Genomic DNA, 1,153,433 nt, shown 5'->3' with positions numbered 1-1,153,433 from the left:
TGTACTTGTAAGTGGGAGCTAAATGATAAGAATACATGAATACATAAAGGGAAACACCATACACTGGGGCTTACCAGAGGGTGGAGTGTGGGAGAAGGGAGAGGACCAGGAAAAATTACTAATGGGTACTAGGATTTATACCTGAGTGGGCCGGGCGTGGTGGCTCAAGCCTGTAATCCCAGCACTTTGGGAGGCCGAGATGGGCGGATCACAAGGTCAGGAGATCCAGACCATCCCGGCTAACACGGTGAAACCCCGTCTCTACTAAAAAACACAAAAAACTAGCCGGGCGAGGTGGCGGGCGCCTGTAGTCCCAGCTACTCGGGAGGCTGAGGCAGGAGAATGGCTTGAACCCAGGAGGCAGAGCTTGCAGTGAGCTGAGATCTGGCCACTGCACTCCAGCCTGGGCGACAGAGCGAGACTCTGTCTCAAAAAAAAATACCTGAGTGATGAAATAATCTGTACAACAAACCCCCATGACACAAGTTTACCTACGTAACAAATCTGTACTTGTAATAAAAGTTTAAAAATTCTGAACTTAAAATAAAAGTTAAAAAATTCTCTGCTCTAATGTCTTGCATTATAAAACTGCATAAAAATAAAAAGATTCATGGGAAGAGTGAGATTGGGGAAGACCATTCAAAACTATAACTAGAGCACTCAAAAACACAGTAACAGTCCAAATACAAATACTAACAGAGTTAACTTTCCACAAGCAAATGTGTTTAGACCACAGTCAATCCTCAGTGGCTTTACACCTTGGTTCCTGTGGATGCTTTGATTATCAATTTCATCAAAATTAAAATACAACCCAGGATGTAGTCTTCTTCCTAAATCCATTGATTTAATACCAGGAAAATGCCCTCGCAGATCCTCTAGAAGCTGAACATTGGGAAAGCACCATTGTTCTTAAAGCCTTCAAGCTAGCCATTACATGTGCACTTTGTCTTCTGTTTTAGGATCTTCTTTAATTATGGGAAAACATGCTCTGATGACATCAAAGCAACCATGTATTAGAGAAAATTGTGAATGAACTAATACGACATCCACATTACACAGACGTTACACCCATCATACACGAGGTGATTCACGTCAATGAAACATGTGGTGGTGGAAGAAATTACGCTACTTCCCTCCTTCTCTCCATGCCATCTTTGGCTTGGAGTAAGATGGATACTTCAGAGCATCTAGAAACTCATCGATTTACCTATCTGGAGCCCTGCTTACTACAGGGAGCATCCTTGGCAACTGAGGTGCAGTGATCTTAGGCAGAAATCCAAAGAAGCCATGAAAGTTGCGGAAAGACTCTTGTTAGAGCCTCTAGCTCTTAAATACTCTTTTACTCTTTAAAGAGTTTTGTCTTAGAAATGTAATTATATTTTCAGAAACTTTTCATTGTCATATATTCATATTGATAGTCTTTCACTTATTCATTTTTTCATTAAATATATATTAAGTGCCTGTTGTGTTGAGGATACAGGACATGAATACATATTAATAATTTTTTTTCTAGGCTCTCTCCCTAAATTTTGAAATCATTTAAATTAAATGCTTATCTCTCTCTATCTTCCTGGTCTAAATCAAGGTTTGGAATAGAACAAGTCCCCATAAATCCTGTTGAATGGATAAAACTATACCTTACTTACTCAGCAGTTAAAAGTACATGCTGTGAATCCAGAAAGAGCCAAGTTAGAACCCCTACTCTTCCACACAGCTATAACCTCAGATGTTTTAGTTCACTAGCCCTAGTTTCTTTACATGTGAAATGGGAGCAGTAATAACTATTGTAACCATCAAATGAAATAATGTGTTAAACATCAGCTCCATGAATGGAACAATTCATGTGCTTAATAAATGTTATAGTTATTTTCATTTATTATTTTTTAAGACGGAGTCTCACTTGGTTGCCCAGTGGCATGATCCCGGCTTACTGCAACCTCTGCTTCCTGGGTTCAAGTGATTCTCCTGCCTGAGCCTCCCAAGTAGCTGGGGCTACAGATGCCCACCACCACACCCGGCTCATTTTTGTATTTTTAGTAGAGGTGGGGTTTCACCATATTGGCCGGGCTGGTCTCGAACTCCTGACCTCAGGTGATCTACCTGACTCGGCCTCCCAAAGTGCTGGCATTACAGACGTGAGCCACCATGCCCAGCCTGTTATTATTATAATTAGTTTATTAGTAAGTCATACATCTTGATTTCAACTTATATATACATAGATTTAAATGACTCTAGACGTGATCTCAGTAAGCTTTTTCCAGATGAGGGACACTGAGCGATATAGGTTGCTTTGCTCAAGGTGGATTTAATAAAGTCAGTTTAATAAGTGACAGCACCATGACTAAATGAGTGATATAAACCCTAGTCTTTCTGTTGCTCTCAGTCCTTTTCTGATTCTGTTATTACCTCTCACTTACATCCAGTGTTTGTAGAAAAGAAACAGGAGCTACACTTACTCTGCTCTCTCATGTGTGTTACTGGTATTACCTTGGAGCCTTGCAGTACCTCCTGAAAAAGATACGCCAAATATTAACTCCCTGAAGTAGTAAGGGTTTTTTTGATTGCAAGTAATGGAAAGCTCAACATAAACTAGATTAAACACTAGAGGAGATTGTTAACTCATGCGATAAGAAAGACTGAAATAATGCAGACTTCAGTGTGGGCTAATCCAATAAACCGGTATTAACAGTGTTGTTTGTTTATATGTCTCAGCTCTACTCCTCAGTGTTAGCTGCACTCCAGGGCTGGTCCTCATCATGGCCACAGAATCATGATGTGCAGCAACCTTAAGTCCAATGGAAAGCGAGTCCCATCTCACAATAATCAAACATCGTGAACTTTGTGATGACTGAGTCACCTCCAAACCAAGGTAGCCAAGGAACTGCCATGTGCCAACTGGCTTACAGCTATGATATTCTTAATCACTGTGAAAAGCAAAATGGAATTAACATGATTGGCCTGGACCAATCAGGACCTACTCTATCCCTGCGCATGGAGAAAATGCCATTCAATGCAGATGGCTGTTGCGCAGTGGGCAAGAGGTAGAAGGAAGAGCTGATGGACTACACCCCAGTTTACCAATGAGAAAAAAGAGACTCAGAAGACTAAAAGGAAGCTGGGCATGTCAGAGCTGAATTTAAAATATGGGTTTGCCTAATGCTCATGTCAGTGTGTTTTTTCTGCTATCTGCTCACTTCTGTGAGATGTGAGTCAATTTATTATTGATTCAATCTTTGCTCTCCAGAGGGATGGGGAGTGGGTGCCAGAGCAGAGCAGGGATGCTTTGATAAAAGGCATGCTTTACCCATTGCCTCACTACTTGCTTTGTACCTCCTCTGTGTTATTGTCTGCAAAGAATTAGAATGATTTTTGGGGGGACTCTAGATGTCAGAGGGCTCCTAGGTCACTAGGCAGATCACATAGGAGCAGATCAACTAGAAGGAAGGTCAACGCTGTCTAGCAGTTACCCTTCCATTTGCCCTGCCCTAAAGCCCATCCCACCATGACAGCCAAGAGATACTAATCCCACTGAATTGTTAAATGGCTCCAATTTGCTTAACATTTACTTCTCTTTCCACCCAGGTGGAAAGAATGACAGCACTACTAGGACTCCACGCTTTTGAAAGTTTGTCCCAAACAGCAAATGGACCACATGACTAGCAGGAGAGTGAGCACCAATTCGGAGATAACTTTTCCTTTTAAACTCGAGAAAGTGCTGTAGGAGGCAGGTCCATTTTGAATAAAAAGAGCTGTGTTCATATCCTGACTGTTATATAAGACTTTCTTGTCCTAAATTCTTCTCCACTGGCATGCTCATTGAGCCTATAGCCAAACTTTTTTAAAAAACCTTTGATTCCACACCACCCTCAAGTGATTTTACTATTCTCTCCTCACCCAAATTCTCAAAAATGCTGCCTACATTTTTTTATTTCCTCAACTACCTTAATCCTTGAATATTGTCATAATACAATTCATATATCATACATCATCTATTTAAACTAGGCAATTCAATGGCTTTTAATATGCACACAGCTTCAGGACATTTCCTCACCCCAGAAAGAACCCCATAACCCTTAGCCATCATTGTCAATCCCTTCATTAACTTTTCTTAAAACTCTTTTTATTGAGAAATATGTCACAGGTACAAAGAAGTGATTTAACATACATGCAAAGTTTGAAGAATAAAAATAAATGAAAATAAATATCAGTTGAATAAAGAATTGATGAAAAAAAGACAATTGAGAAAAAAAAAAACTATAATGAAAATAAAGCTTCATGTACTCACTCCCCAGACTGAAAAGTTGAATGTTGCTAATGCTTTTCTCCTAAGGAACCAAACATCCTGAATTTTAAAAAATCAATTTGTTTGCTTTTCTTGATAATTTTACAAGAAATGCATGGGTTCTTAAACTATGTTACAGTTTTGCCTGTTTTTGAAAGTTGAATAAATGACATCAACCTGAGCATATTCTTCAGCAACTTTTTCTTCCCCCTCAACACAATGGTTTAGATCTCTCCATGTTGGTTCTTGTAGCTGTAGTTATTTTCACTGCTTCTTTACTTATGTTGTATGAGTGAAGGACAATTTATTTATCCATTTTATAGTAGACAAGCATTTGAGCTATTATGTTTGCAATTTTAAAAAACAATGCTGAAATGAGCATTCTCTACATGCCTCTTAGTAGTCGTAAATACGCACTTAGGTAGAGCATCATCCTAGCTGTAGAGTGCTGAGGAGCGGAGTGCACACATGTTCGGCTCTACTAAGTAGTGCCCAGTTGTTTATCAAAGCAGTTCCAATTTTCTCTCCCTCTGTAACTGTAATAAGAATTCCCATTATTTTCTGTTTTTTGGTTTTTATTTGAAAGTTCTGGGATACATGTGCTGAATATGCAGGTTTTTTAGTAGGTATACATGTGCCACGGTGGTTTGCTACACCAATCGACTTGTCATCTAGGTTTTAAGTCCCGCATGCATTATGTATTTGTCCTAATGCTCTCCCTCCCCTTTCCCCCTACTGATAGGCCCCAGTGTGTGATGTTCCCCTCCTCTGTGTCCATGTGTCCTCAATGTTCAGCTCCCACTTATGAGACCATGTGGTGTTTGATTTTCTGATTTTCTGTTCCTTAGTTTGCTGAGGATTCCAGCTTCTTCCATGTCCCTGCAAAGGACATGAACTCATTCTTTGTTATGGCTGTATAGTATTCCATGGTGTATATGTGCCCCATTTTCTTTATCCAGTCTATCATTGATGGGCATTTGGGTTGGTTCCAAGTCTTTGCTATTGTAAACAGTGCTGTAATAAACATACATGTGCATGTGTCTTTATAGAATTATTTATAATCTTTGGGTAGTAATTGGATTGCTGGGTCAAAAAGTATTTCTGGTTCTACGTCCTTGAGGAACACCAACACTGTCTTCCACAATGGTTGAACTAATTTACATTCCCATCAACAGCATAAAAGCGTTCCTATTTCTCCACATCCTCATCAGCATCTTTTCACATCTTTGTTATTGTAAATTTTTTCCGTTTAAAATATTTATTTTGCCTTTTGCTGCTTATTAAAGAACTTTTTGTCATAGGTTTATTGGTCAGTCATATTCTCTGTTCTGCTAAGAGCCTGATTTTGTCTTTTGCCCCCTTTCTATATTGTGGTTTGCCTTTTTGTATTGTTTCACAGGCATTCACTATACACACTTTAGATGTATCGTTTTTTCCATACAGATCACCAGTTCCTAAAATCTACTGGACAATAGGCCATTGTTTCCTTCACTCTGAAACATTAGCTCCATTATATCATGATTCCAGGTAGGTGAGGGTTTGTTCATTAGCACTTTATTATGTTCTCTTGAAGTATTTGTCTCTTTTGCACCAATAACACAGATTACTAATTACTACAGTTTTATAATGAGCCTTGATATTTGGCAGGATGAGTTCCTCTGCCTGATCCTCTGTCTTTGGGGCTATCTTTACCATTAGTTGGCTCTTGATTCTCCCTCATAATTATTAGAATCAGTTTATCAAATTCTACAAAAAAAAATCTTGAGATACTACTGGGATTTTGGTGAGTTTAGAGATAAATTTGGAAAAAACTGACACATTTATGGCATTGAGTTTTCCTGCCCTTTGGCAGATTATCTCTTTCCTAGTATATGAATACTCTTTAATGCCTTAATAGAATGTTTTATACTTTTCAGCATAAAATTCTTGGACAATTTCTCTTAGGTGTATTTTAATTACTTTAATGCTGTGTGAATGTTATTTGTTAGGCATTTTTTACTAGATTGTTGCTAATGTTTAGGCATGAAATTGGCTCATATATTGATCTTTTATCTGGTAAATTTGCTAAACTCTCTTATGCCTTATAATAATTTGATGTAGAATTTTTGACAATTTTTATGTAGAAAAAATCTAATCTTTAAATAATGGCACTTTGATTCTTGATTTTCATGCATTTATCTTTTATTTATCTTATTTTATTTTGCTGACCACAGTTTCCAATAAAATGTTAAAAGTAACTGGTGATAGCTCTCTGGTCTTTTTCTGATTGTAAAGGGAATTCAATAAATATTTTATGATCGAGTATGATGCTTGCTGTGGGACTTCTGTGTATAGATGGAATATATTTTCAATTTCAAGTCTGATTAAAGTTTTAATTTTATCATGAATGTGTGAAATTTTGAAAAATTCATTTTTGCTTATATTGAGGTGATCATTTATTAATAATTTTCCTTTGGCTTGAAATGTAGTGGCTATATTTCTAATTTTGAACCAACCAGGCATCCTTGGAAGAAACTCAATTTGATCATGTTATATTATTTCATTGTTTGCTAGATTTGGACTGTGCATGTGTGTGTCTCTGTGTGTGTGTGTGTTTGCGTGCAGGAGTAAGGCTGCTCTGAAATCTTCTGTTATAATAAAATCATGGTATAGTTTGGGTGTCCAGGTTATGAAAGGCTTAAAAATGAGTTGGGAAAACTTTAATAGTTTTATTTTACTTTTAAAATAAATTTTAAGTTTACATACAGTAATATTTCTTTTGATGCTCATTTTGCATTACTTTTCCATTTCAGCCATATGAAGAGTTGCTTAACAGAATCTCAGCTAATGACTAATGATGTTGAGTATCTTTCCATATGCCATCTGTATATCTTCTTTGGTGATGTGTCTGTTTCAATCTTTTGTTCATTTTTTTTTCAAATTGGGTTGGTTTTTCTAGTTGAGTTTTAAAAGTTCTTTCTTTACATATTCTTGATACAAATCCTTTATCAGATATTTGATTTACAAATATTTTCTTATCATTGCAGGTACTGGTCATTCTTCAAAGTTTTACTTCCTTCCCCAAGTGGCCTTAATTACCCTTCTGATTCTTCAGCTAGTTGATTAAGGTGGGGAGTGGGGTTCAGAGTTTTTAGTTGTAATTATTGGAGTAGATGAGCTACAGGAAACTAATTCCATCTTAGCGTGCACCAAGAGTCAGCCATTTCTTATTCTTTAAAAGTTTGAATACTCAGTCTCTTTATATTTTGTAAAATTCACAGGCAAGACCATATGAGCAACCATGGGTAGATTTTAAGAATTAATTTTTTTTAACGGCCATAAAACTACAGTTGACCCTAAAACAACACAAGGGTAAGGGAACTGACCCTCACACAGTTGATTATCCACACATAATTTTAATATCCCCAATAACTTAACAACTAATAGTCTACTGTTCACTGGAAGCCTTGCCAATAAAATAAACAGCCAACACGTATTTTGTATGTTATATGTATTTTATACTGCATTCTTACAATAAAGCTAAAGAAAATATAATTTAAAATCATAAAGAAAATACATTTCTTATACATTAATTGGAAGTTGATAATCATCAAGGTCTTCATCCTCATTGCCTTCACACTGAGTAGACTGAGGAGGAGGAGGAAGAGAAAGAATTAGTCTTCCTGTCTCAGGAGTGACAGAGATGGGAAAAATACCACATATAAGTGGATATATCTAGCTCAATCCCACGCTGTTTCAGGGTCAACTATTCAGCTTTTCTCTCTCTCCTTCAGTTGGTTTGGTAATATACAGTTTTCTGGGAATGTGTGACCACTTAGGTTTTAAAGTTTATTAGTAGAAAGTTATAATATTCTTTTAATTATTGTTTTATATTTAGTTATGGCTTTTTCTTATAATATTATTTATTTTTGCCTCCCCTTCTTGTGGGGAAAGAGGTAGGACAACCTTGCCAGAGGTTGGCAATTACGTTATTGTTTACAGAGAACAATGCTACCTTCTTTATTGTACATTTGCATTCTAGTTCATGTCTTTCTGCACTATTATTAGTTTTCTTCTTTCTACTTTCTTTGGGTTTTGCACTTACCCTATTTGTAACTACTTTAGTTGGATACTTCTTTCCTTTATTTGCATCCAGCCTGAACTGTAAGCAGTAAAAGTTAAGTTTTCTCTCTATTCTATTATGCTATGTTAGTTTTATCCCACAAATACAGGTTTGTTGTTAGAAATTTTCAGAATAGACTCCTATATTTCTAAGAGCTTGTGGAAAACTACTACCCTTGGGGAAAATTAGCCCTTTTCCTTGAGGCATCTCTAGCTCCCCATCCATTGTACAAGCCCTGCGTGACCACCACATGCCCTATTGGCTTCTGTTTCCCCCAGGAGAGTCTGTGTGTACCATCCCTGACTCTCTGCCTGCCTCCAGAATGGCAGACTCTCAGGGAATAAATGTCTGGCAACTGTCAGCTCACCTAGAAAACGCTCTTCTATCTCTGGAGTTTTAATTCATCTGTTCCTTTTTGCTTTCACAGGTTTCACAGGTCTTTAAAAATGTGATTTTTCAATTCATCAACATTTTTTTCTAGTCGATACAATGGGACTGTTAGCCTGCTATGATCTCCTACATACTACTTAGAAGTAAAAGTCCTCTTCGGAAGTTTTTAAACTATTTCCTAACTGCTCATCACTCATAAATTTCTATCTCAAGTTCTGAGCTCTCCCATGAGGTTTGAATGGATATATTCAACTGCCCTGAGATTCATCCACCTGAATGTCCTAGTTACAGTTCTAACTCAGAACATCCAAAATTGAACCCTCCATGTCCTTCCTCCCATACCAGCTCAGTCCTCTTGTGTTTCTGCCTAAGTTGATGGCATCACCATCTCTCCAGTCATCCAACCTACAACATTCTCCATACGACATAGTTCTAATGTTAATTGTTCTTTGCTTATATTATATCTGTAACCACCATGCTTGTTTAATGGATAAAAACTGGCTTAAGATGAACCCACCAGAATTCTTCCCTGAGAGAATTTTATTCCTAAATCAGGAATAAGAGTCTTTTCCATCCAGAAAGATATGTGCCTGCAGTTATTCGAGACCATGGTTCCAGTCTCATGGATAAAGCAGAGCTGGAAGGGCGACACTAACGTAGAGTAGCAGATGTGAGAGTGTAAGAATGAGACAAGGCAAGAGAGAGAAGATCCTATTAACATTTACGGCCATTGTTCTAGTCATCCATGTTCTCCCCTAGGCTCAGAAATTTTTGTAGTCTTGGCTAGTGCAAGTCAAGTTTCTGTTGTATAACACCAATAGATCTCTGAACTAAGAAGTGAATGAGCAAATATCTGGTTTAGAGCAGGGCATAAAGCTATTAAAGAATAGAAAGAATAATATCTCTAGAAGCTCATTATTGAGGGCAGAAAAATATGACACAAACTAAAAATGATTATCATGTAAATGTTACTCCTTGGTAAGTACTGCATATGTTAGAGAGGGGAGACAGGTGCACTTCTGGATGGGGTCATCTGTGAAGGCTTCACAGAGGACAGAAAGCAACATCATCACAGGAGGCAGGAATGCAGGTAGACAGTAATGATAGCCAATGTCAGCTGAACACTCATTTTGTACCTGCCACTGTTCTTAGTGCCTTCGGTGTATGAACCACTTAAACCCTTAAAATAACCTTATGAGGTAAGTACTAATATTCTCTCCATTATACAGATAAGAAACTGAGGTGCAAAGAGATTAAGTAGTGGCCAAGATGCTACAGGAAATAGGCACCAGGGCCTAGAGAAAAGCACAGACAGGCTGGCTTTTCTCCTAGCCCCCAATGGCCAATCAGGCACTGCAGCTGAAGAACTTCATGCAAAGGTGTGATCACGGTGCAACTTCATGGTAACAAACATTTCCATTTGTTGGGAGTCAAGGTTCCTGAGGAAAAGAAGTCAAAGGTAAACTGAAAAACCAGCTTGTAGGGGTCATATCCTAAACACTCTTCAATGACACATGAGTCTGAGCCGATTCTCCTTTCCCTGGGGTCAGTTTAAGTAAATCATCATAGAGCCAGACATGATAGAGCAAGACAATGCAGACATCAGTCTTCAGAGTCACTGTGCACAACTGTTGAAGTTGTGTACTGCACATGGACACCTGGCTTCAGGGACCCGTGGGACCAAAATCAAGCCCATGCACCTTTGCAAACTGGAGGTTTTGCACAGGTGGTATCCACCTGGAGGCTGAACCTTTTTATGATTTGTGTAAAATACTGTCTTAATTAGCAGCAGCCTATCCCTCTCTCTGCAAGGTTGTTTGCTGTTAAGAAACTGGAAGGCCTTTTGCAGAGACTTTATTGAGGTCATCCCCAGTGCCAGGCCAAAATTGGATGTTTAAATGCTTCTACTGTTCTCATTCTTACACTATTTAGTGCAGCAGTTAGAATATCCCCATTACATCATTACTGCTCATCAGAGAAAGGCAAATCAAAACCACAATGAGATACCATCTCACACCAGTTAGAATGGCGATCATTAAAAAAAATCAGGAAACAATAGGTGCTGGAGAGGATGTGGAGAAACAGGAACACTTTTACACTGTTGGTGGGACTGTAAACTAGTTTAACCATTGTGGAAGACAGTGTGGCAATTCCTCAAGGATCTAGAACTAGAAATACCATTTGACCCAGCCATCCCATTACTGGGTATATACCCAAAGGATTATAAATCATGCTGCTATAAAGACACATGCACGCGTATGTTTATTACGGCACTATTCACAATAGCAAAGACTTGGAACCAACCCAAATGTCCATCAATGATAGACTGGATTAAGAAAATGTGGCAGATGTACACCATGGAATACTATGCAGCCACAAAAAAGAATGAGTTCGTGCCCTTTGTAGGGACATGGATGAAGCTGGAAACCATCATTCTCAGCAAACTATCGCAAGAACAGAAAATCAAACACCGCATGTTCTCACTCATAGGTGGGAACTGAACAATGAGATCACTGACACAGGAAGGGAAACATCACACACTGGGGCCTGTTGTGGGGTGGGGGGAGGGGGGAGGGATAGCATTAGGAGATACACCTGATGTAAATGATGAATTAATGGGTGCAGCACACCAACGTGGCACATGTACACATACGTAACAAAACTGCACGCTGTGTACATGTACCCTAGAACTTAAAGTATAATAATAAAAATAATAATAATAATAATTAAGGCAAGAATGTTGCTCATTCAAGGTAGCAGGGCCAACGTTCAAATCCAGCTCTGACTCCAAACAGCAGGAATGTCTCAGCCCTCCCTCTCAACCTCTTCAAACCCAAAATGACGCAAAGTTTCCACCTTTCAGCATCACGTTATTAACCACAGCAGCGATTCCTGATAAACCACATCCAGGACCAAAGACCCAACTAGGCTACAACCTCCCAGCAGCCAAACAGGGTGTGAGAAAGTCGGCCTCCAGATTGGCAAAAACAATGCAGACCGAGTTGACTGCCATTTGCTTTGAATCCCACCAGGAGATAAAGCACAGAAGACAGATGAGCAGTGTTCCTGGCAGCAGAGGAAGAGTGAAAATGAAATCTATTCTAAGCTGCCAACTCGCACCTCTCCCTCAGTTTAACAAGTGTATTATTGTCGAATTTGCAGCTACGGACATGCCAGTTATGGTTCAATACCCTTTCCATTTTAGCCCCATTTCAGTCAGGCAGAATTCGCAGGGAAGGATTTTAAAAGAAAAAAGAGAGAAAGAATGAATGAATGAAAGAAAGAAAAGAAAAAGACACTCTTTAGCCATTGTTTTCCAAAGTGAATCTTAAGTTACCGTAACTCAGAGCAGTCTTCGCGGACGTGTCTTCGGTCACAGAGCTCCCCAGAGGTTTTTCTTAGGCCGGTGAAGGGGACATGTCACCCCATTCACTCCCTTGACTTTAACTGGCATATTTTTCAAATAGATTTTTTTCCTGCAATTGTTTAACATTTACAAACACGAAACGCCAAACAGGATAGAAGGTCATTACTGAGGAAAGGAAAATAGAAAATGATTTTGGATTAAGAAACTTGCTCACTGACGAGATGCTACTTTGAGACCTGCAGAATGGAGTCAGGAAAGCACGAGATTTATTATAAGGAATGAGAAAAGGAAGGGCCCCCTATCGCTCCTCCATATGCTAAGACATTTATATATGTTAACTCATTTAAATATCACAGCCATTGGATTGGATAACTACCACTTTTATCATTTCTACTTTACAGGGGGAAACTGAGTCACTGATAGGTTAAATTACCCAAAGTAAAAAATATATATATTTATATATGGGATGATATATATATTTATACATGACATTATATATTTTTGTGTTTTTTATCAATTATAAATTATAAAATATATATTTATATGACTATATATAAATATAAATTTATATATGACATTATGTATTTATATATGACATATTTATATATGACATTACATATAAAATATTTATATATGACATATATTTATGACATTATATATAAATATATATTATATGACATATATTTATATATGACAAATATATTTATATACATTATATATATTTTGGCATTATATATAAATATATGTGACATTATATATAAATATGACATATATTTATATATGACTATATATAAATATAATGTATATATGTCTATATATTTATGCATGACATTATATATATTTATATATGACATTATATATATTTTTATATATGACATTTTATATATATATATATGTCTCTGGTTGAACTCAAGCAGTTTGGAACAAGAGTATGTGCTCTTAACCACAATACTCTACAGCCCCTTGGTGCTGACTCCACTTCAAGGTGACTAGTTGGAAGGGATATTCATGAAGACAGTGACTGCACTGAATGGAGGCACAGCCTAACGAAGCTGCAAGCAATGTGTTACGCGCATACACAGGAAACAACTGGATGAGGTGGGAAATTAGGGACCACTTCACAGAACAGGTAGATTTGGGAAAGACCTTGAGAAATAGGTAGGATATGAAAGGTTAAAAATAAAAAGAAAAACCTTCTAGATGGTTCCTCTCTCTTGCAGTCAGGTGTGCAGCTTCCTGTTGTACTCCCAGCTTGGCGGTTCACTGCGATTTCAACTCAAAAAACTGAACTCATCGTAACTTTCCTTTCTCTGAAAACCTGCATCTCCATACTCTGCCTTAGGTGGTGGCTCCTCCCATTCACCCAACCACTCAACTTGGAAGTTAACCACTCAACTTAAAAGTTAACCACTCAACTTAGAAGTTAACCTTGATGACTTCTATTCACTCCAGTAATATCTAATTCTAATATCTATTCACCCCCTCAATATCTAATCAATCTAATAACTTCTTTCACCTCCTCAATATCTAATCAATCCTTCCCCTCGCAACCTTATCATGAAAAGAAATGCAATTTAAGTAGAAGGCCTGGCCTAAGGGACACACAGGAGAGTCTCTATGGATGCCTTCATGGGAAATATTCCAAAGTCCATCTGTAGAGTGCCTGTAGGAACAATCCAAGAACTTGATTTCTTAGACTTGTCAATCACTAGCTGCTCCTGGGCCTCATATTCCTCCTCTGGAAAATGACAGACAGAAGAAACAAGAAAGATTAGAAATGAATGGACTAAATTATTTCTAAGTCCTTTTTTAGTTCAAAATTCTTTCTTTGCTTTCCATTCTGTCATTTCCAGGCTTAAGAACCTGCAATAGATCACTTTTTGTGGCTGCATCAAGTTGTAATTAGCCCTCTTCCCATCCTTCATCATTTTTGAAGCCAGACAGTTTTGATGTACTTGGGAATTCTGTTCATCAGAGGGTAGGAGTCCCCAGGAAATTGCCTCACTGTTGTCTTTTGGGTCTCCGTTCTAGTTACCACGTTTAGCCCATCAGTTCCTTTATCCTAAAGGACAGGCCTAAATGACCTGGACAAAGCTTCCTTTTCTATGAATCATGCTCTGGTTGCTGCCTGGGTCCCTTGGGAGTGATGGCTTCTCCCAAGCAGAGGCATCCACGGACTTATCAGCCAGACCCATTAAAAAGAAAACAGAAAAATCCAGATGAGAGAGAGAAGTCCAAGACAGAACAAGGCAACAAGCCCCACAAAACTCCTAAATTTGCAAGAAGAAATCCCCCAAAGAAAAAGCATCCAGGTGCAATAAGAAGATAATTTTTTCCCTACCAAAATTATGCAAAAACACATACAACCCATGCAAACACACACATGCACATATGCCAACACACATGCACACACACAACCCAAGGTCACAGCTCAAGACTGTGTCTTTAAGAGAGAACCCCCCTTCAGAATCAAATGAGGCAGGGGAAACCTTGAATTCCTCTTAGAAGACAAATGTGTCCCTCTCACATAGTCTGCCAGATAAACAGTAGGTGCACAATCAATATCTGTCAAATGAAGAATGAATACATTAACATTGTAAAGTTCTTCTCAACAATATTTTTAATAACAAAATCCAATTCAAGTCACAATAAATATTTGACCAAATACAGATTTTTTTCTCAGTAACCACTTAGCCTTTGAGTATCTATTTTTGTGTTTTAGAAATTTGTCTAATTAAAACAAACTTATATTATTATATTTATTTTAATGATAAGGAAACTGAGGTTCAGATAGTCTAGGTACTGTTTTCTGAGTAACAGAGCTGTGAGTGAAACCAGGATTGAAACCACTTCTAAGCTGGCACCTGTCCACCTCCCTGTGCACTGATAGGGAGAAATACGAGCAAACTTCAGGATAAATAGGTTCAAGTTTTATTTTCTGCCTGCCCTCGAACTTGTTGAAAAATGTAGAACTTTACTTTCCTCTTTGCCTGGTCAATATATGTCTCTTAGAAGCTGTGTCAAGAAGGATATCATGTTTCTTTAAAGAGTATTCCTTTTCCATTTCTAGAAGTGATGACTTTACTGCAAGGCTAATACTTCATTACTATGGATTTTTTAACTTAATTAAAATTAATGAGTCTTTCAGCTGTACTCCACCCTCCTAAGAACTTTTCTTCAGATGCTGGAAGTACCATCAGGTATATTTGGTTATTGTCTTTCAATTCAGAAGGAAAAATAGGGACAAAACAGCTTTTATTTCCAGGAGTGCAGAGTTGGAAGGTAGAGAGAATAGAAAAGGATATTTTCGTTTTTTTCCTTTCCTATTACTGTCACTCAGTCTATTCCCTTTGTGGTTTAACTGTGAGTTTTCTAGCCCTGTTGGTTCTTATGGAGCCCACCAGTCTTTCTAAGAAATCTTTGACAAAAACACAAATCCTTTAGGTCAGACTCTTAGAGATGTCAACATTAGCTGGCTTATCTAGACATTAGCTAAACTGAATGTCAAATGAGGCTAAATCCTGAACAGAAAAAAAACAGAAGAGGGTGTGTTTAGTCACTGAAAAGGCTTTGCTCTTCCGAATGACAGATCCATACACTTACAGTTTTAAGAGCTTTTGTTAATTAGAGATAATTTGTTATTTAGAGATAATTTCTATAATGATGTGCAAATTTCTATAAATTGTCAAGAAAAAATTAGTAAAATTACTGCTTAGATTGTGGCAGTGTTAGGAAGTAATTTTGATGTAGGTTCACACACAGTTGCCCATATGCAAATACACACACACACACACACACACACACACACCCTCCCCTCTCCACCCTGTTCACTGCAGAATTGCTAGAGAAGTTTTATCCCTATAACCTAGTGTTTCCTCAAGTATGAATTGGTATCTCCTAGTGTGATTTCCTGTGTCTTACTGATGCCCATGTCACTCTTCCTTTGGGTGCAGGGGTAGTACATGCTCTGATAGTAGCTCTGAGAAGAGAAACTGGGTGTGCATGGTTCAGCCTCTTCCAGTTCTACTATCTCTTTGGGACTAGCCTGCTCTCAACCATATGCTAAGTTTATCTGTAAAGTCTCCCATTCCGCTGGGGAGCCCATTCCCACCCCTGCCTGTGTGTAGGTGGATAACTGTCTCATTCTGACATTCAGTATCAGGAAGCCCATGGTTGCAACTCATCCAGCCCACATTTCCTGATCTAGCTTTAACAGCCATAGTAGCTTGCTGTCCATTCACTGGAGAGCACTGCATTCCTTCTTCTCTCTCAGCTGGTTCAGAACACAGGCATGGCAGAGAAGGGAATTGTGTATTTACCCCAACAATCCTCAACAATGACAACTCCTTCCGTCTTCTAACCTCTGGGCAGACACCGACTAAAGGAAGAAAGCACACAGAGGATCTCTTGATGGAACGCAGAAGACATCCCTAGATGTCTGCTATCAAATACATCTTCCTTTTAATCTTGGCAGTGGAAAGGGAATCTGACTTCCTTTCTGGACTTAACCATGAAACCAGCACCATCACATCACCCCTAAACAGAAACTAAGACCCTTCCACACACCCCTTGCCACCACAACCATCCTCTCCTGACCCATTTCTACAGATTAGACACCTCTTTGGACTTCACTTCCCTCACTCATGCAGTGGGGATAATAGGTAACAGAATTATCCACCTCATAAGGTTACCAGAAGGATTAAATGAAACAACGGACGGAAAGGTAGCTGACAGTGGCACAGTCTCAGTAAAATGTACCTAGAATTGTTATTTTTGTGTTTTTGTTTTCATTTCATGTTGCCTTTTTGTTGTCATAATAAGGATGACAATGAGGTCCAATGAGGTTATGATCCTTACAGAAACATTCATTTCACAGTTTGGCATCTGTTTGCTTTGACGTCTTGCCCATCTTTCATCTGGCTGTTAGTGTAATGCTGAATTAGTGTCAGCAGACAGGTCTCTTTTATATGTGCGTGTTGTTAGAATCCTGATCATATTTTCAAAGTGATCCTTTAATCAAGAGAGACAGGACCTCTGTGTGCCAAGAGTTCTCGCTCAGTTCTGCGCTGATTGGTAAAGGTGTTAACGGCACCAGCCTATAATTAATTATATAGCCCTCAAAGGTCAGCATTTCCATTATCTCCAGCTCCATCACTAATGTGTCTAAAGTGAGGAAAGAAAGGCACAAGGGAAGGGCCTAATGTGCCCTTCAAGGCAGTTACACTCCTTGGAGGCCAGTGGGAGCCTGTGTGTGGTAAGAGCAAATCAGGACAGCAGGCGGCAGGTGATTTTAAGAGAATGACAGTTCAGAATGGAAGGCTGTTGCCCTTGAAGTCAGAAATTCTGGTTCAAGTCACCTATCTGCCACTAACTTACTGGATGAACCCTGAAAACAGAAGAGAACCAGCATTTTTCTGCCAGATCCCTAAGTGCATGATTTCATTTCACCCTTTCAACATCACCATGAGGGAGATGTTATTCTCCTCCAATTCACAAGGAGTGAAAATTAATCTCAGGCTAGTCAACTAACTTACTCAAGGGCACACAGCTGGTGCATTGCAAATATAGGATTTAAACCCTGGAAACTGACTTATTTCACTACCTCCTGCTGTTTCTAAAATATTATCCTAATCTCCAAGATAAGGGGCTGCCTCCACATTACAATCTGCTCATATCCTACTTATCAACCAAGGAGAAGTTCAATGCTACCTTCTCCATGTTGCTGCCTCTGTTCCTCCCAGCTAGAGGTGACATCTCTTTACCCTTTATATGCCAGAGTTTGTAGCAAGTTATGAGTAGAAGAGTCTTATCATTCTGCTCTGCCTCAAATACACTAGCTTTGTTGAAAGCATTTTCTTTCTGCCTAAAATGGATGTAAATTACTAGGTCTTACACTGGGAACAAGCACCTTCTTTTCCAGGAGCTTCTCCTTCACTTCCCACTAGAGTGTTCTAATTGGTACTTCCAGCTTCTTGCAAATCATATCTCGCTGATTATATCAACTTCAAGCCAGTCAATCATGATACCACATCTTTCATCCTTTCTTCCCTCCCAGTTGATTAGTCTAGTATGAAACAAACAAAAGAGAGAATATGGAAGTGGAAGCAACAAGATGCAAAATGTAGTAGTAAAATTACTGCTTAGATTATGGCAGTATTAGGAATTAATTTTGATGCAGGTACACACTCATATGCAGTAGCCCATATGTAAATACACACACACACACACACACACACACACACACACACCCCTCTTCTCTCTCCACCCTGTTCACTTCAGAATTGCTAGAGAAGAAGTTTTATCCCTATAACCTAGTGCTTCCTCGAGTATGAATTGGTATCTCCTAGCGTGATTCCCTGTGTCTTGCAGATGTCCACGTCCCTCTTCCTCTGGGTGGCTGAGTCCCATCCACTTGGGAGAATGCAGTGCACATTGGATGGGCTGAAGCAGAGACAAGAGACCAAGGCTAGGCTGGGCACGGTGGCTCACGCCTGTAATCCCAGCATTTTGGGAGGCTGAAGTGGGCGGATCATAAGGTCAGGAGATTGAGACCATCCCAGTGAACACGGTGAAACCCCGTCTCTACTAAAAATTGCAAAACAATTATCTGGGCATGATGGCAGGCGCCTGTAGTCCCAGCTACTTGGAAGGCTGAGGCAGGAGAATGGCGTGAACCTGGGAGGCAGAGCTTGCAGTGAGCCAAGATCGCGCCATTGCACTCCAGCCTGGGCGACAGAGCAAGACTCTGTCTCAAAAAAAAAAAAAAAAAAAAAGAGACCAAGTGGAATCCTGGTGGTACTCAGTTTAGCTGCACCTCTACAATGCTTGCCATTTTGTAGTTCAATGGATAACACAGTACCTTTGCAACAAATTCTTCTTTTTGCCTTGCTAAGTTTAGTTACTGGAACTAAAATCCCCTGATACAATTGCAGTATCTATCCTTCTGGTGGTGTATGTATGTATGTATATATGTATAAATGTGTGCTTGCATATGTATGTATACAAATACATATGAGTGTGTATTACGTACACACATATGTAAATAAAACAGATGATCCCTGACTCAGGATGGTTCAACTTAACATTATTTGACCTTACTATGATACGACAGTGATACACATTCAGTATTCATACACTTTTTTTTCACTTTTAGTACTCGATAGATTACATTACATATTCAACACTTTATTATAAAATAGGCTTTGTATTAGACGATTTTGCCCAACTATAGGCTAATTTAAGTGTTCTAAACACATTTAAGGTATGTTGTTCAGTAAGGTATATTAAATGCATTTTCAGCTTAAGAAATGTTCAACTTAATGATGTGTTTATCAGTGCTTAACCCCATTGTAAATCCAGGAGCATCTGAGTAAATTCTCATTATTCACAGATTCCATACTTCAACATTTGCCTACTTGCTAATATTTATGGATAACCCAAAATAACCAATACTCAAAACACTTTCACAGTCACTTGCAGGTATGTGCAGAGAAGTGAAAAAATGAGCCATCTGAAGTGCACATTCCTAGCTGAGGTTGAACAAGGCAATGCTCTGACTTCTTGATTCAGCTCATACTGTAAACCAGTGTCCATTGGTGGTCTATTTATGACCATGTTTTTCATACTCTTGTACTTTTGTTGCTGATTTCATCATTCAAATGACCCCCAGGAAGAGTACCGAAATGCTCTCTCCTGTCTCTACGTACAAGAAGGCTGTGACGTACCTTACGGAGAAAATAGGCTTAATTAGGTAAGCTTCATTTAGACATGAGTTTTGACGCTATTGGCAATGAGTTCAGTGTTAATAAATAAACAGTATGTGTTAAACAAGGGGTCTCGAAACAGAAATACACACAAAATACAAAGTTATCTATAGATTGGTCAATGAAAATATTGTGACCACGGACTTGTGGGAACCTAACTCTGTATTTCTGTTCAAAGCATTGGTTCGGTATTTGCTAATTCAGTGTTCACAATGACTTTATAGAACATAATGACTGTAAATAATGAGAATTAATTATGTGTATATATACTATATATATTGTGTGTGTATATATGTGTATATATAGAGAGAAGATAAGTCCTGAGAATGAGAACCAATTGTGTTCTCATTATTATACAGCCACATGTATACAGTTGATCATATTATTTATGATAGTGACCTTCTATCTATATATACCTACACATATTTGTAAATATATACAAAGACAGCCAGGGGCAGTGGCTAACATCTGTAATCCCAGCATTTTGGGAGGCCAAGGCAGGCGGATCACAAGGTCAGGAGATCAAGACCATCCTGGCCAACATGGCGAAACCCCATCTCTACTAAAAATACAAAACTTAGCTGGGCATGGTGGCATGTGCCTGTAACCCCAGCTACTTGGGAGGCTGAGGCAGGAGAATCACTTGAACCAGGGAGTTGGAGGTTGCAGTGAGCTGAGACTGCACCACTGCACTCCAGCCTGGTGACAGAGTGAGACTTCATCTCATATATATATATACACACACACACACACATACATACATACATATATAATATACATACACACAAAGACAACTACTGTGAATATGTGTATACATACACATATATACATATTCACAAACATAAACATATATGTGTGTAAATGTGTGTGTGTGTATAGGGTGAGGAGATTTACTGTAAATATTTTCCAACAATCATTTGGAAGTGAGTACTTTGGATTCACTTGGATGTGAATTTCTTACACATTCTTGACCTCTTTCCTTACAACCCCTGCTTTCCTCTGAATGTGAGAAAATAAATGTCTGCTGAGTGAAAGATGTTGATTATGTGACCTGCCTGATCAGATGCTGATTATCAAGCATTCACTGTCTGTCAGTGTATAACTTAATATCACAGCCTATCTGCACAGTGACTGTGAGAAGCAGTAACCATCCTGCTAGGAAGCAAAGCAGCTATCCCGGCACTGCCCGTCGTTAGGGGCACTCAGATTGAACATGTGTAGACTCCAGTCTCTACACCAAATCCTAGACCTGGAGATTAACTTCAAGAGAAAGATGTGATATAGAGAACAGGGATCTGGGCCAAACACCTGAGCTCAGTTCTTGGCTGCACACTCATTAACTGTGGGCCTTGCTTGTCACTTAATATTCACATGCTCCATGAAAAGTTCCCTTTGCCACAAGAAGGCACTGTAGACTCATCCTTGTCCAGAAACTCGGTTTGAGCTGTCCCTGCAGTCACGTAGGCGTTGGGCTGATGTTGGAGAGCCCTACACCCTCAGTCCCTCCCCTGTTATCTACTCATACAATACTTAAGGTGAGAAGGTTCTGCATAAGGCCACACAGCACAGCTACACACAATGGTTTAGAGAGTACTTGAGCCTACAGCTGGGTACCCAAGCCAGCAGAAATAATTAGCCAGAGACAAAACTGAAGATGCTAGCAGGGATGAAAGGAAGTAGAGTAATTAAAAGCCCCTATGAGGATTCTGTAATAAGGGGAAAGGTGAATGATAGCATGGTGGGCAAAAGCTATCCAGAGGCTACTTTCAAATTAGGAGAACAGACAGCCAACTCCCTGGGGAATCTTGAATAATCTGGGGAACCAGGCCTGCGTGGCTGGGTCTCCTGCTCATGAATGGAAGCTGCTGACTAGTCACATTCATTTAAAAAAAGAGAATAATGGCTTATCTGTAGGTCTAAACACTTTCTGGTTGGCAAAACACTCTCTTCATATTGTCTTTCATTTGATTCTCCCAAACACCCTAAGAGGAGGTGGTTGGAATTATACCGGAAAGAAAATCAAGGCACAAAAGTTAGGTGAATTGCACAAAGTCACATTGATGGTGAAAGGGAAAGCTAGGGTTAGGACCCAGGTCATCTGATGCTAAACCCAGACATTTTCCCACCCACTGTCACTGTCCCCAGGAGACCTGAGAACACTAAGCCCTGTTGGAAGCATCTTGTAAGCTCCTTCATTGGAGACTAGCAATGATAAGCTTCATTACCCTACAAAGAGCAAAGAAACCGGATATCTGTCAAGAAACAGGTATCAAGCTTGACTTAAAAATCTTCTCATGGGACAGCGGAAAATGCTTTTAAATGTTTCCCAGATGATTTTGTTGTGTGCCAGGGTTGAGAATCACTGGACTAGAGTAGCGCTTCTCATTGGCATGCATCAGAATTACCTGGAGGGCTTGACTAAAAGACAGCTTGTGGCCAGGTGCAGTGGCTCACGCGTGTAATCCCAGCACTTCGGGAGGCTGAGGCAGGTAGATCATCTGAGGTCAGGAGTTCGAGACCAGCCTGGGCAACATGCTAAAACCCCATTTATACTAAAAATAAAAAAAATAGCCAGGTGTGGTGGCGTGTGCTTGTCATCCCAGCTACTCGGGAGGTGGAGGCAGGAGAGTAACTTGAACCCAGGAGGTGGAGGCTGCAGTGAGCCATAATCGTGCCACTGCACTACAGCCTGGTTGGCAGAGTGAGACTCTATCTCAAAAAAAATTAATCATAAAAAATAATAATAAAAGACAGCTTGCTAGACACTACTCCCTGAGTTTTTGATTGAGTAGGTCTGGGGTGGGGCCCCATAATGATTAATAAGATGCTGCTGGTCCAGGAGCCACACTTGAGAACCACTGAACTGGAGCATGCAGGGCTCAGTCCTCGCCTTGCTGTTTTTTTTTTTTTTTTTTTTTGAGACGGAGTCTGGCTCTGTCGCCCAGGCTGGAGTGCAATGGCCGGATCTCGTCTCACTGCAAGCTCCGCCTCCCGAGTTCACGCCATTCTCCTGCCTCAGCCTCCCGAGTAGCTGGGACTACAGGCACCCGCCACCTTGCCCGGCTAGTTTTTTTATGTATTTTTTAGTAGAGACGGGGTTTCACCGTGTTAGCCAGGATGGTCTCGATCTCCTGACCTCGTGATCCGCCCGTCTCGGTCTCCCAAAGTGCTGGGATTACAGACTTGAGCCACCGCGCCCGGCCGCCTTGCTGTCTTCTTAAGACCTACTGGCTTGCAGAGAGCATTTCTTCCTAGTCAGCTCCCATATCAGTGGCACACTCTGTGGAACAGGTTTTGACTCCTCTGTAGCGAAGTGTGCGACTTTTTTAAGGGAACCCCAGAAAGAGCTTAGGTCAGAACCATATTTCCCAACCCAGCTGTGCTTAAAATAAAGCTAATATTTCTGACTCCTGATACAATTTTTCAATAGATTCTGTACTCAAAAGAGGAAGACAGGGTATTATTCTTCTGCACAACACCACTGAAGAAGAAGTGTGTACTAGGAAGCCATCCTTCTCTGATCTGAGTCCTAAGCAGAGATATTTGGGGCAGAGCAGACCTGACCTGAAGCCCCAAGCACAGCCACCTCAGCCAGTATGTGCACATGTGAGTGAGAAATGCATGTTTGTTACTAAATGATACTGCATTTTGGGGTGGATGGTTATGCGGCATTAATATATAATCACTGACTAATAAGAGAGGGATAATAGAAACCCAGAATGAGAGTAAAAGGAAACACATGAGTAGAAAAATTCCTAATAGAAATTATGAGTGTATTAGTCAGGTTCTCCAGAAAAACAAACATTAGGGGGTATATTTTATAGATCTATGTCTATATTATCAACAGATTTCTTATAAGGAATTCGCTCACACAATTATGGAGGCTCACAAGTTTCAAGATTTGCAGTCAGCAAGTGGAAGAACCAGGAGAACCAATGGTGTAGTTCTAGTTCACAGGTCATCACGATTGAGACCCGGGAAGAGACAATGTTTGAGGTGGAGGCAGAAAATAGGAGGGAAAAAAAAAAAAAAAACTGTTTTAGTTTGAAGGCCATCAGGTAGGAGGAATTTCCTCTAACTCGAGGGAGAATCAGTCTTTTTGTGCTATTTAGGCCTTCAACTGGCTGGACGAGGCCCACGCACATTGAAGAGCACAATCCACTTCACTCACTCTCATAGAAATGTTAATCTCAGCCTAACAGACCTTCATAGGCACCCAGAATAATGTTTGTTCAAATATCTGGGCACCCCATGGCCAAGTCAACATATAAATTAACCATCACAATAAGCAAGAATGCTCACAAATAAATAAGACCAGATATTGAACAAGTTCATAGACTATCAAACAGCATAGGAAAAAAAAAAAAAGACCTCAACCAGATATACGTAGTGAGCTTGAAGCACTTAAAAGACAAGAAAAAAAATAAAAATACAGAGAGAAATAGCAGGTCAAGTGCAAATAGATAAAAATTGGGCTTTAAAATTGGTGTCATGGTCAGCCTCCAACCCCTGTCTGGGTCAAATCCAGCTGAACCAATTACCAGCAACATCTCATTAGGCAAATCACTGAACTTGGTCCTCAGTTTCCTTTTTTATAAGAAAACAGCTAATGATAACTATAACACTAACATTTACGAGAGTATTTATGAGGAGTAAATGAATACTGAGTTCCTAGAATAATACTTGCACAAAGGAAGTGATAGGCAAGTGTTCACTGCTATTATTTATACCAGGCTTTTAACATTTGCACTAGATGCTAGCAGACAATGACAAAACACTGTTAAGTATTGTAGGGTGAAAATATCGAACTTATAGTTTACATTCCACTAAACTATAATTTAAAATTCATATAAAATATATTCTTGGATGTTGAAGACCTCACAAGGTTTACCTTTAAAAGGCCCTTCATGAAAATATTCATGGAAGAAAAAATACAGTAAGAAAGGAGCCAGAGAAACATGGGACTAATGGTAAGTAACTCAGAACAAGTCAATTTTGTTTAAATTAGTGACCAAAAAGATTTTTTTTAAAAAAAAGAAAAGCATATCTGTAGCATCTGTAGCAGCACAGAGGTAAAATTATTGATGAAATCAATACCACTGGGGTGCATGGCTGGGTGGTCATGAGAGAGATTAGGGTGCAAAACAGGGTCACAGAATAGTAAGACTTTTCCTTTTTCAGAGGGAAGACATCGGTATTCATTTAAGGACAACAATTATCTGTTGGATTCCTGATATGCAGCATGCATTATTCTAGACAGTAGAGCTATATAAGTGAACCAGGCAAAGATCTCTGCTCTTGTGGAACTTACATTCTAGAATGTGTGGTACAGGGGGAGAAGATGGGAGGCAAATAAATAACAGTAAACATGTCAGTAACTCTTTGGCATTTAAAAAAGTTAAATAAACTTTCAGGTTTGGCTCCAAAATGTAAAGATCCTGGAAGCTGTCACTCCTGTCCTTACAACAACAATAAAAATGCTAGACAAATTAAAAAAAAGTGATCACTTTTCTCAGATCCATTAGAGAACTGAATTTATAAGGCAAAACATCACCCCGAAGAGACTGACAAAATCCAGAGAGTCACAGCCAAGATCTACTTCCCTGGAGCAGAAGTTACTGAAGCCAGGAAGTGGTAGGACACTTAAATGGTCACTTTGATGAATTGCTGGGGGCTGAGTGTGGACTAGCCCCAGAACGAGAAACTCCTGGGTCCCCTAGTCTTAGGGAGACTCCAGGCTAAGAGGGACCTGACATAATCATGGATTTTGCCTCCAGGAGTCTCTTCTCCTGATAAAAATCCAAGAAAGATTGCCTGCTGGCACTAGCAGGGGAAGGAAAAAGTAATCCTCCTGAAATACCTCCCAGCCTTCTTCATAAGATTTTCTCCAGAGGAAAAGATCTTGCCAGAGCTTTATCTCTGAGTCCCAGGGGGAAAGGGCATTCCTGCCACTTCAGCCCCCTCTCTCCTTCATGTCTCTCATAAGCGGGGAAGCTATACAAGAAAAACACTTGGAAAGGGCAGAAGCCATAGACACAGGCCCACTGAAGAACTGAGAGCTAATTGGAAAATTATAGAACATCCCTCCTCACCCCTAAAAGAATACAACACACAGGATCTGAGAAGTATTTAGGGAAGCCCAAAGTCAAAAGGAAAGACAAAAACAGTATCATTAGAGGAATCTGAAGCCTTTCACACCTATAGCAAAATAGTATTTTTAAAAGCCTAACTCCTATCCAGATTTAAATAAATCCTCACACAAGAGACCTGTTTACCCCTCTCTTATCTGATACAGTGTCAAAGATGATGGTATGCAGACTTAACATGATATAACGAAAATGGCATTTTACCTCTTTGCTCTTCCTGTCAAAACTCATGGCCGGGCGCGGTGGCTCAAGCCTGTAATCCCAGCACTTTGGGAGGCCGAGACGGGCGGATCACGAGGTCAGGAGATCGAAACCATCCTGGCTAATATGGTGAAACCCTGTCTCTACTTAAAAATACAAAAAACTAGCCGGGCGACGAGGCGGGCGCCTGTAGTCCCAGCTACTCGGGAGGCTGAGGCAGGAGAATGGCGTGAACCCGGGAGGCGGAGCTTGCAGTGAGCTGAGATCCGGCCACTGCACTCCAGCCTGGGTGGCAGAGCAAGACTCCGTCTCAAAAAAAAAAAAAAAAAAAAACTCATAACCCCCAGTCTAATCATAAGAAATACATCAGACAAATCTCAATTAAGAAACACTACTCAAAATACCTGATCAGTACATCTCAAAACTTCTTTAAGGATCATCAAAACAAGGGAAGTACGAGAAACTGTCACAGCCAAAAAGAGACCAAAGAGACATGACCACTAAATGTAATGTGATATTCAGGTGAAACCTCGGAACAGAAAAAAGGCATTTGGTAAACACGAAGGAAATCTGAGTCAAGCATGGACCTTAGTTAATAATCATATTGCAGCATTAGGTCATTACGTGTGATAAATGTAGCATACAATGTAAGAGGTTAACGATAAGGGAAATTGGCATGGAGTATATAGGAATTCCTCTTACTATCCTCAGAATACTTTTCTAAATCTAAAAAGATTCGAATATTAGAACTTTATTTTTAAAAACAACAACAACTAAGCTGTTAGGACATAATTCAGTTCATAACCTTGCATCAGCTCCTGAGTCAGCTTTCTTATTAGTATTTTGCTTCTTAGAAAAATGCAGCTGGAGATTCACACATAGAAAGGTACTGAGAATGAGATAGCACTCTTCTGACATCACCAGCTGTACAAGTCAAAATGGCATTACTGTATGTCACCATGCCATGCTCACAATATGGATGCACATAAGCTTTCTAAAATAAATGTCTTAAATTATACACTAAAATAATTCAGGTCTTACCCAATTAACTTTTCAATAGCTCTCTCAACATATTTCTAGTAAACAGGGCTAGAAAATACTCTTCATTTTTAAAATGCTAAATTAATGAAAAAAGAAAAAGAAGAGCAGAATAAGTGTATAAGGACTGGGGATTTGGGAAGATAGATCTAGAAATGATGAGGGGAATGGGCAGGTAAGAATGGTAGATAAGGTGATCAGAATAGGCCTCATTTGAGGGGATGAGATTTGAGCAAAAACATAAAGGAAATAAGAGTTAGCCATGACAATATCTAGAGAAAAAGCACTCCAGGCAGAGGAAATAGTCAATGCAAAAATCTTAATTTGAAAATATGTTGGTGGAAACTTACTGGAACAAGAGCAAGGAGGCCAGCATAGCTATGGCAAAGTCAGGGAGAGAGAGTAGAAGATAATGTCAGATCATCCATGGTCTTATAGACCACAGCAAGAACTCGGATTTTTTCTTTGAGTAAAATGGGAGCTTTTGCAGGGACTTGTACAGAAGGATGACATGATCTAACCTCATAATTTAAAAGACACTGGTTGCTATGATAAACATACCATCATAGGAGGGATCTATCAGAAAGCTCTTCATTAACTGGGGATAGGTGATATCAGTGGAAGCCCTGAAAAGTGGCAAGATTCTGGATCTATTGTAAAGGTAGAGTCAGCACTATTTCCTAATGAATTGGATGGTGATTATCAGAGGAAGGGGGAATTAAGAATAACTCCAAGGCTTCTAGCCTGAGTAATTGGAAGGATAGGAATTGCCACAAATTGAAAGAGAGAAGGTTGCAGGTGGCTCAGTTTTGCAGAAAGAGAATAAGATCTTAAGAAAAATCAATGAATTAGAGCTCTAGAGAGGGTAAGCTGAAAATGTAAGAGAAAGGACAGAATGGGATGCATGAAATTGAAATAATAGGGACTTTGTAATTATTATTGACAAGATATGGACATATAAGCAGAAAAATGACTTAAAAATAAATATATCTGCCTTAATAGGAAACATTTAAAAGTTGAAACTAGAGACGATAAACATGAACAATGAAAACACTAAGGTAGCAATGCTAATATTCAAGGCAAATAAAAACACAGGGAAAAGAATACATTGTAAAATATATAATCATGATATATATTCACCAAAGATAGAGACTCAAAGTGTTTAAAAGCATCAATTCACAGAAGCATAGGCAGAAATAGATAAATCAAAATTTTCATTTGGATATTTTAATTCATATAAACAGTCACAGAAAATAACATTTAGAAGAAATTTTGAATAACACTATTGCTAAGCTTGAACTAGTATATGTGTACACTCAACACAAAGACATTAGCTATTGTCTCTGAGCATCATGGAACATTTGCAAAATCAACAATGTATTAGACCACATACCCTAAGTCATACCAAAAATCACATTTTATTCACTATATTGTCCTTAGCTTAATGTATTATAAATTAACAATAAAATATAATGTATTAATTTCTTATATCTAGAAAATAAATTCCAAGTAATTCATATGTTAACATAAAATCATGGGGAAAATTATAAAATATTTAGAGTTGATTGACACTGAAAGCACTACAGGTCAATACCGTGGTTCTTCACCACTGTGCAATACTTACAGGGTACATTACAACTTTAAATGCAGTCATTATACAACAAGAGAATTTAAAAAGTAGTGGAATTAACTTTCAAATGGAGGAGCTAGAGAAATAGCAAATAGTAAAACTGAATAAACAAGGCGGAGTGAAACAATTAATTTAGTGGCAAAGGTCAATGAAAAGGAGCAGTGTTAACCAAAAACTCAATAGGGATCGTTTTCAAGACAAAAGGAGTTTGTTTATTTAATGACAGACCTTTTACAATATTGATTACACACACACAGAAATAATTAATAATGTTTAATTTAAATGTCATATTGTATTAGTCCATTTTCACACTGCTATAAAGATACTACTCAAGACTTGGTAATTTATAACGAAAAGAGGTTTAATTGACTCACAGCTCCAAATGGTTGGGGAGACCTCAGAAAACTTACAATCATGGTGAAAGGAGAAGAAAACACATCCTTCTTCACAAGGAGACAGAAGTATGAGAAGTGAAAAGGAAAGAGCCCCTTATAAAACCATCAGATCTCATGAGAACTATCACAAGAAGAGCATGGGGGACGACCGCCATGATCCAATGACCTCCCACCAGGTCTCTCCCTAGACATGTGGGGATTATAGGGATTACAAATCAAGATGAGATTTGGGTGGAGAAACAAAACCAAACCATATTACATACTTAATAACAATAATCTATGTGAAGGTGTGAAACAGGATATACAATATAATGCTCATCTCTCTTACTACATGGAATTAAAACAAACAATTTCCTATTGACTTTTCTATTTGGAGATACACAGAATATAAATATAAATATCATCTTTGAAAAACTAAAAGTTGTGAATATGATTCAACTTATGATGATGAAAGAGGAAAGACTGTCAAAATAGCAAATGGAGACAATGCAAACAAAATATTACGATGACATTAACAGAGAGCATAAATCAACCATATAAATTGATACAATAAATATGAATATGCTAAATACAGAATAAAATCTCCGATATGGGCTAAATAATTCTAAATCATTGCTACATACAAGAGATAACAAAAGTGAATTAACAAAATTATTTTTTGTTTCAGTATGAAGCTGGACCCTTACCTCACATCAAAATAAAAATTAATTCCAAATGAATCAAAGACCTTAAGTGAAAGAGCTAAATATATACAACTCTTAGAAAAAACACAGCCATACATTTTTATGACCTTTAGTTAGGCAATGGTTTCTTACATCTCACACCAAAAACACAAGCGAGCCGGGCGCGGTGGCTCACGCCTGTAATCCCAGCACTTTGGGAGGCCAAGGCAGACGGATCACGAGGTCAGGAGATCGAGACCATGGTGAAACCCCATCTCTACTAAAAATTAACCAGGCGCAGTGGCGGGCGCCTGTACTCCCAGCTACTCCTGAGGCTGAGGCAGGAGAATGGCTTGAACCTGGGAGGCGGAGCCTGCAGTGAGCTGAGATCGCGCCACTGCACTCCAGCCTGGGCGACAGAGCAAGATTCCACCTCAAAAAAAAAAAAAAAAAAAAAAAAATACACAAGCGAGAAAAGAAAAAAATACATGGGACTTTATCAGAATGGAAAACTGTCGATCATCATCAAGAAAGTGAACCAAAATAGGCAAAGAGAGAAAGAGATGGCAAAATAAAACCATCCAGTGATTGGCCCCCCTGCATAAACTTCAACTTGAAGAAATGTCCACATACAAAAATACTTTTACAAGAGCTAAAGAAACTAGGTGAGAGATCATAGTACCTGGTTATAGCACAATAATAAGAAAAGACACATTCAAGAGAGTAGGATAGACAGTTTTACATTACCTGTGTCACCCTGACGGGTTACTTCCACCCATCAACACTGTTTGGCAGGTGGACATACAGAGATAACTGAGACTATTAAGAAGTTAAAGGAGGTAAAAATAGTGTGTGGCACCCATTGACCCTACAATCCTCTGGTATGGCCACTCAGAAAGTCTGATGGAACCTGGTAGATGATGGTGGATTATCAAGAACTAAATAAAGCAACACCCCTTTTAAATGCAGCTGTACCATCTATCATGGATTTGATGGACTGCTTGACAATGAAATTGGGACAGTACCACTCTGTGGTGGACTTGGCCAGTGCATTCTTTTCTATTGACATTGCTCCAGAGAGCCAGGAACAGTTTGCCTTCACATGGGAAGGATAACAATGGACTTTCACAGTGTAGCCACAGGGCTATGTGCATAGCCCCACCATATGTCATCATCTCGTTGCCACAGATTTAGCCATATGGACATGTTCAAAGGGGGTCTACCTATTCCATCATATTGCTATTACGTCAATTCACTTCCTGGGTAGGAATTTAAGATGAAATCTGGGTTAACTACCCAGCATTGCATGCCTGGCTCAGATATGTCATTAAAAAAGAAAATTCTAAGTTTCACACATATATCCTGAACACTTAAAAAATTATTTTATTGTGGTAAGAACATGTAACATGAGCTCTACCCTCTTCACAAATGTTTAGGTATATAATAAAGTGTTGTTAACTGTAGGTACATGTTGTATAGGGGATCTCTAGAACGTATTCATTTTGCTTTACTCAAATTTTATGACAGCGTTGAGCAAAGAAAATGTGGTCTATATATGCAACAGACTACTAGTTAGTTTTTAAAAATGAAACAAATTCACCATGTTGTCCAAGCTGGTTTCAAATTCCTGACCTCAAGTATCTGCCCATCACAGCCTCCCAAACTGCTGGGATTACAGGCATGAGTCACTGTGCCTGGTGAAACCCCGTCCCCACATCTGTACTAAAAATAGAAAAATTAGCCAGGCATGGTGGCACGTACCTATAGTCCCAGCTACTCAGGACCCTGAGTCAGGAGAATGGCTTGAACCCAGGAGGCAGAGGTTGCAGTGAGCCGAGATGGCACCACTGCACTCCAGCCGGGGCAACTGAGTGAAACTCTGTCTTAAAGATAATAATAATTCTGCAATATGCAACAACATGAATGAACCTAAGGGACATTACACTAACTGAAACAAGCCAGTCACAAAATGACAAATATTGCGTGGTTCCACTTATATGAGGCGTCTAAAATCGTCAAATTCTTAGAATCAAAAGGTGGAATGGTGGTTACCAGAGACTGAGCAGAGGAGGAAATGGGGAGCAGATACCAGTCATCTGAATCTAAAGATTTAGAGATTACACAAGACTCAGGCACACATGGAACTCAGCTGTCTTGCAGTTTAAACAGTAAATATTGTTTTATTCCTGAGTGACTCTAAAGTTAGACAAAAATGCTTTCTTCTGGCCAGGCACAGTGGCTCACGCCTGTAATCCCAACACTTCAGGAGGCCAAAGTGGGTGGATCACCTGAGGTCAGGAGTTCAAGACCAGCCTGGCCAACATGGTAAAACCCTGTCTCTACTGAAAATACAAAAAATTAGATGGGCATAGTGGCAGGTGCCTGTAAATCCCAGCTAGCTGAGAGGCTGAGGCAGGAGATTCGCTTCAACCTGGGAGGCATTCGTTGCAGTGAGCTATGATCACGCCATTGCACTACAGCCTGGGCAACAAGATTGAAACTCTGTCTCAAAACAACAACAAAAAGCTTTTTTCTTTCTCACGAATTATTTGCCACCGCCTCAGATACTTAGGAAAAGCTTTGCTGTCGAATGAGCTATAGTGTGCTACATGCTGGACCCACCACAGTGCTGGCCATCTATGCTTTCCAAAGCTTTCCTTGTTGCTGCACACCAGTGGCTGTCAGGCTTCGGAATGCATTGAAATCTCCAGCAGGGTTTGTTAAAACCCAGACTGCTGGCCCTACTTTGGGAGACTCCTGAGTCAGTAGATCAAGCGTGGTGTTCAAGATTTGCATTTCTAACAGGTTCTGCTGGCTGATGCTGCTGGTCTGGGCACATGGAGTCCTACTGTGGTAGACCTTGCACATGCTGAAGTTACAAAGCCTTTGATAGCCAGAGTGACTGCACAGAAGTTGACTGAAGCCACTATGGTGTTATCCTTTATGAGGTCTGTGTGGCCCATCTGCCTTTCTGTATGTGCCAGTGTACACTTGATCTTAGCCAAAAGGCCAAGAAGCGATGGGCCAGTGTAAGTGGTGTTGCATCTATAGAAACAAATTTGCCTGTGGATAAAGCTGCCATAAGCTTAATTCACCAGCCAACATCAAATACCATGTGCTGTAGGGCTTAAAGGCCGGGTCTTAGAAGTTAGAGGCTGGCCCATTACCAGCCTTTAAAAACTGCAAGGTCAAAATGCCCTACTCATATGGTAAAGTTTAATGCCCGAGGTTACATGTTCTGCTTTTTCCAAAAGACTCCAGAAAAGGGTATGTGTTTTAAACTCAGTCTAACAATTCTTTCCTGTGTTGTTGAGAGTTGCTCAATTCTTATATGTGGTATACTAACTACATTTTGATTCATTTATATCTATACCTTTCCTATATATCTTTTCCTAGCTTTTTGAGCCATCCTGTAGATTAATTATGTTTTTACGTGTATTCTACTTTTTTCTTCTAAGAATTCAGAAATTATATACTATCTTTTCTTTTAGTGGTTACCAGAGAAGTTTTAACATACTTATTTACAACAATGTCAGAGGTTAATCAGTATCACTATCCTCCTTCTGAACAATGCATTATAACCCGGTATTCTACTAATGTTTATTTGATCACCAGTCAAAGTTTTAGTGCAACCCTATTTTAAAGTTTACAATTTAAACATTATTTTTGTTTAACCAGTGTTTGTTAGATTTACACATACGCTGTGGGATGTTTTACTTCTTCCTGAAATTAATCCTTTCAATTCAGCCTTTAAAAACTTTTGGCCAGGCCTCGTGGCTCACGCGTGTAATCCCAGCACTTTGGGAGGCCGAGACGGGTGGATCATGAGGTCAGGAGATTGAGACCATCCTGGCTAACCTAACCTGGTGAAACCCTGTCTCTACTAAAAAATACAAAAAACTAGCCGGGCGAGGTGGAGGGCGCCTGTAGTCCCAGCTACTGGGGAGGCTGAGGCAGGAGAATGGCGTAAACCCGGGAGGCGGAGCTTGCAGTGAGCTGAGATCCGGCCACTGCACTGCAGCCTGGGCGACAGAGCGAGACTCCGTCTCAAAAAAAAAAAAAAAAAAAAAAAAACTTTTAACAACAGTCTATGGGTAAAAAAAATTATGTTTTTCACTAAAAATGTCTTAATTTTGCCACAGCATTTAAGAGATTTTTTTTACTGCGTAAGGATCCTTAGTTGTCAGTAATCTTATGTCAGAAATTTGAAAATGTTATTCTACAGTCTTTCTTCAGGCTTCCATTTTTACTGAGAGGGGCAGCTGCTGCTCTGGTTGTTCTCTGTGTAATTTATTTTTTCTATCAGCTTTTAAAATCTTTTCCTTGGCCGGGCGTGGTGGCTCAAGCCTGTAATCCTAGCACTTTGGGAGGCCGAGACGGGCGGATCACGAGGTCAGGAGATCGAGACCATCCTCACTAACACGGTGAAACCCCGTCTCTACTAAAAACTACAAAAAACTAGCCGGGCGAGGTGGCGGCGCCTGTAGTCCCAGCTACTCGGGAGGCTGAGGCAGGAGAATGGCGTGAACCCGGGAGGCGGAGCTTGCAGTGAGCTGAGATCCGGCCACAGCACTCCAGCCTGGGTGACAGCGCGAGACTCCGTCTCAAAAAAAAAAAAAAAAAAAAAAAAAATCTTTTCCTTGTCCCTTATTGCACAGTTTGAAATAGATAAATTCAGGTGTAAATCTCATTTTACTTATCCTGTTCATGTTTCATTGGGCTTTCTGAATCTGAGCATTAGAAAATTATATTTATTAAGAAAATTTTCAGCCATTCCAATATTGTGTCTTCCCCTTTATCTTTATTAGTGTTCTGTGGAACTCTGATTAGACACATATTAGATTTCTCATTTCATCCTCCATTCCCATGACTTCTTTCCACGTTTTTGTCTATTTGTCACTCTGTGCTACATTCTACATACTTTTGCATTATTTCTTCAGTTCTATCTTTCAATTTACTAGTCCTCTATTTAGATGTGTTAATCTTCTCTTTATCTAAAGGTTTCTACTTTTGGTTATTGTAATACTTTTTTCTAGAAGCTCTTTTTGGTTCTTTTTAAAATCCACTTGGTTTGTTGAAATAGACATTTTCTTGTATTATAATTTCAGTAACTTCTGAACATGTAATAAACACACTTGTGTATATGGTATACATACACTTGTATATAGTATATATGCTATATATACACGTGTATGTATACTATATATATTACATGTTCAGAAAAATGTAATGGTATGTGTGTATACTATATATAGTGTATATATACTACATATTACATGTTCCGAAAAACAATGGTATGTAATGGTGGGTGTATATATATTACATATATGTATGGTCTGTGTATATATACACACACATATATATCACATATAGTCTGTATATATATCTACACACCTTACATATGTGTATATATAACATATGTGTATACATATACACCATATGCACATATATACACATATAGGCACATATGTTACATATGTGCATATAGTATGTATACATATACACACCATATGTGTTATATATACACACCATATAAATGTAATATATAGTACATATGTAATATACATAACATATATGTATACACTATACACAAATTTCTCTTCCCATTTTTACAATTTCTCTGATAGAATATTTGTTCTTACTGTAGATCTCAGCATACAATTTTTTTTCATTCTTTATTAAGTAGAAAACTTTTACCTTTCCACTTGATCGGAGTACTTTATGACTTTTCTTTGGCATATCCGAATTGCTAACATCACTAAACTCTGGGGCTCTGGGGCAGTGATTAAGTGAAATAAGAGTTACTTGAGCACAAGCACTATGACACCTGACAGTAGATCTGATAACTAAGATAACTACTAAGTGACTCACTCATGTAGCATAATACAGTGTGGGTGCACTGGACAAAGGGATACTTGTCCCAGGAACAGAGTGAGACCTCAAGAGATTTCATAATTGTATTGGTTCATTTAGTGTTGCTATCAAGGGATATCTGAGGCTGGGCAATTTATCTAAAAACAAACAAACGAACAAAAAAACGAGGTTTATTTGGCTCATGGTTCTGCAGGCTGTACAAGAAGCATGGAGTCAGCATCTGCCTCTCTTGAGGGCTCAGACTGCTTCCAGTCACCGCAGAAGGTAAAATGGAGCTGGTGTGTGCAGAGATCACATGGTGAGAGAGGAAGCAAGAGCAAGCGGAGGGTACCAGGGTCTTTCAAACAACCAGCTTATGGGGACTAAGCGACTTAAGAAAGTCACGCCTGAGGAAGGCCATTAATCTATTGATGAGGAATCCACTCCCATTAGCCAAACACCTCCCACTAGGCCCTGCCTCCTAACACTTCCACACTGGGGATTAAATTTTAACATAAGATTTGGAGCGGACAAACATACAAACTACAGCAATTGTGCTACTTAGAATGGCACATAATTTAAAATGTGAATTACTGCTTTCTGGAATCTTCCATTTAATATTTTCAGACCATGGTTGACCACAGGTAACGGAAACTGCAGGGGGTGGAAAAAACTGTGGATAAGGAGGGGACGAGTGATTGATTCCAATTTCTGAGTGAATGGTAAAGGTAATTAAAACTCATGTAAGTGTCAACTTGAAGTTAAACATTTCCTGGGTGAACGCTTTGTCTTTTGCTTTTTATTTTTCCAGATGAGCATGCACCAAGTCTAAGAGAAACAAGACTCCATATTTGTATATCTCCGAGAGTGTGTGGGTGTGCTGTGTGTATGTGATTTTAATTCACCAATGGCAGTATTGCCCTCAGAAGGGATCATCTTTATGCAAGGCCCTCCCGTCTGCACGTGTTTCCGGTTTATTCCTCTGATTGTATCTTATCCCCAACACACATGAAACCCTTTAAAATTCCCTCTGTAGTCCATGGGGGGGATGACATAAGTTCAAAGAGCAAATGGAATAATAAGGCTCACTTACCTCTCTCTGTTTGCTTAATTTTGTTTTTGGCCTTCTGAAATTTGTATTACTTCCTAGTCATTCATTTAAAGAGTCAAGTCCCATATTTTATCCAGCATTTTATGTATTGTTCTGAGAAATTCTCTCTGGATATCTAGTTTTGTCACATTCCCATTATTAAAAGTCTAGAAATCACTTCCAGAGTTTAATTAATAACATTAAACATTATTCATAATTGAAAAATATCATTTCGTTTTTACTTGATGTTGATTTTGGCTATTTTAGTTAAGTTTATAAATTAAATGCTTAATCTAATTAGATTTTTGTATTTAATAATGAAAGATTTTAAGAGATTTTAGATAAAAGGTAACCTTTCTTCAATGGTTTTGATAAATATTGTTCTCATTTTTGCTATTTTCAAAATAGCATGTAATTATATATTTTATTTCTTCTCTGTGAACCAATCCTTATTTAATAGAATGTTAACTTCCAAGTGGTTATCTCACATTGTTTTGATTACACATTGTGATTAATTTCTAGCTTTAATGCTGTGTTGCCAGAGAATATGGCCTCTACAATTTCTACCATATAATTAAAATCTGTAAACATTACATTAGTGCTAACAAAGGTGTATTTCTGTTTGATGTTGGTATAACTGAATATATACTTTTATTAATTTTATACTATTTAAATGATTAAATCTTTGTTCTCTTTTTCACTTCCTATTTTGTCGAAGGCTGAGAAAATTATGCCGAAGTCTTTCACAAAAATAGTTTATAAATTTCTCATTTAGTATCTAAAAGAGTTTCTTCATATTTTGGTCTTATTTTTAACCTTTTATGATGTATGATTTTTAAAACTTAACTCTGGTATTAACGTTTTCTGAATTTAAATTGACCTTTTTGAAATGATTTTTGTCTTGAATTCTACTTTCTCTGATATTATTATGATTCCTAAAACATGTTTGTTTAAATTTGCTCAACTCTTGCTTTTTCTAATTTCAGGAGAGGGGGAGGTTATAATATACATACTACATAATTTACCTATTTGTTTATTTACAGCCTGGGTCTTACTGTCACCCAGGCTGGAGTGCAGAGGCACCCTTATAGTTCACTGCTGACTTCACAAATGAGCCAGTGGCCAACTAACCAATTCTGTAACTTCCAGGTAGTTAACCACAAGGTCAGGCCTTGATAAACTGCCCAGCTATTGGTGCAGATTACCACAGGGGTCTCCTCCTTGGCGATCATTATCCACACTGCCCTGAGTTTAGCCCACTGACTACTTTGTCCACACCCAGTATCAAACCATATGGTATACATACCAGGCTGAACTGTGACGGCAGTCTAGGCAGCAGTAGGACCCCAGCTGAGCCCATCCATATACCATCCCCATTGGGAATGGGGGATATCCCTCTTTAAATGGTGATGGATGGCTCAGGGTTTAGGGGTGCCTCAGGCTAAGGTGGATGTCTGTGCTGTCCCAGTTTGGGCATTACCCATGAACGTATCCATCCTGCTACTGGGTAAGTCATTCACACAATGATGACAGCCCATCCCATCACACTCCCACAACCCTGAAGGGTGGCATATGCAGCTGCCAATTGCTTCTCTATCAGTAAATACCAGAGCTCCAGCTCCCTCCCGAAGTTGGGACCAAAACCCTACTGGTGTTCTAAAGTGCTCTGTGCATTGCCATAGGCTGCAGCCAAAACCATCTGTGGTCATATGCACACTGAGTTCAAAGGGGCACCCAGGGTCAATCACTTACAAGCCCTGCACTCGCTGTATGACCCACCTGGTTGCCAAAAAAGCCATCTCAGCCTCATTGTTCCAATCCTAAGTAGTTTTTTTGTCAACCAATACAACAGTTGTATCATCTGAGCCAGATGAGGCACAAATGCCCACCAATATCCCAAGAGGCCTATAAAGGTCTGTAGCTGCCTCATCATTGTGAGCTGGCGATATGCCTGAAATTTATCAAGGATGGTCTCGGGTATGGCCTTCATCTTACCCAACCGGATAACTCCCAAGAATTTAGCAGACACTCCAGGCCCTTGGACCTTGGATTCATTGATGGCCCAACTGGATGCTGCCAAATGTTGTCACAAGAGGGTTGCCACTGCTTCTAAATATGCAGGACAATCAGAGGTTAATGTAATATGCATGTATCACTGCAGTATGAACCAATTCAAAGGTTCAAGGCAACTTTCTGTGTTTTTTGCAATGTTGCCGATCATACAAGTAGTTTTCCTTAGAATGATTTCTTGAGCCCATTTTACAGTTCTGAACCAGAGTGACGCCATTTTGTATATCACATTTCACTTATTCATTTAGAACTTTAACATTTAAAAATATTTACATTCAAATGCAGTCTGTTGTATGTAGAACTTATTTCCTGATATTTTTATATGGAAAGAAAAAAAGGCTCTTTGAGAAGATTAATAAAATGGACACCTCTAACATGTTGAATCAGGAAAATAATTTTAATGAGGAAAGAAGTTCTCTTCTAGATGAGGAAAGAAAAATTTAATGAGGAAAGAAGTTCTCCTCTTGATGAGGAGAAAATAAAATATTAAAAGGTATAAACAGCTGTGTGCATTTACACTTCAGAATCTCGGGAAAATGGAAAGTGTCTAGAGAAATAGATACTTGAAAAGTTCACTCAAGAATAGGTAGAAAACCTGAATAGAGAAGCTACTGTGAAAAACTCTGAAAAATTTATCAAAGAATTACTTTACAGAAACTCCTATGCCGGGTAGTTTTGGGATTCCATTTTCAAACTTTCAAGAGAACTAAAATCTTCATGCTATCAAAATGGTTTCTAGGCATAGAATAATACGAACGCGGCCGGGCGCGGTGGCTCAAGCCTGTAATCCCAGCACTTTGGGAGGCCGAGATGGGCGGATCACGAGGTCAGGAGATCGAGACCATCCTGGCTAACACTGTGAAACCGCGTCTCTACTAAAAAAATACAAAAAACTAGCCGGGCGAGGTGGCGGGCGCCTGTAGTCCCAGCTACTCGGGAGGCTGAGGCAGGAGAATGGCGGTAAACCCGGGAGGCGGAGCTTGCAGTGAGCTGAGATCCGGCCAGTGCACTCCAGCCCGGGCGACAGAGCGAGACTCCGTCTCAAAAAAAAAAAGAATAATACGAACGCATTCTTTATGTTGTAAATCCAACATAATCCTGATTCTGAAATGTGAAAAGAGGGAAGAGAAATCTGTAGTAAAATTTGAAAGAGACACAAAAATCGTTGATTTTATATTACCAGACCAAATTCAGCAACAAAATCAAAAGAATTATTTACAATGGCCAAGTAGGACTTATCCAAGAAATGCAAGGATCACTTATAAAGAGATCTATTAATGCAACATTTTACATATATATATATATATATATATATATGGAGAAAGAGAGAGACAGAGAGAGGAGATGGAGTTTTGCTCTGTCACCCAGGCTGGAGTGCAGTGGCACAATCTCAACTCACAGCAGCCTCTGCCTCCAGGGTTCAAGGAATTCTCCTGCCTCAGCCTCCTGAGTAGATGGGATTACAGGTGCATGCCACCACACCCTGGCTAACCCATCTCTAACCTTCCCCACCTACCCAGCCCTGGCCACCATCTCCTGGACCACTGCAGTCCTTTCCAGGGATTTTCTGGTTTTACATCCTTCCCATCCTTTCTCCACCCAGCAGCCCATGTGCCCCTCATAACACACAACTCTCTGTATTATTCCCATTTACCTTCCTTCCTGACCATTCAGTGCACTCACAATTAATCCCAAAATGCAACACCTGTGCTACCTCATTCCTCTCTGCCTCTCCACTCCCTGTTTCCTCTCTACAACTCTGCTACTCCAGCTACATTGCCTTCCATCAGTTTCTCAAATGCAAGAAGCTTGGAAAGAAAACAAAAATACCTGATGAAAGAACTAGCTAAGACAAAAAAAAAATGACAGATTTGATCACCTAAAACTTTAAACCCTCTCTACATAAAAATCATCATTAAGATAATGAAAGATGAACTGGAGGGAAAGATCTGCAACAAACAACTAGAGAAGGATTCAGAAACATTTAACAAGATTCTCCAAATTAGCAAGATATGAACCAAGATTCCAACTGGAGTCTGGGTTGGAATATGCACAGGCAATTCAACAAATAAATGGTTAAGACAGAAGAATGTGTGAAAGATTTTTATCTTTAGTCAAAGAAATGAAAGGTTGCACTATATGATAGCATTTTTTAACCTATTATTTTAGTAAATATGTATTTTTCCTTGACCTAATGTTGTTTTGAGTTTTAACTTTTCGAGGTGGAGTCTCACATACAGTGAAGTATGCAAATGTTCAGCTTTTACATTTTTGTAAAAGTACTTTTTTATGTTTTACATAGATTTTACATTCATGGAGTCACACTCAGATCAAGGTACAGAACATCTGAAGCCTCCCAGAAGCTTCCATTGTCCTCCTAGGATATTAACTTCTTAGTTAATATTCTCCTCACAAGAAGTAACCATTATTCTGATTTCTGTCTCCATAGATTCATCCTTCCTGTTCTTGAAGCTGATAAAAAAGAAATTGTACAGAATGTACCTTTTCTGTATCTGTCTCCTTTGGCTCAACATACCTTGTGGCGGCTATCATCAGTAGTGGTTTTGCTGTTTTCTTTTAAAAACTGCTGTGTGGTGCGCCTCATTGTAGGAAACACTATAATGGATCTCTTTATTCCCTCGTTGATGGACATTAGGGTTGTTTCCAGGATGGGTCTAGTATGAATAGTTCTGCCATGAACTATTTTTGTATATACACTTTGGTGGGCATACATATTTATTTCTCTTAGATATAAACCTTGGAGTAGATTTCCTGGGTTATAGATTAGACAGGGATTTAGCTTTACTAGATACTGTTGAATAGTTTTTTCAGTTATTACACCAAGAACTGATGTTCCAGCCTATCAAAATGAAGTCTGATAGAGAAAAATAGAATGCTCCTTTCTTCCTTCCTTTCATTTCTCCTCATCTCCTCTCTTCTGCCGCTTAATCTGCCCTCTCCACCTTTTCCCATTCTGATCCCTTTCCCTCCTCCTCCCACACCATTTTAGACCACTTAAAGCTGGAAGATGCTTCTGGCCTAAGCAAGCCCATAAACTAGATTCTGAACTCCTTGCATCAGCAACTTCCTAATTAGAGGCACAATTTGTGGTTAAGGAGAGTGTCCACAAGCCTAATGTGCCTCACAGAGATGCACTTCTGCTGGTAATTACCTCCAGCTTCCAGTTAACAGAAGGACAAGAACATCTGTAACAAGAGTGATGAGAAAGCCCTTGCACAGGGCCATCTGGGTCTGAAACAGAAAGCAGGGAGCCAGAATCTATGTTTGTTTAGTGGGCCATCCTTTACTCTCTGACAGGAGGAAGAGTGTGCAGCTCCTTGGCAACTCCTGTCACCTGTCTGTTGTCCAAAGGAGATGACTGCGTTTCTACTTCTAGAGCTAGGCAGGTCTCTATCCAGTGTTCATTATTTAAAAAGGAGAAAATGCAGTGTGAAGCATCGATTCCTAAACATAAACACTGAGGCATGCTGCTGCAAAGTTAGTTACCTCCCAATAATTAAAGAAACAAAGTGTCCAAATGATTGCCTTTTCCAATAGAAATAAGATTCAAGTTGTATTAGTCTGTTCCCACACTGCTATGAAGCACTACCTGAAACTGGGTAATCTGTGAAGAAATGAGGTTTAATTGACTCAGTTCTGCAGGCTATAGGGAACGAATGACTGGGGAGGCCTCAGGAGACTTACAATCATGGCAGAAGGCAAAGGGGAAATGTGGAGTGGAGACCTCACATAGAGTTCCCACTGGGGCACTGCTTAGTGGAGCTGTGAGGCAAAGTAGCACATCCTGCATGGTGGGAGCAGAAGGAAGAGAGAGAGGAAGGGAAGTTGCTACACACTTTTAAACAACTATATCTCATGGGAACTCACTATCATGAGAACAGCAAGGGGGAAATCTGCCCCCATGATCCAATCACCTCTCACCAGGTCCCTCTACTAACAATGGGGATTACAATTCAACATGAGATTTCGGTGGGAACACAGAGACAAACCATATTATTTCATCCCTGGCCCCTCCCAAATCTCACGTCCTTCTCACATTTCAAAACACAATCATGCCTTATTCCAGCATTAATTCAAAAGTCCAAAGTCTCATCTGAGACAAGGCAAATCCCTTCCACCTATGAGCCTGAACAATCAAAACAAGCTAGTTACGTCCAAGAATCAATGGGGGTACAGGCATTGGGTAAATGCCCCCATTCTAAAAGGGAGAACTTGGCTAAATAAACAGCCTACAGGCACCATGCAAGTCCGAAACCCACAGGGCAGTCATTAAATCTTAAAGCTCCAAAATAATCTCCCTGACTCCATTTCTCACATCCAGGTCACATTGGTGAATGGGATGGGCTCCCAAGGCATTGGGCAGCTCCACGCCTGTGGCTCTGCAGGGTACAACACATCCTGTAGTAGCCACAGCTGCTTTCACAGGCAGGCACTGAGTGCCTATGGCTTTTCCAGGTGCATGGTGCAAGCTGTTGGTGGATATACAATTCTGAGGTCTAGAAAATGGTGGCCCTCTTCTCACAGCTCTACTAAACAGTGCCCCAGCGGGGACTCTATATGAGGGCTCCAACCCTATATTTCCCCTCTGCACTGCCCTACTGGAGGTTCTCCATGAGGGCTCTGCCCCTGCAACAGACTTCTGCTGGACACCCAGGTACTTTCATACATTCTTTGAAATCTAGGCAGAGGCTTCCGAGCCTCAACTCTAGACTTCTGCACACCCACATGGCCAACACCACATGGAAGCCACCAAAGCGTGGGGCCTGCACCCCCTGAAACAATGGCCTGAGCTGTACATTGGCCCCTTTTAGCCACAGCTGGAACTAAAGTGGCTGGGACACAGGGCGCTATGTCCCAAGGCTGCAAAGAGCAGTAGGTCCCTGGTCCTGGCCCATGAAACCGTTTTTTCCCTCCTAAGACTCCAGGCCTGTGATGGGAGGGGCTGCCATGAAGGTCTTGGAAATGCCCTGGAGGTATATTCCCTGTTATCTTAGCTATTAACATTCAGCTCTTCTTACGCAGATTTTTGCAGCCTTGAATTTCTCCCCAGAAAATAGGTTTTTCTTTTCTGCTGAATGGGCAGGCTGCAAATTTTCCAAACTTTTGTGTTCTGCTTCCCTTTTAAATATAAATTCTAGTTTTCTGTCATTTCTTTGTTTATGCAAGTGAGTGTAGGCTTTTAGAAGCAGCCAGGCCACATCTTGAATGCTTGCTGCTTAGAAGTTTCTTGTGCCAGATACCCTAAATCATCTCTCTCAAGTTGAAAGTTCCACAAATCCCTAGGGCAGGGATAAAATGCTGCCAGTCTCTTTGCTAAAGCAGAGCATGAGTAACTTTTGCTCCAGTTCCCTGTAAGTTCCTCATCTCCATCTGAGACCTCCTAAGCCTGAACTTCACTGTCCATATCACTATCAGCATTTTGGTCACAACCATTCAACAACTCTCTAGGAAGTTCCAAATTTTCCCTCATCTTCCTATCTTCTTTTGATTCCTCCAAACTGTTCCAACGTCCGCCCATTACCCAGTTCCAAAGTCGCTTCCACAGTTCAGGTTACTTTATAGCACTGCCCCACTTCTCTGATACCAATTTTCCGTATTAGATCGTTCTCACACCACTATACAGAACTACCTGAGACTGAGTAATTTACAAGGAAAAAGGTTTAATTGACTCACAGCTCTACAGGCAGTACAGGAAGTGTGGCAGGGAGGCCTCAGGAAACTGGTAATTATGGCAGAAGGCAAAGGAGAAGCCAGCACATCTTACCATGGCACAGCAGGAGAGAGCAGAAGGGAAGTGCTACACACTTTGAAACAAACAGATCTCATAAGAACTCACTATCACAATAACAGCAAGGGGAAAATCTTCCCCCATAATACAATCACCTCCCACCAGGTACCTCCCCCAGCACTGGGGATTACAACTCAACATGAGATTGGAAGGGCGGGGGGACACAGAGCCAAACCATATCACAAGTCTTATCTTACAATAATATTATACTCACTTACAATTAAATAGCCACATATTTAAATCTCTCTTCAGCACCCATGCTGTGCCAGGAAATGGGGATTGAGGACCAAAGTTAAAGTGGACCCTGGTGTTGTTCAGTATTAATCAAATGATCACTCAACTATTTGCTTAGTAACTGTGTTGGGCAGGAGTGCAGATAGGAGGAAGAAGTGAGAATTAAGAAGACACGGATGTGCCCTCCCAAAATATGCTGAATTGGTGTCTTGGTTATTCCAAGCTGAAAACATTGGAGAAATGATAGTTTCAGAAAAGGAGAGCTGATCTGTCCTTTTCTACATGTAGCAAGCCATAAATATTACTCTGGGAGGGACACTTTGCCCATACCAGGGTGAGAAAATAGCCCTCATTACCAGAAGACTGGAAGTTCAGGCTGCAATGGGCCGGAATCAACTTCCTCCTAAGTAACAGTTATTTTCCACTAGTTTTACACCCCTTTATGTCTCCTAGTGGCTCCCCTAGAACTTACTGCTCCTAGCCAGATCCTCTTTGTCCTGTCATTTCTACACAAATTTGTTATTCTTTGTCTAAAATGTATAAAAGCATCTTTCTTGGCCATTTTGCTGAACTTCAATCTCTTACGCAGTGCCCCACATACATGTAAATATAATAAACTTGTATACCTTTCTCTGTTAATCTGTCTGGTGTCAACTTGGTTCCTAGACCCAGCTAAAGAGCCAACATAAGAACTAAGGAGGGTTGGAGGTGATCTCTTCTTCCCCTACAAAGTGCAGGATGAGGGAGTGATGTGGTGGGGAAGGCTATTCGATGGATCAGATAGCCTAGGATGAGGCTGCTTTGGATTGGATGAGAAAGGGGAAGAATTACAATAGGGCACCAGAAATCATGAATCTACCTGGAAGCTCCCACTCAAACATTGTAGGTATGTGAAAGTTTTTTCTGGTTTCATTTGTTGGATTAAAAAAAAGAGACAGAAACAGAGTCTAGCAGCAAGTTTTTTTGTGTGTGTTTTTGGGTTTTTTTGGCATATTATGTGTCATGCACTCCTCTAAAACTAAAGGCATTTTTCTCATTTAACCTTCACACTCATTTTTGATGTAATTTTATATTCCCCATTGTACAGACATGGAAACTGAGGCAAAAACAGTTAAGTAAACTCCACAAGGTCACCCCACTAGTGAGAGAGAACCCAAGGATGCAAAGGATTCCTGTGTTTTGTGGAAGCAGCGGCCATCATTTGTCTTGGACCTTACCTCTGGCAGCAAATCTACTATTAGCCCAGGGAGTTCCTGTCAGGCCTCTGAGCCCAAGCCAAGCCATCGCATCCCCTGTGACTTGCACATATACGCCCAGATGGCCTGAAGTAACTGAAGAATCACAAAAGTGGGAATGCCCTGCCTCGCCTTAACTGATGACATTCCACCACAAAAGAAGTGAAAATGGCCAGTCCTTGCCTTCAGTGATGACATTACCTTGTGAAAGTCCTTTTCCTGGCTCATTCTGGCTCAAAAAGCTCCCCCACTGAGCACCTGCCCGCCACAGAACAACCCCCCTTTGACTATAGTTTTCCTTTACCTACCCAAATCCTGTAAAACGGCCCCACCCTTATCTCCCTTCACTGACTCTCTTTTCAGACTCAGCCTGCCTGCACCCAGGTGATTAAAAAGCTTTATTGCTCACACAAAGCCTGTTTGGTGGCCTCTTCACACGGACGCACATGACATTTTGGTGCCGTGACTCGGATTGGGGGACCTCCCTTGAGAGATCAGTCCCCTGTCCTCCTGCTCTTTGCTCCATGAGAAAGATCCACCTACGACCTCTGGTCCTCAGACCAAGCAGCCCAAGGAATATCTCACCAATTTTAAACTGGGTAAGCGGCCCCTTTTTACTCTCTTCTCCAACCTCTCTCACTATCCCTCAACGTCTTTCTCCTTTCAATCTTGGCGCCATCCTTCAATCTCTCCCTTCTCTTAATTTCAATTCCTTTCATTTTCTGGTAGAGATAAAGGAGACACATTTTATTCGTGGACCCAAAACTCCAGCGCCAGTCACAGACTTGGGAAGGCAGCCTTCCCTTGGTGTTTAATCATTGCAGGGACACCTCTCTGATTACTCATCCACATTTCAGAGGTGTCCGACTACGCTGCAGGGACGCCTGCCTTGGTCCTTCACCCTTAGAGGCAAGTTCCGCTTTTCTGGGGGAGGGGCAAGCACCCCAATCCCTTCTCTCCTTGTCTCTACCCCTTTCTCTGGTTTTCTGGGGAAGGGGCAAGAACCCCAACCCCTTCTCTCCTTGTCTCTACCCCTTTCTCTGGTTTTCTGGGGAAGGGGCAAGAACCCCAACCCCTTCTCTCCCTGCCTCTACCCCTTCTCTGCTTTTCTGGAGGGCAAGAACCTCCCAACCCCTTATTTCCACGCCCCGACGTCTTATCTTTGCGCCCCAACCCCTTATTTCTGTGCCCTTGACCCCTTTCCTGCTTTTCTGAAGGGCAAGAACCACCGAACTTCTCTCCGTGTCTCTACTCTCTCTTTTCTCTGGGCTTGCCTCCTTCACTATGGGCAACCTTCCACCCTTCATTCCTCCTCCTCCTCCCTTAGCCTCTGTTCTCAAGAACTTAAAACCTCTTCAACTCACACCTGACCTAAAACCTAAATGCCTTATTTTCTTCTACAATGCTGCTTGACCCCAATACAAACTCTACAGTAGTTCCAAATAGCCAGAAAACGGCACTTTTGATTTTTCCATCCTACAAGATCTAAATAATTCTTGTCGTAAAATGGGTCAACAGTCTGAGGTGCCTGACGTCCAGGCATTCTTTTACACATTGGTCCCTCCCTAGTCTCTGTTCCCAATGCAACTCATCCCAAATCTTCCTTCTTTCCCTCCCGCCTGTCCCCTCAGGCCCAACCCCAAGCATCACTGAGTCTTTCTAATCCTCCTTTTCTACAGACCCATCTGACCTCTGCCCTCCTTGCCAGGCCAAGCTAGGTCCCAATTTTCCTCAGCTTCTGCTCCCCTACCCTGTAATCCTTTTATTGCCTCCCCTCCTCACACCCGGGCTGGCTTACAGTTTTGTTCCTCGACTAGCCCTCCCCCACCTGCCCAGCAATTTCTTCTTAAAAAAGTGGCTAGAGCTAAAGGCACAGTCAAGGTTAATGCTCCTTTTTCTTTATCTGACCTCTCCCACATCAGTTACGTTTAGGCTCTTTTTCATCAAATATGAAAAACCCAGCCCAGTTCATGGCCCGTTTAGCAGCAACCCTGAGATGCTTTTCAGCCCTAGACCCTGAAAAGTCAGAAGGCCGACTTATTCTTAATATGCATTTTATTTTATTACCCAATGTGCTCCTGACATTAAAAACCCCAAAAATTAAATTCCGGCCCTCAAACCCCACAACGGGACTTAATGAACCTCGCCTTCAAGGTGTACAATAATAGAGTAGAGGCAGCCAAGTAGCAACTTATTTCTGAGTTTCAATTCCTTGGCTCCACTGTGAGACAAACCCCAGCTACATCTCCAGCACACGACTCCAAAGGCCTAAACTGCAGCTGCCAGGGGATCCTCCAGAACCTCCTCCCCCAGGAGCTTGCTACAAGTGCCAGAAATCTGGCCACTGGGCCAAGGAATGCCCGCAGCTTGGGATTCCTCCTAAGCCGTGTCCCATCTGTGCGGGACCCCACTGGAAATCGGACTGTTCAACTCGCCCGGCAGCCACTCCCAGAGCCCCTGGAGCTCTGGCCCAAGGCGCTCTGACTGACTCCTTTCCAGACCTTCTCGGCTTAGCGGCTGAAGATCGACGCTGCCGCATCTCCTCAGAAGCCTCCTGGACCATCACAGACACTTTGGGTAACTCTTACAATGGAGGGTAAGTCCGTCCCCTTCTTAATCAATAAGGAGGCTACCCACTCCACATTACCTTATTTTCAAGGGCCTGTTTCCCTTGCCTCCATATCTGTTGTGGGTATTGATGGCCAGGCTGCTAAACCTCTTAAAACTCCCCAACTCTGGTGCCAACTTGGATAACATTCTTTTATGCACTCCTTTTTAGTTATCCCCACCTGCCCAGTTCCCTTATTAGGCCAAGACATTTTAACTAAATTATCTGCTTCCCTGACTATTTCTGGACTACAGCCACATCTCATTGCCGCCCTTCTCCCCAACCCAAAGCCTCCTTTGCATCTTCTTCTCATATCCCGTCACCTTAACCCACAAGTATGGGAAATCTCTACTCCTTCCCTGGCAACCAATCACATGCCCATTACTATCCCATTAAAACCTAATCACCTTTACCCGCTCAATGCCAATATCCCATCCCACAGCACGCTTTAAAAGGATTAAAGCCACCGGGCGCGGTGGCTCACGCCTGTAATCCCAGCATTTTGGGAGGCGGATCACGAGGTCAGGAGATCGAGACCATCCTGGCTAACATGGTGAAACCCCGTCTCTACTAAAAATACAAAAAAAATTAGCCGGGTGTGGTGGCAGTACCTGTAGTCCCAGCTACTCGGGAGGCTGAGGCAGGAGAATAGCGTGAACCCAGGAGGCGGAGCTTGCAGTGAGCAGAGATCGCGCCACTGCACTCCAGCCTGGGTAGCAGAGCGAGACTCCTCTCACAAAAAAAAAAAAAAAAAAGGATTAAAGCCTATTATCACTCGCCTGCTACAGCATGGGCTTTTAAAACCTATAAACTCTCCTTACAAGTCCCCCATTTTACCTGTCCAAAAACCGGACAAGTCTTAGAGATTAGTTCAGGATCTCCGCCTTATCAACCAAATTGTTTTGCTTCTCCACCCTGTGGTGCCCAACCCGTACACTCTTTTGTCCTCAATACCTTCCTCCACGACTCACTATTCCGTTCTTGATCTTAAAGATGCTTTTTTCACTATTCCCCTGCACCCCTCGTCCCAGCCTCTCTTTGCTTTCACCTGGACTGACCCTGACACCCATCAGTCCCAGCAGCTTACTTGGGCTGTGCTGCCACAAGGTTTCAGGGACAGCCCTCATTACTTCAGCCAAGCTCTTTCTCATGATTTACTTTCTTTCCACTCCTCTGCTTCTCACTGTATTCAATATATTACGACCTTCTTCTTTGTAGCCCCTCCTTTGAATCTTCTCAACAAGACACACTTCTGCTCCTTCAGCATTTATTCTCCAAAGGCTATCGGGTATCCCCCTCCAAAGCTCAAATTTCTTTACCATTCATCACCTATCTCGGCATAATTCTTCATAAAAACACACACGCTCTCCCTGCCGATCATGTCCAATTGATCTCTCAAACCCCAACCCCTTCTACAAAACAACTCCTTTCCTTCCTGGGCATGGCTGGATAGTTTCACCTTTGGATACCTGGTTTTGCCATCCTAACAAAACCGTTATATAAACTCACAAAAGGAAACCTAGCTCACCCCATAGATCCTAAATCTTTTCCCCACTCCTCTGAAGACAGCTTTAGAGACTGCCCCCACCCTAGCTCTCCCTGACTCATCCCAGCCCTTTTCATTACACATAGCCGAAGTGCAGGGCTGGGCAGTCGGAATTCTTACACAAGGACCGGGATCGCATCCTGTAGCTTTTTTGTCCAAAAAACTTGACCTTACTGTTTTAGGCTGGCCATCATGTCTCCGTGTAGCAGATGCTGCCACCCTAAGACTTTTAGAGGCCCTCAAAATCACAAACTATGCTCAACTCACTCTCTCTACAGCTCTCATAATTTCCACAATCTATTTTCTTCCTCACACCTGACGCATATACTTTCTGCTCCCCGGCTCCTTCAGCTATACTCACTCTTTGCTGAGTCTCCCACAATTACCATCGTTCCTAGCCCAGACTTCAATCCGGTCCCCCACATTATTCCGGATAACACCCGACCCTCATGACTGCATCTCTCTGATCCACCTGACGTTCACCCCATTTCCCCACATTTCCTTCTTCCCTGTTTCTCACTCTGATCACACTTGGTTTATTGATGGCAGTTCCACCAGGCCTAATCGCCACTCACCAGCAAAGGCAGGACATGCAATAGTATCTTCCACATCTGTTATTGAGGCTACTGTTCTGCCCCTCTCCACTACCTCTCAGCAAGCCGAACTAGTTGCCTTAACTCGGGCCCTCACTCTTGCAAAAGGACTACACGTCAATATTTATACTGACTCTAAATATGCCTTCCATATTCTGCACCACCATGCAGTCATATGGGCTGAAAGAGTTTTCCACACTACACAAAGGTCTTCCATCATTAATGCCTCTTTAATAAAAACTCTGCTCAAGGCTGCTTTACTTCCAAAGGAAGCTGGAGTTATTCACTGCAAGGGGCATCAAAAGGCGTCAGATCCCATTGCTCTAGGCAACGCTTATGCTGATAAGGTGGCTAGACAAGCAGGTAGCTCTCCAACTTCTATCCCTCATGGCCAGTTTTTCTCCTTCACGTCGGTCATTCCCACCTGCTCCCCCACTGAAACTTCCATCTATCAATCTCTTCCCACACAAGGCAAATGGTTCTTAGACCAAGGAAAATATCTCCTTCCAGCCTCACAGGCCCATTCTATTCTGTCATTTCATAACCTCTTCCATGTAGGTTAGGCAGACACTTTCACTGGATGGGTAGAGGCCTTTCCCATAGGGTCTGAGAAGGCCACCGCAGTCATTTCTTCCCTTCCATCAGACATAAGTCCTCGGTTTGGCCTTCCCACCTCTATACAGTCTGATAACGGACCAGCCTTTACTAGTCACATCGCCCAAGCAGTTTCTCAGGCTCTTGGTATTCAGTGGAACCTTCCTATCCCTTACCATCCTCAACCTTCAGGAAAGGTAGAACGGACTAATGGTCTTTTAAAGACACACCTCACCAAGCTCAGCCTCCAACTTAAAAAGGATTGGACAGTACTTTTACCTCTTACCCTTCTCAGAATTAGAGCCTGTCCTCGAGATGCTACAGGGTACAGTCCATTTGAACTTTTATATGGATGCACTTTCTTACTCGGCTCCAAACTCATCCCAGACACCAACCCTCTAGGCGACTATCTTCCAGTCCCCCAGCAGGCCAGACAGGAAATTTGCCAGGCTGCTAATCTTCTCTTGCCTACTCCAGATTCCCGGCCATATGAAGACACCCTAGCTGGACGATCAGTTCTTGTTAAGAATCTGACCCCTCAAACTCGACAACCTCGATGGACCGGACCCTACTTAGTCATCTATGGTATCCCGACTGCTATCCGCCTGCAGGATCCTCCCCATTGAGTTCACTGTTCCAGAATAAAGCTGTGTCCACCGGACAGCCAGCTTAATCCCTTCTCTTCCTCCTGGAAGTCACAAGTACTCTCCACTACTTCTCTTAAACTCACTCGTAATTCTGAAGAACAGTAATAACCCTTATGAGCCTAATACATCCCTTCATTCTATTAGGTCTGTTTGTCCTTACCCTACTTTTTGTAACAGGGCTTTATGAAGTCACCTCCACCATTGGACAGAGCCCCAAAAACTAGTCATCCCTGCTATCTTCTGTCTAGTCATACTCCTATTCGCTGTTCTCAACTACTTATAAATGCCCTACTCTTGTTTACACTGCCGGTTTACACTGTTTCTTCAAGCCATCACAGCTGGTATCTCTTGGTACTATCCCCAAACCACCACTCTTAACTCCCTCTTAGAGTGGATAGATGATCTTTGCTGGCAGGGCACCCTCCAATACTTCCACCCTGATGAAGTTCTATTCTTTACTTTTATACTCACTCTTATTCTCATTGCCATTCTTATGCCACCCTCTACCTCTCCCCAGCTATCTCCACCACACTATCAACCTTACCCATTCTCTCCTAGCCGCTTCTAATCCCTCCTTAGCAAACAACTGCTGGCTTTGCATTTCCCTTTCTTCCTATGCCTAAACAGCTGTCCCCACCTTACAGACAGACTGGGCAACATCTCCTGTCTCCTTACACCTCCAAACTTCCTTTAACAGCCCTCACCTTTATCCTCCTGAAGAACTCATTTACTTTCTAGACAGGTCCAGCAAGACTTCCCCAGACATTTCACATCAGCAAGCTGCCGCCCTCCTCCACACTTATTTAAAAAACCTTTCTCCTTATATTAACTCTACTCCTCACATATTTGGACCTCTCACAACACAAACTACCATTCCTGTGGCCTCTCTTTTATGGATCTCTCAGCAAAGACCCACTGGAATTCCCCTAGGTTATCTTTCACCTTTTTTCCATGTTCCTTTACTCTTCATCTCCAAAGCCCAACTACACACATCACTGAAACAATTGGAGCCTTCCAGCTCCATATTACAGACAAGCCCTCTATCAACACTGACAAACTTAAAAACATTAGCAGTAATTATTGCCTAGGAAGACACTTAACCTGTATTTCACTCCATCCTTGGCTACCTTCCCCTTGCTGTTCAGACTCTCCTCCCAGGCCCTCTTCTTGTTTACTTATACCCAGCCCCGAAAATAATAGTGAAAGGTTGCTTGTAGATACTCAACATGAAAATCGAACCTCCCCCTCTATGCAGTTGCCTCAGAAGCCCAGAAACAGCACGAGGAAGTATGTATGGTAACATGTCAGGGGAAGGCTTTGTATTCAGCACAATGTCACCCAAGGAAAACATCAGTGTAGCAAGCATAACTTTACTGCACAAAACTCAGGTTGAAAAATGTTCACGATATTTCCTTTTTCTGAATCAATTTGCAATCTGGCTTCTAGGACCATGAGTGGGTAGATCATTCCTCTCCCTAAGGCCACTGGGGAGCTCAGAGAGAGAATCAGTACAGAAAATGTTGCAAGTAGCTCTGTTCTTTCTTCCCTGCAGGCCTGCTCTTCCCAGCTCCTTGTATAGCAGCGTGGGCCTCTCTCCCCAGCCCTAAATAAAGCTCACCTTCACCAAGAACAAAGGCCCATTCATTCTCTCCCGAGACAAGTGAAATTCATTTCTCCATTTGCTGGGTGGCAGAAGTAAAATAATACACCATTTGGTTTTTTACTGATGAGAATCAAATTAGTCTGTGTGTCTGTGTGTGTGTGTGGTGTGTGTGTGTGTGAGAGAGCGAACAAAACACTAGAAGAGAATACTCTAAATGTAAATACCAATCACTGCTATATGTTAGGATTTGGGATTTTTCTTTCCTTCTTTACACTTTTTTCTATTTTCTTTTCTTTTTTAAATTGACTTGTATTGCTGCCATAATCAGAAAGGAAACAAAAGTTGTTTCTCTCTCTCTCTCCCCGCCCCCCCAGCCACCCCTCTTGATTTTACTCAGGCCTATATAATTGCATGATGCCTTTACTGAATACAACCTCCTGGAATTCCCCTGTACTATAAGCTGAATTTTTCTTTCCTTCTGTCTAATTGCTACTATGGGCTACTATTATTATCACCAGCTTTCCTCCTGTCTCTCCAGAAAAACAGGAGCTCACAAAATGAACCCTTTCATTTTACATTCTGCGAATAGGTCTATGGCTAATGACTCTGACCCACACCTGGAGTCCAGAATTAAAAGGGAATTTCTTGGGGCCACACGAGTCTCAATTAGGCCAAAAGGAAGGAGAGTGGCCATTGGGACAGACATATCTTCGATGACCCCGTGCTAGCTCTGCAATTTCATCTGTTTTGACAAGAGTAATTTAGTTCTAATTACCGACAATAATTATTTCTCAGCCCACAGTGGGAAGCTGTCGGGCTTGTAGCTGTGGTGGATTCCAAGGGGCTCTATGTTGGCTGTGTTTTTGTTTGAAACAATTTGAACCCTGGGCTCTCTTTTCAAAATGGCTAAGCCTGGAGATGAAGGGGAGAAGGGGAGGAGGAATTCCAGGCAGGAGAAAAGTAGCCAAGGGAAACCAGGCTGACAGAGCCTCAGGGCCGGGAGACCCAGTTCTGCCTCTAACTTGCTGTGCAAATGTGGACCTCTTTAAGCCTCTGTTTTCTCATCTGTAACATGGCGATAACACAGGCTTGTCGTGAAGAACAGAAGAGAAAATTCCAGAATAGAGGGCCTTTTTGAGCTTTGACCTCTGAGCACTCTTTCTAGCTTCCCTGGGTCACTCCACTTCCACTCCCTTCTAAGACCTTCCTCCTCCCGGATTATGGGTGCAAGTGCCTCAGCAGGCAGCCCTCGCCTGGCCCAGGTGGCCCCCAGGCAGTCAGCGTGCACAGCTCCCGGCTCCTGAGCTCTGTGAGACAGAATATGTGAGTGAGCATTCTGTTACCAGAGCCAGTGGAAGACCACACCTACCAAGGGGAGGCCACACAAGGAAACCGAAATATCAAGTTTTCTTACATTAAAAAAAATGTTAATTCACAATCATAATTGTGTCTATTTGTGGAGTACAATGTAATGCTTTGATCTAGTTACACATTATAGACAGACTCAATCAACCTAATTAACATATCCATTGCCTCACCAATTATTTGTGGTGTGAACATTAAACGTCTACTTAGCACTATTATTATTAACTGTGGTCACCTTGCCATGCAATAAATCACGAAAAGTTACTCCTCCAGTCTAACTGAAGCTTTGTGCCTTTTCATGAACATCTTCCCTTTCTCCATCTTTCCCCCTACCCAACCTCTGGTTACCATCTGTCTACTCTCTGTTTCTATGAGATTGACTGTTGTTTTTTTTTTAACTTAGGACTCAAACTATATTCATTCAGCGCAGGAAAACTGACCACCTCATGCTCGTTGGAAGGTCTTTTTTTACAAAGCATGAGTACAAATTAATCATCATGTCACAGATGCACTATTTTAGACATGATCTTCTAAAACATTAGATCCACAGGATGGGGGTAGGGGAGTAGCTACAAGGCTGCTTGGGTATTCACATGATGAAATCCTAACTAATTCCCTTCTGGTTCTCACAATCTCTGAGCATCATGTGGAAACCATAAGCCTCTTGACAGGCAGAGGAGGGTATTTAGGATTTGGAAGTATAGTTCAATAAACCTGACACCAGAGGGCATTGACACTTGAAGAGACTAAGTAGAGGTGACACGCTCCTGTCCTCTGTTCATGAGTTTTTTCATGCCTTACAAAAACCTGTGAGGTAGGATTATTATCCACATTTTACAGATGAGAAAACTGAGGCTTGGAGAGAGAACGTAACCTCTACAACATTGCTCATCAGAGAGCAGTACAGTCAACGTTTGCAGGAGAGCTTGAGAACTTTAAAGGCAGGCCCACCCACCACCAGGCACAGCTCTAAGCTGGCTCGGAAGTGGCAGCTGTGGGCTCGGAAGTGGCAGCTGTGGGCTCGGAAGCAGCAGCTGCGGGCTCGGAAGCAGCAGCTGCCGCCACAGTTTCCTGGTCCTTGGATAGCAACTTAGCCGTTTTGTTGCTGGAGACAATAGTTTCCAGGGTTGGAGCTTTTTGATTTCCTGCCTTCTTGGTTGTGGCAGAGGAAGCAGCTGCAGGGGCAAGTTGGTTCTGCAGTGTTGTTCTGGGGTGTTCTGAGCCACAAGTTGATGGTCTTTCTTCTAACCTTCCCAAAGGTTTTGAAAGACCCCAATGCTCTGTTTAAACATACTTCTTGTTAAAAACATCTAAAGCTGTTTCTGTTAACTGCAACTGATTCCTGATTGGTCAACTCCCAACTTCACCTCCCATATACATTCTTCTCTTTCTTAGGAAGATGAGGAAAGGAAATACTCAAAGTGACTAAGCACAAAGCAGAACTCTTTCCTGGGGTTTATTTTCATTTCTTTTTCCCACCGAGTTCCATTTTCTCACCATGGGATAGCTGTGACTTGGATGAGTTCGGGGCTGTTGATTTTACCTCTTCCTTCTTCTGATTTGCTGCAGGATTGCTCACGGCACACATTTATTTAAGGAGCAGGAAGAAGCTTTCTTAGGTACTTTCTAATTATAAATTAGCATCGAGGAAGTCCTTGCACATTTACTAAGGGCTTAGCAAAAATATTTCATTAGCTATTCCTCCTGCTACCATTATGGGCTCTGGATAGGACCTCAGAACTCATCTGGGGAGAGGCTACAAACATGTAAGACCTGAGTAAGAAGCACATTCTAGAATCCAGAGATAGTTTTGGCCCCATCTTCATTTCCGCCCTGCTGAAGGCAGCACGATTCCCTGGAGCCCTCAGGCCTAAGTGAAGCATTTCATATTTCCTTCTTAGTACTATGTAACCATGGACATTTAAGTATTCAATGCCATTGTTTCCTCGACTATGAAACTAGAAATAAAATAGTTCCTGCTTTCTCAAATTGTTATAGGAATGTAATGAAATGATGTGTATACTTCACTCAGAACAGGTTCAGGCAAAAGTAAGTTCTATATAAACACTTGCTGTTACTATTATTCATTTTATCAGGTGGATATTATTTCTGTTTTACATTTTAAGAATCTAAGGCTCAGAGAAGTGAAGTAACTTTCCTAGTTTCTGCTGTCACTTCCTCTCTGGCCTGACAAAATACCAGTTCTATTTTCTGGTCCAGCTTAAATTCACCCTTCTCTGTGATGGTCATGCATGCGCGTGCGCGCACACACACACACACACACACACACACACTCTCTCTCTCTCCAGGTTAGCTATATTTGTAATACTTCCCTTCACTCTATTTTATGTAACTTGTAAGACTCAACACATTCTGCCATATACTTTTAACAAGGGTACCAATATCTACTTCTTTAAAAATTTCAAGAGTTTAAAAGAGAGCCTTTAAGCCAGTGTTGAATGCCCCAGAGGCTACTAACACAGTGCTTTCCATATTAATTAGAATATTCATAATGTGATATGGATTTGTGGTTTATACAACCTTCACCTTGAGTCCCATCAAGTTCCTACCATCTCCCTATGAATTACACATTATTCTCCACAACTTACAATAAAGAAACAGAAGGCAAGGGAGGGCACATCACATAGTCTATGAGACACAGAGCTAGGGTTTGAACCCAAGCCTGGTGCCAGAGCTCACGGCTCTTTAATACACTGCTGTACCTTCAGTAAGAAGCCTCAACACGGAGTGGAGTGGGATGGGATGGGATGGGGTGGAGAGGCATGGAGAGGGCTGGAGTGGCATAAAACAGATTAGAAAGAACACAGTGAGGAGAGGGAAGGAGAGAACAGCGTGTGTCGGGAGAACAGCACGCATTATCAGAGGAAAAAAGTAGGAAAAACAGTACAACTTGACCTCTGGATCACATTCTTACAATAAAGCCACTTGTCCGTTCCTTTTCTTCAAGGCAGTTCTGAGTATGAAAATGAGGGAAAAAAAGCCAAGAACGTTGAAGAAAAAACAGTGCTCCTTAGAAACACAAAGGATTGTTCATCCTGTCCCAGTGATGAGGGAATGACAAGGCTGGGTGCTCTCCCTTTCAGAATGTCCTGACCTAGCAATGCTGACATCCAGACCATTGAGAGCGAGCAGGTATTTCCTTTTCTTTCACCAAATGCAAAATTTATTTCTCCTTCTCTCTACCAAGCTGATAAATGACAGAACAGAAGAGGACTAGATCTACCAGGCTCAGGTCCAGCTGAAAGGGACTGGTTCCAGAGGCGAGCTTGGGCCAAGTTTCTGACAGGTCATTAATCCCAATGGGGTGGCAGGCACGGGGGACCACGCAAAAATCCGGGCCATAGTTAAGGTCAGCAGCTGGGTGCCCAGAAAGGTAGCGAGGACCCACTTCACAAGAATAGGTTTTATGTCAGGATTCCATTTTTTAATGAATTTTGTGCAGGAAAAATAAAATGGGTACCCTTTCCACAGACAAAATACTGTGTCACAGCTAAGAACCAAGATACAAAGAAACGTCTTGGTCACATCAACTCTTCAAAGGCCCAGACACAATTCTAGGAGCAAAATCTCTTGGATGCCAAGTCACTGAAACTCCTCACTGGCAGTTGCACAATCATTAGGACTGACCAGGCTGCTCTGCCGGGTGGAAGTCAAGAGGTTCCATCTACAGGTACTCTGGGCCCTCTCCCCCTGACCCGATGTGATTTCAAAGCAAGTTAAGGTCCCAGCTAAAATGATGGAAAGTATGTGTATTTTGAGTTAGAGTCTTAGAATTCCAGCCTAAAGTATGGACCCACCGCCTATTCAAATGTTCCAGACTCTCAGCATTTAAAAAACAATGATTAAACATGTGGTGTGATCAGGGACCAAGGCCACTCATTAATTCACTATTTTTCATTTATCAAACATGACAAATAAAAGATTGCTTCTGCTTTGAAGGCGCTCACACAAAACAGACATGTAAATAAATTATGTACTTTGAGTAAAGTGCCACGCCAGAGGCAAGAACATGTTACTTCGAGTTTACTGTGAAAACTCAGAGGAGGAGCATCTTAATCAGAAGACTTTGGAGACAGCAGGCTTCCAGGAAGAAATGAGGCTTAGCTCAAATATTATAAGATGAGTCCACTGGATAATTAAAAGGGAGAACATCTCGGAAAATAGTTTACTCAGTATGTATTTGTGGAGATCATATGAGGTGCCACTCTGCTAAGGACCAGGATACGGCAGTAAACAAACATGGTCCCTGCTTTCATGGAAATTGCACCTACGTACCTCACACCATAGACACTATATAAACTCTCAGTTGGTATCTCTGATAGGAAGAGAAATTTGAGAGAGATTTATCTTATAGAAGCTTGTTGCAAGATGGTCAAAATGAATGAGGGTCAAAGAAATGCCAGAATTGAGCTGGGTATGTATACAATTAATGGCTGGGAGCCAAAGTCCTAGAGAACAGGATGGTGTGATAGGTAGTAGGTCAATGTTCCAAGAAGATGGTAATATGCAATAGCCACATTGCTGAGTCTTTTGGTAGGTACCAAAGCTTCATAACCTAGTGAGAGAAGGCAATGTAGGTATAACGGAAGGTGAATCGCCAGGTATTCACTTGGAGCAGAAGAAAGATGTTAAGGAGGTGGACCATTATCTCACTTAAGCAACCAAGAGGCAGGGAGGTAGAGAAAGGGTGACCCTTCAACTAGAGAAGCCACCGGGTGTCTTATATCAAGTACAGAGGAATAGCAGGTGCCAGGAAGTGGGAGGGAATGACAGGCCCAGCCATTGGTAAGCCCCTATGAGCCACTCCATGGAGTCCTGAAGACAAGGATAGTGGGATCTGGGAAGGCTGGAATCCTGAGGAGGACTCCATGGTAGGAACTGAGCCAGGATAACAGTTTCGGTGTGGCTCCGGAAATGTCATGCCATCCTGACTCAAAGGCTACCACTTCTTAGCAGGCCCTCTCTTTAAGATCATAACACTAGATCTCAGAATGAGATCTCTTGAAAAATGAAATAGGCAAGAAAAGAAAGTAAGACTCACCACCCAGGAAGATGCAGCTGTTGGAGGCCAGAGCTCTCCTCTTATAATGAAGGCAGGCTGGCTGCCTTTGCTAGCTGCACTCAGCTGTCCTGGAATGCCTGTTGGTGACATCACCCGTCACCTCAGCCGAAGATGCACAGCAATGCACGGCAATACACGGCAATGCACGGCAATGCACGGTTGATCATCTGGGAAACAAAAGGGCTCCAGATATTTCTACTAGATACCAGCATCTGCCTTTCAAATGGAGTAAAGACATAGAAGCAAAACCAGTGACCAGTGTTGGGGGTAGCAAGGAAAACTGTCACATACTTGGAGAGATACATGGATAAAAGGCAAATGCCCCCTCCTTCATCCAACAGCCCTTTCTCCTCTCAGTCTTCATACTCCCCCTCCCACTTTTTTTTTTTTTTTTTTTTTTTTGAGATGGGGTCTCACTCTGTCACCAGGCTGGAGTGCAGTGACGTGATCTCAGCTCATGGCAACCTCCGCCTCCCAGGTTCAAGCAATTCTCCTGCCTCAGCCTCCCGAGTAGCTGGGACTACAGGCATATGCCACCATGCCCAGCTAATTTTTGTATTTTTAGTAGAGACAAGATTTCACTATGTTGGCCAGGATGGTCTTGATCTCTTGACCTCGTGATCTGCCCACCTCGACCTCCCAAAGTGCCAGGATCAGAGGTGTGAGTCACCACACCCGGCTCCCCACTCCTATTTCTAAACATCTTACCTCTTCCTACCACCCACGAAGGTTCTTTATCTTACCAGTCTTCACCACCAACTGCTTATATAGTGTTACGTTAGGAGGCCCCCAAAATAAACCAAGAACTTCTCACCACCATCTGCCAGGCCTTTCCCAGGGGGTGCAGGCAGAGGCCAGCATATGTTACAGGAAAGGGGTCCCGATCCAGAACCCAAAGGGACAGTTCCTGAATCTCGTGCAAGAAAGAATTCAAGCCAAGTCCATAAAGTGAAAACAGGTTTATTAGGAAAGTGAAGGAATAAAAAAATGGCTACTCCATAGAGCAGCCCTGAGGGTGGCTGGTTGCCCATTTTTATGGTTATTTCTGGAGTGTATGCTAAACAAGGAGTGGATTATTCATGCCTCCCCTTTTCAGACCATACAGGATAACTTCCCGACGCTGTCATGGCATTTGTAAACTGTCATGGCACTGACAGGAGTATAGCAGTGAGGACGGCCAGAGGTCACTCTCATTGCCATCTTGGTTTCAATGGGTTAGAGTCAGCTTCTTTACTGCAACCTGTTCTATCAGCAAGGTCTTTATTACCTGTATCTTGTGCCAACCTCGTATCACATTCTGTGACTTAAAATGCCTTAACTGTCTGGGAATGCAACCCAGTAGGTCTCAGCCTTATTTTACCTGGTTCCTATTCAAGATGGATTTGCTCTGGTTCACACACCTCTGACATAAAGGAGTCTGGGAGAGAAAGTTGGGAGCTTCACACTCTAGTGTCAGCTTAGTATTTCTTGAAGGCACAGGGTGTTTTTTTTTTGTTTTGTTTTGTTTTTGAGACGGAGCCTCACTCTGTCGCCAAGGCTGGAGTGCAATGGCACAATCTTGGCTCACTGCAAGCTCCGCCTCCCGGGTTCACGCCATTCTCCTGCCTCAGCCTCCCGAGTAGCTGGGACTACTGGCGCCTGCCACCATACCCGGCTAATTTTTTCTATTTTTTAGTAGAGACGGGGTTTCACCGTGTTAGCCAGGATGGTCGCAATTTCCTGACCTCATGATCCGCTTGCCTTGGCCTCCCAAAGTGCTGGGATAAGCGTGAGCGACCGCGCCCAGTGGGTTTTTTTTTTTTTCTCTTGTTTTTTTGTGGTGGTGGTGGTGGTTGTTTACAGGGTCACTCTCAAGATATCCTGAAGGCACAGTTTAGCTAGGAGGGAAAATAATGAAGAACAAACTCAAAGGCATGATGAAAGGGAGAAAGAAGCAAGGGAATGACATTTAGCCACGTCTTATAAGTGAGGAGAACTGGGGGCTCAGAGAGGTTAAATTACTCAGTAAATGTTACACAGCACACGAGTGCAAACAAGTTATGAATCAGGTCAAATTTGAATTCTCAGTCCACCTTAAAAATTACATCATGCCTACAATAATAATCTGTTAACATGTGTTGACTATTTACCATGTGCCAAACCCTCCTCTAAGTATATTTTACATAAATAACTCACCTAATCCTCACCAAAAAGATGCAAAATGTATTAGTATTCTATGAGGTAGATACTCATATTATCTGCATTTTACATATGAAAAAACTGAGATCACACAGCTAATGAGTGATAACACCAGGGGATTTATACCTAGATGGCCCAGCTCCAGAACTCATGTTCTTAATTCTGTCTCATGCTGACTTTCTAATTCTTGCTCATGATCAATAATCACTTTGCTAAGCCCTTGATGGAGAAATATGCACAGGACAATGCCCTGAAAATCAAAGGCAAAGTAACCTTGATTTCATGAACTGAGACTTGGGTTGAAACTTCCAATGCAGAGATCTCTGGCAAGATGAGCAGGGCAATGTCTTTTTCCCTAAGATAAGCTTAAACACTTCTAACCCAGACAAGACTCAAGAGGTCTGTTCTATTTTAACACTAAAGCTGTATTTCAGATCTTAACAGCCTGAAGTAAGGTCAGCTCCCTCTCATAGAATGGGCTGAGTCCTTACTCTACATTCTGGACCGTAGGGAGGAAGAACTGATAGCTTGCAGAGGGATTGAAACGTGGCCAGTGAGTTTTGACCCAGCTGAAAAAACATCAGCGAAGAAGGCCAACATCAGTTGTTTGAGGATCCCATCCCAGAATTACTTAAATTGTGTCATGGGCAACTCTGCTGGGACAACTAAGACTAAGAAGACTCCGAAGTCAGTGTCCCGGAACTTTAATTCCAAGCTAGTATGAGAGAAAACCTTGCAGTTGAGTGTCCTGAAGTTTCAACTTTGTCTCTGTGAATCTCCCCTTATTGCAGTCATACATGAGGTCAAAGTGGCTTCAGATGTAGGAACCAGAGAGCTGAGGGGAAGACACTAAAGATAATTAATGGCAAATGTGTTTAACTTCAAATGGGGACATCTTAGAGAAACCTTACGGTAAATGAGGAAGTAAAGAGGTGAAGTTATTAGCCAATCCCCCACTGACTGGGGGTGATGTATTCCTTACTCCACTGCTATTGGGACACTCTGATGGCAATCTCTTATTCCTCCACTTTAACCATTGCATTTGATGCAAAAACATTTGTATTAGGGCCTCTGGGGCAATGAGATGTCCTATTCTTCTTCTCAGTGACCACAGTACAGCAACACTTAGGCTCAAGGTCTGTCTGCGCCTTTCTGCTCTGTGCAACACTGAACATGTTCCTTACCCTCTCTGAGCTCCAGGTTCCCATCTGTAAAGCTAAGAATGATAAAAGTGATGGTACCTAATTGAGTAGGTGATTATGAGGATTAAATGAAAGAGGTGGTGTAAAATGTTCAGCATCTCATGGTTTCTAATGTATTATTCTTTTGAAGCTGGGAAAGCGCTATTGAGACAACTCTCAATTCACATCCATTCAGATATTTTAATCACCCCCCGATCTGCCTGTTTAGCCCATGAGGAAGCTTCAATCCTCTCCCTACTAATGGCTGTCAGTCAAGCAGCCCCCTTACATTGCAGACTTTACCACAGTAGCCAGTGGGGCACATAGGGTGGACAGGAGCATGTGGCCCAGTGGAAAAGACAGACATGGGGTGACTGGCAGGCAATCCAGAGGAGAGGGAGTCAGAGCTGAAGATTCTGGGGGAGAGTACAGGCTGCAATGCTCATACTGTCCCAGCAAATTTCAAGTTCTGAGACTCTTGTTCCTAGAGAGTTTTCAAAAAGAAAAAGGAGAGAGACAGAAACAAAAAGAGAGAGAAGTATGATTTTGCTGACTTCAAAAGCACTGACCTTTCAATCTGTTCTTCCAAAGAGAAAATGGTTTGTGTTTCAGTCTCACTGGAGTCAACGATCCTGAATACGTTTCTTGAAACAGACTCTCATAAATCTATACATGCATAAGTTAAAAAGATAATGAAGCACTCTGATTCTGGGATCCAACAGTCTTCAACAATTAAAACACCTAAAATGCATTCATCTTAAGCTCTTCTCTTTTGGGACCCAAAGACCTTTTCTTCCATTCTCACTCATCCTCATTATAATTCAGTCAAAATAATACTCAGTGAGCATATTTTTTTGTCCAGACCTAAGAAAGCCCTGTAGAGAATACAAAATAAATAAAAGAATGAGGCCCCTACTCTCAAAGAACTTAGACCAGAAACAAGGCAAATTCAATTATTTAGCCTACCCATATTGTCAGGTGCTACAGATATAACTGTGACCTAGATAGACGCATTCCTTTACTATATGGAGTTTACAACCCAAAAAGCTATTGAAAAGAGGTAGTGAGCAAACTTAAAGCTAAACTCTAGGCCCCAGATAAGTGGTAAGGACAGAAAAGAGGCCAGTAGTTTTCACTCATTTGAGTGCCTTCTGTGAACTAACAATATGAATGCTACTTTGCATGCATTTTGCATTATTTAATTCTACAAGGAAGGGATAGATTTTGTGTGACTTTGTGAGGGAATTAACTGGCTGACCGAAGGTCACATAGACAGCTGGTGACAGAACTGGGATTGGAACCCAGGTCTGACCCTAAGGGTGTGTAATTTCAGCTACTGTAGAAGTGCTATAGTACAAAGACATGCTGAAGATGCTGGATCCAAGGCCTAAGGAATGGATTGCCACTCAAATCTGTGGTGCCTACTAAAGCCAATTCCTCATTTGATTCTGAGGTTCACAGAAACAGACATGAATTATCACAGATTGAGCACATATACTGTTCTTCCTCGCCCTGAGGACAAAGCCTTATGCTTTAGAGAATCCCTTTTCCTCACTCTCTATTGAGGTGGAAGATTTCCCTATTTGTTTCTGGGAAGAGCTGGTTATTAGTTTCCTATGGCTGATACAACAAAGTAGTGCAAACTTGGTGACTGAACATGGCAGAAATGTGTTATCTGCAACTTCTGGAAATCAAAAGTCCCTCTGAAGGCTCTGGAGGCGGATTTTTTTTTCCTGTCTCTTCCAACGTATTGTGGGTCCTGGAATTTCCTGGCTTGTGGTAACATGACTCCAACCCATTTGTCTTGATGCAGCCTTCTTCTCCCTATCTCTGAGTTCTCTCCTCTTATAACGATACCAGTCACCAGATGTATGGGCCTACCCTAAACCCAGGATGATTCTCACTTTAATTAAATATATCTGCAAACAAAGACCCTAGTTCCAAGAAAGGTCGTATTTTTAGATTCTGGATGGATATGAATTTGGGGAAGCTACCATTCAACCAACTATGAAACCCCACTATCTTTTTGTTTTGTATAAAAAGAGTGATGTTGGTCAACTCTCAATTGTCTTTTCTAAGCATCATATTAGTTATGATGATGTGAGGTTCATAGGAACAAAGTGGAACGGGAGCTGAGATGTATTGCTTTTATTCTTAACTTCATCATTTACCAACTGTGTGACCTCGGATAATGTATTTCACATTTCTCAGGTAAGAAAATGGAGGCTTAGGCTTAGGCCAGGCACAATGGCTCATGCTTGTAATCCCAGCACTTTGGGAGGCCAAGGAGGGTGGATCACCTGAGGTCAGGAGAGTTTGAGATCAGGCTGACCAACATGATGAAATTCCATCTCTACTAAAAATACAAAAATTAGCTGGGCACCATGGCAGGCACCTGTAATCTCAGCTACCAGGGAGGTTGAGACAAGAGAATCACTTGAACCCAGGAGGTGAAGGTTGCAGTGAGCTGAGATCACCTCATTGCACTCCAGCCTGGGCAACAGAGCAAGACTCCAAGGGAGGGAGGGAGGAGAAGGGAGGGAGGGAGAGAGAGGGGAGGGAGGGGAGGAGAGGGAGGGAGAGAGAGAGGGGGGAGGAGAGGGGGAGGGAGGGAGAGGGAGGGAGAGAGGGAGGGAGGGGAGGAGAGGGAGGGAGGGAGGGAGAGAGGAGGGAGGGAGGGAGAGGGAGGGAGGGAGAGAGGGAGGGAGGGAGGGGAGGGAGGGAGAGAGAGAGGGAGGAGGAGAGAGAGGGGGGAGGGATGAGAGAGGGGAGAGAGGGGGGGAGAGAAGAGAAGAGAGGAGGGAGAAGAGAGAGGAGGGAGACAGAGAGAGAGAGAGAGAGGGAGCGAGGGGAGGAGGAGAGAGAGGAAGAGAGAGAGAGAGGGAGAGGGAGGGAGAGGGAGAGGGAGGGAGAGGGAGAGAGAGGAGAGGGAGGGCGAGGGAGAGAGGGGAGGGAGAGGGGAGAGAGGGAAGAGAGAGAGAGGGAGGAGAGAGGGAGAGGGAGAGAGAGGGCGAGAGAGGGAGAGGGAGAGAGGGAGAGGGAGAGGGAGAGAGAGAGAGGGGGAAGAGGGAGAGAGGGGAGGGAGAGGGCGAGGGAGGGAGAGGGGGGGAGGGGTGGGAGAGAGGGGGGGGAGGGAGGAGAGGGAGAGAGGGGGGAGGGAGGGAGGGAGAGAGGAGGGGGGAGGGAGAGGGGAGAGGCGGAGAGGGAGGGGGAGGGAGGGAGAGGGCGAGAGAGGGGGGGAGGGAGGGGAGAGGCGAGGAGAGGGGGGAGGGAGGGGGAGAGGGCGAGAGAGGGGGAGGGAGGGGAGAGGAGCGAGGAGAGGGGGGAGGGAGGGAGGGGGGAGAGAGAGGGGGGAGGGAGGGGAGAGGGCGAGAGAGGGGGAGGGAGGGAGAGGGCGAGAGAGAGAGAGGGGGGGAGGGAGGGAGAGGGCGGAGAGAGGGGGGGAGGGGGGAGAGGGCGAGAGAGGGGGGGAGGGAGGAGAGGGCGAGAGAGGGGGGAGGGAGGGAGAGGGGCGAGAAGAGAGAGGGGGGAGGGAGGGAGAGGGAGAGAGAGGGGGAGAGGGAGAGAGAGAGAGGGAGAGAGAGGGAGAGAGGGAGAGAGGGGGGAGGAGGGAGAGAGGGGGGGAGGGAGGGAGGGGGAGGGAGGGAGAGAGAGAGAGGGAGAGAGGGAGGAGGGAGGGAGGGGGAGAGAGGGAGAGAGGGGGGAGGAGGGAGAGAGGGAGAGAGAAGAGGGGGGAGGGAGGGGAGAGAGGGAGAGAGAGGGGGGAGGGGGAGGGAGGGAGAGAGGGAGGAGAGAGGAGGGAGGGGGGGAGGGAGGGAGAGAGAGAGGGGGGGAAGGGGGGAGGAGGAGAGAGAGGGGGGAGGGAGGGAGAGAGGAGGGAGGGGAGAGGAGGGAGGGAGGGGGAGGGAGGGAGAGAGGGAGAGAGAGGGGGGAGGGAGGGGGGGAGGGAGGGAGAGAGGGAGGAGAGAGAGGGGGAGGAGGGAGGGGGGAGAGGGAGAGAGAGGGGGAGGGAGAGAGGGGAGAGGAGGAGGGGGAGGGAGGGAGGGAGAGAGGGAGAGAGAGGGGGGAGGGAGGGGAGGGAGGAGAGAGAGGGAGAGAGGGGGAGAGGGAGAGAGAGGGGAGAGGGAGAGAGAGGGAGGAGGGAGAAAGGGGGGAGAGGGAGGGAGAGAGGGGAGAGGAGGGAGAGAGAGAGAGGGGAGAGGGAGGGGAGAGGGAGGGGAGAGAGGGAGGGGGAGGAGGGAGGGAGAGAGAGGGGAGAGGGAGGGGGAGAGGGAGGGGAGGGAGGGGAAGAGGGAGGGAGAGAGGGAGAGAGGGAGGGGAGGGGGGAGAGGGAGAGAGAGGGAGGGAGAGGGAGGGAGGGGAGGAGAGGGAGAGGGAGGGAGGGGGAGGGAGGGAGGAGAGAGAGGGAGAGGGAGGGAGGGGAGGGAGGGAGGGAGAGGGAGAGAGAGAGGGAGGGAGGAGAGAGAGGGAGGGGAGAGAGAGGGAGGGAGGGAGGAGAGAGGGAGGGAGAGAGAGGGAGGGAGAGAGCGGGAGGAAGAGAGGGAGGAGAGAGGAGATGGGAGAGGAGAGTGAGGGAGGGAGGGAGAGAGAGGGAGAGAGAGGGAGGGAGAGGGAGGGGAGGGAGGAGGGAGGAGGGAGAGAGAGAGGGAGGAGGGAGAAGAGAGAGAGAGGGAGGGAGGAGAGGAGGGAGGAGGAGGGAGAGAGAGAGGAGGGAGGGGGAGACGAGAGGGAGGGAGGGAGAGAGGGAGAGGGAGGGACTTTCTTTTCTAGTCTGTGAAAGGTAGCAGGATCTGGACTCAGGCCGGAATCTCCATCGTAGAATTAGGATGAGCATCTGGCTGGAACAGAGTTTATCCTAAATCCCTTAGGAAATTGAGTTTGATGGATGGGGTGCAGAAAAGCAAGTGTCATGGAGTACACAGGAATGGTGGATTGGATAAATCAACATGAGCATTGTGGAGGGTGAGCTCAGAGCCAAATCTGCAAGGGAATCTCAGTATGAATGGCCAGTTCCTCAGGCTCTGCAAAGGCAGATGTCTTTAAGATGCAGCATAACCTCTTTCAAATGTATGGCTTCCTCTTTCTCCATACAACCAACCCAACACAGAACAACTTCTCAAAGATATTTTATTGTTCTTTTAATAAACCTAAGCTCTCTCTCTTTTCTTTCCCACTACAGAAATGCATTGGCCAAACATAAAGAAATCCCTAACTACAAATTCAAACACTGGATATTAAAAGTCAACTGTTAAAATTTAAAAAGTAAAATAAAAAGAACACTTCTTATATAGCACATTCCTGTGAAAAGTACTTGTATTTCCCATTATTGAAGCAACGGTATTTTATTCAGCCAAACATAAGAAATTTGAAGTCGTTGTAGACTACCCAGAGCAAGTTTGCAGACAGATTTTCTTTCAGAGATTAACGCATGTTTGAGCAAAATGCTTAGCATTTTATCATACATAGGAGATCCCTTCAGAACTGGGGACTGGGGCTTTGTCAGGTGATGGAAAAGGCCTTTATTACTGCATTTAATGCCTTGTGTTATACTTAGTTTTGTTCATTCCAAGCACTGGGTTTGAAGTCTAACAGACATGATATTCGGGGATTCATCATAAGGTTTTGGTCTCTGAAATCCAACGAATATTCAGATCGAGCCATGCTGGCTTCTTCCCAAGAGATACTCACAAGGGACAATGACAAATGGGAAAACTCAGCAAAATGTTATTAGTTGAGCTTGTGCCCAAAAACCACATGAAGAGCTCTCTGGTAAATTCAACAGAAAAGAAAGCAGAATTCACCTGAAGCCTTGGAAAGAGGGATCCACTCCAATTCCGTAGACCAAAACCCCAGTTACCACCAGATGGCTGTTCTGCTCATGACTGAAAGGATGACAACATTTAAGCTTGAATAAGAGAGACAGAGAAGGACAGAAAGAAAAGGAAAAGAGGGAGAGGGAGGGAGAGGGAGGGGGAGGGAGAGAGAGAAATTGTCATTACCTTAGTGCTCACCTTATAGATATAGTCATCTTTACCTCTGGTATACCAAGCAGAATCAGATTTCCAGAATTTACCTATCAAATGAAGAACATCTGAGTGAAGAGGAAAAGGAACGCAAAGGAGGGAGAGTTGAACCCTGTGAGTGCACCTTACACCCTAGAAACCTACAGTGGTGCTCACAGAAGCCCTCTATTTGTGTGGCCTCAGGAAAGTCATTGGTCCTATCTGCCTTGACCTTCCTCAGATAATTGACATAGTAAATAAAAGGAATAAAATAAAGCCTCTAAAGCAATGCCTAGACTCAAAAAATCTGGCGCCTTTCCTAGCTCAGATCAAAATAAGGGAAAGTCTGAGCCTAATATAAAGGTCAGGTGGCCCCAGCTGCAGAAAGAACAATGGAAAAGCTGAGAAGGGATTCAGGATTAGGATGATGACACAGAGTCAAACTGGAATAAGAACCAGAATTCCTGGACCAGAAGAAACAAGAGCCTGGCTCACTATGAGACTGGAGTACAGGTCATGATGAGATCCTCAGGCAGGTTATATATCCAAGGATTTTTTTTTTCCTTTCTGATTAAGAAGCTGGTTAGTTTCAGAGCCTGAGGCAAGCCAGGCCTGCTCTGGGGACTAAATGGCCTGTGCTGCAGGAGATCATTGAAACATGAGGCAGGGAGCCAGGCAGGTCATTATTTTTTCCAGGTGCCAACCTACAAAGGGAGTGGAATCTGGCAACTGCCAACACTTTTGACAACTGTCATTTGATTTAATTGTTCTGAGGCAGCATGGCTCAGCAGTAAATACACTTAGGAGGCTCACAGAGAACTCAGATATTCTGGTGGCCACTGTGGCATGAACAACTGAATAACTCTATCAAAAGGAGGGCAGGCCAGGGGAGGGAGAGAGAGACAGCTGTGAGAAGAACTGAGCCGCCCTATTGTTCTACTAGGAAAAACGTCCAGGACTCAGAACTCAGCAGTTCCTCTTCTGGGCCCTGATTCCTAATCTAGAGGTTTATGCAAAGTCGCTTTTTGTGGAGGTCTCTGGTCTACTGGGGATGATGGGGTAGTTGAGCTTTTGTAGGTTTTCCAAGACTAGGGTATAGAAGGGATTTTTTTTTTTTTTTAAACCAGAGGTGTTGAATGAAGGTTCAAAGCTACAAAATCAGAGTATGGAAAGTAAAGATAATTACTTATATTTATTAAACAATTACAATGTCCACAGCACTATGTTAAATGCTTCTGTGGATTATCTCATTTCCTCCACTAATCAACCCTAATGTCTTAGTCTGTTTTGTGCTGCTATCACATAATACTGGAGACTTGGCAATTTATAAAAAACAGAAATGTATTCTCTCACTGTTCTGGAGGCTAGGAAATCCAAGATCAAGCCAGTGGTATCTGGTGTAGGCCTCCTTATTGTATCCTCACATGCCGAAGGTTGAAGAGCAAGAGAGTGAACCCACTCCCTCCCTTTTTATAGTGGCATTAACCTATTCATGGGGGCTCAGCCCTCATGACCTAAACACCTCCCCAAAATCCTCAAAAACCAATGCTATTGAACCAATTTCCAACACAGTAATACTGGGGGACACATTCAGACTGTAACACGTATAGATTCAAAACAATTGTAATACCAATTGTTTAGATGATGAAACTGAGGCTTCCATATGTTAAATAACCCCCCCACCACCACCCGAGAACACACACAGCTGGTAAGCAGCCCCTCAGGAACCCACGCTAATGCCCACACTTCAAACTGCACTCCCATGTTGCCAGGAATCTGAAGTTTGATGAAAACATACTTAGTGGCTGCTAGGATGCATTTGGCTGCAAGTAAGAGATTGCTTGATTGATAGCTTAAAGTGTAATAGTTACTGTTTACTAAATGAAGTCACACCCCATAGATACAAGGTCCCTGTCCAAAGTCTCTGAAGGTTGCTTGACCTCTTTATCGTTACTGAAAGAAACGGCCACATTGTAAGTATGGCATTCTCACTTAACAGCTCCCATCCCATTTCTCTGTTCCCCTTTACAGCAAGACTCCTTAAAATAATTTCCCATACCCTTTGTCTCTCCTTCATCTCCTGCCATTCTTCCTGGAACCCAATCCAACAGGGCCATTTTCTGCACCACCCCACTGAAACGCTTCTTTGAAAGTCACCAGTGACCTCCACACTGCCTAATTCAACAGTCAATTCTCAGCCCTTACTCTTACTCAACCCATCAACAGCACCTCATACACAGGATGACCCATCCTTTGAGAAACACCTTCTGACTTTGCTTCTAGGACTCCACTCACTCTTGGTTCCCCCTGCTTTCACTCCATCTCTGTCCTGTCTTCTGGTTTCTCCTCGCCTGTCAACCTCCAAATTTTATGTGCCTCAAGGCTCAGGATTTAGGCGTCATTTTACTGTATTTGCTACACAATCCCTAGGTAATATTATCCAGCAGAGCTTTAAACACCATTTACAAACTTATCAAAAGGTATTTCTCCAGCATTAAATTTCAAACCTGAATATAAAACTGACTTTTTGACATCTACACTTAGATATCTCCAAAGTTCACATGTCCCAAACTGAACTAAGTTTCACTCCCTTTACCAAGCCTAATTTGTCCTCAGTCTGACTCTTCTCATTAAACAGCAGCTCCGTTTTTCTAGTTGCTCAGGTATGAAACATTGGAATCATCCTTTTTCTTTACCTTTATCAGCCTACATTCAAACCATCAGAAAATCCTGTTGCATCTTTGAGATAAATCTAGTATCAGGACACTTCTTAGTATCTCTCATCCTAACCCTTTAAGATGGTCTAAGCCCCTATCATCTCTTACATGAGCTATCAAAATAGCATCTTATTGTTCTCTGTATTTCCACCTTTGCTCTACTCTATTACATGCTCTGAAGAGCAATCAGAGTCATTTTTTAAAAATGCAAATCGCTCCTAACTCTAAATGTTCTGATAGCCCCCTTACTCATTCAGCTTGCTTGCAAAATCCAAGAAGCCTGTTCTCTGGCCTCCCATTACCTCTTTGATCTTAATTCCTCTCTCTCTCACCCAAGCTCGGTGTAACTGTGGGTTCTGACCTACTTAGAATGTTATACAGTCAATTTAGATAGTAATGACCAGGACATTTTAATGAAATAGAATAAAATATAAGAGACACTATCACAGTGCATTATACATGGTAAAGGTGGGTTCTTTTGTGAAACTTTGAATTCTGTGTATGTGAGGGCCTGTGTGTGTGTACTGGGTTAGAATATAAACTTTCTCACTGTGGGTCATGGTCCAAAAGTTTGGCACTAGCTCACCCTGCTCCAGTCACTCAGATACCTTTTTAATTTCTCCAGCATGCCAATCATTCTACCGCCTGAAGGACTTTGCCCTTATTACTCTCTCGCCTGGAATTTTCTTACACAAGATATCTGCTCCCTCACTTCTTTTCACTCTTTACTCAAGATTAACCTGATTAAAGAGATCTTTTCTAGTCACACTGTATAAAACAGCACCCCGTCGCTATTTCCCCACTCTGCTTAACTTTTCTTCATATTGCTTTCTCACCACTACAGGTTAATTTTTAAAACTAGATTATCATCTACCTTCCTCCATTATAAGTTCCATTAGGGTAGGGATTTTGTTCTGTTTACTACGTTTCTAGAGATCCTATTTTAGTTTCTGGCACACAGTGGGAACTCAATAAGTATTTTTCAAATACACTAATTAACACAACCCAAACAAGGAGGAGGGCAGCCGCAGAAATAATTCTCTACCCACCATGTGTTGTCTTTTAACAGGGTAGTCTCCAGCAACTTTCCTCTTTCATCTCCTTGTTCAGAAATTGATCATATGACTACCCCCAAAGCAGTATCAGTCAAAGAGGAATTCAATTTCCACTTTTGACTTAGAATCATGACTCATTCTGAGGAGCTGGTGGTGGAGCTTCCTACCTGGTGCCTGCACAAAATTGGATTCTATTAGTCAAGAAGGGCTTGGAGTGCAGGAGGGATGGATAGTCTAGGTAATTAGTAAGGTATGTCACAAAGACCTCGAAACTTTCAGGCCTGCTCAGCAGTGAGGTATAAGACCTATGCCCTCAGAGGCATGCAGTATGGAGGAAGAAGACTCTTAAGAAGGCCCAAAGGAATCGTCCAAACCCACAGAGTCCATAAGTGGTGAAACTGTAATTCAAACTTGGGTTGTTTTGGCCCAATCTCTACTCTTCTAAGCTCTGAACCTCAATTACTTTGTGCCTGTGAATTTCAACTTCCTGAATGTGTAAAAGGGAATGTCATTAGCTACTCAGGAAAATGAGATAACTTCATAGCAGAAAGGACTAAGACAATTTATAAATCTTAGAACTATTCTGGTTGTGATTTATTGAACACAGAATTTTGTCAGGCAGGGCTTTCTCATTCTTTGAAGGGAGAAACTGACCCCCTCAACATATGAGCCATTTGTCTTTCTTGAAAAATCTGTGATGTAAAAATACAAAATTCCTGCAATTGGAGTCTAGGCATTTTCGTTTGAATCCTAACTCTAGCTCGATGGCTTTGGGTAAATCACTTAAACCTTCTGAACCTAAGTGTTTTTGTCTGAAAATGGTTATATTTGTACTTTTCTCATGAGATTGCTGCAATTACTAAGAAACATATGTATGTATATAGTATGTTGTAAAACAGGTGAGCAACAGTTTTAACAGTGCAATTAATCTTCAATGCCCACAATATCCTATCATATTTTAATTTTTGGAGGAAAGAAGGGGCTAATTAACTTCCAGTTTCTCTTAACCATGTTATATTCTCTGCAATGAGGAGTCAAATCTCACCAAATGCTCTTCTTTCTAGAGATGAGAATAAGACGTTTCTCCAGGAGGATTGATCTCTCTCATTAGGAGGGGTAGGAGAAGCCTCATTCAAAACGCTGAGTGTACTTCAAAGTAGGGAAGGAAGAAGCTAGGGCGGAAACATGAGCTGAAAGCTCCCAGCTTCCCTAAATAAGCTGAATTCCTCGCCCAGCAGTCACGAATCCATATTGGGCCCTGTGTGTGGGCATCAGGTTGGAGGCCTCCTTATCTGCCTTCCCCAGCTTCTGGCACAGAGTCAGGACGGGCCCCAACTCCATTTTAAACAGCAGGGAGAGTTTAGTTGCTCCATCTCGGGGGATATCAACAAATTCACATCCAAAAATGTTTAGTGAACATTTTTGTGTGAGGCATTCTTCTAAGGTCTGGGGATAAAACCATGAAAAAGAGACAAAATCTCTGTTTTGATGAAGCTTATGTGGCAATACATTTCAGAACAATTAAACTAATAAAGCAGCTTCAGCTAGATGTGAGTGCTGTGAGGAAAATGAAATAGGGTAATGTGAGAGGGTGGCAGGGCAGGACGACAGAACTCTATCAAATAAGGCAGTTCTGGGAAAACGTTTCTAAGGCACGTTTGAACAGAGACAGGAAAAATTACGGGGTAGGTCTTATTCCTGCCCTGAATACAGGCCGTCCTCATTATACACAGTAGTGCAGGGCCACGAAAGTGACCACACACGCTGAAGAAAGCAATCTTAACCCTAGAAAACAATACGATTTCATGACCTTTAAAAATGTTTGTCAAAGCAGTTCTCTGTCATTCATAAATGTAAAGAGACATAAAATAAAACTAATACAATAGTCCAATTTCCCTCCTACATCTATCCTTTCTGTATGACAGAATTGTTTCTGTCCCATTCACATTAGATTTGCTGAAGACAATGGAACATGAGCAGAAGTGAAGATGTAACTTCTGAGCCCAGTTTCAAGAACGAGCCCTGGGTTTGCCTTGTCTTTATTTTCTGTCCTAATTAGGGGCTGCTCCATATGCTGGTAAAGGATACTGTAGACCACCACCCAGTGCTCTTGAAAGGTGAATGAGAAATATACCTTTATCATCCTAGGTGATGAAATTAGTGCATATCAAAAACACCCGGAGGACTTGGTAAAGCAGAGATTGATGGACCCCATCCTTAGAGTTTCTCATCAGTAGGTCTGGGGTGGAGTCCAAGACCCTGCATTTCTGACAAGTTCCCAGGTGACACTGTTGCTGCTGTAAGAATCGCTGTTCTAAGCTATGAAAATCTGGGGATACAGTTGTTAGTGCAGTGTAACTTAGCCTACGCTGACTGGTACAGAGGGAAATAAAGCAGATATGCACAGATTTTTTGTTTTTTTAAGAGTAATTCAGGCAGAAGGTACTTCAGGGTTTTGGAATCAGATTCAAGTTAAAATCCAACTACTTACTGTGAACCAGGCAGAACGCCAAGATACATGACGCTGAATGAGAATTCCTGCTCTCAGGAAGCTTATACCTTTTAGAATATTTATTCAAGTTAAAAAATGACATCTTAACTACTTCTGTTGCCCAAGAGAGTGGCACTTTTGATTCTGCTAAATGACTTTCTATTGAATCAAGATGAGTTAATTTCATTATTATTTCTTCCAGAGATTTCAAATTTGGTTAAAGATATTCTGGTTACACCTGATCTATTATTGCAGAAAACATTAACCGAAGATTCTATTGGATGGACATCAACAGCTTCCAATGTGTAATGAGTAGCAAGAAAAAAATAGCCTTCAGTAGAATAGGGAGGAATGCTTCAAAGAAAAGTAACATATGAGCTAGGGAGATTGTCCTGATGTCTTTCCAGATTCTGGTTCCAATTCTATCCTAAGGCCCAGCTGTTTTCTTCTTCTTGGGTGGCTTACATGAGATACTTATGTATTTTTATAATGAAATCTCCCAATCCCTGTATCTTTTTTTGCTTTAGCAGACCCCAGTGGATATTTATAACTTACATCCAAAGAATCGTAAGAATGAAATTTTAAAACAAATAAATGCAATACACTGTGAGAAGTGCAGAGAAACTGGTCTATTGAATGCACTGTGAATGACTGATGAACTGATCATGCTAACAACTCAAGCACATTGTCCTTATGCTCTCAGATTGCAAGGTAGATGTAATTACATACTTTGGCAGCACGTAAATATATAATAACTACTAAGATATTATTTTCAACTGACCAGACACTGCTTTTAGACAGGATATCCTACAGGGGATTGTAGGAGGTAGAGTATTCTGTTTGTACCCAGAGCCAATGAGAGGGAAGACCTGAAAGGAAGAGGATTTATGTTAAGGCTTTACTAGGTTTTAATCATTGTCTAGCCCAATGCTAACCCTAGACCTCAGAGGAGCCCCCTGCGTGGTTGCAGAAACCAACTTCAGCCCTGCTTCCTGCACCAAAGCACTCAAATTCCCATCTTTTTTTTTTTTTTTTTTTTTGAGACGGAGTCTCGCTCTGTCACCCAGCTGGAGTGCAGTGGCCAGATCTCAGCTCACTGCAAGCTCCGCCTCCCGGGTTTACGCCATTCTCCTGCCTCAGCCTCCAGAGTAGCTGGGACTACAGGCGCCCACCACCTCGCCCGGCTAGTTTTTTGTATTTTTTAGTAGAGACGGGGTTTCACCATGTTAGCCAGGATGGTCTCGATCTCCTGACCTCATGATCCGCCCGTCTCGGCCTCCCAAAGTGCTGGGATTACAGGCTTGAGCCACCGCGCCCGGCCCAAATTCCCATCTTGATCACTGATGTGTGACACTACCTGCTGATGGAAATGTTTTTTTTTTTTTTTCTTGAGATGGAGTCTTACTCTGTCACCCAGACTGCAGTGCAGTGGCATGATCTTGGCTCACTGCAACCTCTGCCTCCCGGGTTCAAGCACTTCTCCTGCCTCAGCCTCCCGAGAACCTGGGCCTACAGGCACCTGGCACCATGTCCGGCTAATTTTTATATTTTTAGTAGAGATGGGGGTTTCACCATGTTGGCCAGGCTGGTCTTGAACTCCTGACCTCATGATCTGCCTGCCCCAGCCTCCCAAAGTGCCGGGATTACAGGCATGAGCCACTGCGCCCAGCCTGTTCTCATTTTCTAAATGAGATCTGTTCAGTGCACACACTACATGGGGGATGATGAGGCATAACTGCCTCTTGAGGTGCATTCATTCCTTCATTTATTCATCCATCCATCCAATCATGCATTTATTCTTTTAAAATGTAATTAGCAGCCATGTATCATGAGTCAGACCTCATGCTATAGATATACAAATGCAATAGATATAAACAAAAGTAAAATATTATTTCTACCTTCCAAGAATCTGCAGTCTTACCTAGTAGATAAGAGCATTGACTTTGAAGTTTCTTCATCTTTAAAATGACTTACTATAAATTGGTTTAAATATTCACGGAGATATCGCATGTATTCCGGTAAGTGTTCCGATAGTATGTATTCTTCTATCCCTTTACTCTTAACTTATCTGTGTCTTTATATAAGGGATTTATTACAAAAAACAGTCAGGTCTTGCTTTTTCATCTAATCTGACCATCTCTGGAGTGTTATAGCATTTTGATATAATGTAATTATCAATGTGGTTGGGATTTAAACCACCATATTGAATATTTTTTCCTCTTTTACTACCTTCTTTTGAATTAAGTGTACTTTAGTATTTCATTTTGTTTCCAATATTGGCTTAATCCCTGTACTTTTGTTTTTATTTTTAGCTGTGGCTCTCAAGTTTACAATATACAACTTTAATCACAGTCTTCCTTCAAACAACATTATACCACTTCATGAACAGCATAAGAATTATATATCATTGCAATTTCTTTTCCCTCTTCCCATCCCTTGTCCTCTTATTGTTTTACAATTTTCTTCTAATGTGATAAACCCCATAATATGTTGTAAACATCTTTGCTTGAAATGGTCAATTAATTTTTAAAGTGATTACAAATGAGGAAAACAAGTATTTCACATTTATTCCAATAGTTACCACTTCTGGTAGTAGTTATTCCTTTTTATAGATTGCAAATCCTATCTGATATCATTTTTCTTATGCCTAAAGAGCCTAAAGTTTCTTGTAATGCAGCTTTTTGTAAATTGTCCCAGCTTGTACTTTTCCAGTTTTCTTTTTGTCCTAATTTTTGAAAAATATTTTCACTGTAGAAACCACATTTTCTATTCAATCCCTTAAGTACATCACCTCAATGTCTTCTAGTCTGCATACACTTTGAGAAAAAGTCTGCTGGGATTGTTAAATTTGTTCCCCTGTATGTGATGTGCCCCTCCCTCAGCTGCTTTTGTCTTTATCTTCAGATCAATGTTTTCAGATATTTAACTCTGATGTGTATTTATATGATTTTCTTCAAATTTCTCTACTCGCTACCCACAATTCACTGAGTTTTTTGATTCTGTATCATTCTCATCAAATAAGAAAAATTTTTAACCATTACTCCGTCAAATGTTTTTCTGGTTTCCCTCCTTCTGAAATTCTACACATACATCATTTAGATTGTTTTACATTGCCTCACAGAAGATTTTCTTGCAGATGTTATAAAAGATTTGAGTTCCTCAAGCTTGGAGTTCCTGAACCGTGACCTCTCCACGCTGCCCCTGTGCAACTGTAGAGGCAGGGGTAGCTAATGCAGCCCTGCAGCTCAGGCTGCCCACCGCACTGGGAGCAATCGAGTTGCTTTGTCTCTGATTCAGAAGGCTCATGTCACCTGCCAGGATCTGGGAAACTATAGTAGTAAGGTGACATCTCAGATACTTCACTATTCTAAACAGTGGACACCACATCATCCTTTACACCACACAGCATAGGCCAGTCGTGATAATTCTATCCCCCTTTGACAGATCCACTAAGGTATGAACATTAGCTCTGATTCTAACCAATGGTATATGAGAGGAAGCTAGCATTGTGGTGCTTCTGGAGAACACTTTGTTTTCTAAGATAGAGAAGAAAGAGGAGGAAGAGAAGGGAGGAAGAGGAGGGAGGCAGGGGGCAGAGGCAGGAGCAGGAGGTGGAGAAGAAAACGGCAGCACAGGCTCTAACCCTGTTTTTCTCCTGAGTGGCTATTTTTAATCCGTCCAAAAATCAGTCAAAAGATCCTGAAAATAGAAGAGCAGAAACATGGAAAGAACCTGGGTCCTAGATCATATGGTTGACTTAATGAATCAACTAACCCTGGATGCTTCCTATATGTGAACTTTTCTTTGCCTGAAATGAATTTTCCTATTGTTTTTACCAGTTTGAGTCAGAGTCTCTGTTACTTTAAGCCAGTATCATCCTGCAGAAACAGATAGAGACAGAGACAGAGAGACATAGAAACCATGAGAGAAACAGTAAAAAAGAAGAGAGAGAGAGAGAGGAAAGAGGAGAGAGAAGAAAGAAAGATTTATTCAGAAGATCAATCCTGAGAGCCTAATATAGACCAGAAACCTCATCCACACTCAAAGGCAGTAAAGACTAACCACACAGAGGAGACACCTCTTGAGATGGAGGATTGGGGACAAGGAGAAAATTGGTCAATCAAAAAACAGTAGTTTTGGGGAGATATTTTGTTTGGAGACAGGGGCTTGCTCTGTCACCCAGGCTAAAGCTCAGTGGCACAATCACTGCTCACTACAGCCTCGATCTCCTGGGCTCAAGTGATCCTCCTACCTCAGTCTCCAGTGTAGCTAGGACCACAAGCATGCACCACCATGCCCAGATAAAAGTTTATTTTTTATGTTTTGTAGAGACAAATTCTCACTATGTTGCCCAGGTTGGTCTTGAACCCTTGGAAGCTGGAATACCTTACCCCACATCTGCAGGCTCTTAGAGTCTTTCTGCTTGCAGTTATACAGTCCAACCGTTAATTTTACTGTTGTTGTTGTTAGTGTAACAAAAGAGCCTGAGGGAGAGATAAAAGGTGAGAGAATATTGGTCCGACGTCCCAATGTCAAATAGAGCATGTTCTCAGTTCCAGTCTTCTAGGAGATCCATGGAGGCTGCTGATGAAGATCTCTGGAGAGCACAAAGAGGGGACCAGCAGCACCTATGGCCTTCCTCTCCATTTACCGTCTTCTCAGCCTTCTACCACCACTCACTCATCACCCCATCCCAATTTTAGTCCCCATTCTCCCAGGGCTGGCTTTGGATGTAACTATCTCTGTGATGTTTCAGGGAATATAGGTTAGACCTTCTGATTCTCAGTTATTGTGGACATCACAGTGCTTGGCATGTACAGAACTCTCTATTGGATGGATGGATGGATGGATGGATGGATGGACGGATGGATGGATGGATGGACGGACAGACGGATGGATAGATGGGTGGATGGTAGAATAATAATTAAATTTCTGAGTTTCAGAATCAGGCAGAATTGGTTTAGAAACCAAGTTCCATTACTTACTACCTCAGTAATCATGGGCAGATGATAAAGTTTTTCCACAATATGGTTTTCTCATTGGAAAAATACTACTTAAATCATGGAGTAGAATATTCAGTAAATATTAGCTTTTCAGATGTCATTATAGGAGCTAGCTTACTGGATATTGAAGAACCTTCCTTCAAGATTATTTTGATAATGATGAACAAGATGAGGTAGATGTTCAGGTAGGGAAAGAGAAGGAAAAGTATAAAAGATCATATAAAATTCAAGAATGAATTAAATGACTCTTGGCATCTGAAGACCAACGCTAAGATAAGTAGATTAAGCAACCAGCTACAGGGATCTCAATGTACATCCAAAAGTAATTTAGAGAGAAGGAAAAGGGAGAGGTATATACTCCACTTTCTCCTTCTGTAAACTGGAGAAAGTGAGTTTGGAAGTGGTTTCAGTTTTCATTGCTGATGTCCTAACTTGGAAAGCCATTGGAAAGTAGTTAACTTGAAAGGCTCTGATTGAAAATTTTCTGTAATTTCTCTCCCCATGGGCATTAACAGATAGGAATCACTGCCTTTAAGAGTCAGTGTCCAGGCCGGGAGCAGTGACTCAAGCCTGTAATCCCAGCACTTTGGGAGGCCAAGGCAGGCAGACCACGAGGTCAAGAGTTTGAGACCAGCCTGGCCAGTAAGGTGAAACCCTGTCTCTATAAGAATACAAAAATTAGCTGAGCTGAGCCTCTAATCCTAGCGACTCGGGAGGCTGAGGCAGAAGAATCACTTGAACCCAGGAGGCAGAGGTTGCAGTAAGCCAAAATCGCACCACTGCACTCCGGCCTGGGTGACAGAGCAAGGCTCCGTTTTGGAAAAAGAAAAGAAAAAATAAATAAATAAATAAATAAATAAGTCAGTGTCCATACAGGAAAGTCAGGAGCCACATTAGGTATTTCAAAAAGAAAAGAAGTACAAAGAACTAGTTTTCAACATGTTGCCAAGGCCTGAATACAAAAAGAAGAAGGTATGATAACATGATAACACAGAGGTGATTAACTGCAGGGAATAGCGACCACCCCAGGGCTGGAGGAACATGGGATGAGAGATGGCATTAGCAGAGCTCAGGAGTGTACCTGCTACAGCAGGGCTGGGATGCCACCCAGTCAGAGCTGAAACTGCCCAGGAGAGATGGCCCTGGTCAGGGCTAGAGCCACGTAGGAGGATGCAACCGGAAGAACTGAAGAGGGGCCGCCCTGCTGAGGCTATGGTCACCAAAAAGAGAGCAGCTGTGGCTAAAGCTCAGATTATATAAAAGGATGCAGCCCTTTCTGAAGACACAGCCAAAAGCAAGAAAATTGAGCAAATTTGAGACTTTCCTCCCCCTGACAGTGTGTCCTTGCTGGCAAAAGCAAACAAGAAGCCAGATGGTAGGAGAGTTCAGGAAGTATAATTCACACCGGTTCCCAGCTTTGACATTACAGGAAAAGGTACAGGAAGATCACCTCTACTGGAGAAAGGAGAAGAAACTGTGAGGGAGGAGATGATTACACGGATGATGGCGATGACAGTGATGATGACTACTACAATAAAAATAACAACAACGCCAGCAAAGAGCATTTACGACCAGGCACTGTTCTCTAAGCACTTTACATGTATTGGGAGAGAGACAGAAGAAAAAGGAGAGGAAACCAGGGGCAGAGTGAAGGAGGAAGAAACCCCAGTGCCATGAGATTTAGCATTTCATCCCTGAGAAATTTCATTTTGTCCTTCCTCTCAATCACATCCCTCCTCTGTGCAAAGGAGGAAACATTAACATTTATTGGATGACAGCTAGGGGCTAGGCACTGTGCTGAGAAATTTTACTACATTACCTTATTCAATTTTCACAAGAATCCTATGTTTAAAAGGCAAATGGGCTAGAGAGGTTAAATAACTTGCTCACAACCTATGAATACCTCACAGACAGTAAAATTTAGTTCTGATTCTATCTGTCTGAAGCTCATGTTGCTAAAAGTTAAGTGGAAATAGTAAAAGCTGTTCTCAGACACCCAACCAATGCTCATCCCTACTCTTTCTCAGAATACTGCTTGGATCTACCACGAGGCTCTGTGGCCCTGGTGCCGCCTTTTAACTAGGAATGTATGGAGTGAGCTGGAAGCCTCCAGCCTGGAGCAAGCCACTCTGCCCTAAATGGGATGTGCTTTGGGAAAGGGGTTTTGAAGTTGATAATGAAAGTCATTCTTCCCCTAATGGAGCTGAAATAGCAGATCTTGAAAGCCTGTCAAGCAAAGGATAGTTTGAAAGAAAAAGAAAAAAAGACAGAAAAATTAAAAAGTGCTACCATAATCCACTCCCTAAAGAGAGAAATATAATTCAAGAGACAGTAAGCTATCTAAACTGAATAGTAGGAAGAGACCCATAAACTTTCTCACAAGGAGCTGTGACTGTGAAGGCTCCCTCGTGTACAGGTGCCTCTGCTGGGAGAGTAGCAACCTGAACTGTAGTCGGTCAAGTACATGTCAATGTGAACAGGTTCAGTATCCTTTACTGGGGAGACCATCTTGATTTGATAATGGAAGGAGACAGAAGCATTCAGGCCCTAGTGCTCAAAGCAGGAAGGAAAAGAGACCACTGTATTAGTTTTCTATCACTGCAGAACAAATTAGACACACTTAGTGGCTTAGAACAACCCACTTATTATCCCACGGTTTCTGTGCATCAGGAGTCTAGGCATGGCTTAGGGTCCTCTGATCAGAGTCTCAAAAGGTGGGTATCAAGTTGTCGGTCAGAGCTGGGTTCTTGTACGAGGTCCCTTTTCAACCTCATGTGGTTGTCAGACACCACTCAATTCCTTGTAGTTGCAGGATTTGTGGACTTGCTTCTTCAAAGCCAGCCACAGAGAAAGAACAGCAGGGAAGATTGAGAAAGAAAGTCTCAAGTGAGTACATCAGCAGAACATGCCCTTATGCGACATAATGTATCACAGGAGTGATGTCCATTCACCTTTGATATACTTATTGGTTAGAAGCAAGTGATAAGTCCCATTGACAGAGAAGGAGGGGGAATCCTAGAAGGGCATGAACCCCAAAAGCCCCAGAAGCAGGAGTCAGAGTCTGTCTGCCACAATCACTGACGCTGCAGACCAGAGTAGTGATAAGATGCTGATAAGAACCTCCCTGGCTTTCTTACCTTCTCTCTCTCTCCATCTTACCCGACACACCCACTCTTTTCTCACCTTGTACTCCCACCAACCCCATAGACCATGCAGCAGCCTCTGATCTTTCCACATTTCCCAGGGATCCATTTGCCAGGAAACAACACCAGAAGACTTGGCTGATCAGGGTTTTCCTGAGAAGGCCGGGAGAAGGAAAGAAGGCCTTTGGAGGGCTGTGTGTGCATCAGCAGATACATTTCTAGGGCCTCTGCCCCAGGGCCTAGTGTGGGAATGGAGAGGAACAGATTAGCAGGTGATGAGAAGAGGCATGGCTATGTTTAAACCTTCTCGCCTATCTAATCTCTTATTGACTGAGAAACATCACAGGGAGGTGTCTGGTAGGAATTAACACTAATTCCTTCCTAACTCTTCAGTGTCTTGGCTCGCCCACTGCCTTCTCTGCTGGATGCTCCACGTGGGGTATGTCAGTGAGAAAGGATCCTGGGTAATTGATTAAGAGACTAACACCCCCCTTTGGAAATACATTATCCCTGATCCCACCAACGCTTCCTTAAATAAAACACAGTAAAAGTGAGATCTGGGGCATCCCACGTGAATTAAGAAAGAAAAATGAAAGTGGAGGCAAACACAGAAACAGCATGGGTTTTATTTAAAGAGAAAAGGAGAAGAGATCAAAGAAAAGAAAAATGAAAGAAAAGGAGAGAAGAGAAGAGAAAAGGACTAATCTTTCTCTTAAAGCTTAATTCTGCTGCTAACTGGATCAGACGAGGCCCCCAGGAACCCGTTCATTCACAGTGCATAGTTAGGCTTGCTAAAGGGTAGGAGTCAAGGTAGTGAGGCTGCAACAGGAGCCACATGGTCAGGGACAGGGTCCTGCTGATAACAAAGGTCCTGGCTCTTGTCTCCCAGGTCCAGAGTGCCCAGTACACAGCCTGATACAGAGGAGATATTCTGGAAATGCTTGTCAAAGGCATCGGTATTTTGTTTTTTACGCCAATCTTAAGTCATTCTCCTCCAAGGCTATGGTTACCCCATTTTTATGCACATATAATCTATTCATCCATTTATCAGATATTTATTAAGTGCTACCTACTCAATGTCAGTCACTGTGATGATAAATAGTGCTGTAATAGTGAATCAGCTGACATGGTTACTTTCCTAATGAGCCCCTGCTGTTGGGCAGAAATCCATACAACCTCAATGGTGGTATAAGCAATAAGTTTTAAGTTAGAACCCATAGAAGAGGCGCTGAATCCCAATTTTATGGGATATAGAAAACATTTTGGAACAAGTTACATCTAAGACCTAGTTGTTGAAAACAGGCAAGATGGCTTGGTACAGGTGTATTTCATTTAAAGGGAAGAGCACAGTCAAAGGCCCAGATGTCAGAGCAGCACAGTAGATGAACATTATTTACAATGATGAGAGCAGGGACAAGTGCAAGCTTCCAAGTACAGGAAGGTGATATCGTTTGGCTGTGTCCCCACCTAAATCTCATCTTGAATTGTCGTTCCTATAATCCCCATGTGTCATGGGAGGGACTTGGTGGGAGGTAACTGAATCGTGGGGGCAGTTACCTCTATGCTGCTCTTGTGATAGTATGTGAGTTCTCACGAGATCTGATGGTTTTATAAGGGCATTTCCCCCTTTTGCTGGGCACTTCCTCCTACTGCCACCAGGTGAAGAAGAATGTGTTTACTTCCCTTTCTACCGTGATTGAAAGTTGCCTGAGGCCTCCCCAGCCCTGTGGAACCGTGAGTCAATTAAAACTCTTTCCTTTATAAATTACCCAGTCTCAGGTATGTCTTTATTAGCAGTGTGAGAACAGTAATACAGAAGGACAGGGGTCCTGAGACACAAGCCTAGAGGAATGAGCAGGGTTCGTCTATGTTTGGTAGTTTCTTTTGAGAGAAATGGAGAACCTCCAGAGGACTTTAAGCAGAAAGAACTACGTGATCAGACTTGTGTTTAAAAAGCTTTACCCCTGGCACGTAGAATAAGTTAAAGGAGATAAAACTGAAGGTAGTCAAACTAGTTAGGAGGCTAAGACAACAGTCCAAGATCAGAGATAAAGGTGACCTGAATATAGGTAGAAGTGGAGAAGATGGGGAGAAATGAAGAGATTTGGTGGAGGGAGGGGATGGAACTGCTAGGATTGAATGGCTAATTAGACTCAAGGGAAGTGTCAGGAATGACTTTCCTCCTGGTATTGGTCTTGTGTAACCGGATGGAGAGTGGTGCCATTTACTGGAGGGAAGACAGATGACAGACTCAAACAGAGATGAGCTCAGTTATCTATGGAACTTCCAAGTGGAGACACCCAGTAGGTTTCAGGAGGGAAGCCTGGACTAGAGACCAATATTTGGGTAGCATCAGCATGGGGTGGTAACGAAGGCCACAGCCCAAGTGAGTCTGGGCCAGGAGACATGGATCCTGCAGCCATGCCCCCACCTCTCTGCTCAGGCATCCTCCCCGGGTCAGACAGCCCACACCAGAAGTGTAGATACGGCCGAGCTCCATTAAAACGAATCTTGCAGCAGTGTTTTGGTTGGGGGACTTCCTTACCATCAGGTTTGGGCAACAGAAAAGCTTTCTGCTGTTTCTACTGTGATTCCTAGAGCCAGAAATGTGTATTTGGAAAGTTGGCTATTTTTATACTGCCTATATTTGCTGCAATTATTTCCTTTCAGTTTCCTTTACTGTTTAGTAAAAATCTTTCCGAAAATATCAGCCTGTCTCAGTTGTGTGAAAGGCACAGAAGTAAAGAAAATTTAGTCAAGCTTGGAGCCAACTATTTAAAAGGTAGCTGTGGCTTTAGGAGGCTTGGCTTGGTGTCACAGGAGGAACAAGCTGGAAAGAGACCCACAAGGAAAGTAAAACCCTGGAAAACAGCATTGGGGGTCACCTGCGCAGCTACTCCTTGCCACCTGAAGAGAATCTTCCAATCTGGTTCTCTGCTATGACTTATAATGGAGTGTTGTGGAAAGATAAAAGACACTGATGTCAGAAATGAATGTGAACCCTAACACTACCACTTAGCAAACTGAGAAACGTTGGGCAAATTAACTATTCTGAGCCTCCATTTTCTCACAGATAAAATAACAATAATAACGAACCTTGTAGTGCTTTTTGAATAACGCCTGCAAAACTCAAGGCTTAGAGCCAAGCGCTCAGTATATGGTGCCTATTGCTATTATCATCCTCTGGGTGGCCATAAGTAATGAAAACGGCCAAGGACTAGAATTCAGAAATCAAAAATGGTCCTGAAGGAACAGAATCAAGTGGACCAAATGGCAAACATAATATAAGTTAGCAACTGGTCAAAGCCGGGCAATGAGTTCAAAGCCAAGAGGTCTGCAGGAAGCAGAAGGACAGAACAAAGTACCTAAGCACCCGCAACCTTTAAAAGATGGCAGCCTGAGACCACGTCCTGCTCTAGCTTCTTGCATTTCTCTTGCTGGAACAGAGGTCTACTCCTGGGCTTGGTTTGCCTGTGATCTGAGGCTGGGTCCAGCAGCCAGAGAGAGCAGGTGGCTGGAACATTATGGTTTTTCTGGTATGCTGAGGTACTCTGTCAAATCATTCATGCAGAGTCCTTACTGCTTGTCAGTGGCTCTGAGTATAGCCCATAAGCTCTATCTTTCCTATCCACTCTTTCCCTAAGAAATTGAGCAGGATAAAACCTCAACTGCATTTCCACCTAAGCACCTTCCAAAGACTGGGTGAGTGACTACAGAGAGAGCAACTCATGGCCTCCAGCCCATTTCCTCCCCCTTGCCAGTTGTCTCTCTGTTCCTCTTCTCACCTGCCTCCAGTGGGGGTGGATGGATTATAGTCATTTCCTAGGAATTACAGCTGGAGAGATGACAAAATTGCTAGGGAGCAGGTATATCCGGCATGGATTCACTCTTTTTTTTGGGGGGGGGGGTAGATATTTACAACACTGGAGTTGAAAGAAATCATGAAAATCACAAAATCCAGGGGCTGCAAATTCAAATGTAGTCGCCTCAATTCCTCACTCCTTTGTCCTTGGGTCAGAAAAGTACCCTTCCTAAGAGGCCAGCACGTGGTGCTCTCCTGGGGGCACAGGTCTTAAGCTGTCAAAAGAGAAGGAGCTTCAAAGACTTTTATTCAGGGGAGGGGGATGGAAAGTCATGCCCCTGCTCCTGAATGTGAACCCGGGAAGCAAGTGGCCCCAGGAGCTGTCAGCATCTAGATCATTAACATAAGAATTCAGCCTACCATCAAAGGAAATCACAAAGGAGGGTAGAACCAAGAGAGCTAGGGGCAAAGCACAGGGGTGAGGGGAGGTGGGGAGGTGGGGAGGTGGGGGGAGGAGGAGAGGTGGGGGAGGTGGGGAGGTGGGGGGAGGAGAAGAGGTGGGGAGGTGGGGGGGATGGGCAGGGTAGACTGGAGTTGAAGCCACAGATCTATTGTGAGCCCCTAAATGAAGGAAATTCTGAAACCTGCAGTGCTTTGGGAGTTCCTAGCTGGTGTGCCAGTAAGCCAGTGTTGAGTCAGATTTTCCAGTCCTTGAAATGTCAGAGCTTCTTCCTGAATTGCTGAGGAATCTCTACCCTACTGTTCTCCTCCCACTTTTGATCAACACGTGCCCAGTCAAGGAAGCCCTTCTTGCTTTACTCCTTTCTTCACTCTATTTGGATTGCCGGCTGCCCTTTGTCTTTGGGAAAATTACTTAACCTTTTAGGGTTTCGGGTTTTTTTTTATCAGTGAGGTGGGACAGTAATAGGCCCACCTCATATAATATACTTAGCCCAGCACATAAGTGCTCAATGGACATTGGTGGGAGTGGTTCATTGTAAGTAGTAGTAGCAGTAGTAGTAGCAGTAGTAGTAGCAGTAGTAGTAGTAGTATTGGTGTTGATATTAGTGATGCTTAATTTTATGTGGTAACTTGACTGGCCACAGGGTGCCTCGATTAAACACCATTTCTGGGGGTGTCTGTAAAGGCCTCACTACATAAAATTGGCATTTGAATCAGGCATTTGGGCTCAGAAAAGCAGACGGCCCTCCCCAGAGTGGGTGGGCATCACCCAATCCATTGAGCGCCTGGATAGAACAAAAAGGTAGAGGAAGGAGGAATTTGCCTCCCTTTTTTTTTCTGCCTCATTGCTTGAGCTGGGACATGTCATCTCATCTTCTCCAGCAATCATGCTGGAATTTACACTGTCATTTCTTCTGGTTCTCAGGCCTTCAGACCCAGAATGAATTATACCATTGACTTTCCTGGGACTCCAGCATACAGAGAGCAAGCAGACTACAGACTGGGGGACTTCTCAGCACCCACAAACATGTAACACAATTTGTCTCTATATATATGTGTGTGTATGTGTGGGTGCCTCAGCACAGAAGTAGAATATACTTATTTCATCCCTTTTCATTGAATATATACATATATATTATATATGTATATATACACGTATTACATATACGTATATATACACGTTATATATACATATATACACAAGTACATTTTATATACATTTATATATACATATATAACCATCTCTCTACATATACCTACATATATGTATGTTATATTCAATGGAAAAGGATGAAATATATACATATATATTCTATATGTATTCTCTCTCTCTCTCTCTATATATATATATAGGTTCTGTTTCTTTGAGGAACCCTAATACAGTATTATTATCCAACCTTAATCCTGAGAAAGTTCTTCCAAATCTGCCATGCACCCTCCCTGTACTTCCCATCCAATACAGGTCCATTATCTTCCCTGCTCTACAGTCTGGGGTAAGTTACTGGGGTTAAGATCAGCTAACTTCATATCTGTTCTTGCACAGGGAAAAGCACAAGGTTTAAGAAGGCCTGGAAGAGGAGACCTAGCCAGTTGCCAATTAAGAAGAGTAATGGTGTGACCTGGGTGACAGCCAGATCAAGTTGTCTCATCAGAGCAGCTGACAGAGAAAACAGCTGAACAGACTAATCCAAAGCATAGCCCTTAATTGTTACACTGCTAGCCAACCCAGGCATACCCAAGTCAATTAATAAGCCTAAAGATAAGGAGCAGGGTAAAAATTTGGGTGCAAATTGGAAGACAACTGGAGCAGGGCAGGAGGAAGAATAGATTCCATAGTGATGGTTATTCTGCCATGCGATTGTTGTTGAACTGAACTGCTTTCTCTACACACTATTGTTACCAAAGGAAATAACACGTTCTGAGTTTACCTTATTGCTCTTTGTTTATGTGGGTCACAGGAATGGGGGTGAGGGGACTGGTTTAAAGGATCAGGACCAGGGTGAACAAAAACTACTGAGGCTTCAGTGTCAGTCATTCCAAAACCCACATGGATTGTGTGATTCTGTAAATCCTAAACTAATCAGGGGCAACCATCTCTGACATTTATTTTGTGCAACTGTCCATCTCAAATGCCATCCTGCATTCTGTATATGACAGTCACCAGCCTGCCTGATACCTCGTTGATCAACTTTTCCCCATGCTACTAAGCCATGCCAGGTGGACAGAACAATTCTCCAGGGAAACCAAGAGCTATCACTTCCTTTTCCTACCTAATACATTTTGTCCCTGATAATCCATTTGTCATATCTGACTTTCTCCTTCCTCTGGCAGCAACCAGAGCCCCTCTCATTACACGACTGCCAGCCTTGCTTCAGCCTGAACTGCTGCAGAATTAACTTGTCATGTCCGCTCCACCATGGGAACCTGTGGGGAGTCCGAGCCTCAAACAGCTGAAACACCGGAGGGAAAGAAGATTTCCTGCCTGCGTCATTTCCATCTACAGCACCATGGTGCACTCATTAAGGCGTGGGTTGGCTACGGACAGATACATGCACTGAGAGGATGGAACCTGCTTTTGAACTTAAAACCATAAAGACACGTGTTTGTAAGACATTTTGCACCTTTCAAAAACATTCTCAGATGTGAACAGGCCATAAGGAGATGATTATTTCTCTTTTCACAGAGTTAGTTGCCATGTCGCAGAGAAATCTCTGAACTCTAAATCAGGAACATCAGTTTAAGTAATGTCTCTGCTACTAACCAATTTATGAATCTATGCAAAGTCACTTAACTTGTCCAATCTGCAGTTTTTTCAGCTCCAAAATGAAGGCAATAAAACCAATGTTAAAGCACTTGATTAAATGAAGATCATTTTTAAATGTTTTATAAATTTTGAAGTACTATACACATCGATCCATTACAATGATTATACTATGAAACCGTAGCTCAAGCTGCAATGAAGAAGCATCAGAGAAGGCAGTAAGGGCAGTGGGTGCCCAGGAGTTCTGGTCTCTATACCTTTTTCTCACTCTGTGGCTTGGGGCGAGTTATTTTTTTTTTTTTTTTTTTTTTGAGACGGAGTCTCGCTCTGTCACCCAGGCTGGAGTGCAGTGACCGGATCTTGGCTCACTGCAAGCCCCGCCTCCCGGGTTTACGCCATTCTCCTGCCTCAGCCTCCCGAGTAGCTGGGACTACAGGCACTCGCCACCTCGCCCGGCTAGTTTTTTGTATTTTTTTTTAGTAGAGACGGGGTTTCACCGTGTTAGCCAGGATGGTCTCGATCTCCTGACCTCGTGATCCGCCCGTCTCGGCCTCCCAAAGTGCTGGGATTACAGGCTTGAGCCACCGCGCCCGGCCTGGGGTGAGTTATTTAACTTTCTTGTGGATCCATTATTTCATTTGTAAAATGGAAAATAATAAAAACTATTTTGAGATTAATTTTGAGGATTACATTAGATAGTGCAGGTAAAGTATTCTAGCACACAGGCTAGAATACCATAAACCTTCAACAAAGAGTTGGCATCATCATCAGTATTAACTTCTGGTTAACTAAACATCTGGACCAGAATCCATGATTTCTGGTTTAGTGCTGCAGAAGTTTCTGCTAATTTGATGAACTTGACCTCAAACCACAGAATGTTAGAACTAGGAGCACACAATACCATAGTTACCTTTCTGTTACTACAGACAAGAGATCTGGAGCTTACATAAGAAAGCCAATTGTTCAAGGTCATAGATGGAATAGGAAAAGAGCTCAGATTTCAACCCAGTTCTGGGCTCTCAGTCCAGTATGCGTTCTACCATCCCACAGAGACAGAGACTCACAGATCTTAGAACCGCAAAGACTGTGAGAGACCGTCTAGCTCATTCCATCGCTCATGGTGGAAGGAAGTCACGATGCAGAGAAAGAAAATGGCATGGCATGGTTACACAGGGGCTGGAAGTCATTTCAGTGTACATATCTTAACACACCATATTGTACACCATGAATATACACAATTTTTATATGCCAATTATGCTTTAAGCTGGAAGAAAAAGAATGGAGAAAAAAATATGATACACTTTGTCCATCTGATTCCAGAGCTTAAGCACATGTTTACTCAGTTTCTATTTTTCTCACTGGTGGAAACTCAGGCTTAGAGAGGCAAGTGATTTTCCCATGGTTTAACAGTGACGGAGAGAAGAGCTGGCAGGACTGCCCAGTCCTCCCACTCCAAGTTCTCAGCAATTTCCATCAGCTAGTATTTCTCTTATGCAACCTTCATGTGTATACTTTCTGGCCAAGTCTTCCTCGGCTTTAACATTCTGGGATTCCCATATGAAGGTGTCTGGAACATTGGGACCAGGTCATGGTGGACAGGGATGATGCTATTCTGCCTAAATCAGAAGTAAGAGAAGATGGGAATAGGATTTGGCAAGTGTCAGGCAACTAGATTGTCAAGGAAATGAAAACTACTTCCTTTAAAACTGGTGTAAGGGACTAGCTATGCTTGGCTTGAAGAGTAGAGTACTAGCTTCGTGTAGCAAGTCATGAAACTTCACAAATTATCTGAAAAATGCCAGGTAGAACAGGAAATAGATTAACAAACATGTCATTTTAATTCTGGAGTCAGAGAGCCCTGGTTTTGAATTCTGACTTGACTTTTTTATAACTATGAAAGCTTCCTCAACTGAGTTGGTCTCATGGGCCTCAGATTACCTGTATCTGCCGCAGATAATTCAGTGTGAATAATGTGACCTTGTCCACCTGACTCCAGAGCCTGTGTGACTGCTCTGAGGATTAAAACGAGCTAAATCCCAATCCAACATTTCCACCTCAATGTTCAAAAACCTTACAAGGCCCTAAAGAGTCAATTTCTGAAGTAGGAGGTAGGATTACAAAGAATGTTCAAGCTTTTTCCAGCCCTAAATTGTGTGAATAATATGTGCCACTGCACTAGACTCAGATACAGACATCATTTCTGTCATGTCTGTAACATTTAAGGGGGAATTTATGCCATTTAATGTGTACCAGCATCTGTAAATGATACAGGTGCATTTAATTATGTGGGTTCTCCATAGAATTACTTTGCCCAAGAAGGTTGTCAGCAGTACTTTTCATAGAACAACTCTACGGTTCCTTTGAGACTTCCTGGTATGCAGAGATAAAAAAGAAAAGACTAATTTCATTATTTTTCAAAAGGGGAAAAAAAAAAAAGCCTCTTAGTAGAAGATCCCCCAGTATTTACCACCTGGTACTCCAATCTAAAACAGGCTCCATTCAGGCTGGGAGCAGTGGCTCATGCCTTTAATCCCAGCACTTTGAGAAGCTGAGGTGGGCAGATCGCCTGAGGTCAGGAGTTCAATACCAGTCTGGCCAACATGATGAGACCTCCACTTCTACTAAAAATACAAAAATTAGCTGGGTGTGGGGATGCATACCTGTAGTCTCAACTAGTTCAAGGCTGAGGCAAAAGAGTTGCTTGCAGCCAAGAGGCGGAGGTTGCAGTGAGCCGAGATGATGCCACTGCAGTCCAGCCTGGGTAACAGAGTGAGACTGTCTCAAAACTTAAAAAACTTAAAAAAAAACAAAGAGGCCCCATTCCTTTCTTGAATTCCCCATTCCTTTGCTTCTGTTTTCTTCTCTGGAATGGCCTATTCAGATTGATGTTTGGGTTAGTTGAACTTCACGATTAGTTTTCAATTTATTCTTTCTTCCTTGATCTGACCTACCCCTGTGCCAAGCTCAGGTTTTCCCAAAGCTTGCTGCTGCTGCTGCTGCTGCTGCTACTACTACTACTACTACTACAACCACCACCACTCATTCATAGAGAAGTTGCAACTCATTGAGATGGAAATAAAAAATGATGTATTTTTTCAGGACCTCTCCCCAAACTCTTATACATATATTTTACTGAAATTTTATGGAAATACATATATACAGAAGCATTCACAAATTACAATAAATTCCACAAAGCAAAAAACATTTGTAACTACGGCACAGGTCAAAAAATAGAGCATTACCAGAAAAACAAGAGCTCCTTTTGAGCTCTCTCATGGTCACTATTTCCTCCTCTTCTCCAAAGCTAACTGTTATTTTTACTTCTAACATCAGAAACTATTTCTATATTTTATGAGCATTACAAGAATGGAGTTATACAGTATGCATTATTTTGTGTCAAACATTGTTTACTCAACATTATCTAATACCCACTCAAATTATGAACAGCAGTATTTTGCTCATTTTCATGGCTTAATAGTACTCTATCTTTATGCATATGCCATAGAGATCAAACCACTCTTCTACTGGACATTTAGGTTTCCAGTTTGCAGCTATTATAAATAATGCTGCTATAAAACGTCTCCACATTTAATTTGGTGCATATATGTATACTTTTCTCTAGGGGTGGCATTGCTGGGTCATAGTATCTGCATACATTCTGATTTAGGAGTTATCGCTAAATAGTTCGCCAAATTAGTTGTACTAATTTACACTCCCACCAGCCATGTTTGAGAATACCGATTTCTCCAGTTTCATGCTAAAATTTAGTATTGTCAGTCTCTGAGTCATTCTGGTGGCTGTGTAGGGTTATCTTATTTATCTCATTTTATTTAATTTACATTTTCCTAATGAATAAGGAGACCAAGCACATTTTCATATGCTTATTGGAATAGTTGAATGTCTTACTTTCTGAGGTCTTTTGAAGTCTGTTTATTGAAGTACGACACACAGAAGCATTTGTTTTTTCTATTAATTTTTCTAAAAACTGACAGGAATATACATATATAACATATACATACACTTTTTTGGTTTTTTGAGACGAAGTTTCATTCTTGTTGCCCAGACCGGAGTGCAATGGCAAAATCTCGGCTCACTGCAACTTCCGCCTCCTGGTTTGAGCAAGTCTCCTGTCTCAGCCTCTCAAGTAGCTGGGATTACAGGTGCCTGCCACCATGCCCAGCTAATTTTTTGTACTTTTGGTAAAGTCAAGGTTTCACCACGTTGGCCAGGCTGGTCTCAAACTCCTGACCTCAGGTGATCCACCCACCTTGATCTCCCAAAGTGCTGGGATTACAGGTGTGAGCCACTGCATCCAACCTACATGTATTTGGGGAAAAAAAAAATATATATATATATATATACACACACACATGTATATATTTTCTGAATTTGAATTTTCATGTATACAACATACGTATAACAAATATCTTCATCCACATAATTGTGTCTTTCAATGAACAGAAATTTCTCAATTTAACGTAATCCAATCTAGCAAAATATTGGTGCATTTTGTGTCCTAAGTCTTTGCCTATCTTTCACATTTAAATCTAAAATCTCATCATTGATTTTTGTGAACAGTGTGGCATATGTGTCATTAACTTTTTAAAATTTATAAATTCAGTAGACTCAGAACCAATTATTAAACCACTTTTCTCACTATGTTGTAGGCCAGCTTTATCAACACCACACAGTGGTGCTTTAAAATCCCGTCATGATGTTAACACTAACCCTAACTCCTCTGACTCCCTAATCCTTCTCCTTCCTGTTACATCACTGCCTAGAGCTTTACCTCTTTCACTTTGTCCTGCCAAAATTTAATCTCCCCAGTTCCACTCCTCTCAACTGCCCAAAACCATCTCCTCCCATCACCTCACTCCTGTAGCTTATGTTGGAGGAATAGGAGAAAACAATTTTCAAAGAATTCAGTTGGGTTACAATAACAAAATACAGTCGTCTCCCCTCATCAGCAGAAAATATGTTCCAAGAATGCCAGTGGATACCTGAAACCTTAGACACTACAGAACTATATATATACTATATATTTTCCTATACATATATACTTAGGATTGGGTTAAATTTATAAATTAGGCATGATACTCTGTTTTGTGGCTATCAAGTAAAATAACAGTTACTTGAATTCAAGCACCGCAATACTGTGACAGTCAATCTGGTAATGGATTTGGCTGCAAAGTGGCTAACTCAGGTAGCATATACAGCATGGATCTACCAAACGAATGGGACGATCCACATTCCAGGGTGGACAGAGTGGGATAGTGCAAGATTTCATTATGCTGCTCAAAACAGCACATAGTCTAAAACTTATGAATTGTTTATTTCTAGGTTTTCCCTTTTAAACTTTTCAGATCCCAGTTGACTGAGGATAACTGAAACCATGGAACACAAAACCTGAAATAAGGGGTGACCACTGTACCATGAGGCATGGCTTAAACAACAAAAATTTATTCTCTCATAGTTCTGAAGTCTGGGAGGTCCAAGAGCAAGCTGCCACCTGATTTGGTTTCTGGTGAAGAATATATATGTTATATATGTATATTCCTTGTAGATGGCTGCCTTTGCCTTGTATTCTCCCATGGTAGAGAGAGAGAGTGAGCTTTCTGGTGTCTCTTCTTACAAAGATACTAATCCTACTGTATCACCCCCCAATTATGATTTTTTTTTTTTTTTTTTGAGACAGTCTCCCTTTGCCGCATAGGCTGGAGTGCAGTGGCCGGATCTCAGCTCACTGCAAGCTCCGCCTCCCGGGTTCACGCCATTCTCCTGCCTCAGCCTCCCGAGTAGCTGGGACTACAGGCGCCTGCCACCTCCCCTGGCTAATTTTTTGTATTTTTTTAGTAGAGACGGGGTTTCACCGTGTTATTAGCCAGGATGGTCTCGATCTCCTGACCTCATGATCCGCCCGTCTCGGCCTCCCAAAGTGCTGGGATTACAGGCTTGAGCCACCGCACCCGGCCCTATAATTTCAATTAACCTTAATTACCTCCTTATAGACCCTATTTTCAAGCACAGTCACATTGGCAGTTAGGGATTTAACATACGAATTTAGAAAGAAGACACAGTTTAGTCCATAATATTCTGCCCCAACCCCCTCAAATTCATGTCCTCATCACATGCAAAATACATTCCTTCCATTCCAACTGCCACAAAGATCTTAACTCATTCCAGCATCAACTCTGAAGTCCAAGGTCCAAAGTCTCATCTAAATATCAACTAAACCAGATATAAATGACACTTAAGGTACGATTAATCCTGGGACAAAATTCTATAGTTTTGAAACTGTGAAACCAGACAAGTGATGTCTTCTGAAGTACAATAGGGGGAAAATTGTTAAGATAAACATACCCATTAAAAAAAAAAAGAAATAGGAAAGAAGGAAGGGGTGATGGGTCCCTGATGTGGTTTAGCTGTGACCTCACCCAAATCTCATCGTGAATTCCTATGTGTTGTGGGAGGGATGCAGTGGGATCTAACTGAATCATGGGGCAAGTCTTTCCCATTCTGTTCTTTTGATAATAAGTCTCATGAGATCTGGTGGTTTTAAAAAGAGGAGTTCCCCTGCAAAAAATCTCGTTCTCTTTGCCTGTGGCCATCCGTGTAAGACAAGACTTGCTCTCTCTTGCCTTCTGCCATGATTGTGAGGCTCCCCCAGCTACCTGGAACTCCAAGTCCAATTAAACCACTTTTTGTAAATTGCCCAGTCTCCAGAATATTTATCAGCAGGGCAAAAATGGACTAATACAGTACATTGTTACCAGTAGAGTGCGGCATTGCTGAAAACATACCCAAAAATGTGGAAGCAAGTAACAGACAGAGGTTGGAACAGTTTGGAGGGCTCAGAAGACGAGAGGAAAATGTGGAAAAGTTTGGAACTTCCTAGGGAGACTTGTTGAATGTCTTTGACAAAAATGCTGATAGTGATATGAACAATAAGGTCCAGGATGAAGTGGTCTCAGATGGAGATGAGGAACCTGTTGGGAACTGGAGCAAAGGTGACTCTTGTTATGTTTTACTAAAGAGACTGGCAACATTTTGCCCCTGCCCTAGAGATTTGTGGAACTTTAAACTTGAGAGAGATGATTTAGCATATCTGGTGGAAGAAATTTCTAAGCAGCAAAGTATTCAAGAGGTGACTTGGGTGCTGTTAAAAGCATTCAGTTTCATAAGGAAAACAGAGGATAAAAGTTTGGGAAATTTGCAGCCTGACAATGCAATAGAAAAGAAAAATCCCATTTTCTGAGTGGAAATTAAAGCCAGTTGTAGAAATTTGCATAAGTCACAAGAAGCCAAATGTTAATCCCCAAGACAATGAGGAAAATGTCTCCAGGGCATGTCAGAGGTCTTCATGACGGCTCTTCCCATCACAGGCCCAAAGACCTAGCAGGAAAAAGTGGTTTCATGGGCCCAGCCCAGGGTCCCACCACTGCGTGCACCCTAGGGACTTGCTGCCCTGTATCTCAGCTGCTCCAGCTGTGGCTGCAAGGGGCCACTGTAGTGCTCAGGCCATGACTTCAGAGGATGCAAGCCTCAAGCCATGGCAACTTCTATGTGGTGTTGAGCCTGTGAGTGCACAGAAGTCAAGAACTGAGGTTTGGGAACCTCTCCCTAGATTTCAGAAGATGTACGGAAACACCTCAATGTCCAGGCAAAAGTTTGCTCCAGGGACGGGGCTCTCATGGAGAACCTTTGCTAGGGCAGTGCAGAAGGGAAACATGGGGTCAGAGACCCCACACAGAGCCTCTACTGGGGCACTGCCTACTGCAGCTGTGAGAAGAATGCCACCGTCCTCCAGACCCCAGAATGGTGGATCCAGCAACAGCTTGCATCATGCACCTGGAAAAGTTTGCAGACACTCTACACCAGCCAGTAAAAGCAACTGGGAGGAAGGCTGTACCCTGCAAGGCCACAAGGGCAGAGCTACCCAAGATCGTGGGAACCTACTTCTTGCATCAGCATGACCTGGAAGTGAGACATGGAGTCAAAGGAGATCATTCTGGAGCTTTAAGATTTGACTGCCTCACTGGATTTTGGGCTTGCATGGGGCCTGTATCCCCTTTGTTTTGTTTTAGCCAATTCCTCTCTTTTGGAATGGCCGTATTTACCCAATGCCTATACTCCCACTGTATCTGGGAACTAACTAACCTGGTTTTGATTTTACAGGCTCATAGGTGGAAGAGACTTACCTTGTCTCAGATGAGACTTTGGACTATGGACTTTTGAGTTAATGCTGAAATGAGTTAAGACTTTGGGGGACTGCTTGGAAGGCATGATTAGTTTTGAAATGTGAGGTTTGGCAGAGGCCAAGGATGGAATGATATGAATTGGCTGTGTCCCCAACCAAATCTCATTTTGAATTTCCATGTGTCGTGGGAAAGGCCTGGTGGGAGGTAATTGAATCATAGGGCAAGTCTTCCCCATGCTGTTCTCATGATAGTAAGTGTCATGAGATCCGATGATTTCGAAAACAGGAGTTCCCCTGCAAAAGCTCTCTTTGCCTGCTGCCATCCATGTAAGATGTGATTTGTTCTTCCTTGCTTTCTGCCATGATTGTGGAACATCCCCAGCCATGTAAATCCAATTAAATCTCTTTTGTAAATTGCCCAGTCTCAGGTATGTCTTTATCAGCAATATGAAAATGGGTTAATACAGTCCCAAATGAATCCATAAACCTAGCAAGGCAAATTCCATTACATATTAAACCTCATGAATAATCCTCGGTTGGCTTGATGTCCCACCTTCCAAATTCACTGGAATGGCAGCATCACCCTCCTGGTTCTGCTGGGCAGCCCTTGTCCTTCAGCTGGGCACAGCAATCCCCCAAACTTTGTCTTGGCAAGATTTGGCTCTCAGAAGTCACCATCCATATGGGTTTCTTCAAGGGTTTCCCTCCCAAAACCTGAGGAGGAAACATCCTTGTCTCCTGGGCCTGTGTGGGAGTGGCAGCTCTGAAGACTTCTCAATCTCTTTCAGAGTGATTTTCCCTTTTCTTGAATAATAGTGTATGTTTGCAGTCAGATACCTCTACTATGGTTTAATCTTGTAGATTCCAGGAAGTCCAACAGCCTTCCTTCACTCCATTCCACTTTCTCTGCCTGTTCTACTTCAAACCGGCAGCATCTGCTGGTATCATCCCATCTCTATTCCTGACTTCTGAGATGACTGATTAGGTCTACAAAGTCATATTCATGATCTCCATATCAAATGGTTGTTTAGTCTTATATTTAGTGTTCTCTACAGAACAAGCTTTCTTGTTTTTTTTTTCCCAACATGGATACTCTGAGAATTTTTCAAGTCTTCAAGTTCTGGTTTGGTTTTGCTTAACACTTTCCTATTTAATCCATCCCTCTTCTTTCACAATTTATATGCATTCAGGGGAAACCAAGCCTCTCCCCTTCAACACCTAGCTTAGGAATCTCCTCAGACTGAGTCCTATAGAAATGAATCCCATGCTGTTGCCCAAAAGTTCCACCTTCTGCAAAACACTAGAACACATTTCAGTCAAGTTCTTTGCCATTTCAAAAGGGTTATTTTTTTTTTTTCCATTTACAATAACAAATTCCTTATTGCCCCGAGACCTCACTGGTATCTCCTTAACATCCACACTTTTATAGTATGCACCTCAGAACTCTTCGAGCCCATACGTCTTACTGAGTTCCAAAGCCACTTTCACATTTTTTAGGCATTTATTACAGCAGCACCACAGTTCTTAATACCAAAATACATATTAGACTGCTTGGGCTGCTATAACAAAATATTATAGATTGTATAGATTGGGTAGCCTAAATAACAGAAGATTCCAGCTGATTTAATTTTCTTTCAGAGCTCTCTTCCTGGCTCGTAGATAGCCATCTTCTTGCTATGTCCTCACATGGTGGGGAGGACAAGTTCTCCAGTATCTCTTCCTATAAGGACACTAAATCCTCTTAGCATTAGGGCCCCACCCTTATGACCTCATTTAACTTAGTTACCTCCTTGTAGGCCTATCTCACACTAGCAGCTAGAGCTTCAACACATGAATTTCGGGAACACAATTCAGTTCACAGCATCTGTTAATACAAGTCTTACCATTTTACTCTGTTTTATCAAGATTGTCTTGGTGATTCTTGGTCTCTTCAATTATATAAATTTTAGAATCAAACTTTTTGATTTTCACAAAAATATTCTAGTAGTATTATTATAATTAACCTGTAGATCAGATTGAAGAGAAGGGATATATCAAAAATATTTAGTCTTCCAATTTATAAATGTGGTAGATCCTTCCATTTATGTTTGGTACTTTTTATGGGGATAAATCTAACAAGCTTTATACTTGTTAGATTTATCACTTTATATTGATATATTGATGTTATTGGAAATGTTAAGATTTTTATTTTCTATTTATTTTATCAATTTGAGTTTTGTATATTGACTTTGTATTTTGATTGTATATCAATCTTCTAAATTTATTAAATAATAATTTATATCTTTGTTCTTTGGATTATTTATATATACAATTATGTTAGTTGGTTTTTGTTTTTTTCTATCAATGACATTTTAAATTTAAATATGTTAAATTTTTTCACTATGTATGCAGACATGTCTGGTTCTTTTCATTTTGTGAATTTGTTTATATATTTTGATGTTACATTGATACATATTCACAATTGCTGTATCCTATAGGTGTATTAACCTTTTATTATAAAATATGTATCTCAAATAATTTTCTATTATAAAGTCAACGTTCTCTTAATATAGCTTTGATAGATTGTTTCCACTCCTCTAAATACTTTAAGGAATATTTCTTAAATGCAGTTGTGAAAAAAAAAAGAAAAAAAATGCAGTTGTGGCACTTAATTTTAAAATTCTAGCCTTTAATTGGAATATTTAATCCATTTACATTTAATGTAACTATTAAATATAAGCCCAAATTTGAGGTTATAACTAAAATCTTACTATTTTTTTCCCTCTATTTTCTTTTTCTCTGATCTCTTGACTTTGGATTTAAAAAAAAATATTCATGTCTCCTCCTACTAGCTTGCCTTTTTTTTTTTTTTTTTGCTATTCTTTTAATGGTCACAAAAGACATGAAAATTTTATCATTGACTTATCAGAATCTAATAAAAATTATTTTTTATGCCACTTCCCAGACAATGCAAAGGTAGAAGTATTTTATATCTATTTAACTCACTTGCAATTCTGTATTACTGTCACATATTCTACATAGAGCTTAAGTCCTAAGAAGCATTATTCTTTTATATTTTATTGATCTATATATTTAAATCTTAATTTTTTAATTTACGCACATATTTACTTTTTCTGTTGCTTTTCGTTTCTTCTTTAATTCTGTGCTATTCTGAGAATATTTTATCCTATATGAAGATCTTTGGTATTTCATTTAACATGGGTAAGACGGTAATAAATTCAATTTTTGTTTAATTGAAAATGTCTATTTCACTTTCATTTTCGCTCTGAGTAGAATTTTAAGTTGTCAGTTATTTTAACACTTTGAAATTTGTCTCCTGAACTCTGTCATTTTTATTGAGACACAAGTTTTCTCACTGATGCTCTTTTGAATGTAATGTGTCTCTTTGCTCTGGCTACCTTAAAAGTTTTCTATTTGTATTCGGTTTTCAACTGACTTACTATAACATGCTACATGTGTTTTCTTTATATTTATCAATCTAGAGATCTGTTAAACATCTATAATCTGTGACTAAGTTTGTCATTCAGTCATTCATCAGTTGAGAGGAATTCTCAGCTAATATCTCTTCAAATATTGTTTCTGCTTTATTCTTTATTCACCTCTATTCTGTGATTTCCCTTATACATGTTAGTCTTTTTCACTCCAGTATTATATATTTTGCATTTTTTTCTGTATACCCTGTTAATTTTTCTCTTCATGCTCATGTCTGGATTTTTTTCAAATACATCATCATTACTGTCTTTCTTTGCTCCCATCTAATCTACAGTTAAACCAAGTAATCGAATTCTAAACTTTAGTTAACTGCATTTGTGTATTCCAAAATTTTAATTTGTTATTTGTCTGGTTCCCAGGTCTAGTACAAAAATTTCCAATTTATCTAAATCTTTAAGCATGTTAATATTCTTAAAGTCCATTTTTAATAACTTTAGTATCTATATCTCCTGTGCATATCTTTTCATTATTGGCTTTTCTCTTTTTTGTCTTCTAGTACACTTTGTAATATTTTATCAAATGTTATTTTCCAATTTTTAATGGGGGCTCTGAAAAATGTTTTTTTTCTAAAGAGAGGATGTTATTTTATTTATAATTGGCAATAAGGATCATCTCTGTTCTTATTTTATAAAGGATTTTGTAAAGGCTAGTCTATTTTCAGTTTTCTTTCTAGTAGAAGGCAGCTCTTCAGTTTTTTTTTAAGTCTCACTCTGTCATCTAGGCTGGAGTGCTGTGACACAATCTCGGCTCACTGCACCTCTGCCTCCTGGGTTCAAGCGATTCTCCTGCCTCAGCCTCCTGAGTAGCTGGGATTACAGGCGCACACCACCACACCTGGCTAACTTTTTTGTATTTTTAGTAGAGACTGGGTTTCACCATGTTGACCAGGACGGTTTTCATCTCCTGACGTCATGATCCACCTGCCTCAGTGTCCCAAAGTGCTGGGATTAGAGACATAAGCCACTACACCAGGCCAGGATTCTTAATTAAAATTTGTCTGGTTTCCAGTTCTATGATGAAAATTATCCATTCATCTAAGTTTTTGAGCATGTTAATATTTTTAAAGTCCATTTTTAATAACTGTAGTCTCCTTTTTAAATTAAAAATCCTGAAGGGCTGCCTACTACTAGTATGGTTTCTCCTTGATGAGCCCTGAAGTCTCATTACTTTCCCCCTCCATGCCTGTGAGATGGGTGGAAGCTTTGCCTGTCTATGCAGTCTTTTAACCACCACTTTTTGCTCAGCCTCTCAAGTCCCTCTTTTGAATCAGCAAATGTGTTACAGAGAAAAGTAGCACCCAAAGTCCGGTTGACTTCTCTCTGGAACCTTGACCCCTCAAAGTCTTAGCTGTCTTGATAACTCTCCAGTTCCTTCAGATTGATTTAGTTTTGTCTAGTTTTTCTTGTTCTTGAAGGGAGTGTTCATCTGAACAAGCTAATTCACCTTTGCCAAAATTAGAAATTCCAACTGTATCACAGGAAGTCCCCTTTCCCCTTAATAGTGTATTTCTTAATGGCACATTGGCACCAACCCACCACTCTTTCACCATTTTAATGTCTAATGCTTTTTGTCTCATTCAAAGTACTTCCCTGTTTCAGAGCAGCCTAAGCTACTAGTGGGGTGGTGGGGAGAAATGCTCTATTTACCTTGCTTCTTCCCCGAGTGTCCTCTGGTGTTAAGCTGACAGGAGAAAACAAGGAGACAGAAGTGTAATTACATGAAGGCACATACCATAGTGAGTTGGCAGGTCTTTTTCTGTCAATAGCCTCTGCTCCTTGACATTGATGGGCTTAAGGATTCTTTGTGTACCAGGCATCAAAATGCTGACTCTTTCATGAAAAACACTTGGCTAATCATGAGCCTTGTGGGTCTCCAAACCCTAAATACATACACCATTTGAAGAATGAAAGACCTAGTTCAAGTTTGTGCTTTCCACCTTCCCAATCCCTAATACCGCTGATATACTACATAAACTTTTTGTTTTTGTTTTTTGAGACAGAGTCTTGCTCTGTCACCCAGGTTGGAGTGCAGTGGTGTGATCTCAGCTCACTGCAACCTCCACCTCCCAGGTTTAAGCACTTCTCCTGCCTCAGCCTCCCCAGTAGCTGGGACTACAGGCTAGATTCCCTTCATCTAGACCTCAGTTTTATTCAGTATGAATTTAGCAAAACAACTCAAGTCCAGTTGGCTTCTGGGGTTTTTTTTCAATCCATAGGAAACTTATATACCTTATCCATGCCAAACAGAATATGGAACTGCCTTGTTGGAGGAGAGAATAAGGCTTATTTTATTCAGTTCTGCCATCTTTCTTTCTCTTAATTCCAACATTAAACATTCTACAGATCCAGCAGCAGCATAAAATTTCTAGGAGAGTTGTACAAGACCCCAGTGCAGAGGACAGAGGTGTCAGTATGGGTATAGCGAAACAAGAGTAATTATCTCTAGACATTCCCCTTTGTTCCTCTGGTTTGAGTGGAGAAGTAAAGGAATGAGCAATGGGAAAAAGCCTCTCTTCAAAAGCAGTTTTCTCCCCAGAGCAGCTTGTCTCATTTGCAGCCCTCATCTAATATTGAATGTCTGAGGACTCTAGTGGGTGAGAGCTACCAACAGTGCCTAACTGGTGCCTTGCAGTTAGCCCTCTGAGATGGGGGCTGACACCAACTGACAGCAGTTTTGTAAACTCACAATATGTGATACTTATCTTCTTTATTCAATTTTGAACTTTAGCCAAAATTCTAGAAGAACAGGAAAAACCCTGCTTGATACCCTTAGGATAATAACAATTGTTATTAATAACACATAGGAAAATACAATACATATTATATTAAGCATCCTTCAAATACTTTTGCAAGTTCATCCCCTCTACCTTATTTTAATCTTTATAACCACCCTATGAGGAAGATACATAGTCGTCCTCCCTTATCCACAGTTTCACTTTCCATGGTTTGTTACCTCTGGTTAACCATACTCCAAAAATATTAAACGAAAAATCCAAGAAATAAACAATTCTTAAGTTTCAAATTGCATGCTGTTTTGGTAGTGTAATAAAATCATAAGCCATCCTGCTTGAGCCATGAATTATCCCAGTTTACAGCATATCCGTGTTATATACACTACTTGAATTAGCCACTTAGTAGCCATTTCAGTTACCAGATTGACTAATGGGATATCACAGTGTTTGTACTTATGTAACCCTTATTTTACTTAATAATGGATACAAAATGCAAATGTGTTTAATATATAATTTAAACTTTATCATGGATATATATACACAAGAAAAAAACATAGTAAATATAGGGCTCTAGACTATCCACCTTCAGTCATCCACTGGGAGTCATGGAACCTATTCCCTGCTGATAAGGCTATCCCCAAGTTACCGGTAAGGAAACAACAGGATAAGGAAATTATCCCCAAGATCACACAATCTGTAAAAAGTAGGCTGTGTTCAAATGCAGTCACCCAAGATCTTCAACTCAATGCAGGACGTTTCCACAGTCTGAAAGGAGTAACAACCTCTCACGCCCAACGAGGTCACCAGCAAGTTGACCAGAGCAGGTGGGGAACGCAAGTGCAATGAACAAATACATCCAGCTCCTCCGAGGACAGTTCCCCTTCCCTCTAACTCCTTATGTTCACAGAGGTCAGAAATTCGTAACGAAAGTTGAAAAACTACTTTTCAAACACCTTGAACTCAACTGATAATCATGAATTGTCTGAGGTTCTGTCACACAATTGCAGGAGCACATTCTTCCCTTCTTTTTGAAAACATTTCTTTAAAAAATCCTGCTATCCATGGATGTTTCAAGTCCACCTACTGCAGGTTTCATTTGCATTTCAAAAAGGCAAGGAACCAAATATCCTGTCATCTCCTGAGCAGAGAGATAAGAAAATCCTGTTTCTCTCAGGGAAGCAGACTGTGACCTCAACAGTCCCCTCCCCATGAGGGGCAGAGAATGTTGCCTAGAGACAGCCAGAGGCTGGAGCTGGGGACAGAGCCTGTGGGAAGTCTTAATATAGGCTTGTCCTTGAAATTCATTCATGACTCTGCTGAGACTCTTGGGAAAGTGTCTCTTTACAAATGTGGGGTTTTGTTTTGTTTTTCAAATTTTGGAAAAGTCACCTCTGGTTTTAAAACAATTACTTTCTGCTCCAAACAGATTAGTCACTTCCCAAGAACCATGCTTCTGTCTTTCTTCTCCTGTCAGTCACCTGGACTCAAATCCCAAAGGATGCTTCTCAGGAGAGGCACATAACAGAGAAGTCACATTTTTCCCCTAAGGACAAAAGATGTTACAGCTCCATTTTTGTGAAAGTATCTACAAAATCTTAAATTGCAATGTGCGTATTCTTTGACTGTTTTTCTACTCTTTTAAGAAATATATGAAATGATCTTCATTGCAAATACTGTTTATAATAGCAAAAAGCTATGATCAACCAAATAATGCAATTATTAAATCCTCTATGATATACCTAATATATGTAATAAAATATTGTGTAGTCATTAAAGACAATGATATGCACTAATACAGAAAATGCTCCATGATATAATTTTGGAGGGAAAACAAGATACATAATAGTATGTAGGTCTTTCAGTTATGGTACAATGTTGAATTGAGATAATGCAACCGTTCCACCTACATTTCTACTATACTCCAGTAAAAGCCATTAAAATTTCGGGTAAACTATAACCCCCCCTTCCCTCATGCCCTCACAGAAATTAATAGCTAACTTAAAAAGAAAGAGATAAATAATCAGGTACCAAACATGAAGAAATTAAAGACAGTGAGTTAGACTTCATGCTGTATGAAGGCAGCCTGACAAGGAATCAGATTCAGATATATGTCATGACAGCTGGGCACTGGAATCTTCATGTGCATGCAGGGATTTAAGCTGGGACTGAGAACTACACATCTTGAAGAGCTAACCCTCAGACAAACAGGAACTTAAAAATGGTGCCAACGAAAATAAGAAAATGAATCTTATTTCTGCTTTGATGCTGGAGTGGAAAAAGAAAATTTCCTATGAGAACATGAAATCCCAAATCTGAGCTACATGTAAATATGAAACCTTAATATATGCCTTTCCAATGGTATAAGGATCTTCAGTTCAAGACACTCATCTGCAATTGGCCCTATGCTTGTAAATATTTTTGGAGGTCACAGAAGAAACTAATGTAGACCCATACTCAGGAGAAACTTCTATAACACAGGTGTCACTGGACTATCCAAAAAAAAAAAAAAATCCCCAAAGATGATGAGCTCACAAAAAAATAACTACAAACCTCTTCAGGTAATAATCCACCATGGAGGTGATTCAGAAGACACAACCAAGAGCTTTAGCACCTACAAGAACTTGAGTTAAGAGAACAATCTGTATGAGATCCTAAAACAGTTATGCTTAAAATGACTAGAGAGATAAAAGTATAGAAACCACATGAAAAGACAGAGCTCTATGAGAGAAAAATAAAATGTTTAAAAGTATAAAATAAGAGTTTCAGAAATTAGGACTCTAGTAATTAAGAATTTTAAGTAGCCTTCAGTTTAAATATAGTCCATCTCTATTCCTAAACTTTACCATAGTAATAGTAATGTCAGAGGCATTCGAACCAGAGCAACTCCATCTTGAATAGGGGCTGGGTAAAATGAGGCTGAGACCTACTGGGCTGCATTCCCAGGAAGGTTAGGCATTCTAAGTCACAAGATGAGATAGAAGGTCGGCACAAGACACAGGTCATAAAGACCTTGCTGATAAAACAGACTGTGGTAAAGAAGCCAGCTAAAACTAAGATGGTGACCAACATGACCTCTGGTCATCCTCACTGCTCATTATGTGCTCATTATAATGCATTAGCATGCTAAAAGACACTCCCACAGCACCATGACAGTTTACAAATGCCATGGCCACATCAGGAAGTTACCCTGTTTGGTCGGTCTAAAAAGGGGAGAAACCCTTAATTCCAGGAATTGCCCACCTCTGTTCCAGAAAACTTATGAATAACCCACCCTGTGTTTAGCAAATAATCAAGCAATAACTATAAGTATCCTCAGTCCAGCAGCTCATGCTGCTGCTCTACTTATGGAGCACCCATTCTTTATTCCTTTATTTTCTTTACAAACCTGCTGTCACTTTACTCTGTGGATTCACCTAGAATTCTTTCTTGTGCAAGATCTAAGAACCCTTTCTTGGGGTCTGGATTGAGATCACTTCCCAGTATCAGTAAAATATAAAAATGTATATACTCAGAAGGTAAAAAAAAAAAAAAAAAAAAAAAAAACAAGAGAAAAGATAACTTCAGAGGAAAAAATGAGAGCACAATTTTTCAAAATAGAATCAACTTAACTAAAGAAAAGCTGAGACCCAAGATCCTGTAGAAAAGAAAGCCAAATAGAAACAAAAAACAAACCAAAAACACCACTATGTATTTGCAGAACCCCAGGAGAGCTTTAAAAATTGAGGTCTCTGATACCTGGGAAGGTGGGTGGGAACAAAACCAGAATTCCTTGAAACTCTACTTAAAAAGCATTTGACCCCCAAATTCCTCATTAACTTTACACAGCCAAATGACTCCCTCTCCTCCATTTAAGCAGGAGAATGTACTACCTATAAAATTGAACTAGAGTGATTCTACCGTGTTTCACAGAGCACAGCAAAAGACAGAGTAACACAAGTGTTGAAAGAGGGAAGGTTAAAATATAGATAGATTGGAAGGAAGGAAGGAAGGATGGATGGATGGATGGATGGATGGATGAATGGATGGATGGATTGATGGATAGACATAGATAATAATCATGATAAGGTACCCCACCTGGCTCCCAAATGGTATTAGGAAATCAGAGAATTCCTGTCTGGAGAAAGAATTGTCAAACCTAAGAGACCTACAAATACTGACATTTTAAAGCAGTTCGCTGAATTGTATGGTTCCCTATACAAACACTGTTTGGCAAAGCTCGTCAGTCAACAAGTATCACCCAGGAGAGATGGCTCAATATTAATCAATATTAATTACTTCACACCATTCATGTGGTAACAGGGAGCCAAGAATAATGAATCAAATGGACACTGAAGACCTGCACAGAACAAAATCTGCAATTCAGAACTAATTGGATGAGTTTAACAGCAGACATAACATGAGTACACTCAAAGGCAAATCAATAGGAAATACCGAAATCAAACCACAAAGAGATTAAAAAATAATGCAAAACACAAAGCAGAGCATAAAAGAGCTGAGATGTGGTCAAAACGCCTCATGGAGCTGAAGTACCAAAAGGAAAAGAGAGCATCAGGTAGAAGAAATATTGTATGGAATACTTTCTTAAAGCTTTCCGAATCTGATAAAAGACATCAATACACATAGTAAAGAAAAACAAAAAAAACTCAAAATTAATGTCATAGCCCAACTAAACACTAATGTTGAAGAGAAAATCTTTAAAAATCCAACCGCCGCACCCCCCACCCCGCCCCCAAAAATAAATTGCCTTTAGAGAAACAAAAATGAGAAACATAACTCACTTAACAGATACTATGTGTCTTAATCAATTTTCTATTGCTTATATCTGACCTGGGTACTTTTTAGAGAACAGGAATTTATTTCTTATAGTTATGGAGCCTGATAAGTCCAAGATCAAGGGACTACATCTGGTGAGAGCCTTCTTGCAGAAGGAGATTCTCCACAGAGTCCCAGGGCAATGCAGAGTATCACATGGTTGGGGACTGAGCATGCTAACATGCTATCTCAGGTCTGCCTCCCGCTTCTTATAAAACCGTCAGCTCACCTCTCATATAACTCATTTATCCATGAAAAGATCAATCTATGCATGAGGGCAGAGTCCACATGTTCGACTCCTTCCTAACTCATTTTATGAAGCCAGTATCATCCTGATACCAACACTGGAAAGAGACACAACAACAGCAACAAAAACCTTCAGGCCAATATTCACTGATGAACACTGATGCAAAAATCCTCAATAAAATACTGGTAAACTGAATCCAGCAGCACATCAAAAAGCTTATCCACCACAGTTGAGTCAGCTTCATCCCGGGGATGCAAGGTTGGTTCAACATACACAAATCAATAAACATAATACATCACATAAACAGAACCAAAGACAAAACACACATGATTATCTCAATCGATGCAGAGAAGGCCTTTGGTAAAATTCAACATCCCTTCCTGTTAAAAACTCGCAATAGACTAGGTATTGATGGAGCATATCTCAAAATATTAAGAGCTATTTATAACAAATCCACAGCCAATATCATACTGATTGGGGAAAAGGTGGAAGCATTCCCTTTGAAAACCGGTACAAGACAAGGATGCCGTCTCTCACCACTCCTATTCAACATAGCATTGGAAGTTCTGGCCAGGGCAATCAGGCAAGAGAAGGAAATAAAAGGTGTTCAAATAGGAAGAGAGGAAGTCAAGCTGTCTTTGTTTGCAGACGACATGATTTTATATTTAGAACACCCCATCATCTCAGTCCCAAAACTTCTTGAACTGATAAGCAACTTCAGTAAAGTCTCAGGATACAAAATCAACGTGCAAAAATCACAAGGATTCCTTCACACTAACAATAGGCGAGCAGAGTGAGTGTGTGTAAATTGACAAGGTAATTCTAAAATGTATATAAAAGTAGAAAGAACCTAAAGTAGTTAAAAACATCTTGAACAAAATTGAAGCACTCTATCATATTCCTGTAATACCTATAAAGTTACAGTAAACATGAGGGTGTGATATTGGTTCAACAATAGACAAATAGAACAATGGAAGGCAACAGTGATTCAGAAATAGACTTGTATACAATGTATTTGATTTATTGCCTGAGCAACTCAGTGGCAGAAGAATGGTATTTTTTAAAAGTGTTTTTTAATTTTTTTACGTTTTGTTTTTAACTGACGAACAATAATTGTATATATGAAGTACAATGTGACATTAGGATGTATGTATACATTGTATAATGATTAAATCAGGCCAATTAACCTATACATCACCTCACACATTTAACATTTCTTTATGGTGTAAATATTTAGAATCTCTTTTAGTGATTTTGAAATACATATTATTATTGAGTGGTGTTTTCAGTACATGATTCTGAAGCATGTGATTTACTCATATGAAAAAATAATGCTATCTTGGCTTCTGTCTCACATCAAAGATTAACTTGAGATGGAACACATACCTAAAACAAAAAAATATAAAGTTTCTGGAAGAGAACATAGGATAATATCTTTATAAACTTGGGGAATAAAAAAAAATTCTTAAGTAGGACACAAAAAAACTATAAACAAGAAAGATAATTTGCATTTCATTAAAATTAAGAACTACTATTTATCAAAAGGCATAAGAAGAAAGTGAATAGGGAAGTCTCACACTAGATGAAATTCTCCATGCACGTGTTTGACAGGAATTCACATCCAGAAAACATTTTTTCAAACTCCAACCACCCAATTTTAAGAAAGTAGAGCACTTCAAAAAAGAGGATATCCAATATATCTGCCAATGGCCAATCAGCACATGTAAAGTTGCTCAGAGTTGGGAAGTGCAAATTAAAATCAGAAAAGAATACTACCATATAATCACCAGAATAGCTAAAACTAACAAGACAATGCCAAATTTTGGCAAGGATGTGGAGCTACTGGGTCATAAGAGTCCAAGCAACTCCACTTCTAGGTGTGTATATGTGTTAGGCTGTTTTTGCATCTCTAAAGAAATACCTGAGACTGGGTAATTTAGAAAGAACAGAGGTTTAACTGGCTCACGTTCTGCAGGCTGTACAGAAAGCATGGTGCTGGCATCTGCTCAGCTTTTAGGGAGGCCTCAGGGAGCTCTTGCTCATGGCAAAAGGGAAAGTGAGAACAGGCCCTTCACATGGCAAAAGCAGGACCAAGAGAGAGGGAGGTGCCACACACTTTTAAACAGCCGGATTTCATGAGAACTCATTATTGTGAGGCTAGCACCAAGAGGAGGATGGTGCTAAACCATTCATGACAAATACACCCCCATGATCCAGTCACCTCCTACCAAATCTCACCTCCAAAGCTGGGAATTACAATTCAACATCAGATTTGGGCAGGGACAAATATATATATCAGTATACACAAGAAATGAATGCACACATCCAATGAAAGACGGGATTCTCATGGTAATTTATTCATAACAGCCAAGTCTTAGAAATGACTCCAGTGTCCAACAGAAAAAGAAGAAATGTGTGTATGTCATACAGAAGACAGCACAGAAATAAAGAATGAACTACCAAAACATACAACACAAATGAATCTCACAGATGTTAGGCTGAATGACAGAAGGCATTCGTTTTCATCTTCTGCTTGGACCCTGATTGATACAAGTACATACTACATGAGGGAAGTTCAAAAATAGACAAATTAACCTATGGTGATAGAAGTCAGAACAGAAATTACCTTTGGGGTTGTGACATTGACTAGAAAAGGATAGGAGGGAGTCTTTTGAGGTGCTGGTGGTATTCTACATGTTGGTCAGCTACACAGTTGTACACATATATAAACATTCATTGACCTCTTCACTGTATCCAAGTTAGACTTCAGTAAAAAAGAGAGAAGTTTGAACTGCCCTTTCAAATCTATTTTCCTATTATCTTTTCCTTGTCAAATCATATTTTAATGTTATAGTATATTAGTCTGTTTTCACAATGCTGATAAAGACATACCTGAGACTGGGCAACTTACAAAAGAAAGAGGTTTAATTGGACTTAACAGTTCCACATAGCCGCGGAGGCCTCAGAATCATGGCAGAAGGCAAGGAGGAGCAAGTCACATCTTACGTGGATGGCGGCAAACGAAATAGAGTTGTACAGGGCAACTCTCATTTTTAAAACCATCATATCTTGTGAGACCCACTCACTATCACGAGAACAGCAAATACCCACCCCCCATAATTCAATCGTCTACCACCAGGTCCCTCCCACAGCACGTGGGAATTATGGAAGCCACAGATGAGAGTTGGGTGGGAATATGGAGCCAAACCGTATCATATAGATATTATTTCCTGATCTATTAGAAGTATTACATTTTTCACATTTATTATTTATTAATTTGGACCATTCATTATGTTTATGATTTTTTGTCACAGACGGTTAAATTTTATACATACAAATGTGCCTATATTTTCTTTTATAGCTTCTAAGAAGTAACTACATATACATGAAAGATTTAGGTATATAAAAATTAGTGAACAAAAATCTTACAAATGTCCAGGAAACTACACACATAGCCTGGCACCTTGCGACCTTGCTAACCATAGCTAACCAAAAGCTATAACAGAAAAGATAATATAATAGGAAAATGGCTTTGAAAGGGCAGTTTAAACTTCCCTCTATAAAAATAAAAGCATGAGTACATAAGGATGTGATTACTAGGGTGTTTATTTCAGTATCATTTTAAGTGGCAATGAACTGGAAATAACGTTAATATCCATCAATAAAGAAATGGCTGAGTAAACTGTGAAGCATTTGGAAGCATCACAGTAAACTGTGAACCATGGAATATTATGCAGCCTATTATAGAAAATAAATTAGAGCTATCCGAGGATTTGGAAGGATTTCCAAAAAGGCATCACTGAGTGAGAAAAGCAAGATGGTTGAAAGGTTGTATATTTTGACTCCATTTGTATAAGTCAAACAACAGCAACAAACTTTTTATATGTACATGTACATAAATGTCTATATATGATCATATGGATACTAAGAGAAATCTGGAAAAATTCAACCTAGATTACTAATATAAGAATACAGTAAGAGCTAGCAGAGAAAAAGACATTACGTGTTTAGGGGAAAAAAGACAAGTCTAAGAAAAAGGAGGTTTAGGGCTGGGCATGGTGGCTCACACCTGTAATCCCAGCACTTTGGGAAGTCAACGAAGGCAGATCACTGTAAGTCAGGAGTTTGAGACCAGCCTGGCCAACATGGTGAAACCCTGTCTCTTCTAAAAGTACAAAAATTAGCCAGGCATGGTGGCAGGCACCTGTGATCCCAGCTACTCGGGAGGCTGAGGTAGGAGAACTGTTTGAACCCTGGAGGCGGAGGTTGCAGTGAGCTGAGATCGTGCCACTACATGTGTAAAATCATGCATGTATAAGTTTTTTAAAGTATTTTGACATAAAAGGAGAAATATTTAAAAATTAGTAAACTGAAGTTAAGCAAAGAATTTACAGTAAAAACCTTAGAGGCCAGGCATGGTGGCTCATGCCTGTAATCCCAGCACTTTGGGAGGCCGAGGTGGGCGGATCACAAGGTCAGGAGATCAAGACCATCCTGGCTAACAATGTGAAACCCTGTCTCTACTAAAAATATGAAAAATTAGCTGGGTGTGGTGGCGGCTGCCTGTAGTCCCAGCTACTCGGGAGGCTGAGGCAGGAGAATGGCGTGAACCCAAGAGGTGGAGCTTGCAGTGAGCCGAGATGGTACCGCTGCACTCCAGCCTGGGCAACAGAGTGTGACTCCGTCTCAAAAAAAAAAAAAAAGAACCTTAGAAAGGATGAAACAATAGATAAAACATGAGAGATTAAATAGGAAAAAGGGCTTGGCGCGGTGGCTCATGCCTGTAATCCTAGCACTTTGAGAGGCCAAGGAGTGTGGATCATGAGGTCAGGTGTTCGAGGCCAACCTGATCAACGTGATGAAACTCCATCTCTACTAAAACCACAAAGATTAGCCAGGCATGGTGGCAGGTGCCTGTAATCCCAGCTACTCAGGAGGTTGAGGCAGGAGAATTGCTTAAACCCAGGAGGCAAAGCTTGCAGTGAGCCAAGATTGTTCCACTGCACTCCAGCCTGGGTGACAGAGTAAGACTGTCTCAAAAAAAAGAAAGAAAGAAAGAAAGAAATAGGAAAGAGAAATGATAAAGATGAGTAATAAAATCAAAAGCTAACTATTTTAAAAGACTGTGCTCTGTCTTTAATAAATTCAACAAACCTCTGGGAAGACTGATCAAGAAGAAAGGAAGAGTGACTGCACACACCAGGACAAAGAAACAAAGACACATCTGCCATATGATGTAACAGATTGCCCTAGGAATCTAAGCTTGGAAGAAGAATTAAACATCACTTGCTGCAACAATTTACATAGTCACTGAATTCCTGCTCTTCTTAAGAGTATCTATAATCAGATGTGTACCTACATAACTACTGCAACACCACAGTGGTCTTGCAGTCAGAAGATCTGGATTAAAGCAGACATCTGCCACAGCAGGACAAGGAAAGACAAAATCAACTCTCCTAACAGTTATTGAAGGTTCAATCCCTGCCAAGTCTTATACTAAAAGCTTTAGATGCATACTCATTTAATCCTCACAACAACCCTATAAAGAACTATCATCATTACCATTTTACCCATTTTTGCAGATGAGGAAATTTCAACACGAAGTTAAATTGTTTGTTGAGGGTCATGTGGCTAATAAGTGAAAGAGCTGGAATCATCCCAGGTCCTCTAGACCTTGGTTTCCCATTTATAGAAGGCGGCTCTGTATCAGAGAGAAGGATCTCAAAACAAAGACATAAGGAAGCTGAACATAAGTTGAAGACTATAAAGGGTAGATAAATATTACTTACAGCATAATAGCTAAGAATGTGATTTTCAGAGTCAAGCAGACCTGGGTTCAAGTCAGTCTTTGCAATTAAAAAGTATCCTTGAGAAAGTGATTCTCTCAACCTAAGTTTAAGGTTGCCAGAGTTAGCAAAATACAAATACAGGAAGATAAGTTAAATTTGAATTTCAGATAAATAATGAATAATTTTTAGTGTAAGTATGTTCCATATAATATCTGGAACGTAATTATACTAAAAAAAAATTGTTCCTCAGCAATTTAAATTTAACTGGGCAGCTTCTATTTTTATCTAGCAACCCCTACCTTAGTTTTCTCATCTGAAAAGATAAAAAATAAATAACTGGTAACAAACATATCAGTGTTACCAGTCTTCTACTTGTCTTTAAATATCTATTCTTGTCTACTCCCTTAGTAACAGAACACTAATTTCTAGCTGGGCTTGAAGCTACCCAACTAAATGATTGCATTTCCTAGCCTCCCTTGCAGAAAGAAACGGCCATGTGACAAGTTCTGCCCAAAGATGTGATGGAGAACACAGAGTACAGAGAGATTTCCAGGAACTTGCCTTGAAAATAAGAGAATACATCCAGTTTTTGACTTCTTTTCCTTACATGGATGTAATGGCTGAAATTCTAACAAATTCTGTTCTAGACCATAAAGATTTGCTGCATGCCTCTAGGGTTGGCAGACACAAGAGCTGAAAAGAGTAGGCAGTAATGACCATTGGCTATGGGTAACTATTCTAACAAGGTAACTTGGCTGCATGTTAGAATTTTCTGCGCACTGTTGAAAACTCCCCATGCCCCAAACAATTAAATGAAAACTTCTGTGGACATCTGTACTTTTTACCTTTTTAAATTGTTTAATTGATATATTATAACTGTACATATTTATGTGGTACAATTTGATGTTTTGAGACATCTATTTTAGATAATGATCTAGTCAAGATAGTTGGTGTATCCATCGCCCAACGCATTTATTGCTTTGTGGTAAGAACATTCAAAAGCCTCTCTTCTAGCTATTTTGTAATACAGAATATTTTATGGTTAAACATTTAAAGCTTCCTAGGGTCACACTGTATGGCAAAGGAGAAAACAACTGCTTTAAGTTCTCTTCACTGATTTCCAAATAATACCCTATGAATGACAAGAACTGCTATGGCCATCCAATGGACATTACAATAGGGTAAGTTTCAATTGAGGTCCAGGAATCAGATTGGTTTTTTTTTTTTTTTTTTTTTTGAGACAGAGTCTCGCTCTGTCACCCAGGCTGGAGTGCAGTGGCCGGATCTCAGCTCACTGCAAGCTCCGCCTCCCGGGTTCACGCCATTCTCCTGCCTCAGCCTCCTGAGTAGCTGGGACTACAGGCACCCACCACCGCGCCCAGCTAATTTTTTGTATTTTTAGTAGAGACGGGGTTTCACTGTGGTCTCGATCTCCTGACCTTGTGATCCGCCCGCCTCTGCCTCCCAAAGTGCTGGGATTACAAGCGTGAGCCACCGCGCCCGGCCCAGATTGTTTTTTAAACCAAGCACTCCAGGTGGTGCTTATCTTCAGTCAGGTTTAGGAACCGCTGTGTCTAAGTCAATGAGCATCAGAATCAGAATCACTTGGAGAGCTCATTTTTAAAAAATCAGTTTCATTGAGAGAGTATACATGTCATAGAATTCACCAATTTCAAGTGTATACTTAAAATTCAATGACTTTTATTAAGTATACCCAGTGGCACCATAAATCATTTTTATTTTTTGTAGCAATGGGCTCTCATTATGCTGCCCAGGTTGGTCTCAAACTCCTGGGCTCAAATGCTCCTCCCACCTCAGCCTCTCAAAGGGCTGGGATTACAGGCGCAAGCCTTTGTACTCGCCCTATAAATCAGTTTCAGAATATTTTCATCCCCCAGTAAGATCCTTCACGCCCATTTACAGTGAATTCTAATTCTCATTCCCACCCCAGCCCCGGGCAACCACTAAAAACCATGTTCTGTCTTTATAAATTTGCCTTTTCTGGACATTGCATACAAACGCAATCATAACATGTGGTCTGGTGCCTGGTTTCTTTCACTTAGTGTAATGTTTCTGAAGTTCATTCATGACATAACATATGCCAGGAGTCTGTTCTTAATTTGCTAAGTGCTATTTGATACTAGTACTCAGCAAAAGTTTGCTGAAACCCAGACCCAGTCCTGGACTCCACCCACTTAGAGATTCTTTTTCAGTAGAATTTGCATTTCTAACAAGCTCTCAGCTGGTGCTGATCTATAGACTACACCTTGAGCTGCACTGGTCCAGAAAATGCAAACCACAGCTGACACATTTAACACATCAGTCTACTAATTACAATTTCCCAACGAGTGACAGATCATCATCATGAAGTTCATATGAGTTCATCCTAAAGAGACTTATTGCCAGATGCTTTTATTTTTACTTTGTCATCTGCTGACAAAGGTGTCACTACACACATCTCTGCCAAAAGTTCAAAAGTCATTTAAAAATTTAAAGGAAAATAAGGTCATCAACATTCAGGATCATTACATTTGCCCAACAACTGCAAAGAAAGTGCTTTACTTCATTAATAATTAGTAAAGTAAAGATAATTTGAAAGGACAAAAATTAAAATTATGCTAATATAGCAAATTGTCAATCATATACTTAAATATCAAATACTCACTGTTGACGAGAACGCAGTAAAATGCTCCCATTTACAGCTGGTAGATTAATTGGTAAAAACTATCTTAGAGGATAACATCACAATATTGTCCATATCAAGGTCTAAAATGCTCGATGCCCCTTTCTCAAAGTCACAGAACTTGTGGTTGTAGCAGTGATAGTTGAACTCAGTGTTACTCCAACATCTGAGTTATTAACCACTACACAACACTTCCTCTTAAAGGAGTTCACAGTCTACTTAGAGAAGAGGACAGTTAAACTTTGTCTTTTTTTTAAAGCAGGAAGGGCATGATAAAAATACAGTATGAATGGCTGGGCACAGTGGCTCATGCCTGTAATCCCAGCATGCTGGGAGTCCAAGGCAGGAGGATCACCTGAAGTCAGGAGTTCAAGACCAGCCTGGCCAACATAGTGAAACCCCATTTCTACTAAAAATACAAAAATTAGCCAGTAGTGGTGGTGCACACCTGTAATCCCAGCTACTCGGGAGGCTCAGGTGGGAGAATTGCTTGAACCTGGGAGGTGAAGGTTACAGTAAGCCAAGATTGTGCCACTGTACTCCAGTCTGAGTGACAGAGTGAGACTCCATCTCAAAAATAAAATAAAAAATATAGTATAAATGGAACATATTAGAAAATTTTATACTTGAAAATGTACACTTGATTCCAATGGCTTTATGTTACCTTTCTGATAAGGTGGTTAATAGATCACAGATATTCAGGGTTGTATTAGGGAGTTTTCACTCCCATTTCTAATGGGTAGATCTTCTGGACTGGCTGGACTCAGTGACTCTCAGCTAGGCTTGCTTGTGTGTGTGTGTGTTCTGTTATAAGGTTGTTGAGCACTGGTAGGTTGGCTGGACGGTAGCTAGTGTCAGCTGCCCTCATTCACACGTCTGGAGTTTGCTGGCTAGGAGCAATAGGAGTCCCACATGTCTGTCACTATCCAGCAGGCCAGCTCAGGCTTCTTCACATGGCGGGCTAGCCCAGGCTTATTCAAACGGTGGCAGGTTTCAAGAGAAGCAAGAAAAGGCAAACCCCAGTGTGCAAGTCTTTTGAAGAAGAATCTGTGGCCACCTTTGTAATCTACCACAGTCCACCCTCTGCAAAATTTACTTTCTACTTGCATGCAAAATATGCTTCTCTGGTCTCCAGACTCTCCAAAATATCATCCAATTATAGCATCAGGATTAAGCTCTAGGATTCTATTTTTAAAAATTTCTCCTAATAATTAAAAATGCACATACATATACAACACTGAAGCAGTGCTGTTTTTCATGTAGAAAAGCCAACTGAAACGTAAATGCTCAACACAGTAGAAAAGGGCTACACATACTTTAATATTTTCAATATGTTACAGAGGCCAAGAGCCCTGACATTTGGTAAAAGTGATGAGTTCAAATCCCAGTTCTGCCAACTGCAGGCTGCACACCTCTTAATCTTTAAGAGATTAAGGAAATCAGTTAATCGCTATCTGCCTCAGTTTCCTTATTTGTAAAATGGAAATAACACAACCTATCTCACAACATGGTGATTCCTAAAAATATTAACGTAGAATTACCACATGGTTCAGCACACTTCTGAAAGCAAGAACTCGAACAGATATTTGTGCACCCATCTTCACAGCAGCACTATTCACGATAGCCAAAAGGTCGAAGTAACCCAAGTGTCCAAGGATAAACAAAATACGGTTTATTTATACAATGCAGTATTATTCAGCCTTGAAAAGTGAGGAAATTCCACACATTACAACATGGATGAGCCCTGAGGACATTATGCTAAGTAAAATAAGCCACTGACAAACATTGTATAATTTCATTTCATGAGGCACCAAGAGAGCCAAATTCATAGAGACAGAGAGTAGATTGGCGGTTTCCAGGGGCTGGTGGGACAGGGAATGGGGACTTTTTTTTAATGGCCATAGAGTTGCAGTTCAAGATGAAGAACTTCTGGAGATGTACGGTGACTGTTGCACAACACTGTAACTGTACTTAATGCCATTGTTTGTACACTCATAAAAGAGTTAAATGGTAAATTTTGTTATGCATATTTTACCACAATAAAAAATGGAAAACATAACTGCCTCAGTTTCTGTAAGAAATAAATGAGTTAATATATGCAAGCCATTAAAATAGTAACTGGCACACAGTAAGCATGTGAGTGATACGTGACAAATAAGATGCAATATACTTTCAAAGAATATTAACATGTAAAAATACAAGAGAAAGTTAAATAGAAATGCAGAATACATTTTCAAATCATGCAGTGTCCGTAAAAATCTAATTTTGCTTCGAAAATATATTTATTTATTTATTTTTTAGATGGAGTTTCACTCTTGTCGCCTAGGCTGGAGTACAATGGTACGATCTCAGCTCACTGCAACCTCCGCCTCCCGGGTTCTAGTGATTCTCCTTCCTCAGCCTCCCAAGTAGCTGGGATTACAGGCATGAGTCACCACACTTGGAAATTTTTGTATTTTTAGTAGAGATGGGGTTTCACCATGTTGGCCAGGCTGGCCTCGAACTCCTGACCTCAAGTGATCCATCGAGCTCGCCCTCCCAAAGTGCTGGGATTACAGGTGTGAGCCACCGTGCCTGGCCTGCTTCAAGTATTTTTAAGATCTGTGTATATCTACACATAGGAAAGAGAGGATGCAATCAAGTGCAACAGAATGTTATCCTGGTTAGTTTTGGGTGATGAGATTATAAGTGATGTTTGTCTTGATATATTTCTGATGTTTTCTCCTTTGAGCAAGAATGCATGTTATTTTTATAAGCACCACCCCAATCTTTCAGGATTTCAGGAAAATACTTTCAGGAGTTTAAGGGAGCTTTCCTGGCCCAATATCCTGTTTATACGTCCTCAATAACTCGAAATGTCTTTTTCCACATGCCCTCTCCAGGTACTGTCTGTATTCCCTCAGAAACTTCACTCATATGCCCAAAACAGATCAGGGGTCCCTCTAATAAAGGCGGTCTTCAGAACATTCATTTCACGTCCTGCACTCAGAGGAATTCTGAGAGGCATCAGAGACAAGGAGACTAGAACTTCAAGGAGACTTTCTTGCCTGACTTTCTTGCCATAGATGCTGTGAACTTTTCACAGCTCGTGCTTTTATCTCTGCCTAGAGTTTTTCTCCCTGTTCCACCTTTGTCAAAATACTTTCCATTTTTCAAGGCCCAAGTGGATTTCCTATCTTTGTGCAGCCTTTCCCAATTCTCCAGGCCGAGAGGAGCTCCCCATCCTGAGTTGCCAAGGCAGTTGGCAACCACCCAATCAGTTCTCTTGATGTATCTTCCTACACAACTCAAACTATGAGCTTCCTGAGAGAAGGGATGGTACTCACTCAGGTTTGCAGCAGGGATTAATACATATTAGATATAAAAAGTATTTTGCTTCGTTCTACCTTGGCTATAACATATACCTAATGGTATCCACAAACTCTTAAGTCAGAGACTATTCTTGTCAAGGTTTGCATGGCTAAGAGAATGCAAAGATCCAGTAAATCATCTGACGTGGCAGGGGTCAGACAACAATAAAATGTCTTATTCCAAAAGTGCCACAATTATCCCAAAGAATCATGATAATAAGAATGAGTCTGCCTGAATCCATCTTAGCAATGTTAAAGCTCGAACACTGTCCTGGTCAAGCTTTAATTCATACTGCAAGAAATGGAAATTTTTCAACAGTATTCACCTGAATAATTGAACGGTTTGTTGCTTGGGAGAGGAACAATTGAGTAGTGAATTTCATTGTTTGGAAGAGGACTGATTGAATGTTCTGTAGCTTGAGAGGGGAACAATGGAGCATGAAACAATTTGGAAGAGAAATAATTCAGCATTCCATTGTTATAGGAGAGGAACAATTTAATATCCCATTCCTTAAGACAGGAACATTTAAGGACAGACTTCCACCAACTCAGGACACTACCTAAGAGTTAGTTTTCAAGCCATTTATTTATTTGGAACAGAAAATACATTTACCTAAAGGAATCATGTTTGTAATTATTTGTGGGATCCAGAGTAGCACCTACATCACCTCCAAAATCTATTAAGTTTCCATTGTATTTGAAAGTACAGTGCCAGTTTCAATTTCATTTATATTACACCACCAATTCTAACATTGTACCAATAAACAAGTATATTCCCAAATCTAGCTCTGGCTACCAAGAGGTTGCTGTACTGCCTTCCCTGCAAACACGTGTCCTCTTTCTCCACTGTCCCTCTTGGAAGTGCCTCCCTGGTGGACAGATTAGATACTTCAGTCAAGTCACCGTAACTCTCAAATATTCTGCATAAAGTAAAATTGACTGATGTGTATTGGCATAACAGAAAGGAACTCTCCAGGCCAGTCATTCCTCAGGTTGTCCTGAATGGAGCATTGACTCAAATGTTTTGTATCCAAAAGTCAGTGAGAAATTTAAGGTTAAATCTCAATGTTCTATCACTTTATCTTGTCTCCCAAGAGTACCATCTGCTCAGCCAATGGAACAAGATTTCAAAGCTCTCATTCTCTTCAAGGTTTTTGCCACCATTTAGGAACTGAGATAAATTTCTGAAAGTGACAATGTCTTTTGGATAGATTTCAAATAAACCCTTCCACTCTCTTCTATTTTAATGTCTGTGGTAGATTGTTTGCAAAACTGGCCACCATAGTTTCCCTCCCCTTAATCACACCCTTGCATAGAGCCCCCTACCCCACTGACTCTGAACTTGCCCATACAGCTTAGCTGATGGGACAGCAGAAAAGACAATGCAAACAGACTTAAAAATTGCTTATGTATTGGCGCTTGCTCTATTTTTTTGTTTTTTTCAACTTTTGTTTTAGAATCAGAGGATACACATGCAGATTTGTTACAAAGGGATATTGCATGATGCTGAGGTTTGGAATATGAATGAATCCATCACTCAGGTAGTAAGCATAGTACCCAGTATTTTTTTTTTTAACCTTTACTTCTCTTCTTCCCCCTTCTCTTGTATTCCCGTGTCTATTGTTTCCATTTTTATGACCATGTGTACTCCCACATATGAGAACATCCAGTATTTTGTTTTCGGTTTCTGCATTTGTTTGCTTGGGATAATGGTTTCCAGCTGCATCCATGTTGCTGCTAAGGACATAATTTTTTTCTTTTTTAATGGCTACCTAGTATTCCACAGTATATTTATAGCACATTGTCTTTATACAATCCACCATTGATGGGCACCTGAGTGATTCCATGGTTTTGCTATTTTGCATAACACTGCAATGAACATATGGGTGCATATGTCCTTTTTGGTAGAACAAGTTGTTTTCCTTTGGGTACACACCCAGTAGTGGGACTGCTGAGTCAAATGGTAGTTAACTCTCAGCTCTTTGAGAATCTCCAAACTGCTCTCCCAGAGTGGGTGAACGAATTTACATTTCCACCAACAGTGTTTAAGTGTTCTCTTTCCTCCACATCCTAGCCAACATCTGTTATTCTTTTTTTTTTTTTTTTTTTTTAACAGAAGCCAGTCTAACTGGTGTGAGATTGTATCTCTTTGTGGTTTTGATTTGCATTTCTCTGATGATTAGTGATATAGTTTGGATGTGTGTCTCTTCCAAATCTCATGTTGAAATGTGATCTCCGATGCTGGAGGTAGGGCCTAGCAGGAGGTGTTTGGGTCATGAGGCCAGATCCCTCATGAATGACTTGGTGCTGTCCTCTTGGTTATGAATGAGTTCTCACTCTCAGTTCATGTGAAATCTGCTTATTTAAAAAGAGACTGGCACCTCTTCCCTCCTTCTCTTACTCTCTTGTCATGTGATACACCCACCCCTTCTGCCTTCTGTCATGATTGTAAGCTTCCTGAGTCCCTCATCAGAAGCCATGCAGATACTGGTGCTAAGCCTGTACAGCCTGCAGAACTGTGAACCAAAATAAACATCTTTTCTTTATAAATTGCCGTCTCCTTTACATTCATGCAAAATTGACTAACACAATTAATGATGGTGGCCACTTGTGTGTCTTCTTTTGAAAAGTGTCTGATCATGTCCTTTGCCCATTTTTTAATGGGGTTATTTTTTGCTTGTTAAGTTGTTTAAGTTACTTATAGACTCTGGAGACTCTGGATGTTAGAATCTATCAGATGCATAGCTTGCAAATATCTTCTCCCATTCTGTAGGGTGTGTTTACTGTGTTGATAGATTTTGTTTTTGGTTTTCACTGTATAGAAGCTCTTTTCAGGTCTCACTTGTCAATTTTAGTTTTTGTTGCAATTGCTTTTGAGGAGTTAGTCATAAATTTCCCAAGGCCAACGTCCAGGACGGTTTTTATGGTTTTCTTCTAGGATTCTTATAGTTCCAGGTCTTACATTTAAATCTTTAACCCATCTGGAGTTAATTTTTGTATATGGTACAAGACAGAAGTCCAGTTTCATTTTTCTGCATATAGTTTGCCAGCTATCCTAGCACTGTTTATTGAATAGGGAGTCCTTTCTCATTGCTTATTTTTGTTGACTTTGTCAAAGATAAGATGGTTGTATGCATGTGGCTTTATTTCTAGATTCTCTATTCTGTTCCACTGGTCTATGTGTCTGTTTTTGTACCAGTACCATGCTGTTTTGGTTACTGTACCCTTGTAGTATAGTTTGGAGTCAGACAATGTGATGCCTATAGTTTTGTTCTTTTTGCTTAGGATTGCTTTGGCTATCCAGGCTCTTGTTTGGTTCCATATGAATTTTCAATAGTTTTTTTTTTCTAATTCTGTGAAAAATGGCATTGGTAGTCTGACCAGCATAGCACTGAATCTGTACATTTCTTTGTGCATTATGGCCATTTTAATAATGTTGATTCTTCCAATCCATGAGCACAAGATTTTTTCCATTTATTTATGTCATCTCTGATTTCTTTCAGAAGTGGTTTTGCAATTCTAATAGAGATAGTTCACCTCTTGATTAGCAGTATTCCTAAGTATTTTACTCTTTTTGTGACTATTGTAAATATGATTCTGTTCTTGATTTGGCTCTTAACTTAAATTATTGGTGTATATAAATGCTACTAATTTTTATATATTACTTTTGTATTCTGTAACATTGCTGAAGTTGTTTATCAGCTCTAGGTGCCTTTTGGTGACATCTTTGGGGTTTTCTAAGTACAGAATCATATCATCAGTGAAGAGAGATAGCTCAACTTCTTATTTTCCTATTTGGATGCCTTTTATTTCCTTCTCTTGCTTGATTGCCCTGGCTAGGACTTCCCATGTCTATTCTCAAAACTCTGCTATCATGTGAGGAAGCCTGGTCTAGCTTGCTGGATTAGAGACACAGTTGCCCCAACTGACAGTCTGCCAACTGCCAGGTGTATGAGTGAGGTCATGACTATTCAGTCACTGGTTGGTCTGCCAGATGACAGCAGATTCACGTGCAAGCCCAGCAGAGGTCAGCCAAGCTGACTCAAACCAGAGGAACAAGCTGATCACAGAAATGAGGAGCAGAACGAATGTCAGTATATTTTGGAGTAGATCATTACACAGCAAAATCTAACTGGTACAGAAACTGCTACCTAAAATTGGGGTGCTACCACAACTGAAATCTAAAACGTGTGCATTGTCTTTGGGACCAACTGATGGAGCCTTGAAAAGAGGCAAGGAAAATGTTAGTGAAGACTAGACAAATGGTGAGCAAGCTGTTAGCAGAAATGGGAAAGTAGCGAGAAAACAGCAATGGAAATATGAAAATGTATTGACATGTGATATATAGGATGGAACAATTAGCAATGCTGCCATCTTCAGAAACTGGGGTGATAGCAAAGGTCTTTACACTTTTAGACATTGGCAAAATTATTTCCATGTATAATAAGGAAAGTTGATTGGCTTATTTAGGTGTCTATGATTAGATACAGGAAAAGAAAGAGTAGGTGAATAAAGAATCGTTCAGTTGTAAGTGGAATTTAGAAGAAATAGAGGAGTCAGGATTTGGTAGATGGTAACATAAGTCTGTTGTTCAATCCCAGGTTTTGAGCCAGTAAAAGATTCTCAAAGCAAGCAATGACCACCAGGAAAAGAAATCAAGGATGTGACTTTAAGACACTTTGTGAAGGCCTCTGAAAGATTTAATGAGCTGCCTATTAGACATTGTCGGCTAGAGAAAAGGGTATATAAGAACTTTAGGGTAATTTTCCCAGAGTAGAGACAGGCTTACATGGAGTAGAGTAGACTTATAATGGGATACATAAACCCACAAAGTGTTAAGGGACATGTACCAATAAAACACCATTAGTTTTAACTGGATGAGAGTGATACGTGCCTTTATATAGGCACAAATGGTCAAAAAAAGCGAGTCAACTATCAACATGTGTCATTTCCAACAAAAAAAGAAAGGATGGGCTGGATGCAGTGGCTCACGCCTGTAATCTCAGCACTTTGGGAGGCCGAGGTGACGTCAGCAGTTTGAGACTAGCCTGGCCAACATAGCAAAACACTGTCTCTACTTAAAAAATACAAAAATTAGCCAAGTGTGGTAGTGCGTGCCTGTGGTCCCAACTAATTGGGAGGCTGAGGCATGAGAATCGCTTGAACCAAGGAGGCAGAGGTTGCAGTGAGCTGAGATCATACCACTACACTCCAGCCTGGGCAAGAGTGAGATTCTGTCTCCAAAAAAAAAAAAGTCTCAAGAGGTTGAATCAAAAATCAAGATAATAGATCACTGAAACTAACAGACTTGGAGTCTCTCTCAAAGAATTAAACTGGGTCTTGATCAAGAAAAATTTCTTATCTTCAGAGTACAAGACAGAGCAATATTTGTCTGGCGAGATTTAGAATTGCTATGGGCCACGACTGCTATGAGTCTCCCATTATTTTCATTTTTATGGTTGTCCTTTCCTGTCTTACTATAGAGTATGTTGGGTGTATGGGGTTCAGATATTTCTTTTAGTTTAAGGTCTCCAGATTACTGACACTCACATTCAAAGAACCATACCTAAGAAGCCTCATCTATATCTGGATGTGATGTAGATCAGGAGGTCCTAGATAATCTTGAAATTAATACATAATAGATGTACATACTTTACAAATACATGTGATATTTTCATATATTCATATAATGGGTAAATATTAAATAAAGGTAATTGGGATCTCCATCATCTTGAATATTTATCTTTCCTTATGCTAGGAACATTCAAATTATTCTATTTTGAAATATACAATAGATCATTGTTAACTATAGTCATCCTACTGCTCCTATTGAACACTAGGTCTTAATTAATCTATCTAACTGCATATTTTTACCCACTGATCAATCTCTCTTCATTCCCTCATCCACTTCTACCTTTTCCAGGCTCTGGTAATCCCCAATCTACTATCTTCAACACACCCACTTTTTCAGCTCGCATGTAAGAATGAGAACACACAGTATTTATTTCTCGGTCTTTGGCTTATTTCACTTAACATAATGACCTCCAGTATGTTGTTGCAAATGACAGGATTTCATTCTGTTTTGTGGCTAAACAATATTCCACTTTGTATATATACCATATTTTTCTTTCTCCATTCATCCATTGAGGGGCACTTAGGTTGAGTTCGTATTTTGGTTATTGTGAATAGTGCTTCAATAAACACGGGAGGCTGGGCGCAGTGGCTCAACCCTGTAATCCCAGCACTTTGGGAGGCCGAGATGGGCGGATTACGAGGTCAGGAGATTGAGACCATCCTGGCTAACACGGTGAAACCCCGTCTCTACTAAAAAATACAAAAAACTAGGCGGGCGAGGTGGCGGGCGCCTGTAGTCCCAGCTACTCAGGAGGCTGAGGCAGGAGAATGGCGTAAACCCGGAAGGCGGAGCTTGCAGTGAGCTGAGATCCCGCCACTGCACTCCGGCCTGGGCGACAGAGCGAGACTCCGTCTCAAAAAAAAAAAAAAAAAAAAAAAAAAAAAAAACACGGGAGTACAGCTATCCCTTTAATACACTGATTTCCTTTCTTTTGGATATAAATCCAGTAGTGGAATTGTTGGATCTTATGGTGGTTCTATTTTTAGGTTTCTAAGGAACCTAGATAGAGTTTTCTGCAGTGGCTATGCTAATTTACATTCTCACCAACAGTGCACAAGAGTTCTCTTTCTCCACATTTTTGCCAGCATCCATTATCCCTTTTTCATAAAAGCCATTTTCACTGGGGTGAGATGGTATCTCATTGTAGCTTTGGTTTACATTTCCCTGATGAGTGATGTTCAACATTTTTTTCATATACCTATTCGCCATTTGTATGTCTTCTTTTGAGAAATGTCTATTCAGGTATCTCACCCATGTTTTAACCAGATGCTTTGCTTTTCATTATTTAGTTGTTTGAGCTTCTTATATATTCTGGTTATTAATCCCTTGTCGGATGGGTAATTTGCAAATATTTTCTCTCATTCTCTGGGTTGTCCCTTCACTTTATTGTTTTCTTTGCTGTACAGAAGATTTTTAGCTTGGTGTAGTCTGATTTAACTTTCTGCTGTCATGTGCCAGGGGTACATGTGCAGTGTTGTTACATAAATCGCGTGTTGCTACAGCTTGATGTACAAATGACCTCTTCACCCAGGTAGTGAGCATAGCCTTCTAATCCAACATACCCCTCTGCCCCTGCCCCTCAAGTAGTCCCCAGTGTCTACTGTCACCATCTTTGTATCCATTCTTTTTCCATGTTTAGCTTCCACTTATAAGTGAGAACATGCAGTATTTAATTTTCTGTTCCTATGTTAGTTCACTTAGGAACAGCTACTATTAAAAAGTTAAAAAACAGATGCTGGCAAGATTGTAAAGAAAAGAACACTAATACACTGCCGGTGGGAATGTAAATTAATTCAGCCACTGTGCATAGAAGTTTGGCAATTTCTCAAAGGACTTAAAATAGAACTACCATTTGACCAGCAATCCCACTACTGGATATCTATCCAAAAGAAAATAAATCATTCTACCAGAAAGACACATTCACTTGTGTGTTCATTGCAGCACTCTTCACAACAGCAAAGACACAGAATCAACCTAGGTGCCCATCAGTGGTTAACTGGATAAAGTAACTCTGGTACATACACATCATGGAATACTATGCAGCCTTAAAAAATAATGAAATCATGTTCTTTGCAGCAACATGGATACAGAGCCAGAGGCCATTATCCTAAGGGTTCTTTCTACTCTTTGCTTAAACTAATTCCTAAATGTCTCATATTCTTTGTAGCTATTATAAACAGGATTTCTTGACCTCTTTTCCAGATTGCTCACTGTTGGTGTATATAAATGCTGATTTTTGTGTGTTGGGTTTTTTTTTACTGCGCAACTTTACTGAATTTGTTTGTCAGTTCTAAGTTATTTGTAGAGTCTTAACAGTTTTCTTAATATAAGATCATGTCATCTGCAAACAGGGATAGTTTGACTTTTTTTTCTAGTTTGGATGACCTTTATTTCTTTCTCTTATGTGATTTATTGCTCTGACCAGGATTTTCAGCATTGTGCTCAATAAGAGTAGTAAAAGTGGGCATCCTTATCTTGTTTTAGATCTTAACGTTTTCCCTGGTCAGTACAATGTTAGCTGCGGATTTGTCAGATATTGCCTTTATTATTTTGAAGTATGCTCCTTTTATACTCAGTTTGATGAGGTTTTAATCCTAAAGGACTGTTGAATTTTATCAAATGTTTTGTCACCATCTATTCAAATGATCACATGGTTATTTTTCTTGGTTCTGTTAATGTATTTTGTTATGTTGAATCATCCTTGCATCCCTGGGGTGAATTCCACTTGATCATGATGAATGATCTTTTTAATGTGTCGTTGGTTTGCTAGACTTAATGATTTTTTCTTCATTTATGTTTTACAGTGATATTGGCCTGTAGTTTTGTTGTTGTTGTTGTGTTCTTGTCTGGTTTTAGTATCATAGCGATGCTGACCTCACAGAATGAGTTTGGAAGTATTCCATTCTCTTCAGTTGTTTTGAAGAGATTGAGTAGAATTGGAATCCACCAGGTCATGCACTTTTGATGGGAGACATTTTGCTACAGCTTTGACTATTGGCTTCTTGAGGTTTTCTATTTCTTCATAGTTTAGCCTTTTTGGGTTTTATGTGTCCAGGAATTTATCCAATATGTGGGCATATAGTTGTTTATAATAGTCTCTAATAATTCTTTGTATTTCTGTGGTCTCAGTTATATCTGAGACCTTTTTAGGTACGATTTTTATATTTGGTTCTTATCTTAGTCTAGCCAAAGGTTTGCCAATTTATCTTTAAAAAATACTTCATTTCATTGATCTTCTGTATTTTTTAGTCTCAATTTTATTTCTTCTCTGATCTTTATTCTTCCTTTCCTATTACTAACTTTGTTTTTGCTTTGTTTTTCTAGTTCTTTGACATGCAGTATTAGATTTGAAGTCTTTCCCATTTTTTGATGTAGGCATTTATTGCTACAAACCTCCCTCCTAGCACTGCCTGTGCTTCATCCCATAGATTTTGGTATACTGTATTTTCGTGTTTTCAAAATGTTTTAATTTTATTATTAATTTCTTCACTGACCCAATGGTTGTTTGGAAACAGGTTAATTTTCATGTGTTTGTGTAGTTTCCAAGGTTGTTTTTTGATATTGATTTCTGGTTTTATTACATTGTGCTCAGAAATTATATTTTATATAACATAATTATATATATTATATAATATTTTATATAATTTCGATCTTTTTGAGTTTGTTGAGACTTGTTTTATGGTCTAAGAAATGGTCTATTCTGGAGAATGTTCCATGTGGTGATGAAAATGTATATTCTGCAGCAGTTGGGTGAAATGTTCTGCAAATGTCAGGTCTATTGGTCTAGTGTGTAGTTCAACTCCAATGTCTCTTTGTCTATTTTCTGTCTGGACGATCTATCCATTACTGAGACTGGGATGTTGAAGTCTCCTACTATCATTGTATTGCCATCTATCTTTCCCTTTAGATCTATTAGTGTTTGCTTTATATTTTTAACTGCTCTAGTGTTGGGTGCATCCTAGACTTTAATCTTGATGCTATAATTGGATAATATTTTGGAGGGTTTGTAGATGGGACAAGCATGTGGGTGAAACGTAAACAATTTTACAAAGGGAAAACTGTGGCAGATCACAAAGGTGGCCACAGATTCTTCTTCAAAAGACTTGTACACCGGGGTTTGCCCTTTCTCGCTTTTGAAACCTGCCACCATTTGAATAAGCCTGGGCTAGCCCGCCATGTGAAGAAGTCTGAGCTGGCCTGCTGGATGATGGCAGACACGTGGCACAGTCACCTTTATTGCTCCTAGCCAGTAAACTACCAGATATATGAAGCCAGCTGGCACTAGCCACCCTCCAGCCAACCTACCAATCCCCAACAACCCTACAACTGAATGCAAACACATGAGCAAGCCCAGCTGAGATTCACCAAGTCCAGCTAGTTCATATCCACCCAACAGAAATGGGAGCAAAACTCCCCACTACAACTCTAAATATCTATGATCTACTATTAACCATCTTGTCAGAAAGGTTAACAATCCACTGAAATCAATTATACATTTTCTAATATAAAAACTTTAACACTGGTTAGGAACATGCTCCATTAATACTATATTTTTATGATTCCCCTCATCCATGAAAAAAAATGCTTGCTTCTTTGTCTACCCTGCAGAAAAAGTCTGTCCTCTTCTCTAACTAGGCTGTAAACTCCATTAAGAGAAAATGTGTTTAGTGGTTGATAGCTCAGACTTTGGAATAAGACTATCTGGGTTCAAGTATCAACGCCACAAGTTCTATAACTTGGAGTAATTTACTTACCTCACTGTGCTTAGTTTCCTCAGCACTGAAACAGGTTTAACGGTCATCACCTCTAGGACTGTGGAGGATTACATGAATCAATACATGTCATCTGCTTACATTGGTGTCTGGCATATTTTAAGAGAGAGTGATATATGTTTCCACTATTTGATATCCAAGACGAGTCTTAACCATTGCTCAGCACTCCTCACTGTGCTATGAGTGGTAACATATCTATAAATAAGTAATCAATAAAAGAGTTTGAGAATTCTAGGGCATTAATTAGACCATGAAGCATTGAAGCAGATGTAATATATTCATAAAGTTACCAGTATAAGGTATTTATGTAATACTTTTGAGGATCCAGAAGTATGCTCAGTCATTATCTTAACCAGTCCTGCCATCTGCCCTGCAAAGTTTTAAGCCTAAAATGGGTAGATATTTTTTCCAGCATTGGTGCTTTGCTTTGATACCAGAATCTAATTCTCTGTGCAGGGGGGAAAAAAAAAAACAGGAAAACAAATGCCCAAGGCTGACAAGAACACCCCCCTAATGTTTACATCCCATTTTCCTGATAGAATCTGCCCTGTGGTCTGTGGCTCTGCTTTTCACAAGACTTTTATCAAATCCCCAATCACTGGACAATCACGCAGTGCAAAATCTTTAAGGCAGAGCCACAGTGGTGTTGTTATGGAAAACTTGGGAGTAAGTTCTCTACAAGCCAGTGCAAGTAAAATTTTCCTAATGAAAGAGGAAGAAATAACGAATTAGCAATTCCATGAAGAAAAGGAAGCTGCCTCAATGGAAAAAGTCATCTTCATCTCCTCAGATGTGAAGTTTGTCAACCTCAAGTTAGGTATGGATCCCAGTAGGGATGAGTAACATTGGAAAGTCAGGCATATGCATATAAATACCCATATTGATTTCATTGTTTCCTCTTGCAACCAAGTATTTATAAAACGTGATTCTTGACTCTGCATCAGAATCTCCATGGAGTCAGCTAAAAATTCTTATGCTGAGCCTCAATGCAGCCCTACCAAGTCAGTGTCCCTAACGTGGAGAGGGCCTGGGAAGTACCTCTCAACAATCTCCCCAGATACACCTTGTGCACACTGATATGCAAGGTCAGGTGCTGGCTTGTGCTAGAATGGCAAGGAGCACCATTAAGATACTTAAGTGAGGAGACAGAGTGCCCCAAGTGTCCATTCTAACAACGACTTGCTGTGTTTCAGATGAGGGAGCTGGAAGAGGGAAAAGAGTGAGACAGAGAAACTATGAGAGTCAGGGAGACAGACTGTCTATCTAGAACAGTGTTTTATATCAAGACCTAACACACCACATACTCAAACACATGCACTTACCTGAAATAAAAGTTTCAGGAAAGAATACTGAAACTACCTGACACAATTTGAGTATCTTCTATCCTTTCTATATTTTAAGAATCCTAGTAACATTCCAGTAAATTGTTTTTTCTACCCACTAATGGATTTCAGAAAGCACTGGTGCAGAGAAATCAAGGGTAACGGTGGAAATAAAGACAGACAAGAATTATAAAAGCTTGAGCTTTTCCTACCACAAGAGCCAGTGATAGTTATGAATCAGAAAGAGGATTTAATGATATCTTTGCTCCCCCTGCCTCAGCACTGACTGCTCTGTCCCTTTCATGAAATGGAAGTCAAGAATCCCCCAAGATAACTAAAAATCTTGGAGAAAACGAATTAAGAACAGGAATAGTAGGTAGACACAAAACACACTAACCTAGGAAAAAATAGTAAAATAAAGATAATTGTAGCTATTTGCAGGGATTCTTTGGTTTATACCAGTGTTGCTCTTCATACGGAGAAAAAACTACGCTTAGGTCAACACGAATCTGCCAAGAGGACAAAGGAAGTTGTGTACCCATAGCCAAAATATCTAGCCTTCCCCAACATTCATTCAACAAATGTTTATTTAGTACCTAGTAGAGTTTGAGATACTGCAGTGGACAAAAGATACAAAATTCCCTGCCCTGCTGGAGCTCATATTCCAGTGGGATGAGATAGTTACCTTTTAATGAGTAAAACATACATGTTAGATGCTGGTCAGTGTTAAGGAAACAAGGAGGAAAGTGAGGTGAGGGTGTTAGGCGAGGGCCCACAATTTTAGATAGGGGTGGCCAGAGGTCTCACTTAAAAATGGCTGTAGTGGGTAAACTCCATCCCCCAAAAAGACCCTGTTCTAGACCTAAGCCTAGGTAGCTGTGAATGTGACCTTATTTGGAAATAGTCTTTACAGTTGTAATCAAATTAAGATGATTAATTGGCCCCAAATTCAATGGCTGGTGTTTTTTCGTTTGTTTGGTTTTGGTTTTTCTTTTTCGATGGATTGTCACTCTGTCACCCAGGCTGGAGTGCAGTGGCACTACCTCAGCCCACTGCAACCTCTGCCTCTCAGGTTCAAGTGATTTTCCTGCCTCAGCCTCCCACATAGTTCAGATTACAGGAGCCTACCACCACGCCCGGCTAATTTTTGTATTTTTAGTAGAGACAGGGTTTCACCATGCTGGCCAGGTTGGTCTCAAACTCCTGACCTCACATGATCCACCCACCTCAGCCTCCCAAAGTGCTGGGATTACAGTCATGAGCCACAAAGTATAATTTTATTAAGGCATACTTCAGGCACACGGCGTCAGCAGATATGTTGGCATGAGCCATCACACCCGGCTGGAGTGATGCAGCTGCAGGCAGAGGAATGTCAAGGACTGCCAACAAACCAGATGCTGGAAGAGGCAAAAAAGGATCCTCCCCTAAAGGCTTCCAAGATAGACTGGTCCTCACAACTTAAGGTTTCTAAGCTCTGGAACTGTGAAGGAACACATTTCAGCCAGGCGAGGTGGCGGGCGCCTGTAGTCCCAGCTACTCAGGAGGCTGAGGCAGGAGAATGGCGTAAACCCAGGAGGTGGAGCTTGCAGTGAGTGAGCTGAGATCCGGCCACTGCATTCCAGCCTGGGCGACAGAGCAAGACTCTGTCTCAAAAAAAACAAAACAAAACACATTTCTATTGCTTTAGGCCACTCAGTTTGTTGTACTCTGTTACGGAAGCTCTGGGAAACAAATACAGTGACATTTGAGATTATTTCCAAAGGAAGTAACGGTGGCCCATGTGCCTATCTGGAGGGAAGCACATCTCAGGACAGGGGACAGCCAGTGCAAAGGCTCTGAAATGGGAGGGTGCCTGGCCTGTCCAATGATGAGAATGAGGCCAGTGGGGCTAAACCAGAGTGAGCAAGGAATAGCAGAAGATGAGTTCAGAGAATGAATGGGGACAAATGAAGTCAGGCCTTGGGGTTTTGTAAAAAGTTTGATTTTTATTTTGAGTGAAAAGGGAAACAATTGCAGAGGTTTGGATAAAAGAGTGATTTGATCAAAAATAAAAATATTGTTTGGGCTTAAAAATATCATTATGAATACAGATTTAAATATAGTTTGCAGTTCTTCTCTTTTTGCCAATAAATGCCTCATGAAGGTGACTTCCATGTCTTCTTCACACATTCCCATAGTTATAATGGCTTCTGGGTTTCAGGAAGATGATTTCAGGTATATCTTCTTGTCTTTCCCAGATCTAGAATTAGATATTTCTCTAGAGATTCCTAGTTACTTTTATTGGGAAAGGTATTTAAAGACCACAATACGATCACTAGGGGAGTTCACTGTTGTAGGGTTGGTCACTGCATCTAGGCTATATCAGTGGTTTGGGCTGGAACACAGGTTTTGTTTTGTTGTCATTATTGGTTTAAATGAAGAAATATATTATGAGTTGCTTAATGAGTTCCAAATCAAATTCGGAATTATGGAATTTTCACTTAATCTCTTCAATCTGACACTTTTATATCCTTTACACTAATAATTCTGGTTCTCAGTAAGTACTTATAATGTACACAAAAAAGTATCAGAATAATCAACAAGATATCAACACTACATCAACACTGGCTACTGCAGATGCTTAAATTTATTTTATTTTTATCTACAGAGTACATCCCACTAGAGATGCAGTCAAATTACTGTGTTTTGAAATCACTTGAAATAATTCTGTTTGGTTAGACCATAATCCCAGCACACACAGTTTAGCATATTTCTTTCACTTTGACTTCAATTTTTACAAATAGCTATTTTGTAAATTTGATTTTGCTTTGTGATGATGTAAAACATCTTCCTGTTTCCAGAGTTGAATCTACAAAGCGAGGTATCTTCACAGGTATTTCGCTTCTTCCCCATCCCCCTTGTTTCTTCACTGACCTTACAGATACGTAATACATTTTCTATTTGTGCTTTGGTTTATCTTCCCATCATAAATATAAGTATACATATATAATTTATTTCTTCACCCACTTTCTTAAGTCATGCATCTTTTTCTCCACTGTTTAATTTACTTGTTTTAATCCAGAATATAATCTAAAGATCACTCCATAGCTGTTTATAAGCATATTCCTTGTTACAGCTGTGAATGTATCAAAGTTTATTTAACTAGTGCCCTATTGATCTACATATACGTTTTTGCACTCTTTCATGCATCTCTTTGCCCAAGAGTATTTTTAGAGTCTCCTTTAAATTTTATGTAAATGTTGGATCTATAGACGACAGGAATCTCTAAAGACCAGTTTGGAGGCAACAGATGGAGAGAAATACACTTGGTTTATGTCTTATTTCAACTTAACAAGTGTTACTGATCCCATGCTACATCGAAAGCACTGTGCTAGGTATCACGGGGGACGCCAAGATAAAGAACACCATCCTGCCCTAAAGAGCCCCAGGTGGGTCAAAAAACAATAGACAATTAATTGTGTAATAAAGGGCAGAACGAGATCAGTGTTATAAAAGAATTACAAATAAGAAAATACCTGTAATGACTTACAGCTGGGAAGAATCAGATATGATTTAATAACAAAAGACCAATCCTTTTAAAAATTACCAAAAAAATGGATCTAACATATGTAGAGAAGGATGAGCATTCCAGGAAGAATCAAGTGCACAAAGGAGAGGTCTGCTCAAGGGATTTGCAAGCTCAGAAGTCAAGGGAGGCATTGAGAGGTGACATAAGGATAGAAACAATGTTAAGAACAGAGGCTTGGGAATTAAACACTGGAGTCCACGCCCTGAACCTATCACTTACGCTGTGACCTTCAGCAAGTTCACACAACACGTGTTTATATGTGCTACCCTAGATCAGACATTGGAGCTATCCCCCGTGCAGCTGAGACCTAAAATAGAACTCTGCAGTGTCTGACATTGTTGATAACCTCCTTTTTGAAACTCTCCACCTTGGACTTCTCAGTCAATCTCTCCAGTTCCAAAGATACCCTTCCTATTTTCTTCTCCTCTCACTGGCTGCCTTTCTCCTAAGGCCATAGGGAGACACAACCTCTGCAGAGGAAACCCAGCCTTTCTTCTCAGCACAGAATTCTTCTACCCCAGGTTCCCACCTCCTCTGCTAGCGAACGTGTTGACTTCTATAGTAACCACCTCTGCTATGCACACATCTCTTCCCCCAGACACCTCAAGATAACTTTCCCAAGCTTTGGATGCTGTTTTGCACCTGCAGCATCTCAGCCATCCTATAGATTACGTAAGTCAGAGAAGTCCCCCCCCATGCTTGTCTTTTCTCACTCCAGCACAACTTACTCTTTGTTGCCATGTCAAATGACTTCATGCATTGTGATGTAAAGCTATGCACCCTCTTTCCTCAGTAACAATCACAACAGCTGACATATTCAGTACATATTTAATGAGGATCTATTTTGTGCCAGGCAATGTTCTGGGCACTGAGAATAAAGAGTAAACAAAACAGCCCAGGTGAGGCTGTTATAAATCATGCAAAATAAGCCAGGAATTCCGCTAAATATTTTATATGGATCAGATAGTTGAAACTGTTTCAACAACCTTCTTCACAGATAATTATTTTTGTTAAGCTTATGTAGTAAAATAGGTAAATAAAATGCACGTTAAGTCAATCAACTAACTGGATAACTGAGTCTGTATCCTTCTTGTCCTCTGACTAGTTGTCTAATTTTAGGCAAGTTTGTTATAACTGCTTTCTGACTCACTTTCCATATCTGGAAAACAGGGATTATAGTAACCACCTTATAGTGTTTCGTGAGAAATAAATGAGCTCTTACCTGGAAAGGAAAGTAGAACAGTACCTGGCACATTCAATAAATGTTACTAAGTATGACTGCATATTTCCACTCTTAGCATATGATATAACATTCATCTGTTTAAGCATTTGGCCCATTAGATAGTGAGATTCTAAGGATCTGGATTTTAGTTTTCTCATCTTAAAATTCTCATGTGGAAAACAGGGTTAATTGTACTTACTTTGCAGCTGAGTTACAGGATTAGAGAGAGTGTTTATATAAAGCACTTAGTATAGTTCCTTAGAGTAGGTACTCAATAAATTTTCTACTCTTATTACCATCATCACTATTAGTCTTCTCTAGTGATTAGCACATTTCTAGCAATGAAAAGATTGTCCAAGGAACATTTTTGTGGATCAAATAGAAATAAATGGAATAGAACTGCCTCAGAAGCACCCCCGTTGTCCTTGGGACCTGAAGGATTACTATCACCTCCCTCTGTTTCCTGAGTGGCAGGTCATCACTTGCTTTGGTTAACACTGAGCGGCGAGGGCTCAACCCTGCTAACTACTTAAAAGCTAATATTAGGTTTGCAAAAACTGCTTTTTAATGATCTTTAACGGCCCTCCAGAAAATCTCATTAGCAGGCACCGAATCACTTGGGGCTGTGCAGAGGAAGGTTGGCACACACGGTCAGAGGTCATCAGCTTCTATTTGGCTCTGATCGAAGGCAGAGCACGTACCATCTATGAGCCACACAGAGGCCCCTCCACTAGCTGTCTGAGAGCCCATCTCTTCCCCCACCTTGTCCATCTTGTCTGGAGCCTCAGGCCTTCAGACAAGAGAACTGCAGTCCCCTGCCAGCTAATCTAACAGATGCCAGTCTCTTCCTGCACAGCCAGATCCTCCCTGGTTTTAACAGCCAGGCATCACTCCTCTGCTCAAACACCCACCATGGCTCCCTATTGCCTCTTCACAAACTCTGAGCTTTTAACCAGGAGCCACTTTACACCTCTCTCACTTGCTCCTCGTGACTCCCCTACACTAACTATCCAAATCAAGGGAGTCAGGTTGCTCTGTCCCAGACCAAAAGTTTGTACTGTTTCTTCCTGCTTCCGATCTTTTTGCACATATAGTTTCCACTATTTGGATCACCACTACTCACTGCACAGCTGTCCCTGTGGCAATGTAGGGGAGGAGAAACAGTTCAGGACATGGATGCTATAGAAATGAATTCTTGTCCTACCTTTACCCCTAAACAACTCAGAGCAGATAAATCACTCTTGCCCCCTATTTCTCCTCGTTGTTCAACACACTGCAGTGATATTTCTAAACCTTGGTGATACTGACATTTACAGTCAGATCATTATTTCTTATTGGGGTGACAGCGTGTATTAGTCTGTTCTTGCATTGCTATAAATAAACACCTGAGACTGGGTAATTTATAAGAAAACAGGTTTAATTGGCTCACAGTTCTGCAGGCTGTACAGGAAGCATGGCACCAGCACCTGCTTCTGGGGAGGCCTCAGGAAGCTTTTTCTCAGAGCAGAAGGCAAAGCAGGGGCAGGTACTTCACATGGTGAAAGCAGGAGCAAGACAGCGGGGGAGGAGGTGCCACACACTTTTAAATGACCAGATCTCATGAGAACTCACTACCACAAAGACAGCAGCAAGCTTATGACCTTATGATCCAAACACTTCCCACCAGGCCCCACCTCCAGCATGGGGATTACAATTTAACATGAGATTTGGGCAGGGATAAATATCCAAACTCTATCAAGGTGCTACCCTGTTCATTGTAGGGTGTTGAGGTGATGCACTTAATTTACCATCACATACCCAAAGTAGTGCTTCTATTGTCTCCATTTTAGAGAGGAGGAAAGTGAGTCACAGAAAAGTTAGATCACTTGCCCAAAGTCACAATGCCAGAATTCACTTCCAAGAAGCTATGTCCGGATTCCCTCTTCTGAATCCATAATGCCTCTTAGAATAAGCAGGTACTTTGAAATAAGAAAGACTGATCTTTACATTCCAGCTTTAGCACCTATGAGCTCCAGAGTTTTGGACAAGCTGCAGCTCTGATTTCTTTAGTCAGTAAAATGGAGATAATACCTATGTTGTAAGACTGAAGTTTAAAAATAACATATAGGCCGGGCGCGGTGGCTCAAGCCTGTAATCCCAGCACTTTGGGAGGCCGAGACGGGCGAATCACGAAGTCAGGAGATCGAGACCATCCTGGCTAACACGGCGAAACCCCATCTCTACTAAAAATACAAAAAACTAGCCGGGCGAGGTGGCGGGCGCCTGTAGTCTCAGCTACTCCGGAGGCTGAGGCAGGAGAATGGCGTAAACCCGGGAGGCGGAGCTTGCAGTGAGCTGAGATCCGGCCACTGCACTCCAGCCCGGGCGACAGAGCAAGACTCTGTCTCAAAAAAAAAAATAATAATAACATATAAAGCTCCTAGAATGGAGTCAATCCACAGAAGACGCTTAATGTAAAGGACTGGTGGTGATGGTGATTGAGATTAAAAAAAAAAAAAAGTGGTGGTAGCAGGAGGGAAGAAACCATAAAATCCTTAAAAAAAAAAAAAAAAATAGGCCAGCCCATGACTTTTTTCTTTATATTTATTTCCACAGTTTGGACAGTGCCTTGCATAGAGGAGATACTGTATCTGCCTTTTCAGGATCCTATATTATGGCTTGGCAAACTACATCTCACAGACCAAGCTGGCCCACCATTTATTTTTTGTTAATAAAGCTTTAATGGAACACAGCCATGTCCGTTCATTTATACATTATCTACAGCTGTTTTTGCACCACAGTGGCGGAGCCAAGTAGTTGTGACGCAGACTTATGGCCAACAAAGCCAAAACGATTGGCTACTGAGTCCTTGACAAAAAAGGTGTGTCTCCCTTTAAAGTATAATTTGGATGGAAACATACCAAATGTCAAAATCTCCAATATCCCTTCCTGCATCAAAACCATTCTGTGATTTTTCTGAGTTCCCATCTCCAAGCTTACATCTTCCATATTACCTTCTATAATTGACCTCACCCAGCTCAAGCTTTGCTGATTATTCTCTCTCATTGCCTCCCTCACACCCCAGATGCAGGCACTGCACTATTAATTTGCACCATCTCTCGTGTTGTCAATTTGAAGGTGTTCCACAATGGCTTTCAGCAGTTGCTTCTGCAGACAAACCCCCCCAGTGCTTGCTCTACGCTGGGGCCAAGGGCTGCCCCCTGACGCTTGCTGACAGCTCAGCTGCTAGCCTCCAGATCACAGAAATGATGCCAACCTCACAATCACAGAGAACAAGAGAGAAGACACAGGTGGGCCCACACTGGGCTCAACCTTTTGCTTCTTGATTTTCCCCTGTCCTTCCTCACGGTTCCAGACCTGACTGGTCAGTACTACCATGCCTCTCAAAAGCTGTCCCTCTTCACCAGATCTGATAGGACAAAGTTATCTTTCAAGAATAATTCAGAAACTGTAGAGGGAAATAAAACAATTTTTAAAAAATAAAACAGTTGAGTCAAACTTTTGCTTCCTAGGGACTTTTATTTTATTTATATATTTATTTTGGAGACAGGGTCTCACTCTGTCACCCAGGCTGGACTGCAGTGGCACGAACTTGGCTCACTGCAACCTCGGCCTCCCAGGCTCAAGCGATCCTACTTCACCCTCCTGAGTAACTGGGACTATAGGCGCACACCACCACTCCGGGCTAATTTTTTGTATTTTTGGTAGAGATGGGTTTCGCCATGTTTCCCAGGCTGGTTTCGAACTCCTGAGCTCAAGCAGCTCCCCCACCTCCGCCTCCCAAAGTGTTGAGATTACAGGCATGAGCCGCCGTGCCCAGCTTAACTTCTAAATTAGCATTCGACTCAGAAATTCCGGTACGCCAAGCATTCACAAAGTAACTGTATTAGTCTATTTTCATGCTGCTGATACAGACATACCAGAGACTGGGCAATTTATAAAAGAAAGAGGTTTAACTGGACTTACAGTTCTACGTGGCTGGGGAACCCTCCTAATCATGGCGGCAGGCAAAGCGAGCTTGCAGAGGAAACCGCCACCTTATAAAGCCATCAGATCTCGTGAGACTTATTCACTATCACGAGAACAGCATGAGAGAGACCTGCCCCCTGATTCAATTATCTCCCACCAGATCCCTCCCACAACACGTGGGAATTATGGGCGTATCCTTCAAGATGAGATTTGGGTGAGGATATAGCCAAACCATATCAGTAACTGATAGTTACAGATACGAGTTAAACAAACCTAGGTCAGGACCACTTGCCCAGCTGTGTGACATTGAGGCATCCTAAGTGCTTCTCTCTTCATTAGAAAAGAAAATTCTTCCCAGAAACATCCTGAAACTTCTTCTCTAGCCCTACTGGCCTGTGCAGATTTATATATTCTTGTCATATCTGCAAGAGGAGTCTGAGAAAGCAGGCAGTTCTGTTCAGTTTCTGTTGTGAAAGGTGGTCTCTCCCAGAAAAGAGTGAGAGGAATGGAAACTGAGCAGGAGCCATCAGTGCTTGCAGTAGGGAGTTACCACCATTTGAAAATATGTGGCCGAACGCAGGTACTCATGCCTGTCATCTCAGCACTTTGGGAGGCCAAGTTGGGTGGATCATCTGAGGTCAGGAGTTCGAGACCAGCCTGGCCAACATGGTGAAACCCCGCCTCTACTAAAAATACAAAAATTAGCTAGGCAGGGTGGCGGGCACCTGTAATCTCAGCTACTCAGGAGGCCAAGGCAGGAGAATCACTTGAACCCAGGAGGCAGAGATTGCAGTGAGCTGAGATCGCGCCATTGCACTCCAGCCTGGGCAACAAGAGTGAAACTCTGTCTAAAAAAAAAGAAAGTAATAAAACATCTTCTTTCTATATACAACAATGTATATTACTGTTTGCAAATGTCAGCTACCCAGAGGGCCCGCCCTTTGAGCCCCCTTTCATTTTTCGCTCTGAAAAGGACAAGGGTCTCTTCTTTCTAACGGGTACTCTCTTATCCTTCAAAAGGCTTGAACTTTCTAACAGATTCCTCAGGTCACCTCCCCATTGAGTGATGAGAGTAGCACATGCTGGAAATGGGTTAGGAAGATAAGGAAGGAGGAAGGTACCTGAATACTCACAGTTCCTATGTATCAGGCATTCTGTAATTAACTTTCCCTGTAAGATTTTATTTCATTCTCATTTCAACTCTATGAGGTAGACATAATCATCACCAGTCATCCTCCACTAGAATGAGGCAGGTGTGATGCCCAATGCTATACATTTAAGAAACCACTCTTTCTCAGGGTTTTGCCTATGGTGTCCCTGCACTGATATAACCTAGAGAGTTAGTGCCTCCTTAAATTTTGCTCGCTAGGCTTCTCACTGACCTGAAACTCATCTGGCTGTGATCATCACCCTCGTATAGTGAGAGGATCAGAGAGGTCGTAGCTTATCCGGAATTATATTTCTGAAAACAGATAGAGCTGTGATCGAAACCCAGTTTGCCTGACTCTAGAGAACTTGCCCTTCAACACTAGGTGATGCTGTTTTGAGTATGAGTGAGGCAGGTACCATGGAAACAGGGAGAGGGTATCACATGGAATGTGTTCAAAGAGCTGGGACCAACTGCTGGGCAACATATCTCAGGAAACAGGACTTCACCCCATTGAATACTCATCCATCATGAGCCACATGTTGACCACAGCTGGTAGAAGGCAGGTGCCTTACCTCCCTCGTTCCCTGTCAGCCCCACCCATGCTCCATCTCCTTTTGTTCCATTCTTTTTGGGCAGCATTTGCTGTTCCCCCTGGTAGAATACACCTGCCAGTCTCCCTTCACACTCCTGAATCCTGCTTTCAGATAATTAATTGAAAGTCTAAAATAGATCTTTACCCAACACCTCCCTGGTGTCCCTCGGTAAGAGCTCCTCTACCAACTGGATACCTTGTTGTTTGACACATCTTAGTTTAGATTTTCTGCATGATAGGTATTGAGGAAACTGATGTAGAGGCCAAGGGAAAACTTCCCCTTCACTCTCTGGAAGTTCACTGAAAATCACTGACAAAAGGCAGACTGATAGGAGAAAAAGCATGCATATTTATTTGATCATCGTTTTACATAACATGGGAGCCTTCAGAATGAAGACCCAAAGATACAGGGGAAACTTTCCATTTTGTGCTTAGGTTCAACAAAGTATGGACAGCCATGCAGAAATATGACTGGACAAAAGGCATATGATCGAATGCTAATAGACGGAGTGGAGAAATCCAGCGAGGGTTGTCTAGATTCTTAGATTCTCTGTGCAGTAGTTCTCCCTTCTGGGTATGGGGTAGGGCCCTCTGGAATTAGGGTCTTATGACCTACAACCAAACAAGATAAGCCATATAATTTCTTTACGGCCAATTTTTACACAGAAAGGTAGAGGGAAGTTATAATACTATTTTTAGGTTTTATGGCTGGCTTTGAGGAAAAAGTTCTGGTTTCTATGTCCTGCCTTGGGGAAGAGAGATTCTAGTTTCTATGGGTAGTCTCAGGGAAGAATGAGGGGTCAGAGGCAGGAGGGTGGGAGAAAGTCATAGAAAAATATTTGCTTCTGAGGCTTTCATTGTGTGGCACTGTTTTTGAGCCCTACCACTGAGTAGCAGAGTTCTTTATCACATTCAGGTGAATTTCACAGGATAGTTTATCTAGTTGTGCCTGTGTTCTAGTAAATCTTAAGCATACTGAGTATAGATAGAAATTCATCTGTCTCCTAGAAAAGAGGAAAAAGTTCAAATTGTGTTTAATAAGAGTACTTGCCAATCAAATATTAAATAGAGATGAGGCACTGTGCTGGTCTCCACCAAGGACACAAGGATATAAGTCCTGAGCTATTCAGGCTCTGCCCTTCCTCTAATCTAATTTGTGGTCAATTAATTTCTACTGATATATCTATTCTACCACAAACGTGGAGACCAATTTGTTTCTTTTTTCTTTGAGACTAAGTCTCTCTTTTATCGCCCAGGCTGGAGTACAATGGCACAATCTCAGCTCACTGCAACATTCTGATCTCAGCTCACTGCAACCTCTGCCTCCAAGGTTCAAGCAATTCTCCTGCCTCAGCCTCCTGGGTAGCTGGGATTACAGGTGCCTGCCACCACACCCAGCTAATTTTTGTATTTTTAGTAGTCTCCATGTTGGCCAGGCTGGTCTTGAACTCCTGACCTCAGGCAATCCACCTACCTCAGCCTCCCAAAGTGCTGGGATTATAGGCTTGAGTCACTGTGCCAGGCTAAGACCAGTTTTTACTACCCTCCAAATCTATCCAGGCCCTGACTTCAGCTTTTATTCCCCTAGACTTGCAGGTGTATTCTACCAAGGGAGGACACCAAATGCCACCCAAGATGAATGGAACAGAAGGGGATGGAACCATGGATGAGGCTGACAGGTAACCAAGGAGGTAAGGCAGCTGCCTTCTACCGGCTGAGGTTGACATGTGGCTCTTGATAGACGAGCACTCAATGCAGTGAAGTCTTGTTTCTTGAAGTGTGTTGTCCACCAGTTGGTCTCAGCTCTTTGAACAAATTCCATATGATACTCTCACTCTGTTTTTATGGTACCTACCTCAATCAGACTCAAAGCAGTTGCACCCAATATTTAAGGGCAAGTTCTCTGGAGTCAGGCAAACTGGGTTTCAATCACAGCTCTGTCGGTTTTCAGAAATATAATTTTGGATAAACTACGACCTCTCTGATCCTCTCACTATACAAGGGTGATGATCACGGTCAGATGAGGCTGAGACCAGTGAGGAGCCTAGTCAGTGAAATGTAATGGGGTACTAACTCTCTAGGTTACATCAGTGCAGGGATGCCACGGGCACAACCCTGAGAAACAGTGCTTCCTTAAATTTAGCCCTAGGCGTCACACTTGGCTCATTATATGAAGTAGAATTTTGCCTTATCATTCAACAATCAAGCCTCTACCTATGTCTCAAATGTAGGAAGGAGATCTCTGTCTTACCCCACCAAATCTCACACATCTCCTGACTTAATCCCTCTCCTATCCCTGGATAGACCTCATGGTGTAATGGAAAGAACCTCGACCTGGAGGGAGCGAGGTCCACCTGGGAAAGCCTGAGCTGAAACAGAAAGTCTCTTGGTCTAAATACACGCTGTTGATACTAGTTAATGCTCAGATCACACAAATCATATGCCAAGGACTATTCTAAGTGCTTTATGTGGATTGACTCATTGAATCCTCACAGAAACTCTAAGAGGCAGGCATGGTGATTATGCCTGTCTGATCAATGAAGAGATGTAAGGCACACAGAGGTTAAATTACTTGTCCAAGATGTTACAACTAGAGAGTTGTGGAACCAGGACAGACTGGAAGGCCAGCTTGAGAGACTGCCCTCATAATGATGATGCTTCACTGTGACTCAGATAGAAATGTTAAAGGTAATGACAACAAAAATAAAAATGGAGATGTATTTTATTACAATAAAAGATAATTCCAAGGTGCCACAAAGAGTGAATTTAAAGACAAAGAGGTGGCTGGACACGGTGGCTTATGCCTGTAATCCCAGCACTTTGGGATGCCGAGGTGGGCAGATCATGAGGTCAAGAGATCAAGACCAACCTGACTAGCATGGTGAAACCCCATCTCTACCAAAACTACAAAAATTAGCTGGGCGTGGCAGCATGCACCTATAGTCCCAGCTGCTTGGGAGGCCGAGGCAGGAGAATCACTTGAATCCAGGAGGCAGAGGTTGCAGTGAGACGAGATCACACCAGTGCACTCCAGCCTGGCAACAGAGACTCTGTCTCAAAAAAAAAAAAAAAAAAAAAAAAAGATGAGGTGATCGGGCATTGAGATAAATATCCAAATTGGTATTAGAACAAAAATTGGACCTTAGGGGCTGGGACCAGTGTTTTGATACCCACCCAGCAGCAGGAACTGAGACCTCAGGCCTGCTTAAGGCAGAACCCTGGAACTGCTCTCACTCCATAAAGTGCATAGCCCGACTTGCTGTTTTGTCCATGAGACAGGGGTTAGAAAAACAGCCCATGGCTTTTATTTCCAGATGAAATAGATGACCAAAGAAATCTTTCTGGCACAGAATTCATTAAAATTCTGAATCAAATATAAAAACTAAGGAAATCACCAGAGGTTTGAAAGGATGGAAAATATAGTTCAGAAGGAGAATTAGTACTTTTTCTAAGACTATCTACCAATTTCTGGTGACCTGCAACTTAGGATTTAACAAACTATGCACCCAAAAGAATAGTAGACAAAACTTAGGACTTTCTCAGAGGGGATGTTGAATTAGGAACCCATAAGTTAAAACAAGATTGTCATAAGTGATTTAGGAAAAATAAAATAAAACCATAAATCTGCTTTTCAGAAAGCAGGGTTGGAATGTTTGCTTTTTTCTGGATAAAGTAGATTAAGGCCTCCCAAAGAATTTCTACCCACAAGCCCATCTGCACATAAGTTTGGGTCCAGAATTCACATGTGACTATAATCCAAAAAAATATTCCAAACCAAAAATGTAGTTGAAAGTAGTCCAGTGTTTTAGTAGTGCAGAGTATAAGTAAAATCCTCTTTTGAGGAATGTACTTTAACTCAGGTCTGTGAGGAATAACATTCCATGAAATATGTAATCACAGTAACAAATTACATAATGTATAGAAGCAAGCCACCATGATTAAGATGAAAAAACAAGAATAACAACAAAACCCAGATTGCAGAACTGACTCATAAAGACGATCAGTGTTGGAATTAACATAGACAAGAAAAAAAAATTAGGATATATAACATATTTAAAGAAATAAGCATTAAAAGTATGAAAAAAGGTATCCTCTTTCTCCCTAAAAGAAACTATCAAAATCGGTCAGAAAAAAATGGAAAAAAAAAATCAAATGGAACTTTTGGAAATAATAAGTGAATAAATGAGAATTACAAACTATGAACAAATTAGAGGGCATGTTATATAGAGATGATGACAATCTTGGTGAACTGGAAGATAGGTTTAATTAATTACCAAGATAGCAGTCAAGAAAGACAGAAAACAACAAATGTGAAAAAGAAGTCAGGAGTCATAAAGTGTAGAGCAAGATGGTCTAACGATAATTAATTGGTGTCCAAAAGGAGATAATGGAAAGACTAGAGAAAAGGAGGTCATATTTTAAAAGGTCATTATCTGAAAAATTTTCAAAATCACTGAAAGGTATTACTTGGTAGGTGCAGAATATAACAAATCCCAGAAAACAAAAATTCGTATTACTGTCAAAAGGCCTATAGACTGACAGCTGACTTCTCATCCCCAAAAATGGAGAAAAGGAGACAATGGACTAGTAAGTACTAAAAAAACACTGTCAATCTAGAATATAGGTATTCAAAGAAGCCATCTTTCAAGGACAAGGGTTAAATAAATATATTTTTAAAGGAAAACAAAAAATAATAGTATTTAGTGCCAAGAAACCTTCAAAGTTTGTACTTCAAAAAGAAGAAAAACAAGCTTCAAAAGAGGCATCAGATTAAAGGAAAGATAGCAAGGGAAGAAAAGTAAATATGGATGAATATAAATAATCTTAGAATGTGGAAAGGAATAAAATTATGCCTTATTTGTGATGTTAAACAAGAACTAAAATAAACATCATTTGTATCATTTGAAGGCAAGCAGCATAAAACATTCTATAGTTCTTTAATTGTGCAAGAAGATAAACTTTAGATTTGTTTAAAGTAAATATACATGTGAAAACTTCCAGGATAACTACTAGAAGAAGAGAAAGTAATACCTTTAATATTGGTCTCAAGAAAAATAGAATATGATAAATCTCAATTCACAGATGGCACAAAAGAAGATAAATTATAGAGATGCAGAACTTTCAAACAAAAATAAAACATATTACCTTTACTGTCTTCTACTACTTGGAGAAAGAACAAGGAAACTTGTTGACCACCTGAGCTAGAGGAAGAGAAAGTCATCACTGAATAATTCGTGCTCCAATCCTGTGCCATGAAGCATGGAATCCAAATTAACACTGTCCATGTTGTTCAGGAACTCCAAACTAGAAAGAATTTGAAGAAGTTGGTCCAGACAGGTAAATCCAATAAGTCCTCCATACAGGCAAATGCTAAACTACTCAATAGAACGTCTCCATAAATCAGGACATACACAATAGAATTTACAAAGGAAAATAAGTGCCACTACAGATGGGCTTGTAGTAAAAAATTACGAACTTCAAAATGAATAAATGTCAGTGAATGCTGTCAGACATAGCAAATGTTAGAGTCACACCCTCAGAACCATGAATAATAATAATACAAATTAACAGCACTCTTTTGTAGACATGGTAACTCAGTGTCAGGGAAATTTATCTGTCTTTCTAGCCGTCAGTATGTTACATTTTACCTAATATTCTGACATGTTTGGAGCCAAGGATAGATTGGGGTGGGCTTTCAAGTTAAGTATGTTTAAAATATTCAAAGAGATGAAGGAAGAAAGAGGGTCAGTAATTTAATAGCAGAGTAAAAAAAAAAAAAAACCAGCAGATTTGAGGAAGAACCAAATACAAATTGTGGCAATGAAGCATATAGTAATAGAACAAATAGATAGGCCAAATGGTAAATTTCTAACTGAATTTCAGTTATACCACCTATTAACTATTCTTGGGTTAAGTTTATTTCTCTGAGCCTTAGTTTCCACATTTATAAAATGGTCTCGTAATATGTAGCTCATAAGGTTATTGTAGAATTTAAATGAATATACAACGACTGGTATATAATTTATCTTAACCTTATTCCTTTTTCATACTTCTACCTAGTGTTTTGTCTTGTTTAATAATTAATACTTGGATTTTCCACTACTAGACTGTAAGTTCTTTACAAACAAGGTCTAGTACAAAGGTTGCATATAGAAGGTTCTGGATAAATACAATTTTGTATGATAAAAATATTATGAAACATACAGAGTATAAGGAAAGTAAAATATATTTTAAAATAAAAATAAGAGAAAATCAATGTGGAAAATGAAATAAATCTAGGAGAAATGTCAGTATCCAAATACACTAACAAATTCTGAACAATTGCCCCAAATTTGGATTTACGGTTCCTGGAATTCAGCCATACCTACTGAGGTAGATCCAGAGTCAACAAGCTTTTTCTGTCAAAGACCGGAGACTAAATATTTTAGGCTTTGCAGGTAATACAGTCTCTATTGCAACTACTCAGTTCTGCCATTATAGTGCCAAGGCAGACACAGACAATATGTAAATAAATAAGCATGGTTGTGTTCCAATAAAACTTTATTCATAAAAACAGGCTACAGACTGGATTCAGCCCACAGAATTTAGTTTGTCAAATTCTAAGATAGGCTACCTTTTCTCTAAGCTCTTTTGCATGTAGTCCCCACTTGTATTAGTTCTTATTACACGATATGGATATTATAAATATACAGCTGCCTCCACAATTAGACCACGAATTTCTCCAGATTAGGAACATGAATGATTCACTTTTGCAACCTTAGTAGTAGTAAGCAAAGGCTTGGCATAGAATAGGAAATTTATAAATATTTGTTGTGGAAATGGATGCTTGAGGGGAAAGTCTAATTGAATCTGTACTGGTCTTAGTGACTTACTTGACAAATAGAATTTGGCAGAAATGACATTGGGAAGTTCTGAAACTAGGACATATGAAATGTTATAGCTTCTGCTTGGGTTTCTTGAAATACTCTTTGGAAACCCTGAGCAGCTATGTAAGAAGTCAGACTGCTCTGTGGAGAGGCCCTAAGACTACATGGAAGAGGAGAGTGCCTGACTACATCAAGCCTTCCAGCCATCTCCATCAAGGCACCAGGCATGTGAACAAGCCATCTTGTACCCTGCAGCCCAGACCAGCTACCAGGCAAATACCATGAGTGACTCAAGTTGATGGGGGATGGAGCAGAAGAATCATCCAGCTGAGCCCTGTCTGAATCCCTGACCAATGAAATCATGAGATACCATAAAATGGTAGTTATTCTAGGCTACCACATCTTGGGGTACTTAGTTATACAGAATCAGATTACTGGAACATTTGGAAACATAAGCACACCATTGAGGTAAGCTCCATTCATGTTCTGAGTACCACTGTCTAAGGGCATTCTTTCTTCAGGCAGTCCTCAGGGTTCTCCTGCCCTGCCTTATCTCTTTCTCAGAGGACTTCTGGCTGCTCTTCACCTTTGAAATTTGGCCTTCAGGACCTACACTAATCCCTACTGCTTCCCAAAGGCTTTGTGGACTCTCCCCAGGCCATGGTCAGCACTTTATTCTCTGCATACCAATAGCATGTATTTCCTGAAAATACTTTGAATCCTTTGAAAATTCTGACATGACTCTTGCCTAAAATTGTGTTTAAATCTTACCTGGGCTTTTACATTTTTACGTTCCTGTATTTGCAGGAGATTGGGCTGTATGACCTCTGAGCTCTCTTCCAGCTCAGCGATTCCAGGATTACATCTAAGATTTGTGAGCACTTACTCTAGTCAGATCTGAACTTCTTCTCTTTGGGGATTTTTCAGGGATAAGGCCTGGGACAATCATCTTTTTAAGAGTCTCACTCTGTCACCCAGGCTGGAGTGCAGTGGCATGATCTCAGCTCACTGCAACCTCTGCCTCCTGAGTTCAAGTGATTCTCATGCCCCAGCCTCCCAATAGCTGAGACTATAGGCATGCACCATCACGCATAGATAATTTTTGTATTTTTAGCAGGGACAGTTTTTCATCATGTTGGCCAGGCTGGTCTCAAATTTCTGGCCTCAACTGATCCACCCACCTTGGCTTCCCAAAGTGCTGGGATTACACTGCGCCTGGCTTGTTCTTCCTTTATATGGGATGAGCATGAAAGTGGCCTTGCAGAAAGAAATATACATCTTGGACTCTGAAACCAAGCAGACAAAGCCTAGGTATTTAGAGGTGCTCTGAGGATCACAAGGGAAGATCACTTGGGGATCTCCAGCACCTGGAGACCTTGGGAAGTGGAGGTCGTGCATAGCCTCTCCTATCAGACAGGGGCCCTCGGGCCCAGCTCACAGGTTGCTAGGCAACCTGGAGAGAGCTCAGCAGGCTCACTGGGTCATTCTTGTCTGCACAGGGACAAGAAGGATGCACCCCCTCTCCCTCTCTTGTCCACCAAACCTTGGTCTCTTCTATTTTGCCCTATAGTCTAAAACAATCCTAAACCCACACCTTTGTGTTGTCAGGCCCCATCCCCCACCAACTTTGCCCAGTGGAGAACAAATATGCTCTGTGCCTCATCTGTGCTGTCAAGAATTTCTTTTTCTCACACTCTGCATCCTTGAGCAGTCCTTCATGAAACCACAGCAGATGTTTCTCAGTCCTTTCATTTTCCTTTTTCAGAGGAATTGTAATCGGCTGCGCTTTAATTAGGATCTCCCCGAGGATACGTCGGCTTTCTTCCACACCCGGGAGTTTGCAGATTCCCTCTTAGTGCACCAGGCTGATTAGATTTCTTAATTCCCTAAAATATGCTGTCTTGAAGCCTAATACCCTTGTAGGGATGAGGTCTGTTTCTCTCCCTCTCCTCTTGTTACAGTGCTAAATCCAGGCAGTGGTCACCCTCACGGCACTTGCTCCTTCCCTGGCTTCGGACCCCTTTTGTGGATGGGTAAGTGGTCTCTTAAAAGCAACCTCTCTTTGCATGAACAGCCTCATGGAAGCTGAAAAGTGCCCTCTGCACAGATTTTAAAAGTCCTCTCCTGGGCAATAGGTTGGCACCAGTCTCCTGAGTCGGATCTAAATTGGAGTAGGTGCCTAGCATAAGCCTTGTTCAGGTTTAGTTGTAGCTTCTCATTTATTCACAGTCAATTATTGCATGAATTTTGATTGTGTTCCTAAAATGTGCCATGGTGATATAATGGCTAACATGGTTCCTAATTTCATGGAAATTATAGAGATCCATAAGTGAAAAGATAATTGAATCCCATGTGATGCTGTGAAAGGTGCTTTGCACAAAGCATGACTCCTTGGCAGGCGTTTAAGTCTTTGAGGTATAGAGAAAGATTTCTGGGAAAAGCAACATCTAAATTGAGACTTGAATAGTAAGTGGGAGTTTTCGGAAGACTGAGAATGGGATGAGAAGGTATGGTAGAAGAGAGGAGACCATTCTAGGCAAAGGGAAGACCCTAAGGTGAGAGACAGTGAGGCTTGTCCTGGGACATGCAAACAACTCTTGGTTGCTGGAGTGTAATGCAATGGGCAGGGAACTAGGAGAAGAGGGAGCGGAATGAGGAGTGTTGAGAAATGAAGATGGAAAGGTAAGCAGGGGCCAGAGCATGCAGGAACTTGTGAGTCTCGTGAAGTCACTTGTGCTGCATCAGGTAGAGGTGAGTACCCTCCCTTATTTCTTTAATAGTGTGGAGATTAGCACCTGGCACATCCCAGGAATTGGGAGAGCTGCTGAGTACTCACACTATAGTTAAGGCTGGTCCCGGCAGCAGGTGCCACTGAAACCTAAAACACACACCATCTCTGCTCTTTGAAGCCTGCAAACCTTCTGACAAAGAAGCAGCCTTGAAAAGACAAAATGGGTCCAGCAGAGAATTAGACAGAAAATATTTACAGCCTCGGTGAACCAAGAGCTACCCGGGTGTTCTGGGCTGTTGAAGAAAATGGAGTGACAGGATAGAAGCTGCTTTCAACTTCCTGCTGTCAGTATCACCACCACTACTTCCAAGCATGGTCCAATATCCACCCCAAGTGGATGCTATTGTTTGTTTTTGTTTTTGTTTTTGTTTTTTGTGTTTTGTGTCTTTTGAGATGGAGTCTCGCCCTGTCGCCCAGGCTGGAGTGCAAGGGCACAATCTTGGCTCACTGAAACTTCCGCCTCCTGGGTTCACACGATTCTCAGCCTTCCAAGTAGCTGGGATTACAGGCACCCGCCACCACGCCCAGCTAATTTTTGTAATTTTAGTAGAGACAGGGTTTCACCATGTTGGCCAGGCTGGTCTTGAACTCCTGACCTCATGATCCACCCACGTCGGCCTCCCAAAGTGCTGGGATTACAGGCGTGAGCCACCGCGCCCGGCCAGATGCTATTATTAATATGTGCCACAGATATATGGGTTGCCTTTTTTATTTTGTGAAGTTTTAAAAATCTACAGTTTGTCTCAAAATCTTTTTTTGGGCTATAAAACAGAAGAATGGAAGAAGGAGGCAGAAAGGGCAGTCGTGTTTGTTATTTTTTGTGTGTCCATATTCGGGGTAAAGCAGAGAATCAAGCTCTCCATTCCTCTCTAGGAGGACCCAAGGGTAGGAAAAAAGAAAGTTTTTGCATATCAGAAATCAGAACAGGCCTGGAGTTAGGGAAAAAATTAGGAAAGACACAGACTGAAGCAAAGGAAGACATCAGAAGTTGAGGTTGGCCAAAGGACAAAACTACAAAATGCCAATTACAGATTGAATCAAATCATCAGCTACTGAATATTACAACATTCACCATGGAGAGTAACAATAATATACATTTATCAGACATTCACTATGTGCCAGGCACAACATTTTATGGAAGATGAACAGGTAGATAGACAAACATATATGAGCACATAGCTATGTAAGTAGGTAGATAGGTAGCAGTATTCTCTGTCTCCCTATTCCTTCTGGTAAGAAGATAAAAGCTAATGACTTGAAAAGCATAACTGTGCATTCAATATTCATAGAAAGGGTCTATGGGTGGTAGGAAAGAGACACAGGACAGGTATGCTTGTCAATCAAAAGATTACGGTAGTGTGGTAAACTAGCCTTATAAGCCTGGATGAGGATTATTGGTGCAGTATTAACCCTCACAGGAATAGATACCTGGTTGTGTTTTACTGCTCCAGGTGGTTGAAGAAAACTGGGATAAAAAGTCAAGGCAGTGGCCAGGTGCAGTGGCTCAAGCCTGTTATCCTAGCACTTGGGGAAGCCAAGGTGGGCAGATCACCATGGGTCAGGAGTTCGAGACCAGCCCTGGCCAACACGGTGAAACCCCATCTCTACTAAAAATACAAAAAAATTAGCCAGACATTGTGGTGGGCGCCTGTAGTCCCAGTTATTCAGGAGGCTGAGGTAGGAGAATCACTTGAACCTAGGAAGCAGAGGTTGCAGTGAGCCAAGATTGCACCACTGCACTCCAGCCTGGGCAACAGAGCGAGACTCCATCTCAAAAAAAAAAAAAAAAAAATCAAGAAGGAACCCAAGGCAAATGGTTCTCAAATCTTCCCCCCATGCCACTTCGCCTTTGCAGTTTTCCATCTCCCCCAGCCAGCAACAGAAGCAGATGCAGGAATCCTGAGATACAAAAGGAGGCTGAAACTCAATAATTGCTAGGGAATAATGATAGTCTAAGAAAGAAGGAGAAAAGGAGGGAAGGGGGCTCGGTGAGAAAGATGGGAATCTGCTCCACATTCTTCCCTGGCTGGGAGACTGTCTGCAAGGGCACCTGGAGGCTGGCAGCTGGTACTATGAGCTGCTATAAAAGCCCTGTTATCCAGTATGATTAGAAACAGCTAGTTGAAAAGATGGTTAGAGAAATCTTTTAAAAATGAATATACATACCCTAAAGCTTTGGTTTCAACCTAAAACATATGATTGCATATTTGTTTGCCTTTTGCCATAGGGCCCACACCGTTCTTGGAGCTGGAGCCTGCAAATTGGATATCCCTATCTTCTTTTATGAACCTCCTTTACATTTCAATTCTAGTTTAAAATCTTTTAAAATGGGATGAGGATGTCAAGAAACACATGAAACAATCTGAGTGAACAATCACTTCCCATTTTACCATTGTTTTCCAACCGCTTAGTATTACCTCACATATATCTGATGGCACAGCATTTTTAAATAACAGCTTTTTCAAGCTTCTCTAACTAATTTCACTTAGTTTTTTTGGAGACACTGCTCTATTTCCTCATACATGCACATTTTATCAACTTACATAATATCTAATTAGGTTAAAATAACAAGAGTAGCAGGATATCAAATAGGACTTTCACTGTTAACCCAGAATTAGCTACTCAAACTCAAAGCAAATGGCAGAGTGGCCTCTAGTTGCCCACATTCTAAAGGAAAATGAGTATCAGGAGGCCACACACACCCCTTCAGGGTATCAAGGGGAGGCTAAAACCCCCAAATCTTCTTTCTATATAAGCAGATGAATGACTGGAGGAAGAGATGGAATTCCAGGACATCAGCAGGACAAGGTCATGTGTGTGGGTCTGTTTATTGGGAGCAGAAGGGTCACTCCTCATTTCACGACATAAAAGGAAGACTCTTACGAATGCCCAGGAGAGACTAGGGCACATGCAATGATGATAGTCTAGCATTTTGTTGGGTTGGAGGATGGTTGGACATTGGACTATCTGATCTGCCCCTGCTCCATGCCTATTTGAGCAGAGGGAGAACAACATCTGGAGACATGCCAGGGCAAAGAGGAGGAACCAGCAGGAAAAGCTGCAATCCCACAGTTGAGGATGAGGAGCCTCTATGGGTTTGTGGACACTGAAGAATGCAGCCAGGAGCTTTTGACCAGAGCTGGTTACTGGTGAGGGGACGTCCTTAGCAAAAGTCTACAAGCTGGAATACGGGCCATGAGCTGAGGGATGCCTATACCCATGGAAGTGCCTACCACACAATGGGCATCTCTGGGAATCAGTGATGGACACTTGGCCTGTAGCCTGATTCATTTCTCCCCTTTTCCAGCTTGTACCCCTAGAGTTAGAAAGAACAGATGTTGTAATCATCATGAAGAGGAAAGGAAGTACTTTCAGAAACTGTCTGTAAAGCACATATAAATATATAGATACCTAACAGTAAAAAGAATGATAGCAAATCTTTCTATGGCACCTAATAGGCACTATTCTAAACACTTTACCTATGCTAATTCATTTCTAAATATTGTTTATATTGACATTTAGGAATATATAAGAACATACCTAGACACATGTATGCCTTTTAGCCTGTAGAAATGAAACTTATTTATCCAAAGTGGGCACATGAAGCAGTGTTAGTTGCTGACTCAGCAGCCTCCTCCACCATTCGTTTTTTCTAACAGAACTCAATTTTATTCTGAGTAGCCACATGCCCATCCCCAAGTGATGAATCATGACTGTACTTCTCTTTGCCATATGACCCTGCTTTTTTGAAATAGGTGAAAACTTTTCAGAAAGGTTTTGCTTTCCTGATTTAAGGGACAGATTGCTGGAGCTCTTCCTTCCTCCTTCTTTCTCCTTGGACACAGATGTGGCATCTGGAGCTGCAGCAACCATTTTGCATTTATTAGGTAATAAATATGAATAGGCAAAGCAAGCCTGCTAAGGCTAGTGGAACAGAAAGATTAAAAGACGCATAGTCTTCGACTGTATTACACAGCAGCTGAACCAACAGCACACTTCTAAATGGGGAGGGCTGAAAGTGGGCGTTGGTTAATCCTGAGTTACGTTTCATGTTATTCACAAATGAAAACATTCATAATTAACAGTATTCATCCCCAAATAGACATATACCTAAATTACAATATAAAATAGATTTAATAGATTTTAAAGCCCCTCTATTTTGTTTAGTTTTATATTTAATTGTATTATATCAGTGATCCAATGTAAGTGGATAGAACTGTGTCAATTGTATATTAAAAAACAAGGCCTTTTCAGAATAGTTGAAATGAATTCTTAAGAGTAATATATCAGTAGTACTGTAACTGTGAACACTAACTTCTATATAATTAGTCAGTCTGAAATGAAAAGGGATTGAGAGATTTGAAAATGTGGTTCCGATTGAAAATATATGTGTGTGTGTGTGTGTATTCTGATTTCATATGTATATATGAAATTACAGGGCTTTACCACAGCAAGTGGAATTATATCTCATTTCTCTAAGCACCTCTGTTCTAACTATAAGAAGATGAGATTTTAAATGACACAGTTTTAATTATTGCAGCTCTGTGAAACACTTTGAAATTAGGAAGTATAATGCCTCTAGCTTAGTTTTTCTCTCTCAAGATTGTTTCGACTATGTGAGATCTTTTGTCACTCCCTATGAACTTTAGAATTGTTTTTTCTATTTATGTAAAATATGCCATTGGCATTTTTTATAAGTATTGCATTGAATCTGTAGATTGCTTTGGGTAGTATGGACATTTTAATAATATTAAGTCTTCCAATCCATTAACCCAGAATATCTTAATATCTTTCCATTCATTTATGTCCTCTTTAATTTCTTTTTTTTTTTTTTTTGAGACGGAGTCTCGCTCTGTCGCGCAGGCTGGAGCGCAGTGGTGCGATCTCCACTCACTGCAAGCTCCGCCTCCCGGGTTCACGCCATTCTCCTGCCTCAGCCTCCCATGTAGCTGGGACTACAGGCGCCCGCCACCGCGCCCAGCTAATTTTTGTATTTTTAGTAGAGACGGGGTTTCACCGTGTTAGCCAGGATGGTCTCGATCTCCTGACCTCGTGATCCGCCTGCCTCGGCCTCCCAAAGTGCTGGGATTACAGGCTTGAGCCACCGCGCCCGGCCGTCTTCTTTACTTTCTTTCATCAGTGTTCTATTGTTTTCATTGTATAAACCTTTCACTTCTTTGGTTAAGTTTATTCCTAAGTATTTTATTCTTTTTGATGCTCTCATAAATGGAATTATTTTCTTAATTTCCTTTTCAGGTAGTTTATTGTTAGTGTATAGAAATAACAGCTGATTTTTTTATGTTGATTCAGTGTCCTGCAATTTTACTGAATTTTTTTATTAGTTCTGTTTTGTTTATGTGTATGTGTGAAGTCTTTAGGGCTTTCTAATTATAAGATCATGTCATCTGTAAACAGAAAATTGTACTTCTCCTTTTCCAATTTAGATACTTTTATTTCTATTTCTTGCCTAATTGCTCTGACTAGGACTCCCAGTTCTATGTTGAACAGAAATGACTAGAGCCATCATCCTTGCCTTCTTCCCTATCCTACAGGGGAAGTTTTCAGCTTTTCACCATTGAGTATGATGTTAGCCGTGGGCTTTTCACATACAGCCTTCAAATTGGTGAGTTAAAATCCTTCTTAGTCCTAGTTTGTTGAGAGACTTTTTATCATGAAACATTGTTGAATTCAGCCAAATGATTTTTCTGTATCCATTAAGATGATCATATGATTTCTTTCCTTCATTCTGTTAATGTGCTATATTGTTGTATCCCATTAATTAATTTTTGTGTGTTAGACAATTCATACATTTCAAGGATAAACTCAACTTGGTTATGGTGTGTGATCATAAAACTACTTGGGAAGCTGAGGTGGGAGGATCACTTGAGCCTAGAAGGTGGAGGGAGGATCACTTGAGCCTAGGAGGTGGAGGGAGGATCACTTGAGCCTAGAAGGTGGAGGGAGGATCACTTGATCCTAGGAGGTGGAGGCTGCAGTGAGTCGTAATTGCACCACTGCACTCCAGCCTCAGCAACAGAGCAAGACCTGTCTAAAAGAGAGGAAAAAAAAAAAAAAAAAACAGAAAAAGAGAGAGAGAGAGAGAGGACCAATAGAACAGAATAGAAAGCCCAGGAATAAACCCATGTGTATACGGTTAACTGATCTTTGACAAATGTGCTAAGAATACACAATGGGGAAAGAAAAGATAGTCTCTTCAACAAATGCTGTCGAAAAAACCCTGCTTTTTTCTTACTCCACACACAGGAATCAACTTAAAATGAATTAAAGACTTAAAGATAAGACCCAAAAGTTCAAAACTCCTGGAAGAAAACATAGAGGAAAAGCTTTATGACATTGGTCTTGGCAGTGATTTCTTAAATATGATACCAAAAGCACTGGCAACAAAAGCACAAGTTAACAAGTGGTACTTCATCAAACTAAAAAGCTTCTACACAGGAAAGCAAACGATAGAGTGAAAGGCAACCTAAGGAATGGAAGAAAATATTCACAATGCAAACCATATATCTGCTAAGAAGTTCATTTCCAAAATATGTAAGGAACTGCTATAAATCAATAACAAAAACAAACAAATAACCCAATTAAAAATGAGCAAAGAGGCTGGGCGCAGTGGCTCACGCCTGCAATCTTAGCACTTTGGGAGGCCAAGGTGGGTGGGTCACCTGAGGTCAGGAGTTTGAGACCAGCCTGGCCAACATGGAGAAACCCCATCTCTACTAAAAGTACAAAAAATTAGCCAGGCATGGTGCCGAGTACCTGTAATCCCAGCTACTCAGAAGGCTGAGGCAGGAGAATCACTTGAACCCAGGAGGTGGAGGCTGTAGTGAGCCGAGATTGAGCCACTGCACTCCAGCCTGGGTGACAAGGTGAGACTTCATCTCAAAAACAAACAAACAAACAAACAAAAAAGAGCAAAGAACTTCCATAGACATTTGTCTAATGACATACAGATGGCCAACGGGTATATGAAAAGATGTTTGTCATCACTAACCATCAAGGAAATACAAATCAAAACCATGTAAGATATCAACTTACACTTGTTACAATGGCCATTTTCAAAAAAACAAACAAACAAACAAAAGGTAAAAGGTAGCAAGTATTGGCAAAGACATGGAGAAATGAGACTTTTGTATGTTGTTAGTGGGAATGCAAAATGTTTCAGCTGCTATGGAAAAGCGTATGGAGGTTTCTCAAAAAATTAAAAATAGAATACCATATTCCAGCAATTCCATTTCAAGGTATTTATCGAAAAGAATTAAATCAGATTCTCAAAGAGATATTTGCACTCTCATATTCATTGCAGCATTATTTGCAATAGCCAAGATATGGAAACAACCTAAATGCTCATTGATGGAAAAAGGATGGATAAAGAAAATGTAATGTGTGTGTGTGTGTGTGTGTGTGTGTGTGTGTTTACATATACATATAATGGAATTTTGTTCAGCCTTGAAAAAGAAGAAACCCTGCAATATTCATCAATGTGGATGAACCTGGAAGACATTATGCTGAGTAAAATAAGCCAGTTACAGAAAAACAAATATTACATGATTCCACTTATATGAAATATCCAAAATACTCACATTTATAGTACCATAAAGTAGAATTTTGGTTGCCAGAGTCTAGAAGAAAAAGGAAATAGGCAATTGCTATTCAACAGATACAGTGTCAGTTTTGCAAGATGACTATGTTCTAGAGATCTGCTGTACAACATCATGCCTGCAGGTAACGATATGATCTTATCCACTTAAAAATTTGTTAAAAGGCTAGATTTCATGTTAAATGTCCTTACCACAATAATAAAAAGAGTGAAACAGAAGAAGTGTGCATAGTAGATGGGTTTCCTTAAAGCAAGAGAGAGAGAGAAAGGGAAAGATTTAGAATTGAAAAAGAATACATGATTTAAAAAAATAAAAAGATTCCTTCAATACTAGTTAGGAATAAATAGTAAGAAGAGAAGTCAAACTGCATATTGGTCTTCATTAACTTTTGCTACGTCAGCCTTCGGATCAAGCTGTACAGGGTGGCTGATGTTAATTCACATTGTGCTTTATCAAGCACCCTGTGTGTTTGTCTCCATTTTGGTGAAGATTTGCATCTGGCCCCAGGCTGGAAGGTACTCTCAGTAAATGTTAACCACTTGGCCCTAATGCACCTGAATGGACTATTCTTGATACAAATTAATCTGCTCTGAGGAATGATTCATAGAACCTTCAAATTTTGAAAAGCAGAAGCCAGAAAAGTATCTTGATCAAATCTCTTTTGATTGCAAATAATGGAACCCAACTCAAGCCAGCCTTTAAAAAGGGGTCAAGGAGTGGCTGTTTGTGGTTCATTCAAAGGAAAAGCTTTGTATTTAGTTTTAAGCAAGGCTAGATCCAGTGGGTCAGACAATGTTAACAGGATATGTTTCTATTCCTCAACTCTGGTCTTTATTGCATTTGCTTAATTATCAGCCATTTCCTCGCCACACTGGTAGAAACAGCAGGGCCAGAGTGCAGAAGTTCCTGCAAGCTCCATGCTTACATGATCCAAGCTTCTAGACAAATGGAAAGAGAACTTCTCTGTTCCAGAAGTCATACAGAAGTTCCATAACTGTATCTCACTGATTTTCAGTTTGGGTTACAGGCCCTTCCTGAACCAACTGTAGTAAAAGAGAGATCATATTATCAATGACTGAGCTGGGATTAGGTATCTCTCCCTGGGGCTAGGAGTTATATCCCTGGGGCTATGACACAATGACTGAGTGGGCTGGGAGTGCTTTCCTGAAATATTGGACACTGTAATAAAGAGAAGGGGAATGGGTTCATTGTAGGAAAACTCAGATGTCTTATACAGATAAGGGAAGTTATTGAACCACCATTAACTGAGTGTGTACTATGAGGCTGAAGAAGCTATGAGCTATGAGTCTTTTAATCTACACCATACTTGCAGAGGTAGATGTAATTATCCCTATTTTACAATAGAAGAAACTGAGATGTGGAATTTTTAGGAAACGTTTTCCAGTGTCACGAAACTAGTAAGTCAAATTGCAGAGACTCTAACACACACGTTTCATCCTACAGTGCCTGCTCTCCAGTGTTTTGCCTTCCATTGCCCCATATATAAACCAACCAATGAGTCAAGCAAGTTCCTGTTCCATCTGAGGTGGGATAAGCCTAGTTCTTATCTTCTGTTCTGCTTGGGGGTCAGTAGGTTATTTCAAAGACGAGCTGAGAATTAAACAGTACCTTGAAGTGGGAACAGAGTTAGTAAATTGAGAAGAAAAGATACAAACAATATTGTGAATATCGAATATTCTAAATCTGTTAAAAATGTACCAAAGGAAAAAAGACTGGAATCACAAATCCAAAAAGGATGAGAATAAGGGTTTCAGGGAGTTAAGATTTGAGGGATTATTTTCTACTTTAGATTTTCCTGATCTTTCCAAATATTCTACCATGAGAATGATTTATTTTTAATCAGAGAAAAATCTACTAAAAACAATCTTGCAAGTATAGGGTGAGGAAAGGTAAAATAACCTCTATGATATTTGAATCGGGTTGATAAGCTGGAAAAAGCTGTAAAAATCTTGTCAGGTTTCTGTGAATAAAATTTTTTAAAAAAGGAAGCATTGGAGTTAATAGCAAATTCTCTGCATGAACAAAAGTTAATATTTTCATGCCCTCCAGCACTCAGGGGCCAGCAACACACAGTGCGTGTACGTATATTAAATACCTGGACACGGGTACAAATAGCAAGGTTGAAAAACTCGCTGACTCAGGTTGGTGGAGATGAAGCAAGGACAAACTCGGAGAATTCCTCCTGGAAGATTTGGAACTTCTAGGATTGTAGGCAGAAGAAAAGGTGAGCAATGGATCTAAGAGAAAGAAAGGAAATAGGTTCTTCCCCTGGGGTACAGGGCCCTGAACAATTCTCAGTGGGGGAGGGATCCTAGTTCTCACCTACATTAGTCTATGTTCTCTAGAGAAGCAAGATGGATGGATCGATAGATAGATAGATAGATAGATAGATAGATAGATAGATAATAGATAGATGATAGATAGATAAAAAACAGATAGATAGATAGATAGATAGATAGATAGATAGACAGACAGACAGATAGATATTGTCTCTCAAAAACATCAAACTCCAATTGAGAGATATTCTGTAAACAACTGCCCTGTAAGAGAGGGAGAGGGAGAGGGGGAGAGAGAGAGAGAGGAAGAGAGAGAGAGAGAGAGAGAGAGAGAGAGAGATATTTAGGTATAGTTCTAAGGTCTAAGAGCTGGAGAGCTTGTAGATTTACATGTAGATTCCAGTCCAAGTCTGAAGGTCTGAAAACCAGGAGAAGCACCAAGAGTAGATCAATGTTCTAGCCAAGCAGTCAGGCAGAGAGAGAAAGACAAAGGCTCCTTCCTTCCATCCTCCTTTATGTTCTATTCATCCTTTGTCATCCTTTATTTTCTATTCAGGCCCTCAGTGGATTAGATAATACCCACCCACATTGGGGAGATCCATTCCCTTTATTCAGTCTAACGATTTGAATGCTAATTTCTTCTGGAAACATCCTCACAGACACACTCATAAATAGCATGTAACCAGATATCCGAGCATCCCGTGATGCAATCAAGTTGAAACATACAGTTATCCTACTCCCTGAAACCTCTTTTCTCCATGAAATCGAAGAATATAACCTTCATCACAATCAGAGCCCCTTGGATTTCTATCACACGTCACAGTTTACAAGCCACTTTCTCATTTACTATCTCATTTGATTCCTCCCATCTCTTCATTGGGCTAGCATAGCAAGAGGAGCAAATCTCTTAAAAGTTTGGTTGTGACTGTCTCACATCAGAAGATAAAGAAAACAGAAAGCTTCAAGCTGTTTTATGTTCATGTTCTGAACTGAAAGTGTGTTTTAAGGAAGTCAAAGTGATCTTGGAATTTCTAGCAATGGCTAAATACCAAACTGTGCCTTTCTGCTATTGGTGCTTGTTGTACTAAGAAAAAAAAAAAAATGAACTTGAGTCATTAGGAAAGAAGCCTCCCTCCACTAATAAATAAACCAGTGATCATATGCTGCCCAACAGACAAACTGGGAAGGATACAGCATCATTTTTGTGATATTCCTGCTGAAAAAAAATCATAACCTCATGAATCTAGTCATCAGGCAAACTCAAATTGAAACATACGCCATTATAAGCAACTGGCCTATATTCTTCAATAATAATTCATGAATGATAAAGAGTGAATAACTATTTCAGATTAAAAGACACTAAAAAGATAGCAATTTAATGTGCCACATGATTCTAGGTGGAATTCTAGACCAGAAATTGCTTTGGCTATAAATAATACTTACATTGGCTGTAAATGTAAGTATTATTTACATTTGTATAATAATATACTTACATTATTAGGATAACTGGTGAAATTTGAATAAGGTCTGTAGGTTAGATAAGTATCATTAAATCAATGTTAACTTTCTGATTTTGGTCATTGTACTCTGATTATATAAGATAATATCTTTGTTTTAAGGAGATACTTAAGTATTTGGGGTAAAGGGACCTCACGCGTGTAACCTGATCTCAAATAATTCAGAAATAAATACATAGATAGATACAAACATACTTACAGAGTAATGGATATAGAACAGCAAAGCTAACGGGTAAAGAGACAAAGAGACAAAGCTAATGAGTACAGATACATAGATATAGATATTGAATGATAAAGAATATTCATAATTGGGGAACTGTGAATACAATAGTAGGAGAATTCTTTTTACTATTTTCTTGCAATTTTATGTAAGTTTTAAAGTATGTCTTTTTAAGTTTAAAAAGAAGGGAAAACAAAACAAACAAGCCCTCATTTCTGTGAGGGCAAATTTGGGATGGATGGTAGGTAAAAAGCAAGTCACCTTCTCATTCTGATTAAAGATGCAGGAAGAAGACAGGTGGTTGAATGTGGTCACAGGTGGCACTGATGAGGTGTACATTCTGCTTGTTTGCTTGACTTGACTCTGTTCTTTTCCCCTCACAAAAACCACTGTCTGAGAGCACTCACTATGGTCACATGAGTCCATGAGATTATTGGACCCCAGAAACAAGGATTGGAGATGAAGAGGAATGAGCTATATATGACTTTAATAATGGACATCAGTCTTAAGAGTATGATTGTTAAAAGCACTTATTTCAACTTGTTCATGCGGATGGGTTGCTAAGGATGGTAACAAACTGCTTTTGTAACTGAAACAATGGAACTTGCCAGGGAGCTGGCAGTAATGTCTAACACTTGAGCTATAGCAAAATGGCCTGACAGAGCCTAAATGATCCTGTCTTCAGCCTAAACAAAATGGATAGACCACAGAAACCCTGGCCTCCTACAAGAGGCCAGTGTGATGCACAGACTAGGACAACATCTGAGGAAACTGGTACATGGAGACTTGTTGAATGACTTGTGCAACTTATTCATCCAGGCACTGGTGGCTTATGCCTGTAATCCCAGCACTTTGGGAGGCCAAGGTGGGTGGATCACCTGAGGTCAGGAGTTCGGGACCAGCCTGGCCAACATGGTGAAACCCCATCTTTACTAAAAAACACAAAAAGTAGCTGGGTGTGGTGGCGGGTGCCCGTAATCCCAGCTACTCGGGAGGCTGAGGCAGGAGAACTGCTTGAATCTGAGAGGCAGAGATTGCAGTGAACTGAGATTGTGCCATTGCACTCCAGTCTGGGCGACAGGAGCAAAACTCCATCAGAAAGAAAAGAAAAGAGAAGAGAAGGAAAGGAAAGGAAAGGAGAAAAGGAAAGGAAAGGAAGAGAGAAAGAGAAAGAAAGAAAGAGAGAGAGAGAGAAAGAGGAAAAGAAGGAAAAAAGAAAAGGAAGAAAGAAAGGAAGGAGAGGAAGAAAGAAAGGAGGGAGGAAGGGAGGAAAGGAGGAAAGGAGGAAATGAAGGAAGGAAGAAAGGAAGGAAGGAAGAAAGAAAGAAAGGAAATAGAATGAGCTGCAATGTGAAGGAAGGAAGAAAGGAAGAAAGAAAGGGAATAGAATGAGCTGCAATGCAATACACTACAATGCAACGTGATGTAATGGAATTATACAACAGGACAGACACTGTCAAGTAGATAATAGAGCATAGGTGACAACGCTTAACATTCATGGCATGAAACAACCTTGCACCTGGATAGTGTTCTCCATACTCAAAACTGTACGTGATTTAGTTCCAGGCTCTTCTTCCATAATTTCTTCTCAGCTGAGAAGAGAAATTTATAATACAAATATTTGACTTTCCAGTCAGAAAGATCTAGATTTTTTCTATCCTGGTTTTACCCTTTGCCAGTTGGACAACTTTGGGAAATTCATTCATGTCTTTAAATTCCAAACCCCTCAATGAGGAAAATATGCTTGGGTCACAGAGCTTTAAAGAGAAAATCTGAGACATATAGTAAACATCAAAGTGCCCAGAAGAGATGTTGGCACACAGAGGTACAAAATACTTTTTATTCTGACTGTCTATCTTTACTTCCTCAGCATTTGTTGACCACACACACTGTATCCCAGAGGGACCAGAGAGTTGGGCCCTCTGGAAGGGCCCTCATTTCACCTTTAATTACTGCCTAACCAACCACATGTGGCTTGAGTCTGGGATCATGAAAGGATGGGGCTTCTTCTGGAACCTTATCCTCTTACACACCAAGTAAACATTTTGGAAATATTTTTATCCAAATGGATGACACACACAGTAGTGAATATAATGGAAAATATCCCAGTATGAACCTCTTCCTTTCTTAACTAGGCCACAAAAATGAGGCACCCTTATTCATCATGGGAAGTGATGCTTCATTGCATTTGACAATTTTTGATTTTATATTTATTCTTTTTTATAGTGTCCATCTCCCCTTTAGACTGTGGTTGCCATGGGGCAGGAATGATATCTCATTCATCAATTCCATAGTGCCTACCACAGTGTTTCCAGTGCATGGTAAATGCTAAATAAATGTGTGAATGAATGAATGAATGAATATCATTTTCTAGGTTTGGGAAGGCTTCTCAGAAGTCACTTGGAGCCCTCTGTGTCTATTGTCTGGATGACATCCATAGAAATTACACCTGTCCCTTCGATTCTAAAATATTATCCATGAAAAATTTCTAATCTTGCCCAGCCTCAGTTCCCTAGGACTAATCATGGAAGGACTTGCCTCCAACTTCCTAGAGTGCAGCCAAGTTGGAAGACATTGTCTGTGTCCTGATTCTCAAAAGAGGAAGATGAGGCTCCATTGGATTGGATTGGACCAGGAATTATGTGCTGGGGTGAGGCTGTCACCTCCAGATAGCCTTTTACCTGTGCACTAAAGTGACCAACTATGAGAGGACCTTGGAAGCCAGAGGAGACCTGAACAGGAAGAGTGACATATCAAAATCCACCTGGAGAAGAGAGTAACATGAGTTCCTACATCCTGACCAAGACAGCTCCGGGAAGGTGAACTTGTGGGTTCTAGAGTCAGATAGACTGGGGTCTGAATCCCAGATCCACCAAGCGAGTGCTCTGGGACCTCAGAAACACTCCATAAATCATGTGTGCCTCAGTTTCCTTCTCCTTCAAATGGAATGGGACAATATAGTACACAGGATTAACATAAATGAAGTAATACGGTAAATAAATTAGAACAGAACCAGATTCATAATAAGCATTTAATCTTTGCTCTTTTTATGGCTATCCAGGGCAAAGAACAAGCCTGTGTCAACGAAAGACCAAATGAGAAACCCTCAAGGAGGAGATGTGGGAGTTGCCTTCATTGGATAGAGTGCTGCAGAACAGGATGCTCTGAGAGGCCAGCACCACACCCTCTTGACCATGCTGTAGCCACATAAATGTTCCAGAAGCATCTGAGAAAACCACTGCAAAATACACAGAGCACAGCTGACTTGGGTAAATGCATTTTGTCCGCTCTGCCTACAACAGGATTTGCTCCAACCTGCCATATCACAGGCTCCTGAAAAGACCAACTTGAACTCACAGCACCATTTAAATTAAATTAAATTATCAGGACGTGATTAAGCCTTGGAGAAGACTAATTATCCACCTTCTTAGGAGTCGGTCTCTTCTCCCCACTCACTCAGGTTCCTTACCCCCCACTAAGCCTCTGAAAGAATCTAACATCATAAACAAGGATCTCATTAGCAACTTGAAAATTCAGGCTGCAGATCTTTTGTGAAGATTTGGTCACAGATGCTGCTTTAACCTCTAAGGATTATTCTTCAGCATCCAGAGTGACTCCAGTTGCTCTCCTGGGGAATGTTCTCTCATTTGAGTAACTCATCTGTTCACTCATTGGCATAACTGCTGCCAGTTCCAAGGACCTGCTGAGGAGCGGTCCCAGATTAGGCGTCTGGCAGGGCTACAAAGAACGCGTTTCAGTGTTGGACTTCCCATTCCATTTGCATCTTCAGGGGAAGCTAATGTCCCACTGAAGGTTCTCTCAGTTAGGGTGACAGGGAGATGCAGTTCTTCCAATGCTGTTCTCAAGTGGAGAGGGAGACCACAGAGCTCCGGCTCGCTTGCCAGCCTATGGAGCCATTTTTTTCTTTGGTGGTGGATGCTCTCGGTGTGGCCTCTAGTGTTCCTTTCATGTTTCTTTCCTCTCTCCATTCCCACCATTCTCCCCTCGGGTGGGTCCAGATCGCCTCTTACCTGGACCGCAGTCTGTCTCCTCTCTGCTAACCAGGGTGTCTTCACTTCTCTGCAGCTTTCACATGGCAGCCAGATTAATGTTCCTCGGTGCAGCTTTGATCACACCACTGTGCCCAAACTCTTTCATGGCCCGCGACTACCCAGTGATCGAAGTCCAAGGTCCTCACTCTGGCATTCAAGAGCCTCTCTATTGTGGATCCCAAACATCACATGCCCCAACTCCATCACGCATCTGCTTTACCCCCACCTACCTCAACCTCAGTTCTAGTCCTTTAAGCTGCAGGCAGCAGCTCATTGAGAAGGTCCTGAAATCAATAAAGTATGTGACGAAAGCATTTTAAAATGAAATTTATAGCAAAAGAACAAATATGTATATGGCTTTCTATATAGTAGGCTGCATTCCAAATACTTTGCATAGACTCACATACTTCTCACACTGTCCCTAGGGAAATAAGCTGTCTTGCCATCCCTGTTTTACAGGTAAGGACATGGACCCAGGGAGGTTAAATAAGTTGCCCAAGGTGATTAATTCTGGATTGAACCCAGACAGCCTTGTATCAGAAGCCACACTCTGCTATACTCCCCATGGTGTACTATATGGAATAAAACTATATTCTAGATTCTGTAAAACCGTATGGAACAGAATAGAAAATTTAAGGCATTCTGTATATACAATGGTAAATGTTTCACGAAGATCTATTGGAGATAAATATAAATGTGTACACACACAACTACAGTAGAAAATGTATATTGTACTGAGTACACAAGGTCAAATGTTTGTCTTACTGTGGCTTGTGGTCAAAATCATGTGAAACCTGCTGTTCTGGCTAAAACCAAGGACTTGCCAATGATCTCTCATGCTTCTTTGCCTCTACATCTTCACCCACACTGATCCCAGCACTGGAAATATCTTTCCCCATTGTTTCTCACCTGTATCTCTGGTCCAAACATGTCTTGTCCATGCAGTCTTTCTTAATTCTTCTCTTTATTCTGTCTTCTAAATTAAAAGTTTCTTGAGGGCTTAGGTACATAAATTTCACAATCAATTCTTGCTTCCTGACAAAGAAGGAAACATCTTCCAGGAGGCTTTTACTCCCAGCCTACTTTCAACCCCCCACTGGTGTGATGGTTTTCTGATATTCACCTTCTTTCTGTGATAGTTTGAGACAATGGTTCTCAACATGTCGTCCCCAGACTAGCAATGTCAGCATCGCCTGGGACTTGTTAGAGATGCGTATTCTCAGGCCCCATCCCAGACCTACTAAATCGGATATCTGAGGGTCAACAACAGCAGTATGTGCTACAATAAGCCTTCCAAGTGATTCTGATCACTTGGTTCAAGAACCACTGGCTTAAGAAAAAGCCATTCTTATTTAATATGAGATAAGGGTTTGTTTCATGACTCTGGGCCAGTTGGCTGCGTTGTATTGCTTATGAGGACAAGGTCAGGGGATCAACTTTGTGTATCCAAGTCAATGACATTTCACACCACACATTGAATCCCCTAACCCTAGCTTTTGTGCAACTGCAAGCTATTTCGTCCCAAAAGAACTATGGATGTCTCAGTGCCAAAGCTAACTCACTTAAATTACTACTGCTGTTGCATTAATGGAGCCAGGCTCACAGCCATGAGCCATCAAGCACCCTGCAGGGGGCAGTAAAAGCAGAACCAGGAATGGACACAGGCATTGTTAGAAGTCAAGAGAACATGGACTTTCTAAATACCAAAGCATTTTAGAAGGTATGGCTAAAACAGATTGCAAATGATGATGAAAGGCAGTAAAAATCCAAGTGGGGTTAGGGTGGGAAATTTCAAATTTCATAGGAAATTCAAGGGCACAGAAGTAACAAACCAGAATGACCTAGGAGCTAGCACTTGATAGATTCAGAAGCATTTCCACGGACAGACATTTTATACTTGAAGAAACTCGAATCTATATTCCAAGAAGAAACACGATCACACAATGAGGAAATAGCAGAACTAGAATACAAACCAAGTTTTGCTGCCCAGGAGTCTCTTCTAAAAGTCTGCCTGCCTTGCTGTGGGCACTCCCCTCTCTGCTGTTTCTCTTTTACACTCCTGCCACACTGGCCCCAGTGCTGCCACGTCCACTCCCAGGGCTCTGCACTTACTCTTCCTTGTCTTTTAAGTATTTTTTCACTAGATGTCCCTGCAGCTGCACCCTCCTCATCCTTTAGGCCTCAACCCAAATGTTACTTACTCAGAGAGGTCTTCCCTGACCACCCAGCCCACACTTTTGTACCTGTACTAGTTTCCTGGGGCTGCTGAAACAAATGACTGCAAAGTTGGTGACTTAAAACAACACAAGTTGGCCGGGCATGGTGGTTCACGCCTGTAATCCCAGCACTTTGGGAAGTCCAGGCGGGCAGATCATGAGGTCAGGAGATCGAGACCATCCTGGCCAACATGGTGAAACCTAATCTGAACTAAAATACAAAAAAATTAGCCAGGTATGGTGGTGTGTGCCTGTAGTCCCAGCTCCTCAGGAGGCTGAGGCAGGAGAATCGCTTGAACCCAGGAGGTGGAGATTGAAGTGAGCTGAGATCACACCACTGCATTCCAGCCTGGGCAACAGAGCAAGACTCCTCTGTCTCAAAACCAAACCAAACCAAAACAAACAAACAAACAAAAAACATAACTTTATTCACTCACAGTTCTGGAGGCCAAAAATCCAAACTCAAGGTGTCGGTAGGGTCATGTCTCTCTGAAGGCACTAGGAGAAAATTGGCCCCATGCCCCCTCCTAGGTTCTGCCAGCCATTCATGGCATTTCTTGACTTGTGGCTGCATGACTTCCAGTGGCATTGTCCTCTCTGTGTCTGTCTCAAATTTCCCTCATAAGAACACCAAAATGGGATTAGGGCACACCCTAACACCATATGGCCTCATCTTAACTTCATTACATCTGCAAAGACCTTATTTCCAAGTAAATTCACATTCATACGCACTGGGCATTAGAACTTTGACACATCCTTTTTGGGGGAGGCGGGGAACAACTCAACCCACACACAGCCACAGACATTTGACATTTCCTACAATACCCTATTCTAACATCTCCATACTGCTTCTCAGTACGCGACATTATCCTATTTATTTATAAGTGTATGTGCTCATTGCCTACCCAACCCTCCCCCAACTAGAAAGAAAGCTTCTTATAGCCGTGCACCTCTCTGTCTTGTTCACAGTTGGATCTCCAGCACGTAGAAGGGGGCCTGGCACAAAGCACTGTTTTACAAAGATTTACTAACTGCCTGAACTGCCTCTGCCACTGGGGTCTTTCATTACATGGACCTATCTCACCAACCACAGGGATGAGTACGTGACCTAGGCTGACCTATCAGAACCACTTTAAGAACAGACCCTGTGAGAGAGGGAACCATGATGTTTCCTCTGAAATCATTGCTGTGAGGATGATGTCATAGTGTTGCCAGATAAAATACAGAATGTCCAGTACACTTTTAGCATAAATAAAGATCCCATGCGATATTTAGGATAGTGCAAATACTACTTGGGGCCTCCTTCTTCTGAAAAAGGTATTCGTTGTTTATCTGAAATTCAGCTTAACAGAGCCTTCTTTACTTTTATTTACTAAATCTGAAAACTCTATGATGTCAGTCTCAAACTGCCAGAACCTTGTTGTCCACACAAGGAAGGAACAAAACCTCCCTGAGAATGAAGGCTTTGTAGAAGAAAGCAGAGTCAAAGACTAATTCCTGGTCATATTTCCTAAGCCCCTGCATCCAGCCATGCTTAAATGCTTCCTTTACCTCTGAGGCTTCTCAGTAATCTGTGTCAATAAATCCCTCATCCCTCTTATTTTTTCCTTTCCTAAGCTTTTTGAAACTAAGTTTTTGCTACTTGCAAATGAAGTTCTGGTGAATGTAAATCACCTTCCAATCAGTGCCAGTTCTTGCCTTCATGATCTCCTAAAATCCATAATCCCTTAGTTTCCCTCCTAGTTTTTCCACTGCTTTCCCCAATTATGCCCATTCCACTCTTAGTTAAGAGTAGTCTGATGTAGTCCTTTGTATTCAGGCCAGAAAGGTCCATCTCAGCTGTCTGCTTCCAATCTGTATCATCAAGTCCATGAAGATGCAGAGGAAAGCCCCAACAAAACACAAACCTTCTCTCTTGCTGATGCTGACCACCCTGTAAAGCATAAATGCAACATCTTATTATGCTAAGAGGTCCCCTGTTGATTAGGTGTGAAGAATAAAAGCAACAAAAAAAGGGGAGAAAAAGGCAGGAAACCCTGTCCTCCTATAGCCAAAATGTTTCTCCTGAGCCTCCAAAGAAACCGGGCCCATTGCAGGTCTGGGTGCTGCGGGTTTCTTGAGCAGCAGAATCCCAACCTTTCATTCCCTTCTCCAGCTTTACTGCAGAGTCTTAAGGGCAGACCCAGTTGGTCATACAAAAGTGACAGCAAAAGAGAAGGTCTACAGAGCTGAGATAGCACCCCAGATGGCATCGCCTGCAGACGACTTGTGCAGTATTCCTGCTGTAACACATATCCCTTTGGTCCTACATAATAAATCTCCTCTTGTTGATAGGACAGACAGCTAGGATTGCTACTTTTACTTTTGGCAGATCCTGATTTTATAAAGATCAGCCCTTCCATTCCAAGCAGAAGAGAAGGAACAGGCCAAGTGCTAAGGTGCCAATCCCTTAGCATGTAGGCAGCAGAAAAGAGAGAAAACTCATATCATCGCCAAGAGATCTGTCAAATGGTCACAGGCAGGAACATGGACCTCCATCTAAATTAAACACTCAGTCTTCTAAGCCCAGTAGTTGCCAAGTATACACTTTGTAAATCAAGACAGCATTTATTTATCCAGAAAATATTTTTCAGGATCAGGCAATATGCAAACACTGTGCTAGGCACTTGGGAAAAAAATAATGAGAAAATGTAAATGTGGTTTGCTGTGGTTTGAGGGCTTATGGCCCCTCAAAAATTTATGTTGAAAAAAAAATTTTTTTTTTGAGGTGGAGTTTCGCTCTTGTTGCCCAGGCTTGAGTGCAATGGCGCAATCTTGGCTCGCTGCAACCTCTGCCTCCCAGGTTCAAGCAATTCTCCTACCTCAGCCTCCCAAGTAGCTGGGATTACAGGCACGCGCCACCACACCCATCTAATTTTTGTATTTTTAGTAGAGACGGGGTTTCACCATGCTGGCCAGAATGGTCTCAATCTCTTGACCTGGTGATCCGCCCACCTCTGCTTCCCAAAGTACTGGGATTACAAGCGTAAGCCACTGCACCTGGCCTATGTTGAAACTTAATTCACAATACAATAGTATTAAGAGGTGAGGCCTTTAATAAGCGAATAGGCCATGAGCACGTCACACTCATGGATTGATTAGTCACCTTATGAAAAGGCTAGAGACAACTAGTTAGACCCTTTTGCCCTCCTGCTCTTCTGCCATGGAAGGACATGGTGTTCATCCTCTTCAGAGGACACAGCCACAGGAGTTATCTTGGGAGCAGAGACCAGGTTCTCTCCAGGCACCAAACCTTATGGCACCTTGACGTTAGACTTCCCAGCCACCAGAACTGAAAGAAATGAGTTTCTGTCATTCATAAACTATCCAGTCTCCAGTACTTTGTTACTGCAACAGGAATGGAATAGACACTGTCCCTCATTCTTGCAACTTCTCTAGTTGGAAAAATAGGCATCAGTCACATAAATACTTGAGTAAATGAAGACGTTATTGCGGTAACAGAGAGAAACATAAAATATGAGAAAAATTAGAAAGATTCAACAGACTTCATTCAATGTTCAACAGATATTTGTTGCACCTCTGCTGGGTGCCAGACATTGGTGTGGGTGCTGGGGTGACAATCTTACTTTATTCAACAAAAGTTTGGATTGATTTATTAACTGGATTTATCCACCTGATGGAGAAGATCATTTCACTCTCAGCTTGTGCAATGAATGTTCCTCCCATCGAGTTGCTGGCTTTCTGGTTACCTTCAGCCCAGAATGTATGCCTGCCATACCTATTAGTCTAAGCTCACAGAAATCAAGGGTCTGCAATCAGTCACTGGGCTCTTGGGAAAGCAGGGCACAGGCAAATGAGAACTTAAATCAGAATGGAGCAGGCTGTTATTTTGTTTTTGGACTCCATCTGTGATACTGGTAGAATTTAGAGAATTACAGAGTAGAATTGATGTAGTATCCAACTTGTTAGCATTCAGGAGCTCTACACTTTGCTGATGATTCATGAGGTGGGAAGTTGGGGGTTTTAACTGCTTTATATTAGCATTTGCATCTTAAAAAATATTCCTAGATTCTATGGCTTCTCTCCAAGTCTGATGGTCCTGTGAGACTTTGACTTCAGACTCACCAACTACAGTCAGCTGAGGAAAACCCTGGGGTTATTTCTTTGCCATGAAAGTGCCCTTGCTCTGCCTACAGAGCATTCTGGCTGTTTGCCCAGACACAAAATTCTCAAAAACGTGTAAACTTAGAAAGTATTCTCCAGCTGCTCTGGACTTCAGCATCTCAGATTTTAGTTAAGAGTCTTTCAACTGCAGGTGAAACAATCCACTTTAAATTAGCTTAAAGGAAAAATGTAAAGGGGGAAGGGAAGGGGTTTATTAGGAGTATACAAGTACATCTCACAGAATCCATGGGTGCAGAGCCCAGAAGAGTCCCCTGAGGGTCTGGAAACGGAAATTGGAAAAGCCCACAATAAATAAGATAACCACAACTAGATCTCCCCTGTGTCCCCAACAACTCTCATCTCAGCTGAACTCTGCAGCATCTGGTTCATTCTTTTCTCTCTGAAAAAACACGTCTCTTTGCTCTGTGTGCAAGATGGAAGATAGCTACTCTACAGTTCCTGCATTTCCATCCTTTCACCTTCAAGCCACATCAGAGACCAACTAGCTGCCATTTTCCTCTAAAATTCTAAAGTTCTGCCACTTAGTCATTTAACCACAATGTATGAGGTGCCTACGATGTGCCAGACTCTGTCCTAAGACAGTAGATATAACCACTCGTTGAATTGGCCCCTCAAAAACCTCAACACATCAATGTTATTAGGGTCTTATGATTAGGTCCAAGACATAATATCTTTCCACACCTATGTACTAAATAAGTTGAGAGACTAGAACAAGAATATCAGGCCAAAATACAATGTTTATTATTAATAAAGACTAGGTTGGAAGATGTGAGTTCTATTCATAGACAGGTGAGACCTCTAAGAGTTCTAATCATAGACAGGTGAGCCCTCTAATTCTGAAAACCGGAATTTAAGCAATGTACCCTCTTAGACACCTATCCCAGCAGGGGAAATTTTTCAAGCCCTATGCAGACGTAAGACTCACTGCCTCAAGCAGCTACTTAGAACTCATTTACCCCTAAGGGCAGTTTACGTTCAAGGAGAAACAGAAAGAGCTGAGTTGAGCATGGTAACTTCACTTTTTCTAGTTACCAAATACAGAAATCACTTCACCTTTCCTAGGGCAAAGGGCCTAAAGAGGCAGAGAGAGGCCAGAAGTGGTAAAACTAACTGAGCTGCTTCCACATGGAAGAAAACATTTAAGAATGGCAAAAGCATTTTCCATCCCCAAACAACCATATTTAATATTCCTTTGCTTTTATCACTTAATCTTCTTAAATCTGTCATTCAAAAGTCTGATTTCTTTTTCTTTCTTTAATTGAGTGGACATGTTTTTCTGCTGATATTTTCGAAGGTTTGATTTTTGGGTTGTTATTATTCTAGTGGTTGTCTTTATAACTATTATTACTTCAATACTTATTCCTCTATTCTCTAGTCCGTGCCTGGCAATTCCCTACCACATGCCCTTCCTGTTCCTTACCACCCTATTTTAGTGGATTATTATATGTTTAAATATCACATCTGTGACATGGTATCTTTTAACCTCTGGCTGTGACGGATTAGAATGCCAGCATGTATTACAATATCTTTTACCATTTTTCTTCCCTCTTCTCCTTTCAGCTTTTCTTAATAAAATCATTTCTACACTGGGAGAGTTTATAAGGTTTTGTTCTGCAATCATGATCTTCAAATTTACTTTAGTCTTGGTCCTACTGTTACATGGAATTTCACATTCACCGTAAGTCCTATTTCCATACTTCCAACTTTCATTCTGAAGTTCATCCTCTAGTGGATTCTCAGGAAATACATTCTCTAAGTTACTGCATGCTCAAGAATATCAATCTTCTGCCCTTATACACAAGCAACAGTTCTGCTGTGTTTTTTAAAAAGTTTCATTTTTTTCTTACAGATTTTATAAGCACTGCTTCACTGCTCTCCAAATCTGAATTGCCATGGAGAAGACTGAGAACTTTAAGTGACTTGATACTTTCCTTGGTGGCCTAAAGTATTGATTCTCACCTTTGAAGTCTAGTAAACCTAACCAATACATGTCTCAAGGTTTATCATTGTAGCCCAATGTCTCCAGGGTATGTCTGTCTCTTCATATATAAATATGTGTAATATATATGCATATATATTATATATTAATATATATTATGATATATGTATTTACATATAAAATTATTTTTCTGATTTATTTTAAAGATATATTTTATCACCATGTTAAAACAAACTCCAAAAGCAAAATAGAAATGTCCGTTACAAGTATGTTGTATCTTCTTTATTCACCTTCCATTGCGATCATTTTTTTTCTAATCCATTTTAACCCTCTGTCCTTGAGCATTTTACTTAAATCACTTTTCTTAATCCTCTCCTCTAGGTCACTTATTTGTTTTCAGCCATGCATAGTCTTTATTTATGTGTCTCTTCCAATAGGAAACCTTCATTTTTGTGAGAGTTTTATTTTTATTCCTTTTCTGAGTCCTGCCAGTACATACGTAAACTTTCGTTTTGTTTTATTTTACTTTATTTTCTAAGAACTATTGTATAACCATTTTATACTTGATTTTATGAAGGCAATTGTTTCATTGGGGTGTTTTTTAAAACCTAGTAATAAAATATCTTTTAAAGTTTACTACTTTTACGATAGAATCATAAAGCCATCGAACTTTGCTTGATCTTGAAAAGATCAACCGTTCAACCACTGCCCCCTCAACACACACTCACTTACATACAAAGAAAGCATTTCCAACCTCACCACCACAAACTTCCTTGGAAATCCACATCATCCCTATATTCCTATTTATGTCAGACACCACCAGAATTCTAAGATTCTTTGCATATAATTACTTATCATTTGGGCTCTCACTTCCATGTGGCAAAATATGTTCCTTAATCTAACCACTCACCTATCTTCTTTTCTGGAAAATGTCCTCTGGAACTCATAGTCCATTATCAACAAAATCTCTTATATTCTCAACATCTCTGAATTATCCCTTCATCTTCCTCCCCTAAGTGAAACCTGGCTGCACCTAAGGACAGTTTATCTTCTATAAAACTTTCCAAAGGTGGCTGATCTTCCCCATATTCCCCTATATCATTGAACCTGAAGGTGTGATGTTTGCCCCTTTTGTTTATTGTTGCTTTTTTTACACAATTTACACCCCTTCCCTCTAAAAAAAAAAAAAAGAAAGAAAAAGAAAAACACCTTGGATTTGAAGATTATACTATAAGATTATATCACTCACTACCTCTCCTTTTTGTAGTCATCTATATACAAACCTGGGCCAATCCCCTTCATCCTTCAATGATTTTAGCCTCAAGGCCATTGCAACGCCCTCCAGTAGTATTCTGAGTGATTTCAATATTCTTATTTTTTCTTTTCTTTTTAAGACAGAGTCTTGCTTTCTTGCTCAGGCTGAAGTACAGTGGCATGATCTTGGCTTACTGCAACCTCCACCTCCCAGGTTCAAGTGATTCTCCTATCTCAGCCTCCAGAGTAGCTGGGATTACAGGCATGTGCCAATACAACTAGCTAATTTTTGTACTTTTAGTAGAGATGGGGTTTCACCATGTTATCTAGGCTGATCTCGAATTCCTTACCTCAGGCAATCCACCCACCTCAGCCTCCCAAAGTGCTTGGATTACAGGCACAAACCACCACGCCCAGCCATGATTTCAATATTCTTATGTGTGATCTTCCCAGTACCATGGTCTCCAAGGTTCTCTGTCTCTCCTATTTCAGTAATTTAATTCTCCCCTTAACATAGTTCCTCATTCTTATAATCACAGGTAGATCTTATCATCAATATTAATTGCACCCACCCCATCTTCTTGAACCCAGTTTCAGGTATCTTTAGTCTTACTTTCTTTGAGCTTTCCTGCTCATTCATTCTATCATCTCAACATCACTAATTATTTAATTTAGTGAGGACTTTCAATGTGCTGATTCAACCACCATTTGACTCCCACTTCACACACACACACACACACACACACACACACACAGACGCTGACTGGGTTCACCTTAAGCCTATCACTCCTAAATTCACATCAGCCCTTTAGAAGCACTCAGTAATCATAACTTTCCTTAGCTCTTTCATTCTCCTGCCCTCCTAGACAATAATTTTGCCTTTTCTTATTTCTACCCTAATCTCCCACAACTCTTTCATTACCTTACTCTCAGTTTATAATGATGTTTTCCATTTCTTTGAAAAAATAAAAGCAATGAGAACTCCAACATACTCCTTCCACCACATACATGAAACTATCAGATTCATTCCCATATACTGTGTTTCCTTCTGTTGCCAAAGATGAACTGCACATGTTCCCATCAAAAGCCAAATCCTTCTCCTGTGCAATGGACCCCATCTTGTCTCACCTCCACAAGAAAATATCTCTTGGCTGGGCACCTTGGCTCACTCCTGTAATCCCAGCACTTTGGGGGGCCAAGGCATGCAGATCACTTGAGGTCAAGAGTTCAAGACCAGCTTGACCAACATGGTAAAACCCCATCTCTACTAAAAATACAAAACTTAGCTGGGTATGGTGGCGCGTGCCTGTAGTCCCAGCTACCTGGGAGCTGAAACAGGAGAATCACTTAAACCTGGGAGGCAGAGGTTGCAGTGAACCTTAATAGCACCATTGCACTCCAGCTTGGGCAACAAGAGTGAAACTCCATCTTAAAAAATAAAAATTAAAAAAAAAAGAAAATAGTTTTCATATTTGACTCCCCTTATTCCTACATTATCAAAATCTCTCCTATAGACAATTACCATCAGCACACTAACCTGCTTATGCACCTCAGCCACATCTTCCTGCAGCCACTACCCTGTTACTCTGTTCCCCTTTGTAGCAAAACTCATGGTCACCAATCTTGGTTAGGCTCAGCTAACTAGTTCTGCTGCTGCACTTAACTGGGCTCACTCATGTGTCTAAGGTCTGCTGCTGGTCTGTTCAGCAGCTCTGCTTTTTGAGACTGCGAAACTCACAGGGCACTCCTTCACCTCTCATTCTCTTTTGACCTCATCCAACTGGTTTCCATCTCCACCAGTTTTCCACGTCCAAGTAAATGTCATTTCATCCTTCAACTTGCTCAGTCAAAAAAAAAACAAAAAGGGGGTGGGGGCTATGTTTTGTCCACCTTGCCTCACCTGCAGACTGTCTTCTGAATTTATGATTCGTCTATGTGAATTTTTTTATTCAGCCCTGTCTTCTCTTTCAGGCCAAACTGGGCCACCAAAGCTCCTGACATCGACCACACAACCATTTCCATTGCTCCATGTAAGGGCTTGCTGGGTTTGCCCTCTGGGTGTGCCGGGTATTTAGAGAAATGTGTTTGGTAATATTCTCCTGATATCTGCAACTATGAGCATCTTTTCCCTTTGCTCCCTCATCTTATTGATCTTCACTGCATGTGGCAGCTATCCTCTACATATTGTGGTTTAGGGTTATGGATGTCCCTTGGTTTCATCAGAAGTGGAGAGCTCCTTTCATTCCAGGTGGTCTTTGTTGCTGTGAGGGTGACCTCCAAAAGGAGAAAGAGGAAATACTCTCTATATTCACTGTTTTAAAACTAGAAATTACAAGAAATATGATTAGTAATTTACTTTTAAGACGACAAGTCTGACCACAGTATGTAGCAAGAGGTGGGATATATTAGTTAATCAGGGTTCTCCAGACAAACAGAACCAATAGAACAAATGAAAGAGGGGAGAGGGAGATGTTAAAGTATTGGCTCATGCGATTACAGAGGCTGAAAAGCTCCACAATCTGCCCTCTGCAAGCAGGAGACCCACCACTGATGCAGTTCAAAGGCCTGAGAGCTGGAGAACCAGTGGCATAGATTTCAATCCAGTGCTGAAGGCCTAAGAACTAGGAGTGCTGAGAGCAGGAGAAGATTGATGTTGCAACTCAAGCAGTGAAGCAGATGAGAATTCAGTCTTCCTCCACCTTTTAAAAAATCCATTCATCATTTGAGACCAGCCTGGCCAACATGGTGAAACCCCATCTCTACTAAAAATGAAAATTAGCTGGGCATGGTGTGAGATGGCTGTAATCCCAGCTACTCGGGAGGCTGAGGCAGGAGAATCGCTTGAATCTCGGAGGTGGAGGTTGCAATGAGCCAAGATCACGCCATTGCACTCCAGCCTGGGCAACAGAGTGAGACTCTGTCACACGCACACATACATACAAAAATGTATTCAGGCCCCCAGTGGATTGTTTCATGCCCACGCACATTGTGGAGGGTAATCTTTACTCAGCTCACCAATTCATATGTTAATCTATCCATAAACTCCCTCACAGAAATAATGTTTCATCAACCATCTAAGCATTTCTTGGCCCAGTTAAATTGACAAATAAAATTAGCCATCACTAATTTTGGGAAAGCCATCTGGTAATAGCAGAAAATCTAAAGGAAGCTATTGGAAGTAGACCCTGAAGAAGTCAGAGGAGAATTGAGCCAAATGGGAGCCTTCGATTCCTTTAGAGATGTGGCCACTCCAATGTACCAGTAAGGGCTCAAATGTAGGTGATAAAAAAAATAAAGCAGTTTAAATTAAAAAAAGAAAAAAGGCTGGGGGGGTGCATATGTGAGACAGGAAACCAGGAGCTTATGAAATCATTAGAAGGGCTGAAGAAATAAGTTCTAGGTAAGAAATGATTTGGAATGTCTCTAGAAGAGCATCCCAGAATTGACCTGCCAAGAGAATCTCTGCAACAGAGGGGCTGTTAGGGAAACAGAAAGCCAGTGTTCTAACTACTGCTTCCAGGATCTCATCATGTGAGCCATAATCTAGGCATCTCAGGCCCAGTGCCAAACTTATGGGGTCCAGGAACAATTCTCCTTAAGGGAAGTTTGGGGTTCAGGATGCTGCCATCAGAATGTTAACCTCCAGAGCCAGAGTAAGTCCAGATCCTGGCAAAATAAACACTTGATTTATTTCCTCTGCCTCCTTCCACTTACATTAGTTGTGAACCCAAGTCTCACATGTATCTGGCTGGAATAACCTTACATCAAAAATTATACCTTCAACTGAGGAAGCAGTATTTAGATGCCCAGTCTTTAGATGCCAAAGCTTGACAGTTTTGTCAAGTACAGAAAAGCACGTAAGAAAAAATTTGGAGCAGATGATGAACAAAACTACCCAAAATGCTCAGCTTTGGTCAAATTTTCTTCTCCTCCCTGCTGAGCTCACTTTATCAATCCTTTAGCTGCTATAAACAGCAATTTCCTCAATCCTCTTTCCCTAACCCACAGTCCTCTCCCACAAATATCTTTGTTACTCTGTATTACATGTTGTCATGTTTGCTTATTCTGATAGCCATAGGTATTTACCTATATACTTACGGTATATACTTACTATATATAAGTATATACTTACGGTATATACTTACTATATATAAGTATATACTTACGGTATATATATACCGTAGGTATATAACCCCCATTTTGTGAATGAGGATACTGAGGTCCAAAAAAGTGAAATGCGTTGTCCAAGGTCACCCGGCCAGTCAATGATGGAATTGAGACTTCACCTCATGATCTGACTCTAAATCTCGTTTTCTTTCTTCTACCTGTTAAGTCATTGAACGTCTATGACTATGTCTCCTTCTAAATTGAGAAGGAAACCCAAAACCAATCTCTCCTGGGCAAGCAAAACAAATGGGTTTCTTAATCACTCTTTCTTTCCGGGGCCTCTTTAGGCTGAACTCCTCACTGCCCATACCCAGATGGTTAATGTTGCTGCCAGCCAGGCTGAGGGCTACATGTAACATTACTCTCTTCTTAAGGGTCTGCCATCTTACATTGTATTTTGCCTGTGTGGACCATCAATCAAGTTTTCTCTGACTAGTAAAAGTTATTGATGATCACTTGCTCCTGAATGTCTAAAAAGAACCTTCTGGTCTTTCCAAGTCACAGGCCTTATTCAGTCAGTAAGCAGTGATTAGAGCCTTTCCTGGTCCCAACCTTTCCTGATAACCGTAACTTTCTTCTATGAACCTCGTCAAGTTAAACTTCTCATTATTCCTGAACATACCCCTGGTTTCATGCCTTTGCTGATACTAGTCTCTCCGCCTGGATTTTTCTTTTCCTTTTCAATGGCTAGGAATCTAGTTCTTAATCCGTCTTGCAAGATTTTTAATCCCTTGCTTTTCCACAATATTTCCTTTGAACTCTATAACAATTAGAAGTGAATTCTTCTACTTTTGAATGATTTTGACTTTTCTATCTATATCTCTTTTACAATACCCCTGACTTCCTACTTGTTATTAAATAAACATGATGTAAGTTGAATCGCCAGCCATAAATATTTTATCTCCCTGTGGTAATTAATATTATATAACCACAGTTTTGGCATAGCCAGAAGCACTCTGATTTGGGCTTGAATAGGTGACTTGCTTTGGCCAATAGGATTGTTAGAGAATGTATGATAAGAAGAGGCTTGAAGTGCACTTGCATAGTTGGGCCTGACCTTTTGCATTTCTGCCCTTTGCCAGGAGAATGTCCTGAGGATAGATGTTGGTCCAAGGAGGATGAGAGGCACATGAGTATATCTGCATTCCAAACTGTAGCATAGAACCAAGCCTAGCCTCATCTAGATCAGCCAAACCCCACCCAATTCAACATATATGTGAGCAAAATATGCAGCAGTAACGGACTAAAATACCCATCAGAGCAATTTTATCTCTTTTACTAGATTGTGCATTCCAAGAAGGCAAGCTTTCTATCTTATTCTTTCTAGAGCTTTGTAACAACATCTAAACATCATAGGAAGCTTACTATCTGTCATGTGAAAAAACTGAGGCCAGCAAGGTTTAATAAGTTATCTCAGGAAAATGCAAATCAAAACCACAATAGGATCACCTCACACCTGTTAGGATGACCATTATTAAAAAAATAAAAGAAAGATAACGACATTTGGCAAGGGTGTGGAAAAAAGGGAACTCCTGTATACTGTTGGTGGAAATGTAGATTGGTGCAGCTATGACAAAAAAACAATATAGAGGTTCCTAAAGACATATCATGTGACCCATCAATCCTCCTTCTGGGTATAAAGCCCACAGAAATGAAATCGCCATCTTGTCAAGATGTCTGCACTCTAATGTTCATTGCAGCATTATTCACAATAGCAAGATATGGAAACCACCTAAGTGTTAACAGATGAATGAATAAAGAAAATGTGGTGTATGCACACACACACACACACACACACACACACACACACAATGGAATATTTTTCAGCCTTTAAAAAGAAGGAAATTCTGCCACTTGCAACAATATGAATGAAACAATTATGCCTAGTAAAACAAGCTAGATAGAAAGAAAAATGTCACGATTTCAACTACTTGTGGAATCTTACCAAAAAAAAAAAAACAGGAAATACACAGAAACAGAGCAGAGGTCAAGCATGGTGGCTCATGCCTGTAATTCCAACACTTTGGGAATCAGATGTAGGAGGATCACTTAAAGCTAGTAGTTCAAGACTAGCCTGGGCAACACAGTGAGACTTCATCTCTACAGAAGAAGAAGAAGAAGAGGAAGAAGGAGAAGGAGGAGGAGGAGGAGGAGGAAGAGGAGGAGAGGCAGAAGGAGAGGGAGAGGGAGGGGGAAGAAGAGGGGCAGGGGAGGGGAAGGAGAGGGGAGGCGGAGGAAGGAGCAGGAGGAGGAGGAGGAAGAAGGGGGAGTGGGAGGGGGAGGAGGAGAAGGAAGGAGGGAAGGAAGGAAGAAGGAGGGAAAGAAGGAAGGAAGGGAAGGGAATGCAAGGGAAGGAGGGAAGGAGGAAAGGAAGGGTAGAAAAGTGGTTGCAGAGGCAGGGGAGATTGGGGATACCTATGTAAAAGAGTGAAAAGTAGCAGTCACATAGGATGAATAAGTCTAGAGATCTAATGAGGACTATAGTTAATTAATATTGTATTCTACACTGGACATTTGTGAAGAGAGTAGATTTTAGGTACTCTTAGAAAAAAGAAAGTAACTATGTGAGATTATTTACATCTTAATTTACTCCACTGCAGTAATCACTTCACTATGTACGTATAGGTGTGTAAGTATGTGTGTGTGTGTGTCATTTTGTACAGCTTAAATATATACAATAAAAAATTACAGTGGTTATCAAAACTGCAATTGTTGAAAATTTTTATCATGTCATTAATAAAATAGTAAATTAAAAATAAAGCATGCTGTTTGTAAACAATAAATTCTCATTGTTTTTAAAATTTGGCTTTATAATTTGTCTGTTAAATTTAATAACTGAATCACAATTAGAATTAATGTAAAAATTTAATATTTTTCCCAGATGCAAGCTCTTGCACTGTAATTTCGGCATATCAAGTTAAACTTAATTTTTAAATTTCAAGGCATGCAAATAAAAACATGAGGAATCTGGGGAGAAAATTATTTTAGAACAAAAAATAAGTAAATGAAGAAATAAACTGTAAAAAATAAGTTATCTAAAGTTACAAAATGAAGTAGTAACAGAGATGGGGTTCAAATTCAGGCAGCCTGACTCTAGAGGCTTGATGCAATATGTCTATCTAAATAAAGGATGTTCAAGAAAATATTTGAGGATGGGAAGGAGAAAGGGACAGATAAAGGTAGAGAAATACAATAATTTTTGTTGTATTTTAAAAGAATATTTCTATATTTGCTACTGAGATTTTTAAAGCATAACTGTCATTATAATTTAAGCCCTTAAAGATGATGCTTATCGTTAGACTGTCCAGGAATGTTTTTTTTTTTCTGTACAACCACCTGACCATCCTTTTCTTTTTTCTTTTGACGGAGTCTCACTCTGTGGCCAGGCTGGAGTGCAATGGCACGATCTTGGCTCACTGCAACCTCTGCCTCCCAGGTTCAAGCGATTCTTCTTCCTCAGCCTCCCAAGTAGCTGGGATTACAGGCACCTGCCACCACTCCTGGCTAATGCACCTGACTATCTTTCAGGGAGCACTTTGACCCATATGTCTTGGAGAGATAAACTCCTGGTAAGACCCTCCCACTGCAGAGCTTCTCTATATAGAGCAAGTCTCCTTCCTCCTACAATAGTATAGCCAAGGGCAGGGCTTGTGACACAAGCTGACCAACTGGCTGCTCTCTCCAGGACTCAGGTGAGTGATGGAAAGAGGAGATGCAATCAATCATCACAGAAATAGTGTGCATGCCAGACTCATTCCTTGGGTACCATGGTTGGGGCTCCTGCTGTGAGGTCCCCAGAGCTCCCCCAGCTCCTCCCAATTTCCCTGCCCAGTCCCCCAGCCTCCTTTAGATCTGTGGGTTATCTACATTCTTCCAGTAAATATCCTTTCACTTAAGAAATCCAGCTTTGGTTTCTGTTGCTTGCAACCCACAACCCTGATTGGTTTCATTTCTTATTCCCAAAACAATCTCTATAGTTTACAAAACTGGATGCTCCATTGGCCTGAACTCAAGAAAAGGCCATGAGAAAGGCGAAATGACCTAGGTTTTAAAATAAGCAAGTTCATGAGGCAAGCTTGCTTGTGAGCTGCTCTTTTGCCATTGTGGTCAGCATGACATCAGCTCTGGGCCCAATAGCCCAGGGTCTGAAAACATCCCATGAATACATGAGACGACAATCAACATGATCTATTTAACATCATCTGTCGCCGATCACAAAATGCTAAAACTAGACAGCATCTTAAAGAACATCTAGTCCACCTCCCTTGTTGAACAAATGAAAATAAATGAGGACATGTCCAGCATTGAAAACTAAGCAGCAGAGCTGAGACTATCTTGTGGGCCTCTTGATTCTCAGCCAGGTCCCTTTTTGCCCCACCACCTGCTGTGCATCTGCCCAAGTGTTTTGCTCTTGAATGTTTTGTTCAAATACTGAGTAAGTAGTGTTGTGACTAAGAGCACAGTTTGCGGGGACAGACCACTGGGCTCATATCTCAGCGAAGCCACTTACCTACTCTCTGGGAGAATCACTTGCCTGTCTGTACCTCAGTTTACTAATCTGTCAAATGGGAATAATGAATATATGTGCCCCATAAGATTGCTATGAGTAACAAGTACCATAAATAGCTGAGTACTGCACATGTAGCAAGTACCCAATGAATATTAGAGATATTTATGATTACTCCTAAAATAATTGATCTGGAATATTAAGTATTCTTTATTTTAGCGAAGAGAAAATAAAGTGCAAAGATAAAGGGACCTGACCAAGGTCAAAATGTTCCCACAAACCCTGACTAAAGATTGTGTCCCCCGCCCGCTACAAAGTCATAGGTTGAAATCTAATACCGATTGTGATAGTATTTGGAGGTGGGGTCTTTGGGAAGTGAAAACAACTTTGGTATGTGATCAGGTCATGAGGATGGAGCCTTCACAAATGCGGTTAATGCTGTTACAGAAGAGACCCCATAGAGCTCCCTTGTCCCTTCTACCATGTGAGGACACAGTAAAAAGATAGCCATCTGTGAACCAAGAAGTGGACCATCACTAGACACTGAATCTGCTGGTGACTTGATTTCTTAGCCTCCAGACTTCTCAGCCTCTAGAACTGTGAGAAAGAACTGTTTGTTGTTCAAGCTGCTTAGTCTGTGGTTTTTCTTATAGCAGCCCAAATGGACTAAGATACCACACATGTCCCATCCAAGCCTAGAACGCTTTCAGAAGCAATTGACAGAAAATCTCAGTCTAACAAAACAATTATTGACTTCTGTAACTGAAAAGGATGCTTGCTGATTTGAGTCAGGTTGGGGCCAATTCCTTACACAATTAACTCTCTGTCTCTGTCTCTGTCTTTCTCTCTCCTTCTACCCCTTTCGCATCTCTTGGCCTTATTTCCCATGGAGCTGGCTTCACCCTTAAATCCTTCACTCATGGAAATTTTTGCATTCCCAGGCTTACATTATCTTTATAGATAATGAACCCTGTGGGAAGAAAAAAGAGCTATGTTTTTTTCATTTATTCCTGAAAAGTTCTGGAATTCATGCCAATTGGGCTAACTAAAGTGAGGTGTTCAAGCATGAACAAGTCATGCTGACCAGGGGCACTTCAGTGATTGGCCAAGCCTGACTCATGTGCTCATTGCTGGATCTGTGTAGGATGGGGTCACTCCCACTTACATCACATAGACAGGGGGTAGGAAATGGAGCCAATGCCAGAGGAAGAGAGGATGGGAGATGTGTACTGGCAAATGCAGCCAGCGTTGGAAGCCTTACCTTTTGAATCTTCTCCATTTTGGAAAGACCCCAAAGATACCCTGCTTACCATCAATTCTCTTCCCCTTTCGCTTTCTCCATTCTATTCCTCAGTCTGCTTACATTGCCTCCTTAGGACTTAAAAACTCTTAACTCCCCTGTAGATTCCTACGGGATCTCTAGTCCCAAATACGAGCTCCAGTCACTGAGTACAACACCCTGCACCAAATACAAATGTGGTAACCAATAAGCACAGCTATTCTTGAAGCAGGTCTGGAGGCTTAGCAAAGAAGATAACTTACTTTTCTTTAGCACCTCAGGTCCCTCCTGGGTCAGAGACTGCTGGCTCCAGCACTGGCCTCACACCCCAGCAGCTGGGATCCTCTAAAGATCAAACAGTGGGGACTCAGATGTTCTAAGAGCCAGCACAGCTTTGAACACTGCAGGGGAAGTCAGAGTCATGCTCTCCTACTGAGAATAGCATTTTTAGAGCAAGCACTGTTACTTGCTTATTCAGAAGGCTTGGGGCCATGGGAAGGGGCACATGCTTTGGAGATGCAGAGTCTAATAACAGGTCTGCTGGTCTGTAGTCAGGTGACCTTAGGGAGGGCGCCTAGCCTCTAAGAAGTCCCAGTATTCTAGTCTGTAAAATAGGAGCATGATACCTACCTTCCGGGGGTAATGGTGATGTAAGCATTAAATGACAAAAATGAATGTGTTGCCCTCTAGAGGTTACTCAACATGATTTGGTCGCTACCCCCGTTCCTCCCCACCCCACTTTCCCCAACACACATACCATTTCTGCTCTTTAGGGGTGAGTCAGGATCTAGGAAAAATATCTCCACCCCCTCAAAAGGAGAGGTGCCAAGCTGGTGAATTAGATTCCAAGGCACAATTGGACTACGCATTCTAAGGTATAGATGCACCAGGTCTCTGCTCCTCTTTATCTCTTTAGGGTAAGGGCTGGGGCTGCCTCTGAATTCAAGGCTCTCAATCCAGTTCTCTCCCTCCTAATGTCTACTGGTCCAGGTTAAGAAAGACTAAGGGGTGGCAGCTCCAGGCGTTGTAGCTGATGGTTTTCTTCTGTTTCTCAACTTTATATTCTCCAGCGCTGGAGAGAAGCCTCGTCTCATTGCAGTGGCATGTTCTGATGCTCTGGTCTGAGCTTAAGAGACATAGCATTTTGATGCTCCAGTTTTGGTTGCTGAGCTGTCTTTACAGAAAGAAATAGAAACTTTTGCTTCAAGGGTTGGCCCTTGGGCCAAATAGGGCCCAACATGGGTTTTTGGAAATAAAGTTTCATTGGAACACTGTCATACACATTCATTTACATATTGTCTGCTATGGATGCTTCTGTGCTCCAGTGGCAGAGTCAAGTTCAATATTTGCAGGAGACCATGCAGCCTGCAAGACCACAAATATGTATTATCTTTTCCTTTACTGAAAAATTTTGCAGGCCCTGACTTACATAGCCCAGCCCACTCTACTAGACTTCAACATCAGGATTTAGGATCAAGCCCCGTGAACTAATAAACATCACTTTTCTATCTTCCTTTGGTCATATCCATCTCCTTAAAAGATTATGTAATTGGTGGCCGGGCACGGTGGCTCAAGCCTGTAATCCCAGCACTTTGGGAGGCCGAGACGGGCGGATCATGAGGTCAGGAGATCGAGACCATCCTGGCTAATACGGTGAAACCCTGTCTCTACTTAAAAAAATACCAAAAACTAGCCGGGCGACGAGGCGGGCGCCTGTAGTCCCAGCTACTCGGGAGGCTGAGGCAGGAGAATGGCGTAAACCCGGGAGGCGGAGCTTGCAGTGAGCTGAGATCCGGCCACTGCACTCCAGCCTGGGTGGCAGAGCAAGACTCCGTCTCAAAAAAAAAAAAAAAAAAAAAGATTATGTAATTGGTCTTAGAAAGTAATTTGGACATGTCTAGGTCTCCAGGCCATAGGGTCTAAATTTATCATCACTTTCAACAACATTAAAATGCTTACTACTTCATGCATTTTCACGTAAATTGACTGTTGTTATTATTTTAATCATTCGCAGATTCATGGTAATGGGAGTAAGGGGCCTTCTAGCATGAATGTAGCCCATTGTACTGTCTGCAGAGTCTCATGTAGCTGAGTTCAGTAACAGTTCTTCTGCTTGCTAGCTATGTGACGTTGGGCAAAAACTTAGCCTTTCTTGGCCTCAGTGTTCTCTTCCATAAAGTAGAGATGAATAGAAATGGACTTCCAAGTTATTATAAGGATATGTGATATGAGATTACAGATGCCATGCAATTAGCACAGTGCTTGGCATATTACAGATACTAATTATAAGTCATTTACCCTTTACTCTAATTACCCTTCTGGTAATATGATGACACCTATCTTTTTTTTTTTTTGAGACGGAATCTCGCTCTGTAGCCCAGGCTGGAGTGCAGTGGTGTGATCTCAGCTCACTGTAACCTCCGCCTCCTGGGTCCCGGTTCAAACAATTCTCCTCCCTCAGCCTCCGGAGTAGCTGGGATCACAGGCATACACCACCATGCCCAGCTAAGTTTTGTATTTTTAGTAGAGATGGAGTTTCACCATGTTGGCCAGGCTGGTCTTGAACTCCTGACCTCAAGATCTGCCTACCTCGGCCTCCCAATTATATGATTGAATCTTCAGCCCAGTTCCATGAAATGGTCACTGCTAAATATATGTCCTGCCCAGAGCCCAGAGCCGCCACTCTCACAATGTGTTTGTCAATGTCCTGTCTACTCAGCGCTGTGCTCTCTCATACCAGCCAATAGGATTTTCAGAGAGGCAATTTTTATATCTCCATGATGACATTCATCACATTCAGCTTTGTGGTTAGGGGGAAAGAGTACTAGACTTGCAGCCATGCAGTCTTGACTCTGCTAAGTACTGGCTGTGTGACTTTGAGCATCTCACTTCCTCTCTGCCTATTTTCTTTAGTGAGATGGGGATATGCAATATATCATTGCATCAATCTATCATTCATTTGAAAGCCCACAATTTCTAGCATAGAAAAGACATCCGATTCATCAAATGATTAAGTAGATTGATGGGGATTCTCTTATAAAACATATTTTAATTTATTTTACTTACAGGGCGAGGAATTTTTCTAATTCATTTCTGCATGCTTATATCTAGTAGCTATCCAGTAAATATTTTCTAGAAAATAAATAATAGAAAAGTCATATATTTCTTCTCTCTATTCGTTCTCTTCATTCTCTCTTCCTTGTACATGCATTGGTCATCTAAACTCCATGCTCCTGGTCTACGCAACTTATTTCATACACTAAGAAAGTACGTAATATATACTGCATAATAAAGAGGCAGTACCATGTAGTTGTTATGATTATGGGCCCTGCACTAAGACTATGTGGGTTTAAATTCCAGAACCACTGCTAATTAACCGTGTGACCCTGGACTGGTTAATAAACATCTTTGAGATTCAGTCTCTTCACCTATAAAGTAAGAATAATAGGAACTATCTCATAGAGCTTTTGTGAGAAGTATATAAAGCACTTAGAACAGTGTCTGTGTATAACATAATGTTATAAGTTAAATTGTATCTCCCCCCAAAATTATATGAACCTAACCCCTTGTATCTTTGAATATGACTTTATTTGGAAATAAGGTCTTAGCAGATGTATTCAAATTAAAAGGAAGTCACTAGGGTAGGCCCTAATCTAATATGACTGATGCCCTTATAAGTAAGGGAACTTTGGGCATATATACATATATATGGAAGACGATGTGAAGACACGGAACACCGTGTGAGCAGATTGGGAGGGAGAGATTGGAGTGATGCATCTGCAATGAACCAAGGAGTACCATGGATTGTTGTCAAACACCAGAAGCCAAGGAACGAGGAAAGAGCCTTTCTCAGAGCCTCCAGAAAGAGGGCATGGTCCTGCTGACCCCTTCATTCAGATTTCCAGCTTCCAGAATCATGAGACAATAAATTTCTGTTGTGTTAAGCCACGCAATTGTGGTACTTTGTTATAGCAACCTTAGGAAACTAAGACAATTACCTATCGTTACTATCGTGTGATTTAAATGCTCATTGAATACAAGAATAAATCCATGCACTTCTTATGGAAGGACACCCTCTTTCAGTTTCCAGTATTTTGGGGGAACCAATAATATAAAGAGAATTCAGAGAGTTAACCGGTTTGCAGAATCTCAGAAGATTTTATTGGAACCTTTCTTCTCATGACATCATGGAAACAAAGCCATGAATATCTCCAGCCTGATTCACTAGGTGAATTTTAACTGAGGCTTACGCAAGTCACAAAAACTTCTGCTCTTTCTCTGACACTTTAGAGTCCTCCTACAGTTTCACCCCCAACACCCCTCACCATAATAAGCTGTATCCCATGACAAGCAACAAGCACATCATACAGAGAGATAAGAAGAGCCAGCCAGGCTGTGCAGCCTCTGTCCTATTTCTGAAGTGCTTGTCATCAGAGGTCACATTCTACCTGGTTTACTCTCTGCATTTGGTTCTCTTTCCCAGGAGCTCTGAAAGGGTTCCACTTGGAATCAGACTTCAGTCAAAATCTTTTCATCAAGTATGTGACCTAGAAACCTCCTTCTCATCTTAGGGTATTTTTCCATCATACTTCTCCTTGTGGTCATACCAGCAGGAAGGTGTGTGTCTTCTTGGACTGATGCACACCCATAGTGCACACACTCAGCTGCTTCCCTTTGCATCTCCTCCTCCCTAACCGAACAGTAGCTGTGTTCAGGGACCCACCCCTCCTCTACAAGACATGGGCAATGGGAAACCCAGCTCTCTGAGTTCAGAAATTGATCCTAATTGGTCTAAGTGTGGTCTGAGTTCCCTGGCCAGGAGTTGGTTCAGAAATGGGCACTACCCAATTCAGGCATATAAAACAGGAGAAGAATTCTGCAGGTGGGCTAGTGAAAAAAAAAAAATTCACTTCCAATCAAAGATGGGGAATACGGGTGGAGGGGGGCATAAAAAGAGCACATGAATGAGCAAAGAGGGGGAGTAGTCTCATTTCTCTAGACACCACTGGATCTGGATATGACACCTCCAGCCTAAAGATGAAGGCAACCCTGGGGATGGCAGGGAGATTGAGAAGGAGCCTGGATTCTTGATGAAAATGCTGACCAGTAAATCAACCAATTTTAGAGTCTGATGTGTTTGGTGATATTTTCTACTATATGAGCTAATAAATCTTCTGTATTATTTAAGTCAGTTTGAATCAGGGTCTGTTACTAGCAAAATAAAAGCACATCAATACATAAAATACAATTTTAAAATAAAGCTACAATATAAAAATAAAGCTTGTTATCGCACCTTTTCCCTTACCAAGAACATCTTCCTATGTGTCAGTAGATAATTTTATACATTTAATTTTATAGGCACATAAAAATATTTTGAAAGTGTATCATAATTTACTTAACTTTTCACATATTTTGAGTAATTCAATTATTTCCATTTTCCCTATTATAACTAACATTGATGTCAACAACTATAAACAATTCTAGATGGTTCCCGAAGATAGATTAGAGAAATAGAATTACGTATTTGAAAAAAATCATTTTTGAAGATTCTTGATGTTGCCAAATTGCTTTCTAGAAAAACTAAATCAATTTATACCCCTATCAGCAGATTATGAGAGAACCTATCTCACCACAATGTAAGTCATAGGCAATTTAAGATAAAAGAATAGTATTCTCATCTTCATTGAAATGTCTCGATTACTAGTGATGCTATGTCTCTTTTTGTTTCACTGGTTACATATATTTTTCTTCGACGAATTGCCCATTCATGGTTCTACTAATTTTTAAATTGAGGTTTTCTTTATATTTCCTGGCAGAGTTGTAGGATTCTAGGACTGAGACTTGCCTAACATATGCAATAAACTTTAAATTTATAATTTATTTTAATCATCAAAATAATTTAGTTTGGTAGGTCTGATTAAGCTCATCTTACAGAAGAGAAGATGAGGCTCAGAGGTTAAGTAACCTTGTGGTAGCCCATCTAAGTGTGTTTCAGGTTCCAGTACAGGTGCAAACACAAATACCAATTTGACATTTGACACTTGGAGTGACTTAGCTATCCTCTAACCTCTGCTCTTCTTCCTGCATGTGAGCCTTTATATCTGAAGTATCATCTGCTTCTCTGTGCAAAAGAGATACTGACAATTCATTTTAGAAAAATATAAGGATATAATTTTTCCTCTAGATAGGTTTCCTATTTATTTCATAACGTATATAACCTCAACTCCCTAAGAGTGCCCTATTTACCACCATCGGAATGCCCTCTGATGTGGCAACTGTAGCAGTAAATCCAGATGTTCCTAGTGTATGAAATCCAGCCAATAACTGACTGTACCACCTGCTCCTTGCTTGTGAGCAATTGCGGGGATAATTGCATCCCAAGCTTGAATTGTCAGACAATACAAGCAGTGGTGGGACACTTTGAGCTCCCATTTTGGTAGAAATTATACGGATAATCCAAAGGAAGAAATCAGTGGGGTTTCTAAAGGTTGGGAACTGTAGAACAGAAGTTTTGAAACTTCATGTAAGAACCACCAGGGAAATTTTTTTAAACCTCAGTCTCAGACTGAACCCAGTACCAACTAAATTAGACTCTCCAGGGGTGGGATCCAGGCATCAGTATTTTCAAAAACTCCCCAGGTGATTCCAATGTGCAACCAAGTTTGAGCACTAGCGCTATAGAAACACATCTCTAATTTCCTACCTTGAAAAGAAACCCCTTATACTTGAGCTCCTGGAAGGCTCCAGGAGAGAGGCAGAAGAAAGGAAGTGTTCTGGGAGAGCCTTGTAAGTTGTTAAGACCACGCTGGGGCTATATTCTCATGGCATGCCTCAGTTTGAGGACGTCTTTTCACTGAAGATGTCTCTGCACTGCCAAGTTTATTGCAGAATTATTCACAATAGCCAAGATATGAAAACAAACTGTCTACACAGAAATGAAGAAAGAAATTGTGGTGCATATATATATGTGTGTGTGTGTGTGTGTGTGTGTGTATATACATATAACAAAATATTATTTGGCCTTATAGAAGAAGGAAATTCTGCCATTTGCAACAAGATGGTATAAGGTAAATGCCCCTGATAGCAATAACTTAAGCATACCCTTAGAATGACCCTGTATGGCAGACGCACCTGAATGTGTATTTTGAGCTAGGGAATCCGGAGGGGCCAACCGGGAGATTCATTCCTTGTCCTGAGCAAGATGTAAGTCCTCATCCCATCCTGTAGAACATGGGGTGTACAGGGGATTGAGGCCCTAAGTTTTGAGTTAAGTGAAAGTTGCCAAGTGGAGGTTGTTAAGAGAAGGCTGTTAAGTGAAAACACTCTGTAATCTGCATGCTGTTGGCAAGTGGTTGCAGGTTTCCTGCACAGCCCGCCACCACTGGGTCCTGCGGCTTTCTTTTCCTGCCCACCACCAAGGGCCTATGGGAAGTCGGCTATGTTGTCCAGCCCACCACTACCGGACTGTAGGAAAGTTGATAAGTGGTCCTGTCTGCTGCCACTGGACTGTACGTAAGGCAGATACGTTGTCCAGCCCACCACCACTGGAACATAGATAAGGGGATTATGTTATCCAACCTGCTGCCACTGAACCATAGGAAGGCAGACACGTTGCCCAGCCCACTGCCACTGGACTGTAGGAAGGCCAATGTGTTGTCCAGTCTGTTGCCACTGGACTGTATGTAAGGCAGATAAGTCGTCCAGCCTGCCATCACTGGACGATAGGTAAGGTGATTTTTGTTGTCAAGCCCACTGCCACTGGACTGTAGGAGGGCAAATATGTTGTCCAGCCTGCCACCGCTGGACTCTCTCCTGCAGGAGGAGTAAGCACCTGATGAAACCCCATGTCTAGTTTGCTATAATAGCTCTGGGTCTCCTCTTTGACCGCTTGAACCTGGCTCCTTCCCTGTGGAGGCTCACAGGAGTTTTGCACAACGCATGGATGAAACTGCAGATTATGCAAAGTGAAATAAGCCAGACACAGAAAGACAAATACTGCATGATCTCACTTTTATGTGGAATCTTAAAAAAAAAAAAAAAGTCAAACTCATAAAGTATGGAGTAGAATGGTGGTTACCAGGGTGGGGGATAATGAAAAGGGGAAAAGGAGAGATATTGGTCTAAGGGTAGAAATCTTCAGTTATGAGAGAAATAAGTTCTACAGATTTAATGTACAGCATGGAATCTATAGATACTTTTTTTATACTTGAAATTGGCTAAAAGAATAGATCTTAAGTGTTGTCACTGGCACAGAAACAAATAGTAACTACAAGAGTTGATGGATATGCTAATTTGTTTGATTGGGGCAATCATTTCACAATGTACACATATATCAAAACATCACTATGTGCTCCATAAATATATGCAATTTTTATTTATCAATCTTACCTCAATAAAGCTGGAGGGAACTAAAAGAAAAATAAAGGCATATGCAGTTTTTTTTTAACATGAAATATTTATAAATTGAGTTTTTTTTTTTAATACTTTATGTTCTAGGGTACATGTGCACAACCTGCAGGTTTGTTACATATGTATACATGTGCCATGTTAGTGTGCTGCACCCGTTAACTCGTCATTTACATTAGGTGTATCTCCTAATGCTATCCCTCCCCCCTCCCCCAACCCCACAACAGGCCCCAGTGGTGATGTTCCCCACCCTGTGTCCAAGTGATCTCATTGTTCAATTCCCACCCATGAGTGAGAACATGCGGTGTTTGGTTTTCTGTTCTTGCAATACAGACACATGAAAAAATGCTCATCATCACTAGCCATCAGAGAAATGTAAATCAAAACCACAATGAGATACCATCTCACACCAGTTAGAATGAAAATCATTAAAAAGTCAGGAAACAACAGGTGCTGGAAAGGATGTGGAGAAATAGGAACACTTTTACACTGTTGGTGGGACTGTAAACTAGTTCAAGCATATGCAGTTTTTTAAACAAAGTAAGAGACATCCTCTTTCTTAGGTGACAACTGTTGAGATTTTCCCATCAAGCCTTTGGGCAAACTCGTGCATTGGAAAAGTCAGCGCATCATCTCAAGAGAAGGTTATGGGTCAAACGTCGAAGTAGGTTCTTGGCTTCTGGCCAAGCATAGTTAGGATATGAGGCTTATTTTCTTTTTTTAGAAATCTGTCTTGGGACCATGAAATGGAAACCAAGCCTGAAGGTGAGGAGGGCCCAGGGTCCCTCCTCCATGAGCTTGAGGATGCTATGAGCACTCCCCAAACTCAGTGCTTGTGTCCAGGCCTTCTGAGGGATACAGTATCCCCGGAGTTGTGTAAAACCATGGGAGAGTGTGCCCTCCCGCCACCAAACCAACCAAAGAGAAAAGAGCAAACACACTGAAGTAGCTACCACCTGCCTCCAAACATGGTGAACTCCCATTCATTCTTGCCCCTCTTGGCTCCTATCCTCCTCCACAGTGGCCTTTCTCCTGCTACTAGCCATTTATGCACAAATGTGCTTCAACATTACTGTTGTCCCAGAAAAATCTTTCTCCCATGTGATCACAAATCAAACTATTACTTTATCTTCCAGTAAACTCTTTATCTATGGTCATGTGATTCCTACTCTCTTTTTCTTATTACTGAATACAGCTAGGCTCCAAAAGCTCTCTGGTGCAGAGCAGGTACCACAGTTCCCAATTCACACGTGGAAGAGTTCAGAGGCATGCATGGGGTCCCAAAGCTACTCAGTGGATGAGCTGAGACATATTGAGATACAGCTGTGGCCAGAAAACTAGACAGTAGCTCAAAGACATGCAGAAAGCAGATAGATGTTCAGAGATTCAAAGAAAGAGAAAGGCATGGAGATTCTGAGGGATGCAGAGACCGACACTGGAGAGAAAGATTAAGCGTAAAGACTAGAAGGGCCTTTATTCAGAGTAAAGAACCTGGAGGCAGGTCTGAGCATCAAAACCCACTGATAGCAAGCTGTTGGGTCATCTCCACCTCTCAGTTTCCCCCTGTGCAACTGCTGGGACTAGATCAAGGATGACAGATAAGTTTCATTTTGCACGCCAATTCCAATCAGTCAGTAGTCACTTAAGCACTGTATTGACAGGATCTGAGGCTACACCTGGGCTTATAAAGAAAGACTATAGTGATGGATCAGCAATGTCTGCCATTGATGTGGGCGAGGAGAATTACAACACAAATGCCAGGTGTTCTCTGTCTCTGGAGGAGATTGCCTCTAAATTCAAATTTCAGCTCTAACATTCAATGATTCCATGCCACCATGACAAACATGCAAGATCTTTTCACTAGACCAAGTTTTTCTCTAAAATTGTGGCTATTACCTGTCATCGCTGGGTATGAGGAAAAAATATATGATACAAGGAATCTTTAAAGAGGGAATATGTGTGGTTTTTCTTCTTTTCTCCCAGAGCTTCTAGAAATATGAACATTTTAGAGAGCTAGAGGCTGTTTTTTGCATCCCTTGGAGAGATGGAAGAAGGAAGACAGCTGGAAAAATTTAGGACAGTTGTAAATTATTTAGGACCCTTTGCTTTACTTGTAGTTTCCAAAAGAACACAGGCACCAAGCTTTCAGCTGCATGCACCCTGCTCACTCAATAAGAAATATGGAAGCTTAGGCTGTGAAAATGAAATAACCACAGCGTGCGCTTGGAAACATCTGAAAGCTGGAGTTTCATGATTTGTGTTTTACAGTACAGGTAATGTGTCCTCCAGGAGCTGAAATCTGTGAAGGAAGAGGGGTGGTTGGCAAGGAGTTCAGACTCATGGTGTTCAGAGGATGATGGTCTTTGGAAACAGAATTCTCTAGCCTGGAGTTTGGTACAAGGTTGCCTCTAGGGCTCTCACTCTCCTACAGTTTATAGCAGAGGCAACTCTATAATGAGATGCTCTGGGCTGAAATATCTCGATTCTAAATATTTCAGAAATCTGCTCATTTCCTTCTGCCTCTTTCTGTTCTGGATGAGGTCCTCATCATTTTTCACCTAGCTTCCTCATAAGGTTTCTTATCTCCTTTCTTTCTCTCTTCTCTGACTTTCTGTCCTATCAGCATCACGGCAGTCAGAGTGATCTTTTCAAAATGTACACCTGAGTGTTGCTCCTGCTTAAAACTTCTCAAGGACTCCTTCTACCTCCAGATAAAATCCGAGGTGCTGAAAACATCCTGAGAGATCTGACCCCTACCTATGACTTTAGACCCCCACTTACTATGCTGCTAACACCAGCCCAGTTGAGCTTCCTACACACTGTGCTCTTTCTTGTCTTCATTCCTTTCCTCCTGTTGCTTCTCCTGAAATGGCTGATCCATGGCTCTCTGCCTAGCTAACTCTTTAGCTCTCCATTTTGCTGCCTTTTGCACACTTCTGCAGTTCCATATATACCTTATTTTGCCATAATCATGGATTTATCTCTCTACTCTTCCAGATAGGAGCTCCTTGGGGATGGGATCCACGTTCTAGTCATCTCTAATTTCTGCCATATGATTATGTGCCAGGAATCCTCCAAATCTTTGTTGAATAAAATGAGTGGATAAATGAATGAATACAAAGAAAGTGCCTACCTCATACTAGCTTCTTCTTCTTTAGCAAATTTACCCAGAGGAAGTTCTAGTGTATCTCTAAAGGATTAAAACAAAGTCAACTTGAAATTGAAAATGGGTTATACTGATAGCCTACCTATTCCTTCTCTAATCTTCCCATTTTGGGTTATTAGAAGATTTAAGATGTTAGCACTCATTAATAACGATGATTTTAGTGGGAGAGAGAGGAAAAAATCTGGAAGCAGAAGTATAGTTTGATTCACCACTAGACGATAATTTTTAAATGCCTGCCTATCACATTTATTTATTATTATTTAAATTGCCTGCATATCTAAATTTATTTTAAGTTATGGGATCTCAGTCTCTGTCCAGATTTTTTCATTTTGTTATTCCTTGAATGTTGTTTAATTACTCTGTGTCTGGATCTCTACTAAAAAATACAAAAAAACTAGCCGGGCTAGGTGGCGGCGCCTGTAGTCCCAGCTACCTGGGAGGCTGAGACAGGAGAATGGCGTGAACCCGGGAGGCGGAGCTTGCAGTGAGCTGAGATCCGGCCACTACACTCCAGTCTGGGCGACAGAGCAAGACTCCATCTCAAAAAAAAAAAAAAAAAAAAAAATTACTCTGTGTCTGGGGGACAGATGAGAGAGAGATTCCCTTGTGTCCCTTTTTGCAAAGGAAATATTGATATTTCATTTTGTAAAAGAAATTATATGATTATACAAAGACAATAAATGGATTTATCCAGTTTCAAATGCTACTGGAAAAAAAAATTGTTTCTGCATGATTCTTGACATTTTCCTGTCCAGAAGAAATTCTCACTTAGTCTAATTAGGCTTTCTCTTCTTTACTGGGTCTCTATCACTCAGTTTCCATCCGGGTGATACATTAGACAGGGTTTTCTAATTACCTGTTTTGTAGCCTCCTTATCTGCAAGAGGCCGATGAATGCTTGCCCAAGCCGGGTTGCTGATCTCCACTGACCAGTGACTTAAACCTCCAATCTGTTTGTTCTTTCTCTTACCATTAGGGAATAAAGCACCCACACCATACATTGCAAAGAATATCACCAAATATAGGCTGCTTTAAAAATCAACATTTTGGAAGTGAAGAGGTAGGGCTTCATTTTTGAACTTTCTCTTCTCAAAGCCTCTTTGGCACAAGATTTCTCAATCAGGTCATCCCAGGCCACCAGCAGCTCTTCATGCTCCACCGTATAGAACCACTGGCTGACAGCTACTAACTGCTACTCTCTTGAACACATGAGCAGCTCACAGAAATTTTCAACAACTAGAATAAGTGCACAATTTATCGTCCAAATTAGGGCACTTTTGGAAGTTGAAGTTGGCACTATTACAATTACAGCAGGAAACCAAGTATGAAGTAGGACTGTCCCAATCAATAACCCTATCAATAACTGACCTAACCAATTTTATATTCCTCTTGTTAACCCCTGTTCATGTTGCTCAAGTCCAGTTGGTAGGCTTTGTGGTCACATCCCATGAAACATGACCCAGTTCTTGCTATGACTCTCACTATTTGCTTCTACAGCATCCCAGATCCTCTAATCACGGAGGTCTTCATCACACATTCAGTGTTTTGTGCTCTCTCCTAGACTAAATGTTAGATGATGGCAGAAAGTGGGTCTGTCTTATGTCCCTAGAACTTAGCACAGTTCCTAGAATACAGTAGGCCTTTAATAAATACTTGTTTTGCTCTTGAGCAGAAAATACCTACCCTGTAACAAGGCTTACTCTTGGCTCAATGAAGACCTCTAGATCATGGTGATAAAGTGGATGACAATGTACCCATTCATTCATTAATTTATTTTTCCAATCATTTAAATAAAGATTTATTGAGCACCTATTATACACCAGTCACTATATCGTCATGTGTGTGTAAACTAAGGGGTATTTGGTGTCTGTAACCTTGTTTTACATTCTCTTCTAAAGTGAATCAGCTGATATCCTGTGTATCTCCCGCCTTTCCATTTCTAAGTTTTCATTTTCCCTTTGCTGTTTTTGCTGCCCAAAACACTATGCCTATTTTCTAGTTATAAAGGTTATGTATATATTTTAACTGGGTCAGCGGATTTTGATCCTGATACACCACAATGGGATAATATGATAGACTAAACCTAGACAGTCACAATTAATACCTAAACAGACTTAATTTAATTTCCCTTCTCCAATAAACCCAATTTACCTTAGTGGAGGTATGACACGTTTGATTAGACACAGCGATGCTGAGAGCAGCCAGCCTTACAGAGAAAGGGTTGTGTGTGCAGAGCGATAAGAGATCAAAGCTGAGTAGATTCCTCGGCTGTGTGCTTTGTTTTAATTCTGCAGAACCTCCAGTTCAGTTGTCCCTTGGTTGCTCTTTAATTGGAGAGATAATTACGCTGGGAGGGTGTGGGGAAGAGGAGCCAGGGTCAATCCTTTCTTAGCATTGGAATTACAGAGAGAGAAGAGACTAGTTCAAGGAAATAATCTTCCTAATGCTTGAATGCTAAACTGCAAGTCAGAGTGGTCAGAATTCAGTTCCCATGGAGTCCTGCTGCGGAGAAAAGGATGGTGCTTCAAAGAGCCATTTTTCTCAGGAGCGTTTAGACACTGAGCATTGCTAATGCAATTTCAATTTGTAATTGTACTATGCAAATTATTTTTTTAATTGAGCAAGTGTTGATTAGGTACCTATTTAATACATGGGGCACAGAGGGTTTGACCACGGTTTGGACCTACTCTGGATATTGAGAGAAGAAAAATTAATAAGACACACCAGTGATTTGACTCGTTCTCAAAAATTTAGGAGGACGGGAGGGTCATAGCTAGATTTCATCTCTCCAGTCATCATTGGCGAATTTCTTCCAAAAACCTTTAGATATTTGAGAACTCATTCTCTGTGAGGGTATTTTCATCCACCTACCTCTCATTCCTTTAGTATTTATCCCATGACATGATCAAGACAGCTGACTCTGCATTTTAATTTCTTGCTTCTGCCCTGAGCTATGCAAACTTAGGCAAGCTACTGAACCTCTCTGAGCCTCAGTTACCTGCTCCGGAGGAATGAGGATAATGACTTGCCAAAAGCAGATCAAATGACACAAGTAACAAAAAGTACTACTTCATATGTACTTAACAGAACATAGTGTCTTTCTTTTCCAGGCCTTGCTACAATGGTAACTGCCAGGCCCTCTCGTACTGCCCATGGAAATATTTCAGACAATTTCCAAATTAAGCAAGGAAGCCTCACCATCAGGGGTCTGAAAATGATAGCAGGAAAAAGAAAGAAAGAAAAAAAAACCACCTCTTAATTGTGACTTTGTTAAACAGCACTGAATTTTAATTAAGCAACATGACGGGAGACACCATGCATTTCCGAGCAATTATGGAGTACCACAGGGGGTGCTGTAAAATCCCAGCCTGAAGACTGAGTGGCTTTAGAAGTTTACCAATTCCCGCTGAAACACAGAGCCCGAGATGTCTTGTTGCCAACGGGGAGTGTTATTTGTCAATGAAAATAAGAGAGAACCCTGGCAGCAAGACCAAGAGGGTCATCAGAAGGAAAAGTCGGATTCTTTTCTCTGAACAGTATGATCCAGAGCTTTTTCCATCTGGTGCTGAGAAAAAGCTCCTGATCCTGATGGATGGGTTTTAATATCTTGTCTGCAGTCAGCTCCACCCATGTCAACACCAAGACCAGTAGCAAAAACAGAGCAGGACGCATGCAAGCAGGGACGGAACAGCTGGAAAGCTAAGGCTGTCAGTGGCATAGTCAGTTTGCTAGCCTGTTCCAAAAGTGACTCCTCCCGCACTCTGTTTCTTGCTATACCTACTTATAACTGCCTGTTTGCTTGAAAATTCCAAAGGCTGGCCTGGCACAGTGGCTCATGCCTATAATCCCAGCACTTTGGGAGGCTGAGGTGGGCAGATCACCGGAGGTCAGGAGTTCGAGACCAGTCTGGCCAACATGGTGAAACCCTGTCTCTACTAAAAACACAGAAAATTAGCTGGGTGTGGTGGCGGGTGCCTGTAATCCCAGATACTTGCGAGGCTGAGGCAGGAGAATCCCTTAAACCTGGCAGCCAGAGGTTGCAGTGAGCTGAGATCGCGCCATTGCACTCCAGCCTGGGCAACGAAAGCAAAAGTCTGTTTCAAAAATAAATAAATAAATAAAAGAAAGGAAAATTCCAAAGACCAATCTTAAAACGATCCAGGCATGAAGCAGAGATGGCAGTTAATCCATAACCCAACCCCTGCCAAGGTGATATCAACCAAGCCTCTGGATGGTCCATTACTCAAGGGAGACATCAGGCTGAGCATGATGGCTCATGCCTGTAATCCCAGCATTTTGGGAGGCTGAGGTGGATGAATCACTTTAGGTTAGGAGTTTGATACCAGCCTGGTCAACATGGAGAAACCCTGTCTTTGCTAAAAATACAAAAATAAGTGGGGCATGGTGGCAGGCACCTGTAATCCCAGCTACTCAGGAGGCTGAGGCAGGAGAATCGCTTGAACTTGGGAGGCAGAGGTTGCAGTGAGCTGAGATTACGCCCCTGCACTCCAGCCAGGGCCACAGAGCAAGACTCCGTTTAAAAAAAAAAAAAAGCCCTCAGAAAATGACAGGCAGACAAGCAAACCTACACCCCATGCCACTCCTGCTGAGAGTTTTCATGCCACCTTTCCCCTTAACACCTCTATAGCCAGCCTGAGAATTTGAGACTTGAGTCTGGCCATCTCCCAGCCTGCTAACACTTGAATAGTCCAAACTGCTTTCCTTTCATGAAACCCCGTTTCCTATGTGTCTGGCCGTTCGAGTAGAGAGCACCCAATCTGAGTTCAGTTACAAGGCTTTCTGGGAGCCTAGGAGAGTAAATCAGTAGAGGATATGGATGGAGCAGATGAACAGGCAAACCCAGAATGAGTCCAGAATCTGGCAATGGAGGCAAAGTTAGGGACCAGGCATAAGTTTGCGAGTGGGAATGCAGGTGGTATTTCACTGTCCATTCATCTCCTCAGAGCGATGCCTGCCTATGTGCCACACACTGTGCCTGCCTATGTGCCACACACTGTGCATTTTATATAAATAAAATGAAGTGAGGCTCATTATACCCATTTAACAGAAATAGAAACTGAGGCTCAGAGAAAGGAAGTGTATCAATTTGTGAATTTCTCCAAAGTTATACAGCTAGTAACTGAGGAGTAAGGATTTCCACCCAAGCATTTGATTCAAAACCCTCAACCATGATAATTGTTATTATGAAATATAATCCATGCCTTTAGCAAAATTCAAAATTCAGAGGAGACTGTTTCAAAAGGAAGGCAAGCTGAGGTCAGAGTGTACACAAAGAGTGAGGATGAAGTTGCCACTTTGACCAGGATCCAAAAAGTATGGCTAAATTTTTAAAGTTTGGTTAAATAGCCTATGTAAGGCTAAAGATGAGTGTTGTCTGAATAGGAGGAGTTAGGATCAGGCAAGGACATCAACCAGCCAGGAGAAGTTTCACATTTTGTGTACTCTTTGCCTCACCCTGGGAGTGCTGTATTCTCCCTGATGAGAAGGAGCCTAACCTCAGGTTTTTTGTTTTGTTTTGTTTTGTTTTTGAGATGGAGTCACGCTCCATCACCCAGGCTGGAGTGCAGTGGCACGATCTCGGCTCACTGCAAACTCCGCCTTCTGGGTTCACGCCATTCTCCTGCCTTAGCCTCCCTAGTAGCTGGGACTACAGGCGCCCGCCACTGCGCCCAGCTAATTTTTTGTATTTTTAGTAGAGATGGGGTTTCACTGTGTTAGCCAGGATGGTCTCGATCTCTTGACCTCGTGATCCACCCTCCTCGGCCTCCCAAAGTGCTGGGATTACAGGCATGAGCCACTATGCTCAGTCCCAGTGTTCTTTAAAGGTTTAATCTGCACGCCCTTTGGAGAAGACAGGTGTTCTCCAGTTGCATGAGGCATTCCCTCTCCCTATCATCCTGTATCTCATCACTTTAAGTATTCATTTTCCATCTTGGTTCCTGGAAACATCTAAGTTAGTAAGTCCAGTTTAAGGTACCCCCACCTCCATGAAGATGCCCATGATCACCCACTCAGAACCTGGCTGGCCTCTGCGTGCCCCCAGCTCTTAATACCTCATTCTGTCCCAGGGTTCATCCCACGGCCCTCAAGCTTGTATGTTTGTCTTCCATATTAGACTGTGAGGGTGCAGGACAAGCTCCTAACCTAGTCTATGTCTCCAGAACTCAGCATAATTTGTGGAACACAGAAGTGGCTCACTAAACGTCTGGTCCATGGATAAGTATCTGGGCCTTGGAGAATTTCCCTGCCCAAGTGCAAAATTGTGAGACCCAGAGACAGGACGATGTTGGAGATGGCAACTCATTGGCTATTCTCGTAGAAATCTATGTAGCCAGTGCTATTTTCAGCCCTTCAAGACTAAGAGTTTGGACCTCACACAATTGCCCTCTTGCTGTAAATATGCCACTGATTACAGCAGAGAGCCTATCATTTAGCAATGGGCACTCATGGCTAGAGCCATTGACAATGGCGGACAAGCTGGTGGGAGCCAACCTGGAACTTTCTCTATTCCCAGTTTCTTCTCGCAGACTGTGTATGAGTCCACTAGAGGGGCCAGAACAAAATACCGCAGACTGGACGGCTAAAGCAACAAAAATTGAGTTTCTAACAAATCTGGAAGTCAGACATTTGAGCCCCAGGTATTAGCAAGTTTGGTTTCTTTGGAGGCCTCTCTGGAAGGTTTTTGTGTTTTCCCTTCCCAAGGCTACCTTCTTTGAGACATCAGTTATGTTGTACTAGGGCTCAATTTAAAGACCTCACTTTAACTTAATTATCTCTTTAAAGAACTTATCTTCAAACATAGTCACATTCTGAGGTACTGGAAATTAAGACCTGAACATATGAATTCTAAGGGTACAAAACTGAGCCCCTAACAGAATGGATATTGTTGCTGGCATTCAGCTTGCTTAAGTCCAGGAGGAAGATCTAGTTATATCACTTGTGTGCACACACATGCCATTCCACGGCCATCAGAAAATCATCTAAATTAGATTAACATAGAAGCTGTCTATAGATTAAGTCATCTATATTAGATTAATATAGAAACTGTATATAGACTAAATCACCTAAATTAGATTAGTATAGAAAGTGTGGGCAAGGCATGATGGCTCACACCTGTAATCCCAGCACTTTGGGAGGCCGAGTTGGGCGGATCACTTGAGGTCAGGAGTTCTAGACCAGCTTGGAAAATATGGTGAAATTCCATCTCCACGAAAAATACAAAAATTAGTTGGGCGTGGCAGCACATGCCTGTAATCCCAGCTACGCAGGAGTCTGAGGCAAGAGAATTGCTTGAGCCCAGGAGGCAGAGGTTGCAGTGAGATGAGACTGGGCCACTGCACTCCATCTTCTGCAATAGAGTGAGACTCTGTCTCCAAAATCAAAACAAAACAAAAAAATTAGGCTGGGTGCAGTGGCTCTTGCCTATAATCCCAGCACTTTCAGAGGCCAAGGTGGGCAGATCACTTGAGGTCAGGAATTCGAGACCAGCCTGGCCAGCATGGTAAAACTCTGTCTCCACTAAAAATACAAAAAATTAGCCAGACATGGTGGCACGGGCCTGTAATCCCAGTTACTTGGGAGGCTGAGGCAGAAGAATTGCTTGAATCCAGGAGGTGGAGGTTATAGTGAGCCAAGACTGTACCACTACACTTCAGCCTGAGTGACAGAGTGAGACTCTGTGTCAAAAAAAAAAAAAAGGAAGGAGAGAGAGAGAGAGAGAGAGAAAGAGAGAAAGTGAAAGAGAGAGAAAGAAAGAAGAAAGAAAGAAAGAAGAAAGAAAGAAAGAAAAAGAAAGAAAGAGAAAGAAAGAAAGAAAGAAAGAAAGAAAGAAAGAAAGAAAAAAGAAAGAAAGAAAAAAGAAAGAAAGAGGAAGTTACACATGGTAGTAAGTGATACAGGTAGGAAGATGTAGTGAAAAGTAACCTTGGGCCAGGAGCAGTGGCTCACATCTATAATCCCTGCACTTTGGGAGGCTGAGGTGGATCATCTGAGGTCAGGAGTTCAAGATCAGACTGACCAACATGGAGAAACTCCATCTCTACTAAAAACACAAAAATTAGATGGGCATAGTGGTGCATTCCCATAATCCTAGCTACTCAGGAGGCTGAAGCAGGAGAATCGCTTGAACTCGGGAGGTGGAGGTTGCGGTGAACCGAGATCATGCCATTGCACTCTAGCCTGGGCAACAGAGTAAGACTGCATCTCAAAAAAAAAAAAAAAAAAAGAAAAGAAAAGAAAAGAAAATATTTTAAAACATGTAACCTTGGAGGACTAACCAGAACACTTGAGATTTAGCCTGTATGGGATATGTAGTAGGATGGTGAGGGAGAGCCACCAAAGACATAAAGTCCAATTCAAAAATAGCAGAAAAAGGGATCTTGTTGACCCGTGTCACAGAAAAGAAAAACAGGGGTCAATTGAGCTTCAGATATGCCTGGATCCAAGTTCTTGGGTGGCATCATTAGAAATGTTTCTTTTCATCTGTTGGCTCTGCTTTTCTTGGTGTTGACTTCATTCTCAGATGGGTTCTCTTCCATCGATTGCCCCTAGAAACCCCAGGCTTAAATATCACTGAGTTCAATCCAGCCAAGAAGAGAACACCTTCCTCCTCATAGGCCCAGAAGTCGTGAGATTACCTCTGATGCATATTTTGGGTTACACAGTTACACTTGGAGCTGGAGGTTAAGTCCACTCACCTTGAACTTCATGGATAACCTCTAGGCTTTGTCTTTTGTTTTCTTTGTTCTGTCTACAATTCTTCCTTAGATGATTTCATCTAGTCCCACAGCTTTAAATAGCATTGACATCTGGAAGACTCTCAATATATACCCGTAGCTCTGACCTGTCTCCTGAACTCCAGACTTGTGTACGGAACTGTCTCCTACACAAATTTGTGCTTACATGTCTATTATTCATCTCAAGTTTTAATTTTTTAATGAAATATTTGGTTTGCAGCCCCTCTCTTCTCTGAGCCTTCCCCATTTCATTAAATGGCAGCACTATCCACCCAGTTGCTCAACGCAAAATCTGAGAGATCATCTTGATGTTTTTCTGCCTCTACATTCCAAGTGCAATCCACCAGCAAGTTCTTTTAGCTCCTCCTTCAAAATGCCTCTTACATCTCACTTTGCAGTATCCTCCCAACTGAACTCCTGGCAAAAAAAAAAAAAACTCCTCTTTGACTTCCTATACTTTTTTCTCCACATAGTAGCTTGAGTAATCTTTAAAAAATATAAATCTCCCTCCTACCCAAAACCCTCCAATGGCATACATGCCATTCAGGATAAGATCTAAATTCCAGCTGGGCACAGTGGCTTATGCCTATAATCCCAGCAATTTGGGACGCTGAGGTGGATGGATCACTTGAGGTCAGGAGTTCAATACCAGCCCAGCCGACACATAGAAACCCAGTCTCTATTAAAAATACTAAAAATTAGCCAGGTGTGGTAGTGCATGCCTGTAATCCTAACTACTTGGGAGGCTGAGGCATGAGAATCGCTTGAACCTGGGAGGCAGATGTTGCAGTGAGCCGAGATTGAGATCAAATCACTGCACTCCAGCCTGGGCAACACAGGTAGACTCTGTCCCAAGAGGTAAATAAATAAATAAATAAGATCTAAATTCCTTTCTGAGACCCACAAGGTCCTACATGATACAGATTCCACTTTTATCTCTCTGCTCTCATCTTATTCCACTCACCGTTCCTCATTCTTGCTCAGCCAGACTGATCATCTTGCAATTTCTTGAAAATGCCAAGCTTGCTGCCACCACAGGGATTCACATTTGCTTTGCTCATCCCTGGAACTATCCCTTAGTTTGTTCAGTTTTCCAAATCAGTGAATTTCCTCAATGAAAATTCCCCGACACATATTCCTTTTCTCCAGTCTTCCCCAGTCAAAGTCTACATTTTACCTACTTTAATGTTCTTGATAACATTGGTCACTTCTCTAAATTATGTATTTGTTTATTTCCTGTCTTCCCCACCATCGTGTAGACTCCATGGGGGCAGGGATCTTGTCTGTCTGGCTCATACTGTATCCCTAATACTGATGATAGTACCAAGCATATCACAGGGCCTCAGCAAACATTTGTTGAAGGAAAGACTGAGGATGGGTAGTTATCTTTTGAAAAAAGAAATTATGGTGATTGTATTGGAAGAAGGAGAAATGAATGTTAGGCAGATACTGGCCACACTATATCCCTACATAAAAATATCTAATAATCAGGTCAACCCATTTCCTGAGAATTCCCCATAACTAAGAGGTACCATATATAATAACACCCATAAAAGTTCAGGTTTTTCCTCACTGATCCAAAATACTAGGTTTATTCAATAACTTCAGTTCAGGAAAAGCTATTGAGGTAGATTGAGGCTAAGGCTTGGGGTTATACAGACTCTTGGCTAAGAATTTCAAAAGTGAACTAGGAGTTTGTGAAGAAGAAAATGGGAGACACCAGGGGTGAAGCTGCCTGCACCACCCTCCATCGTGCGTTTCGTGTTAGCATCAGAACATTCTGATTGAACATTTTGATTTTTTCTTTTCTACACAAGCAGAGTGATAGGATGGGTATTTAAGACAGGAAAGAGTCTATCATTCTGAATGGGGCTGATTTAATTTCATATATAAAAGTTGGGCTACTTAGAATACATGAACTAGATCATTCTCTTCCTATAAATACAACAGAGCAGCCTAACCTATTTTCAGATTATGTGACACGCTTTTTTTCCTCCTGAAGCTTGCATTGAGTCTGACTTTAAGAACAGGTGATCAACAGTGTGGCCTCATTTGCAATGATGAAAGGCATTTTTTTTTTTTTTGCCTGTTTTCCTTACTCCCTTTCAATCAATTGCCTTGAAATTTTAGAGATAGTTTCATTGATTCCCAGATCTCTCCATCCACCCTTCTATCAATACTGAGTTCAAAGTTACTGGAAGTACTATTTGTCTTATTGATGTAATTCCTCCTACTTTTACTGGAGTAGTTTTAATCAATTTTCTTAATAATACTACTGGAATCTTTCCACACCCTTCCCCTCCCTCAATTCCCAACTATACTTCAAATTTAACTCCCCTTAAAATAATTCACTCTTTCTCAGAACATTCTGAAAACCTGCACTCTCAAGAATGAACTGTCTCTTGATTATCTCTGAGCTGAGAGTATTCAACGTTCAATGAGTATTTTTTTTTTAACTGCATGGTGTATTTAAGAAGGTACGAGCTTAAGGAGTCTTTATTTCCAGTGTTTACACGTTCTTTTCATTGCATTGGTCCTAAAATCCAATCTCACTTTATTTACCTTTCCAGTATGAGCAACTATTATTTTTATATATTTTAAATCCCTTTCTCTATCATAAGCTTTTTGACAGTGGATATTGTGTTTTAGCCACCTTTGAATCTCCCACAGCACTTATCAAAGAGCCTGGTACATACAAGGCATGTGATGATTGTTTGGAGAATGCATTAGTATGTGAATTAAGGCTTCCGCGGAGGCACATGTGTTATTCTCCGACAGATTTTCTAGGATTATTCAAGTGAACTAACTCCACTGGACTAGGCTTCTAAAGAGACTGGGTTTTCTTCATCTCTGTATCCCCAGGGATGAACCAACATAGCTCATGACCAGAATACCAAGGGTTTGTTAAATGAGAGCATAATAACAATACTTGTTTCAGTGAACAATTTTTAACTTTTTTTTTTTTTAATTGCAACGGAGTCTGGCTCTGTCGCTCAGGCTGGAGTGCAGTGGTGCAATCTTGGCTCACTGCAAGCTCCACCTACCGAGTTCGTGCCATTCTCCTGCCTCAGCCTCCTGAATTTTTAACTTTTATTTTTAGTTCAGGTATACAAGTGCAGGTTCATTATGTAGGTAAACTTACATCATGGGGGTTTGTTGTACAGATTATTTTATCACCCAACTATTAAACGTAGTACCCATTAGTTAGTTTCCCCAATCCTCTCCCTCTTCCCAGCCTTTGCCCCAGTGTGTGTTGTTCCTTTCTATGTGGGACGTTAGACTCTGCTGGGAAGGTAAGCTTGATGAAGAGCACTATAGCAGATTGCATGGCATCCCTCTTCCCAGCAAAATAAGTCCAAGTCCGAATCCATAGAACCTTTCAATGTTACTTTATTTCAAAAAAAGGGTCTTTGCAGATGTAATTACATTAAAGATTTTGCAATGAAATCATCCTGGATTATCCAGCGGGTCCTAAATCCAATGACAGTGTCCTTAAAAGAGATAGCAGAAAAGATGGAGAGAAGAGGAGAAAGTGCTCTGAACATGGAGGCAGAGATTAGAGTGATGTGGCCACTAGCAAAGGAATGCTGGAAGCCATGAGAAACAGAAGAGAGAATGATGGGTTCCCTGCCTGGAAACTCCAAAAGAAGCCCAGCACTTCTAGCCTCTGGAACTGTAAGTGAACACATTTCTGTTGCCGTAAGTTTCCAGTATGTGGTAATTTGTTTCACCAGCCTCAGGAAACTGATAAAGGCATGTATAAAGAGGTTTTTCATTGCACTGAATGTTCTCACCTTTTAATAGCGTCATTTTTACAGATGAGGAAAGGGAACTGTATTAGTCCCATAGCTATTCAGCAACAGATCTAAGTTTCAAAACAAGTTCAGCAGGTCTTCCTTTGCGCCGACCCCAGCTGAGGCTCAGGGCTACGGACTCAAATTAAGAACAAACCTAGGTGCTCATCAACCAATGAGTGGATAAAGAAAATGTGGTATATATACACCATGGAATACTACTCAGCCATAAAAAGGAACAAAATAAAATCTTTTACAGCTACTTGGATGGAGTCAGAGGCCATTATTCTAAGTGAAGTAACTCAGGAATGAAAAACCAAATTTTGTATGTTCTCATTTATAAGTGGGAGCTGAGCTACAAGGATGCAAAGGCATAAGAATGATATCGTGGATTTTGGGACTCAAGGGGGAAGAATGGGAGTGGGGTGAGGGATAAAAGACTACCTGTTGGGTACAGTGTACACTGCTCGGGTGATGGGTGCATGAAAATCTCAGAAACTACCACTAATTAATTTATCCATGTAACCAAAAAACACCTGCACCCCAAAAACTGTTGAAACAAAAATAAAGCATTTTTTTAAAGACACAAGATCTATCTTTGATGAGCTTTCAAAGAATGCATTGTCTTAGGCCAAAATGTCAATGATTTCATCCTCACTTCACTTTCCAACCTAGATATCCTGCATATTAGCAAACCATCTAGCTTGTCTGTTAAGGATCCTGGATCCACAGAAGGAAAGAAAGAAGGAGAAAGCCACACTGCAAGACAGGGGTAATAAGGAAGTGGTTCTGAGATCGTGGACACTGGCTTACCTGCTTTGCAGATGGATGAGGCATCAACACACACCATCTCCAACAACTGGCCAAAGCCCTCCACAGAAGATAAGATAAAGACAAAGAGCCCAGTTATGCAGAAAGGAAACATTATTTATTTATTTATTTATTTATTTATTTATTTATTTTTTGAGACAGGGTCTCGTTCTGTTGCCCAGACTGGAGTACAGTGGCATGATCTTGGCTCACTGCAACCTCTACCTCCCAGCTTCAAGCTATTCTCCTGACTCGGCCTCCTGAGTAGCTGGGATGACAGGCATATATCACCACGCTCGGCTAATTTTTGTATTTTTAGCAGAGAAGGGGTATTCACCATGTTGGTCAGGCTGATCCTGAACTCCTGGCCTCAAGTGATCCACTCATCTCAGCCTCCCAAAGTGCTGGGACTACAGGTGAGCCACTGTGCCTGGCCAGAAAGGAGCCATCTTCTTGTTGAACAGCCCTGGATTGTAAAGAAGGCAGACTCCATTGAGATCTGCCTCCCTCTGACTTTCACCAGTGAACCCATTTTGCCCTCTGGAGTGATAGATAATTTTTTTTTTAACTCTCTGACTTCCCTAGGGAGTGCTTCAGACATTTTAAAACCACGATTACATCCTACCTATGTATACTCTTTTTCAAGTTAAATCTATCATGTATGCACTGCTTTATAGATTATAAAACACTTTCAATATATATTAATATGCTTAACCCTTCCCACAGTCAAATGAGATGAGAATATTTTCTCACTTTGTAGGAGAGGAAAGAGTTGCATGAAGGTTAGGTGGTTTTCTAGGACAGAGTTTAAATTCAAAGCCAAGAATTTGGAATGCATTTCTACCCCACCTGAAGGAAGCACATGAAAAATTAGGGGCAGAGACACTTTGTATCAGGAACTGGTAGTTCCCAAGAATCCATTCTCCCCCCCTTCTTCTATAACACTAAACCCTCCAAATTTTAGCTAGGCACATGGCCACCCAAAATAAAAACATTTTCTGGCCTCCTTGGCAACCTAGTATAGTGTGTGACTAAGTTTTAGCAAAGAGACATAAGAAAGTAGTGTCTGATTTCTAGAATAAATCCATTCATTAAAAAAAGTGCCCTTCTCTCTGTCTTTCCTTTTCCTGGTTGGAATGCTGATGGGTTGGCAGGACCTGAGCAGCCATCATGGAGGCCGTTATTCTAAGTGAAGTAACTCAGGAATGGAAAAACCAAATATTGTATGTTCTCACTTATAAGTGGGAGTTGCTATGAGGATGCAAAGGCATAAGAATGATATCACGGATTTGGGGGACTGGATGGGGAAAGATGGGAGTGGGGTGAGGGATAAAAGACTACCTATTGGGTAGATAGGGTACAGTGTACACTGCTTGGGTAATAGGTCAACACTGTTTTGAAATGGTGGATTAACTAGCTAGACAGGAACGGGTCCCCAGTGATCATACAACTGCCTTGTCCTCCTTGGATTAAATACATTTACATGAGGAAGAAATAAACTTTTATCTATTATCTTTAATTTAATATTATGTCTCAGGGTATCTGTCATTTTCAGCCAAATTTGATTTTAACTGATATTGTTTCTAAACATACAAGGAGACCAAACAGTTCAAAATCTTCAGTTTGAAAGGTGCAGGTGGTTTGCCAGAGTCTCATAAATTGCCAAAAATTGCTTTCACTGCTTGAAAACTGTAAAAATGAGGGGATGTTAAAATCAGAACTCTACTATGCTACGGAATAGTTATGAAAAGTTGAGATTGTGTTATTACAGAATTTCTTACATGAATGCTGCAACATTCTATTTAAGTTTTTCAAAGGTCGAATCATTGCTTATTATAGAGGTTGGTGAGATAATTGGGCTTTGTGTAGTCAGTTTATTTGGTAACAGCTTTATTGAGATATAAATCACATACCATTCAATTCACCCATTTAAAGTGCACAATTCAATGGTTTTCAGTATTGCCACTGAGTTGTGCAACTATCACCATAATCAATTTTATAATTGTTTTAACCCCAAAAAGAAACCCCACGTCACTCCCCACTTTTTCCATCCCCCTCAGCCTGAAGCAATCACTAATTTACTTTCTATCTCCATGGATTTGCATATTCTGGACATTTAATATAAATGGAGTCATACCACGTGAACTTTTGTGGCTGACTTCTTTCACTTAACATAATAATTTCAAGGTTTATGTATGCTATAGCTTGTATCACTCCTTCCTTTTATGACCTAATAATACTTCATTGTATGAAGACACCACATTTTATTTATCCAACCATCAGTTGATGGACATGTGGGTTGGTTCCAATTTAAGGGCATGATAAGTAACTTTCTGTTATGAAGATTCATATATTATTTCATCTTTGAAGATGTGTATTAATATTACAAAGTTCTTATTTATAGTAAACCACAGTTTAGCACTAAGTTACAACTATTGGTTTAATGTCATTTTTTGATAATTATTTTAGGGAACAAAATATATTCTTATTAGTAAACTGGAGTTGCAGTCAGAGTGCCCCGGGGAAAATAGCAACATATATGTAGGGTCAAAGAATAAAAACAGCAACAAAGATACTAATAACAATAATAATAGCAGCAACCCATTACTGAGATTCTTTTTTTTTTTTTTTTTTTTGAGACGGAGTCTCGCTCTGTCGCCCAGGCTGGAGTCCAGTGGCCGGATCTCAGCTCACTGCAAGCTCCGCCTCCTGGGTTTATGCCATTCTCCTGCCTCAGCCTCCCGAGTAGCTGGGACTACAGGCGCCCAACACCTCGCCCGGCTAGTTTTTTGTATTTTTTAATAGAGACGGGGTTTCACCATGTTAGCCAGGATGGTCTCGAACTGAGATTCTTCTATGTGTTTATCACTTTCTATTCATTCAGTTGATGGACCTTAATTTATTTAATGATTCTCCCATTGCTGGCAGATTTTGTTTGTTTCCATTTTTCTTACGTGAAGATAAATATTTCAACAACCATATTCATACAAGGTTTTTCTTTCTTTCTTCCAGAAATACTTTCTCAGGATTAATTTCCCTTTTTTTTTAAAAAAAAAAAAAAAAAAAAAAAAAAGGTGGGGGAGAAAGAAAAGGGTAAACCCTCTTACGAGCCTTGATGCTAAACTACCATATTGATTTCTTTTTTTTTTGAGATGGAGTCTCACTCTGTTGCCCAGGTTGGGGTGCAGTGGTGCAATCTTGGCTCACTGCAACCTCCGCCTCCTGGGTTCAAGCAATTCTCCTGACTCAGCCTCCAGAGTAGCTGGGACTACAGGTGCGCACCACCATGCCCAGCTAAATTTTGTATTTTTAATAGAGGCAGGGTTTCACCATATTGGTCAGGCTGGTTTTGAACTCCTGACCTCAGGTGATCTGCCTGCCTCAGCCTCCCAAAGTGCTGGGATTACAGGCGTAAAACACCAAGCCAGCCAGTCCTGCCATATTGATTTCTGAAAGCATTTAGAAATGTTAATTTCAACACACTTCACCAGCAGTGGGTGCTAACTTTTAAAATGTTTACAAATACTGTCAGTGAAAAACACAAACCCTTCAATAATGTCCTAATTTGCATATCTTTGTTTAGTAGTGAGATTAAACCTTTTTTATTGTTTTGTTGAAAACTAAAGCTGGCCCGGGCGCGGTGGCTCAACCTGTAATCCCAGCACTTTGGGAGGCCGAGACGGGCGGATCACGAGGTCATGAGATCGAGACCATCCTGGCGAACAGGTGAAACCCCGTCTCTACTAAAAAAAATACAAAACTGCCGGCGATGTGGCTGGCGCCTGTGGTCCCAGCTACTCGGTGCTGGGTTTAAGTGAGAATGGCGTGAACCCGGGAGCGGAGCTTGCAGTGAGCTGAGATCCGTCACTGCACTCCAGCCTGGCGACAGAGCGAGACTCCGCCTCAAAAAAAAAAAAAAAAAAAAAAAAGAAAACTAAAGCTGGATTACCTAATAGAGTCTCTTTAAAAAATGAATTAATTGAATACAAACTGAAACTCAATAGCCTCATGAACAACTGACCAAGGGTGATAACATGCTTGATTTCAAGATGATTACCTGGAACAAGAGCAAGCCTCAGTGGAATTTCCCAGAAATGGCTGCAAAGCTCAATTCCATTGAATGTTTCATCTTCATTAATGATTTGGGAGGAAAGAGTAAACAGCGCTGAAATTAATTTCACAGATGGCTCTCAACTGAGAGGATTGTAAAAAGCAATGAATAATGAGAATTACACAGGGAACAGAAAGGTGAGAACTAGCAATATATAAAAGCCAATCTACCCTGGAAAACAAGGTTGCTGGGGCAGGGAAACAGAGGCTTACATTCAGAGAGGTACCACACTTCCACGCCCAACAGACACTCATTTAGCATCTGCTAGGACCTTTCATTCCCCACTCACAACATACCATCTCATGCACCTGACCACTCACAAATGCTGTTACATTTGCCTTCATAGCTTGCTCCCTTTTACGTATTCAAATGACTCCTTCTGAAGCCCAGTTCAGACAGAATTTACCTCCTGTAGGTACCTTCCTTGATCTCCAAGTCAAACCCTCCCTGCACCCCCTTCTCCACTGACTTTCTCTGCACTTCAGCAGCAGCCTGTGCCTAAGCCATTTTAGCACTTCTAAAACCACATTTTGCAGTCCTGGAAAGGCAGCTACTGACATACGGTAGTTTTTAAATCCCTTCTCATAAAAAAAAAAAAAAATATGGAGCAACTAAGATAGCAAAGCCAAAATTCCACAGACAATATCTGCAGCAAAACCAGTTGACAAGATGTCCACACAAACACCAAAATAAGACCCAGAGATGACAAACCACTGCTATTCCTGCTGCATGGCATCGGCACCTGTGTGTAAGGTAGAAGGAAGCAACAGAGTAGCTGAGAGACTGGGACCAGAACTACTCCCAATTCATTATATATTCATTAATAAATACAGTATATCAACTTGACAATAGCAATTGCTATGTGTTTCAGTCCGTTTTTATGCTGCTGATAAAGACATACTTGAGACTGGGAAGAAAAGGAGGTTTAATTTGACTTACAGTTCCATGTGGCTGGGGAGGTCTCATAATCATGGCAGAGGACGAAAGGCACCTCTTACATTGTGGCAGCAAGAGAGAATGAAGAAGGAGCAAAAGCAGAAATCCCCGATAAACTCATCAGATCTCATGAGACTTATCCACTATCATGAGAATATCATGAGAAAGACTGGATACCATGATTCAATTACCTCCCCTTGGGTCCCTCCCACAACACATGGGAATTCTGGGAGATACAATTCAAGTTGAGATTTGGTGGGGACACAGCCAAACCATATCACTATAGAAGAGTTGTTCCTTCCTCTATAATATGCAAGTGAATACAAGAGGGCTCACACAAGATCCAAAGGGGATGAACTGGTGTGCTTTATGAATGCCCAAAACTAAGTGGTCAACATGTGATAAATACCCTTTCAACATCAAGTCTCACACTGAGGAGACATACTAGGAACAGAGTTGAAGCTGAGCAGGACAGAAACAACAGAGGCAAAAGGCAAAGAAGTCCAGACTAAAGTAGAAGAAAAAGGAGCCAGGAGATCTGAGAATTAGTTAAGTCCTTGACTTTCTAACATTTTACAAAAACAGCATAAAAGAGAACTCTAAAGCTCTAATGCTATAAAATCTATCCTGACCTACCTCTTCCTCCAAAAATTGCAGAAAAATAACTTTCATATAAAAATGAGCATCAGAAAATGTTATGCTTAATTTTCATGCATAATTATAAAAACAGTGAACTAAGAGCAAAATAATGTCCTTACATATTATGAAAGCAAGACAAAAATTTTTGGAAGGAACAGATGAAACTATTTATAACCTAATATTTCAAAATAAATGAAAATGAATTAGAAGCAATAATGGAAGATATTTAACATATAACACCACATATCAGAATAAAACACACTAAAATGTAGAATTATAAAACTCAGGAAAAATTAGAAACAACAAAAAAGCTCAGAAATTGCTGGGCACAGTGGCTCATGCCTGTAATCCCAGCACTTTGTGAGGCCGAGGCAGGCAGATCACAAGGTCAGGAGTTCAAGACCAGCCTGGCCAACATGGTGAAACCCCATCTCTACTAAAAATACAAAAATTAGCTGGGCATGGTGGCGGGCCCCTGTAATCCCATCTACTCAGGAGGCTGAGGCAAGAGAGTCATTTGAACCTGGGAGGCAGATGTTGCGGTGAGTTAAGAGTGCACCACTGTACTCCAGCCTGGGCAACAGGGTGAGGCTACATCTCAGAAAAAAAAAAAAAAACCAACCCCAAAATGAAGACTAAAATAGAAGAAACTGAACAGAACAGTAAACAATAGATAGTACTTTTTTTTTTTTGAGACAGAGTCTTGCTTTGTCACCCAGGCTGGGGTGCAGTGGCATGATCCCAGCTCACTACAACCTTCACCTCCCGGGTTCAAGCAATTCTCATGCCTCAGCTTCCTGAGAAGCTGGGACTACAAGTGAGTACCACCATGCCCAACTAGGCTAACTTTTGTATTTTGGGTAGAAACAGGGTTACCATATTGGCCAGGCTGGTCTCCAACTCCTGGCCTCAAGTGAGCTGCCCAACTCAGCCTCCCAAAGTGCTGGGATTACAGGCATGAGTCACTGCACCTGGCCCAGATAGTACCGTAAAAGAGACAGAAGATGAACAGAAGAAATTTTTTATTAAAAGAAATAAGAATTCACAAGAGAAAGTGACAAATACAGAAGATAATCAAAGATAACCCAACATATGCATAGAGTGCTAGAAGAAAAAAGCCAATGAAAAGAAACAAAATAAATCCCAAAACTATAACTCAAAAAAATTACTTTAAAATGCTGTTTTAAGCTGATTCTAGCAGCACATCAAAAACTTTTCCACCATGATCAGATAGGCTTTATCTCTGGGATGCAAGGTTGGTTCAACATATACAAATCAATTAACATGATGCATCAAACAAACAGAGCTAAAGACAAAAACCACATGATTTTAGAATAGATGTAGAAAAGGCTTTCAATAAAATTCAGCACCTCTTCATGTTAAAAACTCTCAATAAACTATACTGGTTTATTGAGATATATTGAAGGAATATACCTCAAAATCATAAGAACCATCTATGATAAAGCCACAGTCAACATTATATTGAATGGGTGAAAGCTGGACACATTCCCCTTGAAAGCCAGCACAAGGCAAGAATGCCCTCTGTCAACAATCCACATAGTATTAGATGTCCTGGCCTGGGCAATCAGGCAAGAGAAAAAAAAATAAAGGGCATCCAAACAGGATGAAAGGAAGTCAAACTATCCCTGTTTGCAGACAACAAGATCTTGTATCTAGAAAACCCCCTAGTCTCAGCCCAAAAGCTTCTTAAGCTGATAAACAACTTCAATAAAATCTCAGGATACAAAATCAATGCGCAAAAATCACTAGCTTCCATTCCAACAACAGTCAAGCTGAGAGCCAAATCAGGAAAGCAATTCACAACTGCCCATTCACAGCTTCCACAAAAAGAATAAAATACCTAGAAATACAACTAACCATGGAGGTGAAATATCTCTACAAAGAGAAGTACAAAACACTGCTCAAACAAATCAGAGATGACACAAACAAATGGAAATCATTCCATGCTCATAGATAAGAAGAATCAATATCAAAAAAAAAACAAAAAACAAAAAATGGCCATACTGCCCAAAGCAATTTATAGATTCAGTGCTAATTAAACTATCACTGAAATTATTCACAGAACTAGAAAAAATTATTTTAAAATTCAAATGGAAACAAAAAAGAGCCCAAATAGCCAAGGTAATCCTAAGCAAAAAGAACAAAGTTGGAGGCATCATGCTACCCAACTTTAAACCATTCTACAGGGCCACAGTAACCAAAACAGCATGGTAGTGGTACAAAAACAGACCCATAGACCAATGGAACAGAATAGAAAACCCAGAAATAAGGCCACACACCAACAACTATCTGATCTTCAACAAACCTGACAAAAACAAGTGATAGGGAAAGGATTCCCTATTCAATAAATGGTACTGGAATAACTGGCTAGCCATACACAGAAGATTGAAACTGGACCCCTTCCTTATATCACATTCAAAAGTCAACTCAAGATGGATTAAAGACTTAAATGTAAATCCCAAAACTACAAAAACCCTGGAAGACAACCTAGGCAATACCATTCAGGACATAGGAATGGGCAAAGATTTCATGATGAAGACACCAACGCAATTGCAACAAAAACAAAAACTGACAAAATGGGATCTAATTCAACTAAAGAGCTACACAGCAAAGGAAGCTATCAATAGAGTGAACAGACAACCTAAAGAATGGGAGAAAATATTTGTAAACTATGCATCCAACAAAGATCTAATATCCAGCATCTATAAGAAACTTTAATTTATAAAGAAAAAGCAAACGACCCCATTAAAATATGGGCAAAGGACATGAACAGACACTTTTCAAAAGAGGACATGCATGCAGCCAACAATCATATAAAGAAAAGCTCAGTATGACTGATTACAGAAATGCAAAGCAAAACCACAATGAGATATTACCTCACACCAATCAGAATGGCTATTATTAAAAAGTCAAAAAATAACAAATAGTATTAGAGCATCCAAGTGCAAAGAGTAAATCTCATATAAGAGAAAGAATATCAGATGACCATCAAATTTTTTGATAGCAGTACATTATGTCAGAAGACCATAGATAACATATTTAATATACCAAAAGAAGAAAATGTGAGCCAAGAATTGTACATAAAGCCAAAGGTATAAAATCTGACAAATGGGCCAGGCACAGGGGCTCACATTAGGAATCTCAGCACTTTGGGACACCAAGGCGAGAAGACTGCTTGAGGCCAGGAGTTTGAAACCAGCCTGAGCAACAAAATGAGACTCCGTCTTTACAAAATACACTTTAAAAATATTAACTGGGCACAGTGGCATATTTCTGTAGCTCTAGCTACTCAGGAGGCTGAGGTAGGAGGGTCACTTAAGCCTACGAGTTTAAGGGCAGTGAACTTTGATCTTGCCACTGCACTCCAGTCTAGGTGACGGAGCTAGACCCTGCCAAAAACAAAAAGGCAGCTAAACAAACGGGTTGTCATCAAAAAAGGACTAACAGAATATCGTTCTCATGAGCCCTTCTTGGGTATCCACCATGTGAGTGTGAGCTTCAGTTAGCCAAAATCACTGTAGCTCAAGCAACACAAGGACTACATGTGAACATTAAACACACATACACATAGAGTAGAATATATCAGGACTCCATGGAGAAACAACTGACTCTATGTCTGGAGCAGGAAATGGACAGAGAGTCTAACATTTTGCCATACCAGATTCCTAGGAAACTATCAAAGACTACCAAGATTAATGCTGAAAAAAATCAGAAGCCAGTTTGAAGAGATTCCCACAGGCCAAAAATGGAACACGTTGAACAGGAACGAAAAATAATTTCAATTGGTTAAAATACATCAAATGTATTTTCTGTTCTTGCGATAGTTTGCTGAGAACATGGCACATGTATATATATGTAACAAACCTGCATGTTGTGCACATGTACCCTAGAACTTAAAGTATAATAATAAAAATAAAAATAAATGTATTTTCACTCATGAATACATAATGATGCTTAAAATTTTTAAATTAAGTGGCCATTTTTGGAAGATACTAGAGAATTCAATTTACTATTTAAATACCTGCCTTCTTGGTAAAAAAAAATGGTAGAGGCCGTAAGTTGATTTTTCTGGAATCAGTAATTTTATATTGAATCAGAAAGAAGCAATAGAATCGGAATGTTGCCATTTCGTAATCCCTGATTAATCAACATTAACAAGGAACACCAATGTCACCAGAAAGAGAGACAGCCAGACTTTACGTGCCTCCTTTGGAAGAGTCTTGCCAAAAAATATTGAAGCTGAATCTGATCACACCTTGAGATCCAACTGCCAATGTCCAGGAAATAAAGAGGACAGGGAAACATGTTTACATATAACATGTGGATATAATCACCCATGGGAAACTATGAAGGACAAAAGAGATAGTTGTAAGGGGAAAAGAGAGAGCGAGAGGAAGGAGGAAAGTATACATTAGATTTTAAGAGCCTTAAAATACATGTCAACCAAACACAAGGTATAGGCCTTATTCGAACAAATTCTTAAAAAGTGACATTTACGGAAAATGGAAATTTGAATACTACCTTAATATTTGATGACATTGAAGAATTAGGGTTAACTTTTTAAGGTATGGTAATGATAATATTTTTAAGGAGTCCTTATTCTGTAAACATATACTATACTAATTCAGGGGGCAATTATATAATGTCTCAGATTTGCTTCAAAATAACATGGACAAAATACATCCACACACAAATAAATATAAGAATATAAGTAAAAGTGAGAATATGTGAATAAAATTGATAGATTGTATCAATGCCAACATTCTAGTTGTTATATTGTACTGTATATAGTTTTGCCAGAAGCTAGTATTGGGGAAAACTGCATGAAGGATACACAGATCTCGGTGTTATTTCCTACAACTTCATGTGAATTTACAATGATCTCAATAAAAAAATTTCAATTAGAAAACAATAATATGGGGGATACTGGTGGGGACAGAGACAAAGATGATGGCAGTGAATTGACAATTGCTGAAGCTGGATGTCGGTCCAAGGGAGTTCATGATACTAGGTTATTCATACTTGAATATATTCATAATTTTCTATAATCAAGCTTTTAGTGCACTTATTTGTATATCTCTCCATCCGTGAACTTTTTGAGGACAAGTTTTGTGTCTTATGTATCCCTGTAGCCCCAATTACTTACACAAGAATTGGTTGAAAATATGTCGGTTAGATAAACTCATGGACAGATAGTTAGAAAAATGGAGCTGTGAATGAGTGCCTAGATCCTAATGGAAAAGTACATACAAATGTTGAAGGATTTCATCCCAGATGTGATGTAAAACCCCAATGGATATCAATTGTTGCCAAGCTAAGGACTTTATATAACAGGAGTATGGCAGACTATCCAACTGCTTACCAACATCTGATTAAGATTATAATTCCAGGCCGGGCGCTGTGGCTCACACCTGTAATCCCAGCACTTTGGGAGGCCGAGGTGGGTGGGCCACAAGGTCAGGAGATGGAGACCATCCTGGCTAACAGGGGGAAACCCCATCTCTACCAAAAATACAAAAAAAATTAGCTGGTCATGGTGGCAGGCGCCTGTAGTCCCAGCTACTCGGGAGGCTGAGATAGGAGAACGGCGTGACCCTGGGAGGTGGAGCTTGCAGTGAGCCGAGATGGCACCACTGTACTCCAGCCTGGGTGACAGAGCAAGACTCCACCAAAAAAAAAAGAAAAAAAATTATAATTCCAAATTCCATTGAAATCAGGTTTGTCATAAGACTTGTTTTGGTCAACTAAATATGACAAAAAGTCATTTGTGTTACTTCCAGGAAAATGTTTTAGAAACAATTCACCATGTTCTTTTTGTTCTTTTTTTTTTTTTTTATGGCCTGTGACATAGAAGGAATGTTCCCTCTCTTTCTTTTTTGTTTTGTTTTGTTTGTTTGTTTTTGAGACAGAATCTTGCTTTGTCACTCAAGCTGGAGTGTAGTAGCTTGATCATGGCTCACTGCAGCCTTCATCTCCCAGGATCAAGCGATCCTCTTGCCTCAGCACCCCTGACCCCCACCCCCTGAGTAGATGGAACTACAGGCATGCGCCACCACATCCAGCAATTTTTTTTTTTTTTGTCATATTTAGTAAAGATGAAGTCTCACTATACGTCCAGGCTGGTCTCAGACACCTGAGCTCAAGCGATCCTCCCTCTCAGCCTCCCAAAGTACTAGGATTACAGGTGTGAGTCACTATGCCTGGCCCCTTCTCTTTGTCTCAGACAGGAAGGCCATGTTATTCCATAAGGTAGCTGCTCCATTCCAGACTGTGGCCTGGAGTAATGTGGAACAGATAAATACGGCCAATTAGTTAGACATGTGCAGTGTGTGCGTGAGAAATAAGCCTTTGTTGCTGAAGGCCCTGGGGATTTTGGAGTTCGTTGTTTTGTTACATTTATAAGATAGCATAAACTGGCTGATGAGGGCGTCACTTAGGTTTTGCTTTGTTTTATTGTAACAGGAGTGAGAGCAGCAAAAGCTGGGCCAGAAAAGAGCTGATGAGAGCATAAAGGAAGCCAGAGGCAGTGGAGTGGGATGGAGCCGAGAGATGCTGTAGAGGTAGCATCTACGGGACGGAAAAAGTGACTAGATCAGGGAGAAAACTGTTCAGGGAGGCTTCAGGGGATGCCTGCGTAAATGGTGCTGGTCTTTCCTGAGAAAAGGAACCCTGGAAGAGGAGAGGCCTGTGTTAAGAGGAAGATGACAACTTTGGTTCTAACTTAAAAGGGATCATGCAAGACTAAAAATACACCTTGTTTATACCATCCAGCTGCACAGTAAGCAAGCCAGAATCTCAAAGCAGACTGTGAGGATCAGAATAGTGAAGATGTGAGCAAAGGCCCATCCCAAGGTCATGTACACGGCCCTGCTTTTCAAGCTGGGCTGGGCCTCCAACATTTCTAACAGATGGGTGAATTTCTGTCTCTCAACCTCGGCCAGGAAACCTCTGCAGGAACCTAACAGTGTCTAGCAAGGCCAGTGGTCAGCAGGTCTTCTTCTTAGTAAGCAGGCAACCTTCACCCCTGGGGTAGATCAACTGCAGAGGCTTAATCAATAATCACTCCTACCAAGGCTTTCAAGAATTGCTTCAGAGGTAGGGGTTCCTGGTTTCCTGAAGTCTTTCTGAGGCCTTGAACGGGCCTCTTTCTAGAAGTCTCTTTTCTTGTCAAAAGTAAAACAAGACATGAAAGATCTAAGGAATACATCTTTATTTTGTAACTTCCTACATTAGCCATCTCTTACCAGGAGTAGTAATAATAAAATGACAATAATAAAAATTATAATTTATTTAATACTTTGTTATACGCCAGCTATTGTGTAAAAGGCTTCATATACATTACCTTATGCATTCAGGTAGCCTTCACATCAACAGTAGGAAGTTGTAAAAAATAATATGATAGAAAACATAGGCATTACTTACTGAGAAAGACAAAATCTGATGAAGAGAGGGTTTTCTGTTTGCTGAACAGGGTGACGGTTGTGGAAGGTAAGCTTGGAGGAATCAGAGCTAAATTATTCTAGATTATCAGGAGACAGGGAATGCGACAGAGTAATGGAAAGGGGAGAGGAAGAAGTTCTGGGAGTTGGAAGGCACCACCTAGATGTTAGAGCCCTGAGTAGGGTAAAAGAGAAAGAAGAGGCAGGGCACAGTGGCTCAGGCTTGTAATCCCAGCACTTTGGGAGGTTGAGGCAGGCAGATCAGGAGGTCAGGAGATCAAGAGCATCCTGGCCAACATGGTGAAACCCTGTCTCTACTAAAATACAAAAAATTAGCTGGGCGTGGTGGCGGGTGCCTGTAGACCCAGGTACTCGGGAGGCTGAGGCAGGGATATCGCTTGAACCTGGGAGGCAGGGGTTGCAGTGAGCTGAGACGGCGCCACTGCACTCCAGTCTGGGCGACAGAATGAGACTCTGTCTCAAAAAAAAAAAAAAAAGAGAGAAAGAAGAAGACACACACACACACACACACACACACACACACACAGTTGATGGGGTATCTGGAAATACCAATTTGGTGTTTGCTGCAGAGTGTACCATGTAAAGCCCTTCTGAATTCCCTCTACAAAATCTTGAGCAAAATTTTTCATTGTTCACTAATGCTTTGAAACGAGGATTCTTTTCAGAGGCAGATTATAAAGAGGTACTGAGTCCCACTTCAAGGTTAGGGCAAGGCAAAAACAGGATGTTCATGAGGTCTTTACAATAATAATGACAGCAAAGTTTTTATTGGACAGGAAAAAATATGCAAAGTTTTAAATGGATCAACAAATTGTGGCACATCCATACAATAGAATACTACTCAGCTCTAAAAAAAGTTAACAAGCTGTTGATTCAACAGCAACATAGATACATCTTAAATGTATTTTGTCAATTGAAAGAAGTCCAGAACCAAAATACTTCATAGCATTCATATCATATGATCCTATTTATACGATATGATAGGAAAGGCGAAGCTTTAGGAACAGAAAACAGATCAATGGTTGCCAAGGGTTGGGAGAAGGGGAGGAGGTGACTACATGGAGTCCACAGAAGGGATTTTTCAGGGTTGTGGAATGATTCTCTGTGGCCCTGAAGTGGTGGTTACACGACCATATGTATTAGTCAAAATTCTTATGGAGTCAATAGTACTGTACACAGTTTTTTTTTTTAAGCAACTAGGATGTCCAGGGAAACCAGGATGGAATCCAGGCTATGAAAAATAAATCTAGGCCAGGCGTAGTGACTCACGCCTGTAATCTCAGTACTTTGGGAGGCTGAGGCGGGCGAGTCACCTGAGTTTCAGAGTTCAAGACCAGCCTGGCCAACATGGCAAGGGCAAGACCCCGTCTCTACTAAAAATACAAAAATTAGCCAGGCATGATGGCAGGTGCCTGTAATTCCAGCTACTACTGGGAGGCTGAGGCGGGCGAGTCACCTGAGTTTCAGAGTTCAAGACCAGCCTGGCCAACATGGCAAGGGCAAGACCCCGTCTCTACTAAAAATACAAAAATTAGCCAGGCATGATGGCAGGTGCCTGTAATTCCAGCTACTACTAGGGAGGCTGAGGCATGAGAATCCCTTGAACCCAGGAGGCAGAGGTTGCAGTGAGCTGAGATCACACCACTGCACTCCAGCCTGGGGGTTAGAGTGAGACTCTGTCAAAAAAAAAAAAAAAAAAAAGGAAAAGAAAGAAAAATAAATCTAACTGTATTACAAATATACAAAATGTATCATATAACCTCACTGATGGAATAGAAAAAAAAGGGAGTTGACCTAATTAACCTTGAAAAATGGTATGTTGATTGTATACTGGGATTAACAAATAAGTAAATAAATTGTAAATAATGGAAACGACATTTTTTACTGTCAGAGAAAAGAAGTTAAAAATAAGCAAAGAGGGGAGGCTAGAATAAACCCTTGAGAGTAGGCTGGACTTACTGACTCATCTCCTAGGATTAAATTATGGAGATGGGAAACAACTTACGATGGTTTGACTTAAGATATTTTGACTCTAGGATGGTACAAAAGCAATACGAATTCAGAAGAAACTGTACTTCAAGTACCCATACAGTTTTTCTGTTTTTCACTTTCACTATTCAATAAATTACATGATTTCATGAGATATTTAATTCTTTGTTACAAAGCTGGCTTTGTGTTAGATGATTTTGTCCAACGGTGGGCTAACATACGTGTTTTGTGCATGTTTGAAGCAGGTTAGGCGACGCTATGATCTTTGGTAGGTTTGGTGTATTAAACACATTTTCAATTTATAGTATTTTTAATTTACAATGGGTTTATTAGGACGTAACCCCTCGCAAGTCAAGGAGTAGCTGTACTACCCTTAAAGTAGATAAAACTGGCAGATACCACTTTAACCAAGGGATTAAGGTTAACACCAGCAGTGCTAAGTCATGTGGAGTTCATGTACCCCTCCATGAAGCAATAAGAAATACACTTTACATTAGTAGTTTTCTTCCTTATAGGATTATATCCTATAATCCCAATTTAACAATGAGCAAAACATCAGAAAAACTAAAGCTGAGGAACATTTTATAAAATATCTGAGCAGTTCTCCTTAAAACTGTCAAAGTCGTGAAAGAAGAAAAGAATGAGAAACTGTTACAGATTGGAGAAGATTAAGGAAACATGATAACTGAATGCAATATGATATCCTGGATTGGATTCTGGAATATACAAAATGTATATCACTGGAAAAACAAGCGCAATCTGAAGTCTGTTGTTTAAGAGCAAAGTACCAATGTTAATGTCTTAGGTTTAACCAATGTGCCCTGATTATGCAAGACGCTAACATCTGCGGAAGCTGGGTGAAGAATACATGGGAACTTTGTTTTTTTTTTTTTTTTTTTGAGACGGAGTCTTGCTCTGTCGCCCGGGCTGGAGTGCAGTGGCCGGATCTCAGCTCACTGCAAGCTCCGCCTCCCGGGTTTAGGCCATTCTCCTGCCTCAGCCTCCGGAGTAGCAGGGACTACAGGCGCCCGCCACCTCACCCAGCTAGTTTTTTGTATTTTTATTTTTATTATTATTATTTTTTTTATTTATTTTTTTATTATACTTTAAGTTCTAGGGTACATGTGCATAACGTTTATATCATGTATAACTCCCCAATGCAATCCCTCCCTCCTCCCCCCTCCCCCTGATAGGCCCCAGTGTGTGATGTTCCCCTTCCCGAGTCCAAGTGATCTCATTGTTCAGTTCCCACCTATGAGTGAGAACATGCGGTGTTTGGTTTTCTCTTCTTGTGATAGTTTGCTAAGAATGATGGTTTCCAGCTGCATCCATGTCCCTACAAAGGACGCAAACTCATCCTTTTTTATGGCTGCATAGTATTCCATGGTGTATATGTGCCACATTTTCTTAATCCAGTCTGTCACAGATGGACATTTGGGTTGATTCCAAGTCTTTGCTATTGTGAATAGTGCCGCAATAAACATACGTGTGCATGTGTCTTTGTAGTAGAGTAATTTATAATCCTTTGGGTATATACCCAGTAGTGGGATGGCTGGGTCATATGGTACATCAAAAGAAGACATCCATACAGCCAACAGACACATGAAAAAATGCTCGTCATCACTCGCCATTAGAGAAATGCAAATCAAAACCACAATGAGATACCATCTCACACCAGTTAGAATGGCAATCATTAAGAAGTCAGGAAATAATAGATGTTGGAGAGGATGTGGAGAAATAGGAACACTTTTACACTGTTGGTGGGATTGTAAACTAGTTCAACCATTATGGAAAACAGTTTTTTGTATTTTTAGTAGAGACGGGGTTTCACCGTGTTAGCCAGGATGGTCTGGATCTCCTGACCTCGTGATCCGCCCGTCTCGGCCTCCCAAAGTGCTGGGATTACAGGCTTGAGCCACTGCGCCTGGCCAGGAACTTTCTAAAGTATCGTTATAACTTTTCTGTTAGTCAGAAATGATCCAAAAATATTGGCATGGCCCGGGAGTAGATTATGTAACCTCTGCCCACATGCTGTTGGCGAGAACCCAGTCATGTGTCTCTAACCTACCTGCAGGATAGCGGGGAACTGTAGTCTGCCTGCATGCACAAGAAGATGAACATTAAACAAGATTTTGTGAATACTTAGCATTGTCTCTACCACCGTAGAAGTACAAGCCAGAGAGAGTGGGCAAGAAAAAGTTCACCACCACAAATTCAAGCAGCATTTTTTCCCCAAATGAAATGCATTTGACCCTAGCCTTTAGCCACCCACAGAACAGCCAGAAACATTTTGGGAGTAGAATCAGGACTTAGCCACAGCTGTGGTGTTGGGGAGAGAGTCTGTACAGCAGTGGTGGGAACTAATGCTTTGAGAACCTAAACAGCTTTGTGCTTTAAATATATTGTCCCATTTTATTTTCACAACTACCTGCCAGTTTCAGAAACGTGGAACCTGACGATTAGAGAGATTTGGGAATTTTTGCCATATAGACTTACTGAAAATTAAGTTACGGATGTTTGATTAAAATATATATATATATATTGGGTCTCTGCTATGACCTAAATTGTATGCTGAAGCCCTAACTCCCAATACCTCAGCATGTGACTATATTTGGAGATAGTGTCTTTAAAGAGAGATAATTAAGTAAAGTGAGGTCATGAGGGTAGGCCCTCATCTAATACTACTGCTGTCTTTGTAAGATGAAGACATTTGAACACAGACATGCATGGAGAAAAGACAAGGTGAAGACTCAGACAGAAGACAGCCATCTGCAAGCTAGGAAGAGACAGGTCTTGAAGGAAATAAACCCTACTGATACCTTAATCTCACACTTTCAGCCTCCAGAACTATGAGAAAATAAATTTTTGTTGTTTAAGCCCCTAGTCTATGGTACTTTATTATAGAAGTGCTTGCAAACTAATATAGTCTCTCTGAAGTTATTCCCTGGGCCATTGAGCTCCATGGGAAAGAGTGGAGAGTGAGTTTCTATTCTTAGCTGGCCTTCTCCAAATGGAGAATGCAACTTCAGTGAAGAAGGGGTTACTCTCACCCACTTCACCCCATAGAAGAGGAGAAGCTTCATCCTGCCCATCCCCACTGTTGACCCCAATCGCCTTACCAGAGAGGCAGTGTGATCTACTAGGACAAGCCCAGGCTGTTCCACTTAGGAGCTGGGCCACCATGATGAAAAAAATCGGCAGTACCTACCCAAGAAGGTGCTTGTTAGGCTAAGGTGGCCTAATGTTTGTGAAAGCACTAAATACCATTCCGGGACACACTCAGTCAAAACATGCTCATAGCGTTCCCCACCACAACTGGGGGACTCAGGGTTATTCTCTTGTGAGTTTGTAGTCAAAAGTCAAAGTCTGCAAATCAGTTACACTTGGGTGGAGATTTTTAGGCCATCCTTAGGTGACCTTGGCTAAATCAGCTCTCTGAACTCTGCTCATCTGTGAAACGGGAACAATGGCAGTGGTTCCCTTCCGAGGACTCTTCCCAGGTCCCAAAGATCTCAGCACAGAGGTTGGCCTAGCATAAGTGTTCATCAACAAGGTTGTTAGAATTTTTGGTTTGGTTTTCAAATGTCTCTTCTTCCATTTCCCCGTAATGCATTGGCACAAGCACCAGCTCACCTGGACTCATCCATAGAGACGACGTCTTAACCATCAGACGGGTGGGTCTGAGGAGACAGAGCTTGCAGCCTCATCACATTATGACAATTCACAGAGAATATGATGTGACCCTGGACTGTGGCTTTAAAATGGTGTTTTCATGTCTTCTGGGGAAATGGCTACCTCCTTACAATCTCTTATTTTTTTTTCTAGACGGAGTTTCACTCTTGTTGCCCAGGCTGGAGTGCAATGGCGCGATCTCGGTTCACTGCAACCTCCGCCTCCTGGGTTCAAGCGATTCTCCTGCCTCACTCTCCCAGGTAGCTGGGATTACAGGTGCCTGCCCAGTTAATTTTTTGTATTTTTAATAGAGATGTGGTTTCACTATGTTGGCCAGGCTAGTCTCGAACACCTGACCTCAGGTGATCCACCTGCCTCGGCCTCCCAAAGTGCTGAGATTACAGGCATGAGCCACCACACCTGGCCCACAAATGTTTATTTTAGAGATGACTCTACTTAAAAGGGCAAAAAATGTTTGGGGAAGGAAGATTATATCATTGTCTCAGACATAGCTCTGGAAAAGGAACAGAAAGTGCTCTCAGCAGATCAGCATCAATACAATTCTATATTTAATACTATGGTTTGCTTTTGTGAATTCCTTTTTAGCTGGTCATTAAGAGCATAATTGCTGATTGGAATCGGTACACAGGGAGGGATTTACTTGCCGCCTGCTTTTGAATCTTAATCGTAAGGCAGATGAAATGAGTTTGTGTCCTGACCCGGGAATGGGCCAGAAGACATCTTCTCAATGGAGCCAAAAACAAACAAACCCAGCCCATACGCAGTCAGGTTCAGAACCTGAACAACGTGGAAGGCTACAGGGCAGAAAAACTGGACCCAACTCCCTGGGGCTGAACTCTGGCTCCACCAACAAAGGCAGTTGGAAGTCTGCATTGGTCACAAGAAAGGATAAAGACTGAACAGTCGGCCGGGCACGGTGGCTCAAGCCTGTAATCCCAGCACTTTGGGAGGCCGAGATGGGCGGATCATGAGGTCAGGAGATCGAGACCATCCTGGCTAACACGGTGAAACCCCGCCTCTACTAAAAAATACAAAAAAAAACTAGCCGGGCGAGGTGGTGGGCGCCTGTAGTCCCAGCTACTCGGGAGGCTGAGGCAGGAGAATGGCGTGAACCCGGGAGGCGGAGCTTGCAGTGAGCTGAGATCCAGCCACTGCACTCCAGCCTGGGTGACAGAGCGAGGCTTTGTCTCAAAAAAAAAGACTGAACAGTCTCCTCAAATAGATTTGACAAGCTTGTACTGAGCCCCTCGTAAGCATCCCAGCCTGGATGTGCCACCACCCATCAACCACATAATCCTGGAAAAGTTCCTTACTCTCCCTGAGGCTCAGTTTCCTTAGCTGCAGAATGGGAATAATAATAGCTACCTACCTAAGAGAATTTCTGTGAGATTTGATGAACTAAACTGGCACATGGTAATTGTTCAGTGTGAATAATACTCCTCACAGGTAATATTTAAGTGTTTACTGTGTGCCAAGAGTTTTATATGGGATAAATCATTTAATACTCACAATCTTATAAATAAGTACTATTATTCTTATTTTTAAAAAGAAAGCTGGTAAAGTGGTTCATGCCTGTAATCCCAGCCCTTTGGGAGACTGATCCAGGAGGATCACTTGAGGCTGGGAATTCAAGACCAGCCTGGGCAACATAGTGAGACCCCATCTCTAAAAAACAAAAAAAAAAAAGTTAGTCAAGTATGATGGCATACACCTGTAGTCCCAGCTACTTGAGAGTATGAGGCAGGAGGATAGCTTGAGTTTAAGAGTTCAAGGCTGCAGTGAGCTAGGATCCCATCATCAGACTTCAGTGTGGGTGACAGAGCAAGACCCTAGCTCTAAGAAAAAAAAAGAAGGAAGGAAAGAAAGAAGGAAAAGAAAAGAGAAAATGAAATGAGGAGAAAATGAGGCTTAAAGAAGTTAAGTAACATTTTTTGGTCTCAGAACCAGTAAGTGTAGGCTAGAACCAGGTTTTCAACTCAGGTAATTTGATTCCAAAGTTTCAACTCTTAATTATTATGAAATTGTAGTTCATAGCAGAAGCAGGATCATCCAGCTTCATTAATAACAAAACCACAATCCTGGCCTTCAAACAGCTTGCAGATTAATGGGGGCATAAGACATGTAAACACACAAGTGACTAAACAATATGCTAAGTACTAGAATAGAGTCATTAACAAAATGCTGTGAATATACAGAGTGGAGAAGAGCTTACCTGCCTGGTGGAGTTAGGCATCACAGTAGAGGTAACATTTAAGCTGAGGAACTTGCCAGGCAGAGAAGAAAGGATGAGAATGTTACAGCAAGAACAAAGTCATAAAATCACGGAGGTCAGGTTTTTGTCCCGGCCATGATGAGAAGTCCAGGGTGCCCTCAACTCCGGAGAGCATTAGAGGGTTCATGAAGGATCTTATGTGTGGTGTGATGGTTAATATTGGGTGTCAACTTGATTGGATTGAAGGAAGCAAAGTATTCTTCCTGGGTGTTTCTGCGAGGGTGCTGCCAAAGGAGATTAACATATGAGTCAGTGGACTGGGAGAGACAGACCCACGCTCAATCTGGGTGGGCACCATCTAATCAGCAACTAGTGGGGCTAGAAGAAAGCAGGCAGAAGAACGTGGAAGGACTTGACTTGCTGAGTCTTCCAGCCTTCATCTTTCTCCTGTGCTGGATGCTTCCTGCTCTCGAACATCAGACTCCAAGTTCTTCAGCTTTTGGACTTTTGGACCTACACTAGTGGTTTGCCAGGGGTTCTTGAGCCTTTGGCCACAGACTGAAGGCTGCAGTGTCGGCTTTCCTACTTCTGAGGTTTTGGGACTCAGGCTGATCCACCACTGGTTTCCTTGCTCCTCAGCTTGCAGATGGCCTATTGTGCGACTTTACCTTGTGATCTGTGAGTCAATTCTCCTTAATAAACTCCCTTTCACATATACATATATCCTATTAGTTCTGTCCCTCTAGAGAATCCTAATACATGTGGCAAGTGATGGGTGTATCGTGCAGAAACTAACGGGTTATGGCAGATTAAGCAGGACGATACACTTACCGAATGTGTGTTTTTCAGGAAAACTCTAGCAGCAGTTTGGTATAGTAGAGACAGTCACTGAAAAAGTGAAAAAGACGAAAAATTAGATTCTAAGCTAGTGAGTGACAGACACTTTGGGACTATGGTGTCAGCAAACTGTAGCTTATACGCCAGGCAGGATGGGCTCTCTGGCCCAAGAATGAAGCACACGTCCCCAGCATGGTGAATTCTGTCTGCCTAGAGGTCAGATACAATGATGGAGGAGGTCTTAAGATGAGAAATGAAAGAAGGAAAGAATGCCCAGATCCAGCCTTTTACCTGATAAAAACAAACAAACATGCATTCAGACAGTCTGCAGATTCTTTTTTTTTTTTTTTTCTGAGATGAAGTTTCGCCCTTGTTGCCCAGGCTGGAGTGCAATGGCACCATCTCAGCTCACTGCAACCTCCACCTCCCAGGTTCAGGCGATTCTCCTGCCTCAGCCTCCCGAGTAGCTGGGATTACAGGCATGCACCACCAAGCCCAGCTAAGTTTTTTATGTTGCAGTAGAGATGGGGTTTCTCCATGTTGGTCAGGTTGGTCTCAAACTCCCAACCTCAGGTGATCCACCCGCCTTGGCCTCCCGAAGTGCTGGGATTACAGGTGTGAGCCACCACGCCCGGCCTATTCTGCAGATTCTTGTTAAGTGAAACTACAGGCAATAGGTGGAGGTATAGAACAAATTGTCATAGCTTGTGCCCTCAAGGAGCACACCATTAGTGTGTATGAAGAACATTGAGAGCCTGAGGTTCTGAGGGGCCACTTGGGAAAGCAGAGGTGCCCAGTGGGATAACACACGCCAAAAGCATCACACAACGACTTGGTGAAACAGGATTCAATAAATGACAGCCAGGACATCAGAAAGTATTCCTTTCCCTTCAAAATAAAAAGGATGCAGACTCTACAGACCAAAAACCGGTGAACGAGTCACAATGGAGAATAGTTCCTTTTTTTTTTTTTTTTTTTTTTTTTTTTTTTTTTTTGAGACAGAGTCTCGCTCTGCGGCCCAGGCTGGAGTGCAGTGGCACAATCTCGGCTCACTGCAAGCTCCGCCTCCCAGGTTCACGCCATTCTCCTGCCTCAGCCTCCCAAGTAGCTGGGACCACAGGTGCCCACCACTACGCCCGGCTAATGTTTTGTATTTTTAGTAGAGACGGGGTTTCACTGTGTTAGCCAGGATGGTCTCGATCTCCTGACCTTGTGATCCACCCGCCTCAGCCTCCCAAAGTGCTGGGATTACAGGCGTGAGCCACCGCTCCCGGCGGAGAATAGCACTTCTTATAACAATATTATAAGAAGATAAAACAGCTTTGCACCATATGAGGAACACGGGATTTGGAGTTTTGCCAACCTAGGTTCTACCTCAGACTCTTTCACTGACTCTCAGAGTGACCTTGGATTGGTTCCTTCATCTTTCACCTGCCTCCACGATCTCTTGGCTTGGGAGATGTGGACAATAACGCCTCCCACCTGGGTTTGTGGTGAGGGATCCATGAGGAGACGTTGTAAAATCTCCATTAGAGGGACTGGAATGCGGCGGGTGAATGTTGGCATCTTTGAGGCCACCCAATAAATCTACTTCTCCTCCCTGGCCAGATTTCTAAACAAGGAGAGAAATAAAACACAAGAATAGAAATAGAGGTCAAATATTAACTTTATTGCCGACTATCTGGTTATCTATTGCTATATGACAAGCCACTATAAACTTGAGTGGCTTTTAAAATATATATCTTTTTTGCCCATAAAGCTGCCATTTGGACAGGCCTGGATGGTGGCTGGGGACAGCTCAGTGCTGCTCTACTCTGCATCATTTGGAGCAGCTCAAAGTTTGAGAGCTAGAATCATCTGCTCACATACCTGTCAGTTGATGCTGTTGCCAGCTGGGACCCATGGCCAGGACACTGATACCTGTTGTCTCCATATGGTGGCTGGGGTCAAGAGCAAGCACCCGCAGAGGACAAAGTAAAAGGCATATTGTCTTTTATGACTTAGCCTTGGAAGTTACATGGCATCGTTTCTGCTATTTTCATAGTCCTGCCCAGATTTAATGGAAAGGAGCATAAACTTCCCACCTCTTGCTGGAGGAGTCTCAACATCACATTGTAGGGGCACATGTGGGATGAGATATAGATTGGTGTAGCCATATTGGGGAAATGCAATCTGTCCCACTGATGGAAGCTAACCAGTCAGGCTAAGTTACAGAGGAGACTTTAATGAAGTGACTATTTCTAAGGGTGTGGGAAAGGTTTAGGAAAAGCAACCAGACCCAGGTAAGGAAAGCTGGTACTATGCCTGGGAGGGAAGAGACCAGGGGAGGGGGAGGTTACCTGATAGAGCCACAGACTCCAGTTAAGAGACTCAGCCAACCAATGGTGACAGGCAAAGAGAGAGAGAGCTGAGGGAATAAATACCCTGACCTTACTCTCCTCCTGCCTCTTAATCTCCTTCCAGACTTCCTCAGTCTGAAACCAGAGGGCAAAGTAGTCTGTTGATGCAGGATGTAGTTTGGGATGCAGCAAGAATAGAAAAGGGTAGGAAATGAACCTGAAGGGGCAAACAAAAGTCATCTGGCACAAAACCCATTTTGGGAGATCTGGGTTTAGGTGGGATTGTTACATGGATCCATTATCTTCTAACCTCCTAATCCAGAACCAGGACTAGTACATCAGCAGGATGCTTGCGTCTCAGGAGCAGAGGCGTTTACCCAGACATTCGTCTTCTATTGATCATGTGGAGGAGGAAGGAGAGAGATCAAATTAGTCCCCTTTGCTACCTTCATCTAAGCAGAAATGTCGTCCCCCAACCGGTCATTCACTCCATCGCTCTGGAGGTAGGAGGTGTAAAAGGTCTGGAGGCGCTGTTGAAAGTCCCTATCAAGAAAACAGCAGTAGAAAAAGGACTCCCCTGAGCAGGGTTCAGTCACCTCTTGCTTTTGTCACCTGCCCCCTGCCTTTCATGGAAAGGGAAACAGTGATGCCCAGGTTCTGTGAGAGGAGTACAGAGACAGATTTTTGTCTGCATTAAGCCAGCAGCATAATCTATCCATTTCAGATGCATCAAACAGACCAATTTAAAACAAAAGGCTTTTCACTGGATTTCTGCATTTCCCATGTACACAAATAGCACGAAAGGGGCCAAGCAATGCCTGGGCATCTCAGTCTTGCTCATTCCACAACCTGACATTCTTTGGGGCAACTTTTCAAATAAATAGCCAGGGATGAACAGGAGGCAAATGCTTTGTGCAAACACCAATAATTCTCATTTTAACCTCTTACCTGTTGACATGTTCAGGTTATAATCTCTCTCTCTCTCTCTCTCTCTCTCTCTCTCTCTCTCTCTCTCTCTCTCTGTCTGTCTCTCTCTCTGTCTCTGTCTCTCTCTACCTGTCCTTCTTTGTGGAAAAGTGAAGAGGCTAAGAGAGCAATTTCAATAACAGAGAGCAGATGAGGAAGAAGGGTGGCATTGGAGATACCAGCATGATGGTGGCCCTCTCTGGAACCCACCCCAGACCTCCCAGGCATGGTCAACTTCCTCCTGCCGTGCTCTCGCCACACAATGACCTCCACAACTTATACACAGCATTTCTCTGCACATGTGTTCACTCTTACACCCTTCTTAAGGGTAGAGGCAGCTCCTCATTGGCAGAGGTGATGTCCTCCTCACTTCTACATAACTCAGTACACAGCTCATTCAACATGAGGCATTTAACAATATGGAGTGGGGTCAAGTGGCATGAACATACCAGCTATGGAAAAAGCTATTTTTTGTACATATCTTCCATAGGAGATATTGTAACTCTCTTCCCCTTCTCCACTTGTAATATTCAGTTAAATGATACACATAAAATTGCTGTACAAACTGTAGTAGTTCCTGTAATGCACCACACTGGTCTAGGTGCTGAGAGGAATAGCAGTCAACCCGGAGCAAGATGGCACAACATTAAGAGAAACACTGCCTCACTTCGATCCTGGCTCCACCTATTACTAGTTATGTGATTTTGATCAAGTCACTCACCATCTCTGTGCCTTGGTTTTATCTTTGTAAAACTGGGAGTACTGTATACTGCAATCTAGCTCATAGAGTAGCTTGAGAATTAAATTAGAATCAAATGTATATTTTGGAACAGTGCCTGGCATTACCAAGCACTATATTCATATTAGCTACTGCAGATAAGCATTCTTATTTTCATTATTAATGTTAATAACCTGTACCTGGCCCCCATCACAATCTCCTACAGTCTTGGAAGTGAAACAAAGCTTAGATGTTCTGCATTCCAACCTGCTGCCACTGTACCCTTGATGAGTCAGTGGCCAGACATAGAAGGAATTCACCTTTCTCAAATACCTATGATATGCCAAGATGCATGCTAGGTGCTTTCTATACATCCTTACACTTTTGGCTCAATGAGGTGGATATTACTATTCTTCTATTTTATGGATGTGGGAAGCAAAGTGTAAAGGGAAACTTGCCCCAGCCACAAAGCTAAGAAATGGTGGAGTTTGGATTCTAACTGAGACCTCCATAGCCTCAAATCTTAATGAGCATTTTGTTAGCTGCCATCTTGCTTGGTGCTCCACTGGATGCGTGCAAGCTAGCCTTCTCTCTCCACCCAGACTTGGACATCTGCCACTCATTCCTGCTCATTCCTGTCTACCAACTCTCATTTAATAAGTCTAAAAATACTTTAACTGTTTCATTTCTTCATACTTTTCTGAACACCACTACATGCCAGTCACTACCATGTGTGCAGTGAGTACAAAAATGAATAATACATAATCTCTGCCCACCAAGTCTAAGGAACTCTGTGTTTCTCATGCCAGGTAACTATTAGGATGTTTCATTGATTGAGATTGGGAACCACAGCAAATGCCTCAGATTGGGCTCCCCTTGGAAAGCAAACCCTGAGTCAAAGACTTGTGTGCAGGCAGTTTGTTTTGGAAAGTGATCCTGAGAGCAGAAGGGGAAGCTGTAGATAATGAAACACAGAACAAGAGCATGATGCATGATACCAAGTTGGTCACCACCACGGACAACTGGGGCACAATTCCCCTGGGATCTTCAGAGGCGGATTGGAGAATGCATCTCAGAATTGTCCACCACCATTTCTTCACCAGCTCGTATCCCCTATGGTTCAAGAGTCCGCCATGCCATGGGGTACTAATTGCCTTGCACTTCCAGGTAGCACATGTTTGAGTGCCAGGCACATTCCCCACAAGCATCCTACAATCCCATGCCACAAATGCAGAGATGCCCCAGGGCGGAAAACATGGCACGGTGCATTCACTGGGCAGTCAGTGCAGGAACGAGGACCAGCAACATCAGTGTCACCTGAGAACTTGGAGACATGCAAATTCTCATGCCTCACCCAAGACCTACTGAGTCAGACACTCTGGGGCTCAGCAGTCTGTTTTTTTGTTTTGTTTTGTTTTGTTTTGAGTCTCACTCTGTGGCCCAGGCTGGAGTGCAGTGGCGTGATCTCGGCTCACTGCAACCTCCGCCTCCCAGGTCCAAGTGATTCTCCTGCCTCAGCCTCCCAAGTAGGTGGGACTACAGGCGCCCACCACACCCGGCTAATATTTTTGTATTTTTAGTAGAGACGGGGTTTTACCGTGTTAGCCAGGATGGTCTCCATCTCCTGACCTCATGATCTGCCTGCCTCGGCCTCCCAAAATGATGGGATTGCAGGCGTGAGCCACAGCGCCAGGCCAGCAGTCTGTTTTAACAAGCCCACCAGTTGATTCTCATACATACTCAAATTTGAGAACCCTAGCCTATGTATTGTGGAACAGGACACATAGGTGGCTAATATAGTTAACTATTCTTTATCCAGAATTCCACCAACAGAAAGCTCAAATAACTTGTGGTTAAAAGGTAATCTGAGGGTTACCTTCAACTCTTCCCTTTTTCTCAATTCCCATGTTCAGCACAACCCGTCCCATTCCTAAATCTGTTGTCTGTTTCTACTTTCACACAACAGAGACTTCATGGCCCACACACCTAAAATATTTACTATGTAGTCATTTAAGAAGAACTTTGCCAACCCCTAAAATAAAGTCCAGAAATTGATGTGCACAAGTTTGGTCATCTGTTTTTTTGACAAAATGTGAGTAAATGTATGTGGATTTCTTCAATTCCAGTTTCAAGGGCAATTCAAATAATAGTCTTTTCAACAAATGGAACTGGAACAATTAAGTATCCATATGAAAGAAAATAAACATTGACCTTTCTCTTTTACCTTATAAAAAGTTAACTCAGAATAGATTATATACATAAATATATATGTATATGAAAAACATAATCATATAAAGCCCCAAAGAAAACATTGTAGCAAACCATCTTGGCCTTTAGTTAGGTAAAACATTTTTAGATACAATAGCAAAAGCACGATCCATAAAATGATAAATTGAAAAATTATACTACATTAAAACTAAAAAGTTTTGATCCATTGAAGGCAGTGTTAAGAAATGAAATAATAAGCTGGAGACCAGGAGAAAATATTTGCCAATCACCTATCATACCAAAAAATGTATTTAGAATATATTTAAAAACTCACCAAGAAGAAAACACCCAATTGATGAAAATGAGCAAAAGATTTGAACAAACACTTTGTCAGAGAAGTTATTTAGATGGCAAATAAGCACAAGAAAAAATGCTCAGCATCATTAGTCATTAGCAAAATGCAAATTAAAATCATGAGACACACCTACACATTCTGTAGTTTACTTTTATAAGACCATGAGATTATCCCTACTTATTAACCTGTTGCCCAGGTTTTGAAGATTTTTCGGATTCATTTATTTATACTAGTTTAAGAGATAAAGTCAGTGCCCATGAGAATGGCTAACATAAAATACTTTTTAAAAATTTGACACTACTAAGTGCTGATGGGCATGTGAGACAATTGGATATTTTGTGCATTGCTTGTAGGAATGAAAAATAATATAACCACTCAGGAAAACATTTTGGCAATTTCTTATAAAATTGTAAACATGTACCACCTCACCAAGAAATCACGCTCTTAATATTTACCCTAGAGAAATGAAAATATGTTCAGCCAAAAACCTGTACGTGCATATTTATCGCAGCTTCCTTCAAAATTGCCCACAACTGGAGACAATGAAAATGTCTTTCATAGAATGAAGGAACAAACTGCGGTCCATCTACACAATAGAACACTAACCAAAACTTAAAAGTAAACAGTTACAGTCACAATCTTAGATGAATCTCAAAGGTGTTATACTCAGTGAAATAAGCCAATCTGAAAAGGTTACACATTATAAGATTCCATTTCTACAGCTTTCTGGAAAAAGACAAATTATAGTGGTAACCAAAAACTAGGGGTCAGGGAAGGGTAAGACTATGAAGGAACACCGTGAGACATAATTTTGAGATGATGAGGTAGTTCTGTGTCACACTTGTGATGGTGGGTAGACAAAACTGTGTATGTGTTAAAACTCATCAACTGTACAGCAAAATGAAGTGAGTTTTACTGTATACATATTAATATTTAAAACCAGGAAAAAAAGAGTAGGGAGCCTAGGAGAAATATCTAATGTAGATGATGGGTTGATGTGTACAGCAAACCACCATAGCATGTGTATACCTATGTAACAAACCTTCACATTCTGCACATGTATCCCAGAACTTAAAGTATAATTTTAAAAAAATGAAGACCCAAAGATACAGAGGAAATTGTCCATTTTTATGCTTAGCTTCAGTAACGAATGAATAGCCCTGTAGAAATATGACTGGACAAAAAGGCTATGATCTAATGCAGTAGACTGAGTTGGGGAACCCGGGAAGGCCTGTCTGTCTAGATTCTCCTTGGCTTTGCTGAGCATGCATTGCATCTTTCTGGATATAGGGCAGGGCCTTCCCTGGAATGGGGGTCTTTTGCCCTACAATCAAACAAGGTAGGTCAGATAATTTATGAATAGATTTTGTACAGAAAGGAGGAGGAAAAATTAGAGTAATAATTTTATATTATATGGCTGGCTTTGGAGAAAAGGGGTTCTGGTTTCTATGACCTGCCTTGGGAAAGAGGGATTCTACTTTCTATGACTAGCCTCAGGGGAAAATGAGACTGAGAGATGGGGAATAGGAGGTCAGAGAAGAATTTTGCTTCTCATGCCTTCATTTTGGGGGCGCCTTCATTTCTGAGCACCAACATCCCCGTCTTACAGATGAGGAGACTGAGACATAGAAAGGACATAAAATTTACCCAAGGTCACCAGAGGTAGTAGATGGCAGGGCTGGGCATTGAACCCAAACGGTTTGACACCAGAGTCTGTTCTTAATCACGTCCTAGATAGCAGTGCCAAGTATATATTGTAAAATTGCAATTCTGAAGTTTATTCTTTAAAAAACCTGAACTTTATTCTCATTTCATAATGGTAATATCCAAAGGCAGCACACATCACTATTTCTAACCTTCAGATTTTTTTTTTTAAAGTCTTCATTGGTGGGGGGAGGGGGAGGGATAGCATTAGGAGATACACTTAATGTAAATGACGAGTTAACAGGTACAACACACCAACATGGCACATGTATACATATGTAACAAACCTGCATGTTGTGCACATGTACCCCTAGAACTTAAAGTATAATAATAAAAAACAGTCTTTATCATGTTTCTGCTTAGTGATTTGGTTGTTCTGTGAGATGAGCAAGTAGATCCCCACTTCCATTGGCTGTATGCAATATCTCAATAAATGAAGTTAAATTGAAAGAAAAAAAAAAGAGAGAGAGAGTAGAATGCAGGCTCCGGGATCTCTTTGCCTGTATTTTGTCCGCCTGCATCACTAACTGGCCATGTGATCTTGAGCAAGTCACTCAAACCCCTCTTTGCCTCCCTTTCCCAATTTGTAAAATAGGGATAATATTTTCAACTTCATAGAGTTTTTGTGAGGATTCATTGAGAAAATCCACAAAACGCATGCAGACAGACCTTGGCATTTAAAATAAATGTAATAATAATAAATGTTTACTGTCATTATTTAGTCCAGCTGCTACGTTGAATGGATTTTATTTAGTTGTCCAAAAACTTATCCCTTCAGTGAGTTTCTTTTTTTTTTTTTTTTTTGAGACAGAGTCTCACTCTGTCGCCCAGGCTGGAGTGCAGTGGCGCAATCACAGCTCACTGCAAGCTCCGCCTCCCGGGTTCACGCCATTCTCCTGCCTCAGCCTCCCAAGTAGCTGGGACTACAGGCGCCTGCCACCTTGCCTGGCTAGTTTTTTGTATTTTTTTAGTAGAGACGGGGTTTCACCGTGTTAGCCAGGATGGTCTCGATCTCCTGACCTCGTGATCCGCCTGTCTCGGCCTCCCAAAGTGCTGGGATTACAGGCTTGAGCCACCGCGCCCGGCCCCTTCAGTGAGTTTCTAAGATAATTTTCACTTAATTCTGAACATCCTATTTCTGATAGCAACTTTTTCATCTGAACCAGATTCAGAAGGATTTTATATATTTTGTAGTTTACCCTTGTAAGACCATGAGATTATGCCTACATATTAACCTGTCACCCAGATTTCAAAGATTTTTCAGATTCATCTGTTTAAAATAGTTTGAGACAAAGTCAATGCCCAAAATTGGAGTCCAGAAATGGAGTGTTTTCGTCTGTTCCAACACTGTACAGTTTGAATTCTTTCCATCTAGTCTTGAATGCCATCACTTTGATGGAGTGAGTTGTAATTCTTGACACACAACAACCAATCCTCACATACTATTCCTTAACCATGGAATTTACTCAGTTATTCTTTTCTTTCCTGTCCTGTGGTTCTTGAAATCATTCCTCTTTTTTATTGCTTCTATCCCTCTGTCCACAGTCTTCCACCAAACCTATCATTCTCAAGTAACAAGATGATGGCCTTTGATACACCATCAAAGTCTTCAAAAGACTCAGCATCTTCATTCCCCTTCACAAATCATCATTAGCTTTCTTGGGCACATTTTTTCACAGGAGATCATTGTTGTGATATGTGCTCAATTTCTTTCTAATGAAAATAGAGCGTAACCCAAAGCTTTTCAAAATCTGAACAAAAGAATTGCATCCCAGTCACACACAACACAGTCATAGCCAGCTGTCAGTTCAATGGCTTAACAAATGCAGATTGAACATCATTTGTGTCATGCGTGATACGTACAGACATGACTAAGACACAGCCCCAGTGGAGCCACAGGGATTCTCATCTACTGGTAAGAGTGTAAATTGGAACAAAACTTGAGAAAACAGTTTGCCACTATTATTGATGCTGAAGATATATGATATGACCCAGTAACTCCACTGGGTCAGTATTTATCCCAGGGAAACCCAGCTCATGCACTTCAAGAGAAATGTATAAAAATGTCACAGAAGCATTGTTCATAACAGCCCCCAAACTAGAAACAACCCAAACGCCCATCGACATGTGAATCCATAAATCTATTGTTATATATATTTTTTGATGGAATACAAAGGTGATCATTAATTAATGGCAGCTACAGACAACATTGATGAATTTCATGAACAATGATGAAAGGAGGCCAGACACAAAAGTATGATTTCATTTATATAAAGTTCAAAAAGATATAACTAAATCATACTAAGGTATGGTATAGGCGTAAATAACAGTTAAGGCAGGATATAGCTACTATAAAATCAGGAGATAATGGTTACTTCTAGCAGAAAGGGTGTGAGTTGTCATGGAGGCTTTGGGACTATCATTCATATTTTCTTTCTTAACCTAGGTGGTTGCTTCGCAGTTATCAGTTTATACTCACTCAACTATATATTTACACTGTATGTACTTTTCTTATCAGTATTACATATAATCATTAAAACGTTTTTAAAGAGGTAAAGTTGAAAGAAAAAAAAAGATGAAAACAACACACTCCCCCTTTCTCTTTCAACTGAACGCAGAATTCATGGAGCAGCTACAGATTCTGAAAACTAAATCTCAGCAGGTAGATTGGAGAAGATGGGAATTTACAGCACCAAACCAAGGTGAGTCTACCATTGCTTTTCCTCCAGTATCCCTCCACCTGAATGCAATGCAGGTTGAAATTGGGAAGCGAGCATGTGTATGAACAGACTGAGCTCCAAATAGAGACCTTCTAGTTCTGGCTCCAAGCACAGGAAAGAGAACTGCTCACAGTCAGAGGGAATGTGGAGATCTCCATTTCTTCCTTCTCTCTGTTTGCTCATACCCAGTTCACAAACCCTCCTGTGATGTTGGGAACAGAGGCCTCTACAGGAGGTCATAGGAGCCAACATTCTGAGGGAGGGGACCTGTGACTCAAGAGATGAGGCAAACACTGATTGCTTAAAAAAAAAAAAAAAAATAGAATACTTTTAGATTTACAGAAAAGTTATAGTTTCTAAATACTCCACATCCAGTGTCCCTACTATTAAGAAAGAATCTTACATTAGTCTCCTTTCTTTTGTCCTCCTGCAGCTCAACCCTGGATACAGGCACAGCTAAGTGCATGGCAGAGCAAGGTAACGAGAGCCCCAGCTTTCCAGCTAAAGGAAGAAAAAGAGAGTCTGAGGCAAATGTAAAGTGCCAGAGACATAAGAGAGAGGAGCTCAAGAAAGTGACTGCATAAAGTGGTTCACAAATTTCTGTGCTCCTATCCAAGCTGTACCTGCATGGATTTGATCCTAATCGGCATACTTAATGATCTCAGAACTGAACTAACATACCACACCCCAGGTTCTTAGACTGACCACTGGGTGGTACAGACATCTGGTGTATTTAAATAACACTACCAAGGTTTGAAAACTGAATTGATATTGGAACCACAGTCCACAGAAGGGGTTTGAAACTTGCTACTTGAAGCTAACCAGGTTGATTTCCTGCTGGAAAAAAAAAAAAAAATTATATAGGAGTTAAATAAGGCCCAAAGTTGCAGAACATCCTATTCAAAATGTTCAGATCCAGTCCAAAATTATTCAGCATACCAAGAACCAGAACATGCTTAACTCTCATGGGGTAAACAATCAAATGACATGTGGCAAGATGTCAATGCCCAGATGTCACAGATGTTGGAATTACCTGACAAAGACTTTAATGTAGTCATTACACAAACGTTCTGACTAGCAATCATAAAAAAATGTGAAATTAATTAAAAAAAAGGCCTCATTAAGAAATAGAAGATACATAAAAGAATCACATAGAAATTGAAAAATATAATAATCGAATTTTTTAAGAAAAACTCACTGGATGGACTCCATTGCAGATTGAAGACGACAGAGGGAATATTCAGTGAACTTGAAGGCACATCAATAGAAATTATCCAATCTGAAAAACACAGAGAGAAAAAGACTGAAAAAAAAAAAAGCAGGCCCTCAGAGACCTGTGGCACCATAGCAAAACAGAACGTATAATATTCATGTCATCAGAGTTCAAAGAGAAGAGAAAGTGTGATGGTGAAAAAATACTTGAAAAAATAAAGGCTAAAAATCTCCGCAAGTGTGGCAAAAGTTAAAACCTATAGATTGAAGATGCTCACTAAATCCTAAACAGAATTCATGCAAAGAAATCCACATACAGATATATCACACTGAAACTGCTGAAACTGGGCCGGACACAGTGGCTCACGCCTATAATCCCAGCACTTTGGGAGGCCGAGGTGGGCAACTCACAAGGTCAGGAGTTTGAGAACAGCCTGACCAACATGGTGAAACCCCGTTTCTACTAAAAATACAAAAATCAGCTGGGTGTGGTAGTATGTGCCTGTAATCCTAGCTACTCAGGAGGCTGAGGCAGGAGAATCACTTGAACCCGGGAGGCGGAGGTTGCAGTGAACTGAGATCACACCACTGCATTCCAGCCTGGGCAACAGAGCAAGATTCCATCTCAAAAAACTAAAACAAAAACAGAAACAAAAACAAAACAAAACAAAACAAAACAAAAAACTGCTGAAACTGGAGGCAAAGATAAAGATATTGAAAGAAGCCAGAAAAAAACAACATATTACCTAAAGGGAAACAATAATTCAAATGACAAGATTTCTCATCAGAAATCATGGAGACCAGAACTATAATAGCACTATTAATGTTGGTACTATAATATTTAGTATTATAATATTGGTACTATCATATTACTACTTATGTAATACTACTAATACAGTAATAATATATATTTTTGTAGTATTAGCTCTCTAATATTTTTGAAATGCTGAAAGAGAAGAACTGGCAATCTAGAATTCTACAGCTAGTGATCTATATCAAAAATGAAGTGAAGATAAACCCATTCCCAGATGAAAACAAACCAAATTCCTCTATAACACTTCTTGAAAGCAACCTGCTTTAAAGGAATTATTAATTGGGTTTTTTTTTTAACTTTTATTTTAGGTTCAGGGGTACACATGAAGGTTTGTTATTTAGGTAAACTTGTGTCATGGAGGCTTGTAGTACAGATTATTTGTTAAAGGAAATTTGTCAGACAGAAGGGACATAAACCCAGAGAATCTTGGAATATTAAGAATGAAGATGGGCACTTGGTGAGGTGATGGATAAGTTAATTAGCTTGATTTAAGTTTTCGACAATGTATAAATATATCAAAACCTCTCACCATAGCCTATAAATACATACAATTATTCTGTCAATTAAAAATAAGTAAAAAGGATGGTGGAAGGCAAAATAAATAGGAAATATCAGGGTAATATAATAGACAATTCTCTCCTTTTGCATTTTTAAAAATGTATTTCACAGTTGAAAGTAAAACTAAATCATTTTTCTGATGAAAATTTTAATAAACTTAGACGTAATATATGAGATAAAATAAAGGTAGGAGGGTAAAGGGACCTATATGATGGTAAGGTTCCTACAGTCTACTCGGAGTGATGAAATCTTGATTATAAGTACACCATGATAGGTTAAGTATGTATATTGTTATCCCTTTTTTGAACATTAACATTGCTATAAAAAGCGATACAGTCAAAATCTACACATATAAATTAAAATAGAATATTTTAAAATATTCAAATAACCCAAAAGAGGGAAGGAAGGGGGAAATAGGGGAATAAAGATGAAGGAAACAAAAAATAAAAAATAAAATGACACATCTAAACCAAAACATATCAATTATTACATTGAATGTAAATGGTCTAAATACAATAAATAAAAGATAAGGATCTTCAGAATGTATAAAAACACATGACCCAAGTATATGCTGTATATAAGAAACTCACTTTTTATATAATGATATAGATAGGTTAAAAGCAAAAAAAAAAAAAAAAAAAAAAAAACTGGCTGGGCACAGTGGCTCAAGCCTGTAATCCCAGCACTTTGGGAGGCTGAGATGGGCAGATCACGAGGTCAGGAGATCGAGACCATCCTGGCTAACACGGTGAAACCCCATCTCTACTAAAAAGTACAAAAAAACTAGCCAGGCGAGGTGGAGGGCGCCTGTAGTCCCAGCTACTCGGGAGGCTGAGGCAGGAGAATGATGTGAACCCAGGAGGCGGAGCTTGCAGTGAGCTGAGATCCGGCCACTGCACTCCAGCCTGGGCAACAGAGCGAGACTCCGTCTCAAAAAAAAAAAAAACTAAAAATGATATATCATGCAAACATTAATAAAAAGAAAATGGACGTGGCTATACTAAATGGACTTCAGAGCAAAGAAAATTATCAGGAAATAAACAGGGGCAAAGCCTGATGTAAGGGTCAGTTCAACACAAAAAATAATAATCCGAAATGTATATGCAAGCCAAAAAGTTTCAAAATACATGAAGTACAACTGACAGAACTGGAGATAGAAATAGACAAATATACAACTGTTGTTTGATATTTTAAAACTTCTACTGATAGAGCTAATAGACAAAAACTCAGCAAGAATGTCAAACAACTGAACAATAACATTAATAACTGGATGTAATTGATATTTATAGAGCATTCCACCCAACAGTAGAATACACATTCTATCCAGATGCACATGGAATATTTTCACCAAGAGAGACTACTTTCTAAGCCATAAGACAAACCTTAACAAATTAAAAAGAATTGAAATCATATAGGTTATATTCTTTGACTATAATGGAATTAAACAATAACAGAAAGTCTGGAAAATTTCAACACACCTGCATATTATCAGTACACTTCTAAATAATCAATAGATCAAAGAGAAAGTGTCAAGAAAAATTGTAAAATACTTTGAACTGAATAAAAATATACTATACCAAATCCATGAGCTACAGTTAAAGTATTGCTTAGAGGGAAAATTATAATATCAAATGTTTATATTAGAAAAGAAGAAAAGACTCAGATTAATAATTTTCACCTTAAAACCCTAAAAAAAAGAAAAGTAAAATAAACCCAAGGCAAGCAAAAAAGAAAAAACAAACAGCAGAAGTCAATAAAATTGAAAAAATAAAACCGATGAAACCAAAAACTGTTTTTGAAAGATTAAAAAACAGACAAGCCTCTAGTGAGACTGATTTTAAGAAAACAAGCCACCAATTATCAATATCAGAAATAAAAAACAGAATATCATTGCAGACCCTACAGACATTGAAAGGATTAAAAGAGGGTTATTATGAACAACTCTACTAAACAACTCACATAAATTTGACTAATCGTCAAAAATGGACCAATTCCCTGGAAAACCACAAACTACTACAACTCACTCAAGAGGAAATAACCTGAACAGAATTATAACTATTAAAGACATTGAATTCAGAGTTTTAAGAAGCCTTCCAAAAAAGAAATGTCTTTGCCCAGATGGTTTCACTTGCTAATTCTCCCAAGCATTTAAGGAGGAAATAATACCAATTCTACACAATTTCTTACAGAAAATACAAGCAAAGGGAACAATTTTCTAACTCATTTTATGAGACCAGGATTACCCTGATACCAGGAAGAGTTCAGGCTGGCAATACAGAATTGACAGTCAGCAGTGTAGTTAATAGCAAGGTAATATAAAATGCATGCAATTTGCTGGGATTGCCCAAGGAGCCCACGTCTAGTGAAAGTAATTGGAGGCCATGAGAGAACACTGTGAAACTACCAGAGGCTGTGGCTGGCAGCAGGAAGGAGGTAAATGAAAGAGACCCAGAAGTGGTCACAGTTGAGGCCAAAATAAGCAACAGCTTCAAGAAGAAACAAGAGGTCAGTACCATCAAATGAAGCAGCATGATTCAAGACAAGAAACATATCTGCAATTATTACCCAGTTAGGCCTGTAGGCTCCCAAGCCTGTGTCATTGGGCTCAAATCCTTGCTTCACTGTCTAACTCGGTTAACCTTGTTGTGCCTCAATTCCTTCCTCTATAAAATGGGACTGATAAGATTCCCTAGTTCAAATGTTGCTATGAAAGAGAGATGAGCTTATGGGAGCAAAGGCACTTGGCATAGTTGTCAGGAACACCAAAAGTGCTCAATGAATGTTAGCTGCAAATGTTACCATGTCCTTCCCAACAACTTTTCTGGCAAACATCAGACTTACCAAGAGAAGGCAAAATGAAGTCAGCAACCAACCCCTCACCTCATGTGTTTTCAATGAGACCAGCAGGGGCCGGTCTCATTGAAAACACATCCCTCTTGCCCTTGCAGTGAACTCTTCCAAATATAATAAAAAGGCAGTATGGTATTTAACATCTGTACAGTAATGGTAACCTACTTCTCCAGAGATAATGGTCCTAGCCCTTGATTCTGCCACCAATGAGCTGTATGAACCTGGGCAACTCTATTGACGTTCTGAGCCTACAGTCATCCATGGATACTTACGTTTATCCTTCCCATCTCATATAGTAGCTGTGAGGGATGCATCAGTAACGAATGCAGTCTCTTCCCCTCACTGGATATTCCTGAGAATCACAACCATGTGGTTGTGTCTGAAGTTGCCAGCCTGAACCTGACCTGGGAGATTCTGAAGACCAGCAGGCCAGTTATGGATGACTGATGCAGTGACTGTGTTACTCCATGGAATTTCAAATCCCCCTGTGACATGCCTTCCAAGAGGTCAAGAGGCCATTTAGTCTCTCTGCTTCCATGCTATTCAGCAAGACTAAAACCCAAAAACCCGTTCCACATTGAAACAACTCTCATCAGCCGAAAGTCCTCCTTCAAGAAGTGGAAGAAGAAGAATCACCAACACCAGAGTCAGAAGACCCAGGTGCCAGGCCAAGTCTTAAAAACGAATGAACTGTGGGATCTTGGACAAGACATTATCTCTCCGTGGAACTCAGTTTTCTCAACTGTAAAATAAGTGTGTTGTCCTGCCTTATTACAAATTCAGTTCTGGCTATAAGATCCTTCATCCTAAAATGAAAGGAAGAGAGAAGTCTTCCTGAACTTTCATAAGAGACTGTTGTTGGATGAACCATCTAAAAATGAAACCGCTACAATGTTAACCGTCAGTTTTTCCAGAGCCTCTGGGAGCCACCTAGGGAGCTAAATAAAAGCAAGGAAGTTTCCACTTAAAATACTTTGTTGATTTTTAACAAGGAATTTTCCTCTCCCTTTCTCTCTCTCTTTCTGTCTGATTAGCTTTTAATGTCCATAGAAGCATAGGTTTTAAGTGTACCATGGCACAAATGCAAGATGACAGTGATGCAAAATGGGACAAGAGGAACTTATTTTCATAACTGCCTCTCGTTCAGGGGCACAGAAGGAATCAGCAGAGCATCATTGCCCAATTATTTATCCTCCTGAAACTCATTAAGGCTTTCTCAATTCATAATCAATACATTAAAGTCTCTCTGTTTTATAAAACAGTTCATCAATATTTTATGGCTTTAATAATTTATATTTTATTACAGAAGCAGATGGAACCCTACAGCACACTTAACCTCTAGAGACAACAGGGAAGAAAGAAAACTTGAGTTGCAGATTCCAGACTTCAATAACCAGCTTGGCTTGGACCCTGCCTCCAGTTTGAAGCTTTGTGGGGAGGGCTGGTAGCTGGGGGATAGCCCACCTGACCACAAACTTCCTGAAGGAAGGGACCAGTTCCGATTAGTTTTTGACCCTCTACCTAGTGTCAAGTACAGGCTAAGTACTCAACAGGCATTTAATCTCTCCAAGAGCCATACCAAAACAATATTATTGTCCCCACAGCACAGATGAAGACACTGAGACTCAGAGTTAGCAAGTACCTCAGCCAAGTCTGCACAGTCAGGAAATGGTAGAACTGGGATTCAGGTTAGGTCATCTCCAGCATCCATGCAGTTAACATCTCTGCTATAACTATGATCAACATCCCCTCTTTTGGAACTAGATATTTATTGAGCACTAACTGTTGTAAGTACTGGGGATACATAGATGAACTACATGGGCAGGGAGCTCTGACCTCATGGAGCTAACATATGAGTGGGGTTAGACTATAAACCAGTAATGGTTTTTAAAAATTAAGAGAATTCAGAACTTCTACCAGATTTCATCCAAATTCCCTCCTTGCAACAAGGCTCCTGCAGCCCTTTTCACTACTCAAGCCATTGCATTACTTGGCCATCTCTGAGCTCATGTGGCCAAGAGCAAAGATCTGGACTGGAAAGAGGAGAGAAGACTTCCTACCAGACTAGGTTTCAAATAAGTATCCATCAGGTACATGTTTTGATGAATACTTTCTCCTGGGATTATGTTTTCCCAATGCACCCACGAGGGTTCTCCTGAGTGTTTCTGTTTTCCCAGTGGCTGTTATTCTCAGGGGAGCTGTGGTTTGCTGCAGACCCAGGACAGCAGCTTCTTTCATAAACACACAAAGAAATTTCAGTCTAGTGGGAGCATTTTGTTTCAATTTCCAATGTGAAGGTGCATGTACAAAGACTCATTTCCCTATAGTTTCCTAGTCTGCTTATGAATCTGTCTCCCACGCTAATTTCTTAAAACTGAGGCTTATGTTTCAGCCAGTGTTAGAACTCATTCCCTAACACAATGCTTGACACACAGGAGGTGCTCCGTAAATGTTGCATCAATGAATGGTTGTTTGAGTTCAAAGCCAGGACTGCCCTTTACTTCGTGTGCAAACTTGAGCAAGTTACCCAACCTCTGCGCATCAGTTTCTTCATATGTAAATTGGAGCATAGATAGTACTCACCTCATAGAGTTCTCACGAGGAATAAATAAATTAATAGGTGGGAAACTGTGAGAAGAATGCATGACACATGGTGTATACAAAATAAATGATAGTTTCCTGATTTTTACAGGTACATAGTCAAAGGCTGTTTTCATGATGAACATAATTTTTCTATGCATATTTTCCCAGTGGGTATTTGTTCCATTCAGGATATGTTTCTGTGCTTTTTTTTTTTTTTTTTTTTTTTTGGAGACAGAGTCTTGCTCTGTCACCCAGGCTGGAGTATAGTGGCACAATCTCGGCTCACTGCAACCTCCACCTCCCGGGTTTAAGCGATTCTCCTGTCTCAGCCTCCCAAGTAGCTGGGACTACCGGCACGTGCCACCATGCCCAGCTAATTCTTTTGTATTTTTAGTAGAAACGAGGATTCACCATGTTACCCAGGATGGTCTCGATCTGACCTCATGACCTGCCCACCTCGTGCATCTTTTTTGAGTCATCATTTCTCCTAGTAAAATTTTTCCTGGTAGGCAATTTTCCTAGAAAGAATATTTCTCCAGCATGTCATCACCCTCCCTTGCTTTTTTGGCAATGATTTTTCCAGTGGATACTTTTCCTATTAAATACTTTCAGACTGAGCATTTTCATAATGAAAATTCTCCCCAGAGAATTTTTTTAGTGGGAGGGGGCATTTTTAATTTTAAAAAATTTCTGATGTCTATGTTTTCCAGTGTGTTTTTGCTGGAAAGTATCTGTTTCCATAGGATACTTTTTCCCGAATGAAATTTGTCTCCAGTAGCTAGTTTTTTTTTTTTTCCTGAAAAGACGTTTGTCCTACAAGTTATATGTGTTTTCCCCAAGAAATACCATCCAGGTTATTAGATTGAATTGTGTATCCTCCTCAAAATTTATGTTTTCACATTGGACTTCTAACTCCAATGTGACTGTATTTGGAAATAAGGTCTTTAGGAGGTAGTTAGGGTTAAATTAGGTTGTAAGAGCGAGTCTCTGATTCAATAGGACTGGTGTCCTTATAAGAAGAGAGAGACAGACACCAGGAGTGCCTGCACAGAGAGGAAAGGCCATGTGAGGACACAGTGAGAAGGTGCCCATCTGCAAGGCATGGGGAGAGGCCTCAGGAGAGACCCATGCTGCCACGCCTTGAACTTGGACTTCTAGCCTCCAGGACTTTGACAAAATTAACTTCTGTTGTTTAAGCCTCCCAGTCTAGTATTGTGTTATGGCAGCCTGAGCCATCTAATATAGTTCCCGAGTGTCATGTTTTGGGGTCTGGAGCGAATCATTGATAACCTCTCTCCTTTAGGCCACTTTCTGCTGGTCACTCAAAGGCGTGCCCTGCTCACCTCACATGGAACACTAACGGCTAACTCTGCAGAAGCAGAAAGTCTATATTGACCTATGGCTCCTTTTTGTGCTGATGAAAGACTATGCTGTCCTTAATCCAATGTATTTTCCAGCTTGCAGCTCTCCATTACTCTAGCCCTGCAAAACCAGCTCAATAACGAGTGTCTTGTTTCCATTAATGCAACCCTGAGGTTGTGCCAAAAAGGAGGGCAGAACTGTGGAGATCTCTGGAGTACAGAGAAGTGGCTTGGGTCCCTTTGCCTGGGTAATCATATTAAGGGGAGGGGTCACACCCGAGGGTTCTCCCCTCCAGATCCCTTTCAACCTGAGTATGGATCCTGAGACACGGGTGTGTGTTTTGAGTTGTTTAGATCCTGTCCACTAGAGGGCTTCCAATGGTGACGGTCATAGCAGTGGAGAAGAGGCACCTTACACATTCAAACAGCAGACTCTGGATAAACATATTGATTCAAGGTGCGCTTAGTGACAAATGCCAGTCAAAACAGACCAGAAAAGCCAAAGCCCAAGACTCGTTGGTAGAGACCATATTTGAAAGAGCTACGTGATCTTTAGCCTCCAGCATCACGTTCTCCATCTCCTACCTCCACCCAAACCCACCCCCAACACATTGTCTGATGCATTCCATTCCTTCTACACAACTAAACACTGAAGTTCCTTTTAGTCTCTTCTTATCTCCATTAAATTTGTTCTCAACAACAAAAATAATCAAAAATTAATTCATACTGAAATTCAAACAACTAACAACAAATAATGTTACTGTCTTTCTCCCTCCACCATTTCCTTTTTTTCCACACATTCTTTTGAAAGAATCAAAGGCTTAAATTAAAGAAATAAATATCTACAGTGTGGGATTTCCAGGATTAGCTAACTAGGGGGAGGGATGATTAGCAGATGGTGACACATCAGCTGTATGCCTCTCTGTCCCCATCCTGCACCAAGGAAATTAGAGGAGTAAATTTGTATTGCGTGGCATTGAAGTGATACCCAGTACAGATTCTTCAGTACTTAGCAAGGCATGAAATACTCTTCCCACTACCCAAGTCAGTACAAGGCATTTAATAGAGTGAGAACTCTGTGAAAATCAGATTTGCATGTGTAGTAGAAGGAATAACACCGCCCTTCCACACCTGACCAGAAGTCCACATTCCGATCCCCAGAACCTGTAAATATGCTACCTTACATCACAGAGATTAGATGACCCCAGGTGATCTACGTAGGCCCAACACAATCACAAGGGTCCTTGTAAGAGGAAGGCAGGAGGATCAGAGTCAGACAGTATTGCAAGGCCATGCTGCTGGTTTTGAGGCTGGATTAGGAGCCAAGAAATTCAGGTGGCTTCCAGAAGCTGGAAAGGGGAAGGGACTGGATTCTCCTCCAGGGTGTCCAGAAGGAACACAGCCCTGCTAATACCTTGATTTTAGCTCAGCAAAACCCATTTCAGACTTCTGACCCCTGGAATTGAAAGAGAATCCATCTGTATTATTTAAGCCACGAAATTCATGGCAACTTGGTACAGTGGCAATAGGAAATTAACATGCCATGGTCCAAGCCACTGTCACGTGGATGCGGAAATTTTCAATCAGCCCAGAGCTGACCCTCAGATATCCCAGTATAGCGAAGAGTTGATCTTTCAAGACCCAGCTCAGATGCCACCTGCATCCTCAGCCTTCTCTGCTTCAATGGGAGGAAGTTATCTACCCCTCCTCCTGGCCAAAGAAAATACCAACATGCATGGAGCAGAACAACACACTGTAGCAGCCTCTTCAAAAATGCTCATTCCGGCCGGGCGTGGTGGCTCAAGCCTGTAATCCCAGCACTTTGGGAGGCCGAGACGGGTGGATCACTAGGTCAGGAGATCGAGACCATCCTGGCTAACATGGTGAAACGCCGTCTCTACTAAAAAACACACACAAAAAAAACTAGCCAGGCGAGGTGGTGGGCGCCTGTAGTCCCAGCTACTCGGGAGGCTGAGGCAGGAGAATGGCGTAAACCCGGGGGGCGGAGCTTGCAGTGAGCTGAGATCTGGCCACTGCACTCCAGCCTGGGCAACAGAGCGAGACTCCGTCTCAAAAAAAAGAAATGCTCATTCCATCCCACCACCGCATGAAGGCTATTGCTGTCTGTATTGTACAGGTGTGGAAATAAGCTCAGAGAAGTTACGCAGGTCCAGAAGGCACAGTTAGGGACTGACGCCGTTGGAAGTCCACCCACTGTCTCCTGTTCCTCACCTCCGGCTCTCTCCAGAGCACCCTGGCCACCCTGTGGCATCTGTCACTTCCACCTCAGCTCTAAGGACAGTCATGGCTCCCTTAACAATGGGGATACACTCTGAGAAAAGCGTCGTTAGGAGATTTCATCATTGTGCTAGCTTCATAGAGCACACTTCCACAAACCCTAAATGGTCTGGCCTACTGCACATCTAGGCTGTATGATGTAGCCTGTGGATCCTAGGCTACAAACCTGTAGAGCATGTGACGGCTCTGAATGCTGTAGGCAGTTGTAAGACAATGTAAGTATCTGTGTATCTAGACATATCTAAACATAGAAAGGGGACAGTAAAAACACCCTATTATGATCTTATGGGATCAAGATACATAGCCTGTCATTGATGAAATATTATTAGGCTGTGCATAACTGTATTTGTGTCTACTTCCTGCCTTGAAATGGTAAGTCCTTGAGGATTCATGCTTGCTTCAGCTTGACTCTCCCCATCCCTGGCATCTAGCAGATGCTCACCAGATATCTGTGAAAAGAAAGGGAGTGATAAGCAGAAGGAGTGGGGAAGAAGGAAAGGATAGATGGAGACAGACAAGAAGGAAGCAGAGAGGGAGGGAGGAGGGGAGAGAGAAAGGGAAAAGGGAAGAAAGGACAGAATCAAAAGAAGCTTTGGGCATATCCCCTCTTATCCATTGTGGCATTTCTCTGGCCTGGCACCGTCACTTAATGCTTAGTACCCACCGATTCTGGTGGGTATGGCCAGTGCTCACCAATATCCACCTGCTCTTCTTCAGGGACACACAGCTAGACTATATTTTCCTGTTGTGGTCATGACACTGAGTTCAGCCAGTGAGCATAAATGATACGTGCCACTTCTCTCTTCTTCTTCTTCCTTTTTTTTTTTTGGCACAGAGTTTTGCTCTTGCCTCCCAGGCTAGAGTGCAATGGTGTGATCTCGGCTCACTGCAACCTCTGCCTCCCAGGTTCAAGAGATTCTCCTGCCTCAGCCTCCTGAGTAGCTGGGATTACAGGCACCTGCCACCATGCCTGGCTAATTTTTTTTTTTTTTTTTTTTTTTGTATTTTTAGTAGAGATGGGGTTTCACCATGTTGGCCAGGCTGGTCCTGAACTCCTGACCTCAGGTGATCCACCCACCTCGGCCTCCCAAAGTGCTGGGATTACAGGCATGAGCCACCATTCCTGGCCGATACATGCCGCTTCTAAGTCTGATTCATACAAACCTCTCATGATCCTTATACTCTTTCTCCAGCTAAACCAAGATGTCTCTGATGACTTGCAGATGGGAGGAACCAGGAGGTATAGTAGAAGAAGCCTGGGTTCCTGAGGGACTCTGTGGAACAGAGCCCCTGCCTAGCTACACTGGTCTGTGATGAGAGCAAGAAATAACACTTTATTGCAGGGAGCCACCAAAATCTGGGAGGTATTCACCACAGCAATTTACTGGCCCTCTCTGAGCCTCAATTTTAGGATTAGTAAATGAAGGTGATCACATGATACCTAGGATGCCTTGTCAGTAAAAATTCTGCAGGTCTCTGACTTTCTCCAGAATTTAATCCCAGGTCTTAGGCAATAAAGAAAAACCAAGTGCATTCATCCACCAAGCGGGCTCTTAGTGTTATGTATGTTACTCTCTGAACAAATCCATTTCTTTTAATAATAAAACAGCAGATCCATCCATAACTGGCTCATTTTCGAAACAGGGTTTCGATTGACTGGGCCTCAGAGCATTTGAGTTCCATAACACAAAATCAGTCAGCAATTGACTGAATTTAACTAATTTCCACTTGTGAGATGGCTCCTGATTTAAGCGCCCTTTTTTTATCATTTTCCCCATCACCCAGGCTCTTGCCAGCTGTATACCTACATGAATATTCTACATCTTCCAACGAAGCGGGCTCTCCAGGGGACCATCCACCTGGAAGGAACAAATACACACATCTTGATTTCCTCTATATGGGAAGTTTGGGACATACCCAGAGGGGACGGCAATTCTTTCCCCAAGCTAAACTTATTCATCCACAGTAATGAAATCTTTCTGAGTTCCCAGGATATTGACTACAAGGGAGACCCACCAGAGCAGGAAAGAGAATAAAGGTGGGTTTTGTTTGTTTGATGATGATTGATCTTCCTAATGATCTCCCCGTTTCCCTGCTTGCTCTCTACAGTTTACTCGCAACACATCAGCCAGAATGCTGCTGTTAAAACACAAGTCAGAACATGGTGCACCTCTGTTCATAGAAGTCCAAAGAATTCCTCTTACTCCAAGTAAAACTAAAGTCCTGGCCAGGCGCGGTGGCTCACGCCTGTAATCCCAGCACTTTGGAAGGCCGAGGTGCGCGGATCATGAGGCCAGGAGTTCAAGACCAGCCTGACCAATATGGTGAAACCCCGTCTCTAGTAAAAATACAAAAATTAGCCAGGCTTGGTGGCGCGTGCCTGTAGTCCCAGCTACTCTGGAGGCTGAGGGAGGAGAATTGCTTGAACTTGGGAGGCGAAGGTTGCAGTGAGCCAAGATCGCACCATTGTACTCCAGCCTGGGCAACAGAACGAGACTCCGTCTCAAAAAAAAAAAAAAAAAAGGCAACAACAACAAAACACAAATGAACAAAAAAACCCTAAAGTCCTTGCAAAGGCACCAAAAGCCAAACATTTTTCTCAACCGACCACATTTCCTTCTAATTTCTCACTGCTCCCTCCATCCCTGCCACGGGTACCTCCTAGCTTTGATGAATCTGACTTCCACCTCAGGGCCTTTGCCTTTGTTCTTCTTCCTGGAATGCTTTTCTCGAGATTATCTTCACATCCTCCCACACTTCCTTCAACCCTTTGTTCTAGTAGCAAGGTCTTCCCTAAAAACCTTATTTATCATTGCACACTCTCCATCAATGACATTGCCAGTTCCCCTTCCCTGATTTTATTTTCCTCTGTTGTCTTGGTCACCTTATTATTTATGCTCCAGTAGACCTATAACTAGTTCTATGGCATTGTCTGCCCACTCCCTCCTGAATGTAAGCCCCCTGAGTAAGTGCTACTGTTCTTTGCTGCCATTCTCCTGGCACCTAGCAGATGAGCTGACACACGTTGATTGCTTGATAAATATTGTTGAATTGAATTGAAATTTTGTCCTGCCCTTGTATTTAGCAAATTATATTCTAGGCCCCTTATAATGAACATACTGTATTATGTGCCTTGGACAGGTGTTAATTTTTGTTATTTTTATTGGGATGGTGCAAAAGTAATGGTAGTTTTTGCCATTAAAATCAATGGCAAAACCACAATTACTTTTGCACCAACTTAATACGGTAATTCTTCTGTAGTTCTGTTTGTGTCACTGTCACTCAAGGGTAGAAAATGGAATGGCCCTTTGAAAAGCCAGCTTGGGGAGGAAGAAGAGTGTGGTGGGAGTTCCTGAATCACTATGACCCCTTTCGCTCAGCAACGGAGATACTTGGATCATAGCAGAAGTTTCTAACCTAAGATGCACAGACCCCCAAGCTTCAGAGGACCTGGAAGCACCCAGCCAGGACTTTAGTTTTACTTGGAGTAAGAAAATTCTTTGGACCACCTGAAATCATAGGAAAAAAGATCTCTCTGTGTGTGTGTGTGTGTGTGTGTGTGTTAAACATAGATGTATGCTCACTTATTCTTCCCACAATACCCACTAGTGCCAACTCCTTCCTGGGCTCTTGAGCTACAAAAGAAATCCTGTGTAGCTTACATTCTAATGAGAAAAGAAACACTGAAAGAATATATATTTCTATAAATAATAAAGCTAAGAGGCTAAAGAATGTCCAGGCTGGCAGGCAGCTTTTTCAGGTAACATGAAATGGAAACTGTCTTTGAGAAGATGGAATACGAACAGAGATTCAAATTAAATAAGGGAATAAACAATGCAACTAGGAGGCAGAGGGAAGAGCAAATGCAAAGACCCCGAGATGAGAAAATCTTGGCAGGTGCAGGAAATGGGAAGAAGTCCAGTGGGGCTGGAGTACAGACAGCCACGGAGAGAACGGCAGGAGAGGAGGGCAGAGAGATTAAGGGGAAGGCAGGTAGCTCCTTGCAGAGAAATGTGTGGACTTTGCGTTTGGATTTAATTGCCAGGATAGAATTCCTGTGGAGAGGTTGTGAGTAAAGGTGTAACTTGATCTCATTTGTGTTTTAAAGGGCTCTCTCAAACTGCTGTGTGCAGAACAGACTGCAGGGGGCAACGTGGAGCAGGCAGATAACTGGAGCAAGGTAGTGATCCATGGGAGACAGGCTAGCCTGGACCAAACAGTTGGCAATGGATAAGGTGAGACATAGGGCTGCTTGCTAATTGAGTGTGGACGTATGGGCATGTAGCTGGAGAAAGTCTTTATCGGACACCTGTTTCTCCTGACAGTCTGGCATGCATTCCTGCTTCTTCTGGTGAAAGTATCTCTGCTTCACGTTTGGAACTACAGTGCTGCAATGGACGCAGTATGTGTGGAACTGTCCTTCAAAATTCTCAAACTTCCCCTGGCTGAGGAGTCAGCCCTGGACCTCAGCTTGGTCAGTGAGGCTCTCTTCCCTGGAAAACTGTTTCTTCAGTAGAGCGACATAGGTCTTAAAATGGAAAGGTTCACCCTGACAGTTGTCCCCTGAAGGGGCTGCCCATGAGTTCTGCTAGCCAGACCCTGAGGCTGCTTTGATCCTTTCCTTTCCACAAAGAATCAGTCCATAGCCCCAGGTCAACCCTGTGGCCGTTGATGTATCAGAAGCCCCGTTTTAAAGCCCATGTGATGTAGGAAAATGCTGTCAGACTGGGATTCAGCAAACCTGGGTCCTAGACTTGGTTCTGACACTGACTAGCCACAAGATTTTGACAAACATCTTCTCTTCTAATCCTCCACTTTTTGTTTTAAGACGAGTCTCGCTCTGTCACCCAGGCTGGAATACAATGGTGCAACCTCGGCTCACTGCAACCTCGGTTACCCAGGTTCAAGCGATTCTTCCACCTCAGCCTCCCGAGTAGCTGGAATTACAGGAGCCTGCCACCATGCCTGGCTAATTTTTTTTTTTTTTTTTTTTTTTGTAGAGACAGGGTTTCACCATGTTGGCCAGGCTAGTCTTGAACTCCTGACCTCAGGTGATCTGCCCACATCAGCCTCCCAAAGTGCTGGGATTACAGGTGTGAGCCACCATGCCCAGCCAATCCTCTACTTTCAATTTCCTCATCTCTTGCAAAAAAACAGAGGAGTCAGAGATGTGACCCACTGTATGCTCCTATGTCATATCCATACACATGGCATAGAACATTATAACCTATAAAATGTCCATCTCTCCCACCAGCCTGGAGGAGGGGGCAACTTTATTCATTCACAGAGAAATAGTTGCTGAGTCTCTTTCATGTGACAGGCAGGCACAATGCAGTGTTCCAGGATGATTACCTGTGTCTGCTCCAGCTCAGTACTAATGTTCAATAAATATTTTCAAACAAATGATTTGATTTCAGAGTTCCTTTAGAAACTAATTAACACATTGAATGCATACTATAAGGTGATTCCAAATTGTTTTTATGAGAATTATCTCTTTAGAGATTCCTCTTCAGTTCCTGCAGTCGATGAATCTATGAGTCGCTTATATGAAAGGTTAGCAATAATGGATTGTGTCTTCTGAAAATCACAGCTGCTCACTGGATGGTTCTCTTGAAGAGACACCGTCAGCAGGTTATTCTGACCCGCTCTTTGAGACTTCCTTAAAAGACAAGGGATTAGTAGATAATTCACCTGCCTAGAAAAATAGGTGCTAACTTCTACTTTATGGCTAGGCTGGGGGATGGGGGAGTGGAAATAAAAGCAACCGTTTCCATAGCAACAAAAATGCACAATTTAAAGAACACAGTGTCTTGCTTAAATCTATTTATAAAGAATGTGTAGGAAATACAATTAAGGAAACTAACAGCAGACGAAGTACTTGGGCTCTGGCTTAATTGTCTGTCTTCCATCATTTAGTACTTAAGAATAATGGGTTGTTAAAATATGGAGGGGTCAGCCGCACAGAAGGTGGCACAAAGAGGAGGGTGTGACCTTCCTGCATCCCTCAGAGAGCCAAGCCCCTTCACAGTCCCTGCATTCCCAACCCCAAAGCAGCAGCTCCCATTGCCCCAGCCTAGCCCTGTTCAGACAGTTTTCAAGGCCAGCATGAGGTGTGGGTTAGTAGGTCATCACCTTAGAGACCTGATTTAATTGTACCCTGTGGCTCACTAGACTGCAAAAACCTTTACTGTTGACCTGAAATTTTCACCAGGAGATTCCTAAAGCTGCATTTATCAGCCCTGCTTCATTTCCAAAATTCATCATGTTACCCGGGTGCTTTGCCAGGACTCTACACTGAAGTCCAAAGTCAGCTCCTCCTCCTGAACAGCTGACTTCTGTCCCTTTACCCTTTCTGGCATTCAGGACTGATGCCTCTCACATTCTTCCATCTTGCCCACTTTTTCTTCTCAATTGTCTCTGCAGCCTTTCAACTGTCATGATCCAGGACTACACAAAATGCAGTAAAGATGGTCTCATTGCAGGTCTTCCGAAGGACATTTTTTGGCTCCCTTTCTGGGCCTCATCGCTCTCCCACCAGACACTCTGGTCCTGGGCTCCAGACTCTAGGATTGCCCAAGGATCTAAAGTCCATCTGCTAAGCAAAACCTTCACCCTGTGTTTCCTTAACTTCAGAGTCTACCCCTCCAGGGTAAGATGCTGAAGTAACCACACGTTGGTGTTGTACCTTGGACAGCTCCAAATGATGCTCTCAGCTTTTACCCATTCTGCAGGAGCTGTGGTTCTGAAGCTCCCTGACCAGGGACAGCTTCGTCCTGCACAGGACCGTGCATGCAGGGTGTGCTCTATCCTCAGTGGTGACTGCTGACTTCCTTCCATCATTCTCACACTCTCCACAGCAACCACAAACACTTGTTTAACCTGGAAAGAGGAAAAGGCCACCCCGGAATAGTCACTAATGAGGTGAACCAGATAGGGCCACGTGCAATCAGATGGACTCCTAAACAGAACAAAATGTCACTCTCCCTGTCTCATGGGTTGACATGCCCAACACCAAAAAATAAAGAAAAAATTATAAATACAGCAGTCTCCCCTTATCCATCCACGGTTTTGCTTTTTCAGGTTTTTAGTTACCCTCAGTCAACTTCAATCTGAAAATATTAAACGGGAAATTCCAGAAATATACAATTTTTGTTTTCTGTTTTTCATTTTTGTTTTTTTCCGAGACAGAGTCTTGCTCTGTCGCTCAGGCTGGAGTACAGGGGTGCGATCTCGGCTCACTGCAACCTCCGCCTCCTGGGTTCAAGAAATTTTCCTGCCTCAGCCTCCCAAGTAGCTGAGATTACAAGCACCTGCCACCATACCTGGCTACTTTTTTGTATTTTTTTTTTTTGTAGCAATCAGGTTTCATCATGTTGGCTTGGCCAGGCTGGTCTCTAACTCCTGACCTCGTGATCCTCTCACCTCATCCTCCCAAAGTGCTGGGATTACAGGTGTGAACGACCATGCCTGGCCAAAATATACAATTTGTACATTGTAAATTGTGCATTGCTCTGAGTAGCATGAAGAAATTGCCACTCGGTCCTGGCCAGATGTGGATCCTCCTTTTGTCCAGAGTATCCATGCTGCAGATGCTACCACCCCCCAGAGTCATCTAATAGTCATCTCAGTGATCAATTCAACTCTTGATGTTTTATAATGCTTGTGTTCAAGTACTCCTTATTTTACTTGATTTTTGCTTCACTACTAATAATTATTAGTTATTGTTGTTAATGTCTTACTGTGCCTAGTTTATATTAAAAACTTTGTCAAAAGTATGTATATACAGGAAAAACATAAGACAGTATGTATAGGGTTCAGTATTAGCAGCAGTTTCAGGCATCCGCTGAGGGTCTTAGAATGCATTCACCACAGATGAGAGGGAACTACTCTAAAAACACAAGAAAGAAACAGTGCCTTGTCCTTTTCTCCAGCGTCCTTGTTCCAGAAAGAATCTAATCATTTTTTCTGCAGTGGCTAAGGCTCTACGATCACAGGTACTCCTTCTCCTGTCCCAGGCACAGCTGTCTTCCTTTTCTTCCTCAAACAAACCAGGTACATTCCTCTGGGTCACACTGCTCCCTCTATCTGAATCTCCCTGACCTAAATCATTACTCGTTTGGTTCTTTTTTTTTTTTTTAAGAGGGAATTTCTCTCTGTTACCCAGGCTGCAGTGCAATGGCATGATCTTGGCTCACTGCAACCTCTGCCTCCTGGGTTCAGACAATTTTCCTGCTTCACCCTCCCGAGTAGCTGGGATTACAGGCACCCACCATCACACTCAGCTAATTTTTGTATTTTTCGTGGAGACAGGTTTCACCATGTTGGCCAGGCTGGTCTTAAACTCCTGATCTCAGGTGATCTACCTGCCTTGGCTTCCCAAAGTGCTGGGACTACAGGCGTGAGCCACTGTGCCTGGCTGCTTGTTTGGTTCTTACCATTCAGTCCCCAGCTCAGAGAAACCTTCCTGGACTCTGTTGAAAGTAGCCTCTCCCACCAGCCAAGTCTTCGATTTGTTCTATTTCCTCCATGACATCTATCACTGCCTGCAATTATATTGTTCACTTAGGGCTCTACTTACTTATTTCTACTTACTTATTTCTACCACCAACATATCAATTTGTTGAAACAGACACCCTATCTGTATTGTTCCCCTCTGTATCTGAAGGCTCTAAACAACACCTGGCATAGAGTAGAAATTCAATAAATATGCATTGCATGAATGAATGCTTGCAGGAATAAATGAATGGTGTTGGTAATACAGCCTCATGGTTAGAACTACAGGCTTCAAAATCTGATATCTTTGAGTATGAATTCTGGGTTGAACATTTAGTAGTCACCTGGCCACAGGCAAGTCAGTGGACTACTCAAAGTCTCATTTTCTTCTTCTGTAAAACAGGGTCAAATATAGCATTTATCTCATAAGGTCATTATGAGAATTCAATGAGAACAACATTGGCCAAGCACTAAGCACAGTGGCTGGCACATAACCTCAGCAAATGGTCATTACAATTATCCTCCTATTTTTCCCTATTCTGTAATACTCTTCCTACTATTGCCAATTAATGGAAATTACAATTCCTTTTTCTGTCTTACCTATAGAAAGTCTTCCTGAGGAGACTCTAGTCTAATTGATTCTTTCTCTATTCCCACATTGAAGTTCCATCTGCTTGCAAATTACTGTAGAGTAAGAATAGAATGATAATTTAATGAGCAGCTACTATGCTCAGGCATTTGATATATACTGGATTATCTCTTTCACCCACATGGAACTCTGCCAGGGGGAGGAGCAGACAGTGGCAGCTGTGCCATGATATCTGTTTGAAATGCCTGTTCTTTAGTGCCGTAAAGAAATAGCACTTGAACATAAATTTAATTTTCTCAGCAAGGCTATTTTTATACTTTCTGCAGAAAGGGTACACTCGCCAGCAGTTTTGCCACAAGAGTACACTGAACAAAGGAGACAGGGTCATTTATAACCTGACGCATCAGCCTTACTGCTGTGTCCGGTTTCCATTGGCTGGAACGGGACCTCACATTCTGTATTTGTCTGATTGGCTAGTAACTTCAAACTTTTTAAAAGAGGCAAAGGCAGAGGAGAACAAAGGAAGGAGAAAGTAACTTGTGGAATGCTGAGAAACGTAAAAACACCTTCAAATAAGGAAGAGGAACAGGCTATGACTTAATGCTTGCTTGGACTAGTATAAGCATGCTAGGGCAAATATTTAGGCTACATTGTGGAAACTAAGAACATAAAGCACATGAATTTATTGATTACGGCTAGCAGATATTTAAGAATGTTAGCACAGGTCTTTGAATACATTTTGCTCTTAAGAGACGTTACTATTTATTCCTAATTAGACGGGGAGGAAAGTCTTTGAAGAGGAATCTTTACTTTATTTTTCACATGCCCATTCTACCTTCTTTTTCAGTGACAGAGTCATAATTGTGTGGGGAAGGAGGAGCAAAGAGAACATTTCTCGGCCTCCCTGACAGTCAGTTGTGGCCATGAGACTAAGCTGTGGCCAATTAGATAAAAGCAGAAGGAAACTGGTTCAGCAGGAAAACAGGCCTATATTTGTCTTTTCCCCCGCCCCAACCCCCCAGTTCCTGCAACCTAGAATGTGGGGGTAGGGGTAGGGATGGTCCTTAAATGTAGCTTGAATCCTGAGGTGAACATGAGGATGGATGAACATGAGGATGATGGGACAGAAAAATAAACTTGCACTCTAGCCCTAGAATCCCTACCTGCACACTACATTTCTAGGAGTAATAAAAACCACATTTCTATTTCATTCAACTCAGTGGTATCTGAGCTTTTCTGTGATAAGTAGCAAAACCTAATCCTAACCTTTACTATAGGCATCGTAAGCCCACAGTATTAATGAAGAACTTGGAACTCAGGAAGAGTGAATAATTTGCCCAAGATTACACAGCTAAAAAGCCACCAACCTGAATTTATTTGAATGTTGATGAACTTTATTCTAATATACAAGTCTTTTACATTAATCCTGCAAGTTAGGTCTCAATTCAGGGCAGAAAGGATCTCAGAGGGGCTTACCTCAAACCCTCAGGCAATAGGGAATCCTTTCTCTGTCATCCCTGAAGACCACCCAGCCTCAGGCTTAATGGCCTCTGGGGACGTCAAACTCATGACTCACTGTTCAATCCTTATTTATTTATTTATTTATTTTGAGATGTAGCATCACTCTGTTGCCCAGGCTGGAGTGCAGTGGCACAACCTTGGCTCACTGCAACCTCCGCCTCCCAGGTTCAAGCAATTCTCCTGCCTCAGCCTCCTGAGTAGCTGGGACTACAGGCACATGCCACCACACCCAGCTAATTTTTGTATTTTTAGTAGAGATGGGGTTTCACCATATTGGTCAGGCTGGTCTTGAACTCCTGACCTCAGGTGACCCACCCACCTCAGCCTCCTGAAGTGCTGGGATTACAGGCATGAGCCACCGCGCCTGGCCCTCAATCCTTCATTTTTCAGAAAGTTCTTCTTTGATGTAACAGCTGAAATTTACTTTTTTTTGTAATGTCCATGCCACAGTTGTGAACTTTCAAACCAGTAAGACCCTTGTGGTGTCCACTTGGCTCTTCAAACCTTTCAGGATACAGCCTTCAGGTCTCTCTTGGTCTTCTGTATTCCAACTATAATGAACACTCATTCATTCATAACATGGAGGAGGGATGCTTATGTGCCAAGCACTGTGCTATGCACTGGGGCAGATGTGCTGGCTGACCTCATGGAGTTTGTAGTCTAACGGGGCTCCCTAAAAGGATGTGGTCTCTTTTGGTCCCATTTAACTGTGTCAATTTCTTTTGGAAGAATGGTTCCTATTAGTAGTGCTTCCCATTATGGGGACATAGACTCATAAACTTGGATTCTTTGTGTCCACCTATCTCAGCCCCTTTATATTTTCTTTTCTTTTATTCTCATCATACTCCCCCTGGAGAACTCAATCATGCCTAGAATTTCAGTGGTAACCTGAATGCCAAGCAATCCCAGGCATTTATCTCTAAACTAGGCTCCAGACTCAAATGTAAAGGTCTAATTGTCAACTCCACCTTGATATACCACAATCCCCTCAAATGCAGTAAGTCCAAAGCTGAATCCATCATCTCTCTCCCTGCCTCACTTCTGCCTCCAATGCAGCCTCTCCTCCTGCGCTCTCTGCTCTGGTTAATGTTACTGTAATCTATGCCATTTCCCAACCTCGTATGATCCCTTCCTCTACCTTACACTCCACTTTCTTCCCTGCCAATATCTTATACATTTCTCACATCCCTCCCCACCTCTCCACCTCCACGGCCACTGTTGAGTCCTGTGTCATCATTTATCCAAACAATTCCAATAACCCCCCTGGCTAACCTTCCTGTTCCTGATGAAAACCCTGTACGTTTCAATCTAACCTACACACTGTCAGCATTGACCTCTTTAAATCAAACACTGGCTATAGCACCTATTACTTAAAAGCCTCCCATGCAACATGTCTGCTTATCAACTGCGAATGCTGTGGCCATAAAATGACCTCACCAATCAGGCTCCAACTGACATTTCCAGCTTCATCTCTTCCCACTTCCCTGATCCAATTTTTGTTTGTTTGTTTTTGTTTTTGAGACAGAGTCTCGTGATTTTGGCTCACCGCAACCTCTGCCTCCTGGGTTCAAGTGATTCTCCTGCCTCAGCCTCCCGAGTAGCTGGGATTACAGGGCACCTCCCACGCCCAGCTAATTTTTTTGTTTTTAGTAGAGATGGGGGTTTCGCCATGTTGGCCAGGCTGCTCTTGAACTCTTGACCTCAGGTGACCTACCTGCCTCGGCCTCCCAAAGTGCTGGGATTACAGGCATAAGCCACTGCTCCCAGCCCCCGATCCAAATTCTATACACTGAACCCCAGCTACAGGAAACAGCTCCCTGCTTCCCAACATGCCACATGCCTTTCTGACTCTGTGTCCTCCCTTTTCCTCTTCCTGCTGTTCCCTCTTTGGTGAAATGAAGTCCTCCCCAGTCACCAGGCTGAGCTTTGTCACTGCCTGTGTACTCCCTCGGTGACCGCACAACCTCTTCTAAAATCTTGCCACATTATTTTAGAATGCTTCTTGTGTGACAGTCTTTGTGACTATGAGGTCATGGGGTGGGGCCAGTGATTACCTCTTACATACCTCTACATGCTCATGATTTACACACATCCTGCCACAATTATGGAGAAATCACAGGTGATTAACCATTAATGAGCCCTGACTTGGTGCCAGGCCCTACCTTGGTCACGTCACACATCATTCACCTGAAGACCATAACAAGTTCTTGAGGTCAGAAAGTGCAGCATAATAATAGACTTACTACATAACATTTATCAAACACTTACTGTATACCTGGTGTTAGAATTAAAAAGTGCACTGAGTAAAGTTCAGCAACAAGGCAGTAACTCAGAAATGGAAAACCAAACATCGTATGTTCTCACTGATATGTGGGAGCTAAGCTATGAGGACACAAAGGCATAAAAATGATACAGTGGACTTTGGGGACTTGGGGGGAAGAGTAGGAGGGCAGTGAGGGATAAAAGACAATAAATATGGTGCAATGGATATTGCTCGGATGATGGGTGCACCAGGTTCTCACAAATCTCCACTGAAGAACTTACTCATGTAACGAATACCACCTGTACCCCAATAACTTGTGGAAAAATTAATTTAAAATAATAATAATAAAATAAATAAAATGTGGATGGGGAAACACCTGGCTTTTCAGAAGCATCTGCACTGTTATTGACATGCCACATGGCTTCTATGGTCGATATTAACTATGTGATATTTTCCAAGTAATTCATTTGCAGTGCCTGTTCTAGAAACCTGGAACAAAACAGAAAAGAAGAAATTCAACTAGGTATATCAATATTTTGGGGAAAAAAAAAACAGCAAAGCACGCTTTAGTCAAGCCTATTGCAATTGGGAAGAGAGGCCAGAACTCAATCTGAAGTCAATTGCACTGAAACAAAGGGTAGGAGAGGTTTTTGTTTTGTTTTGTTTTTTGTTTTAGGTTCTGGGGTACATGTGTAGGATGTACCAGTTTGTTACATATGTAAATATGTGCCATAGTGATTTGCTGCACCTATCAACCCATCACCTAGGTATTAAGCCCTGCATGCATTAGCTATTTTTGCTAATGCTCTCTCTCCCCCTACCCCACCCCCAGCAGGCCCCAGTGTGTGTTGTTCCCTTCCCTGTGTCCATATATTCTCATTGTTCAACCCCAGCTTACAAGTGAGAACGTACAGTGTTGGTTTTCTATTGCTGCATTAGTTTGCTGAAGATAATGGTTTCCAGCTCCAACCATGTCCCTGCAAAGGACAGGATCTCATTCTATTTATGGCTGCATAGTATTCCATGGTGTATCTGTACCACATTTTCTTTATCTGGTCTATTGTTGATCGGCATCTAAGTTGATTCCATGTCTTTACTATTGTGAATAGTATGAACATATGCATCCATGTATTTTAAATAGAACCATTTATATTCCTTTGGGTATACACCTAGTAATGGAATTGTTGGGTCAGATGGTTAAGATCTTTGAGGAATCACCATACTGTCTTCCACAATGATTGAACTAATTTACATTCCCACCAACAGTGTAAAAGCATTCCTATTTCTCCACAACCATCTGTTGTTTCTTGACTTTTTAATAATGGCCATTCTAACTGGCATGAGATGGTATCTCATTGTGGTTTTGATTTGCATGTCTCTAATGATCATTAATGTTGAGCTTTTTAAAATTTTTTTTCATGTTTGTTGGCTGCATGAATGTCTTCTTTTGAAGGTGGGGGAGTTTTTAAGAGTCGGGGTGAGTCAGACCATAGGTGACCTGTGCTTGCTAATTGACCTTACCCAAAGGAAAATAAGCTTTTTTGCATCTTCTTGACAGGAAGTAATTTTACAACTCAGAGCAAGGTGCCCACTGAAAATTAGGCTCCTACCCTCCCACAGAGACTTGGAGGTAGAGGGATTCTCTTCTATGACGACTACATTTCAAAAGGATGGTTACCAGGTCCTAGAGAAAGACATTCTCGGGTTGTCCGCTGCAAGAGGATTTTTAAGATTTATGTTTGGGTGCAGAGGCTCATGCCTGTAATGCCAGTACTTTAGGAGGCCAAGGGGAGTGGATCACCTGAGGTCAGGAGTTTGAGACCAGCCTGGCCAACATGATGAAACCCTGTCTCTACTAAAAATACAAATTAGCTGAGCATGGAGGTGTGTGCCTGTAATCCCAGCTACTCAGGAAGCTGAGGCAGGAGATTCTCTTGAACCCAAGATGCAGAGGTTGCAGTGAGCCAAGATCACACCACTGCACTCCAGCATGGGCAACAAGAATGAAACTCCATTTCAAAAATAAAAAGATTTACACCTCAAAGGGGCACAGAAAGAATTCACAATTATAATTTTCTAAAGTGAATGCTCTAAAAAGGGAAGAGAGGGACCCCAACTGAGAAAGAAGTCTGTCTAAAGTCAAGTCAAGCCTAGAGGAAAGTTAAGGCCACCTCGGTCACTAGCATTGTGCTGAGCACTTTGCATAAACCGTCTTATTTAATATTCCTCACAATGGCTCTCTGTAGAAGAATATCACCTTCATTTCACAGCGAGAAGATGGCAGAGCTGCATGCCATAGCTGACAGCTAATCCATTTCTCCAGCCTCGGTATGTGATCAGTCTGGCAGATAAAAAGAACTAAGCAAGTCAGTTTGTTGAATGAATAAACAATCTTTGCTTTATACGTCTCTGGTATTTAGTTGACCAAATGATCGTACTGCATGGAAAAGGATGGTAGATCCCATGAGATTCTATGAGATCTCCGTTAGCAACCTGTGGGTTTCTTCCCAAGTACTACAGACCAAGGGCAAGCACACTGCACCTGGGTAAAACAAGCAAGACATAGAAGAATAAAGCAAAAAAAGTGGGAACAAAATGCTGAAGGAAACTGACAAAGACATGAGGCACTACAGAAGGTTTCATTTTAGGCAGCCACCTTGCTACTGAGCAGCTATTTGTAAGTGGCCAATAACTGTTAGCCATTGTTGCATGCAAGCCAGTGTAACACAGTGGTTAGGAGTATGAACCCTGAAGTAGGACTACCTGGTTATTATAAGAGTTAATGAATTAGTTTGCTAGGGTTGCCATAACCCTTTTTTTTTTTTTTTTTTTTTGAGACAGAGTCTCACTCTGTTTCCCAGGCTGGAGTACAGTGGTGCAATATTAGTTCACTGCAACCTCCGCCTCCCAGGTTCAAGAGATTCTCCTGCCTCAGCCTCCCTAGTAGCTGGGATTATAGGTGCATGCCACCACATCAGGCTAATTTTTGTATTTTTTAGTAGAGACAGGGTTTCACCATGTTGGCCAAGCTGGTCTCGAACTCCTGACCTCAAGTGATCCACCCACCTTGGCTTCCCAAAGTGCTAGGATTACAGGTGTGAGCCACCACACATAGCCTAGACCGAGTAACTTACAAAACAGAAATTTATCTCCTTACAATTCTGGAGGCTAGATGTCTTAGATCAAGGTGTCAGCAAAATTGGTTTCTTCTTTTCATTATTATACTTTAAGTTCTAGGGTACATGTGCAGAACGTGCAGGTTTGTTACATATGTACACATGTGCCATGTTGGTGTGCTGCACCCATTAACTCGTCATTTACATTAGCTATATCTCCTAATGTTATTCCTCCCTCAGCCCCCGACCCCCGGACAGGCCGTGGTGTGTGATGTTCCCTAAGGCATTTCTCCTTGGCTTAAGGATAGACATCTTCTCCCGCATTCCCATATAGCCATCCTTCTGTGTGTGTCTGTGTCCTAGTCATCTCTTATTTCTTTTCTTTGAGACAGAATCTCACTCTGTCACCCAGGCTGGGGTGCAGTGGCGATCATGACTCACTGCAGCCTCGAACTCCTAGGCTCAAGCAATCTTCCCACTTGAACCTCCTGAGTAGTTGGGACTAGAGGTGCCTATGGCCACACTTGGCTAATTTTTTTAAATGTCCTTTGTAGACACAAGCATCTTTCTATGTTGCCCTGGCTGGTCTCAAATTCCTGACCTCAAGGGATCCTCCTGCGTCAGCCTCCTGAAGTGCTGGGATTACAGGCATGAACCACTATCACCAGATCTAATCTCTTCTTCTTATAAGGATACTAGTCATAGATTAGAGCCTGCCCTAATGACCTCATTTTAATTTAATCACCTCTTTAAAGGCCCTATCTAGCTCCAAATATAGTTACGTTCTAAGATACTGAGGGTTCAGGCTTCAAGGTATGATTTTTTTGAGGGAGATCCAATTCAGTCTGTAGCATTTAATGAAGTTAATAGATGTAATACATGTAAAATACTTTAAATTGATTCCTGCCACACAGTTTGTTCTGTAAGTGTTGTTATTATAATCACTATCTGTAATTTTAATAAATTTTATTTCCATGTCTTTCTCTGGCACATAGTGTTCAATAAACATGAGCTTTGTTGTTAATTTATTTGAGAAATATTTATTGATCACCTATTGTGTATTAGCCACTGTTCTAGGTGAAGGGACGGAGCTATGAATAAGATGCGTAAGGGGCCTGGCCTCAGCAAGTGTCATTATTATCATTATTATTATTGTTGTTATAGTTACTATATCTTAGGCATTTCATTATCTGCCAATCATAAAACTTTACTTTTAAAGCAAATTTGTGAGTTTAGCAAGTGTGTATGTATATATGTTAGCTGCAAGTGATTTGCTTTTCTCAAATGTCCATAAACCATCTCTTTACTGTGTTGGAACTCCATGGAATTAAAGTTAAGTTTGGGGTGATATAATGTTCAGGTTCCACTTTATTATAAACGGGGACATGGCCGGGTGTGGTGGCTCATGCCTGTAACTCTAGCACTTTGGGAGGCTGAGGCGGGTGGATCATCTGGTGTCAAGAGTTCGAGACCAGCCTGGCCAACATGGAGAAACTCCATCTCTACTAAAAATACAAAATTAGCTGGGTGTGGTGCTGCATGCCTGTAATCCCAGCTACTCTGGAGGCTGAGGCAGGAGAATTGCTTGAACCTGGGAGGCGGAGGTTGCAGTGAACTGAGATCGCACCATTGCACTCCAGCCTGGGCAACAAGAGCAAAACTCTGTCTGCAACCCGTCTCTACCAAAAATACAAAAAATTAGCCGGGTGTGGTAGTGTGTGCCTGTAGTCCCAGCTACTCAGGAGGCTGAGGCAGGAGAATCATGTGAACCTGGGAGGCGGAGGTTGCAGTGAGCCGAGATGGTGCCATCTCACTCTCTCCCCAGCCACAGTTCAAGACTCTGTCTCAAAAAACAAACAAACAAACAAAAATGGGGACAAAATGTGCCGATGTTTGTTCTTACATTCCTCTACCCGTCTTGATCTCTTCTCTAGGATCACTGACTTTGGCTCTGAGACCATCTGACATTCCTTCTAACATCCTGGGATGCAATCTTTGAGGACTCGGGTTGTCACCTCATTTAGAGCAACTGTCTTCCCCCTTCCTCACTGATGCCACCTGTGATCTCACCTGTATGGGGCTGCATTCTGCCTCCACACTACTTGTTCACCTTTGTCAGTTCATATCTTGAATTAGGCAGAAACCCTTTCATTTAAAAGCTAAAGAAACCCAGTTTCAAACCCCAACTAGAACACAAAAGAATTTTACTGACTAATGTAAATAAAAGCTTAAGGTACTCCAGGAGAACTGTCCAACATCTGTCTCCATCTTTTGGTTCTGTTTTCCTCTCTACTGGCTTCAGTCTCATATGGGCTTGCCTTTGATGGTTACAAGATGGTCCCCAGCAAGCTGTCTTCATTCTGAGTTTGAAGCTCCAACAGAAAGAGGACTTCTTTTTCCCAATGTTCCAGCGGAACTACAGGGTTGATTCTCATTAGCTTAGTCCACATTATAAATCTGATCTCAGACTATTCACTTGATTCTGATGGGTCAGATATGAGCATGAGCTGAAGTCACCTTTAGAGCCTCATGACTGAAGAGGAGAGAATGAGCGGTCCCCTGAAGACGCTGTTGTTAACACCAAAGGAAGGAGGAATGGATGCAATAATTAGATGTCCATAATAAATCATATTTCCCACATGGATATGGATGGAGACAATTCAGAATTGAATAGTTCTGAAGCTTATTTCTAACATGTTAGCATGACCTCATTTTTTTATTCCTCAAATAGTGGGCTTCTCTTTTTCCTTTGCCTTGCTTCACGTAATGCTGACAGCATCATTTATGTATGGCTCAGGATATTTGCATACGCTTGTTGTGAACTTTTCTCCCGCAATGAAAACTCCGCTTTTGAATCTGGCCACCATCTTTCAAAAACCTGAGCTTATTAGAGATCTTCCAATGGGTTTCTTAACATATCTATAAATTTTCTCCTTGCATTCATTCCATTTTTTTTGAAGAAATTACATACATTCCTTCTTCAATAATTATTAACTGAACACTTACCTGGGAAATACTATTGAGGAAAGTACTACTCTAGGTCCTAACACTACACGAACCGGAGACGAACTGGAGAGAACCCATCGCTACCCTGCCAGAGTCCATATTTCAGAGGAGTGGGGCATTAGGTAGGAATAATGTAGTGTGAAAATGCTGCCTTGACCTACTTTTGAGGCCCTAGCTGGAGGCCAGTCAGTTCCTCCTTCTTGAGCAGCTGCTGTAGTCCACACCCCAACCACCTCCCTTCTAGAGGTCACATTCTGGGCCACTATACACCTACCCTAATCATCGTGGGGTCAGGGATCAGACAACCAAGGACAGCCTCTATGCCCCAAAACCCACTGGAATTATGTAAATTAGTCAGCCCTAGCCTACTTGCCCTGCTCTGCTCATTCCTTCCCATGGAAGCCCAAGAAAGGCTCTTGCCTGGGGTTTCCCTCCCTCCCTCTGCCTCAGGACCACCCCATTGCTTCCCCTGCATAGGTGCTTTCTCTGCAGGGAACTGTGCATGACAAAACTGTAAAACCCTTTCCAGTTTATCTCTCCTCATCTGTGTCTGGCCTCCTCAAACCTCATCCAATATTATATGGTTAAAACTCTGGGGAAGTTAAATCTCCACTCCTTGATATCTAGGTATGATAGCCCCAACTTTCCATTCATAGGGCTTAGAGAAGCCCTAAAGCACCATGAACCTTCTGCAAACTCCTTGTGGTTTGGATTCCTGCATCCCCACGAAGCACTTCTTTTCAAGCCCAAATCTCCGTGGTCAAAAACACATTCTTCATCTGCTTCGAAAAAAAAAAAAAAGCAAACCCACTCTCAACTAGTTTTTGTAAAACTGTATTGAAGGCCAGGCATGATGGCTCATGCCTGCAATCCCAGCACTTTGGGAGGCCGAGGCAGATGGATCGCTTGAAGCCAGGAGTTCAAGACCAGCCTGGCTAACATGGCAAAACCCCATTTTTACTAAAAATACAAAAATTAGCCAGGCATGGTGGCATGCACCTGGTCTCACCTACTCAGGAGGCTGAGGCATGAGAATCGTTGAGTCCAGGAGGCTGACATTGCAGTGAACCAAGACTGTGCCACTGCATTCCAGCCTGGATGACAGAGAGAAACTCTGTCTCAAAAAAGAAAAAGAAAAAAAAAGAAAAGAAAAATTGTATTGAAGACTTAGTGGGTTTTTAAAAAATTTGATTTTTTTATTTTTTCTGAGATGGAGTTTCGCTCTTGTTGCCCAGGCTGGAACGCAATAGCGCGATCTCAGCTCACTGCAACCTCCACCTCTTGGGTCCAAACAATTCTCCTGCCTCAGCCTCCTGAGTAGCTGGGATTACAGGCATGTGCCACCACGGCCAGCTAATTTTGTATTTTTAGTAGAGATGGCATTTCTCCATGTTGGCCAGGCTGGTCTCAAACTCCTGACCTCAGGTGATCCACTCCCCTCAGCCTCCCAAAATGCTGGGATTACAGGCATGAGCCACCGTGCCTGGCCTGACTTAGTGGGTTATTAAGTGAATATGGAGGAGGTTGCCTTGGGAGAGTAGAGTGAGTTAAGAGAAGATCTAGAATTACACCTTGAGGAGTCCTGACATTTCAAGTCTAGACAGAGGAGGATATGGGAGGGAAGAAGGCTGGGGTGGACCCTCAGGGAGGCAGGAGACACAGCATAGGAGTGTGTGCCACAAGAAGGAGGAAGGTCTTGTCAAGAATACTGACAACTGCTACAAGATCAAGCAAGATCAATGTGGAAAAGCATCCACTGTATTTAGTGATGTGCCCATCTTAGGAGGTCTTCTCATGAGATATTTTAGTAAAATAGTAAAGACAGGTAAGAATGAGATGCAGATTGGCCAGGCGCAGTGGCTCATGCCTGTAATCCCAGCACTTTGGGAGGGTGAGGCGAATGGATCACTTGACGTCAGGCGTTCAAGACCAGCCTGGCCAACATGGTGAAACCCCGTCTGTACCAAAAAATACATATATATATATTAGCCAGGCATGGTGGTGCGCACCTGTAATCCTAGCTACTCAGGAGGCTGAGGTGGGCGAATCGCTTGAACCCAAGAGATGGAGGTTGCAGTGAGCCAAGATGGCACCACTGCACTCCAGCCTGGGCAACAGAGTAGGACACTGTCTCAAAAAAAAAAAGAAAAAAAGATGCAGACTATGTGGGAGGTGAGAAAACAAATGTCTTTTTTGATGAAGAGTAGAAGGAAAATGTGGTAGGAGATACATCAGCTGCCCCAAATTTCAGCCTTTAGCTCAGGGTCATACCTAAGTGGCACAGAGAGAGACAAAGGTGCCAACCTTGCTATGGGAGTGCATCAGTGGATGAGCTGGAGGTAGTGCTCTGGGCTCCTGTGGGCTACATTTGTGGCCAAGGGACCATTACTACCTACATGCTCCAGTAAGAAGACTCAGAGTTTCCAAGGGAAACTTCTGCAGAGAAGCAGAAGTCTAAGGATGGAGCAAAACAACTACAGAAGCAACTAACCAAGATCATAGACTCCAGCACACATATCCACCCATAAAATACAGAGGCAGCTGGATGCCAGGGCTCGTGCCTGTAATCCCAGTACTTTGGTAGGCCAAGGTGGGCAGATCACAAGGTCAGGAGTTCGAGAGCAGCCTGACCAACATGGTGAAACCCCATCTCCACTAAAAATACAAAAATTAGCTGAGCATGGCGGTGTGTGCCTGTAATCCCAGCTGCTCGGGAGGCTGAGGCAGGAAAATCACTTGCACCTGGGAGCCGGAGGTTGCAGTGAGCCAAGATCGCACCACTGCACTCCAGCCTGGGTGACAAAGCAAGACATTGCCTCAAAAAAAAAAAAAAGTAAAAGAAAAAAAAAGTTTTGCAAATTCAACTAATGTTGTAGGATATAACATATTTGAATAAGCAAGTGTACAGTAGCAGACTATGGTAGCAGAGCCCGCAAGAAGGGAACCAAGGATTGCTAGGGAATACTAGATAAGAAATACAGCCAGTGGCAGGAAAACCACTGCTATAGCCGATGGAGAACTTAAAGAAACACGCACACATACTCTGACCAGCCACGGTGGCTCACGCCTGTAATCCCAGCACTTTGGAAGCCTAGGCAGGTGGCCCATTTGAGGCCAGGAGTTCAAGACCAGCCTGAACAACATGGCAAAACCTCATCTCTATTAAAAATACAAAAATTAGGCTGGGCGCAGTGGCTCACCCCTGTAATCTCAGCACTTTGGGAGACCGAGGTGGGTGGATCACGAGTTCGGAAGACCAAGACCATCCTGGCTAACACGATGAAACCCCATCTCTACTAAAAATACAAAAAAGTTAGCTAGGCATGGTGGCAGGCGCCTGTAGTCCCTGCTACTGAGGAGGCTGAGGCAGGGGAATAGCTTGAACCAGGGAGGCAGAGGTTGCAGTGAGTTGAGATCGTGCTGTTGTGCTCCAGCCTGGGAGACAGAGTGAGACTCTGTCAAAAGAAAGAGGAAAGAAAGAAAGAAAAGAAAGAAAAGAAAAGAAAGAAAAAAGAAAGAAAGAAAGAAAGGAAGGAAGGAAGGAAGGAAGGAAAGAAGGAAGAAAGAAGGAAAGAAGGAAAGAAAGAAGGAAAGAAGGAAAGAAGGAAAGAAAGAAGGAAAGAAGGAAAGAAAGAAGGAAAAAGACAAAAATTGGCCAGGCATGGTGGCATGTGCCTATAATCTCAGCTACTTGGGAGGCTGAGGTATAAGAATTGTTTGAATCTGGGAGGCAGAGATTGCAGTGAGCCAAGATGGTGCCACCACACTCCAGCCTGGGCAACAGAGTAGGACTCTGCCTGAGGAAAAAAAAAAAAAAAAGAAAAACACACACATGTTCATACATACACATATTGACACAGATGGAGAAAGGCACAGGAGGAGTAGGATGAGGTCTGAGCAGGCAAGGGTTAGAAACAGCTATCCAAGGAGAAATCAAACATCACTTCTTCAATTGCCCTAGGAGACTAGGAGAACAGTAAAGACCCTAGGAAGTTGGAGTGTAGTGATCAGGGTATGTGGCTTACAATGTAGAATGGAAGAAACAGAAATGGGTGGGTAGCTCCAAATGAAGGAGGTGAACACTCACCAGGTGTCTAGGCTCACATACTAACCACACTTAGTGAAAGTGCCATCCACAAAGAAAACTGCTTCCAGGCTTAAAAACCATGGTTCAGTAACCTGCCTGAACTACCACCCTATATTTGGTCTAGGGTAATGGGGATTCCTAGACAAACCTTAATATTCTTGAGAAAGGGAGAAACACAAAATTTTGCCGAAGAAAGAAGTGTAAGGAGAAAATGTTTAGTCACTCAACCACTCAACAAGTATTTCCTGAGCAGCTACTCTATGCCAGAATAAAGCTGTGAACAGAGCACAAGTATCTGATCTTGTGCTTTTCTTCTCTTCATCTCGATGTATGTAAATTTCCTCCCTGCCCACCAGAAGCATGCATATTGCCCAGAGATCTAAGATTGTTAGAAAAAGTAAAAAAAAAAAAAAAAAAAAAAGAAGTTGCAAACTGTAAGAGACTGATGAATAAAAGGATTCTCCCATCCTGCCCAATGAATAGTCACTCTTATAGAGTCTGTCCCAAGAATCTGCTTTCCTGAACTCAGAAATATACTTTGACTTAAACTGATGACTTTTTTTGGGTGATCAAACAAGGACTGAATTGAACACATTGGCCGAAAATTTGAGGTCCCACTGAACAGATGTCAGAGCTATTTCCCTTCCCCTACCCTAGTTAGGAGGTTGGTTAACTAGGAAGCCCAAATGAAAGTTGCTTTCATGGTATCTGGAATATAAATTGACGTTCATGATCTGTTCTGCTTACGGCATTAACTTTATAATGGCTCCTAAGTGATTCTAACATATAAGTAGGGTTGAGAACCACTGCTATATAGCCCATGGAGAAATTATAGAAACACACACACATACTTACACATACACGTATTGACACAGATGGAACAAGAGGCATAGGGGGAGTTGGATGAGGTCTGACCAACAAGGGTTAGAAACAGCCATCCAAGGAGGAATCAAGCATCACGAATTCTATTTCCCTAGGAAACGAGGAAAACAGTAAAAGCCCTACAAAGAGTAGTGATTAGCAGTATTACCAGGAGTGGACAGTTCATCCATTATGCATTTCTTCTAAATGCACTTTCATTAAGTCGCTATTTGAACACTTCCTACCTCCTACGTACACTGCATGGTACAAAAAATGAAGGACAAGCCTCCACCCTCAAGTGGCTCACAATCTAGTGAGGAAAAGAGGCAAATAAATGGTCTGCAGTGGCACAGCTCAATTGAGCTGTGATAGAGGAATTTGCAGAGAGGGAATGCAGCCGATGTCGAGGGAATTAGGTAAGGCCTTCCAGAACAATTGACACCTGAACTGAATCTCTTGTCACCTTAATCTTGAAATTTCTCTTCTGTAGAAAAGTGAAAAATAGATGTCTGTTGTTGAGGCCACCCTGTCTATGGCATTTTGTTGAAGCAACCCAGGCAGACGACTACAGTCTAGCAGCAGAGAGAGGGAATGAGCATTTCAAGTAGCAGGAGCAGCACACAGGGATGAGAGGGTGCAGGCGCAGTAGCAGAGTCCAGAGAGATGAGAGAGTTTGGCATGTTCTGGAGCTATAAGCACTTTTGATGCCTATAGCAATGACAACGACAATTAGAACTTCAAGACAACCGATATCCAAGAACTAAACTGCCCAGTACCAACTCTAATCAATATGTGCATTCAAGAAAGGACAAGGTCAGTGAACACCAAGGGCCAGGGCAAGGGGTATTTCTTGGAGCGGGTATGGCAGCAGAGAGGCCCACTGTCCAAGGCTCAGAATGGAATCCAATACATGTCCATTGGCCTTCAACCGAAAAGTAAGCATGACCTTCCTCTCGCTTCCCCTTGGGAAGTTTGCTTTCCAGAGGAAGCTGTTTAAGGACATGTATTTGCTTGAGGCAGATTGAAAAGGTGATGGCTGTGGTGAATGTGCATGGAGCTCATTCAAATGGGATGGATCCAAGTAGATTTTGGCAAAAGGATTTTCAAATGCCTTTGCCAGGCCGGTTATATAGAGGCAGCTTGACTGATCATCTGACACTCTTTCATGTGTTGGGATATACATCTATAGCAACCTTTTAGGGCACTTACCCAGCAAAAAAGTAAAATTATACATTGAAGTGGAGGCGTGATATGCAAGAGCGAGACAACAGCATCTCTATTAAACCACTTAGCACCACCATCCTCAACCACTTGGGGCCGGAAAGATGGTCTGTTGAAGGGTGGTGTTTAAAAAAACTCATTCCAGGCATGTACAGAAATAGTTTTTTTCTAACAATTAAGAAACATTTTCAGATATTTTGCTGTGGTGGGGTATTTCAGAAACATTTATGTCTTTAAATGCCAGATTTCTCAGACTGGTTAATGCAGAAGTATTAAAAAGAAATCTATTTTTTTAAAAAATTTGTTTCAGAATGTACTCAGCAGGAGTGGTTCAGCATGGGGAATTTTTCATTCTTATTCAACCTCTTAATACATCCAGGAGCATCTTGGGACCCTCAAGGACCTTGGTGATTAATTCTCTACTTACTTCTATATTCTCTTCTCTAGAAACTCTTCAGGTGACCTGTTACATTCAAATACTGTCAAAATGTCAATAATCAACCAAATATTTCATGGTGGTGTGTGCATTTGTTCTGTGCTATTCCCTCTACCTAGGATGAATTTTTATTACTGTTTACCTGGTGAACCCCTTTCCAAACCCTTTGAAATAAACAGAAACATGGCTTCCTCCAGACCCCCAAGATAAAAGGTATTCATTTCCTCTCTTCTGCAGCAACATCTTCGAGTTCAGCCCCCACTCTTGGCCATTCAGGCAGAACACATGAGCTTCTGCTCCTTTCCTTCCTACCTCATAAAGATGGAGTCAGAAACAGGTTCACAACATGACCCTTCATTCCCACCTTCTCCAGACACACACCCTCCTTAGCTCTGCCCCGTACTTATTCCAAAGCTCCATGACCCTTCATTGCCACCTTCTCCAGACACACACCCTCCTTAAGTCTGCCCCATGCTCATTCCAAAGCCCCCTCAATCTCAGGTGGGCGTGTTCCTTACCTGGCAAGTGTCACTTCTGTGTATGTTCTCTTGATGGACACATCAGCACACAGATACCCCATAAAGATATCTGATAGTTATTGAATGCTTCATACAAAGAGCTTTTCCAAGTTGTCCCTATGTCTTAAAAATTCCATAAAGTAGAATTTTTCTGATTTCCAGTATTTATAGGTCTGGGACCACAAGGGCAGGGCAAACCAAAGGATCAGCCTCCTATGGGCCAACTGGCCAAGAGTAAGGACTGAGCTCTAGGCATTCTGATGAGTGCTTACTAGAGCTTGCCACAAAGCACTGTGAAAGCACAGAGGAGGGTATTGCCTGAAGGACAAACAGGGCTTCACAGAGGAAGTGCCCTGTGCCATCATTAGATTTATGACAATGTATCCCACCTGGCAAAATAAGGCTTAGTTGTGATGTTTGGTAGTACATAGATAAACATTTAAGTTTTAAAATGTGTCCATTTAAAGATAATAGATAGTACAGGTGGAATGTGGATCTGACAAAAGTAGAACAATTCAGGTTTATTACATACCATTCTACTTGCTTCATTGACAAATGCCATTTTGCCTTCACTATGAGAAGGTCATTAATCTAAGTATTTTCAAATACTAATTGATTTGATCCTCATAACAACTCTATGAGGTAGGTATTATACTGTTTTGGGGTCCATAAGACACCAGAGAAAACTAAGGCACAGAAATGTTAAATAATTTACCCAAGGTCATAGAGCTAGCAAGTAGGAGGACTTGAACCCAGGCAGTTTAGGGCTAGTACCTACGCATGTGGACACTATAATATGCCGCCTCGTGTGCAGATATGTGTGGAAAAACCATAAGCTCAAGAGAACAAGGGCACATATCTTTTTCTCTTCATTGTGTATCCAGCCTTTACATTACAGCATGGCTCATAGTTGGAGCTAAATATTAAACACATTTGAATAAACGGATGATAGACAATAGAAGAAGCTTTCTTTGGTTATATTGATCACACTATTGTATATGTGTGTTTACATATCTGTCTTCCCTTCAGATCTTCATTCCTGTCACATAGTATTTGCTCACTAAATTCATTCATTCAAAAGACATTTATTTATTGCCTTTGAGCTTCAAAAGTACATATCATGTAATAGAAGATCATAAATGGTACTATAATGTTGCTCTAATAAATCAGGGGAGAATTTTTTAAATCAAAGATGGTTTAGAACTATAGTTGTGTACAGTCATACATCATAACAACAGGCATACCTCCCTTTAAGAAAACCAGATTTTGGGCCGGGCGCGGTGGCTCAAGCCTGTAATCCCAGCACTTTGGGAGGCCGAGACGGGTGGATCACGAGGTCAGGAGATCGAGACCATCCTGGCTAACACGGTGAAACCCCGTCTCTACTAAAAATCAAAAAAAAAAAAAAAAAAACTAGCCGGGCGAGGTGGCGGGCGCCTGTAGTCCCAGCTACTCCGGAGGCTGAGACAGGAGAATGGCGTAACCCGGGGGGCGGAGCTTGCAGTGAGCCGAGGTAGCGCCACTGTACTCCAGCCCGGGCGAAAGAGCAAGACTCCGTCTCAAAAAAAAAAAAAAAAAAAGAAAACCAGATTTTGGCTGGGCGTGGTGGCTGATGCCTGTAATCTTAGCACTTTGGGAGGCTGAGGCAGGCAGATCACCTGAGGTCAGGAGTTCAAGACTAGCCTGACCAACATAGTGAAACCCTGTCTCTACTAAAAATACAAAAATTAGCCGGGCATAGTGGCGCGTGCCTGTAATCCCAGTTACCCGGGAGGCTGAGGCAGGAGAATCGCTGGAACCCAGGAGGCAGAGGCTGCAGTGAGCCGAGATCACACCACTGCACTCCGGCCTGGGTGACAGAGCAAGACTCTGTCTCAAAAAAAAAAAAAAGGAAAAAGAAAAGAAAATCAGATTTTTCACAAAAGAGAGATTGACAGAGCAGTTATATTCCACATTGACAGAGTTTGGATGCTCTGCACCTTCCAAACCTCATGTTGAAATGTGACTTCCAATGTTGGAGGTGCGGCCTGGTGGGAGGGGTTTGGGTCATGAGAGCAGATCCCTCATGACAGTTTTGGTGTTTTCCTCATGGTCATGAGTGAGTTCTTGTTCTGTGAGCTCATATGAGATCTGGTTGTTTAAAAGAGCCTGGAACGTCCTCCTCTCTCTTGCTCCCTCTCTCACAGCATGAGAAAAGCTCACACTGAGGCCTGGAAGCTTTGTGAGCCCCTCACCATAAGTATGCTTCCTGTACCATGCTTCCTGTACAGCCTGAGAATTGTGAGCCATAGTAAACCTCTTTTCTTTATATTATCCAATCAGATATTCCCTTATAGCAACACAAAACAAACTAATACACGTGTGTTACAAAGGAATACAATACAGTTCCTTCTTTAAATTGATTTACAATACATTAGGGTTCCAACTTTAAATTGAGTGCACAAAAATGCGCTTCCAAGTTACTCTATGTTCAAAACTTTAACTTACACCAGCTTTATCAAGGTCAGCTCAGTGACATAAAGTGAGTGTACCCATAAATTAATCCACTTACATGATGACACGTATCTCCCAGTGGTGCCCATAAGAAAGGACACAGAACATTCTCAACAGATTATTCATAATTCTTCTGACAAAATTATGTGATGGCTATGTTTTCGATTATAATTAGTGACATTATCTAATATAGCATGTTACGGAAGAGTTGAAAAAAAATGAACTCTAAAGTTAGCTCCACCTGGATCTGAATTCCAGTCTGCTGCTTCTGGTTGTGTGCCCTTGAACACATGACTCTGTCTTTTTTCCTCACCTAACAAAAAAAAAAAGAAGGAAACTAATAATGCCCATTTGCACAGGGCATTGTGAGATCATGAATGTCAAGTGCCAGACACACAATAGTTCTGAAATAAAAGTTCATTTCCTTTGCTTCTTTCCCCTGACCCTATACCATTTAACCCCACAATCCCACTACTGGGTATATATCCAAAGGATTATAAATCGTTCTACTATAAAGACACATGCACACATATGTTTATTGCGGTACAGTTCACAATAGGAAAGACTTGAAACCAACCCACATGCTCATCAATGATAAACTGGATAAAGAAATGTGGCACATATACACCATGGAATACTATGCATCCATAAAAAAGGATGAGTTTATGTCCTTTGCATGGACTTGGATGAAGCTGGAAACCATCATTCTCAGCAAACTAGCACAAGAACAGAAAACCAAACACCACATGTTCTCACTCATAAGTGGAGTCGAACAATGAGAACACATGGACAGAGGGAGAGGAACATCACACACTGGAGCCTGTCAGGGGGTGGGGGGCTAGGGGAGGGACAGCATTAGGACAAATACCCAATGTAGATGACAGGTTGATGGGTGCAGCAAACCACCATGACATGTGTATACCTATGTAACAAACCCGCATGTTCGGCACACGTATCCCAGAACTTAAAGTATAATGAAAAAACTTCCAAAAACATTGTCATGTTTGTCAATGGATAATAGACAATAGAACAACATTTCTTTTGTTATATAGATCACACTATTGTATATGTGTGTTTACTTATCTGTCTTCCCTTCAGACCTTCATTCTTGTCACATAGTATTTGCTCACTAAATTCATTCATTCAAAAGAGATTTATTTGTTGCCTTTGTGCTTGAAAAGTATGTATCATGTAAAAGAAGATCATAATGGTACTATAGCAAATTACTAATAAGGAACACCAAATGTAGAAAGGTATGCCTTGCCAATGTCTTGACCCCTTGAGTCAACCAGACAAGGAGTCTGGTTGCCCAGGAGGAAGCTAAGAGGGAATAGCAATTGAAATAGAAAAATAAAGGGAACTACTCCCAAATACTAGGGCTTACTTGGGTCATTTCAGTGAGTTCCTTAAAAACTCAGCAGGGGATTTCCATTGCACTGTTTCCCAGAGTGGTTGATGCAATCTCCAGTAAACTATAAATGAAATAGGCATGCATGCACATACTGAGTAGTGTGGTGTCATTTACAAGAATGTGCATCTTGGAGCCACACTGCTTGATTTAAAGCAAGACTTCAACATGTATTAGTTGTGTGTCCTTAGGAAATGTATTAAACTTCTTTATGACTCAACTTTGCCATTTGTGAAAGGAAGATAAGAATAATATCTACCTTGTAAGGATGTTTGGAGAATTGAATAAAATAATGTACGTACAGCACTTAAAATAGAGCTTAACATATTGTAAGTGTCCAATAAATCCAATACGATATTAATATATACATTCATAAGTATTAATAGGCTTCTATGAGTGGTGAAAAGATGATTGATTCTCATTGCTTTACATTATTCTGCATTTTCCAAATCTATTACAACATGAGTGTATTAATTTATAGTCTCGTGCATACAAAACCTTGATGGTGCCTCACATTTTGAAGTGGGATGTTTAAAACATCAGTTCAAAGAGTGGGACGGTGGGAGATTCCTATAGAGCCAATGAGTGGAATTCACAGAGAACCAGCAATTGAAGATTTGGCGATGTACTCTAGAGCAATCTGGGGGTAAGTAGCCACCAAAGCTTTTGCATGAATGGCCTTAAACTACAGGCCAAAGGAGTGAAAATCCTTTAAAGTAGGGGTTCAGACTCAATTACCTACAGGGATTTTTTAGGTAACATGAATGAGTAAAGCTGATCTGGTGTAACTAATAGGGAGTGGTGGAACTTGGGACAACTGGACCACACTCATCCTATTTAAAAAGAGCAACCACCACCAGTTCCTGTTTGCTGTGGCCATGCCGTGTTTCCAGATTTTGTAATTTTTAAAGTGAATTCAAAATTCTGGAGTTTTATGTAAAACATCCCATATTTTTAAAAAAGGTTGCATTTGTATATATTTATGAGGTACAAGTGTAAATGTGTTACATGGATAGATTACATAATGGTGAAGCCAAAGCTTTTAGTATATCCATTACCTGAAAAATCTACATTGTACCCATGAAGGACTGTCTCATCACCCACCCTCCTCCTGCAACCCCACCCTTCCAAGTCTCCACTGTCATTCTGCACTTGATATCCATGTGTTACGTGTTTAGCTCCTACTTATCATTGAGGATACTCACTATTTGCTTTTCTGGTGTCTGAATTCTTTTACTTAAGATAATGACCTCCAGTTCCATCCATGTTGCTGCAAAAGACATGATTTTATTCTTTTTCATGGCTGAGTAATATTCTATTATGTATATGTGCCACATCTGCTTTATCCAAGCATCCATTAATGGACACTTAGGCTGATTTTATATCCTTGCTATTGTGAATAGTGCTGCAATAAACATAAAAGTGCAGGTATACTTTTGATACAAGCATTTCTTTTACTTTGGTAGATACTAAGTAGAGGGATTAATGGGCCGAATGGTAGTTTTATTTGCAGTTTTTTGAGGAATCTCCATGCTGTTTTCCACAGAGGTTGTACTAATTTACACTCCCACCAACACTGTATAAATGTTCCATTTTCTCTGCATCTTTGCCAACATCTGTTATTTTTTGTCTTTCTAATAATATCCATTCTGGCTGGTGCAAAATCATATCTCATTGTGGTGTTAATTTGCATCTCTCTGATGATTAGTGATGTTGAGCAGTTTTTCATATGCTTTTTAGCCCTTTGTATGTCTTCTTCTGAAAAATGTCTATTCATATCCTTTGCTCACTTTTTAATGAGATTGATTTTGTTGTTGTTGTTGTTGAGTTGTCTGAATTTCTTATAAATGCTCAGTATTAGATCCCTGCTGGTTACAGAGTTTGCAAATATTTGTTTCCCATTCTGCAGGTTTTCTGTTCACTCTGTTGACTTTTTCATTTGCTGTGTGGAAGCTTTTTAGTTTAATGTTGGAAGTTAACGGAATTTTTTTTAAATATTGAAAGCTAAACACACATGTCACGAAGCCATCAGTTTACAACCAGTGCACTAAAGGCTTATCTTCATCCTAAAAAAATCTGTATGGAAAAAGAGAAGGTTCACATAACTCAACAGGATTCATGGGAAGTGTCCAGTGGATAGCAAAATAGGAAGTGGCAGAAGGACCTGGGTTCCGGAAGACATTGTTGAGACAATGAACTCAACTTGGGACTACCTATCTCCTGCCTTGTTAAGAAAACAACAAATGCTTAATGGTGTCATCCACGATCATCCAGGTTTTCTTTTATTTGCAGCCATATGTACATTTACATATTCATACTTACATGAAGCTAAAGAAGATCAGGAACAATCTGGAGAAAGAAGATGGTAGTAAGAATGGGCAATTGCCTTTGGAAAAACATTGTTCACTCATTCATTTACAAATGCTTATTGTGTAACCACATCTACAGAGCTAGACTCAGAGGGTTTCAAAGATAAATCAGACTCAACCTCATGGAGCCCACAATCCAGGTGGCATTTGCAGCTTGTCTAAGTCTACTCCAGCTGCTAGAGCAGAATACCACACAGTGGATAACATAAATGATACATTTATTTCTCATAGTTCTGGAGGCAAAGAAGTGCAAGATCACATTGCCAGCAGATTCAGTGCCTGGTGAGGGTCCTCTCTTTGGCTTACATATGGCCACCTTCTTGCTGTATCCTCATTAGGTGGGGAGACAGTGGGCTGCGGTCTCTTCCTCTTTATATAAGGACTCTAGTTCTATCATTGGGACTCCACCATCATGACCTAATCTAAAACTAATTACCTCCCAAAGGCCCCATCTCCGAATACCATTACACTGGAGATTAGGGTTTTGATATATGAATTCAGGGTTTATTGGGGGTGTGGGGTGAACACAAACATTCAGTTCGTCACACAGTTCATCCTTTTAGACAAAAAGGAAAAAGAGAACTGGGTCAAAAACCAGGCAATGTGAATGGGCTGCTCACAGGTGCAATCCAGAGGACAATTTCATGCCAGACGAGGTAAGGAAATAAATCTGGAGACTGGCCTTTGGCTGACTGCTAAGAACATGGAGCCTGCGTACAGATGTCAAGGACAGAGTGTGCAGATAGTGGACCCCTATGCCTTATTTATAACCTGTTTTCATCTGGCTGCTATCTAGAAAGGCCCTGCCTCTCATCTCCTTGCCACCTTCTTGTACTATCCAATTTGACAGCATAATTTACAGTTCTCCCTTCTCAGATACTCCCTGGGCCTGAGGAAATACAGATAAGAGGAGTGGATGACCAGGGAGAGAACTTAGGGAGGCTGGGGCATCTGGGAGGAAGAAGCTGGCTGGAAATCACTCTGCCTTGTAGAGATGAGCAGGAAGCTGTTGTTTCTGCCCTCCTGTAAGTATCTCCTCCCTCTAATCTCTCCAACCATGCTGTCTGCATAGACACAAATGCCAGCTGTAGGGGAAGACTGAAGCATGTTCAGCAGTCTCAGAAAGCCCAAGAGAATTAACAGAAGAGGGCCAAGTGTGTCCAACAGGAAGGAACCTCCCCTCTCCCTGTCTCAGAGTCCTGATCCTCAGAAGTGGGGATGGGCAGGTGGCACACAGGGCAGAAAAGACCATTTTTTCCATAAAGAGCCCTCTTTCCTTCTCCGAACACACTCTCCAGGTAACTCAAAGGAAGAGATGTTCTTTGTCTTTCTCCCTCAGACCAGCATTTGCCTGAGATGGCTAAGGCGGGACAGTGGTTAATTCATGAAAGCACAGAGAATACTGTTAAGGCCCCGTCTAAAGTTCAAACATTCATAAAGTCTCTGAACTGGAAGCAAGTTTAAACACTCTCCAGCCTAATCCGGCACCCCATCCACTGCGTCAATTCGTTCTGCCAAGTCATTCGTTCATCGAAGCATTTCTTGAGCACCTATTTTGTGCTGTGCCAGGTGCTGAAATATACACAACACAGAGCCATGAACAAAACAGATAAAGAAACTTATCCAAGTGCCAAGTGGCTGTCCTACCTCAGTCTGACCAGGTAAATGATATCTCATGACCTTCAGAGCCAGCAGACCCCTTCCTGGGACAGATCTGACTCCTCCAAGAGTCTTCCCCATTGGGCCCAAATATCCCTTTACTTTCATTCATTCTTCACATGCACTGAGCACTTACACAAGTCCAGGGAGCTTCGTGTGAAGCTTTTACCTGCTCCTTGTTTCATGTTTCTCACAATTACTCTGTAAGGAAAATATTATTTCCATCTTCCAGATGGGACCTGAGCCACAGAGAGACAATGTGACTTGGCCAACACCACCACACTGGCCATGAAAGAGTCAAAACTGGAATTCAGGTCCTTCAACCTGAGGTCAGATACCTGGTCTGAGGCAGCTCGTGACATCCTTGCTGAGTCCTGTCTGTGCAGAGGGGAGAACAACCTCCCTCACTGCGATGGATTCCGGGGTTGAAGGAGGGCTGACCCCCGCCAAGTGCAATAAATTTAAGAAGGGCCAAAGAATCTTTCTCCACTAAATATCCCGGCTTCACTGCTGCCCGGAAGCAATCCCAGCTGTTCGCTGGAACCACAGAGCCGTGCTCCCACTCTGCCTGAAGCTGAAGCTTGTCCTGAGGACCCCTTTGGAGCCCAGGGCCATGCGCTTTGCCAGATAATCCTATAGGAATGAATTTCAAACAAGGGTGCCAGCGGGTGGAGAGGAGAGCCAGAAGACAGCGCTCTCCCGGAAACAAGCAGTGACTCACGAAGTGAGATGAGGAGCTCCCTCCCAAATGCTCAGGCTCTCAGGGAGGACCCAGAGGCCTTGTCATTGCTGCTCAGTTCATTCCAACAGCCTCTCCCACAACACAGGGATTCAGAATCTCAGGAGTGCTTGGGTACAACTCCCTCATTTGACAGACACAGAAACTGAGGGTCAGAAGGCAAACTGCAGGCCTAAAGTAACAGTCAGTGGGCCGAAGGGTCAGAAGAAGAGGTCAGGAGTTGTGAAGAAAGTCTCAGACTTTGTTTAGGTAGATGTCACATTGGGTGAGTCTTTAGTTGATGCCCAGACCTGGCCCAGGGGAGCAGGAGGGTCTCTGTGGCCATCAGGAGACAAGGCACTGTCCAGAGTGTTCTGAAGTTACCCACTGCTGGAGTGACCTACTAGCTGTATCACCTTGTGAAATTTACTTAATGCCTTTGTTCAGCATCTTCAGTTATAAAAGGTAGATAATAATAATACTACCTCTGTCATTGAGTTGTGCAGATTCACTGTACAATGGTCTGAATGCTTGTATCTACCCAGTATTCACACGTTGCAACAAAATCACCAATGTGATTATAATAGCAGGTGGGGCCTTTGGGAAGTGATTAGGTAATAAAGATGGAACCCACATGAATAGGATTAATTAACCTATTGAAAGAGGCCCGGAGAGCTCCCTTCCCCCTTCTGCCATGTGAGGATACAGTGAGAAGACAGCCATCTAGCAACGAGGAAACGGGCCCTTACCAGACACCAAGTCTGCCAGCACCTTGGTCTTAAACTTCTAAGCCTCCAGAACTATGAGAAATAAATTTCTGTGGTTTATAAGCCACCCAGTTGACAGTATTTTGTCAACAGCCTGAACAGACCAAGACAACTGGAAAACTCCAAGTAAAGCACTTAGCACACAGCCTGGCCCACAGTAAGGGCTCTACTAACAGGGGCCATGATGGTAATGACAGCTGCGTGCACTGAGCACCTGTGATATGCTAGATATCACCAGTGATTTTACTTGCATTATTTCAGTTCATCTCCTTGCTTCAGTGAAACCAGATGATCTGCTTTATTTTACTACCTGAGAGAAAACTGAGACCCACAGCTTCTCCAGAGGAAACTCTGGTTCCAACATCAGACATCCAGTTAGTGTCAGAGGCCAGATTAGAACCTGGGTGTGATCAGATTCCAGAGCCGGTGCAGGTAACCACCATACCCTTTCTGCCAGTGCTGCAAAAACTCAATTTCCCAGATAAAACACTGGCCAGATGGACCACATCCACGCTGGGCTGTCTGTCCACGAATCTGTCCTTTTCTGGACTATGAACTGCCCAAGAGCACATTATTGCTCATCTTGCTCACTACTGTATCCCCAGCACCTAGGTGCACCTGACACTGGGCTACCCAGTGTTTGTGGGATAACTAATTGAAGGAATATAGCATCACAGTCACTTGGAAGAAAAGACTGAAGGTAAAGAATAGCCGTTCACATCCACTTCTCCTCTCTCCCTGGAACTCCCTCTCTCTCCCTCTTCTTCCTTTTCGTTGCTGGAAATAACACAGAATCAAAGCTTTATGGAAATCTATCTCCTTCTTAATCTTCCTATGTTATTTCTACTTCTGCTATATTTAGTTTTGACTAGTCGTTAGATCCCTTCCATCCCTTTTCACAGCAATCTCCTAATCATCCTACAAAACCCAACTCAAATGCTGCCTCCTCTAGGAAGTCTTCTCCACTCTATTGAAGGATAGATGTTCTAGCCTTGGGTGCTCCTGCAAGATTTTTGTTGTTGTTATTGTTGTCCACGGCTCTGTGAACTTGCACTTACCAGGCTGAAACCTCTGCCTGCCACCAGTGGTACATCAGTCCTCCACCCCATAGAAAAAGTTACTTAAGGGCAGCACTGTGTCTTATTTCTGCCTGCAGCATTTATCTAGCACAGTGGCTGGCAGCAAGCAGGCACTCAGGAAATGTACTGAATGAATGAATGATCAGGATGTATCCAGTTCTTTAATAAGGGACTTACTACTTTTAGGTAAGTAGCATTCAGACCTGCAATAGCTATTTCTTAAGTGCCTATTCTGCATTGGGCACACAAGCACTGTGCCCAGTGTTGGGCTGAAGGATTAAGCAAAGCAAGAGAGATAAGAAGCAAGGACAGAAATAAAGAAACAGGAGTTCGAGACCTGCCTGGTCATTGTGGTGAGACTCTGTCTCCACCAAAAACACAAAAATTAGCCAGCCATGGTGGTGCACGCCTGTAATCCCAGCTACTTGGGAGCTTGAGGCAGGAGAATCACTTGAACCTGGGAGGCAGAGTTGCAGTGAACCGAAATCATGCCACTGCAGTCCAGCCTGGGTGACAGAGTAAGACTCCATCTCAAAAAAAGAAAAGAAAAAAGAAACAGGATATTTTAGAGAGGGATAAATGTGATGAAGACAATAATGCAGAGATATGAGAGAAAGTTACTGAAGGGCTCTTGTAGACAAGAGGTCAGAGCAGCCTCCCTGAGGCGGTGACGTTTGAGCTGAGATCCGAATGAACAGAAGCAGCTAACCAGGAAAAGTCAGCAACGCTGGGCCAGGAAAAATGAACAGCCTGGGGAAGGGCTTTTAGGAGGAGCAAGCTTAGGGTGTTGGGGGTATGGCAAGGGGAACCAGGGGTCCCAAGGGTGGGAGTGAAGAAAGAGGTAAGCTCAGAGACTATGCAACAGCAGGACTGTTTGGGCCTCCTGGGCCATGGTGAGCACATCAGAGGGTTTGAAGCAGAACAGATGGCCTTATGTTTTGGCGAGATCACTCTGGCTGAGCTGACAAGAATGGGTTTTTGAAGCTATAGCAGGAGTAGATGCAGGAAAACCAGTTAGGAGGCCACTGCATTAGTCCAAGTGTGAGCTGACAGTGGCTGACCAAGATATACTAATGGGGGTAATGGGGCGAAAGTATTTCAGAGGTGGCACCTACAGAACTTGCTGGTGTGCTGGGTGCAGACGGCGAGGGAAAGGCAGAGAGTCAAGAGTGGTTATTGTACGCTCAGGGTTTCTAAAATAACACATCCCCATTACTCAGAGGCCTCTAGAGAGGACATGCTTCCATCTCTCCTCCACATCCAGCAGATGGTGCCTGAGTGTGAAATCTACCCAGCACGGCCGGGCTGCCTCTTCCTACTCCCCAGCCCACCTTCACTTGAGGGAGCATCTTTTCACTTCTCAAAAGTACTTCCTGAGCCTGAAAGTCATTGCTATTGATTTATCCAGCAAAATGTAATTTGGGAAAAGCTGGTGTCCTTTTTTTTTTCTGTAAAGAATCGTTTGTACCCAGGAAAGCACTATGTAAAGGATGATGGCTTCCATCAATTGCAGCCCCATTTTGGGGGTGGTAACGATATTTATGTGAGTCAACAAAGCCAGGGGAGTGTTAGGAACCAAAACATTTTAATAATGTGCTGATTTTTAAGGAGGTTTGGTGTCTTGGAGGGAAGAGGCCTGAGCCAGCTGCATGCATTTTTGCCACGTGGTTGCTGGAGCCCTTTGAGAAGGTTGGGAGCCTCATTACCTCAATAGCCTATTGTAGATAGCGCACCATTAAATCCTAAGCTGGGCTGTGGAATTGATTTTTTGCATTTTATTTTCAGGCTTTGCTGTGGTTTGAATGCATCCCCCAAAAAAGCATGTGTTAAAAACTTAATCTCCAATGCAACAGTGTTGACAAGTGGGACTTAGCGAGAGACGATTAGGCCATGAAGCAGAAGTGAGTAAATTAATGCATTATCATGGAAGTGAGTTCCTTGTAAAAGCATGAGTTTGGGTCTCGGTCTCGGTCTCTGTCTCTCTCTCTCTCTCTCTCTCTCTCTCTCTCTCTCTCTCCCCCCCCTTCCCACTTCGTTCTCTCTCTCTTCTCTCTCTCTCTGCCTCTCTCCTTCTCCCTCACTTTTCTCTTCCATTCTTGCATCATGTGAGGAACACTTTCCCGCAGTGTTCAAGGCACCATCTCGGGAAGAGAGACCAAGCCCTCACCAGACTCCAAACCTGCTGGCACCTTGATCTTGGACTCCCCTGCCTCCAGAACTATAAGAAATAAATCTAGGCCGGGCGCAGTGGCTCAAGTCTGTAATCCCAGCACTTTGGGAGGCTGAGACAGGCGGATCATGAAGTCAGGAGATCGAGACCATCCTGGCTAACACGGTGAAACCCCGTCTCTACTAAAAAATACAAAAAACTAGCCGGGCGAGGTGGCGGGTGCCTGTGGTCCCAGCTACTCGGGAGGCTGAGGCAGGAGAATGGCGCAAACCCGGGAGGCAGAGCTTGCAGGGAGCTGAGATCCGGCCACTGCACTCCAGCCTGGGTGACAGAGCGAGACTCCGTCTCAAAAAAAAAAAAAAAAAAAGAAAAGAAATAAATCTTTCTTCTTTATAAACTACCCAGTCTCAGGTGTTCTGCTATAGCAGTGCAAAATAAAACAAACTAAGACACATTTTAAATGACAGATACGGGAAGGTGGGTGGCTACTTTGAGAAACCAAAATCCAAAGATGGAAAATGCACCCCACCTCCTGATCCCATTCTTTCCTCCCCTAACTGGTACATATTTGGCAGGTTGAGCCCCTCAGCAGGTTGTCAGACCAACTTTGCTCACAACGTATACCCAGCATGTATGAATTTAGTCCTGCAAACAAACTATGTTATTGAATGTCTTCAGATGCTCTGAGATTATAGCCATGAGCAAACAGAGGCAAGGTCCCTACTCTCATAAAATTCACATTCCAGTAGAGAAGAAGAGAATGAACTAACACATAAGATAATTTCATAGAGTAATGTAATAAAGACCCTATAGCTGATTGCTATATAGTAAATCCAGGGCAGAGTCCGGCACACGTCTTGTGAAGAGCCTGAGAGTAAACATTTTTGGCTTTGGGGCCACACACTCTGTTGCAGCTACTCAACTCTCCTGTTGTATTATGAAAGCAGCCGTAGACAATAGGAAAAGAATAGTAGACAATAGTAAAGGAATAAGGAATAAAACTCGACTTACAGAACAGGTGTCAAGTCAATCGCCTTCTCTAGGGGAAAGTGGAAGAAATATTTAGTAGGATGGAGTGAAAAGATGATGATATTTAAGGTGAAGTCAGAATGAGAAGAAACCAGCTGCATATAGAAGGGAGGCATTGAAGACAAGGGAATAGCATGTGCAAAGCCCTGAGTCAGGACTATTTCAGGAACAGAAATGTCTACTGGTGAGGTGGGGCAAAGGGAAAAGGAAGGAGACACAGCAGTGTAAATTCAGGTCAAGAGGTGGGCAGGAACCAGGTTCCAATGGGCCTATTAGTCCATGGTGAGGCCTGGCACATAATAGACCATCCTGCTATTGCATAATCTCTGAGCTCATTTCCTCCACTGTTTTTCAAACCCTGCTGAAAGAGACAAAAAGAAACTACAGAAGTTTCGAGAAAGAAAGTACAAGACCACGATTCTTTATCCACACTCTTGAAATTTTAAAAACTGACAACTGAAGGTTTTTTTCCTAAGTTTGGCATGAAATCACTTGGCAGCAAACACTGTCTGAGTGTACAGGAGGCTATTTATGGTCTTTATTTATCCCTCTTCGTGTGAATATTCATGTATTTCACTCTTACATGTTTGGATGTGGGGTACTGCCCGTAGTACAATGCCAGACCTACATAATACACTACATCTGGCTTTTCCTCCATCCAAAAGGTTCTGAATTTCTGGAAGTCTCAAAGTTTTAGATAAAAGATTATGGACTTCTACCATGATCAGATTCATAGTCTTTAGGAGGAAAACTCTATTTGCAGTTTTAAAGATAAACTGGAGGAAGCAGAGAAGGAAGCTAGTTAAGAAACTACCGGAAAACCGGTGGTGAGAAATATGGAGAGTTGTACCAAGCTAGAGATGCTGGGGATGGAGGAGTTTGGGAGATGTGTCCCAGGAGGATCAACATAACTCAGTGCCTGATTGGAGGTGGGAGGTAAGAGAGGAAGGAATCCAGAATGAGTCTCATGCTCCTCGCTTGTAAGAGTGGACAGATGGTGAGCCATCCCCCACAAGAGAAAGCCGAGGATGATTAGAATTAAGAAGAAAAAATGCTAAATGCCAGGTTGGACATGTGTATGTGAGGTTCTTCTGCATCTTATGGTTGGAGACATGTGGTAGGGAGTTGGAAATGTGGGTCTGGAGCCCGGGAGAGAAGCTGGTGTCAGAGGTACAGATTTAGGAAGTGTCGCGAGTTAATAGCGTTCCCCAAAATGACATGGCCAAGTCCTAACCCCAGTGTCTGTGAATGTGACCTTATGTAAAATTAAAGTCTTTGCAGATGTAATTAAGTTAAAGATTCCTAAAATGAGATCATTCCGGGCTTACAGTGGGCTCTAAATCCAATTATTGTTATCCTTCTAAGAGAAGGGAGAGAGGTTTGAGACAACACAGAGGAAACACTACGTAAAGACAGAGGTAGAGATTAGAGTGACGCAGTGTAAGCCAAGAAATGTCAAGAACTGCCCGAGCTACCAGGAGCTAGGAGGGAGGCATGGAATGGATTCTCCCTCAGAGCCTCCAGAAGGAACCAATCCTGCTGACACTTTGCTGTTGAACCTCTGGCCTCCGGAATTGTGGGAGCATACATTTCTGTTGTTTTCAGTCACTCAGTGTGTGGTCATCTGTTATAGCAGCCTCAGGAAACTAACACAAAAAGTTTCAGTCATGCAAGGCATTTTCAGTCTCAGAATATGGTGAGAAATGGCCAGGTGCTGTGGTTCTCGCCTGTAATCCCAGCACTTTAGGCGGGGGGTCACCTGAGGTCAGGAGTTCAAGACCAGCCAGGCCAATATGGCGAAACCCCATCTCTACTAAAAAATACAAAAATTAGCCAGCCATGGTGGTGTGCACCTGTAATCCCAGCTACTTGGGAGACTGAGACAGGGAGAATTGCTTGAACCCAGGAGGCAGAGGTTGCAGTGAGCAGAGATCATGCCACTGCACTCCAGCCTGGATAACAGAGCAAGACTCCATCTCAAATATATATATGTGTGTGTGTGTGTGTGTGTGTGTGTGTGTGTGTGTGTATAGAGAGAGAGAGAGAGAGTGAGAAAGGAGAGAGGAACCTAAGGACAGAAGTTAGACAACCCCAACATTGAATAAACAACAGAATGGGGACTGAGAAAGGGCAGTGGGAGAGGTAAGATGAGAACTGTGGGAGAGTCGAGACTCAGAAGGTCACACACTCCAGGCAGGACGATGTGCTCTACAGTGTCAAATTTTTGCAGGGGAGACATACAGAATTAAGGCTGAGGATGCAGGTCATTAGTGACATTGAGTTGGAGCAATTTCAGTAAGCTAAGGAATAAATAATATGTGGGAAAAGTGAAATCAGTAAAGGATTCTTTCAAGACGTTCATCGATAATGAAGGGAAGACAGTAGCTTGAAAGGGCTTTGGGTCTGGAGAAACGGTTTTAGGGTGGGAAACATGAGTGTGTCTACAGGCTGTTTGTAGGAACTAGAGCTTGGGCAAGATTTTCAAGGTAGAACAGAGGAAAGGAAATGAAAGAGCTAGGACTATCTAATAGAGATAGTCAAATATCTGTCAACATTTGGGGTGCACAGAGTGTTTCTTAATATAAAGCTATTCTTGGGAAGCAGTTGCCCAGTGAGAGGCAACTTTCCCCAGCCCCTCTTGTAGCTAGGTAGGTACATGTGATCAGTTCTCACCAATGGAATGGAGTGTAAGTGGTGAAGGTCTCCTCTGAGCCAAGGTGGGTGAGAAGTATGTGTACCTTCTCCATTCTTTCTTCTCCCATTCGCCAACCGGAGGCAGAGAAATTCGTGGTCCTTAGGGATGGCAGCACCACAAAACAGAAGAAGCCTAGGTTTCTAAATCACCACCTGGAGAAAAGTCTCCCATGAATAGGAAAATCAGTGTTATGTGGGTGAGACATAAACATTGTCTTAAGTCACTGAAATATGGGAGTTTATTTGTTTTAACAGCTGGTGTTACTCTAATACAGTCTGCATATTATGTATACCCTGATCTCATACTGCTGGGCTCCTGCCACCTGCTAGAGAGCTCAACTCCTGCCAGACTAACTCACTAATGACCATCTGCCTGGCATCTGTCCCTTTGCAGCTAAAGGTCTTTCATTCATTGAACACAAATGTATTAATCGCCTACAATGTGTAATGCACTTGGAAGGAGATAGGAATGCAGCCATATCCATGACGAACCTCTACCTTCAGGTGACTTATAGTCCAATGGGACAGACAGACAGTGAACACATAAACATCGAATATAATACCAGCTAGGACTATGATATGCTATAAGTAAATAAATAAAGCAGAATGAAAGGATAGAAAGCGGTGGGAAGGGTGTGGTGCAATTTAAAATAAGTTGGTCCCAAAGGCCGCTTTGAGGATGCAATGTGAATGAAGAGACTTACGTTAAGTCACCAAACCAAGAAAGAGGTAGAGGAAACGTAACTCAGAGGGAGCAGCTCACACAAAAGCCCAGAGAAGAGAATATGCTTGGCATCTTTGGAAAGCACTGTGGCCAGCACAAGGTGAGTAACTGATAGGAGGTAAGGCAGAAAAATGATTAAGAGCCAGATTATAGGGGCCACGGGAGCACTCTCAATCCTGTCCTAAGAAATAGGGAGCCCCTGACTAGGTTTAGCCTTAGAGGCAAGGAAGGCGTCACTAGGCATTTTCCAAGAGGCAGTTCCTTTCTTGTAGACATGTCCAGTTTCTAGGACTGAGCTTCTGTCCATCTTGTTCCCTGCCCTGTTCCTTGTTCTGAACCCCCACCTCTCCCCAACCTCCAGCACTGACCAGCCAGACCGCTGGGTGCATTTGCCAAGGATAAGCAAGGCAAAGGCGTTTTTCATGGAGAGGTGACTCTTCTGCAAAGAAAATAAAGCTCATCCATAGGCTTACTAGCAGAGAGGCAGCCCCCACGAGGCGGTGAGCACTAAGTCTATATTTGATCTGAAAAACATGCAGACAGGCGAGCGGGAGCCCAAACACAACTGCTTATGCCTTATGCGATTGCAAGTGAGTAATTTTGCCTCCTGGAGTTCCAGGAAGTTCCTCCAGCTCTGAAACAGAGCCATCCCTCATACTAGAAGGCTGCAAAAATACATGGAAGGGCTTTGGGGCCTCCACAGGTGGAAACACTTTTCACAGTCACAATAACTCGCTTTTGCAAACTGCACTTCAACTCATTCCATCTATGTCAGCCTCCTGACATCAATCTAAGCGGGTAACTAGCCAATTTTATTTTTTAAATGAGGAAAAGCTGACCTAGAGAGGGAACATAATATGCCAAAGATCACAAAGCCAGGAACTGGGTTATTCTTGTGAACCCCAGTTTTAAAATGTAATTATTCTTCCCTGCTTGAAATTGTCCAGGGTACTTAAAATACAATTTGGACCCTTTCCCGTGTCCTTCAAAGTTTTATACCGGAAATTAGCAAGCTACAGCCCACAACCTGATCTTTTTTTTTTTTTTTTTCCTGAAACAGAATCCCCGTCTCCCAGGCTGGAGCGCCGTGCCACAATCTTGGCTCACTGCAACCTCCGCCTCCCGGGTTCAAGCAATCCTCCTGCCTCAGCATCCCAAGAAGCTGAGACTACAGGTGAGTGCCACCACATCCAGCGAATTCTTGTATTTTTAGTAGAGACAGGGTTTCGCCACGTTGGCCAGGCTAGTCTCAAACTCCTGAGCTCAGGCGACCCACTCGCCTCGGCCTCCCAAAGTGCTGGGATTACAGGCTTGAGCCACTGCGCCCAGCCAATGTGATCTTATACATAAAGTTGTATCGGAACACTGCCATGCCCATGTACTTACATATTGTCTGTGGCTGCTTTTGTACCATGGCAGGAGTGCTGAGTAGTTGTGACAGAGGCAGCATGGCCCATAAAGCTGAAAACATTTACAATCTGTCCCTTTACAGAACAAGTTTGGAAACCTCTGATCCCCATGGTCTATCCAGGTCAATCTTTCCTTTTTTATCTCTTTCGTTCTCCCTTCTACTCAAGAATTTCTAGTCATGTTGGTTTTCTTTCTCTTCTCCAAACAAACCCAGATTTTTCTGCCTCGGGGCCTTTACACTTGCCATTCTCCCTGCCTGAAATGCCTTCCCTCGCCCCATGCTGGCTGCCTTTCCCTTTCCAGCTCTCACGTTGCTGACTCTCAGGGAGGCTTCCCACGACCTCGCCATCTAACATGGCCTGGTCCGACATCAAACTGCCGCATTCATTCATTCATTCATTCATTCATTGCATATATCACCTTTTAAGTTATCTTATTTGTTTATCTACTTATTGCCAGAGTTTCCCACTAAAATAGCATCTCCATGGGAACAGGCATTCTGACTGTCTCAGTCACAATGAAATTCATCATATTAGAATAATGCCTGACACACAGAGGGTATTTCATAGCCAAGTGCTAAATGAATGAACAAATCAAAGAATTAATGAATGCATCATAACTAGTCCTTAGTCTACACATCAGGCTTTCTCAATCTTGGCACTGTTGACATTGGGACTGGATAAGTCTTTGTTGTGAGGTTGTCTTGTGCATTAGAGAATGTTGAGGGGCATCCCTGGCACCTGCCTATTCGATGCCAGTAGCTTCCTTGCAACCCCTCTCCCCCGCCCGGAATTGTGACAATGAAAAATGTCTCCTGATATTGCCAAATGTTCCCTGGGGGACTAGGGAGCCAGGAACTGAGCCCTAATTGAGAAACACTGGGTTACACAGTTTAAAATCTCCCTTGGAGCTTAAAATATAATAGCAAGTTTTTACCCAGGTCCACAATCATTTCAGATTTCCAATTAATTGTAGCCTCGCCTATGGGTGACCTCTGCTTTAGGGCCAGCTCCTTGACAAGCTGATGAAATTGCTTTTTTTTTTTTTTTTTTTTTTTGTTGTTGTTGTTGTTGTTGAGACAGAGTCTCGCTCTGTCGCCCAGGCTGGAGTGCAGTGGCTGGATCTCAGCTCACTGCAAGCTCCGCCTCCCGGGTTTACGCCATTCTCCTGCCTCAGCCTCCCGAGTAGCTGGGACTACAGGCGCCCGCCACCTCGCCCAGCTAGTTTTTTGTATTTTTTAGTAGAGACGGGGTTTCACCGTGTTAGCCAGGATGGTCTCGATCTCCTGACCTCGTGATCCGCCCGTCTCGGCCTCCCAAAGTGCTGGGATTACAGGCTTGAGCCACCGCGCCCGGCCGAAATTGCTTCTTTAAGGAAATATCAGCATTGTTTTGTAAACAAAAGTTCAAGTCAGAAACCTTTAATGTTTTCAGTAGGGAATGATTAATAATGAGGGAGCCAGAATGTATAGAGCTACAAGTTATTACCCTATTCCGGACTGACATAAACATAAAGAGATGTTGTTGTGTTGCTGTGAGGATGGTAGAGGGGAGGAGGCAATGTGGACAGAGAGGCCGAGGGGCTCTCTTGAGGATTTGGTCATTTACAGGGGATCAGAATTATTAATGTGAGTGTTTTGTTAAGTCTTTTTCTATGACAAGAAGAAAAATGGATGAGCACAGAGATAAAGCAAATGCATGGACTGGCAAGGGCTGCCTGCAGTCTCTGGGGTACACAGGCAAAGGGAGGATGTGGAAAGTCATTTGGTGATCTTGTTTTCTGCCAGGAAAATGCTGAGTGCAGGGAGCCTGCTGGTGCTGCAACCTGGCTCCTGCCACTGCTTTGATGCAGGGCTGGTCAATGTATTTTGCTCAGTTCCTGGGGATGGATTCTATTTTAATAGCTCTGGCCCCTCTGGGGAGTAGCTTAATGTGCCACCCAATGGATACGGCCATGTCTCCGAAAAGGATGGTTGCCCTTCAGCGGGTGACCCATGAGGAGGAACTCAGGCCAGGCAAGGCTGCCTTGATCCATAAGCAGCATTTTCTGAGAGTGAGAGTTGGAAGGAAGACATTGGGTAGCTCAGTTGGTGTCTAAGAACGAGGCCGTTGAAGTAAGTAAATTTCTCCCAGGCTGACTCCCCCTGGATCTTTTTTTCCTTCCGACAGCCTCCGGGGACTAATCCTGCTTCCTGGTCCTCAGCACAGCTGCCAAAACTTCCTGTATTTTTCACACTTTGTCTCTCACCAAAGACTAGTTTCAGATCAGGATACAGTCCTGACTCCCAATTTTCATTGAAGAAAACAAGCACACTGTCTTTTTATTCTCGAGGTTTCAGGACTAAGAAGTAGACAGGGGTGAATGATAATACTACAAAAGAGAAGTAAGTCTTTGTTGAATCTGTTGTTTTTAATTTTCCAGCATCCATTCCCCCTTCTAATTGTAACACTCACATTTGGGGGGAATCCACTGCTCCCTAACTCTGAGTCTTTAGGATCTGGGTCTAGCTAGCCTCAGTCACACTAGATTCAGGGGTAGGAACAAGACCCAGACCTGCACCAATCATGCTATTCCATCCTTCTGTTCCTCGTCATAGGCTCACAGGTGGACAAATGGCCCAGGTCAATCCAATTATCATTAATTTGAGGACTTATCCTAAAGGTAGGGGAAGAGCAATGGTCCTTCTGCCTAAGTTGGGGAGAGAACAGGATGAAGGCCAGAAGCTGATGGAAACCATTTTGCCACCACCACTGGGGAGCCTGCCAATGGATTCAACAGTGAAAAGCAGAAGATGAGGTGGGACAGCATGACTGCATCACAGTGACCATGTGGGCCTCTGGGTACAGCCATGCCTGAAGCTATCCCTGCTCCTGAACTTGTCAATTGCATAAGACATCAGTTATGTAAAAGGTTTAATTTTTTTTTCTCAAGCATATTAGGGTTAGATTTTGTATCTCTTACAAAAAAGAACCTTGTATTTTCACTGACAAGTTCCCAGATCCTCATAAATTTCTCAGAGACGTGGTCTTTAGTTAATGTTTGTTTACTTTATTCCCTGTGACTCCTGAGCCCCTTTCTTGAATAGTAGGTAGATAATCCTTCCTGAGAGGACTCCTTTAATCTCAGTACTGGAAGCTTCTAAATGTGTGTTTTTTGAGTACTTCATATGTTCAAGACACTATGCCTGGTTCTTTACCTAAGTTTTTTTTCCCCCCCATTTAACTCAGGTTATAAGAAAATGGGGTAGATCTTCTCACCCTTTTAAAGATGAACAAACTGAGATCCAAAACGCAAAGCATGTAGTGAATGTCATATAGCTAATAAGTGGCAAGGTGAGCATTTAAACCCAGATCCTCTCTCCTTAGTCATATAAGCTTCTCTCACACTGAAGCCTGGAGTTACAATTAGGCAGGGCAACAGTGATGTACGGCTTGATGATTCAGTAACGATAACACAATTCACCATTTGAGGACTCACCATAAGTGTAAGCCTTGGGCCAAGTACATTACCTCTAATATCTCTAGTACTCACACAACATTGTAAGATAGAAATTATTTTCTTGTCTTCATCCCCATGTTATGGACTGGAGATACTGAGCCTCAAAAAATGTAAAACAACTTCTCCGAAGTTGTACAGTTATTTCAAGAAGAGATGGAATACCAAACCATGGAGACACAAAGCCAGGGTTCTTCCCAGTAGGCCAAATTTCCTCCCAAGCCTCAAGAGAGAAATTAACCTCTTAAGAGCTTTGCTTTCTCCCTTCCCCATACGTCCCTTCTCCATAAAAGAAAGCTCTTCTTAGGAAATCCCATCATATGCCATCCACTTAAATGCTTGATGCTGAAAAGCTCAACTTCCCAGTTAAAATGAAATGCTTGAAATCTGGGTCCATGACTTAACGCATCCTCCAAACACCCAGAGGCATAGCAGGTGCATCACAAATACTTACTGAACAAATGAGGAAATCCTACATGTTTCCTTCAAACCCTATGTCTAGATCTTTGGCCCAAGCGAAGTCCATGGAGATTTCCCTGGAAATCATACTGAAAATACAGATACCCAGATATGAGCCCAGGCCTGCTGGATCAGAACATATGGAGACAGTGCCCAGGACAATCTGTGTATTAGCAAGCACTCAAGCGAGAGTTCTGTGCATCAAAGTGTCTCCTAAACAGCAGCCAACCTGAGGGATGAGCCTGTGCTTTATTCTTTCATGTAACACATTTCTTGAGTGTCTCCTTTCCAAATTGTACCTTGCTGACTATTGAGAATAAATAGTAACCAAGGTCCCTGCCCTCAAGGAACCTGGAAGAGGAAAAAGAGAGTATAGAAATAATGACAAAAGCTATTATTCACTTTCAATTATGTCAAGTTTCATTGGAACATACAATGGGAGGCTTTGACCTTGTCTCCGTTTATATGTTTGTGTAGAGGGAGCACTGTAGGCCTTGTGGGCCAAATTACTTTCAAGCTAGGCTCTGAAGATTGGGGTATTAACTAACCAGATAAAGAGGGAGAAAAGTATTGCAGGCATAAGGAATAGCATATGTAAAGGCCTTCAGATGGAAAGGTAAAAAAAAAAAAAGGTTATAGAAACTAAAGGAAAGGGAGAGGGTTTAGCTTGGAAAGACAAGGTAAAAGTGCTACCTTGTAAAGTTAGTGAAGGGCATCCTGGAGGGGTTTGTAGACCACAATAAGATTTCCATTTTAAAACTATCCACCCAGCTGCTTTGTAGAGAAGAGCTAGGGATAGGACAGGAATGGAAGCAGGAAAACCAATGGGGAGGCTATTGTTACCCAAGCAAGAAATAAAAGTGATGTGGATAAGGGTGGTTGTGGACAGGGGACAGACACAATATATATTTTGGAAATAAAAATGGCAAATCTTGGTTATGGATCAGATACCAACAGTAAAGGAGAAGAAAGAATTGCAAATGACTTAAGGCAAACACACCAGAGGGAACCAGGGTTCAGTCAGGGAATATGGATGAGCTTGATTTTGGAAATGCTGAATTTAAGTGTATCATAGGCAAGGCTCAATTGCAGGCAACAAGCACTCTAGCTATTTTAAGCAGTAATGGATGTAATTCCCAGAATTATGTGTTCTCTCAGTTATCTTTTACCACATAACAAGCCACTCCAAAACTTTGTGGCCTATAGTAAGAGCCATTTACTTAGCTCACAGTTCTACAGGCTGTTGATCTGAACTGGGCTTAAATGGTTAGTTCTTCTGGTCTTGGCTGGCCTCACTCTTGTCTGTTGGTCACTTGTAAATGAGCTAAAGCATCTCTGCTTCTGGGCATTGACTGGCTACTGGTTGAGGGTGATGAGGATCACTAGGCCGCGTCTTTCTCATCACTTAGCAGGCTAGCTTGAGCAATGCACCTGACTCCTGGAAGAGCTGCAAACGAGAAAATGCACACGAGGCCTCTTAAGGAGTAGGCTCAAATGGGCACAATGTCACTTTGTCTCATTCTGTTGGCTAAAGCAAGTTACAAATCCAGCCCAAATTCTTCTCTCTCTCTTTTTTTTTTTTTGAGAAAGTCTTGCTCTGTCACCCAGGCTGGAGTGCAGTGGCGCGATCTTGGCTCACTGCAACATCTGTCTTCTGGGTTCAAGTGATTCCCCTGTCTCAGCCTCCTGAGTAGCTGGGGCTACAGGCGCCCACCACCATGCCTAGCTAACTTTTATATTTTTAGTAGAGATGGGGTTTCACCTCATTGGGCAGGCTGGTCTCGAACTCCTGACCTCAGGTGATCTGTCCACCTTGGCCTCCCAAAGTGCTGGGATTACAAGCATGAACCACCACGCCTGGCCATCCAGCCCAAATTCTAAGAATGGGAAAAACAGACTACCTCTTGATGGGATGAACTGCAAAGCCTCATTGCAAATAGGCATAGATATGAAGAGGAAGAAGGGATTGTGGCTATTTTTGCAAACAATGTACCCCAGGTACTTAGAAAATCACTGGAAGAACTGAGGAAACATGTCCTATGCTCAGCCTCTAGGAATGAGTGAGAATTTGCCTGCTGGGGGAACGTCTACCTCTGCCACAATCAGGAACCTGGAAAATCCAGAGGCCACAACCAGGACCACTGACTTTCACAATACACCATTGTCATTGTGACCCAAGGATCGAGAAGCCACTCTTGCTGCCACTTCAGCAGCAACAGCTTTTCCACATCCTGGAAGGCAGTGATAGGAGCCTGGTACCCCTAGGAAGAAAAATCCAACATTTCAACTACTGAAGCAGGAAGATAGCCTTCACCTTCCAAATATTACGAAAGTGTCTCTAATTGTTGGAACCTGATTTTTAACCTGATTTAATTGCAATGCCAGCTGCAAGGGAGTCTGGGAAGTATAATTAATATAATATAGTGCTAGCTTTCTAGTCTCACTAGTATAGGAAGGTACTCTAGAAGGAGTTTGGAATGAATGCTGGGTGCCAGACCACCACAAATAGCTCAAGGTGATTGTGAAAAAGTCATGCAGAAATTATACAGAAGCAACTGGACAGATGTAACTGAGACCCAGGTAGGAAGTCCAGGCTAATTTGCATTTGAACAAAGATCTGAGTATGGTCTAGGAATTTATCATTGCCTGCCTAGGACCCATACCAAGACCAAACATCCTAACGATTCTGGAATATAGTTAGCATCTTATCCCATCCTCATTTCACAATGCTTCTTGCTTTCCTTAAATTACACTAAGGAGGCAGGAGTCTAAGCTTGCTACTCAATAGCTCTGTGAATTTGACAGTTCTCCACCCTCCTCCCTCCCACAGCCTTGGTTTTTCCAAGTACAGCAAGATGAGGAGCATTTATCTGGATACATGAATCTTAAAAGTCCCTTTCAACAATAGATTCTATGAGCGTTCCTGGCCTACATTGCACAGGTACCATTTATCCTCCCGCTCCTGAGTCTCTTTGTCAAATGTTTGCTTCCCAGCAGGTGGAAGGGCTTATTCACTTGACACTTGGCAATTACAGCAAGGGAGGTGCCCTGGTTGCCTGCCAGGCTGTCCTACTCCTCACCCCTGCTGAGCAGCAGCCGTGCCCCCAGGCCTGGGCTCCCTCCTTTCTCTTGCCCCATTTCAGCCCTCCCACCTATACATACCAGTACCCATCCAGGACCAGACCTGGCCTCAACCTGGGGGGCAATTATATGACATAATTCAATTGTCATACAGAGGCAGTTTAATGGCTGGAATATCAGTAAACCCCTTATTACTCAGAGGTTACTCAGAGAACAGCCTGGTGACTGGTAAAAATGTTTGGGAACCAAAGAACTTCCTTCTGTTGGAAGCAAAGCTTGGAGTCACAAAGAAAACGAGTACTCAAACAAAAGATTTCTCAGCAAGGCAAATTTACTTCTGTAGAAGGGTACTTCTTGCAGGGCTGACTGCCATGAGAGTACACTGAACAAAGGAGGGAAAGGGTTTTTTTATTCCTAATGCAGCTTGTCCCTACCACTGTGTCCTGTCTCCCCTGGCTGGAGTTGGACCGCACAATCTAAACTGAACCCAACTGGCTAACATGACAGACAGCTTTGGTGGGAAGAGCTGTTACAGTGGGGGCGGGTAAATTATAGAGTGAGTAGCAGATGTGGGCTCTGTAGATAAGGACCACTCGGAGAGTTGTTTACTGTAACCAGGAGCAGGGTGGCGAAAGGATAAGAAAGTTGGATCTTGAAAGTAGAGAACAAAAAAACTAAACAAACTAAACCTTTGAAGAGGAACTTCTCTTGGATCTGACACTGCTATTGGATTATGCAATGGAACTAAAAGATCAACTGAGAAAGGTAACCAAAGATAGAAAAATCTAAAAATTTTAAAGTTCTCTTTGTCTAATCATTGAATATGAGAAATAATTTGGCCAGGGTAGTGCCCCAGACATAAAAATGAGTCACACATATCTCCACACTTGTTGCACTTAGCAGAATGGTGGGCATCCAATGTTTTATTGTCCTTATTACAGGTCCCAAATTGCTTCTTACTCCAGGAACTGATATAAGGAGTCCTCTCTCCCACCTCTTGTCCCAAATTTTAGACCTGAACAGGTAACTCCCCTATTTTCAGTCATCACCCCCTCTAAGCCATCATCCAAGAATTATGAATGATCTTCCTGAAAAGCAGACATGACTGTGTTTTTCTCTGTTGATAGATCTTTGATGACTACCTTTGTTCTCCTTATGCTCTTGCCTCTACTGGCCTCTTTCTTCAGTCTTGTCTCTTTTTACAACTCTCTCCACTAGTATAAACTAGTATAAACTCCAGACCTGATGGATGTCCTACAATTTCCTAGAAACAGTAGATACTCACTGTCCCAATCCTTCACATGTGCTTCTTCCTCTACCTAGAATAGCTCCCTGCCCACTGCCCCAACCAAGTCTGACTCTCTCCAGCTCCTGCCTTGGAACTTTATCTGACTTTCTTCACCACTGTTTCCAAAAAGCCATCTTCAGAGTGGGTTCTAAACCCAATAACTGGGATTTCCCTGTCCTCTTCCTACAGCAGAAGTTTATGAGGGTACATAGTGCCTTAACAGTTCCCAGTGTCTGCCCCAGTAAAGGCACAGAGTAAAGGTTGAATATTAAAAAGAAAATGATAGACCAGGTGTGGTGGCTCACTCCTGTAACCCCAGCACTTTGGGAGACCAAGGCGGAGTTTGAGATCAGCCTGGCAAACAGGGTGAAACCCCATCTCTATTGAAAATACAAAAATAATTAGCCAGGTGTGGTGACAGACACCTGTAATCCCAGCTACTTGGGAGGCTGAAGCAAGAGAATTGGTTGAACCTGGGAGGCAGAGGTTACAGTGAGCCAAGATTGCACCATGCACTCCAGCCTGGGTGACAGAGCAAGACTCTATCTTAAAAATAAAATTAAATAAATAAAAGAAAAAGTAAAAATAAATAAATAAAAAGAAAATGATATATATAAAAGGAAAACAAGTAAATCAACGAATTAGAGAAAAAATGGTCTCTGAATATATAAAGTCTTATAATGGGTATAAATGTGTACCAAATTTCAAAACAAGCCTTTGGATAAAATTCACAAATGGTCCCAACAACACGGTTGTGTGTCTTGGTCAGAGATAAGAATCCCTAACATCCACACTAACTCAGATGTTTCAGTCATCAAGGGTACTCAGGGAACAAAATATATGTATTGTAGCCCAGTCATTTCTCCAAATTGGTCAACAAGTATTTATTGAGCAACTGTCATATGTCAGGCATCATTCTAAGTGCTGGAGATTCAAGGGTAAATATGTTTCAAGAAGGCTTTGATATTGTTGAGCATGTGTTCAAGGGAAGAGACAGTCAGCAGACAAGTGAGCATGAAAATGAACAACAAAACTCAAACTAGTGTTAAGTTCTGTGGAAAAGCCAAACCCAACAATGGAATGTTGAGTGACTGATAAGGCTGCTCAGAGGTCAAGACATCACTGAGGAAGTGGTAACGAGCTGAGTTCTGCATGGTAAGAAACATGGGCAAAGAAAAATGATGAGAGCATCATGGTTTTAGGAAGATAGGACAGCAAGTGCAAAGGTCCTGAGCAGGTGACACGTTTGGGACATTCAAAGACAGAAGGATAGCCAGTGTGGCTGGAATTCAGTTAGTGAGGAGAAAGTGGTAAGTGCTGAAGTCCAAAAGGTCTGCAGGAACTGGCAATGTGGAGCTTCATGGGCCATCCAAGAGTGGGAATTTTATTCTAAGGGCATTGGGAAGTGATTGGAGGTTTTAAGCATGGGGATGGCATAATCTAATTGAAAGATCACTCCGGATGCTATATAAAGAGTAGGTAATAGGGGCAAGAGGAGAAGAATCAGTCAGGAGTCTATTGCAGCAATCCAGGTAAAAGGTGATATCAGGGATGGTGGAGCCTCAGCAGAGGTAGTGGCAGTGGAGATGGTAAACAGTGGTCAGGTTCTGGAGGGAGGGTTAGCCATCAGAATTTGCTGTTGTTGGGGGTTAAGCTCCCTTAAACTGAGAATAAAGGAATTTGGAATGCCTTCTCATTGTTTTGGCTTGAGCTACTGTGTGGATAATGTTGACATATGTTGAAATTGAGATATCTAGAAGAACAACAAAGTTAGAGAGTAAAGTTGGTAACTGTGCTGATGTTACACTTCAGATGTTCATAGGCTGCTGAACTGGACATGTGAAACAGACAGATGGGTATGGGAATCTGGAACACGGGAAGGTCAGGATCAGAGATAATTTCTGCATTATCACCAAATACAAAGTTTACAAAGGCTGGGATTGGATCACTCAAGGAAAGGATACAAACAAGACAGGAAGCCTAAACTAAGCCCAGGGGCAGTCTATGATTTTGAAACTAGTCAGAGGATAATAAGTCAGCAGAGGACAATGAGAAAGCTAGGGAGGTAGGAGTCTAGGCAGGAGGGTATGGTATCCTGAAGCCAAGAGCTTCAGCAGCTGAATAGGACAGAGAAGTCCAAATCACCCCATCTGGAAGGACATTCGATCAGTGATATCATCTCCACAGAGCAAGGGGAGCACTTCCAGAGGAAATGATGTTGAGTAAATAACTATATAATAATCAATAACCATATCAGGCAGAAGAACAATTTGGTTCAAACAACAATCATAAGCTAAAATCACAGATCACAGTTTGCATTAATTTCAAGAGCTTAAGCTGGAAAGCCTCAGTCCCTAAAATAGGTAGAAAACAAATGGACAGAAAAACTCACTGCGTACTCAACTTCATTCTTTGGCTAATGTCTCCAAAGTTTCCACTAATTTTTCTAAAAGTCTAAATGTGTAACTTATAATTGCTTTGCGATGCTTTCAACTGTAGCTAATCAGTTGTAATTTAAAGTGAAATGAGATGCTTCTGTTACAAGAGGCAGAAGAACACCAGAGAAAGGAGAGGGCTGATTCAGATTGTTCTAGATCCAGTGGTTCTTAACCTAAAAACTTTGGGGAGCTGTGGATAGAACTCAGGGGTCTATGAATTTAGATAGCAAAACATTTGTTCATCATTATTCACTAACCTCTGATATTTGGCATTTCCTTCAGTATCTTTGACTCTGTCACCAAAATCAATCACAAATATCTTTATATCATATTATAGTTGTTGCAGATACCTGGAAATACCATTTACACTCATCTACTTCAAAGAACATCTGCATGTAGGTTTTTATTATTTAATGCATTAATAAAGAAACACATGCATTATTATATCATAATTTTGGTTTGTTTTCTTTTATAGGTATCTTAGTAACTGAATTTGACTATAATTATTTGGTACTCCTTTGTGTTTTATCTTTTTTTTTTTGAGATGGAGTCTCACTCTGTCACCTAGGCTGGAGTGCAGTGGTGCCATCTTGGCTCACCGCAACCTCCGCCTACTGGGTTCAAGCGATACTCCTGCGTAAGCCTCCTGAGTAGCTGGGACTACAGGCATGCACCACCACCCCTGGCTAATTTTTGTATTTTTAGTAGAGATGAGGTTTCACCATGTTGGCCAGGCTGATCTCAAACTCTGACCTCAGGTGATCTGCCCACCTCAGCCTCCCAAAGTGCTGGGATTACAGGCGTGAGCCACTGCACCCGGCCATGTTTTATCTTATGCATCTAAAATAATTATTCTGAGAAGGAGTCCATAAGCTTCACTAGACTGACAAAGGAATCTATAATATAAAATAGATAAAGAGACAGTGTCTAGAAGAAAGTATTGCCCCAGCAGAAGAGAATTGCCTCAGAAAGACTAGAGATGATAGTGACAGCAGGAGCAAACCTGATCTCAAGGAGAAGAGATACAAGAGCTGAGATACCACATGTGAGAAAAGAGAAACTGTGCCTCAGAAAATCCAGAAAACATCAAGTAGGAGAACTGAAAACATTGTACTTCTTTGTACACATGGGTAACAAAAAAAAAAGTGGTGGGCGGAATTCATTTTTTTGGGAATAGACTGAGGCAGAAAAGCCCAAATCAGCAATTTCATGGTAAAGGTTAAAAAAGAGAATAGTGCAAGTGAGGGATTATTATATGAATGGTTCCCAATATAGGGATGCCAGAGTTAGCAAATAAAAATATAAGATGACTAGTTGAATTCTGATTCCAGATAAACAAAGGATAATTTTTAGTGTAAGTATGTCCCAAATATTGCCCAGGACATACTTATACTACAAAAATTAACCAACAATTTTTAGCATGTGTATTTAAAATGTTGCATGGGGCATACTTACACTAAAAATATATATTCTTCACTTACCTGAAATTCAAATTCAGTTGGTTATCTTGTATTTTCCCTGACAACTCTACCAATGAATCATGGCTCCCACTAGTCACACTTTTTCGTAGTCCCCTCCCATATTAGCTCTGACCATGTGACATGCTTTGGCCAATGAGATATCAGCAAATACGACATATGGAGAGACTTCATAAATGCTTGTGCAAGGAAGCTAGTCCTCTTGGAATGCTGCTGCCACCATGTGAGGAAACTGGGTGTAGCCTCTTTGAGGATGAAAGACCCCATGGAGAGAAGAGTTCAGCTGGCCCAGCTGATCCAGCCCCAGCTGACCTTCCAGCTGAATATAGCCACAGGAGCCCAGCCCAGTCACAGAACCATCCAGACAGGAAACCCACAGAACCATGAGGATTCATATAATAAAGTGTTGTTGTTTTAGGCCACCTCTGCTGCCACTACCTCAGCTGAGGCTCCATCAGCTCTCACATCATCTCTCACCTGGATTGCTGCAATACCCTTCTGACTGAGTCCTCTCTTTCTCCTCTTGTCTCCATCACCTACACTTTATATAGCAGCTAGAGTAAACTTTCAATGAGATTATGCCATTCCCATGCTTAAAACCCTCCAACTGAGTTTTACGGGTAATTTATTATGTAGCAATAGATAAATGATATAGTACACCTTATTATAATTCACTTAATGAAGATTTCCAGAGCACCCCGTATATGCTAAAATATGTAGATGAGCTATAATTCCCCAAGTGCTGTGATTCACCTACATTAGAATTACCCATATTTTATTTGTTAAAAATCCATATTCATGGACCAGTTCTACTGAATCAGCGCTTTAGAGGTAGGACTGAGTAATTTGCATTTTTAACAAACCTCCCTGGGGATTTTTAATCTTCTTTGGAGTTTGAGGATTACTGTGTTAAAGAGACACAAAAATCTATAGACACTGCTGTGTACTCAAGCTATGCAATCTAGGGAAGGAGACAGAAGGGTACACAGGTACTTATAACACAAGGCAGAAGAAAATGACTGCCAAAAAAAAAGAGGTAAAAGGGAAACCCCATAAGGCAAAAAGAAAGGTGAGATTAACTCTGAGGGGGAAATAGTAGAAGCCTTTACAGAAAAAAGACCTCAGAGCTAAGCCTTATAGCCTGAGTACGCATCAGCTCAGGGTAATGGAAAAGTGCTGAACTAAGAGCTTGGCTTTCTGGGTTTGGGTCTCAGCTAACGATAGCTTTCATATAGGGTGAAACTACTCTTTGTAAGGTAATGCACTAGGTTCTCTAGAACCACTCTTTAGAATAACTCTTTTCAACAAGTCTGCAAGATGAGTACTATTGTCTTGTGTTTCAATAAGAAAAGAGATTCAGAGAGGCCGGGCATGGTGGCTCACGCCTGTAATCTCAGCACTTTGGGAGGCCAAGATGGGTGGATCATGAGACCAGGAGATCTAGACCATCCTGGCCAACATGGTGAAACCTTGTCTCTACTAAAATACAAAAAATTAGCCAGGCGTGGTGGTGTGCACCTGTAGTCCCAGCTATTCAGGAGGCTGAGGCAGAGGAATCACTTGAACCCAGGAGGCAGAGGTTGCAGTGAGCAGAGATTGTGCCACCACACTCCAGGCTGGCAACAGAGCAAGACTCCTTTAAAAGAAAGAAAGAAAGAAAGAAAGAAAGAAAAGAGGTTCAGAGAGAGGGTGTCACTTGCCAAAGGACACATAGCTAGGAGTTGCTCGAGCAAGGGTGTAGTGCCTATCTGTCTGACTCTATAGCTCAGATACTTTCACTATGTCACACTGCTGACCTCAAGGAGCCAGCTCAGCCTTCTGGGCCTCCATTTTCTCATTTCTGGGATGGGACACAGTGCACAAGATGATTTCTGAGGCCCCATTATTGGAGCCAAATCAACTCTACTCTAGATAATACTCTAGATAATGATTGTACTTGCTGGTGAAGGGTAAATGGGTTCAGTAACTAGAAGAATGAAGAATGAACCTCAACCTTAAAGATTTGTTGGTATGTATCCAATCCAGAAAATACCAGTTGAGAGCCACCTGCCTGTCACTTTCAAAAACTGTAGCTCTAAAGACCCTGCCTTCCTCTTGCGAAAGAATGAGAATGAGGGGGAAAGGTAGGATGGAGGGAGAGAGGCAGGCTACTGAATATTTGAGTAACAGAAGGAATTATTGAAAGGATAAAGAAGGTAATGAATGAATGACAAGGAAACAGAGGATTGGAGAGCTCTGAGAAAATGGCCTCCAATTCCTCAGTCAAATTAAGAGGAAGGTCATCTGCTTGAGAGTTGGGGAAACACGCACTCCAGAGACAAGAAGAGTTTTACGAGTGTCCGTGAAGGCAGGCAGTATGACAAGGTGTGCACGTCTACCCGTACAGCAATACCTACCCGTGCAGCTTTGGCTTTCGATGGTCCAGAAGGAAGGGTGGAGAAAATTAGAGGGGGCAGAGGAATCCCAGAAGAAGGTGAAGGGGTGACCTGAGCCCTAGGACAGTGATGGCAACCCCAGACCAGCTGCCTCATAATAAAGGCTGAGTGTAGGGCATGTGATACTCCCTGCCCTATGTTCTCTCCAAAGTGGGTGAGAAGCCACTAATCGATAATGAGATAAAGAGAGAGAGTTCAATGCAAAAGGTCAGTGAGGACATTAAGATGCCTGGGTAGTGACGTGTTGGGATCATTAGATTCTGAGTCTATGCAGGCTAATGTGATGGTCAAGGATATCAGCCCATGCTGAGAGCCCTCAATTCTGTACCAAATTAAGTCAATTCAGATCACTTAATTATGTTCTGAAGTTTTCTTTCGCTTTGAAGAGAATAAAAATACTTCCATTTTATTCTGATTTCTGAGAAAATTAGACTGTACATTTAAGCACTGCAAAAATTAAAAAGTGTCTTTAAATTGCAGGAGATTGCTGTTGTTAACCAAGGAAATCTTCCAGAGGAGGAGTAAAGAACCAAGATTTACCTGCCAGGCACCAGGCACTTTATAAACTATGTCATGTCATATAATTGGCACAACCCTAAAAGATGTGTTCTTGTCTCCACTTTGCAGGTAAGGAAACTGAGCCCAAAGATCTCTAGCCAATAAGAAGCAGAGCCCTGTACAGCATCTGGCTGGGTGCTTCCCAGGCTGTGATTTGTGTGTCATTGTTTGATTACCCTTTCCAGGGTGCAATCCAGAGAGTTCATCTCTTCAAATATTTGCCGTACCACAGCATCTTTTCCATTGCGAAAAGCCATCCTATGGACTGAATCCAATTAATAGAATCCAATTAACAGGAATCCAATCTAGCATTTGACTTTTCAGTAATGTTTAATACTACTACTTCCTTCTAGTTAAAAGGGTGTGAGTTGGAAGGGAGTATTAAGTCCGAATAGGCCCCTAATTGAGGCTCTCTTCCAGTGGTAATAATGATCAGTATTATTTACATAGAATGTTATCTAAAAATTTTAAGACATCACACATTGACTTGCATGTTTGAAACCAAACCTTTTATTTTCTCCCTACAGCTCTCCCATCCTTGGTTCCCCTTAGCAGTCTTCCTCATCTCAGCTAACATCACTAGCATTTGTTCTACTGCCAGGTCTGATGTTTAGGGGGCATCATTTTCTTTTCCCTCACTCTTCCCTTGTTTCCCATCCAACCCTGGGTCCCATGCCCATTCATTTCCCCCATCCTCACTGCCAGCGCCACACCCCACTTCTTTCACTTATTTCTCTGCCCAGGCCTTCTTTCTAACTGGTCCCCCATTGCCAGTCTTACCCTACTTTGATCATTCTCACACAGTAGTCTAAGCTATCTCCTTAAAACACAAACCAAAGTAAGTCAACTCCCTGCTTAGAATCCTCCAGTGATCTGGAGTTAGGAGTATTGTACCAGTGTTAATTTGTAGGTTCTGATCAATGTACCATGGTTAAGTAAGATACGAACATTAGTGGAAACTGGGGAAAGAGTAATGGAGAAATCTCTGTAGTATCTTTGCAACTCATCTGTAAATATAAAACTATTTCAAAAAAAAATTTTTTTTTGAGACGGAATCTCACCCTGTCACCCAGACTGGAGTGCAATGGCTCAATCTCGGCTCACTGCAACCTCCGCCGACCAGGTTCAAGTGATTCTCCTGCCTCAGCCTCCAGTGTAGCTGGAATTACAGGCATGTGCCACCTGATGCCCAGCTAATTTTTTATTTCTTTAGTAGACATGGGGTTTCACCATGTTAGCCAGGCTGGTCTCAAACTCCTGACCTCATGATCCACCCATCAAAATTTGTAAAAATGTTTTTAGTCCTCCAATGCTCCAAAGATATTCCTTTTTTTTTAAAGGACTAGGACTGACTCCCTCCCACAGCCTACCTGTCTATTAATATGAGTTCTTACTACCTTCTCCTTGCTCCCCAAACTCCATCCACTGTGGCTTCCTCTCAGTTCCTAGAAAACACCAACCTTCAAAGTCCTTCCTCACCTCGAGGTTTATTCACATGCTATCTTTTTGTCTTGGTCACTTCTTTCTCTGTTTTTCATGTTGCTTCTTTTTGATTCTCAGGTCTCAGTTTAAAGAGCTCCTGCTCAGAGAGGTCTCTCTGACCCTCCCACCCCATCTAAAGTGGTGGTTTCCTCTTGATCCCTGCAGACACAACTTGTAACTAGTTAGTGTGCTTTACCTCTTTCTTGTGTCTTGCACCTCACTGTGGGTTCCATGAAGGCAGTGACCTTACCTGACAGTCTCATCACCCTCATATCCCTAATCTCTAGCACAATGTCCAGAACGTGGAACATGCCTGAAAAGATTCTCCTGTCTCCTCTCCATTGACCTGCAATACAGTTTCTAGATGGGCATTTGGTGTCTTTAATATTCTCTGTGTCTGACACTAGGATTTTCTTTATAGGAGCCAAGCCCTTAGGGATCTGGAGAAACATGTCTTCATCAGGGTTATCATGGATATAGATACGCTGTAGAATTTACCATCTATATTTTAGAAAATTGACCTCTTGAGCAAGGTTGATTTCTTTTAATAGAAAAAAATCCTTCCTGCATACTGTCTGATTCTTGTCCAATTTTATGTCCTTCCCCAACACAGCCCATTAAAAGGAGCTGGAAAACACAATATTAAGAGATGAAAGAAATCAGCCTGCCACTGAGACCTTTGTCCCTAATTTAGGAAGCCATGTCTCAGGGGATAGCCTTCCATCATCCCCTGAAAGCTTTTGATATCTTATGACCCTTAGCTCCGCATTTTGGTGCTTGGATTTCTTCCCTTCCCCCGCATTCTAGTTCTATGGATCAGGCAATTATTGAAATTACAAGCATCTTGCATATCATGCATGGGAAGGGGACAGCCTTCAAAACACATCGTGGTTCAGTTTAGTGAATAAGAAAATGTGATACAAATAGCTGCCATCTATTGCACACTTTATTGCATGCTGGCACTGAGTGAAATGTTTGCCTTATATTAACTCATTTGATTCTTGACAATGATGTTATCCCAGCGTCTAGGACAGGCACATCCTAGGTGCTTGATATATATTTACCTAATAACAAATGAACAATCCTCCAACACAGATATTGTGAATATTCTCATTTTATAAATGAGGATCCTGAGCCTTAGAAGTACCAAGTAATTTGTGAAACATGACACAAGCAGAAAGTAGGAAATCCAGATTGAATCTATCTCGAGTCTTTCCAGTTTTAACAGCTCATCATCACAGCCCTGCAATTTCAATTCCAAAACTCACTTTGGATACAGGCTCATAATATTGCCTGCTCCTAAAGGACTTGATACTCCCCCAAATCTAAGGACTGTCATCCTCATACCCAGGACTTCTCTACTGATGTTCCAGGCGATTGCATCCACATTCTGTTGTAAATGAAAGAACAACCTCATCAAGAGACCTTTCTTCAAAGTAGCATTTGCCCTTTAAATTTGAAAGCTGTCTGACACTGTATTTCTTTCATTAGTTCAGGGTTGCTAGATTTCCAGTCACTTTTACAGCCAGTAGATGTACAGGGAATACTCAGAGGTTAGGAAGTCCAGATCAGTTTGGCTGAGTAACCCAATGGTAAAAACACTGGTTTGACTGGTGTTCTCACCAAGCTGCTGGTCTGAACCCAGGAGAGCAGAGTCAGCTAGCCCTCCTAGCTCACAAGGCATCCAGCCTTCACATGGGGAACAAGAAGCCACAGTGGGGGAAAACCTAGGCAAGGAGGTACATAAGAGAAGCATCTCTTAGCAAATAAAAAACAATGATTGAAGTACTATTTATTGAACAGGACAAACATGTAGAAATCCAATGGGAATGGTGCCCCTGGAGTTGTACAATGCAGCAGACCACTGCGCTAAACACCTTATGCAGTTTCTCTCAATTAATTATCACAACAAACTTCTGTATAAACAATATCATTAGGTGCAATTTCAATGAGGAAAAGTGAGGCTCACAGAGATCAAGCCTCTTGCCCAAGGTTACACAGCTACTCTATGAAAGAAGAACTTTACCAACTACTACAAAAACCAGCAAGAATATGGAAAAGGCCTGTGTGGTGGTGAAATGGATTGGTAATATGTTTTGGATCTGTGTCCCCATCCAATCTCATGGCGAATTGTAATCCCCAGTGTTAGAGGTGGGGCCTGGCGGAGGTGACTGAATCATGGAGGTGGATTTCTCATGGATGGTTTACGACCATCCTCATGGTACTGCCTTAAAATAATGAGTGAGTTCTTGCAAGATCTAATGATCTTAAAGTGTGTGGCACCTCCCACATCTCTCTCTCACCCCTGCTCCTGCCATGTGAGATGCGTGCTCCCCCTTCACCTTCCATCATGACTGGAAGCTTCCTGAGGACTCCCCAGAAGGAGATGCCTGTGTTATGCTTCCTGTACAGCTGCAGAACCGTGAGCCAATTAAACCTCTCTTCTTTTAAAATTACCTGGTCTCAGGTATTTCTTTATAGCAATGCAAGAATGGCCTAACATGACTGGGCTTTGGGAAACCTGGGTTTTAGTCCAAGTTTGCATCTCACTTGGAATGTGTTCATGGGCTGGTCTCTTCCCTGCTCTGAGCCTCAGTCTCCTCATCTGTAAAAGTAGGAAACTGAATTATACTGGGCAATTTTATTGGGGTTTACAGCCTGTGGATAGTTGGTGTTTGGAAAACAGAAGAGGGGAACCTAGAACAAACAGAAAAAGAGGGAAGACATACAAGGATCACAGGAGGTAATATTTGACCTAGGGTTTAAAAGACAAGTAAAAAGCCAGATACCAGTTGGGCACAGTGAGTCATGCCTGTAATCCCAACACTTTGGGAGGCTGAGGTGGACGGATCACGAGGTCAAGAGATGGAGACCATCCTGGCCTACATGGTGAAACCCTGTCTCTATTAAAATTCAAAAATTAGCTGGGTGTGGTGGTGCACGCCTGTAGTCCCAGCTACTCGGGAGGCTGAAGCAGGAGAATCACTTGAACCCAAGAGGTGGAGGCTGCAGTGAGCCAAGGTCACACCACTGCACCCCAGCTTGGTGACAGAGTGAGACTCTGTCTTAAAAAAAAAAAAAAATCTGGGCATCATAGCTTATGCCTATAATCCCAACACATTGGGAAGCTGAGGCAGGAAAATCTCTTGAGCCTAGGTGTTCAAGATCAGTATGGGTAACATTGGGTGACCCTGTCTCTACAAAAAATTTAAAAATAGCATAAAATAATAAAAGACAAAACAAGAGTTTGTTGAATTGGATAAAAAGGGGGATTGGGATTTCAAGCACTGGGGAAAGAATATTCTAAGGGATAGAAGTAGTAAAGTGGTAAGCATAATGATGATGAATACTGGTGGCTCTGAGGTCAGAAAGGCTGAGACACAAATCCAGCTTCACACTTCCCAACTGGAGTGTTATCTAGTTACCTAGTTATCTCAGTTCTGTCATCTGTAAAAACAGGGAAACAGTAGAACCAACTTTATGGGTATTGAGAAGATCAAATGAGATTATCTACATAGTACCTGGTCTAACATAAGCACCCAATATTAGTAGCTGTCTTTACTATTACTTCCATTATTGTCTTTAAAGCCTTGAGCAAATGGCACATTCAGGGAAGGGCAAGTGGCTTGTTGTAGCTGTCCATTCACCAGTTCAGCAAACATTTATTGATAGCACATGTGTATCAGATATGTTCTGAATTAACAGGTGGTGGCAGGGATGGTAGGTAGGGACAGTGAGAGGAAATAAAGTTGGTGGAAGAGGTCATAGAGAGCCTACTATGCTAAAAAGAGGAAATTATCATTATCTTGCAACTATGGTGAAGCCTAGAAGGATTTTAATGTAGGGAATGACATTGCAGAAGAGCAGGTTGACTCTTCTGCAGGTTTGACTATTGCAGAACAGTCAAACTGGAGTCAGGGCAATGAGTTAGAATGCAGTGTATGGCCAGGGGAACTGAGATGCTGCCCTGACCTGGGGTAAAGTTGGGGACTGTAGGTGGGGACAGTGGTGATGGAGATGAGATAGTAGATGCAAAATATATTAAAGAGGTAGGAACTACAATGTCGAACATGGTAATTGACTGGATGCTGGACAGGGAAAGAAAAGAATTTAGGATGTGAATGTACAGATGAATGAATTGATGGATGAATGAATGGATAGATGAATGAATGTACAGATGAATGAATGGATGGGTAAATGAATGGATGTATAGGTGAATGAATGGATGGATGAATGATAGGTTTGGATGTGAAGCAGCTCAGTTGCTTCAGACAAAGTATTTTTCATATCCCACGAAGAGGCATTTTTCAACTCCTCAATATTCTCCCAAGTAAGTGACCCCAATTTTACAACCAAGGATATTTGTAGCATATATAACCTAAAATACTTTGAGTTTCAGAATTATGCTTCCATTATTTCATATGTTAGCCTCTGAAAAACCCTGTGGGTTGCATTTTGAGAAAAGTATGGTCCACTGCATTGGAAGACGAAAAGCCTCCACCTCTGCAGCTTATTAACTGGGAGGGCATTGGGTGGATTGCTTCTCTTCTCTGCCTCTCTGACGGCTTTTGTTTTTGTTTTGTTTGTTTGTTTTTAATCTATGAAATGAAGTGATTGAGTTAGATGTTCTGGGAATTTCTACCCAGCCCTAACATTTCCTATGTAGCATTAGATGTCTTTATCATATCTGGAACACCAGAAAGTGTGTTTTATTAAATTTATTTACATTAATAAATATGTCAAACATTTACCTAGGTGTGTATTCTAATTAGGATAACTTTCCCTTTAAATGAAATACCTTATTTCAGTTACTAGATTGCCCACATTTGAACTTGCCCTGGAAATCACTAGCTGTGGAACCTTAAGCCAGTAACGTAGCCTTTCTCCATGAATCTATTATTTTTCAGAAGATATTTGCAAGAATAAACAAATGTGTCTCTATTAAAGGTTATACAACAGGAAAGCTACTGGATTAGGCTTCAGTCCAATTCTCTCTCTTCAACCTGTTCTTCTGCTCCTATGGCTAGAAAGACTTTGTCTTCAGTTGTATTACTAAAATGAGATAGAAAGAATGCCTACATTTTCCCAGCATTACATTCCACCTGGAAACCTGAGGTTGGTTTGGTAGGTACTCTAGACCTAGCAGGCACTATCCCTCAGTATTTCACTCTACCCACAGCTGGTTTCTAGAAACCTTGGAACTTTATCCTACCATAACCTGAAATAATGATCACTGCATACTTTACGAACATATTTGCAAGGCAAATTTGATTCATTAGAAAAACATTCAATCACCATAGATGGCAGAGTGGCAGAGGCCAATCTTCAACCTATTTTCTTTTTTACAAATCATTCTTCCTACCTGTCACGCCACCTGAAAGTCCACCATAAACATGTTTTAAACAAGTCCTACAACAAAGCTAAACCTTAAGTTTTTACCAGCTAATGCCTGATTACTTTCTAAATCCACAAGAATGATAAACAGACACAAAAATGAATCTTGCTGTGAATTGATCAATTGCAGGGAAAGGAACCAATCAAAGGTTAATTCCTACTATGGCACAATTTTCCCAGGGGTTCAGACCAGGCTGAGGAGTGCAGAGAATTGTGTGCACAAACTTCAACTTCATTCTAGGGGTTTTGCTCATCAGAACTTAAATGACTGCAGAAACACAATGCCAAATGAACTCAACAATTAATGTACAAAAATGTCCAAAGACTAAGAATCTGGAATCAGCCATGTGAATCAAAGTCTTTTTTTGTTTGTTTCCTTCCAGTTGCCAAACAATTTCCATGATAATAATGACAGCCAAAATATAGCACCAACATGGTGTCAGGTATTGAATGTCTCTTCAGGCGCTGAACATTTGCATTGAATGCACTGAGATAAAGCAGCAAATCTTCCTCATCACCTTCTCCAAACTTTAACAGACTGAAAAAGAAAGAAGTTTTCTATAAAAACTCACTCAGGCTATGGCTTATTAGCCCTTTGTGTCCTGGAAGCCAGAGAAGCACACAACAGTCTTTCAAAGCACAGGGAGGATGGGTTGGGTAGAGATACTACCTTGATTGGGGTTCATCTTCAACATAAGAAATAATATTTATCTCCAAGTGTGGGGCAAAATACATTTAAGATGGGTTTGGGAGGCCGCCTTTCTTCAAAAATCCCCAGTACATACTTCCTACAAAAAGGAATTCTCTGTCTCGTATCTTGAGGAGTTGCATCTGAATGTTCATTACTTTGGAATTTGGGAAGGTGAGAAAGGTTTGAAAGACACAGGATCTAATTCTGTTGGCAAGGAATTTTGACTACATTTCTGTGACTGCAACCTATGAGTCATTTGAATGAATGCTTTCTTCCGACTCAGCTATCTCCTCAACCTTCACACCTTCTTCACAAACCTGGTTCCATGTCATGTGAAACCCAATAGCAAATCTACTAGGACCTACTGCTGAAGAGGTTAATGAAAATGCCTATTCCAATAGGCATGAACTGAAACTTCAGAGAGAAAATCAGGTCTCCATTAATAGTTTCTGCTTTGGGTTTGCAGTTAGTAGTTCTATGAATTTGGGCAAATTACTTGGCCTTGCAGAGGCTTATTTTTCTCATCTGAAGAATGGAAATCAGAATATTCTCCCTGAAGGGGAAACATAAGTCTCAAATACCCTGATGTCTAGAAAGCACTCAGCATGCTGCCTTGCATCTTATTAACTGCACAATGTGCGTAAGGCACTATTGTGAGTGAACAGTGAAGAACAGAAACAGAATAAAGTAGAATTCAGAAAATGGGCATGGCACCAGCTCTGCAGTCCTCTAGATACAGCCCGAGGCTGTGAACACCCCACCCAAAGTGAAAGGGAGAAAAGGAGAGTGGCTTTCTTTCTTGCTTTCTTTCTCTTTTTTTTTTTTTTAAGACGGAGTCTTGCTCTGTCACCCCAGGCTGGAGTGCAGTGGCGCGATCTCTGCTCACTACAACCTCTGCCTCCCGGGATTCAAGCGATTCTCCTGCCTCAGCCTCCTGAGTAGCTGGGACTACAGGTGCAGGCCACCACATCCAGCTAATTTTTGTATTTTCAGTAGAAACGGGGTTTCATCATGTTGGCCAGGATGGTCTCAATCTCTTGACCTCATGATCCATCACCTCAGCCTCCCAAAGTGCTGGGATTACAGGCATGAACCACCACGCCTGGCCAGGAAAGTGGTTTTCTATTGGAACTTCATGAGCTTGAGAACAAGACCCCCACCTTTATATCTCTGTACCATCAATGCCTCATGCAGGGCTTGGCACATGGCGAATGCTGAATGAATGAATGAATTGAATGAATAAATGAATGAATGAGCCAGTCAAAAAATCAATGGCATTAAAATCGTGGTGATGATGATATTATTTAGTAAACACTACACATTTATTTAGTAAACACAAATATAGTGTTGACTATATATGTGCCTAAAACATATATAGTCTTTACTAAATGCCAGGTACCCATAGCAAGCACTTTAAATAGATCAGCTCATTTAATCATCACATCAGCTCTGTGAAGAATATCTTACTATTATTCTTATCTTAGAGAAGATGAAACTGAGACAGAGAGGTGGATATTAATCTTTCCAAGATCATACAGCTAATAAGTAGCAGAGCTAGGATTTAAATCCAGGCAGCCTGGCTCTTGATTCCATGCACTTAAATCTAAATGTTACCTACCTTGAAAAAGAAATTTACTACTTTTTTTAAAAAATCACTTAATTCTGATTTTAGAAAAATGGTAATATTCAGAATGTTGATCTTTTGGTTTACTTCCTTCTAGGCTTTTTTTCTGTCCTAATTTAAGCAGGTGCAATGATGGCTTACAAATTCATATCCTGCTTTTAAATGGATTGGTTACATAACTAACTCTTGTAAATCTCTTTGTAAAGAATTCTTACAGAGTAAAGATTAAAAGTACATTTATTACTGCTAACAGTAGTGCTCGGCCCAAAAGTTGGAGTTCTTCTCAGACCTTTTGTCATAGGGTCCGTCCGTGATGGCACTTTTCTCTCAGAATTTGAATCTGGACTATGGAAGCTGATGATGTTTACCTACACCGTGATTTTATATGCTCAAGACCATTCCCCTGCTCCCATCTCTGCATGACTGCCCTCCACCATCTGCTCAATGCCTCTTTCTCCCACTCCCCTCCCCATCTCCCAGGCAGGGGTTTATTTGGACAACTGCTACTGAGCATAGCAGGGGATAGTAAATATCTTTGTTTTTTTTCTTTGAGTTCTTGTTAGTTTATTCCCCTGGAGCCTGTGAGTTACAATTTACAGAAAGTGAGTCTGTACTTCCCAATAGCTGTTCATAAAGTATTACAGCTGAACCCGCGCATCCTTTACCCATTGCTTCTATCCCAACGCAACATTTATTAAGCCTACAAAACATAGTGAAAATAATATACCAAGGTACACGAGTTGGAAGCTTTTATTTTCTTCCTAATATTGACCTGCAATACACAAGAAAGTCCCCTCATTCTCAACATTACTTCACCTAGGAATATACGGGCCAAGACAGTGATTCCAAACTTAGCTGACCGGTAGTGTCACCTTGGTACTTTAATTGAAACACAAATTCCTGAACTTTCCCCTTCCCTACTGGATTACTGAATTGGACTTTCCAAAGGTGGGGCCCAAGATGTTATGTTTTGTTTTTGTTTTTGTTTTGAGAAAGAGTCTCACTCCATCAGACAGGCTGGAATGCAGTGGTGCAATCTTGGCTCACTGCAACCTCTGCCTGCTAGGTTCAAGTGATCCTCGTACCTCAGCCGAGTAGCTGGAATTACAGGTATGTGCCACCACATATGGCTAATGTTTGTATTTTCAGTAGAGACGGGGTATCACCATGTTAGCCAGGCTGGTCTCAAACTCCTGATCTCAAGTGATCCACCTGCCTCGACCACCCAAAGTGCTGGGATTACAGGCATGAGCCACTGCACCCAGCCCAAGATGTCATGTTTTCAAAAGGGTTTTATATCTGATGGTCAGTCATGATGGGAACCACTGACTTAAAGCAAAGTTTAGTAAAAAATATTGGGGAACTGAATTTCAACTGAAATGTTAGCATTAGACACAGCAACTGGCAATCAAGATATAATTCAATAAAAAGAGAAACAACCCAATTAAAAATGGGCAAAGGACCTGAATAGGCATGTCTCCAAAGAAAATATACAAATGGTGACAATAAACCCATGAAAAGATCTCAACATCACTAGCAACCAAGGAATTGCAAATTAAAACATAACAAGATACCATTAGGGTGGCTATAATCAAGAATACAAATAATAACAAGTATTGGTGAGTATGTGAAAAAATGAGAACCTTCCTATACTGCTACTTGGAATGAACTATGGTGCAGCCACTCTGGAATATAATCTGATATAATAAATCTTCAAAAGATTAAACATGGAGTCACAATATGACTAAACAATTCCACTCCTAGGTACATGTACAAGAGAAACGAAAATGTATGTTCACTCAAAAACTTGTACACAAGGCTGGACGTGGTGGCTCACGCCTGTAATCTCAGCACTTTGGGAGGCCGAGGTGGGCAGATCACAAGGTCAGGAGATCGAGACCATGGTGAAACCTCGTCTCTACTAAAAATACAAAAAAAATTAGCCGGGTGTGGTGGCGGGTGCCTGTAGTCCCAGCTACTCAGGAGGCTGAGGCAGGAGAATGGCATGATCCTGGGAGGTGGAGCTTGCAGTGAGCCAAGATAGCACCACTGCACTCCAGCCTGGGGAACAGAGCAAGACTCCATCTCAAAAAAAAAAAAAAAACTTGTACACAAATGATCACAGCAGCATTAATCATAATAGCCAAAAAAGTGAAAGCAACACAAATGTTAATCAAGTGAATAATGAAAAAATAAAACATGCTATATCCCAATTATGAAATAGTATTCAGTAATAAAAATAAGTGAAGTACTGATAGATACCACAACATGGATGAACATAGCTAAGTATAAGAAGCCAATCACAAAAGATGATATATTGCATGATTGCATGTATATGCTATTTCCATGTAGGCAAATCTATAGAGACAGAAAGTAGATTAGTGTTTGCCTAGGGCTGGGGGAGAAGGTTATGAGAAGTGGGGAGTGATTGCTAATGGGTATGGGGTTTTGCGGGGGAGGGCTATAAAATGTCCTAAAATTAATTGTAGTGATGGTTGCACAACTGTGAATATGCTAGAAACTATTGAATCATACACTTAAAATAGATGAATTGTATGGCATGTGAATTATATTTCAATAAAGCTGTTATAAAAAACAGTCAAGAGAACAGCTGGCTCAATCAGACAGTTGTTATGATTTCATCATTAAGATGGTCAGACCCACCAATCAGACAATTTTGATTCAGCCTTTTCTATTGTTTAGATATGCAAATCATCCTAAAATACAATGTCCTGAAATGCCCAGCATTTATTTAGCTCATAAATTTGTGGGTTTACAGAGTGGTGTTCCTGGGCTGGTCTGGGCTGGACTGGACTGAACTGGGCTGATCTTGGCTGGGCTGGCTGATGTATCAGCAGTCAGCAGGCCAGTGGCTGAGAGTTGGCTGGTCTAGGATGGTATGATTTGAAGTGATTCACCTCCACCTTATATGATTTTTCCTTTCATGCATTACTCTGATTTTGCTCACATGGAGATGATGGGGTTCTAAGACAACAAATGGAAGCCTGCCAGACTGCTTCAGCCCTAAGCTGAAACTGGAAATTGGCACACAATCACTTCCCCCCATTCAACAGGCCAAAGCAGGTCATAAAGCCAGCCAAGGTGCAAGGGCGGGGTGAGAAGGCTGCTGAATAAAATCACATTGCAAAGGGCAAGGATACAGGAAGGTATGAAGAATTAAGATGGTTTTTATAATCAGCCTATCACATAGTCTTGAGGGCAGTAAGTCTAGCTTTTAATTTCACATTAACCACTCATCTTGCAGGTAGCTTTGGGCACATTTATTGCTTCTTCTTGCAAAAGAGATAAGGCACACTTGACCTTCAATCAGATATCTTAGTTGGAATTCAATTTAAAACTTCTTTAGTCTACTTATTTCCAAAACATGCGAGGTTAAATACAAAGAGAGCATTCCACACTTATTAGCAGCAAGTGTTTTACGATCCATGGGTATAAATAAGGTGGAGTTCAAACTATCACACACTAAAGAGACCAGACATTTCTCAGAATTAAAAACCTATTTAGGTAATACCTGACTTGGAATGAAAGCAGAATACAGGAATTTTTTCATATCCAGTGTGATTCACCCATTCAATTCATTACAATCCTGTGTAAGACACTAGGGGTACAGGATAAATGAGACCCTATTCATTACTTCTAGGAGCAAATTGAGATAAGAGTAGAGAAAAAGAGCTATAGCCTAGAATCCAGAATATGAGAATTTCAAGGATGGAGAGTCAGCAGCAGCAAATGCTTCTGAGAAGACAGTCAGATGACAATGCAAAGGATGTATTGAATTTTGCAGAGCTCCTTCATTCTACGAATGTTAGCTAAGTTATGGACATGGTTAGGCTTTGTGTCCCCACCCAAATCTCATCTTGAATTGTAATTCCCATAAGCCCCATGTGTTACGGGAGGGACCCAGCGGGAGATAATTAATCATGGGGGCAGTTACCCTCATGCTGTTGTTGTGATAGTGAGTTCTCACGATATCTGATGGTTTTATAAGGGACTTTCCCTCTTCTGCTCGGCACTTCTTGCTGCTGCCATGTGAAGAAAGAAGTGTTTGTTTCCCCTTCCACCATGATTGCAAGTTTCCTGAGGCTTCTGCAGCCATGCTAAACTGTGAGTCAGCTAAACTTCTTCCCTTTATAAATTATCTGGTCTTGGGTATGTCCTTATTAGCAGCATGAGAACGGATTCATATGGTTACAATATGCTACAACCTGTGTAGAATTCTGATACACAGAATTAATAAGGCTCCCTAGCCTCACAGAGCAGAAAGTCTAGTGGGAGAGAACAGACATCAAAAACAATACCATGTGAAAAATGTTTACATGGACATGATTGGTCTCCCTACAAAGTACACGTTCAGTGAAAAGGTAAAACAAAAGCAAGACCACTGCAGGTTGGGTAATGAGTGAGATAAAGATAAATCACAGCAATCAAAGAGAAGAAAAAAATTACCTTCCTCAAGGAGAAGCTTGAGGAAAATGCTGAGTTCCAGAAAAGTTTTTGCTTTCTTTTTGTCTTTGTAAGGAGTTTTTGCTTTCTTTTTATTTTTGTAAGGAGACCACCAAAGTATTTTTGGAGGCCAAAGAAAGAAGCCAGTAGAAATGAAGAGCTTGAAAATGGAAGAAAACAAGAAACATCATTGTCTCCTGAAAGGAAATCAGAACCAGGACACAGAGGATGGTTTATTTTGGAAAGGAGTGGGGACCACCTCTTCCTCTGAAGTGGTAAGGAAAGCAGTAGACTTGGGCAAGTGCCCGTATTTTTCCACTGAATATCTGAACACAAAGCAGTTTGTGTCATTTGGGGTCCAAGACGGGCAATCTAGGAACATTTGCATTCAGTTCAAAAATATTAGCATTTCCAAGGATTTCTAAGGTTTACTGGGAAAATAGGAAAGAATAATTAAAAATGAGTTTCCAGGAAAGCTATGACACATGCTTACTTAGAAAACTTCTTTGGCGATGGATGTGAGAGAAATTGAACAAACTTATGCTGGCAGGTCTTCATTTTCTTGGTGGGGTTGGAGTGAGGTCATCTACTGAGAGTGAGCAGGGTAGGCTGAAGCACAGAACATTATGGAGAGGGGCAATAAGTCTGAGCAATTGACACAAAGACGGAAAAGGGCACTAACCAGGAGTCAGCTCCCAAATTACTGGAAGCTACTGCCAAGGGATTTATGTATTTTGGGAGAGATGCTGAAGAGGTCATGCTGGTTTATGGGAAACCTAATTAGGAAAGTTAATCAAATGCAAAATTATCCCAATGAATTCTATGCATTGCAAAGCCAAAGAGTGATGATTCGAGGGTTGCCTACTGTTTTAGATTTGTATGCTGCCAACCCTCCTCTGTTACCGCAGATAATTGTGCTGGCTCCATAGGGTGTCTTTCTATAAACATGTGCAGGGCATGTCACACTTTTTGTGGGTGCCGCTTTTCTCTAGGCGAGCTCATTGCTTTTAAAACAGTAGTAGTATTTGTGGTGGTGCTTGAAAAAAGGACAGAACAGGCAGACACGAAGCCATCACAGCCTTCAACGGTGCGTGAGTGATAAAGGGTGATGTCCTAATTCCTGAAAGTATGTACCATCCATCCCCAAACTATCAGCTTTGATGCCTCTTATTAAAATTTGCCTTCATGTTTGCTAGAAGCACAAATGGGTGAGGGAGAGAGCTGACACTTTCATATTTTTCTTTCATACCAGTGCAATTGAAAATAACTGTGCTGAGAAAGAATTACAACTACATTTAGTCATAATCTTGATGTAGTGAAAAAATCATTCCAGCACAGGTTTTTGGAGTCAGACAGCTCTAGACTACAAAACCAGCTCAGTTATCTGGGGTCTGTTGAGTTCTGTAAGCTTCAGTTTTGTTCTCTTTATTATTGGGCTAACTATATGTACATAAATATGTATAAATAGAAAATAGAAAGATAGGTTGATAGAGATAGGTAGACAGACAGGTAAATAACAGAGACTAATGATAATGATTGTGATAATGATGATGGTGAAGATGAATGGATGGAGAGAGGGAGAGGCAGCAAGAAGGAGGCAGGAGGAAAAAAGGGAGGGAGGAAGGTAAGAAGGAAAATGTACATGTTATTCATGACATGCGGGTTAAGAGCACAGGCTCTGGAGTTTGACTGCCTAAATTAAATTCAGGCAAGACGTTTCAGTTACTAGCTATAGGACCCTGGGCAAGGTATTCCTTATAGGATTGATTGTGGGGATTAAATTTAATAATCCTATAAAATCGCTGGCACATAACCATATTAATAACCAATAGTTATCACACAACTACTCTATGTCAGTTACCCAACTAAGCAATCTATGTGCATTAACCTGCCTAACTCTCCCATCGTTGCCATGAAGAAGATGTTATCCCTATTTTCAGATGAGATGATGAGGCTTCCAGCAGCCATATACAGCCAGGAGATTCATGCATTGTACAACTCCAAGACTGCCATTCACAAGGACTATATAGGGCTGGGACTTTATGGAAATTAAATAACTTGCCCAAGGTTACATGGAAATCAAAAAGTAAATCAATTACTTAAATTTAGGTGATGTGTATATCTGACACCTAAACATGGGCTTTTAACCTCAGATACATTCTACCATAAGTATTTACTATGTTACCCAAATTAGGCTGGTTGAAAAATCAATTAAGTGTTCAGATAGTTAGAGAAGAAAAAGAAAAACTCTTGAAAAGATTAACTTGACATGTCTCCATTTCTTCTCTGTCCCCTCAGTCTCAGGCACTGTACAAATTCCATTAGCAAGCCTATGAAGCCGCTTACATGGGATTTAAAATTCTTTTGCACATACACTCTGGTTATTCCCTAATCTCGATTAACTGGGTGTGACATGTTCTTTCCTAATCCATCTGCAAATGCCCCTTGTTTTCCAACCAGTATGCTGTCAGCCACTCTTGATTCTTTGTCCATTAGTGTTTGCAGAGGAAACAAAAGCCAATTTAAATCCTAGTCCTAGGAAATCTTAATTAGGAAGTCAATATGCTGTGCTCTTCCTCCCTGTTCTGACAAATTTCATTGCCGAAGGCCTGGCCTTAGCACAAAGTCAAGAGAATGAAGACACCCATCAACATTTAGATAAACAGGCCTGGAATTGACGGCACCACGTGCAGGTTCTGCCTCACCAGGAGTTATCAGCATCCTACATTTGCCTGCTCTTCTTTCATGATTTTAGCCCACTATTCTCCCCATCTCCAGACTGGGCTCAAACCTAGCAAGTAAGAACACCATGAGCAAAACCGTTGAGGAACCCCTCTGTCCATGGTTCTGAAAAATTAATGCCTTGGAAGTGTCTTCCTTCCTTTCTTTTAATACAGTGACTTTTGTCCAGTCACTGGGAGGAATGAAGAACCAAGTGAGAGAAGAAGTGAATAGAGGGTGAGGGCATGAGAGACAGAGATAGACAGAGACATAGAGACAGAGACAGAAGCTGTTAGGTAGTAGGGAGGAAGCAGGCTATAAATACTAAAGAACACAAATTGTCAGGGAGAAAAACCGACTTCTTACATCATTTAAAAATAACTCAGTTCCCAGGAAATATTCTTTATTCTCAGAAGTTAGGGGACAATATAGAGCATATAATTTATAATCAAATACACACACAAATATATGAACCACACTTCTCACTACTCTGAGTGAGGCCATAAATCCTTTGAGGGTACCTAGTCATAGCATATGCCCTCCTGATGTCTACAGCTGAAATCTCAAAGCATCTTCACAAGGTCCAAAGCACCAAGGTTAGATCTATTCATTTACTTGCAGAGCTTCTCTGTTTACTAAGCCTCTTTTAATACAGTGACTCCTGTCCAGTTGCTGGGAGGAATGCAGAACAGAATGAGAGAAGAAGTAAATAGATAAGGGGGGTATTCAAGAGACATAAGCCTCTTGAAGTGAGTGCTCTCTTTGTCTTTCTTCTCTCAAGCCTTAACAGATTACCAATTACATATTAGAAATTCAATAATTTGTGTCAAATGAGTGAATGCAAATTAGATCAAGCAAATAAGCAACTACAAAACAAAAAGACAACTGTCTTAATTGTGTATATAGGACAGAGTATAGCGAGAACATAAGAGAAAGATCCTGCCTGGGACAGTAGGATAAGCATCATCAACTAGGTAATGGTTAGGCTGGTACTTGAGGGATGAGTTGGACAGGCTGATTAACGTATGTGGCTGTTCCAGGAAAGTGTGTGCAAAAAGACAGTGATGCAGGAAAGCAGGATTCCCTGAGGAAACTGTAAGTGGTTGGGTATTGGTGGAGGATTAATCTTGAGGGAAGGAGAAGAGGGTGATACTGGTCAGAACGGCAGTGGCATGTGGAATCACACAGTGGAAATTCATCTTAAATTTGGCTACATGGATCCAGAGCTCTAGACTTGAGATTTATCAGCAAATATAGGGTATGGATGAGTTTATCAAAGGAAATTATGTACTGAGAAGAGATGTCTACCATGGACAGAGCCTGTGAAGCATGCCAGCTTTTAAGAACAAGGCATATGACCAGAATGCCAGAATGAGGATGAAAGACATAGCCAGAGATGGGAAGAATCCCAGGAGAGAGCACTTTCAGGTAAATATGTGGCCTTCAAAGGTGGGTGCACATGCCCCTGGGGATGAAGTCTTTTCAAGAAACGTTTGGACAGGCATAGTTTTCAAGAAATCAAGGTCCTGATAGTCAGCTTCCAAATGTATTCTTTCCTAAAACTGATACGCCTAAACAGGCTCCTGCAGACGCTCTCTGCTTCCATGTTCTCTTTCAATCATCTTCTTTCACTTTAAAAGAAAGACATGCCCTTTATTCATCTTGAATTTTACCATGGTGTCTTGCCTAGAGTTATGAAAACTTACCAGGCACTAATGGGTCTGGTTGAAATACTGGAGTGTGGGAAGCCACACTAAATCGTGGGGCTCCACAGGACTGACTTGATTTGCCTGTCCTGTAAACATTTCTGATAAGGGCAAAGCTTAGTGTTAGAAATCAATACTTTGACCCATGCCTAACGATATTTACCTAAGAATGTAAAACATCCTGTTATCCAAAAATACATTACTCTTGTATATCTTTACTATATGATGGTAAGTTTCTAATTGCTTATGGATACATTTAAGCACAATGTGACAGTTTTATTTTAAAATGTTACTATTTATAATTCACTGAAAATTACTTCCTTGGCAACTATTTAAACTTAAGATACAGATTGTAGGTATCAATTCAAAACCTTTTGAGGGGACATATTATTGTCTACAATTATTTTTAGATTTAACAAGCAAAAATATTCAGAGACTACTACTAAGCCAAAAAAAAAAAAAAAAAAAAAAAAAAAAAAAAAAAAAAAAAAAAACAACCAGATATAATAAAGGAAAAACCTAAGGTGCAAAACTTTAATTTTTTTTCAGGTCTGGCTTAGTTTTAAGTACCTGCCACTCTCCAGCTATGACAGCGAGCTTATTCCTAGTCTGGCGATAAGTCACAGGAAAGCAGCTGAGGTAGACAATGCTATATAGAAGCCCACTATGGAGGATAGGCACAAAGCATGGAACCCTCCATGTGGACGTAACTTCTTAAAGCACAGAATTTACACTCTTCACCTTCACCTCCTCCCTCTGGCTCTCTTCCAGGTTCTAGGCTGTTGGATGCTGCTCTATGAGGCAGGAACATTTCAAGAAAGAGGAGGTCATTAAAAGAGTTTCCTTCACTTACACACTAGCTAACATGTAATTAGCAACAGCCTCTACCCCAGGCATGTTTTGAGTGGTGAGGAAGGCTTCTGTGTAAAAGATCCATTTGAACTGAGATCTAAATGAAACCAAGGAACTAGTGATCAGAAGATCCAGGAAAGAGCATTTCAGACAGGGTAGACAGCAGGGACAACGGTCCCAAAGGTTGAATTAATTTTAACATCTTTGATGAAGAGAGAGAGGACCAGCATGACCAAAATACAGGGAATATTAAATAAGGTATGGAAATAAGTTAGAAAAGTAGAAAGGCACCAGAACATGCAGTGTCGTGACAAGGAATGTGCATTAATTCTAAGTGATAAAAGAAGCCAGTTGAGATTTTCATCTAGGGGACATAATCTTTTGGGTCACATTTTTAAAAGACCATTCTGATGCCAATGTGAAGATTATAAAAACTGGGTAATCACAATGGGTTACACCCATGAACAGAAAGACAGAGATGCACACACACACAATTATTTTCTCTCCCTTGTGTAACTCTATTAAAAATATAATTAACATATTTCCTGATTTTTAATGATCTCCATTCTAACTGGTGTGATATGGTATCTCATTGTGGTTTTGATTTGCATTTCTCTAATGTCCAGTGATGATGAGTTTTTTTCCATATGTTTGTTGGCCACACAAATTTCTTCTTTTGAGAAATGTCTGTTCATATCCTTTGCCCACTTTTTGATGGGGTGGTTTGTTTTTCTCTTGTAAGTCAGTTTAAGTTCTTTGTAGATTCTGGATATTAGCCTTGTGTCAGATAGATAGATTGCAAAAATGTTTTCCCATTCTGTAGGTTGCCTGTTCACTCTGATGATAGTTTATTTTGCTGTGCGGAAGTTCTTTAGTTTAAGTTTTAAGGCATACACCCAAAATAATGAAAATAAAGGCACAATAAAATTCTCAAAGTTGGAAGTCACATGAACAAGCGGTAAATGACTTAGCAGATTCTTCTGTTGGAAGACTGCTGTATGGAAAACTGCAAACAACTCGACTTAGATAACAGAATACTCAGAAAGCTCAGAAACTGGTGCCATTAGATAATTTACAAGCAGGAGAAAAGAATATAAAAGTAAGAAAGATTGTTAAAAATTGTCTTAAGTTTACAGATATGCAGATCACCTTTCTCTTGATACAAAGTTGAGTAACTAGTCTCCACTTTGAAAAAGACAAAAGGTTTGTTTCTCTGGAGAGGGTAAAATAAAGGAAGATCTTTAATAACCAACGAGTCAATGAAGAAATTAAAAGGAAAATTTAAAAATATCTTGAGACAAATTAAAATGGAAACACAACATAAGAAAACCTCTGGGAAGCAGCAAAAGAAGTTCTAAGAGACAAGTTTCGGGTAATAGATGGTAACATTATGAAAAAAAAAGAAAACAAAAATCTCGACAATCTGAAATTATATCTCAAGGAACTAGAAAAAGAACAAAATAAACCCAAAGTTAGCAGAATAAATGAAATGAAAAAAATTAAATCAGAAATAAATCAACTAGAGAATAGAAAAACTATAGCAAAAAAATCAACAAAATTAAGAGGTGTTTTTTAAACAAATTAAACAAAATCAACAAGCTCTGAGATGGATTAACTAAGAAAAAAAGAGAAATGATTTAAAAAATAAAATCAGAAATGAAACTGGAGACATTACAACAGACACATCAAAAACAAAAAGGATAATAAGAGACTATTATGAACAACTATATGCCAAATATTGGATAACCTAGAGGAAATAAATTCCTAGAAACATACAACTTACCAAGACTGAATAAGAAGAAATAAAAAGCCTGAACAGATTAATAACAAGTGAAAAATTGAAGTAGCAATTTAAAACCTTCTAAGAAAAAAAAGGTCAGACCAGACCATTTCACAGCTGAGTTCTACCAAACATTTAAAGAATTGATATGAATTCTTCTTAAACTATTCCAAAAATAGAACTAGAGAGAATACTTCCAAACTGATACCAAAACCAGACTAAGATATTACAACAAAAGAAAACTGTAGGCCAATATCTGTAATGAACATACATGCAAAAATCCTCCATAAAATACTAGCAACCAAAATTAACAACACATCAAAAAGACTATACATCATAACCAAGTGGGTTTTATCCCTGGAATGCAAGTTTAATTCAACATACAGAAATCAATTAATGAGATACACCACATTAACCAAATAAAAAATTTAAAAACACATGATCATTTATATAGATGCATAAAAACACTTGACAGAGTTCCACATCCTTTCCATGATAGCAAGTCTCAATAAATTAGGTATAGAAGGAAATTTTCTCAACATAATAAAAGTTATTATGAGAAGCCCACAGCTAACATCAAAATCAATGGGAGGAAATTAAAACTCTTCCTCTAAGATCTGGTGCAAAGACAAGGATGCCCAGTCTCTCTGCTTTTATTCTACACAGTCCTGGAATTACTAACAAGAGCAATCCAACAAAAAAAAGAAAGACATCAAAATCAGAAAGGAAGAGGTAAAACTACCCATATTTGCAGATGACATGATCTTGTATGTAGAAAAACCCTAAAGACTACACACATACACACATACACACACAACACACATACAACTGTTAGAACGAATAAACAAATTTAATAAAGTTGCAGGATAAAAAATCAACATACAAAAATCAGTTGCACTTCTGTACATCAATGTCCTATCTGAAACAAAAAATTTTTAATCCCATTTATGGCAGCATCAAAAAATGGAATACTTAGTAATAAATTCAGTGAAGGAGCTGAAAGATCTGTATACTACTTAACTAAGATATTGATGAAAGAAATTGAAGAAGACACAAATAAATGAAAAGATAACCCCTGTTCGTGGATTGGAAGAATCAATATTGTTAAAAATGTTTAAAATTCCAAAGTGATTACAGATTCAACCCAGTCCCTATCAAAATTCCAGTGGCATTTTTCATAGAAATAGAAAAAAATTCTAAGATGTTAAGGAGTCACAAAAGATCCTGACTAGCCAAAGCAGTTCTGAGAAAGAAAATCAAAATTGGAGGCATCACACTACCTGATTTCAAATTATACTACAAAATTATCATAATCAAAACAGTATGATACTGGCATAAAAACTGACACATAGACTAATGGAAAAGAATAAAGAGTCCAAAAATAAATCCATAAATTTATGGTGAATTGATTTTAGACAAAGATGCCAAGAACACACAATGAGGAAAAGAAAGTCTCTTTAATAAGTAGGTTTGGAGAAACTGGATATCCACAAATAAAAGAATAAATTTGGACCCTTATCTTAAACCATATACAACAATCAACTCACAGTGGATTAAAGACCTCAACATAGGACCTAATATTATAAAATTCCTAGAAAACAACATAGGGAGGAATCTCCTTGACATTGGTCTTAGCAATGATTCATTGGATAGGACACAAAAAGTACAGGCAACAAAAGCAAAAGATAAACAGATGAGACTACAACAAACTAAAAAGCTTCTGTACAATGAAAGAAGCAATCAACAAAATGAAAAGGCAGCTTACGAATTGGGAGAAAGTATCTGTAAACCATGCTTCTGATAAAGGGTTAATTTCTCAAATACATGAGGAACTCACACAATTCAATAGCAAACAAAATAAAACTAAGCAATGAAAAAACAAATAACTTATTAAAAATGGGCAAAGAACCTGAATAGACATTTCTCCGGAAAATATATAAAAGTAGCCAAAATATAAGAAAATGCTCAACATCCCTAATAATCAGAGAAATGCAAATGAAAACCAAACTGAGATATTACCTCACCCCTATTCAAACTGTTATTATATAAAAGACAAGAGATAAGTGAGTGAGAGTGTAGTTGACATGATCCTGTATGTAGAAAATAAAAAAGGGAATTTTTGTACACTATTGGTTAAGAATGTAAACTTGTACCACCATTATGGAAAATAATGTGGATTATCTCTTAAATATTAAAACTAGAACTACTGGCCAGGCACACTGGCTCATGCCTGTAATCCCAGCACTTTCGGAGGCCAAGGAGGGCAGATCACCTGAGGTCAGGAGTTCAAGACCAACCTGGCCAACATGGTGAAACCCTGTCTCTACAAAAATACAAAAGTAGTCAGGTGCAGTGGTGTACACCTGCAGACCCAGCTACTCTGGAGGCCGAGGCAGGAAAATCACTTGAACTTGGGGGGCACAGGTTGCAGTGAGCTGAAATTGTGCCACTGCACTTCAGCCTGGGTGACAGAGCAAGACTCCATCAGAAAGCAAGGAAAAGAAAGGAAAGGAAAGGAAAGGAAAGGAAAGGAAAGGAGAGGAGAGGAGAGGAGAGGAGAGGAGAGGAGAGGAGAGGAGAGGAGAGGAGAGAGAGGAGAGGAGAGGGGAGGGGAGGGGAGACGGGAAGGGAGGGGAGGGGAGACGGGAAGGGAGGGGAGGGGAGATGGAAGGGAAGGAAAGAAAAGAAAAGGAAGGGAGGAGGGAGGGAGGGAGAGAGAGAGGGAGAGAGAGAGGAAGGGGAAAAAAGAAAAGAAAAGAGAGAAAAGAAAAGAACTACCATACAAGCCAGCAATGCCTCTTGAGAGTATATATCCAAGATAATGAAATCAACATACCAAAGAGATATCTGCACTCCCATCTTCACTGCAGCATTATTCACAATAGCCAAGATATGGAAACAACCAAAATGTTCTTATGGATGAAAACACTGAGGTATATGTGTACACAATGGAATATAATTCAGCTTTAAAAGAAGGACATTCTACTATTTGGGACAACATGGATGAAACTGGAAGAGATTATGTTAAGTGAAATAAGCCAGACACAGAAAGAAAAATACTGTATAATATCTCTTATATGTGATTTTTTTTTAAAGGAAGAAACTCTCAAATACACAGAAAAAAAGGGTAGATGGTGATTATCAAAGGCAGCTAGGGGTGGAGGAGATAGGGAGTTACAAGTCTAAAAGTAAAAAGTTGCAGTTATGTAGAATGAGTAAAACAGAGATCTACAGTATTGCATGAGGACTGCACTAAAAGAATAGAATTTAGGTGGCCTTACCACCAAAAAATAAGGTAACTATGTGAGATAATGGATATATTAAATTGCTCACCTATAGCAATTATTTCACTATACCTATGTATATCAAAACATCATGTTGTACACCTTAAATTTATAAAACAAAAAAAATTTTAATTGCCAAGGTCATTGAAGTCATGTGACAAAGTCAAAATTATACTCCCATATGTACGTTTTACATGGTGATGACATGTAATCTTTTAAAAGTCCTGGAAAAGGAGAACAAAAAAAATTAAAGAGAGGCATCTAAAAATAATTCAAGAATATATAGAAATAACATAATTTTTCAGATTTGAAAATTTATTGAATGCCCAGCCCAAACGGATCAAATTAAACCCAAATCAAATGACATAATCATGAAATTTTAGAATACCAGAGATAGAGATCCTTTAAGTTCTCAAGACAGAATGGGCAAAAACAACACATACGAAAGACAAATGATCAAAAAGTCTTCAGGCCAGGTGCAGTGGCTCACCTCTGTAATCCCAGCACATTGGGAGGCTGAGGTGGGTGGATCATGAGGTCAGGAGTTCAAGACCAGCCTGGCCAAGATGGTGAAACCCTGTCTCTAATAAAAACACAAAAACAATTAGCTGGCATGGTGGTGGGCACCTGTAATACTAGCTACTCAGGAGGCTGAAGCAGAGAATTGCTTGAACCCAGGAGGCAGAGATTGCAGGGAGCCAAGATCATGCCACTGCACTCCAACCTAGGTGACAAGAGCAAGACTCCATCTCAAAAAAAAAAAAAAAAAAGTCTTCAGGCTTCTTAATAGCAACACCAGATACTAGAAGGAAGTGGTAATTTGGAGGGGGGGACAGAATGTCTTTAAAACTCATTAGAAAATTTATGTTCAAGCTAGAATTCTATACCTAACATATCAATCAAGAGTCAATGAAGTTAATTATTGTTCAGACATGCAAATCCTTTTTTGAAATTCCATGACTCCTTTCCCAAGAAACTACTAGAAAACATGAACCACAAAGTAGAAAAAGTAACTCACAGGGAAGATACGGGATATTAGAAATAAAAGATAGTCTCCAGGAAAGAGGTGAAAAGAATCCCCAGAATGACTGATAAGGAATATTACAAGATGAGATCTGCGCTCTAAGAGTAAAAGGGCTAGTAATCCATGGTGGAACAGACCTAGAGGCTCAATGTATATTACTCACAAATATTAAATAGGTAGAAAATAACCAAAACATCTTTACATCTTGAGAAAAGAAGAGATTTAGACAAATGGAAAAGACAAGATTCAATTACTGATAAGAAAATAGAAATTTAAAAGACAAACAAGACAATCAATAGCTCCAGGGAAAACCAAGTTTACAGGAAAGGAAAAGTAATCATAACGTACTACATTGCTCAACTGTGAATAGCATTTACACAGTCATGATAATATAAACAAACAATATTGATCTAATCAAAATCATGATGTTGATTAGGAGTATGAAAGTATAGCAAGGATATGCACATCTTGGCCAGGCTCAATGGTTCACGCCTATAATCCCAGCACTATGGGAGGCTAAGTTGAGAGGATCACTTGAACCTGAGAGTTCAAAACCAGCCTGGGTAACAGAGCAAGATGCTGTCTCTACAATCAATAAATAAATATGCCAGGCATGCTGGCATGTGCCTATAGCCCCAGGCACTCAGAAGACTGAGACAGGAAGATTGCTGGACCCCAGAAGGTTGAGGCTCAAGTGAACCATGATTACAGCATTGCACTAAAGCACGAGCAACAGAGTGGAATTCTGTCTCAAAAATAAATAAATAAATGCACGTCTGGTGGAACCAATTCTTAGATAATATCTAAAACTGAAAAATCAACAAGTAGCAATACCAGCTAATTCTTTAGATACAGAAAAGTAAATATCAAAATTGTCCATTAAAAACTTATAAATATGGTTTCTGGGGAAAGGAAGGCTACACAAAAGGGGCAGAGAACTGGCGTTTTATGCAAGAAAGCTTGTACAACGATTTAACCTTTGAACAATACACATGAAGAAAAATATTTTACTAGAGCTAAAGATATGAAAGATAAGGTACACTTATGCTGAGCCATGTGCTGTATTAAGCAGTCTGCACACATTATCCTCATTTAGTTTCGCAGCAATTCTACAAGTTTTTCCCTGTTATTATTTCTACTTGACAGATGAGACAACTGAGGCTCAGAGGGGTTAAGTAATTACTGTATGATTACAGGGCTCGTAAGCAGCAGAGCTGGAGTATAATCCAGCAGACTAGATCTAGTGTGAGCACTCTCAAACACTCTACCAAGGGTTCTTAACATTTTCTAAGCCTTTATCCCTTGGCATTCTGGTGAAGCCTAAGATCTCCTTTGTGTCCCATAGAATATTAAAATATTGAAAATATTAAAAGCCCATAGAATTCCAGTAGAGTCTAATTGTATCTCGATAGAGTTATCAAAATATTTTAAAATGCAATGCGACAATATATGCACTTCCTTGTTACCACATTAACAGCACGTTTCAGTGATGGGTCTAGCATCTCCCACAATTCCAAAGTAGCCATGAGCAATAACACTAATGGAGCATAAAAATATCAGTTTCTATTCTTGACAAAGTCTTTCAGGTACTGCTAATACAACCATGTATTATTCAGCTGCCTGTATTCAAGAGCAAATTGTGGGAAGACATTAGTGAAAAGAAAAATGCAGTATTTTCCCATCCTAGTTTATAGATCCTGCAAATGCTATTCGTGAACCCAAGAATATACACCATGCTATACTCTCTCTCTCTCAACTTTGATAAAGGTATAACTTCAACTTTAAAAATTAAAACTTTAGGGAAAAAGGAAAATAGCACCTGCTTTAGTAAGATGAGAAGGGAAGCAGGAAGACTCATTCAGGTGTGAGTGTCACAGCCATGGGGCATGAAACTCCCGGGTGTTTGCCTGACTCTGCAAATGTCCCTTTCCCACACCAACTATAGTCATTGGCTGCATCAGTTATCTATTGTCACAATAATGCCATGTAACACACAACCACAAAACCTCAGTCCCATACAATAACAGCATTTACCATTTGCACATCTGTCGTGTTCAGGAGGGCAGCTCTTCTGACTCCATCTGGAGTCAGCTGTGTGGACTTGCCCACATATGCGAGAGTTGCCTACTTGTCAGCTAGTCTAGGATGGTTCTGGCTGGAGTAACTGGGCAACCATATTTCTCTCATCTTCCCACAGGCAAGCCCGAGAATGTTCTTATGGTGATAGCCAAGGTACAAACGCAGTTCCAATCACCTAAACGTTTTTTAAATTTCAGCCTGAGTCACATTAGCTAACATCCCAGTGGTCAAAGCATGTAACATGGCTAAACCCAGCATCAGATTCAGAGTGGGAAGGTGCTACAAAGTTCCATGGTTGCCGTGTGGATATAGGGAGGAGAAAGGAATTCGAACCATTAATGCAATTAATCTATCACACTGGGTCTCCTGCCGAGTCTTATTTCATTGCATTCTCCCTCTTGACTTCCATAGAGCTGCCCGCATCACTGATCTAATAACATTGAAGGGCTGGTGTGGTCTTCGGAGCCCGTGATGACTCTGTTCATTTTATAACAACCTGAAGTGCAGCTATGAGTTGAGCACAGTTGAGGAAGTCAATTCTCAAGCTCTCACAGCTGCTGCCAACCAACCAACAGTAAATTGGAGAAACTTTTCTATCTGGACCTCCCACATGGTAGCTTACAGTGTAAACCAGGAGAGTACAAACAAACTTCTCTTAACTTTCCTTCACCAACATTGGAGATTTACATTTGTTCATCACCAAATAAAAGATAAGTCTGGTACTCTTTTCCCCAGGACACCTACAAAGAAGGGAAAGAGAGAGAATGAGAGAGAATGAGAGAGGAGGAGGAGGAGGAGGAGGAGGAGGAGGAAGAAGAAGAAGAAGAAGAAGAAGAAGAGGAGGAGGAGGAGGAGGAGGAGGAGGAGGAGGAAGAGGAGGAGGAGGAGAAAGAGGAAGAGGAGGAGGAGGAAGAGGAGGGAGGAAGAAGGAAGAAGAAGGAAGAAGAAGAGGAGGAGGAGGAGGAGGAAGAGGAGGAGGAGGAGGAAAACCTTGTCTATTTTGAATTACAGGAATTTCTCATGCATTTATTTCTCTACTACCCTCTCTACTTCTTTTTAAGTGAAAGTGATTTGAAATAAATTATTAGCAAGCCAAGGTGCTGTGCTGAGAAAAATCACATAGGGACATAGCTAAAACTCATCTCAACAGGTGAAAAACTTGCCAATTGGCAAAACTAGACACTTTCTGCCTAAATGTCAGGAATGCATTATTGATTGCACTAATCTGCTCAAATTCTTTAATGGCTCTTTACTGCCTACCAAAATATTTAGGCTGACGTTCAAGACCCTTCACAATCTAGCTTTAACCAACTTTTCTAAGTTAAAGTAACAAACTTCTCTTTGTATGGTCCGTGCTTTACCCAAACCAACCTACACACAGTATGTGTTTCTCATCTCTGAATTTGCTCAAGAGATCCTCTGCCTAAAAAAATTATTCAAGCCTCTCCTCTACTATCCAAGCTTACTTGTCCAGATCTTATCCTTCGATCAAGGTCAAGGTCAAATACCACTTCCATGTGTTCAATAAGAAAGTATTAAGACTCTTAATTTCCAGACACTTCCTAGAGGGTCAACTAGTAGTTCTCATTTAATTTTCAGGAGAGTGTTCTGAAGACTAAGTAGGAGTGAGTTAAACAAATGGGGATAGACAAGGGGTGGGCAGATGAGAGTGTTCCAGGCAGAAGCACCAGCATTTTCAAACACAGTGATATGAGAGAAGTGGCAGAGTGTGTTCAGAGGACCATGAGTGTTCAATACTGACAGGGAGATACATCATCCCTTCTCCTGAAGTCTTTCAGATGGCCTTTCTCCACCCTTTACACGCTCCATCCCAGGGGAGGTGGACTGACTTATCTGATTGGTAAATTTGGAAAGAATAAGATAGATCTCCCTTATTTTCTTGGGAGCAAATTACATGCAAAGAGTGGGAGTTCTATGCGTATTCACGTCATGCATTTAATATTTACTAGTTGAAGATTCCCTGAGCCGGCACTGCCTGTGGCTGGATGGGTAACTTGCCCAGCTCAAGGAATTCAGCTAGTGGGTCCATGCTACTCACACAAGCTGTGTCATCTAACTTAGCTCTTATCACCATGAGAGGTGATATTTTGGTATTCTGATTCCTTTGGTTCTCTCAATGTGTTCAAAACCCAGAAGAGAAAGGATAAACCTGTGCCTGGGCTCCTCAGAGATTCCAAAAGCCACAGCTAGATCTTAGGCAACAAGTGGGAGGCACAGACAGGTACATAACAGGTGGGAGACAGGGGAGAGATGACCACGGAGAGTGCTGTATCCCATGCTATGGGTTCTGGCTTTGTTCTGAGGGCAATGGAAAGTCCACAATGGATTTGAAGTAGGAGAGCAACAGAGCACGATTAGGATTTCAGAAAAAAAGCTGTTCTGACAGAAGAATGGATTGGAGAGTGGGAGATGAGGAAGCAGGTAGACAAGACTAGAAGATGAGAGGGAAAGTTGAGAAAGTGGATGGAGAAATCATGATATGGATGAAATGTCTGTGCCCGCATCCCATATTAGGTTTCCTATACCGAAACCTAAGCACCAACATGGTGGTATTAGGAGGTGGGGCCTTTGGTAGGTGATTAGAGTATGAGGGTGGAGCCCTCATGAATGGGATTAGTGCCCCTATAAAAAAAGACTCCAGAGAGCTCACTTGCCCCTTTCACCATGTGGGACACAGCAAGAGGAAGGCCATCTGTGATCCAGGAAGAGGGCCCTCACCAGTCACAAAATATGCTCTGGATTTCCAGGCCTCTCGAGCTATAAGAAATAAATTTCTGTTGTTTACAAGCCACCCAGTCTATAGCATTTAGCTACAGTAGCCTGAGTGAACTAAGACAGATAGGTATCTGCCTCAGTCTGTTCGCGCTGCTATAACAAAATACCTGAGCCTGGGCCATTTATCTTGCTGTGTCCTCACATGGCAGAAGATGGAAGGGAGAAGAAGAATGGGCCACCTCCTTCAAGTCCTTTTATAAGGACAATAACTGCATCCATGAGGGCCTGCCTTCATAACTTTATCATGTCCTAAAGGCCCCACCTTTTAATACTATCACATTGGCAATCAAATTCTAGCAAATGAATTTTGGAAAACACATTCAGACCACAGCAGTACCAATTCTAGAGACACTGGAGGAATTTCTTTATGTGGCTCCCACCAACCTTCCCACCAACCCTCCCCATGGCAACTTAGCAAGATCCCATCTCAAATAAGTAAATAAATAAAAAGTAAATCTGAAAAGAGGGTGGTAGCAGTTAGGTATTACTGCATAAAAAACCATTCTCAAAACTTCTCAGTTTAAGACAGCTTTTTTTTTTTTTTTTTTTTTGAGTCGGAGTCTCGCTCTGTGGCTCAGGCTGGAGTGCAGTGGCCTGATCTCCACTTACTGCAAGCTCCGCCTCCCAGGTTCAAGCCATTCTCCTGCCTCAGCCTTCCATGTAGCTGGGACTACAGGTGCCCGCCACCGCACCTGGCTAATTTTTGTATTTTTTTAGTAGAGAAGGGGTTTCACTGGGTTAGCCAGGACGGTCTTGGCCTCCCAAAGTGCTGGGATTACAGGCGTGAACCACCGCGCCCAGCCAAGACAGCCATCATTTTTTATTGTTCATGGATTTATAGGTAAGATGGGTGGTCCTGCTAATCTGGGCGGGGCACAGCCTATATCAACCTCCTCACTCCTGTGTCTGCAGTCATCTTGCAGGTGGCTAAGGACTGAGCAGTCTAGGATGACTGTCAGCTGGGGTGCTGAGGACTCCTGGACCACGCCTCTCTCATCATCAGGAGGCTCGCCTGGATTTATTCTCATGATGGCAGGACAACTTTCCAGGAGAACAAATCAAAGCATGCAAGGCCACCTAAGGTCTAGACTCAGAACTGGAACAACGTCACTTCTTTTGTATTCTCATGGCCAAAGCAAGTCGCAAAATCCATCTTGAAGAGATAAGTAAGTAGAATCCACCCCTCGGGAGGAACTGAAAAGTCACACTGTTAAGGGTATTGATAAGGAGGTGTGGCAAATTGGAGACATTTCTGTGATATCTACCGTCGGGAGTTTTCAGACTCAATTTTGGCTGGGGCAGAACAATCCCTTTACCAACAGTGATCAAGATAGAAATTTTCTTGATGTTTATGGATGATGATGATGGTGATGATGATGATGATGATAATTCAGGTAACACATACTGCAACCCTACTGTGTGTTCTTTACAATAAATCTATGGGGTAGATACTGTTGTAATCCCCATTTTAAAGCTATGGAAATTTAGTGTTCACACAGGGACTTACCTTACTCCAGGTTATGTAGCTACTAGGTAAACCTAGAAACACACATACAGAGTCATCACCTGGAATGCTAGACATCTGGCTTGGCCCCAGTCTGAAGAGAAAATCTCTCAGAGGTTTCTATCCTTGGCAGGGAGCCACAGAAGGCTTTTCTTTTCATTTGGATCTCCTTTTCCTATTGCCTCTTTCTCTTTTCATCCCTCTTAATTACCCTTATTCCTGTTAAGACTATTTTTCAGATTTAGTCCACAATGTTTTATAATAAAAGACTTTTTTCACTGCTTTATAGAGACACAGGGAGGATTAACATTAATTTAATGTTTGCAAAATGCCTTGAGCACCTTAGAATTAAATATGTCATGTGCAAGTAAATAAATAAAGGCTTTAGAGTGTAGAAACATCAGTCTTCCCTGAATCATATGCTCAGAGCATCTAAATGCATGCATACACACAGCCAGCTGGAAATCTACTGGTTCCACTAGACGGGCACCAAGTGACCCTAGAATTTACACTTTCACATGTGGTATTACAAGGAAGAGAGAAAAAATAAAATTCCATCACCCACTACATTTGCTACCTCTCTATGGAAAAGATGAAAATCAATACAAATGCCTTCCTTAATGTTCAATAATTCAAGTCTTCCCCATCCTACTCCCCCTTTCACTTGCCCCTTTCCCATTCTTTTCGTTCCCTTTTTTCCCTGTTCCCACTGTCTCCCCAAAACTACTCCACTTCTCCAGGATCCAACCAGCTGGTAGATGACTTGGCAAGGAAGGGAGAAGAGAAGAATTTGCTTTTAAAAAGAGACAGCAAGGCTGGGCGCGGTGGCTCATACCTGTAATCCCAGCACTTTGGGAGGCCAAGGCAGGCAGATCACAAGGTCAGGAGTTTGAGACCAGCCTGGCCAACATGGTGAAATCCTGTCTCTACTAAAAATACAAAAAAAATTAGCTGGGCGTGGTGGTCCATGCCTGCAGTCCCAGCTACTCCGGAGGCTGAGGCAGGAGAATGCTTGAACCTGGGAGGCAGAGGTTGCAGTGGGTGGAGGTGGCACCACTGCACTCCAGCCTGGGCAATAGAGCAAGACTCCATCTCAAAAAAAAAAAAAAAAAGAGAGAGAGAGACAGAGAGCAAGAGGGAAAGACAGCAAAACATTTGAAGCTTATATGGAGACAATCTCTAATATATTACCATTACTCATTATCATTTTATATTGATAATGAGTTGATCAGCACTACTATCTCTGGCTGTTGCAGAGAGAGCTTCCACTCATGCTACCTAGGGCCAGGTTCTTGAATCTCAGCCTAGTGTCCCCTGAGAACTCAACATTCATGGAAGCCTGGGGTTCAGGGAACCTCTAGAACTTATAAATTAGATGAAATTGCATGTCAACTTCATGTGTCATTGTGGGTTGCCCTTAACCCAATGAAAACATCTTCTCTGTGAAGAAACTATTTCAAGTCTTGAAAAACTGAAATGTGAGTGGATTTTTAGGATAACATTTATGGTTGCCAAAGTAAGGTGGACTTAGAGCTAAATGAAGCGAATCAGATGAGAAAGAGCCTGCAGTCATCAGGCCAACTCCTCCAACCACATGGTACATTTTTGTGAATTATTTTCCTCCTGAGGCTGCTCTTGATTTTCATTTTGACCAGATCAGAGGAGCGGGCAGAGAACACATTACGTGAGTGGCCCTAACCTCCCACAGCTATAAAGGAAACATGGAATGGAACATGGACACAGAAACCAATGTATGTTGGCTGTCTCTAGGCACTAGTTTTGTTTTTCTGCATTATCTCATTCAATCCCCCATGCCCTTCAACAGTATTATTAGAAGAACTCAGAAGGCAGCATTTGCACTTCAGAAATGTTATTACATGCCGAGGCAGGTGGATCACCTGAGGCCAGGAGTTCGAGACCAGCCTGGCCAACGAGGCGAAACCCCATCTCTACCAAAAAAACATAAAAATTAGTCAGGCGTGGTGGCACGTGCCTGTAATCCCAGCTACTCGGGAAGCTGAGGCAGGAGAATCACTTGAACCTGGGAGGTAGAGATTGCAGTCAGTGAGCCGAGATTGCACCACTGAACTCCAGCCTGGGTGACAGAGTGAGACCCCATCTAAAAAAAAAAAAAAAAAAAAAAAAAAAAAGAAGAAGAAGAAAGAAAAAAAAGTTATATGCATTTTACACGTGAAGTTGGTGAAGTTGACTGTCTTGCCCTACACCTCTCACACAGCTCTTAAATGGACCATGAGCTCCATAAAGAGAGGGCAGGATCTTACTCCCCTGTGCTTCCCAGGAGCTAGCATGGGACCTGGCAGAAAACAGGCATTCAGTACACATTTGCTGAAGGAAAGTTAAGAACGTGGCAGAAGTGGAATTCAGATCCATTCCTATCAGTCTTCAAAATCTTTGCATCTTTCCACAGAACCAACTTATCTCTGTGTGTAAGATCACAGAGTTTTGTTTGTTTGTTTAATTTTAAGTTCCGGGATACATGTGCAGGATGTGCAGGTTTGTTATATAGGTAAACATGTGCCATGGTGGTATGCTGCACCTATCAACCCATCATCTAGGTATTAAGCCCCACATGAATTAGCTAGACCACAGAGTTTTTGTCTTGGCATAGGAAATGCCCACAACTGAAAATATATTAAGCTATTTGTCTATTCATTCATTCCTTCCTGAAAATGAAGTATCATTGTATGCATCTTCTTTGATAGAACAGGTATCATTTATTCCTCTCATACACTTGTACTTTCCCTTTTCCTCCTTCCAGAGATGGGTCTTGACCTAGAGCCTCTCTCAATACTGGATTCATTCATTTTCTAATGGAAAGCTATTTGAATAAGACCCTTGGATTCTTGGCAAACTACCTATTTAGGTATAAAAACTGCATGCAGATGGGAAATTTTTATTACTAATTAAAGCTGGGCCCAATCCCACAAACCTCTGCATGACCTTTATCTTGCTCATCCCTTTACCTAGAACAGTGCCTGAAACTTAACGGAAACTCAGTATTTCCGGAATGAATGAGTGAATGGAATCCCCACATCGCAGATGGCAAACACATGTGCCTTCACTCAAACCTCAAATCACTTTGAACCTCACTAATGATCCTAGTAATCATCCTGTGAGGCCAAGAGAGGACCTCTGCATCCTTCCACACAGCACCCCAAACAGCAACTACCAACCTACTGAAGGCAGCATTTGCAAAGAAATTTATTTACACTTTCTTGTGGTTGTCTACCCTGGAAAGCTGAGCTGAGTCACACTTCATTAAGGAAGACCTACGCCTGTCCCTCTGGCTTAAGGCCAAGGCTAGAAGACCTCAGCCAAGTGGCCTATTCCTCTGTGGCTTTATTTCTAATGGGTCCACAATCTAGTCATCTGATATGACCCCGAGATGTACTGGAGCTGGCTTGGATTGGCTCAGGAGAACAGATTGTCCATGTTTCTTCCCACATCTGCATTCAGTAACTTCATGGTTGGCAGCTTGAAATCAGCCACAGGTTGGCGTATTTACACCATGGAAATCAGCAAGGGCTACAAATCCAGGCTTGTTTGTGTGTATGCACGTTTTTCTGAGACCCAGGTGTTAAGCCAGCACATCACTTCCTTGACTCTCTCAATTCCAGTAACCAAACGAAATAAAGAAGAACAAGTCCAAAGGGGATTTTTTTTTCCTCACTGAGAATAGAAGTGGCTAAACCACTCATGGGAGGCTTCCTTCCCAGTGGTCTCAGCCTGGTTCCTTTGTTTGCTTGTTTGTTGAGATGGAGTCTTGCTCTGCCTCCAGGCTGGAGTGCAGTGGCGTGATCTCGGCTCACTGCAACCTCTGCCTCCCGGGTTCAAGCGATTCTCTTGCCTCAGCCTCCCAAGTAGCTGGGATTATAGGCATGCGCCACCACACTCAGCTAATTTTTGTAATTTTAGTAGAGATGGGGTTTCACCATGTTGGCCAGGATGGTCTCGATCTCTTGACTTTGTGATCTACCCGCCTCGGCCTCCCAAAGTGCTGAGATCACAGGCATAAGCCATCATGCCCAGCCTCCAGCCTGGTTTCTCTTTGGCCTTACAAGGAAAGTAGAGGAAAGGAAGCAGCCCGGGTTACCAAAGAGATAGAGAGAACAGCTTGCTACATGGAAGAAAGAAGTTTTAGCCTCTTTGTTCTTCCTGTGAAAAACTCCATCCGTACTCCTAAGCAGCTGTGAACATCACGAGAGCCTTTTTTTCCAAGTGGTAAAGTGAGGTTGAGTGGGAAAAGGACCTGGAGAGACTCTTTTTTTTTTATCCTTTATGCTTTTTGTACTACCTGCATCAGAATCACATAAGAGGCCTGTTGAAATTTTCATTACCCAGGCAGCACCCCGCATGAGCTGACCAAACCCAGAAAATAGGATTTAGAAAAACGCATTCCAATAGACACAGCCAAATGACTCTTAGGAGACAAGTGATTCTTAGGTGGCTAAATTGAAACAGACTTACCCAGGGAGGTTATTTAGAACGCACGTATCTGTGCCCTGTACCAAGAGATTCTTGCCAGTAGGTCTAGAGTGAGCCCCTAAAACCTATGGTTTGATAAAGCTTTCTAGGTGATTTTGATGACAGTTGAAGTTAGACTTTGTAATCAACACATATTTTTCTCTCTCTCTTTTTTAACAAGATGAACTTTTTCTTTTTTTTTTTTAAATTCCTGGCTTGGCAAAAACAGGCTTCATTTAACGTAGAAAATCTGGATACCTTCTTTAGATAAACACCACCAAACTCTTTCAAAACACAGGCATTATGCTCTTTGTTTGGACTGGTTTCATTTAATCCACAAGATAAGCCTACAAGATATAGCGAGAGTTGGTATTACTATTCCCACTTTACAATCAAGGAGACCAATGCTTACAGGCATAGTTATTTGTATAAAACCAAAAAACTAAAAAGAGGCAAAGCTGGAATTCTTACTCAAACAATTTGATACTAGAACTCACACCTTTAATTACACGTACTGCCGCCCAAATGTTTTCATAAATACAAAGATAATAACTTAAAAAGCTCACGGAGTGAGCAAAAGGATTTTAAAAAAAAGAAAAACGAATACTGAAAATTTCTCCAAAATATAAAATTCTACTTTTCTGGATATTCTTCATATGGAAGTCTGAACTGGTTACAGTAGATTTATATGGGCAGAAAGCAATCAGAATAATTGGTTTGGGTAGAGCAAAGTAACCAATAAAGTAGCTTGAACATGACCTTTCGGAGGCAGCTTTGTATTTTGTTCCAATTCTCTGGCCCTGTTTCCTCGCTCGTTAATTGGTAGTTTGTTCTCTAGTCAGGCTGCCTGTTTCTGACACTGGGTAATGCATTATGAGATAATCTACTTTCGGTGACTTCACACGGTTCCCATGGCAACCGTCAATGCCATTTCCCTGCAGGATGGCTGCTTCATTTGTTTCAAATGTGTTGCAGAAATGTAAACATCTTTGATTTTTAAAATGTCCAGTAAAAGGACAGTCCACACAAAGAAAGACATTTATGTAATTACAAGAGGGAAACAATCTATAATTATTCCAACTCCTTTCCCCTGGATTAAAAAAAAAAAAAGTGTAGGGTTTTGGTTTTGTTTTGTTTTGTTTTTGTTTTTTTACCTTTTTTGTTTGGGGAAAGAAAACAAGAAAAAGGTTTGCTTAACAAGACATAATTGAAGAGACACAACACTTCTGTGAAAAGACCTTGTTCATTAAAGCTATAGTTCATTAGAGTTAAGGTGGCAACATTTCTGGAAGGAAATAACCACATCCATCAACCCAACCACCACAAATACAAAAAACATACTTACCTAGAACATCACCAGAGGTGGCCCCGCCATGCTGACATTCAGAATTAATAATCCAAGATTCTCTTGGTCAATGGAGAGAGTTCTTTTTATTTAATTCTTGCTGGTTAGCTATCTGTTCTTCAAAGTGAGCTCTAGAGGAAATTGCTCATCTCAAGATGCGACCCCAAAGCAAAGGAAGTCAGCGTACAGATCTTTTTTTTTTTTTTAAGTTGTATTGAGGTATCATTGATATAGTTTAAAAACTGCACATATTTCATGGACACAGTTGGATCTCCTTAGGCATAGCATCTGGATCTTGCTAGCATCTATGCTGTGTTCTTTCTTACTTATTTGCACATGCTGTTCCTTCTGCTTTGCATGCTTTTCCCATCTTTTAGGTCAGCTCATTCCACTCATCCTTTGGAATCAAATTCAAGTATCACCTCCTCCGGCAAGCTGTGGTAGGCAGAATTCAGACAGTCTCTCAACATTGCAGCACCCCCAGTGTACCCACCTTGTAGAACCACCTCTTCTCGAGTGTGAGTGGTCCTATGACTACAATGAAACATCTCTTCTGAGATTAGGTTTATCCAAAGGGAGCTTATCCAGAGAGGGCCTGACCTAATCAGGTAAACTCCTTCAAAGGAGTTTAACACTGGGCTACCAGTTTCAGCTTCAACACTTAAAGAGCTTAGAAATTGTCCCACCCTTATACTCTGAAACAAACTGGACAACCTAAAAATGAATAAAGTTATTGGACCCATAAAATAACTGAAGAGGTGGGAAAAACTGCTGTTCTAAAATCTGGAGAGAGAGTCTTGTCCAGAGAAACACAGATGAGATCTGCTTACCTAGAGGAGAAACCTCTGGAATCATAAACTGGAAGGAAGACCCAAGTGGCAGTTTTGGCAAATTGCTGGAGCTTGAGTGTAGACAACCATGAGTGAGAAATTCCTAGGAGCCACATTCTTAGAGGGTCTGCCACATTTGTGAACTTTACCTCCAGGAACCTTCCCAAGTTGACGAGATGCAAGAAATATCCTCTTTCTGGCTCTGGTAGGAAGACAGGCAGAGTAACCCTTTAGAAATACACCTAGACGAATCTTTTCCGTAACAAAGGCTTCACTTCAGGAGAAGTTCCAAAGCCATCCAGCTGGAGGGAAAAGAATTCTTCCCACTCCAGTCCTCTTCAGCATCTCACCTAAGAGGAAAAGAAACAAAGTCAGCAGGGTCTGGGGTGGGGCGGCTCACGCCTGTAATCCTAGCACTTTGGGAGGCCGAGGCAGGTGGATTAACTGAGGTCAGGAGTTCAAGACCAGCCTGGCCAACATGGCAAAACCCCATCTCTACTTAAAATACAAAAATTAGCCAGGCATGGTGGTGCATGCCTATAGTCCCAGCCACTCAGGAGGCTGAGGCAGGAGAACTGACTGGAACCCGGGAGGTGGAGGTTGCAGTGAGCTGAGATAGTGCCACTGCACTCCAGCCCGGGTGAAAGAGTAAAACTCTGTCAGAAAGGAAAGGAAAGGAAAGGAAAGGAACGGAACAAGGAAGGAAGAAGGAAGGAAGGAAGGAAGGAAGGAAGGAAGGAAGGAAGAAGAAAGAAAGAAAGAAAGAAGGGAGGAAAGAAAGGAAGGGAGGGAGGGAGGGGAGGGAGGGAGGGAGGGAGGAAGGAAGGAAGGAAGGAAGGAAGGAAGGAAGGAAGGAAGGAAGAAGAAAGAAAAAGAAAAGAAAGGAGAGAGAGGAAACAAAAAGAAAGAAAAGAAAAGAAAGAAAGAAAGAAAGAAAGAGAAAGAAAGAAAGAAAGAAAGAAAGAAAGAAAGAAAGAAAGTAAGTTAGCAAAGGTCAGGGCTTCAAAGAAATATCCAGGAACAGTGGATGTGGCAAAAATAAAAAGCTATACGACTGGAGAAATACTTGTGAAGATCACAGCTCTAAGATACAAGCTCACTGGAAGACAGATTTAATTGGAAGGCTGTAGAATGTTCCTCTTTGCTCATTCCTTACCACTATACTAACAGGGCTCCAGTAACATGACAGCAGTGTACAGGTGAAAGACCTGCAACACAGATTCTTTCTGAAGACAAAAATTCAGTCACAATTAAAGAAGTGAGATAGTAGAGATTTTTGAAGCCTCTGGCAGTATAGTGACAGCAAACATTAAACAGAGCTCAACTTCTAGCAAGATTATTTATCCCCAGTCCTATTACCTCACTCAGTATGTCTGGCCTTCAACAAAAAAAAAATGACAAGGTATGCCAAAAAAGCAAGAAAAAACAGTGAAGAGATAAAACAATCATCAGAATCAGATTCAGATATGATATTAGAATGATCTGACAGAATTTAAAATAACCATGATAAATATATTATGGAGTATAATGGAAAAAGGAGACAACATTCAAGAACAGACGGGTAATACAAGCAGAGACTCTAAAATAAAATCAACCACATTAATGCTAAAACCAAACAATACAGTACCAGAACTAGGGAATGATTTCAGTGGGTTCATCAGTAGACTCAACATAGCCAACAAAAGAATGAGGGAACTGGAAGATAAGTCAATGGAAACTTCCCAAAATAAAATACAAAGAGGAAAAACAAAAACAAAATATAGAAACAGAACACAGCATTCAAGAACTGTGGGACAATGTCAAAAGGTGTAACATATGCATAATTGGAGTACTATTTCTAAAAAAAGAATAGAGAAGAAAAAATATTTGAAGTAATAATGGCTAAGAACTTTCCATAATTAATGACAACATAAAACCATAGATCCAGAGAATACCAGTAACAGTAAAAACAAAAATATCTAGATGTATCATATTCAAACTGCAGAAAACCAAAGGAAAATAGAATAATCTTGATAGAAGATACAAGGACAATACACTTTACTTACAGAAAAACAACAAAAAGAATTACAGGAGACTTTGCATCAGAAAGTATGCAAGCAAAAAGAGAGTGAAGCAAAATATGTACAGTTGAAAGAAAACAAACTCACTAACATAGAAATCTGTATCTATGAAAATAAAGAACCGAAGACTTTCTCAGACAAACAAATGGGAAAGGTTTTTATCACTAACAGATGTCCCTACAAAAAAATGGGAAAGATTTTTATCACTAACAGATGTCCCTACAATAAGTGTTAAAATAAATTCTTCAGGCAGGAAGAAAATCATACAGGTCACAAACATGGATGTGCATAAAGCAAGAAAGAACAAAGAACCGGAATAACGTATATGACGATTGCGTCATATGAATAAGTGTAATAAATAACTGCTACATCATAAGAGATGGAAGGGAGGCATTGCGAATACTCTGTTAAGATACATGCACAACCTGTGAAGTGGAGTAGTGCTATGTGAAAGAGGACTTCAATTATAATTGTCCCTCAGTATCCACAGGGCATTTATTCCAGGACCCTGCATACCAAAATTCAGAGATGCTTGAGTTTCTTACATAAAATGGCACAGTACAGTTTGCTCTCTGTACCCATGGGTCTCATATCCATAGACTTAACCAACTGCAAACAGAAAATATTTGAAAAAAAATTGTGTCTGTACTTAACTTGCACAGACTTTTCTCTCGCCATTAGTCCATAAATAATACAGCACAACTATTTACATAGCATTTAGATAGTATTAGGTATTATAAATAATCTAGAGATGACTTAAAGTATATGGGAAAATGTGCATAAGGTTACACGTAAATACTATGCCATTTTTTCTCAGGGATTTGAGTATCCCAGAATTTTGGTATCCCCAGGTGGTCCTGGAACCAAAATCCCTGCAAGGATACTGAAGGATGACTGTATTTACCTATAACCTATGCACATCCTCCACATACATTAAATCATGTCTAAATTACTTATAATACCTAATATAATATAAATGATATGTAAATAGTTGCTATACCATATTTTTTTCAAATTTTTATTAATTTTATTTCCATATATTTTTGATCCAAGGTTGGTTGAATCCCAGGATGGGGAACCCATGGATACAGAGGGCCAACTGTATTTGTAAATATATATTATAAACTATAAATACAAAGTGGCATCCTGGATGTAAAAGTCTGCTGCATGAGCCAGGTGCGGTGGCTCATGCCTATAATCCCACCACTTTGGGTGACTGAGGTGGGTGGATCACCTAAGGTCAGGAGTTCAAGACCAGCCTTGCCAACGTGATGAAACCCCATCTCTACTAAAATACAAAAATTAGCTGGGCGTGGCTGTGCACACTTGTAATTCCAGCTATTTGGGAAGCTGAGGCAAGAGAATCGCTTGAATCCAGGAGACGGAGTTTGCAGTGAGCTGAGATCACGCCCCTACACTCCAACCTGGGTGACAGAGTGAGACTCTGTCTTTTAAAAAAAAAAAAAAGTTTGCTGCATGAGCAAATGGAGTAATAACGTAAGAAAGATGTAACAGTGTAAAAACCAGGAACAGGAAAGGATATTAGGAAAAACCTAAGGAAATCTGAATAAAGTATGCATTTTAGTTAATAATAATGCATCAATATTGGTTCATTAATGTTGGAGAATGTACCATACTAGTGTGAGACATTAATAATAGAGAAAAGTGGGTATGAGATATATGAGAACTCTTTGTGTTATCTTTTAACATTCTCATAAATCTCAAACATTCTAAGTTAAAAGTTTATTTTGGGGAAAAAAGCGAAGCTCAGAGAGATTATCCTGCTAGTATCAAAGAAGAAGCAAACAGCTACATTGTGAGCTGCCTCTAAAGAAAGGCAGTATCAGGTAGCTGAGACCCTGTCTGACAACCACAGTAACTGATTTCAATAATAACCACAGTGAACTCGGAAGAGGACGCTAAGCCCCAGCTGAGAAGCACAGTGTGGCCAACACCTTGATTGTAGCCTTTTGAGACCTGAGCAGTGAACTCATCTAAGCTGTGCCAGATTCCTGACCCACAAAAACTGTGAGAAAAAGTGTGTTGTTTAAAGCTGCTACATTTGTGGTAACTGCTATGCATGAATAGAAAACTCCCAAACGGACCTTCCCTACTATTCTAACCCAGACATACGTGTTTCCCTACCACTCTCCTTCCTTTTATCCATTCATCCAACTTGCACATATTGAGACCTACCATGTGCTGTGCACTGTGATAGACATTGAGTATAGAGTGATGAATGAACCATACTCTTTGCCTTCTTGGAACTTAGAGTGTGGTAAAAGACACAAACACACACGTAGATGCTTCATTTACCATCTACGATAAGTCCTGTAGGAGGAAAAATTATGATGTGTTAGGAGAAGAAATTTTTAAATACTGGAGGCTCAGAGAAGACTCCTCGGAGGAAAGTGTACTTAAGCTGAGACCTGAAAGTGAAGTGTAAATTGGCCAGACAGCAAGTGGGAGCAGAGTGGATAGCAGGTGCTAAGATACTGAGAAAGGAATGAGCTGGAAACTTTTGAGGGCTTAAAAACTGCCAGCATGATGACAAATCAAAGACAAAGAGAAAACCTGGAAGTAAGCATACTGCCTGGGTGACAAGATTATTGGAACCCCAAGCCTTGGCATCATGCAATTTACCCATGTAACAAACTTACACATATACCCTTTAATCTGTAATAAAAGTTGAAATTATTTTATTTTAAAAAAGCACTTTGATGATATAATTCCATTGACTTTTGGCTTCCATTGTTTCTGTTTACATGCCAACCATAATTTTAGGTCCTCTGACAAATTTCTATACTCTTTGTATACATCCTTCTTGAGATTTTTAAGAATCTTTCAATCTGTGTTTTAATTTCTTTTATTCGTTTTTGACATTATCTCTGTATATTGCTTCTTCATATTATTTTCTTTTGTGAGACTTAAATTGTACACATAACAGATAAATGTATGATGTCCCATTGAAAAGAGGAGAGACAGAGAAAATCCAAAAGAAGCCAGAAAAAATGGCCAGCATAGCTGCTGTGAGGAGTAAGGGGAGAGAGGCAGGAGGTGCTAGCAGAGGGTGGGTACAGGTTCTCCACGAGGGTCCCAAAGGCTGTAGTACAGACATTAGGAGGGTATATTGAGAATTATAAGATGCCTTTGAAAGGTTTAAGCAGGGCCAGGTGCAATGGCTCACACCTGTAATCCCAGCACGTTGGGAGGCCAAGGTGGGTGGATCACCTGAGGGCAGGAGTTTGAGACCAGCCTGACCAACATGGAGAACCCTTGTATCTACTAAAAATACAAAATTAGCTGGGCGTGGTGGCACATGCCTGTAATCCTAGCTACTCGGGAGGCTGAGGCAGGAGAATCACTTGAACCCAGGAGGCAGAGGTTGCAGTGAGCTGAGACCGTGCCACTGCACTTCAGCCTGGGCAACAAGAGGGAAACTCTGTCTCAAAAAAAAAAAAAAAGAAAAGAAAAGAAAATAGAACAGAAAAGAAAGGTTTAAGCAGGAGAGTGCACAGATTACTGTTAGAAAGTTCACTCTGACTGATGGAGAATAGATCAGATCAGGGCAAAGGTAGATTTGAGCAGAGCAGTTAGGAGTCTATCCCAGAAGTCTAAGCAGGAGTGTAGCTGGGCAAGCATGGTTCCCATAGACAAGAAAAGAAGGGGAAGTCCTGAGAGTCCCTTGGAAGATAGTGTGACTGCTTGTAAGATGGGTTGACAGGGAATAGGAGGGAAGCAACAGTGCCCAGGAGGACTCCTTGGTGTCCAGCATCCTGGAAACAAAAAGTACCATTGGCCAAGGTGAGAAAGGCTCAGGGAGGAACACGCTGTTCTCTTTGAGGAGAACGCCTTTGTACTGCTATTTCTTCAGCTTCCCATGCCCTTCCCCACCATCTTGGCCTTGCCAACTCCTACTCCACCTTCAGAACCCAGCTCAGGTATCTCTTTTGGGAAACACTGCTTGACCACTCAGCTTTAGTCCTCTTCCCTTGTCATCCCCAAGCACCTGAAGCATAATTGTCATGTGCACAGAGTACTCAGTGGCATAACTATCCATGTATTCCCTTGCCCCACAAAACCAGGAGCTCCTTGGGGGAAAAAAACTGTACTTCAGAACTACTTCCAACTACAGTTGTCCTTTGGTATATGTGGGGGCTTGGTTCCAGGACCCCTGTGTATACCAAAGTCCCCACTACTCAAATCCCTAAGTAGGTTCTGAAGAACCGTAGCTACAAAGAGTCAGCCCTCCCTATCAGTGCTTTCCCGTCCCAAGAATACTGGATTTTCAATAGGCATGTAGTTGAAAAAAAAATGTGCACATATTGGCCAGGTATAGTGGCTCACGCCTGTAATCCCAGCACTTTGGGAGGCCGAGGTGGGTGGATCACGAGGTCAGGAGATCAAGACCATCCTGGCTAATACGGTGAAACCCCACTTCTACTAAAAAAAAAAAAAATACAAAAAATTAGCCAGGCATGGTGGCAGGTGCCTATAGTCCCAGCTACTCAGGAGGCTAAGGCAGGAGAATGGCATGAACCCTGGAGGCAGAGGTTGCAGTGAGCCGAGATCGCGCCATTACACTCCAGCCTGGGCAACAGAGTGAGACTCTGTCTCAAAAAAAAAAAAAAAAAAAGTGCATATAAGTGGACACTTGCAGTTCGAGGGTCAACTGTAGAACATATTTGGCACACAATAAAGTTTTGCTGCATGAGCAAGTAGAGTAACAATGTAAGAAAGATTAAATACGGAGAACCAGTCCTCCTCAGCACATGGCCCACATCTGAGGAACTAACAGAGGCCTCTGAACCATGGAGGCAAATGTCCCTAAGAGCAGGTGATGAAGTTCATGCCATCTTCTCCAGCAGGATACCCTGGGCTGAATGAGAGTTCCCTTCAGACACAATTATAAAAATTTTGACTTAACTGATTTCTCAGTTCTCCAAAACAGATGAGATGGGACTTACAGAAGGTGCCACCCTACAATAAGGCACAGAGTGAGCCCCTGACTGTTGAAATCGGGGTGTCTTGTTGCAAAAAAAGCAATGAGTGGGCGTTGAGTCTTCAGTCTGTAGCAACACAATGATTACAGATTTAAAAATTGGCTTGGCCATCTGCATTGCACTGTCCATACACGAGGTTCATTCAATCTTCTTAACAAATGTATGAGAGATGAAGAAGCTTACTTGTGGCCGGGCGCAGTGGCTCACACCTGTGATCTCAGCACTTTGGAAGGCTGAGGCGGGCGGATCATGAGGTCAGGAGTTCAAGACCAGCCTGGCCAAGATGGTGAAACCCTGTCTCTACTAAAAATATAAAAATTAGCCAGACATGGTGGCAGGCACCTGTAATCCCAGCGACTCAGGAAGCTGAGGCAGAGAATTGCTTGAACCCAGGAGGCAGAGGTTACAGTGAGCCAAGATTGCGCCACTGCACTCCAGCTTGGCAACAGAGCGAGACTCCATCTCAAAAAAAAAAAAAAAAAAAAAAAAAAAGCTTACTTGCAAGGAATGATAAATTTAAACTTCAGGGGGGAGGAGGAAGATGGCATAGAGCAGACAGTGGGGAGGGATAAGAGGAGGAGAGGATTCACAGGAGTCTTCAGAGGTATTGGTGATGATGATGTGGGTGGCTGTACTCAGTTTATTGACCTTTATACATTATTACTATATTCTAACTATTTATTTTCATGTATGAGTTTATATCCATTTTTAAGATTCAGCTTGTTTGCCTAGGGTTACAAAATTAGTCTGTGGCAGAGCTGGCTGGCATTTCAATTCAGACCCCATGATTCTGAATCTGATGTCTCTTCCACTATTCTTTGTTGCCGTTGCTGCACAGCAAATGCCACTGTGAGTTACGTCATGGGGCATCCAAACCAGCATCTGTATCTGGCAGGGTGTCCAGGTAGGAGACATGAATATCTACCCTGGATAATACCTCAACATTTAATAATAATAATGTTCCACCGGGTGTGGTGGCTCACGCCTGTAATCCCAGCACTTTGGGAGGCCAAGGCGGGCGGATCACGAGGTCAGGAGATCGAGACCATCCTGGCTAACACAGTGAAACCCCGTCTCTACTGAAAATAGAAAAATTAGCTAGGTGTGGTGGCGGGCACCTGTAGTCTCAGCTACTCGGAAGGCTGAGGCAGGAGAAAGGCGTGAACCTGGGAGGCGGAACTTGCAGTGAGCCGAGATTCCGCCACTGCACTCCGGCCTGGGCTACAGAGCCAGACTCTGTCTCAAAATAAATAAATAAAAATAAAATAAAATAATAATGTTCCTGTTATTTCTCTTATAGTCTCTGCAATGCACAGATGTGCATTGCATAATGCTATGTTTGATTTTACATACATATAATTACTCAATTGCATCACAACTGCCCTGCAAGACAATTTCCATTATTTTCATTATACAGAGAAGGAGATTGAGATTAAGTAATTTACAGGCTGCATGAGTGATATGATTTGGCTCTGTGTCCCCACTCAAATCTTATCTTGTAGCTCCCATAATTCCCACAAGTTGTGAGAAGGACCTGGTGGGAGATGATTGAATCATGGGGGCGGGTCTTTCCCATGCTGTTCTCCTGATGGTGGATGGGTCTCATGAGATTTGATGGTTTTAAAAAACGGGAGCTTTTCTGCACAAGCTCTCTTTGCCTGCTGCCGTTCCACGTACGATGTGACTTGTTCCTCCTTGCCGTCCACCATGATTATGAGGCCTCCCCAGCCATGTGGAACTGTAAGTCAAATTAAACTTCTTTCTTTTGTAAATTGCCCAGTCTCAGGTATGTCTTTAACAGCAGTGTGAAAATGGACTAATACAGTAAATTGGTACAAGTGGACTGGGGCACTGCTGAAAAGATATCCAAAAATGTGGAAGCGACTATGGAACTGGGTAACAGAGGTTGGAACAGTTTGGAGGGCTCAGGAGAAGACAGGAAAGTATGGGCACGTTTGAAACTCCCTAGAGACTTTTGTTGAATGGCTTTGACCAAAATGCTGATAATGATATGGACAATGAAATCCAGGCTGAGGTGGTCTCAGATGGAGATGAGGAACTTGTTGGGAACTAGAACAAAGGTGACTCTTGTTATGTTTTAGAAAAGAGACTGGTGGCATTTTGTCTCTGCCCTAGAGATTTGTGGAATTTTGAAATTTAGAGGGGTGATTTAGGGTATCTGGTGGAAGAAATGTCTAAGCAGCAAAGCATTCAAGATATGACTTGGGTGCTATTAAAAGCATTCAGTTTTATAAGGGAAGGAGAGCATAAAAGATTGGAAAATTTGCAGCCTGACAATGGAAGAGAAAAGAAAAATCCCATTTTCTGGGGAGAAATTCAAGCTGGCTGCCAATTTTGCATAAGTAATGAGGAGTCGAATGTTAATCTCCAAGACAATGGGGATAATGTCTCCAGGGCATGTCAGAGACCTTCCCAGCAGAACCTTCCATTGCAGGCCCGGAGGCCTAGAAGGAAAAAGTGATTTCATGGGCCCAGCCCAGGGTCCTGGTGCTGTATGCAGCCTAGGGACTTGGTGCCCTGCATCCCAGCAGCTCCAACTGTGGCTGAAAGGGGCCAATGTAGAGCTGGGATGTGACTTCAGAGGGTGCAAGGCTCAAGCCTGGGCAGCTTTCATGTGGTATTGAGCCTGCAAGTGCACAGAAGTCAAGAACCTATGTTTGGGAACCTCTGCCTAGATTTCAGATGTATGGGAACACCTGGATGCCCAGGCAGAAGTTTGCTGTAGGGGCAGGGTCCTCATGGAGAACTTCTGCTAGGGCAGTGGGGAAGGGAAATGTGAGGTTGGAGCCCCCACACAGAGTCCCTACTGGGGTACCACCTAGTGGAGCTGTGAGAAGAGGACCACCATCCTCCAGACCCCAGAATGGTAGATCCACTGACAGCTTGCACTATGAACCTGGAAAAGCCACAGACACTCAACACTAGCCCATGAGAGCAGCCAGGAGAGAGGTTATATCCTGCAAAGCCACAGGGGAAGAGCTGTCCAAGACTATGGGAATCTACCTCTTGCATCAGCATGATCTGGATGTGAGACATGGAGTCAAAGGAGATCGTTTTGGAGCTTTAAGATTTGACTGCCCCACTGGATTTCAGACATGCATAGGGCCCGTGGCCTCTTCGTTTTGGCCAATTTCTCCCATTTGGAATAGCTGTATTTACCCAATGCCTGTACCCCCGTTGTATACAAGAAATAATTAACTTGCTTCTGATTTTACAGGCTCATAGGCAGAACAGACTTGCCTTGTCTCTGAGGAGACTTTAGACTGTAGACTTTTGAGTTAATGCTGAAATGAGTTGAGACTTTGGGGACTGTTGGGAAGGCATGACTGGTTTTGAAATGAGAAGATAGGAGATTTGGGAGGGGCCAGAGCAGAATGATATGGTTTGGCTCTGTGTCCCCACCCACATCTCATCTTGTAGTTCCCATAATGCTGTGGGAGGGACCCAGTGGGAGATGATTGAATCATGAGGGCAGGTCTTTCCTGTGCTGTTCTGGTGATAGTGAATGGAGCTCACAAGATCTGATGGTTTTAAACAAATGGAAGTTTCCCTGCACAAGCTCTCTCTCTTTGCCTGCTGCCACTCCATGTAAAATGTGAATTGCACCCTCCTTGCCTTCCACCAGGATTGTGAGGCCTCCCCAGCCATGTGGAATTATAAATCCAATTAAACCTTTTTCTTTTGTAAATTCCCCAGTCTCAGGTAGGTATTTATCAGCAGCATGAAAACGGACTCATACACTGGGATTGAACCCGTTTCTGCCTGACTCCAAAATGTCATTCTATCCATGAATCTCTTCCTGTAGGATAGGTCTCCACCCTCAGTCTCTTAACTATGCTTCTTAGCAGTACAGGATTGCTCAGACCCTGGCCCAGAAACCAGCCCCTGTGCTTACACAGGACGAACAGTTACAGAATAGTTGCCAAGGTTTTGCTTCACCCAGATCTTCCCTTGAGCCTCATACATCACTGCTGTGGAGTATGTGGCTCAGGTAGAGGCCTGAGTATCCTACTGCCTTCTGATTCCAGGGATGAGCATGCTCAGGCAGGCCTGCAGCAAGGAACAGACAGACAGAGCCAGAGACACAGAGCCGACCAACTCCTCAAGGGAGCCCCTAAGTCCACCTCTCCATATAGTCTCTTGGATAAGGGCGTGTAGATATTGGGGTTCATGTCTCTGTGGTCACGGTGACCTTGATTTTGTAGAAAAGCACAGCCCATGGAAGAAATACCTAATGTAGATGACAGGTTGACGAGTGCAGCAAGCCACCATGGCACGTGTATATCTATGTAGCAAACCTGCACGTTCTGCACATGTACCACAGAACTTAAAGTATAACACAAATAAACAAATAAATAATAAATGAAAAAAAGAAAAAAGAAAAGCACAGCCCAGTGGGTGCCCTGGACCTCAAAAGATGCAAGGAGTAGTAACTTCATACCGTTTTTCCAGGCTTGTGGCCACGCGGGCAGAGCCTGAAACTCATTCCCAGCAGAAGAAGGGTGTTTACTCAAGAGCAGAATGGCGTTTCCTGTCTTGCTTCCAACACCAGCCTGAATGAGTGCAGACATTGTACTGGCTTCCCTGCCTTTAGCGGCACATGGAGCTGGTGCCTCCATGCAATACCTCTCAGGGGATTCAGAGTTTCCGGGTCACAAATGATGAAAGCGAAGAACCCTTCCTCAGGCATGTCACGCAGGCTGGCTCCCTCCTGGCTCCTCACTTCACATAAGGCATGGTGACATGTGAGTGTCACACTCAGGCCTTCTTACCAGGACCCTCACTACCTCCCTGTGGGAACCCTTCATCTTGCCACATTATTAACTGGAAAAGCTTGGGGTCGTTTGCATCCTTAGAGACGCCGTGGAGAGCAGTGACAAAAGTACTTAAAAGTTCAAGATCCCTCGCAAATCCTGGGCTTTGTGTCTCCCTCTAGAGAAGGGTAACTGTCGTCAGTTTCTCAACATTAGGCTGGTCTCCAGTCTATAAAATATCCCCTCTTATCCATGCCATACCATGAATCATTTTTAAAATCTACACTTTCATGTAAAACAAATCCCAGCACTCACCAACTGCCATCCCTGCTTTTCTTTTTCTTTTTTTTTTTTTTGCAGCTCTGATATTCTTTTAACATATTCTATTATTTACTCATTTATTGTATTGATAGTCCCTTTCTTCCCACCAGCACTACAATATAAGTCCCTTGAGGAGGCCAGGGCTTTTTGTCTGGGATGTTAATGCTTCCTCTCCTGTGTTGTGAACAGAGAGGCACACAGCTGGCGTTCAGTAAATATTTGTTGACTAATTGAAGAAATGAATGAATCAATATTAGAAGAGGAATTTTTTAGGTGTCTAAATGTACCTGGATATTTAGAAGGTGTTTTTCCCCAAAAAACTATGCCTCAGAAATAAAATCATCTCATATTTAAGTCCTTAAAAAATCTCTGGGTCAGGCACGGTAACTAACCCCTGTAATCCCAGCACTTTGGGAGGCCGAGGCAGGCAGATTACAAGGTCAGGGGTTCAAGACCAGCCTGGTCAACATGGTGAAACCCCGTCTCTACCAATAATACAAAAATCAGCCTGGCCTGGCAGCATGCACCTGTCGTCCCAGCTACTCAGGAGACTGAGTCAGAAGAATCGCTTGAACCCAGGAGGCGGAGGTTGCAGTGAGCCAAGATCGTGCCACTGTAGTCCAGCCTGGGTGACAGAGTGAGATTCCATCTCAAAAAAAAAAAAAAATTAAAAATTAAAAATAAAAATAAAAAAATCTCTGAATGAGGCCACTCACTCCATTTTTCCCGGGATTATTACTTATTACTTCACATTTGCAAATGTTAGATGTGATTCTAAACAAGGCATGCCTGAAACTAGACCTACCCTTGAACTTCCATGTTGTCCTAAGCCAGTCGGAGTTCAGTTTCTGTCACTTGCAACCAAGATTGCAGAACAACACAGAAGAGAAGAGGGAACCACTGACCCTGTTCAACAAAGATTCCTAGTGAAAAGCTGAAAAATAATGTTCACTAATGTTTATACCATACTACAATAAGCTAACAATGCTCTTCTTTGTGATATATATGTATGTGTGTATGTGTGTGTGTGTGAATACTCACTTAATTCTCACAACCTCAGGAGCACAGTTGGGGATAAAAATCAGGAAACAAAAGGAAAAGCATAATTGTCAGAAAAGGAAAAGCATAATTGTGTCTGTTCCCTACCTGAAAGTAGAATAAATGTGCTGCAATGGATAAGCATTCTGTAGTCAACTTCATGAGGTAAGAACTATTATTAGTAGTAGTAGCAGTAGTAGTATTTTAAAGACAGGGTCTCACTCTGTCACCCAGGCTGGAGTACAGTGGTGTCATCATGGTTCACTGCAGTCTCAACCTCCCGAGGGTCAAGTGATCCTCCCACCTCAGCCTCCCAAGTAACTGGGACTACAGGTGTGCACCACCATGCCCAGATAATTTTTTGTATTTTTTGGAGAGAGAGGGTTTCACCATTTGCCCAGGCTGGTCTCAAACTCCTGGGCTCAAGTGAATTACCTACCTCAGCCTCCCACAGTGCTGGGTGTGATTCACCATGCCTGGCTTGTAAGTACTAGTCTTATGACCATTTTGTAAATAAGAAAACTGAAGTGCTGCGAGATGAACTACCTGCCCAAGGTCACATAGCCAGTAAGTTGTAGAATCGCAGTTCAAACACTAACAGGCCTGGCCCAGAGGCCACGTTATGCTTTATTGCTCGCATCAACTTAAATCTATGTGTGGGGATCAGAGCATTGCTAGAAAAGCCATCCAAAGAACATGGACTTGCCCCTTTTCCATGTCCCATGAGACATCTGGAGGCACAGGATGTCTACGAGGGTAATCTCCGACAGGGCACAGCCTGCCCCCCGAGGGTGTCCAGCTCTGCAGGTGAGTGACCCAGAGGCACACACTGACTTGCAGCTGTGGACATGCAGGAAGCTCAGCGTGCACAAGGCCAGCAGGCTGGTCGTTCTCACAGTGTCCCTGCCCGATAATCCCCATGGGCTGCACTGGCCGGCTTTGACTTCAAACACAAAATCTTTTTTTGATTGAGATTATGGCCTTTTTTGGCAGCTCCCAAAAAGGAAAAGGATTACTGCCTGATAAAAGAAAAACTCTTACTGAAATGGAGTGAGGCAATTTTGACTTGTAGCAAGCACAGCGTTGCTAATGCAGGGAGAGTAGATTCCTGAGAGGACAGACCCTCAGGGGCACAGCTGGGGATAAAAACCAGGAAAGGTGGATAATCGTCAGAAAAGGAAAAGCGTAATTGTGTCTGTTCCCTGCCTGAAAGAGGAATAAATGTGCTGCAATGGGTAAGAGTTCTGGAGTCTGAATTGAACAGAAGCCCAATAGAAGCGGCAATAATTCAGCCCCTCCTAAGCTTGGGTTTTTTTATTTGTACAGTACGAAGTTCAAATTCAAGAGCCGACACTCATTGCATAATATTAGGCAAGATTACTGAACTACATCAGAGTTGCTGTGAAATCAACCTGCACTGCACTTGGCACAGAGTAGGTGCTCCACAGATGCTCTCTTCCATGTCCCCTTGCTGCTGATGCCCTCGAGGGCACAGCAGTAACCACCTCTTCCACACTGCCAGTCTGTTTCCCCTGACCTGAGATTTCTCAGCATCTGCTTTACACTAATGCATTCTGCATCCTCCCAACATGCTTCTTAATAACTATAAAGAATAATGACTCAGGGTTAGAGTTCAGCAGAGAATGAGGTGATAAAACACTGAGTGGACATATTGTTCTGGAAACACTGAGCACAGTCCAAAAACACAAGATTAAAAAGCACAGTAAAAGAGAAAGAGAATCAATCCAGAAGAGTCTCATAAGTCTTACCCTAACCAATATGTAGCCTTATGTATATCACTCAACATGCTTGCATCTCAATTTTTTTCTTACCTGCAAAATGGGAGCATAAGAAGGAACTGGTTTTATAAGCATTTTAAACTGTCATTTCCCCTCTGGGCATTGCTTTAGCACATCATACAAATTTTGATATATTATGTGCTTTTTCATGTAATGCAAAGCATTCTATAATTTTTCTTGTGATTTAGGTTTTGACTCATTGAATATTTAGAAATATATTGTGTACTTTCCAAACACTTGGGTATATCCCACACTGCTTTGTGTTATTGATTTTTCATTTAATTATCTGTGTTCAGAGAACATGTCAGCTTAATTCATGCTTATCTTGGTGAATGTTCCATGTGCACTTGGAAAAATGTATATTTGCTATTGATGGGTAAAATATTTTGTAAATGCTGATAAGGTCAAGTTGACTGATAATGTTGTTCAGGTCTCTAAATCCTTACTGATTTTCTGTCCACTTGTTCTTTCGATTACTGAGAGAGGAGTGCTAAAATCTCCAAGTGTAATTGTGGATTTGTGGATTTTTCTTCTCACTTTCACCAAGTTTTGCTTCATATATTTTAAACTGTTATTAGGTATGGAAATAACAAGGACTGTTGTGTCTTCTGGATGAATTGACCTTTCTGCCATTATGAAATGTGATTCTATATTCTTAATGGTATCCTTCCTTCTGAAGTCCACTTAGTCTGATATTAATATAGCTACTCCAGCTTTCTTATGCTTAGTGTTTATATGGCATGTCATTTTTCATCCTTTCACTTTTAACCTGTCGCTGAGTTTATATTTAAAGTGAATTTCTTGTAGACAGCAGAGATTTAGGTCTTGCTCTTTATATCCATTCTGACAATTTCTGCCTTTTTATTGGAGCACGTAGACCCTGTATATTTAGTGTAATTATCAATATGACTATCTTTTAAATCCATGATTTTGCTATTTGTTTTCTATTTGTCTCATCTGCTCTTTGTTTCCATTTTTCTCCTTTCTGTCTTCTTTTGTGTTGGGTACTTAGTAATATTCCATTTTATCTCCACTGTTGGCTTATTATTATACATGATTTATTTGTTTTATTTTTTCAGTCATTTCTGTAGATTTTACAATATGAATCTTTAAACGATTACAATTTAACTTCAAATAATATTACTTTACATATAAGAACCTTGCAACTATATAGTTTCATCTGTCCCTCTCGTATTTTCTAACAGTTACTGAACATTCTATTTCTACATATGTCATAAACCACAGCATACATTGCTATTACTTTTCCTTGGAATGGTCAGCTATCTTTTAAAGACAATTTTTAAGAGAAGAGAAAAAGTATTTTATATTTACCTACACGGTTATCATTGTTAGAGCTACTTATTACTTTGTGTAGCTCTCATCAGTCCTATTTCCTTTCAACCTGAATGACTTCCTTTAATAAATCTTTTATGTATGGTTTATTAATGATAAATTCGCTCAGCTTTTGTTCTTCAGGAAATGTCTTTATTCTGTTTTCATATTTGAATAATATTTTCAGTGGGTATGAAATTCTGTATTGGGAGAGTTTGAGATTTGGTGTGTATTCTAGTCTGGTTGGGCTGCCATAACAAAATATCATAGACTGTACAGCTTAAACAACAGAAATTTATTTTCTCACAGTTCTGGAGGCTACAAGCCCCAGATCAAGGCCTAGCATGGTCAGTTTCTGGTAAAGGCTCTCTTACTGGCTTGCAGACAGCCATTGTCTCAGTGTGTTCTTACATGGTAGAGAGAAAAAGAGCGAGCTTTCTGGTATCTCTTCTTATGAAGACACTAATACCATCAGAACAGAGCCCTACTCTTATGACTTTGTTTAATCTTAACTGTTTCCTTACTCCAAATACAGCCACACTGGCATTTAAGGCTTCAACATATGATTTGGGGGTGGAGGGGGTGGAGACACACATTCATGTATAACAGTAGATTTTAATATTTTTAGTACATTAAAAATGCAATTCTATTGTCTTCTGGTTTGCTTTCTTTCTGTCAGGATCCTACAGTCATTCTTAGCCTTACTTCCCTACACATAATGTCTCTTTTTTTTTTCCTGACTGTTTTTAAGATTGCTTTTTCCCTTATCACTGGTTTTCGGCAATTCGATTTGGACATACCTTGGTTGTGTTTTTTGTGCTTGTATTGCTAAAGGTTTGCTGAACCTGTTAGACCTGTGGGTTTATAGTTTTAAACAAGTTTAGAAATTTTCAATTATTACATCTTTAAATATTTTTTCTGATCCTGCTCCTGTCTACTGGGACTCCATTTCACTCATGCTATACCATTTGATAGTGTCTCACAATATCAAAAGTCACATGTCATTGAGACTCTATTCATTTTTTTGTCATTTTTTTTCTTTCTTTTGACTTAGGTTAGAAAATTTCAATTGCTATGCCTTCAAGTTCATGTTTTTCTAGTGCCTAATGTATTGTTAATCCCATCCAGTAAGTTTTTCATTTAAGATATTGCATTTGTTTATTTCCAGGAGTTTCATCTGATACATTTTTTTTTTTTTTTTTGAGACGGAGTCTCGCTCTGTCGCCCAGACTGGAGTGCAGTGGCCGGATCTCAACTCACTGCAAGCTCCGCCTCCCGGGTTCACGCCATTCTCCTGCCTCAGCCTCCTGGGTAGCTGGGACTACAGGCGCCCGCCACCTCGCCCGGCTAGTTTTTTGTAGTTTTTAGTAGAGACGGGGTTTCACCGTGTTAGCCAGGATGATCTCGATCTCCTGACCTCGTGATCTGCCCGTCTTGGCCTCCCAAAGTGCTGGAATTACAGGCTTGAGCCACCGCGCCTGGCCCTGATTCATTTTTATATCTTACTCTTATTGTGTTCATATTTTCCTTTAAAGCCATGAGCATATTTATTATAGTTTTTTCATGTCCGTGTCTGATAATTTCATCATCTCTGTCATTTCTAGGTCTATTTCTATTGCCTAATTTTTTTTCCTGGTCACATTTTTCTGTTTCTTTGTATGTGAGATTGTCTTTTATTATTGGATTAAATTCTGTTGTTTTTCTTTAAAGAATGTGAGATCTTTTCTGGCAGGTAGATACATTACTTCAAGTTTAGCTTCCTTTTCTTTTCTTTTAAATTTTTTTCCCTATTTTTCACAGGTGTTGAATTTTTTAAAATTCAACTGTGTCAGGCCAGATACATAATACTCTCTGTGACTACCCCAGCCTACTATTAAGGCATGATCGTTTTGAATCTCTAAGGAATACCCTGAGTGTCCAATGAGCTCTTCCACTCTGGCTGGTCACAGTTCATATATCTCTGGCCCTGCGTGAACTCTGAGAACTCATCAGCTTATAGCTCACCAGCCATTCTTTGGCCAGCCTCATGCAGTTTCACCCTACACACATAGCTTAGCATTCTGTAACTGACTTGAATGGATCTCTATGTAGGAGCTATCTGCATTTCTCCTTCCTCACTGGTTCTACGTATCATAAATACCAGCCACTGCAGCCTCCCTGAACTCCAACCCTAATCTCTATTTCAGCAAGACTACCATACAAGGTAGTCAGGATAGTGCCTCCAAGCAGAAAGCCAAGACCATGCCGAGACTCACATGTTTGTTTCACGTTTCTTAGAGATCACAGCCCTACACTGCCTGCTGCCCAATGTCTAAAAACAGTTTCATATATTTCGTCTTGTTTTCTAGTAGTTTACAGTGGGAGGACAAGTCCACTTCCAGTTATTCTATCATGACGGAAAACAGGATTCTGGTCCATTTTGAAACCATTTTTAGCAACAAAACTCTCTTTTTAATGAAATCTGTCATATAAATACAATATAGCAGAGGGACAAATGTGAGAAATTCAGGGCTTCACTGAATTTTAATTCATATCGTTGGACATAATTCTTTTATTATTTATGGAACACCTTATGGCATCAAGTTTAAGAATCATTTTCTGGATCAGTTTTCATATCTCTTGATGAAAGAAAGGACAAAACAACCCTGAGTGATGCTAGAAGACAATACTAGACCTTCTCTTTATTTTCAACTCATTTTAATATTTCTATTTCTGGTAACTGTTTTATGATAGAAAATGTATTAGAATGGTAGTACCTTTAAATACTTTGGAGGTAAACAAATATACATACGTAGGATAAGGATGTGTGTTTAATGTTTTTGCATGTGCATATCAAAATAGCTTGCAGACCTCTGGACTAGATCAGAGGTCAGCAAACTTTTACTGTAAAGAGTCACAGAGTAAATATTTTCGGTTTGAAGGTCATACGTTCTCTGTGAAAACTACTCAATTTTGCTGTTGTAGTATGAAAGCAACTCTAGATTATATATAAATGAATAAGCCTGGCTGTGTCCCAAGAAAAATTTATTAACAAAAATAAGAAGCAGGCTGGATTTGACCCTCAAGCCATAATTTTTCAATCCCCGGTCTAGGTGATTTCTGAAGACCCTTTCAGCAAGAGAATCTTCTGGCTCAACTTCAGCCTGCAAACTATAGAGGAGTAGAATGGCGTATCCGATAGGTCTAGCTCCCTATCTATTCTTAAAGGGGTCATATAATTTTTTTTTTTTTTTTTGAGATGGAGTCTCCCTGTCACCCAGGCTATAGCGCAATGGCATGATCTCAGCTCATTGCAGCCTCTGCCTCTCGAGTTCAAGCGATTCTCCTGCCTCAGCCTCCCAACTAGCTGGGACTATCAGCGTGCACCACCACACCCAGCTAATTTTTGTATTTTTAGTAGAGTCAGGGTTTTGCCATGTTGGCCAGGCTGGTCTCAAAGTCCTGACCTCAGGTGATCCACCCGCCTTGGCCTCCCAAAGTGCTGGGATTACAGTCGTGAGCCACTGCGCCCGTCCCACACACTCCTTCTTTAATCTCTTCAAAAATCATACAATGGTTAAAATTCAGACATTGGAATGAAACTGAAGTTAACATCCTAACTCCACTGGGTAGAGCTGGGCTCAGTTTTATTACTTCTCTGTCCATCCATTGTCCTCCATGTCCATCATGTGTCAAACAGAAATTCTAATAGCTACCTAGCACAGAACTTGACACAAAGTACATGCTCACTAATTGTGGGATACCGCCCCTAGTCTCCACTCTGGGCCTTTTTTGCTCTTAAAAAGAAAAAAAAGGAGAGAGAAAGAGAGCAGGGAGAATTTTTTATGTCTTTGATCCTTCTCCCCACAAGGTTTGCTTCTTGTGCTATGAAAAGTGCAAAGAGAGGTTCCCCTTTTTTTTTTTTGCCTTGTCATGCACCAAAACACCTTCCTTACAACATGGGGTGGGGCCAGGAAGGTAGGTGACAGCCGGTACAATCTGTACCACATCCTTTAGGTGAGTGATCTCCAAAAGGAAGCGTCTACACCAGGGATTTTACAAAATGATCCACTGGGGCACAGGCAAAAAATGTTGGAACTTCTAATCATATTTACTTTCCATTGCATCCTTTACAAGGTCCCAGTTTTGATATGTTTTTTCATGTATTTGATATATAATACTATAGTACATGCATGTAAGTTATCAATAATTATACAGATATTAAAAATATGCTAAATCTTTTCCTGATTATGGTATATAATAAGGGAGATAAAAAGCTTAGGAGACCGCTGCTCTATTGCTCTAGGGCTGTAATTCTCAACAGGGATATTCAAACACATTGATGTATCAGGGAATTTTAAAAGAGTCAGGATAAATTTGGTACCTGTTCTTGGAATATCCATTTTGTTCAGAATTTTTTTTTCAGAGGGGGAAAACAGTTAATATCATTAAAACGAACATGTATTTTGGAGTTGAATGCTAACTCCACATGATTTTTCCATGACAAGCATTTATTCTAGATCATGCGATATAATCTTCACAACAGTATTATTAGATAGGTGGTATTATCATCGTTTTTCTACACGGAACTGTGGTGGGTAGAATTCTCAAATCAGTCAGTGACTCACGATCTTATGTATTAGCCCATTCTCACACTGCTAATAACAACAAATTCAAGACTGGGACATTTATAAGAAAAAGACTCATGGTTCCAGATGGCTGGGGAGGCCTCCCAATCATGATGGAAGGTGAAGGAGGAGCAAAGGCACATCTTACTTGGCAGCTGGCAAGAGGGTGCCCTTTATAAAACCATCAGATCTCATGAAACTTATTCACCATCACCTGAACAGCATGGGGAAAACCCGCCCCCATGATTCAATTACCTCCCACAATATGTGATGATGATGGGAGCTACAATTCAAGATGAAAGCTGGGTAGGGATACAGCCAAACCACATCATCTTACGTAATCTCCTCCCCTTGGAGTGTGGGCACGATCTATAGAGACAATGGGTTATCACTCCTATGGTTGTGTTATATGGCAAAATAAGTTTCTGCAGATGTAATTAAGGTTCCTAATCAGCTGAGTTACTCAAAAGGGAGATCATCCTGGGTGAGGCTCAGGTGTGTTTTTAATAGGGAAGTCCATCAGTCATAAACTAAAGGAGACAGAGAGACAGGTTCCTGCTGGCCTAGAAGAAAATAAAGAGTTGGCTGGGTGCGGTGGCTCACGTCTGTAATCCCACCACTTTGGAAGGCTGAGGTGGGCAGATCACGAGGTCAGGAGATCAAGACCATCCTGGCCAACATGGTGAAACACCGTCTCTACTAAAAATACAAAAATTAGCTGGGTGTGGCAGCGCGTGCCTGTAATCCCAACTACTCAGGAGGCTAAGGCAGGAGAATAGCTTGAACCAGGGAGTCAGAGGTTGCAGTGAGCCAAGATCATGCCACAGGACTCTAGCCTGGCTACAGAGTGAGACTCCATCTCAAAAAAAAAAAGAGTTATGTTGTGAGCTGCCTGCGACAATTACATGCTAAGAACTAGGGGCTGAGAATAGCCTATGGCCAAGGGCCACCAGAAAAATGGAATCTCTGTTCTACAATCACAAGAAAATGAATTATGCCAACAACCTGTATGCTTGGAAGAGGACCTCAAACCTTAGATGAGAATTGCAGCTCCAACTAATTCCTTGATTTCAGCAGGTTTGAGACCCTGAGCAGAGGACCCCCCGACCCACACCCAGATTCCTTATCCATGGTAACTGTGAGATAATACATTTGCATTGTTCTAAACCATTAAGTTTTGTGTAATTTGTTATGCAGCATAGAAAGCTAATATAGGAAGTTCAGAACCTCATCTGAGCTTCCAGCAAAGAAGTGTTGCCAGAATTTAAACCGAAGCAATCTGAGTGCATTCATTTACATGGTCATTCATTTAACACTGTTCCTGTTTCTGGGAATACAGCAGTGAATACTAGAGCCCCTGCTCTCATACAGAGTCTGTCCCAGTGTCACCAGACGTCTTGCTTTTCATGCTATACTACACCGCCTCCTTATAAATTGAGGGGTCTTTAAGACAAAGTCTAGCACAGCCAAATAGAGGAGGAAATTTCAGATCCTTGCCTGCGTCTTTTCAGGATAGGGTTATTTTTCCCAAATAAGAGAATGAGAAAGGCAAACCAAGGTGCGACCAACAGCCCTGTAGAATTCCCATCTATTCCACTTGGCTTCAGGTTTCTTCCGGGACTCAGTGGATCTGCTGAGGGGGTCTTTCTCAATTAAGCCAAAGAAAGTCAGCATGGGGCGGGGGCTTTGGCTGTAATGTCATCAGTTCTACAGTTAATTTGATTTAATCTGGTTTGTTCCTTTGGGGTATTTTTGTCCCCCAAAATCAGGTTGTGGGTTTGTTTTTTTAAATACTCAAGATAGGCCGGGCGTGGTCACTCACACCTGTAATCCCAGCACTTTGGGAGGCCGAGGTGGGTCACGAACTCAAGAGATCAAGACCATCCTGGTCAACACGGTGAAACCTCATCTCTACTAAAAATACAAAAATTAGCTGGGCGTGGTGGCGCACGCCTGTAATCTCAACTACTCGGGAGGCTGAGGCAGGAGAATCGCTTGAACCAGGGAGTCGGAGATTACAGTAAGCCGAGATCATGCCACTGTGCTCCAGCCTGGCGAGAGAGCGAGACTCCATCTTAAAAAAAAAAAAAAAAAAAAAGATACTCAAGATACTTCACAGATCTTCAAAAAGAGTTTTCTTAAGGACTCATTACTTTGATACTAGTGCTTAGAAAGGACCAGAAAGCCATCACTACTCTTGGTAGGGCAAAGTTAAGCCATCTCTGAGTGTTTAGGGTGCACCTCCTGGACGCCGCACCCAGCAAGATGGTGAAAGCCCAGGAAGTTTATTGCATGATCATGTCCTCAGAGAAACGGCACAGAAAAGCACATACATAAATATAAAACCCTAACATTACACGGCTTCACAAATGCAGACATCAATGGGCACACCCAGGAAAAGTCCATGGGCTTTGGAACCTCCCAGACCTGGGTTCCAATTCCTGCTCTGCCCCTCTCTACCTTAGGAGAGTTCCAGAGTAATAATAATAATAATAGCAGTAGCCACAATTTTACTTAGTGTTCACAATGCTGAGCCCAATATATACATAATTGCAGTCACTGATTCTCATGAATCTAAAAAGTACAATATAATCTTTATTTTATAGATGAGGACATAAAGCTCAGAAGAGTTAAGGAACTTACACAACATCACCCAGCTGAATAGTCGGGAAAGTGATATTTCCCTCCAGGTTTGCTTAATTCCTCAGCCTAAACTCTGAGCTGCAGTTTCCTCATTTATAAAATGAGTTTGATAATCCTCACTCCATGAGGTTGCATGGAGGAATAAATGAGATAATGTCTACAACGCAACTGGCCCACGGTAGGGGCCCCAGACATGTTAGTTTCCCTGCGGAAGCAATCAGTGGTCTGCACAAATCCCAGCAGGCTTCCTGGAGATGTGACCTGGGAAGAATGGATCAGACTCAGAGGCCATTTTGTTTCAAAGTCTTTAGAGGTGTCTCCAGTTCCTCTGGATGGTCAGGCTGCTGGGCACTATGTAAAAAAGAGAAGTGCTGCCTGCTTAATAACAGTCATGCATTATTTCTCTTCTCCAGTAACTGAGTTGAGTAAAGGAGCGTGTGATTCTGCTCTCAGTGCAAACGCTCAGTGTTGGGCACGCACCAGGATGCCCCGACTCGTCTGCTTTGCAGAACAGCCTCATAAAAAGGCAATAGTGTCTTCCCTGAGAAGTGATAAGCGCTTTTCCATTTGAATTGAAAGAGAAATATTTATCCAGGTTGAAAAAGTCCTCCAGCAGGAAGGCATTACATGCGGAAAAAAAAAAAAACAAAGAAAGAAAGAAAAAGGAAAGACATTTCTTGCGGTATTGAAGAATCAGCGCTTCCCTTTTTGACATTTCATAAGGCATAAATTTGATAGCAACAGAAGCCCTAGAGACACACTGTTAGCTAAACTGCAGGTGAAGGCATATTGCTAAGGAACTCAGGGAGTGCTGTGTCCTTGCCTTTGTTATCCTGAGCACAACTCCTGTCTACGGCATCTCTGGCATACCACTTCCTCCCAAGGTTAACTCATCAGGGACTCGTTTACCCTCTTAAAAATGCAAGTTTTAATCCCTGTCCCTGGCTCCCTTGCAGAACCCTTCCTGATTAGGCAATGACTCCAGGGTCTAAATATAAGAAAGTCGGCAGGGCTCTCTGGGGTCTTCCAAGAGCTGGTCCTTATGTTTCTAGATGGCTTTTAAAAGTCACCCCTTTGCTCTTTGGTGAGAGGGAGAATGAGAGCACCTGCTATTGGGGTGGTGATGGTAGGAGGAAGAGGAGGTTTAGACAGGATGACACCATTTATTCAGTGCTACCCACAGCTAATGGTGGGTTTCAATGAGGCATTTGCTGCAGCAGCTTAGAAACATATTTTTTAAATAATGATTGAGTGGAGTTCGGAAACTGATCATCTCTGAGATAAAATTTAAGGATCTCCTTAGTTACTTAGAGAGAATGTTGGCAGGCTGTGGATCTCAAACTTTAGCATACATACAATTTACCTGCTTGTTTTCTTTTTTATTACTTTTTTTTTTTTTTTGAGATGGAGTCTTGCTCTGTCACCCAGGTTGGAGTGCAGTGGCGCGATCTCAGCTCACTGCAACCTCCACCTCCCAGGTTCAAGCTATTCTCCTGCCTCAGCCTCCTGAGTAGCTGGGATTACAGGCACGTACTACCACGCACCACTGATTTTTGTATTTCTAGTAGAGTTGGGGTTTCACCATGTTGGTCAGGTTGGTCTTCATCACTTGACCTCTTGATCAGCCCTCCTTAGCCTCCCAAAGTGCTGGGATTACAGCCATAAGCCACCACACCCAGTGTGTTTTATTAAACATGTAGATTCCTGGCCCCTATCCCACAAAGTTCTGATCAACAGGGGAACCCATGACTCTGCATTTAACAAGGCTTAGGTGTGATTTGATGCTATGGCTAGGGAGTCAACCTTTGTTAACCAATTAGATGAAAAGAGATTGGAGTCAGGCAGCAGTATCTGGCTCTGATTCAAATCCCCAATGGGTTGTTTACTTGCTGTGTGCCTTAGAGCATGTGACTTGACCTCTCTGGGCCTTGGTTTCCTCATCTGTCCAGAGCTGTCACCATTTGGAATCCTAATTTACAGACTCTTTGACTAGGAGAGGAATGAGGGCAGGAACTCCTTCTGTGGGTTGATTAAGCCTCTTCTGTGGGTTGATTGGGCACCTTCTGGGGGCCAGGCATGTGATTGCATCCTCTCCAGCACTCTCTCGGCTAAGGATTTCTCCTTCTGGAGTCAAGGAGTACATACTAAGCTGGTTGGGCTTCCGAAAAATGTCTTCAAGGTGGTGGTTTCTGACCCATATTTTAATGTAAGGTAGGTGCAGTGAGTTCATTTTGATCAACACACATTGATTGTTTTATAAAACGAGAGTCTGTTTGCACAGGTTATTTAATGCAACTTGATTCATTCGTTCAGCAAGCATTTATTGAGTTTCTACTGTGTTCTGGGCCCTGTGTGAAATGCCAAGGACCAGGATGCCACGGTGAACAGGCACAGTCTGCCCTTTCCAAGCTAGGCACACTGGCATTTCTTGCTGGATGACAGGGTAATTTAGTCAGAAGCAGCTGGAGCAGACACAGCCCCTCTCAGCCCAGGTAGTCAAGGGAGAGAGAAAGCTGGGAGCCCACAACACACCGACCCAGGAGCTGAATCAGAGCTTGGCTGCTCTAAAATGAGAAAGCCTCGGGCCAGGTGAATTCAAAATACCTGCCTTAGATAAGTAGCAAAACAATGATGATGTGGTATTTAAATACCAGAGCCCAGAATTCTGATCAGCTGTGCAGACTTAGAGGGAGAAGACCAAAACAATGGAAAGGCTGCACACATCGCTTAGACATAAATACTGAGACAGTAACAACCAGTTTTTCTCTAAACACAGTCCTCAGGACACTGACCACACAACCATCTGTGGAGCTTATTTAAAATTCAGGTTGTGGGGCCGGGCGCGGTAGCTCATGTCTGTAATCTCAGCACTTTGGGAGGCCGAGGCTGGTGGATCACGAGATCAGGAGTTCGAGACCAGCCTGACCAACATGGTGACACTCTGTGTCTACTAAAAATACAAAAATTAGCTGGACGTGGTGGCGTGCACCTATAATTCTAGCTACTCGGGAGGCTGAGGCAGGAGAATTGCTTGAATTCGGGAGGCGGAGGTTGCAGTGAGCAGAGATTACGCCACCGCACTATAGCCTGGGCAACAGGGCAAGACTCCATCTCAATAAATAAATAAACAAATAAATAATAAAAATAAATAAAATAATAAATAACTAAAATCCAGGTTGCTAGACCAGGCACAGTGGCTCTCACCTGTAATCCCAGCACTTTGGGAGGCTGGGGTGGGAGGATCACTTGAGCCACCCAGAAGTTCGAGACCAGTCTGGGCATCGTAGTGAGGCCCTCCATCTCAACAACAACAAAAAAATTAGGTGGGCATGGTGGCACATGACTATAGTCCCAGCTACTCAGGAGGCTGAGGCAGGAGGATCGCTTGAACCCTGGAGATGGAGGCTGCAGTGAGCCATGATTGTGCCATTGCACTCCAGCCTGGGTGACAGAGTGAGGCCCCAATTAAAAAAAAAAAAAAAGAAATTCAGATTGCTAACCTCTAACCCAAATGTACTGAGTCGAACCTCAAGGGGGAGGGTGTGTGAAGCACATAGACAATGAGAACGTCACCTACTTCCCTCACCTGGTGAGCCTATTCCATCTAGTCTGAGAGTGCTGCAACCTGCTATATCTAGTCTATATACCGTTTATAGTACACATAGGCCAGGAGCAAGATGACGTCTCCTTTTGGTAGGAAAGATAGTAAAAATAATAATTAATAATATTTACTGAGCACCTTCTATCTTCTAGGGAGTGGTCCAGGCACTTTACATGTGACTCATTTTATCCTGGCAATAACCCTATTGTAGTGTTCTTATTACCCCCACTTTACAGATGGAGAAACTGAGACACAAAGAGTTCAGCCACTTACCCAAGGTCGTATTCATTAGGAATGCAGCCAAGATGTAAACTCTATAGACGACATAGTAAAGGATCCAACTTTTTGTAAAAACGAACAAAATAAAATCAAGGTGTTGGCTGGGTGCGGTGGCTCACGCCTGTAATCCCAGCACCTTGGGAGGCTGAGGCGGGCGGATCGCCTGAGGTCAGCCTGGCCAACATGGAGAAACCTTGTCGCTACCAAAAATACAAAAATTAGCTGGGCGTGGTGGCACATGCGTGGTGCAATCTCGGCGCACTGTAACCTCCACCTCCCAGGTTCAAGCAATTCTGCTGCCTCAGCCTCCCAAGTAGCTGGGATTACAGGCATGCACCACTACACCTGGCTAATTTTGTATTTTTAGTAGAGACAGGATTTCCCCACGTTGATCAGGCTGATCTTGAACTCCTGACCTGAAGTGATCCACCTGCCTCGGCCTTCCAAAGGGCTGGGATTACAGGCGTGAGCCAGCGCGCCAGGTGAGAATATGCATTTTTAAGATCCACAGGTGATTCTCATGGAAGCGTGGGCTAGAGAATTGGTCTCCAAAAGGAGGAGTGTTAGCGAGGGAATAAAACCACTGATCTACTGGGGGTGGGGGAAGAAAATATTAGAATTTCGATTTACATGTACTTTTAATCTCTTTTTTAAATGTCGGATATTTTTGTGTGTGTTACCATGTACATAGTTGATTAGTACCGAGCACACATACACACATACATACAGTTTGTAAGTAAACATTGTCCTGAATGAATGGGGATCTCAGAGTCACACACTCAGATAGTATTATCCCTTCCTCCCCTGCAACACTTCCAGCGCCCACTTCCAGGAGCTCTATTGGGTGGGAATAGAGCTCCTTTCCCATGCCTGCTGCTTTCTTACTTTGAGTAAAAGACTCTCGGCCACGCACAGTGGCTCACGCCTGTAATCTCAACACTTTGGGAGGCCGAGGGGGGCGGATCACCTGAGGTAAGGAGTTCATAGACTAGCCTGACCAACATGGAGAAACCCTATCTCTACTAAAAATACAAAATTAGCCAGGTGTGGTGGTGCATGCCTGTAATCCCAGCTACTTGGGAGGCTGAGGGAGGAGAATCTCTTGAACCGGGAGGCGGAGGTTGCGGTGAGCTGAGATCACACCATTGCTCTCCAGCCTGGGCAACAAGAGTGAAACTCCATTCTCAAAAAAAAAAAGAAAAGAAAAAAAAAAGAGAGACTCTCCATTTTTGTAATACTTTCAATCTCTATCCCTGCTGGGAGGGGAAGAGAGATTGAAATCCTTGGAAAATTAGTGGCCCAGCCACCTTCTTTTGCATCCCTTCAGAGAGAATGCATGCATTTCACGGCTCTTCCCTGGAGAGTTTTGAAGGGGCAACTCTGGCTCTACATGGGGTGCCTGGCATCACCAGTCCCCTCCTTGCATATTCTATCGACTCCCTCTTCTGCCCTTTCCCCATTGTACTAGTCTGGCGAAACCTAAATCCTGGTCATCTTCAACACTCAGCCTGCTCAATGTCTGCCCCGGGAAGTTGAATGCAGCTGAGAAAACACACACGAGTTAGCTGACAGCTCTCTCCTTAAATTCAGGTTGAAATTCAGATGGGCCCTAATCCTGCCTGGCCGACCTGCCATGTTTTCCCACTCCTGTCTTCCTCTTACTCTGTCAGATGACTTTCCCGCATTCCTCCTTCCCTACCCTCAGCTAAGGACCTCTGTCTCATCTGTCACATTGTGAGAAGACACCTGTCCTTTGTCAAGGCTTGTCTCTCCTGGATTTTGTATTTAGATATTTCAGTCCCCTGGAATCAAATAAGATCACCACTAATTTTGTGCTCTTTCCAGCACACATAGCACCACTGGTTCCCCATGAATGTTGAATACAAACACCACGTTTTTAGAAACTGCCCTTTTTCCAAGCACCTTATTAATCCTCAAAGCATTTGTAAGCTTTAAAAAATTTTTGCTAGCGGCATGTGACATGAGGGACAGGCCACAGCTCACGTTCCCCATTTTCCAGACCAGGAAAACTGGGACGCTCGGCTGAGTTCCTGGTCCAGCATCACATGGTGAGTTAAGTCAGAGTTGGAGGGTTTTGTCCCCTCTCTAAAACCCACCACCTCTTTGGGACTGTATTCTAACAAAAGGGAATCAAAAAATGCAAAATACAAAGCCTTCTCCCCTTCCCCCCAAATGAGGCAGAATAATGCAGCTGAAAGTTATCTACAAATGTGGCTGGTTTCAAGGCCCAGGATGTAGGATGGGGACTAAGGGAACTGGGGAGAGGTCAGAGTTTTTATCCAATGAGACTTTTTGAAATAATGAAAATGACCCAGATCTGGGCTGGCTGCAAAGGGCTTTTAGTTCCTCTAGTGGCTCTCAAATACCAGCCAGGCTGAGCATAAGCTGTGAAGAATTACCTGAGCCTATTAAAAATACATATGTCTAGGCCCTCACTGAGACGTACTGCATCAGATTCTCCAGAGTTGGATCAGGAAAATCTTTATTTTTTAACACACTCCTTAGCTGTTCCTGATGCTAGGTTTAGGAACCCCTGAGTCCTTGTCATTATGAATCTATTTACAGTATATCCTAAAGTGGCAAAGCTCTCAGGAGCTTAAAGATAATTTAGTTTCTCACCCCTCATTTTTCAGAGAAGAAAACTGAGTCTCAGAGAGCAGATGTGACCTGTCCAAGATCCTGGACTCAGAGTAAGTTAACCGTAGTCCATTTAACTTGAGTTACAGTCCCAGATCTAATTTTGGGATCAAATTGACATCACTGAAATTCACTTGTATATTAACTTTTAAATGGCTAAAAAGCAGAGTCGGGTTTCTCATTTAGATTCCTCTCTCCAGTAAAGCAAATCATCTGAGTCAAGAATAGGCTTCCTCACACCCCACAGGATTTATAAAGTGACTTCCATCCTGAACAGGAAATACATCCCATGGGCCTTCTTATTTTTCTGTGTTGGTCTTTGGGTATTTGGCAGAGTTGGTCCCGAGATCAGGTCTCGGATCTCAGGAATGTTTTGCTCACCATCTCTCATTGTCCCACTCTGTTGAATCCCTGTAACTGGCTTAAGTCTTCCAAACCCTGAGTGCTCAAGTGACCTCCTTAGTCAGACCCTGAAAGGCACTCACCTGCACCAAACGAAATGCAAATACATTCTGCACATACTTTCTCTCTGTGGCAGGTTCGCAAACAGAGGTTGTATGCACTGGTGACATCCTTAAAAAGAAAAACAGGCTGGGCGCAGTGGCTTATGCCTGTAATCCCAGCACTTTGGGAGGCCCAGGCGGGCAGATCACCTGAGGTCGGAAGTTCAAGACCAGCCTGACCAATATGGAGAAACCCTGTCTCTACTGAGAATACAAAATTAGCCAGGCATGATGGTGCATGCCTGTAACCCCAGCTACTTGGGACACTGAGGCAGGAGAATTGCTTGAACCCGGGAGGTGGAGGTTGCAGTGAGCTGAGATTGCACCATTGCACTCCAGCCTGGGCAACAAGAGAAACTCAATCTCAATGAAAAGAAAAGAAAAGAAAAGAAAAGTAAGACAAAAAAGCACATGCCCTTAGCCCAGGAACAAGAGTCACTGACAGAAGAATAAACATTCCACCATCTGAGTGGGTGACAGATTGGGAGGACAATTACAGCTGGTGCTACTGAGAGTCCCTGGCAAGGTCTCTCCCTCTAAGGATTTGTCCCTAGAGTCTTTGCTTGAGCTGCTGAACCCTGGCTTGTTTATCTTGCTTCTGGCCAGCCGAGTGCTTCCCCAGATATCCACCTCCTTAGACTGACCCATCTCCTAGGAGCACTGAGCCCAGCATGGTGCCTGGCACTTGGGCATTCACAAAAATATCTGTTGAACCTTTGAACTGAACTTACCCTCTCTAATAACCATATGTTTCTTGGGCAGCTTCCAACCTAACAGCTGATGCCGAAGTGAGTTCAATTGAATTTTTATCCAACAAGCATGGAATACCTGCTGTTTTCTGTAGCTGTATTAAGATCAATGAAATAGAGGTCCTCCTCACCAAAGGCTGCAATCTAGGGGAAAACGCAGACACACGTTCACGTCATCCCTACATAGAGCAGCCTCTGATAAACATAACTCAAAGAAGTACAAAGAGGCAGGTGGCACAAAGGGAAGAATCCTGCTTCTTTCTCCTTTATAGTTTATCCAAACACCTCCTAAACTACTGGAGATTACTTATTGCCTTCTTCCCCCACCCAAAATGGTAAGCTCAAGGGTGGAAATCTTTGTTTCTGTTCACTGCTCTTGCCAAGCACCAGAAGAATTCCTGGAACTTCATAGGTAATTCACAAATATTTGTGATTCATTTTTGAATCAGATAGGATCTAGATTCCAATCCTTTTTGCTGTCTATTAGCTACGTAACCTAGGATCACCTTTTTTTTTTTTTCTTTTTCTGGCTTCAATTTCCTCCTCAAAGAATCAGGAATACTAGCAGTTGTTGTGAGAATTAAAGTTTATAAAAATGTAGTTCTCAACTGATGGTATTAATGTTGTTGCGATCATCATACTGATCTTAATTTTTTTTTTTTTTTTTGAGACGGAGTCTGGCTGTGTTGCCCAGGCTGGAGTGCAGTGGCGCGATCTCTGCTCACTGCAAGCTCCGCCTCCCGGGTTCATGCCATTCTCCCGCCTCAGCCTCCGAGTAGCTGGGACTACAGGCGCCCGCCACCACGCCCAGCTAATTTTTTGTATTTTTAGTAGAGACGGGGTTTCACCATGTTAGCCAAGATGGTCTCGATCTCTTGACCTCGTGATCCGCCCGCCTCGGCCTCCCAAAGTGCTGGGATTACAGGCTTGAGCCACCGCGCCCGGTCGATCTTAATGTTTTTAAAAGGTACAGTATCTTGGGAGAAAACCTGGTTAATTATGGCTGGGCATGGAGGCTCATGCCTATAATCCCAGGACGATCACTTAAGCCCAGGAATTCAAGACCAACCTAGGCAACACAGTGAGATCCTCTCTCTACAATAAATTAATTAATTAATTAATTAAGAAAAAAGGAAAGGCTATTAATTGTAACTGGCACACTGATTCTATTTTTCAAGTATCCATTAGGTTTCTGTCAGCCACAGTAGTAACAGGAAAACCAATTCACGGTGGCTTAAACAAACAGGGATCTCTGTTTCCCCATATAACAAAAAATCTGGAAGTGCCTTTACAATGTCAGGGCTGGTGTCTCTCCAGTTCTCTTGATCAGAGGGTGGCAAACTATGGCCCACAAGCATATCCAATGCACTGCAAAGAAAGGTTATTTTGGAACACAGCCACTCTCTCTTGTTTACATATTGTCTGTGGCTTTTGAACTCCAATAGAAAAACTGAGTAGTTTCAACTAAGACTCTACAATGCACATAGCCTAAAATATTGGCTAAAATAGTTATTATTTGCCCTTTATGGAAAAAGTTTTCCAACCCCTGCTCTTTATGATTGCTTAATCAATGGTCATACCTCCAAGAGCACATCTGCTTTCAAGACAAGAAGAGTCCTAGCTACTCGGAAGGCAGAGGCAGGAGGATCACATGTGCCCGGAAGTTTGAGGGTGCAGAAGTTTGAGCTATGATGGCATCACTGCACTCCTGCCTGAGTGCAAAATGAAACCCTATCTCTAAAAAATAACCCCCACACACAAAAAAAGACAGAAAGACAAGAGGGAAGAGGTGTCATAGCCATATTTGTCTTTCTAATCAGGAAAGCAAAAGCTTTTCCAGAAGGCCCAGCTGACCTCCCTTTTCATCTCATTGGTCAGAACTGGGTCACATGTCCACCTCTTGCTAAACAGGAGTCTGGGAAAGTAGGAAATGGATTGTTACAATTGGCTAGACCTGACCTGGCCAATAAGGGAGCTTCTAGCCACAGGTGCCTCTTCAGCTCCTGAAATGTGGTTGGTCCAAATAGAGATGTGCTGTAAGCACAAAATACACATCAGATTTCAAAGACAACACAGAAAACAGAATGTAAACTATTTCATTAATTAGTGGATGAATCTATTTCAAATTAATTATATGTTAAAATGTTAATATTTTGGATATAATGGGTTAAATAAAATATATTATCAAAATCAACTTCAGTGACTCACCCCTGTAACCCAGCACTTTGGGAGGCCGAGGTGGGTGGATGACTTGAGGTCAAGAGTTTGAGACCAGCCTGAGCAACAAGGTGAAACCTCATCTCTACTAAAAAAAAATACAAAAGTGGCCGGGCACAGTGGCTCACGCCTGAATCCCAGCACTTTGGGAGGCTGAGGAGGGTGGCTCACAAGGTCAGGAGATCGAGACCATCCTGGCTAACATGGTGAAACCCCGTCTCTACTAAAAATACAAAAAAAAAAATTAGCTGGATGTGGTGGCAGGCGCCTGTAGTCCCAGCTACTCGGGAGGCTGAGGCAGAAGAATGGCGTGAACCCGGGAGGCGGAGCTTGCAGTGAGCCGAGATGGCACCACTGCACTCCAGCCTGGGCGGCAGAGCGAGACTCCGTCTCAAAAAAAAAAAAAAACAAAAAACAAAAGTTAGCCGGGCGTCATGGTAGGCGCCTGTAGTCCCAGCTACTCAGGAGGCTAAGGCAGGAGAATTGCTTGAATCCAAGACCCGGGAGGCAGAGGTTGCAATGAGCCGAGATTGCGCCACTGCCCTCCAGCCTGGGTGACAGAGTAAGACTCTGTCTGGAAAAAAAAAAAAAAAAAAAAATCAGTTTCACCTATTCCTACCTACTTTTTCAATGTGGCTACTAGAAAATTTCAGATTTCACACATGCCTCACACCTGTGGCTCTCATCGCATTTCTATTGGACAGCACTGTGCTAGACGAATCATGATCTGTTGCCTGAGGCTGGGAAAATTGCTAGCCTCCACTACAGGAACATTCTGTTGGCAAGGAGAAAATGGGAACAGACACTGGATAGTAACTATAGGGTTTGCTGCAATTCATTTATCCAAAAAAGAAAAAGAAATAAGTTCCTAGTCCATGCCAAGCACTATGCTAGGTGCTTGGAATACAACAGTGAGTAAAACGAATGTGGTCCTTGCCCTCATGAGACTTAAAAAGTCTTCCTGGAAAAAGTAATATTGGACCTAGACTTTAGAATGGGATGAGACTTAACAGGCAGTGACAGGCAATGTTAGGTAAGATGGGCTGGAGGGCATTGCAGACTGAGGGAGGGAAAGGGGAGATGGCTGAGGAGTGGAAGGAGGCAGGGTGACAGGGGTGGCTTCCATCCAGGTCCACCGCCCTCCTCTTCCTGTTCCACCCTAACCCAAGCATATTCATCTTCTCTCCACTTCCCAAACATACCACGTCCTTTCTCAACTTTGAGACTTTGCCTGTCCCACTCCACTAACTGGAATGCCCTTTCTCCTCTCTGTCTCGTGCTTAGAGAAAGACTATTGTACCTTGAGGCTCAGTGAAAGCATCCTCTCTTCTAGGAAAATGTCCTTGGTCCCTGATCCAGAGGTTAAGCTCTACTTTCTTTGTGCTCTAATAACAATAATAGTAGTAGTATAGTAGTAGTAAACATGTATTGAGCACTTACTATATATGTGACAATAATCACTTGCAATAATCAGTATTACAGGCTAAATACTGTAGTTTAATTAAGCTGAGTTTCATGATCACCTTATTAAGTAAAATTTTTAGCCCATTTTCCAGATGAAGAAAGTTTAGAAATATTGACAGTTCCATTTCACATGGCCTTAGCTAAAACGTTGAACAGGGAAAAAAAAAAAAGGAGGCTGTGAGGTAGATTAAGAGTGGGAAAAAGACATTTTAGAGAGGATGTGATGTTTCTCCAACGGGAGAGGCAGATGGGGCAGGGATGAGACAGGAGAAGAGGGGAGGATGAAAGAGCAAACAAAGAGTAAATGGGGAGGAGCCCACATGCTCCACAAAGACGTGTGAATTTCACTCTGCAGATAACTGTGTGTCAAAGAAAGAATCTACACAGATGAAGGCCATTACTAAATTTGCATTTTGGAGATGGGAGGACATTTAGAAGGTGACCCTTTCCATCCAGACAAAAGATGATGAGTAGAGGAAGAAGGGCAGTGGCAGCAGGAATGGAGATTTGTGAGGGTTTTAGGAGTGCTCTTGGCAGTCTGGTGAATAATCGGCACATTAAGTTGGGAAGACACGATTTACTCCCCAGCTTCCGACAGAGCTGTATCACTCATCTCAGTTAACCCCACATCGCCCTTCAATTAGCTGTTTGCATTCTTGTTTTACAGATGAGAACACCGAGCCCCAGACAGGATACGTGCTCTGCTTAAGGTCACACCAAGAATCTCACAGCAACAGAAAGTCTGGCCTTTCCAAAGCCCACAATCTTTCCACAAGTCTATACTGCCTCTAATCCAAAACCAGGACCTGATTCTCTATCCTCAGCAGTTCTTGTTTGTTGAACATTAAATATGGGATGACTTGCTGATCTATCAAGTATTTAAATGCTTCACTCATCTGCAAAGCATTTTGCACTCCTGGATCTTCACGTGACTTTCATTTTATTTCCATTTGGGCAAATACCATGCTGCAAGTGGATAACAGGACCTCCATGTACTGTACTCATGCCTCTAATGGTAAGAAAAAGTTACTTATCTTCACTGACCTTGAGCGCCACCCCTATTCCACCTATCCTCCTCCTATTCATCTCCCTCAGAAGGTCCACATAGAAGGAATCCCTCCAGGCCACAGAATCCTCCATGTAGCAGGATGTATTGGGAACGTTATACCTTGGTTCTACTTTAGGGAAGGGTAAAATTTTATTTAAAAAATAAAAAAGACTAGGCCAGGCACGGTGGCTCACGCTTGTAATCCCAGCACTTTGGGAGGCTAAGGCAGGCAGATCACAAGGTCAGGAGATCGAGACTATCCTGGCTAACACTGTGAAACCCCGTCTCTATGAAAAATACAAAAAAATTAGCCGGGCTTGGTAGCGGGCGCCTGTAGTCCCAGCTACTAGGGAGGCTGAGGCAGGAGAATGGCATGAACCCGGGAGGTGGAGCTTGCAGTGAGCTGAGATTGCACCACTGCACTCCAGCCTGGATGACAAAAAAATAAAAACAACTAAATTAAATAAGCGTACCCCCAAAAGCCTTGGATTTAAACTCAGTTATGGCATTTGTCACCTTCTAATTGGCTTCTGAGTCAGCTGCAGAATATGGTCCCTCTCACTCTATGTAAGTACTTTGTGGTCAGAGCCAGAGTCTTCCCTATCTTGGTATCCACAAAGTTGTCCTCACCCAGTGCCTGGGCAAGTAATTAATGCCTTCGATGTCCACTTTCCTCATCTCAGAATGGGAAGAACAATGCCCAACCGAGCAGGTTGATGTCAATAAATGAGATAAGCATATGCCCAGCAGATAGAAGCTACTCGATGAATTTTTAACTTTCTTAGTTCTTTTGTTTGGTGGTGGTGGGAGACAAGGTCTCTCTCTGTTGCCTAGGCTGTAGTTCAGTGTCATGACCATAGCTCACTGTCACCTCAAACTCCTAGGCTCAAGCAATCCTCCTGCCTCAGCCTCCCAAGTACCTAGGCTTACAGGCACATGTCAGAGGGTCTTACTCTGTTGCCCAGGCTGGTATCAAACTCCTGGCCTCAAGTGATACTACCTCCTTAGACTCCCAAACTGAATTTTCTTAGTTCTTAAAGGAATGTGGGAAAAATTAAATACAAGAAGGATAGCTTTATATTTAAATAAGTTTTACCGTGTGTTGTGCAAGACTAGCCTTTTTTTTCTTCTGTAAAGGCATTTCACACTTCTTCTAGGTATAATTTGTTATGAGAATATACTTAGTACCTATGGTATTCTTACCACGATGCCAGTGATTATTGCAAGGATGGGCAGGAGAAGGCAATAAATATGATAGAAGGAAAAGAAAGACTAACACTTATTGAATAACTACTAATTGTCAGGCATTGTTAAGAGCTGAATTTTGCCCCCATCTCAATTCATATATTGAAGCTCCAAACCCCAGCACCACAGAATGAATGTACTTAGAGACAAAGTCTTTAAAGAGGTGATTACAGTAAAACGAGGTCAAATGGGTGAATCCTAATCTGATATGATGGTGTCCTTCTAAGAAGAGGAGATGAGGACACAGACATGCACAAAGGGAAGACTGTGTGGGCATGCACGGAGAAGACAGCCACCTGCAAGCCATGGAGAGAGGCCTCAGAAAAAACAGCCCTGCTGGGCTGTGTGCTGTGGCTCATGCCTGTAATCCCAGCACTTTGGGAGGCAGAGGCGGGAGGATCACCTGAGGTCAGGAGTTCGAGACCAGCCTGGCCAACATGGCGAAACCCTGTCTCTACTAAAAATACAAAATTAGCTGGGTGTGGTGGTGCGTGCCTGTAATCCCAGCTACTCAGGAGGCTGAAGCAGGAGAATCGCTTAAACACGGGAGGCGGAGTTTGCGGTGAGCTGAGATTGTGCCACTGCGCTCCAGCCTGGGTGACAGAGCAAGACTTCATCTCGGGGAGAAAAAAAAAAAAAAGGAGAAACAGCCCTGCTGACAACTTGATCTTGCACTTCCAGCCTCCAAAAGGGTGAGACAGCAAATTTCTGTTGTTTAAGCCATTCAGTTGGTGGCACTTTGTTATGGCAGCCCTAGCCAAGTAACACAGTCTCTATCCTTGACACTGTATATACTCAGGCATTTGTTTATCAGACATTCACATAGTAGCTACAGTGGACTGGGCCTAGTATAAAACAAGCCAAATGTGGTTCCTGCCTTCTGGGAACTTCCAGTCTGGTGTTTGTTATTTCAATCATCCCCATTGTACAGATGGAGAAACAGAGACTCTAAAAGAGCAGCTAGGCAGCATGATCCATAATGTCGAAAGGTCCATAGGACATTTAGGGAAGATTAAAACAGACTAAGGATCTGAGAAGACCCAATCCAATGGCATGGCATTTGGAATTCAAATCCAGTGACATGGTGGCTCATTCAAGGCCCTCTGTTAGGAACCAGGAAGCAAAGGACAGAGCTAGATCCACCCTCACCCCTTAGGAAAGGAACTGACAAGAGGTAGGTAGCGTGAACCCATGTCAAGGGCATAGCCTCTGTGGAGTCATAGAAAATCTGTGCCTGTAACCACTCAGTTTGGGAGTAGACATGGGGTCTCTGGGCCTCTCAATCAGGACGCATCCTGGGTAAGTCCATAGGAGATTTTCTAACCTATTTGCTGGGGATTCTACATACTCTGCACTACCTTCTCACAAAAAAACTTACCAAAACTACAAAACCTACAATACAATTGAATTTGGCATCAGAGTCAACGAAGAGTCAGTGTTTGTAGGAAGGTCAGCTCAAAGCTAGAGGAAAGCCAGCTCATAGAGTGGAAGGGATGGCTAGTGTTTGAGTTATTAAAAAAAAAAAAAAAGAAAAAAGAGTTACATTACTGTTTCCTTTTATCAAACACAGACTGTGTGCCTGAGATCATTACACAGATTAATTCATTTAACATTTACAACATCCTTACAAGAAAAGGAATGCTATCCTTTGCATTTGCCATTGAAGAACAAAAGGAGCCAGAGAAGTTCCTAAGGTTGCTCGATACTGTAGAGTCAGTAACAGGCAGGACTTGGGTTTGAACTCAGATCTGTCCAATCCCCAATTCGTGCTCTTAACTGCTATTTGCTCTACAACTTCCTAGATTAAGCAATTGGGCCCATCCTGCAGAGGGGAATGTCTAGGAAAGAGTAAGATCGACAAGGTCTTATTCTTTTTGATTCCCCACAACCCTTTCCTCCAATTCACCAGGTGCTTTTCTTTTACATTTAGGTAGCTTTTTGCAGGAGGAAAGGTCAATTACATGGCCCTACATCCTGCTCGCATCCCAAAACCCTATAACTAGGAGGATATATTTGAAAAAGGCTACGTCTATAGCAGGGATGAAAACCATTAAAGGACAAGTGGGTCAGAGGAATATCTGAGAGATCAGAAGGCAAACAGGATCAGGCCCGTGGAGGAAGACATGACCTAAAACATTGATAGGGGCTTGCCGGATACTGGGGGAGTTCCAAGATTAGAGATAATGCACGTGAGAAGCAGGTAAGGGACCTGCAGAAAACCTCAAGAGGATTGGCTGGGAGACCCTAATTTAAGCATCCAGCTACGTTAGTGCCTTCTGTGCCCTCTTACGCCAAGCAAGGGCAGTAAAAGCTCCGACCCCACCCCCATCCCCATCCAGGCTAGAATTAGGATTGTGGTTGTTTTGGCTAAAGAACCAAGACCAGGCCGGGCGCAGTGGCTCATGCCTGTAATCTCAGCACTTTGGGAGGCCGAGGCGGGCGGATCAGGAGGTCAGGAGTTTGAGACCAGCCTGACCAACATGGTGAAACCCCGTCTCTACTGAAAATACAAAAATTAGCCAGGCATGGTGGCACATGCCTGTAATCCCAGCTACTTGGGAGCCTGAGACAGGAGAATCGCTTGAACCCGGGAGGTGGAGGGTGCAGTGAGCCTAGATAGTGCCACTGTATTCCAGCCTGAGTGACAGAGTGAGGCTCCATCTCAAAAAAAAAAAAAAAAAAAGAAAGAACCAAGACCAAGGTAACATCAAAGAAGAATGGGGACCCCCCATTTGTTAAAGAAAAGAATTTACTGAAAGGCTTTCTTGTAATCACGTCCTGTTGCTTCTCTGCAACCTTCGAGATAGATGGTAGTAACAAAAGAAGCCACAGATAGGCAGGCAGGGAAGTTCAAATGCAAAGATAGGCATGAGGCCTGAGCTCACTGATTATCAGAGAAAAGCAACACCCTGAGAGATATCCTAGCTTTAAATAGGTTCACCAAGAAGTTATCTTGAAGTCCTAACTCCTATAACTGTGAATGTGACCTTATTTGGAAATAGAGCCTTTGCAGATGTAATCACATTAAGATTAAGTCATATTGGATCAGGGCCCCTAATTCAACAACTGCAGTCCTTATAAGTAGGGGGAACTGGAATATGGAGACATATTCAATGTGTCAAAAGGTAGAACGTAACAAAGATTAAGACACAGAAATAACTAGAAAAAAGCCCAAGCATCTTCAAATAGGAATCCCAGAAGAAAGAATGGAGCAAATATAGGAGAAATAACAGTAACATGAAAAAGAGAAAGAAACATTTCTCACAGCTAAAGAAAGATGTGTGGCTTCTGATTTAAAGGGCACACGAATGCTGAACAGTCTGAATGAGAAAGACATTATTTTGACCTCATAAATGTGGGTACTCGGCACAAGAAGGACTCAGAGGTTTCCCACCTTTACCCTTCACATTTGATGCTAGGCACATCGTTCTATGGAGATAGCTTCCTTTCTCTCTCATCTTCAACGGGACTTCTCTCTGTTATCTAAGATGAAATAAAAGCATTCATTTTTAATTCATCTTTGATTCTGGGCCAATATTTGTGGTGTACGGAATTGGAAGTGTCCATTTCAGAAGAGGGTTGTGGTGTAATTAGAGTTTATTAGTCTCTGCAGTGTGTATTCATCAGAAGTTCATCCAGTTTGACAGTGTTGGCCTGTGACAGGCTAAAGCTTTAATCCCTGCCAAATTAGAGGGGAAATCATGATAAGGAACCATCTTGAGATTTTTTTAATGCAGATAAAACATACAAAATGTTTTTTGAAATCTCATGTAACAATCTGTTTGGATAATATTATTGGAGATGTTGACATTTAAGTGAGAAAATTATTGTGCATAAAGTGAAGCAGAATGAAGATGGTAAGAATCTCTGAGCAGATAGCAAAAATAAAAAGCTACGTAAACCAATCGATTTTTAAAATTAGCACAGCTTTAATCTGAGATGCAAGATATCAATTTTGTAAGCATTATTCAGGGCTGATGAGGTCCTGATGAGGTCCAGGTCACTTGGTGAGGTCCTACGTCTCTGGAGGAGTAAACAGTTCATGGGATTATTTTGTTAATCAACTCTGAGGAGAGAGATTGGGACAAAAACACGTTACTTAGTAAATGAAACATATTTAATTTGCTGTCTCATTCTTTGTCAGTTTGTCATTAGAGGAACCCATATCAAGACTTATAGCAACAGCTTTCCATCAATAATTGTTTGACAGTTACTATGCTACTAGGTGCACCTTTCAAATTTATAATTAGGAAGACTTGGCAGATGGGACATATTGATCAATAACATAGTCAATTTTCTATTAAGGAAATAAATTGATATTTCCACTGTAAAAGCATGTCTTTCAGTACCTCAGAACAACACTATTTATTCCCAGCAAGAAGGTGACTAAGAAGAGGCATAAATGTTAGACAAATTATAGTAGGTATTTACCAATTCTTTCAACTACATTCCATTCTCAGTATTCCTAGGAGATATCAGGGCTTAGCAACTTTCTTACGGGAAATTATTCTCAGATTTTTGCCTTCGGTCAAAAGAACTGGATCCAATACTTCTCATATAGTTCATCCTATCAGGATCAACGTTATCGGAGATGGAACTGGCATTTATGGGAGAAATAATACAATGGAATGAGCATAGTTTTAAGAATCAGACAGATATAGACACAGGTCTTAGCTTTGGACTTGAAGACATTGCTAATTTTGTCTGAACCTTAGCTTCCTTGCCTATAAATTGGAATCAACTCAATCCAGATTCAAATTCTGACCCTTTTACTTATGCTAGCAAGGTGAACCTGATGAGTTTACTAGGCTTCTCTTAGCTTTGCTTTCCTCAATGAACTGTGATGAGAGTGAAACAAAATACATACATAAATATCACAGCACCAGGGGCATGCCTAACGAATTTTAGTTCCTCTCACCTTCCCTATGCTACGTTATCTGAGCAATGTACAAACAAGTCACCAAGGTATAGAAATTTGAGGCACAGTTGTGCAAAGTATTCAGTCTTTTCCTCAGAGGCATTTCCTCTTAGAAGATGAATTTATATTCAAATATGAAATCACATGAATGTACCAGCTTTGTCATCCATTGTTGATGGCATCTAAATAAGCAAATCAATCTCATATCTTTGTTGAGAAGCAATTATACACAAGGTATGAGAGCGGATGATATGAAGACCATGTCATACCGCCAATCTCAAGAAGGTTAAATCCAGCGGGGAAGTCTCTGCTCAGTCCAAGAACAAACATAGTTATGACAATGACACTAATGTCTCCCAGGGTGAAGGGGAGCCTAGACTCTCAGGATCTCAGGAATTTTCACCAGTAACTAACTTCTGCTGAAATAGATCAGATCTTCTATGTTCTGAGTCTCCTGGCTCCTGGGGTATGCCTTTCCCACGATGAATCTAGCCTGCTTGAGGAGGTGGGAATGAGTCAGTCCTGCTCTAATTGCTGACAGTGTTATCATCAGCACAGTCTACCTCAGGTTGAGCTATTATCTACTCTCTCCATTGCAGCCACTTCCATATTGAAGAATGATCTGAATCAGAATCAAACCTGGCCACTGCCTTGGGACTCGGGTCTTGGAAACCAACTCACGGTGGTCAGGATGGACAATGGTACCATTTATAAGGAAGATAAGCAGAAAAAAAATTTTTTTTTAAATCCTTGTTTGGGAAGAGTATGAGAATGGAAAATCAAGAGTTCTATTTTGAATATGTTAAGTTTTACATTCCCACTCAACACCTGTGTGGAGATGTTTAGTAGAATTTTAGATATGTGAGTCAGGAACTCAAAAGAGATGGCTGAAATAGTGAACTGATGTTATAAATTGGAGAACTATTATTACATGGAGCTAAGTAGAGCCATGAAATTATTATAGATTTCCAGAGGCAAGAATGTAGAGAAAGAAAATACACCAGCCCAGGGGAAGATCTCCTGAGGATATGGCATTGAAGAATGAACAAGATTTGGATGAATAAAGAGAGAGGAATGCCTTCAGGTAGTTCAGCATATGAACAAAGACCCTGGAGAACACATTGTGATGTCTTGTTTGGGGATACTAAAGATACTAACTAAATGAGTTTTCAAATAGTGTCCTATGGAACCCTGTGGTTCCCCAGACCTACTGGGGGCTACCATTTTGGGTCTAAAAAGAGGTCAGCCATGTGGGTCTCTAGTCTCCCATCCCTGCTTCAACCATAACTACTTATTTCTAGTCTCTTTTATGATTTTTCATATAACATTGTATGTAAAGAAATTCAATGCTTCTTAAAATTATATATTTTTTTGTTTTTTGTTTTTAGTTGACATATAATAATTGTACATATTTATGGAGTAAAGTGTGATGCTTTGATACATGTATACATTGTGTACAAATTAAATCAGGGTTTTAGCATACCCATCACCTCATACGTTTATTATTTCTTTGTGGTAAGAACATTCAAATTTTGGCCTTCTAGTACTTGAAATATGCAATCCAATATTGTTAACCATAGTCACGCTACTGTGCAATAGAACACCGGAACTTATTTCTCCTATTTAACTGTAACTTTGTATCTGTTGACCAGTCTCGCTCTACTGCCCGCTCACCCTTTCCAGCCTCTAGTATCCCTTATTCTACCCTCAACTTATACAACATCAATGTAATGTTTAGATTCCACATATGAGTGAAATAGTGTGGTATTTATGTTTCTGTGCCTGGCTTAGTTTACCTAACATAATGTCCTCCAGGTTCATCTATATTGCTCCAAATGACAGGATTTCATTCTTTTGTTGTGACTGAATAGTATTCCATTATCTATATGGAGATATATATATATTTGTATACATACTTGGATATTTACATATATCACATTTTCTTTATCCATTCATCTGTAGTTAAGACACTTAAGTTGACTCCATATTTTGGCTATTGTAAATAGTGCTGCAATAGACATGGGGGTGCAGATATCTCTTCGACATACTGATTTCATTTCCTTTGGCTATACACCCAGTAGTAGGATTGCTGGATCATATGGTAGTTCTATTTTTAATTTTTTGAGTAGCCTCCATACTGTTTTGCATAATTGCTTTGCTATTTGCATTTCCACCAACAGTGTATAAGAGTTTCTTTCTCCACATCCATGCTGGCATTTGTGTGTGGTTTCTTTTGATAATAGCCAATCTAATTGCAATGAGATGGTATCTTGTTGCAGTTTTGATTTGCATTTCCCTGGTGCTTAGTGATGTTGAACATTTTTTCGTATATCTGTTGGCCATTTGTATGTCTTTTGAGAAATGTCTAAATAGGTCTTTTGCCCATTTTTAAATCAGATTTTTTGGTTTTTTGCTATTGAGTTGTTTGAGTTTCTTATATATTCTGGATGTTAACACCCTGTCAGATGCATAGTTTGCAATTATTTTCTCCCATTCCGTAGATTGTCTTTTCACTCTGTTGCTTATTTCCTTTGCTGTGCAGAAGCTTTTAGTTTGATGTAATCCCGTTTGTTTATGTTTGCTTTTGTTGTCTGTGCTTTTGAGGTCTTATCCAAAAAACCCTTGCCCAGATCAATATAATGAAGTCTATGTTTCTTTCTAGTAGTTTCATAGTTTTAGGTCTCACACTTAAGTTTTTAATCCATTTTGAGTTGATTTTTGCATATGGTAAGTAGAGATAGGGGGTCTAGCTTTATTCTTCTGCATGTGAATATCCAGTTTTCCCAGATGCTTTATTGAAGAGATGTCCTTTCTCTATTGTGTGTTCTTGACACCTTTGTTTCAATTCAGTTGGTTGTATGTGCAGGGATTTATTCTGGTGTTCCCTACTCTGTTTTATTGATCTATGTGTCTGTTTTTATGCCAGTACCATGCTATTTTGATTATTATAGCTTTGCAGCATATTCCAAAGTCAGGTAGTTTGATGCCTCTAGCTTTGGTCTTTCTTCTCAAGGTTGCTTTGGCTATTAAGGGTCTTTTGTGACGCCATACAAATTTTAGGATTGTTTTTTCTATTTCTGTGAAGAATGTCATTTTTATAGGTATTGCATTGAATCTGTAGATTGCTCTGGGTACTATGACATTTTAACAATATCAATTCCTCCAAGTCATGAGCATGGAATATCTTCCCATTTATTTAATTCTTTTAAAATAAGTAGGTTTTCTTACAATATCACAGGTCCAGGAGTACCAAGATATATCTTGTCATCTAGATTCTGGCACTTACGTCTGTGTGACTTCGATCGTTTGCTCAGATACAAAATGAGGCTACTAGCCTTTCCAACTTAGTCAATTAGCTGAGAGAATTAAATAAGAAAATTTGTAAAAGTAATTAACAGAGCATCTGACATCTAGTAGATTCTCAACCCTTGCTGGTTTCTTTCCTTTCTTAAATGAGTGCTGACCTGGAAAAATTAATCCCAGGAACAGCAGTTTCTAGATTCTCTAGCATTGCTAGCCTGATTCCCAAGTCTTTTCATCTCCTTTGGGGTCTTTTTTTCTACTCCCAATCTCAGCAACATACACACACACGCTCACACACAGGCACTTATACACAACTTTATTTTCTTCCTGTTGCCAACAACATCAAGTTTTCATTTTATTACAGCCTCACCTGTTCAGGCTCCCTCTCATACCCGTGAATTCCTACATGGCAGTCCTGCTGGACCAATGCCTCCCCAGGGCCCAGTGAGCTCCCTGGTGCTCTGTGCAGCTACCTGGTCCTGTCTGGGAACCTGCTGTAGGGAGGAAACTGCCCAGTGGCCACTTAAGTGTGAGACCAAAACTATGAAACTGTTCATGCTCCTCTTAGGGGCCGGGCTTGAATGGGAGGCTTTGAGAGTTCGTGAACTCACTTTACCCCACTCGGAGCCAGAACTGAAGATGTCTGGGGAGAGAGCTAGGTGCCTGGAGAATGGAAAGAGAAATATTTTAGACATTTGGGACTTCTTTTTTTTTTTTTTTTTTGAGACAGAGTCTCACTCTGTTGCTCAGACTGGAGTGCAATGGTGTAATCATGGCTCACTGCAACCTCAAACTCCTGAGCTGAAGCAATCCTCCCACTTCAGCCCCCTGAATAGCTAGGATGACAGGCCTGAGCCACCACACACAGCTGATTTTTAAATTTTTTTGTAGAGACAGAGTCTTACTATGTTGCCCAGGATGGTCTTGAGATCCTGGCCATCCTCCTGCCTCAACATCCCAGAGTGCTGGGATTACAAACATGAGCCACCACTCCTGACTGACAAGAGAGACATTTTAAAGGTCTCTTCAAATGATGGAAAAGTGATAAACGTCTGCTTTCCTCCCTGGGCCAGAGTGTATTTTCCAAAGACGGCAGCACCATTTCCATCCCTCAGGCTCTTCTACAATGTGACTCTGACACTCCTCCATCAAGAGGTAGGATCCATTTCTCCTCCTTTTGAAATCGGAGCTGATTGTAGGACTTCCTTGTAACCAGCAGAATGCAGCAGAAGTGCTCTGTGACTTCCAACACTGAGTAAGAAAAGGCCAGGCAGCTCCCACCTGGTTTTCACGGAATGCTCCCTCTGCCAACACTCCCTCTCGGAAATGAGCCTTCATGCCACGTGGAGAGGCCACACAGAGGTGCTCTGTTGACAGGCCCAGCTGTGCACAGCCTTTGAGTCATCCCAGCCCAGGGACCAGATGATAACACGTGAGTGAAGGAGCCTCCAGAGGACTCCAGCTCCCAGTTGTCTGAGTGTCCTCAAGGGAAGCCCCAGACATTGTGGCCCAGAGACAAACCATCCCCTTTGTTCCCTGCATGAATTCCCAACCCTCATCATCTGTGAGCTTAACAAAATGAGCATCGTTTTACACCACTCAGCACGGAGTGGTTTGTTACACAACATGAGTGACTCGAACACTCCCCCAATGCATAAAATAAGTAAACATACATACACACGTGCACACACACGCATCTTCACTCGTGGTGGAGAATGGGCTAAATGTTAAAGAAGAAAGATCAACTTGCCAGCTGTCTCTACATCCCAGTTTCTTCATCCATCAGGTGATAGGGAATAAAGGCCCTCCCTGCTCTGACACCCTGCCTCTGTGATCTTCCCCCGCTTCCCTTCTGTTAAGCCTGGTTGAAACCCTTCATTTTCTCTGAGGTAGCTGACAACTTCCCTGGACTAGTTGCACTTTAGACAGCCTCAGAGCCTAAAGGGAAAGGAACAAAGCTTTGATGGTGGAATTTCAGAGCCAGTGGATTATTATTATTATTTTTTTAAGAGATGGGGAGAAGTGGTTATCTTAAGTCTTGAAATTAATAGTATCGATGTATCCTTATTATATAAATGAATTCTGTGATATACAGTGGTTGTTATTGTACATGGAACATTACTATGTGTTGATGCTCACTTCAGGCTAAGTATTCTTCTGGGCATTGAGCATGCATTATCCTATTTAAATCTCACAGCAAGAAATTCCCTCACCCCTTCATGAGTGGTACCTGCCCTGGCACCACGTTAGGGAGTATAAAATGTCACGTGGAGACGTGAAGATGCCTGAGAATTCCGCACAGAATGTTGGTTTTAAAATTTGCTGCAGCAAGAAACGTTCTATACTTTGAATTGAGGTGTTCTCCTAACAGAATCGGATCGTATTAATTTCTTCATTTGCAGGGGAACTATGTTAATGCAGAGGGCTTTCACTTTTCCTCCCATAATTTTTGTTTAAAAATCTTTGATGTCCGCTCCCACTTGCTGGTGAAGAAAATCAGTTCTAGCTCGAAGGGAAAGCAAATGTCACAGTAATTATGAGAATGAGCTCAAATTGGACCTAGGTACCAAAAAATGAACAAAATGAATCTGCCGTTTACTGGGGCGTGACCTTGGACTTGTCATTTAACTGTTCCAATGCTTAATCCTGTTGTCTGTAATGTGGGGTAATTATAGCTCCTCTCTTACAGGGTTGCCTTGGCATTGAAGAGATTATGTATTCAGCACAATGCCTAACACACATAAATAGTTCATAAAAGTTTGCTGCTTTTGGCCGGGCACGGTGGCTCACGCCTGTAATCCCAACACTTTGGGAGGCTGAGGTGGGCGGATCACAAGGTCAGGAGATCGAGATCATTCTGGCTAACACTATGAAACCCTGTCTTTACTAAAAATACAAAAAATTACCCAGGCATGCTGGTGGGCGCCTGTAGTCCCAGCTACTCGGGAGGCTGAGGCAGGAGAATGACGTGGACCTGGGAGGCGAAGCTTGCAGTGAGCCGAGATCACACCACTGCACTTCAGCCTGGGTGACAGAGCGAGACTCCGTCTCAAAAAAAAAAAAAAGTTTGCTGCGTTTACTGATAATCCACTCCTATATCATGGTAGGCAAATTCAAGAGAGATGGCAATTTCCAAAGTAATTTTGACCTGCTAGAGGAATTTTTTGAAAAAAGGAAAATTGTGTGTGCCTGCATGAACATCTGAGTTTTGCAAGCTACATAATTTCTTCCAGTAATAGTTCCATATTGTTCATTAACTTTCCACTTTTCTTTTCTGATATAAAAATACTCTGCAGAAAAGTAATACACTGATTGGGAAAAAACATTCAGAGAAGAACAAAAATAAATTCTAATCCTTAGATAAGTTGCTTATGTTCTCTAAACCTTGGTGCAGACATATATAAAGCTCTCAATACATGTTTGGTGAAGAAAATTCTAAAAGTTATTATACTAATAGCTGTTTTTCATTTTAGGATTCAATGAGATACAAAATGAAGGTACTTCTCACAGTTACCGGTTGGCAAATGTTAGTTTTCTTTATTTTTCTCTGAGCAACAAAGTAAGACCCCGTCTCTACAAAAAAAAAAAAAAAGAAACTCCAAATTTGATCAGTTCTGTTCATTCCTGATAAATTTTAATTCTCTGTTTATCATACAGATAACAGTGTTTTAGCTCTCGGAGAAACTGAACAGGCTGCACAGAAATTAACCTAAGAGGCAGCTGTGTCTGCTTTTATCACTGAGACACACACACACACACACACACACCCCTTGAATATAGTGTCTCATAACCATGAAGTCTGAGATAGTCTTGGAATCATTAGACTCTCTTCCTCTGGAGATAAATTTAGATATCCATATCTTCCTAAAGAAAATAATTTGTTTCATCTTTAAAATTAAGGAAGGGGGGATGAGGATTCCAGTGGTTCTTTTTTAATGCTCAGCAATTTCTACTCTTCCACTTAGAAGCAACTGAATTTCCATCACATGACTCACCTTCCTGCCATGAATCAGGTGATAAATCTAAAAGCCCCAGCCTGTCAGCCATTTCCTAGGTAACCACCCCCAAGTGATTTTAATGGACGGCCCATAACAGACAGAAACCAGCCAGAGATAGGAAAAACCTGTTGTTTTGAGCTTTTTTCTCAATACTTTTAAATAATTAAAAACACCATCAAGAAGCTAATCCAGGCCGGGCGCGGTGGCTCAAGCCTGTAATCCCAGCACTTTGGGAGGCCGAGACGGGCGGATCACGAGGTCAGGAGATCGAGACCATCCTGGCTAACACGGTGAAACCCCGTCTCTACTAAAAAAATACAAAAACTAGCCGGGCGAGGTAGCGGGCGCCTGTAGTCCCAGCTACTCCGGGAGGCTGAGGCAGGAGAATGGCGTGAACCCGGGAGGCGGAGCTTGCAGTGAGCTGAGATCCGGCCACTGCACTCCAGCCTGGGGGACAGAGCGAGACTCCGTCTCAAAAAAAAAAAAAAAAAAAAAAAAAAAAAAGAAGCTAATCCATAGATAAAATGATATGTAAAATATGATTGCATAGTGCTTTTCTGCCTTTATTAATTCATTCTAGATGGGAAAGAACCATTTACTCCAAGCTTTATTTGTCCTAAAAGAAATTTCTCCTAACCTTGATGTGGAGTTAGAATTATCAAACCAGATCTTGTTAAGGGAGTGAGTTTCAAATGAGCCTGAGCTAATTATTTGCAGCAGTAATGACCTCTAAGTTTCTTTTTAATCTGAAAAGCTAAACTAACTCTTTTGGGGGTGCACATTGGCTTGAATTTAGTAACTCAAGTAAGTTTAAAGGTTAGGGTCATCCATTAAGGAATCAGTCCTCAGTGACTCTTTGGTCCAACACTTAGCAGTTGCATGACTTTTGGAAAGGATACATAAGCTTTCTGAGACCCTATTTATTCATCTGTAAATGGGAATAATAAGAATTAGTTGTATCCTGTCACAGTGCTGGGAATCAGGAAATTCAGATAAAGCACTGAATACAATAGGAGCCGCATAGTAAACACGTAATAAAGGTTAGAAATAAGTGAACACAAGAATAATCAGCTTTTTATATGTAAATACTTACTAAATGTCAGACACCAGACTAAAATACTTACACACATGAAAATGCTAGAGCTATCAAGAATTAAATGGCTCCTGAATTGAAAGGAAGAAAATAATTAACCTGAGAATATTGGCAGCAGCATCATAAACAGCAAACATACCGTGAGCACCCTCGATTAATGAAACAGTGGAGCAGAAGGAGACAGCATGGGCTTTAGAATAAGAGAGAATCACATTTAGATCCTCCTTCTGTCTTGTGAGCCATGTGGCCATTACTAAAGTAAATTAAGACAAAAAATAGGCCAGAAGAATCCCTGAGCAGAAAAAGCCAGTTAGACCTCATAAGTTACCTTAACCTTGCTTGATATGCAAACATAAGCAAAACTAAACCTCGAGCTATTTCTTTTCATGCCTGTATTAAGCAAAACCAGAACTTCAGCTCAACCAACCAGAAGCAGCCAATGATTTATAATTAGATGACTAGGAACTTTTCAGGGAGATAGACCAAATAAGGCAACTTTATAACCAATTAAATATTTAACCAATTAAATATTTTCTTTCGATTATTTCTGCATTCACTCTATAAAAGCCTCTTTTGGTTCACGGCATCATGATTCATGAACTGCTTTTTGCTCAAATAAATTCTTTTTTTTAAAAAGAAAGTTATTGTGGGCCAGGTGCGATGGCTCACACCTGTAATCCTAGCACTTTGGGAGGTCAAGGAGGGCAGAATCACTTGAGGTCAGGAGTTCGAGACCAGCCTGGCCAACATGATGAAACCCCATCTCTACTAAAAATGCAAAAGTTAGCCAGGCGTGGTGGTGGGCATCTGTAATTCCAGCTACTCGGGAGACTGAGACAGGAGAATTGCTTGAACTGGAGAGGCGGAGGTTGCAGTGAGCCAAGATCGCGTCATTGCACTCCAGCCTGGGCAACAGAGCAAGACTCCGTCTCAAAAAAAAAAAAAAAGGTATACTGTCTCTGTTTACCTTTTAACACCATGAAAAAGCAACCTGCCCTCTCATCTTCAAAATGAGTAAGTCCATCAGAGCTTACAGTTGCAATCAACATAAATGATTCAGCAATGTTAACCAAAAAAGCAATTCATTAGAAGTACAATAGATGCCTACAGGGTCAATGAGAAACTGGAAGAACTGTTTGGGAAACTGGTAAAAGTTTGCTAAGATAAGACACCAGAGGGTTAGGTGGAAGGAACCATGGAAAAACCACACAGCAGCTGCTGGCATGAATACCACCTCCAACTGGCCCTATGTTGTTGGGTTCCTGGCTCAAAATTCAAAGTCTTCAGTTATGACTGCTGTATCACTCACACGCTGCTGCTATCTCTCCCAGGATAAAAGAGGCCTCCTCAACCTCCATCATTGGAGGTAGATATTACCTCCACCATGACCGTACATATTGAGCTCTTCCAAAAAGGCTGCAGTTGGGTACCCAAATGGCAAATGCCCACTCTGATAGGAATAATGTTACAACATCTTTGTTGTGAGAACAAAGGAACTAAGGTCTTTGAAAGAGAGCGCAATGCCCGGCATAGAGTTGGCACCCAAGTGGAACTGTTAAATTGGAAGCTATTATTATTAGATGTTGAAAGTATACCCTCTGGGCCGGGCGCGGTGGCTGACGCCTGTAATCCCAGCACTTTGGGAGGCTGAGGTGGGCGGATCACAAGGTCAAGAGATCTAGACCATCCTGGCTAACACGGTGAAACCCCATCTCTACTAAAAATACAAAAAAATTAGCCAGGCGCGGTGGCAGGCGCCTGTAGTCCCAGCTATTCAGGAGGCTGAGGCAGGAGAATGGTGTGAACCCAGGAGGCGGAGCTTGCAGTGAGCTGAGATCGCACCACTGCACTCCAGCCTGGGTGACAGAGCGAGACTCCGTCTCAAAAAAAAAAAAAAGAAAGAAAGAAAGTATACCCTCTGGAACAAAACAAACTTTAATCTACCACTTATTCTGTGCCTGGTTCTATGCTAGGCTGAGGATACACTAGTGACAATATAGGTTAATATGGTAATACATCTCTTCACCGTGTAATGAGGATGGCAGATGAGTGAACAAAATAATAACTGGAAATACCTGTGATGAGGACTATAGGTTCCGGGTAGGCATAAAGTGCTCTGGACTCAAAGAGGAAGGAACTATTCATTCTCTTTTGTGTGTCTGGAGGAAGTGGAAAGGGAAAGGAATTCCTCACTGAAATGGTGGCATTTGAGTCTGGAAGACATTCTTTTCTCCAACTATCCTAATGCTTCACATTCTTCAAGATTCTGCTTCTAATGAAACAGCCTTGACTCTGAATCCAAAATGCAGGTTGTAAGATTTGAATAGAGAAAAGCTCTGGAATGAAATCCTCCAGGTGGGCAAGAAGTTGTCAATTAAAGAAATTCTTACATGAAATGTTGTTCTTCATTATTTTCCATAGTTATCCCTTCCTCACATCCAAGGGGACATTTTTCCTCCATTATTCATTATCTGGCCCAAAGGAAAGTTTTTTCTTTCATTATTCATCATTTCAATGGATGGTCAACTTTTATTGAGGAGGTGACCCAGGCAGTATTTCCTAGTGATTAGGCACTGGGTTATGGAATCAAGCAGATCCCAATATAGATCCTACCTTTGCCCTTAATTCTCCAGGTAACCTTCAGCAACTCATTGAAACTGTTTGACCTTATGTAAACCAAAGATGACCATAGTAAGCACAAACAGAGCTGGTGTGACACTGCACACATAAACCTTTGCAAGATAATAGGTATTCAGTGAACGTTAGCTATATTCTTACTATAATCAGAATTGGGAGAAAGTGCTTTTTATCAGCAAGGAGAAGAGGGGGCTGTAATTTTCAAAGCCTTTGCTAAATACTAGCAGAGACAGGAAGGAAATAAAGAAAATTCAAGAAATACTACAAAGTTCGACATAATCAAGGGCAGATTTCTGATTCTTCCATAGCTAGCCCGTTCCATTTCACTGTTTTTTCAGGACCTACGACAGCAGCTGGCACCAACAAGGTGTTCTATAAATATCTTGTGAATTATTTAATTAACGGCACCTGTTTAATCAGTCAACGAGGTTTACCCCTTGCACCACTCCAGGAGATACCATTTATATATGACACACATAGATGACAACATCATGCTTCAGAGCAGTGGTTCTCAAACTTAGTGGGACTTTGGAACTACCTGAGAACATTTCAAAAATACTAATGCCTAGGTCCCACCGCTAGGGAATTCTGATTTTAATTGGTATGTAGCATGGGCTAGGCATCAGAATTGTCTAAAGCTCCCAGCAGATTAGCATGTGCGGCAAAGTGTGAGCACCGATTCTCCAAGAGGCCATTGTATTCTGCGTGAGTTTTGAGCCCTGGTCTGTGCAACAAAGTAGTCCACACTGCTCAAGTTCTGTGTTCCCTAAGATATACAGTGAGGGGGGAACGTGGGTGATTCTGCTAAAGGTGGCAGTTTATTGTGGTAAAAGAATACAGAATGGAGGTTGTTTAAACCTAGGTTTAAGTCTAGGCAAATGTATTACTAAATTGTGTAACCTTGGGCAACTCACCCTGGAGGCCTCAAAATTCAATGAGCTATAATAGAGTGCCCGGAGGAAGGGCGAGCCCTGTATGAAAGATGATTATATCTATGTCTTCCCTGACTGTTCAGGAGTAATCACGTCTGTACCCTTCTCTCACATTCAGAGTCTGCACCAGGGGTTGGAAAAGTGCCTATGTATAGATCAAATCCAATTGGCCACTTGCTTTTGTAGCTAGTTTTACTGGAACACAGTCATGCCCATTCCTTTATGTATTATCTAAGGCTGTTTTTGCTCTACAGCATTAGAGTTGAGTATCTACAACAGAGACCATATGGCCCACAAAACCTAAAATATTTACTATTTTGGCTCTTTAAAGAAAAAGTGTATTGGTCTCTGGTCCAATCACCAATTAATTACATTTTACATGCTACTTTGGATAATGAAGATCGATTGTTATTTGCAAACCCCCTCCCCCGTTAAGATTTTAAGTTCTTTGAAGCTGAACCACCTCCTGCAGTTTTTCCCTAATGGTACTATTTGACATTCACTTCCTGCTTTCCAAAGAACTTTGATGTGTGAGCTATCATTTCCCACAGAGTCTAGTCTAGTGTTGAGCAAACAGAAGACACTCAAAAAATATTTGACTGATTGATTGCATTTATCTGATTTATTTCAAGTTCTAAGCAATTGGGCCAGTGGTTATTTTTGTCACTGATGTGAAGGGTCATGAAAACCATCACAAATCCCTATATCAAGTGGGAATGGAATATTTCAAACCATTGTACAAAATGGCTTTTTGTTACATTTCTGGTTGTCACTAGTTTTTATCCAAATCCTTTATAAGCATTATGTGATTCTTCCCACAAGAGACAGAGCTGTTTCTGTAAAAGAGAGCAATGTTTAGAATCAGACTTGAGTTAAGACTCCAGCTTGGCCTTTTCCTAGCTTTGAGGCCTTGGCCATATGGCTCATGTCTTAGTATCATTTAGAATCTAGACAAGTCAGAAACATGTTCTCCCCTCCACTTGTATGTCTAAGTTTCACTTATCTACCTATTAGCTCCACAGAAACAACAGTTTAGACTGGGAAGTGGCTTTTTATAGTTGTAGATGAGGTTTAGACTGGGAAATTGCTTTTTATAGTTGTAGAGGAGGGCACAGACCAATCTAAAGTCAGGTAAACTTGCTAAGAGAAAAAAATGATGAGAAGCAAATGTTCAAACATGAAACACGCATGCCTGTCTGTGAAGCTCTGGAATGACATGACATGTCTTGTCGCTGGTTTGACCTACTTAAAGCTCTTCTATGTAATAAATGACAAAGCACTCAATACTGTTAAATATTCTACTTCTGCACAATGTATAGTTAATTTGAATGATGCTCTCTAGTTATTTTATGCTTGTTATTATATGAGCCAGGAAGGCCTCTTTTTTTTTTTTTTTTTTTTTTTTTTTATCATGGAGTTAACCAGGGAGATTTCATTATAAACCTAAAGCTGAACGTGGCCCACTGCTTAATGTTGTGGCTAAGAGTGACCCACCTTGAGATTTTCTTTCTATTATTTGGATATTTATATACTTATTTTTGGTTAATTCTGTCTTTATTCCAGGTATTGGATGCTTCTTTGTTGGACTCTTGTACATATTTTGTGCTGTATTTGTGTGTTGTTAAGAACGTGGATAATTGGCGGGGCATGGTGGCTGAAGCCTGTAATCCCAGCACTTTGGGAGGCCGAGGCGGGTGGATCATGAGGTCAGGAGATTGAGACCAGCCTGGCTAACATGGTGAAACCCTGTCTCTACTAAAAATACAAAAACTTAGCCGGGAGTGGTGGCGGGCGCCTGTGGTCCCAGCTACTCGGGAGGCTGAGGCAGGAGAATGGCGTGAACCTGGAAGGCAGAGCTTGCAGTGAGCCGAGATCGCGCCACTGCACTCCAGTCTGGGCGACAGAGTGAGACTCTGTCTCAAAAAAAAAAGAATGTGGATAATTTATAAAAGAGCCCCAGACATGGATTATTCTGCAGCTAGAAAACAAAATCAAGTGCGGAATTGAAGAAAAGAAGCTGGAAAAGGCCGGGCGCGGTGGCTCAAGCCTGTAATCCCAGCACTTTGGGAGGCCGAGACGGGCGGATCACGAGGTCAGGAGATCGAGACCATCCTGGCTAACACGGTGAAACTCCTTCTCTACTAAAAACACAAAAAAACTAGCCGGGTGAGGTGGCGGGCGCCTGTAGTCCCAGCTACTCGGGAGGCTGAGGCAGGAGAATGGCGTAAACCCGGGAGGCGGAGCTTGCAGTGAGCTGAGATCCGGCCACTGCACTCCAGTCCGGGCGACAGAGCGAGACTCCGCCTCAAAAAAAAAAAAAAAAAAAAAAAAAAAGAAGCTGGAAAAGATGATTTCCAACTATATGAGAAGACGGCATAGTCACTAGCAGTTCCGTACACTATTGCAGGTAGCCAAAGATATGAATTATCTTCTCTACAAGCCTAGATTTGGCAGCAGAAATGAATTCTTATATTTATATTTGAATATGGAAGAATATTGTATTAGGAGAAACTCACTTCAAATTAAATAATGAGCCATGAGAACTTAAATGTAGGTACTCTTCAGAACCTTATACATGATAAGGCTGACTAACAGATAACAATAATCTCTCCATGGTACCTATCTTACCTCATTTGATCATTACAATGATGTTATAAAGTAGCCATGGCAGACATGAACATTTCTATTTTATGGAAAAAGAAACTCTCCTCAAGGAAAGCCGGAGCTTTCCCCATGCACATATACCTGGGCTTTAAGCCCGTAGCTGACTTCAGGTACTTTGAGGTCTCCAACCCTTTATATATGAGCCATCCTCTGCTCCCCAGAAGAGGGGCAAGCCTGGTCCTAAAAATTTTTCTATGCTCGCTCTTCCTACTTCATTCCAGGTTCTGACTTTCTTTTTTTTTTTCTGAGATGGAGTCTCATTCTGTCACCAGGCTAGAGTGCAGTGGCACCATCTCAGCTCACTGCAACCTCCACCTCCCAGGTTCAAGCGATTCTCCTGCCTCAGCCTCCCGAATAGCTGGGACTATAGATGTGCACCACCACGCCCAGCTAAGTTTTGTATTTTTAGTAGAGACGGGGTTTCACCATGTTGGCCAGGATGGTCTCGATCTCTTGACTTCGTGATCCGCCTGCCTTGTGCTCCCAAAGTGCTGGGATTACATGCGTGAGCCACCGCGCCAGGTCTGGTTCTGACATGCTCTTTGGTTTTGTCTCACAGCTCTAATCTGCACTTTCCCCTTGGGAATCATCACACAGTTTACCTTGCCTCTTTGTGACTAGATTTCTGGCTCCTGATTGCATGAAGCTAACTACCCAGTCCTATGAAACTCTGCTTCTAAACCCAAATCTCTTCCTTTTTTTTTTGAGACAGGATCTCTCTGTCACCCAGGCTGGAGTGTGGTGGCACTATCTCAGCTCACTGCAAACTTCGCCTCCCGGGTTCAAGTGATTCTCATGCCTCAGCCTCCTAAGCTGGGATTACAGGTGTGTGCCACCATACTTGGCTAACTTTTTGTATTTTTAGTAGAGACAGGGTTTCACCATGTTGGCCAGGCTCATCTCGAACCCCTGACCTCAGGTGATCCACTCACTGTGACCTCCTGAATTGCTGGGATTACAGGTGTGAGTCACTGTGACTGACCCCAAATCTATTCCTCTTCACCCTTGTCAAACAGAGCCTGTTCTAAGAATGTATTTTGGTACTGCAAAGAATCTGTGCATACCATTTACTCTGGGGGCCTCTATTTAGAGAATACTGGTAGAGACTAGAGTTCTTGCTGGGGTCTGGGGACAGAAGAGATGAAGACTATGAAGAGAATGTCCTCCTCCGTCTGGCTGGCTACAAGAGCTAGTTTTAGATAGGAACAAGACAGACAGGTTGTTTGTTTGTTTGTTTGTTTTCCTTGAGATGTGAGCAAAATCAAAGCTACTTTGGGGCTTAGGATGGTTATTCATTCAAGAAATATTTAACGAGCAACTACTGTCTGCCAGACACTGTTAATAGACACTGAAGCTACATCAAGAAAGGAAACAGAAAAATATTGCTGCCCTCAAAGAGCTTGTGTTCTATGGGGAGATGCAGATAAAAAACATATAAACAAAAACATGTAAGTTTGAGAGTTCCAATCCTTGAACATGGTATATGTTTCTATTTATTTTGTTATTTTATGTATTGCAGTAATGTTTCATAATTTTAGTGATTATATCTTGACTTGTATTAAATTTAGTTTTAAGTATTTTGTGTTTTGAAAGCAATTATACATGGAATTTTAAAATTCCATTTTCCAATTGTTTGCTGCTAATATACAAAAATAGCTCCTTTTTATATTAACATTCTGTACAACCTTATCAAATGTATTTATTAGTTTTAGTAGTTGTTTTGTGGATTCCTTGGACTTTTCTATGTAAATTACCATGACATCTACAAATAGAGACAATTTTGCTTCTTTCTTTCTTGTCTTTATGCCTTTTATTTCCTTATCTTGCCTTACTGTAAAGGCTAAGACATCCAGTACAATATAAATAGAATGATAACAGTGGACATCCTTGTCTTAATCTTAGAGGGAATGATTCAATATTTTACTATTAATTATGATGTTAGATACATAAGTTCTTTACAATGTCCTCCGGGCGTGGTGGTGGGTACCAGCTACTCAGGAGGCTGAGGCAGGAGAATGGCGTGAACGTGAAAGGTAGAGCTTGCCGTGAGCTGAGATTGTGCCACTGCACTCCAGCCTGGGTGACACAGCGAGACTCTTGTCTCAAAAAATAAACACATAAATACATAAATAAAACGTCCTCTAACAGATTGAGGAAGTTTCCTTCTGTTCCTAGTTTGTAGAGAGATTTTTATCATGACTAGGCATTGACTTATGTTAAATGTGTTTTTGCATCTGTTGAAATAATCATATGGTATCTTAGTCCATTGGTACTGCTGTAACAATGTACTACACACTGAATAATTTGTAAATAATTGAAATTGATTTTTTATGGTTTTGAAGGCTGGGAAGTCCAAGATCAAGGCACCAGCAGAAAATGTGGTACTTATAAACAATGGAGTACTATTCAGCCACAAAAAGAATGAAATTCAGTAATCCGCAACAACATGGATGGAGCTGGAGGTCATTAGGTTAATTGAAATAAGCCAGGCACAGAAAAACAAACATCACATGTTATCACTTATTTGTGGGATCTAAAGATCAAAACAATTGAACCAGTGGAGAAGAGAATAGAAGAATGGTTACCAGAGTCTGGGAAGGGGAGTGGGGTGGGTGAGGGGGAGGTAGGTATGGATAATGGGTACAAAAATAGAGTGAAAAAATAAGGCCTAGTATGTGATAGCACAACAGGGTGACTATAAGCAGTAATAATTTAATTGTACATTTTAAAATAAGAAAAGATTATAAATCGATTGTTTGTAATACAAAGGATAAATGCTTGAAGGAATGGATACCCAATCTTCCATGATGTGATTATCACACATTGCATACCTGTATCAAAACATCTCAGGTATTGCATAAATGTATATGCCTATTTTGTACCCACAAATATTAAAAAGAAAGACACCAGCAGGATTGGTGTCTATTGAGGGCTGCTCTCTGCTGCTGAGATGGTGCCGTATTACTACATCCTCTGGAGAGGAGGAATTGTGTCCGCCCACGATGGAAGGAACAGAAGAGCAAGCGAACTCCCTCTCTTCAACCTTAAGCCCTTTTATAAGGGTACGAATTCCATTCATGAGGGTAGAGCCTCCCAAAGGCCATACCTCCTAATACTGCTGCATTGGGAATTAAGTCTCAACATGAATTTTGGAGGGGACATCGTTATTCAAACTATGGCATATGGCTTTTTAAATTTAGTCTGTTAATATATGAACTACACCGAATCTTTAAACACAGATACATTTTAAAAAGTCATAGAATAAATGCAATAAGGAAAACAAACAAGTTAAAGGGAGTAAGAGTAATGAGATGCACTGTTTCAAACAGCGTGGGCAAGGATGGTCTCTCTGAAGAGAAGACATTTGAGTAGAGACCGAAATAAAGTGAGAGAGCAAGCTATGCAAAAGCATGAAGGAAAGAGCATTCTAGAAACCAAATGGTAGAAGACAGGTTTGAAGAGATAACCAGGGGCTGATTATACAAGCCCTTGGGGGCCATGAGAAGGAATTGGGGATTTTATCTTGAGTGTCATGGGAAGTCATGAATAGGTTGTAAGCAACAGAGCTCCATGAACTGATTTATGGTTTTAAAAGAACATTCCACCTATTATGTGGAGAATTGAATGTGGGTGGCAAAAGCGGATGAGAAAATTAACCAATAGACTATTTTATTATGCCACAGGGATTATAGCATGGTATATGCTATAATTAGAAAAGTAACAGATGAACTAGTCAAAGGTGATCTATATGGGATCAATTTTGAAAGCTGAGTCAATAGACTTTGCTATTGCATTGGACCTGGGTTAAGGAAAAGTGAGAATGCAAGATCTCCTTGGGTTTGGAGCCTGAACAACTGGATATATGATGGTGCCATTTACTGAGGAGGGAGAAGAGGATTGGAATAAAGAACCAAGAAATGTGCTTTTGGAATTTAGACATTCACCTATTTGGGTGAATCCAAAATAGCCTGGGTGCGGTGACTCATGCTTGTAATCCCAGCACTTTGGGAGGCCAAGGTGGGCAGATCACGAGGTTAAGAGTTCGAGACCAGTCTGGCCAACACAGTGAAATCCAGACACTACTAAAAAATACAAAAAATTAATCAGGCGTGGTGGCACACACCTATAATCCCAGCCACTCGGGAGGCTGAGGCAGGAGAATCACTTGAACCTGGGAGTCGGAGGTTGCAGTGAGCCAAGATTGTGCCCCTGCACTCCAGCCCAGACAACAGTGTGAGACTCCATCCCCCACCCCCACCAAAAAAGAAAAAGATAACAATCCAAAATAGATGGCTGAGTATACAATTCTGGAGCTCAGAGAAGAAATGAGAGTATAAAAATAATTGGAGAGTCACAAATGTAATCCCACGGGGCTAAGTGAGTTCACAGAGGAAATGAAAGTAAATAAAATTGTGCACTAGGAAATTCCAATGCAGGAAGCAGAGGAAAGACCAGCTAAGGAAGTTGAGATGCAGCAGCCAGTGGAAGAAGAGGAAGATTAAAAGAGTGAAGGTGGTGCAAATGCCAAGTGAAGAAAAAATGTCCAGAAGAGAGTGCCCAATGTTCCTGAGAGGCTAAGTGAGATAAAGATCACAAAATTGACCATGGAATTTGGCTGGAAGACACAGGAACCTCAAAAAGAGCAACTTCAGTGCAGACAGTGTTGTAGGAGTGCTAAATAGAATAAATTAAAGAAGAGAGAGATTTGGAGTGGCTTGGTTGAGTGGATTGCCGTCAGCAAGTATAGACAAATTTTTTACAAGTTTCATTTTAAGGGAGAGCAAAGAAATTACTCAGGCCAGGAATGAGAAGCAAAACCTAAGGATAGTTTAATTTTGTGTAAATATCATAGATATTTCTTACATGTGTATATGTGGTGGGAATGAGTCAGTAGAAAGGGAGAAGTTGATGATGCAAGAAATAGATGGGATAATTGAAGGGGCAGCAAAGTCTGAAAATTGTGGGGGCAGGATAAGGTCCAGTGTGCAACAGCCAGAGCTGGCCTAATTCAGGAGCTGGACCAATTTGCCCACTGTCACAGCAGGAGAAACAGGGTATCGGGGAAGCGAAGATTGGTGAGTAGATTAGAAAGTGCCAAGATGAGGCAGTTCTCTTCTGCTTGATTCCATCACCACAGCACAATAAGACATGAGATCATCAGCTGGACTGAAGTGGCTGGAGCAGGAATGGAAGTTGAGGGAGAGAAGTTATTAAATACCAGTCTAAAGGGTTAGAGAATGAGTGAATTAGGAAAATCTAGGACAGTCAGACAATGCTAAAGTCCAACTAGGAGTCGTTATCATAATTTGAATTGTGATCCACCAGCTCAGTCCCTATGTGCATTTTTCTACCTCTGTGTTCTGCTACTTAGGCAAAGAAACACGTAAGGAGGAGAGCAGAGTACATGGGGTGTAGCATGCTCGTTTAATGGAGGTGCAGGGAGGGAGAAGGAAAGCAGGGTGTAGTATGCCACCATTATTGCATTGCTCTAAAGAAATATCTGAGGCTGGGGAATTTACAAAGAGAAGAGGTTTAATTGACTCACGGTTTTGCAGGTTGTACAAGCATGGCACTGGCATCTGCTGGGCTTCTGGGAAGGCCCCAGGGAGATTTTACCCATGGTGGAAGGTGAAGAAGGAGCAGGCAAGTCACATGGCAAGAGTGGAAGCAAGATGGATGGGTGGGGAGGTGCCACCCACTTTTAAACAACCAAATCTTGGGAGAACTCACTCACTATCTGAGGACAGCACTAAGCCATGAGGGATCTGTCCCCATAACCCAAATACCTCCCACCAGGTCCCACCTCCAACATTGGGGATGACATTTCAACATGAGATTTGGATGGGACAAATACCCAAACAATATCACAGAGTATACACCAGGGATTGATTGCAGGGATGGACAATGTTATCTACATCGAGTAAAGGAGAGAGTGACAGATAGCAAAACAGTGTTAGGATCGATGGAGGCCTCGGTGAGGTTGGAGGAGTGTGTTTGTGGAGATAGAGTGGTAGTCAAGTGAATGAGTTAGAAAAACAGAAAGTAGTTATCAAAGCAAATGGATGTTTAAATGAAGAATTTGAAGATAGCCGAGCTGTGGCTAATGACAAGGTCTATGATTTAACCATGTGAAAAGATCCTTGACATTTGGGGGTGGAATGAGATCCTGTGAGGTGAGAAGGGTATGAAATGGAAGACTGAGGCCTGGGTGTTGGACGAATCACTTACCTAAATGTTGCTCTTGATGTCTTGTATTTACACGTCCTTCCCCTCTGATAGCTGCACAGCTTACTCCCTATTAACTGGCTTTCTCTTACAGTTCTCACTGCTGTCCATCCCCTGCCCACCCTGCTTTATTGTCTGTGCTATTTATCACCAGCCAACACGTTACATGGGCGTTTGTTATTTGTCACCATGCTCACCATGAAGGCAAGGACTTTCTGCACTTTGGTTTACAGCTATAGCTTCAGAATGGAGGGACAGTAGGTAGAAGAGACGATGACAATCACTGAGGACACATATCTCACCTCCTAGCCTGGTGACCCTTGTGCAGATAGAGAATATCAACGAGATTTTTTTTTTTTTTTTTTTGAGAGACAGAGTCTCTCTCTGTTGCCCAGGCTGAAGTGCAGTAGCACAATCTCAGCTCACCAGAACCTCTGCCTCCTGGGTTCAAGTGATTCCCCTGCCTCAGCCTCCCGAGTAGCTGGGACTATAGGCATGCGCCACCATGCCCAGCTAATTTTTGTATTTTTAGTAGAGATGGGGTTTCACCATTCAACCAGCTCTTGAAAGGGCTGCCAAGGAGGCAGTGCTCTCAGAGGAGTCAGGGTCATGAGGGGAAGGGAATGCAGAGAGAAGGGGTTACAGCTGTAGAATTTGTGAGTGTGTGTCAGAGGACAAGGTAAATGGGTATGAAATTGGGTCAAATTAGTGGATGTGTGGGGTGGTCTAGGGATGTGCCCAGGGCAGGGATGGCCAGAGAGGCCTGGGAGTGTGGTAGTGACTGAAGTAACAGGGATGGAAGGGCATAACGGGATCAGTGCTAGTGGTCTTATAGGGGAAGGTGAGTTTGCAATTTTCACCACGGACTCCCTTTAGGGACTGGCCTAGTAGTAGTTTGTTGTGGGGCGGTGGATGGTCTTACCAAGAGTTCAAAGACTTCTGGGGACCTCTTTAAAGAGTGTGGTGGGTTACATTATGGGATGTCTCTCCCCACCTCTGCACAGAACGCTGCACCCAAGAACTGGCAATTTGGAAAGAACTGAGTCACTCCACACTTGCGTGGATCTAGGCATCCTCATGACATCACAGCAATGACAGCTGTGTGCAGGGATCCTTTAAGCAGATGCCAAAGTAGTAGAGGTGAATGATGAGAGCTGAAGCAGGAGAGGAGATGTGGGATGGAGAGCTTCCGAGTCACTGCAATTTGAGAATCAGTGTGAAGTCATCCCATCCTCTAATAGGTAGATAAGGCCAGAAGTCAAAGAAGTGACAGACAACAGTTTTAATATAAAGCCTCTACATCACTTTCTCTATATAGCCAAAACTTTTCTGTATGTATGTATGTATGTATTTATTTATTTTTCTATTTATTTTGGAGACAGAGTCTCACTCTGTCGCCCAGGCTGGAGTGCAATGGTGCGATCTTGGCTCACCGCAACCTCCACCTCCTGGGTTCGAGCAATTCTCTTGCCTCAGCCTCCTGAATAGCTGGCATTACAGTTGTGCACCACCACATCTGGCTAATTTTTGTATTTTTAGTAGAGATGGGGTTTCACCATGTTAGCCAGGCTGGTCTTGAACTCCTGATCTCAGGTGATCTGCCTGCCTCGGCCTCCCAAAGTGCTGGGATTACAGGCATGAGCCACCGCACTTAGCATCCAAAACCTTTCTCTATATAACTCACTTCTTGCTTCCCCTCTTTAAAAATATGGCAAAATTTGCCTTTTTAAAAAGCTTCCCTAATGTAGAGTTTCTTAAGCACTGAGATTTCAAAGGATGTCTCAGTTTGCAGAGTTACCCAGAGTTGAGATGTCAGCAAAGTTAGAAAGTCGAGAATCACAGCACTTTCCCCTACAATTGTGCAAGTTATTCTTCACCAGGGCACACTTTCCCGATTTCAAGAAACATCCTTTACTAATTTGAACAAAGACATTAGATGGACAAATGGCAGTCCTGAGTCAACCAATTTGAAAGCAGAATCAGAGCATATGTTGAAGAGGCAACAGAGTACTTTTCATCTGTATAACATGGGAGGATGTGGATCTCATTTATGGGAGGAGACATTCAGGTTAAAAGTGGAGAAAGAGACCCAGGGGTTTCTTTCTAAGGAGCCATTGAGAACAGCCTTTTCAGCAAGTCCTCCAAAAGACAATGAATATGAAGTTTTAACATCAATTCTTCCTTATTTATCTTTGTGTGTCCAGGACTTGGCCAAAAGTGAACACTCAGAATACTTTTGAGGGGCCTGGTGCGGTGGTTCAGGCCTGTAATCCCAGCCCTTTGGGAGGCCGAGGTGAGCGGATCACCTGAGGTCGGGAGTTCCAGACCAGCCTGGCCAACATGGTAAAACCCCATCTCTACTAAAAATACAAAAAAAAAAAAAAAAAAAAAGAAAAAAATTTGCCAGGCGTGGGGCAGGTGCCTGTAATCCCAGCTATTCAGGAGGCTGAGGAAAGAGAATTACTTGAACCCGGGAGGTGAAGGCTGCAGTGAGCCAAGATTGCACCAATGCACTACAGTCTAGGTGACAGAGTGAGACTCTGTCTCAAAGGAAAAAAAAAATATATATGTATACACACACACACACACACATACATATATGTTTTTGAACTAAATTGTATAAAATACTGCATGTAATAATGTAAAGTTTCAGTTCTCAGGCAATTCTGAGCTCAGAACTTTAAAACCACAAAATCAGAATACATACTAAGCCTAACTAATCTTTTTTGAAAGCACTATATGAATTATTTAATACTCATTACAAAGCTCATAAGGTATAGTTACCTCCCTTTTACTAATAACAATAATAATAAATGCTTACATAGTACTTAATACATGCCAGCATATGGTTCTAGGTATTTCTGTTCTTGTTGGAAGAACAGACCTTTGAGGGAGGTACCATTATTATACCCATGAAACTGATAGCAAAACCGAGTTATAGGAAACACATTTAGTAAGTAGCAAAGCTTATAACCTCTCTGGCTCCAACATCCATGTGATTAACCAATCAATTTTGCTGTCTGCCCAAATTATTTGGTCAAAATAGCAACCATACCAGGATCTTTCAAAACATCTATACTGATCTTATCCCAAAACCAGTATTTCTCTGAACTTTGAATCCCAAAAACAAAAATCAGTGTTTTTGTTTGTTTGTTTGTTTGTTTTTGAGACAGTCTCACTCTGTCACCTAGGCTGGAGTGCAATGGCACGATCTCGGCCCACTGCAACCTCCGCCTCCAGGATTCAAGTGATTCTCCTGCCTGAGACTCCTGAGTAGCTGGGATTACAGGCACATGCCACCACACCCAGTTTTTTTTTTGTATTTTTAGTAGAGATGGGGTTTCACCATGTTGGTCAGGCTGGTCTCAAACTCCTGATCTCATGATCTGCCCACCTTGGGCTCCCAATGTGCTGGGATTACAAGTGTGAGCCACCCAGCCCGGCCAAGATTAGTGTTCTTAAGAGAAGGGAGACTAACAAGAAATGGGAGAGTGCGTCTATGAATATGTTCAATTCCAACGAAACATTGAAGGAAGAAAAAACTCCCAAGAGTTTAAAAATGTTATTTGAAAGCCTGACTGCACACCTTCAATGATCAGAATGCCACCCTCACAGCAAGTGGCTCGAGTATAGATTTCCTGTTTGGTCATTAACACCCATTATCTCACTCCCGCTACAGACTTGCCAAATTTACTTTTAACTGCTCTCAGCACTGAGACAGGAGGGGGGCAGGATAATGAGTCTCCACAATGTATAATTATTATAAATGAGCAGAGATAAACTACACCTGTCAAAATAAATGATCAGCATCCGAAATCGCTGGTTTCTCCATTTACTGTTTTGTAAACTTGAGTTATTCACCCTTGCTAATCTCTCCCACTGCTGTTCCCAAGATATTTTTTCCTGATCCGAGCCCCTAGAGTTAGCTCAGAAGGTGCTTGTCACCTCCAAAGTCTTCTGAGGATGAGAGAAAAGTGTGAAGTAAATTGTTCCTGCAGGAAATGAATTACTAAATAACTAGACTTCCCTGAAAGAAAGTCAGACATGGGTTGGTTCATTGTGGCTCAGTCTATCAACGTTCAGCCTTTCAATAATACCCCTTTTTTGTTCTTTTCCTACGGTTCTGCCAAGTGACAAAGAGACAATAGCCACACAGCATAGGAGCCAAACCAATTTTAAGTATAATTGTATTTAGAAAATGTTCAGCCGACAGTATTTTAGACGCAGGGACACTTGTTTCAATACTTATTTCCAATACTTAATTCCAGGAATACTTATTTCTGAAGTTCAAATCCAACAGATAAAACTATTGACTGGTTTCCCTGCGTTCACTCAGGAGTAAAGTAAAATAATTGTGTACATGGTTTTTAATGCTAGTACGCTTACATTTTTTTTCCTGAGAATTTGTTTTCTTATTATCTAGGTGCACCATTCAAAATTCTTAGGATGTGAGCAACAGGAATAAGGAAAGAAGCCTTACTAGAAGGACAATGAGATCACTTAGCAAGTCATAGAGCTGAACAGTCAGATGGGAACCGGGGCCACTCTGAGCATGTCAGACACAGGAACACAGTACTTCCTAGGGGGTCCCAATCAGATGAATTTTAGCATCTTCCACTTCCTTTGGGAGAAAATCTGATTGACCTCGATAGAGTTATGCAACTGTAAGAGCAGGTGAGGATACTCCGTGAAAGGTGAGCTAGAACCAGAGAAAGGGTGAACAAAGAACAAACAAAAATATAGCTCTCACCATGAGTTTGGTTTCTGACTTCATACAAGAAACCATTTAGAGACCAGCCTGGGCAACATAGCGAGACCCTGTCTCTATAAGAAAATTAAAAACTGGCAGGGTGTGGTGCATAGTCCCAGATAGTTGGGAGGCTGAGGCAGGAGGATTGCTTAAGCCCAAAAGTTCAAGACTGCAGCGAGCTGTAATCATGCCACTGCATTCTGGCCTAGGCAGCAGAGTGAGACTCTATCTCCACAAAAAATTTTGAAACTGACCAGGTGTGATACATACCCATAGTCCCAGCTACTTGAGAGACTGGGGCAGGAGGATCGTTTGAACCCAGGAGGTCGAGGATGCAGTAAGCCAGGATCACGCCACTGCATTCCAGTCTAGGCGACATAGTGAAACTCAGCCTCAAAAAATAAAATAAAATAAAAAGGAAAGAAAAGAAAGAAACTTTCAGCCTTCCAAAATTTAGTTCCTGTTCCAACACACTCTGACCCAAGACATAAATCCATACTTCTTTGAGTTCCTGGGTGTCAAGCAGCTCTAAGAAAAGAAAGACAAGCAGTGGTCAGTACATGAGGCTGTTTGGACAAGGCTGAGACCATGGATTTGCTCTTTGCTGGACTGGCCTGGTGTGATGGTTAAGACTGAGTGTCAATTTGACTGGATTGAAGAATGCAAAGTATTGATTCTGGGTGTGTCTGTGAGGGGGTTGCTAAAGGAGATTAACGTTTGAGTCAGTGGGCTGGAAAAAGCAGACCCATCCTCAATCTGGGTGGGAATAATCTAATCAACTCCCAACACAGCTAGAATAAAAGCAGGCAGAAGAACGTGGAAAGACTAGACTGGTTTAGTCTTCCGGCCGCCATCTTTCTCCTGTGCTGGATGCTTCCCGACCTCGAACGTCGGACTCCAAGTTCTTCAGCTTTGGGACTCAGACTGGCTTCCTTGCTTCTCAGCTTGCAGACAGCTTATTGTGGGACCTCAACTTGTGATCATGTGAGTCAATACTCCTTAATAGACTCCACTTTACATATGCATCTATCCTATTAGTTCTGTCCCCCTAGAGAACCTGACTAATACACCTGGATTCAGTGTAAGGAGGGTAAAGGTTAGCTGGCCTCTATTTACCAAACACCCCTATATATTAGTCTTTTCCTGACTTGCTATAAAGAAATACCTGAAACTGGGTATTTTAAAAAGCGTTTAATGGCTCATGGTGCTGCAGGCTGTACAGGTAGCATGGCTGGGGAGGACTCAATGAAGTTTCCGCCAGGCACGGTGGCTCACGCCTGTAATCCCAGCACTTTGGGAGGCCCAGGTGGTTGGATCACGAGGTCAAGAGTTCGAGACCATCCTGACCCCAACATGGTGAAACCTCGTCTCTACTAAAAGTACAAAAATTAGCTGGGCATGGTGGCGCACGCCTGTAATCCTAGCTACTCTGGAGGCTGAGGCAGGAGAATCACTTCAACCCGGGATTCAGAGGTTGCAGTGAGCTGAGATCATGCCACTGCACTCCAGCCTGGCAACAAAGCAAGACTCTGTCTCCAGAAAAAAAAAAAGAGAAGAAACTTTCAATCTTGGTGGAATGCAAAGGGGAATAAGGCACATCTTACATGGTGGGCGCAGGAGAGAAAGAAAGTGGAGGTGCTACAGACTTCTTTTTTTTTTTTTTTTTTTTTTTTTCGAGACAGAGTCTCGCTCTGTCACCCAGGCTGGAGTGCAGTGGCCAGATCTCAGCTCACTGCAAGCTCTGCCTCCCGGGTTTACACCATTCTCCTGCCTCAGCCTCTCGAGTAGCTGGGACTACAGGGGCCCACCACCACGCCCGGCTAGTTTTTTTTCTATTTTTTTTAGAAAAAAAGATGGGGTTTCACCGTGTTAGCCAGGATGGTCTCGATTTCCTGACCTTGTGATCCACCTGTCTCAGCCTCCCAAAGTGCTGGGATTACAGGCTTGAGCCACTGCGCCCGGCCGGTACTGCAGACTTCTAAACAACCAGATCTCATGAGAACTCACTATCACGAGAATAGCAAGGGGGAAGTCCACCCCCGTGATCCAATCACCTCCCACCATTCTCTTCTTCCAACATTGGGGATGATAATTTGACATGAGATTTGGGCAGGAGCACAAATCCAAACGATATCACCCCCATAAGACTACTTACTTAAAGATATCTCTCAGACACCCCCCATCCACTGGTGATCCTGTGGTTCGTTTAACCTTGGGGATGAATCCAAGTGTGATTGACACTCAAAACCTTTAATGATCTGCATGGCAGAGCCTCTTCTATCCCCCAGAATAGGTTCAGCCCCTCCTGTGCCAGAAATTACCCCTTTAGTTGCTGGATCATGGAAAGGTCCAATTCTCTAGGGGAGAAGCTGGGTGGTCAGGACAGGACCAGGACCACTCAGGGTCTCAACATCACAGCTGTTTACCCACCTGCACAGAATGTTTCGGTATTTTAACCATCAGTATGCCTGTTTTGGTGTATTTCTTTTTTTTTTTTTTTTTTTGAGACAGAGTCTCACTCTGCCGCCCAGGCTGGAGTTCAGTGGCCGGATCTCAGCTCACTGCAAGCTCCGCCTCCCGGGTTTACGCCATTCTCCTGCCTCAGCCTCCCGAGTAGCTGGGACTACAAGCGCCAGCCACCTCGCCCGGCTAGTTTTTTTTTGTATTTTTTAGTAGAGACGGGGTTTCACCGTGTTAGCCAGGATGGTCTCGATCTCCTGACCTCGTGATCCGCCCGTCTCAGCCTCCCAAAGTGCTGGGATTACAGGCTTGAGCCACCGCGCCCGGCAGTATTTCTTAATATTAGCCTGGTATACAGCCCCTGGAGGACTTAAGCATGTGGGTCTTTGGTTCTTTAAACAGATTAAAAATCTGACTAAGAGCAGCCTTAGCCGTTGGACGTTTTGACTGAAGAAGGAGAAACAGAGGGGATTAAAAAAAAAAAAAGATGTTAGGCAGATAAATCCCAACAGCAACCCAATGCTTCCTCCTTCTCCCAGGTGAGGGTCCTCTAGTCTTAGGGACCCTGTCCTTTTTCCTGCAGTTGCAGCCTCTTGATGCTCACCTATAGCCCAGGTCTCAGGAGCATTCTGGAGCCCTAGTCTGGGACTTGGCATCAAACCCTTTCTCTTCTTATCTGAATCTGATGGGTTGCCCCAGTTGGAAAGCTGGGCTCCAGCCCTACTCAGGAGCTCTAGTCCCCTCTGAGTGACCCAATCTAGAGAAGCTAATGACACTCTTTGTCCCCTAAGGCCACCCTTTGTCCCTTGTAACTGGCTTCTGTTACAATAATCTGCCTGGTGTCTCCTTCCAGACCCATGATGGGGGCACGACCTGCTCTGCATCATTTCCTGCCATTCATTCATTGGGCCACTTACAGACATTCCCCGGGGAGCCCGGTGTGGTGGCTCATGCCTGTAATCCCAACACTTTGGAAGGCCAAGGCGGGCGGATCATGAGGTCAGGAGATCGAGACCATCCTGGCTAACACAGTGAAACCCCGTCTCTACTAAAAATACAAAAAAAAAACACAAAAAATTAGCCGGGTGTGGTGATGGGCCCCTGTAGTCCCAGCTACTTGGGAGGCTGAGGCAGGAGAATGGCGTGAACCTAGGAGGCGGAGCTTGCAGTAAGCCAAGATCACACCACTGCACTCCAGCCTGGGTGACAGAGAGAGACTCCGTCTCAAAAAAAAAAAAAATTCCCTGGATATTGCAGAATTAATCTAACACAATTAATTCTTGTAGACCTTGAAGAATCAAAGTTCTACTCTTGAGCACCAGTTTGTGCCTGGACTTGACTACCTGTCGATGGACCTTTGTGGAAGGAATAACCTACTTGTATATCTAGACATCTCTGTGTATGAAATTCCAGAAGATGTTCTCCACCCATTTGTTGGGAAACCTGAATACTGGGGTGGTCACTGGAGACTGGAACATTTAGATATTAGAATGTATCCTTCCTTTGCTATTGTGAGAGGTTGCATTCCCCACAAATGGGATGATTTTAGCCCTCCCGTCTCTCTCTCTCACCTTCCCTGGTCTTACTAAGTAACCAGACACATCTAGCAATGACCCCACATAGCAATCTTTTTGTTTGTTTGTTTGAGACAAAGTCTCGCTCTGTTGCCCAGGCTGGAGTGCAGTGGCACGATCTCAGCTCACTGCTCACTGCAACCTCCACCTCCTGGGTTTAAGCAATTCCCCTGCCTCAGCCTCCCGAGTAGCTGGGATTACAGGCGCGCATCACTATGCCTGGCTAATTTTTGAATTTCTAGTAGAGACGGGGTTTCACCATGTTGGTCAGGATGGTCTCGAACTCCCGACCTCGTGATCTGCCCGCCTCAGCCTCCCAGAGTGTTGGGATTACAGGCGTGAGCCACTGTGCCCAGCCACCACATAGCAATCTTAAGTTCCTCCTACATTCTTGGTTCATCATCATGGAGATTCCTGTGTTTTCCCTGTTTATTGGAAAGTTCAAGGCCATGGGCTGTACTAAATGTGAATGTTCCACTTTTCCCAAAGTCTCTGCTTTAAAATAAAAAATATAATATGAGCTTAGAGAGGTCACCATAAAAAATCATCACTAAAAATAGGTTATTAATTCAGTAGATGCCTGATTTTGAAATGTCCTACTTTGTTACCCTAAATTTCAACCTTTGCAATATCCATGTTTGGCTAACAATTAGCTATCATAGTGTTTATAGAATATAGGAGATTGGAAGAATTGGCAGAAATGTGTTTGAGGGTATATTTGTCCTTCAGAGAGAAAATAGCCCCCAAAGCAAAATGTTGCACATATCAGACAAATTTTTGTTTTATTCTAAAGGCAACCAAGACACATAACTGGTGATAACAAAGCAGGCACCAAATTGTCTTCTGCTATTAGTTTTGTAGTGAAGCGAAACCTACAAAGGTTAGCAGGTAAGGTTGTGTTGGCCGCACGAAAGCATCTTATCAATGTCCTAAGATGTGAAGAAGAATATTTCTAGGTGCAAAAGGCCATTGGTATTCAGCCCTGCAAGAACCTGTCTCTCTGATTCATAAATCTAGACTTCAAATACCCAGTGTCACCTGGTCTGACGCTCTTTCCCAGGACCACTCAGCAAATTGCATTCTCACCTGGTCCCAACTCCCCAGACTTCCAATCCCGTTATCCATTTTCTAGCTAACAGCCTTGGTCCATCTTGAAAGCCTAATATTCAGTCCTTCTTTCCAAGCAATGACTTTGACTGACATTCAGAAACCCTCTCCAGCTACTCTGCCTCTAGATGCAATGAGTAAATTCCTTTCTGGGCACTTCCATAGTGTCTCCATTTACAGAGAGAGACAGAGACAGAGAGAGAGAGAAAGAGAGAGAGAGAGAGAGAGAAAGAAAGGATTATTAGCTAAGCATAGTTATTCTCTAGAATAAGCTAACACATGTCTTTCCCATAAAGATTGGCAATGACATGAGGCCATTCCCTTCAAAAGAAGCTATGAAATCAACTGCCTTTACTTCTATCTGGAATTTCATAAGGTTTTGTGCAAAAAAAAGAGAAAAGCCCAAAACTAAAATCCTGATTTGCTGTGTAAGTGGTAAATTGGGAAGTTATGTGGACTTCATAGCTTGTCTTTGGTTTAAGCAGCAGGACTTCCCAGCTGGTTTCTCTTGGCCCAGCTCTTGGATGTTGACATGATCTCTACAAAGAATACTCATCACTTTTGGCTATTTGGTATGCTGTAATAATTTGCTGGCAGTTTAAATTATAGATAACAGAGCTTTTCAAAACAGATTTTTTTCCTGCCCCCCTGGTCAAAAATGCAGGGCTTAATTGTTCTTTCAGAGCATTACTGGAAGAGTTGAGGGAAGGTGTGGAAACTAAAACAAAACTGAAGTCTGTGTGACAAATTTTCTGAAAACGTTCCATCATGCACCTGCTTGCTGGGCAGTGAAATTTGTTGAGAAAAACATTTGAAAAGGAGAGCTAACTCCTAGACTTAATGTACTGCTGGATTTCATTGTTGATCAAAGCAAGGAAGCAAAACCATTCTTTTGGTTCCATTATTTCAAAAATATAAAAATTATACACCTCAGCCTTACTGTGTAAAGCTCTGTCAAAATATGTTTTAATAGCAAGAATTCTGGACTCTGAATTATAGACTGGATTCTGCCCCCAACACATCATATGACCTAGAGTATGCACTCATTCATTCATTCTTAAATATTTATTGAGTAGCTAGTATGTGCCAGACACTAAACTGGGCATGAAGTATACTTAAGTAAGGCAAACACCCTTCCTACTGAAGAAGTCAAAAATAAGAACTGAGTCCAGACAGGTGGAGGTCAGTGGCAACCTTAGCGAGAGTCATTTTCCTGGAAGTAACAACATCAGAAACTTTACTGGAGTGGGTGGAAGAGTAACTGGCAGGAGAACTAGAGATAGCAAGGACCAACAAGTGTTTCTAAACTTCTCAAGAAGGCAAACATATCTGAATTGCCCACTCTTACAGCAGAGACCTGATTTGCTGCCTAAGTGGTAAATAGGTACACAGATCAAATCCCCTCCCCAGATATAGTAAAAGGATAGTGCCAAAATTAAGCATGTGATGGGCAATTTCTCTCAATGAACTTTAAATTCAGAATCATTTGGATTCTCTTCCACTGGTGCAGAATGATTGCCATCTTAACGAGGCTTAACCAGGGAAGAATTTTCTCTTCTAGGCGTACACGTCAGTCCTCAGATACCACTGATTCTCTGCTGTGCCTTTTGGCAACTATAACATAGTTCAGACTAAGGGCTTGGCTTTTAGAACACAATTTTGCTTCGAGTAGATGATCGAAGAGCTGAAGACTGACATACTCTTTTTTTTTTTTTTTTTTTTTGAGACTGAGTCTGGCTCTTGTCACCCAGGCTGGAGTGCAATGGCCTGATCTGGGCTCACTGCAACTTCCACCTCCCTGTTCAAGTGATCCTCCTGCCTCAGCCTCCCGAGTAGCTGGGGACTACAGGTGTATGCCACCACGCCTGGCTAATTTTTTTGTATTTTTAATAGAGACGGGGTTTTGCCATTTTGGTCAGGCTGATCTCGAACTACTGACCTCAGGTGATCTGCCCGCCCAGCCTCCCAAAGTGCTGGGATTACAGGAGTGAGCCACCACATCTGGCTGACAGACATACTCTTAAATTTTGTGGGGGTTGGGCTGGTGCCAGGAAAATTGTATGAGTACTATTGCTAAAAACCTTCCCTGATCCTCAAGCTACTTCTCTGTTTATCTCTTAACAGGGAACACTTCTCAAAACACATGATACAAAGCACCTGGAATAATAGTACCTGGAACATAGTAAACATATATAAGTGTTTGTTGTTGTTCTTGTTTCTAGGACTTAATTCCTCTGCGTCTCCAGTTAGGACTTTGATGATGGGTGTTCCATGTTATCACTCGTAATTCTTGAGCATTAGACAGGTGATTACAGAGAGCTACCAAAAAGAAACACTTTTATATATAGTAGAGTTTAAAAAACTATAAAGTTGATCATTACAAATATTGGGGGATTGGGGGACCTAAGTGAATGGCTCTTGAGATATGTGTATGAGAATGCATTCAGCTACAAGTAACAGAAAACATGGACCCACTCGATCTAAACAGTTAAGGAAATTTTGAAATTTCAAATTACCAGCATCCTGAAGGAGAGTGGCTTCAGAGTAGATTAATTCAGGGTCCAGTGACATCATCAAGGACCCATATTTCTTCTGCTTTTCTTTTCTTTTTTTTTTTTTGAGACAGAATCTCACTCTGTCGCCTAGGCTGGAGTGCAGTGGAGTGATCTTGGATCATGGCAACCTCCGCCTCCTGGGTTGAAGCGATTCTCATGCCTCAGCCTCCTGAGTAGCTGGGATTACAGGCATGCACCACCATGCCCAACTAATTTTTGTATTTTTAGTAGAGATGGGGTTTCACCATGTTGGTCAGGCTGGTCTCGAACTCCTGACCTCGTGATCCGCCCACCTCGGCCTCCCAAAGTGCTGGAATTACAGGCATGAGCCACTGCGCCCAGCCTCTTCTAATTTTCGACTGTACCATGGTGCTAGCTTTATCAGCTTTGTCCTTGGTGAAACTATGTTCAGGAGATGGCTGCTGCCATTCCATGCACTGCATGCAAGCTCTGCAGTGTCCAAAGGAAGGAAAGAGCCTATCTCTTCCACTGTCTTTTTTTGTCAGTAGTGAAAACTATATCCCAAAGCTTCAGCATATTTCTAACATCTCATTGGCCAGAACTAAGTCACATTTCTAAACAAGTGTCCGGCAGGGGAGATGCAGATTTAGATGGTAGATTTTGGTAGATTTTGAAGCTTGTTGGCCGGGCGCGGTGGCGGCCTGTAATCCCAGCACTTTGGGAGGCCGAGACGGGCGGATCACGAGGTCAGGAGATCGAGACCATCCTGGCTAACACGGTGAAACCCCGTCTCTACTAAAAAATATAAAAAATTAGCCGGGCGAGGTGGCGGCGCCTGTAGTCCCAGCTACTCGGGAGGCTGAGGCAGGAGAATGGCGTGAACCCGGAGGCGGAGCTTGCAGTGAGCTGAGATCCGGCCACAGCACTCTAGCCTGGGCGATAGAGCGAGACTCCGTCTCAAAAAAAAAAAAAAAAAAAAAAAAAAAGAAGCTTGAGACTTTGCCAGCAAGGATGAGGGCGAATGGCCTTGGCAGTAGGCAATGGACACAGTGTGTATGGCAGAATTACTGCCTGGCCAGCATGTGAGCAGTAAGCAGACTGGTTGCTTTGCTTTAAAGAGTAGAGAATAATCAGGCTTCCTAGGACCTTCATTCAATGCAAAAGTATATTGAGTAGACTAAGTGTTTTTTTTGTTTCTTTTTTTTTTTTTTTTTTTGAGATGGAGCCTCGCTCTGTCGCCAGGCTGGAGTGCAGTGGCGCGATCTCGGCTCACTGCAATCTCCGCCTCCCAGGTTCAAGCGATTCTCCTGCCTCAGCTTCCCAAGTAGCTGGGACTGCAGGCACGCGCCACCATACCCGGCTAATTTTTGTATTTTTAGTAGAGACGAGGTTTCACCATGTTGACCAAGATGGTCTTGATCTCTCGACCTTGTGATCCGGCTGCCTCGGCCTTCCAAAGTGCTGGGATTACAGGCGTGAGCCACCGCACCCTGCCGACTAAGAGTGTTTTATTGAAAAGTATTTCACAAAGGCCTGGTTTGCTATGCTAAGATTGATAAAGGAACAGTTTTGGAAACACTGCCTTGGGTTGTTTCCTGCTGGATATACATTTATAGCAACTAATCAAAAACTTTCTGTGGACAATGGAAGCTCCAAACTCCTCCTGTGACCCACTGGCTGGAAGCATCTGTTACACTACAAATTTAGTGAGGCTTGACAGTAAAATGTTTAAAATCTTCATAAAAATAAACCCCAAACAAATGAAACAACCACAGCAACAAAAGCCCTGCTTTTCTTTTTCCTAATTGATTCCTTGGGAAATACAGTAGGAAGAGGTTAATGAAAAAGGAGCCCAGATAAATAGTTAAGGTGTTCCTGAGATGTAGGAAGGGCTAGAAGGGAGATTAAGAAATAAAGACTCATGGCCAGGCATGGTGGCTCATGCCTCTAATCCCAGCACTTTGGAGGGCAGAGGTGGGTGGATCACCAGAGGTCAGGAGTTCAAAACCAGCCTGGCCAACATGGTGAAACCCTGTCTCTACTAAAAATACAAAAATTAGCTGGGTGCGGTGGTGCATGCCTGTAATCCCAGCTACTCGGGAGGCTGGAGGCTGGAGGCTGAGGCAGGAGAATTGTTTGAACCCGGAAGGTGGAGGTTGCAGTGAGCCAAGATCGCCATTGCACTCCAGCCTGGGCAACAGAGCCAGACTCCGTCTCTCCAGAAAAAAAAAAAAGAAAAAGAAAAATAAAGACTCACAATCAAAAATCTGTGCTTTGCCCTTTAAAACCCCAAGAGAGAATGTATTTCTCTCTCATAGAAACTGTGCTGTGCGACAGTTGCATGTCTGATGAGGCCAGATTACAGCTTCTTGAAGCTTTTTTAGGTGTAAGTATCATTGTATTAGACACTTGGCTCGACAGTGTTTTCCATGATGACCACTAAAGTTTCCAAATCTGGTTCTTGTTTACCACAATTTAAGTGATAATCATGTATCTCCCACCTTTACCAATAATATTTTGTACTTTTAGATCAATCACAACTCTTCTGAGTTAGCTTTCATGAGTTAACTAAGTACCCACTCTTCACAGAGAAAATAAAATATATAATGTAAAATATATATCACTCTTTAAAGTCTTAATCAAAATCATTTAAAAAATTTTAAGTAGAATTTCGGAATGTTATAACTAAAGGTAGATCGGCTTACACCATCTGGCCAAAATCTGTAGCCAAAATATCAGTGAGATCACTAGCTGTTTCTGAATAGTCCCGAAACCTCCGATTTTGCTAGTATCACAAACTGACAAGAGCACGAAAGCTTCTACAAAAAGACAAGTAAAATGATAAAGTAGATGGAAGGATCATTCTAATATAGACTAACAATGATTGTACTTGATAGAATGAGACAGAGGGTTTTGGAGATTAGTTAATAAAATCATAAAGGTTAACAAGAAAAACAATAGTCATTATGTATTGGTCATCTATTATGTGGCAAGCATCATACAGCGAGACTTCCAATGAGCAGGGTTTAGGGTTACAAACAACAGAAACCGTTTCTGGTTAAGCGGACCACACTGAAATCTGGCAGGAAATAACAGGGCCCAGGAAACTGAGACCACAGGGAAGGATGTACCTCAAAGTTAATCTGTTTAGGACATGACCACATCTGAACAACTGCGTATGCCTCCCTGGGACTCTGTGGCTTTCATTTGGTCAGCCTCTACTGACTGCAACATGTCTTAGCTGCCAGAGAAAGGGAACTTCTGCCTGTCCTCAGCTTCCTCATTGAACGGGGAGTTGTATCTCACCAAGGTCCTTCCAAAAGGGAATTTCACCATAGTAAGAATGATATCTTCCAGCTTCATCCATGTCCCCACAAAGGACATGAACTCATTCTTTTTTGTGGCTGCATAATATTCCATGGTGTATATATGCCACATTTTCTTTATCCAGTCTTTATCCATGTCTTTGCTATTACAAATAGTGCTGCAGTAAATATATACACTGGGGCCTGTTTGCGGGTGGGGAGAAAGGGAAGGGAGAGCATTAGGATAAATACGTAATGCATGCAGGGCTTAAAACCTAGATGACAGTTTTTAGGTGCAGCAAACCACCATGGCACATGTATACCTATGTAACAAATCTGCACGTTCAGCACATGTATCCCAGAACTTAAAGAAAAATAATAAAATAAAATATATATTAAAAAAGAATTTATATACTGTACATTCTGAGAAATTATCATTAAAGAATTCTGAGCCAGAAAAAAAACAGAATGATATTCAGGTGCTGGATAGTCTAACAGATAAATAAATGGTCACTGAGGTCCATAACCCTTCTTCCTATATTAAAAAAAAAAAGACTTTAAAAGATTGCTTTCCACTAACCTAATACCCATGCAGCTATCCCTTTTACAACTGAAAATGAGCTATGAAATGTTCTGCTTGAAACACTGCCTATGGTGAGATGGTGCTCCTTCATTCTCCTGCAAGATCACCCATGAGGGCCACCACAGTGCTAGATATTAGCTTATGTGCACAAGGCAGACTCACAGCACACCCAACTCAAAGGTTTCCTCTTCTGTCATTGGAAAAATCTCATGATGTCATAGATGTGGAATGGCAGCAAAGTAAAAGGAGTAATTATACTTGGAATCTGAGCAAGGGATGGATCCAATTTATTTGTGTCTTCAAAATCATTTGGGGCCCAGTCTTTGTGTGTGTGTGTGTGTGTGTGTGTGTGTGTGTATACATTTTAGTCAACCAACCAAGTCATCAATTAGAATGACTTGCAGTTGTTTAAGCTAGTATACCGGATTGAGTCTAAAGAATGTGTGCCCAGATCAAAATTATTTTGCAACTGACCCTTTTTCACTAAGACTATGGTTTTTAATTGAACTCCCAGCTCCCAGCATGCTAGCATATGAGTTTATTTATAGGCATGGAGCACATAAATAGAACTAGCTTCTTCTTCAAAGATAAGGGCCTTAGGAAAGAGAGTTTTAATACCTTCAAGCAAGAGGAAAAGAGCCTCATCAAACATGAGGAGGAACAGCTGCCTCACTTAATTCTAAGTGGGAGAATTACTGAGGGCTGGGAGTGTCCACTGCTCTGAATCCTCTCATATATCCCTATTCCAACTCTTAAGGGTCTGTTATTTTGTCAACAATAACCTAGTGTATAGAATAACCTAGTTAAAAGACATTTGGTGACACCGTGAATTCAACAGACATTGCGTTGGCAGCCAACAGAATCAAACTTTGCTTTTGGTTTTCAGCTGTAATCGATGGGAGATTATTTAACTCTAGTCATTCAAAGTTTCTGGTTTCTGAGTCGTGAGCCAACATTTTAGAGATCTGAGGATGTCATCTCATCTCTTTACATTGTCACCCATAGTCCATGAATTCCTCATGCTCTTGTAGATACAAGACACGACACAAACGCAACACATAACTTTCTCTTTCTGCCTTTGTCTTTTCCATATTTTAAGTTTTAAAGCTTCTCAACCTGTTTCCCCCCCTCACGGCTAACAATGTGATTTAATTACTAAGCTTGAAGCTGCCCCTTCTAACCTCTGATGAAAGAAATCTCATTAAAGATATTATTATCTCAAGAAAAATAAAGAGATAAATGTTCACTCTCCCTTCAGCTACAGAAAAGCAGATATGATTTTGTGTGAGGATGCCACACATGCAGTACATTTTCACAACAAAGGAGTCTTGTAAAACTCTCAGACATGAGATGGTTTCAGTGGTCTGGAAAAGTTCCCTTTAACCTAAAGAAGAAAAGCTGCAATTGTCTGTTATTTTAATTATTTGATGCCTGAATATAATATGTAGAGTGATAGCCTCATTTTTATAAAGGCTACAAATACTTGTGAAGTTTCTTTGATAAACCAGAAGGGTTTTATTAGTACCTCTCTGTTTATACTACATGCATGGATGTAAGAAAATTTAAAAAACATTTTCACTCTGTTAGATTTCTTATTTAAACAAAGTATCTCAGACTATTTCCATAACATCCTTTAGATTGTTCTATGACAGCAAACACTCACTATGCCTTTGAGGGGACCAGATGCACTGATTTAATTAACCGTAAGACCACCAATATACCTTAGTCTGCCAGATTCTCACAACCCCAATTAGGCTATAAATTATTACAGATTATTCCCTTTCCCCTAACAGTCTACCATTGTCTGTAACCTACTCACTGGTGGGAATTTCTTTACCAGTGAGTGTTCTTGGTTGCAAACATCAGATAGAAAATTACCTTATTGGAAGGTTATCATATAGCTCACAGAATATACAGAAGAAATTGACATTAAAGCTCAAAACAAATGTAGTATTAAAGAAAGCGAAGACACTAAAATCACGATCAAGGCCATGTCTCAGAGAGAATGTGGTTAGGGTGCTACTATAGGTACTGTCATCTCTCGAGAGTCACTGCTGCTGCCACAGATTTTTTATTCTGCTGCGTCCACCAGGAACAAACTTTGTATTGCCCTGTATGTTTGTTTTGCTTCCTCAAACGGGACATTTGACTGGTTCAGCCTAGGTCACATGCTCGTGCTCTCCTTGCAAGAGTGTGGAGAGAGGAATCTCTGCCTTGTAATAGATATTTGCATATCATTATCCATGTGTTCTGGCTGCTCACGACCCTTTGAACATCTTGTAATCTCTAAGTAGTCCACCCTGCCCCGGTGGGTCCCACCTTCCCAAGGTAGAAATTTGAAAAAATCTCTCCTCCAGGTACCTTTACTGCTTTGACCCAGACTTGTGACCTCAGCTTCACCCATCAGCAGGGAACTACACAGGGAACCAGGCTCTGTGTGGAGCACCCATTTTGTGGGGTTGCTAGACGCAAGGTTGAGTTTCTCATGCAGAAGTGGCATCGAAGCTGTAGTAAGATATTGAGATCCTGACAGGGGTGCAAACTCTAGTACTCAGGGCAGCACAGCAGTCTCCTCAACAGGCCAGCTCCCCAGCATGGTCTTGGGCATTGTTCCTAAGCTCTTGAGTTTATTTCTTCATCCCTCCCAGTGATGTAAGTTAGCTCTCTTCAGCTTAGTCATCCAGAATCAGTTCGTTTTGATCAAAGTCAGGAGCTCCTGGCTAGTGATATGTACTCTACTTCAGTTTCCACATCAGATATTGGGACCCTGGGCCAGGCGCGGTGGCTCACGTCTGTAATCCCAGCACTTTTGAAGGCTGAGGTGGTCGGATCATGAGGTCAAGAGATCAAGACCATCCTGGCCAACATGGTGAAACCTTATCTCTACTAAAAATACAAAAATTAGTTGGGCGTGGTGGCACATGCCTGTAGTCTCAGCTACTCAGGAGGCTGAGGCAGGAGAATTGCTTGAATCCTGGAGGAAGAGGTTGCAGTGAGCCGAGGTCACACCACGGAATTCCAGCCTGACAACAGAGCAAGACTTCATCTCAAAAAAAAAAAAAAAAAAAAAGAAAGAAATTGGGACCTGCTTCCCACTAAAACCAAAGTAATGAGAATTTCATCCTGAATAAGAAGGATATTCTGGCAGGGAGAAGTGGCTCACACTTGTAATACCAACACTTTGGGAGGCCAAGTGGGCAGATTACTTGAACTCAGGAGTTTAAGACTAGCCTGGGCAACATGGTGAAATCCTGTCTCTACACATTTTTTTTTTTCAATTAGCTGGGTGTGGTGGCATGACTCTGTGGTCTCAGGTACTCTGGAGGCTGAGGTGGGAGGATCACTTGAACCTAGGAGGTTGAGGCTGCAGTGAGCTGTGATCATGCCACTGCACTCCAGCAGCACAACATACACACATACAGACACACACACACACACAGGAATACAAAAAAAAAAAGAAGGATATTCCAACCTCGGGTAGTCCCCTGCCCCCACAGAAATGACACGCTAATACTACAATAGTATTCTCACATGTATTATCTCCAGTGCTTATAGCAATCTTTAAATTTGCTATGACTTTGTCACTTTAGAAATTAAATTAATCAAGCCTCAAAGAGATAAAACAACTTGTATAAAGTTACACAAGCATGCAGGTGACAGAGCAGCAACTAAACTCATCACGTTTCGATTCCCAGCAAGCATTCTAAGCCAGAACTAATTCCTAACTCTTGTTGTTTTCCACTAGGACACACCTTTTCACTCACTGAAAGTACTAATAAAAACACAAAACAGGCCAGGCACGGTGGTTCACTCCTGTAATCTCAGCACTTTGGGAGACTGAGGCGGGTGAATCACCTGAGGTCAGGAGTTCAAGACCAGCCTGTTCAACATGGCGAAACCCCGTCTCTACTAAAAATACAAAAAATTAGCTGGGCATGGTGGCCGGCGCCTGTAATCCCAGCTACTCCGGAGGCTGAGGCAGGAGAATCGCTTGAACACGGGAGGTGGAGGTAGCGCGCGCCACTGCACTCCAGCCTGGTAACAGAGCGAGACTCTGTCTCAAACAAAACAAAACAAAACACGAAACAAAAACCACAATGTTAACAACAACAAATTTTTTCCTCCAAGAAAGCATGTTGTAACTATTGAGAGAATTTTCCAAAAGCAGGTATTATATAAGAACATTCTGGCTGGCCACGGTGGCTCCCACCTGTAATCCCAGCCCTCTGGGAGGCTGAGGCGGGCAGATCACAAGGTCAGGAGATCGAGACCATCCTGGCTAACGTGGTGAAACTCTGTCTCTACTAAAAATATAAAAAATTAGCCAGGCATGGTGGTGGGTGCCTGTAGTCCCAGCTACTCAGGAGGCTGAGGCAGGAGAATGGCCTGAACTCAGGAGGTGAAGGTTGCAGTGAGCTGAGATCGTGTCACTGCACTCCAGCCTGGGCGACCGAGTGAGACTCCATCTCAAAAACAACAACAACAACAACAAAAACATTCCATAAGGTGAGAGATAATGCCCTCACCAAGAATTCCACAATGAACACAGAGGAGAGGTCCGTTCAGTTGATCCTTGGGGCAGTAAAGCCTTCTATCTGAGCACACAGGGACTGAAGCTTCTGCTATTTGAGCTGAGATGATCCAGAGCAAGTCCTTTACCTCCTTGAGCCTTATCTTACTTGTCTGATAATAGAACATCTCCTTCATCATGACGGTGGAAAAATAAGATGCATATAAAGCACTCAGGGAGTACAGTGTCTGACATACATTAAATGCTCAAGAAAGGTTGGCTATTATTATCCTTGGGTGACCTTTGATAAAATATGGAGGCATTCCACAGAGAAGCACGTCAGCTAAGGTTCTGAGGGAGGCTATAGTGATGGGGTTGAAGCCTTACGTGGGTCCAGCTGGATCCTATTCCTCTACCAGAGTAACTCCAGGCTGAGTTTTATTGTTTTTTCCAGAGAAAATAACATTCTACCTTCCCTAATTCATAGTCATTAAGTGAGCAAAAGAAGAAATGTATTTGCAAAAAAAAAAAAAAGCACTGGGAAAAAAAGTGAAATGCCATCAAGTTGCAAGGTATTGTTGTCCTTGTGGTTGTTATTATTTCTGGAAAGCTTTTACTCTAGTAAATAATAAGACTTGCCCTTAAAAACCCTTTAAGTACATAGGGTCTAAATATGCGATCTAAAAGGAGAAAAAGGTTTCAGGAATTTAAATTAGTGTGGCAAAAGGCAGTTTGAACAGGGTGATTTAATTATTTTTTGTAACTTGAGTATTGCCTCCACATGGAGGGTGGTGACCAAATCGTCTGGTTTCTACCAAGGTCTAAAGAATAGGAAATTAGTTTTTGGTGCAAGTGGAGAAGATTAAGTTAACACTGAGAAATACCTCCAGACATTCGGTTGGAAGGATTAAAGATGCCATATGTAAATGCTATCCATGCAACATTAGGGGTTTTCCAGAATGAGACGTCAAGGTGGATGCTTGAACCAAAAAAAAGAGCCAGTGGTTTATAAAATAAGATGATAAATTTTATTCTAAAGGGAAGTTGGGATGGGCCATGAGCTCTCTAAAATGGAAGCTCAGAGCCAAGAAGCTGATAGGAAGAAGTCCCAGCAAATCCATGATGATGATGATGATGATGATGATGATTTTTCAGATGGAGTCCGCTGCCCAGGCTGGAGTGCAGTGGTGTGATCTCAGTTCACTGCAACCTCTGCCTCCCAGGTTCAAGCGATTCTCCTCTCTCAGCCTCCCAAGTAGCTGGGACTACAGGCATGTGCCACCAAGCCTGGCTAGTTTTTGTATTTTTAGTAGAGACAGGGTTTCACCATCTTGGCCAGGCTGGTCTCGAACTCCTGACCTGGTGATCGACCCACCTTGGCCTTCCAAAGTGTTGGAATTACAGGCGTGAGCCACCATGCCGGGCCAAATCCATGATTATTAAAAGGCCATCCTATTCCCACTGGGGGAGGGAGGTAGAAGGGGAGGGGGTGAAAGAGAATAGCATAAACCAATTGAGTTTTGAGTCAAAGAAGCACTGACAGTTTTCAGGTAACCTCCCTGTTGAAGACACGGTATTTGCAGAATAGGGTTTAAGATTAGGCTACATTAGGAGGTTAAGTCTGTCTCCCGGTGAGAATTAGAGGGATGCAGTTGAGGGCACCAGATGTACCATGACAAAAGTTTGAGCTGGGTTTCCTGCTCCTCCTAACAGAGGCAAAAGTGGAAGACAAAGTGATAGAATATTGTTGGAGAAGGTTCCAGAACTGTGCTGACTAGGATCAGCATTAATTTATGCTGAGGGAATTAGTGAAACCCTGTCTCTACTAAAAATACAAAAATTAGTTGGACATGGTGGTGCACGCCTGTAGTCCCAGTTGCTTGGGAAGCTGAGGCAGGAGAATCGGAAACTCAAGGTAACTCAAGCCTGAGTTTTCAGTAGGACCACACTGCTACTTGGCAATCCATTTATTCATCTCTTTTGATTCCCCTAAATACCGTCAATAGCTGTTCATGTCCTATTCTTCTTTTCAAGACTCTCCCTCCTACTCACTAAGTTTTAGCTATACTGACCTTTGTTTAATTGTTCAGACATGCCAAGTTCTCCTGCCTCATTGCTTTGCACATGCTCTACCTCCTACCTGGAACGCTTTTTAAACTAATTCTCTGAATAACTCCTACTTTATTTATTTATTTATTTATTTATTTGTTTATTTTTAGATGGAGTCTTGCTCTGTCACCCAGGCTGGAGTGTAATGGCACGATCTCGGCTCACTGCATACTCCACCTCCCAGGTTCAAGCGATTCTCCTGTCTCAGCCTCCCGAGTAGCTGGGGTTACAGGTGCATGCCACCACACCTGGCTAATTTTTTGTATTTTAGTAGAGATGGGACTTCACCATGTTGCCCAGGCTGGTCTCGAACCCCTGAGCTCAGGCAATCCACCCACCTCGGCCTCCCAAACTGCTAAGATTACAGGTGTGAGCCACCATGCCCAGCCCATTATTCCTACTTTATATCTCAGCCTCAATGTCCCTTCCTCAGAAAGACTGTCTTTTTAAAAATTATTTTACTTTAAGTTCCAGGATACACGTGCAGAATGTGCAGGTTTGTTACTTAGGTACACATGTGCCGTGGTGCTTTGCTGAACCTATCAACCTATTATCTAGGTTTTAAGCCCTGCATGCATGAAGTATTTGTCCTAATGCTCACCCTCCCCTTGCCCCACCCGCCCCACAGCCAGGTGCTGGTGTGTGTTGTTCTTCTCCCTGTGACCATGTGTTCTCATTGTTCAACTCCTGCTTATGATTGAGAATATGCGGTGTTTGGTTTTCTGTTTCTGTGTTAGTTTGCTGAGAATGATGGCTTCCAGCTTCATCCATGTCCCTGCAAAACACATGATCTCATTCTTTTTTATGGTGGCACAGTATTCCATGGTGTATATGTCTCACATTTTCTTTATCCAGTCTATCATTGATGGGCATTTGAATTAGTTCCAAGTCTTTGCTACCGTAAATAGTGCTGCAATAAACATATGTGTGCATGTGTCTTTATAGTAGAATGACTGAAAATCCTTTGGGTACATACCCAGTAATGGGATTGCTGGGTCAAATGGTATTTCTGGTTCTAGATCCTCGAGGAATTGCCACACTGTCAGAAAGACTGTCTTGAACTCTAACTTTGCTTATGTTCCATAGTACCTCTCTCATTTTCCTTGTGGCATTTGCCCCACTTAATAATTATGTACATAGTTGTGTTCATTTGCTTAATGTTTGTCTGTGCAACTAGAGAATAGCTTCTGGGAGACAAAGAACATGTCTGTTCTGTTGATTACTAGCACCAGTCTAGAACGGTAGGCCCTCAATTAATCCTGGTTGAATGAATTAATATTCATCAACTCTGATGTCTCCATTAGAGACCTTTTCCACCAGTTTTCAGCATGGACTTTACCTGTCTTAAGCAATGTGGTAAGAGTTAACTTCCTTACCACACTGGTGTCCATAAAACGATGAATCTAAAACAATAATTTGGTTAGGCTAATCTGGCTTACTTTGGTGATCTCCCCATTCCAAGTATGTTTTCCTGTGCTCTGTTGAAGTGGACAGTTATCTCCAAGAAAAGCAGCAGTATCTGACGTCCCCTCCCCTATCCAACCCCATCCTGTTTCTGTCAGGAAGTTGAAGGATGTGCTTTTCACTAAAATTACAGCATCAAGCACGTCTTCCAGAAGTCAATGCACATGAACAGACACCCTAGAATCATGGGACAAAAAAATAATAAGCTACAACCGCTCCCTCATGAGCATGAAATAGTTTTGTCCAATTACACCTTGCCTTTCACAATTTTTTGCCAAAAAATGGTATGTATGTAACTGCAGAAAAATAACAAGCTGCACCACACAATAACAAGGCAAAGTGGGCCTGTTAGTTGAGTTTTGTTTTTTGCTTTTTTTGTTTTTTGAGATGGAGTCTTGCTGTGTCACCCAGGCTGGAGTGCAGTGGTATGATCTCAGCTCACTGCAAGCTCTGCCTTCTGGGTTCACACCATTCTCTTGCCTCAGCCTCCTGAGTAGCTGGGACTACAGGTGCCTGCCACCACTCCTGACTAATTTTTTGTATTTTTTTCTTTTTTCTTTTGTAGAGACGGGGTTTCACCGTGTTAGCCAGGATGCTCTCGATCTCCTGATCTCATGATCCACTTGCCTCGGCCTCCCAAAATGCTGGGATTACAGGCGTGAGCCACTGAGCCCGGCTTTTTTTTTTTTTTTTTTTTTTTTGAGAGACAGGGAGTCTCACTTTTTCACCAAGCTGGGGTGCAGTGGTGCGATCTTGGCTCACTGCAACCTCGACCTTCCAGGTTCCAGTGATTCTTCTGCCTCAGCCTCCCGAGTAGCTGGGATTACAGGTGCATGCCACCACGCCCGGCTAATTTTTGTATTTTTAGTAGAGATAGGGTTTCACCATATTGGCCAGGATGGTCTCGATCTCTTGACCTCGTGATCTGCCCACCCGGGCCTCCCAAAGTGCTGGGATTACAGGCGTGAGCCACCGCGCTTGGCGGAGTTTTAATTTTCAACTACACAGCTATCGGTGGAGATGGAGAAGCTTAGTCATGCGCTACCTTTATTGGGCCTATGGAAACGGCAGGAGCCTGGAAGTCATAGATGGACCCTTCAACAGAACTCCAACCACCTGCCTTCTATTTCAGAAACTCTAGGTACTGACTCACCAGACTCTGAAAGGTCTAGACGCCACAGGAAAAGCAGAATAGGGACATACAGTGAGAGGAAGAGCTGGGAATTGTAGTTTTGCACACTCCACTTGTTCAGAGTATCAGAAAGCCAGCTGGAAGGGAAAGAGAAGTTTTTTTAGTCTTGATTCAGCAAAGCCACATAAGATGCAAGTCAGCCAGGGAGGGGACTTTCAACCAGGAGTTATTTGTGCATATCAACCTTTTGTCTAGCTATAGAGCTGAAAAATAGTTCAAAACTACTACTCTGAGAATTGGGCGATGGGAAATCCATCAACCTAGGGTATTAGTAAATACTGGGTGTAGATGGATTTGTTCTTACTTGAGGATAAATGAGAAGAAAGCACCAACCACACTAAGTCAGTGGAAAACACTGCCCAGTAAGAGAAAGGGAAGGAAAGGGAATATCTTAAAGACTTAAAGAAAGAGAAATTGTCTCCAAATGATTTACTATGGGAAATAAAGTAATGCTTTAGAATGTGCTTGACATCAATAAAACTGCAGCAGAAAGGCCAAGATGTCAAGACAAAGAAAATGAAATTAAAAGGGAGATGGGTGACATAAATAAGGATTGTAAGGAGAATGAAAAATGGAACAGAAATGGAAAAATTAAAGCCTACAATGAAGCCGTAAAGAGCAGAATTGAACATACGGAAATTTAAGTCAGTAATATGGAAGGTGAACCAGGGTCGCCCTCTCGGCATTTATCAATGATTTGGGTTGAAAATAATGAGATAGTGAATGACACTTACATTAGATGGCACATACAGAGAAAAAGTACAAGGCACTATCCTGAATCTGTACCCACTTCCTCCTCAGTTCTTTAGTTAAGACTGCTAACAACCAGCCGGGCGCTGTGGCTCACGCCTGTAATCCCAGTACTTTGGGAGGCCGAGGTGGGCAGATCACGAGGTCAGGAGTTCAAGACCAGCCTGTCCAGAATGGTGAAACCCCACCTCTACTTAAAAAAAATACAAAAAGTTAGCCAGGCATGGTGGCACGTGCGTGTAATCCCAGCTATTTGGGAGGTTGAGGTAGGAGAAATTGCTTGAACCCAGGAGGCGGAGGTTGCAGTGAGCAGAGATCGTGTCACACTCCAGCCTGGGCAACAGAGTGAGACTCCATCTCAAAAAAAAAAAAAAAAGAAAGAAAAGATTGCGAACAACTAGCTGGGTGCAGTGGCTCACACCTGATATACCAGCACTTTGGGAGGTTGAGGCAGGTGGATCACGAGGTCAGGAGTTCAAGACCAGCTTGGCCAGTTTAGTGAAACCCCCGTCTCTACTAAAAAATACCAAAACATGGCCGGGCATGGTGGCTCACGCCTGTAATCCCAGCACTTTGGGAGGCCGAGGTGGGTGGATCACGAGATCAGGGAAGCAAGACCATCCTGGCTAACACGGTGAAACCCCATCTCTACTAAAAATACAAAAAAAATTAGCTGGGCGTGGTGGCGTGCACCTGTAGTGCCAGCTACTTGGGAGGCTGAGTCAGGAGAATAGGGTGAACCCGGGAGGCAGAGCTTGCAGTGAGCCGAGATTGCGCCACTGCACTCCAGCCTGGGCGACAGAGCGAGACTCCGTCTCAAAAACAAAACAAAACAAAAAAACCAGAAAATTAGCCAGGCATGGTGGTGTGTACCTGTAATCTCAGCTACTCGGGAGGCTGAGGTAGGAGAATTGCTTGAACCTGGGAGGCGGAGGTTGCAGTGAGTTGAGATCGTGCCACTACACTCCAGCCTGGGCAGCAGAGGGAGACTCCATCTCAAAAAAAAAAAAAAAAGATTGTGAACAACCTTCAGAAAGCCCCCGCGGTTTTGCTGCTAGTGGCTCAGAGCTGTCCCTCCAACTTCATGTCTTCATGTCTTACCTTTTATTCTGATGTCCTTTGTTTTTTTGTTTGTTTGTTTGTTTGTTTCTTTTAAAGTACTGACACTTTACTTTATAGAGGCAAGGTGGCATGGTGGTTAAGAGCACACATCTAGAAATAAACCGCCTGTGTTTGGATTCCAGGTCTACTGTTACTGTGTTATCTTTGGTAAGTTATCTGACTGCTTTAGGTCCTAGTTATCTAATCTGTGAAGTGGCCATGATGGTGACAGTAACAGTAACTGTTAACACCTCACAGGGCTTACTATAATTAAATGAGCTAATGCGTGAAGGTGTTTTGAATAGTGCTAGTTGCAAATTGCAACTCCATGGTAAATCATTATTCTAATTTTTTACATTGTCCCTGGTTTCTTCCTTTCTATTCAACCCCAATTAGTACTTCAGGGTTGATATTTCATTTGAGGCTTTTAAGGGATGCTCTAGATTTTGGGTTCTCTCTTGGCTGTACTTTCTGGAGGTCATGGAGAAATCTTATCCTTACTGCTTGAATGCTACCCAAACCACGGTCTGGGGCTAGTATCCCAGATCCTCACATAGGGAAGTCAAACTAGAATTACTGATATTTATTGAAAGGAACTAGAATAAATAAGTAAACAGAAGTAAGAAAGCTAGGCGCAGTGGCTCACGCTTGTAATCCCAGCACTTTGGAAGACCAAGGAGGGCGGATCACGAGGTCAGGAGATCAAGACCATCCTGGCTAACACGGTGAAACCCCGTCTCTACTAAAAATACAAAAAATTAGCCAGGTGTGGTTGCGGGCACCTGTACTCCCAGATACATGGGAGGCTGAGGCAGGAGAATGGCGTGAACCTGGGAGGCGGAGATTGCAGTGAGCCGAGATCGGGCCACTGCACTCCAGCCTGGGAAACAGAGCGAGACTCTGTCTCAAAAAAAAAAAAAAAAAAGTAAGAAATATGCCCAGACGTACACTCTGTGGGGGCAATTTGGTTAGCATTTAGGAACTGGGGGATGCGGTGGAGGGGGGAAAGGCTATATTAGGAGGCTGATGATAGACAGGTGGGTTTTGTGAGATTCCAGGTGAGAAATAGGGTCTGAGTTAAGACAGTAACAGTTTGGATGAGCAGAGGGAATGGATTTGAAGGATATTCTGAGGGTAGGTTGGACAGGGATTGGTAATTGAGGAAAAACAGTAGATGAAGCTCATGAATAGTTAAGAATTCAACTTATTACCTTTCTGTGTTTTATCTCTATCTACTTGACCGGGAACCACTGAAAGAACAAGAACTGTCCTTATTTTTCTTAAAATCCTCCATGGTCAGCATAGTAACTGACACAAAGCAGGGATGTATTTTCAACTAATCCTAGAGCAAACTTAGCTTTTCAGTCTCTGATCTCTTAAACAAATGCTTTACCACAGTAATCGCACCTTCTGCTTAACATTCTTGCTGTTTCTCAAAGCTCAAAACTTCTTCCCTTTACAGATGGCCAAATCTTGACAAATCTTCAAAGTCCAACAAGGGCCTCCTCCTTTTAGAAATCTTCCAAAGACAACATGGACCATGGTAGCCTTGCTCTTGCAGACTCACGGCACTGGTTGTCCTCAATGCATCTTTCATGATTACTCAGTGACAACTCTTCCACTTATCTAACACTCATAAAAGTAGACTTTGTTCCATGAATTGGATCTGGAGATTCTCAAGTATAGGAAACATATCCATATTTCTTTCAGCACACTCTCCCCACTACTCTCACCCTGTAAAATGCATAGCACTTGAGCATGTGAATAGTAGCTACCCAATAAATCATGGGCCACATAACCACTCAGTTTCCACTCCGAAATACACAGGTTGCATTTAAAATCTTTTTAAGTTAGAAATTCTTTTAAAATATTGTTTAAGATAAGAAATTCCTTACTTTCTAGCAGGACTGGATAAAACACTGCCAGAAATAGCCCCTCCCTGGCATACAGACATTCTTTAATCTCCCGAGAGAGAAGACCAATTTGAGGCTTGGATCTGGGAGTTTAACTGGGACACAATTACTTGCCCTTTCTCACAGAGGTCATCAATCCACATTCCCTAATTCTGTGAGCACAGCGCACTCAAGTCCAGCTGTACAAAAATCAAAGCCGAAGCTCCAAGTGCCAAGGTGAATAAAGGACCTGTTACAGGAACTTTAAATCATGAGCATTTCTCAAGTCAGATTCTTGCCAGAGTGTAGATCTACCAAGGTTAAAGCAAGTGTTCTGGAAGCAGACTCCAGGTCCCACGACGGAAACACTAGCAGGAACTACACGGCAGAGGCAAGGATGGTTAAAGGACCAACCAAGCAGGTGAGGTCTCAGGATTTGATTGCAGATGCAAAATGAAATTAGAATGATATCCAGTCCCCCAGGCAAAAGAAAGGTGTGGTTGAGCAGAACAACCATATGTGATGAGTGTTGGGTGGAGCATGGGAACTTTTTTCTTTCACAGAAAAGTGGAAGAAAGCAAACCCAGTCCCTCAAGCTCTTTTATAAGGCCCCTAATCCCTGCCGTCATGACTTAATCACCTACTAAAGGCTCCACCTCTTAATACAATTATGCATATGGGACATCTAGGCCTCTGTTCATACCATTATAGAACAGTAAATAATTTCCAAACTGAATTCCACTCTGGAGGAAAGGGAGTTCCTTGTACCCTTCCAGCACTGTTTATAATTGCATCTAGAAATAGGGTGGACGAGAATTGCTGAGTCTGAACCTTTTGGCAGTAGGTCTTTATTACCTGTATCGGTTAGGATGTTCAAGTAAGAGAAGACTCAATTAAAACTTACACAATAGTTAGTGTTTTTTGGCTCACATAAACAAGGAGCTTGGAGTCAGGACAAATGGGTTGGTTTCATTCAGTGACTCAATGATATCATCAAGGGTCCTAGAGCAGGTAGTTAGTTGGTACCCAAGAGCCACTTCTTCTCCTCCTTTGCTAACAAAATCAAAAAAAGTTCCATTTCTAGATGGTGATTCTTGACAAACTTAAGTCAATCACAAGAAGTCTACTAATAAAAGGGAACGCTCTTTCTACACGCTTTTTACCACCCCCCACCCCCCGCTTCTGTTGATGACTGTTGTGAAACTTTAGTTTTTGTCTTCTTAGTTTAAAATACTTTAAACAAGAGACACACAGCAAAGGAGATGCAGCATAGAGCAATTTATTGCAAAGGAGGAAGTATACTCTGAAAGCTAGGTGCGAAATAGACGGTACAACCTGAGAAAAGATTCAGGGCGGGCTGCTCCCAAGGATGAGACAGCAAAGACTGGCACTAGGGAGACTCACTTTATTGGAGTCTTATATGATTATTCATAAGGGGGTGGGGAGAGGTGTTACTAGTAATCATGTTCTGGGTGGTCCTCTGGGAGCCCATGCACAGTAGCTGTACATGCTTACTCATATGTTGCATGTCTTATTAGGATCTTAAATATTCACCCAGGGGTGCATTTTTTTTTTTTATCATTACAATGAGCAAATGGTCAGTCTGAGGACAGATAAAATAAAAATGCACATGCATTTTGCACAGGGGAAATTCCCAACGGGAGATAGCTTTGCTTGAGTGGGCTTGACTACAGTATGAATGCTGGGGCTTACTGTGTTGATGATGCAATTAGTACAGTTCCTGCATCCCGAGGACATGGTTACTTACTTGACTACCTATCCTGCCTCAATTTGGATTCTGGTTTGAGAACACATTGTCTGGAGCTCTCACAGCCATCTTGTGATCGTGAGGAAACATGGAATGCCAATATGCTGAGAAGGCAGAATATCAAGACTAGAAGATCTTGAGTCCTTGATGAAAATGTTGAGCAGTTGCACCAAACCTGGACTTACTTACCTTGAGATTTCTCATTATGTGAGATCACTATTATTTAAGGTTAGCTGGGTATTTCTGTTATTTGCAGCTCAAGGCATTGCTAACTGATATGGGTTGGGTTTTCTGTCTCTGTGCTCTGTTATCCTCAGTGTCAGCTTTATCCTCTGTGATGGCAAAATGACTGCAGAAATACTAAGCTTTGTATCTGTACATCACATTCGTCCAGAAGGTAAAAACACACTTTTAGTGATGCAGCATACACATAAGAGTTGTGAGATTCACCTTGACTGGACCAGCCTAGGTTACCTACTCAGCTTTGAACCAATGATAGTGGTCAGTGATATGGAATATATTGATTAGTTTATGCTATTCAGGATCTGCTCCCAGAACTGAGAATAAGAATCAAAATAAAACCAGGATTCTTTTAGCAAATGCCCTCAATGCCTTGTTCATATCTCCCAGGCTCACCTTGGTGATCACCTCCACCTTTGATGGGCAGTTTCCATATACACTAAAGACTTCCGACCTTAAGCACCTGCAACTCTCTGCTAAGGTTATTCTCTGGCCATGGAAGCACAAGTGAAGTCTCAGGCATTATCAATTCCCAGGAACCACCCTCAACAGATGATGGAGTTTGATGGATAAATATTTCTTTAAGTTTCTTGATCTAGTGAGATGGTTCTTATGTTCCACATTTGTAGTGTCCAACACAATAAGCCAACACATGTGGTTATTACAGTTTAATTGACAATAGATAAAATGAAACATTCAGTTCCTCAGTCACACTGGCCTCATTTCAAGTACACAACAATTGCATGTGGCTAGAGGTTACCATATTGGACGGTGTAGATAGGTCATTCCATTGCACAGAAAGTTCTTTTGGGCAGTGCTATTCTGTATAGTCTCTCTGAGTATCCTCTCAGAACTGAGCACATATTGATCACTTATTAATTCACCTTTTCTTAGCCTTCTTTCCTTACCTATTTTGTTTCCTCACATCTTCACTCTTTCTTAGTCCATTTATGCTGCTATAACAAAATGTCTAAGACTGGTAATTTATAAAGAACAAAAATTTATTTTTTACATTTTTGGTGGTTGGGAAGTCCAAAATTATGGCACTGGCGTTAGGTGTCTGGTAAGGGCCTTCCTGCTGTATCCTCACATGACAGAAAAGCGGAAGAACACAAACCCACTCCCTCAAGTCCTTTTATAAGGACCCTAATCCCTGCCCTCATGATTTAATCACTGCCTAAAGGCTCCATCTCTTAATACAATCACACTGGTGATTACCTTTCAACATATGAACTTCAGGAAATATCCAAATTGCAGCACTCTGCTTCCTGGAATCATCTTCCAAATAAGCTTGCCCCAAAGTCCTTGTCTCAGTGTTTTGAAGAATCCTAACCAAGGAAACACTCTTAGGAAGAGGAAAGAGAGGGAAGGATGTTGTCGATGACCAACACATGTCTTCTACATTCTTGCTACTCAAAGCATGGTCCACGACTGGCAGATTTTTAGGAAAGCAGAATCTTGCCAGGTGTGGTGGCTCACACCTGTAATCTCACCACTTTGGGAGGCTGAGGCGGGCAGATCACTTGAGGTCAGGAGTTCGAGATCAGCCTGGTCAATATGGTGAAACCCCGTTTCAACTAAAAATACAAAAATTAGCTGGACATGGTGGCGGTCGCCTGTAATTCCAGCTACTCAGGAGGCTGAGGCAGGAGAATCTCTTGAACCCGGGAGGCAGAGGTTGCAGTGAGCCGAGACTGCACTCCAGCCTGGGCGACAAGAGTGAGACTCTGTCTCAAAAAAAAAAAAAAAAAAAATGGAAAGAAAAGCAAAGTCTCAGGCCTCACCCCAAACCTACAGAACCGGGATCTGCATTTTAAAAATATTCCCCAGGTGATCTGGCTACACAGTCAACTTTGAGATGTTCTGCCTCATAGCTCTCTTAAACAGAGGGAGGAGAAAACAGAAACTGATAAAACACACCCTTTGAACAGGGCTTCTCACTAAAAAGCTCCAAAAGGTATATGTGATCATCTTTCATTTCAGGACTCTGGTGCTTTTACTAATATTTAAATTTTTCATTTTCATTTTTGTCTTGAGGATCTTATGGCCCACTAGCTTGAGCTCCCCTTTCCTTGAGAAGAAAAGCTCCCCTTGTCCTTTGAGTTGACCTCTTTGGCACTGAGTTTTTCCTTTCTGTCTCTAGAGGGTCTTTGACTCCCCAGTTCAGCATTTTATCATAAGGTGGTCAGAGAGCCAACACCTGACAAAGTCCTACTCCGATGGACTTTCACAGCTGGCGAGCGAATAAACCCTCTCTCCTAAAGACAATGGGATTCTCTATCTACAGCCAAATTTGTTCTAATTAGCTGGCTCTCAGCTTTGCAGGACAAGTCTTCTGGAGGTTAATAATGCTATTTTGAGAATATCTGTATCTTGCCTGTTAATGAGCATGATGATGTGAACGTAAAATATTTTTTATTCCACAAAGAAAGACTGTCCCCATTCCCTATCTGATGTCTCCATTCTGGACTTGCTTTGTTTTTACTTAAATTATGTTCAAATCACACTTCCATTAGTGTTAATTTGGTGGCTTTTGCAATGTTTTTTTCGTTCTTTACCTAACAAGTGACTTCTTTGCTTAGTCCTGATGGAGGCATTTGTTTTGCTCAGGAATGTCTTTGATTATTGGCCTAAATAAAAGAGCAATGTTTCATGCCGGGTGCTTAAATTTTTGCTTGAAGTGTGTCGGGACACAGCATCTTTGGCAGATATTTATCTAGCATCGGTTTAAGGAAAACTAGGCTTTTTCAAACCCGTGCTATCTGAATGCTGTTTGATTCTTGACCCTCATAAAGGACATCTTAACTTTACCTACTGGTAAGATGTGGAAAAAATATGTGACTGCTAAGGATCCGGAAGCCCTGAAGATTTGATTGCTAGTTAAAAATTTTAGGCAGCTTTCTGTAGGATCAGACCTGACATTTAGTTGTTTTGACAAATATAACATTAATTAAGATACTGCAATCCCTCCATACTGGCTAAGTTGCCCTTGCAGTAAGCACCCCTCCACTACCACTGGCTGCCATTCCCACTATACCCTGCCTCCTCACGCCTGCTGCAGGAACCACTCCTTCCTCCCAACATTAACACCACCATTTCACCAGAACTCGGCACTAAAGAATACATGTCTGGCTTAGCAGAGGCCTTCAGGACTCAGCTCTAATGCTAGTGCCCCTGTGGCTGGCTTGACTTCAGATAAGTTGGCAGGTGGGTGCCCTGCTGTACAGGTTGCTAAATCTTTTAAATATCCTCTTTGTGAGAATTCAATCATCTTGTTATCTGGCTCTTGAAGAATGTGCAAAACATTCAGAAAACAGTCCTCAAATCTTTGAAAGAATGTCCTGTTTGGAATGACAAACAGAATTGTGCTGACCTTAAGAAGGTTGAGAGTATTAGGTAACCCTCCTCTCAAGGATACAGTATTTCCTTTCTTGGAGGTGGAAAAGAGTTGAGAAACTAGATTGACTTAGGAGTCAAAATTGGACTCAGGTCATGTATTACATAAAACTAGATTTGCCTCCAAAGTTTGCATTATTATTATTGTTACTTTTTTTTGAGATAGAGTTTTGCTCTTGTCGCCCAGGCTGAGTGCAATGGTGTGATCTCGGCTCACTGCAACCTCTGTCTCCCGGGTTCAAGCGATTCTCCTGTCTCAGCCTCCTGAGTAGCTGGGATTACAGGTACCCACCACCACACCCGGATAATTTTACTATTTTTCGTAGAGTCGGGGTTTCGCCATGTTGGCCAGGCTGGTTTCGAACTTCTGACCTCATGTGATCTGCCCGCCTCAGCCTCCCAAAGTGCTGGGACTACAGTGCACTGTGTTCTTAACGTGTCTTTAGATTCCCCAGTTCCTTGTATCAGGTACACAGAAAAACGGAGTGTTTTCTGGCTTCCTCTTTGAGATGCCTTTAGGGCCCCCTAGTGGCTGTTTTAAGACCTCAGGTTTCTTAGGATTAGGTCTCCTTGACCCTAATAAAAAAAATGAGAGGGAGACCTTTCCGAATCTCTTCAGTGACAGAGGTACAATAACTGTGTGCAGATAAATAGATAACAGTTGGCTTAGATAGCTCAATTTTTTTTTTCATTTTTCGGTTCTCAGCAAAAGCTGTGCTCATTCTTTAGAAATAACAGATATATCACCTTACATATTTTATTCTGCATTCTCATACTATATCGTAGAGGAAATCCTTTTAAGACATTTATTTCTTGATTTATGTCAAAGGGCTGTAATTCCTAGTAACCACATCCTACTTCAGGGTTTCCATGTATATTCATATACATATTTAGTTGCTTGGACTGGGGACTTGAGGTGCTTTACAATTTTCCAACGTAATACTTTAAACGTGGGGGCTTGATGTACTAACCAGAGGGCTCAGCATGTGGCATATTTCAGTCTGACAACATTAATATCATTTAGAGCACTAGCTATGCCAGTGACTGCAGGAACTTGCAACCTTTATTTGATAAAACAAAGCGTTTCCACATTTAAGGTGCTTATTGACCAATGCAAGTACATTTTGTGAAATCCACTAATAAGGCATTATGTCTTCAACATGTCTTGCTGACCAGCGTGAACATTGCTATCTCCCACACGATGGTCACATTTTTCTTTCTGAGATCCTATCTAGAGAATGTACACTTGAGTAATTATAATGGAGATATTTCTTTCCCGCAAGCTTATCTTTTAGTTTCTGATGTTATTCAATTATTTCTCCTTCGTTTGTAAATTTCAGGTCTCTTTTCCTTTCCTCACTTACGTTATCTTTATTAATATGCTAATATGCTGTAACAATGCATTTTACACCACTAATGAAGTGAAGCAAAGCAAAACGTAAAAAGAAAGTACAAATCCTGGCTTTAACTTTACCCGGTTCCGGGGCGGGGGTGGGGGTGAGAGAGGAGGAAGAGAGTAGGAAGGAAGGACATTCGGGCGGCAAAAAAATAAAAATGATCCCCTTGTTTTCAGCGTGTTCTAGAACAGAGCTGCACGTCAGAGGAAGAACTGAGCAACCTTCGAGCTAAAACACTTGGCATTAAACTTTGACACTTCAATGGTCTGTAGAATATTAGGTAATAGTTTTTCATATAATGTTCTTCTCCGACACGGTAATGGCATCAAAAACAGATAGGATCGGCTATGCCTGCAAAGTGCACGGTGAGACTTATCCCTGCAGAGATAAGACAGCAGGACCCTAGCTTCGCAGTTAACTTATCCCGAAGCTCCAAAGCAAACGTCTTTTACTTCTTCGCCGGGGACGCTGCTGTGCCACCGCTGCCTCCCTTTCGCATTCTGCTGGGCTCCGTCAGCCGCTGAGATTAGGTAAACAGCGCCCCGGAGCCGGGGCAGAGCGGGCGCTGCTGCTGCTGGTGGGGGTCGTTGTTTCAAGAGGCTGGAGGGAAGGGGGATGGGAGAAGGGTCCCAGCTCGGTCAAGCCAAAGGCCGAGAGTGTGGTTACCCAGGCGGGAGCCAGGTCCGGAGGGGAGCAGGGGCCGAGCCTCGGAAGCCCCTGCCCACCCCCAGCCCGACCTCGAGGAGTGGGGTCAGCTCGGGAGCCCGAGCTCGGCGGCCTTTTCCCGCGCGCCCCCTCACCAGCCCATCCTTCCCCTGCCCCTTCCAAGAACTAGGGTGGGCTTCCCGCTGCCTCGCCAGAGTCCTGGAGCGCGGAGAGGCGCGCAGAGGGGAGGCAGACACCCGGCGGCCCGCGCGGCTGGGGAGAGGTGGAAACCCGGGGGGAAGGGGACCCCAGAAGCCCTGGGACCGAGCTGGGGAAAAACCCGGGAGCTGGATCGCGCGCCCGGAGCTCCGGTCTCCGAGTCGGAGTTGTGCAGCCCTCGGCGTCCTCTTTCTCTCCCTGCCTCTCTGCTTTCGCCTCCTCTGGGTCTTCTCTTGAGAGCATCCTCCTTCCATCCATTCTCACACCCCTGCCCGTGTACCCTGACCCATTTCACCCACTCCTCCTGTGGCTTGGGAGGACTCTCAGCACCCCACCCTCGTCCCTAGAACTGGGAGGCTGGAAGTCCATTCAAGGGATGTTGCGCGCCGGGTTCTTATGCCAAGAGGGAAAGAGCGAGACTAAAACCAGCAGGGGAGGGGCGTGTTGTGCGTGCATGGGGTGTGTGTTTGGGGTGGGGGAAACAGAATGTAGTTTCCTCAGAGGAACAGGAAGCCTTGGACAGATTCTTGGATACTGAGCCCAGAAGATGCCGTCAGGGCCCTTCAGCGGGGCTCCTCACAGACTCCGGCTGCCCCACACCATGCGCACCTCTAAGAGAAGCGGCGACCCGAGGCGGGGAAACTTCCTACTTCTCACGACGGCTGTTTTGTGCAATTTGGGGAGCAGGCTGCATGGTCGTGCAAGCCTGCGAGCGTCTCTAACACGGCAGCTGCGAGCCTGTCCCGCTTCCCTTCCCCCTCTTTCCGCGAGGCACGCCAAACCAGAGGCGGCCGGGAGCGGCCGGGTTGGGCGGGAAGAAGGGCGGGGGAGCTCCCAGCTTGCACCCTTTCATCCCGACCCAGCCCGGGATCCCGGCTCCGGGTATTTCTTCCGCCTGCCTGCCAGCGAGCTGAAGAAGCACTGGGGCGGAGTCTCGCCGGAGGGCGGAGCCTGTGCGGGGGCGAACTCTCGGTCCGCGCGGCTGCGGAGCTTGCCATTGGTCGGCCGCTCGGTCACGGGGTCGGAGGCGGGCGCCGAGGAGGGCGCCGGCCCCGCCCCCGCTCGGAACCCAGCCCCGGCTCGCGGTCCCCCCCCGGCTGCACAGACATGACACAGACACACAGTCACTGCAGCTGCTGAGCGAGTCCGGCGCTCTGGGCACGCGGAGGCGGCGGGGCCAGCCCGAAGCCCGGACCCCAGCTCCCGCCCCTGTCGGCCCCCGCGCGGCAGCCCCCTCCTGGCCGGGCGCGGGAGGCGGGGATCGAGCGCCGGCTCCGGCCAGCGGCGCCCGGCTGCCGGTGGCGGCTGCAGCGGCCGCCCAGCTCCGAGCGCCGGGCGCTCCGGGAAGCCGGCGCATCTCGGAGGCGGCGGCGGCCGAGGCCGGCGAGCGCTCCCGGCGGCGGGGGCCGCCCGCCTCGGCTCCCCGCACCCACCGCGCCGCGATCCGCTCGCCGCGCCTCCGCTCCCGTGACCTTCCCGCGGCGCCTCCCCTAGCCCCGCGCCCCCGGCCCCGCGCCCCAGGCCGGGGCGAGGCCCTCTCCGGCGCCTCCTTCCCGCGGAGCCGCGGGCGGGCGGCTCAGGCCCTGGGGGAGAGCGCGCCGCGGCCGGCTGCAGCCCCCCCCCCCCCCACCACCACGCGCCGCCGCGCTCGGCGCCCGGCCCGGCTGGTCTGTTCCTGCCCCGCCGCCGCGCTGGAGCCCGGGCGCCCGAAGCTGGGGGCGCGGCCGCGCTCGCCTCGCCGGGCCGTTCGCGGGCAGGCCCTGCCCTGAAGGGACGAATCGGCTGGGAGCGCGGGAGGTGGAGTCGGCCCCGGCGGCCGCTCCCTGGACCCAACCCGAGGCAGACCCAGGCCCCTGCCCATGCGGGGCGCCCCTGGCTCGGAAGAGTCTCCTGGGCCGGGAGCAGCTCCAGGCAGCGGCCCCGGAGGAAGAGGAAGAAGGGACAGTGCTCAGCTTGGGCGACCTGGACCCTCGCCGCGGCATTTGGAGCCGGGGGCAGTCCCGAACTCTGTGATTGGCACCGCCGTTCCGAGTAGGGCAGCGCCTGCCGGGACCCTGATCCGGACCCCGTGCACCTCGTAGGCGGCGCCGCCTCCGCGCCACCCCGTTCTTCCGCGTCTCCCTCTGCCTGGCGGCAGTCACGGCTAAGGTAAGAGCCCCGGAGCGCGAGAGTCGCCGCGGGGCGCCGTGGTGTGCAGCGCCGGACAAGTTCTCCGAACCTGTCGCTGGTACCCCCTGTACTTGGGATGCCGGCGGGGAGACCGGGCACACCCTCTGCTGCCCTGGCCGGGAGCCCTGGAGAGGCTGGAGATGGAAGCCCCCAGTCTCCGACGTCCCGAGGACCCCCTCAGGGCTTGCTCCACTTCTGGGCACACAGGCTGCTGGCAGGGAGCGAGCCAGGAGGAGTTTCTGGTTTACACCAGGAGTGCATGTGACCGATACCCGCACCCCGGGCCTCACTTGTTAGCGGTGAGCACCTGTGGTTTGCGGAGCCTGCCGTGTTTGGAGAGGGCCCTCTTGGGCGGTACGCAACTACCTTTCCTGGTGTGATGCTGTGAATAACTTTTCTTGTTTCTTCTTGCAGACAGTCCGGGGCAATTTGGGGGCGAGCAGCCACAGCTTGCGAGTCCCTCTTTAGGACAGAGTGGTTGGTTGGCATTGCTATCTGTAGGGGGGGAACCCAGCCAGCATGTCCTTCGTATTAGGCAAAGCTGCTTGTGAGGAGTGATCAGTGTACAGCTATCCAGACATTCTTGTAAATGTCACTGCTTTTGAAGTTTTGGAGTGAGGACTCCAAAGTTTGTGTATCCTCAAGTTATTTAGTTCATTGCCTTATCCTCTTTTAAATGTTCCTCTTAAGGAACCTCAGTTGTACAAGCCTGACCTTGCCTGTTTGAAATTTATTAAACCTATGAGCTTCCCCCAGAACAATCTGATTTTAAGTGGGTCACTTCGGAGGGAACAGATTGTCTCTTGCACACTGAATCCATCCCTTGGGTGACCCTGTTTAATGGGGATGGATTTTTTTTTTTGTTCCTATGCTGATGTACCTCGGTTGAGCAGGTTTCTGCTGAATCCAGAATCCGTGAATTTTGTCACTCAGTTCATTAAAATGATCTCCTGAGGGAGCAAAATAGCAGCTTACATTTTCCGTGAATGTCACTGGAAGTTTTACAGGGTCTTATGTAAGTGCCCAGAGAGAGAAAGAGAGAGAGGAGGGAGTAGGGGGAGATCAGGCTCCTGCTTCCTTCAAGGGAAGGAAGGGAGGGAGTGGCAGGTGGGGCTGTCCACCTCCCTGACATACAGATGCCTTTTCTCTCTGACACAGGTGTGGAAACCTGAAGTGCTTACCAGTCCGTGGAGGCAGTCACCTCAGGTTAATTTTTCTCCTCACCTTTCCTCTCTTCCCAACTCAGGAGTCAGCTTCGATAGACTTAAGATAAGGAAAGCTTCTAAATTAAGAAAGGAACAAGTGGTGGTGGTTTATTTTCCCATCTCTCACAAATGGGTGACATGAATGAATGACTCACCGGCACACTTGGTCCTCACTAGGGATCAAAATAAAAGAAATAAAAACGCCGGCTTTAAGATTTCGCACATCTCTTAGTGAACCTTTATTGTTCAAGAGTATTTTACTTTAGTGAAAATTGCTTGTGGAGAATACATTTATCGAGCCTGTCCCTGTTAATTCCATACCAGGAAGAAAACTCACTCGAACAGAGAGGCAGAAGTCACCAAGATTTAGAGGTTAGTGGGTTTTCGAGAGTGGCGAAGAAAGGAGTCAAATCCCCCTAGCAGGACAGAGAGGGTTTTAAAGGGAAGATGGCATTGCTGTGGAGTGAGCAGTAGCTGCTGACAAGTGTGGGCCCTCCTGCTTCACCTAATGAAGTGTGCTGGGGTGTGGATTAACTTTTTGATGTGAGCTAATGCAGATACCTTTGGTTTTTAAACCATACCTGGAAGGGCCTTAGAAATGAAATGAAAGGGTTTTTTCATCTCATCATAGGTCTCGGAAGTGCTTCCATCTCTTGGGAAGGTTGTGAAGGTTTCCTTTGTTTCTGGGTTCCTGAGGTGCGCTTTAAAGTTGATGCACAGTGCAGGGAGGGTGCGTCCTGTAGTGTCGCCATCCTTCAGCCACCTACAGTAGCAGGACACTAGGGGGGACTAGTTATCTTTTCCACCATTGAAGAAGAAAACACCAGGGCCCGTGTTACTGTGGTTTATCTTGAGGGCTCATGAGCCTGTATAGTTTATGTTGAGGGTTCGTGAGACTGTGGTTTAATCTTGAGGATTCGTGAGACAAACTTTTTGGTATCCGGTACATGCTTGCACTAATGAGTGGATTCTGAGTGCCTAACGGATGGGCCTGCTCACATCTAAATTGTCATTTGGACAACTTAGAACCAGTTAACTGCAAAATGTTATGTGACATTCTGAAAAGACTCAGTTACAATCTCTAAGTATTTAGGGACTGTACAAAGGCTCTATCCTTTGAATATTAGACCATCCTAACTTTCAGTTCCCTAATAGTTTGTAATGAACACTTCTGTTTGGTTTTTGACGGCATATTTCCTGCAGTCATCATAAAATCACATGGCTTCAAAATGTCTCTGCAGTGGACTTCATCAAACTTCAAATTCCCTTTAAAAATACATTCTTTATACTTAGAGATGTTTTGACTGCGTAGCTGCACTTCCATCTCAGATGCTGCACTTCCATCTCAGATGCTCTCTGCACTTTTAATAGTATGAAATCATTAGTGTCTACGGGCCTTCCAGCAGAATTGGAAGATAATTCTGCTTCCCTGAAGAGCACTGACTGCCCCATTGCCTAGATTTACCCGAGTAGCTAAGTCTTATCAAAGCTGATTCCAGCCGGGCGCGGTGGCTCAAGCCTGTAATCCCAGCACTTTGGGAGGCCGAGACGGGCGGATCACGAGGTCAGGAGATCGAGACCATCCTGGCTAACGTGATGAAACCCCGTTTCTACTAAAAAATACAAAAAACTAGCCGGGCGACGTGGTGGGCGCCTGTAGTCCCAGCTGCTTGGGAGGCTGAGGCAGGAGAATGGTGTAAACCCAGGAGGCGGAGCTTGCAGTGAGCTGAGACCCGGCCACTGCACTCCAGCCTGCCTGGGCGGCAGAGCGAGACTCCGTCTCAAAAAAAAAAAAAAAAAAACAGCTGATTCCAGAGGTTGAGGGAGACAGGAAAGATGCAAGGTAGAGGCCAAGAAGAGCCTGCTCAGTTTAGAATACTGTCACAAAACCAGGTAAATATCACCAAGATGTTGGTCATACTGGATTCCTAAAGGCCCAGTTCAGCATGTAGAGTTAGATTCTTGTTTGAAACCCGTGAACCCACCTGAGTTATTACTTCTCCCTGAACCCTGGGGTCTGGTAGACTCCATTTGTGACCCTTTACCCATATGTGTAATGCATATTTAGGTAGTTGAAGGGGAGCTATTGTTGTGGTCTAGGAAAAATGATCAGCAGAAAGCTTTATTTCTAACATTAAGGCTTTATAGATTGATTCTCTTGGGCACAGTACAGCCAAGGGGTAAGAGATTGGAACAGGAAAATACCATTGCATTTGCCATTGAGCACCAACGATTGAAAACCGATCCTGTGGAGGATATGCTGTCATCCTAAGACATGAATGGGGTCTTACGAATTTGATGGAAGCCAGATGGCAGAAGTAGAGGCAGGAGGCTGGCCTTCCTTATGGTCTGTGAACAAGATGAAGGTGTCTTTTTGGCTAGAGACTCTCAGAAAGGAGGAGCATCCTGAATTGGGGGTGGGGGATATAAGACCCAAAACGCTGAGGGCTCCAGGCACCCTGCCACTGACACACCCTGAGGATACAGCCACCTTGCAAAATCTGCTTAGTGTTGGTGAGGCTGCTCTACCTGGAGTATTTACCATTGAGAGGTGTTCAGCATTTCTCTGTCACATTGGCGTGTGGAGAGTAGCAGGCAGCAACCAGTGAAGTTAAGGCTTCATTAAATGTATTTTATAAGACTTTTCATCTTTTTGTTTAACAAATAATAATAGACCATTTACCCTGTGGCAGGTGCCATGCTCTGTGTGGAGGTTATAGAGGTTCTACATTTAGCTTCTAGTCTTTTATGGGAGGCAGACATTCAACTATTTTTTGTTTGTTTGTTTCTTTGTTTTTTCTTTTTTTTTTGAGATGGAGTCTTTCTCTGTCAGACAGACTAGAGTGCATGATCTTGGCTCACTGCAACCTCTGCCTCCTGGGTTCAGGCGATTCTCCTGCCTCAGCCTCCCGAGTAGCTGGGATTACAGGTGCCCGCCACCGTGCCCAGCTAATTTTTGTATTTTTGGTAGAGACGGGGTTTCACAATTTTGGCTAGGCTGGTCTCGAACTCCTGACCTCATGATCCACCTGCTTTGGCCTCCCAGAGTGCTGGGATTACAGGCATGAGCCACCATACCCGGCCCAGACATTCAATTATTATTACCCAATAAGTACTATCCTGCAAACTTGTTCAAGAGATGAGTTTGAACTTCCCAGGGGAGTAGGAAGGAAAGGAATCGCAGGCAGACAGAACAGCATGGAAACCCTAAAGTTATCTATTGTGGTGTGTATGGAGAATAGTCATAGTATGGCTAGAAGGTGAGATGTGCCCAAAGGGAAATGCAGTTTTAGAAGAGAAATAATTTAATAGGATTCCATGCTGAGGACCGTGCCCCAGCTTCTTGCTCTGTGTATTCAAATGGTGGCAAGAATGGTTGCGAGATAAAATCTGAGAATGTTAATTGGTTATTCCTCATTGTTATTACAAACAGAAAATTTCCTTTTTTGTCCATTATCATTCTACATATAGCATTTTGTCTGTGCTTTAAAAAACTATTAGCAATGCAAATAAAGAAAGGATCCCTTGTCAACCCTAAGTCTGCCCTCTTGTGTACATGAATTACACTTGGCACTTTCATTATGTCATTATGCAGCAGTGGGAAAAATGACAGTGTTACCTGACGAATGATATAGTATGAAAAAAAACACTTAGGTGAGAACAAATTCCATTTTGTCAGATTTGCTCTGGGTAGAGTTACGGTTGTGTTTTAACACCTGAACAAGATTCTTGTATTATAATCATTTCAGTTCTAGTCTAAACTTTCTTTGCTGTTAGAAAAGAAACAGTTTTGAATATTTGGAATGGGAGCCTAGGTGCACGTCTGCATGTGTGTGTTTCTTGAAATGAGGAAACTAAGGTGAGGAAGAACAAGCAACAATGTAACCGCCTGAAGGATGTTAGAGAGCTTGGAAAATCACAGTTGTAACAGCAATCTCCAGGGCCAGGTATATTTAGTTTATTTTTTAGAAACAGCAAGCAGAAGAACAATGGGGATAAAAGTTAGAAGCCTCTCTGTCCCTCTGTTTGTGTGTATGTCTGTGTGTCTGTTTGTGTGTTTACGATTGTGTGTTTATCTTGTCTCTATCATCCATCCCTATGTTGATTGGGAGACAGGGTGCTTTAATCAAGCCTGGGGGATCCGAAGTTGAGTCTTGCATCATCCTGTGCTAACTTGCTGTGTGACCTTAGAATAAATATTTCTTGATATCTCTGGGCTTCAGGCGCTGTCTCTATACATTAGCGTGTTATTGACCTTGTAAGTAGGAATTTAGAGGCCCAGGGAGGGAAAGGGTTTGCCTCAGTCAGTTAGCTTAGCCTCTACACTGACCACTCTTTAGATTTTCTAGTTTTTTTCCCTCTGAAAGGGAAAGAAAGAGGCCTGATCAGTTCAAAGGTGCACTATTCCTTGAAATGTAAAGCACTACAAGTACATAAGGCTGAAGAAAAGAGTCACAAAGTCTGTGATTGGTCATAGCCATTTTCATGCAGTAACAGCCAGACTTGCCTGCTAACTTCTTACCTATGATGGAAGCCCGTTAGTTCTGAAATGTTACACTGTTCCTTGACCACTATGTGAGAATTAAGTGCTTTGTGATTAAAAACAACAGCAACAATGCTGAATATTGTGATTATTTCATAATTAAGCAAATAAAAGCTGAGTTGACCTCTCTGGATTTTGCAAAGCCCTAACTGTAACTTGGAAAGGGAAACCCATTCATTTGGCCTGAATGGGAGATTACCTTGTAGGGGAGCTGTTGGGTGAATACCAAGGGTCTTTCGAAGAAAAATAGAGTAGAAGAGCAATTGGGTGGATACATAAGTCAGGAAAATTGCAGAGTGACTTAGTTTGATGCCTCCAAATGTGTGAGTTGCTAGGAAGAGGGCTCCTCACTATGGCTAATCTCCTGGGGGTAGAAGGCATTGCTTATTAGAGAGAGGAGATCTGAAGTAAGTACGGTGTAAATAAAAGGTTTATTACATTCTTATTTGGAAGTCGAAGCCAGTGGAGGAGTGCTCTATTTTAGGAGAAGTGGGCATATAAAATGGGATCTTAAAACCAAATAATTTAAGATAAGTTAATTGCAGTACAAAAAGATTTTTACCTTACTAAAGGGATTCATAGTGAGTCTCTTTTTAATAGCTATCAAATTATTTGATGAACACAATCATGACAGACCCTTTTGGGAGCCTCACCTGTTGTGTGAAAACCAAGGACTTTTCAGCTGGGCACAGTAGCTCTTGCCTGTAATCCCAGCACTTTGGGAAGCTGAGGTGGGCAGATCACGAGGTCAAGAGATCGGGACCATCCTGGCCAACATGCTGAAACCCCATCTCTACTAAAAATACAAAAAAATTGGCTGAGCGTGGTGTTGCATGCCTATAGTGCCAGCTACAAAGGAGGCTGAGGCAGGAGAGTCACTTGAACCTGGGAGGCAGAGGTTGCAGTGAGTCGAAATTGCGCCACTGCACTCCAGCCTGGCGGCAGAATGAGATTCTGTCTCAAAAAAAAGAAAAAGAAAATCAAAACAAAACAAACAAAAAACCAAAAACAAAACCAAGGACTTTTCAAACATAAACTAGAATGTTTTAACAAATAACCGACTAGGAGCCTAGTATTCAACTGTATTGCAGAAAGCAGTAGAGTGGTTATGTAAACTGTCATAACTGCTAACCTAACACATGGAGTTACATCGCTTACTTACTTTTGGCAGATTACTTATTTAACTACTGTTCTTCCTGGAGATAACAGTATTCACCTACCTACCTTCATAAGTTCCTTAACCACCCGTACATTCTACCTCTAAGAATATATCAAGAACAGAAGTGGTTTAAAAAGTAAATTAGGTAAGAGTTTCCAGGATTCTGAGTTTTTATAATTGCAGAAACATAGAATTCATTTTGTTCTGCTTGAGTATACAGGAGAGGCGGTGTGTATGAGACATTAAAAGATATCAAAATCAGGCTGGGCACGGTGGCTCACGCCTGTAATCCCAGCACTTTGGGAGGCCAAGGTGGGCGGATCACCTGAGGTCAGGAGTTCGAGACCAGCCTGGCCAACATGGTGAAACCCCGTCTCTACTAAAAATACAAAAAATTAGCCGGGCATGGTGGTGCATGCCAGTAATCCCAGCTACTTGGGAGGCTGAGGCAGGAGAGTCACTTGAACCCCAGAGGCAGAGGTTACAGTGAGCCGAGATCACGGCCGTTGTACTCCAGCCTGGAAACAGAGTGAGACTTCATCTCAAAAAAAAAAAAAAAAAAAAAAATCAAAATCATGCTTATCTGCTGGTTCTTCCTTCACTGTAACGGAAATATCTAGGGCTTTTTTTCCCCCCCATTGTTGTTGTTCCTTTATCTCTTATGAAGGTTTCCAAAAAAGAATTTGTTCTAGAAATGGAATAAAATGTAAGACGTTTAAGGCTTCAGAGGTAATTTTGGGCAACCTGGAGTTGCAGGTAATCACAGGCTAGGGCTGGAATTGAAAATGCAGCCTCACCCATAATTTGAGCCTCTTTTGTCACATTATGGGGCTGTGCCTTGGACAGGCAGCAGACGCAGATGGAGATGGAACCCTGACTACTGAGAGAGCTTTGCTCTTAACATAGTCCTTTTCTGAATTACCAAGGCCAATTGGGAAGAAAGGACTTGCAAATCTTTCCAGCTCTCTGTGGTAGCCATAGAATTTAGGAGGATTTACGGCAGAACGTGGGCATCTAGGGATTTCTTTCTTCCGGTTTTTTGTTTTTGTTTTTTTTTAAATTCAGAAGGGAATCTTGGGCTCTTGAATGTTATTCTGTGGTTAGGGATTGCTGCATCTGCCTCGGATGCATTAAATGCATACTTGTTATTATTGAGTAAGGTGAACCTTGCTGCGGCTAACTAGAAGCCATCCCCTCCCCTTTTGTTTTTAGAACAGTTGGCGTAGATCCTTCATGTGCCAACACTGTTTGTTTCATAGCCTCCTTGACTGATGTCAGCTCTTACCTGGGAATGGCATTTTGTGGTTGTTTCAGAAGCCAAGGGAGGCACAGAGGCAAGCTGATAGGCTGGTGAGGCTTTTCCTTTCTTCAAGAGTGGCGCCGGTGCTTAGTAGGTCTGCAGTTAGTAAGTAGTCGTGTCCACACTGAATGATTTTGTTTTGCCAATGAATGGTCATGTTTTCGGTACTGGGGTGGAGGTGATGGGGGAGGGAGAGGGGGGTGAGTAACAGTAGACTTAAATGGTGATGAGATAGACTTAAACTCCTCAAGGCATCTCCCAGCAGCTTTTATTTTAGAAATGTGAAGGATATTTCAGATCAGCAGAATGAATTCTCTGAAGGATCATTGTTGTGGTACAAACATTGATGGCTTTGTAAAAAGGCAAGGAGAGTACAATACCGAAATGCGTGCTTTCCTTCCTTCCGAGTTTGTAGGGATTTTAACTTATCTGGAATGAGAAGAATGGATATGCTGTCAAGCTTGTTCACATTTACATGCCAAGTTGCCTTGAAAATGCCTGGGAAGACATTTTCAATACGAGAAACTTTAGGATGGTTGTTGTCCAGCATGGATGACGATGATTATGAAATGACTTAGATGTAGACAGGCGCTCCCATGTCAGGAGGACGATGAAGTGAACTTGGGAGAATGGAGGGAGGGACTCAGTACTTGGTCCCCAGCAGGAAGAACTCTCCTCAGCCATATTGGTGTCTTTACCCCTTTCCCAATATGACTCCCTCCCTGCTGGGTTTCTCAGTTACACGAGTGCTCTCTGATGCCTACCCTCTGTAAGGTAGAGCTGCTGTGTTGAGAGACTACCAAGGCTGGAAGAGACCTTGGAGCCCCACTAGACCAACACCTTCATTTTACATCTGTGGAAACTAAGGCCAGACCTAAGGGAGGTCAAGATGATTATTCAGAGGAGAGGTGGAACCAGAACCCAGGCTCCCTGGTCCTCAGCCCTCCTTTCTCTGCAGCATGCTCTGCTTCCGTCTGATCTGTACCCAAAGCACCTTCTTCAAGTGTTTCTTTTGTGCCGGGCACTCTCTCATTTGATCATTTTTATTATTTTATTCTTACAGCAACCTTGGGAGGGGGATGTGCTCACTCACCCACTTCACAGATGTGGAAACTGACACTTGTGCACGGCCCACAGCCATGAAGAAGGAGCCAGGACTCAACTCTCAGCTGTTCAGACTACTCAGTTTGTTGTTCCGGGACTGACCTTGCCCCTGGCTCCCCTGCCTCTCTGGCCTCGCCATATTTCCTAGGACTCCTCTCCAGGTTTTCTCTGTTCACAGCCTACTAGCCTACTCGCCTAAAAATGCCCCTTGTTTTCCCACTTGAGTGGCCTTGTTATGCTGCTTTGTTTTTGCTGGATCGAAGCCCCCATCCTCTCTCTTGTCTCTGTCTGGCTGAAATCTTTCCTGACTGTAGGGTCTGTGGCACTCTGTCTCTTTGTGGCGTTTCCTTCACTTGCTCAGCCAACGTTGATCAAGCTCCTACTGTGTGCAGGTCCTGACTTGACAGCAGAACACAGAGGTGCTGAGTCACTCATCATCCTTTCAGGAGCCTCGTCTTGGTGAGGGAGGAAGCGTCTCATAAGGGGATGAGTGAAATTCAGAGGGCCCAGAGGACAGTGTATTAGGTAGCATTTTGCTTGAAGAGGTCAAGATGAGAATATTTGATTTGGGTCTTAATGATTAGGAGATGGGAGGATCGAGTAGGAAAAGGCATCACCAAACACCAACCAAATCAAGGGCTGTGCTTGGCCATCTTCGGCTTGGCATTGTCAATATCTACATACTTTAATTCTTATTCCTTCATTTAGATGTTAGAGGCTGTGACTAGGTGACACCCATCCTTGTATCTGTGAAAGCACCTTGCTAAACTCTTAGTACTTACTACTCGTCCACTAAACATTTGTTAAATTAAATTCAGAGCCTCCTGTCCTTGCCCTCAGGGACATAGTTGGAGAGCTTGGAAAAAATGTGTCATAAGGTAAGCAACAATAGAAGATTAAATGAACAGTTCTGAGCAACAATAGAAAGGATGTAGCAGTGCAGTGAATGGATGTGTGCATTGTGGAGGCTGAACACGGATGGGAAGTCAGAGGTGGGAGCTTCCTTTAGCTTCTCAAACTGAAAGGAGGGGTGGGACTTGAGTTGGGTCTTTGGATACAAGACAGGTAAAATCTGAATGGAAGGATTAAGGGAGGGTAGTTTGGCAAGTACAAATACATTTTTCGGGTTGGAGAGGAAGCCACCTTGGGTTTCTGTTAGCAAGGCATTGCAGATGAAGTTAGTGAGTTAGTTAGGACCTGTGGGCTTTGGGAAGGCAGGGTGACTTTTCATCAGGAGGATGTGGTGTGCTCAAGGCCCTTGGTTTGGAAGGTGCACCTGCATCGTGCCGGGGACAGATTGAAGCGGGGAGAGATAGAGGCTGGGAGACCACTGGACAGGATTTTGTACCAGTTCATATATGAAGTTCTAAGGGCCACTGGGCTGGAACTGTTATAGGAGGACAGAAGCCCGGGGAAGCTTGTGGAGTTTTCTCTGTTGAATCACTGGCTCACACACCTTTGCTTGGTATGGAAGTCTGAGACGGCTTTCATTGCCCCCTGTAATATGGCCTTGTTGGAATAAAGTCCACTTGTGACACAAGCAGCAAGTGTTAAAATAGCACTTTCTCCTTTGGCTTGGCTTGGGGTAGGGCTTTGGTGAAAATACACTTTTTGGGGCCTCTCTTATTGGGGATATGTTTAAATGGGCTCAGGGTTATAGAACAACCTTTTTCCTAGCCTTGGATGACACCCAGTAAGGGGCATAATAGAGAAAATTCTTTTCCTCATGAGTGGCTCCTAAAGCAGCTGCACAGAGCTGAGAGTGACATGCTTGGAGCTCTGACATCTGGGTTCTGGATTCACCTTAAAAGGGAAGCCAGTTTCTTTGCTTCCTGTGATGGCTAGTGTTTCTCTGCCTGAGGAGGAGCTTGCTTTGAGATTACGGTTCACTTTCCAGCATTGTGGGGTAAGCCATTCTGGATGACAGAATTTCTCAAATAGGATAATCTAATCCCTTACAGACAGCAAGTCTTTATTTTTAATCTTTAAGGAACGAGGGTTTTTCTAGAATGTTCTGTGTGCTTGCCCTCGCTGGCTCACCGTCAGCCCCTGGAAAACATCAGCTCTCTTATTGGGACACACAAAGCTTGTTATGAACCAGGCCTGCCTTTCTCTGCAATCTCATCCCCCACCCCTGGCCACCCCCATTTCATGCATCACCAATCTGTAACTTAATTGTTTTCTTCTTTACTGATTATTTTCCCCCCTAGACCTGTCAAGCTGTGCACATACCCCTCCTGCCCGGTAAGCTCTCTCCTTCTTTATCTGGCTGGGACACTTGTATTTTTCCTTCAGAACCTGGCTCAGGTAGTCCTGCCTCTTAAGCTTTTCCTCATACTGAGCATTGAACTGCATCTGCACCTCGGTCTGAATTCTGCGGCTGCACTTTCTGTGCAATAACCTGACTGTTTTGCTAGAGAGCGGGAGCCTTTCAGTAAAACTGCATCTCAGGGGATCTTCTAGGTTTTACGGTATGCCTGGAACATGCAGTCAATACAATAAATAGTTGTTGTTGTCGTTTTAGATTTCATTGACTCAGGCATAATGTAACCCTTTCTGGCTAAACCTTGAGTATCATACTGTGCTGCAGGGGTAGATGGGTTGATGTGAATTAGCCTCTCAAAGTATTCCAGAAGCTGAAGAATCCCTTCCCCCCTCACCAATGACCAGAATGGCTATTGGGCCTTCCTGGGGTGCACTGATGCCTTCAGGAAATCTGGTGGTGCTGGTGAGGGAGAGTGCATCTTAGTAATCACTCCAGACCTAGAAATGTCTTCACACAGGTCAGGCTTGGTGGCTCACACCTGTAATCCCAGAACTTTGGGGGGCCGAGGCAGGTGGATCACAAGGTCAGGAGATGGAGACCATCCTGGCTAACGTGGTGAAACCCCATCTCTACTAAAAAATACAAAAAAAAATTAGCTGGGCATGGTGGTGGGTGCCTGTAGTCCCAGCTACTCGGGAGGCTGAGGCAGGAGAATGGTGTGAACCAGGGAGGCGGAGCTTGCAGTGAGCCAAGATCACAACACTGCACTCCAGCCTGGGCGACAGAGCGGGACTCCGTCTCAGAAAAAAAGAAAAAAGAAATGTCTTCACATAAGCTCTCAAGGGCTGAGTATTGAAGTGGAGGATTAGCAGGTAGGAGGACTTGAAGAACCTTGCACCTTCTATGTTTAATAGCATTCCCCATTCTTTAAAGAGCCAGATGCAGAATGGCAGTCATAATTGATGGAGAAATTATCAGACAGTGATGGGGAGTGGCTAGGGAGGATGGATAAATTTGTACTGGAGCTTAGCAGCGGTGCCTAAAGACTCTTCTCCACATAACCACATGTTTATGTTAGAATATTTAGTATTGCCTCTAGTATTTGTGAGGTCCATTTGGGTTTTTATGGCACTGCCCTTGTAAGCCAGGTGTGAGCGCTACATGAATAGGTTTGCTTAGCAAATCACAGAGGAGTGACAGAGGAGCCCTGGGCATATCAGAGGGTTTGTGTGATCCAGGCACTAGCAAAACTTTATGAACTTGCACTTGGCATGCGGTGTTGGTTATATGGTTCAGGAAGCCCTGCTGCTTCTCCAGTAGTGGTCTGATTTAATCCATAGCAAGGGATGCTTTCTCTGGGTCTTAGCTTCTGCCATTTTCCTTTTTTCTCTGCTTGGAATTATCCATAACTCCTTTGGAAATACAGCATTTTTGAGCTCATTAAATTTGTTAATGTGTGTGTTATGTTGAGAAAGCACTCAGTTATTTAGAGTTGCTTCATTTCCTTTCCCTTCATCTCTGCCTTCCCCACTTTGTGGTAATTGTGCTTGGTTCAACCAGAAAACCAAAAGTTCCTGGGGATGAGGAAGAGGCCATAGTCTTTCTCTTCTTAGCCCTGTCCAGAGATCTCAGAAAATTTGCAGAGGCTGTGAAAGTAAAAGCAAAAGCCTGCCCCCTAATCACCTGAGGCAATTTTTCAGGAGTTTTCTGTCCAACTTACACTTTTCTCTCAGGAAATTTGGGCTCTGACAATTAAGAGAGATGGGAGCCAATGAATGGGATAGGAAAGGCCCTTTCCTTAGCAATTTGTTAGAAACAGTACTGAGGCGTGCTTTACAAGCATGATGCCTTTTGACAGCTTTCTAAGCGGAGTAGTTTCATTTTACAGCTAAGGAAACTGAGGCTTGGAGAGGTTATTTGCTCAAGTAATAAAGTGCAGAGACTGGAAATGAATTTTGTTGTCAGAATATTTGCTTTTAATCTCTGTCCTATAATCCAACAACCCAGGTATCTTGATAGTAGAAATATACATACCCCTGGGAAATCCATGAAGACTTTTCATGGAATATACAGATGTGGGTAGTTCTAAGAAAATCAATTTTCACATCTCCAGCCTCACATAGGTGCCCTTCCCTGAAATTGATCGACCTGAGACTATCCCTGTCTGTTCCACGGTTCTCCCAATCCACCTTTCATGGTTATTCTCCCTCATTTTATTTATTTTTATTTTTATTAACTTTTGAGACAAGAGTCTCGCTCTGTCGCCCAGGCTGGAGTGCAGTGGCGCAATCTCGGCTCACTGCAATCTCCGCCTCCCAGGTTTAAGCCATTCTCCTGTCTCAGCCTCCCGAGTAGCTGGAACTACAGGCGCCCACCACCACGTCTGGCTAATTTTTGTATTTTTAATAGAGATGGGGTTTCACCTTGTTGGTCTGGCTGGTCTCAAACTCCTGACCTCAGTTGATACACCCTCCTCGGCCTCCCAAAGTGCTGAGAATACAGGTATGAGCCACTGCGCCTGGCCCTATCCTCCCTCATTTTGTAAAGGCGCAGCTCTTAGCCAGAAGTAGTCTTATTCTGGCATGTTGCTCTGGGTATGAAAACCTCAAGGGCCACCTAACAAAGGAACTATTTGAAATTATGTTGAAAGTATATGTTGAAAGTATGTTGAGGTCCTTCTAATCACAGCACTGCCACATGGTTGTCCCTTTCCCTTTTGTCTTCACCCTGTTGGAACTTGGTGCCAGAAACAGGGCATTTAAACCCCTTTCTCATGTGAAAGAATGATATAACATTTTCAGTTCTTAAAAAATAACTTGCTGTTGGATTTTGAAAATGAATGATGGATATCAGATTGCTAGATTCCATTTAAAACTGTGATGTGAAAGTTTTATTTTAAAATGTTAATGTTTACAATATGCTGAAAATTGTATCCTTAGAAATTATGTAGTTTAGGATGAAAACTTTATGTCAGACTAAAAATAGGCACGGCAGTACACGTTTTTCAAATTTCAGAATTCAAGGGCCCAGGCATGGTGGCTTATGCCTGTTATCTCAGCACACTGAGGGGCGAAGGTGGGAGGATTGCTTGAGCCTAAGAGTTCGAGACCAGCCGTGGCAACATAGCAAAACCCCATCTGTTAAAAAAAAAAAAAAAAAAATTAGCTGGGCATCATGGTGCGTGCCTGTGGTCCCATCTACTCGGGAGACTGGGAGGTGGATTCCTTGAGCCCAGAAAGTTGAGGGTGCAGTGAGCCGTGGTCATGCCATTGCACTCCAGCCTGGGTGACACAAGATGCTATCTCAAAAAAAAAAAAAAAGAAAATTAAAAAAAAAAGCTTAAATACTTATACCTCTGTACTATTCTATCTCAGATACTGAAGTTTGGAGTGGGTAATTTTTAGGTTGTTTTTTGCTGTAGACCCTTATACACCTGAATATTTTTTTCCATAGAATTTAAAGGACATCAGTATTTCTTAAAGCTCATACATTGCCCTCCTGATAAAGCACACTTGAAATTCTGTGGGGTTTCAGGATAATATAAACATCCTTTAAATGTTGATGAAACTTTTACACATGTAGCTAGTCATGTGATCGTGTATGCCAGAGTACCTCAGGGGCTCACTGAGGACTGTTTCAGGTACAAATTCTAGAAACGGAACTCATTGTGATGTTAAAAAACCATTCCACTTTATCTGCTTAAGTAACTGAAAACCCGAGGGCAGTGTCAGGCAGGGCTAGATCTAAGTCCTCGAACAGCATCACTGACTCTGCTTCCCCACGCCTGGCTCTGCCTTCTTTGTTGGCTGGGTTCTCAGGCAGCCTGTCACCACGGGATGCCGGGAGCCCTGGGTGCACGTTTGACCCACCTCACCATCGCAGCTGAGGAAAAGCATCTTTTCTCCAGTATATCTGGCAAAAGTTCTGGTTGTGGCTGAGTGTGGTGGCTCATACCTGTTATCCCACCACTTTGAGAGACTGAGACGGGTGGACCACGAGGTCAGGAGATCAAGACCGGCCTGGCCAACATGGTGAAACCGCATCTCTACTAAAAATACAAAAATTAGCCGAGCATGGTGGCACACGCCTGTAATCCCAGCTACTCGGGAGGCTGAGGCAGGAGAATCACTTGAACTAGGAAGTCAGAGGTTGCAGTGAGCCCAGCCTGGTAACAGAGTGAGACTAAAAGCCCATGTTGTAATCTGGTTGGAAGAACCTCTACCACATCCCTGGAACTAGTAGAAGGAAAGGGGTCAGTCCTATTTGAATTGTTGGAAGAGTAGGGAAGGAGTGGTTCTAGGAGAGAAGCTGGGTAGACAAAATGCCCCAAAATATTCAGTAGGAAGATTAGTCTGAAGATCTAGAAGTCACACAAAAGAGACCACAGGTTTCTATAAAACCTTTTGACTGTCCTGTGTGCACTTCCCCTACCAGTGCCAGTCAACACTTTCCCTGCTAGGATACTCATCTGCCCATTAACACAATGGCGTCAGTGCTACCTTCTGTTCCCTGCATTGGTCATTTCAAGACTTTTTTTGTTTTGTTTTGAGATGGAGTCTCCCTCTGTCGCCAGACTAGAGTGCAGTGGTGCGATCTTGGTTCACTGCAACCTCCGCCTCCCGGGTTCGAGTGATCCTCCTGCCTCAGCCTCCCAAGTAGCTGGGATTACAGGTGCCTGCCACCACGCCCAGCTAATTTTTGTATTTTCAGTAGAGACAAGGTTTCACCATGTTGGCCAGGCTGGTCTCATTCTCTTGACCTCGTGATCTGCCTGCCTCACCTCCCAAAGTGCTGGGATGACAGGCGTGAGCCACTGGGCCCGGCCAATTTCAAGACTTTTAAGGACACGGTGAAGAATCCCTGACAATGTGTTTTGCCATTTTTTTTTTAAACCGTTATGTGATTGTATTTATTTTTTAAAAAAATTCAGAATGGTGGAATTCCATCTATTTTAGTTTGCCAGGGTGGCCGTAACAAAGTACCATAGACTGTGGGGCTTAAACAATATTAATGTATTTTCTCACTGTCCTAGAGGCTTGAAGTCTGAGGTCAGGGTGTTGGCAAAAGCTTCGCCCCTTGGCTTATATGTGGCTGTCTTTTCCTGCTGTTTTCATATGGTCTTCCCTCTGCATGTATCTGTGCTCTAATCTCTTCCTGTTATTAGGACATCAGTCATAGGCCCACCCTAATGACCTCATTTTAACTTAATTACCTTTGTATTTTTTGAGATGAAGTTTTGCTCTTGTTGCCCAGGCTGGAGTGCAGTGGCTCGATCTTGGCTCAGTGCAACCTTCGCCTCCCGGGTTCAAGCCGTTCTCCTCCCTCAGCCTCCAGAGTAGCTGGGATTACAGTAAGGCACCCGCCACTGTGCCCAGCTAATTTTTGTAGTTTTACTAGAGACAAAGTTTCACCACGTTAGCCAGGCTGGTCTTGAACTTCTGACCTTAGGTGATCCACCAACCTTGGCCTTCCAAAGTGCTGGGATTACAGACATAAGCCACTGCGCCCAGCCTTAATCACCTTTTTAAAGACCCTGTGTCTAAATATGGTCCCATTTTGAGGTTCTGGGGGTTAGAACTTCAACATACGAAGTTGGGGGAGGGGATGGAATTCAGCCTATAACATCATCTGTTGTTTTAACGCTGTGAATGAGTTGTATTTTGAAAAACAATGTACATATCTTGTTTGAAACACAAATTAGTAACAGATTCACCTAGGCGGTGCAGACTGTTTCAGGGATGGTTCAGTTTGATGTAGAGTTTATTATTTGGGTAGTGCTTTCTCTTTAATAAGAGCAGAGAGAAGACAAAATGTACAGATGAGAACTGGTTATGGGTTCTTGAAAAAGGCTTGGGGTTGGATAGTGAGAACCCAGACCTTCACCTCCCTAGGCTCAGTGCTGCCACGTGGGAATTGTAGCATTGTCTTTGCAGATGACGGCTTCTCTGAGATACTCTGAGGGTGGACTTGGGTTGTAAAATGAGTTTTATGACTTTCTGGGGAATGGGATGGGTGGCTGCCCTGAGGCACAACTCTGTCTTTGAGACCAACAGCTCATGTTCTTCTTTCCACTGGAGCAGTGGATTGGCCAAGAGCTCTGCTGGGCATGCCAGCACTCCTGTGTGTGAGAGAGTCTTGTCATCTTGTTTTCTTGTGTGTCTTAGGGACCAAAGTTGTCCAGTGTGGGGTTTTATGAGTCCATTTGGCCCAAGTGGTAAAAGTTCCACTGTTGTGTTGGAATGATTTCTGTTCATTCTCAGAGCTAATCTTTAAGGTTCTGCCTGTTCATTGTTCCACTTTGTCAAGAAGTTGTCATTGTTCTCGCTCTTGCACTAATTACTGTTTTAATGTGGCTTGTATGTTCATTGTCTGGTCTGTCTCTGTGTAGAATGAAACATCACAGCCGAAAAGATGTGGGGAGTAGGTAGCAGCTTTCAAATTGTAGTCTTTTCACATCAGAACCCAGAAATCCCCTTCCCAAATTTTGCTTGCCTGCAAACCAGAAATTTCAGTGCAATTTTAGAAAGCCATTTGCTATACGATGTGGTTAAAGTATGCATATGTTCGGGTTGAGGGCCTGAATCAGTCATCCATGTATCATCACCCCTTTATCTGCCAATGTAGATTGTGTTAACTGATTGGAAGATTGTCTTTTCAACATTTTAATTTAACTTTTTATAGAGATGGTGTCTCACTCTGTTGCCCAGGCTGGAGTGCAGTAGTGTGATCCTAGCTCGCTGCAGCCTTGAGCTCCTGGGCTTCAGCGATTCTCCCACCTCAGCCTCTCCAGTAGCTAGGACTTGCAGGCATGTGCCACCTCACCCGGCTAATTGGGGGATTGTCTTTATGGAAAACATTTCACAGTCTCTCAGAGAGTAGGACATAGGATCAAGAAGTTTTGGCAGAACATGGTGTATTGTTATTTCCATGCTAATATTTTCTGGCTCCCCTTGGGTAAGGCGCTTACTTTCTTTGCATTCATTTCCTATGGCAACCGTAACAATGTACCACATGCTGAATGACTGAAAACGACAGACATTAATTGTCTCACAGTTCTGGAGGCCAGAAGTCCAAAGCCAAGGTGTCTGGAGGAGTCATCAGCAGGACCACACCCCCTCTCCAGTGGCTCTCGGTGAGAACCCTTCCTTGCCTTTTCTAGCTTCTGGTGATGGCTGGCAATCCCTGGTGATCCTTGGCTGGTAGACACATCCCTCCAGTCACGTGGCTATTTTCTCCTTGTGTGTCTTCACGTTGTTTTCCCTCTGTACATGTCTCTGTGTGCAAACAACCCCCCCCCACTTTTTTCTGAGACGGAGTTTTGCTCGTGTCACCCAGGCTGGAGTACAATGGCACAACCTCAGCTCACTGCAACCTCCGCCTCCTGGATTCAAGCGATTCTCCTGTGTCAGCCTCCTGAGTAGCTGGGATTACAGGCATGCGCCACCATGCCTGGCTAATTCTTGTATTTTTAAGTAGAGACGGGGTTTTGCCATGTTGGGCAGGCTGGTCGTGAACTCCTCACCTCAGATGATCTGCCTGCCTCAGCCTCCCAAAGTGCTGGGATTACAGGCGTGAGCCACCACACCCGACCAACTTCCCTTTTTATAAGGACAGCAGTCATATTGGATTAAGGCCCACCTAATGATCTCATTTTAACTTGATGATCTCTATAAGGGCCCTATTTCCAATGAAGGTCACATTTTAGGTACCAGGGGTTAGGACCTCCTCATGTCTTTTGGGGGATTATTTCAACCCTTAATACCCTCTGAGCTTCATTTTGTTTCTCCTCTGTAAAACGTGGTCTGTCATCTGTTCTCACCTTTCATGGAAGGATCAAACCCAAGTTCATGAGAAAGCAATCTAGAAATCATACCCCTGGGTGATGGCCGGATGCCCATTGGACGTTAGAGGCTCTTCATTCCAAGCACGTGACATCTAGTGAGTGTTTGGGTCTGACACATGACGTGGTCTGTGAGAATTTTCAGTTGTAAGTGGTTGGGAAGTAAGAATGTTGGACCTGAGCTGTGTGTTCGGTGGAAGCGTAGAGTGAGCTGAGGCTGGGCTTGCAAGGAGAGCACCCCCAGGAGCTGAGCTGCATCTTCCTAGATGTTAGGACTGCTGAGTTCCTCTTCGTCCTGACTTGTTGGCCAGTGACTGTTGCCCTGTGGTACAATTTGAGTGTAAATCCTGAGATAGCTGTTCCAACTCTTGAATCTTTCATGGAGAGCGTGGGAATGTATTCTGGTTTTATTGGTTTGTTTTCATGAGCTGTATTTTGCTATTCAAAAGAGGTTCACTTGGGGCAGAGGCTAAGAATGTTTTCAGACTGCGTTTCTCTTTTGTTTCTTCCTAATAACTTGCAATGGTTAGGGAAAAAAGCTACAAAACAAATACGCCAAAAACAACCCTCAGAACCCACACACTGACATTTAAAGGATTTGTGCTTTTTGCTTGCATTTACTTATAGCATCGTACAGATTGCTGTCTGAATATATACATCTGGATGTATTCTTTGAAAGGCCCAAAGCACTGTAGAAGTCTCACTTCTTCGTTAAATAGATTTTCATGTTATTCCCATCAGTTGCATCAGAGTTTCTGAGGGCTGCTGGTCATCGATGTCGCTTTGCTCAGATTCATTCCTTCATTTGCTGATTCAGTGAACACACAGTTGCTGACCCTCTGTTATATGCCAAGCACTGTGCTGGGCACAGTGAGGGGGCGGGTGAGGAGGAGAACAAGACAAAGTCCCAGTCCCTGCTTGCATGGAACTGTCATTCTGTGCGGCTTAGTTCATTGTGAGATTAGGTCGACCCCTGGCTGTCATGCTTCCAGGCAAAGCTATCCCTTTTGTCACTTGCCACCTGCAGCTCTGGGCTAAAAACTACCATATGTATAACTCCTCTTGGTAGTTACTGGTTTGTTACATCAAATTTTGCAAAGCCTGATGCATCGTTTGGTTAGAAGGAATTGTCTTTATTCCACTCCCAAGAGTCCGCTCAACAGGCTTTGATGATCCATTAAACCCAGTTCCATTTTTGACACGGGAGAGCCTGTAACTTTTTTGCCTGTTTTGATTTTGAGTCGTTTATAGGATATTTTGAGAGTTAGGCAGCATCAGGTGGGTTTGATGTCAGTGCCTCTCAGGTGGGCGATGAAGTTCTGGGATCAATTTTGTTATATGGCCGCCTTGTACAGTGTCACACTGGAAGCTTACATTTCATGGTGAGATTGAGATGTGGTGATTGAAATGGGAATTCCTGAAAGGACTACTGATGTCTCCATACTGCAGGGAGGAGTCCACAGCCATCTTGCTGAAGAGCAGAGGGGGTTTGTGGTCCTGTTCACTTCTGACAGGGAGCAGCATGAATAGCACATCCTGTCTTTACATGCCTGCCCTTACATTCACTTCCTGATGGATACAGTTGTGTGAGGACTTGTTTATAATGAATGGTCCTGGAAAACAACATCTCAGGGAATGAGGAGGCAGGAGGGAACATTTCTGCAAGGATAGGAGAAGGAACTAGTAGAAGATGTCTTGGAGAATTGCATAATGGATTGTTTTTATCTTAAGAAGAATCTTTTTTTTGAAATGGAGTTTTGCTCTTGTTGCCTAGGCTGGAGTGCAGTGGCACAATCTTGGCTCACCGCAACCTCCACCTCCCAAGTTCAAGCGATTCTCCTGCCTCAGTCTTCCGAGTAGCTGGGATTACAGGCGTGCGCCACCACACCTGGCTGATTTTATATTTTTAGTAGAGACGGGGTTTCCCCGTGTTGGCCAGGGTGGTCTTGAACTCCTGACCTCAGGTGATCCGCCTGCCTCGGCCTCCCAAAGTACTGGGATTACAGACGTGAGCCACCACACTTAGCCAGTCTTAAGAAGAATCTTGTAATGATCTTGTGGAAGGAAAGGAGTGTTACCTGGTGTAAAGTGCTTCACACTACCTCTGCATCTCAGAGAAATGCAGAACTTTTGGGCTCTCAAGAGGGATGTGGACGAATGGGATGCCTTATTTTGTGGATGGGGGCACTTGGGCCCAGATGAAGGGAATCGTGTACGGTCACACCAACTTAATGATAAAATCCAGGCCACCTGACCTGCGACCTTTTATTTTCTCCCTCAAGCCCAGGCTGTCTTCCTCATCATTCACTAGCTCTTTTAAGCCTGACTCAAGCTTTCCTGGGGCGTGTGGGCCCCCAAAGAAACTGCATAGTCCTCTTGGTAATTGTTGGGTACCTTTCAGGTGGCTACAGCTGCGACCACGTGTATGCTGAAAGGAGTGACAGGACTGGGTCTCTTGTTTTTTAAATAGGATCTCATTGCTACAGTTATTGAATGTATCTTTTAAAGATGAATATAAAACAGCTACCCTCCCAAGCAAATCATAAAACAAATTATGCCCTTGCCACCCAGAACTACAGAGAAACAGCAGGCTCTTCGTGGCACAGAGAGTAATGGCTGCAATATTAAAACAATGATGGGAAAACCAGGATCCAATAGCTGAAAGCAGGGAGGAAAACAGCCTCGTAATCCCCCAGGGATAATGGGTCTCACCGACAGGTCCCTGTGATTTATTGTGCTTAATGTACTTATTTTTATTTGTCCCCTTCAACACGGAGCTTTGTCACTGAAGAGATTTGATAATGGCCTGTTTGCAGTCACTTAGACTCCCGTAATAAAGCGCCACATTTTGGCTGTCTGTAGATTCCGCTGACTTCATTGGCATTCCCCCTCCGATTTCACCTTCACTGGCTGAGCTGGAATAGATCTAGATAAGGGCTGCCTCCCTTGAGTATTCCTGTCATGCTGCCCTGTCCTGACTTCTGCCTGATAGCCAGACTTAACTCGGTGGCTCTCCAGGCCCAGCCTGCCTCCTGCTCTCATTTTGTGCTACTTTGGGACCGCAGACCCCTTATTCTGCCTGAAATAATAATAGATCCCTGGGACTTTATCTTCCTAGACCACCAATGAGAGTTTACTGCTTGCGGCTTTTTGGGTGAGCAAAAATAAAAGCGGAGGAGTGGGTATGTGGGGTTTTGCAAAAGAATGGGCTTGATTTAAAGGCTGTAGTGCCTTCTGAATGTGGTAGCCAGCTGCTTTGCAAAGAAGGGTGTGTGGGATTCAACAGTTGTGAGTGAGTCAACCTGAGGCTTTCATTTCAGCTCCTTCCTGGGCTTTGAGGGAAGGGAGGTAGAAGCTCTCCAGGGAGCTCCACAAAGGAGGCGTGACTTGCCCTCCTTCCTGCAAAACTGTCTCTGATTTGCTAACGTTGGGGTGAAGAAATCCAGGAAGTGAGAGACAGGGGCGATAACCGGAAAAGCAGCTTCAACTCTTTTCCAGGGCAGCACGTGTGTTTCCTCTCTTTGAGGACCTCTCTCTGATATCCCGCCATCAGGTCTGGTCGGCGGGGAAGGTGCTGTGCTGGGTTGCATCTGACACTTGGCCCCTCTAGCACAGCTGGGAGAGAGCATTGCTTTCATTCTGAATACTGAGAGAGAACAAGTGGGTATCTAATTACAGAAAACTCAAACAGTGTAACTGAAAAAGACTCCTTTAAAATGCAGGAGCAGCAGCGAAAGTCAAGCCCACCGGGGGTGGGAGCTGGGAGCTGAAGGAGTCAGCTTCGCTAGGCCTCAGTAGATGGAGTGCTGCGGACACTGTGAAGTTTGCACGTTCTAGCAAGATGACGGCATCATTGAGGGAGAGATGGTGCTAACAATTAGGACGTTGCTCTCAGTCACCCGGGCACCCTTTACTTTCCTATGCCTCTATCAAAAGTTTTAACAGGCTCCCAAGCCACTGGACCCCAGTACACGGTACACTTTGGCCTCAGATGTGCCCCTGGTACCGTAAGATCCAGCAGTTCTGCTGCTGAGTATATGCCCAAAAGAGTTGAAGGCACAGTTCTAAAGAGATATTTGCATACCCATGTTCATAGCAGTGTCACTCACAATAGCCAAAATGTGGAAACCACCCAAGTGTTCATCAATGGAAAGGCTAAACACTATGTGGTATAGACATACAATGGAATATTATTCAGCCTTAAAAAGGAAGGAAATCCTGTCACATGCGACAATATGGATGAGCTTTGAGGACATGATGCTGAGTTAAATGAATCAGTCATTAAAAAGATAAATATGTATCATTCCACTTATGTAAAGTCCCTACAGTAGTCAAATTTGTAGAAACAGAAAGTAAAATGGTGATTTCCAGGGACTAGGGGAGGGAGAGAATTGGGAGTGACCTTTTAAGGCAGACAGAGTTTCAGTTTGGGAAGATGAAACAGTTCTGGAGGTGGGTGTTGGTAATGGTTACACAAAAATATGAATGTGATTCTACCGAACTGTTCCCTTAAAAATGGGTAAAATTATTAGTTTTATGTGAAATGTATTTTACTACAGTGAAATAAGGTGTCTTTGGCAGGCAGACTCTAAGTTGGCCTTCATGATCCTCACCTCCTGATGTGCTCTTGTGTAGTCCCTTTCCCTTGGGTGTGCAAGGGACTTGTGACTTGCTTCTAACAAGACCGTAGCAGAGGCGAAGGATGTCACTTCTGTGATTACGTTTCCTTATATAAGACCCCATCTTTGTAGCAGACTTGCCCTGAAGGATTTCCTTCTTGGCTTGATGAAGTTGGCATGTTGGGGGAGCCCACGTGGCAAGGAGCTGTGGGTGGCTTTGAGGAGCAGAGGGTGACCCCTGCCGACAGCCAGCAAGAAGGCAAGGACCTCAGGTACAAGAAGATGAATTCTGCCAGCACAGGAGGGAGGTTGCCGGTGGATTCGGCCCCAGAGACCCCTGGGGACACGTTGGCTGTAGCCTTATAAGATTCTTGAACCACAGACACAGCTAAGCCATGCTCAGGCTCACACTGAGCTATAGGAACTGTGAAATAATGAATGTGTGCTGTTTTGAGCCATTAACTTTGTGACAGTTTGTTACACAGCAATAGATAACTAATATGTAGCCTCCCAGGAGACCTGCCTGAGTCCATTCCATCCTAGTTTTCCGCTCTGGTCACCTCAGGTCTCCCATCTCCTTCTCTTGTCCTCTGTGAGTGGGCAGATGGCCTGCTTTTCTGTTTTCTGTTTATGCTCAAATGCATTCATAGTTAGAGCCAATTCGTCCTCCCTGTGCCTTCCTGCTCTCTCTGGTTTCCGGTTTGTGTGTCCCATCCAGAGACTGAGGTTGCCAATTCTGCCCACCTCTGTACGGGTGTGCTCTCTTTCCCATCCCCCACAGCATCGCCACTTGCCTCTCCAGTATAAGGTTCATGACACAAAATACAGGTGATTGGTGATCAGATTTTGTAGGGTGACTCTAATTTCAAATATTCTGCCCCATTTGTGATCCCCATAAACCATTAAACAGTCCCAGATACTCCACTTTGGTATATAAGCTCTTCCTGGACTGGCTCCCATATAACAAATTGAGAAGCACCCCTGCCATTTTTTGAGCACCTCCTGAATATCAGATGTTTGATTCATGATTCTCATTGTGTTATCCCAACAGCCTGATGAAGTGGCTGTCATGGTGTTTGACTTACAGAGGAGCACACTAAGACCAAATGAGGTTCATTTCCTTGTACGAGGTCACACACATGGGACTTGCTTCTAGTTCTCTAGGGAGCTCTCTAGGTCACACATGTGTGGCCTCGTGCCAGCTATGGGTCCAGACTAGGATGAGAACTCCAAAGCCCAGTCCTAACTTGCCTGGGGCCACTGCCTCGGAAGAGCACAGTAGTGTTTCTGCCAGGTCCCATGTCCCAGTTTTGTTTGAAAAATAGAGTTGCTGTACACGGAGGCTACTAAGAGTTTTCTGATAATTCATTCTGATGGACAGCAGTGGGACAGTGTTGGGTAGGGGACACAACTAAAGCCTCAAATTGAAATAAGGAGAGGAGACAAGGGGGTCAGGAATAAGGTTGCAGCTGGGGTAGCCACCCTAGTGAGTGGAGTAGGGGTCCACAGTGGATCTCACCTAGGATATGTACTAGAATTCTCTGGAAAGCTTTAACTGGTGCTGATGTCTCGGATCCACCCCTAGAAATAGTGATTTTAATGGTTTGTGATGCATCTTGGAGACCAGGATCAAAAACTCCCCAGGTGATCTACATAGGCGGCCAAGATTTAGAACACATAGGCCTCCATATGGTACAGGCTGAAGAGGAAGTAGAGAAGACACAGCCTTAGGATAAGGGTGGGGCTCGGACCAACAGCGCAACCTCCCTCCCCATCTAGAGGGTGACCCTGAGTGCTCACAGGGTCATCCTCTAGATGGGGAGGGGAGTTGACCCTTAGAGCATCCAGGTCTGCAGGGCCGGGAGCCCAGTTTGGGGACCCAGTGAGGCCTGCTCATGCTTTTCCTGTGGAATTGATAGATTTCCCACATCTTCAGTGCCTTCAGTGCACTTCCTATTCAACATGTAGTGAAAGAGGTGGAGGTGCCCTGTGAGACTTGTGACATTCAGCTGGCCTTAATAATATGCACGCGTGGACTGCCTTTTGTCATTGCTTAGAGTTCATGGTTAAACGCGGGGTTTGTGGTGTTCCCATGTGACTTGAATACCACTCGATGAGAGGGATTAGATTGCAAACACCTTGTGGGTGGGGACACAATATTTGTGTCTGCTAGAATGAGTGATGTGATGGTTTACCTGTACCACTTAAATTAACGATTGATTTCGACAGCTTTAGAAAGTTGAAGCACAGAAGCCTTAATGTCACTTACGGAGGTGAAAAACTTGGTGATTTTCATTGTATTTAAATTTGTGGCTCTCTGATAACTCCACCCTTGCCTTCTTTACCCTGCTCTGTTTTTTTCCTGTAGCATCACCATTTGTTAATATGCTGTGCGTTTATCTGAATGTGAGCTGATGAGGGCAGGGTTTCTGTCTTTTTGTGTCTCAGGCATAGAGGACTCTCAATGAGTATTTGTTGAGTGAATGGAGTGAATGGTGGCCTCTACTAGTGTTAGTGGATCCAGAAAGGACATAGAATAGTTTAAGATTTATTCCTTGGTTGAGTTCCAGGAGGAACTGCAGGATTTACTGGGGTGGTGGGAAGGGGAAGGGGGACAGTGCTGTGGATACATTTTGTTTTACCTACCCTTTTGGAGCTGGTGTTTTCTTTCTCAAAATGTATTTTCTTTAGCAGTTACTTTGTAATGGAAGATGACACTTCTGCCAGTTTTAGTCTTTTATGTCTTCTAAACCGAGTCCTTTCCTCCTGCTGTGGCTTCAATAATGCATCGTTTCATAAATTCACAGAATTTAATGTGCTTCTGCTGAACCCGTAGTCTCAGCTAGATAGTTAAATGTAAATTAACCACCGTAGGTTGGATTCAAAGTCACCTATTCACCTTCTCCCTTTATATCCCCTTCCCTCACTCCACATATGCCAAGCAGTGTTGCATTTTTCTTTTTTGAGAAATAGGGCATGATGTGTGCCTGCACATGGGCTCTTGTATGTGAAAGGGAATACTTATTTGTTTCATAATCAGAGATCCATGAAAAAATAACGCTGTGAACATACAAATTTTTGAAATGCTGCCTCTTCCACTAAAGTACAGTGGAGTCTAGGGACCTGCAGCAAACTAATATTTAACGAGGGTGCCACTGTTGTACCACCTTTAGAATTCACAGTGGCTGCTAGTGAAACTGGCATGTGTCTTGACAAGGCTGTGAAATGTAGTCAGTCTTCTTTCATTTGTTCATTTATTCAGAGCCAGATGATCATTTTATATGCATGAAGCACCTGAGTGGTGGATGTGATAGTCTGATTGCATTCATGGCCTCAAATCTTCACACCTTTCTGAATTCCTACCCAGCTCCTTTGACTTTCGACTTTGAGTTTCACCACGTGACTTGCTTTGGCCGGAAGTATGAGGTGGAGGGGATGGTATGCCAGTTTTAAGCCTATGCCTTAAAAGATCTTGAGCATTTCTGCTTTTTTGTGTGTCCCTACCTTTGCCAGAAAGAGTATGCCCTACCAGCTGCTGGTCAGAAGAGGAGTAGGAGAGGGGAGCAGAGACACACAGCCAATTCGTGGGCCGTCAGTGAGATACCAAGCCCAGTCTAGATCAGCCAAGTCCCAGCTGACCTGCAGGTGCATGACTGGAAATAAGTGATCATTACCTCAAGACACGGGTTTTGGGATGATTCATTAGGTAACATTATTATGCAACAAATGACTGATGTGGTGGGTTACTAACATGATTCAGACATGAATCCTGTTTGAAAGAAGCTTTATAGTTTTGTGAGGGTAGTGAGAAGGCCAGGACAAGATTGTGAATTCTCGTACGTGGTAGAGAAGGTACGAAACGTCTTAAGAAAGGACCCGTGGTGGGAGTGGGTTTTGAGAAGGCATTTTTAGATGATGTTGTCGAAGTCGAGAATAGAGAAACTATTAGACTAGGATCCTATCCGACTAGGATTGTGAGTTAAAAATATGTGATATTTCAAAGTCGATTTCATCACAGCCAATGCATTGACGCCAGTTTTCCATTAAATTTCTATTGACTTTGGATAAACCCAAACCAGACTCTTATAACTTAAAGCTAAGTTGCTGTCAGAGAACATTTCCTTTTCAAAATAGCCAACATTTACAGTGCTTATCACAAAGAATTTTACCCTGCATGTATTTGGTCTGTGTACTGTGTGCCAGGGATGTGTTTGCTAAGCATTTTATAGGTATGATCTCATGTAATCCTCCTCATCGTCTTAAGAGTTGCAGGTACTAATGTTGGGTCAGTTTTCCAGGTCAATTAACCAAGCCAGAGAAGGGTAAGTTACTTGCTAAGGTCACACAGTAACATCATATTCTCATTCTTCTTCCTGCACCTGTCTCTCCTACTAGGATGGCATCCTCTCAATACTGTTTTTAAATTTTTATTTATTTATTTTTTTATGGCTAGCCCATAGCATGGTGCCTTGCACATAGTAGTTGCTCAAAAAGATGTTTTTGTTCAACAAAAAGTGAATAAATCTTTTAAAAAGGAATAATGGCTTCATCCATGTCCATATGGAAGTCGTAGCCAGTAAAGAAATGAATTTCTGGACTAATTGCTGTAAAACAAAGGGGCAAGTTTAGTGGTGGAGATATTGGAAATTTTTATAGGCATTTGGTAGAGCACAGAAGAGAGCTTCTTGATTCAGCCCCGAAAGATAATGTTTCTGGAGCTGGTGAACTCTGAAATGAGTCTCAAATGAGGGATCTGAATGAGGCAAGGGGGAAGCAAGGGGGTCTACCTGTTGAGGAGACGAGAGTTTGCAGAACCATATACAGCTTCCCATATGCACAGAACCATATGGAGCCCAGGGTAGCTTCGGGGACAGGTAGGTGCTCAGTTGTAAATGCTTGTTGTTCTGAGCTGTTGCATGCCTTGGCACGAGGGCAGTAAATCTCTAAGCAGCTATGCCCAGTAAAGCCATGAACACTTGAGTCTCTGTAGTCTCATAACCCCTTGTTTCCATCTGCCTAATGCTTGTTGCTTTAGGGAAACTGAGGCAGCCCCCCCCCTCCCCGTCCTCACCCCAAAATTATGACCCACTCTGTCCTAAAGAACCTGAGGAATTGTTGCCTATGAGGGCTGGCTTATCACGAAGGTCATGATCCTTTTGAATAGATCTGGGAATTTTACAGATGTAAAATAAATTGGAAATAGCTTGTTGTTGTTTAAACCTTGACAGCATTATGTGCAGTGATTCTTGGTTGTTGAAACAGTTTTTTGATGATTCTCAACTTGACTCAGACTCCGGCATGTACCTGTGAGATTTTGGTGAAGTTCTGTTGCAACATTTTGAGCCTCGGTTTTTTCATTTCTTGCAGCTTTTTGAGCCTCAGTTTTTTCAATTGTGAAACAGAGATAAAATATGCCTCCTAGAATTGCCGTGTGGTTAATTTGAAAAAAATAAGAAAAAAAGCTCATTTTTTTTTTTTAAGCACCAGCTACTGTGCCAAGCACTCTTTTTAGCCTCTATATGAATGAATTCATTTGACATTTTAAATCCTCACAGAAAACCCTAAGATGGAATAAACAGGAGTGTGAGCCCCGCCTTGCATCTGAGGCATTGTGGAGTTTGGTAACTTGCTTAGGGTTACAGAGCTGAGTAGGGGAGAAACTAGGATTTGAAGACCAGAATTATTATTATTATTATTTTTTTTGAGGCGGAGTCTCGCTCTGTCGCCCAGGCTGGAGTGCAGTGGCCGGATCTCAGCTCACTGCAAGCTCCGCCTCCCGGGTTTACGCCATTCTCCTGCCTCAGCCTCCCGAGTCGCTGGGACTACAGGCGCCCGCCACGTCGCCCGGCTAGTTTTTTTTTTTTGTATTTTTAGTAGAGACGGGGTTTCACCGTGTTAGCCAGGATGGTCTCGATCTCCTGACCTCATGATCCGCCCGTCTCGGCCTCCCAAAGTGCTGGGATTCCAGGCTTGAGCCACCGCGCCCGGCCGAACACCAGAATTATTAACTTAACCCTGAAGCTATAGTAGCTGTGTTCCTAGAATGTGGCAGGTGCACATGGGTTGCTAGTTCCCCTCTGTCTTCAGACCACTGTCATTGCTCTTTCCCAGACCTGAGGAGCCAGTGGGCCAGTTGGGCTGGGAGGGCTTGGCAGGGCCCTGGCCTGGCTCCCCGCTTATGAGGGGTCAGAAACCTGGGGCCTCCCATTCAGCACTGACATGGCTGGTAGTTTGTATTTGTCTATATGTGCCTCATCTGTCTATCCCATGAGGTTTCACACTACACAAGGGCGGGGGCCATTTTCATTTTCCTGGTTCACATTGTGTTTCTGGCACCAAGCTTCATATCCTTCATATCCTCATTGAACACTCAGAAAATCATGAATGAATGAATGAATACGTTTTCATTCACTTCTCTCCTCCCCTATATTCTCATCACTCCAGACCATTCTCCCTTCAAGACCCGGTTCAAATGACCCCATCCCCCTGTAGGTGCCTCCGTGAGTATTGCTTGCGTTTCCTTTGTTTCCTGCCCGTGAGCCCCTCTGGGACCCCCTGCAAACACCAGACCCAGAGCCTTCCTCCCCATATTGGGTGTTCCCAATCAATGGTCTTGGTGTGAGTTGATTGAACCGAGTCCCCGTTTGAGAAGAGCCCGACTTATGCCTCTGCTAGACTTTAGAGGGGACCAAGAATGAAAGATCTATTTAAGGAAACCATTTTGCGAAATTTCCAGATATGTATTATTCCAGCTCCAGAATCTCAAACTTATGAATGGACGGGCTCCAAAAGACACACGTTCTTTTCTCTCATTGAAAAAGATGTCATAAATGGTGCTAAGAAATGCTGCCGGTGTGCAGAAGTCTGCCTAGCCCAGGAGGGAGCTTCCTGGACCTTTGCCACGAAAATTGTCAGACAGATGCACTTGCAAACCTGACAATTGAAACGGAAGACAATACAGTAGAATAAGAATCTTTTTCGTTTCTATTGAGTGAGGGGGCTTGAGAAAAATCTCACGAAATTAAAAGGAGAATGAAGATACTTCTGAAGGGAGCTTGGTAAGAATTTTAGGGGCAGGTGGCATCTGTTATTTATTTATTTATTTATTTTTATTTTTATTTTTTTTGAGACGGAGTCTCGCTCTGTCGCCCGGGCTGGAGTGCAGTGGCCGGATCTCAGCTCACTGCACACTCCGCCTCCTGGGTTTACGCCATTCTCCTGCCTCAGCCTCGCGAGTAGCTGGGACTACAGACGCCCACTACCTCGTCCGGCTAGCTTTTTGTATTTTTTTTTTAGTAGAGACGGGGTTTCACCGTGTTAGCCAGGATGGTCTCGATCTCCTGACCTCGTGATCTGCCCGTCTCGGCCTCCCAAAGTGCTGGGATTACAGGCTTGAGCCACCGCGCCCAGCCGGCATCTGTTATTTATTGTGCAAATTTTAATTTCAGATTACAGTATATGCTTTCTTTTGGGGAAGTGAGGTGATATCCTGGTTGAAAGCTCAGGCTTTAGAGTCAGGCAGGTGTTGATTTACATCAGGAACTTAAATGTGTAACTGACTTTAAGTAAGCTACTCAAAAACCACCCGTCTCCTCATCTCTAAAGGGGATGAAGTATTTTACAAGACTCGTGAGTGTTGTATGAAGATATATTTGTTTTTTGTTTTGTTACTGAGACGGAGTCTTGACCTGTTGCCCAGGCTGGAGTGCAGTGGTGCGATCCCAGCTCTCTGCAACCTCTGCCTCCTGGGTTCAAGCGATCTTGTGCTTTAGCCTCCCAAGTAGCTGGGATTACAGGCATGCAGCACCATGCTTGGCTAATTTTTTTTATTTTTGGTAGAGATGGGGTTTCGCCATGTTGCCCAGTCTGGTTTCTAAGTCCTGATCTCATGTGATCCACCCACCTCGTCCTCCCAAAGTGCTGGGATTACAGGGTTGAGCCACCGCACCCGGCCTGTGTGAGGATATGTTCGAAGGTGCTTTGTAGGTAGTTGGGGCTCCATAAATGTTACCCAGCTCCCCCGTGTGTGATACGAATACTCTTTATCACAAGCTTTATTAGCACAGTTGTCCACCATGTCCACAGCTTTTCTTGGTTGGAAGGGAAATGGAAGGGCATTTGCAAATGCAGAAGGAAGGGATTTTCTTGAGGTCATAAAAGATGGTGACAAAATGGAAGGGAGGAAGGAGTTTATTTCTCAAACAGTGTTCCTTCATGGGCTCATGGATGTTCTGTAAGACTTTTTTTTTAATTACTTTTTTTTCATTTAGTTTAATAAAAATTGACATTTTCATGTCATCTAAAATTAATATAAGCATCTTCTGGGTCATGAATGTGACTACTTATAAACAAATACTGGCCCTAGCTTTGTACCAGTGAGGCATTGCTTTGGTACAAAGTGGTGCCTCTTCAGTTGAAGAAAGAGAAGGAAGTGCAGAGGGACCTGACTGGAATGGGAGCATTGGTGGTTCCACAGTGTTGTCCACGTTGGGAAGGAGCGACGGAATGAGCTCCATGCACAGGGTGGGGCCACCATCTTCAGGAGAACCTGGCCAGCCTGAGCAAAGCGGACCCTACTCCCCCTGGGAAGTGGTGGTTTAGATCAGGGGAATAGAAACAAACGTATGTTGCGTCCACTGAAACTTGTGTTGGCATTGATCTTCAAAAAGAACTTTGGAAGTTTGTTTTGATTTCATGATTGTTTTAGAGCAAAAATCGTAGGCATGAGAACCTTGTCCTAGTCTGTTCAGGCTGCTGAAGTAAAAATACCATCAACTAGGTGACGTGACTTTTTTTTTTTTTTTTTGAGATGGAATCTTGCTCTTGTCACCCAGGCTGGAGTGCAACGGCACGATCTCAGCTCACCGCAACCTCCACTTCCGGGTTCAAGCAATTCTCCTGCCTCAACTTCCCGAGGCACCTACTGCCACGCCTGGCTGATTTTTGTATTTTTAATAGAGATGGGGTTTCACCATGTTAGTCAGGCTGATCTCAAGCTCCTGACCTCAGGTTATCCACCTGCCTTGGCCTCCCAAAGTGCCAGGATTACAGCTGTGAGCCACTGCACCCGGCTGGGTGACTTTTAAATAACACAAGCTTATGCATTCCAGTGCTGGAATGTGGGAATTCCAAGATCAAGATACCAGCAGATTCAGCACCTGCTGAGGGCCTGCTGTCTCTTAGCCTTCTCATTGTGTCTCCACCTGAAAGAAGAGGCAAGGGAGCTCTCTGGTGTTTCTGTTTTAATGGCAGTAATCCCATTCTCAAAGACTCCACCTTCATAGTGTGAATACTTCCCAAAGGCCCCACCTTTTAATAATACCATCACATTGCAGGTTAGGATTTTGACAAATCAATTTTGGGGAGGACATAGGTATTCAGACCACAGCAGACCTCATTCGGTGTTCACATGCTGTGCTTTTCACTTGGAATTCTGTTTCCTTCGCTTCCCCACCCCGGCCTTGATGAGCCCTGCTCTGACCCAGGTCTCTGTTTAATTACAGCTTTTTCAGCCTACCCTCACCACCTTGCCCAGGTCAAAACTTGCCTTCTGTATTTGTAAAGCCCTGCGAGGCACTTTTCCCAGTTGACTTTAAAGGCTTTTATGGGATGTTCACATTCCTTCCTTTCTTCCCTGCTGGACTGGAAGCTTCACGAGAGCCAGGAGTGTCTTTTTGTCATTTTCCTTGCCACTGTATCCTGCAGTGGTGAGCGTAGTACCTGACTTGGTGCTCAATAAACATTTACTATACAAATACTTTTAAAATTTTAATGTCTTACATGTTTTTCTTTTCTTTTTCCCCTCCCCTCCCTCCCTCCCTCCCTCCCTCTCCCTCCCTCCCTTCCCTTCCCTTCCCTCCCTCCCTCCCTCCCTCCCTCCCTCCCTCCCTCTCCCTCCCTCCCTTCCTTCCTTCCTTTTTTTTCTTTTTTTGGGCAGAATCTCACTCTATTGTCCAGGTGCATGATCTTGGCTCACTGCAACCTCACGAGTTCAAGCAATTCTCCTGCCTCAGCCTGCCACAGTGCTGGGATTACAGGCATGAGCCACTGTGCCCAGCCCACTTTAATGTTCAAATAACATAGGAATAAAAACAATTTAAGCCCAAACTAGATTCTCTGCCAGTTTCTTTTCTGTAAATGTGCCCCCTAGTCATACAAGTCCCAGGAACATCCTGTAGGAGGGCTGGAGGGCCTAAGCAGGAAGTGTCTGAGCCCCCAAGTGTAGGAGAGGAAAATGGGAGGTGGGAATTTGTTGGGTCCTTACTGAGCTCCAGGGAGCAGGATTGCTGTGGGCTGGCTTCCGTGGATCTAGCCTGCATCTCAGCTTGGCTGCATGGTTACCTGAGATGCTCACAGGAGGAAGTTCTAATTCAGCGATACCCTTCCTGGGGCTCACTTATCTTATCTTATCTTATCTTATCTTTTTATTATTTTATTTTATTTTATTTTATTTATTGACCAGAGTCTCACTCTGTCACCCAGGCTGGAGTGCTGTGGCATGATCTCAGCTCACTGCAGTCTCTGCTTCCCAGGTTCAAGCAATTCTCATACCCCAGCTTCCCCAGTAACTGGGATTATAGGAACACCACCACGCCTGGCTAATTTTTGTATTTTCTGGTAGGGACGGGGTTTTGCCATGTTGACCAGGCTGGTCTCGAACTCCTGGCCTTAAGTGATCCACCTGCCTCGGCCTCCCAAAGTGTTAGGATTACAGGTGTGAGTCATGCGTGGCCACATCTTTTATGACGTTTTATGAGAAACTCGGGCTCCAGCGGAAGGTGAATAGGAAGTTGTAGCGTGGATGTTTCATCTGGAGGGTAGCTGAGCTGCTTCTACCTGCAGTGAGACCTGTGAATGGGTGTCACTCACTAGATTTCATTATAATTCTAACTTTGTTTTAATAGCCTTTCAGAGTCTATAAAGCATGTTAACAAGCTTCGTATTGCTCTATCAATTTCAGTAGTTCCTTAAGGCAGCCTTATGATGTTGATGTGAAATAAACATTCCCATTTTTGCAGATGAACAGACTGAGGTTTAGGGGGATTGGTGTGAACTTGGTGCTTGAGACTTCACGTGTATTTAGCCATTTGAAATACTGGTGTGTACCCCAGTTCTACTCCTGGGATGAAGTATCAGAGGCTGGAGTTGGAGCTGCCCCCTCCGCAGAGGGTCAGCTAAGATACCAGTTTGAAATAAAGTGGCTCAGTACAATGTAATTATATTTTCAGCAATTTAAAAAGTGATAGAGTCATTGGTGTTAGGAAGCGTGAGATCGCCTGTGGAACACACACCCTTGTGCCGTGTAAACCTAGGTTTGAAAGCGAAGGCTGTCCCTTTCTGGCTCATGTCAATTACTTATCAGATGAGCCTTAGTTTCTTCATGGGCAAAATGAGGATGATAGTGTTTAATCAGAGCGTTAGGATGAAGTGAGTTATCATTTAAAAACTGCCTAACTCAGCATTTAAACAAGTTCCAGTAATTATTTGTATTCTGAAGAATTTACCTGCCCTTTTACTAATGTTTTTCTCCCCTGTGGAAAGCCTCACAAATACATGTGCTACTGGGGCCATCATGGGCTCAGGGTGACTCCGCCTTTGTGTGCTTGGCAGGCATCTCAGAAGCTGCAGGAAGCTTGGGCTTCAGAGAACAGGAGGGGAGGTTGATTTGTGCCATCAGGAAACCTAGGGTCGCCCCTGTCATTGTCCTTTGTAGACGAAGGTTGACTTTTGGAGTAAGTGCATGCATGCCACTAAGTGGGTGATTTGCAGGAGGTGGAGGATTTCCTTCCGTGGGCAGGCAGATTAAAGGCGGGGTTGCCGGCCCTCCGCAGTGCAAGCGGTGACCTCGAGAATCTGGCAGCTCCGCGGGATGGTGGCATCTGGCCTTTCAGGGCCTCCCCAATCTGGTCTTGCCCGGTCTCCCACAGATTCCCTGCATAGTTGTGACATTCCAGCCAAACTGACAGTCACTTGGATGTGGTACATACCTTCCCATAGTCAGGCCCTTTGCGTGGGCTGGCACAATATGGGGGCCTCAGAAGAGAAGTGGGGTTTGATAAGTGGGCTGCTTCTCCCGCACTGACTCACCCTGAATGACAGCCGTGTGTGAAGAGCACACTCGTTAATGCCATCAGAGGAAAGAGGGTCAACGTACAGTGACCCAGGATAATGTTCCCTGCAAGCGCACGATCGCTTTAAAGTGGTGTGTTCCCAGCAGCGTGGACGGACAGCTGCAGTAATGATTCGTACACGGAGGAAGCTGGCATTGACCGAGGCCAATTGCATGGCCTTGGTTTCTGCCCTGAATGAGCTGACATTCTTGTTGAAGGTGAGACAGGTGGTATGGTCAGTGGGCAGAGACCAGCCTGACTTGGATAGGTTCAAGTCTTTATTTTTCTCATTGATTCATCACACAACTATTTATTGTGCGCTACTGTGTATGAGGCACTGTTCTGAGTACTGTGGGACTATTAGTAAACCAAGGGATATGGTCCCTGCCTTCATGGAGTTTGTGTTCTGGCAGAGGGAGATAGACGAACACACAAAATAAGGAAAACATACTGTGTCTCCTGTGGTGGTAAATACTCGGAGAAAAGAAAATACAGAAGGGAGAGAGAGGGAGGATGGAGTGTGTGTGTTGACAGGAGTGGGGTAGGGTTTGCGGTTTTAAAGAGGTTGGTCCAGGAGGGTGTGCAGAGGTATTTGGAGCAGATGCCTGAAGATGGCGAAGGAATGAGTCATGGGGATTTCTGGGGAAAGAGCCAGGCCCATGCCAGTGCAAAGGCCTTCAGGCCATTTCTTAATTGCCCATAGAGAGACCACAGAGGGATCGTGTGCCTGGAAGGGAGCAAGCCCCTAGAAAAGTAGGGAGAGAAGATGACGGGGAGGAACCCCATTGTTCTGGGTCTCCTGGGCACGGTGTGCATTGGAAGAGATAGGTGAGCTGATTCATGTTTATCAGGATCACAAGGCTACTCCTTGGTTGTGCATTGGTGCCAGGTAGCAAAGGTCGAAACAGGGAGACTTTGGAGGGCTATACTTCAGGCAGGAGATGAGGGTGACTTGGGCCAGGGTGCAGTACTGGAAGGCTTTGAGAAATACATGAGTCTGGGTCTCTGTTGCTTGCATTCTCTATGACCCTGGTTGAGTTGAATTACTTTATCTTATTATACTTTAATTTTCTTGACTTTGCAATGGAAATAATAATACTGAAACTTCCTGGGGAGGCTGCAAGCTGGTAGCCAAGCATCAGCCTGCTTGCAAAGCAGCACTCCCCCACACTGTGGGTGCTGGAGGTGTGTGCATGGCCCTTTTCATCATATCTCACCAGAAGGGTCCTAGCTGCTGAGGCTGAAATGTAAAGATAACAGCAGCTTCCTGCTGCACAGACTTCTCCGGCATTGACATCCGAGGATATCTTTAGAAATCTTCTAACCCATTCTTGGTTATTATTTGCAATCCAGGGCCCAAAGTGATGAATTTTCCCATTTTCAACATAATTCATCCAGCTGTGTGTCATGTCTCATGGCCTCTTGGATCTGTGGAGAGATGGGGGTGATTTGTAGACCCACGTGAGGAAAATTGGATTATGGAGTGATTAATTAAAAGAGCGCTCCATCAGCCTATTGAAAACCCCACCATTTGGGGCTCTTGGAGTTCAAGTTAATTGTAGCAGAGGTAGGAGAACGGCAGGAGAAAATTAAAATTTCTGCCCATTTGTGTAAGCAGGGGATGCTTGCCTGTTGTCCCGTGATCGAATCTCACGGGTTTCCTAGACATGCTGAGGTGAGGTAATTCAGTGCATCCCATTACTCTGTGGAATGTATGAAACTTTTATTTGCAAAATACCTTATTTGTAATCTTAGTTGCCTTCTATGATAAAGATTAGCCTTGCTGTTCCAATGTTACTGATGAGAGACTGCCTTTCATCTTTGGTGTTTTTCCTAAGCTTTAACAATGCCCCCCTGCTGAGAGGTCTCCTGGCTGGCCTCTGCTTCCCTCGCCTGCCCCTTTATCACTGCCTAGCCGGGAACTGGATGGGGGGAGGGGGTGTCTTGGCATGATTTGGATGTAGCCTGCACTGACTTGAAACACAGGCATTTCATTTGCCCCAGGTTACTGAGCTTTTATCATTTCATAGAAGGCAAAGAGAATTGATAGCATTTGCTGGTGTGGCAAGGGTGTTAGTACCTCATCTCCTGTATCAGAGTGCTGTTGGAGACTTTCATGGAGCCATGTTTGGCCATCCTGGTTATGGTACTGCCCTGAGGGCTTTGCAGTGTTAGTCTGATGTCTGGAGAGCCAGCCCGGTGTGCCACTGTTTTCATATTCAGGCTCGTGAAGATGATCACCCACTTAAGGGTTCCTGTTTCCTTAACTCTTTGTGGTGAGACATTGTAATTTGTTTCCTGAATCCCCAAGGCTTAACATGAGAGAAATAGATTCTGTAGATGGGTCTTTTTCAAAATAAGATCCACGGGTCTATACTTTGTATGTTTTAGGAGAGGGAACTATTTAAACAAAACTATTCCAATTGGGGTTTATATTTTGATGAATCTGAAAAACAGATGGCTGTGTTCTTTGCTGTGATCATTTGCCATGGAAACATATTTTCGTACGTGCCTTTTAACCACACTTCTCCTTTAAAAAGGGTCAAGTTATTACCCACATTTGAGAAAGCCAATTATAATTCTTATTTCTTTACCTTTCATTTCTCAAAATCCTTTCCAGGTGATGAGGTTTAGACCAGCCTTCCCACACAGATGCTCACCTTTCCTCTGAGTCCTCCAGCTGCTCATTTGGAGAGCTGGAGGTGACTTTGCCTGGGCGATTTAGTGCAGGGACCTCTGGGGGCACCAGGGCCGCTACAGGCTTTGAGCAGGTTGCTTGTTGAGCTGGACAGTAAGCCGTGCAGCGTATTGTCTGTGCAGAGCTTCTTTTGTGGCCCCAGGGGGGCTCGTAACTGTGTTCTGGAAACCTGGTACACAAGAAGGCATCTGGAACGTCAGCCTCTCCATATGGGAGCCTGTCAGAGAATGTCATTGCATTTTGGCCTAGCAGCGTCTGTGGCATCTTTATTGAAAGAAAAAAAAAATTTAAAAAGCTACTTATTAAGTAGAAGAGGACAATTTGGAAGAGGACGGTTTGGGAGAATAGCATTTATTCTTTGCAGTCAGAAGGCTAAAAAGCACATTAACGTAAATACAAAGTATATTAAACATAAAATATATTCTAATAAAAAGTACATTCACATGTAAAATAAATCTCGCTTCCATCCCTCTGCTGCTGGGTTTGCTGTCCACAGAATGGTGCACGGCAAGGCAGGTGTGAGAGAGAAGCATTTACCTGTGTTTGTATATATGTCCAAAGTAAGAGAACCAGAGGGAATGAAAATATCCATATGATTTTATTTTATTTTTCCCGGAATTTAAAGCAACATCTAGTTGACGGTTCAGATGAAAGAAAACATCTCAGTCCCTTATGACTGGGAGGTTTAGCAAAGCTTTCCCAGAGGAAGGAACACATCATTTGTGTGGGGTGGCTCTGCTTCGCTTGAAATGACCAGAACATGGCTGTTAAGTCTGGGAGGATGAGTCAGGCCACAGGATCAGGTAAGAGTGTACTCTTCCGGCCCCACATGGCAGAGAGTGGGCATGACTTGTGCACTATAAGGTCTGGGCCTTATCTCTGTCTCTACTGGCTCTGGACTATAGTACATTTCTCCGTTAAGCCTCAGTTTCCTTATCTAAATGCTGGCGTGGCAACGGCAGTCTTGCAGGATTGTTAGAATGTTCAAATGAGAAAGTGTATCATAGTTTGCTCTGCTGTTTGCTCCATAGAAGCTGCAGCTGGTTGAGATTTTGGTCAAGACCTTTCTTTCGTCTGATCTGACCTGAGCCCAAATATTTGCAAAAATGTGGCAATCATGCTGGGACCAAAAGGCCGTGGGATTCTGGCTTTTCCTTCAGCTTAAACCTGTTTTATTGGCCTTCCGGAAACGCTTGCAGAAATAAGAGCATGTTAACGTGGGTGGACACCATTTGGAGTGCTTGATTAACTCAGCAATTAATAAAAATGGAGAGGTGACAATCGGTATTACCAAGTTCCAGTTGAAAGCAGTGCACTTGGCCTCTCTCCATGCAAGCAGATTGGTGGCAAAGCCCCCCATGGGGAAGAACATCAGAATTCAGAAGAGTGAAGCTGGTTGGGAAAAAGGTACTCAGAACAAAAAACAGGGTGTCAAGATGAGCTGGTTGCTTATTGCATTCATTTAATCAGCAGATACTTACTGAGTAATGCCCATGTACCTGATACTGTGCCAGCAGCCAAAGATACCTACTCGGATTAGGCACAGCTTCTTCTATGAAGAGAGGCCCGTGCTGTTGCGGAGGTAACAGATATAGAAGCAACACATTATAATACACTGTGGCGAGTACAGGACAGATGGTGTTGCAAGTTCACGGGTGACCAAAGGAAAGAGTGGTTAATTACTTTTAGGAAAAGGGAGAGAACAGTATTGGCTTTAAAGAAAAAGTGGTTAGAGCCAGACCTGGCAGAGTAAGTCGATTGGAAAAGACATTCTAACACAGCGGGGCTAGCGGAGCAAAGACAGGGATGCCTAAAATGAAGGGAGGATTTGCAGTTGTTAAGTGGGAAGACTAGGTGTAGACTGGGTTTGAAGTCTACTCTGCCACTTACTAGCTGGGTGGCTGTGGACAAATCAGTAAGCCTTCCTGGGAGTGGTTTCATCGTCTCTCAAGTGGGGATGCAAGATCCATGTCTCATGGGGCTTTTGGGAGGATTCCATGTTAGTTTAGTGTGCTTGGGAGGTGGCAACCCCTCCTGAACATTACAGCCCTGAGACATCCCATTTTCTTTGATGTGCTGTATATAAGAAGAAAAGAGACGGGCGTGGTGGCTCACGCCTGTAATCCCAGCACTTTGGGAGGCCGAGGCGGGCGGATCCCCTGAGTCAGGAGTTCGAGACTAGCCTGACCAACATAGAGAAACCTTGTCTCTACTAAAAATGCAAAATTAGCCAGGCATGGTGGCGCATGCCTGTAATCCCAGCTACTCGGGAGGCTGAGGCAGGAGAATCGCTTGAACCCAGGAGGCGGAGGTTGTGGTGAGCTGAGATCATGCCATTGCGCTCCAGCCTGGGCTCGAAACTCCATCTCAAAAAAAAAAAAAAAAAAAAAAGAAGGAAAGAAACTAGGACTAGAAATGTCACTATGGCCAAGTGTTGAAAGCATCTGAATATCACGCATCCTGATGATATCTCTGCAAACATTTACCCTCACTCTTTTAAAACTATATCTTAAGCTGTCAAACACTCTTATCCTATTAAACACAGCCACCCATTGGTGATCCCCGTGACAAGTAATTGAATGTTAGTTCTGGAGTCTTTCCTGGGGTGATGGCCTGGAGAAGCCCCACTTTTAAGGATTAGATTTAGAGGTAGAGGTAAATGAGTGTTGAGTATCAAAAAGAGCTGAATTCAGCATTGAGTTAGATCCGGGGTCAGATTCTGGCCTTACCTTTGTTAGCCACTTGACCTTAGGCAAGGCGGCACATCATCAGGTTCATATTTAGTTTCTGTATCCATGAAGTTAACATATTTATACATTGAGATGTAACATTTTCTCTGAAGAGCTGGGATTGAAAATTCGTTTGAGAAAGGAATTGCCTTTGTTTAGGAAAACAGTTTGGTAAGCTAGAACAGCATTTGCCAGATAGAAATACAACATAAGCTGGCCGGGTGTGGTGGCTCATGCCTGTAATCCCAGCACTTTGGGAGGCACGGGGCGGGGGGGGCGGATCACAAGGTCAGGAGTTCGAGACCAGCCTGGCCAATATGGTGAAACCCCGTCTCTACTAAAAATACAAAAATTAGTTGGGTGTGGTGGCGGGCGCCTATAGTCCCAGCTATTTGGGAGACTGAGGCAGGAGAATCGCTTGAAACCAGAAGGTAGAGGTTGCAGTGAGCCGAGATCAGGCCACTGCACTCCAGCCTGGGCAACTGAGCGAGACTCTGTCTCAAAAAAAAAAAAAAGAAATACAATATAAACCACATATGTAATTTAAAATATTTTAGTAGTCATATTTTTAAAAAGGTAAAAAGAAACAGGTAAAATTAATTTAATTATATATTGTATTTAGCCCAGCATAACCAAAATATATATATATAAATTCGTATGTTACATTCTTTATTTCATACTGTCTTTGGACTCTGGTATGTATTTTGTTTTATTATTTTTATTTTTATTATTTTTTTGAGACAGGGTCTTGTTCTGTTGCTCAGGCTGGAGTGGAGTGGCATGATCTTGGCTCACTGCAGCCTCTGCCTCCTGGGTTCAAGCGATTCTCATGCCTCAGCCTCCTGAGTAGCTGGGACTAGAGGTGTGCACCACCACGCCCAACTGATTTTTGTATTTTTGTGGAGACACGGTTTCACCACGTTGGCCAGGCTGGTCTCGAACTCCTGATCTCAAGTGATCCACCGGCCTCAGCCTCCCAAAGTGCTGGGATTACAGGCGTGAGCCACTGTGCCTGTGCCTGGCCTGTATTTTAATTTATAGCACGGCTCACTTCAGAGCAGCTATATTTCAAGTGTTCTGTAGTATATTCCTGGATCATCATATTGCATCCTTCCAGAATTCTAAGAAGTAATGATTTCTCTGAATTTGAAAATGGGAAAACTGAGGCATAGAGAGGTTGAGAAACTTGCCTAAAGTCATACAATGAAGGTTTGAACCCAAATAATCTGTCTCCAGATTATAATCTGGAGTTTCTGCTAGTTAATAATCTGCTAGTTTCTGAAAAAATATTGGAAAAAAAATTCTTTTGGAGGAGACTTTGGGCTTCCGTTTGGCGTAGACTGGATGGTTTATACCTCAAATGGAGGGATAACCTTGACTAGATTGAACCTTGCAACAGTGTTAATGATAAAATTATACGGCAGATGCACCACCCAGGACACCATTATTATACATAACAGGGCCTCAGTAAATGGTATTCTTTCCCTTCTCTTCAGATGCATAAACTCAGCTTTTTTTTTTTTTTTAAAGGGACTTTCTTAGTTTTGTTTACCTCTGGATCCATTTCTGGTACATAGAAGATGCTCAGTAAATACTTGGGGAAGGCAGAGAAGATGCTTTGAAGTCACTGGATATGATGATCGCTCAGAGTTGTTGGGGCCATCTGCAAACACAGTGGTACCATTAGATGGTGGGTTTTATAAATACAGCCCTGGGTGAAGGGGGCTTATGTGGAGAGATGACCACCAGAGTGTTCAGATATGGAGTTCTTACTCTGAGCCGAGGACAGTCATGAAGGCCAGTTTTTATGTCCCACGCCAATGCTTTTTTTTTTTTTTTAAAGTACATTTGTATTTTATATTTTACTTATTTATTTATTTATTTATTTTTTATTTTACTTTAAGTTCTGAGATCCATGTACAGAATGTGCAGGTTTGTTACTTAGGTATACATGTGCCATGGTGATTTCCTGCACCTGTCAACCTGTCATCTAGGTTTTAAGCCCTGCATGCATTAGGCATTTGTCCTAATGCTCTCCCTTCCCTAGCCCTGGACCCTCCGACAGGCCCTGTTGTATATCGTTCTCCTCCCTGTGTCCATGCATGCTCGTTGTTCAGCTCCCACTTGTGAGTGAGAACATGCAGTGTTTGGTTTTCTGTTCCTGTGTTAGTCTGGTTTTAAATAGAAGTATAGCATATTATACCAGCAGCAAAGCACAGAAAGCGTAAGTGTGCAGCTTGGTGACTTTTCACAAAGGTAACATATCTGTATCACCAGCTCCCATAACAAGAATTAGTATGTTGCCAGTGCCCCGAGTGCATCCTCCCCCTCTCCCATCACTGCCCCCTGTGTCTCCAAGGGTATCTGCTCTCCTGATTTGTGACTCCATAAATTACCTTCGTGGGCCCACACTTTTGAGCAAATCCTAATGGTTGGAGTTATCATGGGGACTGGTATGGGGGTCCAGTTAGTTTCAGTCCTGTTCTATCCCCAGGCCTGGGGTTCTAACCTGGTTCCCATGTTGATGGCACAGATGATAAACTAAGGCCCGCAGAGGCCATGCTTCCTGCTGGGTCTCACGATTAGAGAATAGATCAGTGATTCAGACACAGAGATTTCTTGCTCCAAAGCCTGCATTCTTGACCATCCTCTATGTTTTCTTCTATGACACTTTGTTCTAAAATCCCAAGATTGGGATGTTTGGGTTGAGGTCTTTGGACTGAGCCGTATCTAGGAGTGGCTGCTGGAAAACTGTGGAGGAGGAACCCATAGCTCTGCATCCCAGATCCCAGATGCAGCGTGCTCCTGGCCCCCGGGCACTGAAGGCTGCACCTCACCTAGCAGAAGTGACCTGGCTAGCAGAGCCCATTGGGTGGGGCTGCCGGAGGTGTCAGAGTATGGGACAGGCAGGCTTCTCATTGCCCTTTGTTTCCCACCTCCACCTGCTGCTGACAGGCACTCTCAGGCACTGGCGAGGGAAACTTTCAATTAAACGAAATCAGGCGGCTTCCTCCCACCAAAGTGAAAATGCCCTGTGCTGCCAAGTGCAAGCTAAATTCATCGGTCACCTGCTCTGTGGCATGAGGCATGGCTAGGGCTGCTGCCTGTCAGTTGCTGTGGATTTTAGCACCAGTCACTGCTCAGGAGATGCAGCAGGCATGGCAGGCTAGGGAGGGCCGTCTCTGCTCAGCCTGGAGTCTCCTTGGCATCGTTGGAGATGGGCGTGTGTATTCAGGAGGAGCTTTGCTCTCTCTGTGGCACAGCCCTCTGCCCCCACGGTTCCCCAGTCAAGAGGGACAGGTGGTGGCTGTCATTCTGCAGTTGGCCCTGGCCACAGAGAGATTTGCCAACAATCCTGGGAGGGAGACACCCCCAGCTTCTTTGGCCCAGAGACTGCAGCTTGATCCGTAAAGCCACAAGCAGGCAGTTCCCCCAGCCTGGCTTTCTCTCCAGAGTGGTGGAGGTGGGGTGTGGGTAGAGATACATATTATTACACGAAGGTCAGTGCCCCGGGTCTGAAATTTAATTCAAAAGCTCGAATAAAATTGCCCGTCTGGAGGCAATGGCTCTTATAAAAAGGAAGCCAGTAATATTTAGTATAATCCTAGTGAGTGAGTTGTTGAGCAGCTTATTCTTTGCTGGCCACTGGGGCCTAACCTCATAGAGGGAGTGGTGTATCTCTGGAGCTGGACTGCTTGGGGTGAATCCTGTATCCTCTGCTTAGCCATGTCATCTTGGACGTTTTTCAACTTCGCCAACCTTCTGTAAAGTGAGGATCACAGCAGTCCCTACCTTTTAGAGCTGTGTGAATTATTAATCCATGGAAAGCACTTGGAATAGCGTCTGACATGTCAATGGCTCCATACACGTGTGTAATGTTGGCGGAGTCAGTTACAGTCCTCTGACTGATCTCCTGTGGTGGGTACTTTATTATTCCATGTTTAACAGGCAAGGAAACTGAGGCACAGACAGGCTGAGTTACTGGCCTGAACTTTCACAGACAGTAAGTACCAAGGTGGAATTTGAACCCAGGGGATGCTGACTCCACACTTTGCAGCAATTATTGGGTGGAAATAGTGTCTTGCCCAAGATGTATTACCTGAAAATGAAATATATTTCAAAAAAGATACCCCCAGACTCTAACGCTTGCAGTAAAAACAGGACAAATACTCTTTATTTTATAATCCATTTAAAATAATGAACATAGCTGCAGTTCGTTGAGCAAATTGCTCCATTTCAGCAGCCACATGTTACATTGCCTTTCTGTTTGAGTCATGCCCTGAGACATTTGTGAACAAGTTGTGAGGTCAGATCAAAGCAGCAGCTCCTGTGCTCCTGGAAGAGGAGGTGTCCTGGGGAGTGAAGACAGTTGCAGTAGCCTCTTAGAGAAGTCAAAACCTGAAGACCAGCTTTCTACCCTTTGTCTGCACGAGGTTTCCTTGAGGTGAGGCGTGCCTGTGGACCTGGCCCCTTGAACCTCTAACCTCAGCATGTCTTAGGTCCTGTCCTCAGATTCAGGCAGGCTGTAACAAAGGACTGAGTTAGCCAGGAAAGAAGAGGTTTTGCGTTTGACAGAGGTAGGATGCAAAGAGCAGCCTGCGGAAATAATGTACCATTTTGTCATTTAAGTTCCCTGAGTGGAGGCAGGAGAATAGAGGACAGGAGGAGAAGAATAAAGGAGGAGGAAGGGAGGGAGGGAGGAAGAGAGGGAGGGAGAGAAAATACAGGCAGGTGGGGAGGAAGGAAGAAATGTCAGGGTTGGGAGGTGAGAGGAGAGTGGATGGAGCCACAGTGGAGGAGGAGGGAGAGGAGGAGGAGGGAAGTGAAACCAGTGACTTGGGTTTGGCTTCTTGTGACATGGAGGGGAAGGCAGGGCAGGACCCAAGTGGGAGGCAGATCCTAGGCCTGGTGGAAAGGAGGAGGAGGAAGGATGTGAAGTAGCAGACAGTGGGAGGGTAAAGAATGGCGTATGAATCTGAGAAAGGATCATACAAGTTTTAATGCCGAATTGGTGATGGAGCGTTGTGGATGGGTAAAGGGAGGCACGTTGTTGGCATCTGGTCAGTGGTTGTTTCCAATGCTCTATGGTTGTGACATGCTGCCTTCCTGGGTGGGTGAAGAGGCCGGACCCCAGGCAGACGAGCACACCAAGTGCCACCTGCTCCTTGCTTCCACCCGTCCTGTGTTGCCCGCTGACATCTCAGCTTCCCGGAAGGCCCCAGGAGGGACGTGGCCTTCAGGGCTTTCAGCCGGGGGCAGGAAGTGCTCCATCTGACACCATTCAGAACAGACTATACAAATAACTCCACAGTATGTCTCATTAGGCCGGGAACGATCCAGCTAATCGAGGCGTGCCTTTGTCGTGTGCTGCTCATGCCAGGGGGGTTAAAAAAAGACATACGCCTGATCCCAAGGGCCTTTTGTGGGCAGGGCAGAAATAATAAACCCAAATACAAAGTCAGGCCACCCAGGAATGAGGTGGTGTGCTCTGTCAGGGCCACCCAGCTCCAGATCATCTGGTCAAATCTGCACCCACCCTCCCGGGCCCCCCTCTTGCTAGGGGCGGTTCAGGCAGAGGTGAGTGGGTGTGCTTTCTGGTAAAAGGATCCAATTTTAATGTAAGAGGCTTGTTTATGTGTTTTCCCAGCTAGATCACTTCCATGGCTTTTTATTTATTTATTTATTTTTGAGACAGAATTTTGCTCTTGGCACCCAGGCTGGAGTGCAGTGGTGCAATCTTGGCTCACTGTCACTTCTGCCTCATGGGTTCAAGCGATTCTCCTGCCTCAGCTTCCCGAGTAGCTGGGATTACAGGTGTCCGCCACCATGCCCAGGTAATTTTTTGTATTTTTAGTAGAGACAAGGTTTTGCTATGTTGGCCAGGCTGGTCTTGAACTCCTAACCTCAGGTGATCCACCCGTCTTAGCCTCCCAAAGTGCTGGGATTACAGGCGTGAGCCACTGCGCATGGCCATGACTCTTTACCGTGCTCCAAATTCACTTAGTTTCTGGCTCTTCCTGCCAGCGTGTTCCATAAAACCAGCTCCCAGGGAGCCGGAACCAGTCCTCAGGGTGCCCTGCACTTAGCGTTCAGTCTGTAAATTTTCATGGAACTTGCTTCATAGCTGTAGGAACCTCAGGTTCAAGGGCATAAAGGATGTGCCCACAGCTTGTGTGTTGCTGGTGGAGTGGTGGTGGTGGTGGTGGTGATGATGGGGATGGCGATGATGATGGTGATGATGAAGATGGATAGCAGCTGCTGTGTATTTTCTCAGGAACTGTGTTAAATTCTTTGATGGCAAAGATCGTGCTAGAAATAATAAAAATAATGGATAGCATTGACTGAGTGTCTACTCTGTGCCATGGAAGGTTCTGAGCACTTTTGGTACACTCAACCTGAGAATGACTCTCTGAAGTGGATGCTGGCATGCCCATTTCACAATGCAAGCAATGAAGGCAGTGTCACGTCAGAGTCTGCATTCTTACTGCTAAGCCACATGACAGTCAAGACGGTGTGCTCTGTGTGGAGTGACTAGCCTCTGTGGGTGGACGAGTGACTGACTGAAAGGTTGATGTCAGGGCATGCTCTATTTTGGGTTCTTCAACTCGAAGGAACCCCTTCTGTCACCCCCACCTCCTGCCACCCTAGTTCCTCATTCCTTTCACCAGTATTGTTTTCTTTTGCTGATTTAGAAATAGATTTGAATTCCTGGTGCTGAGACTGTTTAGATGAATCACCATGAAACACTAATCACCATTGCTAGTTAGCCTATGAACTTTAGTGCTTCAAGGCTCTGACCTTAAATTTTTTTTTCTGAAGGTCATCAATTAGCTTTATTTACTTCATTATGGATTAGTAATCATTAGGTGAATATTACCATTTGTTCTGTGGGTCACCAGTGTGGTTCATGCAGTGAAAAAATCAAGTGTTTCAGTGAAAAGTTACAGAGAGAAAGAAAAAAGGAGAGAATAAGGGAAGACAGAGGAGTGCATGTGTGTGTGCGCGCGCGGGGGCGCTTGTGTGCCCACAGGGGAAGGAGGTTGGTAGTAGTGGTGTTTAGATTAGCCTTAAAGTAAGAAGCTTGAAATTAAGGGTAAAGGTCTGGTACCAGATGCTCTAAAGCCATCTGCTATTTACCTGGGCAGATTTCGATTCCTCTGTCCTTTAATAGCATCTCTGTTCTGACTTCAGTCCTGGTACTTACCTGGATATATGGTAATGTGGCCATTTCCATGTCCTTCCAGATGGAGCACCTGCCAGGCTGAGTCTGTGTCTTTTGTATCCCCCTTACCTGACGCAGTGCTGGCACACAATATGTGCTCATTAAATGCTTACTGAAATGACCTAGCACATAAAAGCTTTGTAAGACAGGAGCTTTATTTTACTCTGCCTGCTTTGTACTCTAGACACCCCAGGTATTCTTATTCTGATTTCTGTTGCTGCTATAGAGCTGGGTCAGCCTTAAAATGAATATAAATATACTTTAATTTGAGCTAATGGGATATATGGAAACCACTGCCCATCTGATTAATTTGTTTGTGCCATGAAATACTTTTTTTTTTTGAGATGGAGTCTTGCTCTGTCACCCAGGGAGTGCAGTGGCCGGATCTCAGCTCACTGCAAGCTCCGCCTCCCAGGTTTATGCCATTCTCCTGCCTCAGCCTCCCAAGTAGCTGGGACTACAGGCGGCCACCACCTCGCCTGGTTAGTTTTTTGTATTTTTTTAGTAGAGACGGGGTTTCACCGTGTTAGCCAGGATGGTCTCAATCTCCTGACCTCGTGATCTGCCCGTCTCGGCCTCCCAAAGTGCTGGGATTACAGGCTTGAGCCACCGCGCCCGGCCGAAATACATGTTTGAAGGTGCTTCTGAGTGCAGAGCATTCTATTAGCAGGTGGAATACCAAGTTGTAAAAGAGGCGAGGGATGTGGGCTGCGTCACCAGACCTTCTGAGTTCCATTCGAGATCAGACACTGTTCTGGTCCTAGTGGGTCAGGGCACAGATTCTGGATCTGGATTTGAATCCACATTCTACCCCATACAAGCCTTGTGTCCTTATGCAAATGATTTAATCTCTTTATGCCTCAGTTTTCCCTCCTTTAAAATGGGACAGGCCGGGCGCGGTGGCTCACGCCTGTAATCCTAGCACTTTGGGAGGCCAAGACGGGCAGATCACCTGAGGTCAGGAGTTCAAGACAGCCTGGTCAACATGGGGAAACCCTGTCTGTACTAAAAATACAAAAATTATCCAGGTGTGGTGGTGCACACCTGTAATCCCAGCCACTCAGGAGGTTAAGGCAGGAGAGCTGCTGGAACCCGGGAAGTGGAGGTTGCAGTGAGCTGAGATTGCGCCCCTGCACTCCAGCCTGGGCAAAAGAGTGAGACTGTCTCAAAAAAAACAAAAACAAAAACAAAAACGGACAGTCATGGGGATGTTGTGGGGTTAGGGTTGTTGTGGCAATAAAATGAGTTTGTCTGTAAAGCACTTGGTACCATGTTGATATCTGTCACTGGTATTATTTATTGTTAATGAAGATTTAGTGACTTCATGTGTAAAACCCAACCATGTCAGTACCTGTCTTCATAGAATTGTGGTGAGGACTGTATCAGTTTCCGAAGGCTGACATAACAAACTGGATGGCTCAAAACAACAGAAATGAGTCAATAATGTCTCTCGATTCCAGAGGCCAGAGTTGTGTTGGCAGAGCCATGCTCTCTGAAACCTGTGTCCTTCCTGGCCTCTGCTTAGCTTTTCTTTGGCACTCTGGCTGGTAGATGCATTACTCTAAGCCCCTGTCATCACTGGAACTCTTTCTGTGTGTCTCATCACATGGCCATCATCTTATGAAGACACCAGTCAGACTGGGTTAAGGGCCGACCCTTCTCCAGTATGACCTCATCTTAACTGAATTATACCTGTAATGAACTTGTTTCCAAATAAGGTCACATTCTGAGTGGGGATAGGACTTCAGCACATCTTTCTGGAGGATACACAATTCAACTCATAACTAGGGTGAAATGCAAGACTCCACATGAAGTATTGAACCCAGAACCTAGAACAAAACAGTGCCTTCAACATCAGCGGTGTCTGTTGTTGCTTCTCTGTCCTCCTGATGGCCCTTTGCGGAGTGGCTTTGGGCGGTTCTCTGAACATCTTTGAATTTCCGTTTTCCGTCTTTTCACTGTGATGTGGCTCGTCTTCCAGTGACACTGGATTATGTAGTTTTCCTGGTCTGCGTTTGCCTCATCTCTGAAATGGGGAGAAAGGCGAGCCCATCCCAGAAGGAACCCCCTCCCAGGATGACACGAGGGTACGCACGTATGTGCTGGTGGTCTGGACATGCGAGTGCTTCCCGTGGTTGCTACCTCCTTTTCTGCCTGGTGTTTTCTCGTCCAGTGAGGACAAATGGCTTTTGTAGTTCCCCTGCAAACCACTGCACAGACCCGAGGAGGCTCCTCTTTTCCTTCCCATGGGGTTGGGAAGCTCAGAGGCATGTCCAGATGTGAGGAGGCTTCAATGTTCCAGACCCCTGGGTTGCTTTGCAGTCAGAATGAAAAATACATTTTTTTTTTTTTCCCACTTGGGAGGGAGCTGAACGCATTTGCTACAGACAAGTCTAGATATCTATGGAAACAGTCCTAATTTTAGCCTTGCCATACTTAATGCCAGCTCTGAGAGTGCTGTTTTGGGTCAGAGCCCAGGGAGTAGGGAAGGTGAGTAGGTCTGCAGGGGTCAGATCAAGCAGGGAGTAGCTAACCAACAAACAAGAGGAGGACACAGTAGAAATCTTAAGTGGATCCAAAGGGGCTGGCTCCAAGGGTAAGAGAGGGCCGGAATGATGAGCATTGATCAGAAAGTCGGATTTCAAATGAAAGGGTCTCCCCTTCTTTCCCCCTTTCGCTCTCCCTGTCTACATTCTGCTCATTTTTGGAGCCTCGTTCATGGCCCTTCTTTCCACATCCGCACGTTTGGAATCAGCCAGTCCTGCCCTGAATGCCTAGCATCTTAGAATTCCGTTGAAGTACTAGTGGCTGCCCGTTTAGTTTGGCTGTTAATCCACGTACCTTGCAACCCCCGCTTCCATTTGGTTTCGAGTCCCTCAAGGTCAGCCATGGTCATTGTCGAGTCTGTGTGCTGTGCCTGCCATGGGGTAGACATACAGAGAATGCATGATGAGTTGGGATTTGACATGAGAGGTGATTTCTGGTTGACCAAACCAGGGGGTAGGCAATCACCAGAAAGGGAGGAGTTTAGTGAGGAGTTTAATAAGAAGGAGTTTAATGAGGCACAGAAATGATTTTTGATGGGAGGAATCCACCTGGTTGGGGGAGTGGAAATTGCCTGTAATTCAATTAAGGACAGATTAGGGAGGGCCGTGGGCAAGAGGACGTCATGGTGTGGCAGATGCTGGCTGGGATGGTGAGGGGAGAAGTGAGGGACAGGAATCGTTTTAGGCCACGTGGGGAGCATCACCTAACTTCATTTCAGCCCTGTCCTCCCCACCAGGTGACCTCCTATCAGGAATCCTTGTAGATCAGACACAGGAAGACCCTTACACATCATCTCGTCTTGAAGTGTGATATTCAAGACAGGCATTTTTACGTTAAAACTTGGCTATTTATTTTAGCACATGTCTAAAAACCATATATAACCAGCGTTCCAAACCTGGCGTTCCTCAGGGATTTCTGCTTCCGACGAGGCAGGCTGTGGTAATTCCCTCTCAGTCCCATGGATTCCAGGGTTGCTGTTCCCACACACCCGTGCACATGTGACACCTGGAATGAGCAAAAGGCCTGTTGTCACCATTTGGAACTAAGGCTTATGCAGATGGACGAGGTTGCTGGTATGAATTCTGGCACTGAATTTCCATATGCTTTGTATTCTTTTCAGCAGGATGAAATGCACCATGGGTGTGGGAAAATGGAGCGGGTAGTGTGCTGCAAGAGATCGCAGGGTAGGTGGCACGGATCCGGTGTGGCCCTCTCCTTTTAAATGAGGAGGGCATTGGGCAAGGTGCAGGTAGACCAGGTGGCCCCGATATGGCCCTCTCCTTTTGAATGAGGAGGGCATTGGGCATGGCGCAGGTAGACCACGTGGCCCTGATAGATAGTGCCTGCACTGGTACTTAGCTGCATCTCCTCTTCTTGTCTAGCCGTCTTGGCATTCTAGATGGGACGTGAGCTGGGTCCTACCAAAGACTTGGGCACTTTATTTAAGTTCTCTCATGTAATCCTACTAACAACGTTGTGAAGCATGCACTATTTTTACTTACTAAACAAAAAAGGAGCGATCGGGACTAGAGGACTTGAAATAACTTTCTGAGGCCCAGCCTGCTGGTAAGGAGTAGATCCAGTGATTCAACGTGGCTCCATCCCATGACATTTAGCTGTCAGGGAGCTGCAAACCTATGAAACAGAGCTTTCAGATTTTGGAAATAGAAACGCAGGCAGGCGCGTGGTGCCACTTGCCGCCTCCCGGGAAAGCCCCTTTGTTGTGAATAATAGAACCAGAGCTAGAAGGCACGTTGCTCAGGCCGGCAGGTGAGTCCGAGGGCTGGGGAGAGGGGTTTTCTGGGCAGTGGGACACCTCCCTCTTAGGGGGTTTCGTTTGTCCAGGGCCAGTGAAAGGCTGTTTGGTCCCTCCGCTGAGTGAACAGCCCCAGCCCACAGGATGAGTCAGAGCAGAGTCCAGAATAGAAGCCAGAGGGCATGTGCGTAAAGGCCGTGTTTATCCCAGTCATTTGGATCTTAAGATTCCTGTTCATGATGATGAAGGTTTTATACATAACACTGTTTGCAGACTGTTTTATGATCATTTATGAGTGTTACCTGGCAACCGCTGAGTTAGCCACATGCATCCACCGTGGGGTGATTAACTCTGGACCCACCCAGAGCCCAGTTCATCGCCTGTGCATTATTGAGCCTCCTCCCCACACCCTCATTCATTAATCTATCCATCCGTTCGTTCAGTAGAGCTCTTTTGTCAGACGCCACCTTTGTGGGTAGCTTTATGGTTGGCGTTTTTTTTTTCATTGCTGAGAATATGTCATATGCTGGACGTGTTGGTGTTCCTGTTAGCGTAAGCAATAATCAACCCCTTTAGTGAGACTGTACGCTCCCTGAGAGCAAGGCCTTTGTTCACTTCTATGTCTCTGGTGCCTAGAAGAATGCCTAGCCCATAGTAGGTGCTCTGTGAATATTTATTGGAAAAAAAAAAAGTGAATGGACTGAGTGTTTGCTATGTTTGGGCCTGTGGGAGGTGCTTTCTATAAAAATCTTTCTAATCCCTGCAGCAATCCACACTGCACCATAAGGGTGTCTGTCCGCCATTCTAGGGTTCCATCTGGTAAGTGTTTACCATTATCATAAACATTATTGTGAGTGCTTGCAGAGCCCATAATCCTTATGATGACTGAATAAGGTAGCTACATTATCCCCATCTTACAAATGAGGAAATGAGGCACAGAGAGGTGAAGTAACTCGCCCAAGGTCACACAGACCCTCAAGCTTCACATCACTCCTTCACCTCCATATCAGCACTGTCCTATAGAACCTTCTGCAGGACGGAACTGCTCTCCGTCTGCCCCATCCGATGTAGTCACCACTAGATGTTGGTAGTTACTGAGTACTTGAAAGGTGGCTAGTGCAACTGAGGAGCTGAATTTTTAATTTTGTTTAAATTTAATGAAATCTTTTTTTTTTTTTTTTTTGAGGCGGAGTCTCGCTCTGTCGCCCGGACTGGAGTGCAGTGGCCGGATCTCAGCTCACTGCAAGCTCCTCCTCCCGGGTTTACGCCATTCTCCTGCCTCAGCCTCCCGAGTAGCTGGGACTACAGGCGCCCGCCACCTCGCCCAGCTAGTTTTTGTATTTTTAGTAGAGACGGGGTTTCACCGTGTTAGCCAGGATGGTCTCGATCTCCTGACCTCGTGATCCGCCCGTCTCGGCCTCCCAAAGTGCTGGGATTACAGGCTTGAGCCACCGCGCCCGGCCAATTTTAATGAAATCTAAATAGCCATATGTGAGTAGTGACTCCCATACTGGGCAGTACAGCCCCTATATGTTGTCTCGAAAGAACAATAACAGGCCGGGTGCAGTGGCTCGTACCTATAATCCCAGCACTTTGGGAGGCTGAGGCAGACTGTTTTATGATCATTTATGAGTGTCACCTGGCAACAGCTGAGTTAGCCACATCCATCCACCATGGGGTAGTTAACTCTGGGCCCACCCAGAGCTGAGGCTGGAGGCTGAGGCAGGAGGATTGCTTGAACCCAGGAGTTGGAGACCAGCCTGGGCAACATGGCAAAACCCTGTCTCTACTAAAATTACAAAAATTAGCTGGGCATGGTGGTGTTCATCTGTAGTCCCAGCTGCTTGGGAGGCTGAGATGGGGGGATTGCTTGAGCCTGGGAGGCAGAGATTGCAGTGAACTCAGATCATGCCACTGGACTCCAGCCTGGATGACAGAGCGAGACCCTGTCTCAAAACAAAAAACAAAAAACAGCTAACATTGAATGCTTACTATATACTGAGTATTTTTCAGATGTTTTACATGTAGTAAATGCTTCAAGTTAATCCTGACAACCACAAATGAATTAGCAAGAGTCAGAAGTTAAATACCTTCTTCTCTCTCAAGATCTTATAGCAAGATACTGGTGTAGCTGGATTCTCCCCGAGGATGAATTCTGCCTGGCCCAGAGTTTTAAACTATCACCCTATTTTTCTCCTTATTTTCCCTGTGTACAGCAGTGGATATCACCATGGAAAAGATCTCGTTGTTCATAATATTTGTCAGCCCTAAACACAATGCTACCCGCCACCCTTCTTGGTAAAGAGGTCAACCTATATGCAGGCTTGCGAACTCACTGTTCCAACCAAATGACTCATTTAGGTTGAAAATATTTATTTGTACAAAGTGGAGTTGTGTCAATGTCACTTTGAAAAGAAAAAGACGCCAATATTCCCTACCAGGATGTTCTGTTGTGAAAACAAACAAATGAAACAAAATCTACTTCGAGGTCAGAGTGAGAAGAAGAGAAGGTCCAGCTGAAATTATCTGCAGTCTTGCTGGAGGGAACAAACGGTTGCAGCTTGTGGGTATAGTGACATTTTACAGCTCCCAGCTGTGCCTTCCCTTCTTGAAGATGGGTGAAGGGGAATAGGTTCTGTGCTAGACTTGGGGCTATGGAGCAAAAGCAGAGGGAGTTTGTCCTGCACAGATGTGGAAGCAGAGGTGACTGAATTCTGTTCCACAGTAGAGGTCAGCAGTACTTTATGATAACTGAGCATCCAAACATGTGCTGTCTGCTGGGCTGGGCCTGACACCCACAGCTGTGGCTCTTTCAGAAACTGCGAACCAACCTGGGGTGGGCCAGGGGTCTGGGTCAGGAGCAGAAGTGGGTTAAAGGTGATCGAGAGAGACATGTGAGAGAGTGAGTGAGTGAGAGAGGCCTGCAGGATGAGGCCACATCAGGAGTGCAGTCCAAATATAGGCAGTGATTGTGAAATCCAGGGACTGCAGGCTAAGAGTGCTGTAGATTCTGAAAGTAGGAACAGGGAAAATGTGGCCATGAGCCTCTGGGGAAAGCCCTGTTCTGTGGGCTTTGGCCACTTAAATCTACGTGTCTTCTGCTACTGTGCGCTGACTATCCATCTGTCCATCTATCCATTCATCCATCCATCAGTCCAGCGTTTGAGTCTTTATTCTATGCATGGTATTGGGGATAGTGTGGTAAACAGGGCACCATCCCTACCCTCAAGGAGCTTACAGTCTTGCCTGGTAAAACGTATAGAAGTATGCATTTTTGAAAAAAGTAAAGGAAGAACACTTAGGCGCTCTCCACTCCAAGGCCACCTGCACCTTGCCTGTGTAGCTTTCCCCAGCAACACGAAGCCAGCATTGGTTTCTTTACTTCCCTTCTTGTCTTTATCGTGTATGTGCTTAGTATCTGTATTGTGCTTTGGACTATTTATTTATATCAGTGTAGCACTTTATTACATCTTTCTTGTAAATAACCTTCCTGAACATAGGGGCCTCCGTGTCTTCACTGGGTCCCGGCTCCATGGTAGGCGTTGATGGGGGCTCCAGGATTATTGAAGTAATTGGGAGCCCCTTAAACCTGCAAGGAACCTTAATAGTCCTCAGTGGTCTGAAGGGTCTTCTTGACCTTCCCTGCCTCCCAACTTCCTTCTGTCTCTGTCAGGTCAAGACTTTACTTGCCTGGTAGGTTCTGTACAAACTATTGCCAGGCAATGGAAGAAGAAAGGGGAACTGCACACCTCACTGGAGATGGAAGTTCCGTGATGCTTGTCATAGCTCCATATGCCTCACGTTCACCTGGAAACATGGGAGGCATTAGTTAGGCCAGATTAACAGATGTGGGATGTTGCATAATGACTTTGCCTTCAAGTGAAACTGCAATCCAGTGGGAGCATGCCCCAGACATTGGCCTCCTCAAAACTCTGGGTTACTTTTAGTGTCTTCCAGTTCAGGAACCACGATTTTCAATTTTTTGAAAACGAAAGTACTCCTATCTCCTCTCATTTCTTTTTTTTTTTTTTTTTTTCTTTTTTTCTTGAGACAGAGTCTTACTCTGTCATCCAGGCTGGAGTGCAATGGCACAGTCTTGGCTCACTGCAACCTCCGCCTCCTGGGTTCAAGTGATTCTCCTGCCTCAGCCTCCTGAATAACTGGGATTACAGGTGTGCGCCACCACACCTGGCTAATTTTTGCATTTTTTTTTTTTTTTAAGTAGAGACGAGGTTTCACCGTGTTGGTTAGGCTGGTCTTGAACTCCTGACCTTGTGATCCACCCGCCTCAGGCTCCCAAAGTGTTGGGATTATAGATGTGAGCCACCGGGCCCGGCTTCTCCTTTATATTTCTAATAAAGTTTATCTGAGCTTATAAGGTCTTCTAGAAATGGGGATGGCATTGTCAGCTATCCCCTGGCCCTTCCCCTGAGGCAGGAGACTATTGGGCAAGCTGAGAGGGCAGGGACCCCACCCTCTTGACTGCTAAAGGAAATAAAGATGACAGCATTATTGAGCGCTTCTCTGTGGCGAGTGCTTTGCCTTAATTACCTGATGAGGTTGGATTAACCTCCATTTCAGAAATGGGGGAAGTGAGGCTTGCAGAGGTGACACGCCTGAGATCAAAGAGTGACTGAGTGGCAGAGCTGAGACTTGAACTGTAAACTGTCGGCTCCCGTGTTCCTGTCTGCCACGGTGCTGTGTGAGAAGTGGGAATGGTGAGTTCCCTGCTGAGGCTCAGTATGGAGGCAAACCGCTTTCTGCAACACATCCCTATGCTTTTGGGCAGCTTAATTGACTTCTGTGCCTCAATTTTCTCATCTGTGAAAGAGCATAATAATAATAGTAGACTAGAAATTGGCCAGGCCCTTAGTGAGGACTCAGTGTGTGCTACCTCTGATAGATACTAATATATAGGTGTAGTAGAAACATCAATCATCAATATTGTTTTGACTGCTTTTACCTCTGGTAGCAATTTTGACCATGGACTGCCCCTTTTTTGTTAATAGATTTGTTGGGTCAATGAAAACACAGCTCTCACAAAAAGAGCTTATGTTTTATAACACCAAGCCCACAAACTAATGTCATAATGGCCCACGAGGACACGTAACAGAGCTGGGATGGGAACCGAGGCCTGTCTGGCCTCTGTGTCCCTACACTGTTTCTCCTGGGACCCAGGTGTCCGGCTGGCCCTCCATGTCCTGTGTTCATGGTGATTCTGCCCTGGTGGTCACAGTGTCAGGTACACCCACTCGGAGTGGGTTTATGATACAGTTATGAAGGAGCCCAGGCCTCAACACCGGTAAAGATGAGATTGCAGTGTTGTTCAAGGCCAGGAGCCTCTCTGCTCAGTGACTGCCATCAATCCTCTTCCCTGAGAAGATCGCTTGTATTGTTCAAGATGTTCAGATATAACCTCCCCCAGGAAGCCTTCCCTGATGACATACACACCCCGGTCACAGGCTCCCAGGTGGGGTGAATAGAATCTTCCTTTGCTCCCGTGGCAGCTTACAGGGGCTTTGGCAGGCTTTTCCATGATGTTTTCTTCCCGGGGATTTGTGTAGCTTGTCTTCACCACTTGCCACGAGCTCTCGAGGACAGAGGATGTGTCTGCGTTAGAAACGTCTGGTTCCCGCCGGGCGCGGTGGCTCACGCCTGTAATCCCAGCACTTTGGGAAGCTGAGGCAGATGGATCATTTGAGAGAGTCAGTAGTTCGAGACCAGCCTGGCCAACATGGTGAGACCCTCTCTCTACTAAAAAAAAAAAAATTAGCTGGGCATGGTGGCATGTGCCTGTAATCCCAGCTACTTGGGAGGCTGAGGCGTGAGAATTGCTTGAACCCAGGAGATGGAGGTTGCAGTGAGCCGAGATCAGGCTACTCCAGCCTGGGTGACAGAGTGAGACCTTGTCTCAAAAAAAAAAAAAAAGAAAAAAGAAAAAAAGGAAACGTCTGGTTCCCAAAATCCACTTCTCTTCTACTGAGGACACAGGAATGGCCCCCTTCCCTGCCCCTTTCTAGGGCCATGAGGCTCATTCTGGCTGAAGGGTGGTGAGCAGAAGTGAGTTGCATAATCCCAGTGAAAACATTTATTTGCTGGTGCAGGAGCTCCTGGGGCTGGCGTGAAGTTCTGGGGGGCAGGACAGGAGTGGCACCAAATGCTGCGTAGGAGAGTTCTTCAGATTTGACAGTCATGGATCTTCATGGCAACATGGAGAGGCCAGGCTTGTCTGCATGGCCATTCTGTGGGTGAGGAGCCTGAGGCTTAGTGAGGTTAATTGCTTGTCCGAGGGATCTTGTGCAAATTCCATGGCTTGTTCTATGGCAATATGCTACCATTCGCTGTTGTGATTTCTTGTTGTTGCTGTTAATTGTAGGCTAAGGGTGTGTGCGTGCGTGTGTGTGTGTGTGTGTTTGTGTGTAGGTGGGTGAGGAGTGGGAGTGAGAAACAGCTAGCCGAGTTGCAGTGCTTGGTCCTCTTGCAGAGTGGGTGTTAGCAAAGGCTGGCATGCTTAGCCCAGGTGGTGGCTGCACTCGGCCACCAAGTTAACGGAGGGAAAAACGAGTTAGCTGTTATCTCCTCACAGATGTCAGTTTTCCTTTCATGTGGAGCTTTGGGGAGAATACCAAGATGGAGCTGTGCTTACTGACCTTTTCCTCGCCACACAGATGGGAATAAGGGGAGTGGAAGAAAAGGAGGAAGAAGAGAGGTATGCGAGGCAGAGGCTGCCTGGGCGATGCTGCTTCCTTACCCACTCTCAGCCTAAGGGATCCTTGCCCACCCTAGATTCCAGGATGAAATCTCTCTAGCGACAATGCCCGGGATTGCACTGGGCAGGAGTGCAGGCTTCACCCTCCAGGGACCTTGCTGAGGGTGCATGGATGTGCGGGCTAGGGTCGTGGCTGTGGTGACAGTGCAGTGGGTTATCAGAGAGGCCTCAGGCTGGCCGGGCCCACCGTGTTCCCCGTGCTGGCTCCTGCTTGCAGGCAGTTGCACCATTCTAATTGTTGTGGGCAGCTGGAGTTGAGGACTAGCCCAGGAGGGTCAGGGTAGTGGCCTGGTCGTTTGCACGTGTTGGTCTTGTCCCCACGTTGCTCTGGTGAGCCCTGAAGTCATGTTTGTATGGGCCAGGCATTCTCCTGATCACCGTTGCATGCCCATCCTCAGAAGAGCTCCCTCTGAGGTGCTGATCACACCACCACTTTCACAGTTCAGGACGCTGAGACGCTGAGTGTCAGAGAGGCTAGGTCACTTTGCCGAGGCCACGCTTGCTGCTGAGTAGAGAATCCAGTGTGGAGCCAGGACACTGTGGCCCTGGAGTTCCGAACCACTAGGATTGCCCCTCCAGGCATTTAACTTCTCTGATCACAACTTTATTTCTTATTCTGGAAACAAAGACAGTGGGAGAAACAAATGTTTATTTGAACATCTAAGGTATGCCAGGTGCTATGGCTAGATTGTGTACATTATTTTATTTAAGTCTTATTTCAAGCCTTATTTTAAGTATCAGCTTCTTGACTTAAAAAATTCAAAAAAGGCCAGGCGTCGTGGCTCACACCTGTAATCCTAACACTTTGGGAGGCCGAAGCAGGAGGCTCACTTGAGTCCAGGAGTTCAAGACCAGTCTGGGCAACATAGTGAGACCCTGTCTGTACCAAAAAAAAAAAAAAAAAATTAATTTAACAAAACCTTAAAATATTTTAATTGTAAAATACACATAAGATTGACCATCTTAAATATTTTGGGGTGGACAGGTCAGTAGTGTTAAGTATCTTCAGATTGTTGTGCAGCTAATCTCCAGAACTGTTTGGATCTTGCAGAACTGAAACTGTGCATCCTTTGAACAAGAACTCCTTATTCTCCCCTCCTCCCAGCCCCTGGCAAGCAGCATTCTCTGTGGGCTTTTGTCCTCCAGATACCTTATATGAGTGGAGTCACACAGCATTTGTCCTTTTGTGACTGGCCTATTTCACTTAGCATGAGGTCTGCAAAGTTTGTGTCACGTGGTATAGCGTGTGATGATACTTCCTTCTACTGTATGTATTTGCCACGTATCACATTGGTTTGCCCATTTATCTGTTGTTGGACACGTCCTTGATGAATCTTACATGTCATAGTGGGTTGCTTCCAGCTCCTGGCTACATTTTGTTGATTTCGTGAATCACTCAAGACCAAGAAAACACACCCGGATTTAAGCCCCCCAGTCTCTGTCTGATACCCGATTTCTGACTGCTTTTTACTTCCACGATCCTCCAGCTTTAGGAGTTGAGAAGAATTTTATACTAATATGGCCTTTGTTAAGCCTGAAACTGCTTTGGGCCTGTTGAAAACTCCTTTTTTTTTCTGAGTCACTGCTCAGACAGCACTTCTTCCAGAAGCCTTGTGGGGACCCAGTTTGTACCGCCAGAGGCCACCATGTGAGACAAAGGCTTTTTGTTTCTATCTGTTGGGTGCCCATTGTTTTCCTAGTGTCACTTCTTCATCTGCTGAATCTTCTTCCAAAACTCGTGTGTTTGTTTCCATGTTCTAAAAATGACTATGATGAGATGTCATTCTGAAATTAGGAAGTACAGTAATACAACATTATTATCATGATACAGGTTTGCATTTGTAAGGTGAGCGCCCTTGAGGCTAGTCATTTTTTGTTTTAATTAGCCTTTAAGTTCTGGAATACATGTGCAGAATGTGCAGTTTTGTTACACAGGTATACATGTGCTGTGGCGGTTTGCTGCACCCATCAACCTGTCGTCTACATTAGGTATTTGTCCTAATGCTATCCCTCCCCTAGTCCGCCACCCACCGCAGACCCCGGTGTGTGATGTTCCCCTCCCTGTGTCCATGTGTTCTCATTGTTCAACTCCCACCTATGAGTGAGAAGATGCAGTATTTGGTTTTTCTGTTCTTGTGTTAGTTTGCTGAGAATGATGGTTTCCAGCTTCACCCATGTCCCTGCAAAAGACATGAACTCATCCTTTTTTATGGCTGCATAGTATTCCGTGGTATATATGTGCCACATTTTCTTTATCCAGTCTATCATTGGCATTTGGATTGGTTCCAAGACTTGCTATTGTGAATAGTGCCACAATAAACATACGTGTGCATGTGTCTTTATAGTAGAATAATTTATAATCTTTTGGGTATATACTCAGTAATGGAATGGCTGGGTCAAATGGTATTTCTGGTTCTTGATCCTTGAGGAATCGCCACACAGTCTTCCACAATGGTTGAACTAATTTACACTCCTACCAACAGTGTAAAAGTGTTCCTATTTCTCCACTTCCTCTCCAGCATCTGTTGTTTCCTGGAGGCGAGTCATTTTTTCTCAAGCCCAGGTCTTAAGCAGGTAGCTGCCCTGGGTGTGCAGTAATATGGTTTATGGTGTCAAAGGCGAGATCTCTTGTGTGATAGGCCAGAGATTCTCTCTGATGCACTCGATTACTGTTTTCTATTTAAAATAGGCATTTTGTTTATGTAGGAGAGCATTAATTACTAATTACTAATGTTTACCGATAAACAATTATAAGAAATAGTTCAGTAAGTGTTTTGTTAGTATGTTTCCTTGAAAACTTACTGCAAGTGAACGTGTAATTTAACTTGGCCTTTTTCTGATTGCGTCATTTCTTGCGGTTGCATGTCCAGTGGGAGTATTTATTGAATTCTTGCCTTTTGGGGCTTCCCAGCTGTCTGGGTATCAAAAGCTCACAATGGATTTTTTTTCTTCTGCCCTTGAGGAGCGTCTGTTTCTTTTGACTTCCAGCTTAGAATAAAAGAGCCTCGGCCGGGCGCGGTGGCTCAAGCCTGTAATCCCAGCACTTGGGAGGCTGAGAAGGGCGGATCCCTTGAGCCCAGGAGTTCGAGACCAGTCTGGCCAACATGGTAAAACCTCCTCTCTACTAAAAATACAAAAAACTAGCCGGGCGACGAGGCGGGCGCCTGTAGTCCCAGCTACTTGGGAGGCGGAGGCAGGAGAATGGCGTGAACCTGGGAGGCGGATGGCGTGAACCTGGGAGGCGGATGGCGTGAACCTGGGAGGCGGAGCTTGCAGTGAGCTGAGATCCGGCCACCGCACTCCAGCCTGGGCGACAGAGCCAGACTCCGTCTCAAAAAAAATAAATAAATAAAAATAAAAGAGCCTCTAGTCTGTCTGCCCCATGAACCTTACCTTAAAAGATGTTATTTTAGGCTGGGCACGGTGGTTCACCCCTGTAATCCCAGCACTTTGGGAGGCTGAGAAGGGCGGATCCCTTGAGCCCAGGAGTTCGAGACCAGTCTGGCCAACATGGTAAAACCTCCTCTCTACTAAAAATACACAAATTAGCTGAGCCTGTAATCCCAGCTACTGGGGAGGCTGAGGCACAAGAATCACTTGAACTCAGACGGCAGGGGTTGCAGTGAACTGAGATCACGCCGCTGTATTCCAGCCTGGGCAATAGAGTGAGACTCTGTCTCAAAAAAAGAAAAAGAAAAAAAAGTTATTTTAGCTTTTTCTGCTTGCTCTTGGAAAAACAAAAATTAGGGAGCAGAGGGGATACCAAAAAGGATAATGACAGACAGGTTCATCTGACCTTAAAGGGGCCTTGTCTATTTTTCAGAACCTACATTAAGAAACAGATTCAGATCCATCAGCCGTTTGTAGAGCACCTGTCATGAGCCAGGTAAGATGTGTAGCGTTTTCAAAGCTGTTTTATTAAATCCTCACAGAAACCTTTGCGATTTGCTGTTTTTCAGCTGGGCAATCTGTGCTGAAGTAAGCTACCTCGCTTGGCTCACACGGCTAAAAGTAGAAGCACCAGCCTAGGGCTTGGCGTTGTCCGCTTCTAAGTTTAGGGCTGTAATCTGGTTCTTCCACCAAAGAAGACACAGTGGCTGCCTCAGAGGGATCTGGAAACGGGGTCTAATTCCCAGTTCTGGTGGGATTTCCCCTGTGTCTTCCTCTCTTGACTGATGATCAGTAGATCTGTTTATCACTCCTAGGAGCTGCGCCTTGCGGCTTCATTTCAGCCTCTTCATACAGACCTCACTGAGGCTCTGAGGGGGAAGTGGCTGCTTAGACCCACCACCCACCCACCCACCCAGCTTGTTCTATCAGGAATGGTTCCGACCCTCTTCCATGGAGAGGCGTGTGACTGTCTGGGTGGAGGACATTTCCAGAGGAGGATGGCCCCCTGAGAACTGGTCCGGGGACGGCCACAGTTCAGCACTCTGGTTGGATTCTGCACATGAAACATTTTTGGAATCTTTTCAGTGGAAGTTTGGCTCTTGGACAGCTCTCTTCTGCTGTGCCCTAAATCCCCTATTCCTTCTGAGGTTAGAGGCCATTTTTTGTGCATGGTCATCACCCAAGTGCCAGCATAGGGCTGGGTGCCCCGGAAGCCTCCAGTAAGCAGCACTGAAGTGAGAGTTGCATCTCAGGATGCCAAGACTTGATCCTGACTCCATCATTTATTGTTCCAGTTCTCTTAACCTTTTAAGCTTCAGTTTCGTTGTCTTAATAAAAAGGGGACATGTGAAGAGATGACAGTAATCCTTCGTGGTTTGCTGTAAGGACTCAATGAGCAAAAAACGTGTAATGAGGGCAGGGATGGGCTTTATTATTTTTTGTATCTTGAGGTTGGTATTCACTACATATTCATCAGAATGATGATGAAAATGTAAGGAACCTCCTCTCTGAGTTTCATTTGCCCGATTTTAAAAACTAAGATACTGGTGTTAATCTGTGGTTCCTGGGGGGTGAGGGCTGCTCATCAGAATTCCTGAGGGCCTTGACCAGAAGCACAGGACCAAGCCCCATCCCTGAAATTCTGATTCCTGCCATCTTGGCTGGAGTGTGGCACGTGGGTTCTGAAACATGGGTCCTGGGGATTGTGCTACACAGCCCTGGTGAGGCGTGGTGGACCCTCTAGCCTCTGAGTTCTCTCTCCAGGTCCTTTCTGGGTTGGGCAGGTTGGAGGCACGTGGAGTGTCTAGCAAATGGTTAGGGTTCTGACAGTTTCCCACCTCACCCCTCTACCTCCCACCCATTCTTCAAGGCCCCCTTTAAATGGCACCTTCTCCAGAGCGACTCCCCGGGCCTTCTGAGCTGGAAAGTACTCTCTCTCTGCTGAGCGCCCCGTGGTCCTGCCTCTGGGATTTTGTTGTGCTGCAATCAGCCATAAGCTTGTGGAGGGCACAGCCTCAGTTGATACAGCAATGACACCCCACAGCACCTTCGCCGGGCTCTTGCATCCAGTTGGCATATCATATATATTTACATATGTCACCAATACATTTATGAATAACTGTTTCAACAGCTAACTCTTTGGTTTTATAAATCACAAGTGCATCTCCCAAGATTCCTTCTGTTTCTCTTCAGACCAGTAACACAGAATGTCTTTGTTAAATTGGTCCTTTTTTTTTTTTTTTTTAAATAAACTGGAGACACTTGGGGAGAAAAAAGTGATGTACTCTTCCTTTGTAATTAGCTATGATGATGAGACTATCTTTTCCATTATGTTTTATTTTTACTTGCCTTGGAATTTATCAAGTGGCCTCTTTTCTATGAAGGTTACCCTTCAAGTAAGTAAGGGAGCTTGGTGAGAACACTGGGGGATTTACTTTGTACTTTTTTAAAAATAAGACTGATGATGGAGAAGGCTGATGTGAGCTGATGGTGAAAGCTCAGCCTGGAGCTATAAAAAGGGGGTCTCTGAGCTGAGAAACTGAAACCGATCCTCCACGATCAAGATTTATTTTTTCTGCCATCAACTGCTGAAGTAATTAATAGTCACTTTTATTTTAGAATTTGTTTTATATATTTAACAAAGCCTTCTGAGTAGCCCTTCATGGCTTCTCTTCATACCCAGGGCAAGGTCTTTTGTTTTTCTTTTTTTTTCCCTTAAGTACATTTATAATTGCCTTGATCAGCTCTGACTTTGTGATATGCCAGCTCCTTGAATGTGATCCTCATTTGATTTCATGTTTTTGATGCAAATGGATCTTGGAATCCATTCTAGAGTGCTTTGGTAGATTTCTTCATCCACAAGAGGCAGTTTATCTTGTTCAGCCTCTACAAGGACTGTCTGGTATGGCCGGTCTGGGCATCTGGCTGGCCACGAGCCTGCCCAGTAGGGACTCAGTTAGGACCTGCTGAGAGCGGTTTCGCTTTCACATTTGCTACTGCTTGTCCACAGCTGAACTGAGAGGTGTTCTCGGGGATCCCTGGAGTATTGTGAACAAAGAGCAGAAGGAAGAACTTGCATCCTACTATTTTCCATCCATTCAGTGAATATTTAGTGCCTGCCCCAAGGCAGTTCTGAGGATACAGCAGACAGCACAACAGGCAGTCCCTGTCCTTGTGGACGTGCTCTGGCACCAAGCTGTTTCCAACTCAGCACATGTGGGAAAGGAACTGGCATTTTTTCATATCCTTGCTATCTTCGGCATATGTGGGCATACTTATTTAAACCTCACAACTCTCTGTGAAGTAGGTATTATTAAGGGTTCTGTAGGCCACATGTATCTGTGAACATCATACTGGTGTGTGGTGTTTTGCATAATAGAGCTATGAAATTATGCAGCTGGGGTTTGAAAATAAACCCTGCCTTTTGCCATCTAAATGTTGAACAAGGGACTTAAACGCTCACAGCCTCCTCCTCTTCCCCTGTTTTGAATGAGGCTAAAGGTTAGACCTCTTAGGATCTTTTGGTAGTTAACACTTTGCAGGTTGGCGTGGATACACACAGGTATTGTAAACCTGTGTGTGCTTGGAAAACCGAGGCTCTTTCTGCCTGTGATTCTGGAGTGACTTCTGGATTTGATCCTATACAGAATGCTCTTACATCCTATTCGTTATAGGGAAGGAAGCTTGTGGCAGGGAATCTGGAGACCCACGTTCCATCTGGTTCTGCCCGCAGATTGTGTGTTCTCGGACAAGTTCCTAGATTTCTCTAGTTCTCAGTTGTCGCATATCTGAAATGAGACAATGGTGCTGATTTCCCTTTGGATTAATTTCTCCTTGGATAAATTTATCTTTGGTGGCTTTGTTTGGACCCTCCTCTTCATTTCCATCAAGACTTCTCATGTTTAAATTTCACATGGTGGAGGGCTTGCCTGGTTGCCTCATTGATCACTGTGACCCTCGCCTGGCATTCCCAACCCTCTTTACCCTGTTCTGCTTTTCCTTTATTTTCATAGCACTATAGCACTTATCACTTTCTTTCTTTCTTTCTTTCTTTCTTTCTTTCTTTCTTTCTTTCTTTCTTTCTTTCTTCCTTCCTTCCTTCCTTCCTTCCTTCCTTCCTTCCTTCCTTCCTTCCTTCCTTTCTTTTCTTTTCTTTTCTTTTCTTTCTTTTCTTTCTTTCATTCTTTCGATGGAATCTCACTCTGTTGCCCAGGCTGGAGTGTAGTGGCGCAATCTCCACTCACTGTAACCTCTGCCTCCCAGGTTCAAACCATTCTCCTGCCTCAGCCTCCCAAGTAGCTGGGACTACAGGCATACGCTGCCACGCCCGGCTAATTTTTTTTTTTTTTTTTTAAAGCATAGACAGGGTTTCACTGTGTTGCCCAGGCTAGGCTGGTCTCGAACTCCTGAGCTCAGGCAATCTGCCCACCTCGGCCTCCGAAAGTGCTGGGATTACAAGCGTGAGCCACCGCGCCCGGCCTTCATAATACTTACCACTTTTTAACAGACTGTATGTTTTTTTAAATTTATTGTGTTTATTTTTATAAACAAAAAAGAAATCTTACCTTTACTGGAATGTAACCTAATTAAAGAGTGAAATCTTTATTGATCTTGTGCCCAGACCACCTTGAAGCCATGAAGGGCTGCTCAGGAGGCTTTGTTAAATATAAAACAAATTCTGAAATAAAAGTGACTATTAATTACTTCAGCAGTTGATGGCAGGGAAAAAAATATTGATCTGGGAACATCTGTTTCAGTTTCTCAGCTCAGAGGCCCCTTTTTGTAGCTCCAGGGCTGACTTTTCATGGTCGACTCATATCAGCCTTCTGCATCATGAGTCTTATTTTTAAAAAGTTACAAAGTAAATACCACAAATAGGTATTGTGACTTGTGGAACAAGTTGTCGAGAAAATTACAAAGAATAGTTCCTTCTGCTGCTATTTGCTTAGAGCCAGCCTGGCTCTAATAGCTAGGGCCCTTGTGTGTTCTTTTCTTGAGCATAAAGAGTTTCTCAGAATACGGACATAGGAGGGAGTCACTCTATATTGGTGATAGAACAAGGCAAAAACAAGACCACTTAATCATCAACACGGAGCACAGATAAAAGCAAGATCCCTGCGAGGCGCAGAAACGACCAAACGTTCCCCGGTCTCAGCTCACATGAATGTTTCTTTACCAATTGTGGCTTTAGCCTCATTCTGTTCCTCCTGCCTCTTAGATAAAAATTAGGAAGCTACGTCATCATAAAATTTCTGCTCTGTTGACAGCGCACCCAATTCAGAGCAAAACTATGTTTCCCTGAGCCTACCCCTAAATCACTGAACACAGTCCAAATTGTATAATGAGCTCCTCCTGACATCCTCGTGCTGAGATATCTGAAATTCTGCCTGGCATCGTGTCTACCTTGTTGCAGTCAACCAATAAACTCAACTTTGTTTGACTACAGGTATGTTCCTGGTAGTCTTTAACTGGAGCCGGTGGCACAGTCACTTGGTGAATAAAACCTTGTCATAGGCATCACTGTAGAAATGTGTAGGTTATTTTATAGCTGAATGGTATTGAATAGACTCATACACAGCTTAATTGGAGAGCTGAGTCACTTGATAATTGTGGAAACAGAGCAGGATGTGACAGAAGGCGGAAATGCAAAGGTTGGGTAAGTGTGCCTCGAAGTGAGTAAGTTGAGAGAAGGAGAAAGCCTAGAAGGCTGGGGTGGTAGAGAGGAGAAGGTGGGTAGGGCTGGAAGAGACAGTGGGGTCTTGAGTAAATCGCTTGTTTAGGAGTCTAGACACCCAAGGTCTTATCCTGGATTTACTGCATATGAGCTCTTGACAACTCCAGTAGTTAGGTTTTTCACTTGTAAAAAACAGGGTCAGTAATCTCTCCTCCTTATCTCACATAGTAGTTAATTTGTGTGAAACACCTTATAAAGTGTCCTGTGCTGGAAAAGTATAAGGCCTGGCTCTAATTGTGGAGAAAATCAAAAAACACGCAGTTTCAAGGTGTTTCACCCATAAGCCAGTTGCTAAATGATCCCTCTCTGTCTTCCACCACCCAAACTTTAGAGATGAGGGTTGCCATAGGAACCTTGTCATTATCATTCAGCAGCTGTAGACTTGCTTTGGTGGTGTATGTTTTTTAAGACTGGTTAGGTTACTTATAGGGTCTTGGGAGCATGAGTGTGGTGGGAGGGGCTTAAGAGAGAGGCAGGGATAGAATTAGAGAAAGGAGCCAGCAAAACCCTTCCCCCATCAGATGAAGGGCCTAGGATCCAGCTGCTACCTTTACACCCTCTGCCCTATCCCCCTCCACTCTGAGTCAGACTTGGTTGTTCAAGGATTTAAATGGGAAAATGTGTTAGCCAGATTATCCTTCCAAATAAGGTTATAAAGTCTACCGTATTAAAGAGGGGAAGATTTCCTTCTGTGGAATTTCAGATCTTGATAATAATAATGGTAATATTAATAATATGACTGTCTGTCGTTTATTAGGTGTTTGTTATATGCTGGACACTGAATTCAGCATTTATGGGTGTTGCTTCATTTAGTACTTGAAATAAATTCATTGTTATCCTTCTTTGCAAATGAGGAAGCGGAAACATAGAGGTTAAATTACTTACCCACAGTCACCAGTCAGCCGGCCTCATGGCACAGAATTGGACTAGGTCCTTCTGACCTCAGATGTGGAAGACTTAACTCTGCTCCCTGGTTTCCTTGCAGATAATCCTGGGATATGAGAACTATTATCTAGGACGCTCATCTTTTAGATGGGAAAGTAGGGGTTAGAAGAGGTGAAATCCCTGTTTGAAGGCCATGTTATTGCTGCTGCTGGTGGTAGGTCCTGGGTGAGGCCCGAGATCTTCTGATCATTAGTCCAGACAGTGAATAGGACTTTTCTCCTGGTGGGTTTAAATATGAGTGGTTGTGGTCGCTGGCAGTTTCCGCAACAGAGGTATGGTCCTCCTTTAACTTTTCTGTGGAAAAGGCCCTGAAGCTACGGAACCAGATTATCTGGTCTCTCATTGTACCTCTACCCGCTAACATCCATCTGACTCTGGGCTACTTCTTTAACTTTTCTGTCCCTTTGTACTTCCTTGTATGGAAAATTGGGATAACAACTGTACCTATGCCTTGGTCTTGTAATAAGAACTAAAGGAGGCTGGGCGCAGTGGCTCACACCTGTAATCCCAGTACTTTGGGAGGCAGAGGCGGGTGGATCGCCTGAGGTCAGGAGTTTGAGACCAGCCTGGCCAACATGGTGAAACCCCGTCTCTGTTTAAAATAAAAAAATAATTAGCTGGGCATGGTGGTGCTCATCTGTAATCCCAGCTTCTTGGAAGGCTGAGGCAGGAGAATTGCTTGAACCTGGGAGGCAGAGGTTGCAATGAGCCAAGATTGCACCATTGCACTCCAGCCTGGGCAACAGAGTGAGACCCTGTCTCAAAAACAAACAAACAAACAAAAAACTAAAGGGATTAATATGTTGAAAACTTGTAGCCTGGTGTCTAGTACCTAGTAGGTTTTGAGTAAGTACTGCCTGTTAATAATGTATCCCATCCCTCGTTTGAAAGATGTAATCCTCATTTGAGTTTTTTTCAGTAGACCGGAGCTCCTGCCTGCGCCCCGTGGAATTAATATCCTCTGAGATACATGGATACTGTTAACGTTATGGTGAAGATGGTGAGGTGTTGGGAGGTGGAGTGGAGAGGGACTGATTGATGTAAAAACGACATTAGCTTGCTAAGGACACCCAAGTGGTTGAGATGTTCTGTGAAGTGGGCCTGTGTGTCTGCTGGACCTGGAGTTGAGGGGACAGGTTTCTTTTGATGCAGCGTCTTATCGTAGGGTGACTCTGGGAGGCAAAAGCATTGCCTTTTCATGAGACTGATGGCACACTATCATTCCTAGACCAGAAATGGTGCAAGAACAGAGAGGATTTATCCTGCTTTTCTTTCTCTACATAGTCCCTGTGACAGAGAAGGTGTCTGCTGAGTGGACAGGCCAAGAACTGTTCTCCAGGACTGAGTGCAGATGAAATAGGGGGTATAAGCCCATGAAGAACAATGAGGCAGAGGGAGTGAAGCGGGACAAGCTGGGGTGGAGGAGAAAGAATTTGCCTTTATTACGCAGTTAGCCTTTTTGGTTCTTTAAGAGCTTTAGGAGGTAGTGAATATGGTCCTCCAGTCTACAGACCAGAAGAGGCATCTCAGGCAAGTGATTTGCCCAGTACTAGTTAGGGATGGATCAAGGACCTGGCCCCAGGTCCCTCTCTCTGCCTCAGAGGCCCTCTGGGATCCGTTGAAGGGACTTGTCTTGAGTAATTAACTGAATACTGGTTTATTCAGAATGAGGGGTCTTTAGTTGGAGCATAGGCTTGTCTTTGGTGAAACCACTGGGGTTTTTGGGTCCTTTGTCTGGCAGTGTGCAAGGAGCCTGGGGCATCTTTGTCACAATGTGGCTTCAGGAAGAGCCCTCCTTCCCTTCCCTGAGTAAGGCAGAATTTGAGTCAGGCTGGGGTGGGCTCCTGTTGTGGGAACAGGTTACTGTGGGTGCTGGAGGGAATGACTTTTAGTCTGAGTCATTCAGTGGCCTGCGGGGGTGCAGGGCTGGGGGTGGAGAGAGAAGTAGAGGTGCTGGCCAAAAAGTCTCAGTGCCTGCCCTTTCTTACCCCTAGGGTCCATGAGCCTGGTTTAAAAACCACTTATCCACCACCTTGTTTTCATTCTCACTCACTGAGTCCTTGAAATGTAAGCGTGTTGGTGAGGAAAACTACTGTGGTGGCTGAGATGTGCTGGGCAAAAGATTTTCAACTAGTCTTTTCCTAATAAGCAGCGACTTGTTTATATTCTGAGCTTTCACAGCAGCATTCTAGAAAAAAAAAGAATACGGAGGACTCAAAAAAAATGTGCTGCCTGATTTAGTTTTGATTGCTCATGTCTCTGGCTTCTTTCACGGAACTATTAATTGACTATAGGGAGTTGCTGCTTTTCGCACAGTAAGCTCCTAGGCATGAAGCAAAATGGTGACATTGATCATTTTGGGGTCCCTCAGACTCTGGCAACGTTGAAACAGGCTGTCAGTTTCTTTTTTTTTGTAACCACCAGTTAGCATGAGTGGGGGTGGCAGAAATTACTGGTTTGATTTTTGATCAGGGGCTATGGCTTATGCTTAAGCTATTTGGAGGGAGGAGAAAGCGTGAATGAATGAGTTAAGGCAGTAACAAGATGGAGCCATGCTGGGTTTTTAGGCAGTTGTTTCAAAAACAACACAAAGTAAGAAATGGTGAAAACCAGGAACTGTTTGACTTTTTCTAGTTTACAATGAGAGAAGAAAGATGTTTGGGGAGTTTTGGAAGACTTGAGTCTGTTGCCTAGTAAGTACATCTGGTGGCGTCCTTGTACAGATCAGTTCACAGTATACCACTGCTTAGAAGTGGACTGGATTTAATGGGACTGGCTATTTATTCAGCAACAACTTATTATTCACCTTCTATGTATAAAGCACTATTCTGAATAAATGTCTTCTGAATTGTTAGAATCTAAACTGTACTCAATATTGTTACCATGTGAAGCATATCTTATGGAATTCTGATTTTTAAAAAAACTATTACTCCCGTGTCATTAAATGAAAAATTTCAGAACAATGGTAGTTGAATGCAGTTTGGGTAAAACTGTGAAGATCTAATGTTCTATATTTGTATATGGGTGAAACATTTCGGAAGATGGGTAAGATGCTGTAAAATAATCAGCCTAATGAAGTCAGTGTTTTAATCTGTGGTTGCCAGCATTACCAAAGAGAAACACAACCAGATGTCATGTGCCTCTCAGTGGAACTTGGATCTGATCAAGACCCTCCATCTAGCTAGGAAGTCACAGGAAATACACGGAGGGCAGAGACGCAGGTTAGATGACAAACAGAGACACTGTCATGAAAATTCAGACAGCAGAGAACTCTATAGAAAAACAACCCTGTTCTTCATCAAGGGAATTGTAAGGGGGAAAATTTGATGGTGCCAGTGGCTTGTGGATGTTAGATGAAGTTAAGGAATTAATGTTCTTTTCTTAGTGTGGTAATGAAATTGAGATTTAAAAATAAAGGTTTTGAAACCATTAGGACCAAGATGATAGTATATTGGGGATTTGCTTGAAAGTAATCGTGGGGTGGGGAGAGAGGGAGTCATGGGAATGAGTAGGGTAGAGAGGAAACAAGACTGTAATGATCATGACTTGATAATTACTGATACCAGGTCACAGATATATAGGGACTCTCTTTTTTTAAATGTTTTTAACATTTTTCATAATACAAATGTTAAAGGAAATAATGATTTAGTCTGTTTCTTAGCCATTTCCTAAAGATAGGCATTATAAGGTCCGTTATAGGCTGGGTGCAGTGACTCACGCTTGTAATCCTAGCACTTTGGGGTAGATGATCTGAGATCGGGAGTTCGAGACCAGCCTGACCAACATGGAGAAACCCCGTCTCTACTAAAAGTACAACATTAGCCGGGCATGGTGGCGCATGCCTGTAATCTCAGCTACTCAGGATGACTGAGGCAGAAGAACCGCCTGAACCCGGGAGGCAGAGGTTGTGGTGAGCCTAGATCGTGCCATTGCACTGCAGCCTGGGCAACAAGAGTGAAACTCTGTCTCAAAAAATAAAAATAAATAAGATCTGTTATAAGTAACATCGTGGAATTTTTCAACTTGATGTGATGCTCGAAAGATGGTGTAGTTCCCTAACATCATTCCATGAACTTCTAGGATTCTGGGTTTCCGGGGGGCGGGGGAGGTAAGGGAGAGAGACTCAGGTCAGTGGGACTTCAGAATCCTGTAAATACACTTCAGTCACAGATGTGTCACCTGTACGTTTTAGATATTTGTGCTTCCCAGAAGATTTTGTTGGGGACAAAAAGGAGGCTCGTTATTTACAGAAAGAAAAGTTTGGGGCCAGGTGCAGTGGCTCACGTCTGTAATCCCAGCACTTTGGGAGACCGAGGCGGATGGATCACGAGGTCAGGAGTTCAAGACCAGCCTAACCAACATGGAGAACCCCGTCTCTACTAAAAGTACAACATTAGCCGGGCATGGTGGCGCATGCCTGTAATCTCAGCTACTCAGGATGACTGAGGCAGAAGAACCGCCTGAACCCGGAGGCAGAGGTTGTGGTGAGCCTAGATCGTGCCATTGCACTGCAGCCTGGGCAACAAGAGTGAAACTCTGTCTCAAAAAATAAAAATAAATAAGATCTGTTATAAGTAACATCGTGGAATTTTTCAACTTGATGTGATGCTCGAAAGATGGTGTAGTTCCCTAACATCATTCCATGAACTTCTAGGATTCTGGGTTTCCGGGGGGCGGGGGAGGTAAGGGAGAGAGACTCAGGTCAGTGGGACTTCAGAATCCTGTAAATACACTTCAGTCACAGATGTGTCACCTGTACGTTTTAGATATTTGTGCTTCCCAGAAGATTTTGTTGGGGACAAAAAGGAGGCTCGTTATTTACAGAAAGAAAAGTTTGGGGCCAGGTGCAGTGGCTCACGTCTGTAATCCCAGCACTTTGGGAGACCGAGGCGGATGGATCACGAGGTCAGGAGTTCAAGACCAGCCTAACCAACATGGAGAAACCCCGTCTCTATTAAAAATACAACATTAGCCGGGCGTGGTGGCGCATGCCTGTAATCCCAGCCACTCAGGATGACTGAGGCAGAAGAACCGCCTGAACCCGGAGGCAGAGGTTGTGGTGAGCCTAGATCGTGCCATTGCACTGCAGCCTGGGCAACAAGAGTGAAACTCTGTCTCAAAAAATAAAAATAAATAAGATCTGTTATAAGTAACATCGTGGAATTTTTCAACTTGATGTGATGCTCGAAAGATGGTGTAGTTCCCTAACATCATTCCATGAACTTCTAGGATTCTGGGTTTCCGGGGGGCGGGGGAGGTAAGGGAGAGAGACTCAGGTCAGTGGGACTTCAGAATCCTGTAAATACACTTCAGTCACAGATGTGTCACCTGTACGTTTTAGATATTTGTGCTTCCCAGAAGATTTTGTTGGGGACAAAAAGGAGGCTCGTTATTTACAGAAAGAAAAGTTTGGGGCCAGGTGCAGTGGCTCACGTCTGTAATCCCAGCACTTTGGGAGACCGAGGCGGATGGATCACGAGGTCAGGAGTTCAAGACCAGCCTAACCAACATGGAGAAACCCCGTCTCTATTAAAAATACAACATTAGCCGGGCGTGGTGGCGCATGCCTGTAATCCCAGCCACTCAGGAGGCTGAGGCAGGAGAATCACTGAGCCCGGGAGGCGGAGGTTACAGTGAGTCGAGATTGCGCCATTGCACTCCAGCCTGGGCAACAAGAGCCAAACTCCATCTCAAAAAAAAAAAAAAGTTTGGAAACCACACTCTTGTTTTATAAACAAGGAAACCAAAGCACACAGAGGGGAGGTGATATACTCAAGTTTGCACAGCAGGCAAGTCACCAGTCCTCAGACCGCATGGCAGCTGTTCTTACACTCTTCAGTCACGCCAGTCCCCAGTCCTTGCCCTTTAGACCTCTTGCACAGGGGCCCCAAGGAAGATAGGTCACCTGCATGCAGGCTTCCAGTGCTGCCTGATCCTCCTAAGTGGAAGCTGTGCTGAAATGGAAATCACTTTCTACGTTCAAAGCACCGAAAGGAAAGCCACATTGGAGATGCACTTACTGCATGCTCCCAGCTCCCAGCTTTCTCTTTCACTAAACTCCCTGTGCCAGGGATCATTGTAGCAGGAGGGAGACATTGAATTTGGGAAACAAACAGTCCCACTGGGACTCTTCCTGGGCTAGAAAACCTGTATGTTGAACACTTAATCATTTTTAGTGCTTGTTTCATCTGCTGCTCATGTTTATTTGTCCTCAATAAAACCAAGAAACCTTGGAGGGTCTCGAGGTATCCTGTCTTTCAGGGTTAGGGACACTGTGGAGCACAGTTAGAATCTAGGGTTACACATGGTGTCTGTAAATCGGACGGTTTCCATTTTTTTGTTTCTTTTTTTTTTTTTTTTGAGATGGAGTTTTGCTTTTGTCACCTAGGTGGAGTGCAGTGGTGCCATCTCGGCTCACTGCAACCTCCGCCTCCCCGGTTCAAGTGATTCTCCTGCCTCAGCCTCTTGAGTAGCTGAGATGATAGGTTCCCGCCACTACACCCACCTAATTTTTTGTATTTTTAGTAGAGACGGGGTTTTACCATGTTGGGTAGCCTGGTCTCGAACTGCTGACCTCAGGTGATCCCCGCCCCCCTTGGCCTCCTAGGAAAGAAAGGAGATGAGTAAACTGGAAGTGGGAGGAAGGGCGCCGGGAACAGACTGTGGGAACTAAATTGTACATCTGTTCTCTTACGGCCTTGTTAGACCAGTGGCTTTTAAACTTCTTTTACTGCGTTCAAAACCTGCAGGATAAGGCTTGTTTTCATCAGTAACATTTTAGTAGCGGTTTGGCCAGGTTGTGGATACAGGGAGGGCTTGGGGCAGGGGTGGGACCTCTGGGGAGGATGATGGTGTCTCACTAGAGGGTTTGAGTGCAGTTTGAATAAACCCGCATATGCATTTTGGATGTTCCTGCATGCTCACTACTCTTCCTCTGTCTACCTCTGTTGAGACCTCTTTAATTTTTAATCATTTATTTATTTATTTATTTATTGAGAGGGAGTCTTGCCCTGTCCCTCAAGCTAGAGTGCAGTGGCGCTATCTCAGCTTACTGCAAACTCCATCTCCCGGGGTCAGGCGATTCTCATGCCTCAGCCTCCGGAGTAGCTGGGATTACAAGCATGCGCCACCATGCCCGGCTAATTTTTTGTATTTTTAGTAGAGAAGGGGTTTCACCATGTTGGCCAGGCTGGTCTCGAACTCCTGACCTCAAGTGATCCACCCACCTCGGCTTCTCAAAGTGCTGTGATTACAGGCATGAGCCACTGAGCCCAGCTGAGACATCTTTTTAGTTTCCTAGTTTGACCTTTAGAGCAAGGCCCTTTAGCATTATGGGGAATACTTAGAATTGAGTTCAGGGCTGGCATCCATCCACTGGAGGCATCATTAGTCATTTTAATTTTTAATGAGTACCCACTGTATGCTGTGCTCCTGGGTTTCAGGGATGGCTAAGATCTAGTCTATACTTAAAAGTGCACAGTCTAATAATATAATGAAAAACAATACATAAGAGATTAATGTTATGACATTTTTGCTCTTTGCCAGGTACCCAGGCAAATGTTGTGCTTGTGTTTGGACATTTACTTAATCTTTGCAACAGCCATCAAGAAGGGTTATCATTAATAACCTCATTTTACAGATGAGACACCAAGGCTTGGAGAGATCATCTAACTTGCATAAGATCTTAGAGGTAGTAGTAAGAGTTGGAGACAGGATTTAATGCTAGGCAGCCATCTTCAAAGTGCTTTTTTTTCTTTTTGTTTCTTTTAAAGACGGAGTCTTGCTCTGTTGCCCAGGCTGGAGTGCCGTGGCGCGATCTCGGCTTACTGCAAGTTCCACCTCCCGGGTTCAAGCCGATTCTCCTGCCTTAGCCTCCCGAGTAGCTGGGATTACAGGCACATGCCACCACAACGGGCTGATTTTTGTATTTTTAGTAGATGCGGGGTTTCACCATGTTGGCCAGGCTGGTCTTGAACTCCTGACCTCATGTAATCCACTCGCCTCAGCCTCCCAAAGTGCTGGGATTACAGGCGTGAACCACTGTGCCCGGCCCAAAGTGCTCATTGTTACAGCCACCCTCTCTGCCTTTCAATCTGGAAGGGACATGCTCCCGACCCATTGCAGTATAATGAACATAGCCACAGAGACGTTCACATGCACAGGGCAGTGGGGAAGCAGAGTTCACCCATTCACAAGCAGGGAAGATAGAACGAAAAATCAAGGACAGCTTCACAGAAGAGATAAAGCCTGGGTTGGATTGGGAGGATGAAAAGGAATGTCTACCAGGAAGGCTAGGAGTATGGAAATCCAGGGCCACATGAATAACATAGACAGGACCCCAGAGGAAGAAAACAGATGCCTTGTTTGGAGAACTGTAGGTGTTTGTGTGTGTGTGTGTGTGTGCTAGAATAGGAAATGTGAGTGAGAGAGAACAACAGGTAAAATGCTGGAGAAATTCTCAAGGGTAACATCCCAGCTGCCCTCCCGGTCAGTAGCCATTAGCGGCATGTGGCTACTCTAATTGAGTTGAAATGAAATAAAATTAAAAATATAGTTCCTTAGTCTCAGTAACCACCACATGCAGCTAGCAGCCACCATATTTTAGAGCACAGATGTAGAAAATATACATCATGACTGAAAGTTCTGTTGGGCAGTGCTGGGCTGACTATTTCCTTATTTGGCTCACATCTGTCAAGCTGCACCTGGTGTTTTTTGACACCTGCACACGTCAGGTTTCAGAGGGGTTTGCTTTGTTTTGGTAGAAGAGCCTGCACTGGCTGCTTAGGGCCACAGTGGATGTGCCAGAGAGATTGAATGTATAGTTAGAAGCAATGTACAGTTGCTCAAGATATATTAGTAACTTTGTTTTTTTTTAGCACTGCTCAGATGAATATATAAAAATCCCAAGAAATATGTTATTTCCCCTCTAAGCCAGCAGAACTACTAGTTTTATTAAGCAGACAATGGCAAATCTATTTTTAATTTTATTTTTTATTAAAAAATGCCCTACTGCTTGAGATTCTAATCTCTAGCTGAATAATAAGTGTCATTTTCGAGTTGCAAATTGCCAGAGCAGTAGCGTGCGTTGAAGGCAGTTAATAAATAGGATTCGGTGCTTTACGTCCATGTAGAGACAAAAATAGGTCAAAAAGCTTTTCCCTTTTTCTTTTGAGTACAGTGTTCTGACTTTCCAGGTGGTAAGGAACCATTTAGAACTATAAAGGATTTTGATTTTGATAACGGTAACTGTGTTTAATTTAACAAACTTTCTATTTTGTAAGAGGCTTTCTTTGAAGTCCTGTCGGCAGTTTGTTAATATTTTAGACTGTTATTTGTGACCAAGAGATTCAGTTTGGAGGACTTTTTGTGATTCACCTGTGTGTTTTAAAATAATTTGCCACTATTTTTGGAGTACTTGGTCCTGGGAGATTTGTGCGTAAGTCCTGATTTTGTCTCTTAGTCGCGGTGTGATTCTGGGCAAGTGTGTGCTGAGGATCTCTTGGCTTTCTGACTTTGTATTTATTCACCTTGCTCAGTTTTCCCACGGAGACCCACACTCACACCCACCCTTTAGCACGTGGACTTTGGTGGAGATGATATTGTGCAGGGCTTCAGGGGGAGACATAGGACTCAGATTATTCCTGATACTGGCTTTTAGTAATTGGCTTAGAGGTGGTTTCCTGACCTAGTTGGAGCCCATAAGATGTGATGAGACTTTTGTTGGGGCTGTTGAGAGGCACATGTGTTCTTTTCCACTGGCCTTGAACCTCAGAGGGTGGAGCTGCGGATATCGTAGCTCCATCCAACCTAGTAGCTGTCTTGCCACTGCATGACGCCTGAGAATGAAGTCCATGTGGATGAGAGCAGAGCTGAGAGGTGGAGAGGGACCAGGCCACCTCCTGGACCCAGATCAGACCTTGCCAGAGGGTAGATTCCCCTCTGGATCTTACAGATTGTGAACTATTCAGTCCTTTATTTTGCCTCCGTTAGTTTGAGTTGGATTTTCTGTCACTTTCATTGGAAAGCTCCCTCATAAACTCTGACACCTTTTTTCTACATTTGTAAGAGGAAAAAAAAAAAATGAGAGTAACAGAACAGATGCACCTTGGCTTAGCATAGATTGCATCCTGCTAAACTCATCATAAGTTGAAAATATCAAGTTCAGAATTTGCATTTAATACATTTAACCTACATTACAGCGTGGTTTAACTTAGCCTACCTTTCATTGGCCTGTATTTGGGCAAAATCATGCAACCTAAGCCTAGATATATTGAATACTGTACTGAAAATGAAAAACAGAAGGGTTATGTGGGTACTCAAGTATAGTTTCTATTGAATGCATATTGCTTTTGTATCATCATAAAGCTGAAAAGTCACCCAGATGAGGTGGCTCACACCTGTAATCCCAGCACTTTGGGAGGCTGAGGCAGGTGGATCACTTGAGTCCAGGAATTCGAGACCAGCCTGGGCAACATGATGAAATCTTGTCTCTACAAAAACTAGAAAAATTAGCTGGGCATGGTGGCATGTGTCTGGGGAGTTTAGGCTGCAGTGAGCCATGATGATGATGACGCCACTGTATTCCAGCCTGGGTGAGTGAGTGAATGAGAGAGACCCTTTCTCAAAAAAAAAAAAAAAAAAAAAGCTGAAAAATCTAAGTCAAATTTTCCTAAATTGGGGACTGTCTGTACTTGCCTCATACCTTGGGCTGCTGTAAAGATGAAGGAGGGCAATAGATCCAACAGCACTTTAAAAGTGGTAAAATATTAGATATTTGCAAGAAAAGATGCCAAAACCTTTCACACCAAATTTTGACTCTTTGTGTTAGAAATAAATCAACAATGTAGTTTCACAGCTCCAAGCTAATAGAGATTAAACTGTATCACTCTCAGTATTTTGCCGAAGTGAGTTGGTCTCCAAAAATAGTTTTAAAAGGATATATGTATACAGAGTTCTTAAAGACAGGAAGTAAGACTGCAACAGGATTTCTTATTGATTTTTGTGACCATTTTTGTTTTTTTAAAACTAGGTCTCTTTTTGTGCATGGATTCTATTATTTTTCCTAGAGTTTACAATGGGGGGATGTGCATTTTCTTGAGGGGGTGCCGATTTGGTGCAGTGCTAGCTGTTTTGCATATATTATTAAATCAATTTTTTTTTTTTTTGAGACGGAGTCTCGCTCTGTCGCCCAAGCTGGAGTGCAGTGGCCGGATCTCAGCTCACTGCAAGCTCCGCCTCCCGGGTTTACGCCATTCTCCTGCCTCAGCCTCCCGAGTAGCTGGGACTACAGGCGCCTGCCACCTCGCCCGGCTAGTTTTTTGTATTTTTTTTTTAGTAGAGACGGGATTTCACCGTGTTAGCCAGGATGGTCTCGATCTCCTGACCTTGTGATCCGCCTGTCTCGGCCTCCCAAAGTGCTGGGATTACAGGCTTGAGCCACCGCGCCCGGCAAATCAAATAGTTTTATAATTGAATGTGAAGTAGGGCAAAATCCTAAACCTAGTTAGTATGGATGTGCGTTTCCTGTGTATTCATTTTCCTATATTGGTTTACATAGTTTCCTACCACCTTTGATTCAGAGGCATTTTAGAGGCATTTTCTCCAATGATCTGGCCCATAGGTAACGACCTCATGATCCATAAGTAAATGGGATCAGCGGAGTGTTATGTCTCCTACAGCAGAAGGTGCCTGGGCTTTAGGGTTGAACGCATCTGGGTTTGAAGCCTGGAGGCCCCATGTTCCCTGGGTTCAGAAACAGTGAGGGGCATAGTTCCCTGTAGTAGGTATGCATGAAAGTTAGATGAGGTGACGTAAGTCAAAGTGCCTCATACCTGGTAAGTAGTTAATAATCGCTTTTCTTATTTTTTTAATTAATGTAAACGTGTGGTTTGAAGGCAGTCAGTCTGTCTCTGGGGAAATTAAGAATTTTATTAACAGAATCAATTGGTCCCCGTAGCATTCCTATTTTAATTCTTTAGGCTACTAAATCTTATTCTCACTAGTTGTTCTGTGTTTGTAATCTATACAGGCTGTGGTAGAATGAGAATGTTCTCTATTGGCATGCTAGCGTATGGTCACTTACTTGTTCAGTTATTTATTTGTTTGTTCCAACATATGTGTAAATGGGGATCTTCTCTGCCAGGGGTTGAGGAAAACACCCTTTTTTTCTCTCTGATATAGTTTGGATGTTTGTCTCCTCCAAATCTCATGTTGCAGTGAAATCCACAGTGTTGGAGATGGGGCTGGTAGAAGGTAACTGAATCATGGTGACTGATTCCTTATGAATGGGTTAGCACCATCCCCTTGGTGATGAGACAGTTCTCACTCATGGGAGATCTGGTTGTTTAAATGAGTCTGAGACCTCCTCCCTCTCTCTTGCTTCCACTTTTGGCATGTGACATGTCTGCTCCTCCTTCACCTCCCGCCATGATTGTAAGCTTCCTGAGGCCCAGCAGATGTGGGTGCCATGCTTCCTGTACAACCCTGCAGAACCATGAGCCAATTAAACCTCTTTTCTTTCTAAATTACTCAGCCTCAGGAATTTCTTTCTAGCAATGCAAAAATAGATTAATATATTCTCCTAAATTATTTCTTGACTTTTTGGTAGGTCTATGCATTGGGCTATTTCTGAAGCCTCTGTTTGGGTAAAGCATTGTTTGCTATTAGAAATTCTACATTCACTTCCTCTCCTGGCAAAGATTTTTCTATTATGGGAATAGTTCATTCCTTTCATTTTTTTCCTCCCCTGATATAAACAAAAAATGTGGAGAGCTGTCATGGGTAAGATGGATTTGTTTAATTCTGTGGACACCATCAGGGAGACCCAGGAGCCCTTGCTTGGGGGAGTGAGGGAGATGAACATCATCTAAGGAAGAACTTTTAACCTCTGGAGCTCTCCATCAGTAGGATGGACTGTTCCAGAATGCAGTTGAGATCTACTGCCAAAGATGTTTTATTAGGATAGAAATTGCTAAAGGGCAATTATTTATTTATTGCTTTTGGGGACAGGGTGGAGTACAGTGGCACAATCATAGCTCACACTGCAGCCTCAAACTCTTGGGTTCAAGCGATCCTCCTGCCTCAGCCTCCCAAGTAGCTGGGACTGCAGGCACGCCCAGCAATATCCAGCTAATTTTTAAACTTTTTGTAGAGATGGGGTCTCGCTCTGTTGCTCAGGCTGGTCTCAAACTCCTGGCTTAAAGCAATCTTCCCACCTTGGCCTTCCAAAGTGCTGGGAATACAGGCATAAGCCACTACACCTGTCCAATTTTTTAAAAAGCATTTTTTGAGATCCTAGTACTGTATGAGTCACCGAAGATTGAATAGACGAGATTTCAGCAGCCATAGTCAGAAGCTTGAAATTCCATGTTGTTAGAGATCGTGTTGGGGTAATGACTGAGAGCAAGAGTTGGCACGCTATGGGTCAGTCTGTCTTCCTGTAGCCCATGAGCTAAGAATGGCTTTTACATGTTGAAAGTGTCCAAAAAAAAATCAAAACAAGAGTATTGTTTTGTAGCACGTAAAAATTAAATTTCAGTGTCCATAGATTAAGTTTTCTTGGCACACAACCATGCCTGTTTCCTCTTATCTGTGGTTACTTTCCTACTACAGTCATTGAGAGTTGCCAGAGAGATGGTATGGCATGCAGAGCTTTTGTGACTTACTGTCTCACCTTACACATAAAAAGTTTACTGGCCTGTGTTCTAAAGTGGAGTATCCTTAACTTTCCCACCCTGAAACTTTGTGGAAAATGATGTTTGTTCAGCATACTGGGATAAGTGGATGATACCTTGCTGGCCTGAGGCTGAAGGCACCACCCAGCACACCCGAGGCTCTTTTGCTGCAGAGCCTCTAGAAGTTCTCACTGAGAGCCGGCCGTGGCCATAGGTTTCAGCCCGACCTGCAGCTGTTTGATACTAACATGCCCACCTGGGTCAGCTCTTCTTCTGAGGCATCTTCAGGATGCCTGGACTCACATGATCATAGTCATCTACGTAGCTAAGTCTCACAAAGGTTTTCGCAGTTTACAAATGCTTTTCACTTGGGGCTGCTCGCTTTTTCTCTGTTTTCAGTGGTTATGTTTATCTCTCATAATCCTTTTGGTCCTGGTCTCTCTCCACTTGAATTAGCCTTTCTTGAAGATGTTAGGGCATGTATGAAAGTGTTTGTTATTAAAAAATTCGTAATGTTGCAGGGGGAGACAGGAAGGATATATACATACCCTCACACACATATATACTGTTTGTATCCATATGTATACATATGTATGTATGTATACGTATGTATGTGTGTTTATGTGTATGTGTGTATATATGCACTACTCCATATATATATGGAGTGGCATGTGAAAATTAAATTTCACTGCCCTTAAGAGTATTACAAAATCCCTGTGCCTTTGGCATTTTAATCACAATCATGGATGTAGCAGTGGGACAGGAGGCTGCAGAAGACAGAGCCAGACCTTACAGAGTTAGCTGGAGGCAAAGCTCACCCTCTCCCACGGAGCTCACAGAGCTCACTCTCCCCCACAGAGGTCCCATGTGCTGCCTGGGCTCTAGCTACATCTTCTGTATTGCTCGGTTTCACTACACTTACTATTCTGGGATTCATGTGCGGGCCCATCTCCCTTTTCGTCCTCAATGTGTTCATGGCAAACTGCTATTATCTGAACTGGCTGATTGAGTCTCTGTTTGTTGTGATCAGGGCATAATGGTAGTTGGTACTTACAGTGTTCCAGGTCTTGTCCTCACACTTTACATGGATTAATTTGTTTTGTTTTGTTTTGTTTTCCAGTAAGGTAGATAATGATGGCCATCCCTATTTTACAGATAAAGAATGGAAGTCACAGAAAGGTTAAGTTACTGGTCTAGGCCACCAACTAGGAAATGAGAGGACTGAGGCTTGAACCCAGGTGGCTTGTTGCTGAAGCTCATACTCTTTGCTACCTTGGGCTGCCACTTGAAGCCATGGAATGCAGCTGAAATGCCTGGGTGTGGAACTTGGTGGGAACAGAGGGAACATTGAACTGTAGATGGGTGGCCAACCTAGATAAGTGAGATTGGGCCTGGCCTGGTGCAGCAGCTGTAGAAGTTGCAGGGTTCATGGTGTGCAGGAAGCAAATGGACAGAAAAATATGACAAGGCTGGTCCTTGGTCCTGCTGGCCAGAGGGAGCCTTCCAGTTTTCTGGCAGGGACTGTGAATGGGGAGACGAACACAGTTGACACCATTGTGTGCCAGGCGTTTGTTACGGTATTTAATCCTCCTAATAACTCTGCCAGCTGGTGGTCTTGCTTCCATGTTCCCATTTTACATAGGAGCTACAGTGGTCAGAGAGGTCGAGAGCTCCCCCAGGATCAACTAGTGAGTAGAGGCCAGAGCCAGAATTTAAGCTTTGGAATCATCTGCCTCCCCTGTCTTTCCTTTCCATCACACCAGCTCTGTAGGAAGCAGGCTGAACTGGACCCTCCACACTAGTCATTGTCAACCTTATCCCTTTGATAGTCTCTTGAAATATGGCCATTTCCCCAGAAGTGCTTGTTTGTGTACGGCGTGCACACAGTTTTGAATGCAAAATCTGGAGCTTTACTAATCCCATCTATAGGTTCAGAGCTGTTTCTGACCTTGTCAAGTCAAGCTAAACCAGGGCGAATACAGTTGGGAGGAAGAGGAATGGAGTGATTGCTAACTACTGGCTTCATCTGGATCTTTTTCCCGATTAGCAGTGACTTTGCTCATTCTGGGTAGTTAGTGCCTAATGTGTGTTAGGTTCCGGACCCAGACCTCACGTGCTCGATTTTATTTCAGGACCCCTTTAACCCTATGCCGTAATTTCCCCTGTTTTAAAGATGATAAACGGAAACTTGGAACTTGGAAATTTATCCATGCCAGGTGAGCTGGAGAACCTGGCTTCTAACTTAACTCTTCATTATAATGACTTTCAAAATAGTCAGGCTACAGTTAGTGCCAGCAAGTCTTTAGCATGAATAAGTGAGTGCTTGAGGATATTGCCAGGCCCTCAAATGTCATTTCTCACCTGCCTCTGTTAGGCAGCTCAGATCCACCAGCCTGGGGAATGCTGCTGAATTTCTGGTTTTATCCTGAATGCCATCCGATGCATTAATTAACATGACTGTGAAAGCACCTCACACTCTTGGAGGGTTATAGAACTAGGAAGTCCTTGCAGCCTCTATTGCAGGCAGCAGTGCAGTTAATCCCTGCTGAGACAGTGCCAAGCTGTCCAGGGGGTTGAAAATCACAGGAGGTTTGCAAAGACTTGCATGCCTTTACAGACTGCAAAGTGTAGAATTGTAAATGACAGGACACTTAAAGATGCCATGTATTGTGTGAATGCTTCTCTAGCAGTAAAATATTATACCACCATAAAGCCCTTATGAACATGCAATCATAATTTCTGCATAAGCACCAGCAATAAAGTGAAATTCAGCTCCATCCAGTTTTGCAAGAATTTTCCCTGGTGGTGAGTGCTAGCCATTGTGTGAATTCTCATCTGGGTGAAGAGAAACAAAATCCATTTCTCTGAACATGGTTATTCTTTGAAATAGCTTTGGCCTCAAACTTTAGAGCAAAAATTATCCTGCATGGGAAATGCTAACTGTATCATTTCTAAAGCTGTAGCTTTGTCGCTGAGGCATATTAACATGATAGAAACTTTTCCTTGGGGCTCATGACTTGCCTCTGCCTGATTTTTTTCGTAAACTTAAAGACCAGTGAATGGAGTGAGCAGTGCTCTCTTGAAAATTCACTGTTACCATTTGGCTTTTTTGAAAGAAAACTTTGTTTGGCTTAAATGTTTATAGTAAAAACTGTAGAATGGGATGAGAAAAAAAAAATTGCTCACATTCCTACCACCCTCCAGTTATTGCTGAAGGTACTTTCACTCGCGACCGTGTGAAGAGGCCACCAAGCTTTGTGTGAACTATAAAGCTTTTTAATCACCTGGGTGCAGGCGGGCTGAGTCGGAAAAGAGAGTCAGCAAAGGGACATAGGAGTGGGGCTGTTTTATAGGATTTGGGTAGGTAGTAGCAAATTACAATCAAAGGGGGTTGTTCTATGGCTGGCAGGGATGGGGGACACAGGGTGCTCACTGGGAGAGCTTTTGAGCCGGGATGAGCCAGGAGAAGGAATTTCACAAGGTAATATCATCATTTAAGGCAGGAACCGGCCATTTTCACTTCTTTTGTGATTCTTCCGTTACTTCAGGCCATCTGGATGTATACTTGCAGGTCACAGGGGATATGATGGCTTAGCTTGGACTCGGAGGCCTGACAGGTACATATTTTATATTTTCTTGATTATGGTTATTTTTCCTCCCTATTTGTCTGAAAGCTCTACTAGAGAACAAATTTTGTCCCTTTTGGCTGCTGTAGTATCCTTAGCACTTTAAAAAGATCTTAGCAATAATAGATGCCAAACAAATATTAGTTGAGTAAGTATTATATTCTTGGTGGTAGAAGGAGTCAGGCTTTATGACCTTGAATCCCAGCTTTCCCACTTAGTGGCTGGGTGGCTCCAGCAAGTTACTTAGCTTCTCCGAATTCCAGTGTGCTGCTAAAATGACAATAATTGGGTTGGGCGCAGTGGCTCATGCCCGTAATCCCAGTACTTTGGGAGGCCGAGATAGGTGAATCACTTGAGGTCAGGAGTTCTAGACCAGTCTGACCAACATAGTGAAACCTCATCTCTACTAAATACGAAAAATTAGCCAGGTGTGGTGGCGCATGTCTGTAACCCCAACTACTTGGGAGGCTGAGGCAGGGGAATCGCTTGAACCCTGGAGGCAGAGGTTGCAGTGAGCTGAGATCACACCATTGCACTCCAGCCTGGGCAACAAGAGTGAAACTCTATCTCCAAAAACAAAAATAAAATAAATATAAGTGACAATAATTGTTCACCAAGACTGACCTCACCTGGTGTATTAGTTTGCTAGCCCCCTCATAACAAAGTACCACAAACTGGGTGGCTTAAACAATAAAAATATATTATGTCACAGTTCTGCAGGCTAGAAGTCCAAGATGAAGTTGTTAGCAAGGTTGGTTTCTTCGGGGCCTCTCTCCTTGGCTTGTGGAAGGTGGTCTTCCTGTGCCTCCATATGGTTTCCCCTCTCTGTGTGTCTGTATCTTTATCTCGTCTTATAAGGACACTGGTCATTCTAGATTAGGAACCACTCATACATTCCCATCTTACCCTAATTACTTCTTTAAAGATCCTGTCTTCAAATACAATCACATTCTTAGGTACTGACGGTTAGAAGTTTAACATATGCATTTTAGGGGAGGCACAGTTAAGCCTGTAACCCAGGGTCACTGGTTTGATTAGACTTTGTAATTGGTAACCTGCCATTCAGATGTTTTAGTATTACATTAGTTTCAAATCTAATTGAGGAGATAATGTAATTAAAGGTTAACATAAAAGTCAGCTACCTCTACAGGCTGAGACATCATCTGCTTGGTGAACACAGTGCTCTTGGGGTTCTGGAGTTGACTGCCACCCCTGTACTGGGGTATCCTGCAGTTACCCCGAAGGATGAAGACACAGGTGCCTCTGAGACTTACTAAATCACTGTGGCCTGTGTTTACCCCCCTGAGGGCAGGCATCACACCTCAGACCAGATGGGCCTGTAGTGCCTGCCAGGCCATGTCTGGCCCAGTCCAACAACAGTTGTCTAATAACATTAGCACTTATTGAGTGCTTACTGTATACTGGACATAGATCCTGATGGGCCTCAGTCTAGAGTTCCAGTTAACTGCCCCAGGACTACACAGTATGTGCCAGAGTCTGTGTCAGGCTCTGTGCTCTCTTGCCTGCTGGGCTGAACCGGTTCCCAGGGAAGGTATCTTTCTGGTGGCAGCTGGGAGCCCCAGCCAGTAGCAAGTCTGGGGCTGCAGCTTACCCAGCCTGTGCCCAGTAAGTACAACCAGCTGATTGAGAGCCCTCTGGGGTTGCCCCATCTTGATCGATCCTTCCTTCCTTCCATGCTGTTGAGGCCTGTATTGGGGGATCCAAGCCACAGCTTGCATGAAGCCTGGGTGCTCTGGGTCCAGGCCCTGTTGGTCGCTGACAGCACTGTGTGTGTTAAGGCTCGAGTATGTCCCATGGGCCCTCCAGTTGTGTTTTGGACTTCTGTACCTCCACTCCCTCTCAGTTCTGTTCCTGATCTGTCTTGTTCTTTAGACAAGAGCTTACAGGGTACCTCGGTACTTGGGCTTTGCTGTCTGGGACTTTTCACCGATGAGAATGGGACTCCATACATGAGAGAGGAAGATGGCTGTGTGCTTTCTTCTGGTTCCGGAGCTCGAGCTAAGTGAGCTCTGCATGTCTGAGCTTTCTAGGAGACTGGTTATTATGATAGGTGCCGGGACTCATGCTGAAAGTACTCCAGTAAGAAAAGCACCGTATTATGGGAGCCCAGGAAAGGGGCCACTGACCAGAGGCTAATAATTCCTGAATCTTGAAAGCTGAGTTGGTGTTAGCCGGGTGAAAGGAAGAAGGGAGGGCTTTGTAGACAGTGGGAACTACAGGAACAGAGAGGTGAGAAGTGTTTGAGGTGTGAAAGAGAGCATTATTCTAAGGCCGTTACTACAAATGTCCAGAAGCTTACGATTTGCAAAGGTGAAGTGGTTGCCTCGGGATTACGCCTGGGCCAGGCTGGGAGGAGCTTTGTGTGCAAAGCCAAGCAGCTTGAATGTTACCCTCTTTGGGGGCTCAAGTCTGTGTCTGTGTCTGTGTATGCGTGTATGTGTGTGTACATGCGTGCGCGTGTGTGTTGTGTGAGGACCTGACCCTGTAGCTTCCACTGTTCCCTAGTGGTATGTCTGTGTCTCAGTTTGCAAACTGTGCAAGTTCTTGTCCAGTTATATTTTTTAAAATCTTAGGAATACTTTTCCAATCCAATCGCTGGTTTCGGGAAGCCATTGTCAGTGGCTTGAGAGTGCTACTCTGGCCCCAGGGGTCACCTAGGGACCTGGGCAGGCATCGGTCCTAGGGCAAGAGGAGAAAAGGCAGCTTCCGATGAGCCTTCCACTTCATCCTCATGGCAGGGCTCCCTGCCCTCTCACCTGACATCTTCCAGCTCTCCAGGCTCTGGCTCCCTGTCTTCAGAGTGTTCTGGAGAAACAGGAAGGCAGAAGCAGAGGGAGAGAGCATGTATGTATCCACATGCAGGATCAGAAGGGACTTTTTACAAATTCTCTTCTTGACACTCCTTTTTTTGTGTCACGACTTTGCCTGTGAACCCTTAGAATCTCTGCTAATGAGCTGGTCATGGTGGCTCATGCCTGTAATCCCAGCACTTTGAGAAGCAGAGGCAGGTGGATCACCTGAGGGCAGGAGTTCGATACCAGCCTGGTCAACATGATGAAACCCTGTCTCTACTAAAAATACAAAACTTAGCCGGGTGCAGTGGTGGGCGCCTGTAATCCCAGCTGCTTGGTGCTCAGCAGGCTGAGACAGGAGGACTGCATGAACCGGGGAGGCAGAGGTTGCAGTGAGCCGAGATCGCGCCACTGCACTCCAGCCTGGGCGACAGAGACAAAAAAAGAAAAAAAGAATATCTGCTAATATGTGAGCAGTATCATCGTCATCACCACCATTGTCGTCAACATTGCTATGGACCACATGTTTGTGCCCCTGCAAAATCCATAGGAAACCTAACTTTCAAGGTGATGGTTTAAGCCTTTAGGTGACACTTAGGTCATGAAGGCAGAGCCCTCATGAATGAGATTAATGCTTTTATGTAAAGAGACCTCAGAGAGCCCCCTCACTCTTCTTCAGCATGAGGGTATAGCAAGAAGACCATGGTCTGTGAAGCAGCAAGGGTGCCCTCACCAGACACCGAATCCGCTGCTTCCTGATCTTAAACTTCTCAGCCTCCAGAATTGTGAGAATTTGTTGGTAAGCCACCCAGTCTATGGTATTCAGTTAAAGCAGCCTGAATGGGCCAACAGAACAACCACCACCGCCTCTGTCATCATCTCCAGCCTCTATAAGCTTGTGTGTATCAGCATTTGCTTGAGGTATGTTTAATTCTCACAGTAACCGTAGGAGTTAGATACTTGTTGCATCCTCATTTCACCCTTGAGGAAAGTGAGGCAGGGAAATGCTCAATAAGTTGTCCAAGGTCACACAGCTGATAAGTAGCAGAGCTGGAGTTCAAAGGCAGGCCATCTGGCACAAGAGTCGGCTTTGAACCATTTCCTCCTGCCTCTCGCAGAGGAAACGTGTCCCTGACAGTTCCTTCACCTGTGAGCTGGAAGGAAGGAAGAACTCGACAGCAGCCAACTCCTTTTGCCTTGGCATCTGCGTGATGTTGTTGTCCTCTTCTCTGTAGAGCTCCCCTGAGTTTTATGTTATAATCAAATGTGGTCAGCGTTTGCTTATGGAATTTGATTTAGCTGGACAGGTTCTCTCTGTAAATTTTGCAGGTGCAGTGTGCCATGAAGACAGAGTGGCCATGGGTCTCAGGCCTTGGGTGTCACGGTGGGAGCACACACGGTTGCTTTAATAAATGAGCGGAGAGCATGGCTGGCGCCCAGCCCAAAGGACCTTGTTGACTGGTGGGCACATGGTATGTTACATCTGTCGTTGCGAGAGAATTCCTCATCTTCCTACAGACGTTATCTTGCCAAAGCACTTTTGCTTCCATCTCATCCTTTCCTTGGACAAGTCATCTATAATCTCTCAAGCAGGGGCCTCATCTGCCTCCTGCCTTCACCCTTGTAGGGAATGGTGGTTTCTTCTCAGGATGCCTGGGAGCTCCTCGGCTCAGAATGGGTTAAGTCCAACCCGGGTTGCCTGCTGAGGACCTGTCCCCCTGGATCACTGTTGGTTTTAATCTTCATTATCTTGAATGGCAATGCTGTCAGCACTCGGGAGGGGTCCTTGAACAGCCAGATGGTGGCTGGATTTTTCTGCCAGTCATCAGTTTTTGTCTGATTGCAGTGCAGGTGCAGGGAGGAGGAGGGGTTTTAGTACTTCCCATGCCTTCCAGTGTTCAAGCACATTCCTCCAGGAACCCTTAAAGGAGCTATTAAGGCTGGGAGAATTTTTGAGAGATAATATAGTGGATTCATTCACTTAATAAGTATTTATTGAGCACCTACTGTGTGCCAGGAACTGTACTAGGCACCGGGGATACAGGAATGATTGAAGCAAAGCCCTGTTCCCGTGGGTCTTATAGTAAACAAATAGGTATGAAATATGTCAGGTGGCATAGAGTGCTGAGAAGGGGAAATACAGCAGGTTAATGGTACTGGGGTCAAAGGCTCACTGGGGCAGGCATGAAGGGTGGGATGATGTTGTTTTAGAAAAAGAGACTACCAGACCAGGCGCAGTGGCTCGCGCCTGTAATCCCAGCCCTTTGGGAGACCGAGGTGGGTGGATCACTTGAGGTCAGGAGTTCGAGACCAGCCTGGACAACATGGTGAAACCCCTCTCTATTAAAAATACAAAAATTAGCTGGGCACGGTGGCACGTGCCTGTAATCCCAGCTACTCAGGAGGCTGAGGCAGGAGAATCGCTTGAACCCAGGAGGAGTTGGTTGCAGTGAGCTGAGATCACGCCATTGCACTGCAGCCTAGGCAACAGAGCAAGACCCTCTCAAAAAAAAAAAAAAAGAAAAAAAGAGACTGCACAAAGTGTCTCTGAGAAAGTAGCATTTGATCTAGCACTGCATGAAGTGAGAAAGCAAACCTCTTAGATAATTGAGGAAGAACATTCCAGAGAGAGGGAACAGAAAGTAGAAGGACCTTGATTAGCGAGGAGGCTGTGGTGGCTGAATGAAGCTAGGGAATGCTACACACCAAATGTATGTGCAAAGAACTTTTTTCCTTCTCTTCTTGTAGCATTGTTGTGTTTTCTCATTCATGCGTTTATGCGTGCATTCGTTTAGTAATTCTTTTCTGAGGGTAACATTGGTTTTGGGCACAACGTTAGGAACTGGGACTTCACAGATGTTTCTTTGGGGAAACCGCAGGGGTGCTGGATGCTGTCATGGAAGGTACCCTTAGAGTTGTCTTTCTCAATGTTGCTTCCTTCTCACTCCTCCTTCATCACTAGGCTTCAAAGAAGAGCCTGCAGTCAAAGTTTTCACTTTCTTAGCTTTGCCACCCAAACTTGGCTTCCTTCCCAAAGCTGCTGCCGTGTGCTGTTAATGACCTAGTTGTCAGATCTAAGCACCTTTCTTCCATCCTCATCTTTTCTGAACTCTGCAGTGGCAGTTCATGCCATTGACCATCTCTTTCCTTGTTTAGAAGCCTTTCTGTCTGCCTTCCTTGAAGAAGACTGTCTCAGGATGCCCTGGGTTCTTTGAGAACTCCCATCCAATCACCTTTGTCAGCGTCTCTCTTCTTGCCCTTCAAAGTCAGGTCAACTCCAGGTTCTGTGACTTCTTCTCATGGATGAACTTACTCCCTTGGTATGTGAGTTACCCTGTCTGTCCTGCTGGCACCTTTAAACTTAGTATCTTCAGTGGAGAGTTCATCTTCTCCCTTTCTGATAATTCTTCCTTTACACTGCGTCTGTGCTGGTGAATACACCTGTGTCCCCTTCCGCTTCCGCCATCTCATTTCTTCTCATCTGCCCAAATCTTAGCAATTTCTGTAATGCTCTCCCTGATATCATCTTTTTTTTTTCTAGTTCTTCTGCTCCCTCGGCTAAGTCTTCCACAGGACAATGGCTTTCAAACCGTGCTTCCCAGCCCTGTAGTACGCATCACCTGGGAACTTGTTGGAAATCCAAATTATCGAATCCCACCTAGATCTCTAGAATCTGAAACTCTGGGGGAAGTGATATTGAGGGGAGAGCAGCAATCTGTTTGAACAAAGCTCTGCAGGTGACAGTGATGTTCCTAAAGTTTGGGAACTGCTGAAGTAGACGGTGGAAGTAGCTTCCCTCCCAGTCTCCATGACGGGCCCACTTGGCTCTACACCACGATGTCAGCTTTTTCTTCAAAAAGAACAGCCCTGATCTGATGCCTCTTCTCATCACACGCCCTCTGTGGCTTCTGCATTGGCTACGATGGGACAGATCTGAGTTCGTATTGTCCAGGAGTGAATTCAGGCCAGGCATTTTGCACTTATTTCCACTCTTCAGGGCTAACCCAGAGTTGCTTTTTAAGTGTAGATTACATTCCTCTGTAAAGATGTGTCTCATTTTTTGCAGTCCATGTGCCAAAAGTTTATGCATGATATATTTTTTTTGGCAGGAGGATGGAGGGGCGAGGAGGGTAATAGGACATTCTTTTCAGTGAAGTCTTTTAAATGTCTTAGGAGAAACCATTGATCAAAGTAGCTTTAGTTTGGTAGGCTGCATCTTATGGGTAATCCAGGGTGAATTGCCTCCATCCCAGACCCTTTTCAGGTGGAGGAGGCTGGAGTTAGCTGATTTCTAAGGCTACTTCCAGCTTGGATATTCTAGGGTGAGAAGGGTGGTGACTCTTATTTATCTGTTTTAAAAGGTTAATTTTTTTTTTATTGTTTAAAAAATGAGGTAAGATGAGAACTGTAGTAGGCCAATGATAACAGACTCCAGTTCCTGAAACCTGTAGCTGTTTCCTGATTTGGAAATAGGAAAAGACCCTTTGTGGATGTGATTAAGTTAAGGATCCTGAGAAGAGAGAAGCATGGATTATCCAGGTGGGTACTAAAGGCAATCACATGTCTCCTTATAAGAGGGAGGCAAAGCCGGGCATGGTGGCTCTCACCTGTAATCTCAGCACTTTGGGAGGCTGAGGTGGGCAGATCATGAGGTCAGGAGTTCGAGACCAGCCTGGCCAAGATGGTGAAATTCCATCTCTACTAAAAATGCAAAAACTAGTTGGGCGCTGTGGCAGGAGCCTGTAATCCCAGCTACTCAGGAGGCTGAGGCAGGAGAATTGCTTGAACCCAGGAGGCGGAGGTTGCAGTGAGCCGAGATTACGCCACTGTACTCCAGCCTGGGCGACAGAGTGAAATTTCATCTTAAAAAAAAAAAAAAGAGGGAGGCAAAGGGAGACTGAACACATAGCAGAAGGCAGTGTGACCGTGGGGGTAGAGATTGCAGTCATGCAGCCACAGGTCAAGGAATGCTGGCAGTTACCAGAAGGTGCAAGAGTTGAGTAATAGATGTGTTTTCCCTAGAGTGCCTGGAGGGAGCACAGCCCTGCAGCATCTTGATTTTGGACTTCTGGCTTCCAAACTTGTGAGAGAGTATGTTTCTGTTGTTTTCAGCCACCAAGTTTGTACTATAGCAGATGTGGAATTTTACCACTATATTAAAAAAAGAGCGAGAGAGAAATGAACACTCCTGTGTTGAAATGTGATCTGGACAGCGGGTCTCTCTGTCCTTGGCATCAAGGTTCCTGGCAGGATGTATGTCCTTGGCACTGCCCTCCCTAGCTCTGCGCTCTTACTCGGGAGTGGCAGTTTCTGTCTCCCAGCCTTGTCCCTCCATTATAACGCCTTCTCGTATCCACACCTGCCGTTTTGTTTCATTAATTGCAGCTGGGGAATTTAGCAGCTTCCAGTCTCTGTTGGAGTCAGGATTGATGGGTAGTGGGAAGAAGCCACAGTGGGCTTTGTTCCCTCTCTCTTTCACCATCTGATATAGTTTTGCTGTGTCCCCACCCAAATCTCACCTTGAATTGTAGTTCCTATAATCCCCAATGTCATGGGAGGGACCTGGTGGGAGGTAATTGAATCAAGGGGCAGTTACCCCAATGCTGTTGTCCTTGTGTTAGTGGTGATAGTGAGTGAGTTCTCAGAAGATCTGATAGTTTTAGAAGGGGCTTCCTCCCTTTTGCTCAGCATTTCTCCTTGCTGCCACCATGTGAAGGACATGTTTGCTTCCCCTTCCATCATGATTGTAAGTTTCCTGAGGCCTCTCCAGCCACCCTGACCTATGAGTCAATTAAACCTCTTTCCTTTATAAATTACCCAGTCTTGGGTATGTCTTTATGAGCAGTGTGAGAACAGACTAATAGAGCATCCTGTATTTGGGGATTGGATAAACATCCATATTCTGAAATGAACAAATTGTCTCTGGAACATTCCTTTACAAAGGATTTCCTTCATAATGCAAAGTCATTTTGGGCCGCTCCATAGTGCTTTCTAGTAGAAGCCAGCATTCTCTGCAGAGCAAACTGGGGGAATTGTCTGGGATGCTCAGTCTTTAAGTTGCTCATTGACTGATCAACTGCTAGAATGACAAATCATAGCTTTTTAAAACTGGTCTCTGGAGATGACCAAATTTACTTTCCTCATCTTGCAAATAAGAAAACAAAGACCCAAAGTGTTCCTGGGATGAGCTGTAGTGGAATATAGCATTATACTTGGCCCCTGCTGCCCACCTGTGTCTGTCCCTTCTTCCCCAAAATTGTGCAAAACTGTGTTGTTGGACAATAGCTGTTATTATATTCAGTGTTATAAACTGACATTTATTGAAGCCATACTGTGTATCAGTACTTCACACTTTTCTTGTATTAAGTCATTTCATTTTCATTATAGTTAATATGAGTTACATGCTACTATTAGTAGAAAATGTTTGGACTTTATAATTGGTCAGACTTTTAAATTCTGGAGTCACCATTTTCTGGTTAAATATAAACCTCATGTGTAGAGTAGGGGTAATGTGGTTCCAGCACGGGTCCTTAATGAATGTCTATAGGTGAAAGGAATAAATGAATGAGTGGGTAAGTGATATGGTTTGGCTCTGTGTCCCCACCCAAGTCTCTTGTCGAATTGTAATCCCCACGTGTTGGAGGAGGGGCCTGGTGGGAGGAGATTGAATCATGGGGGTGAACTTCCCCTTTGCTGTTCTTGTGATAGTGAATGAGTTCTCATGAGATCTGATTGTTTAAAAGTGTATAGCAGGCCGGGCGCAGTGGCTCAGGCCTATAATCCCAGCACTTTGGGAGGCCGAGACGGGCAGATGACGAGGTCAGGAGATCGAGACCATCCTGGCTAACATGGTGAAACTCTGTCCCTACTAAAAAATACAAAAAACTGGCCGGGCGCGGTGGCTCAAGCCTGTAATCCCAGCACTTTGGGAGGCCGAGACGGGCAGATGACGAGGTCAGGAGATCGAGACCATCCTGGCTAACATGGTGAAACCCCGTCTCTACTAAAAATACAAAAAACTAGCCGGGCAAGGTGGCGGGCACCTGTAGTCCCAGCTACTCGGGAGGCTGAGGCAGGAGAATGGCGTGAACCCGGGAGGCGGAGCTTGCAGTGAGCCAAGATTGCGCCACTGCACTCCAGTCTGGGCGACAGAGCAAGACTCCGCCTCAAAAAAAAAAAAATACAAAAAACTAGCTGGGTGAGGTGGCGGGCGCCTGTAGTCCCAGCTACTCGGGAGGCTGAGGCAGGAGAATGACATAAACTGGGAGGTGGAGCTTGCAGTGAGCTGAGATCCGGCCACTGCACTCCAGCCTGGGTGACAGAGCGAGACTCCATCTCAAAAAAAAAAAAAAAAAAAAAAAAGTATATGGCATTTCCTCTTTTGCTCTCTCTTTCTCCTGCCACCATGTGAAGACATGCTTGCTTCCCCTTTGCCTTTTGCCATGATTGTCAGTTTCGTGAGGCTTCCCAGCCATGCTTCCTGTACAGCTTGCAGAACTGGGAGTCAGCTAAACCTCTTCTGCTCATAAATAACCCAGTCTCAGGTAGTTCTTAATAGCAGTGTGAGAATGGACTAATATAGTAAATCATGGACATGGGGAAATACATATAATGAAGAAATGTTCATCAATAAAATGTTAGCAAAACTCAGTCAGGCATGTGGCATCAACCTTTTGGTTCTATCGTTTTCTCATCTGTAAAGTGAGGATAATGATATCAGCCTTAAAGGATTGCTCTAAGGATGTGATGGGATAATAATATAGGTACCTACCATGATGGCTTGAAGTTACTGAGCACTCAGCTAATGGCAATAATTACTATTAACTGGTAGGCACTTAACAGGGCAAATGAGGAATGAACTATCACTGGGTGGTGGGGTGGTGCTGTCAGGTAACTGTGAAGCCCTGTATCGAGACGTGCCCTTTAAATAGGACAGCATGGAGGCATGAACTGCAGATGACTCAGTTCGAACAAAGATCATCCTGACCCCAAAGGGCAGCAGAAAGAGCTCTCTCCATAAACTGGCCTAGCTGGAAAATTCCTCGCTATCTATGGGGAAGGCACAATGGGCGGGATAAGTCACTGGCTGTGTGCAGATGCATCTGTCTACAGTCACACTGTGTATAGGGATGAGTCACTGCTGTGTCCTCAGATGCGAAGGGCAAGGACAGGCACAAACCATGTCATCGGACCTATCTGAGGGGTGCGTGAGGCTCTGTGCTGGAAGTATGGCCGGACCTCATTTCCTTTTCTGGTTACAAGTTCCACGTAAACTTGGATAAGCTGTTGTAATTATTTTTTCCTTCCTAAGAGATAGCAGGATGGTTAACTGAGATGAGTTTTTATTGACCTCTGCTCTGTACCAGGCACTGTATCAGATTCTGGGAAGACAGGATGAACACATAAGACTTCTGTCTTTGGGCAGCTTATTACACAGGCAAGGAAGCCAGCATTAACAGGTGTACCATGATCCTGTGAAAGCGTTTATACATGTGTCCATACACACAGACACACAGCCTTTGGGCAGCCAAGGTATGTGCTATGGTCTGAGTTTAAGCTCATGACTTTTTCTCATTGGAAGGCCTCTTGACTGATGAGTCATGAACTTGTTATTCTTTTTTAATACATCATTTATATTTGTCAGGATGGATTAGGTTGTGCTATTTATATGAACAGCCTCAATATATCTGTGTAGTTCAAAAAAACAGATTTATTTCTTATGCAACACGTTCATCTGCGGTTGGTATGCAGGTGGGGGGTTTTATTCTTCCCCTGGTAACTTACACCCTGGGATGCAGGTGTTTCCATTAGCTGGAGTGTCACAGATCACTGTGGGCAGAGGAAATTGGAAATTGGGGGATCATGTTCTACTTCTGGCTTTTGATTATAGTTCATTGGCCAAAGCAAGTCACATGACCACTGCTCGCTTCCAGGAGCTGAGGAAGATCATTCCTACCTGTGGCTGGAAGGATAGAAACCAGAGGATTTCTGATAGCCTTAATGACTTCCCCTTTGTTCTGACCAGCTTTTTACATTGGCATTTCTTTTTTTTTATTCATATTTTTTTGAGATGGAGTCTTACTCTGTCATCCAGGCTGGAGTGCAGTGGCGTGATCTCGGCTCCCTGCAACCTCCGCCTCCCGGCTCAAGTGATTCTCCTGTCTCAGCCTCCCGAGTAGCTGGGATTACAGGCGTCTGCCACCACACCCAGCTAATGGTTGTATTTTTAGTAGAGACAGGGCTTCACCGTGTTGGCCAGGCTAGTCTCAAACTCCTGACCTCAGGTTATCTTCCTGCCTCAGCCTCCCAAACTGCTGGGATTACAGGTATGAGCCACTGCACCTGGGCTACATTTGCATTTCTAATACTACAGGAGATCAGCACAACAATGCATTTGAAAGGAGAACTTCAGAAGCCCGCCAGAAACAGGAGCAAGAAGTGACAATCTGACCTCTAGGAGAAGTGTAAGAAAGCCCTGCTTTCCAGCTGTAAGAACTCAAACTGGGGCAGAATGGAACCACGGCATAGAGTAGGGCTGATTGTTCAGACGTGTTTATAGCTCCCAAGGGCACACATAGTGCTGTTGGCAGCTTAGTGAGATTTAATGCTACACAGTGCCTATGCCAGGCATCAGGCCAAGGTTGGGAATATATAGTTAACCGGGATCATTAAGAAAAATTTAGAATATATTTATTATAGATTACAAGATCAGGGAAGTGTCTTTTCACTTAGTTAAAACTAAATGTATCCGCAGTAGAAAGAGATCTTTTTTTTTTTTTTTAACCTAAAAAAGTCACTTAAACAGAACCTGAGTGATTGGGACATCACTGTTTATAGTTTTCCATTTCCTTCATATGAAGTTTTTAATGCACTTGGGCAGACTTTTGAGTCCAATTCCTTTGCTCCTGTTTTTTTTCTTAGTCATCATACTTAATGATTGTTGAAGATTGCCAATAATGTATTGAAAATTGAACTCCTTTGATAACATATATACATACACACACCTTTCTGCTGGGAAAAATATGGGCTTCATTGGTCAAAGGCAGTGATTGGTTGGGGCTGAGGCGGGTACAAGTCATCACTGGAGCAGCCTTGCCTGTTATCTCCACTCTGTTCCCCTTCTCGGCATGCTCTTAGATGATTTTTACGCAGGCTGGTGGAGAGAAATCTTTCTAGATACATTTGGCTCACTTTCTTGGACATCCTTACCATCTCATTAGTTCACACAAACATTTGTCAGACGTGGTTTATATCCGTAAGGCATGGTGGAGAAAGAATGAGAAGTGTAAGGCGTGACCTCTGTACTATAGGAGTTTATCTTTTCAGAGTGGGGAGGTAAACTAGTACTTGCTTGCTGTGTGTCAGGCACCGTTCCAAGCATTTTTTTTGGGCTACACCGTCTCCTTTGACCCCACAGTAGCCCTCAGTAGCTGCCATTTTTTTCTAACTTCGTGATGATGAAGACATTGAAACTTAGAGAAGGTAACCAAGGTCATCTGTGCTTAGGAAGCAACAGCATTTGCGGGTGAAGCTAGGATTCTCCTAACGCCTTCTCTGCCTTAGTCACCACCTCTGCCAGCCATGAAGCAATTAGAGATTCCTAAACTGGAGGAGAATCTTGGGAGGACAGAGATATTTGTTTGTTCTCTTCACACTGTATCCCTGGTTACTAAACAGACATCTGCAATAGATACAGTGGTGATTAAGGAAGGTTCCTGCCCTCAAGGAGCTTGCAGTCCAGGGCTGTGAAACTGTTAAGTAAATATATGATGTTGGTGGTGCAGGGTGTCAGGTACCTTGGAGCAGAGAGCCATGTGGGAGGCAGAAGAGGAGGTGGTGCACTTAGCCCAGGAGGAGCCTCTGGAGGTTTCCAGCAGGGGTGTAGCATTGCTGGGGTGGGTTAGACAGCATGTGTCTCCTGAGCAGCAGCAGGGAGAAGAACCAGAAGAAAAGGGCAAGTGTGGATATAGCAAGCCTGGTTCAGGTGCCACGACGAATGAGAACGTGGTGAATCAGATGGTAGCACTGGGGTAGAGAGGAAGTATAGGGCCTGGCAATATAATCGGTGTGTGATTAATTTTTTTCTTCTTTATTTTATCCTGTAGTATTTAGCCCCAAGACTTTAAAATGAGAGACTGTGGATGGTGGCTCAAGTCTATAATCCTAGCACTGTGGGAGGCTGAGGCGGGAGGATTGCTTGAGGCCAGAAGTTCTAGACCAACTTGGACAACACCATGAGACCACATCTGATCTCTACTAAAAGTAAAAAATTAGCTGAGCTTGGTGGCATGCGCTTGTAGTCCCAGGTACTCAGGAGGCTAAGGTGGGAGGATCTCTTGAGCCCCCGAGTTTGAGGCTGTAGCGAGCTATGATTATGCCACTGCCCTCCAGCCTTGGTGACAAAGTGAGACCTAGTCTCTAAAAAAATTAATAAACATAAAATGACAATAGAAGTTATGGCAAAATGCTGTGGGAGAAAATGAAGGGAAGAAAAAAACATCTATTTTATTGTCAGGCCTTACGTCAGATCTTATATGGGGAGGTTTGCAAATTTTCATTATTTGATCAGCATAACTCTTCCTTTAGGCAGGAAGAATAGTGCATTAGTTAAAGCAGGCTGAATGGACCCCAAAATGCATAATGGCCCAGGATGTTTATTTTGCACTCACAGAATGAGTGACTATGTGGAGTGAATGAAAGCAGGGGAGGTACCTCTGCTCCACACAGTGACCCCGGCTTAAGGAAACACCCTGGATCATCCACATGCAAGCTCTGGACACTGATGTCCAGTCAGCAGAGGGCATTACCTGCGGGTAGGGCCCACATCACGCTGTGCATGTCCTACTGGCTAGGGCTTAGTCACGTGGTCACACTTCACTGTGTGGAGGCTAGGAAATGTCTCACCCTGTGCCCAGGCTTTGGTGAACGACTGGTCCACGAGTGGCCCAGAGTGTAAGAAAAGAAATGGAGTTTCTTAGAAACAAACTTCCTTAGGGTTACAGAGATTGTATACGGAGTAGGCAAGGTTCAGATTCAGGGCAGTCTTTCACCCCATGGGAAATGTGGAAGGGGTGGTTGAGGAGGTGGGGATTAAATGAGGTGGATTTAGTGGGATTAGGTAATTAATAAAGGTAACTTAATTATCTGAAGTCTAGGCAGTTGACTTCAACCCTTAGATGATGTCAGGGGCTGGAGCTGGTGCTAAGGAGGTTCCGTGGGGAGGTTTGTTGATATCAGGGAAATTAAGGATTTAGTGAAACAGCCTGTGGATGGATAGCCGCAGGCCTGCTGGAGTTGCCCTGGATAGTGGCATAATTGGCAAGGGGAGAAAAACCTGAGATTGTTAGATGACAGCAGAGGGATAGAGCTTGTGACCAGAAGGTCTGAACTTTAAAAAAGTCATCCAGAGCATTCGTATGTGTGAAATAGCTCATTTTTCAGCTGTGCCATGAACTTTTGTAGAATATTAGCACAATGAAGAGCTTTGTACTCACACACCACTGGGAGGAGACATAATGAGATATGATGATGGGACTGACAAAAGTTGGCTGCTATGAGCCATACTTTTGGATCACAAAGCCCCCAGGAGCCCATGCGAACTCTGAAGTGGTTTGACATCTGGGACTGTGCTGCTGGTGACGCCAGTCCATCCAGTCCTCCTCAGGCTGGTGGTCTTTGAAGTTGTTTTTGGGCATGATGATAAATCAGCCTGTCAGTCAGTATTTATTGAGTGCATACCATGTGCCCAAGTAGTAATGAGGCATCCGTTCCTGGGATAGTGCTGGGAAATAGGAATGCTGTGTAGTCTGCAGCCCTAGTCAGAATCTAGTTGTGGAGGGACTAATAGAACGTTCAGCCCACCCAAGGGAGACCACAGCATACAAAGTTTCTGAAGGTGGGGAAGTCCTGGACTCTTGCCCTGCTGAGTTCTTACCCTGCCAATTTGCCATGAAAAAGCCACTGGGCTCCCTGGTCCTGCCTGGGGTGCCTAATGTGTTTAAAAACCAACAAAAATCACAGGCAAATCTCTTTGTTTTCATTATTCGGTAGGTATTTGCTGTGTATCATTTCTTCAGGTCCATGAAGCATGGAAGGGCAAGATACAGAGAGACTACCCTCAAGAAGCAGAAGGAACAAGCTTAATTCATTCAGGAGGGAAAAGTCAGGCTTTTATAGGCTGTCAACAAATACTGATTGAGAACCTCCCTTTTTCTGGAGCTCTTCTCAGGGCCACAGTTCACCTTCCTTCTCTCAGGTCAGTTACCATCTAGTGCAGCTGCTGAATGAACTTCCTCCCCTCCTCTCTTCTCCCTCTTACTCTTCCTTCCCTCCCCTGTCCTGTATTTATTCAGAAAATATTCATTGAACACCTATAATTTATCAGGCTCTGGAAAGACAACCCTGAGTGAGTTGATAGGGTCCCTGTCCTTGTAGAGTGTATGTTCTCCTTGCAGCGACAGACTACAAACAAGCTATAAACCAATAGGGTGATTTCAGATTTTAACCCATGCCCTGAATCAACTGAAGACGGCAGGGTTTGGTACGTGACTTGATGGGGCACGGTTGGATGGGAAGGTCTGAGTCTTGATGAGAAGGAACCGCCATGTGGCTGGGGGACTAGTGCCTAATCCAAGAGTGGAGACATGAACCATCCCCATTTTTATAGGAGAGAAACTAAAGCATAGAACCTGCCCAACGTCAAATTAGTTGTGGATCTGGGGTCTGAACCTAGGTCATCTGCCTGTAAAGGCCCTTCCTCCGCAGTGTGAAGCTGCCTGCACCACCATGCTACCCTGTTCTTCCTTCCTCCCCTCCCCCTTTCCTCCCTCCTTCAGCTTCTCCATCTATCATGAATGGATAATGATTTTGTCCTACCTTACCGCTGACCCCCTTGATAATATTGACCTAGCGGGGAAGTTGTAAGGCATAACTAATAAAAATGACAATGAAGCATTTGCCAATAGAAGGTGTGCTACTGAATGCTAATATCGGTGAGAGCCTGTCTGTGATGGGAGGGCAGATTTATTAGGCAGCTGTTTAGCCAGCATGAATCTCCCTGCCCCCAACTTTATCAGGCAGCTGAATCCAGTTCCAGCAGCTCCGTGCTCTAGACTTTGCCTGTTACCTCTCTGTGGTCCCTTCTTGTCTGGATGTGCAACAACTCAAACACTCTTGTGCAGTGAATTGGGCTTGGCTGTCATGAGAGCAATGGATAGCGTGCTGGGTATGCAGCCATGAAGGTTGTGGGATCTGCTCCAAGGCTCCCCTGCAAAAAAGAGAGAGAGAGAGAGAAAGAGAGAAACACAAACAAGTGATCTGTCTATGGCTGTAAAATGGGGTGGCAGTACTGATTCCCTCACAGAGCTATTTAGAGCATTAAATGAATGTATATATATGCAAAGGGCTTAGAAAGTATCCAGTAGACAAGTACTTTAAATACCTCTAAGTGGAGGTGTCAGTACCTGCAAATGTACTGACATTTGACTTGGGAAATAAGTGCCTTCAGAGGGGCTAGATGGGAGACAGGGTTGTCAGCAAGCACCAGGTTTTGAAGAAACTTGTGTGCCTGGCTGAGGTGAACCTTAGGAAACTGCTGAGCCTCCAGTGTATATATTTGATTGTATGTATATGTGTTTGCATATATGTATGTCTGTATACATATGCACGTGTGTATGTATAGAAACAGATATACACATATAAATGTCTATGTGTGTGTATACATGCCCCCCCCCCCACACACACTTCCCAGGGTCTTAGCTGTCGAGGTGGGTGAGGTCAGGTTGAGGAGAATGACTTGAGTGAGAGAGGCACTTAGAGGAGGTTGACAGTGTGTTAGACTCACTTTTCCTGGAGAGCATCCTGGAATTTGAAATGGTTGAGAATACTGTGTTGTGAAAAAGGATATTAATTTTGGCAGTCAGATATGGCTGACTTTGAATCTTGGCCCCAACATTGTCTGTATCTATCTGTCTGTCCATCCGTCTGTCCATCCACCCATCCATCCGTCTGTCTGTCCGCTTACTCGCTTGCCTGCCTGCCTGCTTGCTATGGTCTGAATGTGTGTGTTGAATATATGTCAGAATTTGTATGTTGAAATCTAACCTGCTATGTGATGGTATTAGGAGTTGGGCCTTTGGGCAGTGAGGTCTTGAGGGTGGAGTCCTCATGAGTGGGATTAGTGCCCTTAAAAACAGGCACAAGGGAGCCTTTCACCATGTGAGGACGTAGCAAGATGGCCATCTGTGAACAGAAAGCAGACTCTCACCAGACACTGAATCTGCTGTGGCCTTAACCTTGGGCTTCCCAGCCTCCAGAACTGTGAGAAATAAATGTCTGTTGTTTATAAGCTACCTAGTCTGTGGCATTTTGTTATAATAACTCGAACAAATTAAGAGTCTGCCTACCTACCTGGAAGCCAGACTGCTTATGGAGGATGAAACCAGGCATGAAAATCCAGGTGCTGTCCTGCCCTGTTCATGGATGAATTTTTGCTCTTCATTTCTTCCCCCGCAGCCCACAGGCGTTGCTCGCCAAGTCAGGCCTGGAGTTCCCATCACTTTTACACCCTTTTTATTTGTGAAAACAGTATGGGCATTGGAACACCAGGCCATGCCTTTGTTTGCTTATTTAATGACAAAACTGAATACAAAAGAGGAAAAGTTTGGAGATAATTGGACCCAGGAGGGTTGCCTGTGTTTTTGGAGGTGATGAACAGTTGATAGTCTCATAAGTAGTACTTAACGATGATCTGCAAATGGTTCAGCAGCTGAATCTCTTACTTCCATGGCACCTCTCCTGGTGATTTTACTCATACCACAAACCCTTTCTGGTTCTCTGAAGATGCATGAGACTGCACAGCCCTAGCCATATGCATGGATGTGAATACATACATGCCTTCCAGTGTGATTCACAGAAAGACAGAGTTAGATCTTTGCTACAATTCTGTGCTGAGAATTCATGGCCAGGCAGTCTCTTCCCTGAAGTGGTAAGCCCAGGTGTGCGAGTCCCTGGGCTGGGTTGACAGACAGATGCTTGTACTTTGCACACCATCAGATTACTAAGAATGGTTCTTGGCTGAAGAGTCCTTTCTGGTTGTAGAAGCTACCATCAAAAGCCAATCCCTCACCTACTTATTTTAAAACAGATGAAGGCAACCCAGTGTTTTTTCTCCGATGGCGCATTCTCCCGGCATGAGGAAAGGAACATAATTGGAAAATGGGCAATATTCACAGAACAATTACAGTGCCTCTTAATGAGGTTTGCATGACGGCTTCCAGTGAATTAATGAAGAACAATGATTTTGGCATTCATGTTGAACAGCTGGACAGCAGCGATAAGGGTGCAGACGGTGAGGTCCCTGGCTTAGACGAGGTGATGAGGACTGGAGGAAGTTCTAGCTTCTGCTGGCCCCTTCCTCAGTTCTCCTTTGATCTCACTACTGTCCTGGGAGAAATTGAACGTGCTAGGCTGCCAGACTGTGCCTCCCCAACAAAAGGTGAGAAGAACCAGTTTGGCTGGGCTGTGGGCTTGCATCTTGGACTGTTTTTCTAGATATATTCAGTGGCAGATCATTAAATCTCCTCCTTGCCTGGGCTATTCTCATTAGGAATTATGGTGACTTTTGTGGGGCAGCGTGTCTTGTGGAAAGCAGCATGCCATGTTGAGTTGAAGATATGAGTCTAAATTATGGCCTTGTCATTTAATATCTGTGTGTTCCTTGGACGTGTTATTTATATTTAGCTGCAGGCAGGGAGCTGCAGTTTCTTCACTTCAACAAAAAGTGATCATACTTACATAGGTGACCTGTTGTGAGTATCAGATAGCCTGTATGAAATTACATTATGCATATGTTAGTATCAATCAGAGTTCTCCAGAGAAACAGACCCAATAGGATGGTGTAGTTGTGTAAACACACACACATACACGTGCGCCCGCCCGCGCATGTACCTTGATTTTAAGGAATTAGTTTATGTGATTGTAGGGCTAAGTCCAAAGTTGTAGGTCACACTGGCAGGCTGGACACTTGGGCAGAAAATAAAACTGTGGTCCTGAGGCAGAGGCAGCATTTTTCTTCCAGGAAAACTCGGTTTTTCCTCTTAAGGCCTTCAGCTGATTAGATGAGGCCCATCAATACAATGGAGGATAGTCTCCTTTATTTAAAGTCAACTGATGGTAGATATTAACCGCATCTCCAAAAAACCACAGGAGCACCTGGACGGTGTTTGATTAAGTAACTGGGGACCATAGCCTAGCCAAGCTGACGTAAAACTAACCATCACAGTCATTATTATTGATATGTCCAGAACCAAAGTATTTGACCCTGTTGGGCCCAGGTGGGGACTGTTGGAAAAGCATCATTTGCTTGCCTGTCATGTGCTCAGTGTCATCCCTACCTTTAGGGATAGATTATCAGGGGTGAGGTCAGGTTGAAGAGAATGACTTGAGTGATAGAGGCACTTAGAAGAGGTTGACAGTCCATCTGACTAGCCTTTCTTGGAGAGCATTCTGGAATTTGAAATGAGCGAATGAGAGTGAATACTATGTCATGGAAAAGATATTAATTTTGGAGACGAGATATGATTTACACTCTTGGCCTCAGCATCTCTTGGCCTCAGCATCTTCCCCCATTGAGATAAGTAAGTTAACTTCAGTGATGCTTTTAAAGGTTTTCCTTTAAACAGGGAAAAGTAATACTTATGTTTTAGACTTGTTGCAAGAGTGTGGAGTATCTCTGGCATGATTTAAACACTCAGTAAATAATTGTTTCCCTCTTTGCGTATTTGTTCAGTGTTTGTTGAGTTGTTCTAATGTGACATTTGTTCTATTGTGGAGATTTTCCTATAAGGTATTTAAGGCTGAAGTTTGGAGCATCACAGAATGCAAGAGTTTCGGAAATACTGGAGATACCAGTCAAAATGGAGAAAAGGATGGAGTTCAAGGGTACCTGGGCTTCCTCTCTTCACTGTGAAGATGCATTTCACTATGAGATCTTTACTAGGCAGAAAAGATGGAACATCCTGCAGTAGTGTTTTGTCATCGAGCCACAGCCGAGGTCGAACAGAAGCTGCATGTTGTTCCTCAATGGTTGTGTTCAAATGGGAGTGACTAGACTTCAACTTTTCTGAAGATGAATGGTCACCATTCTCAGTTCCGTTTTATGTATCTGATGGGCCGTTGAGCAGAAGAGATTCCAGATGTCAGACACATCTGTCCTCCACCAGGGTGTTTGTGTGGGACATTGCTTTTGTTTTGTTTCTGGTTTTGTTTCTGGTCTTGTGGCATTTGACTATCAGAGATGAACAAAAGAATATGCAATCCTGGTATATTTCCACAAGCTTCTTAGGACTAGGGCTGGACAGTCTTGCCTGAGGAAGCTTGTTGCTTCTTAAGAGTGGCACTTTTTTTTTTTTTTTTTTTTTCCCCTTGAGACAGAGTTTTGCCCTTGTTGCCCAGGCTGGAGTGTAATGGCGCGATCTTGTATTTTTATCAGAGACGGGATTTTGCCATGTTGGCCAGGCTAGTCTCGAGCTCCTGACCTCAGATGATCCACCTGCCTCGACCTCCTAAAGGAGTTGCGATTACAGGGGTGAGCAACCGTGCCCGGTCTAGAGTGGCACTTCTTAATGCAGTAGATGTACTTCATACCACCACTTAAACCAATACTAAGAGAATAGTCTGTATTCATATGCCAGTTTGGAACCACCTCATGGGAGAAAACCAGAAATATCTCTGTCTTATTTGTCTTTTAGTATCTTTGTCTCCTTGAGGAGGCTGTGGACTTCTTGAAGGACAGATCATTTTCATCTCTGTGCTTCATTGTCTAGCACAGGGCCTGGTGTGTTGTCAGGTCTGAGTACCTATTTGTTGGATGAACAAATAAACTGTGAAGAAACTTCTTGATCTGTGTTGGCCTGGACAGCTGTTGAGGCTTGACTGTGCTTATGGAATGAAATATCCACACAAAGGGAAACTTGGTAATAGCCCAGAACCCCAAGGGGATCTTTGCAGAGGGACTGATAGATGGACAGGATGGCCCGGCAAGGCCTGGGCCATCTGTGCCTTCAACCCGGCAGATGAAAGATGAATGTGTGATTGAGTGAGGCCTCACCAGTGACAATGCACCCTGGCTGGAAAATGCACACCAGGAGGCTCTGGTTTGAATCTCAGTTTTCCTAGGAGACTTGAATGAAGAGAAAAGGCACCGTAGTATGCAAAGAGAGAGTCATCACTTGTGCACGTGTCTGTGGGAAGTGATGAATAGAAGACATTACATGTCAAAAAGAGCCTCGTCCAAAATGAAACCAAGTGACCGTCACAAGTTCTGGGCAGGTGAGATGCTATGTCAGAACGTGAGAAGGCAGGCGAGGCCAGGCACAATTCCCAGTATGTTTTAGAGCATACGTGGAGCTTAGCATGGCCCTGACTTCATGGTCCAACCCTTTGGGGCGTGTACTCCTGGAACCTTAGTTATTAAGTGCCCTTGAGTGGGAAAATAAATGAGTTTTTAATGTCTTTGTGTACCTGTTTTAATGGTTTTCTGCATTTGCCGCCTGGGTTAAACCTATCAAATTAGTTTCCAGTAGTCCCCTGTAAGGCATTGTTATATACCCAAGGTGGAAATTTCACAGTCATCCTTAGAGACTTTCTCTATCCAATTTCCCCTTTCCTTGTTCCTCTCTTACTTAGGTCATCCAATTGAGTGCTCAGCCCTGGTCAACCCATTTCCTGTGTGCTGGTCTTTTTCTTTCCATCTGTCACAGTTCTGGGCTGGGCTCCCATTATCCCTGGCCTGAAGTATTGCCCTAGCTGATGCTCTGGCCTCCTCCTTCCTGTGTCTCCTAATCCATCATTCTTATACTGCCAGAATGACTTTTCTAAGGCTCAGAGCAGCTCATGGCATTCCCTGCTTGAGCCTCTTTGATTACTTCTTCTTGCCTCTAGAAAAAGTTGGAACAACTTACCCTGACGTAATAAAGCTGTTCCCAGTTGGGCTCCGGCCTTCTTTCCTGGTCTTGGGCCCAACCTCTGTATACCAAATCATGATTTTACCCCTTCCTAAATTCAGCATGCTCTTCCACGTTGCGAATATTTGGGAAATCTTTTTTTCCTTGGAAAGCCTGTTCACTTTTTCTCCCTGTCAGACTCCTAGTAATCCTTCAAGACTCAGGTTTTGTTGGTTGAACTGAATCTCATGCAAATGATCACTTAAGAGGTGCTGAGATTGGCATACTTCTCCGGAGTACCTGGCTTTAGTGTAGTGGAAATTCTCTTCAGCCATGAGTGTCCCACAAGGGAACCTAGTTTGTTCATGTCTTTACTCGCTCTGCTGAATTGTGTTTTATTAATGTGTGTGCTTGTACTGTTGCTCAGGCTACTGTGCTAATGACTGATAATTGCCTTAATAAGCTATTTGTAAGAAATACAGTAATACCAGTAGGGATGAAACCAGACCCCACTGCAGTTGGTGGTCTAATAGCCTTTTGACTGACTTTAGGGAGGAGCAGACTGCAGGGTTATTGCAGTTAACATAAGCAAGAGCTCAGAATCACCCACTTTTCCCTGAACACCCAATTTACCCATCTTCCATTCATGCGTTAATCATGTGTATATGAGTCGGGGGCAGGTTAGGTTTTGCTGCAGTAACAAATCTTGCATAGAACAAAAAAATCACTTTGGGAGGCCAAGGCGGGCGGGTCACAAGGTCAGGAGATCGAGATCATCCTGGCCAACATGGTGAAACCCCGTCTGTACTAAAAATACAAAAATTAGCTAGGCGTGGTGGTGCACGCCTGTAGTCCCAGCTACTCGGGAGACTGAGGCAGGAGAATCGCTTGAACCCAGGAGGCGGAGGTGGCAGTGAGCCAAGATCGTGCCACTGCACTCCAGCCTGGGCAACAGAGCGGAGACTCCATCTCAAAAAAAAAAAAAAAAAAAGAAATTCCTCCCACTCCCTATCTCCCTATACTACCTATACTACTGCTGCATGTTGTCTTCACTATGGGATCCTGATAGTAAGGCAGTCTCTATCAGGACTACTGCTAGTCCTTAAGGTAGAGAGAAAAGGGCGCATAATGGTTCCTAAAGCTTCCAGTGAGTTGCATGCATTCTTATTTCATCGGCCAGAGTAGGTCCCATGGCTGTTCTGGGCCAGAGGAGTTCTATCTTGGTGTGCTCAGAGCTAAACAGCTGATATTTGTGAACAATATGAGAGTCACCACATCATGTTAGAGTCATGCATTCATGTGCCTTATGTAATTTGCTTCTAGGGAGTCAAGAAGGAAATTTTATTGCCTTCCTTGGAGGCCCAGAGAGTACTGTGGGACCAAGAGTATCGAGCTATGGCTTTGGGTTCAGCCAGTCACTGGTTCAGATCCTGACCAGCGCTTACTAGCTATATGATCTTGGTCAGTGTAAACTCTCTCAACCAGTTTCTTTACCTGCAAACGTGAAAACAGCAATACCTATTTTATAGGATTGTTATGTATTCCATGAGATAATGGGTTGGAAAGTTTTATAATTTTGTCGTAATAAATGCTAGTTCTCTTCCCCTCCCCCATGCTGTGTCTTGTTCAGAGTGAGAGATCTGGTGTCTGTTGCATGCAGACTACTGTAGTTTTTTTCTGTGCTCTCCTGGGTGGTAGCAAAACCCGCCTATAACTACCAAGTGCTTGAAATGTAGCTAGTACCACTGAGGAACTGAACTGCAAATTTTAAAATCTATTACATCTAAAAACTGAAGCAGTGTAAAGTGTGTGTGTGTGGTTTTTTTTTGTTTGTTTGTTTAACACAAACTTCTGGTTTTGGAGGGATTATTTCACTTCTGTCATTGAAAATTTAGCACCCCAATTGAGATATACTTAAGTGTAAAATATGCATCTGATTTTGAATATTTAGTATGAAAAACTATAAAATATCTCAGTGATTTTTATATTAATGACATGTTGAAATGATAGTATTTTCAGACAGTGGAGGAAATAAAATGTATTATTTAAATTAGTTTCACCTGTTAGCTCTTTTTAAAATGTGGCTACTGGAAAATGAAAAAACTGCACATGTGGCTAACTAGCATTATATAATATTTCCATTGAAAGTGCTGGTTTAGACATACAGAGTGTGAGGCCCAGCCTCACTGGAAATTTAGACTATTTATCCATCTGTCCTTGCATCTAATAATACATATTTATTGACAACTTCCTATGTGCTGTGCACAGGTGCTATGCTAAGCTTTTGGGAACTAGTGCTGGTCAAAACAGGCACATTCTCTGAGCTCACTGCTTAGTGGGGGCATGGAAGCTAATCATATAGTTGTATATGTTCATAAGTATAAATGGTAATTCCACCTAGAAAAGTCCAGGAGGCTAGGGAAATACATCACACAGGACCTAATTTTTTTTTTTTTTTTTTTTTTTTTTTGAGATGGAGTCTCACTCTGTCACCAGGCTGGAGTGCAGTGGCACAGTCTCAACTTACTGCAACCTCCGCCTTCCAGGTTCAAGTGATTCTCTTGCCTGAGCCTCCTGAGTAGCTGGGATTACAGGCGCCCACCACCACGCCCAGCTAATTTTTATACTTTTAGTAGAGACGGGGTTTTTCCATGTTGGCCAGGCTGCTCTCGAACTCCTGACCTCAGGTAATCCGCCCACCTTGGCCTCCCAAAGTGCTAGGATTCCAGGTGTGAGCCACCACACCTGGCAGGACCTAATCTTTTTAATACATGGGGTGGGTGGGTGGGGTTAGGGAAGGATGTACTGAGATTCTGAATAAGGTAAGAAGAATGGATGAAGATGGGTCTGGGATTTGAGACCCAGCAGGCAGTGTCAAGAGCTTGTGCCCAGGTTCTGAGGCTGAGGGGGAAATAGGTTCAATGGTGCTATTGGGTCTGTCTTCAACTACTGCTTTGGAAGTTCACAAACAGTTCATGGGGAGATGCAAAGAGGATAGTCTTTGTGTGAAACACCGGTTCCTTTTGCTACATCCTCAAAGAAGTGCAACTCCAGTGTACGTATCACTGTGTGAAATTGATCCAGTGATACGATACATGTGGGATCGTGAGCATCATCAGGGCAGGGGAATACTGGGCTTTTTTCTTGTTTATGATCCCAGCATCGTGCAGGGTGCCTTGTGGTTTGTAAACATTCCATAAATACTGTTTGATTCCATTTGCTTATTACTGCAGAAGACTTACTATCTGGATTCCCCCCCACCTACTTGTGCCACACACCTTGGTGGTAGGGGCAGGGAGTAGCTGCTGTTGTCTTCTTGCTGACTCTCAGCACTCTGGCAAGTCTTCCTCTTTCTTTTCTCCCCACAAGGAGCTGGATGAACATAACAAGAAGAAGACAGACAGCCCAATTTAAAAAGTGGATCAAAGACCTTAACGGATACCTCCCCAAAGAAAATACACAGATGGCAGATAAGCACATGAAAAGATGCTCCATGTCGTATGTCATCAGGGAAATGCAAATAAAACCACAGTGACATACTGCTACACACCTATTAAAATGGCCAAAACCTAGAACACTGACAACCCCAAATGCTGGTGAGGATGTAGAGCAACAGGAACTCTCATTTGTTGCTGTCGGAATGCAAAATGGTACAGCCACTTTGGAAGACAGCTGGGCAATTTCATATGCAACTGAACATACTCTTACCATACAACCCGGAATCTCACAACTTGATATTTACCCAAAGGAGCTGAAAACTTATGTCCACACAGAAACCTTCACATAGATGTTTAAAGCAACTTTATTCATGATTGCCAAAACTTGGAAGCAGCTAAGGTGTCCTTAAGTAGGTGAATGGATAAATAAACCATAGCGTATCCAGGCAATGGAACATTATTCAGCGCTGAAAAGAAATGAGCTATCAAGCCATGAAAAAACATGGAAGAAATTTAAATACATATGACTAAGTGAAAGAAGCCAGTTTGAAAAGGCTACTTACTGTTTTCTAACTGTGACATTCTGGAAAAGGCGCAAAACTATGGAGATAGTAAAAAGATCAGTGGTTGCCAGGGGTTGGGAAGAGGAAAGGATGAATCAGCAGAGCTCAGACTATTTTTAGCGCAATATAACTACTCTGTATGATATGTGTAAGTACACATTCCTCAAAACCAATAGAATATTTATCAAAAATGAACTCTAATGGAAACAGTGGGCTTTAGGCGATAATGATGTATGAATGTAGGCTCACCAGTTGTAAGAAACTTACCACTCTGATGGGGGATGTTGAGAATGGGGGAATCTGTGCATATGTGGGAGGAGGAGGTATATGGGAAATCTCTCTGTGCCTTCCTATCTTGCTGTGATCCTAAAAAATAAAGTCTATTTTTAAAAAAGTGAAGACTTGGTTATGAAAGTGAATGCTTATTGAACACTTACAATGCACTGGTTCCTTATCTAAACATTCCATGTAATTTATTTCCTCCCAAACAGTCCTGTGAGGTAGGTACCATGACTGTCCTCCTGATTTTGCAGATAATGAAACTGAGCACAGAGAAGTTAAGAAATTAACTCAGGGTCACATAGCTTGGAGGTGGGAGAGCTGGGATTTGCACACAGACACACTGTCTCTAGGGCTTTGCTCTTAATGACTTGTTGTTGCTTTACCTGCTGCAACAAATTGCCTATCCAGCTGTCTTTCTGGAAGTTGCATGGTTTGAAATTGCAAGGAAGAGGATTTCAAGTCAGCTCAGAGTCTTATCTTCCTTCGAGCAGCACAGCTGGCATCACTGCATCACTGAAAGCCTTCCAAGGCCCGGACACTGCTCTGGGTATCCAGATTCAAAGATGAATTAGCTCTTGCCCCATTTTCAAGGAGCTTATAGTTGACGAGATGTCACATTACAGGTAATTTTAATGTAATGATATAGCCATGTTCTTGGAAAGTGTTCAAGGAACCGTTGTCCTCTTGCTGTATGTGATTATGTGAAGAGGTGTTTCTGCAGAAGATCCTGTAAACACTGGGTCTGGAAAATGTGCCAAGCTTATTGGTGAGACTCTGGGCTGCCCTGGAGGCCAGACTTTTGGACTGCAGCACGCTCACTTGTGTCTCTAGCTCCATTTGCTGCAGCTACCCACTCCTGGTTTTGGTTTCAGTATCTGATCCTCCCAACACCTCACATGAGGCTTACAAAACTCTTGCCGGCCGGGCGCGGTGGCTCAAGCCTGTAATCCCAGCACTTTGGGAGGCCGAGACGGGCGGATCACGAGGTCAGGAGATCGAGACCATCCTGGCTAACACGGTGAAACCCCGTCTCTACTAAAAAATACAAAAAACTAGCCGGGCGAGGTGGCGGGCGCCTGTAGTCCCAGCTACTCGGGAGGCTGAGGCAGGAGAATGGTGTAAACCCGGGAGGCGGAGCTTGCAGTGAGCTGAGATCCGGCCACTGCACTCCAGCCCGGGCGACAGAGCGAGACTCCATCTCAAAAAAAAACAAAAAACTCTTGCCATAAACTTAATTTCTAGCAGGGGGCAGAGAAAGAAGTCAGATACAAGAGGTCACATTATTGTTTGATCTCATTCATAAGATATATCCAGAGTGGGTAAATTTATGGAGATGGAACATAGATTGGTTATTACCAGGGGCTGGGAGGGAGGGAGAAAGGGCAGAAGCTGCCTGATGGGCATGGGGTTTTGTTTTGGAGTTAATGGGAAAGTTTTGGAATTAGATTGAGGTGGTGGTTGCACAACATTGTGAATGCACTAAATGCCACTGAGTTGTTTAAAATAGTTCATTTTATTTTATGTGAATGTCACCTTAATAAATTTCAAAAAATAATAATCATAACAATGTAGCAAGAGGAGGGAGGCATTAGACAAAGTTCATAATGACAGTGAAGATTTTTTAAATGGAAGAGAAATGGGACATTAGGTATAATGATGGTTGTTATTTTAATTTATTATTTATTTAGTTTTTGAGACGGAGTCTTGCTCTGTCACCCAGGCTGGAGTGCAGTGGTGTAATCTGGGCTCACTGCAACCTCTGCCTCCCGGGTTCAAGTGATTCTCCTGCCTCAGCCTCCCCAGTAGCTGGAATTACAGGCACCTGCCATCATGCCTGGCTAAGTTTTGTATTTTTGTAGAGACAGGGGTTCACCATGTTGACGAGGCTGGTCTCAAACTCCTGACCTCAGGTGATCCACCCATCTCAGCCTCCCAAAGTGCTGGGATTACAGGTGTGAGCCACCATGCCCGGCCAGGGTCGAGTCTTTACTCTGAAGTTGGGAGCCACTGGAGTGGTTGGGGCAGAGGAAAGAGATTCCTTGGCTTGCTTTTCTAAAATATCTCCTTGGTTACTGACTTGAGAAGAGCTTGCAGACAAGAGTAGAGGCAGGGAGATCAGTTGGGAAACTAGGACAGTTGTCTTATTCAAGCTGGAGATGCTGGTGGTTTGGACCAAGCGTTGTAGTGGCCAAAGTGTTGGGATATAGTCCGAATCCAGGTGTGTCTTCAAGGTAAATTCAGCAGGATTTTCAGAGATATTGGATATGAGACTAACAGAGGAAGAGGAGTCAAAGGTGTGTCTAAAGCTAAAGGAAGCTAAAGGAATGAAGCTGGTGGAGTTCATTTGAGCAGCTAAAGGAATGAAGTTGGTGGAGTTTGGGAGCTGTCCATGTATTCTAACTGGGAAGACTGCAAGAGAAACCAGTCTGGAAGAGAACATTAGGAGTTCAGTTTCAGTCTCATTGAATTAGTGGTACTTTTTCCATATAGCCAAGTGAATATATTGGGCCAGGTAGTGGGGTATGACCCAGGAGTTCTGGAGCAAGGTTAGGGTGGGAGATACAGATTGGAGGTTGCTGGCCTTTACAGGCCATTGAAAGCCATGAACCTGACTGGAATCAGCTAGAAAATGAATGAAGGTAGAGAAGAGGAGGCTGAACTTGACTGCACTCTGCATGCTCTGGAAAAATAAAACCTGGGTTGCACTGGGGACATTGGAGGCTAGTTCAGTCCTTTTTTAAAACAGGGGTTTTGTTGTGGTTGTTGTTTTTGTTGAAGCTAGGCATTTTAATCTTACTTTCAGGGAAAATCAAAGTAGGTTGCTCAAGGTACCCAAAACACACAGATACGCAGCTGGCTTTCTGCAAAGTGTTCATGGGAAGGGGTGCCAGGTGTGTGCCTGGTAAGTGTGTGTTTTACTGAGCAGCAGGGAGCTGAACTGTCGATCTTTTGGAGCCTGCTTTTTCATAGGTGTGTCTCAAGCAGTCAGCCTGCACATTGTTTTGTATTCAGTAGGTGCCAAATACATGTTCCTGGAATGAATGGATAAATGGTCCTTGCCCTTTGTGCCTGAAGACCATGGTAGAAAGGTGCAGTTTATTATTTTATTGTTGACTCGTAGTTTGAACCAAAGAGGTTTTTGCATATATGTTGGCTATTAGAGATCAAGTCTGCCTTCAATGTTGGAGATTTATTATAGTTTGGATAGATAGAGGTCTCTAAAGGCAATTCCCAAAGAAATCCAAAACTATTGTCGACAAAGGCAGCATGAGTGGAATCACCGACTAACTTCCCAAAAAGTTATGTTAAGCAGGCCTTTCCGAGGATAGCAGTCAGGATTGCTATGTTGTCTTCTGTATAGGGAGGAGAGTATAGGATGGCAGCCAGGATGGCTGTGTTAATTCTCTTCTGTATAAAGAAGAGAGTACAGAAGACAGTTAACATAACAATCCTGACTGCCATCCTTAGACAGGCCTGCTTACGAGGTTGACTTTGGCTGTCATCTGGGGACTTGGATTTTAGGAGGGTTCCCACCATTCTCAGACCCGATAAGACTGGGTCACTGTGCTTAAACTGTTGATGCAAACAATATAGTTTACTTTGAACATCTGTTTTCCTTCTGGGAGTCTACAATTTTGGATGGCTGCCTAACCAGTCCTGGTTAAAACCCCTAGGCACTGAACCTCTAATGAGCTTCCCTGGTAAACATGTTTTCACACATGTTGTCACAACTCGTTGCTGGAGGAATTAAGTGTGTCCTGTGTGACTCTACTGGGAGAGGACTCTTGAAGCTTGAACCTGGTTCCCTCCAGACTTTGCCTCATTTACCTTCTACCTTTGCTGGTTCTACTCTGTGTCCTTTCGCTGTGATGAGTCATAGCCATGAGATGCTGTAAGTCATAGCCACATCTATATGCTGAGTCTGGCGAGTCCTCCTAGTGAATCGTTGAACTTCACCTCCTCTGCATTTTTGGTTGTTGTTGTTGTTAAACAGCCAGTCACGTCATCTTACGGACCTATGAATTCCATTAGCATTTACTGGATTCCAGCTATTTACAACATACTTATAAAACTCCAGTTTGCCTTAGAAACCAAGTCACACCACCAAATATGTCCAGGAGTAACTCGTTCCCAAGACATTTCCAGATATCAGGCAATATGGAAGCTACAGAGATGATTGAGGTCTAGACCAATGAAATCTCAATTTGAGATAGGAAATATAAGTTGTATAGAAGCAGAACCCCTAGAACATTGGGAGAAATGAGTGCTCTACCAATTCCGTAATGTAATAGTAGCTTTTATTAAGAGGAAGGTCATGAATGCTATCTTGGGGGAGTTAGATAAGTGACTTTAAGGCATTGGTGGACTTTGCTGGTGTTGAGAAAGAATATTTTGATCTTCTCTGCTATCCCTAGTCATCTTTTAGCTTTCATTTTTGTGTTGATCTATTCACCCGTCATCCTGTCCATCCAGTTGTCTGTCTACCCACTCACCCACCCATCTATCCAGCATCGCCAGGCAGCTTGTTACATTCATGAGCTTTGATTATGTATTAGGCTGTGTTCAAGGCACTGGAGCACTGGGGTGAATTGAGTAGGGTCCCTGCCTTCTTGTGCAAAGGAATGATTTGGTTGGTTGGGAGATGACTAATGAATCCGTACCGTGGTGGTATTGTTTAGGGAGAGGGAGATAGACCTGGGAATAAATGTTTATTCCTACATAGAAAGATGTGCACAGTTCTTTCTAGGGATACACAGGTACACATGTACCTTGGTGGGTTGAGTGGGGAGAGGGGCAGGGTGACAAATAAGACTTACTTGTCATGTTACCTACTGTATATCTAAACAGATTATCCATCCAAAGAGATCAGTGCAAGAGATGTCCTGTGTCCTTGTCTTCATAACCATTTAAGTAAGAAGGGGGAAGAGAACCTCTTCCTTTGAGTTCTCTGAAAGTTAATTTAAAATACTATTTTCATTTGGCTTTAAGATTACTCAGAGCCATCTTTAATACACAATTAGGGACATAACCATTCCTAAAGGTAGATGGCAGCTGCCTTCATTCACCTGCCAATAATAATCAAAGGAAGATTCCTGGCCTGCCTAGTTTGGAACATTCAGCAGGGCCTAAGAGCTCTTCTCTAAGTGATGATGGGACTGAAGCCATCTCTGTAGTGCTTTCCTTGCCTTTCTGAGCCATTTGCAGTGGGAATAAGTGTTGATGGAGTTAGCATTTGTGAGTTGGAGGAGGCAAATTATTACTTTTATTTTTGGCTCTGCTTGGGGTCAGAATTTCTTTTGTTTCTGATTTACCTTTTATTTGAGAAACTTGGCATGATGTCTGTGTTCAGAGGATTCATTAGTCATCTGCCTCTCAACCAAATCATTCCTTTGCACTTATGTTTATTAATCCCTCTTCCCCCCCACCCCCCCAGAGTTAGTTATCAGGCATTTTCTCGGGGGACTTTCATAAGGTAGTCTGAACAAACAAAGATATTATTTCCATTAGAGAGTAAAAATAATAACAACAAGCACTAGGGGTATCAGACACTGTTTAAGTGCTTTATGTAGCTTTACTTTTTTTGATACAACTTACGAAGTAGATGCCATAATTATCTTCCCCATGTTACATATGAGGAAACTAGTCATTGGGGAAGGGGGTATCAGGTAATTTGTCCAAGTACCTCTTCTGATCTTGGATTTTAAAATGAGTTGAGACATCAAAAGCACAATTCGTAAAACAAAATGGATAAACTGGAATTAATCACAGTTTAAAATGTGGCTTTGTAGGAGAATCTGTTAAGAGGGTGAAAAGAGAAGCCACTGACTGGGAGAAAAGTGTGTAAATGACACATTTGACAGAGGACTCATATCCTGAATATATAAAAATCTCTCCAGACTCAACATTAAAAACCAAACAATCCAATTAGAAAATGGGCAAAAGACTTAGACATGTCACCAAGGAAAATACACAGATGGCAAATAAGCACATGAAAAGATGTTCAACAACATCAGGGAAATATAAATTAAGACCATAATTAGCTACCACTACACACCTATTAAAATGAATAAGATAAAATTTGCTGGCAATATCAGATGCTGGTGAGGTTGCAGAGAAACTGTGTCTTTGGTGGGAATGTAAAATGGTATGACCATCTGTTTGTCAATTTCTTAAAAAGTTAAATATATACCATATGTATTAGTACATTTTCATGCTATTGATAAAGACATACCCGAGACTGGGAAGAAAAAGAGTTTTAATTGGACTTACAGTGCCACATGTCTGGGGAGGCCTCAGAATCATGGTGCAAGGCAAAAGGCACTTCTTACATGGCGGCGGCAAGAGAAAAAGGAAGAAGAAGCAAAAGCGGAAACCCCTGATAAACACATCAGATCTTGTGAGACTTATTCACTATCATTAGAATAGCATGGGAAAGATCAGCCCCCATGACTCAGTTACCTCCCCCTGGGTCCCTCCCATAACACATGGGAATTCTGGGAGATACAATTCAAGTTGAGATTTGGGTGGGGACACAGCCAAACCATGTCACCGTATGACCCAGAAGTCATACTTCCGGAAAAATGAAAACTTGTGTTTATGGAAATACCTGTACACAAATCTTTTTAAGAGCTTTATTTGTAATAGCTCAAAACTTGTAAACTACCCCAAAGTCCTTAACAGATGAATGAATGAGCAAAATACATATCCTTACAAGTGAACACTACTCAGCAAGAAAAAGGAATGAACTTGATGCATGAGACTCTTGTTGCCCAGGCTGGAATGCAAAGGCCAAATCTTGGCTCACTGCAACATCTACCTCCCAGGTTCAAGCAATTCTCCTGCCTCAACCTCTGACTAGCTGGGCTTACAGGTGCCTGCCGTCATGCCTGGCTAAATTTTGTATTGTTAGTGGAGATGGGGTTTCACCATGTTGACCAGGCTGGTCTTGAACTCCTGACCTCGGGTGATCCGCCTGCCGTGGGCTCCCTAAGTGCTAGGATTACAGGCACGAGCCACTGCGCCCAGCCAACATCTAGGTACGTTAATGTGTAGGTATGATAGCATGTATTGCTTTATGTAATTCATGCAACACCTCTGTGCACTAGGATTATGATCCTCATTTTATAAAAGGTGAGCCACATGGAGGTTAGGCGAGGAGGGATGGTTAGGTTGCAGTTGTAAATGGCAAAGCTGAGATAAGACTCAAAATCAGTTTATCTTCAGAACCATTTTGCAAGTAAGCGAGGATCCCAGACCTCCAAGTGCCTGTATCAGTTAGGATGCCTTTGTGCCTTTGGTTGTGAGAAGAATCTACAAACTGGCTTAAGCAGGTGACGGAATATACTGGAAGTTTGCCATAACTGAGAACCCCAGAGGCAGAGCCAGCTTAGGGGAGATTGGTTAGGGCCGTCACTTGTCTCCTGCAGTTTCCTAGGCTCTGTCCTCTTCCGTGTGCTTCTCCTCTTCCTCCAACTACCTTTGGCTCCTCCATCATTAGAGTAACTCCGGCTCATGCCCACTGGAATCAGTCACTATGGCAAGGGGACTTTGATTGTACTGGTTGTGTAGGTTAACACAAATGGTTTTACAGAACCATCTGTAAAATTTGGATGGTGGGATATCTCCCCAAACCCAGACTTATGGGCACCCTAGATCCTTTTGGGGAGAAGAAAGAGGAGAAAATACCTGTCGACAACGTCCAAAGGCAGAGAAAGGTGGAGCTAAGGTCTTGGTGAAGGGGAGCTGAGAAGGGAGGAGGTGCAGGCTAGGGAAGGTGAATTAGCTGGCCAGAGGGATTCGCCCTTCTTGTCTTTTTCCTCTGCCTGCTGCTTCTGTGCTGACTTAAATACCCAGCCACTCACGGGTCCATCACCCTCTTCTGTCCCTGATGTTCTTTGCCAAGCTCCCACTCTCTTTAATTAACAACTTTTTAAAAGAGCCCAGGTCTGGCCAGGCGTGGTGGCTCACGCCTGTGATCACAGCACTTCGGGAGGCTGAGACGGGTGGATCCCTTGAGGTCAGGAGTTCAAGACCAGCCTGGCCAACATGGTGAAACCTTGTCTCTACTAACAAAGCAAAAATTAGCCGAGTGTGGTGGCACGCTCCTATAATCCCAGCTACTCGGGAGGCTAGGGTAGGAGAATTGCTTGAACCCAGGAGGCGGAGGCTGCAGTGAGCTGAGATCTCCAGCCTAGGAGACAGAAAGACATCCCATCTAGGGGAGGGGGGGAAGCCCAAGTCTTCCTGCATCACCTTTAAGGTGCACATCTCCCCTCCTCCTCCACCTGTGTCTGTTTCTTTGCATTTTCCAAGTTCTTCCACAAGAGGGACTTTGCTGTTTTCTTTCTGCAGTTTTTTTTATTGGTGTTTTGGTATGATGCTTTTGGTGGGATAATTTTACTTGGAAAATAATATTTCTGACCTATCTCCTTCTTTGATTAATTTTTAAAAGATTTATATTTTGCTTTTCTTATGAATCTTCTGGATTATTTTGGGTGTTTCTCTCTTTTTTGTTTTCCCTGGGAATTTGAGTCTAATGGGGCCTCAAAAGAGGTTCCTTTCTGTAGTTGCTTTGCCTGGTGTCCTCCTAGTCAGAAGTCGGCGAGGCTGGTGGGTGGTGCAGCCTTCCCTCCAAACTCTGTCTGCCTCCTTCTTTCCTGATATTCTGAATCCCTAGCTGCCTCCTCTCCACTTCTCATTGAAACCAACTGTTAGAAAAAGTGCTGATGACATATTTAATTAGCTACTTTGAGTAGGTATATATATGGATATATACTTGAGTAATACTTGAACTCTTAATTTGTTTTATTTTTATTTTTATTTTTATTTATTTATTTATTTATTTTGAGACGGAGTCTCGCTCTGCCGCCGGGACTGGAGTGCAGTGGCCGGATCTCAGCTCACTGCAAGCTCTGCCTCCCGGGTTCCCGCCATTCTCCTGCCTCAGCCTCCCGAGTAGCTGGGACTACAGGTGCCTGCCACCTCGCCTGGCTAGATTTTTGTATTTTTTGGTAGAGACGGGGTTTCACCGTGTTAGCCAGGATGGTCTCGATCTCCTGACCTCGTGATCCGCCTGTCTCGGCCTCCCAAAGTGCTGGGATTACAGGCTTGAGCCACCGTGCCCGGCCATAATTTGTTTTAATTATTATACCTTGATTATGTTATTTAAACTTCAGAATTCCTATGAGGTACGTACGAATGCCACATTTTACAGATGAAGAAACTGAGGCCCAGAGATGTCAATTGACTTGCATAAAGTTATACAGTTTAGAAATAGCAAAGGTGGGATTTGAACCTAGGTAGTCTCTGGCTCCACAGCCTATATTCTTAACCACTATGTCTAGTGTGTTTCTTTCTCTCTCTCTCTCTCTCCCTCCCTCCCTCCCTCTCCCTCTCCCTCTCCCTCTCCCTCTCCCTCTCCCTCTCCCTCTACCCTTCTCTCTCTCTCTCCCTCTCCATCTCCCTCCTAAAACTCCTTATACATAGATCCATTAATATATATAGTCATGGTTGCTGCAAGGATCAAGTTGTTTGCTTCTGTGTAAACGTACATATAAGTAAGTAGTGGTAGTAATTATTATGGCTAACAGTTAATGAAATACTTACTGTATACCAGCAATTGTGCTAAGTGCTAAGTGCTTAAATTCTCCCATGCTGAGCTTTCAGCAGCCCTACAACTTGTTACTGTATTTATCCTACTCCTACTTTTTAGATGAAATTGAGTTTTAGGATTAATTTATACCAGATTACGCAGTTTACAGAGACGGAGCCTGAATTCAAACGTCTTTAAAGACTAGTTCTCTTAAAATAGGATCAGCAACAACTCTTACTATTCATTGAGTCCTATGACATGCTAAAGATAAAGGAAAACAATGCTTACGCAGTCTCACTTCAAGCATCCTCTGAGGGATTTGGGCCTCATTTTACATGAATGGTGTTCCGTTTTACTCTTGAAATTGTCCCATAATAGGCCGGGTGCGGTGGCTCACAACTGTAATCCCAGCACTTCGGGAGGTAGAGGTGGACAGATCACCTGAGGTCGGGAATTTGAGATCAGCCTGGCCAATATGGTGAAACCCTATCTCTACTAAAAATATAAAAATCAGCTGGGTGTGGTGGCACATGCCTGTAATCGCAGCTACTTGGGAGGCTGAGGCAGGAGAATCACTTGAACCCAAGAGGTGGAGGTTGCAGTGAGCCGAGATTGTGCCACTGCATTCCAGCCTAGGTGATAGCGAGACTCCGTCTAAAAAGAAAAAATTTCCCACTTTCAGCAAATGAGTCTGTGGTTTCTAGACGGATAAGAAAACTGAGTTTAGAGAATTTGTGCCACTTGTCCAAGGCCACACGGCAATAAAAGGATAGACTGAGGTTGGAACTCTGGTCTGTCTGAAGAGGTCAGGCTCTTCACCCTGACAGCTATCTGACTCCTGGTATTTGCTGCCTTCTTGCTCCTCTTTGAGAGCAGTTCTGACTTTAAAAACAAGTTCTGTGGGCAGAGGTACTCCATACCCCAGCCTGAGCCCTCGGGGCCCACCTGTGATTGGTGGTGTCTGGGCGATCTCAGGGTTCCCTTCCCCATTCCCTCCCTCCTGAGAAGAATCAAACTCAGACACCATCTTTTGTGGTCTAGTGTTTGGGAAAAGACGGCTGCACAGTCTCCACAAGCATTTGCAAATTGTTCACAAATTATATACACAGACACGTGGGGCCCAACTGCATATGTCGTGGACTTGAATGTGGGTCCTGGGAAGCTTCTGGATATGTGAGTTTGGGGGTTGGACATCACATCTAGTGTAAACTTACCATCTTCATGCTTGCAGCCTTACAATATACAGGCCCTGTTTTCCCCTCAACATTAATAAACTTTATTTTCCTTGCAGTTGTAGGAGACAGAGGCCCTATAGAAAACTTGGAAACAAAAATATATTCTTTTGGAAAAAAGCAAAAAAAGCTATGATTATCAATTCCTTCTTTATTAGTTTTCCTTTATTTTTAGATCCATTTGCATGAAAGCAAGAGATTCTCACGCCACCCCCTCTTTGTCTGATTATGACAGAGAGGCAGTAAGAGGACAGATTCTTATGAACAAAAAAAGTTTGGGGGGTGCTTGCCTTATATGAGAAGGCAGAAATCTGCAATGATGAAGCTACACGTACCACGTAGCTTAAGAGAGGAGCTGGAAAAAAGTTCTATTTAGGGAGAAGGATTTTTTCCCGTGTTCTTGCGGGAGGTAGGAGGGACTCTGGAAGTGACAGTAGCTATCCGTATTCTGGAATAAAAGCCGTTCTCCTGAGAGAAGAAGCAACATTCTTCACTTCTCACAGCCTGTGCTGGGTTTCAGGTTTGGGAGTGGGAACTGGACATTTGAACCTTTTATTTCCTAAATGGAATTGCAATAAATAAAACCACAGTTAAGTCTTAATTTCAGTAAACATGGGGGAGCTCTTGGAAGCTGCTGCTCCCTGTTTCGGAGGATTATCTTCCATTCAGTCCTGGTGGGCATTATGTATGCCAGGTGGGAGCGGAGACTGATTTGGTCCTTCCTCGTTGAAGCCTGGAAAAGTCTAGTATCTTTTATCAAATGTGAGGTGGTTGGCTGTTTCCTTTTCTCCTCCAGCCGTGGTATTTTTAAAATTGACAGCCCCGTTGTGATCCAGGGTGATGAGAGAGAGACTGACATTTTAAAGTTTCAGAACATGTTTTTCAGCTCTTCTTTGGATTGCTAATGTGAATAATAATGCCACATTGAACACTTATCTGTGCGATGCTGTAGGAGTGTGGTAAACATCTCATAAATCTTCGTGGCACTGCTCGCTGCAGCATGGCCAGTCGTGGAACTCCCTGCCTCTGTCTCCTCTGGGCACAGGCACGCTCAGCGGCTTTCGCTGTTTGGGTGAAAAGCTGTTTGTGGATATTAAAGGAGATGGTACTTGGCCTAGAAGAGGTGCTCAATGTCAGTGTCTTCTTTAGCCCCTCCCCGGCCCCACCTTCTCCTTTCTTTTTTCCATGGGTGGGGTTTTGGAGAAGTCCCTGAACACAGTGAGAAAGGGAGTCTGTTTTCTCCTGAGTAATTTGAAAATCTTGGCTAAGGATGGGGGAGAGAAAGGAGGATGTGGATGGTACTGGGAGAGAGCTTGGGAAGTCCTACATTTCCTATGGATGAAGAGTTTCAAAACTTGTGTTTTTTTGCTTCTGTGCTTTGCTTTTTTGTTTTTGAATATGTGACTTGATTATTCTGGTTTGTACCAGTGTCTTTAGGGAATGAAAGATGCCTCATTATTTTCTGATTCCCCAACATCCTGCCCTCTTGGGAGTTTCCAGTAACAGATTTTCCTGGTTAGACCTTGCCCTCCTGTGTTAGTTCATTCTCACGCTGCTAATAAAGACATACCCTAGACTGGGTGGTTTATAAAGGAAAGAGATTTAATTGATTCGCACTTCAGCATCGTTGGGGAGGCCTCAGGAAACTTACCATCATGGTGGAAGGGGAAGCAAGCACATCCTTCTTCACATGGCAGGAGCAAGGAGAAGTGCCAGCAGGGAAAATGCCAGACACTTACAAAACCATCAGATCTGAGACACACTCATTATCACGAGAATAGCATGGGGTAACCGCCCCCTGTGATTCAGTTACCTCCTAACAGGTCCCTCCCATGACGTGGGGATTGTGGGAACTACTGTTCAAGGTGAGATTTGGGTGGGGACACAGCCAAAGCATGTCACCTCCTAACAAGTATAATCCTAGGGTGTCTGTGGCTATAGTGCGTTCTGTCTTACGGAATTGACGTCTCTGGATCTGAACACTGGTTCTGCTGCTGACTAAGTGCTCCGGGACTCTGAGGCTCTGCATTTAAGCTCTCTGGGCATCTATTTCTCACATAGAAAAGGGAACAGATAATAAAAAAGCCTACCCTTTGGGGCTGTTGTGAGTAGTAAACAAGGTAATGTTATCAAGTGCCTATCTTAGCATGCAGTATGCACTTCACAAATAAGACACATAAAGATTTCTTTTTCCCTTGGTCACAAGACTTAGAGTCTTTTTCCTGGGACCGATGGTGGTAGTTGTAAGTAGTAATATGAGTAGTAATGGTACTAGTGCTGGCAGTAATAGTAGTAGCACTAGTGCTGGTGGTAATAGAAATAGTAAGTCTTTGGCTTGGCTTCCATAATGAAAGTCTAGAATGATTTCTTTATAATAATCTGTGATCTTTAGCAGCAGTTTTCCAACAGAAATTTATCCATAAAGTGCTCAATAACCTAATGATAAGGCATTGTTAGCAGTAAAATATTCCATAGAAATGAATTTTCAGATGAAGTGGCACTTTTCCCTTTGGGCAGTAACATTTCTAAGCACAAAATGAAACCAAAGAGGCATAATCATTTTGTGGAAAATTTTCTAAACTAGTATTTTTCTTCCTTTGCAAACAGAAAAGTCTGAAAATAATTAAATTTTTTTTGTAATATGACTCAGTTCCCCTTTGTGCCATATTGTAATCCATGGAAATTACTGAGGTGTGCAGAAAAGTTTACTCCTAGGGTATACAACCTCAAAGGATCACACTTTTTTAATTCTTGAGACTGCTCTTTGTTCTTTTTTAATTTTTTTGGCTAGCCATCATGGTAGTGTGCAGATATGCTCACCATTCCTAAACTGCCATGGGGAAAGTTTAAAGGTGGCTACAGCCTTTCCAGTGTACAGCACAAAGACATTTTAATTTTAATGATTTATCTCACTCATGAGCTTTTCTCATTTACTTATAGAATAAAGTTTTCATTCTTCATTTAGAAGGCTTTTTTTTAAACTAGTGCAAGTTATAAAACAGACCGTCTATTCTTTATGTGCTTAAGAAAATTGTGTTTGTGGAAGGTACAATGAAAAGTTACTGCCGTTGTTTTTGGTAGAATTTACCTGGTGTTCACCTTGAAACAAGATGTGCTTGTGGGCATTTTAAAGCAAAAACAAAATAAAAAGAGGATTGAAACTTCTGAAGTTATCTAAATAAATATTCTGGGTATGTATTGCTGTGAAAACAAAATTCGAAAGAGCTTTTAGATGTACCTGTCAGTTTTATCTTATATTTTGTGGAACTTGAGAAGTTGACATATCAGATTAGTAGATGCTCTGGATGCGGAGTTTTTCAATCTTTGTGACAGGTAGGATACACTTAAACTTTGGTCAGCTTCCGGAGAGGCATAGCCTGGTCTTTCATCATATATCTGAAGACAAAAAGATAGATGGAAATCTCTGAGCAGTATGAATTGTAAGTATTTCTGTTGAGTTATAAATCCCTCAAGGAAAAGAACTATCTTAGTTTTTCTTTTATTCGCTTAACAAATATATATTGGCTTTTGAAGTAGTTGAGTGTAGAGTTCTAGAGTTAAAAGTATTTTGGACTTAGAGAAAAAAAAATATTGGTTTAAATTCCTGCTGTATCCTTGGATGGTTCAGTCAAGGCCAGTTTCCCTTCACAATAGTTATTGAGGGGCTACTGGGTGTCAGTTGCTATGCCAGGTGTATTAGCATGTTCTCATGCTGCTAACGAATACATACTGGACACTGGGTAATTTATAAAGGAAAAAGGTTTAATGGACTCACAGTTCCACATGGCTGGGCAGACCTCACAATCATGGCAGAAGGTGAATGATCAGCAAAGTCATGTCTTACACGATGGCAGGAAAGAGAGGTTTTTCAGGGGAACTCCCATTTATAAAATTCTCAGATCTTATGAGACTTATTCAGTACCATGAGAACAGTATGGGGGAACCCCCATGATTCAGTTATCTCCACCTGACCCCGCCCTTGACATGTGGGGATTATTACAATTCAAGGGGAGTTTTGGGGACACAGCCAAACCATATCATTCTGCCCTTGGCCCCTCCTAAATCTCATGTTCTCTCATTTCAAAACCAATTATGCCTTCCTAACAGTCACCCAAAGTCTTAACTCATTTCAGCATTAACTCAAAAGTCCACAGTCCAAAGTCTCATCTGAGACAAGGCAAGTCCTTTCCACCTATAAGCCCGTAAAATCAAATGCAAGTTAGTTACTTCCTAGATACAATGGGAGTACAGGCCTTGGGTAAAAATACCCATTCCAAATTTGAGACATTGGCCAAAATGAAGGAACCAGAGGCCCCATGTAAGTCCGAAATCCTATGGGGCAGTCAAATTTTAAAGTTCCGAAATGATTTCCTTCTATTCTCACATCATTTAGGTCATGCTGATGCAAGAGGTGGACTCCCATGGAGTTGGGTAGCTCTGCCCCTGTGGCTTTCTAGAGTGCCTGAGGCTTGATGCAAGCTGTTGCTGGATCTACCATTCTAGGGTCTAAAGGACAGTGGCCCTCTTCTCACAGTTCCACTAGGCAGTGCCCCAGTGGGCACTCTGTGTGGGGGATCCAATCCCACATTTCCATTCCACACTGTCCTAGCCGAGGTTCTCTATGAGGGCTCTGCCCCTGCAGCAGACTTCTGGCTGGACATCCAGGCATTTCCATACATCCTTTGAAATCCAGGCAGGGGTTCCCAAACCTGAATTACTGACTTCTCTTTACCCCCAGGCCCAACAGCATGTGGAAGCCACCAAGGCTTCAGCCTTGCACCCTCTGAAGCAGTGGCCTGAGCTGTACGTTGGCTCCTTTTAGCCTTGACTGGGACACAGGACACTAAGTCCTGAGACTGCAGAAAGCAGCAAGGCCCTGGGCTTGACCCACGAAACCATTTTTTCCTCCTAGGCCTCCAAGCCTGTGATGTGAGAGGCTGCTGTGAAGACTTCTGACATGCCCTGGAGACGTTTTCCTTATTGTCTTGGCAATTAACATTTGGCTCCTCATTACTTATGCAAATTTCTGCAGCAGGCTTCAATCTCTTCTCAGAAAATGTTTTTTTTTTTTTTTTTTTTGAGACGGAGTCCTGCTCTGTCACCCAGGCTGGAGTACTGGAGTGCAGTGGCATGATCTCAGCTCAGTGCAAGCTCCGCCTCCTGGGTTCACGCCATTCTCCTGCCTCAGCCTCCCGAGTAGCTGGGACCACAGGCACCCACCACTACGCCCGGCTAATTTTTTGTGTTTTTTAGTAGAGACGGGGTTTCACTGTGTTAGCCAGGATCGTCTCGATCTCCTGACCTCATGATCCGCCCACCTCGGCCTCCCAAAGTGCTGGGATTACAGGCGTGAGCCACCACACCCGGCCGGGTTTTTCTTTTCTATTGCATTATCAGGCTGCACATTTTCTAAACTTTTATGTTCTGCTTCTCTTTGAAACATAAGTTCCAATTCTAAACCATATCTTTGTGAATACTTAAAACTGAATGCTTTTAATAGCACCCAATTCACCTCTTGAACACTTTGCTGTTTAGAAATTTCTTCCACCAGATGCCCGAAATCCTCTCTCAAGTTCAAGTTTCTACAAATTTCTAGGACAGGGGCAAAATGTGACCAGTCTCTTTGCCAAAACCTAGCAAGAGTCACCTTTATTCCAGTTCCCAACAAGTTCCTCATCTCCATCTGAGACCACCTCAACCTGGACTTCATTGTCCGTATCACTATGAGCATTTTGGTCCAAGCCATTCAACAAGTCTCTAGGAAGTTCAACACTTTCCCACATCTTCCTGTCCTCTTCTGAGCCCTCCAAACTGTTCCAACCTCTGCCTGTTAGTTCCAAAATTCCTTCCACATTTTTGGGTATCTTTATTGCAGCACCCCACTTCTGGTACCAATTTACTATATTAGTCTGTTCTCACACTGCTAATTAAGATACACCTAAGACTGGATAATTTATAAAGAAAAGAAGTTTAATGGACTCACAGTTCCACATGACTGGGAATGCAAAGGAGAAGCAAAGGCACATCTTACATGGCAGCAGGCAAGAAAGCTTGTGCAGGGGAATGCCCTTTTTTGTAAAACCATCAGATCTCATGAAACTTATTCACTACCCTGAGAACAGTGTGGGGAAAACCGACACCATGATTCAGTTATCTCCACCTGGCCCTGCCCGTGACATGTGGGGATTATTACAATTCAAGGTAAGATTTGGTTGAGGACACAGCCAACAAATAAAACCAGGTATGGTGGACATAGCTGAGAACCTTGGATGCTTGGTCCCTGGCCTCCTGGACTTTACTGGACAGGGTTTCATGAACTCTGTCATCCTCAACTCTATTTATAGCGTTTGGCCACATCTTCTTAAGACATTGTTATTTACTTAAATACATTTAAGACATTAAGAAGTTTATGTCATTCTCTGTAAATAGCAGGGAATCAAAGGAACTAAACCATGTTCAAGTCTAGCTGGATGCTGCTACTAGCCAAAAGCTATCTGAATGGGAACGTTCAGTTCCGTCTTACCAAGTGTTGAAGGGCTGTAAGGACACACTAACAATGTACTGAGACTTGCCTGGAATGCATTAGAAGAGTTGTCAGGGGAGGGGGTAACTTTCTCACTAAGTCCTTTTGAACCAAGAGATGAAGATTTTTAAGGCTGACTTAAATACCTGATTTTTCTCATTCTGATTGAGCTGAGTGCAACACGTTGGGAAGGGCTTCATGCAGGAAGCCTGCGGTGAATGGGATTTGAAAGAAGACTTTGGAGTTTTCTTGGAAGGAAGATAGTTTGGAGGCGGACTGGTCATAAAATTGCCTTTATTTGCTTTTGAAATATTATTTTGTATCAGGTGTCAATTGTAGAAATCTGAAATTCTGGAAATTAAAAGCTATTTCAGAACAATATTGAGATATCACCCATGAAAATCCTGTTTTGTTAGGAGGAGCGTAGGGAAAATGCCATGCTCAGTGCACTCACGATTACATCATGGACGATAACATCACCACTGGGAATAAGGTCACCAGTCTAACTAGTGCCCCATAGTCTGTAAAACTTGCCTCTCCAGTGCTTTTCCAGAGGTTTAGGTTAACCAGCAAATCAGAAGTCTCGAAGATCTTCTCTAGTTCCTGCTTAAAATTGGGTAGAAAATAATACCAGCTGTTAGGTGGAAGTAGAGCATGCCATTCACTTAAGGTGGAACGAAACAAGCGTCTGCTCACATGGAGCTTACATTCTGAGAGGGAAGACCCATTACTGTGCATGTGCACCATTATCTTACTTTTTTTTTTTTTTTCTTTTTGAGATGGAGTCTTGCTTTGTCACCCAGGCTGAAGTGCAGTGGTGTGATCTGGGCTCACTGCAACCTCTGCCTCCCGGGTTCAAGCGATTCTCCTGCCTCAGCCTTCCCAGTAGCTGGGACTGCAGGCATGCACCACCATGCCTGGCTAATTTTTGTATTTTTTTTGTTGTTGTTGAGATGGAGTCTCGCTCTGTCGCCCAGGCTGGAGTGCAATGGCCGGATCTCAGCTCACTGCAAGCTCCGCCTCCCGGGTTCCCGCCATTCTCCTGCCTCAGCCTCCCGAGTAGCTGGGACTACAGGCGCCCGCCACCTTGCCTGGCTAGTTTTTTGTATTTTTAGTAGAGACGGGGTTTCACCGTGTTAGCCAGGATGGTCTCGATCTCCTGACCTCGTGATCCCCCCGTCTCGGCCTCCCAAAGTGCTGGGATTACAGGCTTGAGCCACCACGCCCGGCAATTTTTGTATTTTTAAATACAGACGGAGTTTCACTGTATTGGCCAGGCTGGTCTCGAACTCCTGACCTGGTGATCTACCCACCTTGGCCTCCCAAAGTGCTGGGATTACAGGCGCCCAGCCTATCTTACTGTTAAGTTGTAATGGTGGTTTAGGCAGGACAGGTATTTGGTACTGAGGGAGGCTCTTCAAGGATGTGAGAATTAAGCTGAGTGAGACCTGAAGGAAATGCCAGAGGACCCCCTCAGGAGGGGAGGCTCTGGAAGGAGGAGAATTCTCAGAGACCCTCTGGAGGGAGTGTGGGGGGAGAGAGGTCCCCAACCTCCTTCCAGGGTGCCTTTTTATAAGATTGGAATATTTTATACTGTTTCTTATCTTTTGGAGAGAAGAGTCCACCCTTTCCCAGGTAACCTCTCCCAGCTTTGGAGAGGCTGAGATGGAATTCCAGGGCTGTGACTGGGACCAAATCTAATTAATTCCTCAAAAGAGAAGTACGTTTTGACTGGGAGTAGCAATGTTGAATCTCACCTTGATAGCTCCTGGTGGAGCAATTTGGAGAGAATATATTGGGGATGCTTTTCTCCAATTAGTATGCTTCAATAAGAACTTTGGTCCTCCTTTGCAGCATAAAATGAATGAATAGTAAAAATAAGAGCCTTTTTCTTCTAACAAGGGCCTTATTAGAACTTGGAAAACCACCTTCCTAGTCTTCCCAGCACCTGAATACTGTGCCTTACTTATGCCCAAAAGACAATAGACTTCTTGAGGAATTTTGGTACTTTAGAAGCATGTTTTTGCTACCTACAGGATTAAAAAAATAAAAATAATAAAGATGCTGTCAGACTTGGCCTCCAGGCAATTTAGTGCTGCCTGTGGCTTCTGATACTGTGCATTTTAAACAGTCCTGCTGCTTCTCCTTTTTATGTTTTTTACCACCCTGCCCTGCTTATGGCAACTTAATACAGCATGTCTAAATATCTACCCCTTGTTTGCACAGAAATAGTGCACAAATTAGATAAAATGGCATTTCCTTTCTCTCTTGACAGCTTGGATTTTTTTTTTAAGTGGCTTTGACAAGAGTCAGGGCCAAATTATGAAATCACCAGGCGACCCTTTCTGTTCATCAGCTGCTAATGAACTTAGAAAATTGAGATCTCATCTGGCAGACAAACTCATTTTGTTTGACAAACAGCTTAAAAGTATTTGTAAATGAACAAATTATGTTTTTTTCCCCTCCAATTGGCCCCGTGATCACTACACACGCGCTTTACAGTTTTGTTGGCTTGTTTCTTTTTTAAACTTGTCAGAGGTCTGTAGAAACCAGGTACTGGGTTTCTTCCTGTCTTGATTCCTTTCTTGTTGTGCACTGTTAGCCTAGGGTAGCTGATTCACACTAGCTATTCTGGAATTCACTGGCTAGGGTATTAGAAAGAGTGCTGGATGTGGAACAGGCAGGCCTGGGGTGAGATACACCCGTTATTCATCGAGTGACCTTGTGAGTTGTGTAACATCTGAATACTGCAGTTTTCTAATTCATAAAATGGATGGTTAACTTAAGTGATGTGTGTATGTGTGTATATATACACATATACCCATGTATATATGCATATATACACATGCATATATACACGTATGTATACACATATACATATATACACACATATATAATATACAGTATATATCATGTGCAAATTATAGTATAAATATTTGTGTACAAATATCAACTGTGTCTATGTGCATACATTATACATATATGTATATTCGTATGTATATATACTATGCAGTATACATACTGTATGAATATACAGTATACATATTGTTTATGTACAAATATAAACTCTGTGTGTGTGTGTATAAAATAAAGATTCATTTTGTGCGTATGAGTACCTGTGACTGTCTCCCGAAAGCAGGACAGGCTTCTTTGAGGGTAGAATGTCACTTTTAGTCTAACTTTTCAATACATTATTGATCTTGCACTGGAGCACCTAAACTCTGAACTGGTTTAAAAAGTAACTTAGGGCCGGGCGCGGTGGCTCAAGCCTGTAATCCCAGCACTTTGGGAGGCCGAGACGGGCGGATCACGAGGTCAGGAGATCGAGACCATCCTGGCTAACACAGTGAAACCCCGTCTCTACTAAAAAATACAAAAAACTAGCCAGGCGTGGTGGTGGGTGCCTGTAGTCCCAGCTACTCGGGAGGCTGAGGCAGGAGAATGGCATAAACCCGGGAGGCGGAGCTTGCAGTGAGCTGAGATCCGGCCACTGCACTCCAGCCTGGGCGATAGAGCGAGACTCCGTCTCAAAAAAAAAAAAAAAAAAAAAAAAATAACTTAGGGCACTAGAAATCCTTATTTTGCTCCCTCAAATTTAAGCGAGAAGTTAGTAGTTCTTTAGTTAACTTCCAGGAGCTCCCACGCTATACACAGGCCATATGGTGGCAAGTAGACATTCTGGAGTCAGATTGCTGGGTTTATAGTTTTGTTCCATCATTTACTGGCTTGTGACTTTGAGCAAATTGCTTTATTTCCTCTTCTGTACATTGGGGATAGTACTACCTAATTTATAGGGTTGGATTTTAGTAAGACAACGTATGTAAAGCACTCATGTATGTAGAGCTTGGCATTTGCAGAGAGATACTGCTCAGTATATGATAGAAAATCCTACTACAAGTCGTAATGTTATTGTTTCATTCATTAGCAGTAAAGCATTGTTGCAGTTGTTAAACAAAATGAAACAGAAAGGCATTCTAATTAAACAAAGTCTAGTGAGAGCTCAGAGGAGTCTGAGTTGGTTTTACCAATGAGGAGGTCTCTAAAGGATGGATTGGAAGTAATCTTGGATCTGCCATGCACAAAAAGGGGAAAAAGGAAAAAGAAAGAAGAAAGAGAGAAATTGTCTTACTAATTCAGAATTGATTGGCTTTACTAACTTGGACGTTCCTTTTAAACACATAGGTCCTCTTTAGAGTCCATTGATGAAAGACCACTCTGATCTCCCTCTGCCACCCACTGCCTGCCCACTACTTTCAGTAGAGCCTGGTGATCAATAACCGCCAGGGAAGTTAGAGCCTGTTCTCCAGCAGCGATTGTCAGAATCATGCAGTGGCACCAGCACTGCCATTCTCTTGTCCTGCGACCATATCCCCTGGCTGGATTGCAAACAATTTCTCATATATAGTAGGCCACAATGGATGCTTGTTTGATTAAATCAACAACAACCACAACAACAAAATACTGCTCTTCTGTCTGGAGAATACTTTTAGTAGACACCTCTTCTTCCTTTCGTGGTAACTCTCCATACAAATTTGTGTTTTTTGAGATGGAGTTTTGCTCTGTCACCCAGGCTGGAGTGCAGTGGTACAATCTCAGGTCACTGCAACCTCCACCTCCCAGGTTCAAGTGATTCTCCTGCCTCGGCCTCCCAAGTAGCTGGGATGACAGGCCTGCCACCATGCCCAGCTAATTTTTGCATTTTTAGTAGAGCTGGGGTTTTGCCATGTTGGCCAGGCTGGTCTCAAACTCCTGACCTCAGGTGATCCACCCGCCTTGGCCTCCCAAACAAAATTTTAAATATCTCAGCCTTCTAGTCCCTTTTTCCATGACTTGGCACTTGAGATTATAATCTCAAACTGCTCTTGCAAATTTCTTTTTTTCTCTAAAGAAACATAGTCTCTGCTCAAAGGAACTCTCATCACTCTGGTGACAGAGAAACAGATCCAGTGGATTAACATGTTTTGCTAAGTGCTGTGATAGAAGACCTAGAAGACAAGCTTTTGGCCCTTTATATGATCTTGAGGGAATCTTCTGACCTTTGGGATACTTAGTCTTTTCATCTGTAAATTGAGGACCATAGCATTTATGTCACAGGATTACAATCCCGATTAAACCAGGCTGAAGCACTGTAGTGTACGGCCTGACATGCTACGGTCTGGAAATTGCTCAGGAAAAATAAGGGTGTGATGAGTGGAACACTCATTTTTTTTTTTTTTTTTTTTTGTTTAACTTGATTCTGTTTTTTGTTTTGTTTTGTTTTTTGGGAGACTTGAGTCTCACTCTGTTGCCAGGCTGAAGTGCAGTGGTGTGATCTCGGCTCACTGCAACCTCCACCTCCTTGGTTCAAGTGATTCTCCTGCCTCAGCCTCCCAAGTAGCTGGGATTACAGGCATGCACCACCACACCCAGCTAATTTTTGTATTTTTAGTAGAGACAGGGTTTTACCATGTTGGCCAAGATGGTCTCGATCTGCTGACCTCATGATCCACCCGCCTTGGCCTCCCAAAGTGCTGGGATTACAGGCACGAGCCACCGCGCCCAGCCCAATTTGATTCTTTATTTTGGTAGTAGCTAATCTTTGTGATGAAGCCCTGACTCTTCATTGTTCTCGTGTCACTGATTTAAAAAAACAAGAACACATTTAAATATGTGTTTAAAATGTGCAATTCATATAGTGTACAATTCACGGGTTTTTAGTATTTTCACAAGGTTGTGTGATTGTCACAACTAATTCTAGAACATTTTCCTCACTCCCAAAAGAAACCCCATATGCATTATCAGTCACTGCCACTCTCCTCTTCTCCCAGCTCCTGATAACCATGTTCTGTCTCTGTGGATTTGGACTGGCTGAGTCATAAAGGGTTACTGTCCCTCCCATCTTAAATGCTTCGCAGTCATGAACCTTGCCATGTTTTAGTCCTTTAAACATTTTTAAAAATAGTTGATTTGAGGAGGAGGAGGAAGATAAAACAGACACAGCAGAACCCAAAAACAAGAACTTGGACTCCAGACTTAATTCTGTCCTTTGCCCTCTGGCTAACTCTGGACATGCCAATTCTTTGAGCCTCATTTTCCCCATACAGATTATTTACATTGTATTAGAGAACTACCTCCTCCCCAAGCTCTCTTTCAGGCTTAAATTCAGGGATCTTGAGTTTGTGTATATATATATATATATATACATACATACGTACATATATATATACACACACACACACGTTGATTTTCTTTTACCATGTGCTGATTCTTTCAGTCTCTTGCTGCTTTCTGTTATCCACAGAGCTGGCATTGCTTTCTATTTTTATCAGTGTACTATGTAAATATAGAAATAAATATCTTATGTATGTCTATTTGTGCGTGTGCATAAAGCAGTGGCATTTATGGACTAATGAGGTCACTTACGTAAATTACTTCACACAGGGTTTGGCACACACTAAGTGCTAGATAAATATTATTTGCTAGGTGAGTGATGGGTCACCCTGGGGTAGACCAGTTGACATTTGCTCATATGGAACTTGTTCAGTGAGTTGTCGTAAATGATCACAGTTGGAAGCTGTTTTTGGTCTTTGGATGGAGCTTCTGCTGTCTGCATTCTTTCCTCTTTGCTTTCACTAGTTTCTGGAACACGTCAGTGTAATTTTTTTTTTTTTTTTTTTTTTTTTTTTTTTTAAGACAGAGTCTCATTCTGTCGCCCAGGCTGGAATTCGGTGGCGCAATCTCGTCTCACTTCAACCTCCACTTCCCAGGTTCAAGTGATTCTCCTGCCTCAGCCTCCCGAGTAGCTGGGATTACAGGCACCCACCACCATGCCCGGCTAATTGTTGTATTTTTAGTATAGACAGGATTTCACCCTGTGTTGGCCAGGCTGGTCTTGAACTCCTGACCTCAGGTGATCTAGCCATCTCGGCCTCCCAAAGTGCTGAGATTACAGGTGTGAACCACCGCATCCAGCCGTCAGTGTGAAATTATAGATTTGGAAAAGCAAATTCTGTGAGAAGAGCAATTTGCCTTACCCTGCTCTCTTCAAGTGGCATGGGAAATGAAAAACGTCCAAACTAAGACAAATTTATTGGATACCAAAACCACCAGGCTATTGATTCTTAAAACCAGACAACAAGGTTATGAATTGGGTGATAAAAATGGAAAGCATTTAGCTTGACTTCTAAGACGGGGGCACCTTTGTGTGCTGTCACAGTTATTGGGTTCTACTGACAGCCCCACAACTGATGACCTAGCACTTGTTAACCAGACTGTTTACTTTAGGTGCTACATCTGTCTAATGTGTTGCGTGAGTGAGATATATCTAAACAATTTGGTTTTGTATAGAGGCCGGGATGCCTGAGACTCACTCTGTAACTTTGAAGGTTGCAAGAACATTAGCTAAAAGTTCTTAGCTGCAGCAAGGAAAGCAAGAAATTGTTCTAAGCCCTAAATAGTTTTGCACTGCTGCAGAGGAGGGATTTATATCTCCTGATGGATTTTGGAATGGATAAGCAGATGCTGTGTGTTAGATGTTAGAGATCAGTTATTGAACCCACAGTTATTTTAATTTGGATGCTGAGATTCAGAGAGGCTGTGTTCATCAGGGTCATAGTCAGTTGCTGACTGAGATTTCCTGAAGCGTTGCTTCATGTTCCTTCTTTCACACCATTCAGAATGTTGAGGCCTGTGGCAGCTGTCCAGGCCGTCCTGTCCATCCTCCAGCTGCCTGGAGTCAGCCCCGCTGCTCTTTGACAGGGGCTGCTGGGGACTGGGTGTCACTGACCTCGTGGAACTGAAATGCCTCTTTTTGACTCTGTCTCACTGTGGTTTACTCTTGTCTTTTACTCGATGGTGCAGGTAACTGTTACAGGTTGAATTCTGTCTCCAGAATTCATATGTTGAAATTCCAACCCTCAGTGCCTCAGAATGTGACCTTATTTGGAAATTGGGTTGTTGCAGATGCAATTAGTTGAGGTCATACTGGAGCCAGTTGGGTCCTTAATCCATTATGAGCAGTGTCCTTATAACAGGGGAAGTTTGGACACAGATGTGCACACAGGCAGAATGCCGCGTGAAGATTGGAGTTCTGTTGCCACAAGCTAAGGTCCTACCAGGAGCTAGGAGAGAGGCCTGGAACAGATCTTTCCCTAGTGTGTTGAGAGTGAGTGTGCCCTTGTTCACACCATGATCTTGAACTTCTAGCCTACAGAACTGTGAGACAAATTTCTGCTGTTTAAGTCACGCAATTTGTAGCACTTTTGTTACAGCAGCCCTGGCAAACTGATACAGTAGCCTAGTAAGCATTCTATACCATGAAAGTAGAATTACGAGAGGAGGATACAGTAGACTGTACCTTCTTACCACCCTCTAGTTCTTTTTTTAATTTTTTAAGTTTTTTTGAGATGGAGTTTTGCTCTTGTTGCCCAGGCCAGAGTGCAGTGGCACGATCTCGGCTCACTGCAACCTCTGCCTCCTGGGTTCAAGCAATTCTCCTGCCTCAGCCTCCCAAGTAGCTGGGATTACAGCACAAGCCACCCCTCCTCCACACCTGGCTATTTTTGTATTTTTAGTACAGATGGGGTTTCACTGTGTTGGACAGGCTGGTCTCCAACTCTTGACCTCTGGTGATCCACCCACCTCAGCCTTCCAAAGTGCTGAGATTACAGGCGTGAGCCACCACGCCCGGCCTTCTGTTTTTAAAATTATCAGACTGTCACTAAGAACTTAACTACTTCTCACTGTAGACCTGCTGGGTGCCAGATTACAAGCTAGGTACGTTTCTACCATGATTAATCCTGGTTCTGCCCCATACTACTGTGTGTGATATATGGCATATTATTTAACCCACCCTGAGCTGTGCTTGTCTGATCCGTACAATAATGGGTGAAATAATGACAGACAAATATTAGGAGTTTGGGGTGGATTTAACACCCACCGTAGAGCCAGACATATATAATGAAATAGCTACCATTCCTTGAGCTCCTTATGTGCTAGATTCTAGACATTTAGAATCATTAATAATAACAAAGATAAATCCCATGTATGCAGATCAAAGAGATTTAGATAACCTTAAGAAAAGGCATTCTTCTCAAACAAGTACTCACATGCAAATGTTTGTAGCAAAACTATTCAAAGTAAAAGCATACCAAATATAACATCACCTGATGAAAGGATAAACCAAATGTGGCATATCCATGCGAATCAGCTGTGAAACAGGATGCCAGGCCAGGCGCAGTGGCTCACACTTGTAATCCCAGCACCTTGGGAGGCCGAGGCGAGTGGATCACCCAAGGTCGAGAGTTTGAGACCAGCCTGCCCAACATGGGGAAACCCCGTCTGTACTAAAAATACAAAAATCAGCTGGGCTTGGTGGCGTGCACCTGTAATCTCAGCTACTGGGGAGGCTGAGGCAGGAGAATTGCTTGAACTCAGGGGACGGAGGGTGCAGTGAGCCAAGATCACACCACTGCACTCCAGTCTGGGCAACAGAGTGAGACTCTTTCTCAAAATAATAATAAAAAAAAAGGATGCTGTGTGACAAGTTCTGACAAGTGCTACAACACGGATAAACCTTGGGCACGTGATGCTGAGTGACAGGAGCCAGACACAGAAGGCCACGTGTTGAATGGTCCCACATACATGCAATATACAGAACTGCTAACTCTGTAGAGTCAGAAAGCAGACATTGGTTGCCAGGGACGAGGAATAAGGGAAAATGGGAGGTGACTTTGTTTCAGATTGATGGAAATGTTTTAGAGTTAGATAAAGGAGTGGTTGCTCAACATTGTGAATGTACTAAATGCCGTTGAATTGCACTTGTTAAAATGGTTAATTTTATGCCGTGTGTATTTCGCTGCAATAAAAAGAAAAAGCCCATCTCACCACAAGGATATTTATGTGACTCAAATCAGGGGGACATTGAAACAAGGGTTAAAGGGCATTCCTGTTGGAAACCATCACATGGTACAATTCAAGGTTCTTGGAATCAAGAGTCCCTTCAGAATCTGTGCTTTATCCTTACAGAGACTTTTTCTTTTTTTTTGTTTTTTTGTTTTTGTTTTTTGTTTTTTTTTTGAGACAGAGTCTTGCTCTGTCGCCCAGGCTGGAGTGCAGTGGCTGGATCTCAGCTCACTGCAAGCTCCGCCTCCCGGGTTCATGCCATTCTCCTGCCTCAGCCTCCTGAGTAGCTGGGACTACAGGCGCCCGCCACCGCGTCCGGCTAACTTTTTGTATTTTTAGTAGAGACGGGGTTTCACTGTGGTCTCGATCTCCTGACTTTGTGATCCACCCGCCTCGGCCTCCCAAAGTGCTGGGATTACAGGCGTGAGCCACCGCGCCCGGCCAACAGAGACTTTTTCTATGACCTGAGGCAACTAATGTTTTCATCTGTCTAAAAGAATTTCTTTCTTGATTGTTTTCCTTCTGTAGTGGCTTTGGTGACACTTTGATGACTTCTTTCATTGCAGCTCATAACTAGAACTGTGTCACAGGTCATCCCTGAACCAATTCCGGGCAAAGGAGATGTTGCTCTAAAGCATGAGACCAGTCATGGTTTATCCGCTGCAGCTAGAGGCCCCACTCCTCAGCATAGTGTTACCCTGTGTGAAGGAGTCTGCAATGTGTTAACAAGGAAAGCCCCCCAAAACAGGGGCATGACTGTTGGGAGGGCCCCCAGAAGGACGTCCCAGAAGAAAGTTTCACATTGGCCTTTGGGCCTCCACCTAAACAAGCCCTTCTTGTGCTCCGTCTCAGGGTCATTAGTCCTCCCTCCCTCCCTCCCTGCCTCCCTCCCTCCTTCCAGCTGCCTTCCCTTCGTCTGCCTTCCCCTTCCCCTCCCCCTCCCCCTTCCCCTCCCCCTCTCCCTCCCCCTCCCCCTCCCTCCCTCTCTGTTGCCCAGGCTGGAGTGTAGTGGTACCATCGTGGCTTACTGCAGCCTTGACCTCCTGGGTTCAAACGATCATTTCACCTTGGCCTCTCAAGTAGCTGGGACTATAGGCATGTGGCACCACACCTGGCTAATTTAATTTGGTACAATATTTTTTGTAGAGATGAGGTCTCATGTTGTAGTCCAGGCTGGTCTTGAACTCCTGGGCTTAAGAGATCGTCCGGCTCAGCCTCCCCAAGTGCTGGGATTACAGGTGTGAGCCACCGCGCTTGGCCATTGATTGTCTTAAGCACAGATCCCATCATTCCTGCTCGGGAATCTCAAGTGGCTCCCTAGGGGCCGTGGAAAGAAGTTCAAATTCTCCTTCACTGAGCATTCAAGTCCTGTCCCAGTCCCATTATCTGAGTGTTCTCTGTACCTTTTCTTCTGGAAGGAGCGGTTGGTTGCCACGCCCTGGTTCCAGGCCTTTCATTTTTTCTAGTGGTTCTTTCTGCCAGGAATGACTTCTCTGTCCTTCTCATTCTTTTGAAATTGTGCCATCCTCTGGCTCAGCTTATTTTTCCCTGAGAGTCATGTGTCCCTGGCTCCCGACTTATATTCATGTTTGTGGTGTTTGTGTCTGCCAGACTGTCCCGTACACTCTCTTAAGGCCCCTCAAGAGCAGGGGCCCGTGTCCTGTCCACGTCTGCATCCCCATTCTCCAGCCCTGGACCTGGCCTAGCCATGTACCCCAGTCAGTAGGCGCCTTGTGGACTGTAGTGAATGGCAAGAGGTAGAGAAAAGGTAAAGCAATAGCTGTCTTCCCTGTATCATTTGGCACCAGAGATATTTACATGAAATCTCCCTAGGCCCTGGAACTTGGAGGAACAATACACTGCACATCAGACAAGGCAGGTCCCTTCAACACTAAGGAATACCGAAGTGCATTTCCCAGTGTTGGTCCTTGTGAAATGCTTATGAGTATTTGCTTAAGCAGAATGGAAATGTGAGGCCTGCCTGCTTACATCGTCCGTTTCCAGAATGAAAATCAGAAGAATGAAGATGGAAATACTCCAAGGCAGGGCTTCATGGATGTGATTAAGGGCTGATTTAACATTCAGAAGAAAAACATAAAAATCAGCCTTCCTGAAGCTGTAGTCTGACCCTGGGAAGAAGGTATATCCTCAGGAAAGATAAATTTGCATTAAAGATCTCTTTGGCAATGCATTGTTGAAAGAGGTTAATATTGGAAGTGGAAATTTTTGATTACTTCTCCATTCTTTCTCCCCATTTGCTTCCGTACCTGTGTCACCCCAGAGAGAGCTCTATGCTAGAAGTAATGTCCACACCACCTGCCTGCCTGTGGCTCAATTAAACTTGAGTTCCTGCCCTTTTAAAGCACAGTCCAGATTGTGTGGAACAGTACCAAGGGTGGAAATTAAGAAAACTCGTTGGGATGCAGATCAATGGACTTCACTTCCCCAAGCCAAGGAAGATGACTCTGGAGGAAAAGACAAAGATGACCACAGTGCATTTGCAGGTCATCTTTTGTGCCTGTGCTCGATTGAAACATCCTTGGAGCCTTTCAGTGAGGGAAGGGTCCTCTCTGAAGTGCTTACCTTAAGCCGGGGTTTCCCAGTCTGAGCCTTGTTGTCATTTGGGACATTATCTTTCTTTGTTGTGGGACTGTCCTCTGCCTCGTAAGATGTTTATTAGCATTCCTGACCTTGACCCACCCAATGCTGGTAGCATCCCACCCTCCTGAGTCTTTTTTTTTTTAAAAACAGTGACTTGTTCTGTTGCCCAGGCTGGAGTGCAGTGGCATGATCTTGGGTTACTGCAACGTCTGCCTCCTGGGTTCAAGTGATTCTCCTGCCTCAGCCTCCTGAGTCGCTGGGATTACAGGTGCGCACCACCACAATTTTTTTATTTTTTAGTAGAGATGGGGTTTCATCATATTGGCCAGGCTGGTCTCGAACTCCTGACCTCAGGTGATCTGCCCGCCTCAGCCTCCCAAAGTGCTGGGATTACAGGCATGAGCCACTGTGCCTGGCCAAGCCCCCAGTCTTAATAATCAAAATTGTCTCCACATTGCCAAATGTCCCCTGGGGGTAAATTACCCCCTATTGAGAACCACTGACTTAGAGGCTCCCCATGGGGAAAAGCAGAGTTGGTGTGGGAAAGTCTAGCAGTTAAAAGAGGCAGCAAGTGGAAAGGCAGAGAAGTGTGAGGCCACATAGCAGCTTTGCCCATGTGGTGTTCCTGGATTAGAAGGCGTGATTTGGACCATGCCAGGGTATGAAGCTGGAAAGGCAAGGTTGACAGGGATCAGATTTTGGAGGCTTTTGCTACCATGTTGAGAGAAGCACATTCAATTTGAAGCCAGAAATCTTGGGGTTATTCCCAGCATCTCTCTTACAGCTGTGGGACCTAAGCCACTTAACTTCTTTGAACCTCAGTGCCCTTCTCTGTTAAGTGCAGTCGCACAGATGGATTGTAAAAGCTGAGTGAATTAAGGCCATGAGAAAGTGTCAGTGTGGTACCCGGGTATCCTAGTTGCCCAATAAATGTTTTCTTCTTTCCAAAGCACTGTCACATCCAGTTAAATCCGGTTCTCTGTAGTTCTGCTGCCACTAACTCCTCCTGCTATTTATCCAGCCTGTATTACGGCAAAGCTTCCCGGGCTCTCTGCCTCAACTCCATTCTCAAACAGTCTGATTTACAAGGTTTGGAAAATACTGACACCTGCACAGTCCAGCACCGTGGCCACTTAAGCACTTGAAACGTGGCTACTTCCAACTGAGATGTGCTGTCAGTGATAAGATGTGTTCTGTGAAGACTGAGATGAGAAAAAGAACTAAAGCATCTCATTAGTGATGCTTTGTATTAATTACGTGTTAACAGGCTAATATATTAAGCATACTAGGTTAAATAAAATATTAAGATTAATGTCTGGCTGGGTGTGGTGACTGACGCCTGTAATCCCATCACTTTGGGAGGCCAAGGCGAATGGATCACCTGAGGTCAGGAGTTCGAGACCAGCCTTGCCAACATGGTGAAACCCCATCTCTACTAAAAATAGAAAAATTAGCCGGATGTGTTGGCACGCGCCTGTAATCCCAGCTACTTGGGAGGCTGAGTCAGGAGAATTGCTTGAACCCGGGAGGTAGGGCTTGCAGTGAGCTGAGATCATGCCACTTCACTCCAGCCTGGGCCACAGAGCAAGACTCTGTCTCAAAAAAAGAAAAATAAAAAGCTTATTATCTCCTATTTTTTTAACACTTTTTTTAAGTCGACTGTGGAGAACGAGGTAAGTTTTGTAAGAATGGCCGTTGTCTTATCCAAGGAAGCCTATGAACTCTTAGGAGAGAATCATTTCCTGGTGCTAAATTTTGAGACATAATTGGTTTCATAGGGATGGTCTCTTTTGAAAAATGGATATGGTTCCTTCAAAAAGAGCAGTAACATATTGAATAATGTGTTTGGAGGAGTTCCTCCTGCCTTCTGGTATATGTAAGAGTATTCTTTCCTTTTTCAATACTTCTTCCTTTTCCAAGATACACAGCCTTGAGGCAGAATCAGAGCACATCCTCCCCACCTCACACCTGATTTGTGGTTATCAAAGGAAGGAAACAGTAGTGTCTGTACTGTCCTTAGATTTTGATTAGTCGAGCAGCTATAGTAAGTCAATTTATTTTAGTCATATTAATACTACATAGCATCTCATATTGTGTTATAATCGCATTTTGGATTTCATTTGATCTCTTGCAATCCTTGGAACAACCACGAGTGCCTGATATTGCCATGGGCTTTCCCAGAAAATTGATGGGAGGCTCCAGGATAACGAATCAGTTGCCAGGCTCCTGCAGCTTGTATCTGCAGAGCTGATGCTTGAGGCCAGGTTTCCTGACTCCCAGAGCTTTGTAAATGCTGTGAGGCCCATGTGAAATGCAAACTGTGCATTGGAGTTTGCTTGTCTTATAACAGAGACAAGATGGGCAAAACTCAGGTGACAAGTAATGTGTCTTGACTGCAGAGCTGTATGAAAATGGGTGGTTGAGGACTGTGTTGGATGCCTCAGGGGGGACCACTGCCCTGATCTGTGACATCACAGTGGTTCCGAGGGCAAATGTACATGTTTCTCTGTAGCCAGAGAATTTGACTTCACAGCAGGATGAAGACAAACTGAGTTGGCAGGAGTGGACCCTTGTGGTCCTTTCAACATAGTGAACTCGAAGTTTTCAGTGTTTGTTTGAGAGCATATTGCATGCGGCCTTTAAATTAGAGTTTACACGATGAATTTTTTAATAGTGCCTCCAAGGCCAAGTGCCATTAGGGAGTGCCAGTTTGACAGGCCACAGGATCACCTTCAGGGAGGAAATTCTACAGAGACCCTTGCGTGGCCCCGGACCCAGAGGAGGCACCAGTTGCTCCCTGTGTGATAATTCCCATGGAGCAGGGAGAAGGAGAGAAAGTTACCAAAGTGAACTTTGCAAATGACCTCACATGTATGAGAGGGTGTCTGAGGGGCAGTACTTCATTGCCACAGGGACCTCTGTGGGATGCTGCATGGATTTCATTTCTCATGTTACAGATGTTGTATGGTCAGACAGCTAGTTCCTGGACCTTTGTTTTAAAGAGTTTATTGGAGCAGTACGAGAGTGACTGCAGGCTGCCTGATGGTGGAACATTCGTTCGTTTATTCATTAGTTCATTCATTCATTCTGCAGATACTCCCTGAGTGCTTCCCCTGTGTCTGAGTATACCTTGAATATAAAGTAGTCATGGTTTGTGCCCAAGTAGAAATTAAAATCTAGCGGGCGCAGCAGCTATTAAGCAAGTAATCAATCAAATAATTGTTTAATTTGGAAATCTGATGAGTACTATGAACGAAACGACTGCAGCATGGTGATGGACAAAGTTGGGGAGGGGGCTACTGAGGCATAGGATTGTCTGGGAAGAGTTCTCTGAGTCGACAGCATTCAAGGTCTAGTCTAGAGGGATAAGGATGCAGTCCAGCAAAGAGCCCAACATAAGCATTTCAGGCACAGGGAGCACACTCGCAAAGACGCTGAGGCATATTACAGAAGTGAAAGGGTCAGTGTGGCTGGAGTAGAGCAGAGAAGAGTGGCCAGAGACGAGGTAGGAGAGATCGAGGTCAAGCCAGGTGCTTCTAGGTGGAGCCAAGAGTTTGGATTTAAGAGTTGATGAGAAACACTGAGTAATTTCCTTTTTTTTTTTGGACACAGAGTCTCGCTCTGTCGTCCAGGCTGGAGTGCAGTGGCGCGATCTTGGCTCACTTCAAGCTCCACCTCCCACGTTCACGCCATTCTCCTGCCTAAGCCTCTCAAGTAGCTGGGACTACAGGCGCCCACCACATGCCTGGCTAATTTTTTTGTATTTTTAGTAGAGACGGGATTTCACTGTGTTAGCCAGGATGGTCTCGATCTCCTGACCTCGTGATTCGCCCACTCCGGCCTCCCAAAGTGCTGGGATTACAGGCGTGAGCCACCGCACCCAGCCAACATGAGTAATTTCAAGCGGAGTTTGAATGAGGCTGCTAATGCAGAAGCCATGGGCATGGGGCGCAATGGTAGCTTCAATTCATATAGTGGCAGGAGAAATGGAGAGAGGAAGATGTATCCGAGGCATGGAATAGCAGAAATTTGCCTGAATTGGAGGATGCGTGGATTGCCCAAGATGAGCTGTTTGAGTGAGGAATTGAGAATGGCTCCTATATATGTGGCTTGAGCAATGGAGTCAATGATACTGTCCTTTCTGAGCAGGTTCGGAGGAGGAAATCAGGAGTTGAGGTCTGAGATGCATGCGGATTTATCCAGTGGGTATATAGGAAGAAGGTCATTGTACACATGGACCTGGAGCTAAGAAGAGAGGCCAGAGCTACAGGGAGGAATATGGGAGTCGTCAGCCTGGAGATTGTTTTGCAAGCTGTTGGCATGGGGGTTTTCACCTAGGGAGAAATAGAAAGTGTGGACCCCACATTGAATTCTGGAATACTCCTGAAATTTATCATTCAGGACGGAAGAGGTTTGGGGAAAAAAATCTATGAAATAAGTATCTCAGAGGTTGGGGAAGTGAGCTTACTAGAGAAAGGCAGTAGCATTTCTGAGCAGTTGACTGCCCATTTGAAATCAGAAATGATTAACTGAAACATATCTGCCAGCCTGATAGTGTGATTTCCTACCCCGTTTGGCTTCACACGTAAAGCTGTGAAAAGCAAGGAAAGTTGCGTTCATCTGAAGCATTGGATTTTCCCAGGCTAGTGCGGTCTGAAACAAAAAGGGCCAAGGGAGGGGTGAGTGCTTACAGAAGGGGTTTATAGTAACGAACCGTGGCAGCATCTACACTGAACAAGAGAGAATACAAAAAACAAACAAACAAACAAACAAACAAACAAACTAGACCTGGATAGAGAGTGTGATAAAGAAGGGCAGTGGATTGGGGGTCATGATGACAGTAAAGAATATCTGTGCAATTGTAGCCCTAGAGGGCTGGCAGTGGGACTGTGGGGGATTGTGGGGGATATTGACATTTGAAACTATGCAGGTGGTGCTGCTTTGGGTGACAAGGCCTAGAATGTGAACGTGGTTTATGTGAAGTGGCAGATATTTTGAATGGGCATTTTCATCACGGAAGTGAGTGGAGAGGAGGAAGAATGTGAGAATGGTCTTGGGGAGATTACAGTTATCGAGAATGGGAGGAGTAAATGACCTCCGCTTATGTATTATGGGTGATTGCTTGTGTGTGATATGGGGGATTGTATGTGCACACACATACACACACATATATATATTTTTCATCTGCAATAGCAATATAGGATGTTGCCTTTCACCTTTTTTCTTTTTTCTTTTTTAGAGATAGGGTCTCACTCTGTTGCCCAGGCTGGAGTGCAGTGGTGTGATTTTTAGCTCACTGCAACCTTAGACTCTTTGCTGAAGTGATCATCCTCCCTCAGCCTCTGGAGTAGCTGTGACTACAGGCAGATGCTGCCATGCCCAGCTAACGTCTTTACATTTTTTTAGAGATGGAAGATCTCTCTGTGTTGCCCAGGCTGGTCTTGAACTCCTGGCCTCAAGCAATTCTTCCCCCTTTGCCCTCCCAAATGTTGGGATTATAGACGTGAGCCACTTTGCCTGGCATGTCTTTCACCTTTTGAGTTCAGGGAACAGTTTGTCCTGGCCACACATATGTTATCAGTGCAATGCTTTATGAAGCGTTAGAAATGAGCTGAAGACTTTCTTAAATACTGAAACATAAACATGACATTATTTTAGTATCTTCAAATAAATGATCTGAGGATGTGTTACACGTTTTAACATCAACACTTAAGTTGTAATTTGTACATTTGCATTGGCTATATCTGCAAAAAGATTATCAGCTACAATGAGATGGATTCCTTAATATCTGTGTTGTTCTACCTTGCTAATGCCGTATAATAACTTGCATTTTAAAGTACATTTGTGCATTTTGTGTATTATGTTCTATGGTTGCTTTTGGGTTTTCCATACAGATTATTTTTGTTGATATTAAATGGAAATTGTAGGCCTGAAATATGCTGTTCTTATGTGAACTAAATTACTATAACCTATTGGCTTAAAAACGTGAATGAGAGCCATGACCAGTAGTTGCCAAGGACAGGACGATGGTGAGCCACAGTGGGAACAGGCATCTTCATAAGAGAGAGTGGCAGGAGGATCCAGTAGAGACAACTGGAAGCCAGAAGGACAGAGACCTGTTTCCTATCCCTTAGTTGGGTACATGCTTTGCAAGAGGGGAGCAGAGCTTTCTTTTAGGGGAAGCAGTGATTTAGGGGACAGCTCCGTTTTCACATAAAAGCAAGAGGTAGAATGACGTGAGAGGAAGCAAGTTGGATATAAAGAGGAGTTTTCTGATCTCATAGTAGAAGTTCATGGCATTCCATAGATGGGCTTGGAGGGGAAGGGTGGGCTGAGGGGTGTTGGGTGATTGGAGTAGTTTGTATGGTAATGAATATCCAGGGAGATTGCTGTCGTGATGGAGACAGTCACTGATCCATTCAATAAATATTTATTGATCAGCTTCTTTTCTATATGCTAGATACTGTGCCAGTAATGAACAAGGCAGCAGTGGGCAGAATGGACAAGTCCCTGCCCTTGTGACATTGATGGTCTGATAGGGGAGATAGACCGTAAAGGAAACAATATGAGAATTTGAGTGCCAGGGTTTCCAACCACTAAGTCAGCGTCTTTAGCCTCTCTTAGTCTCAGTTTTCCCTTTGGTACGGTGGGTGTAATGAAGTGGGTGGTGCTGGTGCCATTCAGTCAGTATTCACGTGTGGGAGAAGTTTTTGATGAGAAGTCCAGCACATCATCAGAGCCAACCCTAGTCCATAGATGTTTTTGTTTAAGAAAAAGGCACGTGTTAAGAAACTCTGCTTTCCTGTCTCAGAAAGCTGTTGTAACAAATTTGCAATCAAGGAAGTCTAGGATGTGAACAGTTTGCCCTACTGCCCTGGCGGATTCCTGCTCTGGTGAAGCCAGGAGCGGAGAGGAGAAGGGGTGGCCAGCTCTGTTTATTAACCAGTTATTTACTAAGTGCTTTAGTACAGGCTTCTCAGACATTCATGTACACATGAATCACCTGAGATCTTGTTAAAATGCCAATTCTGATTCAGTGAGGCTAGGGTGAGACCTGAGATTCTGCATGTCTGAAAAGATCAGCTGATGCTGATGGCTGTTGGTTCGAGGACCAACACCTTTGAGTAGAGGGGGGTTAGTGTAAACATTCCGTGGTCTTAGATGCTGGTCTCAGGGAGAGACTTGAAACTAACCCTAGATCCTTTGCCCTGAAGGAGTTTCAGTCCAATGAAGAGAGATTAAGTAATGCCTAGGAAATGACTAGAAGATAATTAAGTGATTAGGAGTGTGCTGCTGACTCCTGTTGGAGTTGAGAAGCAAAAAGGGAGAGCCTTCAGGGCTAGACTTGACAGAGAGGTCCTATAGAAGCAGTGAAGACTTGATTCTACTGAGGCTCCAGAGAGAAGGAAAGACGTCCAGGATATAGTAGGCAGAGCAGGAGACTGTGTGTGTGTGTGTGTGTGTGTGTGTGTGTGTGTATGTGTGTGTGTGTATGTGTGTGTGTATGTGCACGGGAGAGTGTGGCCTGGGTAAAGGTGTGCATTGGGAAAATAATAATGGCAGTAATACAAATAATGATAATAAAGCTAACATCTTTCAACTATCCATCTGCCATAGGACCGTTTTTTTTTGTTTGTTTGTTTGTTTTTTTGAGACAGAGTCACGCTCTGTCGCCCAGGCTGGAGTGCAGCAGCGTGATCCGGGCTCACTGCAAGCTCCGCCTCCCGGGTTCATGCCATTCTCCTGCCTCAGCCTCCTGAGTAGCTGGGACTGCAGACTCCTGCCACCACACCTGGCTAATTTTTTGTATTTTTAGTAGAGATGGGGTTTCACTGTGTTAGCCAGAATGGTCTTGATCTCCTGACCTTGTGATTCACCCGCCTCGGCCTCCCAAAGTGTTGGGATTACAGGCGTCAGCCACTGCGCCCGGCCTATAGGACCTGTTTTATAACAAAACCTCGGTGATGTCCAGCTCTTTCTCTTTCAGGTGCTGGGACAGCACCTTGTAAGAAAGGTTCGCTGAAGACGAGTGACAATATGAGAGTGGCAGGATTCAGGCAATCTTCTAGTTAGAATCAGTGGTCCAAATCCTCCAACTGTTATATACATCTAGGATCAGTTTGGGATCCTAAGCAACTCTGAAGGGTTTGAGTCATTTTGTTCCCCATATATATGTGTGTTTGTGTGTATGTGTGTATATATATTTTTTCTTAGATTTTTATTCCTTCTTCATGTGCAATGTTTCTAGACAATCCACACATCTCGAACACCCATGAAAAATTATTTCTAACATCCACGATGCTAATTAAAAGACAGCCTCTGGTGCTGACGAGAGATAGCTGGAGTACACGCTTGAAATGTAGGCTTCTGACTGGAGTCTCTCAAATGGTAACCAGCCATCCCTGGAGGGTGTATTCCCAATTAGGACACGAGAGATGTTAACTCACTGCACTGAACTTGTAAATTAAAGCTTATATATATACACACACGTATATATACACATATATATATTTGATACTGTCTGTGCTGAGGTATTTTGAATTGCAAGCAATATAATTAAGACGTAGAGATCAAAACTTTTAAATAACATTTATTTATGAGATGGAGTCTCGCTCTGTCGCCCAGGCTAGAGTGCAGTGGCAAGCTCTTAGCTCACTGTAACCTCCGCCTCCCATGTTCAAGCGATTCTGCTGCCTCAGCCTCTCCAGTAGCTGGGATTACAGGCATGCACCACTGCGCCCAGCTGATTTTTTTTTATTTTTATTTTTTTTAGTAGAGACAGGGTTTCACCATGCTGCCCAGGCTGGTCTTGAACGCCTGATGTCAGGTGATCCACCTGCCTCAGCATCCCAAAGTGCTGAGATTACAGGTGTGAGCCACCGCGCCTGGCCAATTTTTAAATAACTTTTAAATTATAAAAGCAATGCTTGCCGGACGCGGTGACTCACACCTGTAATCCCAGCACTTTGGAAAGCCAAGGCAGGCGGATCATGAGGTCAGGAGATCGAGACCATCCTGGCTAACACGGTGAAACTCCATCTCTACTACAAATACAGAAAATTAGCCGGGCGTTGTGGTGGACACCTGTAGTCCCAGCTACTCGGGAGGCTGAGGCAGGAGAATGGCATGAACCCGGGAGGTGGAGCTTGCAGTGAGCTGAGATCTTGCCACTGCGCTCCAGCCTGGGCGACAGAGAGAGACTCTGTCGCAAAAAAAAGAAAAGCGATGTAGGCTTCTTGTATCAAATTTCAGGAAGTATATATATAATGTGTATATATACACATATATATAAATGTGTTGAAATTAGTCATATTCTATACCGAAAGATAATTTACAACATTTAAGCCTTTTTCTCATATATCGGTATGTAGGTATTTGTACACATATATAAAATTTATTGCTTTGGACTGAAGGATATTTGTGATCACATTATATAATACATTTACCTTTGAATTCTGTGTTTGTAGTTTAACAGATCAGCCAGGCATGGTGGCTCACACTTGTAATTCCAGCACTTTGGGAGACCAAGACAGGTGGATCACCTGAGGTCAGGAGTTTGAGACCAGCCTGGCTAACATGGTGAAACCCTGTCTCTACTAAAAATACAAAAAATAGCTGGACGTGGTGGCAGGCACCTGTAATCCCAGCTATTCAGGAGGCTGACGCAGGAGAATCACATGAACCTGGGAGGCGGTGAGCTGAGATCATGCCATTGCACTCCAGCCTGTGCCACAAGAGTGAAACCCTGTCTCAAACAAAAACAAAAACAAACAGATTGTGGTGATTTTTTTGGGTTCATACAATGTTCTTCATAAATGTAAATTTCGTTGGTTAAGACAGATGGGAGATGACAGATGGAGTACATGTTTAGGAGGAGGAGTTGGCCAGCATGGCCGAAGAGTTGGATGTTGGAGTTGAGGGAGAGGTGTTTAGGGATGACTCTTAGACACCTGGGTTAACAGGTGGGGAGGTCTCCCTCGCACCAGGCAGCAGTAGGGAGAGAGCAGGTTAGAAGCTGGTTTTCCCAGTTAATTCGCCAACACTTGCCCATGTTTGGGATGTAATTTCCAGCCCACCTCCTGTTTCTTCCTTCCTTTCTTCTTGTGTTGATTTCTGTGTTGACTTCCTGGAGTAACTTCTGATATAGATTGAGATTTTTCTTAAAAATGTGTTTTTAGTGCACAGAGGTGTCATTTAAAAGTGAAATCCATGAAGGAGTATTTTTTACCTGCTGGGTTTAATTTCAGATGCCTGTGTTATCATAAAAGGGAAACCACCATAGATTCTGTTTTAAAACTTTGTACAAATTGTATGTGTTGATATTAACTTCTGCAGATGCAGAGAGGAAAAGAGAAAAGTAAGTGTTTTATTAAAGAGTTTTTTTCCCCAGTGTTATTTGAATATTATTAATACCAAATGAGTTCAGTTCCTATCCTCCTCCCTTCCTTTACAATTTGTCTATAGCTTTTTTTTTTGAGATGGAGTTTTGCTCTTGTTGCCCAGGCTGGAGTGCAATTGTGTGATCTCGGCTCACTTCAATCTCCACCTCCCAGGTTCAAATGATTCTCCTGCCTCCACCTCCCGAGTCGCTGGGATTACAGGTGCGCACCACCACAATTTTTATATTTTTTAGTAGAGATGGGGTTTCATCATGTTGGCCAGGCTGGTCTTGAACTCCTGACCTCAGGTGATCCGTCTGCCTCAGCGTGCCAAAGTGCTGGGATTACTGGTGTCAGCCACTGGGCCCAGCCCTAGTCTGTAGCTTTTTAATATCTTTCTTTTGTACTTTTTTCTGGAATGAGAGTGAACAGTTATGATATATTTGACCCTGGGAAAGAAATAATCATAATATTCAATAGGAAGGATTTGGGTTAAAGCAAAAGGAAAAACGCCCTCTGGCAAGAGTTCTCTTAGGATCAATTGCTGAGGAAGAGCAGAGCCTGAGGTGCTTTCGCCTCTTACTAGTAGTGTATAATCCTTGGCCAGTTAATTAATCTCTCTAGGCCTTAATTTTCTCATCCATACAGTGGGGACTGGAAATAGTGTTTATCTCATAGGTTATTTTGAGAATTACATAAACAGTTATATGCGAAAAATACAGAAAAGTGCTTGACATAGAAGTGCTGCTTACTGCTAGTTGCCTTGACTTATTGCTGTAAGTAAACTGTGAAAACAAAAATTGCGATTTGAATGTTGTGATACAGTCAGCCCTTCATATCAGAGGCTTTCACATTCACAGATTCAACCAACTGCAATTGAAAATCTTCAGGAAAAAGGCCGGGCGCGGTGGCTCACGCCTATAATCCCAGCACTTTGGGAGGCGAGGTGGGCGGATCACAAGGTCAGGAGTTCGAGACCATGGTGAAACCCCGTCTCTACTAAAAATACAAAAATTAGCCGGGCGTGGTGGCGGGCGCCTGTAGTCCCAGCAACTCAGGAGGCTGAGGCAGGAGACTGGCGTGAACCCGGGAGGCGGAGCTTGCAGTGAGCCGAGATGGCACTGCTACACTCCAGCCTGGGTGACAGAGCGAGACTCTGTCTCAAAAAAAAAGAAATAAAATTTACAGGAAAAAACGGATGGTTGCATCTGTACTGAATATGTGCAGACTTTTTTGTCATTCTCTAAACAATACAGTATAACTATGTCGCATTCACATTGCATTCAACGTTTTTTTGTTAAGTTTTTAAAAAATGTATTATTATTATTACTATTTTGAGATGGAGTCTTGCTCTGTTGCCCAGGCTGGAGTGCGGGCACAATCTCGGCTCACTGTAACCTCCATCTCCCGGGTTCAAGTGATTCTCCTGCCTCAGCTTCCCGAGTAGCTGGGATTACAGGTGCACGCCACCACACCTGGCTAATTCTTGGATTTTTAGTAGAGACAGGGTTTCTCCATGTTGGCCAGGCTGGTCTCAAACTCCTGACCTCAGGTGATCTACCCACCTCAGCATCCCAGAGTGCTGGGATTACAGGCATGAGCCACCGTACCTGGCCTGCATTAGGTATTATAAGTAATCTAGAGATGATTTAGAGTAAAGTATATAGGAGGATAGGTGGAGGTTATGTGCAAATACTATGCCCATTTATATGAGGGACTTGAGCCATCTGTGGATTTTGGTATCTGTGGGGGGTCCTGAACCCACCCCTCACAGATCCCTAGGGAGAATGGTAACTCTGGTAGGAGAATTGAGTAGGTGGATCCTTCAGGTTTAAATCACCTATCTGGCCTATTGGGCAATACCTATTTTTTGGGATCTGTTTCCTACCCAACCCTGTGGGGGAAGTGAGGGAGTGGGGAAAGAGAAAAAAACCTCATTAAAGGCCGGGTGTGGTGGCTCACGCCTATAATCCCAGCACTTTGGGAGGCTGAGGTGGATAGATCACAAGGTCAAAAGATTGAGACCATCTTGGCCAACATGGTGAAACCCCATCTCTACTGAAAATAGAAAGATTAGCTGGATGTGGTGGCGTGTGCCTGTAATCCCAGCTACTCAGGAGGCTGAGGCAGGAGAATCGCTTAAACACGGGAGGCATAGGTTGCAATGAGCCAAGATCGCACCACTGTACTCTAGCCTGGCGACAGAGCAAGTCTCTGTCTCCAAAAAGGAAAAACAAACAAACAAACCTCATTAAGGCTGCTTTACTGCCCTCCAGGAAGGAAGGATCGACCCTGAAATGTACTTAAAATATCTTTGGTAAGCACTTCGTCAAGGGCTCTCTCATTTGAGCCTCAAAGCAACCCTCCAAGATAAAGGGTATCATCTCAATTTATAGATGAATGAGGAAGTTTATCCAGAGACAGGGGACTTGTCAAGGTCACAGCCAGCCGAGTGCAGCATCTGGGCTTGAACCCACCTCTATCTGACTGCACAGCCCTCTTTTCCTGCACTTCCTTCTTCTAAGAGATTCACGGGTCTTGGTGGTTCTCATTCTCTGTGACTAGTGGAATGTGTACGTAGGGTTTGTTTTCTATGCTTTAGAATGAACATTCCCTAGAGGGGACTTTTTTCAAGTCAACATTCTCTGTTCAGAAGGATTTTGCTTTTTTCAGTTTTACTTTCTAGTCTGCACCCTCCAGCCCTGTGGTCTTTCATCTGTTCCAAAAGAAGGCCATTTAGAAAACCGTGTCAGAGTGATTGCAGAAGCAGGCTCAGTGTTGACAGTTGTGATCGGCTCCGTTAGGTGTTTATTGTCGGCAACTCGCTGAACATAAACTCCTGAAGCTTGAGAGGGTGGCCTTTGGATAGAATCTGATTCCATGTATTCATTTAGCAGATGGTTGTCAGGCACCTGCAGCTGACAGGCAATATGCTAAGTCTTAAAGAATGCGAGGTGGATCTGATGGGGCGGGTACCCGTCTTCTGGAAGGTGGTGGGGAAAGGAGTCAGTTCAACCAGACCTTCGTCATGGCAGTATAAGGGTTACTCAAGAGGGAGGGATGCATTTGGGAATATAGAAGGGGAGAACCAAGCCAGCTGTTTTATAGACATCTGTTCCTTGGGAATCTGAGGCCTTTTATAGCTGTGTGCAAAGGGTGAGTTCTGCTCTGTTATGGAGGCACCATGTGGGTTTATCTTTCTTTCCACCTATAGTCAGCGTGACACCTATGTTAGGAGGTGGGTAGAGATGAGGTCTTAGAGTCCATTGGTTTTTTAACTCCTTTGTAGGTTTCATGATTCCCTGGCCAAATATTCAGGTGAAAGATCATGGGCTGTCCACTCTGTCTACAGTGACCTGCTCCCTCTTCCAGTGACACATTCACGGCCACTCTGCTGCCATGGTCTGAGGAAATGCCCTCCCCAGGCTATCCGTTTGTTCTTATCCCTTCTCTGCATGTTTTAATGGTTTCTGTGATTCTCTGGACCTCTTCTTCCGTGTTGAAGGTGGAAGCTATGAAGACAGTCCCTAGTGAGTGTGTTCAGCTGTGATTCGGGTACAGTCCCATGCAGATGGAGGTGGTGGCCTCTCCCATCTCCTTGCCTTGGCATGTGCTCTTTAGTCCATACGAGTGCCTTTCTCAGTTCTCCTCTACCCAGAATGCTGGAACTGCTCTGCCATCCTGACCACATACAAGGCAGTCAGTACCTTTATCTGCCTTTCCAGAGTGGTCCATGCAGATCTCAGCTTGGGGTTCTCATAGATCTTTTCTGTTGGGCCATCTCATTAGACTGCACTTTTTGAATCCATCTTCTGTTACAGTATTCTTTTTTTTTTTTGAGATGGAGTCTCGCTCTGTCCCCCAGGCTGGAGTGCAGTGGCGCGATCTTGGCTCACTGCAACCTCCGCCTCCCAGATTCAAGCGATTCTCGTGCCTCTGCCTCCTGAGTAGCTGGGATTGCAGGCGTGCCACCATGCCCGGCTCATTTTTGTATTTTTAGTACAGACGGGGTTTCACGATGTTGACCAGCTGGTCTTGAACTCCTGATCTCATGTGATCCACTCATCTCAGCCTCCCAAAGTGCTGAGATTACAGGCGTAAGCCACTGCGGCCAGCCTGTTCTAGTCTTCTTTTGAAGCATAGCATGTGATTCGTACATGGTACATAATAGGTGCTAACTAAATGCTCCTTTAAGTATGTTAGTTCAGGTCTCAAAGTTAACCTGTACTATAAAGTGTGCATGTATGTGTGTGTGCATGTGTGTGTATGCATGTGTGTGAGAGAGAGATCTCACAGTTTTTGTCATTTACTTATTTATTTATTGTCTCAGTTGTGAAGACTGCAAGACTCTAGCATCATCTCTTGGGATGAAAGGTTAGCAGGAAGCCTAGATCGGTCAAAACCCTTTCAGCATCTATGAGATATTTCTCTTCTGTAACTTACATCCATCTCCAGTGCTAAGAACTCAGGCCTTCCTCTTTGCTCTTCCTTTCAGAAAGTATTATGAGGGAGGCCGAGGACTTCATGCTCCGGACAGAGAAACGGCTCTGGGATTAGGGATTGCCACTTCCGAGAGGATGCTGGGAATCTGCAGGGGGAGACGGAAATTCTTGGCTGCCTCGTTGAGTCTTCTCTGCATCCCAGCCATCACCTGGATTTACCTGTTTTCTGGGAGCTTCGAAGGTAAGAGTGGAAGCCAAAGTGAGAGGGAAGGAGGGAAGAAAGGGAACATTAGCTGTCACAGAACCCTAGAAAAGAAACTCAAAGCCATCTATTGAGAATGTGGATTTCCAGTCACGGGAAGTGACTTGTCTAGGGTCACACGGGTAGTTGGCGGCAGTCAACAATGTGAGGAGAAAAAGGGAAAAACAAGCAAAATAAGGCATACCTTGATGCAGTGGGAGGGTAGTGGGTACAGAAATGTCAAATCAAGTCAATTACTTTGTTGATAATGGGGGAAAAGGTTGGGCCCTAGAGAAATTACTGAGATATTCATGGAGCCATATGTTTCAAGAGTTGGTCCATCTTTTCGTTCGTTTATTCACCCATTCAACATCGTGGTGGTGGTGGTGATGGTGGTGTTTTTTGTTTGTTTGTGTGGGTTTTCTTGTTTTGTTTCATTTGGTTTTGTTTGAGACGGAGTCTTGCTCTGTCACCAGGCTGGAGTGCAGTGGTGCGATCATGGCTCTCTGCAACCCCCGCCTCCTGGGTTCAAGTGATTCTCCTTCCTCAGCCTCCCGAGTAGCTAGGACTATAGGTGCCTGCCACCAAACCCAGCTAATTCTTGTATTTTTCATAGAAACGGGATTTCACCATGTTGGCCAGGATGGTCTCAATCTCTTAACCTTGTGATCTGCCCACCTCTGCCTCCCAAAGTGCTGGGATTACAAATGTGAGCCACTGCGACCGGCCGTTTGGTTGTTGTTACTGGATGCCTGCACTAAACTTGGTGCTGAGAATATGGAGATAACAGATCTGGAGATTCACAGGATAGTGGAGGAGACAGATAGGCTAACAAACCATCGCGGCACGTTGCGATCTGCGTTGTGATGGAGGAAGGCAGGGTGCTGTGGGAGAGGGTTGTTGGAGCTGTCAGGCCTGGGCTGGGGATGAAAGATGATCAGTAACATGACGGGCCGAGCACAGGGAGGCAGCAAAAGATTTGCTCTCTCCAAAGAAATAAAAACAAATGATGATCCCTGCTACTTTCCAGAAATCAGTGGGAACAGCAAGACTCGCCATTTTTCTAGCCAGCAATTTCAAATACAGTGCAATGTTTTGCCTATCAAAGATGGTTTTCTAGGCTTCAGAGAGAGAGGGAACGGCAGTGGTGAAGAGCTTACTGTATTTTTATTTACCCCCACACTTGAATTTAAGAATGAAGATCTCAAATGAAAATCTGTCTCAAGGAAGTCACAACTGTGTTTTTAAATGTTTCCTTTATGCATAATTTTATTGGCAGCTCAAGGCTACCTTTTAATTAGGATCTCTACTTCACATTCTGAGATTCGCCTTGAGTTAGCTAGACTGAATATAAACAAGGTGGAACTGGGTGCCTGCCTAGCAGGGAGGGCTCAGGATGCTTAGCCCAGGGCTGAGGCCGGGTGACACACCCCTGTCCCTGTTCCTGCCCCTGAGCTGCATCCCTGGAGCAGTCAGAACCTTCATCTAAGCAGGTAGATAAATTATGCCATGGCAGTGGATGGTAAGTTTGTGGAAAAGGGACTAAAGAGAGGGGGAGGGAAGTTGATGTTGGTCTTGATATAAGGAAACATTCTCCCAGAGATCATGGAAAAGCCCTTTTTATAAAAGAAGGCAGAGGTACCCATGTTAGTATAGGTTTAATAAGTAAAACATTGACTTTTAACTAACTAAGCTGGTAATAATAATAATAATGGTATAACAATGACAGTGATGACAGACACTGTGATTCTGTCATCACAGTGATGACAACAGTACAAACGACTAGTATTTTGCGTATTTCTACAGGCCAGGTATTGTTATAAGGACTTTTGCATGTGTTCACTCTTTCTTCACAATGATTCTTTGTGGCAGGTACATTTAATAACACCTATTTTACAGATGGGGAGGATGAGGCAGATAAGCTTCAGTGATCTGCCCATGGCCCCAGAGGCGGTCAAGATGGAGCCCGGATTGGACTCAAGAGCTTGAGTTTTTAACTGCAATACCATGCTATAGATTGGGGCCTCAGTGAGTGATTAAACTTTGGTCAGGGATTTGACAGGGTGTCACACAGTCTGTGTGAGGAAAGTTGCAGAATTTTGATTTGCACTCTTTGGCAGAAAGCCAACCCAAATTGATTTTTGGTGAAAAGGGAATTTGATAGTTAATAGGATTTGTAAGTTCAGAGATAGGGCAGGCTTCAGGTAGAGTTGGATCCAGGGGCTTTGTAGCTAGATCTCTGTCCCTTTGTTCTGTTTTGCTCTGCCTTGGTTTTTCTCAGGGTGACTTTATCTACGTGGAGGAAGTTTCAGGCTTGCATCCTGTCCTCACCAACCCCAGTAGAAAGAGGATTTTTTCCTTTTTCTAATTCCCTAATATTGCCTCTGTTGCCTGTGGTAACTCCTGAAATCAGTCACTGTGGTTATGGGAGGGTAGTGAGGGAGGCTGGTACTTTTTTGTTAACTTGAAGCCCTGTGCCTATTTCTGGTCACAGGATGATGGAGAGTTGCTTAAAACACATGGGGTGAGATTGGGTGACTGGGATGGCCACCAAAGGCAAATGGCATAGTTTCCCAAAGAGAAGAGATTAGAAGTTGATCTGGATTATGGACAATTCATAACTGTCTGTGTTTATGGTTAGATGTGTTTATGGTCAGTTTGAAGGCAGCTTAGAACCATCATGACCAGTGGAGTGACTGCGATCACTAACTTTGAGCAATTTGACCAGACTGGCAGATGGATTATGGGAAACTGGAAAGATTGTGAAAATACTTTGAGGCAGCATGACAGACTGGGTGTAAAGGCTGTATCTATCAACATGATCCTTTAGAATGAGAATGAACCCCACGCTTGGGACCAAATCACAAGCAGCATTTAGTAGGGGCTGGGTGATGTGGGCATGTTAACACGGTATTTTAGCTAGGATGACAAAGGCAGCAGATTTCTGTTACTGAGTGTCAGTGTGCCTTAGGGCTGCTGCATTTGTGTTTGTGGACTCTACACTGTAAGGACAATCTAGATGAGGCAGCACACTTAGGAAAATCCAGGTGAGTGACAGAGCCTGTTCAAATCTGTTTATGTAAGAAACGGTGGGAAGAATTGAGGATGTTTACCTTGGAGAAGCAGAGGCTCAGGGTGTACATGCTCAGCTTCAGCAAACAGACAAAGGGCTGTCCCCTGAAAGAGACATTGGGATTGCTCTGGTGGCCCCGAACCTACGGAGGGACGTGGCAAGGAGCCAGATGTCAAGCTCCTCATAATGAGGACCATTCTGTCCAGAGCTGGAATGAGCTGCCCAGGGGGTAGTGAAACACCTGGCATGAGAGACGCAGAAACACAAGTCCAGTATCGTGAGAGGGAGCTGAGCGAGAGGGGCAGTTACACAAGGTGACCCAACTGACCCCTCCTGACCCAGAGATCCTGAGGCTCTGGGAAAGGCTGAGTATATCAGAACACAAAGGCAATAATACCTCCATGAAGCTCCCTGCCGGTTGCCGCAGACATCAGTGCATTTCCCAAAGGGCCCCGCAGTGACATTATTTTCTCTGTAATTAAACATCACAACAATGTTACAATCCATTTATTGACACCTTTGAGTTTTTGGTTTTGTGGCAGGTGAAGCCATAAATAAGGGGCAGAGTTGCTGCCTGTATTCATGGAAATACTATTCATACTTTACGTGGGTTTATTTATTTTTCGACTCTGTTTAATTTCAATGGATCTTCTGAGAGCAGAGCCAAGAACTCCTTCCGAGATGTGGATGCTCTCAGCATAGGGTTTTGGAGTTGGATTACACGCCACAGCGTGATATATTGAGAGAGCCCTGGAGGGGGTCAGCTGTCTCAGGATCTCAAATCAGCTCAGCCAGAGGATCTGGGTGATCTGGGGCACACTTGCTCTTCATGCTAGGCCTTCGTTTCTTCCAATGTGAAATGAAGTTGTCGCGTGTACGTAGCAGGGCGCTGACATTCTACCTACAAACTTTTTTTTTTTTTTTTTTTGAGACGGAGTCTCGCTCTGTTGCCCAGGCTGGAGTGCAGTGGCGCGATCTCAGCTCACTGCAACCTCCGCCTCCCGGGTTCACGCCATTCTCCTGCCTCAGCCTCTCGAGTAGCTGGGACTACAGGCACCCACCAACACGCCTGGCTAATTTTTTGTATTTTCAGTAGAGATGGGGTTTCACTGTGTTAGCCAGGATGGTCTCGATCTCCTGACCTTGTGATCCACCTGCCTCGGCCTCCCAAAGTGCTGGGATTACAGGCGTGAGCCACCGTGCCTGGCCTTCAAGCTTCTGATTCTAACATCTGATGTAAGTGAATTGAAAATGACCAGACTCTTCACCGATTAAGGGGAACTATGACACTAAGAGGGAGTCGGTTTATTGTGATTTGCTCCTGAGCGTGGAAGCAGGATCAATGCATAAATGTTATGGGGAGGCAGGCATTATCTCCCTGTAAGAAAAAACACCTGTTCCAGCAACTCAGTTGTCAGGCATGAAAGAGATGAGATTCCCATTCCTTGAGCCACCTTTCCAAGGCCCAGTGACCACTGGTAAAGGACGCTCATCAGGTGGTGGTTTCGTTAGTGCATTAACCCCTTAGTTCTCAAACCCAACTCCTTGTTTTTTCTTTCTTTCCCAGTCCACCTTTCTTTCTCTGACACCTCAGTCAGCATTCCCAGCTCCACGCTGTTCAGGCCCTAAACTTGGGAGTAATCCTTGTCTCCCTTCATTCACTCCGTGTCTCGGATGCCACCTCTTGTTGAGTCTAAGCTTGGCCTTGTAGCTGCGTCGGTTGTTTCCCGGCTTTTACCACTACTGTCGCCCTGGCTCTGCCATTCCTCCTTTGTGATTAGGACTAAACACAACAGCCCGCTTTCTTGCAGGTCACCTTCGTTCTTCAGAGTCCTCAGAGCTAAATCACTGCACCTCTCTGCTCCTTCTCAGCCCCTCTGGCCCATCCCCTAAACCCCACCATCCTGCCTCCCATCATCTGGCATCCTCTGCCCAGCCATGCTGGATTCCTGTAAGTCCTGGCGTACATCGCCCTCTGTGGGCTCTGCTCTTCCCACCTGCTCTTCCTGCTCCCTGACACCCTCTATTGCTCGTTTTCTTCCTCTCCTTTGCCTGGCTGCCTTGATCCTTGGGTCTCAGCTGAAACACAATTAATGTCTCCTGACCCTTAACTAGCGGGCTTCCTCAGCTCCCATTTACCTAACTTCCTTGTATGTACCCTTAATACTCGGGGCTCTTTAGTGTTCTTGTTTTTACAATCTTTTGTTTTCACAACAGATTGACAAGCATTGGGAATGGAGAGAACAGGTCTCTTGAGCCTGCCCTTCCACCTCTAGCACCTACTGCAGTGCTGGGAGAAGATTTGGTCCCCAGATGTTTGTTGAATGAATGCGTGAACGAACACAGGTGCCCTCTTCTGGCTTGGAGTGCTCACAGGTCTCATCATTGCCTCCTGGATCCACTGTGGACTCGTTACCATGACTCTGGGGTCTTCCCCAGTTATTTTTTCCTCAACCTATACTGTCTGTCTTCAGGGTATAATACCCTGTTGAACTCCCTGAGAAAACGACTTCTCTGATTCTTAATTTTCATTCTTGTGTTCTCTCTGCCCACTATTCAGTTCTTTTTTTCCGTAACCCTCCCTCCCAGCCAACACCTTCGATGCCCATATTCAATGTCATTTTCCCCCTAATGCCAGATCCCATGTGGAAACTTCTGTGACCAGCACTCATCGAAAGATATTTTGCTTGTTTGCTGTCCTTCTAACCACTTACCTATGCGTTTCTTGAGAGAAGGAAGTGTTTTATTCATCGTTACACTCCCAGTGTGGAACTGAGCACTCACTCCTAATGTGTCCTTAGTGAATGTTTCCTGAGAAGGGCTCTGGTATTGAGGGATGCAGAAGCCACCGGTAGGGAAAGGCTCCTGGTGCTGCGAGCATCTGTGATTTTTGAGACCTGAGGACATGGTTCCTTTCGTTTGGTCGTGATGTTAATTCTAGGACGGGAATAAATCTGCTCGACTACAGCTCCATTAGAATTTAGAGCCTGCCTGTTATTTTCTATCAGAATCACCTTTTCTCAGAGCCCAGTGGGTTTTATTGTGGGATGTGGTTCTTCTTTTCTGTCCATCAAGGAGGTGCGTTCAGCTATTAGACACTTACCAGCATGTGGAAAAAGGGTGCTTTTCAGCCATTCAGAAAACTCTTCACACATGCTGCCCTCTGATAATTCATAACCAGTTCAGTGCAAGGTTTCCCATTGTCAGGGAGGCGGGCTGGGACAATGTGGGTGTTATTTAAAAGCAAATGTCTTCAGAGGATGCAAAGTCCTGAACACTTAAAACCAGTGTCATGAAAAGGCAGAGGATCTTCACTTCTGAACTGGTATCAGCCTGTACCCCTGTTTTGTCATCCTAAAGCCCGAGATCACTGTTCTTTCTGTTTTTATCAATATGAACCCCCTCTGAAATGAATGTTTTTGAGTGTTGTCACAGTAAATTTCAACAGAAAGAAATGAGGTCCCGATACTGGGCTATTTTGAAGAGTTAGAGTGAGAATGAAAGAACTGTAAGTTAAAGCTTTTTCTTTGCATTATTATTGTGGGGGAATCCCAGGGCACTTGTGTGGTGGAATAGGCAAGATGAGGGCGGTGCATTTTACCCAAGGAGGGCTTGTCCAGACATGACTGATTCCCCATCCCCGTGTCTGCTCCCCCGTCTCTCAGCCCAGACAGAGAGTGTGCTGGAAGGTCTGGGAAGTCAGACTGTACAGGGTACCGGTGAATATTCTGCTGGAGCTTTCAGTATCCCCCAAGTCTAGGCTATGCAGCAGCTTTGGCAGGAAAGCCTATTTTTGGTGTCCTGCCAGTGGTCCAAATGTATCATTTAATGAGGGTATTATGGAGTATAAGAACATAGGATGCTGAATGCAAAATGAAATGTGACTTATAATACAAAAGTTGTGTTTTTTAAAAAATGGATCAAAAAGGAAGAGCTTTTCCAGCCCATGCTTAATAACTGTTACTGCTGAGCTTGAGCAAAATCTTGCAACAAATGAGAATAGTGCCCGGGTGACACATACATCCCGAAAAATGCCCAGTGCATGTGTCTGTAGTTCTTACCTTAGGACTATTAAGAGTCTCTTTAAGGTCTTGGCATTTGAGACGGCAGTAAAGCCTATCCCAATTATTTGTGAGATGGTTACAAAGATGACCTCTACTTTCCTTTTTCTTTATTTTATTTTATTTTTTTTGAGATGCAGTCTTGCTCTGTTGCCCAGGCTGGAGTGCAGTGACACAATCTAAGCTCATTGCAACCTCTACCTCCCAGGTTCAAGCAATTCTCCTGCCTCAGCCTCCTAAGTAGTTGGGATTACAGGTGCCTGCCACCACAGTTGGCTAATTTTTTTGTATTTTTAGTAGAGATGCAGTTTCACCACCTTGGCCAGGCTGGTCTTGAACTCCTGACCTCAGGTGATCCACCTGCCTTCGCCTTCCAAAGTGCTGGGATTATAGGCATGAGCCACTGCGCCTGACGACCTCTGCTTTTCTTATACACAGCCTTTGATCTTAAAATAATATTGGCCATCCTGCTAGGGTGAAAAAAATTGACCCTGCTGCATCTGTTGGGTACATCTCCTTTAAGAGGTCATGGCAAGAGGCCTGGACCAGGACTCAGGAAATGTGGTTGCCATGATTCCCAACATGCAACTTGTATGAGTTTCCTGTGCCTGCTGTAAGAAACCACCACAAACTTAGTGGCTTAAAAAACCCATACATTTATTATCTTACAGTTCTAGAGGTCAGAAGCTCACAATCATCCTCACTGGGTTAAAGTCAAGGTGTTGGCAAGGCTGGTTCCTTCTGTAGGCTCCAGTGAAGAATCTGTCTCCTGGTCTTTTTAAGCTTTTTGATGCTGCCCACTTTCCTTGGCTTGTGGCGCCTTCCTCCATCCCCAAGGCCAGTGGTGTGGCATCTTCAAATCTTTCTCTCTGACGCTGACCTCTACTTCTGTTGTTACATTTCCTTCTCTGACTGTGACTCTCTTACCCCCCTCTTATGATGACCCTTGTAATTATCATTATTATTATGATTATTACTATTTTTGTGTGTGTGTGTGTGTGTGTGTGTGACGGAGTCTTGCTCTGTCACCAGGCTAGAGTGCAGTGGTTCATTCTCAGTTCACTGCAACTTCTGACTTCCTGGTTCAAGGGATTCTCCAGCCTCAGCCTCCCGAGTAGCTGGGATTATAGGCACGTACCACCATGCCCAGGTAATTTTTGATTTTTAGTAGAGATGGGGTTTCACCATGTTGGCCAGGATAGTCTCTATCTCCTGACCTAATGATCCACCCGCCTTGGCCTCCCAAAATGCTGGGATTACAGGCGTGAGCCACCCCGCCCGGCCGGACCCTTGTAATTATATTGAGCCTACCCAGAAAAGCCAAGATAACTCCCCTATCTGAAAATCCTTAATTTAATGGTACTGGTGAAGCCCTTTTGGCCATGGAAGATGACATATTCATTGGCCATGGGGATTAGGATGTGGACATCTTTTGGGGGGTCATTGTTCCACCTTCCATACCACTTTCCCATAGTCCCGTGCTCCCACATCCTCTCCATCCTCTTCTTGTGCTTCATGGATAGAGCAGAGATGATGTGCCATGCACTTTTCATGTGGACATCTTATCCTTCCCTCGGAGTTTTGGGTTCTTGCATTTGAATTTGACATGTATGTATCCAGCATTTCATTTACAGCTCATGAGAAAGGCATTGTATTCAGATGTATTGGTCTGAATCGTCTGAATGATTTAAGGCCATAATATTTCATCTGTGATTGGTGTTTAATCAGTAACTGATGATGAGTTAAGATTTTCTGAAAAGATAAGTTCAGCATATCTGCTCTTTGTTGCGGGTTTCCTGGTTTTAAGTCAATTGTATTTTATTTTATTTGTTGATTTTGGATACGAATTTAACAAAAGGAGGGAGGATTTTACTCCAGGGGTCCTTTTGATGTCTGAATAGGTCTCTCAATTTTAAGAAAAGGATAGCCATTTATATAACTACTTTGGAAAACTTACCCAAAGTATCACCAAGCAAAGCCAAGCATACCACATGATCCCTTAGCTCTAGCGCTAGCCATACACCCAAGAGAAATGCACGTAGGTGGGAACAAAAGACTAGTACTAGAGTGCTCACATCAGCATTATTTATAATAGCACCAGACAGGAAACTGTGAAATGTTCGTGAACACTAAAATGCATAGTGGGACTGGGTGTGGTGGCTCACACCTGTAATCCCAGCACTTTGGGAGGCCAGCGCAGGCAGATTACTTGAGGCCAGGAGCTCAAGACCAGCCTGACCAACATGGCGAACCCCCCTCTGTACTAAAAGTACAAAATAGCTGGGCATGGTGGTAATTAGGTAGTAATTAGTGTGCCTGTAGCTCCACCTGATAGGGAGGCTGAGGCAGGAGAATCGCTTGAACCCTGGAGGCAAATGTTCCAGTGAGCCAAGATCATGCCACTGCACTCCAGCCTGGGCAACAGAGCAAGACTGTCTCAAAAAAAAAAAGACTAGTGGTACGTTTATATACTGAAGTACTATAGAGTGATGAAAATGAAAGTACTCTCAGTATTGAGCAAAAGAAGACATACACAAAATAATACATACTCTAGGGTTCCAATTATACCAAGTTCAAAAATGGGCAAAAATTAATGTAGGCTCTTACCAACCCAGATGGTGGTTAACTCTGGTAGGGAGGGTAGAACAGAGACTGGGGCAGGGCCCAAGGAAGACTTTAGGATGCTGCTAATATTTAATTTTAATTTTAACCTATGTGATGATTATATAGCTGGGCTCACTTTGTGGTAATTCACCAAGTGTTTCACTCAGGACTTGTTCATTTTTCTGAGTATGTTATTTTAGTTTTCAAAAAAACTATGCAAATCTTGATGGTAGCAGAATTTGAAGTGATTTTGTAGGTTTTGCATTGTTTTTAGATGAGAGGAATTTTATTAACCTTTGGGATTTATGAATCTATGTCCTTGTTCAACTTTGAAGTTCAAATGCTTTTTAAGAATGAAACTTTTCTTTAGGGATCATTGTTTAACACTTCTATGCTATGACATTGGCTTTTTTCCTTTCTGATATACCTTACCATTTGGACAGATATTTACCCTATGAGAGTGGATCACAGCACTGACTTCAAGATCTGAAATTTACTCATGAAATCCCTAATCTGTGTGAGTGTTTTCATCAGTTGGAAACAAGACCAGTATTCTTACTAGCTCTTGCAATGACACGGCTCTAATTAATATTAAAACAATATTACTGCTTGATATTGACTCCAAGCCACATTAGATAATGTTCTTCTTTGTGTTATTCAACAAACATGCATTTTCATAAAATCCTGATTCCTGGAAATGGAAAAAAAAAAACCCTTTTATTATTGTATTGTGGAAGATATAGAAACACAATAAGGAAATGTACTATTTAAACTGTAACGATAATGGAAACTGTAGCAATCGTTTCTATTTATCGCATGTTAAATCAAGATTGGCTGCATCTGGCTTGCACTTGTGTTGGGTTTGGCCCGCCTACTGCTTTTACCATTTCTGAATTTGTTGCTAATGGTTAAACATTGAGAGATTGCACATACAAAGCCATGATTTTTGGCTTTCCTTAAAAAAAAAAAAAAAAGAAAAGATCTGCAAAACCAGACCCTCATTTCGTCATAGTAGCTACTAGCTGGAGCTGAGTACTGGCTCTCCATGTGCACAGAGCTCGGATGATCCCTTTTGTCACGGTCTCCATCCTTCCCTGTTGATCCCTGTGTCATCCCTGCACTGTTGTTTACGTAGAACAGAATGGAGAGGGAAGAGCTTCTGGTATCTGCGTATGGCAGTGGTTGACCCTGTCTGGCTCACTTAGACTTTTGAGTTTCCACCTTTTGGCCTGGTGCTAGGCTAGGAATTTTACACATATTATCTCATTTATTCCCCCAAACAACTTCATCCTCGTCCCATTTTATAGATGAGGAAACTGAGGCTCAGGGACATTGTACCGTTTGAGCAAGACCACCAAGATAGCAAGAAAGGGAGCCTGTCCTTGTCTTAAAAGGTCCTTTACTCTGTAGTCACCCAAGAACTTGCAGATATAGAAACAACTGGTAGATAACATTTCAAAGTCAATAAGCTCAAGCTTTAGACAAGGACAAGACAAACCCCGAGACAAGTGAAAATGGGGTATCTTGGACAAGAGAGAAGACACACCATCTTCTGTGGCTAGCAGGATTCTTATAAACTAGTATAACGAAACAATTCAGTTAATTCTTTAATGCAGTTTACATTTTGTTTCTGTCATAGACTCATACAATTAAGAGAAGGAATGGACATTAGGAGTCATCTAGGCAGGCTTACAACCTAAGCAGATAAAACCTTTGAAAATTACAGGACTTTTTATAGGACAAATGTTGATGGTTGAGGGAACATAGCCCCCGAGGACAAGTGGATGGGAGTTTGAATTTTAGTAGACACCATTTAAATCACAGAGTGAAATAGACAAGTTACTCAACATCATTGCAGGTCAGTTTCTTCTCCATTAAAAGGAGAGCACAGGGCTGGGTGCTGTGGCTCACACCTGTAATCCTAGCACTCTGGGAGGCTGAGGCAGGCGGATCACCTGAGGTCGGGAGTTCAAGACCAGCCTGACCAATATGGAAAAACCCCATCTCTACTGAAAATACAAAATTAGCCAGGCGTGGTGGCACATGCCTGTAATCCCAGCTACTCTGGAGGCTGAGACAGGAGAATCACTTGAACCCAGGAGTCGGAGGTTGCGGTGAGCCGAGATCGCGCCATTGCACTCCAGCCTGGGCAACAAGAGCGAAACTCCATCTCAAAAAAAAGAGGATAGCACAACCCATAGCTTACACCGCTGTTATAAAGACTAAATATCCTGTTATATCCGACAGTGATCATTTAACAAATCTTTGTTTTTCCTTTCATTCTCATATTTTTCTAGAATCCTGGAAAGTCTCCTGGGAGGGTTGCAAAACATCACCCACCTGGTCCAGAGAGACCCTTGTTTTGCAACTGAGGAACTGAAACCTAGAAAACTGTGGTATAATGAATCTCACAGCCTCAGCAGCCTTCTTTAGGCATTAGAAAGGGGCAGGGAGAGACTCCCTAACATACTGTAGCTGTGGTCATAAATGCACTGGCACTTTCTTGTGAATGCATTGGCCATGTTTGGAGAAAATTAAATTATTTCACCAAAATGACCTGTAGTGAGAACTTTAAAGAACAACGAGGAAAGGGCCATCCTCTGATGCAGAGTTTAATCCCTTTCCTAACAGATTTGTCGGATGCGGCTAAGTCCTAGTCCTCCTTTTAAATGCTGTGTGTCCACACTGAGTCACTGAACCTCTCTTACCCCAAATTGGCTCTGCATAAATTGGGGGTGCTGTTGAGGGCTTTTGCAAAGATGAAAAGGAGTCCATGGTCCTTAGCATGGATTAGGTTTTGCTGAGTGCTGATAAGTGCAACAAAGAAAAATAAAGCAGAGTGAGATGATAGTGCCGGGGCAAGGGGCTTGGTGAGGTGTGGGGAAAGGGAAGTGCTGTGTTAGTAGGGTGATCTGGGCAGGCCTGTCTTACAGGTGACATTGAACAGAGCCAGGTGGCGAGGGGAAGGAAAAGTGTTTCAGGCAGGGAGAAGAGCAAGAGATGATGAGTGCTTGGTGCTTTTGTAGGATGCCAAGGAGGAGTCTGGGTGGCTGGAGAGAAAGAGAAGAGAGGAGAAGCAACATGATTGATGAGGTCTGGAGGAGAAACGACATGGTGGATGAGGTCAGGAAGCGTAGGCAGGGACCTATCACACAGGCCTGCAAAGTGGATCTTGGCACCTTGACCTCTGGCTTCTCATTCCTTGTTCTCCTCTGCTCAGGAAGCTGAGTCCTTGCAATCTGGACTTGCCTCTAGCTGCTAATCAAAGTTCAGAGGAACCTGAGAGAATATTTCCTTTTCTTGCCTATTAAGGAGGTCACCTAGATCTCTGGCTCCAGCATTTGCTAGCTGGTAAGAATCACCTGGGGCATTTGTTTAACATATAGACTCCCAGTCCACCCTGCGGCACTTAATGAACAAGACAGCCCAGAATCCTGCCCTAGATCTACTAAATGGGGTTCCTCGGGGGAGGTGCCCAGGTGTCTGTATTTTTAACAAGTGCCTCTCTTCTGGCCTGTTTGAGCAGTTTGACCTGGATAAAGTACAGCCCCTGGGTTCCTGGTCTCAGCTCCCCTCCTCCTCTCCTGCGCCCCGGGACTTGGATTTAATAATAACCAGCGTGGTAACGACATTGCTGATGGAGTGCCTACTGTTTGTCTTGCCTAGCAGCCTCACTCCCTATTTTATCTCCTCTGGCTTAAATCTTAGTCTCCACACCAAGTGCCTGGCCACTATGTTGTTTGTACTTCTGTTAATCATTGATTATGTTGAATTGCACTTCATTTATATAGATACTTCCTTTTTAGAACTTTCCTGTGGACTCTAATAACGTCGCCTAGAAAAGTGCCCAGCACTTACTGAGTGCTGGCAAAATCATTGTTATTATTATTTGTTTGGATTTCACACACTTCAGATAGTGAGGACTCACCTTTCCATAGTCATATCCGAATCCTTAGTCTTCGGCAAAATACCTGAAATAGAGTAGATACTCAATGAATCTTGAAGTGCCAGAAATAAAAATAATATTAGTTACTCTTTATGGAGCATTTATTGTACATCAAGCACCAAGTCCTTGACTTGTAGTAACTAGTTTCTTCCGCAGAACTGTCCTATGAGGTAGGTGCTAATATTCTTTTTTTTTTTTTTTTTTTTAAGACGGAGTCTTGCTCTGTCGTCCAGGCTGGAGTGCAGTGGCGCCATCTCTGCTCCCTGCAAGCTCCACCTCCCGTGTTCACGCCATTCTCCTGCCTCAGCCCCCTGTGTAGCTGGGACTACAGACGCCAGCCACCGCGCCTGGCTCATTTTGGTGCTAATATTCTTATTGTGCAGATGGGGGAACAGAGGCACAGAGAAGTTTGATAATAGGTAAAGCTGAGATTGAACCCAGGCAGGCGTGTCTTCCGTGATCTCTCTAAGGTTTCTTTCATTTCTTAAATGGACGTGATTCTAGATCTCCTTTTTTCTGTGTAAGTTTGCTCTCTGCTGCTTAGTTCTCCATAGAGATTCGGTAGAGTTGGTTCTCTCCCTGTGTATGAATAATGCTTCACAGATCCTAAGAAATGAACTAGATCGGAACTTCCACCCAGGCTTAGTGGGCTTGGTTGTGTTGACTTTTATCACTTTTCAAGCCATGCGTTTTCTTTGCCTCCTGGGATCATGTGCCAGTTGCCTTGGCTCCTGTGGCTGCTGGATAATTGGATCCAGCCTTTCAGGGCAGATTAGGGTCAGCCTGCTCCAAGCAGTAGCGAGAACCAGGCCCTTGCCTTTCCTTTCCTAGAAGCCATACCTGTGAGTTAGCGCTTCTCAAAATGCTGCACTTAGCTCACTTGAGAGCAGTTTGGGGGCAGATTGGTTCTTGGACTCTTCAGATCCCCAGTGCAGACATGAATGTAAGTCTTCTGGGTGCTCAGATTGTCAGGGCACACATAGGCACTGGTTCTGAGCCAGCACTGAAGGAGACAGGTCTGAGAGAGACAAGCACCTCACCCACGGCTTCATTTCATGTTTTGGATAAACACTGAGAAGTGAGTGGCATGAAGGGGCGGATAAGCAAAGATCGCCGAGAGTGAGTATTTACAAAATTTTTTCATTTTGCTCTCACCAGTCTTCTTCCTAATAGCTCTTGCTGCTCTAATGGCTCTCTGACAAATTGAAAGGAGCCTGTTTTCCCTTTGGTCCACACCTCTGCTCCAGACAATCCCTGTCTTGCATTCCAGATGCTTCAGTGACAGGTAGTCATCAGAAAGAGACCCTGGGATTGTATTTTTCTTGGCTTCTTCGCTTGTTCTGTTCCCCGGGTGAAATCCCTCAGCTCCTTCAGGCTTCGAGGCAATCCCTTCCCTCTGTTCTTAGCATAGGATAATGGAAGTTAACACTTGGTGGGGCTTTGCTGTGTGTGCCTCTCTAAAGCACTTGAATTTATGTTGATGACGCATCACCCAGGGAGGCACTAGCGTCACCCTTCTTTTAGAGGGAAAGGCAGGTGCAGGATGTTGAGAAACTTGCCCTAGGTCCCACCCTGGGAGTGGCAGAGCCGCTTGTGTGGCCTGGAGCCCACGTTCTCACCCATCATATACACAGTGCGTCTTGCTGCCTGTTTTCCCTCCTTCTCCTCCCTCCCTTCTGTGACAATCGTTCGGCTGTGGTTCCTCCTCTGTGTTGAGCACCGTACCAGTCGGTAGGGAACAGAGACAAATGAGGTGTTTTCCTGGGCGTGAGCGTGGCAGAGCCATCCCGAAGTCCAAGTGCAAGTGTGTCCCCCGTGCGATGAGAACACAGTACGCAAGACCTAATGGGGCCCCGTAGGGCCAGAGGTCAGGAGAGGGCATCGTGGCAGCAGGCATGCTCCGGTGACCCATGAGAAAGCACATTGTCATTTGGGAAGACACAGAGGAGCCACATAGGCTGGGCAAGAGGGAGACTAGCAGCTCCCAGGTATGCCAGGCATCCCCATTCCATTCCCATCACAGAGAGCATCCAGCTCCTGGGAGTGGGGATAGTAGGACTGGAGCGGACGTGGGCTTTGCAGTCAGAACACTGTGGGTTTGAAACCTGTCTGTTCCACTTACTAGCTGGGTGACCATGGGCTTGTCTCTTGCCTTCTGTAAGTTTTCTCATGGTATAAGTGGAAACAACAATACCGTCCTCACAGATGTATTTGAAAGTCTAAGAATGATGACTTTTGCAGGCAACTGACACGTATTAGGCTCTCAGCAAATTGCAGATACTTGTTTTCTTTCTTTCTTTTTTGAGGGTGTCATGTATTGATAAACTTCAGATCTGTGATTGCAAATAAAATAGAGTATTTAAAAAAGTCTGTTGCAGCGTATAGTTGTTGCTCAATAAATATAAAGCAAAGGCTTAATTTGCACACAGTTGGACTGGGTTCATAGCCAGCGGGGCATGATGGAAAATTGCACAAAATGACAACTGAAAGTGGCTAAGTGGATTGCTCAGGGTCACTCAGCTGGTACGTGAAAGAGCTCACTTTCTTGTTGAATCTCCATAACAGCCCTGTGAGTCAAGCTGGGCTAACATTGTCTGTCTCTTAGAGAAAAGTAAAACCCAGGGAAGGTGAATGTCTTGTGCAAGTCAAATTACTGGATCCTAGAATAATGGACTTCATCACTAAATAGCCGTGTGACAAGTCGAGGACTCCCTTTCCTCATCTATAAAATGGGGGTGGTGATGTCTGCCCTGACCACCTCAAAGAGTTGTGGTGGAGGTCAGATGGAAGAGAGATAATAAGCTTGGCTTCTGTATAGAGAATGAGCTATGGTGGGCAGGAATTTAGGCCAGATCACCAGCTGGCTAGCCAACATGGTTATCCAGATAAGCAGTGACGTGACGTGAACTTAGATGGTGGCAGTGGCAATGGAGATGAGGCCGAAGTGGCTGCCTGGGAATAGGTTTTGGAGGTAGAGGCTTCAGGCCTTGGTGATGTTTGGGTTGTGAAGGAGAGAGAAAGAAAGAGTCAATGATGACTCCAGGTTTTGACGTGAGCAAATGGATACTGGCAGAGAGGTTGGTCGGAAGAGCTGTGTGGGACGGGTGATCCATGGCTGGTTCAGGACATATTGATAACTGATCAAAGATCTGACAGTGAACTTCCGACACGCTCCTACCTGGGTATATTGAGCCATTCTTGCGTTGCTCTAAAGAAATACCTAAGGCTGGATAATTTATAAAGAAAAGAGGCTTATTTGGCTCATGGTTGTGCAGGCTATACAGGCATGGCACCAGCATCTGCTTCACTTCTGGGGAGGCCTCAGGGAGCTTACAGTCAGGGCAGAAGGCAAAGTGGGAGCAGATGTGTCACGTGACCAGAGGAGAAGCAGGAGAGAGAGTAAGGGGGGGTGCCATACATTTTTTAAACAACCATATCTCACAAGGATTGCACCGAGAGAATGGTGCTAAACCATTCATGAGAAATCTGCCCCCATGATCCAAGCCTCTCCTACCAGGCTCCTCTGCTAACTTTGGAGATTAGATTTCAACATGAGATTTGGAGGGGACAAAGATCCAGACTCTATCACTGGGTGTTGGAACACCTGAACCAGTGACATCCAGTAGTGAGGTGAGCTAGAAGCCGGTGTCAACCATCTTTATTAGGAAAACAATAAAAAAGACATTATATAGAAAGAAAGATTTGGATGCCTTTTAAAAATTTCCAGTGTGAAAAAGACATTGTAGTTTTATTTTTATTATAAAGAAAAATCCGGTTGAAGTAAAGCTGAAGTGTCCACGTGGTTTTACTAGGCAGTGCTCTCGCCATGTGGTAGGGTAGAAAGTGCGGGGATTCTTGTACCGGAAAACCTGGGTCCTGAATCTGATGCTGCGACTCGCTGGCTACGTGGCCTTGGAGGGGTCCCCTGACCTTTCTGAACCTCAGACCAAGTGGGCTTCTAGTCCTTGCTTTAGGGGCTCGTATGCTAAGTAAGGGAACTCATCCTACATGACAGGTTCCTTGTACACAGTCGGTGCATGAGGGTTGATGAGTGAGTGATCACCTCCTTTAGGAGAAAAGGATAGGAACGAACAGCTACGTCATCACATCAAGAGTAGTCACTGATGCTTGTATGGAGCACTTGCCATATGCTAGGTGCTGTTCTCTGTGATTTACTTAGATTAACTCATTCCGTCTTCACAACCACACTATAAGGCTGGTCCTATTATCCCTGCTTACAGGCAAGGAAACTGAAGTACACAGAGGTTCAATGACTTTCCCAAAGTCACTCCCCTGGGAAGTAGAGTCAGGAGGACTCCAGGGTTCACCGTCTTGTCTCCAGGGACCATGCTTTTGCTTACCACGCTATATTGTCTCAGCATGTAAGGAGGAACCCTTGTTAGCCTCATCTTACATATGAGCAAACTGAGGCCCCAAATGGTTAAATGCACGACAGAAGCACAGCAGTTTGGTGACAACTGGTACATTCTCACTTGTGAGTGGTTAAAAGTGGGGTGTCCGAAGCTGGTTCTGCTGAGACCTTCAGCCAAGGAGCAGTTCTTTGTCCTGAACAGAGGCTCCATCCATCTGGAGGATGGGCATGGAACCCACTCACATTCTCTTGCACTCCCCTCCTGGCCCTGGGCTTTGGAAAGGTTGGATTTCTTGCTAGGTGATTGCAGGACCACAGAGCTCTCTCTCTCTTCCCGCTGCCATTCCAGGCGCTCGGGCTATGCTTTCTCAATGTCTGTTTCTGTGCAGTCGCTCTCACGGGGTCCTCCCCTCATCCTGCTTGTGGCATCGTGAGAAATTATGGTCATGGGTATTTGCAGGCTGTATTGGTGCTGCCAGAAACCTGCTCTTCTTGTGACTCCAAGCCCAGCGGGATTGGGTGCAGTTGTTGGCTCTGCATTGCTGCACTTGGCTCGAGCACACTTGGGTGTGTAGGAGGGTCTCAGCTCCCTCCACCAGAAATGTTTGCAGCTAATCCAGGTGACTAATATTTGATGTTACAGTTGTTGGTCTTTCTATAGATATTTATATTGCTATCAACCTGTAAGTGCCTTGAAGGTTAAAACTGGCTTTTGGGCCTCTTTAAACCACCTACTGTGCTTTGCACTTAGTGGGAATGCATTCAGTAGTTGAGGTGGTGTTCCTATTTCTGACACTTAATTTGCATTTTTAACCTACCCAAGGGAGCATGTTATTGCATGATCTATCAGGTGAGCTGTTGTCAAGACTATAATCTAGTTAATTGCTGGGGCCCAGAAGCCTTGGTGCTTATAATGCTGCAGCATTTATTCCACACGTGTGGCCTTCATGCTCAGTGTGCCGCTTATCATACACACAGCAGACATATTTTGACAAAGGCTTGCCTTCTTTTGTGAATCCCAAACTAGTAGCCTTCACATTTGCAATTTTCCTTCTATTTAATGAAATGGTTCTAGATCATTCTGTGACAATCGAAGGTAAGCACTGCTCTGCACAAGGCCCACTCTTCTGGGATTCTTCCATGCCTGTTTCACATTTCTCAAACTCTTAGGCCCAAATGTCAGATGGTGTGGGATTTGGAAAGTCGGGAATCCTGAGCATATTTGAGTTGAAAATTCACCCAGAGCTCGAGTGAGTGAGGATGGAGGTGGCGGGGGAGGGCATGAACTGTTTTTGCTTGTATTTAATGGCACACCTTTGAGAATGATCTTGTGGCTTTTGAGCAGATAAGAGTGGGTTGCAGGACTTCAAGGTCTCCATAGTGGTTTGTTTTGCACCTTTCTTTTTGGATGTGGAGGTTTCCCCTGGGTGGCCAGTTGATTTTTTGGTGCCTCCGTTTATGCCCTAACCCCTTGTTTTTCTCTTAGATCATTGCATACTGAGCACATAAATTAAGTACCAAGTATACGTCTGATACTGGACTAGAGTCCGAGAAAGACAATAAGATTAAGACGTAGTTTCTGCCTTGATGAAAATTGTTCTTTTTCAGTCTTAGGTGATAATGACCTTTCTTCATGTGGTCATTTTCTGAAGATAATAGGTCCTCGGAGGAAACCAGGAGATGAGATGATGGCAACACTGATTAATGAGTAAAAAGGGAAATTATAGAATGGTGGGAAGCAAGAATTTAAGGCTGAGAGCAATCTTCTTTTGGAGGGGAGGACTCACTGTTGCCATTTAACATACTTGCTATAATAGAAGTATGTATGCTGGTGTTCAAGAATCCAGAAAAAGGGACACCTAAGTATCTGCGGACATCCAAAAAAGCTTTTGTGGAAGAAGATGCCTCCTGGGCTGAATCTTGAAGCATGCCTAGGAGTAGGCCAAGGAGAGGAGTCAGAAGGCCACCCTTGAGTCCTGCCATCGTTGGGATCTCCAGGAAGCGGTGGTCAAGGTCTGTGTGCTGAGATCATATGCCAGATGTGGTGTTTGTTTAACCCAATCAGTCAGATGATCCCAGTGGGAAAAGCAACACAGCGAGTCTGAAACACTGTATCGTACCACACAGTGCCTCAGCTCTCAAATTTCTCTGTTAGCTTTGTGAGCCCTGCAGAAAATCAGCTGTGTCTTTCTACTTTCAGGGGGTCCTTCTCTACTTCTGCACTCATACCTTGAGGTGTTCTCATCTCATGCCCCGCCTCCTTCCATGCCCTCATCTTTGGCTTTCGGTGATTCTGTATTAATAGCTGCGATGAAACTGCCTCATCTCATCAGGGAGAGATATTAATCTTCATCAGGCCCAGGGAAGAGTTTCGTTTTTTTCTGCTCTTCTCCTCTCCCCAGGCTGCCCCACTGAGCTCAGGTGCTGTCAGCTGCACCCCTGTCTGTGGGACGTGTAGTGATCGGCTTCTGCAGATGACTATCGTTGAGTTCACTTCTCTGACTCTGTCCCTTAGCCTCCCTGCACCCAGAGCTTCACAGGCTGTAATTGAAGACCACTGTCAGGAGAGGGAGAGAAGGGGAAAAATACTCCCTCAAATAGAAATTCCCAACTTCATTGTCTTGCGCTGCTGCAGGGTAAATTAGACCAGGACGGTACCGCCGCTGGAAGCTGTAGGCTTTTTGGTTTATGAAATCCTGTTCAGCCCTTGGAGAAGTATGCCTCTTTTCATGCTATGATTCTGGTGATTAGCTATGAACTGAGGATGTCAGATGCCCAGGGGCAGAAACAGCAGACAGGGAGGCTTGAGAGTTCACCAGGCAATTAGGATGGAAAAGAGCTATTCCCAAAGCCAGGCATCCCAGGCTGGTCCTGCCGGTGCGTACCAACAGCCAGTGACCCAAAGCCAGGCGTCCCGGGCTGGTCCTGCAGGTGCACACCAACAGCCAGTGACCCAAAGCCAGGCGTCCCGGGCTGGTCCTGCAGGTGTGTACCAACAGCCAGTGACCCAAAGCCAGGCGACCCGGGCTGGTCCTGCGGGTGCGCACCAACAGCCAGTGACCCAAAGCCGGGCGTCCCGGGCTGGTCCTGCCAGTGTGCACCAACAGCCAGTGACCCAAAGCCGGGCGTCCCGGGCTGGTCCTGCTGGTGCGCACCAACAGCCAGTGACCCAAAGCCAGGCGTCCCGGGCTGGTCCTGCAGGTGTGCACCAACAGCCAGTGACCCAAAGCCAGGCGTCCCGGGCTGGTCCTGCGGGTGCGCACCAACAGCCAGTGACCCAAAGCCGGGCGTCCCGGGCTGGTCCTGCCGGTGTGCACCAACAGCCAGTGACCCAAAGCCGGGCGTCCCGGGCTGGTCCTGCTGGTGCGCACCAACAGCCAGTGACCCAAAGCCAGGCGTCCCGGGCTGGTACGGCTGGTCCTGCTGCTGTGCTCAGCACCCATCGAGTTTCTGCATGTGCCCAGTGAGCACAGGGCTGGCACGGTAAATGACACATAGTATCCCATTTAATTTGACAAGCTTGCCAGGCATGTACTGTTATTCCATTTTTCCAATAAGGGAACTAAGGCCCGAGAGAGTAAGTACGCAGGCTGAGGTTACATGGCTTGCAAATTCTGTCTCAGCTTTCTTCACTCTTCCTGTCACACTCTGCGCACTGTATCTAGGATGACTGTATAATGTCTTGTCCAACCTGGAACACTGTTAAGAATGCAAGGGGGGGCCGGGCGCGGTGGCTCAAGCCTGTAATCCCAGCACTTTGGGAGGCCGAGACGGGCGGATCACGAGGTCAGGAGATCGAGACCATCCTGGCTAACACGGTGAAACCCCGTCTCTACTAAAAAAAAATACAAAAAATTAGCCGGGCGAGATGGCGGGCGCCTGTAGTCCCAGCTACTCGGGAGGCTGAGGCGAGAGAATGGCGTAAACCCGGGAGGCGGAGCTTGCAGTGAGCTGAGATCCGGCCACTGCACTCCAGCCTGGGCGACAGAGCGAGACTCCGTCTCAAAAAAAAAAAAAAAAAAAAAAAAAAAAAAAAAGAATGCAAGGGGGATAGGGACGTACATGGGGAGTGGTCCATGGAAACTGAGGAGCATGGTCTCTGACTACTCCCCAACACTTCCATGCTCCTTTGGAAGCAGGGCTAGCCAGATAGACACCATTCCCCCTTCCTCATTTCCCTGCCCTTCTCTCCTCCCATCTGAGTCATCTAAGGCCCCTGAGTGCCCTGCTGGCTTTCCAAATGCCTGATGCTAGAGAGCCGGATTAGTTTGCTTTCACAATGAAGAATCTCAAATAACCACTGCCCCTTGGCTCAGCAAGGAGCCTTCATACCCAGACCACCTCCTAGGATCTATTTAACTCCCTCTACTCTGTGGGATTGGCCTTTGTTCAGCCTGTGAGCACACCTGGGTTGGGGAAATGATTCTTTTTCCCAGAATGGGCTTTATTTGCATTCCACCAGCAATCTTCTTACTCGGAGGGATTCCTGGGACATTAAATTAGCAGAAAATGACATTAGTGCTAAGAACCAAATTCGATTACCTGAAATACAAGTATTATTGTAAGAAATAAAACAACCTCATCTCCGCCTCCACACCCCAGATCATACCCTCACACTGAATTGTATTAATGCCAGTTTCCTTTTAGTTGCTGGCTTTGTGTGTGTGCGTGGCAGGTTGTCTCAAAGGCACAGAGTGTATAATAATAGTACATGTCAGCACAAGGTGAGCTTGTACGGGGTTTTTCCCCATGTAATTTGCCGGCTCTTCTGGCTATGGTGTGTGAATGTGAATTCTGGCAGAGGCTTGTACACTCTGCCTTTACACAGCCCTATCTCCCTAGAATCCAGCCCCATCACTACTCACTTTTTCTTCAACTTGACAGGTATTTTTAATGCCTTTAGTGTTGCCCCACTCTTTGCTTTTTCTCCAGGGAAGATTCTACAGTGAAAGCTCCACGCACTTCCCCCTGTACTTGAAGCCTTGCCATACTCTTCACTCTTTGCTCCTGGAGGCCTCTAGGTATTCCTCTGTTGGTGCTGATCTCTAGGTAGAGTGCTTTGCTCAGGGTTGGCGTGTGATATGTCCTGGAAAATGAACAGTGATCACTTCCTCATAACGCTGTTACGGACTTAAGTAATGCACCTAAAGCACAAAAATAGAGCCAGGTGTGTAGTAATTAATATTAGCAGTTAACGCTTGTTATGACTAAATGTTGACAAAGTGTTAAAATGCCGGGACTTAGCGTGTGTCGCTCCCACAAAACTGACAGCTCTGGGAGGGCAGGGCTGTGTCATCTTGTTCAATTTTGCATCCCCAAAGCCAAAGACAGAGTACCTGGGAAATGCTCAGTGAGTTCAGCTGAGTGAATGAGACAAAAGCCCATGAAAAAGCCCATGACAAAAGCTTTGGAGAAGCCATTCTATTCCCTATATACCTGGGGTAGGTTTCGAGGGTGGAGTGTAGGGCCTGAGATTTATCAGAAACAGTTATGGGACAAATAAGAAGCAGATGACACAGGGTCATTTCAGGCTGCTGCACATCTGAATCTGACTGTTTACATGGGGGGGTGCCATAGTCTTCTGTGAAGAGAGGGGAGGATCCCTTCTGGCCTACACAGCATCCAGGTCTTCATGCGTGTCGGGGAGGTTTGACCTGTATCTCTTTTGTAGGAAACCAGAGTCATCTGTTGACATCGAGGCAGAGAACTTGCCTCTGAGTCCATCCATGCCTGAAACTCGTTTTGTGCCCAAGTTATTTATCTCCTTTCTAGAATCTAAAATATGGTGGCTTGGGGTTGGGGGAGTTAAAACACATTTTATATGGATTGGTACCCTCTAAAAAGAGTAAAAATGAAAATAAACTCAAAGTAAATACAACCGAAAGATCAGAGCTAAAGCTGTGAGATTCTTAGAAGGAAACATAAGAGTAAATCTTTGTAACTTTAGATTAGGCAACAGTTTCTGAGATATGACACTAAAAGCACAACCAACAAAAGAAGAAAATAGATAAATTGGACTTCATCAAATTAAAATCTTTTGTGTTTCAAAGGGTTCCTTCAAGAAAATTAAAAGACACAAAATAGGAGAAAATGTTTGTAGTCATTTATCTGATAAGAGACTTATGTACAGAATAGATGAAGAACTCTTATAACTTAACAATGAAAAGACAAATAACCCAATTAAAAAATTGAGTGATGGATTTGAGTAGATATTTCTCCAAAGAAGATACATAAGTTGTCAAAAAGCACATGACAAAATGCTCGGCATCATTAGTTATTGGGGAAATGCAACTCAAAACCACAATGGGATACCACTTCACACTCGCTAGGGAGGCTGTTATCAAAAAGATAGAAAATAACAAGCATTAGAGAGGATAGGGAGAAATTGGAACCCTTATACATTGCTGGTGGGAATATAAAATGGAACAGCCACTTTGGAAGACATTTGAGTGAAATGGAGAGTTGACCCAGGTATCTATGCCCAAAAGAACTGAAAACAGGTTCTCAATCAAAAATGTGTACAAAATTCTTCAAGACAGCATTATTCGTGATAACCAAGAAGTGAAAACTACCTGAATGTCTATCAATTAATAAATGGATAAACAAAATGTGGCCTAGTCATACAATGGAATATTATTCAGCTATTACAAGGAATGAAGTATTCATACATGCTATAACGTGAGTGAAATTTGAAAACATGCTACGTAGAAGAAGCCAGATACCAAAGGCCACATATGTATATGTGATTCCATTTATGTGAAATGTCAGAATCAGCCAGTCCATAGAGATAGAAAGTGGATTGGTGATTTTGAAGGTTTGGGGAAGGGGGGAATATGGGGAGGGTCTGTGTTTGTGTTTTGGGTGATTAAAATGCTGTGGAATTAGATAGTGGTGATAGCTACACAACTCTGTGGATACCCTAAAAACCACTGAAATGTACATGTTAAAAGGGTGAATTATTTGGTATATAAATTATATCTCAATGGAGTTATTATTTAAAGAAGGGAAATGGAGCTGCTGAAGGCAAAACAGGACCAGGAGACTTGGATCCCCTCATTAACTGGTTCTTTCGAGCCTCCCTTTCCTCTGCTGCTGGGGTATTTTCTGAGATACCTTTGTTGGGGAGAAAAAAAATCAATTTTCCCTCTACTCTTAGTTCTTAGCTGGGACGGACCTCTGTAACAAAAGACAGATTAACAGGAGAAAATCAAACAAGTTTATTAAGGTGTGCATTTCGTGTATGCAGGGGGCACACCCAGGGAAGGCATGGTTCTCAAAGAGGTGGTTTAGAAATCCAGCTTATATAGTGTCTTCGACAAAGAACAGTAAGTTTTTAGATAAGTAACAAAACAAAGGAAAAAGGCTTCGAGTCCCTAGGTGCAGCAACTGCAGGAAGGCAAATATCAAATACATGGGAATTTGTTAAGTGGATTCCTCCAGCGCCTTCTCCGGGCTGAGAAGGGCCAAAGCTTCTTTCGTGATCAACCTTTGTCCTTTCTGGAAGAAGAGGAGGAGGGACACTGCTACCTTTGTAAACTGATGTCCTGCTTTTAAGCACATGGTGGGAGGGCAGAGAGCTTAGATTCTGTTTATTCTCAGTTGTCTCTCATTCAAAATAATGCTTTTGCTAAAGTGACATGTTTTTGGCTGGCAGATTCTGATCTCCTACACTTTCCAAGTTCCAGGAACATGTTTTGGAGGACTTCTATAGATCCTTCCAACTTGGTTATTGTGTGTTTCCAGGAAGCAGGAGTGAAGCATCCCGTGGTAGCCAGGGGTAGCATGGAAGATGTTTCCTTTTGCCTGTGTCTCTGAACCCCTTACTCTGAAGGGGCATGACCACAGACTCTCCCAGTTTAAATAGAAGTGGGAGAAGGTCTTTGTGATGACTTTCCACTTAGTTTATAGACCAGTCCTATACCATAGCTGAGGCCAGGATTGTTAGGAAGGAGAAACATGAACCCCAAACCCCTCTCCTTCATTGAAACATGAAAGCTAAACAGGGCTTCCATGCAATTTCCTAGGACAAAGAGAAACAAGCAAGAGAGAAAGCAAAAAGCCCTCCCGCAGATGGACAAAGAGTATTTCAAAGCATAATACTATTGTTGTAGTTCCTCTCATGAAACTCTTCAGTGATCTCTCACCACTAATAGGATAAAGTCCAGCATCGAGGCCTCTCATCACCAGTGTCATCCCTCACCTCTGCACCAGCTCCCCCATCCCATGGTCTCCCATCCTCTGTTCCTTTGACCACATCAGTACCCTCTTCTGCCTTCCTTGTAGGCAAGCTTATGTTCCTCTTTCAAGATCCAATGCATCACTATGATATGGCTAGAATTGTGTTTTCCACAAAAGATGTTGAAGTCCTAACCCCCTGGTGCCTGTGAACATGACCTTATGTGGAAAGAGAGTCTTTGCAGATAATTAAACTAGGATGAGGTCATTAAGTCGGCTGTAATTCAATTTGACCGTGTCCTTGTGCAAAGGGGAAATTTGGACACAGAATGATGTGTACAGAGGATCAGATGATGTGAGACACACGGAGGATGTCATTTACAAGCTAAGGACTCCTGAGGTTAGTAGAAGTTTGAAGAAAGCCCTAAGCATATCCCTCCCTCACACCCTTCAGAACCAATCCTGTTGATGGTTTGATCTCAGTCTCCTAACCTCTAAAACTGTGAGGCAGTACATTTCCATTGTGTAAGCCATCCAGGTTGTGGTTCTTTGTTTGTTGTGGCAGCCCTGGAAAATGAATACCCAGCATCTCCATGAATGCTATGGTCTTTCTGCTTCTCCCCAGCAAGCCATTCAACAAGCCGTATCTCCTAGCACTTTGTCATTGGATTATTATATTTAATTTACATTATATTCACTGCTGTTTGTCTGTCTTCCTAAATATACTGTGATGGCAAGGTTTATCTCTTTGCATTCCCAACAACTAGTGATTTACCTGTCACTTAGGAAAGATGTGCTGGCTGGATGGATAGATGAATGGATGGGTAAAACATCAGTCTTTTGATTTATTCATTCCAAAAGAGAAAAACCAACTTGTATCAAAGCTCAAAGTTTAAAATGCAAATTAACATGTGAAAGATATATGTGTCATCTTTATTTGAGTCTCTTTGGCAGGCAATCTTAAGCATGCATTTCCCAGTGTAAATAACTCTGGATGTGTTAAAAAGTTCACCAGTGTTTAAGTTCATTAAATTAATGTTGTCATTTTGAGCTGCCGAGTGTGTTGCAGGTTGTAAGCTGTTCATCACATTTCTTTAATTTTGCAGTAGTGTCATCTTCAGGAATGTAGGGTGTATTAAAAATAGAAGAGTTATTTTATATCAAAGAGCCCGGGACCAGGAATTAAATTACTAGAGTCTGCCACTTAATGCTGTGTGACTTTTATTGATTCCTTCATTCAGAAATGCAGCTAAAATCTGAGAGCTGACTTTGTGCCATGGACTCTGTTGGGCATGAGAGGTGCAGAGGTAAAAACACCAGCTTCCACCCTCCAGTGGCTTAATACTCTGGGGTTGTTGCAAGATGAATGAAGCCAAATTCACGAGCAGAATGATGAGTGATATGGGGGACATTGTCACAAGGGGCCATGAAGGCATGGATAGAGGGCACCTGGCTCCAACTTGGTCATCAGGAAGGGCTTGGTACAGGAGATGACATGACCACAGGAGGTGCTTTGCCTGCCCACAGGTGAGGGGATAGATTATGTTCCAGACTCATAGAAAGGCAAATGCAAAGGCCCTGAGGTCCATGCAAAGACCCTGAGGCCCATGCAGGGACTTGAAGGCAAATCCCTAGGAAAAGGGCCGAGATGAATGGCTGTCACAGGAGAGTGTGCAAGTGGCCTCTGGTGGTGAGTGCTTCGAAGGTGACTGCAATCTTCTGGATGCAGAGATTCCAGGGGCTTCTGATATATGCAGTCCTATACATTCAATCTTTTCTCCTTTTGCAAAGAATTTGCTTACTTAGCCTTTTATTACTCACCTGTTCTTCCATTTCTGGAACACAGACTCTGGTATCTGGTACTATGCTCAGCACTGTACATGTGTCACTGAAGCAACCAAGCCTCCTGGAGTTTCTGTTTGGAGAGGAGGCTTCGTATTCTCTGTCAACTTTCCAAATCGTGTTCACTGTGTTCCTGGATCATAGGCTGGTTCCTTCTACCCGCTCCTCACGTGAACTCCTGCCCCAGGGCCTTTGCAGTGGATTCTGGTTCTGTTCTACTGCCCTTTCAGATCTACTCATTCTTCTTCAGGGCATCCACAGGCTTCCTGGCCCCCAGCTCCCTGTTGTGAGGTCTCTGGCAGAAGATCAGCCAAAAGGAAAGGAGGGAGGCCAGGGATTCCCCAGCCCCACCCCCTGCCCTGGGCTGCTTCTCTGTGGGCAGAAGGAATGAAGCAATGAAGACCACAGCTCCTGCACACTACCTTTCTGTGCTGTTCTCTTGTCTCATTCTTGATCTCCTTTCTGGGACCACTTCAGGCCTAGAGGTGGCATGGTGCCTACTATCACTAACCCAGGGCTACCGAAGCTCTTGTCATTTCCCTAAGCCCTGCTTTTTTTTTTTGTTACATGAATTTACTGCATAATAGATAAGGTCATTTCAGAAGACATAGTATAGCTGAATAAAAGCAAGGCATTTGAATGCTTAATCATTATTTTCCTGTAGAGAAATATGGTCTGAATACAAGGACTTTTAAGTAGATTAATTACTGATTCAGTGACTGTATCTAAAGCTGCCTTGTTTGTTTTTAAAACGACTTTATGGAGGATGAATGACATACAAAAAGCTGTACATATTTAATGTGTACAAGTTGATGAGTTTGCAGATAAATGTACACTGGTGAACCCATCACCACAGTCCATAATCCATCACCTCTGTTTCCTGCTGCTCTCTTTAGTTATTCTTAGTGATAGGGCTTAGCATAAAACCTACCCTCCCAGCAAACTTTAAAGGCTACAATAGATACAGTATTGTTAACTGCAGGCTCTGTGTTTTGCAGTAGCTTTCTAGGACTTACTCATCTTGTATAACTGTAACTCTGTACTCTTTGAATCATACCTCCCCAGTTCTTCCTCCCCCCAGCCCCAAGAAGCACCATTCTACTCTTTTATTACACACTCTTCAAATTACCCAGTTTGAGTATGCCCTCTTTTTCCTGCTACAGCTCTGACGTATACAACTAGCCATTCCCTTTCCTGAATTTAACTCCCTCAGATACCCCAATTTTGCACCAGTATCACCATCTCAGTAAGTTTCCTCGAATCATTCTACTTAGAAATGCAGGCTGGGCCAGGCGCGGTGGCTCACCCCTGTAATCCCAGCACTTTGGGAGGCCGAGGCGGGCGGATCACGAAGTCAGGAGATTGAGACCATCCTGGCTAACACGGTGAAACCCCGGCTCTACTGAAAATACAAAAAATTAGCCAGGCGCGGTGGTGGGAGCCTATAGTCCCAGCTACTCGGAAGGCTGAGGAAGGAGAATGGTGTGAACCCGGGAAGTGGAGCTTGCAGTGAGCCAAGATTGCACCACTGCACTCCAGCCTGGGCGACAGAGCGAGACTGTCTCAAACAAAACAAAACAAAACAAAAAAACTGCAGGCTGCACACAGTGTCTCATGCCTGTAATCCTAGCACTTTGGGAGGCCAAAGCGGTTGGATCACCTGAGGTCAGGAGTTTGAGACCAGCCTGACCAACATGGTGAAATCCTGTCTCTACTAAATACAAAAAAAAAAAAAAAATTAGCTGGGCGTGGTGGCGCATGCCTGTAATCCCAGCTACTTGGGAAGCTGAGGAAAAAGAATCGCTTGAGCCTGGGAGGTGGAGGTTGCAGTGAGCTGAGAGAGCACCTCCAGCCTGGGCAACAAGAGTAAAACTCCATCTCAAATAATAATAATAATAATAATAATAATAATAAATAAAATAAAATAGAAATACAACCCCCTCTCCACTTCTCATTTTTCATTCCTACTTTATTTTTCTCCTTACTGCTTTTTAATATGTTGTATAATGCAGTTATTTACAGTTGACTCTTGAATAACATGGGAATTAGGGGCACTAATGCCCGCTCAGTCAAAAATTGGTGTAAGCTTTCAAAACAATTTTATGGATACATAGTAGGTGTATAGATGTACAGCACGCATGAATTGTTTTGGTATAGGCATACAATGTGAAATAAGCACATCGTGGAGATGCATATAACTTTTGACTTCCTGAACGTTTGACTCCTGATAACCTACTGTTGACCAGAAGCTTTAACAGTAACAGTTGATTCACATGTAGTTTGTATGTATGTTATATATTATATACTGTACTCTTACAGTAAACTAGAGAGGAGAAATTGTTATTAAGAACATCAAAGGGAAAATATATTTACTATGTATTAAATGGAAGCAGATCATCATAGAGGTTTTCATCTCCATCTTAATGTTGAATAGGCTGAGGAGGAGGAGGGGTTGGTCTTGCTGTCTCAGGGGTGGCAGAGGTGAGAGAAAATTTGTGTATTTGTAGACTCATGCGCTTTAAACCTCTGTTGTTGAAGGGTCAGCTGTGTTTTGTTCTCTATCACACACACACACACACACGCACACACATAAGCATACACTTCATGAGGGCAGGGACTTCTGTCATTTCCATACCCCAACATTGAGACTCATGCCTGGCATCTTATAGGTCAAAGACTTGATGAGGGGAGAACGGGTAAGCATGAGAGTCTCTACATGTGTGTATGTGAGCTCATTTGCTTCTATTGACAGCCCTCCTCAGGAAGCAGAGATAATGATCTTTGCAACTGTAGGAACCAAGGCTTAGGGAAGGGGCCAGGGCCGTGTCCATCCTGCGTTCCTGTTGTTGATCTTCATTGTCCTTGATATTGCCTGTTGCTTGGGAATGAGCTTTGCAGACCCTTAAATAAGGGCACCCAGCTCTTTGAGGGATTGGTGGCATTTTCAGTGGAAGTAAATGAAAAGCCTCCTAATGTGGCTACTTTGAAGCAGACAGAGTCATTAGACGGAGAAGGTCTGGTGGGTTATACCCTAACTGATCATATTATTAGCACATTTATCTCCTATGATATTGAGCACAGCAAGTAAATTTGATTCCTCATCTTCTGGAATGCATTAGTGATAGTTTATATCACTTGAAAGGCTGAGGCTTAACCCTTTTCCCATGGCATTGTTCAGTGTCCCTTCTGTCACAGGAGAGAGACCTAATTCAACTCATGTCTTTTTCTCTTCCTTCTGTGGCTGCCTTAAAATTGGATGGTTGATTGCAGTCAGTATCTTTGGCTGTGACTTCATGTAATTATTTCCTTCCCAATTCCTTTCCCCATTGCATATCGCCTTTTGCTTAATCTGCACTTTGGTGTTCTATATACATGTATTTTAATTGTAAGTTAACTCATTTTGGGGGAGGGCAGGAATTAAGGCTTATATTATAAACGAAACAAGAATTCTTATCACTATACCATCGTCAGTTCATCATCTCTATGCATTATTTTATTATGACACTACATAAATTAGTTTCTTTTCTGAAATAAAGGCTCATTCCAAGAATACCTTTTAAAATTTAAAAAAAAAATTATTTTTATGCCAGTTAATACCCTTGAGCTTCTGGATCTTTTACAAACATTATCAGACAAGTAAAGAAAGCTGGATATTACTTCTTTGACAAAGTAGAGAAAGTTGAGGTCAGCCGTAGGCCAAGGACTCACTCATTTCATGCTATATTTGCTCCCTTCCTCTATTCGTAACCGTCTCTTTGTAGACTTGATAATTACTGAGTGTCTACTACATGGGTGTAGACCTATGGGTCCTGTCCTCTAGTAGCTAGTGAGGAAGTGGGACATAGCAGGACAGTCTAGTATAGCAGTATGGCATCCTACCTGCCTGGCAGAGGCATTGTCTACTAGGAGTGGATCTGTCCTGTCGTGTCAGGGACAACTTCCCACTGGTGGTGGCCCTGGAAGAAATCCCCTGGAATTTCTTTTTTTTTTGAGACGTAGTCTTGCTCTTTTGCCCCAGGCTGGAGTGCATTGGCGTGATCCTGGCTCACTGTAGCCTCCGCCTCCCAGGTTCAAGTGGTTCTCCTGCCTCAGCCCCCTGAGTAGCTGGGATTACAGGCATGCACCACCATGCCTGGCTAATTTTTGTATCTTTAGTAGAGACAGGATTTCACTATGTTGGTCCAGCTGGTCCTGAACTCCTGACCTCAGGTGATCCACCTGCTTTGGCCTCCCAAAGTGCTGGGATTACAGGAGTAAGCCACTGACCCTGCCATCCTGTAATATTTTTGATTTGTGGAATAAAGAGTCTGTAGGCTTGGAGGAACAGCCTGCTTGTGTGTATAGGTGTAGATGATGAATTTGGGATACTCCAAGTGGAGTTGGGGCTACTAGAGAGGAGCCAGATCATATGAATTGAGTAGCACAGTTGATGTGAAGTCATTTCAAGGGCTTTGAGCAAGACATTGCTGGGTCAGACTTGGGTGTTCTCTCTGTTTATGTGGACCCTTGGCCTTTCATATCAGGGCTTGTGAGTGCAGATCCATCTACCTGACCCCTGAATGCCCCTTACCTGTCCCCAGTCCTTTGATCTCACCTCTCCTCCCTGCTGATGTCTTCAATGCTGGCCTTGCTCTGCTCAAATCTCACCCGCCTTAAGAAGCTTCCGCTGACCTTTCCAAGCCTCAGGAAGTCCTGCCTTCCCTGACTGTCTTTGCCTTGGTTTTCTGTGTTAGCCATTTAGAGAGAGGAACTAGTTTCAGGTCCCAGCCTTATCAGCCAGTAGATTTGTGATGTCATGTGTATCATGAGATTTTCTGGGTCTTACTTTCTGCGTCTATAAAGTGGACATGATAATAATACTTTCCAGACCAAGAAGATAAACACATACATTTGTATTCTTCCTCAAGCAAATGTGAATTTGGGCTTGATCACCTTCCTCTTAACATTCATGGTGGGGATTGAAGCCACAGGGCTCTAGTAAGCTATATCTCTCTCCATGTTATGTTGTCCATCTTCACTGACATTGCTGTAGGGTGGTGAGACACACAGGGCGTTAGATACACTCTTTTACTTTATTTGGTTTAGCAAAATATTAGCACCTTTATGGGCCTTGGTTTCCTCATTGCGATATATACAAGAGTAATATCTGCTACATCCTTTAATATGAGAATTGAATCAGATGGTGAATGGATCACCCTCTGTTCAGTGCCCAGCCCGAAATAAATGCTAATTAAATGGCTTAATCAAACCAGCTCAGGCTGTGACTGGATGTCATCCCTTGGTACAGTCTGACATTTCTTGATTCTTGTTAACAGCCCTATAACAATATTGTCATAAGAAATAGAAAACATCATTTTCTTTAGGGACCAATTTGGAGCCCATCCATAACTGTCTTCCAACTCCTCCTGGCTTCCCCCTGTCACCTTGACCATCAGGGAGCCTCGTTTCTGCTGCTGGCATTGACCCATCCATGGTAGCCATGACAAACTGATTCTCCCCACCCGGCTTTTCCGAATCTACTCCCATCTCATCTCAAAACCTCTTTCTGTCATTCATATTGCCTTGCTTTCTCATTCCTTTGCCATTTAGTAGGTATTGATTTCTATTAAGATGATCATCAGGATTTATTGAGCAGAGAAGTAGATATTGACACTGGCTGGGAGACATGATCCTAATGGGGAGGGAATTCTGTCCCTGCACCCCAATTCCCCCAGTCTTGCCTGCTGCTGATAAAGTTAACTGGAGTCCCAGTGTGGTGCCCCATCTGTGCAGTAGGGAAATTACTACTCACCTTGGGCCTGGCTCAGTAATGGACGCTTCACAAATGCACCATATTAAAAGGGGCTTTGCACATCTGGTATTAGAATATTTCCAGCCCTGGCTCAGTGCATGGCACAGGTGACTATTCACAGATATTTTTAGAAGCAAGGAAAGGAGGAGGGGAGGAGTATATCATAGGGCACTTGGCATCTCCTGCCTTTGCTGAGTAAAGGGGAAGGAATTTAGGATTTGTACGGGGAATATTACCACATGTTTACGAGTATTTATATAAAGCTAATATTTCAGCTGCAGGGAAAAACTTGCCCTGAAAATGTTAAAGCTGGAAGTCAGTGATCTCCTACACCCTCCTGTAATTTTATAGCTGTGTGCACTCAGGTTTAGAGTCAGGAGAGGAAGGCCCAGGGCCATGTGTCATTTCTTGGCATAACTTGGCGTAGGACTGCTTTTCATCCATTCCCTGTACTTTTCCGTATTTCCCAGTCTTCCCATTTTTGTCGCAATCTGTCTGCCTATCTGTTCCCTCTACCCATCTATGTATTGACCTGTCGGCTCCCTCGTTTGTGCTCTCGAATGTGGCCCACTGTGATCTCTCCGGCAAGTTAATGTCTCAGGGCCCATTTTCCTCAACTGGGGAAAAAAGAGTAGCTGTGAAGATTAAATAAGCTGAGTGGTTTATAAGCGTTAGATTTTGGGGGCTGGAAAATCCTTCGTTACAGGGGGCCGGGGGGGACTGTCTTGTGTATTGTATGATGTTTTGCAGCTTTCCTAACCTACTAGGTACCAGCAGCATCTCTCCCCGATTTGTGATTCCAAAAGTATCTCCAGACATTGCCAAATGTCTCCGGGGCAGGGGGGCATATTGCCCCTGTCTGTAAAGTACTGGCATAGAGTAAGCAATTATTAAATATTGTTTAAAAAAAAGAACACTGTTGTTATGACTATTCTGCAGTTATTTAATTTATCTGAAAAGTATTCATTTGGTGCTTACTGTATATACTGCAGAGCACTGAGCCCTGAGAGGCAAGTGACAAATGTAAGCCTGATGTTTTTGCTTTCTAGGAGATTATGACGCGGTTCACAGTCACACACACGAGGATGGGCTTTTGAGGTGGCTTTGAACGTGTTGTTCCAACCTAAATTTAGCAAAAGGACAATTGTGAGGCTTGAGAGGCACATCTGCAGGCTCCCAGACCTTCTCTTTGGGTTCGTGGTCCCACCGTACCCTGCCCCTTTTGATTACCAGTAAATGCAGCAATGGCGACAGGTAATGACCTTGTTGACTGGTCGTCTAGTTCCTGAGGAACCCTCAACTGGGAGGGTCTGTCTGTGAATCAGAGCAGCTGGCTCTTTGAAAAGAAAGGCACTATTGCACAGTTGCTGCTGCTGACCCTTGCATTCAGAATACCGCCCGAGGCCAACGGACAGGTCACCACCCTGTCGCCTCTGTGCTCCTGCCTCCCAGACCACATCCTGGGATTCTTCCCTTGCCCCATGCGGTAACAGAAGGGTGTCACAAAGCGACTCTGCTCAGACCCACCATCAGACCTGACCGCTGGCCTTTCCAGAGCTTCCAGAGCCCCTCAGCCCTGCCCTCCTGGCTCCACCTCCCGTGGCCCCCACCCTTGTGTCTTCTCTTGCTCGCCTCACACACAGCTGCTCTCCTCACTGTGTGCACTGCCCTGGCCCCAGTTCTGGGAAGGCTCTTTCCATGGATCCCTTGTAGCCCCCTTACTTCCTGTAGGTATTTGTTCACACTTCACCTTGTAAGAGAGGGCCCTTTATGAAGTCAGAACCCTCCTCCTCCCACCCCACCTTTCCTTCCTTTATTTCCTTCACAACTCTGATCACTGCCTGATGCCTCCACTGTATTTACTGGCTGTTGAGACTGTCTCTTTTCTGTATTCTCCCGCTAGACTGAAAAATCCCTGAGGACAGGTGATTGGTTGGTCATGTTCAATACGTTTAGAAGTGCCCAGCTTGTCCCAGACACTCAGTAATAATTGGCAAATGAATGAATGGATGAATAAATGAATGAACCAAGGAGGAGAAGTTACTATGACTGTTACAGAGTTGATAAGTGCATGCAGAACCTTTGTTCACCATTTTCTGGGAGGGGTGGGTCTCCGGTACCATAGCCCACGGGCATGGCTGGGTGTAGTTTGGTCTACATTATATCAACTCTTCCCTCCTCCATCTAGAGATAATTCTGTCCTTGTAATGAGCCCACTGGGGCATACAGATGAGGGCATGAAGGTGACACTTACAGAACTGTGGCTGAGAGCCAGAGATTCCCACTTCCACCTCCACCTCTGCCCCCATAGCATCATCAGCCTAGTCAAGAAAGACCCGTGGTCTCTGGCCACCGCACTCCAGCCTGGGCAACAGAGCGAGACTCCGCCTCAAAAAAAAAAAAAAGAAAGAAAGAAAGACCCTTGGTCTTTGTGTTCTGGGACTTAGTCCTTCATTGACCCTGTGGCTCTGCTTTTCACCCCGTCTCACGCTCTCCTTCTTCACCGTTCCTATCTGATGCATGCCAAATTGTTAGGAGAACAGAAAACATGCATTCGTTTGCTGACGCTTCTCTACCTGTGATTGTCTTCCACTCTGCGTCATGTGCTGTATCCGCCTGTCACCCCGGCACACTGTCACCCACGCAGCCACTCGTTCCCTGTGTTTCCTTGCACACTCGTGCTCTGCTGGCCTCTGTCACTCTCACTGGGCATCCTGCCTGCCTTCCCACCCCCGGCACGCGTCCCTGTCGGCACTTCCCTATTCACACCCTCCTCTCCACCAAGTTTCCTTTGACGCTTCCTCTTTCAAGCTGTGCAGCCTTCTTCAGCTGACGCTTCAGTATCGTTCCATTTTTGAAGCAGGGGACTGGTTTGGTCGGCACTAGCTCCAACTTTGTCTTTATGGTATTTCTAGCCTCCTTCATTCTCTTTCCTGTTTTGGCTGCAACCAAAGGCTGGGCTCAGTGATGAATCCCAACTGGGTTGGTGGCCCAGCCAGGCCCCGGTCTCAGGCTAAGGGTGGTGTAGGGAGCTGTGTGAATGAATGAGGTCCCGCAGAGAGACCATCACAAATGGGTAGAGGGGGGAAAAAAGGGGGCTCAGAATGCCTGTGTGGATGGCAGGCTCCTGATATAGAGGAGTTTCTCTTTAAGGTACACCACACAAATTTTATCTTTCAACATTTCTTAGTCATTTCCCAAATTCCATGTCCCTTTTCCCTTTTCCCTTGATTCCTTGATTAACTTCACATGACCCTTACCCAAATCCACCTGATATCAGAGATGTGTGTCTGTGCGTAAGGTTTTTGGAATCAGCAAGCACCTTTTTCATTCTTGTTTCCACTCATCACCTTACAGTACCTCACTGGACACAATGGATTTCCAAAACATCTATAGACGTGAGCTGATTCTAGAATTTCTTTGCACATCACCCACATCCTGGAGCTGTTTCTTGGGAGAAAGAAAGATGCCATGCCTCCCTTTGTCCCTGGATCCTGAAGGCTGTGCTATTTACACCGTGAACCCAAATCGGGGCTTGCTCTGCAGCCAACCTGGAAATTCACGACTGCATTTTCTTTTTGATAAGAACTTCATAAAGTTCTTTTAAACTAGAAACTTCTCTTTCTTGTAATTGTTTCTAATGGCTGCCTTGTTCGAATAAGCCTTTGCTAGCTCCTGTCTGACCCCTTTGACTTTGCCTTCTGCCTCCTTTTATCCTCCAGCCTTTCGTATGGATTCCAGAGAAATCTTCCTCAAAGGCTGTGCCACTCCCTGTTCAAAAGCTTTCTGTGGCTCCTCGTTGCCTAGAAAGCAAACGAGTAAGGCCAGATATTGTTAGTGGCTCACTTACCGCCTTCTAGGATCTCACTCTAATTTCCCTTTACAACTTCATCAGAACAGCTCAGCCCCAAGCTCCCACCTCAATTCACACTTGCGACCCCAATCAGCAGTCTGCCCATGCCACGGCCAAGATGGTTCCCCAAATGCACGTGTTCCTTTTCTGTCTCTGAGTTAACTTGTGCAAGGTCCACCCTCTTCTTCCTAGACCTACCTCACCTTTACTGTAGAGTCCCTCTTCCCTGTGTCTTCCATTCTGTCTTATCATGGTTATTTTTCTTTCCTTGGTCTTGCCATTATACTTCCCTCCGTTGGGTGACTAACTATAACGTGCCTTCTGCTGTGACTCTGTTTGGTGTTTTTGTCTGTTCATTCAATTCTAAGGGCAAGAATGATATATTTTCCCCCATAATGTGCAGCTCGGTTCCATGCACATCATAGGTGCTCAGCACGTTTTCATTCAGTTCAAGGACTTTTACCATTGTATATGTCACAATATTTGTTACTGTTATTTTTGTCATCACCACATCATTGTCCTTAGTATCTTCATAATGACTTATAATTGACAAAGTAATTCCCTCCCTTTCTCTCCCCCTTCCTTCCTTCCTTCCTTCCTTCCTTCCTTCCTTCCTTCCTTTCCTTCCTTTCCTTTCTTCTCTTTCTCTCTTTCCCTCTCCTTTTCCTTCTCTGTCTCTCTCTCCCCCCTCTCCATCCCTCCCTCCTTCTCCCTCCCTCTCTCCTTCTCCCTCCCTCTCTCCTTCTCCCTCCCTTTCTCCCTCCCTCTCTCCCTCTGTCCCTCCCAGGCTGGAGGGCAGTGGCGATCTCGGCTCACTGCAACCTCCGTCTCCCAGGTTCAAGTGATTCTCCTGCCTCAGCCTCCCGAGTAGCTGACATTACAGATGCCTGCCACCATTTTTTGTATTTTTAGTAGAGACGAGTTTTCACCATGTTGGCCAGACTGGTCTTGAACTCCTGACCTCAGGTGATCCGCCTGCCTCGGCCTCCCAAAGTGCTGAGATTACAGGTGTGAACCACCACCGCGGCCGGCCAACAAAGTAATTTCTTATTCAAGGATCTCCACTGTGGCTGTGACTGCTGCCTATAAAACAATACACCAAAGACAAAAATAAAGAGTACGAAACAGTATAGGGGTTGTACATAAGGCTTTTGTGTTCCTGTGTAGTACCGAGGAGAAAGATACCATTCAGACCAATCAGGGTGCACAGTCCAGAGCTTCTGTGAGAAGTTCTTTGTCCTTCTATGCCACTTAAGAGCTTTTCTACAATACCTTTAACCTACACCATTTAATAAGCTTAAAAGGAGCAGCATATGCATTTACTGTGTGGCTGCTGTGATTCTTTGGCAAATGTATAAGCTGCTCTTCAGTTGGGGGCATGGATTTGCCTTGGAAGATCGTCTTTAAAGACACTTGCTGAGAATGTTCACAAGTGTGTTGCCTCTTTATACTCACAGGTGTGTGTACTTTCTTGTTCTTTGCCTTTCCCTATTTCATCCAGACATTTAAGGTAAGTGGGTGAATTTCGATATGGTATGAATTGATAATCATCCCCTGTGATTATCAAGCGTGGCACCCATAAGAAACTTGCACATTCAAATTCTCACCTAATCGTCATAATACACCGGTGGAAACAGGAATTTTTGCCCATATTCTGTGAGTGAAACTAATGCAATTCAGAAGGAATGTCTGTTTTGTTCCGGTTTAATGTCTTGTTCAAGGTCCTACATCTGGAAAGCCAGGATTCCAGTGTAGAACTAGCAAGTCTTAAGTTCAATCCTCTTCTCCTCCACAACACCTGATTCCAAAGTCACTTCTACATAGATAACCTCACTAAATATCGTAGCAGCTGCAAATTATAAAGCCCAGTTCTGTTGTTTAGTTGACACCGCACTGTTGAATTCCACTTCCCTTGCCTCCATTTCTTTGTTTTCCATCAAGAAGATTTGGTTTACTTTCGTGCTCTGAATTTCTGGTTTTCTTTCACTCCTCCAGGAATCTCATACATGCAAAGGACCCCAAAATTACCCTCCCACAGCAGGCTGTCTTTCCCTGCTTGCGGAGGGCATTCCTGGGAATTGGGCTGTTCTTTTTCCAGCAGCCCCCTGGCCTCAGTTGCCTTATCTTTTCTTAGGAACCATCTCTGCTGTGACACCAGATCAGCAGACCAACCACTACACTCCCTTGCTTAAACCACCCGTGGCTTAAGGCAGGCTGCACTTCTTCAGGCTTACAAGAATCTGTGGAATATGGACCCTGTCCACTTTGTAGCCAGTTCCTTCTCTGACATTTTCTTTTCCAGTCTTATGTAACCACAGGCCACGTTCTCTGGCCTCTGGGACTTGGACCTCAGGTGTGTGCTGGTACAGTCACTCTCAGAAAAGAAAACAAATTATTAAAAAGTAATTGTAGCCAGGCGTGGTGGCTCACGCCTGTAATCCCAGCATTTTGGGAGGTCAAGGCGGGCGGATCACAAGGTCAGGAGATCGAGACCATCCTGACTAGCACGGGGAAACCCCGTCTCTACTAAAATCACAAAAAATTAGCCGGGTGTGGTGGTGGGCGCCTGTGGTCCCAGCTGTTCGGGAGGCTGAGGCAGGAGAATGGCATGAACCCGGGAGGCAGAGGTTGCAGTGAGCTGAGATCACGCCACTGCACTCCAGCCTGGGCGACAGAGTGAGACTCTGTCTCAAAAAAAATAAATAAATAAATAAAAATTTTTGTAGTACTTTTGTAGTATAGTCATGCATATGACGGAGATACATTCTGAGAAATGCATTGTTTGGCAATTTCATTGTTGTGTAAATATCATATAGTATACACCTAGCCTATATGGTATAGCCCAGGGGTCTTCAGCTGCTGGTACCAGTCTGTGGCCTGTTAGGAACGTGACCACACAACAGGAGGTTAGGGACTGCCGGCTAGTGAGAGAAGCTTCATCTGTATTTACAGCCACTCCCCATCACTCACGTTACCCCCTGAGCTCTGCCTCCTGTCACATTGGCAGTGGCATTAGATTATTGCAAACCCTACTGTGAACTGAGCATGAGCGGGATCTAGGTTGTGGACTCCTTATGAGACTCTAATGCCTGATGATCTGTCACGGTGTCCCATCACCCCCAGATGGGACCATCTAAGTTGCAGGAAAACAAACTCAGGACTCATGCTGTTTTTACATTATGGTGAGTAGTATAATTATTTCATTATATATTAATGTAATAATAATAGAAATAAAGTAACAATAAAGATAATGTATTTGAATCATCCCTAAACCATCCCCTTCCCTCAACCTTTGTCTGTGGAAACATGGTCTTCCAAAAAATCAGTACCTGGTACCAAAAAGGCTGGGGACTGCTGGTATAGCCTTTGCCTCTAGGCAGCAAACCTGTGTAGCATGTGACTGTACTGACTACCGGAGGCAATTGTAACACAATGGTAAGCATTTGTGCACCTAAACATGGAAAAGATAGAGTAAAAATATGGTATAGATGGGCCGGGCGTGGTGGCTCATGTCTGTAATCCCAACACTTTGGGAGGCCGAGGCGGACAGATTACGAGGTCAGGAGATCGAGACCATCCTGGCTAACACGTGAAACCCCATCTCTACTAAAAATACGAAATATTAGCCAGGCGTGGTGGTGTGCCCCTGTAGTCCCAGCTACTTGGGAGGCTGAGGCCGGAGAATTACTTGAATCCGGGAGGCGGAGGTTGCAGTGAGCAGAGACCATGTCACTATACTCCAGCCTGGGTGACAGAGTGAGACTCTGTCTCAAAAAACAAACAAAACTATATATATATATATATATATATATATATATATGTGTGTGTGTATATGATATGGTATGGAAGGCATACCTGTATAGGGCACTTACTGTGAATGGCGCTTGCAGCACTGGAAGTTTCTTTCTCTGGGTGAGTCAACGAGTGAGTGGTGTGTGAATGTGAAGGGCTAGGACATTACCGTGTACCACCATAGACTTTCTAAACACTGTGCATTTACGCTACAGTTAATTTGTAAAACTGTTTTGCCATCTTTGTCATGCTACATTAGTTTACTGTAATTTTTTTACTTTATAAACTTTGAAATATTTGTAAACTTTTTGACTCTTCTGTCATAACACTCAGCTTCTAACAAACACATTGTATAGCTGTACAAAAATGTTTTATATCCTTACACTGTAAGCTTTTTGCTGTTTTAAAATCTTTTAATTTTTACTTTTTAAACTTTTTTGTTGAAAACAAAGATACAGCCTGGTGTGGTGGCTCACGGCTATAATCCCAGCACTCTGGGAGGCTGAGGCAGGTGGATCACCTGAGCTCAGGAATTTGAGATGAGCCTGGACAACATGGTGAAACCCCATTTCTACTGAAAATACAAAAAATAGCCGGGCATGGTGGCGGGCACCTGTAATCCCAGCCACTTGGGAGGCTGAGGCAGGAGAATCACTTGAACCTGGGAGGCGGATGTTGCAGTGAACCATGTTCATGCCACTGCACTCCAGCCTGGTGACCGAGCCTGGGCGACAGAGTGAGACTCTGCGTCAGAAAAAAAAGAAAAGAAAACAAAGATACAAGTGCACACTTTACTTTAGCTGAGGCCCACACAGGTTCTGGATTATCAGTATCACTGTCTTCCACCTCCACTTTTTCTTTCACTGAGAGGTTTTCAGGGGCATGAACATGCATTGAGTTGGAGTTAGGATAGGGAAGCCACCTCACCATAAAATTGTTATGGATGAGGATGGAAAGAACTTAGCCCACTGGCCACGTGGCCAGCCAAAAAGCTCATGTTGTTTTCACCCAATAAGAGCCTATGTCTATTAAAAATAATCATGGCTTCAGTTTCTGTGACTACCTCTGTGAGTCCATTCAACACATTAATTAATTATCCTCAGTGTGAACAGATTTCCTTTCTTGTTTATTTTCTTAGCCTCATTCTGTGCCTTCCAGTTTGTCCAATCTAGTTCCTCTCATACATTGGTCACTGTCTTAGCTTTTTCCCAGCATGTTGTCTAGCTCTGCCCAGTGCTGTCTTCGGTGAGCAGCTGAGGTCCTGATGGATCACACTTAGCCGGGGTTTCTCAGAGCAGGAGGATGGGCCTCTGCTTTGGTCAGCCTGTTGGTATTGATCCCCAGACGTTTGTTCTCTGGACATAGTTAGTCAATGTGCTAATAAGGGACCCTCAGCTGACTGTAAATAACAGCGTATTTGGTGTGCTTGAAGGGAAAGCCTAGCTAGTGTACAGAATTTTCTGCAACCACATGGAAAAGTTGTCTCTACTGCAGTGTTGTGATTGAGCCTCTCTTCAAATGGCGTATCTCACAAAGTATGGCAGGAACCTGGAGATTAGAAAGGGAAATTTTAGAGCCGAGATGGAAGGAACGAAAACAGAGCGATGACAAATAAAGGGATTGCTCAGGGTGGACATGAGTGGTGACTGGACTGGGCAGGCCTGGCACAGAGGCCTGGAGTAGGGGTGGACACTCTGGCTTATGGGGACAAAGCGACTTTGGCAGAATGCATTTGACATGGGATTTCAGAATGGTTAGTTAAGTGGTTTTCTGTATGGTTTTATTAATTTTCATCCTTCATTCCTTGTTTCTTTTTTCATTTGTCACATCAGAGAATTAGTGCTAGTTGTTTTCTTGAGTCCATTCACTAGTGCTTGGGACTGTTCACAAAAGAAGCATCTGTTAGGTCAAAAGCCTTCTCCAGTAACCTGTGGCTTTGAGCCCTCGATTCCACTGTGGGGATTTGAGTGTTCTCAAGTGGATGTATTGATCTTTAAAGGCTCCTCTGTGGCTTTCTGGATTTCTGCAAGATTATAATCTGACCCCAAGGAAATACTGAGTAGATGAGGAGAAGAACTGGGTCAACAGAGAGTCCGGGAATGTGTCAATACTGGAAAGGAAAAGAAAAAGCTCTTATTCTGTCGTAGCAGCTGAGAGCAGATTCACAAAATACACCTCCAAAAGAGGTCCTTGATGGAAAATGTCAGTGATTGACTCAGAGTCAGTCAGAAGCACTCATTGGGATGCCTCCCAATAGTTCTAGAGCCTGGTTTCATTGGATATTACAAGAAAATGAATCGATAAATCCATGGTACACTGTGGGGGTAGATGGATGGATGAATGGGTAGGAAGGTGAGTGAGTGGGTGAATAAGTGAATACATGAAGGAGATGGAGGGAGGAAAGAAGAGACCCACCAATGTGGGCCATGCAGAAACAGGTGTTAATATATTTGGAGAGGGAGAGTACAACATATACAGTGAAGAGGGGTATCCTTTGGGTATCAGTTGGGAATCATTTGTCATTTCTAATAACAACAACAACAACAAAATTAACTTGTTTAATGTTTTAAACAAGTAAGAACTCATTCATTTGATCTATAACGAGATCTTGGTTGTTGACCCTGGTCTTGTGGCTCCATAATGTCTGTGCTGTGAATGGGCATCTTGGCAGGTCTTTTTGCCTTCTCATATTTGCAGGATGGCTGCAGGGTCTCCAACCATGAGCCAACAGTAACATTTATCCCCTTCTCGCTAATCGGTTGTTAAACATTTACCAACACACTCTGGCTCCAGGTCTTGTATTCACAGCAAGTGACACACAGTAGAGGCTCAGTAAATATTTTGGGGGTGGCCAGGTGTGGTGGCTCATGTCTATAATCCTAGCACTTGGGGAGGCTGAGGCAGGTGGATTGATCTTGAATGCAGGAATTCAAGACCAGCCTGGGCAACATGGTGAAAACCTGTCTCTACAAAAAGTATGTAAGTTAGCTGGGTATAGTGGTACATGCCTGTGGTCCCAGCTACTCAGGAGACTGAGATGGAAGGATCGCTTGAGCCTGGGAGGTCAAGGCTGCAGTGAGCTATGATCACACCACTGTTTTTGAGCCTGGGTGACTGAGATTCTGTTTCAAAACAACAACAACAAAGAAAACAAAAAGAAAAAAATTTCTGAACAAATGCACAGATGAGGTAGAGTTGCCATATAAAAATGTAGTCCCCGCTGTTAAATTGGAATTTCACATAAACAGTGGACAATTTTTTTAGTATAAATATATCCTAAATATTGCAGGGCACATGTTCATACAAAAAAAATTTATTGTTTATCAGAAATTCAAATCTAACGGCCATCCTATAGTTTAATTTCCTAAATTTGTCAACCCAAGGATATAGGAATCATTTTATGGGAACAGATTTGAAGACTTATCTCTGTTTCCCAGAGTAAGGGCTACCTGTGACCTGTGTTGATCATACTGAATGAAGCATATGGGGTGAGATGGAAATTTGAGTGTACATTGTGCAAGGAACTGGGACAATTTATCTGGAGGGAAACATGAGTTTGGAATTAGTAGTTAGTAATGGGGAATTAACTCAGAATTAAATAAATTTGTGGATGGTTTGCAATTCTTTAGAGAAATTTCTTAGTGCTGGTTTCAGAACAGTAAAAGGAAAGCCATTGTCAGCTGGGATCTGCCGCGTTTCCATGGGGGCCCTTTGCTCAATGATGTCTGTCTGTGATCCTGTGAGAGTGACAACTTTAGCCTCGCCTGTGCGATGCCACTGCATTTGCAACTGGGGGCTCATCTGCTTTCCAATCCTTGCCACGTGTTGTTTGATTGGGGAGCTAGGCGAAGAGAATTTCTGAACTGGGAACTTGTTTGAAATACAAATACTTGGATTCTGTTTCAGAGGCAGATGCTCTGGGGGCGTAGGGCCTGGTGATCCTACATTTCACGCAGCCCTCCAGAGGACCTTGATGCTGGATAAAGTTTAGGAGCCACTGCTGTAGATGGTACAAGGGGATGGGGCTATGGAAGAACGTTTGCTTTACAGTTAAAAGGATGACTGCATATGCAGTGCGGGGATGAGAGTGCAGCCAGCCAGGAAGACCACTTTGAAAAAGTCACTCAGGTGTTACCCAGTATCCAGTTACCAGTCTGCTCATAAGAACATTAATTCAAAGAACCAGGACGACATGGATCTGTTGTACCTCTAAGAAGTATGGGAGGACTCAGTGAGCTTGGAAAAAGACCATCCTATTAGTGGTAAAAAGAGATTCATGAGTGATGTTAAGAAATGGGAAAAGCCTGAGGTGATAGGCCGGTAACTCTGGGTTGTAGGCCTGACCTAGCCAATAACTTAACAGAGTGATCTCATACAACTGCTTAATTTTCTCTGGACTTTGTGTAAAGTGAAGATTTTGAAGGAACGACTCTCTAATTCTGATTCTTTCTAGCTCTAGCTTCTCATGCAAAGGTAGGAGCCCAAAGATGGCGGAAGTGGAGCCTCCATCAATTAAGCATGGAGTTCAGGTATTCCTGCTACTTAAATGGTCTCTTCTCCTTCCTGATTTCTTTCCACCTCTTGCCAACATGTCCTTCTGGCAGCATGCCTCCAAAGGATATGAGAGGGGACTGCCTTTGAATTCCAGAGGACAATCTGAAGGGGGTGAGGAATGTGTCCTATGTTCATTACATAAGAGGTAATCTTCCCATAACCTGAGATGGTGTAGATTGGAATTTAGAGTACGTGGAGGCAGAGTGGGGTTTGAATGGGTCAGAGAGCTGCGTGTGGTTGCTGTTCCTTCATACAAGTACTTGAGGCCAGTTGGGCCAAGGGAGGCCACAGGCCTGAGTGAGAACAACTTGGGTAGCAACGTAGGACCATGGCACAGTCAGTTTCACCTGAACAGTGAAAATTATCCTGCCAATTTCTTTTGTTTTTCCTTTCTTCAATTGATTTGTTATCAAGATAAATTTATATTACAGTTCTTAATTTGGCATTTATATGATTAAACCAGTTATTATTTGTCATTGTCCCGAGTAGATCATGTGTTGTCTTTTATCTTATTTTTGACTTTGGTCATCTAATTCTATTAGATGGGTATAATTATGTCTCCCAGTTTACAGATGAGGCCTCAGGCTTAGTGAGGGTAAGGAATGTCTCCATGGTATCCCACCAGAGAAGATGAGGGTTGAACCAGCCTTGTCTGACTCTGGAACTGGGATTTTTTGTCTCCATGCTCTTGAATATGAGGCTATTCTCTGAACAAGGGGTCCTCATTTTTCCAGGCCAAGACCAGCTTTTTGCATTTCTTTGGAACTTGAGCATGTGTGTGATGGAAGAGGGGCGGCATTTTTAGCCTGCCGATCACCATGGCGGTAGGAGGGCAGGAGTCAGTCTGCATGGACCAGTTTTCAGGATGATTCTGCTTTTCATTATTAACTGTTGGGTACTCATTGTTTTGTTTTGATTGTTTTATTTTATTTTATTTTATTTTTATATACTTTTTCTTTGAGACAGGGTCTTGCTGTCACACAGGCTGGAGTGCAGCAGCACCATCCTGGCTCACTATAGCTTCAATCTCCCAAACTCAAGTGATCCTCTCACCTCAGCCTCCTAAATCGCTGGGAACACAGGCACACGCCACCATAGCTGGCTAAGTTTTTAAATTTCTTTGTAGGCACGGGGTCTCGCCATGTTGCCCACGCTGGTCTTGAACTCCTGGGGTGAATCGATCCTTTCACCTTGGACACCCAAAGTGCTGTGATTACACGTGGGAGCCACTGTGCCCAGTCCTGGGCACTCATTTTAAAATGCTGAATATCAAGGAGGAAGAGTAAACAAATACATGGATTGATCATTTATGTATTAAGAAACTTTAACCTGAAGAAAAAAAAAGAAAAAGAAAAAAAGAGCCTAAAACAGAACCACCAATTAGGTAATTAAGAGTGCCGACCTGGTTTGCTGCCGACCTGGTTTGCTGTGTCCAACTGTGTGTGCTGGCTTATGTGTTTCAAATAAACCACCAGTGACCACGGAATGAATGAATTCTGAGCTGTGATTGATGTGCCTCCCAGTAGCCAGATATGGTTCCCTGCATTTATGTACTAGTGGAATAGCAGGGGGGATTCCTAGCAAAAGGCTGTTTAGGGATACATTTTAATGTGGTTCCAGAAGGGAGCGGAAACAGCCCTCTCATTTTTCTTTATGTGATCCTGGGGGAGCTGGGACTTTTTTTAAAAAACCAACTCTATCCGTTCCTTTAATGATCATCTGAACAGCCAAACCTTCTGGGACTATTATGTATAATCCTTCTCTAAGCTGAATCTATTTTCCCTCATCTGTAGATATATCTATCCCCCTCCTCCTCTTAAAATAAAACTGATTAATTATAAGAAAATAGATATGAAATGAAGCACTGAGTTTCTTCTTAGCACATCTCAGCCCTCAAGTGATAGGATTTTGCTCTCAAGATGGAGAGGTTCCATAAAGGGCGATTTTTCAGAACAAACACACAACAAATTAGCCACAGGACAGGCAATTTAGGTGCCTTTGAAAGTGTAGCTGTCATCCTCACCGTTGACAAATACTTATGATATACCTTCTGAGAGGACAAAGGCGATGCAGAGCAAATTCCTAAGGCACAGAGTCTGCACCATAGAAACATAATTTAAATTTCACTCCGGTTGAGGCTGTTGAAGAATGCTCGGGGTCAAGGTTTCTTTCCTGTGTTGTTGCCTCTGCTTTCTTTTTTAGAGACTAATAGGTTAGTGGCTTTTCTTGCTGGCCTCAGCAGGGTGCATGCTACCCACATGTAGACACACACACACACACACACACACTCTGTACCCCTCACCCCTCAATTTCTATGACTCTAATTACTGTTTGTTTCCTACACTTCTCCACCCATACTTCTCCACCCATTTCTTTCATCTCTTCACCACTTGGAGTCAAGGAGGGGTTTCCTTATTAATTTCCATTGATGATGGAATGGACTGTGTGACTCACCTAGTTACCCCATGGCTGGACCCACCTTGTAGCCAGTGGGTTCCCAGCCTCCGTGAACATGCCCCTCTTGTGCTGGTCTCCTCTAGAAGCCTTCGAGCCTGTGATCCGTCTGCTGCTGCCTGCCTGAAGACTGTTGAGATGCTCAGTGCGGGGCCATTTCTCCCACTGAGGCTGGCATCTTTACTGGCTCAAGGCCATTCATTTCTAGTGTTAGGTCTGCCATCCAGGCTCCAGCTTTCCTGTCCAGGTAGGATTTGCCCTTTCCCCACCCCCCATCCCCAGGGTTGTGCCAAATGGGATAGTGGTAGTGGTTAACATTCTCCGGACTCAAACTGCCTGGGGTTGAATCTTGGCATATGCTCTGCTCGTTGGATGGTTTGGTTGGGACAAGTTACTCCAACTTCTCTGGACTTCAATTTCCTCCTTTACAAAATGGCATACCACTCAATATGCAGCACACATTAGCTCTTACCTTTATCTTCTGAAATCTGGAGAACGCAATTCCTGTTTAAAACCCGTATTTCTAGGTCAGGCACTGTGGCTCACACCTACAATCCCTCAACACTCTGGGAGGCTGAGGCAGGAGGATTACTTGAGGCCGGGACTTTGAGAGTAACCTGTGCAACATAGCAAGACCCCATCTCTGCAAAAAAATAAATAAATAAATAAAAATAAAAATTAGGCAAGCATAGTGGTGCTCACTTGTAGTCCCAGGTCCCTGGGAGGCTGAGGAAGGAGGATCGCTGCGAGCCCAGAAGTTTGAGGGTGCAGTGAGCTGTGATCATACCACTGCTCTCCAGCCTGGTGATAAAGCAAGACCCCAACTCTAAAACAAACACAGACAAACTCATATTCTTACCTTTTCCCTTCTGTGTGCTCTTTCCTTTTAGTCTTCTTTCTGCTTATATCATTTGGCCATAGGTAGCAGTCAGTTTTCCTGAACAGCATCCTATGTATCAGTCAGCTGTGGACAGCTCACCTAACTTCTCTCCAGTAAGGAGGTCGGCCTCATTCCTGGTTTCCAGGGTATCCTTCAGACCCATGTTCTATTCAGTATTTTAGGACACATTTAAACGAAAGTGTGAAGAATTCCAGATTGAGGCATGGTATAGCAGAGGATTTTAATACAGGGGTTAGAACCCTTGACAGAGACCAATCTATTCTAACCTTCAGATCTCGGTTCTTCCCTGTCTCCTTTCCTGCTGCAGACCCCCTGGAACCCTTTGCTCCGGCAGGTTACAAACGTGGGAGCCTGGTGACCACACCTTGCTCTTGCACAGCTCCTAACTTGGCTGGGCTCTTCTCTCTCCTGCCTTGCTTCACCTTGTTCACCTGGGGAAACTGCTGCACCTCTGTGGGATTAAGCTGGAGCTTGGTGTTTGTCACCCTACAACTGCTCCTATAAACTTGGCCCACTCTTGCTTGCTTGGGATCTGTATCCAGCACAGTGCCTCGTACACAGCAGGGGCACAATAAACAATGAGCAAATGATTTCCTACATAAAGCTTTGGGACAGTTTGCTACCAAAGATCTTTTCCAGCTGTGTGATTTGTTGCTTTGGACATTTCTAAGTTTTAACTGGTCTTTTGAGAAGAAACATCATACAGCATTTATCTTGCATTCTAATGCCTCTTTTTCAAAATAATGACTTCCCATTGAAATGTGCCCCTGGTTTTAAAGAATTTTGCCATTTCCTTCTCTAGTGTGTAGGACCACCCCGTTACACTGGGATCGGCATACCTGCCCTTGTGGTGATCCTTGATTTATTCTACTCAAATGACAGCAGAGCTGTTGGAATGTTATGAATTCCTCGGGAATTTGCATCATTCTATTCCTCTGCTCAGAAAAATCAAATGAGTGCCTTGTGCCCATTGTGACCAGTCTAAATGCCTCTGATTAAAAGAACGTTTTGTGGTCCTCCAGGAACTCTCTGCACCTGCTGCTGTCATTCCCATTCTCCTTTCTCCAGCCAGCCAGGGACGAGTTGTTCTTTTCCCCTTGACACACAGTTTGGCTTCTGAGCCTTTATTGCCGCTGTCTTCCTAACTTGTTCAGTTCCCTGGCCAGTTCATCACCATAGCCATCCATTAGACCGTGACCTAGCCATTTTCTGGGGCCAATTCTTCCAGTTTTCATTTTTAATTTGATTCTTTGATTCATGGATTCAGTGTCTTCTCTTCTGAGCAGACTTTAGTCTTTTAAAACCTTTACCCAGACTGGTTATTCCTCAAAGGCTTAACACTGAATACAATTTGTATTACATTATTCTGCATTCTTAAGTTGTTTTTTTTCTTTTTTTAATCTCCATGAATTGCTTGTAAGTGCCTTGCTGTCATGAGCTATTGTCTTCTGCTTCTTTGGAAAGTGCCCAGGGTCGTTCTTTGCTTGTATAGCTACTCACACAGACATTTGTTGAAGGGCAGTAGCATTTTCCAAGTGGGAACATAGACAGCAGGGACAGTGGAATTATACAGTGATGATGAAGTTTTCCTTTTTTTTTTTTTTTCTGTTTTGTTTTTGTTTTCCACCTAGCAAAGGTCTGATGAGAGAGGAAAGTACATCAAAGTAGCATTGGCCAGCTGGGCATGGTTGCTTATGCCTGTAATCCTAGCACTTTGAGAGGCCGAGGTGGGCGGATCACCTGAGGTCAGGAGTTCGAGACCAGCCTCGAACTAACGTTGCTAACATGGCAAAACTCTGTCTGTACGAAAAATGTAAAAATTAGCTGGGCGTGGTGGTGCATGCCTATAATCCCAGCTACTTGGGAGGCAGAGGCACGAGAATCGCTTGAACCCAGGAATGGAGGTTGCCGTGAGCCAAGATGACACCACTGCACTCCAGCCTGGGTGACAGAGCATTACTCCATCTCAGGGAAAAAAAAAAAGTATTGGCTTTAATTATAAAGGAAAAGTTTAATTGGTTCCCAGAGCTTTCTATCATTTTGTGCCTGGGCAAAGCCCGTTATTCTCAAAAACAGCTTCTTATCCCTGCCTTGATTTGGTTGGTGATGCTGCCCTGACATGCTGGCTTTGTTGGAGGAAGATACACTGAAGAGTTCAAAAGTTCTGGTTTTGATCTAATGCAGTGCTCAGCCATAGGGCAGCAGTCCCACTGTGTCACCCCCTAGAGCAGAATCATGAAGCTTAAAGCTGGGAAGGGCCTTTTGAGGTTCCTTGAACCACTTTGTCTGTCCATCCATTCATGCATTCAGCAAATATTTATTGGGAAACTACTAAGTACAAGGTTTTATAGTAAGCACCACGGAGAGTCCCCAAGGAAGCATAAAGTACAAATCGGAGAGCCAGTGTCAGTTACATGGGGACTCACTGAAGGATGCTGTGATCATATAGTTGAATGGCCTTTAATGAAGGATTTTAAATACCTTTCTTAAGATTTGTAAATATTAAGAAATTAATTTAAGAATTGGAGAATTAGGCCAGGCATGGTGGCTCACGCCTGTAATCCTAGCACTTTGGGAGGCTAAGGCGGGTGGATCACGAGGTCAGGAGATCGAGACCATCCTGGCGAACACGGTGAAACCCCGTCTCCACTAAAAATACAAAAAAATTAGCCAGGCGAGGTGGCGGGTGCCTGTAGTGCCAGCTACTCAGGAGGCTGAGGCAGGAGAATGGCATGAACCCGGGAGGCGGAGCTTGCAGTGAGCCGAAATTGCACCATTGCACTCCAACCTGGGCGAGAGCGAGACTCTGTCTCAAAAAAAAAAAAATAAAAATAAAGAATTAAAATGGAGAAAATGGAGAATAGGTACCTCTAAACAACCATGCTGCCTGGACCACCCTGAATAGAGGAGAACGAGTTATGAAGGAAGAGCACTACTGCCTCACCAACGAAGAGTTTAAATCCAAGTGCAGTCAGTCTTGGCGTGCATTCAACACAAATGACTAGTAGGGGTAAAGCTAGATAGACCCTAGATATGAGTCCCAGTGCACTCTTTTTAGATCCATGACCCTCTGGTAAGTTCCTTCACCTTCCTTAGCCTTGGCTCTCTTACCTGTAAAACAGGGCCTGATGCCAGCAACCTCACGGGTCTAGGCAGCTTTGTGGCGTGGTGGGATTGTGTTTTCAGGGTCTTGGAGGTTTGGATTTTAATCCTTGCTCTGCTGCCGATGAGCGGTGTGGCTTCTGAGAAGTCACTTATTTCCTGTGTGTCTCATTTCGCTCAGTGGTATGAAAGTGGTAATGACTGTGATTGGCTGAATCATGCCCCTCCATTTCCAAAATTATGTGTTGAAGCCCTAACCCCTAGTACCCAGGAATGTGACTGTTGGGGATAGGGTCTTTACAGAGGTGATTAAAGTAAAATGAGGTCATTATGGTGGCCCCTAGTCCGATGCGACTGGTGTCCCTGTAAGAAGAGGAGATTAGAACACAGATACAGAGTAAAGACCTTGTGAAGACACAGGCAGAAGACGGCCAGCTGCAGGCCAAGGATAGGCCTCAGAAGAAACTAACTTTGGACTGGGCACAGTGGCTCATGACTGTAATCCCAGCACTTTGGGAGGCCGAGGCGGGCAGATCACAAGGTCAGGAGTTCGAGACCAGCCTGACCAACATCGTGAAACCCCGTCTCTACTGACAATACAAAAATTAGCTGGGTGTGGTGCACACACCTGCAATCCCAGCTACTCAGGAGGCTGAGGCAGGAGAATCGCTTGAACCCCGGAGGCAGAGGTTGCAGTGAACCGAGATCACACCACCGCACTCCAGCCTGGGCGACAGAGCAAGACTCCGTCTCACACACACAAAAAAGAAGAAACAAACTCTGCCAACACTTTGATATCAGACTTCCAACCTCCAGATCTTTAAGAGAATGAATTCCTGTTGTTTCAGCCCCCCCAGTCCGGTATTCTGTTACATCCGCCCTAGCAACATAGTACTATGACAATCACCTGAAGGGATGAAATGCCTCAAGCAGGCATGTAATGTCTGTTATGGCGAGGGGTGCTCCGGAGGGCTCCTGGCTGGGCTGGATATGAGGGTCTCTGTCTACACACTGGCCACCACAACCCCCTTCCAGAGCCTCTTTTCCCCACAGACAGCATCAGTCTCCAGTGCACTGTCATATTCCTTAGATTTTTCTTTTCTCTTCCCCTCCCTCCTTTCCTCCCTGCAATAGCAGCTCCACATCAGCAACTTCTAACTTCTGTTCAGTCCGTGGAGGCTGGACTCACCACAGTGCCAAGCTTGGTTGAAAACACTCTTTTCTCCTCTGGGACAGGTGCTTTCTTAGTCCCGAGCCTGACATTCTACACATTGGCCAAGGGAATTTTCCCAAAGGGTGGTACTGAGTGATATTTGGGACTGGATCCTTCTCAGCACCTTGGACATCATCAGCCTGGTCAAGTGTCATCCTCTCTAAGGCCCTGGCTCATTCCATCCTGTGTGTGTGTACAGATGTCCATATGATGCATCTCTGCTTGGTGATTCTGCAGACACTTCCAGAGCTAAGCACACTCTGGTTCCCTAGTTTCTGTCTCTCTGGCTTTCTCAGATATGCTTGATATTGTTGATTTCTATGGGGGTTCTCGCCCCCAGGGCCCTCACAGTGCTACTAAAATCATAACGGTGACATCAGCCACTTGGGTGTGTGGGTCGACCGTGGGAGGCAGCTCCATCTGGAAACTAAAAAGAGACACAAAATCTCTTTTGCTTCCCCCGGACTTATCTGTATCTGTGCAGGTAGATAGGGCCAAGTGGAGAATTTACAAATTGACACTTCTCTAAAGCAACTTGATATTTTAGAAAGTTCCCTTGATTCCCAAGAACTGAGACCAGGGAGTAGGATTGGCTGCAAAGCCAGAGCAGTTGGAGAAAGGAGGGAGGGAGCATGATGCATGTGTGCTTGGACAGTCTTGGCTGTTGTGCATCAGAAATGTAACCATAAACCCCAGCTATAGGATTTCAGGAACCTAATAACCACTTCCAGCTGTTAACACCTTGAGACTCTCTAAGTTATAGTCAAAGAGGATCCCTGGCAAGGCAGCGTTGATTTTATAAATCTTGTTATATGGAGGTTGAATGCTTTTCCTACTCACCTGGATACTCCCTGTATTTTACCGATGGACTCACAGTAAAATGATGGGGTTGCTTGTGCCAAGGGGCAGGTGTGGCCCCGGGAGCTCTCCCTTTCTCACCTGGCATATTCATCTAGTGTCAGGGCAGTGAAGGAGTGAAGCCAGCGTGTTTTCCCCATTCCCTCCAACGTCTTTAGTAGCCATGACATTTTTCAGCTGGAATTGGTCTCGCGTGCCAGTTCTGGATCTACTGAAGATGATAGAATTCTTACTCAATGATGGGGTAATGGTTTCTTTTTCAGGCTGTTTTCATTCTGCAGTGGTTTCAGGATCTGAGATGCTGTGGATCAGGAAGAATCTGAGATTGTACCTGTCTGAGGGCAGAAAGGGGCCAATTCACAGGGATTTATGTCTCTGTCTTTTGATGAAAAGAACTTCTAAGAAGGTAGGTTAGCTATGCAAGTGATCTGGGGCCCAGGTATTTTCTGTCTGGGTTTGCCAAATCATTTCCTTTCTTTAAAGCGATTCAGTTTATTTTTACTAGAACCTCTTCCATCCCCTTCCAGGAGGGAAATCTGAAATTACATCAAGTTACTTGTTTAATAATTTTATTAGTTGTCCTGTGACCAAGACTGACTTACCCCAGGTCACACATTGAGTTATGGGCAGAGTTGGGACTTGAACCTGTGGCTTCTTTCCTAGCCTCGAAGCTCATCCCTTATACCAGGATACTCTTGCTGCTTTCTAGGAGCTCCCCCTTCCTGTTTCCTCCTCTGCAGTGCAGATGGTGCCCTGAGAGGGAGCTTTCCCTCTGTTCTCAGGCCCTGACGAGGTCCCTCTTGGCCATTGGAGGCGGTACCCTGGAGGCTTGTGTGGGGGTGTGGGCTGAGCCGTGTGATCCATGTTTGCTATAATGGGAAGCAGCCCCCAGAAGAGAAAGACATGCATTTGTATGCAGCCAGTCTGATGGGGTTGAAATAAACTCAGCACTGATCAAACGACACACAGCCGGCACATTGCAGGGAAGACAAACTAACACGGAATGCTGATTTTTCTCACTGTCATCTTTAGAAACCGTCTTTCTTGTCGCCCACCTGAGGCAGTTAACTGTTAGGAGCCAGCCCTGTGTTCAAATCCATTTATTGATGGATGTGTTTTCCATTTATCATCTGTGGGACTCTTGGGGGATGTCTCTTTTCTGAGCTCCAGTTCTTTCATCTATAAACTGGGCATGTTCAGACTAACTCATTTTTAGAGTTAAAATAATGTAAGTGCCTTACACAATGCCTGCACGTATTAAACATTCAGTAGTAGGTAGGTGCTACTATCATCATTAGCAACATTATCATGTTTATTGCCTTATTGACTTGGACGAACGCGGTAGTGTGTATAATCAAGTAGCCTCTAGAACCTGGCCTATGGTTATGTGTAATAAATGAGAGCTGTTGAAGTAGTGTGGGATAACTCAAAGACCTGAATAATTCAGCAGATACAATGGAGTTGGAAGATTCCAGGGACTTAGATCCTTCTCCCAGCTCTGTATCAAAATAACTGCATTGCCTTGGGCAAGTCACTTTGCTTTCCATAACTTCACTTTCTTCATCAGTCAGATGGGGCTGGGCATTGTGTGATATTGGAAAAGAATAACTGAAGTGCTTGGTTCCATGCTGGAATGAAGTAGGGACATGAGCAGTGCTGTCTGATCTGACTTGGTGGGATCGACATTGCTCTTCCTGGAGAGAGCCAGGTCATCACAAGAACCATAAATTGTGCATATCCTTTAACTCTGTGATAGACGCTTCAACTCAATGCTTTTATTTCCAGGGAAGTACTGTCTCCAAATATAGATTCTAAAAGAAAAGATGAAAGGGGGTGGAATAGACTGCAAGAATCTGTTCATGACAACACTGTTGAAAACAGCTCAAATTTGAGGCTTCAGCATGCCCAGTGTTGCCAGGTGTGTGTTGTGTTGTGTTGTGTTGTGTTTCTACCACAGAGCCCTCTGTGGCTGTGGGACCTGTCAGATGCATGGGAAGTGTCGCTTTCTAACTTGTGGGGTGCACCATGGTGGCAAGCGTAGGTGATGGCCATACCCTCCTGTTTTGATGGAAGGACAGTGACTTGGCCAAGGTTTCATAGCCGTGAAGTGTCTCAGTGAGGATTTGAACTCAGGCTTCTTATGTCTTGGATCCTCCTTAGTTTGGGTCCCCTGCTCTGGCAACAGCCGGAGCACTGCTTTAGAGCCTCTGCGTGTCTGGCCATGGCCTCAGGGGTCTAGCTGCAGTGCTAGAGCAGACCCAGCTTGTCAGATCCGGGGCTGCTTACAGGCCACCTAAGTGATTCCTTTGGCAGCAAGCAACATTCGGCCAAAGACATAGCTGGCAGGGGCCCTGATGCGGGGTGTGTGAGTGTATAAAGGTTGGTGTACCAAGAGTGAGTGAGAAAGAGGAGGCCGGCTGGAATTCTACCCTTCAGGGCTTTTCTGTGTGTAGACAGAGACTGGGCAGAGGTAGGTAGGGACCATGTGTAGGTGGATTATCATCTTTTCCAGGCTTCACTGATGGGTGTCGTGCCTTGCAACAGCAGTGCTCAGGGAATCAGGCTCAGTTACAAGAGACTCCTGGCAGCTGAGGGTACTGCCCAGGAGGATCGTGGAGAGCTCAATGATAGGACGTTCACAAAGCTTCTGGCCCTAAGAGAGCACTCAGTGAACATGGGTTGCCTATCCTGTTCCTGGAGTTGAGGCAGTGTGGGACATTTGAACAAGATCTTTGTAGCCATACAGCAGTCATCAGGCCAGGATTCTGGGGAGAAATCCCCAATTTCCAGTAAGTCTCCCTGTCTGCACACCCATGCTTATACTGGATCACAGCCCTGCAGATACGTGTATGCATCTTCAAGAATATTAGAGTGGAATTTGGAGAGATGAAATAGCCTTCCATATTCCATTAGGTTATTCCTTTGTTTTATACAGTCATTACAGTCTATAATAAAAGAAATGAGTCAATAAAATGGAGAATTAGACATGTGGTCATTGCTAAGATTTAAGATCCAGAAATTTGATGAGTCAGCACTTTAGTATCCCTCTCCTAAGACGCTTTAGTGGACGCTCCGCATTGAGGATAAAACTTAAACTCAGGCTGGTGCACAGATCCTTCCATGACTTGGCCTGAGCCTGCCTCCTCTGATTCAGTTTTCTGATGTTCTTCCTTAACATTCTGGAAGACACACCCTTAACATGTGTATGTTAGTTTTCTGTTGCCACTGTATCAAATCACCATAAACTTAATGGCTTAAAATAATACAGATTTACTCTTTTATAGTTCTGGAGGTCAGAAGTCCAAAATCAGTCTCACTGAACTAAATTCAGGGTGTCCATAGGGCTGTTTTCTTCTGGAAGCTCTGAGGGAGAATCCCATCCCCTTGCCTTTTTCAGCTTCTAGCAGCCACATGCATCCCTTGGCTTGTGGCCCCATCCTCTGCAAATGAATCACACCACTTTCTGCTTCCATTATCACACCAACATTCCCTCTGACGCTGACTCTTCCTGCATCTCTCTTACAAGGACCTTTGTGATTATATCAGGCCCAGCAGGATAATCTGGGATCATTTTCCACCTCAAGGTCTTTAATCATACCTACAAAGTCCTTTTTTTGTTATGTAATGTGATACTCACAAATTTCAGGAATTATCAGGTGGTCATCTTTGGGAGGCATTATTTAGCCTATCATGATGTATCTCTCTAGTCTTTTTTTTTCTTTTTTTTCACTTTAAGTTCTGGGATACATGACCTGAACGTGCATGTTTGTTACATAGGTATACATGTGCCATGGTGGTTTGCTGCACCTGTCAGCCCGTCATCTAGGTTTTAAGCCCCGCATGCATTAGGTATTTGTTCTAATGCTCTCCCTCCCCTTTCCCTCCAACCCTTCCCCCCACCAGCTAGGCCCTGGTGTGTGATGTTCCTCACCCTGTATCCATGTGTTCTCATTGTTCAACTCCTATTTATGAGTGAGAAAATGCAGTGTTTGGTTTTCTGTTCCTGTGTTAGTTTGTTGAGGATGATGGTTTTGAGCTTCATCAGTGTCCCTGGAAAGGACATGAACTCATGCTCTCTAGTCTTTGTACCTGGTGGTCTCACCTTTTCCTGCCTTCTTTGCCAGGGTAACTTCTATTCACCTTTTAGAACCCCGCCTCAGGGTCTTCTGTTCTACAAGAGGACGACTTTGTACCTAATCTTTCTCCTGCTCTGTTGTTCTGGCAATCTGCCCCTCTTCCTTGCTTATCTAATATCTTGAGCCTGCACATCTAGTAACATTTACTTCACACTGTATTGTAGTTATTGGTTTATTTTTCTTGCCTCTGTGGTCCTTGGGGACAGGAGCTGCTATAATCACCTTTTTGTCCCTACCAGTCAGACCTGTGGCTGCATATAGTAGGCACTAATTTGATGGATGCCCAGGAAAACAGGGACCACCGTAGGAACCTCATCTCACACCATAGAGGCATCCAGGCATCCCAAGGAGAAACCCTTTGTCCCGATTTCCATGTAGCCTTCGTTATTGGCCTGGAATTACATTTCCTGCTGGAAACTACAGTCTGTTGGGCTTCAGCCTGTCAAGGTCCTGTGTTTTCCTGTCCCACCGGCTGTCTAATTCCCTCTTTCTTGGTCTGCCGTAGATTAGCCTAAGTAAAAGTGAATAGACAATTTCCTTTTAACATTTATATTGCTTTTCTTTTCTATTTCTTGGCAAGGCCCTGAAAACTAGGATGGCTGTCGAAAAATGTTCTTTCATCTAAATAATGTCCCTGTTGGGGCTAGATTCTGGCTTTTGGCTGGGCCTTGGAGAATGGTAGGTGTGGTGGACACATGAGCCACAGGAAAAAAACTAAGGCACAGAGGTCAGTCCAGAAGCTACAGATTAGATTCAGCCAATGCACATTGAGTGCCTACTGTGTGTCTGCACCCATACTGGGTCTTGGTGCATATAATTCATATCTAGCATTTGTTAAGTGATTATTATGTGCCCAGCGCATAATATGTGCCAACCATTGTTCCAAGTGCTTTATCTCCTTGACTTCTTAGAACAACCCTGTGAAATGCAGCCACCATTATTGGAGGAGATGGCAGTGGAACTGGCTCTTGCAGATGAGAAGGATTGGGACAGGTTTTTTATGACAGAGGAGAGGAACACTCACACTAATGAACTAGCGAAATCACAAGACACAAGTCGATTTAGACACCCGTGAGCACAAGAGGCTGACACTCAAGTATCCCCTAAGAATCTGATTACTTCACTGTGCCCTCCCCCTTTTGAGTTGTCACCATGGATTCCACTTGCAGCAAGGACTGCCACGTTGCCTCCCTATATCCATTGTCCCTTTTCTGCTTAGGAACAGACCTCTGCTTACATTCAGGAGAGCAAAACAGCCAGAGAAATGACTATGTCTCCCTGCCCCTGTGGCAGCTGGACATAGCCATGGAACTTCAGGGAAGCCACTTACAATGACTTTTGCTGTTGAGATCCATCCCCATCTTTGGCTTTCTCTTCCACTACTTTTGGCTGCCAGCCTGCAACAAGGATGTTGATGCTCTAGCATGATATTGGACACTGAGGGGCCTCAACCTACAGCTGAGGATGGCAAAGCAGAATGATGGGATCCTGGGAAGCCAATGGCGCTGTTAAATCACATTCCACCCTGCACTACCAACTTACTGACTTTCTGGATGTGAGAGAGACATAAAAGTCCCTCTGGTTTAAGCCACCGTTATCAGGAACTTATTGTCACACACTGCCGAGACTAATTGCGGTGGATGCACGGTTCTGTTTCCAACAACCTCGTTTTCGTCTGCAGAACTCCATGTTCCGCCTTCGCTTTATAAAAAACTTTTGCCCCCAGTTCCCGTTTTCCTTTCCATCTATTGCCATTCTTCTGAAAACACCATCATGGGCCCACCCAACCATGTATCCTGACAGCAATGTAAAGGCATCATTTCCAAGCATCTTCATGCACTCTCCCTATAGCACCTGCATTCACCACTCCGAATGTGATCCCAGCATCACCTTGGAGCTGCTCAAAAAGACATAACTGCAGGCCCATCCCAAGATTATGAATCAGATCCCGCAGTTTAACGAGATTCCAGGAAATCCCATGTTCCTCTTACAGGGTGAGAAACACTGCTGTCAACATCTTTGTCCTCACTGCCAGCTGCTCACGTCAGACCATGGATGTGGAAATCCACTCTCAGGCTACACTCTCCTGTCCCTCCCCATCTCTCACTCGTCAGCCTTTTCTACAAGCTTAAAAGGTACCTAAACTACTGCAGATTGCTACCCACTCTTCCCTGAACAAAATAATTACTTTCACACTTCCCTACTTTTGTTTCTGTTTTTCCCCCTACTCGGAATGTCCTTCAAGACCTCTGCCTACCTGTGGGTTTACTACTCACTCTTCAAGGCCAGCTCAGACACCGCCTCCAGGCCACCAGCATTTGGGGGAGAGGGACTTATCCATCGATAAGAGAGCACCACAGTGGACTCTGAACAGCTTCTTCACCTATAAAATTCAGAGATGAAGTCCACCGGAACTCTTGGATCAGAATCAGTCCTCTATTCCCCTGAACAGAACATGGTTCTGGCACCCCCGCCAGCCCTCACGTCATCCCATTTTTGTATTTTATTTAGTCATTTACACACATACCACTTTGGATTGTGAGGCAGCATTCAGCCTTCCACATAGTGCCTGGTGCACAGTTAATTCTCTGGACATGTTAGTTAAGCTTCAATGAGTGGTGACACTTGAGTGGTCAAGTTGATGGTAGATGGTACTGGGTGTTTTTCCTGGAGCAGCGATTCTCAAACTCTATAGCATGAATCATAATGACCTGAAAGACTTGTTGGAACACCCTTCTTCTCCTCCAATGTCTGAATTAGCAGGTCTTGGGAGGCCTCAGAATGTGCATTTCTTTTTTTTGGTTTTTTTTTTTGAGACAGAGTCTCGCTCTGTTGCCCAGGCTGGAGTGCAGTGGTGCGATCTCGGCTCACTGCAAGTTCTGTGTCCCGGGTTCATGCCATTCTCCTGCCTCAGCCTCCCAAGTAGCTGGGACTACAAGCACCTACCACCATGCCTGGCTATGTTTTTGTATTTCTAGTAGAGACGTGGTTTCAGTGTGTTAGCCAGGATGGTCTCAATCTCCTGACCTCGTGATCCACCCGCCTCGGCCACCAAAAGTGCTGGGATTACAGGCGTGAGCCACCGCGCCCGGCAGATGTGCATTTCGAACTACTGTCTAGGTGATGCTGATGCTGCTGGTCCCAGGACAACCCTTTGAGAACCACTGTCCTTAAGGAATACATGCCTTTCCTGGAGGCAACAAATCTCATGCCCCTGAAGAGAAGGCAACAAATCTATGTACACGTTAAGGACAGTAGGTACATTGGAACCTGCAATGTAAGTCAGTGGTTGTTTTGGAATCTGCAATGTAAGTCAGTCTTGAAAATAGACATGGGAATTAAATACAGGGAAATTAGGTCAATGGATGAACCAGTAGAGAAGTGTCTGGGGTCAAGAGTGCTTTGAAGTCTTGTTTTTCAGTTTTTTTTTTTTTCAAACAAATTCACCTAACCTTAGATGCTGCTGAGTGTAAGACATGGCATTATTTTATGTAAAGCCAAGAAATCTTTTAATTAAATCATGGCACAATTTTTTTTTTAATCGCTTTGAATCTTTCTTTTATGCTTATTGAAAGAACTATTTTAGACTTGGGTTTTTGCCATGTTTTATTGCTATGCATACATATAAAGGAAAGTATAGGCAAATATATTGGCTCAGATATTGCAAAAGCTTCTTCTCTTGGAGTCTCACCCTTCAAAATCCATTTTGCAACTCAGTGCTGTCTCCTGCATCTGTCTATATTGTGCTGTCCTCTGCGTCATTGTGAGCATGCAGCATTTCTTATGAGAATCCTGTGAAGACGACGCTTAATCCACTTTGCAGTTCTGTGGAGCTGGCCTCCTCCTGGCTCTGCTTCTAGGAATGTTGCTAAACACATCTGGTTCTCCATTTCTTCCTGCCTCTTCCCACAACCATTTGGTTCATAGTGGTTAAAAGAGTGACTCCCTTCATTGTCTCTGGGATTTTCACTGAAGCCTCTGACACCCATTCTGCGAAGAGGCATTAGTGGGAACAACTGTGTCAACCTCTGCTCTGTGATCTCCAGTGATTGCTCAAACTTTCTCAACTTCAGAGATGCTAGAATGTGAAAAACAGTTTTTCTTAGAAACCATGAAACTTGTAAAATGCTCACTACATGCTGAGCACATGTTTTCAGGATCGTGGGTTTTAATGTAACCAGTCTCAGTTCATATTTACAGCAGTTGTTCAAGGTCAGCTTTGGGAGGTCAGCCTACAGAGGAGGACCCCGAGTCTCTGTCAAACTTGCAGGCAGACATTCATTCACTCCTGAAAGATTTATGGAGTTCCTACTATGTGCCGGTCACAGGGGATAATCAGTGAAGAAATAGGTATGTATGTAAGATTGAGACATTTGAGTGTTATGGGGGAAAAGGTAAGTCAGGGGAGCAGGGTGTTACGGAAAGCTTTTTGAGCAGACACTAGAGTGAAGTCAGGGTGCACAGCACACAAATATCAAGAGGATGCAGATTCCATCCAGTGGACATTGCACGTGTGAAGGTCCTGTGGCAGGAGTGTGCTTGTCTTGTTGGAAGATCAGCAAGGAAGCCAGCTGGGCTGGATGAGTGGAAGCTCAGTAAAGGTTCAATCAATGGCCCTACCTGGGATGTAGCTGAGCTGAAATGTCCATCCAGATCTTTTTGAGTTCCAAGCTAAGGGTTTATTGGCTGGGCGCAGTGGCTCACGTTTATAATCTCATCACTTTGGGAGGCTGAGGCGGGTGGATCGCTTGAGGCCAGGAGTTCAAGACCAGCCTGGCCAACATGGTGAAATCCCATCTCTACAAAAAAATACAAAAATTAGCCGAGCATGGTGGCGTGCTTCTGTACTCACAGCTACTTGGGGAACTGAGGCAAGAGAATCACTCGAACCTGGGAGACAGAGGTTGCAGTGAGCAGAGATTGCACCACTGCACTGCACTGCACTCCAGCCTGGGTGACAGAGTGAGTGAGACTCCGTCTTAAAAAATGAATAATAAATAAGATAAGGGTTTGTCCACATGCAATGAAGTGTGAGAAGCCACTGCAGATTACATCCTTCTCTGTTTATTGCAGTGAGTTGAATCTTTTAAGAAACAAATATATTGATTAATCTAGCCCAGTAGCAAGGCACGGGAGAAAAATATGCTCATTGCTGTCACCATTGTGCTGCCTAAGAAACACCCACAGTGTCTCATTCCTGAGCAGTGGTTTAACTCACCCAGGCAAAGATAACCACACATGTAGGGTGAAAAGGATGTAACAGAGAAATACAAACATTTCATTCCCAGTGTGTGTTCTCAAAATAGAATGTGGGACTTTCAACTCTTTCTTCTTTGAAGAGCATTGTGGAGAGAAAGACTCTGTAGCGCACTGCAGAAGAAAGAACGGAGATCTGAGTTTTGATACCAGCTCTGCCAGTAATTAGCTGTGGGACTATAACCATTAGAGTTCAGTTACAGACAAGAGGATGCATGAGCTTCAACAGAAAAAGATGTATTTCTTTTTTCTTTTTTTTTTTTTTGAGACAGAGTCTCGCTCTGTTGCCAGGCTATAGTGCCCTGTTGGTCAGGCTGGTCTCCATCTCCTGACCTCGTGGTCCGCCCGCCTTGGCCTCCCAAAGTGCTGGGATTATAGGCAGGAGCCACTGCGCCTGGCCAGTGTATTGCTATTCTTAAGTGCCTTGCAGAATCCTAAGAGAGGCTAGAGGCACAGGCGAGAACCGTATCAAACCAGACCACCAAGGGAACTGTGGTTAAGAAGCCACGGGGCGGCTGCTCCCTTAGGGACCCTGCCGTGTCTGCTGAGAACTGTGTGAGCAGGATGAGAACCATACTTTTTGATACTTGAGAAGTTTGGGACCGGACTCAGAGCTCTAACAACAGCTACCTCAAAAGCAAAATAACATCCCTTGCTCATGCTTGCCAGAAAACAGCAGAAGCAGGCCCAAGAGCATCCTCTACCTCCTGACGTTCATTTTTGCCTCTGTCATCTCATGCAGGTGTGTGTGCTTGGTGGAAACTGAGTTTCACAACAGAGTCCAAGTTGTAAAGGAGTTTGGAAAATGTCTAATGTGGCTTTTGATGTATGTAAGGGAAGTATTTAAGGCCATCCTACTGTAAATGAGAGAGGATAAAGGGATACAATAGGAGTTAAGTGTGCTGCAGTTCACTCGAACTGGTAAAATGTCAGCCCCAGTAGACTTTGATAAATTATGCATATGTAATGTAATATCTAGAGCAACTGTTCAAAAAGCTATACAAAGAGATGCATTAAAAACCACCGTAGGTAAATTACAATGGAATTCTAAAAAATGTTCAAGTAACTCACAGGAAGCAGGAAAAACCACAATGAGATGCCATTTCAAACCCACCAGCGTGGCTAAAATTAAAATAAAACAAAACTAACAACATCAGATGTTGGTAAGGATGTGTTGCAACTGTAACTCTCACACATTACTGGTGGGAATATAAATGGTTCATCCCCTTTAAAGAAAGGTCTGGTGATTTCCTATAAAACTGAATAGATAGGTCTGTAATCCTAGCACTTTGGGAGGCCGAGGTGGGCAGATTGCTTGAGGTCAGGAGTTCGAGACCATCCGGCCCACATAGTGAAACCTTGTCTCTTTTAAAAATATAAAAAGTTAGCTGGGTGTGGTGATGTACGCCTGTAGTCCTAGCTACTCAGGAGACTGAGGCAGGAGAGTGGCTTCAACCTGGGAGGCAGAGGTTGCATTGAACCGAGATCGCGCCATTGTACTCCAGCCTGGGCAATAGACTGAGACTCTGTCTCAAAAAAAAAAAAAAAAAAAAAAATACTGAATAGATATCTACCTCTGACCCTTCCATTGCAGTTGTAGTTATCGCTGGACTATGAAGCTGTTATTGCAAAAACAGCCCAGGTATTCATCACTGAGAGAATAGAAAAATAATTTGTGTTCTGTTAATATTATGGTATGCCACTCACCAAGCAGTAAGTAAAAACAGATTAGCAGTACATGAAACAACTTGAATGAATTGCAGAAACTTGAGAGAAAGCTATGAGAGAAAGCTTACTCAAAGAGTGTGTACTTCAGGATTCCTAATAGATTGAGTTTGGGGACAGGAAGAACCAGTCTGTAACTAAGCTTAATCAAGAAGGGATTGCCTATGGTGGGAGGATGCAGATATTGTCAAAGGAGGAGCTTGAGGGAACTTCCTCATCACTCCAGAACTTTCTGCATCTTGAAAAGTGTTTGGGTTACGTAGGAGTATGCACTGTCAAAATTTGCCCAGTGGTTTGTGCATTTCATTGTATGTAACTTTTACCTTGAAGGTGGGGGAAAAATCCCATAAACACTATTGAACCTGGCTAATGATATACATATTAAAATGCCTAGGAAGTAATGTGCTGCTGACTGTCTTACTGTTTTGAAATGCATTAAAAAAAACCAAAGATGTGTTGACGGATGGGTAGAAGGATAAATGATAAAAGCAAATATGGTGAGAGGGTCATGGTACATTATAGGTGCAGCTATATATATGTTCATTGTAAAATTCTTTCAACTTTACTGTGTGTTTGGAATTTTTCATAATAAAATCTTAGGGAAAAATCTGAAAATAAAATCATATAGGATGTGATTTCATGCTTCATCTGCATCAGGTGGCAGTTGTTTGTCAAGAAAATCACGGCTGGGTGCTGTGGCTCACTCCTGTAATTCTAACACTTTGGGAGGCTGAGGTGGGTGGATCCCTTGAGGTCAGGAATTTGAGACCAGCCTGGCCAACGTGGTGAAACCCCGTCTCTACTAAAAATAGAAAAATTAGCCGGGTATGGTGGCACGCGCTTGTAATCCTAGCTACTCAGGAAACTGAGGCACGAGAATTGCTCAAACCCGGGAGGCAGAGTTGTAGTGAGCCGAGGTCGTGCCACTGTGCTCCAGCCTGGGAGACAGAGTGAGACTCTGTCTCAAAAAAAATAAAAAAGAAAATCACTGCAGCTATCTGATCATTGCTTTATGGGACAAGGGTGATTTTTGCTGAATTGAATAGAGAGTGCACAAAATTAAAATCTTAGGGGACTGAAATAACTGGGATTGGGGATATGGTCTGGATACAGTATTCACTAAAGATGCTCGGTAAGCAATTTATTTCTTTTACTTTGTAAAGATAAGCCCAAAGTCTCATTCTCTAATCTCCTCATCCTTGCTCGTGCCCCCCCCCAAAGTCAGTGCTGGCCATGCAAACGCGACCACTAGTCATCTCTTAGGTAAGGTTCAATGCAAACTTTTGTAGTTGGAAGAGACTAGGGGACTACCTGATCCTATTTTTTTCATTCTCTCCTCTCTCTCCCTTCCCCCTCCTATCTCTCCCTCTCTCTCTCTCCGTGTGTGTGTATATGTGAGTGTGTGAATTTACCTAAATCAATTTGGTCATGGACAACTCTTAGCTGAATTTGTAGGTAATAGTAGTGGCCAAAAAGTTGAAGATGAAAGAACCTCAAACTAGAACTTCACTAACATATTGTGATGAAAAAAAAAATTATTCCACCAGATTCTGCCACACAGAAAGACATTTATTGATCAAACATTCATTAGTAGGCACACAATGATTCAGCCAACAGTAAAGATATGTTTCTGCCCTCTGTCCTTTCAAATGCTCTGACCACTCTCTTATAGAAAGGTTCACTAGAGGCAAGCGTGACACTGTGACAGGGACCATTGCTGTCACCCTCATAGTTGGCATTAGGCAAACAGAGTTTCTTCTAAGCAGCAGCTGGAAACAGGCTAGCTGTGGATCACCCCTTAGACAGCATCACTAAGAATGTTGATGTCAGCCTCTCCAGATTTTCATTCTGTGTTATGAAAAAGTGGCAAGTATCTCTGATAAACTGTAGCCAGTCCACATTGTTGATAGCACTTTTATCTTACCAATGAGAGCCCTTTCCTAACATCTAACATGTCATTTGACATGCTGCTAATGTCACCAGGAAAAACTGATGCCAGAATTCACTCGATCAAGACAGTGGTAACAGAGGGAGCCACCTCAGGACTGTATCGGGCCTCAAATACTGTGAGCAGATACTGCTCCTTCCTCCAGGGTGAGCCCCTGAGTAAAATGGTCACTGGCTACACCTGGGTTGCAGGGCAACCTAAGACTTAGCATATAAAGTCTATCACGATGCATAGGCACACCCTACAGCATGCTTCTGGGTTGAGCTTTTCTTTTCTTTTCCTTTTTCTTTTCTTTGTTTTTCTTTTCCTTTTTTTTTTTTTTTAAATAGAGATGGAGTCTCACCCTGTCGCCTAGGCTGGAATGCAATGGTGTAATCTCAGCTCACTGCAGCCTCTGCCTCCCAGGTTCCAGTGATTCTCCTGCCTCAGCCTCCCAAGCAGCTGGGACCACAGGCATGCGCCACCACACCCGGGCAACCTTCTGCATCTTTAGCAGAGTTGGGGTTTCACCATGTTGGCCAGGCTGGTCTTGAACTCCTGACCTCGTGATCCGCCCACCTCGGCCTCCCAAAGTGCTGGGATCACAGGTGTGAGCCACCGTGCCCAGCCATGAGTTGCGGTTTTCATAGTAGAATGAGTCTTGTTTGTTTGTTTCAATTTGGTAAAATATACATAACACAAAATGTACCATTCTAACCATTTTTAAGTGTACACTTCAGTGACATTAAGCACAGTCACAGTGTTGTGCATCTGTTTTCACCACCCATCTCCAGGATGGTTTCATCACCTCAAACAGAAAGTCTATATTGATGAAAAAATAACTCCCCATTACTCACCCCCGTCCCCCACCTTTGGCCCCTGGTGACCTGTATTTCTGTTTCTGTGAGTTTGACTACTCTAGATCCTTCCTCTATATGGAATTATAGATTTGTCCCTTTGTGTCTGGCTTGTTTCACTTAGCACAATGTCTTCAAGGTTCAGGTATGTTGTAGTATGTGTTAGAATTTCCTTTCTTGTGAAGGCGGAGTAGTATTCCATTGTATGTACATATCACAGTGTGTTTACCCATTCATCTGTAGACGGACATTTGTGTTTTTTCCACTTTGCCTATTGTTAATAATCCTGCTGCCCCTTGGTTTTTTAAAAAAACATGATCTGGCTGGGTACGGTGGCTCATGCCTGTAATCCTAGCCCTTTAGGAGGCCGACGCAGGCGTATTGCCTGAGCTCAGGAGTTCAAGACCAGCCTGGGCAACATGGTGAAACCCCGTGTCTACTAAAAATACAAAAATTAGCCGGGCGTGGTGGTGGACACCTGTAATCCCAGCTACTCGGGGGGCTGAGGCACGAGAATTGCTTGAATCCAGGAGGCGGAGGTTGCAGTTAGCCGAGATCACGCCATTGCACTGCAGCCTGGATGACAGAGCGAGACTCTGTCTCCAAAATAAATAAATAAATAATCTCCTTTCCTTCCCTTCCTTGCCTTCCTTGTCTTCCTTGCCTTCCTTCCCTTCCTTCCCTCCTCCCTTTCTCTCTCTTACTTTCTTTTTCTTTCTTTTCTTTTTCTATTCTTTTTTTTTTTATTTCAGTAGCTTTAAGGTTATAGGTGGTTTTGGGGTACAAAAATAAATTGTGTAGTGGTTAAGTCTGAGATTTTAGTGGATCTGTCACCCAAGTAGTGTACATTGTACCCAGCAGGTAGTGTTTTGGCTCTCACTTCCCCGAGCCTTCCCGCTTCTGAGTCTCCAGTGTCCATTGTACTGCTCTTTCTGCCTTTGCGAACCATAGTTTAGCTCTCACTTGTAAGTGAAAACATGTGGTATTTGGTTTTCTGTTCTTCCGTCAATTTGCCTAGGATAATGGCCTCCAGTTCCATCCAGGTTGCTGTAGAGGAGATGATTTCATTCTTTTTTGTGGCCACATAGTATTCCATGGTGTATATGCACCACATTTTCTTTATCCAGTCCACTGTTGATGTACATTTAGGTTGGCTCCATGTCTTTGCTATTGTGAATAGTGCTGCAGTGAACATATGTGTGCATATGTCTTTATAATAGAATGATTTATATTCTTTTGGGTATATACTCAGGAATGGGATTGCAGGTTTGAACGGTAGTTCTCTGCCTTTTTTTTTTTTAAATACCTAAACTTCATAAAAAGGACATATGTCATATTTTTGGAGTGATGTTTACATACAGAGAATTTATACTTACATTGTAAAAATTAATACAATACTTTTAGCAAAATGATGTGTGTGATAAATACTGAGTTACAGGACTGATACAATTGGTAGAACGTCAGAATGATATATACACATTTTGAAAACCTTAAGCATCAACAAGAGGATAATCAGGGTCTAAAATGGTGCCGTCGGCCAGGTACAGTGGCTCATGCCTGTAATCCCAGCACTTTGGGAGGCCAAGGCGGGCAGATCACCTGCGGTCAGGAGTTCATGACCAGCCTAGCCAACATGGTGAAACCCCATCTCTACTAAAACTACAAAAATTAGCCAGGTGTGATGACGGGTGCCTGGACTCCCATCTACTCGGGAGGCTGAGGCAGGAGAAACACTTGAACCCAGGAGGCGGAGGTTGCAGTGAGCTGAGATCGTGCCATTTGCACTCCAGCCTGGGTGACAGAGCAAAACTTCGTTAAAATAAAATAAAATAAAATAAGATAAAAGTTGTTGTTATTGGGAAAGGCCGTGTTACTGCACGCATAGCCTCTATTGGCTGATGGCTGCATATATAGTTTTGAGATCAGGAAGCAGTGTTTTAAGCATTTTGTATCCTAACAAGAGAAGTTGTCATTTACATACAAGTATCTAATGGTACTTTCTTTTCTATTTTGGACATTGATTGGAAAGGGAAGTGGGCAGTTTGCTTAGCATACAATAAATTTTAATTTTTAATTGTAATTTATAATTTTAATTATAATTTGTCCTACTTAAAATAATAGGAGATTGGTTCCATGGTGGCCTTTTGGCACAAAACATTTTATTTTCAGAAACAATTCAGTGACATAATGAGGGAGATGCTTTTCTCTAAGGTCTATTCAAGATACTGTAACCCTTTTCACTTAGGAGAAAAGAAATATGGGGGTGGAGAGAGGAAGAGAACTGCTCTCCTATAGTCCAAGGAGCTGCCTAGAGAGGATGAGAGGCCACCTCTCCTAGGCCAAGGCTGTTCTAAGTTCCATGTGGGTCTCCCATTGTCTTCCTGTGAGACCCACTGAAGGATCTGACCCAGACAGTAGGAGGAGGCTAATTGTTAAGTGGAGTCATGGCCTTTGCAAATGCTTGTTAGAAATCAGCCATGATGGCCCAGGACATGCTGCGAATCTTAGATTAATGGGGCTTAGCAGATTTTTATGTCTGAACCTGTGTAGAGATATATGGATGTGAGCAGAGAGGCATGCGTTTTGCTTGCTGACTGACTTGTTTCCTGTCCCATGAGGAGCCGTATTCCAGTCTTGAGTTTCTTACTGCGCAGTCAATATTTGCCGGTGAGAAATGAGCCCACTGGTACTGCTGCATCTGATCCTCTGCCGTGCTTATTCTCTCTGGGATCAATGTCGTGTGCATGGCTTGTAGCGTTAAGGCAGCAACAAATCTATTTTTAATTCCCTCCTCCTTCCTATCTTTTAGAAATGGCCGAAACCATTTCTCCTGACCAGTAAGCCTCTTCTCCTCCTCCTCCCTCCCTCTCTCCTCCCTCCCTCAAAATGTCAATTGGATTAACATTTTGCAGTTGTGGCTGCCTCCACATCTGCTAACAGAGCGTGGCTGGACTTTGGAAAACAGTTGCCCAGAGCCATTCTGGGATTTCTATATTTATTTCTTTCAATGACATCCATAGCAAATTTGCACTGCTCTCAAGCCAAAGGTTGATTTGTTCCATGGGCTGCCCAGTCAACCTGGGTTTCCCCTGGAGATGAGGACTTAGGGTCTGGTGCCCTGCCAGCCCTGGTGTAGGCTCCAGAGTTAGGAAAGAACTGGCAGACTTGTTGTGGAGGCGCCATGACAAGGTCCACATGAGCGCCTGCTCTGCGTTGTGGCAGTGGTTCTGTGGTACTGGATGAGACTGTGAGGGTGATGGATGGAACCATGGAAAGGTGTGGGTGGAGGGATGGACAGGCATGTGTGCGGAACAGCAGGAAGTTGCCAGGGAGTTGGCAGCCTGCAACATCAAGTGCCAGTCTCACCAGCTAGCAGGGCCCCTGATGTCAGATGGAGATGGCCCCCAAGCCAGCCTCCACCTTGGCTGCCTCTGTCAAGGGACCTCAGGATATCTCTTCCCATTCTTTTTTTTTTTTTTCTCTACTCTGATCTCTTTGCCTTCTCACTCTCTCTGCCCTCACCCTACAGGGAAAGGTCCTTCTCCCTTTCTTTTCTTCCCTGTTTTCCACACTTCCCTCCCTCCTTTTCCCCGGTCTCTGGTAGAAGGAGCATTAGGTGTGTTGGAATTCCACCTCCTGTTGATCTTTGGGAGAGTAACTCAGGTCAGGCTTCCTCCAGCCTCACCTGGGGATGTAGATACCTATTTCTGGGGTTTGTGGGAGGGCGGAATGACAAACGTTTACAATCTTTACATTCACATAGCACTTACTGGTGCTTCATGAGTACACTTAGTCCTGAGGACAGCCCATGAGATGAGGGCCATTATCTTCAGTTTATAAAGGAGAAAACTGAGGCGTAGGATCATTAACCAACTTGTTGAAGTTCACTTAGCTGTCACATCATCTTGCCTAACTCTTCTTTCTTTTTGTCATTTCTACCTTTTGGGTTCCATTTTCCCTCTTCCTGTTTCCATTTCCTTTCTGCCTTTTTCTTTTGCCCCAGGCAACCCAGGGCAGCCTGGCCGCAGAGTACCCTCTCCTACCCTTCATACCCGTCCGTGGAGACTCCCCATGGAAACAGCTAGCACGGGAGGGATGGAGGACAGACATCTAGTGATCATGTAGGAGTGAAGGCTCTGTCATGTGTAATGTGAAAGGTGTACATCATAAGTATCTACAAGATTAGTTATTTGTATAAATTTTCCCTCCTTTTTTTTTTTTTTTGGAGACAGTCTCACCCTGTCACTCAGGGTGGAGTGCAATGGCACGATCTCGGCTCACTGCACCCTCTGCCTCCCAGCTTCAAGAGATTCTCCTGCCTCAGCCTCCCAGGTAGCTGGGATTACAGGCATGCACCACCACGCTTGGCTAATTTTTTGTATCTTTAGTAGAGATGGGTTTTCACCATGCTGGCCAGGCTGGTCTCGAACCCCTGACCTCGTGATCTGCCTACCTCGGCCTCCCAAAGTGCTGGGATTACAGGCGTGAGCCACCATGCCTGGTGTTCTCTCCATTTTAATTCTTCCCCCTGCCGCTCCCCTCCCTCCGCCCTTTACTTTACATTTCCTTCTTCTGAGTATTTTGCCTATCTCTTCTTTGTGTCATTTCTACTTCTTGGAGTCCCCAATATATTCCTTCCTCCCAGTACCCATTTCCTTTTTGCCTCTTTCTTTTGTGCTCCCCAAATCACTCTTCCCCTAACCCTGCCCCTTGCTTGTTTGGTTTTTCCCTTCGGTCACCGCCGTCTGTCTCGTCTCTCTGTGTTTTATCTGTCACGATACTGGCCAAACCAAACCCTAGAGATGCGCTGAATGCAGCTTCCTGGGCATTCATCCGGGTGTGCTCTGGAGTTCTTCCTGCTCGAGCAACCATACAGCGCCCACTGCTGCTGAGAATTTAACCTCACCAGAGTCAGAAAAGTTCTGAGATTTTGCACTCCTCATAAACTTAGCCAACCTGACATACACACATGCACGTGCACGCACACAGAGAGAGAGAGAGGGAGAGAGAGAGAGAGAGAGACAATAAATTTGTCAGGCCTTACAGTAGCACGCAGTTCTAAATATGGGCATAGTAGGAAGAGAGATGGTTACTGTGGGAACTATAACTTTTAATTTACTGGTCTGAAGCTCTAAACCAGGGCTTAATGCTTCATGTAGTGTTTTTACATTTGCATGTGTGCTTAGGAAAGGCATAAAACTTTTCAAATCTAGGGCCAGTGCTGGGGGGAGTCACTGAAGGAGGTTCAGGAGTGGTGGAAAAATTAGGGAGGTGGAATGGGCCGCCTGGGACCCATCAGTGTGCCCTGCCAATCAGAAGAGGCAGAAATAGACACATTACGGACAGCACAGTTGGTCAGGATAGGAGGCTTAATGACCAGACCAGCAAGGGAGGGAGACTTTATGACCATCCCTCCACTTGCAAAGGAGACCACGATCTGGAGAGAAAAGATGATACAGCCAGGGGAGTAGGCTGAAGGTGCATGACTTTTGGAAGTCTGAGTTCAAAACAATGCAGGGCTGGGTGCAGTGGCTCACACCTGTAATCCTAGCACTTTAGGAGGCCAAGGCAGGCAGGTCACGTGAGGTCGGGAGTTCAAGACCAACGTGACCAACATGGAGAAACCCCATCTCTACTAAAAATACAAAATTAGCCAGGCGTGGTGGCGCATGCCTATAATCCCAGCCACTCAGGAGGCTGAGGCAGGAGAATTGCCTGAACCCAGGAAGTGGAGGTTGCAGTGAGCCGAGATCGCACCATTGCACTCCAGCCTGGGTGACAAGAGCGAAACTCCGTCTCAAAAAAAAAGAAAAAATAAACAATGCAAACTGCAGGGGATTTGGACTCTGACAATCTGAGCATAAAGAAATGATGAACACTTACCTTCTGCTTCCTATGGGCTAGCACTGTTTCCAGCAAGTTAGTACTCACCCATTTAATTTTGACCACAGCTCTGTGGGGAGGGACTCTTCTCACCTCTACTTTATAGGTGGACATTGAGATAGAGACAGCATTCGAGTAGGATCTCATCCCAAGGAGCCTGGCTTCAGGGTTGATGCACTTCATTACTTCCGTTTTGCTGCATTTAAATCCTGACATTGTTATTTACATGCTGTATTATCTTGGATAAGTTTCTTCACTCTTTGAGCCTTGACTTTCTCTCCAGGAAGATGAGGGCAGGAATACCTTGCATGTGAGGTTGTGGTGGGTCTAGGGAGGGAATAAGCATATGGAAGTTCTCTGTAGGTGTGACACTGTATTATGTTTACCATCAAGAGAGAAGGTGAATGGAGGCGCCATCAGATAAAGAATAGGACAAATATTAGTATTTGGTATTTTTACTTTTTAAGTGGGTAGCACTCAGGTTGGCATCAGGCCTACCTGGTGAACGGCAGATTCTCTTCCCACCTCCCACCTCCTCCATCTTCCATGTGAGTGGGTGCATTGGTCCCAAGTGCTCCTCTTCCCCTCCCATCTCTCCACACTTTCCCTAACACATGACTTAACTGAGAAGTCAATAACACCTGCTGGGGTGTGTCGGCCTGGCACAGCTTCGTGTGTGGCTCTCAAGAACACGCGATGCCTCCTGGAACCTTCACTCATTGAACAAATGTCTGCTTCTTACCTACTCTGTGCTCCCTGTTGTTCTCAGTCCTGGGGGTATGTTAGTGACCAAGGCAGATGCAGTCTTTGCCCTCATAATACTTACCTTCCAGTAAGAGAAATGGATAAGAACCAAGTTCTATCAGCTGGTGATGAATATTACTAAAAAAAAAAAAAAAAAAAGGCAGCAAGGTAAAGAGATGGAGACTGGGGCATTGGGTGGAGAGTAGGATTTTAGAAGGTCAGAGAGGACTTCTTTGAAGAGGTCAGCTTGAGGCCATGCACGGTGGCACATGCCTGTAATCCTAACACTTGGGGAGGCCAAGGAGGGAGGATTGCCTGAAGCCAGGAGTTTGAGAACAGCCTGGGTAATGTGGCAGAACTCCATCTCTACAAAAAAAAAAAAAAGGAAAAAGAGAGAGAGAGAGAAGAGGTGGTCATCTTGGAGCAGGATGGTCATCTTGGAGTGGGAAACCAAGAAGAGATCTGAGGGAAGAATATTCCAGATGGAGGGAGCAGCCAGTGCAGTGATCCCGAGACAGAACAAGCTTGGCATGTTCAAGGGACAACAAGGAGGAAGAGATGAGAACAGAGAGTCAGGCCAGCATCCATGATTGGGGGCCTCACAGATGCTAGCCAGGAGATTGAGTTTTGTTCCAAGTGCAGTGGGAAGCCACTGGCATTGGGATTGCCAGATAAAATAGAAGACAGCCTGTTAAATTTGAATTTCAGATAAACGATGGATAATTGTTTGGTTTGGACGTAACTGGACATCCTATATTTTTGTTTGCTAAATCTGGCAACCCTACATTGATGGGCTCAGAGCAGGGATCTGCTGTATGGAGAGAACATTGGGCTGGAAGGAAAAAAGCGGTCAGGAGACCAGGAAGGGAAGGGCGCCATAGTCCCCAAGACCAAAGCATGGCTGGTCTAGGCCACGATAGGCCAAGTGAACATGCTGAGAAGTGTTTGGATTTGGGGGTATGTTGTGATGCCTGTGTGGCTTGTTAGTGGATTGGGTACACCGGGGAAAGAGGGCAGTCAGACAGAGCCAATCCTAAGCTCCAGTTTACAGGGAGGGATATGGAGCATCTCAGGGCCCGGTCGGCTGTACACCAAGTCTCCACTTGTTTGCCTGAGCCCAACCCACATGCCTCTAGATGGGTTAGCTTTAGGTGCCCACAAGGAAAGAGAGTCGGCTGATTTAATTTGCCATGGCTTGCTGCATTTTTTTTGAACTCTCAGTGAATTTTTATGCACTCTGTATAGATAGATGAGTTGATAAATACTACCGTAAAAGAATTCATCATCTTTTGAGCACTTATCCTGTGCCAGATTCTCTGCTAATTAATTGCTCTGCATGTTTGTCTCTTGGTTGAGCCTCACAACAGGTGGGGTTGTGCTGTGATGGTCCTCATTTTATAGCTAAGAAAATCGAGACTCAGGAGAGTGTGACACACATTCTACTGTATTTGCTTTATGGTATCATGGTTATTTCTTTCTCTCCTGAAGTTTTGTTGGCACATGTGTCTCCCAGACCCACAGTCAGCTCTCAGAGGGAACATGGTTTAGATGAAGGCACATCTTGGAAAGCTGCCTCAATCCTAAGTGCTAGAATTAGAACCCAGTTCTGATTCCAGAACTTTATAGAGCAGTGTTCCCAGACTTTAGTGGAAATAAAAAGTACCTAACAAATTTGTTTATAGTACATATGCCTGAGTCTGGTGCCTAGGATTCTAGTTCGGTCAGACAGGGGGCGTAACCTAGGAATCTGCATTTTAACAAAACCACAGTTGATTCAGATGCCACTATTCCTGTATCTGCTTTGGGAAATGCTGTAGGACTTTGCCTTAATCATACCAAAGAGAAAACCCTGTCCCCCAAATGATCCCAAGGAGTATGACTGGGTTCTATAATTTGGGTATTAGGGATGCAAGTTTGACTACAGGTTGATGTCACTCATATTCCTGTTTTTAGGCATTTGCACATGCTTTACTAGATGCCTTCAGGAAGTGCTTTGTTCAGCATTTCAGGCAGGATGGCTGGGATTTCTTTTGTGTTTAATATCCCCTGGCATTTGTTCAGCACTTTCCAGTGCCCAGGGTTTCCAGGTCACCATCACACTACCTCTCTGCACTCTCTTCTCATCTCCAGAGCCTATGCCAGTTACCCCAGTCACTGTCTTGACCAGAAGCTGTTGCCCTTTTCTTGTGTGTGTGGGTTAGGGTGGGTTCCCACTGACTGTGTTTCCATCCCATCTCATCTCAAGGGAAATCTCTGGAGTGAGGAGCTTACAGTGCTAGGATTGGTCTGTGCTTGGTGGCTCCACCCCCCCTGTACACCTGAAAATCCTCAGAATGAAACCAATGGACACGGAGCCTCAGCAAACATCATTCATCACCTTGAAGAAGTGAAATGAAATATGAACAACCTTGGTTGAAAAGTAGGGGAACAAGTTGATCTGAATCAACTGTGGTTTGTTAAAATGCAGATTCCTAGGCCACACACCCCCTTTTTGATGGAGAAAAGGGAAGGCCATCACTGTAGGAAGCACATGGGGTTGGGTGGCATCCCGGGGTGAGCTTTAGAATGAGTTCTCAGCTTTTTAGCTCCGCCCTAGCTGGCTTGGCAATATTTTTCTTCATCCTTGCATGTCCTAATGAGGAACTTATCATTATGCACACAGTAACCTCTACTGAGCTAGGTTCTCAATTTCCTCCGTTCCTCATGGAGTTACAGGCAACCACTAACTGTCCCTAAACGGGCCATCCCTTAGTTAATAGGCAGCGCAACTTAGAAGAGCAGTGAAACACCAGATTCATTCTCAAAGGAAGGGTTCTCAGGGTGACCTCTATGGGATTTTTCTCTTCTATCTGTCTTGTTTCTTGGGGGCAGATCAGGGCCTGTGGGAGCCGGGGATGTGAACAGTATAAATCCCATGGGTAGCCTGAGCCCGAGGCTGAGGCTCTTCTCTAGGTCCTTGCACTCTCGTTGGCCTTGATAATTGTATATTTCTCTTACGTAAATTTGTTACCAAGGTGTCGGTGGTGGGGAGCGAGGGCAGAGAAGGGAGTGGATGATATAGAGAAGGGATTCCAGAGGGAGGCGTTGCACAACAGCGCTCGTTCCCCAAACACATTCAACATTCACCGGGTGTACAACCTGCAGTGATTTCTGCTGTTGCTGACTTAAGAGCAAGCACATTCAGTACTAAATCTTGCCTCGTGTCTTATTAAATTGCTGCTCACTACAAAACTGTTAGTATCTCAGAACGGTTTACTCTCAGCACCTTCCTGTTCTCCTGGCTGTCATGCCAAAGGACAGTCTTCCAGCGAGGGCCATCTTGCTGCTATTCGTACAACCACTGGTGATGCTGAGATAACTGCCATGGACCAGACTCTGGTGGTGCTTTCCCTACAGTAAACCCCCAGCTCCATGCTAGTACTTCTGGACTCGGGCTGGGCTTTTCATCAAGGGCTCCAGAGAGAGTATACTCTGTTATCTGGGTGGTGTATAGTCAACTCGCTGGGAAGAGAAGGCATGGACCCAGACTGGCAGAGTTCAGATAGTATCTCTGTCATTTAGTAACTATGTGACTTTGGGTATATTGCCTTACCATTCTTTTCCTCAGTTTTCCTCTATCTCCATCTATCTTCTCTCTGTCTGTCGTCTGTTTGTCTGTCTAACCATTCTGTTTCTCAGTTTTCCTCTATCTCTACCTATCATCTGTTCATCCGTCCATCCTATTGATTCTGTTACATATAATATATAAAGAGATTTATTATAAGGAATTGGCTCATTTAATTATGGAGGCTGAGAAGTCCCAAGATCTTCCATCAGCAAAGCTGGAGACCCAGGAGAGCTAATGATACAGTTCCAGTCTGAAAGCCAACAGACTCAAAACCCACAGCTATATTTCTGTTCACGTTTAAAGGCAAGAAAAGACCAGTGTCCCAGCTCAGCTGTCAGGCAGGCAGAGTTTCTTTTGACTGCGCCTTTTTATTCTACTCAGATCTTCAGTGAATGGATGAAGCCCCTCCCCGTTAGGGAGGGCAGTCTCCTTTTTTCATTCTACCAAATCAAATGTTAATCTCATCCAGAAACATACTCACAGGCACAACTGGAATAATGTTTGACCAAATGTCTGGGCACCCTGTAGCCCAGTCAAGTCCATTTATTACCATCACAGATTACATCATATATCTTATGGTATTATAAAACAAGAGCACAAAATGGCTAGAACAATTCTTGCGATATAGGAGACCCTCAGTATGTGTTACCCATGATCATTTCTACCATCATCTTTGTTGTTGCCATCATCGTTGTTTTCATTACTAACCCGAAGTGGGTTGGAGCCAGCAAACTTGGAATGGGACTGCTGGCTTTGTTCCCTGCCATTGGTATGGCCTTGGGCCTGAGCCTCTGTAAAATAAAACCATGTGTCTCTGGTTTGCCTTTGGGTTCAGATAACAGCAGCAAGCTCACAGCAGAGTGCCTGACTCACAGCAGGTCACACACTGTACCAAGTTTTTACTCTGTGCCCGCCATTGTGTGTGTTACTAGAGATCCAGTAATTCAAAGATTCGTGGTTCTTGATTTCAGAGTACCTACTATTTCCCAAGAGCTCAGGTGTGATGAGAAGGGATTTCATACAATGAGAGGGTTGCAGAAATGGAAGATGGTATGAGGGCAGAGGAACCAGTCAGGAGGTGCAAATTTTGTCCACCAGCAGGAGTCAAGAAGATTTCTCATGGATTTATGATGAGGGAGACTTGAGAGTTGAGTAAGAATTTCCCATTTGGGGGCAATAGTAGCTGCCTGGATGACAGGGAACAGCCTGGGGATGTCCTGGTGCAGGAGAAGAGGTGGGAAGGGTGGGAGAAGGAGGCCAGGGCCAGATCACAGGTCATTTGGACTCAATTTCTTCAATTTGGTATCTTGCCATCCCAGGGTACAGTTTTCACAGACCACTGTGTTAATGTACATTCTTTTCATTTTAATATTACTTAAATGTGCAATTTGGTGCAACCTCTGTATAGAGATATGAACTGGAGGAGTACAACAGATTTATATAGTAAATTCTAACAAAACTATAAAACTAATGAAGTTTAAGTTATCAGCATGTTAAAGTGTCAGGTGATACTGTGTTAATATGGTGTGGATCACTTTGGCATGGAATTTGCAGTGTCCACGCATCACACCATGGCTCATATTTCTTTCCAACCAGAGAGCACCCAACCACTTTGCAGCAGATTCTTGGTCTTTGCATGGTAGAAGTTCATCATTTAGGTATCTAGCCTTTTGCTGGTATCTTCTGATCAGCTTGGGGCAGTTAAGGTAGTGGGTACAACCTGGGGCTAGCATGAGCATAGACTTAGGTACAAAAGTGGGCTGTGACACTGGGCTCCACTAAAAGATGACTGTCCAGATGACCCTGAATGTGCCTCTGTACATTTTTTTTTTTTTTTTTTTTTTTTTGAGGCGGAGTCTCGCTCTGTCGCTCGGACTGGAGTGCAGTGGCCGGATCTCAGCTCACTGCAAGCTCCGCCTCCCGGGTTTACGCCATTCTCCTGCCTCAGGCTCCTGAGTAGCTGGGACTACAGGCGCTTGCCACCTCGCCCGGCTAGTTTTTGTATTTTTAGTAGAGACGAGGTTTCACCGTGTTGGCCAGGATGGTCTCGATCTCCTGACCTCGTGATCCGCCCGTCTCGGCCTCCCAAAGTGCTGGGATTACAGGCTTGAGCCACCGTGCCCGGCCAACCTCTGTACATTTTTAAAAAGATAATTATCAAAGTAAAAATTCCAAATTAGCAAATACTTTTAGAAAACACAGAAACCCCAGCCACTATTACATGTGAGACATAGCAGTGATAAAGAGAAATTTTGGAGAGACCTGGTTGATTAAATCATGCTAATGTAGAGTGGGAGACTGATGATTGTTATTGTACAAATGATGGTAATCTTTAGTAGTATAGGAAATACTGATTCTAGCAAGTGCTTAAATTTTGCTTCCCATGTGCCACATACTGTTCTGAGAACTTTATATATGTTATCTGTTTTAATCTTCACCATATCCATATGAGGTAGGTGTTATTAGTATTCCTATGTAACAGAAGAGGACGATGAGGCCCAGAAATCATAAGTCATGAACCTAAGGATACAGGGTTAATGAACAGCAGACCTGGGACGCGAACCCTCGTAGTTTGGCCCTTGACTCCTCGCTTCTAACAGCTGAAAGTATGAATTAACATTTCAACGCCTTTTTAAATAACTTTCTACGCAAATAACTAATGGCCCATTCACATTATCCCCTGCAAACGTTTTGGGGTGACAGCTTGTTAAAATTTAACATTCAGAGCAGTATGGCCCCAGCTATTTGACAATTTCAGATATAAATCGACCTAAAAATGTACAAGTACAAATTATGCAATTTGATTTTTAAGTGCTTTTCTAGCAATATAAATAATGAAGTGTGTTGGAACTGGCAGGTATAGTACATTAAATTGAGTGCAATTAAAACACTGTGATTTTTTAAATTAACAAGAAAAAAATAAGTGGCAAAATTAAGAAACCTGAATCTGTCTTTGCAGCCTCCTCCAGCTGATAACTGGGTGGGCGACTGCAGAGGGTATTAGTAACATTTATACTCTGGATTTCAAGTATGATGGTTGTCACATTTAACACAAAGAGCACTTCAATTTCACTTCTGCATAACAGGCAGATGACATTTCCCACAACATCATCTTTTCAGTTTTTTTTTTCCTAAAGCAGATGACAAGGGGGTATTCTGAGAAGACATCTGAGTTGAAATAATGACTTGCCTTCTGGATAATGTCTCAATGAGACATCTGAAAGTCAGGATTCTCTTTGTTAGACACAGGAAGCACCTGCATCTTTCACACTCATGCACGGCCTTCACCCTCTCCAAAAGCTAACAGTCTGTTCATTGGAAACCAGGAAGGTGGTGCAACTGTTGAGGTTGCTTTTCACGACCCTCCCAAAGGTTTGATATGGACAGAGTGAGATCTGCTCTCAGCCAGTAGTTATTGTAAAAATAAAGCCTGATCAATACAGATTTGTACATCACAGATCTGTTCTGCACCCCGCCCCATTCTGGAGTTAGAAATCTCCCAAGGGTTTGATATGGATAGAGTGGGATCTGCTCTCCGTCAGTAGTTATTGTAAAAGTAAAGCCGGATCAATTTTGTGCATCAAAGGTCTCTTCTGCATCCACGCCGAGCCCCATTCTGGAGTTAGAAAAGTCCAGGCATAGACTGCGGACTGATTTTGTCATACACACACCTGTACCTTTGCATTTTTTCTGATTGTGTTTTCCCTGGAATGGACCATCTCACTTACTTCTCCACTTACTGCCATTACTTAGCGCCCTTCGTCAGTGTTGACAGACTCCGAGGGAACTCTGTGTTTAAAACTGGATGCATGACCTGAAGTACGTTGTTTTGAGTGGGCCAAATCAGGGCCATGAGCCACTTTAGACTGGAATGTAATCCCCTCCATTTGAAGTCCCTGCAGCTGCTGTAACAAAGTACCACAAACTGGATGACTGAAAAAAAAGAAATTTGCGTCATACTTGTGGAGGCTAGAAGCCCAAAATCAAGGTATTGGCTAAACAGTACTCCTTCTGGAGATGCTAGGGAAGGATGTTGCAGGCCTCTCTCCTAACTTCTTTTTTTTTTTTTTTTTTTGAGACGGAGTTTTGCTCTTGTTGCACAGGCTGGAGCGCAGTGGCACGATCTCGGCTCACTGGAACCTCCGCCTCCCGGGTTCAAGCAATTCTCCTGCCTTAGCCTGCCGAGTAGCTGAGATTACAGGTGCCCGCCATCACACCCAGCTAATTTTTGTACTTTTGGTAGAGACAGGGTTTCATCACGTTGGCCAGGCTGGTCTCAAACTCCTGACCTCACGTGATCCACCTGCCTCGGCCTCCCAAAGTTCTGGGATTACAGGTGTGAGCCACCGCACCCGGCCTTTCTCCTGACCTCTGATAGTTCTTTGGCTTGTGGCAGCATGACTCCAGTCTTCACAAGGCATTCTTTGTGTGTATTTGTGTGTGTCCAAATTTCCCCTTTATATAAGAACATTGGTTATAATGGATTCATGGCCATTTCTACTCCGGTATGACCTCATCTTAACCAGTTACGTCTTCAACAGCCTTATTGCCAAATAAAGTCACATTCTGAGGTGTTGGGGGTTAGTACTTCAACATACAAATTTTAGGGATGGGACACGATTAAATCTATAATGCTCTGTAAGGAGCAAAGTGTCTGGCACATAGATGATTGATTCATACATTCATTGTTCATTGAGTGAATATTTGAGTGTATGAATCAGGCAGTGTTCTAGACACTGAGGGTAAGGGGATGACCAAAGCAGACAGACTTCTTGATCTTCAGAAGCTTTTATTTTAATGGCAGAGATAGATATTAAACAAAAAATACCATCTGGAGAGTTCTGCAGGTGGCCAATTCTGGGGTCCCCACCACTACCTGCTGAATTGAGGGAGTCTGGGCTTGGCATCTATTTTTTTATACAAAGCTCTGAGGTTAATTCTGCTACACACTCAGGGTTAAGCATCGCTGCCCTAATGCATTGGCACAATTTCTGTAGTGGTCAACTGTTTCATTAGATGCACATCAAGGAAAGTGGATGGGCAATGGACTTCAGTTCCCACCACAGTGTTTTGACCATGGCATGGCAAGACGGTCTCAGATGTGCCTCTTCCTCAGGGTAGTTATGCAGGGTTCTGTCCCATGGTGCGCTCTGCTCTCATTCATGGAGGATATGTCATCTTACCCACACTCTCTTCAGATCTCCCAATGTCATTAAGAAATGCTGAGAGATCTGGGTCAGCTTGGAGAAGCAGGAAAGAGAGAATTAGCTGCTAGTGCTGGTGCTGAAAATAGAACTTGAGCTGAGATTTATCTTCTCGTCTCCTAAGCATCACTAGAATGGAGAAATTAAAGACAATAATGAGGCTTCCTATTCTAGCATCTTCCTGGTACAATTTTATGTAAAGTGAGGAATTCTTTGCAGTATCAGTCATCCCTCCTCCCCCAAATGTTTTGTGTATGCATTTAGGTGGTGGTTTATACTAGGTTATCTGTGTTAATTTAGATAGTTCATGGTATCCATTAGCAATCTACATTAGAATATATGGTCAGATTCTTCAAGTCAAAGAGGAGGCCCCAACTCGAGTTATTGTTCCTTCTCACTGTCTCCTTTATAGGGATAAAAAGCAGCCTTTCGCAGCTGTGGAAATAGTATCCCTTTACATAAAATAAGAACCCTCTCCACATGCATAATGTAGTTTTACATACTGGGTTTCTCATCTATATGACTATCACTCTGATTTGGTCTCTTTTGAGCTCTCCAGATTCTTCCTGAATTGAGTAAATATGTCCCACTTCTTTTATGTTATGTTTACAAATGCATTTTTTGTTCCCGTTGGTTTCTGCTCCTCTGATCTGTCTGCTGGTTTTCTCAGATTGTAGATCCCTATAGTCCTCTCGCTTTTCCTGATATTAGACACGTTGAGGTGTGTGCCCAACTGTCAAGAACTGACTTTGTCTCTAGCTCCTGCATTATGAAATATGTCTGGTACTAGAGGACCGCGTTCCATCTTTGGCCATAACTGGACTAAGATTGCACCTGTAACCCATGCCTAGCTAACTCCTGTGCTCACATGTGACTAATTGGGTCTCAGGAATTTGGACAGATCAACGGGGTGTATAGCTGTTGGTCTGGACCAGGAGAAGCTGACTCAGGGCAGTGATACCACTCTGGCAGGCATCCTTGTTCCCATGTCGACTGGAGAGGCAGGCACCCTTGGGCAAAAGAAGAGCTGGTAGGAAAAAGAGCATGCTGCAAACCCCAGGTAAAACACAAATGAGAAAAGCTTAGGCTTCTGACTGAGGGCCATGGTGGGGCACAGGGAAAGAAGAGAGAAGGGGAAAGCAGGAGGGAGGAGATAAAGAGTGATGGAGAAAAATATGAAATATGGAGAGAGTGAGGGAGGGGTAAGGGGGAGATAGATGGAAGAGACAGAGATAAATATGGAGAGATAACTGTCGTAATTTCCAGTGGGTGTCCAGTTCCTGCAAGAATCAGAATACTTTGTTACTATACTAGTTCCATTGTTTATGTGTTTATGTTAAACTGTCCTTTTCCCTTAGGACAGTTCGAGTGAGTTTCTTTCTTTCTTTCCTTCCTTCTTTCTTTTCTTTTCTTTTCTTTCCTTCCTTTCCTTCCTTGTCTTTCTTTTCTTGTTCTTTCTTTCTTTTTTCTTTCCTTTCTTTCTTTCTTTCTTCCTTTCTTTTTTTCTCTTTCTGTCTTTCTTTCTTTCTCTTTCTGTCTTTTTTCTTTCTTTCTCTTTCTGTCTTTTGTCTTCCTTCCTTCCTTCCTTCCTTCCTCCTTCCTTCCTTTCTTTTCTTTCTTTCTTTCTTTCTTTCTTTCTTTCTTTCTTTCTTTCTTTCTTTCTCTCTCTCTCTCTCTCTTTCTTTCTTTCTTTCTGTCTTTTGTCCTTCCTTCCTCCTTCCTTCCTTCCTCCTTCCTTCCTTCCTTCCTTCCTTCCTTCCTTCCTTGTCTTCCTTCCTTGTCTTCCTTGTCTTTCTTTTCTTGTCTTTCTCTCCTGGAAGACTGGACTGAATCACACTAGGAGCTGTTACATCTTGAGGATCATTTTATTATCTTCCCCTGTCTTTTTCACCGAGGGATTGTTTCTCTGTCATTAAGCAGTTAACCACATGGGATGGTGAGAAGAACCTGATCATTAACACATCAACACACCTGGGTTCTAATCCTGGCCCTGCCACTTGTGAGCTGGCCGGCCCTGTGCAAATGGTCAGAGGTCTCTGAGCCGTTGATTTTTTCTTCTGTAAAATGAGGATAAATGATATTTGCTTTATGACATAGGGTTTTATGAAAAACAAAACTTTTGGAAACATTTTAATTTTCCTTCTTGTGTGATATTGAAGCTCTGTGTTATTGCTCTGAAGAATCTGAGAAGGCTTCTTCTTGACCTTTAAGGACAGGTTGCCAAGTTATGGCCTGCAGGTTAAATCTTGCTCCCTACATGCATCTGTAAATACACTTCTATTGAAACAGAACCATGTCTCGATCTCTGGTGGCCACTTTCAAGCTACAATGGCAACACTGGATATTTTGACCCACAAAGTCTAAAATATTTAGTATTTAGACCTTTGTAGGAAACGTTTGCCAGTGCCTGTTCAAGGATCTTACAGTCTTGATGAGAATTAATAAAATGTCCTTCTGATATACATGTTGTTTATTATTGTAGATTTTCTTTTTTTGTTGTTGGTGGTGGTGTTTTTCTTTTCCTGTACCTGCTGATGGCAGATATTGTAGATTTAGCTTTTTATTTTATTGTATAGCTATCTTGGTCTTTGATATGTATTTTGGCTTTTCACGTAGAAGTCTGGGATGTTTTATGTCATCCTCAGTTATCTATCACTATTGTTATAAAACACTTTTAGCCAGCCAGCATTTTTTTTTTTTTTTTTTTTTTTTGCCATTGAATATGTAACATATGATGTGTAGGTTTAACCTGCTGGATGTATTCTCTCATGTGCAAATAATTTGATGTAGTTGGTGACATCTCTCAGAGGATTCTCCCACCTGCAGCTGACTGGCTTCTCATTGTCCAGTTTCATCTCCAGAATTTGGTCTCTTTGGAGGAAACTCAAGCTGTGACCTAAGTCTCTGCAGCCAGTATAGTGAGCAGTGTATCTGCAGAAGCCACTTTTTGATGTTTTGTGCAAAAATATCTTTTGTTACTAAAATATCACTCTACAACTTGTACTGCTAGTGCCTTTAATGCATAAAAACATAGAACTCTCTTTGGAACAAGAATTTAAATAAGCATTAAAAAAAAAAAATCCTCCAGGCTTTATAGGAGCTATGGTTTGGTGAAAATATCGTGGATTTTGGAGTCAGATTTTTGTTCACACCTGAGGCCCTTTCACTTACCAGCTGAATGACCTTGGGCCAATTATTTCACTTTCCAATTATTTGACTTTTCTTACCTTTAATATGCTGTCCTCTAAATTGGAGTGAACACCAATTGTAGAGGCTATTGAAGGGATTAACTGAGAAGATATCTACAAAGCAGTTTGGGTCATAAACGCCTTTTGTGAGGGGAGTGGTCTTGGAGAGTTATTTAGAGACAGGTCCTTTGGCAAGTGACCCAACATTGTGGTACCAGGTATAATAGAACTTCCTTGAACCGGAAGTCTTCAGAGACCACCAATGTGCCATTGTCTTTAGGTCAGGCAGCTCATCACTGGGTCTCCTTGTTCACCCTGTTCCACCCACACTGGCCTTTGTTTTGTCTTATTTTGTGGTTTTTTTGTTACCCAAGTACATCAACCTCTTTCTGACCCCACGGCTTTTATACCTGTCCAATCTGAGATACGCGCTTCTCTGCCACAGTCGACGCCCCACTTCCCGGTTATTTTCTTCTTATTCATTCCTTCTGGTTCTTCAGTTCTTGGATCAAATCTCACTTTCTTAGGCATGCCTTTCCTGAACCAGTCTTGGTCAGGTTCTGCTCTTGTGTTCTTTTATTTTTATTTATTTATTATTTTTTATCTTTTTTTTTTTTTTTTGAGATGAAGTTTCGCTCTTGTCGCCCGGGCTGGAGTACAATGGCGCGATCTCCGCTCACTACAACCTCCGCTCACCGCAACCTCCACCTCCTGGGTTCAAGCGATTCTTCTGCCTCAGCCTCCCAAGTAGCTTGGGAATTACAGGCATGCGCCACCACGCCTGGCTAATTTTTTGTATTTTTAGTAGAGACAGGGTTTCTCCATGTTGGTCAGGCTGATCTCGAACTCCCGACCTCAGGTGATCTGCCTGCTTTGGCCTCCCGGAGTGCTGGGATTATAGGCGTGAGTCACCGCGCCTGACCCCTTGTGTTCTTTTTTTTTTTTTTTTTTGAGACGGAGTCTTGCTCTGTCGCCCAGGCTGGAGTGCAGTGGCCGGATCTCAGCTCACTGCAAGCTCCGCCTCCCGGGTTCACGCCATTCTCCTGCCTCAGCCTCCGGAGTAGCTGGGACTACAGGCGCCCGCCACCGCGCCCGGCTAGTTTTTTGTATTTTTTTAGTAGAGACGGGGTTTCACCGTGTTAGCCAGGATGGTCTCGATCTCCTGACCTCGTGATCCGCCCGTCTCGGCCTCCCAAAGTGCTGGGATTACAGGCTTGAGCCACCGCGCCCGGCCTTGTGTTCTTTTGTAAGCAAGCAAACATTTGTTTTCTGAGCCCCTACTATATGCTAGTACATATGCTGGATGCTGCAGATAGAATGGAAATTTAAAACATACACTCCCTCTCCTCATTTGAAACTTCTGCACTCAGCAGAAGAGAGGTATTGCAAGCATGCAAGCATACAGATAGGTTTTGATGTCACTGCGATTGAGCTCCACACAGGAGAAAGCCATGCTGCCAAGACAGCTCATAGTCAACAAATTGGATGTGCTGGAGATTTCAGGGGAGACTTTCCTGAGGTTGAGGATCATGGGCCCTTATCTGAAGGATCAATGGGAGTGGGTAGACAAGATCCTGGAAGAGTGATCCATGCAGTGGGAATGGCATACAAAGGCCTGGCAGTAGGAGAGATGAATGAGACAGTTTGCTGCACCCGGGGCACTGAGAGTGGGAGTGGCATGCTGGGAAGTCACTGGGGGCTGAGCATGCACGGACTTGAGCGATGCGAAAGAGTTTGGTCTTAGTCTTTTGAGAAACTAAAGCTGCGTGGAGGGCTGGCAAGATCAGATTGGCATTTTGAACAGCTCCCACTATGCAGAGAATAGATTGGGAGGCAAGAGTGGATTCCAGTTAAGGACATGATAGTAGGTGAAATAAGCCAGTAATAAAAGAGTAAATACTATATGATTCTAATTATGTGAGATTCCTAGAGTAGTCAAAGTTAAAGCAACAGAAAGTGGAATGGTGGCTACCAGGGGCTTGGGGGAGGGAAGAATGGGAAGTTGGCTGAGTGTGGTGGCTCACATCTATAATCCCAGCACTTTGGGTGGCCGAGACGGGTAGATCACATGAGGTCAGGAGTTCAAGACCAGCCTGGCCAACATGGCAAAACTCAATCTCTACTAAAAATAAAAAATAATAATAATAATAAAATTAGCAGGATGCAGTGGCTCACACCTGTAATCCCAGCACTTTGGGAGGCTGAGGAAATGTGGATCACATGAGGTCTGGAGTTCAAGACCAGCTGACCAACATGGCAAAACCCTGTCTCTACTAAAAATACCAAAAAAAAAAAAGAAAAAAGAAAAAAAAAATTAGTTGAAATTAGTTGGGTGTGGTGGCGTGTAATCTCAGCTACCCAACAGGCAAGAGAGTCCTAGAACCCGGGAGGCAGAGGCAGCAGTGAGCCGAGATTGTGCCACTGCACTCCAGCCTGGGCGACAGAGCAAGATTCCGTCACAAAATTAAAAAAAAAAAAAGAATGGGGAGTTATTTCATTAGGTCTGGAGTTTCCATTTTACAAGATGAAGAAGTTCTGGAGATGGATAGTGATGATGGCTGCACAGCAGTGTAAATATGCTTCATGCCACTGAGCTGTGCACTTCACATGGTAAAGATGGTCAACTTTATGTTATGTATATTTTACCACGATTAATAATTTTTTTGACAAGAACGGATGCAAGGGGATCAGCTGGCAAGCTGTTGCAGCAGTCAGACAGAGAGACCTGCTGAGAGTTTGGGATGTGGAATTGGGGGTGGAGATGGATCTGAGAGGTGAGAGGGGATGGATTAGCTGTGGTGCGGTTGGCAGCATGGAAGAGTACAGTGTCAAGGGAGGCTGTGGGTCAGCCTTATCCAACTGGTGGGGCCATTTACCAACACAGAGAATCTTTTTTTGAGACAGAGTTTTCACACTTGTTGTCCAGGCTGGAGTGCAGTGACGCGATCTCTGCTCTCTGCAACCTCCGCCTCTCAGGTACAAGCAATTCTCCTGCCTCAGGCTTCCAAGTAGCTGGGATCACAGGCATGTGCCACCATGTCCGGCTAATTTTTTTTGTATTTTTAGTAGAGATGGGTTTCACCATGTTGGCCAGGCTGGTCTCAAACTCCTGACCTCGTGATCTGCCCGCCTCAGCCTCCCAAAGTGCTGGGATTACAAGTGTGAGCCGCTACACCTGGCCAACACAGAGCGTCTTGATGCAGTCTCTCAGAGCACCCTGCACTTATCACAGTGTAACTAAATAATTATTTGGGCAATCGATTGTCCTCCTCATAAGCTGTAAAGAACACACAGGTAGAGACCATATCTGCCTTCTTCACCAGCTGTCTTCAGCACCTGGCATTGGCTTGCACATAATAGGTGCCTTATAGATATTTGTGAAATGCAGATGATTTGGGGTATTTTAAATCTACCTCCCTACCAACTCCTTTGGTTCTTAAGCTTATAGATGGGATAGTTTTTCTTGCCGCAATTTTCAGAGCTGTTGGTTTTTCTGAGGGAGGTGTTATGAGTGGCCAAAGTCTCTGGTCCTCTGACCATTTTCTGTCTAGTATAAGAAAGAACATGAGAGACATGTGGGTACCTGTCTCCTCTTCTATGCTTATCTGGGACAGCCTTTATAACATCTGTCTTCTTAGTTCTTCTTCTTTCTAGCACCCAGGGGTGTACATGATGATTTTTTATTACCTAATATGTAAATGTTTCCTAACTTTTGGAACTGCCTGATAAATTGGCTGATAGAGCAAGTGTAGCTTAAGATTGATAAAATTTTTTTGTGCCTGGTAAGAAATGTCTCCTAAACATAATATTTGAAAGGTAAAACATCTTCGTGTAAAATGTTTTAGGAGATCGATTGTCAGTATTCTTTATTGTCAAGTATATCACACATGCAGACAAGAATGGCCATCATTCTTAACCCACTTACGCTGGAGGTTGCAATTTTTTGAATTTTTGCAATTAGACCTTAGCGATGACCTTCAACAGTAGGCGATCAATAACCCTCACGTGCTTAGTGTTCCAATAATGGAACACTAGGCGTATATCGGTTAAAAATCTTACACGATGCTTCAGAGAAAGGAACATTATGTTGATTCTGCATGCTGAACATATTGCATCATGAAGTTAAACAGTTCAGATTTCACCATATAGCCTTTTCTCTTCATATCCAAATGTTGTGTTACAGATTAGAGAATGAGTGGTTCTAGCTATATCTAGCATAAGCTTTGGTAAGAGACATTAACAGCTTGAGGGTTTGAGGCAGGACTCAACTTTGCTGTAGATTGAATAATTGTAGAGTGTGAAACACACATATGCAAATGCTAGGTAATAACTTTTCTTCGTAAAGCATTTTACACTTTACATATAGCATTTACTTTGGTTCAGTGTTTAGTGAGGTATCTACATAATGGATGGTGAAATGTAGCCATTCTGGGAACTGGGGAAATCCAGTAAAACTCCGGTGGTGGTGTACTTCCTGCAGCAGGGAAGTTTAGAGAACAACTCTTTTTTAGCTCCCCGTGGCCTCGGGATAAAATTCAGGTTTTTTGGTGTGCCTAGAAGGCCCTCTGGAATCTGATCCACTTGTTTTTCCAGCAGTTTCTTTCACTGGTCCCCACCTCGACCAGGGCTTGAGTCATATCACAGTATTTTATGTTCACTGGAAACTCTACTCCCTCTGATCTCCAACCACTTCATTTTTTGGTGCCTTTGGCATCTCAGTAAGTTTTTCACAGCACCCGTAGGTAAAATGAAATACCTATTTTGTTTATTAAGCATTTATGTCCTAACAACTTAGTAGCTGTCTGAAAAAAAGAATACGTATAAATTGAAGGAAAAAATACAATTATTTCACTCTTATCCACATTTACTTGCTTATGGGATGTATGCACCTGTTGGACACTACAATTTTTCAAACTCTGGCATCGGATTGGACAGGTGTTGCACACTGATTTCCATGCAGTTGTTGCTTTTTATCATAGCAAGTTCTGAAAATTCAGCTGTGTTTAAATACAGCCACCAAAGGAATTAGTGCATTCTAATGTTGAAACTGTGAACTACCTTGAGCCAGTAGTTGAGGCTGTGTCCAGCAGGTGCTGAGAATTGCTGCCCTTCTCCGGAAGTTTTAAAGTATCCTGCGGTGCCCCCGTGGGTCCACTTTGGCTCCCTGGGGCACCTTGGCACACAGTTTGGGAACCATGGTTCTAAGACATTGTATATGCCACTTCCTCTGCTTGAACATGTCTCTCAATCCAGCGTTTTGGTGCTCACCTTTTCCATCTCAACATGTACATGATGAGTCCTCAAAGTTTTCCCTTTATTTTTAAGACTGAGCTAGGAGGTGCTTCTAAATGCTATTTCAGCACTCTGTCCTTCACCCTGCTGTTTTTCTCTTTGCAGTGTGATTTTATCTTTTTTCTTCTCCTAGGCTTTATAGTGATTGATAGGGAAAGTGACTCTATAGTGACATTGCAGATATTTCATAAATGTATGACTTTAATGAGTGAATGAATGAATGAATAACTACTATTGATCTTAATCAGAATGAGCTTGTTGGCTAGAGAAAATCAAATAAACAAACTGACAAGTACAGGGCTCCTTTCATTTGTAGGAGAAGAGCTTCTGTAAAAGCCTCACCTTGGGGACGTGCAGTGTCTCTTGCATCCTGCGACCTCACGTGCTCTTCGGTTGCACACAATGGCACTCCCTAGTTATTAGCAGAAGGCCTCATGAATTACAATACAAACAGCAGTGCAGGTCAATATGAGCCATTTGCATTTATTCATGTTGTGAGGCATTCACCCATATGCATGTCTCTGTTCAGAAATTGTAGGTATAACTTGGTTCAAATGTATTTGTTCTTTCCTTTAGAGGGAAATATATTAAGTTACCTGATGGCTCAAACTCCTGGCATATTGCAGCATTACAGAAAATACGGATGTGCTGCAGTAATTTAATCTAGAGGTGATGGAGGCTTGGGGACTGTGGCGCAGCTGCCATCACAGGGAGCAAATCTTAGGCTTTACCCCACAGCAGGTGGGAAAGGTCTCCCCAGGCCTCAGCTAGCAGGTATTTCTGTTTCTGGAACTAGTAGAGCATCAGGAACCTTCTGATACAATGAATATCAAGGAAGAGGGATGTGCATTTCGCCTTCCAGACTGAAAGAACTCAAATGGCTTTTCTGAGCTCTGTGGACATTGTTTTACTTCGGTTTTGCCTTATCCCCATAATGGGAGGATTCTAATGCTATAATCTACCACAGATGGCTGTTTTTATGACTAAATTGAAGAGTGTGGTGCATGAATGTTGGCTAATGATAACAGTAACAGTAATCTCCGTCAGTCCTGTGTATCTCCACTTAAGGAGAAGGTCATGTCCCATTCCCTTAAGATTTCCTGTTTTCCCTAGGCCTTTCCCGTAGGCTTAAAAATGCATTTTCAAAAGAGCCCTGAAAGATAGATGGAAAGCTCTTCCCAGTTAATGGAGGCTGAGAGATATAAAATTACTTCCCCAAGGTCAACATGGCTGGTAACTTTTCTGAGTCCTCCTTTGTAATGGCCCAGTTGCTGCAAAGCAGGGGGAGCCTTTTCTCCACTCTGCTGCCACTCTGTGGGTCTGGGAGATGCCAGTAACACAGTCTGAGGTGTCAAGACTCAAGGTTGGCTGAAATGTACCATGAGGAAGGACAGAGGTCTGCTGAAGGGTCTTCATGAGTGCTGCAAATCAACCCTCTCTTGCCCTTTCATTATTGTGAGGGAGGATCTGTTTCTATCCATGTTTTTACGCCATTACATACTTACCACACTGCTTCCAAAGTTAGGAAGGTGAGAAGACGCAGCGAAATGTGTACTAAAAGCAGGTTCAGGGAATGGGAAATAACAAAAGAGGAAAGGAGTTGATTCTCTCTGGGGTCCTGCTTCCAACCTTCCTGCAGATCTTAGGCAAGTGCCTGTGAGTCTCTGGGTCTCACCTGCCTCATGTAGAGTGTGCGCAATCACTGTCTCTTCTATACCTGCATCAGTGGACATGAGAGATCAACGCCTAGCACAGCCTCAGATGCTCCAAAATCCGTCTCCAAGTTCTGCCGATCTCAGGGAGTATTGTTTTTCTTAGAAGCATATGGGAGTTTATTTCAGAGAAACACTCACACTTTACAGGGAAAGTGACTTAACCAATATAATAAGGTAAATAATAAGAACTTTAGCCCTTATCTCATACTTAGCTGGGGCAGCTAAATGCCTCTAGTGCTTCATCTCATTTATACGACAATACCACGAGGTAAGTGCTCAGTGGAAGATCCTTAACTCCCCTCCACTGAAGAACACATCCAGTAAGCAAGGATTCCTCCATTCCCTCTGTCAAAGGAGGGTTCGCTGCCCTCTGAATGTGGAGTCTCCAGCTACCAGCTTACTTTCTACTACCGTTTAGCATTGCTGATTGCACCAGTTAAACCAGTTAAATGGTGTGCTTAGTATTATCAAGCTTATTATGGCATATCTTTACCTATAATTAACAAATACAGTTGAATTAATTATTCCATAGAGCAGTGAAATATGAGTGCAGGAAGGAGTGTTTCTATAAGAAATAAGAAGTTGTGTACTTTGGAACAGTAGCCTAAAGGCAAATTGCCTTAAAAGAGCTGTCAAATAAAATGTCAAGACAACTAAAAAGTGGGGGAACAGATTAAAATAGGAAAGAAATTCTGTACTCTGATTGGTTTACAAATATCTTTTAAGTTTACCCCACACTATAAAACCAAGCAAACAAACAAAAAAAACAAGATAAAAGTGTGTGGCAATGTCTTCGAGATTTATGCAAGGAAGGCAATGTAGGATTTCAGACAGCGGGCCTGTCCTTACAGAAAAGGCCTTTGCCCCCTATCCAAAAATTGTCCAATGAATGCATGTTTGTATGTGATAAGCTAAAGTGTTCCTAGTTTATATATGCCTTGATGGTAGTGTATAACAGTATGCCTATTTTTACCCCCATTTAACAGGTGACAGTGAGGACCAGGGGATCATGATCTTAACCAGTGACGAAGAGACCCAGAGTTAATAATTTATATTATTTGTTAATCCTGTTGTCTGCTTCTGTCTTTCGAATGTTTTAAGTATAATTTTAGGCACCTTTTCTTGGGCCCAGTGGCTTTCTCATTCCAATCAGGCTGTAGTGCCTACAGCTGACACTGGTATTTAGCCGTCTCTGACTTTTCAGGCCAGGCTAAGGCTGGTATTCCTGGCTTTTCTCCTGGGAGTGATGGCTTTTCTGTTAAGGCATCCTTTCCTGTAGGAGGAGGAGCTCAGTGACTTTCCTCACAAACTGAGATCAACGTCATGATAGAGATAAGCCATCAGATACTTAGAATTTGATGCTGTTTGCATTTCCTTCTGGCTTGTTCTTTGGGGCTGACGCTTCTTAGTCCACAGGTGCAAAGATGGAAAAAAGTGTCAGGAATATGTGAGAAGGATGGAAGCCTTCTTTCTGGAGAAACTCATATAACACTCCCATCAGCCAGCAAAACAACCCAGGTGTGTGTAGATGCGAGGGTGTGTGCACGTGGGTGCGTGCACCGGGCTGAGTAATTATAACCCTTATAGAGGCTTATTGTGGTGGAATGCAGCCTTCTGGGATCTGGAGAGCGAGAGGTCTCTTATGTGAGCTCTGGATTTTGACAAATGGCATATTTTGGGATGTGGGGTTTATTTCTGCTGAATATCTGGCTTGATTAGCGTGGAGAAGCACATGCAAAGCAGGCTGGAGCCCCACCCACACAAGCCTCCCCAGTGCTGTACAATCAGGAAGTGCATTCTCACTCCCATTGTGGCTTTGGAGGGAAGTGTGCTTTACATATGCAAATCCAAGCCCCAAGTTTCACTTAATAATTATCAGCTGGAGATTCTATTGATGAGCAGCTGAAGCTACTCATCAGGAGAGAAACTGTGAATTAACCATTTCTAGGCCATCCTAGAGACTGCTGCCTCAGACCAGCCTCTGAATCCACTGGTGATTGCAGAAAAAGATTTCTGATTCCCCGTGTGTCACTTCTCCTGTCTGACCTGAGCCTGGCCGCTGAGACCTCCTGACCCCTTTTATTATCATGTATGCATCTCTTCCCTGCTCCCACCTCCTTTCTGTTTTGTAGGCTGCAGAAGGCAGAATAGATCCATCTCTATTGGCAGTAGCAGGATTGCTTACAGCTCTAGAAATAATGGCCTCATGCACTCTCTGCAGTCGCTCTCCTGCTTAGGCAGCTGCCAGTGTCCTTTTGAAAGGACACAGGACAACTCAGGCAGGGTAGCCAGGGTGTTCAGATTAAGATGTCAGGAAATCGCCTTCTTTCTGATTCTTCTTTCCTTTCTTCTGCATCCATACTTGCCCTCTGAGTGTAATAATAGTATACTTGGGCTGCTTTATCAGCCTCGTTTGTTCTTGCTGGGCCTTGGTAGAGTTCAGCAGACTGTTAAAAATGGTATGATTTGATGTTCCCCTTCCTGTGTCCAAGTGACTTAAAGTATAATAATAAAAAAATTAAAAAATTTTAAAAAATGGTATGATTTGGATTCTCTTGGTTATTCATCTTTCTGCACTGAGTTCCTTACTTTCCTGAATCTTATTGAAACGAGGCTGCTGCTTCTCTTTCGTGCAAGTGGTGTCTCGCAAGAGGGTATCCTCAGCTTGTTGCATAGAAGGACAAACTTTATTTCCTGGAAAGAGATATTTAGGTGCAGAAAGTAAAATGAAAATCAAGGGTTTTTTTGGAGTCAATTTGATCTTTTTTTTATAACTTCTTTTTGTAGTAAATCTTGCAAGTTACTTAAGCCCAGTGAGGCTCTGTTTCTTCTTTTCTTTTTTTTTTTTTTCTTGAGACGGAGTCTCGCTCTGTCGCCCAGGGCGGAGTGCAGTGGTGCGATCTCTGCTCATTGCAAGCTCCGCCTCCTGGGTTTACACCATTCTCCTGCCTCAGCCTCCTGAGTAGCTGGGACTACAGGTGCCCGCCACCACGCCCAGCTAATTTTATTTTTTTTAGTAGAGATGAGATAATTCTCCGTGTTAGCCAGGATGGTCTCTATCTCCTGACCTCGTGATCCACCCGCCTTGGTCTCCCAAAGTGCAAGAATTACAAGCGTGAGCCACCGCACCTGGCCCTGTTTCTGCTTCTTTAAAACGGGGACAATAAACCTGTTTCCAAGAACTGAAATAACTACATAAGATAATGTATGACATTCATCCAGCCAAAGTGGCTGGTCAGTAAGGGAGTCCTAATCATGCTCCTCATTTGAAATCTGATTCTCATCACTGAACTGCTGCAATAGTTGCTTGTGTTCACCTGCATTCTAGATTTAGTATTCAAGATGTGTCTTTTGAGTGCTTACTATGTGCTTGGTTCCAGACCCCGGAGATATTATTGTTGAAACAGATCCACAGAAGACTCTGCTACCATTGAACTTGTGTTCTAGAGGTGGAGACAGGCAAATAAAAAGGAAACAGATAAGTTTATACTTGACGAGCGTGTTGTGATGTGTGGAGTGGAGAAGAATAAACCAGGGGACAGAGTGAAAGAAACACCCTGGCCTCAGGGTGGGCAGGGATGGGGTTTTAAAGGCTGGTTTACAGATGCTGCTCTGAAGAATGGTATTATATTTAAACAGATTCCCAATGAACAGGGTGAGAGGTAACAGCAAGTGTAGAGGCCCTGAGTGGGAGAGTGCTTGCTGTGTATCCCAGGAGCATCTGCCAGGCCGGCATGGCTGGCGCCCGGGGAGCAGAGGAGCATTTTGACATCAGAAAGGTAACTGTGGTTGAGACCTTATGTGCAAGTCACTATAAGGTATTTGAGTTTTGTTGTAAGTTTGATGGGAAGCCCTGGGAAGACAGGTTCGAAGCCCTGGGTTCGAACAGGATAGACATGTGGTCTGATTACCAGTTTTTTTCTGTTGTTGTTGTTTTGAGATGGAGTCTTGCTCTGTCACCAGGCTGGAGTGCAGTGGCCCAATCTTGGCTCACTGTAGTCTCTGCCTCCCGGGTTCAAGCGATTCTTCTGCCTCAGCCTCCCGAGTAGCTGAGACTACAGGCGCCCGCCACCACACCCAGCTAATTTCTGTATTTTTAGTAGAGATGAGGTTTCATCATGTTGGCCAGGATGGTCTTGATCTCTTGACCTTGTGATCCACCCACCTTGGCCTCCCAAAGTTCTGGGATCACAGGCATGAGCCACCGTGCCCGGCCCTGATAACCATTTTTAAAGGCCACCTGGCTGTGAGTGACAAGTCGAATGAGTGAGGCAGGGTAACCTGTTAGGTGGCTATTGAGTGAGTCCAGGTAAGAGGTCCCAGAACTGGGGTCATAGTGGTGGGGGTTGTGGGGAAGTGTTTGTATCCAGGGTATATTTTGAAGATCAAACCAATATTCAAATACATTGCTAATGACGTGCGTGTGGGACACGAGGAAAGAAATTCAGGAGTGAGTCCTAGATTTTTGGCCTGTGCAGTGAGAACAAAAGTAATGACATTTGCTGAGAAAAGAAGCAGAAGGTTTTGGAGGTGGAAATCCAAGGCTGTTGTTTGGATGTGGGGACGTGAAAGGGCTCCTAAGTCATCTCCTTCCACAGTGTTGTGGCAGCATAAGAATGGCCGCTGCGTTTGCACATTGTGCCAGGCACTGGGAAACCCAGATGATTCAGCCTGGCTCCTGCCCTGAACAGGTGTTCAGTTGATGTGCTGAGACAATGGAGGTAGAATAAAGAGCTGTTACACGTGGAGTGAGAGCCACTACCTTATCTGTGTTGTGGAAGGTAGTAGGAAGTCCGAGATGGTGAAAGAAGAGGAGGAACCAGCTCACCTGGGGCAGATTGGAGAAGGGTTTCTAGAAGGGATTGTTGAGCCTGGTGTTGAGGGTCCATGGTAATTCACCAAATGACAAAATATGCAAAGGAAATAACACAAAATTCTTAATGCTTATTCCAACTGCCAGCCTTGCATTCAGGAACTTGGTCTAGGGCTTGTGTGTGTAGGGGCTTCTGAAATCCTTGGTGATGAAGATCATTGGTTCACTGAGGACGCTTCAGAGCCAGAACATGGAGGTATAAAGTGCAGGAGATTTCACCAGCAATTTCAGAAAGTTTAGCAAGACTTGAACCAGGATCTCCTCTTGGCAGATCAGCCCCGTCATCCCCATCCTGACACGGTCTCTGAGATCAGTCCCTCAGGTGGGCCTCTGTCCTGCAAGGGACTTTTCTCTTTGGAGTCAGAAAGTGGGATCCTGTACTGGAGGCTTCACCATCATAGACTTCCCCTTGGTCCTCTGTGCCTGTTACTGCTTTCTGCACTCAAGCCCATCCTTCCTCTCAACTTGCAGAGGAAAATCCTGACTTTGCCTTATAGTGGTGTTGAGTTGAGCATTCTTAGTTTTATTCTTTTTACCTTTATAAGACTGCTGGAAGCACCTTATAAAAACTCTCAGGTGTAGGACTTGGAAGAAAATACCTGTCCGTCAAAAGTAGAGATGCTGGGTTTTGATCTTAATAGGTATTAGCACGATATTTTATCCAAACATCTATCCTGCTCTTGGTAACATGTTATCTTTGCCAAGTGCCCATCCTGATAAAGCGTTATTTCTGTCAAGCTGAACTCCTGATGAAATCTTCTATTCCCCTCTCTCCCTGATCTATTTCGATAAAACCTCATTCCTCATTCTGATTTTCTCCTAAGGGATAGTTTGGATTTGTCAGGAAAGGGGGAAAAAAGAGGTGATTTTTTTTTTTCTTTCATTTTCCTCCTCATTTCTTTTTCTAATGTAGATACTTGTGAGAATTGGAATATAACTTTAATGTAAGTCAAACTGATAAAGGGGGGTTGGACACTACTATGAATAAGGAAAAGAAGATAGGAAAAAGGAAGACAGTCACTTATAGGCAAAAGAATGTCCAGGCAGGCTTTTGCTTGTTTTCTCTTGTTTTTAATTTACAATGGAGCTGAGGAAGGTAACACTGATTTAGGTGAAGGGGCCGTTTACAGCAGAGGGATGCCATTGAAGGAATCAGCCACATTCACAAAACTACTTGCTTCCATTTCTTTTTAGAATATTCTGGATGGCAGCTACTCATGCTGTTGGATGGCTGTGTTGCCACTGCTAACTTTAACAAGTACAGAGTCCTCCTTATCTTTGATAACTAGCTCTTTCTTTTCCTCTTTTTACCAGCCTCATCATTTCTTTCTCTCGTCTGGTTCCACTGTCGTACAGTGAACACTGCAGGCCAGAGTTGGACACTTCTGGTGAAGTGTGGCTTCCACACCAGGTGGTCTCCATAGAAGGTTGGGCAAGGGGTGGGGAGTTTGGATGAAGGGCGGTGGTTTGTCTCAAAGCCAGTTGACTGTAGAGGAGATGGAGTATGTCACAGGGCCCTGAGAATATGGTGCAAATCAAGTCCGTCCTCACTGATGCTGGAGCTCCTGAAAAGATGGGGCAGGGGCTGCTTACGTGCAGTATAAGGGAAGAGAACTTTTACTCAGGTTTGGCAGGTGCACCCCTTCAGGTGCAGTGGTCAGATAGGCAAACTGACCACTCTCCCTGACGCATAGCCTAAAGAACACTCTAGACCAAGCTTGTCCAACCTGTGGCCCAGGACAGCTTTGAATGAGGCCCAACACAAATGTGAACACTTTTAAAACATTATGAGATTCTTGTGCATTTTCTTGTTTGTTTGTTTTGTTTTGTTTTGTTTTAGCTCCTCAGCTGTCCTTAGTGTTAGTGTGTTTGTGTGTGGCCCAAGACAATTCTTCATGTATGGCCCGGGGAAGCCAAAAGATTGGACACTCCTGCTCTAGACTTTTAGTCGTGCTTCACATTCAGTTTTCTTCTTACAGTCCCAAGACATACATGGAACTACTATCTTCCAAATACGGAGAAGGATATCAAAGTCTAAGTAGGTTATCCGGTAGTCCCCCTTCCTCCCAAGGACAGCAGAACACCATAGTTCAATTCTGATGCAGTCCAATTAGAGACACACTCACGATGTAAGGTCATCATTCTGTTGGATCCTTGTTGATAAGGGTCCCTAACTCTTCTGTAGATCTCAATTTCACTTGGATATTTCACCCCTGAAGTGAAGTAGGAGGGGCATAGAAGCCCAAGGAGCAGGAATGAATGGGGTCAGGGCTTTGCTGATTTGTCTGGCATCCTCAAATAGCTGCTGTTTGCCATTGAAATCTTTCATCCTCTGTAACCCAAACCAGACATTATTGTCAGCGCTCCTCTTAAAAAAAAAAAAAAAAAAAATCATAGAAATGCCGGGTGCAGAGGCTCACGTCTGTAATCCCAGCACTTTGGGAAGCTGAGGCAGATGGATCACTTGAGGTCGGGAGTTCAAGAACAGCCTGCCCAACATGGTGAAACCCCGTCTCTACTAAAAATACAAAAATTAGCCAAGCTTGGTGGCATGCGCCTGTAATCCCAGCTACTTGGGAGGCTGAGGCAAGAGAATCACTTGAAACTGGGAGGCGGAGGTTGCAATAAGCCGAGATGAAGCCCCTGCACTCAAATCTGGGCAACAGAGCGAGACCTTGTCTCAAAAAAAAAAAAAAAAAAAAAAAAAAAGGAAAAGAAAAGAAATCACAGAACCTTTTTTGGTAAATGAATATGGCCAATAAGAATGACAATTTGAGGCTTACAGCAAGTATGGATTCACAAAGTGAGAAAAGGATAGTTTTCAACATACTTAGTGTGATGAATGTAAAATAAAATTAAAAACCTGTGCTAAAAATTCATCCCATGTGGGTCTTTTGATTGGAACAAGATTTTAGCAACAACAAAAAAAATCAAACCTCATTAAAAATTTTTACTGTAAAATATGATTCTTCTCAGCACATGTGATTCGCCTCACTCTTGGAACATTTTAGTGGGATTTTATAAGGGCTATGAATATTTCATATAAAATAACACATTTATTGCAAAGATTTTAAAAAATTAAATCAGTGGAAAAAACACTTACGAAATCTTTCATCTTGAGTGCTGCTAAAGAGAAAATTAAGAAATTCTATAGTATTTTCGCATCTGATTTTATAGTAAATAGCGACATTGAGGACATTCAATTGACGCTTTGCAAAGGATAAAATCGTTATGGTTGTTTAGCTTTTCGTGTTGATGAATCTACCAACAAAGGGGATTGTGTCCAACTATGGCATATGTATGAAATAGGACTCAAGGAACTGGGGAAGGAGAAAGGCTGCTTTCTCAAACTCACCCATTGGAGACTGCCACTAATGCTGGTGTTGTCTTCGGGGCTATGTAAAAAGTGATTGAAGTTTAGGGGCTCTTCAATCGGGGCAGAGGCTCTTCAAAGATGACGGGAATGTGAATTTATTGTGCTCTCACACACAGATCAATGGTCAGGATTTGCGGTGAATATCTATTCTTTTCTAGTATACACTGTTATCATTACCCTCCAATGACGATTTTCTAAACCACCTTGGTGATCTAAGAGAAGACCTTGACTCTGCTGTCAAGTCCTTTCATTTTTCTAGGAAACAGAGCACTAAATACATTATCTTTTTTCTGGCCTTGTTTGGTGACAGTTTGAATGCTACTAACAAAGCCCTTTTGTCCATACTCAGACTCCTTGGGAATATGATGGACCAGTTATAGAAGCAGGAAGACGCGGTTGCCCCACCATGGTAACAGCAGTTCAAAGACCAACTGCCTCCAACTTTCAGAACTTAGCATATTTGGCAAACAAACAAACAAACAAAAAACACAACAAAACATTTAAAGCTGGCCGGGCGTGGTGGCTCACACCTGTAATCCCAGCACTTTGGGAGGTTGAGGTGGGCGGATCACGAGGTCAGGAGATCGAGACCATCCTGGCTAACATAGTGAAACCCTGTCTCTACTAAAAATACAAAAAATTAGCCGAGCGTGGTGGTGGGCGCCTGTAGTCCTGGCTTCTCGGGAGGCTGAGGTGGGAGAATGGCGTGAACCCGGGAGGCGGAGCTTGCAGTGATCCGAGATCACGCCACTGCACTCCAGCCTGGGCGACAGAGCAAGACTCTGTGTGAAAAAAAAACCCAAACAAACAAACAAACATCTGAAGCTTTGAAATCATTGAACCTGAAGTTTCAAGAGACAAAAACTGGTATCATTGCTCGTTAGAATACACTTCAAGCATTTATAGTCTAAACCCAGGTATGGGTACAACAAATTGGTGCTAAAAATGTCTTCATTTTCTTGACTTAATGAAGCTCTTTAAGCTAACGTTCTTGGAAATGATTTTATGGAAGACAAAAGTCAGATCTCATTCAGCCTATTATGGTGCAATGAATCCAGGCCTCTTTCCCTGGCACTGTGGTTGCAAATTCTTTTTAGAAGCTTGTGAGGGACTCTCTTTTTTTTTTTTTTTTTTTTTCAACTGTTCTTCCATCTTTGTCAGAAGATCTGTCTCCAGGGCCCTTGCTGGAACTCAAGTTTGCTTTGGTTGCCAAAGATAACTTCCAGAAAATCACTTAGGGGAATTTTGGGGTAAAACATTCCCTGTGTACCTCGTAACAAGCGAGCAGCCTTTGTGTGTCATCATTGCCATTTTCCTTCCCACAGCAAATCTGATTCCATGCTTTTGAAACTCAACCTGGACCTATGTCTTGCTGGGACTTATAAACTGCCTAGAAAGGAAAAGCCGATGACACGTTGGCAGACTCAGCTCTCCTGTGGACATCTCGTGGTCAAAATTAACTTTGAAGATCAAACTGAGTTATCTACATTTTTCTAAAATGACTTTGGCTGCAATATTTAATTTACTTTGAAATATCAAATGATATTGGATATTTGGCATTGGATGAGGGTATGAAATCTTTATGTTAATTAAAAGGAGGGCATTTTCTAACAAAAATTACAAATTGCTCAATGAAGAGAGTCTCGTGGAAAATGAAAAACTGAAACATTTCCTGGAATAAGATGACCTATGATTGGTCAACAGAAGGGAGCCAGAAACCAGGGAAGCTCGATAGTCAGACAGCTGAGCTAGAAGGGAACTGCTTTTGAAGGAGACTGTCTTCCAGAAAGCAGGGGGATGCCAAAGAGCAAAGCAGGCCCTATTGTTGGAGGAGCTAGAGTACCAGGAAATCATGTGGGTCTGGGTCACATGATGGTAGCTGCTGAAAGAATACAGTAGAGGCTTGTGTTAGGGAAATGGGGTGCAGGGTCAAAGCAATACTATAATTAAGTGTGGCAATGCGAAGTGTTCCTTTGCATCTAAGTTAGAGAGTTTGGGGAAATGCCTCAGCTAGCATTTCTCAACCTTGACCACACATGAGAATCCCATGGGAGTGGCTGCTTTTAAAAATGCTGAAAACCCAAAGGAATATAAATCATTCTGTTACAAAGATATATGCACACATATGTTTATTGCAGCACTATTCCCAATAGCAAGGACTGGAATCAACCCAGATGCCCATCAGTGATAGATTGAATAAAGAAAATGTGCTACATATACACCATGAAATACTATGCAGCCATAAAAAGGAGTGAGATCATGTCCTTTGCATGGAGATGGATGAAGCTGGAGACCATCATTCTCAGCAAACTAACACAGAAACAGAAAACCAAACACCACAGGTTCTCACTTAAAAGTGGAAGCTGAACAATGAGCACATGGACACAAGGAGGGGAACAACGCACACTGGGGCCTGTTAGGGAATTGGCGGGGGAGGGAGAACATCAGGAAAAATAGCTAATGGAATCTGGGCTTAATACCTAGGTGATGGGTTGATCTGTTGCAGCACACCACCATGGCACATGTTTACCTACGTAACCTGCACGTCCTGTACATGTATCTCGGACCTTAAAATTAAATGAAAAAGTTTTTTTAATGCCAATAACTAGACCCCCACCTCCAGAGATGCTATATGAATTCATCTAGGTTGGGACCTGTGCGCATTCATACTTTTAAGTTTCCCCAGTTATGTGCTGGCAGCCCAGATTGAGAACCACTGGCCTGACGGACCAGGGAATGAAGCAAAAGCAACAACCACAACCACAAATTAGGCTGGACTTGTTCCGAGAGTGTTGAACAGGAGACATTCCGGTTTGGTGTGGAAAGAGCCATTTATCTGGAGCCACTGAAGCTGGGTTCAAGACTGTCCCTCTGCCATTGTTGCTGGGATGACATTGAACTAGATCATGTGCCTATTTCTCTCTCTCTTTTTTTTTGTTTTCATTAGTCAGATGGAAATAGTGAGAACACCCACTTCATGACAGTGTTGCATAAATTAACATGAGACGATGCAGACACAGCACCCAAGGACATGTACTCAGGGGGAACTGACCAAGTGTTTGTTGAATTTGACGGATGACCTTGAAGTAGATAGAGTTGTTTTTGTGCATTATCAGACTGCAAACATGGGGGAAGTAGGATTGAAGAGTGTTATCCACGGCACCTGCAAGTGAGCTGACAGGAACAGGGAGAAATCGGAGGCAGGGGCACTAGCCCAGGAGACCTACACAATGTTCTAGGACAGGGTCCATAATCTCTGGCCAAAAAGTATGCCTGATCTGGCCCTCTGCTTGTGTTTGGAAATAAAATTTGACTGGAACACAGCCACAGCCATTTGTTATGTATTTCTGTGGCCGCTTTTATGCTACAATGGCAGTCGAGTGCTTGCAGCAGAGATAGCGTAGCCTGCAAAGTAAAGCACATTGACTCTCTGGATGTTTACAGAAAAAGTTTGATGACCCCTGTTTTAGGATAAGATTAAGAGGCTTGGCTTTGGATGAGATGTTTGAAATCAAAGGAGAAGAGCAAGTGCTTCAAACATCAGGAAGGAAGAATTGGCAGGCTTCAGCGACAGATTGTACGTAGGGAGATTTTGCCATATAAAGGTTAGGGATGTAGTGTCTTTATCACGGGCAGGATGATGCAACAGGACAACTTTCCTGAAATCTGGCACTGAGTGCAAGAGTTTGCTTTCCTAGACTAGAGAGATCTGGGTCTGTCACCCCTGAAAGGCCCCGGCCCTGCCTGTGTTAATGAGTCCCAGTCCTATTCATTTCAAAGTGATGGATCCCACACGCAGTACCAGATGCCAGCACTCTGGAGAGATCCAGAGATATTCAGCACATTCAGATTGATTGAGATCATCACTTAGGACATTTTGGATGGTAAGTCCCTAATCTCTGTCACTGCACTGCACGGAGGTTGATTTTCAATTTACCTTCTTTGTTCTGAATCTTAGATGTTTTGATTCTTAATTCAGAACATTCATCTCAAGTGGATTCAGCGATTCAGAGTCGATGATAAATTCATGTTTGTTGAGAAGTTTTGCAGGGAGGAGGATGATGTTGTCAGCTTAGTTTTTGAATAATGTCTTGTTTGACATTTTAAGCTGAAAGTGGGCTGAACTGCAGATCAACACACACACGTATTCCGTGATAGAATGATACATCATGTTCATACATAGATTGTGTATATCTAAAGAGTAGAAACCTGGAAGGAAAGGTAATAGAGAAACAAAGGTAAAGGCACTAACACACAACGGATCCTGTCCACTGCTGCTTTTATGTGCCCTGCCTACATCTTCAGTGGGCTTGGGCTGGAAGAAGAGCAGGGGTTTTGAGTATTGATATGGTTTGGCTGTGTCCCCACCCAAATCTCATCTTGAATCGTAGCTGTCCTAATTCCCACATGTTGTGGGAGGGACGCAGCAGGAGATAATTGAATCATGGGGGCGGTTCCCTCATACTGTTCTCGCGGTAGCTAATAAGTCTCGCAAGATCCAATGGTTTTATAAGGGAAACCCCTTTTGCTTCACTCTCATTCTCTTTTTGCCTGCCGCCATGTAAGATGTGCCTTCGTTCTTCCTTCACCTTCCACCATAATTGTGAGACCTCCTGAACCATGAGGAACTCTGAGTCCATTAAACCTCTTTTTTGTTATAAATTACCCAGTCTCAGGTATGTCTTTATCAGCAGTGTGAAAATTGACTAATCCAAGTATCTACTCTGTGTAAGCCTGATAATGAAGTAATAGTTGTGCACGTGCGCACACACACACACTTATGCTTACGCTCCCATGTCCCCCATTTTACATAAGAAGACACTGAGTCACAGAAAAGTTAAGTATTTTGCCTAAGTTATTTATTAGTAAGTGGATGAACCATAATTCAAGCTCCACTCTTTCTTACTCCAAATCCCATGCTCTTACTAATCTACTTGATTTGTTTGCTTTTCTCACTTCTCTCTCTCTCTCTTCCCCAGCATTTAATATTATAATGAGATGTCTTTTAAAATAACTGGCAGTTTATGATGTGCTAGGCATTTTACACCGTTTTTTAACAAAAAGTTCTAGGTGTTAGTTTTTCTCTTTCTCTCTTCTTCAAATGCTTGTTAAGTATAGAGAGCATGCCAGGACCTTGGGATGGAGACTAGAGATTGGCAGTGCCACTCAAGGTGTAATCTGAAGGCCGTTGTTCGTCCTTGTATTTGTCAGGGCTCTTTAGAAAAGCAGAACCAATAGAGAGTGCATATACAGCTATGTTTATTGTAAGGAATTGGCTTGCATGATTATGGAAGCTGACAAGTTCCAAGATCTGCAGGGTGAGTCAGCAAGCTGGAGACCCAGGAGAGCCGACGTGTAGTTCTAGTCTGAGTCCGAAAGCCTGAGAACCAGGAGATCTCATGATGTCGTTCCAGTCCAAATTCCAGCAGGCTCGAGACCCAGGAAGATTTGGTGATTCAGTTTGAGTTCAAAGGCAAGAAAAAGATGATGTCCCAATTCAAAGGCTGTCAGGCAAGATGAGTTCTCTTGAATTTGGAGGATGGTCAGCATTTTTGTTCTCTTCATGCCTTCAGCTAATGGAAGGTAGCCAACCCACAGCAGGGGAGGACACCTGCTTTACTCTGTCTACCAGTTTAAATGCTAACCTCATCCAAAAACACCCAAAGTGATGTTTGACCACATGTTTGGTTACCACCTGGCCCAGTTGAGCTGACACATAAAATTAACCGTGCCCTCAACAATATGTATCTGGTCTGCAACAAGATACATATGGAACTTGAGTCTAGGCATTTAGAAGCATCTAGAGCAAGTGGACTTTGTGGCCGGCGTCAAGTGTATGATAATCTTGATTAACATAGTGTAGACCAGTTTGTTTAATTCAAGTGTTGAGTGACACATGGGCCAAGCTCTATTTTACCTTTGAGGGTTAGGGGCAAATTTTTTGTCCAGGATGGATTGGGGGAAGGAGAAAAACTGGTTCTTCACCCAAGCTCCTTGGGCTTGCGTGCCTCTCCTGCTGTCTTCACCACTGGTAGTTTGAGAAATACCTGTGTGGGCACAGTTGTTTACATAGCCATAAAATCCTATGTAGTGGGCTTTATAACTACGACCTGCACATAAAGCTTGGGGAGCGTTCCTGGGAGGGACCAGTACCTGTGAAACATAACCGAGAAATGCAGACCGCATTTAAGGAGGCTGGCTGTTCACTACCCTGACCCTCTCTCCTCCGACTCCCAGAGAGTCAGGAAAAGCCTGAGCAAAGAGGTCAGGAGCCAGAAAAAGGAATAGTCAGGAATAAAAACAAGAGTTGGGATGAATAAAACAAGAATGAGCTGTGAATCTGGCCAGGCAGCAGGGCCCACTGTATTCACTTCCGATCGTGCGGTGTTGGGATCACCTGGACCTCACAGCTGTGGAGAGTTAGAGCTGAGAGAGGACTCTGAGCACATCTGCAGGACCCCGCCTTTCAGAAGGTGAAACTGGCCGAGGAAAAGGAAGGGACCGGCTCAAGACAACGGACCTTTAAAACAAACAAACCAGAAACGACAGTTCTGCCATTCATTGAGCACTTCCTCCATGCCAGGAGTTGGGCACAGCATGAACGTTGCTTTTTTCAACACTGGTTCCTCTGAGACCTGACATTAATTATTTAGTGTGACTTCATTGGTGACAAATCTATAGGGCTTTTAAAAGTGGGAAAACCCCTGCACGTCTTTGAGAGTTAAGTTTGGTTAAAACCATTTGGGGTCTAAAGCAGGGGAGAAATGGACACAGGATGTCGATAGCATTTCTTTTAAGCCAACAATCAGAAAATCATAATTTACCTAAATGTTTAAAATATGGGACTTTCAGGAGGTGGGCTAGAGAATGTGACCTGGCCTCTTTGGTGAAGCCTGCCTGCCTGCTCCCCCTTGTTCTTAAGGATGAACCATGACCTGGCTAAGGATGAAGGCAGGAAACTCAGCAGTGCCTCCTCTCAGAGTATATCTCAAAGGAAGCCAAGGTCTGTTACCTACTTCTTCCCCCATATAACACACAGAACAACCCTGTGTTCTGAAAATACACAGTGCTTTACACCTTAAATTACATCATCAACTCATCTTACCCATGACATCACCTTCCCTCACTGAGAAAGGATCACAGGAACTCACTGATGCCAAGCGCCTCCCAATAAGGGGCACAGTGCTCTGTATTTTGTTATCTTGCTTCAGCCTCCCATCATTCTTACTGGAACATTTTATGTTCCCATTTCACAGAAGAGAAAATCAAAGCCCAGAGCATTGATTTAACTCCTCCAATGAGGAATCTCACAGGTCCCATTTGTTAATTTTCTAGAGACCCTGAGACCTTGTTGAGCTTCCTGCATTTCTGCCCAAATGCTCCAAAATCCTTTCCCGAGAAGGAAGACCCTCTCAGTCTCTGGAGCGTCTTTACCTCTAACTTAGCACGTAAATGCAGGAGCATAGCTGAGTGCAAAGTCCAGGAGACCTTGTTTACAGCCAAGCTGCAACATAATAGGAACAGGGCTTAAACTTTAGTCTCGGTTTCTGCATCAGCAATGGGGATAACTATTACCACTTCATTGTACTGATAGCAACCTAGGGCATTATCAGCATGAACTACCTAGCATGATGCAGATCCATGATAGACACTACAGAAAGTGTAACTCCTGGGGAAGCCAGAGGTTCATCTTTACCCACCCCTGCTCAAAGGGTCGATGTTGGTTGAGAAAACGCGGTTATGAATAGCTGCCTATTCTTTTTCATTCTCAGTTGTACCAAACAGGGAGACAGGTTTCAAAAGCTTGGGTTGGAGCTTGTAATTGGCCAGTCCGGTGACAATGCAACCCTAATCAACCTGTGATTTCATGTCCCCTACCGATTCTGCCTCGGCCTTTGATTTGTGGTACCAGGCAGTGCAATTCATTGAGTCATATTTGTTGCATTGATAGGAGAGGACCAGGAGCTTAGGCGTTTAACCCTGAGGTGATTAAGGGGGAAAAAAATGAGTCATATTTGTTAAGGTCCAAAGATACATCAGAAAGCCCTGGGCAGAGGCCGACACAAGCACAGGTGAGACCTGCAGGGTGTAATTCATCACATTCTTTGATCCTCAAGTTTGTGAGTCATAGAGACTCTCTGGGACAGTTTTGAAGCTCATGGGGTCTGGGCAGGAAGGAAAAACTTGAAGTATGGAAAAAGAGGAGCGTTTTTTTGACAGGCAGCTGAGAGAGGATGATTTTCTAGAGATATGCTTTTTTTTGCTTGGTAACCCCTGAGGTGGCTGTAAATGTAGCTGGAGCCCAGGATTTCTGCAGAGTGGAAACAGAAATTTTAAGTGATAGCTTTGGGTATGCCTTGTGCCACTGAGACTCCTGAACAGTAAGCATGCCTTGAGCACCTACTGTATACAAGGTGATTAAAATATCTTTGGGAGATGAGGTTTTTATACTAATACTTTTTTTTTTTTTTTTCCCATGTTAGCTCTCTGAATAGCCTATAATGAAAGTTTATTGAAGTGGAGAGTGTACAGGCCCAGATATCAAAGAGACCTGGGCGCGAATTCTGATACCACCATTCTGGTGGTGTCACATTGAGAGACCCGCTTATCTTCTCTGTGCCTCAGTTTTTTGTGTTTGTTTTTTGAGACAGAGTCTTGCTCTGTTGCCAGGCTGGAGTGCAGTGATGCAATCTCGGCTCACTGCAACCCCTGCCTTCTGGGTTCAAGTAATTCCCCTGCCTCAGCCTCCTGAGTAGCTGGGACTACAGGTGCGTGCCACCATGCCCAGCTAACTTTTTGTATTTTAGTAGAGACAGGGTTTCACCATCTTGGCCAGGATGGTCTCGATCTACTGACCTCATAATTGGCCCACCTTGGCCTCACAAAGTGCTGGGATTACAGGCGTGAGCCACCACACCCGGCTGTGCCTCAGTTTTTATTGCAGGGTTATATGATCGTTACACGGAATGTTGCTGGCGCTTACTTTAGTGGTAACTTTTTCTGGGAAAACCATGAGATGGGTCATGCTTCTACTTCTTTTGTCCTTGTTGCCTTTAATTATTTTATTCTTGGCATGGAGCTATGCATCCACCCTTTCAGCATTTCTCAGACTTTGTGACATGTTACCACAAAGACAGGTAAGACCCGCCTTTGCCTACATTGAACTCCCAATCTTCATAGGAAACATGTAGTAAAGCTGTTTATTAAATACAATATGGCAGATACATGTTTTCATAGTGCTACATACAAATTATTGGAATATGTGGAAGGATATCTTGCCTGCAAATGGGGGAAGGTTTCCCCTGAGAGGTGATGGCTTTCAAAACAGGATTTTGAAAGATGTATAGGAGTCTGCATAGGAAGAGTTCAATAAACTTAGTCATTATTATTCTTTTTTCTTTTCTTTTTTTCTTTCTTTTGTTTTTTTTGTTTTGTTTTGTTTTTGAGACAGAGTCTCACTCTGTCTCCCAGGCTGGAGTGCAGTGATGCAATCTTGGCTCACTGCAGGCTCCGCCTCCTGGGTTCATGCCATTCTCCTGCCTCAGCCTTCCTAGTAGCTGGGACTACAGGCGCATGCCACCACGCCTGGCTTGCTTGCTTGCTTATTTATTTATTTATTTATTTATTTGTATTTTTAGTAGAGACAGGGTTTCACCGTGTTAGCCAGGGTGGTCTTAATCTCCTGATCTCATGATCCGCCTGTCTTGGCCTCCTCAAGTGCTGGGATTACAGACATGAGCCACCGCACCCGGCCTATTTTTTTTTTTATTTTTACTCCTTCTCTTCCTCTTTTGCTCTCCTCCACTTCCTGGTACTCATTCTCCCCTCCCTTGTCTTTCTCCCCAATCCCCCCACTTTGTATTCATAGTTCTTTATTGTTAAGAAACCTACCTAGAAACATGACAAGTAGGGAGAGGAAGACAGTGCATTTAATTAGAAACAATTTTATTATGATTGCCTCCTCTAAAAGGCATGTTAGCTTTTATCGCCATAATAAGTTGTTCCGTTCTCAACTTTGTTCCCAGTTCAATCTGGATGCGTTTATTTGTAACTCACTTTCCATCTGTTTCCCTTAAACATGGGATTGTGCAAGGAGCCTCACCGTGTAATAATGGCTGTCTGGGGAACTTGGAGGGGCTTGAGGCATGGCTCATCCCGGTTAACGCTTCCCTGGTGTTTTGCTCCCCAGATGGAAAGCCCGTGTCTCTGTCTCCGCTGGAGTCCCAGGCCCACAGCCCCAGGTACACAGCCTCCAGCCAGAGGGAGCGTGAGAGCCTGGAGGTGCGCATGCGCGAGGTGGAGGAGGAGAACCGCGCCCTCCGCAGGCAGCTCAGCCTGGCCCAGGGCCGAGCCCCAGCCCATCGCCGAGGCAACCACTCCAAGACCTACTCCATGGAGGAGGGCACTGGAGACAGCGAGAACCTTCGGGCTGGCATCGTGGCAGGCAACAGCTCCGAGTGTGGGCAGCAGCCGGTCGTGGAGAAATGCGAGGTAAAGGGCACCTGGAGCCTGGGGAGGAAGTTGTCCAAAGTCCCGATTGCCCTCACCCCTTGCAGATGCCGCCTGGAAACACAGTAAGATGCCAAGAGCTGGCATTCTTGATTCTAGCCCGGGTGTGTAAGTCTGGCTTGCTAATTTTGCTGAATGGCCTGACAAGTCATTTAGCCTCTGTGAGCCTCCGTTTTCCCGTCTGAAAATGGGGATAAGAAGGCGTAATCTACAGATATTAAGAGGAGCTAACTGATGGAACCTACCGCTTGTTTCTGTGTGGCTCATTTTGACATGGTCAGGGTTTCAACACCTAGCTGTCATCCTGTAGGCCCCTGTTTCTTAGACTATAGTGTGAATGGTACACCTGGAGTTGTTGTGTGGCCCAGTTGAGCAGTTCTCTTAGACCTCATTATCACTTCACGGTATAAACAGCCTCTCCGGTTCAGAACCACAGACTCGTTCCTTAACTAAAGCAGTAATTTGAACTCTTATAGCTTAATATCACTTCTCCCCTTTTAGGGTATGCTTTCTTTCTTAGCAGCTCTTTGGAAATGTGGGATATTTATTGTCCTCTATTTCCTCAAATACCTGCATCCATGCTTCTATGTGCAGTGAACATACATACACTCGTTCTCTACTATTTCCAGTTCTCGTGGTGGAGACGAATTAGGGCATGCCTATTCACAGGAAGGCCTTTTGAGACATGGGCAAGACTGAATTCATATCCCAGCTTTAGTGGTTTATGCAGTGAGCTCCCATGAGCCAGTTGCGTAACTTCTGTGAACTCCAGGTGTCTCATCAGTAAACTTCAGGAAATAATACCTGCTTCGTGAAGTATTTGTGAGAATTAAACAGGATGGCCGTATAAAGCCTTGACTAGCGCCTAGTACATAGTATATTTTCAAAATTATGGTTAGCTTTTACTATTTTTAAACACAGATAGGACCTGCTGTTTCTTTATTCCATTTTCTGGAATAAAGAGTGGTTAGACTTCAAACTCCCTAAAGAGAGAACACTTTGCAAACTGTAGTATGCTATTCGTGTGAATGGGGTTATTAGTGATATTGCTGATACTATCCAATGTCACTAAAAAATGGCTTCCTCAGTGATGTAGACTAAGTTCTTTGGAAGTTCAGTGATGAGGGAGGAGGACAAGGAGAGCCCCTGAGGACAGGAGCATTTCTCAGATTTCTCAAGCCTGGTTGAAGTATGGATTGGTAGAGAGGTAGAGGACGTCCGACAGAGGATATCCAAAGAGGAATGTGTCATATGAGTAGGAACGATGTGAAACATCCATCATAGTAGGATTCAGGACACTGTGAGTTGGTCTTTCAGCCAAGCCCAGAGAACCCAGGCAAGGAGGTGGTTCTATCACATCATCATCATTCATTGATTTATCCATTCATTCAGCAAACATACTGCACTCATGTTTTGCATCTCACTCTGTTTTGTGTGTTGGGAAACAGCAGTGAACAACAACAATAAAAAGACAGAACTCCCTTCCCTCTGGTTTTTACATTCTGTCATCGGAGGTAGGGAGAGAGATGATAAACAAATAAAGAAATACAAATGTCAGGACATGATAAATGCTGCGCATTTATTCAGCCCTGACTGTATGCCAGGCCCACTGCCCTTTAGTCTTTGACAGCCACTGTCAGTGGCTTGTGTTACTTAGTATCTCTATGTATGAAAACTGGCATTCGGCCACGTTAACAAATTTCTTTAGTCTAGGCTGGTCTGGGGAGGTCCCTAATTTCTTCTGTTCTTGCCTTGGTGAAGGCATATTTGATTTCTTTCAGGTACTCTGCTAGCAGATCACAGCCGTGGTGTTGGTTTAAGAAAGGGTTAGGCCGGGCACGGTGGCTCAAGCCTGTAATCCCAGCACTTTGGGAGGCCGAGACGGGCGGATCACGAGGTCAGGAGATCGAGACCATCCTGGCTAACATGGTGAAATCCCGTCTCTACTAACATACACAAAAAACTAGCCGGGCGAGGTGGCGAGCGCCTGTAGTCCCAGCTACTCAGGAGGCTGAGGCAGGAGAATGGCGTGAACCCGGGAGGCGGAGCTTGCAGTGAGCTGAGATCCGGCCACTGCACTCCAGCCTGGGCAACAGAGCGAGACTCCGTCTCAAAAAAAAAAAAAAAAAAAAAAAAGAAAGGGTTAGTTCGGATGGAAACTCTGCTACCCAGGTGAGATGGCCCAAAGCAAGCAAATTTTTTCCCCAAGTGTATTTACACTACTATGACATAGAACCTAAAGAACAAATAAGAATCGAGGAGGGGAAAAATAAAAAAGGAAAAAGGGAAAAGAAGGCATAAAGGAGAGAAAATGAGTTGTGTTTGTGGGGAGGTTTCTCTTCCTTCTGTAATCTCTCTAGCCAGGAGTTTCACTCAGTTTTCTGAGAAATACTTATTGTAATTTGGGAGTCCCCTGCACAATTGTGTAGACCAAAGACCATTGGCTTTTGAAGCTGGGAGTTGTGAGTCTAAATCCTGGCCCCATTTCTAGTTTAATAGCTATGTAGCTTTGAGCAAGTGAGATCACTTTTCTGTGGCTCAGTTTCCTCATTTGCAAACTGTGGGTTAAAGTTAAGTTCTGGGCCTGGAGCAGTGGCTCACGCCTGTAATCCCAGCACTTTGGGAGTCCGAGGTGGGTGGATCACAAGGTCAACAGATCGAGACCATCCTGGCCAACATGGTGAAACCTCGTCTCTACTAAAAATACCAAAAATTAGCCAGGTGTGGTGGCGCGCATCTGTAGTCCCAGCTACTTGGGAGGCTGAGGCAGGAGAATCACTTAAACCCAGGAGGCAGAGATTGCAGTGAGCCAAGATCCTGCCACTGCACTCCAGCCTAGGTGACAGAGCGAAACTCAATCTCAAAAGAAAGAAAGAAAAATCACGTTCCTGCCTTGTACTATTTCAGTGGTGACAATAGATATTGGAACTTGAGGGAAGCTCTAACATAGTTAGTTGTGTCAGCCTTAGATTTCACTGCAGGTTATCAAAAATCCCAGCTAACACTGGCTTAAGCAAGATTTGCATCTTCTTTCTCATTGTCTTTAAGATGTCTGGAGGCGGCCGGGCGCGGTGGCTCAAGCCTGTAATCCCAGCACTTTGGGAGGCCGAGACGGGCGGATCACGAGGTCAGGAGATGGAGACCCTCCTGGCTAATACGGTGAAACCCCGTCTCTACTAAAAATACAAAAACTAGCCGGCGAGGTGGCGGGCGCCTGTAGTCCCAGCTACTTGGGAGGCTGAGGCAGGAGAATGGCGGAAACCGGGAGGCGGAGCTTGCAGTGAGCTGAGATCCGGCCACTGCACTCCAGTCCGGGCGACAGAGCGAGACTCCGCCTCAAAAAAAAAAAAAAAAAAAAGATGTCTGGAGGCCATCAGTGTAGGGATGGCAGTATTGGGGATTTGGGATTTCTTTGTCTTTCACCCCAGCCTACTTGATTGACATTCATGATTGTCAGAGCTTCACCTATGTTGTCCACATTCCAGCTGGCAGGAAAGAAGTGTTAAGGTGGGACATACCACTTTCCTTAAAGAACGTATCTTGGAAATTTCACACTTCAGATCCTTTTAGATCCTATTGACACGACTTAGTTACAGGGATACCCTTAGCTGCCACCTAGGTCCAAGAGAGCCTGAAACAGATAGATTTTACTCAAGGAAGCCATGTTTTTTGGAACGTTCTGGAATTCTATTACTATGGTCACAATGAACAATGTCAATCACATGGGTGGTTCTCAACTTGGTTGAGTGTTTAAATTACGTATCAAAAATGCATATTCATGGGACCTACCCCAGACCTACTGACTGAGAATCTGGGAGTAGCACCTGAGAATATGGGTATTTAACAAAATAATATATCCAGATGATTCTAAGATAGGAGAGATTGTTTGGAAACCATTGCTTTAGTCTGGGCACAGTGGCTCACACCTATAATCCTAGCACTTTGGCAGGCCGAGGCGGGTGGATCACCTGAAGTGAGGAGTTGGAGACCAGCCTGGACAACATAGTGAAACCCCGTCTCTACTAAAAATACAGAAAAAATAGCCGGGCATGGTGGAGGGTACCTGAAATCCCAGCTACTTGGGGGGCTGAGGAAGGAGAATCGTTTGAACCTGGAAGGTGGAGGTTGCAGTGAGCTGAGGTCATGCCATTGCACTCCAGCCTGGGCAACAGAGTGAGACTCTGTCTGAAAAAACAAAACAAAACAAAAAAAGGAAACCACTGCTTTAAGGAGCAGCACATAGGATTGATGAATTTTCTTTATCCCTGTGTTCCTTGAAAAATAAAATAGTCATACAGGAGTTCAGACCTTGAACTCATTGACTTTTTTTTTTTAAGTTCTGGAATATAGGTGCAGAACTTGCAGGTTTGTTACATAGGTATACATGTGCCATGGTGGTTTGCAGTACCCATCAACCCATTATCTAGGTTTTATGTGTCACATGTATTAGGTATTTGTCCTAATGCTCTCCCTCTCCTTGCTCCCCACCCCCCTACAGGTCCCGGTGTGTGATGTTCCCCTCCCTGTGTCCATGCTTTCTCGTTGTTCAGCTCCCACCTATGAGTGAGAACATGCGGTGTTTGGTTTTCTGTTCCTGTGTTAGCTTGCTGAGAATGATGTTTTCCAGCTTTATCCATGTCCCCACAAAGGACATGAACTCATTCTTTTTTATGGCGGCATAATATTCCATGGTGTTTATGTGCTACATTTTCTTTATCCAGTTTATCATTGATGGGCATTTGGGTTGGTTCCAAGTCTTTGCTATTGTGAATAGCACTGCAGTTAACTTACATGTGCATGTGTCTTCATGGTAGAATGATTTATAATCCTTTGGGTATATACCCAGTAGATTGCTGGGTCAAATGGTATTTCTCATTTTAGATCCTTGAGGAATCACCACACTCTCTTACACAATGGTTGAACTTATTTACATTCCCACCAACAGTGTAAAAGCATTCCTATTTCTCCATATTCTTTCCAGCATCTGTTGTTTCCTGACTTTTTAATGATCGCCATTCTAACTGGCATGAGATGGTATCTCATTGTGGTTTTGATGTGCATTTCTTTGATGAGAAGTGATGCTGAGATTTTCTTCACATGTTTGTTGGTTGTATAAATGTCTTCTTTTAAGAAGTGTTTCTTCATACCTTCGCCACTTTTTGATGGGGTCATTTGTTTTTTTCTTGTAAATTTGTTTAAGTTCCTTGTAGATACTGGATATTAGCCCTTTGTCAGATGGATAGACTGCAAAAATTTTCTCCCATTCTGTAGGTTTTCTGTTTACTCTGATGATAGTTTCTTTTGCTGTGCAGAAGCTCTTTAGTTTCATTAGATCCCATTTGTCAATTTTGGCTTTTGTTGCCACTGCTTTTGGTGTTTCAGTCTTGAAGTCTTTGCCCAAGACTATGTCCTGAATGGTATTGCCTAGGTTTTCTTCTGGGGATTTTATGATTTTAGGTCTTATGTTTAAGTCTTTAATCCATCTTGAGTTAATTTTTGTATAAAGTGTAAGGAAGGGGTCCAGTTTCAGTTTTCTGCATATAGCTAGCCAGTTTTTCCAGCACCATTTATTAAATAGGAAATCCTTTCCCCATTTCTTGTTTTTGTCAGGTTTGTCAGAGATCAGAAGGTTGTAAATGTGTGGTTAATTTCTGTGGCCTCTATTCTGTTCCATTGATCTATATATCTCTTTTGGTACCAGTATCATACTGTTTTGGTTAATCTAGCCTTGTAGGAGTACCATGCTGCTTTGGTTACTGTAGCCTTGTAGTATAGTTTAAAGTCAGGTGGCATGATGCCTCCAGCTTTGTTTTTTTTTTTTTTTTTTTGCTTAAAATTGTCTTGGCTCTACGAGCTCTTTTTTGGTTCCATATGAAATTTAAAGTAGTTTTTCTATTTCTTTGAAGAACGTTAATGGTAGCTTGATGGGAATAGCATTGAATATATAAATTACTTTGGACAGTATGGCCATTTTCATGATATTGATTTTCCTATCCATGAGCATGGAATGTTTTTCCATTTGTTTGTGTCCTCTCTTATTTCCTTGAGCAGTGGTTTATAGTTCTCCTTGAAGAGGTCCTTCACATCCCTTATAAGTTGTATTCCTCAGTATTTTATTTTCTTTGTAGTAATTGTAAATGGGAGTTCACTCATGATTTGACTCTCTGTTTGTCTGTTATTGGTGTATAAGAATGTTTGTGATTTTTGCACATTGGTTTTGTATCTGGTTTTGTATCCTGCAATTTTGTGAAGTTGCTTATCAGCTTAAGAAGTTTTGATCTGAGAAGATGAGGTTTTCTAAATATACAATCATGTCATCTGCAAACAGGACAATTTCACTTCCTTACTTCCCGTTTGAATACCCTTTAATTCTTTCTCTTGCTTGATTGCCCTGGCCAGAACTTCCAATACTGTGTTGAATAGGAGTGATGAGAGAGGGCATCCTTGTCTTGTGCCGGTTTTCAAAGGGAATGCTTCCAGCTTTTGCCCATTCAGTATGATATTGGCTATTGGTTTGTCATAAATAGCTCTTACTATTTTGAGATTTTTTTCCGTCAGTACCTAGTTTATTGAGTGTTTTTAGCATGAAGGGTTGTTGAATTTTATCGAAGACATTCTCTGCATCTGTTGATGTAATCATGTGGTTTTTGTCATTGGTTCTGTTTATGTGATGGATTACATTTATTGATTTGCGTGTGTTGAACCAGCCTTGCATCCCAGGGATGAAGCCAACTTGATAGTGGTGGATAAGCTTCTTAATGTGCTGCTGATGGATTCAGTTTGCCAGTATTTATTGAGGAGTTTTCCATCGATGTTCATCAGGGATATTGGCCTGAAATTTTCTTTTTTTGTTGTGTCTCTGCCAGGTTTTGGTGTCAGGATGATGCTGGCCGCATAAAATGAGTTAGGGAGGAATCCCTCTCTTTTTGTTGTTTGGAATAGTTTCAGAAGGAAGGCACCGGCTCCTCTTTGTACCTCTGGTAGGAATTGGCTGTGAATCCATCTGGTCCTAGGCTTTTTTTGGTTGGTAGGCTATTAATTACTGCGTCAACTTCGGAACTTGTTATTGGTCTATTCAGGGATTTGATTTCTTCCTGGTTTAGTCTTGGGAGGGTGTATATGTCCAGGAATTTATCCATTTCTTCTAGATTTTCTAGTTTATTTGTGTAGAGATGTTTATAGTATTCTCTGCTGATAGTTTGTATTTCTGTGGAATCAGTGGTGATATCCCCTTTATCATCTTTTATTGTGTCTATTTGGTTCTTCTCCCTTTTCTTCTTTATTCGTTTAGCTAGTGGCCTATATATTTTGTTAATCTTTTCAAAAGAACAGCTCCTGGATTCATTGATTTTTTTTTTTGAAGGGTTTTCCATGTCTCTGTCTTCTTTATCCATGAGCATGGAATGTTTTTCCATTTGTTTCTGCTCGATCTTAGTTATTTCTTGTCTTCTGCTAGGTTTTGAATTTGTTTGCTTTTGCTTCTCTAGTTGTTAGGGTGTCAATTTTAGATCTTTCCTGCTTTCTGTTGTGGACAGTTAGTGCTATAAATTTCCCTGTAAACACTGCTTTAGCTGTGTCCCAGAGATTCTGGTATATTGTGTCTTTGTTCTCATTAGTTTCGGAGAACTTATTTATTTCTGCCTTAATTTCATTATTTACTCAGTAGTCATTCAGGAACACGTTGTTCAGTTTCCATGTAGTTGTGCGATTTTGAGTGAGTTTCTTAATCCTGAGTTCTAATTTGATTGCACTGTGGTCTGAGAGACTGTTTGTTACAATTTCCTTTCTTTGCATTTGCTGAGGAGTGTTTTACTTCCAATTATGTGATTGATTTTAGAATAAGTGCTTTATGGTGCTGGGAAGAATGTATATTCTGTTGATTTGGGGTGGGGAGTTCTGTAGATATCTATTAAGTCTGTTTGATCCAGAGCTGAGTTCAAGTTCTCAATATTCTTGTAAATTTTCTGCTATTTGATTTGTCTAATACTGACAATGGAGTATTAAAGTCTCCCCCTATTATTTTGTGGGAGTCTAAGTCTCTTTGTAGACATCTAAGAACTTGCTTTATGAATCTGGGTGCTCCAGTATTGGGTGCGTATTTATTTAGGATAGTTAGCTCTTCATGTTGCATTGATCCCTTTACCATTATGTAATGCACTTCTTTGTCTGTTTTGATCTTTGTTGATTTAAAGTCTGTTTTATCAGAGACTAGGCTTGCATCTCCTGGTTGTTTTTTTGTTTTTTGGTTTCCATTTGCTTGGTAAATATTCCTTAGTTTCTTTATTTTGAACTTATGTGTGTCTTTGTTCATGAGATAGGTCTCCTGAATACAGCACACGGATGAGTCTTTACTCTTTATCCAATTTGCCAGTCTGTGTCTTTTAACTGCGGTATTTAGCCCATTTACATTTAAGGTTAATATTGTTATGTGTGAATTTGGTCCTGTCATCATGATGCTAGCTGGTTATTTTGCACATTAGTTGATGCAGTTTCTTCATAGTACCATTGGTCTTTATAATTTGGTATGTTTTTGCAGTGGCTGGTACCAGTCCTTCCTTTCCATATTTAGTGCTTCCTTCAGAAACTCTTGTAAGGCAGGCCTGGTGGTGATAAAATCCTTCAGGAGGATTTACTTGTCTGTAAAGGATTTTATTTCTCCTTCACTTATGAAACACAGTTTGGCTAGATATGAAATTCTGGTTTGAAAATTCTTTTCTTGGCCGGGCGCGGTGGCTCAAGCCTGTAATCCCAGCACTTTGGGAGGCCGAGACGGGCGGATCACGAGGTCAGGAGATCGAGACCATCCTGGCTAACACGGTGAAACCTCGTCTCTACTAAAAAATACAAAAAACTAGCCGGGCGAGGTGGCGGGCGCCTGTAGTCCCAGCTACTCGGGAGGCTGAGGCAGGAGAATGGCGTGAACCCGGGAGGCGGAGCTTGCAGTGAGCTGAGATCCGGCCACTGCACTCCAGCCTGGGCGACAGAACCAGACTCCGTCTCAAAAAAAAAAAAAAAAAAAAAAAAAAAAAAAAAAAAAAAAAGAAAATTCTTTTCCCCTACTCTCTGGCTTGTAGGGTTTCGGCAGATTGATCCACTGTTGTCTGATGGGCTTCCCTTCATAGGTAACCTGACCTTGCTATCTGGATGCCCTTAACATTTTTTCCTTTGTTTCAACCTTGGAGAATGTGACAATTATGTCTTTGGGTTGCCTTTCTGGAAGAGTATCTTTGTGGTGTTCTCTGTATTTCCTGAAGTTGAATGTTGGTCTGTCTTGCTAGGTTGGGGGAAGTTCTCCTGGATAATATCCTGAAGAGTGTTTTCCAACTTGGTTCCATTCTCTCCGTCACTTTCAGGTACACCAATCAAATGTAGGTTTGGTCTTTTCACATAGTCCCATATTTCTTGGAGACTTCGTTCATTAGTTTTCTTGTTGTTTTTTTTTTTCCCACTAATCTTGTCTTCACGCTTTATTTCATTAAGTTTATCTCCAATCTCTGATATCCTTTCTTCCGCTTGACCGATTCAGCTCTTGATACTTGTGTATGCTTCACGAAGTTCTCGTGCTGTGTTTTTCAGCTCCATCAGGTCATTGATGTTCTTCTCTAACCTGGTTATTCTAGTTAGCATTTCCTGTAGCCTCTTTTCAAGGTTCTTCACTTCCTTGCATTGGGTTAGAACATGCTCCTTTAGCTTGGAGGAGTTTCTCATTACCCACCCTCTGAAGCCTACTTCTGTCAATTTGTCAAACTCATTCTCCATTCGGTTTTGTGCCCTTGCTGGAGAGGAGATGCAGTCATTTGGAGGAGAAGAGGCATTCTGGTTTTTGTTATTTTCAGCATTTTTGCAGGGGTTTTTCTTCATCTTCATAGATTTATCTACCTTTGATCTTGGATGCTGATGGCCTTTGGATAGGGTTTTTTTGTGGGCATCCTTTTTGTTGATGTTGATGTTATTGCTTTCTGTTGGTTAGTTTTCCTTCTAACAGTCAGGCCCCTCTTCTGCAGGTCTGCTGGAGTTTGGTGGAGGTCCACTCCATACCCTGTTTGCTTGGGTATCACCAGTGGAGGCTGCAGAACAGCAAAGATTTCTGCCTGCTCCTTCCTCTGGAAGCTTTGTCCCAGAGGGGCACCTGCCTGATGCCATCTGGAGCTCTCCTGTTTGAGGTGTCTCCCAATCAGGAGGTACAGGAGTCAGTGACCCACTTGAGGAGGCAGAGTCTGTCCCTTAGCAGTGCTCAAGTGCTGTGCTGGGAGATCCACTATTGTCTTCAGAGCCAGTAGGCAGGAACGTTTAAGTCCGCTGAAGCTGTGCCCCCAGCTGCCTTTTCCCCCAGGTGCTCTGTCTCAGGGAGATGGGAGTTTTATCTATAAGCCCCTGAATGGAGCTGCTGCCTTTCTTTCAGAGGTACCCTGCCCAGTGAGGAGGAATCTAGAGAGGCATTCTGGCCCCAGGTGCTTTGCCATGCTGTGGTGAATTCTGCACAGTCAGAGTTAACAGTGTGAGGGGAAAAACCACGTACTCGAGCTTCAGTATGGCGGACGCCCCCTTCCCTATCAAGCTCAGTCATCCCAGGTAGACTTCAGACTGCTGTGCTGGTGGGGAGAATTTCAAGCCAGTGGTTCTTAGCTTGCTGGGCTCTGTGGGAGTGGAACCTGTTGAGTGAGACCACATGGCTCCCTACCTTCCGCCCCTTTTCCAGGGGAGTGACGGGTTATGTCTCGCTGGGATTCCAGCCTCCACCAGGGTATGAACAAAAATTCCCGCAGCTAGCTGGGTGTCTGCCTGAGCAGCCACGTTGACTTTTAGTATAACTTATTTTCTAGTAGGTTTTGTTTTTCTTCTCTTTCGTTGTGTTTACTGATCACATTCACTTCTTAGATTCTTAAAAAGTTATTTTTGGTAGAATTCTTCTGTGATAAACCCCTGGTCCTGTTCAGAAGCTCCAGTAGACGCACTTAAAAGTCTTGGCCTGCTGCAGCCATATTTCAAAGCACACTCTCCGCAAGCTGCTGGCCCCCTGCCCATGAGCAGTACGCTTCCTCTGTCTCCATCGTTTGGTGTCTTTAAGGATTTTAATGAAAAAGCCATAGAGGCAGACAAGAAATGTCAGTCAGTGGAGTCAAAATAGAAACTCTCTTCATCACAGCGCTTTTTGGCTCCAAGTGCTGAAGCTCATCTTGACATCCTGTCACGGTACGGGGCCACGTAACCAGGGGTGCTGCCACCATCTGTGGGTGTTGCTGAAACTTCTCTGGGCTCTGAAAAGCATTTCTGAAAACTCTTCTATCACAATGCCAAGGCTGTCAGCTGAGCTATCTGGTGATAGGAACCACGGGCCGTCATCAGTCCCTTTGCCCTCTTATCATTCGGTAATTATGTGTGTTTCAAACAGCTGCCTGTCTTACTCTTGCTTATTTCTGCTGCCTGGGCAGTGCTGTTTCAGTGATGGCCTGGCCTCTGTGTGCCTCAGAAGTTGGAGCAGAATGATCTCCTTTGATCTTCACTCATTCACATGTGTGTATGGATATGTGTATTTTTCTTGCCTTTCCGGTTCAGGTCTATTCTGGGACTCAGCTATTGTACAGAAGAAAAAACAGTCACTGGAACTGGTATCAGAATTCCTGAACAGGAGACTTTCCTTTGCTACTCATTAGTCTTGTGACCTTAGACAATTCAGTTACCTTTTGGGAGTCTATTTCATCATTGTAAAATGAAAATAATAACATGTTCTTCCCAGTGCAATTGTGAGGATGAAATGAGGTGGAGGCAGAGGAAGCTAACTGTGTAGGAGTGTCACATATACTCATTATAAATATTCTACTTCTCCACTGCTACCTGAAAAATCAGCTAACAGTTAAGTGATTTAAAACAGCACCAGTTATTTTATTAGCTCTCATGGTTTCTGTGGGTCAGAGATTTGAGAAGGGCTTAGCTGAGTGGTTCTGGTATGGGGTCCCTCATACAGATGGCATTAGTGTGTGGCTGGAGCTGGAACAGTACAATGCTGGAACAATGGGTGCTGACCCAGCCTCCCTTTCTTTTAGACTCAGGTCCTCACGTGGTCTCTACATGGGCTAGTTTGAGCTTCCTCACAACATGGCGGCTCTGGGTAGTCAGCTGCTTGCTTACATGGCAGCTACAGGCTTTAAGTACAAGTATTCCTGTAAGCAAAGCAGAAAGGAAGCACTTTTCATGACCTGGCCTCAGAAGCCACACAGTGTCACTTCTGCTGATAGTGTATTCTGTTAGTTGAAATGGTCATGAAAGCCCACTCAGCACATACCCATCTCTCAATGCCAGTAACGTCTAGGAATTTGTTGATGTACTTAAGAACTGCCATGATGGATATTGTTATTATGGAACGTTAATGCATGTTACCCTCTGATGTCAGACCACTCCTTAAGGAAGTACCTATTTTTCCTTCAGCTCCTTGCTTTGAACTTCATTTCTCAGTAGTAATGTATTATAGTAGTAACAGTTAATCAGTCTCCTTGAAATGTATCAGACTTCATGCTAGAGCTTTTCATAAACTATCTCATGTAATTCACACAACATACTTTCTTCATTTGACAGATTAAAAAGCTGCTAGGAAAGGTTTTGTCATGATTTCAGGGTCCTACAGCCAGAAAGAGGTGGAGCTTGGGATTAAACCTAGGCAGTTTGATTCCAAAACCTGTTCTTTGAACCATTGCACTGAAGCTCTGTGAATTAGAGCTTGTGGGTCCCAGACCCTCATCAGCTGCTGAGCCCAGATCCTTATTGTGTTTTTCACAGGGACCTCACCTCTGCAGACTTTAGGGTCACCAGTCATGATATGGGGATCATCTTTCACCTTGATTGCTTTAGCAGCCCCGTGAGGTAGTCATTCCTCAGTGAGTTTAGGCAAAGATCTGTCTGTTCTTCTAAAAGAAGTTGGAATGTTTTAAATTACTTTCCAGACTATGGATGTATTTATTAGCTCAGTGGGACATTGGTGTTTGCTGGAGACAACATGTTTATAAAACTCAATGCTTCTCACCTGTATATTCTGGGTCCTAACTAACCCTACAGTATTTTGATGCACTTTTTCTTTCTTTTTTTTAATTGTGTCTTCATGGACTTATGGACTTCATGGACATAATGACCCAGCAGTGAAGGGATTTGCCAGCTGTCTTCCCATATCCCACATTGTTGTTGGAGGATACTATCATAGCATTTAGGCTCACATTTCGTTAACTTCATATGCCTTCTTCAAGGGGCTTCTTCAAGGATGTAAATCCACAAAAATAAAAATGTCTTCTTTAAATTTCAGACCCTGGAATTAGGGGATGTTATAGCTGGAAGAAACCTGGTGCTATTGTCTCATGCAGTTTTTTTCAGGGCACCTTAGGTACCCTCCCTGTATATGAGTTATTTATTGCTACACAGCCAGATACCCTCAAAACTTAACAACTTAAAATGTCAAGCATTTATTATCTTGTACAGTTTCTGAAAATTAGGAATCTGGGAGCAGCTTGCTTGGGCATTATGACTCTCAAACTTTAAAGAGATTGCAATTAAGATGACATCAGGGGTTGCAGTCATCCGAAGGCTTGATTGGGGCTGAAAACTCTGCATCCATGTAGTTTACTCACATGATTGGAATTCTCATTTCCTTCAAGTGTTCTCATAACATAGCAGCTAGTTTTTCCCAGAGTAAGCAGTTTAAATGGAGAAGAAGTAAAAAGCTACAATGACTTTTGTAACTTAGCCTCGGATGTCATATACCATTACTTCTACTGAATTCCATTGGTCATATAGCCCAGCTCTGACACAGTATAGGAGAGGCTACACAGGGCATGAAAACCAGGGGGCAGGGATCTTTGGGGACAGTCTTGGAGGCTGGCTCCCACACTATGGCCAAAGCAAGGTACCATATCTCTGCCAGCCCCTTGTCTGCTGGCCTCAGAGTAGCCTTCTGTTGTGGCATATTGTGCTTTCTTGTAAAATTTATTTTAGATATTGTGCCACTGAGAGTAACAACAAATAAAGATGCAACTCTGTCATTTTAAAAATGATGAAAGGGTTTTGCCTAAGGTTACAAAGTTGCAGCCACAGCCCAGATGATGAGTCAGGTGTCTCACCTCCTTATTCCTGTGTTATCTGGGGAGAGGTGACAGGCAGTGTCAGCATTTGATGGAACAGAGGGAATTGGGTACCTTGAAGACCTTCCTTTCAATGATGGGAAAAGTACTATCCCAACCTTACTTGAAGGTAGAGGAAAGAGTAAGAAGAAAAGAACTTGATGCCTGACATTTGAGGAAATTTTGGGCTCATACCTTAAATGTAGAACCTTCTGCTTACAATAAACTATAATTGTTATTATTATTGATGATTGCTGATACATACCCATTACTTACAAGGTACCGGGCTCTAAGCCCTTTACGCGAGTCGTCTCAGTTACTTTGCCCAACATGGGGCTGGGCACGGTGGCTCATGCCTGTAATCCTAGTACCTTAGGAGGCCGAAGTGGAAGGATTACTTGAACACAGGGGTTCAAGACCAGCCTGGGCAACTTAGCGAGACCCCATCTCTCCAAAAAAAAAAAAAAAACAAAGCAAAATTTAGCTGGGCATGGTGGAGAACACCTATAATCCCAGCTTCTTGGGAAGCTAAGGTGAGAGGATCACTTGAGCCCAGGAATTTGAGGCTGCAGTGAGCCATGATTGTGCCACTGCACTCCAGCCTGGGTGACAGAGCAAGACCCTGTCTCTAAAATAAATAGTTGACACATTTCTTACTCTTCTTTATAGGTGAGGAAACTGAGGTCCCAAGAGGTGGAGTTATGTCTTGAAATGTGGGGAAGAGTTGGATAGGTGAGGTGAAGGGTCAGAGCATTCTAGAATGAAGGCACATTCAAGAAAGCTTGATGAGTCATCTAGCATGACCATAGCATAGCGCTACAATGATCATTGTTGAGTGATTGGCTAATGCATGTGGACTTTTTGGACCAGGCCAGTCTTCCAGAGGCCCCATGATGGATCAGTATTGGATTGTTGTTAGATAACCGTACCTACCCCAGACATGGGTCTCCCTGTATCGATTACACTTCTCTTCACCGACCCCAGAATCAGTCTCATCCTTTAATATGTTTTCTGTGTAAAATTTGGGTTTCTGATTTCTCAGGTGGCTATGCTCTTCATAACACAAACAAGTCAATCCTAAAGCAGGTTGGGATATGCAGGATAGAAAATCCCGAATGGTTCATTCATTCATCATCCATTTATGTGCCTTGTCCATGGAGGGGACACCCAGAGACTCCCTGTTCTCACACCAGGCCCTGGAACCCATGTGGTCACACCTGTTCCTTGCTGAGCCCCTGAAGGCTTGGCTTATAAAGCTAGGAGGTACATCTACTTCCGTTTTCTGCATAGTTGAAATAATTTTGTCTTTGCATCTGTGGTTCAGCATTTAGAGTGGACAGATTTAGATCAGTGGTGTCCCAAATCCTAGAGGTTTGTAAGATGATTTGAGAGGGCACATTTGCCATATGTTTTAAAAATGTTAATAGGTACATATGTGTTTTATTGAGGCCATTACTGCAAGCTTAACAGCAGGACCGTGAATTCAACCCATCACTTCATCATGGACTAGCTGAGCCCTCGGACCTTGGGCAAGTTACTTAACCACTCTGTGTCTTACCTTCTTCAGCTTGAATTTGGGAAAAACCTGGATGTTAGGAAAATGCTGTATAGAAATTCTAAATCCTTTGTTTGATAGAGGCAGTGGCTGAGGATCCAAGAGGTTAGGTAATTTGCCCCAAATCACTTAGCTGGCATAACTGTGTCATACTGGGCCCCTGTTGACTCCAATAAGGACAACACCATGTTCGAGAGGTTGAAGAAGAGACTCAGAGCCAGTGAAGGAGACAGGGTTTATGGAGAACTTACATACAGGGGTGAACCAGTGACCGCAGGCTGAACAGCAGAACTGCTACCGTTTGTAAAAAGCATGCAGTTGATACCGTGTTTTCACTTAGCAGTCTCCACCCTGCAACCATCACTTAACCAAAAATAAAGGGCCTCGTTCCCCTGTACAGTCTGTATCCCAGGAAATGGGGTGGGGTTCGGACACTCCATGATTCTTTTTGTTTGTTTGTTTGTTTGGAGATGGAGTCTTGCTCTGTCACCCAGGCTAGAGTGCAGTGGCGCACTGTCGGCTCACTGCAACCTCCACCTCCCGGGTTCAAGTGATTCTCCTGCCTCAGCCTCCTGAGTAGCTGGCATTACAGGCACCCACCACTGCGCCCAGCTAATTTTTGTATTTTATGAGTAGAGGTGGGGTTTCACCATCTTCATCAGGCTGGTCTCGAACTCCTGACCTGTGATCCACCTGCCTTGGCCTCCCAAAGTGTTGGCATTACAGGCGTGAGCCACCGCGCTTGGCCTAGGATTCTTAGCTCAGAACTCCAAACACACATCCTTCTTAGACCACATGGTCATTCTCAGAAATTGCCTAGGCAGAAGCCTGCACCCATTCTCTTCTCTTTGCATTTTTCCTCACCCTGAAAAGAGTAACAAATTCCAAGGCCTTGGGACACGTGGTAGTAGCTGTAAGAAGAACACAGCCCTTCCTTGTTTTATCCAAGTGAAGAAAAGTGGTGCTCTCTACTTGAGAGGAATGGGAAATAGATTATTTGCACACCCTCATACTCTCTCAAAATAATCACAGTTAACATCTGTTCAGTTTTTACTATAGAGTCTCTTCGAAGTGCTTCTGCTAGAGCAGCAGTTCTCAAAGTGTGGTCCCTGGGCCAGCAGCAGCAATGTCGCCTGGATGCAGACTGTTCTCAGGCCCCCACTCCAGAGATCCTGGATCAGAAACTGGGGAATAGCCTGCACTCTGTTTTAACAAGCCCCCCAGGTGATTCTGATGCATACTGGAGTTGGAGAGCCACGTACTCTGTGTCCTCAACAAGCCCTTTAAGATTATGTCCCCCTTCATACAGATGATGAAGTCAAACCAGGAGGACTCTGAACAGCATCTTGTGCTGTTTATTCATTCAGGAAACATTAATAAGCATTTATTAGGGATACTTTATTGCACTTATTTGTTTGATCCTCACACAACCCAATCAGTAGCTATTTTTAACTCCATTTTACGGATGAGACAAGTGAAGCTCAGGGACACTAAATAACTCTTCCAAGGTCACGCGACCACTTAGCTTTGAGGTTATGGCTCCAATCAAGATCTCTCTACTCTTGTTGCGGGATTTTCACACTACGTTGCACCTGCCTCTGACCCTCATTGCTGCCTGTCTGACCCCAGCTGTTTGCTTCTCCCCAGCTCTCAGAGCATCTGTCCTCTGGGAAGTCTTGCCTGTCCCCCTCAACCCCACCAAAAGTCTGCAGCTGCCATCCAGAATCTGGGCTGAGCCTGTCTTTCCATAGCACACCTGATGCCCAAGTTTAAATGGGTTTCGCCTCTCACTCCCTCAGTCTCTCTGATAGGAGATGCTTTAACTGAATCGTGCCCCCAGGCAGAATGACCTGAAGGGATCACCAGGCCCTGTGGGCAAGAGAAGCAGGGTGGACAGGATGTTGAGGGCTTCTGCCAGGGCCACAGCTTGCCTGGCATCCGTTAGTTTGGTGTGAATTTCTTCTGGGATGATGATGATTTTTTTCCCTGTATTTGTGTGTGAAAAACTGTCCCCTGGCGATTCTTTCCTGCTGGGAGGCAGAGCATAGATAACTTTATTTTTCAGGTTTTCATAGAGCCTGACCAGCACAAAGTCACAAATCCAGGCTGGCCCTGATATCACCAGTTGCTCTTGTGTAGTCACTGAAATGCCTTCTCCTCCAGGATGCTCTCCCTGCATCGTCTCTATCTGGGTGATGCTGGCCACTCTGGGATACAAAGACACCGAGCTTGCCGTCGTAGGATCGTTCTCATTCTCCTGGGGGATCTCCTGGTTAGCTATCACATTGTCTCTGCACCTGACTTTGGGGAATGGGAATTGTCTTAAAATGTACCTTTATTTCCTCCAAGCCCAGCACAGTGCCTGGATCGCTGGCAACTCTAAAAACATCAATGTTATGAATCTTTTGTGCAGATTCTAAGACAGAGGTCATCCCTTGACCCCAGCGGGGTCAGGAATGAACCCAGTTCACAGTTCTGCACTACCTTACCTGTCTCATCAGGTACAGCCTGCAAGATTCAAGGTGTGCTGGGCACCATGTCTAGGATGACAGGAAATGAGTGGAAGCCTTAGCATTGCCTTAGAAAGAGATTTTATGGTTCATTACTCAAGAGCTTTGTAAAACTTTTAAAAAGTATAAAATGTATAAATTCTCAAGTTGGTTACATTGGTGCCGTTTCCTTTAGGGATCAGAAATTATCTATGAATGGCTGAAAGTCTTCTGTGCTTTCTTTCCAGCCAACAGGATACATGGGATGCTGAGGAAAGGTCCTCAGTGTTGGGCAGGTCCTGGCAGGTTACAGCTTGCATGCTCAGGGGCTGAAATGGCTCCAGGAGAGGCCAAGAGGTGTGGGCAGCGCTGAGGGGAGGCAATACACAGGCAGGAAGGTGTTAAGGAACCCAGTAAGGACTGGAACTGTGGGATCGGGCCCCTGACAGAAGCCGGGGAAATCTGACCTCTGAGACCCCCACTGGTGCCTCCTAATGACCAAACTCAACCCGAAATCTGAGGCAAAAGGAGCCCACTTAACTTGGTCTATAAAGGTCAGACTCGGCCAGGCACGGTGGCTCACACCTGTAATCCCAGCACTTTGGGAGGCCGAGGTGAGTGGATCACGTGACGCCAGGAGTTAAAGACCAGTCTGACCAACATGGCCAGACCCCATCTCTACTAAAAATACAAAAATTAGCTGGGCATGATGGCCGCATGCCTATAGTCCCAGCTACTTGAAAGGCTGAGGCAAGAGAATCGCTTGAACATGGGATGTAGAGGTTGGAGTGAGCTGAGATCATACCACTGCATTCCAACCTGGGCAACAGATAGAGACTCGGTCTCAAAAAACCAAACAAAAAGGCCAGACTCTCCAGACACAGGACAATTAGGAGAAGGGTAGAGAGTGAGTTGGAGGGGCAAATGAGAACATCATATCATCCTCCATCTGGACTTTGTGACAGAGAAACATGAGTGTTATGTCTATACAGTCACGTGTTGCATAATGACATCTGTCAATAGCAGACTGCATATACCACACTGCTCCCATCAGATCATAATGGAGCTAAAAATTCCTATTGCCTAGTGACATCATAGCCATCTTAACATCACGTGCAACACATTACTCGTGTGTTTGGTGATGTTGGTGTCAACAAACCTACTGCACTGCTATTTGTATAAAACTATAGTGCAATTATGTACAGTACATAATACTTGATAAAAAATGGCTACTAGTGTATGTATTTATCATACTATCATTATTTTAGTGTATTCCTTCTACTTATTTTTTTTTTAAGTTAACTGTAAAACGGCCTCAGGCAGGTCCTTCAGGAGGTATTTTAGAAGGCATTATTATCCCAGGAGATGACAGCTCCGTGTGTGTTAATGCCCCTGAAGACCTTCCAGTGGGACAAGGTAAGAAGGTAGAAGACAGTGATATTGATGATCCTGACTCTATGTAGGCCTAGGCTAAGGTGTGTTTGTGTCTTAGTTTTTAACAAAAGAGTTTTAAAAGTTAAAAATAATTTATTTTAAAAATAGAAAACTGCTTATAGAATAAGAATATAAAGAAAAATATTTTCATACAGCTGTACAAGGTGTTTGTGTTTCAAACTATGTGTTGTTATAAAAGAGTCGAAAAGTTAAGAGCCAGGTACAGTGGGGCACACTTACAGTTCCAGATACTCTGGAAGCTGAGACGGGAAGGTTGCTTGAGCCCAGGAGTTTGAGGCTGTTGTGTGCTGTGATCATGGCTGTGAATAACCACTGTACTGTAGCCTGGACAATAGAGCAAGACCCCATCTCTTTAAAAATAGAGATAGTTTAAAAAAAATTAAAATTTGTAAAGTAAAAAAGTTCCAGTAAGCTAAGTTTAATTTATTATTGAAGAAAGAAAAATATGTTTTATAAATTTAGTGTATTCTAAGTGTACCATGTTTATGAACTAAGTGTACACAGTAGTGTACTAGAATGTCCCAGGCCTTCACATTCTTTGACCACTCACTCACTGACTCACCCAGAGCTACTTCCATTTCTGGGAACTGTAATCATGATGAGTACCCTATACAGGTGTACCATTTTTTTCTCTTATGTTTTTACTGTACCTTTTCTATGTTAAGAGAGAGAAGTACTCACCATTGTGTTACAGTTGTCTACAGAATTCAGTGTAGTATCATGTATACACATTTGTAGACTAGGAGCAATAGACTGTACTATATAGCCTTTGTGTGTTGAAGGCTATACCATCTAGGGTTGTGTAAGTGCACTCTAAAGTTACTCAGAAGACAAAGTCACCTGACGATGATAGGCTACTCAGAAGATATCTGTGGTTTTTTGTTTATTTATTTTTTTGAGACAGAGTCTCACTCTGTTGCCCAGGCTGGAGTGCAGTAGCACCGTCTTGGCTCACTGCAAGCTCCGCCTCCCGGGTTCATGCCTTTTTCCTGCCTCAGCCTCTCGAGTAGCTGGGACTACAGGTACCCACCACCACGCCTGGCTAATTTTTTTTTTTTGTATTTTTAGTAGAGATGGGGTTTCACCGTGTTAGCCAGGATGATCTCGGTCTCCTGACCTCGTGATCCGCCCACCTCGGCCTCCCAAAGTGCTGGGATTACAGGCGTGAGCCACCACGCCCGGCCATCTGTGTTGTTAAGCAAAGCATGACTGTAACTGCAGGTATAGAGAGGAAGGCCTAGTGCAAGGACCAGTGGTCACTGATTCTGACATTCAGATCCCAACCTTTGGTTTGTTTGTTTGTTTTTTGTTTTTTGGGTTTTTTTGAGAAGGGGTGCGGTTTGAGACAGAGTTTTCTCTTGTTGCCTAAGCTGGAGTGCAATGGCGAGATCTGGGCTCAGTGCACCTTCTGCCTCCCAGGTTCAAGCGACTCTCCTGCCTCAGACTCCTGAGTAGCTGGGATTATAGGCACGTGCCACCACGCCTGGCTAATTTTTTGTATTTTTAGTAGAAACGGGGTTTCACCATGTTAGCCAGGCTGGTCTCAAACTCCTGACCTCAGGTGATCTGCCCACCTCGGCCTCCCAAAGCGCTGGGATTACAGGCATGAGTCACCACACCCAGCAAAATTAGCCAGCAGTGATGGTGTGTGCCACCATGTTGGCCAGGCTGGTCTCGAACTCTTTACCTCAGATGATCCACCCGCCTTGGCCTCCCAGAGAGAGCCACAGGCATGAGCCAAGACCCCACCCTTTGATAGGAGGAATGTTGAGTAGTTGTAACCATTTTTAATCTACCACACCAAGAAACTTAAAAACTGAACTTAATAGCTTGAAGCCCTAAAGTCACAGGACAAAACCATTTTTGAGACCCCATTCTTTCGAGGATCATTTAGCTTTCTCCCTACTCTCCCCATTCTCACTCCAACCCCTGCCCCACTCATGGTTCACTTCTGTAACCCCAAATTTTGCACCACCCAAAACTCCTCTAAGAGCATAGTCGATGCCACTGTGATTTTCTGCTTTCCCGGGTAGCAGGGCCCTGCTGCTACGCCTCCAGATGATGCATTTATTCATGGTGGCAGGTGTATTCGATGAAACTAAAGAGATTGGAAAATTATGTAAAATGTTTGAGAATGTGCATGCTTATGCTTGCATTTAATGGGTCCGTTTTAAAAAGTCCCTGAACCCTGAAGCCAAGACAAAGTTTGATATCTCTGAGGCCGTATGTTTACATATTTGCGATTCTGAAGAGCCTGATTCAGCGTGTTTTTCCCCATTCTCATCCCCTTCCCAGTTATGTCTTCCATGTGCAGGCGTTTTCCTATTCATTTCCCTCATGATTGAAATGGTGACAGTTACATCTGCATTATAATCTTTCATCCTGAGTCTTTTACAGATATTATCCAGAGATAAGCCATGGTGTCTTTCTTTTACAGGTGGAAAAATTAAAATATGCATAAATTAGCCTGAAAAAAAGATACCAGAAAACCCAGAGCGATCTGACATCACTTCATGTTGCTTCATTTTGCTCCATTTTGCTCCATTTTGCTCCCTCCTCCCTCATACAGGGTTTTCTAACAGCAGTCCTCTTGACCTTTGGGGAAGGATAGGTCTTTGTTTTGGGGGCTGTCTTGTGCATTGTGGGATGTTTAGCAGCATCCCTGGCCTCTACTCACAGATGCTAGTAGCATCCCCCTGTCCCCAACCCCAGACCCACCAAGTAGTGACATCCAAGACTGCTTCCAGGCATTGCAGATTTCCTGAGGGTTGGAGGATAGGGAGGTGAACTGCCCCTGGTTGAGAAGTACTGCCTTCCAGTAGAGCATTTGAAGCTCCTGGGCGTCAGGGACTGTGAATTACTGGTCTGAGGGGTGGAGGGCCTGGGGCGCAGAGTATACCTTAAAAATCTTTTGAGTGTTTCTGATGTACTACCAGGGTTAAGAATCTGTTCCAGGCGGGGCACCATGGCTTATGCCTGTAATCCCAGCACTTTGGGAGGCCGAGGTGAGTGGATCACTTGAGGTCAGGAGTTTGAGACCAGTCTGACCAACGTGGTGAAACCCCAGCTCTACTAAAAATACAAAAATTACCTGGGCATAGTGGTGGGTGCTTATAATCCTAGCTACTCAGGAGGCTGAGGCAGGAGAATCACTTGAACCCAGGAGGCGGAGGTTGCAGTGAGCTGAGATCGCACCACTTCATTCCAGCCTGGGTGACAAAGTGAGACTCTGTCTCAGAAAACAGCAAAAACAATCTGTTCCAGAATTCAAATCCCAATTCTCTAAGCCTGAGTTTCCTGATCTGTGATACTAAAATGATAATATTGTACCTGTCTCATACAACTGTGAGCCTGAAATCTGGTAATATTAAGCACAGTGTCTGGAATGTCATCATTTACTCACTATATACTAGCTTTCATGATGCTTCTCATTCCTCTCTTTCATCTCCCCTCCTCTTTCTTCTTGGAAGCAAGTATAAGAGCAGAGGCCGGGACTGTAGCACCCATCTGGGTTGGGAATTTGCATTTTGAGTGTGGGGGTAGGGTATATACGGGAGATGAGAGCAGAGTGGGGTGACGGTTCAGATGAGCCCTGGTGGGGGCCGCGTGGAGCCTCACAGTCAAGGGCAAAGGGACCCTCCACAGAGGAAGAGGAGTGGTAGAGTGATACGAGGCTCTGAGAGTCCTACTTATATGGCAAGCCCATAATTGTAGGATTTCTGAGAAATTTAGATTCTATATGAAGCCAAGGTCCAGTTTCTCGTACTGGGAATAGGTGTCCAAGGTGGGGTGAAGGTCATTGGGGTTACATGGGTCATGGATGTGGATTTGAGGCTGTGGGATGGTTCATCCCTGATGGCCGAACCTCCCGCGCTGATGTAAGAAAGTGGGGTGATGAAGGAGGCCTGGGAACCAGAGGACGTTGTCACGTCACCCTGTATGGGAGGGACCCAGATATCAGAACTGCATTTTGACATGGCTGGTTGGGATAACGAGGCATCTGGAAGCCCGTGTCATGGGAGCAAGAGCTGTGAGGAGTTCTGGAAAAGAAAAGACATCTCTCAGGTGCCCTCCTTTAATGGATGTACTGAGTACTGGAGGAAACGTCATCGTTCTACAATACGCCCAGGAGAGAACGCAACTGGAGTGGGTGTTAAGAGGCAGGTTTCCATTCAAGGAAGGCTGTGCTTCCGTAGAAAGGACAAAATCCAGAAGTGTGAACTGTCCATTCTTTCCGAGGCTGGATGATGATGTCTTGTCCGGGATGCCCTAGAGTGGTGCTTTCTGATCTTTTTCAAGTTGTGCTACACATAGAAAATGATAACTGCTGTGGTGCAGGAGGAAAATAGGAAAGTTGCTTGAGGATGCCAGCCCTGCCCAGTAACTTAGAGGGCGTAAACAGATGAGTATATTTGTCACTTGTAATTCGATCATGGCACACTGGGGTGCCTCGACACTCCATTTGGGAAGACCGGCTCTGGAGGTCCTTTTTTGGCATCATTGGAACTCAGTGTGGTGGGTAGCATATTCCCCTCTGGGCATTGTTCCCTCACTCCTTAGCACCATCCTGCAAGACACGTGTCGTGACGCTTAAGTGGCAATGAGTTAGTGGACCCTGCAGCTCTCCCAGGGTCACCCTGGGTTCAAGGATTCATGTCTGAGGCCCGTGCTCCTGGCTACTTAGTTGAGATGACCCCTTGGGTTCCCTTCAGTTCTGCCAGTTTTCTGTTCTTTGAACTGTATCCCAGATGGGGTGCAGGGGTGTCCATGTGTCCCCTTTGGCCCTTTTATTAGGTTGCCTCTAACCCAACACATCTTGTGGGAACATTTCACAAACTCTGTGAGCCATAACTTCTTAGTGTGAGATCCCCGATTGTTGGTTCATACTTTCAGGACGTATTTCTTTCCTCTCTGTTTAACCAGTTGTCATTGTCACTCATCTTGGGGACAGGAGACTCACTGTTTGCCTATTTGAGCCAATCACCATCTCTCTTGTCCCCAAAATGTAATTGGAAGGAGACTTAATGGTTTCCAAATGATAATAGCTCCATAAACCGATTAAAAAGGCCTTCATAAAACTGTCTTGAGTTATTTTCCACAGCTGCAGACGGTGTCCTTTGTTTTCTAATGATGCCAAAAAGAAATCAGGGCCATTTTTCTTTCTAGTGTGATCTGAAGCACCAGGAAGGCCTTCTTCCGTCTGTCTGACTGCTCACCCTGTCCTCTTTTCTTCCCAGACAATCCACGTTGCTATTGTCTGCGCCGGATACAATGCCAGCCGGGATGTCGTCACCCTGGTCAAATCCGTCCTGTTCCATAGGTAAGAACAACTTCTGTGCTGTGTGGGCAGAGGTCTGTCACTGCCTGCCTGTGTATTTCCTTGGGGAAGGGTTAAATAACAGCAAAAGTTCTCATCAATCATTCTAACTGCCATAAAAGTGTAATTTTTGTCTGAAACCCTGAGGAGATGATTGTGTTAACAATGTTTAATGACAGCGATTAGGTGCTGTCTTGCCATGTTTAGAATTGTAACTCTCAGACCTAATGCAATCTTAAAGGGTACCTCACATCTGATGCTTCAGTCTCTCTATCGGCTTCCCCTGCCTGGCATTTACCAGACCTCAGTTGTTATACATCCTCGTCGGTAGGTTGTATTATGGATTGAGTTATGTCCACCACAGTTCTTATGTTGAGGCCCTCATCCCTGGTACCTGAGAATATGACTGTATTTGGAGATAGAGTATTTAATTAGATTAAAATGGGGTCCTTATAGTAGGCCCTAATCTAATATGCCAGGTGTCCTTTAAAAAAAAAAAAAAGGGGCTGGGCGCGGTGGCTCAAGCCTGTAATCCCAGCACTTTGGGAGGCCGAGACAGGCGGATCACGAGGTCAGGAGATCGAGACCATCCTGGCTAACACAGTGAAACCCCGTCTCTACTAAAAAAAAATATGCAAAAAACTAGCTGGGCGAGGTGGCGGGCGCCTGTAGTCCCAGCTACTTGGGAGAGGCTGAGGCAGGAGAATGGCGGGAACCCGGGAGGCGGAGCTTGCAGTGAGCCGAGATCCAGCCACTGCACTCCAGCCTGGGCGACAGAGCGAGACTCCGTCTCAAAAAAAAAAACAAACAAAAAAGGAGATTAGGATACAGACATGTGCCAAACACAGACCATGTGAACATACACTGAGAAGGAGGCCATCTGCAAGTCAAGAGAACGGCCTCAAAAGATGTTGGACTTCTAGCCACATAGATGGTGGGAAGATAAATTTCTCTTGTTTTATCCACCTAGTCCGTGGTGTTCCACTGACTTTCTCCATTCTGATGTGGGCTGTCCCACTACTGGGCATTTCTGACTAAAAAAGTCCTGCCTTACATTAAAGTTTCCCAACCTGTGGATGATCCCCATTGACTCTGATGGATCCCCCATGGGAACCATCATCTTAAGGATTGGTTCTTCTTCTACCTGGAAGTGATAATGCCTCTGGATGCTCATCACTTCTCCTTGTGACACTTCCAGCACTGGCTTCTGCTTTCTCCGGGAACTTTTCTTCTGTTCTTCACTATTTTGATTGGCATCTACACCTACCCTGGGTCCTATCCAGAATGGTGTTCACGGTTCCAGCCAGTGCCCTTGGTTCTGCTTTAACACTCTGGCCAAGGGTTTGGATGAAGCTTATCCACAGCTGTAGCCAACAGCATGGAAACCTATTGGGTGGATGAGTCCGGATCCAGGAGGCTCTCCATAGTAGGAATAGTGGTGAAAAGTTTTCCGAGGTCAGCTGAACAGAGATCCATGTAAAATGCTGCACCTGAATCTGTCAATGGCATAAACAAAGATGGGAGCCATGGTGGGCTTCCCAGACCTACCAACCCTGCAAGGAACTGGGATTTCATCATTGGTTCCACCTTCTCTCTGTCTTCCAACAAGCCCATCTGCAGTCAGTGCTTTGCGATTCTCCCTCTGAGACAGTTTTCACTTTCTCCCCCTTTCTCTCCATCCCCACGGCAACTGATGTCGTTCAGGGCCACCTGTCCTCTCACCTTCATGTGTCCTTCCTGCCTCCCCAGTGTCTACTCTTCAGATCATCTGCTGTGAGTCCAGAATGACATTTCAAACAGGCACATCTGATTTCTCAAAACCTTTTAGCGGCTTCTCCTTGTCAAGGGGTGGAAATGAAACCTCTTTACCACGGCACAAAGACCAGGTTGATCTCCATGGTGCTTTCTGTCTCCTCTTTTTGCTTTGACTTCAGACTCCAGCAGCTCTGAACTGCTTGTAGCTCCCCAGCCCCAGCATAGCGTGTCCGGCCTGTTGTGTCTCGTTATGCTGCTCTGTCTACCCATTTCTACCTCCTTCTCCATTTCCTCCCACCCTCACAGTGGCAAACTCCCTCTTAGTCTTTCAGACTTCACATAAGCATCTTTTCTAACAGGAAGCCAACCTTCTGCCTGGATTGGGGTTTCTCGTCTACCAGCCCACAATACCCCGTGCGTCTTTCCATCATTAGATTTATTACATTATGTTGTATATATTTATTCATTATAGGTCTGCTGTAGCAGAATGTGGGCTTTCTGGAAGACAGAACCCATGCCGTCATTTTCTCTGTCCCTAGTATCTTAGCAAAGTACCTGACACGTATTACATGCTCAATAAATGTTAACTTACTTGACAAGTCAATCTGGGGGAGTTCATTAATAAAGAACATGAAGATATTTATTATTCAATCAATTAACCAATATATCCAGCCCAGACTTAGTTCAGTTCCACATTCATGACACTATATAGCTGAGTGATTTTCAGCAGGTCATTTTAACTTTATTTTTATTTTTATTTATTTATTTTTCTGAGATGGAGTTTCACTCTTGTCGTCAAGGCTGGAGTGCGATGGTGCAATCTTGGCTCACTATAACCTCTGCCTCCTGGATTTCAGTGATTCTCCTGCCTCAGCCTCCCCAAGTAGCTGGCTTTATAGGCGCCCGCCACCACACCCAGCTAATTTTTGTATTTTTAGTAGAGACAGGATTTCTCCATGTTGGCCAGGCTGGTCCCGAACTCCTGACCTCACGTGATCCACCCACTTTGGCCTCCCAAAGTGCTGGGATTACAGGTGTGAGCCACTGCCCCCAGCCATTTTAACTCTTTAGACTTTAGTTGTTTTAATCAGTTAACTTTTGCTGTGTGTCAGTTCACCCTAAAACTTATTGGTCTAAAACATTTTCATATTCGTTCAGTTGTTTCTACTGGAGTCACCAGTGCGATTCTTTTGCTGGGCCCTTTATGTGCCTGCAGCAAGCTGGCAAGTTAGCAAGCATCAAATTCACTGCCCAACCTGAATGAGGAAGTGGATAGGAGAAGTAAGCAATCGACAAATAGATAACAGTTCACTATAGAGGCTGTCAGTTCTTCATCAGTTCTTCGTCATAGCGCTGTCCACTTGGAGTTATGATTTCAGTTGTATATTTGAGGAGGAAATGGGAACACCAGATAAAGAATGACCAAATGGGGCTTGACCTACTGTCTTCTGAACTGAGGTGAGATGCCCTTTCCCCATTGTTATTGTTTCTCTGCAGTTTTGAAGGCTCCTTTCAGTACTACGGCCTTCATCCTGTGGCTTAAAACCAGGCATTTTGTACACTAAGCACTGAAGTAGATGAATGGTCTTCAGCCTTTTATGTATTTACTACTTGTTGCCATGAGGTATCAGGTCCCTCCCTGGTTAACAACAACTACAACAAAAAAGCCCACTTTCTACGAAAGGGCCTTTGCATGATTAAAGGTATTCAATTATGCTATTTGTCAATTATGACAAAGTTAAAGGTCATAAAAACCTCTGGTGTTGTGTATAAATTTTATTCCTGTTGCTTTAGCTGCAAATCAAATAATCTAATAGTTGTTGAAACTAAGAATCCTGTTGGGTATAAACTTTTACTCCTACAGTAACAGTGTAGCACAAAGATGTTAAATTTAAAAATAGCAGTAGTAGTATTATTAACTGCTGATGGCATGTCATACTTTTTTTTTTTTTTTTTTATTATACTTTAAGTTCTAGGGTACATGTGCATGACGTTATATCATGTATAACTCCCCAATGCAATCCCTCCCTCCTCCCCCCTCCCCATGATAGGCCCCAGTGTGTGATGTTCCCCTTCCCGAGTCCAAGTGATCTCATTGTTCAGTTCCCACCTATGAGTGAGAACATGCGGTGTTTGGTTTCTCTTCTTGTGATAGTTTGCTAAGAATGATGGTTTCCAGCTGCATCCATGTCCCTACAAAGGACGCAAACTCATCCTTTTTTATGGCTGCATAGTATTCCATGGTGTATATGTGCCACATTTTCTTAATCCAGTCTGTCACAGATGGACATTTGGGTTGATTCCAAGTCTTTGCTATTGTGAATAGTGCCGCAATAAACATACGTGTGCATGTGTCTTTGTAGTAGAGTAATTTATAATCCTTTGGGTATATACCCAGTAGTGGGATGGCTGGGTCATATGGTACATCTAGTTCTAGATCCTTGAGGAATCGCCATACTGTTTTCCATAATGGTTGAACTAGTTACAATCCCACCAACAGTGTAAAAGTGTTCCTATTTCTCCACATCCTCTCCAACACCTGTTGTTTCCTGACTTCTTAATGATTGCCATTCTAACTGGTGTGAGATGGTATCTCATTGTAGTTTTGATTTGCATTTCTCTGATGGCGAGAGATGATGAGCATTTTTTCATGTGTCTGTTGGCTGTATGGATGTCTTCTTTTGAGAAATGTCTGTTCATATCCTTTCCCCACTTTTTGATGGGGTTGTTTGTTTTTTCTTGTATATTTGTTTGAGTTCTTTGTAGATTCTGGATATTAGCCCTTTGTCAGATGAGTAGGTTGCAAAAATTTTTTCCCATTCTGTAGGTTGCCTGTTCACTCTGATGGTAGTTTCTTTAGCTGTGCAAAAGCTCTTTAGTTTAATTAGATCCCATGTGTCAATTTTTGCTTTTGCTGCCGTTGCTTTTGGTGTTTTAGACATGAAGTCCTTGCCCATGCCTATGTCCTGAATGGTACTACCTAGATTTTCTTCTAGGGTTTTTATGGTATTAGGTCTAACATTTAAGTCTCTAATCCATCTTGAATTAATTTTCGTATAAGGGGTAAGGAAAGGATCCAGTTTCAGCTTTCTACTTATGGCTAGCCAATTTTCCCAGCACCATTTATGAAATAGGGAATCCTTTCCCCATTTCTTGTTTCTCTCAGGTTTGTCAAAGATCAGATGGCTGTAGATGTGTGGTATTATTTCTGAGGACTCTGTTCTGTTCCATTGGTCTATATCTCTGTTGCGGTACCAGTACCATGCTGTTTTGGTTACTGTAGCCTTGTAGTATAGTTTGAAGTCAGGTAGCGTGACGCCTCCAGCTTTGTCCTTTTGACTTAGGATTGTCTTGGCAATGCGGGCTCTTTTTTGGTTCCATATGAACTTTAAAGCCGTTTTTTCCAATTCTGTGAAGAAAGTCATTGGTAGCTTGATGGGGATGGCATTGAATCTATAAATCACCTTGGGCAGTATGGCCATTTTCACGATATTGATTCTTCCTATCCATGAGCATGGTATGTTCTTCCATTTGTTTGTGTCCTCTTTGATTTCACTGAGCAGTGGTTTGTAGTTCTCCTTGAAGAGGTCCTTTACATCCCTTGTAAGCTGGATTCCTAGGTATTTGATTCTCTTTGAAGCAATTGTGAATGGAAGTTGATTCCTGATTTGGCTCTCTGCTTGTCTGTTACTGGTGTATAAGAATGCTTGTGATTTTTGCACATTAATTTTGTATCCTGAGACTTTGCTGAAGTTGCTTATCAGCTTAAGGAGATTTTGGGCTGAGACGATGGGGTTTTCTAAAATACAATCATGTCATCTGCAAACAGGGACAATTTGACTTCTTCTTTTCCTAACTGGATACCCTTGATTTCTTTCTCTTGCCTGATTGCCCTAGCCAGAACTTCCAACACTATGTTGAATAGGAGTGGTGAGAGAGGGCATCCCTGTCTTGTGCCAGTTTTCAAAGGGAATTTTTCCAGTTTTTGCCCATTCAGTATGATATTAGCTGTGGGTTTGTCATAAATAGCTCTTATTATTTTGAGGTACGTTCCATCAATACCAAATTTATTGAGCGTTTTTAGCATAAAGGGCTGTTGAATTTTGTCAAAAGCCTTTTCTGCATCTATTGAGATAATTATGTGGTTCTTGTCTTTGGTTCTGTTTATATGCTGGATTACGTTTATTGATTTGCGAATGTTGAACCAGCCTTGCATCCCAGGGGTGAAGCCCACTTGATCATGGTGGATAAGCTTTTTGATGTGCTGCTGAATCCGGTTTGCCAGTATTTTATTGAGGATTTTTGCATCGATGTTCATCAGGGATATTGGTCTAAAATTCTCTTTTTTTGTTGTGTCTCTGCCAGGCTTTGGTATCAGGATGATGTTGGCCTCATAAAAAGAGTTAGGGAGGATTCCCTCTTTTTCTATTGATTGAAATAGTTTCAGAAGGAATGGTACCAGCTCCTCCTTGTACCTCTGGTAGAATTCAGCTGTGAATCCATCTGGTCCTGGACTTTTTTTGGTGGGTAGGCTATTAATTGTTGCCTCAATTTCAGAGCCTGCTATTGGTCTATTCAGGGATTCAACTTCTTCCTGGTTTAGTCTTGGGAGAGTGTAAGTGTCCAGGAAATTATCCATTTCTTCTAGATTTTCTAGTTGATTTGCGTAGAGGCATTTATAGTATTCTCTGATGGTTGTTTGTATTTCTGTGGGGTCGGTGGTGATATCCCCTTTATCATTTTTTATTGCGTCTATTTGATTCTTCTCTCTTTTCTTCTTTATTAGTCTAGCTAGCGGTCTGTCAATTTTGTTGATCTTTTCAAAAAACCAACTCCTGGATTCATTGATTTTTTGGAGGGTTTTTTGTGTCTCTATCTCCTTCAGTTCTGCTCTGATCTTAGTTATTTCTTGCCTTCTGCTAGCTTTTGAATGTGTTTGCTCTTGCCTCTCTAGTTCTTTTAATTGTGATGTTAGAGTGTCAATTTTAGATCTCTCCTGCTTTCTCTTGTGGGCATTTAGTGCTATAAATTTCCCTCTACACACTGCTTTAAATGTGTCCCAGAGATTCTGGTATGTTGTATCTTTGTTCTCATTGGTTTCAAAGAACATCTTTATTTCTGCTTTCATTTCGTTATGTACCCAGTAGTCATTCAGGAGCAGGTTGTTCAGTTTCCATGTAGTTGAGCGGTTTTGATTGAGTTTCTTAGTCCTGAGTTCTAGTTTGATTGCACTGTGGTCTGAGAGACAGTTTGTTATAATTTCTGTTCTTGTACATTTGCTGAGGAGTGCTTTACTTCCAATTATGTGGTCAATTTTGGAATAAGTGCGATGTGGTGCTGAGAAGAATGTATATTCTGTTGATTTGGGGTGGAGAGTTCTATAGATGTCTATTAGGTCCGCTTGGTGCAGAGATGAGTTCAATTCCTGGATATCCTTGTTAACTTTCTGTCTCGTTGATCTGTCTAATGTTGACAGTGGAGTGTTGAAGTCTCCCATTATTATTGTATGGGAGTCTAAGTCTCTTTGTAGGTCTCTAAGGACTTGCTTTATGAATCTGGGTGCTCCTGTATTGGGTGCATAGATATTTAGGAGAGTTAGCTCTTCCTGTTGAATTGATCCCTTTACCATTATGTAATGGCCTTCTTTGTCTCTTTTGATCTTTGATGGTTTAAAGTCTGTTTTATCAGAGACTAGGATTGCAACCCCTGCTTTTTTTTGTTCTCCATTTGCTTGGTAGATCTTCCTCCATCCCTTTATTTTGAGCCTATGTATGTCTCTGCATGTGAGATGGGTCTCCTGAATACAGCAGACTGATGGGTCTTGACTCTTTATCCAGTTTGCCAGTCTGTGTCTTTTAATTGGAGCATTTAGTCCATTGACATTTAAGGTTAATATTGTTATGTGTGAACTTGATCCTGTCATTATGATATTAACTGGTTATTTTGCTCGTTAGTTGATGCAGTTTCTTCCTAGCCTCGATGGTCTTTACATTTTGGCATGTTTTTGCAATGGCTGGTACCGGTTGTTCCTTTCCATGTTTAGGGCTTCCTTCAGGGTCTCTTGTAAGGCAGGCCTGGTGGTGACAAAATCTCTAAGCATTTGCTTATCTGTAAAGGATTTTATTTCTCCTTCACTGATGAAGCTTTGTTTGGCTGGATATGAAATTCTGGGTTGAAAATTCTTTTCTTTAAGAACGTTGAATATTGGCCCCCACTCTCTTCTGGCTTGTAGAGTTTCTGCCGAGAGGTCTGCTGTTATTCTGATGGGCTTCCCTTTGTGGGTAACCCGACCTTTCTCTCTGGCTGCCCTTAAGATTTTTTCTTCATTTCAACTTTGGTGAATCTGGCAATTATGTGTCTTGGAGTTGCTCTTCTGGAGGAGTATCTTTGTGGCGTTCTCTGTATTTCCTGAATTTGAATGTTGGCCTGCCCTACTGGTTGGGGAAGTTCTCCTGGATGATATCCTGAAGAGTGTTTTCCAACTTGGTTCCATTTTCCCCCTCACTTTCAGGCACCCCAATCAGACGTAGATTTGGTCTTTTTACATAATCCCATACTTCTTGCAGGCTTTGTTCATTTCTTTTTCTTCTTTTTTCTTTTGGTTTCTCTTCTCGCTTCATTTCATTCATTTGATCCTCAATCGCTGATACTCTTTCCTCCAGTTGATCGAGTCGGTTACCGAAGCTTGTGCATTTGTCACGTATTTCTCGTGTCATGGTTTTCATCTCTGTCATTTCGTTTATGATCTTCTCTGCATTAATTAGTCTAGCTGTCAATTCTTCCACTTTTTTTCAAGATTTTTAGTTTCTTTGCGCTGGGTACGTAATTCCTCCTTTAGCTCTGAGAGGTTTGATGGACTGAAGCCTTCTTCTCTCATCTCGTCAAAGTCATTCTCTGACCAGCTTTGATCCGTTGCTGGCGATGGGCTGTGCTCCTTTGCAGGGGGAGATGCGCTCTTATTTTTTGAATTTCCAGCTTTTCTGCCCTGCTTCTTCCCCATCTTTGTGGTTTTATCTGTCTCTGGACTTTGATGATGGTGACGTACTGATGGGGTTTTGGTATAGGTGTCCTTCCTGTTTGATAGTTTTCCGTCTGACAGTCAGAAGGACTGTCTGTTGGTCTGTTAGAGATTGCTTGAGGTCCACTCCAGACCCTGTTTGCCTGGGTATCAGCAGCAGAGGTTGCCGAAGATAGAATATTGCTGAACAGCGAGTGTACCTGTCTGATTCTTTCTTTGGAAGTTTCCTCTCAGGGGTGACGCCACCCTGTGAGGTGTGGGGTATCAGACTGCCCCTAGTGGGGGATGTCTCCCAGCTAGGCTACTCAGGGGTCAGGGACCCACCTGAGCAGGCAGTCTGTCCGTTCTCAGATCTCAACCTCCGCGTTAGGAGATCCACGGCTCTCCCCAAAGCTGTCAGACAGAGTCGTTCGGGTCTGCAGCGGCCCCGCTCTTTCCCCTAATGGGGCATGTCATACTTTTAAAGTGGCGTGGGGACTTGAGAAGAAAGCAGATCCTTAGTATGTGCTATGAAAATTCTGTATCCCATTTGTTATACTGAGCCCCTGTCTGCTCCAGTGGGCATGGCACCAGGTTCAAGAGGCCAAAGAAGAGACCCAGGGCCAGCAAATGAGACATTGGGTTTAACTGAAGGCTTACATATATGGGAAGAGATTCCAGTGGCAGTGGGCTGGACAGATCTGCTGTATGTACAGCCCAGTGGCAACAGGCTGGTCAGGAGAACCCCAGGACGCAGTGGCAGCAGGCTGGGCAGGAAAACTGCAACTACTTATGAAAGGCACACAGTTTATATAACATTTTCACTTAGTACGTGTATTAGTCCATTTTCATACTAGTATGAAGAACTGCCTGAGAGTGGGTAATTTTTTTTTTTTTTTTTTTTGAGACGGAGTCGCTCTGTCGCCCAGGCTGGAGTGCAGTGGCTGGATCTCAGCTCACTGCAAGCTCCGCCTCCCGGGTTTACGCCATTCTCCTGCCTCAGCCTCCCGAGTAGCTGGGACTACAGGCGCCCGCCACCTCGCCCGGCTAGTTTTTTGTATTTTTTAGTAGAGACGGGGTTTCACTGTGTTAGCCAGGATGGTCTCGATCTCCTGACCTCGTGATCCGTCCGTCTCAGCCTCCCAAAGTGCTGGGATTACAGGCTTGAGCCACCGCACCCAGCCGAGAGTGGGTAATTTATAAAGGAAAGGGGTTTAATTGACTCACAGCTTAGCATGGCTGGGGAAGCCTCAGGAAACCTACAATCATGGCGGAAGGTGAAGGGAAAGCAAGGCATCTTCTTCACAAGACGGCAGGAAGGCGAAGTGCTGAGTGAAAGGGGAAGATCCCCCTAGAAAGCCATCAGATCTGGTGAGAACTCACTCACTCACTATCATGAGAACAGCATGGGGGAACCACCCCCATAATTCAGTAACCTCCACCTGGTCTCTCCCTCCACACGTGGCGATTATAGGGATTATAGGGATTACAATTCAAGATGAGATTTGGGTGGAGACACAAAGCTTACCCATACCAGCACCCTTTCCCTAACAACCTCCAGTGGGGGTGGCACCAGGAGGTTGCCTAGTAGCACCACTTCAATCATCCCAAAACTCAGGGCCTCAATTCCCCATATGGCCTGTATTCTGTGGTACAGTTTAGGAGCTCTGAAAGTTCTTATAGACAAGGAATGAATCTCAAGGTTGGCCTCTCCTGGATTCTCCAGTTCAGAACACACATTCAGGTGCGTCTGTCATACAGGGTCATTCTCAAGGTATGCTTAAGTTGTTGCTGTCAGGTGCCTTTACCATACACCATTTTAATGACTACTGACCACCTTGGACCAAATTACCATGGAAGTTCCTGTCATCCCTGAAATTATACAAATGGGAATGATTCTGTGAATTGATATGCTGGTGATGAGTTGAGATATCAAGTCAAAAGGACTTTTGAAAGACTTTCGGCTCAGAAAGTCCAGCTATAAATAGCTTCATTGCTTCCCAAGCACATTATGGGGATTAACTAATACATGGTTATAAAATACGTTGACAAATGAAGTACCTTACTAATGTTAATAATAGTATAATAATAGTGGTGCAGGATGCTTCTTTTGGCTTTCACTGTTAATTACAGTAATTAAATTTATTTTCCAGACAAGATTTTTAGCAAATTTTCATTTAAGGTTTGCTTTGTTACATCAAATCAATTTTACTTCTGCCATATGCTTGATGACATCTTTTAAAAGATAATAAGAGGAATAAAGGCACACTTGCACACTAATGCCAACACTGACAATTGCTGTGACCTGTTGGAGAGAAATTCATACAATGTGGGAAGACCTTGACCCAGTATGCCCACCTTAGGGACTCTCCCTTAAAAAGATAACCCTAACAGTAGAAAAGCCTTTTATAAAATATTGCTTTGTAATTATAAAATTGGATAATACTTAAGAACGGAATAAAAAATGGAGCATTCTCTTATAGTAAACCGTGTACTCAGTTTTGAAAAGTATGGCATACCATGAAGCAATGCTTATATAAAATAAGGGAAAATATAATTTAAAATGGGATGCACAGTGTATGTTTCAGTATATAAACACATGCATATATGTGACGGTACACATATACAGGGTCAAAATACAGACTAGCAGAAAATACATAAGAAATAGAACTTTTGCATGTTGTGTTTGGGTGATAGAAATAAAGGTAATCTTGTTTTTTTTTTAGACAGAATCTTGTCCTGTCATGCAGGCTGGAGTGCAGTGGCCTGATCTTGACGCAGTCTCGGCTCACTGAACCCTCCACCTTCTGGGTTCAACCGATTCTTCTGCCTCATCCTCTTAAGTAGCTGGGACTATAGGCATGTGCCACCACGCCCGGCTAATTTTTTTTGTATTTGTTTAGTGGAGATGGTGTTTTACCATGTTAGCCTGGCTGGTCTGAAACTCCTGACCTCAGGTGATCCACCTGCATCAGCTTCCCAAAAAGCTGGGTGGGGTTACAGGTGTGAGCCACTGTGCCTGGGCATAATCTTGTTTTTGTTTTCAGTGTTAAATATATTTTTGGTTGTGTCACCATACAACCTCTATGGTGAAAAAGAAAGATGGATGAGAAAAATATATACAAATTATTAAGGACAAAGGTTTGTTTGTTACCCAGTAGAAAATGGCACAATATATGTCTGTATCACCTAGACGGCAGGATATTCAGAGGAAAATTGGGGGACATGCCTGTGACTCCAATACCAGTTGCAAATAAACTGGGAAATATTGCTGGTCTTCAAAGAAACGAAACTCTTAGGGAGCAGAGAGAAGAAATATTTATTTAGCAACTAAGTGTTTACCTCCTGGGCAGGAAGGTGGATCAGCTTGTAAAAATTTAATATTTGTTTGCTAGCATGATCTACGTACTCTCATACTCTATAGCCCTGTTGGCAGGATGAAGCTGGGCTATTTGCCTTACTTTGCATATCAAGTAGTTGTTTTTGGTTTTGTTTTTTTAAACCTCAGTTGTGCCCCTGAAGGACATGATGAATAAAAGAGCATATTCATGACCAGTATCTGCCTTTTATTGTCTTTTCCCTTATTCAGGCTCGAATTCACTGTAGAACTGTCTAAGTTGTGCATAGAATTTGAATAAAACAAAGAAGCAGGCCTAGGTTCTGGTTCTGCTCCTACCAGGACTAAGCTGGGTGACGCTAAGCGAGTGACTCTACATCTTGGAGCTTTGACTTGTTTCTCAACCTGCCATAGAGCCCCGTTTTGAATATGGGAAGATAGGCTCTTTGTAAAACTTGTCTGTATTTTATTTATTTAACAAATACAAATGTAGCTCTTGCTCTGTATCAGGGTCTGTTCCAAGTGTTTCCCAGATACTAATGCATTGATTCCTCATATGCCTTCAGGAGGTGAGCACTAGTATGATGCCCATTTTACTGAGAGTGAAACTAAGGAACAATTTGCTAAGTCATGGCTCAAGGTCTCAGGGAGAAGATGGGCAGAGCCCGGTTGGAAACCAGGCAGTCTAGCTTCGGAATCTGAGCTTCTCACCACAAAGAAGTTATCATTTTTATGCCTTTTTTTTGAGACAAGAGTCTTACTCTGTCACCCAGGCTGGAGTGCAGTGGCACAATCTCGGCTCGCTGCAACCTCCGCCTCCCAGGTTCAAGCGATTCTCCTTCCTCAACCTCCCAAGTATCTGGGATAACAGGTGCCTGCCACCACACCTGGCTAATTTTTGTGTTTTTAGTAGAGACGGGGTTTCACCATGTTGGCCAGGCTGGCCTCGAGCTCCTGACTTCCAGTGATCTGCCTGCCTTAGCCTCCCAAAGTGCTGGGATGACAGGTGTGAGCCACTGTGCCCGGCCTCATTATTCTTACTTTTTCTTAATTTTCATTTTGGGTGATAGTGTAGACGTTGTGATCTCCATAATCATTTTGATGCAGGATTTTTTGTTCCTTAGCTCAGCTAGGTCTGGCTTCTTGCCTCGTGACCAGGACGAATTAGGCACACGGACACTCAAAGAATGAGCAAGATAGGAAGTTTTATTGAGTGATGAAACAGCTTTTAGTGGGAGAGGATGTGGGGGTGGTCCCCCTACCCAAAGGCAGGAGAGTTCCCAGTATGGCTGAGTGCAAGACTTTTGTGGGCTCAGAGTAGGAAATGCATGCTGATTAGTTTGTGACTATGCAAAAGAGGTTAGAGCAAAGACACCACACAAAGGTGGGCATGATAGTGTGGAAAACCAATTAGGAAAGGGTAGGTATGTGTAAAATAGGTGAAGGATGTGGATTAATTAGAGGAAAGCATGCCAAACAGTAAGGTGGGTTCTCAATCTAGTTCAAGGATTTACCCAGGACTGTTTCTGGCTTGAAGGTTGGATTTCACCAGGGACCTGCTCCTTTCTGCCTAGGCATTTGTCTGCCTTTTGCCTCTATCAGTTCTCACCCCTTCCAGGTATGTATTTTTGAGGTGTTAAGTGTAGACTCAATACAGGTTTTAAAGGCCTGGGCATCAGTATTTCTACTAAGTGAAGAAAATAGCATGGGCAGGTGATATCTTTGAACAGGTAAGAGATCAGTGGTACTTGGTCATACCCACAAATATTAAAACCAAAGGGAACTGCTTTTTACAGTGAAGATGTTAAGCTTCACATGGGCTATTGCATTTGAATGTCATCCCAACCTGGTGCAGTAGATGCCATTATCCCCACAAACAGATGAGGAAACCAAGGCTCAGGCAGGTTGAATATCTTGTTCAAGGTCACAGGTGAATCAGTCTCCAACCTGGGCTCTGCCAGCCCCTACAATCCATGCTGCTTTTACTGCCTTAGAAGATCTTTTGATTTTTCTTTTCTTTCTTTTTTTTCTTTTTGAGACGGAGTCTTGCTCTGTCGCCCAGGCTGGAGTGCAGTGGGACGCGATCTCGGCTCACTGCAAGCTCCGCCTCCTGGGCTCATGCCATTCTCCTGCCTCAGCCTCCCGAGTAGCTGGGACTACAGGCGCCCACCACCGTGCCTGGCTAATTTTTTTGTATTTTTTAGTAGAGACGGGGTTTCACTGTGTTAGCCAGGATGGTCTCGATCTCCTGACCTCGTAATCCGCCTGCCTTGGCCTCCCAAAGGGCTGGGATTACAGGCGTGAGCGACCGTGCCCGGCCTTGATTTTTCTTGAAAGTTGCTCTGTTCTTCTTTTCTGGAAAGCTTTTCTGACACGGCGCTGACTTGTCCTTGAGTCTTACCATATCCTCAAAGGCACTTGGCCACTCTCAGATGAAAGACTTACTGAAAACCCCTCATTCTGTCTGTGGTGATTTTCTGACACGAGTCCTATTAAATCTGTAAGTGCAACAGATTCACTGAGAATTCGAGTTGCTCTCACAGGCGCTTTCTTTTCCTAAGATTACCATTGCGTTGTAAACTGAATAATTAAAGATTATTTCAGCTCAAATGTCCTTGTATATTTTAATGAACACAGGCCCTAGATTGCCTTGGAGGGACCGTGGCAATCCTGGCAAAATAAGAAAGAGTGGCAGGAAGAAAGCAATGGTTTAATCATCTTTGCCTCTTTGTAGTACCGTATTTATTGCATCTCAGCCTGGAACAAGGGAGCAGTTAAGGAAACCAGAGGCAGCAGGAGCATTGCTCATTAAGAGTGAAGTCTGCAGACTCTACTGGAGAAGAAGCACACCCTTGCTTCCTTCTCTGGTGTAGAATTGTGGTCTGGTCTGTCTGTGGACCACACTTGATGTCTGAAGCAATATCTGGGTGGCGGTAACCCAGGCATGCTATGTGGGATCACTTTGTGTTAAGATGCGTACCCAAGCTGGCCTGTCCAGGCAGAAGCTTTTCCTAATAGGCCTCAGGCAATGCTCGCAAATGTATTTATAACTGGTAGCTGGCATAAAAGACTATTTTAGATGTTATACAAATATAAAACTGAATCGCCTTGAATCATATATTGAGAAAATTATTCCTCTGAATGAGTTTTTATTATCTGCAGTTGGTGAAATTCTCTTTGGTGTAAATATGTCCTTAACATCTGTCTAACTCTTGCTAATCTCCCTTTGAACAAAAGAGAATAGGATGTAGACGCACAGGCTTTGGCTGATTTTGGAATTTGCAGGGCTCTGTCATTAACACCATTTCTTACCTTCCTGAGTTAGGAACCAAATGTGAAATGAGGCTCAGAAGTCACACATATGAAGAATTAAATAGTCTCCTTTATTGCTGTTAGTCTTGAATACAGGATGTTCTTTCAACTGTGTCCACAAATAGGGCTCTCACTTAGGTCTCCATGAATTGGACTTACCTCCCGGTCAGAGGCCAAGCTGGACAATTGCAGGGTTTCCCACGTGGGCACACCATTTACTGCTTAGCACATCCCCCTAGAGAAGGAAGCCCAGAAACAGAAGGAGAGCAGACCTGCTTCCCTCCCCCAAATATGCAGGTCAGACCCACATTCCAATATTTACCTATTCCTGTGAGATGAATAAGTAAATACGATAAAATTTGCTCTTTAAATTTTACAATTTAGTGGTTGTTTAGTAAATTCACAGAATTGTGCAACTATCCTCGGTATTTAATATCAGAGCATTTTTATAACCTTAAAAAGAAATCCCCAGCCCCAATACTACTCATTTCCTCGTCTTCCCATCTCATACCAACCACTCATCTGCTTTCTGTCTTTTTGGATGTGCCTGTTCTGGACATTTCATGGAAGTGAAATCATAAAATATTTAGTCTTTTGGACTGGCTTTTTTCATTTGGCAGAATGTTGTCAAAGTTCATCCCTGATGTAGCATGTATCAGTTCTTCAGTTATTTCAATTATCCAGAAATATTCCATTGTATGGATATACCCCATTGCATTGTCCATTTATCAACTGATGGCCATTTCAGTCCCCCCCCGCCTTTTTTTTTTTTTTTTTAAATTGAGACAGAGTCTTGCTTTGTTGCCCAGGCTGGAGCATAATGGCGCGATCTCGGCACACTGCAACCTCTGCCTCTTGGGTTCAAGCAGTCCTCCTGCCTCAGTCTCCCAAGTAGCTTGGATTATAGGTGCCCACCACTATGCCCAGCTAATTTTTTTTTTTTTTTAAATTTTTGGGAGACACAGGGTTTGCCATCTTGGCCAGCCTGGTCTTGAACTCCTGACCTCAGGTGATCCACCTGCCTCTGCCTCTCAGAGTGCTGGGATTACTGAGCCACAGTGCCCGGCCATCCACTTCTTGACTATTACGAACAATTTTGCTAAGAATGTTCTGTATAAGCTTTTGTGTTGACATCTGTTTTCATATTTTTATAGATATTTTTATTTTTATGCTTCACTTTTTGAGAAATTGCCAAACTGTTTCTCCAAGCAGCTGCTTCATTTTACAGTTCCACCGGTAACCATTGAAGGTTCCAGTATCTCCAAATTATTAATCACCATTTGTTATATATCTTTTTTATTTTTGCCATTCTAGTGGGTAAGTAGCTTATTGTGGTTTTGATTTGCTTTTTCCTAATGATTAATGATGTTGAGTGTCGTTTTGTGTGCTTATTGGCCATTTGTATATCTTCTTTGAGAAAAGGTTATTTAAATCCTTTGCTCAATTTTTATTGGCTTACTTGTCCTTTTATTGTTTGGGCTGTAAAGTATCTTTATATATTGTGGATACAAGTTGCTTATCAAATATATGCTTGAAAATATTATCTGGTAGTTCTTTCTCACTTTCTTGATCATGTCCTGTGAAGCACAAAATTTCTTCCTCTTTTTTTTTTTGTCTTAATATTAATTTATTTCATATGGTTCCAAAGTTGGGGAAGTCTGAGATCAGGGTGCTGGTTTGAGATCAGGTTCTGGTAGGGACGGACCCCCTTCCTGGTTTGCAGATGGCCACCTTCTTGCTGTGTCTTCACATGGCAGACAGCAGAAAGAGAGAAAGCGTTTTTTAAAAATTATTTCAGTGAAATCTATTTTTTTTTTCTTTCGTGGTTTGCGCTTCAGGTATCATATCTAAGAAACAATTACTTAACCCAATGTTAAAAGATTTGCTCCTACATTTTTTTCTAAGTGCCTCTGTACCTAACTTCCAGGTAATTGTGTCAAGCTGTGGGCATTTGAATCTCTTTGGCAATGGTGTCAAACTGAGGGCATTTGGATCTTTTTGGTAATTATTCATTTGGTATTATTTATTCATTCTTTCCTTAAACAATCACTGAGTGTTTTTACCTGTAAGGGGCTGTAAAAAAGAAAAAATCTAGGGATAAGGTTATTAACAAAATAAGGCACCCATGCTAAGATTCCATCTAGCAGGGAACAAAGAAGTAAATAGTAGATTATTTCAAAGACCTGAACTAAGGTTTGAGCATAGACTCAGCTGGAGCCACTAAGAAGGGCATCTAACGCAGTGGAATGGCCTCCTCAGAGCCTTGGTGTCTAACTTGAGAACAGAAGGCCAGACGCAGTTAGTGGGGTGAAGTGTAGATGGTCCAGGAAAAGGCGACAGCATGGGCACAAGCCTGCCAGGAGAGCATGCTCAACCCTGGAACTGCACCCGAGACCAGCTAGATGCTCTCTAGGCACTGGGGTTGTAGAGGGAGTAAACAAGAGAGGAGGTAGTTTGTGAAGCGGGAGAGGCTCTGTCCTCCACAGCTGACAGTCTCGTGGAGGGTAGGAGATAGTCTTGGAAGTTAACATGGAGATTTCCAGTAGTCATAAATGCTAGGAAGAAATTTGACGGGACAGTGGGATGGAGAGTGATGGGCGAGATGGGGCTGTGTTGGATGGGGTGGTCGTGGAAGGTTTCCCTGGGAATGTGGCTCTTGACTTTATTCCTGCAGGAAGAGCAGGAGCTGGTCACAGGCAAAACTGAGGGAGAAACGGCTGGCGTGCAGGGTTTAAGGAAGGGGTGTGAAGACATGAGTTTTGAGGGACAGATAGGATGAGATCGCTGAAGGTCTTGTATGCTGCATGCAAGAGGCTGGGACTTATATATCGTACAGTGAGCAGGGGGTTGTGTGATTACGTTAGAGCGAACATATGGCTTAGGGGCTAGAGGATATATCAGAGAGAGTAAGAGAGTCAGAAGAACAGTGAATATATTCATGAGAAAAAAGAGTGAATATATTCATGAGATATCCCCAAGGTTGGATAGGATAATGAAGCTAACATTTACTCACTTCCTGCCAGTCCTGGTTCTAAGTGCTGCATGTGTTTTAGCTCAATCGATCTGACAATAACTATAAGGTAGGAGCTATTGTGATCAAGCCCATTTTGAAGATTTGGAAACTGAGACTCAGAGATGAAGAAGCTTTCCCAAGTTTGAACATTTGTTCATGACAGAACCAAGTTAAGAAAAAAAAAAAAACAGGCAGTTGTGCTTTCAAGACCCAGCTCCTAACCATTAAGCTAAGCTGCCTTTCAGGACTTGAGGTTGATTGAGTGTGTGGCATATAGCTGGGGAGGGGGCCCAGGGCGTGCCCCCATTTCTAGCTTATGAGGCTGGGTGAATGGGGCACCTTTAACCCAGGCAGGAAATTCAAGGAGAAACTTGCATAAGGGACCAAGAGAGAGAAAACTGATTTCTGTTTTGGAAATTGAGGACGCCACTCATCCATACAGTCCTGCATAATAAACACAGGCCCCTGCTTACTGTGTCAGGCGGTGTTCTGGGAGCTAGGATGCAGCAGTAAATGCAAGACCCAGTCTCTGTCCTCAAGGAGTTTATATTCGAAAGAAGAGACAGGTCCCAGACAAACACTCCACAAATCATTGGAAACTTGGGGTGTAGTAGCATTGAAACTGGGGACTTCTTGATTCCCAGGGACCTGTGGGATGTGGAAGTGGGGCCATCTGGTTGGCAGTTAGATTTACAGGTTAAAGCTCAGGGGAACTATTTCGGCTCACACAGAAGCTCCAGGAAAGGTGGTCTGGGCGGTATTTTCAGGTGCTTGTGCCATGGCTCGGTGAGCCTAAAAGAAAAAGGCCACTGTCAGGAACTGCAGTCTGGGCCCAGACTCTTATCATGGTACCCAAAGTGGAATATTAATGGAACCCCTCCAGCATGCTGTCTGATAGGAGTCAGACACAGGCTGCTGATAGCCCGCCTTTGATTGCTGAGACAGTGTCAGCAAACTGCCAAGGTCTTGGTGTTCACCTGGGCTGAGGGGCTCATGTGTTTTCTGATTAAGCATTTTCGTATTCTCAGGGAAGCTAATGAGACACTCTATTCCCTTTGACAATGCAGACACCTACTATTGCCATAAAGGTGAGGCTGAGGCTTCTTTCTGGGTTTACTCAGCCTTCTAGAGAGATGCTTTAAATAGACCAGAGGCAGAAGAAGATTGGAGGAGGAAGCCCCATCCTAATGTTTGCAGCATCTTTCTCTAGGGCTTGCTCCTCTTACCCCACACTGGTCCAACTTCTGCTCTGTAACCAGGTTAAAACTTCCCAGATTTATAACTTCTGTTTGCTCCTGCCGAGCCTCCAAACCTTGTCTGGCTGTTTCTCTGAGAGAATGCAATTTGCAGTTCTTAGGAACTCACACATTCTAGCCCAGTCTGTCCTGAAGACGTGGTCTCTCTTTCTTCTTTTTATGCTCCCTATTTCTGGCATGAAGCAGGTGTCCAGTAAATGTTGTTGTATGATCCACCCAAATATGACTATTGTTCTTTCACAGACCTGCTCTGTACTTTGCCACCTTTGTTCCTTTCTTGTTCTATCAGAGTCTTCCCTTGGTATACAGCGGGGATTGGTTCCAGGAAACCCACGTATCTAGAATCTGCACATATTCAAGTCGTGTAGTCAGCCCTGTGGTACCTACCTCTGTTAGACGGTTCTTGTGTAAAGAAATACCTGAGGCCGGGTGCGGTAGCTCATTCCTGTAATCCCAGCACTTTGGCGGATCTTGAGGTCAAGAGTTCAAGACCAGCCTGGCCAACATGGTGAAACCCCATCGCTACTAAAAATACAAAAATTAGCTGGGTGTGGTGGCGGGCATCTGTATTCTCAGTTACATGGGAGGCTGAGGCAGGAGAATAACTTGAACCCAGGAGGCAGAGGTTGCAGTGAGCCAAGACCGTGCCACTGCACTCCAGCCTGGGCAATAAGAGTGAAACTCTCTCTCTGTGGGAGGCGGGGAGGGGGGAGGGATCTTGATACTGGGCAATTTAGAAAGAAAAGAGATTTAATTGGCTCACAGTTCTGCAGACTGCACAAGCATGGTGCTAGCATCTGCTCGGCCTCTGGGGAGGCCTCAGGGAGCATTTACTTATGTCAGAAGGTGAAGAGGAGCAGACACATCACATGGTGCAAGTAGGAGCAAGAGAGAGGGTGGGAGGTGCCACACCCTTTTAAACAGCCAGCTCACGTGAGAACTCACTCAGTATTGTGAGGACAGCACCAAGCCATTAGGGATCCGTCCCCATAACCCAGACATCTTCCACCAGGCTCCACCTTCAATGCTGGGGATTACATATCAACATGAGATTTGAGTGGGGGAAAAATATCTAAACTATATCATTCCGCTCCTGGCCCCCCAAATGTCATGTCCTTCTCACATTTCAAAATATAATCATTGTTTCTCAATAGCCTCCCAAAGTCTTATTCCATTCTTAACTCAAAAGTCCCAAGTTCAAAGTCCCATCTGGAGATGAGTTCCTTCTACCTATGAAACTGTAAAATAGAAAACGCAGTATTTATTTCCAAGATACAATGGTGGTACAGGCATGAGGTCAATACTTTCATTCCAAAAAGGAGAAACTGGCCAAAAGAAAGATGCTACAGGCCCCCACACAAGTCTGCAACCCAGCAGGGCAGTCATTAAATCTTAAAGCTCCAAAATAACTCTTGACTCCATGTCCCATATCTAGGGCACACTGGTGCAATGGGCAGGCTCCCAAAGCCTTGGGCAGGTACACTCCTGTGGCTTTGCAGTGCATAGCCCCTGCAGCTCCTCTCATGGGTTGGAGATGAGTACCTGTGGCTTTTCCAGGCACAAGGTGCATGTTGCCAGTGGATCTACCATTCTAGAATGTGGACAATAGTAGCCCCCTTCCCACAGCTCCACTAGGCAGTGTCCCAGAGGGGACTTTGTGTGGGGTCTCCAACCCCACATATACCCTAAGCACTGCCCTAATAGAACATCTCTGGTGGGCTCTGCCCCTGTAGCAGGGTTCTGCATGAGCACCCAGGCTTTCTTATACATTCTCTGGAATCTGGTAGAGACTGCCAATCCTCCTTCCCTCTTGCACTCTGCATCCTGACGGGCTTAACACCCCATGGAAGTTGCCAAGGTTTATAGCTTGCACTCTCTGAAGCTGCAGCCTGAGCTGTATCTTGGGCCCTTTGGGCTGAGGCTGGAACTGGAGGGGCCACGATGCAGAGCAGCCTTTTAGGATGGTGCAGGGCAATGGTGTCCTGGCCCAGGAAACCATTCTTTCCTCCTAGGACTCTGGACCTGTGATGGGAGGGGCAGCCTGGAAGACTTTTGAAATTGTCTTCAGGGCCTTTTTTCCATTGTCTTGGCTGTCAGTACCTTGCCCCTTTTTAGTTATGCCAAATATTTCTAGCAAGTTGTGGGTTCTTCTCCCCGCAACTCCACCGCCATCCTAAAAAGCCTTTTCTTTCTTTTCCACATGGTTGGGCTACAAAATTTCCAAATTTTTACACCCTGCTTCCCTCTTTAAGTTCCAACTTTTAGATTATTTCTTTTCTCCTCCATCTGGACACTTTGCTGCTTAGAAATTTCCTCTGCCAGATACCCTAGGTTGTCCTTCTTAAGTTAAAACTTCCACAGATCTCTAGGGCATGGACACAATACAGTGAAGTTCTTTGCTACAGCATATCAAGGGTGACTTTTAGTCAAGTTCCCAGTAAGTTCCTCATTCCCATCTGAGAACCTGTCAGCCTGGACTTCACTGTCCTTGTCACTATCTGCATTTTGACCACAACCATCAAACCAGTCTATAAGAAGTTCCAGACTTTCCCTCATCTTCCTGTCTTCTTCTGAGCCCTCCAAACTCTTTTAGCCCCTGTATGTTACCCAGATCCAGAGTTGCTTCCATATTTTCATATATGTTTATAGCAGTATCTCACTCCTGGTACCAATTTTTCTGTGTTAGGCTGTTCTTGCATTGCTATAAACACCTGTGACTGGATAATTTATAAAGAAAAATGGTTTAATTGGCTCGTGATTCTGCAGGCAGTACAAGCATGGCACCAGCATCTCCTTGGCTTCTAGGGACACCTCAAGGAGTGTTTACTTATGGCAGAAAGTGAAGCAGGAACAGGCACATCACATGCAAGAGGAGAGTGGGAGCAAGAGAAAGTGTGGGCAGGTGCCACACTCTTTTTTTAGACAACCAGATCTTGAGAAAATTCACACCATGAGGACAGCATCAAGCCTCGAGGGATCCGCTGTCATGACCCAGACACTAACCATCAGGCCCCACCTCCAACATTGGCGATTACGTTTCAACATGAGATTTGGTTGGGGAAAAGCACTCAAACTATATCACTGCCTGTGGGAAAAATCAGCCCTCCGTATACTTGGGTTTCCCATTCCAGGTTTTGTTGAAAAAAATCCGTATGTAAGTGGACCCGTACAGTTCAACCCCGTGTTGCTCAAGGGTCACCTGTACTTCCTGCTTGAATACCTCCCTCTCTCCTCTTCCTTTACCCATTTAGAGCTCCAGTTTACTTGCCACATAGGTCATGGAAACCTCCCAGATTCTTCACTACCAAAATATCTCTCTCACTCTCAGCGCCACGTAGCTTTTGTGCTCCTCCTTGTAGAATCATCATGTATGGTTGTGCAGGTTGTGCTCCATCTAATTCTAAGAGTATCCTGCACATTATTACCCGTTAGTCTTTGTGGAAGGCTCCCTGGGAAGTGGGCCGTTCTCAAGCTGTGCAGTTGTGTGTGGCAGCCCAGCACAGAGGCGAATCCATGTTCTGATGTGTGTGGCCTTTTTTGTATTCTGTCTTCCTCTGACTCTCCAAGATTGCAAGCTGCCTGAAGAGAACACTCATAGCTCATTCATCACCTATATCCCTGTTGTAAATTATATGTAGTTATTGCTTAATAGCTCTTTGTTGGATATTTGTTCATTCAGCCCGTTTTTTTGTCTGTGCTTGGAAGAACTAATTGAAAATACTTCATCGAACAGTCGATGCAAAAGCAGTAGAGAAAAAAAAAGCAGTATCGTAAGTTAATATTGATAATAAATCACCTGTATTGAAATCTTACCATATATCAAGTAGTACTTTACTAAGCACTTTATGTTTATTATGTCACTTTATCCTCACAATTATCCAATATAATATTCCTTGCTTCCCATGATCTCTCCTGCTTTGAAGATGAGGAAATTGAGGCCTTGAGAGATGAAGTGACTTGCTTATAGTCACTCAGCAGGTACTGCAGCCGGGATGCCAAGCCAGGCATTCTGGAACACAACCCAAACTCTGAACTCTTGATAACGGAGTGTGCCATCAACTGTTTCTGCCCTCCTATGATGGTGGTTACAGTGATAACAGAAGGAGGGGCGTTGGCTTTTTGTTGTTCTTACAAGAGTATCTGTGGAGGACCCATGAGTCACCAGGCTCTTTGCTGGATACTGTGGATGGAGATGCAAAGATGGTTTCTGTCCCCCGTGATCTCACAATAGGGACAGGGAGCCAGCGGTTTGAATCCGTATCATAATGCCTTCCTACAGATGGCAGGTGAGCTTTTCACACGAGGCGCAGAGTTAGCGGGAGAAAGACACAAGGAAGGGCTCACAGAAGGTTACACAGGGAATTTTGAAGAATGACAGGAATTCATGGGGCTTCCAAGCAGGGAAGGGCATTCCATGGAGAGGGAACAGAAAGATATAGAAATGTGGGAAGTATGATGCGTTAGAGCAAATATAAGAAGCTTGGGCCTTTTATTATTGTCACCCCCTGGCTCAAATTAAGCTGCCCCTCCACTGTAGATGAACATGCAACTTGACCGTGCTATAGGCTTACCTTTATCCATTCTCCATTAAGAAGACTCCATTATGGCAACTATGGCCTTGGGAGACAGTCGTGGAAACGGTGAGGGCCAAATGGACCATCTATATCCCAGTGACTTTGTCCTACTGCCTCTGACTTGGCCCTCAGGTAAGCCAATGGGCCAACACAGCATTGTCCCTTCATGCCACCAAACATCACCACGGCCCAGTGGCAGCTTCTTATAGGGTGTTCAGGGAAGCTGTAAGGAAGATATGCCCCTTTCCACTGAGCGTGGTGAGCGTGGATAATTTTACGGGAAAGTTGCAGTCTTTAGGCAGTGGGTCCCGTGGGGAAATTCTGCAGTGCTGACTGCTTTTTGATTCGTTCATTCAGTTTATTACCCTCAGGCACCTGTCACGTGTATGGCGGGTTGACTTTCTTCAGGTCTAGACCCACCCATTCAGCAACAGCACTGGCTTTGCCACCCCCGCCTTCAGCTTGGTGTGCCCAATCCCAGACTCAGTGTCCTCCTCCACGGTGCCTTCCTCATCGTATCCCTGGTCCTGGAGCCGTTGCCACCCACCCAGGAACCCCAATGTTGCCCTCCGCTCCTCCTTCTCTTTTTTTTCTCATATCTAAGATCTGTTCTTCTGAAATCCTCTAGATTTAGCGATTTAGCGTCCTTATCGCTCTTCCTGGCATAGACACTGGTTTGGGGTTTTTTTTTTTTTTCTCTTTGAGACAGAGTTTCTCCCAGGCTGGAGCACGATGGCGCAATTTCCGCTCACTGCAACCTCTGCCTCCTGGGTTCAAGTGATTTTCCTGCCTCAGCCTCCCAAGTAGCTGGGATTACAGGCATGCACCACCACGTCTGGCTAACTTTGTATTTTGTAGTAGAGACGGGGTTTCTCCATGTTTCTCCATGTTGGTCAGGCTGGTCTCAAACTCCTGACCTCAGGTGACCCACCCGCCTCAGCCTCCCAAAGTGCTAGGATTACAGGTATGAGCCACAGCACCTGGCCAACACTGTTTTAATCAGATTCTCATTTCACACCCCCCAAGTCTGATGATCTCCTAAATGACATGTCTACATCTGTTCCCCTCATCTATCCACAACTCACCACCCATCTATCCATTCAGTTCACTTATTAAACTCTTCCTGTCTTCTAGGCACTGAGCTGTAGATCATGGATCTGTCCATTTGAACACATCTGATGTGATCCTTGACCTTGCAGAGCTCCCAGGGGGGTTGTAGACAAGTAGACAGTCAACCACTACCTAAGGACGAGTAGGTGGGTACATACGGCTGGGATAAGAGTTAGGGCCCCTGACCTAGACATGGGGAGTCAGGAAAGGATTCTAGGAGCAAATGATGGTGGCCCTAAAGCGGACTAAGATAACCAAGTACTGAACGTGGAGGTGCAGGGTGGGCAAGACTGTGAGCTCCAAGACAATGGGGACAGTGCAGGTGTGTCTGACTCACCACTGTGGCCCCCAGCATCCGGCTCATCCCCTGACAAATGGGGTGTTCTCAGTAAGGATTTATTGAATGAGCAACTGCGGGACAGTTCCCTGCAGAGCAAGCTGAACATGATAAGGCCCAGGGTGGAGAGACAGCACAGGGTAGGGGGTGGGAAACTGAGAGAGAGTCTGTATGTCTGGAACATAGGACAGGGCTGGGGAGTGACCAAGCCGATGGCTGAAAGCTAAAAAGCCAGTCATCCTGCCCCCAACACCTCCCTGAGGTCTAGTCTGTTTTTATTTTATTTATTTATTATTTATTTATTTATTTATTTGGAGACGGGGTCTCGCTCCGTCACCCGGGCTGGAGTGCAGTGGCACAATGTCGGCTCACTGCAATCTCCACCTCCCAGGTTCAAGCAGTGTTCCTGCCTCAGCCTCCCAGGTAGCTGGGACTACAGGCAAGTACCACCACGTCTGGCTAAATTTTTGTATTTTTAGTAGAGACGGGGTTTCACTGTGTTGGAGCCAGGATGGTCTCGATCTCCTGACCTCATTATCCGCCCACCTTGGCCTCCCGAAGTACTGGGATTACAGGTGTGAGCCACCACGCCCGGTCTGGACTGTTTCAATTAAACTTTCATTGCATTCTCATGTCCATCCTTCTCTGCCCCAACCGTGGAGCCCTGCTAAGCCCCACCACCCCCGGCCCCCACTCCTAATACACCCTGGGTGCAGCCTTTGTCTCCTGTTGCTCACCTCGGATTGCATCCCCTCTGCCTTCTCTTCTTGTCAAAGTCCTGCGTTTCCCTTTAGGGCACAGCTTTCCTCTCCTCTTACACGTCCTTCTGACCCCGTCAGAATTGGCTGCTGCTTTACTCCCATGGAACGTTGTGTTCTTTTGTAGTCCTTATCACATTCCGCGCCGTGCTTATATTTAACTGCGCTCATCTGTCTCTGAGCAGTATGAGCTCTTTGAGGTCAGCGGGCCGGGTCATTCTCATCTTTGTATTTGCCACAGTGCTCTATTGCTAGTCGGTACTCATGCCATGAATGAGTTATGCTGTAACTCATGGCATTACGCTGTATGTCATTATTTGTAGTAGCGCAATAGTATTTATGCTAGTAGTGCTTGACTGATATTTTGTGTCTAGCCGGTTCCTCATTAGGGCACATCTGCTATTGATTATTATCCCATGTTTATTTTTGATGTGCCATAGTTTGCACTTCTTATCATATTTAATCAACACAGCAGCCTTATGAGAAAGTGTTTCTCCACATTTTCCAGAATGTAGAAATAGCAGTGCAAAGGGGTAAGTGACATGCTTAAGATTCCCACTCATAAATTTCAGACCTGGGTTTGAAACCCATTTCCATTTAACTCCAGAAGTTTTGCCCTTGCGTAATGCTCTTTGATGTTTTGGGTGCTGCCTCAGTAAAAGCAGCGTCAGACAATCTCAGCTCCTAACTGAAAGTGTTCAGGGCATAATGAGGTTATTTGCCACCAGAATCTGATTTTATTACCAAAAGTATTAAAATAATCACTTTGTTAGCACAAAATCCACTTTGGTCTGATTTCTGGCCACCAAGGCTTTCTGTAGAGGCTGGAGGCCATTGGCCTGGTATACAATCTGAAAGTGGTCTATTTTGGATGAGTAAAAGCTATAGAAATATTAAAAGTGAGGACAAGCTGATTTGATACTGGGCGATGGGATCTCCGGATGACTCCGTCTTAAAGCCTTGTTTTCTTTTGGAGAGGAACAAGCAGAAGACTGAATTTACACCATGCTGTGAGAGAAGTCTCTTGCCAGCCGCCTGCAGCCAGTCTAAAAACCTTACCCTATGTTGATGCGTTTCTGCGTTAAGGCTGATAAGTCCAGGTGGCAGATGTAAAGGTTGACCAAATTGTTAACACATGCTCTCCTTACGACTTTCAGGAAAGAAATGAATATCCTCGTAACAGGTATGGCATTTGGCCTGAATTGGGTGTCAGTAGTGATCGGTGGTTGGTTGTCACTTCTCTGAGTCACGGAGGTTGGGTGAGATGCCTTCTCTCCTTTTCAGCTCCTGCAGCCTCACCAGTGAGTACTGGTTTTGTAACATGCCAGATTGACTCTCACAATTGCCTTTAGAAAGGAGCCCCGCCATAGGAACTGTGAAGAGTGTGTTTTTGCAGCTGTAATTCAAAGAGCCTTACAGCTCTGCCTGACCCTTCCTTCTCACACTCCCCACAGACGGAACCCTCTGCACTTCCACCTTGTTGCTGACTCCATTGCGGAGCAGATCCTGGCCACGCTCTTCCAGACCTGGATGGTGCCCGCCGTGCGTGTGGACTTCTACAATGCAGACGAGCTCAAGGTATGGGCAGGAGGGGAGGCACCTCCGTGATCTCCTCTAGCTGGAAGCGTTACTGCTTGTGGTTTAGTAGACTGTAGCAATACCAGAAATCTCAGCTCCTAACTGAAAGTGCCTACGGCGTCATGAGGTTGTTTGCCACCAAAATCTGATTTTATTATCCAAAGTATTAAAGTAACCACTCTGTGTGCACAGAATCCACTTTGGTCTGAGTTTTGACCACCAAGTCTTTCTGGAGACGCTGGAGGCCATTGTTCTGGTGTAGAATCTGAAAGTGGTCTATGGTAGCTGTCATCTAGAGAGTTCTATTACCCAGTGAAGTAAGTGCTAAACTCAGACCCCCATGGGCTGGAGTTTAAATCTGCGTAATGTCACTTACTGGTCAAAAGACACAAAGTAAACCACGCACCTCTGCTGGACCTGTTTTCTCATCAGTAGAAAAGATGGATGAAATACCAAACATGGGGATAATTAAGAGACTCAAATGCGAGAATATATTTGAATGTGCTTTAAAAAGACACTGGTGAATAAATATTAAAGGTTAGGTCAGGCTGGAGGGATTTCAACCAAATGAAACCTTTTTGGTCATCTCATCCCCTTACAATTTTTTTGTAGTACCATTTCGCTTGCATCATGTTGAGACCCACAGACCAATTAAGAAGTCCTGAATATTCTGGCTCTTGATTCTACTTCCAGTCTTGTCACTGGCATTCCTGTAAACCTTTACTATTCCTTTAACTCTAAGTAGCAGAGCACACCTCTGGTTCCCTTTGCCCCCTCTTCTGTGTTTGAGTCTTTGCTTATTCTGTTCCTTCCATCTGATATGCCCTTCCCACCTATCTTGCCACAACTCCTGTTCATCGCTCAGGACTCAGCTGCAGTGCCAACTCCTCTTAAGAAACACCTGACTTTCACAGGAAAGAGGAAGACATTTTTTGTTCACTTCTCTGTCTACTGGACCCTTCTTAATGGGATAGGAGGAGAGGAGCCACATCTTCTTCTTTTCTGTATTTCTGGTGCATAGTAGGTACCCGCTAATGCTTGTGGATTTAACAAATTGCTGTGATTAGAGGAACATGTAACTTTGCAGAAATACACTGATGCTCTGTCTCCGATCACCTTAGGAAGGACTTAACACCTAAGCATGAAGCTGACTCTGGCACATTGCTTGTTCCAAACCTCATAAAGCCATTATCTTTTCATTTTACAGCCATAACATTTTTAATAGATCACTGACATGCCGGCCAGAGTTTCCGATTTTCATGTATTTCAGGCTCTGAGGTTGATGGAGATGTTCAGAATTTAGCATTTGGGGATTGTCGTGGTAATTTGCGTGCCATTCCAATCTATTCTGAGCTAAAATTGATTAACACTCTTAAAAAGGGAAAAACAAAATTTAGCAAATTGCTGCGCTAATTAAGGTGAAAGCAAGCCACTCTGTCTCCCAGGGTCTTAGCGCCAACACCATGGGGAAAAGCAGGCTGGAAGGAGGAGCAGCAGCTGGTTCCGAAGGATGCCTCTGCCACTGCGTTCACCATTTGCCTTTCTTTCGGTCGGAGTCCAGTGCCACGTCCCCTGTGAGCCTGCACAGGGAAGACACCGAAGTGGGCTGGGCGTAATGGCTCACGCCTGTAATCCCAACACTTTAGGAGGCTGCGGTCGGGAAGATCGCTTGAGCCCAGGAGTTTGAGACCAGCCGGGGCAATATAGTGAGACCCCCACCTCTACAAAATATTTTAAAAATTATCCAAGTATGATGGCACACACCTGTAGTCAGTCGAAGCTGCTCTGGAGGCTGAGGCAGGTGCTCTGGAGGCACTTGAGCCCAGGAGTTTGAGACCAGCCTGGGAAACGTAGTGAGATGCCTGCCCCTGCAAAAAACTAGCTGGATGTGATGACTGCACTTGTAGTCCCAGCTACTCTGGAGGCTGAAAAAGGAAGCTCACCTGAGCCCAGGAGTTCAAGACTGCAGTGAACTATGATCGTACCACTGTATGCCAGCCTGGGTGATAGAGCTGACATGGGGTACGATTGTAGTGGTATGTGGTATGATGTGGTATGATCATAGTGGTAAGATCATGGCTAAATGAATGTATCATTTTTTTTCTCCAAAAAAAAAAAAAAAGAGGAAAAAAGGAAAAGAAAATACAAAGTGATTGGGAAAAAAACTAATTTCAAGTCCTGGTTTACTGCTGAAGAATTCTCTAACTGGTTTTGAACCTTGGTTCTCTCAGCTCTCAGATGGCTTGGGACTGAGCCACAAAGGAAGGGATGAAATAAGATGGCCCAGTGTACACAACATGGCAGGTTCTTAAAAATGCTTCATTCCACTTGCAGCTAAGGCCAGAATGACTTAAAACGCACTTGGGTGGTGTGGCCTGTTGTGAAATCCATCAATAGCTAAGAAGTGGAAGGAGTAAGGTACTGTGGACTGGAATTCCCTCCTGGAAGCCCCTTCCATGAGGTCTCGGATGAAAGGGGAGAAGGGGAGGAAACACTGATGCTCTCTGTTATGCCTACTTTAATCCAGGGAGACCAGCTGTCTATTATTTTACATGCTGGCTTTTTTTTTTTTTAATACATCCGAAATGAATCCTTCATAGCTTAAAAAATGATAATTTAGAAAATACAATCTGATATGTTCAGAAGAATATTGTCTCTAGAGTCCTGTCCTCTAACCCGATCTCTACTATCGAAGACTTCATTGAAGTTTCCTGACACCTGCTTTTTATTCCCCTACCAATTAACCACCTATCTCGCTCCCATTCCTGAGTCCCCTGAGAGCGTCGTCAGAATCCAGTACAACAGTGAGTATGAAAGTATTTATCAAAAGTAATTTTTTCATAATAATAATATGATTTATGGCAAAGCCAGGATGAAAACCCAGACCTGACTTCAGGATCTATTAGATGTATTATAATACAGCTCTCTATGTATTCGTTTATACATAACCCAGATCAACAACCCCAAAGCCATGATCTGCCTACTCCACCAGCCTGACAACCCCCTCTGCAGTGGCATCGCCATCTGCTTAGTTGCTGATATGGAACTGAGAGTTCATCTTTGTCCCTTTCTCTTGCCCCGGGTCTAACCACATCACATCCTAGTGTGGCTCCACCACCCACTGCACCTACCTAGTCCATGCTTTGTGATCTTTCCCCAGCACAATGGCAAGTGTTTTTCAGACTAGTCTCCTCCCTCCACTGCTCACCTCTCCTCCCCCATATCTTTTCTCTCATTAGCAAAAGTCAGCTTTCCAAAAACAAGTACAGTCATGCCACTCTTTTCCTCTGGGTAGAACCTTCCCTGGTTTCCTACTGCTGTGAGATAGAGGCCACAGTGTGTGTTTGTTTGTTTGTTTTTTGCAGATGGAGTCTCGCTGTGTCGCCCAGGCTGGAGTGCAGTGGCATGATCTCGGCTCACTGAAACCTCCACCTCCTGGGTTCAAGCGATTCTCCTGCCTTGGCCTCCTGAGTAGAGTAGCTGGGACCACAGGTGCACACCACCGGGCCCAGCTAATTTTTCTATTTTTAGTAAAGACAGGGTTTCACCAAGTTGGCCAGGTTGGTCTCGAACTCCTGTCCTCAAGTGATCCGTCTACCTCAAGTGATCCACCTACCTCAGTCTCCCAAAGTGCTGGGATTATGGGCATGAGCCACTGCCCCCAGCCGAGGCCACAGTTCTTAACCGAGTCTCATCTCTCTGTAGACTCTGGCTCCTGCCTCTTTCTAAGGTGTACTCGCACCACTTGTGTCCTTCCTTACTCTCCAGTCCTGCAGATTCACTTTGCTCCTTCTTTCCCACCAGAGCACCTTTGAACAGGTGATTTCTCCTATTTATTAAACTGTTCCTCCCCATTGCTAACGAATAACAAGTTCTTTTGCTAAAGTTACATGTACTCAGGGAAACTTTCCCTGCCTTTATCATTTCATTGGGGTTGCTTTGTTACATGTTCTCCTAGAATCACATACATTTCTTCGGTAAACTCAACACAGAGGGTATTATTTCATGCTTTTGTGTGATGAGCTAATACATGTCTGTCTGTCTCCTATACTGTAAGCTCCCAAACCAGGATCACGTCTGTTTTTCACCACCTTTGTATCCCAAATGCCTGGTGTAAGGCTTTTAAAGATGTTTGCTAAAACATTTTTCAAAGAAGTTTTATAGATGTGTGCTACAACTTATAAAGATGCTTGCTAAATGACTGGCTTGTAGAGATGTTTATTAAATGACTGATACACAATAAATTTAGAGCTGGATCCCTAAGAATAATAAAACCAATGGCAAGGAGTTTCTCTATCACTGTCAGGCCCAGGAGTTCACTTTTCTTTATCACTGTGGAGCCCAGGGTCACCACATTCCTAACACCTGTTTGTGTCCTGGAGGCTTGTGTGGGCAGCTAGGAGTTTGCCCACCAGTCGCCCTGAAGTCGCATAGATAAGGCCTCTTCATTTGCACCAGCTCGCCTCCTAAGAGCAGTTCTGGGACAGGTGAGTGAGTGTCTTTCCATGACAGTTATGCTAGGAAGGAAACACATTAAAACACCATCCAGTAGACGGCCTCAGGGAAGGAGAAAGAACAGGAGAGAAATGGCCTTGTGCTGTGGTCCGTAGTTGAGTTCAGGAAGCAAGTCAGACGGTACCCTCAGCAGACACACGTGACGGTCTCCCCCGATACAGCTCCAAGAAATCACTTGGTACAACTGTTGGAAATGGCATTTCTCAGAAATGGTCCTGTGGGCTCCTTATGAAATCTGTTAGTACTAGAGAATGAAGTAATAGGGAACAGGAAATTTGTGAGGGATCGGTGCATGATTAAAAATGAACGGTGGGAAATTCGCAGTGGACCGGTGCACTTCTCTCTGTAATGACCAATTAGGGCGGGATTTGCAAATAGTGATGGCTCAGCCTGCCTATCTCTGTGGCCTGTGAAATGCTCATTGGTCTTCCCGATGTTTACATGGCCCATTTGTTTCCGGCCTCCAAGTCCTGGCACCAACAGGCTACCAAGACTGAAGGTGCCTCTCCTCTGAACTCCACTCAAAACATGCAGCTCCTGTCTACAGGAGGAGAACTTATTTTTGCGTAGAGCTTTGTCAGTGGTGCGTGCTGTCACTCATTTCTCATGACGAACCTGGGGGTTGGAAAGAGAAGTATGATTACCTCCATCTCACAGATAATTCTTAAGTTAAAGTGCGGGGTTGAAGAGCATTTGCTGAAGATTAGGCTGCTAACAAGTGCTGACGCTGATATTCGACTTTTCCCTTCCCAGATGAAATGACACGAGATAGAGGATTGTATAATTCAGTAGGCATGGATGTGCCGGAGATCTTAAGGGAAGTTGAAAGACATGGGCCACAGCCCCTGGGAAATGACTGTTGGTTACGACCATCGAGTTGCACTTGAATTCAAAATTCCTCTTTTCCATGACTTTGGATCCCACAGGCTGTGATCTAACATCTATTGCTTAAGAATCACTTACTCAATCATTGCGGGAGACAGTGTGGTAATTCCTCAAGGATCTAGAACCAGAACTACCATTTAACTCAGCAATCCCATTACTGGGTATATACCCAAAGGATTTTAAATCATTCTACTGTAAAGATACATGCACATGTATGTTTATTGCAGCACTGTTCACAATAGCAAAGACTTGAAACTGACCCACATGCCCATCAGTGATAGACTGGGTAAAGAAAATGTGACACATATATACCATGGAATACTATGCAGCCTTTAAAAAGGATAAGTTCGTGTCCTTTGCAGGGACATGGATGAAGCTGGAAACCATCATTCTCAGTAAACTAACACAGGAACAGAAAACCAAACACCGCATGTTCTCACTCGTAAGGGAGTTGAACAATGAGAACACATGGACACAGTGAGGGGAACATCACACACCGGGGCCTGTCAGAGGGTTGGGGTTGGGGGAGGGATAGCATTAGGAGAAGTCCCTAATGTAGATGATGTGTTGACGGGTGCAGCAAACCACCATAGCACGTGTATCCCCGTATAACAAAACTGTATGTTCTGCACATGTATCCCAGAACTTTAAGTATAATAATAATAAAAAAGAATCATTTACTTCATTTCTCATGTTTTACATGGTTCTCTCATGGTCTGTTTCTCACAACACCTCTATGGACTAGGTCCCGTTATTATTCCCACTGTACATACAAAGGAACCAAGACATAGGGGAGTTAACTAACTCCAAATCACGTAGCTGGTACATGGCAGAGCCAGGGTGAATATCCAGAACTGTCTGACTCCAGAATCTGTGCCCTTTATCCTATGTCCTATTTCCCTCTCTGTGGCTTATTTCACTTCTGTTACTGTCATTGTGTCTAGACAAGGACTCTCTGAGCTTTTGCGAGGGGGGTTCCTTCTCTAGCTGTTACTAAAGAACCAGTACATTAAGCATGGCCCCTGCGTGGAAGGCCTGCTGGGAATGGTACTTCCTGTAGGGGATAAAAGGGAGCCCTTCTAAGGATGCTGCTGAGAATAGGGATGGCCCTGTCACTTCCATCCAAGGATCCTATTCTAAACTAACAGTCATCACTCTAGACAGTTGGCTTTAAATCAGGAAAACATTTCTTGCCAATTTTCAGACAAGGCCCTACATGTCTACCAGCCTTTGATCTTGCCCCAGCTAGCCCAGAAAGTCACCCCCATGCCATCACTGGGGTGCGCATGATCCCGAGCTCAGGAAGGGAAGCGGCAGGGCAGTGGCTGTTTCATGATTCACCTGTCCAGCTGGGAACCCTAATTTATCTCCTTTTCTCTTAGCCCCGATGCCCGCTTGTTACCAACATCAGAAAGATGATGAAGTGAGATTCAGGACTGTGGTTGCAGAAAATATTGATGGTGGACTCTAAAAATTGGCCTCCTACTCATCCTTAATTGCCTTTGTGCTGGTCTCTATGGAGGATGGCAGAGGTTGTCTTTAGATAACTCATCTTTCAGCCCCCTGCCATCCTTTAGGAGGCAGACTCATTGTTCCTCGCAAGTAAGGGGTGGGTAAGCTGCTGCCTACCCTGTCTGTTTCCTGGGAAGCTATGCTTCCTGAATACTGGACATTTTCTTCTGGGAGAGACTGAAGAGAACATGAAATCATAGGATTCTAGCATGGGAAGGAGGCTTAATACTTACAGTTTGTTGTTGTTGTTGTTTTTGATGAATTAGGCAAAGAAGGGCAACTGAATTGCCCAACAAGATATCACATATGTTTCTTTCTAACATATATGTTTTCCCAGAATGGGATCTGGGTTTTCTGGCTGCTGAGCCTGGTATATAGTTCAATGGGGACCACACTTAACAATGGTTGAACTTCAGGTGCTGTGACCAAATGCTCTCATGAGGCTGGAGCAGTTCCAGTGAAGCTGGGCCTGCAGAGGAAAGACAGAAGATGTAGATATGTCTCATGGAAGGGCATTATCTGCTCTGGGATGCCCTGTAGAAACATGAGAAATGCAGTAAGGTGTGTGTGGCCTTCCGAATTCCCCAGATGACTAATAATGTGTTAATACCCAGAGCAATGGACAGAGGTGAATAAATAGCCTATCAAAATGGTTATTTCTGGCTCTTCTTTACTGGTGAAGATTAAATGTAGTTAAATGAGGACTTGTAATGGAAAGCAATGCTTGGCACATAATAGGCACTCAACAAATCCTGCTTTCTTCTTTTTGTTCCTAATGTGGCTGCCTTTCATATATTTAAAGATGACTGTAATTAACTTCTTAAATCTTTTCTTTTCTAAGCCCACCATGTCAACCCTTCCTCTTCTCCTCCAACAGTGACTGCCGACCTCTCACCAGAGGGTCTACATTATGGCTTATTTTTCTAGAATAGTTGATGGATTTATGCTCTTGTTCCTTCTTTCCTTTGTGGTCCTGTGTTATTCGGCAGGGTGACAGAGGTTAAATATTATGTGCAGGTCTGGAAAAATTACCACTTTCCCATTTTCTTTATTGTTTTATTGGTTCTTGGATTATCTGTGTGGTTTCTGAATGTGAAGCCTAGTTCTGTAAGGTCAGCAGTGTACCTCTGGCCTCTGTCATGGGCTTTTCTCTCTCACACAATGAGGGCAAGATCACAGAATGGACATGGAAAAACATAAAGCACTTGAAAGCATACCTTCGTGTATTTATAAATAAGACTGATTTTGACTGTGAAATACTGGACATGGAAAATTTTAGACAATGAACGCAAACTCTAATCTGCATTAGAAAATAATCTTTTTATGTCATTTGTTCAATTCACTTTTTACACAGGCAGATTTTTCTTTATTTAACAGTCTTCTAATGAATGGGTCTTGTCCCCTTTTGAGAAGCATAGAATCTTAATTAGAAAGAAACTTGGCAGTCATCTAGCATAACCTTCCACTTTCTTCTATAATATTCTATAGAATTGGTCATTAATCTTCTGCTTTTGAATACTTCCAGAGATAAGAGATCATTACCTCCCAAAGGACCCTGTTCCATATTTGGAAACTCTATTAGAAACATTCGCCTTAGGCTTTACCAGAGTCTTCATCTTTTTTATTCTCCTCATTGGTCCACCTGAGCATTAATGAAGCTCAAGCGCAAGCCTGTGCACCATTTGGCTGTTCCCTCATCTGCCTTCTCTACGAGACAGAGGGAACCTAGAGGGCAAGGTCTGTAACATTGATGTTCATGCCCAGCCTTCGGACAAAACCTGGCCAATCCTGGCCTCCAACAAATGCCTGACTTTTATGTGTTGAGCTACACAGTGTGGGTCAACCAGTTGTTTGAAGACCTGACACATTTACTGAGTCCTCTCTTCTCAGTAATCACTACTCCATTTCTTCAGCTGTCCCCGAAATGACAGTGCATGGAGCCTAGTTGGCAGTTGACCCTTAAACATGTCTTCTCATCAGCTTGCGGAATAAACTTCTTCCAGGTTGCTGACTTGCTTCAATGTGCTCCCCATTGTGTCTCCATCCCATAGATAGAGACATTCTCCGTGGTTCTGCACATCACAGCACTTGGTCTAGATCCGCATATGTGACATGCCCCACCTAGAGCTACGATTGGTCTGAGCTCAGAGTCTTAAACTCATTTAAAAGCAGTGAAGTGTCCCAACTCACCTTTTTTCTCATCCTGAGTGTTGTTTCCTTCTCATTCTTGTTTATTGTGGTCTCCTTGTTCATACTTCATTCACTTGATAAGGAAATACTTTATCTGTATCAAAACATGTCTTGTACCCCATAAATATGTACACCTACTATGTACCCACAAAAAATAAAATTTAAAATTTAAAAAAAAGAGAGAAATGCTTTCATATACCTACTTTCATTGTGGTTCCTCCCAAGAACTCCATGCTGCAGAGAAGACATGTGTTTTATTATGTTTTATTTCTAAGGAATTTGCCAAAACAATTAACCAAATGCTGCTAAGGAGAGCAGCATTTGGATGGAGCAGATGCCAGAATCTCATTCTTGTGAGCCTTCCCTGCAGTGCTATTCTCATGCACCACAAATCTTACCTACCAGAAACTCGAGTTAAAAAGCAACTTCAGGGGCCGGGCATGGTGGCTCAAGCCTGTAATCCCAGCACTTTGGGAGGCCGAGACGGGCGGATCATGAGGTCAGGAGATCGAGACCATCCTGGCTAACACGATGAAACCCCGTCTCTACTAAAAAAATACAAAAAACTAGCCGGGCGCGGTGGCGGCTGTGCACCGGCTGTAGCTCCGGGCAGCTACCCTGAGGCTGAGGCAGGAGAATGGCGTAAACCCGGGAGGCGGAGCTTGCAGTGAGCTGAGATCTGGCCACTGCACTCCAGCCTGGGCGACAGAGCAAAGACTCCGTCTCAAAAAAAAAAGAAAAAGAAAAAAAAAAAAAAAGCAACTTCAGCCAGGCCTGGTGGCTCACGCCTGTAATACCAGCACTTTGGGAGGCTGAGGCGGGCAGACCGCCTACGGTCAGGAGTTCAAGACCAGCCAGGCCAACATGGTGAAACTCTGTCTCTCCTAAAAATGCAAAAATTAGCCGGGCGTGGTGGTGGGTGCCTGTAATCCCAGCTACACAGGAGGCCGAGGCAGGAGAATTGTTTGAACCCAGCAGGCGGAGGTTGCAGTGAGCTGAGATTGTGCAATTGCACTCCAGGCTGGACGACAAGAGCAAAACTCCATCTAAAAAACAAAAACAAAAAACTTCATTGATTTAAGGGTGTGGTTATAATGATGGAGTTTGGATCAAAAAAAGAAAGACAGACCAGAGGTGTCTGACAAATAATGAGAATGCGATGGGCAAGGTAAACTGGAAATTCTGATGAGGTTAGGAAATTTTTGCACTGAGCACAGAGTCTTTGTCCAAATATTATGAAAGGATAAAAGGCTAGATTTGAGGAGTGAGATGTTAGAGATTTGGTATTTTTATGAGGCCCTTTTTTGGGTTGTTTTTTTTTGGCATGTTAGCCTCGCATTGAGTGGCTGAGGTGTTGTTGGAAAAAGTTAATGAAAACTATGGACTCTAGATACTGCAAGAGCCAGGGTGCTGGCTGCTTCATCCCTAGGATGATGGAACTCAAGGAAAATTGTCAAGCACCGAAAAGAATTGTATACATGCAGATCAAAAGGAGCCTCTACAATCCAGGTAAAATCAGTGATAAGTTGCCCACGTTAACGTACACCCTAGAAAATTATTTGAATTGCAAGGATTAAAACAAAATCCTTCTTTTAAGAATAATAATTCTCATTAATAAGAGTTGATTATGTGCCAACCTAATATGCTTAACCTGCATAATCTTCTTTTATCCCTACTATTTCCTGGCGAGGAAACTGAAGCTTAGGAAAGAGACTTGTTCAGATTACTCAGCAAATGCATTGTAGGACCAAAACATAAATTTTGGGTAGTCTGACTCTTGAGCAGCACTGTCCAGTGGAAATAAAATGGCAAGTCATCTGTGTGATTTTAAATTTTCCGGTAGTCACACTTTGAAAAGCAAAATAGAACCACTGCAATAAATTTTAATGATCTTATTTAATACTATCTATCCAAAATAGTATCATTTCAACCTGTGATCAGTATTTTAAGAATTCCTGAGATATTTTACAGATTGTAAATATTAAGTCTTTGAAAACTGGTATATATTTTGAACATCTCACTTTGGGCACGCATATTTTAAGTGCTCAGTAACACGTATGGTTGTTGATGGCTGTGGACAAGGTATGGAGCTTGGTTTCTCACACTACATGGTAATACCAGGGCAGAGGGTGGAGACAAGCTTATTATCTTGGAAGAATAAAAATCCCACCTCAGCTTTTGCACTGTAAGAGCAGGTGTCCAGATAAAATGTCTGTAGAGTTTTGAGCAAAATAGACAGAGATCCAAGAATACGAACCAAGTTCTCTCATGTTATAAGGCAACAGAAAAAAAAACGATAGGCTGTGCAGGAACCCAGAAAATATACACCAAAACGCAAGGTGCAGTGGCTCACACCTGTAATCCCAGCACTTTGGGAGGCTGAAGTGGGTGGATCGCTTGAGCCCAGGAGTTCGAGACCCACCTGAGCAACATGGCGAAACTCCGTCTCTACCAAGAAAATACACAAATTAGCCAGTCTTATAACCTGGTCTCTAAATAAATAGATTTAAAAATTTTTTACAAACAGAAAAAATATATATACACAAGTGTATTGTTCTTGAAGAAACTATAGCTTATTTGCAAGCCACCCCAAAAAAGTGATCAAAATGAATATTCAGGAATGAAAAGGTATTGTTATAAAGGGCAGACAGTGTATACTGAGTTACACATAGAGTGATCTGGAAATAATTGTTTTAAGTCAGTTGCAAGGCTGATTGCAAATGCCAAAAAATATTTGCCCTCAGAACATACGCAAATAATAAGCTGATCGCAGCCGTTTTTAAAACACACTGGAGAGTATGAGTTGGGTTTAAAAGCTGTTAAATATAAGGGATTTTCTGGGGTAACTCAGGTGGCATCTTTTAACTCTTCACTTTGATCATCCTGGGAAAAAGGGTAAGATATTTCTGCAAAGCTCAGACGTGACCTCTGATGAAATAAGTAGAATTAGATCTACCTGATTAGTGATGATTATTTCCAATGAAATAAAGCCTAAGTAAAATAGGTAAGAAGCAAAGAAGATGAGACAGAAAAACATAATAAAAAGAAATAAATAATAAACTATTAGATAGCCACATGGGAAAAAATAAATCTTGCTCCTCACTTCATACCACATACAAAAATTAACTTGAAATGAATCTTAACACCTAAGTATAGGAGCTAAATCTGTAGAACTTACAGAGGAAAACAAAGAAAGTTATAGTGACTTCAAGTCACTATAGGAAGGGAGGGGAGGGGAGGGAACCTCAGCCTCAGCCCTCCGTAAACTTTACTGTGAAATGTTCCTCTTATGTAAGTACTGGGATTACAGGCATGAGCCACCACATCCAGCCTTGGCAGCTTTTTGAAAAGTTAAACATATACTCACAATATGACCTAGAGGTTCCTCTCCTAGGTGTTCAACCAAGAGAAATAAAACCTATATCCACTGGAAAACTTATACGTGGATATTCATGGCAGCTTTATTCATAGGACTTCACTGTCTGTCAGCTGAAGAATTGGTAAACAGCTGTGGTATATCTCAGCAATGAGAAGGAATGAAATGATGGCACATACAGCAATACCAATGAAAAGGTTTGATGCTAAGTGAAAGAAAGGCAGACCAAAAGACTACATGGTAAATGATTCCATTTATGTGACATTCTTGAAAGCAAGACAAAGTTAATAGGAACCAGAGGGTGGTGTGGTGGGGATTACCCAGAAAGGGGCACTAGGGAATTTCTGAGGGTGATCGAATTATTTTATAAAGTGATTGCCGTGGTAGTTGTTGCAAACTGTATACATTTATTAAATTGAATTGTCCATTTAAAAGAGGTGAATTGTGACAACGTAAAATGTTTTTCTCAAAGCTAAAAAAGAATGCATAAAAATACTGTTACAGAAGTAAAATCAAGCATCAATTATTTTAATAAATGTAAATACTTTAAACTCTTCCATTACTGGAAAGCAACTTTAATTCTTGGTTAAATAGCAATATGGTGTATGTTAATTTTAGACTAACTCAAATACAATAAAATATATTTAATTAGATAAAACTAATAATTTTAAATTGATACACTTAATACCCGTTAGAGGATGTAATAGCCAAGTTATTTTCCAAGTAGAAAACTTCCAGATACACAAAAAGCAAAAATTGATAGAAATATATGTTGGGAGAGCTTCGGCCACAGAAAAGTAAGATGAATCATCTTGTTAATGACAGAAATGATTTTTAAGCCATCATATCAATAGTTACCGAACTGCCTATCTTGTGGAATGAAAATGAGTTAAGTGTTTATCAAAAAAATTACACAAATGATAGATACTATGGCACAAGAAACCTCATTAAATTCCAAACCATAAAAATTACACAGGCCCTACTCTTGACCACAGTGCAGCAGAACTACATATCAGAAACAAACTTTTAAATGGGAAATTCAAACTACTTGGAAACTAGAGGAGGGTGAGGAATTTTCCTAAATGCTATTTAATCCAAAAGGAAATAAAAACTAAAATTATAGCCTGTTTTGGTATCAGCAGAAGAGGAACATTTCACAGTAAAGTTTATGGAATGTGCCCAAAGCTGTCACTGGAGATATTTTAATAGCCTCCACTTCTTTCATTATTCAAAAACAAAGATAATGCTAAATGAATCTTACATTTCATGTGGTAATTGAAATAGGAACAATGGTGTGTCCCTAAGGAAAGCAGAAGGGAAGTGGAGTTCACAGCAGAAGTCTGTGAAGTAAGAAAAATAATAAACAGAAAAACAAATATTTTTCTAATATTTGTTAAACTAAACAAATATTTTGATTAATTAAAATATTATTTTAATTAATTAATTTCCATATATAAGAAGATGGCAAACCTCTGGTAAATTTAATAAAACAATGGAGGAAATATTAATAAGCAAAACAATGAATAAGGTGGTACACAACAATATAAATTTGAAAAATGGTAATCAAAATCAACAATAGCCAACATTTACTTGTCACTTATCATGTATCAGACATAGTACTGAACATTTAGTGTTGATTATCTCATTGAAATCTCATGACAGACCCTTGAAATGAGTGCTGTGATAACCTTTTACAGAGGAGGAACCTGAGAGTAGAGGCAGCTAGACCAAGACTTCTAGCTGTGGAGTGGTGGAAACAAGAACTGAGCCCTTCAGCCTAGCCCTGGGCCCTAGCCTTTCCTCCTTACTTACTGCAGTTGAACTCTCTGTGAAATTCCATGCAGATTTATGAAAGCCTGAGGTGTAATGTTGTGTTTGCCAGAAAGAAGATTTGCATTTATTGCGGCCAGTCACCTGAGGCAATGGCAGTCCTAATCACTTTGAATTAAATTCTGCATTTGAGGTCTGTCAGATACCAGGTAGCTTGAGTCCAGACAACACACCACTCTGTGATCCATCTTGAGGGTGCTAATTCTCAGGGAAGGCCTCCTACCCCCACTTTAGTAGTCATCCAGATAAAAATCTGTGTGTTTTCTGTTCCTCCCTTCTGTGTGGGGGAGTTTGTTTCTAAATCACCTTTATGCTAAGAGTGTAGGATGTGGGGTCCTAACTTTATGCAAAGGTTCTCTCTCTGACTCCCCCTTAAGCCAGGCCATTGGTCTCATCTCCTAAGCAGAAGTTCAAGAGCCGTTCCCCTCAAAGCAATACTGAGTTTCAGAAATTACTTATATTCTAATTTTCCAACTTGGACTTGCTTTTAATTTTTGTAGTTTTGCTTTGATGCCAACTCAAGTTTTATGCACGCACTCACACACATACACAAACACACAAACACACACACACACATATATGTTACTTGTTAACTTTTCAAAATGTTTTTACTGTGAGGGTTTTGAGGTTATCTAGTTCACTATGTTACCTGAAGTAGGAATCTACCCTCCTCATCTTTCTTCTAGAGCTCAGTTATCATCTCAAGGAAAGTGTTCTGGTCCCGGCATTCTGTTCAAATTTGGGTTCCCTTTCTAAAGGTCATCTTTCCACCTGTTACTTCATTCTCTATGACATTGATCCTCGTGTACTTATTTGTTAAATACCTTTGATGCATGGGTATTGGTGGATGTTTGTCTCACTTGCCCACTGCAGTGTGGAGCCTACGTGAATGGACCCCTCTGCTCTTACTTCTGCTTCCCAATTCTTAGCATGTGCTTGCTCATAATTGACTCTAACCAGGTGTTTGAATGAAGAAGTCTTGGTAAGAATGTTGAGGCTGTTTCATTTAGCACAGAGGAATCCCAGTACCGTTATTTTATCTGTTGTGAACATAAAAAGAGAAGGCTGATAACTTCAGTTCTGGGTATCCATGGTCTCTTGCTCAAGGACGAATTTCCAACCTTTAGAGAATGAATAGATTTATGCAACAAAAGGCATTAATGTGATTGAGGATTTGGGAAATGATCTAATAAGATATTACCACATTAAAAAAATAAATTTTGTATTGATTAAAGGCTTGAATTTTAAAACAGATAACATTAAACAAAACTAGAACAAAAATATGAAAATGTTGGTCTAAGAGTGAGGAAGCTTTCTGTGTGCCCAAGGAAAATGGAAAAAAAAAAAAACATCTTGAAGGAAAACTCCAGTAGATTTGATTAATTACAATGGAAAAAATTAAGGGAAAAACTCTGAATAAACTGAAACAAAATTAAAGGACAAGTGATAAATTGGAAAAATTGTAGTTGAAACAGATATAGCATGTAATACATAAAGAGCTGTTACAGATAAATAGGAAATACAGACCCACAGAAAAATGGGTAAAGGATAAGAATGAGGGAACTCGTGAAAAAAATGCAAATGGTAAAAATATATAAATATATTCAAAGAAAGAGGAAGAGCTGTAAAAAAATCTTACAGACAAAGGATTTTATATCTGTATAGGAGTCTTTAAAATTTTATGTTACTTATTAATGGCAAGTATCCATGAGGTCCAACCCTCCTTAAATTGTCTATTGTAAGTTAACATCAGAATACCCTTTTTGTGATATTTTGGCAATATCAAGATTCTTAAAAATTATATACAGATTCTGTGATGCAGAAATTCTTTGCTCCAAGGAAATAAAGGTGGAATCAAAGGATTTTCATCACGGTATTGTTTCTTTGCAGCAGTAAACGTTAGACACAAACCTAAATCCCAACATTCGTGAAAGAGTAGACAAATTATGGTACATCGTTGCAATAAGATAGTTGAAGCTTTTCCAAACCATTTTTAAATAACATTTTATTGATTTAATAGCAACGTTGAATGTTGCTTGAATAAATGGAAAGGGAAATACTCATGATGTAATATTAAGCTTAAAATGAAAGACACAAAACTAGTTCCCTTCAAAGTTTAAAAATGTCTGTATAGTTATATAATTATTTACAAAGGCAGATCATATGACAGTGTTCAGTGTTACCTCTGGGTACCAGTATTCTAGTTTTCTTGTTTTCATTGCATTTTGCAAAATTTCTGTAGTAGCAGTTTTTAAAAATATATTTTTCTCTCGACTTTGCAAGGAACAGAGGGAGAGAAGGAAAGAGAAGGGCCGGGTGTGGTGGCTCACGCCTGTAATCCCAGCACTTCGGGAGGCCAAGGCGGGCGGATCACGAGGTCAAGAGATCGAGACCACCCTGGCTAACACGGTGAAACTCCGCCTCTACTAAAAATACAAAAAATTTAGCCGGGCGTGGTGGTGGGCACCTGTAGTCCCAGCTACTCGGGAGGCCGAGGCAGGAGAATGGCGTGAACCCAGGAGGCGGAGCTTGCAGTGAGCTGAGATTGCGCCATTGTACTCCAGCCTGGGTGACAGAGCAAGACTCCGTCTCAAAAAAAAAAAAAAAAAAAAAAGAGGAAAGAGAAGGTAATGACTTCAATATATAGATAATAAGAATAGAAACCTTGTTGTTCTCCCTGTTGGGGGCAGCATGGCACATTCACAGGTATAAGGGCACAGCATACCACGGGGTTCAGCTCACCTGCATTATGACTTGTGACTGTCATGGGTGTCACTGTTTCTGTAAGAAGGGCTTGCAAGGGATAATCCAGGTAGAAGAGCACCCACAAACTTATAGAGGCTTTGTGCGCATTCGAGCGCCCACCCTTTTTAACTTAGATCATTTTGGAGGTGTCTTTTGGGAACACGTGAAGAGTAACATCAGGTTTTCCAAGCCAGCTGGTTTCCCTGTGCTACTTAAAAAAAAATGAAAACTCAACTGGCAGTCCATCCATCTTAATCCTGAAGGAACTGGGACCTTCCCCACGTACTTACTAGGTGACTCAGAAAATCCTAACGTGATCCAACCCAAACTCCAAACAGACTAACTTAGAAGTCACAGATGAAGAAGACAGAGTGGGCCGGGTGCAGGGCCTCAGGCCTGTAATCCCAGCACTTTGGGAGGCCGAGGTGGGTGGATCATTTGAGGTCAGGAGTTAGAGACCAGCCTGGCCAACATGGTGAAACCCCATCTCTACTAAACACACAAAAACTATCTGGGCATGGTGAGCGTGAAGGAACCTAATGGAGAGAGGTCACGAAAGACTCACTTTACATCCTTTTGTGCATCTACAGTGTTTCCTCCCATTATTACCTATGTGGTCAGTTTCCTGGTCTTTTATGTTGTGACCTTATGTGTAACCTGAGTAAAGTGTCTTAAACAATGTGCTAGTTTTGTCTCAAATATCAAGAAGCCCATAGATTGGCAGTTCCAAGGGTAGTGGTTGTGATTGTGGGGATTTTCATGGGCTTGTCGTGGTCGAGGGGTGAGAATAAATCCAGAAGTCTGCTGTTTACAGGACTGGAGATAGGAAGAAGGAAGGCAGCCTTGTTCTCATATGCACTCTCTCTCTCATTACCAGAGAGGGAATCTTCTCCCCCAGATTTCCTAGGAGACTTCGCTTCAGGTACATTGGCCAAGTTGGTGTCTCAGGCCCGTGACCTGTCTTCAGGGAAGACTGAGAAAGTGATTATTCTTTGTGTCTTTGCCTGTGTGTTTTTATGTGTGTCTCAGTGTGTGTGTCTGTGTGTTCTCCACCTTCTCAGTAGGGAATCTGAAGTGTAGCTCTCTGGATAGGCAACCAAAAGAATCTCTCCCCTTTCCTTTGTAGGTTTGTTGTGAGAAGAAAATGCTTATCTTAGGAGCAGGAATGATTAATATATATAAGTGAGTTTCTCCTCTCACACTCCTTTTTCTGTGGTTTTTTGTTGTTATTGTTTTGTTGTTTGTTTGTTGTTTGCTTTTTCCTTGAGACGGAGTCTTGCTGTGTCGCCCAGCCTGGAGTGCAGTGGTGCGATCTCGGCTCACTGCAAGCTCCACCTCCCAGATTCAAGCAATTCTCGTGCCTCAGCCTCTGGAGTAGCTGGGATTACAGGCACACATCGTGACGCCTGGCTAATTTTTGTATTGTTAGTAGAGACAGGGTTTCACCATGTTGGCCAGGCTGGTCTCAAACTCCCGACCTCAAGTGGTCCGCCAGCCTCAGCCTCCCAAAGAGCTGGGATTACAGGCGTGAGCCAACACGCTCAGTCTACTTTCTCTTTTTCATCTGTGACTTTTAAGCCAGTTTGGAGTTTGGGTTGGATCACGTTAGGATTTTCCGAGACACCTAGTACGTACGTGGGGAAGGTCCCACTTCCTTCAAGATTCAGATGGATGGACTGCCAGCTGAGTTTTCATTTTTTTCCGTAGCGCAGGGAAACCAGCTGGTTTGGAAAACCTGATGCTAACTCTATTTAATAGGTAGCTGAATTCTCATCTGATTAGGAGGAAGCAACTCAGGTCTGTACCTTGATACAAATCAGTCAGTGGATAAGGATTTGCCGAATGCACACTGTTCCAGAATTCAGGTGAGGAAAAGCTCATGTCTTCTCCAAGAATTTAGTGAAAACTAATGAGTTACCAGCTGGATAGTCAGGAATGACTTCACAGGGGAAGGGGGACCCTGAGCCGAGCCTTGGGGGCCACTGTGATTTCCAGGACTGGAGCGGACGTATGGTGTTCCCCTTGCTAGATACATCATTATCAAGAACACAGAAGCTTTGAGGAGGTGGTGAGGAGGAGGCGTAAGAGCATTTTATCTTGCTCTTTGAGTTAATGACAGGCTTTCATTGCCCAAAGAAGAGAATACCTTTTCCCAAGCAAAACTCCTTTGCCTGCTTATTATCTGCTCAGCTTAGCTATAAAAGTTAATACTCTTATCATTAAACTTTTTCTATTAGAAAAGAAAGAAATGCATTTCTTTTCTCTGCCTAACACTTCCTTCCCTTTTTCGCTTATGAAGGGCATACCTTTTTGATAATTGAGGAAACTAGTAAACCAGATCTCTAAAACTAACATCCAGGACTGGTCAGGATGCCCATAGCGGGGAAAGTTGGGCCAATTTTTATCTCTGAGGTTTCAGTATCAGTAGAGTCAGTATGTCCACGTTTTGATTAAAAGAAAGCAAATAAATGGAATGCCTATGTATGTGTCTTGGAAAGTTCTAAAGGAGTTTCCCAGGTAAAAATAGTAAATATCTATCACAAAGTGTGTTCTTATGGGGGAGATATATGTGTACTCCAGTTCTTGGCTGAAGGGGTAAACAAGGCGAGGGAAGCACACTTCGTACTGGATAGGTGGGGACCCAACTGTCCTCATATTTGGAAAATTGAACTTTCATTTTACAGTGTGCAGAATCCATTTTAAAGTCAATGTCCCTGACCCATTCAGTGGGTTCAGGGGCAGAAGATAGAGCTGAATGAGATAGGCATTGTTAAATTTCCTTCCGAGGTTCTCATTTTCTTATTTATCGGGTAACTTGCAACAGGCTGCCTGCTATATACCTTGTGAGGCACTGATTGCTACTAAGTCCAAAACCCTGACCTTAAAGGTTTTCAAGTCCAGTGACCTGGTGACAGTATGGATCCTGAGGGTAGGAATCTTCTTGGTGGATGAATAGAAAATCAAGAGATAAAATTGATTTATTTTCTCCAGACTTAGTGTTTTGCCCTGTGATGATTCTCAAAAAGCAGGTGTTTTGGTGGAAAAGTACTTCCATGCACTGCCTTCATCCTGTGGAGGTGACTGCCTTGAGAGGCAGATTCATTTTTACAGCTGACTTGACAGGGAGGGTTTGACATGGTGGCTGTGACAGAAAGGTAGATCTGGGATGTGGGGGAGAGGGATCGTGTCTAGCTCCTAGAATTCTGGAACAAGCTGGTGGGTACATGGTGGTAGGAAGATGGAGAAAATTGAGGAAGGATTGAGCTTTAGCAGGAAGAACAGAAGTCCTATTTGTCATCTAGACAGGCTATAATATATGTGACCAGAGCTGTCCAAGGTAGACACGTGCTCATACGTAATATGCTTTGTTTCCCCTGAACAATGACATAGTACAGTATCAGCAGGGGGCACAAATGCCCATTCTTTCAGCATCCTGCAGTGAGGTATTCCTGGTTGAAAGCAGAGCCAAGTACAGCTTGGAGCTACTATCTAGCAGAAGGAATTCACTCTCCTCTTCTTGTTGTACAAGACAAGCATGAGGGTGCTCTTGACCTAGTGAAGTTACCATTTGGGGCTCAGATGCTGAGAGTCTGAACTTTGGTGGAAGTATTTAGGGGAATGCCAGGTAACATCAGCTGTCCAGCACCTGGAGCTTGGAGACCTTGGTTCACTGTGAAGTTGGGTTTAGGATGAGGCATACCTGCTGGGTGGACAAAGTGCCTAGGTAGGGTGGAAAGGCGTAGTAATCCCTCTTGTTAAGAGAATGGCAGCCAATGGCTAGTTTGTTGCCTCCAGCCAAGAGAGATGTCCCTGAGTCAGTCATTGGACAATCTAGCTTATCTAAACTTTATACTCTCTCATGTATAAGTCTCATTCAACTCTCTTATATGTAGGAGTTAAAGAGTTGTCACTTTTCTTTCTTTAAGTAAGGATTCTGAGGACTTCAAACTCATCTTTTTTCCTCTTTCAAGGTCTTTCTTACCTCCAGATAATGCAGTATTTTCCATTAGGTCAAAACTTGGACAAAATGTGTACTCTCATGTACCAGGACAAAGACTCTGCATCCACATCCATTTTGTTCTGCGTTTCAGCTGGTACTTTTGAGCAAAGTGCCTCGACCTTAGCACTCATGATGTTCTGGGTCAGATAGTTTTTTTGTTGTGGGGGCCGTCCTGTCTGAGGATATTGAGTGGCGTGCCTTGCCTCTGCCCCCCAGATCCAGTAGCACCCCAATGCCCAAGTCCTGACAACCAAAAGTGTCTCCAAGTATTGCCAAGTGTCCCTTGGGGGCAAAATTGCCCTTCATATTAGAAACTGACACAATTGGGGTGACTTCACGGTCTAGGCAGGTGCTGACTGTGAAGGTGATGGGATAGAAAATGGAAGCACTGGCCGGGCGCGGTGGCTCAAGCCTGTAATCCCAGCACTTTGGGAGGCCGAGACGGGCGGATCACGAGGTCAGGAGATCGAGACCATCCTGGCTAATACGGTGAAACCCCGTCTCTACTAAAAATACAAACAATTAGCCGGGCGAGGTGGCGGGCGCCTGTAGTCCCAGCTACTCGGGAGGCTGAGGCAGGAGAATGGCGTGAACCCGGGAGGCGGAGCTTGCAGTGAGCTGAGATCCGGCCACTGCACTCCAGCCTGGGTGACAGAGCAAGACTCCGTCTCAAAAAAAAAAAAAAAAGAAAGAAAATGGAAACACTTAAGTCAGAGGCCAGTTCAATGGATTTGTGTCGTTTTATTCCCAACCATATGAAGCATTATGATGTTGCCATCACCTGGTGACCCCATGATGATGTACATTCGTTACTCTCTTTCCTCATTTGGGACACTGATGGGTCAAATTCTTTTTTTTTTTTTTTTTTTTTTTTGAGACAGGGTCTTACGCTGTCACCCAGGCTGGACTGCAGTGGCATAATCTCGGCTCACTGCAACCTCTGCCTCCCGGGTTCAAGCAACTCTCCTGCCTCAGCCTCCTGAGTAGCTGGGACTACAGGCACATGCTACCACACCCGGCTAATTTTTGTATTTTTAGTAGAGATGGGGTTTCACCATGCTGGTCAGGCTGGTCTCGAACTCTTGACCTCATGATCTGCCTGCCTTGGCCTCCCACAGTGCTGGGATTACAGGTGTGAGCCACCGTGCCCAGCCAGATTCTCTCTGTCTTCTAACTGAAGCATGGAAAACAAGCCATGTAAACAAAATAACTTTATTTATTTCTAAACAAAGCTAACTTTGGATAGGAAACTTGGAAACATTTCAAGTTTTCATCCCTGGTTGTACCATTTCACCAAGCTGATTTTAGGAAAAGGTGCACAAAGGTATCAAAATGTGAATTTTCTTGCTGAGAACAATAGATGATACTTCACAGTCTCTTAATTCCATCTGTTTCCCATGATAAAGTTCCAGCATTAGGTGCTGGTGTTAGAAGGCCCTTGACATTTTAACAGTGATTTTCCTGAAGGTCAGAAGGAGCAAATTTTAACTCTCCCACTTACTAACTGTGCAATTTGAGACAATGATGTGTTTAAGTCTCAGTTTCCTACATGTAAAATAGAGATATGAATCCCTGACTTGCTTAATTCACAGACTTATTTCAAGCGTCCAATGAAATGATAGATGGAAACATTCATTGTAAATGAGAAAATGCTGCACACGCATCCTTATTATTACTATTACCATCATCATCGTTCCTATTACCATTTTTGAAAGATGGACGTCTTACAAACTGACCGGTTATGTATCCTTTTGTATAGTCAACTCCCTTGGCTAAAAACCCATCTAACTAGAATATTTTCATTGGATTTAACCACTCAGCCAGGCTGAATTCAAGAACCCCAGTGGGTTTTAAATCTGCTCACTACTGGCTAAATAACATGTTTGAAGAGAAAATAGCAAGCAATGATCAACATCTTATTCAGAGGCATAATAGCACTGCTGAAACTCCCCTTTCTCATCTCCTGTTATTATTAATGTGCTGCTATTACTTACTGTACATTGTGTTCCAGAGTGTGTGTGTTGCCTTTACACTGTATATACGTAAGTCCCACCCTCCAAAACCAGCCATTATAAAGAAGGAGAGAAAATCACAGCTGATGACATGTGGTAAAGGACTAGCATCTCGAGCTCACTGTGATCAGGCCTTTATTCCACCTGTCACATAATGAAATATTTCTTCCTTCTTGATGCAGAATGAACCAGCAGCTTGATTCTGTCAGATCCTCTGCTGGGTATTTTCCTGTACATCATCCCATTTTCACACTGACAGAGCAATAGGTGGCCTTGTGTCTGCTTTTTTTTTTTTCCCCCTTCTTTTTGTGACGGAGTTTCACTCTTGTTGCCTAGGCTGGAGTGCAATGGTGTGATCTCAACTCAATGCAACCTCCACCACCTGGGTTCAAGTGATTTTCCTGCCTCAGCCTCACGAGGTATGCACCACCATGCCCGGCTAATTTTGTATCTTTAGTTGAGATGTGGTTTCTCCATGTTGGTCAGGCTGGTCTCAAACTCCCAAACTCAGGTGATCTGTCCGCCTCGGCCTCCCAAAGTACTGGGATTACAGGCATGAGCTACTGTGCCCAGCTGCCTTGTGTCTGCTTTGCAGATGTAGAACCTGAAATTCAGAGAAGGGAATTGACCACACTCCAGCTTGTATTCAGGACAGTGCTTGTGCCATCATTCCATGTTGCTTCCAGATCAAGGACACTTAAATATTCCCAGGAGATTAAAAAATATGTATACTATGTAGGAACTCAGCAATGTCTGTGCAAACAGAAAATAAAGTTACAGAGCCGTGCTTTTAAGTTGGGTGTTGATCTTCCCCAGTTAGAATTAATTAATTGGCTCACTTCCCAATTGTTGTGTGTCTCAGGCTTGATTGCACATAAGAATCAGTTGGTACTGTTGGTAACACAAAACAACACGCCCAAAACAATGCTGGGGGCCACTCTGGATGACTCTTTAGCATGGCTTGTGATCCAAACCCAAACAAGCAGCAATGCCAGGCCCTACCACTAGATGTCATAGTTTAGTTTTTCTGGGGCAGGCCCAGTAGTGTGGGCCCATGTGATTCCAAAGTGTAGCCAGCCCTGGGTTGGGGCTGCAGCAGGTCTTTGTCAGTGTCCTGAAGGAGGATACCCAGGCTCCACTTGGCTCCTGCTCAGGACCCTGCGTAATGTGCAAATGCTAGCCGTTAGTTTTAGAAGGCCGAGACTTTCCCTGGCACACTGTGTTAGTCCATTTTCACAGTGCTGATAATACCTGAGACTGGGCAATTTACAAAAGAAAGAGATTTAACTGGACTTAAAATTCCCCATGACTGGGGAAGCCTTGCAATCATGGTGGAAGGCAAGGAGGAGCAAGTCCCATCTTACACAGATGGCAGCCGGCAAAGAGAGAGCTTGTGCAGGGGAGCTCCTCTTTCTAAAACCATCGGATCTCATGAGACTTATTCACTGTCACAAGAACAGCACGGGAAAAACTTGCCTCCATGATTCAATTACCTCTCACGAGGTCCCTCCCACAACACCTGGGATTTCAAGGTGAGATTTGGGTGGGGACACAGCCAAACCATATCACACACTCTTTGGATAGTAAAGTACAGAAGTTAAAAATCCATTATCATAATCTTCCTGGGTCTGGACGTATGTTTCCAAGCGTCCCTTCCTGCTTTGTGTTTTGGTATTAACAGTTGTCTCAGTTGAGTGTTACTGGCGACTTGCAGTCCTTGGAGAAACATTTGTACTGAGAAGGTATATGACTCTATTATAACTACATTGGAATGTTTGTTTATGCTAAAAGTATGAGCTCAATCTAGTAGTCACCTTCGTCTTTCCTGATTTTTACTTCCTGTTTCTGAGTACAATTAATTTTGCTATGTTCTGAGAATGTTGATAAGAATTTCAGATTTCACTGCGTAATCATCATGTGAGTATCATATTTGAATCAGTTTCCAAAAACAATTAAGGGTTTTGGAAAGAGGCAAATCTGATTTTTAATCCCATCTTCTATAATTCATTATAATTGGGTGATTTCCTTGATGTCTACATCACACATAGTAATAAAGGTTATTGTGTGAATTAAAAGATATTTGTAAATTGCTTTAGTATACTGTCTGTTACATAGTAAGCATTCAACAAATGTTATTGTTATTATACACATCATAGTATTCTCTCCCATTTAATGGTGATCTAAGAAAGAGGAACATTTTTCATTTACTCCTCTTTCCTTAGGATCTAGTACAGAATTTGGCACACACAATGAATGTTTAGATAAATGAGTCACTTTTGGAATTAGGTAATTTTTTTAAAGGGGATTTAGAGCATTAGGAATTCCTTTATCAGTAGCCAAATCCCCAAGTGGAAGTAAAAGCATAATGGAATTACCTTGTACCATGTACCGTCTTCTATAGTACCTTCTAAGGGTGACATTTTTCCCTTCTGCATTCTCATGTATGATAAATTCTAAATCTAGACAGGTTAGACAGCCATCCTCACAATCTGGTTGCCTTGACAACCATCATATTAAACAGTAAGGGCCTGTTGTTGGGGGGTGAATGTCAACATTACCACGGTCTAAATCTTCTGAAGCAGGGCTTCAAGGTCAAGGTTAAAAATATTCAAAATTGCAGTAAGACCTTTGGTTAATGTTCGTTAGATGTATTACAAGAGCTGAGTGAAGCCATCATCTTTTCCGGGTGACCAGTGAAGAGACTCCTTTTGGCTGTCAGCCGGAAGAAATTCGGACTGCCATTGACAAGGTTTTCCTTTTACTACACCAAGAGACTTTTGCCTTGTATGTGTGGTGAAAGAAAACAGTTTTTAAACCAACCAGAAATTAATAAAGGGACACCTCTGGGCCATCCTCCTCAATTCTTTTTGCCTGCTTGTAAGTTGCTGCCCGTGTGTTTAAATTCACCTGCAAGGTAGATCTCCACAGCTGGCAACAGAGATTGTCACAGGCAAGGATGTCACCTACAAAGTGCTAAAGAGCCCTCTAAAAATAAAAAGCAAAATGCCTCATTAATGCAGAGCAGCCTATGTGGCTGCCCTTTTTAGATGGCTCCATGGGAAGGCGGAGGTAAGAGTGGAAGAAGGAATGGTTGTGATAGCGAGAGAAATTGCTCCCCAAATATCCGGATGAACTTGACAACAGAGAAGTGTGTTTTCTGATTCAGCTGCCTTCTGATTAAATTCAGAAAGGCAGGAAAGAACTGTTGGATTCAGCAGAGGCTAAGATCAGGGAGCAGGTTTTTGAGATGTGTGTGTGTGTGTGTGTGCTGTTGCATACTTCTCTGTTTTGTGACTATTTTAGTGTTATATGATCCTGGAGGGTGATGTTTCTTAATCTCTTTTTAAACAATATCACTCCCCTCTCCTGTGTGCCTTTTTATACTTTTTATTTCCCTGATTAAACCTCTAACATGAGATTTTAATACCAAACCATTGGAATATCTGATTTTTTTTGTTTGATCCCCACAAGAACCAACTTTTGTATCTGTTAAGAATGCATGCAATAGAATAAATTTATGGTAACAGAAACAAAGTCTTTTTTTCCACTTGCATTTAATAGCAGAATGATTATCTGTCTTCTTAGCACTCTGAATGGGAATTAAATATAACTAAATACACCACACATATATAGTCACCTATATATATCTGTGGGTTCTGTATTCTTGGATTCAACCAACCAAGACTTGACAGTATTCAGGGGAAAAGAATAGATGGGTACACCTGAACTGAACATGTATAGATATTTATTTTCTTTTCAGTATTCTCTAAACAATACTGTATGACAGCCATTTACATAGCATTTACATTGCATTAGGTATTAATAAGCAATCTAGGATGACAAAGTATATGGGAAGATATACCTAGGCTATATGCAAATACTACACTATTTTATATCAGGGCATTTGTGCACCTGAGGATTTTGGTATCCTTGAGGGTGCTGGAACCAATCCCCCACAAATAGAGAGGGTATGTATACACACACACGTATGTATCCATATGCATACATATGACTTTAAGTTACAGTCAGGGTCCAGTTTAACCAGTGTATCTTCTCTGTAGGCCACACTCTTGTACCTAGGTCGCTGGTGATATACGTACATATGAGCATATTCACATACATATGAAGACTGCAGATAGACAGGTTATGGCATACACTGATAAAGCACCATGTCATCTAACTTAAAACTAGAACAATAGCACCAAAGCCACCTGGATATCTTCACCATCCCATGCCCCAGCCTCCCTCACTCCCACTTCCTATCAGGGTAAACCACGACCGTGACAGCTGTGATCATCCTTTTTGAAATTTATTTTGAAATAAAATAAATAAATATTATATATATTTTTTAAAAATGAAATAAATATTATAACTGTGCTGTTATTTCCTCAAAGCAATCATCTGGCACAGAACTTGACACTTAGAAGTCTCTGAAGTGTTTGTTGAATAAATGAATGAGTGAATGAGTGATGAATGAATGAAGCAGGTCCGTCCATCAGTATATCCCCATCAGAAGCAATGGTTCTCAGTAAGTGTTGTTTGCATAAATGCATTGTTTTGGTTTTTTGAAACTATTCATTGAGTGCCTATATGTCAGACACTGTGCTAAGTCTACATACATACATACATACTGTGCACTGTAATAAGAAGAATTGCAGCTTCTAAAAATATTAAGATCAGGCTACGCAGGAGCTAATGCAATTTTCTCCTCAGTGCATTGAAAAATCTGTTAGTTAAGAAGGCAGCTATATTTCAGGAAATTAAACCACTGTAACAGTCCAGTTCACAAATCAGAACTCCCAGTGCTTTGAAATGCTCCGTTTCGTAACATAAAGTACTGAGGGATGTTCCGGCAATCTGTAAATGCTCCAGTGACCAATCCTCTCAAGCTTCGCAAAGCTAAGTAGAGGATGCGTCTTGCTGGGCGATGAGAGAGGAAGGGATTTTGTGCCACTGGTAGGAGGAGGGACGTGTCTGTAGATCCACGATCACATTCCCCTTGGTTCACTTCACCTTTGTCGTCATTCTGGAATGACTTATGTTTGCAGAAGATCATTTCTTAGTAGACCTCTGAATAATGAGCATTTTTAGGTGCAAGCCAGCTAATCTTATTTTGGGCTAGGGTTGTATGTCTGAATAAATGTTCATTGATGCTTACAGGAGATTGCTGTCACCTGCAAAGACCAGTTTTAAAGCTCTCACAACATTTTCTTCTAAGTTGCTAATGTAAGAAGACATGAAATATGTAATTCAGTTCTCCTGTTGATGCTGGTTACTAAGAACTTTGCTGTAGCTGACCTAGAGCTGCTTGTATTGAAATAGGACTTCTAAATGTAAAGAGAAGTACAGCCAAGAAGCCTTCCTGGCCTCACTGTCATTAACTACCTATGAGGCATAGAGATAGCTAAAGAACTCCTGATCTTACATCAATACTTTCTTTTATTAATATGTGAGAAAGGTCTACTCTCCCTATAAATCCAACAAAGTATCAGTTTCAGATGGAGCAGTTAAGCTTGGGGCTATCTTATGACTTGTTTCTGAACAATAAGTTGGTTGTTGATCCAGTGCAAATGATTCAGCCAAGAAGACCTTGAGAAATAGCATTTTCTGTGTCTCCTAACTTGGTGTTTCTTAGAGTGTAATCTGTGGAGATTTGCTTTTGAGTCACCCGGGGTGCTGGTTTTAAAATATGGATTTCTAGGCCCTTCCACAGATCTAATGAATCATAACCTCTCAGTAGGATCCTGGGAATCTGCATTTTCACCAGGCTTCCTCCAAGGTTCTGATGCCTCTCAGCTGCCTTCTGTTAATCTTTCCTCCATAAATCATTAGAGTATATTCCAAAAATACAGATGAGATCACATCTCTTAGCTAATGAAACCCGTTTTGTTTTTCCCACCATCTCTGGGATATTATCCAGTGCTCTTTTGCATGGCATATGGTCCTGGTCTTCTCCAACATTTGATCCTGTCCTGCCTTTCCATATCCATCTCTATCATTTTCAGCTGTAAGTTTTTTCATTAAGTGTATCAGACTATAGTTATGTCACACACAAACACACACACACACAATTGTTTATTTATCTGTGCCTTCATTGTCCTATCATGCTTTTCTCCCAATATTTGAGAATCTCAATTTTCAACTCATTTTTCAAGACCAAATTTAAGGTTTATTTCCTCCGGACATCTCTATCTGATTGTTGTCCCTCCTTTCTTATCACTCCCCTTTAATCGTCCTTCTAGTGGACCACTACTGTACATATCTCAACCAACCAAGGGTTGAAAACACTTGAAAAAAAAAATCAGATGGTTGCATCTATATTGAACATGTGTAGACTTTCTTGTCATTCCCAAAACAATACAACAACTGTTTACGTAATTTTTACACTGTAGTAGGTGTTAGAAGTAATCTAGAGATGATTTAAAGTATACAGGAGGATGTGCGTAGGTTATATGCAATATGGCACCATTTTATATCAAGACTTGAGCATCTTTGGATTTTGATATCCAAGAGGGGTCCTGTAACCAGTACCCCACAGACTCCAAGGATGGCTGTACTTGGAAATATCACAGTGCAGTTTCATACCATTTTATAATTAGAGATGTGGTAGCCAATTTCCAAGATGGCACCCAGTAATTCCCACCTCCTAGCATTCATTCACTCCCATGTCTAGTCCCTTCCCACATTGCATAAACTTACCTGTATAACCAGTAAGACATTGCAGGAATGCTACCATGTTCCTTCTGAGGCCAAGTCTTCAAAATAGCCTTCCCTCCACCTTGCTGTCTTTGGGACTTCACTTTGGGGAAACCCAGCCAGCATGTTGTAAAGACTCTCAAGCAGCCTTCTGGACTGGTCCATGTGGCAAAAACCTGAGCCTTCTTATTGACAGCTGGCATCACCTGCCAGGCACATATGTGGGAGTCAGCATAGAATTAGATCTTACATCCCAGAGCGAGTGTTCAGATGACTGCAACCTCATGAGGTATCCTAAGAACCACCCCCAGCGAATACACTCCCAGATTCCTGACATACGGAAACCATTTGAGTTTATAACTGTTGCTATTTTAAACTGCTGCATTTTGAGGTAACTTGTTGTGCAGTCCTGGATACTGAATATCCGCTAAACCACAGACTCCTTGAGAACATCAGCCATGTTTCCTTCGTCATGGACCCTGGTCCCTCAGCCTCCTCAGTACCTGCCCCATATTAAGGTGTTCCATAAATGTCCCATTAAATGATCTCAACCGAGCTAAACTGGAGTTTCTCTGTGCTGCCCAGGATGAATACTCACAAATGCAGATGACTTTTTGTTTGTTTGTTTTGAGATGGAGTCTTACTTTGTTGCCCAGGCTGGAGTGCAGTGGCTTGGTCTCAGCTCACCGCAACCTCCACTTCCTGGATTCAAGTGATTCTCCTGCCTCAGCCTCCCGAGTAGCTGGGATTACAGGGGTCTGCCACCACATCCAGCTAATTTTTGTGTTTTTAGTAGAGATGGGGTTTCACCATGTTGGCCAGGCTGGTCTTGAACTCCTGACCTCAGGTGATCTGTCTGCCTCGGCCTCCCAAAGTGCTGGGATTACAGGTGTGCGACAGCAGATGCCTTTAATAGAGGTGAATATTGTCTTTTGCTCTTGTTATCATCAGTCATAATATTAACAGTTAACAATAGCCATTGCTTATATATAGCGCCAGAATTCTCACAATCCCATGGAATATGTGCTGTAAGTAGCCCCATTTTACAGATGAAAACTGAGGTACATAGAGATTTAACTGCTTGCCCAGAATGACCCAGACAGTGAATGATGGAGCCAGTATTCAAACCTAGACAGTCTCCAGAGTATGTGTTGTTAACCATTTTACTTATTTTATTTTATTTTATTTTATTTCTATGTATTTATTTATTTATTTATTTTGAAACAAAGTCTCACTCTGTCGCCCAGGCTGGAGTGCAGTGGTGCAATTTCAGCTCACTGCAGCCTCCATCTCCTGGGCTCAAGTGATTCTCCTGCCTCAGCCTCCCAAGTAGCTGGGATTACAGGCATGCACCACCATGCCCAGCTAATTTTTGCATTTTTAGTAGAGATGGGGTTGCACCATGTTGGCCAGGCTTGTCTTGAACTCCTGACCTCAAGTGATCCACCCACCTTGGCCTCCCAAAGTGCTGGGATTAATGGCATGTGTCATGAACCATTTTAAACACTCATATTGAGCCCTTATGTGGCAAGCATTGTGCTAGGCACTATGATTCTACTACCTCATTTAATGCTTTTTCAAACCTCATGCAATGTGTATTTTCTCTGTTTTATGGGTGGGGAGATTGAGACTTAGGTGAGTTTGCCAGGCTGGTTATGGTAGAGTCAGGATTCAGAATTGGGCCAGACAGACTCCAAAGCTCGTGCTCATTTCACGATCTTCTTCCAAGGCATCCGCCAGTGTCTCTGTCCCAGCATCTTAAGCCCCACCCCACTTCTATTTCTTAACAATTATACTCTGAACATATAGGTTGGTTGCCAAGACAACCACTCAGAAACAACATGAAAGGCAAATGACTTTTCAAACATTCTGCAGCTGAGATGACTTCTTTTTTTAATTTTTTAAAATATGTCAAGGTGATTTGCAATCCACAGCAAAATGTTAATATAGGTAAGCAATCTGTTTTGAGCAAAAAATATTTCCAGTATGGTAGAGGGGAGCTTACAGATTACAAATATAGTAACACGTTAGGAAGGAAGCAGGATACGCTACTATTACCCTTTTTACAGGTGAGAAAATTTAGGCCTGGAGAGATTTGGAAGCCAGGAATGCCCAGCTCTAAAGACATTGTACCTAATTATCTGAAAAGCTGCTTGGAGAATGAAAATTTGTCTGGATGGAGGCAGAGGCTCAGTCCTGACCCTACAGTAAATCAGAAGAGTGAAGAGCACATCTGAATAGGCCAGGGCCAGTGAGAAAGGAGGGGAAGAGAGAAACACATCATTTCAGAGTAGAGTATCTAGGACTGGAGGACTGAAAGTTGAGGTAAGGGAAAGGACGCCCAAACTTTGGGTACTAAATAATATATAACCCTTAAGCTTGTTAGGAGGGGTTTAAATAGGCCAGCCCATATAAAGGTCTTGCCACAATGCCTGACACCCAGTATGTGCTAGGCGTATTTTCTATTATTATCTTGACTAGGGTATCTCAATGACTCCTGGAAATCCACATCTCGAAGAAGGAATGAGCATCATTTCTTGACAAAACCAGCCTCTTTTCCTGTCTTTCCCTTATTCATCAAAGGTCAGAAATGTGTCATCACCATTGAGACATGGCTTTCCTCCATCCCCTGTGTTTTGAGCAGTCACCTTTAGAGGTGAGGTGTGTCCACTGTCTAGTCCTCTGCCTCCATGCTCATACTGCTAATCTGGTCAACTTTTCTGTGGACCACCTGGCATCAGATACACCCTAGAACCACCTGCACCGCCTCATAGATGCTCCCCTTTGGGTCTACCTGGTAATTGGCAGCTTCTTCAGGAAGGCAAATTTCCCTTTGAAAGCATCCCCCACCCCCCAGTTTGCATAAAACCCTTAAAACCTGGGGTTGCCTGTGCTCCCTTTACGTAAGTGAATTAGGTGATAATCTTGGGCATGACTGCATTTTTGCTGATTGGAGTTGAGACCATGCTGCTTAGAATTATTAACAGCCATTGCAAGGATAATGATCTGCCCCTTAGAATAAACTAACTCTCATTTTTATTATCTTTTTAATTACATGAACCCTTTGGCGTGTTGATAATGATGATGAACAACATGGTGGGTTATTACTCTGCCAGGTGTTGTCTTCTGTATGGAATGCTCTTGGGGAAATCTGCATGGTGCTCTCCAGGTTTCCTCAACCTGCCTTTGAGGGTGCTCTTCTCTCTGTTGAGCCCATGATGTGAGAAGTTCCTGGTTGGACTGAAGTGTGTTGCGGTGTGGAACTGAGATTAATACCGTTGTGGATTGCATGAAGAGACTGCCCCAAAAGGTTGCATGGCTAATCACTCCCACGCACTTTTCCTCCTCCTCAAACCCAAAGTGTGCTGTCCAGGTTTGGAGATCTACCAGAGGGAGGGACTTTACATTTTCCAGATTTCAGCTTGTGATTTTTTCTTTCTTTTTTTTTTTTTTTTTTTTTTTTGAGATGGAGTCTCGCTCTGTAGCCAGGCTGGGGTGCATTGGTGCTATCTTGGCTCACTGCAAGCTCCGCCTCCTGAGTTCAAGCAGTTCTCCTGCCTCAGCCTCCTGAGTAACTGGGACTTCAGGAGCCCGCCACCATGCCCCAGTAATTTCTGTATTTTTAGTAGAAACGGGGTTTCACCATGTTGGCCAGGATGGTCTCGATATCCTGACCTCATGATCCGCCTGCCTCATTTTTTACAGAAGCATGGGACAAGGTGATAAGTAGCTTATTTCCCGTGACAAAACCATGTGCATTCCTGACTTCCCCTTTACTTTCAAAGGTACCAGAATTTGCTGCTTTTATCATGCCCCAAATTCTGAGTCATCTGAACTTGGGTATTGCTGATAGGCATTCACTGAGAGAGGAGAAATGGGCTTGGTGGAGACCTGTTGCTTGCCCAGCATGAGGCTGGATGCTACACCTTCTCCTGTGAATACCATAACATTGTAGGCCCCCATTTTCCAGATGAGAAAACTAAGACTCAAGGAGGTTAAGTGAGTTACCTGAGGTCACACAGTTCATTAAAAGTAGAACCAGTTCTATAGCCCAGGCTTCGGGCTGAACAAACTGCCTCTTCCATTGCACCATACTGACCCTGGATTTTAGCAATCGTAAACATTTCTGCTCCTAGGTGAGGAAAATGTAAGAGGAAAATGAACTCAGGCCTGGCTGACTCCATAGTCATGCACATTCATCAAGCAGTTTTTGAGTAATTACTATGTTGTTACCACAGTAAAAAAGACATTGTCCCTGCCTCAAGGAGTTTCAGTCAAGTGCAGGAGAGGGGCATGGAAAATTGAACCCAGGAGGATAACATGCTGTGCTAGAGGAAGGGAAACAGCTTGCTTCTTGCTTTGGGAGCCCCTAATCCAGCCTGGGGCTGTGGGGGTGGTGGTGGCTGGAAGGCAGTGATTTCTAAGTTGAGACTTGGAGGAGGAGAGTACGGACAGAGGTGGGGGAAGAGTGTGCTAGATATCATGCTGTTTCTAAGAGGCTGAGCTATTCGTAATAAATGTACCTGCTTCTTACCACACATTCTTTCCCCTCCACAAAATTTCTTAATTTTCCACCTTTTCCTGGGGCTGGCTTTCTGAATAAAACTCATCCCATTGCCTCCTTTATGACTAATTGGACACTCAGACTTAATTGATTATGTGTTAAGTTGGGGACTTGGAGCGACATTCAGGACTGGGCTCGTGTTGAGATTAATTTATTCCTGTAGTCTTCCTGTTTTGCAGTGTAACTGAGTGCCTCACATGTGTGTTAAAAATAAAACGGAGAGTCAGGGTAATCTAATTAGACAGCTTAACCCATCACTCTGGTGTTCAGTCTTCACCCAGCTCTCCTGCTTTGATGGTAACCAAAATAGATGAGTAAGTTAATCAAAGGTCTGATTAAATAGCATGGCTCTGCAGCATAGACTGATGATTGCCAAGCCTCAGTTCAGGCAGATTGTTAGAGGAGAGAGGAGGCTGAGCTGAGCCCCAAAGGCCAGGGCTTTCATGAGGAAGATGTTTATAAAGCACATGGGAGGGAATTCCTCACTGAGTCCTCGGATCTTACTGTGATGGCTAGTCAGGAATCTCACTCCAAAGGAAGGATGATGTAGTTTGGGGAAAGAACACAAACCTTCTCCTGGCAAATTGTGACTCTTAGAGCTTTGCATCTTGCTTGCTGTGGGATTGTAGACAAATCGCCTGCCTTCCTATGCCTGCCTGCCATCCATCATCCATCCATCCATTCATCCATCATGCATCCATCCATCCATTCATCCATCATCCATTCATCCATCCATCCATCCATCCATCCGTCCATCTGTTCCAGAAATGTGTTTTGGATGGATTCATCCATCCATCCATCCATTCATTCATCCATCATCCATCCATCCATCCATCCATCCATTCATCCATCATCCATCCATTCATCCATTCATCCATTCATCCATCATCCATCCATCCATCCATCATCCATTCATCCATCCTTCCATCCATCCATCCATCCATCCATCTATCCATCTGTTCCAGAAATGTGTTTTGGATGGATTCATCCATTCATCCGTCCATCCATCCATTCATTCATCCATCATCCATCCATTCATCCATCATCCATTCATCCATCCATTCATCCATCATCCATCCATCATCCATTCATCCATCCATCCATCTATCTGTTCCAGAAATATGTTTTGTACCTATTATGTACAAGACATTGTGCTTTTTTTTTTTTTTTTTTTTTTTTTTTTTGAGACAGTTTCGCTTTTATTGCCTAGGCTGGAGTACAATTGTGTGATCTCTGCTTAGTGCAACCTCTGCCTCCCAGGTTCCAGCGATTCTCCTGCCTGAGCCTCCCGAGTAGCTGGGATTACAGGCGTGTGCCACCACACCTGGCTAATTTTGTATTTTTAGTAGAGATGGCATTTCTCCATGTTGTTCAGGCTGGTCTCAAGCTCCTGACCTCAGGTGATCTACCCGCCTCAGCCTCCTAAAATTCTGGGATTACAGGTGTGAGCCACTGCACCCGGCCAAGGCATTGTGCTTTGATTTTGTTGTTGTTCATTTAATTTGTCCTTTTGTTAACTGTATGACTCTGTTGGTTGTGTGAGTTTTTTCCTTCTAGGTACTCTCTTGCCCTAACCCTCACTTTATGCTCCATGAGGCTGATGCATAAAGCATCTCTAATCTCGCTTTCGCTCTGGTTTCCATTAGGGTTGACCAGAGGGCTCCCCTCCCGGGAAACTGGTGGGCAGGAGGAGGGTAACATTGAGATGTTTTTTCCTGTTCTAGCTTATGGATTGCCACAGGCAGGCTGTGTCCCTCTGCTGAAGGTCACTGCCTCAGCCAGGTGGCCTTACTTATACGGCAGTTCTCTCTGGATTCCAGCATCTGTTGGCCTAGATGCTTTTGGCCTTGGGGTAGTAATGGCCCCAAGTACTCTTCCTGTCCTCTAGTAACTGCACAGTTCTTGTTAAACTGCCCCTAATTCTGCATATACTTAGATTAAATAGTCCTTTTATTAAATCTTCCTTAGATTCCCCAGGAGAGTGTGCTGTTTCCACCCACACCCTGCCTGATAAGATGAAGTAAGTGTAGCAACATGGATGGAGCTGGAGGCCATTATCCTAAGTGAGCTAACTCAGAAGCAGAAAATCAAATATCACACGTTCTCACTTATAGGTGGAAGCTAAACAATAGGCATACATGGATACAAAGTTGGAAATAATAGACACTGGGGTCTCCAAAAGAAGAGAGGGTGAGAGCTGGGTAAGGGGTGAAAAATTGCCTGCTGGATACAGTGTTCAACATTCAGGTGACAGGTGTACTGGAATTCCAGTCTCCACTATTACACAGTGTACTCATGTAACAAATATGCGTGTGTACCCCCAGAATCTAAACTTAAAATTGTTTTTAAAAAGGAGGGATGACCTTTATAAATAGCAGAAACTCAGACAAGCTGAGCAAACCTGTCCAAGGTGACGTGGCGATTAAGTGATGATACTGGAATCTAAATCCAGGCATGTCTGATTCTGCCACCTCGGTTTTTTGCTCTCCTGCATACATCCTGGAGACACTTACCTTCATCAGGAAGTACTGAAAGAGGCATTGATATCTAAATACTTGGAATAAGATAGAGGGATCAGGAAGAAGGGTGGGTACCAGACCCTTGAGTCCTTTAATATCTTTTAATTTTTATACCACCGTGTGAAGTAGGCATCATTTCCATTTTACCAATTTTTAAAAATGAGCAACTACTCTTAAAAGAAGAACTAAGTAAACACATTGTTTTCAAACATGTCATAGTCTGGTGATGGTGGGAAAACAGGCACGCAGGAGGCCGATTTAGGGAAGCTATGAGACAGGCTCTCCATGCTGACTCATGAGACCCATTCCATCTCTGAAACACACTCCATTTTACAGGTAAAGAAACCAAGGCTTAGAGAGATCAAATGCTCTGTGGGGCTAGAGCCCAGATTTGAACTCCTGTCCTTTTTCCCCTCCTCCATGATGCCTGGGTGTAAGGTGACAGGGTCTCATACACAGAGTTAGGGATGCTTTTTCTTGAAACTGATGAGAAGTAAAGCCAGTGGACTTCCTGGGTCGAGTGGGGACTTGGAGAACTTTTGTGTCTAGCTAAAGGATTGTAAGTGCACCAATCAGCACTCTGTAAAAACGCACCAATCAGCGCTTTGTGTCTAGCTAAAGGATTGTAAATGCACCAATGAGCACTCTGTAAAAGCGCACCAATCAATGCTCTGTGTCTAGCTAAAGGATTGTAAACACACCAGTCAGCACTCTGTAAAATGGACCAATCAGCAGGATGTGGGCGGGAACAAATAAGGGAATAAAAGCTGGCCATCCCAGCCGGCAGCAGCATCCTGCTGGGGTTCCCTTCCAAGCTGTAGAAGCTTTGTTCTTTCGTTCTTCACAATAAATCTTGCTGCTGCTCACTCTTTGGGTCTGCACCCCCTTTAAGAGCTGTGCCACTCACCACAAAGGTCTACAGCTTCATTCTTAAAGTCAGTGAGACCAAGAACCCACCAGAAGGAACCAACTCCGGACACAATTGGATGTCTTGCTGCTATTTTTTCTTTCTCTGCATAAAATTTGGGTGAATGTGTTTCATTTGGTTTGATTACACATAGTTGCTTTTAAGTAAAAGCAGTTTTAAAGCTTGTTTTTTTCCCCTTTAACATCATATGCAGGTTTTTAGAAACTACATCTTAATCCACTTTGTTTTAAACAATTACATAGGATGCTATCAGAAAGAAAAGAGTATCATGTTTGAATTAATTGTTCCATTTTGGGGCATTTTGATGGCTGTCCTTTGGTAACGTGGTGATGAACATCTTTGGTGTCTAAAACACAATTTTTAAATCTGAATTTTTTAACGAACATCTCCTCAACACAGTCAAAGGTAAGGTCAAAGGAGATGAATATTTTTTGGAATCCTGGTAAGGTGGCCATATTCCCCATTTTAAAGGGTTCTATTAAAAGGGTTACCTGCTTGAAAATAAGTGTGCTTTGGCTCCCATGGAAACTCCCCATAGCCCACGATGATCTTCATAAATGACTGTGCATATATGAGAGCTTTCATCACACTGGTGCTTTTATTTTTATCCTTGCCTTTGGCCACAAAATGGCACCCGTGCGTGTGCCTCGCTGATGACTCTGCCCATCTGCGAGCCATTGATTGTTCCATTATATTATGTGAGGATCACAATGTCAGTGCTCCATGGGTGGTTCATTTCTGTCCTATGTGTGTGTCCTCTATTGCTGTCAGGTGAAGAGTGTCGCATGATGACTAGGTCCTCCTTGTGGGTTTATCTGAGAATAAAGAGAAGACAGTAGTAGCAATCTATTCAATTACAGTTTTAAAAGAATAAGCATAAGCTTTAACAATACCATTACCCACTAATCTTTAATGACACATAAATGGAATATGATGTAAAGAAATATATGTACATAGGAACAATTCGATATTGGTTGCAAAAGCGTATGTAGTGGGATTCAATTTTTGGACCTTTATGTTTTTGCATATCGTTTTTTTCTCTAGTGGATCTATTTAATTTCTATAATGACAAAAGTTTTATTTAAAAATCTCAACATAGGATTTGCAGTAATAATTATTTTACAACTATTACTTTTCCTTTCCCTTAATTCAGATACATTTTCCTCCAGAAAACGTCACATGTCAAAATGCAAATTATATAAATCTTTAAAAGAAAACGCATTCATTTATTCAACAAATTTGTATTGGATACTTTTTGTGTGTTAGGCCCTATTTATGATGTTTAAGCAAAGAATTAATATAGTGATTTTTCTTTTTTTCCCTTTCTCCAACTCCCTCTCTGTCTTGTTCTGTCTAGTCTGAAGTTTCCTGGATCCCCAATAAACATTACTCTGGGATTTATGGTCTGATGAAGCTCGTCCTGACCAAGACTCTTCCTGCCAACCTGGAGAGAGTCATCGTCCTTGACACGGATATCACCTTTGCCACCGACATTGCAGAGCTGTGGGCTGTGTTCCACAAGTTCAAAGGTAATAGTAGCCCATTTGCTTCTTCCTGATATCCTTGTAGGTATCACCTTGCCAAGAGTAGGGGTTGATTGTTTAAAAAAGGTGAGGTCACCTCAAATGAGGTTGTGCTAATGCGGTAGGTAAGGAATTACAAATACGGTTCAATATCAGCTCTGCTTGGATTTGAAAAATAATAGAGTAAAACAGAAACGTGTTTACATTTCTTTAGTAAATGAAGATTTTTTAACAGATGAATATCAAATGTGTGTATTTTGTATGCAGATAGTGGAGTGTTCACATACTGGTGTCAGGACGTGTGTTCATTGGTTTTCGTTTTATCCACGGATAGTCTAATTGCCAAGAAAGCCTGTGAGGTAGTAGAGATGAGTATTGATTCTAGAGTTTTTGAAAATGTTCTTACAGCTTTTGCTTTCATTAACGTTGTGGTTTATCATTTTAAGGAGATGTATGTGTTTGGCTTTACAAGACATTCTTTTTAGTCTGGTGGGTTTCTTTGTAGCTATTATTGTAACTCTCGTCACAGCCTCGAGGTACCGGAGAGTACCTAGTGGGAAGTCGTGAGCTCGGTAGGTATATTAACTGTGGCATGGATATGTGAGAGAAGTGGCAGGTTAGCACAAATCTCAGACTGTTATTTTAATACCTCTCTCCCAGATGTCTTTTTAAAAATTATATTATTTTAAAAATTCTTCTATATTGGATGAGTACATTGAGAAAGAAATTCCACAGTGAAATTTTTCCTTTTTTTTTTTTTTAATTGCACACTGGCCCCTTCTGTGTTTAAAATGCCTTCTGCCATTCCTTTTAGCTCCATATGCTATGAAAGCAAGACACTACTTAATGATTTCAAATCCCAGCATTTTCATAAATCGCGGGATATTCCTGTTGGTTTCTGTTTCTATTCATGAACAGAGAGTGAATTTCCTTGCCTGCCCCGGTCACTCCCTGCTTCCTTCTCAGGGCGTCTGAGCTCTGGGCTAATTGAGGAAAGTCTTCACCAAATCATGGGAATGACGGTGTGATCCCCGGGACTCTTTCCCTTGTCGGAATCAAAATTTACTTTTCTTATTCATGTCAGTAATGACACTGACAATGACCTCATTTCGGACAACTGTTGAAACTGAGTATGTCACAGCTCTCTAATCTTCATAGAACGCGTGGACATGTCCTTTTGTTTCATAAAGAAAGAAACGGAAGCTCAGAGGGATGCAGGCTTTCCCCAGAGGTGAGATCAGAGTGCCTGTGTCTTGGCTTCCATCCGCTGCCCTTTTCAAGTTCCCCTATCGTGTCTGCTTTGTTTTTCTCTTTCTGATCACAGTGAACTCACGAGGGGCAGTTTTTCTATAATTACATGGTGTTTTATTCATTTCTTTATGCTGATGTTGAGTGTTCAGTGATACATGTCTTCAGCCAGCGTTTGTTGCATCCCTACTGGGTGTCAAGCAGTATGACTGGCTCTGCAAATAAGGAGATGAGTAATGAGAGGACAGTGAGAGTTGTCACCTCTCCTAGAGGGGTTAGAGAAGGTAGCTGGGAAGGTGTCACGGAGGAGCTCCTAATTGTGCTCTGTCTCATCGGATGAGAATGGTGGTCGTATGCACTAGACTCCCACATTCTCCTTTGGGAATAAAGACCTTCATTACCCCAGCTGCTGGGAGTAGTCCCTGCAGAAGAGGCTCCCCGGCATCGGCCCTTTTTGCAGTTGCCTTAGTTGAAGTGAGTGGCCATGCCTGTGGCCACACCCCTTCCCGGGACGCCACACATCATGGAATGACTGATGGACATGAGATCCTGCAGGATCATCTGCTACACTCGGAGACTGCCTCACAGGTCGATTTTCCCCTCTGCCTAGTCCTTCTTTCCCCTTCCCTTTCATAGGTGCTGTTCTCAAGAGCTCTCTCTAATAAACCGTGTATGCTGACTTCCATCTCAGAGTCTTTTTCCAAAAATAGTCAACCTGCACCATACGATTAGAGCTATAAGTCTCCGTTGTATAAGTATAACCACCATAGTCACCAGAACAGGTCATCAGAAATTGTAGAGCTGTAGCTAGGAAATCACGTTTATTCTCTTGCAGCTTGCAATGGCTATAGTGCTAGTGGAGCTCTGTAGCCAATAACAACATGAATTATCATGGTTATTTTAAATACACTGATATCATCCATTCCAGGGAAGGCACCAGAGCTTCTTGTTGCTCCCGTAGCTGGCCCAAGGACTTGATTTGGAGGACTCTTAGATTCAAGGCAGCTCCTGGGGCTGAGCAGGGTATATGGGCCAAGGTCAGGACAGGGACAAGGTAAATTTGAATGCAAGGAGCTGAGTTAATGGACTGCATTTTATTTGTTCGTTCTTTTGTTGGTTTATTTCTAGCATTTGTTAGGCCCCCACTGTGAAGAGGAATACATTAGATGCTGTTGTTACCTAAGGCTGTTGAGAACACAGCACCTGCCTTCAAGGAACTCAATAACAAGGCAGAGTGTATTGCGCGTTTATCTATCACCAGCAAAGGAGTACAAAACATCAGAGGTTTTCCCATGCCCACACTAATTTTTCTGGAAAAATACAGAGATGAAAAGAAAATAAGTAAGCTCATCTCTTCTCCATATGTGCCTGTTTTGTATCGCTTTTGTATGTGTGTGATCGTTTTTCTAAACCGAACTATCAGAAGCCAGGTCATGGAATAGGAAGAAAGCCTGTTAGGCCCGTAAATGTAGAATGTTCCGATCCGAGAGAGAGTGTCCTTCATAAAGGCAATTGTTGTTGACATCTTTCACTGTAAACAGTTGGAGTGATGTTGATAGAATGTGGCCTGGCTAATTTTTCTCTCTGAGAACACCTGGTTGTCTGGGGCTGCAGTGGCTCTTGGTCAGATCGCGCATAGACTAGATTCCTTTGTGGTGCTCTGTGAAAGCCCCTTGTTCCTAAATTCATTACTGGGAGAATTACGAAGAAGCCTTTTTAAGGACTTAGACCCATCCTCAGCCTCTACCAGAAGAAGCCTCTTGGAGATGTCCCCATCTTCCCTGAGCTCGACTTCAGCTAAGTAGCAGATACCTCCCTCCCATGTCAGTGGTTTGCACCTTTCCCCAGACTGCATCAGCAGCTGGAAGATTTTCAGAACCACCCATTCTTAGCAGAAAGAATCAGACATACCATTATTGGCCAGGTTCAGGAGCCACCCATTCGGTCAATATTTACTGAGCTCCTTCTAGGTGCCAGATAGTTTTATAACTGTTGGGACTGTTGGAAGAATAAGATTGTTTGGAGAGCCCCTAGCTACACTGGGGTGCTAGTACCAGAGTGGCTAGCAGCCCTGTCCTAACAGAAAATTCAGGGGAGCTGAACGTGGGTATGGTATGCTTCTCACGAGATACATCTGGTGTACCTGGCAGGGGTCCCTCATATGGGAAACTTATTTTTATAGACAGATGTCCTTATAGCTCTTGTCTGACCTGTGTTCAGTTTACACCTGTCTGACCACCAACTACTCTGCCACCGGGAACCTGACCTTGTCCTCTCCCTGGCGTACCAGGGAAAACCGGCCTGGGGAAGCCCCTGGTTCTTCAATGGAAAGTGCAAATTCAGCACCCCCTTACAATGGAAACAAGTTCAAAGATTTTTTTACCTCTTCTTTTTTTTTTTTTTTTTTTGATACAGAGTCTCGCTCTATCGCCCAGGCTGGTGTGCAATGGCGTCATCTCAGCTCACTACAGCCTCCACCTCCTGGGTTCAAGTGATTCTTCTGCCTCAGCCTCCCAAGTAACTGGGATTACAGGTGCACGCCACCACACCTGGCTAATTTTGTATTGTTAGTAGAGACAGGGTTTCACCATGTTGGCCAGGCTGGTCTTGAACTTCTGACCTCAAGTGATCCACCTGCCGCAGTCTCCCAAAGTGCTGGGATTACAGGCGTGAGCCACTGTGCCTGGCCGATTTTTTGCTTTCAAATCCTGAGCAGGGAACATGCAGTGGATCAGGAAGGCAGTCCTCCATCCATGGTCACACGAGGCAGGAACGAAGAGTCAGGCACAGAGAAACACCTAGCTGTAGATTAAGCAAATAGGGTGTGGGTCACTGTGAATTCAAGGGCAAATGCCTGAATATTCCATTTAAAGAAAGTGGGAAAAGTTGGCCAGGCCCAGTGGCTCATGCCTGTAATTCCAGCACTTCGGGCGGTCAAGGTGGGCAGATCACCTGAGGTTGAGAGTTCAAGACCAGCCCGACCAACATGGAGAAACCCCACCTCTACTAAAAATACAAAATTAGCCAGACATGGTGGCACATGCCTGTAATCTCAGCTACTCTGGAGGCTGGGGCAGGAGAATCGCTTGAAACCAGGTGACAGAGGTTGCAGTGAGCCGAGATCGTGCCATTGCACTCCAGCCTGGGCAACAGGAGTGAAACTCTGTCTCAAAAAAAAAGAAAAGAGAAAGAAAGTGGGAAAAGCAAGGAGCCCAGTCTACATCCTGATCTTCCGCCACCAGCTTGTGCCACCCCGGTGTGATGTGGAACCCGAAACCCTGTCAAGGGTGACTGAGCCCTGGGTCAGTATACGAAAGTTAAACATATGTTCCAAATGGATACGAGGCAACAGAAAATTATAAGAATTCACTACAAAGCAAAACCCAGTCCCTCCCCCTGTGGGACGGAGTGGAGGGAGACAGACAACAGAAAAATAAACAAGTAAAGTATATAATGTGTTAGAGGTGATTGGCGCTCTGCCTTTATCCAGGGGAAGAGTGCAAGGCTCCCTAGCACTAAAGGTAGCAAGGATGAACTTTGCAGAGTGGAGTGGCCTGTTTCAGGAACGAATGGAGGTTGGATCAGAGCAGAGGGAGCCCAAGGGCATGCTGGGGGGGCTGCTAATTTCGGGTCATAGGGGCTACAAAGGTCAGGTTGTGGGGACCTTATTTGTCAGGCCATGAGAAGACTTTGCCTTTCTGTTCAGTGGTTTGGGGAGCCATTGGCGGGCTTTGAGCAGAGGCGTGATTCAGTCTGATTTAATATTGTTAATGACTTACCCTGGCTGCCCTTTTGAGACTAGGATGAACAGTAAAACCTGTCCTCAAAGGTTTAGGAGGTAATCCAATCATCCAGGGGAGAGATGATTTTGGCTCAGACCCAGGTGGAGCAGTAGAGATGGTAGAAGTCATCATATTAGGGGTGCATTTTGAAGCTCGAGTCATTGGGATGTTCCATTGATTGGATATGGGGAATGAAAAAAGTGGGCTTGAGGATGACCCCATGGTGGCTGGCTGGGTGAGATGACATCTGTGAGACACAGAAGACTGCAGGAAGAACAGGGTGTGTGGGAAGATCAGGAGTTTGGTGTGAGGCTTGTGAAATCTGAGATGCCTAACACACATCCACATGGAGCTGGTGAGGAGGCAAGTGGCTAAATGAGTGTTTGTAAAACACAGGGAAAGCTAACTACCGTTTCTTAAGCAGGTCTTAGGTTCTGGGCACTGAGCTAGAAGCTTTGCACACTTGAAAGTTAAATAAACTGGCGGCTTACTCCTGTAATCCCAGCACTTTGGGAGGCTGAGGCGGGCGGATCAGGAGGTCAAGAGATCGAGACCATCCTAGCTAACACAGTGAAACCCCATCTCTACTAAAAAAATACAAAAAAATTAGCTGGGTATGGTGGTGGGCGCCTGTAGTCCCAGTCACTCAGGAGGCTGAGGCAGGAGAATGGCGTGAACCCAGGAGGTGGAGCTTGCAGTGAGCTGAGTTCGTGCCACTGCACTCCAGCCTGAGCAGCAGAGCAAGACTCTGTCTCAAAAAAAAAAAAAAAAAAAAAGAAGTTAAATAAACTGGGCTCAATAGAGATTAAATTACATGCTCAGAGAGCTATTACATACCAAAATTGAACCCCAGTCCATATGGCTTTAGATTCTGTGCTCTGTCCACTGACCCAGGAGGCTGTGCTGCGCTTAGAACAGGTGTGATTGCCAAGTACCTGTCACCTTGGACCCCTGTGTGCCTTGGTTTTTACTGCACAAAACACTGGAAATAATATGTGATTGTCATCATTTGGGGAGGCTGTTATGAAGACATAAATAATACATGCACACCCATAATCTGAAGCTTTTGGAAGAAGGCCGTGCTGAATATTCAAGATAGTGTTTTGATCCATAAGCACAGATGCCTCCTCTCTAAGAGGGTCTTCTTGCCACAGTGTAAAATTCTGACCCTAAGCAGGTATGGTCAAACTATCCGGCATACGTGGGCACTACCTTCCTCACCCTCATGGCACCGCAGATGTGCCATGCCACTGGGTATCGTTCAGGGCCTAATAGACTCTGTGTGGTTCCTTACAGCTAACATGTTTAAGCACTTAGTCTGTGCCAGCCACTCTGTTAAGTACTTTATGGATAAACTTATTTAATCCTCACAACCCTCCCATGAAGTGATTACTGTTCATGTTCCTATATTAGAGATTTGGGACCTGATGCTTAGGGAGGCATAGTTTACCTGGAGCCTCACATGTCTTAAGTCATGAAACTGAGATTTGAACCCAAACGGTCTGACTTTGAATCCAGTCCTCTTTACTCTGCACCCTTCTTTCCTTTGAAGAGGAGTAAGAGAAATCATTGTCATGTGGGTGAAGTTAAGAGTGTCTTTGGAGAGACCAAAGTTAGATTCGTGAAAGAACTCAAAGTGATCATATACACCAGTTTGTAGAGGGCGGGCCCAGGGCGATCCAGGCATTTAGAGAACAAAGGCAGGGAAGCAAAATTAGCATAGAAAAGTGTAGTTTTCCTAGGATTTGAGAAATAAAATCCCAATCTCCAGAATTCTGGCCCAGCATGTGACTTCCCAGAACATTGTCTTTAAGTAGCTAGAGGTGGGGTCCAAGAGCTCTACCTAGAGACTCAGCATGTCCAGAGAATAAGTCAGGATCGCCCTGATGACTCCATCACCACGGGCACATGCAGTGGCCTGAAGGTTTGTGTCCTCGCAAAGTTCCTGTGTTGAAACCTAACCCCCAGTGCAATGGCATTAAGAGTAGAGCCTTTAGGAGGCGATTAGCTCATGACAGCTGTATGAGTGGGATTAGTACCTTTGTAAAAGAGGCTTGACATACCTTGCTCACCCCTTATATGTGAGGACACAGTAAAAGGGATACCATCAGCAGGGTGCAGTGGCTCACGCTTGTAATCCCAGCACTTTGGGAGGCCGAGGGCGGTGGATCACCTGAGGTCAGGAGTTCAAGACCAGCTTGGCCAACATGGCGAACTCTGCCTCTACTAAAAATACAAAAATTAGCTGGGCCTGGTGGTGCATGCCTGTAATCCCAGCTACTCGGGAGGCTGAGGCAGTAGAATCGCTTGACACTGGGAGACAGAGGTTGTAGTGAGCCAAGATCACACCATTGCACTCTAGCCTGGGCGACAGAGCGAGACTGCATCTCAAAAAAAAAGGGTACCATCAGTGAGGCAGAGAGTTCTCACCATGCATCTGATCTGTTGGTGCCTTGATCTTGGACTTCCCAGCCTCTAGAACTGCAAGCAATACATTTCTGTTTTTTATAAATTACCCAGTGTCAGATATTTTGTTATATCAGCTCAAACTGAATAAGACAGCAATCTTAGTTGATTTAGGCTCAGAGAAGAAATAATGCTAGCGGGGTCTTTGTGAGAATTGCACAAGATAATGTGCATTATTTTTCCACATTCCATTTTCTCTAAGGACTCCTGCCGGAGTGAATGGGATGACGGCGGACATCATTAATGTGTGTCTGCTCCATTAGCTCACAGTTCTGTCCACAGAGCCATTGGGGCCATAAAATAATGTAGAAAAGCTGAACATGAAGAACATTGAAGTATTACTTTTGAAAAGTAATACATTTGTAGAAATGTTATGCTTATAATCAGTTGCCTCGAAGGAGTTTTTAACACTCTTTGAAGTTTCTTCAGGTCTCATCTTTCTTTGTTACCTTGCCTCCCTGCCTGTCTCCTCTGATGGAATTGGTGGAGTCAGAAGAGCTTAGCAAAGAAGAGACCAAGTTTCAAGTCCCTGCTGGTCTTCTGTATCAGCAGGGTGATCTTAGGGAGGTCGTTGAACCACTCTTGACCTCGCCTCTGCACCTGCAGAAAGAAAATACTGACATCTGCTCAGAGCAGTTGTGTGAGATTTGAGGAGGTGATTCAGTGATCCTAGTACCCAACAGACACTTGGGCCTTGCGTGTTCCTTTCCCCTTTCCTTCCTCCTGTCTCCTGTGGTTACATTTGGTATTGTCCCGTTGGCCCGTTTTTCCTCGACTTTAAATCTTTCTCCTTTCCTGCCTTCCCTTATCTCCAAATGAAACTCAGTGTGCCCCGCCCTGTTAGCCCATAGAAAAGGAATCAAAGAAGACCTTATAAGACAATCCCATGACCTCATGCCAGTCAGATTTTCCTGATTAAAGCCTTCCCTTCTTGGCTGACCCAGTGTGCCCCTTTCTAGGGCTCAGCATAGACAGATTTCCACGCATCTCACATTCACTCCTGACAGTTCCTAAACTTCAGAGACTGTTTTGCCACGGGGAAAAAAAATAGAAATTTTAAAAGATGAAATTCTCAAAGTCCTGTAAAATGACACCAACAGCTGGTGTCTGTAGAGGCAATGCGCTCTTATCACAGAAGGCACTGGAATTCAGCTGGGAAAAAGAGAGGCTGGGCTTGTTCTTGGTCAGCAATCATCCTGGGCATTTCTTTTTAATCTGTGCTGGGCCTTTAGATGTTCTCCTGGGCTGGGCACAGTGGCTCACGCCCATAATCCCAGCACTTTGGGAGGCTAAGGCGGGTGGATCACCTGAGGTCAGGAGTTCAAGACCAGGCTGGCAAACATGGCGAAACCCTGTCTCTACTAAAAATATAAAAAATTAGCCAACCGTGGTGCCGGTCACCTGTAATTCCATTTACTTGGGAGGCTGAGGCAGGAGAATTGCTTGAACCCTGGAGGCAGAGGTTGCAGTGAGCCAAGATTGTACCACTGCATTCCAGCCTGGGTGACAGAGCAAGACTCTGTCTCAAAAAATAAATAAATAAAAAGTTCTCCTGCACTCCCAATATTGATAAAGTTGCCTCCTCACTACCAGTTTTCATGGTTTTGTTTAGGTCTTTAAACGTCCTCTAGCTCCTAGTTGATTTTCCACTTGGAGAATTTTGATGACCTCTTCCATTATTTCCTCCTTGTACCCTCCTGCTTTCTCCGCCTCTCTTAACCAGCCTGCCTTCTACTCAGAATCAGAAACTAGTGCTTTGATTTTCTTAATAGATGCTTCCGTTGCTTAATAGGTTCTTCCATTGGTCCAGCCCAGATGTACACCACTGAAGCAACCCCAAGGATTTTTTCACTGGCAGAATTGGGTGAAGAGGTTTCAATTATTTTCAGATTAACTTTAAGCAAATCTGCCTTGTCTTACTATATTAGAAAGATCATTTAACTTCTCAGAGCCTCGTTTTTGTTGTTCTGTAAAAGTGAGGGAATGATGCATTAATAACTGCCCCATAGGCTTTATTTTGGTGATTAAGTCAGATAATGGCTCTGTATTGCACAATACCTAGTAAGTGATAGTTCTGTTCTTTTCTTTCTGTGTCTTAGGGGGGTTTGTTTGTTTGTGAAATAGAGTCTCACTCTGTCGCCAGGCTGGAGTACAGTGGCACGATCTCTGCTCACTGCAACCTCTGCCTCCCAGGTTCAAGTGATTCCCCTGCCTCAGCCTCCCGAGTAGCCGGGACTACAGGCGTGCACCACCACGCCTGGCTAATTTTTTGTATTTTAGTAGAAACGGGGTTTCACCATGTTGGCCAGGCTGGTCTCGATCTCCTGACCTCGTAATCTGCCTGCCTCGGCCTCCCAAAGTGCTGGATTACAGGCGTGAGCCACTGCAGCCAGCCTCTTTCTTTTTGTTTTTTTTCTTGCTCTTCAGCCTGAAATTTTGGAGAGTTCACGGACCAGAAACTAACCCTAACCTCTACCTACCTTCCTGAGTTCCTTTCTCCCTCCTTGCCTCCCTCCCTCCCTCCCTCCCTCCCTCCCTTCCTTCTTCCTTCCTTGCCTGCTGCACCCATTCAGTCATTCATTCTTTCATTAATTTACTACATTCTGAGCCTCTTGGCCTGCCCTAGGCCTGGGGGTAAAATATTAACTGAGACAGACCCAGCTGTATCCTCCGGTTGCTTATATCTATTAAATGTGTTTTATGTGTCGTGCCCTGGACCATCTCCTTTAGCCTTCATAAAAAACTCTTTTTTTTTTTTTTTTTTTTTGAGACGGAGTCTCGCTCTGTCGCCCGAGCTGGAGTGCAGTGGCCGGATCTCAGCTCACTGCAAGCTCCGCCTCCCGGGTTCATGCCATTCTCCTGCCTCAGCCTCCCGAGTAGCTGGGACTACAGGCGCCGCCACCTCACCTGGCTAGTTTTTTGTATTTTTTTAGTAGAGACGGGGTTTCACCGTGTTAGCCAGGATGGTCTCGATCTCCTAACCTTGTGATCCTCCCGTCTCGGCCTCCCAGAGTGCTGGGATTACAGGCTTGAGCCACCGCGCCTGGCCCATAAAAAACTCTTTAAGTCTGTTGCCTGAAATCACTAACTACAAGTTAGTGGCAAAACCTGGACTGAAGCCAGGCTGATCTCAGAGCCCACACTTAACCACTAGATTCTAGATACATCTGAACACATAGTTACATGCAAGTCTAGAAAGTCTCTTGAAAGGGAAAAGTCCGGGTGAGGTTGAATCACATTTTAGGGAAAGCATTGCTTGTGAGGGAAGTTGGAGGGAGTCAGGAATCTCACTTAGGGCAGCATATGCGAAGACCTGAGATCCAGAGAGAGAGTGGTACAGACAGAAACCGAAAGAAACATTCAATCTCCTTTTTTTTTTTTTTAGATGGAGTCTCGCTCTGTCCACCCAATCTGGAGTGCAGTGGTGTGATCTCCACTCACTGCAACCTCCACCCCCTAGGCTCAGGCGATTCTCCTGCCTCAGCCTCCCGAGTTGCTGGGATTACAGGAATGCGCCACCACACCCGGCTAATTTTTTGTATTTTTAGTAGAGATGGGGTTTCACCATATTGGCCAGGCTGGTCTCAAACTCCTGACCTCCGTCGATCCACCTGCCTTGGCCTCCCAAAGTACTGGGATTACAAGCATGAGCCACTGCACCCAGCCCCTCAATCTACTTTTCAAACAGGCCAGACAAGCTTCTACCTTTGGTCCTCTGCTCTAACGTTCCCTGTACCTGGAATGCTTCTCTCTTCCAGATCATTCCCTGTCTCGCTACCATAATGCCCTTCGATTCTTTGCCCAAACCTCAGCTTCTCAGCAAGGCTTTTCCTGACTGTCCCATTGAATCCTACAGCCTGAGACACCATCCCATTTTTCTCCACTGCTCTTTCATTTTTATTTTTTTTCAAGAGGACTCATCACCTTCTAATGAGTATGTAATAACTTATCAAGAAGGCTGCTCTGCCTCACCCCATAGGCAGCACAGACCCAGGTACCAGGATACAGCTGGCTCCATCTGGTTATTGTGTGTTCTTTCTAGGGACCTCCCACAGATACCAAAATCTGCAGATGCTCGAGTCCCTGATATATAAAATAGTGCATTTGCACATCATCTGTGGACATCCTCCTGTATGCTTTAAATCATCTCTAGATTATTTATAATTCCTCATGCAATGTAAATGCTAAGTAAATCGTTGTTAGACTGTATTGTTTAGGGAATAGTAAGAAGACAAAAAAAGTCTGTGGATATTCAGTACCGATGCAATTTTCTTTTCAAATATTTTCAGTCCAGGTTGGTTGAAGCCACAGATGCAGAACCCATGGGTGTGGTGGGCTAACTCTGCGTAAGCACCAGGAAGGCAGGAATCTTTGTTTTGTGCCTAATGTGTCCCAGCACCTAGAACAGTGCCTGACACATAGAAGGTGCCCGATAAGTATTTGTCAAATGAACAAGTAAAATGGATGTTTCTTGGTGAAGTGAGTGGTGGGAAATAAGGCAAGAGAGGTATGAAGGGTCTTAACTAAGTGCTGGCGTTGGGTCTTCTCCAAAGGTCATTGAAATTCAGTTCAGAAGATTTGAAAAGATCCCTTTGGCTGACGTGTGGGGATGATCTGAAGAGTGAGACAGGAAAACAGTACTTTCAAAAAGAGTTGGCAGCAGGTAGGAGGCTCCAGTCTCAGCAAAAGACCATTGTGGCCCATAGCCGGATGTTAGCCTTGGAGGCACAGCGAGGGATGCAGATTAGAGATGAATGGGGACGTAGAGTGGATAGCACCAGATGGTGAGTTCGGTTTCGGACATGCAGAGATGGGGTAAACGGGTCTAGATCTTACAAGAAGGGTCAGGGCTAGGGATGTCTTCATTTTTTTTGTTCTCAAAAAAGGTCTCTTCTGAAATAGAGCTTTTTTGGTGTTAAAATAGATATTCTCACCAGATGGTTACAGTTTCCTTTTCTGGATGGCCAGGTGAGCCCCATTGTAGAATCCAGTGGGGGCAGCCCTGTAGTGCCTCATACAATGTAAATGCCCCGCAGGGAGAGCTGGGGGGTAGGGGGGCGCGGGGGAGGATTTGATGAATCTAAAACGGGGCTCATTGGATGGGGGCAGGATGAAATCAGCAAGCGCAAAGGCTGGGCAAGGTGTGATTGGCAAGCTGTGATTTGCGAGGAGGAGGAACAGAATGGATGCCGAGCAGAATTCATGAGGCAGGATCCCTGGACTCGCCCTGATTGTGTCCTGAGCTCCTCCTTGTACGGCCCACATCCAGTGAATGGTGTTCGCTGCTGCCTCCAGCTGCTGCTGCGTTGTAAAGCCAGCCGTGCCCTGGGTCCCTGGCTCTGTGCTGCTTACTGGGTGGGGCAGAGGAGCCTCTTGGATCCATCACCGGGATTCCATGGACCTCTCTATCAGTTTGGGGACTTTCTTAGATTCACAGGGCTCAGACTCTCAGGGAGGTGAGCTGGAGGACACTTCTAGGCTCCTCACCAAGGGGAGGAGAGACATCTCTGGAGGTAGACATGAGATGTTTTTTTCCCCACTCCCTTTCCCAACTCAAGTATTCACTCCAAGGGTGGAGGGACAGATGTGTCAAGGGCCCTTCCTTGGGGTTGCTTTGCATCCTCTTGCCATCTTTGCAACATTGGGGTGTTGGGCTCAACTCTAAACCTCTGTCTCCTGTGGGCAAGATGGGGAGAATGATACTCCTGGGGTATTGGTGTGAGGGTAGCATGACATGATACATAGCAAAGTCTTAGTGCTCTTCCTGACACAGTAAGCTCTTGACAGTGTTAGCTTCTGCTGTTACTAATATTAGAGCTATTTTGTTTTGTTTTGTTTTTGTGACAGGGTCTTGCTGTGTCACCCAGGCTGGAGCGCAGTCGTGGGATCATAGCTCATTGCCACCTGAAATTCCTGGACTCAAGGGATTCTCCCGCCTCAGTTTCCAGAGGAGTTGGGACTATAGGCATGTGCCACCACGTCCGGCTATTTTTTTTTTAATTTTTTATTTTTGCAGACACAGGGTCTCACTTTGTTCCCCAGACTAGTCTCAAATTCCTGGGCTCAAGCGATCCTCCCGCCTCAGCCTCCCAAAGTGCTGGGATTACAGGCGTGAGCCGCTGTACCCAGCTGAGACATTTTATTGTAATCACAGTGAGATGGCTGTCTACATACCTCTAAACAATTCAGGATGGGAGAGGTTCTTAATATCAGAGGAGACAATACTAGGCCTTGGAGTAAACACATTTCCCAGAATAATCTCTATCAAGATGGAGAAAAAAGCCTGAGAAATGGTTATGGAAAAGCACAGGAGTTGGGGGTTTGCTCCTGATTGGAAAGAGCTGGCCGTGGGTCCCAGTGGGGAAAGTACGGGCTGTAGAGTGGGCTGATTCCGAGACCTGAGTGTGAGGCCCCACTCTTCCGTGCACTTTGCAATTCAGCTTCTCATTCTCAATGGGAATATTATGTTAGGAGGAAAATATGTAACTCACCTAGTATTTTGCAAGTATTTTGCCCTATTATCTCAGTTCTGTGATACAGGACTTTTCACATTTTCCCATGTCCGAAATCAAGATGTCACTCACCAAAGCAACTTGACAGATGGACTTTTTCTCCTGGCAAATGTTTTGATATATCGTACAATCAGCAGCCTCTTAGAATCCAGAAAATACGTTGTGATTATTTTTATTAGCAGTATCTCTGTAGCTTTTCTTTTTATCTTTGAGTTGTACAGGGGAGAAGGAGGGCGAGTAGGACCATAGACTGAAGAAGAAAGAGCGGAGTCAGTCAAAGAGAGGATTTGGGGGTCTTAGCGACTATTCCTTGATTAACTTTTATTGTTTGACCACAGGGTCCTGGAACATGTGCACCATTGCTGTTTTGTTGTTGTTATTGTTGTTGTTGTTGTTGTTTTCTTCTGTAAATATCCTGCTTGTGTCTCCCATGTTGGAATAGGTGCCATCTTTTGGTAAGCCTTCCCATGTGGAGACCGACTGCCTGTTTCCTGGAAGCAAGTGTTTGTATAGGTTGGGGTCAAGGAGAGAGGGGAGGTCAAGGGGCAGAGTTGTGGTACAGAAACATTTGGAATTTATTTGAGAATATCAGGAAGAAATATTGAAAAGCAGAACAGCATTAAATCCAGAACTCGAGGAAGCTGCTCTGCCATGATGTCTCTTCTTGCTCATTCAGACATTTATAAATATTTATTGAGCACCTACTTGTTACCAGATGCACAAGTTATACTCTTTAATACTCAGTCCGTTAGAAATTCATGACTGACTTAGCCTTCCTTGAAAAGATCTGATATTTCTGGGAACATTTTAGCATTACATGTGATTAATGTGAATTTTTTAGCTAGATCACTGTTTTTTTTTTTTTTTTTTTTGAGACGGAGGTTTGCTCTGTCGCCCAGGCTGGAGTGCAGTGGCGTGATCTCTGCTCACTGCAAGCTCCGCCTCCCGGGTTCACACCATTCTCCTGCCTTAGCCTCCCAAGTAGCTGGGACTACAGGTGCCCACCACCACACCCACCTAATTATTTTTGTATTTTTAGTAGAGATGGGGTTGCTAGATCACTCTTAACATCAGCAGCCTTGAGTTCAAGACATTTTTATCGCAAACACAGCTATTGTGGATGCATAGAGGGGACAGGGCTTTCCAAAGACATTCTGGACAAAGAGGGTGAGTGAGTAGGTTAGGACCTAATAAAGGCAATAAATCCCTTAAGGCAAGAAACAAATGCTTGTTGAATGAATTTGTGGAGATAAAGTCCACACCTTTAGAATCATGTGCTAAGAAAAGCCAGTTTCCTTTTTCTTGTTTATTCTAGATGTATCTTGGCTGGGAATCCTACATGAAAGTTAGGGTTACTCCTACTCTATGTAAGCAACAGGCCAAATTGAATTAATAGCCATGTGAAGGCTAAACAACAACCTCGTGATCATTGACAGCTCTGCCTTTTGAACAGTAATTCTGAGCCATGGGGAGGAGGGTAGCTGAAGTATTGGAATTACCTGTGGGGTCTTTTCAAATTGCACAGGTTCGTGTCCACTGTCATCCCTCCACAGTGGCCTGCTCATCACCAGTGACTGGAGAATCTTTGCCTTAGTACAGGGCTTCTCCATGTTGGCACTATTGATATTTTGGGCTGTATATGTCTTTGTGTGTTTTTAACAGTTGTGCAAATGTGTGGGGTACATATACAATTATATTACAGGCGTAGATTTTGTAGTGGTGAAGTCATGGCTTTTAGGGTATCTATTATACAAATAATGCGCATTATACCCTATACCCATTAATTTCTCATCATCCACCCCCTTCCCATCCCTCCACCCTTCCGAGTTTCCATTTTCTGTTTTTCCACTCTCTACATCCATGTGTACACATTTTTTAGCACCCGTTTATAAATGAGAGCATGTGATAGTTGACTTTCCCTGTCTGGCTTGTTTCACTTAGACAGTAACCTCCAATTCCACCTATGTTGTTTCAGAAGACATGATTTTATTCTTTTTTGTGGCTAAATAGTATTTCGTTGTACTGTGGTATACATCTATATACCACATTTGCCTTATCCATTGATGGGCACGTCGGTTAATTTCATGTCTTTGCTACTGTGAGTAGTGTTGTGATAAACATGAGTGCAGGTGTCTTTCTTATATAATGGTTTTTTTTTTCCTTTGGTGAGATACCGAGTGGTGGGATTGCTGGATTGAATGGTAGTTCTATTCCTAGTTCTTCAAGAAATCTCCATACTGTTTTCTTCTAATTCACATTCCTACCAACAGTATATAAGAGTTCCTTTTTCTCCACATCCTCACTAATGTCTTTTATTTTTTATCTTAGCAGTGGCCATTCTGACTGAGTTTAAGATGATAGCTCATAACTTTTTGTGGTGGAAGGGCTGTCTTTCACACCGTGGGATGTTTAGCAGTATCCCTGGCCTCTTCCCTCTATCCCATGCCCCCCAGCTGTGACACGCAAAAATATCTCTAGGCATTGCCAAATGTCCCCTTGGGGAAATATCTTCCCTTTTGAGAACCACTTCCTTAATGACCCACTGTTACTGATGGAAATGTGTAGGGTCCTTGAGGAATGTGTAGTGGACTTGGTGGTTTTAAGTGGTTAATAACGACTGACCCAAGAAATGAAATGTAAACCTTCCACAACCTCTTTTTTTTTTTATACTTTAAGTTCTCGGGTACATGTGCACAACGTGCAGGTTTGTTACATATGTATACATGTGCCATGTTGGTGTGTTGCACCCATTAACTCATCATTTACATTAGGTATTTCTCCTAATGCTATCCCTCCCCCCATCCCCACCCCGATGGACTAGATTAAGAAAATGTGGCACATATACACTATGGAATACTATGCAGCCATAAAAAAGGATGAGTTCATGTCCTTTGTAGTGACATGGGGGAAACTGGAAACTATTATTCTGGGCAAACTATCGCAAGGACAGAAAACCAAACACTGCATGTTCTCACTCATAGGTGGGAATTGAACAATGAGAACACTTGGACACAGGAAGGGGAACACCACAACTTCTTTTTCAGTTCATAACTCATAGTCCCCGATCCATGTGTTCTTTGACTTGACTTCTTAAACTCCTGTTGTATGTGCTTCTGACTTCCTTCTTATTTGTAATCAACACTAGCCTCAAAAAGATGCATGAACTGTGAATTTCACTTCCAGGGGGCCACAGACAGTTGAACATCTAGTAGTGAATTTCCTCTTTCAGATGATAAATAAATACATTCATTCCCCTGGATCTAGAAGGACACACAATACCAAAAGAAAGTGTGATCGAATTAACCAGACTCAAAAGCATTCACATCCACAGAAGGGCACGGATTCAATTAGGATTCATTAGAATATATGATCTTCCCTCGAAATTACAAGAGGGCAGAACTTGCAGCTCATCTGCATATCCGTGAAGAGGGGAACCAGTGTATGCCCTTCTATGACTATCAAGAGGACACAACCTTTTTTTCCCTCCTAAATGCATATAGACAGATTATTAGAAGCATCTAATATATGACAGAGACATACGTGGCCTGTCAGTGAAGAGAAATATGCTGGTCTCTCCTCTGCATCATGCACTGGGCTTGCCCATCTGGAAGGATGCAGCAGGCAGAGCTATGTATGCAGGGGCCTTACTGAGATGAATGGAGGGGCCTTTTAAAGGAACACTGTCAACCAGAGTAGGTCCTGGTGGAAATTACCAGCGTCCCTAGAAGCAAAGGGATGCTTTTTTCATTAATAACCACCTCCATCAGAAAAGGAAGGTCTGGCTTTTATTTTCTTATTTGCCTTCTAATGAATTTTAGGGACAAAGAAGGCATGATGAATTTAGGCTTCTCTTCTTTACTGCTTAGATGTCAAAAATTACCACAGGTCATATCCCATGGTAGCAAAAATTCTTATGAGATAAAAGAGAAGATTTCCCAAATCCAGCCAATAATCCTCTTTTTATATTTTATTGTTGAGACGATGTATACTACAATATAGATAACAGAGGGAGCCTGTATTAGTCTGTTCTCACACTGCTGTAAAGAAATACCTGAACTGGGCGTGGTGGCTCACACCTGTAATCCCAGCACTTTGGAAGGCCGAGGCAGGTGGATCACTTGAGGTTGGGAGTTCGAGACCAGCCTTACCAACATGGAGAAACCCCGTCTCTCCTAAAAATACAAAATTAGCCAGGCATGGTGACACATGCCTGCAATCCCAGCTACTCAGGAGGCTGAGGCAGGAGAATCGCCTGAACCCGGGAAGTGGAGGTTGCAGTGAGCAGAGATTGCGCCATTGCACTCCAGCCTGGTCAACAAGAGCAAAAAGTCCATCTCAAAAAAAAAAAAAAAATGGAGCACCTGAGACCAGGTAATTAATATGAAAAGTGGTTTAATTGGCTCCCAGTTCTGCAGACTGTACAGGAAGCATGGCAGTATCTGTTTCTTGGGAGGCCTCAGGGAGCTTACAGTCATGGCAGAAGGCAGAGCAGGAGCAGGCATCTTACATGGCAGGAGCAAAAGCAAAAGAGAGTAGGGGAAGGTGCTACACATTTTTTAATAAACAGATCTGATGAGAACTCTATCACCAGAATAACAAGGGATGGTGCTAAACCATTCGTGAAGGATCCACCCCAGTGAACCATTCACTTCCCAGTAGGCCCCACCTCCAACTTTGGGGATCACAATTGAACATGAGATTTGGGTGGGGACACAGATCCAAACCATATGAATCCTTGAAGCACCTGCCTTATATTGGGAGTTGTGGGGTGACGTATGGTTGGTCGGCAGTGATGGACTTTTTATTTTCTTTTTTAAAAATAACTTTTTTTATGGCAACAGTTTTAGATTATAGAAAAATTATGAAGATAATACAGAGAGTTCTGATATACCTACAGCCTGTTCCCCTTATTATTAATATGGTACTTTTGTTTTTTAGAGAACTTACTTTTTATTTTTTGAGACAGAGTCTCACTCTGTCACCCTGGCTGGAGTGCAGTGGCACAATTTCAGCTCACTGCAACCTCCGCCTCCCGGATTCAAGCAGTTCTCCTGCCTCAGCCTCCTGAGTAGCTGGGATTATAGGCACATGCCACCACACCCAGCTAATTTTCTTCTCTTTTCTTTTCTTTTCTTTTCTTTTTTAAGTAGAGATGGGGTTTCACCATGTTGGTCAGACTGGTCTCGAACTCTTGACCTCATGATCCACCTGCCTCAGCCTCCTAAAGTGATGGGATTACAGGTGTGAGCCATGAGAACTTGCTTTTAAGAAGCCTGGTATGGTCTAGACCAGGGGTTCCCAAACCCTGAGCCCCAGACCGGTGTGGTCTGTCGCCTGTTAGGAACCAGGCGAGCAAGCATTACAGCCTGACCTTCATCTCCTGTCAGATCAGTGCTGGAATTAGATTCTCATAGCAGCGCAAACCCTGTTGTGAACTGCACATGCGAGGAATCTGGGTTGCGTGCACCTTATGAGAATCTAGCTAATGCCTGATGATCTGATGATCTAAGGTGGAACAGTTTCATCCCCAAACTGTCCTGCCTTCCCCAGCCCCACCACCCTTCATGGAAAATTGTCTTCCATGAAACTGGTCCCTGGTGCCAAAAAGGTTGGTCTGGGACTGCTGTACATACAATTTAGGTATTCTACATACATTAGCTTCTTTCATCTTCACAATAGACCCGGCAGTAATAGTCCTGTCCCCATTTTAGAAGAGAAAAAAATGCTTAAAAGGGTTAAATAATACTCAATACTAAAATCATCTAACTGGCAGGTGGCAGAGCCAAGATTACAACCATCTCCACTATTACGGGTTGATTTACTCCACAGGTTTTGAAACACTGTTCCTCATCAATCTCTAAATCAGTACTGAGTTTGTAAGAATGGATAAGATGGGCTAGGTGCAATGGCTCACGCCTGTAATCCCAGCACTTTGGGAGGCCAAGGCGGGCGGATCACCTAAGGTCAGGAGTTCAAGACCAGCCTGGCTAACGTCGTGAAACCCCATCTCTCCTAAAAATAAAAAATTAGCCGGACTTGGTGGCGCGAGCCTGTAGTCCCAGCCACTTGGGAGGCTGAGGCTGATAATTGCTTGAACACGGGAGGCAGAAGTTGCAGTGAGCCGAGATCGCACCATTGTACCCCAGCCTGGGTGACGGAGTGAGACCTTATCTCAAAAAAAAAAAAAAAAATAGGCCGGGCGCGGTGGCTCAAGCCTGTAATCCCAGCACTTTGGGAGGCCGAGACGGGTGAATCACGAGGTCAGGAGATCGAGACCATCCTGGCTAACACGGTGAAACCCTGTCTCTACTAAAAATACAAAAACTAGCTGGGCGAGGTGGCGGGCGCCTGTAGTCCCAGCTACTCGGGAGGCTGAGGCAGGAGAATGGCGTAAACCAGGGAGGCGGAGCTTGCAGTGAGCTGAGATCCGGCCACTGCACTCCAGTCCGGGAGACAGAGCGAGACTCCGCCTCAAAAAAATAAAAAAAATAAAAAATAAAAAAAAAGAATGGATAAGATGGTCCACCTGCCTTCATGGAGGTCCCGTTCTAACTGAGAATCCAGAAGGGCAGACAAAGATAAAGGACGATGGTGAGAGAAAAGGGGGCGTGTGCCAAACATAATGGTATTGCCATGGAGAGAGTCATTAATTTTGAAACCTGGGAAAGACGTCCCCTGTAACCCAAGAGAAATCGGTCCTTGTTGATTGGCTGGAGCTCTCCACCTGGGAAAAGGAGAACGAACAGGCCATTCCAAACAGAAGGCACAGAATGGACCAAAGGCAGGAAGGCAAGATAGAGCGTGGTGTGTTCCCTTTGTCACTTGCATTCCCTATGGCTGTAATATTTAGTACAAAGAATCAGGTGGTTGGCGAGAGGGGAGGGTTTGGGAAGGTGATGGCAGATTGAAAAGTGGGTAGGAGCTAGGTCATGGAGAGTTCAGACACTGAAAATCCACTTATAGTCTCATAAGGAGAAGACTGACTGGGTCATACTAATCAGTCCTCAGTATAGAAAGGTGAGTGTGCGCTAGTCAGAGAAATGGTTTGGAGGAACCAAAAACAGAGCGTCCAATTAGGAAGCCATGTCAATAATTCATGTAAGGAATGATCATGGCCTGAACTAAGGCAGAGGTTTAGTACAAAAGCAGAATCAAATGCTATTAAAGGATTAGAGTGGGTGTCCAGGGCATCTGCTATGGCTCATGCCTGTAATCCCAGCACTTTAGGAGGCCAAGGCTGGTGGATCCCTTGAGCTCAGGAGTTCGAAACCAGCCTGGGCAACATGGCGAAACCTGTCCATACAAAACATATAAAAATTAGCTGAGTGTTGTCTGGGCACAGGGGCTCATGCCTATAATCCTAGCACTTTGGGAACCTGAGGCAGACAGATCACTTGAGGTCAGAAGTTCGAGACCAGCCTGGCCAACATGGCAGAACGCCGTCTCTGCAAAATATACAATTAGCCAGGCATGGTGGTGTGTGCCTGTAGTCCCAGCTACTTGGAAGGCTGAGGCAGGAGAATCACTTGAACGCGGGAGGTGGAAGTTGCAGTGAGCCGAGATTGCACCACTGCACTCCAGCCTGGGCAACAGAGCAAGACTCCGACTCGAAAAAAAATTGTGTTTGCTTGTGTGTATTAGCTGGGTGTAGTGGTGCATACCTGTAGTCCCAGCTACGTGGTAGGCTGAGTTGGGAGAATCAGTTGAACCCAGGAGGCTGCGGCTGCAGTGAGCTGAGATCATACCACTGCTCTCCAGCCTAGGCAACAGACTGAGACCCTGTCTCCAAAAAAGAAAAGAAAAGAAAAGAAAGAAATACGTATTCTGGTCAGATGTAGTTCAAAAGAAAAAAGATTTGTACATGACCTACTTTCCCAGTTTACAGATTAGGTGGGGAATACAAAAAGAAGCACAGATTTAGAGTGAGAATGAATTCATCTCTTCTATGTCTGTGACTTTTCTTTTTGTTGTTGTGTTTTTGATGTTTCACTATAACACATGCTTCCTCATGATATACAATATTTGTGCTCTACTGTGCTAGTTGTGGTGTTCTGCCTGCTCAGCATACATTTCTTCCTTCCACTAACATCAGCAGAATGGCTCTTTTTCTGTTGAAAACCATCTCTCTCCTTGCTTGTTTCAGTTGGTTTTTAGCGTGTGTGAGGAGTGTTGATCTCATCCCTGGCTGCAGGGAAAAGAACATGACCCAGTCCTGGCCAGCTGCAAGACCACAGACATCTCCCTGGCTGTCGTGATTGGTTTAGGGCAGATATGTGACCCAAGCTGAGCCAATCAGAACTAGTAAGCATTACGCCAAGGCTTTTTGCTAGCACTGTTGGGAAAGGTACTCGTTGTTGTTGTTGTTGTTGTTGTTGTTGTTGTTGTTGTTGTTTTGAGACAGGGTCTCGCTCTCTTTGCCCAGGCTGGAGTGCAGTGGTGTGATCTCAGCTCACTGCAACCTCCACCTCCCTGGTTCGAGTGATTCTCCTTCTTCAGTCTCCCAAGTATCTGGGATTACAGGCGCACCACTACACCCGGCTAATTTTTGTAATTTTAGAAGAGATGGAGTTTCACCATGTTGGCCAGGCAGGTCTCAGACTCCTGACCTCAGGGGATCTGCCTGCCTCGGCCTCCCAAAGTGCTGGGATTACAGGCGTGAGCCACCGTGCCCGGCAGAAAGGTACTCTTTCCACTGTATTTGCTAAACTATGATGAGGCGAAGCTGGAGCCACCATTTGTCATTTCGACACCGCCAGGGGTTTCCAAGACCACCCCTAAATTCACTAGTTTGCTAGGAGGACTCACCAGACTTAGTATATGTCATACTCACAGATACGATTTATTACAGCAAAAAGATATAAGGCAGAATCCACAAAGTTTTGAGGCTCATGGGGTGAAGTCCAGAGGAAACCAGGCTCAAGCTTCAAGAGTCCTCCCCCAGTGGAGTCACACAGGACATGCCAGTTACCCCCAAAATACACTGTGACAGCACACGTGAAATGTTGCCCAAGAGGGAATCTCATGAGAGACTCAGCACCCAGGATTTTTATTGGGGGCTGGTCATGTGGACATCCTCTCGGACATACCAAAATTCCAGACTCCCAGAAGGAAAGCAGCCATGTATTGTAAACTATTTTGTTTGCACAGTTTAGACACAGTGAGCTCTTAGAGAATAGCAGGAAGCTTCCCAAAACCCCAGTTCTCAGATGCCAGCCAAGGGCCAGTCTTGCAAGCAGTTCATTGTTCTAAGGACAGCAGTGTCAAGCCTGCTGTGTTACCTCTTTCCTACACAGTCACTTTGTCTGAGAGGGCAAACAGATCTGAGAGCTTGAAAAGAGAAGACAGATTTTAGATTACATTGTGTTGGAGTCTCTAGTTCCAGCCATGCCTGAAGCAAAATTTCTCTTTTTAAAAATTGCTTAAGTCTCAGTAAAGTCTCTGTCACTTGCAACCTTAAGAAGCATGCTGGCTGATAGAACCCATGCTAAGTAAATAAAATGTTTTCTTTTGACTTCTCACCCACTTACTACCATCATTGTTTCCCTTCTTAAATTGTCAGAGCCTCCTTCTTGACAGGGCCTTCACCCCCATAGCCTAGCATAGCACCCAGCTTATGATAGACATTTGTAAATTTTTGATGCATGAATGAGTTTTCTGTAGCAGTTTAGAGGATTCATCTGTTTAGATGGAAAAGGTAGAACCTGCAGCCTATTTATCCGCGAAACTGACCTAAACTAAAATTCTGACCAAGCTGAATTATCTCTTTGAGCTTCCCTTTTTACAAATTCCTCTTCACTGAGCAATTGGCCACTGCTCTTACTAAGTAGTACTTCCTACTTGGGCTCACCATCCTAGGCTTTTTTTTTTTTTTTCTTGTTTGGCCTAATTAACTGTATCACCATTCAAGCCAATTAGGTGTGTACCTTATTGGGAGATCAATTATAAAAGAAATTAGTGTCAAAGTGGGAAGGGATGTGTCGAAAGATAAATTTTCTTTCCAGTCTTGTACAGAAGAAGTGGGAAACAGAGCATTTCGTAGTGCTTTGCTGACACATACACATGTAGGAAAGAAGGACTGGAAGGGATCTTAGAGGTCATGAGTTAGCTCAGTGCCTTTTGTTGCAAAGGTCTCAAGAAAGGTCTAGGAAGGTCTTTGACTTGGGTGATGCAGTTTCAAGAGGACTTCGCTTGGATTCAAGTCTGTGTTTCATCTTGACTAGCTGTAGGCAAGTCCCTCTACCTTTCTGATCCTAAGCTGTGTGTTCAGTATGTACTTCACTGAATGACTGTAGAAAGCATGAATGATTAGTAAAATAAATGGAGTTGAGTAGTGGACTCAGTGTCTCTTTCAGTTCTGTGGATCTGATGCAGTCACACTGTCGGGGCAAAGCCAGAATCATATCAATGAGGGTGTCTTGGGTACCGCTCTTGTCCTCATACCCTACATTTATCTTCCAGTAAGTCCTGCTGTCTCTGCCTTCAAGGTTCTATACCTATCCAAGTCTGATAGATACTAAAATATTAGTTACTGAATAAACAAAATTAGGTCTCTGGCCTCTGGGCTCTTTGGATTCTACGATACGTTTTTCTCCCTTCTGTTCCTTTAAAGTAGCAAATAACAGGTACCCTGAAGTCACCAAGGGGGACTTGAATCGCTGAGTTTATATCCAGGCATGAAACACTGTCTAAGGTAGGAATGGAGACACAGAGTGAGGAAGAATGATGAAATCTGCCCCAAACAGGGTTCCCAGGAGAGTTCAACTAAGTGAATAGTGACCTGTTGGCTCAGCCCAGGGACAATCTCAAAACATAGCATTTGGCTTCCAAATCATGCTAGATTGTAGTCTAGATCTCTGGAGACAGATCTGGTAGCAGTTACAATGGAAGTGGGCTTTCGAATAGCTTTTTTTTTTTTTTTTTTTTGAGACAGAGTTTCACTCTTGTTGCTTAGGCAACAAGAGTAGTGCAATCTCAGCTCAATGCAACTTCCACCTCCTAGGTTTGAGGATTTCTCCTGCGTCAGCCTCCTGAGTAGCTGGGATTACAGGTGGCTGCCGCCACACTCCGCTAATTTTTGTATTTTAGTAGAGACAGAGTTTCACCATGTTGGCCAGGCTGGTCTCGGACTCTTGACCTCAGGTGATCTACCCGCCTTGGCCTCCCAAAATGCCAGGATTACAGACATGAGCCACCGTGCCCAGCTTTGAATAGCTCTTTTTTTTTTTTTTTTTTTTTTAAGACGGAGTCTCGCTTTGTCGCCTAGGCTGGAGTGCAGTGGTGTCATCTCAACTCACTGCAAGCTCCACCTCCTGGGTTCACGCCATTCTCCTGCCTCAGCCTCCCGAGTAGCTGGGACCACAGGCGCCTGCCACCACGCCCAGCTAATTTTTTGTATTTTTAGTAGAGACGAGGTTTCACTGTGTTAGCCAGGATGGTCTTGATCTCCTGACCTTGTGATCCACCCGCCTCGGTCTCCCAAAGTGCTGGGATTACAGGTGTGAGCCACCGCACCCAGCCCTTGAATAGCTCCTAATGTTTCTCATGGACACATACAGTAGGGGCTCAAACCCAAGTGTTTGTTTCCTTGACTTAAGTTTTTAGAGATACCCTGATATCCCATGACGTCAGCACTGCCTTTTTTATTTTTTTATTTTTTTAATTTTTGGAAAGAAAATGTGTTTTCCTTGTAGAACAGTAAGAGGATAACTCCAGACAGGATGAGGGCAGTCAGCACAAAAAGGCCCTCTGGGCCTCATTGTAATAGTGAAGGAAAAAACAAGAATTGACTAGACCTTTTCAAGAATGGATTGCTCTGCTGGAGGCATCATTAAGGTTCTCCAGACTGATCCACTTTATACATGTGTGTCATGAATAAAACAATGCATGTCCGTATCAGCACAAAGGTAAAGAATGAAACTCAATTGTGTTTATTTCTACTACCTAGAGTTAGCTATTGTTAATATTTCAGATGCTTTTCTGTGCATATAGGATGGATTCTTTTATAAAATTGGGATCATAATATAATCCCATTTGTATACCAGTCTTTTTCGTCTTAACTTTTCTTCACAACCATTTATCCTTGTTACACTAAAACATAAAAGTCAAAAAGTCAGCTGGCCCGGTGTTCAAGTCCCAGCCCTGGCTCTGTAATCTTGGTGATCCAATTAACCTCTCCCTGCCATATTTTCTTTCTTTTTTTTCCCCCTCCACTTTTTTTGAGACAGGGTCTTGCTCTGTAGCCCAGGCTGGAGTACAGTGGCACAATCACGGCTCACTGCAGCCTCAACCTCCTGGGCTTGGCTGATTCTTCCACTGCTCTGCACCCCACCCCCCCCGCCATGAGTAGCTGTGACTACAGGTGTGTACCACCACGCCCGGCTAATTTATATATGTATACTTTTTAATAGAGATGGGTTTTTGCCACATTGCCCAAACTGGTCTTGGACTCCTGTGCTCAAGCAATCTGCCTACCTCCACCTCTCAAAGTGCTAGGATTACTGGTGTGAGCCACTGTGCCCACCTGCCATACTTTCTTTATAGGAAAACTGGGCACCTTCTCTTCTCTGACTATACAGTTGTTGTCAACACTGCCTTTGAGTTATAATCATCTGGGGAGCACGTGAAGAATAATGATGCCCAGGTCTACCCCACATCAGCCAAGTCAGAAGCTCTGGTATGGGCACTGGCCTGCCATATTTTTAAAAGCTTCCTGCATCATGCTGAAATGTGGCCGGGGTTGAGATTCATTGCCCTAAGGTTGCTATCTCGGGATCTGCTGGCTACTGCAACAAAAGAGACACTGTGTCTTGGCTGTTTTGCCATGGGGGCAGTGGGGCAGGATTGGGAGGAGTGTTTGGAGACAGGATTAAAGTCCTGGCGCTTGTGCCTCCCAGGGAAAAGGGTCAACCTGTTTATTTTGTGTCAAGAACTCAAACAGTGATCAAAATCCAATCCGACATCATAAATACCAGGAAAGGTCAGGGCTGGGCTGGTCATAGGATCGAGCACACACAGCCGAGCCGAGGTTGGCACTTAGTCAACTCCAAACTCTTCACTGGCAAACAGCACGGAGCGGGGGACTTGGCAAGGCCCGGCCACTTGGCGCCTCAGTCACAGAATGGAGGTTCACATGGCTCTGTTGTTTTTGTCGAAGGAGGAGAAATGCCATTTTCTCAGCAGTCCTTCTCCTTGACTCATTAGTGTAGTTGGCATGTGGTTATTTTTTAACTTCTCTGTAAATATTCATAGAAAGAGAAGGGGAGTAGAAGGCGGGAGCTGTTAATGTGTACCGAGCTCCTATTTTTTGCAGGCCTCCGCAGGGTGAAAGGGACTGGCCCCATGCACCAGGCCACTGCCAGTGGTGCAGTTGAGGGACCTGAGCCCCCGCAGGCATCTGAGGTCACATGGTCGGTAGAACTGGGAATTTTATCCTGGGTCAGAAGAATTTCAAAGCCCATATTTTTTCTTATTACTATACATCTTAAGAGATTAGAGGGCCGGGCACAGTGGCTCACACCTGTAATCCCAGCGCTTTGGGAGGGCAAGGCAAGGAAATTGCGTTGTAGGCTATTGAAAGTAACTTTCCACATAAGTTTGTCAAGCCAGCATAGGTAATAGAACAAGATACATTTGAGCAAGTTACTTACCCCATTGGGTCTACGTGGAATCCCTCTGGCTCCTTTAATAAAAGAACATCTAGTCCTCAGGGTTAGGTGATAGGATGAATGTGAAATGCGGATGCCCGTGGGCATGGGGAATTTATTTACCAGTTCTTTTACTAAAAGAGCTGGTGGGATTCTATTACCAGGACTTGCTTTTTTTTTTTATTTCTTTTAATCAGAAAATTTTGACAGAGAATCTATGAAGTGCAGATGTAGGGCCAGCAATACTTTTCACACTTTTTTGATTGTATCCTACAGTCAGAAATACATTTTTCATCACAATCCAAAAGACATATATGTGTATGTATGTTTATATAGACATATATATATACACACACACATATGCAGATGAGCAATTAAAACAATATTTTCCAGCCCTGCCAACATCTTGACTTTAACCTGCTAAGACTGATTTCAGGCTTTCTGACCTCCAGAACTGTAAGAGAACAAACATGTATGATTTCAAGCCACGTCATTTGTTGGTAAAATGTGGTACAGAAAGAATAGGAAACTAACACACTTCTTTAAATGGCCTTTCGCCGGGCGCAGTGCCTCACGCCTATAATCCCAGCCCTTTGGGAGGCCTAGGCGGGCAGATCATCTGAGGCCAGGAGTTGAAGACCAGCCTGGCCAACATGGTGAAACCCCGTCTCTACTAAAAATACAAAATTAGCCGGGCATGGTGGCGCACACCTGTAATACCAGCTACTCAGGAGACTAGGCAGGAGAATCGCTTGAACCTGGGAGACGGAGGTTGTAGTGAGCTGAGATCGTGCCATAGCACTCCAGCTGGGGCAACAAGAGTGAAACTCTGTCTCAAAAAATAAGAAAATAAATAAATAAATAAAATGGCCTTTCAACTTTATTCCCCCTCTGTAAGCCTCAGTGTCCTCATGTGTGAAAATGGGGATAGATTGGGTAAACCTTCTTCTGGTAAGGACGGTGTACGTGTCCTGAAACATGGGCCTTAGCCTACTCTGTGGCACATCATAAGGCCAAATTTATTTATAGAAGTAGATAAAGATGAAACAGGAGAGGTAATCACGGATCAGATTTGTGCTTTATTGAAAATGCTTGTTGACTTGTCTTTGTTTCTGGCTAAGCTACAAGTGTGGAGTGGAAAGGGCCTTATCTGTCTGGTTTATCACTCTCCTCAGTGCATAGCATGGCGCTCAGCATGTTAAGCCTTCTATAATTAATTGATCACTGATTAAATGCATGCTCTGTTCTATTTGGAGATCCCAAATCATGAAACGTACAGAAGACCATTTGTAGAGAGAGAGAGAGATTACAGGTAGGGAGGCCAATGTGGCCACCACAGTAATCTTCATGAGAGATGATTTTTCATATCTACTTAAAATCCTTCATGTTGCACTTTTCTGCTCATGCCCTTTCGTTCTGTTCTCAGAGCAAGAGAACAGCTGCAGATTGTCCTCAAATAGTCTTGTCCCTACCATTAATTTGTTCTTCAGCCTTCTCTTTCCAAGCAAAATGACCCAAATTATTTTGGCTTTCCCTTGTTCAGAGTGCCGTATGATAATGCCCTGCAGATGTTGCAAGCGGATGGCCCAGAGGACAAAGTGGGCTTGCACATGTGTTTTAAGTGACCGTGCGGACTCCTTTGTTTAATGTGAATTGTAAAACATAGCAACTTGAACACATGAGCTCATTTCCGTGCTCTCTCAAAGTCCACCAAGATGTCGGGAAAGGAATAAAAGAAGGCATCGTTCACAAGGACTAAGATACTGGAAGAGGAGAATGCAGACAAGGGTTGCCAGCAAATTTGAGGAGTGAAAATACAGATGGGACAGGAGGAGCCGACATCACAGATCAGCAGTCCCATCAGGCAGCAAGGCGAGGAGGAGGCTGATTGGCTTTGCTGATCCCAGACAGGGCTCAGCCATGAGAGGCTCCAGGTATTCCCGAATGCCACATGGAATGGATCCCCAGCCCTATGAGGGGGTTGGTCCATAGTTTGTGTAAGAAATAGTTAGAATTCCTACCCTTCCTCCAGCCTATACAGCCAGGGAAATATTCCTCTTTGGTCCCTGCATACTGCTGGAGTTTTTGTTGTTGTTGTTGTTGTTTTGTTTTTTGTTTTCTTTTGGAGTTTTGCTCTCATCACCCAGGTTGGAGTGCAATAGTGCGATCTCAGCTCACTGCATCCTCCACCTCCCGTGTTCAAGCAATTCTCCTGTCTCAGCCTCCCAAGTAGCTGGGATTACAAGCGCCTGCCGCCACATCTAGCAAATTTTCGTATTTTTGGTAGAGACAGAGTTTTGCCATGTTGACCAGGCTGGTCTCAAACTCCTGACCTCAGGTGATCTACCCACCTCAGCCTCCCCAAGTGCTGGGATTACAGGCATGAGCCACCACGCCCGGCTTGCTGGAGGTTTTTCTCTTGGACCCACAGCATCAGCGTGGCTCTGGACACACACACTTCATTGTGCACAGATAGGGTCGCAGCAGGGTGCTGGGGTGAAACCAAGGAGATGAACAGAAGGTGTACGCCCTGACAGGGGAGGCCCCTCAGCCCCTGCTCTACTCAGCAATCAAAAGGCTTGAGGCCAGTTTTCTGTCCTCCAGACAAGAGATTGTATGATTCCCCTCTGGGGAAACAGCGCAGCCCGAGATTGTGATACTGATGCTTTTCATGTAAAGTCGTATTATTACTCTCAGCTTCAACCCACCCTACTGGACCCTGCACTGAGACAGTGGGAATGGGACTCTGTATTTCAGCATTACCAGTATCTTTTGGGGGTTTTACACATGGAGTGCCATGGGGAGACTGAGGCCAGAGGGGAAGAAGAGACTTGCTCCTGCCTGTCTGCTTCCTGTTTTTTGTCAGAATCAGCCCAGCATTGCAACCTCACCTGGTCGTGTTGTTGATTCTAGTTGCAGTCCATCCTCTCCCCAAACCCAGAACCAGCACTGGGGCAGCCCCTCCTCGGAGGCCTGAGTCCCAGCACTGTGGGGCTCCAAATTCTAATAATCCACACTCTTTCTCTGTGTTACCCCAGCCCGAGGATTGCAATTGACACCTGCAGTCGCCATGGTGACTGTCAGCATTCCCCCTTTGCTCTTACAGCTCCCACGCCTGGCCAGCAGCTCTTTATGAAAGTTCCTCTAGCTGGGGTTTCTTGACTAGACCCCGACTTGCAGTTGCAGTAGAAGTCAGGGAGTGACTTCATCTCTTTTTTTTTTTTTTTTTTTGAGACAGAGTCTCACTGTGTCACCCAGGTTGGAGTGCAGTGGCACGATCTCAGCTCACTGCAAGCTCTGCCTCCTGGGTTCACGCTGTTCTCCTGCCTCAGCCTCCCGAGTAGCTGGGACTACAGGCGCCCGCCACCACGCCCGGCTAATTTTTTGTATTTTTAGTGGAGACAGGGTTTCACCGTGTTAGCCAGGATGGTCTGAATCTCCAGACCTCATGATCCGCCTACCTCGGCCTCCCAAAGTGCTGGGATTACAGGCTTATTAGACAATGGAGGAAAAGCTATGATAAAAAAGTCAGAGGTTAGTTTTGACAAAATGAAAAAAAAAGAAATGGATAGGAAACAGACAAGACAGAGAAGAGCAGAAAACATTAAAAAAAAAAAAAAAAAAAAAACCCTGAAATTAATGGCCTCAGAAAGACGAAACAGCTATTTCACTCGTAAAATATGAACAAGATCCTACATTTTAACAAAAGGTGGCTTTGAAAACAAGGAAGAGCTTTAGGAAATTAAAAGCATGAGTGTTGACATTTTTTAAAATGGGTTAAAAATCGGAAGATGAAGTGGGGCAGTTTACCATCTAGGTTCTTTGAGATGACTTTACTCATGAGAAATAAACAAAAACATACATTTATTGAGTGCAGTTGCTGGGCTGTCGTTTCCCGACTTGATATTAGCCCATTTATTACTGATAAAAATCCACAAAGTTGGGCATTTTACATCTGTTGGATTAAACAACTAAGGCTGAGGGAGCCCTGCCTGATTTCACAGCTTCTGTTCGCCTCATCGCCTCTGAGAAAGAGAACCGTACGCCAACTGAGGCGGTCTGCCGCAAAGTTTCCAAGGGGCCATGAGGGGAGACAGCCTCTTCATTGTCTAGCTAATTGAAAAAAAGGAGGGTGCTCAAATGGAACTCAGCTGATATGAATAGTCCCAAGTGAGGACTCGGTCTTTCAGGCATGGACAGGGCCACCCGGCAGCTGACGGCGTTAATAAAAGTGTCAGGCGGCTATTAGAATAGCTTAAAATTATTCCATTTTTATAGGTACCTAAAAAAGCCGAACAGCACTTGTCTTTGCTCATAAAACGAACATCTGTGAGCTCCCGGAAGACTGGTACCCATTGTTAATGGCTGGCCCTTGGTACGTCGCTCAGCCCAGGATGCTCATAATGTAGTAGGGTTTTACCCCCTTCTTTAATGTGGGCCCTGCAGTAGACATGCATATGCTTGCTGTTTCTTTTTTCTCAATATTGTTTTTACTTTTCTCATTCCTTCCACTGAAAGACCATGAAATCAAACATTTGGATTCAACACGCACCTCTTTGAGCTCTAACCTACCACGTGTCTTGCTCTGTACTGGCCCTTTGCGGCTCTAGCTTACGCTCTCAGTGGCCATTTCAAGTAAACAACTAACTGGACATCATCAAGCAGCAGGTTCCAGGGTCGTTGTGCCTAACACTGCTTGACACTCACCAAGGAATGAACACGTTCTCGGTGTATGTATAGTGGAAAAGGATCTTAGGGCTGAATTCTTTCTTGCATTCTGATAGCTCAGCACAGTCTGAATGTTACGTCTTAGACATGTCAACAGAAGGACCCAAGAAGCCTGAAACTTAAGCACAGATGATAATGATGATGAGAATAATTTGCAAGCAAGAACTATACCACCTCTCACCGTGAGTTGGTGTCGGCCAGCCTCTGTTAGCCTTGGTTTTTATACTGTAAAGTCGGGATGAAAATCTCTGCCTTAGAGTGTTGGTGTCTGGATCATTTGAGATAATGTATGTAAAATATATGAATTGGTGTCTGGCACAGAGTAGGGGTTCAGGAAATGGCTGTTCTTTAGTCCCCCCCTTGTCAGGGCTTGCACATCGAGGGATTTCTTTGCTACAGGTACAGACCCAACCTAGAGCCTGTGGGGACAGAAACAAGTATAAAACAGAACATTTTTCCTCAAGAAGCTTACTGTATCACACGTTGTAGCCTCCTAAAATTTCTCAAAGATGGTTAGAACAGGTGTTGTAGGTGGGGAGGAAATAAAACATCAAAAGAAATTCTGAAGCCCAAGATTTCCTTGTACAAGGAAACAAAAGCTTGGAGAGATTATTAGAGTTAGCAAGTGGTGGGAATGAAATAAGGGGTAGATTTGGTCCTCTTCATCCCTGTTCTATTCATCCGTTTATTTAGCAAATGTTAATTAAATGCTTACTATATGCTAGGCACATCAGAGTGGTGCACCACTAATGCATCTAAGTTGATGGCAAAAATGTACTGAAACAGCTTTCTAGATCATCTTGGCACTCCTGAGGCTTCAAACACGTCCTTGCAATCCCCACCTGGCAGGCCTGCAGCGTCTGTTGCGTGGATCCATTGGAAGGAAGCTCACCAGGCAAGATAAGCTTCTCTTGTTCTGGGCAGCTTGAGCAAACCTTGCATCCTAAACCATTCTTTCTAACTTCCTCTCCCTTCTTTGAGTTTGGTCCTTGAGACCCTACAGCTGAGGCTGATTGGTTGTACTGTGACTGTCCTTTAGGTCATTGAAGTCTGCTATCAGAGCCTCCTGGGTGGGTTCCCTCCTCCATTCTGCATTCCTCCAGGTGAAGGATTCCAAGTTCATCAGGATCTTTATCTTAAGACAGCAGCACACAATTACAAAACCAACATCTGTGCAACATATTCATGTTTCCTTGTGCCATTTTCTAGCTGTGTGATCTTCAGTCAGTAAATTAATCTGCATTAGGCTCCTCAGAAGGAAGTGTGGAGGTCACCGTGGTGTCCACATCCAGGTAGTTGGAGAGATAATTGATGTAATTCAAAAGAATGCTGGCCAGGTGCAGTGTCTCAGGCCTGTAATCCTAGCACTTTGGGAGGCCAAGGCGGGTGGATCACCTGAGGTTAGGAGTTCGAGACCAGCCTGGTCAACACGGTGAAACCCCATCTCTACTAAAAATACAAAAATTAGCTGGACGTGGTGGTGGGCACCTATAATCCCAGCTACTCAGGAGGCTGAGGCAGGAGAATCACTTGAACCCAGGAGGAGGAGGTTGCAGTGAGCCGAGATCGTGCCATTGCACTCCAGCCTGGGCAACAAGAGCGAAACTCCGTCTCAAAAAAAAAAAGAGAAAAAAAGTAAAAACAAGAATGGAGTAGGTGATCCAGTTTGTCTACAAGTACAGCACTACTGGCTTGATGTTGTCAGGTCTCGGGTTATGGATGGAGAGGCCAAAGTACAATTAGGTCAAGTCAGTCACCAAGACTGTCACATCTGTTAGTGTAAAGATGAGGAATGAGACCAGATATCAGTGCCCTGTCCACATTGAATGACTGGGTATAGAGTCAGGCTCTGCAGTTCCTGAGTCTCTGGTGTGTACTCTGTGGTACTTAATGGCCAGTCAATAAGACACTGTTCTTTTAGTGGCAAAGAAAATGACTAGATAACCAAATAATTGCATCGGAGTCCAGGGCATATCATGTAGGCTGCTGTTTCTCAAATTTGAATCTGCGTGATAGTTCATCACATAGGGAGCTTTTAGCTCCTGGTCCTCAAATTTGAATCTGCGTGATAGTTCATCACACAGGGAGCTTTTAGCTCCTGGTCCTCATCCCTGGAGATTCAGGCTCTGCAGGGACTGTGTGATAGGCCTTGTACTTATGAAGCTGATTCATGATCCTCATGGGACATGGTCCTCAGAGCACAACTATGCCTAGCTTCTAAATGCCTAAGTGAGCTGAATCTTGTAAGGCCAGAGAAAACAAGAGTGCTTAAAGGAGAAGGAAGTTTTCTGCCTAGTTGTTTTGTTTTCGTTTTAACTTACGTTGAAAATATAAAAACTGTATCATTAGGAGGCTTATCTGATGGCTAAAAAAATTGCCTCAGCAAGAGTCTTTTCCAATAGGCAATGGTGTTTATTACCTTTCAATGGGCACTCTTACGTTTCCAAGTTCTGTGCCAGATGTTATTTACAGTCTCAGTTAGGAGAGCTTTTGGCTGCAAGTAACTGTGCTGTAAGCCATAAGGAGATAGAGAGTCCATTGCCTGTGCAACAGCTCAGCAGTGTTTCCAAGACCCCTGATTCTTTTCATCGTTTTTCCATTCTCAGCACATTGGATTTTTATCTTCATACTTCCCACTTCATAGTTGCAAGATGGCTACCATAGCCCTGGGTGTCTTGTCTTCAGAGTCCCAAACAGGAAACAAGAAGCAAAGCCGAAATTCCTTCTTCTCAGAAGTCTCTGCCTTTTTATTCAGGATAGGAACCTCCAAAGCAGACTGCTCTTTACATCTCATAGTTTAGAAATTAGTTATAAACTGAACCCTAGACCCTATCGCTGCTAATAGAGAAGGGGATTACCGTGGCTGGTTTATACAGCTTATGAGTTATTTCCTGGGGATAGGAAGAGGCCCACCTTTCCTGAAATCAGCAGTCTCCTGCTGTTGCCAAAACACAAACACATGGTTCTGTTAGCTGGTGAGAAGGGGGAAGATGTTTGGGTAGATATTAATAACGGCGAGAATCCCTCATGAAGCTCAGAAAGGAGAACTAATCTTCCGAGGACACACAGCCAGCAAAGACAGAGTCAGTCTTCAAATTTAGGTTTGCCTTTGAAGCCCATATGCTTCCTATTTTACCATCCTGCATCTTAGACCACGCAGCCTTCTCATCAACCAGAGATGCTTTCTGTTCCAGCAAACCTCAGAAAAAGATCCGATCCCCTGCCCTCGTTTCACAGATGGGAAAATGATGGCCAGCATGGGGGAAGTGATTCACCTGAGTTCACTGGCCTATTTGGCAGGCTGTGAGCCTTGTCATCTTTCCTTTTGGCATTTAGTATTTTCTGCCCTGCTAATCGCTAGGCACGTTGGGGCTGCTTTTGTCTTGTGTATACAAAAAATGTCTGCTATCATTTTTTGCTTTAGCATCCCCATTGGTAAGTGCTCTTGCATGGATTCCCAGTAGGTAATGGGGCATCCACGGTAAATTAGGAAGGTAATTCGAGCTATTGCATTTTGATGCACCTCAGTGGTAGGATTGTGACTATGTTTTGCTAGTTCAACCTGACGGACACATGAGCAGGAAGAAGGATAGAGACCTCAGGGCTCGGACTGCCAAGGCAAGGGGCCATGATGGCACTCAAAGGCGATGAGCCAGGGATTAGAGAGGGCTCGCCATTTCCACTCCTGAAAAACAAGCAAGATAACCTTTAAAGTCCCTTCCCAATTCTTTAGAGAGTTTCCTTTGATTAAGGTGTAAGCTGGTAGGAAAGATACTGAGGAAGGACAAAAGAGAGAATAATTAGAGAAAAAATGCTATTCCATGTGCAGGAAGTGAGATAAGGAAAGTGGTGAGTTGATGAGTTTCTCTCCTGTAAAAGATGAGGTTGATGACATGAACTGCCTTTCAGGGTTGTTCTAAAGAAGAAATGACTCCATACATGCACAATGTATAGATACAGAACAAGCCCGGCATGTAGTAGACACTCAATAAATGTTAAGTACTGAGAAGTAAAAATAAAATCCTAAGCCCCCCAACCAACCAGACCATCTCTTGGTCAAGGAGACCCCAGAGTAACCTTGACAACTAAGTTGTCGGCCATGATGGGATGGGGTGTCAGTGTCAGATATACCTCGTTATACCCCCTCCCTTGCTAACCACCATTAGGCTTTCTTCTGCAAGGGATTAACAAAAACCAGCCCTCTCAAAAGACTGATATCCACCAACCTACTGATGCAGCCCCTCCTTTTTCACCTGATCAGAGACCACCCAACACAGAGTGGTTCTGGCCAGTCTTTGGAGAACGCGCAGTAAGGTTTTTTGTGTGCTTTGCTTCACCTTTTGGCATCAGAGGATCGAAACCTCCACCCTTGGATAATGCTAACTGTGCCATTTTTTGTACATGAGACACGTGAAGAGCCATGAAACTCAATTGCACATGGGCATGTGTCTCCTTTCATAAATATTCATGACTCCTATAGCTTATTGAATATGTATATTTGGTCACCCTACTCAGCATAAATTTGTTTCCTTTCTCCCTCTGGTGAAGAGTCTGTTTCTGGTTTCTGGCTGGAGTCGACAGCCCCCAGCCTGTTAGAATAACCACCCTGCAGGCTGCGACCCATTATGAGAAATAAAGCTCTCCTTTCCAAATTTATGAACTTCATCATTCTTTAGCTGACACTACTGTATTATCCTTAATACTGGACATCTTGTGAGATTTTACCCCGCCCTGCCCCGCCCCCCCGACCTCTGCCAGGACCCACAGTTTGAAGAACAAAGTGGATATGTCTACTTTGTGCAATGATCTGTTGCTAGAACATTTTACTCATACGCTTTTTTTTCTTATGTAATCTTTCCAACAGCCTGAGAGATCAATATTAATATTCTGATGTTGCAGAGCAGAAAATTTAGGGGACCCTGAAAGATTAAGCTGTTTGTTCAAGTCCAGAAAGTTGTTGGCACCAAAGCTGCCCTGTTTTTCTGTACAGGCACTCCACCTCTGCCTACAGCCAGCTGAGTCCTGCTCTAGGAGCAGGTGTGGTTTGTCATTTGGGAACCACTGTTTACAACTCCTCCACTGCCTCCTGGGCCCTTTCTCTCCCTCCCTTCTTTCCTTTTGTTATTATGGTTTGTTCTGGCCAAGCGGCCAGTCACTTTCTCTTTGTGCTGTCACCTTCCTTTAATGGGTTCCGCATTTGGGCAGATGATTTTGCCTTCCCTCTAAAGAGGGTGTAGAGGAGCCAGGGAACCTCAGACTCTGGGTGGAGTGGGTGTCACACTGATGCAGGAGCATGTCAAGTCACCTTGACGGAGAAAGACAGCAAGAGGGGTTAAAGTTGGCACTCATCTTTGAGAGAGTCTCTGAACTGTTTCTCATCCGAGTACCACCCACCGATGAAAGAGCTGTTCAGAATTTCTGTCCCCTGGGAAGATAAATCCAGTCACCTTGGCTCTGTGTCTCCACTGCATCACCTCACTGGCCCTTTGAGCTCCTTCCACATGGTAATGCCGTTATCTTTGTATGTGGACCACCTGCCTCAGAACCGTTTGGGGCACCCTTGGGAAAGAGATTTCCAAATCTAGCTCATCAGACCTATGGGGGATTTTTATCCTTGGAATTCGCTTTTTTTTTTTTTTTTTTTTTTTTTGTGAGACGGAGTTTTGCTCTTGTTGCCCAGGCTGGAGTGCAGCGGTGCAATCTCGGCTCACCGTAACCTCCGCCTCCCAGGTTCAAGCGATTCTCCTGCCTCAGCCTTCCGAGTAGCTAGGGCTACAGGCATGTGCAACCATGCCTGGCTAATTTTGTATTTTTAGCAGAGATGGGATTTCTCCATGTGGGTCAGGCTGGTCTCGAACTCCCAACTTCAGGTGATCTGCCTGCCTCGGCCTCCTAAAGTGCTGTGCTTACAGGCATGAGCCACTGCGCCCCGGCAGGAATTCGCATTTTAAAGCAACTCGCTTGGTAATGCAGGCGCTGTCTTCAGGCCATGCTTTGAGAAATGCTGCAGTCAACTGTGAGCTGCAGAGGAGCATGTCTGTGACTCTCTCTTTGTATTCACAACCCCTCGCCTTGTGTATTTTTTTAATCAAATGGTGGATTAATTGAGTATTTGATTAATTAGTGTACAAAGAGAACAGAAGGAAGTCCGGGAAATGGAAAGTTTTAGTTTCTCAAGAGTAAAGGAAAACAGAATAAATCAAAGTTGCCCTGGAAGATCAGAACGGCCTTTGCAGTTGATGGACTTGCGTTCTGTGTTCTCACTCTGAACTCTTCCCGGCATCTGTCCAGCGCAGGCTCTCTGCTGAGCCATGTGAGAACACACGGATACTGCACTCTCTGAATCTTGTACACTATGGAAGTTTCATCACAAGCAAAACCCTTAGCCCAGACACCTAGCTGAAATGTAAACCGATGCCCGTACTACCCTTCTTCATCTGATAAATGCCTTCCAAGGCCCCAAGTCCAGTATTCAATACTTCCTTTTCTCTGAAGCCTATTCTCTCCCCTCAAGCCATGTTAGGTCCATCTCTCTTTTATTTAAGTGTCATCTGGGCTGGGCGCGGTGGCTCAAGCCTGTAATCCCAAAACTTTGGGAGGCCGAGGTGGGCGGATCATGAGGTCAGGAGATCGAGACCATCCTGGCTAACACGGTGAAACCCCGTCTCTACTAAAAATACAAAAAATTAGCCGGGCGTGGTGGCGGGTGCCTGTAGTCCCAGCTGCTGGGGAGGCTGAGGCAGGAGAATGGTGTGAACCCGGGAGGCGGAGCTTGCAGTGAGCTGAGATCGCGCCACTGCACTCCAGCCTGGGTGACAGAGCAAGACTCCGTCTCAAAAAAAAAAAAAGTGTCATCTGTGGCGAAAACAGGCCTCTTTAAGTGCCTGACATTGTGCTTGTTTGTTCACGTGTATGTTTCCTTCATTAGACTAGAAACTCTTGAAGACAGGCTTTCCACTAATCCTCTGTAGAATTTTTTTCGTATAAATACAGCTTTTTTCTCTTGTACAATCGTAAAACATGTTATCTTTTGTGACTTCTTTCACGTGACATAATGTTTTCAAGGTTTGTCCATGTTGTAGCATGTGTCTGTAGCACATTTTTTAGGGCCACGTTAGACTCCCCTTTTTGGATATATACCACATTTTTTAATGTTTTCGTCAGTTGTTAGATATTTGGGCAGTTTTCACTTTTTGACTTCCATGAATAATGTTGCTATGAGTATTTACGTACACAGTTTGTGTGGACATACATTTTCAGTTCTCTTGAGTATATTCCTAGGAGTGGGACTGCCGGGTAATATGTTGACTCCACATTTAACATTTCGAGGAATTGCCAAACTATTTTCCAACTGGCTGCACCATTTGCAAGCCTGTATTTTACACTTAGCTGTTCATGCGCTAAGAATACCAATACGTACCAATACGCTGTGTCTTCACTGAATGCCAGCTAACCAGACAGGTGAAACACAGGTGATGAATGTGGAGTCGAGACCTGCAGAAGCTTCCCGTCCCTGTAGCCTCTCTGAGCACCCACTCAGAAATAATGAGTGGATCCAGTATGCTGGGGGGAAACACAGAGGACCCGGGACTGACGGGTCACCTAGGAACAGGTGAAGTTGTTTAACCATGAGCTAAAGGCAGGATGGTATTTAATAGATAGATTTTCATGTCTGGGACCTGCATCTTAATTAGAGATCAAATATCACTTGCATTTGTTTTTCTTTATTCTCAGTGACATGCCACAGAAGAGAGGTTTTATTTGAGAGGCTGTTTCATGCAGCTTTCAGCTTGCTTCAGTCTGTTTGTCTACCTTGCCCAGTAGTCACGATGAAGATTCTGAATACCTCCAGTTTCTTCTTGGAGATCATACTTCTTATGCTGCAAATCACGGTGGTACTATGGGCCTGGGGTAGTAGTGGAATTTGCAGCAGAAGCAGTTTCATTGAAGACATGTTTTCATTGCGCCTCAATCTTGAAGTACCAAGCTGAGCATATTTACTGTCAGAAGGTCAAGGGACCCTCTGTTCTCTGTGGCAGACCTGCAGAATGGATTCAGGTTTAATTCTCTTCCTCCTTCCTCTGTGCCCTAATTATCATTTGTCTTGAGTAAGCCATGAGTTCCATCTTGATGACATCAACACATCGCCTGATGGAAAGATGCTAAACAAAAGATTAAACATGTACACCTTCCTAATCCAGAAGATCTGTGTGCTAAAGAAATAGTACTAAACCATCTCAGTGTTTGGCAACCTTTCTGGATTTCAGACAATTCTCTGGGATGCCTCTTGCCTGGTTTCTCTACCAAGACAAACTACTTCTGCTGTCCGGAGATAAATTCAGTAGATAAACACGGGACAGAAAGCACCTTCTTTGCAGTACTTTTTCCCAGTGGGCTGTACTTTGCTTATAGCTTTTGTGGGACTTAGGTTGTTTTTGTTTGGTTTGGTTTTGCTTCTTTTTTTTAGCTTTACCTAGAAAGTTTTGGCAGATCAGTGACTTCAACCAACCAGGAAGAGTGAAGTTGTTTTCTCACACCGTGAGGGAGACTTGTTCTACTTTCTCACACTCATGTTGGAGTGGGAAAAGAGGGCTTACTCCAAGCCCTCCGGGAGGAAAATCGTTGTCTGGTACCAGATGTATTTTCGGAAAGGGGTGGGTTGGAGCGAATGGGAGAGCATGGGAAAATGATGAGGGGTGAGACATTATGTGGCCCCAGGATTGAGTTGGACGTTTCTTTTGCTCAGGTAAACAAATTTTGCATCTGATCCTGTGCTAAGAAACTTATTAGAGAAGATTTTGTAAGATGACAAGAGGCTAAATAAAAAAAATAGGTTAGAAAGGTGATAATATTGGTGGGTACCAGGAGTTAGGGATGTGGGGAGCCTGGCCAGGAAATGGGCTTGATTTTATTATTTATTTATTTATTTACTTACTTACTTACTTACTTACTTATTTTGAGATGGAGTCTCACTCTGTTGCCCAGGCTGGAGTACAATGGCGCAATCTCGGCTTACTGCAACTTCTGCCTCCTGGGTTCAAGCAGTTCTCCTGTCTCAGCCTTCTGAGTAGCTGGAATTATAGGTGTGTGCCACCACGCCCTGCTAATTTTTGTATTTTTAGTAGAGACAGGGTTTCACCATGTCAGTCAGGCTGATCTCGAACTCCTGACCTCATGATCCGCCCACCTCGGCCTCCTAAAGTGCTGGGATTACAGGCGTGAGCCATCGCACCCAGCTGGACTTGATTTGTATAGAGGTGCAGATTTAAGGAGATTTTAGTGATGATGGCACAGTTCTCTGTTTTGATTGCCTTGATAGTTTCTTGAACACATACGATAAAATGGCATAGAACCATACACACATATTGTACCCATGACAGTTTCTTCATTTGGATATTGTACTAAAGTTATCTAAGAAAACAACATTGGCGGAAACTGAGTAATGGGTACATAGGACCTCTCTGTACGTTTTTTGCAATTTCCTATGCATCTATTGTTATTTCAAAATAAAAAGTTATTTTTAAAACCTGGAATGGGGAAAGGAAATAGTAACACAAATAGAAAAAAAAAAAAGAAATGATATGATGGACAATGCAGATAATGGCATAGCATTAAGCAGGTATAACCTCTACTCGGCTCCTGACAAATGGTGACATTTAAAACAGGGCAACCACACTGCAGCTAATGCGGTGGCCTTCATTAAGATTTTCCAAGAGGAAAATGTTTGCGACTCATGTCACAGACAATGGGCTAATCTCAAAATTATGTACAAAGAACCCCTAGAAATTAGTATTTTAAAAGACCAGTAACCATGGCACAGAGTGTCAACCCATAGTTCACAGAGGAGGAAGTGCAAATTGTTGGTTTTTAACCACAGAAAGAGAAGCAACTTCTGCCTCACAAAAATAAAAAGAAAGGAATGCAAATAAAAACAACAGTGAGAGCCGGGCAGGGTGGCTCACGCCTGTAATTCCAGCACTTTGGGAGGCAAAGGTGGGCAGATACCTGAAGTCAGGAGTTGGAGACCAGCCTGACCAACATGGTGAAACCCCATCTCTACTAAAAATACAGAATTAACCGGGTGTGGTGGCACATGCCTGTAATCCCAGCTACTCAGGAGGCTGAGGCAGGAGAATTGCTTGAACCCGGGAGGCAGAGGTTGCCGTGAGCCGAGATCACGCCATTGCACTCCAGTCTAGGCAACAAGAGTGAAACACCTTTTCAAAAAAACAAAACAAAAAAAAAAAACAGTCACCCAAGCTGAAGTACAGTGATGCAGTCTTGGCTCACTACAGCCTCTACCTCCCAGGCTCAAGTCATCCTCCCATCTCAGCCCCCCAAGTAACTGAGACTACAGGTGTGTGTCACCATGCCTGGCTAGTTTTTGTTCTTTTTTTTTGAGACAGAGTCTTGCTGTTGACCAGGCTGGAGTGCAGTGGCACAATCTCAGCTCACTGCAACCTCCACCTCTTGGGTTCAAGTGATTCTCCTGCCTCAGCCTCCCAAGTAGCTGGGATTACAGGGGCATGCCACCACGCCCAGCTAATTTTTGTATTTTTAGTAGAGACAGGGTTTCACCATGTTGACTAGGCTGGTCTTGAACTCCTGACCTCGTGATCCACCACGCCTGGCCTTTTTTGTTTCTTTTTTAAAGACAAAGTCTCCCTATATTGCCCAGGCTGCTCTAGAACTCCTGAGCTTAAGCGACCCGCCCACCTCCACCTCCCAAAGTGCTGGGATTACAGGCATGTGCCAGAGATGCCTTTATTAACTCTCAGACTACTGAAAATCTGTAAGTTTCGTAACATATTCTGTTGGTGATGCTGGTGGGAGTGCAAATGAGCACACCCGCTGTGAACTGCGTTTCAGCAACATCTGCAAAATGCCTGTGACAGAGGTGGCTAACTCTTCACCAGCATTTGTCTTGCTCTTCCTCAGTAATGCAGTTACAGCTGGGAAGTAGCTCAGCAGCTAAGGGCTTGATATAGTTCGGATGTTTGTCACCTCCAAATCTCATGTTGAACTGTGATCCTCAGGGTTTCAGGTAGGGCCTGATGGGAGGTGTTTGGGTTTTGGGGGCGGATCCCTCATCAACGGCTCAGTGCCATCCCTGTGGTAATGAGTGACTTCTTGCTCCGAGTTCACATGAGAGCTAGTTGTTTAAAGAAACTAGCACCTGCCCTTTCTCTCTCCTGCTCCTGTTCTTGCCATGTGACTTGCCTGTTCTCCCTTTGCCTTCTGCCATGATTGGAAGCTTCCTGAGGCCCTCACCAGAAATAGATGCAGGCACTATGCTTTGTATATAGTCTGCAGAGCTATGAGCCAAAATAAACCTCTTTTCTTTATACATTACCCATTCTCAGATATTCTTTTATAGCAATGTGAATAGACTAACACAGAGCTATACCTCCCAGCTTGTCTTGCAGACATTGCTAGTACTCTGCATTAGAAAGAATGTGAGTAGAAAAAAAGTGGTGTAAGTATATGTGTTTGCAGAAAATGGCCACAAGTTTTTCCCCTGCCTACATTGGTTCCTTTCACCAAGACGGTGTAGCTCCTCCCATTAAGAGGAGGCATCTGTCTCCACTTCCTGAATCTGGGCCGATCCTGTCATTTGTTTTAGCCAATGTAATGGTGTAAGCATGACACAAGCAGAGACCTGGAAAGTACTTGAGCACTGGGGCTCCCCCTGCCACTCTGGGAGCCCTTCTGCCCTGTTGTGAACAAATCCAGGCTAGCCTGTTGGAGGATGACAGCCCATGTGGAGAGAGGCCCCATCATCCAAGCTATCCTGTGCTAGCAGGCAACGCCGCCCTATAGTAGCCAGTCCAGCCGATCCAACAGCTGTATTTACGACTGCAGAGGCATGAGCACCCGAGCCCAAACCAGAACAGCCCGGCTGTGTCAGGCCAGCTTGCCTACTTGCATTTTAAGCCACTACATTTGAGGATTACTTGTTACACAGCAATGCTGACTGAAACAGTGTGCTACTTCTTGGAGAAGGTTTTTAAGAACCACGTATTTCTTCATTGTGTTCTCTTTTTACTGTCCTATAGTCATTCCTGGAATAACCCATAGTTCCCAGCCAGTGGGACATCTCATTTTGCAACCAGGCAACAGTGCCAAAAAACACTCATCCAGGCTCCTCTTTGGCAAGCGCTGGGGACTGAAAATCGGTGCCCTGGCCTCAAGGAACTCACCTGCCAGCAAAGACGGACACATGTAAACAACACAATACAATTACTATTTGTTTTTATTATTAATAGATACATTGACTTCAGGTGTTGATCAGTGCCATGAAAATACAGCTAGAAGCCGGGCGCGGTGGCTCAAGCCTGTAATCCTAGCACTTTGGGAGGCCGAGACGGGCGGATCATGAGGTCAGGAGATCGAGACCATCCTGGCTAACACGGTGAAACCCCGTCTCTACTAAAAATACAAAAAAAAAAACTAGCCGGGCGAGGTGGCGGGCGCCTATAGTCCCAGCTACTCGGGAGGCTGAGGCAGGAGAATGGCGTAAACCCGGGAGGCGGAGCTTGCAGTGAGCTGAGATCTGGCCACTGCACTCCAGTCCGGGCGACAGAGCGAGACTCCGCCTCAAAAAAAAAAAAAAAAAAAAAAAGAAAATACAGCTAGAAGCTTGTTATGCCTTAAAGAAGTGAGCTGGTGGGAATCACTTCACAGAGCCACTCCACACTTTCTTTTTACAGTGAAGGAAGAGAGGCCCACACAGAAGTTCCAAAACAGCAGCTCGTGTTTTGCACAGGAATCCCATGAATTTCTGTCAGATCATGTCTCATAGAGCATTACTAAAACCAGGACAGAAAGATGCAGAAAGCTTCCGGGAGTCAGGCAGAGCAGACTGGGATTAGGATTCAGATGGGAACAGAAAGCAGCTGCGAGCTGATATGGCTCAGCTGAACGCCCAGGTGGGCAGTGGGGGCAGGTGTTGGTGGGGAAGTAGGTTAGAGATGGCCCACCTCAGCACCGCTGTGTTCTGCAGAGAGTTCAGAGTCCCCTCCCGTGCTTGTCAGAGAGCAGAAATTTGCTGTCTCCCTGCAGGATTGTGGGATTCGGGGAACAGCCACTCCCATGCATCTCAGGTACAGGATGGTTTAAGAAGCACTGAGGCCAGACACAGTGGCTCCTGCCTGTAATCCCAGCACTTCGGGAGGCTGAGGTGTGAGGATTGCTTTAGTCCAGGGTTTCAAAACGAGCCTGGGCAACGTAGTGAGACCGCCCCCTCCCCATCAATACAGAAAATAAAAAATTAGCCAGGCATGGTGGCACATGTCTGTAGTCCCAATTTCTCAGGAGGCTGAGCGATACAAAAAGTAGAAAATTAGCCAGGCGTGGCAGCACAGGCCTGTAGCCCCAGCTGCTTGGGAGGCTGAGGAGAGAGGGTTGCTTGAGCTCAGGAGATCGAGGCTGCAGTGAGCTCTGATCACACCCCTGCACTCCAGCCTGGGTGACAGAGTGAGACCCTGTCTCAAAAGAAGAAAAGAAAAACCACTGAAACAAACAGTCTCTTAGCTTCTCACCAAGAGGAAGCCAGGGAGTACAAACTTGTTAATCCTAAGGAAAAGAAAATGCTACTTCAACTAAGTATCAAGAAGAGACAAATTCCCTTGTGCGTAAGAACACGACTTGGAAATGTTCTCTTTTTACCCAGCGTCATAAACAGAGTGTGGGCTAGTGATGCAGCCATGTAGATCAGGCCTCTCCAAGAATGAATTGTTTTCTTTCTCTTTTTTTTTTTTTTTGCCTTGTTTTTCACTTCTAAAATACTATGTTTCCTCTTTTAGTTAAATGACAGACTTGCTTGAGTAGAGCAGTTAAGGATGTAAAAATAGTGATTTCAAAGAAAGCTGGGAGAGAATCATCATTTACGTGTTTTTGTTTTTTTAATTTGGGAATAAGCTCCCAGTGCGGGTGGGGAGCGTCTGGAGCCTCAGACAGAACCTGGGTGTCTTTGGGAGCCAGTGCAGGGGCTGGTACTTTATTTTATGGGGACCTGTGGCCTGAGATGCATTTTAAAGGTAACAGTGCCCCCTTCTGGTGCAAATGAATAAAGAGTTGAGGTTTTTCTAAGTATAACTTAGAAATCCCCGTGGCAGAGTGGAGCTTTTAAACTGGGGCAGAAATTATGCTTTGGCTGTTCCTCCTCACCACCCGACCCCCACCCCCGGGGAGCCCCCCCCCCCGAGTCTCCTTTGAGGCAAGCTTCTCTCTGGGGCATATGTGACCCCCGCGCCCCACTCCCCACAAACACACACACAGGCAGCTCAGGGACCTGCAGAATTGCCAGATATCATTGCAGTGAGTCAGGATTCCTCTGTTTTGTCTTGGATCTTCATTCTTCAGCTTGAGTATATCCATGAGATTTTTTTTTTTTTTTTAAATCTGCAGTAAGCCAGAGTGCTCTGTGGAATCAAACTGCCTGTGAAAGTGTTTCTTTTCTTTTCCTTTGCCTAAAACAAATTCCAACTAGCTGTCTTGTTTTAGGTAAGTTCCAACTGGCTGACTTCCCTCTGGTCAGCTAGTGTACAGTCATATGTGCATACATCCAGGGGCAGGAACATCTAGGATGTTGGTCCCTGGATGTGCGGGTCCCTGGATATATGTACACATGACCGTCTTTTTCGACATACATCAGGATGTGATCAGAATCAACACTTAAACCCCCACAGTCAGTACCACACCCCTTTCTCTGCCCCACTCTAATCCCTGACCGAGCTGAATCCTGGTTCCCATTGCCTTGAGAAGAGAGGGAGCCTCAGATCCCAGAAAAGTCAGTAGGGGTTGGAGTGATCTAATGACAGCAAGGAAAGTGAATTTGGGGCCTCACCCAGTTCTCCTTGTAATCTTCAGACCAGTCCTGCTCACTGCAGTCCAACTTTGTAGCCTGATTTTTCCAGATGAAGCTGCTCTTGTTGACCCAGATCCCCCCCTTCTTCTTTAAGGTATGCTGTATCTGTGGGATACAGGCGTAGGGCAGGACTGAGCCAGCTTCTTGCCATGTGTTCCCCTTCCTAAGAGCTTCTTACTCGGGGTCTGTGGGTAGATTCCAGAACTTCTCAGACTCTCTCGAAAGTTGTATACAAAATTCTCTGTGCAGCCGGGCACGGTGGCTCACGCCTATAATCCCAGCACTTTGGGAGGCTGAGGCAGGCGGATCACAAGGTCAGGAGTTCGAGACTATCCTGGCCCGTATGGTGAAACCCCGTCTCTACTAAAAATACAAAAATTATCTGGGCCTGATGGTGGGTGCATATATTCCCAGCTACTCGGGAAGCTGAGGCAGGAGAATCGCTTGAACCCAGTGAGCCAAGATCACGCCACTGCACTCCAGCCTGAGCGACAGAGTAAGACTGTCTCAAAAAAAAAAAATTCTTTGTGCATTATATGTATGTTTTTGTAGCTCTACTCCACCGAGTTCAGCCCTTTTTATTGGGCAACTTTCCTAGAGGCTAGAGTGCGTCTTTAGTATTTGTTGGGTGATGATGGGACAGAGAGCAGTGTGGAGGGGTTGAGGGATATAAGCTTGTAACCACTTCCCAGTTTTTCATCCTCTAGTAACTTTTCTTAGTTATCCAGAGTTAGCGTTCCAGTGGCTCAGGTGTACGGCCCTGGAATTATCAGTTAATACATATTCACAGTTAAGGGGAATTTGTAGGCAAAAAAAAAAAAAAAAAAAAAAGGCCACATGCTGCTTCCCAGAGCTGAGGATTTTCATCAGCTCTTTGGAATTATTCACACTCCTGGTCCCTTTTTTAACGTAGATAACAAAGAGTTGGTAGCAATATAAGAGTGTGTGTTTGCCTTTTAAGGCTATAGTCAACATATAAAAAGAAAATGATGTGTCCCCTTGGGTACTTACTACTCTCTAGTAAACAGGGGACAGAGGTGCTTAAATAGGAGGAAGTGAGCTGGGCGCGGTGGCTCACACCAGTAATCACAGCACTTTGGGAGGCCGAGAGGGGCGCATCATGAGATCAAGAGATTGAGGCCATCCTGGCCAACATGGTGAGACCCCATCTCCATTAAAAATAAAGAAATTAGCCAGGTGTAGTGGCGCGTGCCTGTAGTCCCAGCTACTCAGGAGCCTAAGATGGGAGAATCGCTTGAACCTGGAAGGCGGAGGTTGCAGTGAGCGAAAATGGCGCCTCTGCACTCCAGCCTCACGACAGAGCGAGACTCTGTCTCAATAATAATAATAATAATGATAGGAGGAAGTAGGGGAGACTTACACCCCATCATCTTGGTCCATCCTCAGTAGTCTGATGAGATGCAGGACCAGTTGTATAATTTGTGAGGCTTGGTACACAATGAAAGGTGGGGCTTCCTTTAAAAAAAAAAAAAAAGTGTTAGGAATTTCAGAATGGTAACAGCAAGCCACTAAACCAAGCATAGGGTCTTTGTCAGCACAAGGCCCTTTAGATCCTGTGTCCCTAAAGCTGGCCCTGGTGAGACATAGGGATGTGGGCCTCTCCCCACATCCTCACACCATTTCAGCCCTCTGGAGGTCTTGCCTGCCTTCATCACCCCAGGCATACATCTGCCTTGCCTGCTTTGTGCTTCCTGTTCCCCTGCCTTTAAGCCTCTCTCCCCAGATAGCCCTAGCGCTCGCTGCTTCATTTCCTGCAGGTTTCTGCCCAGAGCTCACCTTAGCAGAGGGTCCTCCCCCATCAGCCTTCTCTCAAACCGCATCCCTCACACCCTCCCTGCATCCTCTGCAACAAACACTTAGCTTTCACAATGGATTTATCTGTTTATCATTTATCGCTCCTCTCACGCTGGTAAAGCGCAAGCTCTTACAGGGCCTGGACAAGGTGGCATTGCTCACTCCCGGACTCTCTGAGGCTGGCCAGGTGCCAGGTGCCAGGCTGATGCTGTGTGTGTGGGATACACAGGTAGGAGTGTTCTTTGCTAACTGGGGAAGGCAAGCCAAAGGGTGAGAGGGCAAGGGGTGACTCTGGACTCGTCACCTCTCATCCTGATCTTGTCCGGCGGGAGCACCTCCTTCCTGCCAGTGTTGATCATTCTGGATGCCTTTCGTAAGATCCAGGGCACTGACCACAGAACCTTCCGTGCACCACCTTTGGGCAGATTAAGTCCAGGGACTGCCGCCTCCCCTACCTGAGTTCTTCAGTGTATGAAATGTGAGGGGGTTTCTGGGGCAGGTTTTCTGGCTGTTTTCTCATTGAATGTGTTGTTGAGTCCAGAGTTTTTGTTTAGCTCCAGTGTTCTGGGAAAGAGTGTCCTGGCTGTCTATTTTCTGCTCCTTGTGAAAATTAGTTCATTTGTTCAACAAATACATATCAAGTGTCAATCATGTGTCAGGTACTCTTCCAGGCCCTCAGAATGCAGTAGCAACACACAGCAAGCTGACCCTCCGGAGTTTACCTTTTCATGGATGTCTGCAGGGATGAACAATTTGTCATGGATAGATTTGCTGCTGTCTTTCTAGGTCTCTCTGCATCAGTTTGCACTGGAAAAGCCACTCGTAATGCTGTAAAAGAAGGAGTATTTGGAGCAAAAGTCTAGAGACCTGCATTAAAATCTAGGTTCCAAGGCCTCAGCACCAACAAGGATGGCTTTGGGGTCAAGAGCTTGTGGTCTGGCATCACATCATGCAGGATTCATTCTTTTTTGTTGTTTTTTATTATTTATTTATTTATTTTTAGCTACACCTGCTGACATGGGAGGGGTTCATTCTTGGCTCTACTGTTTTCTGAGAACTTGAACAAATGAACTGCTCAGTATCAATTTGTTTTTGTTTTCAATAGCAACATAGGGATAGGAACATTACCTGCCTGCACAGAGATCCTTTATCTAAAGCACTTAGCACAGTGCGTGGTTCATGCTGTTCACGCAGTGCTGTGTGTTCACATTATTGACAGCCTCAGTGAGCTAAGGTCACTTTCTTTGGGCCTTGGTTCTCCCCGTCTGTCAAATAAAGTGGTTGTTTCAGCCCTTCATAGCTCTGTATTTCTGATTCACTTTAATAGTACTGAAACTTGTGACTGTCTCTCCTCCACATGTAGACGAGCCAACTGAAAGAAGGCTGTGTGAGATATATGTACACGTAGTTGTCCCTTGATATCCACAGGGGGCTAGTTCCAGGAACCCCGTGGATACCAAAATGTGGCAATGCTCAAGTTCCTTGTATTAAATGGGGTCGTATTTACATATAATCTGTGCACATCTCCTGCATACTTTAAATCATCTCTAAATTACTTATAATACTTAGTACCATGTAAATCGTTGTTATACTGGGTTAATTTTTTAATTTTGTATTACTTTTGTTTACTTTTATTTTTATTGTTTTTTCTTAGACTATTTTTGATCCACATTTGGATGAAGTCGCAAATGTAGAACCTGCAGATACAGAAGGCTGGCTGTATACACCTATGATACATATGTGTGTGCATATGTCTATATATATACATATATACACACACGTAGGCATAACTGTGTGTCATCATTTGTGTGTGTGTGTGTGGACACACATAGACCAGCCAACTGAAAGAAGGCTATGTGAGATATATACACACGCAGTTGTCCCTCGGTATCCACAGGGGACCGTTCACCTAAACATATATGCAGTCTGTGACACTTCATGATGGGGATGTGTTCTGGGAAATGCATCATTAGGTGATTGCATCATTGTGCAAACATCACAGAGTGTACTTATACAAACATAGATTGTATAGCTTCCTACACAGCTAGGCTATATGGTATAGCCTGTTGCTTCTAGGCTACAGCCTGTACAGCCTGTCACTATACTAAATACTGTAGGCAGTTGTAACAAAATGGTAAGGGTTTGTGTAGCTCAACATAGAAAAGGTACAGTAAAAACAGAGTGTCATAATCTTATGGGACCACAACACTATACTGTCTGTTGTGACCAGTGTGGCACATGACTCTGTGTGTGTGTGTGTGTGTGTGTGTGTACATCAGCTCTTAAGTCTCTAGAGCTTTCTGTATCTGTCATTGCAGTCTCTCAGCCAGCATTCACCCTGAGAGATGCTGCTTTGTCACATATGGGAGCGTTCCGAGATTAGAAAAATGAACTCATGTCTCTTCCAACTCAAGGGTTTTATCAGTCCTGTTGCAATCCAGACAGATTTTACTTAATTTCCTCTCTTGCACGTGTCTGTTTTGTTTGTGTATTGGAGAGAGTTGCATCTCGCTGCCTCCTGGATCTCCTTGTCAACACTCTTTTCAGGGAGTGTGTTCTTGCTGCTGCTGGTCTCCCTTATTCTCGATATGCCATTTGTAAGATTCAGGACCCTGGCCATACAACAGTCTGGAACAGGAACCAAAAAGTGTTTGAGTTGCTGTATGCTCAATAATGCACTGATTTCACAAGGTTTAGCCCATTTAGCTCACAGAGGAATCTTAGCCAAAATTTAGACATGGGTAGCTTTTCTTATTACCTTGAAATTAGTCTCGATTACCCTTAAATTATTGAAGATTGACCACCATGCAAAGTGGTTTCTCCTTTCATTAATCTTACTAACTGGCTGCATTGTTACAAATCTTTTTTCCTAGCCAGCACAAGATTCCTTTTCTGCAAAAGAGTTTCTCCTGCAGTGCCTTTCTTTTACATTCCTTACTTTTTAGCGGTTTGATTAATGGTCACACCCGTACACATCCCGATAGCCATGCTTCCACTTGTGTATCACCAGCAAAACCATCTGGGTGGAAGGATTGCATCTTCTGGGATCCTTGGGCATTAAGCGCCTCCTTTTGCATAAACCTGGGTTAGAGTGATGTCACACATCTGGTTCAGGCGTTTAAAAAACAATATTAAAAAAACATTGAATGTGTTTGCTTATTATAGAGTACCTTGTGAGCATCACAGGGTACGTCGAAGATAAGAGAAAATTAAGGGGAAAGAGAAGAATCCCTTACTACTTGAAGATCACCATTATTTTATTTTATTTTTTTATTTTATTTTATTTTATTTTATTTTATTTTATTTGAGATGGAGTTTCACTATTGTTGCCTGGGCTGGAGTGTAGTGGTGTGATCTCTGCTCACTGCAACTTCCGCCTTCCGGGTTTAAGTGATTCTCCTGCCTCAGCCTCCCGAGTAGCTGGGATTACAGGCGCCCACCACCACTCCCAGCTAAATTTTTGTATTTTAGTAGAGATGGGGTTTCACCATGTTGGCCAGGCTGGTCTCGAATTCCTGACCTCAAGTGATCTTCCCGCCTCAGCCTCCCAAAGTGCTGGGATTACAGGCATAAGCCACTGCGCCTGGCCCACCATTATTTGATCAGTTACTTGCAATCTACTTTTCTGTGTATTTTTTTAAGACAGTTGTTTCCCTCCTATATGTAATTCTGACTTCTGCCTTTTATTTTCACTTAACATTATCGATCTTTGTAACTATTGCTTTCACTGGCTGGGTAATGTTCCATCTAGTGATAAATCATAATTTTTTGAAAGACATTCTCCTATTTTGGGCCAGTTAGGATGTTTCTGGTATTTTGAAGATTTAATTAAAGACTGTTGAATTTCTTTGGCATACAACATTCCCTATTTCAGATTCATTTTTAATATAAATTAGCACAGTATGATTTCTGGGTCAAAGGATTTGAATTCTCTTAAGATTCTTAAGCTATATTGTCAATTTCCTTCCTAAGAGGCAAGTGTCTCTTTATACTGCAACCGAAATGTCAGAGAGAGCCCTGTCAGAGGTAAATTTAATATTTTAGCTCATAATGAAGTTCTATGACATTCATTTTTTACAGGACTTTTTTAAGAATAAGGAAAAAAACGTGGCTTTACAAAAAGCAACTGTATGATCAACCCACAAGTAAACAGTTCCCTTTCCCGGGCCTCAGGTACAATAAAGAGATGAGACAAGATGATATACTACAGTCCCATCCACTTGTAGGGGGGTTAGCCATTGCAGTTAGACAGTTTGACAAAAGCCATCTCTAGCTGTGGAATCAAAGGAGGAAAGGCTGGGTACTAAGTAGAAAAATGACATTTCGTTTCATGGAAAACAAGCAACCTTGACATTACTCAGATTTGTCTTACCAGGATGGAGTGAGCAGAAACTGCCTTGCCAGAGACGCAGTTCACAGTGGAGGCAGTCAGAGATAAGAAGACAGACTAGGGCCGTGCATAGCTGAATGCATCCCTTCTACCAAGTCCTTTTCCAGGGTAAAGCTCCCCATCACTGTCATAGGGTCTGCAAACATCACAGCTGCTGGGGTGAGGAAGGGTCTATTTAGAGCCTCTAGACTGGATCATGAGATCAATCCCACTGGTTGTACTTCTTAGGTCACCTAAAATCCATGGAGTATTTGGGAACTATGATTACAGAGCTAGATGTACCCTGGAGTTTATGATGCAAAACTGAATCCCCCTTCACTCTGAGTAACAACACAGAAAACCTCTTTAAATGCCGGGGAAATATCACCCTTGTTGTCTGTATCAGACACTTCAAGTATTCTTAACAGTTTAAAGGATACTCAATAGGCCGGGCGCGGTGGCTCAAGCCTGTAATCCCAGCACTTTGGGAGGCCGAGACGGGTGGATCACGAGGTCAGGAGATCGAGACCATCCTGGCTAACACGGTGAAACCCCGTCTCTACTAAAAAAAATACAGAAAACTAGCCGGGCGATGTGGCGGGCGCCTGTAGTCCCAGCTACTCAGGAGGCTGAGGCAGGAGAATGGCGTAAACCCGGGAGGCGGAGCTTGCACTGAGCTGAGATCCGGCCACTGCACTCCAGCCTGGGCAGCAGAGCGAGACTCTGTCTCAAAAAAAATAAAAAATAAAAAATAAAAAAAAAATAAAGGATACTCAATAAATATTACCACATGGGGTATTAAGCTTCCAGATTACCCCACCTTAAGGCATAAGGCAGTACACACATAGGTACAACTCATGTGGGTGGCCTCAGCAACATGAAGAAATAGCAACAATAAAAGCTGCGTGTGAAGATACCTGAGTACAGCTGCCACATGTGGAAACATCTGTCCAAATGGGAGCAAAGTCTGGCTGCCCCAGTTTGGTCTCCTCAGTCATTTAATGGCCCATCAGTAAAACAGGAAGAAAATCACTATGTGTGTGATGGATTGCCTGACAATACAGAACTGTATCGGCACCCAGCGCCTTGAATTGGGTTCATTTGTATCTATGCTTGCCTTCTCTCAAGAACAGGGACCATTTGCCAGTCATCGGAGAGCCTGGGGCATGTAGCACAGACTTCAGAACCAAAAGCTAAGCCAGGCTGGGTGCGGTAGCTCCCTCCTGGTAATCCCAGCACTTTGGGCAGCCAAGGTGGGCGGATTGCTTGAGCTCCACGAGTTCAAGACCAGCCTGGGCAACACAGTGAAACTCTGTCTCAACAGCAACAAAGATATACAAAAAATTAGCCAGGCATGGTGGTATGCACGTATATTCACAGCTACTCAGGAGGCTGAGGTGAGAGGATCGTTTGAGCCTGGGAGGCCAAGCTTGCAGTGAGCCAAGATTGCACAACTACACCCCAGCCTACCCTCCTGGAGCCAGACCCTGTCTCAGAAACAAAACAAAAAGCAGCAAGCCAGTTTCTAGCCTCTGTGGGCTTTGGGATTTTCTTATCAGTGAAATGTGGGTAATGCTACTTACCAGCAGAGGTGATACGAGTATAGCAGTCATTAGCACACCCTCTGGAGACGGGCAGCCTGGGTTCCAACTTTACCTCCACCTTTTACTAGCGCAGAGACACAAGCCAATTGTTAGAGGTCTCCTCTCTATGGCTGAATTTCCTCATCTGTACAGTTCCTAACTCATATCATTATTGATTAAATCAGTAAATACATATAAAATGCTTCAAGGAGACTTGGGACCTAGTAGGCACGTTATTCAAATTTGCTATCATCACCACTACCCCCTTACAAGGTGGCTACGGGGATTAAGACTTGCATCTTTAGACTGCTTTGTGCATGGTCAGTGCTTAATAAATGTAGTTGCTATTATTTTGTTTACATCCTTAACTCCCAGTACATTGCCTGCTTATGGTAGTTTATTAAGTAGAATAATGAGCTCATTTCTCAGGTTTATCCTCTAATCTGTTAGGTAGGTGCTGGAATATTGATTTGGTTTTATTATTGTACTCACGCATTCTTGTTCTTTAGGTTTCTAGTGTAGGTCAAAGCAAGGTCAGGGATGAGGGCTTGCAGGGGAGTGGGGAGACTTTTTCCCAAATGCCAAATTGTCATAGTTCGGTGACGCCCAGGTAAACATGCACCACTCACTTTTCCTTCACTCGCTGTGATTCATTTCTGTGTAAATGAAAGCAGACGAGAGAGATTTTAAATTGCCCCATTAGGTTTGGGCAAAACACAGATCATTTGTAAAAACACAGAACATTTATAAAATCTTGGGCACAATGGCACACACCTGTAATCCGAGCACTTTCAGAGGCCAAAGTGGGAGGATCACTTGAGCCCAGGAGTTGGAGACCAGATTGGGCAGTATATCTAGACCCTCTCTCTACCCAAAACATTTAAAAATTAGCTGGGTGTGGTGGCATGCACCTGTAGTCCCAGCTACTTGGGTGGCTGGGGTGGGAGGATCACTTGAGCCCAGGGCTTTGAGATTGCAGTGAGGTATGATTGTGCTTTGCTCTCCAGGCTGGGCGACAGGGCAAGACTCTGTCTCTTTTTTAAAAAAAAAAAAAAACCTCCCTCTTTCCATAGAGGTGTATCTGTTAAACATGGCACCATTTCATCCTTGCAATGGAATGTGTGCTTGGGACCTCCAAAACCATTGTTTTTGTTGCGCTGCCTCCATTTTGCAGATGAGACAGAGGAGATGGGGAGAGGGTGCCTTGAATCAGGTTGAGGGAGAGTTTTGATGAGGCCAGTGGTTGTCAACAGGTGGCTCTGGGACCAGCAGCATCAGCATCACTTGGGAACTTGTTGGTATTCAAAGTCTTGGGGTGCACCCCAGGCCTACTGAATCAGTAACCCTGGGGGTGTGGCCCTCAGTGATTATAATACATGGCAAAATTTGAAACCCACTGGGTTAGGTGGATCGTTTGAGGCAGGTGATGTCTTTTGGAAGGACAGCCTAGGGCCTGATATACCTGTTCTTTTCCTCACTCCCCAAGCAAATATATACCTGTGACCACACAATCAGAGCGGTAAATTGAAGCCAATTAGCAGCTAAGTAACTGCCAGCACTTGTCACCAGGGTAGTTGTTAGTAATTAGCACTAATGACTCTAGAGAGGAAAACAGTTGTGGTTCAAAGACATCCCCACCATTTGAATTCACTCTGGGTTTTTTCCCACACTTCCCTGCCATATTTTCCTTTTGCATGCAAACACCATCGCAGTTGGATGGATGCTTCTCTGGAGACAAATGTCACGTGAAGTAATAATAGGCGATGAGTTTTTTAATGCTTGCCAGGATGAGCTTGTTCTGTTGGGGTATGTATGAAAGTTGCCAATCAACCTTTTGGATACACCCACGTAATTCTGACAGGATGTCATGGATGTACGTTGTAACTTTCTCCAGGAAGCAAAAAGTGATTTATAAGCGTGATGAATTGTTGGATGAGATCACCACATGACAGTTCTCTGCATTTGATGAGAGTGGTGCGAGAAAGAAGAGAAACCAAGAGAAGAGAATTTCCATGGAGAAAGGCAAATAGGTGCACTTCAGTGTTGAGTTACCAAATGTAGGTTTTAGAAAACCCTTTTAAGAAAATCGTAAGGGTGTAATTAACATGACCCTCTTACCTGCTTACCCGTAAGTGTAGTGTGCATTGAAAGAGGAGAAAGGCTGCCTTGGACCCATGTGCTCCTTGAAGTTGGCAGTGATTGTATTTTTTTGTTTGTTTGTTTGAGACGGAGTCTCGCTCTGTCACCCAGGCTGGAGTGCAGTGGCGCGATCTCGGCTCGCTGCAAGCTCCGCCTCCCAGATTCACGCCATTCTCCTGCCTCAGCCTCCCGAGTAGCTGGGACTACAGGCGCCCGCCACCACGCCCGGCTAATTTTTTTTGTATTTTAGTAGAGACGGGGTTTCACCGTGTTAGCCAGGATGGTCTCGATCTCCTGCCCTCGTGATCCGCCCGTCTCGGCCTCCCAAAGTGCTGGGATTACAGGCGTGAGCCACTGTGCCCAGCCCAGTGATTGTGTTTTACTCATTCCCAGTGCCCTCCAGTGGCCCCTGTGCCTTGCCCAGGGTGACACCCACCAGTAGAGTCTTCAGAATGTCAGATTAAATTGAGCAGAGTTGGATCCAGCACCACCTGGTTTTAGCTGTGTGAAATTCTCTTGTTCGGTGTAGATCCCGTGTGCTCCACTGTGATCAAAGCTCATATCTGTGAAAGTTTTTGAGGCTGGCAGATGTTTAGTTGTGCGAGGTCTTGTTAATTAGGAGAGGGAGCACATTATCAAAGGGAAGCATGGCTGTTTCAGTTCTGTCTCTTTTCTTCCTTCAACCCAAAGGTATAAAATTAGGAAAGTTTGTCAGAAACGCGAGGAGGAGGTAGGAATTGTGGGATTTAAAGGCCCCCCTCTTCCAGGAGGTGATAGCTGTTAAAAGCTGTTAGATTGTAACCTGTGAATCCCCAATAGTCCCCCTAGGTATGTAATTCTTGTACCACACCAGTGTAGAGCAAGCTGGGGTTCCTAAACTTCCGCAGATGAGAAAAGGGTGGTCATGAACCTGTGTCTTCCACCAGAACACCATGCTTCCTGGCATGTTGTTTTCAGAAACATTATTATGGTGAAATGTACCTAACAAAATTTTACCATTTTAACCATTTTAAAGTACGTCGTTCGGTAGCATTAAGTGCATTCACGTTGTGGTGCGGCCATCGCCACCATCCGTCTCCAGAATGTTTTCATCATCCTGAACTGAAGCTTTATAGCCATTAATATATATAATAACTTTACATTCTCCCCTCCCCCAGCCCCTGGTAGCCGCCAGTCTCCTTTCTGTCTCTATAAATTTGACTATTCTAGGTATCTCATATAAGTGGAGTCATATGATGTTTGGGTGTTTTTTTGTTTTGTTTTGTTTTGTTTTTTACTATATGTCTGGTTTATTTCACTTAGCATTGATATCTTCAAGTTTGATCCATATCGTAGCATGTATGAGAATTTCCTTCCCCTGGGCATATACTTCAGGACTGTCAGCGTCCTTGGCTGTGCACTCAAACCCCCTCTCTAGGATTAACTCCCAGCACCAGATGCCCATTCAGACAACCTTGTTTCATTTGCAGCTTTCTAATGCAAACAGCTTACCCGCTCTCAGGTCTCTATACCATTGCAGAAGCTGATCCCTATGCCTGGGATGTTCATGTCATCAGCCTGCTGAATTCTAGCTCATTCTTAAGGATTCCCTTGACTGTCACCTTGGCAGGGGTTGGGGGAAGTGTACTTGGATCACAGCATGTGATACCATCATGACCATTGATTGCCTTACCTCTTCAGCCTGTGAGTACCTTAAAAGCAGACTCTGCCTCGCTCTTGTGTCTCCCAAATATCTGACATAAAGTCTTGGGGTACACTCTGTGCTTTGTTGGCTCAAGTAATTCAATAATTCTCCTGAGTTTCTTTTTTTTGAGACAGAGTCTCACTCGGTCGCCCAGACTGGAGTGCAGTGGGTCGGTTTCGGCTCACTGCAACCTCTGCCTTCTGGGTTCAAGCGATTCTCCTGCCTCAGCTTCCTGAGTAGCTGGAACTACAGACATGTGACACCATTCCAGCTTTCTTTTTTTTTTTTTTTTTTTTTTTTTGAGATGGAGTCTCTCTCAGTCACCCAGGCTGGAGTGCAGTGGTGCTGTCTCGGCTCACTGCAAGCTCCGCCTCCTGGGTTCACGCCATTCTCCTGCCTCGGCCTCCGGAGCGGCTGGGACTACAGGCGCCCACCACCACGCCCAGCTAATTTTTTTGTATTTTCAGTAGAGACAGGGTTTCACCGTGTTAACCAGGATGGTCTGTATCTCCTGACATCATGATCCGCCTGTCTCGGCCTCCCAAAGTGCTGGGATTACAGGCATGAGCCACCGTGCCTGGCCTCTAATTTTTTTATTTTTAGTAGAGATGGGGTTTCGCCATGTTGGCCAGTCTGGTCTCAAACTCCTGACCTCAGGTGATCCACCCGCCTCAGCCTCCCAAAGTGCTGGGATTATAGGCGTGAGTCACCGCGCCTGGCCAGTTCTCCTAAGTTTTAAGAAGAGATGGGCAGCTTGCTAGACAAAGGCCAGACAAGACAGAATTCTCCAGTTTTAACTCAAGAAATTGATACATTTGTGACCAGGCAGAGTCATCCTCTGGCTCCATGCCCCTTTCTCGGCTCCTCCCCAGGTGGGATTGTACATGTTGGATTCAGCCTACGGGAAGAGGAAGGGTTTCCTGGAGGACACAGGAATAGTAGCATGTCTCTGATGCCAGATCCCTGCTCTGGGGGTGCTGATCTCTGGCCTCGAGATGTATGGCTGCTGTGCCTAGTCCAGAGTTGGGGTTGATTGCTCGGTTTAAATGGAAAATTGTTTCAAAAGCAGCAGCTTCCTCTCCAGCCCTGAATAAGAAGAATGTATCTTTCTCTGAGTCCAAAAATATATATATATACACACACACATACACACACAAATACACACACACATATATACACACACACACATATATGTATGTAGCACATATATATATGTAGCACATGTATATATATATATATATATGTAGCACATACTATGTTCAGGGCGTCCTTTGAGGGGAAGGTTTGAAATGAGGCCCCATTCTTCCCTTCAGGGAAGATCTGATCTCAAAGGGCAGCTGGATAAGTGCGGGAATTCGTGGCTGTGAGTCCCCTAATTGAGTGGCAATTGTACAGCCTGGGGAATGCTGCCACTTTGATTTGCACATTGGCACCTACTATGCTTCAGGGCTCTGGGGTGTCAGGGATTGGCATGATAATTTTGTCCAATACAAACTATCTGGTACTTTGTATAACGGAGCAGAACACAGAGCACTCTGAAAGCAAAGTTGTCAGCTCCATCATTTATTAAGCATTGGTAAGTGAGAGAAAAGAAGGGAAATTGATTGCAAGTGACAGGAATCAAGAGATGATTCCCGAAATGACAGTCTCAGCATGACAAGGAATCCTGAAAGCCTAGGATGGCCACTCACCTAACCCAAGTCATCAGGCAGCCTGTGCACAGACTCCCCAGTGACGGGGAACTCGCTGCCTCTCATGAGAGCCCGTTGTGTCTACAAAGAGCTCTGGCTTTTGAACATTCTTCATATTCAGCCCCAAATCTCCTCTTGTAACTTCTCCCTTTGTTCTGGGTTTTACCCCTCACCATGCAGAATAAATCTCTCTTCCCAGCATCACCCTTCAGATGTGTGAGGCATCTATAATGGGTCCTGTGAGCCTTTTCTTCTTCCAGGGAAACCAGCCCAGTCCCTGCCTCCCTTCTAGGGGTGGGGATGACACATGAGCTGGGCAGAGGATGAGTAAAGCCCATTTGGATCCTCTCATCTCTACTACAATAATGGTATTAGCAGTAGCTCCAGAGAGAAACCTGGCATGCCCCTGCAAACCTGACAGTTCAAAGCCTCAGCTTAACCCAGCCTCTGACGAGGCTACAGGACAGACGTCTGCTCTAGCAGGCCACTCTATTCCACTAATCGTGGGCCTGTCCTGAGCTCAGGTGTCCTCTGCACACTTCGGGACACAGGGAGGGGACAGGACAGGAGACAGACAAGCTGTTGAAGCTGCGTGCCTGTTGAGTGCTCACAAGATTGAGTAATACAGGCTCTTCAGGAATCCTCTGTGTGTTGAGCAGCTTCAACTTTCAGTATTGAGGAGTTAGAGATGTAGTTGCCTCCTCATACGTGATGCCTCTGGCCATGGCTTGAGGTTACCACCTTTGCCACCTGGAGGTTGCCACCTTTGCCCTGTCGCTGCATCCAAATGAGGATAGATGCTATATACTTTAGCAATACAGTACTTGCCTGCGAATTTTCATTAGTTGTGCTTTTAAATGCCATTTGTGGTTTCCAAAATCATTGTCTATTTAAGGTATTATGTTTTGTTAACTACTCCATGTATTTTTTTTTAATGTGAGTATCTTATAGCAAATGTGAGACTAATGCTTCCTATGAAATATTTCATTTTATAGTTACAGCAACCCCATGAGTTGGTGTTATATGCATCTTGGACCAATGTGGGAACTAAAGCGAAGAGAGAGAAATTCATCTGATCTATTTCACATGGCTTAGTAATGAGTAGAACTGGGATTTGAAACCAGCCTGCCAGTCTCTAATGTTTGAACTTTTAGTCAATATTCTTTTATAAAAATATATATTTCCGGCGGCTAATGCCTGTAATCCCAGCACCTTGGGAGGCTGAGGTGGACAGATCACCTGAGATCAGCAGTTCGAGACCAGCCTGGCCAATATGGTGAAACCCTGTCTCTACTAAAAATACAAAATTGGACAGGGATGGTGGTGAGCACCTATAATCCCAGCTACTCGGAAGGCCGAGGCAGAAGAATTGCTTGAACCTGGGAAGCAGAGGTTGCAATGAGGTGAGATCGCGCCATTGCACTCCAGCCTGGGCAGCAGAGCGAGACTCTGTCTAAAAATAAATAAATAAAAATTCAACCATTTGTAGTGTATAGGTCATGGGATTTTAGTATATTCAGAGATATGTGAACCTCACCACAATCCAACTTTAAACTTTTCAACTCTCCCAAAGGAAATCCTGCATCCGTTAGCAGTCAGTCCCCATTTTCCCATTACTGTTGTCCTAGGCAGCTACTAATCTACTCTCTGTCTCTGCAGAACTGCCTATTGTAAGCAATTCCTGTAAATGGAATATGTATACAACATACGGGCTTTTTCTCTTTGGTGTCTTTGAATTCACATGACATTTTCAAGGTTTGTCCACATCATACCATGTATGGAATTCCTTTTTATGGCACAATAATATTCCACGATATGGCCAAACCACATTCTGTTTATCCGTTCATCAGTTTGATGGACATTTAGGTAGGTTGTTCTCACGGTTTTGGTGGTGGTGGTGGTGGTGGTGCTAAGACAGAGTCTTGCTCTGTCGCCCAGGCTACAGTGCAGTGGTGCGATCTCGGCTCACTGCAAGCTCCACCGCCCGGGTTCAAGTGATTCTCCTGCCACAGCCTTCTGAGTAGCTGGGATTACAGGCACCCACCACCACACCCAGCTAATTTTTGTATTTTTAGTAGAAATGTGGTTTCACCATGTTGGCCAGGCTGGTCTCAAACTCCTGACCTCGTGATCCACCCGCCTCGGCCTCCCAAAGTGGTTAATTATTGTGAATGATGCTGCTATGAACACTCACATAAAAGTTTTTGCATGGATGTGTGTTTTCATTCTCCTAGTACGTATGTACCTAGAATGGAGTTGCTGGTCATATGGTAAACTGTGTTGAGTATTTTAAGGAATTCCTCCGGTGCCTGTAATCCCAGCTACTCGGGAGGCTGAGGCAGGAAAACTGCTTGAACCCAGGAGGTGGAGGTTGCAGTGAGCTGAGATCGTGCCACTGCCCTCCAACCTGGGCAACAGAGCAAGACTCAATCTCAAAAAATAAATAAATAAAGAGGAACTCCTAAGCCATTTTCCAAAGCAGCTGGACCATTTATTGGCCACTGTTCTTCACTGCATTTTTGAGTAAAGGAATCACGTCTTTGGTGTTGCGGATAACCCTTCCCACATCCCTTTTATTCTAGTTCAGCAACTCACCTGGTGATTTTGGACCTCCTTGCACAAAGCAGCCATGCTATAGAGTTTCTGAAGCATACCTGATTCGAATGTCAACCTGAACTCACCACCTCAGTGGCCTTGGATTTTTCAGCTAGTCTTTCTTTCTGTATCAGACAAAATGAATGGATGTGAGGATTCAATGAGATATGATGTGTAAAAGCCTGGTACAAGGCCTAGAGCATAGCAAGCACTCTTTCATTCACCCAGCACTTACACTTAAATTTCTGCTGTGCATTGTAAAAGCACGTGGCTTGGGAGGCTGAAGTGGGCAGATCACGAGGTCAAGAGATTGAGACCATCCTGGCCAACATGGCGAAACCTTGTCGCTACTAAAAACACAAAAATTAGCTGGGCATGGTGGCGGGCGCCTGTACTCCCAGCTACTTGGGAGGCTGAGGCAGGAGAATGGCATGGACCCAGGAGGCGGAGCTTGCAGTCAGCCGAGATCACGCCACTATACTCCAGCCTGGGTGGCAGAGCAAGACTGTCTCAAAAAAAAAAAAAAAAAAAAAAAAAAGCAGTGGCAGGATATGCAGAGGTGGGTGATACCTATGCAACATTATATTTGGAGGATGAAGAAAGGCAGTTCTCCATTCCTGCTTGCCTGTTCAACTTCACCTCTCCCCACATGCCTGCTCCGTGGCTCACTTTCTGCAGACACCCTGATGTCCCTTGTTTCCAAAGCAAATAATTCTCCCTCCACCTCAGGCCCTTTACACCTGCTCTTCCTTCATACTGGAACTTTCTTTCCTCTGTTTCCTAGGTGACCATCCCACCCTTGCTTGACTGATCTCTGCATGTTTTTCCAACCTCAGCCCGCTGTCACTGCCTTGGGAATGTGTCACCTGTCCAGATAGGTTCCTTCTTTTTTTTTTTTTTTGTTAAGATGGCATTTCACTCTGCCATCCAGACTGGACTGCAGTGGCGCAATCTCGGCTCACTGCAGCTTCCACCTCCTGGGTTCAAGTGATTCTCCTGCCTCAGCCTCCTGAGTAGCTGGAACTACAGGCGCCTGCCAGCATGCCTGGCTAATTTTTTGTGTTTTTAATAGAGAGACGAGGTTTCACCATGTTGACCAGGCTAGTCTCGAACTCCTGACCTCAGGTGATCTGCCCGCCTCAGCTTCCCAGAGTGCCGGGATTACAGGCGTGAGCCATCACACCCGGCCAGTTCCTCCTACTTTGTACCTCCACAAGCACTGTGTGTTTCCCCTTCCTAACACGTGGTTGTCATTTTGCACTGAAGTGCATTTGCATGACTCTGTAGCTAACATCCACGTCTCCCACTAGACCTAAAGCCATTGAAAATCACTTGCTTTGGGCTCTAAGGAGAGCATCACCCACATCATGCCTGGGTGAGTGCAGAGTCATATAGTCCAGGCCGCCTGCCGCCCCATCCGGGTGCCAGGCCTGGCGTTCAATTCAAATAAGTGTTGATGGACAGCCACGTGGTAAGCAGGTTGAGATTAAGAACGACTTGGAGCATTTGCTAGCAGTTCCGGGAGAGAAACCCAGAGCGCGTTGAGATCAGAATCGAGGGCTGCCCGTGGGCAGTTCCAGGGAAACCAGCCCATCTCCCACTCTGTATATTCAATCCTCCTTCATCTCCATCCTCCTCTCCCCTTGGCCACCTCCAGCTACCGATCATCGCAGGTGTAAGCGTCCAGATTCATCCCCCATAGGGCTTGGCTCCTTTCGTAGCAGACACAGAGGCGACCTCCTGTCCTCTCTCCAAGTCAGCATCTTCTGTTTCCTGCTCCTGTTTTTGTGAGGAGCACCCCCTCTCCCCAGCCCCTCTGCCACTCACTGCCTTTGAAGTATACGTAATAAACTTTTACAGATGGTGACAAGAAAAGCCTCATTAGCTTCGTCCCTTACTTGGAGAGTGGCTCTAATCCACTCTCCTTCTGAGTATGACTCTCTAATGTACCACTTCAATTCTTTCCCTCTCAAATACAGCCCTGGAGCTTCTTTGAAGTGTCATCACCCACCCTCCGCCTTTGGTTCCTCCTTAGGGTGTTCTAGTTGTGGAGGGTCCTAGGCTGTCCAGGAAGCCTTCCATGGGCGGCCCCACCTCCATCCAGTCTCTAAACCCTTTTCACTGGTCTGATAATGATAGTTGTCCCTCTCCCCTGAGCTGCCACCTATGCTGGGAGTGAATGATCCTCTTCCATTTCTTCTGGGGCTAGCTAGCAATGCTTTCTGTAGTTTAGCTATGAATTTCCATTAAACCACTTGTTTGGATGGGCTTCTGTGAAAGCCGGTGTTGCAGTAATGATGATAATGATCCATTCCATTTATTGATAGTGCCACTCATGAGACTAATGGCTTCCTGTGTACTGCCTTATTTAATCTCCTAACAATCATGTAAGCAAAGATGCTTTCATCATCCCCATTTTATGGATGAGGACGCAAAGACTTAGAGAGGTTAAGTGGTTTGCCTAAAGTCAAAGAGTCACCAAGGAGAGATTCTGCAGTTCGAGTCAGGCAGAGGGATGCTCCCCTGTCCCCTTACCCACGTTGTAAACCAGGAAGCTGTGAGGAAGCTATTTTTCTTTAACAAACTCACTAGAAGTTTTATATCCAAATAGTCTCCCCCGGGATATTCCACACTTTAGTGATGTTTTTCTTTTGCTTTAATTGTCAACATCATGGTCCTCAAAGAGTGTTTGTACCTATAATTGGACAGGTACGATTAGGAGTTTTCGAAGATTGAGATAAAGTAAGTGCCTTGTTAATTCCTTTGCTGCCTGAAGATGTTCCAAAGCTTAAATTGAATGGTCTTTTGAGAAAATCATCTCCCACTTAGCACCTAACTGTCGGCAAAGTAGCGTGCTAATTACGGGGGATTCAAAGGTGAATTAGACCCACTTCCTACTTTGAGAAGCTTCTATGTGTAAAAGAAAAAAGAAACATTGAAGCAGATTTACATATTATCTTATAGATATGCATAATATATGTACATTTCAATGTATACATGTTATCTTTATGATATAAAATTAGATATTTTAGGCCAGGTTGATGGCTCATGACTAATCCCAGCACTTTGGGAGGCTGGGGCAGGCAGATCACCTGAGGTCAGGAGTTCGAGACCAGCCTGACCAACATGCTGAAACCCCTTCTGTACTAAAAATACAAAAATTAGCCAGATGTGGTGGCATGCACCTGTAATCCCAGCTACTCAGGAGACTGAGGCAGGAAAATCGCTTGAACCCAGGAGGCAGAGGTTGCAGTGAGCCAAGATCGCACCATTGCACTCCAGCCTGGGTGACAGAGCGAGACTTCATCTCAAAAAAAAAAAAAAAAAGTTACATATTTTATCTTTACATACCTAATACCTATTACAACACATAATTGTGTAAGGTGCTGTAGGAACTGACAGAGGAGCTTAGGACTCCTCATGCCTGTAAGTCAGGAAAATCTCTACCATATTGGATTAAATAATAAAGGAATGAATTGCTTCATATAACTGAAAAAACAGATAGGAAAGGTGTCATTGGGCTCTGGCTCACTTCTCCAAGGTTCTCTCATCCGTGTCCTCAGCCTGGCTCCCCTTTTGGTAGTGGATGATTTCCATCTGCCCCTGGGGCTGCAGGCTTCCACTTTCATTTCTCAGGGAGGAAGAGTCCTGTGCTGCACCATGATTGTGCCATCTCAGGTCACATGCCCATTCCTTAAACAATCGTTATAACTAAATAAGTGGATAATTGCCAACTGCCTTAGTTAGACAGAGCCTGTATTTTGAACAGGGTTGAGGTCAGTTCCATCTAAACCTAACGGTTGTCACAAAATGAGAGAAGAGAGTAGGAAATAGGAGGAAACTGTTAAGCACTAGCCGGCTACAGGCACCTTCCTTGGGCATGCTAATCCTGTTCAGGGCAGAAAGCCCTGGGCTTGGGTTCCACTCTGACCCTAGAGTCCACCCTGCTACTAAGCACAGCCTCATGGTGTGGAAGGTAGCAGGTAAACTGCAGTATCAAAGAGGCTGCTCCAGATGTCTGTCATCCCCAAAATCATAAACACAATTGTCTTTAAAGCCACAAGTCTCTGTTTTATACTGTTTTTTATTTATTTATTTATTTATTTATTTATTTTTTAAGACGGGGTCTTGCTCTGTCGCCCAGGCTGGAGTGCAGTGGCGTGATCTCAGCTCACTGCAACCTCCGCCTCCCGGGTTCACACTGTTCTTCTGCCTCAGCTTCCCGAGTAGTTGGGACTGCAGGCCCCCCACCACCATGCCCGGCTAACTTTTTTGTATTTTTGGTAGAGACGAGGTTCGCTGTGTTAGCCAGGATGGTCTCGATCTCCTGACCTCGTGATCCACCCGCCTCGGCCTCCCAAAGTGCTGGGATTACAGGCGTGAGCCACTGTGAGCAGGGCATATTCTTTATAAAAAATAAAACAGGCCAGTAAGATACGCCCTACTATCCTCTATTAGTACTCATCTTATTTACATGGTTTGGAAGTGTATGGGATTGTTGGCTTGTTCTGAAAATTAAATCAACTCTGAAAGGGAAAGATATGCCAACGCTTACGTGTTTAGAAGAGTATGTTTTAGGATCTGAGGGCAGTTCCAAAACCCTTGGCTGCTGCAGTGGTAATTTGAACAATAGCACCATCGTTAATATATGTATCCAGCCTCCTTGATGACTGTTCTGGAGAAGAAAATGTTCTAATCACAGCTTGCTTTTTCCCACCAAGTCATTCTAAAAAGTTCTAGAGATTATTTTAAGAGAACAGCCCTGCCTGAAGGGCTGTTACTGTTATTTGAGGCTGAAGGAAATTTTGCAATTTGCAAAAAAAAAGTTAAATCTGAACCCTCCTCTCCACCACAGGGCCAGGGACAAGGCACAATTCCATTTCTGCCCCCCAGCTTTCTTATCTGAAAAATAAACACCCTGCCGGACACAGTGGCTCACACCTGTAATCCCAGCACTTTGGGAGGCTGAGATGGATGGATCACTTGCAGCCAGGAATTCAAGACCAGCCTAACAAGCATGCCAAAACCCCGTCTCTACTAAAAATACAAAAAAAAATGTAGCTGGGCATGGTGTTACACGTCTGTCATCACAGCTACTCAGGAGGCTGAGGCACGAGACTCGCTTGAACACAGGAGGTGGAGGTTGCAGTGAGCCGAGATCATACCACTGCATTCCAGCCTGAGCAACAGAGCAAGACTGTCTCAAAAATAAATAAATGAATAAATAAATAGACAAGTAAATAAATGAAAAGTGAGCACCCTGTATCCCTTGCTTTGTACAGTATCGATGAACTGAGGTCAAGTACGCAAAAGCTCTTCTAAACCACTAAGATGCAAGTAATATAGAATCGTTATCATTAACATTAGTTACTTATATGAACTACAGTTTTTAGCAGAGTGTTAGTAAATAGTTAGAAGTAATTAATAATATATTGATGCCTTATTCTAGAAGAAGAGTTACTGTCCTTTATTGAACACGTACTGGACACTTTGTATGTTTTGTCACATCGAATTGACAAGAATATAGCCCTAAGCTTCTGGCAGTGATCTTATGTGAATCATCTCTGCTGAAGCACAAGACTCTTTTTAGACACTGTGCGGAATAATTATGATAGCTGGTATTTACATAGCCCTTACTCTGGGCCAGTCACCATAAGGCAGGCATTGTTATTTTTGTCCCTAGTTTATAGTGAAGAAGCTGAGACATGGAGTGGTCATTTCATTTGCCTAAGAAAATAGCAGGCTGGGTATATTGGCTCACACCTGAAGTCCCAGCACTTTGGGAGGCCAAGGTGGGTAGATCACTTGAGGTCAGGAGTTTGAGACCAGCCTTGCCAACTTAGTGAAACCCTATCTGTACTAAAACTACAAAAATGAGTCGGGCATGATGGTGTGTACTTGTAGTCCCAGCTGTTTGGGAGGCTGAGGCAGGAGGATCACTTGAACCAAGGAGTCAGAGGTTGCAGTGAGCCAAGATGGCAGCACTGTACTCCAAACCCTGGGGGACAGAGTGAGACTCCGACTCAAAAAAAAAAAAAAGAAAAGAAAATAGCAGAACTAGTTTTCCAACTTCTCAGTCTTTCTCCTGAGTCTGGAATTTGAGTCCCTGCATATACTGCCTTTCCAAGTATAAGATTTCTTCAGAAAGAGCCTATTTTTATGAACAAGATCCCAAGCAAAAATAAACAGAAAGCAAAAATAAAATGAAAAAGATAAACCAAACAATGTTGAATTTATTATTTACTTTCTGATAGGCAAGAGAACAGATGCTAGTGTAAAAATTTACTGAGTGCATCCCAAAGAGAAAAGTTAGGAGTTTTTAAGTACAAAAGTGGGATGAAAGAGGTGGAATGAGAGATTGAGTCTGAAAACTGTTTTCTGGGCAGGACAGAATAGTTCATAGGTTTGTACAAAGTTGTGGAAAACAATAGCATAGTTCATTGGCCAGAAAAGAAGAATGTTTCTTTAGTCCTGTCGTAGTCCATTCAGGTGACTAACAACATAGTGTAAACTGAATGGCTCATAAACAGAAATGTGTTTTTCACAGTCCTGGAGGCTGGGAAGTTCAAGTTGCTGGCAGACTCGGGTTGGTGTCTGGTAATTGCCCTTTCCCTGGTTCGTGGATTACCCTTCTCGCTGTGTCTTTACTTGGTGAAAGGGGCAAGGTAGCTCTCTGGGGCCTCTATTATAAGGGCATTAATCTCACTAATGAGGACTCCGCCCTCCTGACGTTATCACTCACTGTGATGGTTAAAATTGAGTGTCAACTTGATTGGATTGAAGGATGGAAAGTATTGTTCCTGGGTGTGTCGATGAGGGTGTTGGCAACGAGATTAACATTTGAGTCAGTGGACTGGGAGAGGCAGACCCACCCTCAGTCTGGGTGGCGACCGTCTAATCAGCTGCCAGCACGGCCAGAATAAAAGTAGGCAGAAGAACGTGGAAAGACTAGACTAGTTTAGCCTTCTGGCCTCCATCTTTCTGCTGTGCTGGATGCTTCCTGCCCTCCAACAGTGGACTCCAAGTTCTTCAGCTTTGGGACTCGGACTGGCTTCCTTGCACCTTAGCTTGTTGACGGCCTATTATGGGAACTCAACTTGTGATTGTGTGAGTCAACACTCCTTAATAAACTCCCCTTTATAGAAACATCTATCCTATGAGTTCCGTCCCGCTAGAGAATCGTGACTAATAGACTTACAGAGGTCCCACCTGCTAATACCACCACACTGAGGACTAGGTTTCAACAGAGGAGTTTGGAGGAACACAGACACTCAGACCACAGCAGATCCGGTTAGAGTCTGCCATGATCATGATCCCTTCATGGTTTCAGCTGTTTCAAAGCAGTCGCATTGAAATACAAACCTTAGTTTTTTTGTTTTGTTTTGTTTTGTTTTGAGACAGAGTCTCACTCTGTCACCCAGGCTGGAGTACAGTGGTGCGATCTCAGCTCACTGCAACCTCTGCCTCCCAGGTTCAAGCAATTCTTCTGCCTCAGCCTCCCGAGTAGCTGGGATTACAGGTGCATGCCACCACGCCCAGCTAATTTTTGTATTTTTAATAGAGACAGGGGTTCACCATGTTGGCCAGGCTGGTCTCGAACTCCTGACCTAGTCATCAGCCCACCTGGGCCTCCCAAAGTGCTGGGATTACAGGCGTGAGTCACCACGCCCAGCCAAACTTTAGTTTTGCTGTGTCCTGGGCAAGTGCTACAGGGGATGGAAAACTTGTTTTTACACTATATAGCATGCACTACATAAGGCGACCAAGGCAGTCAAGGGCTTGGGAGAGCGTAAATAAACAAGATAATTCAGATAGCAGTCCGTGCTATGAAAGATGTAAGACTGCAACATGATGGAGACTCAAAGGGAAGTTCAAAGGATGAGAAGCTTCCACCAAGAGAAGATGCTGAGGAAGTGTTCTAAGCAGAGGGAAGAAGGATGCAAAGGAGAGAGCCTGTGATGTTTGATGGAGAGAAAGGAGGCCTCTGTGTGTGTGTGGGTGGGTGGGGAAGAGAGTGTTAGACAGTGGAATCATATTCACGTGGGCCTTGCTGATGAATTGTGAGGAGAGAATGGAGGGAACGAGGAAATCAGCCGAAGTTCCAGACTGGGATAGCATTACTGAGTGGAGTGTGGCTCTCCCCTTGAGCCCTAGCATGCAGTTATCTGCATAGAGGCAGCGCCGAGAGGACAGACTTGAGGACAGTTGCCTGCCCTCTCCCAGATTTGCCCTGTGATTCCAGAGAGGCCGATGATCTTTCTTCACTGTGATTTTGCAGAACCTGCAGGCGGTTTGGAAACGGCACTGGCAGAGGAGAAAACAAGACTCAGATTTCTCATTTTAGCTGTGACAGAGATACCAAGTAACCTAGTGGCTTTGAGCAAGTCCTTTAATCTCACGAAACCTCATGTTTCTGATCTGCAAAATGAGTGTAATCGTAGTGAAGCTGCATACCTGCTAGGGTAGTTGTGACTATCAGTTGGGAAAATTGGTGGGAAAAGAATTTGGAACCATTTAAAATATACGAATTGGTAAGGAATCCATGCTATGGATCTAACCAATTAAAATAGAATATGGTGGCGTGATATCTAATCTTTTAATGGAATCATCATCGTTTTCTTCTACCACTTTGAGCACTAACTGTTTGACACCGTACTGAGCACTTCCACATACATTAAACTTTGTTGTATTTTAGCAGCAGCTCAGTCACTTCATTCATTTACTTAAGCTATCCAGTAGCATTAAACCAAGGGAAACTTCCTCAGTCAATCTTGACAGCAGCAGGAACAGGCCGTCTGCATTTTATGGGTGGGAAAACTGGCCTAGTGGTGTGCGCCTGTAATCCCAGCTCCTCGGGAGACTGAGGCAGGAGAATTGTTTGAACCCGGGATGCAGGGGTTGCAGTGAGCCGAGATTGCACCACTGCACTCCAGCCTGGGCAACAGAGCAAGACACATCAATTCAATTCATTGCCCAGGACCCAATAACCTGTAAGTGGAAAAATTCCGGATCCACACCCAGGATTTTTTGGCTTCAGAGCTCATTAAAGACCATATGCAAAGCTTTCTCTCAGCAAAGCTTTATGCAGCTGTTGAGCATCAGTGCCGTCTGTAAATTAGCTAATGTTCAAACTTGGCATCTGTGCTGAAGAGCTTAAAAAGTTAATTTCTCGTATTTGTCCTTGGACCTGTGTTAGCCAGAGAGTGGGCATCGCCTTGCACAAAGTAGCACCTTTTAAATGAGAGCCTTCACTCGAGATTGAGCAACTGCTGCGTACTTTGCAAACAGAAAGTGTCTTATGACTGCCACCCAGTCGGAAGACAGGGAGCCCTTGTCAGCACCTGGGTTTGGAGGGCCTCTTAATTATTTCAGGAGTTTGGGCACACTGGTATTTATTAACTTTGTACTATGCAGATGTGGGCCACAGAGGCTGGGTACTTCGAGTCATTGTTTAAAATCAAGGATCTTGAGTGCAGCTGTGTGGCTGTGAATCCCAGCCCCAGGACATCCCAACTAGGTCACCTTGGAAAAGTGGTTCAGTCCCTCTGTCTGCAGTTTCCTCATCTGCAAAATGGGTATGATCGTACTGCCTACTTCATAGGGTTGTTGCTGGTGTGGGGGTGGGTGCTGATTTGGAACTATCCACGTAAATAAAGCGTATTGCCCAATACTTGGACCAGCGCTCAGACTCCGCTGTCATCACCATTAGGCTGAACCATTTTGTCACCTCCACAAATGTCAGATGTGGACATATTAAAAAACATCATGCTCAGGCCAGGCACGGTGGCTCACACCTGTAATCCCAGCACTTTGGGAGGCGGAGGCGGGAGGATCACCTGAGGTCAGGAGTTCGAGACCAGCCTGGTCAACATGGTGAGACCCTGTCTCTACTAAAAATACAAAAATTAGCCAGGCGTAGTGGCGTGTGCCTGTAATCCCAGCTCCTGGAGAGGCTGAGGCAGGAGAATTGCTTGAATCCAGGATGCGGGGGTTGCAGTGAGCCAAGATTGCGCCACTCACTCCAGCCTGGGCGACAGAGCAAGACTCTGTCTCAAAAAAAAAAAAAAAAAAAAAGCCCACCATGCTTGTAGGGATATCCATTTGGACAGAGATGGTTTTAGCAGGAAGGAATTTGAAAGAGGACCCTTGAGTTATGTGCCAGAGTACTGCTACTCTTCTCACTTACACAGGCAGTAAGCACAATTTTGACTTTAATGGGATACTCTGATAATTTATCTTTTGTCCCGCAAATGGATTGTTAGAGAGGAAGCATCACCGTAGAGTATGTTGCCTTTCAAAACAGGGTACACATTGCCCACCCCCACCGCCCACATTTCCCTCCTCCCTGCTGTGCAGATTCGGTTTTTGTCAGATGCTGTTCAAAGCACCCAGAACAAGGACAGGACGTCCTTCCATATGAAAGTAGTTTAAAACATTTTTTTTTTCAGTTAGCACACAAACAACCATATTATGAGGTAAAATTTAAAATGTGCACAATTGATTAAAAATGGAGACTTCAAAGAAATCACTGGCTCATTGGCAGGCTAATTTGGGCTGTATATTCATTCTCAAGGGCTCTTGGGAATTGTGTAAATGAAAGAATTTGCAAAGCTCTGGGAGCTTACAGCCTGTGCCTTCAGACAGACCAGCGCTGAGTCCCCACTCTGCTTCCTGTTTGCTGTGCAACTGGAGTTTGTTACTTAGAGGCTTAGTTTCCTCTGCTGAAAATCAAGATACCACTTTCCATTTCAAAGGTTTTGGGGGACAAAGGAGATTCACAGATGTAAAGGGAGAGTGCGGTGCCCAGGAGGTGGTTTGCACCCATTGTCATCCCCCCACTCCTTTGCCTTCACTTGAAAGATGCAAAAGTGTCATCGGCAATGTTCTGCACAAAGCAGACATTGGAGAATCAAGATAGGCTTGCTTCCTGCCTGGACTTTGGACCCTGCAGCCCCAGCTCCTTGCTCTTTGTGCCTCTCAGCTATAGGGGCTTCCTCTGGGAGCCTGGAGTGTTGCCATGCCTCCCTTGCATCTCCCTGGATGATACATTGGCTCATCTGTCACCTGCCAGTGGCCGACAAGGCCCCATCAGTCTTGCTGTTACCTATTTATCTACCTGCTTTTTCTTCTTTGTCATCACTCATTTAGTAATTCAACACTATTCTGGCACCCACTCTGTTCAGAACACTGCCAGTGACACTTTTGTATCTTTCTATTTTGAAATATTCCATGAAACTCTTCTTACCATTTATGGAGCCATACAGCCACATCAAGGGGTCGGTCTTTCATCTCAGCAAAAATTTTGCATTTCAGCTGCCTCAGGAATGGTTTTGTTTTCCCCCTGACCTTGCCTTTGTTTCATAGTAATTTAGCCACATCTTGAATTCCTCGTCTTTTCTGTTTAAGTTTGACAGTTTTATTTTGTTTCAGCTATGCAGCACTAGCCTTCAAGAGTGATAAATTCATACTATTCCAAAGCTTTTAGCACCTACCCAATGCTGGGCACAAAAATGGGGTTATAAGACTGACTTCTGATTGAGTTCCAGTTTCAGATTAAGTGTCTTATTGTCTAGGCAGAGCCCCTCGTGATTTCTCCTTCATAGGCAAAGAGCTGAGGCTCAGGAGAAATCCAGCCAACCAACATTTTAATTAAAAGGAAGTTTTGAGAAGATTCTTGCATCTTCAGAATCTTCTCCCACCTTGAAGTGAGCGTCGAGCATTGTCTTTTAAATTATTGAATCCGGGCTGGATGGGATAGCTCAGTCGGGAAAATGCATTCATCTTTTTTAACTACTTTTGTCAGAGGTTCTTTCTGACTCTCCATGCATGTGAGTATAATGACCCTAACCTCTTTCTAGCTGTATGCAGTTATATGTAAAACCGCTTCCTGCTCTTTCCTACTTAAAAATTCTTGTACTGCATTTTTACATTATTACAGGTAGTAGGTGGCCAGCTATCGGGAAACAGCATTTTAGTGCCCTCAAGCTTTTAGAATGTCCCCAAATTTGGAGTTAGGCATAGAACAACAATACTATTAACAATTCCATATACTGTGTACCAACACTGTCATCTTAAGAGATGTATATCCACTCAACTGCCCTCAAAGCAGCTTTGTGTTGTCCTAATTGTACAAGAGAAGATCCTGAGACCAAAGATGTGTCTGGCTGAGATGGTCTCACAGCAATTGAAGGGGGATGTTTGGGTATCAGGCTCAGGTTTGTCTGGCTGGGTTGCTGAAATTCTTGCCACTTTCTCCCAGAGAACATGGAGGGAACAATAAAGAGAAAAACAGGAATAAGAGAGAAGAGTGCCCAGGAAATTGGTGACAATGGTAGGAAGAGGTGAACAACAGAGAAAACTCAAGAAGTGGAGCAGCTCCACAGCTCAGGGTCATGGGCGAAGAGCTACCGAAGTGTCAGTCCTGTGGGTTTTGAAGACAAAGCATCTCCACCATATTTGAATATAGAGAGTGTCAGAGATGATGTAAAGAGTCAGTAACTACCTCTAACTCGGGGCGATGCCCTCAAATGTGAACCTTGTCTTTAGTGAGCAGGGAAGCTGTATGGGATTCCCAGGTCCTCTGGCATCCACTGTCAGATTGATCTTATTCTAGTTGGAGACTAAAATCAGAAGTGCTGCAGCAGTGTACTGGATAATGAATGGAGTGATGTAGTTAGAAAACAGTTGGCATACAAATAATTCTATTTAGTGTAGTAATAGTTATAGAAACAACGCATATTTACTGAGCCATTTTCATGTTCTTGGCACTGTGCTAAACACTCTCCATGCACTATTTCATTTAAATAACACCTCAGTCCTTTGTGAGAGATGAATGAGGCGGAAAGAAAATAAGGACAAAATGACAGGGATTCCTCTTCATTCTCTGGTAGGGAAGCGGGGCAAGGTTCATGGTTGATGTTCCATGGAGCTTCTGGCGTGAGTAAATGAAGATGGATACGATGCAGTCCCAGCCCTTGGTAGGAATAACTTACCCAAATATGTAAATATGATATAATATTGCATGATGCTAGATTAATCAAGTTCTTTACAATTTACAGTGATCCAGTTGAGGGAGCAAGTAATTATGCCTGAGCAGAGCACCACCCGCCCCCACCCCCACCCCACCAGCTCCAGAAGGAAAGTGCTACTGGAGTCAGGAGTTGGAAGAGAAGGAGGAAGTGGCCAGGGATACAAGGCAGGGAAACTGTGTTCTAGCAAAACAATAAGATGTGCATGTGAAGTCACTGCCTTCCCCAGGATAGGGACCCTCTTTAGAGACAGCAACACCACCCAGCCCAGCCCCATCAACGCTTGTTAATGTCCCCTTAGCACTTACATTCATCTGAGCACCTGCAGTGTGGTGTTTGCTTCTTGTTTCTCTCTGCCACTTGGATGTCAGCTCCCTCAAGCCATGGCTTTGTTTTGTTCATTGTTTCTATCAGTTTGTTTTCACGCTGCTGAGAACGACACACCTGAGACTGGGTAGTTTATAAAGAAAAAGAAGGTTTAATGGACTCACAGTTTAATGGACTCACAGTTCCACATGGCTGGGGAGGCCTCACAGTCATGGCAGAAGGGGAAACGCACATCTTACATGGTGGCAGACAAGAGAGAATGAGAGCCAACCGAAAGGGGAAACCTGTTCTAAAACCATCAGATCTCGTGAGATGTATTCACTACTACAGGAACAGTATGGGGGAAACCACCTCCATGATTCAATTTTCTCCCACTGGGTCCTTCCCACAACGCATAAGAATTATGGGAGCTACAATTCAAGATGAGATTTGGATGGGGACACAGCCATTGTCCTCACCCCAGCGCTCAGAACGCTGGCCTGCACATAGTAAAGTGTTCAATAAAAATTTCTTGAATGAATGAATGACAGTTTGAAAAGACTTGGGAAGGTAACATCTACATATAAAGAAAGTTGCCCTCTTCCCTCTTCCTCCACCACCACGCGTTTTGTGATCTTCGTAGCACCTATCACCATTTGGCATTGTGTACCTTAAATATTTATTTTTCTGCTGCCTGTTTTCTCCTGCTACACTATAAGCTCCATGAGGATAGGCACCTGACTTTGCATTCTGTTTTCTTCACCTCTGTCGCCTCAGCACCTAGCATCATATGTAGACATAGAAGCACTTGATAAATATTTGTGGAATGAATTAATGGCCAAATGAGACGACTGCTGGTAGATTGAGCAGACAGGGGGAGGTGGTGAACTACAGGTAGGTTGTGAAGGGGGTCACGACTTCTTCGGAGTTGGCAGCCGAGATCGGAATGGCAGAAATCCCAGTTCATGTTGCTCAGAAGAGAATCAAGGCCGTGTCCCCGTGTTCTAATGCTGCACACCAGTTACTGTTCATGGCACCCAGGAATGACTTGGGCCAATCACTGAGTTTGTGGTGATCGCGCAAGGACATTTGGGACTGTCTTGAGAAAACCGATGATCCTATGCCAAGCCAAGGACTTTGATAGGTACTCCGGGGAAAGGATTGCTTTGTGAAGTTTTTGAAGTTGGGTGTTGTGATTACATTTGCACTTCGTAAGGAGCATTTGGTGTGGTCCCAGGGAGATTTAGAGAGGTAGGTTATGTCTGGAATGATGACTCCTTGCATCTTGGAATATTACAAAGCATTTCCCCAGATCATGATGATTAGCACATAATTTATTTTGGGGAAACTCTTCCTTTAGTGCTAGGTTATTAGAATTAACATTGTCAGGGCAAATGGTAGTAGGTGAACCATTTGGCTTATGGGAATGGATTCTATATGACATTTTAATGTCTTTATTTTTATCTTTACTAATTAGTAAGATACAATACTTCTGAATGGTGCTGAACTCTTAGTAACCATAGCTACTAAAGCTGTCCTGTGAAACCATCCAAATACCCCAGAAAGTACTTAAGACAGCCTCAAAATGAGAACAGTCTCACTCTGTTAGCCATGAAAAATTATTGAAAACATGCCATTTTACAAACCTCCATGGAATTGACTCTCTTGCCTTCTCATTCACTTTCTCTTATTTCTCCTCCCATGTCTTATTCTCCATCCCTAAGCTCTATCCAACATAACTTTCTGGACTAATGGAAATGTTTTACATCTGCGCTGTTGGATATGGTAACCACTACCATGTGGTCACTGAGCACAGGAGATGTGCCTGGCATGAATGAAGAACAGTGTTTTAATTTAATCTGAGTTTGATTAATTATGTAAATTTAAATTGCCACATGTGGCTAGGGGCTGCTATGTTCAACAAGCACAATTCTAGACATTTGGAAGTCAACTGTGTTTGAAATTTCACCAAGTCCTTTGGGCACCAACGCCTCTTTCTGGGAAACAAATGGGAAAATTCCTCCCCAGTACTTTCACTCTGAGGCTAACGTGAGTAGCACAATTGAATTAAATAAGATTCTGGTTGATAAGCTGCTTCACACAGTGCCTGGCTTATAGTTAATGCTTAATAAATGATAACAATTATTTAATCTTCATGGCAAGCCTAAAGGGAGATATCATGATCTCTATTTTGCAGATAGGGAAACAGAAACTCAGAGTTTCACATCAAGTGGTCAAGAGGTCTTGCCGTCATGAGCAGCAGAGCAGAGCTTCCTTGTCGGTGTGTGCTTTCCAGTACACCAGGCCAAGAAGCAATCTTATTTTCTAGATTTCAGTGAGTTTTATCCTCTTACTCAGCTAAAGGAGGTCATCTCACCAACAGCACAAGCTCTGCATCCTTGGTGGCAGGTTCTTCGTCCTTCTTGATCAGTAAGTCTACTGACCCTGTGAGAGGGATAGGCACGTTCTCAGATTACCCAGCTTGGCAGCTGGAGGAAATGCCTTTACAACTAAAGTACTCTCCAAAGGTCCTGCTTTGAGAAACTCATGAGCCGGAAAAGCAAGCAGAGGAGTAGATACTGGGGGGAAGGACCTTAGGCTGCTGTCAAGAAACCCATTAGACTGATGCAAATCAGAACGAGAGGAATTGGTGATTTTCATCACCAACATGGAGTGGAGATCAGGGAATTCAGCAGACCTGTGGTGAGGACAGGAGGCAGCTTTCCAACTCCTGATGCTAGTGAATTGCATCTTTCTCACCGGTTTGAATGAGACTCTTTATCCCGATTGCCTGAATCAGTGTCTTGTTGATGGTACAGGCACAGCAATTATCCATCAGATGGATGAACAGGTGAATGAATGAATAATTTGATAAGCATAAGTTTACTGTTGCCCTGAAGCACACTCCTTCTTAGGGGGTGGGTGGGGAAGCTTGCTCCTGCAAGCTTGCAGCAATCCAAAAGGGCTAGAGAATAGACTTAGGCTGCAGTCACTCATCCAGAGCGAATGTAAAAAGGAATATTTGCGTCTGCAATTTGGATATAGCCTTTTGATAAAAGTCACAGAATTACAATAAGAGCACAGTTATATAACCCAGTAAACAGATTTGACAGAGACCTAGATATGTTCTTCTAAATGTGTTGCAGAAGTTTCACCCTCAGATATCTGAGGATTCTGCAACCTTCAAGCCAAGTTTGGGGGGTGAGAGCCAGAGACACTCATCCAGGTCCCCTCTCTCCATCAGAGGGACAAGGAGAAAGCAACAGGAGTCAATGAAGACGGCTAGATCAACAGCAGATTGTGTAATTCCCATTGGGTTAGTAAAGTTTGATGGTTGCCAAAGGGGTATTTAAATAAGAACTGGATGAATTCTGTGAAAATTAACTCCCCTGCCTTTTGGTGCTCTTTTTCTCCCTCTCTCTGAAGTTGCAGTTAATTTCTCCAATGGATTTCCTCAGTCATTTCCTGGCTGTCTCTCTCTCTCTCTCTCTTTCTCTCTCTCTCTCTCTTCTATTTAGTCCTGCTGACTCTGCCATGCCATTTTAGGTGCTCTCCATGCTTGATTTTGATGCTCTGTTTGAGATTCCTGGGCTGATTAGCCAATTGATAAAAGTAATGAGATAATCTAAGCAAAAGCACTTTGTAAACTGTCAAGTCCTGCACCAGTGGAAGGAGGGATAGGTGATCAGATCCTGCTTTCCGTGGCTTTGGGCTAGAGCCCCAGAAACTTCATGCTGTCTTCTCTCTAGACGCTGTATGATCTCACTGAACAAAGAGATGAAAGTGCCCTCAGACACCACCCACACCCCGCCCTCTCATTTCTATCAGTGCGAAACTGAGGCTCAGAGTGGGCAAGCCACATGCCCTGGATCACCCAGAGAGTTAGCAGCACGCCTGACACTGAGAGCCAAGTCTCAGAATATCTTTCCTCTTCTTCCCTTTGCTGGCAGAAGTGCCAGGGAGCACATCTGCAAGGCCATTGTCCTGAGCGATGGTCCTTGTCTCTATGAGTGATTTACTGTTGTGAAAGAGAAGCACCTGCTCTTCTTGAGATAATCAGGGCTTGTGTATCCCTGGGCCCCAGAGGTATAGCAGCAAACAAAACAGACAAAAATTTCTGCCCACATGGAGCTTCTGTTCTCCCCTGGGGAAATACATATGTGTATATATAGTATGTCAGATGGTGATACGAGCCATGGTGAAAAATAAAGCTGAGTAAGTGCGGTTGAGAGTGTGAGGGGAGAGGCGATGCTGTGTTAAATAGGGGGTGTGGATCAGAGTGGCCTCACGGATAATGTGGCATTGGAACTGATGGTTGAATTTGGGAGATGATCTAACTTAGAACCTAATTTGGTAGAAATCAGGACAAGAGTTTAAAAACAACTGAACATCCAAATGACAGAAAGTCCTGGAATATTCACTAAAATGTTAACCATCCCAATCTCTAGTTAACGGGATTAGTTATTTCTAGTTTTGTATATTTTTATTTCCTAAATTTCCTGCAAGGAACATGTATTCCTTTCTTTATTTAAAAAAAATGACTCCCCAGCACTTTGGGAGGCTGAGGCGGGCAGATCACCTGAGGTCGGGAGTTCAAGACCAGCCTGACCAACATGGTGAAACCCTGTCTCTACTAAAAATACAAAAATTAGCCGGGTGTGGTGGCACATGCCTGTAATCCCATCTACGCAGGAGGCTGGGGCAGGAGAACCGCTTGAACCCGAGAGGCAGAGGTTGCAGTGAGCCGCGATCGTGTCACTGCACTCCAGCCTGGGCAACAGAGCGAGACTCTCTCAAAACAAACAAACAAACAAAAGACTCAGACCGGGCGCAGTGGCTCACGCCTATAATCCTAACACTTTGGGAGGCCAAGGCAGTCATATTGCCTGAGCTAAGGAGTTCAAGACTAGCCTAGCTAACATGGCAAAACCCAGTCTCTACTGAAAATACAAAAAATTAGCCGGGCATGGTGGTGGGAACCTGTAATCCCACCTACTCAGGAGGCTGAGGCAGGAGAATCTCTTGAACCCTGAAGTCAGAGGTTGCAGTGAGCCAAGATCGGGCCACTGCATTCCAGCCTGGGTGACAGAGCGAGACTCTGTCTCAAAAAATAACAAACGAACAAACAAACAAAAAACTCATTAATTACTTTGGGTGAGTGGATATCACTCTAGGACAATAAGTGACAATAGTGACAATTGTGACAATAGTGTCCCAAAAGTGACAATAAGGAAGAATGAGTAAGAGAGGTCAGAGGATGTGAAGAGGAAGAGAGACTGAACAGAGAGACTGAACAGGAATAACCAGACGGGGGTGGGGATGGCTTTAGTCCTGATGCTGTACTTATTGACAGACGGTTTCAAAACAATTTGGAGGAAATAAAGTAAAAGCAACCATTGACTCATTAACTTAAAGTCAACAAGGCAGTAGAACCCACCACTCTCCTGTGGTGGAAGCACCTCTGTCATGGAGGCCAGAACTCCAATTCTGAAGCTCTGATCTCCAGAAACAGTCACAGCCCCTCAAAGCCTTCCTGCAAACCCTCCTTTAACATAGCTCTCGCCTTTAAGATGCAGAAACTCTAAGACAGGAAAAGAGGAAATTGATCATCCTTTAACATTTGTTTTCCAGAAACATTATTCTCTTTCCAAGTATGATTCACAAAAAGATTTATTGAATAAGTCCTGTTGCTGCATTTAAATCATGATGACATTGGTTTTAGAATAAGAAAGATTCGTATATAATCATTACGTTGAAACTCCTCAAGGTTAGAGACCTGGCTCATTTTTCTTTGAATCACCGATAGCACCTAGCCCCGTAAATATTTATTGATTTTATCAGGAAAGATTGTGTGATGAAGTGAGAGGAACATAAGAACTGTAGCTGACTAATTTTTTAAACCCAGGAACATCAGACTCTTCCCGAAGGTGTCTGTTATCCCAGGCTCTTTGTGTATTTGGTGAGGTGCAGCTTTAGAAGGTGTCACGTGTACAACCCAGGTAGATAGATGTATTTGTAGCACTGAGGCCCAGGTCACAGCTTTTCACTGTTTGCACCCCACACGCTCAAGAAAATTCTCAAAGCGAGTGGCCCACTGTCCTGCCTCTATCGGTTTAACAGAGTGAAGATAATTTAATCGTCCTTTAACGAGGCAGGATCTTCAGTGTCTTGTGGTTATAATTAAGAGCATCAGCGATCATTACCAGCATCCATTATCTCAGCCCAACCCTCCTCTTTCGTTCCCCTTGGCTACTTCCTTGCCCACACTCACCTGTCTCTTTCCTTAAATGCCTAGAGCTGCTGTTTGACCATCTTTAACCTGCCTTTTCACTGCCCTTACTCTTTTACCTCCGTCCTTTCTGTCCCCATCTGTTCACCATCACCCTCTCCGTCCTCTGGACATGAGAACTCAGTAGCCAGTTCTGCATGACACCACCTCTGCTCCCAGTATCAGTGTGTTTCCAAGCTTTGCTGGACTGGTGGTTGCGAGGGGAAGCATTTCCATTAATCAAATGAAATCTTGGATCTCCAGAGTGGCTCTGGAAGTAAAAATACCTTCCTCTCTAAGAGAGAGAGCTGGATGAAAGCTTGTATTGGGGTCCTCTGAATTTGACCTTCCCAGGTGAGGCCTCTCTGCCCAGCCTCTGGATGATGCCATGTAACCCTTAGTGCTCTCACTCAGGTGTGAACCAAATGGAAGGCGGACCAGCCAAGACTTTCGAAAAGATTGAAATCTTACAGGTAGAAAGGACATGGAAGAAAACGATAATAGTAAACAGAACACAGGACGCATAACAACAACCTAATGTAGATAACACGGCAACGGTTTCTGGAGCTGCACTGGTTGGTTTGCTTCCAAGTCCTGTCCATCCCGCATGAAATCTCTGCTTTCCTGACTTCCCAGCATCAGGTAGAGAAGGTGCCATTTGTACCTCCACCATCCTGGAGCTGCCTCAAGTGCTCAAACTCTTGGCATTGCCAGGATCTATGGAGCCAACTTTCCATTTTGCTTCCCAACACCCCAATAGGGACAAGAGTCTTTTTTTTTGAATAGGGTGCCTACAATCAATAATAATTTCATTGTACATTTTAAAATAACTGAAAGAGTATAACTGGATTGTTTGGGTTTTTTTTTATTATTATACTTTAAGTTCTGGGGTACAGGTGCAGAACGTGCAGGTTTGTGACAACGGTATACGTGTGCCATGGTGGTTTGCTGCGCCCGTCAACCCGTCATCTACATTAGGCATTTCTCCTAATACTATCCCCCAATCCCCCAACAGGCCCCAGTGTGTGATGCTCTTTTAACATGCAGTGAGATCCTCCTTTAACAAGCAGGAAGTGGTTTTCCAAATCCAGAAACTGTGAGTCCCTTGAGGATCCCTATGATATTTTGCTCATCCCTGAGACCCCAGTTGCTGGGACAGGGCTCAGCATAGAACACCATAGGTTAATGCCCGATAAATGTGTGAGAAATACAAAAACAGAAGAAAGGAAAAAGGAAAGAGGAGGAGAAAAGCATGAATAACAACACCTTGTATTTGCTGATATTATAGCCATCACCAACCTGTTGCAAGAGGGATAAAGTCTCCAAGAGGTTTTTCTAGGTTATGACCTTTCTTGCAAGTCAGCTTCCAAGACTCCTGCTTTTGACCTCAAACCAAGTAATTCTACCTAATTCCTGATTCAAATCGGTCATAAAATGTAGCGATCATTTTGATAGCATTTAACAGTTCAGGAAGCGCTTTCGGTTAGATTTAAGAGCTAGTTTGTGGAGTACAGTAGATATGATCATGATGGTAATGATATCTGATAGGCAGTGAGAAAACTGAAAATCAAAGAAGTTGACCTAACTGCCTGGTAGGTAGAAAAGAAGAAACTCTAATGCAGGTTTCCTCACTGTAGATTCTTGACTCTGTCTGTGACCTGTATGTCACTCAAAATTTTACTGTCCTAAATGAGGTGGCCACTGCCTGACTTTTGCTAAGAGAACTGGTACCAATCTCTTTATGACCAATTTTTACATCGTCTGTCAGCCTCTGTTTCGATTGGACAGTAGCTCTAATGGGCAATGCTTACCCAGGGAATATCCACCTTGAATGCTGGCAGTTGCTCTAATGGGTGAGGTTTACCCAGGGAATATCTACCTTGAATGAAATCTCTGCTCATCCAACAGATAAATTAGTGATATACTTGCCATGAATAGTGGTGTTTCTCTCATCTGCCTTAGTATGACTTTACTAGGTACTGTTTGACAAGTAAGAAGCCAAATGAAAAATTCATAGGGTGCATAAGAAGAGGTAACAAAACACCATTAAATTTTTGTTTGAAACAAACTACTCTAGAAAACATCTACACCATGGATTAAAAATCATGGATCGGCCGGGCGCGGTGGCTCAAGCCTGTAATCCCAGCACTTTGGGAGGCCGAGACGGGCGGATCACGAGGTCAGGAGATCGAGACCATCCTGGCTAACATGGTGAAACCCCGTCTCTACTAAAAAATACAAAAAAACTAGCCGAGCAAGGTGGGCGCCTGTAGTCCCAGCTACTTGGGAGGCTGAGGCAGGAGAATGGCATAAACCCGGGAGGCGGAGCTTGCGATGAGCTGAGATCCGGCCACTGCACTCCAGCCCGGGTGACAGAGCGAGACTCCGTCTCCAAAAAAAAAAAAAAAAAAAAATCATGGATCGATATTTCAATATGTAAAATGTTCCTACAAATCATTTAAAAAATAAAGAGAGGAGTGGCCCACAGACATGAAGATTCCTCACTGAAGAAGTAAACCCAAATAAGTCATTTAACACATGAAAAAAACTCTACTTCACAAACTAAACAAAAACTTGAAAACCAAAGCAGTAATTAAACACTGGCAGTGCTTAAAAAAAAAAAAAAAGAAATATGTGTGTGTACGTGTGTTTGTGTGTGTGTGTATTTGTGTTATCTTTAGTACCAATGATAATAAAGGTGTAAAAAATATAACTACTTCTCCTTGCTGGAAAAAGTAAAAATCACTAAAGCATTTTTTTTTTTTTTTTTTGCAGGGCAATTTGAAAGTATGTATCTAAGTTTTAAAATATGTATATATTTGACACAGCCATTTCGTTTCCAGGAAATTTTAAGAGATAAAAATAGGGAGCTTTTAGTATTATCGATAATGAGGAAATTTTGAAAGCATACGCAACTTCCAAAAACAGATACATTTAAATTTAAGTTGTTAAATTTTGATGTATCCATACAATTGAATAACATGGAAATCATACATAAAATGTGGAGTGTCGACATGGGGAATTGTTAATAACGTATTTATAGAACAGCTGTTAAGAGTAAGTAGGTTATATAGTAATTCTACCATTATCCTGTTTTTGTCAAAATATATATCAGTATATCTAAACACGTAATGAAAGTCTAAGATTGCATTATACAATTATCTCTAAGTGGTAAGATTGCAAGTAACTTTTGTTCTTTTTGTGTTTTTTCAAGGGTGCACATTTCGTGAAAGGATTTTTTTGGTTTTGTCATCAGAAATAAAGATGAAATGCATCCAATGTTATTGGAAACAATGAAATTTGATTTACTGAGATTTCATTTACATGCAGCCCTTGGAGAATGTATACATTACTTAAAGCAGGGCCTGGTTCTCCTCTACCGGAAGAAGGCTGCTTTCTGGAAAACCCTGCCTGGGAGGACAGGAACCTCTACGGAGCTCACCTCCCCTCCCTGGGCAGAGAACCAGAGAAATGAGCAGGAGATTTATACCCGCTTGACTTCTCGTTCTTATCCTTTTTGATTAAAAAATACATCAAGACATGAGGCGGATGGGAAAACCCATAAAAATTGTTTTACTGCATCATAAAAGGCTTACATTTCTGACATTAGAATCATGAAGGGATTAATTGATACTGTCACTCTCTGCATTTCTAGCAGAACACACTCTAGCTGGGATGGCGCAGCCCTGCTCCAAGGTCTGTGAAGCTGTCCAGGGTACCTGTCCCTTGTGCTTCGGTTGTCATTCATTCTCCTGTGTTCAGTTTAGGCACCACTGGTTTCTGTAGTTCCTGGGTGGCAGGGTCAGTGTCTTGATGTAATCACTGAACTTTGTATATTGCTTGACCAATAAGAGGCGTTCTTGCCAGGTGTGGTGGCTCACGCCTATAATCCCAGCACTTTGGGAGGTGGAGGCAGGCAGATCACCTGAGGTCAGGAGTTCGAGACCAGCCTGGCCAACATGGTGAAACCCCTTTTCTACCAAAAATACAAAAATTAGCTGGGTGTGGTAGGGCACACCTGTAATCCCAGCTACTTGAGAGGCTGCGGCACACAAGAATTGCTTGAACCGGGATGCAGAGGTTGCAGTGAGCCGAGACTGCACCACTGCACTGCAGCGGTGCAACAGAGCGAGACTTGGTCTCAAAAAAATAATAAAATAGGCCGGGTGCGGTGGCTCAAGCCTGTAATCCCAGCACTTTGGGAGGCCGAGATGGGCGGATCACGAGGTCAGGAGATCGAGACCATCCTGACAAACACAGTGAAACCCCATCTCTACTAAAAAATACAAAAAACTAGCTGGGCGTGGTGGCGGGCGCCTGTAGTCCCAGCTACTCGGGAGGCTGAGGCAGGAGAATGGCGTAAACCCGGGAGGCGGAGCTTGCAGTGAGCTGAGATCCAGCCACTGCACTCCAGCCTGGGTGACAGAGCGAGACTCTGTCTCAAAAAATAATAATAATAATAAAATAAGAAAGACGTTATTTTTTGTTACTATCCCTTGCTCCTCATTTTGATTTACATGAATTTTAAAATATTCTAGTAATTATGGGGAACAAACAGATCAGGAAGTAATCTCAGAGCAATTTGATTTGTTGGTGAATAGCAATTATTTACCACTCATATTCCAAATAGCAGCTTGGCTTATTCAGTCATTCATCCTTTCATTTAAGAAACATAGACCATCCTGGCTAACATGGTGAAACCCCGTCTCTACTAAAAAAATACAAAAAACTAACTGGGCATGGTGGCGGGCGCCTGTAGTCCCAGCTACTCGGGAGGCTGAGGCAGGAGAATGGTGCAAACCTGGGAGGCGGAGCTTGCAGTGAGCTGAGATTCGACCACTGCACTCCAGCCTGGGCGACAGAGCGAGACTCTGTCTCAAAGAAAAAAAAAAAGAAACATTGATTTAGTTTCTGTTCTATGCCAGGCACTGTTCTAGTCCTGTTGACTACAAAAGTAACTGACAAAGTCCCTGTTTTTACGGAGTTTATCTTCCCATGGAATGGAGACCAGATCCTTCCTTACTTTCTCCCTTCCCTTTCCCTCTTCCTTCCGTTTGTTCATCCAACAGTCCATCCAATCATCCATTCATTTTATCCACCCATCACTTGCTGAATGCTTATCAGGTGCCAGGTGCTGTGCTAGGCATTGGAGGATACCAATAAACAAGACCGTGTTCCCGTTCTGAAAGAGCATAGGGTCTCATCGGGGGAAGGGGACAATGTCAGGGCTGTCTAGTAAATGCAACATCAGGTATAACCCCAGGGCAGGTTCTACCCAAGGGGTGCATGGGAGTCTCCTTCCCCCAGTTAGAGAACACCTTTCTCTTGGCCACAGAGGAAACTGGCACCTGCTGGCAGGAGGAAAGTTGGCCTCAGGAATTCAGGCTTAAACAAAAAAGGATGCCACTTGCTACCAGGAACACTCATATGAATGGTGAGGTTCCTTGGGGGAAAAGCTGTTGTACAATAAAAATCCTTGGTATCAACTACATGTTGAGCCACCTGCTCCATTCCAGGGGCTAAATGGAAGGTCTGAGTCCCCCAGTACCCAACATCCATGTTCTAGGAAATCTGTCCACTGGAGAAGATAGTTAGCGATGCTCTCTCACATCTTTAAGTGCCACATCAGGGACTTGGACTATCCCTGCTACGGGAACACAGTGAAACTAAGAGAAGAAAGAAAGAAATGCTTATCGAGCACCTACTAGATTCCTCCTAGGCATTGTGCCAGATGCTTTCATGTGCTATCTCATTTAATTCACACAGAAATCCTGTGACAATTCATTATGTTTTTACAGATGAAGAAATTGTGGTTCAGAGGGGTTAATTCACTTGGCCAAGGTCATAGGTAGCAAACGGCAAAACTGAGTTCCCAAACAAATCTGTTTGACCTCTTCATCTTTCTGCAATTAGGAAAGCAGCATGGAGGAAGTTTCGCCCTTTGGCTCTTTATTTGAAGTTCTCTCATGGCCATTATTTCATCCTACTTTGCAATGCAGTGCGGTTTCCCAGACTATTTTGCAGAACACAAGATGTTAATAGGTGTTCTAAGCAGAAGAGCCTCCATGGCTGAATACACTGGAGAGATTCTGGGTGAAACTGGTTTAAGCCTGGAGCTCCTTTAGCCTTCGGTGTACTTACACGTGTTTTGAAGCTCAAAGAAGAAACTATGGCAGGCACACAATGGCTCAGGGCACTGGTGTCCAGTGGAAGCCCATTTGGAAAGTATTGCTTATTTCCCAAGCCTTTCATGAGCTTCTCCTCTGAGAATGGTCCCTGTGGTCCACGTTATTGCTCCCTCTGGACTGTGAGCAGAGATGGGACCCTATCCTCCTCCCTCTCCCAGTGCCCATTGAACTTGACATAATTAGAGCTTAATCAACCTAAGGATGGGTGAGTGAAATAGGGCTCACCTTTAACCCTGAAGAGGTAGAGGAGAGAGCCATTGAGTTAGAGAAGGGCTTCCAGGAAAGGAAGGAGTTAGACCTGTGACTCAGATGCAAATAGAGATGCTGCCTGTTTGAGAAATGTAGAAAGAGGTTTGGTTTTGGCAGAGGGTATTTTAGATCAGCGACAGTCAAGGATCCTTTATCCAAGCGCTTGGACTGTTTTTACTGCAATGAGATGGAATTTGCAGGACATCAACAGACTGATGGTGACCCAAAGGCCTTAATTCTCCATTTGTTACCGATGAATTGCAATGCTTAGTACTTTCCTAGGTCATAGCCGTACTGGTTCTAACCCATTGCTTGAAGGTGGAATTACTCAGCTGAGCCCTAAGACCTGGAGGAGCTCACTGGCATTTTGTGGGGAACGTGGGGGTGGGTGTGTGCATGGCTGGGGGGCGTTGTGTCTAACCACAGGCAAGCTTTGGGGGTATTCTGAATGCTTTTACTACTTTTCTTGGACATGAAATTAAGGTCCCATGAGGACAGGCAGTTTTCATTTACCTTATTTGGAATACAGATTGACAAATCTTTCCCTGATCTTTTGTTGAACCCAAAAGAACAAGCAAGCATAGTTGCTAAACAAGGAGGGACTTTGACAAAGAATCTTTAGACGACATAATTATCAAGTAGAAACTTTTCACAAAGAGCTCTTTAGAGATTGCAAAATTCCCCATTCCTTGGAACTGACAGCAAACCCTTTCTTGGAAGACACCCATTGGCCTTGCCTTGCTTTTGCTGCAGCCCCGTAATTATAGTCAATTGATCTCCTGATTCATCTAAGAAGGAAGAAATCTATACATACGAAGTGCCAGGGTCTCTTACGCTCCAGGTAGGGCTTTTTCTGAGAACATTCCTCCCAGAATTTCTTGTCACCAGCGGCACTTTGAAAACTTAACGGTGAGCCGCCACGCAGCTCTGAGCTGTTTCTTTTTTATCTCTTTGGAAACTTTTCCCAGGAAAGTTATTTCTGTGACCTAAGAAAAGAGCACTGTGACAGGCTCAGAAGGCTCCCCACTGTCCTTCGATTCCAGCGAGTGTCACTGAGCCGAAGAATCGCAGGGCAGCACCTCATGACTCACATCCGAGTCATGTCACCCAAGCTGCATGTTGCGTGCATGAAGAGGGTCCTGCGTGCACGTTCTGCTAATGTTAGTTATCCACGCTCTGACATCGCCATTTGAGTTTCTCTGCTTCTGCCCTCCTCGCTTACAATCTGTTCATGAGTATATATCTTTAGAGAACACTTTTTGGGTGTAATTAATACCCTAGTATTCTCTGGGCTGAGGGGCTGGGGGGCAGGATAGGGAAGAGAACCAAAAAGGAAATGCTACTTCATTTAAACGACATATGAACGCAAAGTATCTGAGAGCAGTATCAATCAATGTAGAAAGTTTATTTTGCCAAGGTTAAGGACGTGCCTATGACACAGCCTCAGGATGTCCTGACAAAGTGTGCCCCACGGTGGTCAGGGGACCGCTTGCTTGTATACACTTTACAGAGACGTGACACATCAGTCAATATGTATAAGATGTGCCTTGGTTTGGTCCAGAAAGGAGGGACAAGTTGAAGTCGTGGGGGGAGCTTCCAGGTCATAGGTAGATAAGAGACAAAGGGGTTGCATTCCTTTGAGTCTTTGATCATCCATTCACTGAATCCACCATTTACAGTGAGAAGAGGGGTGGATAATTAGTCACTTATACCTTAGTCTGGCTCAGTGAATCTGCATTTTTACATAAATGGGGCAGAGGAAGCAATCAGGTATGTGTTTGCCTCAGGTGAGCAGAGGGAGGAGGACTCTCTGTCCCACACCTGTGAAGGTCAGCTAATCATCTATCCGTTTGCATTGCCAGGTGAAGTTCCACAGAATTGTTTTAGAATAAAGATATTGAGTTTCACAGGGAATTTCCTTGTGGGCAAATTGTGAGGGAGATACCTAGCTTTTTAAAAAAAATATTTGTAGCTATCTTATTTAGGAATAAAATGGGAAGCAGGTTTGCCTGAGGCAGTTCCCAGCTTGACTTTTTTCTTTGGCTTACTGATTTTGGGGTCCCACGATTTATTTTCCTTTCACAGACAATATTCTCTAATAGCACCTATCCAAATTAGGGGCTCTGGATGGTGTTTGGGCAGCAGACATGGTTAAAAAGAATGGCTGATTGTACAGTATGCTAATTATATCTCAATAAAGCTATGACAAAAATGACTTAGGCCAGGTGTGGTGGCTCACGCCTGTAATCCCAACACTTTGGGAGGCTGAGGTGGGCAGATAACCTGAGGTCAGGAGTTTGAGACCACCCTGAGAAACATGGAAAAACCCCATCTCTACTAAAAATAAAAAACAATTAGCCAGGCGTGGTGGTGCATGCCTCTAATCCCAGCTACTTGAGAGGCTAAGGCAAGAGAATCCCACTTGAACCCAGGAGGCAGAGGTTGCAGTGAGCCTGAATCACGCCATTGCACTCTAGCCTGGGCAACAAGAGCGAAACTCCATCTCAATAAATAAATAAATAAATAAATAAATAAAAATAATGACTTACTAATGCTGATTATCAAGTAAGTACTAGGAAATGGACTAAATATTTTCTCTACCTTGATCTCCCTCAGTTTGTCTTCATAACCATCTCTGTCACATAAATCCTATTATTATCATCCTTGTTTAACAAGTAAGGAGACTGATTAAGAGATATGCAACTTGCCCTTGACTGGTAAAGTGATGCAAATAGGAAGAAACAGAGATTCAAATCCTGGTAGTCCCACCCCAGTATTCATCTTCTATATGGGATTAGGCAAGATTCCTGAAAAAGCTTCTAAACTCATCATATTAAACACAAAAACTCTGTTCCAGTGAGGAGACTATGCCATTCCCTGCCCCCAAATTCAGCCTGGCTCCCCGTCCCTGGTGCACCTCCTGTAGATGGTGGAGTAAAAAGAGGTGCAGTTTGACAAAAGAGGGCATTCCATCTCCGTAATATTATTCTGATATTACTGTCAGAAACAAGTTCCTGGCCTCTCACTTCTGCTGTCTTCTTTTCAGCCAGTTATCCCCTGAACAAAATTGCCTCAAGATTACAGATGCACAGCTGTGTTTCGGATGCAGGAGTGTTGCCATCTTGCTGACAGCTGCGTTCTCTCTAGGGACATCAGCTAACCCACAGCATCCCACTCCATGCTCCTTATTTTCCTGTAAGCTGTGGTCGGTTTCCTCTTGTGACCGCAAACGAATCAAAAAGAGACCTGTTTCCCAGTTATTCCTTATTATCTCAAAGCAGATGTTCAAGGTGAGACTCAGGATGACTTATCAAGACTCCAGAGGTGGTTTGTGTCCTGATAACAGTGAGGTCTCAGACTCCCATATATGCAGGTGGAAGGCGGGCAGTGTCAATATGCAAAGTGTGCCAAGTGTAAGGGAGTAAGTGCCATGTCTCTACCATTGTCACCAAGCACACTTGTCTAGTTGTATAGCCTTTTAAAAGACAGACTAGGCCGGGCACAGTGGCTCACGCCTGTAATCCCAGCACTTTGGGAGGCCAAGGCGGGTGGATCACCTGAGGTCAGGAGTTCGAGACCAGCCTGACCAAAATGGTGAAACCCTGTTTCTGCTAAGAATACAAAATTAGTCAGGTGTGGTGGCACATGTTTATAATCCCAGCTACTTGGGAGGCTAAGGCAGGAGAATTGCTTGAACCCGGGAGGCGGAGGTTGCCGTGAGCCGAGATTGCACCATTGCACTTCAGCCCAGGCAACAAGAGTGAAACTCCGTCTCAAAAAATAAATAAATAAATAAAAATAAAAGACTCGATACATTGACCAACAATATATGTTTGAGGCCCTTTGAGTGAAAAAGATTATCGAGATTTAGTAACCTTGACGTTCCCATGAAATTTGTGATTCTGTGATATCATGATTCCTTTTCAGAAGGCAGGCCAACCTCTTTTCCCCTCCAAAGATGTTTTGGAGAATACTTTGCAAAAAATATAAGAATAGGAGATGTCTTCAAACTGTGGGATGGTGAGAAGGTGTGCCTTGGTATCAGCTGCACATTTCTAGAAAGGCGCATAGTCATAGAACAGGATTAATTTTAGCAGCTCTGAGAACATGTCCTGTTTTTTCTCTCCCTCTTCTCCCATTCATTTAATAAATATTTTTTTCCATCACTTTTCATATGCCCAGCACCTTGTGTATGTAGAAGGTATAAAAAAGCACTGGGCGCAGTGGCTCACGCCTGTAATCCCAGCACTTTGGGAGGCCGAGGTGGGTTGATCACGAAGTCAGGAGTTTGAGACCAGCCTGACCAATAGGGTGAAACCTCGTCTCTACAAAAATACAAAAATTAGCTGGGCATGGTGGTGGCGTGTGCCTGTAATCCCAGCTGCTCAGGAGGCTGAGGCAGGAGAATCGCTTGAACCTGGGAGGCAGAGGTTGCAGTGAACCGAGATAGTACCACTGCACTCCAGTCTGAGCGATAGAGTGAGACTCCATCTCAAAAAAATAAAAAATAAAAATGCAAAAAATTAGCCGGGCATGGTGGATGGCGCCTGCAAACCCAGCTACTTGGGAGGCTGAGGTAGGAGAATCGCTTGAACCTGGGAGGTGGAGGTTGCAGTGAGCCGAGATTGTGCCATTGCACTCCAGCCTGAGCAATAACAGCGAAACTCTATCTCAAAGAAGAAAAAAAAAAGAGAAAGATATGAAAAAGTATAGGCTGTATCATTTTGAAAGTATAATGCTTCTCAATATGTTAATACTCAGTAGAGTGGCTCACTCATCCTCATTTGCCTGGAACTCTCCCAATTTTAGCATTAAAAGTTCTTGCCCTCAGTCCCAGGCAAGCCAAGATACTTGACCACCCCAATGCTCTGGAAGACAAGATGAAATGGTCTTGTGCAGGCATCAACAGAATTCCTGTACACGTGACAGCTACAAATGCAGAAAGATACAGGTGCGTCGTTTGATGACTCAGATGCTGCCAGCAGCACTGCCACTGGTATCATTGCTTTACAAAATGACGAGCAGCTCTTGGTAAAATTCCAAACAAAGCAGAGTACGATCTTCCCTCAATTTACATGGTAGAGGCTTTGCTGGAAAAGTCAGCATATATTAAAATGTGCAGAAACACTCAGAGTTTAAATGTAAAATGTGGTTTAGATTTTATACATAGCTGCTTATTGACGTCTTTTTCACGAAAATGACAATCTGCTGAGACATTTGAAAGTCATGAGAGGCAAGGGACTATTGTGTGTGGTGTGGAATTTCCCTGTACAGTGCAGAATATTGATCATCCCTTGACCTCACCTTCTAAATTTAGCCAATGGCATCCTCTAATTGTAGCGACAACAAAAACCACCTGCAGAGATTTCCAAACTACCCCGCTAGGAATCAGTCCTGCTCTCATTGGAAACCACTATACTAGATATTTTAAAAGAAAGAAATACTCAAAAAGTGGTAAGCAACAGTGAGATCCTTTCTCTGTCATCCCTTTTTCTTTATCTCCTCTCCCTCTGCATGTCCCTCTCCTTCTCCTTCATCAGTACAAACTGTTGACATTTTCTCTGTGTTTAATAACATCCTGCAAAGTGCTTGGAAAAGTCTGCAGGTAACTACCATCTTTGCCTCCAAAGAGCTTAAAGTATGCTTGACAATATGAAACCAACTGAATGAATCAGCTCAAAGATAACCCATGGCACTAAATCAGGATTGCCTGCTCAGCTCCACCTGTAACTGAATTGATTGGATGGTCCTCCCATTGTCTCCCCTGGCTCTCCACTGAGGCTCTACTCCTTATCTTTTTTTTTTTTTTTGAGTCAGAGTCTCACTCTGTCACCCAGGCTGGAGTGCAATGGTGTGATCTCGACTCACTGCAACCTCAACCTCCTAGGTTCAAACAATTCTTCTGCCTCAGCCTCCCGAGTAGCTTAGATTACAGGCACCCGCCACCACACCCAGCTCATTTTTATATTTTTAGTAGAGATGGGATTTCACCATATTGGCCAGGCCTGTCTCTTGGCCAGGCTGGTCTCAAACTCCTGACCTCATGATCCGCCCACCTTGGCCTCCCAAAGTGCTGGGATTACAGGGGTGAGCCACTCCTACTTATCTTTTATTGATCATAAGATCAGCCCAGTGCTTTCAGCCTCTTTTTGTACTCTGGCACCTGAGAAGGAGGCCTACACCTCTCTGAGTGGAAGAGTTTCCTGGGCAGCCTTGTGTTTGATCCCAACCGGTTATTCAGCGTGGTCCATATGGGCATTCTTTTGGGTGGGGCACAGGAGTTGGAAACAAGCAATGAATAAAATACAGAAAATTCATGATGAGAGAGAAGAGACCATAATAAATTATTAAAGAGCCACATTGGAAAATTGAGCAAATGCTTTGCATATAAAAGCAACGGTTATAATAAGAGGTATTATTATTATTATTATTGTTTTTATACTTTATGGGGTTGTTCGGGGCTTTCCAGAATCAATATCTTGTTGTTAGAAGAAAGACTGGGCTGAGCGTGGTGGCTCATGCCTGTAATCCCAGCATTTTGGGAGGCCAAGGTGGGTAGATCAACTGAGGTCAGGGGTTCAAGACCACCTTGGCCACCATGGTGCTAAAAATCTCTGCTAAAAATATATCTCTACTAAAAATACAAATATGAACTAGGCGTGGTAGCGTGTGCCTGTAACCCCGGCTACTTGGAAGGCTGAGGCATGAGAATCACTTGAACCCAGGTGGCAGAGGTTGCCATGAGCAGAGATCACGCCACTGCACTCCAGCCTGGGAGTCAGAGCAAGACTCTGTCTCAAAAAAGAAAAATAAGAAGAAAGACTATTAAGTCTCATCAGTCCTACCACATTTATAAGTCATTTTACAAACATTACCATACATGGTCCTCACAACAACCAACTTAATATCCTATTTTACAAAAGTCCAACCTGACGTTCAAGGAAACTCGGGTTGGCCAAGGTCCCACGTTGTAAAATAGCTCTCTCAAATTCATACATGGTGTTTCTATGAGACTACACTGCCTTTTCCTCAGAGGAGGCATTTGAACTGAATCTAAATGAAATGTTAGATGGTGTGGGCCAGACCAGAATGGGGTCCTGCATTCAGAGAAGCCAGTGCTCCCCACAAAGAGGTCGAGGTCAGTATGGAAGAAGTGGAACTCACAAGGTGAGGAGGGCTTATGGACTAGAGGAATGAGGGGCCCTTCTAGGGAGGTGAGGGAGAGCATGTGCCCATGCAGGGCTGATGGAGATTTGGGCCCACAGGGAGTCTGCTGGGGAAGATAGGATGAAGATTCTATGAGACTTTTTGGGAGGTAGCTTTGTGTGATGGAAAGAACAGGCCTTGAAGTCAGACAAACCTGGATTTGAAGCCTGGCTCTACCATATTCTAGCTATGTGCCCTTGGACAAGTAGCTTAAGCTGTCAGCTTTAGTTTCCTGATCCATACGAATGGGGATTAATATATGTATCTCAGAGAGCCACTGGGAAGAATAAAATAGATGTGTGCGGATCTTGTGTTCCTAGGCAATATTCAATAGTTTTGATTTTGAGTCCTCCTTTTTGCCAAAGGAATTACTGATCAGCAGTTGATAAGTAATGGGATTTGAGGCTCCAGAGTGTGCTGCCTAAAGATGGTGACTGTAATCAAAAAATTAGATATTGGGGTTTATTTGTGTTTTTAAAAAGAAATGGGATCTTGCTGTGTTGCCCAGGCTGGCCTTGAATTCCTGAACTCAAGTGATCCTCCTGCCTCAGTCTTCCAAGGGACTGGGACTAGAGGCATGCACCACTGCACCCAAATCAATGGGTTTTTGACATATTAACTTCGAGTGACAGCCTAGTTGAGATGTCTGGTGTAGAATTGATGATATGGGGCCAGAACTCAGCTGAGACTTGAGAGGGGTGAATTGTGCAGAGACATTGATTTGGAGAGTCCTCAACAAAGGAATGAATGCTCTGATCAAAGAGTCACAAGATCAGAACAGAGACCAGGCTGTTGGTGTTCCATGCGCTCATCAATGCTGTTCATTAGCATTACCCCATCTTAGGAAACTTAGCGGATTGCTTCCAGATGTTACCTTCAAGATCTGCATTCCTTTCAGATTGCTCGTCTTCTGCCACAGCTAGCAAGATTTGCCTGAACATTGAGGTCACAGCCCCAAATGAGCCCCTCAAAGCCTCAGAATGACAGGAGAGAAGCTCGGTCAGGCACTCCACTGGCATCTAAGGTAGACTGAGCTCTGCCAATTTCCAAAGACAGATGGAGCTGAAGAGCCAAGTTTTGGTAACTTGGACAAAAACCAAAGCAATTCCAGATGTTAGAGCCAGAGCAGCCGGCGCCTCTGTTGCTTTCCACCCCTGTAGCATTAAAATTAGAGAGCAACCGCCAAGTAATGAAGTCTGGGTCACTCCCCATCTGTCTCACTAAATGCCACTTGGAACCAGTGCCTTTTCATTTGACAATAAAATCAATGAATGAAATATCCCAGGGTTGAAAGCAATGCTGTACAGAATTCATTACGGGCGATGCTGTGTTCCAAAGGATGGAAGACTCAACCCTCTGCACTTTACTTTCCGGTAACATCAACACATCTACTTAATGAAACTTGAACCTTCTGCTAATCCTTCACCTATTTGCTTTTAAACTGAGTCCTTTTGAGGAACGTCTAAAGGCCTTCTCTTTGGATTCTGCCTCTTAATGAATTAGCTATCATAAAACATTGGAAGATGCAGTCGTTTAAGGAAAGAGGGACTAGTTAATTAGGAAAACAGCTCAAGATTGGAGGACTTTTGCCGATAATCACTGGGTCGCTTATCAGCCAACACCATTTCTTTTGAATTGTTCTTTCCTTTTGAGAAATATCTCAACACTGAACACACCGAGCTGAGGGTCACAATTTATACAAATTCAGATACAGTTATGGGGTGGGAGAGAGAGCAAAGAAGTGTGGCCAAGAGAAGAGAGAATGTCCTCACACTTGGAATTAACACCTGCCTCTGGAAGAATGGGAGACCCAGTTGAAACAATATCATTCCTTTGTAAGTAATGAAAACTAGGATCAACATGAGAGAACAGACTCTTTTTTTGAAAGAGTTTTGCTCTTGTTGCCCGGGCTGGAATACAATGGCATGATCTCGGCTCACTGCAACCTCTGCCTCCTGGGTTCAAGTGATTCTCTCCTGCCTCAGCCTCCCAAGTAGGTGGGATTACAGGTGTGCTCCACCACGCCCAGCTAATTTTTTTTATTATTTTTAGTAGAGAATGAGTTTCACCATGTTGGTCAGGCTGGTCTTGAACTCCTGACCTTAGGTGATCCACTCGCCTCAGCCTCCCAAAGTGCTGGGATTACAGGCGTGAGCCACCGTGCCTGGTGAGAACAAACTCTTAAGGTGTGTGTGTGTGTGTGTGTGTGTGTGTGTGTATGTGTGTGTAGAGAGAGAGGTAAATGAGGCCAGGGCTCATTATCTGCTGCCCTTTCTACAAGGGAAGTGTTATTTCCTTGGGATAGTGGGTGTTTGATTTACATAAGGGTATTAAACAACAACAACAAAAAAGAAATATCTGAGATGACAGGTAACATTCACAACTCATCTAAGAAATATCTTAAGACTTAATCCAGGCTTCCTTTTTTTCTTTTCTTCAACAAATATTTATTGAGCACTTACTATATTCCTGCTGGGTCCTAGAAAGAATAAGTCATAGATTTCCCTCAAGAGCCTGGGTGTTCAAGTATGAGAGAGAGAGAGAGAGAGAGAGAGGCAAGAGAAAAAGCAAGAAAAAAACAGTGATGGGCATTAGAAGGCAACAGAGAAAGAGAGAGCAAAAGTAAGGAAGGGCAGGGAAAGCTACTTTGGAGAGAGCGACATGAAGGAAGGCTTCTCCAAGGAGGAGAAATTCAAGCTGGAAACGTAGAAAGGCGCTGACCGTGACAAGAGTTGGGGCGAGCATTTCAGCATGTGTGTGGGCTTGAGACAGGACAGAGCGGGTGGTCTTGAAAGGATGGAAAGTCCAATATGGCAGGGATATAGGGAGTGACAGGTGGTATTAGGAAGTGAGCATGGAAACGAGCAGGGGCATATTGGGTAGGGATGTATAGGTCACCACAGTAAGTTTGCGTTTTTATGTCTAGAATTTTCAAGTAGGGAACTGGATGGGAGAAGATGTCATGGAAACAAGGTGACCACTTAGAACCAGGTAATGAAGTTGGTACAGCAGCATTTGCAGGTGGAGGTGGCAAGATCCAAGATATATTTTGGAGTTAGCATGATAAGGATGCCATTGGTGAGGGAGAGGAGGAATTTGGGCAGACTAGCAGATTTCTGTTGTGAGTCACACTAGGAGGGTAGAGTCACTGTCACTCAGCCTTTTAAGGAAAGTTCGTGGCACATTAGCAGTGCACTTTGTCTGTGCCAGGACTGGAGAAGCAAACAAGTGTAGAATGCAGTTCCTTCCCTCACTGGGTTCACAGTCAAAACAGGAAGATGGATGTGTGAATAGACACTTAACGAACACCTTATGGTACTGGCATCCACCTGGAGGTTTTCTGAAGAATGCCCTGCAAAGCCTATTGTTCCCTCATCCACAACCCCCATGTTTGTTTTGTTGCAATCATTATTGTTTTGTATTTGTTGGTATATGTGAAATCTATGGCATATGTTCTACTTGGGAAGGAACATATATAATGTTTACATTCTGTTTCAAGAATAATAAACCTAACATCCATGCACGCACCGTCTAGCTTAAGACACATCCTCACCCAAAGACTTGGAGCTCCATATTGTCTTTGCCCCAGAGCTAACTATTGCACCACATTTTGGATTTATCACTTCCATGTACTTACTGGTTTTAACAGTCACGATCACAAGCAATATATATTTCTTTTGCCTCTTTTAACTTTATACGGTGGAAGCTTTCTATATTAATACTTCTGTGACTTGCTTCTTTTGCTCAAATTATGTTAGTGAGATGCATCCATGTTGCACCATATAAATTGAGTTCATTCATTTCACTGCTGCATGTGAATAAGTCACATTAGATTTATTTATTTTTTTTTTTTTTTTTTTTTTTATTTTTTTTTTGAGGCGGAGTCTCGCTCTGTCGCCCGGACTGGAGTGCAGTGGCCAGATCTCAGCTCACTGCAAGCTCCGCCTCCCGGGTTTACGCCATTCTCTGCCTCAGCCTCCCCAGTAGCTGGGACTACAGGCGCCCGCCACCTCGCCCGGCTAGTTTTTTTGTATTTTTAGTAGAGACGGGGTTTCACTGTGTTAGCCAGGATGGTCTCGATCTCCTGACCACGTGATCCGCCCGTCTCGGCCTCCCAAAGTGTCACATTAGATTGATCTCTTCTTTTGTCATAGGACATTTGGATGTTTGCCATTTTTGGCTATTCCTAATACTTCTATGAGTACTATTTATAGATCTCCTAGGGTTTTCCTGAGAGGTTACACATAGGAGTGGGTTAGAGAATGTGTGTATGTGTGCGTGTGTGCGTGTGTGTATGTGTGCATGGGTGTGCGTGTGTGCTTGTGTGCATGTGTGCATGCGTGTGGGTGTGCGTGTGCACGTGTGTGCATGTGTGTACACGCGTGTGTGTATACACACAGTCAACTTTATTAGTGGCTGCCAGTGGTTTTCCAAAATGTTTGATTATTCCAGTTTATACCCCTACCCTAGTGATGAAGTGTTCTTATTGCCACCCATCTTAACCAGTTCTTACTCATTATCGTTTTACATACTATGATCTTTTCCAATCTAGAAGAATGATACCTGAGATATTAATTTGCATTTTTTCATCATTAATGAGGTGATATATTTTTGGTATGTTCATTGGCTGGTAGAATTTCTGAGAAATATCTGTTCATATCTTTTGCCCATTTTTTTCGTTGCTCGTCTTTTCCATATTGACTTGTAGCCACACTTTATCTGTTCTGCGAACTAAGCCTTTGCCAGTTTTATATGCTGCAAATATCAGCCCTCAGTTTATTGCATGTCTAATTTTTATGATGTCTTATGATGCGCTGAAGTTCTGCACTGAAGTTGAATTTATCAGTCATTTTCTTTACGGTCTTACATGTTTTTGGATTCGACTTATGAAAATAAACCAAAACCTGGGGTCATAAAAATGCTCTTCTTATTGTATTCTAAGTTTTTGAAAGCTTTGCCTTTCACATGTAACTCCTTCATTCGGATGAGATTAAATACTTTTTGTATGGTAATGATTTGTCCCAAGATTTTTTTTATTAGCTTTTCCACGCTTATTTGTCACAAATCAAGTTCGTATATATGAATGAATAAGTTCCATTGGTTGTTTATGTATTCCTAAGTCAAAACTACATTGTGTTTAGATTATTATGCCTTTATAATAATCTTGATAGCTAGTAGTGCTAGTTTTCTCACCTGCTCTCCTTCCTTTTTTATAACTTAAAAATTGAACTATTAAAAACATATACAGGACGAGTGCAGTGGCTCACGCCTGTAATCCCAGCACTTTGGGAAGCCAAGGCAGGCGGATCACCTGAGGTCAGGAGTTCGAGACCAGCCTGGCCAACATGGTGAAACCCTATCTCTACTAAAAATACAAAAATTAGCTGAATGTGGTGGCAGGCACTTGTAATCCCAGCTACTAGGGAGGCTGAGGCAGGAGAATCACTTGAACCTGGGAGGCGGAGGTTGTGGTGAGCCGAGGTTGCGCCACTGCACTCCAGCCTGGGCGACAGAGTAAGACTCCTTCTCAAAAAAAATATAGTACCAGCTCAATTAATTGTCACAATCTTGGCCGTTCTTAACGGTATATATTTTGGGATGAGTTTGTCAAGTTCCTTGCATATGTACAAACACACACACATTGGGATTTTCATTGCAATTTTATTTCTGTCTGTAAATCAATTTGATGAGAATTGTTGTCTTTGTGATAATGAATCTTCCTATCTATAAACCTGATTTGTTATTATTTTATTTGTTCTTTAATATCATCCAATAACATTTTACAGTATTCCCCTTAAAGTCTTATACATCTTGTATACTTTATCGGTAGACTTCAATTTTTTATGATGTAAAGACTATATCTAGTAATGTGTTTTTTGTCTATTTTGAATACAAATTGATCAGCTTTTTTTGTATTTGTATTTTCTTTTTCCCTCTTTTTATTTTCCGAGTTTTTCTTTTAAATGATATATAGTTGGATTTATTTAAATTTCCAAATGAAGATCTTTCACCTAAAAAGTAAGAGTCTATTTACTAGATTGCGGCCACCAAGATGGCAGGTATTATTTCTACTACTTGATATTGTGCTTTCTAGTTGTCGTACTTTTTAGATTTCTTCATTTCTCCTTTCTAACCTTCTTTAGAATGACTGTAGATTTTTGTTTCTCATTCTAATTTTAACCCCTACTAGATTGAAAGTTATATACCAAGAATCTTAACATAAATATTTAACTTCAAGTCTGAAATTAATATCTTCACTATTCTCCAACACAATGTGAGAATGTTAGAAAGTTTCATCACCTCCTCCTGGGTTACATGCTTGTTATTTTAAAAGTTTGTTTGTTCTAATTTCATTAATTAGATAGCCTTGTTGATTTTTCAGTTAGATAGATAGATAGATAGATAGATAGATAGATATCTTTTTTTTTTTTTTTGAGATGGAGTCTTGCTCCGTCACCCAGGCTAGAGTGCAGTGGCGCGATCTCGGCTCACTGCAACCTCTACCTCTTGGGCTGAAGCCTCCCGAGTAGCTGGGATTATGGGCACATGCCACTATACCCAGCTAATTTTTCTATTTTTAATAGAGATAGGATTTCAACATGTTTGCCAGGCTGGTCTCAAACTCCTGACCTCGTGATCCACCCACCTTGGCCTCCCAAAGTGCTGGGATTACAGGCCTGAGCCACCACGCCTGGCCTCAGTTGGTATATTTTAAAATGTTTATCTGTAAAGTTGCTGTTTTATTTTCTCACTATTCTTCACATTTCAGACCTTCCTTCTTGGATTATTTTCCTTCCTCCTAAAGTATATCTTTTAAATTTTTCCTGCATGTAAGTGTCTGGTACTAGTAGCATCTGTTTCTTATCATCTGAAAAAATCTTTATTTTGCCATCCTGAAGGGTGTTTTTCCTGGATCTACAATTCTCGGTTGACACTTATTTTCTCTCAGTACACTGAAGGTATTCCACTCCCTTAATGCTTACATTGTCTCTGTTGGTGAGTCAGTTGCCAGGCAATTTTTACTTCTGCAACGTCTGTTTGGTTCCTTTTCAAATACACCTGGTCATTTTTGACAGTTTTCTTGTTCTTTTATCATAACATTGTATACTCTGTATAGTTATCTATTCATGAGTAATAAATTACCATAAAACTTACTGGATTAAAATAAGTAGATGTATTATGTCTCAGATTTTCTGTTAGACAGAAATCCAGGAGGAGCTCAGCTAAGCAGATGTCCTTTGGGAACTTTCCTGCAGCTGCAGTCGCACATTAGCATGGGATGGATAATTGACTTCTAAGGTGGCTTGCTCAAGTAGCTGGCAAGTTGATCCCTGCTGTAGGCCAGGGGCTTCATTTCTCCTCTATGTGGGCCTCTCCATAGGGCATCCTGAGTGTCCCTACAATGTGGAGGTTGGCTTCTTCCAAAGAAAGTAAACAATAAGAGCGAGAGAGTGTGTGTCTGTGTGTATGCGTGCGCATGCACCGGGCATGGGTCATAAGTTTTTTTTTTCTAATTTCTCTTTTTTTTTCTTTTTTGTAATTATACTGTAAGTTCTGGGGTACATGTGCACAACGTGCAGGTTTGTTACGTATGTATACATGTGCCATGTTGGTGTGCTGTACCCATTAACTCGTTATTTACATTAGGTATTTCTCCTAATGCTGTGCCTCCCCCCTCCCCCTACCCCATGACAGGCCCCGGTGTGTGATGTTCCCCACCCTGTGTCCAAGGGTCATAACGTTTTTAATACCTATATTCACATGTCACTTCTGTCCGATTCTATTTATTATCACTTCTGTCCATTTTCACTTCTGTCCCATTCTATTTATTAGAAATGAGTCACTGAAACAATTCAGTGGGAGGGGATCTCTGCCTTTTAAAGGGAAGAAAGGGAAAGAATGTAGAGACAAATTGTATTTGTTTGTTTGTTTTTTAGAGACCGGGTCTCACTCTGTGACCCAGGCTGGAGCACAGTGACACAGTCATAGCTCACTGTAACCTCCAACTCCTGGATTCTAGCAATCCTTGGAGACATATTTTAAAACCACCACCTACTTCCTATTATTTCTTGAAACATATTAAACAGATTTTCCTTATGTTCTGTGCATGATGATTTTATCAGTCTTTTGGGGTTGCATTCATTGTTACTTCTGCAGTTTTTGTTTATTGTCGTCGGAAGTTCACGTTGTTGGACATTTATCTTTGAGGCCAGGTTTTAAAATACAGTCCTCTAAGTAGGATTTGTACTTGCTTCTGCCAGGCTGCAAGATCGTTGGCTTTCAGACCAACAAGGTAGCTATGATTCTGGCCCCCAAACTACCTGAGAATGGGCCTAGAATTAAGAATTGTCAGTGGAGATCAATGTCGTTTACCCAGACCTAAGGCTAAGACAGGCAAATTTCCTATAGAACGGGCTCCTTACTTCTTTACCCATCAAAGATGTGACTTCTGGGGGATCCTGTCTTTACTTTTTGTTCTCCGGGGTGTTTTTGTGTAATCCTGGTCTTCATCTCCTTCTCCTGTGTTTGCCCCATTAAAACCAATGCTTAATTCCACTAGTGATAGGCAGTCTTCCCAGAGCAGGTACTGCCTTCAGCTTGCTTAGCTCTCAGGGTTTGTGCTATCTTACCAGTTTCCATTATTGACTGAGGATCTGCCTTATGTTCTTGCCTCCTCATGTATTTCTGTTACACATACATAAACACACCTATGTGCATATATACATACATTATTTTCACATAGCATTTTTATGCCAGAGTTTTGTTTTCCATGATTTATTTTTCTCTATGGTATCAGACACCAAACTACCCAGGCAGCTCTTTAGAAATGCGAGTTTGCCGGCCCAACCCAGAGTTAGGAAATTAGCAACTAGAATCTTCTGAGATGGGTACCAGCTACCTATATATGTTTTTTTAAAACCTCCCCAGAGGATGCTGATGCCTGTCACTGTCAAAGATAATTATTATGATGAAGACATGGTCCAGAAACCGTGGATGCTCAGCAGGAGAGCCAAATTTGGCCCACAAAACTGAGGAAGACTTTATAGAGGAGGAAATTGCATTTTGCCTTTTTTAAACATTTCCTCTCATCCTTTGACTGCTACAGTTAACTTGACAGTATGTAAGCACCTGAGCATCATGCCATGTGTTTGAAGACCCCAGGGGAATGTCCAGAGGCAGCTATCGTCTCACTGTGTGTGGAGCAAGGTCGTGGGACTTGGCCACTTTGTAGGATAAGATTCTCTAGCACTTATCAGTACCCATCCACTTACCTGCCCATTGCCTAGGCTCGGAGCCACTATGGACCAGCTTACAGAGCAGGAGCTTACCTGCATTGTTCTTGGTGCTGCTGGGGTTATGAATTGGGCTGTCTGGGCTGGCGGTGCAATGTAAATATCAGATAAATGTGGCAAGGAGGATTCTATAGAGGTGATAACTCTCAGAAGGTTGGATTCTATTATTTCACAACCCAGAGCCATATCAAACCCTGCAATGTCAGAGAGAGAGAGAGAGAGAGAGAGAGAGAGCTTTGTTTGACTTTACTGTTCACTGCCCTGTAAAAGACTTTCACCGTGGATCATGCTCCTCAATTCACATTGAGAGCAGATGCTAAACAGTGCCTGAGGCCTGTGCATTTGGCGGGAAGAAAACCCAGTTTGAATCTCAGCTCTACAACTTATTAGCAGCATGACAAGGAATTTCACTGTCTCCGAGCTTCAGTTTTCGTTCTGTTAAATGGAAGGTAAAAATACCTATCTTCACATTGAGAACACATGGACACAGAGAGGGGGACAACACACACCAGGGCCGGGTGGGGCCGAGGGGTGAGGGGAGGGAACTTAGAAGACGGATCAATAGATGCAGCAAACCACCATGGCACACGTATGCCTATGAAACAGACCTGCATGTTCTGCACACTTTTTTTTTTTTAGAAGAAATAAAAAAAAAAAATACCTGTCTTCTAAGGTTATTGGAAGACTTAAGTGAAGCAATGTATTTTAAATGCCCTGTACTGTACCTGGTATCTAGTGGACATTTCTGTTTATTATTTTTGCTGTTGTCATTCTGAAAGACTCTAATGGATAAGTAGGGCAAGGATTATTTCCATGTTCTTGTGTTTAGCATACGTAATGCCTGCTCACCTCTGCATTCAAGTCAAGGACCAGACTTAACGTATCCATAGCTTGAGCCAACTCTTCCCTTCTAGATTTAGTTCCTAATAAAAAAAGTAAAAATGGGCCGGACACGTTGGCTCACGCCTATAATCCCAGCACTTTGGGAGGCCGAGGTGGGCAGATCACCCAAGATTGGGAGTTCGAGACCAGCCTGACCAACATGGAGAAACCCCATCTCTACTAAAAATACAAAAGCATTAGCCAGGCATGGTGGCGCATGCTTATAATCCCAGCTACTCAGGAGACTGAGGCAGGAGAATCGCTTGAACCAGGAGGCAGTGGTTGTGGTGAGCCAAGATCGCGCCATTGCACTCCAGCCTGGGCAACAAGACCGAAACTCTGTCTCAAAAAATAAAAATAAAAAATAACAGTAAAAATATACATTTTTAAAATTTATTAAACGAGTCTCATTTATTAAACAAATCTGAAGTATCCAGCACCAAGTTAGATGCTTTACAGACATGGTCTCTAGTCTTTTTTTGGAGGGGGACGGAGTCTTGCTCTATCGCCCAGGGTCTGGAGTGCAGTGGTGCGATCTTAGCTCACTGCAAGCTCCGCCTCCTGGGTTCACACCATTCCCCTGCCTCACGCTCCCAAGTAGCTGGGACTACAGGCACCCACAACTACGCCCAGCTAATTTTTTTTGTATTTTTATTACGGAGATGGGGTTTCACTGTGTTAGCCACGATGGTCTTAATCTCCTGACCTCATCATCTGCCCACCTTGGCCTCCCAAAGTGCTGGGATTACAGGCATGAGTCACCGCACCTGGCTGGTCTCTAGTCTTTATGATAAACTCTAGGTAGGTTTTATTAGCTTCATTTGACAAGAGCAAATCAAAGCTCAGAGGGTAAACGATGCTGCAAGATTATATTCTTGGCCATTGGGTAAGCTGGGATTTGAAACTAAGATTGTGCTGTTTTCTATATACATACACAGCCTCTCCTTCACCTTACACTTCTCTACCACAATTGCTGTGCTCAGGGCCTTTCCTCAGCCTGGAAGGCCTTTCACCTCCCACTCTGCCCAATAAACTCTTTTGTATCCTTTAAGACCTAACAAATGCTACCTCCCTTGTGAAGAGGCTCTGGCTCCCTCAGGTGCAAAAAAAATTTACTCTTTTGCAATATTTTCATGGGATTTTACTTACATTCCTTTTTTGTACACTTACATTCCATTTTTTGTCTTACGTCTCTTAGGCATATGCATGTCTCTTGTACTTATTTCTAGCATGTTTGAACTCAGCAATTATATCTTATTCTTTTTTATTTAATACAGACTACCTTTATGTTTTGTAGATGTTTATTAAATATTTATTGAATTAAGAAAGAAAAATTAGGCCAGGCACGGCGGCTCATGCCTGTAATCCCAGTACGTTGGGAGGCCAAGGTGGGCAGGTGAATCACTTGAGGTCAGGAGATGGAGACCAGCCTGGCCAACATGGTGAAACCCCGTCTCTAATAAAAATACAAGAAAAATAAATAAATGAGCTAGGTGTGGTGGCAGGCACCTGTAATCCCAGCTACTTGGGAGGCTGAGGCACAAGAATCCCTTGAACTTGGGAGACAGAGGTTTCAGTGAGCCAAGATCACGCCACTGCACTCCGTCTAGCCTGGGTGACAGAGTGAGACGCCGTCTAAATAAATAAATAATAAAATGTTCAGAAAGGTTGTTAGACAGATACATTCTTAAGTATATTTGTCCTTAAATCTTCAGTGATGCTCTACAAGTGACTACCATCTGTTAGCGGGGGGAAAAAGTTGACACATACTTGCCCTAGTGCCTGGCTTTACCCTTCTCTGTGAAGTTTCCACATTGCAAGTGCACAAGTGAAGGATCTTCTGTCTACCCAAGTTTTATAAGTTGCAGAAGTTTATTTGACTTGATCGTATCTCCTGTTCCCAGTCCAGGTCTTTATCTGTGGCCCCTCCAGCTTCTTCATTACCTGTCACATAATTCTACATTTACAGAAGGTCACTGGACCACATGTTGAGTTCTATTAGCTCAGAGCTGCAGTCGCTCCCATGAACAAGTTCTTAAAATGATTCATCATGAGGAGACTTTCACCTGAGTTACTGGGTCACTGTCACTCAAAAATTGCATAAGTGGAATGGAATTAGAACCTCTCAGGAGCTAAAAGGTTACATTTACAACAGGTTTTGCCATTTCTGTGATGTCTTTCATTCAGTGACACTTCAATAGAAAGTTAATTGAAATGGAAAAGATCAAGCACAAAGGCAAAAAGCAAAAAGGACTTTACAAGATGTTTAGCCTTATTCCATGCTTTGATGAGGCAGAGATGTGGAAGCCACAGGCAAGCCAAAAGCTTTATGTTTCAAAAACTATTAAAACAATAGTATTTACAAAATTGGCCTGTCTCCAAGAAAAATTCACAGTACCCCAAATTGGGGAGTATTGATACAGCAAATACGGTAGGTCAGAGTCATTAGATCATTTGGAAGAATCTCGGTTTAGATGGGGTTGGTGATTGTGTCCAGGGTCTTCAGCGGCTCAACAGCTATGAAATAATTGGCAACCATAGAATCCTGGACCGTCAGAACTCCAAGAATCTTTGTGGGTTCTTCTGTGGAAATATTAGTAATCTTATTTTGCAAGAGCGGAGGTCCAGGTCTAACAACAAGTGGGCCTAGCCTGGAACTCAGACCTCTTGTTGCTTGTTTCCAGTGCTTACCTGTAGTAATCGCTCAGCCAGCCACAAAGCTGCCCATAGCATACGGAGAAAATGTACAGACAAGTCGTTGCTGTGTGATGGGAGAATGGCTGTGGGTAGGGATACTTTGGAGTCACAATCTTGTCTCTGAGTGAGGGTCCACCAATTAGAATTAGGTGTCATGTTTCCTGCAGTGCCTGTACCCACAATGCAGTTTCAAATACCAGTTACTTAAAGCAAAGATAGTATTCAGACTCACTCTTCAAACATAAGAATGCAGACTCTGAGGAGATTTCTACTATCCTTCCCAGTTTTTTAAACCAATAGCAATTTTATTTATGTATGTATTTATTTATTTATTTAATTTTTTTTTTTTTTTTTTGTCTGAGACAAGAGTTTCACTCAGTCGCCCAGGCTGGAGTGCAGTGCCGTGATCTCAGCTCACTGCAACCTCCGCCTCCTGGGTTCAAGTGATTCCCCTGCCTCAACTTCCTGAATAGCTGGGACTACAGGTGCACACCACCACGCCTGACTAATTTTTTGTTTTTTAGTAGAGATGGGGTTTCACCATGTTGGCTAGGATGGTCTCGATCTCCTAACCTCGTGATCCACCCACCTCGGCCTTCGCCTTCTTCCAAAGGGCCTGGATTACAGGCGTGAGCCACTGTGCCCGGCCAAAGTCAACCTCTTTTCTTGTAATTAACCTAGTCTCAGGCATTTCTTTATAGCAATGTGAGAATGGACTAATACGTACCTGGACTAGGATTACTATGGGAAACAAATCTGTAGTTAATGGGTTTATGGGACATGCATCCCCTGGAAAATAGCACAGAAACTCTGAAATTGTTGGAATATAAAATTGAGATGTTTCATGACCAACAGAGCTCCGTTTAGTGTAAGCAGTGATGCATACACAACTCAGAGACCTCATATGTTAAATCAGGGCCAGAACACTTTTCCATGTGCCAAGGAATTGGAGGGTGGCATGGGTGGTCCTGGGCTTCTCTCTGCCTTGCCTAATAATTACTTGACACCAAGGCATGAGCTCTGATACTTGTGAATCTGATCCTTTGTGTTATCTCAATTGCTTAATTCAGCATGTTGATTAGACATTCAAATAAAACAGCCTCTGAGAGATGTTCGAAATGCAGTAGGAAAAAGATAAATACCTGGTTTTCCCATTTTTCAGAAGAGATTTTACTAGAAATCCCTTATGAGAAAACTTTGTGAGAACCTAGATCTCTAGTGGAAGCAAAACCATCATAGAAACTGGAAGTTGGAACAAAGTCCACTCCTAGGTGAGTTTAGCGAGAACCAAGTGAAAAAAACCAGGACCCAGGAAAGAGAGACAGACGGACACAGACAGAATGAAGATGGACTGCCTCAGACTGCCAGTCAGATGTACTCCAAATCACGGTGCATGCAGAGGACCTGGCTTTTCAGTGATAAGAGTGAACCATTATCTCACTGATTGTAGCTGACTCTCTACATATTCTTGGTAGTTTGATAAACCCTCACCACCAGTGGTGGTAGTTTTGGTTGCTCCCTGGGAAACCAAACTGAAGTATGTAGCTGTCCAAGTTAAGAGTGAAACAACAACTTTTTTTTTTTTGAGGCTGAGTCTCCCTCTGTTGCCCAGGCTGGAATGCAGTGGCATGATCTCGGTTCATTGCAACCTGTGCCTCCCAGATTCAAGCGATTCTCCTGCCTCAGCCTCCTGAGTAGCTGGGATTACAGGCGCGTGCCACCATGCCCAGCTAATTTTTGTATTTTTAATAGAGATGGGATTTCACCATATTGACCAGGCTGATCTTGAACTCCTGACCTCATAATTCACCCGCCTCTGCCTCCCAAAGGGCTGGGATTACAGGTGTGAGCCACCGCGCCCGGCCTGAAACAACAACCTTCCAACATCTTAGCTTTAGCACTACAAACCTTTCTGTAGAGATGATGAAGTTGGCTTGTCTCTGTCTATTCAGTTTCCTTTTGGGAAAGCTGGAGGGCAGGCCAGGGTGGTATGGCTTAAGCACACAGCATTCTGTGGTTCCTTGCTGCCTTTCAAACAATCCTCCATCATGGTAACTCCTCTCTACCAGGCCTTTGGCAAGCCATATATAGTAGATTGTGCAGGGTTCATTTCTTGAAGTAAAGGAAATGAGCATTTTGTAAGCTATAGTATCCATTAATTAAAATTGTAATAATTTTGAGTAAGGAAAAGGATGGAAATGCTTCAGCTATTTTCAAGGGGTCCTATTTAAACATCTAGACCTCTGAGCTAAGGGAGCGTGTTGTTTCTATCCAGTCCTCTTTGTGTACCTGAGATGGGTATTCCTGCCAGCACCTTTGATGGTGCTGAAATGCTTTTCTGACAAATACACTGCGTGGCCTTCGTCACCGATTAATTCTCAAGTAGCCTTGAGCCCTAAATAAGGAACAGACCTCCCCCCAGGCAGACTTGCCCTGCCACTTGCTACTAAACTAGTGACCTTTTCCAGATTGAGCTTGTGACAACAGCCTCTTTATGTGGCCAGCTCACCTGAGACAGGTGTACCAGGCCTGCCATGGGCCCTTTCCTGGAGGAAAAGCCACCACCTCTGCCTTCTCTGCCACTCTTTCTTCTTTTGCTGGCAGTGCTCTGAGCAAGGGCAATGGCCTTTCTCCTCAAATGTCACCTCAGCTGTGCTTCCCCAAGCCCCACCTTCTGTCTTCTACATAGACCACCCACCCTGCACCCTTTATCTGCTTTCCTTTTTGTAGCATCTCTTGTCACCACTTAGCATTTCATTAGGTGTTTATTTGTGATCTAGCTTCCGCATTGGAATGAAAGTACCAACAAGGCAGGAATTTTTTGGGTTTTTGTTTTTGTTTTTTTGTTTTAACACTCAGAGCCCAGAATAGTGCCTGACATATGATCACCGCTCAATAAGTAACTTTTGTATGAATAGACGTGTGGATGAATAAACAAACAGCTGAATGAACAAATGAGCAAATTCAGGTTGGAATGCGGTCTCTGGCTCCTTGTGAAGAGGAACCTGGGTGTAACTGGCGACCTTTAGTCTCAGTGAAGTAACTCAAGAGTGGAAAACCAAACATTGTATGTTCTCACTCATAAGTGGGAGCTAAGTTATGAGGATGCAGAGGCATAAGAATGATAGTGTTCCATAGAGTGGACGTTGGGGACTGGGGGAGAGTTTGAGGGGGTGAGGGATAAAAGATTATACATTGGGTACAATGTCTACTGCTCAATTCATGGGTTCACCAAAATCTCAGAAGTCACCACTAAAGAACTTATTCATGTAACCAAGCACCACCTGTTCCCCAAAAACCTATTGAAATAAAATAAGATAAGAATTTTTTTGGCAGCTGAGCATTCTTTTTTTGGTGGTCACCTACGTACACATAGACAAATGTGTTCCCTCTTTTGTTCTCTCCCACCGCTGCCCACCCACATCTCTGAAACTTTGCCAGACGAAGTTGTTTTCTACCCTGAACTTGGATGCCTCCATCAGAAAGGATATCAAGACTATGAAAAGGCAAGGTCTTATGCACTGGAATTCTTGGTGATTTAATGCCATGCCAGGAGAAGACCACTAGCTGGCCATTGTAGCTGTGTTCCCTTTGGCTTGCTAAGGGAGAATTTGCTCCGAAAAGGGCAGTGGCAAGAGGGAGATCAGCAGGCTGCATCTGCACTGGCTTTGCTGACAGAGCCCCACTCTGCTTTACCCGTGGTTTATGTGGAGTGTGAGTGTGTGCTGTTCAGCATTTGGAGGTGTTGGATGAGAAGGCTCTTGTGTGATGGCCTAAACAAAGCCAGGATCCATCCAGACACCCCATTTTAGCTATTAATTTCAGCAACCTTCATTTCCAGGCTGATACCACGTGGCTGATAAGGACAGTTGTGTTAGGAAACAAGGGTTCTGGCCTTTACTCATCTGTGTGATCTTGGGAATATCATTTACCCTCACAGCAAGTCAGTTTTTATCAGTAATATGATGAAAAGGTTGACTAGATGAGTATTAAGGTTTTCTTCCAGGTGTAATTTTTTTTTTTTTTTTTTTTTTTTGAGACGGAGTCTCGCTGTGTCGCCTGGGCTGGAGTGCAGTGGCCAGATCTCAGCTCACTGCAAGCTCCGCTGCCTCCCGGGTTCACGCCATTCTCTCGCCTCAGCCTCCCAAGTAGCTGGGACTACAGGCGCCCGCCACCTCGCCCGGCTAGTTTTTTTTGTATTTTTTAGTAGAGACGGAGTTTCACCATGTTAGCCAGGATGGTCTCGATCTCCTGACCTTGTGATCCACCCGTTTCGGCCTCCCAAAGTGCTGGGATTACAGGCTTGAGCCACCGCGCCCGGCCCAGGTGTAATATTTTTAACCATATTGGGATATCCATTCATTTATCTGTCTATTTATGAGATGGAGTCTTGCTGTGTTGCCCAGGCTGGAGTGCAGTATCTCGGCTCACTGCAGCCTCTGCCTGCTGCGTTCCAGCGATTCTCCTGCCTCAGCCTCCTAGGTAGCTGGGACTACAGGCGCCCACCACCACACCTGGTTAATTTTTTTTTTTTTTTTTTTAGTAGAGATGGGGTTTCACCATGTTGGCCAGGCTGGTCTCAAACTCCTGACCTCACGTGATCGCCCACTTCGGCCTCCCAAGGGATCTCCTCTTTATATTGGAGTTCTAATGTTCTTTTTCTCGTCATTCAAATGAGAAGTTTGGTCCAAAACATCGTACAGGCGCTTGCAACTCTGATTCCTGTGCTGTGATGCTGCATCAAATTTGATAAAAGTACAAAAGCCTCAGCCGGGTGCAGCGGCTCACACCTATAATCCCAGCACTTTGGGAGGTGGAGGCGGATGGATCACCTGAGGTCAGGAGTTTGAGACCAGCCTGGCCAACATGGCAAAACTCCGTCTCTAGTAAAATACAAAAATTAGCTGAGCATGGTGGCGGGCACCTGTAGTCCCAGCTACTTGGAAGGCCGAGGCAGTAGAATCACTTGAATCCAAGAGGCAGAGGTTGCAGTGAGCCAAGATCGTACTACTGCACTCCAGCTTGGGCAACAGAGCAAGACTTTTCAAAAAATAAAAATAAAAAATACGAAAGCCTCATCCTCAATACGGGAGTCACCTTAGACATAGCAGACTGTTCATAAACATGAGGGACACAGTCTTCTTGATGGGCAGTTTCAGGGCACTGGCAGCCAGGAATGTGGGTTGGGGCTCAGCTTTCTTTTGAAAGTGGGCTGGCTTGGCCAGCATGTTGTTCCATTGGCAAAAGACTGGCAATTGCTTGCTCACCTCGAAGCATGTGCATTGAGTTGTATCTATACCAGGCAGCCTAACCCAAAGTTGATGAGAATGATTCAGAAACCTTGGTTTTTCACTCAGGATGTTAAGGAAGCCAATTGTGAATCTCACCATAGAGCATCTTGTCTTGTGAGTGACATGAGGTTGTAGCTGTAATGAACTGGCAGTACGTACCATCTTTGGAGTCAGAGTGCTCGATTGCAAATTTTACATCTAGAAAATTCTGCTACGTTGATAATCTAAAACCCGCACCTGTGGATTTTCCATTGCCTCCCTGTCTCCCATTGACCACTAATTTGCTCTCTGTGGTATTAATACAATACCACAGAGTTGATTGCTGCTGTTACCCTGAGGGAGCTCTGCACAACCCTGCCCAGGGAGACTCCTTTTCTTCATTCCCTTCCTCTTTGCTCAACAGCTAAGCATCGGAGAGCGCCAACACTCTGCCTTGGTCTTCTCTATAAGCGTCTCCTTTAAATGAGCTCACATTTTAAAATACTATTCATGTTCCAATGATATGCAAATCTATAACTTGAATCTCAGGCAGCTTGGATCTCAGGCTTAACTTAGGGAAAACAGAAGTCTTGATTCCACTCAAATTATGGTATATCCATACTTGGAAATACCACTCAGCAATAAAAAGGAAGGCAGTATTAATACACATAACACTTGGATGGATTTCAAAAACATCATGCCAAGTACAAGAAGTCAAACAGGAAAAACTACATGCTATATGATTATAATTCTATTTATATGAAATTCTAGAATAAGCTCAACTGCAGTGACAGAAAGAAAATCAGTGGTTGCCTGGAGCGGGTGTGTGGGGAAGTGGATTCACCCAAAAAGAGCACGAGAAGACTTCACGTTCTTGGAACAGTTCTGTATCTTGATGGTTGTGGTACACTGTAGCCACCGGACCCATGACTGTACCCAGTTACTAACATTTGCTGAACTGTACTTAAAATGGGTGAATTCATTGAACTGTATGGTACTTCAATAAAGTTGGGGAGGCAGGGAGGATGACTCCACAGTTTTCTGGCTTAAGGAAGAGAATAGATTGCCGTTGACTGACATGGGGAAGGCTGGGGGAAGAGCAGGTGTGAGGGATGAAAACAAGGGTTTGATCTGGGACACCTTACAGTCTGAGATGCTGAGCTGATCAGTGGCCCCGAGGGGACAACCAAGGCCACAGGGGTACACAGAGAGCAGCAGAGCTCTGAGGACTGGGTCCTGGAGCCCCAGCATTTGCGGTGAAGACTAAATAGGATAAACTATGTGAGAATATTATCGACATATACCAAATAATACTTTCTTTTCTTAATTTATTGTTTAATTAACAAATAAAATTGTGTATACTAAGGTATACAAGCCGATGTTTTGATATTTGTGCACATTGTGGAATGAGCGAATCAAGCTACTTGACATAAACGCATTACCTCCAAGTATTACTTTCATACTAGCTTCATCATTTTCTGTGGAGATGAAATTCACATACTTCCCTGTAGTAAACCGTTTTAAAGGGTGCGATCCAGTGACGTTTAGTGTTTTCACAACGTTGTGCAGCCACTTGATGTCTCTAGTTTCAAGACGTCTTTATCACCCCAGGAAAGCACCCCAAACCCACCAAATAATCATTCCACACCCGCCTCTCCCTGTCTCCCATTGACCACTAATTTGCTCTCTGTCTTCATGAATGTGGCTATTCTAGATACATCATGTAAAAGGAATCATGCAATATGTGACATTTTGTGTCTGGCATCTTTCCCTTGGCATAAGGTTTCCAAGGTTCATCCAGGTGGCAGCATCTGTTAGTACTGTGCTCCTTTTTATGGCTGAATGTGTTATTTTATTATTCCATTCCTTTCCCCGCACCGGCTCCAGAGTGTGAATGAGTGTTCTTAGCTGAGCCCTTCCTTCTTCCACCTGCTCTGCCCAGCCTGTCCCTCCTCCTCCTGTCTGTGCTTCACCTGCCTTTGTGTCAGTGGTGCCGCCCACCTGCTCCCGAGGGACTTACCCCACGCCCAGCAGCACCTCTTCTTCATCCCCAAGACACACACCATAGTAATTCCTTGAATTCACCTTCACCGCCTCTTTGGCAGAGCCAGATTGGCTCCTAACACAAGCCACAGTGTTGTCTTTTCAACGATTCTGTTCAGCAAACAAGAAGAGAGTGCTAGGAGGCCGTGCGTTGGGACACGCTGGGGTTACCGGAGCTGCAGAGCCCGCCATGCCCCTTCCTTCCAGGCTCAAGCCCTTACGTAGATCCCAGGGGAGACAAGCACTCTCGCCTCCCGGCTCCAGGTTTGGCCTTCAGCCCCTGCGTGTCACCCGCACACAAGCCCCTCAGAAGATGTTGCTGACCATGATTCATGTCTCCAGCCGTTACCTCTGCCCTCACCTCCGGGCTTGTGTATCCATCATGGAATATCTCTAAAGCAAAGAATGAAAAGTAAACGTTTGATTTCCACCCCCTCAAATCATTCCTCATCCTACTCCACATAGCAGCAAGGATGTTCTCTTCAAAACACAATTCTGGGCCGGTTGCGGTGGCTTCTGCCTTATAATCCCAGCACCTTGGGAGGCCAAGATGGGTGGATCACCTGAGGTCAGGAGTTCCAGACCAGCCTGACCAACATGGTGAAACCCCATCGCTACTAAAAATACAAAAAGTAGCCGAGTGCAGTGTTGCGCGCCTGTAGTTCTAACTACTTGGGAGGCTGAGGCAGGAGAATCGCTTGAGTCTGGGAGGCGGAGGTTGCAGCAAGCCAAGATGGTGCCACCGTACTCCAGCCTGGGCGACAGAGCAAGACTCCGTCTCAAAAACACAAACCAACAAACAAAACCCACAATTCTAACCACATCAGCACCTACTCTCAACACTGCCGTGTCACTCAACTCCAAGGGACACTGTTCATGTTGCCTCTGTGCAGACAGTGCCCGGGTGTCATACAACAGGATGGTCCTGCCCGCCTGCCCCCTTCAGTGGTTCGCCCTGCTTGTCCTTCATGGAGAAACCCACTTACTCTGGCCGTGACCACAAGGCCCCCAAACCAGCCCTCCTGACTTCAGCCTCTTCTCCCTCACCATCTCCTCCTTGGTCTATTCGTCTCAGCCACATTGACCTTGAGTCCCTGCAGAAGTGTTTTTTCCCTCCCGACACAAAGCGATGATCAGAGTCTGTGCAGACACCCACTAAGTGTCCTGCAATTCAATTCAATTCAATTCTGACGCTGACTACCCAAAATGAGTGTCAGGCTGCAAGGACTTAAAAGCTCCGTCCCACAAAACCACCATCACCTCAGACGCCAGCCACACAGAGTGGGTCCTCAGGCTGCAAAGTCAGAGCTTCCCACAGCACCCACCTCAGGTTCCATAATTTCTTAGAAGGATATACAGCTTTAGGAAAGTTATTTTACTTTCTGTTGCAGGTTTGTTGTAAAGGAGACAGCCCAGGAACGGCCATATGGAAGAGATGTGAGCTATGGGGGCAGGGCGTAGAGCCCCCATACATTTTCCAGACACGCTACCCTCCCAGACCTGGACGTGTTTCCCTGCCCACTAGCTCTCTGAGCCCTATCATTTAGGGGTTTTAATGTTGGTTTAATTACATAGGCATGATTGACTAAGTCAGTAATGATTGGTGATTAAGTCAATCTCCAGCCACTGCCCCCTTCCGTCAGGTTGAGGGTGGAGTTCAAAGTTCCAACCCTCTAATTCTGCCCTGTTATTTCTGTCAGCCAGCCCCCATTCTGAAGCTCTCTAGGGGCCTAGTCAGAGTGGCCCCCTTAGGGCTGGGCGTGTGGCTCATGCCTGTAATCCTAGCACTTTGAGAGGCTGAAGCAGGTGGATCACCTGAGGCCAGGAGTTCAAGACCAGCCTGGCCAATACGGTGAAACTCCATCTCTATTAAAAATACAAAAGGTAGCCAGGCATGGTGGCGGGTGCCTGTAATCCAAGCTACTCGGGAGGCTGAGACAGGAGAATTGCTTGAACCTGGGAGGTGGAGGTTACAGTGAGCCAAGATCCTGCCATTGCGCTCCAACCTGGGCAACAAGAGTGAAACTCGGTCTAAAAAAAAAAATAAAGAGTGGCCCCCTTAGAACAAAAGGTGTTGCCCCTGTCACCCAGGAAACTCCAAGGGGTTTAAGAGCTCTGTCTCAGCCATCTAGCCTGGGCGACAGAGCAAGACAATGTCTCATCGTCTCAAAAAAATAAAAATAATATAAAATAAACTGGTAGCTCCACTGAGGGAAGGGACCGCCTCCGCCCTGCGTGGTGCTAGACTCTGACTCTGATTTAGATGCAGTAAGTATTTGTTGAATAGATGAATAACTTATCTCATGATGTTGGCAGAGACCTTTGAAATATGCCTTTCATGAACCTTATACCGAATGGTTTCAAGCCAGCACACCTTTATCCTTTTATTAAGCCCTGGCTTGAATTTCATCCACATTCTTCCTCAATCAACAAGAATTACTACATCTTTAGAATCTACCCAAGGATCAGGCTTAAGAATATAAAGAGATTTTCTGCTTACGTTTCCTGACCACTTCACCGTGCAAGGAGGGCCTCTCTCATCAGTGGTTTCACCTCTCAGATTCTGTTTCAGAGAATAACATGTGTGTAAAGTCCAGCCTCTTGGAAAAGTAAAATAGCCGTGAGTAATAAGGTAATTTTTGAAATACTCTAAGGAGGACCGGGCACGATGGCTCATGCCTGTAATCCTAGCACTTTGGGTGGCTGAGGTGGGCAGATCACCTGAGGTCAGGGGTTTGTGACCAGCCTGGCCAACATGGTGAAACCTCATCTCTATTAAAAAATACAAAAATTAGCTGGGCGTGGTGGTGCATGCCTGTAACCCCAGCCACTCGGGAGGTTGAGGCAGGAGAATTGCTTCAACCCAGGAAGTGGAGTTGAAGTGAGCCGAGATCGTGCCACTGCACTCCAGCCTGGGTGACAGAGCGAGACTCCATCTCAAAAAAGATAAAAGGAATACTACAGGGGGAAAAAAATTAAACGATAACTACTTAAAACTCAGAAATTTTCGGTGATAGTGATAATACTTAATCAAAATTGGACAGTTATTTTACAATTTAACAATTCGTTTTACAGTCAAAACAATGTTATGATAGCAATAGGGGTGAGTTTTACTATTATTCACTGTTCAAAAAGTAAAAATTAAAGTTCGGAAATTGAGTCATTTGACCCAGGTGGCACAGTTAATAATTGAAAAAGCCAGAACTTAAATGTTGGCCTTATCCTGTAGGTATACAAGTGCTTATTCTACAACCCCTCTTTGCAGCATTCTGGAGAAATTAACAAACAATTTCTCCTAGACACTAATAATAGTAAGTCAAAGAAATGTCTGTGAGTGAACTATCTAAAAGATGCCAACAAATTCTGTTTTTTAAAAAAGACAAATCCAAAATTTCCATGGATGGAGGTTGTAGCTGGGCTGAGGCCGGCTCTGCCACCGCGTGGAGGCCTCATCTGAGAGGTGGTGGCAGCCATGCGTCCTGGGAGTCCGTGGGATAAAAGCAGCCTTGGAAGAGAGTCCAGCAGCTCTGTGTTCCTTTTTTAGTTTTTCCCATTTCCAAAGACCAAAGATCACGGAAGGAAGAAAAGAAAAATCATTATTTCAGATGGAACTGAAGTTTTAACCTGTAAATTCAGTTAATGTGCGCCTGTTGGGGATGTCTTGGGGGTTGGGGAGGGTGGACTTGTTCTTGGATCTTGGCAGAAGGAATCATTATCTGGACCTTTATTGGATTGGATACATTTTTCTGGGTCTTGGGCCTTCCTTCTCTATGCTCCCGAGGTGCCCTGGCTAGGATGTCCTCTCTGCTCAGTGTACTGGGATTAACGCCAAAGGAAATTAAACTCAGAGCATCCCAGTGGGCACCAGAGGGTTCTGCAGAGGGGCCTGGGCTCCTGCCTGCAACCCCAGGTGGCAGTGCAGACAGGAACAGGTGGGCTGGGCACATACACTTCGACCACCCTTTCTCCCCTTCCTTTCTGTGCCCTTTAGAGTCTACCCCATGGTGGTGCCCGCTGTAGCCGTTGCCTTGGGGAGAGAAATGCTTTGCATCCTAACCATGAGTGTAGGTGTGAAAACGTGGGCTTTTGTAACTGAGAGGTGGGAATGCAATCCCCTGCTCTGAGATTTCTTGACCTTGACATGTGACTTTAACTCTCTACACCTCAGTTTCCCTCTGAAAGGTAGAAATAAGTACACTGCCCACCTCGTGGTGTCATTGTACCTCTTTGATGATGCATAGAAAGCAATCAGTGGCCGGGCGCGGTGCCTCGCGCCTGTAATCCCAGCACTTTGGGAGGCCGAGGCAGGCGGATCACGAGGTCAGGAGATCGAGACCATCCTGGCTAACATGGTGAAACCCTGTCTCTACTAAAAAATACAAAAAATTAACCAGGCATGGTGGTGGGCGCCTGTAGTCTCAGCTACTTGGGAGGCTGAGGCAGGAGAATGGCGTGAACCCGGGAGGCGGAGCTTGCAGTGAGCAGAGATCACGCCACTGCACTCCAGCCTGGGTGGCAGAGTGAGACTCCATCTCAAAAAAAAAGAAAAAGAAAGCAATCACTATCCCAGTGCCTAGACCAAGTACTAACTAGAGGGAGCAGCACTGAGAAAAACTGACTCTGCTCATAGGGCAGCTGTCCATACGCACATGGACAGCACAAGTAAAAGAAAAACAAGCATGGGGATGTTCTTGATGAGGATGTTGAGAAAACTCATCATTAGCATAGCATAAAGAGAGCTCCCCATCAGGTTGGAAGGGAGCTTTGAGGTCTTCAAATCTAGTCTTCTGCTCGATGCAGAAATCCCCCTTCCCACAGCATGCCTGGTAGGTGACCACCCCCTTTCAGAGGTCCCCAAACCTACCCTGTATCAGAATTAATGGGGGCTATTGTTGAAAAAGAAATTCCCAGGGCTCAGCCTGGGAGTAGCTGCATCCGTGAGATTTGAGGCAGAGCCTGGCAAGTGGTAGCTGGACCGTTCGAGAAGCTCTTTGTAAAGATAAAATTCAGAAGGGCCGAGAGCATGCCTGTTTTCTTCCCTGCTGTGTGTGTAGCAGTTAGCACAGATCCTGGTGCAGAGTTGGAACTCCATAAATACCTGCTGGATGAGAGCTGAATCACGCAGCCTCTTCCAGAACCATTCCGGTGATGGGAAGCTTCTCCCTAGAAAGGCAGCTCATTTCTCTTTTGATTAACTGATGACTAGTTATGGTCTTGCTTATAATAAGCAAAATCTTTCTTCCTCTCATCTTCACTCATTCAGCCTAACTCTTCTTTCAAGAGTGACACAGATTCTATTTCGTCTGAGAAGGGATTATCCCTGAGCCATAGTTCAGTAAGGGTAGAGTATTTTTTTCCAAGTGAAATGAGGGCTGAGTGATGAATAAACTGACGTAGAGGTGCTTCATCAAGTAACTGAAACCCAAGGAATCAAACTGAGTGGCAATGGGTTGGAGTACATAGATTCCATCTGAAGGACATGCAATATAAACCTGGGCTCCCCAAACCTGATTTAAGAGTCCCAGTGAAGCCCTATGAAATAGATACCATTTTACACATGAGAAAAATAAAGAACTGAGAGTTTACTCACTATTACCTATGAGCTGGGTGTGGTGGCACATGCCAGCACTATGGGAAGCTGAGGTGGGAGGATCATCTGAGGCCAAGAGTTCAAGACCAGCCTGGGCAACGTAGCAAGACCCCCATGTCTACAAAAAAAAAAAAATTAAAGTTTGCTGGATGTGGTAGCACATACCTGTAGTCCTGTAGCTGCTCAGGAGGCTGGGGCGGGAGGATAGCTTGAGCCCAGGAGTTCAAGGCTGCAGTGAGCCGTGATCGTACCACTGCATTCCAGCCTGGGTGACATAGTGAGACCCTGTCTCTTTATTAGAGAGAGAGAGAGAATTACCTATTAAATATAGAAGAGCTAGAACTTAAACCAGGTGGAAAATTATATTCAAGTTCAAAGAGGCTGGCTGCGGTGGCTCACGTCTGTAATCCTAGCACTCTGGGAGGCTGAGGCGGGCGGATCACCTGAGGTCAGGAGTTCGAGACTAGCCTGGCCAACATGATGAAATCTTGTCTCTACTAAAAATACGAAAATTAGCCGGGCGTGGTGGCAAGTGCCTGTAATCCCAGCTACTCGGGAGGCTGAGGCAGGAGAATCTCTTGAACCAGGAAGTAGAGGTTGCAGTGAGCCGAGATTGCACCATTGCACTCCAGCCTGGGCGACAAGAGCAAAACTCCCTCTCAAAAAAAAAAAAAAAAAAAAAAAATTCAAAGAAAGAAGAAGCAGCCGAGTTTGAGACGCGTAGAAAATAAGAGCTTCAAGCCAGAGTTTTGGCTCCTGGCTCTTCCATTGACTGTGTGTTTCTATACACAGCTCTCGCCCTTGGCGGCCTTCATGTGCAGTAGTAGGTGATTCCAGAGAAGTCATTAAGACCATCACAGCTCATCTGACTGTCTGTGATCCTAGGGTGCTTTGAGCTGGAGCCGAACTGCAAAGTAGGAGCTATGAAACACGCAGGTTCAAAAATTCTCCTTTTCAATCTATTCAGGGTTGTTTAAATATCGTTCTGTGTGCATCTTCTCAGAAAATGTTTTCTTCTTCTACACTGACTAGCCAGGAACACCTGGGGCTGGATAGCAGCTCTTTCAAGATGTTTAGTAAATGGTAATATGATACTATATGTTTTCCTATTTATAGACATCCTGCACTCAGACACACATTGAATGGTACTATTAAAGGCTTTTCTATTTTAAAATAGCTTATTAGAATGAATATGAAGTTGGGATAGCACTATTAGGTTCTCTGCTGATAGTCAGGGCAGCCTCTGGTTTTAATATTTTAATATTCACCTAGTGGTATAAGCACTGCTGGTTTGATAGGCAGCAGTGATTGGCAGACTTCCTCTGTGTGCCCAGGAGCTTTTCTGGGGGTGGGAAAAAGGAGGCAGCACTGAAAGCATCCTGCAGATCACAGCTTGAGCCTGGTGTTTACCTGGAGAAGTTAACTAGTACGCACCTACTTCCACTCCATTCAGATAGAACTTACCAATTCCAAATGGGCTAGGATGGTGGGTTGTGGATAATGTTTATTTTTTGTTCATTCTCCCATTCATTCATTCATCCATTCATCCACACACCCACAGTATAATGGACCCCTAGGGCACTGAAGCTTTTTAATCAAGGAAGCAAAATCATCAAATTTGTGCTTTCAGAACATTTCTATGGCTAGGTAGGCAGAATGGAATGGCACAGGGCTACCCTGAGGAAAAGGTGATGAGGTACAAATTTGCTAATCCAGGAGAGAGAGAGAGGAGGAGGGCATGGTAGAGCAAGGGAAGGGATGAATTTGAGAAATACTCCATAGATAAAAACTGTGGGATGTGGCCGTGGCGAGGACGTGAGGAACAAGGAGCAAGAGCGTTCAAGGTTGATTGAAAGACTTCTAGCTTTGGTGACAAGTTTGATCTTGATGCTGCCAACTAAGAAAACAGGTAGGGGTCACACCTTTTTTGTAGGAGGAGGAGATTGTGGAGTTAGTTTTGGTCAGCCTGCATTGAAAGTCATTGTGGAACAGCCAAATCACCTAAGAAGATGGTGGGCTGATACATAGATTGAAGAGTAGGGCGCTTTGGAAAGAAGTCTGAGCTGAACACGGAGATTGGTGATCATCTTCCAGTCAATGGTATCTGAAGCCACCGGCGTAGATCCCATCATCTGTGGATAAAATAGAGAGCAACAAAAGGGAGCCAAGAAGGGGAGTTGGGGAGCACCAGCATGTTAAGGGAGGCGGAGAGAGGGAAGCCCCATGGAGGAGGTAGTGGAAGGATGTTCGGAGGGAGTACATCAGCCAAGGGACTGATGTCACAGACGCTAAAGGCTTCAGAAAGGTGGAGTGGGGTGAAATCCAGAGACAGCAGGGATGGGGTGAGGGGTAATGTAGCCAAATTTTGCGGAGTCCAGTCTGTGCAGCTAATGTCAGCACTTGGGTAGAAAAACCTAGACACTGTGAACACTGTTCATCCCAAAAGGGAGGAAGAGAAGTGCCTTTAGTTGAGCATCTACCATGAGCCAGCACGTTGCATATATCGTCCTTTTTTTTTGAGATGGAGTCTCACTCTGTTCCCTAGGCTGGAGTGCAGTGGCACAATCTCGGCTAACTGCAGCCTCCGCCTCCCAAGTTCAAGTGCTTCTCATGCCTCAGCCTCCCAAGTAGCTGGGATTACAGGTGCATGTCACCACACCCAGCTAATTTTTTTGCATTTTTAGTAGAGGCAGGATTTCACTATGTTGGCCAGGCTGGTCTTGAACTCCTGACCTCAAGTGGTCTGCCCACCTTGGCCTCCCAAAGTGCTGGGATTACAGGCGTGAGCCACTGCACCCAGCCTTATATCATCTTAATTTGATCTGAATATCCATTCTTGGAGGTCAGAGATAGATTTTATACTTAACCTTTTATGATAAGGAAATGGAGGCCCAGAGAAGCTATACCTTGGTCAAATCATACACAAGTGGGGCTAGAACCCTATTTTGCCAAGTTTTAAAATCCTTTGTCTTCCTAATTTATCATGCTGCCTTTTTTATACCCAATGGACGAATGCTCAGCTCAACCTTTTCATGCCAGATGCACCGTGTGGAAGAATTGTGGTTCTCTGCTCCTTGGTTCTCACCTCCTGAGCAGCAGGAGCCGGGCCTTGAGCCAAAAGCTGCAGAAGGGAGAAGAGAGGGGAGTTCCCTGCCTAGAGCCATCCGTCCGCTGGCTGGTGACACCAACACCAGGGTCTCAGCAGAACAGCAAGCTTGTTCGCTCTTGTCTGGCTGTTAGTGGTGATGTATGAATAAGCAAAGAAGACAGCTTCATTTTCATAAGTTAACTTGTGCCTAGAGTAAGGAAGATGGAGAACAGCACACTTAATCGTAACCACAGGCCCAGCATGGAAAACAATGACAAAGCCTTTTCCGTGAGTCACAGTGTTTTATTACAATAACTCCTAAGAAGACGAGACAGGCGGTGCAGCATGCTGAGCGAGCCAGCACCCTGTGGCCACCTGTGTCATCTTCCCCCAAGGAATCCCCTGGGATTTTACCTCTTCACACAATGGCAAGCCGAAGATGTTTGCGTCATCAAGATTACAGCTTTAGACTTGGGCCTCTGGAGACCAGGATTTAGATGCCACCTGGTTGATGGGCTGAATTGCCGGAGCTGTCACAGATCACCTGTATCATCCATGCTGTCACCTGGTAGCAGAGGGGACTTCTCTCCTGGAAGGGTGTTACCCGACAGAACCCTTATCGGAAAAGCTTTTAGGGAGGCCTGGCTGCAGTGCTGGAAGGGATGTGATAGGTGACTCAGTGCGGAGCTTGCCAAGCAGGTATCACCCACTTACCCCCACAGAATCAATTACTCCCTACTCATTATTCCCCCAACTTCTCCGTGTTTCTGTCATTGCTAATATCATGCTGTTTCAGAATTGTTTATCTGTCTCCTCTTGTAGCTGCCCCCAGGGCAAGAACTATGTTTTATTTGTCTTTAGTATTTTGTGTGGTGTCTGACACAAATCAAACCCTCAATCGATACTAAGCTGAACTACTGTCTCAGCAAACTAAGGGCCATGTCAGCTAAGGACAGGAGGAGATGGCTGAGCTGGAGGTCCAGGCAGATGGAGCAGGGTGTAGGGACAGCGAGTTCTGGGTGCTTCCAGAGGAGCAAATGCCTACTGAATGCTTTACTGTTTTCTCGACGCTTTTAGTGGTAATGTTTGAATAAGCACAAAACACAGTGTCATTTTCACAAATTAACTTGTGCTTAGAGGAAAAAAAATTGAATTCAGTGAGGTATGTACTTACTATCTCTATTTTACAAATGAATGAAGAAGCAAGCACAGAGAGGCTAAGTACCTTGTCCAGGGTCACACAGCTAGTAAGCGGAGGAGCCAGGATTTGAGCCCAGGCATCTGGCCCTGGTGTTCATTTTCTTCGCCTCTTTACTGTACTCAAGAAGTATGGCACTGGAGAGTACCAGTGAATTTTGCTGGTTTATGAGGTGAATGTAGACACACATGAGTTTATTATGTGCCAGTCACCCTACAGGTTCACCCTTGACTAAAGCAGGGACAGAGCTTCCAAACTCCAATCAGTAATTCTCAAACTTGAATGTGCATCTGAATTACCTGGGGAGTTGGTTTATTTCAATTGAGATTACTAGACCCCATGGCCAGAATTCTTATGCAGAAATATTGTGGAGTGAGGGAATTAATATGGGATATTGCTTCCCCATATGCACCATCCCCACCCCTGCCAATATTGAACCAACTTAGAGATAAAGGAGAGAGAGCCAGATGTCACCTTATTTTAGTGATAAAGGTGAAATTGGAGGACTCAACTTTAGAGCCCTTTAATATCTACAATGGCTATTCCTAGCTCCAAAACCCAAAATTGGAATTGGGTCAGCTATCCCAAGAAGTATTAGGCAACCACAGCCTCATTGAGAGGAGGTCTGCTCTATGCAACTTAACAGCATGAAAGAACAGATTCAACGCAGGCTATCTGTCAGCAGGCATGCTGGCTCCTGGAAGAAGGGACAGAGGAAAAGGCTAGACCACATCAACTTGGTTCCCTCTGAAACTCACCTTTCTTTTCCCCATGGATGTGGAAGGAGTTATCTGTCTCCAGTCAGATAACTGTCACTAGTCAGTTAATTCCTTCCACACCCATGGGGGAGAGAAAAGGTTGGCTCAAGATGCAAGGAAATCCCTCCTTCTAGAAACCAGAGAAGTGGGGGAAAGCAGCCTCCCACTAATAACTAACTCCTAGGTTGAGTGAAGCCCAGGAGCCTGTGCTTTTAGCAAGAACCTCAGGTGTTTCTGAAACAGATAGTCCTCAGACCATACTTAGAGAAGCAGAGTTCTAGAATGGTCTAATTGTTTTGCTGGATGACCTCCAAAGAAAACCTCATGGATAAGCTTTCCGTCTGTCAGGGGCTTACTGGTTGGATAGACAATGACATTTTAAAACAGCTATCCTATGTATAGTGCTTAGAGTTCCAGCTTCTGTTCTAAGTATTTAACATACATGAAGTCATTTTAGCATGTGAAATCACAGCACCTGTAAGAGTTTTAGATAGCAAGGCAGAGATAGGTTAAGTGATTTTTTTCACGGCTACGCAGCTAGAAGGTGGCAGGGCTAGGAACTGGAACCAGGCGGCCTGAGTTCAGTCCACACTGTTTTTTTTTTTTTTTTTGAGACAGAGTCTCGCTCTGTCGCCCAGGCTGGAGTGCAGTAGCCGGATCTCAGCTCACTGCAAGCTCTACCTCCCAGGTTTATGCCATTCTCCTGCCTCAGCCTCCTAACTAGCTGGGACTACAGGTGCCCGCCACCACGCCCAGCTAGTTTTTTGTTGGTTTTTTTTTTTTTTTTGTATTTTTTAGTAGAGACGGGGTTTCACCGTGTTAGCCAGGATAGTTTCAATCTCCGGACCTCGTGATCCGCCCGTCTCGGCGTCCCAAAGTGCTGGGATTACAGGCGTGAGCCACCATGGCCGGCCCAGTCCACACTCTTTATCTCCAACTATATTGATGTTCACGGTTCCCTCTTCACATAGAAGCAGGGAAAGCACAGCCTGAAAGCAAAACTCAACACCGTTGACAGGCTAAGCAAAATCACTTACCCTTACTACTGTTTTGATCATTGATATGGCAGCTAATGAATTTCTTTTAAAAAGCAAAATGAAGTCTCAGTAGCTGTTGATTATTCTGTTTTTTTTCTCATCAATGGATATTAAAGTTCTAACTATCATGTTGCTAATGAAGGATTTTTTTTTTAAGAGGATTGGCATACGTGAAAGGGTTATGTGGTACTATCAAAAGCAATGCAGCCCAGGTGCAAATTGAGAGAAGAGCAATTTGGATATTATTCTTTGGGATAACATGACTTTAGGTTAACCATGAAAATCATTCCTTCTCTGGGAATTAAGACCTTGAGTTTAAGCCTTATGTAGAGCAACCCAAGTGGGTGCTGCCTCCCCATCTTTGCAGTTTTACATACAGGGGAGGTGGGTACCTGAGTTCCCAGAGCTGGGTGGAAGGTCTGTTAATGTAGGTGACTGCAGAGAAAGTGAAATGATTTGTGGGGACACTAACACACACCCGATCAGGAAAGATTTACCCACCAGATGTCATTTATTTAGCAGGCATTTATTAAGCACCTACTGTGTGTTCAGTACTACAGCTTGTAGTATCTTGCCCTTGGAATAATGCAGGAAGTGGATATTTACAAATGAGGTGTGCATGTGCCTGAATATTACCAACTTTATCCTTTATAGGGTGTAAGTCAGCTGATGGCAAAAATACCAGTAGGGGCCAGGCATGGTGGCTCATGCCTGTAATCCCGGCACTTTGGGAGGCTGAGGCAGATGGATGACCTCAGGTCAGGAGTTCGAGATCAGCCGAGCCAGCATGGTGAAACCCTGTCTCTGCTAAAAATACAAAAATTAGCCAGACATGGTGGAGGGCGCCTGTAATCCCACCTACTCAGGAGGCTGAGGCAGGAGAATTGCTAGAACCTGGGAGGCAGAGGTTGCAGTGAGCCGAGATGGCACCATTTGCACTCCAGCCTGGGCAACAGAGTGAGACTCCATCTCAAAAACAAAACAAAATAAAACAGCAGGAAGTACTAAATAGTGATGTCTTCCATCTAATACGGGAATGAAGATAAAGTAATAGTTCAGAGTTGGGCTTATTCATATTAGGCTTCATGCTGGAGATGGGCCTTGAAAGGATTGTGGGTGGGGATTGGCATGGGGGCAAGGGCAATGCCTGCCAAGGGAGACCTATATGAGCAAGGTAGAAATTAGACCACAAGAGGCCGGGCGCGGTGGCTCACGCCTGTAATCCCAGCCTTTTGGGAGGCCGAGGCAGGCAGATCACGAGGTCAGGAGATTGAGACCATCCTGGTTAACATGGTGAAACCCCATCTCTACTAAAAATACAAAAAATTAGTTGGGCGTGGTGGCGGGCACCTGTAGTCCCAACTACTCAGGAGGCTGAGGCAGGAGAATGGTGTGAACCCGGGAGGCAGAGCTTGCAGTAAGCCAAGATCGCGCCACTGCACTCCAGCCTGGGCGACAGAGTGAGACTCCATCTCAAAAAGAAAAGAAAAGAAATTAGACCACAGGCAACAAAACTATATATTTTTGTTTGGCAGGAATAAAGTATAGCTCATAGAGTATTTGTCTGAAGAAGTAAACAGGCAAAATAAAATGTATGAGATGCCACAGTATAAAATTTGGACTTTCAGATATCTGAAGATGACTTTACCTGAAATTTAGATGGACACCCTAAATTCAATAAAAGATCATTCCCAGGTTGGGCACAGTGGTTCACACCTGTAATCCCAGCACTTTGGGAGGCCGAGGCGGGCGGATCACAAGGTCGGGAGATCGAGACCATCGTGGCCAACGTGGCGAAACCCGGCCTCTACTAAAATACAAAAAATCAGCCGGGTATGGTGGTGCGTGCCTGTAGTCTCAGCTACTTGGGAGGCTGAGGTGGGGGAATTACTTGAAGCCAGGAGGCGGAGGTTGCGGTGAGCCCAGATTGTGCCACTGCACTCCAACCTGGCAACAGAGACTATGTCTCAAAAAAAAAAAAAACCCTTGGGATACCCACCTGGGGCCTTAGTAATTATGTATCACCCCTCTCCCCCAACAATGACACTTCCCCTTTGCATCCCATCCTCATTGTGAGGTTATTAAATGAGGTCTCTAGCTGGGGCATAGCATCAGGACAGGACACACAGCTTTCCCAACTAAGGGCACCATGCCTTTCAGATCTAATTGTTCTGCACAAATGTCCTAAGGTTGTTGCACGTGGAATTGATTGACTCATGTACTCCCTGAATTGGTGACATGTTTTTCTGAGGAATTCTACAAGTTTTAGATGTAATCATATACAATGACAAAGTGGGTGGTAGTATTTTCCCCATGCCTCTAATTTATGTATTTGTGCCCGAGGTGGTGATTTAGATAGGAGCTTAATAAAATTGATCCAATAAACTACCCCAAACCCACACACCATCGTTTCCGGGAGCTGTCATCATACGAAGGAGATTCTATATCACCCAGCGTGGTGTTCCAAAACAACGCCTGTGTTTTCTTAAGTGCAGCTGGGCTTTCATGTGGTCAGAAAGGTCTTTATTTCTCAGACTGGCCAACAATATAACAGCGTAAATTCAAAAGGTATTGGTTAGCTGTGGAAGAGAGTCATTGTTAGTTGCGTGACTTTTGCAAGTTATTTAAACTCTCAAAACCTCAATTTCCCTTTCTACAAAATGTGGATTGATAATTCCTACTTCAAATACTTGTTTTTGTAAGGATAAGCAATAATGTATCGAGACAGTAGGAGGAAACTTTGTTTCAAACAAATGTAGATGTCTGTCCTAGCTCCACCTTTAGCTGTGCACATCACTGGTCCCTTGTGAGCCTTTTTCCTAGGCTGTGACATGGTATTGGTTATAAATGCAAGAGAAGACCTTCTGTGTGATGGAGTTGTCTAAAGGAGCCAGGTGGATCTGATGTGGAGGCCCAGAGACGTGTACGCCCTAAGAGAATGACTACAAGGCTAACTTGCCTAAGTTGCTAAGATGCAGCAGAGACTGAGGCCAACATCAACGCCAGCTCTGGGGACAGAGGAGCAGTTGTTATTTAGACAACACTCTTGCATTGATATGATATTGACATGATGCTTGTTGACACAAGATAAATATATTTGAGAGGAAGCAGTGAGGGTGAGAACAAAAACCCTGTAAGAAGGTGGACAAAGAGTGGCTCTTCTCTTTGGGCTCTTGTGTCAGCAAACAAGGGTAATCCCTCCTCCCTGATGTGAGAAACGGATCTCAGTCCTTGCCCAGAAAACCAGTATATGAATGTACAGCGGGAAATGCCAGAATGGGAATGCTTGAGAATAACCACAAGAGCAGGTTCATTTGAGTAGTTTATTTTCGGTTAGGGAGGCGAGTGGTATTAGGGTTAAAACTGTGGTGAATAAATATGTGTTCCATGAGTTAGGAAGTAAATGTGTGTCAATAAATATGTGCTCCATGAGTTAGGAAAGAAATGCATGCTTGAATGAATGCATGGTTTGGGATTCTAGCTTTATCAGATTCACTAGGTGACCTGGGACAAATCAATTAACTGTTCTGGGCCTCCATTTCTTCTCTATAAAATGGAAATAATAAAAATGGCTGCCTAATGGTGAGAATTAAATACGTTATTGCAAGTTAAGCTCTTAGGTGAGAGGCTGGCACTTCATAAAACCTCTCGATAAGTGAATACTATTGTTGTGATGATTTGTCATTACACTGTGTGTTCAGTAGTCACTGATCCAGATGGCTTGGCGTCTCCTTTTAAGATGTTTATATTCTCTGTACTTTACAGGTCAGCAAGTCCTGGGCTTGGTGGAGAACCAGAGTGACTGGTACCTTGGAAACCTGTGGAAAAATCACCGCCCATGGCCAGCCCTTGGAAGGGGCTACAACACAGGTAAATCCTCAGGGTGGTATGGGCAGAGTTGCAAAAGGTGATGTGAGAGCCCAGTGCTCCTTTCTCAGGAGAGGAGGTTGCAAAAGCTCAGGAGGCCACCTGATTGCTTGAATTCAGCAGTGGATGGTATGTGGGCAGTTGGCATTCCAGTTCCTTCTTGGTGCTGTAGCCACAGGTGGAGTAGCTATTGGGCCATGACAGTCTGTGGCGTCTCTCACCAGAAAGCCCCTCTCCTGACCTCTAATCCAAATCCTATTGGATATCTTTATCAGTATGACCTGTAGGTTCCCTGGCTCTGTTAATATGGACCAGAAGGCCGGGCGCGGTGGCTCAAGCCTGTAATCCCAGCACTTTGGGAGGCTGAGACGGGTGGATCACGAGGTCAGGAGATCGAGACCATCCTAGCTAACACAACGAAACCCCGTTTCTACTAAAAAATACAAAAAACTAGCCAGGTGAGGTGGCGGGCGCCTGTAGTCCCAGCTACTCGGGAGGCTGAGGCAGGAGAATGGCGTAAACCCAGGAGGTGGAGCTTGCAGTGAGCGGAGATCCGGCCACTGCACTCCAGCCTGGGCGACAGAGCCAGACTCCGTCTCAAAAAAAAAAAAAAAAAAAAAAAATATGGACCAGAGATCATTTTTCAGTTTCTTAACACAACGGATATGTATTTTTGCCAACATTTCAGTTTCTTAACACAACGGATATGTATTTTTGCCAATCACATTCCACGTCCACTTGAGGTTTTCAGGGATCTAGGTTCACTGTAGGTATTCAGGATTCATCTCCATGCACACTTCCATGTATGTGGTGGGAAAGTAGCAGAAGTCGTATTATCTCTTGAAGTTTTTTGTTTAGAAGTGACACAATTTCATATTTCATTGGCTAAGCATGTTGTGTGGCCATGCCTCCCTTCAAAGAGTGTGGGCAAGGGCAGTCTACCGTGTGCGTGGCGGGAGAAAAGGCAGAAATATTTGCTAATCAGCACTTTTGAGGACCACATGTGCCTGGCAGGAGAAAATGCAGAAATATTTGGTAATCAGCTCTTTTGAGGACTACAGACCTCTAACCATATGTCTAAAATAAAATCCATTATTCTACCTTGTTACTAGCCACAAACTTGCATCTCCTTTTTAGTTTCTTTCTCTGTTATCGTCCCTCATTCATCCATCAACCCTTCTTGTTCACCAGCTATCTCTTCAATGCTTACTGTGTACGAGGCCCTACACTGGGTGCAGCAGACACAGTCCATGACCTCATGGAGTATATAAGCAGTGAAACTAGAGCAGCCTCTTCCTTCTGAGGCTCAATTCCCATCAGTGTCTATCTTTGAAATGCTTCTGGATCCTTCTGCCTCTCTCCTCCATCCTCATTGCCACTGCTGTGGTATCCCATTCTCAAAGGATGCAGACTCCTGATCTTTATCAGACTAGAATGTGGAACTCAGGGAACAGTAGAGTGGGTGAGACCAAGAAGCGCTGGAAGTTGGCATCTGAGACCAGCAAATGAGGTGGGTTGGGACAGGTATCTGGCTCTGGGGACAGTACCACCTAAAAGTGATAGGTGAAGGCTGCCCTGGAGGCTGAGGCCAGTCTGTGGTGGGATCAGCCAAAAAGAGATCAAAACTCTGAGAGCCGATGGTCAGACTCCAGAAAAGTCTAATGCAAACACAGGGCCCCAGAGAACAAAGGAAAAGGGACATGAGTCAAGCTTGCAGAGGTGAGAGTTCACAGATGGGGTCAGAATGGGGGTCAAAGCTGGAGGAGGACAAGGAAAGAAAGTCCAGCATCAGTGTCCAGAGGTGGCAGGCAGCCAGGGAGACCTCTACGGAAGCCCAGCCTGAGACACGGGATAGTCCTTAGCTAACATTTGCTGGAGTATTAGGTATGCCTTGTGCTATGCAATTTTTTTTTCCTGTAATGCCTACCAGGTAACAGAGGTTGCAGTTGAAGAATGTCAACCACCAGCCCTTCACAGACCCCAGAGCCCCACCCTGGAGTCTCCCATGCTGTGTTGGGCATTAACCCTTTAGTTGCTGGATGGTGGGGAAGTCTGAGGGGTTCCTGAGAGGGGCCAGGTTGGGGAAAGGCAGCTGAAGGCATCAGAGCAGTGGTTCTCTTAGCAGGTCAGGAAGTATTTCACTTTTTCAATAATGGGTAAGGCAGTGCCTCTAGATACAATTAGCTGAGTATTAGCCAGGCACCATGTTAGGTGCTTTATGGGTGTCAGTCTCCTTTGATCCTCACACTCGCCCCATGAGGCAGGTGCCGTGCTTATCTCTATTCGACGCCAGAGGAAACTGAAGCTTAGAGCATTGAAGGCTGCAACGCTGAAAAATCAAGGAAGATGTGGTGTTAACTACCAACCTGCCTTGCTTGAACTTTAATGGCTTCAGGATTAAACACTTTTCAACAATGGAGATTCCCGGGCTCTGCCCTTCAGGAGTCTGATTGACTGGTTCTGTGAAGGAGACTGGGATTCTGCCCTACAGGAAGCCTCTAGGATGTTTCCGGGGCAGAAATATCCAAGGTCCTGCTCTGATTAAACATGACACTCCGTTTCCTGTCCCAGCAAGCTGTCCCAGACGCTGTTTTCTCAGAGCCTTGGAGACTGGACCCTCTATGAACCCACAGCACGCCAGGGATGGGGGCTCCACGTGCTTTCCTCTGGCAAGCGACTAGTCACCCCATGTTGATCTTTTGTGCCTGGATTTTCAGACACGTTCCCTCCAAACTTTCATGGAGGTGGAGACACCTCCATGTTTCTGGGTGGGAGAAAGGAAGTCTCAGGAAAACGCTGGTGTATACATTTCGTTTCTCTCTTCCAAAATATATAATAGAAAATGCCACATAGAAATATACTGCAGTGCCTCAGGGATGCTGCATCAAGATCACGGTTACCTGTGTAAGACAAAAGCCGCTGGTCATCAATCCGGGTTTGCAGGGAAAAGAAGAATGTGGCACACTGGGGAATTTATTACGACCAAAATGGCATGTCTCCTCCTGCCCATCCCTATTTGCTATAGAATGTAGCATCAGGAGACACTGGAGCACATAAACCACCTCCAGTTCCCCCTTGATATGCCAAGGCAGTGAGTTACTTCCCTCCTCGCTGGTACTCAAAGGACAGAGCAGAAGGGGGAAAGCCCTGTTGACGTGATGTGTTCATTTAAATAAGCCAGTGACACTGAGTGATTATTATGAAAGCACTTAGGCAACATCAAAATGCATTGACTTAGGCGACATCAAAAGGCATTGGCTTTCACGATGGGGGTGTGTCACTTTAAAACCAAGGATTGCACCACACAGTGAATGAGTCATCCAGACATGTACATTCTCATGGAAACTGAAGACACCACTGGAGAGAACCTGCCACCCTAAATCCCAGCACATCTGAAGCCTCCAAAAAGGATATCTCCAGCAGAGCCTCCTGTCATATGCCTTCAGCTTGATGTTAAGAACCCAAGCAGATCTGGGTTAGAGCTGCAGTACATTTAGTGTTCGTATGCACTTGGCCAAGTCACTTCACTCCTTGAACCTCAGCTGTCTCCGTTTTTAAGATAGGACAAGACTGGGTGCGGTGGCTCACGCCTGTAATCCCAGCACTTTGGGAGGTCATGAGGTGGGTGGATCACGAGGTCAGGAGTTCAAGACCAGCCTGGCCAAGATGGTGAAACCCCATCTCTACTAAAAATACAAAAAGTTAGCTGGGCATGGTGGCGGGTGCCTGTAATCCCAGCTACTCGGGAGGCTGAGGCAGAGAATTGCTTGAACCCAGGAGGCAGAGGTTGCAGTGAGCTAAGATCACGCCACTGCACTCTAACTGGGCGACAGACTGAGACTCTGTCTCAAAAAAAAAAAGACATAACAAACCTAGTATGTGAGGATTAGCAATTAATGTTGTAAGTTGTTTAATGAGCCTAGCCTGATTGAAGGTACAAAATAAGTACTTAGTAAATCTTAGTCTTTCTCCTCTTGCATTTTTCTGCTACTTGCTCTATCAGGAAATGAGATTTACTCACTGGAAAAAGGAGGTTATGTGACTGACTGGGGTTTGCTAAGGTCTCCCAAGCCCTTCGGTTAGAAAGAACGAGTATTTTACTTTCCCCAGGTGTAATCCAGCTACCTAGCAGTTTTTCCTGTATCTCTTTACTATTTGAAAAGGTTAGCTTTTTGTATCACATTAGGAAAAAAAAAAATGACTATTTAGTTCGAATATCAGCTTCCTTGCTGTGTTTTACTTTGAAAATCCCCAGAAAAAGCATACGAGATGTTTGTGTTGGAAGCTCTACCTTCAAGACCTGGCTTTGTTGCTTTTAAATTCTGTGCCTTTTAGAAAGCTTACCCAAGTTCAGGGAGCCTTGGGCTTCTCATCTGCGAACTGGGGACCTCGGAACCCACTCAGAGGCTCCATTGTGGTCGTGCAGCCATGTGTGCCTGGTAAACCAAAGTGCTTTAGGAAGTTGGTTGTGATTTGTATTTATCCTCCTAACCACAGCCCAACTGAATAACTCTTTTCAGGTAATTCAGATTCAACCGCAGACATCAAACACGGCCTCTTCACTACACATTCATTCATTCATTCATTCCACCAGGCCTCACACCAGGCACCATAGCGTGCGTGGGCTTTGTTAATTCCTTGAATTATCTTATAAACTAGATTTTTCCTCTTACAAGGGCCAGTCAGGTTCCCCCGTTCTCTTTGTTTGCTTTTCTTTCCCAGTCTGCTTTTACAAAGCCTACACGGCCACAAAAGATTAGAGAAGATCTTTCTACCATCTCCCATTTATCTCCTTCCCTTCTTACTAGAGCTGTTCCCAACTTAATTCCAGAAGCTACTGAGCCACCGCAGCTTCGGATGGATAACCAGGCAGATCCTAGCACAAAGCTCTTGCCCGTAACTGTCCAGGTGGAATTACGGGCGCGTCTTTCACAGTCTTGCACAGAGATGGGTCCGTTTCTAGCCACTCTGCCCAGGCATCATCTCCTAGATGCAAAAAGCTGTCATTCACCCAGCATTCAGCTGTGAGCAGGACTTTTAGAAAACAACAACAACAAAAATACACCTAGGATTTTGACAGGCTCATTGAGATTCAGCTGTCTTCAGTTCCTAAGCTGATGGATGAATATCTTAAAAACAACAGCAAAGAAAAGGGGAAGGAGGGCTAAACATAGCAGAGGATTGGAGAATGAGGTGAGGGAAGGCAGATCGGCAGAAAGAAGATGGCATGTTTGCAGATAGGTTTATTTGCATGGGATCCCAAAGGCGACTCAAGCACAAGGTGCATCCTCCCCAAGTTGAAGGGCGTAACACTAGCCAGAGAATGTGCTTTTTAAAACAATTTAAAAATAAAATGTATCGTGTTTCATCCAGCCCCCAAATTAGGGCAGAGACAGGCAGAGAGAGACCTGGCTGTTTAGGGAGGGAGGAAGAATTTCTCTAGGAATCCTTCTCTGCAGGACAACAAAATTGGAATGCTTAAGGACTGACCTCTGAGGTTGGAGCAAACCATGGAAGGTGATGGGCAGTAAAGTCAGATACCGTGGAAAATTTCGTGGCAGAGATTCAAAAGGAGAAAACATTGGACAGTTTGCCAAAGGACTGTTAAACAAATAGCTTAGTGGGATAAATAGAAATACGCAACCTAGGCTCAACTTACTTCCGCCTCTGACATCCAGCATTCTGGGACCCTGAGCAAGTCCCTTCATTTCTCTGCATCTTAATTGTCTCTGCTGTCAGGAACGAAGATCTCTTCATGTTCTGAAAGAATACTGTGATTGGGTGATTTCTGTCTGTAATAAATGCATCCAGAGAAACTATATTTAAATATAATTTATTTATTCATCACTTGCTACTGAATACCTATAAGACTGGCAAGGATAGGGTAGAAAACCGTTTTGTTTTTTTTTTAACGGGTAATACCAAGAACCTTCCTTGAAAAAGTTTATAGTCTAATAGAGAAGTGTTTGCATATCTGCAAAAAAAGTTAGTATGGCTTGAGCCTCTTCCATGATTGAGATCCAGAATTCATCATGAGCCCTGCACTAGCATCATAACCCCTGGACTAGCGTTTTCTACACTAATTCCAGAAGTCATTGCAAGGGATGTGAATGTGTGTTTAGAAATTGTGAACAGAAGCCAGGCGCGGTGGCTCACACCTGTAATCCCCAGCACTTTGGGAGGCCAAGGCAGGCAGATCATAATGTCAGGAGATCAAGACCATCCTGGCTAACATGGTGAAACCCCGTCTCTACTAAAAATACAAAAAAAAAAAAAAATTAGCTGGGCAAGGTGGCACACGCCTGTAGTCCCAGCTACTCAGGAGGCTGAGGCAGGAGAATCGCTTGAACCTGGGAGGAGGAGCTTGCAGTGAGCCGAGATCGTGCCTGCATTCTGTGTCTGCTCTTTGGAGATTCATATGTGCGTACCGCAGATCTTATAAAGTCTGGAAGTAAAGAAAGCAATTACACCCAGAAGCATTTCCCAGTTTTACTTGATCCTAGAGCTATGGAAACACATTGGAGACACACTGTCTGTAGATGGAGTCTGTAGAATAATCCCATTGAAAGATGTGTGCTATTCTAAGAACAGTTCCTCTGACATTGTGCTCAACAGAAGTGTCTGCTCCCTACTTTCTTTTGTACTGTAGGTTTTCATTCATCTTTCTGCTGCAAGGATGCAGACATTGTCTTAGGTGCTGTCACAGATGTCCCATAGACTGGGTGGCTTAACTACAAACATTTCTCACAGTTCTGGAGCCTGGGAAGTCTAAGATCAAGGCACCCAGCCATTCTAGTGTCTGGTGAGGACTTCCTTTCTTGTTTGCACATGGACACCTTCTCGTGTCCTGACATGGCAGAGAACAGGGAAAGGAAATATTCTGTCTTGTGTCTGGTTTTTTTTTTTTTTGAGATGGAGTCTCGCTCTGTCACCCAGGCTGAAGTGCAATGGCAATATCTCGGCTCACTGCAACCTCCGCCTCCCAGGTTCAAGCGATTCTCCTGCCTTAGCCTCCTGAGTAGCTGGGATTATAGGCACATGCCACAACACCTCGCTAATTTTTGTATTTTTAGTAGAGGTGGGGTTTCACCATGTTGGTCAGGGTGGTCTTGAACTCCTAACCTCGTGATCCACCCGCCTCGGCCTCCCAAAGTACTGGGATTACAGGGGTGAGTCACCACGCCCAGTCTTGTGTCTCTTCTTACAATGTCATTAATCACATTAATGAAGTCTTTACCTTCATGACCCTAATTACTTCCCAAAGGCCCCACCTTCTAATACTGTCTCATTAGGAATTAGGATTTTAAAGTATTTTATTTTATTTTTTGAAATAGGGTCTTGCTCTGTCAGTCAGGCAGGAGTACAATGGCACGGTCACAGCTTGCTGCAGCCTCGACCTCCTAGGCTCAAGCAGACCTCGCAGGCTCAACGGATCCTCTCACCTCAGCCTCCAGAGTAGCTTGGACTACAACTGTACACCCCCACCCGGGGCCTCATTTTCTTACAGGGTCTCACTATGTTGCTCAGCCTGGTCTCAAATCCTGAGCTCAAGTGATCCTCCCGCCTCTGCTTCCCAAAGTGCTGGGATTACAGGCATGAGCCAGCATGCCTGTATGGGGTTAGGACTTTAATGTGTGAATTTGGGGGAGATATGACATTCAGTCCATTGCAGGTACCATATCATTGCACCTTCTTAATCACTGTGCTGTGTGTCATTGCATAGCCGAAGCAAGCATCCTTCCAAAACCTTCTGTCCATCTGTAGGAATTCTGCGAGAGATGCCTTCTACACCTTTTCCCATCCTGACTGGACATCCCTCTGTGACAACATGGATGGCATGCACCCTTCATGAACGGGGACTCACTATGCCTTGTGTTCAAGAAGGCAGTGAGCAGTTTTAAAAAGCCCCCAGTAGGCCGGGCGCGGTGGGTCACACCTGTAATCCCAGCACTTTGGGAGGCCAGGGCAGGCAGATCACAAGGTTAGGAGTTCAAGACCAGCCTGGTCAGCATGATGAAACACCATCTCTACAAAAAATACAAAAAACTTAGCCGGGCATGGTGGCGGCTCACCTGTAGTCCCAGCTACTCGGGAGGCTGAGGCAGGAGAATTGCTTGAACCGGGCAGGGAGAGGTTGCAGTGAGCCGACATCACACCACTGCACTCCAGTCTGGGCGACAGAGTGAGACTCTGTCTCAAAAAATAATAATGATAAAATAAGCCAGGCGTGGTGGTGTGCACCTGTAGTCCCAGCTACTCGGGAGGCTGAGGTGGGAGAATGGTGTGAACCCGGGAGTCAGAGCTTGTAGTGTGCCAAAATCACGCCACTGCACTCCAGCCTGGGCGACAGAGCGAGATTCCATCTCAAAAATAAATTAATTAATTAATTAATTAATTAAATATAAAAAGCCCCTAGTAATGATGCCTGTGTCAGAGTGTCAGGGAGAGACAGGGGTATCATAAGGCATATATATAAAGTATATGTAGGGAAAATTTATATTCTGGCATATAGCAGGCACTTAATAAACTGTGGCTCTTTTTGCAGAATGTGCTACACAATAGGTAGGAATAGAAGTTAAGAATTATTATTCCGGCCGGGCGCGGTGGCTCAAGCCTGTAATCCCAGCACTTTGGGAGGCCGAGACGGGCGGATCACGAGGTCAGGAGATCGAGACCATCCTGGCTAACACGGTGAAACCCCGTCTCTACTAAAAAAATACAAAAAATTAGCCGGGCGAGATGGCGGGCGCCTGTAGTCCCAGCTACTCGGGAGGCTGAGGCGAGAGAATGGCGTAAACCCAGGAGGCGGAGCTTGCAGTGAGCTGAGATCCGGCCACTGCACTCCAGCCTGGGCGACAGAGCGAGACTCCGTCACAAAAAAAAAAAAAAAGAATTATTATTCCACTCTTTCAGAAAGAGTGGTTCAATTGCTTTAAAACTCCACTATAGACATTGCCAGTTATTAGTGAATCTATAGATTCTGATTCTAGATTACCACTGAAGAATGGGATTTTTTTATACTATTTTTAATAGTCTATTAATAGACTATTATTAATAGAATTTTGACAACTCATATTGACATTTGTTAGAAAGGACAAATAGTCTGGAAATGCAGTGATGTGCTGGGTTCCTAGCTCACATCTGCTAGTGAAAGCCTATTGTTAAATTTTTAGGAAATATGGGATCCAGTTGTTAAACATAGCCACTATTAAAAATCAAGGCCGGGCACAGTGGCTCATGCCTGTAATCCCAGCACTTTGGGAGGCCAAGGCGGGCGGATCACCTGAGGCCAAGAGATCGAGACCAGCCTGGCCAACGTGGAAAACCCCATCTCTACTAAAAATGCAAAAATTACCCCAGCATGGGGTCACATGCCTGTAGTCCCAGCTACTCAGGAGCCTGAGGCAGGAGAATCGCTTGAACCAGGAAGGCAGAGATTGCAGTGAGCTGAGATCGCATCACTGCACTCCAGCCTGGGCGACACAGCGAGACTCCATCTCAAAAATAAATAAATAAATAAATAAAATAAAAATCAAATGATGTAAACTTACAATGAAATATGTCATTTGAAAAACAAAGGTAACAAATACTCAAAACTCTTAAAACCCGTTACTTCCTAATCACTTTACTCTCTGTGCTTCTAAGGTTGTTTGCATCTGCCATGTCTGTATGGTGGAAATGCCGTGCAATGGGGTCCTGCTGCACGTCTCTTCATAACCGTTCAGTACCATTGCATTGGTAGCTTGAAATCTTCCTTGGTGGGACTAGTATAGTCTGGAAATTGGAAAACACTACCATCAGGGGTTTTCTTTCTTTCTGAAGAGTCAGTTGTTGAACATTTACCAGCATACTGCTGAAATATAATAATTATATATATATATAGATAGATAATGTTTTTTGAGATGGAGTCTCACTCTCATCACCCAGGATAGAGTGCAGTGGCACGATCTAGACTCACTGCAACCTCCACCTCCCGGGTTCAAGCAATTCTCTTGCCTCAGCCTCCCAAGTAGCTGGGACTGCAGTCGCATGCCACCATACCCAGCTAATTTTTGTACTTTTAGTAGAGATGGGGTTTTGCCATATTGGCCAGACTGGTCTCGAACTCCTGACCTCAGGTGATCTGCCCGCCTTGGCCTCCCAAAGTCCCGGGATTACAGGTATGAGCCACCACGCCCAGCCAATAATATATATTTTTCGCATTCCCTGAAAGTAAGTACTGTTGACAGTTTGCTTTCCACATATGTAATTATCTACTTCTCTCTCTATATGCATATTCTTTTTGAATAGACTTGTTTACTTAAAAATAAAATATTGGGTATCTTCTACATTAATACAATGGTATATTTTCTTCTTTCTTATTAAGAACTGCATAGTTTGCCATTTGCTGGAGGTACTGTAATTCATTTATTCCATTTTCTATGAGTTGGTATTTTAGCTGTCCCTAGGTTTTCCCCTCAATTATAAACAATACCATACTTAAGTCTTCTCATTACCCATGTTTGTTTGCTTATTCAAGTATTCGTATACAATAGCTCCTAAGCTGTTGTGGTACTGCTATATTAAATGTTATGGACATTTTAAAATCTGATAGATCAAAATTTAAATTTGCCAAATGTGTCAGTTTACAATCGAGATAAAATTTTAAATTAAACAGATGTGTGCGTGTTTATGTATGCATGTGTTTTGCTTGTTTGTTTTCTGTGTTGGGCATACAGTCTGTGTATTTGCAAAGAATCAGTATTTTGCCAAGGAGCTACTTCATAGGAACCCAACTTGAGCTTTTTCAATTTAGGGAGATGATCTCTGACTAAAAGGTCCAGGCGTATGAAGCCGTGGATCGTTGACCAGTGGCCAAGTGAAATAAGACGTTTCCTTGCCGTGGCTCACTCTGCCTGGCTCCAACATTCCAACACCTGGTTAAGAGAATTGACCTGGCTTAGTAGTTACACAGGGGTGACCATTCCTGAAAATGTGTCTGCCCCACTCTGCTAACCCATACAAGGTCAGGGGTTTACTCTGTCACTCACTCAGGTCTTTAGCATTGCAAGAGCTAACCGGAGTTATCACCCAAGCACCCAAGCACCTGTATGGTTCCGTGTGCAGTAGAAGGGAAAGAAGGAAGGATATGATCCTAACTCCCCTGGATCCTAACTCTTCCTGACATAAGGAAAATAATCTGGCCATCATTCAGCACATGGTTTCCTTGAAGACATATTTGTGATGGGAAGAGGCACTTGATTTCTTTGGGGCCTCTTAGGTTCACAGTACTAATTGCTTAGATTTGATTCGTGATTTCATGGGCACTAGCTCATGTAATTCCCATTCTACAGAGGAAGCTGATGGAGGCTCAGCAAGGTTCGTTGATTTCGCAAGTTAGCAGAACCAGTAAATGTCAGAGCCCAGTGCTTAAGCCTGCCTTCCAATCTCTTCTTGGGCCTTCAGTGCTTGAAAGTGGTTGGTAGAGCAGTATATGAATCCATTCTCACACTGCTATAAAAAAATTTTTAAAAAAATACCGGAGACTGGGTAATTTGTAAAGGAAAGAGGTTTAATTGACTCACAGTTCCACATGGCTGGGGAGGCCTCAGGAAACTTACAATCATGGTGGGAGGTGAAGGGGAAGCAAGGACCTTCTTCACATGGCAGCAGGAGAGAGAAGAGTGAGCATCAAAGGCAGAAGAGCCCCTTATAAAACCATCAGATCTCACTCACTGTCACAAGAACAGCATAGAGGAAACTGCCCCCCGCCCTCATGACTCAGTCACCTCCCACCATATAGGCATGTAGGGATTATGGGGATTACAATTCAAGATGAGATTTGGCTGGAGACACAGCCAAACCATATCAAGCAGTTACTTAGCTCTGGGGATTTTTCTAGCTCCCTCCCCAGTCTATAAGGTTAGAGGGCTATAGACCATCATAACAACGTCATGCTGTCTACTAAATTTACAATAGTACTTGCAATCATGGCTTCATGTTGGAATCACCTGGGAGATCTGAAATAATCCTGGCATCCAGGGCTTATCTCAAACCACTTAAATTAGAACCTCTAGGGTGAGACTCCTCCTTCAGTAGTTTCTGAAACCAAGCAGGTGATCCCTTTATACTGGATAGGCATGTCCTCGTTTCCTTCCAAAGCCTGCATTATAAAGACACCATTTGTAATGCAGCTACTCTGTACCTGCTTTCCCTCTTCATTACCTATACCCTATTTTTCTAACCATGACTAGACTCCTAGACTCCATAGCTGCTTGAATTTGTGAACATTCAACCAAGATTTTTTTTTTTTTTTTTTTTTTTTTTTTTTAGACAGAGTCTCACTCTGTCGCCCAGGCTGGAGTGCAGTGGTGTGATCTCAGCTCACTGCAACCTCTGCCTCCCAGGTTCAAGCAATTCTCCTGCCTCAGCCTCCTGAGTAGCTGGGACTACAGGCATGTGCTACCACACCCAGCTAATTTTTTGTAGTTTTAGTAGAGATGGGGTTTCATTGTGTTAGCCAAGATGGTCTCGATCTCCTGACCTTGTGATCCACCCACCTTGGCCTCCCCAAGTGGACTTTTTATTATTATTAACTGTGTATAATGTCAGACCCCATGTTGGGCTCTGGGGATACTTCAGTGGAACAAAGGATCCTAGCCTCAGACTGCTGTTAAGGAAGACCTACAGACACAAGCCATTTGGATGCAGAAGTGCCCTGATGGAGAAAGCCCTTAGACAGCAGGGAAAAGGGGACAGGCAGTGATGTACCTCCAGTGGCTTGTTTAAATCCCTATTGTTGCCTGGATCCTGACCTGTTACCCTACACCTTCCCCTGGGGCTGCCAGTGACATCACATAGAGAAAGAGACCAGCCTCCTCCTCCTTCTGTCTCACTGTAAGGTGTTCCCTGTCATCCACCATTATGCTTCAATAGCCCTTCCTTGTTCCCCTGAGCCCTTGCCTGCCGCATCTCCTTTATTGCATATTTGACATTTCACCACAGCAGGTCAGACGTATTTGAATCCGAATGGCACAGAGGGTCCCTGAATTGGTAGGCAGAGCCCTGTGGGACTGCTCCAAGTGAAGGGAATCTCCATGAAGACAATTATCCAAGAGGAACAGCCCATCTCAGCAGGCATTGTTCTGCTTTGCTTATTGAGCCAACGTTTATGAAGCACCGACTTTGTACCCAGCTCAATGCAAACAGGCTCACCTCTAGCAAGGCTCAAGGGAGGGAACAAAAGAAATAGAAAACACAGCCCTTGTCAACAAACCCAGGATTAAGTTGGAGTGGCCGGGCGAATATACTGAGGAAACAGTTGGTTTTCTTTTTTTAACCCTTTTCAGTGTCTATTTAGTATCTGTTCATCGAATGCTTAATTATTGACCGCAGGAGTTGACCCCCTTGCCCATTTTTGTATGTCCCAAGCTGGGTTTTTACATTTTCAGATAGTTGAGAAAACTTTAAGACAGGTCTATTTTGTGGCACATGAAAATCATATGAAATTCTAATTGCAGTATCCGCTAATAAAGTTGTATGGGCTCACAGCCACAGCATTCATTTTTATTTTGTCTATGGCTGTATGAAAGTTGTCAGGACCAAGATGGAATCACTAATATGAGAAAACCCTGATAAACAGGGGAAGGCCACGAAGGCACGATTCTCACACTTACATGCCTGATAATGAAACAGACTCTACAAAAACCACCGCCTTGCACAAAGACCTCACAACCTTACACAAAAACATTTGTGCAAGGACATCTGCATCTCCAACCTTGGACCAGCGTCATCCTTATTATTGATCTTTGTAGCCAAAGATAATTACTCAAAACAATTATGTACTCCTCCTTATTTTTTCCTTTAAAAATGTTTATCTTTGGCTGGGCGCGGTGGCTCACGCCTGTAATCCCAGCACTTTGGGAGGCCAAAGTGGATGGATCACCTGAGGTCAGGAGATCGAAACCATCCTGGCCAACATGGCAAAAATCTGTTAAAAATACAAAAAAAAAAAAAAAAAAATTAGCTGGGCGTGGTGGTGCACGCCTGTAATACCAGCTACTTAGGAGGCTGAGGCAGGAGAATCTCTTGAACCCCGGAGGCAGAGGTTGCAATGAGCTGAGATCATGCCACTGCCCTCCAGTCTGGGCAACAGAGAAAGACTCCGTCTCAAAAGTTTATCTTCTTTACCACCCTGAATGCACGCATACTTTACTATGACATGTGTATTCCCATTACAATATTTAATTCCCAAATATATTTTCTTTTATAGAGTGTCTCTCTGCTTGTTATTTAGATGGACAGCTGCTTTGAGGCTACAAAGACAGAAATTAGGTAGTTGCAACAGAGTCCTTTTCACTTCCAAAGCCAAAGATACATATTTACTGGCCCTTTCAGAAAAAATTTGCTGATCGAGGTCCACAGCATAGCAGAAAGAGGGTGGTCTGTGGAGTCTAGCAGACTTGGGTTAGGATCTTGCCTGTGCCAGTTAGCTTTCTACATCTAGTCAATAGGAATAATAACATGTTCTTAACAGGCTGAGATTGAATAAAGCCACTGTAAAGGTAACATAAACCCCAGTGATCTAGAACAAGTATTGACGCCTAGTAAATATTGGTTACCTTCACCCACCTTAATTATATACAAATATAATTTCCTATATAGGCACAAAAAGAAAGAATTACATGAGGCTAGTTCTACTCTCAACTGGAAAGATATGCACAAGAAATAGAAGGAAAGGGAATGAGACTAATACATTCATTGGATACTTTATAAGAGCAGAGTCTCCTCACTCTTATTCAATCCTTTATTCCCCAGCAGCTAGAGTTGTCCTGCTGGGCACAGTGGTGCACACCTATAGTTCCCACTACTTGGGAGGCTGAGTCAGGAGAATCGCTTGAGCCCAGGAGTTCAAAACTGTAGTGTGCTATGATCATGCCTGTGAATGGCCACTGTACTGCAGCCTGCTCAACATAGTAACACCCGGTCTTTAAAAAAGGAATAATAGAGTGGTCCCTGGCATATGGTAAAGGCATAGCATACAGTATATATTATATGCATTTTTGGCTGGGCACGGTGGCTCACACCTGTAATCCCAACACTTTGGGAGGCTGAGGTGAGTGGATTACCTGAGGTCAGGAGTTCAAAACCAAAACCATCCTGGCCAACATGGTGAAACCTCATCTCTGCTAAAAATATAAAAATTAGCTGGGCATGGTAGCAGGTGCCTATAATCCCAGCTTCTTAGGAGGCTGAGGTGGGAGAATCACCTAAACCTGGGAGGTGGAGATTGCAAGGGGCCAAGATCCTGCCATTGCACTCCAGCCTGGGTGATGAGGGCGAAACTCCTTCTCAAAAAAATAAATAAATGCATTTTCGCATTCAGCCCTCTTAATAATTGATATACTTGTCAAACGTTTTACTTGTGGAGTCATCATCAGGATGAGGCCCCAGATTCTGCTCCTCCACACACCATCACACAGCCCTGGGCATGCCAACTTCTCTATGCCAGTGTTCACACCTGCAAATGCAGGTCATGGGAAAACGTACTGCGTAGGATCGTCTTGAAGACTGAATGAGATTTAAAGTGTGCCAGATACCCCTGCAACCCAAAAGAGGGAAGGACAGACACACAGGGAGGGTGTGTGCATTCAAGTCAAAACATGGATGTTTCCTCACACAAGCTTCTTTGAACTCTGTCTCGGTGTGGTAGTAAGCAGGAAATCCTGCAAGGTTTCAAGATGCAAATCTGGCAAGGATCATTGTTTAACGAACAGCTTCATGGGCCGGGTATCAAGGGGTGGGACTGCACAGACTGTTGAACAGAACGGGAAAGGGATGACCTGCAGGTGGAGGGCGTACGCCAGGCTATGAACGGGTGTGGCCAGGCAAGTCTGGGTACACAGAGCGGGAAGAGCTGTGGTCATGGAGGAAGCCTTAGGATTGGACTTGAGAAGACTGGAGTCACTGCTCACTTGCTTTATGTCTGGAGATGTGATAAGAATGTATCATCAGATTCCCTTATAATGAATCCCATACCTGTTTCTACCAAACACATATTCAGCCTAGTTTCACAGTTTATTTCTGGTTTCCAAGTTATTTGGATTGACTCTATGCTAGTGATTGGATAAGATTGAGGAAATGTATGTGTTAAGGGAAATGGCAGTGCATTCCCATTGCAATTGTTAATCTTTCCGAAGATTCCTGACTCTGATTTTTAATGGACTTCATTTAATGAGTTAATGTAACCACAGATTAGTAAACAGGGACTATCAATCTTCACAGAGAGCAAGGAAGGAATTTACACATAGTAAGGGCCCAGTGTTGTACTAAAATCACCGACTTTTCATTCAGCATTGACTCTGCACCAGACCCTGTGCTAAGTGCTTCTCATACTTGCTCTCACTTAATGCCCACTACATCGTTTATAAGGAACGTTACACCATTTATTCAAAACCTCACTGTTAGTCGGCAGCAAAGTCAAGATTGGAACATGGAGCATTCTGTATTGAAAGCGGAAGGCCCCTGCCCCTGCAGTGCTTTAAGTATGTGGTCTGTTGAAATCTTCACTCCCCACCTAGAAAAAAGGAAGAGGGAAGAAAGAAATTACACATAGTAATGTTGATTATTCCCAAAAGTAACTAACTAGGATTGTGTAATGAATGACAACAGAGACAGACCTCTCTAAGGAGGTGACAGTTTAGCCGAGATCTGAAGCGTGTCCTGAAGCCAGCCACACAATTGGCCAGAGAACGAGAATGTAGCAGCCCTGCTGTGGGCTCCAGCTTGGCCTGTTCTGGAACTGACAGGTGGGAGGCTGGAAGGAGGAACCTGAGTTGAGACTGGGGAGCTAGGCTAGAGCTTCCTGGACTATGCTATGATGACACAGAATTTGCATTTTGTTCTGAAACACACTGGCACAGGCGGCACCTGACTGAGAGTATCCATGAGCTTCTGAACAGTAGCAATAAGAAGTATTGCACGTTAATTTATATGCATCATTCTTTGTTCAGTAGTAACTTTACAGGACCACCTCCATGCATTTCCATCAGCTGTTTATTAATGTCCTTTACTTTGCTTGACATACATTCTAAGAGGTGTTTCTCCACCCATCCCTCATTTCTGGTCCTCTCACCAAATGTTTGTATGATTCCTAATTCAGTGTTCCAACTGTGGCTTAGATTATTGGGACAAAATAGACTCTTGCTAGCCTTTATTAATCATCGTGTGTTTCTCAGAGATATACCAGCTTCATGTCACTACCCCTTATGGCTCCCTCCAGCACTCAGGGTAGGATAGTCCAGAGGACGCTGGAATGTGGGACCCGGGAAGGAGGGCTGCTGCAGCATCACTTACCACTTTGCCTTACTCCCCCATTTCCTCTTTTTTTGGGAATTATCACCAACAGGCGCACTCAAAATCTTCATATGATTAAAGTTAAAAAGCTTCTGTTAGAGGACAAGATCCACAGATATCATCCTGCCCAGAGTTGAATATTCCCTAATAGAAACCTACTTTTGGGGAAAAGGACTGTACTGTTGCTCTCATTACAAAGATAAGAACAGAAACACAGAGAGGTTAGTTCACTGTCCCAGTGTCACACAGCCAGAAGGTGTTCGAGACCAGATTCAGATCCAGGTCTGTCTGACTCCGAGACCAGGCTCTTTCCGGTACCTTTGCAGTGGCCTAAAAATATCAAATGGGCTGAGGAGTTGGCTAGAGAAAACTGCCTGATGGCAAAGTTTTTGACATCTCTTGCCATGAGTGGAGATGGGTAATCACTTAACAGAAGATGGGTTTTGACCACATGGTCTATTTGGTTTCGGCTGAAGACAGGGGCTAGGTGGGCCCCTACCCCACCCATTCATCCAGGACAAACTATCTCCTCCAGAGTCCCTGGGATCCTTGTTTTTAATCAGTCAATTGATGAGTGTCACAGCACTTTTTACAGTTAGTCATTTTGCAGATGTTAATCGGGTCTCTGTTAACCATCACTGGGCGGGACCACTGTCTTACTTCTGAACTCATTCATCCATTCACCAGCTCTTTCCTAGACATTCTCTGAGTTTGTCTGCTATGCCTCTGGTAGGCCCTGGGCTAGAGACATGACACCAGCCATGTCCTAGAGAGTTCAGCATCTAGTGGGGGGTTCCTGTAAACGAACAACTGCCGGGCAAGGAGATCAGCGTTTTCACCAAACTGCGTCAGGGTAGAGTGGAGGTACAAAGGCAGGTGGCCATCTCTGCCAGGAGGATCCAGGAAGACTTCAGAAGAGAAGGCTGGGAAGAGAAGGAGGAGAAGAGAGAGTAGAAAGCAAATGAAGAAATGAGGAAGAAAAAGCAAATGCAAGTGGCAGAAAAGGAGAGAATTATACTTCACGGAATTAGAGCTCAGAATTCTGGGATTTTAAAGAGATCCATAATTAGTTTTCAAGGGATCCAATATTCACCAGTTCCAAAGTAAGGGGAATGAGGGCTACAACTGCACTGTCCTTTTAAGGATCTGTTGAATGCAGGACAATCTTTCTTCCTAGAATGAAATAAACAAAGACAAAAATAAAGGACGCAGAGCTTAGGACGGTCCCATTCCCTTAAAAGCCAACAGGAGGAGGACAGCAAACTCCTTTATGCTCCTTTTCCCTACTACACAATGCAAAGTGCAGAGTCCTTCCAACTGGGAGCCTCTTTTGTGGCCATGATGACTAAGAATCACCCTGGATAATTGCTCAGGTATAGCTTTCACCACACTTCCCCCCGACTGAACAGAAGCAAAATTCCTTGCTAGGGAAAAAGTTCACCCTGCCCTCAGTAGATCCTGCAAAGAACCATGCAGTTTGGCTCCAACCCCTTTCCCCCTTACTTTGGGGTTGTTGAATACTGGAAAAGTGATCAAGGAAAGTACATTTATCATTCTCTTGCCTGAAAGCTTGAGCCGGGGTAATTTTGCACATTCTGTTTAAACGATTGACACGAGAAAGCTGGATTTAGTTCTCCCTTCTTACTTCCCAGCACTAAATGCACACCTCGCTAATCCAATTTCTAAGAAATCCTCCCTCATGAGCAGGACAGCCTGTGGGTTTGCCCGGATCAGGTTGGCAGAGAGTAGATAGGCTCGTTTGTGAGAGCACGTTCAGACCCCAAGGATTACTATGGCCTTATGGCCGCCAGAGCCACTTTCTAGTAGGTAGGGGACCTTTATGTGCCCCCAGAAATAATGTTAATAGTCGTAGCTAACATTTATTGAGCAGTGGTTATGAATGTGGCATTGCAAATGGATTATGATCTTATTTAATTTTCACAGCAGCCTAGGAGGCAGGCACTTCTTGCTGTTTTTCCAATTTATCAGCTGGCTTAAGGGCCTTTGCACTTGTGGCTAATTCTGCCTGATTTCCTCCTTCTTATCAGCATGGCATGCTACCTTGCCTCCTGCAGATCCTGTCTTAAATATCATCTTCTCGGAAAAGTCTTCGCTGACCACTCATTGAAAATTTCACCACGTCTCCCAGCTGAGCTCTCCTTATCTCCCCTCCCTGCTTTATTCTTATCATACAATAGACTATATGTTTAACCTACTTACTTGTTTATCCCCCTACTGTTAGCACATAGGCTTCCCGAGGACAAGGATTTCTATTTTCAGATGGGTTCTGGTACATAGGAGACTTGCAGAACATACTGGTGTAACGAAAAACATAATAGCATCATAACTACTTTGCAAACTAGGAAAGAGAAATTTATAGAAATGAGCTAGTATGGGCTGGGCGTGGTGGCTCACGCCTGTAATACCAACACTTTGGGAAGATGGATGGATCGCCTGAGGTCAGGAGTTTGAGTCAAGCCTGGCCAACATGACAAAACCCCGTCTCTACTAAAGATACAAAAATTAGCCAGGCATGGTGGCTCACGTCTGTAATCCCAGCACTTTGGGAGGCTGAGGCAGGCAGATCACCTGAGATCAGGAATTCAAGACCAGCCTGACCAACATGGAGAAATCCTGTCTCTACTAGAAATACGAAATTGGCCGGGCATGGAGGCGCATACCTGTAATCCCAGCTACTCAGGAGGCTGAGGCAGGAGAATCGCTTGAACCTGGGAGGCAGAGGTTGCAGTGAGTCAGGATTGCCCCACTGCGCTCCAGCCTGGGTGACAAGAACAAAACTCCGTCTCAAAAAAAAAAAGAAATGAAATGAGCTAGTATGGTCCAGGTAAGACAGAAAACAAGTAGCAGACTAGAATTAACCTAGGCCTCAGACCTCCCAAGTGTTTACAACACTACAGAGCCAGCACGTAGCCAAATACAAAGCCTTCTGTGGAACTGTGGTTGTGCTGGGAAATAAGGAGACACTACTCGCTTCTACTCCCATTAAAACTTTCCTTTGAAATCAACTTCTTAGTCCTTCAGGATGACAGTTATTGATGTTAACAGAAGTGCAACTTTTTAGCCCCTCTTCTGCTCTAGGACTCTGCTTGTTGAGATCCAGAGAAAATAAGTTATGGTCTCATCTCTCTGGAAGCTCACTCCAGTTCGTTGCCAGTGCAGGAGCTTATACTTGTATTGAGTAGACCTACTGTGTGGCACACACTGTGCAGGAAGCTGTGGGTATGGAGTCAGTAACACACACCACTGCCCTCAGGGAGCTCAGAGTTTGGTGCCACAAAGCACCTACAATAACTGCAGCTCTGAAAGGCACAGATGTAGATTGCATTGTGTAGTGGTTTTGTTTGTTTGTTTGTTTGTTTGTTTGCAGCCATAGCCCTGTAAGTAATGTAATGTGTAATGTTCCACATCATCCCATAGGCATCAGTATTGGAAAACGCATGGATTTTGGGACAAGTGAAACTGGATTTGAATCTGGGTTGTCACTAGTTAGTTGCTTACTCAATCTTTCTGTGATGTTTGAAGGAATAGAGTTAATAAGGATGCCTAGCGCCTGGGTCCTGGTAAGCTGCCGCCATCACTGTTAGCTCTCAGTATCATCATTATCATTGTTCTGCCTCTGAGTGACAGTGAGCAGTGAAGTCAGTGCCTACAGGTCAATAGGAAGAAACTAGTCTGGTTAAAAATACACCCCAGGTAATAACAATAGCCCCTTATTTAATTAGGACTGATATGTGTTAGTCACTGTGCTATGCTGAATATTTCGTTATCTGACTTGATTCTCCCAACAGTCCTGTGAGTTATGATTAATATCCGTTTTGCAGAAGAGTACCCTAAAGCACAGAGCAGTTATTAAGTAACCTACCCAAGGTCATGCATGGTGTGTGGGTAGATGCTAGGACCCTGACCCTTGATTTTTTTGCTCAACTGCCCCAGGTCATCAAAGTTGTGTACTGGGGAGGTGACTGTATTCTTGCTGTCATTCCCAAATCAGTCAGAGAAGCAGCAAAAAGTACCAAATCTAGCATCGAGAGACTTGTATTCAAGCCCAAATTCTACCACTGTATCAGCTTCCTGACCTCAGGCCACTGACCTCACTTCGACGTCTTGGTTTCCTCATCTGTAAAATGAAGATGTTGACTTAGTGATGCCCAGCCCCTGGGCCTCTGGTTCTGGGATATGACTCTTTCATTCATCACACAGCAGATCTACCAAAGCCAGCACGCAATGTCATCAGAGTTAGAAAGACCTCAGCTGAAACCCCAGCTCGGTCACTCAGCAGCTGTATGACCACTCCGAACCTCAGTTTCCTTGTTTGTAAAAACAAGCATAAACATACCAATTGCATGGGGCTCTTCCGAGGACTCACTGAAATAACATAACAATCAGGATACCATCACGAAAGACATCTGCCCTTGGGAGTCGACATGTGAATGAAGGGACTGCATATGGGGGTGAAGGGGCAGGATCAAAGGCATCAGCAAGGGATGCTGGGGCACCCAGGGACTAGCCGGAGCTGAGAGCTGGTACCAGTTCTGGGCTGAGAGATGTGTGTGAGTTTGCTAGGGCTGCCATAACAAAGTACCACAGACTGGGTGGCTTAAACAACATAGATTTATTTTTTTCTCACAGTTCTAGAAGCCAGAAGTCTGAGACCAAGGTGTGGACAGGGTTGGTTTTATCGCACCCTTCTCTCCTTGGCTTGTATATATAGATGCTTCCTCTCCCTACATCTATAATCTCCCTTCTGCGCATGTCTGCATCCTAATTGCTTCTTCACATAAGGACACCAGTCCTATTGGATTAGCCTGGGACAGCACTGCAGACCCTCTTCAGGGAGGGTAAAACCACACAGGCTATATACCAGCTACTAAAAAAATGACTACAACTCTCTAAACAGAAATCCAATCTGCTGACTGGCTGGTTGGCATGGAGATTTTCTTTCTTTTCTTTTTTTTTTTTTTTTTTTTTTTTTCCGAATAATGGCTGGCCTCTCCCCACCAATCTGGCTAGATGCTTCACTGCACAAGATGATGTCTCATTTGCCTCCCAAGAAGGACAAGACAGTGTGGATGGCCAAGCATTTCTGACCAGTTGAATGGGCACTGGTCACCCGTCTGACCTCATTTTAACTTAATTACGTTTTTAAAGACCTTGTTTCCAAATTCAGTCCCATTCTGAGGTTGCTGGGGATTACAGCTTCAACAGATGAAATTGGGGGAGGACACGATCAACTCATAACAAGATATAAAGAGAAGCAATAACGGTGCCAGAAGCCACTGAAGGCTTAAACCATGGAGATAGCTGCCAAGCAGAGGCTGAAATGGAGGACACAGCCATTGCTGGGAACGTTGCCCATAGGCAAGAGTGTGCGAGGGAGAAATGCACTCTCTTTCCTCCCACCCTCCAAGCTGTTGCCGAAGCTTCCGATCAGGAAGCAGCCACCAGGGATGCCAGGTGATCCCCGGGCACAGAGAAGGGCAGAGTATGGACCTGGGAGTGGAAAAACTGAGAATATGTGTCTGGCACAGAAGGGGCACTCACTAAGTGTTCATCCTTCCCACCTCATAAATGAGAAGGGAAAAGTAGAGAAGACACCTGTGACCTCTGCACCCCTCCCGGAGTGTGTTTTCAGCATCTGCTTTTTTTTGAGCATGTGACTGAGTGAATAATGAAGGCATACTCAGTTGTACCCTTCCATGCAGGCTCACTTTGTTTAAGCTAGAAGTTGCAGAAAGCTTCTTGCCCTTTCGGCTGTTTAGGAGCTCCACATTCCAGCAGGTGCCAGCACACGTTCAACTGGTCAGAGCTGCTCGGCCATCCACGCCATCTTGCCCTTCTGGGGAGGCAAATGAGACATCATGTGCTGTGAAGCATCTAGCCGGACTGATAGAGACAGGCAGATTCATTATTTGTTAAAAAAAAAAAAAAAAATTAAATATCTATACCATCCAACAAACTGCCCAGCAGATCTGATTTCTGTTGAGAGTTGTAGCCATTTTTCAGTAGCTGGTATATAGCCCGTGGGGTGTCAGACCCTCCCATCCCTCCCCCAAGGTGGCTCTGCAGTGCTGTTCTATGCTTCTGCATCTACCCCAGCTCTTCCAATCATTGCACGGTGCTCTGTTTTATTTAGTGCCAATTTTAAGACGAATATCTTGGCACTACTCTGTATATTGTTCCTGCTATACAGCTGCAGAAAATACTTCCTCCTTCCTGAAATAGGCTGGAGAGTTTTTAGTAACTACTTTAACTGCAGTGACCTGGACACAGCCAGAATATCTTCATTCAGGAAATGTTATCTCCCGCATTCTGATGGACTGCCTGTGAAAGCTGTCTTGTCTCAGAGCAGGACGTCTCAGGGACTCGACATCTTGGTGGATTTCTGAGCGGGAGAAGAGACAACGACAGACCAGTGAGCATGATTTCTGCCTTGGGTTTTTCTTATCATTTACTGTCTACAATGTGCAAAATTACTTGCCTTCTGTGATTTAGTGATTAGCTGAAAATCTGTCCAAATCTGGAAAATGACAGTAGTATTACTTTCCTGGAACTGCTATAACAAAGCACCACAAACACTGGCTTAAAACAGCAGAAGTTGGCCAGGCACGGTGGCTCATGCCTGTAATCCCAGCACTTTGGGAGGCCGAGGCAGGCAGATCACGAGGTCAGGAGATCGAGACCATGCTGGCTAACACGGTGAAACCCCATCTCTACTAAAAATACAAAAAATTAGCCGGGTGTGGTGGTGGGCACCTGTAGTCCCAGCTACTTGGGAGGCTGAGGCGGGAGAATGGTGTGAATCTGGCAGATGGAGCTTGCAGTTAGCCAAGATGGCGCCACTGCACTCCAGCCTGGGCGACAGAGCAAGACTCCATCTCAAAAAATAAAAATTAAAATTAGAAAAAGCAGAAGTTTCTGGTTCTAGATCCTTGAGGAATCGCCACACTGTCTTCCACAATGGTTGACCCAGCAATCCCATTACTGGGTATGTACCCAAAGGATTATAAATCATTCTACTGTAAAGACGCATGCACACGTATGTTTATTGCAGCACTATTTACAATAGCAAAGACTTGGAACCAACCCAAATGCCCATCAGTGACAGACTGGATAAAGAAAATGTGGCACAGGCCGGGCGCGGTGGCTCAAGCCTGTAATCCCAGCACTTTGGGAGGCCGAGACGGGCGGATCACGAGGTCAGGAGATCGAGACCATCCTGGCTAACACGGTGAAACCCCGTCTCTACTAAAAAATACAAAAAAACTAGCCGGGCGCGTTGGCGGGCCACTTGTAGTCCCAGCTACTCGGAGGCTGAGGCAGGAGAATGGCGGTAAACCCGGGAGGCGGAGCTTGCAGTGAGCTGAGATCCAGCCACTGCATTCCAGCCCGGGCGACAGAGCGAGACTCTGTCTCAAAAAAAAAAAAAAAAAAAAAAAAAAAATGTGGCACATATATACCATGGAATACTATACAGCCATAAAAAAGAATGAGTTCATGTCCTTTGCAGGGACATGGATGAAGCTGGAAGCCAATATTCTCAGCACTCACACAGGAACAGAAAACCAAGCACCACATGTTCTCACTCATATGTGGGAGCTGAACAGTGAGAACACATGGACACAGGGAGGGGAACATCACACATGGGGGCCTCTTGCAGGGTGGGGGCAAGGGGATGGAGAGAATTAGGACAAATACCTAATGCATGCAGGGCTTAAAACCTAAATGATGGGTTGATAGGTGCAGCAAACCACCCTGCCACATGTATATCTGGGTAACCAACCTGCATGTTCTGCACATGTATCCCAGAACTTAAAATAATTTTTTTTAAAAAAAAGCAGAAGTTTATTCTTCCACAGTCCTGGAGGCTAGAAGTCCACGTGAAGGTGTTAGCCAAATCACACTCTTTCTGAAGCCTCTAGGGGAAGATTCTTCCGATTCTTCCTTGCCTCTTCCAGCTCTGGTAGCACCAGGCATTCTGGAGGGGCATATCTTCAACCCCTGCCTCTGTCGGGCCTCTTCCCTTCGTGTCTGTCTCTTATGTCTTCTTCTTATAAGGACACTAGCCCTTGGGTTGGAGTCTACTCTAATCCACTGTGACCTCATGTTGACTTGATTACATCTGCAAAAAGGGGTCACATGCACAGGTATTGGGGGTCAGGACTTGAACATACCTTTTGGAAGGAACCTAATTCAATCCCTAAGAACACTTTTCCTCAACTTTTTGTTTGCAAAGCACTCTGTGGTTAAAAGAAACTATTTGTGGAATCTCCTCAGATTCCACAAATTGCGGGGTTGACCACGAATTATTCCTCTAGTTTGGCAAGTAAGTCTGAACGGACTAAGGAAAGCTGAGATGAGCTTAAACAGATGGACTATAGAGAAGCAGAGAGTTGGAGGCGTTAAGAAATAGCTCAGGAGGAAAGGCGGGGGGAGTCTTAGGGACTTAGATCCTTGACCTTTTTTTTTTTTTAACTTTGTATTAGTTGTTTTGCTTTGACCAGCCACTTAGTGGCCTTTCTGAGCCTCAGTTTCCTCAAGCCAATGCGGATAGAGAGGGGACATGGATTTGATAACCTTCTTTGAGTTTTGTTTTGTTTTTTTTCTGGCTTGATATAGATTCCAGAAAAGACTAGCAAAGTAGGCAGCAGGCATCGCCCAGCCAGCTTCGTGAAGGGGGTCTCTGTTGGTGCATAGCTGGACACGCAAAGCCAGAAATTCACTCATTTCCAGTCAGCTTCGGGACCCACATTCCTTTGCTTTAAAAGTGGGAAGAAAAATATATGAAGAACTCGTCCCAACCAGTAAGAAAAAGGGCAGGCAACCCAAGAGAAAAATGAGCCAAAGAACAGGCAGTTCCCAAAAGAGGACACAATGGGCAATTAACATATCAAAAGACTATGAGCTTCATTAGCCATGAAAAAATGCAAATTAAAATCCATATTGCTATACCACTATACAAAGTGTAGACCTACCCGAAGGCCTAAAATGCAAACATTGAGACAATGCCAGTTTTTAGTGGGACGATGGAACAATTGGAATACTTCAGAAGCACTTTGCAATATCTACTTAACCTGAGCACGTGCGCACTCAATGACCTGGAAGTTCCACTTGGAGGTTTGTACTCAACAGAAATGCATACACATGCCATCGAAAGACGTGTTCCAGAATGTTTATAACAGCCCAAATGTCCATCAGTGACACAATGGATAGAATAAGATATTCATGTCATAGATTATTATACAGCATTAAGATGAACAAATGACAACGGCATGCATAGGATGGATGGATTTCACAAACGTAATATTCATACAAAGGGCATGGACGGAATGATTCAAAGCATATAAAGCTCAGAAATGGATAAAACTATGCTATTGTGTAAGAAGGCGAGACAAGGCCAGGCGCGGTGGCTCACACCTGTAATCCCAGCACTTTGGGAGGCTGAGGCAGGCGGATCACCTGAGGTCGGGAGTTTGAGACCAGCCTGACCAACATGGAGAAACTCCGTCTCTACTAAAAATACAAAATTAGCCGGGCATAGTGGCACATGCCTGTTGTCTAGCTACTCAGGAGGCTGAGGCAGGAGAATTGCTTGAACCCAGAAGGCGGAGGTTGCAGTGAGAAGAGATCACACCATTGTACTCCAGCCTGGGCAACAAAAGCGAAACTCCATCTCAAAAAAAAAGAAAGAGAGATGATGGCAAGATAGTGGGTATGTTTTTGGCTGTAAGGGGGATTCTGGTCTAGTAATATTCTGTTTCTTGGTCTGGGTTCTAGTTATTCAGTTTGTGAACATTCATCAAGCTATACAGTTATGATCTATGCACTTTTCTGAATGTACATTCCACTCTAATAAAAAGTTTGTTTATAAAAGTAAAAAACAAAAGTACTCTGCAAGTTTTTGTTGAAAGGATTTGCCAGCCACCAAACCCTTTGTGTTCTTGGTTCTGTCACGACCTTGGCCAGATGATTTCTGTCCAGTGAGATGAAGAGGAAAGGTGAAGTGTTGTCTAAAAAGACCACTTCCCACAACATGAGATCCAACCACACCCTGTCTGCCTAGAACATACCTCTATTTGAGCACCCGTAACACCTCCGAGCTCCCTCAAGCAGGGACCACTGTGTTCTTTGTCTCTGTGTACCTTGTGCCTGGCCCGTAGAAGTTGCTAAAATATGTATTTATTGAATGAATGAGTGAGTGGATGACCACACTCCATTCCATTCATACTTGAGAAAAACCGAGCCAAGTCAGGGGAGGTTTGAGATGGAAGGATTTCCACTTTCTCTCCCACCCCTCCCTCCTTCCCTATCTCTCTCTCTCTCTCACACACACACACAGTCTCAATCTCACTCTGTCTCTCTCTCTCTCTCTCTCTCTCGAATAGCTTTCAGGAAGAAATAATTTAAAAAGCAAAAGCTAGATTACAGAACCTTTTCATTTATATGATCAAAAGTGAGTCCCAGGTAAAATCAGCAGGGGATTTTAAATTAAGTGGTTTTTAATAAACTTACTTTCTGTCGGATTATGAATAAGAAGAAAACTCTAGTGCTTCAAAGCAGAAGGGAGGAAGGTCGTGATTGTGAGGGTGATTTTCATCAGCATTTCTGAGATGAGAGTCCTCGCGCTCCCCAGAGCCTCCTGCTGAGCAGCTGTACTGTGTCCACTTAGGATTTCTCTGATTCAAACCAGCAAAGCCTCAAAAACCACTGAAGGACTAAGGATCTAATCTTCATTTTCACGTAGTGGCTCTTGCATTACAGGTGGAGAGGCGAAGAAGTGCAGACAGAAGCCAGTGAGGACTCAAACTGAAGGGACAAGCAATATGCTATTAGATTCCTGGGGGGAAAGGGGCAAAGCATTCTGACAATGTTGGAAGCCATAACCACCTCGAGATTCACTGTACACATTGATATATCAAACCCTGTTTAACTTTATTTAACCCTAATAAATAATATCCTACACTTATGTAACTTATTTAGCCCTGCTTCCACAACATTTACTAGCATCCTACAGAATGCTACATCAGACGCTGTGAGAAGCACTGAGTTTAGGAGTAAAAGGTTTAATCTGAAACTTGCTCTGAACCTCATTCAAAGGAGTCATCCAGGAACTTTGGGTCCTACTTTCTCCTCCTGAGCCAAGGAAGCATGTGGTCTGAATTGACCAACCCAATTCTAGCTACATTCTTGTAGCTGGGCTAAAGAATGAAAATGGGCCAGGGAGGGAATAGTGGCAGAACCTTTTCTTAAACAGTAAGTTTTCATAATGCAAGCTTAAGGCATTCCCCTTTGCTGAAAAAGTTTTAAAGAGTTCTTGCCTGCAAGAAGTAGTCCTGCACATGCTGTGAAGTTACTTGGGTAGTTTCAGATGCAGAAGGAAGGGAATCTCCCTAACACGCAGGAGGGAAAGTTGACATAAGTTAGCGCTGACACAGTGTCCTGAGTTGAATATATCTTGGCTCCATCCGGTTACCCACCATCACTAATCTTGATCAGGCCCTACCCTAGGCCTACAGCTTCCTTTTCACACAGGACTGTCCTCAGGGAAGCCTTAGTTTTCCTGGCTTTTTTTTTTTTTTTTGAGATGAAGTCTCACTCTGTCGCCCAGACTGGAGTGCAGTGGTGCAATCTCGGCTTACTGCAAGCTCCGCCTCCTGGGTTCACACCATTCTACTGCCTCAGCCTCCTGAGTAGCTGGGACTACAGGCGCCTGCCACCACGCCCGGCTAGTTTTTTGTATTTTTTAGTAGAGACGGGGTTTCACCGTGTTAGCCAGGATGGTCTTGATCTCCTGACCTCGTGATCCACCCGTCTTGGCCTCCCAAAGTGCTGGGATTACAGGCTTGAGCCACCGCGCCGGGCCAACAGAGTGAGATTCTGTCTCAAAAAAAAAAAAAAAAAAAAAATCAGAGGTCATCTAAGTTAAGTTCCTTCTCTCTAGTATACAGCAGTTGCTTGATAAACGGTAGGTATTATCATCATCATCACCATTTTTAGCTTGTTCTCTTTTTCTTTTTTTTTGCAGTTGCACTGGCAAAAAATAATGTCTAGCGCATAAAAAAGCATTATTCTCACTTTCCTCTCTGTACAGATACCACCTTTTCTTTCCCTGCCATCTTGATTACTGAGCTATTGCTAAAAAGAAAACATTGCCCTCTGATCCACAGATGAAAAGCCCTCCCACTTGACCAGATGTTCACGAGAGGATCCTTTGATTTTTTATTTATTTATTTACTTAGTGTTGGTCTCTATGCTCCCAGCACAACAGCTGTAGGTAAAGCACTGCGGGTCACATGCATCCCAGCCAGCTCCCTTGACAGTGCTTGTCAAATTTAAGGCACGTTGCCTCTGTGCAGAGCACTCAGGGGCAAGGGGCTTGCTCCAAGCTCCCAGACCCCGACGACAAGGATGGGAATAGGAGAATCAGGCGGCAACCAAAGCCAGGCAAAGGTCAAAGTCAAGCTTTTTGGCACCACCTTCCTCCTGACAGCAGAAAAGCAGGGTCAAAAAAGTCTGATTTGGGGCATGCATTCCAAAGCCGAATCCGTGTTGTTTTAGCTTAAAAGGGTCCAGTTTCAAACGGAGCCATTTTCATAACTTGAAGCAGTATTCACTTAAAAATCCTGTTTCTATTTTGCACGCATGCACATAATTTATATGAAATCCAGTAGGAATTATGCAAGTTCAGTGAGGGATAATTAGGCAACTTAATGAGGAAATGTATAGTTTCTGTAACTGTCATTTATTAAGCTTTTATATACCACTTCATATTTTGAAAGCCCTTTACAGCCATTAATTAGGATATTTCCGCAGCCCCATAGGAGCAAGGTCAATAAATAGAGTTCTGTTTCTCTTGGAAATGTTGTTACTTAAGTCTTTTATGACCTGGGTGCAAACTCTTAACCTTTGAAGAAACTGGCAGATAGTCTTATAAGCTCGTATCAATATGATGATTATATTTAACATCCTAAACAGACTCCTTAGCTGCTTAATACAATTTATGCACATAATTTTCCATACAGTGGATTTTCTTTCCTTTATTATTTGTTTCCTTCCTGTGGATGTATCTCTTAGCTGCCACTTCGAATAACCTCGAGATCTCCTAAGCAGGCAGGCTGTGACACTGTAAGTCAACTCTTTTCAGAACACTGAGAAGGCTATGGGCCTGGAATTATTTCCAAATATTGCAAATATTTCAAGTTGTCCAGTACATCCCACACTCACGGAAATTTTGAAGGTTATTAGAATAATCAGTGGATTACAGAGAGAAATGATTTACTAGGTGTGGACATTAATTATCCATTAATAATTCCCACTACAGCACTGATGGATACTCTTCTGCTGTACCAGATAACTTAAAGATGCCATTTTTCTTGTTTTTGTTGTTTTTTTTTTTGTTTTTTTTTTGAGACGGAGTCTCGCTGTGTCGCCCAGGCTGGAGTGCAGTGGTGGGATCTCAGCTCACTGCAAGCTCCGCCTCCCAGGTTCACGCTATTCTCCTGCCTCAGCCTCCCGAGTAGCTGGGACTACAGGCACCTGCCACCATGCCCGACTAATTTTTTGTATTTTTTTTAGTAGAGATGGGATTTCACCGTGTTAGCCAGGATGGTCTCGATCTCCTGACCTCGTGATCCGCCCGCCTCGGCCTCCCAAAATGCTGGGATTACAGGCCTGAGCCACTGCGCCCAGCCTGTTGTTTTTGAGACGGAATCTCGCTCTTGTTGCCCAGGCTGGAGTAATGGGGCGATCTCAGCTCACCACAACCTCCGCCTCCCAGGTTCAAGCAATTCTCCTGCCTCAGCCTCCTATATAACTGTGATTACAGGCACCCACCACCACGTCTGGCTAATTTTTGTATTTTTGGTAGAGATGGAGTTTCGTCATGTTGTCCAGGCTGGTTTCAAACTCCTGACCTCAGGTGATCCACCCTCTTCCGCCTCCCAAAGTGCTGGGATTATAGGCATGAGCCACCGCGCCTGGCCCCTATTTTCTTTTTTGTTCCTCATAATCACCTTGGAGTTAATGTGGGATTGTCACTATATTACAAATAAAGATCTGAGATTTAGAAACACAGTGACTTTTTTCAAGAATCATACTGATACTAAGCAGTGACATCAGGACTCAGAGCCAGGAGTGTGTTTTCCAAGTCCACTGCAGTTTTTTCTTTATATGCAACTCCTTCCCCTTCTGGGATAGCTACAAAAAAATAATAATAATAATAAGCCTGTGTTCCCAGAATTCATTCTGCTGTGTCACTCTGAGGATGTGAGGATATCAGTTACAGGAATAACCTGTGGTAGACTGGGCACAGTGGCTCACGCCTGTAATCCCAGCACTTGGGGAGGCCAAGGCAGGTGAATCATGAGGTCAGGAGTTCGAGAGCAGCTTGGCCAACATAGTGAAACCCTGTCTCTACTAAAAATATAAAAAATTAGCTGGGTGTGGTGGTGGGCACCTGTAATCCCAGCGACTCAGGAAGCTGAGGCAGGAGAATCGCTTGAACCCGGGAGGCAGAAGTTGCAGTGAACCGAGTTCACACCACTGCCCTCCAGCCTGAGAGACAGTGCAAGACTCTGTCTCAAAAAAAAAAAAAGAAAGAACCTGTGGTTAATTATAGATTTATGAGCAAACAAATGTTTTCACCCATGCTAGACAACTTTATGCAGCCTTTCTAAAATTTGGTTTTTGGGGAGAAGAGGGAGGACATGGGTCATTACCTTTTGAGGTCTGCAGTTCAAATGTGGTGGACAGTATTTGCTACCTGCTAGATATTCAGCAACCCATTCCTTTGAAATCAGTGTCCTAAAGAGAGAAGCCTGTCTGATTTGACCTTTGTTCTTCCTGTCTCTCACTTACGTAACCTTTTTTATCCTTAAGTTTCAGTGTAGACATCATTTCAAGATGCCCTTCCCTAATGCTTCCCTTGGGACACAGTCAGTTTCCCTGTACCCCAGCTCCCATAGTTCTTCCCCACCTCCCATTTATCACAGTGCTTTGTGTTTTTGTGATTACCTATCTCCCTTCCCTATCAGGCCTTGCTCCCTGAGAACAAGGACTGTGTTTCAAAAACTTCCAAGTCCCCAGTTAACTAATGAATAGAACCAAAGCAGGTGCTCAAATAAAAAAAATTCTGAAAGGAATCATAGACGAAATACCTTCTGAATGCAGGACCTATGATTAAAAGTAGACAGAGTCAGCTGGGCATGGTGGCTTACACCTGTGTTCCCAGCACTTTGGGAGGCCGAGGTGGGCGGGTCACTTGAGTTCAGGAGTTTGAGACCAGCCTGGCTAACATGGTGAAACCCCATCTCTATTAAAAATACAAAAAACATTAGCCGGGCATGGCGGCGGGCACCTGTGGTCCCACTTACTCAGGAGGCTGAGTCACAAGAATGACTTAAACCTGGAAGGTGGAGGTTGCAGTGAGCTGAGATCGTGCCACTCACTGCACTCCAGCCTGGGCAACAGAGTAAGACTCGGTCTCAAAAAAAAAATACCACAACAAAAGCAGACAGAGTCCCCCTCTGGTTTGGCATGCCAGGGGCAGCTTGCCTGTGGCCCAGCTGTGGTGTCTGGGAGCCCTGATTCCCACATGAGCCTATGTCAGCCAAACACACGTGTGACATTCCTGTTTAAGAGGAAGAAGCATGGTCTTTAAAAATGTTGAGGTACAAAGAAGAGCCGTCCATGGATTCTGCTGGCACAGGAAGCACAGGGTCTTTATTAGTTCTAATGTTGTAAGATAAACAGGGCAGTCGGAAGCATTTGCCAGCACTGTGACATTGGAAACATCACCTCCGTCCTGAGCACCTCGCTTCCCACATCGAGGCAAACTCAGTAGGAATGTGTAACCAGCCCCCTTTCTAAGAAGGTTGTGAGATTAGAGGCGGCTCAGGAAGCTGAGAGTGAAATTCATAAGCTCTGTGACATGTTTGCTCATGAATGTTTGTGTTTGTTTTGGATTCTGATTCTTGGTTGAATCGGGGTACAGAGAGTGGTATATTTAGTAAACTTTCTGGAATTCCAAGGAGAAAAGCAGCCTGAGAATCAGCTCATCAAGTTCACAGAGGCAGAGGTTGCGGTTGTTTTATGGCAGAGTGCCATTGTGCCAGTTTTCCTGGAAGAAGTGGTTTGATGAAAGAAAATTAAATTATGCCGAGAACCAGATCGTCTGGCCCCAACCAAGGGGTTATAGCTTGTTCTGAAGACCACCCTGAAATACTGGAGGCCTTTGATCTTGTGAAATGACAGGATAAATGACAGCAACATTTTTAGCCTGGATTTTTCTGTTTTTTTTTTTTTTTTTTTTTTTGAGACTGAGTCTCACTCTGTCACCCAGGCTGGAGTGCAATGGTGCAATCTCGGCTCACTGCAACCTCCGCCTCCCAGGTTCAAGTGATTCTCCTGCCTCAGCCTCCCAAGTAACTGGGACTACAGGCACACACCACCACATCCGGCTCATTTTTGTATTTTTGGTAGAGACGGGGTTTCACCGTGTTGGCCAGGCTGGTCTCAAACTCCTGACCTCGGGTGATCCGCCGGCCTCAGCCTCCCCAAGTGCTGGGATTACCGGCGTGAGCCACCACGCCCAGCTAGTTTGGCTTTTCTAAAACATTCTGTTGCAGTCACTCTCTTGCCCCACATCCTTCTCTGGCTCTCAGTTGTCCTCGGTAGGGCTTCCCAACCAGTGTGTCACACATGAGTGACAAGTGCCAACAAAATCATCTCCTCAGCCTGGGGGACACTTTGGTAGGGCCTGGGGCCTCTGAAACCATTGGATCAGCCTTTCCAGCCATAAGCCCCTTAACTCCCAGTAGGTTTTAAGAATAGTATTTTCTCTGTAGGAAATGGCATAAGCATGGTTGGAATGCACCTGTGTTGCATAGATGCGAGCATCTTCCTGATGTATTGCCTGCTCATGTGTTCAGGCTTCTGTCCTGGCATTTGCCTAAGCCTGCTATTGAAACCGTCTGGCCATGATACACTCTAGTTCTTATGTAGCCCAATCTTATCATGCATCTTCTACCTTCGTGCTTTGGCCATGGTGTTTCCTCAGACAGCTTCCCCAACTGCCTGACCAAGTCCTAGCCCAGGCCACTCAGGCCTCCCTCCTTTGAGCTCTCTTCATAAGCACGGCGTGTTCTCAGTGTTTGCAGTCATCACATTGAATCCTAATGATGGACGTGTCTTATGTGTGTTTCCACAAAAGGGCCTGGCAAAGAATGAATGTTACACCTCCAGTAAATATATGCTGAGCTAATAATACGTTGAATAAAGCCCATGAGATTGGCCAGGCATGGTGGCTCACACCTGTAATCCCAGCATTTTGGGAGGCCAAAGTGGGTGGATCACCTGAGTTCAGGAGTTTGAGAACAGCCTGGCCAACATGGCGAAACCCCGCCTCTACTAAAAATACAAAAAAATTAGCCAGGCGTGGTGGCCGGCGCCTGTAATCCCAGCTACTTGGGAGGCTGAGGCAGCAGAATCACTTGAACCCGGAGGCAGAGGTTACAGTGAGCCAAGGTTGCGCCACTGCACTCCAGCCTGGGCAACAGAGCAAGACTCTGTCTAAAACAATATAAATAAAAAAGCCCATGAGACTGGTGAAAGTCGGGAATTAAAATAAGTACAAGTCTATTTCTACAAATTCACACATAGTAGCTACTCAATAAATAACTGTTGAATGAATGAATAAAATAAATGTAAAAGGCGTTTTAAATTTAGAATCTGTGGACTCAGTAATGGCTGACTGTAAGAGAAAAGGAAGATTGAGTAGTTGAAGATGTCTCCAGACAAGGAGCGCCTTCAACACAGCAATCCCAGTCCACCTTTGGAAGCTGTACCTAGCTAAGCTCTCGAGACATCAGTCAAGATTAGCATATTTATTGCAGCATTGTTTATAACGGCAAAAACATAGTAAACAACCAAAATGTGCTTCAGGAGAGGAATGGATAAATAAATGGTGGTATATGTATAAAATGGATGATATGGTTACAGTGACTAAACTACATAGGAAATACTAACATGGTTAAATCTTAAAGACGTAACAGTGGGTGAAAAGGCAAGTTAGAAGAGGAAATACGCAATCCAAAACACACTAAAAATACCACGTGTTGTTATTATATGCATAGAGGATAAAAATGTAAAAACAAGCCTAGAAATAAAACACAGACCCCTCAGAATACTGTCTGCCTTTGAGGAAGAGAGGAGGTAGAATGAGATGAACTTTAGATTTATCTGTAATGCTTTAATTTTTTAATAGTAAATGTGGCAATGTATTATAGGATCCATTATATCTAGGTGGTGGGTATTCATTATATTAGTTTCTGTGCTTTCCTGTTATTTTGAAGTAGTTCATAATCTTAAAAATTAAAGTCACACAAAAGAAAAGACTGGCTAACAGGGAGAATGATCCTGCATTTCTGCATTTAGTCATCTGTTTTAGACAGGACACTTTTCAAGCAACCTGGCAAATCACATCTGCCACTTAGGACTTGCCAAGTCTCACACCATTTAAAAGTATCAGTTCTCAGCTTGGTCTCCAGAGACTCATAGATTTATCCTGGACCTCTCTAGAGGCTTCAAAATGTGCATTAATGTATTAATCATGCTTGTTTCTAGCTTCCCACCATCCCCCCTCATTTTTTTAATACATTGGAGCATCTATCCAACCTAATTATAATTCATTTTTGTAATAAGATTAATGAAATTCTCTTTCTTTTTTTTTTTTCTTGAGACAGAGTCTCACTCTGTTACCCACACTGGAGGATAGTGGTGCAATCTCAGCTCACTGCATCCTCCATCTCCTGGGATCAAGCTATTCTTATTCCTCGGCCTCACGGGTAGCTGGGACTACAGGCGTGTGCCGCCACACCCGGCTAGTTTTTTTTGTATTTTTAGTAGAGATGGGGTTTCGCCATGTTGGCAGGGCTGGTCTTGGACTCCTGACTTCAAGTGATCCACGTACCTTAGCCTCTCAAAGTGCTGGGACTACAGGCATGAGCCACCACGCCCGCCCGCCCTTTTTTTTTTTTTTTTTTTTTTTTTTGAGATGGAGTCTTGCTCTGTTACCCAGGCTGGAATACAGTGGCACAATCTCGGTTCACTGCACCCTCTGCCTCCTGGGTTCAAGCAATTCTCCTGCCTCAGCCTCCTGAGTAGCTGCGATTACAAGCACACACCACAATGCCTAGCAAATTTTGTTGTATTTTTAGTAGAGATGGGGTTTCACCATGTTGGCCAGGCTGTTCTTGAACTCCTGACCTCATGATCCACCCGACTTGGCCTCCCAAAGTGCTGGGATCACAGGTGTGAGCCACCACGCCCAGCTTCATTCGTATTTTTGACTGGAATATATTTTCTTAGTCACCAGTGACTTCCATCACTATATTCTCTTGGTTTGTAACTTTCTAAATGTTTCTTTTCCTTCTACCCCTCCCCGCATTGTTTATCTGAGTAAAACAATCAGATAAGACATTTATGGTGAACAATTTCCACTGCGTACCTTCCTCCCCAACTCAGTGTTCAGTGACATCACATTGCTAGCTTGAAATTAGCCATGACGGAAGTGTTTACACCTTGGCAATTGGCAAATGCTACAAATCTGGCCCTTTTCTTCCCCCGGAGAGCTGATGGTTAAACATTACCAACCTACCACAAGAGCGCTTGACAGTTTTCTGAGCTGTGCAGAGCAAGTAGCATTTTTTTCATTCACCACTCGTAGAAACTGAGAGTCAACGAAAGACAAGTCTTGACCTGAGTCCCATGGTCCCAAAGTGACATTGCTGGAGCTGTAGTCTATGTGGTTGAGTGGAAGAAGCCCTGGCTTTGGAATCAGGCAGATCCGAGTTTGAATCTGACATAGCTACTTTTGAACTGTGAATTCACAAGTATCTGATTTAGCCCCCTCAAGTTTCCTCACCTATAAAATAAGGACATCAAAATCTATCTTATAGAGATCTGGGGGAGCATTAGGGGAAATGATATGTCATGTAAACCTAACAAAGTACAAAGGACCTACGCAGCAGATATAATTTGTCCATCAGACTTACAAGTTCAGATCTCTGTATATTAGCCCATTCTTCCCATAACCATATAGACACTATTTTTTTTTTTTCAACTCTACCTGGCCAGCCACCTTTCACTAAATCGTGAATATGTCTTTTCTCCAAATATGTGCCACTGGAATAAGTAAAAAGGCTTAGAGTTGACATGTGTATGTGATTTGGGGAAATCAGTTTCTTTCCTTGAGTCTTGGAAATGCAGGTACTAGATTTCAACTAAGATCATTTTTCAACTGCCTTTAGTCTTCCCGACTGACCATTCTGCTGAGCTAAGCATCCTGAAGAGGACTGATTTGGGGGCCCATGGGTGCTACAGTTCCCCCCACCAAATTGACTGCAGTGGCCTGCAGGGAAATTGTCTTGGCTTTTTGTGTTCTATGCTCTGGGCTTTTTCTGCTAGCTCTAACTGACCTGATGGTAGATAGTTGCTTCTTAGCCATTCAGCTAAGCCTAAATGTATTTTTCTTTTTTAGATTTTAATTGGTGTATTTATTTTTTGCCTGAATAATACATTTAGCTGTTTTAGCTTTTTTTTTTCTTTTTTCTTTTTTTTTTTGAGATGAAGTCCTGCTCTGTCGCCCAGGCTGGTGGAATTCAGTGGCACGATCTCAGCTCACTGCAATCTCCGCCTCCCAGGTTCAAGCGATTCTCCTGCCTCAGCCTCCCAAGTAGCTGGGATCACAGGCATGCACCACCACACCCAGCTAATTTTGTATTTTTAGTAGAGACAGGGTTTCACCAAGTTGGCCAGGCTAATCTAACCCCAGGTGATCCACCCTTCTCCCCTCCCAAAGTGCTGGGTTTACAGGCGAGAGCCACCACTGCACCCTGCTATTGTTTTAGCGTTTTAAAAAATACAAAAGGGTATAGACAATGGAAATTTCCCTCCCTAAACAACCCTCCATTCACCCAGATCCCTCCCACAGAAAGTAACCAAGAAAAGATATCAAGAAAGAGGAACCACCTCTTATTATTTATTTCTTATGAGCTTACAGGCTTCTGGAGTTCACCTTAAAGACCCAGTGTGGGTGGACCAAAAAGACCCCTTTGAAATCAGGAAGACTGAGACAGGCCCATGTGGCTTGTCAGTAATCATCGAGCAAATTGGCAAAGCCATACCCAGAATAAAGTCACAGAGGAGCCGCTTTTTGTGTGTACGGATAAATGGTATACATTGTACAAATTCCACCTATCAGCTCAACCTAGTAGGTGGTCATATCTCTGGGGGAAAACACAGGAGAACCTAATATTTATAAAGAATATGCTCTGTATCCAGTGCAGAGCTAGAATCTTCTTTTCATTATTGTGGTGAAATATACATAAGTTTACCATGTTAACCATGTTTACACATACAGTTGAGTGGCATGAAGTCCATTCACACTGTTGTGCGGCCACCACCACTGCCCATCTCCAGACAACGCTAGGCTCTCCCTGCCCTCCTCACTTACTCCTTACAACAGTCCTTTGAGGCCTGCATGACCAGTCTCCATACAATGAGGAGGTCTCAGGGAGATGGTTTCACGTCTCTTATCAAGTGACTGGTAGGTCCTAGGCTTGAACCCAGGCATATTCATCTCCAAAGCAGGTGCCCCATACTGTGGAGCCTCATTGGAAGAATTTTTAGAGGGAAGATTCATCTGCAGCAGTGCATAGGCCTCTTGTCTGCATAAGACAGTCATCCCCGAGAGACTGTGGCTGTGCTGTGAGTAGGCATGCCTAGCTCTCCACCTTACTTTCTTATTTTTTAATTTTCTCTTTTATCCTGTGCTGTTGCCCAGGTGTGATCCTGTTACTTCTGGATAAGCTGCGGAAGATGAAATGGGAGCAGATGTGGAGGCTGACCGCAGAGAGGGAGCTCATGGGCATGCTGTCTACATCCTTAGCTGACCAGGTGAGTGGCCAGGTTCGCTGGTGCTGTTTCTCAAGGAAACTTAAAAGTCAATCGGTCTGAATGGTTTTCTGTGTATTGTGTGACCCTGTATGCTCTGATACAGCTGCCTCATTCTTGCCAGTCTAAGACAGCAGCTCAACTCTCTAGTGCCTTCCCTTTGTTCATTCATTTGTTTGTTCAGCAGACTTGCACTGAGTACTGTGTACACCAGGAGCCAAGTTCAGAAAAAGGATGACAGAGATATACCAAGGATGCAACACTTGCCCTCATAGAGCTTAGAGTCTACTGATACAGACTTATAAGCAGATGTTGATGCCCTCTACATCGCCAGGTGGAGTGCATAGGGCCTGCTCTCTGGGACCCCAGAATGCCACAGCGTATTTCCCAGGCAAGATTTCACTTGCCTTGCTGGCAAATAGAATCTAACTTTTTTTGTTTTGTTTTGTTTTTTGGGATGAAGTCTTGCTCTGTCGCCCAGGCTGGAGAGCAGTGGCACGATCTCGGCTCACAGCAAGTTCCGCATCCCAGGTTCATGCCATTCTCCTGCCTCAGCCTCCCGAGTAGCTGGGACTACAGGCGACTGCCACCACGCCCGGCTAGTTTTTTTTTTTTTTGTATTTTTAGTAGAGACGGGGTTTCACCGTGTTAGCCAGGATGGTCTCAATGTCCTGACCTCGTGATCTGCCTGCCTCAGCCTCCCAAAGTGCTGGGATTACAGGCGTGAGCCACCGCGCCCCGCCCCAAGTCTAACCTTTAAGCCTTTTACTCAGATGCTGCACTAGTGTCCCTTTACTCAAGGGAAATGCACTTAAATAGAAAGGATAAACTGCCAGGAAACCATCTTGCTATGCAGGCAGCCTCAGAAACTCCACGAAACTGTTAGCAAATATTCATTTTTATTTATTTTTATTATTTTATTTTATTTTTGAGATGGAGTCTCGCTCTGTCACCCAGGCTGGGATGCAGTGGTGCAATCTTGGCTCACAGCAACCTCCACCTCCTGGGTTCAAGCAATTCTCCTGCCTCAGCCTCCCAAGTAGCTGGGATTACAGGCGCGCAGCACCACACCAGGCTAATTTTTATACTTTTAGTAGAGACGGTTTCTCCACATTGGCCAGGCTGGTTTCAAACTCCTGACCTCAGATGATCCACCCACCTCAGCCTCCCAAAGTGCTGGGATTACAGGCATGAGTCTCTGCACCCAGCCAATAAATACTCATTTTGTAAAAACCCATTCCTCATTTTGACATCCTAGGAAAGTCAGAGGGCTCCAGTCTTTGACTTTGAGTCTACCAGAATCACTCATTTAAATTTTCATCTTCCTGTGGCACTGACAGCTGTCTTCAGGCACGAAGATGACTTCTCTTGAGTTTTCTGCATTTCACCCTTTCCTTTTCATCCAAAGAGCCAGCTCACTCTGCATGTTTTTGTTCCAAGTGCAATTTCCTGGTTCGTCGAATGCCTGCAAAGTTTCATAATACGGAGGAAACAAAAAACCCTGCATGATTACTTTACTATTTTTTAAAGCATTATTATTCAGTATTTCCCAAGCAGCTAGAAACTGATTTCCTTTTTCAAACATGAGATAAGAGTATAATGAATGAGTTTAAGAAAAAAATAATACCCAGGTAGCTGTTTTAAACCTGAGGGGGAAATCGTCCACCAGCCTCATATTTCAAGTCGGGTCACAGTGACTTGAGCATGTCCCCCAAAGCTAGCAATTGTGTGCCCGTGTCCAGTGAGGATAGTTTATTCAGCCATCTTCTACCACGAAGGCCCATAATTCACCTCCCGGCGCCACCTGTCAGCAGCTAGTTAATAAGTATGGCCTGGTGCAAGAGCTTGGAGAAGAGCCCAGAAAAGGTAAAACCTCCCTAGACAAGTCAGGGTTGGATTTTGAAACGGAGAATGCATATCCTGGGCACCATGGCCTGCAGAAATCCAAGGAGCATCCATCACTGAGTCCACCGCAGGCCCCAGGAAGCGCTGCTGAAAGGGAGGATCTGTAATTTGTCTCAGTCCCTGAATGAGTGGGGCTACTTGTCATCATGCAGTTTCCTCTCCAGGAGGCTCAGGATGGATAACACAGGGCTCCTGCCTAGGAGGCCAGAGGCGAAGGAGACTTCATTTTTCATATGCCAGCGAGGGTAGGGGAAGACACCGCATGTCTGCATGTGTGAGCTCACTGGATAGGGCTTTATGAGACCAGCAGGACTCTGGAGCTTCCAGTCAGCCTGGGGCATTCCCCAGTCTCTATCCAAACATTACTGCTTGGTTCCTAGAGATAACAGGCAAGAGAGATGCCCCACAGTGCGAGCCAACCTGTGTTCAGAGCAGGCGGTTCAAGAGAAGCCCTATCACGGGGATGCCACTGCCACTTGAGAGCCAAAATGGGCAGCTGGACCATCCGATTGTGTTGACTGTGTCTTTGGCTTTCATCCCCTAGGATATTTTCAATGCCGTCATCAAACAAAACCCCTTCCTTGTGTACCAGCTCCCCTGCTTCTGGAATGTGCAGCTGTCGGACCACACCCGCTCCGAGCAGTGTTACAGAGACGTGTCTGATCTAAAGGTAGGGTCAACACAGGCACATCCCCGGAGGTAGGGTGAGGTGGGCTGAGGGGACCCCTCAGGGGCATGGATGGCTAGGAGATTTATGTGCAATGTGGTGAGAGAGATAAGGGCACAGGAGACCAGAACGAGTATGCTTTTCATCTTTGTGGGGCGTTGGGTTTTTTCCACCCTTATTTGGGCTTTCTGGAAAGCCTAAAGCCTCCTGGCATAAGAACCAGCTTGTGTGGTTATTATTCTTACCATCTGCTGCTGGCTCTTTTGGTTCATGTCAGCTCCCCAAATCTATTCATTCAACTCAACCAAAAACATTTATTGAGGGCCTGCTCTGCCAGGTGCTGTAGATGTGGATGTGAATAACTAACCTGCTTCCAACTCATGTATGGCTTGGAGGAGGAGAGAAATGTGCAAAGAAATAGGTATTTAAAAAAGGACAAGTGCTATGACAGGTGTGGGTGGGTGAGTGGGGGAGATGCAAGCATAAATGTCTCATTCTTCCTCACAGAGGGGGGACAATGACAGAAAAAGCCTTCATCACCACTCTGTAGGTACCAAACACTGTGGATGGACCTGGCTATAGAAAGAGGAAGAAGACAGGGTGTATTAGTCATCTACTGCTATAGATAATGCTGCATAACAAGCTTTCTGATAGTGGCTTAAATCAGCAACCATTTATATAGTTGATGAGTTTCTAGGCTGGTTGGATGGTTCATTTTTTTTACTGCTTTAACAGAGTATCTGTGGTCTGCTTCAGATGGGACAGCTGCTGACTGGGGCAACTTGGCTGTCCTCTGGTGTGTCCTCTGTCCCCTCAGCAGGCCAGTGTGGTGTCTTCTCCTGGTGAGGCAGAGGTGGCAGAGGAAGCCTTAACACACAGGAGGAAACTCTGAGTCATGGTTGCTAATATCCCTCATTGGCCAAAGTAACCGTATGGCTGATCCCATATGATTACTTTGAGTAAGGAATGTGAGTTAAGGAGTGTGTCAGAATTCCCTCCCTACAGTGGAAGGAGTAAAGAATTGACCACAGCTATTCACAGAACTATTCACACAGAACGAAGATTTCAACACAGGCCTGTCTGACAGCAAGGGCATTTGCCTCTCAGGTTGTATCGGGGAGGATTTAGATACATGCATCGTTAAAGAGTTTGTTTCATATGAAGTTTATATCCACTGCAAGTTTTAAAAAGGAGAAAGGATTGCAAAGCTGGCTTTTCTAATCAATTAGTCTTTTCTACTTGGCTTCTGATCCATGTCCCCATGTGGGTATTATGTCTTATTTATAGTCATAATGCATGTTAAATATGGTTTTCACATCATAAGCATTTTCTGGGTCAGCCACATGGTGTTAATGAACATTATATCCAATAGTTAACAGACTATTACCTAGCCACTCCCTTGACCCCAGTTGTTTTCAAATTTTCATAAATATAAATTATATCTTAATTAACAGGTTTGTCCATGAAGCTCTTCCCTCCAATATTGTTGTAGCTCGCCTTTCCAGGCGAGAGGCAGGAGGCTGTGCTAGAAATCAAGCTCTTTAAATTCTCTTTAATAACAAGATTTGATGAACTTCTGGGTTGGTGAACACTATTGTTGCTGGAGGGTGATGTGCCCAGAGAAGGCATGGAAGCTCCATACCCCCCTCAGCCCACACCCCCATATTTTGCCCTATGTCCCTCTTCTCTCTGACTGTTCCCAGGTTCCATCATTGATAATAAACTGGTAAGTGTAAGGGTTTTCCAGAGTTTCAGGAGCCATTCTAGTAAATTATGGAACCCAAGGAGGGGATCATAGGAATCCTTGATTTACAGCAAATCTGTCAGAGGACAGAAGGCCGGGACTTGCAACTGGCATCTGAAGTGGGCCACCTCATGGGACGAAGCCACTAACCCATGGCGTCTGATGCTTTTGTCAAAGAGGTAGTGTCACTGTTGTATTAAAGTATGGGGACCCAGCTACTGTTGGAGAATTGGTCATTGAGGAAAATAACCCCACAATATCTGGCATCAGAAGTCTTCTATGTGGGAGTGTAGAAAAACAGTGGTTTTTCTCAATAGGTAACTGTATAATTTATAGTGCAAACAAGGGAATGCTATCATGGGTTACAGAGGGATAGTAGGCCAACAGGCAAAACATAGAATTATTCTGTTGAAATACTATACATAGGACCTTAGGCCCACAGGAAGAAAGACCTCACGTAAAGGCCTCGCATAAAATCAGGATCCACAAAGAGTATTATCCTCAGTGGATAAACAGTTAATAAAACTCAGAGTGCAGAAGAAGACAGTAGAGGTTGTTGTCTGTTTCATCCTTGGTTTTAGGTAGAATAAGGGGGAAATGTTTCCTTTGAGATTTTATTTTAAGCCTATGCCTATATTATTTTGGGGGCTGAAATTACATGTGTGGGAGCAAAAATGGAAAGAAAAAAATTAAAAATTTGCCAGGTACCTGGCAGAAACTAACATAAATCTGATCTAGAAGAATATTCTTAAAAACAAGTCTTCAAAATTTTTTAGGGGAAGTTACAAGGAAAGCAAGGTTCTCAGTTAGGAATCACAAAACACATAAGGAAGTAGGCTACCCTGAGAAAGTGCAAAAACTGAAGACTGGAGTTAAATCTGAAAGACTGCAAATATTGGACTTACCAGATATAAAACATAAGTATTTTTATTTACATGTAGGAATAAAAAATTAATATTGAAAGTAGGATGAAGGAATAGTAGATTCTCAAAAAAATGAATAGCCCTTTTGGATTAAATAGTATTTTTAGAAGTGAAAGATATAATTATTGAAATTAAATGGATATGTTAAGCAATAGCTTAAACACAGTTGAAGAGAGAATTAGTGAACTGGAAGAGGTATAAGAAATTACCCAAAATTCAACACAGAATGAAAAAGAGATAGAAAAACTGAGAAAGAAGCAAAGAAATTGGGATATGTCTCACTGGACTATCAGAAGGAGATAATAGAGAAAATTGGAAGTGAGGCATATCTTAAGTATGCCAAGAAACAGTAACAGGTTGTATACCTATAAGAATAATCTTTCAAGCATAAGATAACAAAGAGAATTTTCTGCAAATATGCGAAGAAACTTCTAAAGTATTGTCAGCCTTAATAATGAAGAGATTCTCTCTAAAAGAAAATTATATTCTGGAATAGTGCATTACAGTGGGAATATACATGCCATAGCAAACTATGTGCATACCAGGGAGGTAAAGGAAGAGAAAGGTTTTTAAAGGAAAAATGAAGAGGCTTTTATAATTGGAGATAATTTTCTTTGGCCAAAGGATCAGTAACAGAGTTGACACTAGGCCAAGACTGGACAGGCAGTTGCTGGGCAGACATGCCTGCTGAAGTTTTTATTTTGTGTGTGTAAAGTTACAATGGCATTTGTGCAAGATTGTGGTTTTCACGGAGTCTTTTGTGATCATTCTCGTTACCAGACACTTACGAAAAACCTGTCTCCATGGCCTTCCTGGTTCTGTTTGTCAGGGTTTTGTTAACACAAATGACTCCATTTTTATTTTGGCAACATTCACATTTCACCCTTTTGATCAAGATGTTTCTCCAAAAGTGTCACTGATCAATCATCCTTTAGTTAGGTTTTCATGTCTTTCAGTGCCAGGATGGACCTCTCCCAGGTTTCTGGTCTTGTTTCATATCGGAGAGAATGAATGGCAGCTAGGAGTCAATGTCAAAACCTTTTTAACCACATTTGAGCTTAAGTTTAAGTTTAAGGAAGTTTAAGCGGGGTGCTCCTGGCTGTCTACTTGGAGTCTGTAATTAAGTTCAATTTTGTCTGTTCCATAGGCCTATGTTACCATCTCAAAGTGCTGGGTTAGCATTATACTGTTAGGATTTGTACTTTTATAAAAAACTTGAACAAGTAACAGATACAAAATTAAAGAAGAAAATGCAAAGTAAAATTAATAGTGATGTGCCAAGAACAATTTGCATAGGGACTTTGAGCAACAAACCTAGGCTTTAAAGACAACCAATTAAATAAACAAAATGACCATTAACCTACCAAGTGAAAAAGGTGGGTATTATTATATCATTATGACATAGTCTTGTTCTGACATCTTGAAAAAAGCTATCTACAGCATGGAAACAATCAACTCTCATCCTGGTTTGCAGTTTGAATGTCTCTGGTAATGGCATCGGGCAGTTTAGTGAACTTTGTGTGGCCCAGACATCAGGCATGAGACTTATTTCTTAAAATTCATCTAGTTTCAGCTTAAAGGGCTTCCAAAACAGAGAAATTCCCATTTTTGGTAACTGCGTGGAAGAAAGTAGGATTGTAGAAATTTAGAAGAGTTCTATAGGCAAATAACAAATAGCAAATTGCTCTATAGGCAAATAAGAACTTGAAAACAGTGCACACAGCTATCATCTAATAACAGTTGTATTCTAGCTTTCCTTTAGCAACATAACTCGTGTCTGCATTTTCTTCTTTACATCATAGCCATATGGTAAATTTTCTATTTTGTTATGGTTCTCTTTTATTGATGGGCATGCAGTGAGTGTTTCTTGGAAATGGTCAATTTTTATTAAAATATTTCTGGAAGAAAAAGAAAAGCAACATAACTTTTTCTTCCTACGGTGATACTGACTTTTCCAAAAATAGAGTAAGACAGATTTGCTTCTAAAATAAATTTAGTTTTTATCAAATATTGCCTGCAAGAATAGTGATTTGACCACAGAGTAATCTCAGATCTAAAAACCTTTTGAAGCTAAGCTGGTGGCAAGTGCCTATAGTTCTAGCTACTGGGGAGGTTGAGGTGGGAGAATTGCTTCACCCCAGGAGTTTGAGGTTACAGTGAGCTGTGATTGTGCCACTGTACTCCAGCATGGGTAACAAAGAGAAACCATGTCTCTAAATAAATAAATAAATAACATAACATAAATAAAAACTTCTTGAGGTTAGTAAGATAACCCAAGACAGACTTTAGGTTATACTTACAGTCCTAAGGTTCCTGGATCTGCCAGGAATTGACAATTTTTATTCATTTACGGTAAGGCTGAGAACCCTAGAAGTCAGGCAGTTTATACATATTCTCAGATATGACATTTCAGTCAAAGCCTTGATAATATAACACATTGTTTCCATTGTATCCTGCTATAAAGAGAGAGTAAATTTTTTTTTTTTCTTTTTAATGGAGTCTCACTCTGTCACCCAGGCCAGAGCAGTGGCGCAATCTTGGCTCATTGCAATCTTCACCTCCCAGGTTCACGTGATTCTCATGCCTCAGCCTCCTGAGTAGCTGGGCTTTACAGGCATGTGCCACCTCACCTAGCTAATGTTTTTTTTTTTTTTATTTTTAGCAGAGACAGGGTTTTACCATGTATGCCAGGCTGGTCTCAAACTCCTGGCCTCAAGTGATCTGCCCACCTGGCTTACAGACATGAGCCACTGTGGCAAGTGGAGACAGCAAATGTTACTGAACTTGTACAAATAACCATATTGCCATAAAAAATAAGAATACTCACAAAAACTCTCCAAACTTTGGAGAGATAAAATTGGAAGAAAAAGGAAATGCTTCTACCTTGTTCACAAATGTATAGTGTACCAAATTGTTGTGTACTATAGATAGCTTAGGGAAGAAAATTTCCTTCAATCTGGAAAACAAAACATTTAAGTGAAGAACTAACCGTGTTTTAAATAAAAGTCAAAAACATTATCAGTTACTTAATCTCATGCAGTTTATTTTTGTTCTGTTTGAGCTTGATTAGTAGTTTCATGAATTCGTGTTTCTTCATTAGAGTTCTCAAACGTTTGCATTTAGTCCATTGATCTTAAAGTTATTAGTAACCTATATCTAAGAGTACTTGTTGGAGTTGCTTCCATAAATTTGTTTGCAAATGCCTTTAAAGAAGAATTCAAAACAATAGCTGTGAATAAAAACTTAGAATACCCATGGCTAAAAATCTGATGGGAGTTCATTATAATAAGCAATTAACATGGAAATTTAGTTATTTTTGTGCCACACGACATCATGTCTAGAATTTTAACTAATGTCACATTAGATTTTTAAGAATTTTATATAATTTGGGTACATACCCATAAATGTAATGCAAAGATCTAGCATCACTTATTATTTGACAGCATTTAGCATGCAGTTCACAAAATAAGACTAATCATTTAATATTTCTACAAGATGAGAGATACATTCTTTGAGACTCTTCAGAGGTCCTTCTGGAAAATCCAAAAGTTAATTTCAGGTCAATAAAACTTAAGTTAGAATTTTGATTCAGGGAAACCTGCCAAAGATTTTAAAAGGTTGAAAGCACTTGATGAGAAGTTACTGTGAAGTAATAGTCGTTCATGTAACCAGAGCAATTATCAAAAGACAATACGGAAACTTACATGGAAGCTTAGTGCTTTCAAAACTCCATTTTCCTAAGTAATCAAATACTGAATAAAGATAACACAGGAAATTATATTGATAACATATAAAATGTTTGTTTCTTAGGTCAGTTACTAAAAAGGTGAAAAACAACTTCTGCAGGTTGATAACTTCTCCTATGAGAAGCCAGTGTATAATAGATAACCAGGTAGTCGACCTGATGAAAAGGGTACTTGAGTTTAATCTGACACAGAAAGAATGGGTCCAAGGTTATGGGTGTAGACCATATTATACAGGAATGTAAACAAGAAAACTATCCCACTACTGGGTATATACCCAAAGGATTATAAATTACTCTACTACAAAGACACATGCACACGTATGTTTATTGCGGCACTATTCACAATAGCAAAGACTTGGAATCAACCCAAATGTCCATCTGTGACAGACTGGATTAAGAAAATGTGGCACATATACACCATGGAATACTATGCAGCCATAAAAAAGGATGAGTTTGCATCCTTTGTAGGGACATGGATGCAGCTGGAAACCATCATTCTTAGCAAACTATCACAAGAAGAGAAAACCAAACACCGCATGTTCTCACTCATAGGTGGGAACTGAACAATGAGATCACTTGGACTCGGGAAGGGGAACATCACACACTGGGGCCTATCATGGGGAGTGGGGAGGAGGGAGGGATTGCATTGGGGAGTTATACATGATATAAAAGTCATGCACATGTACCCTAGAACTTAAAGTATAATAAAAAATAAATAAATAAATAAATAAATACAGAATCAAAATGTCAAAAAAAAAAAAAAAAAAGAAAACTAGCACCTTGAGCAGGGGAATATATGGCCCTTAGTAATAGCATGGGCAGTTTCTTGGTTACATGGGATAATTAAGACATGTCAAGAAAAGGCAAGAGTACAAAATCAAGGTATACTGATGAAAACATTGCCTTTTTAGACCTTTAAGATAAACTTTTTTGTTGTTTGTTTGTTTTTGAGAACTGAGTCTCGCTCTGTCCCCAGGCTGGAGTGCAGTGGCGCAGTCTTGGCTCACTGCAACCTCCACCTCCCGGGTTCAAGCGATTCTCCTGCCTCAGCCTCCCAAGTAGCTGGGACTACAGGTACATGCCACCACGCCTGGCTAATAGTTTGTATTTTTAGTAGAGATGGGGTTTCACCATGTTAGCCAGGATGGTCTTGATCTCCTGACCTCATGATCCGCCCACCTCTGCCTCCCAAAGTGCTGGGATTACAGGTGTGAGCCACCATGCCTGGCCCAAGATAAACATTTAATGGACAAGCCATAACAGCAGAGTTAGAACAGGTGGTGGGGGGTGGGGGTGGTGGGGGAAAGTTACAGGAAGGAACGGAAAACTTAAAGGAGAGAGTTATCCCAGGCCTTCTCAATGGTAGAAAGAGGACGAGCAGAAGGCAATGATGTAAGACCTGAAAATCACGTGCAACAAGATACAGCAAAAGTTGAACTTCTGAGATATGAATCTGAAAAGCTTCCAGAGGAAAACTCTACCTCAAGAAGTGAAATTACCATTCTAAATGAAGACAGCATTTCTTTTTCTTTTTTTCCTTTCTTTTTTTTTTTTTTTTCTTTTTTGAGACGGAGTCTTGCTCTGTTGCCCAGGCTGGAGTGCAGTGGCACGACTGCAGCTCTCACTGCAACCTCCATCTCCCAGGTTCAAGCAATTGTCCTGTCTCAGCCTCCTGAGTAGCTGGGATTACAGGCATGTGCTACCATGCCTGGCTAATTTTTGTATTTTTAGTAGAGATGGGGTTTTGCCATGTTGGCCAAGCTGGTCTCAAACTCCTGACCTCAGGTGATCCACCTGCTTTGACCTCCCAAAGTGCTGGATTATAGGTGTGAAGAAGACAGCATTTCTGACCTGAAACTGGGGAAATTAAATATATCTCAGGAAGAAATTTTGCAGAAATAGAAACTGCACGTCAGAAGATGGCAGTTAAACAGATTTCAGAATTAAAAATTATAATCTCTTGGGGTTTTACTAAGAGCAGATCAGTACCTCAAGAAAACCTTGTTCTAACGGGGATGAAATTTTTAGTTTTGTTTTAGTGTATTTTGTTGATAGCAAAGCTCAATCTTTAGGAAGACTTAGAAACAATTCCCTTCTAATTACGGGCAACTTGATCACACACACAATTTCTTTTATAAATTCGTCCTTTACAAACTTTATCATGACTTACTCAGACCTTTCACAACATGCTTAAACTTTCTGCTGTGTTGTTTACTTTCTCTTTATTAAATAACCAGTCATTTTACTTTAAGACAAAAATTTACCACATAAGATTCTTTCTCATAGAAAATTCTCCTTTCTTTTTAACCATCCTTACCAAAAATACATCCTTATATACATAACTTTCTTCACATCACTCTCCTGCTTACTGATTCCTATCTTGTTTCTCTTTCTTTTCTAAATTTACTTTTCAAGGCAACCTTTGAGTAACCTCTGAACTGGACAAAATTATTCTGTTTTCTCAGTAAGGAACGTATTTTTTATGCATTGTAATTTTGCTCATCAAAACACATCTTATTTTGGTATACTTTGTGATATGGTTTGGCTGTGTCCCCACCCAAATCTCATCTTGAATTGTTAGCTCCCATAATTCCCACATGTTGTGGGAGGCACCTGATGGGAGATAATTGAATCATGGGAGCAGTTTCCCTCATAAATTTCTCATGGTAGTGAATCAGTCTCACGAGATCTGATGGTTTTATAAGAGGTTTCCCCTGTTGCTTGGCTGTCTCTCTCTTCCCTGCTGCCATGTAAGACTTGCCTTTTGCCTTCCACCTTGATTGGGAGGCCTCCTCAGCCACGTGGAACTGTGAGTCCGTTAAACCTCTTTTTCTTTATCAATTACCAAGTCTCAGATATGTTTTTATCAGTAGCATGAAAATGGATTAATACACTTTGTATACAGAATTATATATAAATTAATTAGGATTTTATTCTTAGTAACCTGAATTTCTAGTGAAAACCTAGGAAGCCAAAAATTTTGAATTCTTTGTCACATATCAGGATTTTATAATAAGAATCATTTTATAATTTTTAGAAACATGTTTTAATAGACTCAAATACATTTAAGAAGCCAAAAACAACTTTTATTTATATTCAGCAATTTGTTCTTATTTTTATGGAAATGACCCAGACATTTGATGAGTGTTTATTATTTATTATAACATAGCGTAACCTTATGATTTTAAAGTACATGAAAAGTTATTTTATAAACATTTATTCCACATTCCATTTATTCCGAATGTTTATTTTATAAACATTTACTCCATTTACATTTACCTGATTTACTTATTTTTAACAATTCACCTAGATTGCTTATGAAAACTGAAATATTACACAAAGCGAATCATCATTTTAAGTTATATTACTGTTAACCATTTTTGTATTTTGTGAATACCAGGTGTTTGCTTAAGTAAGAACCTGAAAGTAAAATACATGAGTATTTTGCCTATAACTCAGAAGCTACAACTGTTTTTATTAAACCAATAATATTAAATTAGTCCTACTTATCAAAGAGTTACACAAAGATTATTCTGTTTTCAAGTTGAGTTCATAGTTTCATGACTTTAAAACATGTAGCAGAAACAAATACAAAATGCAGCCAAAAATGTGTGCTGCCAGTTTTGAAGATATTTGTATTTTTATTTTACCAGTGATTTAAAAACCAACTTGTTTATCAAAGTTTTATTTAAGTCACAGGAACTAAAAGGCATTTGGGTTAATTACTATATATTTTATATGTGTGATAATTCATCTAAGCCAATCAAAATAAAATTTCTTAGATTTTTTTGACCAACTATTCCACATTTTACTATGTAGATTATAGCATAACATATATTATATAACATAATACATGTTATATAGTATGTTATTCATATAACGTTATATAACATGTATTCACATTATGTTATATGAATAATATACTATGAATATTATATTTCATTATACATTTTATTATACATTTCTAAGATTTTACTATGTAGATATAACATAACATAAAACATAAATGTTACATAATATATATTCATGTTATGTTTTATGAATATTATTCATTATGTTATATTCATTAACATAATATTCATTGTTATGTGTATTATTCATACAATATAATATATAATAATATATATAATATAATAATGTTATATAATAACATGTATTATTATAACAACTATTCCAGATTTTACTTTGTAAATACATCATGACATATTATATAACATAATACCTGTACATGGTGGTAACCACACCTAAACACATAGACACACATACACAAAGATCTTCCTGCTTTTATTTTAGAATTTTAGCCATGAGATAGTAATACAAATTTACCCGTTTATAAAACAACGGTTGGATTCAAACTATGTTTCTGACAAAACTGGCACCTTTTTACATGGCTAAACTTTATTTGCTTCAATTGCTAATCTAATGAAGGCTAGCAATTGAATGCTATCAAAGCAATTGAATGAATCAAAGTTTTGGATAAAGCAGTTTGGTTTTTTAAAAAACCTCTTTTACCTGTTTTTGTTTGCTTTCTTCAGCTTCAAATGAGTTTACATTTTAGCTGGGACTGACTGAATTGTATAAGAAAAACAAAATCTCCAGTGGCCTTGAATTAGTAACACATTTATCTTTTGTTCGCTGATCCCCTTTGCTAGTCAATGGTTATGCGGAAGCATCTTAACAAGAGTTTTGTTTTCCAGCTATTTTTTTTTTTTAACGGCCTCTCTATGGCAGACACAACAATTTTTATGCTGGAAAGAGATACCTTATATTACTGCTCTGACCTCAAGATTTTGACCTGAGAGCCTAACCTTCATAATCACTTATCTAATTTTTATTCTTTTAGGCTGTCGATCCCCTTAATTAATTGCTCTAGCACCCTAAGCAATTGGTAGCCAGGCAAACCCAAATTTACATTTGCAAAAGATGTATAGGTTGTTGGTTACTGTGGAGCTGTTGTAATATGTAAAGCCATTTATTTGAAAGCCCTTTAACACTTTTTTGTTTTAATCTTGGCTAGAATGCCATAAGCACTGAATTTTATCTCAACACCAGCAGAAAAGTCAACTGATTTAGGCCAGGCGCAGTGGCTCACGCCTGTAATCCCAGCACTTTGGGAGGCCGAGACAGGTGGATCACTTTAGGTCAGGAATTCAAGACCAGCTCGGCCAACATGGGGAAACCTGGTCTCTACTAAAAATATAAAAATTAGCCAGGTGTGATGCTGTGCACCTGTAATCCCAGCTATAAGGAGGCTGAGGCAGGCAAATTGCTTGAACCCTGGAGGCAGAGGTTGCAGTGAGCCCAGATTGTGCCACCGCACTCCAGTCTGGGCGAGAAATCAAGACTCTGTCTCAAAAAAAAAGAAAAGAAAAGGAAAAAAAGTAAACAGATTTAAAGTAGGCAGTAAAAAAAGTAGAGATAGAGAACTAAGAAGGCTCTATGTGTTGTTATAATCACAAACTCTTAATTTGGAAAAAAAAAAAAAAACAAGAAAAAAGAAGCTTGGGGAGGTCAAATGATCCGTGTTGTGACTGCTGATCCAAAAACATGGATGAGGAAAGCCTTGTAATTGGCTGGAATCTGAAAACCTGGCACACCTTCATGTTGGAGAATCCCATTCTATTTCTTATCAATCTCTTGAGAGCAAAGAAAATTCCATAAATCCTATCAGAGAATGTCAGGATTTTGGACTCGTGTCTCTTCCTGTGACATTTTGGTAATGTTCATTATTACTATATCTGATTTAAAATACTACATAAACTTAGTTGACAAAGCAGCAGCAGGATTTGAGAAGACTGACTCCAATTTTGAAAGAAGTTCTGTTGTAGGTAAAAATTATCAAACTGCATCACTTGCCACAGAGAAACTTTTCATGAAAGGAAGAGTCGATCCTTGTGGGAAACTTCATTATTACCTTATTTTACGAAATTACCACAACCACCCCAACCTTTAACAACCACCGCCCTGATCAGTCAGCAGCCATCAACACCAAGACAGGACCCTCCACCCACAAAAGGACTGTGACTCACTGAAGGCCAGGTGATCATTAACATTTCTTAGAAATACAGTATTTCTTAATTAAAGTACGTATTTTTTTAGACATAATGCTGTTGTACACTTCACAGACTACAGTGTAGTTTAAACACAATTTTTATATGCATTGGAAAACCAAAAAATGTGACTTGCCTCACACGGTATTCACTTTATTGCAGTAGTCTGAAACCAAACCCACAATATCTCCAAGTTATGCCTGTATATGTATATATCTGTCCAAATACACACACACACACACACACTCAGAGAGAGCTCATTAGAACTCCAGGGAGAAATTGATAAGTCCATTTTCATCATGAAATATTTCACATGTTTTTTTATTTTTTCCTTTTTTTTTTTTTTTTTTTTGAGAAAGAGTCTTGCTCTGTTGCCTAGGCTGTGGTGCAGTGGCATGATCTCAGCCCACTGCAACCTTCGCCTCCCGTGTTCAAACGATTCTCCTGCCTCAGCCTGCCAAGTAGCTAGGACTATAGGTGGCCTCTACCATGCCCAGCTAATTTTTGCATTTTTGGTAGAGACAGGGTTTCACCATGTTGGCCAGGCTGATCTTAAACTCTTGACCTCAGGTGATCCACCCACCTCAGCCTCCCAAAGTGCTGGGATTACAGGTATGAGCCACCGCACCCAGCCCATATTTTTTTCAAATGTTGAAATATCAAAAGACAAAAATTACTAAGACTATAGAAGATTTAGACTACACAGTTAACACGCTTGACTTATTGGGCAAATAAGGAACCTTGTACCTAATGACCTGAGAGTATACATCCTTCTTAGGCTCATATGGAACATTAATTAAAAAGAAACCAAGTAGTAGACATCAGTACATTTCAAAGAATGATATTATACCATAGTTCTCTGAAGAAAGCAAAATTAAATAAGAAGGCAGTAACAATAATTTTTTTTTTTTTTTTTTTTTTGAGATGGAGTGTCACTCTGTTGCCCAGCCTGGAGTGCAGTGGCCCAATCTCGGCTCACTGCAAGCTCCACCTCCTGGATTCACGCCATTGTCCTGCCTCAGCCTCCCGAGTAGCTGGGACTACAGGTCCCCACGACCACACCCGGCTAATTTTTTGTAATTTTAGTAGAGACGGGGTTTCACCATGTTAGTCAGCATGGTCTCCATCTCCTGACCTCATGATCTTCCCGCCTCAGCCTCCCAAAGTGCTGGGATTACAGGCGTGAGCCACTGTGCCTGGCCAAGATTTTTAAAAATCTATTTGATTACAATTGAAAACATATTTTTACATTACTCATGGTTCTAAACAGAAATCATAATTTAAACTGAAAACTACTTAGAGCCTAAATGAAAATAAAAATAATATGTCAAAATTAGTGGGATAAAATAACATGTAGGGAAAGGTATATCCTTAAATATTTATATTGAAAAGAAGAAAAGTTGAAAATTAATAAGACAAGTTTACAAATCAAGATGATATATTAATATAAACAATGTGAGAGTCAGCCAGGCATGGTGGCTCATGCCTGTAATCCCAGCAACTCAGGAGGCTGAGATGGGAGGATCCCTTGAGTTCAGGAGTTTGAGACCAGCCTCAGCAACATAGCAAGACTCCCATCTCTACAAAAAAATAAATAAATGTGGGATTGGGGGTGGGGCAGTGGTGGTAGCTACTCGAGTCCCAGCTCCTAGGGAGACTGAGGCAGGATTACTTGAGCCCAAGAGTTCCAGACTGCAGTAAACTATGATTGCACCACAGTACTATAGCCTGGGTAACAGAATGAGACTCTGTCTCTAAAAACAAAACACAATAAAACAGAACATCAAATTCAAATAAAATAAAATTGAAGTTGGTCAACAAATGGTTCAATAAAGTCAAAAATTTGAAAGGGACCAGTAAAATAGACAAAACTATGGCGAGACTCATCAAGAATAAGGAAAGTGAATTCACCAAGAAATGAATAGGGGTGCATAATTCCAGGTCCATTTACTCATTCTCTCAGTGTTTTTGAGCAAGTGACTTCTGAGTTCTAGATATATAGCAAAGATTAAAGCAAACAGTCTCAGTTGGTAGAGCTTTCAATCAATTAACAGAAGTGAAAAAAATAGAATATTGTGAACATTATGTCAACAAATTTGAGAATTTTTGTTAAATGGACAAATTCCTAGAAATATGTTATTTACCAAAACCGATTCAAGAAAAAAATATAAAGTTTAGATTATGTTTTGGCCATTGAACCTTTGAAAACAGAACCCCTAGACAGTAAGTAGAAATAAGTTCTACTCATTTTTTTAATCCAAGGACATTTCCAATTTTAAATAAACTTTTCTAGAGAATATGAAAAGAGGAACACTTTTTAACCCATTCCGCAAGCAGGATATTATCAACACCAAAATCAGACAAAAAAAAAAGTGTATTAGTCTGTTATCATGCTACTAATAAAGACACACCCGAGACTGGGTAATTTATAAAGTAAAAAGGTGTAATTGACTCACAACTCCACATGGCCGGGGAGGCCTCACGATCATGGCTGACTCACAGTTCCACATGGCCGGGGAGGCCTCACAATCATGGCGGACTCACGGTTTCACAGGGCCGGGGAGGCCTCACAATCATGGTGGACTCAGTTCCACAGGGCCGGGGAGGCCTTACAATCACGGCGGACTCAGTTCCACAGTGCCAGGGAGACCTCACAATCATGGCGGAAGACAAAAGCGGAGCAAAGTCACCTCACAAGATAGGAAGATTGCAAGCCAGTCTCACGCATGAATATAGATGCAAAAATCTTTTTTTTTTTTTTTTTTTGAGACGGAGTCTCGCTCTGTCGCCCAGGCTGGAGTGCAGTGGCCGGATCTCAGCTCACTACAAGCTCCGCCTCCCGGGTTCACGCCATTCTCCTGCCTCAGCCTCCCGAGTAGCTGGGACTACAGGCGCCCGCCACCTCGCCCGGCTAGTTTTTTTGTATTTTTTAGTAGAGACGGGGTTTCACCGTGTTAGCCAGGATGGTCTCGATCTCCTGACCTCGTGATCCGCCCGTCTCGGCCTCCCAAAGTGCTGGGATTACAGGCTTGAGCCACCGCGCCCGGCCCAAAAATCTTAAGCAAAATATTTAGCAAACCAAATCTAGCCATGAATAAAATGGATAATATATCATCGCCAAGTTGGGTTTAAAGACAAGAGTGATTTAGTATTGAAAAATCCACAAGTGTCGTTCCGCATGTTAATAGATTAAAGGAGAAATACCAAATAATCATCTAAACAGATGAAGCAAAGTTATTTGACAAAATTACATGCTCATTCATGATAAAACCTCTCATAAATAGTAACTAGTGAAAACCTACAGTGAACTATTGCGAGCATTTGCTCAGGCCGTGCCAATTAATCAGTTGGAAAGAGGAGAACGTGCAAGAGCACACACACATTTATGAAAGTATTTTGGTATATGAAGAGGCGACATACCTGATCACTGAATAAATGATTAAGTTTCCCGTAAACGGTGCTGAGACACCTGATTATCCACATGGAAAAAATTTAAGTGGATCTCTGTCTCATACCATGCACAAAATTAATTCCAGATGGATTAGAAACTTAGACAGTGAAGGGCTAAAATAAACTATTTTTTAAATGAAAAGGGAAACTAGCTTTAAGACTTCGAAATGGAAAAGTATGTATTCAACAAGACATCAAAAATACATATCATAAATGAATGAATCTGTAAATTCAATCACATTGATATTAATAACACCATCAAAGGGGCGTTAAAAAGAGAAAAGCAGGCCAGGCACAGTGGCTCATGCCTGTAATCCCAGCACTTTGGGAGGCCACCGCAGGTGGCTTACTTGAGCTCAGGAGTTCGAGACCAGCCTGGCCAACATGTGAAACCCCATCTCTACTAAAAATACAAAAATTAGCCAGGCATGGTGGCACACGCCTGTAGTCCCAGCTACTTGGGAGGCTAAGGCAGGAGAATTGCTTGAGTCCGGGAGGTAGAGAGGTTGCAGTGAGCCAAGATCATGCCACTGCACTTCCGCCTAGGCAACAGAGCAAGACTCCGTCTCAAAAAAAAAAAGAGAGAGAGAGAGAAAAGCAAAAGATAGATATTTCAACACATGTAACTGACAGAAGAGCAGTAAACAAAATATATAAACAATTCTTAATGAATGATAAATCTGTAAAAGATGTAAACAGTCCTTTTACTTGGTTGCCAGGCAAATGGCCAATAAACACATGAAAAGATATACAGCCTCACTGTTAATCAGGGAAATGAAAAGGAAGACCACATTATTAAAATCATAAATAATGTTATAGCCACCAAATTGGAAGAGTGATACTATCAAGTCTTAGTTGATCAGCGGTGTTCTCTTATGTTACCCATAGGAGTGTGTATGGATACACCAAATTGGAAAACACTTTGGCACTATATTGAAAAATTGAAGTGGAATATACCTTACAATCTGGGTCTTGGATGTAATTGGTCACAAATGGAGAAGTGGATGACTTTCTAAAGAAAGTCAGATTCCGCTATCAGTGAGCAAATTACAACAGATAGAAGTAGTGCTTTGGAAGGCCTGTGTCTTCCTGATAAATGACATTTCTTGACCAGGCAGGGCACAGGAGACTTCTAAACTCTCAAGTCTTTTTATATCAAAAATAAAAACGTAAAAATTCCATAAAAATAAGTACAACTAAAAACTTTGGCAGGCCTTGAAAAGGAATAAAATTCTGAAGGCCAGGCGTGGTGGTTCATGCCAGTAATCTCAGCACTTTGGGAGGCTGAGGCAGGTGGATTGCTTGAGCCCAGGAGTTTGAGAGCAGCCTGGGCAACATAATGAGACCCCCATCTCTACAAAAAATACAAAAATTAGCTGGGCGTGGTGGCGTGTGCCTGTAGTCCCAGCTACTTGGGTGGCTGCGGTGGAATGTTCCTGTGAACCCAGGAGGCAGAGGATGCAGTGAGCTGTGGTTGTGCCACTGTACTCCAGCCTGGGCAACAGAGTGAGACTCTGTCTCAAAAACAAACAAAACAAAACAAAAAACTGACATATGCTATAACTTGGATGAACTTTGAGGACGTTATGCTAAGTGACGTAAGCCAAACACAAAAGGACGAATACTGTATTATTTCACTTAAATGAGTTATGTAAAGTGGCATGAAACATGCTATTTAAAATGGCATGCAATTTAAAATATGAATTATTTCTGGAATCATCCATTTAATATTTTCAGGCAGCGGTTGACCGCTGGTAACTGAAGTGGAGAAAAGCAAAACCGCAAGTAAGGAGGGGGCTGTTGTACTCCCAAGGGAGGAACATAAAAAATAGCAAACAGGCGGTCCTTCATAAATGTGGAACTGGATTCAAAAAAAAACAAAAGATGGGAGGAAGCGGGGAAAAAGAATGAAAATAGCAAAGATGCACTATGACCAGGACTCTGAGACCCAGATTGGCCTGGTGGGACACACGGAGTTCTTAGGTCATCCCTGAGGGCTCCACAGAAATGTCCAGGCACTGAGAAGACCTAGGGGGTCTGCCCATCCCGCTCAGTCCCACCGGGAGGTGAATCATCGCTTCATCCAGCATCTCCATGCTGTCTACACTACTGGCCCGTGAATCACTTAGTAGCCATCTTAGTTATCAGATTGACTGTCTGGGCATCACAGTGCTTGTGTTCAAGCCACCCTAATTTTACTTCATCATGGCCCCAAAGTACAAAAGCAGCGGTGCTGACATATTATGATTATTCAGTTTTATTATGTTATTGTTATTCATCTTTTGGTGTGCCTAATTATGAACTAAACTAATCATAAGTATGCATGTATAGGAAAAAATGTGGTATGGGGTTAGGTACTTGATATGGTTTGACTGTCTCACCACCCAAATCTCATCTTGACTTGTAGCTACCATAAGCCCCAGGTGTTGTGGGAGGAACCCAGTGGGAGGTGATTGAATCATGGGGGCGATTTTCCCCATACAGTTCTCATGGTAGTGAAGAAGTCTCACGAGATCTGATGGTTTTATAAGGGGCTTCCTGTTTCACTTGGGTCTCGTTCTTTCTCTTGCTTGTTGCCAATCTAAGCCATGCCTTTCACCTTCCACCGTGATTGTGAGTCCTCCCCAGCCACATGGAACTGTGAGTTCTCCCTTAAACCTCTTTTTCTTTATAAATTACCCAGTCTTGGGTATGTCTTTATCAGCATTGTGAAAACGGAATTATACAGCACTATTGCATAGTTTCAGACACCCGTTCTGGGTCTTGGAATGTGTGCAGATACTACTGTAGTCAGGGGGACCCTGCCTCTCCTGGTCTCCCTCAGCTCACACTTTGCTACTTCAAAGGAAAGTCAACCTGCGCAGCCCACCTGTGGGAAATGCGGGGGCCCCATGCTGGGTCAGGTGATTGAAAATGTCAGTTAAAGCAAGAATCATAAAAATATTTTAACCTTGATTTGCTTTCTTTTCATCCACAGGCCAGGTTTTTTGGTCTGCTAATTGAGTGCTGTATTAACTTGCATAAACCACCCTAATGAATCTGCTATGGTTATCAGTGTCCTTTCATTCAAAGTGAAACAAGAACTTAAGGACTCTTCCAAAACAATTGGAGGACAGTCCTGGGTTAGTTCTATTTTCCCACCTCTTTAGTCTCACCCACACCTAACGCAAAGGCAAATTTGTTTAGGGACTTCTTTTCATTGAGCTATTGCAAAGCGTTTAGTTTGCCTTTCAGGGAAACAGCAGTTCTTTACAGTTACGTGCCATAAACTCAAATAATATCTAATTAGATTTCAAATTGCGTTAGAAATACAAGATATAAGGCCGGGCGCGGTGGCTCAAGCCTGTAATCCCAGCACTTTGGGAGGCCGAGACGGGCGGATCACGAGGTCAGGAGATCGAGACCAGCCTGGCTAACATGGTGAAACCCCGTCTCTACTAAAAATACAAAAAACTAGCCGGGCGAGGTGGCGGGCGCCTGTAGTCCCAGCTACATGGGAGGCTGAGGCAGGAGAATGGCGTGAACCCGGGAGGCGGAGCTTGCAGTGAGCTGAGATCCGGCCACTGCACTCCAGCCTGGGCGACAGAGCAAGACTCCGTCTCAAAAAAAAAAAAAAAAAGAAATACAAGATATAAAAACACCTTCGGTAACAATCACAGCTCACTCTTGCTGAGCATAGAGCCCATTTGTAGGAACAGACATCCTCTGACATCCTGCTAGCGAGAGGCTCACCAGCCTGGGGCATCTAGTCTGCCCTAGGTGTCCATGGAGAACTTTGTGCTAAGTAGAGGTTGGTTAAGAGAACTTCTGAGGGGAGAGGTGTTTTCACTGAAGAGGCAAAGGTGTATATCCTTTGGGAGCCAAGCAATCTTGTAAATTCTGATGACAGTTCTGCTTCTTACCAACCGAGGGACTTGAGTAAATCACTTAACCTCTCCCAGGTTCAGTTACATTATTGAGAAAATTGAGGCCGTTATTCTTTGCCCCATTCTCAGCCATGCCCCTTGAGTGGTCCGTAGAAAAACACTTGACTTTACCTCATTCTTTTGTGTTTCAGAGACCTTCATTTTTATCTCTTTAGTCCTTACGCTTGATGACTCAGCCTTCCCTGGTTGAGTCTTAAGAAGAGAAGGGAAAGGCCCAAGGGAGCATCTTTTAATCACTTACCAGTAGCACAAACTCTTAGGAGACCAGACCGTGTAGTGTGCTGGTTTGGAGAAAGGAGCATGAGAGAGATTCTGTGAAACTTTGCTCTAGTTCTTGAGCCTTTGATGGACCATTAGGGAATGAAGCTGTGGTCAGAATCAGTTGTTAATGACCAGGAAAGGGCAAGCAGAGGGTCTAGCAGTGGGTCTCTCTAGGGGTTTCTAGAGTCCCAGAACTGAGTAAGCCATGGTTCCTGCTCTCAGGAAAGTCTCTAGTGAGGCCTAACTGGTGAGTAATGGAAAATTCCAGTAGAGGCATCTCCAGAAGCAGATGCCACCATGCTTCCCGTACAGCCTGCAGAACCATGAGCCAATTAGATCTCTTTTCTTTATACATTACCAGCTCTGAGGGTTTTTTGTTTTTGTTTTTGGAAGCACAGCCTCACTCTGTTGCCCAGGCCGGAATGCAGTGGCATGGTCTTGGCTCACTGCAACCTCCACCTCCCAAGCTCAAGCAGTTCTCCTCCCTCAGCCTCCCAAGTAGCTGGGACTACAGGCACACATCACCACGCCTGGCTAATTTTTGTATTTTTAATAGAGTCGGAGTTCCACTGTGTTGGCCAGGCTGGTGTCAAACTCCTGACCTCAAGGGATCTGCCCGCCACAGCCTCCCAAAGTGCAGGGATTACAGATGTGATTTCTTTATAGCAATGTGAGAATGTACTAATACAGAACTCTAACTGGCAACCTTCATTTAACCCAAAACTCCGGACTTTGGTCCCATATATGGGCTCAGATGTTCCTTATAGACAAGGAAGGAATCTCTGGGTTGGCCACTTCTAGATTATGTAGCTCAGAGCACACGTTAAGATGAGTCTGCCATATAGGGTCATTCTAAGGGTATGCTTAAGTTGCTGTTCTCAGGTGTGTTTACCCTACAGAAGCAAGCTGTCACAGCTTCATTGTGGGCCTCAAAAGATGAAAAGGAGTTTTCCAGGATGATTGGGTGGGAATAGTGTTCCAGGCATGGCCTCACTTAATCTTCCCAAGTGTCACAAGGTAAATCTTGTTTTGTTTTATAAGTCAGAAAATGAAGGATCACACAGGTGAAGTCACTTTTCTTGCCCAGTCACGCAGCTAAATATGACAGAGCTGAGGTTCCAACTCACATCTGTCTGATTCAAAAGTCCACAGCATTTTCCTCTGATACAGCAATGAGTTTCTATCTGAAAATACTTTCCGGCCAGGCGCGGTGGCTCTCGCCTGTAATCCCAGCTACTTGGGAGGCTGAGGCAGGTGGATCACAAGGTCAGGAGATCGAGACCATCCTGGCTAACATGGTGAAACCCCGTCTCTACTAAAAATACAAAAAATTTCCTGGGTGTGGTGGCGGGCACCTGTAGTCCCAGCTACTTGGGAGGCTGAGGCAGGAGAATGGCATGAATACGGGAGGCGGAGCTTGCAGTGAGCCGAGATCACGCCACTGCACTCCAGCCTGGGTGACAGAGCAAGACTCTGTCTCAAAAAAAAGAAAGAAAAGAAAAGAAAAGAAAATATTTTCCAATGAAAACATGATATATAGGCCGGGCACAGTGGCTCAAGCCTGTAATCCCAGCACTTTGGGAGGCCGAGACGGGCGGATCATGAGGTCAGGAGATCGAGACCATCCTGGCTAACACGGTGAAACCCCGTCTCTACTAAAAACTACAAAAAACTAGCCGGGCAAGGTGGCGGCGCCTGTAGTCCCAGCTACCTGGGAGGCTGAGGCAGGAGAATGGCATGAACCCAGGAGGCGGAGCTTGCAGTGAGCTGAGATCCAGCCACAGCACTCCAGCCTGGGTGACAGAGCAAGACTCCGTCTCAAAAAAAAAAAAAGAAAGAAAACATGATATATAACATAATGACTACATAGAACTATTGTGTGGGAACTGTATGCAATCCTCTTGTGTAGGGCTATTCTGCATGAACTCTGTTTGGATTAAGTAGATTTTCAAGGGTTAACTCCAGAACAGAGACCCTTAATAACACTGTATCCTTGAAAGGACATTTGAATTAATTAATAAATTTATTTATTTATTTTATTTTTTATTTTATTTATTTATTTACTTACTTATTTACTTATTTATTTATTTTTTGAGATGGAGTCTCACTCTGTCACCAGGCTGGAGTGCAGTGGTGCAATCTTGGCTCACTTCAAGCTCTGCCTCCTGAGTTCACACCATTCTCCTACCTTAGCCTCCCGAGTAGCTGGGACTACAGGCACCTGCCACCACGCCCGGCTAATTTTTTTTTTTTTTTTAGTAGAGATGGGGTTTCACCGTGTTAGCCAGAGTGGTCTCGAACTCCTGACCTCATGATCCACCTGGCTCGGCCTCCCAAGGTGCTGGGATTATAGGCGTGAGCCACCGCACCCAGCCAGGACATTTGAATTTTAAACAACAGACTCAGAGGCTGAATTTTAGACCCCAGTCCATTTATAAATTGGGAATTGAGTACACCTAAAAGAAAAATCCTAAAGCAGAAGAGAAAAACCAAGAGAAAACATGCCAGCCATAGGAGGAAATGATGTATCTTCTTAGGGGCAATTTGTAGCATTTGCATAAAAAGAGTAGCCCATAACTCAAGCACTGAAACATTGTATAATACTTAGAGTTGTGTCAGTTTCTACATCTTTGGGGGAAGATGAGGGGCTACCATGTATCAGTATACTGAACATGTCACAGCTAAGCAGACTACAGTGAAAAATGAGGCAGGGAAAACACAGGGTAATAAGAATGATGAATGTTAAGGTTGATTTTGGAGGATTGGGATGGATCGAGGAAGAAAAAAAACAGGTGGTTTGGGGGAGAAGATCTAAAATCTCGAATTAGTAGCTTCCAGTCAGACTTCTTTTTCAGTTCAGGCCAGTGCCGATTTCATTTCATTGCATGACCTACGTCCAAGGGCTGTCAGTGTTTTATGATCTCTGTGTACACTGCTGTGACCAGTAAACTCAAGGAGTCCTCAGGATTAAATATGAGGCAGCTGGCTCCTGTTTAAGTAGCCTGTCCTTTGGGACTCTTGCCCTGTGGCTTGTACACAGGGATCTCTCATTCCCCCAGCAGACATGGCAGAGTACCCACTCTGGGCCAGGCTGTCACTGAGTTCTTTAGCTTACCCTAACCAAGTCTTTTCATGTGAAAAGCTAGGAACTTTTCCTCATGACTGTAAAGTCATCCTCATGGCTTTATAGAAGAGATGGAAAGATTTAAAAGGGACAATACATAAAATAGTACAAGGCTTTGAGACATTCTAGTGAACCTATTATTCTTTTGTGTATATATTTTTTTCTTTTTTGAGACGGTGTTTCGCTCTTGTTGCCTGGGCTGGAGTGCAATGGTGCAATCTCGGCTCCCCTCAACCTCCGCCTCCCTGGTTGAAGCGATTCTCCTGCCTCAGCCTCCTGAGTAGCTGGGATTACAGACATGGGCCACCACACCCGGCTAATTTTGTATTTTTAGTAGAGATGGGGTTTCTCCATGTTGGTCCTGCTGGTTCTCGAACTCCCAATCTCAGGTGATCTGCCTGTCTCAGCCTCCCAAAGTGCTGGGATTACAGGTATGAGCCACTGTGCCAGGCCTCTGTTTTGTATAAATTTAAGTGGTACAAGTGCAGTTTTGTTACATGGATATATTACATAGTGATGAAGTCTGGGCTTTTAGGATAACCATCACCCAAAATAATGTACATTGTACCCATTAAGTAATTACTCATCCATCTCCCCTCTCCCACCCTCCCACCCTTCAGAGTCTCCAGTGTCTTTTATTCCACACTCTTTGTCCATGTGCCCTCACTATTTAGCTCCCACTTAAAATGAGTGAAACATGCCAGCCATAGGAGGAAATGATGTATCTTCTTAGGGGCAATTTGTAGCATTTGCATAAAAAGAGTAGCCCATAACTCAAGCACTGAAACATTTTATAATACTTAGAGTTGTGTCAGTTTCTACATCTTTGGGGGAAGATGAGGGGTACCATATATCAGCGTACTGAACATGTCACAGCTAAGCAGACTACAGTGAAAAATGAGGCAGGGAAAACACAGGGTAATAAGAATGATTATGTGGTTATTTGGCTTTCTGTTTCTGATTATTTCACTTAAAATAAGGCCTCCAGTCCCATCCATGTTTTCATTCTTTTTCACGGCTGAATAGTATTCATATATATATATACCTACACCTCACATTTTCTTTCTCCATTAATCCATTGATAGACACTTAGGCTGACTCTGCATCTTTGCTATTGTGAATAGTGCTGCAGTAAACACACAAGTATAGCTATCTTTTTGATACAATGATGTATTTTCCTTTGGGTAGATACTGAGTAGTAGGATGGTTAGATCGAATGGCAGCTCTATTTTTAGTTCTTTGAGAAATCTCCATGCTGTTTTCCATAGAGGTACTAATCTGCATTCCCACCAACAAGGTATAAGCATTCTCTGCAAGTAATTTCCATTTGGCTGGTGGGCAGACACATAAAAAGGCACTCTTCCTACTCCTCTGTTCTGTCTTATTTCTTTTCTTTTCTCTTCTCTTCTCTTTCTTTTCTTTTCTTTTTTTTTTCTTTTTGAGATGGAGTCTTGCTCTATTGCCCAGACACAGTGCAGTGGCATGATCCCTGCTCACTGCAACCTCTGCCTCCTGGGTTCAAGCACTTCTCCTGCCTCGGCCTCCCGAGTAGCTGGGATTACTGGCACACACCACCATGCTGGCTAATTTTTGTATTTTTAGTAGAGACGGGTCTCACCATGTTGGCCAGGCTGGTCTCAAACTCCTGACTTCAAGCAATCCACCCACCTCAGCCTCCCAAAGTGCTGTAATTACAGGCATGAGCCACTGCGCCTGGCCAACTTTCTTATTTCAAAGATGGGAAATAGAGACACTCAAAGGAGAAATGACTTGCCTAAGGCTAAACACCAGTTGGTGGCACAGCTGGGATAAGTATCTGACCTTCACCTCATGTGTCCTTGGATCATGCCGGAGAATGGCAGGCTAAGCAGATAGGACCTTGGGTGACTTAAGCTTGAGTCTGTTGTCTTCCCCCAGCACTCATCCATTTTTTGCTCATGGTTAATTTTCAGAACTGAACTCTTGAGTTTTATTGATTCCAGTTGTCCCTCATTGGCTTTGTTACACATAGCTGATAAACTTCCGATGCAGTTATTGCTAGAAACAACAACAAGATTCCTAGAAGCAAAGTGATGTCTCTGGAAATTTTACCCTACAACAGCATTTTCCAGAGTATATGTCCAAACAGTTCTAAGAGCTGTTAATTGGACTCTTTAAAATGGGGGAACTGGAGAGGAGGATGGGGAGAGAGGAGTTCTATGTACTGCATACCAAATACTGTATTAGAAAGTCCTGCAGCCAGAAAATCTGATTGATTTTGTGAATCCCAGCATTTTCTACATCTATTTTATATCAACACACAGGAAAGACCCCTTTGATTATAGAATGCCTGGTTGGACAAGTTCCTTAGAAGCCCATTCTTCCTTACATAAATCCTGGCTCTATGAAGAAGAACACAATTTTGAGCAAAGGAAGCATCATTGTGAAGCAGTATTTGACGACCATGGACATTGAGCCACTAACTGAGAGCCTCCCATATAGAAGGCTCAGGTGCATAATATTAACACCGAGCCTCAGAAAGCCAGCAGGCTAGGCAGAGAAAGGGTGGTCCAGGAGGAGTTAGAAGATCTACTTTCGAGATTCTGGAAAAGACCATAAATTGAATGGATCATGGGTTCATAGCTTGGCCATGATCAGAGAAGAGTAACCAAGGTGAGCAAGAGACCAAGGTTTAATTTTCCGGTTATAACGAAGGGGGCAGGCAGGTAGCATATCCAGGTATACATCTGAAGATCCAAACTACCCTTGAGGAAAGGGCTGCAAAATGCATTTCAGCCTCGCAAGCTACCCAGTACTGAGTGCCCGTTGTATGCAAGGGTTTGAAGACACTTAGTGAAGTTGAGGATATAGAGACAAGTTCATCATAATTCCTGCCCTGAAAGAGCCTCACAAACAGGGGAGACAGAAGTTTCAATTGCTAATTTCTACATAATGTGAACAATACTGTGCAATATTGCTGAGAGGTATCCAGGTCAGAAATGAAGGTGCTACATAAAAAGGGATAGTATGAATGAACACAGGGACCTAAAAGATCATGGTGTCCAGAAATAACAAGGAAACAGGCAGAGAGCTCAGGCTGTGTACTAAGGAACTTGGACTCTGTGGGTCACAGTACTAAAATATTTCTTATCTGACCTATTCCAGTGCAAACATATTTTTATCGTGGTACATGAATATACTATAAAACAGAAAAGTTTCATTTTATTATATGTTTGAGTAATTTGAAGTCAATTTAGTAATAATAAACCCTTTTGCTCTTATGAAAAACATTATAAGTATTCATGTTTAAACACAGCAATATTATTGAATGTGCTTCATTATTTTTGAAATGTTGGTTTAGTACTTTATGACACAGTGATTCGTAGTCTTAGTTTTAAAGGCATGTTATACAAGTACTTGGATTTAATGGCTATGATTGCAAAAAAAAAGATGCCTCCTAAAATTCACAGATCCAAATGGAAATAAAGTACATCATTGACTGTGCTTAATACATTTTATACTCATTGTTTCAGTTTAATCTGAAAGTCATACAAAAATATTTGTAGCAGTCAGCTGTTATATTTAAGTCTCTCTTGATGACCATCATTTGCTTTTGATAATTTATTAAATATTCTTTAGCATTTTGATAACACATTGAAAACCCACTGTACAATAAGTCCTCACTTTAATGTCAACAGGTTCACGGGAACTGTGACTTTTAAGTGAAACAACACACTATGTGTCATAAGAACTTAACTCTTGTTTATATCAACTAACAAGGTAAATTGATTTCTTTATAGGGTATATAATTTCACTTAAAGCTGCAGCCTCCAAGTATCTATCAACCTTAAGTGAAGACTGTAATTTTTTTTATTTGGAAGTTCATTTGGAAGGTTAAATCTATTTTGAAGTTTCCTAAGTATATAGAAATGAGGGCTTTGATAGGTAACATCATTTTTTGGCCTCGCAATCCCATAATGAGGGAAACAATTTCAAACATTTATTTTCTAAAAGCTCTGTCCTGTTTCAGAGTTTCCATCTGAACGCACAATATTTACTTTCTCATTTGTCACCTCTCCACTGAAGGGTCAGATTTAAAGTAGGTGTGTTTTTTCAAAAGTGTAAGATAGAATACTACCAGCAACCATCCTTTCTTCACGTGTGCCATCTCTTACATGTCCTTTGCTTTGAGTTAGCCAGCAAAGCTGTGTGTTACACACATTTTCATTGCCCCCTCATGTCATTAGAAAGTACTGTAAAATTGTAATGCTATTTTTAGTCTTGCCTGTATAAAATTATCTAAATCAATGGCATCTAGCAGTGCATGTGCCTGCTGGCTTCAAGTACTTTGTAGCAGGCTTGCTTAGCAATGATGGAGTCAAAGGAATTCATTGCAGGGTGCTGACTCTGTGACCTGACTCCAGAATCCTTTTGTTATTCCAGTTAAAGCACCGTACCTCTAATGATTCCACATACTCTCTTTTCATAAAATATTGTTATCATTAAAGTAGGAATTTACCGCTCAGTATATAACTCTGCAGGACATCTTGCCTTTAGTACTCACAAAAAAGTCATTCTTTGTGTCTTTCATTATCTAAACAGAATCTATCAAATAGCGTAAGCCCACACACAGTACTCTGTACTTTAATGTAATTCCATAGCAAATCTCCCATGTAATTCAGTCTAATACTAGTTGCTTCGGTCCTTCAGCGTAGTTTTCTCTGACTCTTCCTGCAATATTTGCTGACAAAGGAACTTACTTCATTTTCTTACCATAGTATCTTTGTATGTTTTTACAGCCATTATTGCCAAGGCAAAAAAAAAAAAAAAAGAAAGAAAGAAAGAAAAGCAAGTATTCTCCTTACTGGACTTCATTATCCTTTATTCTGATGAAAGAAATCTCTAAAGAGACTTCTAACCTCTTTTCACGGAGTTCAGTGAAACATTGTCAAGCTTAAGACCAACTATCACAAGACTGTAAACATCATCCAGAAATTACGGAGACTTTGTCTGCATATTCTGAATGCTTTTGTTTTTAAATGTCTTGCTAATCACGCATCTTTATACTAACATTAAGTAATATCTCAAGGAGTAATACACAGTTTGAAGTTCTCCCTGAATGATAGTGGTTGTAAGTTCCTATTTCAAATAGTCTTGAGAATTTAAATTTTTTGCCAATTTCTTGTCAGATCCAATTAGGGAGTCATTTCTCTACTTTGTAATGGAGCTAAGGAAGAGCTTGTACTGGGAACAGAAGTGTCAGCTCAGCTGTTTTCTTACTACTCACATCAACTGGTCTTAGTGCTATTCTCAGTCTGTAGCTCCTTTGTAGAACTCCCTTTTTTAATTATAAGCTTTTATTTGGAAGGAGGTTAGACTTAAAAGTTTAAAAGGTAGCATAAAGAGTTTGTATATATCTATCATCTGGTTTCACTTTCCCCTCACGTTAACATCTTTTTTTTTTTTTTTTTTTTTTTTTTTTTTTTTTTTGGTGGAGGGGCAGTGTGGAGTCTCACTCCGTCGCCCAGGCTGGAGTGCAGTGGTACGATCTCAGCTCACTGCAACCTCCACCTCCCAGGTTCAAGCAATTCTGTCCCTGCCTCAGTCTCCCAAGTAGCTGGGATTACAGGCGCCCACTACCATGCCTGACTAATTTTTGTATTTTCTTTTAGTAGAGATGGGGTTTTGCCATGTTGGCCAGGCTGGTCTTGAATTCCTGACCTCAGGTGATCTGCCCGCCTCCGCCTTCCAGAGTGCCGGGATTACAGGCATGAGCCATGAGCCATGAGCCACCGTGCCTGGCCAGCATCTTCTAACAGTGGTACCTTCATCGAAACTGACAAACCAACATCAATATATTGCTTTTCAAGTAAACTTCAAGCTTTCATTGCATTTCACTCAGTTGTTCCATTTAAGCTTTATTTCCTTAGTCTCCTTGGGTCTGTCATAATTTCAGTCTTTCCTGGTTTTTCTGACTGACCTCAATAGTTTTGAGGAGTACTGGTCAGGTAGTTTCTAAAATGTCCCTTAAGTAGGTTTGTCTAGTATACTTTCTCACGATTAGACTGAGGTGATAGGTTTTTGGAAAGAATATCACGGATGTGAAGTGCCCTCCTCCTCACATTGTATCAGGAGGTACACGATGCCCACACACAGCATTACTAGGGATGTTAGCCCTTCTTATGTAGTAAATGCAATGTTTGCTAGGTTTCTCCACTATAAAGGTACTAATTTTCGCCTGGGCACGGGGGCTCACGCCTGTAATCCCAGCACTTTGGGAGGCCAAAGCGGGCAGGTCATGAATGCACGAGATCCAGACCATCCTGGCCAACATGGTGAAACCCCATCTCTACTAAAAATACAAAAATTAGCTGGGTGTGGTGGTGCGTGCATGTAGTGCCAGGTACTTGGGAGGCTGAGGCAGGAGAATCGCTTGAACCCTGGAGGCAGTGGTTACAGTGAGCCAAGATCACGCCATTGCACACCAGCCTGGGTTACTCCATCTCAATACATACATACATACGTACATAAATAAATAAATAAATAAATAATGTTTCTAATTTTCCCTTTCATACTCTGTTTTTGGGAAGTGAGTCATTACATCTACCCTGCACTGGAAATGGAGGGATTAAGATGCATCTCCTCAAAAAGGGGGTAGTAGTATCTGCATATATTATTAGAATTTCTCTGAAATTGAAGATTGGTCACTTTTTCTCCATTTATATTTATTTATTTTAAAAATCATTTATATCTATATACACTCATTTATTTTATACTTTGGGTTATAATACAGGACTCTTCTTTAAGCCATTCATTTTGTGAGCGCTATTTTAATTACATATTAGTAATTATAATGCTAATGAAATACACTAAAAATAAGTAATAGTATGATTGGTTGGTAGAAGATTTTGCCAGAACACCTCAGTATTTGAGAGCGCAGTGCCACCGTATCATGCCTTCTGCATTGATGCAGCTAGATGTGGGTGCTCACATGACAGCCTCTCCCTCTCCCTCTCTGCCTTTGCTTTTCTCTGTTATGGCAGAGTGGCTTCCTGAGGCCTCCAGCCAGTAGTTAGAGCCTAGTCATTGATCAGATATTAATTGCACACTTGCTATGAGCTTAGTCATTCAACAGGTATAAATTGCACACTTGCTATGACCTAGACATTGGTTACACAACAATGAACAAGGCAGTCCAGGCCTTTGCTGTCCTTGAACTTACATTCTAGTATGGAATACAGCTATCACACAAGAAAACAAATGATCAATTGTCATTTCAGGCAGAATGTGCAATGAAAACATAAAAAAAGCAAAGGCTAATGGAAGAGTTACTGGTACTCATGAACCCAGATTGAAGAGAGAGGCCTTTTGCTCTCGATGTCTCCTCAAAAGGACTCTGTTGACCCTTCATGGGACAGGTGTCCATGCAAGAACCCATCTCTGTGTTCTTAGGAATGGTCAGAGTCCATGTCCGTGCTTCTGGCGGGTCAGGCATGACTGACAACCCCATTAGAATCATGGGAAGAAGGCCTGGTCTACTTCTGCAAAGGACGGTGATGCAGGGTAGACAAAAGAGCGATAGTGGGCCCCATGGAAGGAGCCTGCTGGGAACCAGGAAGCTCAGCTGCCTCTCCCAGGGTTTCCAAGCAGCAAATCCTATGGTGCTCACCCCCAAGGACATTACTGAAATTCAGCCAAGTTGGCAACATCTCATGGGACTCAAGCCAGCTGCTCCTCAACCCACCTTGGTCAATTTCCTCAGCTAAGGATCCCATGCCAACCTCTAGAATTGGGATCTGCTTCCTTCTAGCCTGCCTGTCCTCCAATCACACCCCCAAGGAGGACACTGTGGGGAGGCTAAAACGTGAATACAGTCTTAGTAATTAATTCCATAGAGACAGGAAGAATACGGGCTGGTTATCACTCCTGGTCTTGTGTGGGTTGTCTGCAGGGAAGTCACATAAAGGCAGCAGTCATTGAGGACACTTAACGCTGTTTGCATCTTTCTTCATGTCCTGCTATCAAGGCATCATCAGGAATTCTTTGCATGTAACAGAATCCAGTTCAAATTGGTTTTTACCCCCATTTTATAGCATAAAGGAACCCAACACATTGAACATGATGAACATTAGAGAAAATACAGCTGAATCGTCTCATGGATTCATGACCTTCCCAGCCCTGAATATTGTGAAGAGTCTCCATTTTCCTGTTGTCCTTTTATCCCCTCCTTAGCCTCTACCTCCTTGGGCAGGGAAAAATAAGAAGTGTTACAGAGGACAGAACAATAAATGATAGGATATAACACAAGGCCTGGGGTTCATGCATTGGCCTAAGTGTCTACATTTTCCACATGAGAAGACTAAGTCATGAATGAGTTGGATCTCTTTTCTTCCCCTTTCCTGGATAATGATGTATTTTTTGTCTGGGAAGAAATTTTTCTTTTCTTTTTTGGCCGAGACTACTAAAAACCAAAAGGCAACAGGAATCTGTGTGACAGGAGCCAAAGAGTTATGAGTGCCAGGACCCCAGACTGCACTGTGGCAAACTTTTGTGGCTGAAAGAGATGTCTTGGTATAAAGGGCACCATTTTTATTTAATTTTTATGTAATAGCAGTACCTGATAATTGTCAGGAGTTGGAAAGGAAAAGGAAGAGGGATGGAAAGGAAGCTTCAGCAGCTCATGGGGAAGCTGAGGTACAATCCACGGCGAGTCAACAAACATTGGCCAAGCCTCCTTTTGCCTGCAAAGTTGGATAGAACACAGCTCTTGCGTTCAAGGATCCAACAATCCGGGATGTTGGACAGTGTTGCTTTAGCTAATGCTGAGCCTTCCTCAGAGAGAGCATCATGTGGGAATGGAGTATGTATATTCCACAGACTTGATTCATATCACAAGCACTGAGCACAGATCTGCTGCAGGACACCTACATTAAATTCTCCAGAGAAGCAGAACCAATAGGAAATAGAATGTGTATCTATCTGAAGATACTAATTATGAGAATTGACTCATGGGTTATGGAGGCAGAGAAGGCCCACTGTCTGCCGTCTACAAGCTGGATTCCCAGGAAAGCCAGTGATATATTTCAATCTGAGTCTGAAAGCCTGAGAACCAAGGAAGCTGATGGTTAAGTCCCTGTATTCATCCATCTTCATACTTCTATGAAGAAATACCTGAGACTGGGTAATTCATAAAGAAAAAGAAGTGTAATGGACTGACAGCTGCACCCAGCTGGGGAGGCCTCACAATCATGGCAGAAGGCAAAGGAGGAGCAAAGGCATGTCTTACATGGCGGCAGGCAAGAGGGCATGTGCAGGGGAACTGCTCTTTATAAAATCATCAGATCTTGTGAGACTTATTCACAGTCACGAGAACAGCACAGGAAAAACCCACCCCGATGATTAAATTACTTCCCACCAGGCCCCTCCCACAACACCTGGAGATTATGGGAGCTACAGTTCAAGATGAGATTTGGATGGGGACACAGCCAAACCATATCGGTCCCAGTCTGAAAGGAGGAGAAGACTGATGTCCCAGCTCAAAGAGTGAGCCAAAAAAAAAATAAAAAAACCAGCAACTTTCTCCTTCCTCTGCTTTTTGTCCTATTCAGGGCCTCAATGGATTGGACGATGGCTTCCCATACTGGGAAGAGCCATTTGCTTTGCTGTATCCGCTAATTCAGATGCTAATCTCATCTGCAAACACCCTCACAGGCACACCTAGGAATAATTGTTTCACCAAATATCAGGGCACACCATGATCCAGTCAAGTTGATACATAAAATTACCTACTACAATGCCATTACAGCTTTTGTTTCATTGATCCTATGCAGCAGGTATTATTATTTTCTTTTAAGAGGTTGGAAAATAGAGGTTCAAATATAGTAGGTAGTTTGGAGTGACAGAAAAGGCAATGGTAAAATTTGAACCTAAGTCTTACCAGATCAGTGCCTTGCCCTTGCCTGATAGCACTCTTGATCTGTGCCTAGTACTTTTGTGTGTGTGTTTGGGGGCAGGGGGCAGAGTTTCGCTCTGTTGCCCAGGCTGGGGTGCAGTGGTGCAATCTTGGCTCACCACAACCTCCGCCTCCCATCTGCCCAGTACTTTAAACCCAACTTAAAGTGCCTGTGTTTCAGAATAGTCCCCTGTTCGAGTCTCTCCTTGAAGTCTAGCCAGGAGGACCTGCCTTTGGCCTGGTTCATCTCTGGACTGTGTTGTCTGTACCTTCCCTATCCTTGCCCCTCAGGTTGTGTGACAATCTGCAGTCCCTTATTTAAAATCTTGTTTCTTACTCCTCCTTCCCCCATACAGGTTCTGTTTTCATCCAGCCTTCTTCATTGGCAAGGTGACTCTTTCATGAAGTCTAAACCAGATGTCTTTTATAACTGAATGAACACATGCAGTATACCTTTATCTCCATCACTGCATCAGTCCTGATATTGACCACAACTTTGCAAAGTAGTTGTGGTTATGCTCCTTCTACAGATGAGGGGCTATCTCTGTGATATTAGGCAACTAGGTGCGAGTTACATAGCAACTAAGTGCATATCAGAGCTGGAGCTGGGTCTGGCTTGTAGGTTTGTCTGCTCCTCCTTTTCTCTCATGTGTCATAATCCCAAAGATGACAAGAAGGACTTGTGAAAATATTGCCCTTCTCTTTGAAAATCCAAACAAGGGGATAACAGCGGGAGCTTAAACTCCTTCAAGAAAAAATGACAAGCTGTTTGTCCCTTAGACAAAGAAAAGGAGAATATGTTTCTCCATTCCAGAGCCCACATTAGTACAGCTTTTATAATTGATTTACCATAGACAGACAGAATGTGAGGATTATTGAGACTGTCATCATCATGATTTCCATTCTTGAACCAAAGGGCAGCTACTGAATACTAACTACGTGCCAGGCACTGTGGCACTCCAAAAGAATAATAAGTCAAATTCCCTGCCAGCCTGGAAATTCACATCCCAGTGCTGCCAGGTGCGGGCATGTAAATAAATAATTACAAGAAGCATACAATGAGTTCTCTAATAGAGCTAACTGCAAGAGCCTGCAGAGCACTGAAGAAGGACCTAGCAACTGCCTAGGGTGTTATATTAGGAATACTTACAATGTGAATCAGAAAACCCAATTTGCAGTGGCTTAAAATAAAGTAGGGGGTTTGTCTTACCTAAGAACTCCAGAGTAGGCAAACACAGACACTGGCTCATAAGAGAGCAATGTGTTGACCTGTCATGGTCACAGGATGGCTGTCATGATTCTAGTCATCACATCTGTTTACGATAGAAAGGTGAGTGAAGTGAGAAGAGGACACTAGCCATATGTGAACGTTTTTATTAGGAAATCGGTGCTTCCCTATGCAACTTTTCAGGCGTTCCTAGGTCACGTGGCCACCCTTGGCTGCAAGGTAGTCTGGGAAATCAGAGACTTGGATCATGATTGGCTTAAATCTTGGGTCATGATCCATTCACAGGGGTGGGGGACATTGCGCCTACAAACAAAATTAGTGTTCTGCTAGGAAGAATGGGGTGGAGGGGGAGACACGCAAGGAGGCAGCCTTCTACCATGAGTGTTCAGGGAAAGCTTTGCAGAAGATGTGCATTTGAGCTCAGCCATGAAAGATTAGCTGGCATTGGTATGAAAAGAAGGTAGGAGGCCAGGCGCGGTGGCTCACGCCTGTAATCCCAGCACTTTGGGAGGCCAAGGTGGGCAGATCACCTGAGGTCAGGAGTTTGAGACCAGACGGGCCAACACGGCGAAACCTCGTCTCTACTAAAAATACAAAAATTAGCCAGGTGTGGTGGTGCGTGCCTGTAGTCCCAGCTACTCGGGAAGCTGAGGCGGGAGAATCGCTTAAACCTGAGAGGTGGAGGTTGCAGTGAGCTGAGATCGCATCATTGCACTCCAGCCTGGGCAACAAGAGCGAGACTCTGTCTCAGAAAGAAGAAAAGAAAAGAAGGTAGGGCATTGTAGAGAGAAAGTAAGGCCATTCTAGCAAGGCGGAGAGCATATGGAAAGACCCAGCATCATGAGAAATACGTTTAAGAAATACCAGGAATGCTTTTAGCCTAGATACAGAGCTGGAATCATAAGTGGAAGGCAGTTTGCATCAGGCTTACCTGTCAGGCTAGGTGTTATTCTGTGGATCGTAGAAGGTCGATAGGAGTGTTGAGATGGAGACCTGTTTTCCAATGCCTGTTATCTCAGTAACTTGGAAGAGATAAGATCTATGTTCTTATTCACCTGGGCATTTGCACGCAGGCTCTGATTTCTTCGCTCTTTTGCGCCATTAATGACTTTTATGAACCCTCTGGGGTCTGAGTGCATCAGAAGTGTTGGCTGAACTCTATCCATAGCCTTGTCCTCGTACTGAGGTCTTGTTTGAACTGCTTTTTCCTGTGCCTTTGATGGGTGATAGAGTTTCTCATGTCTCCTTTAATCACATTGACTTCTGCTGCCTTCCCAGATGATGTTTAAGTTTCCTGGACAGTAATCAATTTCTGTCAATTTTCTCTGGCTCAGTAGAGGCTGACTCCAAGTCTGCACATATACTCAGCCTTTATAGGCATTTCAGATCCAATCATATCACACCCATGGGGCCTCTGATGCTTGGCAGCTCCTGCAGCCCACGTGGCATGCAACCTCCATGCCCCGCTCTCTCTACTTCCCTCCAGACTGGAGGCTCCACCTGTGTATCTGGGAAATCCTGAATCACCCTGTGGCCTTAGTATCCCAGGGGTGGGTATTAGAAGGGGAAAGTAGGTTTCATTTCTGATCCTGTCATCTTTTGTCAGTCTCATGTTCATTTCTGTAAACAGAGTTATTTAATATGATGACAGATACGGGAGAAATAAGGGACACAGATTTCTAATTTTTCTATCTGCTTGGGTTCAAATCCTGACTCTCCTACTTTCTAGCTCTGTAATTCAGGCAACGTGCTAAATTTTTCTCACCTGACAGGTAACATAGTGAGAGCTTCACTTGTCTCATGGAGTTGTGTAAAGAGTAAACGAGCTATTAGAAGCAAAGTTCTCAGAACGGTGCCTGTCGTACAGTAAGTGTTGGATATATGTTAGCTGCTAATAATTATTATTATTACTACAGTGATAACGTGCCTCAGAAAGTGGAACAAGGTATCGTAGATTTTTATCACAATCCTTGTAGATCCACATGCACTTATCAGCTCCTCACAAAAATCTATTTTGGGTGCATTCTCCAGTGTCACTCTGTCCCAGAGGTGAAAGCCTGTCAATAAATGTCTACACCACCAGCTTTTGCTACCCCCAAGCCAGCAGTGATGACTGATTCTTTCCCTCAGGGGACCAGGACACGACATTTCTTAGTAGTCACCAGCTTGCTGCCCCCAAGCCAGCAATGATGGGTGATTCTTTCCCTCAAGGGACCAGGACTTGACATTTCTTAGTCAAACAAGCAGTGATAAAAAAAAAATATCAGCAACACAGATCCTAAGTCAGATTTCCAGAGTGAGAAATGTGGTTTAGTGGACAGAGCAGTGGCCCGGTAGACAGAAGCTGGACTCTACCTCTACCTCTGCTGTGTGACTCTGGGTAAGTCACTTTCCCATGCTGGGTCTTGGTTTCTTTCTACTTAATATGACCCTACACAGGAAGAATCACCAACAGCCTCTTTAAATGCACGTTATCATACTTGTAGTTTAAAAATGGACAGTTTTATGATACCTCTAAGTTTATGCCTTTTTAAGTTGTAAGTTTCAGGAAGAGAGTTAGGGTCTCTTGTGTGTATCTCTGCATTCACAGCCCCTAGATCAGTGTCTGGCACAAAATCAGTGTTCATCTTACTATCTGTTGAATGAATACATGAGATATAAAAGAAAGAAAATCATTTCTGAGTGTGATGGTTGATACTGAGTGTCAATGGGACTGAAGGATACAGAGTATTGATCCTGGGTATGTCTGTGAGGGTGTTGCCAAAGGAGATTAACATTTGAGTCACTGGGCTGGGGAAGGCAGACCCACCCTTAATCTGGTGGGAACCATCTAGTCATCTGCCAGCAAATATAAAGCAGGCAGAAAAACGTGAAAAGGAGAGACTGGCCTAGCCTCCCAGCCTATATCTTTCTCCCGTGCTGGGTGCTTCCTGCCCTCAAACATCAGACTCCAAGTTCTTCAGTTTTGGGACTTGGACTGGCTCTCCTTGCTCCTCAGCTTACAGACAACCTATTGGGGGACCTTGTGATCGTGTAAGTTAAGACTTAATAAACTCCTTTATATATCTATCCTATTAGTTCTGTCCCTCTAGAGAACCCTGACTAATATCCTGAGCAAGACAGATCTGATTTTGTATTAAGCTTGAGCACGTACGCACTTAGTGACCCTGGGCTAGTCTGAGGTTCAGACTCATCCTCTGTAAAAATGAAGATAATAATAGAAACCACCGTACCAGGTCGTTTTGATTGAATGTGATCTCATGGTCACATTCATACATTTTGAGGAGGAGTGGGAGACAGTCCATTACATCTGATAAGCTGTTTGACCCCCACAGGAGAAAGTAAGGGCAGTAGGGGGCTATGGAGGGAAAGGTGAGAGCTGTTTTGTTTCCTCTCTAATCCCATGATCACATTCAATGTAGAGAAGTAAATAATAGGTATTGTATATTTAACATTCATATATATGTATATGGATACACACATACATTAAAAACCCTGGCCTGGCCAGATGCAGTGGCTCAAAGTGCTGTAATCCCAGCAGTTTGGGAGGCTGAGGCAGGAGGATCACTTTGGTTTAGGAGTTTGAGACCAGCCTGGGCAACATAGTGAGACCTCATCTCTACAAAAAATAAACAAAACTAGCTGGGCATGGTGGTGTGTGCCTGTAGTCCCAGCCACTCAGGAGCCTGAAGAGGAAGGATCACTTGAGTCTGGGAGATTGAGGCTGCTGTGAGCCCAGATTGCACCACTGTACTCCAGCCTGGGTGATAGAGGAAGATCCTGTCTCCAAAACAACAAACAAACAAAAAACACCAGCCTAATGTCTAGCATATAATGGGTATTAGCTACATGATAGGTATTTAGGTTGGTGCAAAAGTAATTGCAGTTTTTGCTATTTTCATGGCAAAAACCACAAGTACTTTTTGCACCGAACTACATATTATTTATTTAGATCCTAGCACAAGGTAATGGAGTATTCTGTGTCCTGATGATTAAAAACTCAGGAGCAAAATGTAAATCTGAATATACCTTAATAGACTTCTGAATGGGCTTGCAGGTCAGAGGGAGCTGGATTGCAAAGAACTCTTTAGAACCCCCTTTGCTTGCCCATGACCTCACCATCCACTCCCCAGTGTTCCTTCTTATATAACACCAGCACTTGCCTGTAGTAAATACACAAACCCAGATCTAGTTTGTGAATACACAGACTACACAGCTGCAGAGCAGGATGAGGCTTGATGAGCTAACAGATGGCTTGGGGTGTGTTGTGGGGCACCAGGAGACCCGGGTCCTAGTTCCAACCCTGACTTGGCACAGACTCCCCATGTGATATAGAGCGGACTCATTTCTCTGTAAATTTCACTCTCCTCATCTGTAAAATGCTCAGCCCTTTAGGACTAGATAGGATAGTAGTTAAGAACCTCAGGTTTAGGCTTTAGAGCTGGCTTCCAGTCTCAGCTCTGCAACTTACCAGCTGTGAGAGACAGGCAAGTCACATACCATCTCCATAAAGTGGACAGTGGGATTCAAATGGGCTTGTTTGGAGGATTTAATGAGACCATGTCTCTTAAGTACCTGGCAGAGTTGTGCACAATACATTAAGCTTTGTTTGTTTGTGGGCCCATAGGCCAGCCCTTCTTTTCACTTAGTTTAAGTTTCTCCCTGTTGAGGAAGCTTACATTTCCTCAGTCAGATCCACATCCATCAACTTTCCTGCTGGCTCAGCACTTGGCAAGCACCAGAATCATTCTCAGAGAAGACAACGATCCCCACTGGGTATGAGTGACACCAGCCCTCATGCAATTATTTTAATGCATGGCCCAGGATCTTCTTATGCCCAGATCGAATGTGTTCTCAGGGGAGAGTCTTCCCTCTCCTACCCTTCAAAAGGCACAAGAAGAAAACCACATATTGCACACTCATCCGTCCCTGAAATGTAAGCCTCATCAAATAGTTTCATCCCTGCCAGCCCTCTGTACCCTCCTGAATGCTGAGTGCTTGCTTCCTGACTGATGCTGGCAGGAAGGAGAAAGGAGGGCAAAACTCCTCCTTCCCTGCCCCATCTTTGAGAGGGAAGGAAACCCACACTTATGGAGCCACTCTGACATGCAAGCACGGAGGTAGGCATTTATTTAACCCTCTTACCTACTTTGTCAGGCTTGCTGATCCCCTCCTTGCACTTGAGGAAACAGGTTCCAAGAAGAGAAACCAGTTGTTCAAGGACATACATAGCTAAGTAAAGAGCATAGCTGGGATTCAGACCTCATCTGGTCTGAGGTCCACAGTTCTAACTCTGGCTACTGTATCATTCATTGCTAGTTATGGGAGGTCGTGGGGATGTGGTTTGGACCAAATAGATTTCCCATCCTTCATTATGCCATGAGAGAGAAAATTGGTCTTCTAGAGCAGTATTTATCCAGCCAGCTTCCATGGGTATTGCTAATGCAGATTCCCAAAACAGAGGGCAGAGGGAGCTGGGTCTTCCAGTCCTCCCTTCAGATGGCAGGCTCTGGACCCTGCTGCAGACTCTCATAGATAGAACCCAACCAAAGGAGGAAGCAGGAAGTGACTGAGCTGTGGACACCCAGTTCCTTCCCTCAGTGTCTTAGTCCAGTCTGGCTGCTTGATGTTTATTTCTCAGTTCTGGAGACTGGGAAGTCCAAGGTTAGGGCGCCAGCAGATCAGATTCGGTGTCTGGTGAGGGCATGCTTTCTGGTTCATAGCTGGCACCTTTCCCATCTGTCTTCACATGGTGGAAGCAAGCAAGGGAGCACTTTGGGGTCTCTTTTCTAAGGGCACTAATGCACTCATGAGGGTTCTTCCCTCGTGACCTAATGACTTCTCGAAGATCCCACCTCCTAATGTCATCATCTTGGCGATTAGACTTTCAGCATGTGAATTTGGTGGGAGAGTGGAAGACAGTCCCTTACATTTGATATACTGTTCAACTGCCACAGGAGGAGAGAGTAAGGGCAGTAGGGGGCTATTGAGGGAAAGGCTATTTTGTTTCCTCTATAATCAGATAAAGCATGAAACAGAACGTTTTAAAAGCTTGACTTCTGTCCTCCACAGTGTAGAGGAAAGAACGTGGGCTTGGAAATCAGACATGCTTACGTTTGAAGCCTAGCTCCCATGTTTACCAGCCAGGTGGTCATAGGCCCGTCACTTCTTCACTGTTTCTTCCTCTTTACGATTGCATGCCTTGCTAGGGTCATTGTGAGGACTAAAAGAAGCCAATGAATGTAAAACTGCTGGTGAAGCGCTCAACCCATGGGTGAGCCCCCCAGGAGAAGGCTGGGCATGAAAAGTGGCCTCTCAGTACAGGCTTCCCTTTCCCGTGACAGGTGTCCCATGGAGGGTTCTCTGTGGACTGTGCTCAGGTATTGATGCCATTGCACTGGGCTCAGCTTTGCCTTGGTGTCTGCCAAGGAACATTGAGAATATGATCATATGTGACCAGGGCCACCTCACAGTGCAGCCCCCTTGGGGTCTTTCCCTGGCTTAGCTGTTTTCGATGGTGTGCGATTTCCCTCATCTGGACTCCCCCTGTCCCCTTGGACACTCTGCCTCCACCCATCATTCAGGGTTCAGCTCGTGTGGCTGAGCTGTGAGAGACCATCTCATTGGCCTAGTCCTCAATCTCCTCGGTCCCTGTGTGCTGATCTCAGACACAGTGCAAGCCCAGTGAGTGGCTAAGCAGGTGGACTCTGGAATCAGGCTACAGAGGTTCTAAGCCTACTTTTCTGTGACCACAGGCAAATTACAGAGTCTTTCTGCCTCTACTTCCCCATCCGTAAAATGGAGTTAGTAATCGTGCTACCCCATAGGCCTGTTATAAGTATTAAATAAACTAATACAAATTATGTCTTACTAATCATGGTTATTCTATAGTAATAATGAATCATTTTTAATACTAACAATGAATGCCACCAGATATTAATAATAAATTAAGGTGCTTTCTTAGAACAAATTTTAGTACTATGTAAATATTCTAGGCCAGGCATAGTGGCTCACACCTGTAATCCCAGAACTTTGGGAGGCCAAGGTGGGAGGATCACTTGAGCCCAAGAGTTTGAGACCAGCCTGGGCAACATGGCCCAATCATGCCCCCTCTGAGTGGCACCTACAGGCAGCAGTTGGCCAGGCAGAAATAAGGTTTGCAGAGTCGCGTCCTAAGCATCACATCTTAGGGCTGAGAGATGACAATGTAATAACTGGCACAGATTATTTCCATTTCATGGATGAGGAAACTGAGGCACAGAGATTCAGTCACTTGTGCGAGATTAAAGGACTACCTAGAGCAGAGTCAGGGTTTGATCCCAGGTGACCTGGCCTCAGAGCCCTTACCCTTAACCACTCTGCCAAAATGTTGAATGAGTGAACGAACAGAGCCTCAAATAATGCTTAGCCTAGTGCTGAGCCATGGCTTCCTACAGGTGTGAGGGCCCACCCACCCACGCCACACATGACCACCTCCTTATCTCCCTGCCAGGTCATTCACTGGAACTCCCCCAAGAAGCTCCGGGTGAAGAACAAGCACGTGGAGTTTTTTCGCAACCTCTACCTGACCTTCCTGGAGTATGACGGCAATCTTCTGAGGCGGGAACTGTTTGGCTGCCCCAGTGAGGCTGATGTCAACAGTGAAAACGTAAGTGGCTCGTAAGGCTTGACAGGGAAGGGGGCGGCTTCTCTGCTCATCGATCATCAAGGACCTCCCCCATGCCAGGGTCTACGTCAGGCTCACGGCAGGACCTAGATGAAAACAATGCCATTGGTGCCCAGGGTCCACCGTCTAGTGGGGGAGACAGGTACATCAGCGGGTCCCTCGCATGCTGGTCACTGTGGACGCAGACAGAGTATATTTGATCCAGATGAGGTGAAGTCAGAGGTGAGTTTCCAAGCAGGGGAAACAGATTAAGCAAAACCACCATTGAAAGGAAAAATCAAGTGTCTCTCGTAGCCAGGAAATGCCAGCGTTTTTGCGGACATGATATCCACATGGGAGACCCAGGATTCAGTGGAGTTAGTGCGTGGGAAAACACAAAAAGAGCTTTTCATGGGTAACTGGGTCTTTTAGGGGTCAGCATGGGTGAAGACAGTGTTAAGCAGGTTACTCAATCACCACCATGGCTATAGTCTACTATAGCCATTCCCGTTTCTCTGTTTCTTCACCACTTACAATTTGTTCATGTTGTATCTCATTTGATGTTCATAGAAACCCACTTTTTTGTTGTTGTTGTTGTTGTTTTTTTTTTTTTTTTTTTTTTTAGACAGAGTTTCACTCTGTCACCCAGGCTGAAGTGCAGTGGCGTGATCTCGGCTCACTGCAACCTCTGCCTCCCAGGTTCAAGCGATTCTCCCACCTCAGCCTCCCAAGTAGTTGGGATTACAGGCATGCACCACCACCCCCGGCTAATTTTTTGTATCTTTAGCAGAGACGAGGTGTCACCGTGTTAGCCAGGATGGTCTCGATCTCCTGACCTCGTGATCCGCCTGCCTCAGCCTCCCAAAGTGCTGGAATTACAGGTGTGAGCCACCGCGCCCAGCCAAAACCCACTTTTTAGAGTTGAGTAAATTGAGGCACAGAGAGATTAGGCAGGTTGCCCATGGTCCCACAGGAAACAAGGAGCAACGCTGAGACTTTTTGTGAGTTCTTAGGATATAGAGAAGAGGCACTTTAACAGAAAAAGCAGGGCATGGGGAATCAGGCTGACCTGGGTTTGACTTTAATTCCTTCTAGTTACTACCTGTGTGATCTCAAATAAGTGATTCAACCTCTGTGCTTCGTTTTCTTCAGCTGTCAAATGGGGAATAAAAACTTTTCTGAGGCCAGGCGTGGTGGCTCATGCCTGTAATCTCAGCACTTTGGGAGGGCAAGGTGGGCGGATCACCTGAGGTCAGGAGTTCGAGACCAGCCTGGCTATCATGGTGAAACCCCATCTCTACTAAAAATATAAAAATTAGCCAGGCGTGGTGGCAGGCACCTATAATCCCAGCTACTCGGGAGGCTGTGGCAAGAGAATTGCTTGAACCCCGGAGGCGGAGGTTGCAGTGAGCCGAGATCATGCCACTTCACTCCAGCCTGGGCAACAGAGTGAGACTCTGTCTCAAAAACCAACAACAACAACAGCAAAATAAATAAATAAATACATCTTATGTGGTATGTTTTGAGAGTAGCCGAGAAGTTGCATGCAAAGCACCTAGCTCGGTGTTGGCCCTGTGTTACTTAGTAAATATTTGCACTCTGCTCTTCCCTTGACCCTTAGTATTAGACACAAAAGAATCTGGTTCATTCATTTAGGCAGCAAACATTTACTGAGGACCTTCTGCTTATTCTGTACACTGAGTAGTCATAGGTGAAAAAGGACTTTGGTTCCTGATCTCATGATATTTGTATTCTGGTGGAGGAGACACAGTTAATAACGAAAGTCTCAGAAAACAGTGATCAGCCAGTGGCAACCGCTACATAGCAATGTATTAGTGAGCAGCTGAGCAGCTCCACTCGTTTGAGGATTTCTATGAGGAGGTGACGTTGAGTCTAAAACCTAAATGACATGAACGAGCCTCCCATAGAAGAGCAAGGGGAGCACATTCCAGGTAGAGGAAGTAGCCGGTGCAAAGGCCCTGAGGCAGGACAGGTTCGGGGTGCGGAACAGAAGGATGGCCAGTGTGCCCAGGAGCTGGTAGGGAGGGAGGGCTCAGGTAGGCAGGAGCCAGATTGGTATGAGGTTGTATGTTGGGTTTAAGAGTTGGAATTTTGATTTGTTGTTGTTGTTGTTTTTGTTGTTGTTGCTGTTTTTATAGTTATTTTGGATGTAGTGAGAATTCTTTTAGGCTCCCAATGGCAGGGAAGGGCACCTATGGAAGGACCAGAGGCATGTACTCGCCTGGTCTTCTATCAGGATGACGCTGGTCACAGTGCACCCCTTCTCTCTGTGATTGGGTCCCCAGGTCACAGTGGATCGCCACTGGCTGCAGCCCTTCTCCCCATCACCCTAGAGGCCTTCTTGGCATCTGCCCTCCTTCACATCTGGTGATAAAAGAAAGAAAACCATCAGACACTCCAACTTTCTCAGATTCTGAGAAGCACTCAGAGGCTCAACAAACACTGTTCTTTCGGTTTTTCCTTCCGTTCTCTTTGCTCACATCCGTATTTGTCATCATCAAGATTCGAGGGTCCATTCGGCACATTTTTCCAAACGTTAAATGGAAACTGTTCTCGTGCCTCGTTTATTTCCCCCCTCCTTGGAGAAGGCTCCCATAAAAAGCCCTGCAGGATGAAGCCGTCAGTTAATCATCTGTATCGGTGCATTCCCGTGCCATGCTGCTGCTCAGTGTCATAAGAAATGAGACTCGTTTTACAAGTGACTCACCAGCTTTTCCTACCATCTCCTTCCCCTGGGGGGATCGTCGAGGTGAAGAAGTAGTCAGTGGTCTTTCTCGGAATCTGTGACCGTATTTATTTGCTTATTTGCTCAGGAAGAATGCGTGAATGCTAGCCATCTGCCAGGAGCCATGTAGAGCACGGGGGTTGAACTTAGAGACTGAGCCCGCCCTGTATGTAAGTGGCCTGCCGCTTAACAACTCTTAGAGATGCCAAGAGGAAGGTCTGCCCAGGAGGCCCAAGAATGAGAGAGCAGCTTGCTCTAAGCAGTCACCATGGCTGTCATCCCAGTCTGTCTCCCCTCTCTCATTGACCACTCTGCATGGGCCATACCCACCTCCTTTCTGTGCCTTCATTCCGGGCTCACAATAGGGCCTTGGTGCTTGCTGTTCTCACTGGCGGGAACATCTGTCCCTCTGTGTTTAAATGTCTCAGCTGTGACATCACAGAAACTTTCCAATCCCCGACCCCCACCCGCACACAAAGTAACCTATTAAGCCACTGTCTGTGACATGCCCTGTTTCCTTTGGATTTTTTTTTTTTTTTTTTTTTTTTTTTTTTGTGAGACAGAGTCTTGCTCTGTTGCCAGGCTGGAGTGCAGTGGCACAATCTCGGCTCACTGCAACCTCTGCCTCTCGGGTTCAAGCAATTCTCCTGCAACAGCCTCCCAAGTAGCCGAGACTACAGGCACACGCCACCATGCCCAGCTAATTTTTGTATTTTTAGTAGAGACAGGGTTTCACCATGTTGGCCAGGATGGTCTCGATCTCTGGACTTCGTGATCTACCTGCCTTAGCCTCCCAAAGTGCTGGGATTACAGGCATGAGCCACTGCACCTGACTTTTTTTTTTTCTTTTCTTTTTTTTTTTTTTTTTTACAGAATCTCGCACTGTCGCCTGAGCTGGAGTGCAGTGCCGCTATCTCGGCTCACTGCAACCTCCGCCTCCCAAATTTAAGTGATTCTCCTTGCCTTAGCCTCCCAGGTAGCTGGGATTAGAGGTGCCTGCCACCGTGTCCAGTTAACTTTTTGTATTTTTAGTAGAGACGGGGTTTCACTGTGTTGGCCAGGCTGGTCTGGAACTCCTGACCTCAGGTGATCCACCCGCCTCAGCCTCCCAAAGTGCTTGGATTACAGGCATGAGGCACTGTGCCCAGCCCGTTTTCTTTTTGTCAGAGCATCTACTCCTGTTTACAATTACCTGATTCATACGTTTGTTTCCTAGGTTTTTTCATAAATGTAATACCAAAACATAAGACTCTTAAAGACTTTGTGCTATTCACCTCTGAGGTTCTCTGCCCTAGCACAGGATAGAATCAAGCACATAATAAGCACTTAATAAATCTTTATTGGATGAATGTACTAAGCAAATTTAAGAAGGAAGAATGAAGTACCACCAAGTAAAGGGAAGAGCAGAAGAAAAAGTGAACTGTTGAAAGAGAACATGCTGGAAGTTTGTGTTCCAGAGCACAGGCATGTTGGGGGCATGGCTAGGAACGAAACTGACCAGGAGGCACCCTTGCTATGCCTAGAAGCTTGGAGTTTCTCCTCATGGCAGTGAGGAGCCCCTAAAGGGTTTTAGTGATGGGCAGATTTATATTAGAGAAAAATCACTCCAGGTAGAGGATGAAATGAAAAAGACAAAACTGGAGGGACCACTTAAAGGACATGCCCCATCCCAGGCAAAAACACGATGGGCGGGTCTCTGATCTAGGACAGTAGAAGTGGGAATGGAGAGAACAGATGGATTGTTTCGTGGGTGCTAAGAACATAGGAGCAGGTGCAGCTAGCACTCATAAATCAAGACAAGCAGGTTCCTGTGCCCTGCTCCAGCCCCGTTCCTCTGCTGGCAGGGACTGGAGCTGGAGCTGGGGCAAAGAGAGAGTCTGTAAACATTGCACTCCTGAACCACAGCTCTGTAGGGAGTTTACCACCTGGTCCTCCACAGCATGTCGTGTTATCTGCAAACACAACTGGAGGAAAAGGGTACGATCTTGGATCCAGCCCAAAGCCGATGCTCCCAGCTCTGTAGCAGGAGGTCACTAGAGCTGTGATAAGTGCACAGATGGTGGTGAGTCTGAAAGAAACCAAGTCAGGAACCTCTTCTTTGGACTTGAGATCCTAGATGGGAGCAGGCTCTGATGGCAGTGTCTAAGTGACTTTAGACCCGTTTCATCCACTGGATGAGTCCATTTTCATGCTGCTGATAAAGACATACCCGAGACTGGGTAATTTATAAAGGAAAGAAGTTTAATTGGCTCACAGTTCCACACAGCTGGGGAGGCCTCACAATCATGGCGGAAGAGCAAGGGGCGTCTTACATGGCGGCAGGCAAGAGAGAGGACGAGAACCAAGTGGGAGGGGTTTCCCCTTATGAAACCATCAGATCTCATGAGACATACACACTACCATGATAACAGTGTGAGGGGAGCCTGCCCCCGTGTTTCAGTTAACTCCCACTGAGTCCCTCCCACAACATGTAGGAATTATGGGAGCTACAATTCAAGATGAGATTTGGGTGGGGACACAGCCAAACCATATCATCCACCCAGTTGATGATTCACTTAGTTGCCAGACACAGGGCTAGTGTTCCAGCAGGCAGCATTGCAGATTGAAGCTCGGCTCTTGCAGTGCCTGTTGAGTGAGGGATACAGACAAGCAGAGCATTATTAAGTAGTGCGATTAGTGCCAGAATAGTGGTAGTACTTTCAGAGCACACGAGAAGGGCATTTTACACAACTAGGGAGAGAAGGTGCATCAAGGAAGACTTCCTGGAGGAGGTGAGATTTAAAGGATGAATAAGTAGGAGTGAAGGAGTCTGAAGGGTAAACTTGGTGGGTGGGAGGGAGCAGCATGAACACTGGAGACCAGGAGCGAACACAAGCGTGATCACTCGAGGACCTGCTGGGAGCTCAGATTCAAATGAAGGCAGTGTGAGAACTATAAAAATGGTTGCGCCTGGGGCATGGTGGCTCACTCCGGCAATCCCAGCACTTCGGGAGGCCGAAAGCACTTCGAGCCCAAAGCAAGTGATTTTCAGTGGCTTATAGCCTAGTGTGAGATGTGGACATTAGCTACAGAGTCATGCAAATGCGCTTCAGTGTAAAATGACAACCATGTGTTAGGAAGGGGAAACACACGGTGCTTGTGGAGATACAAAGTAGGAGGAACCGGCCGGGCGTGATGACTCACGCCTGTAATCCCAGCACTTTGGGAAGCTGAGGCGGGCAGATTACCTGAGGTCAGGAGTTCGAGACCAGCCTGGCCAACATGTCAAAACCCCATCTTTACTAAAAATACAAAAACTAACTGGGCATAGTGGCGCGCGCCTGTAGTCCCAGCTACCCGGGAAGCTGAGACAGGAGGGAGAATCGCTTGAATCTGGGAGGCAGAGGTTGCAGTGAGCTGAAATCACGCCATTGTACTCCAGCCTGGGCAATAAGAGCAAGATTCCATCTTAAAAAGAAAGAAAGAAAGAGAGAGAGAGAGAGAGAGAGAGGAGAGAGAGAGAGAGAGAGAGAGAAGAGAGGAGAGAGAGAGGAGAGAGAGAGAGAGAGGAGAGAGAGAGAGAGAGAGAGAGAGAGAAGAGAGAGAGAGAAAGAAAGAAAGAAAGAAAGGGCTGCACAAGTGAATTTTTGCATTATTTTAATTTTTCACTGGGAAATTGATAATGACAATAAGGGTGTGAGCTCTCTGGTAATCTGAATCGCTCATTTAATAGACACATGACCTCAGAGAAGTCACCTAAATGCTCTAAGCCTTGGGTTTACCATTTGAGAAATGGGTCCATGGCGCCATTGCCGTGGGGTTTTGTGGACAATTTATGGCCAAAAAATAAGGACTTGGCACCAGGAACACAGTGTGCCGTGGGATGAGTTTCTTCACAGACCCCAGTATCTGGCCCATGTGATCATAATCCACTGTTCCACAAATAGGCTTTGGGTTTTATTAGCAACTCAGGTAAAAAGATCTAGCAGAGAAGGGCACCTGTAGTGTCTCTGAGAAATCTGTCTGTGAAGAACGTGAGGGGGTGTCACATTTGCTGTAGGTCAGACAATCCCACGTATCCCCATCAATTCAGAAATTCAGGGTAAGAAGAAGAGGCCATTTGGTTTGCCTTACTGCCAAAATAAAAATAAAAATAAATCCATCTAGTCAGAGATGCAATTCCTCATCAAGGAGCTAAGATGTGAAGGGCAGAGCCCCATTTCAGAGCCGCTGGTTGGGCTACTTGCTCTAGGACAAGACTGTTTGATTTGCAAGAGAGCAGGCTCCCCCAGTGCTATGGAGTGACAGCAGCTGATTGGCTACAGGCACTTGTCTCCCATAGTTTGGGCATCTCTCCCTGGAACTTGTAAATTCTTTATGTAATGCGGTAAGCATTTGGTATGCATTGGTTATTATTAGTTGATTGATTTAAATAGGGATGGAGGTTAGAATTCTGTACCTTAGCATTTCTCTCCCTTTTCCTCAGCAACCCAGCCCTTCAAGAATATCCAAGAAATGGCAGGGTGCAGTAGCTCATGCCTGTAATCCTAGCACTTTTGGAGGTAGAGGCGCAAGGATTGTTTGAGCCCAGAAGTTCAAGGTTGAAGTGAGCTATGATCGATCCGTTATACTCCATCCTCTGATGGAGCGAAACCCCGTCCCTAAAATTAAATTAAATTTATAAAAGAATATCCAAGAAACCCCGGGACTCTCCTAGAACATAGTTGGATAATCAGAGCTATTCTCTACCGTTTTATCTATTCAGAATCATTCCACAGTGTCCCTAATAGGCTTGCATCTGGCTTCTGCTGGAATCCTCCCAAAGACAGGGAGCTCACCACCTTTCAAGGCAGCTTACTCTGCTGTTGGAAAGCTCCAGATGCTAAACTGTTCTACCTCATGCTGGGCTGAAATATTCCCCTCTGTAAAGAACCCACTGATCTGAGCCCTGTCCTCTGGAGTGTGTGTTTTGTTGTTTTTTTTTTTTTTTAAATGAAACATAAGGAAATAAGGATCTTGCCACCTCCCATGTACCTGACAGCCCAGAAGATAGCATAGGAAGTTTCCATTCAGTTTGCTATTTAGAAACATAGGACTCCCCTAAGTATCGTATTTGTAGAGCGATGCTTTATCATCAAAAGGGCCTTACTCCACCTAAGGGTATTTCCAAGTAAAGGAACCTCATCTTTTTAAATGCAAAACCCATTAAAATAGATGAGTTTTAACCAATTTGGACAGGAAACTTGCTGCTAAAGTATATGCCCTTCCTTTATTAAGCAGATACTAAACTCAGTTTAGTATTAAACTCCGTTTACAATTTATGATGACTATGGTTGCATTGAAAAGGCTGGAGGAGGTTGGGGGGGTGGCCAGAGGAGGAAACATACTGTTTATCCTGGCAGGAAATGGCCCCAGACTATTCACTGCTTATTCTGTGAATTCCTTTCTGACAGCTGTCACTTTCTGCTTATCAGCTTCAGAGCAACCCTTTCTGGGCTCGCTTCCTTGTTCCTTCTTTCCAAGGCAGCCAATGCCCCCCAACCCCCCACAACCCGCAAAAAAAAAAAACCCACAAAACCCCACAAAGGTATTTAATTTAGAAAGCCTGATGGTAATAGAATGATCTGTTGTTAAGTTAAAAGCTAGATTATGAAACATATCAAACATCCACAAAGTACAAAAAAAAAAAAAGACTGGACACCAGTGAATGTTTGAATGTGTATGGAATTGCAAGTCAACAGCCAGTGTCTCCGTCCCCTGCCCACAGCAGACATCACTAATTGATGACTGCATTAGTCATCTATGCCCAACTTCTTTATCCTCCTCAAGACAGCACTCTGAGTAATCAGTATTGGTCTCCTAGCCTCCTAGTGATAGCGGGGAACCAAAGCCTGCTCGGTATCCCTGTGATAGGTATTAGTCATTCTGGTCTCTCCTGCATGAGCACAGCTCTTTGTGCTGTTCTAAGACCTTTCTCTGCTTGCTTCTAGATTTTGGGAATTGGAAATTTTCTGCAGGGAAAGAGAGAAAGGGAAATACAACTTTAATCTTCACCACAAAGGGAGGGAGGCATTATGAGTCACATTTCACAGATAAGGAAAGGAAGGCTTCAAAGAAATGATTTACTTGTTCAAGGCCACACAACTCCTGAGTGCTGGGGGCGAGATTAGAAACCATGTCTACCTAACTCTAAAGCCACAAGACAAGGAAGGGCTTCCCAAATGGATGTAGCTATGTATGTTGTATTAATGTAACAGTAAGTTACATTATTACATATATCCAGGTTATTCCACAATTCTCCTAGTTGTTATATGGATACAGTTTTCTTACTCTTTCACTAACCCTTCAAGGTAGTTCCTGTTATCTCTTTTTATTTTTTTATTTTTTATTGTTTTTTGAGACAGAGTCTCACTCTGTCACCCAGGCTGTAGTGCAGTGGTGCGATCTCGGCTCACTGCAAGCTCCGCCTCCCAGGTTTACGCCATTCTCCTGCCTCAGCCTCCCGAGTAGCTGGGACTACAGGCACCCGCCACCTCGCCCGGCTAGTTTTTCGTATTTTTTAGTAGAGACGGGGTTTCACCGTGTTAGCCAGGATGGTTTCGATCTCCTGACCTCGTGATCCGCCCGTCTCGGCCTCCCAAAGTGCTGGGATTACAGGCTTGAGCCACCGCGCCCATCCAATTTTTGTATTTTTAATAGAGACAGAGCTTCAACATCTTGGTCAGGCTGGTCTCGATCTCCTGACCTCATGATCCACCCGCCTCAGCCTCCCAAAGTGCTGGGATTACAGGCGTGAGCCACTACTGTTATCTCCATTTTATACAGAAGGAAATAGAGGCTCAGAGAGGTGAATTCACAGAACAGGTTGGTGGCAGAGCTGAAGCCAGTATCAAGCCCTGATTCATAGTTGAGTGGTCTCTCTATGGCTGTTTAAAATACTCCTCTCTCTAAAACTGCTATGCCTGCCCCGTACCCCAGCACTCCCTCTCTCCAGGGCTCCTTCATTTTTCTCCATAGTACTTATCACTAATATATTCATGACTTATTTATTTTTGTTGATTATGTCTGTACCCACTAGAATGTAAGCTCTGTGACTACAGGGCTTTTTATCTGTTTTATTCATCATACATCTTCATTAAAGAGTGCCTGGCACCTGATCCATGCTCAATAAATCTTGTTGAACAAATGAACTAGAACAAGTCCTTTTCTTGAAGCATTTGTGGTGTGCCAGAAACATCCCTCCACTTGGACGCGGAAAATTTGGCCCAAGCTGGGCATAGTGGCTCATACCTGTAATCCCAGCACTTTGAGAGGCTGAGGCAGGAAGATCACTTGAGCCTCAGGAGTTTGAAACCAACCCAGGCACCATCGTGAGACCTCGTCTCTGTGAAAAATAAGCAAACCCCACATGCCTGTGGTCCTAGCTACTCAGAAGGTTGTGGTGGGAGGATCACTTGAGCCTGGGAGGTCGAGGCTGCAGTGAGTCGAGACGGCACCATCACACTCTAGCCTGAGTGACAGAACAAGACCCTGTGGCCCTAGACTAGATCTATGACTTTAGGCATAACTCTAGCCTTATATGAACCTCAGTTTTCCCATCTGTAAAATGGTCGGTAAATGTACCCACACCACCAGGCTCTTTGAGGAACATTAAAGGGGTTAAAGCATTCAAAGTGCCGCGCCACCTAGGCAGTTACTGTTACGAGTACTTTCCAGAAAGCTTGCCTTGGATACCCGCTATCTCAACTGCTATGAGATCACTGCCTCGCCTCTGAAATGAAGAAGGCTTCCGAGCTCAGTTCTCTCACGCTATGAAGGTGACAGGTCACTTCCAAGGCCACGTTCCCTGACACTCAGCCCACTAAGAAGAAATGACAACAGCATCACCTCAATTAGAAGTTAAGACACATATACACAGATTCTTTTTTTTTTTTTTTTTTTTGAGACGGAGTCTCGCTCTGTCGCCCAGGCTGGAGTGCAGTGGCTGGATCTCAGCTCACCGCAAGCTCTGCCTTCCGGGTTTATGCCATTCTCCTGCCTCAGCCTCCCGAGTAGCTGGGACTACAGGCGCCCGCCACCTCGCCCGGCTAGTTTTTTGTATTTTTTAGTAGAGACGGGGTTTCACCATGTTAGCCAGGATGGTCTCGATCTCCTGACCTCGTGATCCGCCCGTCTCGGCCTCCCAAAGTGCTGGGATTACAGGCTCGAGCCACCGCATATACACAGATTCTATAAACACTTTATGGCATCACCCTGCAAGGCAATGTCAAGAAACAGATGGCTCTGTGGAAACAGCTGTATCTCAGAAAAACCCCGGAGAAAGCCCAGAATGCATTCCTCCTCTCACATGCGAGCCGCATGTCACCAACTGTTCAGTCACACAGCAGGCAGCAGAGCCCAGGATGGACAGCACCCCAAACCCTAAGACAGGCTAGGCTGCTCAAGGCCAGTCTTCAAGGACCCTCTAGGAATATGTTAAGCTCCAGAGCAGAGGGGGTGAAGGGAAGAGGAGCTGTGGGATCAGGAGACTCAGTGGATACAAGTCTGGGCCCCAGTTTCCCCTTGTGGCCTGGCTGCTTTGATCCTGTTCGGCTGTAACTTACACAGAGCCCTGTTTGACCCCTCTAGGTGCTGTTTGTCATCCTTCTGCACTTGCCAGGTGTTCGGCCCTCCCTTGTCTATAAAGCAGCGCACTCCCTTCCTCTCCTTCCTACTAGATCTCCCACTCTCAAGTGGCATCTCTTACTTGTGCAGTAGGTAAGGAGGCAGCTCTGGAATGAGGCTGCCTCATGTGAAATCCCAGCTGGACTGCCAGCTGCGGGATTCCCAGTGATCTGCTTAAACTCCCTGCCCCTCAGTTTTCTCATCTGTAAGATGGAAATCAGTTATGCCTAGCTGATAGACTTAAGAATCAAGAAGGTAAGACAGGCCAGGAGTTTAGAACAATGTGGCAGATGGCAAAGACCCCCCAAAATTAAGGTTTGTGTTATGATTGCACTGTGTTTGTAATTAGTGACTGACTTCATTGCCTCTCCTCCTAGACCATAGAAATAATATAAATGGGCCGGGCGCGGTGGCACAAGCCTGTAATCCCAGCACTTTGGGAGGCCGAGACAGGTGGATCACGAGGTCAGGAGATCGAGACCATCCTGGTCTACATGGTGAAACCCCGTCTCTACTAAAAAATACAAAAAACTAGCCGGGCGAGATGGCGGGCGCCTGTAGTCCCAGCTACTCAGGAGGCTGAGGCAGGAGAATGGCGTGAACCCGGGAGGCGGAGCTTGCAGTGAGCCGAGATCGCGCCACTGCACTCCAGCCTGGGCGACAGAGCGAGACTCCGTCTCAAAAAAAATAATAATAATAATATAAATGCAGAAGCAGAAGCTTATTCCCTGTTCATAGCACAAGACTTCACATAAAATAGGAGCCTATGAATTGTATGTGATGTGTGAATTAATACTGATAACTGGGAGGGAGGAGACCGATCCTTTTTCTTATCTCCACTAAGTCGAGGTCAGGGCTGGGCAGATCCTCTCTGAACCTTCACTCAACAATCCTGATGCAGCCCCCTACCTCCCTGCAAAAGAATGAAAATGGACTCATGGTTTGGTTTCCTTAGTAAAAAATGCTTTGGGTTCCTGGAACTTGTTGATTAATACACACAGCAGGCAACAAGGGAGGTCGTGAGCTTTTTCTACCTGTCTGTGTGACTTAATAAGATGTAACAGCTTTGTGGAAACCACAGGGACAAGCTCTGGGTTAGGTTTCACGAGACCAGAGTTGGAGCCCCAGCTTCTCTGAGCACTTGGTCCCTCATCTGTCAACTGAGGGCCCTAAGGGCAGCCTCGCCTGTCTTATGCAAGAATTGGGGAGGAGAAAAAATGAAATCGTGGATATGAAGCCACTAAAAAGTGAAAGCAAGTTCAAAGTGCAAAGCAACATGCTTGAGTGGAGATTTCCCCATGAACAATTTCACCCGTTGCCCCAAGACATCAGAAGGAGGGGTGTGCCAGGAAGAAAGAAACGGTGGCCTCCCAGACTCCTTAATTGGTCCATTGTACTATGTCTCCATCACTTACAGGCTACAAGCATTCAAATGTGCCTGTTAGTTAAGGTAGCACAAGCAACTGTAATGTGGCTCAACCTGCTGGAAGTTTATTACTTGCAGAAAGTCCAAATGGGTGTCCATGATTGGCAGGTAGCTTTCCTGCAGGCTGAAGGACCCAGGCTCCTTTCATCTTGTGGCTCCCCCCTCCACAGAACCCCAGCCTGCTCTACAGGATTCTCTTGCTCTGGCTGTCAGCCAGGAAAAGAAGGTCAGTAAAGTTTGTGCCTGAGCAAGGCTTCAGAGTGTTCTGTGTACTAGCCAGAGCCTTTCCAGATACCACTGGCCAGAGCTCTATCACAGAGTTATTCTTAACTGAGGCTGGAGATACAGCCTAGTTCTGTGCCATGGAAGAGAGAAGAATATGGATATTGGTGAGCACGGGATGTTTCTGCCACCGCATGAAACACATGTGTTGAGTCCTCTGTGGTCACAGAATTGTTTACTGTTAGAACGAGAAAGAAGCCCAGAGGCTGACGAACTAGGCATTGTAGTGACTTGGTTACCTGCAAGAATACAGAGGAAATACACTTGGGTTTGAATCTCAGCTGCTCTGTTCATGTGTTGTGTAACCTTGAGCAATGGCTAAACCTTTCAGATGATGGATATCTTCCTCTACTAAAGAGGACTAAGAGTGGTTCCTAATCTATAGAGTTGGTGTGAGTCTTACATGAGAAAGAATCTGCAAAGCTCTCCCCTCTTTACCTGACCCAGTGAGTGCGTGATCCTTGAGAGTCACTTTATGAATCCCAAACCCTTTGTCTTACTAATTCAGAGGCATGACTTGCTCAAGGTCACATAGAAAATGAGTGTCAGAGACATCAGGTCTCGCTTTTCAGTTATCCCCGTAATCTCACTCCTTAGTTTGCCCAACTGTGAACAGAAGTCTGTAAGGCCAGAGCCCAGGATGCACTTGTACTCCCTCTGGATCCTCGGGCATAACCAGCCATCATTTCCGGCAGCTCAAAAGATCAATCTAGGCCACTGTCCTTATGGATGAGGAGAAATAAATGCAGACTGCCTAAAGGGCCATTTTCCCTTGAGTCCAAATCTCCCTCTGCCTCAGCTGGCTGCCCAAAGAAGCAATTTAGCAAATGCATTTTATCTCAGGAGAAATCTGTCTTTTGTTTCTGTGCCTCCCTCGTCAGGAGCCCTCTATTCCCTGTGGCAGTGATTGGAGAGCAGGGCAGAGTAGCATTCAGACCCTGTTAATGAAATACTCCCTCTGGCTCCACGGCTCTCCAGAGAAATTACCCAAACCCTGGGTGAAAAGGAGGCAGGTTTTGTTTTTGTTTTTTTGTTGTTGTTGTTTGGTTTTTTGGGAGGTTTTGTTTGTTTTTATTATTTATTTATTTATTTATTTATTTATTTTGAGATGGAGTCTTGTTCTGTCGCTCAGGCTAGAGTGCAGTGCCATGATCTCAGCTCACTGCAACCTCCACCTCCTGGGTTCAAGCTATTCTCCTGCCTCAGCCTCCCGAGTAGCTGGGATTACAGGAACCCGCCAGCACACCCAACTGACTTTTGTATTTTTAGTAGAGACGGGATTTCCCCATCTTGGCCAGGCTGGTCTCAAACTCCCGACCTCAGGTGATCCGCCTGCCTCAGCTTCCCAAAATACTGGGATTACTGGGATTACAGGCATGAGCCACCGCATCCGGCCAAGGAGGCAGTTTCTAAACTGCTAGAGTCTCCCCACTGAGATAACATTAGCCACGCAGTCAGGAATAAGCAAGCCTAAATTAGAATTTGAAAAGGTACATAATATAATCATAACCACATTGCTTAGGTTTGCGTAGCACTTGAAGGTTAACAAAGCACTTTTACATGCATAAACTCATTTGAGAAAATTGCAGGGAACTAGTTAACTACAGGAAAGTTTAAGAAGCCAATACAATTCATCTGTGAATCCACCACTCAGAAAATCTTTGTTAACATTGTAATGTGTTCCCTTCTATTTTTGAGTGGGTTTTTCTTTTTCCTTTTGTCTTTTTCCTGCATTGGGACCACACTTTTTTATGGCCTGCTTCGTTCACGGAACATTGGGTTTTCCACCATCTCATTTGATTCTCACCTCCATCCCCTGGGAAGAAATAATTGTGTTGTGAAACGTCCCTGGTTTGAGTTCCAAAGACTGGATTCCCATCCCGGACTGCTTCTCACTCGCTGAAGCAGATTACTGAAAGCTTCTGAGCCTTAGTTTCCTCCTTTGTACAACAGATATCTATGCTGAAGGATTAAACTGATGAAGCAATGCACCTGAAAACATTTAGCATTGCATCAGTCACATAGTAGGTACCCAGATAGTATTAGCTGGATCAAGGTACAAAACACCATGTAGAGGAGAAATGAACATGCATGTTCAAGGATGGCAACTGGTTGGCCCAGAGTCTGGCGACAGGTGTGTCTGACAGCATACCTGACTTTCTTTCCTGTTTTGTTGTTGTTACTGTTGTTGTTGTTTTGTTGTTTTTGAGACAGAATCTCACTCTGTCACCCAGGCTGGAGTGCAATGGTGAGATCTCGGCTCACTGCAACCTCCCACTCCCGGGTTCAAGCGATTCTCCTGCCTCAGCCTCCCAAGTAGCTGTGATTACAGGCGCACACCACCACACCCAGCTAATTATTTGTATTTTTAGTAGAGACGGGGTTTCACCGTGTTAGCCAGGATGGTCTCAATCTCCTGACCTCATGATCCGCCTGCCTCAGCCTCCCAAAGTGCTGGGATTACAGGCATGAGCCACGGTGCCCGACCACCTGACTTTTTTTCTACAACACCCAGTGTGGTTGGTCAATGACAATATTCTCTAGGTAATACCCTTTAAACACCGCAGCAGGGACTGCAGGTGAGCTTGGGATGTGGATGCCACCGAATCCCATTGTTGGTACCATGAAGTTCAGAGCTGGAGGTGGCCTCTTCCCCAGGACTGCCCTAGTCAATCCCAGTAGGGCAGGGTGTACTTTAGAAGCCCTGAGAGCACCTCCGTTGATCAGTACTCCCTCTCCTCACATGCTGGGGCTGAGCTGAGCATCCAACAGAGGCTTGCTGAGCATCCAAGATGGATCACGTCGGCCATGCAGTCAGCAATAAGCAAGCCTAGATTAGAATTTGAAAAGGTACATGATATAATCACAACCACATTGCTTAGGTTTCTGCAGCACTTTATAGTTTCCAAAACACTTTACATGCATTAGCTCATTTGAGAAAATTACAGGGAATTAATTAACTACAGAAAAGTATAAAGAAGCCAATAAAATTCATCTGTGAATCCACCGCTCAGAAAATCTTAAACATTCATTATAGAACCTGGATATTCTAGGTTCAGATGGTTCAGAAATGAAGGGGATATAGCTCCTGCTGTTAGGAACCCACCATATGGATGCTTTTTAGAAAGTGGTTCCTGGAACCATTTACCTGGAAATGTCTTTTTCCCCAACTCAAGGGTATATACCTGTGTGTGCACATAGAGGAGGAGAGGCCAGACATAGTAGATCATGCCTGCAATCCCAGCACTTTGGGAGGCTGAGGCGGGCAGATCACCTGAGGTCAAGACCAGCCTGGCCAACATGGCGAAACTCTGTCTCTGGGCCCTTGCCATACAGTCTCCTTCAGGTGAGGTTTGAGGACAAAAAGTGTCCACGTAGGTGTGTTCAGGGGCCCGGGTGTTTCCCTTTCCTGTGATAATAGCTATGATAATGACATCCATTGAAGGTTTTCTTCAACCGCTGTTTTCTCTCTATGCAGCATCTTTCAGAATCCTTCTATAACCTTCTGGGGTACTGACCACTGTCCTCATTTTACAGCTGAGGACCCTGAAGCTCAGAAAGGTTAGGTCATTCACCCACTTACCTGAGATCATCCAGGCAGGAGTGGGTTAGAACCAGTCACCTTAGCCACTACGTTGCATCTACGTCTTCACGTGAGGCCAAGCAGGCATCTTTCCTGAAGCAGCAGCATGGTGGTAGAGGGGCACAGACCCAGGTTTGACACCGCTACTCTTCTCAACTGTCAGATGAGGCTGCAGATGACTCACGGGGGGCTCTGGGGAGGAGAGGAAATCACCTGTACCCAGCACCTTACGTGGAGCTGGGCACATGCTTGTTTGTTTTCCAAAAGCTTTTCAGCCGTCACAGACCCTTGGATGCAAATATTGAAGCAAATGAGGGGGCTGAAGAATGGGCTTAGTGATCACGTTCTGTGCATATAATTAGAGGATACAAAAGGAAAATTGAAAGGATAGTCTTCACTTCACAGTGATCGCAGGTTTGTTGTATACAGCAAATATTTTTCAGGCATGCAACACATGATACTGAGCACCTGTCACAAGCCAGGCACGGTGCTTGGGACAATGGTAAAGTGTCACAGTCTCACCGGGAAAGTTGCCCTTAAATAATTTCAGTTCAAGTTGATAAGTGCTTTAATGGAGTTGCGAACTGAGCGCTCTTGGAGCGCAGAGAAGAAATGGATCGCTTCTCCCCAGCGGGGGTCAGCAGAGGTCTCACAGGGCAGGTGCCATCCGGGCTGAATCTTGAAAGGTAAATGGAAGGTTTTTTAGGTGGAGGAGAGTGGAGCGAGGTGAGGAAAGGCATTCCCGAGAGGGGAAGAGCATGGCACGGAACAAAGTCACGGAGGTGTGAGGGAAAGGCAGGTTTGGGGAGCACAGAGACCAGTGATGAGGCCATAGAGTGTGGGGGTGGTGGGTCAGAGAGAGCAACTCATAATTGTCAACAGGGAAATCTGGATTTCATCCTACAGGTCAGAAGGAAGCAGAGGGGTCTTAGATCTTAGATGGAATGAGAATTTCAGCTTCCTTGTCTTATATTAAACTGCTGGCCTGGTGAGAATCTTCAAACAGGCAAGGACAGCAAATTGACTTGAAAAGGTGAATATCCCTAATTGCATTCTTTGAACAGTTAAAAATTTTAGAGATAGCTGACAATGTCTCACAGATCACTGGATCTCAGCCGGTTTCCCAAGCTGCACTGGGAAATACGCAAGTGCATTCGGAGCTTCACAGGGCTGTCTGGAGAATGCTGTAAGCATTTAGTGGGTAGGAGCTCAGGAGGTTGACTGTCCTTCAATAGGTGGGACAGGTCCCCATAATAAAACAGTGCCCCCCACAAAATACCAGTAGCACTCTATCCGTATCTATCGCTCAAAACCAGGAAGACCTCAGTCGCCTTCACGAAGAAGTATTTATTGGCCGGGTGCGGTAGCTCACGCCTGTAATCCCAGCACTGTGGGAGGCCGAGGCAGGCAGATCACTTGAGGTCAGGAGTTCAAAACCAGCCTGGCCAACATGATGAAACCCTGTCTCTACTAAAAATACAGAAATTAGCTGGGCGTGGTGGTGTGTGCCTATGATCCCAGCTACTCAGGAGGCTGAGGCAGGAGAATCACTTGAACCCAGGAGGCAGAGGTTGCAGTGAGCTGAGATCATGCCACTGCACTCCCACCTGGACAACAGAGCTAGACTCTGTCTCAAAAAAAAAAATAAGTAGTATTTATTGAGGCAGCTGGGCTGGGCTGGCTTACATGACTGGGGCAGTTGGGGCGGGGGGCTGCTCTGCTCCAAATGTCTCATCTTCCAGCAAGCTAGCCTCGGTATCCTCTCATGGCAGTGGTAGGGTTGCAAGAGACACTCTGTTGAGGTCTAGCCTCAAGACTGAGACAATATTACTTCCCCTGCTTTCTGGTAGCAGAAGTACATCATGATTCCAGCCCTTACCGAAGGCCCGAGAAATAAACTGTGCCTCTTTAGTAAGCACCACTGCAAAGGGCAAGGATATCTGAGGTGGCAGGGAGTGGGGGAGAGAGAAGGAATTGGAGCAATTAATGCCATCATCTTCCATAGCACACATCTTGAGAAATAACGCCATTAAGTAATCTGTCAAGGCAATGGTCTTAACAGGTACAAGACTATACAGAAGCAAGTTAATATATTTTCTTGTCAACTGCTATACTGTTAATTTGGGGATTTAAAGAAAGTACACCTTCTTGGAAAAACATTCTCTGATATTCAGCTAGGTTAGTGACCCTTGCCATGTAAACTTTTGTCTGAATTCTATCCTGTGATAGACAAGGCTGATTTAACAGGAAAAAAAATGGAACCAACCCTTCTGTGACCTTTGGCAAATTATCATTTTTTTAAGTTGATTTTTATGGAAATACAGATTACATCCGACAAGTCTTCCCGTTCTTTTTTTTTTTTCATTTTGAGACAGAGTCTTACTCTGTCACCCAGGGTGGCGTGCAGTGTCGTGATCTTGGCTCGCTGCAACCTCTGCCCCCTGGGTTCAAGCAATTCTCTGCCTCAGCCTCCCGAGTAGCTGGGATTAGAGGTGCCCGCCACCATGCCCAGCTAATTTTTTGTATTTTTAGTAGAGACGGGGTGTCACCATCTTGGCCAAGCTGGTCTTGAACTCCTGACCTCGTGATCCACCTGCCTCAGGCTCCCAAAGTGCTGGGATTACAGGCATGAGCCACCGCGCCCGGCCAAGTCCTCCCATTCGAAGTGCACAGTTAGTTGAATTTTCACGAAAGTGCACGTCCACGTACCCCTCGCTACAGTCATGATGGAGTGGGTTTCTGTCCCTCCCAACCCTCTCTTGCCTCTTCCCAGGCCTCTCACTCCCCCACCCCACATGCCCTGGTCCAATTTTTTGTCACTGTGGATTAGCTTTTTGCTAAGTTGTGTCACTTTTTCATTTCAGTTCTTCATCTGTAAAACATACATCATACCTGCCTGGTGGGGGTTCCCATGAGACCGTGTCGGTTGGGCTGCTGCAGATTTGCACATCTGTGTATCTGCCTTGGCATATCTGAAATGTTATCTCCTTAGCTCCCTGTCAGCAGGTGTGCCTGCTCTTTTCACAAGTTGGTGAAGGAAGATAGAAGGACAGCTAGTTAAACAAGTTCTATAAGCAGATTAATGAAGTAAGACTTTGAGAGAGTTCAAAAAAAGAAAAGAGAAAAAAAGTACGGGTGCCAAGATTCTGGTTAAACTTAGGTGAAATGAAAGGAAAAGAATTTCTGTTCTGTTAATGTGCTGGTTTTGTTTTGTTTTGTTTTTTCCAAGACCTAGTACAAAGATTGAAATCAGTAGCTCTAGGGAGAGAAAAGCATCAGGTCATACGGAGGTCCTTGTCAGTTTTGACCGTTGTCTTCTTTGGACATTTCTTGTGTTATTTTTGTTTTGTTTTGTTTTGTTTTGTTTTTGAGATGGAATGTGACTGTGTCACCCAGGCTGGAGGGCAGTGGTGCAATCTCGGCTCACTGCAACCTCCGCCTCCCGGGTTCAAGAGCTTCTCCTGCCTCAGCCTCCTGAGTAGGTGGGATTACAGGCGTCCGCCACCATGCTCGGCTAATTTTCATATATTTTGTAGAGACAGTGTTTCCCCACGTTGGCCAGGGTGGTCTCGAACTCCTGACCTCAGGTGATCCGCCCACCTTGGCCTCCCAAAGTGCTGGGATTACAGGCATGAGCCACCGTGCCCGGCCCGTTTTCCTATGTTATTTGAAATTGTTACGCTGAGTTGTCTAGGAAAACATTTCTCATTTGTTTCTAAGGAGTTTATAGTTGGTTATATGTTTTTTAGTGAGCACCACCTTTGTTCTTAGCTAAGAGGGGACTCGTTTCTCAGGTGTTCATGGCATCCTCTTTTTTTGTTTGTTTTTTGTTTTTGTTTGTTTTTGTTTTGAAACAGGGTTTTGCTCTGTAGCCTAGGCTGGAGTGCAGTGGTGCCGTCTCAGCTCACTGCAGCCTCCATGTCCTGGGCTCAGGTGATTCTCCCACCTCAACCTCCTGAGTAGCACTGCAGTCACGCACCTCCATGCCCAGCTAATTTTTCTATTTTCAGTAGAGACGGGGTTTTGCTTTGTTGCCCAGGTTGGTCTCGAACTCTCAGGCTCAAGCGATCTGCTCGCCTCAGCCTCCCAAAGTGCTGGCATTACAGGTGTGAGCCACCACACCCGGTCCCCAGGCATCTGATTCTTACCATCACCTTTTTGAAATTAGATTAAGTTGCAGAGGAAAATAAAAGTGGTGATCCCTTCCATGTACATCTGACCCATCAACGTCCTGATGGGTGATAAACTCCGGGGAGGGCAGGGCTCGAGGGGCAAGCTCATGGGCACCCTGGGACCTCTTCTTCACGTGCCCAAGCCCTCTCTCCTACCCTGCAGCTCCAGAAGCAGCTGTCTGAGCTGGACGAGGACGACCTGTGCTATGAGTTCCGGCGAGAGCGCTTCACTGTCCACCGTACCCACCTGTACTTCCTGCACTACGAGTACGAGCCTGCGGCAGACAGCACGGACGTCACCCTGGTTGCTCAGCTGTCCATGGACAGGTATGGCAGACGACCTCACCCACCCCAGTCTCCTCACGGCGGCGCTTTGCATGGAGGATAGAGAATGGAGAAGGGTGTGCTCGCTTCTGCAACACATATGCTAAAATTGGAGGATGGAGCAGGAAGAGATGGCGCACAGGCTTAGAATATTGAAGCCTGGGCTGGGGGCGGTGGCTCACGCCTGTAGTCCCAGCACTTTGGGAGGCCGAGGCAGGCGGATCACAAGGTCAGGAGTTCAAGACCAGCCTGGCCAACATGGTGAAACCCCATCTCTACTAAAAATACAAAAATTAGCTGGGCATGGTGGTGTGCGCCTGTAATCCCAGCTACTGGGGAGGCTGAGGCAGGAGAATTGCTTGAGCCCAGGAAGCAGAGGTTGCAGTGAGCCGAGATCATACCACTGCACTCCAGCGACAAAGCAACTCTGTCTCAAAAAAGTTAAAAAAAGAGTACTGATAAGGATGAGCTGGGTCACATCCCCCCACCTCCCCAGCACTGAAAACCAAGGACTCTTGTCTTATGGTTGTTGTCTGAGGATAGATGAAAGGATCGATTCTTAAGAAGTAGAGCCCTGGCCGGGCGCGGTGGCTCAACCCTGTAATCCCAGCACTTTGGGAGGCCGAGACGGGTGGATCACGAGGTCAGGAGATCGAGACCATCCTGGCTAACATGGTGAAACCCCGTCTCTACTAAAAACTACAAAAAACTAGCCTGGCGAGGTGGCGGCGCCTGTAGTCCCAGCTACTCGGGAGGCTGAGGCAGGAGAATGGCGTGAACCCGGGAGGCGGAGCTTGCAGTGAGCTGAGATCCGGCCACAGCACTCCAGCCTGGGTGACAGAGCGAGACTCCGTCTCAAAAAAAAAAAAAAAAAAAGAAGTAGAGCCCTACTCGAATTATGTCAGGAAGAGGGGGAGTGGGGAGACTGGAGCCACAATTGCAACTGGAAAGCAACGCTGTTTCTTTTCCTTCTGTGTGTATTGATGAAACAAACATCGTCAAGCATTTCCAGGCAGTACTGACATGAGCCCCGCCCTGATGTAGCTTACAGGCCCATGCACTGCTTCTCAACCTTGTCCAGGGAGATTGAATCACCTCGGGAATTGTATAACATGTTCACGTCCAGGCTGCCTTGCAGAACAGTAAAATAAGGAGCTTTGTAGGACAGAGCCCTTGGCATTGTTTTGTTTTAAGCTTATAATGTGTAGCCAGGTCTGAGAAGATAGAGCTAGTCACATAAACAGCAATACACAATTTTTAAAAATGACCATAATTGCATAAGTGCTTGGAAGGCACTGCGAGGATAATCCCAATGCCAGTTTGGAGACCTTCTTTAGGTTGTGTGGTCGGGAGAAGGCTCTCTGAGGAAGGCACATTTCTACAGAGACCTGGAGGACAAGAAAAGGAGTCAGACATGCGAGTTATTGAGAGAAGAGTTTCCCAGGCAGATGAAATAGCAAGTGCAAAGGGCCTGTAGCGCGAAAGATACCTGCACATTCAGAAACGTCACAAAAGACCAGAGTGGCTACAGTTTAACAGGGGCTTGGGGGGAAAGCAGCATGAGAGAAGACTGTAGGAGGTTAGACACTCATGAGATATCCTAAGTGTGGTAGGGAGTTATTGAACAAATTTATGCAGTTACCTAATATGATTTTTTTTTTTTTTTTTTTTTGAGGCAGAGTCTTGCTCTGTCACCCAGGCTAGAGTGCAGTGACACGATCTCAGCTCACTGCAACCTCCACCTCCCAGGTTCAAGCAATTCTCCTGCCTCAGCCTCCCCAGTAGCTAGGACTACAGGCATCCGCCACCACCCCCGGCTGATTTTTTGTATTTTTAGTAGAGACAGGGTTTCACCATGTTTGCCTGGATGGTCTCGATCTCCGGACCTCGTGATCCTCCCACCTTGGCCTCCCAAAGTGCTGGGATTACAGATGTGAGCCACTAGGCCCATCCTAATTTATATATTTTTAAAAACATCTCTGGCTGCCAAGAAGTGAATGGATGTGAAGCCCCAAGGTCACTCAGCCAGGGCTACGTGGCTTTTCTATACCTGGCCACTTCAGGTGCCCCTTCCCGCCTTGTCTGACTGGCTTCTGCTTCTGTTCACACATGGCCCACGGTGGCTGCCCTTGCCCCTACTCCCTCTTGTGTCATCCCCGTTCAGCTCCTACAATTAGGAAGGAAGTTTGATTCCTCATTCTGTGTTTTGAGCCACCTCAGAGATGCCGTCGAGCCTATGGGTGAGATTCCATGGGATTGTTCTAAGGATTAAATGAACTAATGCCTGTACAGTGCCAAGAACAGTGCCTGGGACATAATAAGTGTTCCATAAATGCCAGGTGTTATTAGTCATGAATGACTGAAGAATAAACAAACAGATGAAGGAACAAATACCTGAACGCAAAAATGTTTTTGTAAAGGCACCTGAGAGCCCCAGGAAGTGAGAGGAACCTTGCGCTGGAGAAAACGTGGAATGATTCATATTGAAGGTGACTCAGGGAAGTGGATTCCTTGCTCTGTGAGTCCCGCCACATGCAAGCGAATGACCACATGCATCATTCAGTGGCTTCAGGGGCTGGCAGTCTCCTGGGGATTCACAGGCTCCAAAAGAACTTGGAGAAAGGCCAGGGGGACTCCTGTGCACAGAGAACTTGCAGATCCTAGCAGGTAACAGGTAAAGACAGCATGGGACAAAAAAGCAAGGGACAGGCCCGGAGGCTCTAGCACCAGCTCTATGCTTGACCTGCCCGGAGGCTCTAGCACCAGCTCTATGCTTGACCTGCCCGGAGGCTCTAGCACCAGCTCTATGCTTGACCTGCCCGGAGGCTCTAGCACCAGCTCTATGTTTGACCTGCCCGGAGGCTCTAGCACCAGCTCTATGCTTGACCTGCCCGGAGGCTCTAGCACCAGCTCTATGCTTGACCTGCCCGGAGGCTCTAGCACCAGCTCTATGCTTGACCTGCCCGGAGGCTCTAGCACCAGCTCTATGCTTGACCTGCCCGGAGGCTCTAGCACCAGCTCTATGCTTGACCTGCTGTGAGGGCCCCAGCGAGGCGTGTCCCTTCTTGTGGCCACAGTTTTCTCATCTCCACATCCACGTGATCACTCAGCAAATACGGCTCACCATTCTGCACCAGGCACTTAAGAGGAGAGGAATATGTGTTAAAAGACCTATCCCTGTCTTTAAGGAGTATGCAGCCTATTGGGGGCTCAGGCAACCCATTCGTTTTCTCTTGTTAGGTGACAAAGTACCACACAATGAGCAGCTTACAAAGTACACCTTTGTTACCTTGTGGCCGCTCTGGGTCAGGAATCTGGAGGATGCTAGCAGGGCCCTCTGCCCAGGGTCTCAGGACTGAAATCTCAAGGGATTATCCAGGGCTGGGATGTCATCTGGGGATTGGCATCCACATCCACGCTCATTTGGGTTGCAGCAGAATTCAGTTCCAGGATGGAGGTCCCGTTTCCTTGCTGGCTGTTGATGGGTGTCCCCCTCAGCTCCTTGAAGCCACTCTCAGTTCCTAGCCATGCAGCCCCGTCCCTACAGGGCAGCCCACTTCTTCAAGACCAGCAGGAGAATCTCTCTCTGGCCCGTGACACCGGAGCCTTCTATAACATCACATGATCACAATGTGATATTCACAAGCCCTGCCCACACCCGAGAGGGCGATTACACAGGGCGTGTCCACCAGCAGGGTGGGAATCTGGGGGGCCTTCATAGGACTCTGCCTGCCACTGACAGGTAAACAGGTCTACAGTAGAATGTTGAGTTCTGAGTGGCGTGCAGGAGGTGCACCAATGCAATGAGATCCCACAGAGGTGGAAAAAGGAAAAGGCAGGGAATGTGTCCAAGGGAAGGTAGCACCTGAATTGAGTGGGAGGCTGGGTAAACAGAGAGTAGAAGGCACAGAAGGAGAGAAGGAAGGCTCCCCAAGGTAGTGCGTGCAGCATGTTCATGGGACAGAGAGGACGTTGGGCCCAGTGGGGTACACAATAGTGAAATGTGGTTAGGGCTTAGGGTGTAGGAGGGAGAAAGAGGAGAGCAAATACACATGGCCAGGTAGGCAGGGCTGGATCACAGAGGGCCTCAGGGAACCCAGGGGAGGTGGCCAGCCCTTCTGGCTCAACTCTGGCATCCTGTGTGGGGCTCCATAGGGACACCCAACTAGTGTCCCAGAGTCACCCCTAAAATTCTCACGTCCCTTTGGCTTCTCACCCAAATTTCAGTTTGGACACCCAGGCTCCCCGCCACTAAGCAGCCACATCAGGAAGTCACCTCACCACAGAAGTCCCTCTTTTCACATGTATGTTTCCTTCTCCTCCATGGCATTTATAGTAAAAAAAAAAAAAAAAAAAAATCGAATACTCCACATCAGTACTGAATGATGGTCTGGATTGGTCTCTTTTGACTGCACCTGGCCCCTCCCGTGAGCTACCTGAAACTCAGGTACTATAATCCGTGCAAATGAGAGGGTTTCACTTAAAGCCAGGTGCCCGTCTCTCCAACCATCGCTGGCTCTCTGTGGCATTCAAGCCTCCTGATAATGCATTCAGATTATCAGCAAAATATTCTGAGTCAAGATTAGTGGCCAGTGGCTACCAAAGAAATCTGATATACTTTCTAATCAAAGTGAAGAGTAGCGTAACAGTGAATGACACTTGGTCCCTGGAGTCAGGCACTGTGGGTTGTTTGTTGCCCTGTCACTTTGTTTTTGGACAAGTCACTTACCTTTTTTTTTTGGTTTTTTTTTGTTGTTGTTAGACAGTCTTGCTGTGTCGCCAGGCCAGAGTGCAGTGATGCAATCTCTCAGCTCACTGCAACTTCCGCCTTCTGTGTTCAAGCGATTCTTCTGTCTCAGCCTCCCAATAGCTGGGACTACAGGCGCACACCTACCACGCCCAGCTAACTTTGGATTTTTAGTAGAGATGGGGTTTCACCACGTTGAGCAGCATGGTCTCAATCTCTTGATTTCGTGATCCTCCCGCCTCGGCCTCCCAAAGTGCATCACTGAACTTCTTTAAGCCTCTGTGTCTTCATCTGTATTCTGAAAGTGATAATTATATCATTATCCTCATTATCCCCAAGGTTGTTGTAAAGATCAAATGAGAGAAGGCATGCCCAGTGCTTAGTCCTGACATACATTCAGAGGCTCCCTAAATGATACCAGTACTGTTGACCAGAATCGAAAGGACAGAGAGCCCCGGGTTCAAATCCCACCAACTCGTTCAATCCTCAGCTGGTGTTCTGGGCAAGTCACTTAACATCATTGGTTTTCTGTTTCCTCCTATAAAAGAAGGTTAAAATTACTTGCCTCATAGGGTCCTGGTTAGGAGTAAATAAGAGATCCTCTATAAAAGCCCCGAGCACATATTTGACATCCAGTAAATACTGGCTAGACCTGAACGTTCTTACGAAGGCATGTGCACATGATACTTATTTAGGACAGGTAAAGTGATGTAGTAGAAAAGAAAAAAAAGCAAGAATTGGATTCAAACTGCACTTGTGCCACTTCCTAACTGTGTAAGTTTGAACAACTTACTTAGCCTTTTTGAGCCTCACTTGACTCATCTATGAGATGGTGATAATGTCACTAAATTCACTGATTCTTGTCTGTGTTCTACAAAATAAGATGTAAAGTGCCTAGTAAGTAGTTAATGTGAACAAATATTAATTTCTCTTAATGTTTCTCACCTCTCTGCTGGCTATAGAATTTGCTATCTGGAATTTGCAAACAAGTAGAACAAACATGTTTCTAGTTATTAACAGCTCAAACCCATCCTTCTGTATACACTTGTTAGCAAGAAGAGAATACAGGCAAAACCGAGTCCCTCCTTCTGTTGCCAGTGGGATCCATCCTTCTGGTCTGGACTGCAGACACAATCCATTTAAAAGAAAGCCTGTGGCCAGGCGCGGTGACTCACACCTGTAATCACAGCACTTTGGGAGGCCGAGGCAGGCGAATCACGAGGTCAGGAGATGGAGACCATCCTGGCTAACACAGTGAAACTTCATCTCTACTAAAAATAATACAAAAAAATAGCCAGGCGTAGTGTCAGGTGCCAGTAGTCCCAGCTACTCAGGAGGCTGAGGCAGGAGAATGGCATGAACCCAGGAGGTGGAGCTTGCAGTGAGCCGAGATCGCGCCACTGCACTCCAGCCTGGGCGACAGAGCAAGACTCTGTCTCAAAAAAAAAAAAAAGTCTGGGCCCCACTCACGTCTGCAGCAAGCACCAACCATAGCGGTCTTCCCTTCAAAGCCTGGACAGCCCAAGTGTAGCAGACACACGATACCCACTCCTGTATTGTGACATGTATCGCCATCAGATACATATCTCAAGAGAACCGAAGGGATTCCAAGCCCTAATGAGAGGTGCTTAGCGGGCCGCAATTAAAAATTATAAAGTGGCACTGCAGGCTGATGAAGAATGGTAGAAATTCCTGCAGCCACTTCCACTCTGTCAACACATCCGATTACGATGCAGCACGCTGACTGGTGCCTGTTGGATTGATTTTTAATTTAAGAAACGTTTCAGATGTGTTTGTAAATCTTCGAGTCAGAAGTAGGCCCTACGTGAATGCCACAACGAATTAGGAGAGCTGGCCTTCGCGCTCCCGTGCCCAGCTCCCTCTGGAATTCCGTTCAGAAAGAGTGAACGTTGCAACTGTGGCCGTGAAGCCAGGAGATCTGCTTCTCCTTCAGCAGCTCAGCACCCTTCCTTCCCGTCCCAGCAGAAGACACCAGTGGTGAAGGGACAGAGGGAGCTGATCACGAGGGGGTCACCTGTCTTATGACACCTGTCCAGGGAGAACCTGGTGCTTTAGTGTGTCTTTGACAAAGATGTTAAGTGTTGACTACAGTTGCGGGGCCTCATGGGAATGGCGGGTCACTTCTCTGCTCTCTGTGAGTGAAGGAGAGAGAATGCACTGGGCTCACAGGGCCCCACTCTTTAGAACAGTGTTGCTTCAAGCCTGCTCCTGGGACCAGCAACACAGCATTGCATGGGAGCTTATCAGAAATACAGATTCTCAGACCCCATCCCTGAACCAGAATCTCTTGGGTGGGGCCTGGAAATGGGGGTTTTAGTAAGCCCCCTAGGTGATCTTAAACAAGCTTACATTTGAAAGCACTGACCGTTCTAGAGAGCGAAAGGTAATTTTTTCTCCATGTAACAGGCAGAGTGATATTTTAAAAATGTAACTCAGGTCACATCATTGAAACCCTCAGATGACTTCTTGTTACATGTGGAACAGTGTCCCACCTGCCTGCTGTAGTCTTCAAGGCCCATCCAGCCTGGCATCTGTACAACCCCTGATACCTTCATCTCACCTCTGCCCCTCACTGTCCTGTGCTGCACCCACACTGGTCGTGTCTCTTCCAGCTTGAGCATGCTGAGCCCCTTGTTACCCCAAGGGCCATCCCCTCTTCTTGGAAAGCTTTCCCCCAGACTTTTCACAATGCCAGATCCTTCTCATTATCTGCTGTGACAAAATGCCATAAATTATTTGATATATAAACAATGGAAATGTATTTATCACAGTGCTGGAAGCTGGAAGTCTAAGATCAAGGCTTCAGTTGATTTGGTGTCTGGTGAGGATGCACTTCCTGGCTCACAGAGAGTGCCTCACTACTATGTCCTCACGTGGTGGAAGCAGCCGGCTAGCTCTCTGGGCCTCTTAAAAGGGCATGAAGGCTGGATGTGGTGGCTCATGCCTGTAATCCCATCACTTTGGGAGGCCAAGGCAGGCAGATCACCTGAGGTCAGGAGTTTGAGACCAGCCTGACCAACATGGCGAAATCCCGTCTCTACTAAAAATATAAAAATTAGCCAGGCATGGTGGTGCACACCTGTAATCCCAGCTACTCGGGAGGCTGAGACAGAAAAATCACTTGAACCTGGGAGGTGGAGGTTGCAGTGAGCCAAGATCGCAACACTGCACCCCATCCTGGGCAACAGAGTGAGACTCAGTCTCAAAAAAAAAAGTCGGCGGGACACGAATCTCATTCAAGAGAGTTCCACCCTCATGACCTAATCACCCCGCTATTCAAACCTCTGGTTTGTTGACTGTCTTTTTTCCCCACTAGAGTAAAAGCTCCTGAAATGCAGGTGCCTAGGCCCCTTGTCTGTATAGTATACCTGATACATTGGAAATAACACATTTGTATTAGGTGAAGACATGTTTCAGAGGCAGAAATAGTACCTAAGGAGGAAATAACAGCTGTCGTATACCGAGTACCTGCTGTATATCTAGCTTTACACCAGACACTTTGTACCATTATCTCATTTCATCCTCAAATCCAACTAGATGTTGCTGCTTCACAAACTGCCCTGAGTCTTAGCAGCTTAGTACAAGAACTGGAATGAGCTTGTGATTCTTTGGATCGGCAGTGTGGGCTAGACTCTGCTGAGCTCATTCATGTGTCTGCCGTAAACTAGGTAGCTTTCTGGGGGGTTGTCTGGCTATCAGCAGAGACCAGGGTTACACCAGGGCAAGGTGGTGTAGGGCTAGTTCACGTGGCAGCAGGCACAAGCCCGTTATCTCACCTCTGCTCATGTCGTGCTTACTAACAGCCCATGGACCAAAGCAAGTCATGTGGCCAGAATTCACGTGGGAGATTATTTCCAGAGGATATGGACAGAGGGAGAGGGATGATTTATAGCTATTTTGTAATCTACCAAAGGCATTATTATCCCCAAAATACATATGTGGAAATTGAAGCCCAAAGAACCGTCACTTGCCCAGGAATACTGACACAGCTCAGAGGATAACTCCAGGTCTCTCTGACCCCAAAACCTACAGTTACACGCTGTGTGATATGCTGCGCAGCCTGCCTCACGGGCCGTGCACCAGATTAGAATGGTCTGCCCTGGTGAGTGTGAGTTCCCTATCCCAGCAGACACTGGGTGGTCACTGCCTGGGCTGCTTGGTCCTACCGATGCTCTAGAATTCCTTCCAGCCCTGGTCTTCTGGGTTTCTGACCCGGCCATCTCCCTACCTGCTCCTTTATGACTACAGAGACTGTGTGAGGCTTCCAGCCTTAGTGAGACTCTATGGAGTAGCCCTCGCCTGTTTCTAGATCTGCCAGACATTTCTGAGCCTTTGCCCGCCCCTCCCTAGATGAAGCAATGGTGGTCTCCATGGGGAGGTGGGAACCAGCATGGGACAGAGGCAGGCCTTCTGGGTTTAGGGTCAGCTCTTCCATGGACTCATCCAGCGAAAGAAAGCCTGGCCACAGAGCTTGGCATCAGCAAGAACTGCACTGGGACGACCCTTAGGGAACAGACGAGGGGAGAGAACGTGGGAGGTGGAGGTTGCAGTGAGCCAAGATCGCACCACCGTACGCCAGCCTGGGCAACAGAGTGAGACTCAGTCTCAGAAAAAAAAAAAAGTAAAAGAAAAGGGGTATGAACCTCATTCATGAGAGTTCCACCTTCATAACCTAATCACCTCCCTAATCAAACCTCTGGTTTGTTGATTTGTCTTTTTTCCCCACTAGAATAAAAGCTGCTGAAATGCAGGTGCCTAGGCCCCTTGTCTGTGTAGTATACCTGATGCATTGGAAATAACAGATTTGTATTAGGTGAAGACATGTTTCAGAGGCAGAAATAGAACCTGAGGAGAGGGCTGAGGGGATTGTGAAACTTTGAGACAGATACCAAGAGGGACCGAGGAGGGGAAGGAGTAGGGAGGCACTGACATCAGGAGGAGAACATGCTCTTACTTGGGGAAACAGGCAATGAAGCAAAGGTATTTGGGAACTTTGTTCTCAGCCTAACTCCAATCCATATTAAATAATGACTTGGATCCGGGCTTTGGGGTTAGGTAGACCCGGATGTGAATCTCGGTCCTTCACTTTGTGACTGGGTGACTTGAAAGAAGTTATTTCATCCCCTTAAGCTTCCTTGCCTGTAAGATGGTGATAAGAATCTCAATGTTATAGTTACTATGAGGATTAAATGTGATAGCCACGGTGTGGCAAAGACATGGCAAGCAGCAGGTAAAGGGAGAGATGACTGAGATCATGATCACACCTTACATATTACCATCCATTATAGAAAGCTCCATTTGTCACAGTTGTTCAGGTCCTGGCAGGAAGGTTGGTTCTAAGGGACTAAAGATTGGAGAGATTGGGGCTGGGGGACGTAGAAACAGCAGTGCATTGTGTCACCATTCCATCTCGCTTGTGGAGGTTCCACAGGACAACATCCAGCTGCGTTATCTCTAAAGCTCGACTTATTTTTCATGTGCAGAGCACCTTTCTTCTGAAAACCTTGAGTATTTTTTCTCTACTTTTTTTTTTTGTTTTGAGACAGTCTCACTCTGGAGTGCAATGGTGCAATCTCAGCTCAATGAAACCTCCGCCCCCCAGGGTTCCAGCGATTCTCCTGCCTCAGCCTCCTGAGTATCTCATGCCTCAGCCTCCCAAATAGCTGGGACTACAGGTGTGTGCTACCACGCCTGGCTAATATTTTTGTATTTTTAGTAGAGATGGAGTTTCACCATGTCGGTCAGGCTGGTCTTGAATTCCTGACCTCAAACGATCCACCCACCTTGGCCTCCAAAAGTGCTGGGATTATAGGCGTGAGCCACCACGCCTGGCCTCTGTGTTCTTACTCTAAACTCTTGACTGAGCTTAGGAGAGGGACTGTGGCAGGTCACGGGGCAGGGGAAGGGTTCCTTTCTTGGAAAACTGAGACACAGAGGCAAAAACCAAGCCAGTGGGAGAATCCCAAGAGGTGGTCCTCTCTTCATGCCCAGCCAAACCCCCCTCCTCCCGCCCACTTCCTTCAGTAGGTCTCATGTCTACATGCTGGAAATTATTCTTGCCTTTTGCTCTCCAGTTCTCAGAGGATTTGTACAAATGGCCTCTCGTGAAGCACAGAGTCCCCCACATTTGCAGAAGGTGAAACAGGTACAGGAGGCAGAATTCAAAATTGCAGATCCTCAGAGCCCAGGAGAGGGCAGGCCCCCACAGCAAAAGCCTGGCACAAAGTTCGGTGCCATTAGGCGTCATGGGGAATGCAGTGCCTTTGTAAGAAATGGCTCTGGTCAATTTGGTTAGCAAGCATTATAATGGATGAGAAATGGAGAGCATTTTGCACTGGTGAATATCTTAACCCTCCCAATTGAACGAGAAGGCTAATCTGGGCAGTGCCAATTCACAGAATTACTGAGAGAAAACTCTGGAAGTCATCAAAAAGGCCATTGAAAAAACATAGGTGTGCCCATTTCCTTTTGTTTAGAAGCATGGAAATGCATGCAATCGATTTCCTGGTAATGGTCCGAATAAAGTGGGCATTCTGACCAGGAGACTGCTGATTACGTACCTCTTGCTGGGTAAGGAAAAACAATTCAGGTAGGCTTTTGCTGTTGCTTAGCCATAGATTTTATGTACCAGACACTTCTAACACCTTTGAAAGAAAATATCTTTATAGATTTATCTTCAAACATTTTTGCAGAACCCTCTGTTGCAAACAACCCCCCCCCACTTTTTTTTTTTTTTTTTTTCCACTGGGCTCTGTTTTTCCCCCTCTCCCTGGCTCAGCATCTCTGAGGTAGCCTTGCAAAGTTGACTGGCGCCCTGGGGTAGTAAGGGCTCTGAAGACAGTGATGAAGACGGCATCACCCCAGGTAGACTTTCGTTTTCAACATTCACATGTTTTTCTATTCCCTTTGTTAGTGTTATTTTTTTCTCACTGACTCCAAGGTCCCATCACGGTACCTGTCTCCACATGTCTAGCCTCTCAGTGCAAGAGGCAGAGCCGACTGAACCTATGGCACCTCCATTCCTCCATCAGGAAAATGGGGAGAATGACAGCTAGTGCTGGGGTTGTTGAGAGAATTCTGGGAAGCCCCTGGCACATTGCAGCACATCTTCTATTATAGTTGTTGTTGCTCTTGTGTTTACTGTTTATTTTACCATTCCTGTAACTTAGTGGCCTCTTAGTTTAAGTCCTCTCTGGCTGGTCACTGTCTTAGGAGATCAGCAGAGCTGTTTTATATGTTTGCAGAGAGACAAGTATAGGACTTTGGGGCTAGAAGGGGGTCTTCAGATCATTTAATATACTCACCACCCGGCTTTGAAATGAAGAGTCCAAGGCTTATAGTGGGATACGACTTGATATCACATGTTCAGTTGGAAGCAGGGAAGGACGAGAACCAGCAAGGTAAGTGTGTTGATGCCTGTTTCATAGGTAAAGGAACTGAATGAGTCACTTTGAAAGCAGGGATTTGATCCACAGCTGGTTTATCAAGCATCACTGGAGGCAAAGCCCCACGACAGGCCGGGTGGATGATGCATGGATGGCCCAGGTCCCGTGGCTCACCTTCCCTGTCTCTTCCAGGCTCCAGATGCTGGAGGCCATCTGCAAGCACTGGGAGGGGCCCATCAGCCTGGCCCTCTACCTGTCAGACGCCGAGGCCCAGCAGTTCCTCCGCTACGCGCAGGGCTCCGAGGTGCTTATGAGCCGCCACAACGTGGGCTACCACATCGTGTACAAGGAGGGCCAGTTCTACCCTGTGAACCTGCTGCGCAACGTGGCCATGAAGCACATCAGCACTCCCTACATGTTCCTGTCTGACATTGACTTCCTGCCCATGTATGGGCTCTATGAGTACCTCAGGTAAGGACCTGCAGGGGCCTGGCCATCAGGCCAGAAGGCACATAGGGCCATGCAGTGCCAGGACCAGAAGGCCCTTAGGGTCATAGTCTAGTCCAACAGCTTTCTTTTCCAGATGGGGCAGCAGAGACCCAGAAAACGGAAGGGAACTGCCCACAGCCACCCAGCAATAGAGTTCTCAGTGAACAGACTGCAACCTGAGTTTGCAGAAGGAAATGCTGATAGCAGAGCTTGGTCCAGGAAACATCTCTTCTTGCCTGCCAGTCTATTGCTTTTTCTGTAGCATCTATGAAAACATACCCTCCTCAGGCGGGCGCGATGGCTCACGCCTGTAATCCCAGCACTTTGGGAGGCTGAGGCAGGCAGATCACGAGGTCAGGAGTTCGAGACCATCCTGGCCAACATGGTGAAACCCCCTCTCTACTAAAAATACCAAAAAAATTAGCCGAGCGTGGTGGCACGAGCCTGTAATCCCAGCTACTTGGGAAGCTGAGGTAGGAGAATCACTTGAACCAGGGAGTCGGAGGTTGCAATGAGCCAAAATCGCTCCACTGCACTCCAGCCTGGCGACAGAGCAAGACTCCGTCTCAAATAATAATAATAAAAGAAAACATACCCTCCTTCTTCCGGTTTTAGACCAGACAACCTTCATGTAACGCAAGAAAGATTTATTGCCCAGCCTTTTAAACAAATCTAAGTGATGATGATGCCTGGTACTTATGGAAGTGCTTGCTGCGTGCCAGACACTGTTCTGAGTGCTTCACAGATAGGATCTCATTTCCTCCCCCAGAGCCCCTGCCATGAGTGGTAATATGACCTTCCTTTTCTAAATGGGGAACTGTGGGACCGAGACCAGGAGCCGCTGGCCCAGGGTTAACCATCTAGTAAAGGGAAGCTGGGGTCGAAACAGCCAGTCTGACGGCAGAGCCAAGTACGTAAGCACCATCACGACTGCTTCTGTGAATCTGCAGTGTCCCTTTCCAGCTCCCCTGACCTCGTGGGACAGGGTGTCAGCAGCTGGAGAAAGCACTCGGCTAATGGAAGGCTTAGATGGATGACTGTGTGAAGAGTGCGTTTATTATACAATAGTATACAATTAGGACTGATAGGAACCTTGGAAGTCACATGGCCCAAAGGTCTCATTTCACACAAGAAAACTAAAGTTACACGGTATCATGGTGCAGTGACATTTTAAAAAAAAAATCCTTTATTTACTGCCATTGGTCAGCATGAATTAGGCCTATACCGAGTGAGTGCCTGCCTAGATCCAGGTACCATGAGAGGTGATTTGCATATATCATCCTATCGGTTCTGCACATTGAGCCCCAGAGGCAGGTATAGCTACCTGCATTCTACAGGGAGGAAGAGTGGGGCTCAGACAAGCAAAATAACAGTTCAAGTCCAGAGAGCTTGCACCAGGGTGTGAACCAGCGTCTGCAGCCCCAGGCCTGCCAGTCATGCTGCTGCACATTGTTGGCCTGCGCTGGGGTTTCTGTTTGTCCTAAACCAGACAGGGTCTGATTTCTTTCTCTCTTGTTCTCTTGCTCTCCCTCCCTCCCTCTGATTCTGTCTCTCTGTCTCTTAGTATCTTTCTCTTACTGCCTCTGTCTCTTTCTCTCTTAAAAGAGCTTCTAGGAGTGTTTAAACCTTCTGTAGAGAAGCCAAAGCATTGGTTTAGTCTGCGTACCCTCCGTGCCCTGCGCTCTCTGGAAGCAAAGTTAGGCAGCCTGTGCTCTCTCTCCGGCTTCTGAGTCCATGTCCTTCCAGGGACATCTTCGGGTTTCCTAGTGTCAGTCCTTCCCCCAGGGCGGGAGGAGTCCCTACCAGACTTTGTTAAAAACAGTAACGTGAGCTACCCCTAGGCAGCATGACCCTGAATCAGGGATGGAAGGTGCTGTGGTACCCAGCACCATCACCCTTAACCCTTGAACCGCCAGGCTGCAGAAAGGGAACGCTCCCTCCAGCCCCAGCACCTGTGCCAGTGCCTGCTGGGTCTTGGAATCCAGTGTGTGGAGCCAGGGTGCCCCCATGTGGCCAGATAGGGCTTGCAGATCCCTGCACATTCTGAAACTTGGGCAGCTTGCGGGATGACAGGCTCCCAAGGGAACAGATAGATGATGGGAGTGACTATCACCCTAGACCAAGAAAAGAGGCTTCAGGATTGGACCCCTGCCCACCCTCCACCCCTCTGGGACTCTTCCTTCACTCCAACCAATTGAAAGTGAGCTGGCCCCATATGAGTCTGTGGTCTCTATTCTCCCTCTGCAAGGACTGTTTAATTATTTGACCTCGTGGGCATCATGTTTTTAAAAACAATACACATGAATAGGCTGGGGTTTTTTTTTCTTTGTCTTTCTGTGTTTTTATTGATTAAAGACATCATTCACTGCTAATGCAGACCCTACTTGATGTGAAGTAGCTCGTGTGTCCTTCTACTTAGCATTTGCTTAATGCAGAGTCACTTGAGGTGGTAGTTGGCCTTAGCCACCTTGTCACAAGGAGGTATGTGGTTCCTCTCAGAGGTTTTGAAATATTGCAAATTGCTTTTAAAACTTTATTACGTTCTTCCCAGACTTTTCCCAAGAATGCTGAGTACAATTCAATAGAGAGACCGGAGCCCTGGTCTCAAGGAGCCAGTCATCTCTCCACACAATTGTACAATTATTGCTTTAGGAAGGCAGGGAATGTTACTGGGTATTCATATTTTTCAAGAGGAGTTGGGAATCTGGATTTTCATATTAAATGTTTTCTTTAATGTTGGCAACTAATTTTTAAAAATTGGTTTTGGATGATGATTTGGAGCAAAAAAATTGTTTCCAATGCTGTTGAGGCTGACCAAATGTGTCTTCAGGCTGCCTTGACCCCTCACAACCCCACCCCAAACGATCTAAAGAATGAGCTCCTGGATGTCCAGCTTTCACTCTTGATCTCAGAAATGTCAAGTGAAAGTCAGCGGGGCATGACAGAGGTTGCGCAGGCTTGCCTTTGAAGCCAGGTTCCACAACACTAATCAAGTGTGTGACTCGGGGGCTGCTTGCTTCATCTCTCCATTCTTTCACTTCCTCAGTTAACATAGGAGCTAATCATAGCCTCCTGTGGGGTTATGGTGGGTGCCCAGCAGGAGTTCATTTTCTACCCCTTGGCCTATTCCGTATTGGGCTTCTGATAGGACTTCTGTGCTAGGCCCCTGCCCCAACCCAACCCCTGCCATTGTGAACTCTGCCACCTTCTGTACAGCCTGGGTAGCTTCATGTGACCATCAACATTTTTTCTCTTTCTGAAAATGAGAAACTATATATTGATACTCATTCTTTCAAAAACGATGTAGTGAGTATCTACTATGTGCCAGGTAGTATACTACATTGTAGGTGATATTGCTGTCCCTGGGCGTCATTCAGACCTGCATTTCAGTGCAGAGGACTCTCCCTCCCTTTCCCTTCCCTCTTTCCCTTCCCCTTTTTTTCCCCTCCCCTCCACACCTTTCCTTCCCTTCCTTTCTTTCTCTCTCTCTCTCTTTCTTTCTCTTTCTCTCTTTTCTCATTTTCTCTCTTTTCTTCCTTTCTTTCCATGCTTCTTCCTCTCTCTCTCTCTCTCTCTCTCTCTCTCTCTCTCTCTCGCTCAGGCTGGAGTGTAATGGTGCAATCATGGCTCACTGCAGCCTCAACCTCCCCCGGCTCCAGTGATTCTCCCACTTTAGTCTCCCCAGTAGCTGGGATTATAGCTGTGCGCCATCACTCCGGCCTTTTTTTTTTTTTTTTTTTTTTTTTAAACCATTTGTAGAGACAGGGTTTCGCTGTGTTGCCCAGGCTGGTCTTGAACTCCTGGGCTCAAGTGATCCGCCCTCCCAGGCCTCCCAAAGTGCTGGGATTACAGGCAAGAGCCATTGCTTCCGGCTTCTCTCTCTCTTTCCTTTTCTCTTTCTTTCCATCTTTCCTTTCTCCTTTCCTTTCCTTTTTCCTTTCCTTTCCTTCTTCTTTCCTTTACTTCTTTTTAGACACAGGGTCTTCCTCTGTCACCCAGGCTAGAGTGCAGTGGTGCCATCATAGGTTACTGCAGCCTCGAACTCCTGGGCTCAAGCAATCTTCCTGCCTCAGCCTCCCAAGTAGCTGGGACTACAGGTGTATACCACCATGCCCAGCTAATTTTTAAATTTCCTTTTAGAAAAATAAACATAACCCAGACCATATTGTCCAGGCTAGTCTCAAAATCCTGGGCTCAAGCAATCCTCCTGCCTCAGCCTCCCACAGCCCTGGGATTACAGGCATGAACCACCGTGGCTGACTGATGCTGAGTACTCTTTATTTGGAATTTATTTAACCTTGGGAAATGCACTTAACCTCTCTAACTTGCTTTATCTGTGAAATGGGAATCATACTGCGTTTTCCTCTTCCCCAGTTCTTAAGGAACTGAGAAGATTAGAGCTGATAGTATTTGGAAAGCACCCAGGAATGCCCAAAACATTCTTTGTTCCATGTGTCTGTGTGACCAGGCACTGTTTCAGGTGCTGGGGCTAGAACAGTGAACAGGGGAGACAAAGTTCTGGCCCTCAGAGGTTTGCACCCTGGTGGTCATTGCAACTATATGTGCCATTGCTAGCATCGGGATTCACACAGATACAAGGCTGAGAGATACAGGAGCTTAAACTAACAAGCGAATGGCCCGATGTGGGTGCATACTGAAGGTCTCTAAATGAGGAGCGAGAAGGGCCTGAGACATGGTGGCATTTCCAGGACCTGGACAGCTTCACTCTACTGCGACTTTCCACATTCATGAGACTGGTACAGGTTTCCGACCCCTTTCGCTGACCCTGCAGAATCCTCATCTTCTTTTTTTTTTTTTGAGATGAAGTCTCGCCCTTGTCCCCAGGCTGGAGTGCAATGTCGGTCACTGCAACCTCTGCCTCCCCGGTTCAAGTGATTCTCCTGCCTCAGCCTCCTGAGTAGCTGGGATTACAGGCACCTGTCACCACGCCCGGCTAATTTTTGCATTCTTAATAGAGATGGGGTTTCACCATGTTGGCCAGGCTGGTCTCAAACTCCTGACCTCAGGTGATCCGCCCGCCTTGGCCTCCCAAAGTGCTGGGATTACAGGCGTGAGGAATCCTCATCTTTAATCCATGCCCAAAATGTAAAGTATCTCTACTGTCCTCACTGCCTTTGCCTTCTTGGGGACAAACCCTTCTTTTTTTTTTTTTTTTTTTTTTTTGAGACAAGAGTTTTATGCCGCCCAGGCTGGAGTGCAATAGCGTGATCTTGGCTCACTGCAATCTCCGCCCCCCAGTTTCAAGCAATTGTCCTGCCTCAGCCTCCCAAGTAGCTGGGATTACAGGCACGTGCCACCACACTTGGCTAATTTTTTTGTATTTTTTAGTAGAGACGGGGTTTTGCCGTGTTGGCCAGGCTGGTCTCGAACTCCTGACCTCGAGTGATCCACCCACCTCTGCCTCTCAAAGTACTGGGATTACAGGCGTGAGCCACTGCACCCGGCACCCTTCTTGAGGACAAATGTGCCACACTGGGTAGAGACTGTATTCTGACACTGTGTAGGAATGCCAGCTCTCTGTTTGATTCTTTTTTTTTTTTTGAGACAGAGTCTGGCTCTGTCGCCCAGGCTGGAGTGCAGTGGCCGGATCTCAGCTCACTGCAAGCTCCGCCTCCCAGGTTTACGCCATTCTCCTGCTTCTGCCTCCCGAGTAGCTGGGACTACAGGCGCCCGCCACCTCACCCGGCTAGTTTTCGGTATTTTTTAGTAGAGACGGGGTTTCACCGTGTTAGCCAGGATGGTCTCGATCTCCTGACCTCGTGATCCGCCCGTCTCGGCCTCCCAAAGTGCTGGGATTACATCTGTTTGATTCTTTTCTCCCCAGCTTGACATCTAACCACCTACCCCTTACATTTTCCCTGGCACATCATGGTTGTTCTATAAATACTTGTTGAATGAGTGCAGACACGTGAACAAAGCCAGGTAGAGGTGGCATCAGGCGAAGCTGACTGGCTGTCTGCCCGGAGACATTACCAGGTGATATTTCCTTGAGCTCATTCATTGTTTTAACTCTGCTGTATCTATAACATTTCACATTTATTGAGCACTTACTATGCACCAAGCACTGTTATGAGCCCTTTCACCTGTGTTTTACCATTAAAGCCTACCGCAATTCATCTTACAAATGAGGATGTTCAGGCTAAGTAACATGCCCACGGGCACAGCACTAAAAGGATAAGTGGTGGGCTGGGCACACTCGCTCACGCCTGTAGTCCCAGCACTGTGGGAGGCCAAGGTGGGCAGATCACCTGAGGTTGGGAGTTCAAGACCAGCCTGACCAATATGGAGAAACGCTGTCTCAAGTAAAAACGCAAAAATTAGCTGTACATGGTGGCGCATGCTTGTAATCCCAGCTACTCAGGAGGCTGAGGCAGGAAAATTGCTTGAACCTGGGAGGTAGAGATTGCAGTGAGCCGAGATCACGCCATTGCACTCCAGCCTGGGCAACAAGAGAGAAACTCCATCTCAAAAAAAAAAAAAAGAAAGAAAGAAAGAAAAAGGATAACTGGCTCATCTTAGGCTTATCCATAGGTGTTCTATGCTTAGCCTGTTTATTGATCCAGTTGCCCAATAGGCCCATCTTCTCTTCATCATGATGGCCATGACTGTCATCGTGGCTTGCATTTGCCAAGTGTATCCTATCCACTAGGGAACTGTTTTACTCTTTGCACCAGATAATCCATGTAGTTCTTAGAAAGTCGCACAGCACAGGTACTAATACAGTCCCCGGCTCACAGAGGAGAAAACTGTGGCACAAAGATGGAATGTGTTCAAGAGTATGAGCTGGTGAGTGTCCACACAGGTGGTCTCTGAATCCGGGCAGTGTGCCACACAGCTGCCCTCCTTAGTGCCAGGCCCCCGTGATCCCCAGCCAGGGTTTAACTCTATGCCAGCACATGGCAAGTGCTCTACAGTGTTTAGCTGTTATTAGTAACAGTAAACATCAGGACAGTGGGGTAATTAGAGAGGAATGTTGAACATTACCTGAGATGATGGAGACAGAGTCTTTAGCCCAGAGCCTTGCACATAGTCAAGTGCTCAGTAAACTGTGGCAATCGTTATTACTGGTTATTTGTAAAATTTGCCCCAAAAGCTTCTTAGCTTCTCTTTCTCACCTGCCCGTCTCTGACTGACAGGTTCTCCCTCAGAAAATCTTAACGCCATCCATTAAGGAGCCACTGGATCTTGTGCATGCCTGGGAGCCCTTCTGGCTCTCAGAGGCCATGCCCATGTGTGACCTCGTGTATGACGTGTATATTCTACAGTGGCACTATGTGGGCCGCCCTGTCTCCCTTGTTTGCAAGTCCTTGCTGTTGTCGCCACATAGCTCCTGGAAGCCAGTCTGCCAAAAACTCATTTCCTAGACAACTGGCGTAGAATCGAGCAAATCCTACTCCCTGGCTTTTATGTTTAGGGATGAGACAAGAGGAGGATGGGGCTGTGCTGAGATCTGCCTTCAGAGTGAGCAGCACAGATGGCTCCTTCCTTCCTCTCTGCCCACGGGTTGTCACCCTGAGGTAGGTTGCCCAATCCTCCGGTGTCATTCACATGATTTCCCATTGCGCTGGTCAAAAGCAGTGCTTACGTCTAGCACTATTATGTCCGTTTAAACGGCTGTGAGGGACAGCTGGAGACAAGAGGGCTTCTCGTAGTCTCCCAAAGTCACATGGGCACCCACACGCATGCACACACGCATGTGTGCCCTTCTTTGCCTCTCACTGGTTGATCACACCTGTGGCTGCACTGGCCCTGCTGCTCCTCACCGCACATCATGAGCTCACTGGTTCATGCCCACATACCTTGCCAGGAATAAGCTGAAATAAGAAAATGATAGCGCACCTCAGACTCGGGCCTCTGCTTTGTGTTTGACCGCCACTGGCTGATCCACTTCTTACGAGCATCCATCAGAATATGAGTGCATGACCATCTGTAAAGGACCAAATAAGGAAAAAACACCGTTTATAAGTGCCCTCTCTCGTGGCAGGTGCTGTGCTAGGCCCTGGGCAAATGTTATCTTTTTTATGACAACCTAGTCAAAGATAAGTGCTTTTACTCCCATTATACAAGTGAAATTAAAACACAGAAGGTAAGTTTGCCCAAAGGTCGTAGGCATTTAAATGGCAGAGCTATCATGTCAACTCAGGTCTTTATCACTTCCAAAGAGCCCTCTTCACAGTCCCATCCTCTCTACCACATAGGGCAATTGTAAATAGATTCCTCCATTCCCTGTACACTTACTGAGCGCCTACTGTTTGCCCGGCACTGTGCGGGACCTGGAAACGTAACCATGAACAGAGGCTCACCCCAGATCTCAAGCCCGGCAGGGCTAATAGGTGCATGCGCAGGCAGCCACCACCAATGAGCGAAACAGCCTAGGATGAACCAGTCCCAAAGAAGATGCGGACCCAACGTGAGGGGGAGCATCAAGGGAGACACATCAAGGCCCACGGAGGTGGGGAAGGGAGGTGCGGGGAGGCCAGTTTTTCTAATTGCCTGTGCACCAAGCCTTGAGAGAAATCGATACTGTTCCGGGGTTCTGAAACAGATGCACGCTCCAGCACAGGTTTCTTTACCTCCTCCCATCCCCTTCTAATATAACTTTCATAGGAGTCCCTGGGAACTTGTGTGAGAACCACATGGATTCCTTATGACTCAGGTTTCATTAAACAGTGGGCTCTCTGACATTTGATGCTGCAGAACAGGGCTGGGGAAACCCAGGGCTCTGAGAGCTGACAAGTGTGGCTTTCTCCTGGCATTCTGACAGCAGCCCCAGTGCCTTCAGCTCTGCGATTCCCAATAGTTTGTCACTTGTCAGCATTGGCCTCAGCCATGTATTGCCACACCACAAAGAAGTCAGCGTAGGCTCTGCTGTTACAGGCATGGAAACTTGCACAGCAGAGATGGGGAATTCCCCAACCTCTGCCCAAGGAGTAGGGGCCACAAGAGGTCCCAAATGGTTACCAGCATCCAGTGGGCTGAACGGCAGTTACCCTGGTGAGAACAAGAGAGAGTAGAAAGATGCCTTCAGAATTATGGGATGGGCTTCTTGAGATAAGGCTAGTAGGAGTGGTCATTAGTGCTAAATGCAGAGAATTCAAACGAGGTGAAAATAAACAAATATATTAGACTTGAAAGTGAGGGGACATTGCTGACTTTGGCCAGATCATAGAGTCAAAGACAGATTATAGTAGTTTGAGCAACTCACGGGTGTTAATGAAACTATAGGAGGCTCAGTAAACCATTGACATGTAGGATCAGTACACATGTTCCTAATCTCATAATACTCTTTGTTTTCTGACCTCCACCACAGTTTGCTTCTTCAAGGTGGAATCTGCCATGTGGATGAGATTGCATTTAAGGAGCATAGGTACACACATCGTAGCCTCCTGCCTTCTCCCTTTTTCCATTCCCAACCACTCTCCCACCACTGCCTTAACCCATGAACTCAAAGAAGTTCATTGTTTCAGTTGCAGGGTTGGGAAGACAGACACAATCCCCGCATTAACACACTTGGCCCCAATATCTCTTTATTGATTATTGATCTTTCCTGCTTAATTTTAAGCTGGTGCAGACTTTACTAACATCATTATATGATCATGACGATAAGTACTAGCTGTGTGGTAGTTACTTGTTAACCTCTCAGAACTTTACTGTCTTGATCATTAAACTGAAAACACGAGTACGTAAGTCATAGGTTGCACTGATTAAGAGAAGTAATGCATATAAAGCACTTAGCATGGGGCTTGATACTCAATGCATGTAAGCATTTATTATCATTTATCAGCCACCTACAATATACCAGGCAGGTGCTAAGAAATTCAGTTTCTCCAATCCTATATGCTTCCTCGTTATCAGAGCTTTGCAAATAACCTGGAATACCCTTTCCTGACTGGCTAACTCCTGCTTCTTGATTGGAATACATCTCAGTGATGAGAAGTCCTCCATGACTCTGCACCCAGAGAGGAGTATGCTTCTGTCTTCCTCCCTCCCTACACTGTGAGCTATGCACAGACAAAGGTTATATCTGTTCATTTAGCTCTGTACCCAGCGTCTGGGTCTTGGCTTTATCAATATTCATTAATTGATGAATGTATTATCTTCGTTCTCTTAATCACCAAGTCCATAAAGCATTTATTATTATCAAGATAAGGAAACAAAAGCCCGGGGTGTTAAGACAATGGCCCACGATTGCACAGTTAGTGAAGTGGTGGAATTAAGATGGAATCTATATCATCTGATTTAAAAGATCATGCTCTTTTTTCTCACTGTTCAGCCTCCCTTCAAACTGGCATGCCATGAGAGATACCCAGCCCTCAAGTGAGTTGAAGATAATTTCAGTTGGCGCCTCTTGAAATATCAGACTCTGTGGCTCCAATCCCCTATGTCAGGCACACAGCTGGAATTGAGGAGCAGCTGGGCATGGGCTCTCCTGTTTATCCCATCCCCTGCTCTCTCCCCTCCCTTTTGTCTCCTCCACGCAGAAACCTGGCATCCACTGCCATGGAGCACCCTGCTTTATCCCCACCAGCCCACACCATTATCCACATCACTGGCCTGGCCCTGCGGCAGCTTGAGTTTGCCCCCCGAACCCCCCAGTTTAGAAAGACACAAACAGGAGATAATTCGAGAATCCTTTGTCCCTGCTTTAACTTGACTGTGCTCTCTCATTTTCTTAACCTCAGTGATGGATTATTTTTCTAATTTTGTTTTCTTGAAGATGACATCAAATTGGGTTTGTAGTATGTCCAGTTCATTTTGTGGTGCTGTAACAGAATACCGGAGACTGGGTAATTTTTAAAGAATAGAAATGTATTCCCCACAGTTCTGGAGGCTGGGAAGTCTGAGAACAAACTTGGTGACAGATTCGTTGTCTGGGAGGGCTGCTCTCTGCTGTCAGGATGGTTCTTTGTGAGTTTTGTTTGCTTCTTTGTGTTTGTTTTTGTTTTGAGACAGAGTCTCACTCTGTCGCCCAGACTGGAGTGCAGTGGCATGATCTCGGCTCATTGCAACCTCCACCTCCCTGGTTCAAGTGATTCTCCTGCCTCAGCCTCCTGCGTAGCTGGGATTATAGGTGTGCGCCACCATGCCTGGCTAATTTTTTGTATTTTTAATAGAGACAGGGTTTCACCATGTTGGCCAAGCTGGTGTCGATTTCCTGACCTCAGGTTATCCGCTCACCATGGCCTCCCAAAGTGCTGGAATTATAGGCGTGAGTCACTACACCCGGCCCCAAAATGGTTCTTTGAACACTGCATCCTGCAGGGAAACCCATCCAGCTAACACTCTGCCCTTCCATCCATGCTGTTTCTTTGGTTTATGCAGAACCCGGGCAAGCCTACCATCTGCACCCATCCCTACCCCTTCAGTTGGCATAGGAGCCTCACTGCTCACTCACATCCCCTCCCCTGTTTGCCAGTTTTGCCAGATTGGAGCAAAAGAGGATATGAACTATTCACATACGTGAGTGAGCTGAGAGCAGGGGCTTGGGGAAGAAAGATACACGGAAGAGGAGGCTGGGGGGCTTTGGAAGATAACTTTCTCAAATTCAGTTTCCCCACTGGTTAGCTCGCAGGCTGGAAGAGGTGAATTTACTGTGTGAGCAACACCTGAACTATTTTTGACACAGAGAGGGTCTCAGAGGACTGGCTAGAGACTGAGATCTCATAAGCTCTGTTTCTGTAGATGAGCAAGCAGAAGTCTTCCCTGGCTGTAAGTAGTATGTCGACTTTTCTGAATCCTCCTTCACTCTCGCCCATTCTCTTGCCTTGGATGCACCAGTAGGCTCAGCTGTGAAAGGGGAAGGGGACTTGTTTGTTAAATGAGTTAATTCTAAGTCGACCACTGCTTTGGGCTCTAGAGCCCTGAGAGATGAGAGATAAGCCTTTATTGTCTCCATGTACACATGGGGAACCTGTGGTTGGAAGAGGTTGCAGAATGTGCACAAGTCAGGAGAGAGAGAGGAGCAATCAGGTTTGGAAGCTGCTGCTGGCTGGCCCCAAGTCACTTATATTCACAGGGCTTCCTGTTTTATCAGCAAGGTTCTGAGTTATTTAGATTGTTTTAAGAACTCCTTGGTCCAGCTGGGCATGGTGGCTCACGCCTGTAATCCCAGAACTTTGGGAGGCCGAGGCGGGTGGATCACGAGGTCAGGAGATCGAGACCATCCTGGCTAACACAGTGAAAACCCGTCTCTAGTAAAAATACAAAAAATTAGCTGGGTGTTGTGGTGGGCACCTGTAGTCCCAGCTACTCTGGAGGCTGAGGCAAGAGCATGGCATGAACCCAGGAGGCAGAGCTTGCAGTGAGCCAAGATCACGCCACTGCGTCTCCAGCCTGGGTGACAGAGGGAGACTCTGTCTCAAAATAATCATCATCATCATCATCATCATCATTCCTTGATCCAATATACTGTAGTAGGTTTGTGAATGTTTTTGCAGGTGTCTTGGACAAGACAAGGGCAACAAAACTTTGAACCTGTGCATAGGCAGGGACTAGGGTCTGCAAAGAGGAGTCGGACCATAAGGAAGTGACTATGTCAGCTCAGGCCCATGTGGGGGACAAGAACAGCGTGACAGTCCAAGAAGGACATCAACAGAGCTTGGGATCATTGAATGATGAGGAGGAATCCGGACCAGGTCAGAATCAGGACAGTGTTTATTTTGGGTAAGCTACTTGGTATTAATTTCTGTTGCTTCCAACTAAACAACCCTAAGCAATGTATTACAAGACCCACGGTAGACAGACCCAGGAAGCAGCATGCCTTACCATCACAGTCCTCAGGGCTCTCCAGAGACACAGAGCCAATAGGAGATATATATATAGTATATCCTCTGGATAGTAATATATGTATCAATATGTAGAGCTAGTGATATATGTACTGATAGATTGATAGAGCTTAAGGAATTGGCTCACACAGTTGTGCGGTTGGCAAGTCTGAAATTCACAGAGCAGGCCAGCAGGCTGGAAACTGAGGCAGGGTTTCTATGTTACTGTCCTAAGGCAGTATTCCATCTTTTCTGGGAAAGCTCAGTTTTTGTTCTCTTTTTTTTTTTGGAGATGGAGTCTCCCTCTGTCACCCAGGCTGGAGTGCAGTGGCACGATCTCGGCTCACTGCAAGCTCTGCCTCCTGGGTTCACGCCATTCTCCTGCCTCAGCCTCCCGAGTAGCTGGGACTACAGGTGCCCGCCACCACACCTGGCTAATTTTTTTGTATTTTTAGTAGATATGGGGTTTCACCATGTTAGCCAGGATGGTCTCGATCTCCTGACCTCGTGATCCGCCCGCCTCGGCCTCCCAAAGTGCTACAGGCGTGAGCCACCACACCTGGCCCAGTTGTTCTTAAGGCCTTCAACTGATTAGATGTGGCCTTCCCACATTATCGAGGGAAATCTCCTTTCCTTAAAGTTAACTGATTGTACATGTTAATTATTAGATTGGTGCAAAAGTAATTGCAGTTTAATGCATCTATGAAACACTTGCACAGCAGTGTCTAAACTAGTACGTGACCAAGTAACTGGGCACCATAGCCCGGGCCATCTGATACAGAAAAGGAACCATCATAGGCATCATGTACCCCGTGCTTAATGTGTGCCAGGCATTGTAGCAAGCCCTTCCACAAGCACTGTGTTTATCCTCATCAACATATTTTACAAATGCATCAACCCCAGGACTCAAAATAGTGAAAGCGATTTGCCCAAGAAGACAGCCTAGTAGGGTCAGAGCTAGATGCCTGGTCTGTGACCACTACACCTGACTGTCTTCCGAAGCTCCCATCTTAATAATCTAAATTGAGCAATCTAAAGAGTAATGGAGTGACCCAAAGTCACTCAGCTTCTCAGGGTGGACCTAGAATTCAGGTCTCCTGGCTCTTCGCCCAGCTTTCTCGCTCATCGTCCTGCCTCATTGTTCCTGGAAGACTGCAGTTCATCCTCTGCAGGACTCACTTTCCAGAGAACTAATGGCTGCAAATTGTTGACCCCTAGGACAGCAAGCCCCATCCAGGGTAAGATGTACTAACAACACAGAGCAGAAAGACCCAGGCTGCCGTTACCTTCTCAAAAACCAGATGTGCTCAGAGTTTGTACTATGAAGTCTCTTTATTGCTGAAACAACTTTATAATGAGACCTTTTCAGGACATCAGTAGTGAAACCTCCTTGAACTGAGTCTGAAATGAAGCTATCTGGTGATAGATCCATGTTTGTGGCAGTTTGTATTTTAGTGAGATTAAAGGGAGTTTGCCGAAAGCACTCCAGAATCTGGTGCTTTCTATGCAGAGGGAAATAAGGCTTGCTAGGACTGCATTTGTGAGGCATGCTGCTTACTGGATGTGTCTGCTTTGGGTCTTCCGGTATATTGGTTAGGGTTGTTTAGTTGCAGGCAACAGAAACTAATACCAGGTAGCTTAAGTACAATAAAGACAAATCAAAGAAAAACAAAGCAAATAATGGATGGGTTATCTTATGAAATCAAACTAGGACTTGGAAAACCAACACATAAGACTACAATTAACCAGGGTAGCTCTGGACCCCTCTGCAGCAGTTCAGAAGTCTTTAGAGCATGATCTGTCATCACTGAAAGTCAGTGCTTTCCCTCTATTTCTATTCAAATTTCCAAGAGTAAGAAACTGATGTGCTCAGCCTGGGTCAAGTGTCTAATCCTAAAAAACCTGCCCTTGCCAGGGATGCAGGTAGGGCAAGCAGAGAACTCTGAGAGCTTGCTTCTATGTATAGAGGGCAGGTTGCCCCCAGAGAAAGGGGAATTATTTTCTAGCAGGAATTAATCTCCAAGAAGCAGCTTCTACAGCAACTGATGATAATAGTAACCTGAGCCTTATATAGATACAAACATCCATGTTGTAGATCTCCGTATCCATTGCATATATATGTGTATGTTTCTGTATGTTTTGCCCGTTCCCTTTATAGTTCTGCCCTCGCAGCCTTCTATTCTATTTCTATAGCATTGTATTATAAAATAATCAGCTACAAATATAGTCTGGGACCCCATTTACAAAGATTTGTCCCTAGGCTTGTAGCATCCTGAGATGTTTATATGAATGTAAGCACCATGCGGGCAGAGACTTTGCTTGTTCTTTTCACCCTGTATCTTCACGTGCCTGGCGCATCATAGGTGCTGGGTGATTGTTGAATGGGTAGCAATCACCCACCAGCACAGGGACACCTTCCCCCCGCTCCAGGGATTCCAAGGGCTTTGATGTCTTGGTCCAGGGATATTCTTTAGACCCATATATCCCACCCCCAATACCCAGAATCAATAGATAAGGTACCCACCTTTCCAGGGGGAATGGTAAAGAGCCTGGCTCTGCCCATATCTAATCCAGGTTTGATACAAAAGAGAGTGCTAGCTGACACTAGACACCTGGCCATAGAGGAGGGAATGTTGGATGTTTGAAAACTAACATTGTTCAGACAAAGTGGGAGAAGAATCCAGGCCAGGCCAGGCTGACTCAAACCTCTAGCCCTCAGACTGGCTAAGTAGAGCTCGCCACACGCTATATCTTGCTGTCGTCCTTTAGGAACCTCCTCTGGAATAGTGGGGAGAGAGCTATATATTATTTGGTATATAGTGAACGTGAGCACTGTGGTAAAGAGTGAACTGCAAATGATATTCAGAGGGTTCCCAAATGAACTTCCAGCCCATCCCAACCACCCCCCCTCTACTGGGAGCTGATGAGATCCATTAACCAAGGATGGTTTTAGCAAACTGTCCTTATTCTGACCTGATCCAGATTCCCCCTCATCATTCAGTGGTACGAAGCCCTGCTGATGTCCTGTGTCCTTCTGGGACTGCCACCCTGTTTTGTCCCATTCAGGCCTGGGCTGACTTAGTCACTTCCTTACGGTGTGATTCCTCTTTGCATGCCAGCTCTAGTCCTTATTAATGCACACGCTCCAAGTCTGGTTGAGTGAAGTGACTTTAATAATACAGCAGTGGAGGACAGTTTTTTGATTTTTGGTTTTTGTTTGTTTGTTTTTTGTTTTTTTTGAGATGGAGTCTTGCTCTGTCGCCCAGGGTGGAGTGCCGTGGCACGATCTCAGCTCACTGCAACTTCCGCCTCCCAGGTTCAAGTGATTCTCTTCCCTCAGCCTCCTGAGTAGCTGGGACTACCAGCACCCGCACCACACCCAGCTAATTTTTGTATTTTTAGTAGAGACAGGGTTTTACCATATTGGCCAGGCTGGTCTCGAACTCCTGACCTTGTGATCCACCTACCTCAGCCTCCCAAAGAGCTGGGATTACAGGCGTGAGCCACTGTGCCCAGCCTTCAATGGACAGTTTTATGGCCACGGAAGGCTGCTACTTTCAGTGGTTTTTCAAAATGCCTTACAATGCCTACCTCTTCCCCAGGAAAGTCTGCTTTCTCCATTTTAGAGAGAGAAACCGACAGCCATGATGACCTTGAGACCCAAAGGTCAGTGTCCAAGCAGGAGGCCAGAATGAATTCCTAGGTCCTGGCCGAAAGAGATCACAGAAAATCCAAGTCAGGGAGTCATGATAGCGCTACAGTATAATAGTGACCACTTGTCACAGCATGCCTGCCCCTGGCCAGATGTGCCAAGTGGCAGTATATGACTTTGCTCAGTCTCCAGGAGGTAGATGTTATTGCCATCATTTTAGGGATGAGGGACCAAAGGTAGTGAGGAGCTAAATCTCTTTCCCAGGATGACAGGACCCATAAAGTCACCTTGCCGGGGTTCAAATCCAGTCTGTGTTTATTAAAAACCTCATGCTGGCCAGGCGCACTGGCTCACACCTGTAATCCCAGCACTTTGGGAGGCCAAGGCGGGCGGATCACGACCAGCCTGGCCAACATGGTGAAACCCGTCTCTAATAAAAATACAAAAATTAGATGGATGTGGCGGCATGCACCTGCAGTCCTAGCTACTCAGGAGGCTGAGACAGGAGAATCACTTGAATCTGGGAGGCGGAGGTTGCAGTGAGCTGAGATCACGCCACTGCACTTCAGCCTGGGTGACAAAGCAAGACTCTATGTCAAAAAAAAAAGTCCTCGTGCCATATGGCACTAGATACTTGGCCATTTATGGTCCACCATGAGCCTTTCTCCCTTTCCAAGTGTCAGCCACAGAGCAGGGAAAAGGCAGACAAACCCAGGCGTGCAGGATCAGGGCTCAGAGGAGCAGAGTGGAAGGCCAGGCACTAAGGCAAGACTTTACAGAAGCTTCCCCCAAGGGGGATACCAGAGCTGTCTTACCAGTGCTGGCTGCCTAAGGTGGCTCTGGCTACTTTAAAGGCTTGGAGTCTGGAAAATTCAAGGAGTTGAGGAGTCACTAAAATGGAACCTGAAAGTACTCAGTTGGGTGATTCTCTCATCGGCTCTCTGTCCACCTGATCTGGTGTGGCCAGGGCTGTAGTCGGGAGTGATTGACCAGCACAGGGAACCAAGCAGACTGGGCTGTAACCCCTGTGGTCCTTTGAAGCCTTCCTTCTGTGCCTGACTCTGGCAGGAGCACACACTGAAAATGTGTGGGAGGTTCACCCAGCCCCTCAGTCTGATCTGCCCTCTGTTTATTCTCCAGGAAGACCAAGCTCTCTGTCTCGGGGACAGCAGATCCTGTTCCACACTGGGTTCCCCAAGTGTTTGGCAAACTGCTTTGCCTCCCAGGGCTCCCTGTCTTCCTTTTCTCTTTTCTTTTCTTCTTTCCTTTCTTTCTTTTTCTTTCTTTTCCTTCTTTTCTGTTTCTTTTCTTTCCTTTTTTTCTTTCCTTCCCTTTCTTTCCTTTCTTTGCCTGTTTTTTGTTTTGTTTTGTTTTGTTTTGTTTTTTGACAGAATCTACCTCAGTCACCCAGGCTGGAGTGCAGCGGCATGATCTCAGCTCATTGCAACCTCTGCCTCCCTGGCTCCAGCAATTGTCGTGCCTCAGCCTCCCAAGTAGCTGGGACTATAGGTGTGCCCCACCACGCCCCTCCAATTTCTTTGTATTTTTAGTGGAGACGGGATTTCACCATGTTGACCAGGCTGGTCTGGAACTCCTGAACTCAAGTGATCTGCCTGCCTTGGTCTCTCAAAGGCTGGGGTTACAGACGTGAGCCATCGCACCTGGCCCAGTCTCCCCATCTTTAATTGAGAGTCTGACCTGAGCTTTCTCTCCCACACTTCCCTGGGCCAGTGACCACCCCGCCCTCATGGGGAAAAGACTTTGGCCTGGTGTCACAGGGACTCTGTCTCTCTGCCTGTCCCCTCTTTTCAGGAAGTCTGTCATCCAGCTCGACCTTGCCAACACCAAGAAAGCAATGATCGTCCCCGCGTTCGAGACGCTGCGCTACCGGCTCTCCTTCCCCAAGTCGAAAGCGGAGTTGCTGTCAATGCTGGACATGGGGACCCTCTTCACATTCAGGTGAGTGGCTCTATCTGCCGTACTCTGGAGCTGCTCGAAGGCCTTCTTTCTCCTGGGAAACCCAGATGCCAAAGCTATCGATCCGGAAGTTTGTTGCTCACCTTATAGTCCATTGTGACGCCAGGAAAGCACCACTTTCTCCAGACAACGTCTGTGTAATCTCCCTCCTCTCCCCTATGCCGGTACGTGCCATGTACTTTTTTGTGCATGGATGACAGACGTTATGTGTTCAGATGGAAGGGTAGGCATGTTTGGAGGGCTGAAGGGTAGGAAGGTTTAGCTTATTTCTGTTTGTCCTTTTTACTAAACTCGGTTTAGGTTCCTGCTCCCATCTCCTGGCTCCGAGCTCTCTCTTTTGTGTGCTTGTCCATCCATTCGTTTAGTAGGTGGGTTTCATTCTATTAGCACCATGGCGGTGGTTTTCCTTCTTCTTTGTGGTATGAGTCGTCTGTTCTCTGACCTCCTGAGGCCTGGGGGATGTATAGCCGTTGTGTTAACAAATTCAAGTCATCAAGGTGACCCAGCACATGTGGCAGCCAGCTTTCCTGTTGCCCAACTGACCAGCGCAAATGGAACCCTGATTTCCTTCTTTCCCAGGCCCCTGAGTCCTGCAGGAACATTGCAAGGGAGCTCCCCTGTCACCTGTCCCGAGTGTTGCAGGAGTCTGTGCCACTGCACAGGTGCAAACAGACAGGCTGCAGCATTACATGTAGTGATCCAGGGAAAAGTAGGCGGCCTGCTGGGTGCCATAACTGAGCAGTCTGAAGAGAGGGCTGGTGCTTCCGCCTTCTCCAGTTTGTTTGTTTGTTTGTTTGTTTGTTTGTTTTTGAGACAGAGCTTCGCTCTTGTTGCCCAGGCTAGAGTGCAATGGCATGGTCTCGGCTCACTGCGACCTCCGCCTCCCGGGTTCAAGCGATTCTCCTGCTTCAGCCTCCTGAGTAGCTAGGATTACAGGTGCCCACCACCACACCCGGCTAATTTTTGTACTTTTAGTAAAGACAGGGTTTCACCATGTTGGCCAGGCAGGTCTCGAACTCCTGACCTCAGGTGATCTGCCCACCTCAGCCTCCCAAAAGTGCTGGGATTACAGGCGTAAGCCACCACGCCTGGCCCTGCTCCAGTTTTAAAGCGAGGCCACTATTGTGAATGATGTCAGAATGGCCAACACTTCCTTGGAGCTAAAAAGCCTACCTTTCTAGACCATCGGAGTTTTATTGAAAACACTATAGTCATAATAACTTGGGTTTTCATACCACGATTAAGTTTCTAGAAATTTCTAGAAAGTTTCCCCAAATAAACTATATCTTGTGAAAATAACTATGAGATGGGTAGTTCATTCAACAGTTCAGAGGTTATCATTTTTCACATTTTATACAGACGAAGAAACTGAGGAGTGGAGAGGTCCCAGCAGAGCCAGGACTCAAACTCCAGCCTTCTTCCTCTATCAAGAATTCTAGAAAGTGACCTGGAAGAGTTAGTAGGCCCCCACCCAACCCAAGCCTTCCTTCTTTTCTGAAAAAAATAACTACCACTTATTGCGTGCTTAGCATGTGCCAGGCACTGTGATTACATATTTAATTCTCACAATAAATCTATGTGACAGATACTATTATCCCCATTGCCTGGATAATGAAACTGAGGCTCTGAGAAGTTTAATAACTTGCCAATGACACACAGCCAGTAAATAGCAGAGCCTGGATTTGGCCCAGGTCTGAGGAACCTGTGTTCTTAGTCAGAGTACCATCTGGCTACTGATTGAGTCCTGGATTTTTTTTTTTTTTTTAACCCAGTGTTTTAAAATGCAGGGTAAAAACTTGCTCCTCGAAATGGAGACTTTCAGACCAAACCTGAGTCTGAGTCTCCCATGGATGCCGTAGTCTGAGCATCTGACACATTTCCAAGGCGTCCTTCCTGCCATCTTCATACCACGGTGAACCGAGAACTCATTCCACAGCCACATTTGTGGCCACAAGAGCTGGGGTGTGGCCTGCTGTGTCCATGATCGCCGCTCTGTTCAGCAGCTTGCAAGCCATCGTGCCAAGTGCTAAATTACAGCCCCTGTCTCTGAGAGATTGCTATTGTCACCTGCTCTCCAAATAACAAACTCTTCAGCCTCTGAGCAGCCGAAATCTGCTCCCTACTACACCTGGAATGAGAAAGTGTCCACACCCCTACAAGTCCTCTAGGGCGGTGGCTCCAGAATGTGTTCCCTGGGCCAGTAGCTTCCGCATCACTTAGGAACTTGTTAGAAATGTAGAGGCTCAAGCCTAGCCCAGACCTCCTGCATCAGAAACTCTGGAGTTGGAACCAGTCCTCCAGATCATTCTAATGCATACTCAAGTTTGAGAACCACTGCTCAAAGCAAAGTGCCCCAAATCTCTTCTCCCCAGTAGCATCCTGTAAGGTGTACCTAGGAAACCTCTCTCATCTTCCCATCCCTTTTTTAGCGGGGAAGGAGGCTACCTGGCATTGCTAGTCTCAGACAGCAAGACTCAAAGTTCGGTGTCTACTGGCCTGGCAATAGGTCATTCACAGGCTGGGGCTTGTTTGAACAATAGGTTCATTATAACCTGACTGCACCCTGTGCTGCCCAGCCATTCAGCAGGCTGTCAGTGTCCAGGCCGAAGTGATCAAAGCTGCCTCCTCAGCCAGATGAGTAGAACTGACCGAGCTGTCCCTACAGTGGATTGCAATGGCACCGCCTCCCCGTTCTTTTCCCTTCCTTTTCACATTATCATTGTCCAACAGTTTAGATTCTAAAAATGGATGGCCAATAATATGGCTGTCAATATCACTGAGAGCAAGACCACTAGGAATCGGTGTCATATCTGGGAAGCAAACAAGGAGAAATAACAAAGAGAATTTTCTCTCCCTCTCTCTCTTTTTTTTTTTTGAGACGGAGTCTCGCTCTGCCCCCAGACTGGAGTGCAGTGGCCGGATCTCAGCTCACTGCAAGCTCCGCCTCCCAGGTTCACGCCATTCTCCTGCCTCAGCCTCCCGAGTAGCTGGGACTACAGGCGCCCGCCACCTCGCCCAGCTAATTTTTTTGTATTTTTAGTAGAGACGGGGTTTCACCGTGTTAGCCAGGATGGTCTCGATCTCCTGACCTCGTGATCCGCCCGTCTCGGCCTCCGAAAGTGCTGGGATTACAGGCTTAAGCCACCACGCCCGGCCTCTCTCTTTTTTTTTTTTTTTGAGGAATTACCATGTATCAGAAACTCAGTACTGTGTGTGAATCAAGTCACATAATCATTACAAATCTATGAAGTAGATACAGCTATGTCCGTTTTGCCAAGAGAAGGAAACAGAGGTGCCAAGTAGTTAATGTACCCATACCTGTTAAATGACAGAATTCCAACCCAGGCAGGCTGCCTCCAGAACCATTGTTTTTTAACCACTTTGTTAAACTAGCATTTATTGAATTCCTCTTCTATGCTGATATTGTGCCAGGCTCTTTACATTTTCTCATTCAAGCTCCTTGGCAGTTCAACCAGATAGGTACTATTTTCCCCAGTTGACACAAAAGGAAATTAATGCCTAGTTAAAGCATTTGGTTCTGCAAGACAAGACGTTCAGCTCCTAAGTGGCAGAGGTGGGATTTGAACCCTGGCCTGATCGCTCCATTGTTCTGTGCTTTAAACCTCATACAAGTTCACGACCATCAGCTGTGCTGTGCCAGTTCTGTCAAAGGCATCAGGTGTCAAGACTGCCCGTTCAGCAAGTTCGCAAATGGAAAAGCAACTGCTTCTGGGCCTAATTTTTGGATCATACCCAAGATTGACATCTCCCGCAATATCCCTTTTCCACACTCCATGAAAATGACATTGCTTCACCTTTCATTTTTCTTCCATTTAAGTGGCTTTGGTTTTGATGGAAGTTGCTGTGTTGATGGGGCTGAAGTTCAAGTTCCTGCCCTCCCCGAGCCTGGCTGTCTCACCCAACAGCACAACTTGATCGAAGCCCACCTATCGGCCAGTGCCCGTTCATCCACACTGGCCAGTTCCCTGAGGGTTTGGGGGAAGTCCAGCCTCAGTGGTAGAAAAGCAAAAGAAGGAAGCAGCTGCGTTCCCTGCCAGAAAGTGTCCCTTTGGCCACACAGAACACTCACCCTCGGCGCCTCCCTTGCTTTGGAGAGTCTGCCCGCAGGATGAGATAGAATCCAGGACCTCCACTTCCTCTCTTTCTGCAGCTAAGCTCTTGGGTTCCCACCCTTCTGTCCTGTTTTCATTTCATGAAGCTTTTCTTTCCGGCTCTGGATACTCCTTTTCCTAACCGTTCTCTTGGTCCCTGTCTACTCCTTCACTAGACGCCCAGCTTCCTGCCATCTCTCTGTAGCTTTCAGAGGCATATTGCCATCCCACACATGGGCCCATCTCCGGTGCCTGTCATGTTGTTAGGTTACTCATTCATTCATTCAGTTTAGTGCACGATTGTTGAGTACTCGTTCAACAGGCCAGGAAGTGTGGGGGACAGGGATATGTAAGAGAGGTGACCCAGCTGGCCGTGGTGGCCCACGCCTGTCATCCCAGCACTGTGGGAGGCCAAGACAGGCGGATCACGAGGTCAAGAAATGGAGACCATCCTGGCCAACGTGGTAAAATCCCGTGTCTACTAAAAATACAAAAATTAGCCAGGTGTGGTGGTGGATGTCTATAGTCCCAGCCATTTGGGAGGTTGAGGCAGGAGAATCGCTTGAACGCTTGAACTGGGGAGGCAGAGGTTGCAGTGAGCCGAGATTGCACCACTGCACTCCAGCCTGGCAACAGAGCAAGACTCCATCTCAAAAACAAAAAAAAGAGAGAGAGAGAGTTAGAGGTGACCCAGCCAGTGCTTAAGGAGGCTCTTGGCTCTTGAGCGAGGCTTCCTGGGTTTGAATTGCAACTCCAGCACGTACTGCTTTTACTTTGACATTTGGTAAGTTATAAGAATTTAAAACAGGCCGGGCGCGGTGGCTCAAGCCTGTAATCCCAGCACTTTGGGAGGCCGAGACGGGTGGATCACGAGGTCAGGAGATCGAGACCATCCTGGTCTACACGGTGAAACCCCGTCTCTACTAAAAAATACAAAAAACTAGCCGGGCGAGGTGGCGGGCGCCTGTAGTCCCAGCTACTCGGAGGCTGAGGCAGGAGAATGGCGTAAACCCGGGAGGCGGAGCTTGCAGGGAGCCGAGATCGCACCACTGCACTCCAGCCTGGGCGACAGAGCTAGACTCCGTCTCAAAAAAAAAAAAAAAAGAATTTAAAACAATGTCTCTGTGTGTGTGTGAGAGAGAGAGAGAGAGAGAGAGACAGAGAGACAGATTTAAAATAGTCTCAGTACACAGTAAGTGGTTAGCTAATATTAGCTGTTTCTTATTATGGTTATATGACTATATTCATTTTCTACTACTGCATAACAATTTATCACAAACATAGCGGCTTGAAACAAATTTGTGATCTCACAGTCTAGAGGTCAGAGATCCGGCCACGGAATGACTGGATTCTCTGCTCGAGATCTCACTGGGCTGAAATCAAGGAGTCAGCAGACCTGCAATTCTCCTCTTCCCAGATCACTGGTGGTTAGCAGAATTTCTTTCCTTTCATTCCTAGGCCTAAGGTTCCATTTTCCTGCTGGCTTTTGGCCAGGGACTGCTCTCCTAGAGTCTAGTTCTTTGCCACATGGCCCCCATAGGCAGCTCCCAACATAGCTCCTTGCTTTCTTCCAGACCCAGGTCTAAAGGGTCACGATTCCCTTATCTCCCATTTTCACGCAAGGTAAACTGGTGAGTAACCTCATTTATATTTACAACAATCCCTTCTGCCATATAATGTAACATAATCCCAGGAGCGATCACACATAGACTCACAGGTTCTGCCCCAAGGGGAGAGCACTGTACAGGGTGAGTCATGGGGGACCGTCTTATACTCCTGCCTACCACAGTGGCCTCTGGCAGCAATGACTCTACACAAGCTGACCTGCAGTCAGTTCCTGAGAAATAGCATGGAGCCCTCCAGGAGTTCCTTTTCATATTGACAATCTCCTCGTTAGTGAAGTGTGCAGATAGCAAACGGGATTAGGGTTTCCTGTAGCTGCTGCAGCAAAATAGTAAAACCTGGATGGCTTAACACAATAGAAATTTATTCTCTCACGATTCTGGAGGCCAGAAGTCCAAGATCAAGCTGTCGGCAGGTCCATGCTTCTTCCCTGAGGTCCTAGGCCTCTTTCTGGTGGTTGCCAGTCGTGTTTGGCAATCTTTGATTTACAGATGCACCCATCATTCCAGTCTCTGCCGATGCCTGTACATGGTATTCTTGCGGTGCGTCTCTGTGTCTAAATTTTCCCCTTCTTATAAGGATAGCAATCACTGGATTAGTGCCCACCCGAGTCCACTGTGATCTTGTCATAACCTCATTATATCTGCAAAGATCCTGATTCCAAATAGGTCCCATTCACAGGCACTGGGGGTTAGGACTTCAACATAGCTTTTGGGAGAGAGACAGTTCCACTCTCACCCGAGAACTACATCCATGTACACCTCTTCCTCCTCCACATCAACTGCATTTGGAGAGCTTGCCTTCCTTCCCTCCACCCAATGGCTTTTCTCCGTGTGTCTCAGGTACCATGTCTGGACGAAAGGCCACGCACCCACAAACTTCGCCAAGTGGCGGACCGCCACCACGCCTTACCGGGTGGAGTGGGAGGCCGATTTTGAGCCGTATGTTGTCGTGAGACGCGACTGCCCGGAGTATGACCGGAGGTTTGTAGGCTTCGGCTGGAACAAAGTGGCGCATATCATGGAACTGGATGTGCAGGTGAGAAGAGCGGAGCATCCACCTGGTGCAGCCAACCGGGGAGAGGCCTAGATCCTAGAGCTTAGGGGATCCTTGGAGACAAGAAAGCCGAGAGCTAAGAGGGAATAAGGCATGCTCGAGGACCAGTGGTAATACCGATCCTCGGGCTCTTGATCCCAAACCGTTGCTCCTTCCTCAACCCTTGGGTGAGAGTTGGGTTCTTGGCCGGGACCCAGGTAAACGTGAGTTTCCTGTGACAAACCATTCACCTCCTCATCCTCACCCAACCTGATGATGAAGACACGCAAATGTGACCATTCGTCACTTGGCCTTTGAGACACGTAACTGACACAAACATCCTTGGAGTTCCATATACACAACAAAGCATGCTGCTAAGATGCAGCTAATTATTCCACCCTTTACTAAAAGATTTGTAGATGCATATATCATTACTAACAGAGTGGTGACTCTGAGACTGTGTTTAGTCATGAACTCCTTCATTCATTCCATTGATACATATTGAGCTCCTACTTCAAAGTAGATCTACAGAATTCTAATAGGTGAAACCAAGGATCAACAAACTTTTTCTGTAAAGGATCAGATAGTAAGTGTTCTGAGCTTTATGGGACCTACAGGTCTCCTTTTCAACTACTTACCTCTGCCATTGTAGTTCAGTCTTAAGACAGTCTTTAAACAAATGGGTGTGGCTGTTTCAATAAAACTTTATTTACAAAAACATGAAATGGACCAGACATGCTCTAATTTTTCAGCCCCTGTGTTAAACAAACAAAAGCAAAGCTGCTGTGGTTGAATTAGAAGAAGGATTCCTGGGTCCCTCCAACCCAGTTTTGGGGTTTTGTGTGTGTGTGTGTGTGTGTGTGCTCTTCTCCAAGACCTCTCCTCCTGGTGCACAGTGCACATATTTTTCAACAAGAGCACCTCCAATTCAGAAAAAGCTAAGGTTGGATACTGAGTGCTGGCCATTCATGAGAATCACCAGGAGAACTTTCCTTCCCACAGTTCCAGTGTTTGAGAGCAGTCCCAGGTGATTGAGAAGCGCTGGGGTTGAGAACCACTGATGTAGACAGAAGGTTATAGAATCATGTCCATATTTAACAAGAGAAAGCAGGGCTGTCAGTATCCATATTTTTGATAATACTTTGAATGAGCAGCGTGCTACTCACGGGCAACAGTGTTCAGTCTGCCTCAGCTTCTGCTTCAAAGGAATGTCATGTTCATGTGTCCGGCAGTGCTGTGAGATGAACTGGTTCAAAGAAAGTTAATATTTCCAGCCATGAGACCTGGACTTTGTTTGTTTTAGACAGTTTTGACAGAATTCTTGAAAATATGTTGCATATTTTCTTTTCTTTGCCAGTAGCATGTCCCAAACATACTCTTACCCTTTCCAATACCTTAAGGAAGCAATGAGTGCACACCTGCCAGGTAGTAACACCCATACCCATGGAGCTAGTGCGGTTGGTGGGGCCTCTTTGTCCCTCCATTAAATGTCCCAGACAGTTCAGCTCTGGGAGATCTTGCATTTTCTTTTGATGGTTTTTCTCACTCATTCCTCACCAGCAACTGTCTTTTCTGGCTGCTGTTGTATTGTTCTACCTATAACAGCCACCTTTCCCCATCCCAATTTTCCCCAAGTTTATTCTTATCTGCTCTGGGCTGGGAAACTAGACAACAAAAGCTTATCAGACAATATGTCCAAAATGAGAGTAAATAGATCTGAGTGAAAGTGTGCTGAGTTCTCCTCTAAGCGATATGACCTAAATCTGGGTCACCTGTTTTGGCTCTTCAGAGGCCTTTTATTTTTGGTCTGAGAATTAAGCTGTATTCTGCCAAGTTGAGAACACTGGATGACAGTGTGACCTGCTATAAGGATGTGTCAGGGAGAGGTTTGTTCTTGGTGAGCTTACGTCCAGCGAAACATTTGTTTTTATTTCACCGTGTCGCTCATTTTTTTTGGTACCTTCTTTTGCACTCATCTGTTGAGGCTGTCAGATCACATTAAGTCCTATGAGGAATCATAAACAGATGTCAGCTAATTGAGCAAGAGAATATCCCATGGCGTGTGTCACCCTAGAGTGTCCATGTGGGTGTGAGCCCACATCTATTAAGAAACCTTTTCTAGCCCGTGAGCTCGGCTCAGCCCTGTTTTTACAGTATTGGCTTCCCCGTCATGGTCATCATTCAAGGATATTATTACTTTCACCTTATAGATGACAACATGAAGGCTCAGAGAAGCCAGTTTCCTGGTCCAAGGTCATGGAAACAGCCCTGAATTGCCCCACTCCAAAACTATCATGCTGTCCATGTACCACATGCTTGTGGGTGCCATTATCAAGTCATTCATTCACTAGCCATTCAGTCATTCTCTTGGGCCTTCATCATGCATGACCCCCGGCCAGGCTCTGGCAGGTTCTCACGCTGCTCTTGTCTTCTTCCAGGAGTATGAATTCATTGTGCTGCCTAACGCCTACATGATCCACATGCCTCATGCCCCCAGCTTCGACATTACCAAGTTCCGGTCCAACAAGCAATACCGCATCTGTCTCAAAACCCTCAAGGAAGAGTTTCAGCAGGACATGTCCCGCCGCTATGGCTTTGCTGCCCTGAAGTATCTCACAGCCGAGAACAACAGCTAGCACCAAGAAGCCCACCACTAGGGGGAGACATGCTGCAGGGGAAGTGCCACGCGCTGTTTGGGGCCCAGCCTTCAAATTCAAAATTGAGCCATGCTTTTTTGGTTTGTTTTTATTTATCTCTTTGGCCCAGCCAAGCTGCCCTCACTACAGAGACCTTGCACAAGGATCCAGCCAGTCCCTCTCTGCCCCACAACCCTGCATTCCCAGAGGTTAGATATGCAACCCACCTAGATGAGTCTCTTCAAGAATTTTCGGAAATCAAGGGGTGAGAGGGAGTAAAAGGGTTTTCATCTTACTGCAAAGCCACAAGATCAAGGCAGGGCTTTAGGATGTTCTGGGTGCTTTTTAATAATTATACTTCGCATCATAACTAGGGAGAAAGGGAAGTCAGGGTGCTAGGGGTTATTCGTCCCAGGAAATAGAAGCGAAATTGTCTTTATTTAGTGGAAACTTTCCCCTTTGCCCTGCAATGTAGCTGGGCATTCAGACGGAGGGGAAACCAATGACCTGAACCAACCACATGGAAAAACCCAATGGGGACATTGTAGCCAGAGGGTCCTGGAGGTGGGGACGATGGCTTTCCTTATCCCCAAAGTCACTCCTGTTTTATTTTTATTTGTTTTTCTTTGGGGAGTTTGTTTGTTTATTTTGGGGACTGGCAATCCAAAACAGAAAATCTGATCCTTTGAGGCTCTGCAGGAAAATCAGCTGCCTCTACCAACCACCCTGTATCAGCAGGGGCCCGGGAAGGAGATCAGCCATCTTCGGCCAATACTGAAACATGGGCAGCTTCCTGCAGGATGATCACCGAGGCTCCCGTGACTTTGAACTCCCTACTGTCCAGAATCCAGGGGCCACGATGCGGACTGCGGCATTACGAGGGTTGACTGTTTTACACCGGTCACATTTTCTATTGGCAGTGACTGATTCATGGGAAAGGGCTTTGAAGGAACGATTTCAGTGCACACACAAGGTACGAACCTCTCAGGCCTTTAGAAGAACTTTAATAACTCATGCAAGCCCAGTTCTGAAGATTGACGGATCCATCTAGAGACCTACAGGAAGAACGTGATTGGGTTCCTCTGGTTCTTGCCTGCTTCGCTGTGGATGGGAAGAGGTGACAACCTCAGTCTCCCTTTGGGACCTGGCCAAGGGTAGGCAACCACCTTCACCTTCACACAGATTGAGGAGACACTGGACTTTTTACCCATTTTCTTTAATCTTCAATATTAATGTTGTGTTTACATTGATGAGAACAAGAGTTAATGCCCTACCCTCTGCTGGGCTGTTTGTATTGAGTTGCAATGTGACCAGCGAAAGCTGCATTTAATAAATGAAAGTACAGACTGTTTCTTCCCCATTCCCCTCCCACTCTTGCAAGAAGCTACTGAGACACACCTTGACATAGAGAGCTAAATTGCAACGGATAAACAGCAACTTCACACTTTTCTGTTCCCCCATTCTATGTTTCTCATCATTTGAACTTTAACCCTTTTTTTCCCCTTTTGCCTGAGGTTAGATCCCACTCTGTCTCTAACTCAAACCATCCTCAAGTTTTTCCATTCAGCATCCTTCTCAACAGTGAAGCCAGATGTTGTCTTCTACCAGATGTGGGCTCGGAGGGTAAATCCTGGTAATCATTTGTAAAGAAAACATTCCATCCTTGGGCCTGGTAGTCATGTGGCACCCTATAGCAATCCGGTTTGTGAGATCAGTCAGTATGTTAACACGTTCACGTGGATGTTGCACTGAAATGTATACAAGAATTAGGAAAATTACAATTAGGACTAATTTTTGCATACATATAGCTAGGCTTATGTATATATGTAGAGATATACATATTATAGACAGCATACACGTATATAGCATATATATAAGCATTTATAAATAAAAAGTGATATAGATGTACAAAGCAGAACAAAGAAAGTTTTCAGAGTACATGTCAAAAGTCCAATTTCTTCAGTGGCGTGCCAGGCCAGCTTCTACATGCTCACAAGACCTTTGTGGGCGTATCTCCAGTTTCCATGTTCAGTGATTCCTCCCTGCCCATCCCCAAGAACTGGTTGTTAAATATTTACCAGCAGCACATCGTTGACTTTTTCTGTCCCCTTTGTACACACAGACACACACAGACACAGAGGCACTCACTAATTTCTCCTCCTTCCCTAGAGAGAATCACTGTTAGGTGATGTACACGTACCAATACAGTTTTTGAATTAATCATTACCGGCTACTTGAGCCAAGTGAAAACCTGGTGGCAGCACTGGTTCCTCAATGTTAAAAATCAATTTTTAATTCTCTAAAGCCTTTTTATTTTTAAAATTTTGCTTGGTGCCTGACTCATGCCCAGCCACCTTGCTTTCACTTGCATTTTTATGGGCATAGCTGGTGACCATATAATTTGTCATCTAACCCGGATCACTTCTGAGAATGAAAGGTGCTAATTATTTTTACACAATAGGCGTAAACTAGAAGACGATGTAGCTTCATGTGCAGTGAATGTATTAAGGCCAGAAACTGATACACCAACGGGAGAAAATCCTATTTCCCCAAAGACAGGTGCCTGACACTGTAAGCCAATCTCACTTAAGGCTGGAGCTCAGACATTGGCGGATGCCCAACTTCAACAGAGAGGCTGCCAACTCAATGGAGGCTGAGGTCCGCGGAGCCAACAGCCTGCTTCCCCAGAACTTACATTGGGAACAGCAGTTCACTGCCAGCCCTAGCTCCTGTGTGGGGAGCTGCAGCCATTTGGGCAGAGGTAATTGCAAAAGATGTTGATTCCTTTGCATCAATTCCCTGGGGGGTAAAACAGGCTTTTAAATGCGTCACACTGATGTTTTCATGCTTAAATAAGCCAATGCCATCTTGGCTTTCAGTTGAGGGGAAAGACAAGGTTCCCTCATTTGGCCCCCTTAACAGTCAGTGTGCAGGGGAACTGAGATGTTTTCAGTAATCGCTATGTACAGAAGCCTTTGGCACGCATGAGTTCACCGAACCCTTGGAACAAAACTGCAAAGTGGATATTAACATTCCTAGATAGGGAACCTGAGTGCAGTCTGTGTAATTAAGTAACTCCTCCCAAATTCAGACCTAGAATTTAAACCGAATCCTACTTCTTTGAATCCAAAGCCACATAACTTGCAATGCTACTTCCTTTCCCAATGAAAAGGAAACAGACATGAAATAGTGACAGACAAGAGAATTTGAGCCTATGTAGGAAGATTGTTGGATTTCTAGTCTTCTTCCTTCCACATCCATCCAATAACACACACAATCCAGACAGTAATGTCTCCTAAAATAACTCAAAATCTTGCTATGCTCATGGACTTACTGAAAACTCATTTGAAATAGACCTGGGTGATCTATAGTCATATTCAGACAGCTGGCTTCCACTCTAGGGGGTAGTAATTGATTGCTTCTCCTTGGTTGGTTCTTAGATTACATGGCTCAGGTAGAGTCACTAAGTTTTAAGCTCTGCCTTGTACCGCGACTTAGCATGCTGCCTCAGAGTGATCTCTCTGAATGTGTTGAACTGATTTACAGAGCACATATTTGCTGAGTTGACTAATAGCCTCTTTGTGCCCCATCATGAAAGGACAGACCCTACTTTAATTCTGTTCCTTTCAAAGACTCTACTGTCTTTGAGTTAAGGCTTCATCTGTGGTCACCAGGCCTTTAGGGAGCTCTGTGTTAGTGAAAGAAATGTGATTAAAATCCCCTCTCAGACACAGCTCCTGCCATTCTTGGTAGAGATAATAAGAACTACCCTTGGTAGAGATAATAAGAACTACCAAGACTTCTATGGTAGTTGGCAATGATGGATCCTCACAGCTATGTTATAAAATAAGGGAGGTATTATTATTCCCATTATTTAGCTGGTAAGACTAACTCCCAGAGAAATTATGTGACTTGCCCAAGATCACACAGGCTGCTAACGGAGTGGCAGAATTTGAACCAAAATCTGGCTGGCTTCAAAAACCCCTGTCTTCCCACTAAAATGTGCTACTGCCTTCCCATACAATACTGAAATCAGCTTAGCTGCGAGGCTTATACAGTCGTATCTTCATGTGCTTCATATACTTTGTTTTCCTTATTTTTTTAGCCCTAAGGGTTTATTCTTCAGCTTAGTGCCATTCAAGTTTATGAAATGTCACTTATCTGCCATATGCAGGTTTCAGACCCATAGAATCTAATGTCGGACAAACATGATCTTTGTTTTCATTCATTTAACGAAACTACTTTAATGAAGGTCCTTTAATTTCAAGGAAGAACTGGTGATATCCAAAAGGAGGTAATGGGAGTGCCACAAAAATGTAAGGTTTCTGATTGTGAATATTTAATGGATTTGGTCATTGGTTTGTTCTAACACATTCATATAGTCTTAAGAGATAATGTCTTCTGGAATGAAAACATGCCAGGCAGTCTGGGAAAGCGTTGCCCAAAGTGTGGTACCAAGGCCATCTGATCAGTGAGGCCAGGACAATGTCATGAAATGATTGACAGGGCTCACTGAGAGCAAAGCTTTGACAGATTCCGGGGTACGTAATGCTGCAGTGGTGCTGAAGAAAGAAAAGAAGGGCTCCAGTGACATCAGTAATTTCATTGTACTTTTTATCATTTTTTTTCTGAATTCCACAAGTAATTTATTGAGCATCTACTCTGTGATGGACATCATGAATGCAACAGTGAACCAGGTACAGTCTACTTTGATGTAAGTGCAATTCACTAGACAGCAGAAAAGTAAACAGATAATGCTAAGGCTGGTTTCACCTTATGATTTTCACATAAACAGTTTTAGTTTTGTTTTACTTTCATTTGTTTTTGAAGCTGTAAGTTTGAAAACTTACAAGAAAATTGCAAGGATAATACAAAGAACTTTATCCCTTACATTTAGATTAACCATTTATTAACATTTTGCCACATACTTTTCATAGTTTTTTCCTCAAACATTTGAAAATGAATTGTAGATGCCATGCCCCTTTAAATTTAAATATTTTTTAAAAACGTGACATTGTCTTGTATAACCAAAATACAAGGGTTAAATTCAGAAGTTGTTTTGTTCAGTGTTTTGAATGAAAAATAAGCATGCATACACAAGGCAATGTATATGTCTATGCATATGATTTTTTGAGTTTATTAATATTATATAGCATATTATGTGACAAAATTTTATGGCAGGTAGTGCTAAAAAGCCAGATTCAGAAGGTGTACCATCAAGATGTATAACTTTCTGAGATGATTCAATAGGTGAGTCCCTAACGCAACGTGTACTATAATATGTCACTAACTTAGTCGCCTTATTACCAGACAATGAAAGTGATTATTTTCTACCTGCTTAAAAGTTTTATAACAACTATGCCGGACACGGTGGCTCAAGCCTGTAATCCCAGCACTTTGGGAGGCCGAGGTGGGCGGATCACGAGGTCAGGAGATCAAGACCATCCTGGCTAACAGTGAAACCCTGTCTCTACAAAAATATAAAAAATTAGCCGGACGTGGTGGCGGGCACCTGTAGTCCCAGCTACTTGGGAGGCTGAGGCAAGAGAATGGTGTGAACCCGGGGGACGGAGCTTGCAATGAGCCGAGATTGCACCACCGCACTCCTGCCTGGGCAACAGAGAGAGACTCCGTCTCAAAAAAAGAAAAAGTTTTCTAACAGCTATTAAGATATATTTATCAGTTGAAATGCTTTTTGTGTGAGAATGCACGTCTATGTGTGGATATAAATGTGAACCTTCTTAGTTTTTTTAGTTTCTCAGATATACAAGGAGAAAGATACATCAAAACGGCTATGTAAGAATTTTTGACTTCTGGGGGCCGGGCATGGTGGCTCACGCCTGTAATCCCAGCACTTTGGGAGGCTGAGGCAGATGAATCACTTGAGGCCAGGTGTTCCAGACCAGCCTGGCCAACATGGTGAAACCCCATCTTTACTAAAAATACAAAAATTAGCCGGGTACAGTGGCAGGTGCCTATAATCCCAGCTACTCAGGAGGCTGAGAGGACAATCGTCTGAGCCCAGAAGGCAGAGGTTGCAGTGAGCCAAGATTGTGCCACTGAACTCCAGCCTGGGCAACAGAGCAAGACCCCATCTCACAAAAAAAAAAAAAACAGTTCTTGACTTTTCCCATTATGAATGGGTCCACATAATCTAGCTCTTTAATATTCCAGTTTTGAATCTTCACCCTCCCCAAAGATTATGTAATACTTAGATAAAACTGAGTGACTTGGTTTCCTTCCCCATGAATGTTAAGATGAACATTTAGGCCGGGCACGGTGGCTCAAGCCTGTAATCCCAGCACTTTGGGAGGCCGAGACGGGTGGATCACGAGGTCAGGAGATCGAGACCATCCTGGTCTACACGGTGAAACCCCGTCTCTACTAAAAAAATACAAAAATTAGCCGGTCGACGTGGTGGGCACCTGTAGTCCCAGCTACTCGGGAGGCTGAGGCAGGAGAATGGCGGGAACCCGGGAGGCGGAGCTTGCAGTGAGCCGAGATCGCGCCACTGCACTCCAGCCTGGGCTACACAGCGAGACTCCGTCTCAAAAAAAAAAAAAAAAAAAAAGAAGATGAACATTTAATATTGAGAAGATCAGAAACATCTTTTACAGAAGTGATAGAAAACTGCCTCACCCTACTGATTCCAATACCAATGCAATGGGAGAACATAGAGGCCTCTTTATGTGCAGTGGCCTGGCAATCTGGCCTCAAAGCAAAAAGCTCCACTCAGAAGTCTCTAAGAAATGCCTCTGTTTTCTTGGTGGTCCATGGGTGATGGGTCACAATCAGCTGATCACTCTCAGAACCCCGAATCCCAGGAAAACCACGTAAGTGATGTGTTCTGCAGTCTAGTGCATCTTGTAGTAAACAAAAGGCAATTCTAAGCTTCACAATTTCATTAACTGAGCTGTTTGAACATAACCCATGTCGAATTCAGCAGAAAGAAATTGATGGAAGACTTTGATATAATCCTGTCCTTTGACAACAGATCTGCCTTCACGTTCTAATATTGTTCAGAGCTGTCTTTAAGCAATTGCAGCTACCATCGATGGATCACTTGGGTGCTGGTGTGTTAAATTTGTTGCTTCTGTAGCTTACAGGCCTCCCATGAGAGAAGGGATTTTTTTTTGATTTTTTGTATGTTTTCTTTTGAGACAGGGTCTCCCTCTGTTGCCCAGACTGGGGTGCAATGGCACAATCTCAGCTCACTGCAACCTCTGCCTCCCTGGATTCAAGCAATTCTTGTGCCTCAGCCTCCCGAGTAGCTGGGCTTACAGGCGCACGCCACCACACCCGGCTAATTTTTGTATTTTTACTAGATACAGGGTTTTGTCACATTGGCCAGGCTGGTCTCGAACTCCTGGCCTCAAGTGATCCACCTGCTTCGGACTCCCAAAGTGCTGGGATTACAGGCGTGAATCACTGTGACTGGCCATGAGAAGGTATTATTATTTTACTAGACGAGGAAACTGAGGCTTGATGAGATTGAGTAATTGGTGGAGTCATAAATCAAACTCTTTTTTTTTTTTCCTCTGACTCCAAGACTGTTCTCTACAGCTTCCTGAATGGGAGTGAAATGAGTGTGAGGTATAAGGACAGGGAGCATGGAGTAAATCAGTAGACAGGAGTCTGTTGGCTGGCCTCCTATGATGTTCCCAAATCTGTCATATGTTCTTATGTAGGCTCAGCCAGACCCGCTGTTCCCCCCTGCCGCCCTTAGCGTCTTAGCCTTTTCATACTCTTGCTGGAGAGTCGTGGAGAACAAACGTATGCTGGACAATATACGTTTTCTTATTTAATCAGCAATGGGAAGCATGATGTAGTATTCTCTATATTTTAAAGATAAGGAAACAGAAGCTCAGAGAGGTTTTAAATAAGAGCCCTGGCTGGGCACCGTGGCTCATGCCTGTAATCCCGGCACTTTGGGAGGCCGAGGCAGGTGGACCACCTGAGGTCAGGAGCTCGAGACCAATTCCTGTCCTCAGAGTTCAAGACCAGCCTGGCCAAGATGGTGAAACCCCATCTCTACTAAAAATACAAAAATTAGCCAGGTGTGGTGGTGAGTGCCTGTAGTCCCAGCTACTCGGGAGGCTGAGGAGGCAGGAATCGCTTGAACCCAGGAGGCGGAGGTTGCAGTGAGGCGAGATAGCACCATTGTACTCCAGCCTGGGCAAGGAGAGTGAAATTCCATCTCAAAAAAAAAAAAAAAGCCCTGAAAATCAAACCTAGGCCCATGTGGCCCCAGTGCTCATGTTTTGTTTTCTTTCTTTCTTTCTCTTTCTTTCTTTCTTCTTTCTTTCTTTCCTTCCTTCCTTCTCCTTATTGAGTTCTTGCTTACTGATTTTTATCTCATCTTATATTTTCATGTCTTCGTTTGTCTTGATAGTTTACCAGGGATTCAGATGAACACAAGATTAAGGAATCTTTGCTTTAGAAAGGACTTTAGTAGTTAAAATATGCCTAGTTCTTGGGGAATTTATCTTTTCTTGGCCTATGCCAGTGCTTCTCAAACTTGAATGTGTATATGAATCGTTTGTGAGAGTCTCAGGAAAGTCCGAGTCTGTTGGTGCTGCCTGCGATTCCGCATTTTCTAACGAACGCCCTTGTGATGCAGAGGACCACACATAACACTGTCTCCTTACATCTTTAAGAATCCCCTTATTTCCAGATATTGTGGAGCCTTAGCAGCGTGTCTGGCATTCACTGGTTGTGGGAAGAATTCAGTTCCTGGTGGTTACAGGACCGAGAGCTCTGTTCTCTAGATGGCTGTTGACCCAGGGCTTTTCTCAGCTCCTAGAGAGCACACAGCACTCCCTGCAAAGGAGTCCTCTCTGCCACGTAGCAGCTCACCTCTTCCAAGCCAGCAAGAGCACCTCTCCCTTCATCCTGCTGAGCCTGAGTCTTCTACAGCACAGCATAATCACAGGCGTGATATCCCATCATATTCCCAGGTCCTGTTCATCTTCAAGGAGAGGAAACTATGCTGGGGGATACACCAGGGGTTGGGAATCTTGGAGGGCCTCTCAGAAGTCTGTCTGCCACAGAGGGGAATTCTGATAGGAATTTGCGATCAAAGAAAGGATGTCCGCAAGGGGAGCCCACTGCCTCTGACAGAGAATGAGATCATTGGTTATCCTCCTGACCGGCAGGCGTAATAGAGTGCTGCAGGAGTGTGGAGGGGCTGCCTGACTCAGGCTGGGCATCAGTGAAGGGTTCCTAAGGAGGTGACTCTGAGTCCAACATTGACAGGTAGGGCACTGAAGGTCTTCCAGCAGAGGAAACAGTTCACAGAGAAGCAAGATGGCAGGAGTGGCAGGTGTGCTCAGAAGGAGCAATGGTCTGGAGCCACTGACGGGCACCCGGGACCCTCTCTAGCCTGTGTCCCCTGGCTGCAGGAGGCCCAGTCGTAGACCAGCAACCACAGTGATGACTGACTATGGGGCTTTCAACAGAAAGGAATGGGACTTTCCTAACTGTTCCATGTACTCCCAGAAAGGGTTTGACTGAAAATCAAAGGAAAAGGGAGAATTTCCAGGAGTTCTTTTAGGAAGTGGTGGGCCTGGTCATGAGAGCTCCATTCTTGAAGTCGGACGTGCCAGGGCCGCTGTCTCTACTCACCGCTAGACAACCAGGTGATGGTGAAGCCGATTTACATCTCTGCCCTTGGTTTGCTCAACTATAAAAAAGGAGGAAATCCTGTCCGTCTGTTAAGGCTTTCGTGGAGATGAAAGGCGCTAACACGAGTGTTTACGATGCTTTGTCAACTCCAAACATCCATCAGTACATGGCGTCGTTTGCTAGAGAACTCTTTATCCGTTATTTTTTTTCTCTTGTTCAGACGTAGTGCTTCATTACCCGGGAAAAGGGAGCCAAGAGTTTGGTTCTTAAGAACATTCCTGCAACAGAGATTCCTCTGAGGCATTGATCTTAAGAGCTGAGAGCAAACATCACAGGCAGCACTGCAACTGGTTGCTGTACAGTTTGATTACTACAGAGAGAATCAATCATTTCAGAGATGAGAAAACAGGCAAAAAGAGCATTATTTTCTTTTCTTTTCTTTTTTTTTTTGAGACGGATCTCGCTTTGTCGCCGGGGCTGGAGTGCAGTGGCCGGATCTCAGCTCACTGCAAGCTCCGCCTCCCGGGTTCACGCCATTCTCCTGCCTCAGCCTCCCGAGTAGCTGGGACTACAGGCACCTGCCACCTCGCCTGGCTAGTTTTTTGTATTTTTTAGTAGAGACGGGGTTTCACCGTGTTAGCCAGGATGGTCTCGATCTCCTGACCTCGTGATCCGCCCGTCTCGGCCTCCCAAAGTGCTGGGATTACAGGCTTGAGCCACCGCGCCCGGCCAAGAGCGTTATTTTCTAAACTCATTAGCAGAGCAGTCATTGTCTTCTGATTCTGAGCCTCATTTTCTTCACCCCGCCCCACACTAGCAGAAAGTCAGTATAATTCACTCTCCTCAACTTCTGGAATCAAATACAAATCAAATGCTGGTTATGGTTGATTTTTTTTTTTTTCTTGTTTGATTTTTGTTTTGTATTATGTCTTGGTTTTTGTTCATTTATTTTTCTTTTTCATACCTTTTATAAAAGAAACAAGATTTTCACACACGCTGTCCTTCTGAGAACCATGTTTGAATTACAATTTGAATTTGGGACACAGAAAAATGGCCCAAGTGCCTTTGGCAGAGGCGGCGTGAGATCGTCTAAGGAGTGAGCATAGGTAAAGAAGAGAGGGGAGCCTGATACAGGGCCCCAGAACACTTCCAGAAGCCTCCATGTCACTGTTCTCTGGAGGTTTAAACATGGCAAAACGTCCATCAAGATAGAATAGATAAACGAAGGGAAACCATGAGACTATCAGCTACAATGCTGTCTGGAGAAGCCCCTAGCCGTCACAGTAAGTAACCACCTCCCCCTCCTGTCTTCAGGCTTACCTAGGCACTGCTTGAGAGAAAGAACCGTGTCTTGTTCACCACTGTGTCCCCAGCTCCGGCACACAGGCAAGCACGAAGGGGTGCTGGTACACGCATGCTGAATGAGTGTCGACTGAAATTCCATCATGTTCCGGAGACTGAACCGCTCTTACTTTGGGTCATGCCAGGCATGGTTCTTCCTTCGGGCAATGCATTGGCATTTCATTTTGGAAACCCTGACATTTCTAGGGTGGGGATGTGCCTTTTTCAAGTTCCGTGCTCTTTGGAGCACTCTTCGATGAGCCATCAGCAAGACAGAGCAGCCAGGGTGAGCGTTGGGTCCAAGCGGTTTATCAAAAGTACTCTTTCAGAGCCTGCCAGAGCCTGCAAGGGGCTTATGAAGGGGAAAATAAAAGACTCTGGTTGGATGGAGGTTAACAAATAAAGGAAGCAAAGGTTGAAAAGCTTGCAATAAATCTTCCATGGTTTTTCTCAAGATTCCTGTGTGACTGAACAATAAAACTGGCAGGCAGAGGCAGACAGCAAAGGAGGCTCTCGGTTCACTGAAGGCAACTAATGTGGGTTAAGCAAACCCCTGTCCCAGGTCCTCTGCTGGATGCATGGCCGGCATTATCTCATTTAATCCCCAGTCAACCCTATGAAAGAGACGCCGTGATCCTCATTACTCCAGATGGGTCGAGAAGGTGGCATAAGAGACTCACAGTCCAGCGGCTGGAAAGGGGCACAGTGGTGCTATCAGCTCAGGCCAGCCAGACCCCAAAACCCAAGCCTTCCAGCTAGCACATGCCAAGGAGGCCAGAGAGATTTCAAGTGGGGATTCTCAGAAGCAAATGAAAGACGAGAGTCTGAGGAAGGTGTTTTGAAATGTTGGTTTTACTATTCAGGGATGCCGTTGAAAAGGTGGTTTGTTACGCACCATTCCAGAGGAGAGGAGGGGGCATGCCACACCTTACAGGGCCACAGGGGAAGCATCACGGTGGATCAGGAGGCAGGGGAGTGGGAAGAAAACGTGAGCAATAGCCTTTGGAGGGTTTCAGTGGGGAGGAGCAGGTGAGGTAGGATAAACAGGCTTAGGATTGGCTAGTGTGAATAATTTCAGTGAGCTCTGCGGTGTAAGGGTGATCTCTAATTGCTCGGTACCTGGCCCTGGTATGTTTACAGCAAAGGAATAATGGCCCAAAGTAAAACTGCTTGATTAAGGGAGTTGAGGGTGGTTATAAGCATGGGCTTGGTTAATTTGCATATGGAAGGCAAACTGGCCAGCCCTGGGAGGGCCAGTCTCTCCAGGGTCAGCAAGGCCCCGGATGTCAAAATACCAGACACACATGGTAGATACAGAAGAGCAACACTCAACAAGGCAGGCAGGTTGCCGCACAGACCTTCCAAAGTGGCTTAAGAATGGCACTCCTGGGTCTTCTCTCACTTCTGGAAGCAGAGAGTGGAACTTCATCACACCAGGAGAGACCTCGCCATTGAATTTTCGTCATTTGGAGAAGCCAGGATGGGCATTCTTTTCAGCATCATGACAGCAAGTAATTGTGGATTCAATGACCCAAGTGGGTAAACTAATTGGAATTGAATGAGATCAATCAGAATAAGCTCTGTAGTTCCTGTATCAGAAATGTCAAGACATTGTTTGCTAAGATGAAGACATACATGTGAAGTGTGTGTCTGTCCATGCACACACACACGTACTGTGCACACACAAATCAGGCTTGCAGAGAAACGGAAGGCAGTTGACCAGCCAGGTTGCTAGAAAACTATGATGTGGCAAGAAACTGAAGGAATTTTTTCCTAAGTGTGTGTGTGTGTGTGTGTGTGTGGTGTGTGTGTGTTGCTGTTTGGATTTCTTATGGATAGTAACTGAATCTGCCTTCTCTCTCACTTGTCCTTAACATTATTTGCCAGTGTGGTTAAAGGTAAGGAATGAGAGCAAGAATCAGATAAACCCTTCGGCGTCTCTTAGAATAAAGATAAAGTTGGCTGGGCGCAGTGGCTCACACCTGTAATCCCAGTATTTTGGGAAGCCGAGGCAGGAAGATCACAAGGTCAGGAGTTCAAGACCATCCTGGCCAACATGGTGAAACCTCATCTCTACTAAAAATACAAAAATATTAGTTAGGTGTGGTGGCGGGCGCCTGTAATCCCAGCTACTCAGGAGGCTGAGGCAGGAGAATTGCTTCAACCTGGGAGGCGGAGGTTGCATTGAGCCAAGATCGCACCACTGTACTCCAGCCTGGGTCACAGATCAAGACTGCATCTTGGAAAAAAAAAAAAAAAAGACTAAAGATAAAGTTTATATCAAGGCCTACATGGTGCTACAGGTTCTGTTCTCTCCTTCTGTTACAGGAAAGGGGTCCCAATCCAGACCTCGAGAGAGGTAAAGGAAACAGGGCGAGTCCACAGTACAAAGGTAAAGCTAGTTTATGAAGAAAGTTAACTGGTAAAGGTATAGCTACTCTGTAAGCAGAGTAAAATGTTCCCAAAGTAAGAGGAGGAACACGTCCACCCTAGGTACAATACTTGTTTATATATAGGATAAAAAAAGATCATGGGGAGATGTACCCTGCTACAAGGGTTTGTAATAAAGAATTAGTTTTCTTAATTACTACATTAATTACTATATTTTGCAAGAATTGATATTATTATCTTTAAAACAAAATTGGGAATGCTTCTGTTCTCAAGATAGCAGGATATCAGGACATTCCCAATCTGGGTTTGTTTAGCGAATGTATTAATTTGTTCCTTTAACCATAAACATCTAGAGGCTAGAAATACCGAACTTTCTGGAAATGCAACCCAGAAAGTCCCAGCCTCATGTTCCTAGACCTTACTCAAGATGGAGTTGCTCTGATTCAAATGCCTCTGACACTTCCATTTCTCCACATCTAATGCCACACTCTATCCAGTTGCCTAAAATGGGCTTTGCTCCTTTACCCAGCAACCTCCCAGGCATTCTTCAGCACTCAGTTCTAGCATCTTTCCCTCAAGAATGCATTGCTTGGCTGGGCATGGTGGCTAACATCTGTAATCCCAGTACTTTGGGAGGCCGAGGCAGGTGGATCACCTGAGGTCAGGAGTTCAAGACTAGACTGGCCAACATGGCGAAACCCCATCTCTACTAAAAAATACAAAAATTAGCCAGGCGTGGTGGCAGGTGCCTGTAATCCCAGTTACTTGGGAGGCTGAGGCAGGGAGAATCACTTGAACCTAGGAGGCGGAGGTTGCAGTGAGCCAAGATCGTACCACTGCCCTACAGCCTGGGTGATAGAGCAAGACTCCGTAGTCTCAAAAAAAAAAAAAAAAAAAAAAATTTCTTGATCCCCCCCCATCCAAGTCAATCCCCCCAACCTATGCTCTCACAACACCAAGTACTTTTCCTTCCTAACACCAGTCACTGCTGAATTTCACATTTGTTTGTGCAACGATTTGTTTGATGACTACCTCTCTCTCAAGGCTGTGACTTCTACATATAGGTAAGAACTGGAATGGTTTTTATTCACCAGAGTAGCTCCAGTTCCTAACATGGAGTAGGTCCTAAATAGATATTTGTTTTTGTTTTTGAGACGGGGTCTCGCTCTGTCGCCCAGGCTGGAATGGGCTCACTGCAAGCTCCGCCTCCTGGCTTCGTGCCATTCTCCTGCCTCAACCTCCCGAGCAGCTGGGACTACAGGCGCCCACCACCACGCCCGGCTAATTTTTGGTATTTTTAGTAGACGTGGAGTTTCACCATGTTGGCCAGGATGGTCTCGATAATCTTGACCTCGTGATCCGCCCACCTCGGCCTCCCAAAGTGCTGGGATTACAGGCATGAGCCACCGCGCCCGGCCACAGATATTTGTTAAATGAATGGGTGGACAAGTGAATGTAGATTTCTTCCCAAACCCACCTCTCCACAGCTGCTCATTCTTGAGCAAATTATTCCCCTCTCTGAGCTTCCTCTTCCTCGTCCCTAGCATGGGAGGGTTGGTTGAGATGATTTCTAAAGCCCTTCCTGCTCCTATCCTGTTCACGGCTGTTTAAAGGCTTTCGGTGTCCTGTGGGGCGACATGTTATCTCCTAGGGAGGTCTACTTCCTCCTCACAGTCAGGAGAAAGTGGCTTCTTTAAGATTAATTGGAATTTCAGCTACTCATTCCCTCCCTCCCACCTCTGCCTTTTTTTTTTTTTTTTTAACCTTCCAAGTAGCTGGGACTACAGGTGTGTGCCATCTGATTTTTGTATTTTTTGTAGTGATGGGATTTCAGCATGCTGCCTAGTCTGGTCTCAAACTCCTGGGCTCAAGTGATCCACCCGCCTCCACCTCCCAAATTGCTGGGATTACAAGCATGAGCCACTACGCCCAGCCTTCGCCTCCATTTTTTTATTGTTGTTCTTATTGTTGTTTGTTTGTTTTTGAGATGGAGTTTTGTTCTTGATGCCCAGGCTGGAGTGAAATGGCGTAATCTCGGCTCACCACAACCTCCTCCTCCTGGGTTCAATTGATTCTCCTGCCTCAGCCTCCCGAGTAGCTGGGATTACAGGCATACACCACCACGCCCGGCCTCAACTCCGTTTTTAATGATCTGTGTGTGATCACCAGCTTTGGAGAAATTTGAATTTTGTCTCTGAAATTTACCAGCTCTGAGACTGTGGTTAACTAATCATGTAAACTCTTTGAGTCTTGTCTGCAAAATGAATATACGAACAAAATGAATATATGAACAAAATGAATATACGAACAAAATGAACAGAAATATATGAGTTGATATAGACCACATGATGCTAGGGTGAAGGTGAAAGGAAAACGCATGTGTAACATCCTTAGCATAGTGCCTGCTACCTACTTGGTGCTGAATGGATGCTACTTTTCTTTCTTCTCCTTCCACATGCATGATGGAACAATAATTAATACGGGAATGGAAGGCTGGGATTGTTGGCATATTCAGGTCATGGCAATATTATACACTGTTATGTTCCCTAACACTTTACCAGACAATGTTGTCAGCTATCCAGAAAAGAGATTAATTATCCCCATTTTATAGATGAGAAAAGTAAAGCCTAGAAGTTTAAAATGACTTGCCCGGGATCACAGTGAATTAGTGGCAGAGCAGGAGGTTTAAGTCTCACACTACTGGTGCCCATGTCTCTCTGTGTTCTTTTCAACATCTCTCCAACTTTTGGCTTCAGTTTATTTAACAGTCAACCCATTTCAAAGAACGTTGGCTCTGTAAATGGTTTAAATTACACAGACATTCCCCATAGATATTACTCATACCACGCCTGAGAATCTCTTCTATTGCCCTCCAGATGTGCAAAACCACATTTGGAGGACTGAAGAAGCTGTACTTCTGCAGACTAATTCTGCAGGAAGAATTACAGCTGATAAATTCTTGGCTTGTCTTGCTGACAGTTCCCTGCTTCGCTGGCAGAGGAAGCAGCAAGAACTGCCATTCTGGACTCGATTTAGACCGTTAAGGGACCACTGACTGGTTGTCTGGAGATGACGAGGAAATGAAAGAAACAGGTCAGCGTGGTATCTGCAGGGGGGGAAGGCAGGAAGCCCCGGGCACTAAACTTTGATAATGCGGTTGTCAAATGGGAAGTGAGATATGGACTTGATCCCGGGAACTGACTCTTCAAAAGCAAAACACCTCAAGTTGGATAACAGGACCGTCAAAATGAGTCTGACAATATGATTCAAAATATTCTTAGCCAGAGAGAAAAGAAGACATTTTAAGAAATGAATGTGGGCTGCACAGATACGACCAATGTTTTAGGTAGGGTCCTTTTGAATGCAAGTAACAAATTCACTTTGAGTTAACTCAAAAAATCAAATAAAGGGGAATGCATTTAAATGATTCTGGGATAAATTTAAAAAGCCAAGGGCAGCTAAGCCTGTGTAACTTGTTATGAATCTCAAGCTTCAAACTCAGATATATGAGACCATTGCATGACCTCCTTTGATTAATATCAACTTACATCTGGGTTTGATTCTCTCATTTTGCCAGGCTGGAGGGACACAAAATTTTGATTGTTTTGTAGACATCCTCACCCAACTTCATCCAAGGGGATACCAGAGAGCAGAGGAAGCCTCTCCAGCATTTGGCCAGCAGTCCAGAGTGTCCATGCATTGTTCCATTTTTCCTGCTGTTTCAGTCTGCACTTCAGATCTAGCAACTCGACTACTTTCCTGCCGTATGAGAAAGGATTCTATATTACCAAATGTGAAAGTTAAAAACAAAATAGCAGTGACTCAACTAAGATAGAAGTTTACTTCCCGGGCCAGGCACAGTGGCTCAGCGCTTTGGGAGGCCAAGGCGGGCGGATCACCTGAGGTCAGGAGTTCAAGACCAGCCTGACCAACATGGTGAAACCCCATCTCTACTAAAAATACAAAAAACTAGCCAGGCGTGGTGGCGGGTGCCTGTAATCTCAGCTACTCGGGAGGCTGAGGCAGGAGAATTGCTTGAACCCGGGAGGCGGAGGTTGCAGTGAGCTGAGATCTCGCCGCTGCACTCTAGCCTGGGTGACAGAGTGAGACTCCATTTCAAAAAAAAAAAAAAAAATCTACAGGTAGACCATACAGGACTGGGACGGTGACTACGAGATTATTAGATGTAAGCTCCTTTTATGTCACCACCTCCAGCCTCAGAATTCTGCTTCAAGATCCAAGATAGTTTAAATACCTTGAACTACAGACCAAATAGAAAAAGAGAAGAAGAATGATACTCTCAATAAACCTAGTAAGTACTATGGACCAGAGACTGTCCTAAGTGCTTTACATATTATTTCATTACTTCTTCTAGCAACCCAGTGAGGCAGGTTCTATTATTATCCGATTTAAGAATTGGAAATTGAACCACAGAGAGGTTGGGTGACTTACTCAAGGTCACACAGCTTCTAAGTGGCAGACCTGGAATTTAAACCGAGTCATTCTGGCTCTGGAGTCTATAGCCTTAGCTATCCCTCCTTTGAAAGGAGATGTCCCCAAAGTGATATATAGCACATTTGCTTAGCTCGGAGAAACTGTATATAAAATGGACAATGGCCAGACCATATGTGACAACGGAACTCTAACCCACAACCTCTGTAGCAACCAACCAAACCACAACCTCTTCAACAATGGGCCTAGTATCGTCAGAGCTTGGTCAAAGACTGTCAACTGTCCTAGTTTTTGTCCGCTGCTTCCAACACAGGCCCAACCAGAGACATCCAAACATCCTCCCCAAACCAGTCGCGCACGATGTCCCATTTCTAGTTAGCCCACCTCCAGCTTCCCCAGGCCAAAAACCTCCAGTCAGAGCACTCCTGAAGCCTTCCCCTTTTTTTCGTGAAAAGCTTTCTCACTCTTCAGCCTGCCTTTAAGTTCCTGCCAAATGCATGTGGTGGTGGCTGCTTTCATTGCTGTAGCAAGCTCTGAAGAAACAGCCAGTTTGTTCCGCTTTGGGTAGCTTTCACTTATTCCCACACATCTCATTGGCTAGAACTTGGTCACATAACCAAACCTTGCTAAAAGGAGGCTGGGAAATGTAGTCTTTTACAGAGGTGGCCAGCTAAAGATTTGCATTCTTTTACTAAAAAACAAAAGAAGAAGGAAAGAATGAAAATTGGGAAGGAGCTAGCAGTGTTGGTCATACCCACCATCCCCTGGGCATAGGGACCTTTGGCAAAGCATGCCAGTCAGGCCCTGCTTTCTCAGACTCAGGAGGCAGCCTTCCCCTCTGTGGTGCAGCTCCGTCCTCAGACACTACTCTAGAGTGTTGCACAAGGTGCTGCTCTTCCTACAAAGGAGTCTGGCTCTGTCGCCTGGACTGGAGTGCAGTGGTGCTATCTTGGCTCACTGCAAACTCCGCCTTATGGGTTCAAGCAATTCTCCTGCCTCAGCCTCCCGAGTAGCTGAGATTACAGGCACCCACCACTGCACCCAGCTAATTTTTGTATTTTTAGTAGACACAGGGTTTCACCGTGTTGGCCAGGCTGGTCTCAAACTCCTGACCTTAAGTGATCCGCCACTTAAGGCCCACCTAGGCCTCCCAAAGTGCTGGGATTACAGGCATGAGCCATGTAATCTCTGTTCTTTACCTAGTCTGTTTCCTCCCAACACACTCATGGTCTCAGAGGCATTCCTCCATCTTCTTTCACCCTCTGAGACATGTAGTACTACTCTTTAATTAGTTTAAGGCTTGGGGGAAAAACAAGGGTAATAAAAAGGACTTGCACTTACTAGTTCCCTTATGATATGATTATCATTGTTATAAGAACTTTATGTTTTTAATCAATTTAATTGTCACAACAACCCTATAAGATAGGCAGCATTATCCCTGTTATATCTATGAGCAAACAGAGTGGCTAAGTAGCTTTCTCAGGGTCTCACAGCCTGGTTCGCTGTCTCCACTTCACTTGACACGTCCGTTCATTCTCCTTTCAACAATTCATTTTGTACAATCCAGTCACATTCCACTTCACACCTTCTGAGCTCATACTCTCCCCATTCTGATGACCAGCCCAGACCAAAAACGCCAATTCAGTCTCAGCTCCAAATTGCTGGGAGAAAGAGTCTGATTCCCCATGTATCCATTCCTTGTCTACCAAACTTTGGTCAAAGAGCATGATGACGTTACACAAACTCTAAATCTAGCAGTGGGCTCTCAGAAAAAGGGAGTGACCCCAAAGAGTGTCTCCTAACCTCTGTTCTTTAAGCATTTGTAAATAATACGATGGGACTCATAACCAAAAAGAAAAACCAACAAAGAATTACATGAACCCAAAAGAATGTGGCTTGGCAGAGCAGAGGCTGACAAAGTTGTAAATAACATCACCAACAAACAAAGGAAGGTACACGTCTTTGGGCAAATGTTAGAATGTTAAAACTTAAAAGGCAGAAAAACAAATGACTCAATTCCTACTTTGCTTCACTGCCAAAGGGAACAATTCCTAACTATAAACAGTAGAAAAGTTATCTTTAAGAGGACACTTCCCTAAAGATAGAAGATAATAATAAGAGAACGTTTAATATGGTTTAAATGAATTCAAATTCCCAGGACCAGAATAATTACATCTCAGGGCACAGAATGTATTAATAAAATGCATGCATGTTGATGAAGTCAACATTACTACTCATTAAGAAATGATGGAGAAGGAGAGTTAGGCTGGAAGACTAGCGTAAGGTAAATATTGATTTGTTTTACCAACAAGGAAAAAAGAAGGGATTCCAGATATGTATTAATGAGTTTGAAATGAGGGGGGAAAAACTGAAGGAATTATCATTAAAAAGATGGCTTATAAATATTTATAACTTAAAAAGATAATTATGAGGAGTTAGCAAAAGTTTGAGTAATTAACTCATTCATGAAACATTTGTTGAGTATGCAGTATATCCCAGATATAGAGGTAATAAAAAATTTATAAGATTTAGCTTTGCCATACATCTAGTGTAGCCTTTACTAACAAAAGGTCAGGACAAACTTAGTGTCACTTTCTTTTCTGTTGCTTTTGCCAACTGAATAGAACATTGGGATGCATTTAGACTTCAGCAAGCTCTGTGAGATAGATAGACTCTAATAGCTTATGGACCAGATGGAGATATATGGACTGGCTGGTAGTTGTTAAATTTTGACTCAGCTGGATAGATCACCATAGACAGAGGTTATTGTCTAATTGTCAGCCTTACCATAGTTCGCAGTTCTTTATGAGCCAGGCATATTTTTCCCCAAACAGTGAGAAAGATTGAGCTGAAAGACTGTGCAAATTCCCATCACCAAAGTTGGACAGCTATGGCAGAAACTGATCTGGCAATAGAGGCTTGCAATGGGGTTTGAAAGAAGCTAAATAATAGCACCTCTTTTTCCAACTTAATTTATCAAAGGGTGAGAGATATAAAAATAACAAGTAAAGGAAAAACCAAAATTCTGCCTTTATTACCAAGAGTTGCTATTGATAAGTGTAACATATCTTCAGGCCAGGAGAATCTTTAGTACTAGAATTAAGCATATATATCCACCATGTCACAGGAAGTGTTGAATCATGTCCAGATTGCCCATGTGACAACAGACCCTATTTCATGTTTGGCATGTTTGACTTTCAATTAAATCTTAAAATTTAAAATGAAGATGCTCATAGTCAAAGTGAACCAATAACATACTACATTGCTTATATGTTAAAATGTTCTTAATGTCTTAACTCTTCTTGGTATCTGTTTCTGTTTCTGCCTTTCTTTATACTGATTTAATTCCCGGACGTAGTTTGTTTGACCATCCGTATGTTTACTCTTTATTTTCTTTGATTCTGTTTTCTATTTACTATCTCTCTTGTCCTAAGTCTGTTTCAATATACTGTTCATTATCTTTCAACTTTTCTTTTATAACTTCACTTCAGTTTTGAAAGAGCATCACTTGAGTTGAAATTAGGGCCTGATTTCATGCCCAAAAAATGATTGATGGCTTGTTTGAATTTGAAGGCATGTTCTCAAAGTTATGGTTACTGACTAGTACCACTTAGAACACTCTACTTTCAAGGTGTAATTGATCATATTGAAGTTAATTGTGTTTCCTGAGACGAAATTCTATAGTTTTTAATCATAAGATTAATAATTCTCGGTGGCTCAAGCCTGTAATCCCAGCACTTTGGGAGGCCGAGACGGGCGGATCACGAGGTCAGGAGATCGAGACCTTCCTGGCTAACACGGTGAAACCCCGTCTCTACTAAAAAAAATACAAAAAATTAGCCGGGCGAGATGGCGGGCGCCTGTAGTCCCAGCTACTCGGGAGGCTGAGGCGAGAGAATGGCGTAAACCTGGGAGGCGGAGCTTGCAGTGAGCTGAGATCCGGCCACTGCACCCCAGCCTGGGCGACAGAGCGAGACTCCGTCTCAACAAAAAAAAAAAGATTAATAATTCTATAGTTGTTGCATAGAATCAATAATTCTATAGTTGTTGCATGTATTGACAACTACAGAATTATTGATTCTATAGTTGTTGCATATATTGAGTTATATGTATATATATACACACACACATATACAGTTGTTGCATATATAGTTGTTGCATAAATGTTGAGGTTGACTATTGAAGGCAAATAACAGATTCAGGGTTTAAAATAAGAAGTGCATTCATAGAAGTGAGAATAATGCAACCAAATTGTTACTGGTTTGACATCTCAGAGTGAAGTGAAAGCCATTTAACTAAATAAAAATGCCAAAGGTGGTGGAAAAGAGTAGCTGGCTAATTCAGTGTTTGGTATTAATTCATTCACCATCCAAGAATTATTCATCATACATCTTTTATGTTCCAAGCACGCAGAGATAGAGCAGTAGCCAGAAGACACAGAATATAGGAAATGGGCAAAGCAAATGCTCAATCATCATAAGAACATGATTCCTCAAACTGATTATTTAAATGTAACTGCTAAACAGATGGCAGGAGGCTCCAAGTCCCCAAGAAACAACCTCTAGAGTTGGCATGAATTTGAGAAAGCAGAATCGTTTTCAAGCAGAATGTATTCACGCAGAATGCTTTTCTTGTGCCCAATATGAAAGCACATCAACTTAAAGTGCCTCATAACCTTTTCTGTATGTGTCATAACATCGATGCATGTCGTGTTTGCTAGACCTGAAGACCAAAATAACATTGATTTCTTGGAATTGTAAAAACATGTTGTTACTTAACAAAGTTAGTAGTACTGTTCCTTCAAGGACAGCTGACCCATCTCCCAACCTACTTGAAACTTTGTCCATTTTCATCTACTCCAGGTTTCTGGATTTTTGGCTTCGTTCATCTCATTACTTGTGGTTGATGTCCAGTCTTCGGAGATCCTCCACCATTTGAATCTTGAGAGCGCCTAGGATTTCCACAGCCCAGAAGTCTTACAGGGCCGTCTGGTCCACCAAGTGAAAAAACCCATTTGCTCTATTAGCCTTTCGTTGTTTCTCTTTGATTGAAGTGTTCATAGACCCAGTTGAACTCTTCCAAGTGATCTGATGAGAATATTGATCACTGAGTTAAGTCATTTTTGGTAACAAATGACAATAAGATTTTTTTTTCTCAACCCTGAGTAACCATAAGATTGATTTGCTAACAGCTTCTGAATCCCAAGAAATCTGTATGCTAAAAGAACTCTGTGGACACATGCAGTCCAACTTGAGATTATCCCTGCAGCTGCACATCAGGGTAAATCACTCACATTGGTGTCACACAGGGTAGGTATTTTTTAGATTTTTTTTTATTTTTGAGACAGAGTTTCGCTCTTTATTGCCCAGGCTGGAGTGCAGTGGCATGATCTCGGCTCACTGCAACCTCTGCCTCCTGAGTTCAAGCGATTTTCCTCTCTCAGCCTCCCGAGTAGCTGAAATTACAGGTGCCCACAACCATGCCTGGCTAATTTTCGTATTTTTAGTAGAGACTGGGTTTCACCATGTTGGCCAGGCTGGTCTCGAACTCCTGACCTCAGGTGATCTACCTGCCTCAGCCTCCCAAAGTGCTGGGATTACAGGTGTGAGCCACCAGGTATAAGTTTATTAAGTCATACGTCAGGCACATGGAGTCAGCAGATGTGTTGGGCTCTTGTTCTCTTGTCATCCTGTTGAGAGGTATACCAGGCTAAGCTCAGATGGGAATCCTATCAACTCTGAACTTCTACTGAAACTCTATGGCTCTACAGCAATGATTTTCAAATCTAGCTGAGCACCGGAGTCACCCATGTGCCCCTGTCAGGGCCCAAATGAAGCATTACTACTTCCAAGAACCCTCTCCTTTCCACTCCAGACTTGGAAACGTTTTATTTCTTTGCCATGAGATACCACCTCTGGTATTTACTGTTGCCATAGCTACAAAGGATTATCACAAATAATTAAAATTCCTTTCTTGTCTAGACTGGGAGCCAAGGTCTTACTCAATTTTGTTTCTAAATGTCATTCTCAGTATCAGTTTTAACCTTAGCCCTCAAAGTGTATTCAGTGAATGAATAATTAAATGAATAAATATATAAATCAATCTTCAAACAAGCACTGTGATGTCTTTTCTTTACTATAAACCTGAGGGATCCCTATTGGGAAAAAGTTACCTGGAAAAATCCAGGTAACATATGCTAGAATGTAATGGGAGTTTTAAGCAGTGGTGTCCAAACATGCCTATTTAGTATAACCAGTCGTGGAGCCTTGCCCCCAACCTATCTCCCTATCCCTCAGGGCCAGGTTATGCTGTGGCCCTTGAGAATGAGAATCTCTGGGGATGGAGACTGGGAACTTACATGTTTAACTAGTGTAGTATTTCGTTGTATGGAGAGGTATACCATTTAATTGTATGACTATACCACGATTTGTTTATCCACTCTTCTGTTGATGGATATTTGAATGGCTTCCAGGGATAGATTATTATAAGTAAAGCAGTTATATACATTATTGATTATGCCTTTTGTACCTTTTGTAACACAAACTCTCATTTCTTTCAGGTATATACATCTGAGTGATGAGGATCTTTGAGTAGATGTATGTTTAAAAATTAGTAAAATGGACACAGATTTTTCAAAGTAATAGAACCAATTTATACCACCAACAAGAACATATGAGTGATCTAGTTGGGCCTCATCCTCACAAAGATTTCATGTTATTGAGTTTTAAATTTTAACCATTTTGGTGAGTTTATAGACTACAATTTGGTTTTAGTTTATTTTCTCCAGATAAGTAATAATGTTAAAATGTTTTAAACATTGTATTTGAAATAATTTTGGACTCACATAGGAGTTGCAAAACAATGCAGAGATTTTCCATGTAACCTCACCCAGGTCTCACAATTATAGCTTTTTACATATATGTGATCCAATTATCAAAACCAGAAAACCGACATTGAAAGAATACTAATTCAACTTAGTATTGACTGTCTATGTAAGCAAACCTTATTTGGTTTTCAGCAGTTTTTGCATACACTTTTTTTGGGTAAATAGTTCTATGAAATTTCATCACATTTATAAATTCATATAACTTCCACTACAATTAGGATAATTTAATTACTAATTTAATTACCATTTAATTACCCCAGAGAAACATCACCATCCTACCCCATAAAGTAACAACGCAAATCTATTCCATCAACCACTGATCTGTTCCCCATCTGCTATGGTTTCAATGTCCCTACCAAAATTCATGTTGAAATTTACTTGCCATTGTAACAGTATTAAGAAGTAATCCTTTAAGAGGTAAATGAGGGCTCTGTTCTCATGCATAAATGAATGCTGTTATCATGGGAGTGGGTAAGTTACCAGGGAAGTAGGCTCCTCTTCAAGGGAAGAGTTTGGGCCCGTTTCCTCTTTCTGACACCTACATGCCGTGTGATGTCTTCTGCCATGGGATGACCCTCTCCAGATGTCAATGCCATGCTCTCAGACTTTCCAGACTTCAGAGCCTGGAGCCAAATAAACTTCTGTTCTCTATAAATTACCCAGTCTGTGTATCCTGTTTTAGCAACAGAAAATAGACTAAGATGCCATCACTATAGTTTTTAACTGTATTATAAATGGAATACTACAATATGCGATCTATTACTGTTGGATTTTTCACTCAACACCATGAACTTGAGATCCATCTAAGTTGTGTTCATCAATTTTTTTCTTTTTTGTTGCTCAATAGTAGGCCATTGCATGAATATGCCACAGTTTGTTTATCCATTCCCTCACTGAAGACCATTTATGTTGTTTCAAGTTTGGGGCTAAAACAAACAAAACTCCTGTGAACATTCATACACAAGTTTTTGTTTGAACATAAATTTTTATTTTGCTAGGATTCCCAGGAGGGAGATTGTTGAGTCACATAAAATGTATATACACAGTATAAAATTCATATATAAATTTTGCCAAACTTTTTGTTTCAAAATCAGCTGTATTATTTTACTTCCCATCAGCAATATTTGAGACTTCCAGTTGCTCTCCATCCTTGATATCAGTTATGTTACTTTATTATTTTAGCTATTCTAGTAGGTCTGTAATATCTCATTGTGGCTTTAGTTTGCAATTCCCTACTGGCTAAAAATATTAAATTTTTTGTGTTAATTTACTATTTGTGTATCCTCTTTGGTGCAATGGCTATCTAGGTTTTGCCCATTTTCTAATGAGACTGTTTGGTATCTTACTAAATTTGGAGAGTGATTTAAAATATATATTTACAGCGTAAGTGCTTTTTCAGATACTTGATTCAGAATTTTTTTTCCTGGTTTATGGCTTCATTTTTGTTTTCTTAACAGTGTCTTTCATGGAGCAAAAGTTTTAGATTTAATAAGGCCCACTATATTGGTCTTTTTTTTTCATAAATCATGCTTTGGTGTTTTGTGCAAGAACTCTTTGCCTAAACCTAGGTCATAAAGGTTTTCTCCTAAATATTTTTCTTTTTTTTTTTTTTTTGAGACGGAGACTAGCTCTGTCACCCAGGCTGGAGTGCAGTGGCTGGATCTCAGCTCACTGCAAGCTCCGCCTCCCGGGTTCACGCCATTCTCCTGCCTCAGCCTCCCGAGTGGCTGGGACTACAGGCGCCCGCCACCTCGCCCGGCTAATTTTTGTGTTTTTTAGTAGAGACGGGGTTTCACTGTGTTCGCCAGGATGGTCTTGATCTCCTGACCTTGTGATCCGCCCGTCTCAGCCTCCCAAAGTGCTGGGATTACAGGCTTGAGCCACCGCGCCCGGCCCTCCTAAATATTTTTCTAAAAGTTTTGTAGTTTTACATTTAGATATGTGTTTGTTTCCCATTGCTGCCATAACAAATTACCACAAACTTAGCTGATGAAAACAGTATCAATTTATTTTTTCCTTTCTGTAGGTCAAAAGTCCTGATAAGTTTAATTAGTTACTTTACTCTTTCACAAAGCTGAAATTAAGGTGTCAGCTGACTGGGCTCTTATTGGGAGTTTCCAGGAGATTGCACTTCTGGAGTAATTCAGGTTTGGGGCAAAATTCAGCTCCTTATGGTTGTTGGACTGAGGTCTCTATTTCTTGGCTTGCTGACAGAGGCCAATCTTAGCCTCTAAAGGCCTCTTTCCAGTCTTTGCATTTCAGAGCCAGCAATGCATCATTAAATATTTCTCATGCTTAGGATCTGTCTGAATTTCTATTCTGCTGTGGCTTCCTTCTACCTAATATTTTTAATCACTTCTGTGTCACCTCAGTTGGAAAAAGTTTTCTGCTTTAAGGGTTCATGTTAAAACTGACCCAAAAATCCCATAGACAGGATTTTTAAAATAAAAGTAGAAATTGACCCTTCTTGTCTTAAAGCTTAAAACTTAACATTTGTTTTATCTGAGTTTCTTCTTCAGGAAAGAACCCATGAGCCTCTTAAAAAGTATCAAAGAACTGAAACTCACCAGATCACCATATCCAGACAATGAGACACCAGGCCCTTTGTTCATCATGATTGCTTCCTTATCACCCCTTAGTTCCTGTTTTCCCACACATAGTTACATTTCTTCCCTGCTAAATAAACCCCTCATTTTAGTCAGTAGGAGAGATGAAATTGAGACTGATCTCCCATCTCCTCAGGCAGCATATGGAAACTCTTAGTATCTTTGTCTCTCAATTTCACTGTGAACCTAAAATTGCTCTTAAAAAGTAAAGACTTTAAAAAAGAAATCAGAATGAGTCACGGGTCAAACCTCAGTTATGAGGTTCCAATCTTGGCAAAAGGAAATGGCAAGAATGAGTACTATTGTTAATTTGTCAAGAGTTGGTGATTCAGGGTAAATTCCCTGGTCCAGGGTCAGAGGCTTTCAGAAGTAAGAGAAGCCTAGTGAGAATTTCTGCAATAGTGTTTCTCAGTTCCTCTGCATTTCCAGACCAGCTCACGGGCATCTGTTGCAGGCAAGGCACCAGTCAGGTTATTTATGTCTAGCTTGATAATGAATAGCTTGAGACGTATGTCCAGGCTCGACAATCAGTACACTGCCTTGTTCTTTATCCCATCAATATTGGAAGATTCCTATTCACACTTATAAGAACACTTAGATAATTATTGATATTCAAATAAAACATTGATGCAGAAAGAACAGATTTATCACTGAAGATGATTGTCCATATTTCATTAGACATAAACACAGCATGTGCAAAGATTTAGCTTTCAGCTAATCTTTCCATTTGAAAGATGAATATCAGTCAATTTTTTGGTTGAATATGTCTCTGGAAAATATTTTCACATGATCTGTGGCAGCATCTGGATGTGATTTTTTCAAACATCATCAATAACATATCATTAGTTTCTTTCACTGACAAAGGAAGAAAATTATCAGCTGCAATGATTGACAAATTTCTTCACAGCTTGGTCTTCTTAAGACATTCTAATATTGTGTCCTGAGTATTATAAATTATACTCCTTTAGCCCCGAAATGATAGATTCAGTTTATTCTAGATACTGACTACAATTTTGAAATGTATCAATCCATTCTAAGTAACTGAAGTAATTAAATCATAAAGAAATCTTTCCTTTTTATGCCTTTTTAAAAAAAAGAACATTTTTTTTTAATTGAACCACTGTGTGCTAGTATTTTAAAAGTAGAGTTTTATATTCACTGACCTTTTCTTAACATATCACACGGAAAAGATACACACACATACACACATATACTGGCTGCAATTCTCTCATAGTAAAAATTTTCACGGTGTCTTTCAACCTTAGATCAAGATTGTGAGACATGTTGTTGGCTACTGATTATTCTCTGTGAATAAAATGCTAGAGAAAATTTATGTGTACTGTTGGCATAGATCCCAACACATTTTGTGCTGTTCTTCTCATGGCTCACAAAATCACTTTAATGTTTTTAAAGGCTTTTCTTGTGCCACAGGCTTTCAGTGATAAGAAGCTGTTGACCACCCTCTATGTCATATATACATTACACATATTTGAGAAATTGATTCACACTCTGCATATCAGTGGTTTAATCCAAATGTAAAGCAAAATATGTGCTGGAAATTCATTCTTAATAATTTCTCTTAACTTTCTAAAATTTATTATTTATTTAGTTTCTAGATGGAGTGTCGCTCTGGCACCCAGGCTGGAGTGCAGTGGCATGATCTCAGCTCACTGCAACCTCCACCTCCTGGGTTCAATGTATTCTCTGGCCTCAACCTCCTAAGTAGCTGGGATTACAGGTGTGCACCACCACACCTGGCTAATTTTTGTGTTTTTGTTGGAGACCGGGTTTCTCCATATTGGCCAGGCTGGTCTCAAACTCCTGGCCTCAGGAGATCCACCCGCCTCAGCCTCCCAAAGTGCTGGGATTAGAGGGGTGAGCCACCACGCCTGGCCACTTTACTTTATAAAATCATTGACAGTACATAATATCCCAAAGTGTTACTTGATTAAGAAATTTGGCAAAATTTCCATTAAAATGTTGACTAGTATGGTGGGGTTTTCAGCAATGGTGTGATTTGTACATGTTTTGAATGATGTCTCTTCAGTTTTGGACTCTTCTACACTTGAACATAAAATTCTCATATCACCCTAAAAAGCATTATTTGGTGGAAGGACTTGAGGAAAGAACTTTACTGGATTTCCAAAGAGGTTGCTATTTTATTTTAAAATGGTGCATTTCTATGGCTACAGCAGTATTTGCAAGGTTTCAAGATTGACAGTTCCCTGAACAGCAGAAGCCAATGAATTGCAAGTTCAATAAAATACATTTTCAGATACTTCATATTATCTTTTAATTTACATTTTTCATTTTTTGGATGAATTTATTTCTTTTTGTTTTTGAGATGGAGTCTTGCTCTGTTGCCCAGGCTGGAGTGCAGTGGCACAATCTCAGCTCACTGCAACCTCCGCCTCTCAGGTTCAAGTGATTCTCCTGCCTCAGCGCCCAAGTAGCAGGGATTACAGGCACCTGCCACCACGCTCGGCTAATTTTTTTTTGTATTTTTAGTAGAGATGGGGTTTCACCATCTTGGCCAGGCTGGTCTTGAACTCCTGACCTCGTGATCCACCTGCCATGGCCTCCCAAAGTGCTGGGATTACAGGCATGAGCCACCGCGCCTAGCCGGATGAATATTTTTTACTCTATATTGTAGAAACACTTTTCCACAATTTATACTTACAATATCATTACAATTTTCATTAATTTTATGTTTTAAATAACTACTTTAAGCCAATGGTACATTTTTTAAAGAACATTTTCGATCATAATGTAGCACAATATAGTAAAATGAAAAGCTAACAAATAAAAGCAACTACACTAATTATATAAATGATATATAATGTTATAGGATGGCTTTGTGGTATGCATAAAACTTTTAAGAATGTAATGATTTTAGGAAACAATAAGATTGCTATAAATATTATAACTAATTCTAATTAATTTCAAATATATGAACAAAATTATTTCCTCACTTTTATTTCTGACACTGCCAAACTACCTGTAAACCATTGGCTATTTTGGGTAGGGTGTATACTCTTGGCACACAGCTGGAAATGATGAGGTAGGGGAAGAGGAGGTCAGGATGTGGAATGGAGTGTACCATGCCAGGAGTGGTTCAGCATGTCATCTTAACTCCCTAATCAGAGGCAGAAGAGAGACCTAAAGGCATAGCTGGGCCACCAACTCACAGAGTCTGAGAGCAAGACTCAACTACAAGCCTTGCTGCTGGCCGGGCGCGGTGGCTCATGCCTGTAATCCCAGCATTTTGGGAGTCCAAGGCGGGCAGATCACCTGAAGTCAGGAGTTTGAGACCAGCCTGACCAACACAGAGAAACCCCGTCTCTACCAAAAATACAAGATTAGCCAGGCATGGTAGTGCATGACTATAATCCTAGCTACTCGGGAGGCTGAGACAGGAGAATCACTTGAACCCAGGAGGCGAAGGTTGTGGTGAGCCAAGTTGCCATTGCACTGCAGTCTGGGCAACAAGAGCGAAATTCCATCTCAAAAAAAAAAAAGCTTTGTTGCTGCTAAGGGATGGGAGAAGGCAATCGAAGCTTGCTTCAGCTTAGATCTTCTCAGGAGCTTGAGAGAGGTGAAAGCTGATGGTGGCTCCAGATTCCTGAGCCCAGAGTCAGCAGAAGCAAAGGAACTAAAGTGGGGCTGTAATCTGTTATCAGAACCCCAGATGTACTCACAGAAGGGAAGCTTATCACACCCACTGGGTAAGATCTAATGGTGAATGACAGAAAGAGGACTCAAGACTATCCCAGCAAACTAACACAATAACAGAAAACCAAACACAGCATGTTCTTACTCGTAAGTGGGAGTTGAACAATGAGATCACATAGACACAAGGAGGGGAACATCCCACACGGGGGCCTGTCGGGGGATTGGGGGGCAGAGGAGGGATAGCATTAGGAGAAATACTTAATGTTGGTGATGGGTTGATGGGCGCAGCAAACCACCATGGCACATGTATACCTATGTGACAAACATGCACGTTCTGCACATGAACTTAGAGTATAATAAAAACAATTTTAAAAGATTATCCCAACAAACTGGAATGATGTGTCTAAATCAACTAAGTAAATTTGTATAGTGTCAAATGAAAATGTGTGTTTAGGTTCTAAAAAATCAGTTGTGTAAGTGTAGATTGGAAGGACACCTAAATGGACAGAGTTCTTATGAGAACAAAAGGGAGGGTATTTGTAGCACCACAAATTCAATTGTGCCAGTTCAGTCTCTAGAGCATTAATGCAACTCTACATTAATGCAGGCTACATTAATAACCATATCCAGGCATAGATATGTGATAAAGTAATGATAATAATAATGGCTTATCATTTCACAATACAGTTTTAGCAAAACATTTTCATCCTCTGTGTGTTTTTTCCTATTGCAGTTTGCATTATTTGGTCCAAAGTGTGGTAGTTCTTATTTTCACTTTTTAAAAGATTCTGGCACTTTAAGAGTTGTTTTCATGAGGTCATCATACAGAAATCAGATTAGATATGAGAAGCCAGCACAGAGCCTGACACATAGTATGAAGCTCAGTAAATGACAGTAGAATCTGAATGAGTTAAGTCCATAGGGATAAATGGGAGTATGAGGATAACATTCACCTAAATCATTTTGTCCAATTGAATCTTCCTGATAACTCCGTAAGCTTGGTTCCACATTCTCGTCACCTAATTAACTGCTCTATACCCTTAAGGACTTACTTTAGATGTCGCACCTCAGGGCAAATCTTAAAAGCTTTCCACCCCAGTTCCCAAAGTTAGATGTTACATGCAAAATGTTTATTTAGAAAGAGAATGCTTGTTCCCCAGTGCTGCAAATAAATAGCACTCAAACATGAATTTAATTCTCTCATCAAGGCCATTTTTACTTTCTGCAGAAAGGGTGCTCGTCACAGATGGAACAATGGCAAGAGCACACCTGAACAAAGGAGGGAAGCAATTTTTATTCCTTAAGCAGTTTGTCCTTCCTACTGTAACCCATCTCCATTGGCTGGAGCCAGACCTCACAATTTAAACTAAAATCCGATTGGCTAACAGTTTAAAACTTTTCTAAACAGGTGAAAGTATTGGAAAGAAAAAGGAAAAGAGGAAGTTGCTTATGCCAAATAGGGAAGGGGCAAAGGCTATGAGCTGGAACGTGCCTGGGAGCATATTTAACAGCTACATAGGATAGGGCTTTATACAGAGTTATTAGCACAAAGTAAGGAGGCTTGAAGGAAGTTAGTCTATAAAAGAAACTATTATTTCTAACACTTATGATTTATTCTTTAATAAGAAGGGAAACTTTGAAGAGGAACTTTTTACTTCTACATTAAATAACTCTGTTCCATGCCTCTGTCTAATTCTGTAATTTCCACTTCAGGACACCTGTCTCAGTTTCATGTTTTGCTTGTTTCATTGTCATTACTCCCATTGGATTCCATGCTTTATGCAGGTGGCAACTACATCTGTTTATCTCCATGTTATTTCCCTAGTACCTTAGACAATGCTTGGTTAAAGTAACAGTGCTTAATAAAGATTGTTTAACTGAATGAATGAATAAAATTGAGATTCAGCATGTTTGAGACATTAAAAATCTCATAGTCTGCAAGGGTAGGTGCCCAGACCAACACTCAAATGGTTTGGGAACTATGTCCTGTGCATTTCACTTAAGAAAGACCTAAATTTATTCAAATTATTGAAAGTCTACCATGTAGAAGAAGTCTACTTACTCTGTTACTTCAGTCAACAAATCTGTATCTCATTACCTACAGAGCAGGGGATTTAAACTCCAAATAGAAATACTTAAAAAAAATTGAATGTTACTGTCTAACAATGACATTTAGTCCATCTGCAGTGAGTCATCATTGGATGCTTTCGAGAAAAAGCAAGTAACCGCCTGTGAAAAATGCTGGGAAAAGACTTCTGAAGTTGGAGGAAGTAGGGAACCAACAACTTAAAAAAAAATTTAATTGTGATAAAATACACATAACATAAAAATTTACCATCTTAACCATTTGTAAATGTACAGTTTAGGAGTGCTACAAGTATATTCACGTGTTGTGCAATAGTTCTCAAGAACATTTTCATCTTGCAAAACTGAAACCCTACACCCACTGAACAACTACTCCCTGTTTTAGACCCTGGTAACCATCCTTCCTCTTTCTGTTTCTACAGACATTTCCTATAAGTGCTATCATATGGTATTTATCCTTTTGTGACTGGCTTCTTTCACTTAGTATAATGTTCTCGACACCCATCCATATTGTAGCATGTGTCAGAATTTCCTTTCTTTTTAACACAGAAGGTTATTTCATTATATGTACACTGTATATACCACATTCTGTTTATCCATTCATTCATCAGTAAACATTTCGATTGCTTCTACCTTTCAACTATTGTGAATAATACGGCTGTTAACATGGTTGTACAAATATCTCTTTAAGACCCAGGCTGGGCGCAGTGGCTCATACCTGTAATCCCAGCACTTGGGAGGCCAAGGCGGGTGAATTACTTGAGGTCATGAGTTTGAGATCAGCCTGCCCAACATGGTAAAACCCCGTCTCTACTAACAATACAAAAAAGTTTATGCTCATTCCTCTCATCAAACAAGGGCTAATTTGCAAGTGTTTCAATGCATCATAAGACAACCACCTTGCAGTCTTGATTTGGCTCCTTCTGACTTCTTTCTGTTTCCTAATCTTAAAAAAATCTTTAAAGGGCACTCAGTTTTCTTCAGTTAATAATGAAAAAAGAGGGCATTGACATAGTTAAATTCCCAGGACCTTCAGCTCTCTACAGATGGACTAAATGGCTGGTATCATTGCTTACAAAAGATCCCAGCACTTTGGGAGGCCGAGACGGGCAGATCACGAGGTCAGGAGATCGAGACCATCCTGGCGAACACAGTGAAACCCCGTCTCTACTAAAAAATACAAAAAACTAGCTGGGCGAGGTGGCGGGCGTCTGTAGTCCCAGCTACTCGGGAGGCTGAGGCAGGAGAATGGCGTGAACCCGGGAGGCGGAGCTTGCAGTGAGCTGAGATCCGGCCACTGCACTCCAGCCCCGGCGACAGAGCAAGACTCCGTCTCAAAAAAAAAAAAAAAAAAGTGTCTTGAACTTGATGGCGCTTATGTTGAGAAATACAATTTGTATTTTTTATTTTTATCTTTTAATTTTATTTTTCCACAAACTTTTTGAAGTCCCCTTGTATGAAGACTTGGTGGGGCATTTTGAGGGTAGGGGCTGTTGTTTTTGCCACTGTTTAAGTTGTTGGAGCTGTTATCCACTTCCCCTCCCCCTCCTTACATACACTCTATGATTAGAAGCATCCTGGTGATCACTAAGAGCTCCACCATTTCAAATCCTTTCTTCTAATTATTTCATGAATGGATCAGATTTTAGGCATGATGATTTACGCCATCAGTTAAAGATCCTTAGCTGTGGCAGGCATAGTTGATTTCTAACGGCCTACTGAGACTAGTGTATATCTTTTCTTTGAAGACCCCTAAAGGCAGATCTGGTGCCCATGTTCAAAGGGGCTTAGGTTGCCCTGCAAAGTGCTTCTTCCAGGGACTCCCTTCCACTTTGATCCAAACAAACTGAATTTTGGATAAAATTGGGGCTAAAGAATGGAGTTCAGGGAGCACAAAATGATGAGTTAAAGGCTTGGATTCATATTCCAGCTCTCTTGTAAATAATTGCTTGGCCTCTTTGAGACTCAGTTTCCTCATCTGCATAATGGGGATGGTCATCTTTGCTCAGATTTTAGAATCTGTGACAATAATTGAACTAGACAAAGAATATGAAAAGACTTTAAAAACTGTAAACCACCACACAAAGTGAAATGACCACATTATTTACTACTGGAATGATGATACCTACACTTTTGCCTGGAGTGGGTTTCAGGATTTTTTATCAAGAATGGGCTCCATGGGTAGTTGCTAACGCCAATGACGTGCTTAGCTGATTTTACCACTTTCAGAATAAAAAAAAAGTGACCTGAAAACTGTCTATGCATGACTCAACACTTTCATGACTCAACACTTTCTTTTCTTTTTCTTTCTTTCTTTTTTTTTTTTTTGAGACGAAGTCTCGCTCTGTCGCCTAGGCTACAGTGCAGTGTCGTGATTTCAGCTCACTGCAACCTCCACCTCCCGGGGTTCACGCCATTCTCCTGCCTCAGCCTCCCGAGTAACTGGGACTACAGGCGCCCGCCACCACACCCGGCTAATTTTTTTGTATTTTTAGTAGAGACGGGGTTTCACCGTGTTAGCCAGGATGGTCTCGATCTCCTGACCTCGTGGTCCACTTGCCTCGGCCTCCCAAAGTGCTGGGATTACAGGCGTGAGCCACCGCGCCCAGCCAATGTTGGCATATTCTTGAAGTGAAATACTACTCAGCAATAAAAGGAAAAAATTACTGATACACATAAAATGGATGAATTTCACAGGCATTACATTTACAGAAAAAATGCCTGACACTAAAGACTACAAAGTGCATAATTCCAAGGAATATTTGATGTTCTAGAACAAGCAAAACTAATCATTGGTGAAGGAAATCAAATAAGTGGTTGCCAGAATGGTGACTGGGATGGGGAATATTGATTAAAAAGAGAAGCAAAGGAACTTTCTGGGGTGATAAAAATGTTTTATATTTTGATAGTGGTAGAAGTTAAATAGATATGTACATGTGTCAAAATGCATCAAAATGTACACTTAAAATATATATAAATTATATCTAAATAAAGTTTTACTTAAAAGTATGTTTTGATATAAAGCTTTATTTAAAGTTTTCAGTGGTTATTGTTAATTCTGTCTTGTTGTGGGTTGAGTTAGCTCTCCTGCCCCCCATGCAAATGCATATGTTGAAGTCCTATCCCTTGCTACCTCAGAATGTGGCTATTTGTAAATGGAATCATTGCAGATGGAATTAGATAAGATGAGGTCATCCTGGAGAAAGGTGAGCACCCAATCCAATATGACTGATGTCCTTATAGAAAGGGGAAATTCAGACAAATAGACACGCACACAGGGGAAATGCCATGTGAAGAGGAAGGCAGAGATGGAGCTGATGCTTGTACTAGGCAAAAATGTCAAAGATTGCCAGCAAACCACCAGAAGCTGCTGTGAAACATGGGACAGGCTGTTCTTCACAGTCCTCAGATGGAACCAATCCTATGTGACATCTCAGTCTTCTAGGCTCCAGAACTATGAGACAATACTTTTCTGTTCATATGCCACCAATTGTGGTACTTTGTTACAGTCGCCCTAGCAAACTCATACATATCCCTAGAGGTTAGTTCTCAGTTCACTAACTGCTCAACTCAACTATGTTAATTGAGCACCAGCAAGACCCTGTGAGAAAAACATAAATAAAAATTGTCCTCCTTGGACAACATATATATGAAAAAAGGGAAGGAAAAACTTAGTTCTGTTCCCAGCAGAAGTGCTGAGACTGCGTCCATATCAACCAAAATTATGTAAAATAGCTTTAAAAAGTACAGAGCCAACATACTCACTTACAGTGTGCAATCTATCTAGCAATAGACTGAGAATGTATCACTCAGCCAACACATTTCTGTTCCAGTTTAAGAAATCTACTTGGGGAAGTGCATTAAGACTAGAAGATTGATAGGTGCATATAAATTGAATTTGGTTAAGGGATATTTTTAACAAGTGCTGGGAGCAGAATGAGTCACCTTTCCCCACCAGAGGTACGTAACTGCCCTGAGGTCATTAGTGATTCAGGGTTTCCACCTGCTAACAGTATTCTATGAATATACTGAAAGTCTACTTACTATTCATTCTTGATCTTTAAAAATTTATTTTTAATTGAAAAACAACATTTTAAATATATTTATGGGACACAATGTGATGTTTTGATATATGTTTACAACGTGAAATGACTAAATCAGGTTAGTTAACATATTCACTACCTCACATACTTTTTTTATGGTGAAAACATTTAAGATATACTTTCAGCAATTTTGAATTACGTAATGCATTATTATTTATTATAGTCACCATTCTGTGAAACAGATCACTAAAGCTTATTCCTCTTGTCTAAATGAAACTTTCTACCCTTTGATGGACAGCTCTGCTTTCCCCATCCTCTCCCGTCCCCCAGCCCTTGGTAACCATCATCCTACTCTCTACTCTAAACAAGTTCAACTTGTTTAGATTTTGTGAAAAAGAACATGTGGTATTTGCCTTTAGTGTCCTCTAGGTTTACCACATTGTCTCAATGACAGGATTCCCCGCCTTTTTAAGGCTGAATAGTATTTCACTGTGTGTGTGTGTGTGTATATATATATATACACACTCGTTTGGTATATATTCACACTCATTTGGTTTCAAACAGCAACACACACACATACATTGTATATATACACATTGTGTATATATATACATTGCGTATATACACACACAAATATATACATATATGTACATATATATGTAACTTTTTTTCATCTATCCACTCACTTAATACATATGATTGAGGGCTTTGTATGTGCCAGGCTCTGTGATGAATGCTAGAAATTCAATAGTGAGAAAGACTCAAAGCAATATTGAAAACCCAGGAAAAATTAGGAGGACTGACACAATCTGATTTCAAAACTTACCATTATCAAGACAGAGTGTTATTGGCTCAAGGAGAGACAAATAGATACACGGAATGTGGTAGTCTGGAGATGCACCCACACGTATGTGGTCAATTGATTTCTGGCCAAGGCACCAAATCAATTCAAAGGAGCAAGGAAAGTGGTACAGAAACAGCTGAATATTGTTTTGGAAAATAATGACAAAGGACTTATAACCAGAATATAAGCATATAAATATAATTCTTTCAAATCAATAAGAAGGCAAATATCTAATAAAAATGAGCAAAGACTTGAAAAGTAACTTAAAAAGGCATGTTAATTAAAAATATGCAAATGTGATTAGTCTTCAGTGGAATTTAAATTAAACCACAAGAGACACTATTATATCTTATGCCCACTAGAATAACCAAAGGAAAAAAGACAAAACAAAATGCTGGTGAGGATGTGAAGCAACTGGAAACCTCATACATTATTGGTGGCAATGTAAAAATTATACAACCATTATGAATAAAGCTTTGGCAGTTTCTTACAAAGTTGAATGCACTGCTCCACGATGACTAGGCTTTTCACTCATAGGCATCTGGCTCCCTAGAACTGAAAACATATGTTCACAAGAAGACTTGCAAATATATATTCTCCCACGTCAGGAGATATTTGCTATGCGTTTAACTGACACAAGATTAGTGCTAGAGTTTATAATGAGGTTCTTCAAATATAAAAGAAAATGCAAAGAATATAATAGTAAGGGGTGCAAAAGATGTGAAAAGGTAATTCACAGAGGAAACATATGGAAGTATCCTCAGTTTAGTAACCAGGAAAGTGCGATTAAAACCACTGTGATACCATTTCACACTCGTTTGGTTTCAACCAACAACAACAACAAAAATCTGTTGATACTAAATGCTGGCCAGCCTGTGTGTAAGTGGGCAGTATCTTCCTGGTAGGACTGTAAATTACACTAATTACTTCGGAAAGAAGTTGGCAATATGTATTCAAGTAGACTATGTATAACCTCTTTGATGTAGCAGTTTCACTAGGTATGTACCCATCCCCTTAAATTCCAGCATGAACAGAGAAACAATAATGTTTAGCATAGTATTCTATTACGGTTTATAAAATATGCAGGTCTGTTGAGGTTTTTGGGGTTTTCTTAGGTTCCTAATAAGTTAATTTTTGCCTTCTGTCTCCTTTTTGTGATTAATCTTGCCAAAGTTTTAATTGATTAGTTTTTTGAAGATAACTTTGATTTGGTTGATCTTATTTTTTTTCTATTTTACTAATTTTGACCCTTTTATTATTGTTTCCATTCTATTCGTTTTGGATTTAATCTGTTATTTCTCTTTGATCTTCTTAAATGTAACCACTTCCTAAATTATTTTCAGTGTTCCTTATTTCTCAATTTATGAATTTAAGGCTATACATTTTCCATGAACCACTACTTCAGTAATGTCATAAAGGGTTCTGTATGTACTGGCTTCACTGTTATGTGATGCTAAATGTTTGCTAATTCCATTGTAATTTTTCCTTCAAAGCATGAATTATAAAGATGTGTATTTTCAGTTACCAAGTGAGTGTGACTCTGTATTCTTGTTATTGACTTCTAATTTTATGGCACTATAAAATATTTATTCTTTGGTACTTGCTGAGATTTTACTTACAGGCTATTCTGTGGTCAATTTTTTCAATAATTTCACATGAGCCAGAAAGCAAATGTATTTTCTTTAGTGGTAAATTTCTCTATTTTGTCCATTAACTCAACTTTGCTCATGAGATTATTTAAATGTTCTAATTCCCACTAATATTTGGTATACTAAATATATCAGTTCCTGGCACAGACATTGTCAAATCACATCCTATGATTATAGATATATTACTTTTTCTTTGCAATTATGTCAATTTTTGAGGTTCTCTGGCTAGCCACTTACAGGTTCAAGATATATTCCAGACAGTCTCATTTTATCACCTATGTCTCTAACTTTTATTTTATATTTTCTCTTTATCTCTTTTTGTTGCATTCTGGCTAATTTTCCTGGTTTACTCATTCTCTCTCTAGTTGCATCTAATTTTATTTTAACCTAACTACTGAGTTTTTAATTAATTGTAGTTGTATCTGTTGCTCCTGTAAAAATTCTAAACAGCTTTTTTTGGTTGTTGTTTCCAATTTATTATTATTGTAACCAGCAGCTTAGCAGCTGAGCCTCAAACTGCATTTAAAACCTTTTCCTTCTGTCCCCTTTCCTCTTCCCCATCCCGGTCTCAATACATAATTTTGAGACAAACTGCATATATGTTACCTTTCATCTTAAAATACAGCCTCTGAATGTGCTGTGAACCTCCACTTCCTTTCCTTTACCATACTATACTCCCATGCCTTACGCACATTTATTTACCTAAGTGCTTGTTAAGCATGGACCATGCTGTCTCATCTGGTCATATATTTCCTTAGAAGCTTCCGGAGTAGGATCTTGATAGGGGCCAGGCACCGCTGGATATCTCTTTCCAACAAAAGATTACTTCAAGGATGGAACCCACACCTGCCTGAAGAGTGGAATTGCTTTCTGCTCTTCCTCTGCTAGCATGGATAATGAAATCTCACTCCCTTTTATCACAACTCATTATTATTTTTGACTTTTTTCCACAAGTGGTGAGCAGCCAGACCCTTTTGCCAGTTACAGTATTTCTATTTCTTATTACTTTGTTCATTTGAAATATACTTCTAGTTCTTTTAGATTTAATGTATTAGTTGCAGGTTGGTTTTTTACAGGGGGAGTAATTCTTATTATATCACCTCATAAATATTCATCTCCTTAAATATTCTTTTTTTTCCCTAGCAAAGTCAACTTTAGCAGGATTATTATTATTTTTTTTCTTTTAGGTCAAAAGGAGAAAACCAGGAAACCACAGAGTTCAAGTATCTTGGGACTAATTTTAGATTTCCTTTCTCAACTTGTGTTTCTTACCGTGCATGTTTAAACTTATCACGGTTTAAATATACCATGCATGTTTAATTCTTATACTCATGCATGGCAAAGTCACGACATTTTGCTAATAAATTGGACAGAGAGCAAGTTTCCTCACCATTGATGGCTGGATCCTTAAGATGTCCATATGGCAGTGAGCTCCCTGTCAAGTGAAGAAATTCAGGCCAAGCTGCATAATCTCCAGAGGGATGTAGTGGCAGGATTTGGTAAGAGTTGGACTAAAACACCGTTATGGTTCAATTCTAACCACCCATGATGATCTCTACTCTCTTACATTTGTTACATTTCAGAGCTTGTCCACATCCACTGTCTTACTTGTCAATGAGATGCCAGTGATTCAATGGTCTTTAGGCTTCATGCTTTAAATCTCCTATGCTATACAGGCATGTTCAGAAGGCCCAGGACACTTACTTAAGTCTCTCTTTCCCATGATTGGGACAGACTCCATCTTTTCAGACCCTGAGGTAGCTGCCACATCTACCCAATTCCTGTGGTCTCCTGGTAGGTTTGGGCTAGACTGGTCCTAATGCTTTGTGGGAAGGAGCATGGAGAGGAGCAGCATCATCCACCAACACCTTCATGATGAATTATGGTTCCTTGGTCTCAGCCACAGCAGGAGCTCAGAAATTGTCAAAGCTTGAGTTCAGTGTTTACATCCTGCTGAGAAAGTGTTTGAAATTCAGTCTGGCAGAAAAAATCATGAAACTTGCAGGTTGAGGTGTAAGCTGTAGTACTAACTCAGGGGAAAATGTTGGTTTGCTCATGTTCCAGCACTTCCCAAAGAAGATTTTTAGGAGACTTATCACAAGGAACACATACACACAGTCATGAACAGAAACAGAACATATGAATTCCCAAAGAAAAAGGAAATCAAGCTGGCAACTACTGAGTCTATTATTGCTTTTGGATATAAACAGTTGTAGCAGATTGTCCTTTCCAAAGATGGCACCAGAGTCTCCCATCATTGTTTTATTATTCTGTAATGCAACCTTAACCCACTCGGGCAGGGTATTTCTCCACTTGTGTATTCGTTTCCTAGGGCTGTCATGCAAAATGGGAGGCTCAAAACAATGGAAATTTATGCTCTCACAGTTCTGGAGGTCAGAAGTTCAAAGTCAAGGTGACAGCAGAGTTGGTTCCTTCTGGGGGATCTAAGGAGGGATCTGTTCCATGCCTCTCTCCAGCTGTGGTGGTTGCTGGCAACCCTTGGTGTTCCTCGACTTAAGGTTGCATCACTCATCGCCGCCTCCATCATCACATGGCTTTCTTCCCTGCATCCCTCTGTGTCTGTATATCTCCTCTTGTAAGAATATCAGCCATTGGATTTAGGCCCCATTCTAATCGAGCATGACCTCATCTTAACTAATTACACCTGCAAAGAACCTATAAAATAAAGCCATATCCCGACATTCTGGGCAGATAGAAATTTTAGAGGACATTTTCTACCCAGTATAACTCCTTTGAATCTGAGCAGGTCTTGTGATTGCTTTGACCACTAGAATATTGGAGGAGGCTTTTCGCCTCCTGGGATGTTTAGTCTTGGACATCTTCTCTTGGAACCAAGCCATCCTGCTACGAGAAGTCCATGCCACCCGGAGAAGCTACATGTAGGGAGAAGATGTTTAGATGGAGCTTCAGTTAAGCTCCTAGATAACAGCTACCATCACTTGCCAACCATATGCCTGAACCACCTTGGACATTCAGTCTAATGGAGCCTTCATGTGACCACAGCCTCAGCCAGCATTTGCAACTACATGAGAGATCTGTTTGTTTGTTAAATGCACCAAGCTTGTCCCAGACTGGGGGCCTTGGAACTAACTCTTCCTTTCGTACAAATTACTTTTCCCTCAAGCATTCACATGGACAGTTCCTTAACATACAGGTCTGAGGGCAAATATTACTTCCTCAAAATAGCCACTCAAATGCATAACCCGTGTTATTTTCATTATAGTACTTATTGATATCTGAAACTCTGTTTATGTATTTGTCTACTGTTTTTTATTCCAGATTTCCTAGTCTTTCCCTTAAAATCTAACCTGCATGCAGGAGAAACCTTGTCTCTCTTGCTTACTGCACTATTGGCAACTTCCTAACAATGTTGGACACATAGTTGATTCTCAATAAAGAAATGTTGAATGAATAAACAAATGAGAATATGTGTTTTCAAGTTAGAAGGGAGTCAGGTAGACTGGGGTCCAAATTTTAGCTGTACCATTTGTTTCAGTCCTCATGCAAGTTATTTAATTTCTCATAGCTCAGTTTTGTGGTCTGTAAAATGGGAATCAAAATATTCATCTCAAAGTGCTCTTATAATTATTTGATGAAATAATTTATGTGTAGCATGTACACACTCCAGTTGGGGAACTCAGATTTTTAAAAAATACAATTAATGTTATTAGAACTTGCTTTCTTAAGATGTGGTGGCTCACACCTGTAATCCCAGCATTTTAGGAGGTTGAGGCAGGCAGATCATCTGAGGTGGGGAGTTCAAGACCAGCCTGGCCAATATGGAGAAAACCCAGCTCTACTAAAAATACAAAATTAGCTGGGCGTGGTGGCTCACGCCTGTGATCCCAGCTACTCGGGAGGCTGAGGCAGGAGAATCACTTGAACCCAGGAGGTGGAGGCTGCAGTGAGCTGAGATAGTGCCACTGCACTCCAGCTTGGGCAACAAGAGCAAAACTCTGTCTCAAAAAACAAACAGAAACAACAATAAAAAATCAACTTGCTTTTTTATTATAAATCCACTGTGTCATAAGCATAATCTCAAAACATTGAGGATTCTCAGGTTCTGTTGTCTTGTCACTAAGTGCTAGGTATGTGGGGCAGTCATTAATGCTCATCACCAAACATTTCGACTTTCTTCCTTCCAGACACATGACAAGCAGGATTGTCCCCTTTGAAGGCAGGCATATGCCAATGTGATTCACATTGGCCAATGAAATTTAAGTGGGCATGATATATGTCACTGCCTTGAAGGAGCATTGACAGTCAGTGTTTAATATGCCATAGTCTCATTCTGCAAGCATTTTCACTGTGCAAGCACATAGTGAGATGAAGGCTTCATTTGCTAGCCCCCTGAGTGATTTGGATGAGCAGAGACTCCTTGTTGACACACGCTGGATATGTAACATGAGCAAGACTTTTGTAGATTAATTTGCTGGGTGTGAAGGTTGTTACTGCAGCCTATCTTGAATGATGCAATGCATTTCCTAGGGCGAAGGCATTTGGTAGGACATTTTGGTTCACGGGAAGCAGTGTAATATAGAACTATAGGGCAAGATGTGTTCAAAATATTTCACAATTAGTATAACAGAGGCATGCCAATCTAAATGGCAGGAAGAACCAGTTGAAGATGCAGAGAGAAAACACCATCTACAAGCCAAAGAGAGAGATTTTACAAGAAACTAATCTTGTCCACACCTTGATCCTGGACTTCTAGCCTCCACAATCATGAGGATATGTATAAATTTCTGTTGGTTACAAGTTTGTGTTACTTTGTTATGACAGCCCTAAAAAGCAAAGAAAGTTATCTCTTAGGGTGTCAAACTATGAGGCCCTTTTCTTAGGGACTCTCACCAACATTGAAGGTAGGTGTCCCCAAAGGATTATAAATTATGCTGCTATAAAGACACATGCACATGTATGTTTATTGCGGCACTATTCACAACAGTGAAGACTTGGAACCAACCCAAATGTCCATCAGTGATAGACTGGATTAAGAAAATGTGGCACATATTCACCATGGAATACTGCGCAGCCATAAAAAGGATGAATTAATGTCCTTTGCAGGGACGTGGATGGAGCTGGAAATCATCATTCTGAGCAAACTATTGCAAGGACAGAGAACCAAGCACCACATGTTCTCACTCATGGGTGGGAACTGAATAATGAGAACACTTGGACACAGGGTGGGGAACATCACACACTGGGGCCTCTCGTGGGTTGGGGGTATGGGGGAGGGATAGCATTGGGAGATACACCTAATGTAAATGACGAGTTAATGGGTGCAGCGCACCAGTATGGCGCACGTATACATATATAACAAACCTGCACATTGTGCACATGTACCCTAGAACTTAAAGTATAATAAAAAAAAAAAATGACTGAGGATATCAAAGGTCTAAGAAAAAAAAAAAAAGAAGCAGCTAGGTGTTCCCTCTCCCCTATCCTTTGTCTGGGAACTCTTTTATCATCTGCCCAAGCATACCTCTATCCCGGGAATTCTTATCATGCATTCTCCATGGTCTGAGACCCCCCACAGCCTAGACTTTTCAATCCTGGAGTAAACATGAGGGAGGAAAGAGGCCAAGTAAAGAAGAAATGGGGTGAAAGTCAGAGAGAGGACAAGAGGAAGGAGAAAACATGACATCTGTAGACATAGGACACGTGTCACATATAAAAGTTCTTAGCACAGGCTTGGCATGAAGTGAATGCTTTACTAGTGGTAGCTGCTATTACTGTATCATCATTGTCATCATCAATCATCATCATCATCATCATCATCACTAACACCACCACCACATAGGCTGCTAACAACCTGACTTAGACAACTTCCTATACCTGGAAGTTACCTCTCCTCCACCCTCATTCTGCTTTGTCTCTCCCCAGAGTCTACTCGAAATTTCTCCTTGCTACCTTGCATGCTCAGATGTCTGGACCTGCTTTAGAAAACAAGCTCTTGATGGGGTTTAGCAGCCCTTGGAAAAATGAGAATTTGAATGAGTTCAAATAACTTAGAATTCAAAGCACATTCAACCTTTGAAGCTTTGCAGAGTTTTCCAGGGTTCGTGAATCCCCCAGGCCAGATGATGAATGGTGCACAGAAATACCACATGAGGCGTAAGCACATGCTCCTGCTCCCTGCCCCCAGAAACACGGGTTATATTTGGTGTGCAGTCATTTCCTCGTTTTTCTCCATCATTTTGAAGCACTAACTCCAGATTCTAAAAGACTTATGAGTCCATAAGTCAAGCACCTTGCAAAATGGCTGCCATTACTCTAATCCCCATTTTTCACCCTGCCTTGAGAATAGGCCCCATTTATCTGTGGCTTCCATGCTGCACAGCTTTCTTCTCCCCTTTACTGCTCTGCATTTCTGTCAACTAGACTCCAGTGAGACCATCATTTAGGGATGCACTTATCAAAATAATCAGGCCAGGAGCTGGAATGCAAAAGCCAAAATAAGAAAGCTAAAGGGTCAAGGCTTTCCAAATACCAGAAGGAAGAAAAGACTTATTTTAAGCTAATCTTCAGTCCATCCTCTGCCAGATTCCCACCCTGAGGTGTTTTATCTTGGTCATATTTTGCTCCCTTTCTCCTGGTGGATGAGCATGACAGAACTCATCCCTGCCATTGGTTTCCCCTGTCTCCCAGCAGATGAAATCCATGGACTTGTCACTTGCAGAAAACATTGCAAATCAGTGGGTGCCCTTTACTTTGATGCTGTTATAGTTCTTGGAACAGAGGCATCTGCTGTGTGTAGAAAAAGCCATTGGCCTGTGCTTTTCTAAATCATTAAAATGCCATGGGCATTTTGACAAATTGGCACAGATCTTTAGGCTTAGCTACTGGGAGCAATCTGTTTTGCAGGCTGAGAAAAACAGCTGTAAGACTTTGGTGAAAATCTGTTCTATTGTGTTCAAATAACTTTTAGGCAGAGAGGCAGACTGGTAAAATGAAAATGCATGGTCTTAGGAAGCAGAGGGATCTAGTTTGGAACCTTGACCCCTCTGCTAACTGGCTGTGAATGGTAAGCAAGTGAGTTAACAATTTCCTCATCTGTAAAATGGGGACATGCATACAATTCTTTCAGGATTGTTGTGATGATTAGAGATAATACCTTTAAAGTGTCTGGCAAAAGTTATGCATCATAAATGGTTTCTAGTAGAGAAGAGAGCACAACAGCAGAATTAATGATGGTTGTAGTAATAGTAGTAATAGCAATAGTTGTAGTATTATGAGTACTAATAGTAGTTGTAGTTGTAATAGCAAAAAATAAAGTGATGGAAAGTGCTAGAGAGGAGCCAGGAGACTTGGATTGTACAAGCAGTGGAATTAATGGAGTAAGTGGTACACTGAGAATCAAAAGACTTGGATTAGTCTTCATAGTTTCTCAACATTTTGAGAGTCAGTATAGAATTACAGAAAATTGGAAAAGTTTTACGGTCTCCTCCAAATCTTCATTTAGATGCCTTTTCTTCACCTGCAATAACATATAAATTAAATAGCAGATATTTCTTCCTTCTGTGTGATTTAAATGCTAATAAAAATAATGGCACCCTGTGCTAACTTATATTGAGCATGTGCTATGTATCAAACACATTTCAATTTTACACATATTGCTTCATTAAATTCTTTCAAGTGCCCTATGAAATATATCATAATTTTATTTCTATAGTTAGTTAGGTATTGAAGTACAAAGGAATCTAGTATCTTACCCCTGGTTACAGACCTAGTTGGAGAATCAGAATTACAGCTCAGGAACCTGACTCCAAAACTTCTGTCTAAACTCCTGTTCTGTACTATACCATGAAAGTTGTCACAACCCAGAGTTGAGGGCACATGGCTTGCATGTTTGATAGAGAAGATTTACATTTTTTAATGTACAGTCTTGTGTTATAATTTGTCAGCAGTGGTTTAGCACAGATTAGATGCCAAGATATAAGGACATAAGAACTGTTTTTGTTTATTAAAACAGTCAACAAATCAACCAATAAACAACCAGTATTTACCAATATTTATTTAATCATAGTTATTAAAATTTGACTTATTTTAAAGGTTAAAGAAGAGTCCATTTGAGAAGGAGAGGGTTAATTCTGGGACAATTGAAGGAGTATATTGGAAAAATTATAATAGGACATGATGGCGAAAGGCCTCGAATATCAATCTAAGTCTGAACTATAGATGACGAGGAGTTGGACACCTGCTCTCTGGATGGTCATAGAGGTGTCTATGGATGGTCTGAATGGTCTCTTTTTGAGCACACACATGCTTTATGATTATGAACTTACCTATTTCCTTTAGTAAGCTATTTATAAGCTCTTTGAGATCTGTGACAATTTCAAAATTCTTCTGACCAGTGCAGACAACTGTGCATCCACCATTAAGGCCCCATGGGGCCAGTCCAATTACCCACCCATAATATGAGCCCCACCTATCTCTGAGAAGGGATTTTCTCTCAGAAGTTGGAATAGATTAAGAACCTAAAATCAGCTCAAACTTATCGGCTTTGGGCTTCCTTTCTTTTTCTTGGGAGAAAAAGACATGTTTGTTTTCTTTATGGAAATTCTAGGTTTATAAATACTGGTTTTTTCTCTGATTTTCAGGGTCCTTCTAATCTGCTGCTCTGTAAGGGTAAGACTTAGAAATAATTACTCTAGGAATTTCACCAAAGCGTTATCTCACCATTGCTCTTGAATATAAGAGAGCTGGCACAGAATTTCAGTGTGGCAGTTATTTTACATGAGAACTTTGAGGCCAGGTGCGGTGGCTCAAGCCTGTAATCTCAGCAATTTGGGAGGCTGAGTTGGGCGGATCACAAAGTCGAGAGATCGAGACCACCCTGGCCAACATGGTGAAACCCTATCTCTACTAAAAAAAAAAATACAAAAATTAGCTGGGCATGGTGGCATGCTCCTGTAGTCCCAGCTACTAGGGAAGCTGAGGCAGGAGAATTGCTTGAACCCAGGAGGTGGAGGTTGCAGTGAGCAGAGATCGCACCACTGTACTACAGCCTGGTGACAGAGCAAAACTCTGTCTCAAAAAAAACAACAACAACAACAACAAAAAAAAAACCCCAAACAAACAAAAAAAAAGAACTTTGAAAATGTCCCTCCATAGTTCTGTGAATTCAATTGTTGTTTATGAGACTCCGCTGTCAATCTAACTAAATTATTTTGTAGGATATTTTTCCCCCTCTCCTTGCTTTTAAGGTTTTGCTTTTGTCTTTATTGTTCAGAAGTTTTACCATGATGTGTTAAGATATGGATTGGTTTTTAATTTATTCTTCTCAGGACTCAGTGTACTGTTTCAAGTCATCTTTTTTCCACTCAGAAAAATTCTTAGCCATTGTCTCTCCAAATATTGCCTACACTCCATCTTTCTATTTCCTCCTACTAGAATCTTCTAATTTTCCTTTTCTGAACATCCTGTAAGATATGTCCTTGCACCTTCTTATGTTATTATTTTCAAATATCTCATAGTTTTTCTGTGACAAGCTCTAAACTCTACTTTATTTCCTTATGTTTATCTTCCAGTTTACTGAGTCTCTTTTCAGCTGCATCTAATCTATTTAAATCTACCAGACTGCTTACAATTTTAATGACTATCTTTTATTCCTCAAAGTATTATTTATTTTAAAAATATGCATAGTCTTTTTTCATGTTCCCTTTATAATTTCTGTTTTGTCTTTTTGTCTCTAATTTTATATATATATATATATGCACACAGACACACATGTATATATATATAAATTATTTTTTCTAGTTTGTGAGATGCTAATTTTCCTCATTATTACTTGCTGAATTTCCTTCATTATAATTTATTTTGTTAGTTTATAATCTTAAGTGGAAACTTATATTTGGATGATGTTGTTTCTTCTGTGGGAGGGTCATGTGTCTTAGAACTATTCTTACATAGTGGTTTTGAATTTGTAACTGCTAAGATCCTTGTGGTCACACTAATTTCAAATCAAATTTTGCCTTTATTTCTTATTTGGAGTTTTTAAAATTATGGCAGTAATGTGAATTTAGATCACCTACAACACAAGCTTCAGGCTTGGCATTTGCATTTCTTACGGTAACTTTATTTTCTCACTTACAGTTAGATAAAAACTTCCTTGACCTGAATTAAATATTATCTCCTTTTCATAGATGGAATGGCATTTAAAGGTACCTAGCCTTACGCAAGGGTCTCTGCTACAACTTGTTTCCTTTCTCTCTCTCTCTCTCTCTCTCTCCACCTACCCCTTTTTCTATCTCTCCACCCTCTCACCTCCCCAGGCCAAATCTCCTACCTACTATGTGGTTGTAAAACTCCCAGTCACTGGTTGATAAGATCCCTGTGAATCAGTGCAACATTATCTCTTACTTAACACTCTTGCCTTAATTTTCCATTTTGTTTTTATCCCTTAAGTATTTTTTTCTTTCTTTTGAGCTCAGCATAAAGGCCAGGAGCAAAGCTGGTATTGCAGAGAAAGATGTATTTAATTAAAAGACTGTGTATTACTTTTTTTCCTGACTTTGGCCAGTATTTGTGGTAGTAAGGAAGTCCTGCAACATGAGCTCAGCCTGCCAAGTTGTTAGAGGTTGCCTTCACTCAATATCGTGAATATTTAGTTTTCAGATAGAGCCAATGTTTGAAAGAATTTGCAGGGTTAACTTCAGAGTAGCACCACTCTGATTTTGAGACACTAGTCAAGAAGCAGAATAATTGTGCTGGGTAAAATTTTACTCCCATGTAACATTTGCCTAACAATGTAGCAGTCAGGGTAAGGATGCACTTCCATTTTCGTTATAATGATTTAATTTGAATTGCAGCTATGCTGCATTTATCTGTGTCACTGCTACCCATTGTTATGGTTGGCAAATAATAACAAAGAACATTTATTGAGCTCTTACCTATGTGCCAGGCAGTGCTCTAAATACTTCAGATATATAATTCCATTTTATCTTTACAACAAAGAACTGAAGCACAGAGAGAATAAATAACTTGCTCGTGGTCACACAAGTGGTAGAGCCAATATTCAAATCTGGGCATTCCAATGCTACAGCCTCATGCTTATTTAAGTGAGCACTTAAATAAACATATGTTGAATGAATGAATAGAAATATGTTGAAATTATTACCATTACTGTGGTCATCATCATCATTATCTTTGGGGAAGAAGAATGCATTTAAAATAGATCCTTGCTGACTGTGAGCAAATGGATGACAGATGAACAAGAAAACCTACAGGCAAGAATTACATTAAGTAGGTTGCATAGGAATGTGCCCAGCCCAAAGGTTTACTTTTTAATTAGAACCGTGACAAATTGTCCTTTTTTCCCCATACATAGCTCCAAGCACACTACTTATGTAGCTAAGCATTGTGGAACTTTTTCTTTTAGATCCAGCTTTACTTCTTCTAAAATCTTCCGTTCTTAGAACTGCAGATAGAAGACTTGAAATAAAGCAAATTTTAAAATGATCTTTGGTAATATCCTGTAGATACAATGTTCTGTATAGCGGAAAGAGCATATTTTTAAGACAGGTTTGAGGTCAAATCCAAACTTTACTGCTTCCTGTACCTCAGTTTCCCCACTTGTAGAGTGAACAATGGAGAGATAAACTAGTAGGGCTGTTTTGAAGACTAATTTAGATAATGTAACTGAGTGAGGGAGTTCCATGTCTGAGTCATAGTACTTCTGAACATAGTAATGATGGAAAGAGTGGACACATCATTTCTTCTCTAAGGCCTCACCATTTAAGATTGGGTTTGTCCTTGGGATTGGCTCTCCCTCTGAGCAGAAGAGAACCACTGCAGAGCAGCATGGTCTAGTAGTCAGGAGCACTAACTACAGAGCCAAATGACCATCTGTAAACCTTAATCTGCCACTAGCTGGCTGTATGACTTTGGGCAAGGCTCTGTGCACCTCAGTGTCCTTGTCTGTCAAATGGGCATAAAAATAGATGCTAATTTATAAGGTAGCTATAAAACTTAAATGAGCTGGCCGGGCGCAGTGGCTCACGCCTGTAATCCCAGCACTTTGGGAGGCCGAGGCGGGCGGATCACAAGGTCAGGAGATCGAGACCATCCGGGCAAACACGGTGAAACCCCGTCTCTACTAAAAATACAAAAAAATTAGCCGGGTGTGGTGGCAGGCGCCTGTAGTCCCAGTTTCTAGGGAGGCTGAGGCAGGAGAATGGTGTGAACCCAGGAGGCGGCAGAGCTTGCAGTGAGTGGAGATCGCGACACTGCACTCCAGCCTGGGCGACAGAGCGAGACTCTGTCTCAAAAAAAAAAAAAAAATTAAATGAGCTAATATTTGGTAGCTGTCACTTAGTAGGTGTTCACGTAAGGATCTGTTAAATAAATAAATAATATAGTCACTCAGAGTTAAAGATGAATGGTGAGTTTCAAATGCATATGCTTTGGACACTTATTTAAAACCTCTACTTAATAATTTAAAAGTTATCTTCATCATAGGTGGATGCATCTCTAGTGAGATGTTTTCGTTAAGTTTTTTATTTTGTTGCTTCCTCTTGTGAGGCCTAAAGAATGAGAAGGTATTGGAATTGTAGGACTTTAAAACGTGGATTCTCGTCTGGGTAGATAAGTGAGGCTGAGCTCCTCATGGCTACAGGTCAGTGGCTTTAGGTCCTGGTGACAGGAGTGGCCTCCTAGGAACAG

The 1,153,433-nt window shown here is 43.4% G+C and overlaps 1 protein-coding gene, 3 long non-coding RNA genes and 1 other non-coding gene across 10 annotated transcripts; 3 read left to right on the top strand and 2 right to left on the bottom strand.

The window, feature by feature from the left end:
- The first annotated feature begins 126,363 nt into the window (after positions 1-126,363).
- On the top strand, positions 126,364-171,241 carry LOC117096701. Its single transcript, XR_004442594.1, has 4 exons — positions 126,364-126,667; positions 146,221-146,323; positions 159,842-159,912; positions 169,001-171,241. It is a non-coding gene; the product is annotated as an uncharacterized LOC117096701 (long non-coding RNA).
- A 183,368-nt stretch (positions 171,242-354,609) lies between these two features.
- LOC117096700 lies at positions 354,610-355,613 on the bottom strand. The gene is made up of 2 exons (XR_004442593.1): positions 355,562-355,613; positions 354,610-355,149 (listed from the first exon to the last, which is right to left on the bottom strand). It is a non-coding gene; the product is annotated as an uncharacterized LOC117096700 (long non-coding RNA).
- Positions 355,614-456,543: 100,930 nt separating this feature from the next.
- LARGE1 (LARGE xylosyl- and glucuronyltransferase 1) lies at positions 456,544-1,102,507 on the top strand. 5 transcript variants are annotated; one of them, XM_033232742.1, is made up of 16 exons: positions 458,735-459,215; positions 522,927-522,989; positions 618,214-618,401; positions 730,965-731,266; positions 756,123-756,205; positions 784,106-784,229; positions 823,359-823,530; positions 955,515-955,619; positions 994,810-994,922; positions 997,369-997,494; positions 1,039,366-1,039,521; positions 1,060,534-1,060,697; positions 1,073,040-1,073,318; positions 1,091,586-1,091,732; positions 1,098,328-1,098,523; positions 1,100,959-1,102,507. In XM_033232742.1, the coding sequence occupies exons 3-16, from the start codon at positions 618,296-618,298 to the stop codon at positions 1,101,154-1,101,156; spliced, it is 2,271 nt and encodes a 756-aa protein (XP_033088633.1). In that variant the 5' UTR covers positions 458,735-459,215; positions 522,927-522,989; positions 618,214-618,295; the 3' UTR covers positions 1,101,157-1,102,507. The 5 variants fall into 5 exon arrangements, with proteins under 5 accessions (XP_033088635.1, XP_033088632.1, XP_033088633.1 ...); XM_033232743.1 differs by lacking the exon at positions 458,735-459,215 and adding an exon at positions 512,164-512,348; XM_033232744.1 differs by lacking the exons at positions 458,735-459,215; positions 522,927-522,989 and adding an exon at positions 456,544-456,733.
- LOC117096777 lies at positions 675,183-675,317 on the top strand. Its single transcript, XR_004442628.1, has one exon. It is a non-coding gene; the product is annotated as a small nucleolar RNA SNORA76 (small nucleolar RNA).
- On the bottom strand, positions 1,101,722-1,119,520 carry LOC117095929. 2 transcript variants are annotated; one of them, XR_004442248.1, is made up of 3 exons: positions 1,119,349-1,119,519; positions 1,118,061-1,118,271; positions 1,101,722-1,102,904 (listed from the first exon to the last, which is right to left on the bottom strand). It is a non-coding gene; the product is annotated as an uncharacterized LOC117095929 (long non-coding RNA). The 2 variants fall into 2 exon arrangements; XR_004442249.1 differs by lacking the exon at positions 1,101,722-1,102,904 and adding an exon at positions 1,112,876-1,113,665 and having other exon boundaries at positions 1,119,349-1,119,520.
- Between the last annotated feature and the right edge of the window lie 33,913 nt (positions 1,119,521-1,153,433).

Source organism: Trachypithecus francoisi, unplaced genomic scaffold (assembly GCF_009764315.1).
Source record: "Trachypithecus francoisi isolate TF-2019V2 unplaced genomic scaffold, Tfra_2.0 Lachesis_group14, whole genome shotgun sequence".
NCBI classification, from domain to species: Eukaryota; Metazoa; Chordata; class Mammalia; order Primates; family Cercopithecidae; genus Trachypithecus; species Trachypithecus francoisi.
The sequence above is the reverse complement of the archived record's forward strand: the minus strand, read 5'-3'. Positions and strand labels throughout refer to the sequence as shown.

Bases quoted from the DNA above. Each gene is read 5' to 3' on its own strand.
- LARGE1 (XM_033232744.1), top strand. From the start codon at position 618,296: ATGCTGGGAATCTGCAGGGGGAGACGGAAATTCTTGGCTGCCTCGTTG. The intron at 731,267-756,122 runs GTAAAGGGCACC...TTTTCTTCCCAG, and splicing joins CGGTCGTGGAGAAATGCGAG to ACAATCCACGTTGCTATTGT. The intron at 997,495-1,039,365 runs GTAGGGTCAACA...TCTCCCTGCCAG, and splicing joins GAGACGTGTCTGATCTAAAG to GTCATTCACTGGAACTCCCC.